Raw genomic sequence first — 1,153,433 nt, forward strand, 5'->3', positions numbered from 1 at the left:
CATTGGCAACGCCATCGAGAACGCATATTAGTGCGAGCGAGATGTATAGAAGGTAAATTACGTTCTCCATAGCGTATTTGTCAGTTGACACTGTCAGTGACTCATGGTAGCTGCTCAGGTCTTCAAAACTGTGTCCCTGGGTTTGAACATCCTGGTTAGGACATTTATTTGTATGATGAAAACAAATATCCGTCTTGCCGTCTTTATTTGTAAATTTAATCCGTAAATAAAAACATAATGTATTATTATGAGTCTGATGACAGCCAAGTTTTTAACAAATCTTAAAACTTAAAACACGCACTTATAACAGGGCGGAGTTATGCACATATTTCAGACCACACATCCGTCAACGCTTCTAAACCAGTTCACATTAGACGCCACTTCGGTGTGCGAGCGGGACATCGCTATATACATGTATAACGCTGTCTCACCCACTCATCAGTCTCATCACTGTAAACCGTATAAAGGCAATTGGCGACTTTTTTCAAAGTATAACAGATGAAACTCGTTACATCGCGGATGAGTAATGTGTCTGTCGCCATTGTTTGCTGTGGTTATTAATGGCGGTGTCAGGAGTGATAAAAACCCCTACGTGTACCTCGTGCAACTTAGGATTGTGATTTAAAATTGCTTGGTTTTAAAAAGAGTGACCAGAATCAGGCATGGCTCACTCCACGATTTTGTCGCGTCGCTACAAGTACATACCTACAAGTACATGCGGCCCACACCAATTTTGATATCTAGCCATAGTAGTTGCCGCACACCGCTACGGAACGGACGCTAGCACGCGCACCCGCGGTCATATCTGTCGTAAGTCGTAATAGACGCGTTTTGTTAGAGAGCGAATCTTCTGTACCTAGTAGGTACTATTATTTATTCTGGGCCAGAAATTATGTTATAAATCTAAATCCAAAAGAATTATGAGCTAATTTAGCACCACTGAGCGACGTTTAACGTTTCAACAAATTCACTATGAGCAAGCTTCTGTATCTCAGTTGGTTAGAACAAATGCCCGATACTCCAGAAGGTCGATGCACATGGTATGTTGTCCCCCTAGATTTGACGTTAAACCCGCGCAATCGCCATATCTTTCGTTCCTTTCTAATTCTCCGCTCGTAATTAGAAATTTCTGTTGCAGTTCACGGTCCAAAGCGTAAACGGAAGATGAATTTTAATATCAAATCAGATTGTTCCTGAAGGCTTTAATATTTCATCTTCGTGCCGTATCTTGTCTCAAGCTTAATCGGTCTCTAGAAGATAATATTTATAATCCCAAATAAAATGTTAAAAATATCGATTATATTTACTTATAAGGGTAACATTCCATTTCTGACCGCAGCTGCACTACTGGTACTGAACGCGTCGCTGTTACTGTCAATTTCCATAGTAAAATGAACAGTAGTGCACTTGCGGTTGGAAATGGACTGTCACCTTTAATTAGTCTTCATAAAGCAAAATGTTCAAGATAATATTTTTAATCACCTTTTCCCTTTAAAATACTTTTTAAGTAGCTACGAATGAAAGTTATGTACCTAATTGCCGTTAGATTCAGAAATTAGTTCTGATATATTAAATTAGGGATAGTAAGTGGTTTTGATCATAATAACGATATTGTTTACCATGAAACTTGTTATCCCGATAACCTAATATTTAATAATATCATCGAACTTAACTAAATAAAACTACATTAAAACTAAAAACTAATACTAAATAAAATAAATAAATCTAAAAAATTGGACCCCTTTGGCATGGTGCCGAGGACGCTGGCAGCATTTCCCCGCTGTATTGCGAGGCTAATACGCTGCGCGAGAAAGCTGCCAGCTCTTCGGTCACCAGTGAGGTCGATCAGACTTATCATAACCAAATTGGATATCGCGAAAGCATAAACAGCTCATAAAACATTGAACCCACGTTGTATGAGATCAACGAACTAAATTAATAAACTACTCGTACATAAACGTTCAATATCTATTTCAGAAGACACATCGAACTTTATTATTAACCAACACCAAAGAACAATAACTACGCACGTACCTAACATATAATTCCGTGAAACTTTCGAAGACCGGAAGCGAATTGAATAGCGAGTCCATTAATTAAACTAAGTTTAAGCCGAATTAGTTCCCGAAGACAAACTTAAACTAAAAGACGACTCGACCAAAATACTTAACAAGTTACGCAATTTAAAGTTTAGCAAGTATTTAGTAAATGGTGTGCTGTTTGGTGACAAAAGAAGGAAATAGACAACAACTATAAAGTTAAATAGTATAAGTATACAGATGTGGGTCTCTATTGTTTGCCAAAAAGTTTTAAGTCATAATATATCGGATGTATATCACAATGAAAAATTTACTGTAATCAACTCTGTCTAACGTGGGATTCGAACCCACATCTTTGGCTTGCCGGTACAACGTGCTACCAATTCCGCACAGCACGTTGGCCAGAGTTGATCACATCACAGCTCATGTTTTCATATACCAGTACGGATATGATGGTCAGTCTTGTCTACGTGACAGCGTGATAAAACGGTGTACGTCACTTTATATCACGCGTTGTTAGAAAGTGACAGTTATTTTATCACGTGGATAAAGCCATCCATAATACACCTGCTGGGTTTGGAACTTGAGGAATGCAATGAGTGGGTTTATTTGTTCAGTAAAGACTGTGACTTGGATATCGTATTCCATTAAATTTTTTATGCCCTCATCATCACCGAAAAGGACCTTATGTGTTGTTTCAGTTGTTTGTGATATGATTCGCCACAATTCGGCAACGCGCATGTAGGTCGGCAACGCGCATGTAACACCTCTGGAATTGCAGGCGTCCATAGGCTACGGTGACTGCTTACCATCAGGCGAGCCGTATGCTTGTTTGCCATCGATGTGGTATTAAAAAAATCCCGACATGCCAATAAGTGCACTAAAACTGCGAATGGTGTCAAAGTCGTATCATAACAATATCTAAATTTCAACAAATTGTAAAATTTGAATACTGCTCATGCCCACGTCAGGTATCTCTTGTTGTATTTTATTTCCGCCAACAGACCCACCAAACCGCAAAACCCCTTTGCAACGCGAAACATTTCAGAATATTTGCAGGCCGCATTTTTTTCACAGCTCACTTTTCCTGTGAATATTTTATTTCCCACATACATTTATTAATAGACATTCACGCGGAACCTATTTCGTAGGTTTTACGTTACCCGAGCGCCTACAGTGTTCGCTGATCAAATTCTGCTTTGTAAAAAGTTCCGCGAAATGCTGATCGAAAAGTTTCTTATTTTTCCAGGTGCTAAAATGTTAAAAGTATGTACTTAAAACATAAAAAATCGTATTTGAGTTTAGAAGCATACTACTACTAGTTGCCTGTTGAAAGAAAAGTACAGTCAGCGATACAAGTTTGTGGCAAAAATTTAATTTTTACAAAAACCTTTTCTTTATGATTGTCACTTAGTCGGCTAGGCCCTCTGGTTGGCTAAATCGATCAATTAACTTCCACGTGTAAATGGAACGACCCCTGTGGCCTATATGACCTTTGATTAGTAAAAAACAATGCATGGTATTGTATTGGCAGCGTAAAGGGTCTGCTTTTGACGGGACATAGGGAACAAAGGGACTATGGACACAAGTGATTTGTCTTTTCATTGTTCTGATAACATATAATTGAGTAGGAAAACCAATAGGCTAGTAAATATGGGCTTTATACCTAATTTATTAACCTATATCTATTGAACACCATTGCTGAACATTACCTACCTATCTCTCTTTAATTATAAGTACTCGTTCCTAGTAGTGTTTCTTTTAATACTTGAAATAACACATTTAAATATTTTCCTAAAATAGGTAATTTAATTTATTTTATAATAATATTGTCTGTCTTAAACCGCAGTTTTATGTCTACCAAGCTCCTGGCGGTGTTTGGCGTTGTCGGCATTTATGAGGAAGCTTATGACGTCCAAATTATTAAGGAATAAAATAAGAAAAACGTTAGAAAAATATATTTTTCCCGGAAACAGTTCAAACCGACCCCGACCGGACCGTATGACGTTGAAGAAAAAAAATAAGAAAAACTTTAGAATTTTTTTCCCGGAAACAGTTCAATGAAATTATCATTGTAACATAAACTGATTGAATAAAAAGAAAACTATTATGTAACTCCCCGTAAGCGCAAATAAAATCACAGCTGCGAAGAAATATTAGATTGAAATAGTTTTTTGTTACCAAACACAGTTCTTTGTGATTTGCCGCTTTTCGGTACATAAAACACAACTGCCACGTATTCTTATATTATTATAGGTGGATGAGTAACAGAATACTTGGGTAAAGACCGTGCAAAAAATTTAACAGAGTAAAATAATTTTAGTTGTTTTCGACACAAAATTTGTGACACAATAAATTTTCTATGTTTAAAACTTATTAAAAATGTGTTTTAAAATCAATATGGTTCCCCAAACCAGTCTTTCCATACAAACGTAGTCCCCATTTTCCTCTCTGGATATTATCATTATTATAAATTATGATAAGAGTAATGAGAACTCGAGCATTTCAAAATTTGATTATTTCAAGATTTTCACTACTAACTCAATAATCAAAATTCGAAAATAACTATGGTTAATGGCCATACTGAAAGTTTCTGGATTCTGATATATGAGACGACATATTTTTTCTAAGTGGCCAGCCTAGGAATTTTCAGTATGCCTAAGCATACGTCAAATGGTGCACATACGTAGATTTCCCCAATCTAGGCGGCCAAAAACATTTTATCGTATAATCGAGTTTAATATGGGATATTTAATAAAAAAACCTTGTATTCTTTTATAATTAAATATTATTTCAATAAATAAGTAAAAAAAAAAGTATTAAATTTTTTTATATAAAAAAATTATATCAAAAATTAATTTAAGCTATAAAAATACACTTTTGCATCTTAGTCATTTTCATATACAGTATAAAATAAATAAAAGTATACAAAAAACATAAAATTTACAGAATATGAGAATACTTTTATTATCTATTCGGCTCAGCAGCCATTAATAATTCCATTGCTTCGCTGGAAAACGTCTTGTGTGCCCTTTTGTTTTTGGTCCTCGTACTGCTCAAAAGTGGGTCCGAGGTTAGCAGTAGCCTGTGGCAAATGTCCAGGTTACACGCTTCCCTAGAAAACTTTCTCGCATAGTTTTGCCTGTAACTCTGAAAATGCTTATTCCGGGCTTCTGCCGCTTCCTCAGACAGTTGACCGATTGGCAATATCGCGTTTTCTATAATTTTCGCACCATGTATTAATACTTTGTGCATAGTTGGCGTCATGGGATGCCAACCATATTCATTAACGTACAGCTTAGCCGTGTCCAAGGCATATGCGTCGTATTTTGCTGCATCAATTTTGTGCCCACTTGAAATTGTCTCCAAAATAACTTTACACCTATGAATTAATTCGTGATTAATCCCTGTAATCTCAGCAGCCAACTGCGTGTTTTCAAAAAATCTTCGACTTGTGTTTCCGTCGTTAGTATTTCCAAAGTTTGCCTTAGGCATGTCTATCAACAGGCCAGCTTCTGCCCGAAATCTCTCCTGAATTTCCGTTTTTCTTTGCTTTTCTAACTCTTTTTCTTCCTGAGTCTTCCTTTCTCTGTACTTTTTTACAGGTAGCCTGTACGCCAAATGTAAAATGCTTTCAAATATACGTATTCTCGCATGTAATACTGAAATGCCAAACTCATGGCCTCGGCACTTGTAGCTTTACTTTTCGATAGGTCGTTAAAATCGTTTGATGTGGCTCCGCATATGTAACATTTTATGGTAGACTTCGTGTTTGTGGCCGCGTTGCATACTTTGCCATCAACCATTGTCATTTTTAAAATGTGTCCAAAGACATATTCTTGGCCGTTCAGGTTTACTTTTGTTGGATTAAGGGACTTGGCAGAATTTCGTATGTTCCTTATTTCTTCCTTGGTCACATCAGTAAATTCCTTCACAAACCGAAATCTTATAGGACGGCAAAATCGTGAAGATGAAGGAGTTGGATTTTGCCACAAGACTTTACTGTTTTCTTCTCCACAAACAATTTGCAAAGGTGCAAAAGAACTTAAAAATATGTTTGCGTCTGAGTCGGCATCGTCGGAAAACGTTTGTTTGAATCGTGCTTGTTGTGATCCGTCACAACCTCATTTGCAAATTATCCTTAATGATTGCCTTTCACTTTCACTGAGTGTTATCAACACATCTTCTAAATATATAGATAAGCGCGTAATAGTATGATCTAATAGGCTTTGAAGTTCCATTTCTGCGCAAGTAGCAGAGACACGCAACGCACTTTCTGGTGGATAACATTCCTGTTTTGCCTTTAACAAGAGATCATAACACGGGTAATGTCTTGGGTTAGTAGCCCTTATTATTTCGTATTGTCGCCGAGTAAGATCGGCTTCCACAAACATCTGGAGTGCTTCAAAAGGAGACAATGGTGCGATTGATTCTGATTCCTTATTACAGCATTTCTTGTACTTAGTGGCTCGTGTTGGAGAATTCGTTATTTCCTTGTGTAGGGTTTTTGGTATTTAGCATACCTATTTAATTCGTTTTTAAAGTTACGGGTAGTTTGAAATAAGACCTAGCATACCTACTTAATAAGTTTTTAAAGTTAAGGGTAGTTTGAAATTGAAGACTGTTATTGGTTGGGTATAAAAAGAAAGACACTTGGCGGACAGCTCTCTTTTGGTTGTTGAGTCCTGCTAGCGAACGGTTGTCATAAGACGAGATTATTGTGAATTGGAATAAGACAAGAAAATAAATGGATAAATATCTTCAAGGTGTTATTATTTTTACACTTCAGAAGTGTGCAGAACGTAAGTACACGCCTACTGCTATTACTTATTGATTTAGTGAGATAACTGATAACATGACCCTTATTCTGAGCTTGGAGATAATTAATTAACTATACGAAATTCTAATGGATTACGTAAGAAATATGGTACTGGTAACATTTTTATTTAATTTAAATGAGTACCTGCATCATTTATTAATAATATTATGATGATTATGATTATAGGCTATCTAATTGCATATCAGTTAAACTTAGGTTAGTTTGACCCATAAATGTAATTAAATGGACATAATATCAATGTGTAATCATAAGAATATATGCGTCAGTTTGTCGAGAATTCAAAGTATTTAACCACCATGCCACCGACAGCTAGGCATAATAATGTTCAGTTAACAAAATCAAGTACACGTGTTCTTCTTAATAAGTAGATACGTGACTGTAGTTATTAACTTCTTTGCTACTTACTTACCCACACACATGTGGGAATTAGGCAGAATATGTCAACACGTGGGTCTTGATATGTGTTGGTTGGAGTATTCAAGGGTGCCTTAATTTTCATTATTTCTTCACTACGGCGCATAGTTTCAGAGATAAATTGATATTTATGATTTATAACCAGGTCTCGCAATTTAATTGAAGATTTTGAGTTTTGATTTTGATCCTTAATGTTAAAATTTGTGGAATATAAGTAGATGGCTTACTATGCAAACGGGGCATTGAATTTTCAGTCATTTTTTTTGCTACGACGCATAGATTAAACATTATTTTGTCATATAATTCCTTTATAGTTTATAAGGTATTATGATATAGTATATAGGTATATGTAACACCGGATACTTTTACGTTTCATGCCGAGTTGTTGGAGAATATGGCTGACGATGACTCATGATGATCAACGGCGCTTGCGAACACCAGAAGCCTCGGTCTTCGCGAAAGGGAATGTAGCTGGAATAACAGCGGCAGTGAAAAAGGAATCCAGACCGAAGCAGAGTCCTGTTGTGAAAGTCAGGAGTAACCCCGCTTCGACAGCCTTAGCGAGAGGCACGCGCCACTGGACATCAGGTCATGTACACCTACTTTTACTATTATATTATGAATGAATTGATATGGTAATGTGTGTTAGATACCGTGAATTGCTTGACTTCATCTCGTTCATCGACATCTAGCACATATAACATAAGTATAAGATGAATATATTGCCAGAGGATAAGTTGAGAAAAATAAATTTGATGAACCGATAGAAACTATTACTTGTGTACCAATTATGAGAAATTTTTGCCTAAATATGTCAATGCGATATAATAACGCGTATATATCTTATCTTACGAAATAATAGATACGATCTATGAGTGGTTCTCAGCCGGTCAGGCCTTTGATCGAGTATCTAGTATCGAGTATCTAGTATCGAGTATCTAGTATCGAGTATCTAGTATCGAGTATCTAGTATCGAGTATCTAGTATCGAGTATCTAGTATCGAGTATCTAGTATCGAGTATCTAGTATCGAGTATCTAGTATCGAGTATCTAGTATCGAGTATCTAGTATCTAGTATCGAGTATCTAGTATTGATAGTCATTTGGTTTCTTGAATTATAGTCATTTGGTTTATTGAATTATAGTCATTTGGTTTATTGAATTATAGTCATTTGGTTTATTGAATTATATAGTCGTTTGGTTTATTGAATTATAGAGTCGTTTGGTTTATTGAATTATAGAGTCGTTTGGTTTATTGAATTATAGAGTCATTTGGTTTATTGAATTATAGAGTCATTTTGTTTATTGAATTATAGAGTCATTTGGTTTATTGAATTATAGAGTCATTTGGTTTATTGAATTATAGAGTCATTTGGTTTATTGAATTATAGAGTCATTTGGTTTATTGAATTATAGAGTCATTTGGTTTATTGAATTATAGAGTCATTTGGTTTATTGAATTATAGAGTCATTTGGTTTATTGAATTATAGAGTCATTTGGTTTATTGAATTATAGAGTCATTTGGTTTATTGAATTATAGAGTCATTTGGTTTATTGAATTATAGTCGTTTGGTTTATTGAATTAGAGTCGTTTGGTTTATTGAATTAGAGTCGTTTGGTTTATTGAATTAGAGTCGTTTGGTTTATTGAATGATCGAGTCGTTTGGTTTATTGAATGATCGAGTCGTTTGGTTTATTGAATGATCGAGTCGTTTGGTTTATTGAATGATCGAGTCGTTTGGTTTATTGAATGATCGAGTCGTTTGGTTTATTGAATGATCGAGTCGTTTGGTTTATTGAATGATCGAGTCGTTTGGTTTATTGAATGATCGAGTCGTTTGGTTTATTGAATGATCGAGTCGTTTGGTTTATTGAATGATCGAGTCGTTTGGTTTATTGAATGATCGAGTCATTGGTTGATTGAATTATAGTCATAATTTATAGTCATTGGGCTTGAATTATAGTCATTGGGCTTGAATTATAGTTATTGGGCTTGAATTATAGTCATTGGTTGATTGAATTATAGAGTCATTGGTTGATTGAATTGTAGAGTCATTGGTTGATTGAATTGTAGAATCATTGGTTGATTGAATTGTAGAATCGTTGGTTGATTGAATTGTAGAATCGTTGGTTGATTGAATTGTAGAATCGTTGGTTGATTGAATTGTAGAATCGTTGGTTGATTGAATTGTAGAATCGTTGAATTATTGAATTGTAGAATCGTTGAATTATTGAATTGTAGAATCGTTGAATTATTGAATTGTAGAATCGTTGAATTATTGAATTGTAGAATCGTTGAATTATTGAATTGTAGAATCGTTGAATTATTGAATTGTAGAATCGTTGAATTATTGAATTGTAGAATCGTTGAATTATTGAATTGTAGAATCGTTGAATTATTGAATTGTAGAATCGTTGAATTATTGAATTGTAGAATCGTTGAATTATTGAATTGTAGAATCGTTGAATTATTGAATTGTAGAATCGTTGAATTAATGAATTGTAGAATCGTTGAATTATTGAATTGTAGAATCGTTGAATTATTGAATTGTAGAATCGTTGAATTATTGAATTGTAGAATCGTTGAATTATTGAATTGTAGAATCGTTGAATTATTGAATTATTGAATCATTGAATTATTGAATCATATTTTTAATTCATAGGTTACTGCAGTTAATGTTGCAGCATTACATTGAAATTATTTTAATATGATGATTTTAATATAAGCGATAATGAAGAGTGCATGGTTGAACCTGTAGAACTCACCACAATTAAACCGAGATCGAGGAGGATTGATGGCCTCTTATTGGTTATATTATTATGTTTAAATTAAGACTTGATAAAAATAGATGTACAATAATAAACATTATCTCATTACTAGATAAGCTGATATATTAAATAATGCATGAACTATAAAAAACTCGTCAAATAATAGTAGATTACCATTGAGGCAGTTTTTAAAAGAGATAATTTAATAATAAGAGATATTAATTTCAACTGGGAGGTTATTAAAGACACGTATTGCGGTAAAGAATTCACTTTTATACTTTTACTTATTGCCGAACTTGAAATTTGATAATTATATTTATACTAGTGCGCAAATCGTAATTAAAAGATTTATTCTTAATATTTTATGTTTACAAAAAGGCGAAGCTCCAGTATGTAGATCTCAATTAACGCAAGTATTTCCTTGAAGAAATCTCTGAGTGGATATTGGTGATACATATTGCGTGGGCAGTTTTCTTACAACCTAAACATAATTACAACGTCGTCGTAATCACCCCAGTAGTTAAATGATACCATATTTCAGTTACAAAATATGCGATTCCATGGTATACATTTTTGATTGTATTCTAGAACAAGTCTGAAGGTACGGATAGGTAAAACATCAGGTTTTTGCAGTTCTATCGTTTATGTCTGCCATGTAACATTTGAAACGTATAATTTATTTAATTCAACGTGTAGAGAAAATATTACTGGTCCTTTTTCTGCGGAAACACGCCTATTTAGGTGCTATGTTTATTCCCGAACTGCGGGATTTGGTATGCTATAAAGACGTTTAGTGAATTAATATACTGTTCAAGTCTTTCATAAAACAATATGCATATTAATCCCAACGCGTCTTGCAATTGATGGACTAAGTACTTTGTCAGCTTGGATAAATCCTAACAAGCTAGAATATACGACCTTCTCTGAAAACATTGGGAGGGGAGCTATTAGGTATAGGTTTTTAGTACCAGATGATTAATGCATTGATAATGGGAACATAATAGGTCAAGTTGTACACAATAATTACTTAATTATCGCTGTTATTCATCATAGTAATATTTTATAAATTATAGTCAGGGTTAAAGTTACTGAAAGGTTCTCGGGAAATATTCCTGTTTCAAGAGTGAGGTTTATAATTGAAGATTTCTTGACATGATAATGGAAAATGATGTTGAAGCCACGAGAATTTGATTTGATTCGTGTGCTGACACAGCTAAGTACTACCATTTTAGAAAAGATTTGAACTGGTTCATATTATATATGGCAGGAAGATTGATAGTGCTTCAGTCACGAGAATTGAATTGGTTCGTGTACTCTGTTGTTTCAGTCACGAGAATTGAATTGGTTCGTGTACTATCTACCTGCAGATAGAGATGATCATTACTCATGAAAATCGAATAATAAATGGCACTTAATGATCTGTTACCCTGAATTACTAGTCAAGGTGTACACTGTTGTGATTATTAACCCAATGTTGGATATTTTTAGCAAGTTGAGCGCCGCACCTCTACCGGCGTCCCCCGCCTCGCGCCGCCTGAGTCCGGTGCGAGTCCGGTGCGAGCCGTCTCCAGCAGGAGCCCGCCTCGCGCCGCCAGAGTCCGGTGCGAGCCGTCTCCAGCAGGATGTCTCCGGCAGAAGAGTAACAATTTTAACCCTTCGTATGCTTTAGTCAAAATTTACCACTGAATTAATAACCTTGAAACTGTAAATTCTAGTCCAAATTGTGTGGCAGGCATACGAAATGTTATTTAGATGATGTTTTTGAGATTTTGACTTGCTGATGCCTGATTGAAACTGTTTCGTATCCTATGCGATTAGTGTATCCACTGTTACGTAGTATACGTAGTCTGTCGGCCAAGTGTAGGGTTTCCACCTGGCACGTGTATGAGGACATACACGGAGTCAGGATGGACGAGTGTAGGGTTTTTGGTATTTAGCATACCTATTTAATTCGTTTTTAAAGTTACGGGTAGTTTGAAATAAGACCTAGCATACCTACTTAATAAGTTTTTAAAGTTAAGGGTAGTTTGAAATTGAAGACTGTTATTGGTTGGGTATAAAAAGAAAGACACTTGGCGGACAGCTCTCTTTTGGTTGTTGAGTCCTGCTAGCGAACGGTTGTCATAAGACGAGATTATTGTGAATTGGAATAAGACAAGAAAATAAATGGATAAATATCTTCAAGGTGTTATTATTTTTACACTTGAGGACTTTTGAAGCATCTCTTTTTCCACCTGTTTGTAAACACACTTGTGCAGCATGGACTATGACATCATCTACAGTAGCTCGGATTTCTTCTGTTTTCCTCCTTTTGGTCCGTTCACTCGATTCCGCAAATAATTTGTTGGGACGACCCTGCCGATGAATCGTTTCACAAGGGATTTCGAAGGTTCCTTCCAACCAAGCCTGATTTTGAGTTAAAAACAGATCTTCTCTCCTCTTTGCAGTTATCCACCTTTGCTTTATTTGTGCCTTAAAGTTCGAAAACTTACGTTTGAGGTTCTTTTTACTTTCTTCGGTGTGGCCATAACACTCCAAGAGATTATTTTCCAATTTCTCCAAATTTTCACTGAAACTTGGTAAATTCTGTTCTTTTATCTGTTCATACAAATATTTACGAGTCACTTCTTTAATACCAGAAGCACTGGATAACTCTGAAATAAAAAAAAACGAATTATGTTAAAGTAGAAAAATGTGAAGACGTTTTAGAGTTTTTGCCCTGTTAACTTAGATTGGTTTAGAAATTGCGAGTAGCACGTAGTAGCAGCCGTTTTCACCGGTTTTGTTATGTTTAATATGTAACCAAAATTTTAAAATATTAATGGTCGCTGAGACGGACTAAAATGCATTTCAAAACAACCTTTAAACTTTGATAACTAAGAAAAAGTACCATTAAAAAAGGTCTCAACTTTAACTTATCATTTAGTATGAAAATAAGGTGAAAAGAATAAATTTTATGAAGCAAATACATAGATTCTTACCTGAATTATTAGAATCCATCACGTTAACGTCACTTTAGATCGTAAAAAAATAATTATGAACTTTGTAAGTAAGAGTAAATTTAACGCGCTTAAAACTGATATGCACACTGCTAGCGATGATCTAGTTTTGAATACCTGTTGATAAGCACATGCTTTATCAAATAAGTTAAATAGGGTGGGGGTGGGTCCCCAGGAATGTCAACTATATAAGGTAATTAGTAAATTATACCGATAATGAATTTCACTAATTGGACTTTTGGCCGCCTAGATTGGGGAAATCTACGTATATGTGGTGTATAAATATTTTTCATAATATTTCATAAATATCCAGATAGAAAAATAAGGACTACGTTTGTATGGAGAAGCGCGCGGCCGTCCCTTTTCCCAATTGTCATGTTCACAAGTACCAAGAACGACCCATATCCCGGGAAGATTTAAATTCGCACGTCACCCCGCCACAGCCAAAATAAATGCAGATTTAAGCGTATCCTCAATTATTTACGAGGCGCAAACCATCACAATGCTTGCGCTGTTTAATATTTCATCTGTGTCACAGCTCAGGAATGGGCTTATAAAATAAGGCGCCATCTGTCGGGACACACTTCGTTAGTACATATTCTTTTCCTATGATCCTTGTTAAATTTGAAATTTACGAGAGAAAAGATCCTTTTCCTCGTATGGCTTGAGTTTATTAGCGTAAACATGACACGGGGAGAGATTTTCGGTGTGAAATGGGTTTAATCAAGCTTTTACAGCTGTGCACGGATACGTTGAAAAAAATATAAAAATAGGTAGGTACCTAAAGTCGGTCTGCTTTTTGTTCAATTTCGTTGTTACAGAAAGTACTGCAATGCGAGAAATACTTCGAAATATCTCAATAGATTTGGCGCCTTTAATTGACCGAGCGTTAGCAAAGGTCTCCGCTTGGGAAAAAATGGTTTCGTATGCCCAGATTTCACGGTCTCAATTCTCAGCCGATTCTCATGAAATTTTGTGAGCAGGTTTTATGTTTAAATGAAAATAGCAGAGTCATACATTTAAAGAGCTACCCTCGCGAGGTCTACAGCTCACAGAGCCACTAGTTTATTGACCGACGCGTTAGCGAAGGTTTCCGTTATAACTAGGGCAAAATGCTTTCGTACGTCCGGATGTTCTCCTTTACATGACGCAATTCTAAACCGATTCGGGTGAAAATTTGTGACCAGATTGTGTGATTTTTTTTTCGCTCCAGTTTTTGGCATTTTTTTCGATATGCGGAAATTGGCTTAAATTCGCATAATTATTTTATACTTCGTAAAGAAATTCAAAAGTAATAACTGTAATAAGTGTAGGTAAAATATTTTTGTATTTACCACTAAAAACTATTAGCCAACATTAAAACTAAGGGTAACATTCAATTTCTGACCGCAGCTGCACTACTGGTACTGAACGCGTCGCTGTTACTGTCAATTTCCATAGTAAAATGAACAGTAGTGCAGCTGCGGTTGGAAATGGACTGTCACCTTAAGGACCCAACGGCATTGTGCCCCAACACTGTCCCACCTGAATTTTTTATATCTACTTACTCATGGTAAAAGGTTCGCTACCAAAATAATTCAATTACGAATTCTGTACCTAATTACACCAAGCACATTAATTTGAAACCCAAACACCCGTCGTTTACATCCGCAAAGTACATTATAACGTTACAGTAATCTAACTTTCTGCGAAGTAATTATCCCTTTCAATTCTAAATTACCGGCATTAATTTGGAATTAAAGTAATAAATTCAAATTTCACAATACGTAGTGAGGTCTGTTGTGATTTCAATCGCTCGTTAAAACACTAGTCTATAACTTATCTTGACAAACCAGTGTAAAATCATTTTCTATATTTTTTTTAAATTTCTACAGTACTCTATAATCTGCAAAAAAAAATTATTGTGCATTTTGCTTTTACACCTATGTACGTATATTCGGGTTTTTTTTTTGGAGCAGCAGTCAAAAACTCTGAATTCGAATCGATAGAGATCCTAGAGAACACCTCAAGGTTTGCTAAATTGCTAAACATTTATAGCAGCCGTATTGTAATCCAAAAAAAGCGGCCAAGTGCGAGTCGGACTCGCCCATGAAGGGTTCCGTATTTAGGCGATTTATGACGTATAAAAAAAAATACTTACTAGATCTCGTTCAAACCAATTTTCGGTGGAAGTTTACATGGTAATGTACATCATATATTTTTTTTTAGTTTTATCATTCTCTTATTTTAGAAGTTACAGGGGGGGGGGGACACACATTTTACCACTTTGGAAGTGTCTCTCGCGCAAAATATTCAGTTTAGAAAAAAATGATATTAGAAACCTCAATATCATTTTTGAAGACCTATCCATAGATACCCCACACGAATGGGTTTGATGAAAAAAAAAATTTTGAGTTTCAGTTCGAAGTATGGGGAACCCCAAAAATTTATTGTTTTTTTTCTATTTTTGTGTGAAAATCTTAATGCGGTTCACAGAATACATCTACTTACCAAGTTTCAACAGTATAGTTCTTATAGTTTCGGAGAAAAGTGGCTGTGACATACGGACGGACAGACAGACGGACAGACGGACAGACGGACAGACGGACAGACGGACAGACGGACAGACAGACAGACAGACAGACATGACGAATCTATAAGGGTTCCGTTTTTTGCCATTTGGCTACGGAACCCTAAAAACCCTACGCCTCTTTAAAACCCTAAAAACGAAGAATAGTCAGACTTCTATAGTTATGCTAGTTTCACTAGACTTATATCGTCCGGGATATGAACCGTAATTACCTTTTGTATTGTTCTCGAGCTCCCGATATCCCGGTCGATATAAGTCTAGTGAAACTAACCGTGAATCATTCAAAACTGTTATGCTATAGATGGTCAAGCAAATCTTGTCAGTAGAAAAAGACACGAAATTCAAATTTTCTATGGGAAGATATCCATTCGCGCCAACATTTTTCAAAATTGCCGCCTTTTTCTACTGACAAGATCTGCTTGACCATCTATAGTTTGTCAACCTGGCTCCCGAGAACTCGCCTAACCTACTTTCTACATTTAACAGGAATAAACCAGAGTGCGGCCATATTCCCTTCCGCCTTTTTCAAAAGCCACAAAAAGGATGGTTGTGATTTATTTTACTGACCTACAGAATGGACTTTCGCTGGGTTGGGGTGTTGGTTCCGTTCGTATCATGTTATTGTTTTTTTAGAGGCACGAGATTTTCCATAAATAATATATATTATAGTGACAATATAGTTGACCATAATACAAGTCTGTTTTTTTATCACTTTTCGGACGAACGAACGAGCGAACTTTAAGTATTGTGTAATTTTTGGGGTTCCGTACCCAAAGTGTAAAAAACAGGACCCTAATACTAAGACTCCACTGTCCGTCTGTCTGTCACCAGGCTGTATTTCATGAACCGTGTTAGCTAGACAGTTGAAAATTTCACGAATGATGTATTTCTGTTGCCGCTATAACAACAAATACTAAAATAGTTATTTACGATAAAAGTGAAAAAAAAGAGGAAATTCGGAACGAGTGGCGATAAATTAAAACACAACCGAAGGGAGTGTTTTAAATCGACACGAGTTGCGAATTACCTATTCGCACGCGTATCGTAGAACGTTTTACAGTACATATGCCCCTTTAAATATTTGACATAGCAACGAAAGTGCTTATTTACGCACTAGTGCGGGAAAGTAGCACCATATGTACTGTAAAAATTATTTGTAGGGAACCCTCGCTTGGCAAGTCCGACTCGCACTTGTGCAGTTCTTTTATATAGGTATTTTTTATTTCACCATTTAATATGTACATACCAGGGATGTTGCGAACATCCGCATCCGCATCCGCAACCGCGGAACTTCCGCATTATTTTCAACATCCGCATCTGCATCCGCATCCGCATTAATTCGATGCGGAGCTTATGCGGATGCGGATGTCAAACAAGTCGGTACAGGAACGTCTTAGCGGCGGCGTAAGTGCTAGGTAATTTCGTCATTACCTATAACGAAATCGTCTAGATCCAGAAAAGTCGGCTAAGTTACTGTTTATTAAATATAACGCACCTATATTCTTGCTCAAATACTAAACGATTCGTTTTTTAGGGTTCCGTAGCCAAATGGCAAAAAACGGAACCCTTATAGATTCGTCATGTCTGTCTGTCTGTCTGTCCGTCTGTCCGTCTGTCCGTCTGTCCGTCTGTCCGTCTGTCCGTCTGTCCGTCTGTCTGTCCGTCCGTATGTCACAGCCACTTTTCTCCGAAACTATAAGAACTATACTGTTGAAACTTGGTAAGTAGATGTATTCTGTGAACCGCATTAAGATTTTCACACAAAAATAGAAAAAAAACAATAAATTTTTGGGGTTCCCCATACTTCGAACTGAAACTCAAAAATTTTTTTTCCCTCAAACCCATACGTGTGGGGTATCTATGAATAGGTCTTCAAAAATGATATTGAGGTTTCTAATATCATTTTTTTTCTAAACTGAATAGTTTGCGCGAGAGACACTTCCAAAGTGGTAAAATGTGTGTCCCCCCCCCCCTGTAACTTCTAAAACAAGAGAATGATAAAACTAAAAAAAATATATGATGTACATTACCATGTAAACTACCACCGAAAATTGGTTTGAACGAGATTTAGTAAGTAGTTTTTTTTTTATACGTCTTAAATCGCCTAAATACGGAACCCTTCATGGGCGAGTCCGACTCGCACTTGGCCGCTTTTTTTTTAATAAAAAAATACTAAAAATGTAATATTTGACGTTTTCTAAGTACCTAATCTTGACATCCGCATCCGCATTCGCATCCGCGGATGTGAGCGTTTAAATATCCGCATACGCATCCGCATCCGCGGATGTCAATAAATCTGCATCCGCAACATTCCTAGTACATACAGCTGTACATACTTTGCGCACTTGCATCAAAATGTACTATTAAGGAACACAGGTGCCATAAATATGAACCATCGCGCTTCTCTTCCAAAGGAACGCCAGAAATATGGCGTCCAGTTTTGATTCATACGCGCTGGCCAACTGTAACCCCGTATAGTAACTGAAAGTCGAGAAGATTTATACGGAACGGTACATAGGAGCGGGGTATGAAACATCTTGGTACCTATATGGAGAGCTTACTAGCCTATATTGAGCTTATTTTTATTAAAAAATTTACCTACATATAAAAAAAAAGAAAGCTGCAGCTGGCACTGTGACGTCGGCGTGCAGTCCATACAAAACTTTGCTGTGATTTTTTTAATTATACAAATAATATTTAAAAATAATTAGGGTCCATAGTTCCAGCAGGCGTTCAACATGACATCAAACTTGTCTTAAAGGGCCTCTGTGATGTTGGCTTTGGCCCCACGCGCGCCCCCCAAAGGTCCGGGACCCCATGGTCCCGAGATATGGTAAGACATACAAATAATGATAATAATATAATACACCATGATGAAGCATTTCAATAAAATTATACATGGTGTCCTTTTTCATTTCTCGAAATTAAAATTGGAAACGCGTTGAATCACTGCAATTTTATACGAAATTGTTACAAAGTTCCCAATTTCCGAGTATCATTTGTTGTATACACATTGATACTTCAAAATGTCAACTGGCTGAGAGGGGAATTCGATATTTCATTTCTGAACAAAGCGGATTAGTCTACGTAACTTCGTAAGTCATTTGTCATAATAATAAAAGATGACTTCATAAACCGGCTTGCAAAACAGGAGTTTATAAACGTTGATTATATGGTAAATTCGGCATTTTATCATTCATTAACTGATTTTAATTTCAACACGCACGGATTACATAATCTTTGTTTATCTAGGCACGTATTATCATAAAACATGACATAGAAAGTTTATGCTAGTACACAAGTGTGTAGATAAAGAAGTGTAGGTATACATATTATAACTAACTGTACATAATTAGATGTGTGATGTTTTTATGAAACTCACTGTCAGCTCGTTACATAAACCATACTTGAATTTAATGCCTTTCGTTATGTAGCAGCACTGTTACGTCATTAATTTAAAAGTGTGGAACCAAATTATATTATTCTAGCATTTTCATTTGAACTACCTACTTATTTTTGATTACAAATATATACCTAGAGGTACCTACAAACAGTAATGCTGGTTCTATCTGAATCCGAAAGATAGATAGATGCTTTATCTGCCGAATTAACCTAGCTCAAAACGGACATAGGTAGGTACATTATATTTCAAAAACTTTGTTTTACGCCCTAAATAATTTTATCTACAAGGAAAAATCTTGAATTAATTCTAATTAAAAGGCCTGATTATGTATGCAACTTCTTAACCCCGCCATTGTTAACCAAAATTGAAATTGCTAATACCGTAATTGTAAGCCAGACAAAGGCTTAAGGCAAAATTTGCAATCTCAGCCCGTTTTAAATGTCCCTAAAATGTCTACCACAGATTAAAATCACCTCAATACTGATTCTACTCAGAGATAATCGAGGATAAAGCAAAGGTCGTCATCAAGCCGTTCCGGATATACTGCGGGATAAGCCAATCTAACCGGGTATTCAACCCTACGATACCCCGGTCTTCTCTCTCGCTGAATTCATTATGTTGGTGAGGGATAGATGTAGCTTGATGAGCTCAGGTCGATTTGATTAGGGTTGTCTAAAGATGTGGTTACTGCATATCGAAACGTGATACTGCTTTTGACTGAACAGATTCAGATTAAGAACCAATTCTGACTGAACGTGACGTTAGATGACAACTGCAGCTGTATTACCTACTGTTTCAGCGTCGTTGTTGCTTCCCTTGTATTTGTACAAAATTGACAGATACTATCGCCCACTCTGTTAACTGTACATCGGTGGACCTTATGCCTTTTGTAATAAGGTCCACCTATGTACAGTTAGGAGTGTTGCTGTTTGTACAACGATAATGACGTTCATTACGTCACTCATTTTGTCCAACTGACAGATAGAGCTACAGCTGCAGTAATTCACATCCGAACGGTAGGTACCTAGGTACCTATGTTTAAGGTAACATTCTTTTCTCATTCTAATTTGATTAAATGCGTCACTCGTTTAATAAAATGTTTGGTTGAACATTCCAACCGCGGCAATAATGCGACAACATCTGTGTCGTTTGTGACTTTCCCAGGAAAAGTTACCTGTCGGCTGGTGCTTACGTCGAATAGCACCGCAATAGTATCGGAGCGGCGTTAATAATAGCGTAACCGCCGACCGCCATAAGGTACCTTTACCCGTGGGACGACACATTTTATGAAGAATATTCACAATGTTACCGCCCGCGACAATGTAGGAGCAGCGTTGCAACAGTAATGGCCCTGAGGCCATTATCCGAATATTACCTTCATAAGAACTAAGTATATAGCCACATGCAGTATGTATAAACGTAGTTCTTATGCAGTCCAGGCAGAAAATATTATAAAAATAAATACCTACCTATCCTCCTAAGACCCAGAAGCATTTGCCAAACCCATGCCACTTCCTCGTCTGGATCTCTTTATGAATGGGTGTAAGCATTCGCACATGTAACACGGCCTTTCATTCGAATTTTAAAACTTAAATATGATTATTTATAATTAGTCTATGTTGCACCTATTTACATATAATTAGTGTTATCTCGACACATTACAACTAGTATCAAATCAAAAAAGACGTTTTGAAACTGGAATGCGCTTGCCAGAATCGATTTTCGAAATCCGACTCGAATTCGCTCCACTATCGAATAGCCCCACCATCGGCATTCGCCGCACGCCCTCGATAGCCCAGCGAACGGCCGCCGTGAGTGCCGAGACGTGACTCCGACCTGATGAATATTTTACAACAAGCCTTTTGTTTTTTAGCCAAAAAATAGATTTCTGTGTCGCGATGATGGGCCGTGCGTGACGTGTGGGTGAATCCAAATGGCAATACGGGTTTCAGTTATTGTTAGTTGCATTTCACTTGGTATTTGCTCGGGGTTTTTAAGAAAATATTATGCTACGCCTTTTTTATTTACCTGGAGAAAGATAAGATAAGATAAAGATAAAAGATAGTTTATTCAAGTAGGCATAATTACAATGCACTTATGAACGTCAAATAAAGCTAGGTAGACCGGCTCCAACCCTACACCTCTGCCCCGAGAAGATTTAAATCCCCCCTCAATTGGAGGAGGGTATCCCAATATGGGACCGGCAACAAACTCGGCGGGACACATCTTTACAAAAATAATTACATCTTATAATTAACATGCATTACGAGAAAATAAGGGAAAAAATACAATTTAAATTACTATAGAATTCATGCAATTATACACATAAGGTGTAATAGAAATTTGATTTAGAAAATATACATATGTACATGGAATCATACAAATTCGTAGCTCTTTCAGAAAACATATCAAATTCTTACAAAAAGAAAAGAAAATAAAGTTATTAAAAGAAATGGGAAAACATATTATATAAATCTGATTGATTATTATGAATTACCAACATATAATATTTGATGAGCTTTCCTGCTTACCTGAGCTGTGTCACCTATAACTCTATACATAATACAATGTTTTTAATTGCTACTACTTTTTATTAGTTTCTGGTTTGGACCATGCATGTTTGTCTGTCAAGTAGTCCTCGACTCTGTAATAAGCTTTTAACATCAATGATTTTTAAGTAATTCTTAAGAGCTGGAAAGGATAATCTTAAAGCATCCTCAGGTAACTAGTTATAAAAATGAATGCATTGCCCAACGAATGACTTTTGTACTTTACGGACACGAAACTTTCTGATAGCAAGCTTATTTCTATTTCTAGTGTTAAAGTTATGGACATCAGAATTCTTAGTGAAGGTGTCTAGATTCTTAATAACATAAATAATACTATCATATATGTATTGGGAAGCTACAGTTAAAATATTAATTTCTTTGAAAAGTTCTCTTAATGATTCACGCGCTCTTAAGTTATATATAGAACGAATGGCTCTCTTTTGTAAGACAAATATAGTCTGTATGTCAGCTGCTTTGCCCCAAACCAGAATACCATATGACATTACACTATGAAAATAACTATAATAAACAAGGCGAGCTGTTTCAACATTAGTCAATTGTCTAATTCTCCTCACGGCGTAAGCGGCCGAACTTAATTTGTTAGCTAGTGTTCCGATATGGGGACTCCATTGTAGATTTTTGTCCAATGTTAAACCAAGAAACAGAGCTTTATCTACCATCTCTAAGCATTCATTATTCAAAAGTATTTTAGTATCGACTGGTTTAACATTCGGCAAAGAAAATCTAATACATTTGGTTTTCTTAGCATTAAGAAGCAAATTGTTCATAGTAAACCAGTTAAGTACATTAACGAGTGTGCTGTTAATTACACTATAATCGGTAGATTTCCGATCAACCTTAAAAAGTAATGATGTGCCATCAGCAAAAAGAACTATTTCACAAAGATTTCCTACTATACATGGCAAATCATTTATATAAACCAAAAACAGGAATGGACCCAAAATAGAACCTTGCGACACTCCTAATTGGACTACAGCTCCGCTAGACTGGGTTTTGTTTACAACAACTGTTTGTGTTCTATTGCTAAGGTAAGAAGACATAAAGTTTAGGGCATTTTCTGACAGACCATAGTGTTCTAATTTCAAAATGAGCGTTCCATGATCCACACAATCAAATGCTTTAGAAAGATCACAAAATATGCCAATTGCATCACAAGAATTTCCCCAAATATTATAAATATGTTTAATTAGTACCGAAGCAGCAGCAGAAAGGTTTTAATATACCTAATTTATTATATTAATTAACTAGGTATTATTTGGCACCAGTTTTGGCACTCTTTGCAACCTACACGACAACGGTTATCAGCGTATAGCGCTGGTGACCTAGCGGTAAGAGCGTGCGACTTTCAATCCGGAGGTCGCGGATTGGAAGTGTTCGAATCCCGGCTCGTACCAATGAGTTTCTCGTTGATATTTACTAGTCGATTTTCGGTGAACGAAAACATCGTGAGGAAACCGGACTAATCCCAATACGGTCTAGTATACCCTCTGGGTTGGAAGGTCAGATGGCAGTCGCTTTCGTAAAAACTAGTGCCTAAGCCAATTCTCGGGATTAGTTGCCAAGCGGACCCCAGGCTCCCATGAGTCGTGGCAAAACGCGACGAAGATAATGGTTATCAAGTGGTTATCAACGTATTAATATATTGATGCAATTTTTTTATGATTAGTCGGATTTTTTATTTTTTCGTGTCCTTATATAAAACTCGATCACAAATAACAAATATAAAAAACAATATCTGGGTGACCGAGCTTCGCTCGGAAAACATATAAAAACTCGAAAATGCGCGTCTTCCCAGAGATAAGACCTAGCTAGATCGATTTTTCGCCCCCGAAAACCCCCATATAGCAAATTTCATCGAAATCGTTGGAACCGTTTCCGAGATCCCCGAAATATATATATATATATATATATATATATATATATGTCGAAGAGGGAGAGGGGCTAATTGTGTGGGACTATTGATAGCGGGTGGTGGGCATGTTACCTCGATGTATTACTTCACAGCCAAAATAGTAGGTATGCTACCAACGCATGAAATAAACATTCGGACTCGTTAACCGTACTAGTGCCTACTATATTTCAGTACTAAATAATCAAAACGACCAATCACTATTCCAAAATGATTTGATTTAAAATAAAAAGATCACTTGAAATCGTTCAAATCTTTATTTTACAAAAGTAAGCTTCTAATGGCACATAAGAATTCAAAATAACACTTGGAAATAAACACTTAGCTAAACGGTTAAAGAACGTCAAAATCTATAAGCTTTCAGAATAATCCTTCAGGTATAAGCCTTCAGGAACGTAGCGAATTAGGCACGAGCTTGGCTAACGTCCGATCTCTAGCGCGATCCGATCAAAAAGAAGGCAGCCAGTTCCAGCGGCGGAGCCAACCGCTCCCGCCTCCAATTCAAGTTGGTAAACCTGTCTGACCAGTCTACCAACATAACGACAAAAATGCCCACTCGTGCCTACGTTCACTCAAGATACAACTCTTGATGTTCCAAAGCCTTCTACCTGTCATTTTAGTTCAACAATACGCCAATAGATGGTGGCGTTATTCACTACGCATCTTTATTATTTCGTTACAAGCAAATAATACGTAGCCAAACATTGCTAATCGACTTTATACAGGCGTCTAACTATGAACTGTAACCCTGCAATTCGTCCTTCTGGTGTCTCGCTCCGACATATATAAACAAGAATTGCTCGTTTAAAGGTATTAGATAGATACATATATCACACGATTATAAGCTTAAATCGCTTTTAAACTCGTTTAGAAGTGTGACATGCATGAAACTATGAAAAACTGCCAACGATAGAAGTCTAGCAAAACTAACTCGGTTTCGTGACATTCTAAATTTATCACCTAGAATAAAAGAACTTTAACGAAAAATCTCATAAGAAGCCAGCGAGTTGGGTCACAAATCATATTTTCTGAAAAGGTATTAAAAACTATTTAAATTATAGTAAATTAACACGAGTTCCCAGAAGGAAGGAATAAGAAATGAAATAATTATTTATTATTACGCTGGATCTATTGAAGTATAAAAGCAATTTCCGGTACTTACCATCAGGTGAGATTGTGGTAAAAGCTTACCTTCCCTTTTCTAATAAAATAAAATATATATATATATCGAAATTAAATAAGCCATACAATCTGAAACGTTTATTTAACATCTTTAAAATAATATTTTATTTTTGACCCCCGGTTTTCAAGGTCTTATTTGTTGCAAATTAACTTTAGTACCAGCTTCTCGAAGAAATACCTGAATAAAAATCTGAATTAGCTTTTGTTTTATTTCCATAAATACAGATCACATTGATTGAATCGCATCAAAAATTATGAGGCATCAAATAAAAGTCCATATATTATTAGTGCCTAATATTTTCCCGATATTAAGATGAAACTGGGACATTTATTTTACTGCAAAAAGCCAAGTGCTTAGTGGATTCCGGGATTTGTGGGATTATGTTCAAACAAGAAACAATCGATACTAGCTAAAATAAATAAAAAAAGACGCAAAGTGCAGTAGCGAAGTGAAAAGATGGTTGTAAGATACAGTACAAATCTTTTTGTTTTAAAGGAAACTTTTAAGAAAGTAGGGGAAGGAAGGCATTTATTGCGCTAAAAGCCCTGGCGGAACTAACTTTAAAATGGATTCAACTTTGTCCGATGCATTTATCGCGGCGGAGTGTTACACCGAGGTGTAATGGTGCAGTCACTTGGTACTAGTAAATGAGAACGGTGTGATTAGAATGGACTATCAAAAATATATTCAAGTACCAAAAGTAGTGTCATATACTTCAGCTTGTTCGTGGTGCATGCAAGATGGAAGGACGTAGTAGTGCTAAAAGATATGATTGAGTGCAAAGTATCCGAAAACGACGTCGAGGATAGGGCGAAATGGAAGCGAAAGACACGGAAAGCTGACCCCATCACCATGAGAGAGAGAGAGAGAAACTGATGCGCATGTCGCATCTGCTGCTGAAAAGTAACGCGATGCATTGTCCGTGCTCGGACACAGGACACAGAAAAAGACACAGAAATTAGTAAGAATGTGTCACTGCGGAAAGGTGGGGCCTGGTGGTCGACCAATCAATAATAGGCACTGCACACGTTAGTAAGCTAAAATCATATTTGGTTCAACTTATTCGCCGAGATACATAGAAGTTCTGTCCTTGATTAGTACAGTTACTTACTATTCATATATCATTCTTTTATATGACGGAGGCACGAGCGATGGCGGGTGGGCATAGTACCTCGATGTATTACTTCACAGCTAAAATAGTATGTACATATACAATAGAAAAGTTCATCATTACTTACGTCTCGGTTTGAAACACGTCTATGATCGCAGTCCTTTGTAAGCGGAGGCTCTTAATCTTATTGTTCTTTACTGTTTTCCTACTATCCGTATTGATAGGTTTTCTTTGAGGTTTCCGACAAATCGTATACGTAAAGTGCCGTATAAATGAATGGTCGGAAATGGAAATGGCTGTTTATAACGTTGCTTGTGCTCGAATAATAAATATAAAGAGACGGAAATAAATATTACTTGGAAACAAATCAAATTATATTATGAAAATAATATTTCAAGTACACAGCTACAAAAATATCTACAAGAAGTAGTGTTTCTTGTAGGTATTAGTTATATAAATTCCACGTTTAATTAAAATACCAGTGTCTTTGAGAAAGTTACTTGATTAAATTTCTGGCTTAAATTTTAAACCAAAAATGCTCCCTTGAAATTAACAAAAAAAAAACACGGTGTATTACATTGACATTAGGGTGTTGTTGCTTCCCTGCATACATGAAGGTTCCACATTTTCAAAGTGCGGTAAAAACGTATGGTGTTAAAAAAAAGTCCTGGGCTATCAGAAACTGGAACAAACAAGTCAAACAACGTGAATCGGCGTACGACCCACATACAGTTAGTTATTCGAATGTTTGTTGAATCATTGCACACTACGGGAAAAACTGATGAGATTAACCCTTATCTTGGCAAGGCTCAAGATATCTTAAATATAAACATTTTTTTAGTTTTTCGTCACCTATTGAGCATGCTAGACTGTTGTGAAAAATAAGGAATAAAATCCAGGATTTTCCAGTTTCAGAAAATCATATGTATCATATTTGATACAATGCCAATCCCTCGACAAAATAGTTATATACTTTTTAGAAGAAAAATGTGGATATTAATAAAAATAAAACATGTAATGCAACAGAACTTATCATTTATTGCTAATTAAACGCAATCTAAAGCATCAGATGACTATTACACCTGTAAAAATAAATTATATCTACGAATACCTGATCACATGGGCGGAAAATTTGATCCCGTAAAGTTACAAAAAAGTCGTCAGCAAAAAGTTGAATAAAATATGAAAGTAAACAAATAATTAAAAGTAAATTTTTTTTTTTTTTTACTTTCGAGGCATTTTTTGCCATACACATATTTTTCCGTGCTACGGGCTACGGCGTAGCAATAATGCTACAGCGTACGAATATACAGGTAAATAGCATCTAGTACTTTAAAAAAATCAAAGTTCTATAACTAAATAATACGACAACTAATATTATATACTTGAAACATGTTTTGTAACCTTACTAATATAAAAAAAATATAAATAAATATAAAAAAAAATATAAAAACATGTAAAACTATTTTGACGACAACTTGGCAATGTATTAAATGTAATACATAACAGTTTCATGTAAGGTTCTGTGTACTAAATGTTTTTAAATTCGAACGCATTGTAAATATGTATGCACTAACAGATAGTAAATGCATCAAAATGTAGATTATGGAAAAATAATTACTAATCTAAGAAATAAATGCAAAACTTCCAGTGCGAACCGAAATCTGTTGTTTCCGTGGCGCCATGCTGATTATTACTAATTAATTTACAATGACACTTGTGTCCATTATTTTTTTCTATAAGATTTACAATGCCAAGATAAGGGTTAATAAACTAAATAAAATAGACCTCTACAATACTGCCCCTTGCAAATCAAAATAATACAAAAATATGTTTTGTTTAATGTGAACACAAAATTTTTAAACTAACATCTATGGTAAACCGGGGTGACTTTCAAATGCAGGGGCGACTTCAATGTTTCAGTTTTTCAGCCATAATATATTTCTAGTAGTAGGTAAACAAGTATGTATAATAATCTAACTTGTTACACGAACAGTTCGGGAAAATAATGAATAATGCTAAGTTAGTGGCAGTTTTAAAACTATCAAAGTATCCCCAAAATTTCCTTAAGTCACCCCGTTTTACGGTAATCAAAGCGGAACATTATTTGCAAACCCCGCCCGCCATGAATACTGTTTAGTACAGCTCTACCACTGACATAAACGCTAGCGTGAATGTAACTTACTTTCTATGCATCTCGCTCGCACTGACATTATTAGTGACTCGGGTACGGGTAAAGGACAGCGCATATGCTGTGAACATTTCGCTTGAACATATTCACGGAATGAAGATATGTTTTTACTCTCATTCCAATGTTTTAATCAAAGTATAACCAAACAGTCAAATTATACCCGCAATTAATTTGCTTCATCAAAGTTCACTTACTTAGTTTCCAAAATAAGGCGAGACCCCAAATAAAATAGAATTTCAACATCACTTTCAATTCGTCATTGAAATTGTGTGGAACGACCCAACTTTCACAATCTCCTATATTTTCCCTCTGATTTTTATTAGCAGTCTAATTACCATTGAATAGAGTTGAAATTCAATTGACTTGTAAAATAGCTGCGTGCTTTTGAAAACTCTTTCCCCATAAGTTGAAAATGGTAACGCGAGAGACGTCTCTGAGAAATACTTTATTCTTCTACATTTCATATTGCTGCCGTCAAATGGTAGAACGCTGCAAGTCAAAAATATTATAATGCAAGCAGAACGCTGCAGCACTTACAGCGTTCTGCTTTACCCAATTTCATCAACATATCATATTTGAAATAAAAACGCGTTAACTCTAGTTACAATGTTTTGGTATGCTCAGACTATAGTTGCCGCGTTTTGATAGTTTTCTACAGACTTAATTAAAAGAGATATCAAAAATCTGAAAAAAGGGGATGATAAAAGAACATGAAAGGAATCATTTGATCAAAGGTTACTTAAAATGCTGCTGTAACTTGAGTTGCAGCGTTTTACAATTTGACGGCAGATTGGACCAAAACTCGGGGGACCGCCGTGTCTGGAGTTATGAATCGAAACACGTATGTAATTTACATCCAATCATTTATTGTTATTACGCTGGCAAGTACGACCGGAGTAATATGTCATAAGTAGACGTACGTGAATATTTTTACGAGGCTTATATTTGAAATGGGTATAAAGGATTACTCGCCGAGGCGTCCGACATGTCAACGGCTGATCGGTGATCACGTGCTGCTTTCCATAGAAAACGAAGCGCCGGTAGCTCCGGCCCGGCCCGGTCTAGCGTGAGTCATCCTTAACACTTGCTGCTGGTTAAAGTATACCTACCTTACAGGCTGATTTTCATTCGTCCGGGAATTAGGACCAACCCCGAAATCACAAAAATTTCAGGAGATACTAGACATTGTAATTACCTTTGTGTGTTTGTGTAATTAATTTGGGGTTTGTAACCAGATACTTGCTTAGCGTGATACTTACTTAACGTGATGCTACGTCATAATTTATTTATTTTTCTTGATTTGATTTGACAACGGCAACAGGAATTTGAACGATTTAAGTATTCAACGGAACCTTGCTTATCATGGATTCAGGGGAGAAGATATTGCTTGTTAGTACAGATCTGAAGGATCCTCTCTCCAACTTTGTCTTTATGGACAGTCCTTGAAGTTGTGTTATGGTATGTTTATTCAAAAAGTACAATTTAATTCAAGAATCAAAATTATCAGCTTAACACATTCGATGCGGCAGCGCCTGGTGGCCACTTACAGACGAAAGGAGTGCCTGGCGTCCGTTGGCTCGTTGGGTGGACGATATTCGGAAGACTGCGGATCACTTCTGGATGAGATTGGCTCAGGGCCGGGACAAGTAGCGTACTCGAAGAGAGGCCTATGCTCAGCAGTGGGAAATAAAAGGCTGATATGATGATAATAATATTATATACCTACATAGAGACATATATACCTATTTCCCGTTTGAGAAATGCCTGATTTGCTTCATTCACCTACATTTTCCCGTACTACGAGTATTATGTAAAGGTCCCTAATGAACTAATAGTTTTAAAACACAAACACTTTCTGATCAATAATCACCGACGTCACTTATCCTCTGGCCTTTACAGATGCCCCTTAAGTGATATTTTTCATTAATTCCCTAATTGCCACGTCATCTATTCTCATCACGACCGCTGTTATTAAAGCCGGGATCAACACGATAACCCCCAACCCACAGAGCAATTAACTCAGGCCATCGAAGCCCCGTGGGCTTCCTGCATTGGCTAGGAATTACTCAAAGAAATTGGACTCCCTGACTTGAATTTTGCATTGCAAGGAATTGCTGGTTCGAGTTGATGTGTAAGTATTTGATTGCGGCGTGACTTCGCTTTTCGAAATGTAGTTTTTACCAGCTTTTGTTTAACTTTCAAGCTAAATAAGACCCACTTCCATTATTTAATTGAGCTGAAACTTAACACATTCAGTGCCGAAAACCCGACTATCGGGTATTTCATGATTTTGTTCTCAGACCGGACGACCCGATAGTCGATCGTGTTACTACAGCTTTATATGACGAAATTTTTGTGGCCTGGCGCGGATGTCTTGTTTAGCTGGGATGGAAATGAATGTGTTAATATACGTATGTAATTTGGATGACAATGCAATATTATGGCACCATCTAGCTGATCTCATGATGGACACCAGAGGTGATCAATTCTTATGAACATATGATTAATAAAGCAACCTCATTGTGTTTGGGTTTGTGTGAATAGTATTAAGGAGTATTAGTTGACTGTTGAACGAAACGTATAGTCAGATAGTCAGCGATAAAAACTTGTGACGTTTTTGACAAAAATGGAAATATTTAATGTCAAAATCACGTACATGATACATACAATCATGCCTACACTAAAAGTTATTGTACTTGTAAATATTTACTTATTCATTTTATTGTACTGGATGTCCCTAGCAGTACCTACTCTATTAGGTATGTCAAATATATTAGATTTAGATATATCCACGAACTACTTTTTACTTCATAATGATATTTAATTTGTAGCGTTAATCTTTCAGTCCGAGCGCGTCCTCATTAATTCGGCAATAAACTGCATCAGGAAATTGCAATTTTAATGTTCTTCATTTTCGCCCCAATGAATACGCAACAGTCATAATTGTTTTATACGGAAATGCCGATGGTACGGATCAGCGAATCAATAAACATCGGTAACGTGCAAAATATTTAATTTTTCAACTTCCTGTGTGTTTTTGGCTTGTCGCCATTTGCAGTGACTTTTATAGGTAAACCCCTAAAACCTTACATCATCCCCTTTGGTGTTGCGGGTGTCTATGGGCGGCGGTAATCGCTTACCATCAGGTGATCCATCTGCTCGTTTGCCTCCTATATCATAAAAAAAATCGTTACGTTTCATAATAAAATGTTAACTTGACGAATTTTTTGAAACGGTTGGTTCCCCACAAAAAAAAAATTGCATGTCCGTCGAATTTCGATATAAATTCCCAATTCTGTAGGTACAATATAAGCGCATTTTACAATATGCCCTAAAAATCTCCCTCTGAGTTACGAAAACGTACGGTGTCTTAACGGAAAATTACATACATTTATTTAGGGACAAGTTTTTATTTCATTTTTTATTTCGCTCAATATGAGGAGCTCGCAAAAAAAATATATTTCCAAATGGTAAGGGAGACCAAGGTGAGTTGAAACAGAGGTAAGTACAACGTAAAATTTTCGGTATCTTAAATCACCTTGAAGCAAGCAAACATATTAAGAAACTCGCGGACGGTGCGGCGCTGCTAAACATCCTTTTTTACAACGATAACAGTCATAGCTTTCTCAAAATTTACGTAGTTTCAACTTACCTCTATTTCAACTCAACTCTTCTCAGAAAAATAACAGATTATATAGATGATAATCTAGATAGGTATAGTTTACCTATTTATTTGATAAACAACATAAGTATAAAGTAACAATAGGTATTCGTTTTCCCCATTAATCAGTTATCCCTTCCCTGGCACGTGATTTAAAATTCTTCCGCCCATTGAAGTCGTTTAAGAAACATCTATTTAAACTTCCCAATAACATTTCAAATCAATTCTCAAGTTCGTTAACTTTATCCGAAGATCGGGAACCTCCATTAATTCTATATCGGAGATCTATCTGTAATTACTCGGGGACATTTTTCAAACTTCCTCTCTCTGGGTGCTTTCAAGACTCGTTGGATTTAAAATTGAATTTTCTTAGATTGACTATAGGAAATTTAAAATCTGAAGCTCAAGAGCTCAAGAGTAAACAGACCAAATAGTTAATTTATAATATTAATAATTCGTTTATTTTAGTATTGGATGACTTTTTTATGGTAAGCGTGAATTTAATTTCTCCTATTTCCTTTATATTAACTTAATATATAACTAGATAGTAAAGGCGTTCTTCATAAGTGATTTGAAATTAAACTTAAAATCAACTTAATAAGCAGTGAACAAAAAAGATAAGGAAGTCGCATCGACTTTTACTGTAATCTAAATGATACGTCTACAAGAGAGAAAATACCTATTATTCCTACTTATTTATTAGTATCTACACGGTCGCCGGATATTATTTGTAGGAAGGGACGACCCTACAAAAAGTGCTCGGAGACAGTATAAATGTCATAAGTGCTTTACTTCGTAACTGAATCTCTTCAAAATTATGTCTGAATTTTATTATTAATGTATTTTTAACTTTAAAAAGTAAAAAGTGTAGTTATATTAAAGTAGTTTCAGCACCAAATCCAACAACTTGTGCACTTCTAATTTTAATATCTCAGCTAATTGATCGCAATTTAATTAAGATCGCATCTAGAAATTTACTTAAACTTGTATAACTTTGTTCGTTAAAACACAATTATCTTCCAAACTTCTACTCGTAGTCTTACGTTGGTAACGCAGGTTTTATTCAAATTTATACACAACTTTGACGATACTACATGTGTTGTAAATGCTTGTAAGCGAAGTCTTAATAATTCTTAGTAGTCTTAATGTCTAAAGCTGAAAAGATTTAAAACAAAACAGTGTTTACTAATTCTCATTTAATCTCGTTTATTAAAATACCTTCTAATTTTTTTGCCAATGATGTTTTGCCTTTTATTTGACCTGCCGATGCAACTAGTAAAGTCATGGGTAGGGTATTGTACCATAATTATTACTTTTTTACAGACACTGAATAGGATTAAGCATCGTGTTAGATACAGGACGTGTGTTAAAAAGTAGAAAGTAATACGTTTCTACGTTGTTCCGTTATTATAATAGCCTGAATAAATAACGACATTTTAGGGGTCAGTGGCAGGTGAGTACTAATTAAAAGTTTATATTGGATAGTAAAGTTAGACTAATTTATTACGTATTAACTAGAGCATAGATGCAGTGGTGATATCGTAATAGGTACTATGTAATAAATATACGGCGATGCAGGCATTATCTTAACTGGATCAGCGCGAGAGCTAAAGTATGTCTACCTGTCTAGAGTGTCTAGTTATCGTTACGCACTAATAATATTCTGCTGATCGACACAAACATTAATCATCAACAGAAAATCTAAGCACTTACACAAAAACATACACACAACAATTTAAAAAATGTATCTGCTAACTCTTTAAACCAACTTAAATTAAGCCCGACTAAATAATGTGGCGCCGGCTCATATTTCGTGAACACATGGACTAAACTTAAAGCATTTTAAGCCCACGTACAATATAGTACAATAAATTCAAGCTATCTCCATTGTCTATTTTATTTAGTGCCCAGTTAATTAGTACTAACGGTGGATTATCTTGCCATGCCGTTTTCGACCATCGCGGCTATTGTATAAACTTCAGAATTGTGTAGTTTTATCTGGTTTTTAACTTTTTACTAAGGATATTAACTTAAACGGCTGATTTATTTTTGTTACTTACAAAAGAAATATATTATAACAATTTACACGAAGTAACATACCTTTAATTTCAAAGGCCCAGAGATCTCACAGGGACAAAGTAAGGCAATGGCACTGTAATAGATATTTGACATTTACTGTGCTTATCAAATCGGTGCAGTGTTAGCTTAGATGATGGACTCTACAAAAACCTAAGGGTATCGATAGTTTCTACCTAGACCAATCGATAGATCGACGTCGACTGTTCCATTATACCATCGATTATCGATCGATTGGTGTGGTAGCACGCTAACATAGAATTTTGAAAGATATAATGAATAACGTCAAGATGAAAATGTATTACGAAAACTCCAAGACATGAGTTACCTTAACTTTATAATGTAATCTAAGTTGTACACCTAGGTATTCCTATTTAGTCAGTGGCAAGATCTAGAAACCAGATCCAGATTTAACATTTCTGATCACATTTTGACACCCGCTCACGCTGATTGGTGCGTGCTGAGTGAAAATCGGGCGTAAGACGCGCGCCAATCCCAAAACATTATCGTATCAAAACCAGTTTAAACCCGTAACAAGATGTTAAATTAGAATCGAGTTCCAGGCTTTTACCTACTAGATATCAGTGTAACATAGTGGCTATTGTTTGTCCTTGTCGCACTCAGTCAACAGCTGCCATGTTAGCATTTACATATTTGATTGAATGCGTTCCCGAAATTGTTCGTGCGGTCATTTCTAGTACGTATACATTTTCTATAGTAATTGACAGATTGGAACGTGAGTTCAAAAGAAAAACTACATATTACTGTTCATTTTACGATATTTAAAACGGGTTGCACCATAATCAACGAATCTCTCGCCTCAAATGACAATATCCCTATGTACAATTCTTTCAAAGCTCTTTTGGATCGGCTTAATAAAAGTATGTGCTAAACTGCCGACAAATATCTAGGTACTACAAATATTTTACATAACCGTATAAATATGAACTGTCGTGGGTCACTACGACAGTTCATATTTATACATGTCATTCGGCGCGAGAGGTCTCTGTCACCCATAAAGAACAATGGAAGTATTCAAACGGCTTAGAATAAACGGCCCTATAAGATAATAATTGATTTTACTTTCCACATAAAGAACAGATAGGTGTGTATTGGAAATTAAGTAAAACAAAAATAATTAAGTAAGACACAGCACGATCTTCTCTAGCTGCCAGCATCGGGTCATGATTTATTCTTAGATTTTAAATATCTTAAAAACAATAAATATTTCTGGTTAGTAAAACAAGTGGTTTTCCCAAAAATAGAAATATATTTTATTTCAAGTTCACAGTAGTTAACTTAAACCGCCACCATAGATCCACACAGTAAAGAGCGCGACAGTGCTGCCACCATACGTCATAACATTAATGAGTAAACGAGTAAACGAGATTACATTGCATTCTACCAACAGATCTACATCATCAGAACTACATCTATACCTAATATAGAAAAAAAAACAGTAACAAAAAGTACCTTTGTAACTAAGAATTTACATAACATTCTCATACTTATCTCCAAAGATTACATTTACATCCAATCACATATGCAAATCTTATGCTTATGTAAACAGATTGATGTGATCAATACAAAAGCTATGTAGATACATATCTATACATATAATAAAGCTGAAGAGGGTCGAAAGTCTGTACATGGAAGATATTCGAAAAAAAGTTGGTTGGGGATACTTAGAATCGATAACAGAACACGTTCCAACAGTTTTTAGAATTTTTGTCTGTTTGTCTGTTTATCTGTTTATCTGTTTATCTGTTTGTCTGTTTATTTGACCGCGCATCACGTGAAAACGGCTGAACGGATTTTGATGCAAACTTTACTAATCTGTCAAGAAACTCCCAGGCCCTATTTTAGGCTAGAAAAATTCAACCCCTAAAAGGGGGGGTGGCCACTACACTCAATTAAGTTATGTTTGCACCTGAATCTTATGGCGCTAACTTAAGAAAGTGGTGCACACTTTTTTTTTGTGAATGTACTTTGTAAAAAAAACAACATTTTTCTTAGTCAATGTCAAACGTCTTTGCAAATACATATTAAATCACATTTATAGACGGGTCTATCGCGGGTTTATTGACAATAATTAACATTATGTGAAGTGGGTGGTTTGAAAATATGATGTCTACCCCAAACTTTTTCATACACTTTTCGTCGGGTAGTTGCACAAATCTCTGTTTTGACATTTTGTTGGGACATCAGTTAGCCGCGACCATGACCAGTGAAACCTGTGTCGAAACGTCGGTAAATAAAGGTAATAAAATAAATTTCGAGATAGGTCTATAAATGTGAGTTAATATGTGTTCGAAACGCGAAAGTTTTTAAATAGGTATTAAGTAATTGTAAATGTCAAACAATTTGGGACTTGCATTTTAAACGCGTTACCATACCTATCCGAAAAAAACTAATTTTTCGCGAAATTCTCGCAACGTATTGAGGTTACAAGGTAGCACGGTCTCAGGAATCTGAGGAAGAATCGGAGACGTTCACGCAGTGCGAAGAACGGTTGACCACTCAGCGGATTCGCACGACAGACGCGCTCGACGGTAAGTACTGCGGTGCATCAGCGGGTACTGGAGAGCCCAGCACACACATTAACCTACATTAATACTATTGTTCTGTGTTTAAGCACTGACAGCCTGGACGCTTCGGGCCTTCCTCCCTACGCGGAGCTCGGCCTTGGGCCTTCGCACTTAGACAGTTATACTATTGTTCTGTGATTAAGCACTGACATCCAGGACGCTTCGGGCCTTCGGCCCTACGCGGAGCTCGGCCTTCGGCTTTCGCATTAGATATCCACACCAAAATTCAACCATTGCGGCGGTGTCCCTGACATAGCCTCTCTCAATTTTTTCTATCAAAAAAATTCGCGCTCGCTACGCTCGCGTTTTTAACTTTTAAGGTTAAGCCTACTTTGATAAAGGTGGCATTCTGGGCACCCTACCGAGCGACTACTACTACGACTGACACTTCGGGCCTTCGGCTCTAAGCGGAGCTCGGCCTTCGGCTTTCGCATTTAGACACTGATACCATTGTTCTGTGATTAAGCACTGGCATCCTGGACGCTTCGGGCCTTCGGCCCTACATGGCTCGGCCTTCGGCTTTCGCATTAGATATCCACACCAAAATTTCACGTAAACCACTGCGACTATGTCCCTGACATAGCCTCTCTAATTTTTTTTCTATCAAAAAAAATTCGCGCTCGCTACGCTCGCGTTTTTAATACAATTTTAAAGGTTAAGCCTAATCTGATAAAGATGGCATTCTGGGCACCCTACCGAGCGACTACTACTACGACTTAAGCACTGACATCCTGGACGCTTCGGGCCTTTGGCCCTACGCGGAGCTCGGCCTTCGGCTTTCGCATTAGATATCCACACCAAAATTTCACGTAAACCACTGCGGCTATGTCCCTGACATAGCCTCTCTAATTTTTTTTCTATCAAAAAAAATTCGCGCTCGCTACGCTCGCGTTTTTAATACGATTTTAAAGGTTAAGCCTAATTTGATAAAGGTGGCATTCTGGGCACCCTATCGAGCGACTACTACTACGACTTAAACACTTACATCCTGGACGCTTCGGGCCTTTGGCCCTACGCGGAGCTCGGCCTTCGGCCTTCGCATTTAGACACTGATACTATTGTTCTGTGCTTAAGTACTGACAGCCTGGACGCTTCGGGCCTTCGGCCCTACATGGAGCTCGGCCTTCGGCTTTCGCATTAGATATCCACACCAACGTTTCACGTAAACCATTGCGGCTGTGTCCCTGACAACATTACTCCCATCTCTCAATTTTTTTTCTATCAAAAAAAATTCGCGCTCGCTGCGCTCGCGTTTTTAATACGATTTTAAGGGTTAAGCCCTACTTTAATAAAGATGGCATTCTGGGCACCCTACCAAGCGACTACGACTTAGGCCAATTTATAATTTAACATTTTTTTACACTGTTAAAAGTAATCCCCGGTACATACATATATGTAGATATTTAGTTGTGCATACATAAACATAACTGTAAATAAAGTGTAAATACTCGGCCTCAAGTTTTTGATATTTATAATATTCTCCTTTCCTGTAATCTTACTTCTAACTAATATAATATTAGACCTAAATTCGAAAGTTTGTTAGGAAGTATGGATTTCTATGTGTATAAATCTTAATTTTTCATGCTCAGAATGATTTGACTGGAGGACAGAATTGGATGATATTTGCTATGGACATGTTTTGGATAGGTACACTCAAGAACGTAAAAATACAAAAGTAGTACTGTATTGTCCGTTATACACCTTTTTTTTTTTTAAGAGGGGAAATGCTTTAAGCATACCACCCGGCGCGGGGACGGGCCGGGATGGTTATGTGGGACTCCCTGTTGTGAGCTAATGAGACCCCAGGTTTACCCACTAAAACCCCTCTGTTGCCGCCTCGCTGCTATAAGGCGAGGTCCCAGGAACGCCGAAGTACTCTTCCGCAACCTCGCCAGCGGCCGTCCGGACTCGGACCCGACTCTTGGGGAAATCACCCCTTCACCTCATTGGGCGCGTTGGCTACACATCGCGCCTGCCCACGCAGGGGTCCGTTATACACCTACTATAACTCTGTGTCGTTTAAATCACGTCTAATATTGGAATAAGGGCGAAAAAAACTATTGGTTTTGGAGTGTAGTTTTGTTTAGTGGTAAGTACCTACCTAATTGTAAAATATTTTATCTCGACTTCAGTCCGCTAATCGTATCCATCTGTCAACTTTACTTCAAGTTCCGCCTCCAGGGGAGAGAAAGAGAAATTAGGGATGAATTAGCTTACTGACACAGACCGAATTCCACGCGGGCGGAGCCGCGGGCACAGCTAGTATATTATATAGAACAGATGTAGTGCTTAATAATTTTTCATCGTATTTTCTCGGAAACGTACGAACGTGTCTTGCTATTTCAGTCAGTTTCGGTACAAAAAGTACTAAGGTTGACTGAATACGAACGTTTCCGAGAAAATACGACAAAAAACAATTATGCGCTACGTCTGTACCCTATTTAATCAAAAATAAAATGGAACAAAAGTTAAAATAAGCGAAATTTTAAAAATAAATTAAATAAAGCTCACGAATGACAAAAAAGTTACCTAGATGTTCTATTCTTTATAATTATCTCACACAAAAGAAAAACCCGTTATATCTTTCAATTTCATCAAACTTACACGACGTTTCAGATGATTCCATATTGTAATAAGTTGTCAGTTAACCACAGAGCCGAACGATTACGCCTTAACTACTACGTATGAACGTAGTAAAGTAACATGAATTGGCCATGACTAATTACTAAGCACACTGCACCGTGTAGCAACATCCTCCATGTAGCAGGGGGTTTGAGAGCATCATCAGTATACCCGTTTGAAGCTCCGATCTGGAATGACGCTTACACTAAAGGTACTTTGAAGACATGCAATAGGCCGGCAGCAATTACGAGTACGTACTTAATAAAATATAATAATAAGAACATTCCATAAATGCGGTATTTCTGGACCGACAAGACCTTCAAACCTTCAAGAAAAGAGCTTCTTAAAGGTCTGCCACGCACTCTGTTAGAACAAATCTCAAGATATTTCGGAGACGCCATATGCGTATAAGTAAGGATGCCGCAATACCGCGCGTAACATTCGGTTCCTTAACACATGCAAGCATAGAGAGCTTATAATATGTGTGTAAATAAAACATTGTATGTATCAGTACATACACATTATCGTATGTTATTTTGAGATATTATAATCTTATGATACGACCTGTCCAGTAGTGGAACGTACTCATAATTATCTGAATAGGTAGCGTTAAAAATAACTTCTAAATTAAAACTCTAAATATTTACTTAATTCATTCAGTTTGAAGTAGGGTTGGCAGTTTATGAACTCGTAATTAAATTTCATAGAGCCTTACATTCAAGTGTTTATAATAAATAAACTTTTAATAATTTATCAGTAGGTTCAAAAACAATCAGCGTGGCAACCCACGCAATTGCAACCAATTTACTGTAAATCCACGTGAATACTAAAGGACAATTATGTACATTACCTGCAAAATGTATCAAAAATCGAAATTACGATTAGTTTTAAAACAGTAGTTTAGTCAATTTGTTAGTTGACCGAGGCATTAGCGAAGTTCTCCGTTTTATCTTGGGCAAAAATGCTTTCGTATGGTGTTCTCCTCTACAGGTCGCCATCAACCATATCTCGTGAAATTTTGTGAGCAGGTTTTGTTTATGTTTTTTTTTTCAAAATGTAGTCATGAGAGTTTGCAAGGTCTACACTCTACAGCTCACAGAGGCACTAGTTTATTTGATGTTCTCTTGTTTTTCAGTTCAAAAATGGAGCCAAAAATATAGGTACCTACTTAGGTATCTTTAACGTATTAAATGAAAGCCCATGGTTAATTTAAATTAATCGAATTTAAACTATCGTGAGACATACTAACATTAAAGTAATTTTACAGTTTAAACTCACGTGTTTTCGCGCGACATACTTCCGAAAGCCTAGGTCTCCTTTCTCAAGCACTAACAGTGCGAGCAGCGTTCAAGACGGCCGTAAAATTTCTTTAATGTTAATTAAAATTATTATAGACTTATATAATAAATGTGTGACAACCCTACAAAGTAAACTGGCGCCCAACAAAGCTGAATAGAAATAATAAACGGACATTGTCTGCGTCGGGAACATAATCTCAACTTGCAGAATATTAAAACTGACAAAGGCTGAATTTGCACCGCCAACAAAAAAATCTGGAAGCAATGAAAAAAAAAAGTAAAAAAAAGCGGCCAAGTGCGAGTCGGACTCGCCCATGAAGGGTTCCGTATTTAGGGGATTTATGACGTATTAAAAAAAACTACTTACTAGATCTCGTGTAAACCAATTTTCGGTGGAAGTGTGCATGGTAATCTACATCATATATTTTTTTTAGTTTTCTCATTCTCTTATTTTAGAAGTTACAGGGGGGGGGGGGGACACATTTTACCACTTTGGAAGTGTCTCTCGCGCAAACTATTCAGTTTAGAAAAAAGCGGCCAAGTGCGAGTCGGACTCGCCCATGAAGGGTTCCGTATTTAGGCGATTTATGACGTATAAAAAAAAACTACTTACTAGATCTCGTTCAAACCAATTTTCGGTGAAAGTTTACATGGTAATGTACATCATATATTTTTTTTAGTTTTATCATTCTCTTATTTTAGAAGTTACGGGGGGGGGGACACACATTTTACCACTTTGGAAGTGTCTCTCGCGCAAACTATTCAGTTTAGAAAAAAATGATATTAGGAACCTCAATATCATTTTTGAAGACCTATCCATAGATACTCCACACGTATGGGTTTGATGAAAAAAAAAATTTTGAGTTTCAGGTCGAAGTATGGGGAACCCCAAAAATTTATTCTTTTTTTTCTATTTTTGTGTGAAAATCTTAATGCGGTTCACAGAATACATCTACTTACCAAGTTTCAACAGTATAGTTCTTATAGTTTCGGAGAAAAGTGGCTGTGACATACGGACGGACAGACAGACGGACAGACAGACAGACAGACATGACGAATCTATAAGGGTTCCGTTTTTTGCCATTTGGCTACGGAACCCTAAAAATGGGTATACATTTTATAGACAGTGTCTCCATTTTCTGCTTATTACAGACTTACAAATTAAATACACTTACAACTATAGTTACATAACTTATATCTTACATTTATTTACATTATTGCTTCATTGCGAAATGGCAAAGTGTTCCGAATTCTCGTAGAACATTTTTTCTAAACACCACCTGAATAATTCTGATTTCAATTGCGGTATGTCCAATTCCTTCAATTCGTTAGGGAGATAGCTATAAATGTTTGTGCACATAAATACTATATTTTTATTGAAGGGAAAACTTCTTTAGCGGTGCTTGGCACTTTTGGGGTGGGGAAAAAATGATAAACTCGAGACAGCGTAAGGCGATCACGTGACCGTAAGCCCCGTAAGGTGGCCACTCATAATTTAAATGGCATTTAAATCAATAAAGAAAAACTCAATGTTATTTGACATTTATGTTGCGGACTCCTTTTCAAGACTCTTTGCCTATGTTCAAATAATTTGACGTTGTCATGGCAGTATGTAAATAAACATGTCAATGAAAAAGTGTGATCTTATTTGAGAATGATAATAATATATAATAAATAAATAGAATACCTCCGCTAAACGTATGCATCCTGTTACCGGGCGTCGGTAACATAGTGAGGTGAGTTTTCACTTCTATCGGCACTCCCGGAGTGCAACCGTTGTTGCTTGTTAACAAGAGCAGAGGTTGTTCCCGGATAATGTAGGTTTAAGCCATGTCTGGTATTGTATCTTAAGGTTGATGCAATTTTTGGTACACTTCATTAATCACACTAATAATTTGGCGTTAGAAATTTCCATAAAAAGTCTTATAGTCGGAACATCTGTATAGGTAAATAGATAAAACATTAAAACTTGCCTTTTATTTTATATTGTGTTTTCTATGCAATTATTTTTTTGTATACCTAATCATTATTCAAATATATGACACGCCTAAGTTTTGTCTACATACAGTGTGTGGCCTATAACGCGGGCGAAAAATTAAAACGTAGATTCTACTCCTCAAACAATAAAAATTTTGTCAACAAATTTTTGAAATGATGTAGTCTTAAAATTGTCCCTTTTTCAAACAAACTAAATAATATTTTCAATGTACTTTAAATTCCGTATAATTGATATTGCCCGTCAGTCTTGTCACCGTACAGGCATATTTTCGTAATCCATTGCGTGTTCGATTAAATTTTAACGTGTCAGCTCCCAAGGGCTCAAATTTGAGCCAGAATGCTTATGGTGACGTCACACACGTGGGAACTCACGGGTTAAAGTGTTTTAAAATACAAACCACAAGTTATTTTTAAAAGTCGCTGAACAAACATTGTCTAGTTTGAGGAGTAGAATCTACGTTTTAATTTTTCGCCCGCGTTATAGGCCACACACTGTATATTACCTGTTAATTATACCCCTTCAAGTCGCAGGAACCGGCTCCCGGACAATTACGTCAATTAAATTTGAAATTTGATTAATTGAAATAAAGTCAAATATTCAACAACTCTAAAATTATGCCACTTTAAGGGATAAGTAATAATTTTACCGTATTAGAGTACTGTTTCCGCAACCGGATTCAGTGCTATTCCGAAGTTATGGCATTCATATCAATTTGCTCAACTTCCGGTTTAGGGTTGTCACTTCCGGAGGTTTTGTCATAAGAACCGAGTTAAACTGGGGAAGTTATAGTGAGAAGTTAAAATGGAATAGCAAAGTTAAATTAAATTTTTTTGCGAGGTTATTTTAATATTATAATGAAGTTTTGACAGTCCTGAACCAAATTATTTTTTTAAGGTCACGAAGTAGTTAAAAAACGGTCAATCGTGTTTTAAAATACTTTTTTTAAATTATGTTTGAGCCTTATATTTATTGCCTATTTAGGGGCAGACGCTTAATGAGTAAAAGGTACCGTTGACACTAGAGGTAGACTGATTATTTCGTATTAATTAGTGTTTATTATATAAAGTGATACTATTATAATACTACATTCCTAATTAATGTCAATACAGCATTATCTTAACCGGATCAGCGAGTGATTTAACTCTTTACAAGTGTGTTTACTTGTCTAGTTATCGTAAAGCGCTGATAATATTTTGCTGAATAATATATACGATGATAATTTTACTATACATTATTAAAGGTAGTTTTACCTAGCTGAAGAATCAAAATAAGAAAAAAAACTACCATAGATTTGTCACTTACCATCTGTAACTAAGTTTAAAAGGTAAAATTATATTAATTAAGTAAGTATATCGTAAATACCAACGTCTAAAACTTCGGGTACGGTACCGTAAAACATAGGAATACTTAGTATAGTTCAAAAGCTCACAATAAATTACGTACTGAACTTGTAGGCCATTAGTTTTAGACGTTGTAGCACAGGGCGGACACGCCATACATCAAAAATGATTTGCGTTTATATGTGTGCGCGGCACGTCTGTACACGCGTCATTGTGTATGTGTGCGTAAGTCGCTCTACTGAGAACTGAGAGCATGCCAGAAGTCCGTCAGATTCATCTCGTCGGTGCGTGGCCGTTCTGTATGATAATACTATTGCTTAAATATTCTGTGGTTGTAGTAATAATGAATAGTAGTTGGGAGGTTTTGCGGAACCTACGTATCATAAATAACAAACGCTTGATAGCCACGTTAAATAGAATTTTTCACATCAAAAACCCTGATGAACAGTACAATATTCGTTTTATTTTGCAAAACTTGCAGCTCAACGCCCGAAAAAGGTCATAATCACCACATTACTTAAAATTGGTACGCATTTTCATAATGGAACAAACAGCCCTCCAAAGCGCCTGCTGTGAATACTGGCCTGAATACCACACCACCTATCTTACTCAACACGTTCTAGAAATAACAACCGTATTCATGTTGAAGTAAAGTTCAAATTTAAAAGTAACGGCTGTTAAAGATACGAGGTCTAGAAAGGAAATGATCCAGAGTGCTCGGTGCAAATGAGATCTGCTTAGATTTTCGAGGAATTATCCTCAAAAACATCATTATTCATGGTTCATTAGAAACCAAGTTTTTTGTAAAAGAAATAACTGGCGAAAACGCTGAATGTGACAAAAGAATCTGAAAGGGACGGGCTTAAAAATTGCAGACCGTTTTGTAAATAAAAACAAACGTGGAAAGAGGTAGATTTGAAAATAATGTTTGGCAGTTGGTGTAAAACTTGCATGCGTATATTATGCATAATAATGTACTTAAGTGAGTAAGTACGTAAATATTTGGTACGTACGTACGTTGATTATTACGTAATATTGTCAATTTAAATACTTATAGAGATCATTTAGGTATTCATGGCATAAATAGAAAAAATACTTACTAGGTACCTACATATTGTTTATTCTACTTCAATGTACTTAAATATAAATTTCCTATTTAATTTATTTTCAGCTTATTAAGCAAACATCAAACTTTTACAACGAACGCCTTACTTTTATTTTATGTACCGCTCAAATTACTAGAAACTTCGTGAAAATATTATGTTCCCAGCTCAGCTATCAGAAGCGAAACTTTATGGTTATTTTTAGGTGTTCTATTTACTTACGAGTATTAGCGGGTAAACATGTTTACCTACTAATTCCTTGCCCTGAGGTTAAAAACGTGTAAATGATCGGCGTTATCCATAAACGTCTGCTAAGTTAATCAGCTGATGATCATCGTTTGTCCCTCTCTATGGCATAACGGCAGATAGGGATAAACGACGATCGTCAACTGATTAAGTTAGCAGCCGTTTATGAAGAACGCCATTAGTTGCGTTGAGTTTTGAATAGGTACCTATACAGCGTGTATTTTTAATATTACCTCAAACCGAAACCAAACGTAGGTTTTAGTACTATGAGCCGATATTGCAAGGTAATTTTAAGTTAGTCTTAACCACTAAAGCGTAATGAATTTTTGAAAATTTGTCGAGCAGCAATGTATTGCGTACACTTATTTGACACATGGAAGAAAAGGGTCTAGTATTGTTTAGTTATTATCGTTACGTATTTCCTACATGAGACTGCTTGGCAGCCAAAACCGAATCCTTATTGCGTTTAAACATTTTTTTATGTTAATAATATGAACTAGCCAAATTAAAAGCAAAGAATTCTTATTAGACAACAATCATGACTATACTTACCGTTTTATTACAATGTTGTCTTGCAACGAACAAATCACATACTTTGTAAATAGGTAGTTAGGTAGTAGGTTTTACTAAATAGTGGACTTGAAAATATGCTGGGGGTTGAGAGGGATTATATCGAGAACAATTTTATTCAGTTAGGGGCTTGAAACTTCGTAGCCAGGTTGTGTATAATAATTAACAAATGATTAACAGTCCCTACTGCTATCTTTTGCTGCATAATGTTCTAAGCTAATGTAGAATATATAACCACCAATATACAAATCCACGCGTACGAAGTCGCGGGCAACAGCTAGTCATTAATAATGATTCATTGTCTATCAATATGTTTTATCGATAATAATAAACTCTCGGAAATTGGGAACGCTGAGTACCTAAGAAAATTGCAATATACTTCTAATTAAGTTTGTTATATGTATTCACATGAGTGTACGTGTGCAAATGACAGCCGGATTTCATGTTTCATCTCATACTACATTTTTTTTTAATTCTTGTGAAATTGCTATGAAACCAAAGATTCTACTATTAAATTAGCATTATTTTAAATTACTAAGCACTGTAAAGAAGATAGTAAATAATCAACAATCGGTTGACAAATCAACGTCAATGCCACACTTTAACCCATCTTCAACCCGATACCTACCACAGAAATAGCTACGTAAGTACCTACTTACTTGAATAAAAGGTTTGTTCAAGGAGTATTCACTTCATTCAAAATTAAAGTAAAGTATTAATACAAACTACCAACCTAAAGATAACTAATTTCAGCAAACTCGACAGACTACCTACGTATTACTGTTTACTGGCTGGTAAGATATGATGCTATTAAGCACAAAAAAGAAAATAATTTGTTTTGACGTAGATTGTCTTGTAAATCGGTGTCGATAACTTCCGCACACAATTCCAAGACTATCAATATTAGTTCTCAGGAACTAGCCGAAATGATTTTAATTTATGGTGAAACTGGACGAAGTGGGCGGCGAGCCATAGCTTGACAGGCTGCGATTTCCAGATAGTAGGGTACGTTTACAAACTTATACCAAACTCAATGTCGGCTATTATTGACAGCAGTTAAAAGTTCTGTTATCAGTTGTGACGTCACGCCCCAGTAAGGCAAAGTAGCGATACATTGCGTGCTGAATTATTTTGTATGGGAATTTTTTTTGAATAGTTACTTAACGAGTTTTTTTCTTACAATATCGGTTCATAGCACGAACGCCTACGTCTGGTTAAAATTTGAGGTAATATTAAAAATACACGCTGTATAACAATTTATTAATTTTCGATAGTTACATTAAATAGTTTATTATCATTCTAAAACTATTATACTAAAATATTATAAAATTAAAACTAGTATTAAATCTAAAATTAAATTAATCATAACAAACAAACTGTATCTCAAAATACCTATGTATGACTTATAGCTAAAGAGCAATCTCTTCCTGACAACATTTGTTTGTAAGTACCTATGTATTATATATATTTTTTAAATTACCTAAATGACATACATGCCGTACCAATCAACAAATTATCTCAAAAGTCTAATTCGTGCTGTCTTACTAATTACAATGTTACTTATCCCTCAAATCCCGCATTTATGGTCACAATGATAAACGTTCTTCAAAAATATCCCACCTTCAATATTTTACAACCAAACAGCCATATTCGAACTTTAAGATAGGTACGTCAAATATTAGATATCTATTAGACATCACCAAGATATGTCAGTGTCAAACAAGTGTCAAAAGTGACGTTTCTTTAAACAATAACGTCACTTTTGACACTTGTTTGACACTGACATATCTTGGTGATGTCTAATAAATATCTAGTTCAAAAGTTATAATAGAATATTCTAGATACTCTAGTAATAAAATCTATCCATTTCAGCGTAGTTTCCAATTAATCCCAAAGTATTGTTTTTGTCTAAGCCGGCTATTCCATTATTGAGCCTTAACGGATAGGTAATTGATTCTATACGGGCAACCTAATGGAGATGGCAGCGTTTTGATTGGATTATAAATAACTTACTAGCAATATACTGAAATTAGTTATGATCTAATATGTATTAAAACCGGCCAAGTGAGAGTCGGACTCGCGCACGAAGGGTTCCGTACCATTACGCAAAAAACGGCAAAAAATCATGTTTGTTGTATGGAAGCCCACTTAAATATTTATTTTATTTAGTTTTTAGTATTTTTTGTTATAGCAGCAAGAAATACATCATCTGTGAAAATTTCAACTGTCTAGCTATCACGGTTCATGAGTTACAGCCTAGTGACAGACAGAAGACGGACGGACCCCTTACCCTTTGGGTACGGAACCCTAATAAAAGTAGTGTCTGCCAGCGACTTCGTCTGCGTCGATTGATTTGCGGCAGTAATGCCGGGCTGCAATGCTGCATCAGTAATGCTGGTGCAAACTGAACCGGAACGTTACCTTTAGTGCCTCTGCACAGACGAAGTCACGGGACAGGTTTATATTTCTACGTCCAAACGAAGTAAAGTAAAGTAAAGCAAATCAAAGCAAAACAAAGCAAAGCAAAGCAAAGTAAAGTAAAGTACCTAAAGTAAATACACTTTATTCCAAAAGAAGTAACCGTGACACGTGTAGTCGTGTAGGCTTTGCATTAAGTAAGTTTGTGGTCCTTGAAGAGGATTCATTATAAATATGCTAATAATAGATTTAGAAATTAGTTCAAATATTAATGTCTCTCAAGTTCTAAATATAACAGGCTTGGATTAAGGCCGTAAGTCATTTTAGGATCGTGTTACAGATTAAGGGTTGTTGATTTAGAAGATTGATGATAGAATAGTCCACAGTTTTCATATACTCGTAGACTAAGTGGATACTAATAGTCTGTCAAGGCATTTCCGCCAGTAGAAAAAAGCGGCAAAAAAGCGCGAAGGGTAATCGACCAAGAGATAATTTTAATTTTTCAACTGACATATTTTTTTGACCTGCTTTATTTTTGCACGATACTTTTTAAGTGTGTAAATGTACTGCGCCAAAGAAATTTTGGGTAGTTACAGAAGAAACCATTCTTGCTTTATTTTTTTCTGTCAAGTGTTAACTGACCTACTTACTAATAATATTCCATTTTTTAGTGATATTCATACAGTCACAACGCTCGCGTCAACGTCGCAGCAGTGATGCCGCAAATGTCACCTTTAGCGTAGCGACTGGTGTAGTCGATCCTTAAACATAAATGCTATGAGAGAGACAGAGAGACAGAGAGAGAGAGGGAGAGAAACTTTATTTAACACCACAAACATTATTGATAGCCATTCGAGGTCAATTTTAAAATCTGCTTTAATATCGCTCTTGCTTTTAAGTTAAACCACACACATCCGGGATTAAAAACTAATCAGGTCGAATGGGACCCGATAATGATTCTCTATAATTAGTGAGCTTAATAACGAAGGGCTGGATTTAAAACGCTTATGTTCAAGGGTTAACCTTTCTAAAATGAGAAGGTAGATTTTGTTGATCCCATTCGTCCACTTTCGTCACGCCCACTGCGGGATTTGGTCGAGACGTAAATTCTGCAAGAGTTACTAGCTTCTGTCTGAGACTTGGGTCGTTGATAAAAAAACTGCTAAAGCATACCGAGGGTTAACGCATTTACTGCTAGCGACCCGCTAGCGCATTCACTGCCAGCAACCCTCCAGGCGGGTGCACTATCCTTAGTCGTTTTTCGCTACATACGGTTATTCCCATGTTATTGGCTATACTCGTAGCGCGTAGCACGTGCTGGCAATGAACATTCATTAGATACATATGTTACTTGTTACACACATGTTAAGTAACAAATACGCACGATATTAGAGTTAAAAAAGATATCACAATCCAATTTTGATAACAATTTACCGCCATCCAGTGACCCTGTCACGACAGGAAATATGGTGCCCCAACATCCATCACGTTACGGTCGGGCCATCAACATGCAACACACGCACCACCCTAAACTTCACAACCTCCTATACCTTATCCAACCAACCAGTTCAAAAATGAATACTATTCCATGCAAAATATGATTCAATTCAGATTAAAATGTTTAGCTTTGATACGATTTTGTGATTTGCGGCGTGGAAAGCTCTTGTACAAATGTTGACTTTGTGAAAAATCGTTAGCATATTTGGCCTCTGATGTGCGTGGGTTGAAACCCGCGGATAAAATTAGAGTATTAGAGTAAGCAATAGAATCGAAAGATGTTGTGAATTATCGCATCGGGATACGACAAATTAGCGAGATGATAAATTCTGTTGACAGTTATGTACTTCCTAAATCCAAAGTAACCCCAATACCTACTGACACCTTATTTCATCGTGCAGCAGACGTTATCGTCCGAAAAATATATCGGAATGTTCTTCGAATTCCATATAAAATTTACAATACATTACTGCTTGGTAACTAAAAAACAATACGGTATCATAATTAAGTGTAACTTAAAAACTGGACAAGTGCGAGTCGGACTCACCCACCGAGGGTTCCGTACTTTTTAGTATTTGTTGTTATAGCGGCAACAGAAATACATTATGGAAATTTTAACTGACAGACAGACGGGCGGACAGACGGACAGACGGATAGTGGAGTCTTAGTAATAGGGTCCTGTTTTTACTCTTTGGGTACGGAACCCTATAAAACATCTTAATTAATGATTAGACGGATAAATTAAGTAGGTATAATATCTGGTTTAATTTATTGCCCGTATTGGACTTATACACTGTATAGGAACAGGCAATTACTTAAGTAACAGTTTACTGCTAAGAGATTATTCAGGCTAGCTTCGAAGCCGCCCAGGGAGCAATGTCGTAAATACACATTGTTCTGAAATGTAGACCGATTCTGTTGTTACATACTTGATAATATATGGTTTTGATCAATCGGTTTCTTTTACTTTATTTGGAAGAATCGTATTTTTTTTCTATTTTACTTATTATACAGAGAGGAACATTTCTAGAGACCGAGCTGAAAGGATAGTGTTATCTAAGTGATCTACAATTGAGTTATTATATTCGTAAAGCTGTATTAAAATGTAAAACAAAATCATTAAAATTAAATATTGTTATATCAGTTACAACCCTACAAAGTTATTCACATTTTAAATTGACACATGACATGTCATTTAATCATGAATCTAGTATGTATTTTAACTAGATAAGGCATGATGGGTGGGGGAAATGAGCGAACGGGATAGTCTTATGTATCTTTCAGTAGGAGTAGCAGCGAAAGCGCTATTATTGTTTGTCCTTGTCACAGTCTCGCATTTTTTTTATTCCCCACCATAAATTAGTATGGGTTATGGTGGGCAACAAATAAATTCGACCAATCATAGTGTCGCATTGCCTATGTTTTGTCCCTCACGGAGGCACGCGTGTCACTTCTATAGGATCCTACCTTCTATGCATTTAATAGGATCTAAGTACTTGTTAGGGTTGATACCTACAGATTTTTACACTAATGTTTAACAAACTGTATCTCAAAGACGGTTAGAAATATTAACGTGATTAATAAGTGAAAAATAAAGCTCGTAGCTTAAACAATTCCCCGTTTGCATAAAAGTCCTTCATTCTGTTCCACCCGATATTGTATAATAATGTGTATATTCTGTGCTTGATTTATTTTATTGCATCTGGAACACGTTAATTTTAGTTTGTAGTTAGTTAGTTTTTTTTTTGGTATAAGTGTATGGACCAAGGTCTGAGTTTTTTTTTATTGACATTACATTTGATTAATTTCCGCTACTTAAAGGTTTTCTCAAGAGATCGCTTTTTAGCGATAAGACCGCCTTTTTTTACCTCTAGTTGCTGTTTTCATTGTATTACTTTCTGTATTGGGGTGTGCATTGAAGAGTATTTGTATTGTACTGTTCTGTATATCAAATTTTACACACAGAATCGGCGCAATGTTCTAAATTATGTACACATTGTTCTAACACGAGAACAGAGCCATTGTGCTAAGGGACTAATATTTGTCCCCTGTATTTGTCCCGGTATCGGAAACTTTGGAGTTGACGTACAGCCTATAAGCAGTAAGCTTACATGTTTGTTTCAATAATTACAAGTAAATATAGTGGTGTACTTTCGTTTGGGCCAAATACCTTTCGCCAAATTTCACTTCCCAACAAACTTATCGCAATAGTTTTATTTCCCAAAGGAACCTTTAGCAAAGTTACACTTCGCATATAATTTATTTGGTCAAATTACCATTTGGCATGATTTTACTTTGTCAAATGTTGTTAGGACAAAAACTTATTTAGCAAACGTTTTTTATTGGCTAATATTATATTCCAAAAAGATATTTGAACATATTGTCACTTCGCAAATTTGATTTCATCCGTCAGAAAGATAGGCCATTGGCATGCCTCTTATTTAAAAAATAGATGTTTAAAATCAAGGTATTTTTTACGCCTTTACGCGCTGGCCACGACATTGCGCGACTGACTTCGGCTAAGGCGACAACCATAGGTGGGAACAAAAGGTCCGATCGCTGTGTCTCGCTCCAACCTATGGTTGTCATCTTAGTGGCCAGCGCGTTAGGGGTTGAACCTACAAAAAATCTTGCTTAGTTCTATAACATTTGAAGTATATAATATATTTTAAAAATCCAATATCCCATCTTCTACGCTTCAGGATACGCAGGAACTGTTATTTATTAATATATGTGTACCATTTATCTATATATATAAACGTGAAAGACCTGACTCACTGACTTAAATCAACGCACAGCCCAAACCGCTGGGACTAGAAAATCCAAATTTGGCAAGTAGGTTCCTTATAAGGTCTAGGGGTCCACTAAGAAAGGATTTCTCAAAATTCATCCCCTAAAGGGGGCGTGCGAAGCCGCGGACAAAAGCTAGTATTTAAATAAACTAATTCTTTATTCTTTAAATAAATACAGGTATAAGTTTACAGCTCTAGATATGCCAAAACACTTATATTGTTAATACATAGTCATTATAACTATTACATATGTAGAGATTAAAAAAAGGCCTGAAACTATACTAAATTACATAAGGTACTCGTAGAGTTAAAAAAAAACTACTTTGTAAATCCTGATAATAGTAGTAGTACTCAACCTATGTAAATTAGTATAGACTAATTTACATAGGTTGAGTTTAAAAACATCCTGATACTATACAGTAAGGACGGCCACTTGTCTGCGAATATGTCTGCGTTTTGGACTGTAGCTAAGAAGTTATTGAGTAATTCTATTGCTCGGTACGTGGGTGGGTACCTACCCGTTTTCATTGTAACTATGTATTAGGCACTGAACTTTAATTTTAAACATTCAAAGCCTAACGTTGACCTGCGCTGGTGGCCTAGTGGTAAGAGCGTGCGACTTGCAATGCGGAGGTCGCTGGTTCAAACCCCGGCTCGTACCAATGAGTTTTTCGGAACTTATGTACGAAACATCATTTGATATTTACCAGTCGATTTTTGGTGAAGGAAAACATCGTGAGGAAACTGGACTAATCCCAATAAGGCCTAGTTTACCCTCTGGGTTGGAAGGTCAGATGGCAGTCGCTTTCGTGAAAACTAGTGCCCACGCCAATTCCTGGGATTAGTTGCCAAGCGGACCCCAGGCTCTCATGAGCCGTGGCAAAAATGCCGGGACAAACGCGAGGAAGATGAAGATTCAAAGCCTAACGTTCTCTTAAACAAAGGTTTTAATATTCATATACATATTGTCGTAATACCAGGCTATTATAGGACCACACCGGGCCCAAACTATGTTTACTAAGTAGGACGAAGGGACTTAAGCATCCGAAAGTGATCCCTTTGAATAGCCAAATAAATATAGGTACCATCCGGTAACTGAAAATTGGTATATCTTCTTTCAAAGACATAAGGTTCACAAAATGGTCTGTTGGGTAACATTTGGTTGCTGTTAGTATATTCTTCGTAATAAAGGAAAGGAACATAGCGCATGTTAAACAGCGAGACCACATAAAGTAATATATGCTTAATATACCTACTATTTAAATGGACAACGGGTTTTTTTTTGCGGCAGTAACTTTTGCTTGTAATACAGGGTGGCGCATTTAGATCGGTCAGTATGGGAAAATCTGAAACTATAAGACATACGACGATCTCTTCTTAGGAACCATGTCATCGATTTTAGTAACAAGAAAAACTGCATTCATACATTAAATTTTTTTTTGTAAAATGTATTGAAAAAAATGGTGGCCATTTCGAAAACATACTAAAATAAATTAAAGGATATGAAAACAATGCATTTTATTCATTTCAGACATCATGTTTCATAGTAACATTTACTGCTTAAGACCTACACAATCGATATCTAAATAGAAATAATTTTAGATTTTTTTTTTCAAAACGTCCGGGTTTGATTCCCGAGCTGAGTACACATTTTTTTTAAATGTATGAATGCAGTTTTTCTTGTTACTAAAATCGATGACATGGTTCCTAAGAAGAGATCGTCGTATGTCTTATAGTTTCAGATTTTCCCATACTGACCGATCTGAATGCGCCACCCTGTATATTGTCCGCGGCAATCGTGTTATACTATGAACTCTCATTTTGAAAAGCCTACTTAAGTCCCTTTTTTTAGTCACGCGTTTGTGCTGAGTTATTAAAACTTTGTGAAATCTATAAATGCATAACTCATTAGGGCCACTCCGCACTAGCGTCTCCCGAGCGTCGGCGTCTAGTCAACTCTATGGCTGCTGCTCGACGCAACGTTGGCGCAACTGCGCAGCGACGCCATTTTTTCATAACGCTGACAGGACGTCAACGCTCAAATGACGCTAATGTGGGGTGGCCCATAAAGTTTAGAACTCATGATTCTCATGAAACATGATTGCCAAGAAAAATGTGCTTTATTTTTCAAGTGAACATTCTTTTTCTCAGCTATCTACATTTCCCGGTACTTTCGTGTAAGGGCTGGACACAAAGATTAATGTCTTTTTAACCTTCATTAGAAGATTTGAAAGATTACAAGCCACTTCCATGTTTTGACCGAACGCTTGGGACCATCGTTAACAAAAAGATAATTTTACTCCATTAAATATGGACCGGTTTGTGTTTGTTATGACGTAGATCTTAATTTCATATTGAACCAAATACGGGAACAACATTTTATGTTAAAGGGAAAATTATATAGGTACTTCTCTTTTTAGGGTTCCGTAGCCAAATGGCAAAAAACGGAACCCTTATAGATTCGTCATGTCTGTCTGTCTGTCCGTCTGTCTGTCCGTCTGTCTGTCCGTCTGTCTGTCCGTCCGTATGTCACAGCCACTTTTCTCCGAAACTATAAGAACTATACTGTTGAAACTTGGTAAGTAGATGTATTCTGTGAACCGCATTAAGATTTTCACACATAAATAGAAAAAAAACAATAAATTTTTGGGGTTCCCCATACTTCGAACTGAAACTCAAAAATTTTTTTTCATCAAACCCATACGTGTGGGGTATCTATGGATAGTAATGTAATGATATTGAGGTTTCTAATATCATTTTTTTTCTAAACTGAATACTTTGCGCGAGAGACACTTCCAAAGTGGTAAAATGTGTGTCCCCCCACCCCTAACTTCTAAAATAAGAGAATGATAAAACTAAAAAACATATATGATGTACATTACCAACTAAACTTCCACCGAAAATTGGTTTGAACGAGATCTAGCAAGTAGTTTTTTTTTAATACGTCATAAATCGCCTAAATACGGAACCCTTCATGGGCGAGTCCGACTCGCACTTGGCCGCTTTTTAAATTGTAGTATCGCTCGAGTTAGAAAATTCGGAAGCTTGTAAAATTAAGAACACTTTTACTTTTGTAATTAGTAACAATGTCATTAAGTGCATCACTTTTAATGCAACAGAATAAGATAAAAGTAGGTATGCCTGTATAATGTGTGCAACAATCATGTTAATGTACTTACCATAAAATATAATAATGCCTGCTTGCAGTGACTTATTCAATACAATTCCACGGTTAATTGTCAGACTATAAAGTTATTTTTGACTTACGAATAAGGTAACTGCGAGAATGGGTTAATTTGAAAATCGTTATTTTACTAAACTAGAATCACTTTTTACTTTGGCAACTCCAACGCTACTGCAACGTTTATCAAGGCATCTTGCTACTGTTGCTAGTAGAAAGTGGCTACCACCCGTTTGGCAGTTTTGACACTGTCAGTGGCTCATGGTACTGGTTTAGTAGCCAATAGTGTTTTTCAAAATTACCCCGCTATCGAAGTAATCCCAAAGCACATTATAGAAGAAATATACATTAGGTACATTTACCTAGTGGATTCAGCGTTAAGCCCATAATGAACTTGTTTTACTGCGTCCCAGTCATAAAAGTTACGGCACTTTTAATTTAACTTTTACGGAGACGTATTATTCAGTCTAAATCGGACTTCATTATCTAAAGCACTGAGTCATAGGTTAAATAAAGATTTACTTCGAAATGTTATTAACATTTACTTTCTTAATATTGTATACTGCTTTGAAAATATTGAGTATATTATACCCCCGAGCAGTTTGTCGAGGATATTAAAATAGCAAAACAGTTAGCAGAAGGCTCTGCTGAGTACAAAATTTATATTTAATCTTGATATGAAATTAGGTTATACTAGGTGTCGATTAATATATGAACCTTTAATTACTCGTACACCTTAACTTACGTACATCTTACTGTCGTATAACTTAGCGGCCACTATAAGATGGAAGTGACTCTCTCGTAGTTAACGATGTAGGTATACTTAAACAGGAAAAGAAAAAGCTAGTTACGCAGCACCCTCGCTTCCTTATAATGCAATTGAAAAAATGTCTATATTTATATATAAATACGAAGAGGCGGCTCTATTCTCGTCGTCTATTACGAAGTTAGCAGCTTGTAACAGCAATCAGCCATGTTCTGTTTACAAGACGCAAACATAGTTAGCACGAGACACAACGCGCTGGGGGGCGGAGCAAAATAAATACTATTGAATTTTAGTGGGCAAATCAATAAAATTACTGATCAAAACATTCCCTTATTTTAAACATGGTACTCATAACCTACCGGTCATTGTGTGAACTTTACACCAAAATAATACTTACAAAAATACACGAACTTATAAACAATATTTTAAGCAATTATTAGTACCTATATGGGAAAAGCATCGCTAATTGAGTTGATCGATATAAGTAGTACCTACCATTTAATTTTGCTCCTTAAAATCCGGTGTCTGACTTATCTTACATTACATAATTATGTATGTTGCAATCACATCACAATATCACATTACATTTGTCTTGTAACGTACACTTACAATGTTCACTTCCCCAGACGGCCGAATGTAACAAGCGTTAATATCCGCTTATGAAGAATGTCACAGAGACAACAAATAATAAATGTCATAAGAAACAATGGCGAGCTGAACAGAGCGACGATTTGTCACTTTTTTGTCACATTGTTTACGTGTCTAGTATCTAATAAGTGCCAACTTTTTGGGTTTCCCAGATGAGAAGAATTATTTTTATTTCATGAACTGTGGGACATTATTTGACGGTATGAAAACGTATCTGACGGTGAGAAAACATAGATTTATGAGTTTTCAAGACCATTGTTCTATCGCTTTTTTATTAATTTCGTCTTTTACCATCTCTGTCTGTTGTTACAAGAGTGATAAAGGTGGTTAGACGGACGGATAGAAGGACCTTGAAACCTAACCTAACCTAATGACAATAGTCCTTCACTGGTGCAGACGATTCACTGGTGCTATTTTTTATCAATTGTGTATATATCTTTAATCTATATTATATGTAAATAAGACCCTTAATTTACATTTAAAATTAAATGAATACCTACATTAACATAATTTCTTAGCTTCCAAGCATGCATCCCAAATTTCCGAAATACCACAAGGAAAGTCAGATTTTCTCTTACCTGAAACTGAAATTGAAATTAAAATATGTTTATTGTACCAATCAAATATTAATATAGTATTTGATTGGTACAATCGCAGGTCATAAAATAAAAAGTAGTAGAAGAAAATAATAAAGTCATCTAAAGGTACGTTTTTGTAGGAATTAGCGTATCCTTTATTAAGACGTAAAATTACAAAGAAAACTAAATACAATATGATCATAAACCTACTAAGTAATCTAGCTTACTGACTAACTTATACTAAAACTAACCTAAGGTATGTTTAATACGTTTACTATGTCTAATTACTGCCCGAGTACAGACATTTCTTCTAAAAACTGCTTACGCTACAGCGATGCGAATTGCGAAATACTTAGTAACTATTCTTTGATCTAACTTCTCCAGATAGGAACTCTTGTAAGCATCAAAGCTTCTTCAATAGTTGTTTAAGAAGCAATATGGCGCAGCACGCGTCATTAGTCTTCACTTAGAATACCTTTATATGGCAACTATAAGTCTGTAAGAAGTTTTAAAGTGTACTTTTATTATAACCTGGCTTCATTGTTAAGCTGCAACATAGTTGTTAAGTACCTTTCGTTACAAAAAGGTGGTAGTTTCGTGATTTGTGGTATATTTCTTGAGTTTCATGCATAAGTATTATGATATACTTATATTTTTTTATGGAATTTAATCTGTTCAATAAAAGTAGCATTTAAATTATTTCGTTTATCTGTTAAACAAAAGAAATTCAAACCATTTTTTATATATTTATCATCATTTAAAAGTCAATTGTACCAGCCAAGATAAGGAAATTTGTATCAAATTACTTTGCCACGTAGTCATGTGGATAAAATGCAACTTTACCACCAGTTTTTGAAAAATCAAGAGAGCCTTTACCGTTTGTTGTTGTTGTTTATTTCTCCTAGGGCACCCTGGAGGTGCATAGAGCCTCCACAAGATCCTTCGACGCCTTCGTGTCTTGAGCAACCGTCTACCAATTGGTGTGGTGAAAAATAACAAGTTATCTATTTAAGTACTTAGTGTCAAGAAACCCCAAACCGATCGTAAAATAAAAGTACACAAAACCCTTTATAAAACGAAAAACTTCCAGCAAGTTTGAAGAGCAAATAAAAACGCGAAGTTATTATGTTGATAAAGCGGCATTGTCGCCCTTAATAGATGTAACATTAGGATGAAAATTGTGTCATTATGGTTGAATAGCCCAGTCATTTAGACCGTTTTTTAGGGTTCCGTACCTCAAAAGGAAAAAAAACGGAACAATTATAGGATCACTCGTGCGGCTGTTTATCAGCCCCCCCCCCCCCCCCGCCCCTCCTTTATCTCCAAAAGTACTGGGTGGGTAAGTTTTTTTAACAAATACTCAAAATAGTTATTACCTATAGATGACAGGAAAATCTATTTGAAATGTGCAGTCAAGCGTGAGTCGGACTTAATATACAGAACCCTTGGAACGCGAGTAGGGCTTGCAATTCGAATATTCGAATATTCGAATTTGTCGAATATTCGACCTGTTTTGATATTCGAATATTCGGCCGCTCAGGTTTCGAATATTCGAATATTTTTTATTACTATAAAAAAATCTATGTCATCCGCTGTAGTTACAGTTTCTGTGTATTTTACGGGTATTTACAGTGAATGAGGAACGGTAGGTACCCAAACACGAAGGAAATAATATTTTTACTGTATTCCTCTCGATAGACTTCGTGAATACAGTGAAACCTAACTCAATTTAAAAGAAAACGAAATCAAAAAGTATGTTATTTTTACGGTGCGTAAGTTTTAAGAGTTTTAAGTTATAGGGTCATTCTGTTTATTCAGTACAAGCGTACGTTAAGAGGCAACAGGAGTGGTCATTTCTCCATACAAATGTACTCGACTGTTTCCTCCGTGGGGTTTGAAACTAGAGCAATGATTTTTTCAACACAGATTAATATTGTCAATATCTGTGTCGGACCGTTTTGCTTTTTTTGATATTTTTGTTTTTTTAAGGCGCTAGAGCCCTTCAAAAATGGCCAAAATGGCCTAATTGACTATGCCGCAATGAGAGGCGTGGTATTCAAAACTGATATCAATTAGCCAAAAAAGCAAAACGGTCCGACACAGATATTTTCATAATCATTTAGATTTCCAAATTTGGTTACGATTGGTTAAGTTTTGGAGGAGGAAACAGTCGAGTACGAAAACTCGATTTTTGAGATATTTACGCAGGATTTTTCGCCTTGTCCTTATCGCACTAGTTTTAGGAGCCGCTTCCGTTAGCGAGACGGGTATATTTACCTAAAATATTTAAATCTCAGCTCCTGTTTCGTCTTAAGCGAATTTTTGAAGTCTAAACCTTGCCACTTATCGCAATTCTCAAATTTAATCATACCAAACCTGCCCAACTTGGTAATCTAACCATGCACCTTTAGATGACGAATAATCCACCCAGTACTCAACTAACTTTTTCCCTTAAATATTCCAATATTATATAATTAGCCGACCATTAGGAATAATAACTTGCCAAAACAAATAAAGTCAATAAAGATTCAAAATACAATGAAATTAAAGGCCTTTTTACAGGCCTCTGAGTGATTACAAGTTAATTTAAATCGGAAAATAATTACCTACTTACTAAAAAAAAATATCTTACATACCTAGGTGTTTGGATGGTTAAAGTTATATTATTTCACGCAACGACGCATTTATAATAAGTTTTATCTAGAAATATTAAATACGTCTAATTTTGGCGTTTTACTTGTTTTTATAAATGTGGGCATCTTATAAATAGTAGGATGATAAAATCTAGTCAATTAAGTGGATTTCTGCCAAATATCCTTAGAATTAGCAATATGTGAAAAAAGCTTTTGAATAAAACGATAATAAACCGATTTCTCGTTCCTATTCTTAGTTTTTATAATATTCGAATAATTATTCGAATATTCGAATACGTCGTCAGAAAAAGTCGAATATTCGAATATCTGAAAGTTTCGAATATTTGCAAGCCCTAAACGCGAGTCCGACTCGCACTTTGCCGGTTTTTTTTTTCGGTTATGGTAAGATCGGATCAGGACAGTAAAAGAATTCAGACTACACCAGCATCACTGCGTGACATTACTCTGTCAATTGCATTTGTGCAGCTAACGTGAAAAATCCGGGCAGCAACACGATTTTAACATTTGCAGTAGGCAGTACGTCGTCGTGCTGCAATACCGCAGCAGTAATGCAGCCGACTGCTTTTTTTTGTTAGGCTGATTTAGTGTCCCACTGCTGGGCAAAGGCCTCCCCTCCTTTCCTCCACTCAACCCTGTCGTTTTTACTTGCCCGCCAATCCGGATAAAATGCGACTGAATTCCTGCAGGAAAAGTAAGAAAAGCGGCCAAGTGCGAGTCGGACTCGCCCATGAAGGGTTCCGTATCTATTTAGGGGATTTATGACGTATTAAAAACAACTACTTACTAGATCTCGTTCAAATCAATTTATGTGGACATCATATTTTTTTTTTTTTTAATTTTATCCATTTGGCAACGGAACCCTAAAAAGGTAATTTCGAGATTCATAATGAGATAACAGTACCTACATATGGTGCTACTTTACCGCCCTAATGCGGTAATTACCACAATACGTGCCTATGTCGAAAATTTAACGGGCCATATGTACTTTAAAACGTTGTACAATACACGTGCGAAAAGGTCATTCGCAACGAGTGGCGATAAATTGAAACACGACCGCACTTGTTTCGTAATTTACTATTGTATTAGTGGCAGTAATGCAGTCGTCGCCGTAAAAAGCCGTCGTTCTTTAATTTGGATATTAAGCATAGTACATAAAGTTTTATGAAACCATGTAATGACTGGACTACGCCGACAAAGTGGTTTACAGCTCTCACTGTATTGCCGCAATACATCAACTGAATGCGCCGGGAATATGGCCGCGGGCATGTTGCAAGGGGCAAAGGCTGGAGCGATTCAACTATAAATTTTTATACCTGTAATATGTTTTGGTTTAAAATGCTCTTTAGTCCAGTACTACAAAAATCTACACTACAAAAATCGTTTATTTACCAAGAAAAGGTACAGGACTTTCTTAACCCATGACCGCCTATGGCGTAGCCTAGTTCTTGTGGAGTCAGATTGAAAACAATACTAATTTTAATAACATCCTTTGCTGTTTTATAATATCTAATAGTAGTTACTTAAGTAATATTCCAAAAGCTCTTTAGTGACGTACTCCGAATGTGACATCCTCAGAAAGTGGCGTTCTCAGAAGGTGACGTACTCAGAATGTGACGACCTCAGAAAGTGACAAACTCAGAATGTGTCGTATATAACACTATATATTATATAACAGCAAGTGTGCCCACCATATACACCAATATTTGTCTTGACACTCTTGACCTACATAACTATGAGATACACCCGCGGGCATTGCCATCAGGCGAGCAATTTAATGTTTAATCCTAACGTTTTATGCATGTAATCAAATAAAAGAAAGCCTTGGATCGCAATAAAAAGGGATTTTCTCAGAGTTTATCTGTGGTAACAAAAATCAGATGTCCTATTCTAATCTAGAGAAACTAAACGACAATGTCGACCTCCACAAAAATTTAATGGCCGACATTTCGGAATCCAATACGAACACATACAACCACTCTGGTGTTGACGTCCATGGGCGTGGGCGCTTACCATCAGGTGAAACGTCTGCTCGTTTGCCTCCTATATCATAAAAAAAAGAACACTGCGTTTGATATAAACGCTTCTGAAAACTTCGAAATTAACTACTTTGACGACTTTCACAATCACCCCAACTAAATGCAGAGATTGGCTTCTAGAGAGACTCGTTATTATATAATTCAAAGAAACTATCTGCACCTTTCGATTAGACGCTGCATTGGGCAATCTAATATAATTATACGAGTATTAATAATAGACGACACTTTATTTCATAAGTGTATACGGTTCTAATCCTTGGAACTAGAAACTGAACTATAAATGATTTATTACTAGCGACTCGCCCCGGCTTTGCACGGGTTAACAAATTATACATAAACAGCTTCCTCTCGAATCACTCTATCTATTTAAAAAAAAACGCATCAAAATCCGTTGCGTAGTTTAGTTTTAAAGATCAGGCATAGGGCATAGGTTCATAGGGACAGACAGACAGCGGGAAGCGACTTTGTTTTATACGAATTATACAATACAATACAATACAAATAATAATAATAATATAATTATGTACTTAGTGATAAAACATAGCTAGGAACAAGAGAAAATCCTCTTATGACTTAGCACAGTGAGGTAGTCCCACAAACTATTCAGCAATTTCAGCTGTCTGCCAGTTTCTCCAACCGCGATATTTCTACAAAATACACACTTCGATCTTATTCAGATAAGCCATTGTTACTGCAGTTTTGATTTGAGCCAAGAGCAATTTGAATGGAAAACTTTAAAAGATTTGGCACATAAAATAAAATTTTACTACAATGTTTATCAAATTGAAAAACCATAAGGCTCGCACTGACAAAAAGTTATCAGATATCTTGTAGAGCCAAGCTTCTAACTCTACAGGCCCTACCTTCACAGACTCTACACCTTAGTCAAAATATGTGCCTTGACCGCTTCGTCACATGGGCGTAAGGTGAAATATGTATTCACTATTCATTATTTTTTATTATAAAATAGTTCTTGTAATAATGAAACGGCCAAGCCACATATTTTGACTAAGGTGTAGAGTCTGTGAAGGTAGGGCCTGTAGAGTTAGAAGCTTGGCTCTACAAGATATCTGATAACTTTTTGTCAGTGCGAGCCTTATGGTTTCGTCTTGGCAACATTTTACATGAAAATGTTTTTGGTGGGATTTCACATCTTTTTGTAAGTTGCTTATGACAATCTTCTGATTTAAAGGGTTGCGGGTGATTTACTATTAAAAATCCTGAAATACATACCTGGGAGGCATCTTTTATATACAATCTACTTTTTTACTGATTTCCCATACAAACTTCAATCCCCTTTTTCCCCTAACGCCTTTTTCCACCCCTTTTCACCCTAACGGGGTGATTTTGGGGTTGAAACTATTTTATATCCTTCCCCATAACAATAACTATCTACATACCAAATTTCAACTAAATCGGTTCCGCGGTTATCGATTTCCCATACAAAATTCCACCCTCCTTTTCACCCCCTTAGGGGCTAAGAATTTTTTTGTTGTTTGTGGACTAATACTATCTTACATACCAAATTTCAGCTTCCTAGGACTTCAGGAAGTACTTGAAAACGTACTAAAATGCAACTTTACCACCAGTTTTTGAAAAATCAAGAGAGCCTTTACCGGTTGTTGTTGTTGTTTATTTCTCCTAGGGCACCCTGGAGGTGCATAGAGCCTCCACAAGATCCTTCGACGCTTTCGTGTCTTGAGCAACCGTCTACCAATTGGTGTGGTGAAAAATAACAAGTTATCTATTTAAGTACTTAGTGTCAAGAAACCCCAAACCGATCGTAAAATAAAAGTACACAAAACCCTTTATAAAACGAGAAACTTCCAGCAAGTTTGAAGAGCAAATAAAAACGCGAAGTTATTATGTTGATAAAGCGGCATTGTCGCCCTTAATAGATGTAACATTAGGATGAAAATTGTGTCATTATGGTTGAATAGCCCAGTCATTTAGACCGTTTTTTAGGGTTCCGTACCTCAAAAGGAAAAAAAACGGAACAATTATAGGATCACTCGTGCGGCTGTTTATCAGCCCCCCCCCCCCCGCCCCTCCTTTATCTCCAAAAGTACTGGGTGGGTAAGTTTTTTTAACAAATACTCAAAATAGTTATTACCTATAGATGACAGGAAAATCTATTTGAAATGTGCAGTCAAGCGTGAGTCGGACTTAATATACAGAACCCTTGGAACGCGAGTCCGACTCGCACTTTGCCGGTTTTTTTTTTCGGTTATGGTAAGATCGGATCAGGACAGTAAAAGAATTCAGACTACACCAGCATCACTGCGTGACATTACTCTGTCAATTGCATTTGTGCAGCTAACGTGAAAAATCCGGGCAGCAACACGATTTTAACATTTGCAGTAGGCAGTACGTCGTCGTGCTGCAATACCGCAGCAGTAATGCAGCCGACTGCTTTTTTTTTGTTAGGCTGATTTAGTGTCCCACTGCTGGGCAAAGGCCTCCCCTCCTTTCCTCCACTCAACCCTGTCGTTTTTACTTGCCCGCCAATCCGGATAAAATGCGACTGAATTCCTGCAGGAAAAGTAAGAAAAGCGGCCAAGTGCGAGTCGGACTCGCCCATGAAGGGTTCCGTATTTAGGGGATTTATGACGTATTAAAAACAACTACTTACTAGATCTCGTTCAAATCAATTTATGTGGACATCATATTTTTTTTTTTTTTTAATTTTATCCATTTGGCAACGGAACCCTAAAAAGGTAATTTCGAGATTCATAATGAGATAACAGTACCTACATATGGTGCTACTTTACCGCCCTAATGCGGTAATTACCACAATACGTGCCTATGTCGAAAATTTAACGGGCCATATGTACTTTAAAACGTTGTACAATACACGTGCGAAAAGGTCATTCGCAACGAGTGGCGATAAATTGAAACACGACCGCACTTGTTTCGTAATTTACTATTGTATTAGTGGCAGTAATGCAGTCGTCGCCGTAAAAAGCCGTCGTTCTTTAATTTGGATATTAAGCATAGTACATAAAGTTTTATGAAACCATGTAATGACTGGACTACGCCGACAAAGTGGTTTACAGCTCTCACTGTATTGCCGCAATACATCAACTGAATGCGCCGGGAATATGGCCGCGGGCATGTTGCAAGGGGCAAAGGCTGGAGCGATTCAACTATAAATTTTTATACCTGTAATATGTTTTGGTTTAAAATGCTCTTTAGTCCAGTACTACAAAAATCTACACTACAAAAATCGTTTATTTACCAAGAAAAGGTACAGGACTTTCTTAACCCATGACCGCCTATGGCGTAGCCTAGTTCTTGTGGAGTCAGATTGAAAACAATACTAATTTTAATAACATCCTTTGCTGTTTTATAATATCTAATAGTAGTTACTTAAGTAATATTCCAAAAGCTCTTTAGTGACGTACTCCGAATGTGACATCCTCAGAAAGTGGCGTTCTCAGAAGGTGACGTACTCAGAATGTGACGACCTCAGAAAGTGACAAACTCAGAATGTGTCGTATATAACACTATATATTATATAACAGCAAGTGTGCCCACCATATACACCAATATTTGTCTTGACACTCTTGACCTACATAACTATGAGATACACCCGCGGGCATTGCCATCAGGCGAGCAATTTAATGTTTAATCCTAACGTTTTATGCATGTAATCAAATAAAAGAAAGCCTTGGATCGCAATAAAAAGGGATTTTCTCAGAGTTTATCTGTGGTAACAAAAATCAGATGTCCTATTCTAATCTAGAGAAACTAAACGACAATGTCGACCTCCACAAAAATTTAATGGCCGACATTTCGGAATCCAATACGAACACATACAACCACTCTGGTGTTGACGTCCATGGGCGTGGGCGCTTACCATCAGGTGAAACGTCTGCTCGTTTGCCTCCTATATCATAAAAAAAAGAACACTGCGTTTGATATAAACGCTTCTGAAAACTTCGAAATTAACTACTTTGACGACTTTCACAATCACCCCAACTAAATGCAGAGATTGGCTTCTAGAGAGACTCGTTATTATATAATTCAAAGAAACTATCTGCACCTTTCGATTAGACGCTGCATTGGGCAATCTAATATAATTATACGAGTATTAATAATAGACGACACTTTATTTCATAAGTGTATACGGTTCTAATCCTTGGAACTAGAAACTGAACTATAAATGATTTATTACTAGCGACTCGCCCCGGCTTTGCACGGGTTAACAAATTATACATAAACAGCTTCCTCTTGAATCACTCTATCTATTTAAAAAAAAACGCATCAAAATCCGTTGCGTAGTTTAGTTTTAAAGATCAGGCATAGGGCATAGGTTCATAGGGACAGACAGACAGCGGGAAGCGACTTTGTTTTATACGAATTATACAATACAATACAATACAAATAATAATAATAATATAATTATGTACTTAGTGATAAAACATAGCTAGGAACAAGAGAAAATCCTCTTATGACTTAGCACAGTGAGGTAGTCCCACAAACTATTCAGCAATTTCAGCTGTCTGCCAGTTTCTCCAACCGCGATATTTCTACAAAATACACACTTCGATCTTATTCAGATAAGCCATTGTTACTGCAGTTTTGATTTGAGCCAAGAGCAATTTGAATGGAAAACTTTAAAAGATTTGGCACATAAAATAAAATTTTACTACAATGTTTATCAAATTGAAAAACCATAAGGCTCGCACTGACAAAAAGTTATCAGATATCTTGTAGAGCCAAGCTTCTAACTCTACAGGCCCTACCTTCACAGACTCTACACCTTAGTCAAAATATGTGCCTTGACCGCTTCGTCACATGGGCGTAAGGTGAAATATGTATTCACTATTCATTATTTTTTATTATAAAATAGTTCTTGTAATAATGAAACGGCCAAGCCACATATTTTGACTAAGGTGTAGAGTCTGTGAAGGTAGGGCCTGTAGAGTTAGAAGCTTGGCTCTACAAGATATCTGATAACTTTTTGTCAGTGCGAGCCTTATGGTTTCGTCTTGGCAACATTTTACATGAAAATGTTTTTGGTGGGATTTCACATCTTTTTGTAAGTTGCTTATGACAATCTTCTGATTTAAAGGGTTGCGGGTGATTTACTATTAAAAATCCTGAAATACATACCTGGGAGGCATCTTTTATATACAATCTACTTTTTTACTGATTTCCCATACAAACTTCAATCCCCTTTTTCCCCTAACGCCTTTTTCCACCCCTTTTCACCCTAACGGGGTGATTTTGGGGTTGAAACTATTTTATATCCTTCCCCATAACAATAACTATCTACATACCAAATTTCAACTAAATCGGTTCCGCGGTTATCGATTTCCCATACAAAATTCCACCCTCCTTTTCACCCCCTTAGGGGCTAAGAATTTTTTTGTTGTTTGTGGACTAATACTATCTTACATACCAAATTTCAGCTTCCTAGGACTTCAGGAAGTACCCTAGAGGTTTTGATGATCAACAGTGAGTGAATGAGTCAGTGACGAAATCGGGGTTTTTTAGACATTAATTGACCGAAGCGTAGCGAAGGTCTACGTTTTGACTCGGGCATTTTGCTTTTGTATGTCCGGATGTTCTCCTGTACAGGTCACAATTCTCAACCGATTCTTGTGAAATTTTGTGACCAGATTCTATGAGTAAATAAAAATTTTTTGACGATCCCGTTTTTGGAAATTTTCAAAAATGGAGGAGTTGTGATACCTCGCGCTTAAACAAATAGTCGTATCGATATCATAAGAGTATTTTCTTTTTGAGACATATTTACATAGTAAATGGCAGAAAATCCAGAAAAATTGTATTGCTGGTTTAGGCGGTATTTAGATATTTAGTTTGTACTCGAGAATGAGTAGCCGAATTTCGTCAGCTTAGCTAAGAACTATCATGGCGCATTTTGTAAACAATCGCTTTTTTTGTTTGCACACAGAATGCTGGGTTCGATCCCCAGTAAGACATAACTTTTTGTATTTTTTTTTTCACTTAAACTTCGTATTTTTTTTTAATACTACCGTGCCCCCAGATTATCCAATTTATGCTAAAATACTAGTACATTCATAGATTCAACTTAAAATAAGTAAAGGTCATGTTAAGAACTTTAATACCGAACAGATGTATATTTTCTGTCGCTAATGTTGATAACAATACCTAAACTAAGTAAACATTTACTTATGCAATAAAATTATTGCTTGCATTACTTTCCCGTGAAATGACCGTTATTAGATCGAGAGGCGCAAACTTCTATATATAAATAATAAATACCAACAATTACGTGGCACTCTTTCTACCAAGAACAAACAATTCAGCAAACATAATATACCCTATACTCGTAGCAGCAGGAACAAAAGGCTTGTCGGTGAAGCACCAGTCGTTAAGTAAATTGCCCGAAACCATTAGCTCCGTCAGATGGATGCAGTTCCATTTGGCTTCCGACTTCTTTGTGGGCAACATTCGATGTTGTAAAGACTGTCTAGGGTTTTCGTGCGATAAACTTATTTAATTAATCTTTATAAACTGAAATAGATAGGTACCTATCATACACTAGAGAAAAAGTGACCAAGTCCACCGGCGGCCGCGGGAATCGAACCCACATCTTGAGCTTACGCAGCTAACGTAGGTAACGTCCTTACCACTAGACCACCCGGCCACGGCGTTACCCGTCCCAAATTCCCTGGTTTATGCTATCTTTGGCACCTTTGACCAACTCTAAGGGCAAGCAGTGCGTACTTAGCACCTCCTATATGACTCCTTTACTGGATTACGGTTATTTCATTCATCTTTCTTTTGTATGTGACAAAATTGCAATAAAATCATTCATTCATTTTGAATTGGGCTTAAAACTACCTTTGTTATTTCACTTTGAATAAAAAATCCTCTGTTTTACTTCTGGTTTTCCATTACAAAAATTCACGTCGTATAGATATTTTTTTTATTATAATTAATTTATAGAACAAAAAAAATTGCCTTGACTTTTTTGTGTGATAAGTTATACCTATTTCATGCTGTAGGTAGGTACTTAATGTCGGTTTAGGTTATTACTATGTTTTCGTCTATTAACTATGCTAGAGTACCAGATACAAACGGATGTATTTAGCGAAAAGGATACACGTGCTAAAATTTATCATAAATGACTTTTCCTTTTGACAGAAAATTCAAATTTTATTGATTGTATTTTGTGGATTGGATCCTTTTCCCTGAATTACGTCCTTTAACGATTATGGTCGGCTAAACATTAAAATCATGTAAGTTAACAGTCTGATTAATGTTAATTTCCCAAAGGTAAAATACATATGTATATTTTCTCAGAATCAACTAAAACAAAAACACGAAGGTTTCTCTAGGTAGGTAGTAATGATAAAATAAATAAACTCAATAAATAGATCGGATTTCCCTCGAGCTTCGTCAAAATCGAATTAAGTAACTCGACTAAAAATAAACTTTAAACAATATCTACTTCATTCGATCACTATATTTCAATTTCAATTTCAATTTCTTTATTCATAACGTAAGTTACATGTCAATTTTATTATACATATTTACATCCTAATTTTATATTAACAATAATAAGTATCTCATTTCAATAATCACATATAACATTGTTTGGATTCATAAATTCATCGAATGAGTAGAACGCCTTATCTATTAAATATTCCTTTAGCTTTCTAATAAACATATTGTCTGATAATTCTGCTGACTTCAAATTATTTGGCAAACGATTATAAATTCTAGGACCTATGTACCACACACATTGTTCAGACTTTTTTAGCCTGTGCCGGTTAGGGAGGAGATTATTTCCATTTCGGAAGTTAGGACCACGCGTTCTAAATTCATTAAGAGTTTTTCGAACTACCTTTGCCACTTCAAATATGTACAGACCTGGAACAGGGACATTATCTATGAAAAGGGACCTTATTGTCGATGGCGCTTACGCCGCTCTGCGTCGCGCGGCATTGTATTTATATCGGAGCATCGTTAACAAAGACGTAAGAGCCATCGACAGTAAGGTCCCTTTTCATAGATAACGTCACATATACACATTTAAAAAAGATTTAGTATAGCCTCCTAAACACTGGGTATCAACATCTATTGGTTTAAATTTAACTTTGTTCATCAGAAAGATGGATATCAATATAATATATAAATATACTAGAGCTGACTAGAGTCTGTTCGGAAAGAGACGAGTCGTGGAATGTATGGGCCCCATTCATTCCACGACTCTTCTTTTTCCGCACAGACTCTAACTATACGAACAAATTAAAAGAAAAAATAGAAAATTAAGCTAACCTATAATGTTCCCAACTAGCTCAAAAACGCCCCATTTACCTTTCAACATCCTTGACTTAGTTTTATACAAAAACCCGAGCCCCACAGGAATTCACGTTAGATTTGAAATTGCAAAACATGCAGAAAGGAACCCATTTGGAATCCAATAAAAGTTCCGCATGCCGTACGCAACGCAACATTACACGAGGTATTCTGATTTAAAATTTCCGTTCAAAAATTCGCCCTCGTGGTGAAATTTCTCGCGGCAACCTCCTTCGAGGCATTCAAATATTTACGTAAGTGCGGAGCGACATGGCCCGTGCGAATGTCGAGCCTGGAAATGGTTTTAGGCTTTTGCGTTTTTGGAGAAAAAGGTTTCTTTGTCCATTTTTATTGGAGTTGGGGTTACTTTTTTATGGACGGTCAAGCTCTTGAGAAATCTGCAGGCGTATTGTGGATGGCTTTATCCACGTGATAAAATAACTGTCACTTTTTAACACCACGGGATATAAAGTGACGGACACCGTTTAATCACGCTGTCACGTAGACAAGACTGACCATCATATCCGTACTAGAGGGAGAGTTTTCACTGTTGGCTATTAGTCAGGCAGGTGCTTAAATAAAGTAGGCAAAAATTCTATGAATCACTTGGCTACATGCTAATTATGTTTATGTCAAATTTGTAACCAAATATCTTGAAAGCTAACGAAAATAACAAGATCCTGATCAGATTATATAATATCGTACTAATATGACTAAAATATCTTATTAAAAGGTTTTCTAATATGTACTCGTAAGCTTAATTAAATTATATCTACTTACATTAGTTTACTTATAGTTAAGTAAGCCTTATTAAATATGTCAGCCTACAACAGCATTATTTTGATATTCCAACATTTCAAGTAATAATCGCATTAAGCGTCCTCAGAGTCGCTAATAGCATTGCGTCTGTGTCGAGTAAAGGTAATCTTCGGGTTCAGACCGCACCAGCGTTACTGACGCAGCGTTGCTGTAATTACTGCCGACTGATTTTTTTACAGGAATTCAGAAAGCGACACTGATTTTGACATTTGCTGCAGTCATGCAGTCAGGAGCAATACTGCACAGAAATACCTACTGCAGTCTGCATTATACAGGAAACGTAAAAATCCATATTAATGTCTTAATAAATGGACTCACCCTGCAGTATTGCTGCAGCATTAGGTACTACCAACTGCATCGCTGTAGGAAATGTCAATTATCCTGGCATGAACAGTGATTTTGACATTTTCTGCATCAACGCAGTCGGCTAAGATGCTGCACAGAAGAGTTGCAGCAAAAATACTTCTGATGTAATCCAAATGTAACCTTAAATTCAACAACAAGACAGTTCGAAATTTACGAGGGGTGTTCAAAATATTCTCGGTATGAGAATGAAAACAAACAAGTACGAAAAGTTTGATATTTTTATTTTTCAATATACTCCCCCCCTATGTTCATACACTTAAAAGATCGATCAATTATTTTTTTTAATCCTGCATAAAAATATTTTTTATCTTTGGTGTAAAAATGCTCCTCCACTGCCGCCTTCAATGCTTCATCATCGGAAAATTTATTTCCACGCAGATCCTTTTTAAGATTGGGGAACAAAAAGAAGTCGCTGGGGGCTAAGTCCGGACTATACGGTGGGTGAGTAACAGTGTCAAACCCACATTCAACAATAGCTGCCTTGGCAATATGAGCAGTATGGACGGGGGCGTTGTCATGCAGAAGCATAACACCTTTGGTTAACTTTCCTCGCCTCTTTTCTTTGATTGCATCCTTTAATTGACGTTGAATGTTAGCGTAGTACTGTCCTGTGATATTTACACCTTTTTCTTTATAATCGATCAGTAATACTCCTTCACAATCCCAAAATATCGTGGCCATGACCTTGCCAGCTGAAGGGATGACCTTGAACTTCTTGGGATGAGCTGAACCCTTAATGTGCCACTGCATGGACTCTTGTTTACTCTCTGGGTCATTATGATGAACCCAGGTTTCATCTCCAGTAACTATTCTTTGCAGCACCTCATCAGGATTTTCACCGCACAGGTCAATAAAATCGGAACAACAAGCTACACGCATGTCTTTTTGAAGCCGAGTCAGCATTCGCGGAACCCATCTTGCACTTACTTTTGACATATTAAGATGGTCATGGATAATATCATGTACGGTACCAATAGAGAGATTGGTTACTTGTGCTATAGATTTTACCTTCACTCGACCATCTTCCAATATAAGTTTTTCCACTTTATCAATATTTTCTTGTGAAGTAGCTACTACAGGCCGGCCAGGTCTAGGGTCGTCTTCAACACTCTCCCTTCCACGTTTAAACTCGCTTGACCACTTTTGAATGGTAGATAAAGAAGGAGCAGACTCACGGTAAACACAATCCATTTCCTCTTTTATGGTTTTTTGATTTTTACCCTGTTTTGTCAAGAATTTTATCTCGCATCGATGTTCTAATTTAGTTAACATTGTCAATTCCCACATGATGTTCATGTTTGTTCAGCAATTGCAGAAAAACAAAAGAACATCTCGGTTCGAATTATACTTTTTTTTAATGTCAATGAATAAACCTTAGCGGCCAGTAACGAAAGAAATTTTAGAAGAGGTTGTAAGATATCAATACCGAGAATATTTTGAACGCCCCTCGTAAGTAACATATCTTCAATCCAAATATAAAATCTCAGCAATGCTTTATAAGATTATTAGACAAATAACTTTCGCACCTTGTTAAGATTAAAAGCATTATTTAAATAATATCTTATCTGAAATCTTAATATTTCTTATTCATAAAACATGATAAGACACCTCTGCCGTGTCACGCCAAACTCCGTTAACTCGAGTTACATGAGTTACGGGTAACCAGTCTAAATCGTCTTAAAAACAATTAAATATATATCTTCTAAAAGAAATTTAAGAAAAACTTCATTATTTAGGTACTGAGAAAAGCATATGACTAACTCATGTAACTTCATTTTTTTGCCGATCGCGTCAGACACAACTCAGTTAACTAGAGTTGCATGATATTTGTTCTCAAGTTACCGGAGTTAGGCACTTAGGCATGACTGGCCGAGCGCTTGGTTTATACGACAACAATATTATTTCGCTTAATACGTGGCACGTCTAATCACGCGTATGTCATGTAACATGACTTACATGACTTCATGTGACCACTATAGTATGGAAGAGTTGGTCATGCGGAACCATTTAATTCGAATAAAATGAAAACTATTCAATTATTCGAAAAAAAAATTAAAGATCCTATTCTGTGACCATATTTCCTATATGTAGATTAGAAAAAAATAAAAAAATACGATAAACCGTCAAGGATAACAGCATTTGAATCTTTAAAACTTTAATTATCTCGAAACTCAACTTTTAAAGTTACACGAGATGCGCGTGACACGGCAGACCTTTAAGGCTGTCATAGATGTAGAGATACCTTGTCGTTGGGCTATTACTCAAATAATGTCAAAAAATATTATTAGGTACGCTCAGAGGTCAAGTATCTCTCAGAGATATCAGAACAGAGGAAGACCAAGACGGAATAATGCAACCAGGTGCCGGTTTCACAACCCTAAGAATTCTCACCGTGGTGGAACAGGGGCCTGGACACAAAAAAATCAAAATTTCATTATCTATCTCTCTATCGCTCTTGCACATTTGAGTAATAGAGAGGCAGACAGCGACATTTCGATTATTGATGTTCGCGTAGTCCCTCAAATAGACAGTTCAGCTGAAAAAAATTATGTTTTCAGAGTCCTGCATACGTAAATGGATAACAAAACATATAAAGAAAGTAAACGGAGTTTAAAGACTTCTTGATAGAGTACAAGACTGCCTGATTCAGCTATTTCATAGCCACACTACCTACACATTAGACCCGTATGTACCATCCACAAGAGCCTCTCACATTAGGTGTCGTGGAAGCCGCAATCTGCTGGTGCGGGATCTCTTAAAGGACGATGATTCGAGACGGCGTTTAGGTGACGCCCCTTTCGAATACGTCGCGAGTCGTAACGTGTCGTAAATCGTTCGCAGATTGGAAACGAGATGGGGAGTCTGGGATCGAGGTATCTAGAAAACGAAATGGCGGGGGTTTTAATTTTCAATACCCGCATTATGGAAATTTATATTTTTCTCGGCTCCCGAGAATGTCTGTAAGCACATGATCCGCAGATTTAATGCTTTTATCTGGAATAAGTACACATAAAAATGACAGAAACACGAAAATCCTGTGAAGTCAACTCTGCCACCACGCATTTAACAGCTATTGGAAAACGCTTCGTAATACTTATGGTAAAAAACATTTTTAGGGTGGGTCGTAAAGGGCAAGTACAATAATATCAAAAGTAAAATATGTCCTTTACGACCATCTTGCCCATAAGATATGGAAAATCATCAATACAAAATACAAATGATGGGCTTAAAGGACAACAAAAGACGTTATTTACAACAATATCTATATTTAGCGATAACATTTACGATAATATCTTTGAACTCCTTTTTTATAACTGGTCATTTACGTCCCTTGAACTAAGCTGTTTTTGCAAGCTCATAGTTTAAACATTGGGTCGTAAATGCAACTTATTAAGAGATATCGAAATTTTAACTATATAAAACGAAAGCGCTTTCAAGCGCCTGAACAAAACTGTATATAAAACTAATTTTCGTCAAAATGTAATTTACGCCAATTGAACCCAAAAGTAACTTGCTCGTTGAATCATAAAATATCAAAGGTAAAATCACCAGATCGCCTTCTCCTGTTATTTACACCAAACCGATCTGAGTCTGCCAGTCTATTTAAATTTTATTGAAGAGTAATTTGAGCCGTTTCCCAATGTAGTCAGTAGGTACACTTCCAGGTAGGTACGGATTAACTATATTGTTATTTTATCACATGGCTATAGTATACGATACATTATCAGCGAAGTTAGGTTATCACCTTAAAATACGTTAATAGTAAATAATCATAAAATATTATGTTTAAACTAAAATCGCGTAGTTATTTTGTGACTGCTCTAACTGAAAAAATCTAACAACACCTCACGATGTTCAAATCTATCAAGTCAATCTGTGCGATATACTGTGCTAATTATACCCTGGATAAAAAGATTAAGCACAAAATGGCCGGCACATTAAATGTACAAAATAAGAAAGTAATAAAATGGACCTCAACCTGTTTTACGAGTTGACAGATTTAAACAAAAAGGCAATTTTGATTTATTACCCAAAATATCCTTCGGGCTCAAATTGAAAGGCATCCTCTCAGACACAATTTCCTTTATGTCAGGAAAGCACTTTTTAAAGAGATCTACCATTTAGATAAAATGCTAATTTATTCATTGGTAAAAAGAAAGAAGGAATAAGCCTACGGATTCAATTTAATCTTAAGTTTGTAATTTACTTTTGGCATGGATATTATAAACCTATTTTCGGGGAAGTTGGAAGCTTAGTTGGAAAAATGTCTGTTGTTTTTTGGTATAAAGGGACGATGACGTAATTCTATATTTAATCAGTTGTAACTGTGAAAGTATCGCGATATTTGTTTGTTTTGTGACCAATTATGTGGCTGATCTGCGCTTACTCGTATATCCAGCGTACTTACTCGTACGTACAGCCGTATTCGAACAATAAGATACATTTCTTCAAACAAAAACGTCACTTAACATTACTTATTCTGTGACTTAACACTTGTTTGAGACTGACATATCCGATCCATATCGTTACAATATCTAATATTTGACGCATCTTGTTATTCGAATACGGCTGGTAGTTTGCGTTGCTGATTATAAATAATTCATATTTTTTTGAAAATAAGTGATACATTGACGAGTAAGTAATTATTTACAGACACATGATACATTGAATAAATTTTAATGAAGATGTTTTCGCTTTGACACTTGAAACAAGTTATGTTAATGAATCTCGTGCGAGGTGTTAGCATGTTTTTTAAATGAAGAAAATCAGACATTATTATTCAAATCCCGACTTCTTTAGAAGATGAAAGCAAATAACAAGCTCACGCTCCTATTTAAATTGGATCTCCGTTACTTGCAATTTTAATGATCCCATTATATCTACGTTTTACGTTAGAAAATCATATCACGTTTGTTAATAAATCTCTTGCCGTTTTTCTGTTGTCAGAAGAGTAATAAATTGTTAATTTGCTGATGCTTTTATTGAACCTTATTGCTCAAAGAGATAAAATGAATTTAAAGGAGCTGTTTTTTTGTGTTGATTCTTCTTGAAAAACATTCAATTTTACAGCCAGACTTATAAAATCGCACCAATATTAAAAACTTTAAAAATGTTTTTTTTTTTTTATTGTGTGTTAATTTTTAACGGATTTAATGTAGAATTTATTGTACAGTGAGGTGTTGATTTTCACTGACAATTTTTTTTTTAAAGCCAACAAATATAATGTAATAATTGTATTTGTTCATTGCAAAAATACGAGAGTTCCTACACTATGACGGTCATCTCAACCAAAAATCTTATATCCCAGTCTTCTCCATTGACCTTACCTTACAATCATCGGATATAAGCAAATAAAAGGTAGTAAAAATAATCAAGCTGCAAAATTTGCAAGCGCAGAAATGTTATTCAACATTTATCCCGACTTTCGAAGATCGCCGCACGTAGCAGCCAGATTTTTATGGAGATAAATTCTAGCCCCGAGTATTCTCGGTGGACCTCAGCCAGCATATCGATAGCTTTTTGTTTTTGTTTGACTTGCATAAGAAAGTTACTCGCTTCATACCGATATTTTCCAGTGTGTTTATAAATGCAACTTTAGAAGAGTTACTTAAAGTTTTGTTACCTAGGGATACATTTTGACTGGCGTGGCGTTGGTATTACTGGTCATAGTAATTTTACGCAAGATTGATAAAACTTGGTTTAGAATAAGTAAATATGTGTTATAAAGTAGTAATCAAAATGCATGAAATAGCATAAAATACCTCCAAATACCTCAAATACTACACCGAATACTGGCTGATTGTGACGCACTTTATGTAACATATAACATGTTTCTATTTACAGATGTGCAAGTTGCGGAAAGTTTCCATAAAATTCTATAAATTCTCGGAAGGAAATATGGGAAATTTAAATTTAAAATTGGAAAGTTTCAATTCTCATACAAAAATGTAAGAAATTTTCAGAATTTTTCTTACGTTAAATTTCCGAAACATTTCGCAATTTTGGAAAGTTTCCTTAGGCACATCAGTATTTCTATTACTCACTTTCTAATAATAAATAATTTGTAATACTAATATTTGTATTTAATGTGAAGTTAGGAAAAAAAAATTACTTATTCTATACTTACCTACCGCAAATGTTAACACTGGTGTAACGGACTAAATGCAATAAAATAACATGTCTGTATTAATGTAATATGTAACATTAGGAATGATGTGGTATCGGATGAATACAGAGCATGTTTAGAGATAGCATCGTAAGCTTCTATAACAAGATTAAATTTAAAAACACTGCCAGAAAGGCTGTTTTAATGATTAAAGCTAAAATGAGGAAAGCGCTTACCCGGAAAAAAGCTGAAATAATCGGCATAATACAACACTTGCGCTTATGCGAAACCGAGTACATCTCATTAATTTCACAAAACAAACTTATGTAGATATTATTCCAGGGTTTTACGCGATGTGCATAAAAATGGTAATGCATTCATCCAGGCAACTTTGAACCAGGGCTCCATTCACAAATATTTATTTCGCGTACCTCTTAGAATGATATTGGGGTCATATCATACCTACTAGGAGTAAGGGTAGGGGTAGGGAGTAGGAGTAGGAGGTAGGGGTAGGTGTATTGGGGTAATTGGTTGCTATCACAATCTGTAGCGGCCAGCCATGCAGGTCAGGAATGTCAGAATCTCGAATTCTTTAATAAAACTTCAATTTTTAGTAGAAATTAGTAGTAGATCTTCCAAAACCGGTAATAGTACGTAAGGTAATGCCAAAAATCGTCAAGTAAATAATGTAGTTGACTGTATGGAGATTGAAGTTAAGGTGATTTATTGAAAGCTTTTACAAATGGAATAGGTAAAGTATCTGGTTCGTTTTATATTATACATTTGTTTTAAATATCGTGTCACTATCATGTCGATATGTCACATTCATAGTATTTTCGCTGAATGTCGCAGGGGTTGACTAATGTCTTGTTAAGGGGACGGTATATGACGTTTTCGATTTAGAGCTCACTTTGTGCAATCAATTTGTTCAAGAAATGTTTAATAACTGCATTAAATTTATACGTAAATTTGTTCACGAAGAAGCCGTGTACCGGCTCTTCACGGCATAATATTTTTTATTTGCTGTAATTCTCTACAAATCGACACTAAAAGTATCCAAAAATCAAAATATGGAGTTCCGTTTGAGCAACACGCATTACAGTTTTGCCTTTAACAGTAATTGAGTTGTTGTGTGATTTTGAAAGCTAGATAACTAAACTAGCAAATTATTATCTACTTATATTTTTACTCACAAATACAACACAGAAATTCAATCCCAAATGTAAACTTTCGTACAATTTCCATACATTGACGACATCACTCAAAATTCTTCTTCGAGTCAGATGGCCGCTGGCCTTGGATCGAAGCAGACGTGTACGTCGTCGTAGCTCGTTTTTGACATTATTTAGACATTTCATCATATACGCATACGAAAATGTATACCAGTAGATAAATTGTATTTCAAAAAATAGGGTAAAGAAATTTATTTAAAATTTGATTTGTTGTTATTTACAGGTCGTAACGATCGAAAACAGCAGTAAACTATCCTAAAACAATACGATTACAATTGAATTTAAGTAACTTGTTCCTTCAAAACCCGCTTAAAATGAAAAAAGTTTAAAGACTCGTTTTACTGATTGGGATTGATTTTCATTATGCTGGTATCAATTTTGCGTCATTAAAAAAAAGTATATGACTTCTGTACGTCAATGACATTTGATGTCAATTGTAATCTTGTATTTACGTTAGAGAATATTATATATTCATTTAAATATTACTTACCTATTAATACGAAGCGTAATTCGTTTAATACCTGAAAGTCTTAGTGTCTACACCTACTTTGTTGCCGTTCGTTCCGTCTATATGTGTGCGATTACGTGCTGTTCTCAATAATCAAGAAACAAGCCATAATCTTCAAGAATAAAATAACAGCAAGACCAGCATTTAGTACTAACTAGTTTTTGCGGATTTGGAGACGAGATGAAGCTTACAGGCTAATACCGCTGCGGTCTGGTTATTGTTATGTGTATATATCGAGTATTATATAAATGTTTTATTTCAATGACATTATGTGCGTAGGTATGTATGTTTCGGTGATTATAAGAATTTTGTCCACACAATAATTGTGCAAAGCAGAGACTGCATCATGCTTTCTTTACGGTATAAGCGGTATGGTACCGTTATTATTTATCAATACCGGTTCGTTTTGAAGGTAAAACTATACCGGTTGAAATACAAAGTACGGTACCGGTATAAAATTACAGCAGGGACAACCATTTTTATAGGTGTACAGTCAGCTGCAGAGAAAAGGTACGACCAGATAGATAATTGTATGCAGGGGTGGTACCTTTTCTCTGCAGCTAGCTGTACCTAAACCATCATTGACCGAGCGTTGGCGAAGGTCTCTGTTTCAACTTGGGCAAAAATGCTTTCGTATGTCCGAATTCTTCTCCTTTGCATATCACATTTCTCAACTGATTCTCGTGAAAATTCGGTAGTCCGATATAATTATTCGGTTTCTTTTTTTTTGAACAATTTAAAATAGGCAGAAATTGTCATAAAGGACTTAAGCGCCAGTAGGGTCTGTGACACTTAAGACCACTGCGATTATTAGGTACTTACTGGCCCCTATTTCACCACGACCACGGTGACAGGTGCGACAGTTGTCGACATCACTGTTGCTGACGTCACAGGCCTCCATAGGCTACGGTAACCGCTTACCATCGGACGGGCGATGTGCTTGTTTGCCACCAACATTTTAATAAATAAATAAACTCCATTATATTGCCACTAAAAAATTCTTATTTTGCGAAGCTAATGACAATTGTCACAAGAAACACGGCAACTGTATCGAAATTGCGACACAGAACTCATTTCCTGTCAAGACTTACCGAAAATTCTTTGAAAAATCTTGTGACAATTGTCACAAGATTTTTTCGCGAGAGAAATGTCTGTTTTATCCGATATAATAAAGTTTTTTTTTTAATAATAGGTACAATGACGGTGGCAAACACGAATACGGCCCGCCCGATGGTAAGCGGTAACTGTATTATTAAATTGTACAACGGGACTTAATCGCGTATCTAAGTTTTAAGATTTACCTCCGACGTTTCGAGGACGGCGTTGTCCCCGTGGTCTCGGAGAAGACTGGCTTAAGTTGACATCAGCATCTTCTAACCGCGCGAGTTTTTCGAACTACCCGCACTTGGTCTTGTTTATCCGCTTGAACGTTTTGCGGTTCCGTTGTACAATTTAATAATGTGTAAAAATCGTGAAAGTTTAAATCAGTGTTAGCGGTAACTGTAGTCCATGGATGCCTATGGCGTCAATAACAGTGATGTTTTTGTCGTACCTGTCACCGTGGTGAAATAGGGGCCAGATTACGCCGCGCCGCGTGGAACGTGAGGTGCATTGGGGTAAATGCATACCATTCACTCAAGGAAAATAATCTCCCTTATAAGATCACTCGTGTGTCTGCCATTTTGTTAAAGCCAATTTTCACCGTAACTACTGGACTAGTTCAATTGAAATTTAGTACACTGACATGTGGGTAAGGAAGTAGTAAGTCGGTGATCCGAAGATGAGGAACGTAAATAAATGAACTTTTAACTTTGCGGCGATTTTTGGTATCATGTGACATATCAGATATAATTATAAGTAGGTGAGCAAAAATGTACCATAACCTAACTCAGAATTGTATTACATAAATACATATACAAAAAATAGTTCAACGCCAAAAGATTAATGGAAGACCTATGTCCTATAATAGGTGAGTTGGTCTTAAACAAAAAATATGCAATAAAAATGTGTAACTGTGGAACCCATAGTGAATCCTACTCGTACATGATCGGTTTTTATATTATGTACCTATAAGATATTTTCTACTTTATACTTTATAAGTGTACCTACATAATATTTACTTATAAGCAGTTGTCACGTAAAATATTTGTAGATTTTTTTGGAAGTATGTGTCACATCATCATCATCTTCCTCGCGTTGTCCCGGCATTTTGACACGGCTCATGGGAGCCTGGGGTCCGCTTGGCAATTAATCCCATAAATTGGCGTGGGCACTAATTTTTATGAAAGCGACTGCCATCTGACCTTCCAACCCATAGGGGTAAACTAGGCTCTTATTGGGATTAGTCCGGTTTTCTCACGATGTTTTCCTTCACCGAAAAGCGACTGGTAAATATCAAATGATATTTCGTACATAAGTTCCGAAAAACTCATTAGTACGAGCCGGAATTGCAATTCGCACGCTCTTACCGCTAGGCCTCCAGCGATTTTTTTGAAGTATGTATAGCACAAAAAAAATATTTAGAAATGTAACATTTAAGGTAGGTAATTAAAATACGGTATAAACATTATTGGAGAAGACTTGGAGGAAGTGTCATAGGGATCTACATTCGATGCGTGGAAAACAAGTTCTTTTGTCTAATTATAATCCATCGGCAATCAAGCGAGCGCATAAAACGAAAATCATTTTTTTTTTCACTCCCTAAAACTCCCTTAATCTAATAACAGTAAAACAAAAAATAAAATATAGAGGGTTACCAACCAGCCAAAGAATTATAAGTAGATATATGCACTTATCCCAACGCACCTCACGTTCTACTCTGCACGGGGTTCATTGCCGCTCCTACCGCCGTAAGTAACTATCAACACCTACATTATCAAGGCTACGATCGAAGAGAATCGCTTCAGCACTGAAATAATACCGGTGGAATACCGGTATAATATTTTTTATTTTAATTGTATTAATTTAATAGTGAAACAAAAGGCGAATATACCACATAAAAGTAAATCGGTAAAGATATTAGGGGTACATTAGCCAACACTGTTTCCATATATTTTCAAATTTTATTTTGTCCGCCTTAATTAAATTTTGCACCCTGCCGGAACTTTATTTATTTAAATTCTCATTTAATTGATTTTGAGCCTTATGAAAAGTCGTATAGAGTAGTAAATAAAATTTTACATCTGACTTAATGACATCTGGTTTTATTCGGTTTAACTTTAGAAAACGCGTATCTCGACAAAGCCATAAATGCCATAATGTAGAAAATTGTCAACAACCAAATGAATTATTAGAATTTAAATACGTCACGTGTGACATGAACAGACAAGTAAAGCAAGATTAAATGTATTGTTTCCCTTTCTTCTTTCAATGGAACGCTTTTCCTAAAAGGAGGCCACTAAACTCAAAACGCTATCTTAAAAAAAAACTTGATGGGTCAGTGACCTGTCCCAGTAAAGTGAGGTAGTGTGCGTGAAGTGCGCTTGTGTGTGAAATGGGGTAAATTGACAGAATCTGAAAATTTACCCACCTCTACCGTCACCTTAAAGAGAATCCTTGCAACACTTTACCTTGAGAAACTTGTGCAACACTTTAGAGAAAAACCTCACTATAAGACTGGGCTCTCTGATTGCTGAGATGAAAGAAGTTAATGCTCACTCACCACCCATTACCATTTCATTACAGAAGGCCAATTCAAATTTACATTTTGACATCGAAATGATATCATATTTGGATTGGCCTCCAGGCAATGAAATACACATTCGAACTTGTGTCCCGATTTAAGATTGTATTTTTATAGTGGCCTACAAATTCTACCAATGTATATATTTTATGAAAACTTGAAAGCAACATTTGAAACTTCTTAGGATTGTTATGTGTAATGGAGAAGATTGATTGCATTGCGTGACTAAATATTCCATTGGTTTTATATTGGTAAATAAGTTTTGTTTCTGAATTAAACCTCGAGACTTGGCAAAATGGGTTGCAGATTGAATCTCAGTGTAAATTTTAAAATTTAAAATTCAATGATCGTCTCGTTCGAAATAAGACACTATTTCAATGAATAAGAAACTCCCATTCAAAAATGTTATTTGGAATTAGTTTCGCTAAAATTTATTCAATTAGCTAAGTTATTTTGAATTTATTTTAGAAGTTTCTCCAACTAAGTGCCTTTAGTGAATATTGGAGGTTTGTTCTACTAAAAATTTATTCCAAAGATATCTAGTTAAAAAAATCTATTAATAGGCAGTATACATTACTTAATTGTGTCTACAAAACACTAACAGCATTTTTTCCATGTCATTTTTTGTTTCATCAACTTGATGCCAATAAATATTCGTAGAATCTGTTTTACTATTAAATTACACTGTTTTACTATTTTATTAGTCACTAAGCTAGGTCAAAAGGGTTAAATGCGTCACTTGAGGTAAAATGCGTGTTTTAAAAATATCTTCTAAATTGAACATTTTAGAACTATTGCAACCTCATGTTCGAAGTATCGTCACCGAACTTTTAATGTATACGGCTATAATAGTTATAAAATGTTCCGTTTAGAAGATATCTTTAAACAACGCATTAACCTCAATCAAGTGACGCTTTATCCCCGGTTTGGTTCTTCAAACAAAAACGTCGCTTTTGACACTGACATATCTAATCCATATCGTATCTAGACATAATATTTGACGTATCCTAAAGTTCGAATCGGGCCGATTGTTTATATTTATTCTCGCATCGTTTTGACGTTTTCAACAACTTGGAGCCAAGCTTTACAAAATGACAAAGATATATAATATAAACTGACCTCCCTAAAGAGCTCAGAATGTTGAATGGGAAAGTATTTAAAGTAAAATTGACTGAATGGCTACATGAACATTGTTTTTATAGTGTTAAGGATTATTTAAAATTTAAATTGTAATGTTTAAAATGACAATTGCCGCTTTATATTTGATATATGTAATTAACTTTTACTTTTGACTAATTCTACCATAATACTTTTATACTTAATTTTACTTTCATTGACATTGTTTTATTATTATTTTGATTTAATTATTGCATGTCAATTAGGAATTAGTACCTTAATGTACAATTTTGTAAATATTTTGCATGTTGAGGTTGTGATTGTTACGTATTCAAGCAAATAAATATATTCTATTCTATTCTATTTTATTCTGAAGCGAATGAAAATAACCTGTGTAATGAAACAAAAAAATATATAAACTGTTGAGTTTATATATTTTTTTGTTGACACAAGCAGATAATTGCAATCAATTTTGATGCGCAACATGTAATACGAGAATTTTCCGTGCTAAAGAATAATGAAATAATGACGCAATAAAACAAGATTATTTTCATAAAGCCCGTACGATCATCGGACCGCAAATTAAAACAGCTTTTTAATGGATCGGAACATTCTCGAAACCAATTATTTCATCAATCGACAATGAACACGGTAGAACGAAGCGAGTCTGTATACTAACAACAACACTTACCTAACCATTTATAGACCTTAACGCTTTGTAAATAAGGTTTACGAAGTCTCAGCTGATAGTTTAGACGATGTTTCCCTGAAGCCTGTAGGTATGATACATTTTCATAATAAACCTTACAGTCATCACCATAAAGCACAAATTAAATATCATCATGCGAGTTCATCATACGATGTAGAAAATGTAAATGGCCTAAATGAAGATGCGCTCGAAGCGAACAGTTTCGAAATGTATCGTTCGAAATTTAAAATGGAACGGTTAATGAACAAAATTGATAAAGTATCGGGATCGGTCGACTGTACGTAAAAATTGCACGATTTGTTATCATATTCGGATTGCATTTTGATGGCATCTCTCCAATTGTTGTCACAATCGACCTTATTTTGACAATGACGGTGGGTATCCTATAAAAACTCTATGCTTATTAGGAAAAGAGGGGGTGGTACCGGGTAGTTAAGAACATCAAATCATTGTTAATTGAAATATAAGAAATATAAATAGAAATTATATATTTCGAGTTAAACAATACAAAAATGAATATGAGAAACACGAAACAATTATCAATTTGATGGTTGTTGAAATTTGTATTGAAAATAATGTTACAGAAAAGTAACATCAAACAGCATACACCAACCTACTCACATTATTAAAAAAAATCTTTTTTACCAAAAAGAAATAACTTAATGCACAATTTCACAAACCATGTTTGGAATTCTCTAGTAACGTCTAAATACTCAGAACGATTAATCTCAACCCGCGTAAACCCTGCTCCAAAAGCAAACTATGAAATGCAAGTTGAAGCAAGTCAACACAGATTACCAACTCATCTATCCCCGAATTCATCATACACGAACATACGAACAACTACAAAACTCCGTTATTTACCACTGCGATACAAAAACTTTCCCGAACCAAACTGCGCTGCCGTATAATGTATTTTGTATTGTAAATACGCAAGTTGCCGAGCGAGTTCGCAGTGATTCTCGGCATTAACATAATCTGGCATTTTGTTGGAATTATTCATCCCGAAGTGCAGGAGTTCTGTAAACATCTGCAGCGGACGGCGAGTGAGGCGTAGCGTAGGTATAGAGGTGACAAGGCCTTTAAAGCGTTATAAGTTATAACAGGGTTGTCAGGGCCGTTTTTATGCGGCGCTGGGCACGAATTTCGTACAATTTTTGTAGAAGACCCTCTTATTCAGATTGAATTTGAGACCAATCATACACAGTCAGATATAATTTACATTGAAGATAGGTATTAATCAAAAAAAGTAAAAAGCTCAGGATAAGTATTAGACATAAGTAAGAAATCAGTTCATAATACGGTGGACATATTTCCACAAAAACTTTACAAACCCAGTTTGCATTGGTCCGATGATCTCCCAGTAAAAAACCTTTCTAATTTCGACATTGTTCCCGTTGTGTACGAAACCGTTTAACAGAAAGGTGGTCCTCTACTTGGTGGAGATACCTTCAAAGAACTTGTTAGAAATTTTCTGCAGACTTGCAGACGTAGGTATCTCTCTAAGTAGGTATTAGTTAAAAACGGTGTGTCTACGACAAATCAGAAATGTTGCTCTATGACGAGAAGTTATAACTAAGAGAATAGCTAAGGTGTTTGACAAACTCGCGCGGATGCACCCGGCTGCTAAGCGCCTTGGATAATTCACTCTCAGACAGACCAGAGCAAGTTTGAGCCCTGAGATATATGTTGAGCCTTTGGGTTCGATAGTCTAGACACTGGTATCTGGGCCCCTATTCGACATGTGCAACTGTCAAATTTCGCGTCATTTGAAATTCAACTGTTGAAGTTCATTTGAAGTTCATCAAGTGATGATGGTCGTTCTTGTCTACGTGACAGCGTGATAAAACGGTGTCCGTCACTTTCTTTCCCACGGTGTTAAACAGTGACAGTTATTTTATCACGTGGATAAAGATGGATAAAGCTATCCATAATAGGCTGGCTGAAGTTCATTTGGTACAAACAATAATTTAACAAAAAACAACTTTGTTTTATTATTACTTTAAGGTTTATAATGGTTTGGTTTGGTTGTCACCTAACTGTGGATTGCTAATGTCAAATTTTGACAAGTAATGATTCCAAATGTAGACTTTTTTCTCTATGACCTTCGGCTCCATCTTGGAGTTTTTGACGTGCGAAAGGGTAATTTATAGCAAAGAGTAAAACTTTTTTTTTTCAGTACGTAAGTTTACATGAATTAATGACATCTTGTGAGCGATAGACTAACGAATGCGCTGTAGGCGATGCGGCGGCGAGTAGTGGAACTTACGTGACAATTTCCATCAATCAAAAAGGGACTACATTGCTGATGGTCGATAAAGGCTATTAATAATTGAATTTTAACAGCAAGAATGCCTTATTAACAAGCGATCTTTTTGTTGAACCCACACCTACACGTCAAATAATGCTTGCTCCACACATTCTCCTATAAACGCTCAAAATCGTAAAAAAATGAAACAATTTACTCATCACCTCTCTCAACTCAAGCTGCCTATTTCTAAACCACGTTAATAAACCACAAGTTGTACCTTAACACATTTCGTAAACCACATATTCAGAAAAGTCCGTATTTTATTACTAAGTGGAACATGAATAGCTTGTATTACTTTTTTGGCATAAAAATAATCTAAATTAGTCAAAATATTTTGACTAAATATTGCGCTACTGCTACCTACTATATAGGTACCTACTACCTTAGTAACTTGGTAACTTTGTCAGTCACCAACTATTTTGATGCTACCTACAAAGAGCATCAAAATAGTTGGTGACTGACAGGTTAGGCTCCGGTCTTGGTAAGTAATATAATCAAATACAGTAGGTCATAAGACCTAACATTACTACCAAGACCTAAAAGTACCTATTGTTTAATATGTATCTACTCAGAGATGATTTTTAATTAAAGGAGATTAAATACATATATGTTATTCAACTACAAATAAAAAAATTAGATCTATTTCAGTTTACACATTTTTTTTCGTTTAATTTTAATAAAACATTAAAGTTTTTAAGCATTCAACTTTATTTAATTTTCTTCACTTTATTATTTTCTGATATTTAGGTAGGTATGGTGTTACAGGTTGGTAACAGGAAATAAGAAAACCACACCTCTCCAAAAACTCTGCTGGTGATTCACATCTGTAAGTTTAAATATGAAACATGATAAAAACACTTAAATTAAAAACTTAATGTCTGGGAGACCGAGTTTTGCTCTGGAAACATATAATAACCCAAAAATGCGCGTTTTCCCAGAGATAAAACCTAGCTAGATCGATTTTGCGCCCCCGTAAACCTCCATATAGCAAATTTCATCTAAATCCGTTTAGAGCCGTTCCCGAGATCCCCGAAATATATATACATATAAATAAATAAATAAATATACAAGAATTGCTCGTTTAAAGGTATTAAAAACTTATAAATAAATTATTAGCCCTAAATCCTGGTAGTGAGTGTAGTGACCTACCAAGTGCGGTAGGGTGCCCTTCTGCAGGCTGGCCGCTTGCCCCGCTGGATAAGAATGCTGATCCGCATCATCAAAAGCATACAGATATAAAGCGCTTTGACAGCTCCTCATAGAGGCAACGCGCGTTAGGCCGCACGCCATAAATCTAAGCTAAAGTCTTAAATTCGAGATCATGAACATGAAATATTGTTCGCTATAATATTAAAATCATAGGTATTAGACCTATGATTTTACTATTATAGCGAAAAGTTAGCAGGAGACGGCCGTGCCGTGGTCGTGATAGGTACAGCATGCGTGGACCAGACAAGCAAACCCTGAATTATGTCCCTACCTATTTTACTATACCTTTGTTCACCATTATGTTCACCTATGTATATTTGCTCTTCTTTCCAAGATAATCATCTTTTTCAAAATGGAACCCGTATAATCGGGCTGTATAATTGCCTCAATTTTTTTTACACAAAGTTGTATGTAATCTTAATTCGATAATTAATGATGTTTTACATATTTATCATATACTATTTTGCAAATTTTTCTTGGATATTACGTTGTTTATTTCGATTGACGATTACTATGACAGCGTTTTTTTTTTCTTTTTTGGCATTTACTACAGTAGCCAGTGTCATGTCGATATAAAAACACTTTAAAAATGGAAAGGTTGAGTCCTCAATACAGTGACATTATAACTCAAACAAGAACCATCCAAAGGGGGGTGGGGGGAAATTTCGTTATCTGCCTCTCTATCACTCTTGCATATACGAGCGAAATTTAATGGTGGCAGATAACGAAATTGGTATCGCGGCAGGCCCTCTTTAAACAAACCGCCTTGATTCATCAATGTTATATTTATTAGGAACAAACGTTGACTGCCGACTGTTCTATATATTATACTACTCTTTGCTGCCCACTTCTAGCGCTGGCGGTACACCGCGAAAATCAGTAAAATGCTGCAAATGGTGTTAAAGGTCTGAAAATCGGTACGATTGATCTTTAGGACATTTGAAACAATTTGACCCGAAGCGCCAACAAATAAAAAAAACGAGAGGAGTTATGACGTCATGTTTTTTTGTATGAAATAAAAAAAAATGTTTAGAAACCTATCGTGTATGGTATTAAACGAAAGGGCTTTCTGAGCCAATGCTAAAAATATATCACATAGTTACATTTCAGTCATTTTGTTTAAATTATAATTTATAATAAAAATAGTTTTCAAAACATACCAAGTTTGGGCTTCTCCAGATACAATACCATATTTTTTTTTGTATCTTCTAAACCGTGCGTCGTAGCGCAAAAATATTAAAATGTTCATTCCTCTGTAAGAAACCCTAATTCATATTAAAAAAAAAACACAAAAAAGAGATTAAAAAACACAAAAAAAAACTTTATAATGCTGTATCTCCTAAACCGTGCGTCGTAGCGCAAAAATAATCAAATTTTCGTTCCCCTTTAAGAAACCCCTAAGTAAGATTTAAAAAACACAAAAAAAGAAAAAAAAAAAGAAAAAAAAAGAAAAAGAGGAAGAAAAATATTTATAGGGCTGTATCTCCTAAACCGTGCGTCGTAGCGCAAAAATAATAAAATTTTCGTTCCCCTTAAGAATCCCACGCACTGAACAACCTATCACATTAGGACATGAAACAATCATCATCATCCATTTTTATTATTATTTCATTGCATTTCAAAGTAAGTGCTTGGTCGTAGAAAAAGTATTGTATGCAACGTTGTTTAACTGAGTCAAAAAATACTAGTGGCGTCTTTATTAACAATTTTCGGTTGTTGTTTGTTGTTATTGTTACTCACGCCACTCGCCTTTTTTGACCTCTCTTAAACAACAGTTGCATAAAATACTATTACATGTTCCTTTGGTAATATCTAAGCTTTAAGTAAGAAAAAGTTCTGATGAGTGGGGGGTGGAGAACTCGGGAAAGGGGGGACGTTAAAGGTGAGTTTTTTCGGTTAATTCTTTCTTAATTATTACATAGACAATTTTCACTACGACTTATAGATTCCGAGATATAAGCGACTTTCTGAAAAAAAACCGTTATATATTAATTTTATGCTTTCTTTTTAAATATTTAATTGAGAGATTCATAGATCACACTATGTAAAATTGAAAAATAAAAAAAACCTAAATGTATATAATTTCAAAATTGCTTTATTAGGGTTAGATATGAGGATATTAGGTATAAGATTAGAGGTATATTTTACAAAAAAAACTTACCGTATTGTATCTGGAGAAACCCAAACTTAATTGGTATGTTTTGAAAATTATTTATATTATAATAAAAAAAAAAAATACTGAAATGTAATGATGTGATATATGTTTGGAATCGGCTCAGAAAGCCCTTTCGTTTAATACCAAACATGATAGGTTTTTAAACAATATTTTTTTATTCCTTACAAAAAAAGATGACGTCATAACTCCTCTCGTTTTTTTTTTATTTGTTGGTGCTTCGGGTCAAATTGTTTCAAATGTTCTACAGATCAATCGTACCGATTTTCATACCTTTAACATCATTTGCACATTTTACTGAATTTCTCGGTGTACCGCCAGCGCTATATAGGTATACTTGGTCAACCAGATCTTGACAGTAGAAAAAGGCGGCAATTTTGAAAAATGTAGGCGCGAAGGGATATCGTCCCCAGTGAAATCGTCCCATGGAAAATTTGAATTTCGTGCCTTTTTTTACTGACAAGATTTGGTTGACCAGCTATATACATATTATACTACTCTTTGCCTACGCCTTTGTTTTAAACTTTTTTTTAACAAGTTTTCACAGACAATTAATAATTTGACATAGACACATCAAGGCGGTTTGTTTACAAAGGGGCCTATCGGGAAGTGCGAAAATCGAAACTCAGCTATTTGCCTCTTTATCGCTCGAATATGCAAGAGTGATAGAGAGGTTAGATAACAAAATTTCTAATTTCTGACTGTATTTTTCTTTAAATATTTTCAAATATAATTAAGTTGCGTTGTTTTATCACAAAGTTAAAAAGACTTAAAAGACCACTGTCTGTATTATCATCATCAGATCAGCTCGATGGTAACCATAAAAATATTGTATTGTCACCCATATTACATATTATGTACTTATGTAAATTTTCAGCTTCATTGAACACCCGAGAAGTGGGTCAAACTAGACACGCGGTAGCGTGTCCAGCCAAGTTCAAAGAAAAAGGAACTGGCGACGCAGCAACCGTGTGTAATATTACACGAACCATTTCGAGCTACTTTTGACCCCTTCACAACTTGAAACCTACTTAACCTACACACATGAAATTTGGCACATGTATTCAAGTCCCTTAGCTTGTTCAAAATACACTATTTCATAAACATAGCTCAAACAGTTATTGATAAATTAACGTTTAAAAACCGGCATTTTTGTGACTGACTGACATATAGATCAAAAACCTAACCCACTTCCAGGTGACCTAGAAACTTGAAATTTGGCATCAAGGTAGACTATTAGGTGTATATAGAAGGAAAAATGTGAAAATTGGAAATGATTGATATTTTGATGGAAAAAAAATAATTAATACTTATAGACCAAAAACCTAACCCACTTCTAGATCACTTAGAAATTTGATATTTGGCATCAAAGTAGACTATTAGGTGCATATAGAAGGAAAAATGTGAAAACTGGAAATTATTGATATTTCGATGGAAAAAAATAATTAATACTTATAGACCAAAAACCTAACCCACTTCTAGATGACTTAGAAACTTGATATTTGGCATCAAGGTAGACTATTAGGTGCATATAGAGGGAAAAATCTGAAAACTGGAAATTATTGATATATCGATGGAAAAAAAAATACTTATAGACCAAAAACCTAACCCACTTCTAGATTACTTAGAAACTTGATATTTGGAATGAAAGTAGACTATAAGGCGTATACAAAAGAAAAAATGTGAAACTGAAACTTTTTGACAATTAACCGCGCGTTAGCGAGGGTCTCCTTTTCAGCTTAGGCAAACTGCTGCTGCCAAGACAAATCCTTTATAATTTCAGGATTTTCTACACAGCACAGAACTTGGCACCCATATAGATCTCAATTCTTTTGTCGGCGAGTCAACAACGACACGTATTCTCAATATTGAACTTGGCTCTCATTTCACATTTATGTTTTTGTTGGGATTTAATTTGCATGATTTGATTGGAACCACATTGGAACAGACAGACAACCAACGGGACAGATGAAACTAAGTAAAAGCTTGAAAAAATGTGGCTTTTTCAATTTCTATTGCAACTTCAGATGAAAACGGGGTCTCTATTGTTTCCCAAATAGTTTTAAGCCATAATGTATTGTTTGCTCGAATTTTCGTTAGTCATAATTCATTTGGTTCAGAAACGCGTCACTTTTCAGGATTGCCATAAAACAAATCTATTATGACTTAAAACTTTATGGGAAACAACGGGACCCCATGAAAACGTCCTTATTGAAGCATAAGGACCCTTAATTTATGGAAAGCCACATATAACAACCAATTCGAGGCTACTAGGTGGCAAAATACGACTCAATACGAGTAGGTAGGTCAAATACACGAGAGTAAGGATTTATATTTGGCCAAATATTCTTGTGACAAAGTTATTCTTCCTCGCGTTATCTCGATTTTGCCACGGATCATGAGAACCTATTGTTCGCTTGACAATTAATCCCAAGGATTGGCGTAGGCACTAGTTTTTCCGAAAGCAACTGCCATCTGACCTTCCAACCCAGAGGGTAAACTAGGCCTTATTGGGATCTGTTAGGCTGTTAAAGTTTAAAGTTACCTACTCGTAAGTCTCGTAACACAACATATAAGTTTCACATAACAAAATTACTTACATATATATATATATATATATATATATATATATATATATTATGTACCTAAACATATTACTTTTCTAAAAAAAGGACTGAAATCTAGTGCTGCGAAGAAACGGTATTTTTGTTCGGCTTTTTTGTTGCTATTTTGGCATATGGATACATAGTAGAAGAAGTAAGTATGGAATCCTCCTCCGTTTTGCGTGGTCCGACGCACCTGGCCGGGTTTTCGCGATTTTCCGTCAATGTCTGTCAATACCATATTTGTTACGAACACCTAAAATAATAAGTTTAAAATTAATCTCAATGTCTCCAGTTTGCTGTTCATTCAAACTGACAAAATCCAAATTTCTGAGGCAATATACGACCGCTGTCTTATATAAGCCATTAAAATTCATCATGAATAACCCTACGTTGCGTTGTTATAAATTTAATTAAATAAATAATTATTGTATTTAATTTATAACAACTAATTAGGCATAGCGTCCAATTTAGAATATGACACAGGCACTAGTTCTTACGAATTTTACCTTAATTTATTAATCAAAGGACCTGAGGTAAAAGTGAGAAGAGGTTAATAAGCAGATGCACCAGCTAGTCGCCGACGCTCCGCTTCCCCCGGGATTAGCCCTTAAGCCTGCACCTAACAGACTGGCTCATAGGGGGCTATGAGCTTGCTGTTGCGTCAATTTTCATTTTTAGAAAAAAAAAACTAGTCTACTAACTACTAACAACACAATAAATGCTTATTTTGCCGCATTCTTCACTATCTCTCCCTATTTCACTGCCATCTAACCCAGAGGACAAAAATATAGCTTATTGTGGCTACTGGCTACTCCGTCTACCTCATGACTCATGATATTTTACTTCACCATAAAGTAATTGGTGTAATATCAAATGATATTTTTCACACAAGTTACAAGAGTTCATTGCTAAGAGCCGGGGTTAGGACCCACGACGATTGGTTTAAAATTTAAACTTTATATATAATTTGTTACCTAGTAATTATACTAAATCTGTTTTCTTTTTGACATTTAGTGGTATATGTATTGCTGTATGTTTATTGTCAAGTTTTTTTTAATTCTGGACAATTGTCATATATTCGTTTTCATGATAGATCTACACCAACGCAACTGCATGTCATGTTCTTGCGGTTTATTTTTATAACGCCAAGATCGAAATTTGACTGTTAACTCCATCTTGCGTCGAGTAGGGGAATCAAAAAACTATAGAAAATAGAAATGCAGTTTACTCTATGCCATAGAATCCCCTTTTAAATGTCATAAATCCAAACATGGCGGCCATACCAATAGACAACCAAGTCTAGCGATGAAATGATTTGTTTACATGAGATTCACTGACAGGTGACACACTTTACCTATTCGACAACCCATGATTGTTCAGATTCAAATGAACTTCAACATGCGACGTCAAAAGTGGCATGTCGAATAAGGCCCCTGTAAGTTTACCTTGTTGCATTGGTAAGTGCTGATAGTAGTAAACATCTCAAAAAATCCAAAAACCCTTCCTACCTATTTAGTCATACCTTCAATGGTTTGGGCACTTGGGCAGTGCCTTGTCTCTTAGTATCTCAGTAGTCGCATCGTGTTCAATGTCCTTTATGAAGCACGGATTTAGGTAATGTAGCAACAGCTATATACATGCTGACCGCAACCACATGCATGCGACATGCCGTAGAAACCTAGATCGCTTAGGTAACTTGGTTAGTATCACACACATACCTGTGGTATCACATCACTAAAACTTGTGCGTCTGTCCACTGGAGTAGAGCGAGGCAGCGGAGCGATGAACGAGGCAAAAATCCACCAATATCGCAAAGATGAGCGGAGGTTTTAATTGCCAGCCCAATTCCTGTGATTATTTGCCAAGCAGACCCTTGGAAAGCATGAGCCGTGTTAAAAATGTCGGGACAACGTAAGACAGAAGTAGTATTACGATTCTAAGAGCCATCCCACAGTAGCGAGCTTTCGAGCGTCGGCGTCTAGTCAGCGCTATAGAAAATGGCGTCACTGCGCAGTTGCACCAACGTTGCGTCGAGCAGCAGCCATAGAGTTGACTAGACGCCGACGCTCGGGAGACGCTATGGCCCTATTAATCTTATTTACTACATTTTTTAAGTCACAACCTAAAACGAATCGAGTGAAACAAAATCTAACGTAATAACTCAAATATTTTCCCAGACATCCAAGCAAATAGGTACTTTGCCTAAAGCGGCAGCTATATTCCAAAACGAATGTCTCTACTGAAACATTTCCAAGATAAGCTTATTTCTCCTACGTTAGGTAATGTGGACACAAAACAAGCTTACTCTTCTGTTCACAAAACATTGTGCCCATTGTAAGCTCATAACTGATGTAACTTGAACTCTCTTTCTGTGCAAACTAGGTATAAACGTGGTCCAAACGTATCCTGGTCGGTAGAACCTTGAAGAGGATTTAGATGTCAGTTTACGAGTGGATTATGAAAGAGTATAAAATAAAGGACTGTCTGTCTGATTAACAGGAAAAGGTAGCTCCAGCCTATATTTAGGTTATGTGGTTTTACGTCAGAATCGGTGTTTTGTTAACAAAAATAAGTAGGGTGACTGCTATAGGTAGTTATTGGTCACTACATAGTAATTGGCCTTTCCTAACAAATCAGAAAGGGTTGGTTCATAAGTTCCAACAGACAAGCCAATTAAAACCTTATTTATTGTTAAGAGTGGCCAATTACTATATAGTGGCCAATATAACTGTAGCATGACCCTAAACCCTAGACCCTAAACTAAATTAAATTAGTGTGGGGTAAACTGTGGAATTAGGCATCGGCGTAGAACTTTGCCACTATTATGTAAAATACAATGACGACTGAAACAGCATTACTGTTGCAATATAAAGGTACCGTGCGGCAGTAATGCAGTTGGCAGCATTAATGCTGCAGCATTGCAGCACAATATTACTGCCAAGTGCATTGCTGTCGCAAAATGTTAAAAATCCGGGCAGCGACATTGATTTTCGTTCATTGCCAAATGCCGTGCCATGTGATATAATGCCAAAGTCTTAAATGCTGTGCATATGTAAACGAGGCATCGATACTGTTCAGGATGCTAAGTAGTTTAAGCGAAACTCATCCCTTGGTCTTGCATACGTTACGCCAAACTACGTTTACTTATCTGATCTCATTTACATCCTCTACAAGTACTGCACCTCTCGACCTAGCACTTGTCTTGCACGTAAACAAACCGTACATTCTATATTTTCTGTTAAGGATGCCACATACTGTAAAACCAAATATGTAGTCATTGATGGCCAACCTTCGTAAATCATCGGAGGCGATGAATAACTCCGCAATTACTACGAACAAGCATCCATTGAAAATGAGTAAATATTACTGATGTTTTAGTCTCGCACGATAATACATAATACGTTATCAATAGTGGTTTTTATATAAATATATGTATTTTGTAGAAATAAAAATCGCGAGCGGCCTGTTAACAAGTTTCAAAAATCGCGCCGAAACTTTATTTTCGGCACTGTACCTTTAACTGCACCACTTGCGCCACTCTACCGCTACTTGATCGAGCACTTATTAAACATAAACGAGGCACAAAATTCTGTGTCGTCTGTTAAGGATGCCACATAGTTTTACCCAACCCATTGATCGTAAGTTAACAAAGGCCGTAAACATTCATCGCCGATGAATAGATAACTCGGTAATTGCAACGAAAGCGCTTTAACAAGTTCGCTGCTTGTAAACTGTCACAATACCTAAAGATCCCATTAAACTTTAGCAATTTGTAACTTTTCCTATTAGGCGTTTGCACACATTTCGCCCTTAGCTGGGCTTGTTACGCTTGTTTGGGTATAGGCAATAGAACATCTGGCACGTTTTGAGTTTAAATCAAGACGCTGGTTATAATACGAGTAATGTTATGGGACTTCCAACAAAGATGATGATGGAGAGAATCATGCTGGGAATAAAACTAAAGGATCGATGCAAACTCATGGATATTAGGAAAACAACTAAAATAGAAGACGTTCAGAGAATCCGATCACTCAAATGGAAATGGACAGGGCACACGATGCGCTCACAAAAGGACAAATGGACAAAAGATGTCACAGAATGGTACCCAAGAGGAAAGAAAAGACCCAAAGGTAAACCGTACAAAAGATGGGAAGATGACTTTCCTGAAGACTGGAGAAGACTCTAAAAAACCGCGAGGAGTGGCGCCGCCTGGAGGAGGCCTATGTCAAAGACGGCCTGACAAAGAAGACGAAACAGAAAAAGAGTAAATTAAAAGCATAAATAAATAAATAAATAACTTGCGTAGTGAAGAAAATGTAACAAAATGAATGTGTCAGGAATAAAGGCTATTTCAATTCAATTCAATTCAATGTTATGGGACTTATGGGAGCTAAGTGCCCTAAGCGCTGGTACCCTAGCGGTAAGAGCTTGCGACTTTCAATCCGAACCCCTAGTGTAAATTTCATTCGATTGCGTGACGAGCGTTCGCGTTTGCGTTATATCTATTTTTTAATTTTGAACAGCGCACCTAGTGGGACGTTTTAGAAACACGAAATCCCATACAAAATGAGACTTAACGCAAACTTGTACGTCACGTCACGCTGTCGAATGAAATTTACACTAGGGGTACCGGAGGTCGCGCGTTCAAACCCCGGCTCGTACCAATACGTTTTTCGGAACATATATACGAAATATCATTTGATATTCACTGGTCACTTTTCGATATTTCGGTTCCTTTTTATTTCCTGGGATTAAGCCCTCTCTTAAATCTTATTGCTTTCCTGATCTTTAAAATCCTACCACATAGTCTACGTCAGTTACAAGGTAAGCTGAGTGCTCATTTTCCAGCGTAATGGCGTAAAAAATGCACTCAGAATTTTTTCCACGTAACAATTCCAAAATCAAACTCATTAGAAACTTTTTTATTTCTGAATCATAAAGTAACAAGTAAATTGCGCAGAAAAAGGTCAGATTAACGTCCTTAAATTGTCATTTCATTCTTTGACCTTATTGCCGACCAGCCAGTCAGAAAACGCTATTATTCTCGCTAAACTTTAAGTCGCTTTGTCAAGCTACATTTTTTTATAATTTTGTCTTCTTGGATATTTTATAACTTTTACTAGCACCGCCCCGGCTTCGCACGGGTTAACAAATATACTATAATAATACATAATACCTACCTTCCCCTTGAATCACTCTATCTCAGTGGTTCCTAACCTTTTCAGTCCGGTCACCCCTATGACTAACTAGGGAACCTAATTTTACCCCTCCTCCCAATGGTAATAAAAAATAAAACGTGTACGTTGGTTGTATTGTTATATTAGGTTAGCTTATTACCCCCGTAAAATACCAGTTTTACCCCCACGGGGGTAATTACCCCCAGGTTAGGAACCACTGCTCTATCTATTAAAAAAACCTCATCAAAATCTGTTGCGTAGTTTTAAAGAATAAGCATGTATGTATACAGACAGCGGACAGACAGCGGGAAGCGACTTTGTTTTAGTGATAAGTATTCAGTACAACAAGGTTACTTCGTAGTGAAGTAACTTATTTGGGGCAGCCAAATTTTAGAGGATCAAGGCTTCCAGGCCAAGTTAATATTCATATTACTACATAATTAATTAAAAATTAAAAAAACACGACTGCAGTTTAATTAAGCGAACTGAAAAGCTAAAAATAATTTTAGTTATATTAGTTACTCAACTTAATTAATGTAAATTAGAATATAAGTGTTCAGACAGGGTCATAAACAGCAAATGCAAAAGCTTAGGCTCATTTAAGATCGTGACTGTACCTGTATATTTTATTTCAATTGCAGTCGGGGACCTTGATGTATTAAAATTTTCCCATTTAAAAGGTCCCCGACTGCAATCAAAATAAAATATACAGGTACAGTCACGATCCTAAACGAGCCTAAACTTTTGCATTTGCTGTTTATGACCCTGTCTGAACACTTATATTCTAATTTACATTAATTAAGTTGAGTAACTAATATAACTAAAATTATTTTTAGCTTTTCAGTTCGCTTAATTAAACTGCAGTCGTGTTTTTTTAATTTTTAATTAAATATTTTTATTTTATACATTTTAGTGATCATACAAACTAACGGTTATGTAGCATAATTTCTAAAATCAAATTTCCTAAGTACGAAATTCCTAAAGACAGAACATCGAAAATCAAAATGTCTAATATACGAAATTCCTAAAGATACAGGTCCTACAGTTAATCAACCTACTATTTAAATGTCTAAAATACAATACTGCTAGTGCACGAAAATACTAACGATCTTTTTCCTACGTTCAGTTGACCTAAGTTTAAAATGTATAAACTGCGAAATTTCTAAGACATTTGTCCTACGTTTAGCTGACCTTAGCTTAAAGAGTCAAACGTACGCAACTTTATTTTCAAAAAACTTCCTTTACAACTTAACTAGACGGAGCCCCGCTTCGCAGGGCTCCTATTTCTGGGTGGTTTGCCCTTCGGGCATCTGAAGCTACCTAACGAACCTAACCTACCTACCTCCCTACGCTTTTCCCCCAAAGTGTACTGTTTTCACGGACGTCACACTAAACTAAATCAATAGGTAGATAGCTACGCGGGGCTCCGTCAACTTAGGGTAAGAAGGAAATGTTCTCGGAAATATTGATTTTCAATATATCGTCTAGGGCTTCCAATACCGGGATCCCGGTATTTCGGGATCCCGGGATCCCGTCTTTTTAAACGCATTTTTCAATACCGGTATTTTTAAAGGCAATACCGGGATACCGGTATTTTAAAAAATGAGGGAAATGCGCAGTATAAACCCTTTAAATCCATTATATCCGGCTGTATCAAAACAAAAAGCTTACTAAAGGTCTGACGCATCTAGAGTTAGACCAAGAAAAGTCTGCAACGATTTTGATAGCACGCGCAGTGTAAGTGTTATATTAAACGTCAAACTTCTATGAAATTATGACGTACAAATAATACTTGCACTGCGTACTGCGTATGTTATCAAAATCGTTGCAGACTTTACTTGGTCTAACTCTAACTCGCATTTTATTATTGAAATAAGATCGTTGCCTAATGCGTCAGATAAATATTTGGTGGTTGGTGGTGGATGAATCCTGAAGTTATGTGAGTAATGAATATGATGATAGTGACATTAACATTAACATAATTAATTCTTATAATATTATCAAAAAATAAAACGAAAGAGCAAGGATAATAGGCTACATTCCTACTAGTCAAATCAGCTTCTTTTTTAGAACTATCAAAACGATTTTTTAGTATGGAATTTATATGAAAACAAATATAGTGACGTCACGGTAAACTCACCTACTTTTTATATTTCAATCCGATTTATTAACTACAAATTGTGTTTAAAAATAGCTGCTATCTATGTTTTTTTAATAATTATATGGTGCTTTATTTCGTGCACGGTTTGAAATAATTTATTTTAAGTACAGGAAACATCCCTATTGTAATAATTGCAAACCGATTTTGACGGAAATTTGAAAAAATGTTGTCTGGTTGGTTAAGTTGGACTACAAATGTGACTGGTGGGGTGAAGTCAACAAATTAGATAAAATTATTGCCAACCTGGAGTGTGAAATAAAATTATTGCAGATGGCGGCATTGATTGTTTATTGTTGTAATAGCTTTTAGGACATATCTGGTATTCCAGTGAGCCTTTCTAATTCCCCTTTTTAATAAAACTATATATTTTTAAGCGATTCATATCCAATACCGGGATCCCGGGATCCCGGTATTGATGAAGACAGTTTCGGTATTAATACCGGTATTGTGAGAAGTCCGGTATTTCGAAGCCCTAATATCGTCATTAGGCTTTTTGAACGTAGCTATTTTGAGCACTAGACATATTGACTTTCAAAGTATTGTCCTTAGGTATTGTGTACAAAGGAATATTGATTTTCGAAAATGAGATCGTTCGATTAAAACTGTATTAGGACATGCGTCTTTAGGAATTTCGTATATTAGACATTATGATTTTCGATGTTCTGTTTTAGGAATTTCGTACTTAGGAAATGTGATTTTAGAAATTATGCTATACTCAGAATTGCATGTACCTAATGCTGGTACAGATGGCGCTGATTTATTCGGATCTAAAGTAACACTCATGGAGGTTTATTTACGTGATTACCTCCTCATCAGTTAATCAACCGATTTGAGCGAAAGTTGTGGCGTCTGATAGATATTACTGCGATTTAGGTTAATAGTAAAAACATAAAATATGTGGGCTTATAGCGAGCTGTAAAAGTTCCTTCGACCCTTTGTGGAGCTTGGTCTTCGGCCTTTATCATTTAGATACTTATAATATTTTTTCTGTGTTTGAAGAACTAGTAAGCATGGACGCGAGCTTACGTGGAAACGATCCTCTCTTGGACGCTTCGAGCCATCGGCCCCTAATTGGAGCTTTGGCCTTCGGCCTTTGCAATTAAGAAACTTGGGGAAGTTCCAAAAAGCACGCACCTGGCTTACGCTCCGGGCCTTTGGCCCTACGCGGGGCTCGGCCTTCGGCCTTCGCAATTAAGAAACTTGGGGAACTTACAAAAAGCACGCACCTGGCTTACGCTCCGGGCCTTACGGCCCTAAGCGGAGCTCGACGCACCGGCCTTACGCTCCAGTCCTTCGGCCCTGCGAGGAGCTCGGCTTTCGGCCTTTGCAATTAGAATACTTGGGGATTTTGTATAAAGCGCGCACCGGGTCTGTCTTACGCTCCGGGCCTTCGTGTACCCATGAAGCTCGGCCTTTGGCCTTTGAAAAAATGTAGATTTTACAAAAAAAAATGGTTATTAATGACACTTTCACACTTTTTTCTGTCAAAGTCGGTGCAGTTAGCTTAGACGGACTCTACAATCGTATCGATTAATAAATATAAGTTATTTGTACACATTTCGATTCCATTAGCGCAATTTGGAACATAGGTATTGGCGGCTTTTAAAACATGTGTTAAAAACTTTAAGTAGTATAATGTAATATGTACTATATTATGTTTTTTTATGATCGGCGGTCAAAACCTTCCTTTTAATATCCAATTCAATAATAATATTTGGTTTCATGGGATTTGCTTTTCTTAACATATTTTGAAAATTCTTACTTTCCTAAAATTAGATTTAAACCAACATGTTGCATATATATTATTACTCGTCTTTCAAAGCTCTACATTTTGATACCCTACTCGATAGGTTTGCAAGATATTTTTTTCTTAAGGTTGCGTAATTTGACGTATTAAGTCCGCCATATCGATTTTGTAATGACGTCACATAGCCTATGTCACCCGGGATGACGTAAGGATTCTAACGATATATCATACATCTAAATCGGTTGAGGCATTCTGAAGTTATCGTGGAATAAAGAAACTCACATAAATACATAAATATATACATACAAACATGAACGCTGAAAACAATACACTCTTTTTTGTTTGGGCAGTCGTGTAAAAAAATAAAGCCTGTTTTGCTCGGCAGTACGTAGCATGGTATAATAATATACTCCGCCTGGTACTCTCTTCCGAGATTCGCGAATGACCTAACTGTCACTTGCCTACGTCATCATGCTGTTTACAGGTTCTCAAACTTTAAAATGTGGGAGAATTTTAACCAACGGTGAAAATTATTTTAACGGCATTAATTTTAAGTTATTCGTGTAGAAACATAGTAAAATAAAACAAATCTATACTGCCCTTTTCACTCCTACTCTTACAGTTCCGAATAGAACAGCCAAACATTTTCGTAACAAAACATTAATTACCAAGCTTACGACGTGAAAAGTTTGGAAAACACTGCGACTGCTGACACTGAGCGAGAAGGAAATAACAATTAACACGCGTTCGACAAGGATGACGCTCAGGGACAACATGGCGGTTTGTCAAATATGACAGCGCTATCCTGTGTTGCCAGTAGTGTAAACAGAATTACCCGAACGTCTGAAATTTCTTTCGTGAATCGGAAGATATTGCTAACGAATAATTAAAAATGACGTGTTATTGTAAAATTTAAGATAAAATACATATAAATGAAAATTATAAAATTATAAAGAAATATTTTAACTTATTAACCATAGATATAATGTACCCATGTAACATATTATGTTGAAATAAAGTGGCAAGGTTATTGTGACGTAGGCAAGTGACACTCTGGGAAGAGAAGACCATGTTTTATTAGACCATGGTACGTAGTCCTAACTCCTAACCTAACTCACAGCACTTTTTACCTTGTTTTGTCTGAGCGCCTACAGAAAGCGTAAGAGCAATTATATTTGTACTACAATAAACAATTGTAGTAGTGATTGAAGGATTATTTGAAAATTATTACATTTAATACTGTATTTTAGTAATAAAAAAACTTGATATAAGGTAAACGTACTGGTGCTCGACGCGGTCCCAGTATATGACATCTTGAAACTTACGTCATTGTCAATAGAGGTGGCAGCTGCGTGTCATCTATTGGGCATTAGCATGTCGAGCACTAGTACGTTTACCTTAGCTATATTGTATTTTCAATCTGTCATGTCATACGTGAAATAAACCTAAAATAAAAGCTTTTAATAAATCTAACCTAAAGCTTCTAATACCATCAATGATTATTTCAAACGAAAGTAATCCCTTGATGGCCCTATAACAGCATAATAAATCTAAATGGAACTTTTATTCGACATCGGACTATTTATTGGGTGCAGAACTTAGGGCCACAAGAATAAAATTATTACGATCATTCTGGGTGAAGGAGTTTCTAATGGACTTTTTCTACTCGTCGACTGCAATGTTTGAATTAAGACTTCGTATACCTTTTTAGGGTTCCGTAGCCAAATGGCAAAAAACGGAACCCTTATAGATTCGTCATGTCTGTCTGTCTGTCCGTCTGTCCGTCTGTCCGTCCGTATGTCACAGCCCCTTTTCTCCGAAACTATAAGAACTATACTGTTGAAACTTGGTAAGTAGATGTATTCTGTGAACCGCATTAAGATTTTCACACAAAAATAGAAAAAAAACAATAAATTTTTGGGGTTCCCCATACTTCGAACTGAAACTCAAAAAATTTTTTTTCATCAAACCCATACGTGTGGGGTATCTATGGATAGGTCTTCAAAAATGATATTGAGGTTTCTAATATCATTTTTTTCTAAACTGAATAGTTTGCGCGAGAGACACTTCCAAAGTGGTAAAATGTGTGTGTCCCCCCCTGTAACTTCTAAAATAAGAGAATGATAAAACTAAAAAAAATATATGATGTACATTACCATGTAAACTTCCACCGAAAATTGGTTTGAACGAGATCTAGTAAGTAGTTTTTTTTTTATACGTCATAAATCGCCTAAATACGGAACCCTTCATGGGCGAGTCCGACTCGCACTTGGCCGCTTTTTTCACTATGGGACCCCAACTCAACTATAATATTCATTTGAATACAGTTTAGTCAACTATAATATTTATTTCGATACAGTTAAGTCAACTATAATGAAATTGACCAATCAAAAGCTGTCTAAAAATTTAATTTAGTGCAGAGCAAGTACCAGGGCCTCATGAATTATGAAAAGGTGTCGTTGACCAACCGGCCGGGGGCGCGGGGCGCGGGGGCCGGGTCGCGTACGAGTATGAAGGTATCGCGGCTGCTCGCGCATCTTAGCTGTATACTTTTGTTTTTTTTACCTACATATATGATTCTTCTACTAGTTTTAAGTATTTTTGTTTGTTGACTCGTAGTATACAATAGTGATATAATCAAGCTGTCCATTATATCACGATTGTATAAAATACTATAAGATACTTAATAAGGATTTCAATTACATTTAATGTTTTGTTTTTAAACACATTGAAACGTGATTTTGGAACGGCCTCTAGTCTAGGTAGTCGATAGACTCGATAGTGATAAGACAAGGAGGTCATGAATTCGAGTCCCATTAAAGGCAAGTATATTTGCGTTTATCACGAATATTTGTTACCGAGTTGCAGTTTTCTATTCCTAATATATTTAAGTAGGTATTTCATTTACCACCTACTTATATCAGTCTAATAAGGTAAGTATTTTATCTCCGTCCAGTACGTAACCACAAGCAGCTTACTACTCGTAATGGTAGGACATATACTAGGAATCCTCTAGACTGAGCATAGTAACGCTACCCCCTCTGCCACTTATACGGTAGTTTTACTCCATCTTCGAGTCAATCCCGTGCCGTGATTGGTCCGTGTCTTTGAACGGACCAATCACGGCACGGGATTCGCTAACCTCGTCCCCCGCACCCCCGTATTTTTGGCAGCATCGGTTTCATGAAATAATTGCTCTAAACTCAGTCTAGAGGACTCCTAGTCTATGTGGTAGGACTAAGGGTAACATTCCATTTCTGACCGCAGCTGCACTACTGGTACTGAACGCGTCGCTGTTACTGTCAATTTCCATAGTAAAATGAACAGTAGTGCAGCTGCGGTTGGAAATGGACTGTCACCTTAAGTCGATTTGTGTAAAGTTGTCCTTTACGATAAATTACCAACGTCAACGTCATATTTAGTTCGTATCTGTCATCCCGACATATTTTTACTTTTCGATGATAAACAATAGCCGTCTTGTAATAAGAAGATAATTCGTCAGGTGACAAGCAAAAGTCACTAATTACCTACTATAAAATATTTAAACAAAAATCAACCTTCTTTTCGTACTAATATGGTTCACTATGGCTATGAACTTATGGTGGTACTTAGTGACTTTTGCTTGTCACCTGACGAATATAATAATTAGGGTCATTTAAATATCGCCTATTAACCTGTTCACTAGTTACCTGTGGGCTGTGCTCAATAAATACTCCGCTCGGCTCGCCTCACAAATCACGTCACGTTACCAACCGCTCTGACTCTGACCGTAGGTATACTGACTGATATCGCTTGGCGAGCTAGTCGAGCTCACGAGTTCGTGTACAAACTAATGTAACATGACCTACTCAAAAATTCCACAGGTTTACTTACTACCAAATTACATAGGTTACCTACTCAAAAATTCCTTGCTTTTTACTGGCATCCAATTGGCCGTGTTAACTCTCTGAATCCTAGTTTCATTTGAGCCTGGCGTATTCATATTTGTATTTGTTTTTTTTTATTTAGCTCCCTCAGCAATTCGCGTAAACTAATTAGCACAGCGTGGCGTTTCGGATTCGGACGGTTCACTAAGCGTACGGTGATTCTGATTGAAACTATTAACATTTTTATAGCATTTTTGCTATAAGTATTAGAGATACTGACCAGTGACCAGGTCACACTTATACTGATTCACTAGACTATTAGGTATTTGCTAAGCAATGTGAATAATGGCTAGGTAACTAACGTCTCCCTAGACGCGCGTATGCGTGTAAACGGTTAACTTTATTTGGTTTTTAATGAGCAGTGAAGTATTTTATTGCCATTATAATATGGTTAAGTATTTATTTTACTTGTGTGCCGTAGTATATCTACCACAAAAATACCGACTTCGCCAGGCAGATTTTAGATGGTAAAAGGTATCATATTAATATTTTTGACATCATACGACATCATCGTTGCAGCTACTGTCATCATCATTGGCTAAGATGACAGTAGCTGCAACGCAGGCTTTTCGTCGTTTGTACCAGTGTAAAGATGAGACAACTTTTTTTTCGAGGGTAACGATGAATTTGTCATCACGGGTTAAGATCGGATGGCGAAAAAAAACCACTTCTAATGCTCAGATAATAAGGTATTCAAAAGGATACATCCGATGTTTAACCTCCTCCAACGTATATAAATTGCAGCCATGAATAACTAGAAACTTACAAGTTCATCAAATGTTTATTTTTTTGTATTTTTGCATCCGATCTTGACCCACACGCGAAAATTTGGTAAATCTGTGGCTCTCAAAGTTTGATATGTCAACAGAAACAATTTCCTAAGTAATACATTTTTACATATATACCTCCATACACTGCTAAAATCTCTTCCTTTTTAATTACTGTCCTTGAATAAAAATAATGGAACGAAATAATTACAATAAAAACAGAATTATTGCAGTCATAAAAATTGAAAGTTTGACAATTACTGCTGGATTTTAAATGGGTAAAGTTCGGATTTTTGCTTTCCGATCTTTACCTGAAAGGATGAAGATCGGAAATCGGTCTAGAGCAGTCCTAGGCCTGTTTTGATTGAATTGATTTAAAGATAAACCTTTAAAACTAAATTTTACATCAACTGAATCACAAAAATAACCACAGTTTTAGCACAATACGCGACAAAAATTACAGGGCGAAGACCGGATGGCCAGAAAAATTACCAAAATTACCTCGGTCTCTTTAATGGTGCGTAGCACATGTCCGACATCACTGAGCGGGGTAGGGGCGCTGGCAGCCGAGGCGCAATGAAATGGCGTCTTGCACCTTGTTGTCGAAATTAAGAAATAAAGCCTACTTTGGCGGAAATTAATTTCGTACGGTCTTAAACCACATCCGGTATTATCCCAACATACCTTAATGCAGCTGCTGGGCATCCCTTTCTGTCCCAGGCGGTGTAATGGGGTCTCTCTCAGGTTTTACACCATAAATGGTCTGCAATAGACGCTAAGGCTAATGATGATGATGACAGTAATAGTTTTTGTATATGAATCAAAAACATTGTCTGGATAACACAAACATATCATAGCATCATATATAAGTTTTCTTCACATTTCGTCGTTCTTAATCTCACATAGATATCTATCTCATTGGAATCGGAATTACGAATGACGGTAATTGCAAAACATTTTATTCTATTTGAGGTTTCAGCATTCAAAAGTGAACTTTAATATTTACAAACCAAGGTTTATTTTTCTACTACACATTCACTATTACCCGCTCAGCCGTTACTGAATTACTAACCACGTTAAAGGCGATAGTCGTGTAGTAGTCTAGGATTCAACTGGACTGGAACAAAATGTATGCAAATCAAGCTCATTGGTCATGCATCAGGATGCAAAATAGCAGTCTCTCTTACTGACTTCCAGGGTTGGGTTATTCATGCCATGTCACCTAATTGTCGTTCGATTTGGTTACGAGTATGTTGATTGAATGATAACGTTACGACTACTTCTAATATACCTAGGTACTCGTAATGGTGAGGGGCATTGACATATCTCAGGACAGGCCTTACGGGCACTAAAAATGGTACTAGTTCAGCGGTGTCACTCACGAATTCGAGCCAATCGTGCAGCACGCAACTAGGTTGCGACCAATCGCGCGCGTGTTGCAAACTCATCAATCAATCGCGTTGTAGCGTTGTCACACCGCTGTACTGGCCCCATTCATGCCCCATTCTTGCCGGTAAGGCCAGTCCTGAGATATACGTCAATGCAGTAGGACAGCGGTTCTCAATCTTTTTTTTTGACGGAACCCTTTTGGAAAGCGAAATACTTGATGGAACCCTACAATAAAACAATAGTTTTTAGAAGTGTATTTTTTTATTAATAAGCATAATAATTATGCTTATTTTATTATTCTAAATTCTTGCGGAACCCCTGCAGGGGTGTCGCGGAACCCTAGGGTTCCGCGGAACACACTTTGAGAATGGCTGCAGTAGGAGATAAAGAATATGCGTCAAGCGAAAAAATTTGAAGGAATAAAAGATATGGAGAGGATTTTTACTATTTTTTACCTTATGTCTCAATAACTCTGATTTTATTCAAAATGTGGCTCGTCAGATCCCGCGGCTATATCAGAATATATTTTATGCTATAATTATACTGATATGGTACCTGTCGTACCTACAACTGAAAATAAATGATAATTAGACATTATTTTCTATAGCCAAGCCAGGTTTTGGTTGGACAAATGAACAGTGTCCTTGCAAATACAGCATGCTGCGTAGTTTCCGTGAGATTTTGAAGTTTAAATGTGATTCTACATGGCCGTAAAATACAATGTAAAAACTTAGTTGAATTCTGCCCCGCTAAGCATAAGAGCAGTAACTCATTTTGAAATGTCATTCAATTGTATACCCTGTACTTGTACGATATGTTCTACAATTGAAAAAAAAGTATCAAAATGAGTTACTGCTCTTATGCTTAGCCCTAAAGTTGACGACCCCTCGCTTTACACAGCATTTATTTCCCCTCTAAAGTGCATGAAGTTATGATGGAACAGATGAACATACATACATACCCACGTACATACCGGTGAAAATCCTAACCCTCCTTTTGCTTTGCCGTAGTCGGGTAAAAAGATAACTGACAAACCTATCGGGTAAAACGACATTGTTTACAAATATAACAATTGTATATTAAACGTTCTTATTGTCTTCAGAATCATTGCTAAATAACTATAATATGTATATGAATCAGGGAAATACTAAACCTTTTATATTTTAACTCGATCGGGCGCCTTATTGGATTCCTCCGTACGATTCTAGCTCGCAATAAAGACATTCTTTGGCGAGGTGCCATTCGCCGCCAACCCTGATACTGGGGGGAAATTCTTTCATTTTAGCTATTATCTTTATGGGCAAGTTCTTGGTTTAATTTTAATTGTCAGCATTACTAAGTTGTATTTAGTGCATACGGTACAACAGTAACGCTGCTACAGTTGCCATCCAAATTTCATATATATCCGTTCAGCGGTTTAAGCATTAAGAGGTTGCAGACAAACAGTTACTTTCGCATTCATAACATTAGTGGGGATTAAACAATTTCAAGCCATTGGGCAGACCAAAACGCCTGCCCCAATAGTACCTACACTAAAAAATCCCATTCACTACATAAGCTTTCTGTTAAGGTACTAAGTCACTTTGGCCTCTAGGGCACTGAAGCACAGAATAAGTACCTAATATGTAGTACTACCGTATAGAAAGGACACCTTACAAAACCGAAGTTTGACAATGATTCAAGGTCGATTCATGATATCCCTTTCTAACTTATGGCACTATCCCTTTCGGCTATTTCGGGTTGTCAACATTCAAGTCATTATCTTATCTGTGGTCTGTGGTCGTGCACGCAAAGGGACGTCAAGTTGTGTCAACCCTAATAATTGCTCGGAGCGATGCTGAGCCGTGTTTGCCCGAAGTCAGGAGTGTCTCCCCACTGACTGAAGACAGTAGCTGTATAAGTAAGTACCTGTTCGTTCGGTTCTGTTATAACCATTTGATACGGTTTTGTCTCATTTTGAACGCGCCGCTCCACCAAGGCACTAACGCTGATTGGTCCTCAAGAAGTGCAGTCAGAAGTCGTCTTATTATAGGCATCTCGCTTGCACTAATTGGTGAGCGTGAGCTATATAGGTATGTGAGATGACTGATGACACGAGTGTGGGTTTATGAAACGAGCGAACGCGAGTTTTATAATAAAATCACAAGAGTTTTTCATTATGTAGCAGTCACATAAACTACCTACCATTAAAATGTAAATATTTGTTATTATATGTATCACTAAATCAAAATCGGCCTCCCTGTAGCGTTGACTGCGGTTCCGTATGTTAAGCATCCCATCTGCATAATGAAATTGAATTTACATCAAGAGTACTTGGGTGTCGTGGAAAAGTAATTTTCTGCACCTAGTGCGGTAATTAATCCTTTTAAGCCGCGTACATTTGGACACATTTATTTGTGGTAATGTTGTTTAAGAGTGTGTGAATTACCTATGTGAATAAGTTTATACAAAATGATTGTACTTATTTAAAATATCAAAATATGTAAGTAGGTATAAATTTTTAAACTAATGGAAAAATTTAATAATCCCCTCTCCGAACAAGACTCGAACCTGCGACCTATTGCAATATCAGCTTGATAAAAAATATAAAACTTAGCTGCTTTGTCAGTGAAGATAACAGACGAGTATTACGTTAATGGTGTCGAGTGTACGTTTAAAGTTTAAACCCGAGTATATTTTTAATGAGTAATTTCACGGGTGAATAAATGTATTATTTTGCGCCCCGGACCGAAAGTAATGATGTAGGACGTCAAATGTCGTCACGTTTTATTTGCTTTCGTGCATGGATAGATGTTACGCATTTTTAATGCTTTTGTTAAAAAATTCAGTTGAGTTCATAATTAATATACGTACCGTTATTAAAATGCTATGTTTTGTTCATGTTAAGAAAGCGAGAAGTTTAACTTGAGTCCTATAGTTCTACGTCCAGCGTAGCGGCACTTAAAATATGATTAACCTTACAATAAAAAAAACCCACACGAATTGTATTATTCGAATGAAAATAATCGTAGGTTTTGTATGATACAATTTGTGTGGGTATTTTTTAAGAAATTGTCAGGTAAAACGCCTTTTAAGTTTGTCCCTATTCACCTTAGCCATCCCTATTCACCCCGATTGACGGTATTAGTTTCTAAGCTCCACCTACTCCACCCTCATCTGATATCTTATAACATTGAGATAGGCATTAAGAAAATACTGGAACGTATATTTTTAAAACCAATAATATCAATGTCTGTTAAACTTCAGTCTCAAGGCAATGATCGAGCTGTCTAAAGAACGTATGTGGCTCACTGAATCGTATAAATCTAAAAAAACACCGCTCACAGTATCAGTAATAGAAATAAACCAAACGGGGTCCCTTTGTTTCCCATAAAGTTTTAAGTCATAATGTATTATAAACTGAAATAGATGTCATATATTAAAGAACAAGTGACGAAGCCCTCCAGTGGTGAAGGCCGGATAATTTGGTTTGTTCCCAAGGTTGTTTTACAATGTATTGTTTGTCATACTATCATTATTCATTAGTCATAAAACTGAAACCGTTAAGAGCCAACAGGAGTGGTCATTTCTCCATACAAACGTACTCGACTGTTTCCACCGTGGGTTTTGAAGCTAGAGCAATGATTTTTTTCAACACAGATTAATATTGTCAATATCTGTGACGGACCGTTTTGCTTTTTTTGATATTTTTGTTTTTTAAGGCGCTAGAGCCCTTCAAAAATGGCCAAAATGGCCTAATTGACTATGCCGCAATGAGAGGCGTGCTATTCAAAACTGACATCAATTAGTCAAAAAAGCAAAACGGTCCGACACAGATAACGTCATAGTCATTTAGATTTCCAAATTTGGTTACGATTGGTTAAGTTTTGGAGGAGGAAACAGTCGAGTACGAAACCTCGATTTTTGATATTTTTACGCAGGATTTTTCGCCTTGTCCTTATCGCACTAGTTTTAGGAGCCGCTTCCGTTAGCGAGACGGGTATATTTACCTAAAATATTAAAATCTTAGCTCCTGTTGGCTCTTAACTTTTCAGAATTTTCGTAAGGTTATACTATAGATAGGTTAGGTTAGTAGCAATCCTGAAAAGTGACGCGTTTCTGAACCAAATTAATTATGACTAACAAAAATGCGGGAAAACAATACATTATGACTTAAAGCTTTTTGGGAAACATTAGAGACCCAATCCAAACATAAAATGCATTACCTACTTACCTTTACTCTGCAAATGAGTTCCTTACCTTCCACACCCCTTGCTATACGTATGGGCGTACACTTTCAGGCTGCTTCAAATCAAAAAGAACAGATTTTTCGTCTTCCGCACGCAAGTTGTTACAAGAATTCCTAGAAACCAATTCTATCATTATGCCTACCATGTTCATTAGGATTAAGGAACCATTGATTGGTAATAGCACGCAACTACAGCGACTTTATAATCATATCTCGTCGCCCTATTCTTCTGCTCTCTTAGCCATTTAAGCCCTTAAATGTATAGGTACCATTCTCCTTATCACAACGGGATAAGGTCCAAAGGCACATTCAATAAGAAGAGTGCACGTTGAAATAATCCGTAGTTCCTGGAAAATAGCTGGCACGTTAGCGTCCCCTTTGACCGCCGTGCACGTACGGTGCTGAATGTAGAAGGCAAAGACAGTAGCGTTTTATTTTACTAAACTTTTGCAAAATTATCACTACAAGCTTTTATTTACTTGCAATGTTTGTAAGCTTTTTGTAAGTATTTGTATGTTGAGGCCAAATCTTGCAAGCTAAATTAGACCCACTTCTCAAATAATAAACATACGAGTATGTATGTTAAAATCACCCAACAATAATATCGTAAAAAACAACGCATCCAAACACAACACGAAACAAAAACAATCGATTCAGTGATGGCCCTAGAGGTGTGGAGATGGAATCTAGCATCCTTGCAGCATTATGCTGGGGCAGTACCAATTTTATCTCTTCATATTTGTCCCTCTTTAGTTGTGTATTGTTGGGTGTTGTTTTCTTTCTTTGAACCCATCCCTCAGCCTTTACTTTGTGCCATTCACCCGCAATTGCTATGGTCCTTTGTTGCATCATATTATGCTCTTGGATCACAATTCAAACGGCCTTTGAAGAACGTTTTTATTTTACTACACCGAAGTACATGTAATAGCTACTAGCGTACCGCAAAATTCGAGAATGAAATTTCAATTCATAAACTTTAGATTTTCAATTTTTGCGGTAGGTCTAAATCTGTCCAGATTGGGATTTGTTATTCAGACTAGATATTTACAAACACAACACCAAAACCGTAAGATCCAACCAAGTTAGTGATGGCCCTGGAGCCAGTGATTCAGAAACAGAACCCCTAGTGTAAATTTCATTCACAGCGTGACAAGCGTTCGCGTTTGCGATGTCTAGCTTTGTATGGGATTTTGAACATCGCGCCAAGAAGGGACGTTTTGGAAACTCAAAATCCCATGCAGAATGACACTTAACGCAAACGCGAACGTCACGTCAAGCTATCGAATGGAATTTACAGTAGGGGTACAGAATCTTCCATCCTTGCTTCGGTCAGCAACATGCTGTTGTTGTATGCTATAATCCTCTCTCTTTCAATCCATCTTTCAGTTCCTGCTTTGTGCCATTCGATCGCAATTGCTCTGATCCTTTGTCCGCATCGCGGCATTCCTCATCGCCCAGACTCAAAGACAATGCCGTCTTGAGTCGGATTGCGCCGCTTTTTAAAGAACTGTGAGAAGGATATTGATGTCTGTCGAAAAGTCTGTCTGTCTGTCGATGTCTGTCTGTAATCAAAAATCCTGACATTAATACCTTAAAATAAGAGGCGTACGTACACGGTTCCTAATTTTAGAGAAGAGTAGGTACCTATAGCCACTTCTGCTGCTGTCTGTAGGTGTCATCAACTGTTGTTGCCCTATGGTATCATGGAAGAATGTTAAAAGTGACATTAAGTTATCTATTCCCCCCCCCCCCATTTTTATCTAAGAACGTACAGCATAAAATTGACATTTCCTGCTCCCTGCTACTTTCTAAGTGAAGTAGAAAAAAAGGAAAAAAAAGGTGTCGAGAATGACCTTCGTGTTCTTGCAAAATTTCTCACGATTTACTGAACGTATACAATATGCTGTCCTTAGGGATCAAAAGTGATAATCGTCTTTTGTTGCTGACCTTCCATTTAAAATACCTGTTCCATAAAAAACTTGGAATAGGTACGCCGGGTGTCATTAAAGGAAACGAGCTGACAGTAAATCCATAGATGACCACTTCTAGATTCCGCTTTGAAGCCTCTATCAGTTTTATCACAGAATAAGTGATGAATTTCCGCTACCTGAATGTTGTCTGGAAGTTTTTTTTTAACTCTAAGACCGCTTGTTTCCTCTACTTGAGTTGTTGCATATATTTGACCTGTGGAGTAAAAAAAAATGTATTGTATTGTATAAATTGTATTGTAATGTACAAAGTTACCACTGCCTGACGAATCCGATGTTTGACAGCGGAAGGTCACGTAACTATCATGCTGCCTCTCAACACATTTCACGTTCTCTTTCACGCTCGCTAGACTATTATAACAGCACATGTTTATGATTTCAATTTGTGATGTAAGTACCTAGTAATACCTAGTAATACAACTGAAATGACCTGTACTTTATTATTATGGGAGCGACAATGTCTGCTGACAAACTGTTGTTTTCAACATGCCTACGAGGAACCTGAATGATTTCAACAGTCTCCTAATTATAATTTAGAGCCCGAAAAGACCCATAATAGCCAGTGCGAAATGCCTTTTTGGTTGCGATATTGCCACTATCTCTGTAATCGTGAATCAGTCATAAATAATTTGTTTTATTTCAATTTTGATTTAAGCAATACGCTGCATACTTATTACAAATATCAGTCCTCAGAATGTGACGTCCTCAGAAAGTGACCTATTCCGCCTACATCCGATTCCATTGAGTCAGATTTAGCAGTTTGCTCCTTAACCTCCAAAACACGACATCCTGAAGTCAATAGGAATGCACTATCTTGTAGGGGAGATTTTTTGGTCACAGGTTTTTTGTTGAAAATTGTGGAAATTTTCATTCGCCCGCTTTTTACTCGGCAAGGTTTTTTGGCTCGTTCCCTTTTATGCCTGCATTATTGTTTTAACATTCAGTTTATGCCACAGTAACGTTGGTTTACGGGATAATTCGAGTATTATCTGACGCCATTGTTCGGAATGGGACGTGAATGCTTAAATGATAAAAACGGTACAAAATATCTACTAAAGACGAGTACTTTACAATGAATTACAATGTAGGTTTATTTATTTAATCGTTGGCATAAGCATTAACACAGAGGTCCTGCGGGTTGCCTTGGAAACATCTTTTTCTTAAATAAATAGGTAGGTAACGTTTACAAAGTATGACTCACTCTAGAACGGTCCGGGCCCGAGCCGAGGCGTCCAAGTCCGGCACTTCAATTGCAATAGAATGCATCACGTGATCTCCGATCATCCGTCATAATAAACGAAGTGTAGGATGCCCCGGCCCCGATCCGGACCGTTCGCGTGTCTCATCCTTTAAGTTCCTACTTTTGTACAACTAATCAACTATATTTTTGCTTACCTATCTTAAAGTTTAGAATGCACGTGGCAGTTAGAACTATTCAATAAAACGAATCTAATAACCAAACATAATGCGGAATTTCCTATAATAATACCGCTGTCTCCCATTTTCTTCGTCGTATTTTCTTGGCTGTAGTCTCGCCGTTAGTGAGAAATACGCGGAATTCCGATACAAAAATGCGTGCAGGATGCACCAACAATGGAGGTCGTTAGAGTCGAGAACGGCTGCAATTTGTGAGACTGCTCTAAAAGAATTTCTAAGTTACAGAACTACAGAGTACCTCCTATAGACTTAGCATTGTAAAGCAAGTCGGATAATGACAGCCATGAAACGGGGTGCCTACCGCGTTAAGGTATCGTTCGGATTCAGACTACATCACCAGCATTACTGCTGCAGTTTTGTAGCGAGACATGACTGCTATACAAATCTAATTTTTATGGACGCTCATGAAACGCTTTGTATGGCAATTAAAGGCGTAAAGCTCTAGAATATCACCCTGGTAATATTTCATGAATACTAACCCGATTTTGATGTAATTTGGCATGGGGATAAATTGAGGCCCGGGAAAGTACATAGGGTAGTTCTTATTAATCATCATCATTATTCCGCGCACACGAAGTTGTAGCTACTCATATCATACTCGATGCTCCGTCTATTAGGGAAGTCATCTTTGTAAAATACAAAAGCTGGAGGCAAAATATGTTGACAGTCATCTGTTGTGTGGAATGGTGTGACAATAATTTAAGATATTTTATTTCTAGTGTCTTGTTCTGCTCCGCAGGCTAAATGGCTCTGTTTGGGACTTTACAGTAAATTGTTAAGCGCTCAAACAGTTAAAAATATATCTGTACATACTGCATTACAAACAAGCAATATTTGTCAATATGTCAGCCATTTGGCTACGGAATTAAAGATTAAATTATTGAATATAATATCTTTGTTACTATAGGTCAGTTAAACAGTCTGGATATCGTAAACAATTTCGTCAGCTATATTAGCAAACCTCGTAACTCCTCCGTATGAGTTAAGAGGTTTGCAACTTTAGGTATCGGTTGATAAGATTGCAAATCCCTTAGTTTGATGAGGCTTGCGACTTTAGCCGACGATTTGACCAATTTGATACATTAATAATTGCTACTGACGTGTAGAAAAAAACTGTGTGACTACCGGTAGTGACTATTGCCGATTTAGGAATGGGCACATTTATGTTAAACGAAAATGGACCTTGTATCTTAGACATTGTGATCTCATAATACATTTTTGCATTTGTGTATTGGATATTGGATGAGAAAAAATATCTTTATATTGTTTAATAATTTAAGTATTTCTAAAATATTGATTTGTAAATTTAATAAACGTTATATTTATAACAAAATGAACAAGTCGTTAAAAAATATTAATACATATTCGTGAAATGGAACGAGTTATGACATTATCGATCTACCCTCCACTTTTAATGTGTTTTATTTGGCATGGGTGTTGTTTTAAACGTCATGACGAAAGCGTTAAGTTGCTTGATTCAAATTTTAAATCAATCACGAATCAGTGTATGTGTCAATCATGTTATTTTAGATTTTAAACTTAAACAGTAAAAAGTAAGTTCACATTAAAAATTTATATTTTTGTTTGACTTGGAATATTTTGGTATTAGAGACTGTATGTTAAAATACAATCCTTTAAATTACAGATATGTTTTACAATGGCCCTAAAACTCCCGCAAGATAGAACAAAAAACCAAATAAAAAAGTATGATAGCCAGGATTCATCACAGCAAGACAACACGGCGGAAAAAAGGAAATCCAAATTGCGGAAGAGAAAAAGTTGGTCCCAACACTTTTATGAACTTGACTCAGAGATTAATAACAATATAATATTGAAGAAACCCGAAATGGGGAGCTACTACGGTCCTAGCTCTGTTTTACCAAGCTACAGTCTCCCTTACACATATCAATGGGATGTAATTCCGCCTCAGATTAATCAGCTGTATACAGTTTCTGTACCGACGGTACCGCTCGCCTTGATATCTCCCCCATTACCCATAATACCTACCCCTGTTCTGCCGTACACGGACGTCCTATATACACCTACGTACTCAACGGTCGTGCCATATGTAGCTGATAACATTTGCACGGCTTTGGATCACATTTACGAACCCGTATCGAGTTTTGCGGCTTTAACGCCGGTAACGTCAACAGATGAAGATCATAACGAAACAGTTGAAGAACACGACGTTATTGAATCTTTAGAATACTATCTAACATTGCCGAAAGATTTATTCCCGAGAGCGAAGATGCTGACTTTAGATCCGAATCCGATAATTGATGAACTGTGCAAAATTAAAGATATAGATAAGCATTCGCCTTGGATTTTGGATCTCGAGTTCGGGGTTCCAAGGACCCCTATATCCAGACCTTTAGCGGTGTATGATGTGCAGTTTAACAATATACATTGTAAGAATACTCCAGGCGCTGTTCATCCTTTATTTGAAGGTTGTAGTGAAGAGTTTAGGAAAATATTCCTGTTTTATTATGACTGTGTTGTGTCTGTGTGGTATAGAGGTTATATTCATTTCACGAATGATGATTCAGTGATAAACTTCCAGAATTGGCTGATAGTGCCCATGCAAGCACTTGGTATGTGCTGGCCGTAGCATGAAGCATGTTTTAATTAGGTAAGGAATTATTATTGTACATACATTTTATTATAATGAACTTAATGAATTATTGCTTGAATGAAATATAAACGTTTAATTTTTTTTTTTTTATCTGTTTATTAATATGTTTACCGACCACCTGCTTAAAACAGAATAATATGTCACAATAATATGAGCTTTAGTATTTCAAATTATGTTTTTACAAAGGGAAAGTTATTACGTTAGAAATTATATTATTATATTGTATTTGCTGTATGAGGGAAATCCAGACGGTCCGAAAATAGAATTTTTCAATTTCTCTTAATGCTAGTGTCATTTCCCTCCGCACTTTGTTACTGCAATGTATAGAACATTACAGCGGGTTTACTTTTTCAAATAATCGCTATTCTGTTTTTAGTTATAAAATATAGTAGTAGTAGTAGTCTCCGGTTTTACGCCATAAATCGTCTGCATTAGACGCTAAGGCCAATGAGTAGTAGTATTAATCATTTTATTGTACACAACACAGATTAAAATAAATAAATTACAATAATGGAAGTACAAAGGCGAACTTATCCCTATAGGGATCTCTTCCAGCTAACCTTCGAGTAGATGAGTGGAAAACTCTAGTCAGGTTAGATAGACAAACTTACGGGATATCTTATTTTAATGTGTAGGAAAATAGTTACCTTATCAATTAGTTATGTAGGTATATGCAAGATATCTGACAATAACCATAATGTCAATAGGTATAGGAAGTCTGCATAGATTGTAAGTGTTCACAGAAGAGTGATATTACCTGTTAAAGTCTTTTAGCGAAATCCAATCATTCAGGCGATATAATCCTGGTTAACACATACTCAAACTACCCGTATGTGCAATTCAGTCGTATTAAACCCGAAGTAGGCACGCGACCTTAGTCTTAGTGTAAGGCCTGAGTGGACGCTCGAGTTGGGCGTGCAGCGGGGCGGGGCGGGGCGTGCGGCGTGCATGTTAAACAAATGCAAGCGTATAGGAGCGGCCTTAGTGCACGCTGCTCAAATTACTTGTGAGCCCGACGCCACGCTGCACGCCCCGCCGAACGCTCCGCTTCGAGCGTCCACTCAGGCCGTACACTTAGAGTCATGTAATAACATTTTGGGGACGCTGACTTGTAAAGAAGTTTCTGAACTCAACTGGCGGCCTAGCCAAGGTGACAATCGCTTGCGCTTCGCCATCGAATCGCTTTGTGTCTCTTCAGTGTGACAGTGACAGTTGCGTTTCGTTCGCTACGCGTTACCGATTGGCATGTTGTCTACGGGCCTGTACATAAATCCATTGAGTGTGAAAAGCGGATCATTCAAAACCAACTCAGCTGACCTAAGCTGTGCAGCTCGACTAAATTAAGCTCCCTAATGGTCTGCCGGAATTTGTGGGCTCTGTGTTCAACTCTACATCCACACCTAATTCATTGACCAAGCAATTCAAACTATATTAACTCGAGCTAGACACCTAAATTGCTATAATTTTACTATGTGCATAAAGCGCGTCTCTGGAGATTACTCTCATCAATTTGAACAATATAAGTATGAAACATTCATACATTTTCGTAGCGAGATAATTTTGTTTACTATCCCCATTACAAATTACGAAAGACTGTTTACTGCATATGCAAAATCTCCTTTAATGGAATCTGCCATGCTAAAGTTTTTGCGCCGAAGATCGACGTATGGACACTACTATACCTACAAAAATTTTCGGATTTAAAAAGATCAAGGGGCAATTGATTGAGAAATAAAATAGCAACGTGTATTATTTCAATATTTAATCATTAACAAATTTACTGTGCAAATGAACAATATGAAGTCAACAACATCATAAACTATTTAAACAAAATTAATATAGAATCTTAAAAGGACATCACGTCTTAAGCATTCGTTACCTCCTCAAGCGTAGCGTAAAATTGTGTTTTGGTTAACTATTTTCACATTTAAGATCAAGAGAGATAAACAAGCACTTATTGTCTTTTAACTGAGAAATAACTAAATTCTTGTTTACCCCACGTAACCCAAGTTTACACATAAGAAAGACAATCAACTTTTTGCTGTCTTACTTAGCAACCTGGGGCCCGTTTCTCAAAAGCTTGTAACTTGTAATACAAGTGGAAGTCCCTTTCTAACAAAAGCTGTCAAAAAGTGACATCCGCTTGTATTACAAGTTACAAGCTTTTGAGAAACGGGCCCGTGACATTAGACAGGCCAGCAAGTAAAATTGAACAAGTTACAACAAGAAGTTGATTCACTCACATTCAACAACATAACTAAGTTGCGTAAAACTACCTATACAATAATAAGTACACTTATGTTACATGCCAAGTATAAAAATAAATCGTACAAAAGTTTGTGTTCCATTTTTGAGTCATATTTACAAAAAGTAAACCAACGTATAAAATAATACTGCGTTAAAAACAAAACTTAATGTAAAGCGGGCAAGAGTACAAAATCTTATTTTACGTATTTACATTGGGAAAAAATAAATGCTTCTTTTGTTAGAATTTATTCAGCTTATAAATAAATTAATAAACATATTTACACAAAACTTAACAAAACGCGCGTAGTCCATTTTAGGAAAATTAATACTTTAGCTGAAATCAGATATAAATCAAGATCAAAATATCTTTTTTTATAACTACAAAGCTGGTTTTCTAAAACATTTAAATTAATCTCCCTAATGAAGGCCAGGAATAAATACTAAAGCCTCGAAAACAAGCAGTAATAAGGGCGTTAATTATAGTCCAAAGCTTATTATTTTACTCTTAAGAGCTAAAGACGATGCTCGTCTTAAGTCCTTAGTTAAATATCGTCTATAAAATATTTTTATTACAATTTCGCAATATTTCGCAAAGAAATCAATTTATTGCCGATCAAAATTGTTTATTTTGATAATACAAACAATAAATCAAAACAATAACGAACTAATATTGAAAGTATGTTTGCTAAATAAACATTAAATTAATGCTATCCAATTCTAGGACGAAATAACTTTGTTCATTTTGAACTTGACTTACATTCATTCAAGGGTAAGTTAGAATAGGTATACGTTTTCTTGTAATATACCTAAAGGGGACTACTGATTCAGTCCGCCGGACGATATCAGCCTGTCAGTTGTTCGGAACTGTCAACTTTTTGTTCTAACTGACAGGCTGATGTCGTCCGGCGGATAGATAATCAGTGGGCCCCTTAAGTACTAATGTGACACATTTTACAGACTTTTTAAACTTAGGACTTAAGGCAAGCAGTCTCAAACAGTATCGCACAAACGATGACCGTCAGCTCTTTCCGATCTCAAGCTTCGAAAATGTAGAAGATTATTTATTCTTTTATTAAAATCTTCTGTACCTTCAAAAGTCGAGATCGATATATAGAAGACTATAAAACGCCTCACAAAACGTTGAATCAAATCAACATTTTTGAAGGTAACTTAGCACTGCACATTCCCTTTTCGTTTCGTCACTTCCTTTTGTATTTTTGCGTCAGAAAACGCCTTCAGCGTATTCCATCGTCATTTTTAATAAGTTGTATATCTTCCATGTTTTATTTCCTAAAGCATCTGTTAAACAATTATTGTAGGCGTGTTATTTATGTCTAATTTTACAATGGATAAAATATTCTCATTTTGAAACTTTCTTACAAAGTATCGTCAAATATCAACAAAATCTCTTCTAAAGAGTTTTGTTTTAACTCACTTCTTTCTACCCTGTTTCATTATTAATCAAAAATATACATTTTTAAGGTCTGTTTCCATATCCGAGATACTTACTAAAGCCAGCAGCTGAAGTTAAATACACGAAATATAGTTTGTCAAAGGACTGTCTCGTTTCAAACATAGGCAGAAAGAATCTTACTATCCTTGTCTTACACTAGTACTAGCACCCAAAAGAAAAGGATGAGTATAGTTTTCCAGGTTCTTACTGACTGACAAATTGGTTTGACCAACTATACTTACTGTTTAAGAAATATACACAACGCATCTGGGATACAGAAACAAACTGAACCTTTTGTATGCCGCTGTCAGAATTTTCTATTCAATCCACGACCTTGAATTTCAAATGAAAGTCTAAACAGCATGATGTATGGTTAAAAATTTCTAAAAATTTTCCGATACCTATTATTAGGTACCTAAACTCTTTTTAAAAGTCCTCTTCGCCTCAAACACCGCACCTGGCGAAGTTTTAATTGGTTTTCAAACTAACCCGGTTATCACACCGATACCGTGTGATAGGGACAGCATTGCTCGTGTATAGCGGCGTCCCGTTCGCACACGTTCCTAAGAGTTCACGGTCTGCAGGATCCAGGGCACGAACTTGGAGATCCTGGTGCAGACCCCGGGGAGGTTCGCCTCGCCGCACCCGATGCCCCAACTTATTATGCCGGCCAGGAAGTAACGCTGGTCTTTGCCTTTCACCTGGAAAAAGGAGTGTTAACTTTTAAATTCAACTTAGAAAAAATGCTATAAAAAAACTTAATTTTATAGGGTAATTCGCCAGTAACTGGCCACCGGCCAATAACTGGGCACCCTAAACTAAAAATGAAATCTATTCTCAACTATAGACAGAGTTCATTTTATTAGTATTCAATAACTGGCCAGCCTTCAATAACTAGCCACCTTATACTAAAATGAATTCTGTTTATAGCTGAATAGAATTCATTTTTGGTTTAGGGTGGCCAGTTACTAACAGGTGGCCAGTGACTGGCGAATTACCCTATTGCGAATATTGGACAATCAAAAAAATGACACTTTTGCGCTCGATAGAATATATTAATAAAAATATATTTAAGTGATATCCGCGTCCGTCATACGCCAACTGGAAAAATAAACATCACGGGCCCGTTTCTCAAAAGCTTGTAACTTGTAATACAAGTGGATGTCACTTTTTGACAGCTTTTGTTAGAAAGGGACTTCCACTTGTATTACAAGTTACAAGCTTTTGAGAAACGGGCCCCAGTTCTACTGTTGTACAGTCAACAGCAGAAGTTGCTAAGCGGATGAGGTGCTCAAAATTACCTTGACACGATTTATTAGCTCTTATTCTCCTAACAATAAAGTCTCGTTAAGATCATTCTGAACTCCTCGCCCGCTTAGCAACTTGCAATAGGACAAGGCTGACAGGTATCAAATGGGGTAAAAATAGATTTTGGCACTAAACATGTAAAATAAAATCCGTACGTCCGCCCATGATATGCCTATACAGGGTGTTTCATTTATATCGGTCAGTATGGGAAAGTCTGAAACTATAAGACATACGAAGATCTGTTCTTAGGAACCATGTCATCGATTTTAATAAGAAGAAAAACTGCATTCATACATTAAAAAAAACCTGTACTCAAAATAATAAAAAGGCGGTGGTCATTTCGAACACTTACTAAAATAAATTAAAGAATATGAAAACAATGCATTTTATTCATTTTAGAGATCATGTTTCATAGAGCCATTTACTGCTTAAGACCTACACAATCGATATCTAACTAGAAATAGTGTAAGTTTATTTCTTTCAAAACAACCTTACCGGGTTCGATTCCCGAGCTGAGTACAGGTTTTTTTTTTAATGTATGAATGCAGTTTTTCTTCTTATTAAAATCGATGACATAGTTCCTAAGAACAGATCTTCGTATGTCTTATAGTTTCAGACTTTCCCATACTGACCGATTTAAATGAGACACCCTGTATATCATACGGAGCACACAGAACGTCTTTGTACCCTTTATGCATGTGCAACAAGATTGAACATTAAAGGCATACAAGCAGGGCCGGATTAAGCATGTCGGGGCCCCTAGGCAGTGCAATGCTCGGGGCCCCCTTACAGTTAATTCTGCATACATAAGTTCAGTTGTTCAGTACAGGGAAGTAAGTTTGCGGTTGCGTAATGAGAACCTTCAGGTGTCGGTTGAGCCGATCCGAACATGCCGAACGATGTCTTTTTCGCTCTTGCGTGGACATAAAGGTTTTTTTATATTAGTTTTTGCCGATTCCTCCTTGCGTCCAGTGTGGGGAGAGCTCTTTTTTTCTCAATAAGTAGTTAAATATTTTGCGAGGCTGAACAGCGATTGTCCGACCATACCGAGCCACATGATTAAAATTAACCTAATAATAAATATTTTCCATGTGTTTAAATGATTATTCATTAACCATTCGGAAAAGCAATAAGCAATAAAAATCGCGAGCGCAGCGAGCGCGAAATTTTTTGTGAATAAATTGTGAAAACGTGTTAAAAAAGCCTAAAAATCCGAAGTTACCCAGTGAGGCGAGCTTTCATGCGAGGTCAAAGCCATGCTTCAGGAAATAAAGCTAGATCACAGACGCCAACCAATGTCCATTGTATTAAAAAGCGAGACCGCAGACCGAGCTTGGCGCAGCGAGGCCAAAGGCTAAGCTGAAGAAAAGATTTGGTAGACGAATCAAAAATTGAGGTAAAAAGTGAGGCTGAAGGTCGAGCTCAGCAATCTCCACATACTTAACAAGCCCGAAGCATACTTATAACCAGCGAGGTGAGCTTTCATGCGAGGCAAAAGGCTAAGCTTCTGAAATCAATGTTTATATTTGTTAAAAAGCTACGCCGAAGGTCGAGCTGTAAGAAAGCAGCGCTCTGATACGAACCAATCGTCAAATGTTACTCAACAATAATATACGTGTCATACAAGAGTTACTCGGAGGGCCGAAGTTTCATTAATGAGGTTTTAGGCCCTCGGGAGCCTGAAATTCGAGCTCGATTTACAGACTTTAAAAGCTATAAAATAACATAATTTACATAATCATTTGATGATAGTGTGTCTGAGAAACTGATATTGGACATTAGGTATAAGTAGGTACCATAAAAAAATATTTATGAATTTTGGCCATATGAAACACATTTTTTTTTGCGCGCGTGGGGCCGCCGGGGCCCCCTAGCCGAGGCGGGGCCCATAGGCAGTTGCCTACTCTGCCTTAGGGTTAATCCGGCCCTGCATACAAGACAGGAACGCAAGGCGAACATTCAATCTAGTCAAATAATGAAGGACCCGGCAACATGTCGCCTGTCGCCTAATTAGTTAATTAATTAATTAATTAATTATTAATTAGTTAATTAGTTTCAGAGCCGTATGTATGGCTGAGGTATAAGAAATATGTTATTTTTGATAGCGTACCTATTCGTACCGCAATGTTAACGGATGATACATTTAGTTTTGGTATTTCATTCCTAAACCTAGTCGGTAGAGTTAGACCAAGACAAGTCTGCAACGATTTTATAGCACACGTATGTGTTATTTTATACGTAATGATTTCATAGAAGTCTGACGTTTAAAATAACACTATGGGCTAACGTAACGCGGTGGGCTATTAAAATCGTTGCAAACTGATCTTGGTCTAACTCTAGTCACTACGACAAAATGGCTATGACAAAAGTCACGGCAGTTGCTACGACAAAATGGATGCATTACTTAATATATTATCTTCATAAAGACACAATACAAACTTTATTGAACGTTCCATACTATTTATTTTCCATACGGAAAATCCATGTCAGAAAAAACGCGATCGAGCTTACATAAAAAGTTGCTAGACGTATAAACAGCAGTTGCACAAGTGCCCTGTCTTTGTTAATATCAGCTTGTGAAATATCAAAACCCTCTAGGAACATACAAAAAATTCCCTTCACCGTTTACGCCTACATTATTTTTGAAATGGTGAAATGGTTGAGTGCACCGATATTTTTACAATCGATTGTAAATGCCCAGCCCAGCGTTCGCACATTCATTCGCGCATCCATCATGTCTACATGTTCGGAGCACTCAGTGCGTTTTTGATGACTTTTTCGATTCGCTTGACAAAAAACATTTTACGTGTTTTATTTTTAACTTGAATAGTTTCATTGCTGGTCGACTCACATGAGTTACTTATGAAAGTATTTCCAGGTTAGGTTAGGTTAATTACTATTTAACAGTAATTTTCAAAACACTTTTCACAACTGTTGTTTACTTAAGCCATAGGAAACAAACCGTTTCTCAAAATCTGACATGAATTTGAATTTACAAGTCCCCATATTACTTATGGCTGGTAACGTTTCTGTTTCACGTTTCCTTTGAGGACAAATATTCAGTGTCTATGTGCCTGTAATTTCGTCGCTTGTCTTAGTCCTTCCTCTCAAGAGGCAATTTGCAAGGGAATCAATTAGCATAGGTACACATTCTACTTAGTTAACTACCTGTCCGTAACCAAAGCGGCTATTTTGCCTCTTGCCTATATTGCAGGCACAGATGCATCACGATGTGACTTTGAAGAGACAATGTGGTTGGACAGACCACCAAACCTACCTACGGGATTAAATGAGAGCGCTACTTTCGCAGGCCTGTCAAAAGAAGTTTGAGAATCGCCTTGACGTCATCTTGATTGTTTTACAACAAGGTCCTCGAATATATTGTCATAATAACTTGTATTAGGTACCAGCAACAGGTATTAATAATAAATTTAAATGTGGAAACTTACTGTCTTGGGTGAGACTTGACCTCACGGCCTCTGGATCGATACTCCAGCATCGATCATAATAGCATCGATCGCAGACGTTTCTGCTTGTTAAAAATTAAAAAAAAGGTATGAATAATATTATAGAAAGAATGTCACCTGTAGTGGTCCCCCAGAATCCCCCTGACAGGAGTCGTGTCTACGGCCAGCGCAGAGGAAGATGTCAGAAATAATCTAGTAGCTTAGAAAATCTTCCTGAATCCCTAGGCAGAAATTGTGTGTCCTGAGCTCGTCGTCAGCACATATTTTATGAACATGTTCAGAAATGACCTGGTACGTTTAAAGAAAGATGGTAACCTGTAGTGGTCCCCCTGAGTCCCCCTGGCAGGAGTCGTGTCCCCCGCGCTCGTGGCCGGCGCAGAGGAAGATGTCAGGAATGAACTCGTGTCTCCCAGCTCGCAGGAACATGGACTTGCAGCGGTCGTTGGACACTATTGGAACTTGGACCTGGAATTATTGAAGAGTAATATTAATAAAGTCATTCATACCAGTCTATATAGTCTATATACGTCCCAAGCTGTGCCAAAGGCCTCCTCTTACAAAAGGCTTATGAGCTATAGTCCCCAAGGTAACCTAGTTGAGAGTGCAGATGAAGTATTTCCACACAGCTTTGAATTTCTTCGCAGATGTAAGTATTCAGGTTTTTTCGCGATTTTTGCCTAAAGTACGTAAGTCTGTATTAAATACTTACAAAGTACTTTTCCTAAAGCATACTTAAAACTAAAAATAACCGACACATTCAAGTCTGTTACAAAAAACTCCTGAAAATCATATTACTGAAAAAGTTTTCCTAACAAGTGTGGGCGGGAAGGGTCAAAGGAGGATATTTATAAAACAAAATGCTGCTTTTATCGGATAAACTTATGAAACACCTATTATTAGTTCATATTCTCTCGGAGAAAACCCAAGTATAATAAGAAAACGTACTTACGTATTTCGTAAAGAAATTACTTAAGAGATAAGTTTTGAGTTTGTAATTTGTACAGTTCTTTTTTATAATGCGGTGGGCAATAAAAGAGTATAATAGTGTTTCAGTACCTACACCTTGTTAAAAGTCAAAAAGTCATAGATAAACAGAAGTTATAACGAGTCAGAACGACCAAAGAAAGAGCCTTTATAAACTCACCTCTTGCAAAATGGACGGCAGCACACCACCCTCCGACAATCTTCCCCATCCCGTCACCGTCGCATTCTCCCCCACCAACAAATCATCAGTCGCCGGCAAACAAATTGGGGAGATATGCGGCGCGAAGACCAACGTTGACTCCAGTTTGACCAGAGCCAGGTCGTATTCGTAGGTGAAGAAATTGTATTTCGGATGAACGGCTTTCCGCGCCACGCCTTGCTCCACGAAGGGGTATTGCTCGGATACGGAGGAGAAGTCGTATTCGCCGACTCGTATTCGGATTTGAGAGGTGAGGAGGCTGTAGAAAATAAAAAAGTAATCTTTAGACACAGTCATATAAAAATGTTGATTGTCGCAAAACTTCTTCTCTTTTCTTTTCTCGACCATTTCTGTCAGACCTTTTGATGTGTGTTTTATCTGTGTGTTTGTGTTTCTTTATATGTGCGTGTGTCTGTGTCTGTATGTGTTTGTGTGTATTTTCTCTGAGGTTACACGCGTCGTACATCAAGCCGCCATTAGGGCTCATTTAGACGGTGCGAGAACTCGCATGCGAGTTTCATTACATTGCATTATTTGACCTCAATGTTCCGCAATGTAACTAAAATCGTATACGAGTTCGCTCGCCGTGTAAATAAGCCCTTAAGAAGCCAGAATATCGGCCAGTGTGGGAAGCAATACAACAGAACCACTTATAGTGGTCACAAGTTAGAACTCCATATTTTATGTTTCGAAATTGAAGAAGAAGAAAAAACTTACTCATCAACGCAATGGCCAGCGGTAGCAATCCAGCCCTCATTGATGATGGCCCCACCACATCTGTGCGTCGATGAGAAGCTGAAGAAGGACGTCCTGCGCACCGAGACCTGCCACGGCCACCGCCCGAAGCTGGAGTCCTTGCCGCCCATTATCCTAATCTCTGGGCGTGGCAACACTGAGACAGAAAAACTTACTCATCAACGCAATGGCCAGCGGTAGCAATCCAGCCCTCATTGATGATGGCTCCACCACATCTGTGCGTCGATGAGAAGCTGAAGAAGGACGTCCTCCGCACAGAGACCTGCCACGGCCACCGCCCGAAGCTGGAGTCCTTGCCGCCCATTATCCTCATCTCTGGACGTGGCCACATTGCTGTGACGCCGCATTCTGGAAACACCAAGAGAATGTGGATGTAGATGTATGCAGTACGCCAGTGGGGGGGGGGGCGCGACCCGCGAGATAAACTACCCGTCTGTTTTAACTATATTACTTTAAAAGGGACGGGTAGTCCATCTAGAACCAAAAAATCTTATATCATAGATGAATAACAGAGCATAACAGAATTTTACAAAACATTTGAAGGACGTACCTTTCTTATAAGTAATAACAAATAATTTTCAGCAAAATCCTTTTGTACAAATCTATCTATCTAACTAATACCTTTAAACGAGCAATTCTTGTTTATTTATTTATTTATTTATATATATATATATATAAATATATATATATATATATATATTTCGGGGATCTCGGAAACGGCTCTAACGATTTCGATAAAATTTGCTATATGGGGGTTTTCGGGGGCGAAAAATCGATCTAGATAGGTCTTATCCCTGGGAAAATGCGCATTTTATATGTTTTCCGAGCTTTGCTCGGTCTCCCGGATATTATAAATTCTATACTTGCTAATTAGCTTCAAGTATATAGGTATCAACAAGACTTGATACTATTTACCTAACTACTCATAATCTCACTTTAGAACAAAGTTTCATGTTACTTTACTAATGATGTTAATACTCCATTCTATCTTAACTTATGTCATGAAGTCAGGAGCTATATCACTACATAGTATAAAACAAAGTCGCTTCCCGCTGTCTGTCTGTCTGTATGTATGCTTACATCTTTTTAAACTACGCAACGGATTTTGATGCGGTTTTTTTTTAATAGATAGAGTGGTTTATGTATAATTTGTTAACCCGTGCGAAGCCGGAGCGGGTCGCTAGTCATATCATAAATTACAACAGTCTAGGCAAATCTTAATTACATTATTAAAGTTTATTTTACCACGTAAGGTTACTTGGATCATTCTACCAGATTTTCTATAGCATGCAATAACTCTTTTTTGATTCCAAACCAAGGGTCATTATTTTTTTAGAAGAACACTTTTAAAATACAGGGTGTTTGGCAGATGACCCGTCAAATTTTTTTGTGATGTTGGTGGTATCATTTCCTTCTTTTCCGTCCTTGGAACTTTAGTCGTAGGAGCCACGGTTCTGGAGATACGATTTTTTAAATGCATTCATTATCCAGAACCGTGGCTCCTAGGACTAAAGTTCCAAGGACGGAAAGGAAGGAAATGATACCACCAACACCACAAAAAAATTTGACGGGTCATCTGCCAAACACCCTGTATAGGTAAATACTGCACGTTGGATTGGTAAAATCAGAAAAATTAATATTTAGACAAACATGCAGTAGTATACGTCCCTATATTTATTATTATTTTCCTATTACTAATACTTTTAAAGCCTTTTTTCGCAGATTGCCAAAATAGTTTTAACCAGCAACAAATTTCTAGACCAGTTAGTACACAATGGGCTGTTTCATGTAATAGGGTTCAGGAAATTCCTATTTCCGTCGAGCATGCAATACAAAGATTAGATCTCAAGCTCATTCGTTTAGCCTGCAAATTTTGTACTTACACCAATAGGACTATTAGGGGGCATCAACGCTTAAATAGTTGGAACTATTGCTTCAAATAAAGCTTTCACTCAAACGCCAATGTCAGCAAAACTTTGTATTGACTTTGAGACTTACTTATAGGTATATATATATATATATATATATATAGGTGCGTACATTACCAAAGCTCATACAAAACTGGTTAATTAACCGTAGACGTTGGGCACGCCTACTCCCGTTGCAAAGAGCCAAGGGACAGTCGGGAACCTACCGCCAAGGCACTAGCTTTAGCTAGGCTTGCTAGGCCTTACTGTTTGCCCTAGGAAGGTCAGAGAGAAGACTGAGTAAACGATTAGCACCCAGGCAATGGTTTTGAGATGGATAAATTCCAAGAGCCCATACCAAGGGCCTAGGGGCCCTATTAGGTCTCTAAAACCGAGCGTCTCATAAACGTCATCGGCAGTAGAGAATTTAACAGTTGTATCTGAGAAACCTGTAGGTATGATTTGACCACTTACCATGAGACAGGTTGTATGCCTTTTATACCAAAAATAGTATGAGAAAGAAACAAAAACCTCTTCTGGTAGGTATTTAATTCCGTTCCAAATTGGCAGTGATCTTACTTATACTGTATTATATTTCCTGTCGCATGAGCATTCCACTAATGAGCTTGCCAAATATTAACGAGCATCGGGACCTTCGGGATTTGAGTTTTCATTCCAAAATGGAATGACGTCATCAACGGATTGGTGATGTAATATCATTCCTGGTAAATTAATAATGAGCGAGGCAGCCTGGAAACTGCAGTTTAAAATTATAATTTATTATTTCCGGGTTAAAAGGCCGGTATCGATTTTAGTCGCAAAAATGTAATTTAGTCGATGAAATTGTACACCTTTTATTACGTAATAAAAACAACGTACGGATATGATGGTCGTTCTTGTCTACGTGACAGCGTGATAAAACGGTGTCCGTCACTTTCTTTCCCACGGTGTTAAACAGTGACAGTTATTTTATCACGTGGATAAAGATGGATAAAGCTATCCATAATAGGCTGGCTTGTATCTATTGGCACGTCTTGTTATCTTGCTCTTTAAGATCATTTGTTTGAAAACAGATTCACTAAATTAGTAATGAATTTTTACCTGAAAGACGTTTAGGTAAACGCGCGTAAAGCACTGATTTTGTCGATCTTAAGTATTTGTAAATTTCGTTGACAAGGCGAAAATCCTGCGTAAAAATCTCAAAAATCGAGGTTTCGTACTCGACTGTTTCCTCCTCCAAAACTTAACCAATAGTAACCAAATTTGGAAATCTAAATGATTATGAAATTATCTGTATCGGACCGTTTTGCTTTTTTGGCTAATTGATATCAGTTTTGAATACTACGCCTCTCATTGCGGCATAGTCAATTAGGCCATTTTGGCCATTTTTGAAGGGAAAGCGCCTTAAAAAACAAAAATATCAAAAAAAGCAAAACGGTCCGACACAGATATTGACAATATTAATCTGTGTTGAAAAAATCATTGCTCTAGCTTCAATCAAAACCCACGGAGGAAACAGTCGAGTACGTTTGTATGGAGAAATTACCACTCCTGTTGGCTCTTAACGACAAATTAAGAAATTATAGTAAAGACCTAAGAACTGAACAACAATTTTAAATAAAAATGGCGACAAGTTTAATTCCGATAGAAAACAAACCATTCAGTCTCGACAGTCTCAAATCGGACAATTCCAATGTTTAAAACTACAAGAGAAAAGCAAACATAACGTTTTATCCATAATTACTTGAATACACAGAGTTCAAATACCTTACTAGATACCCACACGAAACCCTCAAACATTGAAACAATCTGCTCAAAAACGACTGAAAACAAGTGACTACACGTTTGCTCCCGAAATTGCTTGAATTTTGTTCTAAAATGGTTCTTATTACTTCAGTATAAAGTTTGTTTGGGTTAAATGAGTGTGTGTTGTGTGTGCAAAGAGCTAAGCTGGGAACAGCTCTTACAGTGCGATAGTGCCATCACCGGGAGCGCTGGGATCGAAAACAAATGCAAGCTTTTTGGCAAAGCGGCTAGGTACTTGAAGTATACTTTTTGGGGTTCCTTGCCAGAAACCATACTGCATACGGGTCTATACGGATTTGCAATATGTTTTCTATTCATGAAACTAGTTTTTTAGATTCGGCAAAGTGTCAAATCTTCTCAATCTATTAGTACTCCAAACTCTAGAAGTCTATATAATTGCATCCGTGAACTGATCGATGAAATAATGATATTGGATTAAAGAATGTCATGACACATTCTGCACGTTGTGGAAAAAAAGAGCTAAATACCTACCCGCTTATTCTTGGTGTGCCATGTAAGTATCTAAGAAATGAGGATGAGATTTGCTCCTTTGGCGGGAGGTGCGCTGATAAAAACGAGACGATGGCACCAAATCAAAAAGTTCTTCATAGCATTCCCCATTGTACAGACGGTAGAACATGCAAAGAGAGCCAACGTCTCTCCGAAGGCTAAGAGGTTCTGAGCCGTCAGTAAGTTCGGGATCGCCGACAATACGAACTGCCCGCCGTTGGATGGAGTCCAGAGAAAGGAGCTGGTAGGTAGATAAAAGTTGTCCCAATGCATATTCCCGATTGATTAAAAATGTCAAGCAAGATTTTACATCATTGCTTTATGCTTTCTGAGAATTTATAATTATATTTTTTACACTTTTGGGACTTAAATAACTTTCTCGCGTCGATTCAACTGTTCCACCACACAAACAACAACAAAAGAACTACGCTACACAATCGCTTGGAGTTTTCCAAACTAACATACCGCTGTTATGCGTGTTAGGGCACTACGGAACCCCGCATCGCAATCAGCACTGGCTTGCTCAAAGTTCGAGGGTCTGTATTGCTGTTTCGTTAAAATAGTGTTGTTAGAACGTTATCTTCAAGTTGTTGATTGTTCACAGAAGAACTGCGCAATTTGCGAGAATATAAATTGCTAACTTTACCAAAGTCAAACTTTTACTGCTTTTAGATATTGCAGGTTATTACACTTATTACAATTAAAAACTTAGGCGCACTGACAGTCTACATGGGTGGGAAACAAGCATTTAACGCGGCTCATGATAAATGAATTCTATGCCTATTCTATTCAAGCCTAAGATGGACCCTTGGACTTATCCAAGAGTGTCTGGACTGATCAGACACCCTTCGATAAGTCCAAGCACGTTGCCCAATACATACGGATATTTGTCGTACTTCTTACTAATGATCGTCTTTCGTCCATTATTAGAAAATGAAAATAATTTCTAACGAGAAAATAACGTGACAATGCGTTAGGAAAGCATCATAATATAAGATTCGTTTACTTTCACTGTTGAACATCGATTTTGTTGGTATTACGGCACAGACCAAAGGTACGGTCTCAGTAGCGTCCGGCGGGGTATCTTAGCTTCCATACACCTTCCAAAGGATGCTAAGAGCCCGTAGTTTAAGGCCCCGTAGGTTCGTATTCTTCTCTCACTCTCACTGAGCGTAAGCTGAGGGAGATGGATGTGCGTGCTCGGGACCGCGAATATCGAATAAGAAGCGGCGCACGGCCCGCTCAAGCAGCTCTCAGTGGTGAGTACCTAACGAGTGAGTGCTTGAGAATTCTGCAGTAGACGGCTGCAGTGGTCTCTGGTTTATTCTGGTCCTTCTTCTTAGGCGGTTTGGCTGTGGTCGTGAACTTCGTCGGTTTCGGCTTGGCCGGCTTCTCCCAAGATGGCCGCGGTTAAGTTGGGTTTGTAAGTACAGTTTCAGAGGCTACCGTCTAGCCAAGCGTCTGGCGGGACGTGCAACGTGGCGTTAAGCTTCTGAGGGATTTGAGCAGCGTGCACTGAGGCTAATATATGGTCGATTGCATTTGTTTAACATGGAAGCGCCGCACGTTCCGCTTAAGCGGCTCTCAGTGAGAGTGAGTAAGTAACGAGAGAGTGAGTGCTCGAGAATTCTGTTTTATCTCACTTACCAATACTATTAGTGGATGCTGTAGTCGACGGCGCCTGCGTGGTCTCAGATTTATTCTGGTCCTTCTTCTTATGCGGTTTCGCTGTGGTCGTGAACTTCTTGGTCGGTTTCGGCTTGGCCGGTTTCTCCCAAGATGGCCGCGGTTTCGTCACGAAGGAGGGTTGCGTCGTCGCCTGCCAGTGGACGGTGTTCGCGTTGCTTGGGCGCGACATGAATTGGGCTGGAATTTGGGTAATTTCTAAATACGTATACAGTATTGTGAAGCGTTTAATAGCATCAGGTGACATCTAAAACTCACTAAATACCACCACAAGTCCGTAACAAAATAAAGTTGATTTTTGTTTATTTTTAGTACCTAATTAAGTAGTGAGTTTTGGTTATCACCTGATAAGATCAAAAGTGGATACTTAATAACGCAATACTTAGCTAAGATCAGCGAGCAAGGTCTCGTGAGACTACGAGTAGAGTTTAGAGTAGGTAAATATGTGTAGTGACTGAAAGTTGCTCTAATAAGTGCCATGGTTTCTGTGCTTTTAATGTCCAGATATAGCATCTATGATAAACAAAAGACCTGAGATATTCGTGTATGATTACCTAATTCATACACACTAAGAAAAATAAAAGTTGCACCTTCTGTTTCGTGTTTATGTACTTATGTTACAAAAATTTTGGAGCCTTATCTCTTGTAGCGATTCATAAATTATATTATTATGATATTGGGCTGTACCAAAAATATGAGGATTTGCTTCACCAGTCAAGACAGCTCATTGACTTCTTCAGCCCCATAACATATTAAAACAGTTTAATTACAACGCCATCTACAAACGAAACATAAAACTAACAAGTGACACTCACCTGCAGAGATGCTGTTTTCATTGTGATGGTCGGACACGGCCATAGGGCGCGCGCCACTCAGTATATTACTAAGACTAGACGAAATCTTGTTGTGGGGACTAGTTTCCACTTCGCTCGGCCTATTTACATTTTGGTACTTATTTACACTGTTATAATTTATTTTATTAACTATATCACTATTTTGTTCGCTACTTGAATCTAAATTTCCTAATGAAGGGTGGATTTCTGGCGGCCGGTAGCTGTAGGAGGTTGGCGCGCCATCTATCGGTTTTGTCATGAACGACGGGCGCTGGGTCTGCCAGTTAGGCCGAGCTATCGTGTGCGTCGTCTCGGGGGGAAGCGTGGTCGTGCTTCGGCCGCTAGATGGCGTTGAATACGGTTTCTCCGTGACCGTAACTGGGCTCTGTGTATCTGAAAATGCAAGTTGTTTTATTATTTCGCCGGTCTATTTAGATAGTACGTGCCATGAAATTTAGAGGTCACTAGGCTTCAATTTACTTTTTGGGTGTTTAATAGACAAAACAAGTGTGACTCAGGTCATTTATTGGGTTCGATCCAGTTATGATTGGGCCTTTATTTTCAGTTTACTTTTTTATTTATGTGGGTAATACAGTAGGAATAATTTGAAGTACAAATTGTATTTTAATCGTGTACTAAATTCTTAAAGGTGGTGTAGACTAGCAAGAACTTGCATGCAAGTAACTTACTTAACTAACATAAGAAAATTGGAAAAATCTGCGGAAATAATTCGTGTAGTTTTACATAAACATCCTAAAATCCCTCGAGGGCAGGGATAATAATTACCTATATTAATTTAAGTGCGAAAGATACTATCAATCAGTCGAAGAAGTCACAGATCAGGATAAATTGTCCGATGAAATGTCGTGGGTACCTACAAAACCCGGTGGTACAAACATCAACACTCGTAACTGTACATTGGTGGACCTTATTACAAAACGCATAAGGTCCACCGATGTACCTACAGTTAACAGTGTGGGCGATGGTACGAGCAGTCAAAAGTGCGCCGTACGGTCATCGAAGAAGTTGCGATGTTTGGTTCAGGATCACAGAAGAGATTCACGGTGCATTTGCAAGATCTGGACGGATTAGCAATTTGAGGAAGGTGTACACTTACTAGGGTTGCCAACTATTTTTTGGTGGAATATAGTATTTTCCAGAATACGGCATCAAAAATATAGTACATTTAAAAAAAATATAGTACTTTTAGATAAAATACTAAACATAAGTGTAATACAGGGGGGTCTCTGACCATGGGGCTTTAAATCCAGGGCTCGATTCTACTCGCTAAACTGAGCTACTTTTATTATGGCACCAACACCGAAATCCCTAAAAAAAATTACTTTATCATACATTTTGGCTGATCAGATCTATGGAAAAGGCAAAAAAAAATCCCCGATTTTTTGGTCCCATAGTAAAAGTAGCTCAGTTTAGCGAGTAAAATCAAGCCTTGGATTTAAAGCCCTATGGTCAGAGACACCAAATACGTTTAATCGGAAATATAGTATTTGAGTGTACTATATATTTTTCCAAAAATATATAGTACAGAGAGCCAAAATATAGTACAATACTATATAATATAGTACGGTTGGCAACCCTAACACTTACCGACAACAGGCCGGTCCGGCAGCCTAACAGCACCAGCAGCTCTCGAACGTATATAGTCGTCGACACACACACCCGCGTGCGTGCCGCCCGCTCTGGTACAATTTGTATCATTAAGGTAGGTGTAGACTCACCGACAACAAGCCGGTCCGGCAGCCTCCAGCAGCTCTCGAACATAAAGCCGTCGACACACACTCCCGCGTGTGTGCCATCCGCTCTGGTACAACTTGCATTATTAAGGTAGGTGTAGGCTCACCGACAACAGGCCGGTCCGGCAGCCTACAGCAGCTCCGGAACATAAAGCCGTCGACACACACTCCCGCGTGTGTGCCACCCGCTCTGGCACAACTTGCATTATTAAGGTAGGTGTAGACTCACCGACTACAGGCCGGTCCGGCAGCCTACAGCAGCTACCGAACATAAAGCCGTCGACACACACCCCCGTGTGCGTGCCGCCCGCTCTGGTACAACTTGTATTATTAAGGCAGGTGTAGACTCACCGACAACAGGCCGGTCCGGCAGCCTACAGCAGCTCCCGAAGTCCGAACATAAAGCTGTCAAGTCAACACACACCCCCGCGTGTATACCGCCCGCTCTGTTACTTGTGTTATTAAGGCAGGTGTAGACTCACCGACAACAGGCCGGTCCGGCAGCCTACAGCAGCTCCCGAACATAAAGCCGTCGACACACACCCCCGCGTGCGTGCCGCCTGCTCTGGTACAATTTGTATTATTAAGGTAGGTGTAGACTCACCGACTACAGGCCGGTCCGGCAGCCTACAGCAGCTCCCGAACATAAAGCCGTCGACACACACCCCCGCGTGCGTGCCGCCCGCTCTGTTGCACTCCTGCACCCACATGCACGCGCCGCGCGCCCCGCCCGCTGTGCACACCTTGCGCGACATTTGGTAACCTGGGGACAAGATGGAGGCTCGTGAATCGTTAAGATTTTGAGAAAACCTGCATCCACATTCCAAATTCTTAATGTCAAATACAAATTTCTTTTGAGTTGAAGAAATTATCAACAGATTTGGAAAGGCTCTCGATATTTTTTTGGAACATGTTTCTCAATTGACTCATTTTACAAGGGTTTGGGTTGCTAAAAGGCATTTTGAAATATTGTTAAGTATTTGTAGTGAGATGACAGTTAATCCACTTGCACTTCTCATATATCTAACGTATGCCAAATGACAACATTTTATAGAATACACCAATAGTAAGAATCTTAACTACATATGTGTGCAAACTGTGCAAGGTGCGGAAAGTTGTCAAAAAGTTGGAAATTATGACAGAAAATTTCTGAACAATTATTCTCCAGTGAATAATTTCACGAAGATTTGAATAAATTGAAGTTTCATGAGATAAGCCACGGGAGATAGAAAAGTTCAGTAACAAAGAATGAATCCGTACCTACATTATTGCACGCGCAACCAGTAAAAGAAACCGGAATACTAGAATCGAGGAAATAAAAATGAACCATCTGTATATTGCATGCATTATTATAATTCCCAATATCAAAATTGACACTAAACTAAGATTTTTTTAATCGATAAACTTTGAAACACAGAATAATAGCTAACACACTAAGGTAATATTTGTGCTACTAGGTCAGCTAGGTGTTAAAACGTAGGAAGTACCTAATATAGTAAAGTAATATGAAATCAGTCGCTTGCTTTATACGCTTTCGCATAAGTTAGTAGGTACTTTACTCATTCACCATTCTTGATTAAAGACTACCGAAAGCTATTAAGAAACTGGTAGTGAAAGAATCAATCACAATTAATCGAAGAAAACATATAATTTTCCAAATGAACGTCAATATCTCAATCAAGTTTCCGTAATGAAATTAACAAGTACCAGGAACCAGGCTAATAGGCTATAACAACCACTGGCACAGGATATCCTAGATTATATCAGTTCTGGGCTATTAGGCTAAGTGTTTGCACTAATATCCCTGGGCCATGGCGGTGTTTATCAATAAATACAAGGTAAGGTACGGATCCAATACGCAATGTCGTCCGACTAGTATCGATGGGAGTTACTGGTTGAATTTCTTTGAAACTCAGTTAAAGGCGTTCAACCAATTTTCATCGTATTAATATATTTCTTAGTATCCCAAAGACTTGGCTTACTTTTAAGAATTTGCCTTATTGGTTGCGTGTGTTTTTAATGTTCACCTACATAATAAATTAGCTACCTACATATAAAACATATTCTTTTTGCGTGAGGGGCTTCTACGGAAACTATACAAATGTAAAATAGTCGCAATTATTCAACTCACGGACATTATATAAAATCCAACTTATATAAAACATAACTAACCCAAATGCGTAGCTGAACCAAATGAGGCAGCACAAACACGCTCATTCCACAACTCATAAAAATGACGAAGACAGATGGCGCGCCTAACGGCCTTCGACAACGCGCGACAGCCATTTTTCAAAGAAATGAACCGAGAGATATATTAAATACGCAAAAATGCCCACCCCATTCATTTCATAGCGATATGAAATCGTCTGTTGCAAAACCTAAAATGGGAGGACGTGCTCACTATAACAAAAAAGAGTAACTTTAAAAAGAATACAATATTGATTGATTAATTGAGTGTTTTACTTGATGATTGTCATCATCATCATCACTATAGTGATAATGATGTTCCTAACAAAGCAAAAAAGGTTTTACAATTTTATTTTGAATACAATTTTATATGAGCCTTTCTTTAACTTGCCTCCGAAAAGAAAAGCTGAAGGCAATAGAAAAATGTACACCAAAACGATCCCATGAGTGTACTTTTTACCTAGTGAAATTCCGAGACATCATTAATAGTTACAAAGCTGGAAAAACCATGACAGCAGTTTTCTACTCGCTACCCAATTTTTTACACCCTAAAAAGAGTGAGGTAGGTCAAGGAGAAGACACTTTTTGAGGGAACCTGGCTTCAAAATATAGACCGGTGAGGGTACTTTATTTAACATTGAAGGATATTATTCCCGAGCAAAATATTCCAGACAATCTAATCTACAAGTCACAAGCACGTTTCCACCTATTGTTAGGTATAAATCACAGGAATAAAAGGAGAGGGTAGGCCCAATAAATTTCAAGCGGTGGTCTGTGCGCCTGGGGCTAGCTGATGCATCTAGGTAGCCTAGGTACCGTAAAGCAGCGCTAAAAAGGAGATTCGGATTGAGGCTGCAGAATAACTGCCTTGTACGTGAGTTTGATAAACGTTGCCGACACGTGAGTGTTGCGATATTGAAATGGATTGTGTTTAGAATAAAGTTGAATGAACTACACTCCTTTAGCACAAAAACAGTTCATGTTATAGTTGCATTTTTAGGGTTCCGTAGCCAAATGGCAAAAAACGGAACCCTTATAGATTCGTCATGTCTGTCTGTCTGTCCGTCTGTCCGTCTGTCCGTCTGTCCGTCTGTCCGTCTGTCCGTCCGTATGTCACAGCCACTTTTCTCCGAAACTATAAGAACTATACTGTTGAAACTTGGTAAGTAGATGTATTCTGTGAACCGCATTAAGATTTTCACACAAAAATAGAAAAAAAACAATAAATTTTTGGGGTTCCCCATACTTCGAACTGAAACTCAAAAAATTTTTTTTCAATAAACCCATACGTGTGGGGTATCTATGGATAGGTCTTCAAAAATGATATTGAGGTTTCTAATATCATTTTTTTCTAAACTGAATAGTTTGCGCGAGAGACACTTCCAAAGTGATAAAATGTGTGTCCCCCCCCCTGTAACTTCTAAAATAAGAGAATGATAAAACTAAAAAAAATATATGATGTACACTACCATGTAAACTTCCACCGAAAATTGGTTTGAACGAGATCTAGTAAGTAGTTTTTTTTTTATACGTCATAAATCGCCTAAATACGGAACCCTTCATGGGCGAGTCCGACTCGCACTTGGCCGCTTTTTAGTTCTAAGTTTGGATGATTTTTTTAGTATCTACAACTTGTATTTTATCAAAGGGAGGATTGAACCAACAATCAAAGTTAACGCTGAGAGAACTGGGAGGACGCTGATTCGATTCCAGCCTTGGACACTGGAGGCCTTGGTAATTTTTTCCTTCGTATAAGATATTTATTTCGGTTTGCAATGTTTAATTCTCGACACGGCCTACTTTATGCGACTAATGTGCGATTAATAGGTAAGATCATAGTAATGCAGAATATAATAAGGCATATGCCACAATTTGGTGTTAGACATAAGTACTTAAACGTATAAATAGTACTCAATATCGTTAAAAGGTTTCATAATAAGCCGAATCATAATAAAACTGCGTAATAGTTCGCAAGTTCCTGTATAATCTGAATCAGAAAAACATAAAATTAAGTATTGTAAAACCCAATTAGAGCAAATAGCAGAGGCACGCTTATAGAACCTTACAGTGGAATTATATCAGTAAGTTATTCGTTGAAATTCGAACCGATTCATATTCATAAACATGGTTCAAATTTCCGTTTCCCTCGGCGTTTATTTAAAATGTATCTATAGAGGTATCAGGTGACTAACGGTAATTTTATGCCACCCATAATTTCGCGTACGTTTGCCAAAAGTAATCCCGCAATGCAATGTTCCAAATAAATGAAGATGTAGATGACGCATAAAGGAAATATATTGGGTGCGAACGACGTGTTACCAGACAATGCGGAATTTTATGTTCCCTTAGAGATTTATGTGTCTTTGAGCAGAACCTGAGTCGTTTCTCATGTGTACTGGCATAAAATCTCTTTGTGAATACAAAGGAATAATAATGTATGTCCAATTAGAGGCATTGGATAATGTACGTTTATAATGATATAATAATGATTTATTTTGTTATTAAAGAACCACAACAAACTGTTTACTGTTGATATAGGTACTTGATATGAAAGTTCCAATATAAGTAAACTCAGGAACAATCTCGGATTTAGCGGAGACGGACAACACAAAAGGGCTTAGTTTTTTCAATGCTTAAAATATTTCTCCCGCAAATATACCTACCAAGGCAGAATCAAGCGAAAAGGTCTGCCTTTATTCTGCGGTACTGAACCGCAATCAGCAAATTAAGAAGTTACAAAAATACCCGCCATCTTGATAGCAATAAGTTTAAAACCCACAGAACTCCGACCAATTCAAACCCAAAGTTTACTTAGGACTGTAAACTTTTGCAGCGCTCCACAACGTTTGCGGCTTGGAATATTTTATGATTCGCTCACAGACGATTAGGGACGTGAAACGAATTGGCTTTAAAATGCAGGGTGGTTTTTAAATCATATACAATTTTCAGCAATTTCATTTATGTCTTACCTCTGATAGTTAATACATAATTGTTCATTTTTAAATTGATTTAGATGACAACAATGCATTTTATACGTTTACACAAAGAATATCATATATATGTATATGATCAGTCCGATGTTCTCAATTATGGACACATTTTTTGTGCTTTCGGAGTTCTTGAGCAGGAACCACATATATTAATCAGGGCTCAGATACCGGTTAAATTTGATGATGAGAATATACCCCATGTATGTTAGCCGATTTTTCGTAGTTTTCGAGTTATGAATTTTTGAAATTTTAAATTTGTCAAGAAATTTCGGGATGTACTTATGTACCAATTACTTTATTTAAAAAAACTATTGAACTTTTTTGAATTGTTTCTTTTTGTAACATACACTGCGACTGCGAGTTGGAAAAAAAAGACTAAAGTAAAATTTTTATGTGCATGTCAAGTTTAGATTTTGCGCTTACATAAAAAAAAATAACAAGCGATTTAAAGGACGTTTGGTTATTTTGGAACCTGCTAGACCCTAAGTTTTTTTTAAAGGTAAAAAAAGTGACACTTAATAGTCATAATTTGTCATGCTTGAACGTAAAACTTTGACTTTTGTCTTTTTTTTCCAAGTCGCAGCCAAGTGAGGATGTTGATTTTTTATTAGCAACGGCGCCGTTTGTAAAGGATTATGTTACACAAAGAACCATTTAAAAAAGTTCAATAGTTTTTTTGAAATAAATTAATTGGTTTGCCCCGGAATTTCTTAACAAAAGTTAAACATTCAAAAATTCATAACTCGAAAACTACGAAAATCGGCTAACATACATGGGGTATATTCTGATAGCCCAAGACGTGAGGAATCTAAAAAAAATTTGGATCTCTATGTTTGGACCACCCTGTATGCAACGATGACCTAACGACTAAATATTTTCTTACATCTATGTACCTGATTATTTCTACACTCAAAACGGCACTATTAGTAAACGGTATTAAATATTGGGAACTTAACTAAACTTAAAAGTCTCAAAACTAGTCAAAACAAAACAAGTAGTCGCTTGTGCCGTGACCTTGGGCTTGGGCGCGTCGTCGCTTGCTCGTCGAATAAACCGGTTTATTTAGGTTAAAATAAAGTTCTTTAAACGTTCGCGTTCTTATGAAAGTTCGGAGTAAAACCGAAATAAACCGGTATTAACCGCTATTTTTAAAACCGGTTCCGAGCCTTGTATATAATAGTGTTATTGAACAAAGCAAGGCTAGCAAAGTGAATAACGTACTGACACAAAAAAAAATATTTTACGCACTTGTTTTGGCTATTTAAAAACTGTCATTTTTCACATCCCTATATAGAAGATTCGTTAAGTAAGTAAATACACAAAGTAGCGGTCCATATCGATCCATCGTGTTTACGACCAGCGTCATGGTAAATAAAATCCAAGCACCATAATAAATATCTTAGTTATCCTCGGCAGTACGCAATCTGATTTGCTACTGATTCGCGCTATCAAATACAATAACAATAAATACCAGCCATATCGCACAGTCTGTTTTACAATCTCATTTTCAATGGTGAGATGCGCGGACGTCGTATTTTGTTCTGTTGGATTTTCATCGAGAAATTATTTCCAATAGCGATAAATTGTTCGGAATATATTGTGAGCAGGCCCGGCTACCGGTTTAAGAGGCCGCGGCGTAATTCATGAAAATAGTCATAAAATAACAATAAACTAAGAAATGTGAAATATAGTCGGACCTTTTTGGGGTATCGCCAACATTGAGGTCTCGGCGGGAATCTAAATCACCATGGAAATTGTTGCTCATGTTTATAAATGATTTTATGGATAAGTATCTTCTATTTTTAGGCCTAAGGGGTGACTAAGCAGAGCGTAAATGGATCAAGTAAAGGATAAACTCTACGTCGTACCAGGATATGAGCTCCTTGTACGCAGTCAAATACTGATAGTGAGACGGCGCTCCTCTACAAGGCGGAGTCAGCATTCGTTGGCGGTTTTACGGTAGTCCTACCACTGGTTAGTCCTTCATCGCCCCTGGTACCCCCGGGCCAGGTGGCATGCGTAAAACGCATTTCCCCAACGTTAAAAAAAAAGACAGGAGCTCCTGTTAAGGAGAAGGCAGAGGACTGACATACATGGAAATTGCTCCACCGATTAACTCTTAAAATACCTTTATGATAATTATTCTGATATCAATCTCCAATTGTCAATTGCATTTTTAGACCGAACTACATAATAGGTAAGTACGACTAAAAGTTCCCTCCCTAATGTTTCAAGCAACATATACGCCCTTATTATAACAAAATCTGACTGGTTTTCGAGCATAATTGCGTGCTCCAACTAGTACAATAGGCTAATTGTGACCAGCCAAATTAGTTAGAAATTTCCAATTAGCCCTCAGCCTGTGGCTTGCGTCCGCGGCTGCGTCGATGCGATCAGCGGTGCGCACGCGACGGGGAAAGTGTGCCCGCGATCATCATTGGTAAAATAGCATTTGCCTGCGTGTCCTTTATGAGAATACTCGGTCTTACAGCTTGTTAGGAAACGTGGGCATTCCGTATCTCATCACTGAAACTCGTGGCCATTGAAAAGGAACAGCTTCTTGCCGAATGTAGAGGAACGCCTGACATTCGAGAGAGAGTACCGGTAAAGCTGATCTATTCTGATGAGATTATAATAGTTTAGTGCCAGGACAAATGGAGTATTTGAAAAAAAAACCGGCCAAGTGCGAGTCGGACTCGCGTTCCAAGGGTTCCGTACATTACACAATTTTTAACAATATGTTCCCATCAAAAACTGCACACAGGTTTTCCTGTCATCTTTAGGTAAAGAACTATTTAGTGTATTTTTTCAAAATGTTAGACTCAGTAGTTTCAGAGATAAAAGGGGGGGAGGGGGTGGTGGTCATTTTTTTGCTTATTTTCTTGAATAACTTTTAAACTATTTATCTTAAAATTATAAAAAAAATATATTTGAGATTCTCAAAATGAGCTCTTTCATTTGATATGTAACACGATATAGTTTGAAATGCTAATGTTAATTTGCTCTTTTACCCCCCAAAAGTGGCCTCGATATTTAAAATTCATTTTTTTACGTTACATGTATTTTTAACAATATGTTTTTTTAATGAAAAGTGAAAAACTTAAGTCCGACTCACGCTTGACTGCACATTTCTAATAGGTTTTCCTGTCATCTATAGGTAAAGAAATATTTGAAGGGTGCACGGTGCACGGAAAGAACATGCTAGTCACTTCAGTAACATTTTGAATAATCGCGGTTTTAAAATTTAGAACAATGTCAAAACGTATGGTAATTCCGTGACCAGGTATTATTTAACTAAAAAAAAAGTTGTGTCACATTTAATATACAGTGGTAGCAAAAGATATAACTAATAGTTCATTAACCCTTCGTATATCTAAGCACTGTTCAGTGCTCATGAATTTAAATCCATTGTTTAATTACAATAGGTTTAAATTTATTCGCACTGATCAGTGTTTAGACATACGAAGGGTTAAGAGCTCTTCATTTAGAGATTCGTTTTCCGAAAAAAGTGACTAGACATGTTCTTTCCGTGTACCCTCCATTTAGTGTATTTTTTTCAAAATTTTAGACCCAGTAGTTTCAGAGATAAAGGGGGAATGGTTATTTTTTGCCTATTTTCTTGAATAACTGCTAAACTATTTATCATAAAATAATATTACGAAGCAGTAGTGTAGAAGAGGATAGGAAAACCGTTGGTAGATCGGCAGGATCATCTTCTACCGTTGAAATATGCACACTTGAGGATAGATTCACAAGTGGATGATGAAATAATAACACGTCGAGATAGCCGATAGTTGGTTTTAATTAACAGTATCGATTACACATCAAAATAACTTAAGATCACTTCGGTTGTCATGAATTACAAAAATCTGTTATCAAGAAACGTGGCGATCCCAGAGATGACGTCACGTCACAACCGCTTTGCTCGATCGCCTCAATCATAATGACCCCGGGCCGGTCTTTCCCGCCCTTCTTATATAGCCGCCAACTGTCACTGTCCAGGTGACAGCTCCGCAACGCCATCTCTGATTTCACCCAGGCAACTACCTGACGTTTCTTAAGTTAATACAAATCGACTAACCATGGTTCATGGTTTACGCATTGTTATCATTCTGATAGATCTCACTCCAATCTCCATCTCAAAAATAAAATATATTTGATATTCTCAAAATGAGCTCTTTCATTTGATATGTAACACGATACGATATAGTTTGAAAAACTTTATTTTTGAATTTGCTCTTTTACCCCCCAAAAGTGGCCTCCATATTTAAAATTCATTTTTAGGGTTCCGTAGCCAAATGGCAAAAAACGGAACCCTTATAGATTCGTCATGTCTGTCTGTCTGTCCGTCTGTCCGTCTGTCCGTCTGTCTGTCCGTCCGTATGTCACAGCCACTTTTCTCCGAAACTATAAGAACTATACTGTTGAAACTTGGTAAGTAGATGTATTCTGTGAACCGCATTAAGATTTTCACACAAAAATAGAAAAAAAACAATAAATTTTTGGGGTTCCCCATACTTCGAACTGAAACTCAAAAAAATTTTTTTCAATAAACCCATACGTGTGGGGTATCTATGGATAGGTCTTCAAAAATGATATTGAGGTTTCTAATATCATTTTTTTCTAAACTGAATAGTTTGCGCGAGAGACACTTCCAAAGTGGTAAAATGTGTGTCCCCCCCCCTGTAACTTCTAAAATAAGAGAATGATAAAACTAAAAAAAATATATGATGTACATTACCATGTAAACTTCCACCGAAAATTGGTTTGAACGAGATCTAGTAAGTAGTTTTTTTTTATACGTCTTAAATCGCCTAAATACGGAACCCTTCATGGGCGAGTCCGACTCGCACTTGGCCGCTTTTTTCTAAACTGAATAGTTTGCGCGAGAGACACTTCCAAAGTGATAAAATGTGTGTCCCCCCCCCTGTAACTTCTAAAATAAGAGAATGATAAAACTAAAAAAAATATATGATGTACACTACCATGTAAACTTCCACCGAAAATTGGTTTGAACGAGATCTAGTAAGTAGTTTTTTTTTTATACGTCATAAATCGCCTAAATACGGAACCCTTCATGGGCGAGTCCGACTCGCACTTGGCCGCTTTTTGTTTACGTTACATGTCCTTGGGTCACAAACTTACATATGTGTGCCAAATTTCAACTTAATTGGTCCAGTAGTTTCGGAGAAAATAGGCTGTGACAGACGGACGGACAGACAGACAGACACGCGAGTGATCCTTATTAGGGTTCCGTTTTTTCCTTTTGAGGTACGGAGGTGACGAGCTGAGTAAATACAACGACCGCAAAATGTCATTGCCGTAAAGTCTATTAAGTGGGTGATATCGGAACGTAAAAAAAGCGGCCAAGTGCGAGTCGGACTCGCCCATGAAGGGTTCCGTACTTAGGCGACTTATTACGTATAAAAAAAACTACTTACTAGATCTCGTTCAAACTAATTTTCGGTGGAAGTTTACATGGTAATGTACATCATATATTTTTTTTAGTTTTATCATTCTCTTATTTTAGAAGTTACAGGGGGGGGGACACACATTTTACCACTTTGGAAGTGTCTCTCGCGCAAACTATTCAGTTTAGAAAAAAATGATATTAGAAACCTCAATATCATTTTTGAAGACCTATCCATAGATACCCCACACGTATAGGTTTGATAAAAAAATTTTTTTGAGTTTCAGTTCGAAGTATGGGGAACCCCAAAAATGTATTGTTTTTTTCTATTTTTGTGTGAAAATCTTAATGCGGTTCACAGAATACATCTACTTACCAAGTTTCAACAGTATAGTTCTTATAGTTTCGGAGAAAAGTGGCTGTGACATACGGACGGACAGACAGACGGACAGACGGACAGACGGACAGACGGACAGACGGACAGACGGACAGACGGACAGACAGACAGACAGACAGACAGACAGACATGACGAATCTATAAGGGTTCCGTTTTTTGCCATTTGGCTACGGAACCCTAAAAATGACAGGTGTCAAAACAAATTTCTTTGACAATTTAGTTGTCAAGTTCAAATCGACAACAAATGGCAGTTTTTGTACGTTTCTCCCGCTGTATAAGTTCGCTACGCCGAAAAAAAACACTGTAAGTATTTTGTTTCGTATTTTTATGGTAGATTATTAGATAATGTATGTGTAGTAAGTCATAACTTACCTTAATTATTGTTTTCTGATAAAATATTCGATCTAAAAGTTTGTAGTTCGTATGAACCCTCTGCCCGTCTGGGGCACGTTCGAGTGGTGTATAAGTGGCCTCTGCCCTGCAGGGAGTTTACATGACATTTAAGGGTAAGATTGGTTTTTAAATTAAATATTTATTCAACGATTAATCTTACGAGCCATGATATCCGCGCGAACTCTATTATCTTAATTCAATTATGGTTTTATTATTTTATCGATTACATATGAAGACGTGACTTACCCTTAAAACTACTCGGTATCGCTAACAAGCCAGTGGCCATATATGTGCCACGCAGCACCATTTTTAACGGGCAGAGGGCATATGAAACCCACCGGGTTTTTTTTATTGAATTAATGATAAATAAAAAAAAACAAGAAATTACTTTTCTTTTAACGCTATTATCTACCCGAATCAGTAATCAAAAGTAAAAAATTCGTCAGGCCTGTTTAAGGGTTAAATACGTTACCATTATTATCAAAAGCTTTTTTTCAGTATCCATGATTAATAGAACAAAAACATTTTCAATTTGATAAAATACCAAAAAAGAAGGGCTACGACTCAGACAAAAGGAAAAAAGCAGCCAAGTGCGAGTCGGACTCGCCCATGAAGGGTTCCGTATTTAGCTGTAGGGGATTTATGACGTATAAAAAAAACTACTTACTAGATCTTGTTCAAACCAATTTTCGGTGGAAGTTTGCATGGTAATGTACATCATATATTTCTTTTAGTTTTATCATTATTTTAGAAGTTACACATTTTACCACTTTGGAAGTGTCTCTCGCGTAAAATATTGTTTAGAAAAAAATTATATTAGAAACCTCAATATAATTTTTGAAGACCTATCCATAGACCTATCCATTTTATAAGGCATAGTCGTAAGTACTAACAAAAATGATCCCTGATGGTCCTGTAATAAATGAATTTATTTATTTATTATTTATAGACACCCCCACACGTATGGGTTTGATGAAAAAAAAAAATTTGAGTTTCAGTTCTAAGTATCACAGTTCAAAATTTGTTCTTTCTTTTCTATTTTTGTGTGAAAATCTTAATGCGGTTCACAGGATACATCTACTTACCAAGTTTCAACAGTATAGTTCTTATAGTTTCGGCAAAAAGTGGCTGTAACATACGGACGGACGGACAGACAGACAGACAGACAGACATGACGAATCCATAAGGGTTCCGTTTTTTGCCATTTGGCTACGGAACCCTAAAAAGGAACATCAATAGCGAAACCAAAATAATAAACATTTAATTAAATTTGTATTTACAATTGAAACATAAATATGAATTCGGGTTTTCATCGTGTTTTTTCTCTGAGGTACACGTGTTACTAGGGCTGTTGATAAAGGGAGGGGTTACTGTTTATTTTATTTAGCTGTCTGTTAAAGCCATGTGTTCCATCGTAATGTCAAAGCTACTTTTGGTGAATGTGGTAAATATCTGTCGTTCGATTCATTTTTATGTCGCAAGTCATATAACAAACCGTAGTTCGAGTTGAAATTTTTGTCAACATTTTGATTGTTTTGTTAAAAAAGCGATTGAATAAAGTCCCTCGTGGGTGTCCACATATTCACATATCGTTTAAACATTCGTATTTTAAATAGCTTTATTTGCGAAATAGGACAATTATTCCAACTTCAGCATATCGTTTCTCACCTTAATTGGACAATCATTTGCAGGAAATCCGGTTGGGAAACTTACTGCAACCATTATTATGTCACAGAGTGCAAAAGTGTGTATCCATATTGAACTTTGCTGTAAATATTGAAAATATGTAACTGTATCTAAGTACTTGGGAGTTAAAAGGCGTGCGGCTCAATAAAACATTGTACATATAAGTATAGTAGATAATTCCTTTAAGGAAATTCCTTATCCTATTCCGACTTTTAACTTGTTGTTGGACATGGGACTCCGACACTGACGGAAAACAGTCGTGTAATAAGACAGTGAGGACTATTCCGATAGTATTTTTTTTAAATTGAAATGACTGATACGAGTATATAATTACATTATACACTTTATAGTTTAAACTATACTTAATTATAGTTACAGAACATAGATAGAGAGAAGTAAATTTTTACATACTTTAACGGCACATGTCAAAAAATACAATAATAAAAAAAACTTTAAAAACTACTACTACATTTAAACCACACTTTATTGAATTGTTTGTAGCAATTGAATTCCAACACGCAACGACTATTAGTGTACTTAAATACTTAAGTACATAATAATATTACTTAGTAAACTAAAACAAAAAATAAGTAAAACGAAGTAATTCAGAACGCAGTAAACAATGAAATCATATTAATAAACACTCAATCATATTTAATGACAGTAGCAAAAAATATACGTATTTGGTGTTCTTCTTTTAATTTGAAATGCGAAAATGATGATTGCCAATACGTGATGATTAAATGTCAATCATTTCTTATACGCTCGTATTGATTAACTGTGTAAATATCAGAAAATCTTAGCGCTATAATTTGTAAAAAAACCGGCCAAGTGCGAGTCGGACTCGCGCACGGAGGGTTCCGCACCATCAACAAAAAATAGAGCAAAACAAGCAAAAAAACGGTCACCCATCCAAGTACTGACCCCGCCCGACGTTGCTTAACTTCGGTCAAAAATCAGGTTTGTTGTATGGGAGCCCCACTTAAATCTTTATTTTATTCTGTTTTTAGTATTTGTTGTTATAGCGGCAACATAAATACATCATCTGTGAAAATTTCAACTGTCTAGCTATCACGGTTCGTGAGATACAGCCTGGTGACAGACGGACGAACGGACGGACGGACGGACGGACGGACAGCGGAGTCTTAGTAATAGGGTCCCGTTTTTACCCTTTGGGTACGGAACCCTAAAAATTACCTACCTACTTTTATAACTTTGACATTATTAGGTATAAGATTTAATTTACCTGGCAAATAAGTATATAATAATATGAAAGTCCGTAATATGGACGTCTAGCACCTTTTCATAAACGAATACCTACTTTTATTTGCAATGAAAAGAGGACATCCGAGCAATGTGTTCACAATCTCCGGTGTAAATGAGGTTCGTCCCGTTTCCTTTCAGACTATTCTGGGACAATTACTTACGGCGCGATTCGGGAAATGAATTAGAGCTTCACTAGATATGAAATAGTAAAGATATGTGACGTTCCACGGCAAAAGGTACCGTTGTCCCGGCTGAATATTGGAGCGGCGTTAATAAATAGCGTAAGCGCCAGCCGCCATACGTGATATATCGTCTAAACGATTGGCGAGAGCGGGCGGAAAAGAAATTTAATAAACTAGAGGGTCTGTGAGCTGTAGACCTCCTCGTGAGACCGATTGGCTCCACAATTATAAAATAAATTACAATTATAAAAAGAAACTATATATATATCGAAATACATACATATACAATGAAACCTGGTTTATTGACACCTTGATAAATCCAAAACCTCAATAATTGCAACCAAGGGTCCGGTCCCGGTCCCTTGAGACCAAAAGGCCTCTATAATTAAAATTTTGGAACCTATTGCAATTTAGATTTAATTGCTTTTCGCAAATTTGCCTCTGTAATTGACCACATTGCAACTAAGACCTCTATAATTGACACTGTGCTAAAAATATCCGTTATTTTAGCTCATTACCTCTATTATTTAAACAAGTCTTACTTATTAGTACCTCTGTAATTGAAAGAATGTAGACTTGTAGAGAGCAGAAATAATATTTTAATAGCAATGATAATTTTATTTTAAATCTACATCCGGAAGTCAATTTATTTATTGGCTATCTATCACAGAGTGAAATAGTTTTGATTGAATCAAAAACATAGTATGCTTTTTACATTCCAATTAAACTTTCTTCTACAATTCAAGGGATTTTTTTAAAAACCCAAATGACTATAAGAAAATAAAGTAGTAATTAATGTAGTGTAAAAGTGCAAGTTACATAATATATAGACCAGAAACCCAGAATGTAAGCTTGTAAATCTTCTTTCAATTATTATTTGCACCTCCATAAAAGCAATTTGTCAGAACGCAACCTCTATTAATGAGAACCTCTATAAATGACACAACGATTTTTAGAACCTCGTTAATTGGCACGACCTGCTTAATTGAAAAACCTGGTTAATTGACAAAAAAATTGCCGGTCCCTTGAGATTGCAATTATCTAGGTTTCACTGTAATATATATCATCATGTCGCGCGCGGCGCGAGTGACTTAAAACAAGTGACTCTAAAACGTAAAATCATCATAACAAGTCTCATATTACCTTAAAGATAATTAAATAACTAGGGACATATATAAACTTCATGAACTTTGCACTATTTTGGTATTATCGTATTTTTTGCAAACGTTATCCAAATCAGCTATTAGCTTGATGTAGCCATACCTTCGCTCACAGTCCGTAGCTGATAATAATTTCATATACCTATACCAACAACGGCCTCCGTTAAACGGTAGACTAAAGAGGTAACCTCCCTTATTTGTCATAGCCGTAAACAAAACACACAGCATTCAAGCTACCTTTACTCTGTGCAACTCTCATAAGGAATTATCCGATTATATAACAAATAGGCCTTATCGTTGAACAATAGAATGGTCATTTTCCTACCGACAATAGTTATAGGGAAGTGTTTACATGTTTACTTTGTATTGTTTTGGTCACGGTACCATAAGTTCTAAATTACTAGTAGTAAAGGTGATTATGGCATGGCAAGGGATAAAAGCATAGAACTTTTGGATAGATAAGGAAAAGCTGTTATTTAAAGTATCCTGAATTAATTACATATTAACGGTGTTTTAAGCGGCTATCACACAGCTAAAGCGCCCGGGAATCGCATCAGTACCTATGATAACCGCCTAACGTGTTAGTAATATGAGAATTAGATTGTGAGCAAACATGACAGCCAAAGAGGCTATGAAAGGTGCTAAGGGGTATGAGGGGCTAGCCAAAATGACAGTCGTACAGTACATCGACAAACGCCAAACTAAAAGCAAAAACGCATTTAACCGATTTGCAAGACCGAAGTGATCCCATACGTGTTCCGTGAACAAAGTTTTGTACGGAACACTAAAAATGTACCGGGATGACCGGGATTCTACGAAAAGTCACGTGAATATTGGCGTTTTCTATTAACGATTTTCGATCTATCCTAGGCTCATCCTAGGCCCACTCTGCCGTAATAATTTATCGTGTTCGCGCTATTCTTGTTTCTCATTTTGGACGTCCCATTCAAAATGCATAAAATTAGATTACCTATTACTTTCATTTTTATGCAACAGCCTCATATACTTATCAGCCAAATAAAAACTTGTAAATATTCTTACAAATAACACAACTACTATTGTAAAATGACATAATATATCTATCTAATCTATCTAATCTATCTGTCTATCTAATACCTTTAAACGAGCAATTCTTGTATATTTATTTATTTATTTATATATATATTTCGAGGATCTCTGAAACGGCTCTAACGATTTCGGTGAAATTTGTTATATGGGAGTTTTCGGGGGCGAAAAGTCGATCTAGCTAGGTCTTATCTCTGGGAAAACGCACATTTTTGAGTAAAAACATATAAAAATATGTTTTCCGAGCCCATGCTCGGTCACCCAGATATTAAACAAGTAAATCAGAATACGTAGGTAATTTTTAATAAACATTTCGCAACACACAACACAATAAAAACCAAATAAAGCTACAAAGAGAAGCAAAACCTTTATTCTCTTTATTAACTCTCATAAAATAAAAACATCGTAACGGCTCACACATTTATAAGGTTAAACACCTTGTAAAAAAGAAGGGCATTCCGACAAAAAGTCTTGAAACAAATCAAAAAGGTAAGAAAACCAAGTAACGTTGTTTCTTTTTTGATAGGTACGTGTCAGAGGTTGCCAAAGGGTGAAGTTAGAGTTGAAATCACGCGACGTGAGGGTTCAGTATTCTGTATACCTAAATAAAATCTATCACGCCAATCATTATAAAATTATGTTATGTTCAATTGTTAAACCATGAACAAAAACAATAGGTAAATAGCATTGTGAGGCAATGAGATAACCGACATTGTTCATTAACAAACTATATGGGCTTGTTTTGAAATCAAAGGATTGTATTGTTTTTAAGTGGCAAACGACCCTAGTGGGATGGCACCATTTATACCATCACTGATTGGGGATCCCTTATGTTATTTATATACAAAGTACGGAAGAAAAAGCTGGCATATTGTCGCATATATATATGTTATGACAACATTTAAACAACCTATCTCCTATTCATCATGATGCATGCTACAGTTTTGTTAATGACGGGCATAAAATGGTTTCGTAAGCGTTTAGGTACATAACCCTAAAATCACCGCTGTTTTATGAATGAATTCTAACAGGACTAGCGGCGTCTCCCAGTGGACCGAATACTTTCGCTTTCAAGCCACTTACCAAGCCAACGTGACGAGAATACACCGTTCGACTAAACGCTTACCATCGCTTTGTTTCTAAGGAAGTTGAATAATCGTGAGTGTCATTACCAGCAATGTATAAGGCGTTATGCAATAGCGCATAATTCGGTATTTCTTTTAAGGTTCGTTTTTGGAATATGCATGCGTTTGAATGAAACGATGCCTAATTTGTATAAGTTTTATTTGAATAGTTGGTGTATTGAGCACAAGGTTCCTTGAAACTTTCTACGCTTGTATAATATTCGTATTTCTAAATAAATCTGTAAATAAGGCTGCTAACTGTATTTTATTCCTTTGACACCCATTAAAAGTTTGCGTGTACTTGTTAAATTTATTACCTTGATCTTTTAGCCTTTAACCTGAGCCCTTGAAACAACAGTTTATTTGACAATTAGTTAGGTACCTACTATTAAAATAAAATAATATTTTATAGTAGTTTTGACATGGTATGATTATAATTTGTTAATTCCTAATTTGGTTGAGGTTTTAAATGAATTAATAAATATTATTGACATTTAAATAAAAATATTTCACAACACAATAAACTGTTATCAATCTCAAAATGTTCACGTTATTTCCAAATTCCTTTGTCTCAAAATAGCACGTACTTAGGCACACCACAATGTACGAAATAAAAAACCTAACGACAAGAACAAAAAAGATATTTCATCACGTGAACAAAGAAAAGGGTGCGCTAAAACAAACGGACGTGGTTAAATACTTTCCGGCCTGAAAACTCGGGACAAAGCGTTGGGAAATGTCGATCTTTGCGTTACACATTTGATAATGATGTTACGTTTATTATGTGACGTCAAGGTTACGTGGTTACCTTTGGTATGATTGCATCCTTGTTTTATTTCAACACTTATGTGGCACAAGGCACAAGATAGCTGAAAAAATTAGGTAAGTAATTTGTCGTGGTTACCTTTGGTATGATTGCATGTGACTGTCCCTTCCTATACTAATTTAATTACAACAGTGATTTAAATTTAAATAATCATTACTGGAAGAACTCATTCAGAAAAATTTTACTCTTTTTTCTATTAAGTAAGTAAATTTTGCATTTTTAATATAGATAATGATCGATGTGGTGTAGGTGAACGGTAAGATGTTTTAAGTTTGAAGATAGCGTCATCGCAAATCTCGTTGATTGCAATTTTTCGATGACATTGCCACTTACGACAAGGCTTTTTATGTAACTAACCGAGAACTGTTTTAACCGAAAATCTCTATAGTGGCCATAACACATCGAATGACTCAGCATGGGAACGCCCCTAACAAGGTAGTAACAGACGATCAGTCGCAAGTACCGTACCGATGTAACTGCGAAACCGGTAGTTACGAGTATAATGATCTAAGGGCGTCATTTGTCCAGTAGAAAAAAACGTTTTTTGGCTGATGAATGTAATTACTGAAACATTTATCTTGTTAAAGTGTTTCGTTTATTTTTTGGCCTATTCACTTCACAGCATAAGTATACTTAAAAATACAAAGCATTGTAAGGTTTACCGCAAAACACGGAAATAACTCCGTTGTCGTAGGAATCGATTCTATCTCTGTGAACTATATACATATTACAAATCAAATTATATACCTAATATATACGTAGGGCCACCTCTGACGTAAACCTACCTACCCGACTACCCTGAGATGGATGAGGATCGTCATTTAATCGCGTAAAAAGATTTTAGTGCTACGTGACAGTAATGTTTTATTGCAAGTTTAATAACTCGTCATACAGTTAACTCTTAATCATAAGCCAGGTTATTAGGTTATTACCCATTAAACATTAAAGCTTTACAAGTAAATATATTATTTTCCTGTAATTTAAACCTTTCTAGGTTACATGTCAATGCAAAAGACCATATTTACGGAGCGGTATAAATATGACTTAATTGTACCAAATAGAATCACCTCTAGGCTAGTAATGCTTCATAAACCTAGTCCAGTCATTTAAGTAGTCTAGTATAATACTGGCCTTTATTAATGTATAGTTGTTGGGAAGGTAGGGGTCTAGGTTGCCTTTAACGAGGTAGTGACGGGTAGTAGTTTTGTGATTAGTTGGGTTATGGAGGATTTATGCAGTTTATATGTTAATGGTTAACAAGCGCATTTCCCGGCAGCAGGTTATGGGCGTTGCTGGGTACCGACACTGCCTTGTTATGATCTAAAGGCTATGGAGTCTTTAATCTAAATCTAAAACATATCGTCGGTTCAGTTTTCTTTAGGCCTTCCTTTTACCGCATCCGATAAGTATTCTCAGCTGCGATAAAGGTGACGTTCGGATTCAGACTGCTCCAGCATTACTGCTGCGGTATTGCAGCGCGACATTGCTACCGACTGCATTACTGCCTTTTAATATCAAAAATCTGAGCAGCCACAACAAGTACAGTAAACCTAAAATTTCATATAAATTTCACCATTTTATAAAATGACCTTTTTGACGTTTGGTGCAGTAATGCAGTCGCCCGCAGCAGTATTACAGCGTGACATTATTTATTTATTTATTTATTTTAATCTTTATTGCACAATACATGAAGGTACAAATGGCGGACTTAATGCCTTAAGGCATTCTCTACCAGTCAACTAATGGGTCAAACCAGAAAGATTAAGCAGTGTCTTTTAGAATAAATGAATTTGAAAACAGGACTATATCATTATGAATATAAACTATATTGATAAACTTACACATATACTTAATACAAATAAACCTACATATATACCATACATATATAAACACCTAATGTGAATCATTAAGTTGACGAAGAGGAAAGTTTGTCAAGGAAATACTTGCGCAGCATGCGCTTGAATGTGAATTTGGTCTGCGCTTGTCTGATAGGGAGTGGGAGAATGTTCCAAAGTCTGATAGCCTGAATAGGTAGTGAAAGAATTGGACATGAAACCCGTTCGATGCTGGGGGACAATGAGCGTAAGGCTACGGGAAGAGCGAAGATCTGTAATACCTGGACGTGGAGTGACAAATTTAAATTTCGACCGGAGATAATCTGGGGCGGACGGGTCAAACAAGATTAAGTAGAGAGTACACAAAGTACGAAGGGACCTACGTTCTCGTATAGGGAGCCAATTAAGTTTTCTACGGAAATAAGAGATATGGTCATACTTACGAAGTCCGAACACGAATCGAATGCAGCTGTTAAGTAGCCGGTCAAATTTATTTAAAGAATCTTGAGTGATATTAGTGTAACAAACATCAGCTTAATCAAGGACAGGCAGAACAAGAGCTTGGACGAGGAGAGTTTTTGTGCTGACCGGGAGAAAATGTTTATGGGGATAGAGTGCTCTTAGCGTGTTAATTACTCTACGACTTACGTCGGACACCTGAGGTTCCCATGTGAGCCCACTGTCGATTGTTAGCCCCAGGTTCTTCACTTGCGATGAAAGCGGAATAACTTCTGTTTCAAAGAGAACCGGTGCCAATTCAGCAGTGTTTACCAAAGAGAGTAAGAGGGTGCTGCCAAGTAATATGGCCTGGCATTTGGCTGGGTTAACTGTGATACCAAAGCAATGTGACCAAGTGGAAATGCGGTTAAGGTCTAAGTTTATTTCGGCAATTGCCTGGTCCAGATTCTTAGCACTCGCTTGGGTATAAAGCTGCAAGTCATCAGCATACGGGTCAATTTCTGAACACGATTTTTTTTCTGTCCGTGATGAAAATCGCGGGTTAGCATCAGATAATACTTACCATTTTTTTTTTACATAAAGAAGTCACACTTTCACACCGAGTTCCATATGAATTCACTGATTAGTTGGTTTTTAGAGTACACATAAAAATACCTAAAGGCTCAAATTACTACTCCCGTGCCCTGTCCGGAATCTACTTTTAAGCATAATGAAAAATCCTTCGAAAAATTCTACATTAGTATCACTAATTTAGTGTCAAATACTTAAACTAGATGATATTTACTATCACTGAGCACATATACTATTAACTTAATTGTGGTAAATAACTTGTGATCGATGTTTAAATTTTGTCCGAGCGCGCGAGTAAAATTTCGTCGGCAAAACTCAAAGGGCTCTGACAGCCGACGTTTGTATTTGAACCGCCTCGTGTCCCGCCTCACCTGTACTGGCAGTATTCGGCTGTCTCTCAAAGCAAGCGGATGTAAGTCAAGCCGCGGCGTGTTCGAGGAAATCGCGTAAGTATTTCGGAATCCGGGTGGGCGACAATTTTTTTCTAATTTCGATGCCCCTTATAAATTTTATTTTTCACATAGCTTTTCAATGACAATTGTCATATTTAGGAGCCCTTTATGTATCTTTATGTAAGCGATAACATATCAGTTTGGTCAAACACGATTTAAATTTTTGGCGAATTTTTTTATTACGAATTCTAATTTCCGTGCCCTAATTCCCATAGCAAATTTACCTAAAACAGCTGATTAAGTGGCACGGGAATTAGAAAGTATTACATATATTGTCAACAAATCTTTTATTGGGGGCACTGTAAGTTAATTGGCAATGTTTACGTCATATTATTAATACATACATATATTGGCATTGAATATATATTATATGTAATAATAATACGACGTATATCTGTCTATTTTACATTTAAGGAAATCTTAAAGAATGCACAAAAATCTGTGAATAGTTTTTTAGTATAAGTACTATAGTACATACAGGATGGACCCGAATAACCCGGGCAATTTTAATACGTAAGGTAAGGTGGGGTAAGACGACACCGGGGTAAGACTATCACTTGTATGGAATCCTTGTACTGTTAGTCTTACCCCACCTTACCTTATTCATTGATCATATTATAACATTAAAATATTATATAAACATAAAACTATTTCTGGATTTATTACATATTATAATACCTGTACCTAAAGTTACATGAAACAAAATGAATCACATTTGCAATGTTTTGTTTTTGTAAATTTGACAGCTGACAGCGTATGCCGTATAAAGTTTAAATATCTGGGAGACCGAGCTTTGCTTGGAAAACATATACCTACCTACCTAAAAACTCAAAAATGCGCGTTTTTCCAGAGATAACACCTACCTAGATCGATTTTTCACCCCAGAAAACCCTCATATATGATCAAATTTCATCGAAATCGTTAGAGCCGTTTCCGAGATCCCCGAAATATATACAAGAATTGCTCGTTTAATAGATTAGTTGTTATAAATTAAACCGTAATACTATTAGATACCTTATTTGGGTTCCGTAGCCAAATGGCAAAAAACGGAACCCTTATGGATTCGTCATGTCTGTCTGTCTGTGATAGTCTTACCCCCGTGATAGTCTTACCCCACCTTACCTCATATGTGGTTAAACAATTTTTTGTGTTATGAATTTATGAAGGCAGCATATTCGATTTCTTCAGATTAACTTACACAATAACTTCTTCTCTCTGTGCCCCAATTTATTTCTTAGTATCATTTCCTATACGGCCATATACCAGATCATACACCTTGTACCTATCTACATGCAGATACATAATGACGCTTTTTAATGAATAGTTTTGTATGTAAGACGGACATGTTTACGCAACTACTCAAAGTATTGTTTTGAAATATGTATATTTTACTAAGAAAGAGAGATTAGTTGCCATTAAAATCAAGGAAACGATTAGTCAAATACGTAGTTTTTAGTGTATCATACTTTCGTAGATTTGTCGTCCGAAACTAAAATTAAAGAAGATAAATATGTTCGATGCCGCTTCAGTATGGTTGAAGTATATTATTGTAGATTAAAATATACATAAATAATAGTTTTAACTACCAAAATAAGCTAAGAAAACAATTCCTGTGCCATGTTCTAATTTCCGTGCTAGTAAAATCTAATTCCCATGGACACACTAATTCCCGTGCCCTGACCAAAATTTTAAATTGAAATAACTTTTATAGTTTTATGAATTTTTTACCCCATAAGAAAATTAATGTTTATTATATTTTTTATCAAATTATCAGCATAATTTTTTTTGTGTAATGTTGGTATTTCAAAATTCCATGGGAATTAGACAAAAATGCTCGTTTGGTGAAATTGACCCATACAGATGGTAAGAGCATTTAATTTTAGAAGTAATAAGGTTGATAAAAATCGAGAAAAGAAGAGGTGAGAGTATTCCGCCCTGTGGAACTCCAGAAGTGAGAGTGCACCAGTCAGAAGACGTACGATCAGAGCGAACCGACTGACGGCGGTCCTGAAGATACGAAGAGAACCAACCAGCCGCAGATGAAGATATATTCTGTAGGGTATGCCAACAATTGTAATATGTCGGGTAGTTATATAATAAAGTCAGTTAGTGCCCAGCTTGCGTTTTACTTAATACATTCCATTGGCGCAGTCGGGATTTTTAATTAATTAGCGAGTATATACGCGTTTTCGATTATCTAAGTGATTATATAGGAGTGTGGTGTGCCGCGCATAATAAGTTTTTGTGGATTGTAAAATGCCAATCGGTAAAATCGAAGCGTTCGATCTAAGCTCTAAGCAATGGCCGGCTTACGTACGACGTGTCAAACAGTTTATTTTACTAAACGAAATTAAAGACACTTTAAAAGTGCCTACGTTAATTACCGTGGTTGGTGACGCGACTTACTCGTTAATGTGCGACCTTTGTGCTCCTAGCCACCCAGAGACAAAAACATTTGATGAACTCGTCAAGTTGGTTTCCGATCACCTCGAGCCGCAGCGCTCAGAAATCGCTGAGCGGCATATTTACCGACAACGGAGGCAACAACCTGGTGAAACGCTGACGGATTTCCTACAAAGTCTGAAACATCTCGCAGTCAATTGTAATTTTACAGGAAGGTTAGAGGAGGAGTTGCGAGATCAGTTCGTCTCTGGTTTGGCAAGTGAGGCCATGAGATCACGGATTTTTGCAGAGAAAAATATTAAGTACAGCAAAGCAGTGGAACTAGCTCTGGCACTGGAGGCCGCGGAGAAACATGCGGTCCTAAGCGGGACCGGCGGGGGCTCGACGGCGGCGGGTGCGAACGGCGGCGGCGTCGGCGCGACGGGCGAGGGCCTGCACGCCCTGCACGCGCGACACGGCGGAGCCAGGCCGCGACGCCCGACCGAGGGTGCGGAGCGCGGCGGCGGCGTCGGCGCAAGGGCATCCGGCGGCGGCGGCGGCGGCGGCGCCGCATATAACTCGACGGGCGAGGATACGGCTTGCTGGAGATGCGGTAAACGGCATCGCGCAAATAAGTGTCGTTTTGCTAATTATAATTGCGATCAGTGTAACCAACGCGGACATTTAAAAGTGATGTGTCCAAAAAGTGAACGGCGTAATAGTGACAAGCGGCAGCATTACTTAAGTGATAATTCCGAGGACGAGTTTTACCATATTCAGATGCAATCCCGAGGTAACGACCCTTATTTTGTTGACATGGAAGTTGATGGGTTAAATGTAGAAATGGAAATCGATACCGGCAGTAGAATATCAGCAATTAATGAACAATTTTATCAACGTTTTTTTAAAAATAAAGAATTGTTAACTGATTATTCCAGATTTCGTAGTTATCATGGCTCACGAATTGAACCTCTTGGATACCTCTCTGTCGAAGTGTATTTTGAAGGTATGAGAGTGTATAACCAATATCTATATGTTATTAGAAACGGTGGCAGGCCACTGCTAGGTCGAGACTGGCTTAGAGCGTTCGGTATTAAAGAGATAAAAATTAACCAGATAGTGGAGGATCAATTCGTGAAGCAATTGTGCAAAGATTACCCAGAAGTGTTTACTGACAAGTTAGGAACATGTAAAAAAACTCTCAACTTAGAGCTAACGGATTGCGAGGGTGTGTACATGCGGGCGCGGCCGGTGCCGCTGGCGCTGCGCGCGGGCGTCGAGCGCGAGCTGGCGCGCCTGGAGCGCGACGGTACTATATACAGGGTGAGTCATTCTGATTTTGGAACTCCCATTGTGCCGGTGATCAAAACAAACGGGGAACTTAGGTTGTGCGGTGATTATAAAATAACAATTAATCCTAAGCTAAAGCGGGACTATTACCCTCTACCGCGTATAGAGGAGTTATTTGCCAACTTAAGTAACGGGCAAGAATTCACAAAAATCGACCTTAGACATGCATACGAGCAAGTGATGTTAACTGAAAGTTCGCAACGTTTCACCACAATCACCACGCATATAGGTACATTTTCTTACCGCCGCACACCCTATGGCCTCTCATGTGTGCCGGAAAAATTTCAAAAATTAATGGAGGAGACTTTGCGGGGGGTACCGGGCACAGTGGTGTTTCTGGACGATATTTGCGTCACGGGACCGGACCGCCATACACACCTCCGCAATCTCAGGATGGTACTTGAGAGGCTTAAGGAAATGGGGTTAACTGTCAAAATGGAAAAATGTCAATTCCTTCAAGAAAAAGTACATTACCTAGGATTTATCATTGATAAAACCGGTTTACACCCGGACCCGACTAAGCTTGAGGCAATCACTAGTTTACCGACGCCTACTGACGTCACGCAGTTAAAAAGTTTTTTAGGTCTCTTAAATTATTACGGGAAATTTATTCCGAATCTTAGTACCTTATTACATCCACTGCATGCGCTTTTAAAAAAAAATGTCAACTGGTCATGGAACAGTGATTGCGAACAGGCTTTCAACAAGGCAAAAAAGATGTTGGTTAGTGATCGCGTTTTGGCGCACTATGAGGAGGGGCGGGAGCTCGTGCTATCTGTGGACAGCAGTTCGTATGGCGTTGGCGCGATTTTGGCGCACCGGTACGCGGACGGCAGCGAGCGGCCCGTCAGCTGTGCCTCGCGCACGCTCAACGACGCGGAGAAGAACTACAGCCAACTCGATAAAGAGGCCTTGGCCATATTTTATGGGGTGACTAAGCATCACCAATATTTGTTTGGGAGGCAGTTCTTGCTCCGCACGGATCACAAACCGCTCATGTATATTTTTGGTGAAAAGAAAGGTATTCCACAGACGGCTGCCAGCCGGTTACAGCGCTGGGCTGCGCGGCTGGCGGGCTATGATTATAAGGTTGAATTTGTTAGGTCCGCGGATAACGGCCCGGCGGACAGTCTATCTAGGCTTCCATTGTCACACGAGCGTCGCCCCGCCTCAGAGACGTCGTGTTTTAATATGTTGGAAACAATGCCAATTAATTTTAAGGATGTGGCTAATGAAACAAAAAAAGATCCTCTGTTATGTAAGATTCTAGGATACATAATGTTCGGTTGGCCATTATCCCCTAATCGAGAGGAAGAAAAACCTTTTTTTATTCGTAAGGACGAATTGTACGCGGACTTAGGGTGTATTTTATTTAAATATAGAATCGTGATTCCAACTATATTAAGGAGTGAGATATTAAAGGAAATCCACGCAGGTCATTTAGGCATTAACAAAATGAAAAACTTAGCTCGTAATTATATTTATTGGCCGAACATGGATGCAGAAATCGAGGCGACAGCGCGCGCGTGTACCGCGTGCCGCGCGGTCCGGGACGCGCCCGCGCACGCCCCGCTCCACCCGTGGGAGTTTCCTTTATACCCGTGGAGGCGATTGCACGCCGATTTTTTTGATTGTGCGAATAGACGTTTCCTTATTGTTATTGACGCTCATTCTAAGTGGGTAGAAGTTTTGCCTATGTCAGGAACGACAGCGGGGGCGACAATAAAAGCTTTCCGTTCGGTATTTGCCAGATTTGGCTTGCCCTCTCAATTAGTCACGGACAATGGCCCGCCATTTTCTTCGGAGGAATTTAATACGTATTGTAACAGAAATTCGATAAGACACACCACATCGGCGCCATACAGACCGCAGGGTAATGGGGAAGCAGAAAATGCGGTAAAAACAGTAAAAAAAGCAGTAAAACGGGCAGTTATAGAGGGGGTAGACATTATAGAGGCTTTAAGTAGATTTTTGTTCCAATATAGGAACAGCGAGCATGCCACCACGGGTGTGGCACCAGCCGTGGCACTACTCGGGCGGCGGTTGCGCGGGCGCCTCGACGCGCTACGCCCCGACCCCGCGGCCGCGGCGCACGCTGCGCAGAGCAAGCAGGTCGCGGCGGCCGGCGGCCAGTACCGGCGGTTTCACGTGGGGCAACCTGTGCTGGCGCGTGATTATTCTAAAAGGGGCGAAAAATGGTCTGAGGGCCAGATTACGGCGACCACGGGTCCAGTATCGTATAAAGTGGACGTCGGAAACGGTGCGATTTGGCGGCGGCACCAAGACCAAATTATTCCGTTAAGGGATAATAGTAATACTTCTAGGTTCTCCTTGTCGCGCGCGAGTATGTTGCCGGCGGACGCCAACTCTGGCGAGACGGATGGCGCCGGTGGGGGATCGGTGACGGAGGTGGCTGGCGAGTCTGCAGGGGTTGGTGAGGAGACTAATAGGGAAAGCGCAGCTGATTTCACCAAGTCAGCCGAAGAGTCAGATGCCGAGTCTGACTACGAGTACGGGGACGCGGTAGACACTGACAGGTTGCCGGGTGAAGACAATGACGAGCACCACGCAGGGCTCACAGCCACTTCCGCTCGAAGCATTCGGGCCCAACGTAGGGCTAATAAAAAGCTTACTATAATGGAGCCTGATCGAACTTAAGGTTTAATTAAGTTAAGGATAAAAAAATGCATTACATTAGTCTTCAGTATAATTCTATAACAAATAAGTTTTTTTTTGTTAAGATATTTAGCACAAGCCTTATTTTCTGGGTTCGACGTTTAAAACACAATACTTGAGTTAGGTACAATAAGGTAATTAATTACAACATTTAACGGACGTTCACGGAAATTTAAGGCTTTTCCTAGGTATATCAATCGAAGTGTATGAATATTATCATGTACCTACTTTTTTTCATTCGATTTGTCTTCCAGTGATGGGAGGGGTATATAGGGTAAATATTGTTATTTATATAAAAAATTATTAGAGGTTAATTAAATTAGTGATTCTTAAAGGACTATGTCTTGATTTGGTGGTGGGATGTGTAGGGTATGCCAACAATTGTAATATGTCGGGTAGTTATATAATAAAGTCAGTTAGTGCCCAGCTTGCGTTTTACTTAATACATTCCATATTCAAGTGCCTGAGAGTGGCCAGCAACAGATCATGGTTAACAGCGTTAAAAGCATTGGAGAAATCGATAAGGACCAACACTGTCAACAATGAAGAGTCCATACCCAGCCTCACGTCATCGACCACTTTGAGCAAATGCTGCAAACATTACATTACTGCTGCAAATGTCTAAATCTTGGCGGCAGCTTGGAGTTGTGCCCTGCCCCTCGCAAATATGACTATACTCGTATTTTGTCATGTGAAAATTCAATATAAAAACCGGCCAAGTGCGAGTCGGACTCACGCAAAAAATAGAGCAAAACAAGCAAAAAAAAAACGGTCACCCATCCAAGTACTGACCCCGCCCGACGTTGCTTAACTTCGGTCAAAAGTCACGTTTGTTGTATGGGAGCCCCACTTAAATCTTTATTTTATTCTGTTTTTAGTATTTGTTGTTATAGCGGCAACAGAAATACATCATCTGTGAAAATTTCAACTGTCTAGCTATCACGGTTCGTGAGATACAGCCTGGTGACAGACGGACGGACGGACGGACGGACGGACAGCGGAGTCTTAGTAATAGGGTCCCGTTTTTACCCTTTGGGTACGGAACCCTAAAAACTACAATTTTGCGTAAGCCCTACTTAATTATTTAGCTTCAATAAATAAAATACATGTACTACCTACCTATTACATATGTAAAAGCATACGTTGTGAAGGATGGCGAAAGACTGATAAAATGTTTCTGCTTTTATCTCTTTTTATTGGAAAACACTTGACCGCCTCGTTAAATCTCGAGCACAGGCTTAACCATTGCAAAATTGATTTCAAAGCTTGAAAATGAACCCTAACGTATTGGATTAAAAGTGATTTACGGAATTACATGAAAATAAAGTAAAGTGCTTCAAATAAACAAAGGTATAGATTTGGTTATTTTATATAGGCCTAACATTGCTTTCTAGATTTTTTCAAAATGGCCGACTCAAAATGGCGCCCGATTTTCAAATTTGTTCTAGCGCGCTCAAATTTTGGTCACAGAAACTCGGGGGCATGACAAGAGTTGTAAATATAATAAAATACATATAAGTTAGTTACTACGCTGTTAGTAACTAATTAGACATATAGGTAAAAACTGTAAAAGTGCCACAACCATATGAGGTTAAGTGGCGTGTATTTATTAACCAATATATTTGTGAATTATGACATGTTTAAAGCGTGACAAGCAACTTCAATTACAATGATGATAGCGTGAAAATAATAATTAATTTGTAAAAATAAAGACTGTTTAATAGTTGTTAAACAAAATTTTTATCATTTGAGAAGTACAATAATACCAAAACAAACTACATAGGTATTTCTATTCTAATAATTAATTGCTCGTGTTACAGGGCCCACCCGGTATATTTCATCGCATTTGCTCACTCATTCAGAAACGCCACACAGAAGTGATTGCCCCGTGTTTGTGTAATTACCTGCCTCTGTTTACCTCAATTTACGTAACGGGCTCACTCGTGTATTAATTATATCGGTTTGTTCATTTGAACACATTACTCGCGTGGGTGAGATTTATCACAAGCAGGCGTGGCTCACTCTGCGATTTCATCGCGTCGCTACAAGTACATGCGGCCCACACCAATTTTGGTGTCTAGCCATAATAGTTGCCGCGCACCGCTACGGAACGGACGCCTGCTCGCGCTTGCGCCACGTAGCGGTCATATATGTCGTAATAAATGCGTTTTGTTAGATAGTGAATCTTCTGTACCTAAATAATACTATGTACTATGTATAAGTCTGTGTCACAAGTAGGTACCTTTTTTTTAAGTTTAAGTTTTTTTAAAGGAGTATTATACACATTACAAGCTGGTGGGAATAGGAACTGCGAATCGTGAAAATGCAAATGCTCGGGTTAGATCAATGCAGTATAGGCGCTCGCAAAACTTGACGCGCAAGTAAGGCCCGGGCTGAACGCAAGCGGCACGCGGGGCGCAGAAAGCGACAAATCAAGGCCATTCATTCATTGCGCTCGCCCGATGTATGTGTCGTCGCCAGATCGTAAAATCGGTTTTTTTACGATGTGACAAGCATTTCATGAAATGATCGTTTTGCCACATTTTTCATGAAATTATCTAATTATATGATTTGACCGAAATATGATCGGCCTTAATTCGCCGCTCGCCGCGCCTTGCGCCCGCGCAAGATCGTGAACTCCTAAGTTCTGTAATCAATAGAACAAGAGCTTTCGTTTGGAACCAAATATTTGTCAAATAAGATCAGCATAGCATGTGTGAACTTTAATTACAAAAATAGATAAAAATTGTAGTGAATGTTCTCAGAGATGCTTTTTTGTGCCGGGATTTTTTTTATCCAATTTGTAGCAAAATGATATTAATATATATGCTGCTAGTGTGTGAACTTAGCATATCATTTTGTGAAATTCCATAGCATTGCTTTTTAAGATAAAAACGCCAGAACTATTGCTAAAAAGTATCAGGAACTCTAGAACTATGGTGCATATTGATAGAACTCCAATTAAAACTTGATCTGCTAGACTTCGATATGCCAACTTCACAGACGTCGCTTGCATCCAGTCCGCGGCCTAAACGCGCGTTTGTACGGGTCGACGGGGAAGACGAAGACGCCTCATGGCTCCTCTACACGATGGGCCAGCGCCGGCCACTCCAAGGGACGCAGCCATGCGGTAGAATGAGATAGCAATATCACTTGCTCCCTCTAACGCATAAATGCGTCCCTTGGAGGGGCCGGCGCTGGCCCATCGTGTAGAGGAGCCATCACCGTGTACCTAGCTCTGCTGCAGTCTATCCCTTGCCTTAGTTAGCTTACAATGTTAAACTATGGACTATGGTATAAATTATCGCCTGTTAAACTTATTTATGACTGTAAAAGTGAGATTGATCTAGTGTTACACCCCAGGCACTTTAATGTAGAATTTGAATAAACTTACATTTTGCCTTTGCTTTACCGCTGTCATAGAAAAGGAAGAACATAGTGATTTATGAGTTCATAGTTTCCCTATTTGCTTATTTTACAATTATTTGAGGCTAACTTAAACACGCATACGAGCCAGCATTTGAACTCCATTCCCTAATTAGACAGTCACACGTATGAAATACTGTGCTACTTCTGTTTTTATCTTTGAACCTTCATAACAATTTGGTATTTCATTAGTAAAGTTTCATTACATATTATGCGTTTTGACATTTGTATTCTCATATTGCTTTTGTATTAATTACCCCATTGCCCGCTCTTGCACGCAATTTCATGAATATTAACAACAGCCCCTTCTTTTATTTTTTTTGTTAGGAGCTTTAAAAGATTTGTATGGAATCCTCTTAAGTAAAATTTACTAAGTAAGTATTTAATACAGTAGGTAATGTGCAAATGGGCAGGTACATCTGGTCATCTCTGTCAGTTATTTTTCAAAAGCATGTCTCGTCCTTGGAATCCAACGGTAAAAGTGACCTAATGGCTACTGGTTTCATGCAAAGGCTAGCGGCTCCCGGTTAGATTTAGATTCACTCACTAGTTTATTGAAATCCTTATTTAATATAGCGTTTCCGTGTACTTTAGGAATGCTTGGATAATTTGTGGTCGTTAAAGGACATCTAGTAAATGTTAGTTGTAAATATCATGAGATAAGATGCTAGTTATAAGATTTATTGGTTGAATATGATGTGCGTTGTGTCTAAGCAAAACCACCTTTTATCATTGTCTTCCGAGCCTAACTGAGCCTACTGTTTCTTTTTACGAAAAATAACTCGTTTAACACAGAAATACATATTTAAAACTCTCACAAAAATGCAACTACTGTGACAAGTCTTGTGGTGTCGTCACAATCATTCGCCTTTAATATTTTTTTATTTCTAGAAATGTTTGAGTTTGAAGCGCCGTACTCTCTTCATTAATCGGTTAAAAATAAAGACATGTCAGCCAATCAGCGCCAATTGTGATCTTATTCAACTTTGCACAATGGGAGTAACTGGCAGCAGAAAAAAAAGAAATATCAAAAGAGGTAATGCCAATATCGGCGGACAAAATAATGGGTAACGGCATTACTTGTTCTATTTTGTTTGAGCATCAATTAATTTTAACGTAAAAGGTCAAGTGTGAGTTGGTCTGTCGTTTGTTAGGATACCTACCTAGATATAAAACCTCTATATATCTTATTACTGTTGTAAAAATTGTTAAGATTAGGTATTAATATACAATTTTAAATAAAAGGGGCCCACTGATTAACAGTCCGCCGGACGGTATCGGCCTGTCAGTTAGAACAACAATTTGACAGTTCCGAACAACTGACAGGCCGATACCGTCCGGCGGACTGTTAATCAGTGGGCCCCTAAAGTGTCTATCAACATTTTCAATTTTAATAACATCAAAATTAAAGAAATCAAATTACGTTCGCCTAAGCTTTAAAGTCTGTTGCAGCCAACTTTGCACCTTGTTGAATAGAACGAAGTGGGGGAGTGTCATTATAAACGTCATTTTTGCATTTAAATTTAACATTAATGATTATTTTTCCATACTTTGTCATTGGAAGCTTGATATTCTAACTGAATATACAATACGTGTATCTGTTTGACCCCGTTGTTAACTGTAGCAGAATACTTTACAGGTTTAAGACTGCCTTCTGTACATATATAATGTATATTATGTTCAATAAGGTTTAAAACAAAGAAATACATCAAACGATCAAAATACGGAACCCTAAAAAGTGATGTAGCTAAATCGCAAAAAACTGAGACAGCGATTTCAATTAAACCCAAGTATTGTACAATGAAGGACGGTCTCAAACTAAAGCCAACACTTACAATTAAGCCAAATCAATCCCCAACTAATATTAGACTTTATTACTAAACTTGTAAAGACTAAAGTTGAGTGCAAAATTTAAAAGACAATGTAACAAAATTACTAACTGTACGCCATCATTCTTGCAAATTAAAATAAATGCCGGTAGTGGAGCTTCTGTATTACATGGATGCTGTTAATATTAATAAATGTAATTTATATCCGTCTGAAATACCGTTTTAGAGCGAAGGTGAGTGTTATTTCATTTATTCATAAGTGTGGAAATAAATCTTTTTAATTTTTGTTAAAAAAGACATGAGGCGCTAACCCGGGCTTTGATTATCCACTTAGTATATCATTTTCACGAAAGCATTTGCCATTGAATTAAACTGAATTGAATTTAATGCTTAAAATCAGTATCGCATTCATTCAACTCTAAAATAAACTATTGTACGTAATATTAGCGAGTTTAATACATTCGTAAACTAAACTCAGTTGCGAAATGAACTATATTCGTTTAGTAATAAAAGTGCAATTATTTTTATCCGAAGACAAAAACAAAATTGTTTTGACGTGAATTAATTTAGATGACTTGCGAACGCTGCGGAAAAACCGAAAATGAGTGTGAGTTGACTGAATGTGTTTTTTTTTTGTTAATCTGTGTCTACACTAGCGCGTGTAGCGACTTATTTTTTATTACAAATTGTGCCATATTAAACGTTATAATGCGTCTGGATATATAAATTATAATAATATTTCTTACAGATTAAATATGGAATTAAAGTTATATCCCAATTATAAAATCTTACTGGGTTTTATTATTCCTTACGGAGATTTGGTAAACAAATTTGAATTTTGTAATCATAAATCGCAGAAATCGTCAAATAAAACAACTTTTAATTGAGAAACTCGCGACAGGCGAAGCCAACTTGCATGCAAAAGTTCAAAAGCAACAAATTTTAATCAGTTTCGGAACAACCCTTTTTGATGTTATTCATCTACCCACTTACTTTCAAAAGTACTTTGTAAATTAGGATCAGAATTGAAGACCTAATTAGTTAGGTAGTAAGTAGTTTTATTCTTTCAAAACGTTTATTTTTAATATTACAATTAATAACCTTCGTCGCGTCGTCATAATATTTTCATTTCAGTCATTGATAATTTTTAGACTTGGTGGTCTGACTTATTTCAAGTACACAAACATGTATTTTTTTGGTAACATATACAAATAATAATAACACTGACTGTACCAAATTGTATTCAAATCTGTAGAAAAAAGAAAATCGACTACAAATAAAAAAAGATACCCAGGTAAAACTTAAGAATAGGTATGTCCTGTATGTAGTCGGGTTCTATCGCACATGTAGACAGAGCTTTAGTCTATGGTCGTCATTGCGGTAACGAAGAGTAACTAGACGAGACCGTTACTCTATGGTTAGGTGGTTGACACTGTGTCATACGAGAAAAAAAGTTATTATGTCATTTTATAGAATTGAGTGTGCGTCATGGCGTCATTTTTGCGGTAACGTAATTAAGTAAGCTACACAGTCTAGAGGCCAGATGATTATTTTTATAAAATATCTCGGTTCTTATTAAAGGTTTACAATATTTTATAGGAATGTTATGTAAGAATTTAACGCAAATTGTTCTTTGTATTTTGATTTTCTACACGTTTTAATCAAGGGCAACTGACATGAAAAAAATCACTCGGAAACTAGTCTATCCGCCTGAGACCCAGAAGCATTTGTTTTGTTTTTGAATTTGGAACCCTTAGTTACTCAATGAACGTTCAAAATATTTTTTGGAATATGTACAAAAATTTGTACGCGGGGTCTTAGGAGGCTATATTTGCGAGGGCCGACAATCGACATTTACCTATTAACATTTTACAGGCAGTTTTCACGCTTTATTAGCATTTTACAGGCAGTTTTCACGCAATTAAATCAAGATAAAACTACAACAGTAATTTAACTATTACTCATTTTTCCACCACATTTTATAGATCATATAAAAACGAGATAGAACGTTACGAGCGACTTTTCAGGCTTTCGTTCTATTCTAGCACATTGTTTGCGCGCAAACAAAGTTGCGAAATCGCACAGTTGCCAAGCAATAAAACCCTATTTGTGCGAATTGGGCCGATCTTGATCTCGTCTCTAGGGCCTTTAGGGGCGTATTCAAATAAAAAAATACAACATGATATCAATCCACGGGCGTCTTTCACGCACTAATATATCGCCGTGTGCCTGCTACACTGCCACATCTCAAAAAACCGTTATTTCGAGAAATCGCGTCTCAAAGTTGTGAGAGTATAGTTCAGGGTGTTTAATAGGATCTTGCTTCTTTAGTTTTAGGTCTATGAATTTAAAATTTAGCTTTTTTTACTCGGAATGATATAACCCTCCTTATGACCACGCCACTTTTTAAAAGAAGTGTATATTTTTTAAGACACAAGGCCCGAAAGACAGGTATTTAGAGTAGTGGCCGTATTGCAGAAACGTTTTTTAAAGATTTTGAGATGCGGCCAAATTTAAACACAAAATTATTGGATAAAGGTTACCATGCAAATATAAATAAAAACACCAAAATAGTTAAAATCCCTTTATTTTATCAACTTTGATAGGAACAAGATCACTGTACGCGATAATATGTGTAACTAGCTTATAATCAGCAACATTATACCATGTCATTACCAAATAATATTAATTGTTTAAAAGGTTCTTTATAAAATTTGAACAAATAAAACTTTGAATCTTCTTTTTTTAAACATTCAAAATAATAAAAAAGCGGCCAAGTGCGAGTCGGACTCGCCCATGAAGGGTTCCGTATTTAAGCGATTTATGACGTATAAAAAAAAACTACTTACTAGATCTCGTTCAAACCAATTTTCGGTGGAAGTTTACATGGTAATGTACATCATATATTTTTTTTATTTTTATCATTCTCTTATTTTAGAAGTTACAGGGGGGGACACACACATTTTACCACTTTGGAAGTGTCTCTCGCGCAAACTATTCAGTTTAGAAAAAAATGATATTAGAAACCTCAATATCATTTTTGAAGACCTATCCATAGATACCCCACACGTATGGGTTTGATGAAAAAAAAATTTTTGAGTTTCAGTTCGAAGTATGTGAACCCCAATTTTTTTTTTCTATTTTTGTGTGAAAATCTTAATGCGGTTCACAGAATACATCTACTTACCAAGTTTCAACAGTATAGTTCTTATAGTTTCGGAGAAAAGTGGCTGTGACATACGGACGGACAGACAGACGGACAGACGGACAGACGGACAGACAGACAGACAGACAGACAGACAGACATTTATTTATAAATACGTTTACACAACATTACAGACACAGACATGACGAATCTATAACGGTTCCGTTTTTTGCCATTTGGCTACGGAACCCTAAAAAGTATTTAGAATACCTACTATACATATAATAAAGCTGAAGAGGGTCGAAAGTCTGTACATGGAAGATATTCGAATAAAAGTTGGTTGGGGATACTTAGAATCGATAACAGAACACGTTCCAACAGTTTTTAGAATTTTTGTCTGTTTGTCTGTTTATCTGTTTATCTGTTTGTCTGTTTATTTGACCGCGCATCACGTGAAAACGGCTGAACGGATTTTGATGCAAACTTTACTAATCTGTCAAGAAACTCCCAGGCCCTATTTTAGGCTAGAAAAATTCAACCCCTAAAAGGGGGGGTGGCCACTACACTCAATTAAGTTATGTTTGCACCTGAATCTTATGGCGCTAACTTAAGAAAGTGGTGCACACTTTTTTTTTGTGAATGTACTTTGTAAAAAAAACAACATTTTTCTTAGTCAATGTCAAACGTCTTTGCAAATACATATTAAATCACATTTATAGACGGGTCTATCGCGGGTTTATTGACAATAATTAACATTATGTGAAGTGGGTGGTTTGAAAATATGATGTCTACCCCAAACTTTTTCATACACTTTTCGTCGGGTAGTTGCACAAATCTCTGTTTTGACATTTTGTTGGGACATCAGTTAGCCGCGACCATGACCAGTGAAACCTGTGTCGAAACGTCGGTAAATAAAGGTAATAAAATAAATTTCGAGATAGGTCTATAAATGTGAGTTAATATGTGTTCGAAACGCGAAAGTTTTTAAATAGGTATTAAGTAATTGTAAATGTCAAACAATTTGGGACTTGCATTTTAAACGCGTTACCATACCTATCCGAAAAAAACTAATTTTTCGCGAAATTCTCGCAACGTATTGAGGTTACAAGGTAGCACGGTCTCAGGAATCTAAGGAAGAATCGGAGACGTTCACGCAGTGCGAAGAACGGTTGACCGCTCAGCGGATTCGCACGACAGACGCGCTCGACGGTAAGTACTGCGGTGCATCAGCGGGTACTGGAGAGCCCAGCACACACATTAACCTACATTAATACTATTGTTCTGTGTTTAAGCACTGACAGCCTGGACGCTTCGGGCCTTCCTCCCTACGCGGAGCTCGGCCTTGGGCCTTCGCACTTAGACAGTTATACTATTGTTCTGTGATTAAGCACTGACATCCAGGACGCTTCGGGCCTTCGGCCCTACGCGGAGCTCGGCCTTCGGCTTTCGCATTAGATATCCACACCAAAATTCAACCATTGCGGCGGTGTCCCTGACATAGCCTCTCTCAATTTTTTCTATCAAAAAAATTCGCGCTCGCTACGCTCGCGTTTTTTACTTTTAAGGTTAAGCCTACTTTGATAAAGGTGGCATTCTGGGCACCCTACCGAGCGACTACTACTACGACTGACACTTCGGGCCTTCGGCTCTAAGCGGAGCTCGGCCTTCGGCTTTCGCATTTAGACACTGATACCATTGTTCTGTGATTAAGCACTGGCATCCTGGACGCTTCGGGCCTTCGGCCCTACATGGCTCGGCCTTCGGCTTTCGCATTAGATATCCACACCAAAATTTCACGTAAACCACTGCGACTATGTCCCTGACATAGCCTCTCTAATTTTTTTTCTATCAAAAAAAATTCGCGCTCGCTACGCTCGCGTTTTTAATACAATTTTAAAGGTTAAGCCTAATCTGATAAAGATGGCATTCTGGGCACTCTACCGAGCGACTACTACTACGACTTAAGCACTGACATCCTGGACGCTTCGGGCCTTTGGCCCTACGCGAAGCTCGGCCTTCGGCTTTCGCATTAGATATCCACACCAAAATTTCACGTAAACCACTGCGGCTATGTCCCTGACATAGCCTCTCTAATTTTTTTTCTATCAAAAAAAATTCGCGCTCGCTACGCTCGCGTTTTTAATACTATTTTAAAGGTTAAGCCTAATTTGATAAAGGTGGCATTCTGGGCACCCTATCGAGCGACTACTACTACGACTTAAACACTTACATCCTGGACGCTTCGGGCCTTTGGCCCTACGCGGAGCTCGGCCTTCGGCCTTCGCATTTAGACACTGATACTATTGTTCTGTGCTTAAGTACTGACAGCCTGGACGCTTCGGGCCTTCGGCCCTACATGGAGCTCGGCCTTCGGCTTTCGCATTAGATATCCACACCAACGTTTCACGTAAACCATTGCGGCTGTGTCCCTGACAACATTACTCCCATCTCTCAATTTTTTTTCTATCAAAAAAAATTCGCGCTCGCTGCGCTCGCGTTTTTAATACGATTTTAAGGGTTAAGCCCTACTTTAATAAAGATGGCATTCTGGGCACCCTACCAAGCGACTACGACTTAGGCCAATTTATAATTTAACATTTTTTTACACTGTTAAAAGTAATCCCCGGTACATACATATATGTAGATATTTAGTTGTGCATACATAAACATAACTGTAAATAAAGTGTAAATACTCGGCCTCAAGTTTTTGATATTTATAATATTCTCCTTTCCTGTAATCTTACTTCTAACTAATATAATATTAGACCTAAATTCGAAAGTTTGTTAGGAAGTATGGATTTCTATGTGTATAAATCTTAATTTTTCATGCTCAGAATGATTTGACTGGAGGACAGAATTGGATGATATTTGCTATGGACATGTTTTGGATAGGTACACTCAAGAACGTAAAAATACAAAAGTAGTACTGTATTGTCCGTTATACACCTTTTTTTTTTTTTAAGAGGGGAAATGCTTTAAGCATACCACCCGGCGCGGGGACGGGCCGGGATGGTTATGTGGGACTCCCTGTTGTGAGCTAATGAGACCCCAGGTTTACCCACTAAAACCCCTCTGTTGCCGCCTCGCTGCTATAAGGCGAGGTCCCAGGAACGCCGAAGTACTCTTCCGCAACCTCGCCAGCGGCCGTCCGGACTCGGACCCGACTCTTGGGGAAATCACCCCTTCACCTCATTGGGCGCGTTGGCTACACATCGCGCCTGCCCACGCAGGGGTCCGTTATACACCTACTATAACTCTGTGTCGTTTAAATCACGTCTAATATTGGAATAAGGGCGAAAAAAACTATTGGTTTTGGAGTGTAGTTTTGTTTAGTGGTAAGTACCTACCTAATTGTAAAATATTTTATCTGGACTTCAGTCCGCTAATCGTATCCATCTGTCAACTTTACTTCAAGTTCCGCCTCCAGGGGAGAGAAAGAGAAATTAGGGATGAATTAGCTTACTGACACAGACCGAATTCCACGCGGGCGGAGCCGCGGGCACAGCTAGTTATAAAATAAGAAATCAAAACACAATACTGTTCCTTGCTAATTTGTGAAATCAACATCTTTAAGAACATTGCAGGCAATTTATTTATTATAATGTATTCAGTAAGTTAATTCTTACAAGTAGGTAACTTCTTAGAAGTAATCAGTACAAGAAATAACGAATATCACAATGTATTTCAACTTAGCACTAATAAAAAAAGCGTTGATATACAAAATATTTTGTTTTCGTTACTTTAGTAGAATCAACGTATGTAATAATCAGTCTTCTTTAAGTAGACTTACAAAATACAAAGGTAGTAAATTGCTGTAGGTATATTTTCCTTTAAAAGGCCAATATTTAGTACTTACACAATACACATCAATAACACGTAACTACTGGACACTAAACTTAATCATAGGTAATTCTGTTTTCTGGTGAATCCTTCGCTTTTGACAAAGAGAGACTGTCCGAGGTGGCATTACGTGTGTTAGCAGATCTACTCGTAGTCCTCGAAATTTTAGATCTAAAACAAGCAAGCATATAAAACATAGCTATATCTAGTTTCTATCATTCTTCATAAAAGCATTTTAATGGAAATAAATTGAATAGCTAGGACACACACCGAAAAAAACATTAAACACAGTCATTACCACGAAAATGCCTTTACCATTATCAAATAAGTAAATGTAAATATATCAAAGTAACGACTTTCCGCGTGATTTAATTTTTGGCGCCAAAGTCCCCAAAATAAAAGCAGTTATTATAATATTTAACAAAATTCCAATATTATGACACCATCCCCAATACAACCATCCCGAACACAGTTAGTAATTTACCTCACACAATAAAATCCGTTGCATATTATTGGCAGTAAAGCGTGCTATAGAATTAGACACACATAATATTATATACAATAAAATGTTAGTTAAATACATACACACTCTTCGAAAACATGCTCAATACTTATCTTTCTTCAGACGGGTAAAAATATGTATTAGGCTCACGACCGTCACTGATGAGCCATATTGAACCGCACTTGTAAGAAAACAAAGTTGAGATTTGCTTAATCATTTTGTTGCGTTGTGGTAGTTTCGGTGGCGAGCTGGTAATTTTGTAATAATAAGTGTAATACTTACTGCTGTGACACAACCAATTGCCGTTTGTTTCTTTTATATTTATAGTGATTCATCGTAATTATCACTCAACTAATTATTATTTTCTAGGACGCAACTCAAAAGCTTCATTTAAAACGTGTGCTATATAGCCACAACTCAAAAAGCCATCAGTTCACGTGCGAACGCCAGACGGCAGACTGGCAAGTGGCTGTATTGCAGGGAATCGTCTGAAAATTTATGGTCAAATCCATAAGGCCACTTGTGAGAAAAAGGCTCTTAAAGACCTTTTTTGCTATGGCTCTCGAAATAAGGTCGTAAATTGAACAATTTTGAATACGAATCTGCAATAATCCAGAAAATTAAAAAATTTGAATTGTGGCCGTATAGCAGGCACACGGCGATATTAGAGTGGACTAAACGCACTGTGTTTGATATCATACTTGTTTCCTGTATTCTGGAATCTGAATATGCCTAGATTATTGCTTGTAGGTATTCCAATCGAAGGGATTCTTATAAACAAATAAGTCAAAACAATGCCGTAAGCGAATGTGTGTTACACCGATTTTAATCAGTTATTATTTATTTAAACTTTATTGCACACAAAATACAAATAAATGTACAAATTGCGCACTTAATGCCTAAAGGAATTCTCTACCAGTCAACCACAGGGCTAAACAGAGATGTAATAAAAATGGTGCGAGAAGAAAAGTAAGAGAATTTAATTAGGAACTATTGCAAACAACTGAAAAACATAATAAACTACATACATACAATACACAGCCAAAAATAATAAAATATATACAATGAATATACTACTACATAATTCTCACATACATATTAATATATTACGATGGATACCTCGTACTTACTCATATTTATACTCTTTTTTCAGCAGATGTTTAGTTTTTCATGTTACAAAAGGCGAAAAATAAGTTTGAGAAAAAAAAACTTCAAACATACGTAATTTAATACGATGTCAATTTAAATTTAGCAATGCACCAAAAATGACGAGGCATTACAATTACACTATTGGCTGAACCTGTAGGCCTGATTGGAAATAATGGCCAACAACACGATGGGCCAACGCCGGCCACTCCAAGGGACGCATTTATGCGTTAGAGGGAGCAAGTGATATTGCTATCTCATTCTACCGCATGGCTGCGTCCCTTGGAGTGGCCGGCGTTGGCCCATCGTGTAGAGGAACCATAACATACCCAGTGATGCGACCGCCGCGTATTATGTTTTATTCTTATTAGTTATGAGTTCTTATTAGTTTAAATTGTATTTCTTTTTCCTTATTTTCTCGTAATGCATGTTAATTATAAGATGTAATTTTTTTTTTAAAAGATGTGTCCCGCCGAGTTTGTTGCCGGTCCCATATTGGGATACCCTCCTCCAATTGAGGGGGATTTAAATCTTCTCGGGGCAGAGGTGTAGGGTTGGAGCCGGTCTACCTACCTAGCTTTATTTGACGTTCATAAGCGCATTGTAATTATGCCTACTTGAATAAACTATATTTTATCTTATCTTATATCTTATCTTATCCTTTATTGAGAAAGGCCGAAACCCGGAATGATACAGGCCAAAATGATACATTCCATTACGCGTGAGTTCAAACCTTCAAACTCATGTACCGTTGCGTAATGAAGTTGAACAGGGAATATTTTGTTAAAAAATAACGTCCACTTTTATTAACAAGTAAGGACTTGTTGATTCTTTCGTACGTAACCAGCACGGCTACCACGAGTTTGACATTTACGTTTTTACGTTAGCGACTGCGTGAACTCAATCGCATTCTCTCTATCGCATCAATAAATCAGTGCGAGCCAGATAGACTGCGATCGAGTTTACGCAGTCGCTAGCGTAAACGCCAAGTGTCAACTCGTAGCACGGCTACTGGAAAACTCTTTTCCTGGTTACGTAGAAAAGGAAAGGGACCCACAGGGTCCTCAAGGTATGTCGAGTGGTCCACAAAATTGAAAATAAATATAAAATATAACACTTTAAACTCTCGCATTTTGTACACATATTAATTACACACAGGGTCTACCGCGTTTGTGTAATTAAATAAATATAAAAACTATAATTTTGGTTTAGTATCTACCCTCTCAAACTTGGGCCTTGCTAGACAGTGGACTGTCAGTGTCTGTACGTTAGTTCTATTACCTATTCTGAAGCGTCTTAGCGTAGTAATACAAGCTATTAATCTAAGTAATATAATCACGAGATGTTAATAGTTCATAAAGGATATGAGCCTTAATAACTGGAAGGGTGGAAGGGCAGGTGGCTCTAATCCGGCACGATCTTAATTTGACAGGCCTATTTTGAGGAAATCGCCTCAATTGCTCAGTTTAATTTCACGCTATTAGCAGATTAGAGGTTACGCGTTCGCGTTGTTAGACTACATTATAAAGGATGACTCACGCTAGACCGGGCCGTGCCCGGGCCGAAGCGTCCGGCATGTCATTTTTTATGGTTGATCGGTGATCACGTGGTGCTTTCCATAGAAAAGGAAGCTCCGGCCCGGCCACGACCCGGTCTAACGTGAGTCATCCTTAAATCTTTTAATTATTCTTCGTAACACAGTTGTAGGTACTACCCATTATTCAGCCATGTCATCACCATATTTTAACGGCCTCTTAGACTAGTCGGTAGTGACCCTGCCTACGAAGCCGGAGGTCCCGGGCTCGAATCCTGGTAAGGGCATTTTTATTTGTGTGTTTATTCACAGATATTCCTAAGTTAACAAACTAGTTTTCGCAAAGTGCCTCGGTGAAAACTTGTGTTCACTAATTATTTAAACTTAATTTCAGTAAACAGGAAAATATAACATTCGTCATTAGTACAAAGGCGAATTTATCCCTTAAAAGGATCTCTTCCAGTCAACCTTTGAGCAACTGAGGGAGAATTGGGGACGGTAGATATACGTACTGTACAAACAATAAAATACATAGGTAGCCTTAAAACAACAATGGGGTTGGCCGGTCGAAGTATTTAGCAGATGGCGCCATCATAGCTTACCATCATAGCAAATCTTTGTTTTTTTTTAATGCCCTGAATGCCAGCCCTTTAAGCCAAATCTCATACGAAAAGGGGCGCCATTATGGCACCATCTATGCAAACCTTTGACAGTTGCCCCCTTTGCACGTCATTCCATCAAAACAACGCATTTCTGAAACAGTTTCGCTAAACATGTAAACTAACAAAGGCTGACGATAACGTCATAGGGCGGACACGCCATACATCAAAAATCATTTGCGTTTATATGTGTGCGCGGCATGTCTGTACACGCGTCATTGTGTATGTGGTAAGTCGCATTACTGAGAGTACGCCAGAAATCCGCCAGATTCATATCGCGGGGCGAGGTAATGCGAGTAGGGCGGGGCGGTGCGTGGCCGTTCTGTATGATAATACTATTACTTATTCTGTGATGACGTAACTGACGCAACAATGGACACGGCGCAGACGGCGGCCAAGTGGAGTAAGCAAACGATCGATTTCACTTTCGTTGTACAGTTAGCTGCGCGAGAGCATGCGCGCAGAGGCGGTGCGCGGGCTTGTAATAAAGATGTATGCCTATAAGCAGTTATTAACGTCAAAATTATTTTGTCAGGGTTAGCGGCTAGATGTAAGTTCTGTAGATATAGTTGTGAGTTTGTGAGATTACCAGTTTCATTTGTATGTCTGTAATAGGCTGAATGCACTGACTTAATATAAAAGAAATAGACACACAAAGCAGAACAAAAACGTCAAGAAATGTGGATCCCAATGACGTTTCGCACCATTTGCATTGATGATAAAAACCCTTACGTAAATTTTAAGTCAAGATAAATGTTTCGTACAGAAAAGAGCTTAATGTCGTAAGCATTAAGTGTCAAATTTGCAAACATAAGTACCAACACTGTTAAAAAATTTAGTCCGATGGCACTAAACGTAACGTATTTACGTCAAACAACGTCAAACGAGAATAATGAACGAATGGAGTCACTTTGGTACACTTTAATATGTATTACTGTACAGGAAAACCAATTGAAGTAATAAATAAAACAAATTTAATTTAATCGGGAGCTCAAATAAAATTAATTCGTGGTTCATATTCAAACAAATTAAATTTTTAATTCGTAAGTATACGTCTTTAAATACTAATTTCCTTGAAATAAATTCTACTTATTAAATAACTGTGTATTTAAGATCTACATTTACTCATAGCACGGGTGCACGGGGGCATTTAGGTACTGATTGGATTTTTTTTATAAAGTCTACTTATACTTTATAAAAAAAATCCTGTGGTTGTCACTGTGTTCAGACAGGTTTAGCATTTACAGTTAGTCGATATAAGCCCTTATTGGTGGTGTATACCTATGTCGGAAACAGGGAAATGGGCCGAACACACAAGTGCCGTTTTGCCTTGTTTAAAACTGCATCACCCCTATCTCTTGCTATAATTAAATAGCAGTCCACTTTGCACGTCGCATAGGTTTTCTTGGAAATCTTGAATTTAAACATAATATTATTCTTTATGAATTCCATATAAAAATATAAAAAAATATTGACCTCACATCGACTCATTAGATTTTTGTTCCTTGACATACCTTTTTTGGTACTAACAAATTAATTTATTCAAAACCATAAAATTACCACCAGATTACATAAATTATGTAATGCTATCCAAAGAACTAACCGAAAGAAATACGTTCCATCCTTTTTCCTTGTTTTATCATTGTTATTTTTACATATATTATTTTAACGGCACATTTCGTAATTGTTGACAACTTCACATTTGAGCGTTTCAAACAAGACTAAATGAAAAAGTAATGCGTGATCTAAGCCCGTACCATGAGTCACTGACAGTGTCAAAACTGACATATACGCTATCGAGAATGTAATTTACTTTCTATACATCTCGTTCGCACTAATATGCGAGTACGAGTGAGGTGCATAGAAAGTAAATTACGTTCTCGATGGCGTTTATGTTAGTGCAAAACTGATGGTAGCCGTACTGTTGTGATATTACTTTTGTGGGGCCATTTTTGGCGGCTGATTGGGTATCCAGTTCTTTATACTATATCAATGGCTGAATGTAGAAATACTGTCTATTGAATAGGATTTTTTTAGTACACCCACTTTATACAGATATAATACTGATCTGTCAGTGTCAAAAGTGACGTTTTTTGTTGAAGAAATGTCACTTTGGCACCTAATGAGTATCAAATTGGAAATAGATCTAATAACTAAAATGACTTCGAGCTGTCATAAAGAGTGAATTTGACGCGGCGATATGTCATCATGTACATGTATCGGGTGACACTTCTGTTATTTATTTCTTACTCTTTCCCACGCTGGAACCTGTAGCCTATAGTAGTGGCATAGACACTTTAATTCGGGGAAGAGTAAAACGAAATGAGCATTGTGTTTTAATTATCGGATTTCAATTAGACGCGGCTGAGTGTGGCTGCTTATTTTAATTTTTTTTCTCTATTCATTTTGTTAATGAAAATACGGTAGGTGAACAAAGTACCTATGTAGGTATTTATTATATTGTCGATAGATTCACAATTGTTACCAAAGAATTGATATTGAGATTTTTATCCTGATATTTATGTTCTGATTTCGTCTCATCTTAGCAGTTTTCTGTTGCATTCACGTAATCTTAAGATTTGGTGACATTTTCAACTAAGGAAAATTAAGCCGGGCCAAGCACTGTTGGAATTAACCTTTCATATGTGTATGGTGGTTAAAAATCGTGCAACAAAAAAAATTATTCAAAAAGATGACGAAAAATTCGGTCAGAATCCTTAATTAGGTATCATACACAGACCAGCGGCTAAGGGCCACTTGCACCATTGCAATGCAGTCATGACTATCCCGGGGTTAACCGTTTAAACCTGGAGTTACCATGGTACCAGTACAATATAGAATAGAATAGAATAGAATAGAATAGAATATAATTTATTCGCAAGCACAGACAATACATAATATGAAAGAAAACACAAAATAAGATTAAAGTGCCACGAAATGGCCTCATCTCAGCATGTTGCTGGTGGCTTCCAGCGCTGGTCTTCCGATGAGACCATCAAGTGAGATATGACACTGGGTTAACGGTTTAGCCGGTTAACCCCGGGTTATGGGATGGTACAAGTGGCTAATCCGCTGCCTCGGGTAACCTGACTATGTTTTTGGTACTACACCGAAAACATCATCTGGTCTTCTTGAGTAGGAATATATTAAAACATTATCGTGTATAAATTAGTAGGTACATGAAGATTGTTGATAGAAGTCGGGATGTCCTCCGAAATTGCACGCCAGAACCGCACATTTTTAAGCCGGGTTCAGACGGCTGTAACGTGTAATGTAATCCATCGTGTAATGCAGCCATACTCTAAGTGTTACACCCCTGCAGGGGTTCCGCAGGAATTTAGAATTATGCTTATTATAATAAAAAAATACACTTCTAAAAACTATTGTTTTATTGTAGGATTCCATCAAGTATTTCGCTTTCCAAAAGGGTTCCGCCAAAAAAAATTAATGAAACACGAATTCTGCGTGTGGACGGCACTACGAGCATTACAAGTAACGCTCGTGCCGGATCCCTGGCCTGTCGGTTCCTAGCGCGCGTCCACACGTTTACGCTATATTACACGCCTAATATCACATTACACATTACACTTGTCTAGATCCGGCTTTATTTATATTTTCACTCATATAAAACGGGCATTCTCAAAAGCCAAGGACTAAACAAAACATGTATATGACCGCCATCCCTTTACCCGACAAGGCACCATTAGTAAAGATAAAACATTTGTTTGCCATTTCGAAAACGTTTGCAGAGATGCTGTTGTTTTAAAGCTTTCAGGGTTTTATCGGCCATTTGCACAGGGATATTTTTTTGCACATATATATCTTTTGGTGATATTCTAAAAGATATAGAATCCCCAAAAACTATCAAATATATGTACCTGATAAGAAGCGGTTAATCTTACAATGTATTACACAATTAGCCTACCTACTAATTTAATGCCTACAGTATTTCAAATCATCAGACTATTTGTCTCAAGAATACCGTGGGCGCATGATAAAATCTTTATAGGCTTTAAAATTCATAAAGAATTATCATAATGTCCGTTTAAGATTGATAAAAGGAATAATCTAAATCAGGCACAGTCAGCAGCGGAAGTTGCTAAGCGGACCAGGAGTTCAAAATGATCTTGACGCGACTTTTTTGTATGTTATTGTAAGATCACCTACAAAAAACTCTGAAGTGCATAATCATATTTTATTTAGTAACGTAGGTATAAGGTAAAAATGGTTTATTAAGTTGGTTAATCCGTGACATAAATGCAAGAATCTTGATTCTAATGTAATTCTGTTTATTTCCAAAAGTATCAGATACGACGAAAGTTACTTATTATACAAACTTTGTTGCGAAAGACCAATAATAATGCTGACTTTTTACATTATTTATTAACCATAAAACGATTTTTTACGAGATTTGTCGACGACCATTCCCATAAAGCTTAACATAAACTTTAAACGTGAAATTATCGTTTTAAAATGGGTTCATAATAGTAGTTTATGCAACAGTGATATAATAAGGGTTCTTAAAATTCAAGGGTCGAAGTTACAAAACGAGACGTAGTCGAGTTTTGTAAAAAAAGACCCGAGAATTTTAAGAATTATGAGCTGTTGCATACATTACTTTTTCTATGACAGCTGCAGCAAAAAAAAAAAAAAAAAAAAAAAAAAAAAAAAAAAAGTTATTATTAAGAAAAAAGAGTTATTATTAAAAAAAAAGAGTTATTATTTAAAAAAAATTGAGTTATTATTTAAAAAAAAAGAGTATTATTGTAAATGAAAACATACCTCTTTCAATCAAGATGATCGGAACTTGCATCTTAAAAAAAAATAAAGCAGTTGTATTATACTCATAAGATGACTGCTAGCAGTCATCTTATGAGCCTATAGACAAAGCATTCAAATGACATTGCTTTAGATATCACTGTCAGTCATTTAATTGACACATTTAAGTGCTGGAGTAGAAAAATAATCTTTATAACCGGGCTTCCGACTGCGCAATCGTAATATGGTATTAAATGACTATAATGAGAAATCACTGTGCTGCATTGTTTATCCAAGTCGTTTTACTGTAAATTTTGTATGCGGACACCATTTTTATTAATGTTCAAAATTTATTTACAGATTTTTATGAGTTACATCCTTTTCCCTAAATTACGTCGGAACAGTACGGCTACCATCAGTTTGGCACTGACATAAACGCTAGCGTGAACGTAACTTACTTTCTATGCATCTCGCTCGTACTGATATATTAGTGCGAGCGAAGTGTATAGAAAGTAAATTACGTAGACGTTAGATTATATGTCAGTTTTGACACTGTCAGTGACTTATGGTACGGGTACAGTTGTAGAAACAAATTTTTGTTTATACAAACACGCCGCGGTATGCCGTGACAGACGAGAAAGCTGATGCAGATGAAACGCTGATAATGCAATTCCGCACTCGCCGTGCGTGTGCAGAAATGGGGAGCGTATAAAGGATGACTCACGTTAGAACGGGCCGTGTCCGGGCCGGAGCTTCCGGCACTTCGTTTTCTATGGGAAGCATCACGTGATCATCTGTCATAGAAAAGTAAGCGCCGGAAACTCCGGCCCGGACACGACCCGGTCGGCCCGATCTAACGTGAGTCATCTTTACTTTTTAACCTACTGGAGATACCATTGCAGATCACTAGATAATTTTGTGGTTTATTAGTAGATTATGTGACTGTTACATAATGAAATGAATTAGAATACGAGTGTGGGTTTATAAAACGAGCTGAAAGCGAGTTTCATAAAAATATCACACGAGTGTTTTAATGCCTTATAATTATTTTCAGTTAAGATACACTGCTTTATTGACAGACAATATACAATATAGGTACAGGTACCTAATAGTACATGTGACAATAGATATTTACCTCTATCAATAATATTAATAGGTACTTGACTAGACTAAAAAAGCTAAAAAGTAACATAAAATAACAACAACACACAACAACAACAACAAACAACAACAACAACAACAACAACAACAATTGCTGGAACATAAAATATCTGCAAAGATATTCTAGCAAACACGAACAACAACCCTTTGTAGCCATTTGCCGTAAAGGTTAACGCCGACCTAACACGAAGCGCACATTTCTCACACATCCTATTCAGCGGTTTTTTCCAACAAGCAAAACAGAAATTAGTTCAATCGCCCCGCCACGTGACTTCCCGCCGTAGACTACACACTATAGAGTGCGCGTTCAACAAAGGAAGACCACCGAAGGGCATCGTACATGAGGCTCTTTTGTCCATATAAAATACCTATTACCTACACTAATCAGGTAAATCATCCCCTACCATTCGCGAAGCATAAAAATCGAAATTTCGGTATATGTCTCTCTATTTTCCGAATATGTGAGGGTGATAGAGAGATTTTCGTTTTTGTGCAGGGTTTTGCGTAATATTCCGTAGGTATTATTAGCATACGCCGCGATCGCCGAAAGTGAAATGAGCGACCTTTGTTATAGTTTATTACTACCTATAAGTAGTATTTTTGGTAACGGTGACAGGAGTTATCTCCATACAATTTATAACCTTATAACGCCAAATCTCCCAAAATCTCATACGAGTATATATATTTATTTATATTTATATTTATATTATTTATAATTATTATTTATTATATTTCGGGGATTTCGAAAACGGCTCTAACGATTTCGTTGAAATTTTCTATATGTATATTAAATTTCGGGGGCGAAAAATCGATCTAGCTAGGTCTTATCTCTGGAAAAACGCGCATTTTTGAGTTTTTATATGTTTTCCGAGCTAAGCTCGGTCTCCCAGATATTTGTATTAAGACACCTGTAAACAGAATCCTTCGTAATAGAAAAATACTATAACACTCAATAAGTGTCGGTTTCCTTACATGCTCCATCTACTAGACATATGATCCATGCTTCCCGTCCAACTTGAAAAGGGTTTTCACAAACGGACAAGGTGCTCTAAAAACTGGCGAAACTGGTTCCGCCGTGAGAATCCGAGTTGTAAAAACGGCTAGACATCGCGTGTCAATTGCTGGATGCGAGGGTGTTGGTGTGTGATAGGAAGAGCGGGAGCTGAAGCGTATATTTAGGTGCGATTTTAATAATAAAACTTCTTTGTGACACAGATATACTTCATTGTAAAGAAGATTAATACAACAAGACCATAATGGAATCCCATTTTATCCGAGGCATTATTCTTGGTTCGATATCGTTCAAGGACTATGCTTTTGACTTCGATCACGAGGAAAATATACAGAAATATAAAATGTTTATAAGGTTATTTTACAAGACTAAAAGAATCGGGGGCGCGCCGGCTACCTGCTGGTAATTGTATGGCAGGTTTTAGACTATATTGCTAAGTCAGTAAGCGCCACTTGCACCATTCCAATGCCAGTAAGAAACCTGGTAAACCTGGAGTTACCATCGTTACCAGTACAATTTGACACTGGGTTAATAGTTTAACCGCTTAACCCCGGGTTAGTGGGATGGTGAAAGTGGGAAAAAATAAAAATAAAACAACTTTATGCCGCTTACACGCGATTAACGCGATATCGCTCCGCTCCCTCTCGTCACGCAGTCCTAGCCTCTCAAGACTTCCGGGCGTCATCGCCCGTCATAGTGGTATGACACATGTGATTGTACGTGGATTGTACAGTCGCCATCACATATATCGAAGCGGCCAAGGTGCTCAAAAATATCTGAACACGCACTCTAATGCCTTGACAATAGAGGCGTGTTCAGATATTTGTGAGCGACTTGGCCGCTCCGATATATCTGATGGCGACTGTACATGGTCGCATTCTTTTGCAATTTTGTACATTTTCCCGGCCAAATTAAATAGCTAACTTTCTTTAAGGCCTAGGTGGGTATTATGTGCAAATTAGAGGAGAGTTTAGAAAACCGTTAGTTTTATGAAATTGTGCGTATTTACGTAATTATTTTATAGTTACGAGTAAATATTCTGTATTGAAATAAGTAATTGATTGTTTATTTGTAGTCAATTAGTACTCATACACACGTCGTCACACTCGTCGTCGGATTGGTAATATTAAAATGTTTGTAGAAATTGTTTGTTTGCTTGTACAGTTACGTAACCAGTAGTTTTACTTTTACTTAAGCTCAAGACATTCGATTTAAAAAAAATTATGACTTTTTTATTTTAGAATTTAAGCGATAAAAAATAAAATTGTGTAGCTTGAATCCCACGACTAGTAAAAAATTGGGAAAAGATATTTTACGTCCTATCGTCATAGCTTTTAGGTTAAAGTTATCTCTGTCACATTATTTCAAGTAATCTTCTCACAACTATAGTCAGTTTTCCACTTTTGGTCTACATAAAATTTGGTATAAATATTGTGAGGAACGGAACGTTCTATCGCGCTGTTACATAGACTACGCCGACTGTCATTGTAACCTAACTGTAAAAACATGTTGAATAAAAAGCTAATTAATTAATTTAGACTCTTTATTTCAATATATAATAAATATATTACATATTACTAGCTATACCATAGAGAAAAAAATACATAGAGTGCTCACTCCATACATCACTTCAGACTATTAATTTCAGTGTCTACATCTAGCATCGAGTAGCGGAACTATCAGTACTGCTACTTGACAATAGATGTAGCACCGACCGGAAAGTCTTATCTCAACAGCATAAGATGTTCCGGTCGGTGGCTATACATCTATTGTCAAGTAGCAGTACTGATAGTTCCGCTACTCGATGCTAGATGCTAATAGTCTTTTTGGTACTAAAACTGATGTATGGAGTGAGCACTCTATGTATTTTTTCTCTATGGTTATACCCAGCTTTTTAAGCAGGTACCTAATTGGTAAACATAAACAATACATCATTATTTTAACGTGACGCAACGCCCTCTATACAATAGAATCGTTACTAAGTGAATTCGGACGTTCCATCGATTACCGTTGATCGATATTGTCGTCTTAGGCATTAACATATCAAGCTGGGACCCGTCTTTCTTGAATTAATCTATGACTGATTTACCCATAGGTAACTTTCCAAAGCTCGTACATGAGTTGATGTTTACAGGCTAGAGGTTGGTCTGTCACTTGTAAAGTGTTCGTTAAATTTTATTGTATGGGGATTTTCACAAACTGACAGTAAAAAAACTGACAATCACAATATAAATCCCTGACAATCTACCATGTGTAATTTTAAGTGAAATTGTATATTGTGAGATAAATAAATCATATCATATAAATCATATATCACTGCTGATTGACGATGATCAGTCTGTCAATTGTGGGTAGTGCAAATGGCCCTCAGATTCGATTACGACAAACCGTCTGTCACCGTTAAACCAAATAAGGTAGTCTACATTTTTTTGTATAAAACGATTTTTTTTAATCGGTTAAAAAAATTAACTATAAATCCGAGAAAATCGCACAATAACACCGGGGGAAAAATTTACATAGCTTTAAATCGAGGTACCTATGAATGGGTCCGCCATTTTGAAAACAATCCAAGACTAAATCGACAAAATATATATATATATATTATCGACCCTGCTTACCAAATTCACGAGAATCAGTTGAGAAATGCGACATGCAGAGGAAAACATCCGGACGAAATATGTTTTGCCCAAGCTGAATAGGAGACCTTCTCATCCGCTCGGTCAATAATCATGGTTATTAAAGTCAAATATTACATTCTCATCAATATGGATTTCTTTTAGAACCTGTCGATAATTGCTTCACTATAGTTCTTAATTATACCTATCAATAGAATCAATCTTCGTACACACATAAAATAGTAAAATAAAATACGATGATAGTGAGAGATCGCAACACGTCAAGTTTTCACGTAATAAAAACGAATCCATAGAAAGTAGTTCGTATCGCGTCTAGTACCTGTTTACGGCGTGGAGTGAGTTGTCCTATAATGGGACAAGCAGAGTACAGGTGTCTTACAATGGGTTAACGGCCTCCGAACCCAGGCGGTATCGCCCTTGCCTAGCAGAAGGTCTCTGGTTCGAATCCTGGTGAAGTCATTTATTTGTCCGTGATGAACACTGATATTTAATTTTGTTGCTGAGAGTTATGGATGTTTTCTATGTAGTTACTAAAGTATTTATCTATTAGATACCTAATATATCGTGGTCTGGTATCTACAATACAAGCCTTATTGAGTTTACTGTGAGGCTAGGTCGATTTATGTAAGACATAAGATAATATTTATCTATTGAATGGGGTAATTAAGTAATACATTATGTCACTAAATACAAAAATCCAATAAATTGTTCAACAAAGAACGGTTGAACTATTTGAATATTTACGAGAAGAAATATCGATTCATGTGACAAAGTTTTTATACAGAAAATGTATTATTTTTTCTTTAGGATACAACCAGGAAACCCAGTAAGTACCTATAATAATTAAGTTATTTTATATTCTAATACGAATTTATTGCTTTTTAATAGGTTTAGAACGAAATACTTTTGACAGTTTTGACAAGCTGCAATTTTCACATTTCACGTGCAGTTATTTAAGAGAATTTAATAACACGCCATGATTTTGACACAATTTTGGTGTGAAATTTTGTAACATATTTTAACTACATATATGTAATATACATTTTAAATATATTCAATCTAATATTTATTTGTGATATATCTGTTTGGCCCCATGGTTGAGTGGTAGAGAATGCCATTTGGAATTAAGTCCGCCAATTGTAGATTGTTGTATATATTTTGTGCAACAAAGTTAAAAATAGATTAATAAATTACATTAGACACAAGAGCACAATCTTTGGAAATTTAAAGAATTTTTGAATTTCCCTTGGACAGTTATGGACGACGAATGTATAAAATTATCATTTAACGAATATTTCAAATACCCGAATGTATACAATTAGGGTATCATACGAATATTTCACAAAAACTAATAATTACTTTTTCCATTATGTCCATTGCCTTTTCTAACTTGATTGTAATTTAGAGATTGTTTACATTAACTTACTAATTAATTTCGAAATCCTCGTAATATCGACAAGTACCTAAGGAACGTATTTACTATTTACCTCAAAACCACTCAAGCCCTGCAACCCAACCCAACCTGACATACGGGACGGGTCTCACAATAGGCACATTTACCCTATCGCCAGTGACAGCCGGCGGAGTAATAAATTATTTTATTAAGTGGATTGATGAACAGGCCGGTCCGGACCGGCCCAAGTGGTTAATTGAATCTGAGATACATTATCATATTATAGTTGACCGGGACACACGGACATTATGTAAAATCAATGTGCCTAATTCCGTCATAGGGACTATTCCGTCCATTAGCGTTTTTCTCGAACAACGAACCAAATTGATAAATTCATCGACGTAGCAGCGATTGCTTTTGTTTCAGCAATCAAAAGCAAATGGTTTTTTTCCGTGGACGCAATAGTCCCTATGACGGAATTAGCCACATTTACCTTGCCTATATTACGATAATTTTGGCTCGTTTCTCAAAAGCTTGTAACTTGTAATACAAGTGGATGTCACTTTTTGACAGCTTTTGTTATTGTTAGAAAGGGACTTCCACTTGTATTACAAGGTACAAGCTTTTGAGAAACGGTCACCAGGTCTCTTCCGTAGGGCCCATTAGGTGCCACGACATATTGCTTCGAACTACGTATATATGGGGCATTATCTATAAAAAGGAACCTTATTGTCGATAGCGCTTACGCCGCACAGCGTCGCGCGGCATTGTGTTTATATCGGAGCATCGTTATTAATGGCGTAAGCGCCATCGACAATAAGGTCCCTTTTCATAGATAACGTCACATATTGACTCGGATAAAATGGGCTACTTTATACCCGTGTTGTTTAATACAGGGTGACTAAAAAATAACTGCATTCCCGTTGCCAGGGAGGTTTCGGGATTATACTGAGCAACCTTTACTATGGGACCAACCCCGAAATCGCGTTAGCGTTAATTACTTGAAACCCCTAAGCACATCACTGTTAGTACTAGAGTTATATTAATACCAGTTAGAGCGAAACTCACTAGATGGCATTTAAATCAATAAAGAAAAAGTCAATGACATTACATGTAACAGTTTTTCATGTAATGTCATTGAATTTTTCTTTATTGATTTAAATGCCATCTAAATGAGTGGCCATCTAAATCTTACGGTCACATGATTGTCTTACGCTGTCTCGAGTTTAACATTTTTTCCCCACCGCAAAAAGTGCACAGCGCCGCTAATTAAGTTTTCACTTCAAAAAATTGGCTGTTTCTTATTATATATTGGCTGGTCCATTTTCTATGGTAATTTTTTTTTTCGCGATTTTGGGGTTGATCCCATAGTAAAAGTTGCTCAGTATAATCCCAAAACCTCCCTGGCAACGGAAATGCAGGTAGTTTTTAGCCACCGTGTATACTATTTACTTTTTGTAGGTTTAAACTGGATTATTGTATTTCTATCTGACATATAAAACAGTGCTTCCATCGTAATCAATAAATCACTTGACTTTACAGTGCGTGCCCATATCTATCGCACCGTGAAAAGCGGTCAGCCTACACAGACCGTAGTGTAAACCATGATAATATTCGATTTAATGCCTATCTAGCTAATAAGCGTTAATAAGGAGATCTAATCATTGTGCGCGCGCGCAATTGTTTCGTTTAGCGGTGGAAAGGAGAAAATGACCGTTCCGGTTGCGTTTGTTAGTGCTGGATACTTACTGTACGGAGTAGGCAATACACGGTAGATTACCGATTTCAGAATTCAATACAAAAAAACTTACGTATTTATAAACATAAACTACCTACTTATTTTTATGAAAAAAGACAAACAAGGATTTTATTTTTGGATAATCACATTTTCTAACGACCTTCGCTGTGTACGCGCCAATTCAACCTTTTACGCATACCTATTCCGAAAAAAATGCAAAACTTATAAAAATAAAAATCGTTTAATTCAGACGACCAGGTTATGCCTTGCGATACTTACTGAAAAGCCTTTGGTATTATACGCGTCAACAGTATGTGCACTGTACACGAACTGCGATCTATTGTCAATAATCAATCCGCATCATCATCATTCAAGAAACTAAAACACCCTTGCGCGTCTCCTCCGTAAAGTGTCATTCTATGGAACTTGCTATAACTATGTAAACAAACCGCCATACTGAAACTGTCAAAAATATGAATTTACTAGTGACTTTTGTTTACATAGTTAGCAAGTTCCATAGAATAACACATTACTAAGAGTTCTAAAATTATTCAAATTATAAATCGGAAATTTGCTGGTGTACCTACTTACACCGTGGTGATAGACAGTAAGTAGTAGGTGTACATCTTAAATGTTCACCAAGCGCTATATCACTGTGTCCCACAACTAAAAGACGCACAATTGAAATCACGCCATTTCGCCAAATGAGATTAGATAAACTCGGCTCTCGCCCGTTATGTTTATGTACCACCGCCATCTTGATCTGACTCTACACCTGTACCACCTGGGTGCGTATTGTCTGTATAAATAGTGGTACAATCCTCAAGCAGAGAAATGTACCTATTAGGCGAAATTGTTACAATTTTTTAGTGGTTTCAGTGTAAGTACTTACTACGAAATATATAATGGTAAGGTAAATGTGGCTAATTCCGTCCATTTGCGTTTTTCTCGAACAACGAACAAAATTGATAAATTCATAGACAAAGCAGCGATTGCTTTTAAGTTTCAGCAATCAAAAGCAAATGGATTTTTTCCTACGATTGAAAATCAAAGAAATATACGCTCGTGGACGGAATAGTCCCTATGACGGAATTAGCCACATAAGGTCAATGTGGCTAATTCCGTTACAGTTACAAAATCAAAAATCGTCACATAACTCATTATTTTTCAGAAAAGATCAAAGAGAACTCACCCACATTACTACATAATAAGTAGTATCATAAATAGGTACTCGTTGTTTGAAAAAACAGTCGGCATATGTATACCTACCTATGCGTCATGCTTGAAACAAATACACATTTTTTATAGTCTTATATACCAGGATGGTTAAAAACGAGTGCAAAGCTCTTCTTTCATGGGTACCATACACTTGTTGCCGATCCTTACATCCAAAAAAGCTAAGGGCTCAGATTATAGACTTTGGACTCACGCTGCCATTTTTGTAGAAATCTTTTAGCTGAGACGACGAAAAAACTTTTATTCTTGAGTGCATTTCAATTCACAATATAAGGTATTCATAATAATTGAATGTGAATAATAATTAAATAATAATCTCCGGAACCAATGTTTTCCGTTTCTCGGATTTCTCTTAAGCTCATAGACTAGGAATCCACTAGACGGAGTTTAGAGCAATTATTTCATGAAACCGATGCTGCCAAAAATACTGGGGTGCGGGGGACGAGGTGAGCGAGTCCGGTGCCGCGATTGGTCCGTTCAAAGACACGGGCCAATCACGGCACGGGATTCTGACACTTGACTCGAAGATGGAGTAAAACTACCGTATATTTGTGGCAGAGGGGGTTACTATGCTCTCGTAAAATTTTAATTTTACACTTCATGTGCTGTTATTTGTTCACTTAATTGTATTATGGCGTTAATGGTGTGGATTTCTCTCGTGCATTGGATTTCTATTATTTTTGCAGCATTTAGTTCTAAAATGGGGCATTATCTGTGAAAAGGAACCTTATTGCCGATGGCGCTTACGCCGCACAGCGTCGCGCGGCATTGTATTTATATCGGAGCATCGTTAATAATGGCGTAAGCGCCATCGACAATAAGGTCCCTTTTTATGGATAATGTCACAAATTAGTTTCGTGTAAAATCTATGTTTACAAAAATCTATAGGTACATTTGTTAAAAAGCAAAAGGAATTAAAGAAAATAATTATTCGTTTCAGCGTATCTACCTATACGTACTTCAAGTCACTTCAAAGCAGTCGCAATAAGGAGTCATCAGCAAAAGCTGCTTCTAATAGCTAAATTTCTAAGCAAAACTATTAACAATCATAAAACAAACTACTTATTGAAAATTTATAGGTACCGTATTGTAAGGAACATAGCTAGTCGAGTTTCGTGTGAGTGAGCTATATCTGTGATAAAATTGTAAGATATCGTATTTTTCTTATTAATTATCTTCTTCTATTTTTTTATGAAAACCTTTTTTGTTTTGCCAGGTTGACTGGTAGACAATGCCCCATAAAATTATGTTTGCCTTTTGTACATAAAATTTTACTTTGATGCAATTTTTAAATCAATTCATATCAAACAACCAATATACATATTATAAAACAATCCTCCACCGCGTCTGTCTGTCTGTATTCACGATAAACTCACAAACTACTGTACGGATTTTCATGCGGTTTTCACTTATTAATAGAGTGTTTCTTGAGGAAGGTTTTGGTGTATAATTTGTAAAGGTGTTGTGTAAATTCGTTGAACTACCCGTGCAAAGCCGGGACGGGTCGCTAGTAAGTAAATAAAATACCCGTAAGTAAAATCATAAATACCGAAAGCATTTTATGTATTTATTTAAGTGATCCATGGGCCTATTCTCACGGGGCGCACGTGCGAAGCGCTGCGCGGCGTATGGATGGTGCATATATTACCGTCGGTCAACGAAAGTGACATTTGACACGCTTTCCGACGCTTTGTCGGAGTTTGCATAATGTTGCTTGAAGTATTACTAACTTATAATAAACACAATACAGACGGCCTTATTCGACCTTTAAGACACGTCAAAAAATTGCTAATAGTACGATATTGGATCGGATATGTCAGTGTCAAAAGTGACGATGCCACGCAAGAGGTTTGGCATACAGGTATTAGCGACTTATATTTAGAGTCTGTGCGGAAAGAGAAGAGTCGTGGAATGTATGGGGCCCAATACATTCCATGACTCTTCTCTTTCCGCACAGACTCTAGCACATATATTTTTAGCACATCTAAACTTTTATTGACCAATCACAACTTTTTTTACTATCGGGAAACTATGAATTCAAATTGCACAATTCATCGTTTAAAAATTCAGTTAATCTCTTGCAATAAATGCCACATGCAAAATTTATTTATCATAAAGGAATGCATTTTTATGCAGATCGCGCATGAATAACAGTGAAGTTATCTTACAAAATGCATAGCTTTTTAAACGAGGTGGCCGGTGGTCCGGAGCTGCCCAAATTTATTGTGACTATAATTCAGGTTGCCCTAGTGTTCAGATTTATTCAAATCCTTTTTTAAAATTTATGCTCAGATATTTTTTACGAGCAGGTTGACCATTATATACAATTGGTCATAATAGAATGTAAAATAGCGTAAAAAACTTTCGGAAACTTCTCATATTTTCGTTTAGAGAAAATGAAAGTTTCCTTAATTTCCTATGAAATTGTCCTGAATTTTTTAAAACCATTTTGAACTTTTTGATACTTTCCACAACTTCCACATCTGTATATTATGTAGCTACGTAGAGGACGCCACAAGAGCAACGCCGGAGTGGTCGACCAGACAAAATGGCGGGACAAAAGAGTCCTGTCTTTTCTGAACAACTGATCAGAAATCACATACCTTAAATTAAAATGGTTCGAAGATTAGAAAGAAAAAACTTAATAAAAGAAAACACGAATTGGCTCCCTTATTTATTAACACTCTTTATACGTTCACTTGAATGCAAAGAAACAAGAGTATTTTGCACTGAAAAGTAAAATGCTCCCAATACATTGCGAAAATGAAATGGTCTAGCTAATAGCCTAGCGTTCTGCTCCAATAAGTATCACATATCTAATTATGAAGAAACCGTTCACATTTTTGGGTAAGTGGCCATTATACTTGCTTTTTTACAGCTTTATAAAATGAAATAGAAGCAAACACTTTTTACGGTTTTAATCACAGCTGATGAACAGGGAAATATTTCTAATTAACCGCATCAATCATACATAATTCATTAATTACGTACTTATTAATGAACTATATAGTGGTGTCATCGGATGTCAAAATGTTATCTTGTCATTTTGCGATAAACTTGACTATGACAACTTGTCACAGAATAGCGTGACACTTTGATCAACTGCGGTTGATATTTTTTCTCTTTCGGATCTCTCGATTTAACTAGAGAGTGCTCTCGGTAAGTACCGGTTTTCTGAACAAAACAATACAAAAACCATAAGTATTTCCGGTTTTTGTTAGGTAAGCAAAATTCGTTAGTACCTACCGCACTAGATAATTAATTTCCACTAAATTAAAACTCAATAAGGCATTTTCAGGGTCTTATGAAAAATATAATTACCAGGGTAGCCACCTTAGGCAGCTAAGAACTATTTTCACTTTTTCTTAAACTTCTTTGGATGATATCATTCATTTGTGTCAACTACACAGAACAAATGTATTCCCTTTTGCATAAGCAAAGAAGCACTCAAACATTTGGGTTTTCCTCAACTTTCCTTGAAGTGAAAATGTTTGCTCACTGAGTAACACTAATGTACCGACTTTGACCATTAAAGTGGCATTATGTTTGTTGAATCAGGGTCAGAAGCCATTGGTCACTTCGAGTTTTATCGCCCTCTGCTGAGCATAGGCCTCTCTTTGAGTACACCACTTATCCCGGTCCTGAGCCAATCTCATCCAGAAGTGACCCGCAACCTTCCAAATGCCGTCCACCCAACAAGCCAACGGACGGATATGTTTTACTCTAAAACATAACATGATGTAAGGCCCTAATTCGTGTACGTTTATAGTACATATAATTGACAATACACATTCAATAGCGTGAAGAGCGTTCGCGTGTGCGTTATACCATAGAGAAATATAGTAAGACAAGAGTGCTCACTCCATACATCAGTTCAGACTATTAATTTCAGTATCTACATCTAGCATCGAGTAGCGGAACTATCAGTACTGCTACTTGACAATAGATGTAGCAGCGACCGGAAAGTCTTATGCTGTTGAGATAAGACTTTCCGGTCGGTGCTATATCTATTGTCAAGTAGCAGTACTGATAGTTCCGCTACTCGATGCTAGATGCTAATAGTCTTTTTGGTACTAAAACTGATGTATGGAGTGAGCACTCTATGTATTTTTTTCTCTATAGTTATACTGTACATTTTTGTATTGGATTTTTAACAGCGCACCAAACGGGACGTTTTGGAAACTCAGAATCCCATACAACACGACACTAAACGCAAACGCGTACGTCACGTCACGCTATCGAATGAAATTTACACTAGGGCTACAGAAGACAAGAAAACCATAAACTTTTACTTTCTCGTATAAGTACCGTACAAAGAAAGCTATATGTCCTATTACATATATCACAGTTGACTTTTACAAATCGTCAACCTTATTGCAACGCCATGAAGTCTACCAAAGATCAGTTAAAAGTAGTATATTACTCGAGCCCTTTCGATCTATGTACATGAATGTACATAAAGATTCTCGGACTGGATTGCGGGAGAAATCTCGGACGCAAAGGGCTATCGGAAGATCGGCGCGATGCTTGAACTTCCACTTTTTAGGGTTCCGTAGTTCAAGATCCTATCAGTGCCACTTTAGATAGAGCATGTAAAATGCGCACGATATGTCTTGATAAAGATCATATCACTTAAGCTCTGGTTCCTATTTAGCTTCACTACGCTGACAATAAAATTGTCACCTGTCGGTGTTATTCCACCTTACATGGTTGGCCAACAAGGAAAAATTTATACCGGGTGCTGTCATTACTTACTGATTCTGAAATATACAGGAAATCTCATTGTCTCTCAAAATCTCAGGAAACCTACCTATTAGGTGAAATAGGCGTATACAATAACGACGACGAAGCTGTACGAGTCCTCGTTAAGTCTACGAAAACTATGAAAATCATAGTTCGTGTGTGTCAGTTAAGATCGGATTCATTCAGAAAGTTGGGACGGGTCTCGTCTAAATTGGTTTTATGGTGAATTAAATTTATTACTTATTTGACAATAAAATTGACGAGTGTCAAACAATGTGAAAATGTAGTCTCATGAAAGTGAATTTAAATTGTCGTAAAACGTACTTACAACGCGGCTATCGTGGTCGCTGAAACCTAGGCTCTCCGAAACATGTCACGTGAGTAACTAAAAATACGCGACTTAAAAAAAATTGCCCAAGAAATTGTTTTTTTTTTTAACACGGCAAGTAGGTATTCTTAAAAACTCTTGGTTTGGTTTTCCCAAAAAGGCACTTCTCAAGTGCTTATTACTTAACATGTCTAATGTTAAGTAGGTAATACGCACTGTTAATGCTACATAGGACGGACTCCGTATATGCGATCTATTCGGAGGCAATCTTGACATGCCCTTGTCACAGCGGTTTAAATCACGGCACAGTTGCTCAAACAGTCGGATCTAATGCCGCCTACAGCTTTATCGCCGGATCAGAAAGTGACGAATGCCCTAAAAGGGCATTAGCGATAATTAACGTTTATTCGACGGACATAAGGCCGTGATTAATGATTTTAATTAAATAATGTATCCGTGAGAGGAAAATTTAATTAGATTCTTTAAAAAATTTAATGATCATGGTGTACATGCTGTAATACAGTAACTTTATACATTGGCGTTTGCGTCAAAACCAGTAAGTAGTTCTGATTGTTTGCAGACTTGTTTATGATGTTGGCCCAATGAATAATCCAAGTTTGAGACAAAATCTACGGATTTTTTTTTTACTTTTGGCCGGCAGTGTGAAGCTAGAGTTGGATCGAGCTAACTTTGCGTGACATTTGCAATTTCATAATTTATGTCAAAATTCTATGAAATTATGACGTTTATAACCCTTAATTTGGCGCAGTCAAGTATACTTAACACTTACTTTGAAAAAATGTAGACATGTTATTTTTTACGTAAATTCTAAGTTTTTAATTTCTATGTCCTTTAATTTATAAAGAATAAGGAAAAAAATAAAATTTTACAGGCAAAAATGTTATATGTTAGTAGTGAATCAACATAGCGAGTAGAAGCTCGACACGGCGTTCTGTCCAGGTATTTGTTTTTTTTTTTTTCGATTTTATTACGCGAAATTTTACTGCATATACTATTATTATATTTAATTATAGTATTACGTATACTTTGTAAATTGATTGACGAATTGATTTGACGAATAGGTATGATATGTAATAATATCATACCTATTCGTCAAATCAAGTTATTTCCATGTAACAAGCAAGCGATCACAACTGTTAAGCATTTTTAACAAATCTTTATGGTGCGAGATTTTAACCGCGCCTGGTTAGTTAAGCATTATTGACAAAACGTTATGTTACAGTTTTAATAATTTGACAAATTTCACTGCCTACCTTTATATTTTACCATAATAGAAGAGATTGAATGCTATAGTTTGATTCGTTATACATTTATAGCTTAGTATGCAACAAAGCAATCGCTATACACGTTTATATACATGTTTTTTTTTACAAAACTCCGTTCACTTTGGCGTATGGATGTATATTCAAGGAAACTAAATGATAACTTAAAAATGGAGTTAATTGGAATACCGGTGTCTTTGAAAAAATTACATAAGTTAAGCTCAGAAATGCCCCATAAAATTAAGGTAATTAAAAAAAAAACACTGCGTTTTGCATGATAATGGCTTACGCTGCAAGGTGTTTTTTTTGTTTTGCTTTTTAGGTTTCACGTTCGAAACGCCTATTAGCTCTACTGCCTTTTCCTGTAACTGATTAAATAGTGTGATCTCGAGATCTTTTTGGCCTTTCGCTTAGAATTAAATTCCAAAATAATGCTTTTATTGTCTTTGTTTCGATACCCTTTTTGGAATTTGTTAAGTATATTTAACACACTAGGTTTGACGAGCATGCGTTTTTGTTAAAAATACTTTACATTCGATTTTCAGCAAATCTTACAGTAAAATATTTTTTAACAGTTTTTAGGACATATTTAAAGGTATAATAATAAATAAATGTGCACATAAGTCAGAATCTAGTTTTTTTATTTTCTGCCAAATTAAGGGATAAGGACACTTCCTCACTTTGTTCTATTCAAGTTAGTGCAAAGTTAGCGTAGACAGACTCCAAAATTTGACTCTAAAATGTATCTTATACCTTTAAACGAGCAATTCTTGTATATGACACCGTAAGATTGTGAACCCGTTAGTTTACCATCTAACGTAGGTTAGGTTAGGTTAGTTTGTAATATCCGTCAGTTCATAATTTAACTGGCGAGATTATAAACTGACGAGTGTTTACAATTTTACGGTGACATCTATATATTTCGGGGATCTCGGAAACGGCTCTAACGATTTCGATGAAATTTGCTATATGCTTTTGCTTTTCAGGGGTGAAAAATCGATCTAGCTAGGTCTTATCTTTGAGAAAACGCACATTTATATGTTTATCGAGCTTTCTCCCAGATTTTTTTCAATAGTTTTATATTTGTGCAGAAGTACAGCGCTGTGCCTTGTTAACCCTAGCGACAGCTATAACGCGTGACAAGATCCCGTACCATGAGTCACTGACACTGTCAAAACTGACATATACGCTATCGAGAACGTAATTTACTATCTATAAATCTCGCTCGCACTAATATGCGATCACGAGCGAGACGCAAAGAAAGTAAATTACGTTCTCGATGGCGTTTATGTCAGTGCCAAGCTGGTGGTAGCCACACAGTAGTTAGATGGTGTTTAGATTAAGACCGGCAGACATTTTGCCGAGCTCTCTTAATGCGCAACGCCAAATCATTTGTGTTCCGGTCCGTCAGGCGAATATGTGTCAATGGTTTTAGTAATAACATTTATTTTGACACACTAGCGAGATTAGCGTATGATAATGTGTCTTGAAACATGTTGGGGCACTTTAAAGGATTAATGAGTCTTTGTGACCTTAATTTGTCATAATCAAAATGTCACGCATAAGCTATCATCATTGGCAACTTGTAAACCCATTTTTTAACCATGAAGATCTCTGTGACAACGTACGCTAGAACACTTATAGGTGGATACGTGACGTTTCTTCAAACAAACACGTCACTTTTGACACTTGTTGGACATTGACATATCCGATCCATTGAGCTATAAGCGAGTAGAACGATAAACTAGAAACGAGTGGGCGAGCGGCGAGAAGCGAGTGTTAGCTTCAATAGTTTTGTCGCTCGGCTATAGGCGAGTGTTCGAGTGCGACGGGCTATTACTTGCTTCACTCGCTCGGACAGTGCAGCCGAACACGCAGACGTCGCAGCTTGAGTTCAACTATCTGGGGTCTATTAGAAAGCTACAAACTATACCAAGCGAGCATCGCCGAGCGAGTACCGCTGAGCTAGTTTTATCTCATTGCTCTTATCTCGGCGACAAACTAGTAGAGCGAGACGTGTTCTCGCCGGCAGTGTGAACAGCCAGCGATGAACTATAAATATATGTATCTCTTTTACTAACACAGGATCCCTATCTTTTGTTCGTTTCTTGGGCGAGAAAATCGCCGATAGCTAATCGCTTACTCGCTCTTGGTGGGACAACTGCCTTAATCTAATATTTGACGTATCTTAAAGTTCGAATATGGCTGTTCGTCTCGATCATGACAAAGATAGAGGATGTACTCGTATTTGGTAACATTTGTTGTCTCTCTTTTCCAGTTTCAAATCAATCAGTATCAATCAATTTTTTATTTATTTAATCCGCTTAAGGCGCGCTTTTATCGTGCTTAAGGTTTGTTAAGAGCTTGCTAAGGTTTTTTAAGAGGTTGCTACGTTTTAAGTTTCAGCTTATGTATGTATATTTTCTTGTAATAGTTGTAATTAGACGTAGTTACATTTAATCCGCGTCTGAGACAACTGAATATCCAAAATGTTATCGTATGTTACCTGCGCCGATTATGAGTCGTTCGCCGCATGAAATTATTTCGTTTGCTTGGCACTTTACAGCCTCATACATTGATTTGGTGACCGCATAGGCGACCCCAATGTAATTGCATCTTTATATTATACAACATAATAATGCTATAATTTGTCACACATAAATAAAGCCGGTGCTAGAATCATAATTTATCAGGAAATAAGATCCAAAGCCACTCCAGTCGCGGCGAGTTTTCTAAAGAAACCTTTACAAATTACCCTCACCCATGAAACATTACTTCCATCCTACCGTGAGAAAACTGCGCTTAAGGCCAGGATCTTCTACCACCAAGACACAATTTGGAAGCAACCTATTTATCTAACATTGCGTATCTTTGGCCGCTTAGTTAGGTATTGAATGTCATGTAAAAATGGAGTTCAAAATATGGCTATTTTATTTAACAGTAAAAACTCTCTCAATGGTGGTGGTGAGAGGTGTTTTTACTGTTTTTTAATGAAATCATATTGATTGAACAATGCTTTATATATTTTAAAACATTTTTTACAATTATGCCACAGTTAGTGGCACAAAAAACACAAGGGAGTGTAAGTCAAAATGGATAATCGGGATACTTGACGAAAAATAAGGAGGCCTTTAAGCCTTTAACACGGTCCAGATAAAAAAAACATATAGGGTGGTCATTTGTGCGATATAATATCTAAGTCTGCCCTATGTGAAAACTTTAAGCTCGTACCAATAACTAAATACATAGTACCTAAATAGAACCGATCATGGAGGTGTACGTAAAACGTAGCCTTAACATGTAAATTAGCGTATTTAATAATTCATAAGTAATAGTAACAAAAGTAAGTAAGGGCGTCGACCTCGAAACCTTTCGAGGGCCGTGTGCACAGGTGGTGATGGTTTCACTATCGTTCGGCTCACTCTCTCCTAAAACAACATCGAATTAGGCCACTAGAATATAAAGGTAGAGTTTTTCTCGTGTTTTTGAAGGTTTTATGAATGATTAATTTCAATTCACTGAATTTCAAAATAAAAAACAGTGGTAATAATTTCATTATATTGATTAAAGTCACAAGGAGTTACGGCAGTTGAAATTAAAGGTAATTAATTCACCAAATTTAAAACTGTAGGTAATAATTCGATTATTTTAGTTAAGGTCACTGCAGAATATTTTTTTAATATCCATGATTATTTACAAAACAATTTTTAGGGTTCCGTACCCAAAGAGTAAAAACGGGACCCTATTACTAAGACTCCGCTGTCCGTCCGTCCGTCCGTCCGTCCGTCCGTCCGTCTGTCACCAGGCTGTATCTCACGAACCGTGATAGCTAGACAGTTGAAATTTTCACAGATGATGTATTTCTGTTGCCGCTATAACAACAAATACTAAAAACATAAAATAAAATAAAAATTTAAGTGGGGCTCCCATACAACAAACGTGATTTTTGACCGAAGTTAAGCAACGTCGGGCGGGGTCAGTACTTGGATGGGTGACCGTTTTTTTGCTTGTTTTGCTCTATTTTTTGTTGATGGTGCGGAACCCTCCGTGCGCGAGTCCGACTCGCACTTGGCCGGTTTTAGTTATACACTTCATCATGTAAATACAAATTTAAGTAGTTGTGATGGCAAATCTTTTTTTTATGAATACCTATAGGAATATTTAAATAAAATTATTCCTAAAATATAGGGTATAAAATATAGGTAGCTATGTAACGTGCACGAATTTATCTTTACTTGAGACATCTGAGTGCCAATAATCTGGTTTTACCGCCGCCATAAAAGCTTAAAAGATAAATGTAGAAGCACAAATATGAAGCGAATATACCCGCCAACGCATGAAAATAAAAAATACGGAAAACACCTTCCCTTCCAACGCACTCAAAATATCGCAATAAATATTCAACACGATCCATCAAAAGCTAAAAGCTCATTACATGTAATATGCACAAATGATTTTATTTCACTTCGGCACCTTTGTACTTCGAAGCTACACCCTCATAACTTTGAGCGCCCTGTCCCTCTGCCCTTATATAAATTCCTCCCAAATATGGATCACGGGTAAGTACGTTACCTATTTTAGCATGTAAGAGTCCTTAAGGCATATTCTGAAACGAAATTGTGAGACCCATGTAATGCCAATTTAACAGGAATATCATTTCGTCACGTTAGCACACATCTTCTTTTAGCATCCTCTGTTTCCACTTCCTTATTTTTCATCGTTGGTCTTAGAATCCTCTGTCAGATTCAATACTCTGACACGTACGAACGTACGAGGAACGTGACGAAATGATATTCATGTTGAATTGGCATTACATTCGTCTTAAAATTTCGTCTCTAAATATGCTTAAAGTACTCTAATTCAATACACAATATCAAATACACTTTCAATTTCATTCATATGTCAAATGCTCATTCGAAAATAAGTCCGTTCTGGGCAAAATATGCACACAAAAATTTTACCAAGGAGAAATTCTCTTAGGTATGTTTCTTAGGCATAAATAGTTTATGTAGAGTGTTTAAGATAGCTCCAGGATATTTCACATTCTGTAATACAGTGTTTATAATTCGATGTTTACTAGAATTGCAATGTTCCATTTGTAAATTTGTAATATTACTTCGGCTAAAAGATTTAAAAATCTTTTAGGAAATGATGCTTAATGTACCTACTAGAAGTCTCAATCGTTGCATTCACGTGTGTTTTAATGCAAGCAGTAAAATAAAATTCGTCAAGTAGATGATGATAATTGTTTTTTGGCTTCACTTTGGAACAGATCAGCTGTGTTGAACTACTGAGCTGCGATATCCTTACTATCCTTAGCCCTCGCAATTCATGCACAAAAAGACGAGTACCTACAGTGCTTAATCCTGCTAGTATCCCGTAGTGCTAGCATGCTCAGCAGGCAATGCCCAAGGTGCTTCCTGTAAAAGTGCTCACCGTTGCCTGCCCAAAAAATTGAGGGAGTAAATACACAAACGGCCCGATTCAAACAATTCTCGCTCAAGGCGGTACGGTACCTATCTGTCAGTGTCAAAAATTACATTTCTTCGACAGATCAGTATCGTACCGCTGTGACTTCTTATAATATAAGCAGTTACCTACTGCGATCATCGAATCGAATTTTCATGTGTCGAACGACACAGTTTAAATTGTAGACTAATTTCTTGAACGAAAAAGACAATGATAACGGTGAAAAATGTAATGCCTTTAAATGTGTCTGTTTGTTTTATCATGCCTCTGTATTCAATACACGATTAAGTGTATAGGTAGTATTAATAGTGCTTAACCCCCTTAGTCATAGTGCTCAATGCTCAACTCGTTAGTGCTAGCAATGCTCAGCAGGCAGTGCCCAAGATGCTTACTGTAAAATTGCTCACCGTTGCCCGCCCGGGGCGCGGGGCGGGCGGGCGGCGCCAGCGCCAGCAGCGCGAGCGCCCACCACCATGTCATCACAAGCACACCTGCAACAAACATAAATCACATTAAAATCACTACATAGTATAAAACAAAGTTGCTTCCCGCTGTCTGTCTTTCCCTATGCATGCTTAGATCTTTAAAACTACGCAACGGATTTTGAGGCGGTTTTTTTAAATAGAGTGATTCAAGAGGAAGGTTTATGTATAATTTGCAGTGTTTATGCAAAGGTTTATGCAGTGATGTTTCGGCAATGAAAACCCAGATAGAGGAAGTCTTGTCTTCTATTCGAATTTGCAATCAACGATTGGACACCGTTACGAATCAAGTAAGTAAATGTGAAGACAGAATACAAATACTAGAACAATGTCAAAGTGAAAATGTTTACCTAAGAGGCACTGTCGCCGAGCTAAAGGAGCGGTTAAACGCGCAGTCGCAATCAGCCCTGCGGACTGAATTGGAAATTATTGGGTGCCCCGAAAAAAGCAATGAGAACCTGCAGCACATTGTTTGCACAGTTGCTACTAAAATTGGAATCAAGCTGACGGAATATGATGTGGACGGTGTATGGAGGGCAGGCCCTCGTCCGGCGGGCCTAAGCAGTGCGTCCGCAGCCGTTGAAAACCTGCAATCAACGTTAGACTGTGAAAAGGGCCCTCAAAGTAAAATCAACAACTCTCCTGTTTCACGCTATAGCGGCCGTAACACTCCACGGGCTATAGTGGTGCGCTTCACCAGGAGGAAACCCAGAGACGAGTTTCTTAAGGCTGCAAAATCTCGACGTCTTGACACCGCTGATGTTGCTCCAGGTGCTCCCCCACACAAAATCTACGTTAATGAGCGTCTGACGCGTGAAAATCGACTGTTATTTCGTAGCGCCAGAACATTTGCGAGCGCTAATAATTACAAGCATTGCTGGGTTCATAATGGTTCAATTTTTATCAGGAAGCGTGATGCTAGTAACGGAAGTCCAGCCATCCGCATCCACTCCGAAGAAGCCCTCCACCGGCTTTTACCACCTGACCTTGAAAACCGTAGCGCTTACGAAGAGAATATCAGCGCAGAGGCCAATACACCCGTCGACTAGTTACATAATAGCTAATATTCCCTTTTCCCTCTGTGGTGTTAATAACTGTAATGTAGAGATTAATAGCTATAAGATTAGAATAAGCTTAGATTATGTCATACTATACAAAAAAAACACACATTACAAAAATACTCATAAAAGTGCGCTTAAATTAAAAAATACAGAAGATTATATGAGACTCAGGTTTTCTATTTTACCTAGTGTGGCTACAACCTGTCCCCAGTATAACAAAGCATATTTTCCAAATATATATCCGTGGTTCCCCTAAATATTTTACAGGATATTGATGGAACATTTAATGTGAAATGCCACACTATATCTCAACCTGAAAAATGTCAAAATATATTATCAAAATATACAATTAAAATTCTTAATGTAAATATAAGAAGTGTTAATAAGAATTTTGACAACTTTCTTGTCTTATGGGAAAGGTTAGCCATTAAATTTGATGTCATTGTATTTACTGAATGCTGGATAAATGAGGACTCAACCATTAATCAGTTGCAGGGTTACATATCGTTTAATTCAAAAAAATACATAAATCGATCCGGAGGAGTTATTGCATACGTAAGTGACAAATGGAATCCTCAGTTTTCGGAACTTGATATAGATGATGCCAATTGTATTCTCGTTGAAATTCCAAACTGCTTTAAAGTTGTTGCAATTTACAGGTCACCCAGTTTTTATAATCCCGATGCGTTCATCTCCTCGCTCGATTCGGCTCTTAAAGCAATCCCCTCTGGCCCCTGTCTAATTGTCACTGGAGACTTAAACATAGACATCTTGGACAATAATGATACTAGTTCTCATGCTGGAGACTATCTCTGCGTCCTCGCGGAATCCGGTCTTATTTCGTGTATCAACTCTGTAACACACTGTAAATCTTGTCTGGACCATATTTTTGTATCGAACAATTGCCCGTCAGAATCAGTAATATGCTCTTCAGATCTTACAGACCATGACATCACCATGGCAGGTGTTACTCTCCAGTCCCATAAACCAGTAAAACAGACCCGTACTATAACAAAGATTGATTTCTGTTCACTGAAGGACGAATTGAAGAGCGTCGATTGGACACGGCTCACAGGCTGCTCTAACGTTGATCGCGCCGTGGAGATTTTCTCCAATATAATCCAAAATGCTCTTTCTAAACACTCTAAAACAGTAAAAATTAAACGGTCGGTTCACGTTATTCAACCTTGGATGACTCCAGGATTGTTGAGATGCTCTAGACATAGGGACAAACTACACCAGGAAGTACGAAAAGATCCCAATAATGCAACTAAAAAGCTAATATACTCCCGTTACAGAAATTACTACATTACTCTTTTAAGAAATTTAAAATCAGAATATGACAGTAAAGAGTTGAAACAAAATAAGGACGCGCCGAAAAAACTCTGGAGCACGATAAAGCGGATAACCCACAAGTCTCCTCTCGTGTCTTCAGCTGATAACTTACTAAAAACTAAACCATCAACTAAAGAGTCTGTAGATCATTGCAATGCTTATTTTTCCTCTGTGGGATCAAATCTGGCCAGCTCTATACTGTCAAAAATCAATGAAAGTGAAAAATCGTTAGCACTAAAGGTACAAGACAATTTCAATGGAAATGCGTACTCCAATTCCTTTTTTATGAAACCAACAGATGCAGAAGAAGTGGCCGGGCTAATTAGTAGGCTAGATGTAAATAGTGCTCCTGGCAATGATGGCATAGGTAACAGACTGCTAAAGAATATAGGTACTATCATATCGGAGCCACTGGCGGCAATTTTTAACCTAAGTTTCTCTTCTGGTACGTTTCCACAAGAATGGAAAACTGCTGCTATAATTCCAATCCATAAGGGAGGAAAAACCGATTCGCCGTGTAATTACCGCCCCATATCACTTCTTGGAGCGTACTCGAAGCTTCTGGAACGTATCGTCAATAAAAGACTGGTTAGCTTCTTAGAAAAATTTTCCATCCTCTCAGATCGGCAATTTGGTTTCCGCAAGGGCAGGTCCACCGAGCAGGCTGTGACTCTTTTGGTAGACAGTGTAGTCAAACACTTGGATGAGGGCCGGTGTTGCTTGGGGGTATTTTTAGACCTCGCAAAGGCTTTCGACACGGTCTCTACTCCTATCCTCTTGAGAAAACTGGAAGCACTTGGCATACGTGGAATTGCTTTGAACTGGTTCTCTAGTTACTTGACTGACAGGGCCCAGCGTGTTAAGATCGGTAACCTAGTCAGTGAACCAATGCCTGTGTCATTTGGGGTTCCCCAGGGCAGCATTTTGGGCCCAACCCTATTCATCGCATATATAAATGATGTTTTGTCTCTCGACCTTTCAAATAGTGAAGTCTTTTGCTACGCAGATGACACTGCTATAATCTTTCATGGACACTCTTGGGACCAGGTCAAAGACGTATCAACGCTAGGCCTCCAAAGGCTGTCCCAGTGGCTGGATCAAAATATTATGACTCTGAATCCAGACAAGTCCAAATTCTTGTGCTTCCATAAATCTGCGTCTTCAAGCCCCCCTCCATCAATGACCAACCTTAAGATCCATGCTATAAATTGTGACGTATATTGTGGCCTTTTACCCTGCTCATGCCTCTGTGACAGCATTAACAAAGCTAGCTCTTTAAGATACTTAGGGATAGAAATAGACGAGAAACTTAATTTTAAAAAGCACATTGTGATAACAGCGGGTAGGGTTCGGAAACTCATTTATACAATGAAGTTACTAAGAGAGGCTACAGATGGACAAACTCTTAAAATGGTATATCTGGCACTATGTCAATCTATTCTAGATTATTGCATTCTTGCGTGGGGAGGCTGTGCTAAGTCCACTTTAATAGACTTGGAAAGAGCTCAAAGGGCGGTACTTAAGGTTTCCTTACGTAGACCCCGACGATATCCTACACATGCTCTCTACAGTGAAGCTCAAGTCTTGTCAGTGAGAAAATTATTCATGTTACGTGTTGCCATGCTCATGCACAGAGATACTAGTCAGTCATCCAATCTGACAAATATGTTACAGAAAAGAATATTCCAAGTCCCGAAACTGAGCGTTAAATCTGCTTTTGCTAAACGGTTTAAGGCATTTCTGTTTCCGCACATATACAACAAATTACTCAAAAGCTGTAATATAAAAGATTGTCGGTTTAGTCAAGCCAAAATGCAAATTCAGGCTCTTCTGCTATCCTGGAGCTATGACGAATGTGAAGACATTTTGAAAGTTGTAAGGTAATTGTAGTGGATAGTGACCTCGGTTGGTATCTGATCCCAAGAGAATAAATTCCCTCGTAGGGCTACATTTGCTTGCTATGATTTAATGCGTGCGCGCGCACACACACACACACACACACACACACACACACACACACAAACCTTTGTATTTACAGCGCTCATATGTAGATTTAATATCAAAACTGAACTACTTAATTTCTTTACCTATTAGATTAGATCTTACTAAACCTTTAGCTTACGAATAACGAATTCGGCTACCACGTGACAGGCATAGCCTAGTGTGGGGCCACAGGACATTGTTAATTGTTAATAAGGTTTTCTGTTAAATAAATATTCTTATTCTTATTATTCTTATTTGTTAACCCGTACGAAGCCGGGGCGGATCGCTAGTTCAAAATAAGAAAGTTCTAAATTCTAAAATGTATTCTGCAGATAGGCTGAGGCTTCACGACTTTCACAAGCCAATAGGTACTAACGTATAAGTAAATACGTTACAAATTTGTGACATCAATTAGGGACATGAAAAATACATATGTAGCAACTTTTTTAGTAGATTATAGTATTCTTAAAAATAAAAATATAACATTATAAGTATATTTTAGTTTTTATATAATATTGTAAGTATTAGTTTAATTTTTAAGTAGGTTTATTTTAACACTGATTTAAACTTTCACGATTTTTACACATTATTAAATTATACAACGGGACTTAATCGCGTATCTAAGTTTTAAGATTTACCTCCGACGTTTTCGAGGACGGCGTTGTCCCCGTGGTCTCGGAGAAGACTGGCTTAAGTTGACATCAGCATCGTCTAACCGCGCGAGTTTTTCGAACTACCCGCACTTGGCCTTGTTTATCCGCTTCAACGTTTTGCGCACTAGGGATGTCACTCTGTCGACACACAACACTAACGATATTCGATTTATCGACTGTCGATATTCGTTTACGCTTACATTTACTAATGACTGGATTCCATGTGGATGAGATCTTGAAATCCTCGTCCCGATTGAAATTACTATGTTTTTTTATTTCAATGGCTTCCCGTACTTTCCTGCTGTAGAAATGACGATCCGTGGACAGGATTTTAGGGTTATGCAGCTCAATCCAGTGGTTTGGTCCTGACTCCAGTAAATGCTCAGCCACGGCAGACTTGTTCACCTGACGATTTTTGACAGCTGCAATATGTTCCTTAACTTTTTCTGCTATTGTGCGCTTTGTTTCTCCGATATAGGAACTACCACAACTGCAATCAATTTTGTAAACGCCAGAGGTTTAGATACGCGATTAAGTCCCGTTGTATAATTTAATAATAGGTTTATTTTAATTTTAGTTTAATTTTTAAATATTTAATTCATAGTTAGTTTTAATCTTTTTTTTTATTATTATATAAGAGAGATGTTTAGTCTGTATGGTTAATAGTGCATTCAATTAAGACATGTAAAATCTACTCTACATCTTTGTAGTAGAATATCAAGGTTGTTCATAAACATAACTGTGTATTACTTATATGTATTTATCTCATGACTGTATATTAAGATACAGTACCCTAAGGTCAAACAGTTATGATAGAGGCGAATACGCTTTTCATGAAAATATACTACAAGTTACTGTGAATAACCGTATTATAGTCCAATCAGATAAGTAGGACCATCATCTCAGCTCAGTCTGCGCGGTAAAACTAAATCTATCCGACCAAAACTTACTTTTAAAATAACTGTAAATACAGTACTTAACCGAATTATAGTCGAGTCAAATAAGTGAGGGTCTGGCTGCACATAGGTCAAATTGTAAAAGTACCTAAATGAAAATCCTTCTATAGAAAAACTTGTACGTTTCTTGGACACTTTTTCTGCCGCAATATTTTATTTGTAAATAACTAACAATAAGTACTGTGAATAACTGGATTATAGTCCAGTCAGATTGATCTTCACATAGTCAAGCAGGCAATCGATAATAATATGTCCAACTAAAAACTTGTACAAAATGTAAAAGAACATCCTTAAATAGAAAAAACTTCAACGTCCTTTCCGCGTCAACATTTTATTTGTAAATGACTAACAGTACTGTGAATAACCGTATTGTAGTCCAGTCAGATAAGTGAGGACCACCGGCCCAGCTCAGCTTGCGCGGGAGCACTAAATCTCCGCGGCTATCAGCTGTCCGCGTTATGGGCATGCGCAGCCTTTCTGACTCGGTAATGATTTAGTTACGATATTGTGGAAACGCTGTTTTGAAGCTGATATGATTTAAATTATTTCTAGGGAAATAAATATTATGTTAAATGTGCTACAGTTGGGAAATCGATAATTGAATAACATCCAAAACAATTTTGTTTGCTTTCTTTTTTTTAAGGTGCGGGAATACTGCATGTTTATTAAACATCGTGCTAATATTAAAACGTAAAACATTAAAACGTAAAACATCACGTTACAAACTAGATGAGAGCCATAAAGCAGGTTCACACGACTAAAGCAACACAGCAACTTGTCCCAGATTTGAGCGATGAACGGACGTCGGGGGCAGACGGCTTGGCGCCGCCATTTTTAGATTCGCGATGGACGTTGAACGGTCAGCGTGCTGATTTAAAGCATACAGCTTTAAGAATAGTATATTACATAGGCAGTAAAGTAAGATATGTCTCGCTTTGCCTTGGCTGACAATCCCATGTGATCTGAGGTTTTCTTATTTACTGGCTGAAGTGTGTAAATATACATACTGTTTTTTCTGTTTGACGGAGCCGGGAAGCGGTTTCGTTTAAAGTTGACGCTTTCCGCACGGAGAACAGAAAAATCTATTTGTTTTGATATTGATATCACATTGGTACGGACTTAATGTGGTGCACGCGTGCAATATCAATGTATAACTTCTGTTTGTTTGTTGTTTTGTATTGTAGTCTTATGTCTTTCTTTATTTAATTTCAAATAAATTTTCATATGAAAATGAGATTTTTAAGGGTCAGATGCGGGTTTTGTTTTCAAATCGTGTAATAGGTATATTATATTCAAATCATATTTAATTCCAAAATATGTAACAAGTATTAAGCACTTTTAGGGTTGGAATTAAGTAGCTCATCCGTCTAAAAGCTTTTTTGAAGACTTTTTCTTTGTATTGAATAATCTTTTGTTGGTTTGACGTCATATCGTAAGTACTTATTCATAATCAACACATTCTGACAAAGAAAAAGTTCTACTTTGTTGAATTTTTGAATAATAATACTTTAGCCTCGAGAGTTTTCATTTTACTACAGTAAAGTGAAAACTCTCGAGGATTTGGAATGTTTTACAGAACTTTGTTCTCTAAAAATTTCACAAAGAGTAAGTCTTCAGAGAATTTGTAAGGAGTCCTTATTTACTCGCCATTGTTACAAACCGGCTAAGCTATTTGTTTACTAAATTCATGACAACAGAAATTGTAATGACAACTCTAATTATCGGAATGAATGTATCATTCGAATGACGACCGACTGGCGTTGAAGAGGGTGATGTCCCGTCCCTGTCAATCTCTTTGGTAAAATGAGCTGAGTATTTGAACATTGTAATCGGGACAGCAATGACAACAACGCAATTTATCAAGGAAATTGACAGTGACATCACCCGGGTTAACTTTGGAACATTACCGTGTGAATTTTCTTGATAAAATGAGTGACATTCGACGCCGCGTTACTGCCGAGAATATAACGTGCATTCCGTCACTAATTTTATCAAGGGTACTTATTGACAGATACAGAGGCGGCATCGATGACGCCGCAATAGTAATACAGCTGCAATGGACATCCGAACGTCATTTTTACAATATTAATCATAATCACTTTTCTTTCAGATGTTATAAATAAACAAAGTAAATAAATATCTTTTGTGTTACGAAATAACAATATATTTAGTTACAACCGAAAATAAGAAAATGGGTATAGTATTAAAAGCTTTACATTGAACACAACGGACACGACTTAGATAAAGGCAATAAAAGGGGCCCTAGGCGATTAAATTTATGATAATGGGTCTAGGATTTAGGCATTACAACATAATGCATGTACATGGGACTAAAGTAACAAAATATTTTTAGGAATTTATGCTTTTTGGCACTCCATCGAGTCTTAGTGTCCAAGCTGATCAGTAGACCGACCAAGATTCGAGTCTACAAGACTGTAATTAGACCAATTTTGATGTATGGGTGCGAAGCTTGGACGCTGACTCAGAAAGAAGAGAGCAAGCTCTTAGTGGCGGAGAGGAAAATCTGGCGGAAGATTCTGGGGCCTATCAGAGAGGAAGATGGAACTTGGAGGCGAAGGAAAAATAGGGAGCTGGAGGAGCTGGTTGCGATGCCCAATATAATTGGCGAGATCAAAGCCACACGACTCCGCTGGCTTGGTCACCTGGAGAGGATGGGGGAGGATCGTGCTGTAAGAAGAGCGTATGTGGGGCGCCCGGGCGGAAAACGTCCGTCTGGACGTCCCAGATACCGCTGGAGTGACGAAACCCAAAAAGACCTGTCCGCCCTTGGAATACCCAACTGGCGCGAAGTGGCACAGAATAGGGTAGAGTGGCGCTCTTTTGTGTCAGAGGCCAAGATCCTCTTTGGGTCTCTGAGCCAGTGATGTATGTATGTATGTATGTATGTATGTATGTATGCTTTTTGGCAAAGAGTTGAGAACCGGTAGGTACAGTCACCTGCAATAATATGTCCAACGAAGGCCGCAAAAATATCTGACACGATCTTATTTTTAGAGCCATAAGAGCGTGTCACATATTTTTTCTTCGAAGAGCATAATATTGCAGGTGAGCAGGTGACTGTACTTAGGTAAGTACTTATCGGTACAAAACCACTAACATCGAGTTTAATATAAGTAATGGACTTTAATCGTTGAGCTATTTAGGGTTTACTTTACATTGGACATTTCATACCGTTAGTATTGACAGCCAATTTAGCTTGAGCCTTAGATGGATCAACAATAAAATTAAAGTCTGTTATCGTACTTAGATCAAGAGGAACACTGGGAAAAAAGAACACCTTGTGTGAAATCATCTCTTCAATTTCAATATTCATCATCTTCCATGTCACAAGTATTCATCCATTATCATGAAGTGGTTCCAAACCTATTGTAAAAAAAACTTTCTTAAATTTCCTAATATATTTCAGACGTGCCCAATAAGTGACGAATGAAATACGCATACCATCGTAAATTATACGTTGAACCCTAACGTCCCTTAACGCGTAAAAGGCCAGATTAAACCCATATTTTCCCAGGTTTCTTCAAGTTTTTTTACGATCCCCGATAAAATATGGCATCGTAAACGTTACACGTGTTTAGGGTACACGTTGTCAGTCACGGCGTGCTTTTAGAGACGTTTGTTCGATTTGGACAGGTGTCGAGTACAGGGGTTGGATTTATTGTATAGCCGTCCGATTTATAGCCATCCGATGGTACGGTAGTAAGAGAAAACCTTTTGCTAAGTAGTGTATATACTTCGTAAAATTACTTCGCATTTTAAATGTCTTGCAGTGTGATCTTTGTAAATTTTGTCTGCATTAATCTTTATTCGTTAAAGGCTAGCCCCTTAAATCAGAATTATTTCTCTTAGTAGGTTTTGTTTTTGCGCGGCACGAGGTTAATGTAAAGATGCAAAGCATTGTTTGTCTATTGTTGAACCCCAGACCATTTGTTACATTCGACCCGTCGTTACTCTTGTCCCCGGTCTCCCCTACGCTCGAGGCTGTGCTAACAAACGTCACGTTAACGTCACCCGATGTTCAACTCTTAAATTGTAAATCGTAACGGCCGCAAAAGGCGTTAAGCGGGATTTATTCTCTTGAAAATTTTGCTGGCCCTGTTTCGAGGAGTACAGTCGGCAGGAAAAAATACGATTATTTTACTTTAAGTTGTATTCTGTACTTTATATAAACAATAGTTTATACCAAGCTTTGTTAGGCACCGTATTAAAAACTAAATTAAAAACATGCTTAAGTGTAGGTAGGTATTTCATGCTTTAAACGTGAAAACACGGGAAATTTTTTATTTTAAAAATAAAATCTAGCTACAATTGGTTGTAGATTATTAGTTTACTGCTGTTTATAATAAATGTAGAAGTAATTAAGTAAATATTGATTCATGAGCAAATTATTGTAGTATTTTCAAACAGCTTGGTTACGGTGACAACTGACAACTGTCATCTTCATACAATTTATAACCTTCAAACGTAAAATATGCAAAAATCTATTGAGATGAGCTGTCTCCGAAGCCAAGCTGTTTGAATAATACTAACATTTTAGATTTAGGTACCTAAGTCAGCATTTTGAATAATCTTGAAAAAAGAAATATACAAATAGGTAGGTATAAGTCTATTGGAAAGGTAAAAACTAAAAATAGACTTATTAAATATATTAAAAACGGGTCACTCACGTATTTTAAGTCGAAATCGCTCGACATGCTTCACTCCGTACCGAGTAGCGTCATCAGGAGCTTGCGTTAACGGTGACGCTCCTCGGTACGGAGTGAAACATGTCTTAAAATACGTGAGTGACCCGTTTTTAATATACATATTTAAAATGTCTGTGTCTGACGGAAGTTTTGTTAAATCTACTTATTGTAGCCGACTGTACGGTCGTGAGACTATTGAGGCAATACGATAACGTCCGACCACTTAACCGGTATTTACGATGCAAAACGGAGAATTAATAAAATACAGATAATCGACACGTACTGGGATGACGGTAGTTTCAAAACTGACCTACATTGTTAACTGTTGGACCCAGCCTACCCATACCCAGAGGGACTGAAGTAAATTTTATTTTACAGGCGATTATGGTACTAAATGTTTAAGGCATATGCCCTAAATTTGTGTAAACATTTCTGCAAAGAGTGGTCAATCTTGATCTAAAGTTTTGAATTATGCGACATTGAATTGAAGATCTCAAGAAACGAACCATGTACAAGTAGGTACAGGTACCCGTATTTTTGACAGTTTAGTCGGCTAATAAATATTAGAATTTGACTGTCGTATTTCAATAAAACTAGTAAAAAAAACAACGGGTTGCACTCCGGGAGTGCCGGCAGAAGTAAAAACTCAATGACTAGTGCAAAATGTCTGCAGCACTATGTATAATTGAGGTTAACGCCATCTAGCGTTAATTCGTCGCATTACTTGAAACCCCTAAGCACATCACTGTTAGTGCTCGAGTTATATTATTACCAGTTAGAGGGAAACTCACTGGATGGCATTTAAATCAATAAAGAAAAACTCAATGACATTGTATGTTTTCGATCAGGTCACGTGTTCGTCTTACGGTCACGTGATCTGTCGCGAGTTTAACATTTTTTCACCACCTCAAAAAGTGCAGACCGCCGCTAATAGCTATTTTCGATACAAGTGCGAAAAAGAGTAAATTCGGAACGAGTGGCGATAAATTAAAACACGACCGAAGGGAGTGTTTTAAATCGACACGAGTTGCGAATTACCTATTCGCACGTGTATCGAACAACGTTTTACAGTACATATGGCACTTTAAAGTTTCGACATACGCACTAAAAGTGCTATTTTACGCACTAGTGCGGAAAAGTAGCCCCATATGTACTGTAAAGAAGTTTTCACTTCAAAAAAATGTATTTATCTAATAGGTAGACAAAACCCACATCTGGGGGCACGGTAGTGCCCCCGCCAAGTCGAGCGCGAAGCAAACACTGCCGTACCATCCTTTACTGGAACCATTTCGCCGCATTTTCAGGCCCCTATTTGAGAACCTCTGGATAAGACCAGAACGCAGAAATTTTTGTCATCCAGTAAGGTATAATCACATACTTAAAATCCAAAATTTCAAGTCTGTAGGTCATTTAGTTCCGAAGTTAAGCGAAAGCAAAGTTTCGCATTTATGACACTCATTCATTCACTCATGATCATCAGAATAGAATTAGTACTTCCCATAAACTCAGAGAGCTGAAATTTGGTACAGAGTTAGGGTTTAATGGCCACATAAAGGGTAAACCTAAAAATATTGCAATATCAGTCACGTTTTAAAGATCTAAGAACTGCATAAGTAAGTTTGTAATCCCATATAAATATATGATATTACAAAGTTACTGTTGCAGTTCCTGCAAATAGTAGGTAAAGTAAAGGTACACTACGATGTACGATGTGAGTATGAATGAAGATATGTTTAGTTATGATATGTGTATACATAGTATGGGTATGAGTACCCGAAAAGAATCGCACATAATGCTTTACTCGTACCGTACTCGTAAATATGTGTAGGTAATGCTCAAACTGCAATTAGCGCTAGCGTTATGTTCAATTAGAATTATTTTTCATAGGTGACGATGATCCTTTTGTGATTATGCAGCCGTGCGATGGCCAAGTCATTATACGTATTACAAATTAAAGATATCTTATTGATACGGTTTTAACACCCCTGGCACTGATTAAAATAACCGACTTGGTTTCACATTACGTCTCAAAACTTTTTTGTAGTAAAAGCGTTGCGAGACTTGCACCTTTTTACATGTAATGTTTTTGATGGGATAGATATTACTTGGACTACCTCTCCCAGATACCGCATTTACGATTCTCTTTAGACATAATCACTCTTTTACTTTTATAAACGCTATGCCAATCTACCTTAAGGGTCAATAAACTATTTTTGGTAGTTATTCTGTCCCATCAGCGAGGAGACAATATAGTAGCATAGATTGTTAGAAGAACTGCGGTAGGTACCATGTTCTACTAACATGCTCAGTAGATGTCCCATTATGGAAAGGTCTTATAACTACCATAAAATGCAAGTTTGGTTCATTTAAATACGAAAAACCTAGAGTTTTAAGAGTGACTCAGGAGACCGTAACCATATAGCAACGTGTGACAAGAAAAAGTTAAAATTAAAATACCTTTTTGACGTATAATCTTAGTAGCAATAACCACAAACAACCACAACAAACTTTTAGTCACAATAGTCACAATGTAAGTTACATAAAAACACTGTCATGACGAGAGCATTCAATTTTATGATGAAACCCAAAGGTCACAACACTCACAACCCCGTTTAAAAAGCCTATCAAAAACTCATCAGCCAAGAATTTGAAGCCGTAATTAAGCCAGGTCTCTGATAAACGTTATCTTGGAGGGCTGACCTTGAATGTTATTCCTAACGCTTAGCAAGCGCGAGCGATCACTCAAATAATACTAGACTCTGGCATTCAATGATATTATAAGTATAATAACTCCAGATAGGTTTAGGATACGGTTAGATAACAATAACGTTGCAAAATTGAAGCGCTTAAATTGTACAAATTGTACAGTTGCTTTTTAGTCTCTCCTAGGCAAGCTACAGCTGTGTACGTGCTAACGAGCACGCCGAAACATCATCATTATCAACATTTATTCAGCAAATAGGACTTTTACACGTCAACATGCAATTTACATACAAGCAAAAAAAACACATCAACAATTATAAAATACATCTAAGCCGCGAATATAAAATCAAAAAAAAAGTATTACATAGAAATGTATATATATACTCTCCCGGCCGATTTCGACCACGGCGACTGTTTCACCTCCGCTGCTGAAGACGTTCGTGTGCCCGCGTGTGGCTTGCGTAGCCGATCTTATTAACAAAGACCCGTGCACACAACGGGCAGGTAAGGACACCATTGTTGTAATTATACCTAATAGCCGCTGGCGGTCGGGCTTTCAGCTCGTCCCGTCTGATATCTAGTTCCATAAGTCGACGGGATTCAAAGTCATCAGTTTGTTTAATGACAAAAGATCTCCATACAGGGCGGTCGGCCGCCTGCTTCTCCCACAGAAGCGGGTCAATGTTGCAGTTCTTCATGTGGCGCTTAAGCACATCTTTATATCTGAGAAGTTGCCCGCCATGCTTTCGCTTGCCCTCCTCCAGCTCCGAGTAAAAGATGCGCTTAGCCACCCGACCCTCTGCCATCCTTGAAACGTGGCCACCCCAGCGAAGATGTCGTCGCATAATATAAACTTTTTTATTATAGAAATGTATAAAGTATCTAAATGTCGAATTACATAAAAAAAACTATAATAATAATAATATCAAAAAAAAAACATAAACATACAAAAACTATAATCTAAAATTATTTAGAGGTGTAAATGTCTCTAAGAAACCAGCTAAATTATGAGATGGGAGAGTAAGAAACCAGCTAAATTATGTTCAACAACGAGATGTAGTGTAACAATTAAAAAGCGGCCAAGTGCGAGTCGGACTCGCCCATGAAGGGTTCCGTATTTAGGCGATTTATGACGTATTAAAAAAAAACTACTTACTAGATCTCGTTCAAACCAATTTTCGGTGGAAGTTTATATGGTAATGTACATCGTATATTTATTTTAGTTTTATCATTCTCTTATTTTAGAAGTTACAGGGGGGGGGGGGGGACACATTTTACCACTTTGGAAGTGTCTCTCGCGCAAACTATTCAGTTTAGAAAAAAATGATATTAGAAACCTCAATATCATTTTTGAAGACCTATCCATAGATACCCCACACGTATGGGTTTGATGAAAAAAAAAATTTGAGTTTCAGTTCGAAGTATGGGGAACCCCAAAAAATTATTGTTTTTTTTTCTATTTTTGTGTGAAAATCTTAATGCGGTTCACAGAATACATCTACTTACCAAGTTTCAACAGTATAGTTCTTATAGTTTCGGAGAAAAGTGGCTGTGACATACGGACGGACAGACAGACGGACAGACAGACAGACATGACGAATCTATAAGGGTTCCGTTTTTTGCCATTTGGCTACGGAACCCTAAAAATGAATGGTCATACGCAATACATATTAGTTTGAATTGATATCTGTGTAAAACCGCGCTATAGTTCGTTTTTTATAGCATTAGAAAGAACTTGCAAGAAGGTAAGCGATCTTGACATGTCTTTTAATTGAATAACGCTTTTTAAAAATCAAAAACTAAGCTAAAACTAACTTCTTAAAACTAAAACTAAATAAAACTAAGCTAAGCTTTTTTCTTCTGCTTTCATAAGTGAAAGCAGAAGAATATAAATGATCGTATTAGATTCATAATTGTTACATATTTGCCGTAACTTATTTTTAAAATGTGTTTTTCAATTAAAAGACACATCAAGATTGTTTACCTTATTTCTAATGCTAAAAAAAACGAAGTATAGCATTCGTGCATTGAATGTCAACTCCCGGGATTGATTTTAAAAGCAGTGTAAATAGATCAGATTCGTTACGGCCTACCTAAATGATACGTTTCGTTACCTACCTAAATGAAGTATAAAATGACTCTTAAATTGGTTCGTACGAAAAAACGCTCGGACAACGATGAAAATAGCAGCTCTTGACACAGTAAGAAAGAACCTTTTAAGTGGGTTATGTTAATTTGTCGAGCTTATGAGACTTTGACAATTGTCTTAGTCTTAGAGTGTACGCTAGAATGGGCATTATCTTGTTTACTAATCATTCTCCGTATTTTAGACGTTGATTACACATGTATTAACCGTTAGAGGTTTCACAAAATAAAATGAAATAAATCAAATCAAAATATATAAATTATGTAGTCTGTTAAACCAATTTCTCAGTAGAAAAAGTTGCAAAATTCTAAATTTATACGAGTGTTTGATCGTTCGCGCATACATTTTTCCAATTCATTGCCCTATATTTACAAACAAAATTGGTTTATAAGACCATATTAGAGTTTACTTTTTTTAAAGAGTAACTCAGAGAGCGAAAAAACTTCTGTAAACATTTGATAACTATCTGACGCTGTTTTAGCTACTATATTCTTAGATTTCACGGGCCTTATTATATATACGGGATTATAATCCCGGTATTTTGATAGGCTTGCGTGGGGATATAGATCCAACACGTAGATGCCCCTTGGAGAGCTTTTATGTCATGTAGATTTACTATCTTTATTATTACGATAATTATATTTTTCAGGAAAAAATCTTAGGTACTATATTAGCTACTATATTGAACACACTATAATCATTGTTCATTGAACTCAAACATATCGTTATTATCTTAAAAAACTAAAGTTAACGATACGACATAATGAGCAAGGTAAAGATGGCCAGTTTCATGTCTTTCACATTCAATAACCAGCCATTTTGTTTGGAATGCACCGCTTATTACAATAATTTTACACCACGAATAACTTACCCGGTAGATAGAGCATAGCATTATAAACTACAACGCATTAGCTAGTACTAATATAGCATGGAAACGAGGGCCTGTAAAATTCAGTTCTAAAGGGGCCCACTGATTACCAGTCCGCCGGATGATATCGGCCTGTCAGAACAAAAAGTTGACAGTTCCGAACAACTGACAGGCCTATATCGTCAGATCTTTGTGCGCCAGAAGGTCAAAGTTGGTGAAAGTATTTTCCGGGTTACATTTAATGTCACGTAATTACCTATGCAAAAAATATTCGAGCATGTTTTATGCATATTTGAGCACTACTTAAGAGGGAATACGCGTCCATACAAAAAGAGAAAACGTCTTTCCATTTCTAAATATTTTCCATGATTTTTAGTATATTATTGACACAATGAAAAACTAGGTTTAAGGATTTTTCTTTTTTTTTAATTCCCAAAACATTTTTTAAAGCGAAACTAACAAATCTAGAATACTTATATTATACTGAAGCGATCGACATAAAAATCAAAGTGATTTGTTAAAATTTAATTAGTGAAAACAGTTTTTTCCCGAAATGGAAATGAATAAAAAAAGTACAAATTGTGAGTAACTTAAGACTGGTCTTCAAGAGAGCAGAATGAAACAGTGATACAGCTTATTATGCTTTACAATGCGAAGTCTACGAGAGGTAGTCGATATTTTACGCCAACACGTTTCTACGTGATCCAATCTTCCAGGTTTAGATAATCAAATATTAAAATTGTAGACGAGAAACCGTGGACAGTGGGTCAAACGGACCTTGCGTTAGAAATGTGCATTTGAATCCACTTTGCTAAAGAACGCTTGCGAATATTCGGAATCCTAAGATTTGTTTAGAATTATGTGTGTCATTAGAACAAATTAACCACCTATCTCGTTATGATTTCATTTTAACATCACTCACAGTTCACAAGCCATCTGATCAATTAGTAAAGATTTTTATTTTATTTTAGTTTAGGTTAAAGCATAGAGAAAAAAATACATAGAGTGCTCACTCCATACATCAGTTCAGACTATTAATTTCAGTGTCTACATCTAGCATCGAGTAGCGGAACTATCAATACTGCTACTTGACAATAGATGTAGCACCGACCGGAAAGTCTTATCTCAACAGCATAAGACTTTCCGGTCGGTAGCTACATCTATTGTCAAGTAGCAGTACTGATAGTTCCGCTACTCGATGCTAGATGCTAATAGTCTTTTTGGTACTAAAACTGATGTATGGAGTGAACACTCTATGTATTTTTTTCTCTATGGTTAAGGGGTATTTTATTGTTATTAATTTAGGATATTTTAATTTAGTTACGTTTAGTTCATAAGTTTTGATACAACATTATGTTTATTTGTTCCTAAATAAATACCTTTTACACGTCGTGCGCTCAATCAGTACAGACAGTGGAGTCGTTGCTACAGTTGAAGATCCTCTAAACGGAACGAAATATGTCGAGCGTTCATTCGGCTTAATAATAGGTAGGTATTATTAAGTCGAATACATCCTAATCCGTTTAAAACATTTTTTTTATATTCCTATATAGTGCCCTAAAGGATGACTCACGCTAGACCGGACCGTGCCCGGGCAGAGGAGTCCGACATGTCATTTTCTATGACGGCTGATCGGCGATCACGAGGTGCTTTCCATAGAAAACGAAGCGCCGGAAGCTCCGGCCTGGCCCCGGCCCGGTCTAGCGTGAGTCATCCTTAACACGTATAACAGCCGGGTAAAAAAAAAAATTCAGCCTTTATACGTCCCACTGCTGGGCACAGGCCTCCTCTCATGCGCGAGAGGGCTCGGGCTATACCCCCCACGCTAGTCCAATGCGGATTGGGGACTTCACATACACCTTTGAATTTCTTCGCAGATGTATGCAGGTTTCCTCACGATGTTTTCCTTCACCGAAAAGCTAGTGGTAAATATCAAATGATATTTCGTACATAAGTTCCGAAAAACTCATTGGTACGAGCCAGGATAATCATGCTCATTGGAACAGCCGGGTAATGCGTGAAAAATCATTACAAATGAAATGAAATGATACAGTACTGATGAGACAGTATTAATACATAATTATGAATAAGTATACCTAATAACCATTTTTTTCCATATCTTTTTGCACTTCCACTATTTCATTCGAATTTGCGACTTTAAAATAAAGAAAATCAACTTTAACTAGTAACCCCTTGGTTACGTGACGCCACGTGAGTACATATATTTACTTCATTTACAAGGTGAAAGTCACACACGCCCATACCACACGTTTACGACTAATTTTACAGTTCCTGGTTACGTAACAAGATTCATGGATACTTAAAATAAAGGCTTCGAGTTAATTACACACAAGGTCTTAAGCTCCAAAAAAGTCGGCTGAGGTGGTCTGGGCATGTCAAAAGAAGGCCGCCTGAATACGTATTAGGCAACAGTGCCCTTAGCTTTGCATTACCAGGCCCGAACAGGAGGGGCAAACCAAGGCAGGTGGCGCAATGTTATCGACAAAGATTTTAAACGCGTGCGGGTTAGCTGAAGAGAGAGAGAGAGAGAGAGATAGAGATAGAGAGAGAGAGAGAGAGAGAGAGAGAGAGAAGAGGAAGGAGAAGAGCAGGAAAGCGGACCCCGTCACAGTACGTGACAAACGCTAGGAGGATGACGATGATGAAGATCAATAGAACCCTAGAATCAGAATCAGAACAGAACCTTCATGGGGTCAAGTGTTCAAAATTATGCACGCACGCTCTTAATCAGTTAAAAGACGTGACAGGAAAATATATGCATTTTCAATGGGATCTGAGCATGATATAGATATTGCAACTTGTAAGAAAGTAAATGTAACAAAAGATTTCTTACATAATTGATGACATGAATCTAAATCAATCTGTTAATTTCGCGGGGAAATAGACATATTTAATTAAGTCCGAAAATACAAACCTACACCCAGAAAACATCACCGTTCTTTCTATGACTTGCACACGCCTAACGAAAACTCTAAATTCTAAATTTCTAAAATCAAAATGAGTTATGTTTTTATTTGTATGTATTTAGAGTGGATCAATATGGCAGGTTAACAATACATGGCCTGTATTAAGTCACCCCGAACGTTAGGTTATAATAAAACAGTTGCAGTTATATGACTTCATGAGTATTGCCGTCCAGAGCCCGTGCCATGAGTCACTGACAGTGTCAAAACTGACATTTACGTTATCGAGAACGTAATTTACTTTCTATACATCTCGTTTGCTAGTGCTAGTGCGTATTAGTATATGCGAGTACGAGCGAGATGTATAGAAAGTAAATTACGTTCTCGACGGCGTTTATGTCAGTGCCAAACTGATGGTAGCCGTACTGACGGCGACAGTATTGAAGACATCTGAGAGGGATACTTGCGTGATTTGATTGGAGATTAATGATGAATTTTGTGGCCTCGAAGTTAGAGAGAAAAAAGGTGATTTTGATTACAGTGTCAACCGATATTTTCGATTTATAATTTACTAGCGCTCCATCCCGGCTTCGCAGTAGTGTTGAGTCGCTCACTCGTGAGGCACCTCATTTGTACCACTAATTTTGTTAATTTGTCGCAGTACTTCGTACCGCAAAAATGTCTTACTTCACTCCTCTATTCATTTTACTCATTTACTCGCGCGCATCACAAACACCTCTTGCCACACAAATAATTCACAAACTTTATTTAAAAAAAAAAACTCTTATCCGTTCAAATTCACTCGCGAGTCTCGCGACCCTCAAAACTCATACACTCCTCACAACTCGCAACAGAGTCCCTGGATTGTGCGAGGCGCTAGGTGCTCGCCTGCTCGCCGACACTCAAAACTCAAATGTCTCAAATGAAGAAACGAGTAATGATCCACACTGTCAACTGCTGAACTACAAACCTTATTGCAACGACAAAAGGTCCACCGAGAAATGCGTTGAGTTTGTACCACTCACCGCCTCTCTGTGACATGAACCCCTCAAAAATCCTTTCAAAATGAAACAACGAATTAGAAATACCCAAAGAGGGAGTGAGACCGACACGCGACGTACTTCAATATCGCTTCGCGTCACCACCGAAAATACGTTAACAATTAAACACGAAAGACAACAAGCGTAAGCGCTGCAAGCTTTCATACATCTTAAAAAAATTGTCCCTGTTGGAATTAATTGAATAGTTGACGCTGAAAATATGCTAGTACCTCACCTCATTTGAAGTAAGACATTGTAACACCTCATTTTAGAAAATGAGGTACTCATACCAACTCATTTTAAATTGATGTCCTACCCATCACTACTTCGCAGGGATTAACAAATTATACATAAACCTTCCTCTTGAATCAATCTATTAAAAAACCGCATAAAAATCAGTTGCGAAGTTTTAAAGGTCTATGCATACATAGGAACAGACAGACAGCGGGAAGCGACTTTGTTTTATACGAGGCCAAGACTCATTTTGGATCATCGCGCCAGCCAAGTAAGTAAGGAATACAAATAGAGCTAAGTATATCAATTTATCCAGGATTTATACTATTTATAATTAAGTTACCTACGCCATATACACATTAATGAATCTCCCGCAGAGGCGATTTTTAGGGTTCCGTACCCAAAGGGTAAAAAACGGGATCCTATTACTAAGACTTCGCTGTCCGTCCGTCTGTCCGTCCGTCCGTCCGTCAGTCACCAGGCTGTATCTCATGAACCACTATAGCTAGACAGTTGAAATTTTTAACAATGATGTATCTCTGTTGCCGTTATAACAGCAAATACTAAAAATAAAATAAAATAAATATTTAAGGGGGGCTCCCATACAACAAACACGATTTTTTGCTCTATTTTTTGTTGATGGTGCGGAACCCTCCGTGCGCGAGTCCGACTCGCACTTGGCCGGTTTTTTTCAATGATATAGGAGGCTGATTGAGTAACAACGACACATAATCCTCCAAAACATAACAAAGCTTCTTACATATCAACTTAATCCTCCATCGAAGCGTCTCTGCAAGTCTGCAGCATCTCGAAGCATCTCTAATCTACGAATACTCTCTCGAAATCCCTACACAATGGAGTTCTTCGAGCAAGTTCTAATTAGGTCTTAGAAGGGCTTTAATGTACTACAGTACTCGACATGTGGGAGCGAATGTTTGATGTAGACCCCAAGTCAAGAGAGATGTTTCCACGATTCCGATTTGCGTGTGATCTTAAATTTTTAGCCGTAATTTCCTAGATTTTTTTAAAGTTTATTATTACAAAGTCAATTCCGATCGATATGCCAAATCTTGCTATTGGTGTAGTCGCTATTTATTTATTTAAATCCTTATTGCAGCCGAATCCGACACAAGAGCAGACGATTCAACGGAGCCACGCCGTTCTGTCGCCGAATTTTTGTTTGGTTTTTATTAAGTTTATAAAATTATATGTATGTTAGTCTATAAGGTATATGTAATATGGGCCTTGTTGCCTGGAATAAATTTTAAAATAAATATGCAAATTATGGAAGAAACAAACATTAGAATAGGCGGAAATTTTGTTATTATCGGGATTCGACACTTTTAATTACAATTCAACTCAAAAGATAGGAAGTTTGAGATTAAATTTGTCCAATTGCTCATGATTTTGAGATCCTGTGAGCTGCAGACTTGGAGAGCCTTATACCACAAACTTTATGATAACTTGTTTACTTCAAAGTTTAACATAAAACAATTCGTTGTCGTTTTCATCACCACCACCTTACATTCTTCTCACCTTTAGTGCATCTTCAGTTCACTTTTGTGGAAGGATTATTAGCTACACGTTTACCGGTACATTATATCCAATTTAAAACGATTCTACCCAAGGGTATCCATTTTGCGAATATAACGCCTATTGTTATTTATTGGTCAATTCTTATTTAATCGTAATTGTTAAACAATAAATCCGGACACGCGAGTTTCCTAGCCACGCAATACACGCTCATAACGACAGCACAGTTTTATTGAATCCAGCCCTTTCGGGAACCAACAAATAAATATCCCCAGTTTAATACCACATTCCGAGAATTTTATTAAAAGCCCTTTTGTAATAAGATCCGGCGAGATTGACAAACACACGGCTTTATTGATTATTTTACAAGAGAAAATAACGAGAGTGAAAGTGGCTCGGTATTTAAATTTAAAGATAAAACGCCCGCTGTCTTTTTATTACGGAGTTTGAGTAAAAGTGTACACGTGTGTAAGTGTTGTGTTGCTTAACAAGGTGTAATCTGTGTTAATAATGAATTTCAACACCATGGGTAATATAAGTGTGGGCGTTGGACTTTTTCTTAAATGGGTGTAGTAAATTTAGGCCCGATTTGGAAATAGGACTGTCATTTAACCACATCTCTGCTGGCATATGGTTTCGCTTTTATTGTCTGTCTTCATAGCCATCACTTTTTAGGGTTCCGTAGCCAAATGGCAAAAAACGGAACCCTTATGGATTCGTCATGTCTGTCCGTCCGTCCGTATGTCACAGCCACTTTTTTCCGAAACTATAAGAAATATACTGTTGAAACTTTGTAAGTAGATGTATTCTGTGAACCGCATTAAGATTTTCACACAAAAATAGAAAAAAAAACAGTAAATTTTGGGGGTTCCCCATACTTAGAACTGAAACTCAAAAATTGTTTTTTCATCAAACCCATACATGTGGGGTATCTATGGATAGGTTAGGTTAAATGATATTGAGGTTTCTGTTTCTAATATCATTTTTTTCTAAACTGCATAGGTAGTTTGCGCGAGAGACACCTCCAAAGTGGCAAAATGTGTGTGTCACCCCCCCCCCCTGTAACTTCTAAAATAAGGGAATGATAAAACTAAAAAAAATATATGATGTACATTACCATTCATACTTCCACCGAAAATTGGTTTGAACGAGATCTAGTAAGTAGTTTTTTTTAATACGTCATAAACCCCCTAAATACGGAACCCTTCATGGGCGAGTCCGACTCGCACTTGGCCGCTTTTTTTAACAAGTACCTATGTATACACAGAGATTAAGATTAATTTAGATTTAAGAGCTTTTCAATGACAAAAATAACCGGTATCACCTATATTTATGACTATGATTATTACCAACTCAAGCTGCTGATAACAAAAATACGGTTTATTTTATAAATTTTTAGATATCTGTTGAGGAATAACTACCATCTGTAGAAATCACATTTTATCATCACTACATAGTATAAAACAAAGTCGCTTCCCGCTGTCTGTCTGTATGTATGCTTAGATCTTTAAAACTACGCAACGGATTTTGGTGCGGTTTTTTTTAATAGATAGAGTGATTCAAGCGGAAGGCTTATGTACCTATAATTTGATAACCCGTGCGAAGCCGGGGTGGGTCGCTAGTTAAAACATAAGTACCTAAATATTTGAGCATTACAGGTATAAAAAAAGCGGCCAAGTGCGAGTCGGACTCGCCCATGAAGGGTTCCGTATTTAGGCGACTTATGACGTATTAAAAAAAACTACTTACTAGATCTCGTTAAAACCAATTTTCGGTGGAAGTTTACATGGTAATGTACATCATATATTTTTTTTAGTTTTATCATTCTGTTATTTTAGAAGTTACAGGGGGGGGACACACATTTTACCACTTTGGAAGTGTCTCTCGCGCAAACTATTCAGTTTAGAAAAAAATGATATTAGAAACCTCAATATCATTTTTAAAGAACGGATAGGCCATAGATACCCCGTATGGGTCTGATAAAAAAAAAATTTTTGAGTTTCAGTTCTAAGTATGGGGAACCCCAAAAATTTATTGTTTTTTTTTCTATTTTTGTGTGAAAATCTTGATGCGGTTCACAGAATACATCTACTTACCAAGTTTCAACAGTATAGTTCTTATAGTTTCGGAGAAAAGTGACTGTGACATACGGCGGACAGACGGACAGACAGACAGACAGACAGACATGACGAATCTGTTGTCGGGTTCCGTTTTTTGCCATTTGGCTACGGAACCCTAAAAAGCAGTACTATATAGTCAATATTTACCATCAAGGAATAAGAATGATAACTGTCACGTGTAGAAAAACGGAGACATTTAATTAATTACAAGACCAATAATGGGTTCAATTACGAATTCAAAAATTAAATATTGATTTTGTTAATGCCTCGAAAACCGTTTTCAAATTGACTTGGAATTTATACAATTAAGTATTGCAAGGATCACGGACCCAATTTTCCCAATAACAAATAACCACTCAGACCCTTGCGGTCAAAGCCCGAATTATTCAAAGGCCGAGAACCGAACCCACGTCCAGCCAATTAGCCCGGCAGATTATTTTTAATAGCCCTTGGAGTGCCAATTAAGTTGAGCCCTGAGTTATTCCAATAGGCTACTGAGCGCGGGAAAATACTTAGGCGGTATAGTTCGATTCTATCCGGTGGCGAATGCACTAGTCCCAAAACGCACTATTAGTCAATACACTCTAATTTCGAAAGCCCCTCTTCTCATAAGAAACTAGGCCCAAAATACCATATTTCCAAAAAGGCTCATTCTCGATTTACACGAGAACCATTGAGAACTAGTCCCAAAATACACCTTTCCCAAAATACCCCAAATTGTGTTCACCTGTGCGTGGCGTAATACTTTATTCTCATAATGCGTAGGTCTCAAAACACTCTAGTTCCAAAATACCCTATTTTTTTGGAATGTCTCTTTGTGACTGCTTTCAGCCGTAATCATTACCCGTTTGATGCCTAAAATATTTTTTTCAAAAATAGGATTTATTTAGGCATTATTGCCAATAATGCCATAAATGAGGGTAGTTTCTCGCCCACCTAATTATGATAGTTCCATACACTGCTTTATCAACACAGGCATTAAAACACTCGTGTGTATATTGCCCTTCACTTTCACTATATGCACTTTCGATATCAATTTGAAATTTTCTGATATCTGCTATATTTACGGAACTATCGCCGAGCAACACTTAACGATTACACCCTGTATAGCTCAAAATAATAATTAAATACGTAAATCCTATTTTTGAAAAAAATATTTTAGGCATCAAACGGGTAATGATTACGGCTGAAAGCAGTCACAAAGAGACATTCCAAAAAAATAGGGTATTTTGGAACTAGAGTGTTTTGAGACCTACGCATTATGAGAATAAAGTATTACGCCACGCACAGGTGAACACAATTTGGGGTATTTTGGGAAAGGTGTATTTTGGGACTAGTTCTCAATGGTTCTCGTGTAAATCGAGAATGAGCCTTTTTGGAAATATGGTATTTTGGGCCTAGTTTCTTATGAGAAGAGGGGCTTTCGAAATTAGAGTGTATTGACTAATAGTGCGTTTTGGGACTAGTGCATTCGCCACCGGATAGGTTCGATTTTGTGCACTCTGCAATTACGTATTCTTGTTACCTACAGCACAGAATAAGTAATTGTATTATCATACAGAACGGCCACACACCGCCCCGCCCCGACTCGCATTACCTCGCCCCGCGCTCGCCCCGAGACATGAATCTGGCGGACTTCTGGCGTCCTCTCATTAAAGCGACTGACCCACACAGACGTACTGTACAGACGTGACGCGCACACATATTAACGCAAATGATTTTTGATGTATGGCGTGTCCGCCCTGTGCCTACAGATCTTCAGTATTTTTAAGTGTTGCTATCGAAAACTCTCTTTACGTTACTACAGTTGATAGTGAATTAGATAACTTCAAATAGTGTTATTTTATTGGGTGTTAAAGTTGTGTTGTTGTGTAGACCGCGCTCGGTCTACCATCATTTCTTGCCCGTCGGCTGCGTTCGCTTACAAAAGCAGTCAGGGTCCATATCACGGTCGATTTAAGTCAAGTCACATGACGTAACGTGTCATTTAAGATCCATTGGCATTTTTAACCGACGAAAAAAACGGAGGAGGTTCTCAAGTCGACACGTATTAAATTAAAGTCAATTAAAAATAATAAGCTTTATGGCTATAAATCCCATTTTTGACTGGTATTGTTACTGCTTGGCTTGGCACCGACTTCAAACATATCAGTTGGTAACGCATAGACTTCAAAAAGGATACCTAATATTTTATTTCATCCTTTTTGAAGTCGGTTTTATTTTTTTTGTAAAAAGTTTTATATCAACGATTATAGGCACCTTGAAAATCTCGTAGTACGAGGGGCGTTCAAAATATTCTCGGTATTGATATCTTACAACCTCTTCTAAAATTTCTTTCGTTACTGGCCGCTAAGGTTTATTCATTGACATTAAAAAAAAGTATAATTCGAACCGAGATGTTCTTTTGTTTTTCTGCAATTGCTGAACAAACATGAACATCATGTGGGAATTGACAATGTTAACTAAATTAGAACATCGATGCGTGATAAAATTCTTGACAAAACAGGGTAAAAATCAAAAAACCATAAAAGAGGAAATGGATTGTGTTTACCGTGAGTCTGCTCCTTCTTTATCTACCATTCAAAAGTGGTCAAGCGAGTTTAAACGTGGAAGGGAGAGTGTTGAAGACGACCCTAGACCTGGCCGGCCTGTAGTAGCTACTTCACAAGAAAATATTGATAAAGTGGAAAAACTTATATTGGAAGATGGTCGAGTGAAGGTAAAATCTATAGCACAAGTAACCAATCTCTCTATTGGTACCGTACATGATATTATCCAAGACCATCTTAATATGTCAAAAGTAAGTGCAAGATGGGTTCCGCGAATGCTGACTCGGCTTCAAAAAGACATGCGTGTAGCTTGTTGTTCCGATTTTATTGACCTGTGCGGTGAAAATCCTGATGAGGTGCTGCAAAGAATAGTTACTGGAGATGAAACCTGGGTTCATCATTATGACCCAGAGAGTAAACAAGAGTCCATGCAGTGGCACATTAAGGGTTCAGCTCATCCCAAGAAGTTCAAGGTCATCCCTTCAGCTGGCAAGGTCATGGCCACGATATTTTGGGATTGTGAAGGAGTATTACTGATCGATTATAAAGAAAAAGGTGTAAATATCACAGGACAGTACTATGCTAACATTCTACGTCAATTAAAGGATGCAATCAAAGAAAAGAGGCGAGGAAAGTTAACCAAAGGTGTTATGCTTCTGCATGACAACGCCCCCGTCCATACTGCTCATATTGCCAAGGCAGCTATTGTTGAATGTGGGTTTGAAACTGTTACTCACCCACCGTATAGTCCGGACTTAGCCCCCAGCGACTTCTTTTTGTTCCCCAATCTTAAAAAGGATCTGCGTGGAAATAAATTTTCCGATGATGAAGTATTGAAGGCGGCAGTGGAGGAGCATTTTACACCAAAGATAAAAAATATTTTTATGCAGGATTAAAAAAAATAATTGATCGATCTTTTAAGTGTATGAACATAGGGGGGGGAGTATATTGAAAAATAAAAATATCAAACTTTTCGTACTTGTTTGTTTTCATTCTCATACCGAGAATATTTTGAACACCCCTCGTAGTACACAGGTCACAGCTAGCTGGCTCGCTGGAATGATTTACTTTGCATCCACTGGGAATACTCCCTGTTCATTGAATATTCTGATAAGACCAGATTCTTATCGACAGGTTTAACAACAATGTAACTGAGCCTTTAAGGTAAAAGATGTATGGCCTGCACTTTCGTACTTTGCTCAAGCAAGGACTAAAATAACTTGTTAACATTAAAATATAGATATAAAATTGCTTGGTAAAGGACATAGCGGGGTACAGGTATCTATTGGAGGCAATAACAGTCATACATTCACGATGGATGCAGTAATAGTAGTTTATGCAACAGTGATATAATAAGGGTTCTTAAAATTCAAGGGTCGAAGTTACAAAACGAGACGTAGTCGAGTTTTGTAAAAATAGACCCGAGAATTTTAAGAACCAATTATGAGCTGTTGCATACATTACTTTTTCTATGACAGCTGCAGCAAAAAAAAAAAAAAAAAAAAAAAAAAAAAAAAAAAAAAAAAAAAAGTAATTATTAAAAAAAGAGTTATTATTAAAAAAAAAGTTTTTATTAAAAAAAAGAGTTATTATTAAAAAAAAAGAGTTATTATTTAAAAAAAATTGAGTTATTATTTAAAAAAAAAAGAGTTATTATTGTAAATGAAAACATACCTCTTTCAATCAAGATGATCGGAACTTGTATCTTTAAAAAAAATAAAGCAGTTGTATTATACTCATAAGATGACTGCTAGCAGTCATCTTATGAGCCTATAGACAAAGCATTCAAATGACATTGCTTTAGATATCACTGTCAGTCATTTAATTGACACATTTAAGTGCTGGAGTAGAAAAAGTTAATATGACGTTTCTAAGTCATAACCTAAGAAATATTTTTGGGTACCAATTGTTTTTATTATTTTTCTACTCATATCATATTTTTAGTCACAACACGGGAACAAACTCTTTCATTTCATACGCACTTCACAACACTCAAACGGAAGAGAATATTTTTATCAAAGTTCTTTGGAAGTTCTTTCAACATGTACTTATTGTGAGCTTGTATATGATGTCCTAATGGAATATATTGTATCGCTTCAAAATAGATCAAATGAATGCCAACGATACGATCTTATAGTTACCAATTATACTCTCATGTATTTAAAAAAAGTAAAGGTCAATGTGGATAAGACCGATATATTAAAATGTATTACATTAACACCGGGAAGACCGTCTCTCGTATTTGTATTCGTACGTCGGTCAGACACAGTCAAACAGTACGGTTACCATCAGTTTGTCACTGACATAAACGCCGTCGAGAACGTAATTTACTTTCTATACATCCCGTTTGCACGAATATGCGAGTGCGAGCGAGATGTATAGAAAGTAAATTACGTTCTCGACGGCGTTTATGTCAGTGACAAACTGATGGTAACCGTACTGGCTTCACTTACTCTCTCATTAACTTTATGAAGGTAGATAGTTTTATTTAAAGAAAAATCATGTAAACCATAATATCATCCGTTTTTTTTTTCATTAAACTTGTTTTATGTACAATACAGTATCTTTCACATGGCCAACTAAGCTAACAAATTACTTAAGTCAACTTTACCAATCTTCATTTAAAATCTCTGAGAAAATTTTAGCAAAATTCAGAGATCCTAGTCAGGGCCGGATTAACCCTAAGGCAGAGTAGGCAACTGCCTATGGGCCCCGCCTCGGCTAGGGGGCCCCGGCGGCCCCGCGCGCGCCAAAAGAAATGTGTTTCATATGGCCAAAATTCATAAATATTTTTTATGGTACCTACTTATACCTAATGTCCAATATCAGTTTCTCAGACACACAATCATCAAATGGTTATGTAAATTATGTTATTTTATAGCTTTTAAAGTCTGTAAATCGAGCTCGAATTTCAGGCTCCCGAGGGCCTAAAACCTCATTAATGAAACTTCGGCCCTCCGAGTAAGTCTTGTATGACACATATATTATTGTTGAGTAACATTTGACGATTGGTTCGTATCAGAGCGCTACTTTCTTACAGCTCGACCTTCGGCGTCGCTTTTTAACAAATGTAAACATTGATTTCAGAAGCATGGCCTTTTGCCTCGCATGAAAGCTCACCTCGCTGGTTATAAGTACGCTTCGGGCTTGTTCAGTAATGTGGAGATTGCTGAGCTCGACCTTCAGCCTCACTTTTTACCTCAATTTTTGGTTCGTCTACCAAATCTCTTCTTCAGCTTAGCCTTTGGCCTCGCTGCGCCAAGCTCGGCCTGCGGTCTCGCTTTTTAATACAATGGATATTGGTTGGCGTCTGTGATCTAGCTGAGCTTACCCTGAAGCACGGCTTTGACCTCGCATGAAAGCTCGCCTCACTGGGTAACTTCGGATTTTTAGGCTTTTAACACGCTTTCACAATTTTTTCACAAAAAATTTCGCGCTCGCTGCGCTCGCGATTTTTATTGCTTTTCCGATTTACCCTGTACTTACATGCTAGTTTGACTGGTTAATGAATAATCATTTAAACACATGTAAATTATTTATTATTAGGTTAATTTTAATCATGTGGCTCGTATGGTCGGACCATCGCTGTTCAGCCTCGCAAAATATTTAACTACTTATTGAGAAAAAAAGAGCTCTCCCCACACTGGACGCCCTTGCGTTTTTGCCGATTCCTCCTTAGGAATCGGCAAAAACTAATATAAAAAACCTTTATGTCCACGCAAGAGCGAAAAAGACATCGTTCGGCATGTTCGGATCGGCTCAACCGACACCTGAAGGTTGAAATTAAAACCGCAAACTTACTCCCCTGTACTGAACAACTGAACTTATGTATGCAAAATTAACTGTAAGGGGGCCCCGAGCATTGCACTGCCTAGGGGCCCCGACATGCTTAATCCGGCCCTGATCCTAGTAGTAAAACGTTATATGCCAATCAAAAGAGAAAAGTCTTGTGACTTTACTCTTTTTGAACTTAATGTAGAAAATGAAGTTGAAATCTGTAGTCGAAGAAAATCCTGAAGGAAAGAGGAAATTAATGAAAGCTTGCAATGCAGAAATGAGCTCAGATGAAAATAGTTTTGCTTTATCATCTGACATTTTGCGACGCTGAAAGTTATTACAAAATGTTATGTGATTTAAGAAAATGAAAAATTGTGCTTGTGAATTGAATACTTAAAGGTATTGTTATTTCTTGCGACATCCAATTTTATTGATGACGGCACTTTTTCTTATTTGCATGTCTATCAAGTACTTCTTGAGGCCTCTCTGACGAGCCTAAGATGTGTTTGTGTTTTCCATAGAGGAGTTTCTTTGGTAGCACTCATCTGTCAGAGATGACAATTAAAATTAGGTTGGCAACAATGTATTTCATATAATATTTTTTAAGTGGTGATTACACGAAGTATCGTAAAAGTGCCAAAAAGATACTGCGTGTATGCACAAATACTTTTTTGGGGAATAGACTAAAAACTTGTCTTGATAACTATAAGATAGGGGTTTAAAGGTGTGTGCACGACCTTTTAAATGACAAATAAAAGTACGGGAGTAGAAAAATATGTTTACGCAGTACACATGCTAAGAAAAGTCATGTGACTATTTCCGTAGGTACATACTTATTTAAACTCCGATTGGCGTTTTCTAGCAACGTTTGTAGGTATTGATATTATGTGGAAAGTTGAAACAAGTAAACAATAAACTAGCAAACGATGCATAAGTAGCATTGTGATGATGAAAGCTATTAGTTTTGTACTTAAAACCTAATGAAGTTGTTCGCCTCAAGGCACTTAAAATTTTATTATAAGTTATATCTTAACCTTAACTTAAGACCTAACTTTGTATTTTAGCCGAAAGATATTTACGACTTACAGAAAATATCTTTTACTTATCAGGTTTATGATTATTAGATCTACAAAATCTGCCCACGGACTAATGTCCGTGTATAGACCAAGTATAGACCAAGGCTGTCTTGTCTCAGGAGCAATAAGTTAATTTAAGTTTATAAAGTTTTATAAAAGCTCCTTTCGTGGTAAAATAAAGGTTCAAATAAAATCACTTACATACAAACAAATATGTAACTAATTATAGAATGGCATATAGTATCCGAGTAGGTAAGTAGTAAAAGTACATGCCAATGTCAATCTTCCGAATATCGTCCGGCCACAAGGAGCCAACCAGGGACCGGAACCGGTTACCTTAACCGGGGTTAAGAACCATACCGGGGTGGAAAACCATAGGGTTATTTTAGAAGTGGTTATAAAAACCCCTACCATAACGGTAACCGTCTGATAAGGTAACACTTTGATTCGGTAACCGTATCAGATCGAGTTAACCCCTGTTACCGGTAACCGAAATAAAAACCCCGTCTATGCTGTTACCTCATAATAAGGTTTTGAACCAGTTCAAACGATTGTAAACTTTACGCAGACTTAAATTCAACTTATTATTGAATAACCGTGGTTGGCATGGGCGGTCTATGAAGCCTCCAGCACAAACAAGTTTTTTTGCCGGTAACTTCGCTTATTGTCAATTCAAACAATATTGCACTTTGAGTCCTTAAGCTAAAATTGAAAACAAGTGAGCGATTACAGTATTATTTTTAGAGCGACAGCCGCGGCGCAGCGCGGCCATTCCTTTGTTTATCTTTATACCTGTGTGTTCCTATTGTTTTTGTCAATTCTAGTTTAGAAATTTTTAGAAAAGGGGTTGCAAGTAAACAACATCCTATCCTAGTAATATCTGCTATTATTTAGATATATTTTATGCTACTTAGACTATTATTTTTATTTTCGGGTTCACACTTGATATGTACCTACAGATTAAAGACTGAATTAAAGAAAAATTTTCACCTAACTAGTAATTTTACTGGTACCTAGTTAGGTATAATTTATCTTAAGTGATTTAAAAAAAAAAACACTTTGTGATAAAGATACATGCGCTAGCGGATTGTGGTAGATATTTTACCATTGTTAACAAATGACATATGTACTAGTTATTATGAGCTTATTTTATAATAAGCAATTAAAGTCTATTTTTTTATTCGGTAGACTAAAATGACATTTCATAGTATGAAATGAAATGACACATGATGTTCATACTATGAAATGTCATTTTAGTCTACCGAATAAAAAATAGACTTTAGTTTAAAATGTTTTCAGATGCGGTGAGTTGTATGAGCTAAGTCGTAATTTACCTTGTACCGCTTAATGCAGCGATCAGAAAATATATATCTATAGCAGTTATAAACTTATTTTAATACTACAAATCTTTCATTAATACCAGGGGGCTCAGCACGGTTCCATTTTTATCGACTATCACTATGCCCGTCACTTTCGCACTTACATACTTGTTAGAACGTGACAGGCATGGTGATAAACGATAAAAATGCGACCGTGCTACTAGGGCAGAATTCATTATACATATTCATTGGGTATCTATAACATTGGTAGGTGAAATAGTTTTGATTAAATTAAATAGATACATACATTACATACATACTTAGTAAGCAGTGTTGGGCATTCAAGAATAAAATCATTATTTAAATAAGAATTCCTAAGAATAAAATCATGTTGATTTTATTCCCGTCAAAATTATTCAAATAATTTTGATCGGAAATAATTCGTATGTGAAAAAATTGAATAAGAATAATCTCATTCTTAATCAAATAAATATAATCATGATTTTATATTCTAAATAATATTCCTGGATTAAACATGTAGTATGGGTGCCGTATAGGCGTTACGTATAGATAGAAGTAAATTAGACAAGAAACTATTATGTTTCTTGACTAATTTATACCTGATTTTATGCAATAAAATCTTACAAATTTAATTTACTGCCGCATAGTCTTGGTATTGGACGATACCCGTATTTATTTTAATGTGATAACTAAATCATCAGGTACAATTCAGCTGCTCTGAACGGATGGTGGATAGCGAAACTCTTCAATGGCTCACTGTGCCTAAATTAATGTAAAAAATAAAAAACCGGCCAAGTGCGAGTCTGACTCGCGCAGGAAGGGTTCCGCACCATTACGCAAAAACCAGCAAATAAATCACGTTTGTTGTATGGGAGCCCCACTTAGATATTTATTATATGCTGTTTTTAGTATTTGTTGTAATAGCAGCAACAGAAATTAATTATTTGTGAAAATTTCAACTGCCTAGCTATCACGGTTCATGAGATACAGCCTGGTGACAGACAGACGGATAGAGGAGTCTTAGTAATAGGGTCCCGTTTATACCCTTTGGGTACGGAACCCTAAAAAAGATGTTTCTAAAGGTAGGATAAGGAATGGCTTGATATGGTGTATTCCTATTTCTCCCCGCCGGGCACAGATGGGAATAGGCGCTTCAGTTAAATCATTCCCATATGTCCCCGCCTCATGTATCGCGGCGATCACGTTGGGCAGGAACAAATGGGAAAAATACTCATGATTTTTTTCTGTTTTCGAATTATGTTTATAATTCGTTTTTTTAGCATTAGAAAGAACTTGAAAGAAGGTAAGCGATTTTGACATGTCTTTTAATTGAAAAACACTTTTTAAAAACCATAACTATTACTTATGAAAGCAGAAGACTATAAAAGATCGTATTAGATTCATAATTGTTACATATTTACCGTAACTTATTTTTAAAATGTGCTTTTCAATTAAAAGAGACATCAAGATTGTTTTCTCCAATATGCTCGGAAATGTTCACCTTATTGTAGCAAAAATAGTACGGGAAGTTCTACGTTATTGTCAAACTCTAATTTAAAAAAATCAAACTATCGCTGTCCTGTTCTAGCGGACGGGAATGAAAAAAACACTACAGTAATGACTTATTACTGTAGTGTTTTTTACTTTTTAAAAATAAAAAACGCAAACAGCCAATTATTATAGCCGCGAGCCGCGTCTACACGACCCGATCAGCTATCATTTCAAACTATAGGATAGAGTGAGATAGTAAGATAAACGACCTTACTTGTCTCGTTCTTACAAGACCGTTGTGCTCGTGTATGATCGTGCAAATACTGCTTAATAAAATCAAAGATTATTTTTATATTTTTTTAAGGATCTCATCCGTGTACATAAACAGAGACAGAGAGAATCATACTATCTTTGTCTTACACTAGTACTAGCACCCAAAAGAAAAGGATGGGTATAGTTTTCCTGGTTCTTACTGACTGACAAATTGGTTTGACCAACTATATTGCACAATTATATTGAATGGTACTGAATGGCAGAATAAGTTTGTGCCCTTAACTTAAAAAAAAAATATTTTAGAGGGAAATTGTTTTTGACATTTTTGATGTGAAGGTTCGATTTAAGTGATGCTTGCTGCTTAAATAATTATTATTTTACCTTATTTCCTCGCATGTTTGGAGAAAAGCACTATATATGCCTCGGCAGGAATAGCAATTCGTGGATTCGTCTTCTTTGTCGGACTCCGCTTCGCGTCGTCCGACAAAATCGAAACTCATCCACGAATTGCCCTTTCCCGGCCTCTGCAATAATGTACTATTACCTTATTTCTAATGCTAAAAAAAAACGAACTATAGTATGTGGTTTCAGTATCCGAGTTACTACCAAGACTTATGGTGTTTTTAAAAGCTCTTCTGATATTTAAAATTTGCATTTATTATTTAGACGGAAATTAACAGGTATATCGTTTGACACAACGCTTGCCGCACGTGTTTAGCAAATGCTGACAAAGAATTCACCACGCCACGACTTAATCCTATTGTTATTGCCAATGAGTAATGAATGACGGTCTCAAGTGCAAACACGCCTGCAACTTTCTGCAAATCTATTTAATTATAGTGATAAGCGTAGGACTCTTTTCTTACCTGCAGTAATTTACTATCTCATTCACTTTCCGTAGGTGTGAAAGAGATAGCATACGTAAGACCTCAAGGCTGGTAGGAATAATAAACAAAATACATACTTAATACGCAAAGAAATATACATTGAACCATCATAATTATAATTTCGCAGTTTACTTTCTATGTAGCTTCATTATAAAATTATCATCACCGTTTCGAAGGCTTCAAAAAATTCAAATCAATCCGACCATTGAAAAGAGGGGTGAAATTCATTTTACTATCTATATACATTGTACTACATATAATATGACGTATAATATGACCAAATAAATGCCATTTAACCTTGTTACCACTAACTCATGTATCTACAATTACATCAATTAGTCATGACACGGCAGAGTACTGATAACAATACTGTAGTGTAGTACAATAATAAGGCTTTATTGTTGTCACTATGACTCTCACCGCATTCTGCTTAATCCTAAATATCCTAATACAATAGAAAATACCACGACCTTTAAACATTCGGTGCACTTGCGTTGTAGCGCGTGCCAGCGGAGCGCAGCGTTTCGATTTAAATACGCATGTTGCTTCGCCTGTGTAGGTATATTTATTATCTTCATGTTATTAGGTACTAGGAAGTGCAAATAATTGACTTCATACATGAAAGATATTTTGCAGATTTTGTTCAATAGTCACCTTCAACAACACGAGAGTAATCTAGAGCAGAGTTGGGCAAAAAATAACTTGAATAAGAATAAAAACAGAAATTTCATTCTTATTCCAATCGATTTGAATAAGAATAATTCTTGCACTCATTATTTTAGAATAAATAGAAAGTGAATAAATCATGACACTTTTATTTTAAATGAAAAAGACAAAACGGAATATTTATTCCAGATGTAGGATTATACTAAATAACGTTTTATTCAATTAGAATGTTATTCTGAATTAATTTAACTTTTGTAGTTACATACTAGAGTCAGACCGTGAAAAGTCTGCAGCGATTTTGATAGCCCACGCAGTGCAAGTGTCATTTTAAACGTCAAACTTCTATGAAATTATGACGTATAAATAACACTTACACTGCGTGGCCTATCAAATCTGCTGCAGACTTTTCTTGGTGCGACTCTACTACTTTTAATTTTGTAAGTTTCTAAAAAAATAAAACAAATAAAATAGATAAAATAAATGAAATAAATAAAAAAAAAACAAATAAATTATATTATTTACATCTATTTTATTAGTATTGCATTTTAGTTTTTATATAATATTATAAGTATTAGTTTAATTTTTAAGTAGGTTTATTTTAATTTTAGTTTAGGTTTTAAATTTTTAATTTATAGATTTCATAGTTAGTTGTAATGTTTTTTTATTATTACCTTTTAAGTTAAATAAATGAACTTTATCCTAATAAAATAAATAAGATAAATAAAATAAACAAAATAAATAAAATAAATAAAATAAACAAAATAAATAAAATAAACAAAATAAATAAATAAAATAAAATAAATAAAATAAATAAAATAAATAAAATAAATAAAATAAATAAAATAAATAAAATAAATAAAATAAATAAAATAAATAAAATAAATAAAATAAATAAAATAAATAAAATAAATAAAATAAATAAAATAAATAAAATAAATAAAATAAATAAAATAAATAAAATAAATAAAATAAATAAAATAAATAAAATAAATAAAATAAATAAAATAAATACAGTAAATAAAATAAATAAAGTAAATAAAGTAAATAAAGTAAATAAAGTAAATAAAGTAAATAAAGTAAATAAAGTAAATAAAGTAAATAAAGTAAATAAAGTAAATAAAGTAAATAAAGTAAATAAAGTAAATAAAGTAAATAAAGTAAATAAAGTAAATAAAGTAAATAAAGTAAATAAAGTAAATAAAGTAAATAAAGTAAATAAAGTAAATAAAGTAAATAAAGTAAATAAAGTAAATAAAGTAAATAAAGTAAATAAAGTAAATAAAGTAAATAAAGTAAATAAAGTAAATAAAGTAAATAAAGTAAATAAAGTAAATAAAGTAAATAAAGTAAATAAAGTAAATAAAGTAAATAAAGTAAATAAAGTAAATAAAGTAAATAAACTAAATAAAGTAAATATAGTAAATAAAGTAAATAAAGTAAATAAAGTAAATAAAGTAATTAAAGTAAATAATGTAAGGAAAGTAAATAAAGTAAATAAAGTAAATAATGTAAATAAAGTAAATAAAGTAAATAAAGTAAATAAAGTAAATAAAGTAAATAAAGTAAATAAAGTAAATAAAGTAAATAAAGTAAATAAAGTAAATAAAGTAAATAAAGTAAATAATGTAAATAAAGTAACTAAACTAAATAAAGTAAATAAAGTAAATATAGTAAATAAAGTAAATAAAGTAAATAAAGTAAATAAAGTAAATAAAGTAAATAAAGTAAATAAAGTAAATAAAGTAAATAAAGTAAATAAAGTAAATAAAGTAAATAATGTAAGTAAAGTAAATAAAGTAAATAAAGTAAATAATGTAAATAAAGTAAATAAAGTAAATAAAGTAAATAAAGTAAATAAAGTAAATAAAGTAAATAAAGTAAATAAAGTAAATAAAGTAAATAAAGTAAATAAAGTAAATAAAGTAAATAAAGTAAATAAAGTAAATAAAGTAAATAAAGTAAATAAACTAAATAAAGTAAATAAAGTAAATAAAGTAAATAAAGTAAATAAAGTAAATAAAGTAAATAATGTAAATAAAGTAACTAAACTAAATAAAGTAAATATAGTAAATAAAGTAAATAAAGTAAATAAAGTAAATAAAGTAAATAAAGTAAATAAAGTAAATAAAGTAAATAAAATAAATCAAATACATAAAATAAAAAATAAAAAAAATAAACAATATAAATAAAATAATCAAAATAATCAAAATAAATTATATAAATAAAATTAACAAAATTAATGACAAATAAAATAAATGAAATAAGTAAAATAAACAAAATAAAAAAATAGACAAAATAAGTAAAATAAACAAAAACATTAAAATAAACAAAAACATTAAAATATGCAAAATTAAAAAAAAATACAAAAATAACAAAATAAACTATTAGTTCTATTAATAAATTAACTTTTTCTTTTAGTAGGTATTTGACTGACGGCACATCACTAAATACGAATGTAGCAAACCAATAAGCAACCGATAATAAAGGTTACCATAACTGAATAAAAACCGGTTAAAAACCCCTAACAAAAACCCTAACGCGATGGGGTTTTGAGATTAACTCGGTTAAAGGTTAAGGTTACCGTTTCAATAAGCTTACCGTTACAATCAGGTAACAGTATGATAGGGTTACCGAATGATACGGTAACCGAATTGATTGGGTTACCGAATGGATAGGATTAAGCGTAAAGAGGGGTTTTCCGGTCCTTGGAGCCAACGGACGCCAGGCTCCTTTCATCCCAAAGCGGCCACCAATCTGTTAACATGTTGGTTCACCTGCCATCAGCATGCATTGGGTAATGAGTGACATTTTTGCGCAATCTCAACCGTTCCACATATTTAGCAAAATCTTGAAACGAGAGAAATCCCGTGCTCGTCCATCGGAAAATCTCGTTATTTATAGTCTCGGACGCATTGCGTGCGTTACTAGCATCTCCCGACATAATTACCCACCAACTGCACAAGTGAAAATATACTTTCATTCTATACCAACTGGAACATCTGAAGGATTTCGAATGGCACCCACACCACAGATTACTGCAGTGACGTCGTCATCATCATAAATACTTTTGAGTTGGGGGTTCTTGTCGGAAGAATTTTCCTTGACAGCCCGGTACGACTTGACTTGTTCCATGTAATTGTTACAGTAACATGTGTATTGTTACAGTAAATGCCCCAACTTAAGAGCCAACAGGAGTGGTCATTTCTCCATACAAACGTACTCGACTGTTTCCTCCGTGGGTTTTGAAGCTAGAGCAATGATTTTTTCAACACAGATTAATATTGTCAATATCTGTGTCGGACCGTTTTGCTTTTTTTGAAATTTTTGTTTTTTAAGGCGCTAGAGCCCTTCAAAAATTGCCAAAATGGCCTAATTGACTATGCCGCAATGAGAGGCGTGCTATTCAAAACTGACATCAATTAGTCAAAAAAGCAAAACGGTCCGACACAGATAATGTCATAATCATTTAGATTTCCAAATTTGGTTACGATTGATTAAGTTTTGGAGGAGGAAACAGTCGAGTACGAAACCTCGATTTTTGATATTTTTACGCAGGATTTTTCGCCTTGTCCTTATCGCACTAGTTTTAGGAGCCGCTTCCGTTAGCGAGACGGGTATATTTACCTAAAATATTTAAATCTTAGCTCCTGTTGGCTCTTAAGTCCTAAATAGTTGTCATAATTTTTAGCTGTAATAAGTGTTTTACGGTGAAGGTCACGAATTATGCACCAGGCGCCTATTTCACTAACTTGACAATTGGCACCTATTTAATACTGACAATTTCCTGTATATTTCTGGTCCAATAAGGAAGTACTTGACGTGGCGTCGTCGTACTTGTTGGTCCTACTGTGAATTGTCAATTGTACGGGAGACCAGCGCTGGCTTTATAGCTAGCTTTATGCTGAGTTGGGTCCATTTCGTGATGCACCCTTATTGATTTCTTTTCTTGCTGTTCTTGTTGTCTGTACATGTCCGTACATGTTTTGTGATCGTCACGAATAAAAATATTTTATCTTTATCAATGTCAGGTGACAATTGTCAGCGTGGCGAAACGGGGGCCGGGATGCTCAGCGCACTCCTAAAGTCGAGCCACTTGCATGATCGAAGGGGAAACTACCTACCAAACCCGACATTACTGGGGAAATTAGCCATCCACTGTCATTTGGAGTCATTGTGCATACGCGTGTTCCGCTTTTATAGTTGCCAGTGTTTAAATTAATAATGCGATGTAATGAAAGTAAGTTTAAACGAGTAATTTAGCGGCGGACTAATGGTCGGACATTAGCAGCTCAGACTCGAAATGATAGGGTACTGGTGCGTTGAATACATAGATAAATAGACTAGACATAATACGATAAATTCCCTCTACGCCTGTCTAGAGGCTGTCTATTTCGTTATGCTCTGTGCTTATTCAAATTTTAGTTAAACGAGTACTTGTACTTTAACCTTTTAACCGCCATAGAATACGTCATCGAGCGTGCTCGTGTCGCTGCGGGGTACGAAGTTACACGAAGTTTTGTCTTATTTATCAGACAGCGGCGAAATGAGCCCGATTTTGTATGTCTTATATATCAGTCTACGGCGGTTAAAAGGTTAGGACAATTTCGGATGTCGTAATAGGTACTTAACACCAAACTAAACAAGCGAAGGCATTTATATTTTTCTACCAAGCGGTGTCAAAAAGTGACATTCATATCATGTCGTTATCACGTCAATAATTGTGTCTTACGCCCGCTGCAGTCTTCATTAAGTCTGTATGAATAAAATGTTATCGCTAACTTTACTAACGATATGCTATCACAACTACATGAATATGCAAGTGTCTTTGCTCAATTTGTCTCTCTACATTATCCACAACATGCGATTTCTTCTTATAATAAAGGTATTATATTAGCAATTTACTTAGCAACTATGGGATGTTGTTACGTTTATACCCATTTTACTGTTTGAAAATTAACGATTATTTTACAATTAAAAGTTTATAGAAGAAGATGGAATGCAATAGGTGCTCAAAAGTTACCTACTTAAAAGCTTTCTCATTAAGTATTTAATTACATACATATATTTATTACACCACAAAAATAACATTCACTGCCTACCTTATATCCAAAACGCAGGCATCGTCATATCTGGTATGTGCAATATGTGCATCCAAACATAAATACACTACAGGCTTCGCAAAATGTTTTTGTCTTTCAATCCCTAGTTAAGAACAGTTAAGAAAATTATATAAATATTCTAACTACGATAAATTACTCTTGTTCAGTGCCTAGTTTAAGCACACCGTTTGTGTACAAAGCGCGCATACCCAATATACTGCAAACTTTATTACGGCCAAACACGCGAAATGTTCATATTTTAAATCGCCCTCGTCTGTCTGATATGAATTAGGTAAGTTTGTATAATATTTAGTTTTAGAATAGCAAATACCATATGAGTTATGGAATAAAAGGCAAGTTTTGTCCGCGGCCGGCAAAACGTCCCACATTGTTCTTTGCCACAAAGACGCCTTGACAGGTTATTCGTATAAAGATACAAGCAAATCTCGTCCTAATGGTAAGCGACAAAGTAGGATCTTTGACTAGACTTCGACACACTTATTCTTGTTACCTTGTTACCTTAATAACTTAGACAGTCATAAGTACTTCATACCCTCAGAGCATATATGTAATACTAGAGAGCGGACAAGCCGCCGGCGGCCGTGTCGCAGTTGTTAGCTCATTGTGCATACAACGCCGCCAGTTCGCCGTCCGTTGTTACCGAGTATGCACGCGCGCTGTTCAACGAAAAACTTCTGTTTTTTTACCAAAATTCCGAGTTGTGCAATAATTACTTGTAAACATCGCAGTGATTTGATTAATTTCCAGACCAATGGGATCACTTTTCACAGGTTTCACTACTTATTTCAAATAAAACCACGAATTCAACGTAATATTCCGACTTGTATCCATGTAAGCTTACACTTGCTTGTCATTTAATATGTTTCATTATACATTGCTGCTGTACAAGTAACATGATTGCAAAGTACAGTGTTTACGCCGCAATTAACTGGGTACAAAACGATTCACTCAATGAGAAATTTTCTCATAGTGCAGCAGCGATGTGCTCCGCTTGGATAGTGCTGTGCGGCACCTATAACACGTATCGATAAAACCAGCCCAGGATTAGTAACGATAAACAAAAGTAACGATGAATGACAAACAAAAACAATAGTGTACAATCACTAAAATTAATGAAATGCAAGTTTTGAATACACATTGCTACAAATAATATATATAAACATAAATAGAAATACTTAAATAAATAAAATAAAGCGTATATATATAAATATAACCTAAATAAAATAAATAAATACTCAATATATATATATCATAAATAAATAGATAGAAAAGTAAAGGAAACTAAAGAAGTACTAATCGAGGAAAACCGAATTACTTATGTATCGGAAAGCCACAATTTTTTAAGCCTCTCCTTGAGTGATGCTACAGATTGCTACATAACAGTGACTATAAATATTAAACGTAATATACCCGCGTGCATTTGCACAGATAAGAAAATTATTGTTTTTTATTGCTCTATAATAAATTAATAATCAAAAATTCGATGTTATTATTGCAATCAAATTTCGAATGCCTTTTTTCTGAACACATTGTATGACATTTTTTAATATGTGTGTAGATAAAGTAATATATGCAACTGTATATTATTAAGCAATTTAAGCATAATAATTTACAGTTACGTAAAGTTTATGTAACTGTACATTCCTTATTTTTTGATAAACTACTAATATCTACTTAAATCAAATGTCTTGTTTTAACAAGTAAATTTATCCATAAATAGGCAATTAAGAACAATGATTCCGAATATTTGAATAGTGTTCATGAAGTTATCGACACACAATCTTTTCCGACAGTCGATCAAATATCGATATCACGGTGTCCCGGCTCAGTTCCCGCAATTATCGTTGTGTGCGTGCGTGATGACACGACTCGCTCGCTGGTCGTTCGCATGTAGACAGACATTGAAATGATGCGCGTGTATTGTGCAATAGGAGCGTCCATCTACAAGTGTGCGTACTTTAGGTGTGTGCGTGCGTTGTCTTTATAATTACTGGTGCTTTGTGTGGGTTCGAGAACTTGTGACAGGCGTATTCAATACAAATCGCCGGGCATGCCCGATCTCCTTCCTTCCTATATCTGTGTTCATACCAATCCTTACTATTTAATATAATAAATTCGAAACAAACTTTATCTGTTTTCGGTCTGTCTATTACCTCTTCACGATTAAACCGCTGAACCGATGTAGATGACATTTGGTATGGAAATAGTTTATGGCTTTTTCGCAGACGAAATCGCGGGAAGAAGTAAGTTCATAATAATATACAACGCATTACGCATCCCTAATTTCCGGAACACCGAACGTCATAACGCGTTATTTGTAAAGTATTCGAAAACGTTTAAAAAACGGTTTCACGATTTTGACAATAAATACTATATTTTTTAGGATATTATGGCCAATGTGAAAGTTAGACAACAGCCGCCAGTGTCATTATAGGCACAAGTAACTCGTAGAAATTCATATCTAATAAACTGCAACTTTCATAGAACAATTACAACTCTCACACCCATAAAACTAACTATACGACTTAAGTAGGTATTTCATCCGATCACAAACAACAAAAGCAACGACTTTACACATTGAATGCGCGACCTTTGCAGACGCCGCACAATGCTTCGCTTTCTTCGAATTTGTCATGTGTTTTGACAAGTAAATTTGCAAGATCGCGCTTTCTCGTCTCAGCTGATTGACAGTCGCATCAGTGTTGTTCATGACGCTACATGTGCAAGAGACGAATGCATAAGCGAATGAGAATTAGTGTGTATGTGTGTAGTGTGTGTGTGTATTATGTGTGTAGTGCGTATTGATGTTAATAAAAGCCGTTTGCACTCGACGTGGCAAATATCAGAACTCTTATCATATGATCTGGAGTTACTTAAAAGGACTCAAGATCAAATGCGAATTATGCGATGTAATGATGCCTGTCAATGGGTGTCAATTTAAATATTTGTTAGTTACCCTTTATTGCGTAATTTCGATTGATAGGTACTCGTTCCAATTTGTAAGCAATTGAAACTTCATCTTCTTCCTCCTGCACTTATCCCACGTTATGTGGGGTCGGCATAACATGTTTTCCTCTTCCAATCTCCTCTATCTTGCGTCACCTCAGCACTCACTCCTTTCTTTCTCATATCCTCTTTCACACAATCCATCCATCGTTTTTTGGGTCTTCCGTCTGCATCTAATTCAGAAGATTGTTTATATCTGTACACTGAATAATTATAAATACGCTTTCGCTGGTGGACCCAAACGTTCGTCTCGAATGCGCTTGGTATGCAACGTGAATAGATACCTGCATAGATGTACTTATGTATGTTAGCACGTCACTTTCACTGGCTTGTTAACACATGAAGGGCCCTTAGCATTAATTTGTTACGTAAAAAGTTTGATGGGTGAGAATTTACGAGGTAGCTAAAGGTACAGTCAAGGTCGTAAACGTGTTTAGTTTTTTACATCTTGTTCTGTCGATATGAAGTTAAGAAGACCGAGCTCGCCTGGCAAATTATGAAGTTTAGTAAAAAGTTTGGAGTGACAGTTTCAGAAAACAGTTGAAATGAAGGCTTGTATAAAAAGCAAGAAATGTTAACTCCAACTGAAACTGTTGCAAGCTGGCAGATCCATTTTGCTTGCCTTGTTCGTTAGATGCTCAAAAATTCATAAAAAACTATATAAAATTAATCAACACTAGTCAACCAGCTAGTGGATAGCCAACGTAAAAAAACTACTTGTACTTAAATTAGGTAACTACTACCTAACTAAGGCACAGTAACTTGCAAACATTTTCTTGGAAGTTATCATTGAATTGACCTGTCCATTTCGACCCCTTAATTTATTGATTTTCGGCAGTTTTCAATGAATATTTGCTTATTTCAAGCAAGCCTATAGGTCTTCAATTTCACATTAATAAGAAGTCATAAAACGAGCCTTGCGCCCAACAATCGTATCAACAATATTTTTCCTCCACTATCGCCCACCAGCAAATGGGTCACTAGACCTACGCCCGATAAGCTCTCACCCTAATAGCGACGTGTGCATTACCAGTTGCCGTATAAGTGAAACGACATGCGATCTCGACTGTTGTTTCCGTTGACTTGCGACGTATACCTACCGGAACCAGAACTTGTTGATCTCCGCTTGGTATTGACAACATATGACCAAATATTTCTGTTGCATTTCTTTTTCTAATATGTCAAACAAAACGAACGCAGTTGCATCGCATATTTATTTGCGCAAATACAGTAGCTAGCCAAGCTTGTCATGCACAAGCCAAGCCAAGGCTCAAGACACAGTCGTAAGTTAAGAAAGTCTTTGTTGGTTTTATGAACGGTCGAGAGATTTCGTACAAAACCAAAAAATGTTCGATAGTAACTGGTTACGTATGATATGATATGATATGGTATTTATTGGTAAATATTTACATTTACAAGTCATTTTATTTACAATCATCCTTAATATAAAATTTCAAAACATACGTATGAGAAAATAGTTTTTGATCGCAACCAGTTTCGTACAAGATCGAAAAAGATTTTCATCGCAACTGGTTACGAAGCTCCGGTTGCGTAGGCGGTCGAAGGGACACCGTTGCTCAAAATACACGATTCTTTGGGTGCCCTCCACACCAGTGTTCAAAATACGCTGATGCATCGTAGTTTCGCACGAGGCGCGTCACGGCGTATACTATGCGTCATCGTTTTAATTAACTAGTTATTTAGTGAACAAAAAAACTATCACCAAAACATACCGTTGAGATGTTACAATTTTTGATAACGTTAACCAGGCCCGATTCCTACATAATTTTAATAACGTTATCTCCGACGCAAAGTTGTTGCTACCTATAAATGTTCCTCAGGCGATGCTTTCAATATGCGATAGGAATCACAGTCCTGGAAATCGGACGTGGAATTAGCGAAGTGGAAAGAGTTTTCAAAGAATCGCGGCTTGCCTCGTATAGGGTTAAATACGCTTAAGTGTAACGTATTTGTATTGGCGGCATATTTACTGCCATACGTGTAGTGTTAGTATGTTAACTGGAGTTGTGAAACTTTTAATTAGACGAGCGAAGGTTTGCCTAATTATTTCATAAAAAACGATACAATTATGAACTGAAAAAATAAATTAATATAGATTTTTTTCAGTTTGAGAAGATAATTTTTATTTTAGAATTGTGTTATTTTAATTCATAAAACGTTTGTGTTTATGCTGCTTTACGGCCGTGGTTTCGGAGCTGATCGATCACCCATCATAGAAAACGAACTGTCGGAGCAGGGATCGAAACCGGTTTTTTGCAAAAACTTAGAAATAACCATATTTTTCGAATTATTTTATACTCGAAATGTAGGACTCAGTTGTGTTTTTAGGATACGACTTCGTATTATTAGATAGCCCAATTAGAAATGAAGTAATTATCAAAGAACGAAAAAAAAGTACCGTTCCGTTCCCATACAAAAAATACCGGTATCCGATCCCTGTGTCGGAGGCCTCGGCTCAGACCGGACCATTCTAACGTGAGTTTATTCGATTTTTTCAAGTCGAAGTAACGCCCCATACTCCCCAAAGATTTTTGTCGTCCCCTGATACTTAGCGTGCACTTAGTATGTATTCTTGTACAAAATTAAATGATTCATATGATGTCACTTCCATTTCTTATGACATCACGAGTGCAATGACAGCGCAGGCGCAGCGGACTGGCATCTCTCATGCGATTCTTAATGAATAATCCATTAAACAAGCAAAAACGTCCGCGGCGCCATAAAAGGCAATAGAAATGATAATTTTCATCCAATATACTGAAATTATGTGAATGTTAGGTATGATATTCTTTACAATTATACGAGGAACTTGTATTTGCATGTGCAATGTGCATACACGATACTATATAGTGGTCAACGTTTCAATAAAATGCATGATAATGAAATTAATGTAGTTTGTGTAACCATGAATCCCGCATCCGATATTACCCCAACATACCTTATATTTCATAGGACAGTTAACACAAATCGACCTGACACAAGAAGCAGTAAGATCAACAAGGCTTTATGTTGTATTGTGAATGCTAGATGACGAAAATGACGTCTGAGAGATAAAGATAAAGATAAAAAAAGATAATAAATACCTACGGAGGCTGTTTAATAAGGTAGGAATAAACCCGATGTCCCAACCCGAGTTCAACGATACACGGCAGATTCATAGATGATAGTGTTCAAACAGATATACAACTCATAAAGCCTGTGGGGACACGCAAAATAGTCTATAAATCATCTTCTAATACTAGTTGCGTTGTAACCTGTTTTGAACACGGGTAACTAAGACCACGCCCGACCGATGTACGGCGGTCTAACAAATAAAACTGAATATAAACTTAGAAACAGGGCCTACTTTCTGCGACATTATTTTTTTATACCATGATAATGTCAAACAAGCGGTAATTCCACCTGACCTGCCGTATCACGCGCATCTCGTGTAGGTCTCAAAGTTGTTGTTACTTCAAAAGTTGAGTTTCGAGATAATTACGTTTAAAGTTTTAAAGATTCAAATGCTGTTATCCTTGACGGTTTATCGTAATTTTTTATTTTTTTCTAATCTACATGTAGGAAATATGGTCACAGAATAGGATCTTTAATTTTTTTTTTCAAATAATTGAATAGTTTTCATTTTATTCGAATTAAATGGTTCCGCATGACCAACTCCTCCATACTATAGTGGTCACACGAAGTCATGTAAGTCAAGTTACATGACATACGCGTGATCAGACATGTCACGTACCTATTAAGCAAAATAATTATTGTTGTCGTATAAACCAAGCGCTTACTAACGCGCGCGCGCGCCAAGGTAAGTTAAGAACAAATATCATGCAACTCTAGTTAACTGAGTTGTGTCTGACGCGATCGGCAAAAAAATGAAGTTACATGAGTTAGTCATATGCTTTTCTCAGTAAATAATGAAGTTTTTCACAATTTTCTTTTAGATGATATTATATTTAATGGTTTATAGACGATTTAGACTGTACGGTTACCATCAGTTTATCACTGACATAAACGCCGTCGAGAACGTAATTAACTTTCTATACATCTCGCTCGCACTCGCATATTCGTGCAAACGGGATGTATAGAAAGTAAATTACGTTCTCGACGGCGTTTATGTCAGTGACAAACTGATGGTAACCGTACTGGTTACCCGTAACTCATGTAACTCGAGTTAACGGAGTTTGGCGTGACACGGCAGTGACAGTAAACGGACGTCACAGATCATGGACGTATGCAATGGGGATCGGCAACGGTCAAAGGTTTATTTATTAATGGCGCCAGGATAGATTTTTTCTAGTCTTTAGTTTAAATTATTGAGATTTGGCTCATAAGACTAGAATCTATTTCAAAAATTTAGGTAACTGTTTTTAGTTGTGCAAAGGTTCAAATAAACATGCATACATTATTTGTTATTAACAGTACACTTAAACCGTCCAGCATAATCCAGTACTAGAATAAATCCCTAGAATAATCATTTGCAATTAAGCTAATATCACATGATAAGTTAGTTCATAAATTGAACTAACATTTAAGTTCATAATTTCTCCCCAGTTAAACTAATCTCAAGACCGAAGTCAACATTCTCTACGATTAAATATTAACTAAACAAAGTGGTATCGATTACTTAAAGCAAAATAGTAGAAAGTCCCCAACAAATTAATTAAAACGTCATTAAAATACTACCAGGAGCATGTTTATGGGGCTCGGTACGGGACGGGTTAGGACGCCTGTCACACTGGAGTGGTAGGACTCGCAGTTTAGAGCTAGCGAATGATATAACTGATAAATTATAAATAAATGGAATCACACACATAGAATAGGCTAGTTGACAAATTTTCATTTATGATATCAATCAATCAGGTTCGTTTTTAGGATCAAATCTCTATATGAGACCCATTACATTAAAGCAATACAAAAGTCAGAAATGATAATCAAAGTCCGACAGTCGTACATCACTCGCGAAACGCCCCTAACAAATTGATATGTGAACGTGACGTCAAGGTCACTGAGAGCGCATCTTGAAGTATGAACAAAACAAGAAAATTGCATTTTTGTCCGTGAAATATTGCGTTCATGTATATAGTTGCTATACAATCTTTTTTTGGATCAATTGTGAGGAATCGAATGGTATCCTTACTTATTTCGTTTTTGAAAGTTTTAAAAAAACTGAATAAAAATTTAAATGTTTAAATGTTGAAACTTTCAGGTGCTGAATTTTTGTATTATTTCCATATATTTTTTTAATATCCACAATATTGTGATAAATTGCTCATTTGCTATCTATTTTACTAGATTTTGTTATAAAATTCAACATGTGTCATCATCCTTAGAAGACTCACTCTCTAACAAAACGCATCTGTTATGATCAGCACAGATATGGCCGCTAGGTGGCGACAGCGCCACGCGCGGCTTATGGCTTTCCCCAAAATTGGGGCCGAACAGATGTACTTTTAGTTTTAGCTACCTGTAGCAAAGCGACGAAATCGCGGAGTGAGACACGCCTGCTTACGTATTTATACGTTTGTATTGTACAGACATGTGTTTATGGCCTCTCTACAGTGGGATGCAATACGTATCTGGGGGCACGGCAGTGCCCCCGCCAAGTCGAGCGCGAAGCAAACACTGCTGTACCATCCTTTACTGGAATTTCGCCATTTCGCCGCATTTTCAGGCCCCTATTTGAGAACCTCTGGATAAGACCAGAACGCAGAAATTTTCGTCATCCAGTAAGCTATAATCACATACTTAAAATCCAAAATTTCAAGTCTATAGGTCATTTAGTTCCGAAGTTAAGCGAAAGCAAAGTTTCGCATTTATGACACGCACTCACTCACTCATGATCATCAGAATAGAACTAGTACTTCCCATAAACTCAGAGAGCTGAAATTTGGTACAGAGTTAGGGTTTAATGGCCACATAAATGGAAAACCTAAAAATATTGCAATATCAGTCACGTTTTAAAGATCTAAGAACTGCATAAGTAAGTTTGTAATCCCATATAAATATATGATATTACAAAGTTACTGTTGCAGTTCCTACAAATAGTAGGTAAAGTAAAGGTACACTACGATGTACGATGTGAGTATGAATGAAGATATGTTTAGTTATGATATGTGTATACATAGTATGGGTATGAGTACCCGAAAAGAAGGACTGCCTACAAAAAGAGATGAGATCCCATCAAAAACATTAATGTAAAAAAGCGCAAGTCTCGCAACGCTTTTACTACAAAAAAGTTTTGAGATGTAATGTGAAACCAAGTCGGTTATTTTAATCAGTGCCAGGGGGTGTTAAAACCGTATCAATAAGATATCTTTAATTAGTAATACATATAATGACATGGCAATCGCACATAATGCTTTACTCATACCGTACTCTGTGTAATGCTCAAACTGCAATTAGCGCTAGCGTTATGTTCAATTAGAATTATTTTTAATAGGTGACGATGATCCTTTCGTCATTATGCAGCCGTGCGATGGCCAAGTCATTATACGTATTACAAATTAAAGATATCTTATTGATACGGTTTTGACACCCCCTGGCACTGATTAAAATAACCGACTTGGTTTCACATTACATCTCAAAACTTTTTTGTAGTAAAAGCGTTGCGAGACTTGTGCTTTTTTACATTAATGTTTTTGATGGGATATGCTATTCAAAAACTGCTAGTGATACGTATGTTACATATCGATAAGGTGTTAGGTTATCCAAATTTATTTAACAATCCAAGACATTAAGGTACACAAATTTTATCTGACTTAAAGGGCCCACTGATTAACAGTCCGCCGGACGGTAAGTATAGGCCTGTCAGTTGTTCGGAACTGTCAACTTTTTGTTCTAACTGACAGGCCGATACCGTCCGGCGGACTGTTAATCAGTGGGCCCCTTTAAGGTAAAATAACAATATTCTAAAACTCAATCACTTACAAGATATGTGTGCTTATTTTCTCAATAATCACACCGCGAAGATGCTTACCTGTAAAAAACGAATTGTTTAACAATTAATTTGAAGCACATCTTAAGTAAACACATTAAAATTAAATTACAAAGAAATATCAATTTCTCAGGTACAATAAATGACTGATTATGTAAATGTATTATTTATTAATAACAGAGATTAAATAACAAAATAAATCAAAAGTCGAACCCCAAATTAGCCTGAGGCATTGTTCCCAGGACACTGGCCGCGTTCCCCCTCTGCACAGTGAGGCTGAGTTTTTATGCAAAAACGTGAATTACGTAAATTATGATATGATATGATAATCCTTTTACAAGGGCCCGGCTCTGACCACAAGGCATCAACACAATAGACCTAACTTGGTAACGTTTTACTAGCTGGCAAGTTCTTTATACTTATTACGTTGTTCGAAAAACTCTCATCTACCATTACACATAGGTACAACGCATCTGGGCAGCTCTACTGTGTTTTATGTTGCCGCACATTCAAAACCAAATTTGGATTTGCAAGCCATGCACGTTATTGTTAAGACCATCTTCATCATTATTACGGTGTCATCACTACATAGTATAAAACAAAATCGCTTCCCGCTGTCTGTTTGTCCCTATATATGCTTAGATCTTTAAAACTATGCAACGAATTTTGATCGTTTTATTAATAGATAGAGTTATTCAAGAGGAAGGTTTATGTATAATTTGTTAACCCGTGCGAAGCCGCGGCGGGTCGCTACTAGTTCTTTATAAAAGACTTCGGTGTGACACACTCCCTTATAAGGGTCCGGCTCTGACCACTATACATCACGGCAATAGTTCTCGTTAACAGCTCAGCCAGGAGAAGCTAAATATTCATAAAGGGAAATTATATCATTTGAACGATCCTCGTAAATCTGATCTTTCGAATAATAATGATGGCGAAAGCGAGATATTGATTAAAAATAATAACAATGATTAGGCAACCTTAAGATATTACCATTGAAATATTACTAATGGCACAAAAGTGAAGTATAGTAAAATTGGTTATCTCAGTTAGTAGTTTCAACGTTTAATTATACAAATTAAATGAATGTGACCAGACTGCTACAAATTAATTTCATATAAATTGTCACATAGTAAAATATTTCATTGAAATTCCTTCAAACGCTCTTTAATTAAGTTTTTAGGTTAATTTGAAGATAACTGCTTTACGCTTGTCTTGTTATATACTGATTATGTATATTAGTATATTAACACTTAATATATATTCAGAACACCCCGTTTATAAACTTTATAGTTCGCCATTTATGTCAAATACTTAGTTCACTTATGAACTATTCTATTTTAGACTTAGTTACCTCGTATTAAAGTTGATGTTCTAAAAGTAGAGACTTTGAATTGAATTCATTTTAAAACTAGATTTTGTTTTTGATAAAGATGCTCCAAAATAATGAATTGGAAACCAAACAAATATTATGCAAATGAATAATAAACCGATTGATCAGATTTTTATCTCAACTATTCGAGCGCAAGCTTATAGTTCACAAGCTTGCTCATAATTATTTTGCCGTTAGTGGAGTCATATTAAAAATGCATAAATTTTATTAATTGATTTTGTGTCCTGTTCTTATGTTAACGTTTATCACATTACTAATAGGTAATAAAATTGTATTAATATGTTTATGTCACCGTAAAATTGTAAACACTCGTCAGAATTATAATCTCGCTAGTTAAATCATAAACTGACGGTAGGGAGATTATAAACTATGTTAAAAAGTTAGTGTCACACAAAGTAAGGTTATAAAGAAAATCTGTGCATTATTGTGATCACAGACCCCTGGAATTATGTCCATCAGAATAACACATTTGAAATACACTGAGCCTGAGCCTCGAGGGTCCGTTGAAAAACTAGGTAGGTACTTCAGATAGTCTTTTAGCCTGACAGCCTGGATACGAGTGACCTAAATTTAGATGGATGGTCGCGAAACGAAGTGAAAAATGCAACTGCAAGCAAAAAATGCCACAGGGAAAACGGGTTAAGTTTTTCTAGGTCTATCTTTTACAGGAATTTGTGTACAAATGAAAGGTTTAAAACTTTAACCTAATTACATTTGCCATAATTTATTTCCACGTAAACAATATATGGAGGAGACAGTAAGAGTTACATAAATATATAGAATATTTCTTGAGGGATCTTCACTCTTCAGTATAATTTTCAGTAGAGGATACCTGCTCCGTCTTCGCATTCAAACGCTTTGATACGTCGTCTCGTACCTCTGACGCTTATGGAGATAGCTAACCTAATTACTGTTTTTATTCGTATACATAGAATGTGCTTCTAAATGAAAATCAACGTGTAGTCTATGTTGCTAATCGGGGTACAACCTTGTATGCAGGGGTGGTACCCTTTCTCTGCAGCTGACTGTACTTGTAAACCCAGCGAAATGCCAAATCCATCACGCGTATTTTCATCAACTTAACAAATTTTCACCTGATACTCCTGATAGTTACAATTTCCTGTACAGCGAGCTGCAAAACTACATGAACACATTATTAATGGAATTCATTTATTAAGTGGTCATGCATTTTTGTAACTGGGTGTACATTGGGTCGGTAAATAACGACACTACATATTCGAAAATTCGGTTTTAGGATATTAATCAAAATTTATTTCTTTAATACTTAAGTCCACTTATTTTTTGAATTACCTAGGTACCTACTCCATGAGTTCGGTGATTGATTTTATTCGGTGTAGCAATATACGGTAACACGTTATTGTCAAATGACATTGTAAAATTTCTAAAATAGGTCTATCAGTTAACTCTTCCGCTGCGTCATTGCTCTCAGAAACCATAAACCCACATCGTCCACTTTATCCTCTTATCGTCCATTCAGGAAGTTTATTATTATCTAATTTGCATTTAGAGTGCTATTTAAATAGCTTGAGAATGTTTTCGGAATCCAATCGCAATGCGAAATAAGTTTGCGATTCAAAGAGGTTTTCAATTCCTTAGCAATCTGACTTGACAATAATAACAGTGTTCTATAAAACTTATGTTTTAGGCATTATGTAAATAAAAATATATTACCATGAGATGAACTATAACGTACAACGCTCAATCGCCAGTGAGTGAATGTAGGGATATAACTGGCTAAGTAAAGTTAACTACTTATATATTATAAACTGGAATACAAAATAATCATGCGAGATTTTTTATATCTTAACAAATTAAAGTGTAACTTATTGCAACTTAAACAAAAAGCAAGAAAAAAAAATTGTATTTATGAAATGTATCGGCCCGTCAAGTATCGAACTAAGTTCGCAAAATAATGAACTAACTTTAAAATAAAGGTAATGTTAATATGTATAACTGAATGTACCTACAACCCAAATAATCGTTAAAAATGTTATCATATTATAGACCTCAAAATTATTTTGTTAGAAGTTTATGTTTAACGCCATTACTACGTATACAAGTAGAGGGAAATTACAATAATTTATCAGCAAATTAGAATTTTCCCTCACGTATTTCTAATTTGCTAACCTTTCAAATTATTCTCATTTTCATTTCCAAACTTTTTAATTGACATTACCCGCCGCCGGCGATTTTTTGCGACAGCGGTCTAAATTATAATTGATCAGTGTTTTTTTAATGCCGTAATTTTAAACGTAGAACTCAAATTATGCAATGGAGTTTAATTTTATGAGGCTACTAATTAAGGTCAGTTTATTTAAATGATAACACGTTAATGACACTTAATGATAATTGACGGATCGAGATATCGTAAATTATATACTTTACGGGAAATTATTGTTATTTTATCTCAATTTAATACCTATTGTTTGCCAGTTTATCCTTCAGCAAAACATAAAAAGGAGCAAAGGTATTTTAGCTCTAAATAAAGGTTATAAATTGAACGCTAACTACCCACATTCTATTGTTACTTCATTAACAAATGGTTATAATGTTAAAATTAAGCGGTTCTATTGATGGAGACTGGGTGTGACCATTGTAACTCTGCACCTAATAAAAAAAATAGTCTAAAGAAAAGTACCTATAGTTTATGATAAAATGTTGTACTTATAAATACCGTTGGCCTACCGTAACGCATGAGACATGTCATCATATCTGCAACTAGTTCGTTAGTTTAATACGGCTTAATTAAGTAGTTCATTCGTTAAATCAACAAAGAAAATGATTCATCCAAGCACACAAACAAATACTTTAAGACGTTGACCCTTCCTTATATTTACTGCCTCAAGCAAATCGGTGGCCTAAATATTTAACGTCCTTATTTTCTTTATAGTCCAACTCGAATTTTTACGATTCGCTTCGATTGTGAGAACCGCGATCGGCAGCTCGAGAATGTTTCTCCGAAATTCGCGAAATGGCGACTTTCCGTCGTTAAATGTGATGTTTATAACTTACGGGAAATATCGGGTATGCAATTATAAATGTCGTATTGATGTCGGCTCAAACGAGAGCCACTGTGAGGCCACTTACATCAGTGTCGCATAATAACGCTACTCTTTCAATATTTCTGAAAGCAGTTGTTTTAATTAAAACCTTTCTGTCAACTTAATAAGTGTCTAGATGTAAGAATATGGTTGTATGCTCATAATGAAACAAGTATCCTACACCAACAGATCAAAAAATTTAGAGATCTACAGGCAATTTTCGCGAGCAAGGAGACATTTTTGCACTTAATTTTCGAAAATGCATTTTTTAATATACACAAAGCAAATTTCAGAAACACACATTAATATGCCAATAAGTAAGAAAGCATTTAACACTAAAAAATTTCTTAATAAACACAAACTCTCTTGACAGTTTTATATTAAAATCTTTTGAATATTTGTAACCTTCTACAGCTTAATAAGAACTGTTCATTTCATTTATACAAATCATAAATCAAAGCAAATGAAATAGTAGGTATGTCAAAGAAACAAGAACATTGAAAGGACTTTGATGTGTAATCTAACTTTACAGTTGTCTGACATTCACCTAACCTTTCCAAACAATGACAATCCAACGTTTAATCAGACAATCTAACATCTCGTGTGTACTACGACAACAATAAAAATGATACCCAAAATATATCACAGATGTCACCAAACTAGGTCAGACTATGATTATTTATAATTTAAAAATGTTATTGATATATGTCTAGCCACCTACGTAAATTCAAATAATTGATTACCGTAAAATGGGGTGAGTAGGGTCAAAAACTGAAATTCAAACCTCGATAACATTTTATTTTTACATATGAAAACTGAATGGTATATATGACACCGTAAGATTGTGAACCCGTTAGTTTATAATCTAACGTAGGTTGGTTAGGTTAGATTGACTTGACGAGAAGCTGGATTTCAAAGAGCACATAAAAACCACAGCAAATCGGGTACGCAAACTTATTTACGTTTTTAAAATTTTACGTAACTCCGCAAACAAAGCATTGCTCAGAACAGTCTACATTAGCATCTGCCAATCTGTACTAGCATACTGCATAACTGCTTGGGGCGGAGCATGCAAAACCTACTTGATTTCTCTGGAGAGGGCGCAACGAGCTGTTATCAAGGTATCCCTTCGAAAACCAATTAGATACCCTACCAAACTAGTGTACAGCGATCTGGATGTCCTCAGTGTTCGTGGTATTTTTATCCTCCGTGTGGTGTCCAGGATTCACGGAGAAGTCTTGAAGTCCAACTACGACTGCATGCTACAAAAACGCACGTTCAAAGTCCCAGTTCCCCCGACTGTTTCAGCTTTCGCTCAACGTCTGCCTAATTTCATCCATCCGTTTGTCTACAACAAAGTCAACAGCAAAATCCTCATCAAAAAATTAACGGTTAGGGAAGTTCAGAAAAAAATATCTTCATGGCTCAGCTCCTTTTCCTACGAGGACATAGAAGAACTTCTAAAAGTTGATAAATAACTACTTTTTCCTTTCACATACACACACACACATACATTTATATATATACACAAACACAAACACACATTCACTAGCAACAATTAACTTGACTGAGTCGCACGCTGATGGATAAGTTTAGATTTTTCTAGGTAAATTTAGTTTTATTATAATTTAAGATAGTTTCACAAGATTTGTTTTTTTTAATTTAATTTATTGTAAAAATGTAAGAGTAATTTCTGTTAGTATTTCCTCTTCCTTGGCTTTAAGTTTCAATTGTATAAACTCTCTTGAGTCTGGGTTACCTACGAGACAGGCTGAGCCTAGTGTAGGAACCAGAGCAACCTGACACAATATATTTTTTAGCTGAGGTACCTACACTTTGTCAATTGTACATAATTAGGATAATCTTTGCACCCCTGTAAATGCTTTTGTGTATTACCTACAATAAATAAACTATAAACTATAAACTATAAGATTATAATCTCCCTACCGTCAGTTTATAACTAGCGAGAGTAGCGAGATTATAATATGACGAGTGTTTACAATTTTACGGTGACATATATAATAAGTGTTTCGGACGTTTGTATTTTAGTTTTTATTTTATTTTGGGTAGTTCCATTTCATAACTTTGACGATAAAGAGGAAAACCCACCTCACCCCGTAGTGCCTCGTATTTGGGGTGAGAGGGGTTTTCATTCAAAGGTGATTTTGGAAGATTGTTGGATCGATTTTTTTTATTATGCGTATTACTATAGCTCCATTTTAAATTGGAATACATTATTTTTGTAGCAGTAGCCTTAAAATCCCTTCTCACCCCCCTCTCAAACCTTCTCTCCCCATTCATAACCCACCTCTCCCCGCGAAACCTAACTCACCCCGTTTTACGGTACTAAGCTTTCACTCCATTTAGACGAGGTTAAAAGGACACAATTCGTTAAAATAATATAATATAAAAGAATACACACGCGTGCTAAATTAACCAATTTCAGTGACAAAAGAATTTCGAAACGAAAAATTTTCGCATTGAAATAAAATTATTTACCGTCCAATATTATCCCCGATTCATTTTAATAAAAAAGGTTCATTCTTTCAGCCTGTATATTCCCGTTGCATACCAAGCAAAGACTAGCAAAGAATAATGTAACTGATATATCATTTACATAGTTGTTACAACGATACAGGTATGCATCGGAGAATTCCGCTTGGTATTTTATCTTCTCCTATTATTTCGAAGGCCTTTGTTGATACACTTAGGTACACCAATCGGCATCTGGTGTCCAATCTTTTCAAGAGCTTTTCGACCATCTCCATGTAATGGATAATTGAGCTCAAGGGCAGCGCTTTCCCCCCTTTAATTCCAGATAACTTGCTCCAAAGTTCTTCATTCTCTGTCTGGCGAGGCGCGGAATTCTTACATTAGGTGTATTAACGGTCTCTTCCTGTTCTCCAAACATTCGACAATCGGTGTTGTCAGAGTGCCTGTCTTGTCCAACACTCTTTTGACCCGGTAATGACCTGTAAACAACCTTGTTACGGTGCGTCTCGACCCGAGATGTGCGATGATGCGTTGCGAGGGGTGTTTAAAAACCGACTTCCAAATCTCAAAAGGAGTAGGTTATCAATTCGGTTGTATGTTTGTTTTTTGACTTTTTTTATGTTTGTTACTGGATATGTCCGTCATTACTGGACCGATTTTGAAAATTCGTTTTATGTTTGTATGTATATGCATACAGATTGGTCCCGTTTTTTTCAAAACCCAGTTCTGATGATGGAGTGCTTGAGGAATCGAGGGAACTCCTCAAATCTTAAAGACATATAGTGATTTATGTTTTCATCAACAAATCAAACATATACATTCAAAAAAGTGACATTTGAGGTAGTGGAACCTGCTGATGATGATCAGAACGGAACTCTTCAACGACGCATAGTTCACGTTTGGCGATTTGTCCTCTTCATTATGTTTGTTAAACATGTTAAGTTTTTAAGCCACATTTTTGTCAAGCTTGAGTTCAGATGATAGTAGTTAGAGAAGTCGGTTTTTTTCTTTTAAAGATTATTAAGAACCAATATCACTGCACGCTGAGCTAAGAAAACAAATGAAGCAGGTAAGTAATCTCTTGCAACGTACTTATCATCTCACATCTCAGGTCGAAACGCACGCCTAGAGGGTTTGCAATCCGGATCCGAAATGTATGCAATTCGAATCTTCCCATACATTTCGGATCCGTCGTGCAAACCCTGCGCACGCCTTACTTATTGTATTTTGCTAAGTTTCCAGAGCTTTTTGCTCCAACCAGCGGCTACTCTGTGCATAAAGAGCTCTGCCTCAGCGGAGCGCGGTAAGTACATGGGAATATTATTCCAGGGTAATGAAACCATAGGGTAATAATTTGCGTTTTCGCTCAACAATGGACAGTGGGAGGGGGAATGAGAAACCCGAGATACACGGCGCCTTATTCTGATTATTTTTTAAAGACTCTTATGTAATGCAGCCGTAGCAATACATTTTTATTGGTTAGGTACTCGTAAAATCACTTTTGTTTTGTATTTATACTTCAAGCGCAAATTGTTGGTAAGTATATAATATTTTATGTTCGGAATTTGTAAAAAGCACATAGCTCATATGTCTAATTTAAAGTTGTAGGTACACTACACTTTTATAACATTTGGGATTTTTTATGTTATTTCTATTCAGAATCATGATCTCTATATTCTCTATCAATCATTATAGAAGAAAAAATGACCACAATTTTTCATATTTCTTTCGTTTGTTTATCCATTCTATTACCTAATATCATACAAAGTTAATGAAAATTGGTAACAAAATGGAAATTAAAAAACTAGGGACACTTTTTTCTCCTATTAGGGTCAAAATAACTCGTAAGTATAAGTAGAAATAACATGTAAAACTTAAAATAAAATAGCTATTATTGCGTCCCACCGCTGGGCAAAGGCCTCCCCCCGCTTTTTCTCATTCCTCCGGGTCCACTTAATAGATACGATTAAAAATAAGCATGTACAGTGAGCTCCAAAACTGCATGGAGAAATAATGAATGAATTCATTGATAAATTCACCATGCACTTTTACGGCTGATGGTACCTACGTTAAGCGTTAACTAGTATACTCGTACTACTTAGTCGGGTTTTGGTGACGATTTTAATGCTGTTACTATTGCTGTTATAGCAATTTTATCTGTTCCAATTGTTTTTAGAACAGTTGCAACAATGCGGCGAATTAAGTAGGTCGGAATTTATTGAAATCGAGTTCTCCGAATAGCAATAGTATTTGTATTTAGGTGAGGTGTAAAAGATAAGCGAAAGCGGACCACCGTTTGGTAAGCAAGATAAGTCAAAACACACCTTAGTTTTTTGTATACCTTGTCCATGGAATTAAAAACTATAATATATGAACAGTTCTGAGAAACTAAAAACACACCACACCGTAAACCGTTGAAGGAGGGAACATAATATTTTGTATTCTTAGGCAATTTTAGCACTCCATTAAGATAAAATACTAAGTGAATAGAAAAGCCAGTTTGGTGTAATTTTTTAAAGAAGTGTTTTTAAGTTATGTTCTCCAATAAGTTTACCTACACAGTATATTCTTAATACCGTGGCATAGCCTATAAACATTTGTAAACAAAATAGTAGCAGAGACCTGTAGTAGCACGGTCATGGTCACGGTGTAGTGGGCTGAGACCTTTAATGTTACCGAGACCGAGAACCAAACTATTCGCCAGATAAGCTCAACAAAAACACCGAATATTCTTTAAAAAAAGTAAAAATATGAACCGCTCATCTCACCGCCAATCGCTCATCACTCGCCCCACGATTTTATCTCACCACGACTGTAAGGAATTTATTCCATTTCACCTCACGAAAGCCCATCTGCCCATTGTTCAGGGAAATAATATTTGGCAATATCTCCCCGATTCTCGATAACCGACGTCGTGACATCCGTCAACTTTCTCCCGAGAATCAGTAAAACATGATTATTTTGGCGTGAAAGCTCTCATTATCTTTGTTAAATCTGACAGATGTCGGGAACCCGATTTTCGTTATTTTTAGAACTAGATTTCTTTTGTTATGATACCATTGATATGACTGTCAAAGAACAGTGATTTTTTTTTCTTTCAAATGCATTTACTGCAGATAAACTAGAACAGCACGAATAGCATGGTCCCATTTTTATCACCTGTCATGTCATGCGTCACTTTCGCACTTTCATACTTGTTAGAACGCGACAGACATGATGATAGATGATAAAGAAAAAAGCCTACTCATTGAAAGACAAACATAAGGGTTCCTTTTTATTCCAACGCTATGTACAACTTTCGTGGTTACCTATTTACAGCACAGTATTCTATATTGAAGTCAAAAAATACGGTTTAACTCGCGTAACTTCAGTCAGTCGCGCGACATGTTTCGGAGAACCTAGCTCTCCATTTTCAAGCACTAAGTATAGTATTTTTCAAACTCGATGGGTTCATATAATGTTTAACCTAAAAACGCCAAATCTCGCAAAATTACCTATATTAAACTGACAGCTGTCATCATACCCATTGAGTTTGAAAAATACTATGACAGTGCATGTGTATATTCTATATTATTATTATTTCGTGATTTATGTCCAATACGGTCATACTGCCAAATAATAAAGTTTTGGAAGAGTCTGTCCTAGCAAATATCTAGTTTCCGTATGAATTTTTAACATAATTGTGTGATAAACTGTCAAGTACAAGTACTTTCTGTAGAAAACTGAACGGTTTCTAAACAATGAACAAGTATCCTAATGAAACATACCCTTCAGCAAAAACACGTACGCCATCGTCATCCATTGTAACTTAAGATCGGATCAATCAATAATAATTTCTATCACCAACCACATAAGGATCTTTTCGGGATACCGTTTAATGGGTGAGTATCAAAACAAAACACTGACATATTTTGAACTGAAGGCAGCTTGACAAGGGTCGCTAACGCACGTAGCGTTTTTCCACATAACCATCCTCAATAAGTGTTTTTTGTTCAAAGTGACATAACTGCGTACGGCAGTTACGAAGTAATGCTACGTTTTTTATTGGGTAGAAAATATCCGGACAAGATTAAAGGCCGTGGTCATTTTTCCTTCGTAAATGACATTTATTTCGGTTTATAATTGGGAAGACTAAAGATGTCATGAGGCTGTTAGGTTGTCACAAACATTGTTAATTGAATTTTCTTCTTGTTCTAACATGAGCCGCCATTTAAAATTAAGAATTATACATAGCAAAGGACGGTTACATTCCAATAGAAACATGCAAAAGGGATTGCATACTTTGTTTTTATTTTTAGCGATAATTTTGTAAAAAAATAGCGATAATTTTGTAAAGAAACAGCGACATAATACTTGTAAGCTCATCATGGAGCACAGCTCTGACGTTAATAACGTCGTACTTATGTTATCGCCAGCCGCAGAGCCGACTGACACCTAATCAATATTCCGATGTCCGATCCTCTCCAATCTCCAATATATGAATATAATTACATACGTAATTAGAATTCTAAGTATCAGAAATTCTACTTGCTCTAGACTCGGTAAATTGGAAAACCAGAAAACTAAATAATTGGCAACAATCCCAAACAAAGCCCTACACTCTCATCTATGCAAATTGCCGCCATAATACAAGCTCAGCTTGAATCCCTCTTTAAGTCTCCTAACAACCATTCTCTTTGCAAGAGCACATATAATGTTATCCGGCATTACAAGATCAACACAGGCTCCACATCTCTGACATTAATAATGTCGTCAGCATACACCTAATCAATATTTTACTTAGACGATCCTCTTCAATATACATACAAACGGAGTAGTTTAGTTCTCATTAGAATATCAGTAGAAAGCTTTGGACTACCGAGTCCAAAGCTTTTAAGAGTTCTCTAATTTACCGAAATTAGAGATCTTTCATCACCTTCCTCGGATGGTCCCGGCTCTTTACAACAACGGCTCATGGGAGCCTGGACTCCGCTTGGCAAACCAATTTCAAGAATTGGCGTAAGCACTAGTTTTTACGCAAGCGATTTCCATTTAACCTCCCAGAGGGGAAACTAGGCCTTATTAAGATTAGACCGCTTCCTTCACGATATTTTCCTACACCGACAAGCGACCCGTAAATATCAAATGATATAGCGTAGGTAAATACATAAGTTCCGAAAAAAAACAAGTTTAGAAATTAACAAGAAAATGATTGATTGGCAACGAATAACATTCGTGGAACTCCTTTGAACCGAAATTCTGCGCGCAAATCGCGGCACCATATTACATGCAAGCTAAATACGGATCACTGGCATCACATGACTGACAATAATAGCGGTATGTCATCGCCAGCAGGCTGACTGACACCTAATCAATATCCCACTTGAACGATCCTCTGGGGTATGCGAATATTGAGATAGCTTCGGCTTTTGGGGTTAAATTGAAATCTGTTCTCTTGTGAAAGGACGTTTCCTGTTAATGTTAACATTTGTTTTTCTTAGTGCCAGTTGCACCATCCGCAGCCGCACTTGACAGACTGATCAACATCATCTGGCGCGCCGCGGCGGATTACTATGAAACTTTCCATACAATGAAATTTTGCGAACTCTTTAACGATGACAAACAGCATGGTGCAACCGACCCTTAATGTTTAAGGATTTATCTTATTGTTATACTAGCGATCCGCCCGGCTTCGCACGGGTTAACAAATTATATATAAAGCTTCCTCTTGAATCACTCTATCTATTTAAAATAATTTTTAAGAAAAAAAAAACCTACTTCTATGCGGCCCGGTGAAAGATTATTGTAGATGGTGCGCTATGTAGAAAAGGAAGCATTTCGTTTCTGTAAGGCTCGCAGTTCTAACCTAACCTAACCCACTTTTGTTCGGTTCTGTGAGGATAGCAGTTCAAACCTAACCTAACCCACTTAACGGCGCATGCGGTGCGGTGTACGGGGGTTTGAGCGGGAGGGGTTTGGCCTCATCATACTTTATACCTACATTTTATGGTAGGTAATCATAGTGGTTTATTTAGTTTAGGTATCATAGTGGTTTTCCGGGTCAAGGTCCGGGTCTGTGTCCGAGTCCGGGTCCGAGTCCGGGTCTAGTCCAGGTCCGAGTCCGAGTCCAGGTCCGGGACCGGGTCCGAACCGGATCCGGGTACGAGTCCGGATCTGGATCCGAGTCCGGGTCCCAGTCCAAGTCAAAGTCGAAATTCGAAATCACCAAACATGTACTATGCGTCGTTGAAGAGTTCTGTTCTGATCATCATCAGCAGTTCCAGTTCATCAAATGCGACAGTTTTTAATGTTAATGCTTTATTTTATGATGAAAATACAGAAAATTCTATACTTGTGCCTTTAAGATTTGAGGAGTTCCCTCGATTTCTCATGGATCCCATGTTCAGAACTTGAGCTTGACATGAATATGGCTTAAAAACCTAACTTGCTTAACAAACATAACGAAAAGAAAAAATCGCCAAACGCGAGCTATGCGTCGTTAAAGAGTTTCGTTCTGGTCATCATCAGCAGTTACACTTCCTCAAATGTTACTTTTTAAATGTATATGCTTGATTTGTTGATTAAAACACAACAATCACTATATGTATGCCTTTAAGATTTGAGGAGTTCCCTCGATTCCTTATGGATCTCATCATCAGAACTCGAGCTTGACAGTAATGTGGCTTAAAAACTAAACTTGCTTAACAAACATAACGAAGAGGACAAATCGCCAAACGTGAACTATGGGTCGTTGAAGAGTTCTGTTCTGATATCATCAGCAGTTCTACTTCATCAAATGAACCATCAAATGAAACCAAATAGTTGAATGCCCAAACGACGAAGGTAAAATTGCTCGCTCATCACCCCGTATGCTTAACAGAGGAGTAATCCAAGGGTCAATATTGGGTCCGACTTTATACAGTCTGTACACTTCGAGCCTTCCCGAGGTCATCAGAAATTGTTCGTACCACATGTATGCAGATGACACCCAGCTAATGAAACATATACGACCCACTAAAACTGACGTCGCACTTGCAATATCACAAATTAATACCGATTTAGAAGCTGTAGCAGGTTGGTCCAATGACAATGGTCTCATCATTAACCCAAAAAAATCTGTCTTCATTATTTTGGGAACGAAAAAACAGATTGCTAAAGTACGTGGCCTTGAAATCGACTTGCGTATATCAGGACTGCCTATATCAGAAGAGAGCAAAGTTAAAAATTTAGGCATCGTAATGGAGGAGTCGCTTCGATTTGAAGCTCATATAAATTCTAAAATACCAAAATGCTATGGTGCACTAAAATCATTGTATAAGCTTAGACCCTACTTAACACAAAACATTCGCGAACGCTTGTCAGATGCGCTAGTTTTATCCCAACTAGATTATGGAGACATTGTATATGGGCCTTGCATAAGAAAAAGAACAGAACGAGCGATTCAACGAGTGCAAAATTCATGCGTGCGTTTCTGTCAAAATATCCCTCGCCGCTCACATATTAGCCCTTACCTTAATAAAGCGGGTAAACTTAATATGTCGCACAGACGAATACTAAAGCTCGCGGCAATGGTATTTACGCTTAAACAATCTGGCATTCCACCCTATCTCGCGCGTAAACTCGAATGGAAACCTAACCGAAAGTTGAAAGGTTTGCGTGAGCAACAAGAGCGTATCTCCCTTCCACTGCTCCGGCTTCAGTCATTTAGAGGCAGTTTTCGCTATGCTGCGTCTAAATGCTGGAACAATTTGCCGCCACCAGTAGCTAACAGTAAGTCCCTGGCGGTTTTCAAACTACGTTGCAAGGCTTATTTACTGGACCTCCAAAAGGAATTAACGTACACTTTTGGTTGAGTGACCTTATAGATATTTAATTTTAATTAAGATAGCACTTGTTTATCCACTGCGCATTGTTCGGTTTTGCTATCCTGTCCTATGTGTAATAGTGTAAATGTTTCTACTGTCCTTAGCTAGATATAAATACGGCGGTGGCAGAATAACAGCGTCCGTTGCTGGAAGTCTTTAGGGCCGCTATGCCCCGTAGTCTTTTGGCACAGACATTAGCTGAGCCACCTTCCCTTTCAATTAGTTTGTAAGCATTATTGTGTACTTTTATTATGTACCTATGTTCAAACTCTTTGAATAAACGTCTTTTATTATTATTATTTATTATTATTAAATGCGACAGTTTTTAATAAAAATGCTTGATTTTCTGATGAAAATACAATAATCTCTATACGCACACCTTTAAGATTTGAGGAGTTCCCTCGATTCCTCATGGATCCCATCATCAGAACTCGAGCTTGACAAAAATGTGACTTAAAAACTTAACTTGCTTAACAAATATAACGTCTTCGTTATCCTCGTTCGTTCGGTGTCCTCTTGGACAAATCGCCAAACGTGAACTATGCGTCGTTGAAGAGTTCTGTTCTGATCATCATCAGCAGTTCCACTTCATCAAATGTCACGTTTCTGAATGTATATGCTTGATTTGTTGATAAAAACACAAAAATTACTATATGTATGCCTTTAAGATTTGAGGAGTTCCCTCGATTCCTCATGGATCCCATTATCAGAACTGAGTTTTGACAAAAACGGGACCATTCTGTATGCATATACATACAATCAAAAAAAGAATTTTCAAAATCGGTCCAGTAATGACGGAGATATGGAGTAACAAACATAAAAAAAAAAAAAAAAAACATGCAACCGAATTGATAACCTCCTTCTTTGAGATTTGGAAGTCGGTTAAAAACGGCATCAAAATCCGTTGCGTAGTTTTAAAGATCTAAGCATACATACAGACAGACAGACTGCGGGAAGCGACTTTGTTTTATACTATGTAGTGATGATTATCAACTTGAATTTTGGACATAGATTTCTCCTACAACCAAAATTTTGACATTGAGCCAAAGCAAAAACTGCTGCTAAAAATCTTGGTGCGTTTTGTAGTTGGTATGTGTTGTAGTGGCCCTCATAACAGAAGCTTTGTTTAAAAAGTATTTGTGAACACCATGGCCTTTCTCATTTATCTGCTGGTGACTGTACTCGCATTACTAAGAAAATAACAAGTAATAGTAAAAACAATTCCATACGTTCAGCAGGTTGAAAATACGTTTCCGAGCATTCCTATTTAAAATTTACCTAAAGTAATAGTAAGGTTTTGGCATTCAAATGATTTAAACAAAGAGAATAAACACGTCTTTGTACGCTAAAGGCATAACTCCCAGTTGGAAGTGTCGATGATACTAATCGGCAGCTAAGTACGTAAGTACAGTAAGCTTGCATAGCCATCGAGATCGTCTGATGATGTCACACAAGGGCCGCAAGGATAGTGAACAAGTACTATCATCATATCAGTCCTTTATCGCCCAATGCTGAGGATAGACCTCTCTTTCTAGTACGCCACTTGTCCTTAGCAAATCTCATCCAGAAGTGACCCACAATCTTCGGAATGTCGTCCACCCAACGACTCGACGGACGTAAGGCGCTCTTTTCATCCAAAAGCAGCCACAATTTCGTTAACATTTTGGTCCACCTTTCATCATCCTAGCCTAGCAACATGTCCCGCCCAACTCCATTTTCGTTTTTTTTCATTTGACTTGTTACTAGGAAACAAATCAGATTATTTTATGAAATATTTTGATTTGTGTTTTTTTGGTTTTTTGTGCTTGATCACTTTTTCTTTATAATCTATTTCCATTTATTTGACTAGTATTTCAGGCAGGGATCGGAACCGGTTTTTTGCAAAATCTTCGAAATACTTAACCATATTTTTCGAATTATTTTATACTCGAAAGACTCAGTTGTGTTGTTAGTTAAGGACTGCGTATTATTAGATTGCTCAATTAGCAAAGAACGAAAAATACCGTTTTCGTTCCCATACAAAAAATACCGGTATCCGATCCCTGATTTCAGGCCTTTGTGAAAGCTCAATACTTAATACTTGAAAGAACTACATCAGCTGAGCCACAAAATATTGGGTTGCATCTAGTTGTAAGAAAGTTGCCCGAACGCTAGGGTTGTGTCTGCCCACAAGCCGGTTGGACACATTTGCTTACTTACCTTGTCGCCTACTCACAGGGTTGTCACCGATAGCCGCTGACGGCGCACGCGCGGCTTTAATGGACACTGCATTTTGTTTAAGCTGTATACGCACTAATCCTTCAGTACAGTCAACCTTCTGAAAAGGTGGATTGTATAAAATACACAAATTAGCGTGTAAGTACTACAAACTTAAATGTTAGAGCTAAATTTTATACGTATAATGTCACGTTTTAATAGTTTAGGTACAGTCAGCAGCAGAAGTGCTAAGCGCGCGAGGTGTTCAAAATTACCTTGACACGCTGTCACGTCAAGATCATTTTGAACACCTCGCCCGCTTAGCAACTTCTGCTGCTGGCTGTACTTAGGTACATTTCAATGTCTGGTTCTATTTCAAACAGTGATATTGTGATGAAAACTATCTGAATTTGTGTCCCAATTAAAAGAGTATGTCGTCGATTACGTTAACAGTCTCACGTCTATCAATTCCTTCTACTTATTACCATTGCGTATATTCGTTGTAGTCCCTTTGGCTATCTTCAGACTGCATCTTCAAATATTGACTATTGACATCTAAATTACTGTATTATAAACACCAATTTTCAGCTCAAACTGACATATATGTGATAATTACGGAGTGAAGCTAAGTAAAACCGGTTAAAATATTTGCTTTATTTTACGCTATAAAAAGTTTAAAATATCGCCTGCATTTATCTCTTCGTGCGTTTCGTTCCGAAACGAAACCGTAAACAAAATCTGAGCCAATACTAACTGATACCGCGTTCCCCCAGGACTGGACGTCAACACCAGAAAGTAACTAACCAAAATTCTACATCTTCAATGAAATAACGACGTATTTGCCAAACACTCTTATGGCACATAATCCCTTTTGCTGTGACATCACAAATGTGTTACAGCGACCGATTTTATTCCTAATTGCTTTACGCTTATAGCTTAAATTTGCATAAGCATCCCTGTGCACTTACGTTTTATCGGATTTCAGCATCTTGATATTCGAAGCTTTCCTTCCAGTGGTGTTATTCCCATTCCATACTCGAGCACTTGTAACTACGAAGAACCAGTATAGATATTAGTTAATAGACGGAATGGAGAAAGGTTTCAATTATAGAGCCATCAGGCCTTCTTAATAATAATGGCAGCTGTTCATCAGTGGAGCTTGGTAATGACGTCTTTAAGCTTGCCATGGGCGGGCCATGTTGCCAGGCAAAAGTGATGGCAGGTGGACTGAAATGTAAACGGATTGGTGGCCGCTTTCGGATGAAAGAAGCGCCTGGCGTCCGTTACCTCGTTGGGTGGACGACGTTTGGAAGATCGCGGGACCTTTCTGGATGAGACTATCCCAAGAGTAGGATAGGTGGCGTACACGAAGAGAGACCTATGCTTAGCTGTGGACTAAGATGAAGTTTTTACTAACATTAAATCTCACTGGTTTTGAACATTTTCGTGGCAAAGCATTGAGAATCTACCCAGCACATGTCCTCAGGGGCAGATACGATTTCGGATCTCATTTGTCGAAGTTCCCGATATCGCAATATGTGTCGAGTTAATCGACTGACATGGAAACAGGGTATTGCGTCGAAACGAACAGTATTACTGATTCGCGTTGAATTTTTTATTTCTTTAGCTGTGGTAAATAGGATTATAGGATTTAAAGGGAATGTTGTAACGATAAATGTGTCGTGTTCGGGGAAAATGGGCTTTGGAAACGACACACAAATTCGATCCTTCGCGATATATGTCAGGAAAGTCTCTCTTATGTAGGTATTTTATGTTTATAGGCCGATTTTTTTTCGTCAGAGCTCGATAAAATTTGGTGAATAGATAAAGTTCCCTATTCTGTGCAATGTGCTTACATCACCGTATGGTTAAAACAATCTTCTTCTGAGTTTCGAAAACGTATGGTATGTTCGTAACTCAACGGAAAATAGCATACATTTATTCCAGCTCTTTAAACTAGCTAAATTTTATCTAAACTTAACGAAAATAAAATAGAAATTCTAGTTGGTTAAAAACGGAAATTCAAATCCATGAAGTGGTTTAGATATGATTTCAATGAGTCAAATATTGGCACCCAAACTCCAATAATCGATGGACTCTGATGGATAATCCAAGGGACTCCATGGCCACGGTAGGGCAATCCCCATATCCCTATGGCAAGGATCTCCTAACTATGGCCTGAACCTGGAAGACTTTACCTTTGGCTTCTGAAAAGAAAACAGAAGAGCCAAAGGTCTCTATAGTTGTAAGGTATGTTGTTGTGTCCTATAAGGTATGTGTCTAATGGGTCTTAGTTGTCTGTAAATAAATGATATTTCAATTGCTGCCTTTTTCTTCGAGTTTGCCAAATCTTCGAAATCCTTGAAACTCATTAATTACCATTTCAAAGGGTTTCACGTATTATTAAGTCGAATAAGGAGTTTTATAGTTAATTACTATTTCTTCCACAGTAAATACTTAACTCTAATCAGAATGAATGTAAGCTCTAATTTGCTGTAGATAAGCCCAAGCTGGGTGGTAAATTATTTACTTCGGGACGGTCGCAGATATCAATCCGCTTTCCAATAATTAAACTTAGGTTTTCAAATGAGGTTAGTCGTAGAACTAAGAACGCGTAGATACGGAACTGGTACGCAAGACGTGGAAAATGGCAGATTTGAATTTTTTATTACGCTTGTAAAGGTTTTAACAAAAATCGATACACCTGTCTTGATGCGGAGAATCGAATAACTTTGTTTATAACTAAATTAGTCCCGTACTTAGAGATAATAAGTTGTAGAAAGATATTAATTTGTATTGACATGTAAACTTAGTAATTTTATGAATAAAGGAATATGAATATATTCTTATTTCAATACTAAAAACTGAATACATATACAAATCCAACTGACACGCATTTAAAAAGATACGGAAAAAACATTCAGTTCAAAATCGGACTTATAAATTCGAACAAATTGATACAAGGCACATCGACTTGTGCGTTGTGCGTGATCTCTACTTCCTATTAACGAGAACCTTACTTACCTATACCTATTCGCATATTTTAGCAAACTCAATGAAACAGAACTATCATTTAGTTTCCTACAGTTCATTGCACTTGCTGTTCCCTATCTACCCTCAGCATCTAAGGGTTAAGGCAACCCAATGGCTCGGATTAGTTTATGGCGATAGCTAAACAAGGTGGACTGGTCCGACGATTAAAACAAGAGTGAGAGCTCGTCCGAGCGCAATTACTATACATTTGCATTCCAGATTTGCTCAACATAATAGTTACAAGTTTGCGTCAAACTTTCAACCACGTTTTATACTAACTTTTCACCATCTAAGTTAAGCCGTACCTACGTCAGGCCCGAGACACACTTGTAAGTTCTACTTATTTACGTAAGTAGGGACAAAGCTAATTGTTACAATGAGATGCGATATTCATCTGTCATTCTGTAGTATACCTGTGTCCCGTTACGTAAGTAAAACTTACAAGTGTATCTTGGGCCTTAAATATGGGTATTACTAAACCTTCGTGTTGTATGTATAAGTATTTATTAAGTCCGATAATCCTCAGTAAACACGAGTTTCCACTTTCTTGCCTGATTTATGGGATCTTCTTAGCGTTTGATTGATTATCACATATCATGCAGGCTGTTGGGGCGATAAACGAGATTATCGTACGTCTTCTCGTGATTACTTTACTTTCACTGTCAGGATAGGACATCAGACCGCCTAGCAGAGTTGCATTCTCGCGCGCGAGTACATACTTGAAGTCGCGTTAAATGTCATAAGGAAAACAGTCATAATCATAACTACTCATAAAGCTGGCCATACACACTAGGGTGCGCCTGCGCAGTTTTACCTGTACAGTTCAACTGCGCAGGTAAAAAGGAGCGTGTGTGGCATTCGACTGTGCAGTTTTCTACGACTGCACAGTTGACCTGTGCGAATATGAAAATATATATATTTTACCTGTGTGCTCTTGAACTGTACAGTTAAAACTGAGCGTGTGTGGCGTTCGCCTGTGCAGGCCTATCGCGGTCTCGCGGAATGAAACGCTAGTTGAGTTAAATTAACTTTATAAATCAGAGCCCTGCCTAATTCCCCTGATGATAAAACATGTTTTTTATTCTTGTATTATTTTTTTAGACTTGAAGTATAATACATGGTGATTTGGTACCATTATGTCTGACCATACTCTGAGGTATGGATAATGTACTACTAATATTGAACAACTTTTATATTCGTTAATTTTTGTCTTTCTTGCGCTTTATAATTAAAAACAATAACGTTAATATAGTGCTGCGTCAACATCAAGCACAGGTGACGATGGTGCCATGGCTACACAACTGAGAGTTTGTGCAGGTTTACCGCTGCCGTGTGTGTGCTCCACCCAGCTAGGGTTTACCTGTGCAGTTTAACTGTACATGTAAAACTGTGCAGGCATACCCTAGTGTGTATGACCAGCTTAAGGCGACGCGTAGTGTTTACTAATCTGTGGTAGTGGTAGTGGTAGTGTTAGTGTTAGCACCTAAAGGTAACATTCCATTTCCGACCGCAGCTGCACTACTGCTCCAACACAACTCCAGCAGCCTGAACACATCGATTTTATTGTTATTTCCATAGTAAAATGAATGACGACACCGACTGCACGTAATATAGTTAAGGAGAAAATTCAAAAGTGCATGTCCATTTTATGAATGAGCACTTTTGCAGCTGGATGGATATGTAAGCATAAGTTTAGTTTAGATTTAAATCTTCTCGAGGCAGAGGTGTGTTGGAGCCGGTGTAGCTTTTTTTAAGTTCATAAGCGCATTGTAATATGCCTACTTGAAAAAACGATTTTTTTATCTTTATCTTTAACAAATGGTCTATTTCCACCATAGATCAAGTTAAAGAGGACAGGATCCGACGATAAATTCTGTGAGCTCCGGTAAGTATATTACAAGGAAAAGGGATGACAGAGGATAAAGAGTCCGCTAAAGGTAATAGTAATATCATTAATCTTACGTTACCAAATTGTATTCTTGTGCGAGGATCACTAGATTGTAATTATGTTCCTTAAATATATATTATTAACAATAAATGTACATATTTCACAAGACGAATGTAGTTGATACGAAGTTTTAAAGAACTTTTAAGAATTGCTCTCAGCAATAAAAGCGATAATTTTGGAAAAAAATAGGCCAAGTGCGAGTCGGACTCGCACACGAAGGGTTCCGTACCATTACGCAGAAACGGCAAAAAAATCACGTTTGTTGTATGGGATATTTATGATATTCTGTTTTTAGTATTTGTTGTTATAGCGACAAGAGAAATAGGTACGAGTACATCATCTGTGAAAATTTCAACTACCTAGCTATCACGGTTCATGAGATGCCTCGTGACAGACGGACGGACGGAATCGTCACACTATCAAATGAAATTTACACTAGGGGTTTAAAAATACCGCATCCGCAATGCACCTTATAAACGGAACTGTTTTCATTTACGAATTAACTGTTTAATCAATTATGAAAATGGTTCAGTTGTACATTTGCACACAAGGATCTTTAGCAATACACGCATAAGTATTTGTTATGTCATAGCAAAAATAATAGATAGTAAGTATAGAGGGGTCCTGAACTCCTGACATAGTAAATTTTGTAGTCACAGTAAATTTACTACCATCTATCGACACACGATTAAAACTTAAAATGAAAATGTATAAAACTATCAAAAAAATGTATATGTATGGACAAATGATTTTATCATTTTTATATCATTTTTACCCATGTTCTTTCACTGATACCTATGTGTTAAAATTGTTAAATATGAAACGGTCAAGGTCATCTAGCCGAGCATAGGCCAAAGGTGTGTGCGCCATCTATGCGAGAATGACTTTTTCTTCATTTTCGAGGCACGTTTTTCCTTAGACTTTATTCATCTTTTACGGAGTTACTTGCATATGTCTTTGGTCATAGGATGCTTCATTAGTTGGATGCCGACTGACTGACGCATACGAGGATAACCTCACCGCAAACCGCAGTGTGCCGAATAAAACTTGTCTCCGTATCCGTAACTTCGGTTTTTAGGGTTCCGTACCCAAAGGGTAAAAACGGGTTTTTAGGGTTCCGTACCCAAAGGGTAAAAACGGGACCCTATTACTAAGACTCCGCTGTCCGTCCGTCCGTCCGTCCGTCTGTCACCAGGCTGTATCTCACGAACCGTGATAGCTAGACAGTTGAAATTTTCACAGATGATGTATTTCTGTTGCCGCTATAACAACAAATACTAAAAACAGAATAAAATAAAGATTTAAGTGGGGCTCCCATACAACAAACGTGATTTTTGACCGAAGTTAAGCAACGTCGGGCGGGTCAGTACTTGGATGGGTGACCGTTTTTTTGCTTTTTTTGCTCTATTTTTTGTTGATGGTGCGGAACCCTCCGTGCGCGAGTCCGACTCGCACTTGGCCGGTTTTTTTGTGTGTCACGGTGAAATATCTCCGATTCTTTGTCTTTTCATTGTTTAGTAATTTAAGGTTCAACAGGCAAAAGGAAACAATAATTATTTGCTGTGAACGTCAACTTTCAAAAAGTTTGTCAAGATCTCTCATTGATAAAATAGGTTTTTTTCTATCAGTTGTAGGTTGTAGGTATTTCGAACCGCAATATCCGTTTATTTTGTGAATATCCTTACAACTGACCGAAACTGCCATATATGGGTCATTCTCTCATTTCGTGCAAATCGGTGAGATTCTCTCGATTTGTAATTTTTCTTTTAAATGGTAAACTTTTGGGTTTCGTCAATTTGTGGATTCATTTATTAACATTTTTCTGCTAAAGGCACCTTTGTAACCTTATTACTTTTCATTTAATAAGGCTACTGGTAATGAACTACGCGCTGGTAATGAAATCGGCCGAGATGGTAATTTTATCTGTGGACGGTAATGAAACAAACTTATGAAATCGAACATAAAAAAACTGTATTTCAAGAAAATTAACACCAATTAAAATCGACAATATTAAAAACATGTGTCTTAAGCACTGTGGAGATGATCAAACCGACTTAACATACACTTGGGGTTGACAATCTCAACTTATAATGTTCAAGCTAGATGGTACATTTACCATTTACTTATCATCATTATAAGTCGAGATTGTCAACCCCAAGTGTTTGTTAAGTCGGTTTGAACATCTGCGCACCATATCACATAAAACGTAGTTTTCAAATTTTCAAAAATTAGCATAGACAAAATATATTTAAATCATTCGCGTTTTGTACCTATGTAATTTAATATATTTATTTATTATCGTTTTAACCCTATAGTGTGGGGTGTCGTTGGATAGGTCTTTAAAAATAAATAGGAGTTTGCAAACAACATTTTTTGATAAAGTGAATCATTTCGGAAATAATAATGTAGAAAGAACAAAAAACGGTTATTCCTTCTAACTTTTGAAAAATCGATCCAAAAATATGAAAAAAAAAAATCATAAAAATAGTGCTTAATAAACTCATTCAAACAAAATTAAAGCAAACTTGATAAGTTAAGCCGTTTATGAGTTATCGCTAAAAGTCTTCCCTTCTTATTTTATTTAAAAGCCTGGCAACCCTTATTTGTGATCGGATTTTCGCAAGCAACCCTATAACCACATAATAGTGACCGGGAAAAGATAGGCAACCTAGTTGATTTATATTGTACAAGTTGTATACTTTCCATTGGAACTTATTTTGTTTGTCAGACAGATCGGTGAAATTTGAAAAAACAAAAAATTTTTTTCAAAAAATAATTAAAAATAGTCTTGACCATATTTCTTTAAGCAACCCTATTTATTTATGTTCAGGAACATATTTTCTTTCATAATATGTAAGTTTCATCCGTCAGACATATCGGTGAAGGTCGACCATCTTAGACTACAAAGGCTCCCCTATTATCATATACAGTTTTAAATGTTTATAACAGCGTAGTATTTATAATTACTAAGCCTCTTTTCATTAAATGCACTGCCTCGAATATATTATCATTACCTTCTTAAGTCATTCATTACCTTCCCCAGTAAAATTGGAAGGAAAAGAAGTGAATGAAACCGATATGAATGAAGTTTTGGAAGTTTTTGTCGCCTACATCAGTTGGCATCAGACCTTAATTTTGCAGAATAAACCATCTGAAAGGCGACACTAAAACACTTCATTACGTATAATTATAATAATGTACACTTGCTACTTATTGTATAAATCACGCGATGGCGATGAAGACTATCGAGAACCACACTCCTTCCCGACCCGAGAGATCGTATATATTTTCGCTAACAGTGGCACACGGGCATCCGCTACGAGATCATGCGGCCAACTGACTGACGAACAATGTGTTGCATCGGCGGTAGGCGCTATATACCCTCGCTATGTAGCAAAATATAGCTAATCTATTTCTCGCGTCGGTAATGAAGAAATTACTTTAACCATACACTTATAAGGCTGTATAGTTTTTATTATTTATTTCTAGCTTCTAATATTATACGATTTAAAACATAACTAAATAAGTCATTTATTGCACAAACAACGAATTTTCTATTTGTAGTATCTTAAGGTTAAAATGTAGGTCAAAGTTATATCTTCACGCGTTACATATAGAGATGAATGAAAAAATTGGGTGTTAATTGTACATATAAAGAAAATACTAACTTTTTTAGAATTGTTCATTGGAGATACATATACTTTAGGCCCTATGTTACAACCTTGCATTAACAGATATTCGAAAACGCCACCACATTTTTGGTAAATTTCCGAAAACACCGATTTGCACGAAATGCGAGAACGACCCATATATTTATTTATTCAAACTTTATTGCAGAAATTAACAAAAAAAAAACAGTACAAAAAGCAGACTAACGCCTTAGCACAGCCATTCTCAAAGTGTGTTCCGCGGAACCCTAGGGTTCCGCGACACCCCTGCAGGGGTTCCGCAAGAATTTAGAATAATAAAATAAGCATAATTATTATGCTTATTAATAAAAAAATACACTTCTAAAAACTATTGTTTTATTGTAGGGTTCCATCAAGAATTTCGCTTTCCAAAAGGGTTCCGTCAAAAAAAAAGATTGAGAACCGCTGCCTTAGCATATTTATTTCTATATTATTATTAAATATATTGAACAAGCACATAAAAGGGGACTTTAGAGCAGCAATTCGTATTTTTTTTTTACTTGAATAACAGAGGCGACAAATTTTCGGCCGCCCCAAGCGGCGAACCCCGAACAAAAAAGACGCCACTAATTGTTAACATTATAATAAAACTTAAAAATAGAAACGAAACCTTCTATTTAATTTCATGGAAACAGCCGTTTTCACACTAATAATCACGATGAATAGATGACTGCGGCCCAAAATGATAATGAAAAGAAACGTTTTATTTTAATCATTCAAAAGTGAAATTCATCACGATGACCCGAAAACTTAGATTTTAAAACAAAGACTATAAAAAAAATGATTTATTGAAATAAATACATCTGGTCACATTTAGAAATCAATTTCACTTTTAATTTGTGATAATTATGTAAATAGTTGGATTAAACTATGATATATTTATTAATGATGGACTTTTTAACTTTATTGTGCAAAATCGCATGTTTTTAAATTAAAGAGCTTGTTCATTTGGGTCGAGTTTTAATTGCTTTGTCCTTAATTAGTTAAATAAGGCTTCGAACATTAATTTTAAACTGATGCCATAAAAACGTTAAGATAAAGATCTTCCATAAATCCTTTTAATATGCATGTTTGGTAAAGGTGATACATACATATATATTAACAAAAAATATAAGTGAGTCTCTCTCTCCTCAGCATTATTATTCCCATCTGATTGTAAGGTCTGCTTTTCTGGAAAAAATATAAGTGAGTGAATCATCTATTTTCCTTTTGCTCATTGCCATGGTTACCTTTTCCTGGGTCACTCTTTAAATCCTGGGGCCCGTTTCTCAGAAGCTTGTAACTTGTAATACAAGTGGAAGTCCCTTTCTAACAAAAGCTGTCAAAAAGTGACATCAGCTTGTGTTACAATCTTTAGAGAAACGGGCCCCTGGTGTTATCGCGTTTGGCTAAACACGCATTTTTGTGGTAGTTATAAGCCTTTTCCTAATGGACCATCTACTCGTACCAAGCGCGATTATAACATAGTACAAGGGTTCTTCTAACAAATGGTGTTACTATTGTTGCCGAGCTGACAGGACAGAATTGCGACAAGAAATAGTTGATTCACCCAGGTACACTTTTAAAAGTGTACTTACACAAGTGAAAAGGCGCAGGCAGTCTTACAGCGGCTAATACGAGTAAATTAATTTGATTTGTATCATTCTTGTAATTTTTCTGAACTTTCGCAAACGTAATCCAATCATAAGACAGTCCCAACCTTATCTTATCTCCAAGTATTGTTACTAGCCTGTAACCCCGTGTCCCCAATCTTCATATTACATCTAATAGGTCTATTCTTCTCAGATTTGGGCCATAGGGTCACGCGAGAGACATTTTTCCTGTGAAACTACCCGTATTAGCTCAAACACATAAAGTTAGTTTGTCATTGTTAGTATTGTGTAGTTAAGCCCTTTTGTAGTTAGTTTGGTAGATGTACGGCCAATTAAGTAGAGCCAGCATTAGTGGAATAGTTTGCGGGGTTGGACTAGAATCTCATCTAGTTAAGGATTTGTTTGTCCTGCTTTTGGGTTAAACTTAAAGATAAATTTAGCATGAAGGTCTAGAATTCCTTATCGTTAAAGTATCCAAATTTAAATCTGCATATTTGACCCTCAAATAAGCAAACACCGTTAACAAACTAAAATTCAAATTTCGGATTATTGGAGATGAGAGAACGATAAAGCAGAGGTATTTATTTACACTTAAAATACCTACTGATAATTGATTGTGGCAATGATCATCTAAAAATAAAACATTTCATGTGCCTTATTATATTGAAAAAAAAAATGAATTCTTACAAATAGCCTGAAGAGAACCTGATCTACTACGGCCAAATCTTAAGAAAATATAATAACCACTAACAGCACTATCTTTCAAAAAGCTACTTACTTAATACTATTCCAAGAAACCTTCAAACGTATCTACATTAGATATGAGCGCCGATAGGCATTTAGCCGGCGGCGGCGCGCCGGTCAAAATTGGTCGGCGGCGGCGGCGAATCGGCGGCGTGGCCTTGAAACACCTTCGATTAATGAAAAAAAAAATTCAAACCAAAATTTTACCGAATAAACATGTTTTTGCTGTAAGAAAGTTATAAAATAAATGCTTTTTCTTTTTTCAAGGATAATTTATTGAGTAATGATACGAAAAAAGTTTTATATCGTATAAACTGTGGATAGGCGGTATCGCGCTGCATCAAAGGCGGTCTTAATCTTGGCGAGGTTCAGGCCGGAAGATCTTAGCGAGGCCCTTATCTTTTGTGGTAAGTTAAAAATTGCGGATATACTGTATCAGGGAACGTCTTGTCGACAGTTCAGATATATTAAATAAATTACCTAAGGAATTAGTACACATTTTAGAAAATAGAAAATCATCGTAACTCAATAAAATTCTAAAGGAATATTTCACAAATGATAATGCTCTGGCAAATATACTGGCAAACAAACTAAAATAAACCCATTAGTTAAATTAAGAAAAGTAGATATTTACATTTCGAATTACTCAATGTATTATTAGGTAACATCAAAACGCGAGTTTTAGTGACCGCGCACATAATCTCATACTAGAGATTTTGCACACAAATGTATGTAGATTTAAGTACTTTTTTAGCGAAATAAATAGATTTAAATTTTAATTTTTTTTAAATAAAATCGAGCTCCGTCATTAACCAACATCGACCCAACAAAACCGATTTATGTCAAAAAGTGAGGCCCAAGGCCGAGCTCCATGTAACACCGAAGACTTGATTTCGACGCCTCCCAATGCGAGGCCAGAGGATAAGCTGCAGGTAAGCATACAGCTAAGAATCGAACGCCAACAGCGCGCTTCTGTGCGAGGCGGAGCTACAAGAGAGCAGAGCGAGGGCGAAGGCTAATAAAGACCGAAGCCATAGTGTTAAAGATCTGGAGCTTTCCTGCGGGCGCATTCGTGCGACGCCAAAGAAGAGTTTTAAAAGAGGCCGAAAGCTGAGCTCCAAACAGGGCCAAAAACTTACAGGTTCAGATAGTGGCTTACTTCCATGCAAGCGATGCAAGGCCAAAGATTGAGCTGCGAGAGAGCAAAGCTTGAAAATTGATCAGTGGCCAAGTTTAAATAAGACCCGATTCCGACGCCCTTCCGCGCGAAGCCAACGGCTGGACATTTGGACGTGGAAACCATTAATATCTCAAAATTAACCCCTTTTTATACCTTTTAAAGACGATTAATCATGCTTGCAATGGTTAAATTCGCGGTAAATGACGGATGGTTAACAGTTGGCAAAATTAGTTATGCATTGGGTCGATACTCCAAAGATTCGAGTCTCACGTTAGGCAGAGTTGATTTGATCACAGGTAATTTTTTCATTGTGATTGACATATCTAGTGTATATACAATCTATAAATTGTAATGTACGTTCCACAATAAAAATGGAAGGAAATCAGTATGTTTATTACGAGCATATTGATGTTTAAATTGATATTAAAAAAAATCGTTTCCCCATGACTAGTAGCGCGGTTACTAGACAAATAAATTTGCATTTACCTTCGATATTTTTGAATTATATGGGCCTAAAATACCTTTTGAATGCCTATAAACTATTCGAAGTGGCGCCGTTATAGATCTAAACTCGATTTAAGATATATTATCTGGTTCTTAAACCTCTGAAAGTAGTAGTAACTACCAAGGTCACGCCGATGCCACGCCGATAGGGCAGCGTCGGCGGCGGCGGCGCGAAAATTTCGTCGGCGGCGGCGGCGCGCCGGCGCGGCGCTCATATCTAATCTACATATTACATAGCCGTACTTTTACAGTAACACAATTCCATGGCGGTTGCATCACAAACAAACCGAAGAGCGTCCGATTCCGATCCGATTCTGTAACGACAATAAAATTCGTATAGTCCGTGAAATGGGCGAAACTAAGCGAATGAGGACGTATGTTCCAAATGCATCTAGCATATACTCGAGTCGAACTTTTCGTAGGTACAGTGACGGATTTTTGAGTCACTTAAGTAGGTAATAGTATTATCATATAGAATGGCCACGTACCGCCCCGCCCCGACTCGCATTACCTCGCCCCGTGCTCGCCCCGCGGCATGAATCTGGCGGACTTCTGGTGTGCTCTCGGCAACTTACTCACACATACACAATGACGCGTGTACAGACGTGCCGTGCACACATATAAACGCAATTGATTTTTTATGTATGGCGTGTCCGCCCTGTGCTTAGGGTTTACATTACATTTGATATTTCATACAGTTAGTATTGACAACCAAATTAGCTTGACCCTAAATGGCTCAACATTTAAAGTCCGGGACTGTACCGTAAAACCTCGCTAAATGCTCGCTGACAAAAGGAAAAATGGCGGATGAAAATCGTGGTTGCGTAACATCCGAGAATGGACCGGGATTCAAATGGTGGCTGAACTCTTTTACCTCGCCAAGGACAAATAAAAACATGCGAAACTGACTGCAACCTTTACTAGTTGGAGAGGCACCTGAAGAAGAAGATAGTATAACCACCCAACTATATTCCAGTTCTTCATAATTTTGAACCATAGTTGGGTGTTTTTACTGTAAATCTAACCCGACTGTAGGCCTAGCACATGATTGGCGCGACAATATCTCGTGGCGAGATAGACTACCCGTATTTTTATAACTATGGTAATAAAAGAGGGACGGGTAGTCTATCTATACCCGGCAGGTAGCGATTACCGAAGCGAGTGACAATAAAACTGCGAGAAGACCATCTATCACTACTCGTTTTATTGCCGCCGTAACTGACTACGGGCCTGCTTACACATTGATAAGTATTTAGTGCGAGTTCAATTCATACATTCTAATACTTGCGTTTAGTAGCAAATGTATGAATTCGGACTAAACACTAACCAATGTGTAGCGAGCTTTCCGATTGCGCATCTAGTTGTTAAGAAAAATTGTGTCAGAACCGTAAAAAAAAATCAGTTTCACGTTTAGGATTCATACTTAAAAGTCTGCTAAAACAAATTCGAAACTAGACAGACCTTAATAATTACACTTTTTCTATAATTTAAACTGGGCAGAAAAGAAGCCTTTGTCCAACAGTAGAACACAATAAAGACTAGGTACGGCAAACTTACCCAGATTCAATAGAGATATTTAAAATTTTCTCACACATGCTAAGGTACTTATGTACACTGGCCCGTCTAATCGTTCGACTCACCTACGCTCGCAAAGCTATCAGAACCCGACCAGAACAATTATACCGCCGCTTTACGACTCTCCTAGCACCTCTAAATTATTCGCAAAATCGCTTTGCTACGTGGGTGGGTCCATTTAGATTAGAGAAAAAAGTTAGGCGCGTAAATCTTGAGTGCCGCTATGTAGGTAAATTAGGGGGAACGTTTCGGTATTTTGTCACAGATTCTAATGAATTTTGATAAGAAAAAGTTAGCTTTTTTTCAATAGGTATTGAGCGTGCGACTTGCAATCCGGAGGTCGCGGGTTCAAACCCCGGCTCGTACCAATGAGTTTTTCGGAACTTATGTACGAAATATCATTTGATATTTACCAGTCGCTTTTCGGTGAAGGAAAACATCGTGAGGAAACCGGACTAATCCCAATAAGGCCTAGTTTACCCTCTGGGTTGGAAGGTCAGATGGCAGTCGCTTTCGTAAAAACTAGTGCCTACGCCAATTCCTGGGATTAGTTGCCAAGCGGACCCCAGGCTCCCATGAACCGTGGCAAGATGCCGGGACAAACGCGAGGATGATGATGATGATGTACCGACCTATCTTCTTTCTAGTTAATGTTTTTAACCTACTCAATCCAGCGGAAACTTTATTAGACCGAATTTAAACTGTTGTGAGACATACTAACATTGAATAATTTTACGGTTTAGACTCACTTGTTTTAAGTCACTCGCGCGACATGTTTCGGAGAGCCTAGGTCTCCTTTCTCAAGCACTAACAGTGCGAGCAGCGTTCACGACGGCGGTGTATCGACCGATTATTAGACCGATTTCGATTGTGTTTTGTTTTATAGTTTATACTTTTTATTGAGTCCCATTATCATCAAGTCAGGATCTGTTTATGGGATCTGGAGAAATCAAGGAAACGCCTCAAATTTATCTATAACAATTTCCGTTTTTTTAGTAACACTTACATTTGCTCTCCAAAAGAAAAAAAAATCTAAGTCTATATTCTGCTGACGAAGACTATACAATTGAACTGAACTAAACCTTTTTAAACTGTAGTGAAGCCGGTACTCTTTTTAAAGGGCTATTAGTAGTGCGTGTTAGTGTGTAGGCAAACTGCATACCAATTAGTAAGACGAAACATTACTTAATAATTAATCATTTACAAATCAATAACGCACATCACGTACGTATTACGTATATCATTTTAATAAGGGCATTCATTTTATTCGTAGTTATGATATGAAATTCTTAACATGTTACACTGTTACATGTTCTTAACATGATATTAGTTAAATACAATGACCTTTTATTTATGTAGACGTGTGACGTTCATAGTTGACAAAAGTAAAATTTGATCCAACGATTTTGACAATCTCGACACGTTAGCGTCACCCATACGACTAACTCAATATAGGTTCCGTAACCTATATTTAATCGTGCGCCTGGTACCATATCTACCTCATTTTACTTACATCTATGGTTAAATACTTTAATTCAGGTGGACAACTGGGATACTGGTGGAATACTGAAAAGGACCGCGGACCGAATAAAATTCATACCACGTCAAAATAATTTAACGTAGTACCTGTAAAGAAATGTTGACAATTCTAATTTAAAAAAATGTTTAAAAACGTACAAGGCACCACTCTAAAAGTCAAGAAGCACTAACAGACTTTATAATAGAGTTACTTGTTTTAAACTGAATATTATCTCAAGATCTGTGTTGGTCACACAGTTGATATTAGTGTAGCTTAACTAGCGTTTAGCTTTTAACCAGTATTATTGTGACTGAACAGTTCGCGAATTTAATTCTGGTCACAGAAGAGCGGAGATGAAAAGCATCGCATTTTTCATTTCAAAAGTCTTAATTTTAAAAAAATTTACATGCCGACCGACCTTACGTATCGGCATGATTGATTCATACTTATATCCATGCCAAATTACAGCTTTCTAGCACTACTTACAGACAGACCAAAGCCGCGGACGGACAGACAGACGTACGTGTATGGCGAAACTATAAGGGTACTTGACTACGGAACCCTAAAAATGATGTAATCTGGATGCAGATTACATCGTTTTTTAAGGTTCCGTTCCGTATTACTCGATTTTGATAGACGCGTATCGCTATTGGCATACCGATTTCCCCGAGGCAAATGCTCGGCCAGCAACCACAACAATTCCGATATGAACAATAGACGCCGCTACCGCGAATCGATGCGATAGATACGATACCATTCTATTGTAACCAGAATCGACGGTTTGTTGGGAATCGTCAATGGGTTAATCTAGTTGAGAAGCGTTTTCCCACGGACAGACTTGGAGGCTGATTTTGATATAACAAGTTGTAAGGGTTTTCATCATGTTTTGATACGATCGAGTTATGTCATCAATGTTGTCTGCAATTTTTGAAGTGAAAACTTCTTTAGCGGCGCTGTGCACTTTTTGAGGTGGGGAAAAAAAATTTAAACTCGCGAGAGATCACGTGACCGTAAGACGATCACGTGACTGTAAGACGATCACGTGACCTGATCGAAAAACTTTTACATTTAATGTCATTCAGTTTTTCTTTATTTATTTAAATGCCATCTAGTGAGTTTCGCTCTAACTGGTATTAATATAATTCGAGTACTAACAGTGATGTGCTTAGGGGTTTCAAGTAATGCGACGAAATAACGCTAGATGGCGTTAACCTCAATTATACATAGTGCATTTTGCACTAGTCATTGAGTTTTCACTTCTGCCGGCACTCCCTGAGTGCAACCCGTTTTTGCATCTCACGCGCAGCTCTAAGTGCAAGCGAAATGCGTATGATACGATTCTGATTGCTCGCGCTGATTGGTGTGCGAGTGGCATTATAGTCTGACACTTATGGATTGACCCTTATATATATGACACTAAGGCTATCAGTTAAACGGTTGGTCTAAGCTTCGTAAATATGAGGGTCAATTCGTACGTAACTGTCAAAATTTACTTCTTAAGTGTGTTCGTAAAATATTCGGAAGCGGTCGATAACGACACTTCAATAACTTTTTTTTATCAGAACCGGCATCACAGTCGTAAGTGTAGAGAAGTATTAATTAAATCTTATACTTACAAGTAGCTATGACATTGTTGGAAGTTTTTCTCACTTTATGTGTGTCACTGCTACGTTACTGTTACTATTATTAGACATCAGACTGTGTTAAACATAGATGTGTTTAATGAGGCGAATGTGTAATCTGTACCTACTTAAGGCTATAAAAAGAAAAGTATGTTTTGCCACGACCTAGTATCATGTATGTACTGACTAAAATAAAATAACATCTTATAATAACCATGGCTCCAATAAACGATTATGATTATTATTATGAAAAGATAAGATATTGGGAAGACAGCTCTCACCTTTCGCAAACTACTGTAACTCAAAAATAGGCCCTTTTGCCATTTTTAATGCATATTATACATGTTAGATGCAATGTGGCTACGCAATTGCTTTACACAGTAGCTGACACAGCATTTCCTATTCCTTTTACCAACAAAGCTACGTACGGACCGCACGCCTCTGAAATGCACAACACAAATCCCAAGTCAGATTAGGTTATGTTAGATATGCACAATGTTCAGTCAGCAGCAGAAGTAGGTAGCTAAGCGGGTGAGGTATTCAAAATTACCTTGACACGCTCTTATTCTCTTAACAATAAAGTCGCGTCAAGATCATTTTGAACACCTGGGCCGCTTAGTAACTTCTGCTGCTGACTGTTCAAAGTTGGAAACAACATGTTTCGTATTTAAGACTAGGAGTAGTTTATGCTTTGTATTAAATAATTTATAAGTATGTATGCTTAAGATAATTTATAAGTATGTTACGATTCATAAGTGCTTGTTGCTAGGCCTACATGAATAAAGATATTAAAAAAAAAAAAATGTTTGGGTGGACGTGGCAGGTATTCGGAAGATTGCGGGTCATTTCTGGATGAGTTTAGTTCGAGACCGGGACAAATGGTGATAAAAGCAGCGGGCTGATATGATGATGAATTGGTGATTAATGATGATTTTATCTTTAGATATTGGAGATTTGATATTAGGGTTCCGTAGCCAACACCACGCCACCCAAAATCAAAGAAAAGATACTTTAGAGTCCCATAAGAGAACTAGCAAAATCTTCATTCAAGCATAATAATTTATCGAAACAGTTACAACATTTTATTTTACTAGTCCACTTGAAAAAGCAATCCCTTTCGTTCGATATAATCACCTGTCGAAAGAATCGGAAGATGTCAAAACAAAAGACAAAAGCCTCCATCGACTGTACATTTGCGCACGAAAGTGAAAACGGCCTTAAAAGTTGTATCAATAATTTACTTAAGCATCCTCTTATTTCCACCGAAGACTACATTCAAAAGTCATCTTTAACTCTTCGATAATAAGGTTGTTTTTGAAATGAAGGATCTAAACGAGATAAGAAGATAACAGTTGTACAAACAAGCTGTCAGGTACGGTTGACAAAAACAAACACTGGCGGCTGCCGGCAAAACGACGGACGCATAGAAAGTACCGCTTTTTCTGTACCGTTTGCCTTTTCTTTTGTAATTTCCACACTTTACACACTTTTTTTTTGTTTTATTTTGTTTAGTAATTTCTATTATGGAGATAGAATTTGGGTGGTAATAGACCGCTTTGTCGAATTGCAACAGTTCTATGTGTTGATTATATTCGGTTATTTTAGGCATGAATAAGTGTCAAAGTTTGTATTCTTCATAGTATTTGTGAATTTAGTTAAATAGTACATATTTAACCAGGTATCAAAATGAAGTTTCAAATGCAAAATAAAAATTAACTCAAAAAGAAAGTTTGAAGGGTCGGAGGTTTGAAAAAAAAACCTTAAGTAAATAAAATTTTCTACAATCGTGACATGATGATAAATGATGACAGTGACGGACAAAATTTGCTATTTATATAATACTAGCTTTTGCCGGCGACTTCGTACGCGTGGATTTGTATATTGGTGGTTATATATTCTACATTAGGTTTAGAACATTATGCAGCAAAAAATAGCAGTAGGGACTGTTAATCATTTGCTAATTATTATACACAACCTAGCTAGGAAGTTTCAAGCCCCTAACTGAATAAAATTGTTCTCGATTCCCTCTCAACCCCCAGCATGTTTTCAAGTCCACTATTTAGTAAAACCTACTATCTAACTACCTATTTACGAAGTTTAAAGTTCCTAGCTTTAAATAAAATTTGAACTCTCTACCAACTTTCAACCTCATCTTAAACCTTTTAGGGGATGAAGTTTTAAAAAAGCTGAAATTACTTTTCATTTATTCTAATAATATGCCTTTATACAACGATTCAAGTCCCGCACTCAAATAAATGTTTGACTTCCATACAAATTTTCAACCCCTTTTTTACCAACTTAAGGGATAAATTTTCAAAAATTTTAAAAATACTACCTAACTATCTATTTACGAAGTTTAAAGTTCCTAGCTTTAAATAAAATTTGAACTCTCCACCAACTTTCAACCCCATCTTAAACCTTTTAGGGGATGAAGTTTTAAAAAAGCTGAAATTACTTTTCTTGTATTCTAATAGTATGCCTTTATACAAAGATTCAAGTCCCGCACACAAAAAAATGTTTGATCTCCATACAAACTTTCAACCCCTATTTAACCCTTTTAAGGGATGCATTTTTAAAAACGCTAAAATCACTTTTCTTGTATTCTTATAATATGCCCTTATACAAAGATTCAAGTCCCGCACTCAAAAAAATATTTGATGTGCATACAAACTTTCAACCCCTTTTTCACCACCTTGGGGGATGAATTTTCAAAAACGCTGAAATTAGTTTTCTTCTCTTTTATTATAATACCTTTTTACGAAGTTTCAAGTTCCTAGCTTACAATAAAATTTGAACCCCAAGAGAAACTTTCATCCCCTTTTTAACCCCCTTAGGGGTTGAATTTTTAATAATGTTCAATTAATGTTATTTTGTTATTTCATGTTACGCGTTTATAAGAAGTTTCAAAGAATTTGTAATGGATTCCATCTTTCAGCCCCTTTTTAACCCTGTTAGGGGATGAATTTTTAAAAACGCTGAAATTACTTTTCTTGTATTTTATAATATGCCTGTATACAAAGTTTCAAGTCCCGCACTTAAATTTTTATTTAGATCTCCATACAAAATTTCAACCCCTCTTTACCACCTTAGGGGATGAATTTGCAAAAAAGAATTTGAAATTTTTATAATATATCTTTTTACGAAGTTTAAAATTCCTAGCTTAAAATAAAACTTGAACACCATACAAACTTTCATCCCCTTTTTAACCCCCTTATAACAGCTATTCATACATTTTTAATTTTGTAGCTCAAAAAATTTACTTTAAGGGATTGCATTCTCAAAAGTCTGGATCACGTGTGGCTGTAAATCAACGTGTATGTTACAACCGTTCAATTTCAAAATCTATGCTATCTTCGTAATTAGCATTCCCCACCAGGGGCCGTAGTTCACGTCGGCTACGTTATATTTTAATTTTGATCCCATTTTTGTAATTAGCGTCCCACAAAACCATGGAAACGATACCCATATTGATATTTTGAGATTTCAACCCCATTGCACCCCCACCAGGGGGATGATTGTTCACTTCGGTTACGTTATATTTTAATTTTGATGCCATTTTTGTAATTAGCGTCTCAAAATACTATAAAACGATACCCATATTGATATTTTGAGATATCAACCTTATTGGGGACTTTTCCCCCTCTTAGGGGTTGAATTTTCAAAAAACCTGAAACACGTGTTTACTCATTTATCTTTAGGAATACTCCTGTGAAATTTGGAATAAAATAGTCTAACTAATCTTGTTTCCCCATACAAACTTTGTACCCCCATTTCACCCCTTTAGGGGATGAATTTTGAAAAATCCTTTCTTAGTGTACCTCTACACCTTATAAGGAACCTATTTGTCAAATTTGGACTTTCTAGTCCCAGCGGTTTGGGCTGTGCGTTGATTTAAGTCAGTCAGTCAGTCAGGTCTTTCACGTTTATATATTTAGATTACTTAACCTACTGATAAAATTTTGATATAATGGTTTTTATTAAAGCATAATTTAATATGTTGCGAGCCGCGGAATGGAGCTCTTTTGTAAAATCTGTATAATACCAAGTTAAAAGTGTAAATCGAATAAAATCTAACTAGAAAAAAGTCATAAAAAACACTGATTTAAACTTTCACGATTTTTACACATTATTCAATAAATTAAATTGTACAACGGGACTTAATCGCGTACCTATTTAAGTTTTAAGATTTACCTCCAACGTTTCGAGGACGGCGTAGTCCCCGTGGTCTCGGAGAAGACTGGCTAAAGTTGACATCAACATGTTCTAGGCGCGCGAAACTTATAAGTATACAACTTAAATACACTATTAAGTCCCGTTGTACAACTTTATAGTCATAAAAAAGTTTCCAAAACACCGAATTTATTGAAAACTAAATTACTTAGCGACACTTGCACCATCCCACTAACCCTGGGTTAAACGGTTAAACCTGGAGTTACCATGGTTACCAGTACAATTTGGCACTGTTTTAACTGTTTAACTGCTTAACCCCGGGTCAATGGGATGGTGCAAGTGGCGCTTCGTAAACTAAACCTTGCAAAAGGGTGCCAACCTGGCAATATGGCATGGCAACACGCGACGAAATCTCGTAATATGTAGGTACATACCTCTATCTCCTAAAATTCTCGTTAGATTACAGCAATATGTAGGGAAATGTGTTACACAGGACCATCCTTCCAAATGGACGGAGGTTTTTTATAAATTTGTAACTTATGTTTAACGCATTTATGGTGAACCTTCAGGCGGAGTGTTACAGACACAAAAAACGATTTTACCCGACAATTACCATATTTTTATGACCACGTCACGTGCATAATTTCTGCTTGGCATGTTTTTTGGCATGGCCATTTGTGCAGGCAGGGCTGAACTTACCTGAAAAGAAAAGAAAATTATATTAATGAAAAAAAACGCAGAAATAAACACGAAAGTTTTCCTTTCAGTGACTGTGATCTAAGACGAAATATTAGCTAAAACTATTTCCGAGTTTTCCGACATAGATATTCTGTAGGTTTCAACATATTGAATGCCGGTAATGAAAATAATAGATGTCATTTAGTTATCATTCTCGCGATCTATTGTATTCTCGATGTATTAAGATAGCATTAGGTATGATATCAAACGTTCAAATTGGCTTCTTGTCATTTTAATAACGCTCTCAGAAAAACTTTCGTAATTCAAGTTACCCTCATGAAAACCCTTATCCAAATACAATAAGCTAATTCAAACCCTTTATTAATATTCAGCGAACCCTTCATAAATTAGAACAACTCAATAAAGGCCCATATATACCGCGATATTAGTTTAACTTCAAACTAAATGAACCCTTGTCTGTGATACGGTTGGGTAGACTGATTGGGATAATGGTGTACTGTTTGGTGTAATATTGCCAGGTCGGCAATATTGTCTCTTATTGCAGTAGTAGTTCTATTAGGTACTCCTTCACCCCTGTATGTGATACGGTTCGGTAGGCTGATAGCCCAATGGTGTACCGTTTGTAAGAATATTGCCAATATATCAATATTCTCCTATATCCCAAAAATTGCTTAACTCTAATAATAATTAATCCTTGTCTATGATACGGTTGGGTAGGCTGATAAGGTTAGGGATGTACCATTTGTAATAATATAGCCAAGTTGGCAATATTTTCAAAGACCGATAAATTTGCCAAATTACCGATAATTATAGGAAATTCAATACAAAATCTAAACTAATATCTTCTATAGGTCATACGAGAACAAAAATTGTGTACGAAAGCCATAAGGTCAAACGATGTACAGTTAACAGTGTAGGCGATGGTAGGTACATACCTAGTGTACCTACTAACTAAACTAAAATGTATGTAATGTAATGTATGGATCCCAGGGCACGAGGGATTCATAGGCAATGAAAATGCAGATGAACTTGCCAGAACCGGATCTGAAAGTAACTTTATAGGTCCGGAACCATTCGTGGGGCTCTCACAGGGAACCATCACAACGGCTATTAAAGACCATGCCAAGACCAAACATCAGGAAGAATGGAACAGTCTGACGGGTCTAAAGCATGCAAAGCTCTTCATGCAAGGAGTAGACTCCGGCTGGAGCAAAAAGCTTTGGAAACTTAGCAAAAGACAACTCCAAATCATAACGGGGGTGTTCACTGGTCATTACGGGGTCAAGGGAATTCTGACCAAGATGGGACATTCTGACAACACCGATTGTCGTATGTGTGGCGAAGAGGAAGAGACAGTGAAACACTTAATGTGTGAATGTCACGCCCTAGCCAGACAAAGAATGAAGGACTTTGGAGCAGGATATCTGGAACCAAAGGACTTTAAAACGCTACCCATGAGCTCCATCATCCGACACATGGATATGGTGGGAAAAGCTCTTGAGTAGCTGACGGATCTTCTCCAGGGGGTAATTGCACAAAAGATCCCTATGGGTCGAAGTGTATCCGTAAGGGCCTCCGAAAATAATAAGATAAGATAAGATAACTAAACTAAAAAGTGTTCGTCATGTTGCAGTATTAATTAAAATGTCAACGCCACATCACTAGTTAAATAGCGTTCGTATATCACGTAAGTCCGCCAGGACCCAAAACGGGTTAACGTACGATGTTGATATATTATAATCGGTTATACCATATCTTGGGATATTAGGTGTCGTAATAGGTATTTCACGTTTGATAATGGTAATTAAAGGGCTTTTGACTAATGAAGATCATTATTGATATATTATTGAATTAAATGTTGTAATAACTATTGTAGAATTAACATTTAAACATTGCAAGCATAACAAGCATTTAATATATCAGATTGTATTCTTATTCAAAAGAGATACCTGTTATTTAAAATTTGTTATCTTGTTTTCCAATTACAATAAAAATATATTCGATACTAAAAATAAACTAAAACACTATCTCGAATATCCACTTTCACTTTCAAATAAAATTGAGGTGTGTTTCTTTTTATGACGTAGACTATTATCCTTTCAAACGGTCAATAAAAATGTGAATAGAGATCTGTGGCGCTATTCCTAGACCACGAGAGGCAAATGCTGAGACGAACCGTTCCAGCATAGAGCCAACAGGAGTGGTCATTTCTCCATACAAACGTACTCGACTGTTTCCTCCGTGGGTTTTGAAGCTAGAGCAATAATTTTTTCAACACAGATTAATATTATCAATATCTGTGTCGAACCGTTTTGCTTTTTTTGATATTTTTGGTTTTTAAGGCGCTAGAGCCCTTCAAAAATGGCCAAAATGGCCTAATTGACTATGCCGCAATGAGAGGCGTGGTATTCAAAACTGATATCAATTAACCAAAAAAGCAAAACGGTCCGACACAGATAATTTCATAATCATTTAGATTTCCAAATTTTGTTACGATTGGTTAAGTTTTGGAGGAGGAAACAGTACCAAACCTCGATTTTTGAGATTTTTACGCAGGATTTTTCGCCTTGTCCTTTTCGCACTCGTTTTAGGAGCCGCTTCCGTTAGCGAGACGGGTATATTTACCTAAAATATTTAAATCTCAGCTCCTGTTTCGTCTTAAGGTAACATTCAGATTCAGACTGCACCCGCGTTATACCTGGTCCCTATGACAGTTCCTTAAAGTTTCTTTTGGGTGGGCTTAATTTAAAAATAATTTAAGAAATAAATATGTTTTCACCGTACCTTTAATAATTAAATGTTATATTTCAAAATATGTTAATGTGCCTAAACTTCCTAAACATGTACAAATATTATTCCTGACAGCTACTCCATTATAAAAACCGGCCAAGTGCGGGTTGGACTCACGCACGGAGGGTTCCGCACCATCAACAAAAAATAGAGCAAAACAAGCAAAAAAAAAACAAGCAAAAAAACGGTCACCCATCCAAGTACTGACCCCGCCCGACGTTGCTTAACTTCGGTCAAAAATCACGTTTGTTGTATGGGAGCCCCACTTAAATCTTTATTTTATTCTGTTTTTAGTATTTGTTGTTATAGCGGCAACAGAAATACATCATCTGTGAAAATTTCAACTGTCTAGCTATCACGGTTCGTGAGATACAGCCTGGTGACAGACGGACGGACGGACGGACGGACGGACGAACGGACGGACAGCGGAGTCTTAGTAATAGGGTCCCGTTTTTAGGGTTCCGTAGCCAAATGGCAAAAAACGGAACCCTTATAGATTCGTCATGTCTGTCTGTCTGTCCGTCCGTCTGTCCGTCTGTCTGTCCGTCCGTATGTCACAGCCACTTTTTTCCGAAACTATAAGAACTATACTGTTGAAACTTGGTAAGTAGATGTATTCTGTGAACCGCATTAAGATTTTCTCACAAAAATAGAAAAAAAAACAATAAATTTTGGGGTTCCCCATACTGTGAACTGAAACTCAAAAAATTTTTTTTCATCAAACCCATACGTGTGGGGTATCTATGGATAGGTCTTCAAAAATGATATTGAGGTTTCTAATATCATTTTTTTCTAAACTGAATAGTTTGCCCGAGAAACACTTCCTAACTGGTAAAATGTGTGTCCCCCACCCTGTAACTTCTAAAATAAGAGAATGATAAAACTAAAAAAAATATAATAATATGATGTACATTACCATGCAAACTTCCACCGAAAATTGGTTTGAACGAGATCTAGTAAGTAGTTTTTTTTTAATACGTCATAAATCCCCTTCATGGGCGAGTCCAACTCGCACTTGGCCGCTTTTTACCCTTTGGGTACGGAACCCTAAAAATGAACTGTCATAGGAACTATAATTCGACGCAAACAGTGGTTAAAGTAATGCTGCAGTGTTTCTGCGCAAGATTTTGCCGACTGCATTGCAGCTGCAAATGTGAAAATCAATTTTGTCGCCCGGACTTTTGATTTTTATTTATGGCATCAATTCTAAAGAATCATGCAGTTACAATACAGTAACACCTTAATGTGAGGGTTCATGAATTATAGGGGGCAGCAAAAGAGCCACCAGTTTATTAGCGCCAAATTCAAAATGTCAAGCTTAAGTTTTAATTTATGCCACAAGATGGCAGAACCTACAACGCACAAGGTAGCGTGCGTAAACTGGAGGAGGCAGCACATGCTTTAAAGTGTCAATGTCAAGTTTAAGTTCCCGATTTAGGCCACAAGATGGCAGATCTTTCACCTCCATCACGCACGGTCCTTAAAACTCGACTCGCCTCGCACGCGCAGCCAATGGGAACACAGAGTTAGAATAAAGACCACTCGCCAAGCTCGTATTTCAATCGGAAAGTATCGCGCGGGCGCACTGATCGATAGACGGTGCTATAAAAACTACTGATAGTGTGGGAAACGGGTAAAGCCTCGGGCGAGATTTGTAACGTAATTATTACCTATATCTGCTAGCGATCTTATATATACTAGCGACCCGCCCCGGCTTCGCACGGGTTAACAAATTATACACCAAAATCTTCCTCGCGAATCACTTTATTGATAGGTGAAAACCGCATGAAAATCCGTTCAGTAGTTTTTAAGTTAAATACACAAATTGTATACAAACAGACAGACGCGGCGTGGGACTTTGTTTTATAAGGTGTAATGATAATGCTGATTATGCTGATAAAGTTGGATAACAAGGGGTATTACTACATACTACCAAAGAGAATTTGAAAAAGAGGCGTATTGCCAAAGTAAAATTTGTAGTCACATTAAATTTTGCTGCCATCTTTCGACACATGATTAAAACTTTTGTGTTAAATTTGTTAAAAAGTGGCGGCATCTACTCGAGTATTAGGCCAAAGGTATGGCGCCATCGCATAAAATACCTAAACATACAAAAAGTCAAGAACGTATAGAATGTATTTTTATGTAACCTTTAACTTTTAAAGGTGTTCTTCCATCTAAACTGAAACTCATCAGCTAGCAGGACTGGCAAAGGGATGGCCTGAGGGCGTGCCTGTGAAGCGGCTCGGCTTTGCGTGAAGCGTCGGTGCTCTTTGACACTTTTATTTTTAAACAGGCCATTAAGAACTTGGAACTCTGTTTAAATTGTTTTTTTTTTGATAAGTGTAAGGCCTGAGTGGACGCTCGAGTTGGGCGTGAAGCGGGGCGGGGCGTGCGGCGTGCATGTTATACAAATGCAAGCGTATAGGAGCGGCCTTAGTGCACGCTGCTCAAATTACTTGTGAGCCCGAGGCCACGCTGCACGCCTCGCCGAACGCTCCGCTTCGAGCGTCCACTCAGGCCTTACACGAAGAGATAAATTCGAATACCTACATACGGTTTTGGGTTAGGTGTGGGGCAAAACCGTTCATACGTCATAGTACCTATATAATTTGGAATAAAATATACCTATATCTAATTGCGATATGTTAGCACTTACCTAGGTAATTAAACACAATTAAATTAGTAGGTAACTTTTTTGATTATTAATTTTTACCTAACATCACTTTGCTGCGTTGCTTTGGTGGCAATAATAAATGGCAAATAACAACAATAAATCCGTTTATTTAAGATAACATGGGTCCAAATGTATGAACTTGCAATAATCACTAATTAATGTGATAACAGGCCCAATGTGAAGGCCAGCCACACCTACCCTTATCTCACTCACATAAATATATTTTACAAAATATAACCGTTTAACAAAAACGAACTTATCCCCATAACTTCTTAATTGTTCTCTCTTTATCTCAACTTAAACTCCACACTTACAAAGCAGTTAGAACTGAAAGGTTGTTACTATGAAACCTGTATGTTAACCGAGGCCTGACCAGATAACAATTCAAAGCGATTTATTACTTCGCAGTTAGTACCTACTTAATTACGGGTCCAAGATGCTCGGAAATATAAGGTGGGTAAATACAATATCAACATATAACTTTAAAATCCGCTCCGTTACGTCAAAATAAAACCGACCGTGATGGATAAGTTATAAGAATCACATTCGGAAATCCAGTTGATATTAAATATGAGCTTGTCGGTATAAGCATTCGATGTAGCCTACTTACGATTGCGGTGTCTCATCTTTTTTTGTTGCGTTGTTTAAAATATAATCTTATGTAATGGGTATAAAGTTTGCATTGCAATGGAATTTGAGAGTAAGATACGTTGTTTCGGAAGTGATTTGTCGATATGTTCATGTCAGTTTATAGTTTATCTCGCCCCCGCCTTTTCTAAAGCATTGCAATATTAACTAGTAGCTAGTTCAATGTAGGTATGATTTTTTTAAGTATGTGCCTTAACCCCTCGTGTGCTTAGACACGGATCTGTGCATGGGAATTTTAATCTATTGTTGTAAATGTCAAGGTCACTTTTTCAATGATCAAATTTGACAGGCAGCATACGAGGGGTTAAGTACCGGAGTACTTAAAAGTCAGTAATTTTTCCACTTTTAAATTTATTCTAAGCTTAATAGCATCGGTCGCAGACGTTTCTGCTTGTAAAAAAATTAATTACTTATAAGACATCATTATTTAACATAATGGGAATGGGTCATTTTGCTTTAAAATGGTGGTTGTTTTAGTAAATATTTTTTGCGGAGTAACATGAAAGTTATGTATTTATAAGGCTAAAGTAGGCATGCTTTAAAATTACAAAACATGGTTAAGGTAAATAGCAAACAAAAACAAGACTTACATTTCAGATACAACTACACATAGCGTAGATACCTACGTGTCAATATTATTTTCTAAGCTACTGAAGAGATTTTAATTTCATTACAAATAATTTGAGACATTTAAAGACCTATATAAAGGTCTGTAATTATAGGCTAGTTTTAAATAGTTGTATAATACAACAACACCATTGTACTGAAAAGTTAATTCGGACACCAAATCCCAACCGTTTATTTACCAATAAGCTGTTAATCCGTTCAAGTAATTAATGCTTGTTAAAAGAAAGAAATCATCTACAAAAACCGTAATTGCATGGCAATTGCACTTGTTCACACTTTTTTATACAACAAAACGTCACCGTCCGGTCCGAACCGGTCCGAGCCGATGGTGGAATGATTTAATCGATCCGGGCGTTAATGGTGCTAATGACATTTGAATCGTAGTAACGAGTTGCAAAGTTAAGCCTCGGTTGACTAAAACTTGAGGCCCGTCTTTAGCCTTCTAATAGTAAGAAGAGATATCTTCAAGCCTTTACATTTTATAGAAGACTAGCGACCCGCATCAGCTTCGCACGGGTTAACAAATTATACATAAACCTTTCTCTTGAATCACTCTATCTATTTTAAAAAACCGCATCAAAATCCATTGCGTAGTTTTAAAGATCTAAGCATATAGGTACCTACATAGGGACAGACAGCGGGAAGCGACTTTATTTTATACTATGTCACTACATAATAATAGCAAAAAAACAGTTAATAATCACTATTAATAACAGTTTTTTTGCTATTATCGCCGCTAAACCTGAGTAAATGTGACGAAAAAAGAATAACAGACGTCACAGGCGACCGTACAACTTTACTGGCAGCTTTCTCTCTCAACGGATTAGCTTATACAGCAGGAAAAGGCTGCCAGTTTTTTTTATTTTTATTAATTTTTAGGGTTTTGTTACACCTAATATTTTAACACGTGAACGTGACAATATTTTCTCAAACTGCTGTCAGTTTCTTCATAATTCTGGTAATAAAATAATCATCTCTTTACAAGGTAAATTAAAAAAGATCCGTCTTTTTAACGTCTCTGATTCCTTTTGTTTGTTAAGGATAAATTATTTCATTGTTCCATCTAATTAAAACGGAGCAAGGCTATCTGTCAGAGCTGATAAATAGCTACTGCCCCTTATTACGCTTTTCGTGTCTTGGTCGAACAAAGATTTATCTTAGTCCTAGAAACTTACGGCGCGATTCGGAAAATGAATAAGAGATCCACTAGATATGAAATAGTAAAGATATGTGACGTTCCAAGGTACAAGGTACCATTGCCCCGGCTGAATATTGGAGCGGCGTTAATAATAGCGTAAGCCCCAGCCGCCATAAGGTACCTTTTGCCATGGAGCGTCACATATCTTTACTATTTCATATCTAGTGAATCACTAATTCATTTCCCGAATCGCGCCGTTACTGAGATATAAACTTGTTTCTCCAACGATATTTCATTAATCATGCATCTGAGATTAACAAAAAAATTAACCACCTCCCTTCTTTTTAGTTTTTGTAAAAACTGAACTTTACTCGGGAGTAAAGAAGGTTGATTTTGCATTGAGTTAACTTGCTCAAATACGACACTTTGAATGTAAGTATTTAAAAGCTTCTCGGGCAATCTTGCATTAGCTTATTAATGAATAGTTAATTATTAATAAGCTAATCCAGGCTGCCTGGATTTTGAACCTATCTTTAATTCAATTTGGCCTATTTCACTAAAATATTAAAACCTAGGTTATGCTTTTGGTCGGCATTGTAATCTCCAGAGGGTAATACTATAGGTATATAATACTAAGTAATAATAATACTCTCAGTTTGAACCCTTACATAAGTAAACCAAATACAAACAATGTAAAGCAACTGAAATTGTTGATACTCGTATCATCAAAACCTCGCGTATTTCGTCGAAAAAACGACGATATAAAGAAGCTTTAAGGCACCATAAAAACACTTGACATTAATTGCGAACACTAAATTGTCAGCACACTCGTTTTAAATTTAATAAAGGAAAAAATGTGAAATTTCGGCATGTCCTCGTCAAAACGGCAATAAAAATAGCCGGGCCCGTTTAATTTGAGGTGTGAAACAATTCAATTATGTCCCATTAAGTGGAGTCACGTAATTGTGAATTCGTCGGCATGTCACTTGTGAAAACTTGCCTCGCGATTCGGTAGGCATCGCCTGGGCAAAACCAGTGTATGTTGACCTTGAAATTCATTACTACTTTAATGTATTTCTTTAGGTATTTAGCAAAATATAAAAAAAAAACACAAAATGGTATTATTGGGCAAGAATAATCAAGTCAATTAATTTCCCTCGATGTGACAAAACTTACAGAACTTTTACTACGTAATAATATTTATTATTTAAGGTAGGTACTCAACGAAATTTTCAACAAGCTGCTCTAATCGTGCTATGTTTCTAATAGGAATATATCGGGATGGTTTGTTTAAAAAAAATATAGTAATTTAGTTTTGTACTACCTGGCCCTAGTAAAAAATCTAGAACAAACTGATTCTTTAAATATTTGACGGTAATTAGTTTTATTTATTTTATTTATTTAAATAAATGAATTTAATTGAATTCAATTGTATTTCTTGGGTTGGGTTGGGTTGGAGGCAGCTAGTCTTCTACGGTCATTGTGCGATAACAATATTGCCAGTAAAGTCACGTCAACACCAAATTAATCGGCTGATTGCAACTCCGAAAGCAAACGTAACGCTGACAGCTATTGCGTTGGAAACTCTCCGAGAACAGGCAGCATCTTTTCACTTTCACTTGTTTTAGTTTAATTGGTAGGGCCGCAATTAAGGCCAGGCGCAGACGGCGGGACTGATGTGCTTTTTAGGGTTCCGTACCCAAAGGGTAAAAACGGGACCCTATTACTAAGGCTCCGCTGTCCGTCCGTCCGTCCGTCCGTCCGTCCGTCCGTCCGTCCGTCCGTCTGTCACCAGGCTCAAGAACCGTGATAGCTAGACAGTTGAAATTTTCACAGATGATGTATTTTTGTTGCCGCTATAACAACAAATACTAAAAACAGAATAAAATAAATATTTAAGTGGGGCTCCCATACAACAAACGTAATTTTTGACCGAAGTTAAGCAACGTCGGGCGGGTCAGTACTTGGATGGGTGACCGTTTTTTTTTTCTTGTTTTGCTCTATTTTTTGTTGATGGTGCGGAACCCTCCGTGCGCGAGTCCGACTCGCACTTGGCCGGTTTTTAAATCAAGCAACGCAATAGCGTGGCAATTTAATTGTGTTTTAACCAATTTCCAAAAAGGCGGAAGGAAGACATTTGCTTTCTGTTCTTTATGGGGGTAAATACTTATGATATATCATATTATAATTTGTCAGTGGTTTCTGTACAGGTTTTTAGAAATAATTAACTTCACTTGATTACAAATTGGTAAGGTACTTAAGTGATTATAAAATATATTCCCTTAATTCCTTTTACCTAGATCCCATCATTGGGACTGTATTTGACAAAAAATGGGACCAACTTAGACCTATATACTTTTGAACAAAAAATCTGTTCAAATATATTATGACGAGGTTCTGAGGCAAGAAACAAAAAATAATAATAGGTACGATCAAATTGATAACCTTCTTCTTTTTATGAAGTCGGTTAAAAATAAGACTTCAATATACACAAAATTAGTCAGTCTTAACTATTCTATAAAAAACCTAAACTCACTCTCAGAAATATGTCGTCACTGCCCATATGCGCCAAGCCTTACTACAACCTACTATTATATTGTTCGTGTGTTTTCACTTTTTATTAGGGCTGTTCCGTTGCTATCAGCCATTATTATGTCTTACAATAATCGTGTAACACACGTGCCGGCGTGGACAGGCGGCCGGAACGGAAAGTATTGTGATGGACGAATTTGCCCTTAAATACACTTTCTCTGTAACCTTATGGTAGTTATGGTGCGTCCAGACAGCGAATACGCGGCAAGTTTGTTTTATATTGCGCTTTTTATGTGAGCCTTGCCTTGTGAGGAAAATTAAAATGTTTAATAACAATAAGTAGGTAAATAGATTTCGATTAAGCACTTACAATATGTGTTGTCGAATATGAAAACATTTATTTGCAAGAATACAGTCAAGTGGATGTTTTCAAATACATTTCATACACGTAGAACAGTGTATTCAGCCAGCTAATAATGTCATGTGGATATATTACGTGGATATTTTGACGTGATAACGTCTTATAAATCGATGAACACCGGTAGCATGCACGAAAAAGTGTCACGTTGTGGACAGATATCCATGGTAACGCTGTGGATAGATCTCCAGGGTAACGTATAAAAGTATGCAATTTTTCATCAATGTTTTCTTATGACGTTATCACGCAAAATTATCGTCCGTAAACCGACTTTACAGACAACCATATTTTTTTTATTTAAACACAAAACACATTTCATGCAGCCACATGTTACAATTTTAAACATTTTTGCAAAACATTCGTATAAACTGTAATATTTTAACCCTTTCCAACATGTCAGACGCAAACGCGGTTGAAACTCGTTATAAATGTAAAGCTGGGAGTAAAAATATCACGTCATATTTCTCTTCTCCCGACGGACAGACATCTACTAAATGTACATACATGAAATGCACAACTAGACCCTAACTTTTGTACATTAAAAAATGTATGTAAATGTACAAAAGTAACAACTTTACAATAGTATTGTATGTGCATAACTGAGGCGCCCATACATTCGATATTTTCGGTTGATATCTATATAGATACATCACATTTAGTATAAAATCATACATACATGTACCTATAGCACCTGCTAATTGCAAATGATCTACCTACTTGTATGCACTTGATCATAAAACTCATGTTTACAGCCAATGTATGTGTCGCAGTCGGATTGTATAATCCGCCGTATTACATTACGGCTAGCCGTTTTACAAAACAGGGGCGTTTTGAAATGCGGCGGTTCGACGATTAGCCGGATTGAATGCGGCTGAATGAAAATCCGCCGGAATGTATTCGGCGCCATACGTTCTTCAAGACGGCTAGCCGTAATGTAATACAGCGAGTCATTAGCCGCCGCTTTGACAGTTTTTAGTGCCCATTTTTAACACTCGTGGCGCTGCCTGACATAACAACAACAAACTATGAAAAACGCTGGGGTGTCCATCAAATCTGGAGTTCGTCGGACTGTTTCTTTTCAAAAAACATTTCCTTTGCAACTTAACTAGACGGAGCCCCGCTTCGCGGGGCTCCTATTTCTGAGCGGTTTGCCCTTCGGGCATCTGAAGCTACCTAACGAACCTAACCTACCTAGCTATTGATTTAGTGAGACGTCCGTGAAAACATTACACTTTGGGGAAAAAAGCGTAGGTAGGTAAGTACCTAACCAGGTTCGTTAGGTAGCTTCAGATGCCCGAAGGGCAAACCGCCCAGAAATAGGAGCCCCGCGAAGCGGGGCTCCGTCTATTTAAGTTGTGAAGGAAATGTTTTGGAAAAGAAACACATGAAGTGCGGTGGGACCATGGTAAAAATAAATTAAATTGCAAACATTGTCAAACTCCGGTTACGTAGGCGACCGAAAGAATGGTCACTCTACAATTTAAATAGTAGATACGATGCGGCTAAACGTAGGCCGCCTTATTGAAGAACGTATCGTAATGACAATCCGGCTAATCGTCGAACCGCCGCATTTCAAAACGCCCCTGTTTTGTAAAACGGCTAGCCGTAATGTAATACGGCGGATTATACAATCTGACTACGACATATGTACCTATAAAGACGAACTATCCGAGCATGAAAAGTGTTTGAAAGCATGTTTACAGAACCGGTCACAACTACAAGGTATATCGAGTTACCGAAAACGTGTTAGGGTAATTAGGGCAGAAATGATTCGGTAACGGTATCCCTTTGATTTTTGGGAACACTGTTGGAGGGTACTGGGCTGCAATGAGCAAATAAATTAAAATGCAGGTAAGTGTGAATATTCTCGAGGAAACACCTGGATGAGTGACGTTTCAGTCGATTCGATTTAATAAGCAGTTCTTTTAAGGACTAAGTGGTCAATTCGAGTTTTAGTTATTAGATCTCGTTCCAATATGCTATTGATCTGTCAGTGTTAAAAGTGAGTTTTTGGATTCGAGTTTTAGTTATTAGATCTCATTGCAATATAATACTGATCTGTCCGTGTCAAGTGACGTTTTTGGTTGAAGGTTGACATAATTCGCAATTCAGCAGGTCCTCTAAAGAAGATTGGAACCATCTCATCCATTCGTCCGTCAGATCCATTTTAGATCAGTATCACATTATAGTGTTGAAATTTGACTGTTCCAAAAACGAGGCAGGTAGTGTTATTAGGAAGAGATAAAACACGAAAAAACGTTCTATAATATGTAAAAAAACATAATGTGAAAAAGCTCTTAGTTGTAATCGCACCAAAATTGATGTGTGGGAGCGTACGATCTTTCATATTTGAGGCATTAAACTCTTTAAACTTCGGACTAAAATTAGAATTATTATAAAGCCAATAAACTTTCATCATATAAAACAAATCACTTTCACTACATGAATAATGTACGCGCGAAAAATGCAAATATTCGCGATGACCGACTGCCCCGGTTGCCAACCCGCATTTAATTACACGTTAGTGTAAGGCCTGAGTGGACGCTCGAGTTGGGCGTGCAGCGGGGCGGGGCGTGCGGCGTGCATGTTAAACAAATGCAAGCGTATAGGATCGGCCTTAGTGCACGCTGCTCAAATCACTTGTGAGCCCGACGCCACGCTGCACGCCCCGCCGAACGCTCCGCTGCGAGCGTCCACTTAGGCCTTACACTTACCCACCGCGCGGGAGCGAGTAATGCGTTTGTTCACAAGTGCTAATTAACTTGCTGTGGATGCAGCGTGAATTTTAAATTGATGTAAAACACCGATCACTTGCCCAATAGATCAGTTAGGCAAGTCGTTCACCACACTGACAATTGTTGCCTGACATCTAGACACGCGGTAGCGTGTCCAGCCAAGTTCAAAGAAAAAGGAACTGGCGACGCAGCAACCGTGTGTAATATTACTCGAACCATTTCGAGCTATTGACAATTCACCGTACATTTTATTATCGGTCAAGGCCATAATCGTTTCACGCTAAGTATGTACCGTCGTTACGGGGTAGGTACCCAGAAATGTATAAGAAATTGTCAGTGTAATATTTAAAACTATCGCGTTTTGAACACATATTAACTCACAACAACACATATTATTAGCTTTTCGTCGGGCAGTTGCACAAATCTCTGTTTTGACATTTTGCTGGGGCATCAGTTAGCCGCGACCACGACCAGTGAAACCTGTCTCGAAACGTCGGAAAATAAAGGTAATAAACTAATGAAATAAATTTCGCGTTAGACCCGTCTATTAATGTGAGTTAATATAAATTGTAAGTGTCGGGTGTCAATTGTCAAGTTGGTGAAATAGGCGCCAGAACGGCCATTGTCGTGAAAACTTCTGCTGCCAGTTATACAAGCAACGTACGGTCTGATTCGGACTTTGAGATACGTCAAACATTTGTTAAAGATACGATATGGATCGGATTAGTGAAAAGTGACGTTTTTGTCAAAAATAGTCATAGCCAGGGCGGCACCACAGTCATTCATACACGCATACACAAAGCAAACTGTAATTTTAATGTAGTAAAAGAGCGCCTATTTACGTGCGGTTTTTATAAGAATGCTGTATGAAACGGAGTCTATGGATGGTACTCTATGCCGTAAAAGGGGATATCATTTTATTTTTAAGTGCGCGTGATGATTATCCATTTATTTTGTAAGTACCAAGTAAATAAGTGGTTTTCGTTATTGGTATGTACTTAATTAAGGAAGTGAAAATGTATAAAGTTTATAGCGAAATTTAATATCGCTCGATGCCTAAGATGTGCAAAACAATGTATTTTTTTAACGATGTGGTAATGCTGTTACGCATATCCGCTGTCGGGGGTTATGTGGGACTCCCATCTCCCATTCCTTTCTCTTAGCGAGAAAAGGTGGGAGACGTCCTACCCACTAAACCCACATCGGCTTTACCCGCATTGCCGTATGGTGACGCCATGGGATCGCTAACATTCCGCCATGACGCATGACCGAAACCCTAGGCCAGCATTTGTCAAACTATACTGGGTCCCTGGCAACGGGAATGCGTTATTTTTTAGCCACCGTGTAAAGAAAACTAAACGAACGAACTAAATCACTTGGTGTATATGTCGGCGGCCGGTCGTAAGATCAGGCAGATCGTAATGTTCCTGTGTAATGTTTTGACGATAGTGACATTAAACCAATATATAGGTAGGATAGGTTCGTTAGGTTGCTTTAGATGCCCGAAGGGCAAACTGCCCAGAAATAGGAGCCTCAGGGAACGGCTCCGTCGACTCAGGGAACGGGTCAAAGATTTTCACGTTTCACGATATGCCTAGGAATTTCACGATATGCCTGATCTTACGATCGGCCGCCGCCATATACATATAGGTACAAACCTGGTGCGCGGGCATTCATGTGTCGGTCCCGGGCGCTCGCGGCGCATCACCGCACGCGGCGCGCCTGCAACACACGCACCCTGCAACAACAACAACAATCATATAAATAAGATAAGATAAGAAAACATAACAAAAACAACTAGAAATTTAATAACTTTTACATGTTGGTAGGCCAAAGAAGTTGCTCTAGGTATCAGTGGCGGCGCGTCAAACATATCCATAGGCAAGCCGCCTACTTTGGCTTACATATTTCCTTGTAAATTGTAATTGTAAGTTTTTTGATATAGGGCCCAGGGGCCCGTTTCTCAAAAGCTTGTAACTTGTAATACAAGTGTAAGTCCTTTTCTAACAAAACCTGTCAAAAAGTGACATCCGCTTGTATTACAAGTTACAAGCTTTTGAGAAACGGGCCCCTGGGCCCTATATCAAAAAACTTACAATTACAATTTACAAGTGACAAGTTCCAAGATTGTAGATTTAACAAGTTTGTGTACCAGAAAACATAATAAGCGACAAATTTGTATTATTTATTTTTAACACATATGTAAAGACCGTTGCTCAGCGGTGAATGTGTTAAATAAAAATATTAGTCACACTTGAACGAAGATATACGAGTTATTTTTGGCCCATAACTTTTGGACTATAATAAGGTGGTTCACGGTATGTGTATTAACAAAGTTAAAAATGTGAATAACGTTATTTAGCAAACAATCTGCAACGGTTTTGTTCACCAACATTAATCAAAATACTGCAGCCTTTCATGTATAACCACATCATTCATTCTAGGCCTTTAATACTCACTATTCAACTATTTACAATAGATACGTCAATTACTATCATGTAACGTTACCTTTTATAAAAACGCGATTCAATACTTTTCAATGAAAGGACGCAAAAAAGTCATTCATCCTTTAACAGTCTATTTAACAAGGAAGATATACTCATACTCATACTCATACTCATTTATTCATAATATTATTATATATTACACGTCACAATTTTATTTACATGAGATAGATTACTAGGTTGTTTAATGTTACAGAGATTAGATTGTTATTACAGTTTCGGTTATAGTTAAATATGTCAATTAATTTTACAATAGTAAGCGTTATATAAATAAAAATTAAATTTGATCCATGATGTTATGTTGAATATACCTAAATTGAGTCATAATTTCAAATTGTAAAATTCATTCAGGCTATAAAAAGCGTGGGAGAAGAGCCATTTTTTCAATTCCCGCGTAAATGAGTTCGACAATTCTATTAAAGTAATGTCTATGGGCAATTTGTTAAATACTTTTGGGCCCAGTACCTGCATGGTCTTGGAGGACTTAGTCAGTCGGTGGCTGGCAGGGAGTAGGCGTTCTTTGCTTCCTAGACGGGTACGGGTGAGCTTGCTTGTATTAAATGTGTGTCTGTATGTGTGTACGTGTTTGGCAATATTAAAAATGTATTGTGATGGTAGCGTTAGAATGTTGTTATCAATAAAAAGTTGTTTGGCTGGTGATCCTGGTGGGGACATGGATATTATTCTGACCGCACGTTTTTGTAAGACGAACACGCGATGCCATTCTGCTGCTGAACCCCATAGTTCAAGGCCGTAGCACATTGTTGAGTGGAACAGGGAGAAGTAGCTGGTGCGCAGTTGCTTCTGGGGTAGCACGTGAGCTAACCTTCCGAGCGCAAAACATGCACCTGACATAGCATCTATGTGCTTGTCCCATTTAAGGGATGAGTCTAGGGTGACACCGAGAAATTTCGTATTGTGTACTTGTCCGATATTTGTGTCGTCGATCTGAACGTTTAGGGGCTTAGGAGGCTTGCCGCCGAGATTTATGTGTAGGAGTTGTGTTTTTGATAAATTTAGAACTAGGCCGTTATTGGTGAACCAATACTGCATCTGTCTTATATCGTCACTTATGAGTTCTTCCAGACTTTGTACATATTAACATGTTATCGCCTTTAGATTTGAGATTAAGATCATTGCACCTTATTCTATAGTAATAAGGCCATGTTTTGATGTTAATTTGGGCACACACGGTACATGTTTCATATAACTATATTAACTAATGTCGATACAAAAGTTTTAAACCAATACCAGTTGTCAATATGTAATGGCCTAATGGCTCGTTTAAAAAACCAAAGTACGGCATAACTATACCGTACTTTAACTAAAATATCTGGGAGGCCGAGCTTTGCTCGGAAAACATATAAAAACTCGAAAATGCGCGTTTTCTCAGACATAAAACCTAGCTAGATCGATTTTTCGCCCCCAAAACCCCCATATCATCGAAATCGTTAGAGCCGTTCCCGAGATCCCCGAAATATATATACATATAAATAAATAAATATGCAAGAATTGCTCGTTTAAAGGTATTAGATAGATATACAATTAACAACAACAGTCGGATTAGGATTAGTACAACGTAATCCATATTCCAATTGGTATTCAAAAAAAGTTCAAGATTTTTAGTGCAAACACTCATAACGGCACTCGACATACATTTATTTGTATCACTACTTTTATACATTATATAGCATTTTCATCTGATTTATAACACGCATATTAAGCCTATTAAATAAATTCGTATCATTAGATGCCTCCAGTGTGTTTTTATTAATGACCTTTTTATTTATGCTAATGCATGCTCTTGCCGACAAGCTGCCTGGTTTGATTTTTTACCTGTCAAATTACACAAAGATATTAAAAAATATTTATATTTAAATGTTATTGACAAGTAGCAAGTTTCTAATTTTACCTTTTATAATTAATGGGCGGACGACGGATGCAGTATACGTCAAAATCATGTCAAACGATATACGTAATTAAATAAAATTGGTTTAAATAAGACAACATGATTTTGACGTAAGTATATTGCATCCGTCGTCCGCCCATTAATTATAATCATTACAACTTATAAAACAAAGTCCCCCGCCGCGTCTGTCTGTTTGTGTGTATGTTCGCGATAAACTCAAAAACGATTGAACGGATTTTCATGCGGTTTTAGAATAGAATAGAATAGAATAGAATATAATTTATTCGTTTCGTTCGTTTTCACATATCAATAGAGTGATCTTTGGGGAAGGTTAATTTGTTAAGGTTTTGTGTAACCCGTGAGAAGCCGGGGCGGGGCGGGAGCTAGTAATAAATGATTGTGAATGACCGCTGTCAACGTGGGATTCGAACTCAGCGGCTGTTCCGACGAAATCTACCCAGTGTCTGTAATAATTTGAATGCACCTTACATTTTTTAAATTATAAGTTTTAAATTATGTACGTATGTACCAATTTTTAACAACGTCTAAAATAAAGAAAATAAATTCTAAACGGCACTTAACCAACCTTTCTTTTTACATCGAAACTAAACCGAACCACTCCACCTTAAAGCCGCAAAGTACTAAATTGCACTTTTTAGCGCGACTGTGCTACGCAGAAAGTACAAAGGGGGTCAGCGGCTGCTTTAAAAGCCATTTATTGACCTAGGCCGGGTACAGTCACTGTCAAAAATGTTTTATTAGTATAATGATTGATGGCAAAGAAGCGCACGCGCAACCTGAAAATCGTTAAACATAAGTAAGTTTTACAAAGATAATTATTAAGCTATAGTTTTCGAACCCATATATCCCCCAATTTGAAAAAATAACTGTTTAGGCGAAAACATTATCAGGCTTGATAACTTTTCACAAAATTGGACATTTCAAACTTGGTCACAAAATTCCACAAAAATCGGTTGAATAATGGGATCTGTGGAGATCTATCAACATTATTTTTTATTAACATTCCGCGCATTATTTGTCACAATATGGTCACCTGCTGAAACTGCTTACTTTCCACACTTTTACAATTACGAAAGCTTTACCTAAGCCCTGTGCCAATTGAAAAGAAAAATGTCTACATATTACGACCGAGACTATACTAATAATGGATGAAGGTCTTTCAAAGTCAGACGGTCCCGCAAAACTCTGTAGGTTAAGAGTCACCCGACCCTTATGATGGATCCTCGAACCAGAGGGGCGTATGAAGCAAATTAATGTAAGGGCCACTTGTTCAAGTAGTGTATAATTGAAATATTTCAATATTTTCAGCAGTTTTTATCTTTTACCAAACCAGAGAAGCGTATGAACCAAATAAGGTTTACGATGTAAGTTCAACTTTTTCTAGTAAAGAATTGAAAGGATGAAAATTGAATGGACTTTTTCATCGTACGATGTTAACTTACAGGAATAAACTTTTTATGTCTTCTACTGTCCAATATCTTGGCCCAATGTGCATTGCGTCTCACTCTCTTACTAAGCCAAAATGTGGGATGCAAATACACATTGGACAAAGAAATTGGACAGGTGGAATACCACCCTTAGACATAGGAAGTCCTTCTGGCGGTCTAGCATGAGTTGCGTTCTCGCGCGCGACTCCATACATCTTGCTCCTGCTAGGTATCTATAAAATGTCGTTTAAAATGTGTATTTTTAAATGATTGGCAAAACATGATGCAGTTGCTAACCGTTAGGTTAGGAAATCAAACAAATTATAATTATGTGAAGTTGCCACATGAGCTGGCGCTATCTATAAAAACCTTCAACAGTTGCCAACATCATTTGACCAGTACATATTATTTAGTTTCCCGCCATATTGAGACGGCACGTAACACAGAACTTGGAAGCCATAGAAGTCAAACGTATTAGCGACACATTCCCAAGTTGGGTGATTTCCACTTCGGGACTGATTGAGTTAGTAGTTTCGAGACACCCTGCAATTGTCTTATTATGGTGTTTATATTGCTATCGCTATTGACTTCATGTCTCCTTTTATTTTGAGTGAGGAGCATATTAGCACACGACGGACACGCCAGAGTGTGGAAATTATGTTCGAGTATAAATCGGCGCACGGCATATCTGCAGTCTACATAATATGCATAAACACCTATCTACTTATACAATTATCGTTTATATCCTGAATTGGTAAGCGAAAGCAAGGCGGCCAGTTTCTGCGGTTCCGATTACGACGATTACGTCGGAGGGGTGCTGACCTGCAGCGAGTGTGGCCGCACATTTGCTGCAATATTTGGCTATGTCAGTCACCTGAGACACCTGAGAGCGCACCAGCGACACTCTCAGCGGTAGAAAGCAGACGCTGTGGCCGAAAACGGCCAGGAGATAATGATGATGATATCCTGATAAATGTAAATGTAAATTTTTCGCGAAATTTACATATTTTTGAATAGGGATCCAAATTCTCCATGTCTAAAATTGAAAGAATCCTTTATTTCTTATACGATTTTCCTGAATTTTTGAAGATTTTCCGCAATGTATATTTTTTATCAAAACCATAGAGTTTGCGATAGCAATCCCTTACACAATCAAGACAAAAAGTGAATTTGTACGACCCGTCTGACCCGATACTTGGCTAACAAGTTTTTCCTTTTCGGTGATAGAACAACTTCGCGAGCACCTATTATACAGTTGGATATAGGTACATATATCTTCTAGTTACAATGTAGTAGTACCAAGAATATAATACTAACGTTTTGCCTTTATCTCGTCGACTGAAGGTTCATTTTTGAATGATTTAATAGGATTTGTTTGTGGTAATTTTAAAGTTGAGCAAATCTTGTTGCTGTCATTGTCGCTGTGAATTTTCAGCTTACAAAAAACTGCAATGTACAAGAAAATTTATATTTTCTTATTAGAAATTGAAGAGATCTATAAAGTTAAATTAAGGGACCGAGGTACCTGGGTCCTTGGAGAAATTGCGCTTATTTAAAACTAGCTGTGCCCGCGGCTCCGCCCGCGTGGAATTCGGTCTGTGTCAGTAAGCTAATTCATCCCTAATTTCTCTTTCTCTCCCCTGGAGGCGGAACTTGAAGTAAAGTTGACAGATGGATACGATTAGCGGACTGAAGTCCAGATAAAATATTTTACAATTAGGTAGGTACTTACCACTAAACAAAACTACACTCCAAAACCAATAGTTTTTTTCGCCCTTATTCCAATATTAGACGTGATTTAAACGACACAGAGTTATAGTAGGTGTATAACGGACCCCTGCGTGGGCAGGCGCGATGTGTAGCCAACGCGCCCAATGAGGTGAAGGGGTGATTTCCCCAAGAGTCGGGTCCGAGTCCGGACGGCCGCTGGCGAGGTTGCGGAAGAGTACTTCGGCGTTCCTGGGACCTCGCCTTATAGCAGCGAGGCGGCAACAGAGGGGTTTTAGTGGGTAAACCTGGGGTCTCATTAGCTCACAACAGGGAGTCCCACATAACCATCCCGGCCCGTCCCCGCGCCGGGTGGTATGCTTAAAGCATTTCCCCTCTTAAAAAAAAAAAAAGGTGTATAACGGACAATACAGTACTACTTTTGTATTTTTACGTTCTTGAGTGTACCTATCCAAAACATGTCCATAGCAAATATCATCCAATTCTGTCCTCCAGTCAAATCATTCTGAGCATGAAAAATTAAGATTTATACACATAGAAATCCATACTTCCTAACAAACTTTCGAATTTAGGTCTAATATTATATTAGTTAGAAGTAAGATTACAGGAAAGGAGAATATTATAAATATCAAAAACTTGAGGCCGAGTATTTACACTTTATTTACAGTTATGTTTATGTATGCACAACTAAATATCTACATATATGTATGTACCGGGGATTACTTTTAACAGTGTAAAAAAATGTTTAATTATAAATTGGCCTAAGTCGTAGTCGCTTGGTAGGGTGCCCAGAATGCCATCTTTATTAAAGTAGGGCTTAACCCTTAAAATCGTATTAAAAACGCGAGCGCAGCGAGCGCGAATTTTTTTTGATAGAAAAAAAATTGAGAGATGGGAGTAATGTTGTCAGGGACACAGCCGCAATGGTTTACGTGAAACGTTGGTGTGGATATCTAATGCGAAAGCCGAAGGCCGAGCTCCATGTAGGGCCGAAGGCCCGAAGCGTCCAGGCTGTCAGTACTTAAGCACAGAACAATAGTATCAGTGTCTAAATGCGAAGGCCGAAGGCCGAGCTCCGCGTAGGGCCAAAGGCCCGAAGCGTCCAGGATGTAAGTGTTTAAGTCGTAGTAGTAGTCGCTCGATAGGGTGCCCAGAATGCCACCTTTATCAAATTAGGCTTAACCTTTAAAATCGTATTAAAAACGCGAGCGTAGCGAGCGCGAATTTTTTTTGATAGAAAAAAAATTAGAGAGGCTATGTCAGGGACATAGCCGCAGTGGTTTACGTGAAATTTTGGTGTGGATATCTAATGCGAAAGCCGAAGGCCGAGCTCCGCGTAGGGCCAAAGGCCCGAAGCGTCCAGGATGTCAGTGCTTAAGTCGTAGTAGTAGTCGCTCGGTAGGGTGCCCAGAATGCCATCTTTATCAGATTAGGCTTAACCTTTAAAATTGTATTAAAAACGCGAGCGTAGCGAGCGCGAATTTTTTTGATAGAAAAAAAATTAGAGAGGCTATGTCAGGGACATAGTCGCAGTGGTTTACGTGAAATTTTGGTGTGGATATCTAATGCGAAAGCCGAAGGCCGAGCCATGTAGGGCCGAAGGCCCGAAGCGTCCAGGATGCCAGTGCTTAATCACAGAACAATGGTATCAGTGTCTAAATGCGAAAGCCGAAGGCCGAGCTCCGCTTAGAGCCGAAGGCCCGAAGTGTCAGTCGTAGTAGTAGTCGCTCGGTAGGGTGCCCAGAATGCCACCTTTATCAAAGTAGGCTTAACCTTAAAAGTTAAAAACGCGAGCGTAGCGAGCGCGAATTTTTTTGATAGAAAAAATTGAGAGAGGCTATGTCAGGGACACCGCCGCAATGGTTGAATTTTGGTGTGGATATCTAATGCGAAAGCCGAAGGCCGAGCTCCGCGTAGGGCCGAAGGCCCGAAGCGTCCTGGATGTCAGTGCTTAATCACAGAACAATAGTATAACTGTCTAAGTGCGAAGGCCCAAGGCCGAGCTCCGCGTAGGGAGGAAGGCCCGAAGCGTCCAGGCTGTCAGTGCTTAAACACAGAACAATAGTATTAATGTAGGTTAATGTGTGTGCTGGGCTCTCCAGTACCCGCTGATGCACCGCAGTACTTACCGTCGAGCGCGTCTGTCGTGCGAATCCGCTGAGCGGTCAACCGTTCTTCGCACTGCGTGAACGTCTCCGATTCTTCCTCAGATTCCTGAGACCGTGCTACCTTGTAACCTCAATACGTTGCGAGAATTTCGCGAAAAATTAGTTTTTTTCGGATAGGTATGGTAACGCGTTTAAAATGCAAGTCCCAAATTGTTTGACATTTACAATTACTTAATACCTATTTAAAAACTTTCGCGTTTCGAACACATATTAACTCACATTTATAGACCTATCTCGAAATTTATTTTATTACCTTTATTTACCGACGTTTCGACACAGGTTTCACTGGTCATGGTCGCGGCTAACTGATGTCCCAACAAAATGTCAAAACAGAGATTTGTGCAACTACCCGACGAAAAGTGTATGAAAAAGTTTGGGGTAGACATCATATTTTCAAACCACCCACTTCACATAATGTTAATTATTGTCAATAAACCCGCGATAGACCCGTCTATAAATGTGATTTAATATGTATTTGCAAAGACGTTTGACATTGACTAAGAAAAATGTTGTTTTTTTTACAAAGTACATTCACAAAAAAAAAGTGTGCACCACTTTCTTAAGTTAGCGCCATAAGATTCAGGTGCAAACATAACTTAATTGAGTGTAGTGGCCACCCCCCCTTTTAGGGGTTGAATTTTTCTAGCCTAAAATAGGGCCTGGGAGTTTCTTGACAGATTAGTAAAGTTTGCATCAAAATCCGTTCAGCCGTTTTCACGTGATGCGCGGTCAAATAAACAGACAAACAGATAAACAGATAAACAGACAAACAGACAAAAATTCTAAAAACTGTTGGAACGTGTTCTGTTATCGATTCTAAGTATCCCCAACCAACTTTTTTTCGAATATCTTCCATGTACAGACTTTCGACCCTCTTCAGCTTTATTATATGTATAGATTAAAAAAATACGAAAAATTTAAAAGACGTCGACAACTTAGTTGCAATAGGTATAAGTATGTGTAGGCGCATGAAGCCCACCTCACCGTTCGCAAGTTAACTTATTGGTTACATACATTTTATTTTATTTTATTACAATGTAAGCACATACAAAGTATTCGGGTAATTCTGACTACTTCAAAATGTCGGCTAGTTCCGAGAATCTGCATAATTCCGTTTTTGCAATAATTAAGTACCCAACATTTACTATACTTTTCGGAATTTACGGAATAATACCTACAGCTTATGTATGTACACATTTGTCACAGTGACAATCAATATGAATGACACTAAAGATATCATATTATTATACCTACGAACTGGTACAGATTCCTTGACCGTACAATGCATGTTACGTCTGCCGTAACACACAGATATCACAATGCCCGCGATACACCACACAATTAGCGCGCGATAAGCATCTATGATTGCGGCCTACAATCCCGGCGATTTCAATTATTCCGGCACAGAGGGCGAGCGCGCGCTTAGATAACTGTACGTGACACTCATTAATACGAGCGCCGCTAGGGTTGCCACTCAACGATATCATGTTACTGGAAAACTACAGAAACGGCAGCGACTAAGGAACTAAAATTATAAACTGAAATATATATGTCAAATATAAAATAAAAATTTACCAAGGCATCCAGTGCCCAGGGATGATGGGCAAAGACATTTATGTGCCTAATGGCAGGGTCACCGAGATAGTCCTAATAATATATTATTCAAAAATAAAACTACACTAAAGTAAACTAAATCTAAAAAAGCGGCCAAGTGCGAGTCGGACTCGCCCATGAAGGGTTCCGTATTTAGGCGATTTAAGACGTATAAAAAAAAACTACTTACTAGATCTCGTTCAAACCAATTTTCGGTGGAAGTTTACATGGTAATACATCATATATTTTTTTTAGTTTTATCCTTCTCTTATTTTAGAAGTTACAGGGGGGGGGGGACACACATTTTACCACTTTGGAAGTGTCTCTCGCGCAAACTATTCAGTTTAGAAAAAAATGATATTAGAAACCTCAATATCATTTTTGAAGACCTATCCATAGATACCCCACACGTATGGGTTTGATAAAAAAAAAAATTTGAGTTTCAGTTCGAAGTATGGGGAACTCCAAAAATGTATTGTTTTTTTTTCTATTTTTGTGTGAAAATCTTAATGCGGTTCACAGAATACATCTACTTACCAAGTTTCAACAGTATAGTTCTTATAGTTTCGGAGAAAAGTGGCTGTGACATACGGACGGACAGACAGACGGACAGACAGACAGACAGACAGACAGACAGACAGACAGACAGACATGACGAATCTATAAGGGTTCCGTTTTTTGCCTTTTGGCTACGGAACCCTAAAAAGGCCCCTGCGGCAAGGTCCCGTAGATGCTGATGGCTGCGTTACCCCGCTGAACTGCCAGACTGATGCGTTGAGCGAGGTAACTTGCCAGCTCTCTGGTCCCCAGTTGTGTCCCTGAGTCTCTTTGAAAGGTCTCCAAAGATACTCAGAGCGCCAGAACCCCACGGAGCCAGGGTCTCGACTAAGATAATATTTTAAATATTTATACTCGTACAGATTTCGTACCTTGTCACGGTGACAATCAATATGAAAGTCGCTAGAGTTAGACCAAAAAAAGTCTGCAGCGATTTTGATAGCCCACGCAGTGCAAGTGTTATTTTACGTCATACAATTTCATAGAAGTTTGACGTTTAAAATAACACTTGCACTGCGTAGGCTATCAAAATCGCTGCAGACTTTTCTTGGTCTAACTCTAGAGACCTCATACTATTGTCACTGTGACAAGATACAAACTGGGTCCGAAATTAAAATCTTTGACTGTACAAACAAGTTAAATTAAAAAAATCTTTGACTGTACGTTACGAGTCACAAAATAACGTGAGCAATCTTCCGACCTTGACAATCAAAATAAAATCGTTCACTTTTTTCTCCTTCTCCAAACAGATATTTTTGACCTTAACTGTGCACGACGAGTGCTCTACTCGTCTTATTGTAACGCTTCAACTACATTGTGCAGCAAAAAAGATGCTAGACGGCTATATGGGACATCTTTTAAACGAAAATGTAGGGTTGTCACGGCGAAAATTTTATATTTGAGCTTTAGAATTCCGTGATAAATTCCTTATTTATGTAAGTTTTTAATACTCATTTAAAAAAAATTCACATGCACGTGTTTGAATGCGGCGTGTTTTAGGTTCTTATTTTTATATTATTTACATGTTACGAAAAACAGAAGCTACTAGTACCAACACCCACACTGTTAATTGCATGTTCATCAATGGACCTTATGCCTTTTGTAATAAGGTCCACCGATATAGGAATGTTGCTGTTTGTACAGTAGTAATAGACTGCCAATATTATTAGTACAAAATAATGTCACTATTACACTTGGAGGCGAGGGACATTTTTGAATTGATCTCACGATAATTTGCGCCAGTAATGCGGTGGCGAAAATCATTTATTTTATCAAGGATATTGACAGTAATGCAGCTGCCGTTGACATCCGAATGTCACCTGCACACGCGAAAAACACGCGCCAAGCTTAGGTTCAGTATAAAAAGCAGTTGGCAGCCCTGAGCACACGTCATGGCGCTTGCCACCACTTTGTACGATGTGCTCGGCTAGCTTTTTGCAGGTATATTTTGTAAATACGGTATTAAATAAGCGATTTCGGGTCATTATCGACTCCGATCTCCGCAAACCAATGATCCGAGAGAAAGTCGAGGAAATCTTTAAAATAAACCAAATAGATGAAACGTGCAGAACAATGCAAAAACCAATTTACATCAAATCAGAAGATGAAAATCCACTTAGCGTCGCAAAAAGTTCAATTCATGCAAGAAATTTACAAAGAGAGAGTAAAATTTCATTAAGAAATGCTTCGTGGAAGCCGTTCTGGCCAAATGGATGGAAAGGAAAGAAAATAATCACGCTCTTTCGAGACAATACGTAGGCACTTTGCAGTAATGGCGCGATCCGCGGTGCGAATTATGCTAGTTTTCTCGTGCGACTCACGGGCTGCGCGGACAGCAAACATTAAGAGCCCATCAACGTGCACACTAGCGCCACTGCTAAATAATCGTGATTATTTAAATTTAACGAAATATATTTAAAAAAGGGGGCCGCTACGTACTATATCTTGTATTAAAGTACCTTTTGAATACATCAAACTATAGTATCTATGTTGCTGGATTCGTCAATCTATGCGTCCAAAGTTAAAACGGCCGTTTTTGTTTTGAATTCATAGATTGACGAATCCAGCAACATAGAAACTAGTTTGATGTATTCAAAAGGTACTTTAATACAAGATACAGTACGTAGCGGCCCCCTCTTTTAAATATATTTCGTTAAATTTAAATAATCACGATTATTTAGCAGTGGCGCTAGTGTGCACGTTGATGGGCTCTTAATGGCGTTATTCATAAACGGCTGCTAACTTAATCAGTTGATGATCGTCGTTTGTCCCTATCTGTCGTTATGCCATAGAGAGGAACAAACAAGTCAAACAACGATCATCAACTGATTAAGTTAGCAGCCGTTTATGAATAACGCCATAAAAGGATAGTGGTGACCGCTTCTCTATTCCATACAAACGTAGTCCACATTTTACTCTCTGGATATTGGCATTGTGGAAAATAGTTTTACACGCTTTGATGTACAAACAGCAACACCCCTAACTGTATATCGTTGGACCTTATTATTATTTATTATTTAAGCCATTTATTTGTGTTTAAAGAAACTTTATTTTCTCAAAAAGAAATTTAACATTTCACTTAAATAGAGAAAATACAAGATAAATCATAAAATATGAGTGAGCATGCAGGTTATTAACAAATTAATTAATAACAAATAACTAATTAAAACTAGAACGTGTCATTTACGAGACATTACATATAAAAATAGAAAAATAGAAATAGATTTATTTCCCATCACATAAGTTAATATTTACTAAGTATACTATTGAATTGTTTCATTATCGTTTTCTTGGATAGGAACCCCTGTCTGGGTATAGGCCTCCTCCAGTTTAATCCAGTTTTCTCTGTCTTTAGCTTGGTTTATCCACTCTTTCCCAGCTGTAGCTATGATGGCATCGCTCCATCGCTTACTAGGTCGTGCTTGTCGTCTTTTTCCGCTGGGACCTTTCCATCTCGTTATTTCTGCTGTCCATCGCTTATCGTTGTAGCGTGCTACATGGCCAGCCCATCGCCATTTTAAACATAGACAGTAGTGTAGAGCGTCAATTAATTTTGTCTTCTTTCGTATGGATTCGCTTGACCTTAAATATTACAAATGGCATAAGGTCCACCGATGTACAGTTAACAGTGTGAGCGATGGTATATTCACCAAAACTGCCCCTTCGTTTGACATTATTAAATTTTTGGAATACCTCTTATAAAGATTTGGAGCAAAAAACAAATTCTATACAATTATATATAAATGCTCCTAAGCCTCATAATAATTTAAAATTTTAAATAATAACTGTAGTTAATACATCAAATTGTGTAAATATATTTTCTGTAATGTTAATATCCAGAGAGTAAAATGGGGACTAGGTTTGTATGGAAAGGCGTTTTCGCGCGGACGGCAAACATTAAACATTGTCGACGTAAATGCTGTTTGCTTTGACGCTTATAAGATCGTGTATGCCTAGACCCATAGACTAGGAATCCTCTAGACGGAGTTTAGAGCAATTATTTCATGAAACCGATGCTGCCAAAAATACGGGGGTGCGGGGGGACGAGGTGAGCGAATCCCGTGCCGTGATTGGTCCGTTCAAAGACACGGACCAATCACGGCACTTTGACTCGAAGATGGAGTAAAACTACCGTATATACTGGCAGAGGGGGTAGCGTTACTATGCTCAGTCTAGAGGATGTCTTGTCTGTGTCTAGACCTCTCTCGTGAAGTGCAAAGCAATTAGACGTTTATGAATATTTTCATAGACGAGCTAGTTTGAAGCTTAGGCGGGGAAGTAAATAGTAAATTAACTTTTAGAAGTCTAGAAATTCTAGAATAAATTTGTATGCTAATATTCCTTGCTACATACATATAAAATGCTTTTATGGTATTGATGTATCTGTTAGGTTATATGTATAATTCTTTTTTATGAAGTGCATAATCCCAAAGGACGCAATACTAACTAAAAGTGTTTTTTTTTTATTAAATCCATAGCCAATATTAGGGTAGAATCTGTATTAATTAACCCTTAAATGCATGATTTTTCTGTTTGCCCGAAATTAATATATGTGTTACGTAATTGTTTGCTGATTATGGGAAAAATGGTAAAAAAAAATATAACATCGATTTTCACTGCGAAATCAGTATTAGAAGTTGCATAGGCTAAATCATATTTATGTAAATATATAATTTTCAGTAAGAGATATATGATAAATACTACTATCATCAGAAAGGTACACTATTTGTGATACACCTATGATAGAGTTTTTAAATATAAAATAATTACTAAACCCAAAAAAACATACAATATCACATACTAAAAATCATCAAATTATGATTTTTTTCAAATTTTCTGACATATCGTCTTAAAACGAATGTAATTTTTATAAATTAAAATATTGCGTAAATTTATATAAAAAATTGAAATCGGATTAGTTTTTCTTATGATATCACTCATTGTCATTTATTTTGGATAGCTGCATATTGAGCCACGGACCATCAAATATACGATGCATATATACATCATTATGCATTTAAGGGTTAAAGCACCATGTACAATAACTTATTGCACAGGTGCTTTAATTTATTTTCAATAACAAACGAAACAAGATCACGATACTTCCTTCAAGAAAAGAGCGTATACTCTCATCTTAAAGGACGGCAACGCAATCGTAACGAAACCCCTCTGGTGTTGCGAATGTCCATGGGCGGCGGGAATAACGATACCATCATACGATCAGGCGATACGTCCGCTCGCTTGCCTCCTATATCATAAAAAATTGTTGGCTGTTCTAACAACCAATACGTGAGAATAATAGTCGACCCGGTCAATTGGTCAGAAGCTCTCGCGGTCACAACTTGCAATTTTCTCCCCTAAGGTTCAAATCACCGATGCAAGTCAAACACTATCTTCAGCCAACTCAAGAACGGCCTCAGATCACGAATAGCTGAGATCCGTTCAGACAGTACCGAAACATTTTTGTTGAACTATGTAGTGGATACCTACACTCTACAGTGTCGTCGGAAACTATACAAAATCACGAAATTTCCACATGGAAATCCAAATTTTCTAATCTCTACGCGACTCGCGTAGAATCGCCACAAAAACACATGTTCATAAAAAAATAATCTTATTTTGACTTTGAAATATCTAAGCACAATTTTTCCTTCTTTCGAACCTCTTTGCTTACACTTTTAAGTGGAACATTAAAAGCATACCACTTTATATGTAAATTTTAATACAAAGTGGCAAGATATTGGCAAAATATTATTTAGTTATGATCCCTTCACACGATAAGAAGAAGAATACAAAGTAACATTTACTGCTCTTATTAGTGTTTCAGTTAACGCATTACGATCTAGCAGAATCTTAGGCTGCCTTACCACTGCGGCGGAGATAAGTGGAGACGAGAGTTGCGGGAATCAACGAATAGTTTTTTTTATAATCCAGCAAACCAATGCTATTGGTTGATTCCCGCACGTATGCTCTTATCTTCGCCTCAGTGGAAAGGCAACCTTGATGTGTTTGCCTCTTACCAGTCAGCAATAAGAATGCCATCAACTGCTCTAAATTTAAGTTCAGCACGATCTAAGTCAGCAGCAGAAGTTGCTAAGCGTGCGAAGTGTTCAAAATTACCTTGACACGCTCTTATATTCTTTTAATAATAAAGTCGCGTCAAGATCATTTTGAACACCTCGCCCGCTTAGCAACTTCTGCTGCTGACTGTAGCATAGAGAAATATAGTAAGACAAGAGTGCTCACTCCATACATCACTTCAGACTATTAATTTCAGTGTCTACATCTAGCATCGAGTAGCGGAACTATCAGTACTGCTACTTGACAATAGATGTAGCACCGACCGGAAAGTCTTACCTCAACAGCATAAGACTTTCCGGCAGAGATGGGCATCATTCGAATAAACTTTTATCGGAATAATCATTCGAATAAACAATAATTCACGACATTTTTATTCACGGATGATTCATTCGCGAATAATTCATCCGCGGATGATTCATTCGCACACTTTTCAAATGACGAATGATTTATCCGTTATTTCATTCGAATAAATCCACGAAGAATATTTAAGTTTTTGGCTTATTCCATTAAAATAAACAACACGAATAATAGCACGTTTCATATGACTTGTTCTTTTACTGTATATTTGTTCAGAAGTTAAAGATTCTTAAGGGTTAAAAGCTAAGCCCAGGTAGTATAATAAAAAAAGGACTAGCGTGAACAATGAATTACTCACACACAAAGTTAGTAACTTTCTGGCCTGACCTAGAAAGAGATAGCTGTATAATAAAAGAGTGAGAACACCAAATTTTCTTAGCAGATGTTTGCTTCAGAGCGAATCTCACAACGCATTTATATTTACAGTTACTATTTAGGTAGTTGCATTGCACATTACAGTTTCCAATGAAAGTGAAACCGTGAAAAGTTAATAAGGTATTCGAATAAACAAATTATTCGTGGCAATTCATTCGACGAATAAATTATTCGCGGATAAATTATTCGACGAATAATTTATTCAAATAAGAATAATCATCCGACATTTTTATTCGTCATTCGCGATAAATTTTGTTATTCTTATTCGTTATTCGTCATTCGAATAAATTTTGCCCATCTCTGCTTTCCGGTCGGTGCTACATCTATTGTCAAGTAGCAGTACTGGTAGTTCCGCTACTTGATGCTAGATGCTAATAGTCTTTTTGGTACTAAAACTGATGTATGGAGTGAGCACTCTATGTATTTTTTTCTCTATGACTGTAGTAAGTGTTCTTAGAACTAGAACCAATACTGATTGTGCAGTCGTGATGAGCAGTCAGTTATGGGCGTTATTGGCAACACACGAGCATGGGTAATGGTGTTCAGATGTTTATGCTTAACTGGTTATGTTCGTAAACTAGTAGTTTGTAATACAACAACGTGTAAAATGGGATTGCCCATAACTACTTAATTTCGAAAGAGAACGCGAAAAATGGGAAGTTGTATTTATGACCGAACTCATCGATTGCTTTTTTGTTAAAACTTACTAAAAATAACAAAGTTGATATCCTCTGTCCTGGAGGCCTACCGCGAAAACCAAAATTCGCAAATTGCGGGTATCTTTATCTTTTACTCTCATTAAGACCTAATTAGAGTGACAGAGAAAAATGCCCGCAGTTGACGAACTTCGATTTTCGCGGTTAGGCACAGCCATTGCGCTCACGCTTAAAGGCGCGTACAGACTGGTAAAACGTAACATGAAATGTATCATGCAATGAAAGAATTGGCCGTACACATTACTGTAATGTATCATGAAACACACTTTGTAACAATTTCTCATAGTTTGGACGTCTTGAGCGCGCAAAATGTGCATTTTAGGGTCTCCCCAGATATATCGAGGCGCATTCAGCAAGGGCCGATAGGTAAAAGCTTTATGTCCGCGCGATAAGACCGAAAAGTCGTCGTTCGGCTCGGCTCGCATCGGCCGGCTCCTGCCGACGCGTCAACAACTTTTTAGCTCTAATTGCGCGGACATAAAGCTTTTTCCTATCGGCTTTTACCGAATGCGCGTCGACATATCTGGGGAGCAGTGGCGGCGCGTCCATAAAAGCCGATTCCCACCGGCTTGCCTGTTTTTTGACGTTTGAGCAGTGTTGTAAAGGAAATATGTAAGCCAAATTAGCCCCGGCTTGCCTATGGATATGTTTGACGCGCCGCCACTGCTGGGGAGACCCCTTACAAGCCGCGCGCGTGCCAGCAGCTTGGAGATTCGTAGTGAATGCGCGATAAGAGCACGCTAAGCGTCCACGCTTGCAGCGAAATGCAATGAAAGATAGAATGATATATTTCATGTTAAGTTTCACTAGTGTGTACACGCCTTTACGCTCAGTGCGAATGAGAGAAGAATCTGAACCCACGGGGCCTTAAACCGCCCTCGCGTGCTGGTCGGTTAGCAGCACTACAAATTATGAGATGTAATCGGGAAACCTGTTACTTTTAATGGCCATTCTAATTATAATTGGTTCAGTAGTTCAGCCAATAAGGCAATTATCACACGCAAACGGATTATAAAGGCAGTTTTAACGAAACTGGTATTAAAGTTATTTTTAAGTATTTGTATATAGCGTACCGAGCAATAGAATTACTAAACAACTTCATAGCTACAGTCCAAAACGCAGACATATTCGCAGACAAGTGGCCGTCCCTACAACGTAGTATCAGGATTTTTCTAAACTTCACCTATGTTACTTAATATCAGATTTTTAAATCTCTATGTAACTTAGTAATACTTACTATGTACTTAACTATGTTTAATTCTAGAGATAGTTCGAAAAGTGTATAATGTGTGTAATACAAGTGTACTAATTTTATCATACTGACTACATATCTATTAACAGTATAAGTGTCTTGGCTATAGCTGTAAACTTATACTTAGTGTTTGCCTGAATAAAGAATATCTGTCCCAATACTTCGAACTGAAATTTGACCACGTAACTTTAACTAATCTATTTGTCCAAATGTTGAAATTTTTTATATTTGATTCAAAAAGGCTTTTATCGCATAGAAAAGCGGAAGGGAAGTTGTATATTAAATTTGAAGACAACAGAAAGGAGAGGAAAATGGGGACTACGTTTGTTTGAAGCTACGGTCGTCCCCTTTCGTCTCAATTTTGATACTTAACTAAAATAGCGGCCTCAATTCAACTTATTTATTTAATTGTTTTGTTTTTTTGTTGTTGTTACCTTAATCCAACGTCCATTTATCAAACTAAATCGTTTGCTACTATTAAGATGCCGCGTATTTTCATCACAGTTAAAATTCTTGACTATGGTCAAACACCCTATTAATTGGCATCTATTAACAAAAACTCATTATACAACTTACACCTCTAGGATAAGGTCCAAATTCGCCTAACTCGTATTAGACTACGTACAACAGTATTCCGAATAGCGTCCGTTGCGCGGGAGCACTAATGGTTGCGCACGTCACGTACTTGCCATTCATAAAGCTTCAATAACCACTATACTACAAGAAAACCAGTATATATCCTATTGTTAAAGTATGTAGTTGTAAAAAGCCTAGAGCTCAGGTTACACTAGACAGCAGATCGCAGATGATTATAAAACAGTTTGTGAATAGTTATACAGATAGTGCAACGGTACACTTAGCCACATGATCACGCAACCATATGATCTATTGTTTCGTACGTTTTGCTCGTTTGTGCATAAGGGAATGTGTGTAATTTAACAGATGGAGCATGTTTATGATAAATGTAGGTAGATTTGTGTAGTATTTCAAGAAGATTAAATATGACTGTTAGATCAAGATCAGGGGTTTAACTAGGAAATGTGAATTGTTTTTGATGATAACACTAAGTTGCGATTTCCAGTCATCTGTAATACTATTACCTATAGTCAATAGCAATATACATAATTCCGTTTCTTGGATTGCCCTTGTTTATAAAACGATTGAGTCATCAATTATGTATGTCATAAAGTTTTAAAAATATTAAATGGGATTCAATTCAAATAAAATATGGTCAATATAGGTACAAAAGTCACCTGCTTTGCGACCTACATCAAAGACAGAGTTATTATACCTAACGCATTTATAATATTAGTATGGATTTTAATGTAACATCCGCAAATACAAACACAATCGGATACACAAAGAGGTTACCATAAATTTAAATTAAATACGGTTTAACGTTGACTTTGACGAGACTTTGAACGGATAAGCAAATATATATTACGCACAAAACTTATTACTAACTTAACCATAGGATAGCAGACGCCATTGGTGATCGAAGAGCTGGCAGCTTACTCGCGCAAAGAATAAGTATTGCGATACAGCGAGAAAATGCTGCCAGCATCTACGGCACCATGCTCAGTGGAATAGTTTTTAGTTATTTATTTTAAGATTAGTTCTATTTATTTTTAGATTTAAGTTTTATAGGTTAGTTATTTGCCTCAATTTAAATGTCAACATTTTAAAATCTAAAATAAAATACTTATTTAACTTCCATAGAAAACTTCCAAACCACAAGCAATAGAGTTCAACACCGCACAAAACCGACTATATTGTAAGGCCTGAGTGGACGCTCAAGTTGGGCGTGCAGCGGGGCGGGGCGTGCGGCGTGCATGTTAAACAAATGCAAACGTATAGTAGCGGCCTTAGTGCATGCTGCTCAAATCACTTGTGAGCCCGACGCCCCGCTGCACGCCCCGCCGAACGCTCCGCTCCGAGCGTCCACTCAGGCCTTACACTTAGGAAGTCCACGAATCAAACAGGTTAAGCGAGTTGTCCAATAAAAAGTGAAATTGTTCAAGCTTACAAATAAAAACCGCTATTAAATTTATTTGACATTTAGTTAGTATTCGTTAGGCTAAATTATAGTTGCTCAAACCAATTTGTCAGTAAATAGAAACCAAAAAAACTATACTCATCCTTATCTTTTGGGTGCTAGTACTAGTGTAAGACGAAGATAGTATGATTCTCTCTGTCTATGTTTGAAATGGGAAATTCCTTTGACACACTATATATCTTATACATTTAAATTAAACGAGCAATTCTTGTATATTTATATATATATATATTTCGGGGATCTCGGAAACGGCTCTAACGATTTCGATGAAATTTGCTATATGGGGGGTTTTCGGGGGCGAAAAATCGATCTAGCTAGGTCTTATCTCTGGGAAAACGCGCATTTTGAAATTTTATATGTTTTCCGAGCAAAGCTCAGTCTCCCAGATATTGATTCATAATTCAATAACAAATGAGAGAGCTCCTAACTCTTTATTTAACATAATACTTTTTTTTTCTTATGCAGATTTTTTAGGGCTTTAAAGAGGCGATGAGGCATCAAATTTTTAATCTAGACCGCTAAGGGCCACTTGCACCATCCCACTAACCCGGGGTTAAGCGGTTACACCGTTAAGCTAGTCTCAAATTGTACTGGTAACCATCGTAACTCCAGGTTTAACCGGTTTACCCCGCGGGTTAGTGGAATGGTGCAAGTGGCTCTAAAGGGTTAACACAATAAAAGCCTTCAGTATTTGAACCCAGCCCTAGTAGCACGGTCGCATTTTTATCGTTTATCACCATGTCTGTCACGTTCTAACAGGTATGTAAGTGCGAAAGTGACGGGCATAGTGATAGTCACGTGATAGTCGATAAAAATGGAACCGTGCTGAGCCCGCTGGACTCAGGCGGTGGATTGTTTTAAAAATAGAGCTGAAGTCTCCTGGTGATAAGCAATTACCGTCGCCCATGGACACCTGCAACATCCGAGGGGTTTCAAATGTGTTGCCGACCTTTAAGTCCATTGTAACTTAATAGGTTAACGCAATAAAGGCTCCAGTTCATAATCAATCATAATAATAAATATCTGGGAGACCGGGAAAACATATTTAAACTCAAAAATGCGAGTTTTCCCAAAGATAAGACCTAGCTAGATCGTTTTTTCGCCCCCGAAAACCCCCATATAGCAATTTTTATCGAAATCGTTAGAGCGGTTCCCGAGATCCCCGAAATATATATACATATTAAAGGTATTAGATTACCTAAAGCATTTCAGAGAGTGTCTCGTCATACTATAGAAATGTATATTTACAACTCACATATGGTATCATTTATTGGGGTGATTCTGTTGATGTTCTAACTACATTTGGGTCAATTTCACCAAACGAGCATTTTTGTCTAATTCCCATGGAATTTTGAAATACCAACATTACACAAAAAAAAATATGCTGATAATTTGATAAAAAATATAATAAACATTAATTTTCTTATGGGGTAAAAATATTCATAAAACTATAAAAGTTATTTCAATTTAAAATTTTGGTCAGGGCACGGGAATTAGTGTGTCCATGGGAATTAGATTTTACTGGCACGGAAATTAGAACATGGCACAGGAATTGTTTTCTTAGCTTATTTTGGTAGTTAAAACTATTATTTATGTATATTTTAATCTACAATAATATACTTCAACCATACTGAAGCGGCATCGAACATATTTATCTACTTTAATTTTAGTTTCGGACGACAAATCTACGAAAGTAGGATACACTAAAAACTACGTATTTGACTAATAGTTTCCTTGATTTTAATGGCAACTAATCTCTCTTTCTTAGTAAAATATATATATTTCAATACTTTGAGTAGTTGCGTAAACATGTCCGCCTTACATACAAAACTATTCATTAAAAAGTGTCATTATGTATCTGCATGTAGATAGGTACAAGGTGTATGATCTGCTTTATGGCCGTATAGGAAATGATACTAAGAAATAAATAGGGGCACAGAGAGAAGAAGTTATTGTGTAAGTTAATCTGAAGAAATCGAATATGCTGCCTTCATAAATTCATAACACAAACAATTGTTTAACCACATATGAGGTAAGGTGGGGTAAGACTATCACCGGGGTAAGACTATCACAGACAGACAGACATGACGAATCCATAAGGGTTCCGTTTTTTGCCATTTGGCTACGGAACCCTAATAAGGTATCTAATAGTATTACGGTTTTAATACCCCCCTGGCATTGTCTAAAATAACCGACTTGGTTTCACATTACATCTCAAAACTTTTTTTGTAGTAGAAGAACTGCGTTGCGAGACTTGCATCTTTTTACATGTAATGTTTTTGATAGGATCCCATCTCTTTTTGTAGGCTGTCCTTCTTTTCAGGTAATCATACCCATACCATACTGATACTATGTATACACATATCATAACTATATACATCTTTATTCATACTCACATCGTACATCGTAGTGTACTTTTACTTTCCCTACTAATTGTAAGAACTAAAAGGTAAATTTGTTATCGCATATATTTCTATAGGATTACAAACTTATTTATGCAGTTATTAGATCTTTAGAACGTGACTAATATTGCAGTATTATTAGATTTTTATTGGCTTAAAAAGCTTAAACCTAATTACGTTTCAAATTTGGAACTTGTGGGTATGCTAGAAGTACCTTAGAATAATGATGATCGTGAGTGATTGTGTCAGTGCCAAAACTAAGGGATTTTAAAGTGCATTAATTCTTAGATTACATGTTCAAATTAAATGTTATTTTGACCGTGCCACTTTGTTTTGCTCGACTTGGCGGCGGCACTGCCGTGTCCCCAGATCCTTTGTCCTTCCCCGGGCCTCAAACTATCTCCATGCCAAATATCATCAACATGATATTGGTTCAGCGGTTTAAGCGTGACGAGATAACAGACAGACAGACAGAGATACTTTCGCATTTATAATATAGTAAGAATAGGATATATTTAATTTTTCTTGTATTAGAAAAGCTAATTTATAACAACTAATCTATTAAACGAACAATTCTTGTATATATTTCGGGGATCTCGGAAACGGCTCTAACGATTTCGATGAAATTTTATCATATATGAGGGTTTTCTGGGGTGAAAAATCTATCTAGGTAGGTGTTATCTCTGGAAAACCGCGCATTTTTGAGTTTTTAGGTAGGTAGGTACCTATATGTTTTCCAAGCAAAGCTCGGTCTCCCAGATATTTAAACTTTATACGGCATACGCTGTCAGCTGTCAAATTTACAAAAACAAAACATTGCAAATGTGATTCATTTTGTTTCATGTAACCTTAGGTACAGGTATTATAATATGTAATAATTCCAGAAATAAATGTTTATATAATATTTTAATGTTATAATATAATCAATGAATAAGGTAAGGTGGGGCAAGACTAACAGTACAAGGATTCCATACAAGTGATAGTCTTACCCCGGTGTCGTCTTACCCCTCCTTACCTTACGTATTAAAATTGCCCGGGTTATTCGGGTCGATCCTGTATGTAATTACTATAGTACTTATACTAAAAAACTATTCACAGATTTTTGTGCATTCTTTAAGATTTCCTTAAATGTAAAATAGAAAGATATACGTCGTATTATTATTACATATAATATATATTCAATGCCAATATATATAAGTAATAATAATATGACGTAAACATTGCCAATTAACTTACAGTGCCCCCAATAAAAGATTTGTTGACAATATATGTAATACTTTCTAATTCCCGTGCCACTTAATCAGCTGTTTTAGGTAAATTTGTTATGGGAATTAGGGCACGGAAATTAGAATTCGTAATAAAAAAATTCGCCAAAAATTTAAATCGTGTTTGACCAAACTGTTATGTTATCGCTTACATAAAGATACATAAAGGGCTCCTAAATATGACAATTGCTATTGAAAAGCTATGTGGAAAATAAAATTTATAAGGGGCATCGAAATTAGAAAAAAATTGTCGCCCACCCGGATTCCGAAATACTTACGCGATTTGCTCGAACACGCCGCGGCTTGACTTACATCCGCTTGCTTTGAGAGACAGCCGAATACTGCCAGTACAGGTGAGGCGGGATACGAGGCGGTTCAAATACAAACGTCGGCTGTCAGAGGCCTTTGAGTTTTGCCGACGAAATTTTACTCGCGCGCTCGGACAAAATTTAAACATCAATCACGAGTTATTTACCACAATGAAGTTAATAGTATATGTGCTCAGTGATAGTAAATATCATCTAGTTTAAGTATTTGACACTAAATTAGTGATACTAATGTAGAATTTTTCGTAGGATTTTTCATTATGCTCAAAAGTAGATTCCGGACAGGGCACGGGAGTAGTAATTTGAGCCTTTAGGTATTTTTATGTGTACTCTAAAAACCAACTAATCAGTGAATTCATATGGAACTCGGTGTGAAAGTGTGACTTCTTTATGTAAAAAAAAATTGGTAAGTATTGTCTGATGCTAACCCGCGATTTTCATCACGGACAGAAAAAAAATCGTGTTCAGAAATTGACCCATTTAGGCTACAAATACAATAAATGATATCTTATCTTATTTAGGTATGTATAGTAAGATAAAGTAAGATTATTTAACCTATTAGACTATTTCTAGGCACGAAATTAATTTCAATTCACTAGTACTCTGAAACCATAAAACATAAGCGGGTTAAAACAACTTCGCCTTTGTACTTTCTAAAGTGGTCTTTAATTTTTACTTACACAATGTATCATAACTTTCAAATCCGAATTAAGTACCTTAAAACAAAGCGTAATTCAACTAACCGAAAAGTAAATTACTCTCATTCGACTAATGAGATGCAAAAAGTCTCGTAATCTGAACTCGGGGGCAGGGGTCAGTGACCCCGGTAATTAAGACACAATTAGAGTCTGCCCCCGAGGCTTTCGCAAGATGACCTGATGTACGGTGCGCAAAAAACGAGTCAGCTGGTCGACTTTTTGTGCGGTAATTGATTTTTAATTTGGCCGTGTAATGTTACGTTGATTTGTATTGAATAGCGTTTTCAACTTGTACGGGTTAAGCCTAGTTTTATTCATATTTAAAAACTTTCCAAGAATACCTTTTAAATATTAAATATAGGTACCTAGTTATTTATTATTTTTATTGTGTACTTTTTCTTTTTAGGTAGATGCAATACCGAATATTCGGCAAAGTGGCCGAATAGGCCGAATACCGAATAGTTGCCGAATATTCGTGGCATCTCTACTACCGAAAGATATCTTGTTATAAATGTTAGGTAGTTAAATGTTCCTGTCTTAAATTCATGTTATTTCAGCAAGTCTTTTTATAATGTTTGCGTGTTGCTTTTTATAATGTTTCAATTGTATGGCGGCGGCTAGATTCGGTGACTGTTAATGCTTAGGTACTTACTTTAAGGTAATTAAATTTAACTCAAGTGTTTTTAGTCACTCATGCAAAGTTTGAAAAGGTCACTCGTGCTTGAAAATGGAGACCTAGGCTCTCCAAAATATGTCGCGCGAGTGACTAAAAACACGCGAGTTAAACTATAAAATTAACTTCATGTTAGTACCTAAAGTGTCACCTATAGAACTTGCTAACTATATATAAACAAAAGTTACTAGTACCTAAACTGACATTCAGAGTCAATTTTAATACGGCGGTTTGTTTACATAGTTAGCAAGTTCTATAGAATGACCCTTTACGTACTTATGTCTCACGACAGTTTAAATTCGACTTACTTACATTGGCCTACTCACAAAAAATATGTACCTACCTATATATTTCAACATATTAGCGGTAATGATACTGTATTTAATGAAATACCAGCTAATTGCTGTTCACCGTATCTTAGCGGCTGGATGAAAGGGCTATTTCATTAGCTCCCCACTTTAACTACGAGTATAAAGTCGCAATGGTAAATTCGCTTAATAGAATTAATAATTGGATATCATTTCCTATTCATTTTCAAATTATTATTAACTGATATACAACCAAGTGCTGCCGCACCCACGATCAGGCCAATCCGAACCTAGACTGATAATTATCAGACTGACATCTAACTGATGTCCAGACATAGAAGTTTTAGTGGTTAAATAATGTGATTGCCAAAATGAAATATCGACACGTATGTTATCGATGTTATCTTAACGATATATTTATTATATTTTATAAGAAGATGGCTACCGCGAAATACACAACACGTTCGATATATTCTTCTCTTTTGATACCTATATTATATTGGTAGTTTTCTATTCTTTTGGCAGTGTATACTACGGTTTACGTTTTAATTTTTAAGTACTAATATATTTCATAAAGAAATTATTCAAATTTCTCGGTAACTTACAGGAAGTTAAAGTTACATATTTTAAATATCAATCTACGACTTATCGATAACAGATTTATCGATGTTTAATTTTCTCAAACACTCATTTTTGCCACAAAAACTTCTATGTCTGCTGATGTCATTCAAATGTCCCGCATTTCGCTAACTACTAGATATTACTACACCTTTACGTTTAAACCCTTTTCACACCTTCTTTTCCGGTAATCATAGGTAAAGTAGGTACTTTATTACAAAACGCATAAGATCTACCGATGTACAGAACAGTTAACAGTGTGGGCGATGGTACAAAGTCAATTAAATCTATAGGTATACTGTCTAAAATAGGTATAATACGTTCTGCTGTATTTTTATTTACTCTCAAGAAATCAACACTCTTTTGCTAACTGTGCATAATTAAGAGATAATCTAATCAGTTTGTATCTGTAAATTTTTAAGGTGTCCAAGAAACATGTAATCGTTAGCAAACTTGTTAGATAGACATAAAAAAAGTTCACACATTTATTTGGATCGCCCTTTTTTAAACATAACAACAGTTAATGAAATCGGGTACTGTCTAAAATAGGTATAATACGTTCTGCTGTTTTTTCCTTTACTCTCAAGAAATCAACACTTTTTTGCTAACTGTTCATAATTAAGAGATAATCTAATCAGTTTATATCTGTACATTTTTAAGGTGTCCAAGAAACTTGTAATCGTTAGCAAATTTGTTAGATAAACATAAAAAAAGTTCACACATTTAGGTATTTGGATCGCCGTTTTTTAAACAAAAGAACAAATAGATAAGGTAAGTCACTGGACCTTGCGTGTAACAGTTACTATTTTGCGAGTTGCTGTTAAAACATTCGACGTGATGAGATGAATAGTTTTTTTATAAAACAATGTATAAGGGTGAATCAACTTTTTCTTGTCACTCGTTGCCACGATTACGTTCTCCTGGGTCACTCTTTAAAACCTGATTTTTAGGCATTTAAATTGACAAAACACGCTTTTTTGTGATACTTATAAACCCTTTCCATTGAGGGTCGTCTACCAGGCTTGTCAGAAGAAGGTGGTGTACAATGTCTTCTAACAAACTATGCTAGGTACTATTGTCTCTTGGCTGACCGCCGGACAGAATAACAACAAGAAATAGTTGATCCACCCATAAGTTTTTTTTTCATTTATAACAAGCAGAAACGTCTGCGAACGATGCTAATAGCATAATGTATAAGTTATTACAGTGTAGAAAATTGGAATTAAGGGACTGACTGCCGTCCACTGTCTATGTGTACAGGGTCGTTCAAAAATACATTGACAAACTTTCATTAAAATTATCAAAATTATGCCACTAAATCATTTTTTGGCAATATATTTTTGAGCCACCACAATATCCACCTAAGCCAACGGTTCTCAATCTTTTTTTATGACGGAACCCTTTTGGAAAGCGAAATACTTGATGGAACCCTACAATAAAACAATAGTTTTTAGAAGTGTATTTTTTTTATTAATAAGCATAATAATTATGCTTATTTTATTATTCTAAATTATTCTAAATTCTTGCGGGTTCCGCGGAACACACTTTGAGAATGGCTGACCTAAGCTATAGGGCATTTGATTACTAGTCAAATCAGTTTCTTTTTTCGAACTTCCAAACGATTTGGCTACTATGGAATTTATATGAAACACTAGCATGTGACGTCACAATCCAATTACATACTCGTTATAGTTTTACACGGGTTTTAAAAAAGAAATTATGTCTCAAAATAACTGCTGTCTACGTTTCTCTATTAATCTTCTGGTGCTTAATTTCATGAATGGTGTAAATTAATTTATTTTAAATACAGTAAATACCCTATTGCAAAACGACTCCATATTTTCTACGATTTTAAGCGCATTTCTGAGCAAATAACACCTTAATGCATCACTGCACGTACATTAAGAGGAACTGATAAACCAATGCACAATTAGTCAACGTTCCCGTTGTCGTTTTCCTCTTATACATTACCATAGAGAAAAAAATACATAGATTGCTCACTCCATACATCAGTTTTAGTACCAAAAAGACTATTAGCATCTAGCATCGAGTAGCGGAACTATCAGTACTGCTACTTGACAATAGATGTAGCACCGTGCACCGACCGGAAAGTCTTATGCTGTTGAGTTGAGATAAGACTTTCCGGTCGGTGCTACATCTATTGTCAAGTAGCAGTACTGATAGTTCCGCTACTCGATGCTAGATGTAGACACTGAAATTAATAGTCTAACTGATGTATGGAGTGAGCACTCTTGTCTTATTATATTTCTCTATGACATTACGTAATCTTCTCATTACGTAACTGTCAAATGGCTTCACATTAAAAAGGAAAGTGGCCATGATCTTGGTAAATGACTCGAACCTTTTTACATTAAATACTTAAAGCGGGATTTGCTTTTATCGGATAAATATTAAGAGAAATTTGATCTTTTTTATGTCAATAAAGGAGTTGGGAAGTGTTTATTTAGGCAGCCGTTTGAGTATTTATTTTCGGCTTTTCGAAAATTGAGGTTTGATTTTGTGTCGGTTACTTTCTTTTTTTACAAAGGATGCATGCATAAGTGGACAGTGATTTAAGCTTTATTTGACATGGCATTTCTTTCACACAGCTTTTATTTTTGAATGTACCTAATAAATTAACGCTTTTTAGGGTTCCGTACCCAAAGGGTAAAAAACGGAACCCTTATAGATTCGTCATGTCTGTCTGTCTGTCTGTCCGTCTGTCCGTCTGTCCGTCTGTCTGTCCGTCCGTATGTCACAGCCACTTTTCTCCGAAACTATAAGAACTATACTGTTGAAACTTGGTAAGTAGATGTATTCTGTGAACCGCATTAAGATTTTCACACAAAAATAGAAAAAAAACAATAAATTTTTGGGGTTCCCCATACTTCGAACTGAAACTCAAAATTTTTTTTTTCATCAAACCCATACGTGTGGGGTATCTATGGATAGGTCTTCAAAAATGATATTGAGGTTTCTAATATCATTTTTTTCTAAACTGAATAGTTTGCGCGAGAGACACTTCCAAAGTGGTAAAATGTGTGTCCCCCCCCCCTGTAACTTCTAAAATAAGAGAATGATAAAACTAAAAAAAATATATGATGTACATTACCATGTAAACTTCCACCGAAAATTGGTTTGAACGAGATCTAGTAAGTAGTTTTTTTTTTATCGTCATAAATCGCCTAAATACGGAACCCTTCATGGGCGAGTCCGACTCGCACTTGGCCGCTTTTTTAATAATGTAAGAAATTAGATTTTTTTAAAACGGAAATGATGCCCTAAAATAAGTTTTTTTTTTCAAATTTAATAGGGGAATTCGACAGGAGGACACACAGTGGAAATTACTAGCGCATCGACGTATGCTACCTGGGGGCCTAGCCAAGATGACAATCGTGCAGACGTACATAGACAAACACCAAACGAAAAGAAAAACACGCTACGAAAAGTCACGTGACTATTTCCATACATTTTTAAGTTTCAATTGTCAGCAATTGTTATCTTGGCTAGCCCCTAACATACTTGGATTGAAAATAAACATGTCAACCTACATCGTCCTAACAGGTTTTGCACAGGTTTGTATCCTAAAATAACCTAAGACATAGTTATCTAGCCTACGAAGCTCTTCCTAGCCCTTATTACGGATAACTAATTCCCGCGGCCGCAAAACCGGCCATTCCGCTCGCGTTTTTCATTTTTCCCCCTTTTTTCTCTTTTTAGGGTTCCGTACCTCAAAAGGAAAAAAACCGGCCAAGTGCGAGTCGGACTCGCGCACGAAGTGTTCCGCACCATCAACAAAAAATAGAGCAAGACAAGCAAAAAAAAACAAGCAAAAAAACGGTCACCCATCCAAGTACTGCATGACCCCGCCCGACGTTGCTTAACTTCGGTCAAAAATCACGTTTGTTGTATGGGAGCCCCACATAAATCTTTATTTTTTTTGTTTTTAGTATTTGTTGTTATAGCGGCAACAGAAATACATTATCTGTGAAAATTTCAACTGTCTAACTATCACGGTTCGTGAGATACAGCCTGGTGACAGACGGACGGACGGACGGACGGACGGACAGTGGAGTCTTAGTAATAGGGTCCTGTTTTTACCCTTTGGGTACGGAACCCTAAAAACTGAACCCTTAAGGGGGCCCACTGATTAAGAGCCAACAGGAGCTAAGATTTAAATATTTTAGGTAAATATACCCGTCTCGCTAACGGAAGCGGCTCCTAAAACTAGTGCGATAAGGACAAGGCGAAAAGTCCTGCGTAAAAATATCAAAAATCGAGGTTTCCTACTCGACTGTTTCCTCCTCCAAAACTTAACGAATCGTAACCAAATTTGGAAATCTAAATGATTATGACATTATCTGTGTCGGACCGCTTTGCTTTTTTGACTAATTGATGTCAGTTTTGAATAGCACGCCGCTCATTGCGGCATAGTCAATTAGGCCATTTTTGAAGGGCTCTAGCGCCTTAAAAAACAAAAATATCAAAAAAATCAAAACGGTCCGACACAGATATTGACAATATTAATCTGTGTTGAAAAAATCATTGCTCTAGCTTCAAAACCCACGGAGGAAACAGTCGAGTACGTTTGTATGGAGAAATTACCACTCCTGTTGGCTCTTAACAGTCCGCCGGACGATATCGGCCTGTCAGCTAGAACAAAAAGTTGACAGTTCCGAACAACTGACAGGCTGATATCGTCCGGCCGACTGATAATCAGTGGGCCCCTTTATAGGATCACTCGTGCGTCTGTCTGTCTGTCTGACCATGCCCCTCCCTTTATCTCCGAAACTACTGGGTCTAAAATTTTGAAAAAAAAATACACAAAATAGTTCTTTACTTATAGATGACAGAGGAAAACCTATTAGAAATGTGCAGTCAAGCGCGAGTCGGATTTAATTGCTTAATTTTTGAACCGACCCCTAATACGGGTATTTAAAGACATTTTAAAGACACCACATAAAAAATACATTATTTAAAATTGGGTAATATACCCTTAGAACGCGAGTCCGACTCGCACTTGACCGATTTTTTTCTCTTTTTTCCTTTACCGCCATCCCACATTGATTTGCGACCGATAATCTATGCTGTAAACTATTTGTGTACTGTCGAGCACTAAATATGTAGATGTGGGTGCTGAAATGTGAAAATATGGGTGCTTGACTCCGTTAAAATGGAAATGTATGGGAAATGCGATGTATTTAAGAGAAAAGGGAGGTAACTTCCATTTATTAATAGCGCGTAGGTAATATAAGCTATCTGGTTTAATATTAAAAGGAATAAGGTCAATTAAACATTATTTTTGTGTTTCACAGAGGGCCAACGAGACGTAAATAAGTACCTAAACAAACGAAGTACCTACCTAGTTCGCGCAGACCCTCAGGACATTATCTCCAAAACTTAAGAAATTTCAATCTACCCTGTAGGGCTAAGATGGCCGGCTCTTTATCATTTGTCACCATGGCTGTCACGTCCTAATAAATAGGTAATAAGAATAAGTAATCATCTTTAATATTACAATTTTCTAAGACGTACGAGTATATGGAGTCTATTCAACTCGCCAGAGTGGCACATCATGATGAGCATAACATTTTCCTAATTTTCTTTTTGATCCAAACACGTCACGAATATTCATTGAGACAAGACAAATAGGTCCCTAGCACACTAACACCTCTCATGGTGATTGTACCGTGTTAAAGTGGATTCATTGGTTGCATTAAAAAGATACCGAGAGACGTTGAGAAGTTGAGCTGTCATTTGTTTATTTGTTAAGAGAAGTGTACGATTACGCGTAACGGTGACAATCTGATCCACGCTTTAATGTGAAAGCCTTATGAGCCATATTTGATTGATATAACTTGATATAGGTATTGTTTTGTTTTAAGGCACTTTAGGATAACACTTATATTGGTTTATGAAGAAATAACTGGCAACATCTTTTTCGATTTTTTTTTTCAACAAATTCAATTCGAAGGACAGAATATTTACCTTGTTACAAAGTATTAATATCACATTAATATTCCTTTTTAGGGTTCCGTAGCCAAATGGCAAAAAACGGAACCCTTATAGATTCGTCATGTCTGTCTGTCTGTCTGTCTGTCTGTCTGTCCGTCTGTCCGTCTGTCCGTCTGTCCGTCTGTCTGTCCGTCCGTATGTCACAGCCACTTTTCTCCGAAACTATAAGAACTATACTGTTGAAACTTCAAGATATTCACAAGAGACGACACGTACTAGATCCATTCTAGATACGTTATAGTTTAGATTTCAACTAGTTCTTTTTTGCAGCGCAATTCGGGCAACCAATGTCACTTTTACGATAGATCGTGTTAGATATCTATTAGATGTGAATTAGATCTCTAAGTAATATCTTATGGAAATCGTTCAAGAGTATCTCCAGAATCGCGGAAATGTCAAATTTGACAGGTTAGGTAGATCTTAAACATATCGTTATCGTATCTTGGCGATGTCTACAAGATATCTAATAGATGTCTATTACAAAATCCGAATCGGGCAGTTAGTTAGTTGCACTGCGGAAGATACCTTTGGAGTGCAACTCGCGCCAACAATGTTAAATGACATTATATTAAAAGTATTAAAATGCTTGCTTAATTATGATGCCTTGCAATTTAAATAAAACCTTAGATATTTTAATTGGTTACTTACCAGTTACCGTATGACAATAAAAAAAAGCGGCCAAGTGCGAGTCGGACTCGCCCATGAAGGGTTCCGTATTTAGGCGATTTATGACGTATAAAAAAAAACTACTTACTAGATCTCGTTCAAACCAATTTTCGGTGGAAGTTTACATGGTAATGTACATCATATATTTTTTTTAGTTTTATCATTCTCTTATTTTAGAAGTTACAGGGGGGGGGGGACACACATTTTACCACTTTGGAAGTGTCTCTCGCACAAACTGTTCAGTTTAGAAAAAAATGATATTAGAAACCTCAATATCATTTTTGAAGACCTATCCATAGATACCCCACACGTATGGGTTTGATGAAAAAAAATTTTTTGAGTTTCAGTTCGAAGTATGGGGAACCCCAAAAATTTATTGTTTTTTTTTTATTTTTGTGTGAAAATCTTAATGCGGTTCACAGAATACATCTACTTACCAAGTTTCAACAGTATAGTTCTTATAGTTTCGGAGAAAAGTGGCTGTGACATACGGACGGACAGACAGACGGACAGACGGACAGACGGACAGACGGACAGACGGACAGACAGACAGACAGACAGACATGACGAATCTATAAGGGTTCCGTTTTTTGCCATTTGGCTACGGAACCCTAATAAATGCCCTTACTGGGATTCGAACCCAGGACCGCGGCTTCACAGGCAGGGTCACTACCCACTAGGCCAGACCGGTCGTCTATATGTAAGCGAACTTGGATACTATACTTATTTCGAAACTAATTATGTTTTGCCATTAATTAACGACGGTAAAACTGTCTTTTTTCCAGAGATATTTACTTTAACACTTTATTATGTGCATAGCCACATCCTACGTAAAATGTCGTTCTATGGAAGTTGCTAACTATGTAAACAAAAGTCACTAGTAAATTCATATTTTTTGACAGTTTCAATATGGCGGTTTGTTTACATAGTTAGCAAGTTAGTTCTATAGAACTCTATAGAATGACACTTTAGGTATAATTGGGTGGATAAACTATTTCTTGTTGTTATTCTGTCCGGTCAGCCAAGAGACAATAGTAGCATAGTTTGATAGAAGACATTGTCCACCACCTTCTTTTGACACGTTTGGTAGACGGTCGTCTATGGAAAGGGTTTACAAGTTTCAAAAAAGCGTGTTTGGAGAATTTAAACGCCTAACAATCAGGTTTAAAAGAGTGACCCAGAGGAACGTAACCATGGCAACGAGTGACAAGAAAAAGTTGATTCACCCAATTATGTTATGTAGTCATTAGCATGACATGGGGCCTCACTAGGCTATCCTCATAACGATGTTAAGGGCCCGCTGACGGGCGCAAATTTAGTTACAATAATGTCGAAGTTTGACATTATCATAACGTCATTTGCATCCGTCAGTAGCCCATTAATTATAATACATAAAATTAAAGGCCTTGTCGCTACGCTAGTGACCCAAAGTGACTCAGGGCTTTTATAAAGTAGGTAATTTGGAAAACTGTTAAGATTAGGATAAGTTGAGAAAAGATGAGGATAAGAAATACCTAATTCATGGAATTAGCGATGCACTTTGTTATAAATGTGAGTAAACTTAATTTTAAAATAGAAGTCGAATAGTGACGAGACAAAACAGGGAAATGACCAAAGAAAAAAAAACGTTATTTCAAAAGCTACATAATGTTTAAAAACTTCACCCGATGTTTTAACCTATGAACGTGATGTTGTTTGTGCGATAAGCTCAAAAATGCTTACTTATTACAGATATCGTCGGGACAAGCTAAGTCACTAAGTACTATCAAAGAATTAAAGTAACAATGCACTTTATTACACTTGTAACACGGTTTATTGTCCAATAATTTCAATGGTGTTAGTGACTTTTACTTGTCACCCGACGATATATCCTTTTCTCAATTGGACTTGGTCGATCTATATTGGCGAGGTTGCGGAAGAGTACTTCGGCGTTCCTGGGACCTCGCCGTATAGCAGCGAGGCGGCAACAAAGGGGTTTTAGTGGGTAAACCTGGGGTCTCAATAGCCCACAACAAGGAGTCCCACATTTTAACCTATCGTCCCCGCGCCGGGTAGTATGCGTAAAGCATTTCCCAAAAGGTCGATCTATATAAAATTACTTTTATTTACAATTTATATCCTACCGTTCTTTGCATCGATGTACCAAGTTAAGCCGTTAATAATACGTATTAATGGCCGGTCGATACACATTCTAACTCTCACTCGCGCTACTAACATACTCGACGCGGACGGATTTACCACCGCTGGATGCGGCTGCGTACTCGCAAGGGAGATAAATGGGCTTTTTCTAAAATAAATACCGAAAACCCGATTCTTTCAAATCTTGGGCTCATTCTACTCAGAATCGACAGCACTCTCCATCCAACCATTAAAAAAAGATGTCCCAAAATGTCCATTCCATCACGTCACGTTTTTAGTATGAGAAAAATTTTCACTTGTATGAAACGTGACGTAGTGGAATGTACAATTTTCATACAAAATTTTGGGACAATTTTTTTTATATGCTAGTGATTCTGAGTTGAAAGAACCCAAAAACACCAGGATCTGGGAGAATCGGGTTTTCAATATTTATTTTAGAAAACGCCCAAATAGATCACCATGTAAAACCAGATTTTATAAACTATCTCACAGAAGTGACAGAAGCCCAAAAATTGCCTAAAGGCACAATCGGCTAAAATAGTTTTAAAACGATTTGAAAACATTTTGTTGTCAACATAATAGTTTGTTTAATCTTTACTAGATTTCTTTTACTGCGGCATATGGTTGATAATTTTAACAAACGTTTTCGTTTGTGTATCAACGCTAAAAGCGAACATTTTGAATAATAATGTTTTGTTTTAGTGAAATGATACTGGTTTAAATTTTTAATAACATTTTGTATATGACGTGTAAGTAAGAAAAACATTAAAACATATCAACGTAGTTATACAGGATACACAAACATACGATGAGTACAAAAATACACAGATTTTTATTTATTACTATCGAAATCGCCAAGATACGCATAAAATTAGTTCTGAATAAGTCTAAAACAAACAACCGGGGACAATATAAAAATAAAAATTGCAATGAACTCGTAATGTTTTATAAACATTTAAAAAAATTAAGATGTTTTTATAGGTACGGTTTATTACTTGATCAACATAAAGACTAGATGGTCTTTGTGGGGTCGTTTTCAGGTATTTATTAATTATTGTATTGTTGGACATTTTTATTATTTTCGTAACATTATTGGTATAATTTTTTATATAATACACTACATACTTATCTTAATATTCTAACGTGTTTGATGTGTTTTAATAAAACAATTACCTATTCTAACATTTTTTTTCTTTTAACGTGAAATATCATGTTCGTTATTTTAAATAAAGTTATTTTTTTTATAAAAATACTGAAATCAATGTTGTACTTATCTATTTATATTTTGTTTAGCTAGAAAGTCATATATTTTGAAAATGTTTTGTTGTAATTTGTGTTTTAGGTAAGTACAATTTACTTAAATATAGAATTTACTAATAAACAACTAGGTACTAGTTTCAATCTTGTTTACCACGTCAAAAAAAAGTGCGTGCTGTAGAAAACAAATATTTCTATACGTTAGCGATTTATATTATTTTTATTTCTATGCAGCTCTTTTGTTTATGAATACGATAGTTTCTTGTTAGTTAAATAAGTACCTACCTACTTAAAACATTACTTAAACTTTACTCAGTATTTTATTTGCATTAAGATTTAACATTAACCCAATTATTTCCAATTCAATTCAAACCGACATTTTCCAATTTACATCACATTTGCAGTTACATCGTCCGATGCAGTTAGTGGGTACATTAAATCCTCATAAATTTGATTCTCATAATACCGTAACGCTCATACGCCAAATGGCAAAACCGGGTAAGTGCGTTTTCACACTTTCTCAGGCTCTTCCAGGCGGCGCGCATCTGCCGGCGCGCCGCTCCGCCGATTTCGTGCATTTTTTTGCAAGTGACGACTTGGATTTCTAAATAATTTAAATGCGCGCACGATACGCAGATACGGTATACAGAATCTTACTTAAGATCTTCTAATGTAAGATACTTAACTCGTAACATAGTTTAAAAAAAAGTTTTTTTATTGTTTAAATAAAAGCACTACCCACAACCCATCTTAATTTACTACCTACTAGAAAAATAATTAAACTTACGTGTTAATAAAAACAACGTAACTAAATCCGTTCAAAGCACAAAACCATGTCACTGTCACAGGCCACTGATCGGGAGTACTGCGCGTGCGCGAACGAGGACGGCTGCAGCGAGACTGGCGGCGCGCGCGCCGGTGAAATGAACGCACCTTGCAGTTTTATGAGACGAGTTTACTAAAGCGCTTGATACACCTTACTTAATTCAATCGTGATAAGTAGCATCCATCCTAACTAGGATAAATAGCATCCTAAAAATTAGTCCATAGTTAGTACAGTACAGTCCTGTTTGGCTACTTGTTTTGGATGCTTACTTGCTATACGCGGTTACACCTAATCACTAAGAAAGCCATTTAGCATGAATGAATCCCTTGAATTAAAGGCTGATTGATTTCTTGGAGTAAGCTTTTTAAAGATAATACCTAATTTACTTAAATATAACAGTGATATCAATCGGTTTCAGCGTCAGAAATGGTGAAATTAACGCATTTTGCAGTTTTTTGAGACAAGTTTACTAAAGGAGGAATAATGATTATTTATTATACAAGTTCATTCATAAGTTTGGGGGTCGAGTTGCACCACGGCCGTAGGAATTACCCACCGCTACCCTACACGTGACCCCTGGGTGGTGCTAAAAGTGCAACAAACTGACAAGCGTACTGTCTTTCAGAATATCTCACGGTTCTTACTACATTGTTCTACCAAAGATGCCTATGAATGAACAGTGTAAAATAAATGCCATACGATAAATAAAAAAAAAATCATAAGTTCACAGCTACACCAACACACTTACAAGGAATTTTAAAATATTAATTACAAAGAACATATACAAATTAAAAGCAGGACGGTGCTTTTTTTTTTCTAACCATAACGCCGTGTCGACGTCAGAGATATATTATACGTTGCGTGCGTCGAATCAGCCGTGTTTTGTAAATTCGTTGTAGTTCAAGTTGTGTAAGTGCATCTGGCACTTGTATTTACCTAGATGAAAACAGAAAATCATCAGAATGCTTTTTTTGCATTAGAAAGAAATTCGCTTTTGGTTCCCAAACAGCACTTTTTGCGATAAGATTTTGAAGTAAATTATAAGTATTGACTATGGCTACATTAGATAATTCCATTATTATTAAAAATTAAAGTGCCTGATAAAACTGCATGCTTACTTCTGTGGAGTTCTTTCTAATGCTAAAAAAACGAAGGATAGCATCAACAAAGGTCTTAACGACTAACATAAACAAAGGTTTGTGGTCCAGTACCTCAGTAAGTACCTACGCTATAAACTAGTGGAATCGTAAACACTATAAAACGACGGTTAAACGCTGAATTTACGGAGGATTTACCGTTCCTGCGACTACGCAGCATGCAGTTTTATGAGGCGACGACTTGTTAAAAGCAATCCAATTTTGCCAAGCATTTACTAAGTTTATTCGGATAATTCTTAATATTAAACAATAATTTGATTCAAATTACGGTACCCGAGCACGAATAATATAATTGTATACATATTGAAAGTAAGTGCGTACTTGTATTTGCACGAGGGAGACGCACGGGTTCCAAAATGACATCATTTCAATGTCAAAGCACAAGTTTGAATTGACTTAATGCTCAGATAAAACTGAAATGAATTGCAACACTATAAAATTACCATCGATGCAACTCGATCATGTCTTATGGTTTAGGGATTATCAATTCACAACCGGGACTAACTGTTATTCCTAATTTCTAAACACCATCATCAATATCATCATCATCGTATATATTTGAAGTACTAGATCAATTAAGTGCAGTGATCGATGGATCATTACGTGCTAAAGACATAGTGCGTGCGCTCGTGATGCATTATCGTGATTTGCCATGAATAAATATACAATGCACTGCACAGGGTGGCTCAAAACTTAACCAACTTCGATTTAATACTATTAGAAAACAAATTATATTATTTTACGAAAAAAAAATTTGGTCACATCTGGCTGCCTTGACTGCCAGTATCATACACATCCGTCAAAAGTGAATTCTAAGTAATAAGTGTAATAACACAGTTTGCTATAAGGAAACGTAGTAATTAAAAAGAAAATTGAACAGGCAAGAAACGGAAGGTCGTCACAATTTCACATCATAAACTTATTGTGCAATTTTAAAACACGATAAAGAGAGTTGTAGGTTTTTCTCAGGCATCCGGAAGGGGGCTCTTACTTCCCTGACGGCCAAGGTTCTCGTGAGAAAATAAAAAACTGGCCAAGGGCGAATCGGACTCGCGCACGAAGGGTTCCTTACCATTACGCAAAAAACGGCAAAAAAAATCACGTTTGTTGTATGGGTTGTATTTAGTATTTGTTATTACAGCGGCAACAGAAATACATCATGTGTGAAATTTTTAACTGTCTAGCTATCTCGGTTCATGAGATGCAGCCTGTTGACAGACAGACGGACGGACGGACGGATGGACAGCAGAGTCTTAATAGGTCCCGTTTTTACCCTTTGGGTACGGAACCCTAAAAAATAAGTGAGGAATCATTAACATTCCTAGCTCACATCGAAACTGTACTAAACGCGCAAAAAATGCCTCTTACCTACCGATTGACATATGAACGGCTATACAAAAGAGGCCGTTGACTTCTGTGACTGGGCTATAGCTATACAATAAATTGAGCTGTTAATTGAAAAAGCGTGTGAATTAATCTAACACAATCTTTAATCAGCCGATTATTAAAATTTCCTACCGATTTAGCCAACTGGACTCATCAGATCACATTAAATGTTAGTGAAGACCTAATTACTAACGTGATAAAGGTTATTTTGGTGCCCTATTGATATTCCGAGAAAAATTACGCCGATTTTTGTTTCGCCGACAACGATTCGCCGACGGGTTGTTTGGCAGAGTAACGATTGGCCGAATCTCATTACGCATAATAGTCGTTTGCAAGAGTAGTCAATAAGCAGAACATTGATACGCATATTTACTATTCGTAGAATAATCATTTAGTAACTGTCATAATTACCCGAGAAACCATTGGTCGAAACACAATACGTCGAATGTTCATTAGGCATATTATTGACTAGCAGAACTTAGAATATTCTTACCCCCGGAGTTACACACAATTAGGGTTTGCAGTTCAAACTTTGCACGACGGATCCGAAATGTATGAGATATCCGCGGATCTGGATCCAGATCCGGATAATTCCATACATTTCGGATCCGGATTGCAAACCATACACACAATGTTTTTCATCACACTTGCGAAGAAAGAATAAACTAAGGTGAGAGTTCAAATATTTTGATGAAGTGTACCTGATGATGATGATTGTTTTGATGATAATGATGATGATTTACCTTAAGTAATATGTTCAGCGATTACTCCGGCACCCATGGTCCGATTTGAGTAAGTTACCTTCGAGGTATTCCCATAATAATTTTCTTCTTTAATCTTTATTCTGAGGAATTGACGGAACTTCTAAATTTTTAAAGGCATGTGTATTATGATTTGGATATTTTCTAAAGTAACTCAAGCATTTCCTCCCGAAATCCACCAATTTGATGTAGTGCAATTGTAGCCTCACTACATATTCGCTAATTTCTTCGTAACTTACTTTATATACATATGTATACCTACTTAACGCAGTTAATTAAAAAATGATAATATTTTATATCATCCTTTTGTTGCGAAAATAAAATTATATGTATAATGTGAAACGTTATTCGACTAAACATTGCTTAAACGAAACAGTTACTCTGCCAAATGGAAATCGTCCGATAATAGTTCAGCTAATTTACACAGAAGCGAACTGAACTGTATGTGAACCAAGAGTTTGCGTAACGTTAGTCGACCAAAAGTTACATTTAAAAATAAATGACTCTGCGAAACGATGTTCGGCGAATCGTTGTCGGCGAATCGATAATCTGCTAAAAGTTTCTCGGATAATCATTAGGTACCCGGTTATTTTAGAATGTATTTCACGTGTGAGTTTAAGATTTAGTATTAGGAGGGAATAGATGACGACATATGATTACTCATAGATTTATGTTTCGTTATGTGTGAAATTGCTTTTTTTTCTCGTGAAGATTCCGCTGTATGCGGAATCATCAGGGTTTCTTAATTGAACTCGTATAATAATATCAAAGGGTTCAAACCTGTCAAATCCCACGATATGATGTCACCATAAGCGTTCTGGCTCATATATGAGCCGTGGGAGCTGACAGATTAAGAAACTTGAATATAGTATAGAAAACATAATGTCTTTGTTTTAAAACTTCGTGCGTATCTGCTGTTTTTTTCTTACTAGTGGGACATGTTTACAAATGTTTGTAAATATTTTGAGATTATTTATATTATATTGATATTTCGTACTTTCAATATTGCGTAGACTTCAGTCTGACAAACTTTATGAAACATAGTCAACGAACGGATTTCAAACACCCAATCTTAGCTGAACCAGAAAAAACCAGCAAAAATAGCTTATGAAACTACCGTTACTAGAATTTTGGAATGTATGAGTTATGTCTATCATGGCGTCAACAATCCACACTCGCTAAAAATACGATTCGCCAAATTTATTATTTTAAATTAATGCCAGTCGTGTTTAACGGAGATTGTACATTAAAACCATTAATCATACAAAAATGTCGACTTTATGAAAGCCGCAATTAACATGAAACTTCTTTAGAACAAAGTCTTCATTTTCAAGTTTTAAAGTGATAATTATATGTTGTCAGAAAATATGTTTTAACTTGAGTAACTCGACACACTTTGCTTTTTTATATATTAAGTGGTAGGCTGGTTTTTACTTGCGGAAATTTATCTTGTTATTAATCTTATTAATCAACGTTGTGATTTTTTATTAAATTATCGGACACAAAATTTGCAAATTCAATTACGGTTTTTAATATTCGGAAAGACCGAACGCTAAAATTAACGTGTAATTTATTATATAAATTTACCTCTTGAGAAATTTATCGGCTAGTCTTTGTAATTTTGGATTTTATTAAATAAATATTTGCGTCTGTTTATGTAAACAATTAAAGATGAGAGGTAACTAAGGCATTAATTATGGCTCTTACAGTTTTTACGGACTTAAATAGGTATATTATCTTGTATTATATATGAGAAGTAAGAACTATAAGGCTATTAAAAAGCCAACCACTAAAATGAACAGTACAAAACATATTAAACTGTCACCTTATGTAACCATGATTATCATGAGATATAGTGTAAGTCGTATGTTCTTGCAGTATGGACGTAAGTGACGTAAGCGACAGTGAGTGACGGGCCACAGCTTATTAGTGAGCGCGCCTGTCAACATACTGTCAGCGACAGTGAGCAGAAAGTGCAGTGAAATTTTCTCACACAACTCCTTTTTAAGTAATGACATGAAAAAATTGCTTTCGTCTCACGCAAAAATTAAAAAAAAAAGTTTTGATACCGCCCACAGAAACGCAAGTTGTGTTGCGTGAGTGACCCATTATAGAGGTGCGTTTTAATGATTCTTGCAAGAATTCGCGCCCTGCTGGCCAGCATCCTACGCACCCGCATTTTTACACCTTAATAGACGCGTAATTGGTCAGTTCCGATAATTGTCGTAAATCGACTTTATCGGGGGATCATTACCTGCCCAGTATGGCGGCACTAACAGATGTTTAGTGCTCGCGCCAGCACTCGACTTGTCTACTTAACGACTAGAGAATCAGGTCAATATGGACCTGTTGTCACGTCTACCTACTGTCACGATTTTTTCAGACGCTAGGTTTTTTAGGGGCATTGCACATAAAGGTCTACTTTGTCGGGGGTCACGCGTATGGCAGCTACCTAATTAATTTGCAGAAATCTTTATTTATTTATTATATACCATTGAATTTGAAGCTAATTAATCAAACGTTATCATGTCTTCTTCAGCTTTATCAGAAGTATTAAAAAATAGCATCACGTACCCGACACTTTTTTGGAATGCCCCAAAGGGTAGCCATAGAAATTTCGCGTCAATACAGCGTTATTTATTAAATTAATCCTGCACCTCCTATGCACCATTTTTTGCCAGTTTTTAAATTACTTACGCATTAGGGATTTACTTACCTCCGGCAGCCGAAGAGACCTCAATTGCATTGTTTTTTGAATATTCTCAAATCAAAATACCTAAATAGCATTTGCAGAGAATAAAATAACAATTTGATCGAAAGGCAAGTGTCATGATTTTTGGTAATTATATCAAAAAGTGTAAGCAAATATGAATTTTACTTGGCAACTTTCTGAAAATACCTGAATTTAATATTAGGGTAATGGGTAATGTTTAATGACTTACCTGGCAACACTTGAGTTAGCAAGTGGTAGGGGTAAGTGGGAGTTAAACGGACGGTTGTGCAGACTCGTTCACTTGGATTGGGGAGTCAAAGAGAGAACATCTTGATGGTAACGGGTGAGCAAAGTTAAAGAGGCACCACCATTTTATAATTAGAGCAATCATAGATAAATTTATAATATTTCAGAAGTGTTAACGTATCACTAACCCACAATAAGATTTTTAGATTCGATCGGTAGAATAAAAACGTAAGTTGTCTTTATTTTATTTCAATAGTAGGTACCTAAGTGCCTACATAATGGATTGATTTTATGAACCTCGAGTAGTTTATGTGTTTTGAATGCAGTTTTGTAGCTGTAAGAAGCTTAGACTTTCTTTACATTGTTGCTTTGTAGTGTTGTTTTAAATTATCAAGATATTTTAATGCAAAAAAAAAATATAAGGTAGTTTTATTATACATGAGTGGTAGTTGTATAATCAGCGACAAAGTAAAATTTTACATCAATTCATTGTAAAAGTATTGAGTTTAGTTTGGTTTGTTTTAATGAAGGTAGGTTACCTACATTTTGCTAACGGTAAAAAGTTATATATTTAATTATATACTCTTAGATGGATGAGTAATTAGAGTATCTGATCTAGGTACGTGTTCTTTGCAAAAGTATTTGGAATATAACCATAATTTTCGATATCATTTGAATGGTACAATTATTTTAGTCGGTTGCTATTACGACATCTACCTACAATGAAATTATAATTATTGTATTAGTATTAAAGCGGCAGACTTTTGATTTTGGAATGAGTTCATAAGTTAATAGTTATGTACCCGTCGATTTAATGGCTATTTAGCACAGATTATTGTTTTATATGTACCTATTATCTACTATAAATGATCAAAATTATTGTCATCAAATTGCAACGTCGTAAGAAAATTGATACATTTATGAGTAGATAAGTACATATTTGAAATGCCTATTATTTTGATCTTTTTGTGTTTTATGATTACAGATTGATGTGTGGGCTTGTGCTGGTGATCAGTGATCGGAAATTTGTGCTATTGAATTATGTCTTATTTATTTCATAAAATATAGTACATGTGTAGCATATCGCGGTTAATTGGGACGGAATAAGCCTTGTTCATTGAAACTGAACTGATTAACTATAACCTATAGTTTTTGTCCAGCAATTTTTAGTGACAACGGTACTTTGTTCCTCTCGGTTAAAGCCTATTTGATTTTTTTTTGTCATATGCAAACTAATAATATTTTATGATACAATATAATCATTACAATTAATTTAAATGAGTACCGTATAAGTAGTATTGTGCAATGCAGTGCATTTACGAAATAAATATGACATTAGTAAGATAACAATAGCACAGGGATACTTTGATACCTGATACTTTAAATCGACGTTAATATGAGCTTGTGTCATTTGTGTTTGACGTGAAGGCGTCTTTTGTGTGACGTGAAGGCGTCTTTTGTGTGACGTGGAGGCGTCTTTTGTGTGACGTGGAGGCGTCTTTTGTGTGACGTGGAGGCGTCTTTTGTGTGACGTGAAGGCGTCTTTTGTGTGACGTGGAGGCGTCTTTTGTGTGACGTGGAGGCGTCTTTTGTGTGACGTGGAGGCGTCTTTTGTGTGACGTGGAGGCGTCTTTTGTGTGACGTGGAGGCGTCTTTTGTGTGACGTGGAGGCGTCTTTTGTGTGACGTGGAGGCGTCTTTTGTGTTTGACGTGGAGGCGTCTTTTGTGTGACGTGGAGGCGTCTTTTGTGTGACGTGGAGGCGTCTTTTGTGTGACGTGGAGGCGTCTTTTGTGTGACGTGGAGGCGTCTTTTGTGTGACGTGGAGGCGTCTTTTGTGTGACGTGGAGGCGTCTTTTGTGTGACGTGGAGGCGTCTTTTGTGTGACGTGGAGGCGTCATTTGTATGACATGGAGGTGTCATTTGTGTGTGACGTGGAGGCGTCATTTGTGTGACGTGGAAGCGTCATTTGTATGACATGGCAGTGTCATTTGTGTGACGTTGTGGTGTCATTGATGTTGTTTTGTATGACGTGGAGACGTCATTGAAGCTGAATTTTTGACGTTGGGGCGTCATTAAGGTTAAGTTCTATATGACACGAAAGTGCGTCATTTGTACTACTTAAGCATGCGTTATTGGAGTTTCGTTTTGTGTAACGCGGGTATGCGTCTGATGAAGATGACTTTTTATTTAAATTTGAAAATTTAGAGATGTTTGGAACAAGTAAAATACATAGTATAGCGCGCGTGTACGTTATTGAAAGTTAAAAAATAAACTGATGTGGATCTGACAGGCTAATGTTGATCATTTATTGCAGATCATGTTAAAATGTTTATAGTGGGAAAAAAGTAGGCATAGATATCGTGAGAGTGCAGAGGATTTATGTCGTACTAGCGACAGCTCCACAGATTTTTTTATTAATATTCTGGTAGTTCTTGTTGTGTTTTTGTGATAACAAGCATTTTGAATCTATGTAAAGACATGAAAAGGGTTTGAGTACTTACATTTCAAGTATTTTAAATATTTCACGGATAAGTACGTGTATTATTTCGATCGGGTTGCGCAGTAAATGTTAATGTCTTATTCCTCTTTTAAAATGTCGACGTGGTTAATGAGAGATACGGCAAATAGTTTCAACATAATGAACAAATTGAAATAACATTAACAACAGTATGGGAGTAATTCTCTTAAAAAGGACAGAAGTTAATGACAAGTAAAACTTTACCAACCATATGACTTGGTCAGTCTAATAGGATGAGTTCGGAGTTGATTTTTTGATCCCTGTCTTGTGCGAGTGATCTGTTTGCACGGAAATGTAGTTAAGTTTTCATTAACGTGTTTTGCAAAGTCATATTAAATGTATTGAGAAGGAAGTGTAAGAATTTTGTTTATTTTAAAATGATTATGTGCTGGAGTACGAGGTGGAACAAACGAGATACGAGAAACGTTGAAAGCATCAAAGGAAGTTGATATTGGTTTTGACCTGCTCAAATAGGAGTGAGGGGTCAAGGTGACTGAGAATTGTTGAATGAATTGTGAAATGGGGTCAATGAAAATTTACAGAGTTAGTTAAAATGTCACATTTGTGCTAACTTTATAACAAAGGTTAGAGAATATTTTTTTTTATACCAGAGAACTCTTGTCATTGGCGGAAGATTGAAAAGAGTAGTTGGTTTTTACCTCATCGGGTTTTTCTAATGAATATATTTTGACTATGAAATGAATTCAATAAAATAATATCTGTGTTGAATATTAAATACAATGATCTTTTTGAAGCTATAGTTGACTGATTGATGTCAGAAAACTGTTTGATTTAGAATTTTTCACACTAACGCAATTGGCAATAACTTATTGTATAAATTAAATTAGTATATGTACATGCCATAAGTGAGTGGTACTATGAAGCAGTAAATGTTCAAAAACTAACTATAAGTAAACATTTTTTTTTTAACATTACGAAATAGTCGTTTCAAAATTAGTGGTGATAATGAATGTAATTTTTAAAGTGGAAACTTCTTTGGCGGCGCCGAGCATTTTTTGTGATGAAAAAAAAAATGTTAAACTCGCGAGAGCGTAAGACGTAAGATTCGTAAAACGTGGGACGGGCACGTGGCCTGGTCGAGGGACTGTTACAATGTCATTGAGTTCTTCTTTGTTGATTTGAATTGAATGCCATCTGGTGACTTTCCCTCTAGCTGGTACTGGTATGGCTCGAGTACTGACAGCGATGTGTTTGGGGGTTTCAAGTGATGAGACGAAATAACGCTGGATGGCGCTGGCCTCAATTGAGACAATTGTCATTTTGCACTGGTCATTGAGTTTTCGCTGCTGGCGCTCCCTGGGTGCAGCCCGTTGTTTTTTTTTTGTCTTATACTGTATGCAGTTGTTTTTTTTTTCTTTAAGGTGCGATCGAGTTTGGTGTCATGTAGGGGTTGGGCTTGATTTCCTCTCTTACAAAATAGTATTTAAGTATCGTTACATGCGGTCTCGAAATATTTTGAAATAAAAATGTACTTTCTCTATGATTGAAAGTTTGATGCGAGTTTATTTTTGAAACTTAGAATATCCAAATGAAAAAAAAAAGCTTTAGTAAATTAGATATCAATGTCAAAAGGTATTTTATTTTTAGTTGTGTGTACGTCTATATGAAGAATATTTAGGGTTATATACAGTTACAAATCACGTTATAAAAGCGAAATTGTAGAAATGGCTGAGTTTGTGAAGAAGTTTAGAGCTACAGCCTCTAGATACGTAATAATATGTTTGAAGCATAGAAATAATAAAGTACATGTATAGTCGTAAATTTAAAAAAAAATAGTTGAATTAGGTATTTGACTTAGATTTTGGTTAGAGACATGAAATAGGTAACATTCATTGCCTATGCGTGATTTCAGTAACTGATTTGCTTTTAAATTATGCGAATTGTGAGTTTAGTCGTATTTATGCCAGGGTCTAACTCTAAACATACTCTGCTTGATTATTATTGATTTGTTAATCGATTTAAAACAGTGTCTAGAATAATAGTTTATCTAAATGATGGGATAGCATTAGTAGTTGTTAATAACTGTTCTAGCATATCTAGAAAGGGTTATATAGGGTAACATATACATCAATGATCGAGACATCCAAAATTAAAACCATCCTATCTCTCTCGTATTCAAAGTTATGATTGTGATGTTTCGTTCGTATCAGGATCAGGATAAAAAAAAAATGTAATTCAAAATTCATAATTTTCATAAGTTGTAGTTGGTATATCACATGACTTTCCACATTTCCGCTTTTAATATCTAGTTTCTGTATTATTTACGTTCTATTTTCAAAAAGTTAATTTCGTGTCATTGTGTCGTGGTTCATTTATTTATTAATGAAACACTTACATTTTGAAGTTCATCTTAACAGAGGTAATAAAATAATATTGAAACGGTTATTGATTAGGTACTTAACATATGTCGGTACGCTTAAAAAATGTATGTCACATAAAATTGATTACTTCAAATTGAATTTTAATACTGTCAATAGAGTTGAATATTATAATTGCCATAAATGGCTTTATATGCACTATAGATAGGTACTTAAAATCAATTAAGTTAGTATGAAAGAAGAAACCAATTGCACCAATAAGATTGGTTTCGTCAGAAATGTTTGATTGATTTCAAAAATCTGCTATCTTTGCATGATTGCTGTGAGAAATAATATTGAAAGAATGTGAAGAAACATGTTTTTTTTTTGGAAAGCTTACTTTGATTAAAAACAAAAAAAAAAAGATAAATTGCCATCTTTAGAAGACTGCTGTAACGAATGATATCAAAAGGGTGTGTACAAAATGCAAATCTTCCGTTTGGTCCGACGAGTTGATTTATTTCTGTTACAATAGATGAAATAAAATAAATCTTCAAGAAAAACTGGTAAATTATTAGATATATTGGGTGTCAAATAGACTTTGAAATTTAGAAAATGCATCAAAATATTGGACATTATACAATTATTTAATATTATTTGCAAAATAAAAATCTACAATTATGCATGATAAAATTGATAAAGTCTGCGTTTTGCTACTGAAACCTGTCTCAAGTGTTTCTGTCGACTTTGAGTTTAATATTCGGAAACAGGTTAGCAAGGTTATATGCTAATAAAATAAAGAAAATATGTATATCTTAAGCTAATTTATTTGTCAGGTCTGTTTCAGAGAAATAATAAAAAAAAATAGTTTGTGTTCATAATATTAAAATTTAAACTTTTAAAGGTACAATATCATATTTTACTTGAAGACTATCGAATTCATTGAATAAAATCTATTTATTGCATAAACTTATATCGCTGTATGATGAAAAATGTTTTAAGCGTTTGTAAGACACGTAGTAAACATCAAGTAAATAATTAACTACAAGTCAAATTCTCATAAAGCTAAACATATGCAATTGACAGTAAACATAAAGAAAGGAAAGAACTGAAGGCCGAATGTCATGATAGACGCGAGCTCAAACATATTGATTTAAAACAAAGTTTACACATTTAATGTTATTGTTTACAACTAGGTATAAGAAGCTGAATAAGCATTTCGATCTCAGGGGAATTTCATGGAGTAGGTACGATTTATTTCGGTGTATAAGAAATGTTTTATAAGTGTTTCTAAAGGAGCTTTCTTAGCTATTTTCTTTTCAACCTTAAATTGAGTTTCGTGCGCCGGAGTCATGCACGAAGTAGGATGGCCGAATGTCATGATTTTTGGTAATTATATCAAAAAGTGTAAGCAAATATGAATTTTACTTGGCAACTTTCTGAAAATACCTGAATTTAATATTAGGGTAATGGGTAATGTTTAATGACTTACCTGGCAACACTTGAGTTAGCAAGTGGTAGGGGTAAGTGGGAGTTAAACGGACGGTTGTGCAGACTCGTTCACTTGGATTGGGGAGTCAAAGAGAGAACATCTTGATGGTAACGGGTGAGCAAAGTTAAAGAGGCACCACCATTTTATAATTAGAGCAATCATAGATAAATTTATAATACAAGTAGCTTGTTGTAACGTAAACTAAAGCAGCAAACTTGGGAGCGGAGCAAACTTTTTGTTCTATCCTTACTCCTTACTTCGGCTACTTGACACGCTTTTGGATCTTTGCCAGTTGCAAGGAGTTATCTAGTAGGTAGTGGGGAGTATTCTAGAACAGAAATACGTCCATATAAGTATCTACACTGAATGTAAGAATAAACGGTGTGCATTTAATAACTAACTTATAGCCCTTATAGGCATAGATGTAAGTAAAATGAGGTAGATATAGTACCGTATAGCGCACAATCGTGAGCCATTAAATATAGGTTACGGAACCTATACATATTTAGTTAGTCGTATGGGTGACGCCAACCTGTCAAGTTGTCAAAATCGTTGAATCAAATTTTAGTTTTGTCAACTATGAACGTCACACGTCTACATAAATAAAAGGTCATTGCTTATAAGTAGGTACTGCTATCAGGAGCTATCAGCATACTTAATAAAATAATTCTAGCTTATCTATTTTTGTAAAAATATGATTAAGAATGCATGGAGCTACGTAAACAAAAGTAACTTTAAGTGATTTTAAGTTTAAGATTGACACTGTAGTGTTCATTCATTCGTCTTTAAAAAAAAATAGCTGCCATCTAATTTAATGATGATTTCGCCAATTTCAAAAGTGTGCTCATCTCATAGAGTATGAACGTCATACATACAGCTTAGCTGGACTTTACAAATAGTCACGATCTATTGCAAATTGACTAAAAATCTTTTACACCGTTAATTTCCAACACGAAATCTTTTAAGTTCTTAATTTAATTTCACACCGCTTTCAAGCTAGCATTCTGAACTGACCGTTTGTAAAACCAAGAAAAAGTAAAAGAAATGCCTCGTACCATTAATCCAAGCTCGTATCTTGAAAGTACTTAGCTAACTATTTGTAATCCTTATTCCTTTGCAATAAGGATTAAAAATGATCAATTGTGTCGATGGTATAGGTGAAATTGAATTACCGACGACGCACTCTGATTGATGTAGTTTTTCCTTCAATTTGTACAAGTACTTGTACCGATCAAGGCTTTCACGGTCACATATAAAGAAAGTTCATATTAGTGTGTGTTTGGGTGTGGTATGGCTTGGAGATCTTGCAATAAATGGTTTTATATGTTGTTTAATCAGTTGAGTCCCTTTTAGTAGATAAATAATTTTATTGGCTCTGTAAACGGTACAGATTTGTCTGGAAATGAAATCCAGGTGTCCTCAGGAAAGCTTATATCTACAAATTCAAAATGCTCCGAAAATGTTTTTTTCCACTCCACGAAAAAGTAGTATGTGTGGAAGGCGGTGAACCCAACTCCCTAGAAGCGAAGCCGTTGGAAGAATATTACTAGAGCCCTACATCTCAAGAAAATGAAAAGAAGAAGATGACATGTTTAAGAAATTTATGTTTTTAAACTTACTGCAAACATGTAATTGTTCCCACGAAAACTATTTTTTCTATACCACGTCGGTGGCAAACAAGCATACGGCCCATCTGATAGTAAGCAGTCACCGTAGCCTATGGATACAAATACAACAAACAGAACTTCTAAAAAGGAATCATTCAAGTTCGTAGGAGTTAGTAACGTCCATATGAGAAGCATTATCATCGTCGTAGTTTATTATAAATGTAATTAGTTTAAAGATTCTTTAAACCGTTTACAGATTTCCCAAACACTAATGATGTTACTTTAACGTGAATCTAGATCTAGACTTCTTAAACCCGCTGTAGCAAATCGTAGGTGTCGTGTCGTATAAGCCAGTTCCCGCAGCGCGCGCCGCCTGCATCTCAAACAGGGCTTAGCAGAATTTAATGACTGCTGTCGAGCATTCTGCCTAAACAAGATGATAATCTACATATACTTGCGCGATAGTAATTTTGCTACAAAGTAGTACCTAAGTAATGTCCAATGTCCATGTCATGGTTTCATCATCATCATCATATCAGCCCTTTATCGCCCACTGCTGAGCATAGGCCTTTCTTCTAGTACGCCACTTGTCCCGGTCCTGAGCTAATCTCATCCAGAAGTGACCCGCAATCTTCCGGAGGTCGTCCACCCAACGAGCCAACGGACGCCAGGCGCTTCTGTCATTCGAAAACGGCCACCATTCTGGTAACATTTTAGTCCACCGGCCATCACTCTGCCTAGCAATCACTTCTCATGGTTTATCGCGACAGTAATGCGGCGGCGAACGTGACTCCTTGACATTGGAATTGACAAATACAGCCCACAACAACGACGCCGCAACAATAATCTGCAGTTCAGTCATTTCCGTACAAGCCTGTGTGGTATAGTATAGGGAGACAGATTATTGAGTAGTAGTAAACGGACCTTTAGACAGAGCGCATGTGTCTATATTAAATACCCCTCTACCCCTCACGTCACCTCATGGCGACCGTGACACGTCTTATTCGTTTTGTTTGGTTGTATTTTTTTGATTCTAAAATTAAACTCTGTTCCACGCATTCTTTGAATTAATTGAATTACTTTTATTCCGCCATTAATACTCGTAATTTCTAGATACAAATATGTATATGTTACCAGTAGCAATAAGAGTCACCAAGGCCTGTCTAATGTCTAGATAAAAGTGTCACCAGTAGCATTGCCACCAAGTCATGGATTAACAATATAGCCTCCTGAGTGACAAAGTTAGTTCAGCTAGGTTATAGGTGTAGGTTACCAACGGCGCCCGCCGCTGAGCGGCATTCCGACTATAAAAAACTAATCTTGAAATTATTTCTCTGAGTGAATCTTATACATTAGTGCAAGAAACATTCATCATCTTCTTAGCGGTTTCCTGGCACATTGCCACCTCTCTTTAGGGAGACGCTCAGCAACATAGTCCTAATAATTGGCCCTAGTTTTCACAAAAGCAACTACCATCTGACCTTCCAATCCCTAGAGACTAGGGGCCCGTTTCTCAAAAGCTTGTTACTAGTAATACTTACAAGCGGATGTCACTTTTTGACAGCTTTTGTTAGAAAGGGACTTCCACTTGTAGTTACAAGCTTTTGAAAAACGGGTCCTAGGTCTCATTGGCTTTAGTCCGGTTTCCTCAAGCATCACTCATCATCATGTCAATCATGGAAATATTGGTGCGAGTTAAGTACACTTTTTTTACGACATAGGTGGCAAACAAGCAGATAAATCGCCTGATGGTAAGCAATTACCGTCACCCAGGTACCAGCAGCAGGCAGCAGCAGGGTGGCAGGTATTGCAGGTGCAATACCAGAGGGGTTGAGCGTTGCCGGCTTTTAAGGTCTTATCGGTCCGGAAATACCGCAAGCGACAGTTCAGTCCACACTTTAAGTGTGCGAGGCAGGAAGTTTCTGGAGAAGTATACAACTGAGGACTGCCAGTCATCTAGGTACTCTAGGTGGTAAAGAACTAAAGATGGAAATGTTACTGCGAGTAAAGTCGAATAAATATCAAATCAAGATTAAATTTTGCAAGTCCGAATGCCACCCGCGGTTTGCGGTGCGTTAATTAACGATAATGAGGTCGCAGTGAGTGCCCTAGTTTCTGTCGCACGTTATATATGTATGTATGTATGTATGTATGTGCACCAATTATACCAAGGCAATAGGGATAAGTAGCGTGTTCGTATAATGCTGGGCAAAATGCCCTTTAGTTAATTCACTTTTAATTCTGGAATTATATAAACTGTGCCATTTAAACTGAAACTAAAACAAGTTCCATCACCTTTGCCATTTGAGCAATTCGTTTTGTACATCACTTATATGGTCTTAGCAATTGATTCTGTGATGTTATGTACCATGAAAACGGTATCGTCTTGGGTCGTCCCATTCGTTTTTCGTCAAGTTCGTAAATTAGTCCTATTCTCCTTTCGTCACGAAAACCTCAAACTTTACATGCGTTTTGCGTCATAATACTCATAGGTAATAGTATGCATGCAGCTAGTGTTGTGAATAACGCTCATTTCGAGGCTTTAAGACTCGAACCCTTAAGACGCTCGAGGCTTAATAACGCCTCGTCGGCAAAGACGGTTTCTTACATCCATACAAGTAAAAAAATATACAAATATAGTTGAGTTTTCAAGACTTCGAGTCTCGAGTGCTCGAGTCTTTAAGCCTAAAAATAAGCATTATTCACAACACTGCATGCAGCTCTCTCAACTTAAGTAGCTCATTTCAAAATTCTGTTCGATATCTATATGACATTAACTATATGGTATGATATAACTATATGGTATTTAGGAATAAATGTAAAAAGATGTACCTAAGAGGAAAGGACAACCAAGGAAAAGGTGCATAGACTGTGTAAGGGATGATAAATATGAAAAGAATAAGAATAAAGAAGAATAAACAATAATTTATTTATAATAAAATAGGTAAATAAACGAAAAGGAAGAATGTAAATGATGAAATGACGAACGACAGAGAAGTATGGAGGAAAAATACATCCTACGCCGACCCCATAGTGATGGGATAAGGGCAAGCGAATGATGATGTATGTCTTCGACCCCCGCAATCCGTATTACCAGCCCTTTGTATAGACAAAAAAAAACAATTTCTCATATATGAAAAGAAGTTGGTGTTAGAAGCAAAATTTTCTAACAAGAGTAAAGATCCATAGTAACCTACATGTCCATTTATGAAATAGGTTACCATCTCAAAAGAAAGTAAACACACATTGTATTTAAAACGATTCTCAAGTCAACTGATAAGAAAATATCGTTCAACTATTGTTATGTTTCTTGTTCGCAATCGTAAGAGTTTCAGAATCATATGTGCGACTTGGAATGGAAATCGTATAAAATTTGCGTCTAATGTTGCTGTGGAAAAAGGAAACACTTTACAGAGCAAAGAAAACCGGTATATATGTTAATCTTTTGAACGACATGTTATGAGTTGTCGTATCCGTAGCATTTGTATGACCAATTTAGATATAGGGCAAAAGGCAGTCAAATTCATCCATCATCTTCCTTGCGGTGTCTCGTGTTTTTGACATGAATCACGGGAGCCTGGGGTCCTCTTCGCGATTCTAATAATTGGCGTAGTTTTTACGAAAGCGGCTGCCATCTTTCCAACGCAGAGGGAAAACTAGGCCTCATTGGGGTTACTCCGTAATTGTACATTTTAATTAAACCCTTAAAAGCAACCATTAAATTGTAAATCGTATTCATTTACACAAGAATGTTTGTGGTTTTCATACTAACATTGTTGTCCCCTTGATTCCCTTCAGGAAGTTAGCCGTCAAGCAATTTTGAACTCTCAACTTCATACTAATAAGATCTATAATATAACATCGATTGGGACTTTCAGGAGAAATTAATATTTCCGTTGATATTTAACAATTAATATAATTAAATTGCCTTTATCAAGATGAAAGGCTGACAAGTCGCAGTTAATTAAGTTTACTTTCATTAGGTGAATGACAACAGCTATTTAATGAGGTGGATCAAAACAAGCCGCTTTTTAGAATCATCTAAATAAATAGAGATAGATATGAGATAAATAGATAGATCAAAACTTTATTCCAAAATATATCATGACAAAAAGTAATGAAGAACTTATAATAATAAATACAGATTACTAAACTAATTATTAGTCCCGATACTCCCGATTTAGCTAGGAGCCGACTTCAAAGAGTTCAAAGGGACAGTAAGAAGTATAATTTTTCATAATATCCTCTTTTTAAATCCGTTTTTGAATCTAAATGAATAGAAACCTTTTTACCACACCAGCTGATAAAGTTATTTATTTATTTGTTAAGGGATTAGGGGCCCAGGTTTTTAGTTTTCAAGAACAGAACCCGAATAATGAGTGAAGCAAATCTGCATAATAGTGTTAGTATTCTAAGCTAGCCCCAGACGCGAAGAAACAACATCTTTTTAAAACAAAACGACGTGTTTATAAGAGTGTAATATGTCATTTACGACCTTTTAGCGTAAGAAGGGCAGAGCATTAATCGTCTTATCTAGCTAACGAGTCCGTACGCGCAATCTGTCTCGCCGATACAATCGCGGGCCCTACTCGTGATACTCGGTTTTAGTTCAATTCAAAGTGAGTTTTAGTGAAAAATACTAAGGCTATCTCGTCAAAGTTTAAAACAAGTTTTGCATACTTACTCATATCGAACTGGTATCAGCCAAGGGATTAAAGTTGCGTATTCACTATAAACAATGTTTGGGATACAGTTTCTGAAACACTATGCAGATGTTTACAGAAACAATGTTTCATTCAGCTCACATAATGTGGACGATCTGAGATACTTAAAATGAACTTGACGATAAACTTGGCTTTCAGCCTACCATTTTTTCTCATTACAGTCATTACTTATTGTACTATGTTGCCGATTTCCAGGTTGCCAACAAAGGCAGTTTTCGAGCAGTATAAAATTCGACCGTTCCAGGAGCAGCGGCAGTGAGTTTTTGTGCTCGAATTATCGGGCCAATTCGAGTTTTAGTTATGCGATCAGATTTCGATACAATACTGATCTGTCAGTATCAAAATGACATTTTTAGTTGAAGAAATGTCACTTTTGACCCTAACACATCAGTATTGTATCAGAATCTGATCGCACAAGTAAAACTCGAATTGGCCCGTATGCCGCTGCCGCGACAAAATGTTGCATTTTAGCTGCAGCATATTTTGCAGCAATATTTCCGACACCATGCCGGCAACTTCATGAGTATACACGGTACACGGTGTAATAAAATAATATTGACATTGCCACGCACTACGACTCGTGGTAGGGGCGTTATCTTTGTGCGTTTTCGAGCGCGTCACGCGCTACGAGTAGCCCCGCCGAAGGCTCACCATCCAAGCTTTAATTGCCACTAATCGAGAACACTATCTAGATTCTTTCACTGCTTGTTAGTGTTGGGCGAGATACGGTCGAGATTTATTTAATAACATAACAGTAGTACCGCCGCGAAACTTAGAGGAAATGCTGGCGGAAAAACTAGCTTAATGGTTTGTGAATCGTAGGTAGTCATAATATGTTATGCGAATATGGGAGTATATCTCAGCTTAGTTATATGGTGGATATCTAAAGTTTTCTAGTTATGGGTCTTTAAAGAACTATAGCTGTTATTTTGCTTTCCCTGGCTCTGACTGTTAACGGTACATAATAAACAGCGAGGGAATAAATACTAAATAGCCCCGGGACGGAATAGGAGACGAAGCTCTCAAAACTGTTTAACATATCTGACACATGTCACAAAGTTATCCCTTTTCCACAAGCCCGCAGCAATATTTCGGCCTATATTGCTTTGAATATTACCCAAAACAGAAATTTACGCTTTATACTTATGTAAAGTTTTGATTTTGCTAAAATAAAATGTTTGCGCAGCATTACAAATTTTTGAAATTTTCAACATGCGCGCCGCATAATTGAGTGATTTTTGTGCTCTACTTAGTCAAATATCTAGAATTATTTGAGTTCGTTGACAATATAGGACTATAGATTCGTCGTTAGGTATCATTTATAAATGCCGTAAAGAAGCAGGGAGTAATGTGAGACTTTTGGGAAAGATCAGGACATTTTATTAATGTGTATTTTTTAGAGCGGTACATTAAGCGACTTTTTTTATTTATTTTTTGTTAGCTTCCTATGTATTTATTTAATCTTATCTAGATAACATTACGCAGAGAGTCTCGGTATTTAATAGCTAAATATTAACTAGCTTAACTACCGTAGCAATATTAAAAAAATAACTTTTAACAACCGAACTTAACCAACCATTTACAAGTAAAACAAACTAAGTACCGCACAAAATTAACAAGGTTTTTAATTAGCGAAATTATCTCGCAAAACTAATAATGTTGCCAGTATCGCGTCTCAGATTGTTAATTCAGGCTCACGCTTTCTGCTTGTGGGAGAAAGTATTTTCTTAAATTTACGAACGGATTATGCTTTGTCCACACGTGCGTGACCTGTAATTACAAATTGATGATGACATTTTAGTACGTACTAACTTTGTCTGCATGGGATGAGGTTGATGATTATTTAATAAAAACTATTCTCTATCCTCCCTCGGCCCTTAAACTATCTCCATACCAAATATCATTTAAATCGGTTCAACGGTCCTGCCCAGTGCCCACACAACGAGCAAGCCCATCTTCGCTTCCATTTAATTAGTTTAAAAATCTGTACAGCGAGCTGCACAATTTCACAGACACATTATGAATGGAATATTTAAAACTTTCGCGTTTTGAACACATACCCACATTTATAGACGGGTCTATACATTTTTCTACCGACGTTTCGACACAGCGGGCGCAGCACGGTTCCATTTTTATCGCATATCACTATGCGCGTCCCTTTCGCAGTTACATACTTGTTAGAACGTGACAGGCATGGTGATAAGCGATAAAAACGCGACCGTGCTACGCCGCCAGGTTTCACTAATCGTGGTCGCGGCTAACTGGTATCCTAGCAAAATGTCAAAACAGATTTCCGCTATAAATGTGAGTTAGTAATATGAATGGAATTAATTCATAAATTGGCCATTACGCATTCAATACTTTTCATTATTAATTAAAGCTGGGTGTTACGTACGCTGGTGTGGACCCAGCATATATACCTAGTGCCTGTGATAGCGACCGCGGAATATTTCTCATTTCAGCGATTGTGTCTCCCCTCGCAACCGATCCTATCGTTCATACAGTGCTCTGTTGTTGTGGTGTCAGTAGCCATAACCACGGGTGTTGCTATTGCTTATTGAGCGCGGTCGAGTCGAACGCTTAGGCTGTATTTTACTTTATTCTTATTTTAAACGCTGGTGTGGACCCAGCATAACTAGTGCCTGTGATAGCGACCGCGGAATATTTCTCTTTTCAGCGATTGCGTCTCCTCTCGCAACCGATCCTATCGTTCATACAGTGCTCTGTTGTGGTATCAGTAGCCATAACCACGGGTGTTGCTATTGCCTATTGAGCGCGGTCGAGTCGAACGCTTAGGCTGTATTTTACTTTATTCTTATTTTAAACGCCGGTGTGGAGTTGTGGACCCAGCATAACTAGCGCCTGTGATAGCGACCGCGGAATATTTCTCTTTTCTATCGTTCATACAGTGCTCTGGTCTGGTGTCAGTATCCGCGGGTGTTGTTCCTATTACCTAACTATTGAGTGCAATCGAGTCGAACGCTAAGGCTGTATTTTAATTAATTCTTTGTGCGTAATCGGCTCACGACTGCTCCGAGCAGTCATTAAAAGCACAGTGTTATGAGCGAGTGAGACAACGTGATTCGTAAACATCCGTTGTCAAACATCGGTTTTATTTGACCGTGAGAATTCTATACGGTCTGGAAGATAAAGATAAAAGATAATGTGGTTCGGTTGGTACACTATTACACCATGTACTCACTTCCCTCATTTAACCTTAAGCATCATGCTAAGTACCTATTATTTTAGTGGATATTTGCACTTTTCAAAATACCCCGCTTTCGATCAATAGACTAGGTCAATTTAGTTCAATTCTTTATTTCATTAACAATACAGTATTGTATGTATAATGTATACCTAATCTGGTTCATCTGATCGTTCAACTCGCTAGGGCTAGGCACGCTATACGAATACACGGTAAATACTTACAACTTTAGCAATCTCACATCTTTTCCTTCTCTGCCGATGCAAACTCAACCGTACCGTTATACATATAAATTTCAAATTACAAAAAAACTAGTTACAAATGCCGTTTCTAAACAAAAATAGTTGATGATAAATGGTTTATTTATACTATCAGTTAAACTAGAGCTATTAAACACTTGTTGAGTCTGCTGCAGTTGTGATTGAAAAGTACGATATTCGCCAATTTAATGCGTATCATAGTTTATTATAACACTCGTAAAAAACAATAAACGTTTCACTTTTGCATGTGTATTTCAATATAGATAATATCTAAATGGACTTGGGTATCCGCGTTTTATTAGCGTTTATGGGCGATCATGTAGCGCTAACTTAATGATAATTTGAATAGTTACTTAAGTACATGCTTTCTTCTATATTAACCCTTGGGATTTGCCCTTCTAGCGCGGCGCGTCATTATGAACCTTATCGTAATGCACGAAGGTTGATATTGGCCTGTAGCCGCGTCTGTTGACGTCTTTGGCGGTCAAAGGGTAAAAGGATGTAATCAAATATGTTCAATATTGTTTTGGTTAAGGTTGTACCACACCATCGTGGACACTGTTAACTGATCATACGTAAACCTTATTGCAACGAGTTAAGGTTCACTAATAAATTAAATGTGTTGGAGTACTTTCCAGTTTTATTTACGGTAGAATAATTTCCCATATCTGGTGATAGTGATACCAGTTACAGGTCCCTTATCGGCGGATCTTCATTTATACGGATAGATAGTAATAGATAAATACTTAAATAAAGTAAAACCACACAACTATAGTTCAAAATTACCTCGAATAACTTCGTTTATGTGGGAATATTATTTGAATAAAAATAAGGTAGTTACTATGGCAAAATATTTGTATAAATAGAAGAAAAAACGCAGACAAAACGAAATAAAACATTGGTAATCATTCTTAATTACGTCCAGAACTTATGGATAGACCATAAGTTGTAGTAATGGACTATAGTTGGTGTTTAGTTTGATGTCCAAATTTCCTAAAAGATAGCGCTGTTCCAGACGCAAACTAGGTAACGTTAGTTCATCATAGAATCTCTATAGGAATAAAAACTAAGAATAAATGTTCGGTAACGTAGCAACTTGTTTATAACAGTTGGGTAGTCTTACGGTACAGTCGCCATCATATATATCGGAGCGGCCAAGGTGTTCACAATATCTGAACACGCTCTAACGGCCTGGCAATAGAGGCGTGTTCAGATATTTGTGAGCGCCTTAGCCGCTCCGATATATCTGATGGCGACTGCACACGCCAATACGGAAAGACTCATCATACGTTTATCTTTCAAATCAACTTTCTACAGCCCATGACATTGTTACTTAGAAATCTGTCATTTCCTGTTTTGTCATAAAACTGCTGAAGCTAATTTTATGTCCTTATGGCTCGGAGCGAAGAAAACTTGACTCGTGCCTAATAAAATTGGAGCTGCTTTGCTCTTAATACCACGCAGCACCATGCTAGTATTTTTTTTTTGTATATTATTTCATATAAAAAAGAACTTTGAACGATATAATGAGTTAATGACAATGAGATCATATATGGGATATCAATATATGCGTATATAAAAGAAGATTAAAAGAAAAAGAAAAAAAAACCGTCTTGAAAAAGTTTGAAAAACATTTTTTAAATGAAATTCACTCGCAAAGCTCCGGTGAAAACGAACAAACCTTACTTATAGACACAAAAAACTACCTACTACTTACAAACATAATAAAAGTATTATATAATGTAGGTAAGTGTACAACTTTTTTGAACATGTTAAGTCATTGTACCTATCTAAACTTTATGTACCACACAGAAAAAATACTGTGTGAATAGGTATTTAATAACCCGCCGGCCATAGAGAAAAAGCTTTTTCACGTAACGTCATTCATGACATGCAGATTCGCGATTGCACGAGTATGTACCTATACAAAAAAAATATTTTTACTCCAACTGGTGGTCCATTCTTCTGTCATCTAAAACGTCGAACTAATATCGTAAATGTATTTTTGTAGGCTTTCGCATTAGCAAACTATTATTTACTAATTAGAATTAGCTAATATAGGTCTGCTAAGGCCCAGAAGTTTTTCCTTTTTTTGTAGATGGACATCATAAAATCATACATAATGTATGCAATAAAAGAATAATTTATGTATGCACTACTAGAAACGTCACTTTTGACAATGACATATAGGGTTGCCAGATCGAAAGGCGTTATTATCGGGAAAAAATATCAATTTTTCGGGATTTTGGGACTCAGTCGGGAAAAAAAACATTCAAATTAAAGTAATTGTATTAAAAACAACGATATTTTACATTATTGGCACTACGTCAGCTGCTCTGACCAATCGGTATCGACGCGGGTCGCTCGCTCGCTCGACGACAGTTCGGAACTTGAAACTATTGTTTTATAACGTGAAGCTGTTTTTCGGGACAATTTTAATTTTGTCGGGAATCGGGAACGCATGCTAAAAATCGGGAGAATCCCGCCAAATTGATAGATCATATTATCCTTAAGTTTATAACAAATCCAGGTCAAATTTACAACTTGCTATTACAATCAAGAATACTCAAAATATGCCTCCCGTTCTTATCAACCTTTGTCTAATTTTAAAGATATTTTATACGTCCAATGGCCTTACCACGACACGACTGCCTTAGCAGAGTCAAACTGACATATCCGCTAACGTCTGCACAACTTACTTTCTGTACATCTCGCTCGCACTAATACGCGAGTACGAGCGAGATGCATAGAAAGTAAGTTACGCACACGCTAGCGAATATGTCAGTGTCAAACTAACTGGTGGTGGTAGCCGCACTAGTCATCCCGTCACCTCCTCCGCCTAACGCTGCGTCTTACGTAGTAACGTAGCGAACAACTCGCGAACGCGAAGTGAAGCGTAGCGGCGCGGCGCGGCGCGGCGGGCCCACGGCGTTCGCGTTCGCAACGAGATCGCCCACATAGGACAGGACACTTCCATAGGTATCAAAGCCGCATCGCTTCGCTTCGCGTTCGCGTGTTGTCCGCCTACGTAGTACGCTGCGTAAGGCGTAAGCCTGACCATTTCGTATTGAATTATTGTATTTGAATGTACGCCTAAAACCCGACAACATAGATTTTGTTTCAGCCGTGAATACCGCAATCTGCACGCGCGGCCGGCGCTTTGCGACACTTTTACCTTTTTCGCTAAAACTGAATTGTTTCGTCGTACGCGGTTCAAACAATTTCGATTTAGCTCTAACGTTTTCACTTTGACGTGAAATCATGTGTCTATGGAAATAAAAATGTTGCAAAAATAACAAACAGAATAAGGACTTTAATGGCCAGAGCCCGTACCATGAGTCACTGACAGTGTCAAAACTGACTATACGCTATCGAGAACGTAATTTACTTTCTATACATCTCGTTCGCACTAATATGCGAGTACGAGCGAGATGTATAGAAAGTAAATTACGTTCTCGATGGCGTTTATGTCAATGCCAACTGATGGTACGGGCTCTGGACAAAAAAACGGACTTTAGTACATTTTGAAAATTGCTTTGGTATCTTCGTACCTACTCCTAAAATCACGCAACATATACCTGTATACACAAAAAAAATACACCAAGAATCTTTAATAGAAAAAAAGAAAAACCGGCCAAGTGCGAGTCGGACTCGCGTTCCAAGGGTCCGACTCACGCTTGACCGCAGGTTTCTAATAGGTTTTCCTATCATCGATAGGTAAAAAACTATCGTGTATATTTTTTTTTTTCAAGATTTTAGACTCGGATTTTAGTTTCGGAGATAAAGGGGGAGGAATGGTCGGACAGACAGACAGAAGCAAGAGTGATCCTATAAGGCAGCGGTTCTCAATCTTTTTTTTTTTGACGGAACCCTTTTGGAAAGCGAAATACTTGATGGAACCCTACAATAAAACAATAGTTTTTAGAAGTGTATTTTTTATTAATAAGTATAATAATTATGCTTATTTTATTATTCTAAATTAGGTATTCTAAATTCTTGCGGAACCCCTGCAGGGGTGTCGCGGAACCCTAGGGTACCGCGGAACACACTTTGAGAATGGCTGCTATAAGGGTACCGTTTTTTCCTTTTGAGGTACGGAACCCTAAATAACATATCACTAAACAGTTTATGAAATGCCATTAAAATAGGCTACATGACTAATTTTTTTTATGGTATCAATCGATCGGGTTTGTTTTTAGGATCAAATGTCTATATGGGACCCATTGCATTAAAGTAACACAAAAGTCAGAAATTGTAGTCAAAGTCCGACAGTCGCACTTCACTCGCGAAACGCCCTATACAAAACGGCCAGAGGCCGTGACGTCATCGCCCATCTTGTAGTATGGACAAAACAAGAAAATTGCGTTTTTGTCGGTGAAATATTGCGTTTATGTATATAGTTGCTATACAATATTTTTTTGGATGAAATGTAAGGAATCGAATGGTACTCTTACTTTTATCGTTTTTGGAAGTTAAAAAAACTTAAATTTTGAAACTTTCAGGTCCTGTAATTTTGTAATTTTGCAATATTTTATTTTAATATCCATATTATTGTGATAAATTGCTCGTTTGCTATCTATTTTAGGTACTAGATTTTGTTATAAAATTCAACATGTGTCATCATCCCTATTGTTTACGATCATAGTGTAACCTCGTAAAAAATTTAAATTAAATTGTAGGTACTTAAAACAAATGCACCAAAAGCCAAACTTGGCGAATACTAAAGTACCGTCTGCGTTTTACTGTCCATTTATTTAGTTTATATCGAAATAAAGTCGTTGCCTGAAATAATTTCAGTTAAATTTTCTTGTTTTGAAAGGCAATTGTTTCAGTGAAAACTTTTGAGCATTTTATAAATTTCATTGGAATACATGTAGTAAAATCATGGATCGTTCGATTCACGAAATCAAAATTCGTTAACTTTCCACCTTTTTTGACAGCTGTTTGAACCTTTATACATATAGTGTGTAATTTTTTTTTACAAATAGATAACAATAAAGTTATAAATAAATACCTAGTATAGATAGGACAATTTCTGAACAGATCTAGTCCTTACCAGGATTCAAACCCGGGACATAAAATTACCTAAAGGGGCCCACTGATTACCAGTCCGCCGGACGATATCGGCCTGTCAGTTGTTCGGAACTGTCAACTTTTTGTTCTAACTGACAGGCCGATATTGTCCGGCGGACTGTTAATCAGTGGGCCCCTTTAAAGGAAAGTTTGCTCAGACGCTGTATATTTTATCCCAACATATAACGCGTATAAAATACTAGCTGTTGCCCGCGACTTCGTACGCGTGGATTTGTATATTGGTGGTTATAAATTCTACATTAGCTTAGAACATTATACAGCAAAAGGTAGCAGTAGGGACAGTTAATCATTTGTTAATTATTATACAACGCATGAGATTTGTCTTTCACAACCTGGCTACGAAGTTTCAAGCCCCTAACTGAATAAAATTGTTCTCGATATAATCTCTCTCAACCCCTAGAACATTTTCAAGTCCACTATTTAATAACACCTACTACCTAACTACCTATTTACGAAGTTTGAAGTTCCTAGCTTTAAATAAAATTTGAACCCTCTACCAACTCTCAACCCCTGTTTAAGTCCAACTCTTAACCTTTAGGGGATGAATTTTTAAAAACGCTGAAATTACTTTTCTTGTATTCTAATAATATGCATTTATACAACGATTCAAGTCCCGCACTCAAATAAATATTTGGGTTCCATACAAATTTTAAACCCCCTTTTCACCACCTTGGGGGATGAATTATCAAAGACTCTGAAATTAGTTTTCTTTTCTCTTAATAAAATACCTTTTACGAAGCTTCAAGTTCCTAGGTTTAAATAAAATTATAACCTATACAAACTTTCAACCCCTTTTTAACCCTGTTATGGGATGAATTTTTAAAAACGCTGAAATTCGTTTTCTTGTGTTCTAATAATATGGCTTTATACAAAGATTTAAGTCCCGCACTCTCAAAAATAATTGATCTCCATCCAAACTTTCAACCCCTTTTTAAACTCCTCGGAGGATGAATTTTTAAAAACGCTGAATAGGTTTTCTTGTTTTTTTAATAAAATACCTTTTACGAAGTTTCAAGTTCCTAGCATTAAATAAAATTTGAACCCTATACAAACTTTCAACCCCTTTTGGACCCTTATAGGGGATGAATTTTTAAAAACGCTGGAATCACTTTTCTCTTATTCTAATAATATGTCATTATACAAAGATTCAAGTCCCGCATTTAAAAAAATTTTGACCTCCATACAAATTTTCAACCCCTTTTTCACCACCTTAAATGTTGAATTTTGACAAAACGCTGACATTCGTTTTCTTCTCTTTTAATGAAGTAACTTTTTACGAAGTTACAAATTCGTAGCTTAAAATAAAATTTAAACCCTATACAATCTTTCAACCCATTTTTAACCCTTTTAAGGGATGAATTATAAAAACGCTGAAATTACTTTTCTTGAGCTAATAGGTAATATGGCTTTATACAAAGATTCAAGTCCCGCACTCTCAAAAATATTTGATCTCCGTATAAACTTTCAACCCCTTTTTCACCACCTCGGGGGATGAATTTTTAAAAACGCTGAAATTAGTTTTGTTGATTTTTAATTTAATACCTTTTTGCGAAGTTTCAAGGTCCTAACTTAAAATAAAATTTGCACCCCAAGACAAAGTTTCATCCCCTTTTTTACCCCCTTAGGGGTTAAATTTCCTAAAACGTCGCAATTACTTTTTTGTAATCGACTGTTATGCCTTTCTAAAAAGTTTCAAAGCATTTGTAATGGATTCAAACCTTCAACCCCTTTTTAACCCTGTTAGGGGATGAATTTTCAAAAAAGCTGAAATGATTTTTCCTGTCTTATAATAATATACCCATATACAAAGTTTCAAGTCCCACACTCACAAAAATATTTGATCTCCATACAAACTTTCAACCCCTTTTTCACCACCTTGGGGGATGAATTTTCGAAAACGCTGAAATTATTTTTCTTATTTTTTTATATAATACATTTTTACAAAGTTTCAAATTCCTAACTTAAAATAAAACTTGAACCCCATACAACCTTTCATCCCCTTTTTAACCCTTTTAAGGGATGAATTTTTAAAAACGCTGAAATTACTTTTCTTGAGTTCTAATAATATGGCTTTATACAAATATTCAAGTCCCGCACTCTCAAAAATATTTGATCTCCGTACAAACTTTCAACCCCTTTTTCACCACCTCGGGGGATGAATTTTTAAAAACGCTGAAATTAGTTTTGTTGTTTTTTAATTTAATACCTTTTTGCGAAGTTTCAAGGTCCTAGCTTAAAATAAAATTTGCACCCTAAGACAAAGTCTCATCCCCTTTTTTACCCCCTTAGGGGTTGAATTTCCTAAAACGTCGCAATTACTTTTTTTTGTAATCGGCTGTTATGCCTTTCTAAAAAGTTTCAAAGCATTTGTAATGGATTCAAACTTTCAACCCCTTTTTAACCCTGTTAGGGGATGAATTTTCAAAAACGCTGAAATTATTTTTCCTGTCTTATAATAATATACCCATATACAAAGTTTTAAGTCCCACACTCACAAAAATATTTGATCTCCATACAAACTCTCAACCCCTTTTTCACCACCTTAGGGGATGAATTTTCGAAAACGCTGAAATTCTTTTTCTTATTCTTTTATATATTACATTTTTACAAAGTTTCAAATTCCTAACTTAAAATAAAACTTGAACCCCATACAACCTTTCATCCCCTTTTTAACCCTTTTAAGGGATGAATTTTTAAAAACGCTGAAATTACTTTTCTTGAGTTCTAATAATATGGCTTTATACAAATATTCAAGTCCCGCACTCTCAAAAATATTTGATCTCCGTACAAACTTTCAACCCCTTTTTCACCACCTCGGGGGATGAATTTTTAAAAACGCTGTAATTAGTTTTGTTGTTTTTTAATTTAATACCTTTTTGCGAAGTTTCAAGGTCCTAGCTTAAAATAAAATTTGCACCCCAATACAAAGTTTCATCCCCTTTTTTACCCCCTTAGGGGTTAAAATTCCTAAAACGTCGCAATTAATTTTTTTTGTAATCGGCTATTATGCCTTTCTAAGAAGTTTCAATGCATTTGTAATGGATTCAAACTTTCAACCCCTTTTTAACCCTGTTAGGGGATGAATTTTCAAAAACGCTGAAATTACTTTTCCTGACTTATAATAATATACCCATATACACAGTTTCAAGTCCCACACTCACAAAAATATTTGATCTCCATACAAACTTTCAACCCCTTTTTCACCACCATGGGGGATGAATTTTCGAAAACGCTGAAATTAGTTTTCTTGTTTTTTAATATAATACATTTTAACAAAGTTTCAAAAATAAAACTTGAACCCCATACAACCTTTCATCCCCTTTTTAACCCCCTTAGGGGTTGAATTTTTCAAAATCGCTTCTTATCTCTTGTACACTTTATAAATGCAACCTAGTGTGCAAATTTCAACTTTCTAGCTTTTGTAGTTTCGGCTCTGCGTTGATGAATCAGTCAGTCAGTCAGTCAGTCAGTCAGTCAGTCAGTCAGTCAGGACACTTGCATTTATATATATAGATAAACGTATGGGAAGGCAAACAAATCGTGTCGATCGGCGTTTTCGCATGTTTGCGAGAGAAATTCGATGTTTGACACTTCATTACCAAGTATCGATTGACCCCTACTACGAGTTCTCATGCTATTAAGTACTAATACTTATGAAAGAATATGTTACTCAACATTGCCTAAAAGACAGTTTTTCCTCGTGGATAATAAAGACGTGAAAAGAGGTGGTGGAAAGGAGACTATCCAATAGTATTATTTACTTTATTTAGATCCAAAAGACAGAAAAATCTTTTTAAAGCACATCAAAAGTCAAATCAAATTTCTCACCATGACAATCAGTCACGCCCACAGAACAACTAGAATGGCGATGCGAGCCAGAGTACGAGTCGCCGCGGGGTTTTGAGCAAACGCTCGCATGCTACTCGCCTACGCTGACCGAAAATGAAGTAAACATGCCTTTTTGCGCCACAATAACGTTCAGATTAAGAAGCCAGATGTCAAATCTGTTTAAAGGAGGCGTATCCATTCACCACGCACACAAGGCGCTAGCTAGTTTTTAATACCGTTCCGCGAGTGTTAATATTTAAATGTGGAGACGAACGAGCGGCGACACCGGTTCCGATACTAACTGTGCGCGATAGCCATTCTAACCTTTTTAATATGTTCTGTGGTCACGCCGTTGCCAGATTTGTATTTGGGCGTTTTTTGGCATGATGCTGGCTTGGACCAGAAACAATGATTGTGATCGGCTGATGTGCTGATATTTATGATTTTTCACAACACATCACTGACACTAACAAATATCGATACTGCCCACCCGATTGAACCATATTAACTTCATTCAGGTGTGACTATTATTTTGATGATATGATATGATATGTCGCAAATCTAAGGCAAAATATTTAAAAGTGGAAGAAAAAAACTCAGACATCAAAAAGAAGATTGGAATTGTTATTGATATTCACAATTCATCACGGATTGAATTTGTGAACCATAGTTGTGGTACTAGACTATAGTTGGATGGTTTTACGGGATATCATTCACAAAATGAGTTCGAATTAGTCTAGATCCTATTATCTAGTTGATTCTGATGTAGTGAACCATTATGAGAGAGTTATAGCCGTCAGTATCGCGGAGCGTGGTAACTTTTAGGTTAATCTCAGCATGTGTGCTCGCGAGCACGAACAACACAATTTACCTAGGATTTGGGGCATAATTCCGTACACGGCGGGACGAAGTTGATAACTCGCGGGAAAAAATGGAAGAAATTTGAACCTGATGCAATTAAATTTTAAGTTTAAATTTCTTGAATAAAATATCTCGAGTTATCAACTTCTTCCCGCCGTGTACCGAATTACACGTGAGAGGGTGAAAATTTGGGGGATTAGAGAGTGTTTGGATTTGAAAAGGAACAGAGTTTTGTCTAACTTAGGGCCACTTGCACCATCCCACTAACCCGGGGTTAACCCGTTAACCCAGTGTCAAATTGTACTGGTAACCATAGTAACGCCAGGGTTAACCGGTTAACCCCGGGCCCGGGTTAGTGGAATGGTGCAAGTGGCGCTTAGACGCCTCGATGTAGTACGTTTAAATTTATTTTCGTTTGAAGTTATCGTCGTCCGTACTATGTAGAATCAATTTAAGTTTATTTCCATTTTTATTAGACATTTTTAAAAGGCCCCAAACTCTGACAAAAACACTCGGGCGCTCTAAAATAATAATCTACGTAATCTGCAAATCAGCGGCAAAGCTTGTCAAAGAAACCACTTCAAATCAAGCTTAGAAAAATTATATAAAAAAGTTATACTCACTAAAACAAACGCTTGCGCGTTGTAGAATTCGCTCCGCACGAAACATCGCCATCTCCCGGACGATGAAGTAAACTATTCCCTCACACAGTTTTATAGTAAGGCCTACATGTAATAACACTAACAACATAATGGAAGCGTTGATGGATGGTCTACGTAGATCGGTAATCAGCTTGTCAAAGTCGCGAATGTTGAACATGTTGTAAATGTTCAATGTGCTGAGTTAAGTGGCTTACCGCTTTGTCTATGCGATTAGTGTGAGAAAGCTGCAAATAATTGGCGTGGAAATGTAGGGTAATGGGGGTAGCATTTAGTGTAGTACATATATTCAAAACCAACGCTTCAAACGTTATAGTTAATTGTATAGTCGGCATCAAAGATATAGTAGTAATAGTAAACTCTTTATTGTACAAAAAGACATTAAAAATAACATACAAGTAGTGAGAAGTACAAAGGCGAACTTATCCCTATGAGGGATCTCTTCCAGTTAAACCTTTGAGTAGATGAGAGGAGAAAGTGAAAAGAGGGTGATGACGAATGCATCAGCAAAATGTACAACAAGGTACCAAAAAATAAAGGGTATAAATACAACATTTATAGGAAAAACATACATATATTACACAAAAAGGAATGGGGAAAACACGCTAAAAATTGGAAAGAATTAGAAAAATATAAAGCAAATATACAATAGCAATATAGACAAATTAATCAGCCAAATCAGATAACCATAGCTTCTTTAACGTCTCCTTGAACGACGCAACCGATTGTGCCTGCCTGAGCGAAACAGGCAGCTCATTCCACAGCTTCACTGGACGCACTGCGAAGGACTTGTTGTATCCTCGAGATTTGTGAGGAGACTGAGGAGGGATGACGAGGGAACGCAGACGGTGGCCACTGCCTTCAGCCAGAAATTGAAACTTTTGAGAGAGGTATAAAGGAGAAGAAGGTGTAAAAAGAACGTTGAAGAGAAGAGAAAGAGTGTGAAGATCTGTACGGCGGCGGATTGGAAGCCAATTGAGTTTTTGACGGTAGTAAGACACATGATCGTACTTCCGTAGGCCGAAAATGAATCTTATACAGACATTCTGTAAGCGCTCTAACTTGTCCAGGAGTTCTTCTGTCATGTCCAGATTTACAGCGTCGCCGTAGTCGAGTAAAGGCAGTAACAGAGACCGAGCCAGCATGGCTTTGGTATCAAGTGGAAGAAAGTTCTGAAGGCGCCTTAAAGAATGGAGAGATCTAAATAGATATATGTAGATTCGTAATCGTAGTATGATAAATAGTTAATAAAATTAGAAGACGCTAAAAGTCAGTCGGTGACTTTCAAGGCTTCTATTAATTAACTAGCAAATGCAAGTAAATTATTTAGCAGACATCATGCAATGAGCCCATTTTATTTAGTCAACTGCACTTTATTACTTGTTTTGATGGGCATTCCACAAAAAGGTCTGTCGGGGACGTGACGAGTCCATCTACCATAATAACCTGCGGAAATTTGTATTATAAATATATCTTCAAATTTAAAGCTAAGATATCAAAATTGAATTCTTAGCTTTCAAAAAAAAAAAAAAAAATACAAAATACAAAATTTCTTTATTAACCAAGTAGAGCTAGCAAGATTGACAAAAGTAGGTAATTATACATGTATAATACACACGTTACATTACAGGATTAACAGTAGCCCTCACACTAGGTCAAGCCTGTGTCGTGAGGACTGTGGTGAGACAGTAATAGCCAAACGAATTAACAACTAGGTGGTGCTATAATACGAGTACAAGATAGTATAAATTTACAATACTACAAGTTAATTATGAATATTAAACTTTAAGTTAAGGTGGGCAACTAAACTAATTAAGCTAACTTACATGCAGATAATGACTAATAACTATAAAAATTAGTGGGTTATGCACTTTACTCTGTGCGCACGTGTCCATGTGTGTGTGTGTGTGTGTGTTGTATGTGTGTGTATGTGTTTGTGTGTGTTTGTGTGTGTGCTTTATCAGAAGGTTTTAAAAAATAGCATCACGTACCCGACACTTTTCTGGAATGCCACTTTGAGCAGATGATGTTCGGAAAATAACTGTTATTAGGAATGACTCGTGTGTCTGTCTGTCCGTCTGTCACGGATAATTTTCTCCGAAATTACTGAGCGAACTACCTAAGTCGGTGACCCAAAAGAGAGTACGTAAATGAATTAATGTCAAACTTGGCGGCCATTTTTGGGGGAGTAAATTTGAAAAATATAAAATAACAAATAGTAAATAATAGACACTTGAAGAAGCATACCCTACGTTTAATAGACAGACATCGCACTTTTACCTACCAAAATACATTGTTTTCAAACAGCCGGGGGAAGTTTTGAACAATTTGCCATGATTAATGACAGTTTAGTTGTTATTGGCTGCGGCTTTTGTCATTTGTGCCTTTGAAATGTCACGTTTTAATATACTCATACAGTATCGTTAGCGTTAGTGAAAGCAAAAGTGAGGAGTCATGCCGTAACAACGGGGTACTTTAGCCCTCGGGGTCACTTTGTCCTAAAACGGAAAAAAAAGAACTTCCCACGCCGCATGTCAGGAGCTATCGATGTAGTTCAAAGGCTACTTGTCGGTTCAAAAGCTACAATATAAAATAGGTACCGACTGACAATTGTAAAATGTACAATTGCTTGCTACCCATATAGGGGTAGGTACCTATGTATGTAGTTTCCTTTTTAGTCAACATTATTACTAGTGTATTTAGAATATGGAGAACCATCCCGCATCTGACGCAGAATATTAACTACAATTCCATATATTCCTGCCAACTAAATAGTCTAAATAGTACATAGTACCTACTTACATAGGTATTTCCGCAACAATATTTAACCGAATAATTTGAAGACCGCAGTAGTAATTGTTTCAATTCCGTACCGACGAACTCATGAATATAATATTGGACATGGAACTTTCCTCAATCACATTTAATTTTGCCAACTCCAACTAACTTTCATTGTCTAAAGCAAAATTAACCATAACCCAATCACATAAGTTTCATATTTCAATAACGTATTCCAGGATTATGCGACTTGCGAATAGCTGCTACTCGTTCATTGGCTGAAATAGCTCTGTTGCGTTTGTATTTCGAATGTTTTGGAATCCGATTGTCATTTCGTTCGATAATTTCTCGAATTTACGGCAAATTATTGGAAAACAGTCCGATTAAATTCTAATTGTATGAGAGAATTATACACTGAATACATTATTTGGTTTGACCCACATACCGATATACACACGACAATACATTCATATGTACGACTGATACATTTCTACTCACTCAGTCCCGGACCCCCCTCAAAAAGCATTGCGACACTGAAAATACAGTTATGTACCTGCATACTGCAAAAAGATAATGAATGAACCAATTCATGAATGTGATTTATATTAGGGCACGGAACTTTTTAGTCATTCTTTCAGTAGGCTGCACAACTAAACAAAAAATCCACTTGACATAACATACATAATGTAGGTACCTACATGACAATACATGTTTTTGTGTGCGTGCACTCGATCTATAAGGATATTAGGTAAGTACTTATTGAAAACGAGACGGTTCTATCGATTTTTTTCTGCAACAATCATTCTAGAAGCGACACAAATCATGTCAACACCTAATTTAATTAGAAGTAATGAACGACGCACACGCCCCGAATTAATGGTCCCGATTCTTTCCCAAGGGGGTCGTTCCGAATTGATGTTTTCGCGTCAAGGCCTAAAATACGTGTCGTAATAGTTCTTTGCACTTTAACTAAAATGGGCCCATTTGAAAAAAAAAATATTGGTAGGAAAACAATTAACATGCCCCTTGTCCATGTTGATTATTGTCTTTAACACACCAGCGATGGTTCATGGACAGGATTTGACTCCCTAGATGGCGCTTTTATAATTTGTCATCACTGTCACCAGTACCTATGTAACTTATTTTATAAAAATGGCACAACAAACTGGCAAGCTCTATAACAAAGATCGCAAACGAAAGTGACAGTCATTCATCCCAAACATGAACCACGTAGTAAATTCTGTCCAAATCTTAATCCCGATCCTTAATAAAGATAAAACATTCACAAACCACCAGATATAAGTTACGCAACCACAAATTGAGGAGTGCCATTATTGCAAAACGGAAATTAAAAGCGTGAAAACGGGCGACAAAAATCTTTAATTACCGTCTAATTGGGTGTTTAATTGCATTTCTTCTGTTTTTGTCTGAAGTTGTTATTTCTATCGCTAGGCGAGATTTGCCTGAGAGCCAGTATAAAAATGATAGGTACCTCCTAATCCGAATCCTTAGGGCTCATTTAGACGGTGCGAGAACTCGCATGCGAGTTTCATTACATTGCGTCATTTGATCGGTGGGCTGAATTGATGTAGGTAACCTCAATGATCCGCAATGTAACTAAATCGTATAACGAGTTCGCGTTCCGTCTAAATAAGCCCTTATCAATTAATAGGAAATGTAATTTAAATAAATAAATAAAATGTAGTTATATGACTGAATAAGTCAATTTTAATGGAATATATCGCTTATAAATTATAATCTTGAAATTGGTCCCGACGACGTTTCGCTTTCGAAACTTTTTCTAGCGCTCATAGTCACGGGATATAATTACAGAAGATTTTTTTACAGCTTCAAGGGACTGTATCTAGACCTGGTTGTAATTTCAACTTGATACCTCTACGCGTTTCCGAGATAAAGGGTCTTGACAGACAGACGGACGGACGGACAACAAAGTGGTCCTACAAGGGTTCCGATTTTTTCCTTTTGAGGTATATACGGAACCCAAAAAAAAGTTTCTATAACGAGTAAGTAATTCGCAGCATTTAAACTCATTCAAGATCACAGAATTCACAGAGATCACAGAATTCACAGAGATCACAGAATTCACACTTATACCGAAACGCCTGAAGCGATTCTTTGACTATCGATTTGAACAACATTCGTTTGTCGCTTGCCGAGAGAAAGTCTTCGATTATGTTATTTTTCGGTAACATTGCATCGATAGAAAGTGCACCGAGTGATTGACGATTAACGTTATGGTGAATTTTAGATAGCTTATTAAACCGCCCATTCCCATTCTTAATTCGTTACAGTAAGGTGCAAATTCGCATAGATTAATTGTTAAGTAATTGTGAATCCGTAGAAAGCCGTAGCGGCTGTTGCGCTAATATTATCTCTATATCAATTACATACGGTTTATATTTGCCTAAATGTATTGATTAGAATCGTGTATTCACTTGAGACCCATTGTGAACGATTAACGAATCATATCATTGGTCGTATGATCGAACGTGACAGGTGATGAAGTTTGGAATAAATGATTTCTATTTATGTTTTAATAAAAAGTAATATTTATGTTCACAACCAAAGCTTTCAAATGTGTGAGACTGGAAGCTGACTACTTTTACTTTTATTTTGTACGATAATGGTGGCAAATAATTATACGAGACCTTATGGTAAATATAACACCGTGATAATAAAATTATACGGACATGCGCGTTACCGATAATTTCGGGATTTATACATAGCGCTTCGTTAACAAAACATTAAAGAATATAATAATAAATAAATAGGTAAATTAAAAAAGATTAATTAGCCAAAGAAATGATAGAGTTGGAGTGCTAATTTCAAAAAGATTAAAGAATATTGTATTCAGTTACCGCGATAGTTACTCATGAAATAAAACTATTAAAACGGATTATATCGCGTATATTGAATTTATACTACCCGACGTTTCGAACCCTTTACAGCGTTCGTGGTCGAAATGTCGGGATCGGGATGTAGTATACTTCACGCGCACGCATGTATGCGATATAAGCCATTTTAATAAAATTATTCCATATATTAGAGAATATTTATGTCACTCACATAACTACAACCAGACAATGACACTTCTTGAAATCTTTATGGAGATGATATAGCGTAGGTACAAATATACATACACTCAAAAATATTAATCCTCCATTTTTCCTTAGTCAAATAAAAACATGACAGCAGTAACGCCTGCAAAATTAATTATTTTAAAGCCCACATGATGTAATTAGCAAACTCGCTAACTTAATGCAAAAACGCCATAACGCCTGCAAAAACACTCTTAGCGCCTGTACAAGGAAAATTATTGCAATTAATTTTCATCAGGCGCTCTTAAGTATGACCTCCAAGAAACGCTTCCACGGAAAGTGTTGGTTATTTTATTACTTATTAATTATTATTGCCAGTTTTATAAACCTTAGAATTTGTTCATTATAATGAGTCGCCATTTACACGTAAGTACTTAGCTTACGCCGAGTATTCATTTAGGTTACAAAGGCTAGGCCATTAGGCCAAATTGAAAGCCTTTCGTGCAGAGTTGCTGACGTGAAATGAAACTTCTTTCGCGTGTGCTATTAACTTGGATAATTTAGTTTAGGTACTATTTCTGTGCGTAATTTGGATGGGCTTTGTGGTTAAAAGTCGATTATGGAAATTACCTACCTAATACTGCAGTATATGTGGAATCTCTTATGTACCTAAGCTAGTAGGAGTAATGTCTTCCTAAATTTTAACATGTACAAACACCCACTGTGAAATTAACTCTGTTGTTACCTTTACACGTCTTCTGAGACTATTATAATGAAATTAAGAAGCCCAGGGATGGACAAAACATAAAATATTTTAAATACGCTCGGTAAGGGAGAGCAACTATGTCAAATAATCTTTATGGGTAGGTAATACTGAAAACAAAGCAGGCGAAGTCGCAAGCACAGCTATTAGGTAGGTAATCCTTTAAGTTAAGCGTAAGGCCCTATTAATATTCGAGCACTCAACGAGATGACCTCTAGCATACTTATTGTAAATTACCTACTTTGCTTCGTTATTTTGTTTGACATTCTGACATAGATTAATTATACCTAGTTCTTTAGTGCTCCGTATTGTAGAAAGTTACAAATGAGCTTGAGTACAACTACTACCACGATTTACTAGAAGGATCGTAAACATAAGCACATTTTTTATACATGCATTGTAAAATAATATTAGATTATTAACCAAGGGATGAAGTGTGCAGGTGCCATTATAAATGTCACATTTTCAAAGAAATATAACGTGTCTGGGACAGTTCCTCACTTTATCGCGACAAATGAAATGTGTAAATTAGCTGTTAGTCTGTGCGGAAAGAGAATAGTCGTGGAATGTATTGGGCCCCCTACATTCCACGACTCTTCTCTTTCCGCACAGACTCTAATATGGAACGTCTTAACTATTCAAACACTTCATACAAGAAGGCCTTTAATAGGGAATATTACGCAAAACTCTACGCAGGGGGCGCCACTAGCGCAAACTTTAACAAACCGCCTTGATGCATCAATCAATAAATCTGTGAAAACTTGTTAAAAATCGTTTTAAGTACCTATAAATAACTTACTCTGTGGTTTACGGTTTATGCTAGTGCTGCTCTGGCGGCAGAACATTGCAATAATACTCCTTGTTGTTCAATAGCCCGTTAGGTAACCGTGCCACGTGCTCACAAACCCGGCACCAAAATTTAGGTGACTTGTCTCTTGTCTCACATAACGCGACCTTTGATCAGCCCTCGACACATTTACACAAAACAATAACGTGAAATCACCTGATCTGAACCAAGGCTATTATCTCTAATAATGCGCAGGAAATTAATTGTTTAATCTCGTTGCGAAATCTGCCAGAAATTTCTGCTTGGCTCGTTAAGAAAAAGCCTGTGCGTAAATTAAAAGCTATGCCCTGGTGTTAAGAGCTACAGTTCATTGCAAACGCGACATGCTAGAATGCCTTAAATGCTTGTAATATACTTCATAATTCTTGAGGGTTAAGTTCAGGGTTTTTAGAATAACACCAACATTCTACTCTTCACTACCTACAAAGTATAAAAACTAATAATTACTTATAATTCTACCTATACCTATCTAATGATTATGTTTCCTTAAAGTGAGCCCGAATTGAAACGTACGGAAAATTTCCAAAAATTTTAATTTGCAACATGGTAAAAATTCGGAAACTTCTAAGTTCACACGTTTTTGCATGGAGAACGGATTTTTGAACGAGTATAGGTATCAAATGTTCCTGAAATGTCCGAAAAGTTTTCCAGCTTTCCGAAACATAAACATATTATGTAATCAGCGGTTCATATTTGTACCGCTGTTTGTCTTAATTGATGTCATTACTTACTAAAAGTATACTTGTCCTAATTCACACATTTGCAATGACTCGTGTTTTTCTTCCTCCTCAAGTTAAATTAGAACACCAATAATACTAACAACGGTCACAAGTTAGGTACCGTAATATTCGTTATTCTTGGAGCTAGACCATTAATCTAGCCACAGAGGCGTCCCTAGGGCTTCGCTGGACATATCTCGGGCATATTATACGGCATCTAATTCCCCTGAATCCGTTTTGAGCTAAAAAAAATCTAGGATTCTTTCTAGAAATAATGCTAATAGAAAACTAGCAACGATACAATTTTTCGCACAATTTGATAACATTTGTCTAGTTAAGTAGGTACTTAATTGTGTGATATGGACGGAATCAATGAAATTGGATTGGAATTATCGTTACATACAAAGATAGACAGTGCCTTTTGTCTTTGTCAGATTAGCAGATAATATATATTTATGGGTGTAGCTGTAGTACTTACAGTCAAATGTAAAAATATGGGTGCATACAAAACTGTACTCAAAAATATGTCCCATACTTCTTAATCCATCGAATGTATTAAATCAACGTCCACTTACGATATCGAGGTCTAAAAAGTTCGATCACCTTTGGGACTAAAAAAGTATCGAAAAGGGTTAAAAGGGTAGCTAACAGAATTATCGTGTCGTTTTTATCCTATTTAAAAGGGTCTAAAAGGTGATTTAATCAGATCAAGCAAAAAGTTGTCAAATGAAAAGTTGCCCCGGATGAAAGCCGAAAAATTCTGAAAACTGTATAAGATGAGATAAAAGATAAGATAACATTTATTTCATTGAAGAATATCCACAAGTTAATACAATCATAATACGCTTAAATAAAAATTATGATACCCGATTATTTGATAGATTGAGAGATAAAGCATTTATTGCCACAACAAGGGTTTTAAATTACAATTATTTTTACACACTTAAGCTATACTTAACCTAGACAGATTTGATTTGATGAGATTTGGAAGAAATTAATGAAATAGGTCAGCTTGTACCAAATAGAACGAGTGAAATAAGTGAAAATATCTGGGAGACTGAGCTTTGCTCGGAAAACATATAAAATCTCAAAAATTAGCGTTTTCCCAGAGATAAGACCTAGCTAGATCGATTTGTCGCCCCCGGAAACCCCCATATACCAAATTTCATCGAAATCGTTAGAGCCGTTTCCGAGATCCCCGAAATATATATAAGTATATACACGTATATAAATAAATATGCAAGAATTGCTCGTAGATGAAATAACATAGAAACAAAACGGTAAAGGCATACTCTTGAACGCGGTAGACCGTAAAGTGTCGGCTACCATTAATATAAGGACCGCCAATTTCGTCGTCCATTAGATAGAAACAGTAAAGAGGGATGGCTAAAATCAACTCGAACGAGAAAGACACGATGCCAAATTCACCTTCTTCAGTAAACAAACAACTGAGATGGATACCGTTTGAGTGGTACAGACTCAGACCATGTTAACTTTGCACAAACATGGCAGTAAGACGCATATAAATATCACTATCACTACAAAGTATAAAACAAAGTCGCCTCCCGCTGTCTGTCTGTCCCTATGTATGCTTAGATCTTTAAAACCGCAACGGATTTTGATAGAGTGATTTAAGAGGAAGGTTTATGTATAATTTGTTAACCCGTGCGAATCCGGGGCAGGTCGCTAGTATCCCTATAATCTCCATAAGTACTTGACGTAGCACTTGATATGAAAACTTGCGTGGTCTGACTCAAATAGTTTGATTTGAGACCCTTAATTACACGAACTTACACTAAACTAGACCAAATTAATAGGTCACTGGAGCTGTTTAAGAGACTAGCATAATAGCTACAGAATTTTTTTTAACAAGGCAGACCTGCAAAATGTTTACATACTTTTGTATTTAAAATATAGGTAATATGCAATAATAGAAACATTTAACTAATTTTCATTTATAGCTTCTGAACTAGAAATAGGTAGAAATGTTTTATTAGGCATAATTGGCACAAATGACTCAAAAATACAATTACTTCAAAAACCGGCCAAGTGCGAGTCGGTCTCGCGCACGAATGGTTTCGTATCATTACGCAAAAAACGGCAAAAAAATCATGTTTGTTGTACGGGAGCTCCACTTAAATATTTATTTTATTTTGTTTTTAGTATTTGTTGTTATAGCGGCAACAGAACGTTATCATGTTAGAACGGCATCATCTGTGAAAATCTCAACTGTCTAGTTAAGCTAAAATAACTTGTGGACAAATAGACGGACAGACAGACGGACAGTGGAGTCTTAAGTAATAGGGTCCCGTTTTGTACGGAACCCTAAAAACACCAAACTGGTTGCCTCTCAGCATGTGTGATACTGCTGAGTGCTGACAGCCGATGATTGATATATTAAATATCAATACCCCTAAATCGATTAACGAGGGTTCCATTAACCCAATTCCAGGTGTGGGATGACTGGCACCATGGCTGGGTGGCACTGTGATGGATCGATTTTCCATTAGACAACACGTGAGTTATAAAGGAGCGTTATGATGTCGCTTGCATTTTAAGAGGTCTCATAGTACCTTTCTATCCCGCGGTGTTAAAAAGTGACAGTTATTTTATCACGGGGATAAAAACATCCATAATACCTACCTGCCTGCTGATATTTACGCTAGGATCCAATATAACTGAACAAACAAACATTTCTTAAAAGCAATTAAGGCGCTTTTAAGAAATGTTTGAATTGACATTAAGATTTCAGATTCTTTTTATTTAACTTGGCAGCTTATTTACTTAATTTGTAATGACTAATGATAAAATTATAAACGACTATTGGACATGGTCATGCACTTAGATTTGTTTCGAATTGGATATTTTGTCACTTAGTAGACTTTATTATTAGAATACCCAAGCTAAATCTTTAGAAGGATGAAATAGATATTATGAATAAGTATGATTTGTCATCTACTTAACGGCTTAGAAATTATCGAGAAAACGTGTCACCCATAGCGGCGTTTGCGTAAACGAGTCACTGGCTCAATGGAGTGGAACGCAAGGTCTCCGCCACCTTATTGTTAAGTACTGTATCGTTCTCATTAACTCCAGTTAAAACAATACCGCAGGAAGGAAACGACCGGACGCGGGCCCAGCCTTCCAAACTATCACACCATAAACTGAAAATCCATTTCGTTCCACCAAATTCAACCTTACTATAAATAAACCATGCAATAGCGAAATGGCATCAGTCGGTCAGCGCAACCAACATGTTGACAGTGTTTATCCTTACCCTCGCGTCGGCTACGGCGCACTTCCACAAAGTTGAACTCGCCGATGAGAAGACACCGTACGATTATGTGAAGGAACGCTTGGACTCTATCGCGGCTGACCCGAAGTCAGGATTGCCGTTATCTAACTCTTACGAAGTGGAAGAAAGTGTGGATTACCCTGAGCATTTTGAAGGAGCCGCGTCTACCGTTTTCAACACGGTTGGAGGTATCGGCGGCGTTGGTGTTGGTGGGCTCGGATTAGGACAAGGTTTAGGGTACGGCGGAATTGGACAGTTGGGGGTGGGAGGCGTCGGACAAGGCTTAGGAATAGGGGTTGGAGGCCTCGGAGGCTTGGGCGGCGTTGGTGTTGGAAATGTTGGGGGCATTGGACTTGCGGGCATCGGAGCTAACGGATTAGTTGGCCAAGGCTTGGTTAATGGAATTGGCATTGGGGCAGGCGGACTCGGTCTCGGCGGTGGTCTCCTTTATCATCACCCTTTGATACAACAACAGCAAGTAGGCGGAGGATACGTTGATAAGAATGCTTATGACGCCGCTCAGAAGAAGGGTGCGGGTGAGAACTTGGAGAAAATAGAGAAGAAAGTCGAAGAGGAAGTGAAACATGGCGAGGAAGGATACCATAAGGGTGCTGCGGCGGCAAAGGCGGCGAAAGGAGAATCCAGCTTTTACAAAGATGAAGAGGCTAAGAAAAAGGCCGCTGGAGACGAGAAATTCTACGAGGGTGGTCAGAAATTCGACAAGCATGGTAAGCAGATAATAATGACATAAACACAGCACCTATCATTTTGTATCATTAATGGTAATTTATCTTGCATAACACATACCTATCTAATATGCATAATACACGAGTACCTATAGGTAATATAGAAAGTATAAAGATTACCCAGACAATTATAAGTTACTGCTGTTTTCCTCATACTTATTTTGATCAGTAGCTGAAATGAACCTTAAATTAAACCTTATCTGCCAATTATCTTTCAAACTTTTAATTATAGATATACTTATTTTTCGGTTTAAAGATATTTTTACAATACCTTTCAATAAGGCATATGGGGTATTCGGGTAATTTCTTATTTTGGATAATTCTGAAAAATCTGATGAAAATCAGCAAAAAATCCATCATAATAAGAGTCCCTTTTCGGAATTACCTGACGGTTTTCGACATTCTGAACTACCCGAATGTCCTGAGTAGGTACATCTTTATGTTTATTTATTATATTATATTACTTCTTTATTGATAAGTCTCAGATTATATCGCACTTTGATTATATTCAATTCAATTCAATTGCAATGCATCTTATTAAATTAAATCATGTAAAATTACAAATCAGCCATGAAAAAGCATAATGAAATTTGACTGAAAAGCCATTTAGCGTTTTTTAAATAGACTCGTTATAATTTGAAACATATAGCATAAATTTACATTCACATTCGCGCCTTTCATTTTTAGGGTTCCGTACCTCAAAAGGAAAAAACGGAACCCTTATAGGATCACTCGTGTTTCTATCTGTCTGTCTGTCTGTCACAGCCCATTTTCTCCGAAACTACTGGACCAATTAAGTAGAAATTTGGCAGATATTAAGTTGGTGACCCAAAGATGGACGTGTAACGTAAATAAATGGATTTTAAATATGGAGGCCATTTTTGGGGGGTAAATGAGAAAATTAAAAAATAAAGTTTTTCAAACTATATCGTGTTTCATATCAAATGAAAGATCTCATTGTAAGAATCTCAAATTTTTTTTTATAATTTTAGGATAAATAGTTTAGCAGTTATTCAAGAAAATAGGCAAAAAATGACCATTCCCCCCCCCCCCCCCCTTATCTCCAAAACTACTGGGTCTAAAATTTTGAAAAAAATACACAAAATAGTTACTATTAGAAATGTGCAATCAAGCGTGAGTCGGACTTAATGTACGGAACCCTTGGAACGCGAGTCCAACTCGCACTTGGCCGGTTTTTTATAAGTCAAAACCCATTTAACCGTCTTGTACGCTCAGGTGTCAACGAGGAGCAACTAAAGAAAGCCAAAGGCCATAAAAAGGGTCACGTGAGCAAGGGCTTCAAGAGCTCCAGCAGCAAGAATGAAGAGGAGAAGACTGAGAGCTTCTACGATGAGGCGCATGATGAAGCCGACCATAAGGTATATTTTTTTTATGTTATAATAATATTAAAAAACAAAATCATTCAACAAAGAATTATAAATTATAATTTTTTGTTGAATGATTAAAAAACAAAATCATTCAACAAAGAATTATAAATTATAATTCTTTGTTGAATGATTTTGTTTTTTATAATTTATAATTCAGGATTTAAGTATTAAGTAATCGCAAGAACTGATAGTCAAACCGTAAGGCATGTACCACGGCTTCCAAACGTATTTCGAATCTCAGCTACCAAATGACTTTCTCGGATCTGACGTACGAAAATATTTGACACTTTCTGTTGGTGACATCGTGAGGAAACCTGTATACCTCAGCCAAGAAATTCAAAGGTGTGTGTGGAGTGTAAGAGGTTTTGTGCCCAGCAGTAGACTCATACAGACTAGTGATCTCTGATTATGATTTGTACAAGCCTGCTTGTTGCACAGAGTATTGATATTAACTTTCCAGTTAAGATTTGCAAGGTGGTAGTTGAATGAATGAAGAAAATACATAACTCGTGTTCTTCAATCTGTTTATACGTGTTTATACTAAACACCTTCAATCTGTTTATACTAAACACCTTTTTTGTAGATCGCTGGCCAAAACGCCGGTTCATTCGGCGAACAGTCCCAACATGGCTTCAAGGGAGCTCATGAGGAGAAGATCTTGGACGCCAACGCGGCAGGCAAGGAGGGCCACCACATCTCAGAGCAGAAGATCGACGACTCCAAGGCTAACAAGGTAAGACTATCCCTTTTCATCTTAACAGGTAAAGTAAGTAAGCTTTATATGCTATCCTTTTCAACTTCTGATACAAACTTCGATGTAGAAGTAGAACTCCATACAAATGTGGCCTTAGAGTAATGTTTTTTTGACACGGTAGCGCTAGCATATGTTGGTGATAAAGCGATTGCTTATTGTAAGATATGCTGTCATGTTTTCCTTACATCCTGGCTCTGGATAATCAACAGGACGACGCCCAGTAGGCCCTTTTGGCTGCACGATCTTCACAAACCCTTTCGAGGAGGCTAAGCCAGCGAAGACGATGCGCTTTGGTCTCACCTATTATATCCGGCTAGGCTATTAAGTAGATGTTCTATTTCGGCATTGTTTCTGATCCAAGATCTACCTTTAATATTCAAAACAGATGCCACAGATGGGTAAATTACTTAAAACCATAATCCATATTAAACATTGTAAAACTGTGTATTTTCCCCCCAAAGACTCGCTAATGAGACATAATTAAATGCCGGCATAACAATCCGCCCAATTCATGACTTTAATCCACCCTAAATTTTGCTTCTAAAAACAGCCGAGTCGGTAAATAGCGAGCTTTTATGAAATTTCCGTTCAACCTCGTTTGGAGTGTAGGATAACAAATACATCGAACCCTTAAGGACCTATAGGAAGTCAGAATTGATACCATATACCTAGCATTAGCCGATAAATAAATAAATAATAACAATGGATATAAGGGTTCCGTTTTTTCTTTTTGAGGTACGGAACCCTAAAACTGATCCAAGATCCCCTCTATATACCCATAGGAAGTCAGAATTGATACCATATACCTAGCATTAGCCGATAAATAAATAAATAATAACAATGGATATAAGGGTTCCGTTTTTTCTTTTTGAGGTACGGAACCCTAAAACTGATCCAAGATCCCCTTTGATGTCATAATAAAAGTGTAAACTTAATCCACAAGTCTTTGAAAGAGGTGTTAAAATAATCCCTCTAGAAAATGTCCACTTTGTCGTGTATTCTCTTATTATGGTAATTGCAAGAAAGGAACACTTTGAGGCAAAGTAAAGTAGAATGGAGGCGCTCTATGCATTAATAAAGTGTATTTAATTAAGCTCGCGAGTCTCAAAGGACAATCTAAGCACTGAAAAGGCAGAGGAATGGGCACGCTCAAAGAAATAACTAGAGTAGTTAAAACAACTGCTTCCATTAAAACTTAGAGGCTTGTTAAAGTCTGTGGTAAGAATTATACTTTGGTAGCTGTAGAACGCTTTTCAACTTGGAAAATGGAAGTTCTTATCTGATATCTTTGAGCAAAGAGATTAATATTTGATAATGTTTGGTAAGTGGACTTAGGCGTTTTTTTTTTTGTTGTCCCTACACTTTTTTTTTTCAAATTTGGGATTTTTTATGTTATTTCTACTCAGAATCACGAGCTCTTTCTATCCTAATAGGAGAAAAAAGTGTCCTAAGGTTTTTTATTTCCATTACGTCACCATTTTTCATAGACTTTGTACGGCGGTCGCGGAATGGAAAGATCGAAAAATGTATGTACATTTTAGGACACTTTTTTCTCCTATTAGGATAGAAAGAGCTCGTGATTCTGAGTAGAAATAACATAAAAAATCCCAAATTTGGAAAAAAAGTGTAGGGGACAACAAAAAAAAAACGCCCACTTACCGACTGAAAAGTTCTTTGACGGCCGTGCTGTTGATCAATTTTACCACACCACGCACCACGGAGATCACATAGTTTTCTTTGGTACTTATTACGTAGTTGTTCATATTAAACTATGTCTATTTTATTACTTTTATTTCTACTGACCAATTATTATTTAATGTTTTATTTAGAGGTGCACTTTTTTACGACGTTAACATTGACTTTTGAAACTTCTTTTTTGTTTTGCGCCGCTTGAGGGCCTTACCTAAAAAACCTTGAAAAAAGTTTAAGTGAAAATATAAGCCTTATTTTTAACTAATTTCCAAAAAGGACAAGATAATATAAGAAAAATAAACCGTAGTCAGGTTTTTCATGGGTTTTTCAAAGTATTACTTTTAAAACTCCAATAAACTTTAAAAGCCGGCATTTATAAAGACTTGTCACACCACACCATTACCCAAATCGCAGGCACTTTTTTACAACTTCTTCGCTCTACATTACAGCACATTTCAGGAATAAAACAGATAAATTTACCTATACAAAATTTTTCGCCAAAAGCGTATTTTAATTTATATTTAAATAAGCACTATGGGCTTTAATGTCGAGTCCTCTCAGTTTGCCCACCAAATTACCATGAAATGGGTTAACCCAGATTATGATAATAGGGGTATAACTTTACCTTTTATTAGTTTGGAAATATCGGCCGCTACGCCCAGTATTATTTATTGCTTCAATATGCCGCATGATATTATAGTTTACGACCTGACGTTAAAGAATAGAATTTACTTTCGGAAAATTATTTTTCACCTCAGCAGCTCGAACAAGGGTACTTTGCTACTTAAAAACAGTGAGCAAAATCGCATTTTGCTCACTGAGTGTGACAAAATGAGCAAAATGCGATTTTGCTCACTGTTTTTAAGTACAAAAGTACCCTTGTTGGAGCTGCTGAGGTGAAAACTTAATTGTTGGTATATCTTAAGAAAACATGAGTGAATAGAGGTAAGTGATGAAGAAGGAATACATTTTTCGGGTTCTCTAATATGTTCTCACTGCTGAGGTGAAAAGTTTTGTGAACTACACGAGATCAAAGTTATTTACATCTCGTGCGCTTTTGAGTCCCTTACTACGCTCAAGATTCTAAATTAGATTCACTCGCTACGCTCGTGAATCTAGTATAGAATCTTTCGCTTGCACGGGACTCAAAATAAGCACTCGAAGAAATATCAAACTTTGATCTCTTGTTGTACAAATAACTATTCTGATGATACAAAAAATTACCTACGCTGAAGGAGCAATTGGAACTATAAAGGCCAAACAACAGCAACAACAATTTAGCAAGAAGCCATTGCTTAGGTAGGTACTAAAATATTACCTAACCAATTTTATAAACCTTTTTACCACCACACATTTAGGCAGTTTTTCTGTTAAACACAATAACACTTGTTAATTACGCAAACGAATACCTAGTGGTTAATTGGTTATTACTAGATATGGCTTCATATTTATTTATTAATAAAACAGAGATTAACTATTGACTAGCTATTGTATAACAGATTTGACCTTTTAGTAGAAGTAAGTATTTCACTTACAAATTGCCTCCATATAACTCTACTTTCAGTTTGGATAGTGTTTAATTAAAAACCACAACTTACTTCAGAAGCTCAAATTACTACGATAAAATATCATTTGAATATCATTTCCCACATTTTGGCAAACGAAGAAACCTCTATAATTTCCCGCAAACATTGCTAACTTCCGTTGCCTGTGGATACACTACAATACAATAAACACATTATAAACCACTATTCACTTGGCATCCGCCCAGTGTTCCTTTTGCCACAGATTTTCGGGCTCCCATTGTTTGTCGTAATGTGTTCTCGTAATGTATCGTTTTGTCTACGAAATTCGTTTCTCGTCTTCATGTACAGAAGCTGTCTTGACAATATATAAACAACTTATCACCTACATATCTTATGTCTAATATAAATGATGATGTTTTACATTACCTAATAGCGTTTTACTCATATACTTATTCTCTATACTTAATCTAATTGCAAACTTTCTTAAAATGCCATCTTCGTAGGATCGTGACTTGGTCAACAACTAACCTAACCTAACACGGTAGGTACTTTGACCAATGTCCATCTTTATTTGTGTTACGCCGGAAAAACTTATGAACTTATGACTTAAGTCATGCACGAATTCATAAACTATAGATTTTTTTAAAGAATGAATGGTCTGTACTTTTAATAAAATTATTTGATCCACGAACTTTCTTACTATAGCTGGTCAACCAAATCTTGTCAGTAAAAAAAAGGCGCGAAATTCAAATTTTCTATGGGACGTTATTCCTTCGCGCCTACATTTTTCAAAATTGCCGCCTTTTTCTACTGTCAAGATCTGGTTGACCAAGTATATTAATAATACTTGTTACTTTGTTCCCCAGGGTGAATTCCTGCACAAGGGTTACAAGGGCGAAGCCGAACAGCTGGAGAAGTTCAACAACCTCGGCGCGCACTCCGTCCACGGGCACCAGGAGGCCAGCGGCGGGTTCCAGCATAGCAAGGGGGGCAGCATCCTGCCCATACACCGTTAGAACGAACCGACCAATATACGACCTGTTTGAATGTTGAGCAGAGTTGTTTTATTTCCTATCGCAAGAAAACTAAGTGATCGTAATACTATCTGAGCTTAGCCCTAGGTATATATATGCCACAAGCTGCTAGCGTGCTGTTTAACCCCTACCACAAAATGAGGCGTAGAGAATGTTATGATTATTATGAGCGAACCGATTAAGATGCAGTTTTTTTTTTTCATTTGACAGCAGGTTTCCTAGGGGTGGTTCTTGGAGATGAGGTCGCATTAAACATCAAAGATTTACTAACAAGACTTAAAGAATCGGCACGTTAGGGAGCATTCTTTTGTTCCTCAATGTTAGTTCGTTAGTTAGTACTCTAGTACCTGATGTGTCTCAATGTACCTTATGAACTACCTAACCTAATCTATTATCGAGGAATAAAACATTTTCCTAGGGAGTATAGGGGCGAGGGATGTATTCTTAAATCTAGCACTCGCCTCTTACAATGAGTTCAGTACTTGGCGGGTCTTGTCCTCAGGAACCAACAGCATTTATTCATACCTGTTAAGGTTTTAATAGAAAATATTCCTAAGCACTTAAGCCTACTGTTTCTAAGGTACCTACACCATGCGACAATTTTTTATATCAGCAATAAAACTGGCAAGTATACTTGGTCAACCAGATCTTGACAGTAGAAAAAGGCGGCAAATTTGAAAAATGTAGGTGCGAAGGGATATCGTCCCATAGAAAATTTGAATTTCGCGCCTTTTTTTACTGACAAGATTTGGTTGACCAGCTATATATTCCAAAGGTCAAGTATTTCAGCTGTATTCACGTCATTCTAAAGCTGTGTCCAGACGAGAACATTTTTCGCCAATCTGATGATATTGTCCGATCAAATCAGGACGTGCGGACGCAAACGCCAATTTGGCCCGCCGATTTATGACCGATATTACCGATAAAATGGGGTGCGGACGCAAGAATACTAACTTGTGACGCTATTTTCGTTTTGGAGCATTTTTTAACTTAGAGGGCTCAAATATCACGATAAATCTTAAATTGGAGATTGACGCCAATTATTTTCCTGATCAAATCGGTGGATTTGCCCAGCCCGTCTGGACGCAGCAGCTTGGTTGTAGTTATTTCGTACAACCTCGAATCATTTCCCATTTCCCAAGGGACAGTGTCGTCGTGATTGCGACGGCTCTGGACATGTCCCCGCCTGTATTCGTTAGACGAACACGCCTTTAATCAAGCTAGCTACAAAAACACCGCTGCTGTACCATTGTATACACTGCTATAGTCAAGCTGGATATGTCAGTAGCAATGTACAGCAAACTAAAGTTCCTAGGAAACGAACAAAAAGCGGCAATGTACATCGAACAACGATGAAATGTAAACAAAACGGTTTCACAGATAAGATACAAACTACACGCGATTTTCCAAATTTGCCGCCTTTTTCTACTGACAACATTTGCTTGACCAAGTATATTTATATCTATCAATTCGTCAAGCAAAGATTTGGCGTTTTGGCGTTATTCATAAGCGCGCTACAAGCCTCAATTTGTTATTAATCATTTTGATTTATATATTTGTAAGAAAAGGATACATAAATTAACTAAATGATGCTTGTAAAGTTAATAAAAAAGAGGATAGGAAGTCTAACCTCAGGGCCACTTGCACCATTCACTAACCCGGGGTTAACCAGTTAAACCTGGAGTAAAGTAAAGTAAAGTTACCATGTTTACCAGTACAATTTGACACTGGGTTAAAGGTTCAACCAGTTAACCCTGAGTTAATGGGGTGCAAGTGGCGCTAAGAATGTAACCGTTGGTACATAAAAAGTTGACAACCCTAGTTACTCCTACTGAAATGTAATAGCAACGTTAGCTTAAACTGTGCGGAGCCGAGCAATATCATCTTTTGTTGAGTAATTTCAGTTGCTTCTTCTGTAATTAGATTAAATTACCAAATGCCTACTTATTAAGAACAGTAAATATCAAAACTTTCCTCGAGATTTTATAGCATCTAAAAATTTGACTTAAGTACTTAATCAAATAATTAGAAGTTTCGTGTGTGACAAGTGAAAAAACCTGAATCACCGAGCATTTTTCCAGTTCGTTAAATGTCAGGCCCAGAAATCCCTTGTTGGGAAATATGGAGAACCCTTTTAAACTTTTATAAAAGCCTCCATATTTAAATATTTACATCACTCACGTGCTTTAGGTACCTATCAGATAGGTATATCTACGGTACCTGCCAGGCTACGACCGACCATTCTCAAAAATTGCCGAAAGTATCAAAACATTCCGAGAGATATTCGTGATTATGGCCTATTTTAAATATTTATCATGATCGAGTCTTACGAGAGCCTAGCCTCCTTAATAAAACAGAATAGGTACAAAGCTAATTTTACTTAAAAACATTTTGCTTTGTCTCAACAGAAATACATTATTCATACAATTCCCGAATTCAAGGAGGCAAACCCTGCGTTCGGGATTTACTGAATAAAATATAAATTGAAAAACGGTTTTATTCAAATATATTTTAATGAGTAACATGCATTTGGATATCATGCAAATTATTTAGAAAACAACGACTGAATCACGTTGAACAATTGAGAAACACACTTAACACCTAATAATAGTCTAGAATACTTAACAGCTACGCAATACAATGAGATCTTTAGAAATATAAGCCTAGATGTTGCAATTATATTATAATTTGACCATCCAGCAATAGAAAACCGCTGAAAATAAACCCAATATTTTTATTGTAGTATTGAAGATACAGATAGTATGAAAGATTGTTAATTCTTTATCAGGGCTGGCTAGCCAGACTATAATATTATTGCAACCACAGAGTTGAAAGACAGGTAAAGGTCGCGAAGATAAAACAATAATTGCATAACACGCCGATTTTCTCGTATTTACGTGCGATACGCACACATTTACACCGACCAGTGTATTACTCAAATCCGATAAAAATTATTTAGTAAATAAGTGCAGGCGAAATCGTTTTTCAGTAAGTCACAGATTAACTTAAGCGTGCATATTTCTGTCTATCTGTCAACATTGACTGTGGAAGAAATAATATACATAGATAGGTACGTAGCGAAATAATAATTAATATGTAAGTAATTATCTAAAATTTCATAATCTTCATTCCATTTTTGAATGAACAGTTTTTTCCAGCTCCGCTGCAGTACAGGGCGCGCGGTGACAACTCGAATGGAGAGTTCGTCCCATAGCCAGACTCCGGACTTAGGTTATTTAATATCCTAGAAATGTATCATTTTGAGTCGAAACATGAAAAATAAGTAATTTGTGTAAGTAGGTCTCAGTCATTTTTATATCTTAGTTAAACGAGTTTTAAGACTGATTAAAAAATACTCTCATAAAGTTAAAAGATCTCTGTTAAAACTCAATCTCTGAAAAGAATGCCTAATTATTTTTAAATTGCTAAACTCCCTCCAATTTGGAACACGATTAGCATTTTACGAACGATTTAACTGAAATTAGAAAGCAGCTGTTTTTTGTTTTGCAAATAAAAATCAATAAGGCATCGCAAACTTTCTTGAAGATGCGTTCACAGATACCGTTATTAGAGACTCTTTAAAAATTCGCTGTACCCTGCCGACTCGGGGGTGGGCGGAGTGTACACCGTTGAAGTGATCTTGTTCGACGTGTTTGACCTCTGAAAATTACAAAATAATATAATAAGTAAATGTTGTATACATAATAACATAAAATATTAGAACGATTAACGTTGGGATTTCTACATGATTTTTGCTTTTTTTTCCTGCCCTTAACGAGTCATTAGTATTTTAGACTTTTTGGCAAAATGAAAAAGTTAGATTAAACGAATATGGGTAAATATAATTCGTCGGGCTTAAAGCCCTAAGTAATATTAACATTATTTTTATTGTTTTGTCTTGTTACTTTGTTACTAACCAATGATATGGATATGTATAATGACTGAAATAAAATTGTTCAATTTAAATTTAAAAAGAATTGATGTTTAGTTCTAACGTTAATTCCAATCTCTAGAAAATTATTCAATAAATTAGTTGAGAAATTCGTCAAAGAAAATTCCAAATTAAATACTAGTAAACTTCATATTTCTCTCGTGTCTTAATTAAGATTCTCTCGGGACAAATCAAATTGGGTACTTGTATAATGACTACAAAGAAAACTAAAGTACTAGGGATACGCGAAGCCTTCGGCGTCGCATTAATAAGACTGGCTCTGTTGAAGATTAAAATATTATTTAATGAAAAATCCGTAGTATTTAAGTAGGTATATTAATTAATGAAGGTTCATTGGAAGATATAAAGTGTCATTCTATGGAACTTGCTAACTATGTATACAAAAGTCACTAGTAAATTGACATTCAGAGACAGTTTTAATATGACGGTTTGTTTACATAGTTAGCAAGTTCCATAGAATGACACTTTAGCTGTACTATGTACCTACGTATATAAAAGATTTCTAAAAGGAGTTATGCAATATTTGACTATGTGTTGAAGGTCCTATCTTAGGTGTATGTTGTGTGTTAAATCTATCAATATATATGTACCTATCTAAAAGATATGCAAGAAATGCAACTCGACAACAAACCACGAAGAGTAGTATTAAAATAATACACCATGACTATTATGATGATGTAATGTTAGTACATACTGTGCTTATGAACATTTTTATTAATTGCATTCGTAAATCAGTAGAAATATTATGTACCAACTCTACTTAGTAACAAAATAAAAATTATAATTGGTAATTCACCTGACTCGTAGCGCTGTAGCAAGCCGGCCGCTGCTTACTTATCCGGGATGGGGTCACCAGGTTAGACTGACAATACGCCTGCAAACATATATTATCGTAAAATATGTTTATTGTTTACTATTATTTCATACCAATCTGATAAAAGTATACGATAATAATAATTCGTATAAATCAAGCGATATTAGACCTTTTATTCATGCCCTTAGGAACGAAGATGTTTGTGGAGATAACGGGAACACCCGATCTTGGAGGAAAATTGATGTGAAAAATATTAGATTGTAAAATAATTTGTAATTGAGGAAAAAATGGATGATGATCATTAGACATCATTAGATTAGGTATAATTAAGAGTAAGAGACATCTATAGTTCAAAATAAAAGTATATCTAGTCACCTATAGTAAATTGTTAGTCAGAAGGTACAGTTAGCGGCGAAAATAGCTGGTTACGTAAATTCATCATTTTACTGATTTTTTGTATATTTGCTACCGTTTGTGACTCATTTTCGGAATTAATCATGCTAAAATATTAAATTATGAGTTTAATTTAATTTCAATAAAACTTTAGAATTCAAAGTCACATAAGACTTGGACTGGTTTAAATTAGATGCTAATTATTTTATTTTATTATTAACACCAACATGACCTTCAAAGAATGCTATCAATTATTTCTGGATTGTATAAAATAACAAGACTTCAGGTTATAAATGCCTAACAGTTTTTGTATTGGGCACAAAACAGATAAATTAAAAGTGAAACCTTCAAAATGACATTAAATTCAACCCTCATACTAATCATAAGAGCAACCTGAAATGTAATATACCTAAGTCATAATATGCACTCACAGAATACGGCGTGCTCTTAGCTGGGCGCTTGCAGGCGGGGGCCTGTATGAACGCCGGGGACAGATTAGTGCCCGGGGAGATGGGGATGCTGAATGGGGATTGCTCTGAAATATTACAAAGTCAGGCCGTTGACCGCGCGAGTCTTATGGGGGTCACTTCAGTACTAAAAAGTCTTAACACTGATTTAAACTTTCACGATTTTTACACATTATTAAATTGTACAACGGGACTTAATCGTGTATCTAAGTTTTTAAGATTTACCTCGTGGTTTTGTTTACTTACTTAGATACGCGATTAAGTCCCGTTGTACAATTTAATAATGACTAAAAAGTCTTGTTAATATAATATCAAGGGTGCACGGAAAGAACATGTCTATAGTCACTCTGAAAACATTCTGAGTTATCGCGGTTTGAAAGTAACGATGTTCATAATTAAGCGTATATCGTGTATAGGTGTTTTAAAAGTGAGAAATAACGGAGTCATTTTATGATTACAAAGGTAACAGAAGCTGTAGCTGTATCTCATTTTTCAAAAAAAGTAGCTACCCTTCATATATACAAACTTCTATACAGGGGTGGTAATGTTCTCTGCAGCTGACTGTAGTAGCTTGAGTATGTACCAAACAATATAATATAGGTTAAACGTCCCAATGTTGTCCATTATAATAAGTAGTATGTTAGTATCTAAATGCAAGTTTTTATTAAAGAGTTATGGCGTTATTTATAAACGGCTCCTAACTTAATGAGTTGATGACATTTGATGATCGTCGTTTGTCATAGAGAGGGACAAACGATGAACATCAGCTGATTAAATTAGCAGACGTTTATGAATAACGCCGATACTTATTAGGGGTAAAAATATAACATTATATCATCTTTCCATTTTGAAATTAGACACGTACGTAGTAGTAGGTAAGTATAAAAATCTTGTCTCATTGGGAAAAATGCAAATGCATTTGTTTGAGCTGCTGAGGTGTAAGTTATTTAGCTACTAAAGTGTCATTCAATAGAACTTGCTAACTATGTAAACAAACCGCCATACTAAAATTGACACTGAATGTCAAATTACTAGTAACTTTTGTTTACATAGTTCGCAAGTTCTATTGAATGACACTTTACATGCTTCAGTTTCAATAAAACTTTCCACAGATTATTAGTAAAGTGAGGAAACCTCGCCAAGTTGTACCCGTTTGCCAAATTGTTACTGGGTACATTGTTTAGTTCGCCTAAGATATTCTAAAGGCTTGTGTGAGTTTGTTTTAATGATTCGTGTGGCAGATCGAACATCTGTGGTAGGTATCACAAGTTTCACAACCTGTCAATCCAATTTTAATTGCTCAAACGAATCAGGCCCAGTAGACAACATGCCAATTGCTAACGCTACGTAGCGAACGAAACGCAACTGTCACTGTCACACTAATGTAAAAATAACAACACCTTGAAGATATTTATCCATTTATTTTCTTGTCTTCTTCCAATTCACAATAATCTCTTCTCTTGACAACCGCCTGCTAGCACGACTCAACAACCAAAAAAGAGAGCTTGGCGAAGCGATACCGATTGTCACCTTGGCTAGGCCGGCAGTACCCTCTCGGGTTCGCCATGGACACTATATGTGACGTTATCTATGAAAAGGGACCTTATTGTCGATGGCGTTTACGCCATTATTAACGATGCTTCGATATAAATACAATGCCACGCGACGCTGTGCGGCGTAAGCGCAATGGACAATAAGGTCCCTTTTCATAGATAATGCCCCATATTTAAGCGCTTCATAAACACGAGTTTAACATTTAACGAGTGAATTCACTTACTCTTGTTAGCGCTGGCGAGCTGTGTTTCCAAATTCTTGATAGTTTTCTGGCACTCTTTCAGTTGTTTGTGCTGCTTTTGGCATATTTCAGTCATGCGCTTTAGCTCTGTGCGGGCCAAGTAAAACTTTTTGGTCTGTTGACAATAATTATTTTGAGCTTGAAAAATATTCATATTAAAATTACCTGTTTGGAAATGAGATGTTTAGATTTTAAAAACTGAATTTTATCATTTATTTATGCTACAGTATGGTCTATCAAGTTAAATGCATTCAGCATTACAGTTTACAGTAAATCCGATTACCTTAAACGCAAGCACAACAGAGTTCGGAACATGTTCCTTCTCTTGTATCACATATCTAAAGATTAACCTGATCTAATAAAATAAAACCAGCCAAGTGCGAGTCGGATTCGCATTCCAAGGGTTCCGTACATTACACAATTTTTAACAATATGTTTTTTTTTAATGAAAAGTAAACTATTTATCTTAAAATTATAAAATATATATATTTGAGATAGTCAAAGTGAGCTCTTTCATTTGATATGTAACACAATATAGTTTGAAAAACTTTATTTTTAACTTTCTCTTTTAACCCCCCAAAAGTGGCCTCCATATTTAAAATTTATTTATTTACGTTACATGTCCGTCTTTGGGTCAGAAACTTACATATGTGTGCCAAATTTCAACTTAATCGGTCCAGTAGTGTCGGAGAAAATAGGCTGTGACAGACGGACAGACGGACGGACAGGCAGACGCACGAGTGACCTATAAGGGTTCCGTTTTTTCCTTTTGAGGAGGAGGCTTTTTCCTACTAGTGATGTACCGACTATGGTTTTGGCCGACTAGCCGACTAATCGGCACTCGGATGCCCGATTAGTCGGCCGACTAGTCGGCTAGTCGGCCAAGTTCATAATCGTTACTTCCCGATAAAGATTACATTCGTATGGCAACTGTAGTAGCTTTATTCAAGTTCGGATGCATTAGATAAACATTTTTTTTTCTCCTTGCGTCGTCGCGCTTTCTATATCAACTGAAAAATGTTCCGTGCTACTGCGACGATACACCTACATAATTACCTATACATGAATTTAATATGAACATAAGCACATTTTGTACCCTAAATACGCATTTTAGTAGAATGGGCATGTAACATTTGATTAATATTGGCTTTTTATTTTATTTATGTCCTGTTTTCTGTAATTAATAATAGGCCGACTAATCGGCCTTTTTTGCCGACTAGTCGCTGACTAATCGCCAACTACAAATGTGGCCGGATAGTCAGCTTTCCCGACTAGTCGGTACATCCCTAGTACCTAAGGAACCCTAAAAATAACAATATATAAAGTAATAGCACTAAAAAGCATAATAACATCTAACTTAATGGCTGTGTGACAAGGTATTGGAGGTAGAGGTAGGTATTTGAGCACATTGTGCGGTGTCGTGGCTTTAAATTAAGTTCCCCCACCATACACTTCGCAATTACCAATAGGTCATTAGTCTAAAACGCATATACAATTTATAATGACATCGAACTTTACAGAAGGAAATTTAAAACTAAATAACTGACTAACTTTAACCTTTTGGACGCCAATGACCGATATATCCGCACCGTAGGTTCAACGCCAAAGACCGATTAATCGGTCACATATCACAGAGCAACATAGACATACGTGCATATGCATAAAGTTCAATTTCAGTTTTGACACTTCGGTGACGCGGCGTCAGCGTGACAGCTTTTGTGTTTGACACGGCGTCGAAAAGGTTAAAACTTACGGACTGTAAAAGATAAGACAAGAGACGTCTTCTATGCTGTCTCTGGAATTGTAAGACTTCACTGCATTTCTTTATAAACTCTTCAGGCTCTGTGAAATAATCTTGGACTTCGGGTTTCATCTGAAAATATATGTATTATGTAAATTTGACTAAACAATGACGTTCAAAACCACAAAGAAAACGAATTAGTACAATTAAGAGTTTTGATGATTAGAGATATATTAAGTATGTAATTATGAAATTACGCAGGAAACATTTTTATTAAATCTCACAATTCACAAAATTGTTCAACACGTAGAATACATTTATACAATAGAATAGATATTAACTGTATTTTATAGGTACTTACGTCCGGTACTAATTTCATAATAGAACATGGCAAGCGGCATACTAAACATGTCGCATTCTCTTTTCCTTTTGTTACTGAAGAAGAAATGTATGTATAGGTAGTAAGTATATAAACACTGAACTAAAATAAAATATTTCAAAGAAAAATATTTAACAAACCATTGTCCAAGCATTTATTGCAAAACATATGACCACATGATGTTAAATGTAGAGATATTCCTGGTTCTAATTGAGAGAAACATTTATTGCAGTGGATCCAATCCATTATGATGAATAACAGATCCGTAAAAAAATATTTTGACTAAAAATAAGTAAAAACTTGATACGCGAAACTTTTGAAAACTGCATTCATCTAGTCTACCCTACCCTACCGCGCCACCGCGCCATTTTTTAGGTCGTTTATAATGCGGCTTTTAATAACAAAATTACTAGTGTCAATATAGATCAAGTTGTTAAACATATATTGCAAAAAATCTGAGCGATATCGAACATAACACGAGCTAGAATATCAATAACGGAGTCTTAAATACTAAATTTGACCTCTTATTTAATCGTTTTATTTAGAGCTTTATTATTGCTGCTTCCACAGATGACTACCTGATAAAATACTTAATCGACTTTTTTAATGACATTGAAAGACGCGCGACAACGGCATTAAATTTTTACTTGATATACAGCCAAGTAGTGATAAAAGTCGTTAAAATATTATATATTTTTAATGAGTTTTATTACAGATGATTGGTCGAGTGAATGAGTTTTATTACAGAGTAATCACGGTTAGTTTATTAATTAATAAGCTATTTAAATTAAATAATGTATAATTATTGCAGTGAATTGATTGATTTTATTTATAATTATTTTTGTTTTTTAGACAAATATGTACTTTTTTTCTCACGCCCATAAAAGTTAATCAAAACAGATGTACCTAAATAAATACCTACGTTCTATCACAGTAAACGTGCAGCGACACTCAAACCTCTTGTAATTTGGGCATGGGATGAATAATAATGAGATTTATCTGGCATAGGTAAGGGGAATAATTTACATGCAAAATCTGTGCTTATAAATTCGATTTTTCTTTCTTTCTTTTATCTTTTTTCCATGAGTAACAAGAAAACCTTAAGTGTTAGAGAATCCTTACACTTTACAGTAAACAGGAGGTACATATAACTGGAGTAAATTTAATAATACATTTAAAAACTCCCAAACGCTCAATATCTATTTCATAAAACGACACACGTACGCACCGTGTCTTCAAAACTTGTCTTAAACTACCATTAGCATACAAATATCATCGCAGATCCACCACTGTGTCACAAATGGAATACAGCCTCACATCTGGCTGAATATAAAAGAAAATATCAGTCTTGTAGTCGGTAGTGTGTTCTCGCGGCCGGGTCGATCGGCTGGATTGACCATGACATTGAAATATCTAGTAGTTCTGTTGGCCCTGACCGGCGTCCACTGCAAAACATCATGTACGTTTGTTTTTTTTTTGTTCTTATTTATTTGCGTATTTTAACCCAGTATCCGATTACATTACGGTTTTCACTGCCTATTTAAAACACCTAGTACCTACCTATATTGATGCTTTATCGTCATTTTAAGTGTTGGTTTTTTTTTATCTAATTAATCCAATCAAACCATAGGAAGGTTGAGTTTAAATAAAAGTTTTTGGTACTTAAATTTATTTTGTTAAAACTTTTGAATACCTGCAGAACTACAGATGATGCATTACAAAGAGGTTCTTTGTCTATTTTATTGTGCCAAAATATGAGTAGTTTTGATGGATGCTTCTTTTTTGTCATCAGTTTGATTTGGTTTGGACTGCATTTATCTCAAAACAAAAGATTCCGTCTGACATTTCGTTAGTTAGAGCATCTTTTTAAGCACAAGATTTATTTTAAGATTTATTATAGTATTGAATTCATTTTAATTATTAACTTTATTTGTTTTGTTTGTTATTTAAGTTATTATACAAATTCATTAATGGTTTAGTTAGGTCAAAGCACAAGGTAAAATTGGGTAGGTACTTTCCTCTACTTAAAATAAATTATTTCACACCGTGCACGAAATAAAGCACCAGATAATTATTATAAAAACATACATAGAAGTTATTTTTAAACACAATTTCTCTTTATTAAAACAGATACCTAGAAATATAAAAAGTAGGCGACTTGACCGTGACGTCACTACACACGTTTTCATATAAATTCGCAAATCGTTTTGACAGTTCTAAATAAAAAAGAAGCTGATTTGACTAGTAGGAAAGTACCAAATTGGGCAGCTTCGCTTGCTGTTATCAATGTTTACAAACAACTTGTTGCCTATCGCACTCTTTTATTACCTATGGAAATAAAACACCGAAATTGAGTACCGCTTTCAGTTCGTTAACTTTTTAATTTCGTTATGCTAAATATAGTTGGTCAAGCAGATCTTGTCAGTAGAAAAAGGCGGCAAATTTGAAAAATGTAGGCGAAGGGATATCGTCCCATAGAAAATTTTAATTTCGCGCCTTTTTCTACTGACAAGATTTGCTTGACCATCTATAGATAAACATTGACCCACGTCTAATAAATTAACGATGGGCATGTTTTTTTTAATGTACTAATTGGTAGGTAAGATTAGACCAAGTCGATTTTGATAGCATACGTAGTGCATAAGTGTTATTTATACGTCATAATTTCATGTAATTTCGTAGAATTTTGACGTTCAAAATAAAAAGGCTATCATTTTTGACACATGCCTTCTACCTCCCTCCATCCTGCGTCACTCCCGGATACATACAGATACTATTTCCTCCACTGTCACTAACCGGGACCCGAAGTTTTCCGCAGCCGATGACAGAGCGATCTCCGGGGTGGGGCCGAATGTCCGGAACTACCGGTAGTGCCCGGAATTCCGTCCCGGTGGACGCGACCCCGTTCCGAACGGAACTTATAAAATGCTGCAACTGTCCCGCGGGATGAATCGTGGCTGATTAATAGGAACTATGGCTGGAATTTATTTATATTATCTAAATTATCTTCCACAGTTTTACCCACTTGCATTATTAAAACATAATACATAAAGTGTGTCAAAGGACTGTCTTATTTCAAACATAGACAGAGAGAGTCATACTATCTTTGTATTACACTAGTACTAGCACCCAAAAGAAAAGGATTATAGTTTTTTTTGTTCCTATTTACTGACAAATTGGTTTGACCATCTATACCTAACCTAACTCAAACACACCCAACTTGTCAGTAGAAAAAAGGCGCAAAATTCTAATTGTCTATGGGAAATCAACCTTTCGCGCCAAATTTTTTAAATTTTCAGACTTTTTTTACTGACAAAGTGGCTGTATCAATAATCAAAGTATAAATAGGTAGTTTTTCTACTCCCGTACTTTTATTTGTCATTTAAAGGGTCGTGCACACAACTTTAAAACCCTACTTTATAGTTGTCAAGTCTTTAGTCTATTCCCCAAAAAAGAATTTGTGCATACGATTTTACAATACTTCGTGTAATGACCACTTAATAAATATTGAATGAAATACAGTGTTGCCAACCTTATTTTAAATGTCATCTCTGATTTTTTTTTTTTTATTTATTACGAGCATTGGCAACTTGGCCATCAGCTCAAACATAAAACGAAACAAATTACAATTCCAGCTTATACACAGTACAATGTGATATGAATTTAAAAGTTACATTACATTAGTCTATGTGTAAAGTAATTATAATCTTACAGCTTATACCTAAAATGTAACATTACATTAGACATACATTTTATGGTTATTTCAATCATTTATGAAAAAATTACAGACTGCCAATAGTGTGAATAACAAATTCATAGATTACAGGATATAATTGTTGATATTTCAAAAGGCCCTGTACAGAGTTTGGCAGAACTTGCAAACCTGTATCCATACACATAGCAACAAACAATAGCCTTTGTAAATTAAATGAAGGACAATGGAAAAGAATATGATCAAGATCACATAAATTAAAATTACAATGTGCACAAACAGCAGAATCACTTAGCTCTAATCTGAATAGATGTGCAGCAAAACGACCATGACCAATGCGCAATCTACACATAGTTGTAATAAATCCCCTTTCTACATATTTTCTTTGGTATTCAAACCACGACTTGGTACTAGGTGCCAGGACTATTTCAGCTAGCCATTTCCCTTTGACTTCTTTGGATTTAGACCACGAGTTATTCCACCTTCTAATCATAAGTTCTTTAACAAAAGTTACTAAATCGGATTGAGGTACTTTTAAATCACAAACTTGGATATTTTCCGTAGATTTGGCAAGCTTGTCTACAAGTTCGTTACCAAAAATTCCTGAATGTCCCGGAACCCAGCAAAATTCAACAGTAATATTTCTATTTAATAAAGAACTTAAACAACTTCTTAACTTATAAATCAAATAATTTACAGATCCACTTACACATTTATTTTTAAGTGCTTGTAAAGCGCTCATGGAATCTGATAGAATTAAAAACTTATTCTCATTTATATAATTTTCATGAATGTATTCTAAAGCGTAAATAATGCCTAATACTTCAGCCGAAAATACTGAAAAATAACTACTACATTCGAAAACCTTTCCTATGTTCAAAAAAGAGTCATAAAATGCAAAACTGGTCCTATCTTTAGTTTTAGATCCGTCAGTATATAATTTAACAAAATCAGTCTTATCATCAAGAAACTCCAAAAAGTCATATTTCGATTCAAATTTGACCAGTTCAACCACCACGTCTCGCATAATATCATTGTATTCATGTTCAAAACAGGGAAGCAAATTAGACCAGTAGACTATATCTTGAAATTCAAAGTTTAAATAAGTTATAACATCACTTATGGAAGAAGAATTAGGAAACGCTATTAAATTATAATTTGGAATATTTACATTATTTAAATATCTATAAGTAACATCGTTATCACGACTTGTCATCTCTGACAAATAAGTGAACCATAGAGATGTTTTTTTTTTTTTAATTTCATTCATCCTTTTTCCCGTACCCTCCATTGTTGCTACTTCTTGAATTAAATTTACAATTTTATTTCAAAGTAAGTGCTTGGTCGTAGAAAAAGTATTGTATGCAACGTTGTTTAACTGAGTCAAAAAATACTCGTGGCGTCTTTCACGTATTCACGCCACTCGCCTTTTTTGACCTCTCTTAAACAACGATTGCATAAAATACTATAATCAAATGATCTTTGCTACTATCAAAGTCTTAAAAAAACATTTTTATACGGAGGCCTGCCTACCGCCAACATTGAACAATTTTTTTTTATTCGCCCACAGATAAAATATGCGTTCCCGTACAGCACCTCAAGTCTTGCCAGGACATGCTGGAAATCCCGACTAAGAGCAAAGCGACCTTGGAGTGTGTGGCGGCCAGAGACAGGTAAATTCATAATACAATACAATAGACGCGGCGGGTTAGCAACAATTCAAACGTAGTGTTGCTAACCCGCGATCTTTCAAATTTGCCACCTTTTTCTACTGACAAGATTTGCTTGACCAACCATAATAATTAAAAAGTTAAATAACGTTATTATCATAACAGTTTTGTGTATCATAATTGGCTGAATGGGATTTCTATTACTGAAAATATCATCAAAACCTCCAATTATGTGTCTTTAATTGGAATTCATTTGTGACGTTATCTATAAAAAGGGACCTTATTGTCGATGGCGCTTACGCCATTATTAACGATTCTCCGATATAAATACAACGCCGTGAGAAGCTGTGTGGCGTAAGCGCCATCGACAATAAGGTCCCTTTTCATAGATAATGCCCCATTTATCATTACAGGACGTTCGTACTTATGTGCAAAATAAAATTTACATTTCAACAAACTTTAATATTTACGAAATATTCAAAATAGGTAGTTATTCCAGAACATCGTCAAAGAGTGACTAAGTTTAATTAAAACCTTATTACAATTTATCTTACCTACTTTTTCTCGGAACTTGGAAAAAAACTTACAAAATCGCGAACACAAATGCTATTTTAAATATTCCTTCTCGGCCGTGTACGTGCCTAGACTTGAAGTTGGTTTATCAATAAACATGATGTCTTTTAAGTGTATTTACGTGATGTTTCTTGAGAGTAATGTCAGTGGACTCATACTCTATTCAATTGTTGTTAATAGTTAATATCCGTAGCCTCTTAGTCACTTGTTTCTTTGCTACTACAATCTACATTGTATCCTACGTCCTAACACATATTAAAAAAAACTGAAGCAAATAGAATACTCACTACCCATCTCTAAATAGAAACAATGTCGGTAACAAGTAGCGATTTAATACACTAGTTATGATGCAAAGCTACTTCCAAAATATATACAGTGTGTGGCCTATAACGCGGGAGAATAATTAAAACGTAGATTCTACTCCTCAAACTAGACAATGTTTGTTCAGCAACTTTTAAAAATAACTTGTGGTTTGTATTTTAAAACACTTTAAAATTTAATCGAACACGCAATGTATCACGAAATTGATTATGCCTGTACGGTGACAAGACTGACGGGCGATGTCAATTAGACGGAATTTAAAGTACATTGAAAATATTATTTAGTTTGTTTGAAAAAGGGACAATTTTAAGACTACATAATTTCAAAAAGTTGTCGAACAAAAGTTTTATTGTTTGAGTAGTAGAATCTACGTTTTAATTATTCTCCCGCGTTATAGGCCACACACTGTATACCTCTAAATAGGGACTTTATACTGGATACCTATATTTTTGGAATGTTAGCTTGTAAAGATGTTTGTGAACTCGACCGTACTTCCTAGTAGTTTCTAGTCAGTAGGTACACTAGGTACCTACTTACCTACTGACTTGTTTAAGTTTTTTACGGGGGTAGTAAAATCGAGTACAGCGCACGCTGTAACATAAATGTTCAAAAGCGAAGTTCAGTTGTCTGCAGAAAAAACTAAAATATTTCGAAACGTCTAGTCTGGTTTAGGTAAAAAGCTAGATTTGAGAAAATTAGACGAGAGTCGAAACGAATGTTTTTGTTTACTTAGCTGTTATTATTTTATCTTTGTCTCTAGGGTAGAATGCCTTTACCAAGTGCAGCAACGGCAAGCGGACTTCGTGCCCGTGGATCCCGAGGATATGTACGTGGCCACCAACATACCCAACCAGGACTTCGTGCTGTTCCAGGAGTACAGGACTGATGATGAGCCTGATGGTAAGTTACCTGTTTTACTCGCCAATAGATAGCGCTACTACTGTTTGATAATTGATACAGTAATTACAGTACTAGTGATAGTTACGCCGATCACCGATAGATGTTGCTGCCTGTATTTAAGATGGCGCTATCAAGTTTTCCGGAACTTCATGACTCATAAGTCCAGACTGAATCCGTCTGATAGTCTGTCAAGCCATTTCCGTCCGTCCCAAAGAAAATTTGAACTTCGCGCCTTTTTCTACTGACAAAGTGGTTTGACCGGCTATATAGTTTATGTATATATTAGTACTTAAGCTTTCATAAGATACGGAGGTGTGATAGACAAATTACCTAAATGTTCTAATTCCTGCGTAAAAACAAACCGAACGAAAGATGCAAAATCCGATAAAAGCTTTCCTAATTAACGAAATTACCTTGCCTAATTAAATAGTCTTTGTAGAAATAGGATTTGTCAATTTGCTTACAATTTCAGCAGATTCCACCACGCCGAGCTAATTCTATTGAAATCGCCTATAATTTATAATCTTTCAGCCGACATTGTTTAATCTAATAAATATTGAACGTTGCGATTAACATTATTGACACCAAACTCCTTTAAAAACTTTGTTAGAACTTTCAACCTCAGCTTTTATTGGAAAACGTTTAAACGATGTTAAGTCAGCTATACTATACCTCGTTACTGATAACTTTGCATAACTATTTACTTTAATTCTATAAAGCTGTGCATGGTAACGAATGATAGGTAGGTAAAAGATAGTTTATTCAAGTAGCCATATTACAATGCGATTATGAACGTCAAATAAAGCTACACCCGGCTCCAACCCTACACCTCTGCCTCGAGAAGATTTAAAATCCCCCTAAACACCTAAGTAAGTAATATGCAATGCACCTAACTACTTAAGTGAAGAATTACAAAAAATCCTTGTGATTAATTGGAATGTACGTGTGCTCAAAAATATCTGAACACGCACTTTAACGCCTTGACAATAGAGGTGTGGTGTGAGCAGATTTTTGTGAGCACCTTGCTCTGGCGACTGTACCGTCTGTACTCTGTACCTACTATACCTACCCGTACCTGTAACTGTTCGTATTTTAAATTTTACAATGGTTTCGATCTATGGTCAACTAATTTTCAACGGGCCTCTTGTTAAAGCGGTTCTCGCTCAACCATGCCAGTTGTGGTTTTTATTTCCCAAATAAATACAATACAATTCAAAGGCCTTTGCCCAGCAGTGGGAGAGTGGGACACTAAACAAAAAAAAAACAATTCAAATATTTTTTATTGCTCACCAATATGAAAACGAATATGACATACAAATTAAATACATAATTTAAACCATAGAGAAATATAAGTAAAGAAGAGTGGTAATTAGCTCCATACATCAGTGTTCTTACCAAAAGGCGAGTTATTTCGTAGTCGACATCTAACGTCAAGGTAGTGGAACTATCAGTACCGCTACTTGACACCAGATGGCATAAGTTCCGCTACTGACGAAAAATGTACTACTAAAACAATTTGCAACTAATATTATAAGCAGAAGGAGTTAAAAATATAGTTCCGTTTAATCCGGTTATAATATTAGCTAAAAATGTTTGCCGCTACATCGATTGTCAAAGCAGAACTGATAATGTCCGCTACTTGACGTTAGATGTAGTGTAGACTACGAAATGAGCGTTTTGGTAACAAAACTCTGATGTATGGAGTTACAACACTTTACTTATATTTCTCTATGCTTAAACTATGGTATTAGACAACAGGCGGACTAAACATTTTATGTATGATTTTATTCAATCTCACGCTATTCTTTGACAATATTGGCTGATACTGTACCTGTACCTACAATTCATTCCAACCAAAGCAATAGAAAAAAAACCGGCCAAGTGCGAGTCGGACTCGCCCATGAAGGGTTCCGTATTTAGGCGATTTAAGACGTATAAAAAAAAACTACTTACTAGATCTCGTTCAAACCAATTTTCGGTGGAAGTTTACATGGTAATGTACATCATATATTTTTTTTAGTTTTATCATTCTCTTATTTTTGAAGTTACGGGGGGGGGGACACACATTTTACCACTTTGGAAGTGTCTCTCGCGCAAACTATTCAGTTTAGAAAAAAATGATATTAGAAACCTCAATATCATTTTTGAAGACCTATCCATAGATACCCCACACGTATGGGTTTGATGAAAAAAATTTTTTGAGTTTCAGTTCGAAGTATGGGGAACCCCAAAAATTTATTGTTTTTTTTTTCTATTTTTGTGTGAAAATCTTAATGCGGTTCACAGAATACATCTACTTACCAAGTTTCAACAGTATAGTTCTTATAGTTTCGGAGAAAAGTGGCTGTGACATACGGACGGACAGACAGACGGACAGACAGACAGACAGACAGACAGACAGACAGACAGACAGACAGACAGACATGACGAATCTATAAGGGTTCCGTTTCCGTTTACGACCAACAAGATATCAATGCGATAATCGAACTGAGTAATTTCCGGGGCATTGTGTAACTTTCTCCATTCAAATGTCTGTGTCCACCCACCGCCCACCTAAAATCCAACGTTTGTGCCGTACCAGATCATTGCTATTTTATTGAAGTGAAAACTTCTTTAGCGGCGCTGGGCACTTTTTAAGGTGGGGAAAAAATTATAAACTCGAGACAGCGTAAGGCGATCACGTGACCGTAAGGGGCGTAAGGCGATCACGTGACCGTAAGCCCCATAAGGTAATTAGCTAAGGTAATAATTTAAATGGCATTTAAATCAATAAAGAAAAACTCAATGTTATTAAATAACATTGAGTTTTTCTTCAAATAATTTGACGTTGTCATGGCAGTATGTAAATAAATATGTCAATAAAAAAGTGTGATCTTGTTTGGGAATGATAATAATATATAATAAATAAATGGAATACCTCCGCTAAACGTATGTATCGTGTTACCGGGCGTCGGTAACATAGTGAGGTGAGTTTTCACTTCTATCGGCACTCCCGGAGTGCAACCGTTGTTGCTTGTTTTGAGCTGAAAGTTCACATACATAACTCGGGTGACAATGCAATATTATGGTACTACCATACGATCGCGATCGAGCAGAGGGCCTACCGCCAAAACCGAAATTCGCAAATTGCGGGGATCTTTCTCTTTTACTCTCATCAAGACGTAATGAGAGTGACAGAGAAAAATGCCCGCAATTGACGAACTTCGATTTTCGCGGTTATAGCCCTGTATCGATGGACACAAGAGGTGGCCATATTTCTCGGTAATACTCATCGAGAAATATGGCCACCGTTTGCCAGTTGCCCGTTAAAAGAAAAATAAAGTCAGCGATAAAAATTTGGATCAAAATAGAAATTTTTGACAAAAGTTACTTATTGCTTCGTCACACAGGCGCGTTTTCTGGGCGGGACGTGAGCGGGGCGCGCCGCTTTTATAAAACGCTCACGCCCCGCCCGGAAAAAGCGCCTGTGTGACGAAGCCTTTACCATTTCTATTTACTTACACCCATTTTACTAGGTCCATATTTCTACTTTTTTATTGGATAAGCCGAGCGACTTTTATTGAAAATAAATATGATAACTTTGTAAATAAGCTCAAGACTTACCTTTTAACCGAATGCCCATACACTCTGCAAGAGTTTATGGACAATTAATTAGTTTAATTTCCCTTATATACCTATATATAATATTATTATGTTGCCACGCCCTTGTAGGGTCCATGCTGTACCTAATCTAAGTTAACACCTGTAATACCATGGATTGCGATTAAATGATTATGATTATGATTATGATTTATCTATCGATTTATTCTTAGCATCCGTTTTGTCAACGTTGAATGCAACATTGCGCTGTTAGCGGCGGAACGAGTTTTCATCCATAACGAATGCCAACGGTGTGCGACAGCTGCATTCTATAGCTTTCTTTTATTGCTATTGGTTTTTCGATTACTATGGTTGTTGCTTTGTTGAACGTGATAGATAGAAATGGTTGGTTAATACAACTGGGGTGGAGTAAAATATATTATCTTAAAAAATGTAAAAATATAAAATACTTACCTACTTCGCTGAGTTATTATCACAGCAAGTAAACTCAAAATTTTAATTTAATTACCAGTCCGCCGGACGATATCGGCCTGTCAGTCAGAACAAAAATTTGACAGTTCCGAACAACCGTCCGGCGCGGTATCAGCGCGGTTCAGTGGGCCCCTTAACGTTTTTAGTGCCTTAGAGCTTACTGGCACTTAATTTCTTTATGCCAATTTCCACTATTAAACCACATTTTCCAAAAATCAAAACTCATTTCACTGATCTCTAATAAATAAAGTAATAATTGATAATGTTGTTGCCCTGATCTAAGACTTATTGGCAGGTGTGAAGAACATTTTCTACTTTATTACAAGATACTCAAGATAAGATAAAGATGCCTAACTTTATTTTATTTGGGTCGTATTTTTGATCACAACACAAAACCACAGCTTATAGTTATGGCACCTAATAAACATGAACAATAAACTCGTGGTAACGATAGCAACAAGGACCGGAAAACCCCTCTTTACGCTTAATCCTATCCATTCGGTAACCCAATCAATTCGGTTACCTTATCATTCGGTAACCCTATCATACTGTTACCTGATTGTAACGGTAAGCTTATTGAAACGGTAACCTTAACCGTTAACCGAGTTAATCTCAAAACCCCATCGCGTTAGGGTTTTTGTTAGGGGTTTTTAACCGGTTTTTATTCAGTTATGGTAACCTTTATTATCGGTTGCTTATTGGTTTGCTACATTCGTATTTAGTGATGTGCCGTCAATCAAATACTAAGAAAAATTGTTAATAATAAATTAACTACATATTTTATAATAGTTTATTTTGTTATTTTTGTCAATTTTCTTAATTTTGCTTATTTTAATGTTTTTGTTTATTTTACTTATTTTGTTTATTTTTTTATTTTGTTTATTTTACTTATTTCATTTATTTTATTTGTTATTAATTTTGTTAATTTTATTAATTTTATTTATTGTATTTATTGTATATATTGTATTTATTGTATTAATTTTAGTTTATTTACTTTATTTACTTTATTTACTTTATTTACTTTATTTACTTTATTTACTTTATTTACTTTATTTACTTTATTTACTTTATTTACTTTATTTACTTTATTTACTTTATTTACTTTATTTACTTTATTTACTTTATTTACTTTATTTACTTTATTTACTTTATTTACTTTATTTACTTTATTTACTTTATTTACTTTATTTATTTTATTTATTTTATTTATTTTATTTATTTTATTTATTTTATTTATTTTATTTATTTTATTTATTTTATTTATTTTATTTATTTTATTTATTTTATTTATTTTATTTATTTTATTTATTTTATTTATTTTATTTATTTTATTTATTTTATTTATTTTATTTATTTTATTTATTTTATTTATTTTATTTATTTTATTTATTTTATTTATTTTATTTATTTTATTTATTTTATTTATTTTATTTATTTTATTTATTTTATTTATTTTATTTATTTTATTTATTTTATTTATTTTATTTATTTTATTTATTTTATTTATTTTATTTATTTTATTTATTTTATTTATTTTATTTATTTTATTTATTTTATTTATTTTATTTATTTTATTTATTTTATTTATTTTATTTATTTTATTTATTTTATTTATTTTATTTATTTTATTTATTTTATTTATTTTATTTATTTTATTTATTTTATTTATTTTATTTATTTTATTTATTTTATTTATTTTATTTATTTTATTTATTTTATTTATTTTATTTATTTTATTAATTTTATTAATTTTGTTTATTAAACATGACCTAACCATTGTCCATTAATTTTTGTCATAAGCATTTATTTATTTAATTTTATTGTTAAACATTTTTTTTTACTCTATTAAATATTTAGAAGACCTGACATATTTTCCTTTAGGTATATAGTTAAATGATCCCAAGTTTTAATTCAGGCGTTCTGGGTTTCTGGCTTATATTGATATAGCTTGCATTTTTATACTACATACATTACTACTTAATTCCTTTTACTCTTTCGGGTTTAAAAAAATCCCGTGAATTGGAGAAGAAAGTTTTGTTGGAATGTAAAAAGCATACTAAGTCTCAAGTCTCAGAGTTGGACTAAAAATAACTTGAATAAGAACATACATTTTATTCTTATTCCAATCGATTTGAATAAGAATAATTCTTACACTCGTTATTTTAGAATAAAATAAAAGTTAATAAATCATGTCACTTTTATTTTATTAAATGAAAAATAAAAAACGGAATATTTATTCCAGGTGTAGGATTATTCTAAATAACGTTTTATTCAATTAGAATGTTAACTATAGATAGATAGTAAAATTAATGTTCGGTATTAAAACCTTCTCCGTTTAGTTATATTGATTTTATACATTTAAAACATTGACATATTAAAAGAGTGTGACTTTTCTATTTAGATTTGCACCAAAAACATGTATTCTTTATTAATAAATAAGAAACAACGATGATACGTGTTTAAATATACAATACATAATCCACTTCAATTTCACCCCTCTTTTCAATGGTCGGATTGATTTGAATTTTTTTTTAGCGTAAAAGATTTTATTGTGATAGATAGGTACATTTTTTGAAGTCTTCGAAACGGTGATGATAATTTTATAATGAAGCTACATATAAATTAAACTGCGAAATTATAATTATGATGGTTCAATGTATATTTCTTTGCGTATTAAGTATGTATGTATTTTGTTTATGATTCCTATCAGCCTTGAGGTCATACGTGTGCTATCTCTTTCACACCTACGGAAAGTGAATGAGATAGTAAATTACTGCAGGTAAGAAAAGAGTCCTACGCTTATCACTAGATTTGCAGAAAGTTGCAGGCGTGTTTCCACTTGAGACCGTCATTTATTACTCATTGGTAATAACAATAGGATTAAGTCGTGGCGTGGTGAATTCTTTGTCAGCATTTGCTAAACACGTGCGGCAAGCGTTGTGTCAAACGATATTAATATCTGTTAATTTCCGTCTAAATAATAAATGCAAATTTTAAATATCAGAAGAACTTTTAAAAACACCATAAGTCTTGGTAGTAACTCGGACACTGAAACCACATACTAAACATAATTCGAAAACAGAAAATAAACATGAGTATTTTCCCCATTTGTTCCTGCCCAACGTGACCGCCGCGATACATGAGGCGGGGACATATGGGAATGATTTAAATGAAGCGCCTATTCCCATCTGTGCCCGGCGGGGAGAAATAGGAATACACCATATCGAGCCATTCCTTATCCTACCTTTAAAAACATCTTTCTTAGGGTTCCGTACCCAAAGGGTATAAACGGGACCCTATTACTAAGACTCCGCTGTCCATCTGTCTGTCACCAGGCTGTATCTCATGAACCATGATAGCTAGGCAGTTGAAATTTTCACAAATAATGAATTTCTATTGTTGCTATTACAACAAATACTAAAAACAGCATATAATAAATATCTAAGTGGGGCTCCCATACAACAAACGTTATTTTTTTGTTGGTTTTTGCGTAATGGTGCGGAACCCTTCCTGCGCTAGTCAGACTCGCACATGGCCGGTTTTTTTTATTCATAGCAGCTGAATTGTACCTGATGATTTAGATCACATTAAAAGAAATACGGGTATCGTCCAATACCAAGACTATGCGGCAGTAAATTAAATTTGTAAGATTTTATTGCATAAAATCAGGTATAAATTAGACAAGAAACATAGTAGTTTCTTGTCTAATTTACTTCTATCTATACGTAACGCCTATACGGCACCCAGACTGCATGTTTAATCTAGGAATATTATTTAGAATATAAAATCATGATCTTGGGGCACGGCAGTGCCCCCGCCAAGTCGAGCGCGAAGCAAACACTGCCGTACCATCCTTTACTGGAACCATTTCGCCGCATTTTCAGGCCCCTATTTGAGAACCTCTGGATAAGACCAGAACGCAGAAATTTTCGTCATCCAGTAAGTTATAATCACATACTTAAAATCCAATTTCAAGTCTGTAGGTCATTTAGTTCCGAAGTTAAGCGAAAGCAAAGTTTCGCATTTATGACACTCATTCACTCATGATCATCAGAATAGAACTAGTACTTCCCATAAACTCAGAGAGCTGAAATTTGGTACAGAGTTAGGGTTTAATGGCCACATAAAGGGTACACCTAAAAATATTGCAATATCACTCACGTTTTAAAGATCTAAGAACTGCATAAGTAAGTTTGTAATCCCATATAAATATATGATATTACAAATTTACTGTTGCAGTTCAAAAATGAAGATATATTTAGTTATGATATGTGTATACATAGTATGGGTATGAGTACCCGAAAAGAAGGACTGCCTACAAAAAGAGATGAGATCCCTTAAAAAAACATTACATGTAAAAAGGTGCAAGTCTCGCAACGCTTTTACTACAAAAAAGTTTTGAGATGTAATGTGAAACCAAGTCGGTTATTTCAATCAGTGCCAGGGGGTATTAAAACCGTATCAATAAGATATCTTTAATTTGTAATACATATAATGACTTGGCAATCGCACATAATGCTTTACTCGTACCGTACTCGTAAATATGTGTAATGCTCAAACTGCAATTAGCGCTAGCGTTATGTTCAATTAGAATTATTTTAATAGGTGACGATGATCCTTTTGCCATTATGCAGCCGTGCGATGGCCAAGTCATTATACGTATTACAAATTAAAGATATCTTATTGATACGGTTTTAACACCCCCTGGCACTGATTAAAATAACCGACTTGGTTTCACATTACATCTCAAAACTTTTTTGTAGTAAAAGCGTTGCGAGACTTGCACCTTTTTACATGTAATGTTTTTGATGGGATTACATTTATTTGATTAAGAATTATTCTTATTAAATTTTTTCACATACTAATTATTTCCGATCAAATTTATTTAAATAATTTTGACGGGAATAAAATCAACATGATTTTATTCTTAGGAATTCTTATTTAAATAATGATTTTATTCTTGAATGACCAACACTGCTTACTAAGTATGTATGTATCTATTTAATTTAAACAAAACTATTTCACCTAGCAATGTTATAGATACCCAATAAATATAATGAATTCTGGTATTAATGAAAGATTTGAAGTATTAAAATAAGTTTATTTATCACTGCTATAGATATATATTTTCTGATCGCTGCATTAAGCGGTACAAGGTAAATTACGGCTTTTAGCTCATACAAACTCACCGCACATGAAAACATTTTAAACTAAAGTCTATTTTTTTATTCGGTAGACTAAAATGACATTTCATAGTATGAATGAACATCATGTGTCATTTCATTTCATACTGTGAAATGTCATTTTAGTCTACCGGATAAAGAATAGACTTTAATTGCTTATTATAAAATAAGCTCGTAATAACTAGTACATATGTCATTTGTTAACAATGGTAAAATATCTACCACAATCCACTAGCGCATGTATCTTTATCACAAAGTGATTTTTTTTAATCACTCTATCTCTATTCTCTGGAATCTAAAGATAAATTATACCTAACTATGTACCAGTAAAATTACTAGTTAGGTAAAAAATTTTCTTTAAATCAGTCTTTAATCTGTAGGTACATACCAAGTGTGAACCCGAAAATAAAAATAATAATCTAAGTAGCATAAAATATAACTATGTAAATAATAGCAGATATTACTAGGATAGGATGTTGTTTACTTGCAACCCCTTTTCTAAACATTTCTAAACTAGAATTGCTCCGAAACACAACAATAGGAACACACAGGTATAAAGATAAACAAAGGAATAACCACGCTGCCTGCGGCTGTCGCTCCAAAATAATACTGTAATCGCTCACTTATGTTTTCAACTTTAGCTTAAGGACTCAAAGTGCAATATTGTTTGAATTGACAATAAGCGAAGTTACCGGCAAAAAAACTTGTTTGTGCTGGAGGCTTCATAGACCGCCCATGCCAACCACGGTTATTCAATAATGAGTTGAATTTAAGTCTGCGTAAAGATTACAATCGTTTGAACTGGTTCAAAACCTTATTATGAGGTAACAGAATCGACTGGGTTTTTATTTCGGTTACCGGTAACAGGGGTTAACTCGATCTGATACGGTTACCGAATCAAAGTGTTACCTTATCAGACGGTTACCGTTATGGTAGGGGTTTTTATAACCACTTCTAAAATAACCCTATGAAAAACCCCGGTTAAGGTAACCGGTTCCGGTCCCTGGATAGCAATAAACAGTCAAAGATGCCATCTGTTCGTATCTTTGATAGCATTGTCTCTTTGGGATATATTGTAGTATAGTTTTTACCACATTTATTGGCACGTAGCTCTTTAAGTATGTAGGTATATAGGTACCAAAGAATATGATACATGCCTACACAGTTATTCATAACGTTATTTCTGTAAAAATAATCTTCGCGGTATTCGTAAGCGTTTCATGAAGCGGACAATTGGTGGTATTGAATAGTAGGTGACTACTACTACAACTACCTATATTCTACAACTACCTATTCCAGAGGTTGTTTAACAATCGTTTAACTTTCATTGCACCGAGCCACGACACTCGAATCCAATCTAACTTCAGAAGCAAGAAACCAATTTTGAAATGGCTCGAAAGCACCCAATGCCATGCAAACACAGAATGAAAACCCGTAAAAGATTACGTGATCCAGTCTAGTCCAACGGTCATTAGCATGTCACCTTATGTCTTCGGAATAAGGTATGAATTTGTGTACATTTTAATGGTTGTTACTGCTCGTTTGGCTTGACGCGTCCACACAATGGACAAAGGCTTTTTAGAGATTGTTTTCGTAATGAGAGAGCCTTAATCATTTGAGTAATGGGCGCGTAGGTAACGTTTCGTTGCCGGAAATATTGCCAATAACATGTCACAGTCTCACAGTAAACCCAAGCATAGAGTAATATAGTAAGACAAGAGTGCTCACTCCATACATCAGTTCAGACTATTAATTTCAGTGTCTACATCTAGCACCGAGTAGCGGAACTATCAGTACTGCTACTTGACAATAGATGTAGCACCGACTGGAAAGTCTTATCTCAACAGCATAAGACTTTCCGGTCGGTGCTACATCTATTGTCAAGTAGCAGTACTGATAGTTCCGCTACTCGATGCTAGATGCTAATAGTCTTTTTGGTACTAAAACGGATCTATTAAAAATTAAAAAAAAAAAAAATCATTTATTTCAAGCTATTTGGCTCATATTTTTACATTATTTACATTTTGATAATTACAAATGACATTAAAATATATTCTAATAAAATTAACATTAAGTACAATTTAAAATTTACAAATAATATTAAATAATATATAATAATAACACACACAACACAAACAATACACACAAAACTTAGGCTACACGTGTAGGCTACACCTGTCCTTACATGCCTGTTGCAACAGTGCGTGATGTAAGGACAGTCAAGACGATCTGCGATCGTCGCCAGGACAGTGTTGGCGCTGGCCCGCACGCGCCGCACCAGCGCAGCGGCGCGCACGCGCATGGTGGCGTGGAAACAGGCCGTGTGGGCCCACGCAAACATGCGCTATGGAGTGAGCACTCTATGTATTTTTTCTCTATGACCTAAGTTACATTAGCCCTATTGATAGGTATACCCAATACCCATAAATATTCAATTTTTTCTCCCATGTCATCAGGTATAATTTATTTTTACAGGTGTAATATGATGCTTTAGATTTCGTTTAATAAGCAATAAATGATGATTTCTGTTGCACTAAGTACATGTTTTATTTTTATTAAAACCCACATTTTTCTTTTAAAAAGTAGGGAACTGGTTTGTTGAGGGATTGGCATTGTATCAAATATGATACATATGATTTTCCGAAACTGGGAAAACCTGTTTTTTTTTTCTTATTTTTTTAGTCTAGTATGCTCAATAGGTGAGCAAATTCTAAATAAAATATATATTTAAGATATTTTGAACCTTGCCAAGATAAGGGTTAAGGATTTTCATTAAGGAAATGAGAGCCTTGTTAGAATGTCCGCGGATCTCAATATACATTAAAAGATCTGATTATTAATATAAATTGTCCCGAAGGATTTCTACCCCCGAATGTTAATCTATTTTTAACGACATTAAAACGCTTTCTGGCTTAATTAAATATGGCCGTTTTTTAGGCGGTGACGTTTATTGGCCAACTTTCTGTTTAATGACGCTTTAAGATGTCATAAAATTTAAGGAGACCATGTAACCAATGTCGCAACATACATTTACGCCTGATATAAGGCCTGTGCACACGGGACCGGGATGCGCGTTGTACAGTCGCCATCAGATATATCGGAGCGGCCGACGTGCTCAAAAATATCTGAACACTATTCTAACGCCTTGACAATACAGGCGTGTTCAGATATTTGTAAGCGCCTTGGTCGCTCCGATATTAATGATGGCGACTGTAATATACAGATTCTTATAATAATTAAAAATTCGATTCTGGGCTGGACATATTGGATGCAGCTGTGTACTGTGGGGCTACCGCGAAAACCGAAATTCGCAAATTGCGGGGATGTTTCTCTTTTACTCCAATCGCCTTTGGAGTATTTAGAGATTTTAGAGTGACAGAAAAATGCCTTCAATTTGCGAACTTCGATTTTCGCGGTTATAGCCGGTAGTCTTAAACTTTCGAAGCACCCGAGGCACATACGCAATTGGAATCATGCACACCTCTGCATATCTTTCACCCCGTTTGTTCATGGTAATGGTCTGAAATTGCCATTTTGAAACTTCAACTTTATTACCACGCTTTAGAATAGTAAATTGCTCAGCAAGATAGCCTGATGAACATTGCTGTCTAAACCTATTTAATTCACGTCGGGCCAAATTTTCATTCATGAATGTTCAATTGCGGTCCGGAACGTATGGCCCGGGCAGATACCGTGAATATTATCATAAGCTTGCTAAATCATAACTGAGGCCGATTTGGATTGCAAATCGATGTTGATGTTGATTTTATTTTGATATCACTTGCATCGTGCTTGCATCGCATCACATTGATGCGAGCAAGATGACTAATACCTACTTTGAATAATATAAGTATTTACATTCAAAGACTGAGACAGAATGTGCGACCAAACCAATGACCAATTGAGGTCATTTTATGAACTAAACAAAACTTATATTCTTCAAATGTGGAAAAAATAAATGAAATAACTTCTGAAAATTCGTTAATTTCCGTAAAAGAGTGAAATGGAAAATATGACGTGTATAATGAGTTAATGACACTCCCTCGCTTAGTTATGTTCAATTAAAAATTAAAAAATCCCTACCCACAAAATTGCCCTAGGTACCTACATAATTTTGGAAAAGTGCTGATACTCATTAAACTGTTGGATCGATTCTTATCAAACATAGCTACTTAATAAGAACAAGGAAATTCGTAATGACTGAAAAAAAACTGCATGGAAATCGGTCCATCTGTTTGAGAGCTACGATGCCACACACAGACGGACATTGGCGTCAAATTTATAACTAACCATCATGCGTCGGGGGTTATGAAATAAATATCTAAATAGTATATTAACCATTGCTTATTTTTGCAGCGGAGTTCCGTTACCAAGCCGTCATCGTTGTCCACAAAGACTTGCCCATCAACTCCCTCGACCAGCTGAAGGGGCTGAAATCTTGCCACACGGGGGTCAACAGGAACGTCGGCTATAAGGTAAAATAAACTTAACTTACTGTTTAAAATTGTCCAACCTTAGCAGCTGCAACTGTTCGGAGTCGGACCTCACCCTAAAAATTCTGACACCCGTAAAGTTTGGAAAGCACGCGGTGCTTCTATGGAAAGCACCACGTGATCACTGATCAGCCGTCGTAGAACACGACATATGTAATTATGTATGTCGGACGCCCCGGCCCGGTCATCCTTAACTCGTCATCGTCACCATTTATTGTAGGAACCTTTTAAGGTTCCGTATCTGTAAATGTAAAAGTATGTCAACAAGAATTGAAACCAATACCAACACCAACACTACAATAGCATAGCCTCCTAAGGCCCAAGGTCCTACCCATAGTACTTATTAACTTTGTTATTCAGACCCAGCTCCTTCAACAATTGTGTAAGTAGTCGTAGCGTACCACGGTCCTACCAGTAGGACTCAATAGAAAACCCATCATTTTGTTTTTAAATTACGCGCTTATCGAAATTGGCTTCTAAAGGACTGTTTTGTTTTGTCTGTGAGCCCTTTAACAAGTTCGCAAAAAAAAAACAAAGTGCTGTAGTAGGTGCTGTATAAATACAATAAGATTAAAAAAAGTCTTCTAATTACTTGGGTCTGAATGAGTAAAAAACAATAGTACTACTGGTAGGACTACGGGCCGTACTGACTACATACTCAATTTTTCGTTGGGCCTTAGGAGGATAGAGAAAAAAAGCATAGGAGAAAAAAATACATAGATTGCTCACTCCATCTGCATACATCAGTTTGGGTACCAAAAATACTATTAATTTCAGTGTCTACATCTAGCATCGAGTAGCGGAACTATCAGTACTGCTACTTGACAATAGATGTAGCACCGACCGGAAAGTCTTATGTTGTCTTACTATATTTCTCTATGACAATAGTATCAATTCCTCAGACAACTGGCTTCAGAAATGCAGCGCGAAAAGCAATAAAGTGTTTCGTTTCACGAAGAAAAATGCTTTATCCTCGCTGATTGTAATTTAATCAACGATCGAACGGCACCGACGGCTGAAGACAAGTACTTAGTACTTATTAACGGAATAGAACGCTTTGTCAGAGTTCAAAAACCATTCGTCATTCGGTTTATTGCAAATGTGCTGACTGGGTGATATAATCGGCGCTTTTGTAACAGAAGCAATAGATCTAATGAAAAATGTTTGCTTCGTCATTCGATCGGATTTTATGGATTATTTCGTGAAAAACATTTGAACTAGATAGGCAACCCTTCTCAACCTGTTGGGGCAAAAATCACATGCTGACATTCCTCAAGTTAATTGGCAATAAAGGAGAACATAGTTCTAATACAGAATAATTTTCGTATTAGTAACGTAGGCATCCTTCCACAGATTCCACTAACCATGCTAATGAAGCGCAGCGTCTTCCCCAAGATGAACGACATGCACTTCTCCCCTAAAGAGAATGAGCTTCGTGCCTTTTCCAGCTTCTTCACCAAGTCCTGTATCGTCGGGAAGTGGTCACCGGATCAGAAGACCAACTCTGCTTGGAGTAAGTAGTGTCCAATGTCACTCAATACCTGATAATTAACGCAGCATCTAACCCAAAACGTGAACGGTAAATTTCTCCGCGAAGGCGATTGCCTGCTGCCTTTATTTTATTCTCTGTTAAGGAGCTATGAGGCACCTATTCTAACTCAACCGCTACATCTTTCCTGGGCATTCTCGAAGTCCACTTTAATACCGATCGTATTTTAGTACCATACTTATCGATCCTCTTTGATAAATGTTTATTAATTTAATCACCTCTACTTATAGGTAACCAAAAATATAATTAAAAATAAGTTAGATAAAAACATACTATAGCTAGTTACCTACTATAAAATAAACACTTTACGAGCTGCACTCAAAAATGTATAAGAATAGTGAACATTACATTCCGTTTGTACTTACCAAGTATAACTTATCACGGACGATATAGGTCCCAGGCGGATAATAAGCGTTTTAGTACCTACAGCTATAACGCCTAACCACAACCTTATACGTAACTTAAGCCTGTCTAAAAATAGCGGCAGGTAATCCTTAGTTCCGGCCGTATATCCCGGAATTCCCGGAGTAAACTTTATGGGCGTCTGGGGCATGATTCTGCGTAGCCTCATTACGGTGTGATCTCGCTAGGCATATTAAACTGAAGTAACCTTTAATACAGGATGTTTTTCAACCTTTAGCGAGATGATAATGTAGGTAGATCATATTGAACGATGTCACTGGGAAGATCATCAACAATAAAATTGTTTGTCATAATTAATTACGGCTGGAAAGTTACCAAAATTGATTCTACAAGGGCTTTCGGAATCTTGTAAGGAAATAGCTATTTTCCGTTTCTAAATAGAAATTATTAAGAACACAACGTTGTAGTTTCCAACTTTTAGGAAATTTTCTGCAACTTAACAATAACAATAACAATATTTTTATTCATAATAAAAGTTTAGCAGGAACGTTACAGTGAGCCCCGCACTAGGCATGGCCTGTATCGCGGGGGTCATGATCATTACGAGTTACCAGAAATAAAATTTATAATTATACTAAACATAAGAATAGGAATTATTTAGGAAAGAGAGAGGAGTGTGTACTTGTATATGTTGTCTTAATAACTTAAGATTTGATTTGATTTCTTTTCGGGAAATGTTTATCGAGAACTATACTTGTAATATGGTATGGCTAAGGGTTGAAGCGCACCTTTTATGTGCCTAGCGCGTGCTTTTACTGAAATGCAATGGGAAATAATACGTGACAACCCATGTAAAGAAGAGTCAGTGTCGAAGCGAAAAAATAAAAAGTCAGTGATAATGCTGTGGCTCCCTGTACTCTGCAACCACAACTCCTAACAACTGATTGTATAATCTGTAGGGAAAATCCTTTTTCAAAAGCGAAAGTTGCGACGTACACTTTGCTAAGTATCCTTTATTGTTACAGAGGCCCAATACAGCCAGCTATGTGCGTTATGCGAACACCCGGAAATCTGCGATTATCCTGACAACTTCAGTGGATATGAGGGAGCTTTACGGTGCTTGGCACACAATGGTGGACAGGTGGCTTTTACCAAGGTCATATACGTGCGGAAATTCTTCGGGGTAAGTGAACAAATTACTATGAATCTAGCCTTGTCTAACATGAGTACTCTACAGGCATGGACTAAGATGTCATCATCATTAATCTTCATGAAACTCAAGCCTCAATCGAATTTAAACTGTTGTGAGACATACTACTAACATTGAATAATTTTACGATTTAGACTCGCTTGTTTTAAGTCACCCGCGCGACATGTTTCGCAGAGCCTAGGTCTCCTTTCTCAAGGACTAACAGTGCGAGACCTAGGCTCTCCGAAATCGTAAAATTATTCAATCCTTTGCCTCCCCCACTTCCCTAATCTCCACACAAACCAGTTGCGCGCTCTCCTCAATTCGTCGGTTCCCTGATATCTTGACCGGATTCTCTTGCTGTTACTGCATGATTTGGTTCCAAGTGGTGGTTAAAAAAATATTATCCCTTCTACATGAAGATACAGTTCAACTGCTTCCATAAAACCCACCGTTTTGTACTCAGCTCCCAGTAGGAACCATTCCAGCCAGCCAGTCCTCCGAGAACCCGGACGAGTTCACGTACCTCTGCGCGGACGGGTCCAAGGTTCCGATCCGGGAGAAGGCCTGCTCGTGGGCGGCGCGGCCCTGGCAAGGCCTGCTGGGCCATAACGACGTGACTGCCAGTCTGACGCCGCTCAGGGAGAAGATAAAGCAACTTGCTGCTGCTGGTATGTACCAGAATCATTAAAAAAAAACTCAATGACTAGTGCAAAATGTCTGCAGCACTATGTATAATTGAGGTTAACGCCATCTAGCGTTATTTCGTCGCATTACTTGAAACCCCTAAGCACATCACTGTTAGTACTCGAGTTGTATATTAATACCAGTTAGAGGGAAACTCACTTGATGGCATTAAAATCAATAAAGAAAAACTCGATCGTTCGTTCGTCGATCGTCTTTCGATCAGGTCACGTGTCCGTCTTACGGTCACGTGACACCTGTTACGAGTTTAACATTTTTTTCCCCACCTCAAAAAGTGCACAGCGCCGCTAAAGAAGTTTTCACTTCAAAAATCAAAATTGTTTAAAAAAACGGGCTCATTTAGACGGCGCGCGAACTCGTATACGATTTTAGTTACATTGCGGACCATTGAGGTTACGTCAATGCAGCCGACCGATCAAATGACGTAATGTAATGAAACTCGCATGCGAATTCTCGCACCGTCAAAATGAGCCCTAAAATGGGGTCAACATTTTTGAAAGCTGCATTAAAGTGTAACTTTCCGTGTAGTGTAGTAGTGTACTTTACTCGGTTCTGGCCTCGACGGAAGACCATCAGCGTTGGGCCATCCAGGCTCACACCATGCTGAGTCGAGACCATTTCTTGGCTAATTTATCTGTTATGTAATGTTATGTCACGTTATGTGTAATAAGTTTGTTTTTAGTTTCTCTTTTTATCTGTTTTTTGCCACGAATAAACAATTTCTATTATATTCTATTGAAGGTAATTCGCTTTGCCTGGATGCCTGGTAAGGGCATGTGATGCAGAGGGCTGTAAGTCGTACGACAAAGGGGATATTTTAAAGTAATGTCGCGACTGAGTAAAAAATAACTAAAAGCAACTTCAGCACTTCAGTAGCATATTTTACAAGCAAGAGACAAAATAGACATATTCGTGTAAGTTGCATGACGAAATAAACAAAGTAAATGTACCATGGTTCACGTAGGTACCTGTGGATATCTAGGTTTAATTTATTTGTCTGGTCTGGTGCCGCAATACTCCATTCAGCACGGACAATTTTTTGTGGTTATTTCAAACAAAACATTTAATTTGATATTGGCATGCAAACCTTTCGGGTAGATTTTCATTCCATCTGTGATGGCAAATATGTTGTATAGAGGTCAATGTATTTAGGTGTACAAGAGTTACGTACCTACGATTTAAACCGACCGGGCCGACCTATGTACCACACAGCGGCAGCCATTTTGGCTCGGACAGGTGGGCTGGGCAAGATGCGTTTTCGATGGGAATAGTAGAATCACCATCAGTCATATATCAGAGGGACCAAGGTGCTCAAAAGTATCTGAGCATGCACTTGAACATGTTGATAATACAGAGCTTGTTCTGTTATTTGTGAACACCTTGGCCGCCCCGATATATCTGATGGCGACTGTAGGTATATTAAAACGCCACTTGTTCGTCACGTTTGTCGTTTTCTTCTAAATTACCTAGTTTAAACGTAACCCTATGCATACTCTTACCACGCAAATACTGCCCAAAAGTGAATTATTATTTGCAATCTCTGTTGACTCGACTAAAAGCGAAACCTGCATGCAAGGTCGTCTGGTTTGCAGGTGCCCAGTATTGATATTGGTCGTCTGTCCTCTTGAATATTCGTACAAGGTACTTATAAAAATGTACATACGATTATGAATTGTATACACGTCAGACTTAAGGCCAAAATCGGTAGATACCGAATTTGGTCTGAAGTCTGCGGAATAAAATTCAACGCTATCTATATGTAGGTATGCTATGCATAATTCTACCATAAGTCCATAACATAGTTGAAATCCTCTCATACATATAGTATGTAAATTACATTTAAATAAAACAGCATTTAAATGACAGGTCATGATCCAAACAAAGGATGGATGGAAGTAGCCATGTAAAAGTTTAGGCTTGTGCTTACGTCGGCATGCAAAACAAAACAAACGAGTAACGACAAAGTTAAACATAAGTTTTAAGTACCTACCTATTTATGTTTGGCTCTCGCGAATCGAACCCACAGTCCCGCAACCTCAGACTTTCAGAACAAATAGAAGATATTCCATGAGTTTAAAGACTTTCATTGTGTTACAAGTTACAAGCACATTTTCACCTCATCTCAATGCTGCGAAAGTTTAGAGTTTTAGACGATTCATTGGAATCATTGGCCTAAGGCCTAACGGGCGTGATAAAATAAGTTGTTTTTAAATACGAAATGACACGCCATGTCGCCATACAAAACTGTAGAAAAACAAATAATACTAGAATTTCGCGAGGGTACATAATATCCTGGCTTTTACTCAGAGCGAATTTACTGAATCGGTACTTCACGTAAAACTTGGCGAGATACAACGTGGGTTTACTCTAATAACACTTTCTACTAAATCCCGTTTTTCACCAGGAGCCGCCACAAAGCCCCTGCCAGACTGGTTCGCCAACGTGCTCGGCTTATCGGAGAAGATACACCATGTAGCTGACAACATTCCTATCGCTCCTGCAACGTACCTGAAGAAAGCCAACTACACCGAAGTCATCGAGAGGGGACATGGCGCACCGGAGCCAGTAGTCAGGTACGTACCATATATTTCTACTTCCTAATAGCCGTTCCCCGTCTTTCTCGCTCTCTCTCTCTCTCTCTCTTATGAAATTATTCGGTTATTTGATAGACGACCTGACACATAGGGTTTGCAAATATTCGAAACTTTCAGGTATTCGAATATTCGACTTTTTCTGACGAAGTATTCGAACATTATAATAATTATTCGAATATTATAAAAAATAAGAAAAGGAACGAGAAATAGGTTTATTATCGTTTTATTCAAAAGCTTTTTTCACATATTGCTTAAACTAATGATATTTTGCAGAAATCCACTTAATTAACTAGATTTTATCATCCTAGTGTAGTTGCTCAGAGTCCTGTAAAAAGGCCTTTAATTCCATTGTATTTTGAATCTTTATTGACTTTATTTGTTTTGGCAAGTTTTTATTTCTAATGGTCGGCTAATTATATAATATTTGAATATTTAAGGGTAAAAGTTAGTTGACTACTGGGTGGATTATTCTTCAACTAAAGGTGCATGGTTAGATTACCTAATTGGGCAGGTTTGGTTCGATCAAATTTGTTTTCTTTCAAATTGAGTTAGTATTCAATGTATTCACGAAGTCTATCGAGAGGAATACAGTAAAAATATTATTTCCTTCGTATTTGGGTACCTACCGTTCCTCATTCACTGTAAATACCCGGAAAACACACAGAAACTGTAACTGCAGCGGATGAAATAGATTTTTTTATAGTAATAAAAAATATTCGAATATTCGAAACCTGAGCGGCCGAATATTCGAATATCAGAACAGGTCGAATATTCGAATTGCAAGCCCTACTGACAGAGAACATTTAATAACGAACCTCTTGATTTGTGTCATATAAGCGCACTGCTTACGCTTTACAGACTCGGAAGAATAGTTTGATTCTCCACCAGACACACGTAGGTGGGCAAATTCACAGGCAGAGCTTTATCAACTAACTCTATCCTATAAGCACCATGTCATACTAAAGTAAGTAAAATAGTTAACATCACGCAGCTAAGTGTGTAACCTATTATTATAGGCCCTTTGATTTTTTACCTTTGACGGGCTCAATGGCGTAAAATTTGTCACAAACATTAAACCCGTAAATAATTAACTCCTCTCTAAAATAGATCAAGTTCTAAATACGGTAACTAATATTTTCCATCATGGACACGGACTTCACTAACACGGTACTTGCTGCCCAAACTCTCAAACAACGTCAAACTCGTTCATAACTTCAAGTTCCACAAGCGCCCCTAGCTTGTCCAACGCAAACTTTAAGATCTAAAGCTTCGCATTAACCTTTTAACCTTTCGCCCTATTGACATACTCGAGGTATTTCCTAGCAGTCATCAAATCCAATTTGAAATCTAATATCGTACACATAAGGTTCGAATTACATGGGGCTCGTTTTTACAGAGTCGGAGCGTATTCCGTATGCGTGTCGTGAACGTGACGGATCGGCTGAAAAGATGTTTTTATCGTCCCTTTTCAATGTCGGAACAAATAAGTAGCTGCTATATTTATTGAGACGGTAAATGGGTATGCGAACGCTATAAATAACTATACTGGTGAGGTAGATAAATGCTGCGCTGGAAGAATTTAAAGTAGGTAGGTTAGGTAGCCATTTATTTCGGTATTTGTTTCAACGTTTAGAATTTTAGAATTGTAAGTTTGCAAGTTTGTTTAAAAACAGGACTTAGTGACTATTACAAAGTAAACTTCCAATTACAAAATCCTTACTGATAATATTGGTCTCTTATTAATCTATATATATTAATCTATCTATATATATTAATCTATCTATATATATTAATCTATCTATATATATTAATCTATCTATATATATTAATCTATCTTCTATCTATATATATAAATGCAAGTGTCCTGACCTTTGAGTATATAGCCTAAGGAGATGTGATAACGTAAACTCTTCGAACAAATTTTTTCACCACTTTTAGCGGGGGGCAAGGTAAACACCTACAGCACACCACCAAAAGATAAGTAACTCAACAGACACAGATTTTGCTGTTGCGACAAACGCACACTACAATAAAATTCAACACATCAAAAATTACACGCACACAGACAGAGTTTTCACATAACTATGCAGCATACATACGAACATAATAGTGATGGGTCACATCTGAAGAATGAGTCAAATCAGTTTGATGAATGAACTGAATTGTCTTATACTATTTATTATAAAATTGTAAAAGTGAAAATTCTGTACATTGAAGATATTAGGTAGCCAATAAAATGATTGTTTGTATGTATGGTTGTCTGTATTTATGTGTCTTTGTGTCTTAGCCCGCACGCACAGCTAAACTGTGGAATGAACTGTCGCCCGCGGGTTTTCCGGGTTTATAGAAAACTAGCTTTTGCCCGCGGCTTCGCACGCGCAGGAGAGTTTTTTTTAAATTTTGGACCCCCATTTCACCCCTTTAGGAGATGAATTTTGAAAAATCCTTTCTTAGTGGACCCCTAGACCTTACAAGGAACCTACTTGCCAAATTTGGACTTTCTAGTCCCAGCGGTTTGGGCTGGGCGTTGATTTAAGTCAGTCAGTCAGGTCTTTCACGTTTATATATATAGATTTGAATTTCGCGCCTTTTTTTTACTGACATTATTTGCTTGATCAGCTATATTAAACAAACTGCAGTGATTGAATGAATGAATGATTCATTCAATCATTCAAATGTTGAGTCGCTTTTTTGACTTTGTCACATCCCTTAAGATCGATTCGTCCCCGTACCACTGTATTCATGTTTACATTTTTCTGTCGTTTATGTATCGCAACGGTTTTTTCTTTAAATGGAGATTGTACTTCAATATACATTTAATAGTTAGTATAAATACTTATTTATGATAGGAAACCCAATCTTGTTGCGAATTTGAGCTATCAGATCACCTTTTACACGATAATACTGAACAAGTCACCATTTTTTAAGAGAAACTTCTCGCGACACGGAACGATGCAAAATGGCGGTGAAGCGACTTCAAGTAGTTTTATATAACGTGTTTGAACAGTTGACCAATGTACTTTGCCGGAGGGGGTCGCCCGTGTATCACATCTCCTTAGGCTATATACTCAAAGGTCCTGACTGACTGACTGACTGATTCATCAACGCAGAGCCGAAACTACAAAAGCAAGAAAGTTGAAATTTGCACACTAGGTTGCATTTGTAAAGTGCAAGAGATAAGAAGCGATTTTGAAAAATTCAACCCCTAAGGGGGTTAAAAAGGGGATGAAAGGTTGTATGGGGTTCAAGTTTTAGTTTAAGCTAGGAATTTAAAACTTTGTGAAAATGTATTGTATTCAAATACAAGAAAACTAATTTCAGCGTTTTCGAAAATTCATCCCCCAAGGTGGTGAAAAAGGGGTTGAAAGTTTGTATGGAGATCAAATATTTTTGTGAGTGTGGGACGTGAAACTTTGTATATGGGTATGTTATTATAAGACAGTAAAAGTAATTTCAGCGTTTTTGAAAATTCATCCCCTAACAGGGTTAAAAAGGGGTTGAAAGTTTGAATCCATTACAAATGCTTTGAAACTTCTTAGAAAGGCATAATAGCCGATTACAAAAAACAGTAATTGCGATGTTTTAGGAAATTCGACCCCTAAGGGGATAAAAAAGGGAATGAAACTTTGTCTTGGGGTGCAAATTTTATTTTAAGCTAGGACCTTGAAACTTTGCAAAAAGGTATTAAATTAAAAAACGAGAAAACTAATTTCAGCATTTTTAAAAATTCATCCCCCGAGGTGGTGAAAAAGGGGTTGAAAGTTTGTACGGAGATCAAATATTATTGAGAGTGCGGGACTTCAATCTTTGTATAAAGCCATATTATTAGATCTCAAGAAAAGTAATTTCAGCGTTTTAAAAAATTCATCCCTTAAAAGGGTTAAAAAGGGGATGAAAGGTTGTATGGGGTTCAAGATTTATTTTAAGCTAGGAATTTAAAACTTTGTAAAAATGTATTAAATTAAAAAATAAGGAAACTAATTCAGCGTTTTCGAAAATTCATCCCCCAAGGTGGTGAAAAAAGGGTTGAAAGTTTGTATGGAGATCAAATATTTTTGTGAGTGTGGGACTTTAAACTTTGTATATGGGTATATAATTATAAGACAAGAAAAGTAATTTCAGCGTTTTTAAAAATTCATCCCCTAACAGGGTTAAAAAGAGGTTGAAAGTTTGAATCCATTACAATTAAACACTTTGAAACTTTTTAGAAAGGCATAATAGCCGATTGCAAAAAAAGGAATTGCGACGTTTTAGGAAATTCAACTCCTAAGGGGGTAAAAAAGGGGATGAAACTTTGTCTTGGGGTGCAAATTTTATTTTAAGCTAGGGCCTTGAAACTTTGCAAAAAGGTATTAAATTAAAAAACGAGAAAACTAATTTCAGCGTTTTTAAAAATTCATCCCCCGAGGTGGTGAAAAAGGGGTTGAAAGTTTGTACGGAGATCAAATATTATTGAGAGTGCGGGACTTGAATCTTTGTATAAAGCCATATTATTAGATCTCAAGAAAAGTTATTTCAGCGTTTTCAAAAATTCATCCCTTATAAGGGTTAAAAAGGGGTTGAAAGATTGTATAGGGTTAAAAAAAATTTTAAGCTACGAATTTGTAACTTCGTAAAAAGTTATTTCATTAAAAGAGAAGTTTTTAAAAATTCATCCCCTATAAGGATCCAAAAGGGGTTGAAAGTCTGTATAGGGTTCAAATTTTATTTAAAGCTAGGAACTTGAAACTTCGTAAAAAGGTATTTTATTAAAAAACAAAAAACCCTATTCAGCGATTTTAAAAATTCATCCCCCGAGGAGGTGAAAAAGGGGTTGAAAGTTTGTATGGAGATCAAATATTTTTGAGAGTGCGGGACTTAAATCTTTGTATAAAGCCATATTATTAGAACACAAGAAAACAAATTTCAGCGTTTTTAAAAATTCATCCCATAACAGGGTTAAAAAGGGGTAGAAAGATTGTATAGGTTATAATTTTATTTAAAGCTAGGAACTTGAAGCTTTGTAAAAAGGTAAAGGTAAAGAAACTAATTTCAGAGTCTTTGATAATTCATCCCCCAAGGTGGTGAACGGGGTCAAAAATTTGTATGGAACCCAAATATTTATTTGAGTGCGGGACTTGAATCGTTGTATAAAGGCATATTATTACAATACAAGAAAAGTAATTTCAGCGTTTTTAAAAATTCATCCCCTAAAAGTTTAAACAGGGGTTGAGAGTTGGTAGAGGGTTCAAATTTTATTTAAAGCTAGGAACTTCAAACTTCGTAAATAGGTAGTTAGGTAGTAGGTTTTATTAAATAGTGGACTTGAAAATCTTCTGCGGGTTGAGAGAGATTATATCGAGAACAAATGTTATTCAGTTAGGGGCTTGAAACTTCGTAGCCAGGTTGTGAAAGACAAATCTCATGCGTTGTATGATAATTAACAAATGATTAACCGTCCCTACTGCTATCTTTTGCTGCATAATGTTCTAAACTAAACTAATGTAGAATGTATAACCACCAATATACAAATCCACGCGTACGAAGTCGCGGGCAACAGCTAGTTACCTATATGTAGTTAAAAAAAAGTTAAAGATACTGTCGCGGAGCTCCTGACCAATAATGAAATATCAGAATTGCTTCTTAATATGGGAATTGTGAAAAAATACTTATTTTCATTGTGGACGTAATCTACGCGACAGTTCGTAACTTTTTCCACTAGTTTGGAAAACAGTTTGAAGATTTATTAGGAGTTGCAGTTAACTTACAAGTTGCAGTCCTTCTTTGAGAAGTTCATCCTTTAAACTTTCGTATTTAGCTTGTTTAAATTGAGTAGAGTGAAGCCAGGTTTTGTAGGAGCCATTTGCACTATCACAGTACAAATATTGTATTATAAGAGCTTTTATTTTGATAAGTAAGAACACTAATTTCCCATCTATCGTACAAACATTTGACTCACAGATTCATGCATACTCGTACCTACTTACGTCGTTCGACTGAGATTTGAATTGAACATCATGGAACTAACGATTTTAGTACACCACATGTTCTTAAACCTAACCTAACGAAAGGTTAAGGATGTCACACGCTAGACCGGGCCGGGCCCGGGCTGAGGCGTCCGACATGTCATTTTCTATGACGGCTGATCGGTGATCACGTGGTGCTTTCCATAGAAAACGAAGCGCCGGAAGCTCCGGCCTGGTCTAGCGTGAGTTATCCTATTAAGGTGCCGGTCACACAGGCGCGTTTTCCGGGTGGGACGTGAGCGGGGCGCGCCGCTTTTACATACATATAATAAAACGCTCACGCCCCGCCCGGAAAACGCGCCTGTGTGACGGAACTTTAAATCTTTAATCCTTGTTTCAGACTGTGTGTGACATCAAACGTAGCGCTCGCGAAATGTCGTACCATGTCGACATTTGCGTTCAGCCGCGACATCCGTCCCAGGCTCGATTGTACCCAAGAGGCCACTGAAGCGGACTGCCTCAAAAGCGTATGTAAACACACAAAGCAATAAGCGGACTTATCAACATCATTCAGCATTGTCAGCTGTGAATGATGAAACTTCCCATACAACAAAATTTCAAAAACGGTGATAGGCAGTTCGGTGCAACCAACCCTTAATCAATCTAAATATGTAGGAACTCAACAACTCAACCAATGTATTCCAATAAAACCAGGTTTAGGCACTCTGGGAAAATCTACTTAAAAAGAATTCAAAAATCCCGGATAAATTTCAATTACACAGGTCCAAGAAAACGGCTCAGAACTCGCCGCCGTCGACGACATGAAGGTGGCACATGCTGCGAAGAAATACAACCTTCACCCAGTCTTCCATGAGGTGTATGGGGAGGATAAGAAACCGAAGTATGCTGTGGCTGTTGTAAAGAAGAGTTCGTCGTTCCAGAAGATGGAAGATTTGAGGGGAAAGAGGTAAGTTTAACAAAATATATTGAAAGCATTGGGGCCGAAACAATTAGGTGCAATGTCGAAAAGCCAAAGTGCGGAGTGCGGACATTTGAAGTGATAAGGCAATGTGGTGGTGAAAAGCTACGAAGAAATAACAACCTTCGCCCAGTCTTCCATGAGGTGTATGGGGAGGATAAGAAATCGAAGTATGCTGTGGCTGTCGTGAAGAAGAGTTCGTCGTTCCAGAAGATGGAGGATTTGATGGGAAAGAGGTAAGTTTAACAAAATTTATTGAAAGTAAAGGGGCCAGAACAATAGATGTCGAAAAAATCAACGTGTAGACATTTTGAAGTAATGTTTAGGCAATGTGGTGGTTAAAAGCTACGAAGAAATACAACCTTCACCCAGTCTTCCATGAGGTGTATGGGGAGGATAAGAAACCGAATTATGCTGTGGCTGTCGTGAAGAAGAGTTCGTCGTTCCAGAAGATGGAGGATTTGAGGGGAAAGAGGTAAGTGCGAATAAATACCGTGTAATTGGGACAATGATTCTGATCGGAGCAGCGCAAGAGGTACAAAGGTGGACATGAAATGGGGATAGTGGGAAAATGGTGTGCGTAGCCAATTAGGTACTTATGCTATAAAGACATAAAGCTTCGACCCAATCTTTTTTTCCTTAAAGTAGGTATATTAGTGCGGACAAGAAACCGAATTACGCCTTGGCTGATGTTCTCTAAAAGACTTCGGTCTTGATGGTGTTGACAAATAGGCTACGGTGACTGCTTACCATCAGGCGGGCCGTGTGCTTGTTTGCCACCGACGTGGTATAAAAAGAAAGTTCAGCTGGGGTAAGATGAACATACATTTTCAATAGAGCCATAGGCAGAGGGCAGAATGACACATTGACAATCCCCTTTGCCTTAAATAAATCCATCAACGTTAATAAATGAAGGACGCAAAACCAAAACAGGTTTCATTAAACATGACAAGATTGATGATTATCAAATAGGTACCAACACAAATTCATGCAATTTAACATTTCGATATTGACGCAGCGTTCATTAGTCATTACAAACAAGCCCGATTGGACGCATAATTCGAGAGTAATTAAGTAAACACTAGTTTTGAACGCTTTAATTAACTAGCGGACTGCTAAAAGCTACAACTTTACTGAATTAATTAACTCGGGGACTTATTACTATGGCCCATCGTTATTTATATTATTCTTATTTTTATTAAATCGTTACAATTTGGTCTATGGTAGTAGCGAACATGGATCCAAAATGTAAACCCAGCATTCACTGTTATAAAACTATGACATTTTGAAAGTAGGTAACCGGGCCTTCTTAGACACAAGTACCTAGTCACCTGCAATAATATGTTACTCTTCGAAGGCCTCAAAAATATGTGACACGTTATTTATGGCTCTACAAATAAGATCGTGTCAGATATTTTTGCGGCCTTCGTTGTATAACATATTATTGCAGGTGACTGTACCTACTGATGAATTTCGGACCAAGCTGACTGGCGTGATTTTCATTGAAGTTTGACGTTTATGTTGACAGTTCCACACTTTGTCATTGCAAAGTCTGTGCGGAGTTAGCTTGATGTGTCTACTAGGAGCGCATATTTGACAGCTGAAGTAGATGGCCTTCTAGGTACAGCCCCTTATATTACCTATCCGGTAACTAAATAAGGTATACTTCGCGCTACACGTTTGTATTTTTTTCTACAAAACTTCACCGCACCGTTCGACAACGTCTACTTCAGCTGCATAATTGAAGTTACCTACTTTACGTGCCTTTATACTGTCAGCAGCAGAAGTTGCTAAGCGGGCGAGGTGTTCAAAATGATCTTGACGCGACTTTATTGTTAAGAGAATAAAAGCGTGTCAAGGTAATTTTGAACACCTCACCCGCTTAGCAATTTCTGCTGCTGACTTACTGTAGGTACTTAGTTTTCTGTAGGTATACCTAGCAAGTACTAACTAAACCAACTTTCAGGTCATGCCATGATCCTTACGGAAGCTTCAGCGGACTCGACGCGCCGCTTTACTACCTCATCAACAAAGGGCTTATCACGCCTGACGACGTAAGTACAATATTGAACCTTAAAATAAAAGCATTAAACTGTTAAAGATCGCGCCTCTACGAAATAGCCTGCATGGATGGAACATCAGATGAGTACTTAAACATTCCTGCATTTCTGTGAGATGTCATCTCATAAAAATGTATGTTAAGGCAACTGCCTTAAGAAAACTTTCTTCATCCATCTATAAAAGTTATGTTCGGTAAAACTTGCTCTGAGATACTCTTTTTTGGTTCCACTAGCTTGGTTAATGGCGACGTTTTCCAATTTTTATTGTTTTTTGGTACAGTCGCCGCCTGCAGCCGTAAAATGCTATACTAATATTGCCAATTGAACAACTTTAATATTAAATCTAATTGTAACTATTTTTAACTGACCGAAGGAGGTTCTGTATTCGGTCTCAAAGTAACTTTTCTTCCGCAGTGTGTGAAGAAAGTCGGGAACTTCTTTTCCGGAGGATCGTGCTTGCCCGGCGTCGACAAAGTCGAAAACAACCCGAAAGGTTCCATTTACTAATTAATATTTACTTCTCATATTGCTACATGACTATTTAATTTCATCGCTAGTAACTAGCAAATTATGTTGGGCTTTTACTATGGATACTAATATTGATCTTTTGAATTAGTTGTACCAAATAGCTATATCGGGACATTCGGGACATGTCCTTATTTCTGTGGTAACAAAGGTGTGTTAGGAATGTTAGGATATGTTTGGCCATTTTGACTATCACTATTTTGATACTGACTGTACTATAATAAATCATCATTTGCTTTAAAAGTAGCCATTAAATATCTAACTTATCTTAATAGGTAGGTACTGTTAAAGATTACAGTGGTATAACTTAGAAAAGGAACGCTCAAATTAAAACGTGACTTATGAGATTGACTGTACTTTTCATAGTAGACTTTTGTTTCAGGCGATGACGTAACGCTCCTGAAAAAGCAATGTCCTGCTGATAAAAGTCCTCTGACTTGTCTTAAAGACGATCACGGGGATGTCGCCTTTGTATCAAGTAAGTACCTATAGAATCTTCTTTTCTCACTCTAGCCTCGTGCCGCCATACAAAATTATAGCCAAGGAAGTTAGAATCTTGTTGTATTTTCAATTAGATTGAATTTCATTTGTTCGAAAATTTTACGAGACAAATGAATGCTACCTACTTTGTGTTTAATTAAGGTTGACATTCCATCGAAACTGAGGGTACATCATCGGCCCTAAGGAGATTTATGCCACAAAAATCATTACAAAAGTACTTCCCAATACAAATGACATTACCCGAGCTATCACAAGCTTGCCTACGTTAACAGTGCCAGTGGGGAGACACTCCTGACTTCGGGCAAACTCGGCTCCGTTCGGCTCAGCATTGTTTCTAGCAATTATTAGGGTTGACACAACTTGACGTCCCTTTACGTGCACGACCACAGATAAGATAATAATGACTTGAATTTTGACAACCCTAAACAGCCGAAAGGGATAAGTGTCCTTTCTGTACGGTACTTAGTACTACACTAAACTTATTCTGTGACTGTGGCAGCTCCTGTACCTTCATTTACTCTCAGAGATTTAATTAAAACTCTAATATGAATTTCCCACCAGGCACCGACCTAAGCAATTACGACGCCTCCCAATACGAGCTACTCTGCCTAAACCGGGACAGCGGTCGCGATTCACTCACCAACTACGCGACCTGCAACGTAGCCATGATGCCATCACGCACCTGGGTGTCTGCTAAGGACTTTTTGTCTGATGTGTCCATTGCTCATACACCGCTTAGTTTAGCCGAGTTGCTGGATAAGAGGACAGACCTGTTCAACATCTATGGAGAGTATTTGAAGAATAATAACGTCATTTTCAATGTAAGTAGCTACAGTAGTACTCTATAGCTAACACACATTCATTGTCACCCAGCCAAACAAGACATCCGCGCCAGGCCACAAAAATTTCGTCATATAAAGCTGTAGTACCACGATCCCGTCTATCGGGTCGTCCGGCCTGGGAACGAAATCATAAAAATACCCGATAGTCAGGTTTTCGGCACTGAATGTGTTAAATATAAAAACTCCTATGCTGCCTGTTGCTAAATCTTGTTTTTTCGCCCTTATTCATAAAACTTAGCAACATCTTTCAAACCTCTGTTAAATGTTGTCTCTTTCTAACAAACAAAATTTCAAAAGGACAAACTATCAACAATTTGTTACATTTGACAAAATTTTATGAATAACGGCATTCATTTTTGAATAACGTCATGAATAAACTATTTCCCTGTTAAATTTAATTTAACTATGTACTTAATAAAATTCTGGCAAAAGTGAGATGAAATTAATATTAAAATTACTTTTATTTTCTCAGAATGCTGCAACCGGACTTGCGACCACAGAAAAACTCGACTTTGAGAAGTTCAAAGCAATTAATGATGTTATGTCAAATTGTGGAATCGCTTAAGTGCCATTTAGTACTGACTTACTAATTCTTATTTATATTTTGACCTATCCTGACTAACATTTAAGTACCTATAATCATAGAAATTAAACAAAAAGTCTGATTTCAATAAATTTATTGCATTTTTCTTACATGGAAAATAAATAGAATACCACAATGTACTGATGTTTTACTCTAATGAGACTATATTTATAGACAAGCTAGGAGAATAGTGATAGCAGTTGCCGTAGCCAACATAGCATAGCCGGTTGTGTAGACTTCCTTAATAGTCAAGCCCTTTGCAGTGTCCCAGTATAGATGCCTCAGTCCATTGACAAAGTGATATCCGAACGGTGCGGCAAGGATGAATTTTGCAAGGAAGATAGTAGCCGGAGACAGGTTGAGGCCTTCAACCATGGTAACATAGTGGGAAACGTCGTGAGGAAGGGCTAACGCTCCTACACCTAATACTGTAGCATACCCTGTCAGCATCATACCTAAAAGAGAAAGTCTTTTTTAATACTGTGCCTATTGAGTCCTTTAAATTTTAGATAAACGCAATGATATCAACAAGGGTGCGGAGCATTAGGATAGATAGATAAACCATTTATTAGCTTGCCACAATACACACATTAGGGTTGGCAATGCGCATGTAATGTAACGGAGTGGCAGGAGTCCATAGGCTACTGCTTACCATATGCTTGTTTGCCACCTACATTGTATAAAAAAGACTATCAGTATGCTATTTGATATGGAAATATGCCCTTAAACCTTAAGCTCTGCAGAAATGTTTACCATATTAATAGTCCATTTGAATCCTGCCAGCTTTATAGCTAATAGCTATTTATAGCTAATTCTTGAATCATAAATTTAAAACTTTGAAAATGTTAGTAGATTTAAAGACAGATCTTAACATAAAATTATATGTTGAATTAGATTATTAATAGACAACTCAATTGCATATCAGTTGCAAAAAAAATGTGTCAACTGAGTACCTAATCATAAATTCACATTTATGTCTAATATGATTTCCTCTGCTCTCCAAACCTTATTAATCAGTTTTAGATTAAGAAAATAAACAGTCAATAAATATATTGCACAATCCATTAATTTCTTAATTGCCAATTAGTAATGTCACTAAAATAGGTAGCAATAATATGGAATTATATTTAATGTCCCTCTGATAAATATAATGGGAAAGTTCCATCTATATTTCCCACATCAATTACTTATTGCATCTATAAGATGCAAATTAAATAATTGTATTGCTTGCTATCCCTTTAAAATACAAAACAGAAAATCATGTGACTTTCGCAACATCAAACATAATAATTGCTAAGTAATAATTACCAATTCAAAACAACTCACCCGCAATTCTATGGGTAATAGACAACATGCTGGTCAGCTGAGGAGCATAGATCGTAAGATGAGGCGACATTGGGCGGTGCAGACGCTCATTCCTAATATCATGGTGTTCATTCTTCTCCGGCTCAAATTTTTTAAAAGTAATCTTAGGCACCCCCGCCGCCTGGGCGTACTGAGCGGTCCCCAGCAAATTAGGCAACCTGCTGACGTTGCCAAGCACAGACCTAGCACCCAATCTGTAAACATGTCACAATTTTAGTCACTAAAACAACCTAACCCTATTACATAATAATTTATTTCCACTGACCTGCCGCAACAATAGAAAGCCATTTTTTATTGTGTTTGAGACACTGCAAGTCGTCGTAGCCTTCTGCAATATACACTACGAGTTAAAAATAATCGAATAAATGCAATTTTTATTTCACACAAACAATATTTTGCACTCACCACTGAGTCTGACAAACTGGCACTGTCAGTGTCAAAAACTAAACGTTCGGTTCTACTTCCACGGGGCGCTTTCCGTTTAGATATTAAACTTAAACTAACGATTATTTATTTACAAAAACATTGTTTTAATTCGTACAATATTTTAAATATTAATAGTTAACATAATAGGCAACATTACCATGTGTAAAAGTAGTTTGGTAAGCCATTTCCGTCAGTAGAAAAAGGCGGCTAAACTGAAAATTGTGTGCGCGAAGGGTTTCTTCCACACAAAATTTTACATTCGCGCCGATTTCTTCTGACAAAGTGAGTTTACAGAGTATATATTGATTAATATCAAGATCTTGGAGGATATAATCAAACGGAGACGCCATGTCTGTAATTTTCTGTACAAAACAGTCTGCCGATTTTTGCGGGGGAGGGGAACGTCAAATGTATGCGTAACGTAAAAATAGCCATGTCAGATAAACGTCAGTCCATACATTGTGTATGACCGTTGGCCGCCTATTTTCGACAGAGGGGAAAGCCTATTAATGGCTACTCCGTTTAGTTGTATCCTCCAAGATCAAGATGAATATTTTGTACAACTGACCTTTCAACCTGCTCTACATTATTGCAACAATTTTTAATTTGAAAAAGCTAAACTTTAAACAAAATATTCATAAACAAGTAAACATAGGTACAAGATCGAGTTTCGTTTAGTTGAAAAAATAAATTAATATCTACTCAAGTACAAGTTGCTTGTTGGCTGATCTGGTAATAGTGAGAGTGGGTTGTCGGAATATTGGCAATGAAATAGTTATTTACGATACAAGTGCGAAAAAGAGGAAACGAGTGGCGATAAATTAAAACACGACCCAAGGAAGTGTTTTAAATCGACACGAGTTGCGAATTACTTATTCGCACGTGTATCGTACAACGTGTTACAGTGCATATAGTTCTTTAAAATTTGGCATTCGCTCGAAAAGTGCTATTTTACGCACTAGTGCGGAAAAATAGGACCATATGTACTGTAAATATAAATTTATAGAGCTGCTAAAACAAGAGTAATAACCGTTGCTGTGCCCAAAATAGCATAGCCAGATGTGTAAACCTCCTTCATAGACAATCCCTTAGCAGTGTCCCAGTACAGATGCCTCAATCCGTTGGCGAAGTGGTAACCGAAAGGCGCAGCAATTATGGCTTTTGCTAGGAAGAGAGTTACTGGAGACAAGTTGAGCTCTTCAATCATGGTTATGTAGTGGGATACATCGTGAGGAAGGGCTAATGCACCCACGCCTAGTACAGTAGTATAGCCTGACAGCATTATACCTAAAATATATTTTTCTTTTAATTCATTGTCTTCATACACTCAAAATATAATTAAAAAAAAAGATTAACATTTTGGGCTTTCACGCATAAATTATATAAACAACAATTCCAGAATCTTTGTATGCGCGGTTGAAGTACAAAATAATGTAGTTGATTATTAAAGGTAAAATATGAAAAATATCAAACAGGAAAAAAGTTATCACCATAAATGGTAATTTTGGACATTATGTATGTGAGTGTGACTTGTATCTGTTGTAGCATTTATAAGATGATGTCCAGCTACTAACAGAAGCTGTCAAGAGAAAGAAATGGAAAAATATAATAAAGTTAAACCCAATTCAACACAAAAATAAAACTTTTTTAACTTCTTACCTGTAGCTCTATGAGTAATAGACAAAATAGCAGGCAGCGGGAAAGAATAGATGGTTATATGCGGCGATAATGGCCTGTTGAGACGTTCGTTTCTTATATCATGGTGCTCAATATTCACTGGCTCAAACATTTTGAACGTAATCTTCGGTACCGCCGGTACCTGGGCGTATTGAGCCGTCCCTAGCAAATTAGGCAACCTTTTGAAGTTACTTAGCATGGACTTAGTACCCAAGCTGTAAACAAAAGTTATACCAACATAATAAGTATTGACTAAAACTAAATCTTTTACATATTGTATTTTTGATAATTAAATTTCACTGACCTGCCGATACAACAGAAAGTCATTGTTGGAAACATTATTTGTGTTAATGCAAGTCGTCGTAGACTTCTGTAACAAATCAAAGTTATTGAAAGAGTAGACAACATCATTTATATTTTAATTACAAAAACAACGATATTATTTTGAACTCACCACGGTTGTCCCAAAGACTGCTAAACTGACACTGACAGTGACACATGTCACGTGCTGTCAATGTCAATAAAACAAACATTTCGTTTTTTACGTTTCTTTACATATCTTGATAACATAACAAAACAAAGTATTTTAGTGAATCATATTTTAACACATTTCCAGTGCAAAATTAAATTTTACTCCTCAAGTCCATTCTAATATTGATTTATACTAAACCAAATTCGGTTTTCGCGGTAGCCGCTCACCGCGAAAACCGAATTTCGCAAATTACGGGCATTTTTCTCTGTCACTCTAATTACGCCTTCATTGGAGTAAAAGAGAAAGATCCCCGTAATTTGCAAAATTCGGTTTTCGCGGTAAACCCTCAGACAACACACCCAACTTGCCAGAAGAAAAAGGCGCGAAATTTCATTTATTAGACATTTTTGAAATTTGACGCCTTTTTTACTGATAAAGTGCCTCTGCCAGAGTGTACATAATATGTGCCGTATAAATGTATCCTTTGAATAGGATGGACTGGACTCCGGAGAAATTCAGTGGGTACTTATCGACACAGAATGTTTTAAATGCTACCAGAGGGCCTAGACCGCCAACATCGAAAAATCGAAAATCGTTATTTCGCGATTTTTTCCGTAGACCCTCTGGTGTTGAGTCAACCTCAAAAAGTTTACGGGATGCAGTTATGCGTTAGAAAGAGCCAAGTAGCAACCGTTATTTCGATGACGGTCCAGAGGATTCATTTCATATCCTTTCTTCCATATTCGCGAGGCAGATACCGAAATTGTGATTTTCCTTTTTCGCGGTTAGTGCATAGTTGCATCCTGTAGACTCACTGAGATAAGCTACTTATTTTACTAATTCGTTTTGTAAGTTAACATGTCTAAATAAAAGTTAGCGCAAAGCAAACAACACCGCCAATATGCCTCCAGCTATAATGGCCTGATAACCAGTCTTGTACACCGATGATTTATCCAGAATCTTGCCTATGTTAAACAAACAAAAGCGAATGCCACAGAAATAATGGTAGCCGAATGGGAGACCTATCATAATCTTAAGAATAAATATGAGAAAGCTGTTTAAGTTCAGGCTTTGTATGATTGATACGATGCTGTCGATGCCATTGGACAGGAACAGTGCGCCACCAGACAACATTATGGTGTAAAACGTTAGGATTGTACCTGCAATCAAACCAAAATTTAAGCTACACCGAACACCGAAGTTCGGAAATTGCTGGTATCTTTCTCTTTTACTCCAATTAAGGCTTAATTACGGTTACAGAGAAAGATGACCGCAATTTGCGAACTTCAGTGTTCAGAAATAGCGGTGAATAGAAGCCCGATGTGCCTGAATTCAACCAGATGAGAGAGAGTAACTGGTTCTTAAACTTCTAGCTTCTGCCTTCTATTCAAGGTGGTGGACAAAATGAGAAATTTAATGACTGTAGGTCTATTAAAATAATGAGACCAACATTTTAAGCTAAGTTAAATAAGCTCGACTACCAGTTATGCGTTGCGCTATTGAAGTCATAGCAGGCAAGGTCGGCGCATAAATGGTCAAATGTGGTGACATGGGTCTTTTGAGCCGCATATTCTTGTGGTCGTGGTCTTCGCGACACGGAGCCTTGTAAGGCTTGTACATGTAATCTCGGCAGCCCACTTGGCTTGTGTGAATTGCTTTCAGTAGCATGAAAGGCACTTTCGTACTGCAGATAGGTTCATATTGGTGGGAAATGCTGAAAAAAATGTTATAGTTTGGATTTTTGACGTCTTTCAGAATGTGAAGAAAATTTCAAGTAATTCTAAATAAAAGTTAATAAAAGTAAATAATAGGAGGCACAATAACTCAAGGTGCCTAAAGCGTTCTCGGCGTTCAAAGGGTTAACTCAATGCATAATATCAAAATACCTGTTTCTTAATAAAGTGTGCCGCATTATACATTCAATTTTCATGAAGTTCATAGGTTTACAAAACATTTCGTAGAAGCTATGAAATGAATATAAGATTATAAAGATAATATTATAGTTTATAAATTTATAACTACAATGACTGATGACTGTCTGAATGCTGTGTGATGAGCAGTGATGAGCGATACCCGTCAAACTTTTTTATAAAATACAAACGGCAACTTTTTCTTTTTATTTCGGTTGCAAAAGTTTTTACTGTGATTTATTTTTAAGTCCCCTCCAGACTATGTGCGTGAATCGCGGTGCGAAGCCGCGAACGCGAGTGTGGAGGGGGCTTTAGATCTTCTAGGCCAAAGAGTAAAGTTAGTATACTGGGTCAACCAAATCTTGTCAGTAAATAGGAACAAAAAAACTATACTCATCCTTTTCTTTTGGGTGCTACTACTAGTGTTAGACAAATATACTTAGTATGATTCTCTCTGTCTATGTTTGAAATCAAACAGACCTTTGACACACTATATTTCTAGGCAAAGAATATTATATACACTATTATTTGCTCACTTTCTAGCACCTGGTTATATTCTCTTTGCTCACTAGTTCTAAAGACATACAGACACACCCACTTTGTAAGTACAAAAGGCACGAAATTAAAATTTTCTATGGGAAATCAACTCTAAGCGCCTACATTATTAAAATTTGCCGGCTTTTTCTACTGATAAAGTGGGTGTGCCAGAGTATACCAGTCGTCTACGTTCTGAAACCGTCAATCACGAAAATCGAAATTTCTTTGTCTACTTCTCTATCGCTCGAATATGCAAGAGTGATAAAGAGGCAGATGTAGTCATTAATTTATGCTTAGTTAAGGGATACATTATTGCAATTTCTTCATCTGTAAAATTATTTACAAAATCATTGGATGGATGCTTTCCGAACGTACCCGCTTCTGAGCTTTTGAACTTTTGACATTTATATCTATGTGACATGTGACTGACACTGACAGTGACACTCAACTCTAATGATTTTGCCGTCTTGCGGCTTTTTATCCCAATCGCGCGGCTCAAAAATAATATTGAAAGCCACTGAAACTGTTCTGAATCTGGCTATTTAATGTATCTTCGTGTGTTGCTTTTAACGAGTGCTGTGAGCCTTTTGAGATCTCATAGCACTACTGCAGCTGCGACCATGGCCCTCAAGGCGTCGGATTTCGAAGTTTTTGGCCGGGTTCAAGGAGTGTTTTTCCGAAAGGTAAGAGAACATACTTTATTATATCTACTAAATATATTGTTATCAAGAAATTACAGTAAATGAACATTATTAAAAAAATTGTTTTGTGTGAACGGATTGTTATTGGTACTTCCTTCAGATGAATGAGTTAGATTTAGGCCTGCCTTCAGCCTGCTCATAGGCAAATTATTCAATAACTCTTATTAAATTTCTCGTTCAAATTATGGACTAGGCTAGGCTTCAATAAAACAAGGGTTTTGTTTAGTCTTTATATATTTGTAAGGAGTTTTTAACAATTGCCTCCCTTCCTTTGAAAACTGAACATATTATTATTAATTTATAATATACCAAGATTTCTTACTTGGTATTCAAAATATTTTTTAGGGTACTTACTTAATACTGTGTAATTTTTTATGATAATTGTATACTTGATTGTATTTTGATTTTTTTTTACGGGCTTTAAGTATTTAAGCATTCACACTATTCACAGGCATTTGAACATATTTTTATTACTTGCAATTACATCAACTTGACATGATTTCATTTTAAAGGTCAAAACATGTTCCTAAGAAAGGAAATAAACATAAATAATGGCCATAAAAGGAAAAAAATATGTTGTAGGTGACAGGTTAAATAAAAGACGTAATTTCGCAAAATCTGAGGCCAAAACTATGGTACGAGCGAGGAGCCAACGCGGCGGGTGTGAATTTTGGAAATGTACTACTACCTTACAGTTACATATAGGTGCAGCGCATGACTTGGGCTCGCTACCTTCCATTGTTTTTATGTAGCTTTAATTAGAATAATTTACACTAGATGGCATTGCATGTACCAAATTTAACCAATTAAAATTAAAGTAATAAATCTAGGATACAGTCTACATTACATACATGCGTCGCCTACAATCCCACCCCCTTAGTGATGACTAGTCATCACGAGCCATCTCTGGTGCAAGTAAGGCGACGCGTGTTACGGGACGGCGTAAAATTCCCGTGCGCGTGCGGACATCGACTACGCGAGTACGCCCATCGTTACCGGGGTGTGTCGCACTCACTATTCCGTGCCGCCATGATCCACGATCTAAGTTAGGTTCGACTAAAATAACATAATCTCCTACCTGTAAGGAACGCCTTTCGCGCGTCCACTTCTGTCGCGGAAGAAGTGTTGGCAAGTACTCCTTAAGCCAACGTGCCCAGAACATATCAGTTAGACGTTGTGCTATCCGCCACTGCCGTTTCAGCTGGAGATCCTCGTTGTCGTACTTACCAAAAGCTGGTCCATTTGATGACGTACCAATCAAAAAATGATTGGGTGTCAGAGCTTCCGGATAATTAGGGTCCGTCGATACGTACGTGATTGGACGGCTGTTGACCAGGGCTTCAACCTCTGCCATCAATGTTGAGAGCGTCTCTGGGCGTGGTGCGCGTTCCTTGAGTACTGCTCGCAGGGCTGATTTTACAGTGCGCACCATGCGCTCCCACGCGCCTCCCATCTCTGGAGCGCCTGGCGGAATAAACTTCCACTCGATTCCTCTCACGAGTCCATCATTGCGCAGCGCGTCGCGGTCTAGTTCAGCGATGCTGCGTTTCAATTCTAAATCGGCACCTTTCAGATTTGTCCCATTATCGCAGTATATCACGGTAGGGGTACCTCTGCGTGCTATCATCCGTCTTAAACCCATTATGGTCGAGTCGGTGGTAAGGCTTTCCGTTATTTCAACGTGAACAGCTCGAACTGTCAGACACGTAAATAACATGCCATAGCGTTTTTGCCTACCACGACCTACTGTGACCTCCATTGGGCCAAAAAAGTCAATTCCGGTGAACGAAAACGGACGCCGGTTGTGCTGCAGCCGAGCAGCCGGCAGGTCACCCATGCGCTGCGGCTGCGGCGTGGCACGGCGATATCTGCATAACAGACAATGAGCTGCGACTGCGCGTACAGTTGGTCGCAGTTGCAGAATCCAATAGCGCTGCCTTAGCTCATTAACTACTAGTTCTTGAGCTCTGTGCAGTGCCCGTCTGTGGTGGTGTTCTACAAGCAGTCTGGTGATTCGATGTTTGCCATCAAGAATCACTGGTCTCTTCGTAGACTCCTTGACACCCACAGTCTTGTCGATACGACCTCCTGCCCGTAGTAGGCCCGCATCGTCAAGATAAGGTGTTAACTGCAGTAGCCGGCTATCTTTCGATAACGGCTTATTTTTCCTTAAACAATCAATTTCTGAAAGAAAAGAATCATTTTGACATTTTTGAATCAACAGGTCCTCTGCCGATTGTAACAGCTCGGTGTCGATTCGATTGCATTTACGTTGACATTTTTTAATAAATAACAATACCCGTGCAGTTGTCATAAGTAATCGAATCCACGACGAAAAGTTATTTTCGTTAGGTACCGGCAACGTGCTAGTACAGTCGGCCGAGGATACGACATTAACAATCTTACGTTCACAGAGCGCTTCCTCGAGCTGCTTAGAACCCTTGAGATCCTTGGGCCACTCACTTTCACGTTCACGCAAGAACTTAGGCCCCTGGAACCATACATCATCGAACTGCAGAGGTGGCGCATCCTCACGAGTGGCCACATCGGCTACGTTTAAGGCCGTGGGCACGTAACGCCACTCTGACGCAGTGGTTAACTCGTCAATCTCACCAAGGCGGTGAGCGACGTATGGTTTATAGTCCCTAGGGTCGCTGCGAATCCATTGAAGGGCGGTATTAGAATCCGTCCAGAAATACCTCTTGTTTGGCTTAATATCTTTGTGCTCGCTCTGTATTGTGGCGGCAAGACGAGCAGAGAGCAAACAACCTTGAAGTTCCAATCGCGGTATGGATACCGGACGTAGAGGTGTCACTCTGCTTTTGCTCGCCACAAAACATACATTCAGAGTTCCATCTGAGCGAAGAAAACGCCAATAAACAACAGCGGCATATGCCTTACTGCTGGCGTCACAAAACGCATGCAATTCGGTACTTATAATAGTGGGGTCACTTACCCCATCCGCCGAATCGTCATAGCACCACGTCCATGCTCCCGCGTCAGCGTAGTACCGTGGTATGCGCAGCGATGCTAGTAGTTTAAGCTCGTCGAGCCACCTTACCCAGCACGCGTGCTCCTCTGGTCGGATGCGGCTGCTCCAATCTACGCCACTGCGGTGAACGTTCTGAAATATTATTTTGCTCTTTATAATAAAAGGTGACAAAAAACCGTGAAGGTCATAAACCGACATTATGACACTAAGCATTTTTGCTTTCGTGGGAGCCTCAGATCCATTTAATATCTCCTGTGGGACACGATTAAATGAAATTCTAAATCCAAAAGTATCATCTGAAGGATGAAACATTAACCCTAATGTGCGCTCAGTTGTATTCATGACTCCGTCTTTGAAGTGAACAGCTGATTGCGCGAGCGCATCGGTAGGTATATTTTTCAATACCTCCTTACTATTGCTGGACCAGTTTCGTATCTCGAATCCCCCGCTTTTGTGAATAAGAGTAATTTGTTCAACCAACTTGACTGCATTTTCTACACTGCTAGTTGAATATAAACAATCATCCATATAATGACTATTTACAATAACATTTACCGCCTCCGGATATAAATCATCGTACTTAGATGCATTTTTATTCTTAATGAATTGAGCTATAAACGGACTGCAAGTAGCACCAAACAATAGACTTTGCATAACACATGTTTTTACGGGTGCGCCCGGAGATTCCTGCCATAAAAAACGAAGAACGTGTTGATCTTCCGGCCTTATTTTCACCCTTAAAAACATGTCTTTAATGTCCCCAATTATAACTATTTTATTCTCGCGAAACCTGAGCATAATTCCCATAAGTGAGTTATATAAGTCTGGTCCCGTTAATAAATAACTATTAAGACAATTCCCATTTACTTTTGCAGCACAATCATAAACAAGTCTCAACTTACCAGGTTTGTTGGGATTCTGAATTCCGAAGTGCGGGAGATACCATATGCGGTCGGCCGAAAGTTCATTTTCCTTGAGCTCACGTGCATAACCAGCGGCAAACAGCTTGTTTACCTCCATTCGGTAGCGATCTGCGTACGCGTTATCTTTAGCAAATCTACGCATTAAAGACTGTAGTCGCGTAAAGGCAGCTTCGCGTGTATCTGGCATGGTGAATACGTCCTTCTTGAACGGCAGACCAACCTCCCATTGATTCCCGATAAGGCGTGCTGTATCTTCTAGTATCTGCAACGCCCTTAAATGATCGCTATTTTCACGGCGTAAGGTTGAAATTCCTATGGAGTCTAGGGAAAAAGAATGTTTAATTAAATCATTTAATTCACCTATATTCTCGCTGTCTGTGTGACTGAGATGGAACACGTTGGCAGCGTTAGAGTGAGTGCGACCACAATTGCCATGAATTGACCAACCTAACTTGCACAGAGATCCATAGGGCTCGGTTTCACTACCATGAATGATTTCAATCGGTGCGATTAAATAGTAATTATCTTCCCCAATAAGAATGCGGGGTATAACACGACTTTTACACACATAATCCTTAATATGAGATAATCGTTTACAATTTAAACTGTTAATTACAGATAAATCTTGTGCTGGTAAATGTAATTTAGACACTTTACGCAACTTAATGTCATAACTATTGTTATTGTTTTGTCCACTTATCTGAGCGATAACGGTCGGTACAGCTGACTGGTACACTTCTAGTCCAAACGCGTCGGTAAACTTTATAGAACGCGGTTGTTCACATTTAAGACCTAACTCGGCTGCTAGGTCAGAGTCTATCATGGACACAGAAGAGCAATCGTCCAGAAGCGCGTATGTACTTACGGTACCTTTAGGTCCACGCAATCGCACTGACACTACTTTTACCATGACGTTATCCACAGAAGAAGGTTTACCACAATCCGATGTAACGTGTGCCACGGTGTCGGGGGCCGAAGGTGCCGGCTCGGGGACCGGCGGTTGAGCCCGCGCTGGGGCCGGCTCGGGCGGCGGGTCGACGACCGCGTCAGCTGATTGTGATGACGTAGGCTTCTTCCAGTGTAGTATCTTGTGGTGTGCGAGTCCGCAACCATCTATGTCGCATACGGGCGCGGGGCATGTGGCTCTGTCGTGTCGTGACGTCAGACAACAATAACAAAGTCCTTGAGATTTGATGAACTTCCATCTATCACGGCGCATGGCACGATTGAACACACGGCACTCTGGCAGCGGGTGAAATCCCTTTGAGCAAAATTTACAATCTTTGTTTTCCTCGACGGCTTTAGTTGTTAATACGGGCCGATGAATACGGACTTTGTTATCACTTGAGTATTTCGCTGTAGTTTTTATTTCACTCGGCTTACTTTGTTCACGTACCTGTGCCATTCCAACTAGTGATAACATTTGTGCCTCTTGTTTAAGAAACTCAGATATCAGGGTCAACTTAGGCTGATCTTCATCTAACCTTTTGTATGCGAAGTCGGTCCATTTGCCAATCAAAGTGCTCGGTAGCTTGCTTAGAACAGCTGATGCGAGCTCGGGGCTGCGTAGATAATCTGGCTTATTTAGCGCACCTATTGTTGCTACGCAGTTATTAACTTTAATTGAAAAATCAAATAGGTCATGATGGTACGACGTGGGTAACGAAGGTAGCTTCTTCAGCTGCGTCGTAAGGTTCATGATGATGACATCCGATCGGCCAAACCTTAATTCGAGAGCTTCCATGACGGCTGCAGGCGGGGTGTTACCGATCAGCAAAGCGGTGACCGTGTCCTTGGCGTCGCCTCGCAGTGCTTTACGTAGTCTCTCCAGGTTCTCAGACTCACTGAACTCACAGACTCGAGTAGATTCCGTGTAAGCCTTTTTAAAGTGCAACCATTCGACGCTGTCGCCGCTAAAAATCGGTAAGTCACGTGGCGTTGACAGGCGGCTAAGCAAACGATCCTCACGCTTGGCTGACGAGTTCGTCATGATATCCTTCAAGGTAAGCGCTAGTTCTCGAATGCTGTCACTTGGAACATCGGGTTGCCGGACTATAGGTAAGTTGACGGGTGCTGGTGCAGGGTGTGATGGCAGTGCTCGGTGCTGTGGCTGATAAGGCGCATCAGGCTGCGGTATGTAAGTAGTTTCGTCGTGACCTTGACTTAACCATTGTTCGACGTTAGACTGCGCTCTGTTGCTAGGCGCGCCTCCGCTCGCTACACTACCGCGCTCACTCTCTCTCTGCGATTCATCGGCGTCAACTTGGGCTAGATCAGCGTCTAGCTTTTTATCAATAAGTGCCAGCTCAATCTGGGCCTTGGCTTGAGCGGCTTCAAATTCCAACTGCTTACGTTTCGCAATGGATGATGACGTAGATAACTTCGACTTGGACGAAATTGAACCACGTACACTTTTTGGTGTTTCCATTTTCACTTGTTCCAAAACCTTCGACTGTATCACTTTATCACTATCGGTGCCGAGGTCTAGGAATTTGTTAACTATAGGTTCCGCGGGCGCGTTGCTCGATGTACTCGCCATTTGCAATTTCGTGCGCTCGAGTTCGCGGCGATGTTGTTTACGAGTTTTAACCTGCGATGGCGTCTTGTCGGACATCGCTAACACAGATCTGGTTCGAAGACCACTTTATTGTAGGTGACAGGTTAAATAAAAGACGTAATTTCGCAAAATCTGAGGCCAAAACTATGGTACGAGCGAGGAGCCAACGCGGCGGGTGTGAATTTTGGAAATGTACTACTACCTTACAGTTACATATAGGTGCAGCGCATGACTTGGGCTCGCTACCTTCCATTGTTTTTATGTAGCTTTAATTAGAATAATTTACACTAGATGGCATTGCATGTACCAAATTTAACCAATTAAAATTAAAGTAATAAATCTAGGATACAGTCTACATTACATACATGCGTCGCCTACATATGTTAATAGTTATATGTTTTACAAGAGGGCAAAGTTGTTGTTTAACAGTTGGTGTGGTGAAAAGTTATTTGTCAACATACTAGAATTCACTAGATTAATACAATAATTTGCCCAAAATGCCTTCTGTAATTATAGTTTGTTTGATCAGTACACAAAAGAGCAAGCAGACAAACTGGGGCTCCGAGGCTGGTGCAAGAATACTTCCCAAGGAACGGTGCTCGGGCACATGCAGGGACCTCCAGATAAAGTTGAATCTATGTAAGTTTTTTATTACAAAAATCACTATATTTTTTAGGGTTCCGTACCCAAAGGGTAAAAACGGGATCCTATTACTAAGACTCTGCTCTCCGTCCGTCCGTCTGTCTGTCCGTCTGTCACCAGGCTGTATCTCACGAACCGTGATAGCTAGACAGTTAAAATTTTCACAGATGATGTATTTGTGTTGCCGCTATAACAACAAATACTAAAAACAGAATAAAATAAAGATTTAAGTGGGGCTCCCATACAACAAACGTGATTTTTGACCGAAGTTAAGCAACGTCGGGCAGGGTCAGTACTTGGATGGGTGACCGTTTTTTTGCTTGTTTTTTAGGGTTCCGTACCCAAAGGGTAAAAAACGGGACCCTATTACTAAGACTTAACTGTCCGTCCGTCCGTCCGTCCGTCCGTCCGTCTGTCACCAGGCTGTATCTCATGAACCGCTATAGATAGACAGTTGAAATTTTCACAAATGATGTATCTCTGTTGCCGCTATAACAACAAATACTAAAAATAAAATAAAATAAATATTTAAGGGGGGCTCCCATACAACAAACACGATTTTTTTGCTCTATTTTTTGTTGATGGTGAGGGTTCCCTCCGTGCGCGAGTCCGACTCGCACTTGGCCGGTTTTTTTGCTTGTTTTGCTCTATTTTTTGTTGATGCTGCGGAACCCTCCGTGTGCGTGTCCGACTCGCACTTGCCCGGTTTTTTAATAACTTTGTCATCTTTGTGGCTTTACTTAAATTTATAGGCTATTGCATTTAATCATGTTAGTTGCATGAAACCGTACCTAATAAAGAAATAGAAAATACCTACTCTGTGCAATGTTTTAAAACGTGGATTTAAATTTAAGAGTGTAATTTGTCGCGACCCGTATGGCGGTTCGTGGTTTAATTCATATGTTCAATTACATAAAATTGTTTTTAAAGTGATTTGTATTTTTGAAGGGTTCTGTCGTAGTTATTGTAAAGAAAACCTTGTAATAGTACATTACGATACAAGTGCGAAAAGTAGGATATTCGCAACGAGTGGCGATAAATTGAAACACGACCGAAGGGAGTGTATTAAATCGACACGAGTTGTGAATTACCTTTTCGCACGTGTACGGTTTACAGTAGGTACATGCTGGCTTTTTAAAATTTCGACATAGGCACGTATTGCGGTAATTACCGCACTACACTAGGACGGTAAAGTGCCACCATATGTACTGTAAAAGGGGTATTTTCGTTTCTTTTTCTTTTTTTTTTGGACTTAGTCTATAGTTACGGATAAAAACAATTGCTCGACTTGGCGGGGGCACTGCCGTGCCCCCAGATAAATATTATGAGACAATCTTACACAAATCGACCATATATAAGTCCCACAGTAAAGCTCAAGCAGTCAGTCGAGTCGTGTGTATGGAAAGTTTAATAGCTCTCTGCTGAGTAACGTTTATCAGTCTGTCGATTGTGGTTGGTACAGTCGCCATCAGACATATCGGAGCGGCCAAGGTGCTCAAAAATATCTGAACAAGCGCTCTAACGCCTTAACAATAGAGGCGTGTTCAGATATTAATGAGCACCTTGGCCGCTTCGATATATCTGATGGCGACTGGACAACCACAGAATAAATGTGCAACTGCTCTTTACTCTATAATACACACAACGCCGGTGTTCACATCGAAAAACCGAAACATTCACGCCTACGGGACCCAACAGAGATAATATGCAAATTGGCCGTAATGGGAATTACGGCCGGAATGAATTTACATTTTTGCCTTCAAGCCTATTTATTCAAACTGGATTGCGTTAAAGTTTCAACTTTTTTAAATTGAAATTTTAAACTAGTTTTATGGTTTAATTGAACCGGTGCCTAGCACTAGAGCACAGATTATATAACTAGAGTCTGTGCGGAAAGAGAAGAGTCGTGGAAAGTATGGGGCTCAATAATTCCACGACTCTTCTCTTTCCGAGTAGACTGGCATATACTTGTATACGTATATATGGGGCAGCTAGTACATACTACAGGGCCTGGGGCCTAGGGCAGCCAAGACTGCAAAGTGCAAACCCGACACTGTTCAACCTGTTGATATTTACGTCATGTTTACACTTTCACTAGCATATTATTATCTGTTGTTTCCAACTTTCCACATTACCTAAAACTAAGTCACAGTTTCTGAAAAATAACAACTTTCAAACTTGTTACTGGCGAAACACGAAAGGAAACAAAACAATTAAGTATATTATATTCAAGATTATATAGCCGGTGGTTGAAATTTCCCGCATCACGCTAGTGTTGTTTAAGACTCCAGTCTTTTAAATCCTGTGCGTCAAGACTCGACTGTGTTTTTCAGAGTCATATAATTAAGTCGAAACTTGAGTTCTTTTCAACTTGTTAGAGAACCGAATCTTTTGTAGAGGCTTAAGTCATATTCAGAGAAATCTATTTTTTCTTTCCATAAATTTCCTACTACTATTATTTAATAAAACCTACAAAATAGTTGACCGAGTATTAAGTTATCCGGAGGCTCGAGTCCTTTTGAGTTGCGCTTAAAAAAGACAATGAAGTACTCTACTCGGGACTTAAAAGACTCAAAAGTTTTTTAGCGCAGACTCTCGTAGCGGCGAGTGGAATTCTTCAAATGTAGACTCAAAAGACTTTAGACTCTAGTTTCTACCAACACTACTCTTCGCTTTGCTGAAGGAAAAGCAAACACTATTTGCCCCGTACCCGCAACATTCTCGAAACTCGTGATGTATCACGACTAATCACGAGATTGCATGCCACTGGGATAGATTCTCGATTCCGGACGTTGGTTTTGCCACATTTTTAAATTGAAGCCTTTATATGGAGCGGTTTTATTACTCGTGCGTCTGTCTGTCTGTCTGTCCGACCATTCCTATTCCACTTTATATCCGAAACTACTCAACTACTGGGTCTAAAATTTTGAAGAAAATACACAAAATATAGTTCTTTACCTATAGATGACAGGGGAACCTATTAGAAATGGCAGTCAAGCGTGAGTCGGACTTCATGTACGGAACCCTTGGAACGCGAGTCCGACTCGCACTTGGCCGGTTTTTATTTTATTTGCTAGGATTAAATAAAATTCAGTGCGTAGAGCTTTTTAACTAAAGTCTCCCAACAATGGCCCAAAAGTAACTAAATATTTTTTAGGTGCATGTGAATAAGGTTGTTTTGAGGTAAATGTTTTCATAAACGAGAGAACAACGCTAGAGAAAATGAAAAAAAAAGAAACAAACGTTTCTGTTCAATACTTAATTACGTATGGAACTAGTTGTGTAGTATCAAACTATAGTTGGGAGGTTTTACGTTACGACAGTAGGTACACATTGCCGAATGTTGACTCTCGCTGAACAAACTTTATTCAAGAGAACTCCCATAAAAGCTATTGAAAATAAAACTCGCCGTATTCACTGTGTTTGAAACGAAGGGCACGAACATGACACATTATTATTTTAAGCGCTATTAAAGCGTCTATTACTTTTTGTGAGCTTCGTTGCTCTAGATATTAGGGCTAATTTATTAGTACTAACTTTTAGACCTACATTATTCTACCCACGACATTTAAACGTAACTCAATCGAAAATTTCGTTTATTAATATTAACTAGCGACCCGCCCCGGCTTCACGGGTTAAAGATCTAAGCATACATAGAGACAAACAGACAGCGGGAAGCGACTTTGTTTTATACTATGTAGTGATATAGGTTCATTACTTTTAGATTATTGTATGTTATACCTAAAACAAGCAATTTACTCTGTGATAGACCAAAAACATTTATAAATATAAAACTGGAAACGTCAATTTGGTAACTACAGAGACATTTTTGGTAACGCCGGAGACGCAAAAAGTCTGAGTCTAAAAGTTGATTCGCCCATTAGCAAGTGACTGTACAGTCAGCAGTAGAAGTTGCTAAGCGGGCCAGGTGTTCAAAATGATCTTGACGCGACTTTATTGGTGAGAGAATAAGAGCAACTTCTGCTGCTTTAGTGTACAAAGCCGCAAAACCTTTGTAACGTCGACTTCTTTCACAGGATGCACTGGCTGAAAACTGTCGGCAGCCCAAGCAGCCAAATAGATAAAGCGGAGTTCAGGAACCCACAGGACATTGACCAATACACGTTCGACAACTTCACCATCAAAAAGGACTGAAAAGGTATTTTATTAGACAAACAAATTTAGAGTCTCATCGCTGTAAAACGATGTAATCTCGCGTGATCCCTATTGTATTAATTAAGGTGTTAAATTGTATGATTTAGATATGTTCAGTATTTGGTTTGTTATCAAGCAACAGGTACCTACTGTTTTCACTGATAGACAATTAAAAGGCATTGTAAACGTGTACCTTTTTCTTCTTGATAACATCGTTTCTATTTATTTTCCTGTTAATAAACGCCTTCTGGCAAACTTCTTTTGAATTCATTACCATTACTTTTTACGAGCCACTATTAAAGTTTAATTACTCCCGCCCTCCGTCAACCTTCATCTCGTTCATAAAGGTATTAAAGGTGCACTGTACCCGAAACGTATTTCCCACGGCGGCCATAAAAACTTCTGTAATGAGTTAAAAATTTCAGCACACGCAGAATCCCATTACGCAGCGAATAGTACCTAAAAAATTATCTCACGTGGCCGGCTAACGTCAGCAACGCAATTAAAAAAATAAAAGTTTCATCAACATAAAATGCCCAAGTCGTACGCCGCGAGCGAGTACACACACAGTATACCCAATTACCCACCCGGCGCGGCGCAATAAGCATTCGTCTGAATATCGGCAATAATAAACCATCTGTTAGCTAACAATAGACGACGACCTTGAAGGCTTTTAAGGAGAAGTTTTCCCTCGAAAGGGTGGGAAATAATTACGTGCGAGTCAGTAACCCGGGCGTGCGTTATTGATGGGCTCGCGAGACGCGCGGTAAGTGGGTCAGGGAGGGAGCGAGGGGCGCGCAGCCGCCGCGCCACTGCGCCCTCGACCCCCGACCATGGCGGACGCTCCGCCCGACGTGCTCGAGCTCAACGTGGGCGGCGTGCACTACGCCACCACGCGCGAGACTATACTCCGCGAACCCGACTCCCTGCCGGCCACCGCGCTCGCCGACCCGGAGCATCCCCGCGACGCTCGCGGTCGTATATTCTTCGACCGCGACGGAGTTCTCTTCCGCTATGTTTTGGATTACCTCCGTGACGGCGGCCTCGTGCTGCCGGAGTGCTTCCGCGAGCACAAGCGTCTAGCGCGGGAAGCCAAACACTACAAGCTCCCAGGCTTAGAAAACGCTGTCCGGGAAGCTGATCCTCGTCCTCCTAACCGTGAAAAAGGATGCATCACGGTGGGCTACAGAGGAAGCTTCGCTTTTGGCCGTGACGGCCTGGCTGATGTGAAATTCCGCAAGTTATCTCGTATCCTCGTCTGTGGAAAAGTGACGCTGTGTCGCGATGTCTTTGGAGAAACGCTGAACGAGTCCCGCGACCCGGACCATGGGTTAGCGGACCGGTACACGTCCCGGTTCTTCCTGAAGCATTCCTTCATCGAGCAAGCTTTCGATAACCTGCAGGAGAACGGGTTCAAGCTGACGGGCAGCTGCGGCAGCGGCACCGCCGGCGGTGCTGCGGAGCTCAAGCCGGGAGTTGATTCAGAAGAGAACCGCTGGAACCACTACAACGAATTTGTATTCGTACGTGAGTAAGCCAAGCTTTAACGGTTCCACGACAGCTTTAAACGCTGATATTACTAAATTCAATTCCAGGTGAAACGCGCGTGTTTACGTGAACATCTGAGCCTCGTATTATGGAATTGAATTTAGGTTAGTTTTAATATTGGCTCATGTACCGGTCATGTGAAGTGTTGGTTGATTCCATCTCGACTGTTGAAGTGCGTCTGTTATTTTGGATGCGACTGTACGTATCATTTGAATTCGCAATATTTGCGAACTAAATTGTGATTGAAGCTTGAAATATCATCTACCGAGAGCAAAGATTCTACAATATAATTGAAACGTTACTTTGCTCTTCGTAATTCCGGCAAATTAATGTTTGCTTATGTAGATAAACAAAATAAAACCTTAAATATAATCATGTATGTAATAAATAGAGATTATGAATATTGTAAGATATAAATTAGAGTAGTAATACTAAACGTTATCTCCTTTTAGGACTTTCTCGTGTACTGTGAAATACTTACTTACATTAACGAATTTTCAAATTATTTTTGAACTACTTTTGAACAATTATGTATTTTGAGAACAAAAAACGTGGGCCATCTTTTTTGATATAAAATATGCCAAATTATATTATACCAAGTCAGATGCTGGCTTTAGTTTCAATTTCTTATTAACAAATTTTTGTAATTGATTGTATAAGTATATGATACCTTTTTTACTAGGTGAACTTGACTCTACCTACATTGCCTGCAGTGATGTGTTGTGATCCATACATTTTATTGTACTAGTCCTTTGAATAGGAACCTACGTAATGTAGTTATATTATACAAGTATTTTAAGATTAAAAGATTATTTAAAAGTTCTATTGATTATTTATGGCGAAGCGCGTATAAACTGTACCTAATAAAATAAATGAATAATAAACAATAGGCAGTAGATAAAAGTGTTCATTTCGTGCTTGTTTTATTCTCGGCGGATGAGTGAAAACTGAAAACAAAAGAGTTGGTGCCGAACTTTTTAAATGGCGAGAAGTTGACGTCGCGGCAATACCCTAGTCAGCAAAGACCCCGATAATACAATGAAATTATTTTGTCACAGGTGAAACTGTCTATTTTTGCTCTGGTCGGAAACTTCGGGATAGGTCGCCTACAAATATCTGTTATAAGTAAAATTTTGCACATTACAGGTAAACTTTCAATTTATAGCAATTTAAACAGTTTTGCTCTTGATAGATATTTGCTAGGTGGGGACAAACCTTCTGTACGATTTTACGATAGAATTGAACATTTATCTGCACTAAACATTACCTAAGTACATAAGTAGTTATTTGTTCATCACGCCAAAGTAGAAATAATATACGTTTCTAGAACTAGATGCTTAATGGGCAAATGAACTAAAAGTTGCTAATGTTTAAAAAACGTCTTACCCGATACATTGGGTTTTTCCTACAAAAGATTGTGGCATCGTCGGCAGCTGACTTAATACAAAATTATTTTTTGACTTAAAAGTGTTTTGGTTATAGGTATATTTTTAATTTTACTATCGACAATCTCTATTTCAACATTTAATATATATTTAATATATAAATGGCCTTTTACTATCGCCTCTCACTTCTGAATTTACTAGACAAAAAGCGGGATTTACTAAATATGAACTATCATATACTAGTAAAGTCAAATATAATGAACTAGAAACGAATCTTTGCGAAGAAAACCGTGACTTTTCCGAAAAAAACTCGTTATTAGCTCTTGTTTCTTTAACTCTTCTCCGTCCCAAAGCCAAAACTAATTCCATTTCGCAGCTGAATGAAGCTCACGCCTGGCTAACTTTCCATCTAAATTAATGCCGAAATGTATACCTTTTCATCACGTTTTTGTCGAAAATTTCTTACTACGACCGCAATGTAAAGTTTGAAACGGGTAACAAAAGTTTTTGAATAGAATTCTAAAGTGCAAATTGTATCTTTTGACTTTAATCAAATTTTAATGTGGACTGGTAATGTCATTCGACTGGCGAAGAGTGGATTTTGGTTTTGGAGTAGTATTGGTGTACAGTCACCTGAAATAAAATGTTACACAACGAAGGCCGCGCGCAAAAATACTAACACTATCTTATTTGTAGAGCCATAAAGCGTGTTACATATTTTTGCGGCCTTCGAAGAGTAACATATTATTGCAGATGACTGTACAATCGCAATCAGATGGCCATGGTGTTCACAAATATCTCAACAAAGCCTCTATTATCAAGACTTTAAAATGTATTTTCAGTTATTTTTGAGCACCTTGACCGCTCCGATAAATCTGATGACAAGTAGAGCGTACTAAATATGTTGACACATACTACTTATTTAGCACGCCCTATGAGTTTGAGCAGCTCGTTAGCTTCTGGTGTGAAAAAACCTTAAATTAGTCCCATTTGGGAGATTGATAAAGGCGAGTTATATACCTAATGTCTACGCCTACTATTTATTTTAGCTGCCATTAAAGATATTTACTACGCAAGAACAGTTCTTGAATTGATTTCTAAGCAAGTGATGGAATCTAAAAAAGCACTTTGGTTTTAGAACCGAGTTAATTAAGCGCAAGAATAATGTTTTTTTGCTTGAAAATCGTCAATCATAAGCAGAGGGAGTTACGGGAGGAGCGAGTCCCACATACCAACCCTCCAAAATGGTCTTCCCCAGTCCGGGGGTGAAATGCCTAAATGCATTTACCCCTGCGTCAACAAAAATGGGCTTGGTCCATAATTAGACGGATTTTAGCTGATACAATGTAATGATGAAAATTTTATCTAACCTAACCACCAGGGATGTTGCGAACATCCGCATCCGCAACCGCGGAACTTCCGCATTATTTTCAACATCCGCATCCGCATCCGCATAAAATCGATGCGGAGCTTATGCGGATGCGGATGTCGAACAATTCGGTACAGGAACGTCTTAGCGGCGGCGTAAGTGCTAGGTAATTTCGTCATTAACTATAACGAAATCGTCTAGATCCAGAAAAGTCGGCCAAGTTTTATTATTTTATTATAGCCTTTTCTTCCATACTCCTTCTTTTAGTTTATCTATGTTTATCTTAGTTGTTTTGTTTATTTGTATGGATCCCTCTCTGGGTGAAGGCCTCCTCCAGTTTCTTAGTTCCATTGTCTTGTTGTTATTGTTGATGCATTTTTTATTTAAAAACTCGAGGGTTTTGGTCGTTATCCCCACGGGGACCAGCCAGTCGGCCAAGTTACTGTTTATTAAATATAACGCACCTATATTCTTGCTCAAATACTAAACGTTTCGTTTTTTTTAAATAAAAAAATACTAAAAATGTAATATTTGGACGTTTTTAAGTACCTAATCTTGACATCCGCATCCGCATCCGCGGATGTGAGCCTTTAAATATCTGCATCCGCATCCGCATCCGCGGATGTCAAAAAATCTGCATCCGCAACATCCCTGCTAAGCACAATAATGTCTTCTATAAACTTTTCAAACTTCCAATGGAGTTCTTCCTTTGAACTTAAGTCCAAACGAACCTTATTTATACGGCAATGATTGATAGATTTTGACTAAATTACGTTTAAGTAAGATTTCTTTGCAGGCTCATTAGAATATAAAGGAAAATAAGTTTACCTATAGATTGATGATCGATTCAAACATTCACTGAATTCCCTATTTTGGCCGCGATGTCAATCAATCTAAGGCAATTAAATAAAATCAATATTAAAACACGGCTGCTTTCTTGTGACTTATTAATTATCTAGAATTATATATATATGTCCTAAAATGAGCTCTATTTCGAACATCATAAATGGAGACAATGGAGTTGATGTTTTAATTGTTTTATGTTCATTAAAGGCTATAAAAAATATGCTTCCACATTTTAACTGCCCGTAGAAGTTTCTTTATCAAGCTTTCTTTTTACCAGATATACATTTCGCTTTATTTCTTGTATAAAACAGAATATTGTGTCTAGAAATTTCAATTTCAACTGATGTAACTTATAAAATTGTCTGCACTTCGCTGTTTTGCAGTGCAACCGTAATACTTTTACGAAAAATGCAAAGTGAATCCGTATATTTACATAAATTACGGTTCTCGGTACTAGAAAAATAGAATAGCTCAGCAGTCGTTTGGTATGTAATCTTGAGAGACTAAAATAAATTATATTAACAATTTTGTGAAGATACATTTTATATGAAAAAGTGTACAGGTTGGTTCCGAATATTTTTAATATCTTTCAACTCTGCATCTCTTGTAGATAAAATGCAACTTTCTCATCTATTTTTGAAGAATAAAAAGAGCCTTTACGAGCTTATGTTTCACTAGTTGGGTTACTGTGTTACTTGAAGTGGAGCCCTACAGAGTACTTCTCTTAAATATCTGTATTTAGGTATACGTCGGGTTTTGTGGAAGCACAGAACATTTCGGAATAATTTTCTTAACACATATATATATATATATATGTACTCTTCTGCCTAAACGACATAATAAATAATAGTAGACAACAAAACGTCGTTATCGAATCATATGTGATGTTTTATTGTAGTTAAATAATAAATATCTAATGAAAACACAGTGTTGGAACTGAAAATAATACTGTAGAGTTTCTAAAAGTATAGTTTTGGGAATAAATTTAGTTACAAAAACTACACTGTGTTTCAATTGATCGAACCCGATCTTCGATGGATTTTTTTTTAATTAGAAACAAATATTTTGAAAAGAATAATAAATCTTAAAATTCAACATGACTACAGAATATCTTTTAGGTCAAAAGGAGGATAATGCTTTTCGTGTGGAGATATATTAATTCTTGGCACGATTTTCAGTTCAGATTCAGTTAATTACTCAGATTTTCGCATTTGTTTTAACGTATTTTCTCCCGAGAATAGACTAATAATTAATATCCGGGAGACCGAGCTTTGCTCGGAAACATAGCGTTTTCCTAGAGATAAGACCTAGCTAGATCGATTTTTCGCCCACGAAAACCCCCATATACCAAATTTCATCGAAATCGTTAGAGCCGTTTCCGAGATCCCCGAAATATATATATAAATAAATAAATATACAAGAATTGCTCGTTTAAAGATAAAAATATCTGGGTGACCGAGCTTCGCTCGGAAAACATATAATAACTCGGAAATGCGCGTTTTCCCAGAGATAAGACCTAGCTAGATCGATTTTTCCCCCCGAAAACCCCTATATACCAAATTTCATCGAAATCGTTAGAGCCGTTTTCGCCGTTATATATATATATATATATATATATATATAAATAAATAAATAAACAAGAATTGCTCGTTTAAAGGTATTAGATAGATAGATATCTGGGAAACCGAGCTTTGCTCGGAAAATATATAAAAACTCAAAAATGCGCGTTTTCTCAGGGGTAAAGATCTAGCTAGATCGATTTTTCGCCCCCGAAAACCCTCAAATAGCAAATTTCATCGAAATCGTTAGAGCCGTTTCCGAGATCCCCAATATCTATATATATATATATAAATACATATAAATAAATAAATAAGTATGCAAGAATTGCTCGTTTAAAGGTATTATATAGATAGATTAGGGTTGCCATACGTCCCGGTTCGCCGGGACATGTCCCGGTTTGAAGCACGGTGTCCCGGCGTCCCGGCCGATAAGGAACTTGTCCTGGTTTAAAAATCATAGTTATTTAGTAGGGGGCTGGACTTGGTAAATAATAATATACCTACATTTCTACGTTCCATATGGCCAAAATTAAAAAAAAAATGTTTTATGGTACCTACTTTTACATAATGTCCAATATCAGTTTCTCAGACACACAATCAGTAGATGATTATGTAAATTATGTTATTTTATAGCTTTTAAAGTCTGTAATGTAGAGCTCGAATTTCAGGCTCCCGAGGGCCTAAAACCTCATCAATGGAACTTCGGCCCTCCGAGTAACTCTAGTACATAAATATGACACATATTATTGTTGACTAACATTTGACGATTGGTTCGTGTTAGAGCGCTGCTTTCTTACAGCTCGACCTTCGACGTCACTTAATTTTTAATTAACAAATATAAACATTTGTTTCAGAAGCTTGGCATTTGCCTCGCATGAAAGCTCACCGCGCTGGTTATAAGTACGCTTCGGGCTTATTAAGTAATGTGAAGATTTCTGAGCTCGACCTTCAGCCTCACTTTTTACCTAAATTTTTGGTTTGTCTTCCAAATCTCCTCTTCTTCAGCTTAGCCTTTGACCTCGCTGCGCCAACTCGCCTCACTGGGGAACTTCGGATTTTTAGGCCCGGCCCGGCCTTTTTAACACGCTTTCACAATTTTGTCACAAAAAATTTCGCGATCGCTGCGCTCGCGTTTTTTGCTGGTTGACCCTGTAAATCTACATACGAAGGGCGTTCAAAATATTCTCGGTATTGATATCTTACAACCTCTTCTAAAATTTCTTTCGTTACTGGCCGCTAAGGTTTATTCATTGACATTAAAAAAAAGTATAATTCGAACCGAGATGTTCTTTTGTTTTTCTGCAATTGCTGAACAAACATGAACATCATGTGGGAATTGACAATGTTAACTAAATTAGAACATCGATGCGTGATAAAATTCTTGACAAAACAGGGTAAAAATCAAAAAACCATAAAAGAGGAAATGGATTGTGTTTACCGTGAGTCAGATCCTTCTTTATCTACCATTCAAAAGTGGTCAAGCGAGTTTAAACGTGGAAGGGAGAGTGTTGAAGACGACCCTAGACCTGGCCGGCCTGTAGTAGCTACTTCACAAGAAAATATTGATAAAGTGGAAAAACTTATATCGGAAGATGGTCGAGTGAAGGTAAAATCTATAGCACAAGTAACCAATCTCTCTATTGGTACCGTACATGATATTATCCATGACCATCTTAATATGTCAAAAGTAAGTGCAAGATGGGTTCCGCGAATGCTGACTCGGCTTCAAAAAGACATGCGTGTAGCTTGTTGTTCCGATTTTATTGACCTGTGCGGTGAAAATCCTGATGAGGTGCTGCAAAGAATAGTTACTGGAATGGTTACTGGAGATGAAACCTGGGTTCATCATTATGACCCAGAGAGTAAACAAGAGTCCATGCAGTGGCACATTAAGGGTTCAGCTCATCCCAAGAAGTTCAAGGTCATCCCTTCAGCTGGCAAGGTCATGGCCACGATATTTTGGGATTGTGAAGGAGTATTACTGATCGATTATAAAGAAAAAGGTGTAAATATCACAGGACAGTACTACGCTAACATTCTACGTCAATTAAAGGATGCAATCAAAGAAAAGAGGCGAGGAAAGTTAACCAAAGGTGTTATGCTTCTGCATGACAACGCCCCCGTCCATACTGCTCATATTGCCAAGGCAGCTATTGTTGAATGTGGGTTTGAAACTATTACTCACCCACCGTATAGTCCGGACTTAGCCCCCAGCGACTTCTTTTTGTTCCCCAATCTTAAAAAGGATCTGCGTGGAAATAAATTTTCCGATGATGAAGCTTTGAAGGCGGCAGTGGAGGAGCATTTTTACACCAAAGATAAAAAATATTTTTATGCAGGATTAAAAAAAATAATTGATCGATCTTTTAAGTGTATGAACATAGGGGGGGAGTATATTGAAAAATAAAAATATCAAACTTTTCGTACTTGTTTGTTTTCATTCTCATACCGAGAATATTTTGAACACCCCTCGTAATAGCTTCACTGGTCAATTAATAGTCATCTAAACACATGGAAAATTTATCTCCGAAACTCAGTAGTTTCGCAAATTTTAGCACAGTTGCTAATATTTTGAAAAAAAAAACACAAAATAGTTCTTTACCTAATATCGATGACAGGAAAACCTATTAGAAATGTGCAGTCAAGCGTGAGTCGGAGTTAATTACTTAGTTTTTGATGCTACCCCTATGGGTTTTTATAGACATTTCACTCACGTTTCACATGAAAAATACATTGTTAAAAATTGTGTAATGTACGGAACCCTTAGAACGCGAGTCCGACTCGCACTTGGCCGGTTTTCTTTAAATGTCCCGGTCTGAGTCCCCACACATATGGCAACCCTAAGATAGATAGATTATATTAGATAGATACATTTTTCAGAAAAGTTTTAACACTTTCGCACGCTAGTGGAAGTCCCTTTCTAACAAAAGCTGTCAGAAAGTGACATGCGCTTGTATTACAAGTTACAAGCTTTTGCGAAACGGGCCCCTGCGCACATATATGTTTTTACATTTTAATGGTGTTAATAAAATTAATATGTATTTATGTTTAATATTATTATGCTACCCAGTAAGCCTCGCGTGAATTTTAATTGAAAATTTCTCAAACGAGCAGGAAGTATCTCGTTAGTCATGTTAAACCTTTTAAAGCTCAGATGCAATTACTGGCAACCGCTGCCGTAACGCAACCATTGCTTAGAATAAATACTGAGCGAGAAAAACCAATGTAAGGTGATCTCTAATAGGCTGCTGGACTTGAACCTTTTTAGTGTATAAGGCCTGAGTAGACTCTCGAGTTGGGCGTGCAGCGGGGCGGGGCGTGCGGCGTGCATGTAAAACAAATGCAAACGTATAGTAGCGGCCTTAGTGCACGCTGCTCAAATCACTTGTGAGCCCGACGCCACGCTGCACGCCCCGCCGAACGCTCCGCTTCGAGCGTCCACTCAGGCCTTACACTAGGGCTCATAGACGGTGCGAGAACTCGCATGCGTTTACGTGAGAAGGGTAATGATCCCCGCTTTGGGTCTTGGCTGGTCAAACAAGTTTCCATTGCCATACAGCGTGGGAACGCTGCCAGCATGGAAAGTCTTAGCCCAGGCTTGGTGCAGGGTGGGCAAGGGCATTCGTTTGTAGATGTTTTGACGAAGCTTGTCGCTGAAATTATATAAGTCCTGACGCCGTAAATTTTCATCTACTTTTTACACTTATTCTACAACGAATAGGTCACTTTTCACTGGTTTTTCCTGACAGCGCTCGCTTGTTCTTAGTAAATGCAGTAAGCGCCGTAAGCGGTTGGAATAAGCACTGGGGCCTTAATTATCGTTCAAGGCCCCAAGTCTAACGAGAATTCAGTTTTTGCGGGGGATCTTAAAGTAAATCACAATTTAAGACTTTCATGCGATAATCGCGTGCGTTTACCTAACGGTTGAAGGGCGGTACGACGAGGCAGTATAGGCGTTGTACCTAAGGACAAATCATTTTTAGTACCTTTTACCATTGCTTTGTTTGGTAAGTACCTGAGGTAAAAGGTATGGTAGGTTGCTTGAAAAAACATATTCGCTTTTCTAAAAGGTAAAGTGTTTCAATCATTTCAAACTATTTCTTGCTAGACTCTAGTATACTCTAGAGAGAGCGAAAAATGTTTCATCAGTTCATCACTTCACAAGTAAAGTCTAAAATTCTTTAATAGCTTGGGAGAAGACTTTATATTAAGAAAGTTAGAAAAATTATGAACTTATTTGTGGAATTCAATTATGAACGCTCCGATAAAAACCGAGAAATATTAAATTTATCTCTCGTACTCTCTGAATTTTTATGCAAGTAATTTTCTTGGTAAAACTATTACTTATCGAAATTCACGAGCAAGTGCGAGCGAGCGCTCTAGTTTGTTAAAGTTACAGAGTTTCATTTTAAGTTTTAGTTCAGGTAGAAGCAATTTATTCTTGAAACTTGCTGCAATCGTGGAGCGTGACGTAAACTGATAGGTTGAATGCTGCATAAATTAGAATTACAGTAGAAACTTGGTTCTTAGGGTTATTTACACTTTTTTGCATACTTTGTGCATGCTAGGTGCCAATTTTCATCCCGCTTTCTGTCGCTTAACCATATTATTAACTTAGTAAGGAGTAGGCAATTAGAACAACAGTCGAGATAAAAAATACAGCTTTTATGTTAGAGCACATCTATTTTGATAGCTAATAGTCTTACCAGTGGCGTAGCGTGAACCAATCTAGCCGTGGGTGAAAACCACATATGCAAGGCCCCTTTTCAATCTGTTTTCCCAAGGTAATAAAAATGTTGGCTTTGCGAGGCCCCCCTAAGTGCGAGCCCGTGGGTAAAGGCCCCATTCGCCCATGCTACGCCACTGCCTGACTATTTGTAAAGAGGAATCGCTCCGGCTTATCGCCAGCAATCTACACAGATTATAGATAGTATAGATAAGTCTCCGATTTGAGGATGCAATATCCGATCGTGCGCGATTATCGAGCGAGTTCTTAGTGAGATACTCTAGTAGCGTCAGGTGAGCTTTGAAGACGTTACTTTTAAAAGTTTGAAACTGTGAAGACGCGTCGAGTATTCCACGTACGAACAATTCTAGTCTTATTATATTTTTATTGAAAAACGATTCTTGGGCAGAAAGTCTTTCCACTTATTATTAAGGTTAAATAAATGGGACAAAGAGAAACACTTATAGAGAATCCTCATATTGTTTCTCTTACCCGGAGCAAAATAAGCTTTTGCTTTTGATAATTGCTGTAAAAAAACGTACGAGTACCTAACGTTTTCTTACAGCAAACCTTATACCAAAATCTCAAATTCCTGCGACTGTATTAGTATCCGATCCGCAAAATATTCAAGACGGCTATCGTAAAAACCGAAAGAGGAAAGTCTTGTCCACTCGATTGCCATTTCAAATGACAGGTCCATTATTTTGTTGCCGGTTGCGCCCCAGGCGGCTTTGAAAAGAAAGAATGAGAAGTTCAGCAAGCAGGGGAGTAGCAACATCAAAATTTGGAAATTGCTTATATGGGCCTGTCAATTGAATAGAATATGGCAATAGAGATGGGAAAGATTTTCTTCTTTCTGAGAAGTTTTCGCAGCAGGTGAGCGTTTTAAAGCCTTCGACTACTTTAAAACTCCGAACACGCTTAGGATTCTCCACTGTTTAGTACAATAGGTATGATATTTTTTCTAGAAGAAACGTGCCTTGGATATTATACCGCGATAAATAGTTTATACCTCTAGCAAGTCCCCTATAAGCCGGGTTTCGCTGTAGTCGGATTATTGCTGGTCTGAAATAACATTCCGACCGTATATTTTGTGTTCTGACCACGTAAAATATTCAACATAAAGGCCGCGTCTTGACAAGAAAATCTTGGAAAATATGCCATTTTTAGGCGGGTTATGCTTTTCATTTATTTTTAGCAGTAGGTAAGAGTATACTAGGTATGTTACAATTACTGTATGTGTCCAAGCCAAGCTTAGAGGGAATGGGAGAGGATCGCGCCGTGAACAGAGCGTACCTACTTGGACAACCAAAAGCGGTAGGTACCTACAAAAAATATGCCCTTTGGTAATTTCTACATAGGTATACCTATATGGTACATTGGATACAAATCACTGTCAAACAGAAAAAGCCAAAAAATCTCATTTCTCGTAAGTAGGCATTAGATTTTTTTATTTTACGGCAATAGAAGTACTCGATCTGCATATCGAACATGCAAGAACGAGAGAGAGAGAGGCAGATAACGAAATTTCATTATTCGCGGTGGGCCCTCTGGTCTAAAAAAAGAAAAACTGACGTCATTAAACTCCGGAACACCGTCGGATATCAGCTACAATCAAGTCAATGGTGCTCAGCTCTAGCACCTGTTGAGCCAACGAACATAGGTAAGTGTTGGACGACAGTAGGTTGTCGTTTGTTAAAGTTAAAATAAAAGTAGGTAAGTTTAGTGTTATGTCATTCTTGCAGGCCAATTCGAACGTGCACTGACATCAGAATGATATTTGAATGATTTGGTTATCATTCAAATATCATTTAGACACATCTGGCCAAGGGTAGGTGGGCCAAGTTGGCTAGGTACCGAATGGACACAGCAGATTAGCCGGGTCAGAGGCAGACCAAAAAAGAGATGGCGGGATGACGTGCGAAGCCGGGGCGAGTCGCTAGTCTTAAATACAAAATCTACAATTTGTTATGTAAATTGTAGTTCTAGCTCATATCATAATGTATCTGATAGAAATGTAGTTATTATAGATCCTGCCTGCAAAACAACTAGAACGGAAATGAATCTTTAATCCTCAACATCCAGATGCAAATGCAAACAACGGAACTAACCGAATAGCTCTAATGTTTGTTTCTGCAACACTGACTTAATATAAAAGAAATAGACACACAAAGCAGAACAAAAACGTCAAGAAATGTGGATCCCAATGACGTTTCGCACCATTTGCATTGATGATAAAAACGCTTACGTAAATTTTGAGTCAAGATAAATGTTTCGTACAGAAAAGAACTTAATGTCGTAAGCATTAAGTGTCAAATTTGCAAACATAAGTACCAACACTGTTAAAAAATTTAGTCCGATGGCACTAAACGTAACGTATTTACGTCAAACAACGTCAAACGAGAATAATGAACGAATGGAGTCACTTTGGTACACTTTAATATGTATTACTGTACAGGAAAACCAATTGAAGTAATAAATAAAACAAATTTAATTTAATCGGGAGCTCAAATAAAATTAATTCGTGGTTCAAATTCAAACAAATCAAATTTTTAATTCGTAAGTATACGTCTTTAAATACTAATTTCCTTGAAATAAATTCTACTTATTAAATAACTGTGTATTTAAGATCTACATTTACTCATAGCGCGGGTGCACGGGGACATTTAGATACTGATTGGATTTTTTTATAAAGTCTACCTATACTTTATAAAAAAAATCCTGTGGTTGTCACTGTGTTCCGACAGGTTTAGCATTTACAGTTAGTCGATATAAGCCCTTATTGGTGGTGTATATGTCGGAAACAGGGAAATGGGCCGAACACACAAGTGCCGTTTTGCCTTGTTTAAAACTGCGTCACCCCTATCTCTTGCTATAATTAAATAGCAGTCGTCGCATAGGTTTTCTTGGAAATCTTGAATTTAAACATAATAATTATTTCTTATGAATTCCATATAAAAATATAAAAAAATATTGACCTCACATCGACTCATTAGATTTTTGTTCCTTAACATCCCTTCTTTGGTACTAACAAATTAATTTATTCAAAACCATAAAATTACCACCAGATTACATAAATTATGTAATGCTATCCAAAGAACTAACCGAAAGAAATACATTCCATCCTTTTTCCTTGTTTTATCATTGTTATTTTTACATATTTTAACGGCACATTTCGTAATTGTTGACAACTTCACATTTGAGCGTTTCAAACAAGACTAAACGAAAAAGTAATGCATGATCTGTTTTGACATCACTTTTGTGGGGCCATTTTTGGCGGCTGATTGGGTATCCAGTTATTTATACTATATCAATGTTCTGCAATCTAAATGAACACGGCAACATTTGATGTTCGTTTGTTTAGAATTACCAAACATTGTGGCGGGGAATTATTAAAGCTTCTATTTCGAATGCATTCTTGATGTTTGTCAGAGCCGATTTTTATTGTATCGTTTTTTTTTTATAAAATTTGGTGGACAGATTCTCTACAACATACTTAATCGCAATTTCACCGTACGTGATATTTTCCTTTTTTTTTAGAAACTAAAATTGTATGTTTACCTTTGTATTAGTAGGTACCTTCTCGGCAAATATCTCGTCATCATTGATAGAGTCTGTGTGGAAAGAGAAGAGTCGTGAAATGTATGGAATCGAATACATTCTACGACTCTTCTCTTTCCGCACAGACTCTATCTGGGGGCACGGTAGTGCCCCCGCCAAGACGAGCAAAGCGAAGCGCAAGCGCACTACCTACCTTTTCTCGAAGCGCTTCGTCGTTTTTTTGAACCCTCTTAACTTGGGTTTGGATTATACCAGGTAAACAAAACTCTCGGGATATGATGTCAATAGTGGACTTATTAAGCATAAAAATGTTCAATTGCATAGCTCTTATACTTTGGATTTTATTCGTGTCTAAAAAGCCCCGATTTCGTCACTGACTCATTCACTCACTGTTGATCGTCAAAACCTCTAGGGTACTTTCTGAAGTCCTAGGAAGCTGAAATTTGGTATGTGAGATAGTATTAGTCCACAAACAACAAAAAAATTCAAAAACTTGAAATTATTAGCCCCTAAGAGGGTGAAAAGGGGGGTGGAATGTTGTATGGGAAATCAATAACCGCGGAACCGATTTAGTTGAAATTTGGTATGTAGATAGTTATTGTTATGGGAAAGGATATAAAATAGTTTCAACCCCAAAATCAACCCGTAAGGGTGAAAAGGGGTGGAAAAAGGGGGTTGAAGTTTGTATGGGGAATCAGTAAAAAAGCAGATTGTATATAAAAGATGTCCCCAGGTACGTATTTCAGGATTTTTAATATTAAATCACCCGCAATCCTTTAAATCAGAAGATTGTCATATAGTGTTGAGTCGCTCACTCGCGAGGCACCTCTTTTGTACCGCTCATTATGTTAAATTGTCGCAGTACTTCACACCGCAAAAATGTCTTACTTCACTCCTCCATTCATTTAACTCATTTACTCGCGCGCATCACATACACCTCTTGCCACACAAATCATTCACAAACTTCAAATTTCAAAAAACTCTCATCCTTTCAAATTCACTCGCGGGCCTCATAGCTTACACGCCCTTCACAACCAACTCTCGCGCGAGGCGCGAGCCGCTAGGTGCTCGCCGGCTCACTGACACTCAAATTAAGAAACGAGTAACCGTCCACACTGTCAACTGCCGAACTACAAACCTTATTGCAATGGCAAAAGGTCCACCGAGAAATGCGTTGAGTTTGTACCATTCACCGCGTCACTGTGACATTGACATGAACACTTCAAATTCTTCAAAAATCCTTTCAAAATGAAACACAATGAATTAGAAATACCAAAAGAGGGAGTGAGACAGACACTTCAATATCACCACCGAAAATACGTTAAAAATTAAACACGAAAGACAACAAGCGTAAGTGCTAATAAGTGCTGCACGCTTTCATACATCTTACGCCTTTTTAATCCTAACTCACTTGTCAAAATGGCCGAATGGCGCGGGAAATCTAAGTCATTAGAACGAAGTACGACGTGTTGCTTCTCTGTCGCACTTGTAAATTCGTACGTAAGTGTGACAGGGCGGCAAGACGTCGAACGTGGTTCGCCTCTGACTGAGCATGTGACGTGAGCATTTACGAAGCATGCTTAGAAACAGTAGAGGATTACTGAACAAAATATTATTTAAATTATTGCAATATAATACGGTGAATACGGTCGGTGGTTTACACAAAATGTGACAATTTACGTCAGTATAGTAATTAAATAGTAAGTATAATTTACTAAGTGTAATAAACATGTACTTTACGTAATGATTTGAATTTGTATTACTTTTTGTTACCGTTCTTCGTAAACAACGTTGAATAAGTGGTATCCAGACACGACAATTTTTCGCCAATCTGATGAAATTCTCCGATCGAATCAGCAGGTGCGGACACATAAATGCTAATTTTCATAGACTGTTTTATAGTAATTATCTATGGAATGCAAATTTCCTGTTATTCTATTTCTTCACTCGACAATCTCAACAATCAACATGATAAAAGTAAGACTGAATTCGCAAGAAATAGTGCGAAATGAAACGCAATTCATAGGCAGCTGACACTGACAGTAGTGACAGTGACGGAACAAAGAAAAGTAAGAGTTTGGAGTTATGGCGCGAATGTTAATGTGCTTTTATTTAGTATCACATTACTGTTAAATGATCTGAAGTGGTAAGTTAGTTATTTTTATCTATAATGATATCTAATTAGAAGAAAATATGGAATTTATTCTCCTTACTTTGGTAAAAAACGGTCGTGTAGTTTTAAGGCTACTATTCTTATTGAAATATATTATTATTCAACTGTAAATAATATCAAGTAGCAAGGATTGAAATTGAATTGAACAATCCATAAAACAGCTAAATTAGAACAAGTTTCATAAAAGCATCAAAGTTTCTATGTAGGATGTGGGTCACTAGGTCCTTGGTTTGATTCTTAGTTCTTAAATTGATCTGTCTTCTGTTGTTCAAGTTCTTTTCTTCACCTCGAGAATTGCATTCAAATTAAATATTTATGTGTAAAGGATAATAGGAGTATAATTATATTATATGGTTTGGCCCAGGACTGTCTCATACCAAACAGAGAGAATCATATATATCATACTGTCTATAACTCTATCTTTTCTAGTACTAGCACCCAAAAGAATGGGATGAGTATAACTTTCCTGGTTCTTACTGACTGACAAGTTGTGTTTGACTAAAAATTCGGTTTAACTAGTTTTTGTTGCCGATAACTCCGATAAGCTCTGAACTTATCGGAGAAAATAGCCGATGCTGATGCTGAAAATATGAAAATATGCCAGTACCTCACCTCATTTGAAGTAAGACATTGTAACACCTCATTTTTGAAAAAGAGGTACTCATACAAACTCATTTTAAATTGATGTCCTGCCCATCACTATTGTCATAAGCAACTTACAAAAAGATGTGAAATCCCACCAAAAACATTTTTATGTAAAATGTTGCCAAGACGAAATCATAAGGCTCGCACTGACAAAAAGTTATCAGATATCTTGTAGAGCCAAGCTTCTAACTCTACAGGCCCTACCTTCACAGACTCTACACCTTAGTCAAAATATGTGGCTAGGCCGTTTCATTATTACAAGAACTATTTTATAATAAAAAATAATGAATAGTGAATACATTTTTCACCTTACGCCCATGTGACGAAACGGTCAAGCCACATATTTTGACTAAGGTGTAGAGTCTGTGAAGGTAGGGCCTGTAGAGTTAGAAGCTTGGCTCTACAAGATATCTGATAATTAACTTTTTGTCAGTGCGAGCCTTATGATTTCGTCTTGGCAACATTTTACATAAAAATGTTTTTGGTGGGATACCTATTGTTAAAATTGTAATAATATAACCTAATTGCCTTTGCCACAAATTGATAACATTTAGATCCATTGTTTATGTAAAAAATTAATATGGAACAAAAACTTTTTTAGTAGGTAGGTAGGTATGAGTTAAGCATTGCTCTTTTCTGTGGACATCATACGCAAACGAATTTCAAAGCTAAATTTTCGTACTTTAAATTTGCATGATACAATTATTTAAAAAAAAAAATTACGTACGTTTTTGACTCATAGGTATTTTCATTTACATTAGGGCTCTTTAATATTCTTATAGCAAATCTCATTAAATTTTCATGTTTACGTCTTTCATGTACCTATATTTTCGTATTCGGCAATTTTTATATCGAGTACCATTTCATCCAGCCCTCTATAAACACGGCACCGACGTTCTTTGGTTTACGTTTATTTAATATCGATATCGGCGTAAGATAGAGCGGTTATGATTATTGGCATCGTATAAAATGAGGTCCGTGATGGCAGATATATTCTTGAAGATGAATAGAATATATATAATAGGTTAATAGGTATAATAGGTACCTAGACCTACCTAATATGAGCAGAAGGTAGGGGTAAATAAACAATGCTCAGCTTTTGATAATGTAGATATAGACTTCTTGGAATACCGGTACGAGTATTACATCGAAACTTTATTTACAGAGTAAGTAGGTACTTTTGAACTCTGTTAGTGTTAATACCTATGAATGATTTGACACAAAACCTGCTTGCACTTTAAAAATTAGATGGCAAATTGCACCCATTCATCCAGGGTCGTATTCTAAGGTCCATTGTGAGATATCTGACAATAGTGAAACTGGGTCATTCTTCACCGACAGTCTCTATAAGTAGGCACAAAAACGTGGAGGCACCGAGGCATAAACATATATTAGGTACTTATATTCGACTATAAGTAGGTATATAATGTAAGGCGTAGGAAAATAAACTACCTCTAGCAATTTAACCTATATCTAAACTTTTATTTAGCAATACTTCGTATATTACCTAATTATGATTCGAACGAAACGAAACGTCGTCCGTTTATCGGTATTAGGATGCCACTCCATAGGTACATATTCAATTGTAAAAAAATGTAGGTATGTACTACAGTTTAAAAGTTTGTTTATTGCTACGCTTATCCTATTAGACCCTCGTAAGTCACTTACACATTTCCCTACATTACTGATAAACGAAACGACCCATCTATCAACGGTTAGGTAAAAGGTTACGACAGATTGATCCAACCCTACTTCGCACAGATTTAAATCTAAGCCTCGTATAGCTCGGAATGAAATTCACTGACCAAGAAACGCTCATTGATTTTCTATAAGTATATCCTTTGATCGTCGGGGACCTCTTAAATATAGATTAGTTGAAAGGACAGGATGGTGGTTAGGTAAGGGAACATAGGTATTTATTTTTTCTACTCCAGCACTTAAATGTGTCAATTAAATGACTGACAGTGATATCTAAAGCAATGTCATTTGAATGCTTTGTCTATAGGCTCATAAGATGACTGCTAGCAGTCATCTTATGAGTATAATACAACTGCTTTATTTTTTTTAAAGATACAAGTTCCGATCATCTTGATTGAAAGAGGTATGTTTTCATTTACAATAATAACTCTTTTTTTTTTTAAATAATAACTCAATTTTTTTTAAATAATAACTCTTTTTTAATAATAACTCTTTTTTTTAATAATAACTCTTTTTTTTTTATAATAACTCTTTTTTTTTAATAATAACTCTTTTTTTTTTTTTTTTTGCTGCAGCTGTCATAGAAAAAGTAATGTATGCAACAGCTCATAATTGGTTCTTAAAATTCTCGGGTCTTTTTTTACAAAACTCGACTACGTCTCGTTTTGTAACTTCGACCCTTGAATTTTAAGAACCCTTATTATATCACTGTTGCATAAACTACTATTTACATCGACTGACATCAAAGAGGATTCATAATGAAATTTTTCCTAGATTCATTTAAGTAAGGCGTACGTAGGTACCTACATGGATGTAAATTGTAAAGCTAAAGAGGATGAGTTAAATAAAAAGCTGTGAACCACACCACTGGTGAGACAATCGAATTTACCACTAAGCATGCTTAGTGGTTACCGAATAGCGGTTAAAACTGTGTAAACGAGGGACGAGTACCTAATAAGTACGGTAAGTACTCGGGGTTTATCTATCTACTTCTTCGTCTCCCTTGCTATGAACTTGTGGAGACGTCTCTGTCACTGGTGCTGGTGCGCAATACATAGTTATTTGTACAACAAGAGATCAAAGTTTGATATTTCTTCGAGTGCTTATTTTGAGTCCCGTGCAAGCGAAAGATTCTATACTAATTTAAAATCTTGAGCGTAGTAAGGGACTCAAAAGCGCACGAGATGTAAATAACTTTGCTCTCGTGTAGTTCACAAAACTTTTCACCTCAGCAGTGAGAACATATTAGGAAACCCGAAAAATGTATTCCTTCTTCATCACTTACCTCTATTCACTCATGTTTTCTTAAGATATACCAACAATTAAGTTTTCACCTCAGCAGCTCGAACAAGGGTACTTTGCTACTTAAAAACAGTGAGCAAAATCGCACGTTGCTCATTTTGTCTCACTCAGTGAGCAAAATGCGATTTTGCTCACTATTTTTAAGTAGCAAAGTACCCTTGTTCGAGCTGCTGAGGAGAAAAAACATTTGTTGGGAAGCTAGGGCGTCGCCTGCAGAAGAGGGGCCTCGACCCGTGGTTAAGCTTAGGTTGGTATGTAGGTATAATGTGTTATGCTTGCGCACTTTTATGCCTGTAACAGGTTAATACTCTTTATTAATTTAATACCTACTCTCTGTTACTAACGCAATAATAGGCCTCGATAGGCCTCGATAGACAGGCGGGGCGCTAACTGCGTGGGTTTATGTTCATTGGTCGTTATTTCCTAATGACGCCAAGCCAGGAACATTTATCAACGATTTAATGTATTACTCCGTGTACAGTCGCCATCAGATAGGTATCAGAGCAGCCAAGGTGTTATAAATATCTGAACACTCACTCAATGCCTTGACAATAGATGCGTGTTCAGACCTTAGCCCTAAGATATATCTAATGGCCACTGAAGGTAAGTACTAACAGCAACATATTACCTACTAGGTACTGACCAAGTGACCATCGAATTAAGGCTTACGAAAATTATCAGTTGATAGTTAACAGTGTGTATATACATATATATTATTCGTACGTCGTAGGTAAGCTACTGTGTGTACTACTACAGTGATTCACCAGACGCCAAAGTGCATTGCATGTTCGGATATTTTTGAGCACCGTGACCGCTTCAATATACCTAATGCGATTGTACCTTGCGAGTGATGTTCTATTAATTTATCAAGTTTAAAGAAAACTGTAGACGTCCGAAGCGATATTTTATTTCCTTAACTTAAAAATAAATTAGCCGAGTCGACTAAAACCAAAAAGATAAAAGCAACGGAAATCATCTAACACAACATGAAATCACGTTTACTTTTCCCACAAAGGATAAAAGAGCGATTCACCCGCGCCGGAACCGTTATTTATTTGATTATTTTCTTTGTTGGGAAAGGAGATACTTTTTGACTCCAATATTTTCCAAGGAAAATTCTGGGGACAAATTTCATTAAATGGAAAGTAAAATTAGAAAGAATCATCGTACATACTTTGCTCTTTAAGTAAGTACTACCTAATACCTATGTACTTTTTGCGGAGAGGTGCCGCAGAAAGATTAATGGGTTAAGGATTTTTTAGGTACTGCGATAGTGGCAATGAATAAAAATAGGTACGTGTCGTGTTGCTAATGTTCTGTGTGTGGTGTGTGAATCAGGGTAAGTATAGGTCCCTGATTAGTTTCCAAAGCAACGTAATGCGTCGCATTAACGCCTTGCGAAGTCGAATCTGTGGCACAGTTTCATCCCCAACAGGCCTTCAGGGATGTTTAATGAAATATAAATGAAGGTCAGGCTTCGGAACTGCTATTCATGTAATTCATGAAGCTTACTGGACTGCGGCGACCGATCATGGATATTGAGAGTAGTTTCCGTGTTACCGATTTAAACCCGAAAAATATCTGCTATTGGTAATCTAATGTCATGTAGACTTGTTCAAGTTGGGGGGCGCCATAGAGGAAAACGTTCGCTTTCTGCCTCCTCGCTAAGCTGTAATACGATTCCCGATAGAAAGTAGGTACTGAAACCCTCGGATAAAACAATAATAAACTACAAGAAAGGTTAATTAAACATGACGTCATGACTTCTCTCTTCGACATCTCTAACATTTGTTTGAAATAAGGTATACGAATTGTAATTTAACTGTGTGGTCGGTACAGTGACGTAGACAAATGTCTCCGTCTGGGTAATTAAGGTAATTAACGTCATCGTCATACACGCGTCAGCCACTCCGCAAGTTTAATTGTTAACTAAATATACATGGATAGGTATATGTTTCGATTAATTAAGCCTGAAACAAGGAGGAAAGCAGGTATGTAATTAGGTATATGACGTAGGTATAGGAATTAACATAAGTAGACGATGCGAGAACTCATTACATTGCGGGTTTTGATTGGTTGGTTGAATTGGACGTAACCAATTGGTCAATTGGTTGGTTGGTATTGGTCCGCAATGTAACTAAAATCGCATGCGAGTTCGCGCGCCATCTAAATGCGTGCGGCGGCGGTACGGGAAGCGTACATTCAGCAGCAGAAGTTACTAAGTGGGCGAGGTGTTCAAAATTACCTTGACACGTTCTTATTCTCTTGACAATATAATCGCGTCAAGATAATTTTGAACACCTTGCCAGCTTAGCAACTTTTGCTGCTGACTGTACTATGAAAAACTAGTACAAAAACGGTAATAAAAAGATTAGTTATTATATACATAGCAATAAATTATAATGATCAAACATCCATAATACACATGAAAATATTTTATTATGTCAAATTAATCTAAACATGGAAAAACTTTGCTAAAACGCACAATGCATTCATGATTTAAATATATGTTCTTTATAATACTTCAACTCCTCAATACTCTCCAGAATATCGTCCACAGCGCGATGAGAAAACTTCTTCTGGGGAATGTTAGAAAAATCTTTCTGGTACCAACGCTTAGTGAGTTCTTTAATCGTACTAACATCAATTACTCTGTAATGTAAATACTGGTTGAACTGCGGCATGTATTTGCGTATAAACAGGCGGTCCATGTAAACACTGTTGCCGGCCAGCGGGCATTTTTTCTCAGGTACATGGGAGCTGATGAATTGTAGTATCTGCTTTTCGGCGTCTTCGATTGATACGTTGGATTTGCGGCAGGACTCAGTCAGGCCACTCTGTAAATGTTTGGTCATTTACGAACTTATTTAAAAAAAAAACGGCCAAGTGCGAGTCGGACTCGCGTTCCAAGGGTTCCGTACATTAACACTGACTATCGAGAACCCGCCTGGTGGGCGCTCGTGAACTTTGCTCAGATGCCGCTGGGCGGGTTGTTTTATACACTGCTATAGACGACCGGTTTCTGGGGTAGTGCGCCGTTTTTTGTCTGGTAGTGAATGTGTTAAGTCCGACTCACGCTTGACTGCACATTTTTAATTGGTTTTCCTGTCATCTATAGGTAAAAAGCTATTTTGTGTATTTAAAAAAGAAAATTGACCCAGTAGTTTCGGAGATAAAGGGGTAGGAATGGTCATTTTTAGGGTTCCGTACCCAAAGGGTAAAAACGGGATCCTATTACTAAGACTCCGCTGTCCGTCTGTCTGTCACCAGGCTGTATCTCACGAACCGTGATATAACAACTACAACAACGCCGCTATAACAACAAATACTAAAAACAGAATAAAATAAAGATTTAAGTGGGGCTCCCATACAACAAACGTGATTTTTGACCGAAGTTAAGCAACGTCGGGCGGGGTCGGTACTTGGATGGGTGGCCGTTTTTTTGCTTGTTTTGCTCTATTTTTTGTTGATGGTGCGGAACCCTCCGGCCGGAACACTTGGCCGGTTTTTTGTCTATTTTCTTAAATAACTTCAAACCTATGTATTTTAAAATAGAGATACAAGTGATCCTATAAGGGTTCCGTTTTTTCCTTTTGAAGTACGGAACCCTAAAAATAAAAATTAATTTGGAGGGATGTAATCGTAAACGCAAGCCAAGGAAAAGATGGATGTACTGTGTTAGAGATGCTATGAAAATGCATGGACAATCATTACGGAATCCAAGCTGGCACACTGGCAGACAAGGACTTTTTCATAAAAATCATCATGGAATTGTATATGATTTCCATTTTGAATTTGAAGATGATGGCCATGCACTTGATTTCTAAAAACCATCATGTGTGGGTGAGATAACAGGAAACTAGAATGGACTAAAATACTTGCTAAGTATTGCTGCTGATAGGACAGGGGCAAGCAAATGATGATGGCCCTAGTAATTCAAGTTTATATCTATACCTCACCATGTTGGTTGACGCACCACTCATCCATGCTCTTCAAGACGTGGTCTGGCTGATGAATGACAATATTGGGCCCGGTTGCCACAACATTCAACTGAGCGTCGGTCACTAGGCAGCCAATCTCCATGATATAGTCCTTCTCGATGTCCAGCCCTGTCATCTCTAAGTCTACCCATACTATTCGTTTAGCCGCGTCTTTAGCTTTAACATATGGTAAAGTGTCGTGGTTTAGTTGACTTTCTGTAACAAAAATTACACATAATAAAAACGTATGTTGATGTATAAAAACGTTGAAATGTAATGGGTATTATTGCAAAGGCTAGGTACTTGTGAGAAGCGAGATTTTATTTATGATATTATAGAAAAAGTATCACGAGGTACGATGTAAACAAATGATTATAACCTCTGAATTTAATACTTACTGCTACTGTGGGCAGACATCGGCCGAGTGAAATACTTCACTATACCGTTTATACTGAAAATAAGAGATTGCCTAAAGCTTAGCATTTATAAGGTTCTAATTAAATTTAAATATAATGAAAATCTAGCCCTATTATAAATCTCGTATGTCGTTTTTTTTTTTTTTTTTTTTTTTTTTTTTGGATTTTATGGCCTGGTTACGAGACCTTTAAGCCAAGTCTTTATTTTAATTACACTGCACTACTATTAAAGTTTTAACACTGTGTTTTTAATGTATTTGTATATTGGTTGATATGTTTGACTGTCTTTTAGTAGATTATTAAGCGGCGGCGGGCGGGAGGAAAAATCACTATTATTTTTAAACACTTCATTTAGTTCACTGGCAAGCACTAATCTGTCAATAAGAAACTTCTGACACTTAAATATAAGGTGGTTAACGGTTCCTTCTTCAGCTTCACAGAAAGTACAGATATTGTTTTGTATCAATCCAAGTCTGGCAAGGTGTGATGGTGCAGCATTGTGTCCGTAGCGCAACCGGTTTATAGTAGTGATAAAATCTCGACTGGCTTTTTGCAGGTTATTATACCATGGTCTTGTAGGCAGATTTTCCTGAATGCTTCCGTACCATCTTCCTTTTCCTTGGTCTTGATCTGTACTCCACATTTGTTCCCATAACATATTTACAGATAGATTTATACAAGACAAGTAATCGGACATAGGAATATACATTGCCTCGCTAACGTCGAGTGCATTTATGCCTTTGAAGGCAACATTGTCTGCTGTTTCATTGCCAGTGATTCCTTTGTGAGAAGGAACCCACATAAATGAAACTTCTACTCCTTTAAGATGACACTTAAATAACAATTCTTTAATCGCATATAAAATAAAATTAGTTTTAAAATGAATTTTCAAATGTTCCAAACCTTGAAGCAAACTTAAAGAATCACTTATTATTAGAAAATATTTACAATTATTTACATTACCAATTCGCAGAAGGGCCTGATAGACTGCATATGCCTCTGCAGTAAATATGGTACATACTTTCTGCAGAAGAAAGCTCTGAGAAAATTTACATTGAGGATCATAAATTGCACTACGCACATAATCCACACCTTTGCTTCCATCAGTATAAATAGTGTAGTAATTATTATCCGAAAGGAATTGTAACATGTCTACATTACTTTTAACAGAGTCTAGTATTTTAATTGGTTGCATAATGCTTCTGTAGTGTGAGGAATAACATGGCCAAGGATGTTGCTTTCTAATTTTACTACAGTTATTTTCAATTTCCAGAAAAATGTGAAACAACATTGGAGAGTTGCCAAGAAGAAGACCCTCTCCAGTTGCCAAGGAACCAGACACATTAACTCTATGAGGTAAAATCTTGTTTATTAATTTTGTATTATTAGAATATAATAACTTGAGGCAATATCTTTCAGCAAGCATTAGGCGTCTTAAGATAAGTGGCATTATATGTGTCTCAACTTCCATGGCCCTTATTGGAGTTGAGCACATTGCTCCAGATATAATTCTCAGAGCCCTGTTCTGCAGAATATCCAATTTTTTTGCATGTGGACTATTTACATATGCCATAGCACTATAATCAAAATGACTCCTAACTATAGCTTTATATAAAACAGATAGAATCTTGGGATCAGCACCCCAAGAGACACCAGCTAAACATCTTAACACATTTATACCTTTTAAACTGTTTTTAGAAATATATTTCACATGTTCTTCAAAGGTCAGCTTTTGATCAATGATGACACCCAAGAATTTTTTGGATCTTACTCTATCAATAGACTCCCCACTGTACATAATATTGCAAGTTGGATCATCATCACCAAAAATCATTAAGCTGCTTTTTGTGGCATTTATATTTAAACTTAATCTATTGTTATAATACACACCTAATTGATCTAAAGCTCTATTTATGTTATTTATGGCAATCTGCAAATTATGGTTACTACTGTACAAAACAATGTCATCTGCGAATTGGAGAATACTTACATTACTAGTATCAACATATTTACAAATTTCACATGTGTACAAATTGTACAATAATGGTGAAAGTGTGGCACCTTGCATAGTGCCTTTAGAAGTTGATCGAGGCCCATGTAAAATATTATTAAATTTTACAAATAAGGTTCTATTGATTAAAAAATTATATATCCACTGACATAGTCGGCCAGGGATACCAACATCGGACATAATATTGACTAGGATAGTTGGGTCAACATTATCAAACGCTCCTTGAACATCAAGGAAAACACAAACAGTGTGTGACTTTAAATTATTTGACATTTTCAGGTCGGAGATGAGTGAAATGAAACTATCAGCGCAACTTCGCCCTCGACGAAAGCCGTACTGCAAATATGGAATGATACCATTAGCCTCCACAAACCAATCTAAACGGACTTTAATCATGTTTTCAAATAATTTACCAAGACAAGATGACAAGGAGATTGGGCGATAGGAACTAGCCTGTTCTGGAGATTTATCTGGTTTAAGTATTGGAATAACACACTGTGATTTCCAGGATTCAGGAATAATTAAATTAAGCCATAATATATTAAGAACATCAAGAAATAACTTCTGGGCAGATACATGAAGCTCTTTGATTACAATATAAGGAAAATTATCTAAACCTGGACTTGTGTTACGTCTGGATCGTAGACTAGTTATGAATTCATGCCATGTAAATGGTTCCATTAAAAACTTTGAATTGCTATTGTTATTATTAATGTTAAAGTAGGTAGGTAGGGTACTAGTATCTTTTAAATTACTATTATCTGATAACTTATCTAAAAATGGAGTGATGAATTCGTCCTTGTATGATCTAATATTGGACTTGACACCTTTAAACATTTTAATCATATTCCAAATCTTGCTCATAGGGGTAGTTCTGTTAAAAGAATGGCATAAATTATTCCAACCAATTTTCTTTTGTTCTGAAATAGTTCTTTTTTTCAATGCGTCTAATTTTTTATAACTTATATAATTTTCTATGGTAGGATCTCTTTTATACAGTTTCAAAGCATTATAGGATGCAATAACACTTTGCTCACAGATCTCGTTCCACCAAGGTGTAGGAGGTCTGCTAGCAAAATGAGTAGATTTGGTAAACTTTGGGATAATTTTATGCATAAGGGCATCAAGGCGATTGCAAAATTCTGTATAAGTGGCAAGTGGGTCATTAACATTTACTGAGAAATCCTCAAATATGCTCTTAGAGAGTTCATTATATTTGCGCCAATCAGTTCTTTTGTACAAAAATTTATCCACAGGAGCATTGAATTGATATTTTTCAGCTGTCAAAGATATTACGGTTATAGTGGGGAAATGGTAGCTACCCATACAATCGTCATGTACAGACCATTCACAAAGAGGTGCCAAGCAATCACTAGTAAGGCTGACGTCAATAGCTGAAGGGTTAATTCTAGGGCGGTTCACTGTAGTAAAACTACCATCATTTAGGATACACAAATCACACTCATCAATAACATCATATAGATCTTTACCACGACCCTTTGTTGATAAGCAACCAAATGCAATATGATGAGCATTAAAATCTCCGCCAATAAAGATAGGTTTAGGGAGGTCTCGGATAGCATTGCGCAGCCTCTTCAATCTAATGTGACCATTAGAGGGAGGACAGTAGACGCATAGAACAGTTAAGTTACCGCGTTCGGTAGATACAGAAACAGCTATAGTTTGTATGTCCTCATAAAAGGTTGTATTTAAAGTATTGTATTTCAAGTATGGTTTAATTAAAATTGCAACACCATTGTGAGGATTTTTAGACAGTCTGTAGTGAAGATTATAACCAGGAATTTTAAAATTGTGATGTTCTTTAAACCAAGTTTCATTGAGTAAACATATATCAATGTTTTTATCTTTCAAAAATTTAATTAATAAAGGCTTTTTACTATTGGCACTTTGAATATTAAACTGCGCAATACGTAACTGAGAATCTCCAGAGGGACTTAAGTCCATTATGAAGACAAATTTTTAATAAGCCTATCTTTTATGGATGCCGTGGTGATCGGCACCGGATCAGGATTGTTGCCCAGCTCGATCAGTGTCTGTACCAGGGCCATTAGTACATTTTTATCACCGAGGATCTGGGCTTTGAGGTCCATAGGCTGAACCTGATTTACAACCTGTGATGCAGGTTTGTTATTTACATTTTTATTTACATTATTTACATTTTTATTTACAGGTTTTGGCAATGGCTTGTTTTGGTGTTTTGTCAATGGCAAGGATGGATATTCATTGTCAGTGTGTGTTTTAGTTTGTGCTAGGCTTGCATAAGTAATCTTGTTTTTCTTTTCTAATAGTTTTTTAATCTTAATTGGACATTCTTTTGATATAGCCAGATGAGGACCACTGCAATTAACGCAGGAGATCTCATTTGGATTAGTACATTCTTTGTAAAAGTGTTCACCTGAACATATAGAACATCTTTGCTTGCCATTGCACACTCTAGCAGAGTGGTTAAACTTGAAACATTTGAAACATTGTTGAAGTGGTGGAATATAATCGAATACTCTATAGGAAAATAGATCATATTGCACATTGTCTGGTAATACATTGGATAAGAATGTTATGCTGACTGTTTGCAGTGGAACGCGATCTTGTCCTACTTTCTTTGTGAAGCGTCGTACAGATATAATTTCGTAAACGGAGCTTAGTTTACTGTATAGATCTTTGTTTGAAATGTTAGCTGGAACAAATCTTATAATGCCAATCTTCTCAATTTGCGTTGCGCTTATGTATGCCTTCATTTTGTGTTGTTCTAAAAACGCAGAGTTGTTTAGAAAGTTATTTGCCGTGTTATACTGTTTAAAAGATACTGCAATTTTATTTGCATTTACTCTCTGAATTGCCGTCACACCTTTTATGCCAGTAGTAAATATATGGTTTAAATAAATAGGGCTTTTATTCCCTAGCCTGTCCTTGGAGTCAATGTGTTCCACAAACACTTTAAACTCAGTTGTTAACGAGTTTTCCGGAAATAGTCTTTTATAATTAGGTTTAAAATACGGTAAGTATTGTTCATTAGACCGCTCACCGCCGCCGCCATCGTCCTGGAGACCATCGCCACCGCCTTTGGAGCGCTTGTGAGAGGTGGGCGGGTTATCCCCGCCCCCCCCGTTACCAGTCATTGCTAAAAACTATCTGCAGAAAAGTTATGTACAGAATCAACACTAATATATACAAATTTAACTTATTTACACAATTATTTAAGAATTTTAAAACTTGGAGCGAAAAATTTCAAAGTTCCTTGTTTGAGTTCCCGCCAAAAAAAAAAAACCTCGTATGTCGTAACACACACACAGTGTTGCCAACTCGGAATTTGAAAAAGTGCCAGACTTATGTATAGATTATGCCAGAATTATGCTAAATAATTTGGAAAAGTGCTAAAAAGAAATGCTAAACAATATATAGGTAATATAGGTAACTAAAAATGAGTGTCTTCCACATAAATCAAACAATGCTGTTTCTGAAATTTTTATAGAGTCAGACCAAGCTAACTTTGCACTGACTTGGTTAGCTATACTTGGTCAAACCATACACTAGGAATCCTCTAGACGGAGTTTAGAGCAATTATTTCATGAAACCGATGCTGCCAAAAATACTGGGGTGCGGGGGACGAGGTGAGCGAGTCCCGTGCCGTGATTGGTCCGTTCAAAGACACGGACGTCACACAAAGACACTTTGACTCGAAGATGGAGTAAAACTACCGTATATTTGTGGCAGAGGGGGTAGCGTTACTATGCTCAGTCTAGAGGATGTCTTGTCTGTGCTTGTATCCAATCTTTAAAATCAGGCAATCTTTCCCACTCGGAGCGGTACATTTGCTTATAATTTGTTGGTGCCATTGCATTGTCTTTGTTTTTTCACTTATTGTATATGTATTTATTACCGACAAAAATAATAACAAACCGGCCGTGAAAAAAGTAACAGATTTTGTTGGTAAACTAAGTTTATGACAATTATGATTACTTATACCAAATACCATAGATAACACAAAACAGATTCGAGCACCAACTCGTCATAATTCCTATAGGCCTCTACAAACGTACTGACCTTAGAAGAAATGTCATGTGATTTTTAAATAACTGCGGTGCGGTAGTCTGTTATAAGGTTCGTCGTATGTATAAAATTTCCTTTGACGGTTGTGCCATGAATTACACTGCCAAGTAGGTTTCATATTTGGCTTAGGGACACAATTCACTAATTATGCTAAAAATTATGCCAGATGCTAAATGGATAATTTGGATGCCAAAGAGTGTGAAAAAGTGCCAGATCTGGCATCCATTATGCCAAGTTGGCAACACTGCATACACATCCAAAAAAAAAAATAATGTCAGCGTAATAACTGTCACTGTCACTGTCCTCAGTGCCGTCAGTGCCAACCAAACCAATCAAACTTGCTATCACAACGAGATAAAAAAGTGTTTTGCCAACATTGAGAAGTATTTTGTCATCACTTTCATTTCACATATTCAGGAAAGAGATACAAATACATACTAACCATCTGTAATATTTGTGTTAAAACTATGTTATTTTTTCTATTACTCTTTATAAATAGATTTAAATAATATTAAGATCATTGCGATTGTTGACCTTGACCTGTTGGAAAATTTTCAAACATTGCGATTGGCAAAGCGGTATCGTACGACGTACACATTTGTTTTATGTTATTTGCGTTATCTGTGCATTTTCCTCTCGATTGTCATGGTGTCTAAAGGTTGATTTTGTTTTTATTTATTAGATTTTCATTCATATAAACGATACTATCATCCCCTCGAAACGTAAACATGAACAGATTAATTTTGAATCCGTGTCGGTGCCTAAAAAGATCAAGTAAGTATTGAATTACCTCTCTGAACTAGAAGAATATCAAGGACCTTCCATAACCTCTACATTCGGGTGGCGCAGTCTTCCGATTGATCGATTTGAAGTTTCCATTAAAAAGTACCTTATTTTGAAAACACAATTACTGAGTAACTGTTAGTGAAGTATCATGTGAATCATATAATTATTAACTAATTGTTTACTTGCTTTTTGGTAAAGACATAAAACGAGTTTCATATGTTTAACCCAGTTGCATAAACAATGTTTGCTTGCATCAGTTGTGTTTCCTATTAGCCGATTTCCTTGACATTTCTGTGTACATTTTTGGGTCAATTTCTCGCGTATGAAGTTCTTATGTAATTTCTAATAAGCTTATGCCATAAAACATTTCCTGCTTGTATTTTAGCTCTGAAATGGGAAATCAAAGAGTATCAGTATTTTTCACATGTGAGACATGCAAGGACCCTGTCATATGCTATCCAGCCAGGTGAGCCTAGTTCTGGCTGTACACAGCGGCCATTAAATGCCAGAGTTTTGTACACGCCGCCCTACATCAGAGGAATAGCCACAAGCTCCTGCTACTACGAAAAGGAACCGCTTAAACCTTCTTCAAAAGTCGAAGCAGCAGTTGAAACTATAAAGAAAGGAATAGCTGAAAAAGAGAAGCTCCCAGTGAAAGAAGTACCGAAGAAAAGTATAGGGGAACGCATCATGGCTGAGCTCAGGCATTATGCATATGGTTTCAAATTACTCTTTATTGAAATCAGGATCTCTACAGGTTTATGCTTTAAGATTCTAAGAGGCAAGTCGCTAACTCGGCGAGAGCACAAGCTACTCATCACTACAATCGGAGACTTATTCAGAATGGTACCGTTTATAGTATTTATCATTGTGCCCTTTCTAGAATTCTTACTGCCAGTATTCATAAAAATTTTCCCTAACATGTTGCCATCCACATTTGAAAGCAAAGATCAGAAAGAAATAAAAATGAAACAGCACTTGAAAGTTAAGTTGGAAATGGCTAAGTTTTTCCAAGAGACACTGGATCAGATGGCTCCTCAGGCAAGTAATAGGCACTCGACACTCGCAAAAGAGTTTCAGACCTTCTTCACGAAAGTCAGAACTACTGGTGATGTGGCCACTAGTGAGGAAATAATGAAATTCTCAAAGTTATTTGAAGATGAAATTACATTAGATTCACTCCAGAGGCCACATCTGATTGCACTTTGTAAAGTGTTAGGAGTGACTTCTATTGGTACAAGTGCTATGCTACGGTGGAATCTAAGGATGAAGTTGCGGTCCCTAGCTGCTGATGACAAGATGATAGCTAAAGAAGGTGTGGACAGCTTAAACTTCAGCGAGTTGCAACAGGCGTGCCAAGCACGTGGAATGAGAGCTTATGGTGTATCAGAAGAGCGCCTTAGGAAGGAATTAAGAAACTGGCTAGATTTGTCTTTGAACGAAAAAGTTCCGCCATCACTCTTGCTACTGTCCAGAGCATTGATGGTGCCAGAACATGTGCCGACTACATATAAGTTGAAGGCTACTATTTCAGCACTGCCAGACTCGGTTGTGATGCAGACCAAGGCTGCCATTGGGGAAAAGGAAGGCAAAATTGACTTCAAGGTAATTAATGCATAGAATTTTTTTTCGGAATATCACAAAACTTAGGTTTTTATTCCTTTTCAAATTGTGTTTCATACAATTTATACTCACCTCAGGGTTTTGAGTGGGTGGGAGAATGGTAGTGGGTTTAGTAAAATGTCTTAAATCTTAATTTAGAATAATTACCCATATTGCCAGCTGGTTTTATTTCATTTTCAGTTTCTTTTTGACATATATTGCACAATACAAAACAGTTAAAGCAGCAAAGTCGGGGTGGTAGCATTGATTCATTCTTTGCCAGTCAACTATTAACCAGTAACCTGATTTCATTATTTTATTATTTATTAGAGATAAATCACAATGACATAATATTTAGATCCAAAAGCATTGTTAAACCAGAATGGTTTGTCTCGATACTCCATTCCGCAGTACTTAAATAATTAAATATACAATAGGCACTTAAAAACACATCTAATTCGTAAACAGCATAATGAATATAACGATTGCAAAAAATTACAAACTGAGCGCATCTGTTATCACACCGGCCGGCCGAGCAAGACAAGGACCGGTCGGCGCATACTCTGTACAAGCTGCTCCATTTATGCTAAATAGAATAACAATTATTTTATGCATTTTAGTTAAAATAATTTAGTTGTTTAAGCATTTCTTTTTTAAGAATATTTCCTATATTATTTGGATCAATTTGTCGCTCATATTTCTTACTGTGATTTCAGGCTAAAGTGGAATCTATCAAGCTTGAAGAACAGAAGATCAAAGAAGAACAGGCCGAGATGCTTGAAGCCGAGAAAGAGAAACAAATACTGGAAGCAAAGAAGAGAGAGAAGGAGGAACTGAAAGACAAAGCGCCCATACTTGATATCGAACAGGAACCCATTGCTAAGGATGAGGCCAAGGTGCTGAATGTGGATACTCCTAAACCGGCGGAGGAGGGTCTGTCTGGCAAGGATATTGAAGTCATTGAGGATGCTTTAGAAAAATTAGGTGAGTACTTTTAAACCTCTGTCTCTTTACCACTTATATCCTTTAGTATGCTACTGTAAAATGTTGGCTGTTCAAAACATGAACTTAATGTGGACATGTCTTTCTTGAATGTAAGGATGCACTGATCACTGATCAGTGCTAAAGCATAACTAAGGATTATGAGCAGATCCTAGTTGTTACATTCTTTGTTATCAAGGGTCTATACACTATAGTTAGTTTTTTTAGCATTAGAGAAAAGGTAAACAATCTTGATGTGTCTTTTAATTGAAAAACATGTTTTAAAAATAAGTCACGGCAAATATGTAACAATTATGAATCTAATACGATCATTTATATTCTTCTGCTTTCATAAGTATAAGTTACTGATTTTTAAAAAGCGTTTTTCAATTAAAAGACATGGGACACTCTGGGACTTGCTGAATAGTGAGATACCTATGGACACCTGCACAAATTCTCATCAGAATGTTCTACCCACATCTGTGCGTGTAAGGATATAAAGGCAGGATTCCACCAGTGTGCGGCACAAGCATTATTGTACTGAATATGCTTGTGCCGCACACTGGTGGAATCCTGCCTTAATGTTTACTCTTATCATTTGTGTCATTTGTCACTACCACGCATACATGTTAAAACGTGATGGCTGTGATGACAGACAATAGTGCGACCAATGCGACCATCGTAGGCCTGTCTGCCGCTGATCATTAAATTCAAGCACTTAGGTTAAGTGCCTACTGAGTTGTTTTTGCTAATTATAGTATGTTTTTGCAACAAAGTGTTTACCTCGATGACTAGGTAGGTACTACATTACTGCCAACAAAGAATGCAACAATGCCAAATTAGCACAGTAAGATAGCAGGCTATTCTAAAAAAGCATTCTAACACAAATACTTGTAAAAGCATCATGCATTTTAGAAAATGATCTTTTAATGTTGGCATTACGCCATAATAAGCTCAAGATCGCTACGAAGTCATAGTACGTAGCAATCATTTCCTTGCACTTGCCAAAAAGTTCCGAACAAGCTATGACAGTGTTATTTTAGGATTTTTCCTTCTTGAGAAAAAAAAGTCTCGCAGGTTTGTTTTCGGAGTTTAATTATCTTGAATTTTAAATATTCTCTTCGATTTATCTTCCTACAAAAATCATTACTGCCAAATGTAAATATGAACAACCACTTACGAAAACGCGTTTTAACTAAAAACTACCTACTAATTTCGTATAGGAATAGGATATTATGTGGTTGAGTTTTTTTTTAATGCTTAGCTATCTGACTACGTGTCATCGTATTTGAAAAGCATGATGAAAATAGCAATTATCATTGAGTTATAATCTTATTATGTCTACCTAGTTGATCTGCATAACAAAAAAAGATTAGGTATACATTTATTTCTTCAATCTACATATTCCAATTTGATCCTTAAGTCTGAAGCTTAACGGTCCATAATAATTTGGCAACAGTTAATATCATATGGCGTCGATTTGTCATGACTCCTTATTGTTTGTTTCTCACATTATTCATACCGAATAATAAATTATTCAAGGTCACATACATTAGCAAATACATAATATGTGTCAGACTGAATGTAGTTCCTATCGGTGGCCTGATAAAGTAAATTTCCTTGTTGCTATATTATTATCGCGCTTATCAGAATTATCCATGACTATTCTAATTTCATGCATATAGTATTAGTAAAGTTTCATTGCAAACTGTATCTTCCTCCGTGAGAGTAAGGTTGATATTTGACTGGATTATTTTTCTAATACTTCATGGTCTTAATATCAATCATACCAATACAGTGAAATGTTTTAGTTATTTTATTACTAACCCAGTGACCAGTGAGTTTGATCTACAACTTATTGTTTTCAAAATAAGCATAATTTCTTCTAGAAAAAGATTCTGAGACAAGATGGCGGCTCTGTATATAATTCTATTTTTGTTTACTGCATATTTATCGCGAATCCTTGTCTACGGATATCCACTAGATATGTTATCAGTAACAGGATATCAATATCAAGCAATGCCTAATAATACGTTGAAATAAATAGACAATGCCAATATTCATTCTAGGTTTATTTTTTCGAATTAGCTCTTCTCTAGCTTTGAGTTAAACATACACATAGTATGTGAGTTTCAGGTACTGCAGGCCATTCAGGGCAACATTCAAGTCTGACTCTTCATATCCAGCTCATTTCGCCACAGTCTGATAAATAAGACAAAGATCTGATTTGGTTTTTACAGCACATTTATAACTCCCGTAACTATGCCAACCTTACTCTGCGTGGTACAATTACTGTCGGTGGCGACACGAGCACGCTCGATCAAAAATTGCAGGCGGTTAAAAGGTTAAATGATGAGTCTTTAGTTAATTAGTACGCAATCCTTAATAAAAACCGTTCGCGTAACATTACAGCTGAACAGAAGAAATCCCTGCTCCTCGAGAAGGAGAGCATCCAAGACCTGAAGGCGGAGCTCTCCGAGTATAGCGAGGATGTCAAGGAGATGCAGGAGATCGTCAAGACCAAGCAGGCGGACATCAAGGTCTCCAAGGGCGCTAGAAGGTATGTAATTTATCATCATTCATCTATAGCTGACCCGGGAACAGTTCTGTTCCTTGAGAAGTTCCCAGAGTACAGCGAGGATGTCAAGGAGATGCAGGAGATTGTCAAGACCAAGCAGGCGGACATCAAGGTCTCCAAGGGCGCTAGAAGGTATGTTATTTGTCATCATTCATCTATAGCTGACCCGGGAACAGTTCTGCTCCTTGAGAAGTTCCCAGAGTACAGCGAGGATGTCAATGAGATGCAGGAGATTGTCAAGACCAAGCAGGCGGACATCAAGGTCTCCAAGGGCGCTAGAAGGTATGTTATTTGTCATCATTCATCTATAGCTGACCCGGGAACAGTTCTGCTCCTTGAGAAGTTCCCAGAGTACAGCGAGGATGTCAAGGAGATGCAGGAGATCGTCAAGACCAAGCAGGCGGACATCAAGGTCTCCAAGGGCGCTAGAAGGTATGTAATTTATCATCATTCATCTATAGCTGACCCGGGAACAGTTCTGCTCCTTGAGAAGTTCCCAGAGTACAGCGAGGATGTCAATGAGATGCAGGAGATTGTCAAGACCAAGCAGGCGGACATCAAGGTCTCCAAGGGCGCTAGAAGGTATGTTATTTGTCATCATTCATCTATAGCTGACCCGGGAACAGTTCTGCTCCTTGAGAAGTTCCCAGAGTACAGCGAGGATGTCAATGAGATGCAGGAGATTGTCAAGACCAAGCAGGCGGACATCAAGGTCTCCAAGGGCGCTAGAAGGTATGTAATTTATCATCATTCATCTATAGCTGACCCGGGAACAGTTCTGGTCCTTGAGAAGTTCCCAGAGTACAGCGAGGATGTCAATGAGATGCAGGAGATCGTCAAGACCAAGCAGGCGGACATCAAGGTCTCCAAGGGCGCTAGAAGGTATGTAATTTATCATCATTCATCTATAGCTGACCCGGGAACAGTTCTGCTCTTTGAGAAGGAGGTAACTAAAGGAAGAGTTCTCAGAGTACAGCAAGGATATAACACTTTAAACTCTCGCGTTTTGTACACATATTTAATTACACAAACGGGTCTAACGCGATATAATTTCATTGTTTTTACCTTTAATTCCGACGTTTCAGCTGAGTTGCACCAGCTGTGGTCACGGAAAGACTGACGTCTCAACAAATGTCAACGGAGATATTAATAAAACACCACTAAACTACCCGAAATTAGTTAACAACAATGAAATTATATCGCGTTATACCCGTTTGTGTAATTAAATATACAGCAAGGATGTTAAGGAGATGCAGGAGATCGTCAAGAGCAAGCAGGCGGACATCAAGGTCTCCAAGGTCGCTAGAAGGTATGTAATTTATATAATTGTCACCAACAGATGACCTGAAGGCTTGTCTGTTCCTTGGGAAGGATAGAACGAAAGGTAGAGCTCTCGGGAGTACAGCGAGGATGTTAAGGAGATGCAGATCGTCAGGCACAAGCAGGCGGACATCAAGGTCTCCACGGGCGCTAGAAGGTATGTTCATCAATCATCATTATTATCATTATTAACTAGAATGGTTACTGATAGATGGCAGAGTCTTATCGGTTCATATGCTCTTTTAATACATTCATTTGCCACCCAGCCAAACAAGACATCAGCGCCAGGCCACAAAAATTTCGTCATATAAAGCTGTAGTACCACGATCCCGACTATCGGGTCGTCCGGCCTGGGAACGAAATCATAAATAAAATACCCGATAGTCTGGTTTTCGACATTGAATGTGTTAACCCTAAAAACAGACCTACCTAATTGAAAAGCTTGATAAAAAAATACACTTTTGGGATCATTTTAGTTCAATGTTTTAATATTAAACAGCATCATAATCGAAATGAGACACTTCTTTTTATAATCATTAATTCCAAAAAATAGAGGTCGTATTTGTATTTACCCATAGATAACCTTAACACGTGCCGGTAATACTTAGATTCGTGATTTCGTGAACAAGCTTGATAATTTATCAATATCTAGAGTTGATGACCTTGCATTGATAGATAATCTTACTGCAAATGTTGGGATATTAAAAGTATTCTTATTATGGCTATTACATATAACTTACGTCACCACGTTTATATGGCTGACGGAAGCGGGAAGGCTATTAGTTATTATATTTTCCTACTGATTTTTGCTTGCAACTAATATGAACTTATCAGATATGTACTCATTGCTTGATGACAAAAAGTAAATTAATTTAATAGTTACTCAGTGTTTTACCATAATACATCAGTGTATTCGAAAGAGCTTATTGATTGGGCCTAGGCCTACTTGAATAAAACATATTTTGACTATTGAATGTTTCTTAACCCCGTTGGACGGATGCAATCAAATCAAATTTAAATTTAAATCTTAGTTTAAAACCTCAAGTTCGATTTTTACTCGCAAACTTAAATCCCTGGGACTCATTGGGACATGTTAAAATGAATTTAATTACATTTGTATTTTCCGCTTCCAGACTATACAAAGCAGTGAACAACATGATCAGCAAATTGGACTCCGTGCTAGTCGAGTTAGAAAGCAAAGAGAAGGTGCTCCAGAAAACCTTAGAACAGACCAAGTCCGAGCCGCAGAAGGCCAAGGAGCAGCTGATCCATATCGATGAACTGATGCATTCCATTAAGAGTCTCCAGAAGGTACCTGATGAGGCGAAGCTGAAGCTGATTCAGGATGTGTTGGGGAGGTTGGACGACGATTTTGATGGACAGTTGAAGGTCGATGACGTTTTGAAGGTGAGTACTATCGTTGTCTTGTTGCAAATGGTGGTAATCTGTGAACATCGCATACGAGTTTAATTACATTGCGGGTTTTGATCGGTCGGTTGAATTGGACGTAACCAACAGGCCGCAATGTAACTAAACTCGAATGCGAGTTCTTGCGCCGTCTAAATCAGGGCTAAGGGCCGATTTAGACGATGCGAGAACTCGCATACGAGTTTCATTACATTGCGGGTTTTGATCGGTCGGTTAAATTGGACGTAACCAACAGGCCGCAATGTAACTAAACTCGAATGCGAGTTCTTGCGCCGTCTAAATCAGGGCTAAGTGCCGATTTAGACGATGCGAGAACTCGCATACGAGTTTAATTACATTGCGGGTTTTGATCGGTCGGTTGAATTGGACGTAACCAACAGGCCGCAATGTAACTAAACTCGAATGCGAGTTCTTGCGCCGTCTAAATCAGGGCTAAGTGCCGATTTAGACGATGCGAGAACTCGCATACGAGTTTAATTACATTGCGGGTTTTGATCGGTCGGTTAAATTGGACGTAACCAACAGTCCGCAATGTAACTTATGTAACTAAACTTGAATGCGAGTTCGCGCGCGCGCCTTAAGGCTATATTCTTTAAGATTTGAAATATCGTTCGTTATCCGTCTGCGATTACTAAGAAAAGTAGATCTGGCGTTTCTTGAGCATATAATAAATAGTGGAAATAAGTAAAACAGAGGTATAAGTTAGTGAGAGTATAGGCACAGGCGGCAAAACAGACAGTCATTTCGAAACAAATGTTTCAAGTTTGACTATGGAACTTATTCAGAATTCAGAAGCTATTAGGCAGGCAACATGTTAATAGGTAACAATCTGAACAAAACTTTATTTTTGTGACCGTATAAACGTATGCAGATCATTTTGAAAACGTCATCCGCATTCTTCTGATGACTGTACACAGACTTTTGTGTATGACACCTACCTATGAAATGAAAAGATGACGTAAATACAAAAACACGTATAGCCTGACCAGTAATATATGATAATTGTCAAGAGGGCGCTGTTGATAGGGTGACAATTCAGTGTAGTATGAAAAAATTAGTTCCAGTGAAATTCCGCAACATGGCGCACCCTCAATAGATCCTGGTTCACCTATACTTAGCGCAAACTCTCCACGTGGCTTGGCTAAATTGGTAGTTTTAAAATGATAATGACCTCGTTACACTCGTAGCACAAAGAATGACGTGACGTTACAAATAGAATATTAAAGCTTTGGATTACTCCGAAAGCGGTGCCGTCATATAGCGACCGTCATATAGCGGCCGCAAAAGAAGGCCGTCTTTACGGTGACGACATGTGGAAAGTACCACGGCGTCATAACACACCGTCAGCCACCAAGGTCAAAGCGGCAAATTTGAAAAATGTAGGCGCGAGGGGATATCGTCCCATAGAAAATTTGAATTTCGCGCCTTTTTCTACTTCAGAAGAGGAAAATAATCGTAGTACGGAAGATCATTTATTCAAATCTCGTGTCATTTATTCAAAATGGCTTCACCGCTATCTAATAAAACGTTCACGAAACTATCGACACCGTCTTGACGGTCGTCATGCAAATGGCGGCACCGCTTTTTAGGGATCCGTAGCCAAATGGCAAAAAACGGAACCCTAATAGATTCGTCATGTCTGTCTGTCTGTCTGTCTGTCCGTCTGTCCGTGTATGTCACAGTCACTTTTCTCCGAAACTATAAGAACTATACTGTTGAAACTTGGTAAGTAGATGTATTCTGTGAACCGCATTAAGATTTTCACACAAAAATAGAAAAAAAACAATAAATTTTTGGGGTTCCCTATACTTAGAACTGAAACTCAAATTTTTTTTTTTCATCAAACCTATACGTGTGGGGTATCTATGGATAGGTCTTCAAAAATGATATTGAGGTTTCTAATATCATTTTTTTCTAAACTGAATAGTTTGCGCGAGAGACACTTCCAAAGTGGTAAAATGTGTGTCCCCCCCCCCCCTGTAACTTCTAAAATAACAGAATGATAAAACTAAAAAAAAAATATGATGTACATTACCGTGTAAACTTCCACCGAAAATTGGTTTGAACGAGATCTAGTAAGTAGTTTTTTTTTAATACGTCATAAATCGCCTAAATACGGAACCCTTCATGGGCGAGTCCGTCTCGCACTTGGCCGCTTTTTTACGTTACGGTGTCAATCACCGCCCTCTAGGAAACCGCGCCATTTGGTTTACATAGACACCGTTCTAGTGACGTCATTCACCACTATATTACGGCCGCTAGAGGAATCCAAAGCTTAACATGTTTCAGTTCGACTGTATACTTAATTTTATCTTAGGTAAATATTTTTGTGTCAAACAGACTGCGACGCAGCTGCAATTTTTGTGAAATCTGCGCGCCGTGTGCGCAACGGTCTTGAGTCGTCATAATATACTCTGGCACACCTACTTTGCCAGTAAAAAAGGGCGGCAAATTTAAAAATGTAGGCGCGAGTTGAATTTTTAAAGAGAATTTATAAAATGTAAGAGTTGACTTCCGATAGAAAATTTAATTTCGCTTCTTTTTCTACTGACAAAGTGGATGTGTTTGAGTAGATAACGCAATGAAGGTTGCAGTCAGTCTGTTGCGGCCATATATAAAAAAATAACGAATTTATTTTTAACACTTTTAAGTTAATGTCAAACAAAAATTACTTGCCCAAAAAGGCAATCTGAGATCACTACATAATGGACTTGGAAGTCTACTTGGCTGTAAACGGAAACAATAAGATTTGCTAACATTCGTTGTTGATTAGGATTTCCCAAATTTACCCTTTTACTTATACCTCCCCCGTCTCACGAAATATACATCTCTCTCTCTCTCTCTCTACATATATATTTCTAGAAATATAATAAACTAAACTGAACTTCCAGATGGTTGAAATAATCGGCAACGAGAACGTGAACCTATCAGAGAAGCAGGTGCAGGAGCTGATCGAGCTCCTCGACAAGGAGGAGATTCTAGAAGTAGAGAGCAAGATACAGAAGGCGCTCGACAAGGCCGCCACAGCGGAGAAGGTGCAGAATATTGAAGCTCTGGAAGCTAGCAAGGTGAGTTTGATACTGCTGGACTAGGAGGAGGTTCTAGAAGTAGAGAGCAAGATACAGAAGGCGCTGGACAAGGCCGCCACAGCGGAGAAGGTGCAGAATATTGAAGCTCTGGAAGCTAGCAAGGTGAGTTTGATACTGCTGGACTAGGAGGAGATTCTAGAAGTAGAGAGCAAGATACAGAAGGCGCTCGACAAGGCCGCCACAGCGGAGAAGGTGCAGAATATTGAAGCTCTGGAAGCTAGCAAGGTGAGTTTGATACTGCTGGACTAGGAGGAGGTTCTAGAAGTAGAGAGCAAGTTACAGAAGGCGCTCGACAAGGCCGCCACAGCGGAGAAGGTGCAGAATATTGAAGCTCTGGAAGCTAGCAAGGTGAGTTTGATGCTGTTGGACTAGGAGGAGGTTCTAGAAGTTGAGAGCAAGTTACAGAAGGCGCTGGACAAGGCAGCCACAGCGGAGAAGGTGCAGAATATTGAAGCTCTGGAAGCTAGCAAGGTGAGTTTGATACTGTTGGACTAGGAGGAGGTTCTAGAAGTAGAGTTCAAAATACAGAAGGCGCTGGACAAGGCTGCTGGAGGACAGCGGAGAAGGTGCAGAATATTAAAGCTCTGGAAGCTAGCAAGGTGAGTTAATCATTGGAACCTGTTAGAGAAGATGTAGGAGTTAATAGAGCTGTTGGACTAGGAGGAGGTTCTAGAAGTAGAGAGCGAGATACAAAAGGCGCTGGACAAGGCCACCGCAGCGGAGAAGATGCAGAATATGACCTGCCAGAGAAGCAGATCGAACTGCTGGACTAGGAGGTTCTAGAAGTAGAGAACCAGATGCGGCAACAAATGCCGATCGACCATTGGTCTATACAGTCATCGCAATCGATGTAGGCTGTAGACTAACTCCTCAAAAATACCTCTTTATTCGCTGCAACTATCATCTGCAAACATGTTGTGGCCAATTTAATTTCCAAAAAATGTCTACAAACATTTTACGTGACAGCTAATACTCCATATAAAACCGGCCAAGTGCGAGTCGGACTCGCGCACGGAGGGTTCCGCACCATCAACAAAAAATAGAGCAAAACAAGCAAAAAAACGGTCACCCATCCAAGTACTGACCCCGCCCGACGTTGCTTAACTTCGGTCTAAAATCACGTTTGTTGTATGGGAGCCCCACTTAAATCTTTATTTTATTGTGTTTTTAGTATTTGTTGTTATAGCGGCAACAGAAATACATCATCTGTGAAAATTTCAACTGTCTAGCTATCACGGTTCGTGAGATACAGCCTGGTGACAGACAGACGGACGGACGGACGGACGGACAGCGGAGTCTTGGTAATAGGGGCCCGTTTTTACCCTTTGGGTACGGAACCCTAAAAATGAACTGTCATAGGGACCATCATTCCACGCTATAGGTATATATAGTTGGTCAAACCAAATTGTCAGTAAATAAGAACAAAAAAACTATACTATCCTTTTCTTTTGGGTGCTAGTATTAGTGTAAGAAAAAGATAGTATGATTATCTCCGTCTATGTTTAAAATGAGACAGTCCTTTGACAAACTATAGACAGGCGTAGGTGCCTTTGTAAGAGGTGCGCAGTTTAAAAATGGTTCGCCTCCAGAATCTTTGTGACCGGAAAACTTTCCGCGACATTAATTTATGAGGTCCTTATCGGGCGGGCATTAGTCCAGTAGGGCAATACCCCGGCGGCCGTCAACCGTCATAAACATGGCCGCCCGCCAAGTTCACTGCCACCGCGCGTCACACGTCAACGTCATTGTATATATCAGGGACGAGTAGCTAGGTATACAAAGACAGCGAATCACTTCGATCGTTATTAGGGTTCCGTACCCAAAGGGTAAAGGTCCGTCCGTCCGTCCGTCTGTCACCAGGCTGTATCTCACGAACCGTGATAGCTAGACAGTTGAAATTTTCACAGATGATGTATTTCTGTTGCCGCTATAACAACAAATACTAAAAACAGAATAAAATAAAGATTTAAGTGGGACTCCCATACAACAAACGTAATTTTTGACCGAAGTTAAGCAACGTCGGGCGGGGTCAGTATTTGGATGGGTGACCGTTTTTTTGCTTGTTTTTTTTTGTTTGTTTTGCTCTATTTTTTGTTGATGGTGCGGAACCCTCCGTGCGCGAGTCCGACTCGCACTTGGCCGGTTTATTTGCATCTCTGTCGGTCGAATACGCAAGAGCGGGAGACAAGACTGTGTTATAAATATTATAATCATTTCGTTCCTTTGCCTTTATAGCTCAAATGTGCAATAGTGATAAACAGGCAAATAGATGATCTTGGAATTTCGATATCCGCGGTAGCCTGCCTGATAATTCAACGACGCTTGGTCCACCACTGTTGTAGGTTGCATCGTTAATTTCACTCCTATTTTAACTTTAAAACGTAATATGTATTTGACCTTTCTGACTATAGTTGGTCAAACCAATTTGTCAGTAAATGAGAACAAAAAAAACTATACTCATCCTTTTCTTTTGGGTGCTAGTACTAGTGTAAGATAAAGATACTATGATTCTCTCTGTCTATGTTTGAAATGAGACAGTCCTTTGACAAACTATATATAAATACTTGTATTTAAGCATGGGGCAAGACGGGCAAATCCAACTCTATGATCCGAAGTTACAAATAGCAGTAAAATGACAGTTTTGCGCACAAAGCAAAAATTATAAATAAAGCCATCTGGAAAAACGACAACACACATTTAAATTACTTTTTTTTTCTTCAATTCCAGGGTCTATTCGACTTGATCCGAGAAGCGCAGAAGCGACGGGAAATGAAGAAAGCGGTGGAGAAGTTCAGCGATCAACCCTCGATCCCCAAGAGCGAAGGCATCGTCACCAAGACCACCAAACCAGAAGACAGCAGTAAACGGCACGAGAGCCACTGAAAACCCAACCCTAGGAATATTAGAGTAAAGTTGTAAATACTGTGGCTGTCGGTGGCGTTTACGTCTTATGCTAGTCGAGCAACCAGCAGAAATGACGATCCCAATAATACTTATTGAAATATAGGGCAGAGTCCGTCTAAGATGACTTTGCACCGACTTGGATAGAACAAAGTGAGGGAGTGTCTTTATAAAAGTCATATTTTCATATAAATTTGACATTAATGATGACATTTCCACACATAGCTAAGTCCAACTCTAACAAAGTTGCAAACTTTGATCCCATTATGTAAAGTGTAATGTACCGTTATGTAATGTTTCCCTAATGACAATAAGCATTTGTATACATGTAATCGATTACTGCATGTAAATAGTTACATAATGCCTATGTATTCCGTTTCGCACCGTACAAACTGATTTTCAAATTTTTATTTATTTCTGGTTTCGTTATTTATAAAATTCTATTTTATTGTTCATGCATTTCTGTGATCGCTGTTGTAAGTTTTATGTTATAGTTGTGTATATTATGCACAAATTGTATGTGTGTATGTATTCGAGTTTATTTGATTGGCACCGGCTCGGCCTTCATTATCAGAAATTGGGATTTACTTCAAGTATAAAATATCTCGCAAGTTGCATTTAAAATGTGACGGATTTGTGTATATAAAAATATATAGATGATTAATTTTATATGACTTCAAAACTGGTTTCATAACCCTGGCGTATCATGTGATTCTTGGCTGTCTATAATTTAAGCTACCACGACCATATCTGCACATCTAATGCAGGTATTAACACAACTAAATATACATTTATATGAAAAATCTTGTTCTAAAACTTCTAAAACAACTGTTGTCGGGTATAACAAATATGTATTTCAATGTTATTACTAGTTCATTTATCTGTTACCATTAGATGTGCTGAGAATCGAACTTACTTATGTTAAAGTAAGAGAATAAAGAGATCATTATATTAATTACTTTGTTTTATTATACCTATTATTATTATTCTGACCCTTCAATTACAAAGGCATTTGACCTGTTAATGTCGGTCAATGTTGAGGCATTCTTGACTGTTACTGTATATAATGATACCTGCAAAATACTCCTATATAAATATTTTACCTGTTGAATTTAAAGGAATTCTGATATATGAAATACTCGTATGTTTTTTTTTTCCTTTTAAGAAATATACCAAATATGGGTGTTTTTTTTTAATTTATATTCGCTCATAACTAATAACTCATATCATAATAAATTCACCAAACAACATTTAAAAAAGTCAGGTAGAAGTGAAATGGTGGATTATCAGATTGATATGATATATATGAATGATTATTATCAGTAAAGTTGTCACTTAGGCTGGTGGTAATAGTTTTGTGTTGGAGTTGTAGAGTCTGTGCGGAAAGAGACGTCGTGGAATGTATGGGGTATGGGGCCCAATCTTTCCGAACAGACTAGCGTACAAGTTACGAGAAATCTTCAAATAAGCTACAAATAATATATCTTTAAAGAAATAAAGGTGTCCGCTAATTAGAACGTTGACCTTGCCAGGACGTCTGCCTCGAACTCGTGTCTTTGTCCTTGTTTCATGAGGCCAATCACCGCATGACAAGCATTCTTAAATTTCAAACTACGCGGTAAAACATGGCGCAAGAACACTTGTACATCCGGCTCGCAAACGAACATTCTATTGGAAGTTGTAAAACAACAACAACCAATAGCATGCTTGCTCAACATTTCCGCCAATGAACAAGTGCGAGAGGTGAAGTTATGGGCTGTTAGTCGGCCATGTTGAAAAAAAATGAAAAATTAAGCATTCGGATTGGTCAATAAGTTGTCTGTTCCATTCTTTTGACGAGTTGCGCAAAAATTAGCATTTTTGACTCTCACTCATCACGGCTGCCATGTTTTTTTTCATGTGGGGTGTGTGTGTATAAAATATATAATGTTAATTTAACCCCATATAAATTATTACAGGTGAGTGTCTATTGTTCTAAGCAGTCCATTTTCACTAAACAACACGGAAGCAAGTCCCTCGTCCATAGTGAAAGTGCATCATGTAATACTGTCACCTCTTGTGAAACTGCATCATATCTGTTGAACCAGTGACTGTGACTTAGTGAAAAATAATCACAAACTGCTGGTACGTGCCCGACGTGATTTGCTTTGTAGATAAGTGGATTTTGCGGTGACGTTGCCAGGAGGTTCCGTATCGTAATCGTAACATAGCTATCCACCCTCGACCACTATGACGTTTTGGCGCCATCGACCCATTTAGCGCGGCGGGGCGGCTATGGGTTTTACTCCGCGTACTTATTATTCCCAGTGACCTTTGTACATAAATAAACATCACGTGTTTATCGAAAAATAAATAAAACGTTTTGTTTTGCAGATTAAAGGGGGTGCAACGAGTGCGTCATTTGCGAAAATAGCTAGTGACAATGCGATTGCACATGCATTAGACGCGGTACCGTCTAAAATCGAACCGCAAGCAAAGAATACGCCAAAGAAATTAATGATGTATTAGTACGAAGGTATTCTTAAGGATCGATTTTAATCACACGGCCCACGGCAATTGTAAAATGGACCCTCGATTTTTGAGCCAGATGATGGTGTTAGATAACGGCAGAGAGTATCCCGGGCAGCATGCGTAAGCACAAGAGAGAGAGCCAGGCACTTGCCTGCAGGCCCGCCACATCCCGAGAACGCAACCACACTTCAAGCTCCTTCATCTGATACCCACACAAGCCACACAGGTAACCAATTAAAACAAGAATTTCCTTATTCTCTGCTATTTCTTGTCTAATTTATCTGCCATACATACAATAATTATTTTCAATGTCATTTTTTATATAGCTATTGTACTTTGCCCTTAATGTTTTTTTGTAAAATGCCAGTTTTTATTAATTTACGGCTAATGGCTATGGTTTTCAACAAAGCTGAATCTGAAACATTAATTTATCATTTAAACCTTAGATTTAAAAGTTGTAAATGATGGTTATCATAATGAGCGGTGCTTAACCTTTGTTTGTTTGATATATCAAGTTATCACAAACTGGGAATTCCAAATCAGTTGTGTTCATTGTTTATACAAAAACAAATAAACATCAACACTAATGAACAAAGTATGCCTATGGCCAGATGGTTTTGTGAAGTAATAAATAGCTTGGTGATTAGGTAGGAAACAATTTAAATTAATCCACATTAGTCAATGGAGGAAAAGCTAATTAATAAACATTTGCCTTATGATATGAGCCTATGGGTTAATGTTATTTTAACTCATTGTCTTCTGTTTTCACTATCAAGAGGATATGCAGTGCTCGGTAACATTGGAAAGAGACGTAAACGGTGGGAAAATAGTGAAGATGGTTAACAATGTTAAGAATACTAGCAAAAAGGTCGGTCTGGCATCATGTTATGGATAAATCCATTGGCAAGGTGTTGCAATGTGCATTTTTAAAGTTTGCTTTAAGAAGTCTTGTGTGAGGTGTGAATAAATTAAATACATTGTGATATTTTTTGCATTTGCACATTGTATACTCCCCTTATATTGCCAGGATTGGTTGGTAGCACATTCTGCTGTTCCCCTTGATTTGATCGCACTTTAGTTTGGGAGTATTGTTCCTTTGTTCCATTGTCTGAAGCTGAATATTAATTTATATATGTATCTATCCATGCATCATATTTATTTTATTGCAAGTTGACCATAGTGTTAAGACTAGCTTTGTAGTCCCTGGTCCAGTCTTGTCACAAATATAATATGTAAATAACTTAGTATAGAAATCATTTTAATATTTGTAATAACAATAAAAGTGTAGATAGAGAACTGTTTGCTATCGGAAGTATTATTTAGGTTTTAGTATGACTTGCAATCTTTTATTTGTACTTTTGATTTATTGCATTCGAGTGTTTGTAATGTCTATACGCCTACAAAGAAAAGTTACATCATAAAGACCGTATCGTTAATTATGGATACAACTTTACTTAGCCGTTTTTTCTGGTATTATATTTTTATTTAAAAATTACACATATAGTTTAATTAGTGCTTTAATAATGAGTAACATTTCGTCCTGGGAGATCGACGTAAAGTATATGGTTTCGACATTATTTACCTAATGAAGTTTTGGCTCTGTGCATGGTGGCCTTTTAGAGAATATGGCATGTTACTTACGACAACCCCAACTTTGGTATACAATATACAATATAACCATCATGGAGCGTTTCCATCGACCTGCTCTAGCTCATGAATGACCGTTAATCTACCGAAATCCAGGTAGATTCTTTTAGCTGTTTCCCTCATTTCGCTTGCGTCAGAAATTGACGGGAATCCAAAATGTTGCATAAAAAGTCGTTTACATGTAAAAATAAAAATTCACCACATCTATTCTGTGGATGTTCAATTGAGCAGTCATGATAATTTTTAAGAAAAAAAAACCGACTTCTATTCGGCCCAGTGAAAGATTATTGTAGATGGTGCGCTATGTAGAAAAGGAGGTAAAACCACCCATTTTTCTAGTAGCATTTTGTTTCTGTAAGGCTCGCAGTTCTAACCTAACCTAACCCACTTTTGTTCGGTTCTGTGAGGATAGCAGTTCAAACCTAACCTAACCCACTTAACAGCGCATATGCGGTGCGATGTACGGGGGTTTGAGCGGGAGGGGTTTGGCCTCATCATACTTTATACCTACATTTTATGGTAGGTAATCATAGTGGTTTATTTAGTTTAGGTATCATAGTGGTTTTCTGGGTCAAGGTCCGGGTCTGAGTCCGAGTCCTGGTCCGAGTTCGGGTCCGAGTCCGGGTTCGAGTCCGGGTCTGAGTCCAGGTCCGAGTCCGAGTCCAGGTCCGGGCCCGGGTCCGAACCGGATCCGGGTACGAGTCCGGATCTGGATCCGAGTCCGGGTCCCAGTCCAAGTCAAAGTCGAAATTCAAAATCACCAAACGTGTACTATGCGTCGTTGAAGAGTTCTGTTCTGATCATCATCAGCAGTTCCAGTTCATCAAATGCGACAGTTTTTAATGTAAATGCTTTATTTTATGATGAAAATACAGAAAATTCCATCCGTGTGCCTTTAAGATTTGAGGAGTTCCCTCGATTCCTCATGGATCCCATGTTCAGAATTTGAGCTTGACATAAATATGGCTTAAAAACTTAACTTGCTTAACAAACATAGCGAAGAGGAAAAATCGCCAAACGTGAACTATGCGTCGTTGAAGAGTTCCATTCTGATCATCATCAGCAGTTCCACTTCATCAAATGTCACGTTTTTGAATGTATATGCTTGATTTGTTGATAAAAACACAAAAATCACTATATGTATGCCTTTAAGATTTGAGGAGTTCCCTCGCTTCCTCATGGATCCCATCATCAGAACTGGGTTTTGACAAAAACGGGACCAATCTGTATGCTTATACATACAATCAAAAAAAGAATTTTCAAAATCGGTCCAGTAATGACGGAGATATGGAGTAACAAACATAAAAAAAAAAACATACAACCGAATTGATAACCTCCTTCTTTGAGATTTGGAAGTCGGTTAAAAAAGGACACTTAGATGACATATTTTGGCAGCATATTAACCGTTTGTTTCTTTAAATCGTACCAAGGAATCGGTGAAATAGTCTCAAATTAAGTTCGATAGGCTTGTCCAAATTATATTTGCTATATATCATAAAGTCCATAAAATAAAATAAATGTAAAACCTTCTTATATCAGATGTGGCTTAAAAATACCCCCGGATTATACCTTAAGAACATAGTAATACAAAATAATACACACATCAACAGTTAGACCAGGTTTTATCTGTATCCATAATTAACGATACGGTCCTTAATTATAAGTAATTTTCACTAGATATGACTATATCTTTCTTAGATAAGGGAAATTTGCTTCAAGGATACATGATGCAGGTGTATAGTTGTCTAATTTCATGTTTTAATTCCAGGACTACAATCTTGACAACATTGTTGATCAACAGTGCACAAGATACCAAGACACCCAGGAACAAAGTAGCACGCTTCGTGCAGGCATGCCCACTTGTTCAGTGGACCAGACAGAGGCCGTACGTCGATATTACGCTGCTTTCCCGGCGCTGAAGAAAGGTCAAGAGTCGCCGCTGCAGTACTATCTACCGCCGCCCGCTTGGTGTCGCAAGTCAGACGCAGATCTAAAAGTCAACATGCAAAGTGAACTGTCTATGATCAGTAAAGATTGGAACTCCAAGAAGAAGTTTTCCACCGGAAAGGAACGTCGCAACTCTTACCACGGGCAGAGGAAAAATAACAAGAAACGCTGCAATAGTTACAGTCGGTCTTTTGAAAGTAAGGAGCTGCCGGAGTGGGTCACGCACGAGGGTGTCTGGGACATGGACACGCAGGACCCCGTCAAGGAGTTCATCAGGGCTATAGCGCTCGACGAGGGCTACGGCACTTGCGAGAACACCGTCACGGACGAACTGAAGGAGATAGCTCAGGTCAAGTTCAGACTGAACGAGAGCATGGTGCCAGCGTGGGACAGCCTCGATCTAGATGCCGAGTGGGTCATCAGCGACGACCTCAACCCGAGGGTCCGCACCCCCATGGAGGACGAGATGTACGCGAAGTTCGAGGCCAAGTTCGACCGCTCGATCGAAGCTCTGTGGAAAGATCAGAATACTCCGGATGACGAGTACCAGGATCTGCCGATAGATTTTCAGGACCTGCTGTCTTCGCCGTCGGACAATCTGTTCGCGGATCCTTCGGTGGAGAAGAGCATGATTAGTTTGACCGAGAGCATCTGGTCGAACGCGTCGGAGCGCGAGACTCCGTCGCGGCTGGCGGAGGCGCTGCACGACCGTCTAAGGCCGCTGCAGCTGGCGGAGGCGGAGGCGGGAGCGGGAGCGGGCGCGGGCGCGGACCCGGCCGACTCTTTCGCAGTCTACTCGGAGGTGGACATCTACGACGCGGCCGAGAACGTGGCCAGCACCATGCGCTCGCTCACCGCCATCAACCACAGCCGCGACCGTAGCGGCTTCGTCGAGGTAATTTTAAAAATATATTAGATAGCTGCTTTTTTTTATTGCTAGTTAAAGCCCTTGCTACACGGTCGCCGACAAGCCCCTCAGACCGCGTGGCCTTGGTCTGGACGGACCGTGTAGACAGTTGTTTCCAACAAAATTTGACCAAAACTGACCAAGGTCAGACCAAGGACAGACGGTTAGAAGGCTTGTCGGCGACCGTGTAGCAAGGGCTTTATTCAACTCGCGTCGGAGTCGAATTAGCTCTCTGGTCTGCTTTCACTCACATATTATATTTAGTATAAGTAATAGAATAGTTTAGGCTTAGGCAGTTCAAAGTTAAGGATCAGACGGTCATTCGCACCCAAAGACGTTTGCTTCAGGAAGGACGAGTAAATGGAGCGACCGTATGTTTTTTGTGATCACGGCCCCATATTTAATATTTTTCTCAAACATGCAATGAAATGTCGTCGCTCCGGGCGTTATACCAGGCTTCGAAGTATCACGTTTAGGGCGGAGCAACTCCAGAGAACTGTAAAGGAATTTCATACGAAATTGAAGGCCTAGGCCGGGAAGTAATTTTTTTTTAAATTCTAATGTAAACATGGGGTCTGTGTCCATGAACAGACTAAACAGCCGAATTATATATTTTATTTTTTTATTTTTGGTGAATGAATGGTTATCGGACCAAAATATCCGTGTTAACGCCTGTTATACACGAACGTACTGATATTAAGAATACGAATCTGTATGATTCAATGTGTTGATGAATAAATTTAAAATTTTGTTTATACGTAAGTCACCAGAGACCATAGACAATATTTAAAGTTCTCTGCATTTATTTTATTTATAGAAATTGAGATTCTTATTATCAGATTGTGTATAATGGCCCTAATAAGGTCTATTCGAACACTACACACGCGAATTACGGACGACTTCCGTAAAAAAAAAAACAATTATGGCGGGATTGGAAGGAAAATTAAAAAACTTTTGTTTGTTGTGTTTTGTGTTGGTTTTTGTTGTTGTTTTGTTAAAACAGTGAAGTCGGATTTTTATTATAAAGATTATAAATTAGTTTTTTTGAGTGGTGTATTTTTTTATTTCATTGCATGTTTGAGAAAAGCACTATACATGCCTAGCTGTAAAAAGGTCTTGCCGGCTTTGTATCACTATCCGGCCTCCCTACGGTCGGCCGGCTATACCTACTCGCCCGGCAAGCCCTTCTTTCCCGGCGTCTGCAGTAATGTACTATTATGCAATCTTCTAATACTATTTTTGTTCTGTGTAGGTGCCCCCGCGGTCCCGCCCTCGGCCGCCGGCCGCAGCCCCGGCCGCGGAGCCCGCGCCCCCGCCCCCGCGCCCCGCCTCCGACCTGCTGACCTCCGCGCGCACGCACTTCCGCCCCATCGAGCGCGACGCGGGCGCCGCCTACCGGGACGGCGACACCTTCGACATCCGCGGCGACCTCGACCCCGTGCCCTTCCGGCGCAGCGACTCCGGCGGCGTCTACATCGAGGGCGCCGGGGAGCGCTACCTCGAGTACCGCGGCGACAAGACCATCGACTACGGCCGCCTCCGCCTCACCGCCGCGCAGCGCTGCCCCGACTTGGACGACGACGCGTTCAAGCTGCGCTTCCCTCTCCGGCAGCGGGACGCCGCGGTCCAAACCGACCGCGCCGAACTCTGGTGCGAGGACTGCGGCGGGTCCGCCAAGAAGAAACGCCCGAGCGCCATGGAGAGCATCTGGATCTGGAGCGCCTGCGACTCCTGTCCGGCCGAGCCCGTGCCGAGACCCGCGCTCGCTCCGGACGAGCTGACGCGCGACTGGGAGGAGCTGCTCTCGGACATAAGCGCGGCGCACGCCGGGTACGCCGCGCCGGAGGCCCCGGACCGCAAGCGGAGGCACTCGGCGGCGCTGCGCTGCGCGGCCGCGTGCTCGCACCCGCACGCGCGCTTCCTCGCGTGCTGCACGCTCCTCGACCGCCCGCTCACGCGCTAATTCCACCACGCCGGGAAACTCGGCTCGCCCGTGCGGCCCCTGCACTTGAAACTGAACCACTGAGGACCCGTCGAGAGTACGAAAATCTGGCCTCAAAAAGGAGAATACTTGGCCAAAATGGAAAAATCGCCACAGTCGTACACTGATTCCTGGGTGTTCTTTCGGTTCCTGTTGCATGTCTGCGACAAGAAATTTTTCAAGAAATGACATTCAGTTTGAAGCGTCTCTACTACGTGTGTTTTAATCATAGAGAAAAAAATACATGCTCACTCCATACATCAGTTTTAGTACCAAAAAGACTATTAGCATCTAGCATCGAGTAGCGGAACTATCAGTACTGCTACTTGACAATAGATGTAGCACCGACCGGAAAGTCTTATCTCAACAGCATAAGACTTTCCGGTCGCTGCTACATCTATTGTCAAGTAGCAGTACTGATAGTTCCGCTACTCGATGCTAGATGTAGATACTGAAATTAATAGTCCGAACTGATGTATGGAGTGAGCACTCTTGTCTTACTATATTTCTCTATGGTTTTAATAGTCAGTGTTCATTAGTAGAGGAATTCACCTTGCGGTTATTAAATTCGCGTTAACGATTCGATTACGTAATGTTCCGGCAGTTGAGTTTCTCGGTGCGGTGTCGATCCGTGGAACACTCGGCGGCGAAGCGATTCGCTGTCGAATGCGGGAGTGCAGATCTTTCGTGAGTAGCAGTCTCTTCGATTATTGATATCTTCGATATCACATTAGCGAGGATACTTTTGAGTGAAACTGTTATACTGTAAAAACCTTTCATATGATTGAAAACACAGTATCCGAGTTGATGTGATTTCGGAGCGTCATGCTAGTTAATTTGTTTAAACGAAACCATCTGCATTCTGTGTATATATCGCCTTTTATTCATCAAGTGTATTGTTATAAATATCTATGTGAGCGCAATTTGACGCGTCCTTGACTGATGTGGGTGTTTCGACACACTTTCGAGTTGCATAATGCGAAGAAAGTTAGCAATAAAATAGGATTAGAGGAGCCTTGAAAGTTGAGTTTTCCGGACAGTGTTGCAAGGCTAGACATGTGCTAACATATCTTATGACTGTAGATATTGCGGGAGTTTAATGTAACATTAATATTAGTTGAACATTTTCTTTATAGCGATTTCATATTGATGTGACGCTGCTCGGTGGAATGCTCGCGCTCGACGACATGATCAACAATATTTGGTGTGGATTGATTAATGTGAGAAAATGTTTCAAATTGTGCGATTCGTTTCAATTAATTATCTTACTAAATTCAGTTTCAGATTGTTTGTGGCATAAGGTTTTAGCTCTTCATATTTTAATCGTAGATTCGTTATAGTTTAGCTGTCGCAACGCAAACCTGGGCGCTAGCATTCCACATCGAGCACAGAGGACGATTCTAATATAATTCTTACAATAATATCGTCCAAAATTGTTTAAAAATTGTTATTATAAAGTAGGTAAAGCAGCTATTTTATTTTTGTTAGTATTTTTTCGTTCACGTTTTCTGGCGATCTAAATTCAATTTTAAATGTTGAAACGGTATAGGAATACCGTTCTGTTACTTCGGTCGGAGTCGGATTGCGTACGCGACGATACGTCCGCGGTTCGAAGAGAGGAAGGTTTGTTTTAGCGGTTTGTCCATATGTCTTAAGTTTTATACGCGGCGATTTTATTGAGTAGCCGCAATATGTAATCTTAGGACGGCGGGTCCCTGAGAGAGAGCGTTGTGCCCGGTGTTATAATATAATATAATATATGTACACGTGATGTTCTGCTCGGGGCAGCGTGGAGCCCGCCGGTAAGGTAACGAAGGCGCCCAGAGCCCTAAAGTGGTTGGTAGGTTTTTTGCGCCGCCCCCCGCTTGTAATTTCCCCGCAATTTTGGACCGGAAATACCTATTGTTGGAACCTTTTTTTAGGGTTTCGTACCCAAAGGGTAAAAAACGGGACCCTATTACTGAGATTTCGTCCGTTCGTCCGTCTGTCACCAGGCTGTATCTCACGAACCGTGATAGCTAGACAGTTGAAATTTTCACAGATGATGTATTTCTGTTGCCGCTATAACAACAAATACTAAAAACAGAATAAAATAAAGATTTAAGTGGGGCTCCCATACAACAAACGTGATTTTTGACCAAAGTTAAGCAACGTCGGGCGGGGTCAGTACTTGGATGGGTGACCGTTTTTTTGCTTGTTTTTTTTTGTTTGTTTTGCTCTATTTTTTGTTGATGGTGCGGAACCCTCCGTGCTCGAGTCCGACTCGCACTTGGCCGGTTTTTCTGCATTTTTTCCCTATGAAATAATGGCGCGGCGCTATTACAAGCGGCGGCGGCAAATTGTAGCATAATTTACTGCTAATATGAATTGTAACGGTTCATATAGGCGTAACTGTTATATTATAGTTTATGTAAAGCATAAGAAGTGCATGTTATATTTTCTTATATCCTCATTTTATAGAGGGCGGTTCTAGACGGAGCGTCGGGAGGTGCTGACGATTTTGATTACGCGGTACGCTCGCCGAGCCCGCGCGGTAGGCCCCGTCGATACTTTATTTATTTCATTTAAAACCATGCCTAGTTACAATTTCATAAAGGTTAATGTTTCACGCAGATTTTGCTAATATATATGTCGTGTTTTTATATATTTTTTTGTAGTGTGATTTACTTTTGTTTGTAATACCTAACTGAAAACGAAAAAATATAGAAAAAAACATTACAAAATTTCCGTTAGAAATGCTAATAATGTATATATTGTATACTATCGTGAATTTAATGTGTAGTCTTTTCAGTTTTTATTATATATGTATTGTTGTATGTTTTATTTGGTTTGTTTGAGTAGCTGAACCGTCCAGCCGAGGCTCACTGTCGCGTTTCGGACATTTCAGACACTGAAATAGGCCTTAGTTCAGATAATCTGTTATTACATTTAACTCATTAGTATGGTGGAGTATTTTTAAAGTCATTCAACTAGTTAATTCATTTCTATTACGTCACAGTTCATTGATTCCATCACAGTTTTATTTTCTGTCATAAGTTTATATATTGTACTTATTAATATTCGCTAAACGATACCTTGATAAAAAAAAATGTTAAAAAATCTCAAAAAAATGTTATATAGAGTCAAGTTTGCATATTATATTATGTTTGATTAGATATTAATCTCATGTAATGTGCCTATGCACTTGACATCGTGCTTCGTAACACCTCGGAGCGAGTTAACCCCTCGTATGCGGCCTGTCAAATTTGATCATTGAAAAAGTGACCTTGACATTTAAAACAATAGATTTAAATTCTCACGCACGGATCCGTGTTCGAGCGTACGAAGGGTTAAGTTGGCGGCGGCTGAAACAGGGGACGCTATTCTTGCACTAACACCTAGTTGCCGCCAACTTCGTCGTGTTGTGCCAACTGAACATTAAAGTTGGCACGACATAACATACAGCTTGGCCGTCGAATTTACTTGCAAACGCTTCATATTGAACATTATCGAGCGTAAGGGCTGATTTAGACGGCGCGCGAACTCGCATGCGATTTTAGTTACATTGCGGACTGTTGGTTACGTCCAATTCAACCGACCGATCAAAACCCGCAATGTAATGAAACTCGCATGCGAGTTCTCGCATCGTCTAAATGAGCCCTAACACCCAGCTTTGAAGTCTGCAAGTGATTCAAGGACCAAGCGAGTCCCCGAAATCACTTACACTTTGCCGCCCAACGCGGAGCTTTTCGTCATAATGTATCGGTAATTCGAAACTTTCACAGTCAGCGAATTGTTGAAGTGATCTTTGTTTACATAATGTTGTCTATAATATGTTTAGTCGGGAGCGACACGTATTCTTTCCTTACATTCGGACACGTAGCTTGACAGCACACGTTTTAAAATATCGCCGTGAGCTCTCGACGATCAAGTCGGCCTGTAACCGATCGCGGACAGCCTTGGTTACATGCATATTTGTGTAACTGTCAACTGTTTCTTTTTCCAAGTTTAAAATCATTAGAAATAAAGTTTATCTTGTAGGCCGGGGTAGGAGCAGTCTGCGCAGGGATTTCACGTCAGGCTTCATTCAGAAATTCGCACCGATCTTGTACAGTCAGCAGTAGTGATTACGCAATAACGTTCAAAATTATGTGCACTAGCCGCATTTTCACACAGGCATTATTACAATTGTCGTTTATTTTTACACCGATCCGATTGTGCAAAAAAATTTGCTGTCGGTAGAAAAGCGAAATTTTTGGGACGATATTCATGTGAATAGATTATTTTGAACACTATTACGTAGCTTCATTTACTGCAGACTGTATCTTTCCTAAATTATCAAATTTACTGCTAAATCTGTAACAAAAACGCCTTCTGTATTTTTAAATCACTTTCTGTACCTTTTGACACCCTGTTTGATTTTGTAAGTACCTAAATATAGAGATAGAAAGTACTAGTAATATCGAAATGTAAAGATAAATTGTTTTGGTCTTTAGATTTTACCTAGGCCCCACTGAATTCAGTAAAGATTGTTTAGCAGTGGTATCCCTGATAATAGTTACCATTTTCATAATGTTAGGTTGTGCTCACTACTCTGGTACTTGCCACCTATGGAAGAATAAAAAATAAACAATCAATTTCTTGTGTTTATTTTATACAATTGATGATTTAAAAAACCCCCAACGGCCCCAGCACAATGAAACGGATGAACCGATTTTGATAAAGCATGTGTGTGTGTGTGTGCTGTGTGTTTGATTTTGGTAAACAACAAACAAATAAAATAACACATCCAAATCGGTACCTACGATACGAGGTAACTGAAAAAAAAAATAGCACGAGAAGTTAAGAGCTACGATGCCAAAGACACACACAGCGTTAAAACTTATATCTTCTGTCTGTATTTTCATGCTATAAATCTGACGGCATATGCTAAAGGATGAATCAAACTTTTTTGTCACTCGTCTGTCGTTGCCATGGTTAGTTCTCCTGGGTCACTTTCAAAACCTTGGTGCTATGGTATTTAAATTAAACAAAGAAGCATATACTTATTATAAGTAATGTGGTAATTATAAGCCTTTTCCATGTTGTCCTTGAGCATGTAAGTAGAATGAGATTCAACATTTCTTCTAACACTGATTTTTTTATCCTCTGGCTGACGGGACAGAATAACAGCTAGAAATTGTTGATCCAATGATCCACCCTAAAATATTATCTATCATCATATCAAAAAGATTGCATAGCAATAGCATATTATAGGTAGTAAAAATTCAGTTACACTACAAGACCAACGAGATATTAACATAGATTGTACAATTTGTACATAATTAATTAATTATGTATGTTAACATCTCTGTGGCAATGGTTCAGAGTGGACTAAAAAAAAGAATTTGTTATGTTGTTGAATGTTTTGGTTAGACAGTGTGAGTATCAAGCAAGCGGGTAAGCTACCAAGCTCCCCTGTGTTCCCTTCGAGCGCCGCTTTTCTAAATTACTTATTTATTCAGACTTGTTTTGAAGTATGATTGTATAGAACTAAATCCCGAAAAAAAAACTAAATTATATCCAAGAATGTAGATGGTATAAAAGTGAAAGTAAAAGCTTTTACATGGAAATTAACTTTTTTGTCGTTCCTAATGGACATCCCTTACATTAGAAACATCCGAACTTTGCTTACTCCTAACTTGGGTGCTGTTTCAAACGCTTAACGCGCGCAAGCGACTCGAAAAAGGCTTAACCAAACCAGTATAGCGCGCTCTCTGATTACTCATAGTTATAACACATCCCGATGTCTCAGGTAACAGTAGTTTTACGTAAGCAATGGGAACATACAGCCTTAAGCCTCTCACATCCGAGCAAGCGAGACACAGCTATACAAAAACCACGGTTACACATTCGACCATTGAAACGCACGCGCTCCGTCAACGCGACACGCCGGTTTGTCTCCTTCACAAAGTTTCGTGTATTTATCGAAAACATAACTTATGCTAATTCTAATTTGTATACTTACCAGTGATACCGAACCGATTCTGTGAGTGAATAGACCGTTAGTGAAATCGTGCCGACGAGTGAATTGATATAGTTTTCTTGTTTTTTGAAAGAGGTAAGTGATTTACGCTATTTTGAGTTGAAGTGTCAAGTTTGTGGGCAAGTGCTAACTTGGGTAGGTACTTAACGTTCGTTTGCAGAACTTAAACTAAGTACCTATAGCTTTTCAAAAAGATACTTGTTGAGATTGGTTAGGAAGAGCCGTAGACAGACCTAGATATTCCGTGATTTTTAGGCTAAGCCTTTTGTGATCAGGTGCAGGTAGACAGCTTTAAATTAATTAAAAAGATCTAGCTTACCAACTTACTTTTCTAAGTTTGAATACCTACCTATACGTATGGGTTAAGTTTGTTTCTTTATGCTTCAGTCGTGAAAAAGTTATCGCGACGATATCGCAATTAGGAGGTTAATGACTTTAAATAAGTAATAATCTGTCAACTTAATTAATGTGTCCAAGCTTAAGGGCAGCGCCGGCTTCAAATCAAGTATAGAAGTAGGATTGTATACTTACGTATCTACCTAGTTCCTTGATATCAACTCAACTTTTAAGTTGAACCTAATAATAATTTAGGTTTTAGACTGGAAAACAATCTGTTTCAAAGAATATATTTTTCGTGACGTTAGATACTTAGGAATACAGCGAATATACTTAATACTTACCTATTACAGGGTTAGGTACGTACCTACTTAATCGCTTTAAGGTTTGTGTAAAAAAGTACATGTTAATTGGGTAGATTGGATCTTTTTTTTGTAGGTATTCTGTCCTGTCAGCCAGGCGACAATAGTAGCATAATTATTTGTTACATCAAGAAATGTTATCAACTAAGTAAGCTATACTAACATGCTAAGATTGCTAAGTAGGTACTTAGATGACTCATTTATTGAAAATACTTACCTATAGCTGCCATTAAATACAATATAAATTGTATTTGGTTATTTGGTCATTTTTAAATACCTATCATAAAAGTGACCCAGGCGACCGTAACCATGGCTAAAGGCTTCGTCACACAGGCGCGTTTTCCAGGCGCGGCGTGAGCGGGGCGCGCCGCTTTTACATACAAAACGCTTACGCCCAGCTCACGCCCCGCCCGGAAAACGCGCCTGTGTGCCGAAGCCTTAAGAGTGACATGATAAAGTTGATTCACCCTAATATACTTACAGGAGTTACAGTCAATGCTAATTAGGATATTACGTAGTCCAAGTAACCAATTCCGCTTTGGTCTAATCTAATCTTGATTAAGTCATTAAGCTAACGTATGCACCATGGAGTCGTAAAACGGTCGGATGGTGAAATGGCGAGAAAACATCTTCATTAGACTCCGAGATAAGGGCGTTACGTCTTACACTAAACCAATTAAAATCAAAATATGTATTACCAAAGCACTCATTAGCACTAATCCGCAAAATAATAACGTGCAACCCGTTATAGGTACTAATTTGCGAATGTTTGCATGCAATTAATGTTATCAACCAAAGAATATTATTTACTAGGAGTTATCAACAATATCAACCCTCCCACCGCGAAAATACTCGTAAATACGCAAACAAATATTTAACAAACCACTAAAAATAGTACAAAACTCGACACGTGTTTCGCCTTCCTACGAGGCATCATCAGGAATCAGGAGATGCCGTAGATGTTGATGGTCCGGCGTTTTCGCCGTATCGGATGCTGGATGCCCAATGGAAATGGGAGGGTGTAAAAAATACGCAAATCAGTGTTTGGCTAGATAGAACTGATTGACTGGCACGAAATTATTTCGCGGATTTGCAAAACAATAATTTTTGCTTTCAATTTATGCAATCGTCATGAAGCTTTTTAAGCCGGGAGCCGGGACCACTTTTAGTTTGCTAAAGCTGTTGCACACTACACTAGATTTGAACAGCTTATATAGTTAATAGTTGTTTTAGTTACTGTCTGTATTACCTTTAAGAACTCGTTCCCACAGACTCTGCTAAGAGAAAGAATGGTGTCCCCTCCGCATTATAATTTCTTTTCAATCAACATTGCTATCAAACCGCCCAGGTCATTGTGATTAGTTTGTGAACTTTCTAATAAAAACTAATGGCTCACGTCACGTAGATGCACTAAGCTCTAAGTTGGGAATCGAGAGGTCGTTCAATGAGGCACGAAGCAACAAAGCTGAGCGCCTACCGCGAACTACGTTCGACGTGTTGCCTCTCTGTCGCACTTGTAAATTCGTACGTAAGTGTGACAGGGAGGCAACACGTCGAACGTGGTTCGCGGTAGGCCCTCTGAGTCATTGGAGATGCTAGATAGCAAGCATAGACACCTAGAGTAACGCGAATCGTGATCATAGAGCGGAGTGATTAACTAGTAGGTATCTACTTAAACTTAGCCTCAGCGGTGATATTCCAATTTTGAATATGATTGCCAGTTTTTATCCCTATTCACCCCGCCATTCCTACTCACCTCAGTTGACGGCACCATGCAAATTATAGAATCCAAGTTCAAATTAAGAACGTTCAAAATATTGGACGTTTCAAAATTGGAATGGTAGTTTGAATAATTACGCGACGAGTTATCCACTGTGTCAGTGTTCTTATGTTTCGAATTATACCGTTATGTTTGTCTGCGAATCTAGAATTTGCGGATTTAGAACATTATTGTTGTTTTCGAGAAAAGCGTTAAACCGTCATATCACAAGTTCTGGTGAAACAACGGTGTTTTTATGTGGTTTATATTTCGTTATCCTTTCTTCGCCACATACGTGAGCTGGAAGGGTGTGGATGGGAGTTAAGCTAAGAAGCTAGACATAGGGCTACGCGATGTTTTTTAGGGTTCCGTAGCCAAATGGCAAAAAACGGAACCCTTATGGATTCGTCATGCCTGTCTGTCTGTCTGTCTGTCTGTCTGTCTGTCCGTCTGTCCGTCTGTCTGTCCGTCCGTAAGTCACAGCCATTTTTTTCCGAAACTATACGAGCTATACTGCAATGTTGAAACTTGGTAAGTAGATGTATTCTGTGAATCGCATTAAGATTTTCATACTAAAATAGAAAAAAAAACAATAAATTTTGGGGGTTCCCCATACTTAGAACTGAAACACGAAATTTTTTTTTCATCAAACCCATACGTGTGGGATATCTATGGATAGGTCTTCAAAAATGATGTTGAGGTTTCTAATATCATTTTTTTCTAAACTGAATAGTTTGCGCGAGAGACACTTCCAAAGTGGTAAAATGTGTGTGCCCCCCCCCCCCTGTAACTTCTAAAATAAGAGAATGATAAAACTAAAAAAAATATATGATGTACATTACCATACAAACTTCCACCGAAAATTGGTTTGAACGAGATCTAGTAAGTAGTTTTTTTTAATACGTCATAAATCCCCTAAATACGGAACCCTTCATGGGCGAATCAACGTTCATTCCATATCCAGAACTACTTATTTTTCTGGTGTTCTGAACCTTAAGATGATTGTGTTAGTGGTTTTAATCGGTCGTTAAGTCTCCGTTTCACTCTTATACAAAACTAGTCGGGATACATTTCACCGCCGCCAGTCCGAAGTTAATGAAACTGCCCCAGTGATGACAGACGTCTGGATGACGCGTGTGAACTCTAGTGTGTACGTAGGACTTGCAGTGGAAAACACGTCTAACTTGTTGCCATAAACGTAATAAAAGCATAGAAACTACATTACACATCTCGAAATAGCATGTCGACAGCTTTGTGACACTGACCACTGACATATAGGTATATATGGTTTACACAAAACTACAATTAAATTTATATTAGCTTTAGCACCTACTCGTAAATGTACGTACATAAGACATAAGTAGTTGTCTGGGTGACGTTGTGGCAGTTGTGGTTGTTTCGATTTTGCTAGACGAGACGAGCTTATTTTGGCGAGACTTTCCATAATGTCCATATATCGACCATATCGTAAAAATGAGGATTACGATTTACGGTATGTAAGGACTAATAAGGAGAAGCGGTCAATTGGTCATCAACTATGGTCATAAAGGTCCTAACTAAATGTTAAGGTGTTCGAGTGAGGCACCTAATATTAGTTATTTTAGCCGAGGCACTATTATGGTAACAATTAATTTAATTACTCTACCTTATCTTGTAATTATGCCTACTTGAATAAAATATATTTTATCTTTATCTATCTTTATCCGTTGTTCTACTTACCTCAGACCTTTAAGCTCTTATCAAAACTTTTATTGGGTTGCGTTAAAACAATTAAAAATAGAGCTTCGGTAGCTCAGCTAGCAGCTGGTAGAGCGATCCCAGAGATGCCACCCACAGGCCCCACAGGCTCCACAGCCCTCAAGGCGGTAAATTGCTCCATTTATATGCACCATCCACTTTTCAATTTCTTTTCAATAAGACATCAAAGTAAGAGAAAGAATATGTCACTGCTTTTATTTGCATCCTTGAACACTCAAGTACGTAACTATTACTAGTTCTGTGATTGCGATACCTACACATAGTAACTTGATACCTACGTAGGTTAATGCGTGAAACCTAGTATGACATGGACAAATTGGAATTGTAGGCTGCGAGTAAGCGTTATTATAATGACGAATTTTATCGCATCTAGGATAAGCAAAATTGGTTGAAACCGAAAATTAATATTTTCCACACATTTTTCATCATCAAGTTTTTTTTTATATTACAATTGACAATGACAACATTAACTAGCAAAGGATTGTGTATTGTAAATGAAAGGGAGATAAGAAGAGGAGCAATAATTAAAGCACATAAACAAACTCATTTGTAAATAGGATTATATAACTTATTGACGTCTAGAGACGCCATGGTCGTGGCGTCTGGTCTAAAAGGCACGGCTTTCCGTCGACGTGAGACGTCTTTGATGACCAAACACCCAAGATAAGAATCGACAGGCGATCTAGACCGACGGGAAACGGTGCAGTTTCGACACTCGTACCTCGAACTAAGTTTTGCCTCTGTGTCGCACTTACGTACGAATTTACAAGTGCGACAGAGCGGCAAAACTTCTTTCACGGTAGACCCTCAGTTTCGACACTACCTCGTACGAGAACTGCGTTAATTGCTTGATAAAGAATGGCTGGTGCTTTCAGTGTTCTTAGTTAATTGTGTCTTCTGTAATTCTTAGTTAAGTAAGAACATGCATCGTAAGTCAACTATACATCAAGTGTTCTGTGCCGTTGCGCATAGTAAATAAGGATAACCGTGACCTGTTTAAAATAGTACCTATCTAATGTAGGTACCTAGTAAAATCTTGCCTTAATCCCAGTAAGCTTTATATGTATAATAGACCGACTAAAAACATCATGTAAAATGGTGCTAAGACGAGACCGCATAGCTCGCACTGTCAAAAAGTTATCAGGATTCATGTAGAGTCAAGCTTCTAACTCTACATGCCCTAACTCTACTACAATCTCTAACTTCACAAACTCTACACCTTAGTCAAAATATGTGGCTTGGGCGTTTGGTTACTTCAAGCACTATTGTATAACAGAAAAGTAATGACACAATTTATTGAATCGTTCAGGGTTGTCGGCTCAATTAGTTAAAAAAATCACGTTTTAATTTTGCATTGCATCTTCTTTTCTTCCCGACTTACTCTTTACATGTACCTAAGCAAATATTCGTGAGAAAAAATCAAACACATCTTTAAAAATTCTAACTCAAACATGGTAAACGTAAGCGCCGTGAAGGAATCATTTGATTATCGATAAGCAGCAAAATATCAGTCCGATTCCTATCAGTGAAAGCACACATCGTGTTTATAGCCTGGTGTGGACAATAGGTAATTACTGATCTTTATTCCAAGTCCTTACCGAGCACTAACCAGTTTATACTCGAGATACAAGCACATAACAAATGTTCGTCGTCAAAGGTCATCCTCAGACTGGTTCATGTGGCTCTGGAAGCGATGGTAGTGAGAACCAAGGAGCCAGGACTCATCTAAGGCTATCTAGAATCTAGGAACACTAATAAGCCTGATTTGTGCGTCGTTAATACTCTTGTAAAAGGTATTAACTACGTTTGAAACGCGCGCAGTTGGTTCTTTCTTCGCGGTCTAGACTCCAAAGCTGCATTAATACAATGCCGTTGGTTTATCTGCCATTGTTTTAAAATTTAACTGAGCGTTTATTAAATTTAGCTTCATATTCGTTTGCCTCTTTAAGGTTAAGTATATACTCGTATATGTTAAGTCTTTATAATGTATTGTGCGTTTCGGCGTTTCGCTCTGCTTACTCTGGTGGTAGGTATATTATAATTCTGCCGCGTCCTGCTAGGTGCATTATTTACCGTTATATAGGGACCGTAAGTAGGCTAGACCTATTGGCGTAACACGGCAAAATTACATTTCTTACCACACCAGCTCGTAACGTAAGGGCTCACTTTATATGTACCTACTTCAAAAACTGATGAGATAGCTGCATTTTATTTACAAGGGTGGCAAATTTGAATTGTTTTCTCATGTAGGCTAGTTAGCCTTTACGAGCTGGTGTTGTGAAAATAACTATAAAAGCACGCGGGGCTTGTATACTGTGTAGCTAATAATGTCAGTTATAACTTTACCGACTCTACACGAGCGATACGAGAAAAACAAATTGTATGTCATGTCAATCCAGCTAATAAAATTTCCATTTTATCGACCTATCACCTTGAATGCCAGCTGGACACTTGTAATGGCTTCAAATGAACATAAACCTAACCTCACTTACATATTCCAGTAATAAAGAACTGTGACATTTATGACGCATAGCTCAAATTACATATACAGGTTAAGCATAACGCATAACTAACGTAAACGATGACTTATTAAATTGGTTCACTTTGCTATAGCCATGAATCCAAAGTAGCAACTCAAAACTTGACCGTATTCGGCGTATTCCATACCTATCTGTAAAATATTATAAACTACCTTTCATAGACAGGAAATAGTAAAACAGAGCCGAGTTCAAGTAAACACCTAAATCTCACCCATCCAACATAGACAGGCGAATCACGCGCGATCCCACAGATACGCTCAAATTGGACCCTTTGTCACGCCGCTACTAACTTATACTTACACCTAGAATCTCATATGGAGTCCTAATATCAATCTTAATAACACAGCAATAAAGGCTACTGTTAGTCTTTTAAAGTAGCAGATAAAACTTGTTTATAGTGGCGCCGTTCATTCCATCGATCCCATCGATTCAAAACAAAAATAGACATTAAAAATTGTTTTGATTGTCCTTTTTGAAGTAAACGTAGACTGGACGCTTAGCTCGTCTATTTTGAAAATTACTTAAACAAAAACTATGAATTCGCATTTCTAGTAGCAATTTCCATATTTTTTGCTTGCTTTAGGGCAGCGGTCGGCAACCCGCGGCCCGTGAACCTGTCACTTGCGGCCCGCGAGCCTCCCTGGCTGTTTTGTATGTAATATTCACAAACGACAATGTCTAGTCTAGTCATAAATATTAACAAGTGCGGCCCGCGTCAATTTCGTTAACTACTATGTGGCCCTTGGTTGCTAAAAGGTTGCCGACCGCTGCTTTAGGGCTTTAGTGCAAAAATTGCTACAAATTTTTAAGATGCCTTTTAGACCTATGTTCGTATTTTTTTTCTATCGAGCGATAGTCACGAAATCAGACTTCGAATCGATGAAGTTAATAGACAAAAGACTCAAGATTGCTATGCATATCTTTTGGCAACTTTTGACAACTGCCGGCTGAACCTACTGCACCTTAGGTACTGAGCAGTAAAACTTAATTATAGTTTTTTTTTAATAGCATTAACGTTTTTAGGGTTCCGTAGCCAAATGGCAAAAAACGGAACCCTTATAGATTCGTCATGTCTGTCTGTCTGTCTGTCCGTCTGTCCGTCTGTCCGTCTGTCCGTCTGTCTGTCCGTCCGTATGTCACAGCCACTTTTCTCCGAAACTATAAGAACTATACTGTTGAAACTTGGTAAGTAGATGTATTCTGTGAACCGCATTAAGATTTTCACACAAAAATAGAAAAAAAAACAATAAATTTTTGGGGTTCCCCATACTTAGAACTGAAACTCAAAAATTTTTTTTTCATCAAACCCATACGTGTGGGGTATCAGGGATAGGTCTTCAAAAATGATATTGAGGTTTCTAATATCATTTTTTTCTAAACTGAATAGTTTGCGCGAGAGACACTTCCAAAGTGGTAAAATGTGTGTCCCCCCCCCCCCTGTAACTTCTAAAATAAGAGAATGATAAAACTAAAAAAAATATATGTTGTAGGTACATTACCATGTAAACTTCCACCGAAAATTGGTTTGAACGAGATCTAGTAAGTAGTTTTTTTTTTATACCTACGTCATAAATCGCCTAAATACGGAACCCTTCATGGGCGAGTCCGACTCGCACTTGGCCGCTTTTTTTTATCATGGCTTACGCTGTTTGGCCTCACCTGGGGCCAGTTACAGCTTTTGGTGTAAGTGGGATCACCTGAAGGGCCGCGACACTGCAACAGAAACGTCTGCGAACGAATCTATTAAGCTTAGAATAAATTGAAAAGTGGAAAAATTACTGTCTTGGGTGAGACTTGAACTCACGGCCTCTGGGTAGAAACTTATAGTAGGTAGTTAAAATAGTTTAAACTTAAAGTATATAATATACCTACATATGTACCTATAGGATCTATACATGTATCTGTCGCAGGGAAATGATCAAAACAGAGATTTGAACAAATCTCTAAGGGATATGATCAAATCACGCAGGATGTTAAAATGGCGAATCCATATCATCATTTCCCTAGAAAAATTCAGTCATTTGACCAAATCACTGACTCTGTTTAGTGAAAAGACAAAATCGGCCAATAAATGCGAAACGCTTTTTCATTTCACTAGATTTGTTTAGGAATTTGACAAAATCCCTAACAACAACAGTAAGTTGATGAAACGAACTTAAAAAGTCAACTAGTTTTATCATTTCGCTAAACAGGTTTAGTGAAATGATAAAGTCTCAACTGGAAGATGGTATATGGTGATTTGATTAAATCTCTGAAAGGTTTAGTGAAATGACGAAAGCAGCAACAACAGCAGACAACAACAGTTTACTCTACAGCTAAGCGATTTGATCAAATCTCTGACTAGATTAAGTGAAAATTTTTGAAATTATGATGCCGACAGATGTACCGATTTGGTACAGATAATTTTTAATACCTATTTAAAACAATCCCAGGTACATTACTTCCATCTAATGGACCTCTGTCTACCTTAGGGACGTGCACCAACACGCTTGATTCGATTAGCAACTCTTTAAATTTGTGCAGAGAAGTCTCTTTCATTTTTTCAGCCGATATTTTCAAAAGATTTCACTTAATCTAATCAGAGATTTGATCAAATCGCTTAACTGTAGAGTAAACTGTTGTATGCTGTACTTGCCTTCGTCATTTCACTAAACCGTGCAGAGATTTAATCAAATCACCATATACCATCTTCCAGTTGAGACTTTATCATTTCACTAAACCTGTTTAGCGAAATGATAAAACTGTTGACTTTTTAAGTTCGTTTCGTCAACTTACTGTCGTGGTCAGGGATTTTGTCAAATTCCTAAACAAATCTAGTGAAATGAAAAAGCGTTTCGCATTTATTGGCCGATTTTGTCTTTTCACTAAACAGAGTCAGTGATTTGGTCAAATGACTGAATTTTTCTAGGGAAATGATGATATGGATTCGCCATTTTAACATCCTGCGTGATTTGATCATATCCCTTAGAGATTTGTTCAAATCTCTGTTTTTATCATTTCCCTGCGACATATCTAAACAATACATTTTACTTAATAATAAAATAAAATTGTTTATTCAGTTTAAGTATTCATTTACATTATAAAAAGTTGGTACCTCTTTTTAAGTATCAAATACATCTATCTAATACCTTTAAATGAGCAATTCTTGTTTATTTATTAATTTATTTATTTATTTATTTATATATATATATATATATTTCGGGGATCTCGGAAACGGCTCTAACGATTTCGATGAAATTTGGTATATAGGGGTTTTCGGGGGCGAAAAATCGATCTAGCTAGGTCTTATCTCTGGCAAAACGCGCATTTCCGAGTTATTATATGTTTTCCGAGCGAAGCTCGGTCACCCAGATATTACTTTTATTAAGAGGCACCGCTCTTGCATAGTTAGTAATTGAACAACAATAATTTGGTACAAAATTAATAGAATGAAGTATCTGCGGAAATAGAAGAGCCGAATGTATTGGTTCCCTTACATTCTCTTCTCTTTCCGCACATACTATACATATGTATGTGTTATGTTATGAATGTTATGATTATGACTGTGATGTTCATATCCAATTACTATAAAAATCAACAAACGGTGCCAACTTAATTAAGCTAGTTAGTGTAGATATGGAAACCTGATTATAAAAATAAACAATAATCATATTTTATAACATTCACGGTTGGGTTGGTTTTGTATATTTTAGAAAGTCGAAGGTATGTTTCATGGTAACAATCACTGAAATATAAGTAGAGTTGAAATCTATCTTTCTCACGGTGTCACATTGACTCCTTTTAACTTGAGTGAGAGTTTAGAACTTTCTTTATGAAAATAACACTATTACAAATTACATTTAAAGACACATATAGTTTAATAGCTAGGTAGGTAATCATTCTCTTCTCTTTAAGACTTTTGAGTCTAAATATTAAAAAAAAAATCGACTCAGTTTTACGAGATTATTACTAAAAAAACATCCAAATTTTTCATGTAAGTTGTTAGCAGAGCGAGAGATCTATTATTTTTAGACTATCGGCGCGATTCGGCAAATGAATTAGAGATTCACATGTGACGTTCCACGGCAAAAGGTACCATTGCCCCGGCTGAATATTGGAGCGGCGTTAATAATAGCGTAAGCGCCAGCCGCCATAAGGTACCTTTTGCCGTGGAACGTCACATATCTTCACTATTTCATATCTAGGGAATCTCTAAATCATTTCCCGAATCGCGCCGTATAGCTTGCAAGATTTGACCTACATTATACTAAAAATCTTTGTAAGCCAAATAGAGAAGCTTGTCAAAATCAAAGTATTTACTTGAATGCCTTCCAAGTTCCACGTTTATTTAGACTTTTACTTTCCTCCTGCAGTCAAACTGTTAAAACAGCTTTACACTCTGTCTAAAATGCAAGTTTTTGTAAATGATTAAATCCATAATTATAATAAATAATGCACAAACCCCACAAGAAGTAGGAAAACTATAGCATGCATCAAAAAATTTATAAACATCACAGCGTGCGGTGCCCGAGATAGCCGAGATAACTACTTATTTATCACCTCCGACCACCTCGGGGCTCATCAGCCCGTATCCGGCGATGCCCTTAGGGTGGGTACATACAGCTACAGCTATATGAGTAGGTATGTTTGTTGATCGGTTCTGTTACTAAGTTATTTTTTTTATTAATGCATGTTACAAGATGTATTGTTTTGAAAAGATGTGTCCCGCCGAATTTTTTGCCGGTCCGATATTGGATCTTAAATCATCTCGGGCCTTGGAGGATACAACTAAACGGAGTAGCCATTAACAGGCTTTCCCCTCTGTCGAAAATAGGCGGCCAACGGTCATACACAATGTATGGACTGACGTTTATCTGACATGGCTATTTTTACGTTACGCATACATTTGACGTTCCCCTCCCCCGCAAAAATCGGCAGACTGTTTTGTACAGAAAATTACAGACATGGCGTCTCCGTTTGATTATATCCTCCAAGTCTCGGGCAGAGGTGTAAGGTTAGAGTCGGTGTAGCTTTATTTGACGTTCTTAAGCGCATTATAATATGCCTACTTGAAAAATAAACTTAAACAAATGCAGGTTAGATATATATACTACCTACATTAATTAGGTTTCGTCAACACCACATTTCAACGTGGCCAGCCTTTGAGAAACTTCAGAACTTTTCTATAAGTCTTTTATTTTTTTGCATCAGCGCCGTCTTCATAGCCTCGGACAGATTTAAAAAAAAATTTGAAAATAATAAATTGTAAAGCAAGCGCCGGGCATAGACGCGCAATTACCCGCCAACTATAGTCTATGGAACGTTTTTATCTGGCCACGTACTCCAGTCGCTTACCTAGTGAAAGAGAGTCGAACGGAACGCGAACGAATCAGTGTTTGTATTAACCTTGGGATAAGAGATGGGCCAAATATGGACTTTTCCGAATACGAATATTCGGCCGAACATTTTTGCTAAGTCTACTTTTTTCTTTTTCTTTGCCTGCTGGCTTCTCGAATGTTTTTCTCTTATCTGAATGTCTATGAATGAATTAATCGTATTGTTCAGAATAATTGACTTGTAGCCGTTTATACTTGGTGCATCTACCCGCTCGACTTAAAGCTATTAGCGTTTGCAACTTACTGAGCGTTTATTATGGCCGCCGCGCCTTCGATCTAATACCGAAAAAAAAACTAAACAACTTCATGAGTCGTGCTTCGTTTAACTATAGACAATCCCTCTGTAATTTAAGATAGCGTTCACAAATAGAAGAATGGAATCCGAAGGGATTCTAGCGGCTAGACTAGCAGGCCAATTCGAACGTACGGCGTACACTGGTTTCAGAACGATATCTAACTGATATCAGGGTGAATACAATTTTTGACAGATAGTTTTGAGCGTCTCTTGCGTTACTCAAAATGTCTCTGGGACTCCAGATCAGAGGTAACTACCAAGAAATAAGGCTTCTCCTATTTACATAGTTCCTGTTTATTATTAGGTTTAACACTGCAATGTCTCTGGAGTTACCAAGAAATAAGGTTGCTTTCTTCTTAGTTTAAAGGGCATTGGTTGGGGCCTTGAATGTTTCAACATACCTACGTAAGGTAGGTTGTGTTAAACCACCATAAGTTGTTTCGTCCATCTGAATGATGGTTCAGTTATCGTGTATTTAGCTCGTACTCGAGACGCACTATAACAAAATAACATGATTCAAATATCATTTTGATATCAGTGTACGTTCGAATTGGCCTGTACGTACTGGGTTATAATTACTTTAATTACCTGGGGTGTGCAGATAATTTACTGCCACGGGTAATTAGCAGAACTAGTTTATTGCATCGGTGCATCAGTTATGATTCGTGATTACTTTTTAACTGAGACTAGACTAGTTTTAAGGATTACTCACGTTAGACCGGGCCGTGTCCGGGCCGGAGCTTCCGGCGCTTACTATTCTATGACAGATGACAGGTTATTTACTTCACGTGATGCTTTCCAAAACGAAGCTCCGGAAGCTCCGCCCGGACACGGCCCGGTCTAACGTGAGTCATCCTTTATTCGAGTGAAGAGGGTAGGGTAAAGTTTATAAACGACTGCTTGATTTAACATATGTTTTATTCGGACCAAACTAACTTTTGCATTGCATTTGCAATGACAATGTGTAAGATGTCACCATTAATGTCAAATTTTTATGAAAATATGACGTTTATTAATAACACTCCCTCACTTTGATGTATTCAAATCGATGAAAAATTAGCTTTATTAGACGGACTGTAGAAGCGGTATAACCCATGGGAATCGGCATAATACTATCCATAAAAGAGAAAGAAAGAAATACATGCACCGTAGCTTCAAAGAATTTATATGGATATGACATTGCCTTAGCATACATCGCATTAATTAGCTACCATTTTAAATATGGAATTACTCAGCAATTAGCTGTTAACTTCATGGAAATCGTCTATCCATATTCCAATAACATACACTTAAAGACTCGTATAAAAAGCTGCGGCTTATTCAGAAAGATGCTTTACTTAAGACGTTCTGAGCTAAATTGAAGCATGTTAGGATCCGTTACAAGATCGAATCCGTGATTCTCACGGCGCAGGCAACCCATTTATGCAGGAAAATAGCGAGGAACAAAAACGTAATTTATGTTAGGTATGCATGATACAGCGATGTTGGGGAAACGATCGGTGTTTACATTACATAAATAAACGTAATCTTTAAAGGTTTTGATACATTCGCTTATGTGGAGCCTGTTTACTCTGTTACCGTTACAATGTTAAAGTAGATAGGTATGTAAATATCTGGGAGACAAATAAAAGCTCAAAAATGCGCGTTTTCGTTTTCCCAGAGATAAGACCTAGCTAGATCGCTTTTCGCCCCCGAAAACCCCCATATAGTAAATTTCGTCGAAATCGTTAGAGCCGTTTCCGAGATCCCCGAAATATACATAAATATATATAAATATTAAATATATTAAAATTGCTCGTTTAAAGGTAGGTATACGATAAGTAGGTATAGGTGTAAGAATAGTGTGTATAAAATGAAATGCAAAAGGTTTTTTGATAGTGTTAGTGTACATTTCAAAAAGATGGAATGCTAGAAACCGAAATCTACTTAATCTTTGGCCAGACACTACTAATTTGTCTGAACCTGTGTGCGAGACTGTGTCTGATCCCCACTATGTTTTCTATGCATTTTATATCATTAAACAGCTAACATATATTCTCTGAAAGGCCGATCAATAAAATAGCGACTTATTGGTTTGACTTGAACCAAATGTTTCATAAAAGTCAAATTAACTTTAAGTACCTACAGTACTAGGTATAAGTAGTTAAAGTTAATTTTAAATTATAATAAACTGCATAATATATAACTCAAATAAATCATTCTAAATAATTTCTGTAAATTTCGCCACTCTTTTGTTGTCCCAATTCGCAAATGGCTGCTGATCATTTTGCAACTACCAATTATATAGTTATTAGTCTAAATCAGTCCTTTAGTTCAAAGGTTTATTCGTTTAACATTTAAATGCTGTCCAATAAACGGAAATACAGGTCAATAGGGTATATTATACTGCATTTTAAATAAATTATTTGAATTATTTTATTTCACACCATGCATGAAATAAAGCACCAAATAATTATTACAAAAACATAGATAGCAGTTATTTTTAAACAAATATAAATAGTAGGTGAGTAGACGTAGACCGTAACGTCACGATGTAATGTTTCATATAAATTCCATATTAGCAAATCGTTATGACAGTTCTATAGCCGGTCAACCAAATCTTGTCAGTAAAAAAAGGCGCGAAATTCAAATTTTCTATGGGACGATATCCCTTCGCGCCTACATTTTTCAAATTTGCCGCCTTTTCTACTGTCAAGATCTGGTTGACCAAGTATAAAAAAGAAACTGATTTGACTAATAGGAAAATACCCTATTCAAACGTACACTGACATCAGAATGATATTTGAATCATGTTATTTTGTTATCTTGCGTCTCGCCCACGCCAATACATGTACGGCCAAGTTAAGACCGAAATACACGATAACTAAATAATATGATTCAAATATCATTCTGATATCAGTGTATGTTCGAATTGGCTACGTAGTGCCGCCGTTAAACTGGAATTAACAATACACAGATGTTGATTTATTGAGCATTCTATCGGTCTCAGTGTTCAAGGTCATTTCATTGTCACCAGCCAGCTGCTAGGGTTACCACACCCTAGAAAGCGTTGATAGAAAACGCAAATCAAAAGTAAAATAATGTATGGAAATGATCACGTGACTGTGCGTTACATCTGTCACCCCGATATTTTTTTTTCCGATCGGCATTTGTCAATGTACGATTGTTATCTTGGGTAGGCCCCCAGGATTTCTCGTGACATGTTAGGAATTATGAGCTTCCTGATCCGGTTATATCATGGGATTTATACTCCGTGTCATTATGGTAGACTGAGATAGAGTTCTTAATTGCATATATGTCTACCTAGACAAACTGTAGGTATATCAAATTGATAACGATATTATATGGGTCTCTATTGGTTCACATAAATTTTTTGTTCCGATTTTATCAGTCCATAACGTTTTCCATCATAATTTTTATTAGTCATATTGTCAATAGTCATAAAATTTAACAATAAAAATTGGAGTTCCGATTTTTGCAGGTCATCATTATTGTTAGTCATAAAATTTGTTACTCATAATATTCAAAGTCCAGATGGTATACCATTACATAATGTTGAAGGCAATAAACTTAATTATAATAATTGTTGTAAGGTCTTTTACCGCAGGTTATAATGATAAGTAGGAGGTCTCTGTTGCTTTTCATAAATATTATGTTCCGATTTTTTTTAGTCCATAATGTTTTCCATCATAATTATTATTAGTCATATTATCATTAGTTATAGAATTAAACATTACAAATTGCATTTCCGATTTTTGTAGGTCATCTTTATTGTTAGCCATAAAATTTGTTACTCATTATATTCAAAGTCTAGATGTTACCATACTATTACATAATGTTGAAGGCAAATAAACTTGCTTTATAATAATTGTTATAAGGACTTTTTTCGCAGGTTATAATCATAGGTAGTCACGTGATTAGTTAGCTATAACATTATCATGCCTACTTGTTTACATACACGCGTTTGTTTGGCCTACTGATTTCCCCGCCAATTCTTATTTTTCATGTAGCTTATTAAGCCATTCCGTCCCGCCAACGAGTCGACGGAACCCCGCTACGCGGGGCTCCTATTTCTGCTCTAAGGGACACAAGGTAACTAACGAACCTACCTGAGAAAACAAGTTTTTTTGTTTGGCTAGTAAGCCAAACAAAAAAACTTGTTTTCTATGAAAAATAAGAATTGGCGGGGAAATCAGTAGATTTCCCCGCCAATTCTTATTTTTCATGTAGCTTATTAAGCCATTCCGTCCCGCCAACTAGTCGACGGAGCCCCGTTTCTGCTCTAAGGGACACAAGGTAACTAACGAACCTACCTGAGAAAACAAGTTTTTTTGTTTGGCTTACTGATTTCCCCGCCAATTCTTATTTTTCATGTAGCTTATTAAGCCATTTCGTCCCGCCAACGAGTCGACGGAGCCCCGCTGCGCGGGGCTCCTATTTCCGCTCTGAGGGACACAAGGCAACTAACGAACCTACCTGAGGAAACAGGTTTTTTTTGTTTGGGTTACTGATTTCCCCGCCAGTTCTTATTTTTCATCTAGCTTATTAAGCCATTTCGTCCCGCCAACGAGTCGACGGAGCCCCGCTACGCGGGGCTCCTATTTCCGCTCTGAGGGACACAAGGTAACTAACGAACCTACCTGAGGAAACAGGTTTTTTTTTGTTTGGCTTACTGATTTCCCCGCCAATTCTTATTTTTCATGTAGCTTATTAAGCCAATTCGTCCCGACAACGAGTCGACGGAGCCCCGCTGCGCGGGGCTCCTATTTCCGCTCTGAGGGACACAAGGCAACTAACGAACCTACCTGAGGAAACAGGTTTTTTTTGTTTGGATTACTGATTTCCCCGCCAATTCTTATTTTTCATGTAGCTTATTAAGCCATTTCGCCCCGCCAATGAGTCGACGGAGCCCCGCTGCGCGGGGCTCCTATTTCCGCTCTGAGGGACACAAGGTAACTAACGAACCTACCTGAGGAAACAGGTTTTTTTTTGTTTGGCTTACTGATTTTCCCGCCAATTCTTATTTTTCATGTAGCTTATTAAGCCATTTCGTCCCGCCAACGAGTCGACGAAGCCCCGCTATGCGGGGCTCCTATTTCCGCTCTGAGGGACACAAGGTAACTAACGAACCTACCTGAGGAAACAGGTTTTTTTTGTTTGGCTTACTGATTTTCCCGCCAATTCTTATTTTTCATGTAGCTTATTAAGCCATTTCGTCCTGCCAACGAGTCGACGGAGCCCCGCTACTGAGGGACACAAGGTAACTAACGAACCTACCTGAGGAAACAGGTTTTTTTGTTTGGCTTACTGATTTCCCCGCCAATTCTTATTTTTCATGTAGCTTATTAAGCCATTTCGTCCCGCCAACGAGTCGACGGAGCCCAGCTGCGCGGGGCTCCTATTTCCGCTCTGAGGGACACAAGGCAACTAACGAACCTACCTGAGGAGACAGGTTTTTTTTTGTTTGGATTACTGATTTCCCCGCCAATTCTTATTTTTCATGTAGCTTATTAAGCCATTTCGTCCCGCCAACGAGTCGACGGAGCCCCGCTATGCGGGGCTCCTATTTCCGCTCTGAGGGACACAAGGTAACTAACGAACCTACCTGAGGAAACAGGTTTTTTTTGTTTGGCTTACTGATTTCCCCGCCAATTCTTATTTTTCATATAGCTTATTAAGCCATTTCGTCCCGCCAATGAGTCGACGGGGCCCCGCTATGCGGGGCTCCTATTTCCGCTCTGAGGGACACAAGGTAACTAACGAACCTACCTGAGGAAACAGGTTTTTTTTTGTTTGGCTTACTGATTTCCCGCCATTTCTTATTTTTCATGTAGTTTATTAACCCGTGAGTTCCCACGTGTGTGACGTCACCATAAGCGTTCTGGCTCAAATTTGAGCCCTTGGGAGCTGACAGGTTAAGCCAATTCGTCTTGCCAACGAGTCGACGGAGCCCCGCGCACGCGGGGCTCCTATTTCCGCTCTGAGGGACACAAGGTAACTAACGAACCTACCTGGGGAAATAAGTTGCTTTTGTTCTAATTCGTTTCTATACTGATCGCTTAAGACGTAATTTACATTAGGTAAAATCGGGAGTCTTTTATCATTTCATAACGTTTTTCATCATAACTAAAAATAAGACATATTATCGAAAATCATAATGAAATGAACTTTCAAATATCTAATAGTAGAGAGAGTAGAGTAATAATGACATATTTAATATGAAGGATGTTATTGATTTGGTTTCTTAGACGTAATTCACTTTAGTCATTAAAACAATAATGGTTAACGACCAATTAGTCCGTTAAAATATATGCCTGAAAGCATTTCTGAATAATTATTGATACACCTTTGAATGTTATACTCATCAATTTTATAATCTTTGTGATTATGAATATTGATGTTTATGTCCATAAATCATAAGGATATCATTTTCTGACAATCGAAATTCGAAACAGTAAGTTTATGGGAAACAAAGGGATGACATTAAAAAGATATGATTAACGACCATTAGTACGATGAAATATATGCCTTAAAATATTTCTGAATAATTATTGATAGATCTTTGAATGTTATACTCATCAGTTTTATAACTTTTGTGATTATAGTGTTTAATATTATAGATCATTAATATTCGAACTATGAAACGTTGTACTTAACAAAAATTATGACTATTGATGATTATATCCATAAATCATATGGTGATCAATTTCTGAGTATCGAAATTCGAAGCAATAAATATGTGGGAAACAAAGGGATCCCATATTATATACTTAGTGTCTCAATTCTGGGCAGAAGCCGCCACCTAATTTCTCCACAGATCTCTATCCAGTGCTGTGTCCGTCCACTTCTTCAAGAAGGAGTCTAGTTCAGCCATTCTCAAAGTGTGTTCCGCGGAACCCTAGGGTTCCGCGACACCCCTGCAGGGGTTCCGCAAGAATTTAGAATTATGCTTATTAATAAAACAAGCAACAACAGTTGCACTCCGGGAGTGCCGATAGAAGTGAAAACTCACCTCACTATGTTACCGACGCCCGGTAACACGATACATACGTTTAGCGGAGGTATTCTATTTATTTATTATAATTTATATATTATTATCATTCTCAAATAAGATCACACTTTTTCATTGACATGTTTATTTACATACTGCCATCCCAACTAGCAAAAAAGTCTCAGATTACGCACTTTATAAGAGTAGTGAGCTTATAGCGCTCTTATTTTTGTTTTGAACATATCATCGCTCTTATATTAGTCTTAGACAAGCTAATACGCACTTTAGTAAGTTTAGTCTTATTACCTAGTCTTATATATGTATATAAGAGCATTTTATAATACTATTATAAGCCTGTCGCTCTTACAATAACATTTACTAAGTCTCATTGAACTTGAGAGTACCTGGTTTTATATCCACATTCTCTAAGTTCATTTGATCTTATATTAGACTTTCTAAATGCTATTATAAGAATGTAAGACTAATATCAACATGGCATAATACTAATATGAGCCTCTCGCTCTTACAATAACATTTACTAAGTCTCAGTGAACTTGAGAGTACCTGGTCTTATATCCACATTCTCTAAGTTCATTTGATCTTATATTAGACTTTCTAAATGCTATTATAAGAATGTAAGACTAATATCAACATGGCATAATACTATTATGAGCCTCTCGCTCTTACAATAACATTTACTAAGTCTCATTGAACTTAAGAGTAGGTCTGGTCTTATATCCACATTCTCAAAGTTCATTTGATCTTATATTAGACTTTCTAAATGATATTATAAGAATGTAACATTAATATCAACATGGCATAATACTATTATGAGCCTCTCGCTCTTACAATAACATTTACTAAGTCTCATTGAACTTGAGAGTACCTGGTCTTATATCCACATTCTCTAAGCTAGTTCATTTGATTTTATATTAGACTTTCTAAATGATATTATAAGAATGTAAGAGTAATATCAGCATGTCATAATACTATTATGAGCCTCTCGCTCTTACAATAACATTTACTCAGTCTCATTGAACTTGAGAGTACCTGGTCTTATATCCACATTCTCTAAGTTCATTTGATTTTATATTTAGACTTTCTAAATGATATTATAAGAATGTAAGACTAATATCAGCATGGCATAATACTATTATGAGCCTCTTGCTCTTATAATAACATTTACGAAGTCTCATTGAACTTGAGAGTACCTGGTCTTATATCCCCATTCTCTAAGTTCATTTCATCTTATATTAGACTTTCTAAATGCTATTGTAAGAATGTAACACTAATATCAACATGGCATAATACTATTTTAAGCCTCTTTCTCTTACAACAACATTTACGAAGTCTCATTAAACTTGAGAGTACCTGGTCTTATATCCCCATTCTCTAAGTTCATTTAATTTTATATTAGATTTCTAAATGCTATTGTAAGAATGTAAGACTAATATCGGCATAGCATAAGAACACTGTAAGTACGTACATTTCTGATCTTATTCAAAGCTATAATAAGATCAACAGCAGCACTTTAGTAAGATATTGGAGTGATATAGGATCAAGACAGTTATATCACAAAAGTGAAGATCAATATAAGATGGTTTGATCTTAAATCGTTTTTGGGAACACTATTGTAAGTATAAGTAAAGCAAGGAACCCTAATTTATTCAACATGGCCATATCATTTGTATTCAGAATGCTTATAAGACTCTAATACTGCGCTTGAAAAATACAGCTACAGCAATGGCTGACTATCAATACAAAATAAAGAAATAAAATAATTATAAAATCTCTGTGTGAGACTGTGTGACCTTACAACCACCAAACCAATATAACCAACCAACCAAATCAATATAAGCCTATGTAGACTTACAAGATACTTACGTTCGACCAACTTAAGCCTATGTAGGCTTACAAGATACTTACGTTCGACCAATATAAGCCTACATATGTAGGCTTACAAGATACTTACGTTCGACCAATATAAGCCTATGTAGTTGTAGGCTTACAAGATACTTACGTAAAAGCGATATTAGCCTAAGGCAGCTTAATTTAGTTTTGAAAAAGATTACTGTGAGTGCAAACAGCATTCAATTAGACTGATATTAGAACGATATTAAAATAAATACTCTTATAAGTTGTGCCCAAATCCGGGCTTAGACGATGATATAAAATCAATATAAGAGCGAAAAATTGTAGTCTAGAGACTGTTGTTAGAGCGCTTTTTGCTAGTTGGGATGACAACGTCAAATTATTTGAACATAGGTAAGGAGTCTCGAAAAGGAATCCGCAACATAAATGTCAAATAACATTCAGTTTTTCTTTATTGATTTAAATGCCATCTAAATTAACCTAACCTAACCAAACCTATCCTATTGAAGCGAGGCTGCCCGCCTCCGCGCCGGGGCGCCGGGCCCGAGCACCGCGAGCCGATTATGAGTGGCCATCTAAACCTTACGCCCCGTACGGTCCTTACGGTCACGTGATCGCCGCGACGCTGTCTCGAGTTTATCATTTTTTCCCCACCTCAAAAAGTGCCCAGCGCCGCTAAAGAAGTTTTCACTTCAAAAATACACTACTAAAAACTATTGTTTTATTGTAGGGTTCCATCAAGTATTTCGCTTTCCAAAAGGGTTCCGTCAAAAAAAAAGATTGAGAACCGCTGGTCTAGTTTATCCCGCCATCACCGGCGGGGCCTGCCCGTGGTAGTCCAATATTGCATACCCTAGTTACCTAAGTGGTAACTAGGATTTCTAATATCGAACTATTCTCAATTCCAGTATTTAAACCAGCGATATTTGCCCTCAAACCTGGATTTCTGAAAATCATACCGGTATTGAACTATCGTAAAAATTGATCCGATATTCCGGTGTTTCGGAATGCCAACTAGTGTTGATGCCCTAGTGATAACCCTAGAGTTTGGTGTGGGAAGGATCACACATTAAGCCTGGTTTCTCCACACCCACATAGACATCGTACATATTGACTGTTTGTCCGCTTTCTATCACCTTTTTTAAATATGTGCGAATTTTGCCGTCCATATCAATATGGGGTGAAACTGAAACTAATCTACATATAAATAGGGAATTCTAATGTAAATTTTATTCCAACATATGGTGCTACTTTACCGCAATAGTGCGATAATTAGCACATTACGTAACTATGTGTCGAAAATTTAAAGGGCCATGCGTACTGTAAAACTTACCTTAGTACGATATATGTAATTATGTATGTGCGAAAAGGTAATTCGCAACTCGTGTCGATTTAAACTAAAACACGACCGAAGGGTCGTTCTGTTTTTCGCACACGTATCGTAATGTACTATTACGAGTTAGAGTCAGACCGAGAAAAGTCTGCAGCGATTTTGATAGCCCACGCAGTGCAAGTGTCATTTTAAACGTCAAACTTCTATGAATTTATGACGTGTAAATAACACTTGCACTGCTATGCGTGGACTATCAAAATCGCTGCAGACTTTTCTTGGTCTAACTCTATATTTTTTCCGTACGGCATGCAATGATGCGTTGTGCGAGGAAGCCTCGGTCGTTCTAAAACTCCTTATTATAATATTATTATAATAAGACGGGTGAACAAACGACCTCGACGCCAAAGGGTACAATAGATACATCCGTATTGGCATGTTTTTCTAGTTTTATCGTAAACGTTAGGCTGACATTTGACATTCTAGAGTTTCGTAGGTCTATCAATTTTGAAACCCAACGGAAATTTAAACGAAACCGAATTTTAAGGGAAATGTTACGTTGCATATTGGGTTAAGTCTATGAAATAGGGTATTTGACAACTAGTCAAATCAGTTTCTTTTTTCGAACTGTCAAACGATTTTGCTACTATGGAATTTATATGAAACACTAGCATGTGACGTCACAATCAAATCACCTACTCTTTATAGTTTTACACGGGTTTTAAAATAGAAATTGTGTCTGAGAATAAATGCTGTCTACATTTCTCTATTAATCTTCTAGTGCTTAATTTCATGCATGATGTAAAATAATTTATTTTAAATACAGTCAAATACTCTATTATGATCATTTATTTACAAACAAGATATATACAGTGGTATTACTAAAAGAAACTAAAAACTAGCTTAAATTTAAAATAGGCCCTTGAGGCATTGTACCAAGGATGCTGGCGACATTTCCTCGCTGTATCGCAATGCTGATACGTTGTGCGAGGTAGCCGCCAGCTCTTCGGTCACCAGTTACGTCAACCAGACGCTTCGCGATTTCTGCGAACAACTTAAGCGCGCTGGGACCCCATGGACCTAGAGTTTCAACTCCAAATGGTACAAAAATGTATATGTATATTTTGTTTTGTTTCAGCATGGTGTTGTGAGATGGGCCCTCAGCGGTCGGGGTCTCCGGAGCCGCCGCCGCCGGCTATACAGCCCTGCAGCGGCTTCCTTGGCAACGTACGTATTTACCACACTTATTATAAACCTGGTCATTATTTACTTTAACGCGACTTAATCGCGCAGACACCATCCATACTTACCCACAGTGAAACCAGTCATTAGTAATATCGCCAGTTGAAAAATCGAATATCATTAGGTTAGGTAGGTTGTGTGTCGACCGAGTGACATCCCTAGTGTGCAAAACGTTCAAGGTGATAAACAAGACCAAGTGCGGGTAGTTCGTAAAACTCGCTCAGGTCAGCTAGGTAAGTCTTTTCCGAGACCGGGCTTCCACGAATCGTCGAAGGTAATTTTAAAACTTAATTACCTATACTTACGCGATTAAGTCCCGTTTTTGTAATTAATAATAGCACCTAAGATTCTGCGCTTCCGATAGATATTATTGTAAGCTATAGCCGTGGGTGTGTACCTATCATTCCGGAGACAGATTATTAAATCCAAAACTCTTAATCCGTCGAAAGTAGCTCCTTCCATCCATTATAATCCCATAAATTATTTCCCCATCCAATAATGCCATATGAATATAAATGAGGCCTTATCTCGGCATCGCCGAACCGAGCAATTATATATTTATGTGTGTTAGTCGAATAAAACGTGAAATATGCGTGTCGCGTCCGCGACGACCACTGGTACCATGTTGTGGTCGAGTGTTGAATTAGACATTTGTATACTGCCTGGCTAGCCATAACACAAATTCTTTAATGATATAATTATACATGAGGCAAACGAGCAGACGAATCGCCTAATGGCAAGCATAGCAAAATATAGTGAATATACTGTAAACATACATCAGTTTTTGAAGAATAAAGAATGCCTTTACGAACTGGTGTGGTGAAAATGGTTTTTATTGGTCAGAAGGTTTTTATAATTCTTCCGTTGGCCGATGGCGAGTACTGTAAGTACTAAGTCCATTAAATTTAGAACAGATGAAATATCTTATTTAGGTACTTATTAGATTTACATCTGTGGAACAACCAATAGCCAATAATCATAATAGATTTATTTTTCTACTCGTCGACTGCAATGCTTGAATAAAGACTACGTATACCAAAGTGAAATCGCATACTTTTTTCACTATGGGACCCCAACTCAACTATAATATTCATTTAGATACAGTTTAGTCAACTATAATATTCATTTCGATACAGTTTAGTCAACTATAATATTAATTTCGATACAGTTTAGTCAACTATAATGAAATTGACCAATCGAAAGCGCGGAGCAAGTACCAGGGCCTCATGAGTTACGAGAAGGTGTCGTTGACCAACCGGCCGGGGGCGCGGGGCGCGGGGTCGGGTCGCGTAAGTGTATGAAGGTATCGCGGTTGCTCGCGTATCTTTAGCTGTATACTTTTGGTTTTTTTACCTACATATATTTTTCTTCTACTAGTTTTAAGTATTTTTTTTGTTGACTCGTAGAAAAAGTATTGTATACAATAGTGATATAATCAAGCTTTTCAATCTCGTACCTTACTTAGGCAACTAAGCAAGCTTCGTTGTCTAAACACGGTACTCGACTGAAAAGGTCTCCATTATATCACGATTGTATAAAATACTATTTTATAGTCTAGAGTTCGTCTAAGATACCTTTGCACCGACTTGAATAAAACAAAGTGAGAGAGTGTCATTATAAACGTCATATTTTCATAGAATTTTGACATTGATGACATAGCCACACTTTGTCATTGCAACTGCAAATGCAGAGTTAGCTTGGTCCGAGTAGGTCCGACTCTATCGATGGCGACACGCGACTGTTAATGGCAAAATTAAATGTATTTCATTAATTAACATCTAGGCATTTCTTAGGTTGCCCAAGTATTGTCGTTACAAGCAACATTGATCGGATAATTTCGTGGGTGGTTTTCGCGGGCACGTTCCGTTTTACCAGTTTAGCAGCAATTATCATAACATTAATAGATCCGTTGTACGCAAATTTTCATCAGTAAGTATTTGGTGCGTTACGATTTATATCATTGATTTTCGTAATAAATTCTATAAATATTCTTATATACGAGTATATTGGCTACCTGCAGACTTCAATTTATATTATTTTATTTAAATTATCTAGAGTTTCATATTTCCGACACGACATTAGTTGTATATTAACAATGATTAAGTAGGTAATACAAATATTCAGTAAAATCAGTGATAAAAATATATTAAGGCGTACGTGTTTCAAGGTTTGGCCACCAAACTCAGCATTGTCTAATGAAATGTCATGAAAATTGTACCTATCCTGTTTTACAAATATAGATATTTTGTAGGTACAGTTCGTGTTTAAAAGTATCTGCTGCCACCTCATAGTTTAAAAACAGAGACATAAACACCTATCCTTTTTAATAAAGTTATTAGAGAACGTTAGATACCTACTTATGACTCGTAGTCTTATAGTTTTTTTTTAGCATTAGAAAAAGACTACGCGATCTCGACGTGTCTTTTAATTGAAAAACGCTTTTTAAAATCCGTAACTATTACTTATGAAAGCAAAATAATGTAAATAATCGTACCTATATGATTCATAAATGTTACATATTTGCCGTGACTTATTTTTCAAAAGTGTTTTTCAATAAAAAGACACGTCAAGATTGTTTACCTTTTTTCTATGCTATGTTTTTTTGATGCTGACTTTAGCTAGATAGATATTATGTCTACTACCTATTACTATCTCTACTACGGCTAAATCTCACTGTTTATATTTAACGTGGTATATTAAACAGCTGCCAATTAAGAAACGTTAACATTACTGTCGCGGGTCTTAAATTAAGCAGTAACGGTGCGAGAGGAAAGTATACCATAAATTAAACGGTATCGGACGCGTTAATAAGGTGATCAATGGCTTGCTTAAGGAAATCTTTCATCTGCTCTTAATACGGAAATAAAGATTTATTGGGACATGTTGAGCGAATCTTCTTAAGGTGCACCCACATCGCAGTTTTGTGAAGCAACACTGTGCCACACAGTAACATTAGGTAACGTACTCAGATACAACTTACTATTGCACAGTATTGATTATGTGTTGCTTTCAATATCAAGTATTACAACACCTTATATAACAAGTATTTATATTTTAAGTTGTAGTGATTAACGCTGTCATCACTTATTCTCTTAATATTTAGGTCTTGCAGACCGGATTCAGTTTTATCATCGTAAAATTGATACTGAGCGATTTGCTGTACCGCTTAAATAAGGACACCTTAGCTATGTAGTACACCTATAAACTTTCTTCTAACAATCATGTATTCTAGTCTTGTTGTTTTTCGCACATTACACCTACCTTAATTCTTATAGGTAGTATAATTTAGTATTATCGTCCATTAACTACGCTACGGTAAAGTAACATTTTTGCTGAGCGATTTGCCTAGATTACGGTGCCGCCAAAATAAGGGGTTGACAGCTCGTAAATCTATCGAGCACAATTTGCCGTAATAATGGTGCTCGGTGCTCGGGCAGCTGCGCCGTGGTTCCTGACCACAGACAACTGGATAAACGATGGTACACTGCTCTGACTACATAATAAAAATCTCGTATCATCAAATAGAATAAAAAGTCCGCAAGAAAGAAAAAGTCTCAATGCAAGAAAGATAGAAGAGAACCTTGTTGAACTCCAAGTTTTAGTCGTACGCTAAAATCTGTTCCGTTTCCAATCTGTTTCTGAGTTTTATGGCTTAAAAATATTTATCAAGGTGTAAGACTTCTGTAGACAGATCGTAGAACCGTAGTAATACAGCTTGTGTAGTAGTATTATCATGCTCAACACAATCAAATGCTATGGAGAGATCGTAGACACCAGCATCTTATGTGTATTACCAGGCGTTATTATGTAATATGTATGTGAACAATACAGAGAGATCATATATCGTACCTTTTACAATCTTTGAATTGCAAAAATGAAATCAAAAAATGCATATAATGCTCCTCTACTGTGTCCAGTTATTAAAACCATCTTCTGTGTGATGTCGTACGTAGTATCATATGGTATATAAAAGTGCAACAGCTGTTATACTCTGCGATGGCAGGCTGGCCAGTTTGCAACGTATAATCTGATTCTATAACGATTTGCTAAAACCCGCGCGCTATCATAGTGCAATTTATGCGGACGGATCGCCCCGCCGGCTACGTTCGCAGGTAACCTTAAACTCTATCGGTATTGCTATGCCACTTCATTGACTCCATAGAGGTCACCAAGTGATTGACACTGGAAAACCAGTGCCAGTGGAATACGTGTGGTATTGCAGGAAAATACCTATGTTCAATAGGGTTGAAGGGGGCATTAGTGAGGTATAGGGAAGGGGGCATCAGTTAGGTATGATGTATAGGGTAGGGTACACAATAGGGTATAGTTTAAATTAAGAGTCACACGAACCCGCCGCCAAAAAAAGGCATCCATACAATCGACTTTACGCTCTCATTTTAAAACGAAATTCTTAAATTACAGTATAAAACTTGGGACGAACTTACTGAATTACTGTCTTTGTCTGGTAGCGAAGTTTTACATACAAAACTTCTCCTCGCTCTAATTTCTTTGTCTTACAATTTCGACTAATTTCGAGCAACGAAAACTAGTACCAGACATAGATATAGGTATGTTACTTGAATGTTCATGTCAATGTTCATGTTATTTCAGATCGTCATTAAAAAATTTAGAGCGTAACTTCGATTGTATGACTTGGTTGGTTCGTATGACTGTGTGACTGTGTTGGTTGACTGACTCGAACTCTTAAGGCTAATGAAGAGATTAAAATAATATCGACTTCGTTTACCGAATACGACGAAGTTAGGCGCAGGCGCAGCGTAGTCTTAAACTCTTGCGCATAAATCCGCCGTAAGCTCTAAAGAAGCGCGGATCTCTGACGCGCCCTACTAACGTGACTAGAAGATGGCTATGAGCAACATAATAAATTAAAGCTAGAAATGCAATCTATCGCAAACGTTACAAATCTGTATTCGCGTATCCCTCTCACTCCAATTAAGCAATTGAAAGACGGAGATATCTGAGTTTGAGTAACCCCCGTTTCGTGCTTAGTTAGAGTAAAATGTGTCAAAGCCGATTTGTACTATCGATTCGATTTTAAAACTTGTAAAAAAGTGCAAACGATATAACTAATACCTACTCATAATATACGGCCTACATTCTTAAATCCTAAACCTATTGCTTTCTTAGTTAGAAATAAATTATATTAAAATAATAAAACTATAGTTCGTTTTTTTAGCATTAGAAAGAACTTGAAAGAAGGTAAGCGATTTTGACATGTCTTTTAATTGAAAAACTATTTTTAAAAATCAATAACTATTACTTATGAAAGCAGAAGACTATAAAAGATCGTATTAGATTCATAATTGTTACATATTTACCGTAACTTATTTTTAAAATGTGTTTTTCAATTAAAAGACACATCAAGATTGTTTACCTTATTTCTAATGCTAAAAAAAACGAACTATAGGTACTGCAAGTCGGCCTTGTATCATTAACTAAGTAATTTTTTTTTTAAGATTTTGAAAGTTTTTAAACAATTTATACCTAAATGGTAGCGCAGCCCGCTAAGTGATTTTGAGAAAAATAAATTTGTTTTAAAACAGACGGGAAACCACACTAACCCCGCCATAACATTTCACGTAATACACAACGTCCCTTTGTATTCGGTCACGGACGATTTCAAATTGTTTAAGTCAACAGGATTTCAAAGAGATCTCTGTTCTTTTTGTACGTACCTACAGTTCGAAGACTTCGAAGTGAGGCATTTTTAAAGCTTTTTTTTTACCTATAAAAGCTATTTTAAATCGCACCAACCTATAATTTTAAGCTATAGCCTTTGCTGAGGGTACTCCATATAAACTTTGAGCACGTTTATGTTGTAAAACAATTCATTGTATCGATACAATGGACAATGCAATTTAAGGTGTCTCTCTTTACTTGCAGAACGTGGACGCGAACATTCAGACTAGCCAGTTGAAAATAAATTTTGAGTTCAATATCATAACTATAGCTGGTCAAGTAAATTTTGTCAGTAGAAAAAGGCGCGAAATCCAAATTTTCTATGGGACGATATCCCTTCGCGCCTACATTTTTCAAAGCCGCCTTTTTCTACTGACAAGATCTGCTTGACCATCTATATTTAAGAAATTCGCAAAAGGCGCCACGCAAAATATCATTACATATTTCGAAACATTTTTAGTAGGTAATTTCGCAGATAGGCAAGGTACGATAATCCATACCTATAGGCACCTAATTAAAACCATCGATTTAATTTTTCAATATACATTTTCATTTATTTTGTACCTATCGCTTTAAATTAATCAATACCTAAGTAAATGGTAAGGAAATCGATTAATAATAATAAGAATAATTCGTTACTAAATATTTTTTTTTATTATGGAAGCAGTCCCATCTTTACTGTAAAAGTTATGGTTAAAGTTACCAAAATTGCGAAATTTCCACATAAAACTTTTTCGGAAAATTTTATATTTTTTTAATGGGATCGAAATTTTCCGTATCCAAATTGAAAGTTTCCTTAATTTCCTACGAAATTTTCCTAAAACTTTCAAGCACTTTTTGTATAAAGATAGTGTTCGACTCGCCTGTGTTTCCCAAGCGATGGGAACAACTCGAGGTGTCTCCCTTTATAGCAGTCTTTGTTCAGAAGAAGACAATGCGGTGCAGGCGGCTGACCCTTAGATTATGCTTATTTGCCTTTTATTTTATAGAAAATGGCGGCGACTCTATAATGATGTGCGCCGGCGGTGACAGAGATTATATAAAACTAACAGATACGACAGTGTGCTACTCAGACAATAACACGTTACAGAATTATTGTTACAAACCGTTGATGACTAAACTATTATCAGAGCTTTTCCCCCCTATATCTTATGTTTATTTTTGAGCATATGTTTATGAAGAAGCATTTCGAATATTTTGATGATATTTTCCTTTTCTAATAGAGACCGTAGAGGGGTATTACTAAACCATCAGATCATTAAAATGGAGAGACACCTCGGCAAAAATTTGACCAAAAAAATTATGAAACGCTCGTGATAGACCCAAATACATCTTTAGTAAATTCCAAAATTGTCTGCTGTAATATCCTAATATCGCAAAAAGAGACGCGGTGCTACTTGTATGTATATTTATGTTATACCTACTGAAATATATTGAAAACATAATACGTAAGTATTACACAGACGAGGTAATTTTTTTGTAATTAAGCGCGCTTTTTATACGTAGTTGTACCACGAAGATAAAATCAATGAGCATTTTGTTTTGTTGAAGTGTCGTGTCGCTCACCTATATTTAATCTTTGTTCACAATCACAAGCCGCCGGCAAAATAGCGAACGATTACTATGTGAAATATTACATCATAACATGTCACTGCCTCATCATATTTTCTTATATTCCTAATAATTTACTATTTGGGTCGTGTCGTGTATCTACTTCCTGTTTATAATGTAATCTGAGTAAATAAGGCAGTATAGAATTTGATACGGATTTGTAGGTACCTTACATCACTGCTGCAGTCATTCGGCTTGACATTGCTGCTACTGCATTGCTGTCAAATTTGGGCAGCAACATCAAATTTCAACATTTGCGGCAGCATTAAAGTTGGCAGTATAGTTGTGCTGCAATACTGCTGCAGTAATGCCTGACGTTACTGCCCACTGCGTTGCTGCCGCAAATGTCAAAATCAGGGCAGCAACATCGATTAGGTATATCTACCTTTACCATATCAAAGAGAATTAAGTAGATAGGTACATGCTTTCCCTTGTCTCTGACCATACCTATTGTTTTTAATTTGCTGTCATAAAAATGGCATAAATTTAAGGCCATTTCACTTTCTACTTAACTACTTAATCATCTTGTTAACATACAAACCGCTATAAGAGATGGCCTTCTGACTAATTAATGTATAAACACATTATAATTAACAATTTCCTTTAATTTATGACTAGTCAATGTTATAGGATATAAAAATACCGCTAAGTTTATTATCCTAACGAGTTATTTATATAGGGAAACCATAAAACTATTAATGGACAGTACCGTCAGTAGGTACCTGATGTTTTTTTTTTAATTTATCTATGTTTATCAACGAACTAAAATTAAATCTCAAAAGTTCATATTTTTCAACACACTTGTTGCTCATAATGTGGGACGTGGGACTTATTGAAAACAGTTTTTAAAAACGAACTAGAATAACTAAAGAAGTCTTGATAGTTCGTTTTTTAGCATCAGAAAAAATTAAAAAAGGTAGAGTCTGTCCGGAAAGAGAAGAGTCGTGGAATGTATGGAGCCCAATACATTCCACGACTCTTCTCTATCCGAACAGACCCTAAGCGATTTTGACGTGTCTTTTTATTGATAAACACTTTTGAAAAGTAAATAAAAATAAATCTATGGTCTGAATCTAGATATGCGTGCTGAAAATCGGCGCAAGCCGCCAAATTGCCTTTTTAAACAGCGAAAGTGGAACGTTATTGATTTTTTCGGAAATTCAGTAGGTATATTAAAAGGAAGGGAAAGTGATAATTATACCTTCGAATAGTCAGAAAAATAAAATTTAACTTCATTGCACCCTAAGGTTTCTTTTTTTTACGCCTATATGTGGCTTTCCATTAGAGAAGGTACCTTGTGCTATATGTGCATAAGGACCCTTCTCTAATAGAAAGCCACATATGTTAAAGTATCCTAACAGCGGGCCCAGCGTCTTAGTTAGATTCGAGCCTCAGAAGTATTTTTTCATTTTTATCCACATATCAGTAAAGAAAATAATAAATAGGCGTTATTGTATGATATTAATTTTGCATAAAGAGTTCAATGCATTTTTTTAATTGTATTTTTTTTCGTAAGTTGATAAGTTCTCTGAATGAATCTTAAGTCTACAAACGAAGTTAAAAAAGACATGGAGTTTCGACTTAACTATAATAGTCTGAAAAACTGAGTCGAGTCTTAAAATTGATAGAGGACTCAAAGGACTCGAATCTTAATCCTACCCTATGTCAAAGTACTTACACGAACCCGCAAATTAATTAATAATAGCATTCTAAGGGTAACATTCCATTTCTGACCGCAGCTGCACTACTGGTACTGAACGCGTCGCTGTTACTGTCAATTTCCATAGTAAAATGAACAGTAGTGCAGCTGCGGTTGGAAATGGACTGTCACCTTAACAGTACTAGACCCCACATGGTCATCAGATACAATACGACGCTTCATTAGTTGCATCGGTAAAGCTCCTTGCCTACGAATCCCATTCAATACTGCAATCAAAATTTAACTTTAACTACTTGTATTTAAAATTTATTTTCCTTGTGCCATGATCGTCAGGATACCTTTGAAACTACAGAACGCGCACTCAAGTAGTCCCTAAATGTGAAACTAAACTTTATGCTTGAAAATTAAGGTTCAATTTCCTTTGGACTTTGACTCGGCGCGTTACGAGAATCATATGCAAAGCGCCAATTAGAGTCCACCTGCACCGAAGCATCTATCACTGTCGGAGGCTAGGGTTGTCACCTGGAGGTTTTAATTAGTGTACTCGGTAAAGATGCTGTGAAACAGTAAGCTAGACAACTGGACAATCGGCAACTGTAAACTAGAAAATAAAATAAAATAAGGTTTGCGATCTATATCGTGTGAAATTTATTTGTAAGAGCTTGTTACATGTAATGATCTTAATTTTTTTTATAACATATAGTTTTCAAGTTATTTAAGTAAAAAGGCAAAATTTGACCATTCCCCCCTCTGCCTCTTATCTCCGAAACTACTGGGCCTAAAATTTTGGAAAAAACAAAAAATTGAATCTTTCCTATACTTTTCAGGAAACCCTAAAAGTAGTCTACGGTCAAGGCCCGTGAATCGGACTTAAAAAAACACTGTTAGAAATACTTTTGGGCCGGTTATTTTCCTACAAGTAGCCAATGTAGGCAACCCTAAAAAACGTTTCATTTCACGAGGCCGTCTTATCCCTGCTCGTCAAGCGATGATTTCCAATATATCGGATCGGAGCGTATCATTGAGTCAACGACAAACTTTTTTACTTTTAATCCATTGTGTGAAAAGGTCACGGCTTTAATTGGCATTGAATTACTATTATTGTTGTCTCTGGTATCGTTAGTGCTTAATTGCTAATTAGTTGTTGGGTTCTTGAGATACATTTATATTATTTAAATACTTATTTATGTTGCTAGAGCTACCTATACGTAAATATCAAAGGAAGTTGATTCAATTCCTTGTTACAATCCAGGGTTCGAACCCGGGATCATTGCAATGAAAGTCACATGCCTTACCTCTAGGCAACTAAAGTTACTTATTCGATTAACAAGATTTACTTATGAACAATATCTAATATTCCGCTTTTAGTTACGGCGACAGGCCGACAGCTTAATCGCTGACTTATCAGAACATTCAGAACCTTGGGGAGGCAGCGCCGCGGGCGAGCGCTAGCTAGGCGCAAGTGTGTCAGCAACTTCGTGCGGCCAAGTGCCCCACTTCAGTACAATATAAATATACTTGTACTAGAGACAGGTTAATAATAAGGACAGTACATCTGCCCACACATCACATGACAACCGCAACGCGACTAAAGAAAGGACGCTCAGCACGAGGAATTTTGGTCATTGACCCGCCTGTTCCTATCTCTATCACACACGCGTAATTATATTGCTGTCGCAGTCATATTGGCAAGATTCTGGCGAGTGGGACAGCAATATCATTATGCACGTGCAAATTTCTCGTGGTGAGCGTATTTGTAATACGTTTGTATTAAATGTAGTTTAGTTTGCCATGAATAAACGAATTCTTGTTCTTATTCTTAAACTCATTCAATTGAATTTAATTATCCTTTCAATCGTCGCGAAATGTGGGACATCAATATGCCCACCACTCGGTTTTAATTTTCAACAAATATACCATTATTCAAATACCTGTAGGGCCTGTAGTAAAATGACCCCGAGAGATTACAAGTAGATTTACAATTAGGTAGGTACCCATAATTCGTGACTGAAATCCAGAACAAATGCCGGTTGGCTACGTTGGGACATTAAGATCTATAAACAATTTCACTCTTTATGCTGAGAGTTTGGACCTAACCAGAGTTATTTTGCAGCTTAGCGTGGTTATTTATATGTCTGTTAAGAAGGCTCATAGGTAGGTAGTTGTAGGAATGTCCACCATTACCAGTCTTTAAATTTATGTATCTCTATATACCTACTACTACTACTGCAGTCCAGTTATGGAGCTTTACTTGAACCTTAACATTATTACAATAGAGTCAAAATTAATAATCTTATATTTTGTGTTCAGCCGGTTCCCACCGATACCGGATGTGGATAGAATATCTATAAGTATGATGAACGGTCGGCTTTAAGTGCATGTTGCCTTATTTTTCAATGGAATATGCAAATTCCCACGTTATGACCATTATTTATGATGAAAGTGTGAAATACTTGTTTATGGCGGTGTAGATTAACGCCAGTGTCCGTCTACCTTTATAGTTCGTTTTTTTAGCATTAGAAAAAGACTATACGTGATCTTGACGTGTCTTAATTGAGAAACGCTTTTTAAAAATCAGTAACTATTACTTATGAAAGCAAAATTATGTATTAATCGTATATGATTCATAATCATATTTGCGGTGACTTATTTTTCAAAAGTGTTTTCCAATAAAAATACACGACAAGATTGTTTACCTTTTTTCTAATGCTAAAAAAACGAACTATAGGATTTACGAGAAATTACTACTTATTAAAGGCAATCTAATAATAATCGTAGAATTGAATGTTTTACATAAGCAGAAATATGGTGGGAGTGTTTTTAAGGTAGGTACATAGTATTTTACAAAAAAAAAAAGTGAAATTCTACAAAAACAATAGCTACCGAGTGAAACACAAAAGTTTTCAAACACCAACGCGAGGAAAATATTAAAACATTACAAATAAAATCCAAACCATTCAAAATCATCACTTAAAAGTCCATTCCATCAGCCAACATGAGAAAACGAGTCAAAATTGACATCTAATTAATTTTATTATCTTGTGGATAAATTGCAACTAGGTATCTCATAAGTTTTTGATGAATAAAGATAACGTTTACGAGCTGGTGTGGTGAAAAATGAATTATTGACAAAACCTTGTACTGGCGGTTATTTATTTCAGTCATCCATTGTAGGCAGTGATTACTCGTAACTGTTACCATAGAGAAATAAAGACAAGAGTGCTCACTCCATACATCACTTCAGACTATTAATTTCAGTGTCTACATCTAGCATCGAGTAGCGGAACTATCAGTACTGCTACTTGACAATAGATGTAGCACCGACCGGAAAGTCTTATCTCAACAGCATAAGACTTTCCGGTAGGTGCAACATCTATTGTCAAGTAGTAGTACTGATAGTTCCGCTACTCGATGCTAGATGCTAATAGTCTTTTTGGTACTAAAACTGATGTATGTAGTGAGCACTCTATGTATTTTTTTTCTCTATGCTGTTACAAAATATTCTTCAATAGGTTTTGCGACCCACGCTAAAACGCATAAATTTCGAAGGTAATCCTTAACCTGACAAATTTTTACAAGTGTTTGACAACCATTGTGCCTCTAATTAATCATTAAAATGATCATTCATTGTTTACCATAATGATTGACAGTTACACAAGGTTTGATCTTGGTTAAAACTGAAGAAATAACATTGACAACAGTAATAGTAGATTGTTAACCAAGGGATGAAAGGCACTCATTTCTGCCGAGGTAGTTTGGTGCTCGAATGCAGCTAGTAGTTGAGGCTAATATAAATATATTTGTGCTAAAATATTAAACAGACAAATTATTATATGTCCAATATATATGTATGTAATATATATGTTCCTGTTTAATATTTTAGATGCCCAAATAATAATAAGCCAATATTTAATTTAATATTTATAAAGGCCGGCAACTCACTTACAACCCCTCTAATACCTCTGGTGACTGGTGTCGCGGATGTTCATGGGCGACGATAATGCCTCCTATATGATAAAAAAACTCGCCTCAAAGACACTGACAATAAGGTCGTTGGCTTGTTTGTAAACTCGACCGTACTGTCTGTTTAAGCCCATATTTTACCTCACTGCAGATATCTGCAGTATACCTACCTAGACTTTCCGAAACCTAGTTCCATGCATCACAAACCAGGTTTCCTTAAAGTTCCGATTGCTTCGCCTAGATCACGTAGAGGGACCCTGGGAACGCAATTTGACCCAGTGCGGAGAAAGCTCGATGTAATGAAATTTTGATGCACAATAAGTGGTTGTTATTGGTGATGTAGGGCTGCCTCTTGTGAAAATACGGTTTTTGCAAGCCTTGATTTCTAATGTATTTTTGTCAAATGGACGAGCTTCGGAATAGAACTGTAGCTTCGGAGTAATTCAAAAAATAACAATTTTAACTTAATTAATAAGGAAATAAATTTTGCTCAATATCCCATAAATAACCGATTGTGTAACAGGTAACACATACAACTAGGGAACAAATCAAATTATTTTATTGTCTTTTATGAATTATTTTTGATTTGTTTTTTAAGTCGTCCCACTACTATAATATCAATTGAATTAAATAGTTAGCCGCGTAAGCTGAAGACGCGGGTTCTATTCCCACCTCGGCCACTGGTGGACTTGGTCACATTTTCTTTAGTGTATGATATCTATTTAGAATAGAATAGAATAGAAATATTTTTATTCTTGAGCACAATTATACAAGCAGAGAACCATAAAAAAGGAGAAAGTGCCACGAAATGGTCTCACCTCAGCATGTTGCTGGCGACTTCCAGCGCTGATTTCAGTTTATAAGGTACCTAGCACATAGTTCGTAAGTCCCATTTTGTTACTGATGCAAGCATTTATTTAAGTGTATCGGTTGAGATTCCTATTAAATTGTATGCACCCTATTAAACGTGCTGCACTGACAACAGTGACAACCCTATGCATGACCGGACTTCAAAAGCGATTTTTCAACTCTGACCAAAGAGCGAAAGTATTGTTTGATAACATAGCATAGCGCAACCACAACTGAAAAGGTTGTCTAGAGCGATTTTTCTTTATAATAAACTACCAACATAACTTTACCGTTGAAAAAAACTAGATCTGCACGAGCTTCGAACAATTTTTTTTGTGCGCTAGCAGTAAACTTAAGTTTGTGTTACCCGTCGTATTTCATTTGTGCAGTCTTTTGTTGAATATGATTTGTTATGTAACTGTTGCATAATGTCTAATTTCACTTCGTTTGTCCTTTGGCATCTGAATGTTGTTCGCATTAAGTATTATGCAATGGGATCTTTATGGGTTCAGGTAATGCTTTTATTATGATAACGGGGGGTCAGTGAACGATTCGCAAGTTTGCAAATACATATGTATAGGTACCCAGATTCTATTACAAAACGGCAACTTTAGAAAAAATTTGACAACTTTTTTGGCTGGGCAGTCCAAAAATGTTGATAATGCCTACTCGAAATTGGCAACATTCCGATTCCATTGATAAGGTAAACGTACTGGTGCTCGACGCGGTCCCAGTACATGTCATCTTGAAACTTAAGTCAATGTCAATAGAGGTGACAGCAGGGTGCCATGTACTGGGCATTATCATGTCGAGCACTAGTACGTTTACCTTACACTACATAATTACACCAACATAATTTCTATTACATATTCCAACTGCCTATCAATCTTGCTTTACATTCGCTCAATCAGGTGAAAGCGATAACAAATAAGAATAGCAGGCGATTGTCGAAAGTGGTCCCACAGTGGGTCAGCCCGTCAGCCGACATGTGGCCAGTACTGATGAACAGTGGATCTCGTATTTTAAGGGACCAGCAACTTATTTATTATGTCTGGAAACTCTTGAACCATACTAACATTAAGCTAATTTTACAGTTTAGTTTTAGTCACTCGCCCGACATGTTTCGGAAAGCCTAGGTCTCCATTTTCAAGCACTGACATTGCATGAGCAGCACACAGCTAGTCACAGTCACGATCACAGAACATATAAAAATAATATATAATATTATGTTCTGCGGTCATGATAGCCGCGCGCCGCGTAATCCGACACATGTCGCGCGAGTGACTAAAAATACGTAAGTTAAATCGTAAAAATTAGCTTATAACAGCCATATTTTGTCTGTAAATCGCTTCCATAAGCTACGGGTGTCTAAGTCTCTTTAATGATTTTTTTACCATGATTTTGATGTAAAAAAATTGTCATATTAAAATTGTGATAGTGGCAAATGTAGAAAAAAAACTGCTGTATTCGCGCCTTCATATTTGGTTTAAATTTTGTAACCTCCCTCTTCTAGTTCTACTTCTAAAAGAAGGAGTTATGTCCGTCACCCAGTTATAAAAGCTTAAGCTTTTTACATTTCATATAGTTTAGTTTTGGAAAGGTAACAGATAGACATGAGACATGCATGAGGCGTAAAAAGTTACTTAAAATAGATGAACAAAGTCATTGTCATTTTCATACAGTTGATACTCGAACACCGAGCTGCAAAACTGTAAAGTTTACAGTTTTGCAGCTCGGTTATACATAATGGCCACATCAACTTGCATTCGTTATTTTAGTACAGATTCGAATTAGTATTACAACCTAAGACTTGAACCAGTACCAGTAATCACTGGATCGACACATAGATGGCTCCTCGTCCGATAAGCTCGAGAAAGCCGCCCGCGGCTGTGGCACGAATGAAGGCCGCTTGCGCAGCGAAAGTTTATGACAATTCGACACTGGGTCAAGTGCAAGTGCAAGGTGCCGATGCTAGTTCCAATGGCGTCCTGAAGAACTCGTAAAGTCCTGAAAGCGATTTGAAAAGTTCATTAAATGAAATAGATTTTTTTACACGACTGTCTTTAGTTTGTACACTACATGTTAAGAGGGAGCTTTTTTGTGAAATTCACATTTATGATTACAACACTGACAGAATTTATAGATTTTATGACTTTTATGTAACAGTTGTGTAATCAGACCCGGCAAGTTAAAATATAAAAACAGTATTAGTAATGCCTAAAGCCGATAAACGGTGGTTAATAATGATCATTAGAGTCGTGCTGTTTTATGGAGCATACATTAAAACCTACATAACATTGATATTCCTGGCGAATTTTGGGGTTGCCGTGTATGGAGTTTTAAATTGTCCTGCTCAAAGCGTAAATCTTAAAAATATTGCCGTACCTATTTAAAGAAACGATGAAAATAATATAATAAATACTCACTCAAAATAATATGCCTAACACTTTTTTAAGTCTTTGATGCCAGTCAAAAAAAAACAATAGATTCCAATCGTGTATTGAATTTGTACCACAACTTTGTTTAAATTGGATGTTTCTACATATATAGTTAAAGGAAAGTACCTACGAGTGTGCTTAATAACAATTCTCCATCTCGATTGTAGTTGAAGGACGTTCCCATAAATTACAAGACCTCCCCTCACGCATTTTGATTATTTCAATGAAATTAATTAGAAGTTAGAAGTGGTTATTGTCACTTCTTTTTCCTTCTGCGGGTTATTGTGCTGCACAATTTAAACTATTATATTCTTTTATGATTCAGCTTTTTAATAGATTTAGATTTAGATTTCTTTATTTCAAGATGAAAATTTGCTACATTCGTCAAAATTATGTTTATCTTCTCATCATGATCGTCAAAAAATACATTATAAAAAAAATAAGATTAATTGTGTGTCCCATAAGGAATAAACTACAAATTATCGTTAAATACTAACGTAGCTTGCAACATTACAAAAGAAGTATACCTATTAATAGGTTAGGATTTTAGAAGCCTATAACTATTTAGGTATGTGCATTTTATGACGACGTTTTTTCAAATTAACATTTGTTTTATCAATACATTCACCATATTAAAGTGCATTGGGATAACTTCGAAGGCGGGATAATTTTGGTGACGGCAAATGTCTATAAAACTAGAAGCCCTTCATACTATAGATAGGTAATAGCAACACTTACGATACTGCAACACTAAAAGTGCTTCTAGTCGATAGGTATTTGCCATTTTCAATATTGTCCCGCTTTCGAATGTCCCTTATATTAGTTATATTACAAATCCCCGGTAGGTATAGGTATTGCGTTGCAATTCTACCAAAAAGTTATGTCTACTCTCGCGTACGCATCCGGATACATGTGAAATGTACAAAATATACGAAATTTATCGACATAATAATATTTTGCAACCGCTAAAGCAATGGCTTTTATATTTATTGTATATAATACCCTTATCTTTATAGACGTGTGAACTTTTTATGGTTACGTAATTTTATGTCTGTCCTTATTTTATTCGAAGTTTTCTTGTAAAAGTAATCTTTATTTATTTGCATTGAGTTTAAGTTAACGACTTTTAAAACGCAAAGCTTTACAAAGATGACGCTGCAGGGCATGATTTTAGTATTATATAAGGAATGGAATTCCTTGCCGGCGTCTATATTTCCGAGCTCATATTAACCTGGCAACCTTTAAATCAAGGGTGAACAGGCACCTTCTGGGCGAGCTCGCTCCATCGTAGGCCTCGTCTTCGCCTCGGCTAGTCTGTGGCCATGAGTAAGCTCCATTTATAATAATAATAATAAAATGGTGGGTTCCAATATGTAAATAAATAAAAAATCGTCTTTGTATTTCCTTAATTTTTTCATAAATAACGTCAGTTCCAAGCATTACTGCCCCTAATGTCAAAAATCACGGCTCCTTTAATTACAATCACAAATAATTTCTTGTTTTTATTTTTTAAAGCGGCATCCACCTCATGCGTCTAAAACTTATTGAAAAATACTTATTGGTTGCCATGCCCCGACCATAGACTCCATGGTCACTTTTTAATCTCTCGGGTCAATTTCTCTAATAGAGAACAAGAGCATACCGCATTATTTCCAACTATCACAAACTCTTATCTCGCATTTACGTTGATTACATTTTGAACTTTAAACACACGAGTTAAAGCTGCTTCTGGTATATAGGTTTATGAATATGAGAGGTTATCAAAGTCATCCTCCAATTTGTATGGAGTCAAAGTTCAGTTTAAATGAATCCCTTTGTCATAATTCGAATGGTTGGGACGTCAATTATGAATGAATGGGTGCTTTCTTTCTCGTGTCTATTTGTACTTGTGTAGACGGGTTTTGGAAATTTTGAGTTTGTAAGTATGAAGCTTTTTAATGAGTTTTAATTTCGTTTACGTTGTAGTTACTTACGTAGGTATGGTATTGAATTATTACTCATGTAGGGTATATATGCTACATAGGCGTCCAGTGCTAGTCACAGTCCCAATAAATAAATCGGATTTTTTGTCGACACCGAAACCAAAGCCGGTAGATAAGTACATGATTTTTATGCCGAAACTTCGGTTAGACACTAAGTACAGAAAATTACAGTTTCGGCAGTTTTTTGACCGAAACTGAAACTTCCGTAGGTAGGAAATTAATAATTAACATGTTGAGTTCTGAGACGTTTGCGTTGGGTTCTTATTTCCTGACAGCCAATAGGCTAGATGACAAATTTTCATTTATAGTATCAATCAAGGTATGTTTGTAGGTTCAAATGTCTATATGGGACCCATTGCATTAAAGCATAACAAAAGTCAGAAATGATAGTCAAAGTCCGACAGTCGTACTTCACTCGCGAAACGCCCCTAACACATCGCTATGTGAACGTGACGTCAAGGTCACTGAGATCGCATCTTGAAGTATGAACAAAACAAGAAAATTGCATTTTTGTCGGTGAAATATTGCGTTTATGTATATATTAGTGGCTATACAATCTTTTTTTGGATAAAATGTGAATGTGAGGAATCGAATGGTATCCTTACTTATTTCGTTTTTGAAAGTTAAAAAAATTCTTAAATTTTGAAACTTTTAGGTACTTACTGTATTTTTGTATTATTTCCATTTTTTTTAAATACACAATATTGTGATAAATTTCTCATTTGCTATCTATTTTACTAGATTTTGTTATAAAATTCAACATGTGTCATCATCCCTATTGAATTATTTCGTTAATAAAATGCCCTTTAAAAATAAAATTCTTAGTCTTGACTTGCCTTGTCTACTTTGTAGTTCATAGATTAAACTTATAAACATTTCCCTTGCTAATTGTAAATATCTAGGTATCCAAAGAGAAGTGTATATTAGTAAATACTTAAACATAGCACCATCCAATAATTCCTTAGCTTAACTAGTAATTACCGCAGGTTCGCTCGTATGTTGCGGTTAATTGAATAATTCTATTCAACGACAATAATTGGAGCGGCCCTTATGCCGTAATTGTCTATGGTAGACAATAGGGGCTATAAACTCTATGGCCAATTAACGTTAACTTGATTTTTAAACGTTTGAATTTAGAACAGTTTATTTTATGGGCACCCGTTATATATGTAATTAATCAGCAAAATGTCAATTAAATAGGTTACTTAGGTATCTGGTGGTTACAAATTGATTGTTCGCTCAGTACTAAACCTATTTAATTAGGTATTTACTGTATTAAATAAGTACCTGCTCCATGAAGTAAGTACTTTTTATGTTTATATTGGAAGAAATCAGTTTTCATAGATTAATTAACCATGTTCTTTTAATAACGTGTACCCACTGTAGGTTTTTTTTTGTGAAATTAATATAATATTCAGAATTATTAATTCAGAATATTAATTGCATTTTGTGGATTTGTGACTAAGTATTGAACTCCCCATAGACACCAGGTAACCCATTTAATAGAAAACAAATTAATTTAATTACAGGAAATAAATAAGTTGCCGCATAAATGAATATTCAATGAAAAAGCGCAAAGCAAAAAGCTCACGACCTTTCAATGTCGTAAATTACGTCAAATTCTCTAGAAAACTAGTAAAAAGTGAATATGAACAATGCTCATTGTTATACGTAACGTGAAATTAAGACATAACTGGATATGACTGAGACGGATCGCAGTTAGCTACGTCCCATTGTGAAATCAACCGTGAGTCCCTGTGATTAGGTCTATAATAGATGTGCATTATTGCTGCGTAATAGATTTTAGTTTTTTTTAAGCTAATGGCTTGTGGCCGTGAAAATTTAAATTCATATCATCATAATTACAGCGCAATGTTCATTTTGGCCATTTTTGCATGACAATAGACGAGGTTTACGATTTTGTTTTGTTTGCGATTACGTCTTTGACACTTCATTCCAAATTACGCATAGGAGGCCACAAAGGCTTAAAAGAGAAAGTAATAAATTATTATGCATAGGTACATACTGCCAGTTTTTTTATCCGTTGAAAGGTGAAAATGATTCGTTTATTTATACTTAACCTAAGAAAATATAATGGAAATTTCAAAACCAAAGATTAGTGTCCGACCGAAACCAAATGTATGCCGAAACCGAAACTTCAGTCGGACACTACCTAAAATACAGTTACAGCGTGCGGCCGAATGTTTCGGCAGTTTTTTGGCCAAAACGGAACCTTCAACCGAAACATGGTTTTTATACCGAAACGTGCCGGAAACGATACCGAAACCTCGATCGTCTACCAAAGATGTTCCAGGACCGACTGGCTTGGCGAATGGCAATGCATTTTAAAAAGCCAGAGATAACAAGAGTTTTGTTTTTCGTTCTCTCTTTTTATAACGATCTTGAATTGAATTACCCGCTGAAGAAAATTATTGAATCAAGTAATTATAAGTACTTCAACAAAACAAATATATTATGTATGTATGACACAGTAAGATTGTGAACCCGTTAGAACGTAGGTTAGGTTAGATTATAATCTCAGTCAGTTTATATAGTTTAAATAATAGTTTATAATGTAATGTAACTAGCGAGATTATAATATGACGAGTGTTTACAATTTTACGGTGGCATGTACATCACTTCCAGCAACCCGTATACACACACGTTTCTCAAGGAAGCGAACTTGAACCTTCTGGCGGAATGCTATTGTCACAACAGATAAGACGGCATTGACGATGATATCGTACAGATCGTCATCTCCATTGTTAGGGATGCTGTGCTCTTCCTAGCAAGAAGTTGGGGACTTTTGCTTTTTGATATCGATATCACAAAACGTTTTTATTAAAAATTGGTCTCTGGATAACGTTGGACTAAGCGTGTAGCGTTCTATAATATACTAGCGACCCGCTCCGGCTTTGCACGGGTTAACAAATTATACATAAACCTTCCTCTTGAATCACTCTATCTATTAAAAAAGCGGCCAAGTGCGAGTCGGACTCGCCCATGAAGGGTTCCGTATTTAAGCGATTTATGACGTATGTAAAATTAAGCCTTCCAGCCGGTTCGGCGTGGATTTTGACTTATGCCTTGCGCTGGTTCAATGGCCTCGCCAAATCGACACCCGTTTCATATGAAGGGTGGAAAAAACACAAAATATAAAATAAATAGATATGAGCCCTACACTCACCCCCGGTCCATGTCTTCAAGACAACAATGATTCCGCAATCTTTCAATGTATTCCGCAGTTCTTCAGAAATAATTTGCAACGTGAAAAAATTGTCCGCACCGCACGTGTTCTTTCATTTGACAGACTTCTTCTTTTTGCTTTTCCCCAAATGACATAATATATACAAAGAGGTGGGAATGAACGAGGTGATATACTTAATGGCGTTAAAAACTAAACATTCCCCCGCCCGAGAAAGGCTAAAGCCTTTATCAACAAACAAAATTCAACTCTATTAATTAAAAAACTACATCTAAACTAAAACAGTTTGGTATCGCTACCTCCACTTAATCTTCCAAAGGAAGCCTACAAATTTTAACAACCGGTCGCGTGAGGCTACCTGTTGAAGTTTTTAAACGTACTACCCTAACAACGCCGTCTTTTCCGGGTAGCAACTCCTCTATTCTCCTTAACTTCCGTTTCAGAGGAGGTAAATTTTCCTCCTTTATAAGAACTAGATCGCTCAGCTTAGGCGGATCAGTTGGAGATGTCCATTTTCTACGCATTTGAAGAGAATGAAGATATTGTTCACTCCATTTTCTCCACAGACGTTGAGACATAGCTTGAATTAAGTTAAAACGACTCAACCGCGAGTTTGGATTATCCTCAAAATTGTACTCCGGAACCGAAAGCAAAGGTCTACCTATAAATAAATGAGCAAGCGTCAAGACCTCAAGTTCATGAGGATCTTGGGACACCGGGCATAACGGAAGACAAAAAATTAAGAACCGCTTCTCAACCTGGTAAATACCGTTACCAATTCGTCGAACGTCAAAACCTGATGACCTATGACACGCCGCAATAATTATATAGGTAGCCGATTTTACGGTCGTCTCAAATAGACCACCGAAATGAGACAGCTTGGCCGCGCCGTCGCTAAGCCCTTGCTGTACTTCCTGAGAAGCCAAATATCTCCGCACATAATTCAAAAACTTATTTGCACCCGAATAATTACTTCCGCAATCTGAACGTATATCACACTCAGCATACCGCGTCGAGATGTGAATCGCGTCAAAGCCGCGAGAAAACCTTCTTATTCTTGGTCAAGCAGTGGATGTCATCCGCAAACTCCTCCTGCTGAACCAGTTTAATTAACCGCTGCAAAGCGAACCGTCGCTCTGAGACTGTCAAATACCCCTATCAGTCTTTCAGACAAATTCCTAGCATTGTTGACAAACCGGAAACAATATGCTACGACCGCCAATAACATATTCAACCGATTAAACCGCGTAAAAATATTAACTTTGTCAACAATCCCGACAAAGGCCCGAACATTTACCTTCATCCGCAATCCAGGTAATGCATCTTCCGCATTATCCATTTATTCCTGGGCCAGGTCTCCGCATCACCTGACAACCAATAAAGACCCTACCATAAAGGGTGCTCAAGGAGCACTGATGCGCGACAACCGCAATTCGCGACATCAGCAGGGTTCATTTCTGAAGGTAAGTGTCCCCAGGCTATATCTAAACCGCAATTCACAATTTGTGAACTCGATTCCCCTTCGCGAGGAACCGCTTTTCCATAGCCAAAAACCGCTTCGTAGCTAATGGTACAGTATTTACATTCTCCAGGGCATCAGATAAAGAAGCCGTTATAGGGGCTGGACCTGACAGCACGTAGCCGAACACCGTTTTCGTCACTTGTGGAATATGATCCTTGATTTTAATGCGTCCGCTGAGTATAATATCACCAAGTAGATCTTCGCCTATTAAAATATCAATCTGTCGACTGACAAAGAACTGCTCATCCGCAAGATACAGTCCCCGATAATTATCCGCTAATTGGGCCGGCAACGAATATCCAGGTAGGTTATAGGTAACTTCATTTAAGACTGTAGCCGTGGTCACTAGCACAGGCTGATCCGTCAGCCTAGGTGCCATGGTTAGATTAACTGCCCCCCTACAACCGCTTATAGGAGTACAGTTCAGTCCTGTGATTGGGACGTCAGACTTAAACCGTTTTAAGCCCAACTTCTGCACGCATGTCTCCGATATAAATGTGCTCTCGCTTCCTCCATCCAGTAAGGCCCGCGCCTCCTGGAAGTTTCCGCTGCTGTCCAGTACTCTTATTACTGCCGTGGCGAGCAGCACCTTCCGCCGAGATATCCCAGGCTCTCTGGCCCGTGACGCCATCAGTGCAGCGACTCCAGGGACCGCACTTCCTGAGTTGTCGCTGGCCACAGGTGCACTCACAATAGGAACACTTGGAGAGGACGAGGTAACACTGTGAACCTTCCCACTTGTAGCAACATTATTTGACGTCAAACGTTGTTCACGATCTGAACCAGTTGCCGGAAGATCAAAATGTAATAAATAATGGTGTTTAGCCGAATTACACTTGTAACAGTTCTTATTATAAGTGCACTGGTTAATATTGTGACCATTCAAACACTTGAAGCACAATCTGAGAGATACCACCTGACGCTTCCTAGCCGCAGGTTTCATCTCCAGGAATTTTTCACACCTAGCAATGAAGTGTCCGCCTTTTCCGCACAGTCGACACGACGACGCCGAACCCGCACCCTCAAATGCCGCATGAGCCTTTACCGCATGGCTCTGTCCACTTCCACTACGTCTTCCCGCTGACGTACCGGCCTGTGGCTCCGCACTGGATTCCAAAATCCGTATTTCGGTTTCCAAAAACTTTATAAGGTCCGAGAATGTGGGTAACTCTTTATCGGCGTGCTTGTCTTCAAAATGTTTCTTCAAGTTGCCGTCTAACTTTTGAAAATTAATATAAAACAACAAATAGCACCACGAATCAACAGGAAACTGCATCTTTTCCAAGGCCTTTGTGTTTTCAATCAAAGTATTTAAAAACATTTTTAAACCACTTGCTCCTTTAGTGGTGACATGAGGTGTACTTAACAAATTGTGCAGCAGACGATCCGCCAACAACCTTTTGTTGTTATACCGTGAATTTAACAAATCTATCGTAACCGAATAATTGTCCCCTGTGACCGACAAATGCTGGGTCAAGGACTTTGGTTCACCTAAAAGCGACCCCACCAAATAATACATTTTTTCAGTATCCGATAATGTGGTATCATTGCCCACCAAAGACTGGAATAATTCCATAACAGGAACAAACTCTTCCACCTGTCCCGCAAAGGTAGGGAGTTTGACTTTAGGGAGAACTGCCCTATTCCGCGCGCTCTTAGGGTTGTCATTACCGCTACCGCTGCTACAGCTATTGTCCGCATTAGCTGAAGCGTTCAAATTAGTCAACCCTAAATGGCGTTGTTTTATAAAATAATATTTCTTGTTGTACGCCTCGTACTCCTGAAGATGACTTTCCAAATCAAAGCTCTCTATATCCGCAGCAGAGAGCTGAAGTTCATAAAACATTTCCGTAAATGCCTCATAAACTTTCTCTAAATCTTGAAACCGCACCATAAAATCACTTTCTTGTTCCGAAGACAATTCGGGATTATGAGCCAATCCATGCAATACATCAATACTACGACATGCCGTATGATATTTCATTTGCAGCAACTGTATCCGCCTAGCTGCCGCCATGTTTACGTTAGTATTTGAATACGAAATCGAAATAAATATAATCAATAGGATCCCGAACCCGAACAAGAACCACATCATGAAAACTACAAATAGCAATTATACATTATTTTTATTTCTAGCGTACCGCACCGCAATAAATCTTTAAATTGAAACCGCACCTTGTAATAATATAATATTGAGTTTTTACCGCTAACTTCAATATATATATTATGAAATATTTATTCCGCAAACTTTGAATGAAAATGTTTAGAACCCCTGGAAAAACGGTTAACGTACCGAAATTGCATTAATTACCGATAAATAATGCTCTATACCGCTTTTACTAGAAATATAAATGCTTAGAAAAATCCAAAAACCCCACCTTAGCTGAGGATCGAACCCTCGACCTCACTAACATTAAGCAACTACTACAGCCACTAGGCTATTATAGCAGTTATCAAACAGAACGAAATAACCCTATACTATCTGAGTAAGGCGATATGGTAACCTAGCAACCAAACTGTTTTAATTTAATATGTCAAACCCAATAAAATCAATTTATGACAAATTGAATTTCAAAAATCCGCGACGTATAAAGATGGAATGTATGGAAAATGAAATGAAATAAAACAAAATCCCCAGTCAATACATATAAAATATTAAAAAATGTGACCTATAAATAAATAATTCCCCAAAATTTATATGAAATGAAACCGCAATGATAAAATGATTATATTTCGACCGCTCGAAATATAAAGATGAAAAGAAACGGGTGAGATTTGCCGAGGCGCCGACAAAGTGAGCCCGAATTTTTACAAATCCGGCTCGAAGACCAAATGTAAAATTAAGCCTTCCAGCCGGTTCGGCGTGGATTTTGACTTATGCCTTGCGCTGGTTCAATGGCCTCGCCAAATCGACACCCGTTTCATATGAAGGGTGGAAAAAACACAAAATATAAAATAAATAGATATGAGCCCTACACTCACCCCCGGTCCATGTCTTCAAGACAACAATGATTCCGCAATCTTTCAATGTATTCCGCAGTTCTTCAGAAATAATTTGCAACGTGAAAAAATTGTCCGCACCGCACGTGTTCTTTCATTTGACAGACTTCTTCTTTTTGCTTTTCCCCAAATGACATAATATATACAAAGAGGTGGGAATGAACGAGGTGATATACTTAATGGCGTTAAAAACTAAACATTGTATAAAAAAAAAACTACTTACTAGATCTCGTTCAAACCAATTTTCGGTGGAAGTTTACATGGTAATGTACATCATATATTTTTTTAGTTTTATTATTCTCTTATTTTAGAAGTTACAGGGGGGGGGGGGACACACATTTTACCACTTTGAAAGTGTCTCTCGCGCAAACTATTCAGTTTAGAAAAAAATGATATTAGAAACCTCAATATCATTTTTGAAGACCTATCCATAGATACCCCACACGTATGGGTTTGATGAAAAAAAAATTTTTTGAGTTTCGAAGTATGGGGAACCCCAAAAATTTATTGTTTTTTTTCTATTTTTGTGTGAAAATCTTAATGCGGTTCACAGAATACATCTACTTACCAAGTTTCAACAGTATAGTTCTTATAGTTTCGGAGAAAAGTGGCTGTGACATACGGACGGACAGACAGACGGACAGACGGGCAGACAGACAGACAGACATGACGAATCTATAAGGGTTCCGTTTATTGCCATTTGGCTACGGAACCCTAAAAAACTGCATCAAAATCCGTTGCGTAGTTTTAAAGATCTAAGCATACAGACAGACACAGACAGGGAAGCGACTTTGTTTTATACTATGTAGTGATTGGTCTCTGGATAATGTTGGACTAAGCGTCTAGCGTTACGTTCTATATTATTGTGCAGGCACCACAAGAAACTATAAAAATTGTGTGAATTTACAAAAGCTCTTAGTAATACTCATACTCATTTATTGATAGTACATATTACACGTCAAAAATTGAATTACATGAGACGAATTGAATTATTATAATTACAGTTTCAGCGAGGCTATTATTTGGGACGTTGTTTTATACTTTAGCAATAATTATGTTGACATGATAGTTCATCGCACATAACATCTCATTTTTAACATAATATTCTCTGAATATATTCGTTGTTAAACAATTAAATGTGTGATTTCCTTCATATTCCTTACACCTTACACAAATTACTTATTTTTTTACAAGATTAAATCTCAGAGGAAAAGTGAATGAGGAAAGCACTGACATATCGAAAAAATACCTCAGATGGCGATAGAAAAAATTTACAACAAACAACAATGCCTACTCTATGGGAACTACCACAGATACAATCTGGTCGGTTATAATAACGAAAAAGCGTATGGCAATTTGTTTTTCTATCTGTATTGTTTTAGATTCCCGGTCTTTGGCCAATTTGTCTTGCCGACGTGATGGGATCTCCAGAAATGACCCTATTGTTAGGAACGTTCAGTTATTTTGTAACGCAATATTGTTGTGAAATGGCTACTGATGCTGCGATTCCGATTGTAAAAGAGCCGTCAGATAAATTCAATTGTTGTTTTTTTAATGTTCGTTGCGGGTTCGGGAGATCACGCTTTCTGCCAATCATCTTTAAGTGTATTGATGGCATTATGTAACTAAATTTTGTAAATGTTGAAATATGCAAATATAAAAAAATATTTTTATAGTGCGTCAAGCAAATCTTGTCAGTAGCAATGTACTGCAAATTAAAGTAAGGTAACACCATGTAACACTCAAAGAGCAGAATTGCGCTAAGAAAAGCAGCAATGTACATCGAACCAAAACGTGTTTATTTTTCCGCCCTTCATACATCTATGGTTCGAGTGAATTATCATAACCTTAAATTTTAGTAATGTTTACCGTCAACGAGCATGATTGTACATTGTAGCCTTGTAGGCACCTTAGCTTTGTTTGAGGTCATGCATAATCTTAGTATTTAATGGTGACAGCAGAAATTTCTCTTGAAATAGAAACGATTCAGAATGTAAACAATAAGATGATGGCTGTCATTCACGATCCACATTCCACAGATAACACACAGATGACACGCGATTTTGGAATTATTCGAACACAGTGTTGCTAACCCTACTACTCTGCCGCCTTTTACTACTGACAAGATTTGGTTGATCCAGTATAGTGTCACGTACAAAAAGCGTGAACAGGACGGTACCAGTACGTTTACCAATAGTTATCTAAGGAATTACTGACAGACCGCAAGACAGTTAAATAAATGAAGTACAGCTTGGCAAAAAAGAGTAGAAATTAAAAAGTGACAACACTGTAGTGTCGTCCCGTTGCCACTTTTTAATTTCTACTCTTTTTTGCCAAGCTGCTACTTATAGATAAGGTCTGGCAAGCCATTTCCGTCAGTAGAAAAAGCGGCAAACTAAAAAAATTTAGGCGAGAAAAGTTTTCCTGCCATAGGAAATTTGAATTTCGCGCAAAAACAACGTTCTCCAGTATAAACTGGGTAAAATACAGAGTACCTACTTACCTTACTTTGAATTGAAAGCCTTGGAAATTTGTCTCCGCCCTCCTTTTGACTAGCTTTATATCATTCCTAATAGAATCGTCTCTGAATAACCAATAAATCTTGGGAACATTGTCACCTGTTATAGCGGTGGAGGCAATGTCAATAAAGGGCTAAGTACCAGTGATTCTCAAACAGTGGGCCCACGAGAGTTTTTCGGCGTTTTAACCGCTTGTTATTGCGTAATTTTCAACCAAATGTAAACTCAACATATCGGTACAATATAGCTGTTTCCGTCCATTCGTCCATTAAAAAAAAGCTTTGGCTTGGCAGCGCAGAAACAGGAGCTCTGACAATTGACAATTGCATCGCTATTTCAAATAAACGAGGTCTATCGCCGTTACAAACTGTTCACTAAACTTATACTTAATGCAGTATTTTATTGGATCTTAAGAACAAGAAAATATTTGAATATGACAATGACAATTTATGCATGTCAATGATATGACACGATATAAAATTATAAATCATACGCCACTTTATTAAGAGACAAACAAGTAATAGTGTTTCATTCGCCAATAAATTGTTTGGCAGTTTGGCGAAATTTTGTAGTAGTTTATTCTTAGCAATAAAAAAAACCTGCCAAGTGCGAGTCGGGCTCGCGCACGAAGGGTTCCGTACCATTACGCAAAAAACGGCAAAATAATCAGGTCCCGTTTATATCCTTTGGGTAGGTATGGAACTCTAAAAAGAAAGCGGTCCTTGGCGGGGAAAAAGTTGGGTACCACTGGGCTAGGTTTAGACCTAGACAGACCCTAGCGACCTACTAGCCGTGACCGTTATGCGGCGGGGATCAGGCGTTTAACGGAATGAGAAAGGTTTAGGTGGTTTAGGTTCATATCATAGCGTATATTTGAAAAATAAAGTAATTTTTGTAAGCTAACCGCTAAGACACGTTGGTAAGGGCATTGATGAATATTATTGAGTAAAAAAGTAAGCAGATACGTTTTACCGGAAAATGGGATGATTAAAAACTAAGCATAAAAAGAAACTACATATAAACCACACGTTTTTTTTTTTTTTTTTAATTTTTTGAATATAATAGTTTTCACATAATTATTCCCTACTCTTTACTTAATCCAACTATGTATAGAGTCAGACCAAGAAAAGTCTGCAGCGGATTTGATAGCCCACGCAGTGCAAGTGTTATTTACACGTCATCATTTCATAGAAGTTTGACGTTTAAAATAACACTGGCACTGCGAGGGCTGTCAAATCCGCTGCAGACTTTTCTTGGTCTGACTCTAACTATTAATATTAATTAATATTTACCTACAATCAAAAACCCCGCATAATATTGTGTAATTTAGTTAAGTACCTAACTTTAGTATATTGTAGATTTCGCTGCTTAATATGTCTCTCATGTTAAGCGTAGGTACCTACTACCTACATGCTTTGGATAGCATTCCCAACCAAAACTTAATATTTAAAACAATATTTCTATACATGTAATAAAGGTATCTATTTTGTGTGCCTAATAAATAAAATAAAATAACATAGGTATATAATGGCATAAAAATAAATTTTAATGTCACCCCTGCGTTTCAAAGTCACCCCGTTTTACGGTATAGTTCCGTTAGCGGCACACCAATGTCGCACAACAAAACGAAGAGATTTTCGTGTTCGCGTTCAAACTGGCCTGTTAGCTGTCCCAATATTGACCGTTCTCTGAAACAGGACGTTTAATTCTCTTCCATTTCGTACTTAAAAGGTAGGTACGTATTCGAACTTTAAAACTATTATTTTTATTTGACATGAAGTATCTCGCTCGTACCCATAGAATTAGAATAGACAAGAACAACTGTCAATCTTCAAAAGTGCGACCAAAAATGAAATGCAAGTGTGTGCGTAAATTGTCTATATGTGATCAAAAATAGTGATGTCATGTTACAACAGATTAATAATCTGTCGGTGTTTGATTGCTTTATCGACTACTATTTCAAATGTGTTATTTTAAACGTTAAAATTCTACGACATTATGATGTATAAAATAACACCTGCACTGCGTGTGCTATCAAAATCGTTACAGCCTTATCTTAGTCTATCTCTTACTGTGTTGGAAAGTGAAGTTTAAATTTACTGCTAAACATCTGCACCTTCAAAAAGGTATAACAATCGTTATTATTTGAAGTCGGTTATAAAGGTTAATATTTTAATTATGTCTTGTGAAGAAATGATTACATAGCTATTAATATACCGACAAGTTATCGATACTGTCATCTGAACATTTTGTCAAGCCCTAGCGTAAAGTAACAGTTTATGTTTTTACACAAAATATTTTAAATTATTCAGTAATATGATAAAATATTAGCACACAAAGGAAGAAAAACTTATAATCAACTGTATAAACCGGCTTCTTACACTTTTTATGCTGTTAATTTGACAAAATATCGTTAAGAAAATTTCGCTCGGAATATCATTATTCCTCTGAAATGAGTATTTGCTAGGTTTATTTGGCCCCGTGACACTGAAATCCGGCACACTACAAGACACTATCTTCATTGTATTACTTTATCAAATAGTTTTCTTCCGAATTAGTGTATATTTTTCAATTTGAAAATGACCGTGATACTGTGACACTGCGTTTTGTATGGATATGTCAGATTAACGTTTTTACAGAGGTCTCAAATAGAGAATGATTTTGTTCTGTGGCAAGGATGTCATTGATGTAGCAACAATACATATGACAACCATCTAGCCAATAAGAAACTAATTGAAGCTGATGGGGTTGCTACCTCAAAACTAAATTCTAAATTTATGGAATAATATTAATTAAAATTTAAATCAAAAACCTTTTAAATAAATACAATAAAGGTTGAAATATGTTTAGATAAATAAATATGATTTATTTCTGTATGTTGAAATTACATATAAAATTATTCCATGAATTTCATAAGTACTGTTATTTTGATTGTTGTCATCCCAGGGAGAGTAGGCCTGAGATTCATTTTCTGGTTAGCTTTCGCCCGTGATGGGCATTTTTAAGTTCTAAAGTGAAGCTAAAAACATCATGCTCTGGTAGCATCGATCCGAGTCCTGGAGAGGCAGCAGTCGCTGCGCCCATGAGCTGAGAAGCTCATACTATAGTTATTTTGCCACAAACGGTAAGTAGAATATGATAATGTGTAGTGTTTTCAGGTTAGACTCCTTGTTGAATCCTTGTCCTTGCATAATTTGACCATTTCGCTTTGTTTCCAGTCTGCTGGTAAAACAATGTGGTTGGGAGGGGGAGTCACAGCTGAGAGATGAGTCCACTCTAGGAATTTCCAGCTGGTGAGAAACTTAGATCATATAATGTCTCTTAGGTTAGCAGACCACATGTTTCTAGTTATTAATCTTGAAATGTTTCTTTCAGCTGACTGGGTGTTATTACGAATGTAAATTCGGTTATTACATCGGAGTATGGAAGTCTGTCCATATTCCTAAAACTTCAAGTGTGTCTGGTGAGCAGCTCGCCATGGGAGTTTTCGCTCTTCAGCTGGGTGGAGGACACGACAACTTCAAGCTGAGGCCGTAGTCCTTCTGTGGTGCTCTGCGGTGTCGGGTCGGATTCCTGCTGCTGCAAGTCGGCTCTGGCACAGCGGAGGACGACACGTCGGGCTTGAACTGGCGGTAACATTGTAATGAGGTTGGTGAACGCTTTCCTTCCATCCTAGAAGCATTTTTCCAAATTTAAATTTAGAGAATTAGTTACAATCGTATGTGATGGCAAATGATAGATTAGGGACTAACAAACTTAGTTAGGTCTGCTTGTAAATCATTATAGAACCATTTTGGCACGACCCAGCTTCTACCAACTGAGACAAATAGAATAAGGTGCTTAATGCTAGCTCACTGAATGATTTACTTGTAGAGAAATTTCCCTGTGAGAATAGAATTAAATTATGTGTCACAAAAACTAACATTTCATTTGACATCCTTTAGAAACCCCTGAAAGGCTGATGGAAATAAGTTGTTAGCACCTGCTTGAGCTTTTGGTAAGATTTAGATTGGTTAATTAAGTAACTTAATTGTCCGTGAGTTTCCGCTGGGTAAAGCCCCGGCCGGGCTAGGAAAATTCACATGACAATACGCTCTTGGCCGTCTGCGGCCGTCATCAAACTCAAAAGTGGTCACGTTTTCTCACTGGTAGTCTGACTCTTTCGCACTCATGGGATGTTCATATACGTGATGGCTTCCCTTTCGCACACTTCAGCTGTCTGTCAAGCGCGAGCGCGAAAATGACAAGTCTGTGCTCGTACCAATGGGGTTGGCAACTGTCGAAGGTTTTTGTACATGGCTATGGCAACCATTTAGGTTTTACCTGTCTCTATAGTTGGTCAAACCAAATTGTCTGTAAATAAGAACAAAAAAGCGGCCAAGTGCGAGTCGGACTCGCCCATGAAGGGTTTCGTATTTAGGGGATTTATGACGTATTAAAAAAAAACTATTTACTAGATCTCGTTCAATTCAAACCAATTTTCGGTGGAAGTTTGCATGGTAATGTACATCATATATTTTTATTAGTTTTATCATTCTCTCATTTTAGAAGTCACAGGGGGGGGGGGGGGGCACACATTTTACCACTTTGGAAGTGTCTCTCGCGCAAACTATTCAGTTTAGAAAAAAATGATATTAGAAACCTCAATATCATTTTTGAAGACCTATCCATAGATACCCTACACGAATGGGTTTGATGAAAAAAATTTTTTTGAGTTTCAGTTCTAAGTATGGGGAACCCCCGAAAAAATTTTTTTTTCTATTTTTCTGTGAAAAACTTAATGCGGTTCACAGAATACATCTACTTACCAAGTTTCAACAGTATAGTTCTTATAGTTTCGGAAAAAAATGGATGTGACATACGGACGGACGGACAGACAGACAGACAGACATGACGAATCTATAAGGGTTCCGTTTTTGCCATTTGGCTACGGAACCCTAAAAAGGCTACTCATCTTTTTTTTTTGGGTGCTAGTACTAATGTAAGACAAAGATAGTATGATTCTCTCTGTCTATGTTTGAAATGAGAAAGTCCTTTGACCATCCTTTGACCTTCCTAAATATAGTTTTGTTCTATGGGATTTGGCTTTAAAGGCAAGCATCCAGGCCATAAAATTTCAACAAAAAAAAACAAGGAACTTACATTATTCGTAACTTGAATGACGGTCATGGCTAAATAGTTCGGGAGGCGTATTATGACTGTAATAACAGGTTATGAATTTGATCCGGATTTTTTATAGATATGATCTATCAGTGTCAAATGTGACGTTCCTGGTTGAAAAAAAATCATTTTTGACACAATGATATTATATAACCATATATAGGTTATACTCATACTTGAGGAGCACAAAAAATACTTCCATATTTATTTCTGTGCCTACGAAGAAATCCGTTATTTTTGATAAATTTTCTTATTCCATCCATCTTTATTACACTCGTTGTTAAACATAAGGTCGTGTCTTTCTCTTTCGGTGTGCGGGAGCTCGTTAGCACGTGCACATTTCTCGCTTGTCCAGCCACGTCTAAAGGCAACTTGTCCAATTTGTCACAAGTTAAGAGCTTCAATTTTGGAACGCCTATAACCTATCTTGAGTTATAAATCATTGTTTTGACACTGACAAACCATATAAACCAATCCAGATCATTCTATTATTTATTACAATCAGAATACGCCTCATGGTATTGGGACCTTTGCCTTGCTGTTGCTGCCGTTGCAAAAGTTGTTTGTAAACAACGTTTCGGTAGTCAGCGGCTAGTACGAGTTGTACGTGACGGCGGCAAATTTGCAGGTAAACTTTTACCGCAGAGTTCAAGAACTCGGATGGAGTACACTATATTGAGATATTATTACTACTAGCGATCCGCCCCGGCTTCGCACGGGTTAACAAATTATACATAAACCTTCCTCTTGAATAACTCTATTTATTAAAAAAAACCCGCATCAAAATCCGTTGTGAAAGATCTAAGCATACATAGGGACAGACAGACAGACCTTTTAACCGCCGTAGACAGACCCGAATTTGAGCCCAATTTTGTATGTCTTATATATCAATATAAGACATACAAAATCGGGCTAATTTCGCCGCTGTCTGATAAATAAGACAAAACTTCGTGTAACTTTGTACCCCCCGGCGACACGAGCACGCTCGATGACGTATTTTATGGCGGTTAAAAGGTTAAACGATGTAGTGATGGTGATACAGAAGCCATGCCAATACCAAACAGTTAAAGAAGAAAGTAAAGAAAGAAACTATCGTACATTATGCTGACATAACATTTTGCAATGATTTAAAAGTTATTAATTTTCGTAGTTTCTGACAGTGGGTAGGAAAGTGAAAGTCACAAAAAAAAAATACAAATGTATAAATAGGTATCGAAAAGTAAAGAAAGTTAATTGATATAAAACTGCAACTGATTAAAATATTACGAATCAGCAAAACTAACAATGAACTCAGAATCCCGTTGCGAGACTTTCTAACTGTAAAACCCATTTTACACTTCAACTAGGTGTAATAAAAAGGTGAATTAATGTATAAAAACCCCGTACGAGGTTGAAACTAATGAATGAACAACCGGTACTGCCACAAGTTAGGTGCGGCTCGAAAATTGTGGTCTACTTGTCGGGCCTCGGGCAAAATGAGTCATGCTCAGGCCTATGTTTAAATTAAGAAAAAGTAAACGATTGGGTGGGAAAAAACGAAGTTTCAAATTAGGAACAGCTTTCGGACCGTTCTTCTTTTTACTAAGTGTTTACTTAACTTGCATTGTAGGGTCTGTTCGGAAAGAGAAGATTCGTGGAATGTATTGGGCCCCGTGCATTCCACGACTCTTCTCTTTCCGCACAGACTCTATGTATGTTTAGAACGGGTCAAATCTTTCTGATGATGGATACAGGAGGTGGCTATAGGAACTCTGTGATAAAACAACGGAACCTAAGATTGTGTTTGGGGTTTAGAAATGGCTCGATGAGTATTATAGTGCGTCAAAGGTTTGTTTGATTTCAAACATAGACAGAGAGAATCATACTATCTTTGTCTTACACTAGTACTAGCACCAGTAGCACCCAAAAGAAAAGGATGAGTATAGTTTTTTTTGTTCCTATTTACTGACAAGATTTGGTTGACCCATTATAGTAACTATACTTGGTCAACCAGATCTTGACAGTAGAAAAAGGCGGGAAATTTGAAAAATGTAGGCGCGAAGGGATATCGTCTCATAGAAAATCTGAATTTCGCGCCTTTTTTTACTGACAAGATTTGGTTGACCAGCTATAATACTGTTGTCTGTGGAAAGAAAAGTACAGCCAGCGATAAAAGCTTGTAGGTACCAAAAATTATTTTTTTGCCAAAAACTTATTTTAACTGTTTTTTTATTACCAAATACGAGATTGGCTGTTTGTGACTTTTTTACGTGTAACGACGAGTAACATGCGTTCCGGAATCAATTTTTTCGAATATTTACTTAAGGATAGAATAAAGATAATAGTCATTTCTCAAACTTTAAAAGGTGTCCTAGAGAAAGAAACCAAACCAGAGTAACCATCAGTACGCATGCAGATGGGATAACGACAAAAAGAGTATGTAGGTCTCATTTTATCTGGTACTTACGAGTATAAGGACCAAGTCACGATCAAAAGCAATTTAATCTCAAAATAAATCTGCCTAGCATGAGCTCTATATACAAAAGGTAGCGCAAATTAATTTGTACCTATCTATTTCCAATTTGTTTTATAAGAACTAGTTCCAGAGTGCAATCATTAAACATTGCAAGCAACGCAATTATTTGTTGTAGAGCGATAAAAATAACTAATGACATTGCGGCCAAGTGCAATTTGTTTGGAAGATTACTACGAGAAATAAGCGAAGCGCAAGTGTATCTCATACCATTTGTTTATATGTCATTATCTAGGATATAAATGTGTAAATTTTATCGACGTTTAGGTTAAGTGTTATAGGATTGAAGTACTTTTAGGAAGAAGCAAGTGTAGGTACTAAGTATATTGTGACATTGAAAATATATAGGTATTTTCCTTTCCCTTATTTCCTTCATATAGAAAAGCTTATTCCTTATAACTCTTATAAGTTATTTTTGACAAAAGATTGAGACAGACAGACATAGGTTACTTAGTTTTTTATAGCGTGTATTGTTGTAACTCCCGATGTTTTTATAGCGCGTATCAAAAACCGTTTGATTAGGACTAGAGATGCCACGAATATTCGGCAACTATTTGGTATTCGGCCTATTCGGCCACTTTGCCGAATATTCGGTATTCGGCCGAATGTTGTCTACTATTCGGCCGAATACCGAATATCAGTTGTTAGTACTCAAAAAGAAAAAATAAAAATAACCAAAAACTAAGTACCTATGTCGGTATTAGGTATATTTAGAATGTGTTCTTGGAGAGTTGTTAAATACGAAGGCCCTTTTTTTGAGCATTTGTTAATTAAAAAACATTTTATTTTTATCATGAGTCTGTTTTGTTTGACTCTATTCATTAGTGCTGTTCAACAAAAATATATCTAACGTCATCTAACGTTGTCAACGTTGAGCTTTGTTAGCGATCAGTTTTCATAATAATTGTGACTCAAAATGTTCGCATGTCATGCCGAATATTCGGTATTCGGTATTCGGCCAAAACCACTATTCGGGGCATCTCTAATTAGGACGTTGTCAGTCATTAAAATTAATTAATGTTGTCTATGTCAACACATAAAAAGTTAACAAAACCGCCTAGATGGGAAAACCGAACAAGTCTCAAGTAGCTTGTTATCTTGTCATTTTTGTGATCATTAAAATCTTCAATATATTTACAATAATTCACTATTTATATTGTTGCCTTAATACCTACTACATTGAACTCTGGTATCCTATCCACTGACGTATTTCTCTCAATAGAAAATTAATTTAAATCTGGTCACTGGACTCTTCTTAAGTACTATTTATTTGAAATACGTTTCCTTAAATTGATTTTTGAACAACGTTAAAAAAGATTAAAATTATCTGCACGGAATGAACGATATAACGGATTCTAGTTCCTCTATAATAATACTAGAATCATGATATGTCCATTAAACTATAAACAACAGGTATTATAAATTATTTCCAATTCGCCATATTTCCGGTCCGTAACATGACTGGAGTAAAAGTCTACCGTGCAAACACGAATTTAATGAACTTTTTCGGCATAGATAGGCGTGATCGTGATAACCATTCTAGACCTAGCAAAGTGGCGTGCTCTTGTATTGGAAGCCAATACTCATTTTGGGTCATCGACTCATCGCGCCAGCAAGTAAGTTTTCGGCGTAGGAGTTTCTCTCTCAAAGTCCAAAAAAAGATCTCCACTCTAAACTTACTCAATAATAAGTTAGTCATAGTGTTTCGTCCATATAACAGCCAACTCAAAACATGTCACTCTGGCCTTCGTGACTATGGTCACGAATTTTTCTCGCCGCGTGCCGCATAGATCAGCCGAGTGGCTGGAAAATTTAGACATTACGAGTATGTTAGGGTTATCGACCATCTGCACCCGAAACCGTTATCAGGGTGTCTAGCCAAGACGCCAATCGTTAACGTCTTATCTCTATCACTCTTACATATTCGTGCGATAGAGAGACAGATGACGTTTTGTTGTAGTAGCGCTGGTTTCAGTTATTGTAAGTTTTTGACGTTCAGACTCAGATTACACCAGCATTGCTGCTGCAGTATTACTGTTAACTGCATTGCTGCAATGCAGTTTGCTTTAATATCGCGCTGCAATACTGCTGGATTAAAAATGATAGATGCTTTATTCTCGACAAAAAACGAACGTAATCGTCATGCGTCAGCGTACAGATGTAGTGCATAATTATTTTTCATCGTGTTTTCTCGGAAACGTTCGTATTTGTCATGCTACTTCAGTCAATGTCAGTACTTTTTGTACCGACACTGACTGAAATAGCAGGACACGTTCGTATGTTTCCGTGAAAATACGATGGAAAATAATTTTGCACTACATCTGTACATATTATTGCATTTATATTTTTGTACCTGGCAACCCTACGTTGTCTACACCACACACGATTAAGTTAGCTCGGATGTTTTATAGTTGTGCGCAGACAATTTGATCGTGATTTGTTTAAATTCAATATATTTTATGGCTTTTAGTTTCGCAATGAAAAATTCGTTGCAATAAGAAAACATTTCACTGCTTATTATGGTAGTGGCTACTGTCGATTCAGCCTGCTTTAATACTTTCGCTGCGGCAATTAATATTAGTAGTAATAGTAACATCGTAATTATCAATTTTAATTATATATATTAATTGTTGGTCAATGGTCAGTTAATAAATAAGCGTCTGTCCATTTTTTTAACGACAATTTAATATACTAAGAAAAAGTGACCAAGGCCTCCAGTGCCCCAGGCTGGAATCGAACCAGCGTTCTCTGCTATCGCCTCTGGCCTATCGCCTAAGTTTATAATTTATATAGTAGTGTGTCTACTTGAAATAAAAACAAATTAAAATATTTTCTGAAAATAATTTAATTTGTTCTAATACAGACAATTTAATCTCCTAATATACTGTTGCCGACTAGACTGCACTCTTTGCACAGTGTCAACTAAGAACGAAAACGAAGTTAACACTTCGTCTGCGGTTTTAGTCAATACTACAACCGGTATAACAACCTGTATAGTACAAATAGCAGAATAAGCAAAGCAACCAATTGTCACTTACCACCTAAGACACTATTGTACCTACTTATTCTTTGCAAATAAATACTTACTTAATTACTTACTACAACCAATCATCGGACATTGTCGTACATTAGCTTGGCATAAATCAATACGATTTAATAATTCGGCTAGGTATTGACGGTCAGAGGCGCTTATAAGGCTGCTTCTGTAAAAAGTGCGCACCAGAACCGACGAATCGGAGCCGAAACCCCGCAGTGGCTAGCACGTGTTGGTCTGTTGGTACACTCGGACTTATTTAGATGTAGGGTTATCTTCCGCTAGTTTCCGTCCATGCTCTAGTTTTCGTCCACTTGACAGATTCGCAAATAATATATTTAATTTTTAATTTTGTACTTGCGAAATACCATTTTTATGTACATAGATATATTGTAAAGACATTAAGGATAACAATACGTACTGTGCACCAATGTAGGTTTATATTCAAATTTCGTCTGACGAAAACTAGAGCTGGACGAAAACTAACGCACCTACCCTATCTATATGATGTAAGTTCAGAACATTTTAAACCAAATCGGAGCAGTACAACGGTCCATTTAAGAGTCAAGAATTACTTACATTAACCCCTTGACTGCCAAAGACGTTAAACTAACGCGCGCGTGGTTTCAGCTCAATATCAACCTTCATGCATTTTGACATTTTTGACGATAGGCGTTGTGTTCAAGGGTAAAAAAATAAAGTGGTAAGAGAGGAATCCGATTTTTGTATATATTATGTTGCTATATGTTGTTACTACAGGATTTCATAAACTCTCAACCGATAAAGTAATTTGCAACAATTTTATTAACCATTTAGTACATATGGTTTTAGTATAGTTATTTACGATACAAGTGCGGAAAAGAGGAAATTCGAAACGAGTGGCGATAAATTAAAACACGACCGAAGGGAGTGTTTTAAATCGACACGAGTTGCGGTCGGTTTTACAGTAGGTACATATGCCCCTTTAAATATTTGACATAGCAACGAAAAGTGCTTATTGACGCACTAGTGCGGGAAAGTAGCACCATATGTACTGTAATAGTTATTTTCGATACAAGTGCGAAAAAAGGAAATTCGAAACGAGTGGCGATCAATTAAAACACGACCGAAGGGAGCCCCATATGTACTGTAAAATAGATTTATGTGAAAAATCTTCGGTATCGATCAGAAGATGATGAGAAGTTTAGAATAGAGAAGTTTAATTATGCTTTTTGGTAATAATACATTCGATTGTACTTGTTTTAAGAGCATATGCGGCAATATTTGCGTACGCAAATGCCGGGATTATGTCTGAAACCTTTGAAATATTGCACCAAGGTGTCACGTTACCACAGATTCGGCAAAAAATACAACATTAGTTTAGTTTTTTTTGCTGACAGCAGCGTCCGAGTCTATTTTGCCAGTTTATTTTTAATTTATCTATGCATGGAGAATCATCTAGGCCGATGTTGTCTTTGTGATTGTATTTTGATAATCCAGTGGAATTCAACAACAATTTTTATTAAATAATTGAATTTCTCTCCAGTTTCTTCTATCTGTTTAATCGGTTCGGCGAACTATAAATATACCCAATTGCAACAGGTTTAGTGTACGGAAACTTGAACCCCGGCGCAATTGAGACCACAACGTGACAGCGGTTGCACTATGGTTAAACTACGATTAACTTACAACTCCACCGTTTACGATTGCCAATATTTTATTGAGCTAGTTAACTTTTGAGCAACGAAACTTTACCAAACTACCTTTTTGTTCTAGTTTCATAAATAGATACCTGCAACATGATTTTAGAATTATACTTGCCACTTTATCTGTTTTAATTAAATTAACATTTTATGCTTTCCTTCTAACCATGCTAATTTTCTCATGTTTGTATGTAAACCTTAATCTAGCTACTAGCGAGGTAGAATCAGTCGTAGAATGTATTGGGCCCCATACATTCCACGACTCTTCTCTTTCCGAACAGACTACATGCCAAATTTCAGTTTTCTAGGAGTTTTAGAAGTGCCCTAGAAAATTTATGATAAAACGTGTGGGTGATAAAAAGTATAAACATTTTGCTGACTAATTACCTATGTATTTTAACTACATCGTGTAGTTATTATCTATGTGCATATATAATAGGTAGGTAGCAGAACTTAGCCTTTCCTAGATCCTACCTTAGTATTAATTTAAATTTTAAATGCTTAACTAAAATCTGATTAATAGAGACAGTCTTTACAGACAGATAGTAAATACAGACAACACCAATGTCCAACGCGATGTTCCAATGCAATTCGTTTTTGTTTTTATGGCATTCGAATATCCCGTCTTGTACTGATAAACCCCTGTCTTGTTTAATGAAACCGCCACGTCTATTAATAATGGATTGCCATAGATAAAGCTTCGTTTTTTCTTCTAAGCGGGTGATTTAGAACCGTGGCGCCATATTGCGCTGATGCGCTTGCGCCGATAGCCGCGCCGCTTGATACCTTTTGGGGCTATCGTCGGGATTCGAAAGCTTTAGTGTTTGAATTTATTAGGGATGAGAGTTTTCTGAACGATGCGTGGCTTTAAATATAGGTACAATGTATTACCAATGTAATGTAGTATATAAATGGCATTTAAGGTAAGTAATGTAATAGTTAACATCTAACTAAACCTATAAAAATCCTGATAATGACATAGGTGTTTTTTCCAGGTAGGGTTTTCCATTTATCCAGCACCATTGGATTAATTTTCGATTGAGATACACAGAAGTGACCGCTCATAAACCTTATAGTAACGCGAGTTGCTCTATGTACAATCATAATTAATAATGAAAACAATCACCACTATAGGGTATTTAACTACTAGTCAAATTAGTTTCTTTTATCGAACTGTCAAAACGATTTTGATACTATGGAATTTATATGAAAAACTATCATGTGACGTCACAATCAAATTACCTACTCTTTATAGTTTTATACGGGTTTTAAAATAGATATTGTGTCTAAAAATATACTGCTGTCTACGTTTATCTATTAATCTTTTGGTGCTTTATTTCATGCATGGTGTAAAATAATTTAATTTAAATACAGTCAAATACCCTTTTGAGAAATTTTCATCTAGGATTCGCCCAAGTCAGCGTCGGCATTTCGTAGACGTTCGGCATAGCGCACCGCACTAGCGGCGCCACACTACTTATCGCTCGATCAGTCAAGATCCCAATCACAAATTCAGTTGGCCATTTCCCCATACAATTTATATGGATATCAGGCGACATTGCCGATCGCCGGCGGCGCGCCTTTGTTCCGTGGGAACATGTATGGTCGTAGGGAAATTAAGATGAACTGTCTTCCGGGTTTAGCGATAATGCCGAGATTTATTTGAATATGGAATTGTATTGTTGTGGTTTTCATTAGGATTTAGACTCTTAGAGTTCCGGTCGAAGTAGCTGAGAACAAATTTCCTGTTTCGTTTCCGTTCTTGTGACCCAGAAGCAATTGTTGTTTTTGTACATTGTAGGTATTTTGATTTTTCAAGTAGTATCTTAAATCTACTGTGTCTACTTGACGAAGCCTGCGTTGCCGGTCACAAATTGGATGCCTCACATTTGTCATATAAAAGAAATACATATTTTTTCATATTGCCGTAAGTAAAAAAAACTAGTGAGGGTCCTCACTTAGGAGACAAGATAAAAATTGGAATATGACACAAATTGTTGCTACGGTAAGAATATTTACAACATGTGGTTTCATAAAGTGATAATTTAACGCTTCTTCTTCAGTCGGTCCCTCAATACTGAGGATCGCGACATCATGTTCTTCTGTTGAAGACCAGGTTCCTCCATAGGGTTCTGGGGCCAAGCGCATGGCTTCGTGCCGTTTTAATTGCATAGGTGCCGTTATTTGAGTACACCATCTACTAGGGGGAGGGCCCTTAGGTCTCGTGCCTCGCCCGTCATTATTACTCTTTCCAGGCAATCCAGAGAATTTAACCCTACGTTACTGTTATTCATAGTCGTCATTGGAATGGAATCTAAACCTAAACAAAAGTATTTTGTCTTTTGTCACGGAAGTCGTTATCATTATGTGTAACTTCATCCTACAGCTATTACTTCTTATTTATGTAATTTCAACGTTTCCTACGAGAACTGAAATCCCATCTGCTAAAATTCCTTACTTGTCGGACACTCTAAAGCCAATTTTATCTGGAACCATATCCATATCGTACGCACTTTTATATGCAAATTTCCGTTCAAATATTTTAAGGTACTGAATCAGCATAATATAATAGGCATATATTTACATAATTGATACCGTGATTTGAGGCAATAAAATGATCATATGATGGGTTTTTCTTTATTTCTAGAAAGTTTCAATGGATGTGATGTTCACAGCAGGTTTTTGCAGTTAAGTTTACGAGAAAGAAAACAATGCAACTGCTAGCTGGAGCGTTACATGCGGTAACATCATTTAATAACTTAATAACATGTTTTTTACATAGTAACGGTTAAAGAAAAGTTAAGTAAGCTGCGAATTTGCTACTTTTCTAAAAACAATATTTTCACGGAACAATTACTAAGAATCGAGCATGATTAATGGACATTAAGAGATTCGTTAGCGCGTGTAATAAATGCAGAAATTTCATTCAATTTGTCGATTTGAAATCGATTGTGTGATTAAGAATCAATCTCGCTAGGATCACGAGACGGTCTCGGATACCGGTTCTATGACAAATAAGCTGATCGCTGTCGACGAACTCTGATGTCTGACATCGATAATAGTTATTTGTACAACAAGAGATCAAAGTTTGATATTTCTTCGAGTGCTTATTTTGAGTCCCGTGCAAGCGAAAGATTCTATAATAGATTCACGAGCGTAGCGAGTGAATCTAATTTAGAATCTTGAGCGTAGTAAGGGACTCAAAAGCGCACGAGATGTAAATAACTTTGATCTCGTGTAGTTCACAAAACTTTTCACCTCAGCAGTGAGAACATATTAGAGAACCCGAAAAATGTATTCCTTCTTCATCACTTACCTCTATTCACTCATGTTTTCTTAAGATATGCCAACAATTAAATTTTCACCTCAGCATCTCGAACAAGGGTACTTTGCTACTTAAAAACAGTGAGCAAAATCAAATTTTGCTCACTGAGTGAGCAAAATCGCATTTTGCTCATTTTGTCTCACTCAGAGAGCAAAATGCGATTTTGCTCACTGTTTTTAAGTAGCAAAGTACCCTTGTTCGAGCTGCTGAGGTGAAAAAACAATTTCAAGCGTCTAAGATCGACCTCAGCTAAAAGCTTTTTATGTGACTATAAAACGCTTTTTAGGGTTCCGTAGCCAAATGGCAAAAAACGGAACCCTTATAGATTCGTCATGTCTGTCTGTCTGTCTGTCTGTCTGTCTGTGCGTCTGTCCGTCTGTCCGTCTGTCTGTCCGTCCGTATGTCACAGCCACTTTTCTCCGAAACTATAAGAACTATACTGTTGAAACTTGGTAAGTAGATGTATTCTGTGAACCGCATTAAGATTTTCACACAAAAATAGAAAAAAAACAATAAATTTTTGGGGTTCCCCATACTTCGAACTGAAACTCAAAAAATTTTTTTTCATCAAACCCATACGTGTGAAACCCTATGGATAGGTCTTCAAAAATGATATTGAGGTTTCTAATATCAATTTTTTCTAAACTGAATAGTTTGCGCGAGAGACGCTTCCAAAGTGGTAAAATGTGTGTCCCCCCCCCCTGTAACTTCTAAAATAAGAGAATGATAAAACTAAAAAAAATATATGATGTACATTACCATGTAAACTTCCACCAAAAATTGGTTTGAACGAGATCTAGTAAGTAGTTTTTTTTTATACGTCATAAATCGCCTAAATACGGAACCCTTCATGGGCGAGTCCGACTCGCACTTGGCCGCTTTTTTTTATAATAACTTTTTCGGAGAGCTTTCTAAATCACAGGATATAATAAGGACTTCTACTCGTACTTCTAACAGCCGCCTTCGTTAATCATCATCTCCCTAATATTGGTTGAGGAAAAGGGTCAGGTCAAGAAGTGTGACCTCCGCCCTGAGTGGTTCATTGAGCACAAGCAGCTGGGCGAAGCCATTCAGCCGTTCGCTCGTCGCCCGTCACTCAGAGTACTCAGACTCAGTGCGTCCTAAACACGGACCGCGACACACGCGCTGCGGGCTGCGTAAAAATTTACCTTCGCCTTTTTTTTTTTTTTCACACGACATTCGGCGGGAAAATTGACAGTTGATTTTTTTTCAAGTGATACTCTTTTGCCGGCCAGTTTGACAAAGACGTTTTCTAAGTGTGAAATGAGTGTTTAGTTTTCGTGAACGTTTTAGCAAAAACAAAACATTGGTGGTGTCAAGATGACGTCGTTGTACAATGAGGTGAGTGCACGACATTTTACCCTGGCATTTAGGTTTTTTGCAGAGTAATTTACTTTTAAAATTGGACCTTAGCATTGTTGGCTGAATAAATTTTTTGTTGAAAAATGTAAACAACGGAAAATTATCTCCGGTATTTTTGCGAATAAGAATAAAATTGAGGTTGAATGTTTATAAAGTAGCCCGAAATGAAATGCAGTGGCGATAAAGTCGTGTTTTATTCTTTAGTAAGCCGCTTATAACACTTTCCGGTACAGGTTTCTTAGCTCGATCGTTTCTCCTACTTTTGCGGATTAAGAAATTATTTAGTACCTAATGAACAATGTTTTGAACGGCGAAGAATAATTTGTAAGCCAACATTCGAATTGATTTTGTCTTATTTTCTTGGCGTATACCTACATATCTTGCAAAAAATGCAAACTTCTAATGGCGCAAAAAAATCAGTCATTCCTATTGGCTCAATATTTGCATTAGTCATCTCTATGGTATGTTTTGATAGGTCGGATATTTTATTTGTCTTCCAATTTCCGCTGTTTTGAACTTTATAACAATAAAACCACAAATACGATCTAAAATTTGCTTTTGTGCGATTTTGCTTTTTACAAGCTTTTATTTAGGTAACTTGTACCCTGTTAAGTTAGTGTGGGTCAAATCTTGGAAGCTAAATTTTACCCACTTCCCGATTGAGCTGAAATTTTGCATACTTGTAAATCGGATGACAATGCAAAATGCAATATTATGATATGGAGCTGATCTGACAGAGACAAATGGCCATGGGAACTGTGTGATAAAACAACACAAACTAATTGTGTTTGGAGTTGTTAGAATTGTTTTGATGAGGTATAGTTGCCCGTGGAAAGAAAAGTACAGTCAGCGGTAAAAGCTGGTACCAAAAAATTTCATTTTTGCCAAAAACTTGTTATCATTAATTTTGCAGCATTTCTTCTCTAGGCTCCTTGGACCTTAGCCACAGAATATGTAATAGTATTAGCTCTAGATAAAATGTGACGTTATCTATGAAAAGGGACCGTACCGTCGATGGCGCGTACGCCATTATTAACGATTCTCCGATATAAATACAATGCCGCGCGACGCTGTGCGGCGTAAGCGCCATCGACAATAAGGTCCCTTTTCATAGAAAATGCCCCAAATAAACCCTTGTTAATAAGCTTCAAGTCTGTTTCAACTTCCCTTCAATCAGGTGCACAAAGGTCGTAAGTTTAAAGGGCATATAAGCGTTCATAAACCTAATGCCCTATTCTTAAACCGGTCTTATAAGAATTATTCGGTTCGGTCCATGATGTCTAATTCCTCGAATGTCTAGTCGAATTACGTCAATTCCCCGAATGTCTAGTCGTCATGGAAGTAGACGATCAGGAGAATAGACATACGTGGAAATAGATAATCAGGGAAATAGACATTCGTGGAAAACAGACATTTAGGGAATTAGACATCATGGACCGAACCGGAATTATTCCCTATCGGAATTTGAGTCCCATTTGTTTATAATCGGAGGTCACATAGATGCTTGTATGTCAGTGCTTTAATTGATAAAACTATGCGAATTTAGATAGGTTAGATTTTCCTGGCTAAGCGTTCTTAAAAAACTATCGGATCAAATTGTGCCAACTCGACGACTTTGAATTAGCTAGGTACTTACGAGTGAAGCCAAGCGATAAATAGGATTAACTGATTGCTAAATTCATGTGTAGTAAAAAAACCGAACAATGAAAAAATATTTTAAGTCGATTTTTATTTTATTAACAGTCACAAGTCTTAACGGTCAAGTATTGAAACTGGTCATCCTCTTCAAGTCAAGGGGGTCTAAATTAAAAATTGATTGTCTTTGCCGTCTCGATATCGCGTCTAAAGGGGTTACAGGTCGTTGCATGACCAAAGAACATGTTTTATGCCATGCCTCTAAAACCTCCATTCACCATTAAATTCCATCAAATCTACCAAGAAATGTCACTGTCACAATGACATCTGTCAACGTCAGTATGACGGATCAGATGTCACCAACCTTTTTGTGATAATATAAAATATAATTATCTAACTGAAGGTAAATTAACGTACTTAATAAAATCCCTTTTTGTATGGAATATGGAAGCTACGTCAAAATATAGACTCCATTTTTTATACCTTTACTGAAACACAGCCAACGACATAAATGCAGGGCTTTCGTTAAATGTGTCGCCTATATTTCGACTCTTAGATGTTTTTTTATGTAAGTATACATATAGTAAATATTTATTCACAATACATACAATATTACTTTCAAAGGTATCGTCTTTAAGCACAAATTTATACAGCAGTTACAAACCTTGCTGTTGGGGCCTAGAGTATTTTAAACATGCGGGGTATGGTAACAGGCGTCATCTCCATACAATTTATAATCTTAAAATCCACAATCACCCTAAATTGTATTGAGATGAGATGATATTTGTTAGATTACCCTTTCTGTTTGAAAAATACTATAAGCGCCACTTGCATCGTTTAACTAACCCGGGGTTAAACCTGGAGTTATTTACTATGGTTACCGTTCCAATTTGACAAGTTTAACAGAAATTTAACGGTTTAACCGCTTAACCTCGGGTTACTAGGATGGTGCAAGTGGCCCTAAGTGTAATTTTGACAGGAATGGCATGGCAGGAATTTAGCCCTATTGTTTCAAATAAGTAACAGAAACAACAATATATCATTTTCAATAAAGATTTATTTAATCTTCAAGTTCAGATCCACTCAATTCATCATCATTAGTATTTATAATAAATGGCTCTGTAACATCATCAATTAAAAGATCTAATTGACACATTTCATCTTCAACTTTTATAACATGCTCTATGCAAGATCTCCACCGCTCTGGTGTGACAAGCTCCAAACCTTCATGGAAGAGTGACTGGACGTCTGCCATTTTAAAAGTTTTATTATTTTTTGCGACATGCCCCTTCACTTGTGCCCACACTAATTCTATTGGGTTCAATTCGCAGTGGTATGGGCCCCCAGGGCCCAAGACTGCCCAGTCTTAAAATTGTAATATTATGGGCAGCCGCTAATTCATCTACTGCTTTTTTTTCAAATTTGGGTTTGTCTTTTTCCACTAAATCCCATAACTGTGCCCTTAGCATCGACATGTCACACACTATATTCCTCTCTTGTAGCCACTGAATAAGTTGGCCCTTATTCCATTTCTTTGTGGGGCCAATTTCCATTCTTCTAGAATGATAAGGGGCATTGTCCATGACAAGAACAGAATTTGGCTTAAGCCTTGGCAGTATACCTGCCAGCCACTCTTCAAAATGTTGCGAATTCATTTCTTTATGGTAATCATCCGTATTTTTTTTTGATTCGAATAACAAAAGCCCATCCTCCAAAAATCCTTCTTCACTGCCAATGTGGCTAATAATAAGCCGCCTTCCTTTGCCTGACGGAGCCTTCAGTCCTGTCGTAAGTCCCTCCAAAAAAGCTTGTCGAGATGACAAAACTTTCGTATCTTGCCAGACTTTGTTTACCGTGTGACCTATAATAACATAAAGTAAGATAAAAATTATAATGACTACTATAACTTAAATATCATTTTTGGCACAAGATTTAAATTGCTGACTGTACTTTTTTTTGCACTATCATCAGGTACTGATTGAGAGAATTCTAACTGGCCTAAACACTCTCCTGTATAATTTAAATTCTATCCAGTTTCAGATTGGCTCAGTGGTAACATAACATGTATCGTCAACTAATTTACATATGCCAAACTCAGCTCTATCAGTTGAGGATAAGTATGTTACAATTCAAATGTAAAATCTGTTCTACACATACTAACCTAACACACAAACCCCCAAATAAAAATAAAATGAATTAAAAGCTGGTAAAAGGTTTTTATTTGAAGTAACTTATTTTACGGTCAGCAAAAATGAACTATATTCATGAAACTTATCTGCCTTGTATGTATACACATCATACACAGTGTAATACATAAACATAAAAATATAAATTCAGTAAATTACCTTCATTAACCCATGTTTCATCTTGGTAATATATAAATCTACCCTCTCTGCGGTATTGTTTAATCTTCACCAAATATTGCTTTCTCCACAATATTATATCTTGTCGGTCAATAAGGCAGCTTTGTCGTTTGCGACTTGCATATTTGAAATTCAGGTGCTTAAGTACCCGTCGCAAGGAAGATGCAGACAAATTTGGTAGATCTGGGTCATCACTGACAACTTGCAACACCTTAAATCAAAATACACAATATTTAATTATTCTGCTTTAAAGGAAAGTTTCTTATAAGAGCAATAAATTGTTAAGATTACATGTACAAAAAATACCTTTTGAATGGTAGGTGGCTCGTTGCGATGGAAAAATTGATGAACTGTCCGTCTAATCGCTGCGAAGGTAAACTCATCCAATTTTTCAATTACTGTTAACCTGGGACCGGTTTTCTTGGGTGGCGTGAATTCTTCACCCGTATTGTGCTCTTTGACAATATTTCGTACTGTTCTTTCGGAAAGTCCTAATATTTCCGCCACTTGTTTCGCACATAACAAATGTGTCCAATACTTGTCCTCAGGCCACGTATTGTAGGTATGTTTATAACAATTCATCACCATACATTTTTCGGAAACAGTCATGTGTGTTTTGGGTCGTTTCTTGGGTGGGGAAAGAGAAATATTCTCCTTCATGTGAGAGGGACCTGCCACAGGTTCCATTTTGCTTTCGTAAAAGCAAAACTCACGTTCGCGGTACAAACTTAACACAGTATTCGTATCAACAAAAAGAAACAACACAAACTTAACGAAAAACTTAACAAGAAACAAAAACTTAACAAAGGAAATCACCACGACGGGATAGGAAAACATTCGAGCGCTCAAGACAGACGTCAAATGCCGAATGAAGTGACAACTTGACTTGACAAGTAAGTGTCATGGCCGCCATAAATCCATCATGGTACACATAAGGCCGTTTAACACTATCCTGTACTTGTCGTTTTCGAATTTACGTTTTAAGGCATAAAAATATACGCACATCGTAAGACGATAATGTTATTGTATTAAAACGGAATACCAAATGTTGTTTATACCTGAAGTATTACCAATTCAATACGAACTTTCTACCTCAAAATAGTTATAATTCAATATTAATTAATGGGACAGTTTTTTTAGAAGACTGATTATTTAAAATAAGCATTTAAATATTGTATTTAAAATTAGTAGTAAATTATTTACTTATGTGCATTCTTCCGCCGATAATATATTTACTATTAATAAAACGTTTCATTTTACTGGCAACACAGTGGTAGATTTGATGGAATTTAATGGTGAATGGAGGTTTAGGCTAGGTAGACAGTTCCATAAAAAGAAAAAGAGAAGACAATTTGAGATCTTGGTCATTCTCGATTTCTCTCTAACTTATTAGATTAGCGACTATTAAGGATGTTTTTTTGTGTATCGTTTATATCTCAATTTCCATAATTTCCAATACGATTTCATAACAACGCAAAAACTAAGTACCAGACACCGGATTATATCGTAAACGACAGTTTTTTTGGGTCTACTTCTATTATGTGCAGTCACACTTCTTTTCCGATTCCATATAACTTGAATGATTCTTAACCTACCACTTTTACCTACACAGTGGGTTTATTTCGTTTTTTGTCAGTCATCGAAAGTTAAAAACGTTGACCAATTTTAACCAGTTTTTCGGTTAACGCGTCCAGGCAGTCATTCTGATTGCAGTCGAGAATAGTCTGAGCCAAACCAATGTAAGCGTGACACAACGATGTCAAACTGAGAAGCTTAAAAACAAACTTGGAAATGCATGTAGAACAAAACTTTGACGAAATATAATATGGCCTTGGACATGAAATAATTATGTTTTCATTTCTCATGCTCTGAAAGCGGCGGGTCATTGTTGTTCTAAAAGGTGTGCAGAAAGTGATACGTTTCTGCACTAGCTAGAGCAAACTTTCCAAGTACCTACGTTTTTTTTTTTCATTTTTTTAAGATAATCTCTCTTTTTTTAAGATAGTCTCTGGAATTCACTCCCTCTCAATATAAGACAAGCCCCGAGCAAGTTAGCTTTCAAGCGGTTGCTACATAAGTATCTGCTGAAACAAGAGTTCGAGTAGCGTTCATCATTATATTATATATTATGAGTATGTATGAAATATGTAGTAGTATATTATTTATATATATTCTAGTGTTTTAATTTGTGTATTCTACATGTAGTTTATCAGAATTATTAATTGTTTAGTTGTTTACTAAGTTCTAATAATTAAATTCCATTTTCTCCTTGCACCAATTTTACATGTCTCTGTTTGGCCCGATGGTTGACTGGTAGAGAATGCCATTAGGCATTAAGTCCGCCATTTGTACATTATTTTTGTGTATTGTGCAATAAAGTTTAAATAAATAAATAAACAATTGAAATTTGGTTTTAAATGGATTTGTAATACAATTTTCATTCTGATTTTTAACTTCCCATTCCATAAATAACGATTATTTTACCTAAATTGTTAATTGAAAGTACCCTCGAGAAACAGTATGTTTTTTAAAATCACATGCATTTTACTTTCCTCGTATTCGAAATGAAAAGTAGAGTCACACTGATTTAAACTTTCACGATTTTTACACATTATTAAATTGTACAACGGGACTTAATCGCGTATCTAAGTTTTTAAGATTGACCTCCGACGTTTCGAGGACGGCGTTGTCCCCGTGGCCCCGGAGAAGACTGGCTTAAGTTGACATCAGCAACTTCTAACATCATCATCGCATCTTCTTGTGCGGGTAGTTCGAAAAACTCGCGCGGTTAGAAGATGCTGATGTCAACTTAAGCCAGTCTTCTCCGAGACCACGGGGACAACGCCGTCCTCGAAACGTCGGTGGTAAATCTTAAAAACTTAGATACGCGATTAAGTCCCGTTGTACAATTTAATAATGTGAAAAGTTGAGTGTTTAACTCGGGTGAAAGGCATCATTTCAGCCTCGGACTATTGGCTACTGGAAACTACCTCGGCAGAAATGAGTGCCTTTCACCCCTTGGTTAACAATCTACTATTTATGCTCTCTCTCTGTCTGTCTTAAGGAAGAAGATGCTTATGACTATGGCGCTTTTAAGATAATTCAAATGCTTCAAAGGGAAATATCCATCTTCAAGTCCTTTGTATTCCACTGTGTGCCCGTCTGTTAGCTAATTGGATACGTTAATTATAACAGTTGACATATGTCAAATAGAAGTATAAAAAAGTTAGTCCGCAAAGGTCAATAATTTGCTATGTCAAGCGCAATCATCCTTATAATTATTTTCTTCCACCGCGGACTTTTCCCATAACCAATAAACAAAAGCCTGTGGCTTAAATCGAAAACTTGAAATTGACATTGGCACTGCAGAGGGCCTATCGCCAGCAACGAAAGTTACAAAAGAGTTATCTGCCTCTAAAGCAGATAACGATTTTATATTTTTAGAGGGCCTATCGCCAGCAACGAAAGATCAAAAAGAGTAATGTGCCTCTATCAGCAGATAACGATTTCCTATTTTTCGTGTTGTTGGCGGTAGGCCCTCAGTTTTAGCTGAATACAGTTTTATTTGGTCGTCTGAACCCACAGCTAGGTGAGAGTTGGGAACGCAGGGCCAGTTTCGGCGTTTCTGTTTACCCGATCTGTTATCACAGGCACAGCCGGGTGCGGGACCTAGCTTCAAATATTTGTGTACATTGCTCCCGAACGACAGTAGGTACATTATAGTTATTTTAATGTACTTTTATTTAAAGTACAAACATCCGGGGTAGCTGTTTGTTTACATTAAAGAGTCGTTTATTATTGTTTTGTTATTAAAGTTTACAATAAATATCTACAAACAAGAATTAGTCAATACGTGAATATCAATGCATTCTTCACATGCAAAAGAAATGGAAGAACAGAAATAAATATTAAACATAAACAATACCTGCAATTATTATTACGAATGTTATGATAATCATAAAATTGTGGCTTTGATTCGTAATCACACAACCCTCAAGCTCGCATTACAGATCATATTTTGTACCATCAAAACTAATACCTAGTCCTTCCACCTACTGTTCTTATTATGTATGTACATACATAGTACAATATTAGAAACTGAGCTTCCTTGCGTATTTGGTGGTCTTCTGTTGCCTAAAGCACCTGTTTCTGTCTCGAGATATTGTAGTACCTATCGTAGGTATTTATATGATAATATCTTCATAAGATGTATGAAGGCTCTGCCTGCCTAAAACACAGTTTCACACAGCCAACGGCCATTTTTTAAACACGATACACCTCCGTCCCTCCTCTTACATTTATCACCAACACAATCGAACATCTGTTAACGTCGCATAACCGAAAGTATGTACACCTTACATCTGATTAACGAACTAAACTTTGTATTAGACTTTCACCGCACTAAATTGTGATGATGTGTGCGATACCTCTCATTATTCGACGGTTGAAAGCTCATCGGTTACTTTCACTCGTTATTATTTTTGTATTAACAGAAAGATGGTTGGGAAGATGGGAGCGCCGGAGGTGTCCGACAAAATGGCTTGCGTGTTGCAAGGAACATTCTTAGAAGATTATTATACATATATGATATACCACCACTTAACATTCCATCAAATTCCGAAGCAAAGAAGTGATCCATATTGGATAGAAGCTGTACTGAAAAGAAAATCATCCAGACCTTTTTTTCATCATGGTTTATTTTAAACATTATACGTGATTGAGGTATCGCCATAAACACATAATGTCGCGAACATGCTGCCTGTGCTGGTTTTGGTTATACAGTGAAACCTGGTTAAGTGGGACCTGGATAAGTGAGAAACCTCTATAGCTGGGACTCATGGTGCGGTCCCGACACTTTGGCACTGAATTACCTCTGTTAGTGAGATAAAACGAACCTCTATAAGTGGGATTAGTTGTTGTGATTTTATAGTCACATTTACCTCTATAATTGAGACAGTGTATTTTACCTCTTTTACTGAGACTATATTTATACGACTAAATTTTCCTAATTGTTTTTTTAGAATTTTATAGGAATTCACCTCTGTATCTGAGATAACGTCTATCTATGACCTCTCTAACTTGGACTTTATTGATCAATTTCCATATTCTTACTAACTCTTAGTCTATGCACAAATTCCGCATTCGCTTAATTGTGTCTAAAACTTCAAGTTTCATTTAGTTACTTTATGTAGATAAACTATCGAAACGAAAGCTGAAATCTTGAAAATTAACACGAATAAACAGATTTTCATTTAATAAATCTATCCTTTGGAGAATCATTCAAAATAAATTCATAGAAATATTTAAACAAACTAAAAAATATTTAGGGACAAGGATTATTTTAACTTATTTATTTTTAAAGATAATTACAAAATACCTTCTTAACCACCTCTATAACTGAAATATATCCTCTATTCTCACCTCTATTAATGAGACCCTCTGTAAATGAGACAGAAATTTATTTGTACCTGGCTAACTGAGAGCCTGGGTAAGTGGAATACCTCTTTAAGTGAGACAAATCTGCTCGTCCCTTGAAGTCTCACTTATCCAGGTTTCACTGTATTTCAATGTTTCCCACATGATTTATTCCAGCGGTCGGCAACCTGCGGATACGCGGGCCGTCCCGTGAACCTGTCACTTGCGACCTGCGAGCCTCCCTGGCTATTTTGTATGTATGTATTGACAAACGACAATGTCTGATAAAGTAAAATATATTAACAAAGTACGGCCCGTGTCAACTTCGTTAACTACTAAGTATGTGGCCCTTCGCTGCTAAAAGGTTGCCGACCGCTGATTTATACTATCGTGAGTCATGCTAAAACTTTTCTTCAATATTGTTAAGTGAGTCACACTTGCTGACATATTTGGGAACGCTCGGAGATAATTAATAAACTACTTAAGCATATGATCACTTTTTCTATCCAACACGTATCTATCTATAATGAATACAATTACACTAGAAGAACCAAATTGTAAAAATATTGTTAGGTCAACCATGGTTAAATGTTTACTGTTTCCTGTATTGGTTCAAAAAAAGAAAAAGGTCCCATATCATTAATGGCATAAGGCCCATAAGGGTGGTCAGTAACCCTTTAACCGATATCTCTACGGCAGATCGGCCATCAATACGGGCCATTTCCTCACGGGTGGTCAAAATAATCCACATGGGTGACCCCCATACTGAACAAGACATTGTTAATCCATTGGTCGCCAATGGAAGATGGACGTTCAATATGCCAAGTCCAAAAGTTGTATAATATATCTTCTCGAATCTTATTGTAACATTGGACCTTTTTACTGAAATTGGTGTTGTAGCATCGTAAATATTATACGAGCGCACGAGTGGCCCACATATCTGCCTGTTTCGTGCTCTGTGGGATTTTAGGCCAGGCCTTTAGATTTTTTGGCCGGTTATTTTCGTCTCTTAAAGTATCTGATGTTTCAGTAAATATAACTTTGCGATTGCGATATTTAGTAGGTGTTTTTGTAGGTCCATTAACTGATACCTTATAGCTTACCTTATAGCTTCGTATTTTAACCCTTAAATGTATACTCCAAGATAGATTAATCGTATTGTACGTAGACGTGGTTCTGTTCTAAAATGACTTCCTCATATATCATCCGCCACTAACATTGGCAAATATTTTACTTTTGATTAACTATGTAAGTATTTATTATTTGTTATGTATAAGAAGTTATAAATAGAATAGCACTATCAATAACAATGTCAACGGAAGAATAATCTGACAACCGTTTTTCCACAAACTTGTTTCCCATGCAACCTTAAGTGTGTCAGCGATGCATCATTCTAGTTCCAAAATGTCTATTTGACAATGTCAGGTAATTTATTCCACTTTCATACCATAATTAACCCATATTTACAATCTCATAATGCATTCAAACACCTCAATAGTCAGTTTCACTTATCTATCAATGATTTAAACAGTTGTAACGACATTTTGGTGTTATAACTTTGAATAGTTTGGATTCTTTATTTAATGGGCCATTAGTTGTAATGTTTTCCATCATCTAAAGTTGAGCTATGAGCTACTAGACATTTAAAATGAGTCAAGTTATTAAAAATAAAAAGAAGCGTATATGTTCTTCTCTGTGACGAAAAAGCGCTTGAAAGGTTTCGTTTTTGACTTATCTTTTTAAATCACAGGTTATGCAGTGCTAAAGTAAGTACCTACTTACTAATTAGTTTATATTGGGTTAAGTAAGGCTATTGAAAACTTACGTTACGTTCACGGCGGCTCTCACATAGTTTAAAATCCGAAATAAGTACCTAATTGCATAATTACTTATAATCACTGAAGATATTTTAATCTCTGTCCCCCCTGGGCCTATATAGATTAGTATTTAGACTCATGAGAATTTAGGGTTGAGTCAAAATATTTAATTTTTGGAACTCTTTGTTACAATGTTTTTATGACTTAAACTAACTGTAAGTAGGCACTTTACAAAAATAAACTGTTATTAAGTCCGAAGCTCATAAAAATGAAATTACAAGCAAGACGTGTGATCATCGAAATATCGTTAACCCGAAATTCCTTCTCGCAAACCTGCGCTGCACCCGTCTATCGAGAGTCTGTGCGATGACGTCACCGCTGACTCACTGGAACCTTCTGACTCTGTGAGCCCATTCACACCATGTTTAGGGGCCTAGAGGACCTAGACTTGTCACTTAACTTACTTATAGGCTACATTACTCAATACTTAGGCTAATAAACCCACGCAATTTGTAGTAATAAGTTTCCAACATGATACCTTAAATTATTTGTATACGTCATAAGCATTTTAATTCAACTCTTGCAAATTTATGCTCTTTTGAAATTTAGGACCAAATATAGCACCTTTAGGTACACCCAATACTAAATTATGAGATTACGATAAAGCGTATGAACGGAAGTAGCGAATTACACTGTAATTATAAGCTGCCTAAAAAGTATAAAAAACTATGAAGAAGCGAAACTAAGCTAGTTTTATTCTGCAAGTTTAAATTATAACGTTAAACCGAGTTCTAAAGCATGATAGACTCCCATCGAAGGCCATATTACAAGGCGCTGTTCACGCTTCAAACGATTCGTTGCGCACTTCAAAACGTCTCCAATTCCATTCATTCAAGGGATACTTTAGATTTATTCCTTACTAGCTGTGCCCGCGGCTCCGCCCGCGTGGAATTCGGTCTGTGTCAGTAAGCTAATTCATCCCTAATTTCTCTTTCTCTCCCCTGGAGGCGGAACTTGAAGTAAAGTTGACAGATGGATACGATTAGCGGACTGAAGTCCAGATAAAATATTTTACAATTAGGTAGGTACTTACCACTAAACAAAACTACACTCCAAAACCAATAGTTTTTTTCGCCCTTATTCCAATATTAGACGTGATTTAAACGACACAGAGTTATAGTAGGTGTATAACGGACCCCTGCGTGGGCAGGCGCGATGTGTAGCCAACGCGCCCAATGAGGTGAAGGGGTGATTTCCCCAAGAGTCGGGTCCGAGTCCGGACGGCCGCTGGCGAGGTTGCGGAAGAGTACTTCGGCGTTCCTGGGACCTCGCCTTATAGCAGCGAGGCGGCAACAGAGGGGTTTTAGTGGGTAAACCTGGGGTCTCATTAGCTCACAACAGGGAGTCCCACATAACCATCCCGGCCCGTCCCCGCGCCGGGTGGTATGCTTAAAGCATTTCCCCTCTTAAAAAAAAAAAAAGGTGTATAACGGACAATACAGTACTACTTTTGTATTTTTACGTTCTTGAGTGTACCTATCCAAAACATGTCCATAGCAAATATCATCCAATTCTGTCCTCCAGTCAAATCATTCTGAGCATGAAAAATTAAGATTTATACACATAGAAATCCATACTTCCTAACAAACTTTCGAATTTAGGTCTAATATTATATTAGTTAGAAGTAAGATTACAGGAAAGGAGAATATTATAAATATCAAAAACTTGAGGCCGAGTATTTACACTTTATTTACAGTTATGTTTATGTATGCACAACTAAATATCTACATATATGTATGTACCGGGGATTACTTTTAACAGTGTAAAAAAATGTTAAATTATAAATTGGCCTAAGTCGTAGTCGCTTGGTAGGGTGCCCAGAATGCCATCTTTATTAAAGTAGGGCTTAACCCTTAAAATCGTATTAAAAACGCGAGCGCAGCGAGCGCGAATTTTTTTTGATAGAAAAAAAATTGAGAGATGGGAGTAATGTTGTCAGGGACACAGCCGCAATGGTTTACGTGAAACGTTGGTGTGGATATCTAATGCGAAAGCCGAAGGCCGAGCTCCATGTAGGGCCGAAGGCCCGAAGCGTCCAGGCTGTCAGTACTTAAGCACAGAACAATAGTATCAGTGTCTAAATGCGAAGGCCGAAGGCCGAGCTCCGCGTAGGGCCAAAAGCCCGAAGCGTCCAGGATGTAAGTGTTTAAGTCGTAGTAGTAGTCGCTCGATAGGGTGCCCAGAATGCCACCTTTATCAAATTAGGCTTAACCTTTAAAATCGTATTAAAAACGCGAGCGTAGCGAGCGCGAATTTTTTTTGATAGAAAAAAAATTAGAGAGGCTATGTCAGGGACATAGCCGCAGTGGTTTACGTGAAATTTTGGTGTGGATATCTAATGCGAAAGCCGAAGGCCGAGCTCCGCGTAGGGCCAAAGGCCCGAAGCGTCCAGGATGTCAGTGCTTAAGTCGTAGTAGTAGTCGCTCGGTAGGGTGCCCAGAATGCCATCTTTATCAGATTAGGCTTAACCTTTAAAATTGTATTAAAAACGCGAGCGTAGTGAGCGCGAATTTTTTTTGATAGAAAAAAAATTAGAGAGGCTATGTCAGGGACATGATGAACAATAGTATTAATGCAGGTTAATGTGTGTGCTGGGCTCTCCAGTACCCGCTGATGCACCGCAGTACTTACCGTCGAGCGCGTCTGTCGTGCGAATCCGCTGAGCGGTCAACCGTTCTTCGCACTGCGTGAACGTCTCCGATTCTTCCTCAGATTCCTGAGACCGTGCTACCTTGTAACCTCAATACGTTGCGAGAATTTCGCGAAAAATTAGTTTTTTTCGGATAGGTATGGTAACGCGTTTAAAATGCAAGTCCCAAATTGTTTGACATTTACAATTACTTAATACCTATTTAAAAACTTTCGCGTTTCGAACACATATTAACTCACATTTATAGACCTATCTCGAAATTTATTTTATTACCTTTATTTACCGACGTTTCGACACAGGTTTCACTGGTCATGGTCGCGGCTAACTGATGTCCCAACAAAATGTCAAAACAGAGATTTGTGCAACTACCCGACGAAAAGTGTATGAAAAAGTTTGGGGTAGACATCATATTTTCAAACCACCCACTTCACATAATGTTAATTATTGTCAATAAACCCGCGATAGACCCGTCTATAAATGTGATTTAATATGTATTTGCAAAGACGTTTGACATTGACTAAGAAAAATGTTGTTTTTTTTACAAAGTACATTCACAAAAAAAAAGTGTGCACCACTTTCTTAAGTTAGCGCCATAAGATTCAGGTGCAAACATAACTTAATTGAGTGTAGTGGCCACCCCCCCTTTTAGGGGTTGAATTTTTCTAGCCTAAAATAGGGCCTGGGAGTTTCTTGACAGATTAGTAAAGTTTGCATCAAAATCCGTTCAGCCGTTTTCACGTGATGCGCGGTCAAATAAACAGACAAACAGATAAACAGATAAACAGATAAACAGACAAACAGACAAAAATTCTAAAAACTGTTGGAACGTGTTCTGTTATCGATTCTAAGTATCCCCAACCAACTTTTTTTCGAATATCTTCCATGTACAGACTTTCGACCCTCTTCAGCTTTATTATATGTATAGATAATGAGGTGATAGACAAGGAAGGCAGATCCCTCTGTCAGATGGGAATAATGGCAAGGACGGAGATAGAATGTGGTGACAGGTTGGCCAAGATTTAATTATGTATGACAAAACATATTGCAAAACGGTGAGTCACCACAAAGGTCTATTCTCCATTGTTTGGGATTTGGATGGTAGAATCAGTGGTCCATTAGGGGTTTTGCAATGGTATTGGCGAGGTAACAATTGGGAAGATTTCTTGAGCTTGACAGATATGTCTATAGTAGTTTATGCAACAGTGATATAATAAGGGTTCTTAAAATTCAAGGGTCGAAGTTACAAAACGAGACGTAGTCGAGTTTTGTAAAAAAAGACCCGAGAATTTTAAGAACCAATTATGAGCTGTTGCATACATTACTTTTTCTATGACAGCTGCAGCAAAAAAAAAAAATAAAAATAAAAAATTATTATTAAAAAAAAGAGTTATTATTAATTTTCTACTTTTGTATATTTTTGAAGTGAAAACTTCTTTAGCGGCGCTGGGCACTTTTTGAGGTGGGGAAAAATTATAAACTCGAGACAGCGTAAGGCGATCACGTGACCGTTAGGGGCGTAAGGCGATCACGTGACCGTAAGCCCCGTAAGGTGGCCACTCATAATTTAAATGGCATTTAAATCAATAAAGAAAAACTCAATGTTATTTGACATTTATGTTGCGGTGCGGACTCCTTTTCAAGACTCTTTGCCTATGTTCAAATAATTTGACGTTTTCATGGCAGTATGTAAATAAACATGTCAATGAAAAAGTGTGATCTTATTTGAGAATGATAATAATATATAATAAATAAATAGAATACCTCCGCCAAACGTATGTTTCACTTCTATCGACACTCCCGGAGTGCAACCGTTGTTGCTTGTTTTTTTTTTGTTTTTAGCAAATTAGCAGTCCGTATATATATACACCATTAATTATTTTCTTCCTAAATGTTCTGACTTGTTTTAAATCAATCACTAATTCACCAACATTGTAATTTGCAAATGTGATCAATTATTTTTTCACCTCAGCAGCTCGAACAAGGGCACTTTGCTACTTAAAAACAGTGAGCAAAATCGCATTTTGCTCACTGAGTGAGACACAATGAGCAAAATGCGATTTTGCTCACTCAGTGAGCAAAATCGCATTTTGCTCACTGTTTTTAAGTAACAAAGTACCCTTGTTCGAGCTGCTGAGGTGAAAACTTAATTGTTGGTATACCTTAAGAAAACATGAGTGGATAGAGGTAAGTGATGAAGAAGGAATAAATTTTTCGGGTTCTCTAATATGTTCTCACTGCTGAGGTGAAAAGTTTTGTGAACTACACGAGATCAAAGTTATTTACATCTCGTGCGCTTTTGAGTCCCTTACTACGCTCAAGATTCTAAATTAGATTCACTCGCTATGCTCGTGAATCTACTATAGAATCTTTCGCTTGCACGGGACTCAAAATAAGCACTCGAAGAAATATCAAACTTTGATCTCTTGTTGTACAAATAACTATTAATTATTTAAACGGTTTCTAAATCGTCATGTGCGAAAGTGCAGTTATTAGCTGGTCCCCATTTTGCAAAATTGTCCCCTGGCAGTTCTAAACGTAAATATTTTTCACCAATTGTATTTATTGAATAGATTTATAACTGTTCCTATCGCGACCGTGACTTGCTATAACTAATGACTCGAACGGCCCCCTTTCTTCCTATGAATGTATTCTTTACATTGTCTTGTATTTGCTGTATTTTTTCGCCGTTGTGTCCTTTCGTCACGGCTTTAGATTCTGCGAGGTCGAGAGGCCCCGTAACTCTATCTAAACAATATTCTAATGGTATAATATTATTTTTATTTCTCGGTACAATGACTATGAAGTCTCGTGATACTTTGAATAAAATACCAGAAATAATGCAACAAAAACTTTGCCAAACGCTGCAAACCATAAATCATAAAATCTAGTTATGATTTTGACTAAAATCTAGCTGCGATTTCTATAAAGTTTAACCTGTCTGAATAAGTATCACTTACATTTGGCATAATGACTAGATATAATTACACGGAAGCGAAAAAAACATAATCAGCCAAGAACTTCCACAAAAACTTACACGAAATGAGCTCGGTTTACAATTAGAGCAGATCATTTTATGAGCCATTATAAACTTGACCTTGTAATAACAATGATCAACCTAAGGTAATCTACATGAAATTTAATGAAAAAAAAATCATTTATTCAGATGAACTAAACCCTAACATACATATTTTATTTCTTCTGCCAAACTGCAGGACAGTGGCCTACTTGCAAATACCACTGCTACCTTCAGCTTTAAAACATGTCTTAATTGGTGTCTTTAACATGAAGTAGGTAGTTACCTACATATGAATCAGACTTTGAGTGAAGTTCCTTTCCTCAATGTCAGCTTTTTGTAGAGTTCATTGGAAAGGTCAATGTCTATAAATCCTTGTATGATAATTTATTTTCAGTCCTATTAAACTGCTATCAGTGACGGGGCCTTTATCCCTCCCCCTAACTTTTATAATATCCTGGAGACCTGTAGGATAGATAGATATAGGACCTTCTTTGCACAACACGCTCACAGGTACGGGGTCCATGCGACCATGTACTTGTACATGTACGGTTAATTGATGTGTTAAGCTAATTGCAGCAGTGAATGTGTCAACTGTCCCAGAACACGCTATCCGGCGGGAATCAACATTTATGGACGCCCCACTAGTTCCCACATATAGGTAGATACTTAAAGCAATTGTACCTAATACTATTACTTATTCTGTGCCTATACTAGTAGGTACCTCTTTACACTTTCCCAACGACCCCATTGTGCATCCGTAAAACAGTTTTCACATGTTATTGGGTAATTGTAATTGTACACCATCGATCAGTTTACGCCAAGATGCGTGGGAGCTCCCGCTTGACGCTTGACTGATGTTACCGAACAAATTAATGATCCTCCGTGAAGCAAGAAAACAATGAGATAGAACTACCTGAATAAACGTGGGATAAGACATAATCATAAACGACTCGTAAAGGGTCACGGTCAATTAATAGACAATACGATAGACAGGTTCATTCCAAATGTCGATGCTAGTCGGACATTCCGCCCACCAAAAAGATAAGCGATCTTAATAGGCGAGAAAATTTTATGGGCATCCGATTGACCTCGAGCCCAAATTTCGAGCTCATCGCTCTTCCGCTCTTCGGAACACAAATCACTTCGATACTGATATTGGTAATAGAAGTAGCGCGGTTTTGGTATAGTTTGGTATAGAAATTCCGAGTGATTAACATAAATAAGACCGGCTGGGCGAGCCGGCCAACGGTTCTCACCGATCGCGGTTCTATTTAAATTCAAACTGACGTCTTCATTGATTTTTCGATGCGGACTTTATAATGTATATCTAAATAGTGTAACTAATTAATTTTATAGCGCACTTGACTTTAGATATGGAAAGAGTTTCGTATTTGGCGCTAGGTGTGTATTAGATCGAGATTTAGATATCAAATTATCCAAGGTAGCTATTGTAAGACAAAAAAGATAATTGCTAAAAAACCGAGGTGCGGTTTTGAGATTATATAGATCATTGAGCTACTGTTACTAGGATTGTAAAGGCTTATAAAATCTATTGCGAAAACAATATTGAAACCTATTAAAACGATTAAATCGATACACTATCGTCTGAGTTTCGACTACCTAAAGATTTCAATCGGTAGCATCTAAACAGTTTTGTAGAACAATAGTTTTAAAGTGGTGTTTAGTGACCTTTTCACAAAGTGTGGATATATAGTCCAAGGCCGGCTACCGGTGGCGGATTCGGACTTTGCATAGATCATTTACGTACACGCTATAGAGAGAGCTTTTAGGATATCGCGGTCATCACACATAGGCGTTCACAAATTAATTTAGTAAGAATGCTAATTGGAATCTAGTGAGAAGTGCTCAGAAAATCAACTACTTAAAATTGAGAGCTGAATGTTGTTGGATGCAACTGAGTGTGATTTGATTGTAGCTATACCTATACTAACTACATATAAAAATATAAGAACGTAAAAAGGGTTAAAAAAAGGAAGCATGTAAGAGGAAAGGCTAATTTAACGTGCATAAACTGTTTGACTGATGATATTAATATAAAATAAATGATGTGAATGATAACAATGCTGCACCAACCTCAAGTGATTAAGACAAGAGCAAGTGAATGATAATGATGACGATGAAGAACGAATGTGTTTTGACCGCGAGTCTTCGTATAATATTATCTCCTACGGCTTTAGGTTTACGGTCCTAAGTGTCCTAACTAATAGTACAAATTTAAATAATTTTCTATTGGAACAGGGTCGCATTTGTTTTTGGATCGTTCAATTTCCATACAAAACAAAACAACTCTATTTTTAACCGACTTCCAAATCTAAAAGGAGGAGGTTATCAATTCGGTTGTATTGTTTTTTTTTCTAAACTAAGTTCAACTTTCACTCGCAGATTTTTCATTTGTTTAGCTGGCTCTTAGAATAACTTCTAACATGCGACGTCTAAAGGAGGTAGTTATTCTACATTGGGTCACGACTTGGTACCTAAATGTTTGATAATTGGCTTCTCAGCTTAGCTCGTGATAAGAAACAGGTTATCAGGGTAATTGTATGTAGGTAAATGTTTCAATTTATTGCCTTACTATTCTCCTATTACTGTTGATAATATCGTTAAGACCATAATTAATGTTTCCGTTTGTGTAATCTTAAAAAAAATCATCACTCAAGACTTTTGTAGTTAATTTCCTACCAGTAAATTGCTGACGTCTATTTCGACGTCTTCGTCCTTATATTTTCTACCTACGAGTAGTAATGTACTTACAGACTTTTCACTTTACATAATCTTATTGTACATGTCTTCGTTGTTTCACGGGCTTATTTTAAGTACACTAAGCCCGCGTGACATCCGGTTTATTGAGGATCACTGTCTGTCACTACGGCCTAGCTCTGATGTTGTTTATTATGTACTTCAACTCATGATAATCGGTATACTAGTTGATGAAACACAGTTATAGACGTACTTGAAAGTATGATTACGTGAACCTCATGTTTGCACTAACTAAAATTATGTTACAAAGGGTTGGTCTTTAACTTAAGCATAGAAACATCATATACATATACTACTTAATATGCATGCAAGATTTTAACAAGCTTTTGCTTTTTCCAGGTAAGTAACACGTAACAGGACACATTTCACGTTTCAACGGGATCATAAGCTGTATTTGTAAGTACTTACCCTGTACATACCATTACCAGGTATATAACAATCATTTCGGTATAGAAATATCCAATCAAAATTTGTTATTTGTTGCGGTGTTGCAGGTGTCCATGGGTGACAGTAATTGCTTACCATCAGGCGATTCTTCTGCTCGTTTGCCATCTACATATATCATAAAATTTATAAATTGTCCCCGCCCGACAGCAATGGGACAAATTAGTAAATTTGGCAGACAGATGTGTTCAATTTCTGAGTTTCCACGCACTCCGAACAAAGCCGCCTTCAGGATGTTCAAAAAGAGGCCTGGCAGGCTGCCATGTGTCTAGATCCTCAGCATCTTAAAGGGGTACAGGTATATGCAAATATCTGAAAGCCGTGTGACCTAGTAAGGGAAGAGATCCCGAGAGCAGATAGCGAAATGTTTTATTGAGTGGCCTCATTGTCCGGCTTACCTGGCCAGCTGTGGCCAGGGTTGCCACTTTGAACCAATATATAAAGGACATAAAGGACATTAATACACAAATTGACTAAGCCACGCAATACTTACCTTACTTTATATACATATAGATAAATATTTAGATACATAGAAAACACCCATGACTCTCGAACAAATATCCGTGCTCATCTCACAAATAAATGTAGTTCTGGGTTCAAATCCGAGTACGGGGGATTTGAACCCAGTGCCATCGGCTTCATAAGCGGGGTCACTACCGACTAGGTCAAATAGGTCGTCGTCATATATAAGATGTTGTAAGATAGAAATAAAAACCGTTTCGGCATTCATATGCAATATAATAAATAATAAAATAAAATAAAAAAGCCTTTATTCTACCATAATTAGTTTTAACAGTATCATTTACATACATGATCTTTTTTCAATATAAATATTATGTATGTACATAATTTTTTTCCTTGAAAGTAACATTGTATTATTTATTATTTTATAGCATGTAACATGTAAATTGGTTTTAATAATCACTTTTTCAATTCATTCTCTATTATATTCATTTATCATTATTCTAAGATTAATATACTCTTAGTGTAACATTAAATTAAATTGTGTTTTTTTTTCTAGCATTCCATTTTTAATACATAATTTACTATTAATATGATATCACTATTTCAAATAAGTTATAACAAATTATTTAAAAAATACATTTTTATTATTTCTGGGACTTAGTTAATTATGGAAGTCGCCTCTGGCGTAGGCCTCCCCCAGTGTTTCCAACTTGTCTCTGTCTTCTCTCCTGGTTTCCCAACATGCTAATTTTTACATAATAAAACATAATAATTTTTATTTTCTCTTCTTTCATGCTTCTCAATGGGGGGTTGCGGTCGTACTCCTCCACGGTGACCAGCCGGCTTGGAGGAGGAGGGGTCCTAGATAGTTTTATTTTTCTTCACTAGTGTTTATTCTGGATGACGTCTAAAGGTTTAGTTGTGCCGGGCGCAGGTAGTTAGTTATATTTTGTGATTTGTTTTTCTTCCATTGTTGTTTGGATGCTTCACTGGTCTTTACTTCTTCGATAGTATCAGTAGGTGAATTGGAGAGCACTCGTTTTTTAGAATTCCGGTCGGTAGGTGTACTTTTCGTAGTTGCGTGAGGTTTTAATGTGACAATTTTGTCGTATTTTAGCATAACTTTATTACCAGCCTCCCACTCCCGTTTAACTTCGTCCTGGAGCTCTTTTCTTTTCTGTAGGACAGCCGGAGAGTAGTCCTCTTTTATGTAAATTCCTGAGTTTTCTAACTTTCTTTTGCTTCTCAGCAATTCCATTCTCCTGCCGATAGTTGTAAAAGTTGTTACTATAGGTCTGATTTTACCACTGTTTTTGCCGATGCGATTCACATTTTCTATTTCCCAACCTTCGCATTTTATTTTCATTGTTTCTTTTATGACGTCTAGTACTAGTTGAACTAAGTCATCGTAGTTCCGTTCTGATTCTTGAACCCCAAAAAAGATTAAATTCTTCTTCCTTAACTTGTTTTCTAAGTAATCTATGGTTTTTTGTTGTTTATCAATTTTCTCTTCTAGCTGGTTTGTTTTGCTTTCCATGAGTTCAAATTTTTTGTCTATATTTTTGTTTATGGTTTCTTTAATTCTTTCTTCCATATTTTTCATGTCTTCGCTTTGTGTTACTATGTCTTCTTGAATTTTTTGTAGCATTTTTTTTATATCCTCCATAATGTTTACGCTGCCCGAACTTATCCGTCAGTCAATACGTAAAACGGAACGTGTCAGGAAATTTCTGAACGCACCGTGATTGACAGCTGTACGACTGTCATCAAGATAGTATCTGTGGATATGGCGCTTGAAAATACGATAACCTCCAAATTACTGATGTGTTTTGATGTGTTTCTTATGCGCAATTCACTCGTTATCACTATTAATATTCACTTTCTTCAAAAATTACGTTCGCGTGCCGTAGTTTGATGAATGTTTTACTTCAGATTCATTTGTTTTCTCTCCTATTTTTATTTAAAACCGAGCACAGCGCAAACTTGTATGTTGAACCAGCTAGTGTTGCCAGCAGAAAATATGCAATATATACATATAATAATCTATATTATCCTGAAAAGATTTTCTTATAAACCGGTCGTATCACCTGTTTCTTCACGAAGGTGTATCTGAAGAGATCGCAGGCGCAGATATCGAAATGTTTTATTGAGTGGCTCGCATTGTACGGGGGTACTTGACTATGCATGTGCAGGGTTGTCACTTGCTGGTTTCCTATACAGTTAGCGTGTATATAATAGTAGTAGTAACCGCATATTCTTTAGTTAGTAGGCCCAAATGAAGTAACTTTCATATTTTTTAAATAAAAAGTCTAACTTTTCAAGGCCGAATCGACTTTTTCTTTTTGTTATGCTGTCCCCTCAGCCAGGCGACAATAGTACTTATAACTCAGTTTGTAATAAGAACTCTTGTACTTGGTAGATGGCCCGTTGTGGAAAGGGCTTCTACCTATCCCAAAAAAAATTGTTTAATTCTAATGTCATAACCACCAGGATTTGAAGTGCTACCTAGGCGACCGTAACCATTACAACGAGTGACAAGAAAAAGTTAGTTCAACCACTAAAAGTTATTTCCTCGGGTTGTAAGAAGGCTAATGTAGCTAACGGAGTAAGCGGTTTAGGTTTTGAGAAGCGGAGCGGAAACCTGTTCCACTGACGACCAAAGGTCCGTTCTGGAGGAAAAACGCAATCAACACTATTTTTATAGTATTTTGCCGTAGTCGGTTAAAAAGGTTAATTATGGCACAGTGGTTATATTCTTTTTGGGTATGTGCATGGGTATTTTATTAATTGTCGTTTGTTCCACTAATGCCGTACGAGCCCAATTACAAAGAAAAACCGCAAATCGATGTACATTGTACAGTTTAGCCATTTAGCACACGCATACTAGAGGTTAAAACAAAATGTTCCTAAAAAAATCCATTAGGAGGGGAGTGCTGAGTCATTTACACCGTAGGTTAATAAAAGAGTATGGAGGCTTCATTATTCTATACGAAAAAAAACTGTACCTAGTCGAGTTACAGTAGCTTAAAAAAACGCTTGTTATGGAACAGTTGTTGGCTCATTATCTTCAAGGAAACGTTTGCTAATCGGACCCTAGGTTTATAAGACTATTTTTACTCTTTCTAGCTCAATGTGTAGTTATTAAGGCTTTCAAATACGATATACGATACAGCAATATCGTATTCATATGAATGCCAATTCGACTGTTTATACTTTCAAAACCAGCTGGCTACTTCTCAGAAAAAAATACTTTTACTTATCACTTAATTCACAAGGAAGCTCACCGTGCATACGGTAGGTGTAGGTACGTAAACATGTCCCAAAGTAATACCATTAAAAACAGGTCCATTTTTTAGGGTTCCGTAGCCAAATGGCAAAAAACGGAACCCTTATAGATTCGTCATGTCTGTCTGTCTGTCCGTCTGTCTGTCCGTCTGTCTGTCCGTCCGTATGTCACAGACACTTTTCTCCGAAACTATAAGAACTATACTGTTGAAACTTGGTTCCCCATACTTCGAACTGAAACTCAAAATTTTTTTTTTCATCAAACCCATACGTGTGGGGTATCTATGGATAGGTCTTCAAAAATGATATTGAGGTTTCTAATATCATTTTTTTCTAAACTGAATAGTTTGCGCGAGAGACACTTCCAAAGTGGTAAAATGTGTGTCCCCCCCCCCTAACTTCTAAAATAAGAGAATGATAAAACTAAAAAAAATATATGATGTACATTACCATGTAAACTTCCACCGAAAATTGGTTTGAACGAGATCTAGCAAGTAGTTTTTATTTAATACGTCATAAATCGCCTAAATACGGAACCCTTCATGGGCGAGTCCGACTCGCACTTGGCCGCTTTTTTTACATATTTGTTTAAAGTTCAGTTTAGTTAGGTCTAAGTTCTTTCATTCAAATTCAACCCTCGTCTTTGTATGATAAGGCTCCTGATGAAATGTTTAGTCATCTATTAGCGTATTTTCTGCTCTTTACAACACGATATTCACAATGAAATCATCATCATCATAATTAAGAGTAAGACTCTTGTCAATGGAGCAATTTCCATGTTTGGTGGTCCTCTGCCTTCTCTTTGACAGCATGATACGATCATACGACACGACGTTAGGTTTTTTCTTTATTTGATTCATGTACGATCTCCTTGGTCAGAAATGAAATCACAAAAATAGATATACTTTTAAATACAATAAAAGTAAATCACATATATTTGTGTTCAAAAACCTCACTTTAAATTGTCAAATCGTGACTCCTCGTATTTAAGACATAAAGCTGGAAACAAATTATCGGACGCGGCTGACGGACGCGGCTCACAGCCGCGACTTATAGGTACATATCTAGATAATGAATATACACTGACCTGTGCAAACTATCGGAGGTAAGCCGTGGACGTAACCTTGAGCCTTCGGACATCCGACAGAAATCTGGCGCGCTGGATGTTCCTGACTGTGCACACTTTTATGTCGCGCGCGTCAGCCGCGTCCGATAATTTGTTTCCAGCTTAAGAAAGCTATCAGCTTATATTGTTTACTTGTTTTTATGAGGATGTTTACGTCCAACTGCCAGTGATGGTCTGTTTATCGGTACCATAATGTAACATTACCGTTTACTGAGGTTTCACCACCTCGGAATGACTTTCGTTTAACTGCGTAATTTGACTAAGGACATATTTGGAGTTAAACTGTCAGGTGAAAATGGAATACTTTCAGATAATTAAATGACTTTAAAATGAAATTGACGGAAATATGTTTCGCTTCATGTATCGATTACTTTCATTTGTATCCTGTTCAATTTATATGAGGTGCTAACAAATACTTTTAAGAGTTGGTAAAGTAAATATGTATGTATGTCATACTTACTGTTGTTTTATTAATGAAACAGTGTTGGGCCACGCATGGAGGGTTTCATAATATCTTTACGCGATATAAAAAGCCATCTTATTTGATATTAAACATGGATTTAATACAAGTAAATCCATAAGACTTCTAAGGTTTATCTCTGTAATATTATAAATACGAACGTAATTATATACCTACATATATGGACTTCATATTTAAAGCTTGCATAGCAATTCTTTGTCGTCTTCGTTTTAGTCAAGTCTTTGATGCAGACAAGATCGAAGGCAAAAACTAGTTCTAATGCAGTCTATAGACATGTAATGTATCTTTACGAGCATGTAAAGACCACACTAGTTGAACTCGGGAACTGCAGATATAAAAATAACTCATGTTCTAAGTGTTTATGCGGGACCACCCCTTAGTTTACATATATATAGGTATTCTACATATAACTCTACAGTCTGTTAATGCAAACGTCTCTATGTTTCGAACGTAATACAATGTATAATATAAGCTGGGGCTTAAAAGAAAAATAATGATCTTTTGACTTTGCCAATTGCAAAAAAATATATAGTATTTGGAATCTTTGCAAAGTTATCTTGGTTTTCTATTAAATATATGGTACTTACCTCTGACAAAGTGAAATTACCGTGAGCCTAATGATATGATAGTAAGTAGTCACACATTTTAATTTATGTAAGGCTTTATGAATTGAACTATTCGCCATATATGCACATCAATTAAGCCCGATTCCTGTATCTAGTTTGCACGACGGAATGTATGGGAAGATCCGCGGATCCGGATCCAGATCCGGATAATTTAATACATTTCGGATCCGGATTGCAAACCCTACCTGTATCCAGCCTGTATCTTATCACGGACCACCGCAAGTTAGATCCCAGCAGACATATACAAATTAAATTAATAATAGTTTCGTACCGTGGACCACCTGTGCGCATCGCATTTGCATATCGGAGTCGCACGCGCATCCACGCTTGTTCACCGTTACGACGTTTCTCTAGCTATAGTACAACATACTATCAGGCGTATTCGAATTTTAGTTATTCGATCTGTTTCCGATATGATCTTCTTTATCGTTATACTTTTTGCACTGTTGTGAACTGGTGACGTCAGGCACATATGTTGCTTGCCGTACGTATTCTCGGTTGGAGGTAATTCTGGCAAATGCGTTCAGGGGTCCTTCCATGGCAGATTTGATTTGGTCAATCCATCGCATACCTAGTGGTCTTGTTCCATTTGCTCTACCCTGGACCAGTAGACGCTCTATGGCAGGGGTTTTCAAAGTGGGGGCGCTCCCACATGTTAAGGGGGGCGCGGGGCCTAGGAAAATTTTAACACGATTACTTACCTAATAGTTCTCCGTTTCCTTGCACCGAAGTGAAGGGGGGCGTGAGAATTTCATTTTAGGCAGCAGGGGTGCGTGCCAAAAAAAGTTTGGGAATCCCTGCTCTATAGTCATTATTTCTCCTGGAGACGTGACCGAAAAAACTGAGTATGCGGGTCTTTTCGAAATTATACTGATCTGTCAGTGTCATAAGTGACGTTTTTGGTTGAGGAAATGTAGTAGAATATATATGTAATCTGTGGTTTATATTACAGAAGCGTACCACTCAACAAGGTAATTGCTCTGTTTGAAGATTAACAGTTTGATATATACTTACTTGTCTCTGGTGTACATTAACAAAGGATATGCTTAGCATTATCATCCTAAGCTGCATACTTGAGCGATTGACAATACTCTTAATTTCTAATATCGTCCTGTGGTCTTAGCTGCCATTGACAGGTTAAAAGCTTTTAAATCCTTGACTTATCTTTGTTCTTGATCCGTGAAGGGTCTTGACCTTTAGTTTAAGGCGATTTATTCTCTAACTAAACCATAATCCATTATGCGTACTTAGTGTTCTTTCTAGTAGTGTAAGTGTTGTAGACTGACTGCTTAAAACAGTTGGGAACAATAAAAAGATGGCAAAATGGAGTAGGTACATATTTATTAGTTGATTCTTACTTTATAGTTCGTTTTTTTAGGATTAGAAAAAGACTACGCGATCTTGACGTGCCTTTTAATTGATAAACGCTTTTTAAAAATCAGTAACTATTACTTATGAAAGCAAAATAATGTAAATAATCTTATATTAATAATAATTGTTACATATTTGCCGTGACTTATTTTTCAGAAGTGTTTTTTAATAAAACGACAAGTTTGTTAACCTTTTTTCTAATGCTAAAAAAACGAACTATAGGTATAGTCGACTGCAAGGATTTCTTTATGATCGCCTGTTATAACAATACGAGTAAGTGTGTTATTTAAACACTGACTTTGGTCAAACGGATCAGTAAATAACATCGGTAATTAAGTAGGTACCTAGAATATAATGTAATGGACCCTATAATGGACGTGGAACCGGTAATGGGACATAAAACCACAAATCCTCTAAAATAAGTATGTAAAAGTAGTTTATAAACACTGGCAATATTTTACCATAAATGAGAGTCATAGAGCTGTTTAAGTTTGACTTTTTATTAATTTCGGTTACTTTTTAAGAAATTGGCGCCAACCCAAAAGTTGTCGTGTCACTGGAAAAAATAACCAGTAAGAATTCTTAACAACTTCGCTAAGAGAGGCGAGTTCACATATTAAATTGTAATTAATTATTACTTGGTGTAAACTAGAATGTGTTTTGTTAATTGCATTTACCATGAGATAAGGTATACAACACATTATGTTGTGACTCTAGAGATGTATAAAAAATAGTGGTATTTTGCCCAATCCCATTATAGGAGCTGTAAAACTGCATACCTCCTATGATGGGATAATTTACATAATGATGCTTGCCATGGCGTAATTTCATGTTTAAACAATACAGAAGTATAATGTAGTTACTCGTACGAACTATGTCAGGAGGTCTCCTCGGACTTCGGATAAATTAATATCGTTTTTACAAAATTTTATTGAACTTGCCCTGTTAGTTTGTATACAGGTTGGATTTTCTTTTGGGGTCAGTGAGGGCAGCTACCAGATCCCGTGCTGCGACGAGAAAACGGTCTTAGAAAACCTTCCCTCGATTTCAAATTAATGAAGATTGGCTTTTACAGATTTTGGAAAAACATACAGGGTGCGAGAAAAAGGTAATTTTTGACAAACTTTTTTTTGATGCCAATCGATCCCATTCCTGTTGAGGATCAAAAGCTTGTATGGAACCAAAAAAAAATTCCGGCTAGAGAAGCCACAAATCGAGGAAAACTATTCCCATACAATTTGTATGAAAATGAAAAATTTTATTTTTCACATGCTATTTTTGTATGCTAATTGATTCCATTCCTATCTAGTATCAATAGTTTATTTGGGGTCAACTTACGGTAATGTACTAAAAAGCCACAAATTATTAAAAACTTTTTCCATACATTTACTATGGAGAAAATGTGAAATTTAATTTTGACCCCAAAGAAACTATTGATACTGGATGGGAATGGAATCGATTGACATACAAAAATAGCATGTGAAAAATAAAAGTTTTCATTTTCATACAAATTGTATGGGAAAAGTTTTCCTCGATTTGTGGCTTTTCTAGCCGGAAATTTTTTTTTGGTTCCATACAAGTGATCCTCAATAGGAATGGGATCGATTGGCACAAAAAAAGTTTGTCAGAAATTACCTTTTCCTCGCACCCTGTATGTTTTTTCCAAAATCTGTAAGAGCCAATCTTCATTAATTTGAAATCGAGGGAAGGTTTTCTCGTAGCAGCACGGGATCTGATAGCTGCCCTCACTGACCCAAAAAGAAAATCCACCCTGTATTAGTTAGTGTGGTTCAAATCTTGGAAATGGCATTTGAGCCACTTTTGGATTTCCGATTGAGTTGAAATTTTGGATACGTATGCAAATCGGATGACAATGCAATCGGGTGACAAAAATGACTAATAACTAGTTTTTTCCAAAAACTTATTCCCTTTCCAATATCTTATACTGATAGGGTATGCCCATTATAGGGGGCCCATTACTGGATCAACGTCCATTACCGGGGTTCCATTACTGGAGCTTTGGTGTCCATGACTGGAGAAAAAAAACATACTTTTAATTTATTAATTATGTGGAAACTAACTGCAGTATCTTTGATACAACACGCCTGAAACATGAAAGAAGGATAGGATATTCATCTTTTAACAAGCTAAGCGGTAGAACTTTTACATGTAACAGGGAAATATCACAAATACTCCAAATGTCCTCTTAAATGTCCCATGACTGGTGCCGTTACTATAACTGGGTAAGTTCCGACACATTGGAAATTTAAAGGAAACAAATAATTCGAAAACGAAGTAGAGTTAACAAATACTCGGTTTATTTTGATAGTTATTATATGCATAGAAATCGACGCATTCTTTTAAGAAGCTAACTTCTTAAAAGAATGCGTTAAGAACTTAATGTTAATACATTAAGTTAGCTTCTTAAAAGAATGCGTCGATTTCTAATGAGTTAATTTGCAACAATTAAGCCCCTATTAATCGGGGTTCAACAATCAATGGTTTTCAAGATAATACGTTTTTAACATTAGTTTTGTTATTTTCTTGCCTGCGAAAATATTAACAGGCAGGCAACAGGCAAAATAAATAATAAAGTCGTTAAAGAAATGCGTACATTTCAAAATAACCTTATATTCAAAGAAAGGGATAATTATTTACCCGCTTTATTTAGTTATTACTTACTTAGTCATTTCTTTCAGCCTGACGAGTTCGCGGTGCGGTGCTGTAGTCTGTTACGGCTTTAAGTCCCGGGGAAGGACGTAGAATATTTTTTATCACGGAATTTATCATTCTACGCTCGGAGATGAAGTCGCGAGCAGAAGCTGATGATTATAAGTAAATCTAAGTTGAACTAAATAGCTATTGATCCACTTAATAAGGATCTATCATCGAATCAATGATGCAACGATGCATAACAATATCTTGCTGTACCGATTAATGTTGCACCACACAGCCCACATAGGACTAGAACTATAATTATCTTCGTTGCTCAGAGGCATAATGTGATTAGGTACTTGATTAGCTATTATGAAATCTTAAACTACCTACCCCAGAAAGCGGAGATAGGTATGTATAGGATAAAAATTTCAATCAAGGTACCTTGGTTAATTGATAGATTTAATAAGTAGGAAAGGAAGGTGCATAGTTATTTAAAGGTTTTAAAATTTCATAGAACATGATTTTATAAACAGTGGACATAGCCAGACCTTTATCGTTAGTTGAATATAAATTACAGCGCCAGAAACTTCGTCCTTTCGTCATGTCATTGGCAATCTCAAACAAACTTGTACAGAGCTTAATACACTTACCTACTGTGAAATTTAAATTAACTTGCCAAAACACCATTACGTCAGTCGATATCTAATAAACCATCAGCATTCTTATCACATTTTTTATTCGCCACTCACAGTCAAACCAATCCCGCATCACTCTCACTTTCGCTTCGATTATCATTCCGCTCTCGAATTTTGTGGGACATTTCTCTTCTCCCGTTTTTGTCCTTTTCTTTCTTAGGCTGACAGACTAATGAGCGATAAGGACTGGATTGTAGACTTACATCGTTGGGATGCCAATCAAGCGTTAAAGCCGATTGACAATTCAATGTCTTGTCTTTGTTATGTGACCGTGAAACTTCAGCATTATTCAATCTTGGTAGAATGTCTCATAATACTACACAATCTCGTGTATGTATGTCGTTTTTATTATGCGATAATGTATTAAAATATGCTTGTATTGCTACGTGTTGCTATGTTAAGAACCTCTTTAGCAAAGCAATTGTGGAATATATTTGTTCGTATTGCTTCCGTCGGTTTGAAATAACTGTTTTTACATCGTTTATTATGAACATGTACTTATAAATGGTTGTATGCAGGGCATCCCACTGTCAAGCACTGTGGAGGGATAGTAGTTACTTTAATTTTAGCATAAGTATTATTAATTGTACTGTCGTGAGACTGTTCCCAAGAGAATGCGATACATAAATAGGCCATTTTACTTAAAATAAAACATAGCATTTTTATCAAAAATCAATAACGTGGAACAGTAAAAATATTTAGGCAGGCTCTATAATAAGAAACCATTTATTGCAACACAAAAAAATATCTATAGGAAGTGCAGCCAGTATAATAAATTCAATAGCTTCACAGAAAACCATCTATAAACTCCACACGTTTTTTATGTCACATTCTATTTAAAACGATCAATTCTTAAAAACAATAGTCTAAACCAATTCCCTATTGTTTACATCCCCACATAATTGCGCCGTAACCAACATGTTGTTGAACGTATCCGTGGTAAGCGTTTTATTAGTCGTTAAACGCATTGTATTCAGTCGGGGCATTGTTGCTAAACGTATTGTTTAGATGAGTCGTTATTAATGAAATGCAATTATTTATTGATTGTTCGTGTCGGCGCTGGCGCCACGTGGTTGTTGTGTAATGCTTTATGTTGTGACAAGCGCGCGCGCATTTTGCTTGCGATTACATATTTTAGTTGAATTATTTTTGATAGTATCCTCAGTATACTATCCGCAATTTCAAAAGAAATGTGTGGTATTTATTGATAATAATATAGTAGAACTTACAGTTGAATACCTACAGATTTTTTTAAACGTAATTGGCTTCTAATTCTCTTTTTTTTTGTAACTTAAAATAAATTATTAGGAGTATTTTTCCGTAGATCACTGGAATTTTGAGAATCTAAAGTTCTAAACACACCGCATAAACTGTAATGTAGTTGTTAAGTAAAGCAAAAGTCGAAAAACCTGACTCTAAGTATTTCCGCTACCTAAAGGTTGACCTGTTGTTTACCTCAACTTGTGTTGCTACATTTTCTGTAATATTTTTACAGTACATATGGGGCTACTTTTCCGCACTAGTGCGTAAAATAGCACTTTTCGTGCGTATGTCGAAACTTTAAAGTGCCATATGTACTGTAAAACGTTGTTCGATACACGTGCGAATAGGTAATTCGCAACTCGTGTCGATTTAAAACACTCCCTTCGGTCGTGTTTTAATTTATCGCCACTCGTTTCGAATTTCCTCTTTTTCGCACTTGTATCGAAAATAACTATTTCAATTGAGGTGTGCAATAACGAGTAGGTATAATAATAAATATTTTTCAGTATAATTGCCTGAGTTATACTCGTAGTGTGTTGGTATCCACTGATTGTTGATTATTGCTATTTATTAGAGCATGATTCTTAACTCAGTGTAGGTCGTTAGGTATATATATTTTGCCATTGAAAATTAATATTGTTTTCTTACAATTTATATTCCTCCTAATTCAATTAGTTGTCTACTCGATTAAAGCCATCGTTAAAATTTAATCTGACAGAAACCTACTTATAAAGTCAAGAGTCAGATTGAGATCCTTTTTGTTTATTTATGTATAATATCATGAATTATTATTATATGATTTTATAATGACGAAGCCTGCTGCAGATATCATCCTTGGCATGTTTGGGACGAAGCATGTTGCTGTTTTGCATTTGTAGCCACCGGACGAAGCCTGCGTTGCGGATTTCTTACATATTAACTAGAGTATTGTTTTAACATTGCAATAAAAGTAAGTAGATTATATGCCGCTTTAAATAAAAACTGTCTTTCAGTAATCTTTATTAGTAAATAAAGACCTACTGCCATAAATATTTAATTAGAAATAGACCTAAGTTTTATTACCTAACTTAATTTTGTCTCGTTTAGCGTCCTTTTTGAAAGTCAACAATATATTTATCTAGCATGAGATCGCAATGACGTGGTCGATTGAGCTTTGTTCGAGATACTATTAAACCTGAGTACCTACATATAATACGAATTCAGTAATCTATTTCCCAAGGCACTCACCGAAATGGGTCATCGATAAGCCATTAAGCACTATCATCGCGAACCTGACGCAAGCCATGCGCCTGCGATCATTATCAATCATCTGATGATTGTGCGCAACGAGCGAGGAAACGAAACAGAGTTACAGACCGTCAGACCTGGCCCCTATTTCACCATGGCGACAGGTGCCACAATTCGACAAATGTCACTGTTGCTGACGTCACAGGCATCCATGGGCTACGGTTACCGCTTACCATTGGGCGGGCCGTATTCCTGTTTGCCACCATCATTGTATTATTTAAAAAAAAATATATTATATCGGCAAAAAACAGGTATTTCTCTTTCGAAGTTTATGATGATGATGATGACAATTGTCACACGATTTAATAGAACTTTCGGTAATTCTTGACAGAGAATGAGTTATGTGTCGGAATTTCGTGACCATTGTCGTGTTTCTTGTGACAATTGTCATTAGCTTCGCAAAATACGTAGGTACTTATTTATTGGCGATATAATGGAATTTCGTTTTAATGAATATGTTGGTGGCAAAGCACACCGCCCGCCCGATGGTAAGCTGTTACCGTAGTCTATGGAGGCCTGTAACGTCAGTAACAGTGATGTCGACAATTCTCGCACCTGTCACCTTGGTGAAATAGGGGCCCAGGGAGAGTGATATCTATAAACGGCTTTTTTTAACAAGAGTAAATTTGAACAACATAGGAACAAATGTTTTTTGGTTGCTATTGGAAGACATTCTAATAAGATTAAGTAGAAACATGAAAGTAAGAGTAACATTAATTATAGAAGACTAAGATTTACACTAATATAATGCGCCTGTCTCAAAAAATATTGCAGGTAAATTTCATTTTACTCAATCAATTAACAATATTGCTTTGCTTAATACAATAGGTAAATCTAGGATGTGTGGAATCAAACAGGAATTGTGTTTAGTCTATGCGTATCATAAATATCATAATCACTCAAAAAGGAATAAATCGATTGAATTTCACGGTACTTACTGTCCTATGCCAAGCAATTGTTTTTCCCACTGTTTACTAGTTTACAGATGATTTCACAAACAGTTTGTGAACTCGAACGGTCGAGTATTACTATTAGGTAGGTACATTTGCAAGCAAACAGGCTGCATGGTAGCGTAAGTTACTGTAAGCGTACGCTCGCAGCATAGTTGTAAATACTGTTACTCTGTTTCATTTTATTACTCCCGTTACCCCGTAGCTTACAAGTAACTTCGCTCTTGCGCAGCATTAGTGTTTTGTAGTATTGTCCGAGTGGGCGGCAGATAGCTGTGGGAAACGATACTCTTCGCTTCCTGCTATTGTGTTTCATAATGTTTGGATATTTTGATGTTTAGATTCATGAAAATATGGGTTAGGTTTGAACTGTTTGAGTATGAAATAAATCGCATTATCGCATAATTTATATAACAAATACTGGCGAGCGAGTCGAGAGATGATAATTTATATAAGAAAAATTGCTGCCATAAAATAGTTTACAACAAGAGATCAAAGTTTGATATTTCTTCGAGTGCTTATTTTGAGTCCCGTGCAAGCGAAAGATTCTATACTACTCGCTACGCTCGTGAATCTAATTTAGAATCTTGAGCGTAGTAAGGGACTCAAAAGCGCGCAAGATGTAAATAACTTTGATCTCGTGTAGTTCACAAAACTTTTCACCTCAGCAGTGAGAACATATTAGAGAATCCGAAAAATGTATTCCTTCTTCATCACTTACCTATTCACTAAAAACAATATACCAACAATTAAGTTTTCACCTCAGCAGCTCGAACAAGGGTACTTTGCTACTTAAAAACAGTGAGCAAAATCGCATTTTGCATACTGCGTGAGCAAAGTCGCATTTTGCTCATTTTGTCTCACTCAGTGAGCAAAATGCGATTTTGCTCACTGTTTTTAAGTAGCAAAGTACCCTTGTTCGAGCTGCTGAGGTGAAAAGATTTTTTTTTTGTAGTAACAGCTCGCTGACCAAAATCTAATACCTACAATCTTTTTGTTCCCCATTTTGCAGGATGTTTATGCACATCTTTTCCTAGTATAATAAATTCAATCTTCACTTGCACATGCACACATTGATTTTTTGCGTATTTGGTAGCTTTTACGAAATGTAATTAGCACTGATTTGCCATACAAGTTGTTCGAGCAATATGTGCAAATATGTCGTCAACATAATCGATATGAAATTTTTACATTTACAAATGCAATAACAACAGTTTACTTCAGGAGATCACGGATTACGCATTCGTTTATTGCTAACAATATAGATAATGTATTGCACTCACGATAACTCGCTTCATAGTAATATTGTGAATTTAATTGCACCTGTAGATGAATAAATCAAAATCGAGATAGCTATTGTGCAAATTGTGTTTTGAAATTTTGATAATTGTTTTCTGACAGTCATTCGCGTATTTCACTACACGTAATATTTTAATTGTTTGGTTAAATTGTATTAGTCACATTTTTAATATGTTTTTTTTTCTAATAGGTATAGTTTTCCAGGCTTTTTGAACGAGTGATTCTTAATATTTAATTTTTGTAGCGACAAGGTGTGAAGTGATTACTTATTATAAACGTCATATTCATGGTATGTTTTGATTTTATTGTATTTAATAACCTGGAGCATAATACTATGCTACATACTACTACTATGTATATGTACTAAATAGGTACATACGTAGGTACCTGATCTTTTCATGCTCTAGGCTTCAAATATTACGGGTAATAATCTTTAATAGAAAAAAACCGACTTCTCTAACTACTAGCCTGGACCCACTTAACGGCGCTTATACTTTATTTGGTAATATGTATACATTTTATGGTAATCATAGTGGTTTGTTTAGTTTAGGTATCATAGTGGTTTTCCGGATCAAGGTCCGGGTCCGTGTCCGGATCCGGGTCCGAGTCCGAGTACGGGTCCGAGTCCGAGTACGGGTCCGAGTCCGGCCGAGGCGGGCCCAGTCCAAGTCAAAATCGAAATTCAGAATCACAAAACGTGTACTATGCGTCGTTGAAGAGTTCTGTTCTGATCATCATCAGCAGTTCCGCTTCATCAAATGCCACAGTTTGTAATGTAAATGCTTGATTTTCTGATGAAAATATATAAAATTATATACGTATGCCTTTAAGATTTGAGGAGTTCCCTCAATTCCTCATGGATCCCATGTTCAGGACTTGAGATTGACATAAATGTGCCTAAAAACCTAACTTGCTTAACAAACATAACGAAAAGGACAAATCGCCAAATGCGAGCTATGCGTCGTTGAAGAGTTCCGTTATGATCATCATCAGCAGTTCCACTGCATCAAATGCGACAGTTTTTAATGAAAATGCTTAATTTTTTGATGAAAATACAAAAATCTCTATATGCATGCCTTTAAGATTTGAGGAGTTCCCTCGATTCCTCATGGATCCCATCATCATAACTCGAGCTTGACAAAAATGTGGCTTAAAAACTTAACTTGCTTAACAAACATAACGAAGAGGACAAATCGTCAAACGTGTACTGCGTCGTTGAAGAGTTCCGTTCTGATCATCATCAGCAGTTCCACTTCATCAAATGCCACTTTTTTAAATGTATATTCTTGATTTGTTGATAAAAACACAAAAATCACTATATGTATGCCTTTAAGATTTGAGGAGTTCCCTCGATTCCTCATGGATCCCATCATCAGAACTGGGTTTTGACAAAAACGGGACCAATCTGTATGCATATACATACAATCAAAAAAAAAATTTCAAAATCGGTCCAGTAATGACGGAGATATGGAGTAACAAACATAAAAAAAATAAAAAAATAAATAAAAAAAAACATACAACCGAATTGATAACCTCCTCCTTTTAGATTTGGAAGTCGGTTAAAAAGACTGACCATCATAAAGATTATAAGTATAGCACGCAAAGATCCATGCTCCAAAGATAATCCTTCAACTGTCTAGTCCTCTTAACTCTTCAAATTAATAAATTATACGGCCAGTAATCCGATTAGACGCTCTACGTTTACCGTTCCGTGCATCCGATGCATTTCAGAAACGGTATCGCTCCAAACCAAAACTCGTGACTCAAGAAATCGAATAAATCTACTCATGGAATTTGCGGGCAGAAAAAAGCTTGATTAACGGAAATTAGTCAGGTTTAATTTGGATTGGATAATTTGTTCATTCCTTTCTTTAAGGTGACATTTTTTAAAGATAATTCATAGCAGCTTTTAAGGAAATATACCTAGGTATAGGGGTATAGGGTATAGGGGATCATACTGCAGAAATAAATAGAGCATATTTCATGTGTGAATAATGAATATTCCTCTTTAAACTTTTGATCTACACGCAAATTCCACGACCACATAAGCTTCTTGGTCGTGACTCTTTCGATATTTCACGAGAACCCATTCGTGCCAAGGCCCCTCTAATGTGCCATTCATAATCATATGCAATGCCATTAGTTGCTTTTGTTACACATTCGTCAATTCTTAAAATTCTTTAGAGTAAATCTTATAAATAAGATACGTGAGAGTCGTTGGACCAAAAAGTAACATTGAGTTTTGAATGTTTTGTGACAATTGTGACGCGCGCGGTAGGGGGTCGTCCTTAAATGTGTGAAGTCGTCTGGACTGCCAGGTCTCCTAAATATGATTTAATGTTAGTATATAATTGGCAAAATTACTGTTTGAAATACAGTTTTACATGGACTGTTAAAAATGAAAGGTTAAATTGTGTTATTCAAAGCCAAGTTTATACAGGTTCATTATATTGAAGATAATAATGGACGTAGTTACAGGTAAAAGATCCAATCCACAAAAAGTTGAACAAAAGTTATGGCAGTTTAAAGTTTGAACCGGTATTCCTCTATACTGGTAGATATTTTTTATACTATGTGTTTGAATGAAAAACGAGCCAATTCGCCTTTTATATATTTATAGATACATTGTTCAGTTTCATGCAACATTTGTCGAGATATTTGACCAAATGTGGGTTGGATCCTTTTCATAAAAATACCCTTTTCATAGACTCTCGTTTTTTTTTAAATTATGCAATAAGGATCCATTCAATAAAATTGGATAAAAATCATAAATATATTATTATTAAAAACAATTTAATTAATTATTATGTATTATTTTACCATAAAAAATGAAATTAGGTTTGCTAAACAGTATTAAACCTAATAATGATCACAAAATTTCTTAAAAATTACCTATTACCGTTTTAAATTTAGAGTTTATAATTAAAATAAGTCCGACTCACGCTTGACTGCACATTTCTAATAGGTTTTCCTGTCATCTATAGGTAAAGAACTATTTTGTGTATTTTTTTCAAAATTTTAGAACCAGTAGTTTCGGAGATAAGGGGGGGAATGGTCATTTTTTGCCTATATTCTTGAAGAACTGCTAAACTATTAATCCTAAAATTATAAAAAAAATGTATTTGAGATCTTAACAACGAGCTCTTTCATTTGATATATAACACGATATAGTTTGAAAAACTTTATTTTTTAATTTTCTCATTTACCCCCCAAAAATGGCCTCCATATTTAAAATTCATTTATTTACGTTACACATCCATCTTTGCGTCACAAACTTACATATGTGTGCCAAATTTCAACTTAATCGGTCCAGTAGTTTCGGAGAAAATAGGCTATGACAGACGGACTGACAGACAGACGAGTGATCCTATTAGGGTTCCATTTTTTCCTTTTGAGGTACGGAACCCTAAAAAAAACATAATTACTGTCTCACGATTAAATTTGTCAATGCGCAGCAACACTATGACACGAACAGTGTTGCAAGTTACCAAAAAGAGAACAAATTACCAAAGTTTGTGACTTTTATAGCCATTTCCGTTAGTAGAAAAAAGCGGCAAATTTAAAAAACGTAGGCACGGAGCGTTATCGTCCCATAGAAAATTTGAATTTCGCACCTTTTTTACTGAGAAAGTTGTTTGACATACTATGTATAACTTGCTAAAAACGTAGGAGACGATTTCAAAATATATTTAATTATTTTTGCGTGTTTTATTATTTATAAATTATCGAAAACCTATTTTATTATTTTAGTGATAATTTAACAGTTATAGCTGGTCAAACAAATCTTGTCAGTAGAAAAAAAGGGTTGTTGCACATTTTTACAATTATTGCATATTGGTCCAAGCCAATACTTACAGTAAACAATTAGCAGTGAGGACTTGATCATAATAGTTAAAAATAATGCCATTAGAATTTAGAAAGGAATCTTAAAAATATAGCTGGTCAAAGTGGTCAAGCAAATCTTGTCAGTAGAAAAAGGCGGCAAATTAAAAAAAATGTAAAGTCAGAAAGTGTCATTTTAAACGTCAAACTTCTATGAAATTATGACGTATAAATAACACTTACACTGCGTGCGCTATCAAACGCGCTGCAGACTTTTCTTGGTGCAACTATAGACGCGAAGGGTTATCGTGCCATAGAAAATTTAAAATTCGCGTCTTTTTCTACTGACAAGATTTGCTTGATCAAGTATACCCACAAAAAGTCGAAATGCAACTGTGCTCATTCTGCTATTGATTGTTGTTATCAGAATGTAAGTAGGTGTGGAGACTGGTCAGAATGGCCGAGTGTGAAACGGTGACAGTAGCATAGATTTTGGGTGATAGGTAACTTTAGACGCTGTTGCTGTCACCACACGTTTAAAACAATAATATATTTTTGACACCAAAAAAATTGCAGCACGAAATACACTTTGTCTTGACATTAAATAGCGGATTGTTTAGGTGGGTACATTAACATTCGATAGTCATAATATTTATATTATCGCTAAAAAGGCGATTCAAAAGTTTTTGAGTACTCAACGAATTTAATTGCATTCAGATTAATTATGCCATCTTGAGAACTCATTGTAAATTGTTATATGCTTAGGTACTTTTTAAAAGGTTACTGAAATAATAACATTATAAAATGCTTGACCTAACATAACATTACGTACCCCATATCACATAACAAAGTATAAAGTTACACTACAGCAAAAACATGTTGTTTGAAATACATTTTCTACTATTTTAACAAAAAGAGCTTATCGTATCGTACCTATTCAAAAAAAATCTCCATTTAGCTCTGTAGACCCTTTATTAATTGGCTTTCAGTTCTATGTCGAATGCATATCCAAATTTAACAAAGACATATCATCCAAATTACTTATTTGTAACAATCAAGCTTGCGAAATGGACGCAAGGTCTATTTTTCTCTGACTGTTTTTAAGTTTTTTTTTACCGTGCACTATTTGTGCACATCTGCGTGCCGCGTGCCCGGTGACCCCTTAATTGTCATTTAAGCCGTGTCGATACAAAAAATGTTTTTTGAACCGAACTGATGAAAGAGGGTGGAACTAGTTTAAACGTGCGCCAATATTATTATCTGTGGCGTGCTGGGTGGTTTTGAATCTCAATTACATTTTTTCTTTTTGTAATAGCACATTTTATTTTTACATTCAATACAAAATGTAAAATTTTTATTCGGGGGATGTTCAAAAACAAGTAAAATCTTTGCATGATTGATATTCGTGATACATGACAAATATTCGTGATAAACACACAAGATTAGCAGTCTTTACCCTATACATACACGTCTCTGGCCCTGGCTCCACAAAGCGCACTTTCCCTACAACTGTCTCAGATGAGATGTCCTTGTTGCGAGATGTTAATCTTAATTTACGACACTCGTTACATTGTTACACAATGAGATCGTTGGCATCCATAAGGCCGCGGACTGGACGCAAGCGGCGAGGAAAGCACGAAATCTTAACACTTTGATTTTGATGTCGATCGCTTCATATATTTCAGGTTTAACGGTTTTGCTTTAATTTTTTTTAATGCAAATAAAAAAAGGAAAACCTATAAACCTAGTCTTTCATTGTGTCAAGAACTTACTAAAAAGGAATGGTAGATATTTAGAAGTGAAAAAAAAACTCTTTTTGTATGGACGAGTACACGTGCTGGTATTCTTCCTTCTTATTAGCTATGCTAGATCCCCTCTGTCGAAAATAGGTGGCCAATGGTCATACACAATGTCACAATGTATAGCCTGACGTTCATCTGACATGGCTATTTACGTTAGGTATACTTTTGACGTGCCCCTCCCCCGCAAAAATCGGCAGACTTTACTACAGAAAATTAAAGACAAGGCGTCTCCGTTTGGTTATATCCTCCAAGGCTCAAACCTTTTTTTAGAGTCGAAAATTATAAATAAAAATAACCCAGACAGTAAGTGCAGGCCTATATTTGTCTAATGCCCGTGACGCTGAGTGACCGAATTAATTATTATTCACTAAAGTGTTGTATAATGATCTCATTACAGTTGAGTTGAGAGTTTAATAACTAAAAAAAATATTAATTTGTTAATATAAGAAGTGGCATTTGAACTTTAGAGTCGAGAGTAAAAAGAAAGTAAAAACAAGTTGATAAAAAGTAAGATTTTAAAGAACCACAAATTACATATTTTAAAGAAACACCTAATGCACTAATTTCGCTGTGGCATGCCGAAAATACGGTAATTAAGCCAAAAATGATTCCTCAAATTCGGCAAAAGCCTGGGAGATGGCCGGGGGCCGTTTCCAAACGGTCCCCTAACTGCCATTCTGTGCGTGATGCAATGCTGTTTCGTCGTAAAGATATTGAACTTTAATGTTGACCATGACGTCCAAGACATTGAAAACAAAGCTTTCTATATAGAGAAATGTCGCTTACGAAATGCCATGATACTGATGCTGCTGAAAATGATGAGAAAGCGGTATTTGGTCTGGTAATTTCATGACTATGTGGTTACATAGTCATTAATATTGTCATTTTCTACCGCTCTAGTTAGCCGGTTGGCTAACTAGAGCGGTAGAAAATGAAACTAGGTTCTTATAGTAAAACAATATAATATTAAAAATATGTACAATAAAATAAAGTAAATTTCGTCAGTACGTGAGCCTAAACCAATAAAATATCGTCACTGGCCTTAACGTTCTTGAATCCCGATCTTTGTCGAACCCATTGAGGTATATACAAGAGACGACATCTCGAACAAAATGTTTCCGCACCTCAGAGAAGTGCATGCATGCATGCGAAGCCGAAAATTGTTAATAAAGACGCCACGAGTATTTTTTGACTCGGTTAAACAACGTTGCATACAATACTTTTTCTACGACCAAACATTTACTTTGAAAACTAAATAATAGTAAATCAACAGTTATTCCATTGCTTACCGATGAAATGTTATTCCATCCCTTTTATTATATTTTCTTGTGCTATTGTTGCAACTTTTTAATACGCACGAAGGCATTTTTTAATTTTTAATTTTTTTTTTAATTTTCTGTACACATGTGGCATCTCGTCAGTGGTCGGTGACGACGGTGACGTACTAAAAGCAAAGAAGTGCATGCACTTCTCTGAGGTGCGGAAACATTTTGTTCGAGATGTCGTCTCTTGTATATACCTCAATGGTCGAACCGAACGATCAATTCTGGCCGCGGGTGCTACCGCATCCGATGACGTAGGCTCAGCAAGATCCACGCAGAGCAAAGCTTCAGCAGCAAACATCCATAAAATAAGCAGCAACAGTAATACCTCTTCAATTTAAAGGTAGAAGAAAAGGCTGCAACAATCGTAATTTAAGTTCTCAGACTTCGGGTTTGAACCTAACCCAAGCCTCATTCCGTTACAGGAAACCAGTGACGTACAAATAAGACTTGGATTATGTTAAATTTAAACATAAACTTAATACTATATATACAATAATACAAATTTTACCTGCATTAGTAGCAGCCTTCATATCTAGTTTTTAATACAAATCATAAGCATCGAGTCTCATTTAATAAATAAAATCAAAGGTGTGCAATTTGCAACAGAATTCCAATAGAATATTGATGAGAAAAAACAAAAGACGGGCGAACGGCTCAATTTTTATTTTACAACCGGCCAGTGCGTGCGGTGGCTGCACTATGCAGGTTTGCCATGTTACAACTATAGCTGGTCAACCAAATCTTGTCAGTAAAAAAGCGGCCAAGTGCGAGTCGGACTCGCCCATGAAGGGTTCCGTATTTAGGCGATTTAAGACGAATAAAAAAAAAACTACTTACTAGATCTCGTTCAAACCAATTTTCGGTGGAAGTTTACATGGTAATGTACATCATATATTTTTTTTAGTTTTATCATTCTCTTATTTTAGAAGTTACAGGGGGGGGACACACATTTTACCACTTTGGAAGTGTCTCTCGCGCAAACTATACAGTTTAGAAAAAAATGATATTAGAAACCTCAATATCATTTTTGAAGACCTATCCCACACACATAGATACCCCACACGTATGGGTTTGATGAAAAAAACATTTTTGAGTTTCAGTTCGAAGTATGGGGAACCCCAAAAATTTATTGTTTTTTTTCTATTTTTGTGTGAAAATCTTAATGCGGTTTACAGAATACATCTACTTACCAAGTTTCAACAGTATAGTTCTTATAGTTTCGGAGAAAAGTGGCTGTGACATACGGACGGACAGACAGACGGACAGACGGACAGACAGACAGACAGACATGACGAATCTATAAGGGTTCCGTTTTTTGCCATTTGGCTACGGAACCCTAAAAAAGGCGCGAAATTCAAATTTTCTATGGGACGATATTCCTTCGCGCCTACATTTTTCAAATTTGCCGCCTTTTTAGGGTTCCGTAGCCAAATGGCAAAAAACGGAACCCTTATAGATTCGTCATGTCTGTCTGTCTGTCTGTCTGTCTGTCTGTCCGTCTGTCCGTCTGTCCGTCTGTCCGTCTGTCCGTCTGTCTGTCCGTCCGTATGTCACAGCCACTTTTCTCCGAAACTATAAGAACCATACTGTTGAAACTTAGTAAGTAGATGTATTCTGTGAACCGCATTAAGATTTTCACACAAAAATAGAAAAAAAAACAATAAATTTTTGGGGTTCCCCATACTTAGAACTGAAACTCAAAATTTTTTTTTTCATCAAACCCATACGTGTGGGGTATCTATGGATAGGTCTTCAAAAATGATATTGAGGTTTCTAATATCATTTTTTTCTAAACTGAATAGTTTGCGCGAGAGACACTTCCAAAGTGGTAAAATGTGTGTCCCCCCCCCTGTAACTTCTAAAATAAGAGAATGATAAAACTAAAAAAAATATATGATGTACATTACCATGTAAACTTCCACCGAAAATTGGTTTGAACGAGATCTAGTAAGTAGTTTTTTTTTATACGTCTTAAATCGCCTAAATACGGAACCCTTCATGGGCGAGTCTGACTCGCACTTGGCCGCTTTTTTTTCTACTGTCAAGATCTGGTTGACCAAGTATAGGTTAACAAATTGGCAGTGTTATCTCGAGCTTCACGCATTTTATTGAGGTAGTTGGTGGGTAGTTGCCATACAAGGCAAAAGCATTTCGTAAGCGACATTCTCTTGGAATGCCCCTAGCTTCCTAAGTCCCAGTCATTTTTGCAGTTTTGAATTTGCAACCTTTTATTCCATTTTAGTTCCACATTTGTTTTGATTTTGTCCTTTTTAAAGGACATTGGAACTCGGGACTTAAGTGGCTTTATTATTACTATTAGCTTCAAAAGATTTTATATATCGGCGTAAAAACTGCCGAATCTTTATTTCCGCTAGTGTCCGGTATCGGCAAAAAAATCATGGTTCTGCTGAAACTAGTAAACCGAAACAGGAATCTACGGATTCGGCTAAAAATCCGGTTTCGTCGGACACTACTCTAAATAGCTGAATAATAATAATAGCTAATAATGTGCAGATAATACTGATATATGTACGTGTCACGCCCCTAATAAATGATAACGATTGTGCGTAGTTGTTAAAACTTAAAACATTTACCCAGTACGGCTACCATCAGTTTGGCACTGACATAAACGCCATCGAGAAATTTAGAAAGAAAATTTACTTTCTATACATCTCGTTCGCACTAATATGCGAGTAAGAGCGAGATGTATAGAAAGTAAATTACGTTCTCGATGGCGTTTGTGTCAATTTTGACACTGTCAGTGACTCATGGTACGGGCTCAGTTAGGAACTTCGCATTATTCCCGATTGCCATTGAACACGTGGCCCGAGCATGGGAGACCGCCGCAGGCGCCGTTATGATACCATTAACACCATTTGAACCTTATTTCATGGGCATAAGGTCCAATGTTCAGTCAAGTTATCACATTCAACTGTCCGATTCTAAACCGTATTGTCAAAAGTAATAAAGTCTACCATTACTAACACCTACTTAATGGTTGTTGTTCCTTATCGATACGCACCTATGTACTCTGGGCACAGTTTACTGATCAATTATATACTTTATTTCAATGTTATAAGACCTACCAATGGTCAGTATTGCTGTTATTTCCTACTAATATGCGCCTACCTGCTTCCCAATATGCTGATCGAGATTTTTGCAACATATGACACACGCTCAGCCTACGTTACATTCCGAACTCTGCCGAATATTTTGGCGATTAGAATTCAGTAAGTATAGAATTGATATGATAATTTCATATGATTCTGGCCAAAAGTCCTGTATCACTTGACAATTAAATTTATGTCAAATTGTTCTAGCCCAATTTTGTCAGTAATCTTCAGACTACCACAGTTGGATTTGAATTTGGCATTTACGTTAGCAACTGCGTGAACTAGATCGCATTCCCTCTCTATCGCACCAATTCATCATAAACGTCAAGTGGCAACTCGTGGTACAGCTACATATTGCACATTATGCTAGCGGTAGCCGTTTGAACTAATTTTACTCCATAAGATTTAACGTAGAAAAAAAGCCCACCACTACCACCGCCACCACCAGTCGTGCACCTAGCGAATACCTCCAAGTACTCATCAGTTAAATCGATAAAATTAATAGAGGTGAGAAAAGGTAAAACTTAACCTAGATAAAGTGGGCAGGAAAAACTCGTCTCGCACTCGTCTGACAAGCAAGGTAGCGAACTTCGCACCGGTCGCGTCGTCTCTGCTATTTTTATTCGAACAGTGTGAAATAATGGCCAAATCTACTATAGAAAGTTTAGAAAAAGTGCTACGGAAATACCTAGCCCCTATTGAATCAAAAATAGTGTGTGTGCTCGACGATATAAAGAAATTAGAAGCAAAAGTTACAAACCTAGAAAGAATCAGTACGTGTTTACAGTGCAATGGACGGTGCATCGACAATAGCTCGCTCAACACGCCACGCAATTCTGAACCGAACGCATCGAGCGACCCGACCGCTGCGAAAAAAAATCCCATGACTCATCCGGTCAATACTTTACGGATAACCGCCACGACTCAGGTTAACAAAAAAACTCCAAGTAACCCTCGATCAGCAACCACCGAAGACCGGACCCCGACTGGATCGGCCTCCTCAAATCCCGGGAAAAATAAGCAAACACTGAGTACCAAGAATGAGATCCCCCAGGATGCATCATTAACAACATTCACGACGCCGGCGAGCCTCGCCGACTCGAGCCAAGCGTACATCGGGACCGACCAACCCGAAACGCTCCAGGACAATGAAAAGGAAGCCCAATGGAAACAGGTGTTGAACAAAAAGCAGCGCCATCGCCACCAGCGCTCGCCCGGGCGTCCTCGCATTAGCGCCACTGGCACGGGACCGGCGGACGATATGCTTGAAACGATTGAACGACCAAAGAAAATACACGCGTGCTTCTTTAAAACTAATACGGAAGCCGAGTCGATCAAGTCTTACATGGAGAAGAAGGAACCATGCGACCACTACAACGTACAAAAACTTAAGTTAAGACATGAATATTATGCCTCATTCGCGATAACAGTTCCTGTAAGTAAATTTGATTTTTTTATGTCGCCTGAAAACTGGCCCCCTGGTACCGAAGTCAGCGAGTGGTTTCGAGCGGGCACCGGGCGCGGACGCGCGCCCTACAGGAGCCGCCACACCGCGGCCGAGCCCGGCCCGCGTCGGCAGTAGTGCGCCCCGATACACACGGCCCCCGCGGACCTCGGCTAACCTCACTCTGTGTCACCAAAATATCAGGTGCCTAAACAATAAAACCAAGTCTATTGAAGTGCTATTGTGTAAAGACTTAAAATGTGACGTGCTCGTGCTAACCGAGCACTGGCTCCGGGACAGTGAAATTGTATCTGTAACGTTACATAATTATGACCTAATATCTTATTACTGTAGACCATCGATACTACATGGAGGGAGCTGCATCTTTGTGCGTTCAGGCGTTAGGGCCCTAAATAGGCAAGACATTAGCAATATGTCCGTACAACAAATTTTTGATGTGTGTGCGCTCCACCTCTTAGACCACGATATATTGGTAGTAGGCATTTATCATTCCAACTGCACTAGTGACACGCAGTTTCTAACACTATTAGATAAACTCCTTTCAAAAATAAACGAAGAAAACCTCAGTGCCATAATAATGGGCGATATTAACATTGATCTTCTTACCAACACAACTTCCAAAAACAATATTTCAGATATTTTATCGTGCCATAACTTTAATCAACACGTCAATTTCCCAACCCGTACCTGTAATAATTCTAACACCGCGACGCTACTCGATCATGCGTACTCGAACATCTGTGCCGACCGTGTGTATGCCGATTGCGTCACCACGCACCTGAGCGATCACTCGGCGCAAAAGATAAGGATCGTAAACAAACCGCTCGCGCAACGCACTCCTATACCTAAACGCATTTTCAATATTGCAAATAAAAACTGTTTCTATGCAGCCCTAGAATCTATTGACTGGCCTTTGGTTGTTGCAAACAGTAACAAAAATTGTGAATCGCTAACTGTCACATTATTAAATATATTAGTTAATAAATTTGAGATTTGTTTTCCTAAGAAATTACATAAGGCAAATACAAGTAAATATCCATGGATTGATGATGAGGTATGGAACTTGAAACTTCTTCTTCACGATATTTCAAATCTAAAAGATAAATACCCATCTAGCAATCAGGTCTCGGATATGTTGGCTAGCATCTCATCTAAATACAATTATACGTTAAAACGCAAGCGCACTGCTTACTACAGCGCGCTAATACAGAACGCACCCAATAAATGCAAACGTATGTGGGGAGTAATAAACAAAGAATTAGGACGGGGTTGTCGCGAGCGCGCGGACTATACCGACGTTATAAAGGACAGTCATGGTTTAGCATTTGTCTCTAAAAAACAAGCAGTCGACTCAATTAATGCAGAATTCATAACTGCTGCTATTATATGCGGTGCACCGAAACCGGACGTCCAACGCTCGTTGACAGCTATAGCTATGAATATTCCCGAGTGTAACTGTTCATTAAGATTAAGATTTTTTACAGCTCATGAAGTAGAATCTATACTACGGACTCACATTGCGCCGAAAAACAGCACCGACATCTATGATCTTTCTGCCAACATCCTTCGGTACGTGGGTCCGGCACTGTCCTTCGTCCTATCAGAGTTGTATAATTACTGCATACGACAAGGGACAGTTCCAGAAGGCCTCAAAAAAGTTAAGATTACCCCACTGTACAAAGGGAAAGGTCCCAAAGCAGCCTTAAAGTCTTATCGCCCTATATCGTTAGTACCGGCAATAAGTAAAATTTTAGAAGTAGGTATTAACATTAGATTATTATCCTTTTGGTTCCCACAACTAACAATATCCGACCGACAATACGCATACCGCCAGGGCCGTTCGACTACGGATCTGGTGCGCGAAGTGGTGTGGCATACGCTGAGCGCGCGAGAGGCCGGGATGCAGGTGGCGGTAGTGTGCTGCGACCTCTCGCGCGCCTTCGATACCGCCAATCATGGACTTATCGCGCAGAAACTCAGTCACTACGGCATTCGTGGCCCCGCATTGGCGCTTCTAATGTCATTTATGTCGAACAGGAGTCAAGTTGTCGTAGGGGATAGTGGCCGCATCAGGTCTGATGAGATGAGAAATCAGCTTGGGGTACCGCAGGGATCGTGCTTGTCAAATACTCTGTTTAGCATCCTCCTAAATGATCTCCCACAAATAATAAAAGGGTGCGATATCTTTATGTACGCGGATGACGTCACAGCGATCGTCGCCAGCTCGTCTTTACCGGAACTGGAAACGAAGGTAACCGACACGCTTAAACAGCTTTGTAACTGGTTTACAACAAATGGGTTAGCCCTCAATAAAGACAAAACCTTCGTCATGAGACTTAATCTAAATGGCCACACATCCAGGCCCATGACCGCGTATGCCGGCGACGATGCTGTCCGTCAAGTTGCGGACATAAAGTTACTAGGTTTTACCATCGATAGTGGCCTGAGGTGGAACGTACACATCGACCATCTGTGCGCGAGGCTGGGCAGCGCGTGCTACGCTTTAAAGCGTCTCGCGAGTACTGCGACCAGGGACGTCGTCAGGAGCTGTTATTTCGCAACCGTGCACTCGCTCATTTCGTACGGCACCGAGCTATGGGGTGGAGCCGCTGACTGGCGTCGAGTGTTCTCATTACAAAGACGAGCTGTACGCGCAATAGCATGTGTTTCTGATGACGTCTCTGCTCGTCAGTATTTCACAGAATACAGTATATTAACACTACCCTGTGTACTTATTCAACAAATAGCTATATTTACTCACACCAACTCAAACAAATTTGCTGTGAAACAGGTAAATCCAAATCGCCATCTGCGTAGCAACAGGAACGCGGGCTGCCTAGTATCTGTGCCACATAAGTTAACAAAAAGCGGACGATCAGCCTATGTACTTGGTCCACGCATATACAACCACCTGCCTAAAAGTATCAGAGATGCACCTTCCTTCCATAATTTTAAAATGAAACTAAAACACTGGTTACTAAAATCACCGTTTTACGATATTGATGAATATCTTTCATGCAAAACTGATGATGTACTTACCTAAATAAAATTAATTATAATAAATAAACATGTATACTACGACATATGTATTAATAATTAATAAGTGTAATACGTATAAGTATATCTACAATGATATTTCAGATTTTATGTAATCTTTGACTTGTAACCTAATGTTATGAATAAATTTTCATTTTCATTTTCATTCATTTTCAAAAACGGTACTTTTAATCTCCACAAGTAATCGAATGTTAAAATATGGTTAGCATGCAATTAAACCAGTATAAATCTTACAATTGTGAAAGCACGGTAATAATTAGAATCGGATATAACTGCGCTTTGTGTGTTCCTTGCCTAATAAATTTAATAAATAGCAATGTTTCCTATCATATCTATGATACAGTGTAAGTAGGCAGTATGTTGATCTTGTTTGAATGCCCTAATAGGCTAAAGGAGTGTCTTTTCAAAAAGGCTTATATCTCTATGAAAACCATACAAAATAAAGCCCCCCTGAAAATGTTATCTCCAGTTAGAAACGTTTGTAATCTTCTGATGAAATACGATTACTTATTTAGTAGTACATAGTAGTAAATCACTTTATTGTACAAAAACAGGTTCACATGAAATTCACATAAATTTAGGTAAAAAGGCGGAATGATTGAGTTTAAAGTAAGAATACCTACACCTACCTACATGGAACCTGAGTAGGCAATAGTTAGGCTCACTTATTGAGTTATTGCCTTTGTGCTGCCTGAAGTTACCCTGACCTAGCGGCTATGGGACATATAGTCACCATACAATTGACAACTGTCAAATAATATGAACATGTCAATCCCAAATAAGTCCATGTTTACCACGCCTTGGGTTATCACGGCTTGTATTTCCCACTCCGCATATAAGCGCTATATCCAATACTTCCTCCTCCTATATCCAATAAGCGCTGATTAGCGTTCGTAAGTCATAATACTGCATTTCCGAAAACTGCGAGTAAATGTATGAAGTGGAGAAACAGGTACCGCTAATAGTATCTAATAAGCCGAGTTCCGATAAATCATTGAGCCACCCAGGGCGAAGCTATAGGGCCGTATTGTCATAATATCTATTGGCTATGTAGGTGCGAAGTGTGGAACTAGCGATGATTGCACTTGAGTGGGAAAAAAATGGGCCCATCATTTCATTCTATATGACTATATGACATCTGTTAAGAGTCTTACGAACCGTCTGTAAAAAGGCGGCTCCCATACCTACATTCAGAGCTATAGTGCGACAAAAGAGTAGATATTAAATAAAATGGAACTAAAAAAATTCCATAGTAAATTTTTTTGTTTAATTTTCCAGGCACTCTGAAACACGTCGAGCATATAAGTGATTAAAAATAATGTAAATTTAATATTTTTTAATACCTCACTATCAATTTAAACAATAACGAATTCACATTAGGTCATAAGGTCCGGCAATTGCCAAAGCTTTTCCCACGATTGACAGACTAATCCAGCAATACCATCTTTGGCGTGGGATTAAATCTGCTTTCGGATCTTGTTTAACAGGACTGATTCCAAACGCTCCATACTTGGTTTATTTACTCTTCTGTTGGCCAGTTTAATGGTGACCTCGAGACCAGAACTTCTGGATGACATCTTAATTCAAAGGTCAGAATCTGCATTCTGCTTGGCTACAGGACCTGGATCCTACCACACCGAAAAATATTTGTTCGATAATTCTTTTGCCACCATAGATGGTACATGTCGGGGTGCAGGCAGATCGAAAAGGAGATGGCGGGACGACTTGGACGCATTTTACCCGGAATGATGAGAACATAACAACGACAAGGTTGAGTGAAAGAAACGAGCCGAGGCCTTTGCCCAGCAGTGGGACACTAAAGTATGCTAAAACAAAATCAAAATAAATCATTTGCCAAATTTTCATTTGAAAATGGTATCCAGCCAGTAGAAGCTATGAGATGTAATGTTAGAGTCTGTGCGGAAAGAGAAGAGTCGTGGAATGTATCGGGCCGAATACATTCCACGACTCTTCTCTTTCCGAACAGACTCTAGATTTGTGACCCTTCTGGTTTTTGAAAAAACGCGTATGGTCCAATGAAAATTTGGCAAATGAAACAACGGGCAAAAATGTTTCGAAATCATGAACAACGTTATCATAGAGATCACACTTATTGGTTCGCTTAACACAAGCGGTGAGTTAGCGATGGATATCACAGCTTAGGCATAAGGCAGGATACATGCGCAAGCGCCACTCCTTTCACAGAATGACGTAAGCGCCTCTGGCTTCCTTATAGATACGACCTTATAATAAAGGCACATCCTGTATCTAAGATTATCTAAATCAACATACAAGCTTATGCGATTCTAGTGTTTAAGCGTTTAGCAACTAGATATAGAATGGCGTGTTATATGGAATGATTTGGATCATTCTGCTTTTGGGGTAAATATGTTTTTTACCGACAAACCAACCACCTATTTTCTGTTTTACCGTGTGATATTTCTGTGATCAAATATAGATAAGTGTAACTGCAAGTAGTGATAAGTTAAGTGATAATAAGTTTCGATTGACGTTTCCTATCAACAATTGACTTTTTACTATTGACTAAGACTACAATTGACTAAGCCCCAGAACCCTGGCTATAAACCTATATAACCTGGAAAACGCTAAATACATTTTTGTTCTTGAAAAAAGCTATATACCAACAAAGCCTTTAATCGATTAAAATACAAAACAATGTGATGTCACTCACGTAACAGTACTTACGGTATCAAATCTGATAAAAGACTATAAATACTATAAAAGACTATAAATTGAACTCGAGGTTAATAATTTCTCATCTAAAGATAGTATTTATATACTCACCTGAGATGTGTGGATCCAATAAAGACAATTTTGTTACAAATAAAGCCAAAATTCAACATACATACATAGTGACCTGATACTGAGTAACGTGTTGCTAACAGAATACAAATAACTACTTAGTATCCTTTTATTATCCATAGCTAACAATATTGCAATATCAACATAATAAATCACTTTGTTTACTTTTAACGAACTTTCGTAAGCCTACTTTACTAAACACATTCTTCGAACCATGACGCAACAAAGTTAAACCTTAAAATGTTTTACGTTTACCCAATCGCATCTTCAAGTTATTTGTAAATCGCGAAAACGATTAAAATTTATTTGAATCAGTATAAAAACACGAATTTGCAATATACTACCTACGCATCCATTTAACATATTATCTTGTATTGTCTGTGCCTACTCATTTGAAATCTATTGTTATGGGCAATGCAATAAAAGATGTGCATAATTAAAGAAGAATAATTAATTCTCGATTTGTTAACTGAAGTCTCTTTAATTTTATCTGATCCATTGTTAATCATCCGTATACATACAAGGTGTGCTAAAGAGAGTTTGTCTAATATTGCGCTGAACATGAAGGGGCTGAGGACAGAGCCTTGGTGGACTCCGAGACTCTGATAGAGATGGGGAAGGATTTAACATCGCCAACAGCAGTCCTCACTGCACAATGGGAACCGCAGTACATGTCACGAATAATGTCAATATAGATTTCAGTTACTCTCAGTGACCCCCATCATCGCGCGAGCTACACAGCTACACGCTCATAGCCATCTGGAACTATATCAAACATAGACATCTGGAATTATACCTATCTCTACAATGTCTTACTTCACTGAACCGACAGCAATCTACAGATAATCCCCGATTCTAGGAAACTACATTGTAAACGTTCCCGTCCCGCATTTTCTCCGTTTAGCGGTTTTGTGGGTTGTGCGAGGCCCTGCACATCACAAAACAACTTAAGTGCCATACTTTCTCTAGTAAAATACTACTTTTTATAACAGGAATCATACTTATAGTTTACCACAAAACGAAGTAAGCGCCGTACTGTTTTTGTGTTGGATTGTTCGACATCGCTGCTCGTTCGGTATTTCTGATATTTGTCGTTGGATTCCGCTTGATTGATCTGTTGGCACCTTGGCAGCTATACTGAGACTTAAAACGGCTTTAGATGTTACTAGCTGCCTTTACAGTCTTTACACGCCTTTTTGCAGTATTCTTCTAGCAGCTAAAAGCTTTGTGTAATTCTTTAGACACATCTCTCTATATTAGTATAAGACAAATTCTAAAGGAAATTACCGGTTTGGCGCTAATTTAGGTACTCTTATTACGGTTAAGTATGCAGTTATGCAGCTATGCCGTCGTAATAATATCAAATTAAGTCTAAGCAGGCGTGTGATTACGAATATTACGATACAATTACACTGCATTACCTACTGTAAAACAACTGTATCGCTTCTAACCGCATATTAATACAGTTAATACTGCTGCTTGGGGTCGTCGCAGCATGTCTTTTCCTTCCATACCTATTTGTCTCTTGGTTATTATATTTCATCTTACACCCATCAATATCAGCTATTGACGCAGGCGAGTCACTGAAGAAAAGCTATGAAGATCTAGATCTCAATGCTATTCCAACGTCAATAATGTATGATCTATAACTTAGAGCTTGTATATCAGACGGCACGGGTTCGCAACTTCGCACACACCATTAGGATCATGTATATGTTGGTAAATCCTTGTATCCTTGGATGTTGCGCGTGTAATGCCATTCATTCATTACTTGTTGCCTTAGCTTTTTCTTAAACAGCTGTATTTAAAAGCGTTTTGGAAGATTCACCCAAAATTCTCTCACGTCCGTAAACTCGTCTTACCTCACAGATTTTGAAATGTCCGGATATACAATTAATTTGTCCATTTTTCGAATGCCAAGATCACTGTACTATCAATTGAGGCGACGTGACCGAGTCAAGCTCAGTTCTTGGTTACCGAAGTGATTGAGCAATACCTGTTAAACGATGAAAGCAGTAAGCGCCTATAGCTTCCGTACATAGTTGCGCCGTAATTTCCTGGAGGATATAATGCGGTTTGATCTTTGCCGCTTCCCACAGAATTGAGAAGTCGGCGATATACTGAGACCACAAAACAACTATGTGCAAAGTTAACATATTACCTTAAACTACGGGATAGGTACGAAGTCATTCCGACAGAGTTGACCGATTTCATTCCTAACTTTGTAAAACTACCTATTGTCAATAATTTCCATCACTACAGATCACTGGGGGCTTAGCCAAGATGATAATCGTTGATAGAAAACGCCAATCGAAACTATATATATCCTCCTGAGTCCCGCTTGTCATTTTTGCAGTTTTGAATTTGGAACCTTGTACCTAAAATAGATCCTCGATTCGATAATCCTAAATTCGATTTTGATTAAAGCCTTTATAAAGGCCTCAGGGACTCAGGATGATTATTTTTTTTCGTTTGTCGATGTACGATTATCATTTTGGGCCCCCAGATCAACATGGTGCGCCCACAATTTTCAAATATGCTGTCTTTTTAGTAGTAAATGGTTAGCTAGATTATATTAAAGCCACTTCATTCTAACCTATTCTAGATCAAACATTTAGTTGGTGATAAGCAATTTTATAAGGTAGAAGACATGCGAGTTTGTCCCTATTGACCACGGATTAAAAATCTAGGTATTGTTTCAACATTTAGTTAAATACCCACCTATACCTACTACATCAATCACGTCACATGTGAGGTTTATAGCAAACCAAATGAATGCACCAGTGTTACCAAATTAATCTAAATTAACCATTACAAATCAGACACATTCAAGCCACTTTACATTTAAAAGCATATACGAAATGCGATGAAATCTATTAGTTTCACTCAAAATTGCCACCGTGTGCAAAAAAAAGTTAAGACCGAATCGACCCCAATAATGCTACCGGCGCTTTATATGGATGACTTTATTTCCGCGACTCACGTATGCACGTGGGTGTGAATTACTTTAAATTTTAGGCACAAGAACATAAAAAGAAACTTTGGTGTGATCTGCGTGAGGTCAGGCTTACTTACCGTTTCTGTTATTCGCTTTTTATGAGACGTTTTGTTAGCAATGATATTATAACTCAAGATAGGTTATAGGCGTTCCAAAATTGAAGCGCTTAACTTGTGACAAATTGGACAAGTTGCCTTTAGTGGTAGCTGGACAAGCGAGAAATGTGCACGTGCTAACGAGCTCCCGCACACTGAAAGAGAAAGAGACGACCTTATGTTTAACAACGAGTGTGAGAAAGATGGATGGAATGAGAAAATTAATCAAAAATAACAGATTTCTTCGTAGGCACAGAAATAAATTTGGAAGTATTTTTTGTGCTCCTCAAGTATGAGTATAACCTATCTATTATGGTTATATAATATCATTGTTTGTTAGCAATCATTGCCGTATTTTTTTAAACTGACAAGTTAAGTGCATTACCGTTTTTTATTAAAATATTTATTTTATAGATCCTTCAAACTCGACTCCGAGGTACATACATCATTTAAACTAGACTCAAGAATAAACTAGAATAGAGGTCATTTGTGTTAATTATTTAAAAAAAATCTCCGTTATACATATAGTTGGTCAAACCAAATTGTCAGTAAGTAAATAAGAACTTAAAAAAACTATAATCATCCTTTTCTTTTGGGTGCTAGTACTAGTGTAAGACAAAGATATTATGATTCTCTCTGTCTGTTTGAAATGAAGACAGTCCTTTGACAAACTGTACATATGTACACTTTATAGGATACCTCTTGAATACCTACGTCTGTTGTCTTTTAAAAGGCAATAGGATTAAAATCTAAGCAATAAAACCGTGAACAAAAACATTGGTTCAAAAACTAGCAAATAAAACCAACTGCAACACTAAAGGTACTGGCAGGCATCTATCGGTGTTATGGTTGGCGGCAAAAACCGCTCGCTCCGGGTCTTGGTCGGTCGGAACTCGGCAATTTATTGCAACATCTGATCGGAGATAACAACAGGACGTCGGGGCTCGACTAGGGCATAAGTAGAAGTACTTTGTGCTTAGTTACAAAGTAGTACTACGTACACAGACATAGAATCCGCGCTCGCGCTTGACAGACAGCTTAAGTGTGCGAAAGGGAAGCCATCACGTATATGAACATCCCTTGAGTGCGAAAGAGTTAGACTACCAATAGGAAAACGTAACCACTTTTGAGTTTGACGACGGCCGCGGACGGCCAAGAGCGTATCACGGTAATTTTCAAATTGAAAAATATACATGGATTAGGACGAAAAGTATAGATAAAGTAATTCAGTGAAGATGGTGTCTTGTAGTGTGCCGGATTTCAGTGTCACAGGGCCAAATAATCCAAGCAAATACTCATTTCAGAGGATTTATGATATTCCGAGCGAAATTTTCATAACGATATTTTGTCAAATTAACAGCGTAAAAAGTGTAAGAAGCCGGTTTATACAGTTAATTATAAGTTTTTCTTCCTTTGCGTGCTAATATTTTATCATATTAGTCTATAATTTAAAATATTTTGTGTAAAAACATATCCTGTTACTTTACGCTAGGGCTTGACAAAATGTTCATATGACAGTATCGATAACCTGTCGGCATATTAATAGCTATGTAATTATTTCTTCACAAAACATCATTAAGATATTAGCTTTTATAACCGACTTCAAATAATAACGATTGTTATACCTTTTTGAAGGTGCTCATGTTTAGCGGTAAATTTAAACTTCACTTTCCAACACAGTAAGAGTTACATTAAGATAATTCTGCAACAATTTTGAAAGCACACGCAGTGTAGGTGTTATTTATACGTCATATTGTCGTAGAATTTTAACGTTTTAAATAACACATTTGAAAAAGTAGTCGATAAAGCAATCAAACATCGACAGATTATTAATATGTTGTAACATGACATCACTATTTTTGATCTCACACAGACAATTTACGCACACACTTGTATTAATTTTTGGTCGCACTTTTGAAGATTGACAGTTGTTCTTATGACTACGTATAACCCATTAAGAGTCAAGGTATTGACATACGGGTTAAAAGGACACTCTTTGGCACTGACATAAAACGTACTCGCTTATATTAGTGCGAGCGAGACGTATAGAAAGTAAATTAGTAGTAGTAGTAGTAGTAAACACTTTATTGCACAAAACAAGTACATAACACAGAGATCATTCAAGTAAATGTGTACAAAGGGGAACTTATCCCGTTAAGGGATCTCTTCCAGCTAACCTTTAAGTAGCTGAGAGATACATTATGAAATTACGTTCTCGATAGCGTATATGTCAGTTTTGACATTGTCAGTGACTCATGGTACGGGCTGTTAGCGCTTTCCCAGATACATCAAGGGTTGTCAGATGATGGGGATTCGTCTGAAGTGTCTGGACTCGACGGACGCAAGACGCACAATTTTATCAAGTTCTAGCGACCCGCCCCGGCTTCGTACGGGTTAACAAATTATACATAAACCTTCTTGAATCACTCTATCTATTAAAAAAACCGCATCAAAATCCGTTGCGTAGTTTTAAAGATCTAAGCATAGGAACAGACAAGCAGCGAGAAGCGACTTTGTTTTATACTATGTAATGATAGTGACAGTGAAATTGACAGATACGGCGGTGGCAAGTCGGCAACAACGACGCCGCAACAGTAATAAAGCTGCAGTTGACATCCGAACGTCACCCTTTGGTTATAGTTTGTAGCTTTCTAATAGAGCCCGACGGCTAATCCTATTGTCTATTGTTAAGTAAAACCGCTCGTGCCACGTGCCACAACCACCTGCATAAAAATTCGCTCGTTCACTATACCCAGGTAATTTAATTACAACTCCTATGGAAATTGCAATAAGATTCAAAATGAACTAATGGATAAATATTTTGTTACGATGTGTGTGCTCAGTACTTCGGTTACTGAGTGCCGGCGAGACGAACGCTACAGAACCAGTCTAAAATGTGTCATCGAGAAGCGTAACAAAGGCGCGTTATCGGAGAGCGCACCTACACTGGTTTTTTGAGCGTTGGACTAACCCGCGCTCAGGTGCCAAATAGAATAATTAAGATCCTTTTTTGCAGGTAAGTAGCACGTGCGGTTTTACTGAACAATAGACAATAGGATACTTAAGAGCGCTCCAACAAGAAAAGTCAAAATAATGCAAAATTGATGATATTCCTCGATGACATTCAGTACTTTAGGGTCATTATTAGAAACAATGAGTACTTATTACGGTAAAAGCGTCTTCTTATCTTTAGGAATTACTTTTTAAATATTAGAAAAAGGATTTATTAAATTAGTAATGATTTTTTTTCTGATGGTCGTTTCCGAAAAACCACGTCTAGTACTGAATTGTGAGCTCGTATTTGTAAATGTTGAGAAGTTTACTCTGGTAAAGCTGGCTATTTTGTATTACTAATACCCTGTACATTAGGAATTACTTTTGACATTTTTCCTAAATACCTTTGAGAAAGAGAAAATCGAAGAAAAACAAACTCAATTTTCTCTCCGAAACAAGTGTCAATTCCTACGAAATTCTACTTAATATCGAAGTCATTTTCATACTCAAGCAATCTACAGCGTTTGCTTATACTGATGGTATACATTAGTGTTTATGAAATTCTACTATAATTTTTTGTCAATTTTTTGAAAACGACTCTAATATTACCGATGACGCGCGGTCGTGAGCTCAGTGCCGCGGCAGAGCTTGTAGAGGTAGGACGTGTGTCGGTCGGCTCCGCACGTTTTCAACAGCGACGACGAGGTTTTTTATCATTGTGTGCGGCAGGCGCCGTGTAAAATGCTATACTGTGTGCGTGACAGTGCGTGTATACGGCGACTGAGAAACTTTGATCCTAGTACTGTGTATTTGGTTTTATAGTATAGTATGTAACTACCGGACAGCATTAAAGATATTTGAAATGATCTGATATTTTATAGGTACTAAATTAAAAAATGGCTGAATACAAATGCTTTTGATGACATGTCAGAATCAGAATATATAGGTCTGATGATGGAGCTGGGAGGTGGTCACCGGTACCAATCAATCATGCAACTAAACCACTTCGTGTTTCGGCTCGTTTGATTCGTCTCAACAAGATCTTTGACACAAGATAGGACTCAGGGTCTGATGATGGAGCTGGAAGGTGGTCACCGGTACCAGTCAACCACGCAACTAAACCACTTCGTGTTTGGGCTCGTTTGATTCCTCTCAACGAGATCTTTGACACAAGATAGAACTCAGGGTCTGATGATGAAGCTGGAAGGTGGTCAACGGTACCAGTCAACCATTCAACTAAACCACTTCGTGTTTCGGCTCGTTTGATTCGTCTCAACAAGATCTTTGACACAAGATATTACTGAGGGTCTGATGATGGAGCTGGAAGGTTGACACCGGTACCAGTCAACCACGCAACTAAACCACTTCGTGTTTGGGCTCGTTTTATTCCTCTCAACGAGATCTTTGACACAAGATAGAACTCATGGTCTGACGATGAAGCTGGAACGTGGTCAACGGTACCAGTCAACCATGCACCTAAACCACTTCGTGTTTGGGCTCGTTTGATTCGTCTTAAGATTTTTGACACAAGATAGTACTGAGGGTCTGATGATGGAGCTGGAAGGTGGTCACCAGTACCAGTCAACCATGCAACTAAACCACTTCGTGTTTGGGCTCGTTTGATTCCTCTCAACGAGATCTTTGACACAAGATAGAACTCAGGGTCTGATGATGAAGCTGGAAGGTGGTCACCAGTACCAGTCAACCATGCAACTAATCCACTTCGTGTTTGGGCTCGTTTGATTCCTCTCAACGAGATCTTTGACACAAGATAGAACTCAGGGTCTGATGATGGAGCTGGAAAGTGGTCACCTATACCAGTCAACCACGCAACTAAACCACTTCGTGTTTGGGCTCGTTTGATTCCTCTCAACGAGATCTTTGACACAAGATAGAACTCAGGGTCTGATGATGGAGCTGGAAGGTGGTCAACGGTACCAGTCAACCATGCAACTAAACCACTTCGTGTTTCGGCTCGTTTGATTCGTCTCAACAAGATCTTTGACACAAGATAGGACTCAGGGTCTGATGATGGAGCTGGAAGGTGGTCACCGGTACCAGTCAACCACGCAACTAAACCACTTCGTGTTTGGGCTCGTTTGATTCCTCTCAACGAGATCTTTGACACAAGATAGAACTCAGGGTCTGATGATGAAGCTGGAAGGTGGTCACCAGTACCAGTCAACCATGCAACTAATCCACTTCGTGTTTGGGCTCGTTTGATTCCTCTCAACGAGATCTTTGACACAAGATAGAACTCAGGGTCTGATAATGAAGCTGGAAGGTGGTCAACGGTACCAGTCAACCATGCCACTAAACCACTTCGTGTTTCGGCTCGTTTGATTCGTCTCAACAAGATCTTTGACACAAGATAGTACTGAGGGTCTGATGATGGAGCTGGAAGGTGGTCACAAGTACCAGTCAACCATGCAACTAAACCACTTCGTGTTTGGGCTCGTTTGATTTGTCTCAACAAGATATTTGACACAAGATAGTACTGAGGGTCTGATGATGGAGCTGGAAGGTGGTCACCGGTACCAGTCAACCACGCAACTAAACCACTTCGTGTTTGGGCTCGTTTGATTCCTCTCAACGAGATCTTTGACACAAGATAGAACTCAGGGTCTGATGATGGAGCTGGAAAGTGGTCACCTATACCAGTTAACCACGCAACTAAACCACTTCGTGTTTGGGCTCGTTTGATTCCTCTCAACGAGATCTTTGACACAAGATAGAACTCAGGGTCTGATGATGGAGCTGGAAGGTGGTCAACGGTACCAGTCAACCATGCAACTAAACCACTTCGTGTTTCGGCTCGTTTGATTCGTCTCAACAAGATCTTTGACACAAGATAGGACTCAGGGTCTGATGATGGAGCTGGAAGGTGGTCACCGGTACCAGTCAACCACGCAACTAAACCACTTCGTGTTTGGGCTCGTTTGATTCCTCTCAACGAGATCTTTGACACAAGATAGAACTCAGGATCTGATGATGGAGCTGGAAGGTGGTCAACGGTACCAGTCAACCATGCAACTAAACCACTTCATGTTTCGGCTCGTTTGATTCGTCTCAACAAGATCTTTGACACAAGATAGGACTCAGGGTCTGATGATGGAGCTGGAAGGTTGGCACCGGTACCAGTCAACCACGCAACTAAACCACTTCGTGTTTGGGCTCGTTTTATTCCTCTCAACGAGATCTTTGACACAAGATAGAACTCAGGGTCTTACGATGAAGCTGGAACGTGGTCAACGGTACCAGTCAACCATGCAACTAAACCACTTCGTGTTTCGGCTCGTTTGATTCGTCTCAACAAGATCTTTGACACAAGATAGGACTCAGGGTCTGATGATGGAGCTGGAAGGTGGTCACCGGTACCAGTCAACCACGCAACTAAACCACTTCGTGTTTGGGCTCGTTTGATTCCTCTCAACGAGATCTTTGACACAAGATAGAACTCAGGGTCTGATGATGAAGCTGGAAGGTGGTCAACGGTACCAGTCAACCATGCAACTAAACCACTTCGTGTTTCGGCTCGTTTGATTCGTCTCAACAAGATCTTTGACACAAGATAGTACTGAGGGTCTGATGATGGAGCTGGAAGGTTGGCACCGGTACCAGTCAACCACGCAACTAAACCACTTCGTGTTTGGGCTCGTTTTATTCCTCTCAACGAGATCTTTGACACAACATAGTACTCACAGGGTCTGATGTGCAGCTGGAAGGTTGTCATCCCAGACACGAAGTGGTTTAGTTGCATGGTTGACTGGTACCGGTGACCACCATTCAGCTCCATCATCAGACCCTGAGTATCACCTAGTGTCCAAGATCTTGTTGAGACAAATCAAACGAGCATAAACACGAAGTGGTTTAGTTGCGTGGTTGACTGGTACCGGTGCCAACCTTCCAGCTCCATCATCAGACCCTCAGTACTATCTTGTGTCAAAGATCTTGTTGAGACGAATCAAACGAGCTCAAACACGAAGTGGTTTAGTTGCATGGTTGACTGGTACCGGTGACCACCTTCCAGCTCCATCATCAGACCCTGAGTCATATCTTGTGTCAAAAATCTTGTTGAAATGAATCAAACGAGCCCAAACACGAAGTGGTTTAGTTGCATGGTTGAATGGTACCGGTGACCACCTTCCAGCTCCATCATCAGACCCTGAGTATCACCTAGTGCCAAAGATCTTGTTGAGACGAATCAAACGAGCTCAAACACGAAGTGGTTTAATTGCATAGTTGACTGGTACCAGTGGCCACCTTCCAGCTCCATTATCAGACCCTGATTGTCACCTAGTGTCAAAGATCTTGTTGAGACGAATCAAACGAGCCTAATCATGTTACTACATGGTTGATTGGTATTCGTGACCACCTTCATCATCATCATCGGGCTTCATCATCAGATGCTTAGTATCAGCTGGTTTCTTAACTTAAGATACAAATTAAAGGTTTTATTATATAGCTAAAATAGTTTCACTATACAACCTATACCATATGCAATGACGAAAAATGAAAATAAGAGAGTACCTAAGTAAGTACGTATAATTTCTTTCTAGTAATAATGACCTACATAAGTATGTATATTTGCACTGGATTTAGTATTTTCGTACCAAATAACATTTTTAGGACTTTGATATTAAAGTACAGTTAGTGTTGTTATGATTGATTTCAATATGCTTCACGATCGGATCAAGAATGTTTAATCCATCATTGTAGTGCGACCGAGGGAAAATGCGGTGGAAGGGTTCGGCGACCTGAGATCGCGGGGCCTGCCGCAGCGCGTAAAATACCTAAACTCGCTCATCCCCGAAATGTAATAGCACTCTTAAGCCTTCGGGCTCTACTAGAAAGCTACAAACTATACCTGACAGTTTACAGCTGTCAATATAAAGATGTCACCCCATGAAAGTTCACATGTTTCCCATCCCGTGTGTTGATGTCGTATATGAATGAATGAATGAATGAAATCTTTATTTCAGGCAACTAGTGGCCCATACATAAATACCTTAACACTAGCATACATATTATAAAAAATTACTAAACACTAAAAATCACATTATGATTGCGATGCATTACGCAAACCCGCAGTGTCAGGGAGCCGGCCGCGGAACCGCCGAAACTTGACACCCTTCGGGCAAAACTCCTCCTTGGTGAAGGTCGATGTTCAGTCGGAACGGAACCATAAACGATCCCCCAACACATACTTCGCACATAGCCAATTGCACAATCCACTATTTATTACCCACGAATAAGTTTGTAAATAACCCCCATTATAATCAGTCGGCTCGGTAATGTCGTAAAAACGACCTTTGTCTTGTCGTGTCGTGACATTTGTCGTCCGCTGCGTACCAAATGTCAGATCCGTGCGACGACTAACGAGATAGCTCTGCGATTTAACTGCGATGGCAGATCACACGCACTAGATGCAGTTCATAAGACGAGTAGGTATACGAGTCACGCGCATGGTCGCATTGGCACCCCTCACCCCAGTAAATTTACTACGATTTATGGCGAATTGGAAATAAATTACAATACCTAGCTGTTTATTCCCATTATAACGGATACATCATGATTCTATAATGTACAAAGTTACAAACTAGAATCCATAAAAACTATTTGTCTGCACAAATTACCAACGTTTTTTTTGTAGGAATTTCATGAAAATGCATTTTCTAGGTAATTTAATGGGCATATCAATAAAGTACCACTATTTCCAGTTGTGTCTAGCAAAATATGTTCTATATAAGCCGTGCCATATATACGTACTATTGGTAGTATTGGTAAACATAGGAGCGCAATCGCTCATTTACAATGAATTTTATAACTTTAAACATTTCAATTTTATTTTATAATAGTTTTTACAATAGTGACCCACTCTTGTCAAATTGTTTTATTTAAAACAAAGTTTAAGTATAAGAGGGACTAGGTACAAGAAAGAGTTCCATTACGCTTCATAATGTTGAATCTATTGGAGTTAGTCTGCGACTGCGATTTTAATTCGGTTAAATTAGGAGAATTGGGCTTTGTTGCAAAGGTTAGTTTGACGTTACGTTATATAACTTCACGTTAAACATTATTTAAATTGTAGATTGAAATTGACTATTTAAATGATTAGTCATGTTGACTTTCTGTAAACAATATCCGGGAGACCGAGCTTTGCTCGGAAAACATATAAAAACTCAAAAATGCGCGTTTTCACAGAGATAAGTCCGAGCTAGATCGATTTTTCGCCCCCGAAAACCCCCATATAGCAAATTTCATCGAAATCGTTAGCGCCTTTTCCGAGACCTTCGAAATACACATATAAATATAAAAGATTTGCTCGTTTAAATGTATGTATAAGATAATATGTACATATCTAAAAACATAAATGTGCTGTATTTGAGATATGTTTTTTAAAATAAAATTATGTTCACACATAAAAACTAAAAATTCTTTATCACGTAAATAATATAATAAGGTTACCCACCAAGAACTGAGCTAAGTACCTACCTACCTATATTATCAGTTGAACAACAATATATTTGATATTAAACATACAGTTTAATAATATAGCCCATAAATTCATTTATTTACCGTCAACCGTGAACATTAATTTAATATTTAATGTGCGTATCTTAGCTATTTCTGGCAAATTTAATCTAATGGCACTAAAACTTGAAACTATAAAGTGTATAGGTAAGCTATAAATAAATTACTGATTAAGGTTGCGTAAATTTCTATTAATATAGTGAATCAAACAAAATGAGGTAAGTATAATGTACAGTTACTTGCAATAATATGCTCTTATGGGCCCGATTCGGATTTTGAAATAGACATCTGTTAGATATCTTTTAGACATCGCCAAGATACGATAACGATATGTTTAAGATCTAACCTGTCAAATTTGACATTTGCGCGATTCTGGAGATACGAGGGGTGTTCAAAATATTCTCGGTATGAGAATGAAAACAAACAAGTACGAAAAGTTTGATATTTTTATTTTTCAATATACTCCCCCCCCCTATGTTCATACACTTAAAAGATCGATCAATTATTTTTTTAATCCCTCGTAAAAATATTTTTTATCTTTCGTGTAAAAATGCTCCTCCACTGCCGCCTTCAATGCTTCATCGTCAGAAAATTTATTTCCACGCAGATCCTTTTTAAGATTGGGGAGCAAAAAGAAGTCGCTGGGGGCTAAGTCCGGACTATACGGTGGGTGAGTAACAGTTTTAAACCCACATTCAACAATAGCTGCCTTGGCAATATGAGCAGTATGGACGGGGGCGTTGTCATGCAGAAGCAGAATACCTTTGGTTAACTTTCCTCGCCTCTTTTCTTTAATTACATCCTTTAATTGACGTAGAATGTTAGCGTAGTACTGTCCTGTGATATTTACACCTTTTTCTTTATAATCGATTAGTAATACTCCTTCACAATCCCAAAATATCGTGGCCATGACTTTGCCAGCTGAAGGGATGACCTTGAACTTCTTGGGATGAGCTGAACCCTTAATGTGCCACTGCATGGACTCTTGTTTACTCTCTGGGTCATAATGATGAACCCAGGTTTCATCTCCAGTAACTATTCTTTGCAGCACCTCATCAGGATTTTCACCGCACAGGTCAATAAAATCGGAACAACAAGCTACACGCATGTCTTTTTGAAGCCGAGTCAGCATTCGCGGAACCCATCTTGCACTTACTTTTGACATATTAAGATGGTCATGTATAATATCATGTACGGTACCAATAGAGAGATTGGTTACTTGTGCTATAGATTTTACCTTCACTCGACCATCTTCCAATATAAGTTTTTCCACTTTATCAATATTTTCTTGTGAAGTAGCTACTACAGGCCGGCCAGGTCTAGGGTCATCTTCAATACTCTCCCTTCCGCGTTTAAACTCGCTTGACCACTTTTGAATGGTAGATAAAGAAGGAGCAGACTCACGGTAAACACAATCCATTTCCTCTTTTATGGTTTTTTGATTTTTACCCTGTTTTGTCAAGAATTTTATCACGCATCGATGTTCTAATTTAGTTAACATTGTCAATTCGCACATGATGTTCATGTTTGTTCAGCAATTGCAGAAAAACAAAAGACTATCTCGGTTCGAATTATACTTTTTTTTAATGTCAATGAATAAACCTTAGCGGCCAGTAACGAAATAAATTTTAGAAGAGGTCGTAAGATATCAATACCGAGAATATTTTGAACGCCCCTCGTACTCTTGAACCATTTCCACAAGATATGGCTTAGAGATCCAATTCACATCTAATAGATATCTAACTCTATCTAACGTAAAAGTGACACTGGTTGCTCGAATTGCGCTGCAAAAGAGAACTATTAGTTGAAATCTAAACTATAACGTATCTAGAATGGATCTAGTACGTGTCGTCTCTTGTGAATATCTTGAAGTTCGAATACGGTGGCTCTACAAAAAAAATCGTGTCAGATATTTTTGCGGCCTTCGGTAGGTATATTATTGTAGGTGCCGAAGTTTTTTTTACAGCTCTATAACTCTTGTATTATTGCAGTTACGGGGATGGTGATATAGGATTTATTTATTTTAGAAAAATCCACAAGTAGGTAGGTAGGGTTTCGTCGATGATATTTTATTGACATTACCCGCAGAGCATGTTATCCGTACCAATATTTAAAGGGGCCCACTGATTAACAGTCCGCCGGACCGGTACGGTATCGGCCTGTCAGTTAGAACAAAAATTTGACAGTTCCGAACAACTGACAGGCCGATACCGTCCGGCGGACTGTTAATCAGTGGGCCCCTTTAAGTTGGATTTTCAAAGTTCGTATCACTACTATCGCGGCTTGACCCCAGTAATAACGTCGGGCCAGTAATAAAGTAGGTATTCATGTCTTGTATTGGACAAATTGTCATGTTGTCGGCATTCAGTATTTAATAATAATTGTAATTCTTCCTGAAATTGCGTTCTTTACAAAAACCTTGCCAAATCCGGTTATTAACAATACTTTTGCTTTTTGTCCCACCAGTGGTCTGATACTGATTACTCTATCCGATGTCATTAGATACGCCAACACGCTAAGGCTGAATTACAATAAGACTGCGAACTAAGAGCATAAGCGGAGCGGGAAACATTATTTTCAATTGAAGGTCAATGCTAAGTTACTCAAACGAATAATTATTATTCGTACTGTCTGTCTGTGTCTTAATGTCTTTTGATGTTAATTTTCCAGTAAGAAACTTATTTGTTACCTATTGAAATCGAAAACTACGAGAAGTATTAAATTTATTTAGACCTGGGAACAGATTTTCAAAAGACTTATTTAATTATTTTTTTGATAAAGAGAGTACGTCAGTCTTTTATACGTTTATACTTCGCATGGACATTAGATTTACCTACTGTAACATTGTTCTTATGAACGTACATTATTTCATTGTATCATATTGTGTATGTATTTGTTTAAATTATTTTATCACTCTTTGTGAGGCTTAAGTACGATATCAATCAATATCTAACTGTCGTGGCTTCCAACCTTCGTGGCGACCTGACATAGACCGACTGACTGGCTGACTGACATAAATATTTTTGGAACTACGGACATGACAACGACACGACAAAATAAGATCAGTTCACGACGGACAGCCAGACAGACCAGACAGACTGTTCACTAACGTTCATTTTTTATTTGTTCCAGGGCAAATCAGTGATCCGTCCGATCGCGTTCAAGCCGCTGGGCGGGCGGCTGTCGGCGGGCGGGGAGCGCTACGGCTCGACCCCGGTGCTCGCGAGCCGCCCGCCCTCTCACATGACGCTCTACGGCAGTGAGTACAACACTAGACACAGTATGTACAATGTAATCTTATTGGCATCATGGCATCTTCATCATCATCGTCATGTCATCACTTTAGTTATATGGCAATCGTAATCGTCATTCGTTATAGTATGGGTAGATTTGTTAGAGCTGGCGCGAGATTCTTAGTATTCTTACTGAACTAACAAATTTTCTTATATAAAACCTGCGCCAGTTTTCGTGATATCAAAAATAGTAGTAGTCTTGATTCATAATCGTCATCGCCATATCACCTCAACCATCATTTAATTAAGTAAATTAAATATATTTTCACTGTGACCGAATTTAAATTAATAATCATTTTGAAGGAAACAAAAGAAAAACTTACTTACTCCGTTAGCTCAGCAGACTTGGCCTCCGACACATGACAGTGCCACTTTTCTCGGAAATGGATTTTCTCGGATTTGAAAAACACATTAGATTAAAAAAGTTATCACAAGACATGGAGTTGTTTTCTATGTCTTATTAACAGTTCAAATAGGTATTTTTCAATAGAAAGTCCTACAGTGTATTTATAGAGTCCCTGGTATACATTTCCAGGCTCGTCAGACGTGCGCGAAGCCCGCTGGTGCGGCTCTCCGCAGCCCGCGTCGCTCTCCGCTCTGCCGCCCGCCTCGCTGCCCGCTCCGCTCCACCAACGCCACCATTCCGCTATTGTGTGAGTACCCTTATCTTTTTCTTACCTATTGCAAAATTATAAAGCATTGCTTGATAAATTAGTTATAGTGTTCTCTCTACTTTGTATTTGTAGAAAGGGTTATGAACTTAGCCGTCTGTGGACCCGATTCGGATTTTGAAATAGACATCTATAAGATATCTTTTAGTCATCACCAAGATACGACAACGATATGTTTAAGATCTAACCTGTCAAATTTGACATTTGCGCGATTCTGGAGATACTCTTGAACGATTTCCACAAGATATGGCTTAGAGATCTAATTCACATCTATTAGATATCTAACTCTATCTAACGTAAAAGTGACATTGGTTGCCCGAATTGCGCTGCAAAAGAGAACTAGTTGAAATCTTAACTATAACGTATCTAGAATAGATCTAGTACGTGTCGTCTCTTGTGAATATCTTGAAGTTCGAATACGGCAGTGTGTATGTATAGAAGGGTACAGTGGGCCAAGAAAGTGGTCTACCAGTTTTGACAAAAGTTTCTGCGAGATCTAACGATCGCTAAGGTTGACTTTTCTAACGGAGTTTAAAGTAAATCGACCTTAGTTGTCTCATGACGTTCAAACAAACCTCAACCGTAGGGTGGTAGACCACATTTTTGGCCGACTGTACCTATTAATAGTATTAATGTCGTAGAATTCACTGTAGCATCGAAAATATGGAACCAATTTCAAGAATGAGATACTTATCAATAGATTCGTCGACATCTTCGACAAGAGCTACATTTTCAACAAATTTCCATAAAAAACAAGATTATTTACCAAAAAAAAATCAAAACGGGCTATAATTTTCAAACGTGTACTCATACTCATACTCATACTCATAATCTTTATTGCATATCACATTGTATCTTAACCTATTGCATAGAATCGTGTACAACATGACACCCTGTAGGGCACAGCAAACAGTTTATTCAAGAGGAGATCGAGTTTTTTGTACAAGATGTTATTTATTTATACTTAAATGTTATTTATTGTATAGGGGTACTTTTTTAATTGCAATTATTGGTCGTGAAAAAATTCATTTAATGTATAATAAGCTTTTTTAATGAGGTGATCTTTTAGTTTTTTAAAAAAATCATTGTCGGACTTAGTGTTATTTATTTCGTTACTAATTTTATTAAATATTTTTATTGCCATTGAGTTTGGACTTTTTGAATGTAGTTTTAGTTTTGAGGGTATAACTTGTACTTAATACCAATTCTTTGCTCATCAACTCGCTTCGCTTAACAAAACGCTAAAACAATACAGTTATGAACGTAACCTTATTTAATCGTACCTATACTCGTACCTACCTAGCGCAAAATTATTTGTTACGAATACCTATACTCATAACCTCCGTTATTAGTTATTTACTGAATTACGTTTTGTTACTCAATGCTTAATTGCTTATGACTTACTAGGTAACAATAAGCTAGGCCCGTAAGAGTTACATTACTTTACGTATGTCTATTTAAACGAACGAAGAAAAGAGGAAAATAGTTTGCCATTTTTAAGGAAAATAATACCTATTGTCAGATTTGTTTGATAGTCAATAATATACACAGATTCCTTGAAGAACCTTTTGCTTGAAAGTGCCACATTCAAATACAGGATTTTGTAATAAACCTATCTTATCAGCTACAACGAGTCAAATAAAGCTATTGATTACCGACATGAGCTCTTTTGGTAGAAAACGACACAAATTACATTTAGTAGTCACTCTAAAATGTCAACGTACAGTAGAGAAGTGTAAAAAAACAATCCTAATATCTTTTCTACACCCAAATATTTTGCTATTAAAACTAAACGTAATCCTCTTATTCTATTTTAACGGTACGGTACAGTCGCGCAAACAAACAGGCGGTCAACGGTTGACAACAATAGTGAGATAGACGATAAACCACGAGATCGTCACGCCGAGATTGTGGTAACTGTACATCTTTAGACTATTTGTTAATAGAATACGCGCTCACTCCTTACCATAGACTACGCAGTAAAGACAACGTAATACTTGTAGCTGTACGTTCTTGTAACTAAGGCTTCAAATTCAAACGTGCAGTAAGCTGCAGAGATAACTGACCCCCCCTGTATAGAAATTTGTTTGCAGGGGGCGCAGTTAACTCGATCAATCAATTAATTTATTTTGCTAAACATATGTTACAAGACAGATGGTGATATACGTTTGATCTCTAAAGTTACAAGTCTCAGAATGCATAAGGCCCCAGTACACAATGGGCCATCGCCGGCCACTCCAAGGGACGCAGCCATGCGGTAGAATGAGATAGCAATCACTTGCTCCCTCTAACGCATAAATGCGTCCCTTGGAGTGGTCGGCGATGGCCCATTGTGTACTGGGGCCTTAATAGGTCAGTACCTATTAAGGCCCAGCCCAGTGGCTATAACCGCGAAAATCGAACTTCGCAAATTGCGGGCATCTTTCTCTGTCACTCTAATTACGCCTTCATTGGAATAAAAGTGAAAGATCCCCGCAATTTGCGGATTTCGGTTTTCCCGGTAGCCCCTCTGTACATTTTCACATCAGAAAGATGTCTAGTTAATCATTCGTGCGTTTATTTCGCTCGTCCAGCACTCATCATCAACATCAACATCAAACATTTATTCAGCAAATAGGCCACAGGGGGCACTTTTACATGTCAAATTTTTACAAGCAATAAAAATAACTAAAATTACTAAAAAACTAACCAACCGTGCAACCGTGTGCATATGTATTGAAAAATTATTGATCATAAATTTCGGGAATAAAAAGTTCAATCTTGTTTTGCATTTTCAAACTTCACCACCTTCAAGACAACACTTCGACACTTTCACCGTCTTCCTTTCTCATATTAACTTCATAGCACCTAGGTAACAATTCGTTTTCATTTTTCATAAAGAAGGGCTGACTTGATCACTTGACTGGTTAGTACACTAAAGTCCGTCAACCAAATCTTGTCAGTAGTAAAAGGCGGCAAATTTGAAAAATCGCGGGTTAGCAACACTGTGTTCGAATAATTCCAAAATGCGTGTCATCTGTGTTTTATCTGTGGAATGTGGATCGTGAACGACAGCCGTCACCTTATTTGTTTTCATTTGGTTTTCATTCTGAATCGTTTCTGTTTCAAGAGATATTTCTGCTGTCACCATTAAATACCAATACATTAAATAAGAATAAGCAAAGCTAAGGGGCCTACAATATACAATCATGCTTGTTGATGGTAAACATTACTAAAAATTGAGGTTATGACAAGTACATACTGGAAGAACTCTTTCGAACTTTAAGATTATGTTCAGTTTTTTTGTTTTAGGGTTAAAAGGCATAAATAAAATTAAAACGTATGCCTAAATCTATCCAACAAGACCATAAATTGTGTCCTGGAAACCGTCCATAGGCCCACATGTCTAATATTTTCAGCAATCAGTTGTGACTATTTACAAAGATGCAATAGAATTATGCTTGGTTGAAGTGACCCGGTAACATTGGTAACTTCATTATATTTTTTCAATTAATGACCTGAATTATAGTGTAAGCTAAAGTGACCCTTATCTTATTTACCTTTAAATTAAATAAACACCCAAATATCAGTTGTTTTATTTTTAATATGTAATCCTATTTTACAATATATACCAATCAAAAAAATTACACAGGTATGTCATATTCATCCAGAAGAGTACACTAATTTACATTAACAAGTGGCATATTATATTGTAAATAACAAATATATGCACTATCTAATTATCTGCATTTTGATATGATTTTATTTTAGTAAACTTAGAAGACATAGATAGGGAACAAAGAGAATATAAGCACTACGATAGGAAGTTGTTTTTGATATCTTCAAATTTGTTCATCATTTTGATTAACATTGTTTTAACATCGCTTTTAAATTGTCCGTCCGTTTCAAATTTTTTCAATAAACCGCGAGTGACAATTTGAATTGACGTACGCAGGGCGCGCTCAGCGGAAAAAAAAATCTTGGTTCGATGTACATTGCTGCTTTTCTTAGCGCAATACTGCTCTTTGAGTGTTGCCCTACTTTAGTTTGCTTTACATTGCTACTGACAAGATTTGGTTGACGGACTATACCCTATTTACTTTGATGGCTTAGAAGTTAGAACAATAAAGCCTAGAAAGTAAGTAACTACTGGCAACCGAAGTGAAGTCATTTGTACTGTCATTCTGACAATGTTACCATACATTTCAGTATAGCTTTTCACTCAATAGGCTACATGACTAATTTTTTTTTATGGTATATCAATCGATCAGGTTTGTTTTTAGGATCAAATATCTATATGGGACCCATTGCATTAAAGTAACACAAAAGTCAGAAATTGTAGTCAAAGTCCGACAGCCGCACTTCACTCGCGAAACGCCCTATACAAAACGGCCAGAGGCCGTGACGTCATCGCCCACATTGTAGTATGGACAAAACAAGAAAATTGCGTTTTTGTCGGTGAAATATTGCGTTTATGTATATAGTTGCTATACAATATTTTTTTGGATGAAATGTTCGAAATCGAATGGTACGCTTACTTTTATCGTTTTTGGAAGTTAAAAAAAATTTAAATTTTAAAACTTTTAGGTCCTGTAATTTTGTAATTTTTCAATATTTTATTTTAATATCCACATTATTGTGATAAATTGCTCGTTTGCTATCTATTTTACTAGATTTTGTTATAAAATTCAACATGTGTCATCATGCCTATTACAGTAATAGAGAAAGAGATGAAGATTGTCGTAACTCGTATTTCGCCTCGCCTTTTAAACAGCTCAAAGTCATAACATTCTAAAGAACTAGGTTTCTAAAAGGTGTATGTAGGATAGCCTTTCAAAAATTGCCCCCAAATCTTTGAGTTCGAAACTATTATTCTGCTATTACCACTTCGACGCGATAGGTATAGACGAGTTATGTAGTATTTAGATATGTATATAAATACTTATCATACACTACATGCTTAGTATAAAACAAAGTCGCTTCCCGCTGTCTGTCTGCCCTACGTATGCTTAGATTTTTAAAACTACGCAACGGATTTTGATGCGGTGTTTTTTTAATAGATAGAGTGATTCAAGAGGAAGGTTTATGTATAATTTGTTAACCCGTGCGAAGCCTGGGCGGGTCGCTAGTAAGTTATATATCTAGAAAACTGCATACATACTACATGTACGTTGCAAAGCCGCTTACGATATGTCGGTCACACCGATTTGTCCGCGCGGTATGCGGGTTCAATTCTTTAATTAACCTTTGACATGTAATCCCGGTCTGTAGGTTGCAAGTAAACCCTGTAACCATTACCTGTATGTTAGGTTAGGGCCTTTCTACACTGTAGACCTAGCACAGAAGCGCGACAATATCTCGCCCGCGAGATAAACTATATACCCGTCAGAGAAGAACGGGTATTAGTCTATATCGCGGGCGAGATACTGTAAAGTTCGGGAATGCCTAAGGCCATAATAAACGCCATATTATTATAGAACTTTGACGCTTATGCTAACATTTCCACACTTCTTCAATGCAAATTCTGTGCAAAGTTAGCTTGGTTCGACTCTAGTTAAGAATTACAGGCTACCATACGCTTGATTTTATTTGTGCACGTAGACAAATAATACGTTATTTTTATGACCATGTGTGTCACTGTCTTCTAACTAAACTATGACTACGATGCCTAATACTATATTCCCATAATACTTTTCTTACAGAGACAAGAACATATGTTTTTACGACTTCTTACATTGTAACAAAGTTAATTCATTACCGGCTGAAACTCCTGTATCACTTCTCTGAAATTCACTAATAGTACTACATTTATTTCATTGAACAAAACCCGATTTCCGTGCACCGGTGACACAAAAACGGTGTTTTTAGGGTTCCGTACCCAAAGAGTAAAAACGGGACCCTAGTACTAAGACTCCGCTGTCCGTCCGTCCGTCTGTCACCAGGCTGTATCTCACGAACCGTGATAGCTAGACAGTTGAAATTTTCACAGATGATGTATTTCTGTTGCCGCTATAACAACAAATACTAAAAACAGAATAAAATAAAGATTTAAGTGGGGCTCCCATACAACAAACGTGATTTTTGACCGAAGTTAAGCAACGTCGGGCGGGGTCAGTACTTGGATGGGTGACCGTTTTTTTGCTTGTTTTGCTCTATTTTTTGTTGATGGTGCGGAACCCTCCGTGCGCGAGTCCGACTCGCACTTGGCCGGTTTTTTCACGGAAAGCTCGCTTGATTGGCCACATTTGTGAGCGTGACTGTACCTGGCCATTTCTTTATTACGCTTCCTCAGAAATAGGGTTGCTACATCCCATTTTGTAAGGTCATGATAAAATCCCTGGAGAGTAGAGAACTTTTTGAATTTTCAAAGCTTATTATGATTTGATATTTTGATGTTACTCGCATCTCGCTCGTGATATTCATTGAGAGTAATGTCAAATGTCAAAATTCACGAGTATTTTTAAAGTTACGTTGAATCGACACATTGTTGTTAATAATGACCTGTTATTGGAAAACGTAAACATTTTTCAACAGTGTCTAAACAAATGTGTTAACTGTAACTGAAGTTCTGAAAGATTACATTTGACCAGAAAAAAAGTTGAAAAAAAAAATCAACAATCCTATTTTTAACCTCCTGACTACCGGGTTTCAATATTTGCCAGCTTACATTTAATTCTGTCAAGTTGACAAAGAGTCAAAAGTTAATTGGGGCTTATGTACTACCTACGTGTAGGACACTGGTCGACAGTAGGTTAAAATAAATTCCAAATATGTCCACGCTCTTTACAAATTAGCAAACGTCTTAGGACGGCTAGATGTTAGGAAAATACTGTCGTCTGCTAACCCTAAACTCAAATGGCATAGACAATCAAGAGTTACGTGAGCTCTATGGAATGGCAGCAATTACGTTTTATAATTAGACGAGTCGCGTGAGCACTCGCCTTTACAATTCATGAATGAGTGCGTTGCTGGGGCGATAAAATGCTGCGAGATTATAGATGGGCACCGGTCAGTCGGTTGTATGGGAGTTATACTCGTAAGCTTGGAGGATATAATCAAACGGAGACGCCATGTCTGTAATTTTCTGTACAAAACAGTCTGCCGATTTTTGCGGGGGAGGGGAACGTCAAATGTATGCGTAACGTAAAAATAGCCATGTCAGATAAACGTCAGTCCATACATTGTGTATGACCGTTGGCCGCCTATTTTCGACAGAGGGGAAAGCCTGTTAATGGCTACTCCGTTTAGTTGTATCCTCCAAGCTCGTAAGTCCTTTCCATATATTGTTAGTATAACATTTCGTCTAACAAACGGTCAGAATAACAACAAAAATTTGATACACTCACACACAGCTTTTTTCAATGGATTTATATTTAATTTTATGTTATTGTTACTCAGAGTCACGAGCTGTTTCGTTCCTAGTAAAAGATAAAAATGTCCCGAAATTTCCATAAATCTCTTTCAATCCTTCCATTCCGTTACCATCGTACAAATTATTTTCAAATTAAATAATAGTGGGTACAATTTTTAAATGCCAGTAAAATCCTGTTTCAAACATTAAACTTACAAGTTCTGAAAGGTCGAGTCAGATTTATATCGGGTATGGTATCGTCACGAAATTTAACCAGTACCAGCAAGTCCATAGAAAAACCCTGTTGTTGTTTTGCCCATAAATGTAACCCCAAACATAACATTAACTATTATTGTCAGTGGGTTTTAAACTGCCCCTTTATTTATGTATCCTAAATGCGCTTCCCGTACTAATGAGTAATCAGATAATTAGGTATTACTCAGTAGCTCATTAGTGATTACAATTCTACGAAATAGGCGCGCATTCTTATTGCCACTCGTCAAACAAACAACTTTAAATAACCAATAACAAAAAAACTATTTCAAAATACAAATAGCAGCTGTCAAAATAATCCTTATTTAAAAATAGATCAGTTAACGAGGGTGCAATCACGGCGTCATTTTATCGTCGCACGCGCATCTGCTTCATACGCGGCGACGGTCCGCGAGTGGCGCACGTGTGCACACCCTTATTTAATAGTGTTTGTAAATAACGGGGCTTCAGTGCACTGGTTAAAAAAAGTGATTGAATAAAATAAGTGAGATTTAGTGAAAAATTAAAGTGATTGATTTTGTGGTGTTATGTGAACTTGAAGATATGTACAGGTAAATGTTTGGTATTTATTGCGCGGCTAGAATTGTTTTGCATGTTTAATACAATTAAATTGCAGGTATTTGCTGATAATAACTGAATGGATTGCTTGCGTGAAAACATAAAGAAAATTACTTTTCTTCAGAATTCTAGAGATACATTTTTCTCCCATACTTCGTAAATAGAAATAGGTAGACCTGTTTTTGAACGCTATTTTGATTAAATTAGATATTACGAATACATAAAACTCATTATAGTTTACCTCGTTACATGGGGCCCGTTCCTCAAAAGCTTGTAACTTGTAATACAAGCGGATGTCACTTTTTGACAGCTTTTATTAGAAAGAGACTTCCACTTCCCTGCCAGCAAAACAAGTAAGTACTAAGTATATAAGTTAGGATTGAAATTAAGTTATTTTTGCTAACATAGCGTCGTTGTGAAGCCAATAATTAAAACTTACATTATTTATTAAGTATTGAGATGTTTTCTACTATCTAATAAACTTCCTGTTTTCCAGCTTTCTGTAGTACATTTTAACCTTCGATGACTTCGATCATAGAAACTGATCATCAATTGTATGTTTTTCCAGTACTTAACGGTGTTGAAGTAATATTTAAAAGAAAAGTAAAGAATAACTCACGTTCGACCGGGCCGTGTCCGGGCCGGAGCTTCCGGCGCTTACTTTTCTATGACAATGACAGGTGATCACGTGATGCTTTCCATAGAAAACGAAACTGCGGAAGCTCCGGCCCGGACACGGCCCGGTCTAATGATTCATCCTTAAACATGGAATATTGCTTAAAAACACGCAATTGCGATAATTTATAATAATTAACTGATAGTTAGCCACTAGACAATCACCTTTAAGTAGGTACATATGAGTCATGCATATACTACAATTTTGATTTGACTTAAATATTTTTAGCCATTTTCATTTTAACTTATGAATATTATTTTTTTATGTACCTACCTACAAGATATTTTATGCTATAAAGACTATTGTGACAACATCCATACTAATATTATAAATGCGAAAGTGTGTCTGTCTGTCTGTTACCTCTTCACGCTTAAACCGCTGAACCGATTTAGTGGATATTTGGTATGGAGATAGTTTGAGTCCCAGGGAAGGACATAGGGTAGTTTTTATCTGGGATCACCCATCAAGGGGATGAAAAGGGGAGTGGAAGTTTGTATAGGGAACCGATAAAAAGCAGATTGGGTAAAAATAAGCTACCCAAATTGCTTACTCCACGCAGACGAAGTCGCGGGCAAAAGCTAGTATTTACATAAATTGGTTCTGCCGTGAAGAAATGTTAACCGTTCAATATTTTCCCAGGAGTGTTATCTAACGGTCATAAATAAGTAAACATGGATAGAGTTGCATGAGCATATTTGATATGCCCAATAAATGCTCGTGGCTCGATCAGTAAATATAAGATAACTCTGTACAAATAGTTTTTTCTGTGTTATTCGTATTGATATTTGTATATGCTGTGTATCAACCTAAGGATTGAATATGACATCTGTTCAAAAGTGCTTGATATTTTTTTATAATATGTACCTAAGAAACTAAGGATTCATAAAAAAAACACAAACTTTCTTTTATACCATACTCACCACCAGAACTTATAATTCTGTAGACCTTATGTGTGGCCCGCGTATGTACACTATGTACTATTACTTTACTATATGCTTGGAATTAATGGCACCTAGGCAAGGTGACTAACGTTGATAGAAAATACAAATAGAAACTTAATATATGGAAATAGTCACGTGACATTTAGCATCGCTAAACTCTGGGCCCGATTCGGATTTTGAAATAGATATCTATAAGATATCTTTTAGACATCACCAAGATACGATAACGATATTTTTAGGATCTAATCTGTCAAATTTGACATTTCCGCGAATCTGGAGATACTCTTGAACGATTTCCACAAGATATGACTTAGAGATCCAATTCACATCTAACTCTATCTAACGTGAAAGTGACATTGGTTGCCCGAATTGAGCTGCAAAAGAGAACTAGTTCAAATCTAACCTATAACGTATCTAGAATGGATCTAGTACGTGTCGTCTCTTGTGAATATCTTGAAGTTCGAATACGGCAGTCTGTCATCCCGATACATTTTCCTTTTCGTTTCGCGTTTGTTGATGTGCGATTGACATCTTGACTAGGCCCCGGGACATTTTTAATTGACTCGATCGAAGTAAATCAGTGAACAATCATTTAAGTCTCTAGTTGTAAAACCTTTCCTCAAGGGTACATGCAATTAAAGTGCATATGCATCCGCTGGTGCATCCGTCGATTGCATTATCACGGCCGCTAGCTGACACGCATCCTGAAGCTACCTAGTTATTGTTAGATAATGTTTTATAACTGTTTTATATATTGCATTGTTTTCATAACTACCTATAGGTACTTATAGTTTTGGTAACGTGAATTTATTATTGTGGGGTCTATATGAACTGTTTTAGTATTTGTAATCTTTTTGAAATATAAAATAACCTTTTTCAAGATATTTTAGTAAAGAACACAGATTTTGTTTTTTGTTGGCCGTATGATTTTCTGTAGGTAATAGAGTATGATTTCAGGCTTAGGTAAATACGCCGCCGTTCCCGTTCAGATTTATGTTAACAATTTTTCTTATGTGCTTATAAAATACTGGCAAAGCTGGCAACCTTGAAAAGCTATATTTCACGCCACGAAAATAGATCTCGTCACCAGCCTACTTAAATCGAAATACCTCCAAAACATCAATAATATATACCAGTCGTTAAACTAATTTTCAAACTCAAAAAAATGGCATCCATTTGATGATAATAGCAATAATTGTAGTAATTTGTCGAGAGCAACAATGGAGCAGGAAATGCGGTCGGCTGAGCCACATTTGCATCAAATAATTAAAAGGTTGGGTAATGTTTCGCAAAGGATTATCTACATTGTGGCTAGGTGTTACATGTGTGACGAGATGCGGGGATATGGGGGCTAGATAAACGAGTGTTACGGTTTGTAACCATGTCTATTCTGACGTACATATGTAGGTAGTCTGTCTGATCTGAGCAATAGCTTAATACTTCTAGGCCACGTAGCCAACATGCCAAACGCTCCGCTCCGTAATAGCGATCGAAACGCAACTGTCACTGTCGCACTAATATGGAAGAGTGATAGACACAAAGCGATTCGATGGCGAAGCGTAAGCGATTGTCACCTTGGCTAGACCGCCTGAAGAGATATATTATCTTTTCCGACTTGGTAGGCGATAGAGATGGAAGGACTTTTAGCGGAATTGACAAATACAGGAATTAAGTCAGATACCTATGTTCAGTTGAATGTAATTGTTTGGTTAAAATCCTGATAAGCCATCATGAGTTTGAAGTCTCCAATATTTGTAATACCTAGCAGATTCCCAACTCAAGTAATTTTTCATTACGAAAGCGAGGACCAATTATTATAATTGTTTAATGCATTAACATTTGCCCTCATTCAGTGCTAAATTCATTGTCATGCCAAATTATTTTAATTTTCTCATTAGCACTGCATAATCCGCAAATGACCGCACTTAGTAATCTTAGTATACCGAGTGGCCTAAATTAGACCCACTAATTATGTGCCTAGTTTTAGCTTTAGCTTTATAGCTATAATGGACACTTTCCTTCCGGTAGAACTAAAAGTAGTACTTAATCTAGTAAATGTATCCTGGCTTTAATGTGACTTACCTATATATTACCTTCTTTAATATGTTGAATATTAGCGTTTCCGGTTACTATATTATATACTATGTAAAAATTAATTTCTTTACTATAACTATGGTCCACAAGTTTAATACCTACGAAATTTAGTCTAAACCTGAAACCAATGTTATTTTTAAGTTTTGTCTGAGTTTAGATTTGTTTGAGTGACTCATTAAAGTTCAAAACTTTAACTCAAACAAAACTCTTGCTTGAGTGGAAGTATGTACATAGAATAAAAAATCGTAAACCTTTTTTGTCTCCGATATAGTCGAATAATTCACTCATTAAAGTCACTCATTTTGATTACTCTTGCTTCAGTGTAAGTACAGATAATTAAAATTCAACTTTTTTGTCTTTGATTGTAGTCGAGTAAAAAAAGGTATAAGCTCTGTGCCAACTGCTCACCAGTGAACGTACTGGTCATATTACTGCTGACTGTATCTACAGAATACGGAATAGCTCGAGGCATGACCGTGACGTACTAGGTACTTCATATTTTACTCTCAATGCTCGTATTTTGAGTTACGAAACCTCGTATTTATGGAAAACATTAACCTTGTTGAGTGTGCGCGATAATGTGAGATAAATTAACTTCACACTAATTTTCAAATAAGCTAGGAACTAAAACAAATCCAAGTACGCCAACAACGTAACGTACCATGGTCTAATAAAACATGGTCTTCTCTTCCCAGAGTGTCACTTGCCTACGTCACAATAACATTGCCACTTTATTTCAACATAACATGTTACATGGGTACATTATATCTATGGTTAATAAGTTAAAATATTTCTTTATAATTTTATAATTTTCATTTATATGTATTTTATCTTAAATTTTACAATAACACGTCATTTTTAATTATTCGTTGGCAATATCTTCCGATTCACGAAAGAAATTTCAGACGTTCGGGTAATTCTGTTTACACTACTGGCAACACAGGATAGCGCTGTCACATTTGACAATCCGCCATTTTGTCCCTGACGGTCATCCTTGTCGAACGCGTGTTAATTGTTATTTCCTTCTCGCTCAGTGTCAGCAGTCGCAGTGTTTTCCAAACTTTTACGTCGTAAGCTTGGTAATTAATGTTTTGTTACGAAAATGGTTGGCTGCTCTATTCGGAACTGTAAGAGTAGGAGTGAAAAGTGCAGTATAGATTTGTTTTATTTTACTATGTTTCTACATGAATAACTTAAAATTAATGCCGTTAAAATAATTTTCACCGTTGGTTAAAATTCTCCCACATTTTAAAGTTTGAGAACCTGTAAACAGCATGATGACGTAGGCAAGTGACAGTTAGGTCATTCGCGAATCTCGGAAGAGAGTACCAGGCGGAGTATATTATTATACCATGGTAACGTACGTACTGTCTTGGGCTCTGCTTCGGAAATAATTATCTCACTCCGAAACCCAAAGTATCTAGTCAATACCATCTTTCCAATTGAAAACCATTCGTTCACTAGCCTCATCTTCAGCATAATAACTACAATATATAAGTCCCACTGTTGGATATGAACACGGGCCTCTTGTAGACGAGAGATTTTAGGCGCAACCACACGTTGGCCGGGCCAACTTGGCCCAAATGTAGTTACAGGACTTCACATGTACCATCAAATTTCTTCGAAGACGAATATAATAATATAGTATAATTTTCTTTGCCGTAAATGTAATGAACTTATACATAACTTTGGATGAATCTCTTCCAAGTTGTGATAGGTATGTTAAGTTAGGTTAGTGTATCCTCATTTAGGGACATTAACTGCAGGCAACATCGCAGCCATATATTCCGCCTCTGTGGGCATAAGCGCAAAGCACCATACATATACCTCCAAGTCTTCACGCATCGCCTACAGACCAAGGCGGGCTGTCAAGCGAGACGACTATTACACATAGTTTTACGGTAAAAAGTCATAAGTGCCTGGAAAATTGCTAACTTTATAATCATTTTCAAAGAAGAAGATAACACGGTACTTGCCAGAATGGAAAGCACTTACAATACAGATGAATCAAGTAATTATAACGCATTGTGTTCATAAAAGTTCGGTTTACTGGGACGGAGATAAGAGTATGGTTCTCTAATGATAATGACTGTGTATTTGGATATTCCGTTCCTTTGTGTGGACTGTGGATAAAAGCACCTTTTACTAGAAATTTAGGCATTTTCTTCAGAGAAATGGAACGAAATCACAGTAACATCAGCGAATTTAGAGCCGGTGTTCCACCAGCAGTTTATACAGACAGTAATTTGCAACGAATATAACCGTCTTTCTTATGTCTGTGATGTCTTTTGCACGTAGACAGAAAGAAGAGATTATGTAGATTTTACAGGATTAGTATATTGAACAGTGAACACTCATCGGCAACTTAGTTAACTGATCACTCAATTGTCTTTGTGTGAAAATTTTCCTATTTTTTCTTTATGGTACCGTTATTTGATTTTATATACGTACATATTTCAATAACACTAGACAATTAAACATGTGTACGGTCTGTAACAGTAAAACGGAGTGAGTCGTGAGCTTTTAGAACATTATCATTGATCGTGTCGTCGTCAAAATGTTCATATCGGCTTTTAGTCCGTATAGATATGTCGTAAAATATGTGCTGGAAACTTAATGTTCTTAACGCACGAGAAATAATGGATGAAAAGAATATTGCAAGAATCTTTATTATTAAAATTACTGAAGAAAATAATGCTGCCTAATTTATACGCGGTCACGAAAACACAGGATTCCTAATAGCTAATTATTACTTTTATGTTGATAAATCTGTAAGTTTTGGGGGCAAACTTTCACCCTCAGTGACTTAAAATAGAAACCCTGAAACATGCATTTCAGTCTTTAAATGGCTTCACTGCCAACAATATCCTACATACCGTCAAGACGATAATTTCAGATATAACCATGACATTATTTTTTTAATGGAACGTTAGAACAGACGCAACCCTGCTGCTGACGAGTTCGGAGAAGTTTTTTTTCACCACACCAGCTCGGAAAGGCTTACTTTGCACTTCAAAAACTGATAGCAAAGTTGCATTTTATTCACACGTGAGGCAAAGTAATCAAATGCAAATTTTGAGTTGCTTTCCTATGTTTGCTGGTAGAATTTACTTTTAAATGATGATTTTGGATGATACATATTTAATAACATTCATTTTGATTTGATTTTGTTTGATATTTTACATTTAATATTTGCTTCGGGTTGGTGTGGTGAAAAATTTTGTGTCTCACTCGGGGGAAAATTTTGTTTAATCCTCGTGCTTTGAAACCCTCGCAACGCTCAAGATTCAATTTTTCGAACCCAATTTTGGAATCTTTCGCTTGCTCGGGTATCAATATTAGCACGAGCGGTTAAACAACAACTTTGCCCCCTTGTAAAACAAATAACTATTTCCCCAAGTCCCTCGAGGAGTAGGTATATCTAGGTTAAGCGTCCTACCAATCTGTTTTCTCTATTCAAACCATTAAAGATATGCTTTTCTCTTTCCAGAACGAAGTCGAGTTCGGGTCTGAGCGTGTCGGAGAGCAAGGAGCCGGCACCCGCACCCTCGCCGGCTGATTCCGGCGTCGCTGAACTAGAGAGGGACCACCATGACTATAGGTAAGCCATTATGATCGCTTCTGAATGCCAGAACAGTGACTATTTCGGTCCACAGATCCCTAGACATGACCAACAGGCCCAATCTTTTCGAGGTACATCTTCTATACTCTACGAGTACCTACTCTAACTACGAGTATAGTGCGAGGATTTTGTGGAAGATTTGAGACCCGCTTGAACTTCGCACTTGGTGCACCACGCGGCGCACCCCACTTAATTTTCTCCAAGTTCCACATAGTGGATATGGTTTATTTTTGACTAGTTATTTAACTATTGACATTGGTGTTATAGTCTTAAAGAGTCTTCTTTTTGCTCACCTAAGTACATGGTCTTCACTGATGTCTCCATTTTCCTCATTCCAGTACATCCGACCGTCTCCGCTCGCACGACATCCGTCTCCGCGCGCCGCGCGCCCTCACGCTGCAAGGATACTCCAGGACCAACGAGAGAGATGCTGAACTGGCGCGAGTGCGACGCGACCGTGCGTTGCTGCGACAACGGCTTGAAGACACGGAGTGGAGTCTCTGCCAGAGAGCGGGGGAAATAGCGCTGCTGAAGACACAGCTTAAAGATGCACAGGTTGGTATTAAATATGGTTCAAAATATCCGTTTACACTCTCACACTTAAGGGCTCGATAATTAACAAGCGAGACGCAAAACTGACCCGAGTGCTACGCGACAGGGCGTTACTGCGGCAGCGATTAGAGGACACGGAGTGGAGTAGAGACTGCTCTCTGGCCTCTGTCAGGAGCTGTTGGTCTAGTTATAAAGGAATTATTGCAAAACCGAGTGAGATACATATTATGTAAGTAAACGAATTTGCGTTACCTATTGCACCAAGGCCCGCGTTACACGTAGGTATTTAATTTGGTTTGTCTTCTTGATCGAAAGTAGCAAATAATTTAAAATTACTCGTGAAGACCCAGCTCAAAGTCTGATAACATTTAGGTAGTGACCGAGATTTACATGCAAGCACACCCAGACTGCAGTGCTTACAAGAACAGTAATTAAGATTACATATATAGTTTGTTCGTATAACCAACAGGCTGCATTTTGCTACTTCAAAACTAGTGATCAGTAAGATTAAGGCTGAGGACTGCAATAAATTATCAATTAACATATCTTATTTCTATTTCCAGAACGAACAAACCGCAAAAGGCCACGAGTATCTCACCCTGAAAGCAGACTGCCGCCAACTACGAGAAGCACTCGACAAGAAGGAGAAAGAGATCATGAGACTCCGAGCAGAGTCAGAAGAAAAAGAAAAGAATACCAACCGACTGCAATCCGAAGTCGACCGACTCACCAACGACCTGATGCAGAGCGTCACCGACCTCTCCAAGACTAAAGAAGCGAGCAAAAGCGAAATAGATAAACTAAAGACCGAACTAAAAGAACTACGGCAGGAGCTATCCGATGTTTCCCTAAGCGGTTACGAAGGAATCGAATGCGGAAGAACTATGAGAGGGATCTACGACGTATGCAAAACAAATGAGTATCACTGGACGTCAAGCGACAGCGCACTAGAGGACGCTGAAGTTCAGAGATTGAATGGGGAACTCCCAGACTCTTGCGGAGACCCCTGCCCCGCTAGCGCCATGGTGGACCGACTCAAGTGTGAACTCGAAGCTAAAGAAACACAATTCAACAGCGAAAGAAGAAAGTGGTCCGAGGAGAAAGACAAAGTCCTCAGATACCAGAAGCAACTACAACTGAACTACGTCCAGATGTTTAGACGCTCCCGTACTCTGGAAGCTGAGGTCGATAGCTTAAGACTCGAGCTCGACCTTTGCAACAAGAATATGAAGAATGTGAAACACGGAAAAGCTATAGAATTGTAACAGTACCAAAATATTTAGAGTTATTATTTATCCAGGCCATGTAAATAGTATTTGCCTGATATCTTGCCTTTTGCGGTAGTTCTAATGTTTTAATAATACTCGATAGGCAAGGACTTAATGTCACAATTAAGTTACTATTGTACATTGATAAGTTCAAGCGGATAGATTCATGCTATGTTATGGGAATACGCGTATTTTATGTAAGAGAGATTTTAAGTTATTTTAGATAATAATAAAAGTATTTTGAAAATATAGCTTTGCCTTTCTTTAGTAGTATATAGGTAACCTTTAAGAAAATTGGTTAGAATGAGGCTATAACAACCATTAAAAAAAAAAAACACCGGTCAATATGTACGAAAAAAGTATAATTTAATTTTACATCGATGGTCAATTGCCCAAAATTTCAAAGTTACTGCTCTAACATTCCTTCCCATTTCTTGCTTTCTTGCCATGAGGTGATTCCTAAGAGTAGGAACCAGATATGTCCCTGGATCCTGAAACTAGTACCTATAAAATAGACAAGATAGATAAGTAAGACTTACTTACTGATATCCCTGTCGCGGCCGCAGGCAATATACTGGAACCAATAATAATAATATGGAATATTGTTTGATTCTTGTATTGTATTGTAAATATAATATTTAATGCGAAGCTAAATCGAGCCATAGTTTTCAGAAAGAACGATGGCATGACATGACAGCCATTGTCAAATTTTCTTCAATCACTAAAGCTGCTAAAGCAGCCAGTCTTTTTAAGTAAGTTCAATACAAAACAAGCTACATCTTTATTTGTTCAATAAAGTATCACGTGTGTTTAAGTTAAACGCAGCAGTGAGCGCCTGAAATTATTTTAGGTGAAATAAATATACAACAGATGTTTGTGCTAAGTGTTTATTGCAGACACACTTGCGATAACAATACCTTATGGAGCAGAACCTAGCTTAAATCTAACCTAATTAGGGTAATTATATATAATTAGTCATTTAAATACAGGAAATAACTTAGCAGTGCCGGATTGTTTACCTACATTTTGTATATATTCTAAATACCGTATGCATTTAATGGGCATACTTAAACAATATTTTGTATTTGGTTAAAAGGAATACTGGTTGCTTACGGCACAAGGTTGCAGCGTAGTTCTTGCGTAATTTTCCCTAACTATATGGAAAATATCGTCAATTAACTCTTGAGGATCAAAAAATTATATATGTATGTAGTTCCTTTAAGATTTGCGCAGCCGGCACTGCTAATGGAATATATGAAAAATATCTCCCGATCTTAAACTAAAACAGCATATTGAGATCATTTACTGAGATCTAATCTTTTCCTCGACCTTAAAACTTGGACCTGAAGTTAGAAAGACCCATATTTCTGGATCTGAACGTGAATCCTTCCCCGATTTTAGTGGTGCTGTTGTCAGCGTTGTTCCTTACTGTTTTCGAGGGTTCAACCTGCAAGTGGAAATGTAAGCATTAACATTTCAACTAGAAAATATTCTGTAAGTAGGTACTCTCCCGTCATAGGAGTAGAGACTCCCATCAATGCTACCTAATACCCATGAAAATTACGATGGCAAAATCTTCTCTGAATTTCTCGAAAATAGTGTTTAGATTATCCTGTGCAAGTATGCAACGACTTTAAAACTGGACTGTTCCTTCACTTATACCATCAATATATTCAACCCACAGTGCGATATAAGCGAGTCCAAGGTCCATGAAAATGACGATTACTATGCAAAATGTTCTCGACTCTTTTACGTTACAACGTGAAGTAACTAATCTAGCTGTGTGACATCTCCAATAACTGGCCTCTTCCTCCACTTATACCACCAGTACTCCACCCCCAGCGTGATACAAGCGAGGCCAAAGCCCATGAAAATGACGATGAACATGCCATCAATGTTCTACATAGACGTAGATTTGTGGCATAGGCATAAGTAGTACCTAGAATTAGAAAATAGATTCTGACCTGTGTGACATCTCCGATAACCGGTCTCTTCCTCCACTTATACCACCAGTACTCCACCCCCAGCGTGATACAAGCGAGGCCGATGCCCATGAAGATGACGATGAACACGCCGCCGATGTTCTGGATGGAGATGCCGTCAGACTGGTCTTCTTGCTTCTCGCATTTCATGGCTTCCGGGTTGTTGTTCCACCAGTTCTCTTTCAGCTTTTCCAGTTTGCGTTTGTTTAGGAGTTGGAGGATTCTGGAACAGGTTTTTACTTATAAGGTAAACGTACTGCTCGACGCGGTTCCAGTACATGTCATCTTGAAACTTAAGTCATTGTCAATAGAGGTGACAGCAGGGTGTCATCTATTGGGCATTAGCATGTCGAGCACTGTGCGTTTACCTTATACCTATGTACCTATCTTTGTTATGAAATTCAGCAATTTGCAGCGTGTCGCCGCGTCATGCGCCTGAATCTAGAAATACTGTTTCTAATCAAAATGGTACGTCTTTGACACTTTCGTAAATAGGTATACCTACCTATAGTAGCGATTCAAACAATGGATTATCTGCTTAGTAAATGCTAGAGGTGACATTCACCTAAATTACAACTAATTTTAGAATGTTTATTTCAGTTATTCCTAATCGTTAAAACTACTTGCCTTTGACACTTTTTTCAGCATGCGAAATCCCATTTTCCATATTAGGTACCCACGTAGTTATGTCAGTATTCACATTGTATATATTCAGTAAATAATAGTGTTAATGGGATTGGCAAGTCCCATTTCCCATAGAACGTAGTGGCAGTACCTACTCACATCACACAGGCAGGGTGGAACGAAAGTCAACAACATCAATCAAGTCAGTCACGCCCCTGTGGTGTTATACAGCTTTGACCTAATCTAGGCATATGCAACACATTCACACTTTATTGTACCTGTGTTGAGTCTGGCAAGAATGCTGGAAAATGCATCTTGCAAAGCGCATAATGTAATGTAAACATGGAATCACCATTTAAATCAGTTGCAATTGTGTGAGTAACATCGCACACATGCGTTTATTTTTCTCTATGAGATGACGGAAATTTTCTTATCTGGTCTCTGGTCTATGTATAGCTACCACGCTACTGTTAAGTACTACCATACAACTTACTGTATAGATAGAGTCGGAGTACACTAAGGTTTCATGTCAAATGCTACGTCAAGTATGGAGCTTATAGGGATATGTATAATGCCAAGATTGTGCAAAGTTAGCGTGGTCCGAGTCTAGACGTTGACGAGACGAACACCTATTTCAGAGATAGGAACAGAAGATATCAAATTGGCAGGTTTTTTCTACTCACCAATAGATGTCGCTACTCGTTACGTTCTGCACTCAATGGTATTGAAATCGAATTCAGCTTTTATAATTAAAGTTTTAAAGGTTTTATGACGAAAAGTACTTAAGTAAATAGAATATCACATATTTTTTTATCGTAAACTTGCCCCCATTATCTATTATAAAAACGACTTATTCATGAACACTATCAACTAAGTACAAGTCAATAATATCTACCGACAGTGTAATTGTGTAAACAATACAAGTATGTACTTACGATGTCATATATAACTACTTCAATAATGAAGCCGACTTCAAAGAGAAGTCAGCAATTTTACATAATAAAGATAGTTTCTTCACACAACTAGCATGACGTTTAAGACTTTATGCATTTATAGTTCTATAATTAGCTACGTGATACACAAAACATTCTGACCGACTGTGAGCTTAAGCTAATTACCTGACCTCCCCACCTGATCAAAATAATATCGCCTAAGTTTACAGGGATTGGCAACTGGCAAGGTTTTTGTAGATGGCGCCAGTATATTGTGCCATCAATGCATAATCAATGCAGTTCAGCATTGCGAACTGTTGGCTACGTGCATTTCAACCAGCCGATCAAAACCGCAATGTAATGAAAGTCGCATGCGAGTTCGCGGGCCGTCTAAATCAGCCCTTAGCTTCACCTTTTTTAATCATGACAGCGATTGTTGCAGTACCACTGTCACATTTTGATGTGCTTGTAGATAGTACAATTTGAGTACATTTGTTTTGTATTCATTTGACCATTAAATTAACCATAAATATAGTGTGGTCGTGCCAGGGAGTATCTACTCAGCACGACCACGACCTGTATGTCGCTATGCCAAAACCGAACGAGTACAATTTTTAAAAACATAAGTACATAAAAGTACATTTCTTTTCATGAATATGTACCGCAAAAGAAATAATACCACTAATAATAATAATAATAACCGCCATGTGGGATGTTGATTCGACGATCATTGTCCCGATAGTCGTTTCAGTGAACGGTCTAATAGCGAAGAGTCTCGACCAACATCTTGAGAGACTCTCGCTAGGTGGTTGGATCAAGGGTCAGATGCAGAAGGCGGTGATCTTGGACACGGCGCGGATAGTCCGCCGGTTCCTCTCTCTGCAGCCCTGACCACCGGCAGCTTGGGCCTTGCCCCGCTGCTGGCGGCACCCTAGGTTAGGTTTTTTATAATATGTTTATAAGTATTTTGTATTGTTTTTGTAAGTGTTTTTGTATTTTATTTTTATATCCATATTATAAAATAACCTAACTTAAGACCAAAAATAAATAAAGAGAATAATAATAATAATCGTTGACATCACCATCCCCCATGATGAGAATCTCGTGAGAGCCGAGAAGGACAAGTCCAGCAAGTACCTAGACTTGGCTCACGAGATAACCGCCATGTGGGATGTTGATTCGACGATCATTGTCCCGATAGTCGTTTCAGTGAACGGTCTAATAGCGAAGAGTCTCGACCAACATCTTGAGAGACTCTCGCTAGGTGGTTGGATCAAGGGTCAGATGCAGAAGGCGGTGATCTTGGACACGGCGCGGATAGTCCGCCGGTTCCTCTCTCTGCAGCCCTGACCACCGGCAGCTTGGGCCTTGCCCCGCTGCTGGCGGCACCCTAGGTTAGGTTTTTTATAATATGTTTATAAGTATTTTGTATTGTTTTTGTAAGTGTTTTTGTATTTTATTTTTATATCCATATTATAAAATAACCTAACTTAAGACCAAAAATAAATAAAGAGAAAAATAATAATATAACATATATAATAATATATGTAACTTTATACCAACTGTATGTAAAACCCTTTTTATGTGCAAATAAATGATTATGATTATGATTATGATTATAAAATCATCCGTGGACGTGCTGTATAATACCACACAGTATATTCGTTGCTCCTTACTTTACCTCTTTTATTGGTTAAAAGGTAAGAATTTGACCACAATCACAACCACCTTCAACAACCAACAACCTAAAATCGCATGCTATTTATTGCAAGGTCCGTAGAAGCCTTATACTGGTTCGTATATGATGCGTTCGGAAAGCATTTGTTAATATAATAATGCCTGCCCGAGTCACCTTTACGACAATTTGCATACAGCAGCATTGACCGTTATTTAGCCCTCATGTCGGTCGCTTACGTAGTCAACGATAACAACTAAACAAATGTGAATACACAACACAACTACACATACAAACGTCTTTAGCTAATGTAGGTACTAGGTATATGATTCAGGGTCGTAAGTATGTAGGTACCTACTAAAAGTACGATAAGGCAAGTAGGTATTAGAAGTAATAATATTTATGATGGCGATTATTAAGGCGCTATTCGTAAAAGGCTGTCAAATCTAAAGACCTCCACAGACCTTGCAACAAATTTCGGAGTTCGACACATTGCCAACTATACCATAAGTGACTACCTTTGTAGCTGCAATTAATTCATTCGATCAATTAAAACGGCGCAATGTATCGGGTAGTATCGGTGATCACATGCGATTTGTTGCAACGTGACTTACGTGAGTGAGTCCTTAAACATTAAATACCTATGAAATTTTGATTTTTAAACACATAATGCTTTACTCGTACCGTACTCGTAAATATGTGTAATGCTCAAACTGCAATTAGCGCTAGCGTTATGTTCAATTAGAATTATTTTTAATAGGTGACGATGATCCTTATGTCATTATGCAGCCGTGCGATGGCCAAGTCATTATACGTATTACAAACTAGCTGTGCCCGCGGCTCCGCCCGCGTGGAATTCGGTCTGTGTCAGTAAGCTAATTCATCCCTAATTTCTCTTTCTCTCCCCTGGAGGCGGAACTTGAAGTAAAGTTGACAGATGGATACGATTAGCGGACTGAAGTCCAGATAAAATATTTTACAATTAGGTAGGTACTTACCACTAAACAAAACTACACTCCAAAACGAATAGTTTTTTTCGCCCTTATTCCAATATTAGACGTGATTTAAACGACACAGAGTTATAGTAGGTGTATAACGGACCCCTGCGTGGGCAGGCGCGATGTGTAGCCAACGCGCCCAATGAGGTGAAGGGGTGATTTCCCCAAGAGTCGGGTCCGAGTCCGGACGGCCGCTGGCGAGGTTGCGGAAGAGTACTTCGGCGTTCCTGGGACCTCGCCTTATAGCAGCGAGGCGGCAACAGAGGGGTTTTAGTGGGTAAACCTGGGGTCTCATTAGCTCACAACAGGGAGTCCCACATAACCATCCCGGCCCGTCCCCGCGCCGGGTGGTATGCTTAAAGCATTTCCCCTCTTAAAAAAAAAAAAAAAGGTGTATAACGGACAATACAGTACTACTTTTGTATTTTTACGTTCTTGAGTGTACCTATCCAAAACATGTCCATAGCAAATATCATCCAATTCTGTCCTCCAGTCAAATCATTCTGAGCATGAAAAATTAAGATTTATACACATAGAAATCCATACTTCCTAACAAACTTTCGAATTTAGGTCTAATATTATATTAGTTAGAAGTAAGATTACAGGAAAGGAGAATATTATAAATATCAAAAACTTGAGGCCGAGTATTTACACTTTATTTACAGTTATGTTTATGTATGCACAACTAAATATCTACATATATGTATGTACCGGGGATTACTTTTAACAGTGTAAAAAAATGTTTAATTATAAATTGGCCTAAGTCGTAGTCGCTTGTAGTGTTGAGTCGCTCACTCGTGAGGCACCTCATTTGTACCACTCATTTTGTTAACTTGTCGCAGTACTTCGTACCGCAAAAATGTCTTACTTCACTCCACTATTCATTTTACTCATTTACTCGCGCGCATCACAAACACCTCTTGCCACATAAATCATTCACACACTTCAAATTTCAAAAAAACTCTTATCCGTTCAAATTCACTCGCGAGTCTCGCGACCCTCAAAACTCATACACTCCTCACAACTCGCAACAGAGTCCCTGGATCGCGCGAGGCACTAGGTGCTCGCCTGCTCGCCGACACTCAAAACTCAAATGTCTCAAATGAAGAAACGAGTAATGATCCACACTGTCAACTGCCGAACTACAAACCTTATTGCAACGACAAAAGGTCCACCGAGAAATGCGTTGAGTTTGTACCACTCACCGCCTCTCTGTGACATGAACCCCTCAAAATCCTTTCAAAATGAAACAATGAATTAGAAATACCCAAAGAGGGAGTGAGACCGACACGCGACGTACTTTAATATCGCTTCGCGTCACCACCGAAAATACGTTAACAATTAAACACGAAAGACAAAAGCGTAAGCGCTGCAAGCTTTCATACATCTTAAAAAAATTGTCGCTCAACAGCGACAATTTCCAATTCCAACGAATTAATGGAATAGTTGACGCTGAAAATATGCTAGTACCTCACCTCATTTGAAGTAATACATTGTAACACCTCATTTTAGAAAATGAGGTACTCATACAAACTCATTTTAAATTGATGTCCTACCCATCACTAGTCGCTTGGTAGGGTGCCCAGAATGCCATCTTTATTAAAGTAGGGCTTAACCCTTAAAATCGTATTAAAAACGCGAGCGCAGCGAGCGCGAATTTTTTTGATAGAAAAAAAATTGAGAGATGGGAGTAATGTTGTCAGGGACACAGCCGCAATGGTTTACGTGAAACGTTGGTGTGGATATCTAATGCGAAAGCCGAAGGCCGAGCTCCATGTAGGGCCGAAGGCCCGAAGCGTCCAGGCTGTCAGTACTTAAGCACAGAACAATAGTATCAGTGTCTAAATGCGAAGGCCGAAGGCCGAGCTCCGCGTAGGGCCAAAGGCCCGAAGCGTCCAGGATGTAAGTGTTTAAGTCGTAGTAGTAGTCGCTCGATAGGGTGCCCAGAATGCCACCTTTATCAAATTAGGCTTAACCTTTAAAATCGTATTAAAAACGCGAGCGTAGCGAGCGCGAATTTTTTTTGATAGAAAAAAAATTAGAGAGGCTATGTCAGGGACATAGCCGCAGTGGTTTACGTGAAATTTTGGTGTGGATATCTAATGCGAAAGCCGAAGGCCGAGCTCCGCGTAGGGCCAAAGGCCCGAAGCGTCCAGGATGTCAGTGCTTAAGTCGTAGTAGTAGTCGCTCGGTAGGGTGCCCAGAATGCCATCTTTATCAGATTAGGCTTAACCTTTAAAATTGTATTAAAAACGCGAGCGTAGCGAGCGCGAATTTTTTTTGATAGAAAAAAAATTAGAGAGGCTATGTCAGGGACATAGTCGCAGTGGTTTACGTGAAATTTTGGTGTGGATATCTAATGCGAAAGCCGAAGGCCGAGCCATGTAGGGCCGAAGGCCCGAAGCGTCCAGGATGCCAGTGCTTAATCACAGAACAATGGTATCAGTGTCTAAATGCGAAAGCCGAAGGCCGAGCTCCGCTTAGAGCCGAAGGCCCGAAGTGTCAGTCGTAGTAGTAGTCGCTCGGTAGGGTGCCCAGAATGCCACCTTTATCAAAGTAGGCTTAACCTTAAAAGTTAAAAACGCGAGCGTAGCGAGCGCGAATTTTTTTGATAGAAAAAATTGAGAGAGGCTATGTCAGGGACACCGCCGCAATGGTTGAATTTTGGTGTGGATATCTAATGCGAAAGCCGAAGGCCGAGCTCCGCGTAGGGCCGAAGGCCCGAAGCGTCCTGGATGTCAGTGCTTAATCACAGAACAATAGTATAACTGTCTAAGGGCGAAGGCCCAAGGCCAAGCTCCGCGTAGGGAGGAAGGCCCGAAGCGTCCAGGCTGTCAGTGCTTAAACACAGAACAATAGTATTAATGTAGGTTAATGTGTGTGCTGGGCTCTCCAGTACCCGCTGATGCACCGCAGTACTTACCGTCGAGCGCGTCTGTCGTGCGAATCCGCTGAGCGGTCAACCGTTCTTCGCACTGCGTGAACGTCTCCGATTCTTCCTCAGATTCCTGAGACCGTGCTACCTTGTAACCTCAATACGTTGCGAGAATTTCGCGAAAAATTAGTTTTTTTCGGATAGGTATGGTAACGCGTTTAAAATGCAAGTCCCAAATTGTTTGACATTTACAATTACTTAATACCTATTTAAAAACTTTCGCGTTTCGAACACATATTAACTCACATTTATAGACCTATCTCGAAATTTATTTTATTACCTTTATTTACCGACGTTTCGACACAGGTTTCACTGGTCATGGTCGCGGCTAACTGATGTCCCAAAAAAATGTCAAAACAGAGATTTGTGCAACTACCCGACGAAAAGTGTATGAAAAAGTTTGGGGTAGACATCATATTTTCAAACCACCCACTTCACATAATGTTAATTATTGTCAATAAACCCGCGATAGACCCGTCTATAAATGTGATTTAATATGTATTTGCAAAGACGTTTGACATTGACTAAGAAAAATGTTGTTTTTTTTACAAAGTACATTCACAAAAAAAAAGTGTGCACCACTTTCTTAAGTTAGCGCCATAAGATTCAGGTGCAAACATAACTTAATTGAGTGTAGTGGCCACCCCCCCTTTTAGGGGTTTAATTTTTCTAGCCTAAAATAGGGCCTGGGAGTTTCTTGACAGATTAGTAAAGTTTGCATCAAAATCCGTTCAGCCGTTTTCACGTGATGCGCGGTCAAATAAACAGACAAACAGATAAACAGATAAACAGATAAACAGACAAACAGACAAAAATTCTAAAAACTGTTGGAACGTGTTCTGTTATCGATTCTAAGTATCCCCAACCAACTTTTTTTCGAATATCTTCCATGTACAGACTTTCGACCCTCTTCAGCTTTATTATATGTATAGATTAAAGATATCTTATTGATACGGTTTTAACACCCCCTGGAACTGATTAAAATAACCGAGTTGGTTTCACATTACATCTCAAAACTTTTTTGTAGTAAAAGCGTTGCGAGACTTGGAGCTTTTTACATGTAATGTTTTTGATGAGATAATAGTCTTTTTGGTACCAAAACAGATGTATGGAGTGAGCACTCTTGTCTTACTATATTTCTCTATGACAGTACCCACTTCCACCTCAGACTTCCACATATCACTTCAACAGCTGTGTAATTATATAACACGAAATTAAAATCCGACTTAAGTAAGTACGTCATCACATAAACAATTGTGATGTCTACGTAAACCACAAATAAAATCAAATTAAATCTATTATTATTTTTTCGTATCGTTAATAAGATTAAGCCTATAGACTCAAGACAAGATAGACAATTTGCCATTCATATTCATACAACTGTCAACACTTTTCTCACGGTTGACGTTAACGTATAATAAATTCATATAATTTACCCTGTATAATATGGAAGTGTTAACTGTTCTAAGTACCTACGGTAATATATAAATAATAAAATGTCGGCCGACCCGATTGACTTTGAGAACTAGTTTGGTCTTTAATCAACTTATTTATATATTAGGTACCTAAGCTGTTTTAAAGACTAGTTTTTAGGATTCCGTACCCAAAGGGTAAAAACGGGACCCTGTAACTAAAACTCCGCTGTCCGTCTGTCTATCCGTCTGTCTGTCACCAGTATGTAACTCATGCACCGTGATAGCTAGACAGTTGAAATTTTCACCCATGAAATATTTTTGTTGCCGCTTCAACTGTCTATCTATCACGGTTCATGAGATACAGCCTGGCGACAGACAGACGGACAGAGGAGTCTTAGTAATAGAGTCCCGTTTTCCGGCAGACGGGCTTTAATAGCTTACCTTTCGCCGGACACTTTCTGCTATCTTATTGTTAAGCAGGACAGGGAAAGAGCATAGGTATTCCTTTATCTATATCTCTCTTAGCAGAAAGCATTTTGAAAACCCCCAACTAAGGGCCCCCCCACATCTAGCGTCTTTCGAGCGTCGGCGTCGGTCAGCGCTATGGAAAATGACGTCGCTGCGCAGTTGCGTCGACGTCGCGTCGACGTTGCGTCGAGCAGGGCCATAGAGTTGTAGACGCCGACGAGACGCCGACGCGACGTCGACGCAACTGCGCAGCGACGTCATTTTCCATAGCGCTGACCGACGCCGACGCTCGAAAGACGCCAGATGTGGGGTGGCCCTAAATGAAAATGGAAGAGAAGATTACGCATTATTAAACTGGTCCTTCAGCGGCGACCCTTGCTGGACGGCAATGGCGTAAGGCTTCCGGGAAAACTCGTCTCCGACCATCTGGAGGTCGCAGCTGGTCAGCACATAGTAACGCACGTCGGTGGCATCGCCGAGCCAAGCGAAGCCTTCGCTTGAGCTCTCTGAGTCACGGACCTGGACAAAATATATGGAATTAGGTGCTGTTAGAATTAGGTACCGTAAAATGGGGTGAGTAGGGTTCGCGGGGAGAGTTGGGTTATGAATGGGTTTAAAGGGGGGTGAGATGGATTTTTAAGGCTACTGCTACAAAAATAATGTATTCCAATTTAAAATGGAGCTATAGTAATACTCATAATTAAAAAAATCAATCCAACAATCTTCCAAAATCACGTTTGTATGAAAATCCAACTCACCCCAAATACGAGGAACTACGGGGTGAGGTGGGTTTTCCTATTTATCGTCAAAGTTATGAAACGGAACTACCCAAAATAAAATAAAAACTAAAATACAAACGTCCGGAACACTTATTATATACACCATTCAGTTTGCATATGTAAAAATAATCAGTAATCAGTGTGTTTATTGCTTTCATAGGTTATACAGGTTGGTACATTTTATTGGTTCAATGTTATCGAGGTTTGAATGTCAGTTTTGCGCCTACTCACCCCATTTTACGGTACCTATACATTGAGACCATCAGTGATACAACTGTCAAACGGGCATAGGACGTTGGTAAATACAAACGCACGACTACCACAATATCGAAAAGAAATTAAATAAAAAGGTGTAACTTTGAACTTTGAAAATTCTTATGAACTCCGCTTCTTCTACAAAATTTGAGTCGTTTAACTTCAAACTCGGGTAAATCCATGTGTCAGATTATGCGATTATGGCATTCAGAAAAGGTAATAAGGTAGATATTTGCTATTTTGCTGAGTGTCGAATGGATTTACCTGAGTTTGAAGTTAAGCGACATGCACATTTGGCAACCGCTAGCTTCGCTCATTCCACGTCGCTCAACAGGCGATTAGTGACACAAACAAAAACTTGTAAAACAAAAGATGGGCGTTTAAAAGGCATCCCTAAAATGCATATAGCTTGGCAAAAAAGAGTAGAAATTAAAAAGTGGCAACACTGTAGTGTCGTCCCGTTTTCTTATATAAATTGGTTTGAAAGGGACGACACTACGTGTTGCCACTTTTTAATTTCTACTCTTTTTTGCCAAGCTGTACATATAATGTAATACGTACCCTTTGGACTGCTTCTTCCACGGAATTTGGTAACCCAGCTTCTTTCATCGCTTGCCACATTTTGCTGTACTTGTCGCTCACGGGGTAGTCCCAGACTGCTAGCTTCGCTCGCTCCACGTCGCTCAGGCTGTCGTTGAGGCTCATCTCTTTCCATATTCTGTATAAAATGTTAAATTATTAGGTACTAGCGACCCGCCCCGACTTCGCACGGGTTAACAAATTATACATAAACCTTCCTCTTGAATCACTCTATCTATTTAAAAAAAAACGCATCAAAATCCGTTGCGTAGTTTTAAAGATCTAAGCATACAGACAGACAGACAGACAGGGAAGCGACTTTGTTTTATACTATGTAGGGATTGTGATATCGTAGATAAATGCGTTTAGGAGTTTAGATAAAACCCAAGATGTGATATTAGTCTATGTATGTCAATGTAGAATGCCTACTCTAAAATCCAGGCAATAAATTACACAAAGCCCATTGTCGTTTATTAGGTAGGTTCCCTAAATTTCCTTAAAATCCTATCTTTCCCTATTTTTCCTTTCATTCTTTGCTTTTGTTTACTTTTATTACCGACGCGACGTTTGATTCTGACTGCTCAGTTAGCTCAATTTCTCGAAAGAATTTAGGAACTAATCCAATCATTCCGGGAACAAACATCCTTTATTTTATCCACAACAAAAATAATACGGGTTACAAAAGTAGTATTAACATATATATACCTGTATATTTTTATATTTACTTAAGCCATATCGTGAAGCTAAAGAACGAGGTGAATGACCGATAACCCGATAATAAGAATTCAACGGAAACGCCTCATATAACCACATGGGCAAATATTACGAGATCACGTCACGCAAAGAACGTCTGAAAGACGAACATTCATTCGGAATAATAAACAAACCGTTTAGTTTTTAAATAATATTATGAAACGCGCGAAATATGAACTGTTTGAAATTTAAAGATTTATATTCTGTATAAAATGTTAAATTGTTAGGTAATAGCGACCCGCCCCGGCATCGCACGGGTTAACAAATTATACATAGGTAAACCTTCCTCTTGAATCACTCTATTTAAAAAAATCGTATCAGAATCCGTTGCGTAGTTTTAGAGATTTAAGCATACATGGGACTATGGGACAGACAGACAGCGGGAAGCGGCTTTGTTTTATACTATTTCTAATCCGGTGCTACTCGTATAGATAGGTTGTAAGTTGTAAGGGCGGATACAGACGGACAGCAACCCGACTGCAATTTCTACAGGGCCTTAAAGTCACTTAATCGGCAATTGACTATAAGCAGCAATTACTTATATACTTACCTGACTCTGCACATACGTAGGTTGACACATGTTACATAATGTATCAAATGAAGCCTATTTTCCTAGAAATCTATCTGAGGCAATTGAGTGAAGGATTGTGATGTCATGAGAATCTAGTTGCTAGAACAATGAAGATTTGTATAGTGTTAGTACGTGACGATGGCACTTTATTAAACAAACTTCAGTTAAATTGAAGAGGTTGACATGATGTCACAGTCGTATTTACGATACCTTCGTTACCTCTACGTATTAAATATAGGAATGACGAGTAGGTATAATATTCGGTTTAATGTTGTTGATTAAAATAGTTAAGATGACGTATGTTGTTCTAAGAATGTAAAGCTTCTGTTACACTGACGGCGGAACGCAGGTGAGACGCGAGATTATAATTTATGTTCAATGAGGTTGGCCGGTCGAAGTATTTTACAGATGGCGCCAGCATGCCTATAAATATACCTACCTAATAATTGTCAATCCCAAGAAATCTAAGAATAGTGTGAAATTCTTGTTTTTTAGTATGAAACTCTTATAAATAGTGTTTATCTAATTATACTTCCGAATACTAGATAATAACTTACTCATAAAACCTGACTTCGATATGCGCCATGCGTTCGAAGTACGTCATCGCAGCGGAGCCGTTCAGCGGGGCGTATTGTATCTTGTATTGCTTCGACAGATCGTCCAGGGATTCGATGGGCGTATCCAAACGGGATACGGTCAGGAACGCGGCCAAGTTAGCTGTGTATGATGCTATAATGATGAACCTAAAATGGTAAGGCTTATTGAGCGGTGTAAATAGTATTTTTTCAACGCTTTTGTACACGATATTATAATATGTAGGTCGTTACTTTTATAATTGGATCAACCCCGAAATAAGAAAAAAGTAGCTATACCAAAGAAATCTTTGAGAACGAACTAGCCAAAATTAACTGTCGATTTTTTTTACAAGACCATCAGCTGGGTCGGTCGAATGGTTCAGTAGCAGGTATGACCTCCATCGATATCACACCTATTGACCTATTGGTTCTTAGCCTAAGGTTTATATATTTGCTTATTCTACATCAATTTTTATACAAAATAAATATTTAGCAAATACCTACTGAAGTGTCCCGCCAGCTTGACGTACGAAGTCACAAATAGGTGCAAAAACGTTTCGAGACAAACTGTTAAAGACATATGCAAGCAATTATGCCCTACCATGAACATTCGTATAATCATGATGTTAATGTAAACATTTGTAACTATATACTCGTAACGTTGTAAATGTCATAAATATAGGTATGTCATTTACAAAGTAATCTACAGTAAAAACATGGCATAGCAAGTTTCGTTTGACATTGTGAAAAATTTTAAGCAAACCTGGTTTGCTTAAAATTTTTAGTTATTTTTTTTGTGGAGTGTTATTATAATCGTCATATTTTCATAGAAAATTGACATTAATGATGACGTCGCCACACATTGACGTTGCAATGACATGCATTTTCACAACTAGCTATTAAAAGAGGCTGATAAATTTGCCATGTTCTTTAGTCTACTTACTTATACCTATACGATGTGGTTACGCCGGTGCCGGTGGTTGACATGTGTATCTCGACATTATAAACATATAATAACAATATTATACACGACACGCATTAAAGAAAAGACTGATTAAATAAAAATACAGCAGAGGTAAAATCTAATTTTCCGGTCATTCACCTGTTGGGCGTGGTCGATTTAAAAATGCATGGGCTTCTGACATTTTCTACCGCTTAAACTTGCTTGGTTTGGTACTGAACCGAAGCATAATTTATGAGTAGGTACCTGTGGGTACCTTTAATAGGTATACGTAAATAGACCTATACATGATGGTCGGACGGCATAGATGCTTTAGACTCAGTCTAGGTAATTTAAGTGACATCATAGCGTTAACTCAGTCAGTCAACCAGGAATTAATAATATGTAGTACCTATACCTTATGTAAGTTTCATCCGTACAATTTTGAAATTTAATTTGTGAATATTAAGATTAATTTACGATTTTTTCATATTAGATTACGTACATATATCTATGCTCCCGACCCGCTGGCGCTATGACTGGCTCTTAATTTTTACGACATCGAACGTGTGCGTGGTAATAAACAACAAATTAGTTAATTAAAACAGCACATTGCACAGATTTTGTAGCTCATAAATTCTAACTCGACTCTATCCCATGATACTACGGCTTCATTTTGAAAGAACACAAGTCAGGTACTAAAAAGCGAAACGCTCAACCAAATATCATCTTTATACCATGCATTTAAAGTCTCTATTATATTAACTCATGTCTCGCGTAAAATATTTTTAAAATTGTATTTTTTAAATGGCATTTACCCAAACAGCCACCAAGTAGCGGCCAGTAGCCGGCCAGAGAGGTTTTTTGGCGCCTCCCCACCTCCTTGAGGAGTCAGTGACGTCATGCAGAACCATAGACACTCCTTTAGGTTGAATTCGCGCTTTTCTTCGTCGTCTTTATATTTTTCGCGGTTATTTTGATAGCTGTATGGACTCCATTTGTCGAAGACCCACATAAGAAAACTGGAATTAATATCAGGATGAAATACTTATATTATTTACAGGTAATGGGGTTGGCAACTGTCAAAGGTTTGCATAGATGGCGCCATCATAGCTTGCTTCTTTTTCTATGAGATTTGGCTTAAAGGGCTGGCATCCAAGGCATTAAAAAAAAATATTGACACAATTCGCAACGAATAAAAATAAAGGCCTCTCAAACGTCGCCGATAAACTCTTGCGATTTGGCAAACACAACTTGTCAGTCAGTAAGAACCAGGTAAATTATACCTACTTATCCCTTTCTTTTGAGTACTAGCGTAAGACAAAGACAGTAGGTATGATTCTCTCTGTCTATGTTTGAAATGACAGTCCTGAGCCAAACTTTACCTACATTAATAATCTTGGTCAACCAGATCTTGACAGTAGAAAAAGGCGGCAAATTTGAAAAATGTAGGCGCGAAGGGATATCGTCCCATAGAAAATATGAATTTCGCGCCTTTTTTTACTGACAAGATTTGGTTGACCAGCTATAAAATCGCATGTAATTTGTTGTAACGTCTGTAGAAGCCTTAAGGGAATAAGTTCATGATTGGTTAGCCTTCATTGTTCAATTGTTCGCTTATTTCAAATTGGTTGGCTGGTCAGTAAACCTCGAAATCCATAAAACTTAAGAGCTATGAACTATGAATCATAAACCGTTTTAGTGTTTTACCTTAAGTAATGGAAGATAGACAGGTCGCCGTTTGACCTCGTTCCACAAAATCAGATAAGAAATGATGGAAGCAGGTGTACGCTCGCCCATCGATCGTTACCAATTGTAATAAACGTATAAATGTCACGGATGACCAGCCATAACCAATTTAACTCACGCGACGGTACAAGTTCACTAGTCCAAGATCGTTTGGTATTTATCAAGAAATCGGCTATTAAAATATGGTGTGCTTAATCAAACAACTTTACTTTGCAAACAGGTTTTCGCCAGCTTACCTAGTAAAGAAATATGCAGCCAGTATGGACAGCCAGACGTCGTCCTCCAAAACCGTTAAGAATTTGAAAAGAGAAGTCGGTGTTCGGGGCAGTTTCATCAGGATAGTGATGCCGACTAAGTCGTAGTATGGAACTGTGAAATCTACCACGTTTTCTCGCTCCGCCATCACGGATAACGAAGTCAGTCCTATGTCGGCTCGCTTTTCTATCAGTTCCTTGATAATTCCATTCCAGTTGCCGTTTTCGTCCATAGTGCCGAAGTTACCGTCGGGCACTAGCGTTATTTCATAGTCGAATTTGACGATTTGGCGAATCTCCTCGATAAGATCGATACAATAGCCTTTGAAACCTTTTGGGGCTTCGTCATCCCTTATAATGAACGGCTTTTGCTAATAACAAAAACAACAGAACTTTCGATAACTTAACTGAAAGGTAAGAAGTTTTCACCATAGAAAAAGTGCACCTACCTACCTGTACTCTATAAATTAGGTAGGTACCCATAGGTATTAAAGGCGCACTTTTCCCATATGTTCCGATAAAGGGCGCCTACGATGGAATTTTCCCAAAAATTCGTTCAGTATTTCACAAATGTCAACACTATCATCATATAGCGATTAATGAACCGGCGTAAGCAAAGAAATTATGACGAGATTGTTTACACAGCTGTTCGAGATTTTTATCAAAAGATGAAAACATTGAGTACAAGAACAATGAGCGGAGTTCACCCACCTCTACTGTAACCACTCTATACACGAGTTGGGCCGAATAATCGCTCATATTTTGGGGGTCGGTAAGCGACAGCGGGTTAGAAAGCCCGGCCTTCCAAGAACCCAAGTTCCGGCTGCCTATAGACGCGCCGTCTTTTACGGTAACCGCCGACAAATCTGTATTGAATTCCATGTAACTTCTGCCATTCATCGGGTCGTCCTCGGGTATAAAGAAAGGAGCGTACGTCGGTGTTTCTTTTATCTGTAAAAGTTTGCTTTGATAATAAATGGCATGTCAAAAACAGAGCACAGTATTGTTTCTAGGCCAGGTAGTAATAGCGGTTAGACTCGTACCTCGTGAAAAGCCGTCTTCAGATCCAAGGTCCGATTCGGAGTATTCTTGCCGTCGTAATCGTCACAACTAATATATCTCATATCATTTGGCCATTTGCCAGAATCCAGCAGTGATCTGGAAAATCATAAAACGGAGCCATGGAATATACCGCTCTATAATTAGACTCTACCTACATTGCACGTGGTTTAATGCTAATTTTACGTGATTAGGTACACAAGCACTGAAATAGGAAATTACTTGACTGTTAGGAATGTTCTCAGGGAGAGGTCGAAGTAGAAAGCGGAGGTGATCTCAGGTTCCCCGTTCATGCTGTACGTAGTCTTGATTTTTCCTAGGCGATCCCGGCTTTTAGCGTCAGGAGTCGGTTTCATATACACGATAGTAGCATCTTTGCATCCGCAACTAATATCTCCTTTATCCAGCGTCAAGGCGAACCAAGCAGTTTTCCTCCCAAAATACTGGTTTTCATCTGCTGCGTCCAGTACATTTTTTATAGTCCGTAGACTACCAACGACGAAGAAATTGACTATGTCGAGCTCCCGTAAACTTCTTAGTTGAGTTTTGATGTCGTCTCTGTTATAACTTTTGACCGGCGTGATGACATGTCTAGTGGGGATGTTCTGTAGAAGTGATTTGTATTTATGGTCCATCACTGAAAAAAATATCCGTACATGAGGCAACACTTTATTCAGAGGAAACCCCAAAACATATCTTGAAAACATACCAAAGAACTCGTCAAAGATAATGGCAGCGTTAGTGATGTCTTGCTTAGTAACTATGGCTCTTATGGACTCGGGCAGAATGTCGGCCGGTGGCATCACTTGCAAAAGGAACTTGGTCTGATTGGCATCTAGGTTCCGCCACTGGCGCAGGTCGCCGGCCTGGCCGAACGAGCCAGAAATGGTGGGCAGGCCCAGGGCCGCGGTGAACGACTTTATAGTCTCTGAGCCCACGCCGGTCATGGTAAAATCGAGGACAACGTGAGGCGTTTTCTTGGCCGACAGCATGTCATTGTATTTTCTGCAAACTACAACCAAAACTGTATAGAGTTAGACCAAGAAGGCAGCGATTTTGGTAGCGCAGTCTGTGCAAGTGTTATTTTAAACGTTAAACTGCTATGAAATTGTGACGTTTAAATAATACTAATTACTAACACAGTCTGGGCTATCAAAATCGTTGCCCACTTAGCTTGATCTAACTCTATTTGGAATTAATGGTATATAATATATAATGAGCTGGCAGACATGCTGCAAATAATTAAAAAAATATTGGTCAATCGAATGTACTTTTCTAGTATTTTTCATAGAGCATGGGTACATGCCATCTCAATACAATTGTTCAAGATTTTGCATTATAAAGTTATAAATTGTATGGGGAGGGCATCTGTCACCGTGCCCATGCTATCTATTTGAAAAATACTAGTTTGAAAGTTTGAAATACGAGGGGCGTTCAATAAAAAGTGAGAATGAGTATGTTATATACAACTTTTATTAAATGTAATTTTATTTTTTGACATAGTCACCTTTTAGCATAATACACTTAGTATATCTTTTTTCTAAACTTAAAATTCCATTTCTAAAAAAGGTTTCATTTTGAGTACTTAAAAAATCTTGTACTGCAGCGACTACCGCGTCGTCGTCTTCAAATTTCTTGCCTCTCAGGTATTCCTTCAATCTCGGAAATAGGTAGAAATCACTAGGGGCGAGGTCTGGTGAATACGGAGGATGCTTAAGGATATCGAACCCAGCATCACGTATTGCAGCCATTGCAACGGCGGACTTGTGTGCCGGTGCATTGTCCTGATGGAACAACACAATTTTCGAGAGTTTACCTCGCCGTTTTTCACGGATCTCATTGCGCAATGTTGCTATTTGTTTGGCATATAAAGAGCCCGTAATAGTGGCTCCATGCTCGAGATACTCAATCATTACGACCCCTTTACCATCCCAAAAAACAGAGCCCATGACCTTACCGGCAGATGGGCCCACCTTGAATTTCTTCGGAGTTGGAGATGATGACCTTTTCCATGTTATAGACTGCAGTTTCGTTTCAGGGTCGTAATGATGGAGCCATGTTTCGTCCATTGTTATAAATCGCGCCAAAAAAAGTTCCCGGTCTTGCTGTATCAGGTCCAAAGCTTCTTGACAAATCTCGACTCTAGTTTGTTTTTGTGTGTCAGTAAGCATTCTGGGTACCCAACGCGCTGATACCTTTTTCATACCCAAGCGTTCTTGTAAAATATTATGCACGCTCCCCGTTGAAATCTTTACATTTTCAGCAATAAAACGAACCGTGACACGACGATCCGCCAAAACTAAGTTTTCGACTTTTTTCACAATTTCTTCAGTTACTGCTGTAGTAGGGCGTCCGGAGCGGGGGTCATCCATGGTCGATGTTCTTCCACGTCTAAATTCGGCGCACCAACGTGCGACTGTCGAATACGGAGGAGCATTAGACCTTAAAGTGTCCCGTAAATCTAAATTGACTTGGTCCGTAGAAACATTTTTCAAACACAAGTATTTGATAACGGCGCGCAGTTCAATTTTCTCCATTTTCGCTAACGTACTCAATAGCATCGCAAAGAAATCGCCGTATTTTTTTTAAAACAAAAAACAGTTAGTTTTTTTTTTCATGGCAATCAGCTAGGTAGATTAGCTTTACCGGCCAGTATTTACTTTCCTAATATTTAAAGAGTTTGCATCTCATTCTCATTATATATTGAACGCCCCTCGTAGAGTAGGTCATACTTTATGTCAAAGTCCCTATAAGACGATGCAGAAAATAAGTATAAATTATTTTAAAGATATTAAACCTGTCTGTCTAATATTACCATTTTCTAAGAAAGCTTTAGCATCAGTCCTGTTTCCAACCACAATGACGGGATCTACCGCCAGCCCCAAAGTCGGATTCCGCCGCACATACTCTTTCGCCACTTCAAACGATTTCTCAGCCAGCGCGTTATTCTCCTCATTGATAAGCACTGAAATATTTTAGTCGGGAAAGGTTAACACAACATACCTACATTATTTAGATAAACGTTGATGTATTTCAAATAAACTGCGAAAAATGTCCACTTACAAACATTTATATTCTGCGTCGTCTGAGAAAATGAAACTGGCACGAACACAAATAGAAGCAAAATGGTGAGTGATGACATCCTAATAATTTATAGCTAATGTTATTTTATTTTGAACATGCCGATCTCCCGAGCGCGCGCGCCTGCTGGTCCCCTCGCGGCCGACTGGGTCGCGTCCTCGTTCACACGTGTAGATTTGTTGTACGGACAGTAACCACGGCGATGCCTGCCCTTGGTCAGAAACTCATTATTGATGATGTCTGTCATCAATGTTTGTATTTCGATGTCGTAAACTTACAGTAATGACCAGTCAATGAATCTATAATAAGCGACTACGGCTGATGTTTAATGGGTGGTTGGAAAGTATAACAACAAAATTGATTGGACTATTTTATTGCCAGAAATGTTTTACAAACACTAACTCCACTGGTACGAGAAGTGTTAAAACTGTACACTCTACTATATTCTAATAATCTAAATGTACTCTTGAATCAAAATTTAAACGTGAATGTTAAGTAGTTAAAAAGTTAGTCGAAAATCTTAGTTTTATATCTCTAACACAGAACACAATGTGTTTCAATATATTTCGTTTGGCAATAAAAATGAAGATTCATTTCCAAAGGTTATCTTACATTCGAGGTTTGTAATCTTCTATCACATATCAATGGAGAAGAAAATAAATTAGAAAAACAGGATATAAGAAAAATAAAGATGCGTCCATAGAATCACAAAAATAGCACAAAAAGTAGGTATGTCAATATTGTATCACCTTATATGTCAACTTTGAACTTTAATTAATTTTCGTTCCTTAAAATTACTTGTAGCACTGTGGTGTGTAGGTACATTCCATTGACTGCCTTCAGAGCCACTGGCCCGGCCGGCTTGACCACCACAGTGCAAAATGACCAAAATGTCAAAGGAATGTTTAAATGGTTAAGTAATAATGCCTATGAAAAATAATGTGCGACGTAACTGCTAACTTAAATTTACAACTGAATTATCTAAACATTAAAATCTTAATTAATCTAGAATCCTTGTTTCTCGGAGGCTGTATAAGCGCGTCGTTCACAGAACGGGTCGTGAATTGATTTCACACACGGTGAATTACTTTGGCAGTATTTTACTGGCAAAAACATATTACTCAAATTACCAAACCAATGCAAGTTAATAGCTATCAATTCAATAACCCATATCTAAGTCTGTTGAAATAGACACCAATACGCAAAACAGCATACAACACCTAACCAACTTCAGGTGATCAGTTCACTGCGATGCACTAGTCACAGTGCATGACCAACTGTTTTAACATTAATTTACACTTTACAGGTACTTCACAGGTAAGTTTAATACACAATGTATCATAAACCTAAACTTAGTGTTGTCACAAAAGAGCTCAACTCTATTACATCGGTATAGTTACACATATAATCTAATGTATAAAATCTATTGCTTGGTTTTGTCGTGGGGCAAAGTTTGCATAAAGGATATGTAGTATAATTCAGTCTGTTTGAAGAGAGTTGAGCCCTATTGAACGTGGATGCATTGCAGTAAACCGAGCGGTGCGCGGAGTGAGGTTTAGGCTGCGGCTTCCTCGGCCTCTGTAACGGGGGCCTCTTCTACCACTTTCGCCTTCTTCTCGGGGGTGGTCTTCTCAGCATCACCGTTATCGGCAACGGATTTCCTCTTCACGGCAGCCTCCTTCTTTTCTGTAAAAATAAATTTGACAATGAATATTTTATGTACTTTAATACATGTGTTATTAACAGTAGGAAACTGTTAATTAAATAAAAACTACAAGAGAAGCCCTTCTAACAATAAAAACCTGTAGCCAGACCAACACATCTGTACAAAAAATTGTACCTCCACTTGAGATGAAATAGTAATAAATAAAGCTTTGGGTACTTATATGGTATGTGTGGGCACTTGAGACCAAATCCAAATATAGGTAGCAGGTTAAAGGGCCATAAAGGATGGTGTACAGCGAGGAATTTTAAACAGCAAGTGTGTAGTTGTAGTTGAGTTTTCTGAGTTATGGGTACACTAAGTGACTTAAGTTAGTCACCGTGTGACCCTGACATCGAGTATACAAGGTCAAGGATGTACACAAAACTCTTAGTCATGAGTAAATATTGCCAAAAACTTAACAAACCTGAGTCTCCATTTTCGGTGGCGTCATTGCTCTCTTCGGCGTCACCGTTCTCGGCAGGGGTGTCCTCTGGCGCGTCTCCGCTGCCATTCTCTTCCTTGCCGTTGCTTTCGGGCGCCTCCGCGACCTTCTTGGCGGGAGACTTCTTCACCGGAGACTCCTTCGCCGCCTCGGTAGAGGTGACCTCCTCGGGAGCGGCGTCACTGAAACGTTTAAGTGACGAAGTTAGTCGAAGCGTGGATAATGCGAACTTGTTAACGTTCACACGAACACACCGAATCATGGACCTAGAATATTACGGACGGACTGTCACCTAAGACAAACTGTGACACTGCAATGGCGGACGGTTTGAATGTGTGCGTGTAGACGAGTGTTACCATGTAACACAAATTCTCCCCTAATGGTGAAACAATTATTTTTAATATCGTCCTTGTTTTCAAATAAAAAAATTAGGACAGTTTTACGTTAGACAATAAAAAAGGTGTGTACGTAACTACGTATCTCATTTTATAGGTCTTGAAAATGCGCAATATTGCACAATTACTTTGTGCAAACATTATTTTCAATACCTAATGATATTTAGCATCGTAATGAAATCAGTTCGTCATGTTTTTTTAATTTATACATTTAACTTGAAACATATCTGGTTTTCAACAAAAAAATTATAATACATAACAAACAAACGTTAACTATCAAACATGCATGTAAGCGTCTAATCTCCTTAGTATCGGGAAATTACCATACCGACGTAGTTTGAAATGCAGAATCAATAATTTAACCATTTACCTAAATGATCTCTCAATACATAATGATTTAATAAGAAGGGTATCAATTACCCTACTTTCGGGAAATTACCCTATTCATGTTACTGGTCACACTCCTGTTTTGCAGTTTGATAATTTATAAACAACAAATTATCGTGATTTTACGTACTAATTGATAAACTTAAGTATGAAAAGTTATTCCGTGGCTTTTTTTCTTTCGATCGGTACAATTCTAGCAGGATTTAGCTACGCATGCCGGCATATTTTATATTTTTCTTCGACATGTTTACTTCAATGACGTTTCGATTCGTCTGACGGCAAACTGGTGGATGTGGGCTGTCAATGTGTGTGTGTCACGCGTAAATACTTAGAAACTGGTGGATGTTGGAATCACAGTTGTGTTGTAAGCGAAACTCTGTCCGTAATATTATAGGTTCATGCACCGAATACACGCTTACGTGAGCCTATTGGATAATAACGGAACTCAGATAGACGTAATGCATTGCAACTTTACGGTGCACATGCTCAACGGATCGGAGTATGGTAGGGGTATAAAAGGAAAAGTGTGTCGGAACAAAAACATGGGCCGTTGTTTCGCAAGGCTGCATGTGGGAAAGTTGCAAAAGCGGAAACCGAACGTAAACACGATTTTCTGAATAAGTTACTCGCTCCAGTAGAGAGACGCCGCTTGGAAGCGTTAAAAATAACTAATGACAACATACGTGCCGTACCGGTGCTTGCGATAACGTAACCGACGTGTTGCAAAAGCCGTCGCCGATCGCTGACACCTGCCAATATATTCACCGTCTGATAGCGTAACCTACTTAGCTAAAACTTTACCGCGCTAATTCAAACTAATCGGAACTGAGAATCATTAATCACGTATACTACAACTGTCAAAAGTTTGCAAATAGTTTTATTATGACGTATCATTATAATAATAAATGAGTAATGCTAAACACGTAGTTACTTTAAATTGAATGAAGTTTAAAGTAATAAAAAGGAGCCATTGACCGGTCAAGACTGCGCATTCTCGAAAAGTCCGCGTGTGCCAATTCAAAATAATGTTTTAAAAAGAGCGCGGCGAGTCGGCGACGGAGGACGCGGAGTGGCGGCGCGCCGGCACGCTGCGCACCCAGCGCCATCTTGAAACCAAGCGCGACCCGCGCCCGCCGCCCGGCATGCTTTTACTTCAAGATATTAATGAAACGACGCAACTGGCAATATTGTGACATTCATTAAATACAAATTGATAAACCGGTTCCTTTCTGAAATAACTTGTATTCAGCTAAGCTTGAGCACTACAACACAAAACATCAATTGAATTGACATCCGAACATTTTCCCGCGTGTACTAACCGACGGCGTCCGCTGGATAAGTATAACAAAACTATCGATATGCATCATAACAATACCAATAAACACTACAATTACTTAACTGAACGCTAGGAACCGAAAAACTGCATGGAAAATTAAGTATTTGTAGTTAAAATACTAATTTCACACTATAATAGGAAGCCATTTTGATCACGTTTTCCAAAGCCGCCAAAACTAAAAAACAACAAAACTGAATTTAACAGAAGTAATAATCACTTACTTCTTTTCAGTTGCTGCGTCTGCCATTGTTATTTAGAAGATTTGTTCTTTTTATTTAATTGAAACAAGCACGTGTCACGCACTGTAGGGCACTGTTCACTGCACAAACACCGACGTCCAAATGAAGGAGGGGAGGAGGAAATAGAAAATATCATGCGCGTCGCTTCGCGGGGCCGCGGTTTGTAGTGAAGTAAGCGCGCTTACATCGTTGCAGTGAAATAGCGTCATACAAATTTTCAACAAGTTAGAAAAAGATGGCTCTATTTTTCTCACATCTGACTCAGACAACCTTGAATTTGGGTTAAAACGAGGCAAAAACGAACAAGTAATAATTTTATTACCTTGCTCCGTTTTCAAAATAAATTAAATAATGCCGTATTTTATAAAATACGTAAATTATAAATAACTTTACAAAATCAAAAGGCCCTCGCTCTTTTTATTATAACCAGAGTAGATACCTACACAAGTTAAATTTGTGGTGGGAAAACCTAGCCAAGCCCCTTTTCAAAGTAAGCAAAGGTCATCCAGGGCATCCGGTGTAAGCTTGACATTCATGGAAATTCCTTACGAACTTGTCCTAAGCATTACCAACATTTTTTTATCATCAGTTTGATTTGATTAAAAAAATATAACTATGTATGTATTATTATTCTTGGGTACCCACATGAAGGCACGGTAGTGCCCACGCCGAGTCGATTTCGGTATTTTGAGTCGTCGGAGACGACATTATGAATATGAGGTTACGATAGTAAAATTGTGATTGTCACTAGTTTTTAAAACATTTTGTGCGATTGTATTCTTTAATATATTAGTGTAATGTTTAATGATTAGGTGTTCAATCTTTTAAATGTATCGTTTTATAAAATGTTTACCTATTATAAAATATTTAATTTGGATGGTATGCTTTTGTTATATTCATTATTTCTGCAGACTGCAGACTGACTAGTTAACATTTTAAATTAATTCTAATTAATACAACTAGGTATCAAAGTAATGTGGCGTTTTGGAGGGATCAGCGACCCGAGTACTTTACCTTGAATGTATACATTTTCGAGTTAGTCACCCAAGTTTCTATTTGTTAGTGTTTTTATTTCACACACATCTTACTTACTTAATTCAAAATCCTAAACCCTTAGTTGTTTAAGGTCGTTAAAGGTGTCTCTCCGGTGTTACACCATAAATCGTCTGGAATAGATGCAAGGGCCAATGATGATGATAGTTCAGTAAAGATCGTTTAGTAAAGTCGAACTGCACTAGCTAGGTACATTTTTTTATTATGCTAGTTAGGGCGACTGAATTAAGTAAGGTGTGTGAAGCGTTTTATACCTAAGCATTATTATAGTTTGTATTTTTAAATACCTACTATACCTAGCACATGTATAATACATAAAAAAGTGTGCATTAAATGTTTAGCCGTTCATATGAAAGTGTGAAGTTTCGGCGTAAAGTAGTGAAGATGAGAAGTAGGTTTTCGCTACGAAAACTTTGTTACGTAACAGCAATACAATGTTATTTTGTCTAAAGTTAAAAGCTTTTTTTTGTATGTACTATGTATATTCCATTCGACCTAATAAGTAGTTCAGGGCTGTAACTGATCGTGTAAATGTTTAAAATACATACCTACCTACGCATGTTCATTTTTCCCCAAAAATGAGTTCGATGTTCTGCTGCGGTTGACGACTTGACGCCACAAAACCGTCGAGCCGAGTGGAATCATCGTAGCATTCTATCTTGCAGTTTAACTCGACCAGTTATTTGATTTTGATCTTTATTCCGACAAGATAAGATTTTTGATTACGTGCTTGTACGCATATGAATCGTGGTTAATGTCAGGTCGTTGGCTCTTGAAAGAAATCTTGGCACAAGTTGGTGATTTCGTCAGAGGGAATTCGTCAACCAGAACATTTGGAAGGTGTACTGTGGATACCTGCTGCCTAACCTCATTCGTAGGGACTGAATGAATCTGCTTACTCATCGTGCTTGTCTACTTAATTTATTTAGGTATTAACTACCTACTACTTTAAGAACTGAAAATAAGTCGTGTCAAGTGTGCTATTAGTATCACTGTAGAACTGCACAATTGCACAATGTTTAGGTATTTATGCTGGACATTTATAATGAACTTGAAACACGAGATGGCGAGACACATTAAATGTTTTAAACTCAACTTAATACACAACTACTGGTCACTTTGTATATAAATTATTGGTGTATTTGCTTTTGAATTTACTGGGTACGTATCGAGTGTATTAGAACCACTAAAAATTTAAATGGTTAATTAAATCATTAAAAAAATCTGAAAAGATTATTACATTTATTTTATGTTGTTTTTGTGTATTACCAGTAATAGCATTATACTATGATTAAAGCATGTTTTCACTGCTAAGATGAAAAAAAAGTTATAGATACGTCACCTGAAATCAAAGTGACATATTTAATCCTCGTGTAATTTTAGTCCCTCGCCACGCTCAAAGTTCTAAATTAAAATCACATGTACAAAATCAATTACCTACGCTAAATAAACGTCGCCTACCGACAACACTTAATTAAAATTTATTGAAGTTACCTTTGATGATAAGATAAAAGATACCTAAATATAAATAACCTATTTTTTTACAGTGTGTAATGTAACCGAATTCATCACGTTACGTTACAGTAAATCTTAAGTAGAAACATCTATCTGTATTGTTAGTAATCCAAAGACCCAAGTTCCCAACCTACTCCATACATATATACCTACCTAATATAACGTATGTACTTACTACAAACTACAAAGGAATGATCTCATTTGACCGGGAAAACGAGGGCAAGCTAACATGCAATACGCAATTTTTCACAAGCTTAAAGCTCACTAGCGCCAACTGGAAAAAACCGTTTTAATCAGAACTAAAGAAGCATGAAAGACCATCTACGCCATCTACAACCGACAGCGCGGGAACAAAAACATAGACGCAAAAAAGAACTTTATATTTGTTACAATACAATAGAGAATAGTTTTACCGAGGCTCAGCCGTTAACGTAATTTAGAAGCGTTATTGTGATTCGTGTTCTGTAATATTCGTTATAAGACTTGAATTCGTTCGGCGTATTAGTTGTGTGCTAATGTGTATTGTATATATATATCGCACTGTTGCTATGCCATTCCAAAGGCGGCGAGGTTATTCTATGTAGTTCGTATCCGTAGTTCTCGTGCTTTTGTGGTGACTGAACTTTAGAATATTAATAGAATTTAGACTTTAATGCCAAGCAACTGGGTTCATTTAAGATATTAACCATGGTTCTGACTAATTTTAATGCGAGTATTTACTTTTATTGTTGCTTGGTTGTTATCACAAATTATTAAAGTCTTAGTTAGTCTCAACTCAGTATCATTTAAATACCAAATACATTTTTGTTAGTAACTGGTAGTAGGTACCTATTTCTATTGTATCTGAACAGACATGAAAATTGGCTTTTAAAGCGTATTTTTAGTAATATTGCGATCTATAAACCTAGAGAGCAGTTAGAAAGAGATAAAAAAACCCTTTTTGTATTTTTATATTTGTTATTTAACTAGTGACTCTAGTTTAGAGATGCCCCGAATAGTGAATTTGGCTGAATACCGAATATTCGGCTCCTCTTTTGGCCGAATACCGAATATTCGGCATGACATGCGAACATTTTGAGTCACAATTATTATTATGAAAATTGTTCGCCAACAAAGCACAACGTTTGCTAAGATATATTTTTATGTTGAACAGAATTAATAAATTTAGTTAGAGTCAATCAAATCAGACCCATGACAAAAACAAATTATTTTGTAATCAACAAACGCTCAATAACGTGCCTTCGTATTTAACTACATAAAAATAATACATTTTAAATATTAAATATAGGTACCTAGTTTTTGGTTATTTTTTTGCCTAATTTTTTCTTTTTAGGTAGGTGCAACAGATATTCTGTATTCAGCCGAATAGTAGGCAACATTCGACAGAATACCGAATATTCGGCAAAGTGGCCGAATAGGCAGAATAGTTGCCGAATATTCGTGGCATCTCTACTTTAGTTACATGTCTATTAGCTGTGTTAGTAAATCGGTACATTTGTAGTTACCAATTTACCATTAGCAGTTATCTGACCTATTATACCTATATACGCATTAAAACTAAACAAGCCTGGGATCGCGAGGCGACGAACGGTCCCCGGCGATTATAATCCAATAACAATCAATGTTCCCCCTGTGGATGTGCAGATTGACCAAATTCAAATAAACTGTCACAACATTTACGATCACGAGTATAGTTTGTAGCTTTCTAATAGACCCCGAAGGCTAATCCTATTGTCTATTGTTAAGAAAAACCTCTCGTGCCACGTGCCACAACCACCTGCATAAAAATCGGTACTTCGGTTACTGAGTGCCGGCGAGTCGAACGCTACAGAACCAGTCTAAAATGTGTCATCGAGATGCGTAACAAAGGCGCGTTATCGGAGAGCGCACCTACACTGGTTTTTTGAGCGTTGGACTAACCCGCGCTCAGGTGCCAAATAGAATAATTAGGACCCTTTTTTGCAGGTAAGTAGCACGTGCGGTTTTACTGAACAATAGACAATAGGATTAGCCTTCGGGGTCTATTATAAAGCTACAAACTATACCTATCACGACGAAATCAATAGGTGCATTATAGTGCAGTAAGGTAAACGCAGATTTACCTAGTACCAACCTACCTACCTAGGTTACTTGCAATAAATTCGTGTAAAATATTTTTATTAAAATTAAACGTATATTACACAAAATGTTTTCTCCGAACTTGGCTTAACACTACCGAACCGATACCGTGTCCAAAGTGTGTAGTTTAATGGCTCCTCTACACGATGGGGCAACGCCGGCCACTCCAAGGGACGCAGCCATGCGGTAGAATGAGATAGCAATATCACTTGCTCCCTCTAACCCATAAATGCGTCCCTTGTAGTGGCCGGCGTTGGCCCATCGTGTAGAGGAGCCATAAACCACCTTTACTTACAAGTCGTACAACAATTAACTTCTAATAGGCGGATTAAAAGCGATTTATATCCGGTTTAAACTCTCGCGCGAGCCACGAGACGAGCCGCGAGCCGAGCCACGAGACTAGAGTGTAAGCGGTGGTATATTAGCTCGACGAGCTTGCGAGCCACGAGACGAGCCGCGAGCCCACCGCTTACACTCGCGTTCGGCTTGTCATTCGGTTATAAACCTTATGCCGGTCCGTTAGTGTTAAATTATATTAGCTCGACGAGCTTGCGAGCCACGAGACGAGCCGCGTGCCCACCGCTTACACTCGCGTCTCGTGGCGCGGCCCGCGGCTCGTCTCGTGGCTCGCGCGAGAGTCTAATCTCGCGCCACGAGACGCGAGTCCACCGCTTACACTCGCGTTCGGCTTGTCATTCGGTTATAAACCTTATGCCGTGCGGTTAGTGTTTAAATTATATTAGCTCGACAAGCTTGCGAGCCACGAGACGAGCCGCGAGCCCACCGCTTACACTCGCGTCTCGTGGCGCGGCTCGCGGCTCGTCTCGTGGCTCGCGCGAGAGTCTAAATCGACTATAATCTGCCTAAATCCGCCTATTTCACATTCAATAGCTGGGTATCCATGTGTATCTAGATAGCTACAAAGGTTAGACAAATAGATAGGTACCTATGTGCAGTGTAGCTACCTATATTATACCTACCTATCCTAATAGGGAAATTGTTATTGGAATGGGTATATCAACCACCACCAGCAAAGGCAGCAATTACCGGGTCATTGTACAAAACTTACAAAACTAATGACAGCTTTGACTGATAACTGATAAGCTGATAGCAAAATACAAACAAAATATCGATTAAATTAGATTAGTTACATAAATGGCCGCTAACGGCAGCACAGTCTTAATAGACGCCATGAAAACCACAGCGCACGCTGACTGCGCCACAAGTTGGTGCTGCCATCTATTAGCCGTCATTAACATCGCTTTAGTGTTGCCAGTAAAAATAATTATCTACCGTTGGTAGAATTTATAAATGAATAATATTTTAGAGATGGGTGAATAAGGGTTCATTATTATACATTTTTAGAGTGAAGTTATTACGACAAATTAGAGAAATAATTCAAAACGTTTCAAATGTTACAGGAATATAATTTCTCATATTTTATCAATGTCAATGTCGTAATCGCTTGTGCATGACTGTGATGTCATTACCTGCTAGAGGTACCTCTACTATACCCTCCATACCTGACAGGTTTTGTTGGGTCGCAAGAAAAATCACATTTTTCCTAATCTTGTGCGTTGTAGCTTCATGGGTCTTGACGCGAAACACTCATTTCATACAGGTTTCATTTTGGTTTGAACATGCTTTAATTTTTTAAGGATCTTTTACATTACATCTTTTACATATAACGTCGCCTAGTATCCATAGTACAAACCTTGCTTAACTAAGTTGGGGCTAGGTCAATCTCCAAATGTCTACCTAGGTATAACCACGCTAACTTTGCACAAACATATCCATGTAAGCTCCATACTTCACGTAACACTTGGCGTTAAAACTTAGCGTAGTCCGACATCGACATGTATGTGATATTACATATTACTGTACCTACATGAAATATGATAATATGAATCTATTTCTATTTCTAATCACAAAAGCAAAAAATGAACGCACTGAGATTGTGTTATCTTATTTGCTTCATCTGTTTTGACGACTGGTCTGGCCTGTGGGTAGTGACCCTGCCTGTTAAGCCGCCGTCCTGGGTTCGAATCCTGGTAAGGGCATTTATTGGAATTATTGGTGTGATTAACACAGATATTTGTTCCTGAGTCTTGGGTGTTTCTATGTATTTGTATATTATATATCGTTGTCTGAGTACCCAACTACTAGTACTGAGGACTAAGTCAATCTGTGTAAGAATGTGCTATAATTATTATTTATTTAGTTATTTATTTTCTTTATTTATCTGCCTGTCTATTCCTTAGTACACGTAGTGAATCAATGTGGGCTAATCATAGGATGTAGGATAATCATGCTATTTAAATTCTACATAGAAGAAAATTTGCAAAAAGAAAAAAACTCTTTCTGAACTTACTGTTAAAAATATTGTATAATTGGTAGAAAGCGTCGTGAATCGTAGTGTCCAAATCAAGTCAGAAAGCCTACCACGAAAATCGACAGCCGAAATTTTGTTATCTGCCTCTCTATCACTCTTTCGTATTCAAGCAATAGAAAGAAATAGACTAACAAGTCTAACAACCGAAATAAATCTGTCATGTTTTATCAATTTATCACGATTTCGCTTCGATTTATCAGCAGCAAGTGCAGCAACTCGTTTGACAACTTTTTTCTCAGTCTAATTCTGCCATTGCACTCCGTTGTTTTAATAAAAAGTAGAAAGCTATGTTGAACCCTTTGTTTTAACAATGTATTTTCTATAGCAGTTTTTTTGATAAAAATGGTAGTTTTCTTGATCTATACTGGTAACATTGTCATAATTGACCGCCTCCCGTGCCATGAGCAAAGAGCAAATCGTTCGCCCGCTCGCTCGATCTCGCTCTGTCGATCGAGTACGTTTGTGGAAGCCATTTTATTCTTGGGGATTGTGAATGTGACAAAATATTTTTAGTTTTTTTGTACCCAGAACTTTTGTGTAAATGTGTGCCTGCGTTAAGTGTTGTTTGTGACGAGTGTTAGTGCTTTTAAGACTAGGAATGTTCATGCTCGTAATGGGTTTGTGTTGATTCGTCCCGTTTCGTACGCGGTCGCAAGGGCAGGGATCGATTAGTGCAAGGCGGCCTCTAATAACGGCGAATCGAGGCTCCGGCTGGACTAGTTAGCAGTGCCGCCATGGGCAACAATGCCGCCACCGCCAACAAAAAGGTGGACGCCGCCGAAAGCGTCAAGGAGTTCCTCGACCAGGCCAAAGAGGATTTCGAGGAGAAATGGAAGAAGAATCCTACCAACACCGCCGGACTGAACGACTTCGAGCGGATAAAAACGCTCGGGACGGGCTCGTTCGGCCGAGTCATGATAGTCCAACATAAGCCCACCAAGGAGTACTATGCTATGAAAATATTGGATAAGCAAAAAGTGGTTAAATTGAAACAGGTGGAACACACGCTCAACGAAAAGCGAATCCTCCAGGCGATCAATTTTCCTTTCCTGGTGAGCCTCAAGTTCCACTTCAAGGACAACTCGAACCTGTACATGGTGCTGGAGTACGTGCCCGGTGGAGAGATGTTCTCGCACCTGCGTAAGGTGGGCCGTTTCTCGGAGCCGCACTCGAGATTCTACGCCGCGCAGATCGTGCTCGCCTTCGAATACCTGCACTACCTCGACCTCATCTACCGGGACCTCAAGCCCGAGAATCTGCTCATAGACTCTCAGGGCTACCTCAAAGTGACGGACTTCGGGTTCGCGAAGCGCGTGAAGGGCCGTACGTGGACGTTGTGCGGCACGCCAGAGTACCTCGCGCCCGAGATCATCCTCTCCAAGGGCTACAACAAGGCCGTGGACTGGTGGGCTCTAGGAGTTCTCGTCTACGAAATGGCGGCCGGCTACCCGCCGTTCTTCGCCGACCAACCTATTCAAATCTACGAGAAAATCGTTTCGGGCAAAGTCCGGTTTCCGTCTCACTTCGGGTCGGACCTGAAAGACTTGCTCCGCAACCTGCTGCAGGTGGATTTGACGAAGCGCTACGGCAACCTGAAGGCGGGCGTGAACGATATCAAAGGACACAAATGGTTCGCGAGCACCGACTGGATCTCAGTCTTCCAGAGGAAGATAGAGGCGCCGTTCATCCCGCGCTGCAAGGGCCCGGGCGACACGAGCAACTTCGACGACTACGAGGAGGAGGCGCTGCGCATCTCCTCGACGGAGAAGTGTGCGAAGGAGTTCGCCGAGTTCTGAGCGCACTGGAGGTGCCTGCGCGCGGACACCGTGAGTAGGTATTTTGTATTAGTGAATTCTCTACAAAGACGTGGTCGCGACGCGACGAGTGCTCTTTGCCTCCGACCTCGGGTGGACATGGACGCTGACGCGCCCCGGGGCCGGCCCCGCAGGTGGATTCAGTTCGGAGCATAGGCGTGATGAAGTAGAACTGATTTCCGATATTTCGGTGGCGTTCATTTGCTTAGTGCCCTTTCAGAATGACATAACATAGCAGTTATAGCTGAAGTGTCCGTATTCAGCTGATATTCCCTGATGTTAGGACCGCAGGAGTGCAATACCAGTGTTACAATGCTCGGAATCATGTTCTGATTATGTTTTTCACACCTAAATGATAGTTAGTTGCTGATAACAATGGAATGTGGTGGGCTTAAATTATTTTATATTGTTTTTAAGACATCAGTACAATTTTCCATTTAAAATTCATGCTACATTATCTTCACAATCTAATTTTTCAATTTGAATTTTGATCTACATCACTTAACCATCAGATTCTAGAGGTATTTCAATCACTACTTTTTAGTGGATTATTATTGAATTTCCTAAATAATGTTCTTGTCTTGATGGAATGTTGTATAGATTTTAAATATTGACATTTCATTATTTGTTTTATTTATAGTTAATCGGTTGATATTTTTATTTAAGGAACTTAACTACATGGCAATGTGGTGAGATTACTTTTGTAACTGTGTAGTTGTGTTCACCCGTCTGTGCAATTGACCTATGTGTTTGTGATCTGATGTGAGAATTCCTTTCGAGTTTAAGTGTAATTTGTATAGTTCCTTATTTTGTAGATTTTATGGATTTTTATTGTGTAACAATTACATTAAACGACATGCCAGTTTTGTATAGGTAATCTATGATGTAACTTAAACTTATTGCTAGCATCAGTTTATAAAAAGCAATAAATTTTAACACTTCTTTAAACATATTCCCATTTATAAATAAAGCAATAATTCTCATATTCAAACAAATCCTCATTCATTCATTCTAAAAGAACTGGTTTCTTTTCTTACTCGGATTAGATATGAGCGCCGCGCCGGCGCGCCGCCGCCGCCGACAAAATTTTCGCGCCGCCGCCGCCGACGCTGCGCTATCGGCGTGGCATCGGCGTGACCTTGGTAGTTACTACTACTTTCGGAATCAGTTAATATATTTTTAATCGAGTTTAGATCATTAACGGCGCCACTTCAAACAGTTTATAGGCATTCACAAGGTATTTTAGGCCCATATAATTCAAAAATATCGAAGGCAAATGCAAACTTATCTGTCTAGTAACCGCGCTACTAGTCTTGGGGAAACGAAATGATTTAATATCAATTTTAACATCAATATGCTTGTAATAAACATACTGATTTCCTTCCATTTTATTGTGGAACGTTCCACATTACAATTTATAGATTGTATATAATATACACTACACATATGTCAATCACAATTAAAAAATTAACTGTGATCAACTCTGGCTAACGTGAGACTCGAACCCACATCTTTGGATTACCGATTAACCGATCCAATGCTTAACTAATTTTGCCAGCTAACCATCCGTCATTTACCGCGAATTTAACCATTGCAAGCATGGTTAAAAGTCTTTAAAAGGCATAAAAGGGGGTTAATTTTGAGATATTAAGCGTTTCCACGTCCAAATGTCCGGCCGTTGGCTTCGCACGGAAGGGCGTCGGAATCCGGTCTCAATTAAACTTGGCCACTGTTTAAATTTCAAGCTTTGCTCTCTCGCAGCTCAATCTTTGGCCTTGCATCGCTCGCATGGAATTAAGCCGCTATCTGAACCTGCAAGTTTTTGGCCCTGTTTGGAGCTCAACTTTCAGCCTGTTTTAAAACGCTTGAGCATTGGTCCTTATCCGATCTTAGCTCCATTGCAGCTCGGCCTTTGGCGTCGCACGAATGCGCCCGCAGGAAAGCTCCAGATCTTTAACACTATGGCTTCAGTCTTTATCGGCCTGTGCCCTCGCTCTGCTCTCTTGCAGCTCGGCCTTGCACAGAAGCGCGCCGCAATCGGCGCTCCAGGCGTTCGGCCGTCAGCCAAGCTTACACTTGGCGTTCGATTCTTAGCTGTATGCTTACCTGCAGCTCATCCTCTGGCCTCGCATTGGGAGGCGTCGAAATCAAGTCTTCGGTGTTACATGGAGCTCGGCGTTGGGCCTCACTTTTTGACATAAATCGGTTTTGTTGAATCGATATTGGTTAATGACGGAGCTCGATTTTCTTTGGACTGTCGACAAGACGTTTCCCTGATACAGTCATTTCACAATTTTTAACTTAGCTCAAAAGATAAGGGCCTCGCTAAGATCTTACGGCCAGAGCCTCACCAAGATTAAGACCGCCTCTGATGCCGCGCGATACCGCTTATCCACAGTTTATACGATATCATTTTTTTTCGTACCATTATTCAATAAATTATCATTGAAAATGAAAAATGCATTTATTTCATAACTTTCCTACAGCAAAAACAGGTTTTTTCGGTAAAATTTTGGTTTGAATTCTTTTTTCATTCATCGAAGGTGTTTCAAGGCCACGCCGCCGATTCGCCGCCGCCGCCGACCAATTTTGACCGGCGCGCCGCCGCCGGCTAACTGCCTATCGGCGCTCATATCTAACTCGGATGGAGTTGTTGTTTTTATTGTATACATAGGAATATGATTAAAATATCTTAGTAGTAATTCTCTTAATATGCCATTTTACATGGTGATATCTTGTCATTGAGACTGATGTTATCAATAAGCATAAGTAGGTGTGTATAACAAGTTCTAATATCAATACATGACTGTCTCATAAGTGCTATTCATTTGGTCCCATAAACTTCTTGTTCCACGGAATGAGAGTATGGCTAACTGGCAATTTACTATAAAGTTTGTTAGCTATTTAGATGTAGGACTTTGAATCCAGGCTGTACAAATAAAAATATAGTTATTTGTAGTGCATTTTACATTGTGGAGACATTGTGCGCGTCTGTGGTAATAGTTATTAGGTCGCATATCCCAGAGAGAGAGCTGCACATTTATCATCACCTTCAGACCACACTAAAAGAATATTATGAATTATGATCTACTGTACTGTCCTATGCTGTGTTTACATGTTTGTCAGAGTGACAACAAGCTTACATAGGACCCTGTTGCATGTGGCTTGCTGGTAAATCAGTCAAACATATAAATACAGAATTTCTGCCCCTGTATTGATGAAAACCCGTAGTTATACACAGAATAAAGGAACAAATGTATGTGTGTAGAGTACTATAAATATCTATTGTTTTTCCTATAACCTCATGTGTGTTCATCTAGTAATGATACAATATCATATCTCGATTTACAATCTACCTATTTTCTTAATTGAATCATTAGTGTTTATGTGTATTTTTTAAATAATATAAAGCACTAAACATTTTTTGCTGTAAAGACGATGTCTGTTGGTGAATTGTCGGGCAAAATAATATGTTATCTTGCATGTTTGTGTTGCTAACCACAGATACGAGTTGAGTCGGTGAGTAACTTTATTTCTTGTAAATGCCAATGTTACCTACATTGTTTACTTGGTGCCATAAAGGTTCTCAGTAATGGGCCTGCTGTATAAATATTTTTAAGATTTCTTTGCAACTCTTATGTTGACACCTTTATTAAATGTATCAGCTAGTTTTAACGTTACATGTCCACTCTCAGTGGTATGATTGTCACAAACAGAACTAAATTATGCACTATTGTTATTTAAATGAGACTAAGTGAAGTAGCGAGTAACTATTTGGACAATGCTTGAGAAAATGTTCTAACATCATAAGATTTTATGAGGTAGAAAAAGTTGTTAGACTGCCAGTAGTGTAGAAAATTACTAATTCCTATTTCCATCTCATACCATTTTATGTTGTTAGAATTTTGTAAAGGCCTGTTTACGCTCGGGTTAGTAACTAGTGCAAGTGCACTTATGTGAACCTTTAATAATAAGTTTAGCAAGGTTACTTGCTGTTCCACATAGCGCGTTGCTTACTCGATTCAGATGTTAAATGGATGTATACGAGGGTATATTTAGAGCTCGGGTGCAGGTGTTCGAGAGTAATACGACACCGCTCGCTGACACTGATCAGATATGTAACTCAAGTATACATTCGCTGACGCGATGAACGCGACACCTTATCGGCGCTTTATCATAGTCTAATGAGAGGCGTATTATGGTTACCTTTATCATATGATAAATAAAAGATAGCATCCGTTGTGTTCCATCGTAAAATGTACGTCTTTTGGATACTAGTTGCTAGACAAATGCTTTAACACATTTGTCAATAAAGACTGACTTAGACGATGCCAGTCGGTGGCAAGTGTCGCTGAATTCAGGAGGATGCATCTCAATAGACAGTTAACCTGTCGAATCCCACGATATGACGTCACCATAAGCGTTAGATAAAAGTGACCATTATACGCCAGCAAGTTGTATGTCTCGATCATGAAATGTGCTCCTATTTCTGTGTGTGAACCGAGAGTGCTTTATCAGGTCTATTTATTTTAACAAAATCCTGAAGTAAAAAGATCACTAAGAATCAATATATGTATAGCGACATTAGCGACTAGTCACTATCTGCTTGTTTTGTTCTACCTTTCCAAAGTTTAAATCGCATGAGAAGCCTTAGATTTTCATATTAGGTAGTGTAATGTTATTTATTAGTTAAGTAGGTGCTTGTTTCGGTTACGAATTGTATTATATAAGTGATGATGATACAACAATCTGATCAAAGATTAAAATGTCTCACAGAATGCTTTCATGCCATTGTACTGTCATGCCTGTGCAATCAATGGATGTAAAAACAAGGTGCATATCGTTTTCTATAAAAGTGAAAGACATTCACCAACTAGACATTGTTTAACAAGATGCATTTCGATTTCGCCTTCAATTCTCGCGCAACGCTGTTTTTGTAGTTTCATCACTGCAATATTTCTTTTTTGGATCGTAATAAGTAAGGTTCTGAGGTGTAGTTTTCCTTTGTTACTTCATTGTATATATCTAGAGTGGTCGTGTCCCCGATAAGTAGGAGATTTGATATCAGCTTCGGTATTCGCAGATCTTCATTCCAGTAGCTTCATAAAGGCTAGGTTAGACGATGCCAGTGATTAGCACTAATCTGGCTGGTATGCCAGTACAGTGGCTCTGTCTCTGTAATCACTGCGTAAGTCTAGTGTTAAAACGAAATAGAACCCGGGCTATCTTTCGTTGCGCTAATCGGTAACTAGTAGCCAATTCTGGCATGTCAGCGACATTAGTACCAGCAACAGGCACTGTGTAAACCAGCCTTAACTTGCTCATCAACACAATGTGGACGTTCTAATGTGAACATTTTAAGCCATTTTTGGATATTATAAACATTAGTGTGACAGTATGTGTAATTGAGAGCAGTCTTTTTATATCTGTGCGTATTAATATTAAAATGTTCACGTTTAGACCTATTATATCGAGTGCCTATAGCATTGAAGGTTCAAGTGTAAAAAGTCAGTTAATTTCAGTAATTATTTGTCACCATGTATTGATCTTCCATAAAATTACGATGAAATTAAAAATATCGATGTAACTTTTGGTTTGATTTCCACCAGCTGTTTAAACTTGGTCTCAATGTTCTTAATCTGTTTATAATGTTACGCAAAACGCTCGAGTTGTAATGGTCTCGCAAATAATATTCAGACCCGTTGGTTGACATCTGTGATCTGCGTCATACGATATATTTGACTTTGTAGAGAATCACAATTGATAATTTAACGTAAAAGTATAGGTAACTTCTTTTGAATAATAAAACATGCGTAAAATTTAGACGGGTGTAGGCATGTACCTGTGTGTTGTGTTAGAAACTGCTCAAAAATGTCTTTACGTTGAGTGTTTGTAAATGTACCCTTAAAGTTGTTTAGGGCCACATTGATAAGTTGAGAGTACTACCTATACGATCCTAAATTAGAGTGAGTGTTTGTAGAGACAAATGACAAGTAAATCAATAATATTTAACGGAGTATTTCTATAGCTGTCGTAAGTTTACCAATAATTCTACACGATAGCAATAAAAACCCGGCCAAGTGCGAGTCGGACTCGCGCACGGAGGGTTCCGCACCATCAACAAAAAATAGAGCAAAACAAGCAAAAAAACGGTCACCCATCCAAGTACTGACCCCGCCCGACGTTGCTTAACTTCGGTCAAAAATCACGTTTGTTGTATGGGAGCCCCACTTAAATCTTTATTTTATTCTGTTTTTAGTATTTGTTGTTATAGCGGCAACAGAAATACATCATCTGTGAAAATTTCAACTGTCTAGCTATCACGGTTCGTGAGATACAGCCTGGTGACAGACGGACGGACGGACGGACGGACGGACGGATGGACGGATGGACGGACGGACGGACGGACGGACGGACGGACAGCGGAGTCTTAGTAATTACCCTTTGGGTACGGAACCCTAAAAATGAATCACTTTTTTGTAGAAACCTCCATCGATCAGGGATTCAGTTTCATTGATCTAGCTTGACTGTACCTAAACATGTAAGTCTATTTATCAATGTGCTCAGGCCTAGTAGTTAAAGTAGTATTTACTTATACGAGAACAAAAAATGCGTTATGTATTATGTAACCAGCCTTGAACTACTCGCCGCAATTTCAAAAGAATGCCGAGTTGATCGAGGCGACGTGAAAGTACGTGAGTTCGAAGACTTGTGTAAATACTCGCATCGTGTAGCAGTGGCTTAAATGCGGGGGCCATCTTAAAAAACCGGCCAAGTGCGAGTCTGACTCGCGCACGAAGGGCTCCGTACCATTACGCAAAAAACGCCAATAAAATCACGTTTGTTGGAGCCCCAAAGTCGAGACGGTAAATTGTGAATGCTGTCACTTCAAGCCTTGCTTGCTTCCATTTTTGACGGAGGTGATTGATCATTCCTTTCCTACGTTTTCGAACTTTTAGGAGCTCAATTTCTGGATTTCCGCTTAAACCTTTAACATTAACAAATTTGAGTTACGAAACCTGTTTGAATATGAATTTCATGACTGTCGTATTATTGCCATTATGACAAGGTTGTGTTGTATGTATATGTATAGTGTACCACGGTATACAGGTGATTTTATTATGTCTTGAACATTCTGTATGATAGATAAATATTTAATTTGTTTTAATGCAGTCTGCAACAGGCAGCTACGTAAAATACTAACTTAAGTCTTAAGATACTCTTGAACGATCTCACAGTGACATACTTAATAGCGGTGCAGAGGTAACCCAGGATGTACCCTGCAGTGTATTTATTTCGCAGATTCCTAGCTAAACTGTTAAATACGCTTATAGCCTAAAATACTGACTGATGTGTGCAGTGCTATAAATAAATCTAAATCCGATAGATGACACGAAAGGTGAAAACAGGGCCCCTATTCGACATGTGCAACTGTCAAATTTCGCGTCATTTGAAATTCAACTGTTGAAGTTCATTTGAAGTTCATCAAGTGCTGAAGTTCATTTGGTACAAACAATAATTTAACAAAAAACAACTTTGTTTTATTATTACTTTAAGGTTTATAATGGTTTGGTTTGGTTGTCACCTAACTGTGGATTGCTAATGTCAAATTTTGACAAGTAATGATTCCAAAGGTAGACTTGGTTCTCTATGACCTTCGGCACCATCTTGGAGTTTTTGACGTGCGAAAGGGTAATTTATAGCAAAGAGTAAAACTTTTTTTTTTCAGTACGTAAGTTTACATGAATTAATGACATCTTGTGAGCGATAGACCAACGAATGCGCTGTAGGCGATGCGGCGGCGAGTAGTGGAACTTACGTGACAATTTCCATCAATCAAAAAGGGACTACATTGCTGATGGTCGATAAAGGCTATTAATAATTGAATTTTGACAGCAAGAATGCCTTATTGACAAGCGATCTTTTTGTTGAACCCACACCTACACGTCAAATAATGCTTGCTCCACACATTCTCCTATAAACGCTCAAAATTGTAAAAAAAATGAAACAATTTACTCATCACCTCTCTCAACTCAAGCTGCCTATTTCTAAACCACGTTAATAAACCACAAGTTGTACCTTAACACATTTCGTAAACCACATATTCAGAAAAGTCCGTATTTTATTACTAAGTGGAACATGAATAGCTTGTATTACTTTTTTGGCATAAAAATAATCTAAATTAGTCAAAATATTTTGACTAAATATTGCGCTACTGCTACCTACTATATAGGTACCTACTACCTTAGTAACTTGGTAACTTTGTCAGTCACCAACTATTTTGATGCTACCTACAAAGAGCATCTAAATAGTTGGCGACTGACAGGTCAGGCTCCGGTCTTGGTAAGTAATATAGTCAAATACAGTAGGTCATAAGACCTAACATTACTACCAAGACCTAAAAGTACCTATTGTTTAATATGTATCTACTCAGAGATGATTTTTAATTAAAGGAGATTAAATACATATATGTTATTCAACTACAAATAAAAAAAATTGATCTATTTCAGTTTACACATTTTTTTTCGTTTAATTTTAATAAAACATTAAAGTTTTTAAGCATTCAACTTTATTTAATTTTCTTCACTTTATTATTTTCTGATATTTAGGTAGGTATGGTGTTTCAGGTTGGTAACAGGAAATAAGAAAACCACACCTCTCCAAAAACTCTGCTGGTGATTCACATCTGTAAGTTTAAATATGAAACATGATAAAAACACTTAAATTAAAAACTTAATGTCTGGGAGACCGAGTTTTGCTCTGGAAACATATAATAACCCAAAAATGCGCGTTTTCCCAGAGATAAAACCTAGCTAGATCGATTTTGCGCCCCCGTAAACCTCCATATAGCAAATTTCATCTAAATCCGTTTAGAGCCGTTCCCGAGATCCCCGAAATATATTATACATATAAATAAATAAATAAATATACAAGAATTGCTCGTTTAAAGGTATTAAAAACTTATAAATAAATTATTAGCCCTAAATCCTGATAGTGAGTGTAGTGACCTACCAAGTGCGGTAGGGTGCCCTTCTGCAGGCTGGCCGCTTGCCCCGCTGGATAAGAATGCTGATCCGCATCATCAAAAGCATACAGATATAAAGCGCTTTGACAGCTCCTCATAGAGGCAACGCGCGCTAGGCCGCACGCCATAAATCTAAGCTAAAGTCTTAAATTCGAGATCATGAACATGAAATATTGTTCGCTATAATATTAAAATCATAGGTATTAGACCTATGATTTTACTATTATAGCGAAAAGTTAGCAGGAGACGGCCGTGCCGTGGTCGTGATAGGTACAGCATGCGTGGACCAGACAAGCAAACCCTGAATTATGTCCCTACCTATTTTACTATACCTTTGTTCACCATTATGTTCACCTATGTATATTTACTCTTCTTTCCAAGATAATCATCTTTTTCAAAATGTAACCCGTATAATCGGGCTGTATAATTGCCTCAATTTTTTTTACACAAAGTTGTATGTAATCTTAATTCGATAATTAATGATGTTTTACATATTTATCATATACTATTTTGCAAATTTTTCTTGGATATTACGTTGTTTATTTCGATTGACGTGTTTATTATTTTCGTTACTATGACAGCGTTTTTTTTTCTTTTTTGGCATTTACTACAGTAGCCAGTGTCATGTCGATATAAAAACACTTTAAAAATGGAAAGGTTGAGTCCTCAATACACATTATAACTCAAACAAGAACCATCCAAAGGGGGGTGGGGGAAATTTCGTTATCTGCCTCTCTATCACTCTTGCATATACGAGCGAAATTTAATGGTGGCAGATAACGAAATTGGTTTCGCGGCAGGCCCTCTTTAAACAAACCGCCTTGATTCATCAATGTTATATTTATTAGGAACAAACGTTGACTGCCGACTGTCCTGTCTTCAGCAGCGGAGTTGAAACAGTCGCCGTGGTCGAAATCGGCCGGGAGAGTATATATATATATATATATATTTTATTTCGCGGTGTACCGTCAGCGCTAGAAGTGGGCAGCAAAGAGTAGTATTATATATATATATGTACACCGCGAAAATCAGTAAAATGCTGCAAATGATGTTAAAGGTCTGAAAATCGGTACGATTGATCTTTAGGACATTTGAACAATTTGACCCGAAGCGCCAACAAATAAAAAAAAACGAAAGGAGTTATGACGTCATGTTTTTTTGTATGAAATAAAAAAAAATGTTTAGAAACCTATCGTGTATGGTATTAAACGAAAGGGCTTTCTGAGCCAATGCTAAAAATATATCACATAGTTACATTTCAGTCATTTTGTTTAAATTATAATAAAAATAGTTTTCAAAACATACCAAGTTTGGGCTTCTCCAGATACAATACCATAATTTTTTTTTTGTAAAATATACCTCAAATTATCCCTAATATCCTCATATCTAACCCTAATAAAGCAATTTTGAAATTATTTACATTTAGGTTTTTTTTTTAATTTTTCAATTTTACAAAGTGTAATAATAGCCCTGCCGAATTACTCAATACGAGTAATAATGTCATTCGGGTAAAATAAGAGTATTGAAACTTGCTTTTTCTACTCCCGTACTTTTATTTGTCATTTAAAGGGTCGTGCACACACCTTTAAACCCCTAACTTATAGTTATCAACACAAGTCTTTAGTCTATTCCCCAAAAAAATATTTGTGCATACACGCAGTATCTTTTTGGCACTTTTACGATACTTCGTGTAATCACCATTTAAAAAATATTGTATGGAATACATTGTTTCCAACCTAATTTTAATTGTCATTTCTGACAGATGAGTAAACCATAGACATGTTTTGGTTAATGGTACGATTATTTTCATCTTTATAGGGCTGTATCTCCTAAACCGTGCGTCGTAGCACAAAAATAATCAAATTTTCGTTCCCCTTTGAAACCCCTAAGTAATATTTAGAAAACATGAAAAACAAAAAAAAAATAAAGAATTTTTTTTTATAGGGTTTTATCTCCTAAACCGTGCGTCGTAGCGCAAAAATATTAAAATTTTCATTCCTCTGTAAGAAACCCTAATTAATATTTAAAAAAAAAAACACAAAAAAGAGATTAAAAAAAACAAAAAAAACTTTATAATGCTGTATCTCCTAAACCGTGCGTCGTAGCGCAAAAATAATCAAATTTTCGTTCCCCTTTAAGAAACCCCTAAGTAAGATTTAAAAAACACAAAAAAAGAAAAAAAAAAGAAAAAAAGAAAAAGAGGAAGAAAAATATTTATAGGGCTGTATCTCCTAAACCGTGCGTCGTAGCGCAAAAATAATGAAATTTTCGTTCCCCTTAAGAAACCCACGCACTGAACAACCTATCACATTAGGACATGAAACAATCATCATCATCCATTTTTATTATTATTTCATTGCATTTCAAAGTAAGTGCTTGGTCGTAGAAAAAGTATTGTATGCAACGTTGTTTAACCGAGTCAAAAAATACTAGTGGCGTCTTTATTAACAATTTTCGGTTGTTGTTTGTTGTTATTGTTACTCACGCCACTCGCCTTTTTTGACCTCTCTTAAACAACAGTTGCATAAAATACTATTACATGTTCCTTTGGTAATATCTAAGCTTTAAGTAAGAAAAAGTTCAGATGAGTGGGGGGTGGAGAACTCGGGAAAGGGGGGACGTTAAAGGTGAGTTTTTTCGGTTAATTCTTTCTTAATTATTACATAGACAATTTTTACTACGACTTATAGATTCCCAGATATAAGCGACTTTCTGAAAAAAAAACCGTTATATATTAATTTTATGCTTTCTTTTTAAATATTTAATTGAGAGATTCATAGATCACACTATATAAAATTGAAAAATAAAAAAAACCTAAATGTATATAATTTCAAAATTGCTTTATTAGGGTTAGATATGAGGATATTAGGTATAAGATTAGAGGTATATTTTACAAAAAAAATTTTACCGTATTGTATCTGGAGAATCCCAAACTTAATTGGTATGTTTTGAAAATTATTTATATTATAATTTAAAAAAAAATACTGAAATGTAATGATGTGATATATGTTTGGAATCGGCTCAGAAAGCCCTTTCGTTTAATACCAAACACGATAGGTTTTTAAACAATATTTTTTTATTCCTTACAAAAAAAGATGACGTCATAACTCCTCTCGTTTTTTTTTATTTGTTGGTGCTTCGGGTCAAATTGTTTCAAATGTTCTAAAGATCAATCGTACCGATTTTCATACCTTTAACATCATTTGCAGCATTTTACTGAATTTCTCGGTGTACCGCCAGCGCTATATAGGTATACTTGGTCAACCAGATCTTGACAGTAGAAAAAGTCGGCAATTTTGAAAAATGTAGGCGCGAAGGGATATCGTCCCATGGAAGATTTGAATTTCGTGCCTTTTTTTACTGACAAGATTTGGTTGACCAGCTATATACATATTATACTACTCTTTGCCTACGCCTTTGCTTTAAACTTTTTTTAACAAGTTTTCACAGACAATTAATAATTTGACATAGACACATCAAGGCGGTTTGTTTACAAAGGGGCCTATCGGGAAGTGCGAAAATCGAAACTCAGCTATTTGCCTCTTTATCGCTCGAATATGCAAGAGTGATAGAGAGGTTAGATAACAATATTTCTAATTTCTGACTGTATTTTTCTTTAAATATTTTCAAATATAATTAAGTTGCGTTGTTTTATCACAAAGTTAAAAAGACTTAAAAGACCACTGTCTGTATCATCACCATCAGATCAACTCGATGGTAACCATAAAAATATTGTATTGTCACCCATATTACATATTATGTACTTATGTAAATTTTCAGCTTCATTGAACACCCGAGAAGTGGGTCAAATCTAGACACGCGGTAGCGTGTCCAGCCAAGTTCAAAGAAAAAGGAACTGGCGACGCAGCAACCGTGTGTAATATTACACGAACCATTTCGAGCTACTTTTGACCCCTTCACAACTTGAAACCTACTTAACCTACACACATGAAATTTGGCACATGTATTCAAGTCCCTTAGCTTGTTCAAAATACACTATTTCATAAACATAGCTCAAACAGTTATTGATAAATTAACGTTTAAAAACCGGCATTTTTGTGACTGACTGACATATAGATCAAAAACCTAACCCACTTCCAGGTGACCTAGAAACTTGAAATTTGGCATCAAGGTAGACTATTAGGTGTATATAGAAGGAAAAATGTGAAAATTGGAAATGATTGATATTTTGATGGAAAAAAATTATTAATACTTATAGACCAAAAACCTAACCCACTTCTAGATTACTTAGAAACTTGATATTTGGCAAGGTAGACTATTAGGTGCATATAGAAGGAAAAATGTGAAAACTGGAAATTATTGATATTTCGATGGAAAAAAAATAATTAATACTTATAGACCAAAAACCTAACCCACTTCTAGATGACTTAGAAACTTGATATTTGGCATCAAGGTAGAATATTAGGTGCATATAGAGGGAAAAATCTGAAAACTGGAAATTATTGATATATCGATGGAAAAAAACATACTTATAGACCAAAAACCTAACCCACTTCTAGATTACTTAGAAACTTGATATTTGGAATGAAAGTAGACTATAAGGCGTATACACTTTTTGACAATTAACCGCGCGTTAGCGAGGGTCTCCTTTTCAGCTTAGGCAAACTGCTTTCATGATGAATACTATAGTAATTTCTGTACAAAAAGTAATGATATCCCAACAAAAACATAAATGTGAAATGAGAGCCAAGTTCAATATTGAGAATATGTGTCGTTGTTGACTCGCCGACAAAAGAATTGAGATCTATATGGGTGCCAAGTTCTGTGCTGTGTAGAAAATCCTGAAATTATAAAGGATTTGTCTTGGCTAGTTTTTACGTATAGGCATATAGGTAATATATATTTTTCTGTTAGTTTTTCAAAAACTTGGTTTGTTGTTAAAAACTAGCCAAGACAAATCCTTTATAATTTCAGGATTTTCTACACAGCACAGAACTTGGCACCCATATAGATCTCAATTCTTTTGTCGGCGAGTCAACAACGACACGTATTCTCAATATTGAACTTGGCTCTCATTTCACATTTATGTTTTTGTTGGGATTTAATTTGCATGATTTGATTGGAACCACATTGGAACAGACAGACAACCAACGGGACAGATAAAACTAAGTAAAAGCTTGAAAAAATGTGGCTTTTTCAATTTCTATTGCAACTTCAGATGAAAACGGGGTCTCTATTGTTTCCCAAATAGTTTTAAGCCATAATGTATTGTTTGCTCGAATTTTCGTTAGTCATAATTCATTTAGTTCAGAAACGCGTCACTTTTCAGGATTGCCATAAAACAAATCTAACCTAACCTAACCTATCTATAGGATAACCTAACTAAAATCTTGAAATGTTAACGGTTTCAGTTTTATGAGTAATGATAATATAACAAACAATACATTATGACTTAAAACTTTATGGGAAACAACGGGACCCCATGAAAGGGTCTCTATTGTTTCCCAAATAGTTTTAAGCCATAATGTATTGTTTGCTCGAATTTTCGTTAGTCATAATTCATTTAGTTCAGAAACGCGTCACTTTTCAGGATTGCCATAAAACAAATCTAACCTAACCTGACCTATCTATAGGATAACCTAACTAAAATCTTGAAATGTTAACGGTTTCAGTTTTATGAGTAATGATAATATGACAAACAATACATTATGACTTAAAACTTTATGGGAAACAACGGGACCCCATGAAAACGTCCTTATTGAAGCATAAGGACCCTTAATTTATGGAAAGCCACATATAACAACCAATTCGAGGCTACTAGGTGGCAAAATACGACTCAATACGAGTAGGTAGGTCAAATACACGAGAGTATTAAAATAAGGATTTATATTTGGCCAAATATTCTTGTGACAAAGTTATTCTTCCTCGCGTTATCTCGATTTTGCCACGGATCATGAGAACCTATTGTTCTCTTGACAATTAATCCCAAGGATTGGCGTAGGCACTAGTTTTTCCGAAAGCAACTGCCATCTGACCTTCCAACCCAGAGGGTAAACTAGGCCTTATTGGGATCTGTTAGGCTGTTAAAGTTTAAAGTTACCTACTCGTAAGTCTCGTAACACAACATATAAGTTTCACATAACAAAATTACTTACATATATATATTATGTACCTAAACATATTACTTTTCTAAAAAAAGGACTGAAATCTAGTGCTGCGAAGAAACGGTATTTTTGTTCGGCTTTTTTGTTGCTATTTTGGCATATGGATACATGGTAGAAGAAGTAAGTTTGGAATCCTCCTCCGTTTTGCGTGGTCCGACGCACCTGGCCGGGTTTTCGCGATTTTCCGTCAATGTCTGTCAATACCTTATTTCTTACGAACACCTAAAATAATAAGTTTAAAATTAATCTCAATGTCTCCAGTTTGCTGTTCATTCAAACTGACAAAATCCAAATTTCTAAGGCAATATACGACCGCTGTCTTATATAAGCCATTAAAATTCATCATGAATAACCCCACGTTGCGTTGTTATAAATGTAATTAAATAAATAATTATTTTATTTAATTTATAACAACTAATTAGGCATAGCGTCCAATTTAGAATATGACACAGGCACTAGTTCTTACGAATTTTACCTTAATTTATTAATCAAAGGACCTGAGGTAAAAGTGAGAAGAGGTTAATAAGCAGATGCACCAGCTAGTCGCTGACGCTCCGCTTCCCCCGGGATTAGCCCTTAAGCCTGCACCTAATAGACTGGCTCATAGGGGGCTATGAGCTTGCTGTTGCGTCAATTTTCATTTTTAGAAAAAAAAACTAGTCTACTAACTACTAACAACACAATAAATGCTTATTTTGCCGCATTCTTCACTATCTCTCCCTATTTCACTGCCATCTAACCCAGAGGACAAAAATATAGCTTATGACTCATGATATTTTACTTCACCATAAAGTAATTGGTGTAATATCAAATGATATTTTTCACACAAGTTACAAGAAGTTCATTGCTAAGAACCACGACGATTGGTTTAAAATTTAAACTTTATATATAATTTGTTACCTAGTAATTATAATAAATCTGTTTTCTTTTTGACATTTAGTGGTATATGTATTGCTGTATGTTTATTGTCAAGTTTTTTTAATTCTGGACAATTGTCATATATTCGTTTTCATGATAGATCTACACCAACGCAACTGCATGTCATGTTCTTGCGGTTTATTTTTATAACGCCAAGATCAAAATTTGACTGTTAACTCCATCTTGCGTCGAGTAGAGGAATCAAAAAACTATAGAAAATAGAAATGCAGTTTACTCTATGCCATAGAATCCCCTTTTAAATGTCATAAATCCAAACATGGCGGCCATACCAATAGACAATCAAGTCTAGCGATGAAATGATTTGTTTACATGAGATTCACTGACAGATAATGATCTTTACCTATTCGACAACCCACGATAGTTCAGATTCAAATGAACTTCAACATGCGACGTCAAAATTGGCATGTCGAATAAGGCCCCAGGCCGACCTCCATATTGGCATGCGTGCGGGCTTGCTACGTCGAGCGAAACCTATTAGAAAACGATTCAGTTTTTTGTTTCTATGCTACATAGCGTTAAACTGACGTAGATCGAGGTACAATGATCAATACACAACGAAGCGTACAGTCACCTGCAATATGTTAGCCAACGAAGGCCGCAAAAATATCTGACACGATTTTATTTGTAGAGCCATAAGAGCGTGTCACATATCTTGCAGCGGCCTTCAAAGAGTAACATATTAATGCAGGTGACTGTTCAAATATATCAGACACAATTAATACACTGCAGCAAAGGTACAGTATATGCTATCCCCTAACAACCATTACGACACTTACCCTATTGTCCTATTATCGGTTTCATCTAACTTGTATCTTTTAGTCTGTAGTTTTATAAACGGGACGGGGTCGGTATTATGTACAAAATTGTGTGCGTTGGAATACGGTTGTAATAGCAAGCATGCGGGCATAATAGATACGTCTATGCGAATCGCTCTTCACATTGCGTTGCATTGATGCACAATTGCACATTGCATCGTGTACGAGCGGGATATCGCAATATACGTGCATAAGCACTGTCTCGCTCACCGAAGCGCCGTGCGGATTTGCATCAGTGTGGCGTACGTTAGCCTTCTATCTATTGTATAGATAACCGGTGTTTACGTTATTACGTCGAGACAATGACTGCTATAGGCGCTGTAGCCTGCGTCAGCGCGGGTCAATCGGCGTGATTATTTCATTGACGACATCTAACGACGTTCAACTAGTCTTTTTCTTTTTTTAATGCATTTGCGTTAGTCCAGTGTACTTAGTTCTGCCCCGCGCAGTACCTACCCGTCAAGTGACATTGGAAAATCTTACGTTGTTATGTTATTAGTAGTGGAGAAAAAGGCAGATATGATGTTTTGTGGTGTCAAATTTATCCTAATCACCTACGCCATACAGGGAGATTATATTAGGTAGGTAGGTAAGTATATTCCCTACTAGATTCCTAGTACCAAGAATTTTAGTTAAAATATGTCTTTTATAATGACTGCACTTTGTTCTGTTAAAGCTGGTGCAAAATTAGCTTTAACGGACTTTATCTATATATATAAATGCAAGTGTCCTGACTGACTACTGACTGACTGACTGACTGATTCATCAACGCAGAGCCGAAACTACAAAAGCTAGAAAGTTGAAATTTGGACACGAGGTTGCATTTGTAAAGTGTACAAGAGATAAGAAGCGATTTTGAAAAATTCAACCCCTAAGGGGGTTAAAAAGGGGATGAAAGGTTGTATGGGGTTCAAGTTTTAGTTTAAGCTAGGAATTTGAAACTTTGTGAAAATGTATTATATTAAAAAACAAGAAAACTAATTTCAGCGTTTTCGAAAATTCATCCCCCAAGGTGGTGAAAAAGGGGTTGAAAGTTTGTATGGAGATCAAATATTTTTGTGAGTGTGGAACTTGAAACTTTGTATATGGGTATATTATTATAAGACAGGAAAAGTAATTTCAGCGTTTTTAAAAATTCATCCCCTAACAGGGTTAAAAAGGGGTTGAAAGTTTGAATCCATTACAAATGCGTTGAAACTTCTTAGAAAGGCATAATAGCCGATTACAAAACAAAGTAATTGCGACGTTTTAGGAAATTCAACCCCTAAGGGGGTAAAAAAGGGGATGAAACTTTGTCTTGGGGTGCAAATTTTATTTTAAGCTAGGACCTTGAAACTTTGCGAAAAGGTATTAAATTAAAAAACAAGAAAACTAATTTCAGCGTTTTTAAAAATTCATCCCCCGAGGTGGTGAGAAAGGGGTTGAAAGTTTGTACGGAGATCAAATATTATTGAGGGTGCGGGACTTGAGTCTTTGTATAAAGCCATATTATTCGAACTCAAGAAAAGTAATTTCAGCGTTTTTAAAAATTAATCCCTTAAAAGGGTTAAAAGGGGATGAAAGGTTGTATGGGGTTCAAGATTTATTTTAAACTAGGAATTTGAAACTTTGTGAAAATATATTATATAAAAAAATAAGAAAACTAATTTCAGCGTTTTCGAAAATTCATCCCCCAAGGTGGTGAAAAAGGGGTTGAATGTTTGTATGGAGATCAAATATTTTTGTGAGTGTGGGACTTGAATCTTTGTATAAAGTCGTATTATTAGAACTCAAGAAAAATAATTTCAGCGTTTTTAAAAATTCACCCACCAAGGTGGTGAAAAAGGGGTTGAAAGTTTGTATGGAGATCAAATATTTTTGAACGTGCGGGACTTGAATCTTTGTATAAAGCCGTATTATTAGAACTCAAGAAAAATAATTTCAGCGTTTTTAAAAATTCATCCCCTAAGGTGGTTAAAAAGGGGTTGAAAGTTTGTATGGAGATCAAATATTTTTAAAAGTGCGGGACTTGAATCTTTGTATAAAGCCATATTATTAGAACTGAAGAAAAATAATTTCAGCGTTTTTAAAAATTCATCCCTCAAGGTGGTGAAAAAGGGGTTGAAAGTTTGTATGGAGATCAAATGTTTTTAAGAGTGCGGGACTTGAATCTCTGTATAAAGTCTTATTATTAGAATTCAAGAAAAATAATTACAGCATTTTTAAAAATTCATCCCCCAAGGTGGTGAAAAAGGGGTTGAAAGTTTGTATGCAGATCAAATATTTTTGAGAGTGCGGGACTTGAATCTTGGTATAAAGCCATATTATTAGAACTTAAGAAAAGTAATTTCAGCGTTTTTTTTAAATTCGTCCCTTTAAGGGTTAAAGTTAAAAAGGGGTTGAAAGATTGTTTAAATTTTATTTTAAGCTAGGAACTTCAAGCTTCGTAAATAGGTAGTTACGTAGTAGGTTTTATTAAATAGTGGACTTGAAAATCTTCTGGGGGTTGAGAGGGATTACTTATTATCGAGAACAATTTTATTCAGTTTGGGGCTTGAAACTTCGTAGCCAGGTTGTGAAAGACAAATCTAATAATTAAGTTGTATAATACTTAACAAATGATTAACCGTCCCTACTGCTATCTTTTGCTGCATAATGTTCTAAGCTAATGTAGAATATATAACCACCAATATACAAATCCACGCGTACGAAGTCGCGGGCAACAGCTAGTGGTAGAATAAAAAAGTGAAAAAATCTACCAACATACTCTTTACTGATTTGGTTTTCATTAAAACCAGCAGCACAGCATCAGCACATGCCAATCACAAGAGCTAATCAAGGTATACTTACTGTTTAGAGATTTTAGTGCAAAAATCATTGTGGCCATGCCATGGACAGCCGCTACTTTCCTGTGTCTGTCATCCCACAGATCGTAGTCCCGGCGTTTGGCAGCGCGGGCACGAGGCCGACACGTGGAGCGCTAATAGCCTGCATCCTAATAAACAGTGCGGCTGTTTCCAGTTCCACCCACTGTGAGCTGAGCGTCAGGATTCAGGCTAAGTTAACTCGGCAGAGTGAAGAGTGCCACCCTAAACGTCGAATTTCCATAAAATATGACGTTTATTGTGGCGCTTCCTTAGTTGGATACGTCAATACGTTGTATATAGCTTATCAGAGCAGGTAACTCAAATATTGTGCATAAATGTCACCATCTGCTACTTCACATGCTACTTTCCAGTCGCGTCTGTCATCACAATCCCGGCGTTTGGCAGCGCGGGCACGGGGCCGACACGTGGAGCGCTAATAGTCTGCTTCCTAATAAACAGTGCAGCTGTTTCCACTGTGAGCGCTGAGGCGAACGCTGGCGAATGTACGCTCATCATGTAGGTATGGCTTGCTGTGGTGTTTCGTTAATACGGGGCCTGGTGACAATCTATAGGAAATGTCAAACGAAATTCAAATAATGTATGGAAATAAGAGCCACCCTACGCCCCACACTAGCGTCCCAACAACAGTGCAGCGACGCCTTTTTTCATAGACGCCGACGCTCAAAAGACGCTAGTGTGTTGGTGGCCCCAACACGTCACTTTTTATGCCAATATACATATTTTACTTTTCGTTAGACAAATGGTTGGCTACGGCTACGGGTTGGAACACCGGGTTAAGATCGATATTTCTAATAAAGTTTTTAGATTTGCGACTGTTTTATTTCAATATTTTTAATATATTTACGTAAGTACCTACATTGATATTTTCCTCATCTGACATGACTAATTAGGTATGTGATACATACAACCACTTACATACCAATTTCCATTGTTTTGCGAGTTCAGGTCCCAGGTATCCTGTATAGCCACATTCCAGTGTCCACGCTGACTAAAACCAGCTAATCTTTAAAATAACAAGTGTAGTTTTGTTATTACATTTACTTAATTAATTTTTAACAAGCTGAAACGTCTGCGAACGCTACTATTAAGCTGAGAATAAATTTAAAAGTGGAAAAATTACTGTCTTGGGTGAGACTTGAACTCACGGCGTCTGGATACAGACATTTACTTTGACACTTTCTGCAGTGAGGAATGTAGAAACTGCAGAAAGGTAAAGTGTCATTCAATAGAACTTGCTAACTATGTAAACAAAAGTTACTAGTAAATTGACATTCAGTGTCAATTTTAGTATGGCGGTTTGTTTACATAGTTAGCAAGTTCTATTGAATGACACTTTAGGTAAGTTGTTCGGCAAATCTTTTCATTCTTTTTATTATATTAGGTACAACATACACCTTGGTCCATAATCCTCTGTAGAAAGTGTCCTGCGAATATACGTAATAACCGCGTATGTCAAATGACAGAATCAGAAAGTTTTTATTGTCTACTGTGACAGATTTTTACAATCTTTTTGGACATCAGCTAGCACATTTTTATTGGTTATGTACCCAGGCCATAAAGACAAATCGATTGACACATCATTCACCAAACTCTTGCTTTTTTCGTAGGATAAAAAAACATAGTCGTTACACTGGTTACGAATCTCCCGAACACACTTAGATTAACCAAGATGAACGTTCGGCGCACTCCGGAAACATTATACACTCAGTGTATCCTACAGCAGACGAGAATTACCATTCCAAGCCCACACTCACTTACCCTTATACAGCTTCAGTCATATCAACGTTACGTAATTTTCTAATTACTGAATTTGTTCACGGTTTCCGCTATTACGAGGGGTGTTCAATATATAATGAGAATGAGATGCAAACTCTTTAAATATTAGGAAAGTAAATACTGGCCGGTAAAGCTAATCTACCTAGCTGATTGCCATGAAAAAAAAACTAACTGTTTTTTGTTTAAAAAAAAAAATACGGCGATTTCTTTGCGATGCTGTTGAGTACGTTAGCGAAAATGGAGAAAATTGAACTGCGCGCCGTTATTAAATACTTGTGTTTGAAAAATTTTTCTACGGAGCAAGTCAATTTAGATTTACGGGACACTTTAAGGTCTAATGCTCCTCCGTATTCGACAGTTACACGTTGGTGCGCCGAATTTAGACGTGGAAGAACATCGACCATGGATGACCCCCGCTCCGGACGCCCTACTACAGCAGTAACTGAAGAAATTGTGAAAAAAGTCGAAAACTTAGTTTTGGCGGATCGTCGTGTCACGGTTCGTTTTATTGCTGAAAATGTAAAGATTTCAACGGGGAGCGTGCATAATATTTTACATGAACGCTTGGGTATGAAAAAGGTATCAGCGCGTTGGGTACCCAGAATGCTTACTGACACGCAAAAATAAACTAGAGTCGAGATTTGTCAAGAAGCTTTGGACCTGATACAGCAAGACCGGGAACTTTTTTTGGCGCGATTTATAACAATGGACGAAACATGGCTCCATCATTACGACCCTGAAACGAAACTGCAGTCTATGACATGGAAAAGGCCATCATCTCCAACTCCGAAGAAATTCAAGATGGGCCCATCTGCCGATAAGGTCATGGGCTCTGTTTTTTGGGATGGTAAAGGGGTCGTAGTGATTGAGTATCTCGAGCATGGAGCCACTATTACGGGCTCTTTATATGCCAAACAAATAGCAACATTGCGCAATGAGATCCGTGAAAAACGGCGAGGTAAACTCTCGAAAATTGTGTTGTTCCATCAGGACAATGCACCGGCACACAAGTCCGCCGTTGCAATGGCTGCAATACGTGATGCTGGGTTCGATATCCTTAAGCATCCTCCGTATTCACCAGACCTCGCCCCTAGTGATTTCTACCTATTTCCGAGATTGAAGAAATACCTAAGAGGCAAGAAATTTGAAGACGACGACGCGGTAGTCGCTGCAGTACAAGATTTTTTAAGTACTCAAGATAAAACCTTTTTTAGAAATGGAATATTAAGTTTAGAAAAAAGATATACTAAGTGTATTATGCTAAAAGGTGACTATGTCGAAAAATAAAATAACATTTAATAAAAGTTGTATATAACATACTCATTCTCACTTTTTATTGAACGCCCCTCGTAAGGTTCCCTAACGTTATTAAGTATACAATTTTCGATAGCAATTAGTTAATTGGTTTTGTCTCAACGTTGTTTACATTCGCGTTTAGTTTATTTTGGCCAGGAGTTGATGTTACTGTGTAATATAGGTACTTACATAAAATCATGCTTTTTTACGTACTTATAGCGTGGACGGGGTAGGCGGAGATGGCGACACCTTTCTTAACAACTGGCGGGAAGAAGCATAAAATAGGAAGTTATGGAAAACCAGGGAAAAGGCAAAAAGAAATGACACACGTATTATTGCTCGCTCTTAGAGTTGGTCAAAGACGTCTAGTGTTTCAAAGATTGCATATGTTTAGAAATTAGGCGGGCCCGGTAGCCTAGAGGTCCAGGGCGTAGCCGCGTTCGATTCGTTCGAAGAGATGGATGAGTGTGTGGATTTTGCTCCTATTGTTATCTATCTATTGTTATCTTGTTGTGTTAAAAGGCTTGGAAATGTAACTTTATAACACCTGTATGTAAAACCCTTTTTATGTGCAAATAAATGATTATGATTATGATTACATTTGGCCAGCCAGACTACTTATAGATATCAGCATGTTTTGGCGCACCTCCATATTATGTCAAATATCCGCTGATGTATGTAGTCGCGCGACTTTTGACATAGGTAGTCGTACCTAAGCAGGTAGGTACCTACAGCTCCTACAAGTAACTACTACAAGAAAGCAACGTTAACACCAATAAGTATCTTCCACATAGCAACACATATTATTGAACATCCCATTTTTTATTACATTTACCATGTTATGCAAATGTATTTCGGTCCAACATGCCACTGCCAGGAAAATCTTGTTTCAAATCGATCCATTGCAAATATAAATTTTAGTCTTAAACAACATTGCATATATCGGCGTCTGAACCCAGTTCAAATGTACAAATTCTACACCAATTTATGGTTCCGGTAACTCTGAATCATGACCGCAAGACGCAAGATATAAATAAAATCGGTCTGAGTATATAACTCTTGTTGTACTTCGCCAGCACAATGATCTGAGTTATACTTCAATATTCTCTTATTGATTAATCAATAATTTTACAATAGCGGGAAATGGTGTATTGGGTACCAAATGGTAATATTCAAACCTTTTTACCACTATTTTGTTGTAACGAAGTTCTTAAGTCAAGCCATGGAATATCGCCAGATAGACCAAACTTCGATTTCCTAGCATTTTCTGTAAGGTTCTGTAAATATGCCTTATTTTGCCTATAGGTATTCTTTAATGGAGAAAATATCAACAAAGTTGATGTTTAGAACTAATTGGTTTTACCTATATCTGTGTTTGTGTTATACAGTTCTCATGGTTACGCAAGACGGACATTATTCACCAGTATGAGTATTAAAGAAAAATGGTCTGACCGACCATTTTAAAGTTGCCATAAGTTCGTGACCTTAGAAATCGTAGGTCTCACGCCTGTTTCAAGCAATAACCTGCCATTTTATACGCCCACTTTTACTTTTAGTAGTAGGCAGGGTTGGGCAAAATACTGGCTTCCACGTATTTGAAATACAAATTACAAAATACATTTTTAAAAGTATTTGAAATACAAAATACAAACTACTTTGGTGACGGGTATTTGAAATACAAAATACAAATTACAGTGTTTAAAATAATGTATTTCAATTACAAAATATACCTTTATTTATTTTTTTGTTTAGCATTTAGTTTTAACGTTAACGAATATCTTTTCATATAAACTTATAGGGTCATTGCGCTAGTTTTCGTCCAGCTCTAGTTTACGTCCACTTGACGAAATTTGAATATATACCTACATTTCTGCACAAATTTGGACTGATTTCAATCCTTATGTCTAAGGCGTCTAAGCAATATATCTGTCTACATATAACAATGATATTTCGCAAAAAGGAAGCGCTGGTGGCCTAGCGGTAAGAGCGTGCGACTTGCAATCCGGAGGTCGCGAGTTCGAACCCCGGCTCGAACCAATGAGTTTTTCGGAACTATGTACGAAATATCATTTGATATTTACCAGTCGCTTTTCGGTGAAGGAAAACATCGTGAGGAAACCGGACTAATTCCAATTACGGCCCTAGTTTACCCTCTGGGTTGGAAGGTCAGATGGCAGTCGCTATCGTAAAAACTAGTGCCAACGCCAATTACTGGGATTAGTTTCCAAGCGGACCCCAGGCTCCCATGAGCCGTGGCAAAATGCCGGGACAACGCGAGGAAGATGAAGATTTCGCAAAAAGTAGTAAATTAAAAATGAAATATATATTTGATAATCCGTCAAGTCGTCGAAAACTAGTGCATGGACGGAAACTACTGCAATGACCCTATCCCCTAGATTTAAACGAAAAGTTCCCCGCAGAAGTTGACCTAATATAGATCCAGTATCCAGCCAATGTTGTATCTCGGCTGGATCGGAGGTTCGCGGTCGGCTCACAGCTTGTGCGAGAGATTAGACATTTTAGGATTATAGAATTTAATAAAATGTATTTATAGAAATGTATTTTGAAGCTTGAAGTATTTGAAATACAAAATACTAAATACATGTGAGTGCAGTATTTGAAATACCAAATACAAAATACTTTTGAGGTAGTATTTGAAATACAAATACAAAATACTAATTTGTATTTCAAATACGTATTTCAAATACATGTAATTGAAGTACTGCCCAACCCTGGTAGTAGGTAATAAGCTGGTTCAAACGTGTATCTGTCAGCTATACTCGTATAATCCCACGAATGAAACCAGATAAGTCCACAGTATCTGTCTGAAGTTGACACGCGTACACGCGACGAGACTGTCATTATTAGCTAAAACAATGAATTTCATTCCCATAATTAGCAGTAAAACCAATATAAATCTGGTCTTGATATCAGTAAGATATATAAGTAATTAGAGTTCATGTAATATTGGTTTGTTTGTAGCGGTTGGTGATGGCATGCAACCTTTAATAAACATGGTTCGCACGCGCCAGCCGATTCCTAGCCAGGCCCCGTAGACAACACGCCAATCGCTAACGCTACGTAGCGAACGAAACGCAACTGTCACTGTTACACTAATATGGAAGAGCGATAGAGAGACACAAAGCGATTCGATGGCGAAGCGCAAGCGATCGTCACCTTGGCTAGGCCGCCTGAAACGATTACCAGAGTACATAACATCCCTGATGGCATTATCTTGATAACATGAAGCGGGCCTACGTTCTGATTTAATTAAGTATATACCATCTGATTAGTTCGCGCGCGCTTTTGATTGAGTTTTAGTAACGAACTACACAATCACAGACACAACGAAACATTGGTCTCTGTTACATAATTCGCCCCTTTTTAAATCTCCTAAATTGCTAAGAAAAACATTGCTGGACCTGCATGGTCCCATATTTTTCTGCACTGAAACAACGTATAAATTAGTAAAGTTAGTATAGTTGATTCTAATTTTTATCATATTTTCCTGGTGTCTAAGAAAAAAAAACTACATCTTATTTGAGCACTTTACATTACTTACATCCTTAGTATGATTACGCTACACTAAACAAAACAAAGAATCGAGTAAATAAAGCCAAATGTTCAAAAAGTTATTAAAACCTAAGGAAAATAACCGTCAAGGAAAATATTAAATGGAACAATACCACACGGAGTTATTTCAGGCAGTAAGATAAGTAATATTTATGTGCAGGAAAAACACCATGTTTTGCAGATTATATAAATTAATGTTCGTCTCGAAACTTATAAATAAATATTTTGATGAAGGTTAATGTGGGCATACAAACAAATCTAATCCCATTCGTACAAAACGTAAGATCTATAATTGTGTAAAGAAAATAATACTAGTACTACAAGAATTTCATGACAAAATTCTTAAGAGCTACAAAAATAATCCGTGCCAAAATAATAATACAATACATTGGCAAAGCTAATTTCAGATATACCACGGCCCGTAGCCAAGATGACAATCAACTAGGGAAGATTTGTGTTTTTAAGTAGTCATACTAAAAAACACAAATCCTCTCGGACGCCCCAGAGGGCTTACCGCGAACCACGTTTGACGTGTTGCCTCGCACTTCTAAATTCGTACGTAAGTGTAACAGGGAGGCAAGACGTCGAACGTGGTTCGCGGTAGCCCCTCAGGTACCTATCGCTGATGCGACATGATAGAGGCGGATTTGCGCGAACTTCGGGTCAACAAATGGCGAGAGGTCACACAGAGGGGCTACCGCGAAAACCGTTTTTCCCAAATTGCGAGGATCTTTCTCTTTTACTCCAACGAAGGCGTTAGTAGTAGGTCCAATTAGAGTGACAGAGAAAAATGCCCGTAATTCGAACTTCGATTTTCGCGGTTATAGCCGGACCGAGAACAGTAGCGCTGTCTTGTGTCGGAGGCCAAGTCTCATTTTGGGTCGCTGAGCCAACGGAGTAAGTAAGTAAGTAAGTAGTCATACTACTGGTACTGATACTTGGAGTAGCTCCAGTCAGCAGCAGTTCCTGCAGCAAGGACTAGGAAGAAGAATACGAGGGGAGGCGAAGTTGAGGCAAAATAGCACTGGGAGCTCGCATGGTGATTCAGCCTAAGCGGCAGCCAGTCGGTGCACTGTGTCAGCGTCAGTCACATCATACTTTTTTAAGTACTTTATATAAATAATTAATTAATCAACTCAGCTTTGAGTTGGTCAAAAGGCGCCTAGCCTTTCAAAGATTGCATATACTCGAGAATTAGGGATGGGTAGCGCCGTGGCTGGGTGGTCAGGTCCATGGCGTTAGCATAAATTGAAGACGCCAGTTCGATACCGGCCTCCGCCACTGGAGGCCTGTCTTTGAGGTCTTAGGGTTGCCAGATCGAAAGGCGCTATTATTGGGAAAAAATATATTTTTTTCGGGATTTTAGGACTTAAGTCGGGAAAAAAAACCATCGCTCCCTCACCGCACAATCTCTCGCCACGCATGCCCCGCGCGCTCGCTCGACGACAGTTCGGAACTTGAAATCATTGTTTTATAACGTGAACCTGTTTTTCGGGACAATTTGCACTTGGTCGGGAATCGGGAACACATGCTAAAAATCGGGAGAATCCCGCCAAATCCCGACCATCTGGCAACCCTAGGTCTTAGGGCCAAAATTCTTAATTATTATTAGGCAAGTCGGTGGGAATCGAGTTCTATGGACGTCATCCACTGGTCACCAGTCACCACATAGGTCAGCTGTCACTTTGGCGACTCAAATGGGCCCCAGTTATTAATGTATTGTTAAGTGATTGTTGCTATTAGTCTGTCAATAGTTTCAATACATAATAGATGCTAATAGACTGTTCCAAGGCCAGGTAATTATGATCTGTCTTAGCACGCATGATTGAGGTAGATAATGTCCTGCACGTATCACCAAACATACAGTTTACATCGACAATGACTAGCACTACTCATACATTACTGTTGATAAGGCTTCAGACTTTCGAGTTTTTTATACTTATTCAGGATTGGACTTTGAGGGTAAGGTTAGATGGGGTAAGATAAACATTGGGGTAAAACTTGTAGGGAATCCCAATACTGCGCAATGTACGGCCAAGACGAGTTTGACAGGGTACATAGTAATTTATAATTTATTGTAATGTATTTTTATCTTTTTGCTGTCTTTGTCTTTTGTATGTTATATATTAATTTTGTTTTATATTCATGTTACCAGTCGCGATTGTTTCACCGGATGGTCTCATCGGAAGATCAGCGCTGGAAGTCGCCAGCAACATGCTGAGGTGAGACCATTTCGTGGCACTTTATCCTTTTATTCTCTGTTGTTATGTATAATTTTCTATTTTGTGTTTGTGCTCACGAATAAAATTATTTCTATTCTTTTCTATCCTATTCATACTGTTATATTGTCCTGAACAAAATAATATACTCGTATGTTTGTCTCTCTTTACCCCAAATTTCCCTTAATTCATCATGTGGAAACGTAAGTCAGGTAACCAGTGTAATGTGACGTTATGCCTTTTGTAATAAGGTAAAAAAAAAAAAAATCGTTTATTTCCGAAAAATATTCACATGGATACAGTTTTTACTGACCTCCACACTAGGCAATGCCTGTCCCGTGGAGGAGAGAAAGATAATATACCTAAATACAATAATGCTAGTAAAACGAGTAACAACGATGTACAATCAACATTATAGTACGGCTCTTCTCAGGTGAACTTTTCGCTTCGAACCTTAATCTTTCAAACAAAGGCTTCATTTTTAACACCACACTAAGTATCAAAATAATATGAGTGCCGTATCGCTTCGGGGCCGGTCTATCGTCCTACACTACCAAAACGTAATATCTAGAATATCAGTGACATTAAATTTGAACCTTAATACTATGACGATACCGGTTGTTTTTCAATATGAATTTTGTACTGGCACGTGCTAAGTCGGGAGCTAGCGGCTTTGCGAAAATAGAGACTTTGTTTGAAAGATTAAGGTTCGAAGCGAAAAGTTCACCTGAGAAGAGCCGCACTATAACAGTGTGAGCGATGGTACCCGTCACTTTTCTGGAATTCCACTCTACTCGACAGTGAAATTCGTAAACCTGCTTCGCGACTCTATTTGTGACGTATAGATAACAAAAAGGGAAAGGGACCTTATTGTCGATGGCGCTTACGGCATTATTAACGATGCTCCGATATAAATACAATGCCGCGCGACGCTGTGCGGCGTCAGCGCCATCGACAATAAGGTCCCTTTTCATAGATAATGTCCCATTTTATTCCCATAAGACTTGAACCTAGCAACTACATAAATGTGACCATATTCGTACCGGTATTTTATCAAGCACAGAAGCCAAAAGAATGTATAAATGGTGCCAAATATTACCTGGCATTAACTCGCATAATTCACACCACATAGCGTCACAAACTAGTATAACTTGGTCTGTAGCTTAATAAGCATTGTATGTAATCATCCTATTTATGCTGCTTTACACACACAGTACAGTCGCCATCAGATGTATCGGAGCGGCCGAGGTGCTCAAAATATCTGAACACGCACTCTAACAACTTGATAATAGAGGCGTGTTCAGATATTTGTGAGCAACTTGACCGCTCCGATATATCTGATGACGACTGTAAAGGTAGTGAACTGCGTTTGCGCAGGTCGCGCAACCATCTGGCAGCCTTGAGTATGGGAAAGTTACGTGTTGCGTATGTAACTTGTAGTACGGGCTCTTTGTGTGGGTATAGATCACTTTAATATTTACTAGATACAGTATCCACAGGGTGATTTTGTTATGTCTGACCATACTTTGAGAGTCAATATGTAAGTTATACTATAATGAACAACTTTTACTATACAAGTTTAAAAAGTAATTAAATGTAGCATATAGCGTTGTTGTAACAGGGGCATTACATCGAACTCAACCAAACAATTGAAATCTGTGACATATCAATGTCATTTCGAACATCGACGAGATTGTACTTAAGTTTAGTAGCAAATGTATGAACTCATTCTAAACACTAATCAATATGTAAACCGGCCCTAAGGCAAGTGTACACGCTTGTAGAGGCCTTATAGGAAAAAAATAAATTAGTGATTATCTCCGAAATGGAGTTAATTAGAATATCGGTGTCTTTGAGAAAGTTAATTGATTTAAGCTCAGGAATGCACCCTTAAAATTAACGGAAATAAAAAAAGAAACGGTGTAGAGCCAACGCCGAAAAGGCAAAAAAAATTGGTGTCTCATACATTTCGGCAAATCATATCACATAATAATTAAAAGTCAGTGTTTTTTATAAAACACCAGACTTTTTTCGCGATTTCGGGGTTGGCTCCATTGTAAATGTTGTTCAGTATAATCTACATATGATTATGCACCCCTCAGAGAATCGTCACAATTATTTTTTTACGTTTATTTCCGACGGGAAATTCTGAAATACTCAATACAAAGAGAGTAGAGCCCATAGAAGTTTAATATATAAAAAATCTACCTACTCGCTGTAATTTATTTATACCTATTACAATTTCAAGTAACGAACACAAAGTATAAGTAAGCATCATAGTGTTAGAGTGGTGTCAGACATAGATACTAGGTTACGTTCATGCCAAGTAATTCAATCATGTTGTTTTAAAATGAGAGCGTGTTCGCTTGTTTGAGAGCGGCTTTTTGGCGGCGGATTCGTGTCTCTTAAATGATTCATAAACGGTATCTGTGAGTTGTAATCTATGAATACGGTGTAAATACAACTGCTAAGTACCTATCTCTAAGTGTTTTATCAGTTTTATAAGAGCCACAAAGGGACGGTATGGTCAGTATCTAACCTAATTAGCCCTAATAGGCTGATATTAGGTCATAAAGGTCCTACTATACATTTCCTGTTCCTATTTGAGGAAAATAAGGAACTAGGAGCGTTATCATAATGATACCGCTAGGCCTCTATGTCCGCAATCATGCAGTCGAATATAATACCTACTTATAATAGGTAGGTATAAGGCCCGCGTGCCAACCATATTTTCTCAGTATGAAAAGAAACTATTTTCCATAATATTCACGGTCGTTAGTCGGAGAGGCTTCGTTTGACATGCCGATCGTCAAGGCTACGTTCATGTCCGTAATAAATGTTGCTTACAGTTACAGGTAGGCTTATTCAAAGTTAAGAATTTCAATCAATCAATATTTTTTATTTGTTAAACATAGGTACATAGGTGTTACAATTAATTACTTAGTATCACTATGTCTTACCAGCATTAGGTATACAAATTTAATTGCGTTGGTAAGTTTAACAATGAACTACATGCATAAATCTTACCTTACTTTATACATTAAATAATTATAGCATTAAATTAAATTATATTATTGTCTCTTTTATATTAGTCAATGGAGTAATACGCTTTGTTTGATAAGAATGCAAACAGACGTCTCTTAAAGAGTAGGTATTATGTGGTCTTCATTTAAAATGCTATTTGGTAAAATATTGAAAATTCTTGATTCCATTCCAAAAACACTTGTTGATAATAATGCCGTGTTCAACTTGATTTGTTATTAATATGATACGAAAACGATGGGCGATTTGGTGAGTAGGTATTTGTTTTACGCAAGCGTATCATTCTTGGGCTACAGATATAATATACTTGGTTTATTCACAACATCTGGCACGTAATTTATATTAATTTATAATGGTCATAAACATTCGGTGCCAGCTCTCTCGAATCAATCGTTCACGCTATAATATGATGACATCTCGTTAATGTTTCGTCTAGAGCAAATTGGTAGAATAGTTTGGAGTGAGTGTTTATAGATATTGGCAGCTAATAAATCAAACTTTACGTCCGTCATTATTGTATTCATACTTATAACGCACGTAACGACGACATTTCATTGCATGTTTGAGAAAAAGCTACTTGCTGCAACTACCATACTGTTGCTGGGCTTTTTCTAAAATAAATATCGAAAACCCGATTCTTTCAAATCTGGACGTTCTTGGGCTCATTCTACTCAGAATCGACAGCACTCTCCATCCTACCATTAAAAAAAGATGTCTCAAAATTTTGTATGAAAATTGTATATTCCACTACGTCACGTTACATACAAGTGAAAATGTTTCTCATACTAAAACCGTGACGTAATGGAATGGACATTTTGGGACATCTTTTTTTAATGGTAGGATGGAGAGTGCTGTCGATTCTGAGTAGAATGAGCCCAAGAACGTCCAGATTTGAAAGAATCGGGTTTTCGATATTTATTTTAGAAAAAGCCCTGCTACGAGTTATTAATGTTACTATTACCTTGCCATCTTGCATAAATTACATAAGTCTGAATTTGGTTATCTGCCTGTCTATCAATCGTGCATATTCAAATGATAGAGGGAAATAGACGAGCGAAAGGACGAAGTGGTTCGCGATATGCCCGTGAGTGCGACTGAGACGTACTGGGAAAGAATAACAATTGCTAATAGGGATGGGGGAGAGATCGGCAGTTACAGTAATGGGACCAATAAACGGTGAGCTTGTGCAAACGTTCCGACACAGCATACAGCGTCAGATAATATCAGAATACCGCGAGTTTTGCACGGCACAGAATAATGGCCAGGTTGTTATCGTAAAAACGTTCGCTAAAATTCTTATGGGCATGCTTTGCGGAGCTACTTTGGTCTGTCAATTTTGGTTGGTGCAAGCCGCACTAAACGCCACTTGAACCATTCCACCATCACACATTACAGAGGTAACATAATAATAACATTAATTTGACAAGAAAAAAAGGTACAAACGATGAATACATACCTACTTATAGTACTTATTGACTTTTACCAGTATAAATAAATAAATAATTATTTATTTCAGAATACTTTTCCATAATATTATATTAGTAACTTATTATTATAACTCTTAACCTATGTTAGTGACAGTATCTATACATGTAATCTATGTATGTTCTGTAGGTACTTTAACTATTACAAGCATGAAGGCTACTCCAGTACTCCCAGAAAGCGCCATCCATCCTGTCTGCGACTGTGGGCCCGATTCGGATTTTGTAATAGATATCTATTAGACATCGCCAAGATACGATAACGATATGTTTAAGATATAACCTGTCAAATTTGACATTTCCGCGATTCTGGAGATACTTTTGAACGATTTCCACAAGATATTACTTAGAGATCTAATTCACATCTAATAGATATGTAACACGATCTATCGTAAAAGTGACATTAGTTGCCCGAATTGCGCTGCAAAAGAGAACTAGTATAAATCTAAAATCTACCCGCTTGCGCATGATGGCGTGGAAGCCGTCGTATAAAGGGTACTTGGGTAGTGACATAGAAAACGTCCATAACACTACAAAGTATATTATTCGTGCTCTTTACACAAATATGATGTCACGTCCCTTTACAAGCGTCTTGCCTTAAACCACTCTAAATGACTGCCGTATACTTTTCTGCTGTAACAGATATACTTACAGTATATCTATACTTGTAAGAGTTGTAAGTATATCACATTAAAATTTACTAAATATTTTACAGTACATTTAACATTACACAGCAAGCCGTAGGTGCTGTAACTAATAGAACATTTCCGATCGCCTTGATTTTACCACTCGTGAGTTGTGAAAATTTACACATTGTGCTCTAACACACTTAACTAACCATTGGTAGATGTTATGTCTATGGAATAAGGTTCAGAATTGGTCGACATAGTATCTTGGATTTGCCATACTGATGACTAGTGTACATACAATTGTGGTCATACTGGTCATACTTAAGGGACATAACAGCCGTTGTTGTTAAACCATCTTTATGGCTATGGAAATAAAGTTCCATTTTGTGTTAGCGAGTCTTGGGTACAATTGGTTGTATTATTCGGACCTAATAAATAGGTTAATCAATTGACCTTTTAGTTGAGTTCTTTAATTTAAGAAATTATATGAATATGGAGAGTAGACACCAAATGATCTATTTTTAGGTATGTGTATGCCTGGGGGTCCCGTTGTTTCCCATAAAGTTTTAAGTCATAAGTAATGCATTGTTTGTCATATTATCATTAGTCATAAAACTGAAACCGTTAACATTTCAGGATTTTCGTTAGGTTATGTTATTCTATAGATAGGTTAGGTTAGGTTTGTTTTATGGCAATCCTGAAAAGTGACGCGTCTCTGAACCAAATGAATTAACGAAAATTCGGGCAAACAATACATTATGGCTTAAAACTATTTGGATTTGGGAAGCAATAGAGACCCGTATGCCTGTCCATGGCTTTTGCATATTCGTTTGACAGAGAGGCATATAACAATTTTTCGATTTTCGATATTCATGGTAGGCCTTAATGATTGTCGAGTCGAGGCGAAATTTTAATGGCGGCTTTCACGTTTTCGCAATATAAAACAGAACAAAAAACAAGAAGCAAAGCGCAAAAAGGTGAATTGAATTGCAGTACAATATTGTACGTACGACGTTGTGTCTAATCACGGTAATGATATAGCATTCAAAACATAATTAAAGGCAATTACAAGTACTTTGTGCGCTATGGTAATTGTAGGTGTCGGGTAGTGTTGAGTTACTCACTCGTGAGGCACCTCATTTGTACCACTCATTTTATTAATTTGTCGCAGTACTTCGTACCGCAAAAATGTCTTACTTCACTCCTCTATTCATTTTACTCATTTAATCGCGCGCATCACAAACACCTCTTGCCACACAAATCATTCACACACTTCAAATTTCAAAAAACTCTTATCCGTTCAAATTCACTCGCGAGTCTCGCGACCCTCAAAACTCATACACTCCTCACAACTCGCAACAGAGTCCCTGGATCGCGCGAGGCGCTAGTTGCTCGCCTGCTCGCCGACACTCAAAAAACTCAAATGAAGAAACGAGTAATGATCGACGATTTGCAACGACAAAAGGTCCACTCATCGCCTCTCTGTGACATGAACCCCTCAAAAATCCTTTCAAAATGAAACAATGAATTAGAAATACCCAAAGAGGGAGTGAAACCGACACGCGACGTACTTCAATAGCGCGTCGCGTCACCACCGAAAATACGTTAACAATTAAACACGAAAGACAACAACCGTAAGCGCTGCAAGCTTTCGTACATCTTAAAAAAATTGTCGCTGGAATTAATGGAATAGTTGACGCTGAAAATATGCTAGTACCTCACCTCATTTGAAGTAAGACATTGTAACACCTCATTTTAGAAAATGAGGTACTCATACAAACTCATTTTAAATTGATGTCCTACCCATCACTAGTGTCGGGTAAGAACGACGTATTTAAGGTTGCGTTTTATTGTCTTTGTGAACGAACATTGCTCGCTCGCTCAAAACAAAACACAGAACATAAAAACTAAAAAAGTTTGTTTTGACTTATTAACTTTACAAATTGAACTAATTTATGTGTAATTCATATCGTTCGTGGTGCGCGTGCCGCGGCCGCTGCTGGAACCATCGCGAAATGGTGTGGTAGGTAGTTCAGCGGTTTCGTGGGAATCTGCAGAATCCTACAACAGAACAGGTGGCGCATTAAACAACTGTTGAGTCGCCAAAATGATTTTTAATTTTGAAGACTATAATTTTAGTAGTACCTACCTATGTATGTTAGTTTGTAAGGTGTAAGGTATAGTAATAAGGGCAAAATTTCAAAGTTTAATCACTAGGTCAAAGTGGGATATCATAAGAAGAGCTTGAGTTGTACATTCTGAAACATTTTTTTATTTTTTTATTTCAGGTTCCAATGGTTACATACATTAAGTCCGACTCATGCTTGACTGCACATTTCTAAGAAGAACTATTTTGTGTATTTTTATCAAAATTTTAGACCCAGTAGTTTCGGAGATAAAGGGGGGGACGCACGAGTGATCCTATAAGGGTTCCGTTTTTTCCTTTTGAGGTGCGGAACCCTAAAAAATACCATAACTTATAAACTCGCACTTGACCTGTTTTTAGGGTTCCGTAGCCAAATGGCAAAAAACGGAACCCTTATGGATTCGTCATGTCTGTCTGTCTGTCTGTCCGTCTGTCCGTCTGTCTGTCCGTCCGTATGTCACAGCCACTTTTTTCCAAAACTATAAGAACTATACTGTTGACACTTGGTAAGTAGATGTATTCTGTGAACCGCATTAAGATTTTCAGACAAGAATAAAAAAAAAAAATTTTGGGGGTTCCCCATACTTAGAACTGAAACACAAAAATTTTTTTACATCAAACCCATACGTGTGGGGTATCTATGGATAGATAGGTCTTCAAAAATGATATTGAGGTTTCTAATATCATTTTTTTCTAAACTGAATAGTTTGCGTGAGAGACACTTCCAAAGTGGTAAAATGTGTGTCCCCCCTAACTTCTAAAATAAGAGAATGATAAAACTAAAAAAAATATATATATGATGTACATTACCATGCAAACTTCCACCAAAAATTGGTTTGAACGAGATCTAGTAAGTAGTTTTTTTTTAAATACGTCATAAATCCTCTAAATACGGAACCCTTCATGGGCGAGTCCGACTCGCACTTGGCCGCTTTTTTTCTTATTCGTTATGTTTCTTGTCGTAGTAGCCCCACCAAGATCGATCGATCGATCGATTCAGTGATATTAAGAACATTAAGAACAATTGATCGATTGATATGATAGTTCCAGGCCGATTAGTTCGGTAACAGTCGGTTAAAACGATTTCAAATGTCGAGTCACCTGCCAATATGTTACAAGTACCTATGGTGGTATTGCTATGTGGTATGGCACAGATAACATTGCTCCATAAAGATAGTAATTATGTGAAGCTATACCGTCTTTTATGTAACATACGAGCACAAAATGCTGTGTCTCACAGCTAAGTGTTATCACTATTTTAATATCAATATAGGCCGGTAGCTTGAACATGTCATGCTCGCTTAAAAGTCTTTGCTTACGGTGGCGTCGTTGATCGGGTCGCCACTTTCCCGAATGAAGGTTGAGGGAGGCGATGGCTGAGATACGCGTCGTACTCGTGAACGGGTGCTGTTTGTGGAGACGGGTCTGTTTAAGCTAACACGAATATATTTAGTAACTTTATTTTTTAATTTAATTGCAGTGAGACGCTTCATTCGGTTCTCGTATGTTTTTTTCTTTTCTTTTCTCGTAATGTGTTAATCATACAGGATTCTGAATCTTGGAGACCCTATACATCTCTAAGGATAATATGATAAACTATGTTATTTTTTTAGTTCTGACACTTAGAGACATTTACACCTCTAAATAAGTTTAAATTTTTTTTCCATGTATCTGTTTTGTTTTTATTTTAAAATTATTATTATAGTTTTTTTATGTAATTCGACATTAAGAGACCTTATACATCTCTAAGTAATTGTATTACGTTAGTTTGATTTGGTAGTTGTAGTTGTATTTAATAATTGTTGATGTATTATTATTATTATTTTGCTTGTATGTAAATTCAATGTTGACGTGTAAAAGTGCCCTTGTGGCCTATTTGCTGAATAAATGTTGAAGTTGAAGTTGAAGTTTCGGATAGACACACTTCGTGTAGTAGGTAGGCATGATGAAAACAAGAAGCCCCTTTTACATTTAAATTCTTTTGTAAATAAATAGGTAGGTATTTATTCTACGCGCTTTGAAATACGATCAATAATATATATACAATAGGTTTAAGTATAATTTCGAGAAAGTAAGAATTCACAAAATATGTTAAGAAAAGCTACTTAATCTCATAAAACCCTGGAGTCACCTCTTCTAAAAATGAGACACCTAGAGATCACACACACATACTGTGTGCCGAAAGTAATGTTTTATAGTGTGCGAAATTGAGAATGCGATTTTTTTATAGCGATATAAATAAGCAATATCCCACTTTTCTCGATGTGGGATCAGGGGCCCGTTTCTCAAAAGCTCATAATACAAGCGGATGTCACTTGACACTCTTGACAGCAGGGACAGAAGGGACTTCCACTTGTATCACAAGTTACAAGCTTTTGAGAAACGGGCCTCAGTCTGTGATGGAATAGAAGTCACCAAGAGATTGACAACACATTTTGCTTTTCCATATTTAATTTGTAACTTTGTCCGTACAGATATTTATGAACTTTACAGCATGTAGCTGGCTTCGCAGCACAAAGATAATAAATCTCCTAATTACAATGCGTATAATTAGGTACATATGCGAGTCCTTGGCGCGAGTGAATGTGCGATGATCGAACCGAAACATACCAGTGGCTTCATTCCGGCAACTTACCGAGGTCGGCCGAAAATTTAGATGGACCTACAACATGAGGCGTATTCTGATTGAAATAACAGGTTATGAATGTGATCTGGATTTAGATTTCAGTAATGTCACAACAGCTGACAGATCATGTCCATAACGGCCATAACAATCTCATAACAAGATTGTAAAGTTGGAATAGTCCTCACTGACTCTTCCTTGCTGTATTGCCTTGACTAAATGGTATTTAATAAAGCTAACAAATTATAAAATTGTCCCCATCTTGAAATTTTTTGTGTACATTTTCGGCTCTTGAGTCCAGACAAAAAAAAACATTGTTATGTACTTTATGTAGTGACATAACAATGTGTTTTTTTGTCTCATGTTTATAGTGATAAAGTATAAAAAGGTACGTTTACGAGACATGCCACCACAGACAAGACATCCTCTAGACTGAGCATAGTAACGCTACCCCCTCTGCCACTATATACGGTAGTTTTACTCCATCTTCCAGTCAAAGTGTCAGAATCCCGTTCCGTGATTGGTCCGTGTCTTTGAACGGACCAATCACGGCAAGGGATTCGCTCACCTCGTCCCCCCGCACCCCCGTATTTTTGGCAGCATCGGTTTCATGAAATAATTGCTCTAAACTCCGTCTAGAGGATTCCTAGCCTATGCATGCCACGTAATGTAATGACTTGTTTTCAGTTCTGTTTTGATGATTATTTGATTTGTGTCATCATGTTTGTGCCGTGTATGTGCATGGCGTGTTTTTTGCAATTGACCTCCTTGACTAGGGTTCTAATTGTCTGAGCAACTTCGGGTGCCGATTTCTTTTTTGGTATCGTTCGTGTCAATTATCTTTTTCTTGTACTATATCAATCCAGTAAATACTAGGAGGAACATATTGCTTAACGCAAACAGTAGAGTCTGTTCGGAAAGAGAAGATTCTTGGAATGTATTGGGCCCCATACATATACCACGACTCTTCTCTTTCCGCACAGACTCTGTCTCATTACAAGTTCCATACTTAACAGAGCCTTTCCAAGCTCATTTCTAAGCTTAGACAGCTTACACCTGACTTGCCACGGCCATTAAAGTGTTAAACTTGCGACCGAGCTTCCACTATGCAAAGTTCGCCCAACTTTAACTTTTAACGAGTCTTACAATGTATAATGAAAGGAGTTCAGCTATTTGCGTTAAGATAAAGCAATATGAGAAGCTTAGGTAAAACATGTTTGAAAGAATAGACCAAGATGAGAAGTTTTATTAGACTGCAGTACCTATTTTTTCACTTGGGTTTCGTGAACCCTCAGGTCAGGTCGAGGTGCAAGATTCAAGAACGTTGCTTAACCTTCTAAGCATTTAATTTCAGTACCATTTCGTGCCTTATTGTCACAGTGACATTAGTATGAGGTCCCCGGCGACTTTCATATTTATTATCACTGTGACAAGGTACTTAATTAAGTACTTTGACCATACAAAATTTTGTACATACAGTGGAATCCGTTTATTATGACTCCGCCTATACTGACCAACCGCTTACTATGACGTAATTACTATGCGAAGTTTGGTTTTCATATAAAATTCTTAGTGACAAATTCGGATAAGATGACTTCGCTTATACTTAGTGACAAACCGCTTACTATGACATAAAAATCATATTTTCATGAAATTATGTCCGGTTATTTATAATGACACTTCGCTGGTTTTCGTAGCCGTCCCCACATCTTTCCCTTCGAGGACGTTTGGTGCGTGCGTGGCGTTTAAGTTGATTTAGTTTTGACTCTCGGTGACAAGTTGACAATTGGTCCCAAACTCATTTCTTACAAAGGAATTCGAGATTAATTCGGAAAAATTAACAATAATAAGAAATTAATCCACTATGCTTTATATGACATTCGCTTAGTATGACGTGTTTGTCACTTCCCTTCGATGTCAATATAAGCGGATTCTACTGTACTTATTCCACAATTTATTTCGACCTTTATTAAATAGAGTTCCAATCCAAATTCAAATACAAAACAACCGCTTCTGGGTCCCGGTAGGGACCGTTTGTGGTAAATTGATTTTTTATTACATATAATAGTTATTTTTGGGTGAGTTCCCAATGAGAATAAATATAGGTTATTCATTTCTTGTTCATAAGTGATGTATGGACACTCTATCCTTATTTATTTATCTGTGAGTGTAATAACCATGAAAATCAGTAGGTAAATAAAATAGGTATGCTCGTTTCAAAGTAACTTGCAATATTAATATAGCAGACGGCAGCCAAGCCAGTTGTTAGTAATAAATCAGATTTCGTCTCATTTCGTGAGTGACTCGCGTCTGAACAGAACTGGTTTATTGCAGAATTTCTTCATTTTGAGATATTACTATGTATTAACATAATTTATTTACAGCGTGATCGAGGAAAACTGGATTATAAAACATAGGAAGGAAATAAATAGAAATATAGCAGTGTTAGATGTAAATATATATGTATTTAAGTAGGTACCTATAACAACTTTTTTGATAGTACTTATTGGTAAAGTTTCCTAGTCCGCCTGCAGTTCTTTTATAGGTACGAGGGCATAACTGGGCATTTCTATTTAAAGTTGTACCTCCAGCTTTTGTGTTAGAATTAGGAATGTTTAATAATATTATTATTTCTACTCAGAATCACGACTACCACGAGCTTTATGCATTTTTACTGAGAAAAAATGTCCCCAATTTTGTTGGTCTATTTGGTTACGTTTTCTGTACAACCTTCAATGATCGTAACAAACCGGACAAACAAAAAATGTATGAAATTTTGGGAACACTTTTTTTCGTATTGAAAGAGCTCGTGATTCTGAGTGGAAATAATATAAAAATCCTAAAATCTAAAATTACAACTTTAAATAGAAATGCCCATCTTAGAGGGTTAGTCCGTTAGCTGCCCTAGTAGCACGGTCGCATTTTTATCATTTGTCACCATGCCTGTCACGTTCTAACAAGTATGTAAGTGCGAAAGTGACGGGCATAGTGATAGTCGATAAAAATGAAACCGTGCTGAGCCCGCTGCTCCGGTTCTAATTCTAATCATGCGATTTGAATATTATTTATACCATTGTAAGGGATATTTCATCGCGGCCCCTACCCTCCGCTGTTAGGAACATAAAATAGATATTTTACTTTTTTACTGTGGTTTTGCGACCTTTAAAAGGGGGTCGCCTTCTTAAAGGCAACCCGCAGTTTGAGAAGCTCTGAACTAAACCAACCACGCACTTTGCATATAACCAATACATTTTGATTGCTCGTATTCGCTGCTGATAAGAAAACATTTCCAAAAATAGATGTCGCGTGATCTGTCGCACCAGGAGGTTATCGCGGTTATTATGATAGGCGTATTTGTGTTTAAGGTTATTCCTCCCTTACATATTACCCTTTTCGATGTTTTCGTTGCGTCAGAAGCATAGAGAAATATACCTAAGTAAAGAAAAAGTGGTTTTAACTCCATACATCAGTTTTCTTACCAAAACGCGAGTTATTTCGTAGTTGACATCTAACGTCAAGTAGTGGACATTATCAGTTCTGAAAATTTATGTATGGAGTTACCACTCTTTCTTTACGTATATTTCTCAATGGTCAGAAGAGCCTCAGTTAAACGGTACCCAAGCGTTCAAGAAATAAAATTTAAATTGCACAATATTTTATTTATTTATTTTTTTTTTTATTGGGAAACAAACAGCTTTCAATCTTACACAATATGAATTAATATTAATAAAACACAAGCCAAAACAGTTTCCACTAGTAAATTAAAGCAGATATGCTCAAAGGGAAGTACTTAATAGAATACAAAAAATACAAAACGTATTATCCAAAGCAATCAAGCAAACTGAAAGTTATTGAACTACATTATTGTTTCATTTTAACTACTGTATTATTTTAACTAAACTTGTTAGTTAAATCGAGAAGAAAAGAGAAAGAAAGGAAAAATAAATAAATAGATGTACATTCTATGCTAATGTTAGTTTGTTAGGTACATCGTTGTAATTATTACTAAGTTAGGGTTTATTTTATTTTTTTATTGAAGTGAGAAATTTACCCAGCTTCATATTGAACACATCAAAATTTGAATATTTAGAGTTATACATTGAGCATGCTCTAGCAAGATATGAGTTTTTGAAGTACCTAGTACGACAGAATGGAATGGCAAATAAAGCTTTTGATCTAGTTCGGGAATTAGGACATATATATGAAATATTGCTAATAAGATATTGCGACTCGATTAGATGGTTTAATAATTTAAACAGAAAAATTTGATCTTTTTGCTCCCTGCGCAGCTGGAGACTTACCATGTTATCACCATTAAACAATTTAAACCTATATTTCATCCATTTAATAAATTTATTTTGAATTTTTTCGATGGCATTAATGTGCACCGAATATTGAGGACTCCAAACGACCGATGCGAATTCTAAATGCGACCTGACAAAGGCATTATAAAGTAAAATAACGGTTCGAGGATCACTAAAATTTTTACTTTGCCGGAAAATAAAACCTAACATTCTATATGCCTTAGACGTAATTTTGTCAATATGAGAAGTGAGCTGGATTTCGCTGTCTATGTAAAATATCCCATAGTTTCAGACTTATCGGTTCGGATCTAATCTTATCACGAACAATAGAATAATGATAAAATCTCAGTGTGGCTACCACCAGTTTGGCACTGACATAAACGGTAGCGTGAAGGTAACTTACTTTATACGCATCTCGCTCGTACTGGCATATTATTGCGTGTGAGTGTAAAGAAAGTAAATTACGTAGACGTCAGCGTATGTTTCAGTGTTGACACTGTCAGTGACTCGTGGTACGGGTACAGACGTACAGACAGATCACTGTGTCCATTTAAATAAACTATTTATTTCTTGATACCTATCAATAATAAGTGGCTAAGACAGCAGATCAAGGTCACGGATGTTGTAAAAGGCGTAGCCAGTTTGAAGTGGGAATGGGCTGGTCATATGGCACGAAAGACCGACTCGTGGAGTAAGTAAACGAATACTCGAGTGGCGACCATGGGGGAGAAGAACGTCCTCCAAGTAGACCCAATATGCGTTGGAACGATGACATCAAAATGACTGCGGGGATGAGGTGGCTCCAAGTTGCACAGAACCGTGACGAATGGCGTAAAATGCTATACTACGAGCACAAAATGCTATGTTTCACAGCTAAAGCTAAGTGTTATCACTATTTTAATATTAATATAGGCAGAGATGTACAAAATGGTTTTAAAAATGCATTTAAATACAAAATGCAAAATACTTTTCAGATTTACTATTTCAAATGCAAAATACCAAATAGTTTTGCGTTTTGTATTTCAAATGCAAAATGCAAAATAGGTATTTTCAAAATACTTTTTCAAAATAAAATACCTTTTGACCAAATCTCAGATATTTTTATTTATTTTAGGTATTTATCATGAGAATAGCCATAGCCAATGTTCGTCGTTTTCGTTTGATATTGACACTAGTCAGACATAATAGCCGGTTTAGACTCTCGTGGCTCGCAAGCTCATCGAGCTAATATAATTTAAACACTAACGGCACGGCATAAGGTTTATAACCGAATGACAAGCCGAACGCGAGTGTGTCGAGGCGAGTCACGAGACGCGCCGCGAGCCGAGCCGAGAGTCTAAACGGCTATAAGGCGCGCACTCTGACCAAAGAAGAAAAAAGGGCGCGCATGGCTAGCAGGCGCCTCTATCGGTCAAATTCGGCAATACAAGCCAAAGAGTATTAAATCACTACGTTTTAATACAAGCGTCATTGATATTATATTAAGTCAGTGACAAGCGTCATTCGTTCATTTCATTTTGTTTGACTGGTAATGTTGGCTAAACTTAATCACAAAGTATTTTGCATTTTGAAATTAATATTAAAAATGCAAAATACATCTCGAAAAGTATTTCAAATAAAATACAAAATGTTTTTTACTAAAAGGCATTTAAATGCAAAATACAAAATAGGTATTTTGCATTTTGTATTTGCATTTTAAATAGAAGTATTTCAAATAAATCGCATCTCTGAATATAGGCCGGTAGCTTGAACATGTCATGCTCGCTTAAAAGTCTTTGCTTACGGTGGCGTCGTTGATCGGGTCGCCACTTTCCCGAATGAAGGTTGAGGGAGGCGATGGCTGAGATACGCGTCGTACTTACTCGTGAACGGGTGCTGTTTGTGGAGACGGGTCTGTTTCAGCTAACACGAATATATTTAGTAACTTTATTTTGTCATTTAATTGCAGTGAGACGCCTCATTCGGTTCTCGTATGTTTCTTTTCTCTTAATGAATGTATTAATCATACAGGATTCTGACTCTTGGAGACCTTATACATCTCTAAGGATAATTTGATAAACTATGTTATCTTTTAGTTCTGACACTTATCATAATCATAATCATAATACTTTATTGCGACCATGGTAATATAGATGTTACACAATATTATTATGAACAGTTTCACATGGGCCCTGTTAGGGCAAAGCAAGGATGTATGTACATAGTATATTTACACTAGAATATTATATAATTACGCACAATCTTAAAAATGTCATATTTAAAACATCGTATTTGTATAGTAATCTGGATAAAAATTTAAAAATAAAAATAATCCGCAAATTTCATCATTTAGAAAATTACATATCAACAAATCTATTCTATAATTTTTATAAATTTACATAAAAACAAAATAGCAAAACAATGCAGACTAAGGTCAATTATTAAATGTGATGTCAAATTCATTATCTCTATAAAACTCGTCAACTTAGATAAATTTACACCTCTAAATAAGTTTAGGTTTTTTTTCCATGTATCTGTTTTGTTTTTATTTTAATATTATAGTTTTTTTTTATGTAGTTCGACATTAAGAGACCTTATACATCTCTGAGTAATTGTATTACGTTAGTTTGATTTGGTAGTTGCAGTTGTATTTTATGTTGATGTATTATTATTATTATTTTGCTTGTATGTAAATTCAATGTTGACGTGTAAAAGTGCCCTTGTGGCCTATTTGCTTAATAAATGTTGAAGTTTGAAGTTTGAATGAAGGAGGCCTACACCCGAAGGGTAGAAAAGGGCTAAAGAGAGAGAGACCTATCAATTACTTTCATTTATAACCATCACTCATTTGGATTTGATTTGTAATGTTTTACAGTTAGTATATTGCTCGCGCTGGCGTGGTGAAAAATTTTGTACTTCACTCGTTAGTATTTTTAACCCTCGTGCTTTGAAACCCTCACAACGCTCAAGATTTTACTTCCTTGGTTTCTCTCCTTCTTCGCTTTCCTTCTCGGGTATCAAATTATCAATATTAGCACGAGGAGTTAAACAATAAGTTTTCCCTCTTTTAAAACAAATTGCAATTTTGGTATTTGTTTCTTTCGGTTCTTCAATGATTTATTTATTAATCATAAAAATCTGATGAGTGACATAAAAGCCGGAACTAACCCAGAATTAAATATGTATTATGGTTTATTAGAACATCATAGGCCAAATATTTTGGCACGGGCCGCTCACATCTCCATCACGCATCATAATTATGATCTCACTGACTCCATCTGTTAAACGCGAAATACCGTTTTGAAGTCGCTTCATTCGTTTTTGAGACATGTTGACATTTGCAGACAATTTATTTGAATAGACACAATAGTAGTTTATTTTCTTAGACGTATTATTTAATTCCTAAGTACGGTAACGTTTATAAAAATAATAAAAATCGAACAGTTACAACCGTGTCACAAGATGGCGAAGTCACGCTGTCAGAAACAATTTCGAATTGTTCCCCAGGGATAGCCTGTCTCGTTTAATTCCAAGGCCTCGACCCTTCGACCTAACCCTCGGCCTTGAAAACTTACTCGGCGATCCTTGATTTTTGACTCTAGGGCTGTATTCTAGATGTTTCATGTTAGCTGGTGACATTGTTTTTTTTTTATGTTATTTATGTTACTGACAGATAAAACTGGATGGGTATTGTGACGACACGAAGAGTAAAAAAATTACTTTATACATTACTATATACACTGTTTGATAACTATTTGTCTGTTGTTGGAAAAAAAGTTCAATCAGCGATAAAAGGTAGTTTAGAATCAAAAATGAAATTTTTGACGAAAAACTTATTTAGGTATAAGATTTTATTTAACTTGCAATGTTTGTAATTTGTATGTCAGGTACCCTACCTACCTATGTTCGAGTCAATCCTTGTAAGCTAAATTAGACCAACTTTTCATTGTTCGATTGAGTAAAAAAAAAACTTCACATGCAAGTAGGTAAGTCGGGTAACAACGCACCATGACTCCATCGAGCAGCCAGCCTATTATGGATAGCTTTATCCATCTTTATCCACGTGATAAAATAACTGTCACTGTTTAACACCGTGAGAAAGAAAGTGACGGACACCGTTTTATCACGCTGTCACGTAGACAAGAACGACCATCATATCCGTACAGATCTGCGCAATTTAATAAAATTGTGTTTGAGTTTGTTAGAATTCTCTCGATCAGTATTAGTTGCATGTTGAAAGAAAAGTATAGTCAGATTGTATCAAATACATTTTTTTAGATAAAAATTTTTATTTTATAAGTAGATTCAAATACAGCCTAGGGGTTTTCAGAAAACATATACGTACCTACTTATCTGCATTTTTTTGTTTAAAATTTGGGCTATTTCTGCTCATATGCTATTTTTTGGCATTTTTGTTACATGTTAACATACATTTTGTATGAATCGTCACAAAACTGACAACAGGAAAAAGTGGTCAGTGGTCACTTTTTCTTATTTTATTTATATTTAATCCACAGATTTGATCTCGTCAACTTTCTTAATTTCTTCCCAATCTTATGCAACCTGTTTCGTGAATCCAAGATGTCTAGTTAACTAGTTATCTCGAGTTCTCGACGTGTGGCTTATCGTGATAGCGTTTCGGAGGGCAGCTCGAGGTCGCCTTATCTACAACTATTTACTAGCACATTACTCGACATAAGAAAATTTTGTGAATAACTAACAGTGGCGGCGCGTCAAAAGTTTGTAGGGGAGCCGGAGATAATTTGGCGTCCCTTTTCTTCACAAGCGATAGTAAAAATGGGTAAAACGTTTTCATGTCACATGTTGTCATGGTTACGGCGTCGCTTGGGTCACGCTTATTTAGAATAACCAAGCACAGGTAAATTTTTATGGAAAAGGGGTGTGAATGAGTTTCGAAAAACTTATGTACGAAATATAATTTGATATTTACCAGTCGCTTTTCGGTGAAGGAAAAACATCATGAGGAAACCGGACTAATCCCAATAAAGCCTAGTTTCCCCTCTGGGTTGGAAGGTCAGATGGCAGTCGCTTTCGTAAAAACTAGTGGCCACGCCAATTCCTGGGATTAGTTGCCAAGCGGACCCCAGGCTCCCATGGGCCGTGGGAAAATTCCGGGACAACGCGAGGAAGATGATGAGATACATTTTTATGGAAGTTATAAGCCCTTTTCATAATGTGTCATCTTGCATGTTTAAATTTCAAGAAAAAGGCGAGTAATTAACTGTGACTCAATCTTCAAGCGGAGTTAATTGTGAAATTCTAATCTAATCAATATAAGTTATCGATGTAATAAAAGAAAACAAGAACAAGCATATATCTCGAATTCAATACGCCGTACTACATGTATGACGAAACTAAAACAATAACAGAGTAGCGAATGACTGATTAGCTACAGTGGCAAACAATATAGCGAAAATACCTAGTATTTTTATTTAATTTATTGTTTTACTAACTAGAGGGAACTAATCAAATTATTTTATGAAATATTTTTATGATTGTGGGAAACTAAAATATTTATTTTTGAAGTGAAAACTTCTTTAGCGGCGCTGGGCACTTTTTGAGGTGGGGAAAAAATGATAAACTCGAGACAGCGTAAGGCGATCACGTGACCGTAAGCCCCGTAAGGTGGCCACTCATAATTTAAATCGCATTTAAATTAATAAAGAAAAAGTCAATGTTATTTGACATTTATGTTGCGGACTCCTTTTCAAGACTCTTTGCCTATGTTCAAATAATTTGACGTTGTCATGGCAGTATGTAAATAAACATATGTCAATGAAAAAGTGTGATCTTATTTGAGAATGATAATAATATATAATAAATAAATAGAATACCTCCGCTAAACGTAATGTATCGTGTTCCGGGTGTCGGTAACATAGTGAGGTGAGTTTTCACTTCTATCAGCACTCCCGGAGTGCAACCGTTGTTGCTTGTTTAATGTAGGTACACATCAGTAAAATAAACAGTAGGTACGAATCACAAACATAAAGGTAGCGGTAACAATTAATGATTGCTAAACAATTATTGTTTATTATAAATAAAGTTTATATTTACCGAAACAAAAGCAAGGTTGTATCACGTTGAATAAAGATTATATTTAGGGGAAATCGTATTCGATCGATTAGGGCTGCCATTTTATGGGTTGCTTTACTTTTAAAAAATGTAACAAAAAATGTAAGTGTTCTTTAACATTTTTTTAGTTAATCCAAAAGGTAAATAGGTATTTGAAAAAAAAAAGTTAGTAATTTTAAGTGAATGTTCCAATTTTAAAACGCTGAAATTACTCAAAAATGATTGATGAAGCTTTCAAAAATGTCTGACATCTGATGTTTTTGAAATTATACAAAACCTGACTACTACGAGTGGTAACCCTAATCCCATTGTCTTTTTAATAATGTGGGAATCGCCAGATGTCATTTTCAGGGGGAAAAGTAATTTCAAGTTTGACCAGGCGGTCTCACGAATTATTAAAGTCACTTTGGTAAATAATTTTTGGGTTATTTAATATCAAGGTTGATCGTTACTTGCCGTAAGGCGATATCGATCGACGTCAGGTATGGACTTTTAATCTGCCTAGAGCCTGATTAAGATTAAGATTAAGGTTTTGTTCTTATTTTGATACTACTTTGAAGATCGCTCACGCTGATTGGTGCATGCAAAATGAAGTGAAAGTCGTGCGTGAGTTACGCGCCAATCACCTAGACCAGGGCTCTCCAAACCCCGGCCCGAAGCGTTCCAATCCGGCCCGCGGGAGCCAGGCTCCAGATGTTCAGCTCTAAGAGCAGCAACCAGATATATACACCCCCTCGGCGCCGACGGTGGCCCGTGCGAAAATTCTGAGGCGCAATAGGCGCAATGGCCCTCAGGTAAAAAAGTTTGGAGACCCCTGACCTAGACGATTGTCACCTCACTTGTCAAAACCAGTTGAAAACCATACAAAATTGTTTCGACCACCTATTTTATAATAAAGCTTCGAAGAAGGTCACGTTATATTTGACTTTTTTTCAACAGCATTTTTGTTTAAGCGCAGTGTCATAGAACTATATATTATGCTATATAGCTTAGGTAAGTAAATAAAATATGTCATGTTTTAAACGATAGGTGAATGCGAGGCTTCCTGGGACTGGCTTTTACATATTTTACATAGAACGTTCACAGGGAACGTTCTAGACTTAATTCTCATTAGGATTTTCTTGCAGAAAATTCTAAATAAACCTACATTTCTTAGAATATTGAATATTTAATAGTAAAATTCGTTTTCTCCAAGGAAACATTATCTTCCATAAATCCAGTAGAGCACGCTTGTTTTGCAAACGCGTTGTTATTTTCTATTCCAGCAGGTTTTCAGGTCAGTTCCTCTTTGAGCTGAGTGTATTTAATAATTATGGTGCTGCATTATTAGTTTCACAAGAAAACATAAATTAAATACCCATTATTAACTTTAATCTTTTTCCTAAGAACATAAAATAAAAATAAATACAAAACAATATAAATTAGTGTAAATACGGTTATCTGCAATTATAGACTAGAAATCCTCTAGACGGAGTTTAGAGCAATTATTTCATGAAACCGATGCTGCCAAAAATACGGGGGTGCGGGGGGACGAGGTGAGCGAATCCCGTGCCGTGATTGGTCCATTCAAAGACACGGACCAATCACGGCACGGGATTGACTCGAAGATGGAGTAAAACTACCGTATACGTGGCAGAGGGGGTAGCGTTACTATGCTCAGTCTAGAGGATGTCTTGTCTGTGTCTGCAATATACTTAAATCCGTGGTTTGTAACTAAATACTGTCGCCTTTTAAAAGATAAAAAGAAGTAGTTGTTTCTTTGTTTAAAAACAACGATAACAACCGGCGTACCTATCTACTAATCATTTTACAAGCGGACTTAGTTCTCTACCTAATATTTTTAATAACAGTGGAAAACATGAATATGTTTCGTACAGAACTTTAGTCGCTCTTGATGTGATTAGATAAGTACAGGATCTTAGGTAAAATATTTAAATAATAACAAAGGTAAATATAACAAATCATTGGACTAAAATAGAACAGATGATGATTTAATAATATTTGAAGCCCTTGCATGCCTAATTACTAATTTTTTCTTCCCGTTACACGAAATCCCGACAATCACCATTTACCACTGCCTACTATTTATTTATTTATGGCAATTGAATTACCAGACGCTTCGCACGGGTTACTCAAAACCTTAACAAAGTATACACCTAAACCTTCCTCAAGAAAACCACTGATACTGACTGAAAACTATTGATAGGTGAAAACTGCATAAAAATCCGTTTAGTAGTTTTTGAGTTTATCGCGAACAAACATACACACAGACAGGCGCGGCGGCGGGGGACTTTGTTTTATAAGGTGTGGTGATACAGTGGCGGTATCAACGCCGTAGGATTACATTACTGTTGCACCTGTAAACCAGCTGCCGCTGACATCCGAACGTCACCGACATTGCGCGACTGGCTTCGGCTAAGGCAGCAATCATAGGTTGGAGCGAGACACAGCGATCGGATCTTTCTTTCCCACCTATGGATGCCGCCTTAGCCGAAGCCAGTACCACACCATGAAAGTCCACGGTTTCAGAGCGACATTGCTCACAAACCTCACTCATCAGGGAACCAGACCATCCATCCAAACAGTATCCGGAATCCATCAAACAGTATTCCCGTTTTACATAACCAAACAATTATCTGTATCATTGTGTGTATTTCTGTCTGTCGCTGCTCGCGCGTTGGCACGTCTTCAACGGTTTTTGTGGTTCCTCTATTCGTGGACGACATTGCTCTTGAGGCAGGCAAGGACGGGACGGACCCGAACTTTTTTTTAAATTTTTTTGGGAAGACAAAGACGGAGGATCTTGAAAGTTTATGTTTACGAAATCTTCTTTTTCTTTTCACCAGCTCAAAGAAGAATAAGTATTTGCTGCTACAAAATATTTAATCTACAAAACCCCTGCGCGAGGCGATAAAGACGCCGTTTTCTAAAGTAAATATTTGGTAAATTGGTGTGTTTAAAACAATTATAATACATCACGTACATGGGCATAATGACAATGATTATTTACTGTTGTTACGTCATGCTATCTTCATGTGACTGTGATAAGCTGTAAATAGTTTAGACTAATATTCTATCTGCATTTACAAAAAAATATAAACTGCGGCGTCGCAAAGCAATCTTAGATGCGTAAAAAAATATAACCCTCTCCATTATATCTGCAGATAATTCTTAATTATTGCGCAAACAAACGTTTTTTTTTTCATTTGTCAAGAGAAGGGTTATGGGATAAATCAAGAATATTTCAAATATTTCAGTTTTTGTTACTAGAAAGTAGACAATATTTTTAAATAATAAGATTTTTATTTACATATATAATTAACAAACCGAAATATACGTACCTAATCAAGAAAAAAGTACAAAATTCGGCCCTGGAATGCCCTGGATACAAACAGGATGGAAGCTTGCGTGTGAAAAAGTTACACTAATGAGATGTCTCAATCAGAATAAAATTTTTTTGCCAATATACATCGGCTTAAATAAATAAATAAATACAGAAAAAACATCTGTTAGGTATACATTTTACTTCTATCCCAATCCGATGCGTATACCTAGTCTAATACCGGACAGACAATATTAAAACGCCTTAACAGCCGTTGGAAAATCAGTCTGAATTTGGAATTTAGAGTATTTTTAGTCTTTCTGTTGCTGTTGTCTTGGAGTTATTTTGTTTTGACCTTTAATAGATCAAAAATCATTAAAATCATCACCTGTCATTCAAACTATATATATGTCTTCACTCGACCGATCAAAAAGCCGGCCAACGCCTACATTCATCGACGCTATACACAAAAATTAAAATCCTATGTTGACGCTAACGAAGATTAGGTATCAAATAAATAAACTGATTCTAATGTCCCGCCCATTGCTTAAATTTCCTCATTAAATGCTCTAAAATGTATGTGTTATACACAAAGATAAGTCGTTTTTCTTTCAAAGCGTTGGTTATTTCTTTTCTCCCACAGTTTCCCAAGGGTTAAACCAGTCACGTTTGTTAAACCAGTATATAAATGAGCTCAGGTTACGAATAGTCTCTACATGTCTAGTGTTATTCTTATAGTGGTTCGCCTTGAGCAAATAAGAAACAGCGATGTTTATAAGTGCTTGCGACCGAGCGAAAATAAAATAAACACAATGTTCATCTAGCATAATATTTTTTCAGCGGCATTATGGCGATGGCTATATATAGCTGGAAGGTTACATCGTAATGGTGGAATGTTTGAACCTGCCTTTCCTTGTTTTCAATAGTCTATGAAGCGTATGCTTTAAGTGAGGCGGAAATAAAGTCTAGTTATTGTTACGCTCTCTGGATTGAAAGTTTATGTTGAATCTTTCACAGATTGACCTACCCCAATGATTTGAAAGGTGATTTGGTTTGCACTGTAATTTTATAACGCATGTTGTATCTCTCGCGTTTTAATTTAATAATCTTAGATAATTTCCAAAATGTTGTCTTTAATTACTTCCTTTACTACCGACATGGTAATGCATGATTTAGACAATTTCATTTACAAAAACATAACAGAGGACAAAAACTTCGGCGCTCTGCGCAGCTGGCGCCCTCTAAATATCCAAGACAATGACGGTATAGGTACATATATTACATATAATATATATATGTATATTCAGTGGATGTGTGTATATACTGTAGTGTCACTGCATATACACTGAATGTACAGCGATAAAATAAATGATTTAAATATTTTATGCAAACAATACAAAAATATAGAACTAAAACAATGAATTTACACCAAAGATAATTAATCCATTACTACCGAGTCAGTATCATGAACTATAATCAAAATTTCGAAAGGAACTTAATAAGAACTAACTAAAACTAACTCCTACTTAGACTAAAAATTCAATTAAAACTGACCAAATATGAAGATGAAAAAATTTCACTGTTACCGAATCAACAGACTGCCGCAAAAAGATTTAATTTACTCGTCATAGGGAGGGTCAGGGATTGACAGTGGTCGGGATCGTTTCGCGATTTGGCTGCCGACGATTTAGTTCTTTGCAATAATATGGAGCAAAACCAGTTCAAAACCGTAACATACATAGTTTAAATCTGTACGGATATGATGCCCGTTTTGTCTACGTGACAGCGTGATAAAACGGTGTCCGTCTCTTTCTATCCCGTGGAGTTCAAACACAGTTAAAAATTGACAGTTCTTTTATCACGTGGATAAAGCGATCCATAATACGCCTGCTGAATGCCGGCTCCTGTCAAAAAGTCAAAATTTATTATTGCCAGTATTATTGCTTATTCAACTAAGCCTAGAAACAAGGACTTTTAAATCGTCATATTATACGTACAAATATCATCTTAGTCTAATTATTAGAACAACTCTGCCTCTTTATAGTCTATTGCTTTTCCATATGCGTGCGATAGAGAGGCTGATAACGAAATATCTATTTTCGTGTTTCGCGTTAGGCCCTCTGTGTTCCCAATGAGGTCGAAGGTCAGACGGATCCTTAGATTTATACGTGGAATTAACGCGGACAGAAGATTTGTAGCAGGATTTTGGGATAAGGGTTGCATCTAGTTTTAGTACCTACGAGTATATGTTTGTATTGTATGTATTTAAGCCTGTATGTGTTGTATGTTTCATCAGACTCTGTCTGTTACGTTTTCGTGTTGAATTAAGTTATTTCAACCCCGTTTTCATCTCTTGGACATTTAATAAGGGTAACATTCCATTGGGTACTGAACGCGTCGCTGTTACTGTCAATTTCCATAGTAATATGAACAGTAGTGCAGCTGCGGTTGGAATTGGACTGTCACCTTAAAAAAACTATTTTGGGTAATTTTCTTTGTATAAGATATTTTAGCAATGAAAACTATATGCACTTCCATAGAATTACTAGAATGTTCCCATCAATCTTATTTTAGAATGTCATTTTAAACTAGTGACTAATTTAGTTTAGTATTTAGTTTAGATTACGTATATCATTAACTAAAAGAAATAAAAAGTTTTAGAAAAAAAATGGTAACCCAATTTCGATTGTATGTCGGCGGCTAGGTTCGTGTGACCCTTAAGGTCCACTTGCACCATCCCACTAACCCGGGGTTAACCGGTTACACCTAGAGTTACCATGGTTACCAGTACAATTTGACACTGGCTTAACGGTTTAACCGGTTAAGCTCGGGTCAGTGGGAAAAAGATCTTTTCTCCAAGATGAAATCAATGACAAACACATATATGACATATACGTATATACCTACCAATTGTTGTTATTAAGTATTATCGTCTTAGTTCTCGGATCAATATAATATTCGGAAAATTTAATTTATGCGTATGCAAATGAAATGCCAACATAAACTAAGTAATTCCCATCGCTTAGTCTATAGCGAGTATTATAGCGGATAAACCGGCGGTCTACTGGCTAGAAAGCGGTCTCTTTGACAACCTTTCAGTGCCGGACATTAATAGAATACTTTTTACCCAACTACGGCTAAGCAAAAAGAGGGTTTTGATACTTTTGATTTTACCGGTGGATATGTATTGTATGTATGTTCATTTGCTCCTACATAACTTCTAAAGTACTTACTTACTTATTAAATAAGTTGAGAAATGAGGTGTCATTATAATCGACTTGATTTTCCACTCTTTATAGGCTGTATGAAGTCACATTAAAAATTGAACAATGCGCCTTCTATAAGAGGTCATAAATTCATGAACTAAATAAAATAGTTAAGTAACAATGACGTGTTGTAGTTCATCATTCGAAAGCGCCTAATTAGGACATTTCAAATATGTAGGTAATTATTTTTAGCTTTTAATAGTTTTAATATTTGTAAGAATTTTAAGATCAAAATATGTACCTATAGGTACCTATCATGGGAGATAAAAATAATATAATAGAAATGGAAATGAATATTGAGGTAATTTTATACTGGATGGTATATTACTCGACAGAGTGCATTGAGAATACTTGGTCTGATCATGCAATTAAGAATTCTATGTTCATTTGCAAATCAGTTTATGTATGCAAAAGCCAGACGTAGCCACTAGCCAGGACCTTTAGCATGAGTTGCTGTCGAAAATCTGATTAGTTTGAATAGTTTTAGACGAAAGGGTTTTTTTAAACTAACATCAAGTTTGTGACTCATGATGTTAGGGTATAATTATATACATATTGTACCGGTAATCTTTCTTTTCCTTTCCTTTTCTTGATGGGCTGTATGAAAAGCGATGAGCTGTCTCAAAATCAGGCAAGCCATTGAAAATACAGATGCTCCGCCACTAATACATAGTTCCATGTTCCATAGGTACCTCTTATTTATCTAATACCGATCCTAAAACTCAATCTATTTTCTATCGCTTACATGTATAATGGGCTATCTTAAAGGCACTAGCAAATAGCATAGCACTAGCAAAACAACACTTCTGGTTAGTAAATATTAGGTACAGTAGTTATACAGTGTGGAAAGATAAGTCGGGCCCTGGAGGGAAACTACCTTAAATCCTTAAGCTGGCTCATTTTACTTAAAGGAGACGTTCCTTTATTTTTAAAAAGAAACAAAACTGCATTCAAAGATTTTCTAAAACTCGCTTGCCTCGCCCGGGATTCGAACCAACTAAAATTAAAAAAACAAACGCTCCCTATTTTATTATACTAATCGATAGTATTATTATTCAGGATAAAATTTCTCTAACAAACATTTGGTATTAAAAATAAAAATGATCGTTAAATCTAACATTAACTTTATTTTACTTATCTTTCCACACTGTGTAATGCAACTAATGCACTTACCATGGTTCGCCCAGTGATTGAAATAATAGTTTCATCTAGAAACTTAGAAAAACCAACAATATTATTCTCCGGTCATAATAAATTCAAGATGGCGCTATTTTCGTCAAGGAGCCGCAATTATTCAATGACACGGCTTTTTCTATTAAACTTATTGTTAATGTCCCGACATTTGGAATGGTGCCATATTGTCTGCTATTATAGAACTCCATTATGGTGACTTTAGTCGCTTGGCGACTAAATTTGTGACAATTGCGTGACTTCTAAATCAGTTCGGTGTCCATTTACTTGGCAAAAACCAAGCCTCGTTTGCGACTAGAGGAAAAAAAAGCTGGAAAAATAAAAAAAGGCAGAGAGCGTATCTAATAAATGTAAGGTACATTGCTAAGAAAAAATATAAATGTAATAAGGTGTTAACAAATTAGCCAATATTTTAAGAGATGGTACTTTACATTTAAACAATTAACTATAAATATAAATTAAGAAAACTTTTTATAGGTATCATTTCTTTTTTCATTCACCAAAAAATTCATTATAAATCTAAAAATAATCATTTACTACTGTCTACATCAGTTGTGGTAGTTGACATTTAGTAAAGTGATAATTGGTCATGATTGCTTTTCGAGCATAACCTTTGACACTGGCGAAATCATCACTGATTAAAGCCAATTTTTAAAAGAAAAAGAACGTTCTTGATTGTAGCCTTTGACCTAGCTGGGACACGGTCATCTGCGACCTGTAAAAACTAATTGATAGGTGTTTTAACGACTTCTAAAACTCGTCTTGAAGTTGTTTCAAGGTCGACAATACAACATTGGCATTTCGTCGATGTCAATATTATGAAGTGACATTTCTTTACATTTTATCTCTCGCTAATCGCGCGTGGGCCGAGTCAACGACATTACAAAAGTCTACTAAATAAGTCCTTTAGGGCTTATACAGCTTAAAAAGATATACCTAGGGTAAAATTAAATTGAGTACCTATAGGTATTTTAGAGTGTCAATCCTTATTCTTGTGGGTAAAATTATCCAGATTTAATTTCGCTTGACTAAATGACTATGGAAGTTTGTACTACAAACTTTGTAGATGCCTACAACATATAACTAGATACAGCGAAGTGAGTATGCCAAAATCGACACAATACCTACTTATTGCAAACTGCTACCTATCCTGATTGTTGGAAGAGATCCAGGGTGACTCCTGTGCCTAAAAGCGGTTCCGGATCGGACGTCGCGGGATATAGGCCAATTGCTGTGCTGCCGGTTTTCGGAAAGCTATTTGAGATGATCCTTGACTGTGAAATAACTCGGCAGATATCTACCCAGCTTGACGATAGCCAGCATGGGTTCCGCAAAGGTCGCTACTACTACCAACCTTAGCGACTTTGTGGACTATGTCACGATGGCCATGGATGGTCGACGCCAGGTGGACGCAGCATATTTCGATTTTAAGAAGGCGTTTGATGTAATAGATAATGACATCCTCCTTGAAAAATTTGCAATGATAGGATTTGCTCCAAATTTGTTGTGCTTCTTTGCAAACTACCTAAGCAATCGTAGTCAATTTGTCCGGTTGGCAGGCTATAACTCTCGGCCTTATTTTACCCGCTCAGGAGTGAGCCAAGGCAGCACTCTCGGCCCAACGCAATTTCTGATTATGATAAACGATTTGCCGAAGGTCGTCAGTGCTGCCAAATGCTTATTGTTTGCGGATGATCTTAAACTTTTTTTAGATATTAAAGGTGCTTCTGACTGTGGACGGTTGCAGGATGATATCAGTGCAGTCGTAGCATGGAGTGAAGAGAATCACATTCTTTTTAACACCACTAAATGTAAAGTCATCACATTCTCTAGGGCAAAGCACCCTATCATTGAACCGTATCGCCTGAACAGTGCTGAGCTAGAAAGGGTTTTTGATATACGAGATCTTGGGCTTATTATGGATACTCAGCTTGACTTCCGAAAACACATAACTGGGACTTGTAAAACTGCGTGCAAAACTTTAGGGTTCATCATTAGAACAGCTGCCCAATTTACAAGTCTTAGGCCAGCGTTGGCGCTCTATTTTGCCTTTGTTCGGAGTCGGTTGGAGTATGGAGCTATCGTGTGGGATCCGCATGAGGCCAAGTATACGCTCGTGCTTGAAAGAGTGCAGCGCAAATTTGCCAGGTTTGCCTATAAAAAGATGTTTGGCTACTATCCCTTTCTCTACCCTTCCCGCTTTGTCTTGGGCATGGTTGGCCTGGACTCTCTGGAACTCAGGCGCAAAAAGCTCCTCGTAGCGCATTTCCACTCTTTGTTCTGGGGTAGAGTCGACAATCCTAGTGTCCTGGGCCGCGTGGGGCTGGCTGTTCCGTTACCCAGCTTCTGTCCAATGGAAGGGGATTCGGTTTCGGGTGGCGCACGTCCCGCACGAAGGCGTAGGCGCCTACTGGCAGGCCCTGTGACGCGGACTGTACGTGCTGCGAGTGCGCCCTCCGCTCGGGCCATCGCACTAATAAATAATCTGCTGATGCAGGTCCCGGATGCCGACATCTTTGCTAACCAGTTAGGCATTTTCCTAGAAGCTGTCATACCTGTTCTCGACTCTATGTAAATGAATTGTATTATTATAATTTTTATTGACTTATTTTTTATTTGTTTATGTTTAATGACTTTTATTGATAGCAACATTTATTTATTCTGTGATTTCTGTGTAATTAATTGGTATATTCTCTGACTTAATTTTTATTGCATGCCTGTTACCCACAACTGTTTACTTTTAAGTTTTTATTTTTTATTGTACCTATACCGTGTAAGCGTTTTGGTGAAATACTGTTAGCTTATATGTGGGAAATAAATGAAATGAAATGAAATGAAATCAGACTTATCAGAGTTTTTTTTCACGCAATAAAGTTGTAGCTAATTTTTAAGTTTATGGGAAGCGTGAGAGCTTTGTTACGGTTTAATATTCTAAACAACAACACCTTTAAATAGTTATTTGTACAACAAGAGATCAAAGTTTGATATTTCTTCGAGTGCTTATTTTGAGTCCCGTGCACGCGAAAGATTCTATACTAGAATTTAGAATCTTGAGCGTAGTAAGGGACTCAAAAGCGCACGAGATGTAAATAACTTTGATCTCGTGTAGTTCACAAAACTTTTCACCTCAGCAGTGAGAACATATTAGAGAACCTGAAAAATGTATTCCTTCTTCATTACTTACCTATTCACTCATGTTTTCTTAAGATATGCCAACAATTAAGTTTTCACCTCAGCAGCTCGAACAAGGGTACTTTGCTACTTAAAAACAGTGAGCAAAATCGCATTTTGCTCATTTTGTCTCACTCAGTGAGCAAAATGCGATTTTGCTCACTGTTTTTAAGTAGCAAAGTACCCTTGTTCGAGCTGCTGAGGTGAAAACAATATTTACAAACAAACTACATAGGTTGAAAAGTATAGTGCACATTAAAGTAACAAGGTTTTGTATCTTTACAAAACCTTGTTACTTTAATTTTATCGCACATTAAAAAAATAAAAAAAATAAAAATAAGAAGCGCTGGTGGCCTAGCGGTAAGAGCGTGCGACTTGCAATCCGGAGGTCGCGGGTTCGAACCCTGGCTCGTACCAATGAGTTTTTCGGAACTTATGTACGAAATATCATTTGATATTTACCAGTCGCTTTTCGGTGAAGGAAAACATCGTGAGGAAACCGGACTAATCCCAATAAGGGCCTAGTTTACCCTCTGGGTTGGAAGGTCAGATGGCAGTCGCTTTCGTAAAAACTAGTGCCCACGCTAATTCCTGGGATTAGTTGCCAAGCGGACCCCAGGCTCCCATGAGCCGTGGCAAAATGCCGGGACAACGCGAGGAAGATCGAAGATCGATAAAAAAAATAAAAATAAAAAAAATAAAAATAGTTTTATTTGCCAAAAAATTTACAGGTTTTACTTAACCTATGACTGCCACACTAGGCTACGCCTGTATTATGTAGTCAGATTGAAAACATTACTACATTTGAGTTACCTACATCCTACGCTGAAGTTTTATTTTCTAATAAGCATCTAGTACTAAAGCTTTGGATTCCTCCGAAAATTAAAGTAAGTTACTCAATATAAGGTTTTGTATATTGAGATTATTGAGTAAGGTCAGGTGGGCTAACTTTACTTTGATAGTCGGGGTAAGAGCAACCGTTATGAGAAAAGTCCTTCTACGTATTAGGTAAATATTTTTAAGTTCATTTCATTTATGAATTAGCTTTATTTTTAGTATTATCATTTAACCTCTCAGTTCCCAGTGGCTCCAATATGAGTCGGAATTGTATGGATTTGAGAGGTCCTGGGAAATGAGGGGTTAATTTAGTTTTTAATAACTTTAAGTATCTCCAACTGTTTATTTTCCCTACAAGTGTCCACCTTCTCCCATAGTTCCTCTTATCCCCACCATAATTAGTATTATTATTTAATTTAGTTTTTAATATCTTTAAGTATCTCTAACTGTTTATTTTCCCTACAAGTGTCCACCTTCTCCCATAGTTCCTCTTATCCCCACCATAATATATTAAAGTTTAACGTTTGTACACCCACAAAACACGCAATCCTTGTTGAGCTTACTGTGCGACTAGACGGAATTGTGACACACACACACACACACACACACATCACATTTTAATTAACTAGAAAGGGAGCCCGATTCTTATTTAACAACTTGTTAAAGTTTTGACCTTATTTTGATACTACCTTGATGATAGGTCACGACGCTCACGTTGATTGGTCAAAACCATAACAAGTTGTTAAATTGGAATAGACCTCCTGGACTACCTATACACATTAGAGTTTAGAGGGGTTGACGTACCTACAGCAGGCCACGTGACTTTGGCGGCCTAGGCCAACAATGAAATTACTTTTCGTCTAAAGGTGACGGGCACTACTATACTTTATTTTTTACAAATCAACATTGCATCTGTCTTGCTTGACAAGTTTTGATGTCTGGGTGGCTAGAAGTTAAATTAAAATTACTGAGTAGGTACTTTGCTGTAGGTACCCGTGTGCACCGAAGTTTATAATGTGACTTGTATTGTACCTATGCGTTTCCGCGTGCCAGCAATTTGAACCGGGAAACAAAATGGAGGTGCATGACGACTTCATTCGTTGCAATAATGCCAATGTAATGTTCTTTAAGGCCAGACAAGGTAGGTAATTGACTTGTTTTACTTGGCTTAAAAAAGATGAAATGTTTTACCGCGACGATAATTTAACTCCTAGTGGCGCTTCAAAATGGATGAGCTCAAAATAACGGAAAGGTGACGTGACCATTGTTAGGTTCTCATTTAATGATGAACAACGGTTTTAACTTCAAGTATTATTTATTTAAAGTAATTAAGTAACAGGACAAGATTTAGGTACATGTCGAAAGCATGGCGTAATCGACCATAGAGAGCGAACACTCAGTGTTGCTATGCTATATCTAATATCTTCCCTTTTTTGAAGAAGAGAAGACTACGATCTTAGGATCTAAGTAAGGTAAGTAACATTTTAATTTATCTCTTAAAATATTAAGTGGAACGGAACGTATCTGTCTAGTAAAACGACAATGGAGAAACAAAACGCATCTTGACTGACAGCTATGACAGCTTGTCATAATGAAAGAAAGTAACCTAGAAACTGACAGTTACGTTTACGTTCTAGCTTGTAGAAAAACTATAAAACCTATTCTAAATAACGTGCTGGCGTTTTCACCTCCCTACCAGAGCGCGTTCTTTTAGGTTCACTATTAGTACTAGAATTTTTATTTTCAGGTATCATCTCAGGCGCAGGAGGAACAGGTTTAAGAATATGCTGACGACTTCTACGGAACTCACCCTGCGGGGATTGTATAGTGAAGCTACGTGGTTCACTACTACTGGCTTCTGAGATCATACCTGGGATCCAGATGCTATTTGGCTTATGTTTAAAATACACTTTATCACCTTTCTGAACTTCTGGCAAAGATGTTGCATGATTGTTGTAATAAAGAGATGTATAAGACCTTTGTTTTTCTATCTTTACTTTAAGCAGACTATTGTCGACTAATGCAGGTGACAACTGTGAATCAGAGACTGGAATCTTGGTTCGCAAGCTTCTAGACATAGATAGCTGTGCGGGTGAATATCCTATCTTTTTTGGAGTGTTTCTATATAAAAGTAAAGCGAGATATGGGTCTGTGTTGTCAGCCTTACATTTCTTTAGCATTAGTTTGATTGTGCCAATAGCTCGTTCAGCCATACCATTAGACCTGCTTAAGTAGGGACTGGAAGTACTATGTTTAATGTGCCAATCTTTAGCAAAAGTTTGAAATTCTACAGAATTAAAAGGTGGACCATTATCCGACATCATAAATTCAGGTATGCCATGACGGGCAAAAATTGATTTCAAGTGAGTAATAATCCTGTTAGCAGTTGAGCCTGTATTCAAAAGAGCAAGTTCAACATTCTTAGAAAAGTAGTCTACTACAAGAAGGTATTTTTCATTGTCAAATTCAAAAATATCAATACCGACTTTGTTCCAAGGCAAAAGCTTATAATCATGATGTAGAATTGGCTCCTTTGTATTACCTCTACGGTAAGTAAGGCATGTATGACATTGGTTAATGACTTTTTCTATATCATTTGCCATGTTTGGCCAATACACAGTGGTCTTAGCTAGCCGAATGCAGCTGTTAATACCTTGATGGCCCTCATGTGTCAAATTTATAATATTTTCTCTTAGTGGCTCTGGAATTACAATTTTGTCTGACATAAAGAGAATATTATCAATTACACTTAACTTGTCTTTCAATGAGAAGTAGGGCTTTAATTCTTGACTTATAGACCGTCTGTGTTCCGGCCACCCATGTTGACAATATTTTACAATTTGAGACAAGGTACTAGACTTACATGTCTCTTCTTTTATTTTTTCTATTTTTTCTGGACTAGCAGACAAATTGGACATGATGAAATTGACATGTAAATCTATGTCCTTCTCGAGGTCTGAAAGAGTTGTTTCTTTTAGGGCAGCTCGAGATAAAGTATCTGCAATATATAGATAACGACCTGCTTTATATATCACATTAAGCTCATATGGCTGAAGACGAAGCATAATTCTCTGCAGTCTAGCAGGAACATCATACAAAGCTTTTTTAAACAATGTGATCAATGGCTTATGGTCTGTTTCTACTGTGACTGTCCTACCATATATGTACTGGTGGAATTTAGTACAACCAAATAGAATAGCCATAGCCTCTTTTTCTATTTGAGAATAATTTTGTTGACATTTAGTTAGTGAGGCAGATGCATATGCTATTGGTTGTTCGGAATGAAGTAAAACAGCACCGAGAGCATCCTTTGATGCGTCAACTGACATGGTCAGTACCTTGGTTTGATCATAGTATGTGAGCACTGGGGCGCTACATATAAGTTTCTTAATACTATTAAACTCAGCCTCGTGCTGACTTAACCAGGACCATTCTGTTTCTTTTAATAACAAAGTTCTTAGAAGACTATTTTCTTTGGACAAATTAGGAATGAATGGACTAAGGTAGTTAACCATACCCATGAACCTTTGAAGATCATTAACGCATGCAGGACTGGGCAGGTCACAGATGGCTTTAATCTTGGCTGGATCTACCTTTACACCTTCCTTACCAAAAATATGTCCCAAGTACTTAACTTCAGGAACACATATGACACATTTTTCTTTGTTAAATTTAATATTTATTTCACGAGCTCTTTCTAAGACCTTTTTTAGAGTCTCGTTATGTTCCTCAATAGTCTTGCCATAGATGAGAAAATCATCCATCATTATTTTTACATTCTTGATGTCGTCAAACCTTTTTACCATTTCACGGTGAAAGATCTCCGGAGCTGCATTGATTCCGAAGGGTAACCGTGTAAAAGAGTACCTACCGAATGGTGTGATGAATGTGCAGAGCCTGGAAGCTGCTTCAGACAGTGGCAGCATCCAGAATCCTTTGTTGGCATCCAGCGTGGTGAAGAATTTTGCACCCGCCAGGTCTGACTTGATTTCATCCACCGTTGGAAATTGGTAGTGGGACCTCCGAATTGCCTTATTGAGCTTTCTCGGGTCTATGCAAAGACGTAACTTACCATTCTTCTTTGTTGTAAGAACAAGCGAGCTTACCCATTCTGTAGGCTCGTCAACGCGGCAGATAATTCCTTCTTTTTCCATCTCATCCAGCTCTGCCTTTAACTGAGCTCTAAGTTGGAATGGGACTCGACGACATGGATCACAGGTAGGAATGACATCAGGTTTTAGTTTTAAATCACACGTGAAGTTTTTCAGGCAACCCAAGCCTTTGAAAAGATCACTATACTCAGACAGAAAGTCTTTGTCCTAACCAATTAGGTAATACTAGCGACCCGCTCCAGCTTCGCACGGGATAACAAATTATACTTAAACCTTCCACTTGAATCACTCTATCTATTAAAAAAAAACACACTAAAATCCGTTGCGTAGTTTTAAAGATCTAAGCATACATAGGGGCATTATTATTATAGGGACAGGCAGACATCGGGAAGCGACTTTGTTTTATACTATGTAGTATGACACAGAACAAGTAGAATGGCGATGCGAGCAGGGTACGTGTCGCCGCCGGTTATGAGCAAACGCTCGCATGCTAATTACTCGCCCGCGCTGACCGAAAACCGTAAACATGTCTTTTGCGCCACAATAACCTTCAGATTAAGAAGCCAGACATCAAATCTGTCTAAAGGAGGCGTATCCATTCACCACGCACACAAGTTTTTACTACCGTTGCGCGAGTGTTAGTAAATGTGGAGAGGAACGAGCGGCGACACCGGTTCCGATACTAACTGCGCGCGATAGCCATTCTAACCTCTTTAATATGTTCTGTGTAGTATGATATGTTTTACAAGGGGGCAACACAAACCTTAGGTTTTCTTAGCGTACACAGCGTTAAATAATAAGTACTTACCTATAATAACATAGAAAAGTCTTATCCACGGGTGTTTACCTTGTTATCGCGATGAAACCGAAATGAAGTTATGTAACATCGCCTTCACTTCATTACATGTCACTTATCGAACTTTTCGAGAGTTTATCATGCAGATAAGCGCGATAATGAGAGTAAAAGCCTGATTGAGTTTCGGAATTGATGGATGTGTTTTATTGACATGTAATTAAAATTACACTACAACAGCTAACATAATTATACTGGAAAACGAGTTTGAATTTGGAATTTATAGCACGAGAATATGGTAATTTTTTTTTCACCTTAGCAGCTCGAACAAGGGTACTTTGCTACTTAAAAACAGTGAGCAAAATCGCATTTTGCTCACTGAGTGAGCAAAATCGTATTTTGCTCATTTTGTCTCACTCAGGGAGCAAAATGCGATTTTGCTCACTGTTTTTAAGTAGCAAAGTACCCTTGTTCGAGCTGCTGAGGTGAAAACTTAATTGTTAGTATATCTTAAGAAAACATGAGTGAATAGGTAAGTGATGAAGAAGGAATACATTTTTCGGGTTAAGTTATTTACATCTAGGGCATCAAAGTTATTTACATCTCGTGCGCTTTTGAGTCCCTTACTTCTTACTACGCTCAAGATTCTAAATTATAAGTATAGAATCTTTCGCTTGCACGGGACTCAAAATAAGCACTCGAAGAAATATCAAACTTTGATCTCTTGTTGTACAAATAACTATATGCATATCAAAGTTTGTCATGGATCATAAATATAGATTTATTTTTAGCAATGTTCTCTTCACTTGTTTACAAAAATGTCAATATTGATGTTACTGCCCGGATTTTTGACATTCAAATACTCAAATGTCACCAGAGTGTCGCCACTAAGTAAAAAAAACCGGCCAAGTTCGAGTCGGACTCGCGCACGGAGGGTTCCGCACCATCAACAAAAAATAGAGCAAAACAAGCAAAAAACCGGCCAAGTGCGAGTCGGACTCGCGCACGGAGGGTTCCGCACCATCAACAAAAAATAGAGCAAAACAAGCAAAAAAACGGTCACCCATCCAAGTACTGACCCCGCCCGACGTTGCTTAACTTCGGTCAAAAATCACGTTTGTTGTATGGGAGCCCCACTAAATCTTTATTTTATTCTATTTTTAGTATTTGTTGTTATAGCGGCAACAGAAATACATCATCTGTGAAAATTTCAACTGTCTAGCTATCACGGTTCGTGAGATACAGCCTGGTGACAGACGGACGGACGGACGGACGGACGGACAGACAGCGGAGTCTTAGTAATAGGGTCCCGTTTTTACCCTTTGGGTACGGAACCCTAAAAAAGTAACAATAACGTAGTTAATGACTAGCCTGCGGTATCATGGTCGCATTTTTATCACTTGTCATGACATGCGGTACTCACGCACTTAAATACTTGTTAGAACGTGACAGGCACGATGACAGATTATAAAAAACCGACCATCGTAGCCCTACTGGTTATCGCGAACGATAATTTCTGATTTAAATCAAATCCGAGCAAGGTCGCCGGTAATGTGTTTGCATTCGTATGTTGCCCGCATTTGGCTTCGGCAATGCAGAGTAAACTCTAGCCAATACCTACACCTCAGTGTGGCTACCACTAGTTTGGCACTGACATAAACGCTATCGAGAACGTAACTTACTGTCTAAGCATCTCGCTCGATGGAAGTAAGTTCCTCCTTCAGTCAGTTAAAATATCATACCAGCTATCATGGTCGCATTTTTATCACCTTCGCACTTTCGCACTTACATATTTGTTAGAACGTGACAGCCATGGTGACAAATGATAAAGAGCCGACCATCTTAGCCCTAGACTAGGTCGGATATCCTCTGTATAAATATTAGCAGAAAGCAAGCAAGGATGGCTCTAAACCTTTATTAATCTTCCCACGCCTTGTATAGTCCTTTCACACCCGCACACCAAACCAGGACGATTCTTTTGGCGAATTAGTAAAGTGGTTCGCCGTCGCCGAACTAGTTAATTTCACGCATTTCAATCAAGGCGGTTCACCAAACCGCTCCGAGTTTTATGACCGCGGGGACTTTTTTATACTTTTGTGAATTACTTGTAACCATGGTATAATAATATACTCCGCCTGGTACTCTCTTCCGACTTGACCTTGACCACGTGACTGACACAAGCCTACGTCATCATGCGACAGCGTTATATGATAATATGCGATACTTGCGATAGCGTTACATAAAGTGGCAATGTTATTGTGACGTAGGCTTGTGTCACTCTGGGAAGAGAAGACCATGTTTTATTAGACTATGCTTGTAACGTTACTTTTCCATATTTATATTTGTTTGGGTCAATACGCCTACCTTAGTTTTGTAAAAAAAAAACATGTACAGGCTAAGTAGATAAATAAATAATACAGACAATACGATCAAATTTGGAATTTGTCCTTTATGTTGCATTCAACACAGTTATGCAGTTTGTCTGCTGTCAATTTCCTTGATAAACCGAGTGACGGAATTAACGCCATAATCGTGGCAGCAATGTGGCGGCGAACGTCACTCACTTTATCAGGAAAATTGACAGATACAGCGGCGGATAAACGTCGCAACAGTAATGCACCCGCAGTGGCCATCCGAACGTCACGTTTACTGTTGCAGCGTTGACAGACAATTTTGACAGCGACACTGTCCAAGCTGCAGCAGTGATGCTCCAATAGTATTTAATGATGCTACAGTCGTCATCTGAATGTTACCTTTACAAATTAAAGCATGACCAGGAATATAAATATGATCAAGCGCCATGTTGCGGAATTTCACTAGAACTATTTTTTTCATAATACTATACTGAACTATCACCCGATACATGAGAATAACAGCGCCCTCTTGACAATTATCATAATTCATAATATATTACTGGTCAGGCTTTAAGCGGTCGTCACATTGTTGTAATGCTCGGATGTGGCGCCAGTGTGATAACCGCCTTATGTCATGATTTATACATCGTCTCACATAAATATCACTTAGTTTAGGACAGGCCTAAGACGGTGTATTAAGTTCAGATGCGGTCGAATCAATTGAGTGGTGTGGTCACCTTTCCAAATTGCATTTGCAGTGGGTGTAGATTATTCTCCTGTTATGCTACACGTCTAAAGGTGACGTTCCTATGATAACTGCACGGAGAAGCGGTCACGTGAAACGTAGTTAGTCCCCTTTCCTCTTAATTAGTGCAACCTATGCATCATTAAAGCGATCATTAAAACGCGCTATTTACATATGTGTGCACGCTTGCGGCACATTCGCTAGATCTGGCCCCGTAGACAACATGCCAATCGCAAACGCTCCGTAGCGAACGAAACGCAACTGTCACTGTCACACTAATATGCACGAGTGATAGAGAGACACAAAGCGATTCGATGACGAAGCGATAGCGATTGTCACCTTGGCTAGGCCGCCTGGACGCTCCTCACGGACCTAGCCAAGATGACAATCGGCGATAGAAAACGCCAATCGAAACTTATACAGGTTGACTTAAAATTGGTAATACAAACACTTGATTGTGACTTGTGACTCAGTTAATGCCAAATAATATACTACATTAACCCCGTTGTTACAATTAGCTGTATTTAACTATCGAAAATTTTCTAATAAAATTAATAATTAAAGCCCCGAAGTGTGGTTACCCGACATTAAATACCTAACTATCATCCCTGTCACTCATATTTTCTTTGACAAGTGAGAATTACTAACCACTTTTACTTCATAAACACTGTGGCAGGTGATTGATAACCAAAGACGAAAGTGTAAATTTGAAATTCTTTGTCAATCTTTAGTTAGGATAACCATGTGAAGCCTTATAAAATGGGATAAATTAAAACTTAAACAAAAATTACTTTTAATTATTTTAAAAGCATGAGACTTAATTGAGGGGCTTAGTTTAGGGAAGATGTGTGTAAAACATTGATTTTGTATTACCAATATGAAGTCAACCTGTATAATTAATGGAAATAGTCACGTTGCTATCCGTATCATCTGTCATTCCAATACAGTTTTACTTTTTGTTTGGCGTTTGCAGATAATGCAGATGTAATATGGTCATCTTGGCTACGCACCACTGATTTCATCTAGATGTTGACTGTGGCCACCTTCCAAAAAAGATAATCTTTTAAATGGTGTAAACATTCACGTGGCTTTGGTTACTGCTTAACAGGTGCAAAATTATCAGTAACTATTTACATATGATCAAGATTATTAGTCACAGTGTTATATCTCTACGTCACCACCCCATCACTGCCAAGATTATGATGTTCATTCAGTCACTCATTATCAAGGTAATTGACAGATGTGGCGGTAACAAGGACTCTGTTGCAGTTGACATCCGCATCGACGTTGTAGCAGTAACTTTGAGACAGTATAATGCTGAACTCGCCGCCCGAAAGTCACCTTAACCATAGAGAAATGTATTTTTTTTTTAAATTACTTGTGTGCGCTAAGGCCCTTAGCGCACACAAGTAATTTCTTGACGAAAAGAGTATAACATGGCACACTAACAAATTTATTTAATTACGTTCTTAATTATAACTCCATGCATTATTATGTAAATATCTGTTTGTAAAACAACTCTATTATCATGTAACTAGAGTTTGACAGAACATATGATATAGATAACAAAGTAGGCACTTCTACAATCTTCCTTTATCGAAATCCCTTTGCTATCGGTCACAACCTTGAAGCGCGTGCAAAGCGGAAAAAAGAAATTCTGACTGATTTACCTATGGACCAAAGTTAAGATTTATCTAAATTACAGAATGTTAACACAATCAATAATTAACACATTAAGTTTTCGAAACGTACCTACCTGCTTCAAATGTTCCTTTTACATTTACTACGGAATACGGGGCTATGCGACCAGCCTTCTTTGATGTTTTATTGAAAATTTTCACATTTTTGTATGGGAATCGAATTTTCCATTTACAAAATGAAAGTCTGTCGTACCTGTGAAATTTTGTGTGAAGAAGTTGCACATCTGTAGGTATTTCTGTAATGGCTCTCATTACATATAGTTAGCTTAATTCACAATATATAACAATATTAGTAACGATGTGAGTAATGTCAAGACCATCTAAAACTATTTGAATTTGTAATTGATTTTCTAGAATCATGGTTACATCGAAATATTTACAGCACAATTCTGCTGACTTAATATTATATATTTCTCCAGTAGTATATTCAACGTAATAATTGACGTTTTCGCTAACTAGACATGTAGGTATATGATGATATATGGTCGCTTGTTACATAAAGTGAGTCAAGGCGTTCTGTCGCGTCACTGTGATGTAATGGTCAGTTCCATTTGCCATGTTTGTTTGTATGCGCGCGTGCAGCTGAGATGACTTCTCGTCAAAACCAGCGAGAAAGCCATCATAGATATCTGAGCTGAGTTTTACTTATATATCCCAGATAACTGACAGATTGGCCAGTTTACTGCTCCAATCATCCTACTTTTGTAACTGTTATAGTAGTATCTAATAAATAATAGGTACCTAGCTAAATAAAATAAAAAACTATGTCTCTCAGACGAAGCATTGATTGGAAATTAGGTGTGTGCGGAAATATAAGTATGTTTTTTACAGTCACTAATTTCACTTATTAGAAAAGGGTGGAAAAGGAGTTCCGCTTGTAATATTAGCTTTAGTTTATTTATATAACACGGCCCTGTTCATTATTGTTTATGGTTACGGTTACGGGTAACTGTAAAATTCTAAAAAGTATGTTGGTAAAACGAGATCTATTTATTAAGTTTGAAAACGCTCTGGTGCTGGTAATTTAACCCTTGCCTTGCATACTAGGTAAGCGTTGGGAATTACAGACGCAGTTGCACTTTGTAAGATCTAACTGGTTTTTGCAAGCTTTTTTTAAGAATTACTTATGCGCTCATTTTAGGATGCAAATTTTTTGTAAGCAAGTAAACAACTTTAGTTATTACACAGTGCCTTTCTAGGTAGGTACCTATGTATGTATATACATTTTATAAATTATGGCGTCACTGCAATCTCTGGGTGGAACATTTCTAGAGACTGAGCTGAAAGGATAGTGTTATCTAAGTGAGCTAAGTACAATAGAGTTATAAAAGCTGTCACGCTGACGTCATCGAAGTGTCAAAACTGAAATTGAACTTTATGCAGATGCACGTAGGTCTATGTTACTCTGTGGTCTGTGACCGATTAATCGGTCTTTGGCGTTGAACCTACGGTGCGGATATATCGGTCATTGGCGCCCAAAAGGTTAAAGGTAGATTAAAAAGTGACAAAAAATTACAATATGGCGGACGAATGTTTGAAATGATGTTGAAATGTCACCGTATTTAAGAATTATTTCGCTTCTCATCTCTAAGAATACGCTTTTAGTGAATAATAGGTATCTAGGTACATATAACTCTTCGTCATGTATGTAGGTGTATGTCTCACGTATTCTAAGAATATTCCCCTAATTGTTTCCGTAAACATATCATCTTTATCGAGCACGTGTATATATTACATGTTTTTGCCAAAATTACACGCGAACATGAAGTTTATCTTTCGGTAAAACCCGTGCATTGATAAAAGATTCGATAACATTTTGTAGTTTAACCATGACAGGGCCACTTCAATAAATATTGATACCAAACCACCTTTTTAGGGTTCCGTACCCAAAGGGTAAAAACGGGACCTTATTACTAAGACCCCTCTGTCGGTCTGTCCGTCCGTCTGGCTGTCAGCAGACAGTATCTCATGAACCGTTATAGCTAGATAGTTGAAATTTTCACAGATTACTTATGTATTTCTGTTGCCGCTATAACAACAAATACTAAAAAGTACGGAACCCTCGGTAGGCGAGTCCGACTCGCACTTCTCCGGTTTTTTATCAAACAAACTTTAACAATCACGTGTTTTGATGGTATTTGCATACCTTGTTATACTTACTTATTCTTATTTAGGTCTAAAACTATGATGATGATAGCAAATGTTACGCTTTTTGTTCAGTTTAATAAAATATTTAGTTTAATCATGGTTTAATTTAGGTTTTGGCTTAGTTTAATTCCTAGCTAACGCAACTCTGCTTAGATTTAAAATCATAATAGGTACTGTTATCTTCCTGTCCATAATCTAACGTAAGAATGACAAAATTTTAAAGTAGGTATCTACTTGAATTTTTTTCCTACATTTCAGTTTGCAAAAACGGTTAAAAATTAAAATAAATAAAAGTTAAAATGTTATCGCTTGAGAAACAAAATAGAATTGGAAGTTGGAACTGTAGTTTATATTATACAATCGTTATAATTATTCATCGTATTTAGTTCACAGTCGCGAAAAATGGTCTGGCTATTCACGGGCCGATTAGCAGTCATTAGCATTAGTCACGTGAGTGGAATACAATAGGTGTATTCGTATTACTAAGTATTAAGTAGAACAAATTAAATTATTTACAGAAAATATTTTAATTGAATAATTCATAATTTATTTATTTGCGTATGATAGTACATGATGCAGGTTTGTTTTTGTTTCAAGTAGAAACACTACTATATAAATTATGAACTGAAATAAATGTCATGACTGACTGAAAATAATGACCAAGGCCTCCAGTGTCCCAGGCTGGAATCGAACCAGCGTCCTCTGCTATCGCGGCAGGTGCCTGTGCCATTCGGCCACCGGGCCACAGCGGCATAGGTCGAATTTTTCCAAGTGTATGCACTTCCTACACAAGGCTTATGGCTTATAATTATGGCTACACAAGGCTTATGGCAATATTATTATGACATAGAGAGCTAATCTGATGATGGAGACAGGAGGTGGCCATAGGAACTCTGAGATGAAACAACGCAACCTAATTGTGTTAGGGGTTTTTAGATTTGTCTCGATGAGTATTAGTTGTCTGTCGTAAGAAAAGTACAGTCAGCGATAAGAGCTTGTACCAAAAATAAAATTTTTGCAAAAAACTTTTTCAGTCTGTATTCCTTTTGCTTTAGCGAGCTAGCGAATATGAACCAGTGTTACCAGCGTAGCCTGTGACCGGTTGGCAAGCGTTGCGAATAGCTGTTGTTAACCTTCGCGAATGTCCTATGAGATGCGTATCGGGTGACCACACTGGTTATTTATAAGAGACATTTTTAGGGTTCCGTAGTCAACTACTTCAACTAGGAAGCCTAACTCCTTATAGTTTAACCATGTCCGTCAGTCTGTCCGTCCGCGGCTTTGGTCCGTGATCGTTAGTGCTAGAAAGCTGCAATTTGACGTGACTACATAAATCAATCATGGCGACACAGTGGAAAAATAAAAAAAACTATTTATTTTATACAATACAAATATTCTTTATTGTTCACCAATATCAATAGAAACATGACTAAATTAAACTGTGGCAGGCAACCCTACCTCCGCTACAAAAAAAAGTTTTGGTTGGCGATTGGTTGACTGGTAGAGAATGCCATCCGCCATTCGTATTATCATGTATTGGGAAATAGAGATTTAATTAATAAATGGGTAGATAAATTCTAATCTATGGCAACTTTATTTCACCTTCACTCTCTCAATTTCACTTCCTCACTTCACCCATCATAGTTCAACAAAACTAACACAACTTTTGAATGTTTAGTACTTATTACACTAATAAGTGTTTGCCAAACTTGGGGTAGCAACACAAAGTCTCAAACATACGAGTTATGATAAACAACTATCTTTATGTTATTACTAAGTTAAAATACATGTGAAGTTATCTTGTTTCCTCAACCGTGACTTCGGTGATCGGAAACAAGAAATACTAACGCTTAATATAAGGTACGTATATTGAATTATGGAGTTATTCATAATAAACGGCTGCTAACTTAATCAGTTGATGATCGTCGTTTGTCCCTATCTGTCGTTATGCCATAGAGAGCGACAAACAACGATCATCAGCTGATTAACTTAGCAGACGTTTATTATACTTCGAGCTTCAACCGAAGACGATTTAAAGTTTACAAGGCAGCAGTACACGGTATGATGCCGTCTCAGTCACACATTTAGAGCCCACATCAAAAACTAGATTTTTTATCTCACTCGCACACTCCTGGTAGTAGTGGGAACCGGGGCTCGCGCCATTACGCGTTTTTGTGCGGTCGAAGTCACACGTATTCCTTATTTCGAATAAGCACAAAAAGATTTACGTCATGGGGAAAAGAAAAAGGTCGCGTTCTAGGGACGACGAGTACGACAGTATATTAAGAAAGGTTAAGACGTGCATCAATCGGAAATGCAGTCGCCGTTGCGGGATATGGAATTTACCGAACCAGGTAGGTCGTGTTGACTATTTAGTGACCTACCGCTAGAAAAAACAACTTGGTCGCCGTAAAGTGAAAATAGCTTCGCATCCGACTTTGATCCTTAACGTATTGGATTAAGATTTATTGCCTCCTAAGTGCATATAATTACGAGGTTTAGTAATAATTTATTTTTTCAAACTTCGCTGTAGGTACGTATTGGCTCACGTATATCGTGTGGCTTAATACAAGTTAACTTCCTATATGGAATGTTAAATCTCCACTATTAGTGTCGAGTAATTGACTTAACATCCTATATGGATTGTTATATAAGTATTTCCGCGTATATCGCGTCGAGAAAATAAAGGTACCTTTATGGCCCTTAAAACTGGTGATCGCAAAAATATGCGTATTATAAATTCCTATCCACTCGTACGCTATAATATAAGTGTGCAGTGTTTCTGTTTGCTATATATATGCATGTCAGCGCTTTGTTTTTTTGCATTGCAGATAATAATGACAACGTGAATGAAGCTTGTTTAAATAACAATAGTGTAGATAACGCTGAACAGACTACGAACGTGGAACCCGAGTTGGACCCTAATATTTTAAGCATCTTAGGAGATGACCCCCAGAACCAGACTATTTTCGGTGAAAAATTGCACAAGGATATTTCAACTAGATGGCAACATATTTTGATAAACGGGTTACAAAAGGAAGTGAAATCCGAAATAATAAAATTATATCCAGTTCCTGAAAACTGCAGTAGCTTGAAGGCGCCGAAACTTAATTTAGAAATAAAGGCGGCCCTTACCGAAATGAACTTGAAAAAAGATAACTTTAGCGAAAATAAACAAAATCAGTTATCCAGCGGCATTGCAGCTCTAGGAAAAGCATTAAGCATCGCATTTAGTAGCAACCTAGCTTCTCAAGACCTAATAAAATACCTGAGCGACGCGGGACGCTTGTTGTGCGATTACCACTACAGAGAATCTCAATCGCGTCGATACTCTATTATAAATACTTTAAACAAACAGACACGCGATACTATTAGAGATACTAAACTGGACGAATATCTCTTTGGGTCTGATCTGGCCGATCATTTGAAGTCGTCCAAGGCAATTGAGAAATCGGGATTAGAATTAAAGCCCGTTTACACGCCGCGGGTGCAATCAAAAGTAGATCCGGCCGCTCAAATTCAACGAGGGGCTTTAAACTCACGGGGGGCGTCGCGGACAGCAGCCTCCGAGACGCGCCCGTACGCTGCTGCCCGGAGATCGCCAGACATCGTTCCGACGACCAGGGATCGCCGTCACGAATCGTCTACGAGCCGCTCGAGCTACTATCATCGTCATCGAGGGAGGAGACGCTGAGCACCGTGTCCCAGGTACACGACTACGACATTCCAGTTTTGCTGGGAGATTAAAATATTTTTATAAATACTTGTGTGCGAGCTAACACACGATTACATGATTTTATCTTGGATCAGGGGCTATTATATAAGCTATAAGTAACCTTTAAGGATAAGCCTTCTCAATCTTCGGTACCTACCTACCGATCGATCATAAAAACATTTTGTCCAATTTAGTGGTGGATTCCTCTATTATCAAATAGCGACTTATTGTAGTCCTCTATATACTTGTGATAATAATTACGATCTTGTAATTTTTACTGATGTCTGTCTTACTAAATAATAAATGTAAAAAGTTTGCTTAATGAACGTTTGTTTGAGGTAATAAATGCCCTCACTTTTAATTGGAAATACATATATGTATAAATAAATATATATATATATATATATATATATATATAAAAGATTATTGCCGATAAAGCCGAAGTAATTATAGTAGTACCTAATTGCCCATCACATCTATGTGGCTGATTAATATTTCATCCTCACAAATATTTTTTGTTTTGCTTTCTCCTTTCAGAGCCTGCCACCCACTGCACTCAAGCCTTTCCCTGGTGGCCGCGAGGTTATTGGGCAATCGTTTGCGAAAAGAGGCACACCTCATAGTTCCCTAAAAATTATAATGGCCTCATTTTCTAACAATACTATTTCTCAGTATAGTTCCTCATTAAGATCATGGTGGGCATTTTGTCAAAAGAATGATTATGATTTTTACGAAGCTACACCTTCTCAAGTTTTATCTTTCTTAACAGAGGCGTTTGAGAATGGTGGCAGCTATAGTACACTTAATACTCATCGATCAGCATTATCGATTGTCCTTGGAAAGGAGGTAACAACTAATTATTGTATAAATCAGTTTCTTAAGGGAGCATTCAGATTAAATCCTCCTAAACCCAAATACGATCAAACATGGGATACTGTTAAAGTTTTAGATTACCTATCAAAGCTGTACCCGTACAATAACATTACAATTAAAGACCTAGCATTTAAGTCTGCCACGTTGCTGGCTATCGCTTCCGCACAGCGGATGCAAACCTTGAGTCTGATTAAATTAAACAATATCTCTATTGATAATGATGCCATTGTGATTAAAGTACCAGATTTAATAAAAACATCTCGACCTGGAGCTTTTCAGCCAATCATTAAATTACCTTTCATTCGCGAAAATCCAAATATATGCCCTGCACTCGCAGTACAAAATTACATGGAAAAGACTGCAAACTTGCGCCAGCAGTCTGACGATCACCTCTTTATAAGTATCCAAAGGCCTCATAAAAAAGTTAGTTCTCAAACAATAGGCCATTGGGTTAAAAAGACATTGGGTGACAGTGGTATGGATGTGAGCGTGTTTGGGGCGCATAGCACCCGCCACGCCTCGACGTCAGCTGCTCATAAGGCTGGTGTTAGCCTAGATATATTGAGAAAAGCTGCAGGTTGGAGTGACAAATCGAACGTATTCTTAAAATATTATAAAAGAGATACAATCAACTACTCCAATAACGAGTTCGTTAAGGCAATTTTTGATGTACAAGCTACAGATTGATTTAAGTATTTATGTATACAAAGTATAAAATAATCAATATTGAGTTATGCTTAAAAAATAATAATAATAATTGATTATTGAAATATGTAGTTCTGTTTTTTTTTTACATACAGTAACTCTAAACATCTGCCTTGTAAACTTTAAATCGTCTTCGGTTGAAGCTCGAAGTATAATTAGGAATTAAAGGAACTTACCTTGTGAAGTTCAATTCCAATTATGCGAGAGCTTCAACCGAAGACGATTTAAAGTTTACAAGGCAGATGTTTAGAGTTACTGTGGGCATTTTGTCAAAAGAATGATTATGATTTTTACGAAGCTACACCTTCTCAAGTTTTATCTTTCTTAACAGAGGCGTTTGAGAATGGTGGCAGCTATAGTACACTTAATACTCATCGATCAGCATTATCGATTGTCCTTGGAAAGGAGGTAACAACTAATTATTGTATAAATCAGTTTCTTAAGGGAGCATTCAGATTAAATCCTCCTAAACCCAAATACGATCAAACATGGGATACTGTTAAAGTTTTAGATTACCTATCAAAGCTGTACCCGTACAATAACATTACAATTAAAGACCTAGCATTTAAGTCTGCCACGTTGCTGGCTATCGCTTCCGCACAGCGGATGCAAACCTTGAGTCTGATTAAATTAAACAATATCTCTATTGATAATGATGCCATTGTGATTAAAGTACCAGATTTAATAAAAACATCTCGACCTGGAGCTTTTCAGCCAATCATTAAATTACCTTTCATTCGCGAAAATCCAAATATATGCCCTGCACTCGCAGTACAAAATTACATGGAAAAGACTGCAAACTTGCGCCAGCAGTCTGACGATCACCTCTTTATAAGTATCCAAAGGCCTCATAAAAAAGTTAGTTCTCAAACAATAGGCCATTGGGTTAAAAAGACATTGGGTGACAGTGGTATTGATGTGAGCGTGTTTGGGGCGCATAGCACCCGCCACGCCTCGACGTCAGCTGCTCATAAGGCTGGTGTTAGCCTAGATATATTGAGAAAAGCTGCAGGTTGGAGTGACAAATCGAACGTATTCTTAAAATATTATAAAAGAGATACAATCAACTACTCCAATAACGAGTTCGTTAAGGCAATTTTTGATGTACAAGCTACAGATTGATTTAAGTATTTATGTATACAAAGTATAAAATAATCAATATTGAGTTATGCTTAAAAAATAATAATAATAATTGATTATTGAAATATGTAGTTCTGTTTTTTTTTTTACATACAGTAACTCTAAACATCTGCCTTGTAAACTTTAAATCGTCTTCGGTTGAAGCTCGAAGTATAATTAGGAATTAAAGGAACTTACCTTGTGAAGTTCAATTCCAATTATGCGAGAGCTTCAACCGAAGACGATTACATTCCCACCCATAACCCAATTTACCCAAAAAAAAAAAAAAAACTACAGACATGTCCTCTAAAAAGTAATGGCGCGAGCCCCGGTTCCCACTACTACCAGGAGTGTGCGAGTGAGATAAAAAATCTAGTTTTTGATGTGGGCTCTAAATGTGTGACTGAGACGGCATCATACCGTGTACTGCTGCCTTGTAAACTTTAAATCGTCTTCGGTTGAAGCTCTCGCATAATTGGAATTGAACTTCACAAGGTAAGTTCCTTTAATTCCTAATTATGAATAACGCCGTTAGTATTTAAGTCAGTTATTGCAATAAGTAACTACCTATAAATAAGTGTAGTATTGTTTTTTTTTACATAAATATAAGTAAAGATCCATATTAAGCTTGCTAAATCACAGCAAGAACTTTTTTAGAGTTTCCTACTGTGAAGACGTGTTTAAAAGTCGTTATTACCAAAATATATTAAGCCTTCAGTTTTCCTCAAGAAATTAATGTGTTTTAGTAAGTAATAGAAGTAAAAAGGTTAATAATATTGAATTTGTTTAAAATTTTACGAGTACCTACCTATATACCTAATGTGAACCACTAAAAGTAAACATGAAAGTTATTTCTACGAACGTGCATGCATAATTGTGACTATTATTCCAATAAAAAACACAAAATAAATTATTGTACAACTACGACATGACATGACCAATGAAACGACACATTCGTCCCCGATTACGTCAACAAATATAGTCACCCTGGGTAAATTCCACGAATTGATTTGTATCAACAATTTCAATTTATTTATTTTCAATCAACTTTTGACTATCAATATTTCCCGAAACATGCCGAACCATGGTCACCCTACAGTGAGGTGTCAACGAGTCCTAAAGTGTCCGTAATACCGACAAACATGGTCCCCCTTGTTAAAATTTCATACGCGGTCCTAAGTCCTAACCAGATAGGGGCAGCATGAACAGATCATTTTAGGACCTTGCCGCTTTCACGTACGTGTCACGTTCGTTCGTTTCTTTTTATCTTAAGTTACTATGCCAGGGTAATAAAATGATTAGCTACTTTTTGTAGGTGATCTTATACGTAACGTGTGCAATTTTTGTTAGTGTTTAGCCATTGTGCTCCTTATTTAATGCTGCTTAAAGACTAGATTACTGCAACAATTTTTTTGTTTTTAATGAGTCTGAGAGAGATAATTTTTGAGTTAAGTAGAGTTGCCTAGCAATGATTGAGACTACAAATTAACCTATTCAAATAAATAAAAACCGGCCAAGTGCAAGTCGGACTCGCGGACGAAGGCTTCCGTACCATTAGGCAAAAAAGTCAAAAAACGGCAAAAATCAAGTTTGTTGTATGGAAGCCCCACTTAAATATTTATTTTATTTTTAGTATTTGCTGTTAGAGCGGCAACAGAAATACATCATGTGTGAAAATTTCAACTGTCTAGCTATCACGGTTTATGAGTTACAGCCTGGTGACAGACAGACGGACGGCCGGACGGACAGACGGACAACGGAGTCTTAGTAATAGGGTTAGGGTCCATCAAATCGAATCAAAAATCATTTATCCCAGACTTAGTGTTTTAGTTTTACTATTAAAATAATTATATAGGAGTTTTGAAACATAACATCTAAACTTCTAAAGATTCCATGTATTTGCGTCCAAGGACCCGAGACAAAGGAAATCTCTACGCGTTATTTATTACATAAATACGGTTCTCGAGAACTGGGCTGTTGCTAACGTGTCACTCTAAATGAATTTATACTCGTATGTACCTACAGTATGCTAACTTCATATATTGTTTTAAGAAAACAAAACAAGCCGAAACCAAATTATGCCAAATTCTAACAAAAATTATTTTCCTAACACTAATTCTTGTCCTACACCAGAAGAGGTGAGACCGCAACAGAAAACTGTGTCGCCAAAATAAAATTTTGGTAAGTATTTAAGATTTGTACTTTGTAGCTATGTACATTTAATTTAATTTTCATTTCATTTAAGCTTTTAATCTAAATTCTAAAAGCTCCAGAAAGTTGCTAACAGAGTTAAGTTGAGTTGTGTTATGTAGCCAAAGCAATAGAAAGAGTAGACAGTTTAGTACCTACCTATGTAGTAGTACCTATCTATAATATATCTACATAATATTGCCGAAGTCATAATGAGTCAAGCGCCATTAGAAGTATGTATTTAATTCAGACATAATTTATGTGACTGCGTAAGTTGCTTTTGTAGCAGATTAATGAGTTTTAAATTGTAGCCTAGGATTACGGTGCTGTGAATGTAGAAATATACACTGTGGCATCTGTGGCATCTGTGGCATCATAATTCAGCCTACACACACTACCACAGAGTAAGTACATACCTACTCAGACTCAAATGGCGTCTAACAACTATAATCACTATTTATCAATGGAAAGCTGGATGCTGAGTAATCAAAATCAATTACTGACAATTATATACCACTCCACAGATATATCTTCAATGTACAAACATCTTAAGTAAACCCCAAGTTCATTGGAAAGACAATCTTATTTCAAGGCAACAGAGTTTGAAATCAATGCGAGTTGAAAATGTGTTTAGGTGATTTTGGGATTTGGGTAGAGATGAGACGGTTAATAGATAGGAGGCGAAAATTTATTGTTTCTATTAAAGCTGGTTTAGAATGTTCTTAGAAATAAATTCGATGCATATGTAGGTATGTTTTATTTCCATGAAATCTATTAAAACTAAAATATTAATACTAGTAAAAAATATTGCGCTGGTGGCCTAGCGGTAAGAGCGTGCGACTTGCAATCCGGAGGTCGCGGGTTCAAACCCCGGCTCGTACCAATGGGTTTTTCGGAACTTATGTACGAAATATCATTTGATATTTACCAGTCGCTTTTCGGTGAAGGAAAACATCGTGAGGAAACCGGACTAATCCCAATAAGGGCCTAGTTTACCCTCTGGGTTGGAAGGTCAGATGGCAGTCGCTTTCGTAAAAACTAGTGCCCACGCTAATTCTTGGGATTACTTGCCAAGCGGACCCCAGGCTCCCATGAGCCGTGGCAAAATGCCGGGACAACGCGAGGAAGAAGACTAGTAAAAATTAATTAAGAACTAAATACATAGGCAGTAGTTCATTGGTGTCGACGAGGGATGCAATTTGTTTACTGATTTTTTTTACAAACTAAATATTGTCATCATATAAATACGTAGTGCAATAAAATTGTTAGTTATAATATATATTCTTATGTAGATGATTTCTCCGAAACCATTAATTTTCGCTAAACATATAATTAGGTACAATCAGCAGAACTATTAATTAGCTCAGCACCCCTGCATACATATTTGCCGACTGTACAAGTGTACATGGGGGTTACATCGGAAGCTTTTAAGGTCCTCTATTACACCCCATCTAACATTAGGCGTGAGGGGTAAGGGGTAAAAGAGATCTATATAACCGTACGTCGTATTACCTGGTACAGTCGCCATCATATATATCGGAGCGGCCAAGGTGCTCACAAATATCTGAATACGCCTGTATTGTCAAGGCGTTAGAGAGTGCGTGTTCAGATATTTTTGAGCACTTCGGCCGCTCCGTTATATCTGATGGCGACTGTACCTATGTGAGTTTGAGATGCTATTTGGTCTCGATCTTGAGTTTCTTAGGTCCACTTGCACCATTCACTAACCCGGGTTAACAAGTTAAACCTGAAGCTATACCATGGTTACCAGTACAATTTGACACTGGGTTAACGGTTTAACCGCTTAAAATACATAGTACCAATAACGTTTTACGGTACAAATTAACCTCGCGGGTATAAGCCTAATTAAAATTCATATTGGCTAAAAGATTATCTTGGATTCACGCAGACGAGACTTTCGAAAGGTCACAGATAAAGGATGAAATACTAATGTGATGATACACTCACGAGCAATTAAAATAGGTCACTTTTTAAAAGATTTTCTTATAAAGTAGTTAATTTTTTTTGCTCTTGAGTGTATGAATGAAGTACCTACCCTTTTTTCACCACAGTGACAGACGTGTACGCTCGCCACGGTCCGGTTGTATGCAAATGCAGACGTACGTCAAAAGTCATTATTTGGGAATCAAAGAGATTTCACGCGTTGGACGTCGGTATCATTCGAGTTCCAATGCGTTACCATTGGAAAACGACTACACCAAAGGAAAAACTTGCAAAATATTAGTAAGTACCTAAAGTGTCATTCTATGGAACTTACTAACTATGTAAACAAACCGCCATATTAAAATTGTCTCGGACTGTCAATTTACTAGTGACTTTTGTTTACATAGTTAGCAAGTTCCATTAGAATGACACTTTACTGTGAATCGCTGGAAGACATTGATCATCGATTTTTGAGAAATTAATTAGTAGGTAATGTAAAATACCGTTAGTAGGCAGTTGTTTGTTAATTTAACCAAGCAACACAATGGATCCATCGAAAAATTTGCCCAGGCAAAGTAGTAGGTACCTAACCCGTTTAAAACGTTTAACCCGTTTAAAACCCGTTTGGAAAAACTCAAAACGGGTGTAGCGATGTCCTTATTTTCTTTCGCATTTTTGGACCCATTTAGGTCTAACATATTTCAGAAAAGGTCACTTCTGTGGACATAACATCAAAAGATCGATTCGGGTACCTACATAGTATCACGTCTTTCTTATTTGAGTCACAAGTACTGAAAAAATGTATCCCGTCTGTAAGGATACAGTTCAAAAAGTACTTACTACTACTACTACTACTTACTTGGCTGGCGCGATGACCCAAAATGAGTCTTGGCCTCCAACACAAGAGCACCCACTTTGCTCGGTCCAGAGCGGTATCACGCCAGCTTTCGCCGACGCCGAGCTCACGGAGATCTGCCTCCACTCTGTCCTCCCAACGATATTTAGGATGACCAACAGGACGGCAGTAGCTTTTGATTTTCTTAATTTAGCGATGCCTAATTTAAAGACGCGAACGAGTTTAGAGCTTCAATAGTACCGCGTCAGTTCGCCCAAACGGCACAAATCAATTTGAAGAGTAACATCCATAAAGCGAACAAGTATTGTTTTGTCAGCTGTTTACGAGCTTTCTTGGACAATACTACAACATGTCTGCGTTTTTATTCGGTTGGTTAATAATAGGATGAACAAGACCTTGCGGAATGATGGGAAAATAAGTTACCTAAATGTCCTAAATCATATAAATAGACGGACAAAAATACTAAGCGATGGTGACAGCCGTAAAGTGTGCGGACTTCAAAACAGAGGTATAAAAAAGTCGACAGTCGATTTTCGGTAAAGGAAAACATGCTGAGAATCTTGAGGACTGTGTGGTCTAGTTTCCCGTTGGGGTTGTAGGTCAGATGGCAGTTGCTTTCTTAACAACTAGAGTCTGTGCCATTTCTTTAAGTTACCGAGCTCCGTAGATCAGGATACCGACGCAAAAGAAAATACGTTTTTTCCTGTTTCCTGATTCTGTATTTACATGTCGTGGCCAGATCATATAATTTGATCATTTCACGAAATGGCATTTGAGAACTGATCACTTCATGATATGGTTATGTTGACTTTTTCGTAATGTGGCCAACCGATCATTAAACTAATACCCGAGAAACTAGTACATGCTAAAATTAAGAAGCATTGATACTATTATTTACAATTAATTTTTACTCAATAATATAATATGTAATAAATAGCGAATCTTGCGTGACCCGAGGTCATGATAGTGCGATGTGCTGGTCATCTGCAACACATTATTGACAACTTTCGATCATGCAACGATATACTACTAGAAATTAAATAGTTAGGTAATTACTGCATGATTGCTACTGACGAGCTTAAAAACGGTGTAATATTTGTGGTTATTTCATCCGAAAATGTGCAGTAGTCATAGATAAATAGTTTCCAAACATAACAAGATAATTTTCCTTTTTTTTTTAGATTGTAACTTCTATACCTACTGTAAAATATGTCACTTTTTGAATGAATACGAATACTAGCCGAGCCCGGCGGCTGTGTTCATAAACGTCTGCTAAGTTAATCAGCTGATGATCGTCGTTTGTCCCTCTCTATGGCATCACGACAGATAGAGACAAACGACGATCATCAACTGACTAAGTTAGCAGCCGTTTATGAATAACACCTTTACACTATAGTTTTATACAGATAAAAAGTTTCATTAACAACAATACTTTATTTATAATCTACTAAATTGGATATATTAGGTAAAATTTCTATAACATCCTGCACAAGGCGGGGATAATCTCCATTATTATTGTGTAAAATGCCTTAATTATCGCCACTTATCGTGGCTTATCGTTTTTGACACGATTTGCGTTTATCGGCCGTAGCGGTATTCTTTTTTAGGGTTCCGTACCTCAAAAGGAAAAAACGGAACCCTTATAGGATCACTCGTGCGTCTGTCTGTCCGTCTGTCACAGCGTATATATCTTCTCTATTAGAAATGTGCAGTCAAGCGTGAGTTGGACTAGGGTCGGTTGCACCAAACTGTTCGTATCGTTAAAGAGTTCGCTAAATTTTTATGTATGGAAAGTTTCATAGTAAAGCGCCGGGGCGCGCGGGCTGACGTTGATCAGTCTGTCAAATGTGGTTGGTGCAACTAGCCCTAAATGTACGGAACCCTTGGAACGCGAGTCCGACTCGCACTTGGCCGGTTTTTTATTTACTCATGAAATTAGGAGTTACCTCTTCATAGTATTTATTAGGCGTATACGTATTTGAACGCCATTAAATGTGTCAAATTCATTTGAAATGATTTATATTGAAATATTATATGATATGATTTATGTTGACATTTCCACACTTTGTTCTGTCTAAAGCTGGAATTATTCCTGCCTGGAAACAAATTATCGGACGCGGCTGACGGACGCGGCTGACGCGCGCGACATAAAAGTGTGCACAGTCAGGAACATCCAGCGCGCCAGATTTCTGTCGGATGTCCGAAGGCTCAAGGTTACGTCCACGGCTTACCTCCGGTAGTTTGCACAGTTCTGTGTATATTCATTATCTAGATACCTATAAGTCGCGGCTGTGAGCCGCGTCCGTCAGCCGCGTCCGATAATTTGTTTCCAGCTTAAATCGGTGCGAAGTATTGGACACATCCTTACTATCAATCATTGATAAATCTATGAATAGATACAAAACCTAAAATGTTTACTTAAAAGATTCGAATTACCTATTGTAATTATTAAATGTATGGCATTCGAATGATTGTATGGCAAGTTGACTCGATCAATCGATACGAAAAATAGCAAAAATCAGTAGCAAATAAGTAAGTACTTAGCTTTTACCTAAAAGGCATCCTGTGTTGCCTTTACTACACAGGTAAGTACAATAAATATTATGATCGTCTATTAATATACTGATATATGTCGCAAGGCCTTTATCTATTTGCTTTAATATCTCTTCCATATCACAAAGAGCAGGGCTGTAATCCTGAAATTGAACTTTGAAACTATGTAAATGTTTGCGAAGCGTCACACGATACCTACAATTATTTTTAATAAACATAGGTGCTAAATTAATCACTATCACTACACTTTATAAAACAAAGTCCCTCGCCGCGTCTGTCTGTGTGTTTGTATGTTCGCGATAAATTCAAAAACTACGTATTTTCACGCGGTTTTCACATATCGATAGAGTGATTCTTGAGGAAGGTTTGTGTACAATTTGTTAACCCGTGCAAAGCCGGGACGGGTCACTAGTAATGGCATATAAATACAAGGCTTTTATCTATTAACTGAAGTACGAGTAGGTATCCTTTCAATACTAAACTAAACTAGTGGCTTTGCCTCAGTGGGTTTGCGAGCAGTTTAGAAATTTGATCTGTAGAGGAGCATCCGGACATACACAAGCGTTATGGCCCGAGCTAAAACGGAGTCCGTCACCTTTCAACGCTTCGTCAACAAGAGCAAGTCTGTAATAGCCTGAAATTGAACTTGAAAACTATGTAAATGTTTGCGAAGCGTCACACGACCGTATTTTTAGTTCGCTAATGTATCACGCGGGTCCATCAGTCATAGTCGGAATGCGGATTCTGTGACACAGACGTGTAAATAATAAAGAGCTTTGTCTTCATGCGAAACGCTGAATGTATATCAGCTTCAGAGAGTTGTGAGGGTTTATCAACAAGCCAATAAGTAAGCTGTACGGACTACGGATATGATGGTCGTTCTTGTCTACGTGAAAGCGTGATAAAACTGTATCCGTCACTTTCAATCGCGCTCTGTTAAAAAGTGACGGATATTTTGTCACGTGGAAAGCCATCCATAATAGGCCTGCTGGGCTCGTAACGTTATGCATAGGCGATTGCTGTAAGAGTTCGTCCAGGAGTAGACGTCTTACCGCTGATACATGAAAAAATTTACAGTGGTCGAGATAAAAAGTTAGGTTAAGTTAGGTTAGGTGATGGCACTTTAGCCAGGCTTAAGTTCCTTATGTTTGTATGGTACATTGTCCTTCACTTAACTGACCTTTTGGAACATTATAGAAATAACTATGACATTCTCACTCGCATACAATTTCTGCAAAGTTAGCGTCTGGCTTTTATGATATAAATCAGGTTTATTTATAATTTGTTAACCCGTGCGAAGCCGGGGCGGGTCGCTAGTTTTAAATAAATCAAAAAAAAAAATGCAGGTAAGTTTACACGTTTTAATGGATGATATGACAATGTTACAAAGTAAGAAAGATAAAATTTGTTTACACCTTTTTTATTTATACTGAACTTGTATGGAAACAATAACAATGTTATATAAATACCCAGTATGTTACAGATAACACTCTAATTATAGACGGTCTCGTACCGTCATGCTGACATTATAACAAATGGCAGATAACGCTATTATTGTACGAGGAAAAGTCGCATTAATTATAAATAATAAGTACCTGTATACTTAGTTATTCCGCGCAAGGAGGTTGAGTTATTGTTCTTTTATTACTAGGCTCTATTGTAAATGGTTGCATTTACAAATGTGCAAGTTGCATTCAGACAAATTAAGGAAACGGTCATTTTGGAAAATATCGATACTCATACAAAATTCTGAGATTTTTCCGAAATTTTTCAATGTGGAGAATTTTGCGACGCGGGATCTTAACTCTGGTGCCGATACCTAAAGGTTCCGTCACACAGGCGCGTTTTCCTGGCGGGGCGTGAGCGTTTTATATGTAAAAGCGCCCCGCTCACGCTCCGCCCGGAAAACGCGCCTGCGTGACGTAGCCTTTAATGTGAACCAAAGAGTTATGAATAGTATGTAGGAGAGGTGTAAAGACAGAACATTTCGTGCCTCGAATTTCACAGCAAGAGCAAAATGTCGCTTTTATGCGTTAACTTTGGTTGTTAAAAGTACATAGTTAATTAGACAACGCACTTTACCACAAAACATACGCTGCACAGCGTCATCTGATTCGTCTGTAAAGGTGGGTCCACACGTCACAAGTCTGCGCAGCGTGTCTGTACAGACTTAAGTCGGTGCAAATGGGACGTGTGGACGTGAAGTCTCAAGTCTGTAACGACATCTGTGCATTTTTGTATCTGGCATCAAAAAGTCGGCGCAGACATGCGTGTTTGCGCCGACTACTGCACTGTGTGGACGCATGTTCAGACTTGTTTGGGTCAACTTACGACAACTTTGGTTAATTAATTCACAGTTTGCTTTGTTTTTATTATAAAAATGAACGATTTAAGAAAATATTCAAGAGAATTCTTAGTTAAATTTATAGATCTATATAAGTCCCTTCCAGCTGTATGGAAAATTAAGTCCAAAGAGTACAGTAATAGGGATATGAAGACGTCCCTGCACACCACGATGTTTAAGGAACAACTAACATGTCTGTATCGTGTGGACGATGTGAGTCGCACATACTTTTGTCCGTGCAACAGTCTGCGCAGCGCAAGTCTGCACCATCTGGACCCAGCTTAAAACTCGAAAGCACGATTTCTTCTTACAGCATTATTCATAAAAAGTTAGAGCATAAATCAACAGTCGCTGATAACCGGATGTCAAAAAACATGATTCATAAACGCATATTAGCGATAAACAGTTGATCAGTTGAGTTGAGTAGTTGTTGAGTTGACTGTGTATGTTCAAGCAAATAAATAAATTGAATTGAATTGAATTGAATCATCTCTATAGCAAAAGCTCGGAAAGTTATGGAGCCCTTAGACTTTACACGCCTTTTACAATGACTTACTTCAATAACTCTTTGATGTGAATAGAGAAACTGAGCTGACAGTTTCCGCTACAGGAGACACAGTATCGAGGGTATAACGTTCCGACTGACCGAGTATCGTCCTAGTTTTGCATGTGCAGTCGCTGGTAGTTATTTATTTATTTATTATTTATAAACTCTTTATTGTACAAAAATACAAGTACAAAGGCGAACTTATCCCTTTGAGGGATCTCTTCCAGTTATTGTTCTTTAAAAGATTTTCTGAAAGACTATATATATATATATGCCGCATTTTCTGAATGGATTTATTTCATATAATGGGTGTGCATTTTATCATACTCATGTACAGCGACATGAGTATGATGGAGGGCGTTTACACCCCGTGTAGGTTTTGCAATCCGGATCCGAAATGTATGAAATTTTCCGGATCTGGAACCGGATCCGCGGATATTCCCATACATTTCGGATCCGTCGTGCAAACCCTAACCCCGTGAATGGAAGTAAAAATTTCCGTTCACTGTTTACACCCCTTCACCCATTCATTGATAGGTTAATAAATTATATTTAAACGGTTCACTTGAGTTTTGGAGTCCGAAATTAACTTGAAAACCACCGAAACATGGCACAAATTCAATCGGTCGGTTCAGTTTGGTTCAGTACCTGTCTAACTGTTGTCTAGTAGGTATACTCGTATATATTGGTTTAATGTCACTATCGTCAAAACATTACACAGGAACATTACGATCTGCCTGATCTTACGATCGGCCGCCGACATATACCGTTGTCCGAGTACCCACAACACAAGCTTGAGCTTACTGTGGGACTTCAATTTGTGTAAGAATATCCCTATAATATTTATTTATGTATTTAGTTCAAAGATAAAACAAATACAGTCATTATTCGCGAATTAAGCTTTGTCTTTCATTAGTACTCTCTAAATTTGATTATGCTGATGTCGTTTATGGCCCACGTTTATTAGCTAGTACAGACCGGATGGTGCAAAGAGTGCAAAACGCCTGCACACGTTACTGCTTTGGAGTCGCCCCACGAGAGCACGTGACGCCATATTTGAACTCGGCACGTATTCTTAAAATGTCACTACGCAGAGAATTGCATCTTTCATCTCTGTTGTTTGGTGTTTTTAAAACGTCTAAACCAGAGTATCTGTTTAATAAGTTTACATTTCGCGGTAGCAGGTCAAGCTTGTATGGAATCAGATCGGTTTGCAATGATTTGTTACTGTCTCGTTGTCACTTTGCCGTTTTCAAAGGTAGCTTTAAATACTCAGCAACAAAATGCTGGAATAACATACCGCCACCTATCAAAAACTTAAATACAATTGGTACTTTTAATTTAAAACTCAAACAACAACTTCTGGAATTTCAAAGCACGCTACCTCCTGGTACTAGAGTAAAACCGTCGTATCTGTAGTGGTCGAAATCGTACTTATGCGCCGTTCAACTTTGTTAATCTCAGTACCTACTTATAGTAAAATTATTACATTCATGTTATTTATTTCCTCAATATATACTTTATTACCCAAGTATTTATTTAGCCTAAACATTAAACCTATCTTCACATATGTCATATTATCATATAGTATAATCTTATAAATACATACACAAACATAAACATATATATATATACATACCTATATTATTTTCTACACAAACTAAAATAGTCTTAGCCGTAGAGTTTCCGACAAACAGCAAGCAAATTCGTATTGTACGAAGGGTCGGCCTGAAAACCAGCGTTGTAGTAGGTAAGCCTGCTGCAACACATGCTGAGGTTCGCTCCTTTTTAGCATCATAATTTAAAAAAAACTTATATCTACATGTAAACAAATTAATTTGTGCCTATTTAAGTTTAATTCTAAGGCTTGTAATATTTTGTAGCATTGCCTGTAAACATTTTTCAATGTGGTGTTAAATAAAAATTTTCTATGTCTATGTCTATGTCTATGTCTATTCGATATTCGTATCCGCTTTGCGGTCTGGCGTGGCGATAGGCGTCGTATTTTTTCCTTATTTCCTTGTTATTCGGCTGTACGAATAACATAGGAAATCCAATTTCAGTTGCCAGCGATACTGTCTACAATACTTGATATAGTGGTCTTAGGATGCCAAGCTCTTTAATATACTTAGATGAAACTAGAAATGCTAGTTGTAAATGTACCATGAGGCTGGGGAAAATAGTATTTTATACAATCATTATATAATGGAGAGCTTTTCAGTCGAGTACCGTGTTTAGGCAACGAAGCTTGCTGAGTTGCCTAAGTAAAGGTACGAGATTTGAAAAGCTTGATTATATCACTATTGTATACAATACTTTTTCTACGAGTCAACAAAAAAAAATTACTTAAAACTAGTAGAAGAATCACATATGCAGGTAAAAAATCCAAAAGTATACAGCTAAGATGCGCGAGCAGCCGCGATACCTTCATACTCGTACGCGACCTGGCCCCCGCGCCCTCGTAACTCATGAGGCCCTGGTACTTGCTCCGCGCTTTCGATTGTTCAATTTCATTATAGTTGACTAAACTGTATCGAAATGAATATTATATTTGACTAAACGGTATCGAAATGAATATTATAGTTGACTAAACTGTATCGAAATAAATATTATCCCACCAAAAACATTTTCATGTAAAATGTTGCCAAGACGAAACCATAAGGCTCGCACTGGCAAAAAGTTATCAGATATCTTGTAGAGCCAAGTTTCTAACTCTACAGGCCCTACCTTCACAGACTCTACACCTTAGTTAAAATATGTGGCTTGGCCGCTTCGTCACATGGGCGTAAGGTGAAATATGTATTCACTATTCATTATTTTTTATTATAAAATAGTTCTTGTAATAATGAAACGGCCAAGCCACATATTTTGACTAAGGTGTAGAGTCTGTGAAGGTAGGGCCTGTAGAGTTAGAAACTTGGCTCTACAAGATATCTGATAACTTTTTGCCAGTGCGAGCCTTATGGTTTCGTCTTGGCAACATTTTACATGAAAATGTTTTTGGTGGGATTTCACATCTTTTTGTAAGTTGCTTATGACAATCTTCTGATTTAAAGGGTTGCGGGTGATTTACTATTAAAAATCCTGAAATACGTACTTGGGGGGCATCTTTTATATACAATCTGCTTTTTACTGATTCCCCATACAAACTTCAACCCCCTTTTTCCCCTAACGCCTTTTTCCACCCCTTTTCACCCTTACGGGGTGATTTCGGGGTTGAAACTATTTTATATCCTTCCCCATAACAATAACTATCTACATACCAAATTTCAACGAAATCGGTTCCGCGGTTATCGATTTCCCATACAAAATTCCAACCCCCTTTTCATCCCCTTAGGGGCTAATAATTTCAAGTTTTTGAATTGTTTTGTTGTTTGTGGACTAATACTATCTCACATACCAAATTTCAGCTTCCTAGGACTTCAGGAAGTACCCTAGAGGTTTTGATGATCAACAGTGAGTGAATGAGTCAGTGACGAAATCGGGGTTTTTTAGACATTAATAAAATCCAAAGTATAAGAGCTATGCAATTGAAATTTTTTATGCTTAATAAGTCCACTATTGACATCATATCCCGAGAGTTTTGTTTATCTGGTATAATCCAAACCCAAGTTAAGAGGGTTCAAAAAAACGACTAAGCGCTTCGAGAAAAGGTAGGTAGTGCCCTTGCGCTTCGCTTTGCTCGTCTTGGCGGGGGCACTACCGTGCCCCCAGATAGTTGAGTTGCGAAGTAAAAGTATGCGATTTCACTTTGGTATACGAACTTACGAAGTCTTAATTCAAGCATTGCAGTCGACGAGTAGAAAAATATAATATTTAAAACTTTCGCGTTTTGAACACATATTAACTCACATTTATAGACGGGTCTATCGCGAATGTTTGAATGCTCCTAACTCTTTTAATAGTTAAAAATTAAAAAAAAAACGTAGGGGCATAGCTGTGGTCGATATACAACAAATCGTATCAAAATATTTTCAATAATGTTAATTAATATCCAGAGAGGAAAAAGAGGACTACATTTGTATGAAAAGGTGAATTCACACGGGTCCTCCCCTTTCGTCTTAAAAGCCGTACAACTAATACTTTTTTTTAAACTTAACCGGCCCCAAAGACGTCAGGGTATAATTTTAACGTGTCATTGAGATATGACCAGTGGGCTTAGCACGGTAGCAGTTATCACGCAATATGGTATAAAATATGTGAATAAAACGTTAGTTACCGACGATTTTATCATGCATACTATGGTAGCAGACGATATATGGAGTTATCCACATTTGACAGCGGTAGATGACAGAAGACAATTTGCATAACATGGGGGTTGGATAATTTGACATATTATCCCATTTTGACAGTTCAACTTAGTTAATTTTATCTAAGTGCTTCTTAGGTGACGATAAGCCTTGTCGTGAAAGCAAAACTAGTGAATAAACCTATTACAAATACAAATTACAGGTAAATATCCGTTTTTCTATGATTATATTGAGAGTTATTAGTTACAATGTTCCGCTTTATATAATATAGTCAATATTTTATTTGCAGGGAAGTCAAATTTTATTATTCCTACTCGCGGCTGCTGTTGAAGAAACAAAGCGTCGAAAAATCTCGTGCATAGCTTTAAGAAACGCTTGCAACCCGTTTGATATGCCAGACAAAGAGTTTCGGCATATTTACAGAGTGTAAGGAGTGTGCAGTGCATTTATGTGCCGAACTTAACGCAGAGTCTCAAAACGGTGATGGATTACCAAAACACCTTAAAGGTAAAGCTTAATAAAATTGTAGTGTTTCTTTAAAGTTAATATGTATTCCATGTAAGACAGGCGTCTCAATGACAATGCTACTAAACTCTTAAATACTATCTCATATTATAATTGTAAAAATTAGTATGTTAAGATATTCTGTTGCACAATCTTATACTTACTAACAGAGGTTACTTATTTAAGCCACTTTTTACCTCAACATTCATATCCTAACCTAAAGGGGAAAGTCTACTTACCTAGGTACAAATATTACATCTATGTTCTTATTTGTTTTAGGTTTTAACAGTATTAGCTGTAATACTGGTAGCTGATGGCAACTACCAACGCGGGACTAGTCAAGATGATGGCTTGTCCATTGGCCAGACTACTGTAAGTCAATACCTTTCTCGAGCAACTTGCACACAGAAGGTAAGTTCTCTTGAGCACTGAATTAAGTACTTACTAGACATAAAAAACTGTGACGTTCCACTAGGCGTGTCTTAGTAACTTTTTTGAATAAGTATGAGTGTGGCTGTATTGTGCAATGAGATAGGTAACTATTGTTTGATAGTTATGTTAAGTAGTTACTGGGTCTAGGATACATACTGTCATTCTTCATATTCAATTATTCATTATGTGAAAAAAACTGACAATCACAATATAAATTCCTGAAAATCTACCATGTGTAATTTTAAGTGAAATTGTATATTGTGAGATAAATAAATCATATCATATCATATCATAATCTGGGAATGCATTTAAGGTTTAACTAAGGCATCCAGTTCTAGTTCTAATGTGCTGCATTGTTGACAAACATACTTAGTCATATTTTTATTCAAAAAAAATAATACAGGCCTATTGCTTGATGACTAGCGGAATGCGCAGCAAGCAGCAACCTCGAGTCTAGGACAAAACTTAACTTTCATATTTTTGGTGTGCATCAGTAAGCGTTCATATTGCTCTTCACGAGACTCCAATGGATAATACATATATATAAAAACTAGCGGATAATATATATAAAAACCAATGGATATTATTCCCCGAAATGGTCGTTCCCGTCGATTAGTTACTAGTAGCTATATTTTGGGTGCAAATAGCCTGCACTCATGTGAAAATATTTCATTCATAGCTGCTGTTACTTATTTCCTTATTTTTCTTCCAGAAAACTTCTCGTGGATACAGGGGGAAATTAAGGAAGGCGCTCCCCGAGGACTTCCTAAGCATCATGCACAAAACCGGCTGTTGTTAAGAGCCCATCAACCTGCACACTAGCGCCACTGCTAAGTAATCGTGATTATTTCAATTTAACGAAATATATTTAAAAAAGGGGGCCGCTACGCATTGTATCTTGTATTAAAGTACCTTTTGAATACTCGTACATCAAACTAGTTTCTATGTTGCTGGATTCGTCAATCTATGCGTCCAAGTTAAAACGGCCGTTTTTGTTTTGAGTTTATAGATTGACGAATTCAGCAACATAGAAACTAGTTTGATATATTCACAAGGTAATTTAATACAAGATACAGTACGTAGCGGCCCCCCTTTTTTAAATATCTTTCGTTAAATTGAAATAATCATGATTATTTAGCAGTGGCGCTAGTGTGCACGTTGATGGGCTCTTGAGAATGTGCGCGTGCGAGCCAGCTTAATAAATACTTATTTCGCCTATAACCAACTATGTTTTACTATCACACAAATACCTACCTAATCTATTTACCTATTTTTCTATGGTCAATCTTCATACAAAACAGCATTCCCCGCATGTAGGTGTCGCTTATTCTTATTTTTCATTTTAGCGTACAAAATCTGTCACTGTTACTACTTATAGCTTCTAAACGTATTTAATCCGACTTTCATATATATATACACTATAGTATAATTAAAGCATTTTAAGCACGTTCTTATTTAAAGACGCATCTAGTTAGTCTGTGGCGGTCAAAAGGTTAAATAAGAATATTCCTAAATGCTCTATTATGCTATAAGTCTACCTACTTTAGTAACTATAACTACGGTCAGACAGAGTTTAATACTCTAATAATTAATGTTAAATTTTAAAAAACTATGTTAAATCCATTAACAACAATGTCAATATTCTCGCGGCGTTGGCACTGTTGTCAGTCTTCTATGTTTACTAGGTAAGTTAAGAGCCCGTCAACGTGCACACTAGCGCCACTGCTAAATAATCGTGATAATTTAAATTTAACGAAAGATTTTTTTAAAGGGGGCCGCTACGTATTGTATCTACATAGTATTAAAGTAACTTTTGAATACATCAAACTAGTTTTATGTTGCTGGATTCGCCGATCTATGAACTTAAAACAAAAACGGCCGTTTTAACTTTGGACGCATAGATTGAAGAATCCAGCAACATAAAAACTAGTTTGATGTATTCAAGAGGTACTTAAATGTGACGGAATCTATGAAAAGGGACCTTATTGTCGATGGCGCTTACGTCATTATTAAAGATGCTCCGATATAAATATAATGCCGCGCGATGTAAGCGCCATCGACAATAAGGTCCCTTTTCATAGATAATGCCCCAAATACAAAATACAGTACGTAGCGGCCCCCTTTTTTAAATACCTGACGTTAATTTGAAATAATCTCGATTATTTAGCAGTGGCGCTAGTGTGCACGTTGATGGGCTCTTAACAATATCGGCTCTGTGCTGCTGGAGAGAATATTATAAATGGGTAAATAACACAACTATTGCCAAAAAGATAAACCAAGTTTATTTTCACATTAAATTATGGTATACAAACAAATCATTAATTGTCGTCCCCGGTGCGAAAGTGCCCATGATGCTAGCAACTTTTTAACGCTGGATTACTATGGGCAGCTTTTGCACCAGGAACGGCTCGGAGCGAGGGCCGTAATGTATAGGTATACATAGTAATGACCTGAAAAGGGAAAAAGTGTTTTGGTCTCAGACACACTCAGAGTACTCAGACATCGATATAACCGGAGAGTTAGCCACGGAAATAGGTACTTATGCAATTTATAGAGCAACGTAATCCCTCTAGTTAGTGTGCCATACTAACATTATTAATTAATCCGGTCGCCTGGCAGCAGTTCAGCGGTGGGTGTGAGAGTGGTTGGGCAACAAAGTGGTTGTAAAATCAATTGAAGGTGTGCAATTTATAGAGCTCTGTGTTTGGTGTGATATTATAGCTAATTATGTATTTAATTCAAATATAACAATGCCAGGCGTTTTTGCTTTACGTATATAATCCACTCGTACTTTTCGCAATCGTACTTTTTGTACTCTGTCACAGAATAAATAATAGTACTACTCTGTTCGATTACGCCTAGGTATGTGTTAAGGAAAAGTAGAAGACATATACAACTATGCGTGAAGCAATTGTGAGTCAGGTGGAATTTGCTCATGGTCTTCCTGCAGGCGCTCAAGTGGTTTGTGTACTTTCATCACCTGACACTACTATTCCCCCAAATAAAACGCCTGGCATTGTTATATTTGAATTAAATATATAATTAGCTATGATATCATTTTACAACCCCTTTGTTGCCCATCCACTCACACACCCACCGCTGAACTGCTGCCATGCTGGATTAATTAATAATGATAGTATGGCCCACTAACTAGAGGGATTTCGTTGCTCTATAAATTGCATAAGTACCTATTTCCGTGGCTAGCTCTTAGACTAATATATATAATATACAAATACTTAAATACATAGAAAACATCCATGACTCGGGAACAAATATCTGTGCTCATCACACAAATTAATGCCCTTACCGGGATTCGAACCAGGACCGCGGCTTCACAGGCAGGGTGACTACCCATTAGACCAGACCGGTCGTCAAAACATATATATGTACTTACATAAGAGAATTTGGGACGTTAGCCGCGTACCCTGCCTCGTTTCCAGCCTTGGCCACCGGTGGACTTGATCACTTTATCTTTAGTGTATGACATATATTTCAATTTATAAGAACTGAAACAAACTACTAATGATGTCGCGGGGTAAACTATAAAAATACTAACGCGTTGGCCACATTGCGCGACTGGCTCCGGCTAAGGCAGGGAAGGCTAGATGGGAACGAAAGGTCCGATCGCTGTGTCTCGCTACAACCTATGGTTGTCGCCTTAGCCGAAGCCAGTCGAGCAATGTCATGGCCAAGCCGTAAGGCTAAAGGCTTCGTCACACAGGCGCGTTTTCCGGGCGGGGCGTTAGCGGGGCGCGCCGCTTTTACATATAAAACGCTCACGCCCCGCCCGGGAAACGCGCCTGTGTGACGGAAACTTAAGCGTATGCTGAGACGCAGGCGACGTAGGTCACGCAGCGCAGCACAGAGCGATTTTTGTAAAGTATAGAACGTCCTTTAGGTACGCACACTCCAGAGTAAGGACGTTCCATACTTTACAAAATCTGCTCTGTGCTGCGCTGCATGAACTGCGTCGCCTGCGTCTCATAATACGCTTAGCCTAGTGGCATTATTCATAAAAGTGTTACTGCCCTGAATTAGCTATGAATCGTTTGTCTTTATCTGTCATTTTGACTTAGATAAAGATAAGATAAAAGATAGTTTATTCAAGTAGGCATAATTACAATGCGCTTATGAACGTCAAATAAAGCTAGGTAGACCGGCTCCCTTCGGATTTGAAAGAAAGGGATAAAAAATTATTTAACTAAATCAGGTCCGTAAAGTTTTATGAATAAGGTGGTAAGTACATATCTTGTCAAATAAAAATGATATTTTTGATAAAAGTTTTTATTGCCGACTATAAAGGCCCCTGTACACAATGGGCCATCGCCGGCCAAACCAAGGGACGCAGCCATGCGGTAGAATGAGATAGCAATATCACTTGCTCCCTCTAACGCATAAATGCGTCCCCCAGAATGGCGCATTGTGTACTGGGGCCTTAACAGGCAATTAATACCTACTCATAAAAACAATTTCTAAGAAAGCCAAACACAAATTTGGTTGCTTTATATATATCAAAGAGTTTCTTTGCCCACATCCTGCGTCCATCATCAGATATTCGGTGGTACCATAATATTGCGTTATCAGTTATCACCCAACTTAAATAATGTATATTAAGTTTTAGCTCAATCGAATAAAGAGACGTGGGGTCTAATTTATCTTGTAATATGTACTTGATACATACATTGCAACTTAAAGGTTTGTTAGAAAAAACCTTTTAAATACCACTGTAATAGTTTCACCTACATATGCTTAACAAATAAACACTTTTACTATTGACTTCGAAATGCATGGACGTGCCTGCTGAGAAGTGTGTTCCAGGCAGAAAGTCAGAACTTTTTTTTGGCGCACTCTCTCGTTCTATAGCTAAATATTATGACTATCCCTTTTCTAAATAAGTCATTAAATAATTGAGGCTGCAGATTTTAGTTAATTTCTATCGTGTCCTCGATAACTTGAGTGTCCTCCAATATGTTATGACTGAAACAGAAACAAATAGATTAGATGAGGTCATGATTCTATAGTGGCGCAGGCTAGTACAGAGGTTCATTTGCAAATTATAAGAAATTAATGTCATTTTTAGAAAGCTGTCGTTTTTAAGTCAGGGGGATTTTATAGTTTCATTGGTCCGATTTCGTTTCGACTGAAAATAAATTAAATTTTGTTCCAGTAACTATTAATCCGTTATTTAAAGCATTTTTGTTATTATTATTTTATTAAAGAGTACCTATTATGTATTAAAGTGTAGTCTATGCCACCTGCGGCATAAAAACATACCAATGAACATCTTATTCAACAATATTTGTCTCAGTAGTTAAGCTTTTATGCTAGGGTAATACACGACACAAACATACCCACACACATACATACATACCTACATACATAGGCTGCTAAAATCATAATTCTTCCCATTGTCACGTATACAATCAAACCACTTAGGGTATTGCAAATGAAAACATTTAAAATAAGAGTACCTACTTAAATCTTTCAATTAAACTGCTGGCAATACACACTAGGCTATGCCTGCGCAGTTTAGCATGTACACTGTACAGTTCAACTGCACAGGTAAAGCCGGTTTGGAAACTGCAGTCGAATGCCTTTTTACCTGTGCAGTTAGACTGTACATAAAAATTAAATATTAATAATATTTTATCCTTATGTCTTAGATTCATGGCACAAAGTGTGGTGGTGTTTTTCTTTTGTCAATACACTTGAATTCTTACATACAAAACCAGCTTCTACAATATTCAGACAGGGTAAAAAAACAATTTTGAAAGTGAGGTCTACGGGTTCCAAAGTTTTTAATTGTTGTTACAATCATTATGACCTTTTTCTGCAGTGTGAAAAAAATGTCAATTGGTAGTTTAGTAGTGTATCTTTCAATGTTGTTAACTCTAGTTTACCAAAAACAAGTATAACAAACTAGAACTTTCTAGTTAGGTAATTAATCTACAGTTGGATCAACTTTTACAACATCCATTGTTGCCATGACAACTTCATGCAATTATAGTAGTCATAGAACAGTTTTTAACAAACATTTGTCACTTAGTAGAACATAGTCATAGTAGAAGATCAGTGTCAATAGTTTTAAATGGCACAATAAACTCTTCATGATTTTAGTTTAAGAAAGGTGTACTTACATCTCCAATCCTTGATTCTTCTGGATCCATTTTAGACAAGCCAGTTCTCCCGGTAATTGGTTGAGTTACCGCTCACTGCTAGCGGAGCCTGGGTTGCTGCCACATTGATTTTTCTAACTTTGCAGCTCAATTAACGACAAGTCTGACAATAAAAATAGAATTTATAGATAATTGACACATTTAACAGCTAAATTGTATTCAGTGATGACTTGATGACCCTACCTGCAACGGTAGTTAGAAACTGGATTTGGGCTAATATCAACAAGATAAACAACAAACATTAACACATTAACTGCCAGCGACTCACTAGGGGAGTTCACTGTTCGTAGGCGCTTTTTGCTACATACGGTTTTTCCCATGTTATCGGCTACACTCGTAGCGCGTAGCTCGCGCTGGCACTGAATGTTTTAAGTAATGCTAAGTTATGGATGTTTCTTGTGTCCATACTACAAACTTTGCTTAGTTTGAGATGAGGTTGATCTGTATTAATTATTAGCATAGTACTTACCGACTTCCATGCCTGCTGCCACTGATGCCACTGATCTGTACGGATCGTGCTCTCATAGAACTTGAATGCAGCACTGCACTTATCTCTGGCTTCCGAGAGGCTCATGGTCCTCCCTGTACTCCCTGTAGGCGAACAGGGGATGCTGAGTTATATATTTTGCTAGCATTTTCTTCTGCGTCAAAGAATCGACTGAAAAACATATTCATGACAAAATCAGTTATGATCAAACGAATTATAACTTTTTCTGTAAATAAATTATTGGTTTTTAGAGAAACTTACATTATGCGTGGCATTTTCTTTAGATTTCACAGCAAATCAGTATTTTTCTTCAACTTGGTTTGTATTCTGATATTTTCACTGATCACGCGCGTACGCGATGCTTGTCAATGTCAAATTATTGTCAATTGACTCAATTGTCAAACACGATTATCCGTGCATGTTATAATGTAGGTCAATTTGTATAAAGCTGTCACTCATTTAAACACTTTTCAATTTGGAAGTGTAGTAATAAAATTGACTATTCATGTTCAAACTATGTCCGACACACGTCCGACAAATGAATAAGGGCAGCCATTGAATAGATTTTTCATAAGCTCTACGCATAGACAGTCGTGGTCACTATCGTATGATAGTCGATAACTTTATTCAATATCGACGTGGTAGGCTTATCGTAGCTCGGGGCCATGCTCAGCGTTATGACAAATTTACCAATAACGTTAGAAGACAACGTATCATACCACGTGCAATATGATACGCCCGTGCTAAGCCCGCAGAGTTACCAGCGCCGTGCAAACAAACCTCGGCCATTTGAATTTCTGAGCCGCCCCGTTTTCATTTACAAATTCGACGCTAGTGTTGTGGCGCGGAATATTTGCAGGAATATTTCCTGGATAAGGAAAAATTCAATACTAAAGTAACATTTTTATTTTGAATAAATTGTTATTGTTTAACTATGCAATCAACGTTACTTTAACCCTTTTCCAGGTATACGCATTTATCGACCACATACGTGCCAATAGAAATTCAACTTAAGAAGGTTTAAATTAAATTGGACTTTCAGGAAATGTGAATTGTCTTCAAATGGATCTTAAAAGCTGGGTTAGTTTGGATCTGGATTTTTTGGGAAAACCTTGTAGATTGGTGCGGCCTGGCAAAGGTAAGGTCATCAGTGATTCTGAAATCATATTGATTAGTAAAAAGTTCTTTTGATATTACTATTCTATTATTATGTTTTTGATCATTATTGAATCACAAACATGTGGAATTTTCCCGTTCATGTTGGAAATATTTTGATAAAAATAAACGAATTTTAGGTAGGTAAGTAGTTATCGCATAAAGGGTAAGACACCGAATTGTAAAAATACGCATTAGGTACCTATTAGCTTTAGAGAATCTTTGCAAATAATATATAAATCAATTTGAATAACTATTTTTTGAGAAAAATTAGAACAGGAGCAACACTTCCTTGAGTATATTTCCAGAATTGTTTCCGAGAAAATTCCCATACTTAAAATCAGTCATGTAACTTTTACAATTATTAATAAAGTCGGTATGAGTATGAGTATTCTCGGGAACAGTCAATGAGTCCATCACTATCCGAGGCGCCGTTCGAAATGTTGTCCTCGCCTTTTGATGTCTCATTGCTTATTCATGTCGAATTTAGTATTCGCTGCAAAACCGTGCATCTAGCTCGTTTTTCAGAAGAGGAAGAGGGATAGCTGACGTTTGAATTGAATTAAGTACACTGTTGTTAGCGCGTCAGTTAGATGCAGAAATGTGATGATTGTATTATTTGTGTTTTGTGTAGAATGGGATCGCGTATTATCACATTAATTATTGATTACTTTGGTACTCACGTATTTGTTAGGATGTGATGGCCATGTTGGCAGACGATAAAAGCGCAACCAGCATAGGCCGCATAGTTTTCTGTTGTTTATAGGTATAAACAACAGAAAACTAGATACCGTAATAGGTATTTAAGAATAGACATAAAATACTATTTTGGTGTGACAATAATTCATGAGACGAGGAAACTTCTTGAAACGAGTCTTTGTTGTCTTTTATGTTTTTAACTAGGGTGGCAATAAAAATGAATTTTATGGCAGGAAAAGTTAATTTTATGAGCAATAGATAAGTAGGTAAGTAGTCAGATCGCGATATCGCCTTTTAGACATGCAAATGTTTAGACAGACAACTCTTCAGATTGTTTTGATAGAACTTAGGTTGGTTTAGATTTTAGGTAACTATTTGAGGTAGGTAATATTGGGTATACCTATTTTCGGACGGTAACGGACATTGGGGTAACATCGAAAGGAATTATTTTGAAATTTACTAAACTAGAAGCATTTTCTGTTGGAGCAAGAAAAATGCCATAAATAAGCATTGCAGTAGCCTAAGTGTAGCGTTGCTAAAGTAGGTACCTATGTGCTTCTGGCTTAGTAGATATTAGTCATTTTCAAAATTATCCCACTTTCAAAGTAACCCGAATGCACCTTATATAGATAAGCATCAAAATATAACGGCTCACTCACGCAATACAACTTTTTAAATATTTTTTTTAAGAAATCTGTAAGTACTTTATTAATATAACCATGTAAGTACATGGTTATATTCAATAAAATAAGCTGGTGAAATAAGTATTTCTTACATCACAGTGACTATTCAAAACTGCTGCCAAAATTTCAATGTGTGATGTGTCTGTGATTTATAACTGCGTTGAGTGCCTTCCTGTGGTCAATTTGGTCTGACATTCAATTCAGCCCTCGTTCTTTTACGAGCGATAAGTCCCCACCAGTAAGTCGACCTTCAGCAGGTCGTCGGTCGCTGTGAGGTCGTCCAACGCCCCATCTTCCGGAATTACGTCGCCACCCGGAAACTATCAGGGGGCGGAATTCCGAACGCCTGCCGAGCGCGGTTTGAGGAGTTTACATAAATAAATAAATAAAATAAAATAAATATTATAGGACAATTCTACACAAAGTGACTAAGCTCAAGAAAAGTCAGTGGCAAACTAACATACTTACCTGCTATCCACGTGATGGTAAGTGATAAAGGTGGTCGTTGAGTGGACGTGAGTTTTGACTTGGGCGGTCTCAATGACATTATTAAAACTACATTGCTGCTACAAACGTAATTTTGTCAAAGGCATATTAAATTTGAAGTTTGAGAAGTTTCACGCTGCCTGCAACAGCGACACTCCTGACTTCGGGCAAACTCGGCTCCGTTCGGCTCAGCATTGCTCCGAGCAATTATTAGGGTTGACACAACTTGACGTCCCTTTGCACGGCCACAGATAAGATAATGACTTGAATTTTGACAACCCTAAATAGCCGAAAGGGATAGTGCCATAAGTTAGAAAGGGATATCATGATTCGACCCTGAAACGGTGTCAAACTTCGGTTTTATAGGAAGTGTCCTTTCTGTACGGTAGTACAGTATTACTTATTCTGTGCCTGCAATCCTGCCGTGCCGAGTGTACAGCTGCATAAAACAACTAAGGTAAACGTACTGTTACTCGACGCGGTACCAGTACATGTCATCTTGAAACTTAAGTCATTGTTAATAGAGCCAATAGAGGTGACAGCAGTGCCCTATCCCACAAAACTTTACAAGTGTACAATTCGACAAAATTGTTAAATTGTAAACAAAAAATGTACCACAATCATTACAAATATGTATTCGTTACAAGTCTGCAGTATACAAATATGTCATTTTTGTGAAAGCGTATCACAAAAAATAAAGGTATGTCACGACAGCTACATAATTGTAGAATTGTGGATTTGTTAATATACAAGCGAAAAATTTTAATGTTACAACTACAAACATGTAACAATTTATTTTGCTTCTTTAATGTTGAAGGTAGTTTCACTTTATACGCAATACGCAGGAATTACATTAATTATATTTATATAGTGATCTATCTACGAGCATTTACATACCAACTGACATTACAATGGATTTGCAAGCTAAACTGACCATTTTGAACCTCATAAAAGTCATAAATGAAAACAAAACATTCTCTTTGGTAAATTGATTGACGCCCACTGAGAAAATAAACAAATGGAATGAGATAACGCAAAATTTAAATGATTTAGGTATAATGGAGAAATATTGGAAATACTTAAGGGACACTATGTGGCAAAATTGGAAAAGGCGAAGTGGCAGAAGTCATGACTTTGTTACCAAAAATAAAATTTGTTACAATTGTCTAGGCGGTAACCACAATGTAAGATTTTGCCAAAAAGCCACTAGTTGTAGAATTTGTAAAAGAAAACATCACTCCTTGCTTCACCCAAAAGATGTATCCACGTCAACTGCCAATTCGAAGAGCGTAGTTCAGGCAGCTGAAACTGGGTCTGGGGAAGCCACACATATCGTGACAGAGAACACACAAAATGAGTCCACACCGATAGTCAACTGCTTTGCGACAGGGATAGTGAAAGATGAAGTATTGTTAGCCACAGCTCTTGTAAAGGCTGAGTCCAAAACAGGCGACTATCAGGTGATTAGTGCATTCATAGATCCAGGCTCACAGTCTTCCTTTGTCACGGAAGCTGTGGTACAAGCCTTAGGGCTAAAGAAAGTGCCCACCAAAAGTTCAATTACGGGATTGGGTGGCGAACCGACGTCTGCTGTGCCTAGGGCTTGCAATTCGAATATTCGAATATTCGAATTTGTCGAATATTCGAACATTTTTTATTACTATAAAAAAATCTATGTCATCCGCTGTAGTTACAGTTTCTGTGTGTTTTACGGGTATTTACAGTGAATGAGGAACGGTAGGTACCCAAATACGAAGGAAATAATATTTATACTGTATTCCTCTCGATAGACTTCGTGAATACATTGAAACCTAACTAAATTTAAAAGAAAACTACATCAAATGGTATGTTATTTTTACGGTGCGTAAGTTTTAAGTTAAAGGGTCATTCTGTTTATTCAGTACAGGCGTACGTTAAGCGAATTTTTGAAGTCTAAACCTTGTCACTTATCGCAATTCTCAAATTTAATCATACCAAACCTGCCCAACTTGGTAATCTAACCATGCACCTTTAGCTGACGAATAATCCACCCAGTACTCAACTAACTTTTTCCCTTAAATATTCCAATATTATATAATTAGCCGACCATTAGGAATAATAACTTGCCAAAACAAATAAAGTCAATAAAGATTCAAAATACAATGAAATTAAAGGCCTTTTTACAGGCCTCTGAGTGATTACAAGTTAATTTAAATCGGAAAATAATTACCTACAAAAAAAAATATCTTACACACCCCTAGGTGTGTTTGGATGGTTAGTTATATTATTTCACGCAACGACGCATTTATAATAAATTTATCTAGAAATATTAAATACGTCTAATTTTGGCGTTTTACTTGTTTTTATAAATGTGGGCATCTTATAAGTAGTAGGCTGATAAAACCTAGTCAATTAAGTGGATTTCTGCCAAATATCCTTAGTTTTAGCAATATGTGAAAAAAGCTTTTGAATAAAACGATAATAAACCGATTTCTCGTTCCTTTTCTTATTTTTTATAATATTCGAATAATTATTCGAATATTCGAATACGTCGTCAGAAAAAGTCGAATATTCGAATATCTGAAAGTTTCGAATATTTGCAAGCCCTAGCTGTGCCTAAGTACACAGTAGACTTAACCATCCAATCGCTCGTTGATCCAACATTTAACATCGTAGTAAAGCCATATGTTTTAAACAAAGTCACCAATTACCTTCCTGGTAAACAAGCAACATTTCCAGGATGGTTGAAACAGAAACAGCTTACCTTGGCCGATCCGACTTATAATTACCTTCTCCGACTTATACGAAGTGTACTGCAAGATAATTACAGAGAGAGTACTCAAAGGTCCAAAAGGGTTTCCTCTATTACAGTTAGGGTTTGCTCCCGGGAAATACCGGTACCGAAAGTACCGGGAATTCCCGGGATTTAGAGCCAAGCAAAGAACCGGGATTTCAACATTAAAATCCCGGTACTCCCGGGATTTTTGGGACTAAAATTTCCGGTACAATATTTGACTGCTTTTGTTTTATAAAGAAAATAAATATATTTTATCAATCTAAGGCTGATGGTAAACCTTTTACGGCTGACCACTACATAAAAATAAAATTTTAAAAAAAGTCAATGGGTTTGACAATGCCGACAATATAAAATTGCGTAATTTGATACTTTAATTAAGGGCATACATGTTTGTAATATAAATAATTTTATACGAACAATTAGTTATTTCATATTTGTATACTAACTAGAAGCATAAATAGAGACAATTTTGTAATTAATAAAATACTACTTTTAATTCAAATTCAAACACGGTATAAGAAACTCACATATGATAATGATATTTTAAATGAATTAATAATTCTGTCTGAATAATTTCTTGATTTGTCGTATTGATAGTTCTGTTATTATATATTCGAAAGTCCACAGCCCATTTTGAACGCATGCGAAAATTATCTTTTTTTAAATCCTTTTTCACAAAACGTCTTACATATTTAAAAAAAAAAAAATGATGATATTACTGAGCCACAATTCAGTTTTTGCCAATCAACAAAGATAGTAAAAATATCATGTAGTTTAGGAAAAAAGAAACAAATTATATTAATGATTGTGTGACTTAAAGACACATATTATGGTACAAAAGAAGTGTGTACCTTCACTGTGCTACTTTTTTATTGTTTTAAGAAAGATTCGTGGTCATTTTACGCCTTTTTTTTACTGAAAATTGATGTGAAAACTGATTTTTGAAGGCAGTCCCGAAAGTACCGAAAATACCGGGAAATCCCGGTTCCAGTTTTGCCCGGTACCGAAAATCCCGGTTCTTTTAAACAGTACCGGTTCTGCAATCCCTAATTACAGTGCACCACTCTCGGGTGGATTATATCTGGCCCAGATGGGTCAACGAGTACAAATGACAACGTGACAGTCTTACATATGCAGGTGAATGAAGATGATATGCTGAAAAGATTTTGGGAGATAGAAGCAGAACCAAAAGTTCACTCCCGACTGTTTACAACCGAAGAACAAAGGTGCGAAGATTTCTTTGCATCTACGACAGGGAGAGACCAACAGGGCAGATATGTCGTGAAATTGCCGTTTCGCGACGATCCTACCTGCAAGGGCAATTCAAGGAAGATTGCAGTTAAAAGACTACACAGTTTAGAGAGGAAATTTGAAAAAGATAGTACACTTAAAGCTAGATATACTGAAGTCATAAAGGAGTATGAGCAACTAGGTCATATGAAACCTGTGACAGAACAGGATCATAAAAAGAAAGAAGCAATCTACTTACCTCACCATGCCGTGATCCGCGAGGACAAAAGCACCACGAAGGTCAGAGTCGTGTTTGACGCTTCCTGTAAATACGAGGACGGGATATCACTAAACGATCAGCTTATGACCGGACCCACCTTGCAACCAGAACTTCGTCACCTCATTTTGCGTTGGAGACAGTACCCCGTCTGTCTAGTGACGGATATAGTAAAAATGTACAGGATGGTAAGAGTAGCCAACGAGGACGCCGACTTTGTTTCTTTAGCCCTAAGGCTTGTACCACAGCTTCTGTGACAAAGGAAGACTGTGAGCCTGGATCTATGAATGCACGAATCACCTGATAGTCGCCTGTTTTGGACTCAGCCTTTACAAGAGCTGTGGCTAACAATACTTCATCTTTCACTATCCCTGTCGCAAAGCAGTTGACTATCGGTGTGGACTCATTTTGTGTGTTCTCTGTCACGATATGTGTGGCTTCCCCAGACCCAGTTTCAGCTGCCTGAACTACGCTCTTCGGATTGGCAGTTGACGTGGATACATCTGTTGGGTGAAGCAAGGAGTGATGTTTTTACAAATTCTACAACTAGTGGCTTTTTGGCAAAATCTTACATTGTGGTTACCGCCTAGACAATTGTAACAAATTTTATTTTTGGTAACAAAGTCATGACTTCTGCCACTTCGCCTTTTCCAATTTTGCCACATAGTGTCCCTTAAGTATTTCCAATCTTTCTTCATTATTCCTAAATCATTTAAATTTTGCGTTATCTCATTCCATTTGTTTATTTTCTCAGTGGGCGTCAATCAATTTATCACTAAATTTATCAAAGAGAATGTTTTTGTTTTCATTTATGACTTTTATGAGGTTCAAAATGGTCAGTTTAGCTTGCAAATCCATTGTAATGTCAGTTGGTATGTAAATGCTCGTAGATAGATCACTATATAAATATAATTAATGTAATTCCTGCGTATTGCGTATAGAGTGAAACTACCTTCAACATTAAAGAAGCAAAATAAATTGTTACATGTTTGTAGTTGTAACATTAAAATTTTTCGCTTGTATATTAACAAATCCACAATTCTACAATTATGTAGCTGTCGTGACATACCTTTATTTTTTGTGATACGCTTTCACAAAAATGACATATTTGTATACTGCAGACTTGTAACGATTTGTATTTGTAATGATTGTGGTACATTTTTTGTTTACAATTTAACAATTTTGTCGAATTGTACACTTGTAAAGTTTTGTGGGATAAGGCACTGCTGTCACCTCTATTGGCTCTATTAACAATGACTTAAGTTTCAAGATGACATGTACTGGTACCGCGTCGAGTAACAGTACGTTTACCTTAGTTGTTTTATGCAGCTGTACACTCGGCACGGCAGGATTGCAGGCACAGAATAAGTAATACTGTACTACCGTACAGAAAGGACACTTCCTATAAACTATGGACTATGAAGGTCTTCCGTACCAAAAATTAAATATGCCGTCTTCTTTACATTTTTACCTTAATGTCAATTCGATTGTCTCATTACCATAATACAGAGGCGTCATAATGCATTTCATGAATGAACAATGATTTAACACATCGAGATGCAAACAATGCAAACGATAGTGCAAATACGGTCATAATTGTCGATTGTTCGGACAGACGTCATTCGCGGACCTTTGATTGCCCGGGTTTACACCGCCCGCCCCGGCGTCATTATACAATGCGTTTGATGATAAGGAAAAACTGTGGGCCCGATTCGGTTTTTGTAATAGAGATCTATTATATATCTTTTAGACATCGCCAAGATACGATAACGATATGTTTAAGATCTAACCTGTCAAATTTGACATTTCCGCGATTCTGGAGACACTCTTGAACGATTTCCACTAGATATTACTTAGAGATCTAATTCACATCTAATAGATATCTAACACGATCTATCGTAAAAGTGACATTGGTAGCCCGAATTGCGCTGCAAAAGAGAACTAGTTGAAATCTAAACTATAACGTATCTAGAATGGATCTAGTACGTGTCGTCTCTTGTGAATATCTTGAAGTTCGAATACGGCAGCATAGCAGAACATTCTTCTTGTATTAATCAAGCGCACTTTTCAGCTTGGGCTGTTGGAGTGAAAGTCAATATCATAAGGGGGTCATGTTTCTCTTGCAGATAACTCTATATTCGGTCGGTATGCACTAGACGTGTGCGCCGATTAAAAAATGATCGGCGGCGGCGTTTGCTAAAAAATCGGCGGCGGCGGCGTGTTTTCCGCGTGAAATCGGCGTGACCTTGACTTTCAGGTTTCTTAAGTAAAATAATTAATTTGTTGTTTTTCTTGACAATTTGATCAATCTAGGTTGCTGATCAGTGAACTACGTATAGTTTTGAACAGCCTGTGAGTGAAATAGGATTTATAAATGAATATACTTCAATATAGGATAGGCATGATAACTTAATTTCCCCAGTAACTAGCTTGCATTAAGGGGTTACCTGGTCCCAATGACCTTCGATCCTATCTGTAACTCTCCATTTTCTCATGATTTCCATGGCTTGTCGTATTAAAAATGACGAACTTTAACAAAACAGAACTCCAAATACCCTAGAAATTTGCTAGATATAGTGGACTGCTATGGTTTCCTTTTAACGGTTCTCTTGTCGTACAAACACCAGGCTTACTGAGACGGATCTTCTTTCTAGTTTTCTCATTGCTGAGGATCGCGACGACATGTAATTTATCTCCATTTCGCCCTGCCATAAGCTGTGTGCACGCAGCACACTGCCGCAAGCCGACCTCTTCATAGCGTTCGACCATCTCACACATGCTCCAAGTCGAGCATGTTTGCCATTCATTCGGCCTAATTTCATGTGTTTCTCTACATCATGCATTGGAAACCGCATAATATGTCCGAAGAATCTAAGGGCTCACCATGGCATATTGTGAAGAGCTGAGTGGCGATATTGAGATCTGAGCTCTCTGAGAATGGAGGGGTTTGTTCTTCTAGCTTTCCAAGGTATAAGTCTTCGTTAACACCACATCTTAAAAGCGCCTACCTTTGCCACTTTGCACTTTTTGAGGCTTAAATATGTACGAGTATTCTTTTTAATCAGAGACCTCCAGGAAATCGATACTATCACTAATTACTGTTGAATATTTTATGTTCATTCTTTCCATTCGCCTACTCCACTCGTCGGGAAGAATGGTGAAGCTATCGATCCCACATTACGCACAAACAAACGTACGTTTCGGCACCATACTGGAATATTGAAAACACGACAGCTCGTACCAAGCGCACTTTAGTTGCATTCGAATACCTCTGTTCTTTCAGATTTTGTCGAGGTTAGCCATAGAACTCTTAGCCATGCCAGCTATGCGGCGTTTCTCGGCGGTGCAACCACCGGCACTGGTTATCAACCCAAGATATACAAACTAGCTCGCTTATTCGTAATCTCCGAGTGCGTCGTGCGTCGGTAAATGGGAGTGCGTTTGCCCTGTCTACTACCATTACTTTTACTTTGGTCTTGAAATGGTTGATCTTAAGACCTCCTAGAACTTCCATCTTCAATTTTCTTCAGAAGAGCCGCCGTTTCGATGTATTTCTTGTTGTTACACCACCTTGAGGTCCTATGGTAAACGAGCCCTGTGATTTCGTTGCCTAGTCAATTGTAAAGCCTACTTCATATATCGCTCCCTCATCTTTCTTGGCGTTGAATATTGAGGATTACTGAATCACATTAATGGGTGTGTCAAAATTGATGTATATTTGACCACTGTAACATATATAATTCCAAATAATCCATATTGTCCATCAAAATACCAACTTGCAATAGCTAATTAACAACACTCAAGGTCACGCCGATTTCACGCCGATCATTTATCGGCGGCGGCGGCGTGGCAAAAAAGCCCGGCGGCGGCGGCGCGCCGGCGCGGCGCACACGTCTAGTATGCACTCGGACCTCTGACACCGGCAATTGGAACGCTCCAAAGTTATTAAGTTTAGGCGCCATATTGTTTAAGACTAATTGGAGTAATTGATACGATGTTCACACGTTTGGGAACGACGCTGGAGATTTTGGAGGGTGTGAACAAGATGCATAATATGTAACTGCGTCGAAATATCGGGAGCTCGAAAACAATACAAAAGGTAGGTAATCACGGTTCATATCCCGGTCGATATAAATCTAGTGAAACTATAATATTTAAAACTTTCGCGTTTTGAACACATTAACTCACATATAGACGGGTCTATCGCGAAATTTATTTTATTACCTTTATTTACTGACGTTTCGACACAGGTTTCACTGGTCGTGGTCGCGGCTAACTGATGTCCCAGCAAAATGTCAAAATAGAGATTTGTGCAACTACCCGACGAAAAGTGTATGAAAAAGTTTGGGGTATTCAAACCACCCACTGCACATAATGTTAATTATTGTGAATAGTGAAACTAATCGTGAATCATTCAAAACCGTAATATTTAAACTTTCAACATTACGATACTAATATTGTAATATTATTTAAATTCAATACTTTTTCATCTCTGCTTACTCCACAAATTCCAAGGTATCCCGTGAAATATCTTCGAGTAGGAGGGAAATAGTAGATTGTTAACCAAGGGATGAAAGGCACTCATTTCTGCCGAGGTAGTTTGGAGCTCGGACACAGTGAGAGCGCCAATAGTCCGAGGCTGAAATGATGCCTTTTACCCGAGTTAAACACTCTGCTTTTCATTTCGAATACGAGGAGAGTAAAATGTATGTTTTTTTTTAAACATGAGAAAGTAGAAATTTTTATAGGAAATCTTGAGGGTACTTTCAATTAACAATTTAGGCAAAAGTATCGTTATTTATGGAATGGGGAGTTAAATATCAGAGTGGAAATTGTATAATAAATCCATTTAAACTCAAATTTCAATTGCTTATCGTAAAAAATGTAATATTGTCGTATTTGGAACGTAAAATTCTCTAGTGCAGAAACGTATCATTTTCTGCACACCTTTTAGAGAACAACAGTGACCCTCTTTCAGAGCATGAGAAATGATAATAATCGGATTCTGTTTCGTAGGGTTGGTACTTGGTACTCGTAAACAAGATCATATTAGCTGTAACTCTAACTTTATATAAATATTTTCCTGTTTCCTGCAATAATATATGATCTAATATCAAGTGTTCAACGTACTTACTGACACTACACTACACAAGTACACACCTACATAAAGCATGACTCACGTTAGACCGGGTCAACCGGGCCGTGTCCGGGCCGAAGCTTCCGGCGTTCACTTTTCTATGACAGATGAGAGGTGATCACGTGATGATTTCCATAGAAAGCGAAGCCCCGGAAGTTCTGGCCCGGACACGGCCCGGTCTAACGTGAGTCATCCTTAATAAGGCATCAACATCATCGTTAGAAGTTTGAATCGGTTTTCAAAAGCACATACAAGAGCAGTATTTACAATTTAAAATCTCAGCTACCAAAATGTATGCATGCTATACAAATTTGCTCAAGTAAATGTCATAAATTTGCCTCCTTTAGGTACTTACTCTTTCTACTTAGTAGGTACTCTCATCATAACGTTGAACGTTTTTTTTAGGGTTCCGTAGCCAAATGGAAAAAAAAACAATACATTTTGGGGTTTCTCCATACAACTAAAACTCAAAAAAAAAATTTTCTGCAAACCCATACGTGTGGGGTATATGGATAGATCTTCAAAAATGATATTGAGGTTTCTAATATCATTTTTTTCTAAACTGAATAGTTTGCGCGAGAGTCACTTCCAAAGTGGTAAAATGTGTCCCCCCCCCCCCCCTGTAACTTCTAAAATAAGAGAATGATAAAACTAAAAGAAATATATGATGTACATTACCATGCAAACTTCCACCGAAAATTGGTTTGAACGAGATCTAGTAAGTAGTTTTTTTTAATACGTCATAAATCCCCTAAATACGGAATCCTTCATGGGCGAGTCCGACTCGCACTTGGCCGCTTTTTTACCCTTTCAGAGGATAATTTTCTGGGCCATTATCTTATTCTTAAGACAAGTTATCCAAGCGTACCTTGATCTTTATTCAACAAGAAAGGCGTCAAGATGAAAAGAAAGTTATTATTATTAAATACCCTTGCCGTTTTTACACGGCTGAAATGTAAACGTTAATGAGACAAGGCCTTACAAGCCTGGGGGTAGAGATGGGTATGGGTGAGTAAATACTGAGTATTTACTCGAAATTTACTCAAAGCACCCGATAAATACCCGTATTTACTCATTTAGGTGGGTAAATACGATTGCTTATAAAATATTCAAAAAGTGAGATTTAAGAACAAAATTGTCTTTTACGTATTGAAGAATGCTAACGTGTGTTAACAATATCTATACAATAAAAAGCATATAGGACGCTTAATTTTGGAAAAAAAGGTACATAATTATCAGTGAGAGACAAATTGTGATAATGCAGTTTATTTAAATAAGAATATATGTACTTTAAAAATATGAAAAAAAAAATGAAAATGAAAATGAAAATGAAAATATTTATTTACATTAATAAATGTTACATAACAAGGTAACAGGTTGGGACTCCCTATTAAGTAGTACCTGTATCAGGAAGCCCCGCTCCTCCGTAGCAACAAGTTGTAGATTTAAGAAATATTTAACTAGCATACAGAAAGAAAACTTAAGCTAATAGTACAATTTATTCTAACTTTGTGTGTGTGTGTGTGTGTGTGTGTGTGTGTGTGTGTGTGTATCTAGGTATATGACTGTGTGTGAGATCGTGTTAGTGCAAGTGAATATGTTGAACTTTTTGGAACTTCTTATACAATAGGTACTGTAAAGCATAATATCGTATTTTAAAAACTGGTAAGTACTTAAGAATTTAAGTTAATTAAATAATACCAACTTAGTATATCAGAGCCTCTGTCTCGTCATAGTTAAGTATTTTAAGCCATTCAGTTAGTGTTTTTTTACATTTGTACAGTTGCAGATTATATATATTTAATACTTTGTTTATTTTATTGTACACATATGCAGATATGGTACTTAAATTCTATCGATGTTCTATATAACTGCATGTCGCGCAAAATTGCATGTTTACGCGGCACTTACGACCTTTTATTAAGGGTTTTTTAAAGAAAACTCAAAAATGGCTCAACCGATGATGTTCAAAATATAGTTTTTTCTACTCTATTATACGGCTAATCTCCCGATATGTTTTTATATTTTTTCTGAACTTTGGTTCGAAAGTTATAGAGAGATAACAGCGATCTACGTACGTGTATTGCGCGCACTGTTGTCCACCAGCCTACCCCCTAATACAAATACGTAATCATACTTACCGGCAATATAATAAAATGCTTGTGTAATTTTAAATGTAAAATGTAGGTACCTAATTTTAATCAATGTCTGTCGCTCCTTTTGTGACAAAGCATGTAAATAAAATGTATATATGTATTTAAGTTCTCATTTTAAGTGAATTGTACAAATTCTTATGAGAATAAAGAATCTTTAAACCGAGATAAACATTATTTTGGCCTTTCGAAACGGTTTTTTCCAAAAATATTCAATTTATCCAAAAAAGTACTTAGAAACATTCCAGTTATTTTTAAAGACCCATTTAATGATGTGCAACACGTTGGTGGTTTCTGAATATTTTTTTGTGACTATTAGTTACATGTATGGAGTGCCCCTCTTAAAAAAACATTTCTTACAATTTTGAGTACTTAATCCAGTAGCGGCTTACAAAATACACCTATATTTCAAATTTATATGCCCCTTTCAGCACTCTAAATAGTTTATACCCACCAATTTGGGTACAAACGAGTAAATACGGGTATATCGAGTAAATACCCGTGAGTATTTCCTCACTACCCATCTCTACCTGGGGGCATCCAGTTAGCTTTTAAAAAGCTCTTGGAAGCTTGCGGCAAAGGAAATACAGAAATGTCATGTAACAGTAATCTAACTTGGTCTCTTTAATACCTTCGGCATTGATCTTTACGAACCGGTAATGTTTATGGACACTTGTATTTATAATTTGAACACCAGCAACGTTTACAGTTAATATAAACATTGATCATCATCATCATTATCATAAGAACCCTGTTCTCAGTATTTTGATTTCCTCGTAAGAGGCATTCTTTTTCACTTGGCTGAGATATATAATTCTAGGCTTTTTTTCTGCTTCTAATTTCTTCAATCCTGCCTTCCAGAATATTAAAAAAAAAACTGTCGTCTTACCAGCCTCTCTTTTTCCTTATGTTATTTAATAAGTACTTATCGTTTTTTTCTCATCTTACTCAAAATTATGTAATTTCCTCCACTTAAAGGGGCCCACTGATTAACAGTCATCGGCCTGTCAGTTGTTCGGAACTGTCAACTTTATGTTCTAACTGACAGGCCGATAACGTCCGGCGGACTGTTAATCAGTGGGCCCCTTAAGAAATCCTATGGCGTCAAATACAAAACGTTCTAAGGTTCGATTCACATCAGTGGTCATTATGAAATACATTTTGCTGTCAAAAATTGCTTAGTCTAAGATCCTATCCTTGCGTAGGACTGTCTTAAACACATTCAGAAGGGAAAAGTCAACGTACTGATTATTATATGTCTGTGTCAAAGCTCGCAGTAACGGAAAGAGAATCTGTTACAACGAGCAGCTTTCATAATTAAATATCTCGCTGAAATGTTTATGTGAGCTTAAAATAATTTAGTTTTTTTTATGTCTGCTATTGCTTATAATATCCGCATTTCTTTGCTTCTGAACTCGTAGTGTTAATATCATTCGACAGCCTTTGCGTTAAGTGTCATTTTATGTATGGGATCTTGAGTTTCCAAAACGTCCCGCTTGGCGCGCTGTTCAAAATCTCATACAAAAATAGATATAGGTAACGCAAACGCTCGTCACGCTATCGAATGAAATTTACACTAGGGGTTCTGAATAGTCTCTGATAATCTGTATATAATAAAGTTTTGTATGGCGAAACTAAGTTTTAATTTATTGTGAATAATATTTATTTATTTATTTATTTATTTATTTAAACTTTATTGCACAATACACAAAAATAATGTACAAATGGCGGACTTAATGCCTAATGGCATTCTCTACCAGTCAACCATCGGGCCAAACAGAGACATGTAAAATTGGTGCAAGGAGAAAAAGGAATTTAATTATTAGAACTTAGTAAACAACTAAACAATTAATAATTCTGATAAACTACATGTAGAATACACAAATAAAAACACTAGAATATATATAAATAATATACTACTACATATTTCATACATACTCATAATATATAATATAATGATGAACGCTACTCGAACTCTTGTTTCAGCAGATACTTATGTAGCAACCGCTTGAAAGCTAACTTGCTCGGGGCTTGTCTTATATTGAGAGGGAGTGAATTCCAGAGACGACTCGCCTGGACAGCAAAGGAGTTAGTCATAAACCCAGTGCGGTGAGCGGGAATTGATAGTTTGAGAACACGAGATGTACGCAACTCAACTCCAGGGCGAGGGGTATCAAACGGGAACTTATTTCTTAGATATCCAGGAGCAGAAGGCTCAAACAAGATTGAAAATAGGGTACAAAGTATTCGAAGTGATCTACGGCGACGGATGGAGAGCCAATTGAGCTGGCGACGGTAATAGGAAACATGATCGTATTTACGCAAACCAAAGATAAATCTTATGCCGTTGTTGAGGAGACGTTCAAGTTTGTTGAGGGACTCTTGAGTGGCATTCGTTGTACACACATCACCATAATCAATAATTGGCAAAATCAACGCCTGTACCAACATCTTTTTTGTACTTACTGGGAGAAAATTCTTGAATTTATACAGAGTTCTTAGTGTGCCTGAAACCTTACGACTTACATCACCTAGCTGGCCGCTCCAGGAAAGGGTAGAATCAAAAATTAATCCTAAGTTCTTAGCCTTAGTGCACACGGGAATGACAGACTCATCAAACAGGATTGGTGTGATAGCGACTGAACTGAGCTTTGAGATTTGGCGCTGGCTGCCCAGAATTACGGCTTGACACTTGGCTGGATTAACACTAATACCAAAACTGCTAGACCATTCAGCGATGTGTTCTAGATCAGCGTTTAGCAATGAAATGGCAGAGTTAACATCGTTCACATCAGCTTGAGCATACAACTGCAGGTCATCCGCATACAAATGGTAAGAGCTACGAATATTGGTGGTAATCAAATTAATAAATACGGAGAACAAAAAGGGCGATAGAATACCACCTTGAGGAACTCCAGTGTTCAGTGCACACCAATCAGATAGCGAACGGTTAGCTCGGACTGCCTGAACACGATCCGATAAATAAGAGGAGAACCACTTTGTCGCCTCAACAGACACCCGCAAGTGAGTCAGAGCAGCGAGGAGTAGGTCATGGTCAACCACATTGAAGGCGTTTATATATATTTATATTTATTATTATTTATGAAATTAGGATTCAATGTTTCATCCCGGATAGCTCCTAAATGGGTATAACAATTTTCGCCTTATTCACTATTAACATACTTAGGTTTAACTTTGCGTATTTGCGGTAAGAAAAACCTACATTTACGTAATAAGACATACATACAGACATACCTACACTTGTGTACCTATATCAAAGTGTGTTTTCCAATTAGAGCAACACACTCGCAGGTTTAAAAAATAAAAGATGCAAATAAAGATCCCATTCTTCAATTTTAAGTTCTACGCAGTTGCGTGAAAGTTTAAATTTGTTCGAAGATGTTTGGAGTTAGTGCATTTTTCAAGTAATTGTGTCGCACGTGACCTATTTTGTGCACGTTTAGCGATATAACTATACAAGTATAATATGTATATAGCGGTATAGTTATGTTTGCTAGGCTAGATGGTATTAATTGAATAAAAGCCACTCGAAATTGCTTGTGACTACCAAACCGCGAAATACCTACCTAGTTGATGAGTTGGAAAAACCGAACTTTTGGCCTAAACATTATTTTTAATTTTATGCCAAAATTTTCCGAAACCGAAACTTCAGTCGAACACTAGTTTGAAAAGCTCTTCATTCTGGCCGGAATAAATATTAAATACGATATCTAAACTTGTCCCTAAAATAATGTAGGTAGGTAGAGTCTGTTCGGAAAGAGAAGAGTCGTGAAATGTATTGGGCCCCATACATTCCAGGACTCTTCTCTTTCCGCACAAACTATATACCTATGTACTTTCTGTATTTTAGTACATACGACGAAATTACGCTTAAATATTGACCAGAATAGGGAACTCTATCTGCCTATCCAACAAGTTTAATCGAAATCTGATAAAAAAAAAATGACAACAAAATAAACAAGACCGATGTGATCCCATAAGTCAGTGGTTCCTCACCTTTTCAGTCCGGTTACCCCTATGACTAACCAGGGAACCTGATTTTACCCCTCCTCCCAATAGTAATAAAAAATAAAACCTGTACATTTGTTGTATTGTTATATTAGGTTAGGTTAGCTTATTACCCCCGTAAAATACCAGTTTTACCCCCACGGGGGTAATTACCCAGGTTAGGAACCACTGCCATAAGTGTTCCGTGAACAAAGTTTTCTACAGCCGCCATCAGATATATCGGAGCGGCCAAGGTGTTCACAATATCTGAACATGCATTCTAACGCCCTGACAATAGAGGAGTGTTCTGATATTTGTGACCGCCTTAGCCGCTCCGATATATCTGATGGCGACTACAAAACACTACGAATCAGCCCTTCTCCACGAAAAAGGTTGCCCTTAAATGATATTAGTTGCTACGACACAAACATTATCTTTCTATTTCCGGAAGGTGGTAAACGTCCACTCAGGCCTTACACTGAGTGTGTAAGGCCTGAGTGGACGCTCGAGTTGGGCGTGCAGCGGGGCGGGGCGTGCGGCGTACATGTTAAACAAATGCAAACGTATAGGAGCGGCCTTAGTGCACGCTGCTCAAATCCCTTGGGAGCTCGACGCCACGCTGCACGCCCCGCCGAACGCTCCGCTTCGAGCGTCCACTCAGGCCTTACACTCACACCTTCATTTGTGCGGATTTTAACGAGATTTATTACCTCTGAGTCAATTACGAGGCGCCACATTCAAATAACTTTCGCTTATTCACCTTAAATTTAATTTCTTCCTTGCAATTCTCAACTGAAATTAGACGGAGTAAGGTCTGATTTTGAATACCAGGTAAATGAGAGATAAGATCTTTAGGAAGTATAGTGCAATTACTGTGATTTGAATTGAAATAAACAACGTTTCCAAATTCACTAAGCAGTTTGTATACGACCATAATTATAGATTATACCTCACATAGATACTCGTAACAGTATAATAACTAAACAAACACTAATTTATGTTTTTTAGAGTTCCGTACCCAAAGGGTAAAAACGGGACCATATTACTAAGACTCCACTGTCTGTCTGTCTCTCACAAGGCCGTATCTCATGAAATTTTTTACAGATGATGTATTTCTGTTGCCTCTATAACAACAAATACTTACAAAAAATAATAGAGAATGGTACGGAAGTTACGGAAACTTTCGTGCGCGAGTCCGACTCGCACTTGGCCGGTTTATTTATTTAGTTGTAGATTTGTACATAACATAAATACCTACGCTTGAATACTTTGTGACTTATTATTTTTAGAGTTCCGAAGTCCAATAGGAACTTTTAGGCATACATGCCAATTCAAAGTTTGAATTCAAATTCAAATGTACACTGGCATCAGATCATTCGAATCGGCTAGGCTAGATAGTTTCGTCATGGCAAAGCTCCGCCAACTTCGCCATGAAGCAAATACGTGGACAGTACAAGTTGTTTATACATGCTGCGTCTAGGGTGTAGGTGATCTGGATACGACATTCGAATTTTAAATTTAACGCAAATAGAACGTTTGCGAATCGCCGTTTATGGCCATAAACAACTTGAAGACAATGTCTGTTCAGGATTAAAAACAAAATTGTGGCCTACGGCGTTGATTACATTTTGAGCTGTTTATTTTTTGTAAAATTTTTTGCTTTTGACAGTTATAGGCTACATTTCCATTGAAACGGAAACGTGGAGACGAGCGGAGACGTGCGGAAATGAACCAATAGCATTAGGTCAATCCACATTTCATCTCCGCTCCACTGGATTACAACCAATTGGTCGATTCCGTTATTCCTCTTATATCTTCCTCAGTGGACAGGTAGCCTAAAGCCATTATTTATATCAAGTTCCAGCAGACTTGACTTAAAGCAGCATTTTCCTTCACACTAACTTGCACCTAACAAATTTTGAAAGGCTCTGCATATTGCATTTTAAACCCTTGAGAAAGCATTAGCACGGAGTGTGAAAGCCTTTAACTATATTCATTGCAAGACTCAAGTCCATAAACCAGTATAACATGGTCTCTAGATCCTTACCAAATGTATGTAGTCAGAGAAATTTTTATACTGGTTATTCTAGCGCGCGCGCGCTCGGAATGACTTGATAGGTACTCCTGAATGTGCTATTCCAATACGACGATAAATTTACGCAATTTCGTATCTACACAAATGTTTTCTTGAAAATGCAACTTTAGTCCAATACAGTAGAGTTCAAATTTCAATGAAACGTCAAAGGTTTTATGGGAAGGAAGTGTCTCTAAAATTCTGCCGCCATTCATGCGAATTCTCTGATACGTCTTTCATGTTTCAAAGCTAGACGAGTACTTTGTTCCGTACGAGGTAGATTTCTTTGAGTTTAATAGTGTTAATGGCGTTTTTCCAGATACTATAATATGCATACGATAAGAGAAAGAGACAGAAGAACCTTAACTATGTACGGTAACCATATAGGTACAGCAACAAGGCTTAGGAAAACATCACTAGGTAACGGCGGATTCCCATTTCGAAACGTAAGTCATATTTGCAGCAATATGACCCTATTTGCAAAAATAAAATAAAAACTACCTCTTGCCATAGGTACTTACATTATTATATCAGTTATTTAAAAAAAGTTATACAAACGAATACAAAAAAAAAAACTAAAATTATTTACTTAAAATTGCCTCAAAGTACGTAGAGTTAGACCTAGAAAAGTCTGCAACGCAGTGCAAGTGTTATGTATAATTTCATAGAAATTTGACGTTTAAAAATATAACGTTTAAATTTCTATGAAATTATGACGTATAGGTACTTGTACATAACACTTGCACTGCGTGTGCTATCAAAATCATTGCAGATTTTTCTTGTTCTAACTTTAAGTACTTACCTACTCAAACTAAATAAATAATCCACCTGTGATGGCTGTGATTATCAATAGTCACATGTAAGTTCATATTTCTGGACAATGTGTCGTACACATAGATATATCTCCTTTACTGTACATAAACAACTCCTTTATAAATCACCTGCTACCCGAGGAATTCGCTTCAATCTTACCCCTCTTTGTATAAAATCAAGGTCCTCTAAGAAGCACAATTCTTCTACATTGTGCTTAATAAAGGCAAAAATAGCACACGAATATGGGCCACGTCTCGCCCTCGGTGGAAAACTGTACAATGTAGGTGCCGAATGGGGTAACCATGCACTATGGTTATAATGATTTCGTTTTTTAGCGACTTTTTCGTAATACTTTACGTGGTATACAGTTGCCACACGTGATTGTTATGTCAGGATTCTTGATAAATTTGAAATTAAAGGAAGCAACTTAGCTAGGACCCTATTTGGGGCAATAATCGCGGAGCGTGATGGTATATATGTCGGCGGCCGATCGTAAAATCAGGCATATCGTGAAGTTCCTAGGCATATAGCGAAACGTGAAAATCTTTGATCCATTCCCTGAGTCGACGGAGCCTCGCTACGTGGGGTTCCTATTTCTGGGCAGTTTGCCTGCCCTTCGGACATCTAAAGCAACCTAACGAACCTATCCTACCTATATATTGGTTTAATGTCACTATCGTCAAAACATTACACAGGACCCGCCCGCAGCTTTGTATTACCAATATACAGTTTCCCGCTATTAAATAAAATAAAGTTGTGATATCCAATACAAGTTTTGATTGGCTTAAATAAAATTCTTGCGCGGCGTATTTTTACGGAAACCTACGAACGTGTCTTGCTATTTCAGTCAGTCTCGGTACAAAAAGTACTGACATTCATTGAACTAGCATGACAATACGAATGTTACCGAGAAAATACGATGGATAACCATTATGCACTACATCTGTACAATATTTCTAGTGGTCAACATGCGCTCTATAGTTGAGCCGCTCGCGGCACATTTCTCGCGGGGAGATTTTTGAGCTCTAATCAGACTTCTCTAGATATTCTAGTTGGAGGTCTTTTAAAGGTTTATTAGTAAATAAGAACCAAAAAAAACATATTCATCCTTTTCTTTTGGGTGAAAGTACTAGTGCAAGACAAAGATGCAAGTATGATTATCTTTGTCTATGTTTGAAATGAGACAGTCCTTCGACAAACTATCACTATATAGTATAAACAAAGTCGCTTCCCGCTGTCTCTCTGTCCCTATGTATGCTTAGATCTTTAAATCTACGCAACGGATTTTGATGCGGTTTTTTTAAGTAGATAGAGTGATTCAAGAAGAAGGTTTATGTATAGTTCCCGTGCGAAGCCGGGGCGGGTCGCCAGTAAGTAATAAAAGAAGAGTACCTATTCGAGTGTGTCAACTGTTCTCATTAAAATGTGTAAAAGCGGATGTAATCCCAGTCCGGACGCGCTCATGGCCACCCGAGCTTTTGTTCTCACTGCGTCCTATACTGTGCTACTATTTATAGGAATATATTTACTTTGGTACTATTTATAGAAATATATTTACTTTGCGTTCTTTAAGTGTTAATTAAGATATCTTTACAGTACATATCGTGCTACTTTCCCGAACTAGTGCGGGAAAGAGCACTTTCCGTGCGTATGTCGAAAGTTTACAGTGCCATATGTACTTGTAAAACTGTGTACGATACACGGGCGAATAGGTAATTCGCAACTCGTGTCGATTTAAAACCGTTTAGTTATAATAAGCCTGAAATAAAGATTTAATTCATTCATTCATCTAATCATTCATTATTCTTAAAAGTTACATTGTTCTTTTTATGTTCCATGGACACGTATGTAGTACTTAACCCATGTGGTTAGTCTGTATGGTTACGTCTCCGTTGGGTAGGCACTCAGGCAGTTGGATTACCGCTCACTGATTAATTCGTCCGAGTGGAGCAGCCATTAGGTGTAACCGCAGGCACACTTGATCTAGACCTAACTAGGACAGGCTGTATGTGTGTGCATTGTCAATCACTACATAGTATAAAACAAAGTCGCATCCCGCTGTCTGTCCCTATGTATGCTTAGATCTTTAAAACTACGCAAAGGATTTTGATGCGGTTTTTTTTAAATAGATAGAGTGATTCGAGAGGAAGGTTTATGTACTTATATAATTTGTTAACCCGTGCGAAGCCGGGGCGGGTCGCTAGTTATATATAACTACATTATTCTCGTCACTCGTGCCGTCTCCTGCCGGAGGTTGGCTATCATCATGGCTATTTTACTTTTTACGCTGACTTTTCATTCACATCTGATATTTTGATACATTTTATATTTTTCTATTCACGACACTCTCAATTCAATAAGTATTTATAAATAGGCAACGCTATTTGGTGACTTTCATCGGACGGGTTGTATGCTCATTCACAACCATCGTGGTGTCAAGAAAAACCAAGCCAATACCAATAAATGTTGGTTTCATGAAAATTGCTCGTACGAGACCACAGGCGTTTCGTAAAGTAATAGTAAGTACTTCGACAACGTGAAAATTGGCGTATCGTTTCTGCAAACTCCCGGGGCTTATTTAGACGGGGCGAGAACTCGCATGCGAGTTTCATTACATTGCGTCATTTGATCGGTCGGCGGAATTAACGTAACGTCGATGGTCCGCAATGTAACTAAAATCGTATACGAGTTCGCGCGCCGTCTAAATCAGCCATTACCGCCTTTTTCACATCTTTAATAAGACAGTTTGAAAACCTATAACCCTACTACGGAGATTTTTCGTACAATCGTACGTAACACGTTTCGTACAACCTTCACCTTTTTTTTTTAAATACCGGACGACCGGTCTGGCCTAGTGGATAGTGACCCTGCCTGTGAAACCGCGGTCCTGGGTTCGAATCCCAGTAAGGGCATTTATTTGTGCGATGAGCACAGATATTTGTTCCTGAGTCATGGTTGTTTTCTATGTATATAAGTATTTGTATATTATATATATCGTTGTCTGAGTACCCACAACACAAGCTTTCTTGAGCTTACCGTGGGGCTTAGTCAATTTGTGTAATAATGTCCTATAATATTTATTTATTATTTATTTTATTTTTTATTTATTTTATTTTTTTATTTGTAAAAATAAATCGATCGAATGTTCAACCCTTCATTATTGAAAATTAGGTACCTACGTAGTTTTGATACTAGATAAAGTACGATAAGAAATTGTAGAAAATAAATGAGGGCGCCATTATTTAATTTCTACTATTTTATGTCGCACTATACGAGTGAACTAATTTATTAAAGGGGCCCACAGATTACCAGTCCGCCGGACGGTATCGGCCTGTCTGTTAGAACAACTGGCAGGCTGATATCGACCGGCGAACTGGTAATCCGTGGGCCCCTTAATAGCTTAATATCTGGGTGACCGAGCTTCGCTCGGAAAACATAAAAAAACTCGAAAATGCGCGTTTCCCAGAGATAAGACCTAGCTAGCGATTTTTCGCCCCCAAAAACCCCCTGATAGCAAATTTCATCGAAATCGTTAGAGCCGTTTCCGAGATCCCCGAAATATATATATAAATAAACAAGAATTGCTCGTTTAAAGGTATTAGATTAGATAGATAGATAGATAGATTAGCAAACACATTATTACTAATAAGTGAAACAAAGGTCAAACTCAGAGCATAATATATCTCTTAACTGAAACTAAATTATGTGTTTGAAGCCTAAGGTCAGATGCCATGACTACATTCAATAACAATGAAAACGGGGTCTTTTTATATGAAATTTGTATATAAATATTAAATATCGTTCCCTCTACATTGCTCTGTAGTGTATTGAGTTAGTAAAAGATTGATTGTTTGCGTGCTGCCATTCACCAAATTGGACAAACAGAAAATATTCGCCATTACTTTTGTTGCCGACGGCTAAATTTGAATCTTAGCCTTTGCGAATAAGATTGCTTTTTGTTTAAGCTTTATGTTAGTAAGAGAAACCCATTTCTGGGGGTGTATTTAGGAACTCAAAATAGGATAGCGCGCTCCAGCGGGCTCAGCACGGTTCCATTTTTTATCCACTATCACTAAGCCCGTCACTTTCGCACTTACATACTTGTTAGAACGTGACAGGCATGGTGATAAATGATAAAAATGCGACCGTGCTACTAGAGCAGGGCACGACACAATTTAAGGAATTTAACTCTAGAAAAATAATTTGATGTAATATAATAAGTATTTAGAACTTTCGCGTTTTGAACACATATTAACTCATATTTATAGACGCCACCACGACCAGGGAAACCTGTGTCGGAACGTCGTAAATAAAGGTACTTAATAAAATAAATTTCGCAATAGACCCGTCTATAAATGTGAGTTAATTCGATGTAGTATTGAAATTACTTAGTTTGGAATTGGAGCTTCGTGAAAAAAGTTTTATAAGGAGCAATAAAAACTGAAAAACTATTTAGGTATTAGGCAAATAGGTATGTATAATACATATAAGTGCGCCGCACTAAGTACCTATCCGTAATAAATAGTATAAGTATATAAGTAAAATGGTTATAAAATGATTTCTAAACCAACGTACATCAATCATCATCATAATAAAATCGATAAGATACATTTACATGATGCAAATATTGCCAATTATTCTAGTTATATATTTGTCCTCTCCACCTGTAAATATAAGATGGAATCTGGGGGCACGGCAGTGCCCCCGCCAAGTCGAGCAAAACAAAGAGGCACGGCCGTACCATCCTTTTCTGGAAGCGATTCAGGCCATTTTCGTCGTCCTGTAATTTTGTGCTGGCTGAAGCTAGAACCCTGAATTTTCAGTGACATATAGGGCTTAATATGCTTAAGATACATTCTCAAAAACATTAAATCTGAACTTGTAGTTTAAGAATTATTGTACGTCAAAATTCCTTAGTTTCGACACTGACACACTTATACACTCACCGATCATCATTCTCGATCTCATACTTCTAGCATACCCACAAGTTTCAAATTTTAAACATAAGTAGTTTTTAGCTTATCAAGCCATAGAAAACCTAAAAATATTGCAATATCAGTCACGTTTTAAAGATCTAAGAACTGCATAAGTAAGTTTGTAATCCTATATAAATATATGATATTACAAAGTTACTGTTGCAGTTCCTACAAATAGTAGGTAAAGTAAAGGTACACAACGATGTACCATGTGAGTATGAATGAAGATGTGTTTAAATATGATATATGTATACATAGTATGGGTATGAGTACCCGAAAAGAAGGACTGTCTACAAAAAGAGATGAGATCCCATCAAAAACATTACATGTAATAAATTAATTAAAAATTAAAAACACGACTGCAGTTTAAAAGCGAACTGAAAAGCTAGAAATAATTTTTAGTTATGTTAGGTACTCAACATAATGAATGTAAAATAGAATATAAGTGTTCAGTCAGGGTCATAAACAGCAATCGGAAAAGTTTAGGCTCATTTAGGATCGTGACTGTACCTGCATATTTTATTTCGATTGCAGTCGGGGACCTGTGAATGGGAAAATTTCAATATATCAAGGTCCCCGACTGCAATCGAAATAAAATATGCAGGTACAGTCACGATCCTAAATGAGCCTAAACTTTTCCGATTGCTGTTTATAACCCTGACTGAACACTTATATTCTATTTTACATTCATTATGTTGAGTACCTAACATAACTAAAAATTATTTCTAGCTTTTCAGTTCGCTTTTAAACTGCAGTCGTGTTTTTAATTTTTAATTAATTTATTTTATTTTATACATTTTAGTGACCTTACAAACCAACCACATTTTTTTATGATTTAAGACAATTTAGTTGCTTCAAGGAGATTTCATCACGTTGATCTTTGATATGTTAGCATAAAACGTGCTTAAAAACCTAACTAGGTCTGACCCAAAAACCAGAGGTATTGAAAAGTGCTATATGGCTTAATATCTCTGCAACTACATAATTATTTCCTATTAGTTGGCTTTCGGCCTTCGCAATTAAGATACTTGGGGAAGCTGCAGAAAGCGTGCATCTTTCTTACGCTCCAGGCCTTCGGCCCTACGCGAAGCTCGGCCTTCGGCCTTCGCAATTAGGATACTTGGGGAAGCTGCAGAAAGCGTGCACCTTTCTGCGCGAAGTTCGGCCTTCGGCCTTCGCAATTAAGATACTTGGAGAAGCTGCAGAAAGCGTGCATCTTTCTTACGCTCCAGGCCTTCGGCCCTACGCGAAGCTCGGCCTTGGGCCTTCGCAATTAAGATATAGTTTGTAGCTTTCTAGTAGAGCCCGAAGGCTTATCCTATTGTCTATTGTTCAGTAAAACCGCACGTGCTACTTACCTGCAAAAAGGGTCCTAATTATTCTATTTGGTACCTGAGCGTGGGCTAGTCCAACGCTCAAAAAACCAGTGTAGGTGCGCTCTCCGATAACGTGCCTTTGTTACGCATCTCGATGACACATTTTAGACTGGTTCTGTAGCGTTCGACTCGCCAGCACTCAGTAACCGAAGTACCGATTTTTTATGCAGGTGGTTGTGGCACGTGGCACGAGCGGTTTTACTTAACAATAGACAATAGGATTAGCCTTCGGGCTCTATTAGAAAGCTACAAACTATACTTGGGGAAGCTGCAGAATGCATGCAGCTTTCTTACGCTCCGGGCCTTCGGCCCTACGCGAAGCTCGGCCTTCGGCCTTCGCAATTAAGATACTTGGGGAACCTGCAGAAAGCGTGCACCTTTCTTACGCCCCGGGCCTTCGGCCCTACGCGAAGCTCGGCCTTCGGCTTTCGTAATTAAGAAACTTGAGGAAACTGCAGAGAGCGTGCACCTTTCTTACGGTCCGGGCCTTCGGCCCTACGCGAAGCTCGGCCTTCGGCCTTCGCAATTAAGATACTTGGGGAACCTGCAGAAAGCGTGCACCTTTCTTACGCTCCGGGCCTTCGGCCCTACGCGAAGCTCGGCCTTCGACCTTCGCAAATAAAAAACTTGGGGAAGCTGCAGAATGCGTGCACCTTTCTTACGCTTCGGGCCTTCCGCCCTACGCGAAGCTCGGCCTTCGGACTTCGCAATTAAGATACTTGGGGAAACCTAAAGAAAGCATGCACTTTTCTTACGCTCCAGGCCTTCGGCCCTACGCGAAGCTCGGCCTTCGGCCTTCGCAATTAAGATACTTGGGGAAGCTGCAGAAAGCGTGCACCTTTCTTACGCTCCGGGCCTTCGGCCCTACGCGAAGCTCGGCCTTCGGCTTTCGTAATTAAGAAACTTGAGGAAGCTTCAGAGAGCGTGCACCTTTCTTACGGTCCGGGCCTCCGGCCCTACGCGAAGATCGGCCTTCGGCCTTCGCAATTAAGATACTTGGGTAAGCTGCAGAAAGCGTGCACCTTTCTTACGCTCCGGGCCTTCGGCCCTACGCGAAGCTCGGCCTTCGGCCTCCGCAATTAGGATACTTGGGGAAGTTACAGGAAGCACGCACCTGCCTTACGCTTCGGACTGTCGGCCCTAAGCGGAGTTCGGCCTTCGGCCTTCGTAATTAAAATACTCGGGGAAGTTGCAGGAAGAGCCCATCTGTCTTAAGTTTTACTTACGTACGTACTACGTACGGACACAGCTATACTGCCCTCCTAAGCCAAGTAGCGCTATCTCAAAAACAAATGATTTTGAAAATGGAATTCTCAGCTATAGAAACTAAAGTATAAGTTAGCAATGAATTTTGTTTTGAGATAGCGCTTTTCGGCTTAGCAGGGCAGTATACTACAGAATGAGAGATGAATATCATTATCTCATTCTAACAAATAGCTTTGTCCCTACATACGTAAGTAAAACTTACAAGTGTATCTCGGACTTTATATAAAAAATACGTATAAAAATATACGGTTATAATGACACTTTCACACTTTGTTCCGTCAAAGTCGGTGCAGAGTTGTATCTGAAGATGGACTCTACAATCTCAGACTCTCTACAAAGAACTTATTTACATTTTTCTATTCCCTTAGCGTAATTTAGAACATACTGGCTTGGTTTCAAAACAAGTAAAATATGATTAATATAATACCTATGTATAATATTTTTTTTATGATCAGCGGTCAAACCACTTCCTTTTAATATCCCAACAATAGGATAATATTTGGTTTTATGAGATTAGCTTTTCTTAATATTGTAAGGGTAAAAACACCAGAGCACCATTTTAAACAATATTTATTAGGGAATCACAATAATAATCAGAGTTTTGGACTTAGGTAATACGCGACGCCGATCACGCGCAAAAAAACCGATCTCTAGATGACAGACGTCATAATGCTGCTCCCAGTGTTGCCGGTTCTCGTAGTGATGTCAAGACCGCTGTTTGACGATGCCGCCTTTTAGCTCGGCCATCACCTGACCCGACCAGCGCCCCGCAGGTCACTGTCATCAGTGCAGCCACTGAAGTCTGCCACAGCCAACGCAGTCGCAGCAAGCTGGGTCTTCACCAGGTGGATGTAGCCTCCACCAGTTCAATATTCTGCGAATTGAACAAGCACCTTTTACGCTCAGCCGATATACAAGCCTTGGTCCTTTTGAATAATTCGACTCGAGTTCCGTTGAAACGGTCTATTTCGTTATTGTCAACTTACACCAAGATATTTAGTTCTATTTCAGTCGAATTGGAGTAAGGGCTTAAGCCGACTGAACCAAATGTAAGAAAGCATGACCAGGCTAGGTACCAAATAATCCGTGGTATGAGAGGTGTTAGGATATGCAAGTATGCTCAGCACTTGCTTGAAATACACAAAAGGCTTAATTCACGTGCATATGACACCAAGAGGATATAAATACCAATTAATTAATTATGCAAAATAATAAAATATTGCGATGAGCGTGACATCTAGCGGCAGGTAGATAAACCACCCCCTTTTTTGTAACACCATCTAACATAAATTATTTTCTTGTGAATAACGTCATATAACTTTGAAGGATTTATTAGATTTTGATAAGTTTCTAGCATGTATACCCATGCAGCTAACCCAAACCTTCCATTGAGCGGTGCGTTCATACTGACCGCTTAACGTAACAATGACTATTTGTGTCGTTTTAAAAGCAAAGACTTGGAACAAACTCACAATTGGCTTCTCCGTTGTAGGATGTAAGACTCCCTCGCATGCACGCACAAAAATGCGTACAACTCGTGAGAGGCTAACATGGGACCCGTCTCATGCATGTGCGGAGCTGCCTAGGCTAGGACACCACTGCCCTTGTAGGCGCAACGACCGTAGAAGTTAGCCCTTCACGATAAGGTTGTCACGGAGCCCGGTGCACGCACTCGCTCCAACTGGGTATTTTGAACAGGCACTCCCTCCAACTCTACTGGATCCGGTACTTCGCCAGCGATCCCTAGAAGGTATAAGTGCAAGCAACCCTTTCAAGGTAACCTTGAGATCATCAGTCTTAAGGTCATTAAAATATCCTTTTGTAAACAAGGTCTCAAGCCAACCTCTCAAGGTCAACAACAAATAGTACGATACGATATAGATAAAACATTTATCGGTAGTAGAAATAATGGTCCTCTTAAGGATAATATCATATCACATGCAATGGTCTGCCTCTTAAAGCCTGCACTGCAGATACCAGGAACAAACTAGCCTGTTAAAGATAGTCTTGTATCACATGCAATGGTCCGCCTCTTAAGGCCTGCACTGCAGATATACCAGTAACAAAATTAGCCTATTAAGGATAATCTAAGCTCACATGCAACGGTCCGCCTTTTAAGGCCTGCATTGCAGCAAATACCAGTAACAACCATCCTCTTAAGGATAGTCTTATATCACATGCAATGGTCCACCTCTTAAGGCCTACACTTCAAACACCAGTAACAACCATCCTCTTAAAGATAGTCTTATATGACATGCAATGGTCCGCCTCTTAAAGCCTACACTGCAAACACCAGTAACAACCATCCTCTTTAAGATAGTCTTATATGACATGCAATGGTCCGCCTCTTAAAGCCTACACTGCAAATACCAGTAAACAACCATCCTCTTAAGGATAGTCTTATATCACATGCAATGGTCCGCCTCTTAAAGCCTACACTGCAAATACCAGTAACAACCATCCTCCCAAGGATAGTCTATATCTCATGCAATGGTCCGCCTCTTAAAGCCTACACTGCAAATACCAGTAACAACGATCCTCTTAAGGAAAGTCTTATATCACATGCAATGGTCCGCCTCTTAAGGCCTACACTGCAAATACCAGTAACAACCATCCTCTGAAGGATAGTCTTATATCACATGCAATGGTCCGCCTCTTAAGGCCTACACTGCAAATACCTGTAACAACCATCCTCTGAAGGATAGTCTTATATCACATGCAATGGTCCGCTTCTTAAAGCCTACACTGCAAATATCAGCAACAACCACCCTCTCAAGGATAGTGACAAGCAACAGGCCGCTCCTTAAAGCCTCTGTTGCGATTACCGGCGCCAGGAAGTAGCCTATTAAGGATAGCATCCCTTGCCAAGACTAAAGTAACAGCCCTTCTTAAAGAGCACATAATAATTAAAGCTCTATAGCAGACATTGAAGAGAGTAAGTAATATAAATAAAATAATCACTCAGTTCTCAATCCGAGTGTCTAATAAAATTAATCAAGCACAATGTGTTTATTTTAGTCGGCAAACCCGTTAGCAAAACACATAAGTATGACAACAGTAACCCAGTTCTAAATCTGGGATAAAACAAAATCACAACTCGATTCCAAACTCGAGAGTAAGTAATATAAATAAAATAATCACTCAGTTCTCAATCCGAGTGTCTAATAAAATTAATCAAGCACAATGTGTTTATTTTAGTCGCCAAACCTGTTAACAAAACACATAAGTATGACAACAGTAACCCAGTTCTAAATCTGGGATAAAACAAAATCACAACTCGATTCCAAACTCGAGAGTAAGTAATATAAATAAAATAATCACTCAGTTCTCAATCCGAGTGTCTCATAAAATTATATCTCAGTTCCTAATCTGAGAATATACTCGTAGTCAGTTCTTAATCTGAAAACGGTACCTGAAATAACAGCATTTGCCCTTAACATGGGAAATATAAAATAATAAGCAGTTGCTACTATGCAACCAATTGTAAATGATCATGTGCAACTTGGCTTGCCTCTTCCGTGCCCCTAAATAAAGGCAACACTCTTACTATACTAACATTGAACTACAGTAGAGCCTGAACAGAAGTTCATGTTATCGAGGTTCCTCTCTTACCCAGGTTCACCTTATCGAGGTTTCACAAATTGTATTTTTCAACCACCATGAAGTGTATATTGATAATGATCAATCAGTCAAATCATGGCACATATGCTTAAACCATAAAGCTTCCAATCCCAAGACACACATGGTTGATTTTCTCCAGCTGTGCATGTGCATTTTATGTGTAGATAACTCAACACATCATCATCCAGGTTAACTTATACCTGCACAAAACTAAATAATTTTGTTAAATGCCATGCAAGCACACATTGTAAGATAAATGAGTTCATAACATAATAAACCACAATTTATGCATTTTTCAAAACAATGAAATACATACTTAGTGAACCCACAAAATTTGTGAAACATATTATTATTTATAACTTCTGATTTATGAAACCCAGAAGTAATAAAAGTGTACTGTTTATTAATGCAAACGGTACCATAACACACTACAAGTTCAGACGAAAACCGTCAATAACTTCAAACAGTAGCTCATGACATGATATTCTTCGGTCAATGTTCATTAGCAGTGAATGGGTTAAAATAGTTATTTGGAAAGCTTTAACCAAGCTATTTACCTTCGTTTAATATTCACCCATAAAACACTTATCGGACTGGAACGTTTAGAGTCCAGTCGCACTTGTATGTAAAAGACATGTATCATGTAGACCGTCAATATCCATATTGACTCCTGAAAGTATTTACCTCGCTTACCATTAGCAACAACCTGCTTTACCAGTGTCATACTCAGCTCAGTAAATATCTTGTTCAATATGTCCATCTCTTTGACAAGATTTTAACCTTGGAAATTCATCAAACTTCATCAGTAATAAAGTTTTGTTATAATGAAATGCATCTGAAACATACTGTTAGAACACAAATGATTATCATTGTCAATAACTCAAACACTTGACAATGTCATGCCAATAAAACTTTCATTAGTTTGGTAAGTCTGTTTAAATATATGTCTTTGGTTCATTTTATAACATGAAATTTTGTGAAAAATATTTGCAATGCAAACTTTAACCAACATCCCAATGAACAAAACAACAACCACAACATACTATAAGCTGTATGCAATTAATTTGTATAAACATTCATAAGATTTTTCATACATAGAACCAATCAATAATATGTACAGACAGAAATTTTCTCAACATCTCAAATGATTTACTGCCTTATTTATCAGTATGTCTGCAGCTTAATGTTAATTGCAAAGATGCAGGAGGTTATATGTGAAATGAACTGTCTTTTAAAATATTCAGTCCGAGGAGGCTCCAGAAACATGGAGTGACTACATTTGTCACAGACACTACTAACCAGCTTGAAATAAATGTCACCTTTCGCTTATTCACAAAGCACATTTTACCAACCACACACAGTCAATGTAACACATACTGACCGTTAGTATACATGTACAACATGAACAAACATTTTATTTCTAAATAAATACCTCATTTTCCATGACATCGGAGATTAGCCACTTATCAACATATTTTCTCCATATATGAATTATGAGCACTAGGACATAATATACCTGGCATCCATAACCAACTAATTTTGAAATATTAGCCATGTCCATCCGGGTTCATTATAGAGGCCTGACCCGATAGCCACTCTAGTGTCTTCAACGACGGTATGGTCGTTCAATTCAAGAATCATTGCTGTCAAATTTCTGGAAATTACACAAACCAAAAACACACCAACAAAGCATTATGTCAGTTGCAATAAGCATGTGTAATATCATACACACACACATATGAAACAACAAGTAATTTCTCCTTATTGTTGTTGTAACCAATATTCCAGTGTTTTTGAAACCATGAAATCTATTTTAATTTGACTGAAAGGATAAAGTATTAAATAGCACTCATTGTTAATCATGAAAACATAATACCACCATACATATAGCATCAAACAAGGCTAAATTTACATTACCAAACTTGTTTTATATGCTTTTACTTGAATGTAAATTTCACCACGACACAAACTTTAGAAAATGTTCATAGCATTTTGTTAATATGTCATGTAGACATACTTAATCACATTATGTTATGTATCTGAAAGCACATGAATTACCAAAATAACACAACATATAAGTGAGGCAGTGAATATTTACCACTATGGCCCCGGAGCACTGTTAGGTGTTGGATCGACAGACTTCTTACCTGAGTTAACTTTTACCTGAGTTACTCTATAATCCCAAGGATTTATTTCATTCATACCAATATCAAAATTCAATTGTACCTAATGGTATCTGTCAGCTTATGTCTTGTGATCTTCTGCTGTGAATATTGTAATACATACATGCCAGCAGCTTTATTACACTGTCAATATGTTTTATTTTTGACAGTCATGATCATTGATGTAGGTACATAAACTGAAATAGGTCTCTGAAATCAAACACAAAACACACAAAACACACGGCAAAGGTACGATACGCCAGCCAATAGCCGGCACAGGTTAGTTTTGTAGGCTATTCTTGTAGGTATGATTTTGACACCAATCTTGGACTTTGTATATTTAAATCCCTAACTGATGAGTGGTGTTGGTGCATTTACTCATTACAATCAGATTAACGATCAGAACAATGAAATAAGGAAGGACTACGCGCGGTAAATTTCGTAATGTCAATTTCGACAAATTATATCGTAGTAGGCGGGAATCCACTATCGCACTTCTGAAGCTGTAAGGGTAAAAACACCAGAGCACCATTTTAAACAATATTTATTAGGGAATCACAATAATAATCAGAGTTTTGGACTTAGGTAATACGCGACGCCGATCACGCGCAAAAAAACCGATCTCTAGATGACAGACGTCATAATGCTGCTCCCAGTGTTGCCGGTTCTCGTAGTGATGTCAAGACCGCTGTTTGACGATGCCGCCTTTTAATATATTTTGTAAATTCTTACTTTCTTAAAATTGAACTTAAACCCTCATATTGTATATATATTATTGATCGTCTTTCAAAGCGCTTCATTTTGATGCCCTACTCGATGGGTTTGCAAGAATTTTTTTTCTTAAGGTTGCGTAATATGGCGTATTAAGTCCGCCACATTGATTTTGTAATGACGTCACATAGCCTATGTCACCCGGGATGACGTAAGGATTCTAATGATGTATCGTACATCTAAATCGGTTAAGACATTCTGAAGTTATCGTGGAATAAAGAAACTCACATACATATATACATACAAACATGAACGCTGAAAACAATACACTCTTTTTTTTGGGCAGTCGTGTAAAAAGGTGCCAGTCTCGCACCGCTTTTACTACAAAAAAGTTTTGAGATATAATGTCAAACCAAGTCGGTTATTTAATCAGTGCCAGGGGTAGTTAAAATTTGTCGGGCTATATCGCCCACGTTTAGGACTATTAGGACTAACGATCTTCGAAGCTTTAGTAAGACCAGTAATTTAGTATCTAGATAAATTAGTACGTTCGTAATTAGTCCGTGACAGGGAAGATTAACTGAGCCATTATGAAACTGTGACGTCACTCGGAGTGACAGGGAACACAGCGTTAAAAAGGCTCAAATAATTACTGAACAAATTATACGACCTTAAAATCTTCAAGAAAAGAGGGTAAGATGGATCTTAAACGTCGGCAACCTTTTTAACAAGCTTTTATTATTAGGTCGACCTGTATGTAACTATGTAATGGAATCTTGCAAGTTAGATTTGACCCACTTCCGATTGAGCTGAAATTTTGCATACACATGTAAGTCGGATGACAATGCAATACTATGGTACCATCGAGCTGATCTGATGATGGAGACAGGAGGTGGCCATAGGAACTCTGTGATGAAACATATTAGTCTGTCGTAAGAAAAGTACAGTCAGCGATAAAAGCTTGTACCAAAAATGAATTTTATGCCAAAAACTTATTATTATTTATATTACCTACTTGTAACGGGTGTTTTTTTTATTAGAGGTATGGTTTTTAAATTGGCATAACTGTTTCTAGTGATTGTCAATTTAACAGTTGGCGGGATATTTGTGGTCAGTACCTTTTGCCATTTTCACAATGAATAGACTTACTCCAGAACAACGATTGCAAATTGTGCAAATTTATTTTGAAAATCAAAATCACCATCAATTTATTGCGGGAAACATTCGATGAGCGCATAATTTCCCGTAATGGACCTGTGAACTGGCCTCCACGATCGTGCTGTGATCTCACACCTATGGATTACTTTCTTTGGGGATATGTGAAATCACAGGTCTACGCAGATAACGTTGGACCACTTGGAAGCCAACATTCGCCGCGTTATTGCCAATATACGGCCCCAGTTACTCGAAAAAGTGGTCGAAAATTGGACTTCCCGATTACGCTTCATTCGAGCCAGCCGTGGCGCCCATATGCCCGAAATCATTTTTAAGAACGAATGGCATAAGAATATCTTTTAAATAAAACCATTATAATAAAATTTATCTTTACGTGTTTTATTTAATTTTAAATTTGTATACCTTTAAAAAACCAACCTTTATTTGTTTAGTTGCATGAGTTGTGTAAAAGTAGGTACCTACTTGTTTTGTAATTAAAACATGATGTTGCACCGCCTACAAGTTATCTGCTTTGCCCGAAGGTTGACTAGCAGAGAATGCATTGTAGCATTAAGTCCGCCTTTTGTACGTTTGTATTTTCTTTTGTGCAATAAAGATTAAATAAATAAATTTATTTATTTATTTATTATTTAAATAAAAATAAACGCACTTGCAACTTTTCCGCCCATGATGCCGGCAGTAAATGCCACTATGCGAGCAGCACAGCAATATTATGCGCGATAGAGATAGGAAATGACGGTATAATGAACTAAATTCTTCGTGCTTATCGTTCTTACTTTACCACAGGCAGAAAGGCCTTTAAAAGCCATTAGCTTACCACACGTTTCAAAAACGCACCCACACTATTGAATCGATAAGACCTACTATCGATATATGTATTTAACAAATCTACAATTGTAACTAGTTCTAACCTCTAGCCGCCCATACGTCTAACCTTGCCAAGCAAAATGAGATTTTATTTTGTCAACACAAAGTTCAAATTAGAATGGAACAGGAGACCTATTTATAGGTCTCTGGGCGGCTAGAGGCTAATCATCCATCGCACCGGATAGATCAATTGGTTCGATTAGCAGATGCGATCTAAATGGACCGTAAGGACACTCATTAGTATAATGCCACTTCGATGATAAGACTATGTAAATATATAGAGATAAGGTGAAATACTGAAAAGTTAGTAGGTAGTTTACAATTACCAGGGGGTCTGGCCAAGTAACAGTCCTTATTTTTAACCGCCTTCAAAAAAAAAAGGAGGTTCTCAGTTTGACCCGTATGTATGTATGTATGTATGTATGTATGTATGTATGTATGTATGTATGTATGTATGTATGTATGTATATTTGTTCGCGATTATCTCGCGTTTGGCTGAACCGATTTTGATGCGGTTTTCAGAAAAGTGTTTCTTACATTCTGGAGAAGGTTTTAGTATACATAGATCTGAGCTGATGCTGAACCCTGGCTGTAGCTAGTGGAACTCAGGCTTGGTGCAACATAGGCTCACGCTGTTTTGGTCATCCGACACGCCTTGATGAGCACTTGGGAGAGCAGTACCCAAGATAGAGCTGATGCTGAACCCTGGATGTACCTAGTGGAACTCGGGATGTACCTAGTGGAACTCGGGATGTACCTAGTGGAACTCGGGATGTACCTAGTGGAACTTAGGTTTGGTGCAACATAGGCCTACGCTATTTTGGTCATCCGTCACATCTTGATGAGCACTTGGGAGAGCAGTACCCAAGATAGAGCTGATGCTGAACCCTGGCTGTACCTAGTGGAACTCAGGTTTGGTGCAACATAGGCCCACGCTATTTTAGTCATCCATCAAATCATGATCAGCACTTGGGAGAGCAGTACCCAAGATAGAGCTGATGCTGAACCCTGGCTGTACCTAGTGGAACTCAGGTTTGGTGCAACATAGGCCCACGCTATTTTGGTCATCCGTCACATCTTGATGAGCACTTGGGAGAGCAGTACCCAAGATAGAGCTGATGCTGAACCCTTGCTGTAGCTGTACCTAGTGGAACTCAGGTTTGGTGCAACATAGGCCCACGCTATTTTGGTAATCTGTCACATCTTGATGAGCACTTGGGAGAGCAGTACCCAAGATAGAGCTGATGCTGAACCCTTGCTGTACCTAGTGGAACTTAGGTTTGGTGCAACATAGGCACACTTTGTTTTGGTTAACCGACTTGTCGTCGTGTGCCTATGTTGCGGAGTTCCACTAGGTGGGTCGATGAACTTTTTTCTAACTGCCTTTAAAAAAAGGACGTTCTCAGTTTGACCCGTATGTATGTACGTATGTATGTGTGTATGTTTCTTCGTGATTATCTCGCGTTTGGCTGAACCGATTTTGATGCGGTTTTCAGAAAAGTGTTTGTTACATTCTGGAGAAGGTTTTAGTGTACAGTTCATGGATGGTTTGAAAAACCAATTGGACCCGGTAGGTGGCCATGCTATCGGTATACCTACCAACAAATTTATGTTGCTAAAACCGATTTAGATAAAATAGTGGGAGTGGGAGTCGGACTCGGACTGGGACTGGGAATGGGAGTGGAAGTGGGAGCAATATAGCTACATACAAATCGTTTAGCACCAAAACGTCATATTATGTTGTGTCGCGATTATCATCGAGTTAGGCCATCACCAACATTAGTAGACGAAATGGAGAGCCTAACAAACTAGTATTTTAGCCCAAAACCTAAAATAAATAAAGTATCTACCTATCACTAAAAAGTAAAAAATAAAATAAAATTAATAAAAAATAATTAAAAAATTAAAAATAAACAAAAATAAAACCAAAATAAAATAACTTAATATAATATCTTTTTTAAAAAAAGGGAACCGCCTTCAAAAAACCAACCCACTGAAAAGTACAAAATAATTTTTATATGGCACCCCTTTACGTGTCCAGTCCCTATCCCACGGCGTAAAGCATTTTTTTGCCAAAAAGTAATTAATACGTAATAATAAGAAAATTAATAATCATCCGGGTAATTACTTAGTTTTTGAAGGCGGTGCCAAACCAACAAAAACAGTCTTTATTACCAATCAGAAAAACAATACGAGTACGTAGTACCTACAAGAACTAAATTAATGAGTAAACTAAGTATGTCTTTATAATGCAAGTAAGTACAGCGTTCTTCGTTGTCTAAAATATCGGTTCTCAAAAATTTTGGTTTGGCACCGACTTCAAAAACTAAGTAATTACCCGGATGATTATTAATTTTCTTATTATTACGTATTAATTACTTTTTGGCAAAAAATTGCTTTACGCCGTGGGATAGGGACTGGACTCGTAAAGGGGTGCCATATAAAAATTATTTTGTACTTTTCAGTGGGTTGGTTTTTTGAAGGCGGTTCCCTTTTTTTTAAAAAGATATTATATTAATTTAATCGGCGTTTTTCGATAATAGTCTATTTAGGGTTCCGTACCCAAAGGGTAAAAACGGGACCCTATTATTAAGACTCCGCTGTCCGTCCGTCTGTCACCAGGCTGTATCTCACGAACCGTGATAGCTAGACAGTTGAAATTTTCACAGATGATGTATTTCTGTTGCCGCTATAACAACAAATACTAAAAACAGAATAAAACAAATATTTAAGTTAAGCAACGTCGGGCGGGGTCAGTACCTACTTACTTGGATGGGTGACCGATTTTTTGGTTGTTTTGCTCTATTTTTTGTTGATGGTGCGGAACTCTCCGTGCGCGAGTCCGACTCGCACTTGGCCGGTTTTTTTTTTAAATTATAAATGGGCTTACTCATGGCCACAGACTAGCCGAGGCGAAGACGTGGCCTACGATGGAGCGAGCCTGCCCAGAAGGTGCGCGCAAAATGTCCGTAACAATTTCTACGAACCCCTAGTGTAAATTTCATTCGATAGCGTGACGTGAGTACGCGTTTGCGTTTAGTCTGATTTTGAACAGCGCGCCACGCGGGAGGTTTTGGAAACTCAAAATCCCATACAAAATGCGACTTAACGCAAACGCGTAAGTAAGTACTTCACGTCACGCTATCGAATGAAATTTACACTAGGGGCACAGCTCCTTATAAGCATACATACATCGGGGTTTTCGGTACGGGAAGGTTTTACACTAGCCAAATAACAGGTAAAAACTGAAAAACGATACTAATTTAACATTTCTAAGCACATTTGGACCTTACTACCTACGTTTAATTCATAGTTTGGTAATTATTTTACAATAAACAAAGTTATAAATACACGAAATCATTCCCGCACCGAAAACCCCGATGTATGCTTATAAGTAAAATGTTGGTTTTGAATCAATGAGCATTAAGTTGTCAAGTGAAGTTTTTCCATACGGACATTATTAGGAGCAGTGTAGTGAAGCGAGTAAATAAGATGTTTGCAATTATATTATTGGTCAAATGATCGAGTCACAACGTTTTGTACATTTACTGTAAACACAAATATTATATGAAATTTCCAGCGCAACCCTTCGTTTTATTCCACCTGTTACAACTTACAACACAACAAAGTCATTTTTAAGTCGTGTCAGCAAAACACAGATGATTAAAAACAACAGAGTAACGGTTTCATCCTTGCTGAGAGATGTTTTTATTTGAAACTAGCGACCCGCCCCGGCTGGCATTAGGCTTATATTGTACAGAATAGGGACTCCTGCACCAAGTTTTATCTAAATCTGACGAAAAAAAATCGACAACAAAATAAAATTCGGTCCAATAAGGAATAAGGAGTATCCATTTAAGCGGAGTTCAATCTATCTTTGACCAAATACAAAAGGTAATCACGGTTCATAACAATACAAAAGGTAATCACGGTTCATATTCCGGTGGATATGTCTCGTGAAACTAACCGTTAATGATTCATTGAACGATTCACGGTGATTACAGTGAATCATTAAAAACTGTTATCTTTAACCACTTGAGTTGAGTTGTTGTATGACGCTGTTACTCTGGCTAATTCAGTCTTCTGTGACTCACGCTCATTCTGCACGCCTCAGAGCGACCTGAAATGTGACTAAAGAAGTAAAGACTCATAATAAGAACTCGAGAACAGTAAGAGGAAAATGGGAGACCGCTTCTCCATACAAACCTAGTAGGGTCAGGTGGGGTAAATATAAACACAGGTAAAAATAAGACGAAGTTTTTAACAGGCAATAGTTAGTACATTATTGTCGAGGATCGGAAGTAGCTACTTGCAGGCTGAGGATTCGTTTTAAACGGACGACCTTGGGAGTCCGTTTAATTGAATCCGAAGCCAGCAAGTACTAGCCTTCCAACCGAGTCATATATTATAGTGCTTTTCTCAAAAATGATGCAAGAAATAGAAATATTTTACAGAAGCAACGTTCTAATTTTCACAGTAAAAAGTAAAACCATTAAAAAGATTTGCTGCCACCTTTAAAAAAAAAGAAGTGTATTTTTCTGCTGAAAATATGCCAACGTATTTGAGACACCTAAATAGTCGCGGTACCAACATTATAATAATAAGTGCTGATCATCTGTTTGGCTGTTTAATGGACCTATGCCTTCATTTGATATGGCCATTTAAAGTTTTAAAAAGTTTGGAACTCGTTAAATAATGTGTATGCAACATTGCAGTCCCGAAATCGAGACTGCAATATTTTTAACTTTTTAATTTTTTGAATGACCATATATACGAGGGCTGTTTGATAAGTACCCGTTTATGAAAAAAATAATGAGTTGTTTTTGTTTATATGCATTTATTTTTCTTCATAGTCTCCTTTTAACTCTATACACTTGTTCCACCTATATTCAAGCTTCAATAAACCATCCAAAAAGTATGATTTCGGAAAGTCATTAAAATAGGCCTCTGTGGCGGCAATGACTTCGTCATTTGATCCAAATCGCTTACCACCGAGCCATTTTTTCAGGTTGGGAAACAAAAATAAATCGCATGGGGTCAAATCTGGAGAATACGGGGGGTAAGGCAATAGGGCGTAGCGTAATTGTGTTAATTTAGCCACAAAGTCACAACTCTAGACGAATGAGCTGGTGCGTTGTCGTGATGAGACAGTACTTTTTTATTTTTTAAATGGGGTCGTTTGTCCTTCAACCCAGCGTCAAATTCATCCAATAAATTGGCATAGTACTGCCCTGTTATCGTTTTACCCTTTTCTAAGAACTCAATATGTATAATACCCGGCGAATCCCAAAAAACGGTCGCCATGACCTTTCCAGCCGATGGAACGATTTTTGCTATCTTTCGCGCAGGTTCACCCGGTAAAATCCACTGCTTCGACTGCCCTTTCCTTTCCGGGGGGTAGCGGTGACCCACGTTTCGTCTACGGTCACGAAACGACGCAGAAACTCCTTCGGGTTACGTTTGAACACGGCCAAACACTGCTCCGAAGTAGTCAGTCGGTTCCGTTTTTGCTCCTCCGTGAGTAAACGCGGCACCCACCTCGCCGATACTGTCTTCATACCCAATTTTTCTTCTAATATGTTTTGTACCCGCTCGATTGGAACATTTACAGCATCAACGATTTCTCGAAGTTCAATTCGGCGGTCGGCTAAAACGATATTTTCAATTTTCTTAACCATATCGTCTGTAGTCACCTCAATTGGGCGGCCTGGGCGATCCTCATCAAAGACGGTTGTTCTCCCCCGCTTAAACTCGTTAAACCAGTATCTGACGGTTGTCATAGAAGGAGCACATTCATGGTAAACCGCTTGCATTCTTACTTTTATTTCATCACATGTTTTTCCTTCCAAAAACAAGAATCTAATTACAGACCGATACTGCTCTTTCTCCATTTTCACAATTTTAAGTTCACGCTTTCACTGAATCGCTGTCAAATGAGAAAAAAACAAAAGAATGCTGTTTTTTTTTAAATTTTCCCACCTCTGAAAAATGGCTTAAAACGATTGTATACATATTTTCGGCCCGTGATATTAATACATTTGGAAAACGGGTACTTATCAAACAGCCCTCGTAAACTACGCACTTCGCGACCTATTTTTTAACCGGCAACTTTGCCGTCCATTTTTGAGAAAAAACTTTTATACCTATTTCATTCCTATTCGTACCCGCCTACTTATATTGCTGTCCTGCACTCTTGCCCCCTGTAGGAACGTTTGTATGGTACAGCTCTCGTGCATTTTCCGCTTAAAAGTCTTAAAACATGTTCGCACGAGTAATTCTACATTACATTTTACGTGGAAACAACGAGATTTTATGGTTACTTAGCCAAATGATAAAAGCCGGAACTCGCTTGGCTGTGTGCGCGACAGTGGTGCCGCATTGACGTATATCTCAGGACGGGCCTTACGGGCACTAAAAATGGCACTAGTTCAGCGCTGGCACTCACGAACTTGACCCAATCTTTCAGTCTAGCGCAACTAGATGCGACCAATCGCGTGCGTGATGCGAACTCATCAACTAATCGCGTTGTAGCGGTTTCACACCGCTGTACTGCTCCCATTCATGCCCCATTCTGATTGCCCGTAAGGCCGGTCCAGAGATATACGTCAATGGCTGCCCGTCTTGCGAGAGGCACAGGGCACGGAAGCCATTCATTACATACATAACAATTAACAAGGGAATGTCCATTAATTACATGACGGTTTTAGGGGGGAGGGTTCAAATTTTGAAAGATCACACGTGATATTAGGGAGGGGGGGGGGTCAATCCTAATCTCACGACAGTCACGACATTTCACCGGAGGAGGGTGCACCTCACGCAATTAACGGACGCCCTTTAATGTGGAATGCCACCCTAACCCAAAATATTCCAATCACTATAAAACAAAGTCGCTTCCCGCTGTCTGTCTGTCCCTATGTATGCTTAGATCTTTAAGCGTACGCAACGGATTTTGATGCGGTTTTTTTTAAATAGATATAGAGTGATTCAAGAGGACGGTTTATGTATAATTTGTTAACCCTTGCGAAGCCGGGGCGGGTCGCTAGTTTTGTATAAAACAAAGTTACATAAGGGCCACCACACACTAGCGTCTCCCGAGCGTCAGCGTCTAGTCAACTCTACGGCTTCTCTCTGCTCTGCTTGACGCAGCATTGGCGCAAATGCGCAGCGACGCCATTTTCCTTAGCGCTGACTAGACGCCGACGCTCAAAACACGCTAGGGTGGCTCTAAGCTCACGTTACTTTGAGTTTAGGACAATTCCCAGTTCGGGTTATGTTGCTCATGTCTATTAATAGACAGGGTAGTCTTTTGATCGTTAGGGTGACATAAATATGCTAATGTTTTTCAGGCTAAAATTATACCCGTGTTTATTATTATCTGGAGGGGATGACGTCACTGGGGCTAAAAATATAATTTTATGCTTGTGACTAGTTTATTGCCTCATTGGCGCCATCCACTAGGTACGTCATAAAACGTTCAGTTTCTGAATATCTAAAGATTTACATAAACACGTACAAAATAAACTGTTTAGACCAGGGGTCTCCAAACTTTTTTTACTTTTTTGTTTGCGCCTCCATAAACATTCAAGCCAACCCAACAAACCGATGGTGGCCCGGTTTTTTGGGTTCCGTAGGGTTACGGGACCCTATTACTAAGACTCCACTGTCCGTCCGTCCGTCCGTCTGTCACCAGGCTGCATCTCACGAACCGTGATAGCTAGACAGTTGAAATTTTCACAGATGATGTATTTCTGTTGCCGCTATAACAACAAATACTAAAAACAGAATAAAATAAAGATTTAAGTGGGACTCCCATACAACAAACGTGATTTTTGACCGAAGTTAAGCAACGTCGGGCGGGGTCAGTACTTGGATGGGTGACCGTTTTTTTGCTTGTTTTGCTCTATTTTTTGTTGATGGTGCGGAACCCTCCGTGCGCGAGTCCGACTCGCACTTGGCCGGTTTTTATAAGCCGGAAAATCGGCTATCGTAAGGCGAAGGCCCACAGTTGACCACAGTGTACTTCTGCGTTAGCTGTCCGCGGGCCGGATTTAAACGCCTCGCGGGCCGGATTTGGCCCGGGGGCCGGGGTTTGGAGACCCCTGGTTTAGACGACGACGGTTTCACTGACAGATTTTTAGTCGCTATTGGCGACATGTAAACCGTTGGTTCTAAGCGCCACTTGCACCATCCCACTAACCCGGGGTTAACTGATTAAACCGTTAACCCAGTGTCAAATTGTACTGGAAACCCTGGTAACTCCAGGTCTAACCGGTTAACCCCGGGTTAGTGAATGGTGCAAGTGACCCTAAACACTTTAAAGTTTAAACTATGTTGCACGAAATTTTAATTTCAACGTACCTACACAATAACTTTGATTCAGATGACTAAATCAAAATCACTACGTACTGCAACGCCACCTACCGAGTCCAAAGGAAAGTTGACACGCACATAGGAACGCACGCCCAATTTGTCAGTAGAAAAAGTTGATATTTGTATGGAAAACGCCTCGGCTCGGGCCCGGACCGTTTTAGCGTGAGTCATCCTGTAAATGTTTTTTTTTAAGAGACTGGCCACTCACTCTTTAAGTGCCGTTAAAACAAATAAGACTGTTGTCTTTATCTAGTCTTCCATTCCAATCCAAAGAAGATACTTTCTAAACCTTGTTGGGGTAAGTCCGGTTTCCTCGGTGTTTTCCTTCAACTAATTAAATAGGAATCAATAGTTACCGTCGGTCACGTTTCAAGGCCAGCATTCATTAATCACCATAACGATCGCATGTGATTAGGACTGTGGAAATCGATCGAACAAAATACTTAAGGGCCACCCCACATCTAGCGTCTTTCGAGCGTCGGCGTCGACAACTCTATGGCCGCTGCTCGACGCAACGTCGACGCAACTGCGCAGCGACGTCATTTTCCACAGCGCTGACCAGTACGGTTACCATCAGTTTGTCACTGACATAAACGCCGTCGAGAACGTAATTTACTTTCTATACATCTCGCTCGCACTCGCATATTAGTGCAAACGGGATGTATGGAAAGTAAATTACGTTCTCGACAAACTGATGGTAACCGTACAGACGCCGACGCGCGAAAGACGCTAGATGTGGGGTGGCCCTAATACTCTGGCAAGATAACTTTGTCAGTAGAAAAAGGCGCGGAATTAAGATTTGCTGAGAAACATTTTTAACCTACCTGCATTTAAACACCTATATAAATAAGTAATGGGCGGACGACGGATGCAATATATATTGGATCAACCAAATCTTGTCAGTAGTAAAAGGCGGCAAATTTGAAAAATCGCGGGTTAGCAACACTGTGTTCGAATAATTCCAAAATCGCGTGTCATCTGTGTGTTATCTGTGGAATGTGGATCGTGAATGACAGCCATCATCTTATTGTTTACATTCTGAATCATTTCTATTTCAAGAGAAATTTCTGCTGTCACCATTAATTAAATACCAAGATTATGCATGACCTCAAGGAAAGCTAAGGTGCCTACAATGTACAATCATGCTCATTGACGGTAAACATTACTAAAATTTGAGGTTATGATAATTCACTCGAACTGACGTATGAAGGGCGGAAAATAAACACGTTTTGGTTCGATGTACATTGCTGCTTTTCTTAGCGCAATTCTGCTCTTTGAGTGTTACATGGTGTTACCAGGGGGGTGTCACTCCGCAGTTTAGGTACATTTGGCCGGCGCGCCCACCGTACAGGCGTATAGCAGTGGGCTGCCGCTCGGCGCGCATGATGGTCGTGTCATGGCGCTCGAGCAAAATTGAAAATACACAATGGCTTCGAACCTTACTTCCGCGAGAATCAGACATGCTATCTTCGGATAAAAAATGTATGTTTACATAATCAACATTTGTAATTCCTACATATTTATCTTAAAAACAATAAATCAGTGGGTATAGGTATAAAAACTTGTCAAGTGATAACCCCGTGCCGACACTCACAGCTCGGTCATAAAACTGCGGCGCGCAAAGGAGATTCACGGTTCGTGCGCGGTTATAAGTTTCAATTTTGCTTGCAGGCGGCGATATAGGTGTAATTTTATACCTAAACCTGACTTTTGTGAAGGAGTGAATTTTCTGTACGGTAGTACTATCCACTCACATGATTCCAGCAACTAGAGTTTCAAGATTGCGCACCTCTAAAATGATCGTCGCAACTCGAGTTGCAAAAGGAGTGTATGCGGTTTTTTATTTATTATCTGTGAAGGGCTGCACAGATACGGTATAAACAATTTTTAAAACACAGACTACCAACGTGACAATATTTAAAAAATGTTTCAACCATATAGACACAACCACAGTATTTCTTATCTATTTTACTTTGCAAGTTGTTCAGGAAGTGCGATGTGTAAAAAGTTGCTGCGTGTTTTAAAATGCCTCAAGTATTCAAATTTAGATATTTCTATTAGTAATGTATATTAAACTACTCCGCGTTTATTGGTCTATTAGTTTAAAACTATATTTTAGACCTACTTAATATTGATGACCAAATAATATCACTTCAAAACAATAGTTCTGTAGATTCTTGACGTGTTTCTTATTTGAATGCCCTACATTTCTAAGATTACTAAATATATCTTGAGCAACCAATAGACATTAAATAGTTCGATTATTAAGTTACATTAATAAACCATAGAATGTATTAAATCACTGTGTATTACACAGGATTAGCGATCAAAACATGTGACGGTAAATTGTAAGTACAAACCCGGCAACTGTGGTTGCTTAAAGCATTTCTGCATATCGTAAGGCATGTGGTGTACTAGACGCGTTGCATACGCGTTTTGGGATTTTTTTTACTACTTACTTATAATTTGTATTTACTAATATTTCTTTGCTATTTACATTGAATAAACTAAATAATTATACGATTAAATAAATAATTAATTAGTTATTACAATTTTAAAGTTCCTATTTCTGTTGAACATCTGCACCGCGCGCTGTTGTGTCTCCACCCTAAATGGGTAGCCATCTTTATTTTTGAGATGGAAGAAGTCAGTTTACCGGCTTATTTACGTTTGTAATCAGTATAATTTTATGTGTTAATAGTTATTATTGGTTTATTGTGCTTAATATGTTGTGAAGTGTGTGTTATGGTGGATGTATTAAACGTGTTAGTGTAGTTATAAGTTAGTTCGGTTGTTGGTGATCGGCAATTATAAAAACACCAAAATTTAGTAGGTACGTAGATACTCTTTTGTTATTTTAAGTTATATAGCTACTATCATCGTTATAATTGCATAAGTTATGCATTTTATTTCAAGATTATTAGTGTCTTAAACTGTTTTTTACTATATTTTAGTACTTCAGTGTCTAAATTAGCCACAAAAAAATCATGAACATAATATATAGTTTCACAGCAGATTGAGCAATTCGAAAGTTTCTTATCGGAATTTGAATTAGTTTTACTCGGCAATTTCATAGGTGAGCTATCAAGATGTTTAGTACCAATTAAAAGCTTATTAAGTCTTCTTTAAATTGAATACAAAAAAAAGATAAGTTATCGATTTAGATTTTTAATTAAAAATAGTTTTCTACTATAACGCGGACATTATTTCATTGGGTCAACTTTGTGAATTTTTAATAATTATTTTTATTATAACAGCACAATGCTATAGTAGTAAAATAAATTCTTTGTTTTTTTATCATTAAAAAACCAAAAGAATCGTTGCAAATGCTTTAGCAGAAGTAAAGTTATCGATTTTTGAAAATATCATGACACTGTGCCGTCGTATCTGCGAAATGGCAGAGCAGTTCAGGGCACCTTTTGTTAAAATCGGAATCATGTGAGTGGCTATTAGTTATTCTGTGGTGTTACCCTACTTTAATTTGCAGTACATTGCTATTGACAAGATTTGCTTGACGCACTATATGTACGTCAAAATCATGTTGTCTTATTTAAACCAATTTTAATTACGTAGGTATATCGTTTGACATGATTTTGACGTATATCGCATCCGTGGTCCGCCCATTATAAATAAGTAAAAAGTCTCTATCTGATTTTCTTTGTCGTTTGACAGGCCAATTCGAGTTTTAGTCATTAGATCTGTTTCCAATATGATACTAATATGATACGTTATTGGTTGAAGAAATGTCACTTTTCATTTTGACACTGACAGATCAGTACCTAGGTAAACATATCAGTTTTATATCAGTATCATATTTAACCTCAACAACTTTAAAATAATGTTATTCATGCAACAACAGATAAAATTACAATCTAAAATTAAAAATAAAGAAATATCAAGTATCATTTAGGGAAACAGATCTAATAAGTATCTAATAACTAAAACCCGAATTGGCCTGTAAGATGAGATGCGAAATAAAGGTTTGAAATTCAATTAACACCTTCTTTTTACAATTTAATTTCAAAATACATTGAAGGCACACCCTATAACTAGATTCTAAGTAAAATGTCTACATATAATATGAAAGACGCACACACAGACAAACAAATAAGCGAAACACATAATACACATAATTTTAGTATATCGTTTATCGTTTGACATGATTTTGACGTATATCGCATCCGTGGTCCGCCCATTATAAATAAGTAAAAAGTCTCTATCTGATTTTCTTTGTCGTTTGACAGGCCAATTCGAGTTTTAGTCATTAGATCTGTTTCCAATATGATACTAATATGATACGTTATTGGTTGAAGAAATGTCACTTTTCATTTTGACACTGACAGATCAGCCAGCCTATTATGGATAGCTTTATCCATCTTTATCCACGTGATAAAATAACTGTCACTGTTTAACACCGTGGGAAAGAAAGTGACGGACACCGTTTTATCACGCTGTCACGTAGACAAGAACGACCATCATATCCGTACAGTACCTAGGTAAACATATCAGTTTTATATCAGTATCATATTTAACCTCAACAACTTTAAAATAATGTTATTCATGCAACAACAGATAAAATTACAATCAATATCAATAAAATTAAAATTAAAAATAAAGAAATATCAAGTATCATTTAGGGAAACAGATCTAATAAGTATCTAATAACTAAAACCCGAATTGGCCTGTAAGATGAGATGCGAAATAAAGGTTTGAAATTCAATTAACACCTTCTTTTTACAATTTAATTTCAAAATACATTGAAGGCACACCCTATAACTAGATTCTAAGTAAAATGTCTACATATAATATGAAAGACGCACACACAGACAAACAAATAAGCGAAACACATAATACACATAATTATATATAGTGGGTATTTAGAATGTAGATATTTTACTTCGCTCAAAAGTTACGTTTTTTTTCTGTTTATTTCTCACTGCACCCACATATGGACGCTTTTCTGTTTCTCCCTATGGTTGACGGTAGAGAATGCCTATAACGGCATTAAGTACGCCTGTTGTACTTTTTGTATGTGCAATAAAGTTTAAAAATAAATAAATAAATAAACACCAAGCGATCGTTGACCATTATAATACGGGATCCTAAAAAGCTAATTGAATTAATTCGATAGATCGCATGTGATTAGGAGTGTGGCAATATCGATTTCGATTGCAAAGGTGAGCCTTGACTCGGCAAATACACGGTCATATTGGACACGCCATGTGCATGGCAATGGGGTAAATGGCTCAAATATAACATAGCTTTTTTAGGGTTCCGTACCGAAAGGGTAAAAACGGGACCCTATTACTAAGACTCCACTGTCCGTTTGTCCGTCTGTCTGTCACCAGGCTGAACCGTGATAGCTAGACAGTTGAAATTTTCACAGATGATCTATTTGTGTTGCCGCTATATCAACAAATACTAAAACACAGAATAAAAAATAGATATTTAAGTAGGGCTCCCATACAGCAAACGTGATATTTTTGCCGTTTTTTGCGTAATGGTACGGAACCCTTCGTGCGCGAGTCCGACTCGCACTTGGCCGGTTTTTTTTATAGTAGGTGCTTGCTTTCCAATTATAACATGTAGGTAATAAAAAAATTACGCTGCCTATCTGGGTTGAAAAAGTGTTTGAGCAAAATTGGGCCGTGTGCGTATTCAGGTTGATTCCATTGAAAAGAAAAAAATTGTACGCAGAGAGTTAAGACAAACGATTATAAATCAAAATGTTGAATCTCTACTACGCTTTTTGAAATTAAGTATGTATCTGAATTCAGTATGACCGGAATAAGTAGCCGGTTCCAGGTATGATGATGAATATACACTAATAGGTAGCTGACATGTAGCAGTAGGTATGTATTTCATTATGTTCTTAGATTTTTTTTAACGAAATTGTTTTTTCCTCCGTTACAATTTTCCTATAAATTAATTATTACTTATCTAATTTATAAATCTTGTCTCAAGAGATAGGTCGATTTTTAAAAGCTTTTGTTTCGGAAAACGTTTTAAGTGCACTTACCTACTGGGGGTCACGTCGTAAAGAAAGCTGCTTTATCTAAAGAATGTAGAGAAAATTCATAATGACGTTTTTTTTAATAAAAGATTGAACATACTCGTATCTACTTTCAGACACATCTCGTGTTGTTATTTTTGTAAAGCCTGACCAGTATAATATACATACCTACTCGCTTAGGATCAGTACATATTATCATTAGTCATAAAACTGAAACCGTTTACTTTTCAGGATTTTCGTAAGGTTATAGATAGGTTAGGTTAGGTTAGGTTTTCTTTATGGCAAGCCTGAAAAGTGACGCATTTCTGAACCAAATGAGTTATGAGTGTTATGACTAACGAAAATGCAGGCAAACAATATATTGTGATTTAAAACTTTTTGGGAAACAATAGAGACCCGACATATTGACATATGCTACGTGAATGTTCACGCCAAGTATCATGTAGGTTCTTTAAGAGCCAACAGGAGTGGTCATTTCTCCATACAAACGTACTCGACTGTTTCCTCGGTTTTAAAGCTAGAGCAATGATTTTTTCAACACAGATTAATATTGTCAATATCTGTGTCGGGCCGTTTTGCTTTTTTTGATATTTTTGTTTTTTAAGGCGCTAGAGCCAAATTGACTATGCCGCAATGAGAGGCGTGCTATTCAAAACTGACATCAATTAGTCAAAAAAGCAAAACGGTCCGACACAGATAATGTCATAATCATTTAGATTTCCAAATTTGGTTACGATTGGTTAAGTTTTGGAGGAGGAAACAGTCGAGTACGAAACCTCGATTTTTGAGATTTTTACGCAGGATTTTTCGCCTTGTCCTTATCGCACTAGTTTTAGGAGCCGCTTCCGTTAGCGAGACGGGTATATTTACCTAAAATATTTAAATCTTAGCTCCTGTTGGCTCTTAAGCATATCATTTTAAAATGAGAGCGTTACTTGGATTTTAAGGCCCACGGTCCTACCTATAGTACCTATTCAGTTCGACTTCGATGTAATTTACGAGTAAACCATGTTCAATGGAACAGAGTCGCTTTTGCTTTGTTTCGTTCAATTTTCAATCAACGCAAAATCAACTCTATTTCCTACAATTTAGGTTCAAATTTCAGTGGCAAAATTTGAATGTCTTGTTTGCATGGCTGAGCCTTAAGAGGATATAGGAGCGGCTTTCTGGCAGCGAGTTCGTGTAACTAAGTACTAAATAACGTTTTTTTCTGTTCTGTTAGACGCAAGCGGACGGCACGACATGAACAGACCCTAATATCTCTCTCTCTCTCTCTCTCTCTCTCTCTCTCTCTCTTTCCTTCCTACACGTGATATATCTGTTCTGTTTGTGTATTTTTTAGTTTTAAGTTTTAGCTTTTAATTTTGGGTGCCCCTAAAACCAGCGCAGTGTCTTAGAGATACTGCTTATGCTGAGTGGCATCCTATTTGGTGTACCTTTCTTTATCGTTTTCTGTTGTACCTAATGTATGTTTTTTACGCCAAATAAATATTTTCTATTTCTATTTCTATGTAGTTTATGGCACCATTCGTCTGAAACACTATGTCATCCAGTCTTTCATCAACGCGAAAAGCTTCTTCATTTTCGCCTAAAAGGTACACTACTGAAAAATATAAGCATACGATATCTCTTTTGTCATAAGGCCAGTATTAGATTTGCCATATTTGTTTGTGAAATTGGCCCACGCAATGCTTTATTGACTACTAGCGACCCGCCCCGGCTTCGCACGGGTTAACAAATTATACATAAACCTTCCTCTTGAATCACTCTATCTATTTAAAAAAACCCGCTTCAAAATCCCTTGCCTAGTTTTAAAGATCTAAGCATACATAGGGACAGACAGAAAGCAGGAAGCGAGTTAGTTTTATACTATGTAGTGATGTGAAGTCAGTAGTAGAGTAGCTTCGACGACAGCGGGTCACTTTTGGATGGGATCTCAGCAAAATAATGCTGAGATGATGATGATGATGATAGATTACATTGATGGTAACGAACCTTACACGTTTATGCCTCCATCACCTAGGAGGTATATACCTACACTCGTATAGTCACCTTCAATAATATACCCTCTTCGAATGCCGCAAAAATATGTTAGACGCTTTTATCTACAAATAAGATCGGGTCAGTTATTTTTGCGGCCTTCGTTGTGTATCATATTATTGCAGGTGACTATACATACCTAAATCAATAAATGTAATTACTTATGCATGGACATTAAGACCGGTGGACAGAAAATAAAACGATGATAAATGGAAACTGTGCCCGTAAAGTCTGTTTTTCGACCCTAGCACTAATTAGGCAGTGGAAGGGCTGTCAAAAACAAATACGGACGGACAGACAGACGGACAGACAGACAGACATGACGAATCTATAAGGGTTCCGTTTTTTGCCATTTGGCTACGGAACCCTAAAAAACAAACAGTAAAATTTTTAGCTTCTACCTCACTACACCCTCATCCACCCTCACCCTCACTACGTTCGGGATTCTAAAGTAGAATCCTCAGCGCAATGAGGGATTCAAGTGTTAACGCCCAAGACGAAATAATCTTGATACCGTACGTGTGACACAGACTGCTTTTCACATCAACTATGAGGAAAATAAAAAAACCTTAGTGTTGACACTATCTGATGCTTAAACAGATTATTTAAGCTAAAAAATTAGTGTGCAAAAAAATTTAAAAATAGTGTGTTAGAACAGAAAAGTGTTACTTTGATTCCTCCTAGCAGGGAGGAAAAGTGCCACTTTGATCCCTCCTATGTGTCTTTTAATTGAAAAACACGTTTTATAAATAAGTCACGGAAACTATATGTAACAATTATGATTCTAATACGTTCATTTATATTCTTCTGCTTTCGTGAGTAGTTACTGATTTGTAAAAAGCGTTTTTCAATCAAAAGACATGTCAAGATCGCTTACCTTCTTTCTAATGCTAAAAAAACGAACTATAGGAGGGAAGAAAAAGCTCTTTTCCGAATAGGTGGTAAAAGGTTTTTCACCCTTTTACTTGTATTTTGTAGCTACTTAAATTTTGTTAAATTATGTTTTATCCCTTTCTGGCAATTTACCGCCAGACTTAAATCTACCTGTCACATTCCCTCGTGGAATACACCCGAGACGATTATTTTGAAGTATAAATAAGATTGTTTAATTGAGCGGTAATCCCATTTCACAGTAGAACTGCAACGTTCCATAACATCGCTTGATGTGAATTACAAATATCTTAAGTTAAATGGCTCGTTTTACGCCCTTGTTCAACAATTTACCATTTTAATCTGGTTATTTAGTCTCATAATGTAACAAGTGATCTCAAGTCAATATTGATCGGGTGATATTGATATCTCTTCTATACTCTAATTACGCGACCTCTATCCATTATCCATAGCGAAATTGAGTGTGAAGATATCTATTGAATATGTCAAAACCTAAAGCTTAATATTACGAGATCATTATCTTATGAGAGTCTAGAAGTGGTTTTAACATGATCCTAATGCGTAAGGAGTTAATTAAATTTGAAGCATAATACAATAGCAATCTCAATAAGATCATTGTGGCTAATTCTGTCATAGGGACTATTCCGTCTACTAGCGTTTTTCACGAACAACGAATAAAATTGATAGTTTCATCAAAGCAGCGATTGCTTTTAGTTTCAGCAATCAAAAGCAGATGTTTTTTTCCTAAGATTGAAAAGCAAAGAAATATTCGCTTATGGACGGAATTACCCTATGACGGAATTAGCCACATTGTACTCCTCGCATCGGTCAAAAATATTGATTTTCCTTTGTATGAATACACACAAATAAAAATATATAAAAATAAACCTTTTTTATTTACCCTTTCAGTTATAAAAGCTATAAAAAATCTCGAGATTTGTCGGGGATGAATTTTGGATCCCAATTCCTAAATTTAGTACACAATATAAAGCCGACCCGAGCCTGTAGAGCCGGGACAGATACTTTCTGTCCAGTATAAATACGAGTATTAACTATTAATATTATACGTGTGAATGTTTGTGCTGAGGTTTTATGTTATGTTATGATCATCATCATTATATTTAAGACCAAGACTATCGTCGGTGGAGCAATTTTCATGTGTATCGGTTCTCTGCCTTCTCTTTGACAGCCTGAAACGACACGACGTTGAGGTTTTCCTTTATTTGATTCATATACGCTGTCCTTGGTCTCCCTTTCTTCCTGTTTGCTTCGAGTCTCCCTTAGATGATGTTTTTGATATATTCGTCGTGTCGTAATATATGTCCAAGCAACTCTTCATCTTTCCTCTTGTATTATCTTTAGTTCCTAACACACTCCTCCTCTCTAGCCTCCTAAGGCCCAACGAAAAATTCAGTACGGCCCCTAGTCCTACCAGTAGTACTATTGTTTTATACTCATTCAGACCCAAGTACTTAGAAGACTTTAAAATGTTATTGTACTTATACAGCACCTTGTACAGCACTTTTTTTTTTTACGAACTTGTTAAAGGGCTCACAGACAAAACAAAACAGTCCTTTAGAAGTTCGTACACGCCAATTTCGATAAGAGCGAAATTTGAAAACAAAATGATGGGTTATTTATTAAGTCCTACTGGTAGGACCGTGGTACGCTATGACTACACAATTGTTGAAGGAGCTGGGTCTGAATAACAAAGTTAATAAGTACTATGGGTAGGAGCTTGGGCCTTAGGAGGCTAGATGTAAAACCTCTTCGTTGGTTTTATTTTCAGTCCAACTGATCTTTGCCATTCGATGCCATCATCACATCTCGATAGCCTCTAGCCTCTTTTTATCTCGTTGCCTCATGTTATGTTAAGTTAGTAAAAATCAAATACTTAAACTAGATTAAGTTGATACTTCGGTTAGACTTGATAAATGCTACATACCTACGTATATATATATTGAAAATCCAAGACTACTTTGTGTTTTTTTATTTCTTTTCAAGGCGGTTAAGCAGGAGTTGAATGTCTGTAGTTATGTAATCTTAATGGGAGCAAAGTCGCGAGTTGAGGCTAGTCCTCAATAAAAATACAATAAAGTAACGGGTTGGAAAAAGGCCTCGCTTAGGGAAATAGGATTTCCCGCGGGACGTTGTGACGTAGACGGCAGAATAGAAATATAAGATAAGAGTAGAAATTAAATAGAGTCTGTTCGGAAAGAGAAGAGTCGTGGAATGTATTGGGTCCCATACATTCCACGATCCACGACTCTTTTCTTTCCGCACAGACTCTAATAGGAACTTAAACATTTTCTACCTTGTAACGCCAGATTTTCGGTCCAGATGTGTCAAAATAAATAAATATTGGTGGATTCACAAGAAGCAATCAACGTATAAGACGAACTTACGAGCAGAATGTCTTTAAATGTCTATTACAGTATTTGCAAGAAAAATTACCTAACTGTATACGTATGTGATGATGATGATGATGTCCTCCCAGACGTATCCGTCGACGGCGACATCCTGACAAATAGAACAAAAAAAGCATCTTAACTATTACGTGCATGAGCGCGAGCGTGGCTCGCAAAACCAAATTTGGTTTTGAAAGTGCGACAACATAAATCACAGTAGAGCTGCTCAGATGCGTTGTATGTGTAATTGTAGGAGGGCTTGGGCCGAGTTTTTCGGAGCTGGCGTTTGGCGTCAAGATCTTCAAGTCGGGAGTGTTCGAAGATATCAAGACCCGTATTGACAGCAGTTCGCCAGTCCGATCTCCGTGTTGCAAGCTCCTCCCACGACTCGCATGATACGCCACCTTTTGGCCACCGGCATATACGTATGTAATACCTATATCGTATAATAGTAGCTACTAGGTAGGTACTGATAGCGAACATTAAAGCTATGTTAAAAGCTATTTAAGAGTCCTTATCAAGCTCAGTTCTCCATACAAACGTAGTTACGTTTTATTTTAAAACGACTAGCTAGATTGCTCTGAAAAGTTGTACATAAAATAGGATAAGGTATATCTAGTCCTGTATTCGTTTCTTGTAGCTTCAGGTAGCATAGTTAAAAATATACAGCGAATTTAAGTTTTTCATACAAAACTTGTTTTTGCTCTATTTCGTTTGTTTTGTAAACTGGAACTATATAAACGAATTACAGGACTAGATATACACGTAGTTTTAAAATGTTTTTTACTCCCGTACTTTTATTTGTCATTTAAAGGTGACAGTCCATTTCTAACCGCAGCTGCACTACTGTTAATTTTAGTATGGAAATTGACAGTAACAGCGGCGCGTTCAGTACCAGTAGTGCAGCTGCGGTCAGAAATGGAATGTTACCCTAAAGGGTCGTGCACACATCTTTAAAACCCTACCTTATAGTTGTCAAGACGAGTCTTTAGTCTATTCCCCAAAAAAGCTTTTGAGCATACACGCAGAATCTTTTTGTCACTTTTTCGATACTTCGTGTAATAACCACTTAAAATATTGTATGAAATACATTGTTGCCAACCTTATTTTAAATGTCATCTCTGACTAAAAAAGTGAAAGTTTAATTTCATTCGTTCTTTCATTCATTCATTCATAGGTAGAAGTCCACTAATGATATGAAAAATATTTGTTTTTACAATTTTATTTCAAAGTAAGTGCTTGGTCGTAGAAAAAGTATTGTATGCAACGTTGTTTAACTGAGTCAAAAAATACTCGTGGCGTCTTTATTAACAATTTTCGGCTTCGCCTCAAATTGTTACTCACGCCACTCGCCTTTTTTGACCTCTCTTAAACAACGGTTGCATAAAATACTATAAGTAACTAAACTCCGTCTGTTATGATTATGATTATGTTTGTATGAGAAGGTGAAATTCACCCGACCTTCCTGGGGACTCTTAAGGGTGTCAGTTAAGATCCATGTACAAGTAATAAACGCAATAAGTACCTACATTTCCTTTATATAGCTCGTTAGGTTTTTATGTTTCCTGGTCGTCTCAGATAACGATGGTTTATGTCGTTTGGACGAAAAGCCTATCGTTTAACGATATGTACAACTTTAATCGTTGTTTTACTACTTTTCAGTATTTATTGACGGAGGATTATAATAATAGCGTATGGGGTATAGAACTTTCCTGAAAATAGTACATTACGATACAAGTGCGAAAAGTAGGAAATTTGCTACGAGTGGAGATAAATTAAAACATGATCCAAGAAAGTGTTTTATTTAAATCGACACGATTTGCGAATTATCTATTCGCACGTATATCATGTGGCCCTTTAAATTTTCGGCATTAAGCATGTATAATAATTATATTAGCATTAGCTAATTACCGCACTAGGGCGTTAAAGTAGCACCATAATTATGTACTGTAAATATTCTTTTCGGTAGCAAGAGACACTTTGTATGTTTTTTCCGTATTTAAACAACTAACAACCCTCCTGTTAACAATAAAAGCAAGCGCACCATTAAGCAGCCTGAACACGAGTTCTTGAAGGGTAAACGCACCTATAAGGTACCGTAAAGTGGCCGGCAGCTACGTAACGAATACTGACAGCTAACGCGTAACCTCAACTATATTACAATCGCTTCAGTAGCGTGGGCCCTCAAGAAAATAGTAGTAAAAGGTCTGATCAGTAGGCTTCACACTGGATGCGCTCAGGGGTCCGATAATGGTATAAGTATGTGTCAAATTGAAAGTTATCGAAATAGGTACTGTTTTGAAATACATTTTTTAGGGTTCCGTACCTCAAAAGGAAAAAACAGATATGCCCACTTTTGTTGTCCATCCGTCCGTCCGTCTGTCAAGTTTTTGAATGGCTTCCATAAAATTGATGATAATCAATCTTTGGGTAATATGGCTCCATCGATACTGTCGATGATTTCGCCAACGTCAAAGTGGATCCCACGTGGGATCGAATTAATATTATTTGTAATAAAATTCAGCCAGTGTACGGTATAAAAGTATAAAATTATGGCCTAAATTGATGATAAAAATTCGATGAAAATGTGACGTTTTATAATGACATGCCTTCACTTTGTTCTGTTAAAGTCGGTGTAATATTAGCTATTAAGACGGGCTATATAGTGTCTAAGGGGCCCATTACCAGTCCGCCGGACGATATCGGCCTGTAAGTTAAACGCAAAAGTTGACAGCTCCGAACAACTGACAGAACTGTTAATAAGTGCCCGGCCCCTTTACATTCTTGTATGACTCGAAGCAGGCGGCCTAGCCAAGGTGACGATCGCTTGCGCTTCGCCATCGAATTGCTTTGTGTCTCTCTATCACTCTATTCACTCTTCCATATTAGTGCGACACTGACAGTTGCGTTTCGATCGCTATTACGGAGCGGAGCGTAACCGATTGGCATGTTGGCTACGCGGCCTGTGCGTTCTGTAAGCATTGAGAACACTGGTCCTTCCCAGCTCGGCCGGGTGACCTTGAAACGTCCTGACCACGGATCAAGGTCACTGGATAGTTTTGGGAAATTCATCTGTATTTGATGTCTATAGTGTAGGCGGGATTTACCTGACTAAGCGCCACTTGCACCATTCCACTAACTCAGGGTTAAGCGGTTAAACTTGGAGTTACCATGATTACCAGTACATTTTGACACTGGGTTAACGGTTTAACCGCTTAACCCCGGGTGAGTGGGATGGTGCAAGTGGCGCTAAGGCATATTCTGAATTTAAAATCTGTTATGATATGGTTTTGATTAGGATACGATACGATCGCTTGCGCTATTGGTGCGTGCGAAATGCATTGCGAGTTCGTGTGAGCAAATTAATTAAATATCGTGATGAAATTTTAATATCTAATCACTCTGAAAGTCAAAAATATTGTAGCCCCTTAACGTTTAAACCGGGCGTGCAAAAATGTACCTATACTTTCCACGGAAATTATTTTGAACATGATCACTTGAACGATTGAGTTTTTTCCAAAAAAACTTATCCTCTTATTTAAACGATGTAAATACCGCGACGAACGCCCTTTTGCTTGCAAAACACATTCTTTTTGTATTGTATTAAAGGACAGAACCCTCCATTGCGTGTCCCAATACGCAATTGGCCGGTTTTTGGTGTTAGATACTAATGCCGCTTTATTAATTCATACTTATTTTGACTTTTTCCTCGCAAGTGATAAATGCTGTATGTAACTGGAAGGGTCAGAATTTTTCTATCATCTGAGGCCAGAACTACCCTGCACGTTGCTTAATGCTCAACTCAAGAGCATTTTATAACAAGGGTCATACAAATTAGCCCTTTTTAATTGTACTTAACTTACGTAAAGCTTTTCCAGAAGATTTCCATCTGCGAGCAGGAATGACGTCATATCTCGGGGGCGGAAGGTTCGCTGCCTCCTGCGACATAAAATATACAGTCAGCTGCGGAATGTCATCGCTACGTTCAAAAATATACGGAGCGCGGCGTAGACGGCGCACTTACACCTACGGAAGTATGACGTCATCATCTTCCTCGCGTTGTCCCGGCATTTAGCCACGGCTCATGGGAGCCTGGGGTCCGCTTGGCAACTAATCCCAGTAATTGGCATGGGCACTAGTTTTTACGAAAGCGACTGCCATCTGACCTCTCAACCCAGAGGGTAAACTAGGCCCGTATTGGGATTAGTCCGGTTTCCTCACGATCTTTTCCTTCACCGAAAAGCGACTGGTAAATATCAAATGATATTTCGTACATAAGTTCCGAAAAACTCACCTCCGGATTGCAAATCGCACGCTCTTACCGCTAGGCCACCAGCGCTTTTCAAGTATGACATGTATGAAATAAACACCCAAGCAACATTAATATATTTATTTATTTATCCAATTAACCAAAAATACAAGTAATAACCTGGTCGTATTAAGTATAATATGTGGACCATATTACACTTAATACGACCGTGCATGATATAGCAAATAGGTATGAAAGTATTATACTCAGATCAGCAATACACTGTATAGACAAGTAGTCCGTCGCTGGTGGCTGCTAGATGGCAAGTGGTCGCTCCCGCCTTGTGCTTGGCCTTATATGAAGTTGGGTTTGACAGCTCCGGATGTACGTCACACGCAGTGTTGCCAGGATCATCGAAGGGGTGTTGCCAAAATGCCGCGGCGACAACATCCGGCCGTCCTCTGCCACGAGTTACTCCTGGAGCTCGTTAGGGCCTGATGCGGAAGCTGTGAACAGAAATACACATAGGTATAACATATGTCAATGATAACACTGAAACTGCTTTAAGTTCCATAGCATATGAAGTGTTTGAAAGTATCTTGGTTTCAACTAAGTAATGTTATAATTACTCTAGTCGTGTATCACCAAATACTATATGCAATAGCGTTCATCACAGATTCCTATTACATGTTACCTTACAATTCATAGCTCATGGAACGTTCAAAGCTTTAGCATTAGGCCTTTCAAAAATGAATTAAAGGGATATCAGTAATGTAATTTATAGTTATCATCTGCATCAAAATACAAAGAGGAATCATGAAAACAATTGATATTATTTTGTAAACAGACTGTCTACCACGTAAACAGACTATTTACCACCATGAAACACATTATTTAAGTAAATAGAGTTAATAGGTAAATAATATAGAAATACCTTTCATCGACATCATCCGGTTACTCCTCTATATGAATCCACGGCTTCATATTCTCTACGCAAGCCGTTCCATCATACCTTTTCGAACTCCTTTCAGCACCTCGTAAATCAGCGACCTTGTACCTATCCTGTCCTAAAATCTCGGTAATTTGGAAGGGCCCTTTGTATAAAGGTAGTAATTTTGTGCTATTACCATCATTGGACTGACTAGGAATTTTCAACACAACTAGATCGCCAACATTATACTGTATTGCCTCCTTTCTTTTAGAGTCAAATGTTGCCTTCTGTCGCTCGGCATCTTTTTTTATATTATTATCGACCATGGTTCTTAATGCAGTGACATCGATAGTATTCTCTAAATTATCATCAATAATCGCATCATTATTCATTCGAATTCGGTATCCAAAGAAAACCTCACTGGGTACTGCGGCTGTGGTTTTGTTTACAGTGCTATTAATGCCTTGTTGGATACTTGGTATGTGCGTGTCCCATTTATTATTTTCTGTATCAGCTCCCATGCTTCGCAGAGCCTCCAAAATTGTCAAGTTATAGCGCTCAACTTGACCGTTCGCGCGTGGTACGGCTGTCGCGATAATATGACGTCTTATATGCCTAGCGTTGCAATACTCTGTGAATAACTTTGATGTAAATGCGCTACCCGCGTCACAAATCAAACGTTTTGGGTTACCGAAAATCTTAAAAATCTTATTTAATTCATTAATGACTACTGTACTTCTTGTGTTTTTGACCGCCGAGATGAACACAAATTTTGTGAAAGAATCAACGAGTACTAATAAATAACTATTCTGTTGTGTTGTTTTTACGAAAGGGCCAAGATGGTCCATGTGCAGAGTATGAAAGGGCCTTGCGTATTTCGGGATCGGAAATAATTTACCGGGTTTTTTTACCATGTACATTTTTGTAATAAATGCAATTTAAACAATTTTTTATGTATTTTGTAACGGTCTTTTTTAAACGCGGAAACCAGAATTTCGCTCGAATTCGCTCAATAGTTTTATCGACTGCAAAATGTCCTACGTCGTCATGGTTTGCACGTATTACATGCCATATACAACTTTTTGGAACCAACCAGCGCCTTCCATACTCTGTACGTCGGTACACTTTATTACCCAACACCTCGTATTCATTAAAATCCGTTTATTAGACTCGGCCTCCCCTGACAACAGAATATCGCGAATACTACAGATAGGTGCATCTTGTAACTGAACTGACAATAACCAGTCACCTTCTGTAATAGCCATTACGGATTCAGTTTCGTTATCATCTTTCAACGGGTTCCGGCTTAAGGCATCTACATGTTGCATTTGACAGCCTGCCCTATGAGTTATGTCAAAAGCAATTCCTGCGTATACAACACCCATCTACTTATACGTGGTACTATATTTTGTTTACTTAACGCATATTTGACCGCATTACAATCGGTAGTTATTTTAAACTGAGTGCCTATTAAATAATGTCGGAATCGTTGTAGTCCTGTCACAATTGCTAATAATTCTAACTCAAAGGAGTGAAACTTCTTTTCATCTTTTGTAGTTTGGCGGCTATAAAAATGAACCGGCCTTTCCCCATTTTCAGTAAATTGCATCATAATACAACCTATTCCGTCCTGGCTAGCGTCTGTATATAGATTTATCGGCAATTTAGGGTCAAAAATGTCAAGCACAGCATTGTTAATGAGTTTCTCTTTTAGATCGGTTACAGCTTTATCGTGTGCGGGGCCCCAGTGCCAACTAATTCCTTTTTTTAATAAGTTAGTTAATGGTTTACAAATTAGGGCGCAATTTTTAATGAATTTTCTAAAATAGTTGACTAGTCCCAAATATTGGCGCAATTGATGTACTGTCTTAGGAGTCGGATAATCCACTAACGCCTTTAATTTTTTTGAACTCGGCCGAATGCCGTGTTCAGATATTTCGTAGCCGAGAAATGTAATGTTATTGCGAAAAAATGAGCACTTTTTTTAAATTTAAAGTTAATCCGTTAGTCACTAACAACTCTAGTACCTGTTCGAGGCAGGCTATGTTTTCTTCCAACGTTTCTGTGGCTATTAGTAGATCATCCATATAACATATAACCTTTCCAAAACGCAAATCGCCCAAAATAGTATTCATTAACCTTTGAAATACCGCAGGCCCATTGCAGACCCCGAACGGCATTCTGATAAATTCAAAATGAGAGTCACTAGTAACAAACGCAAGTTTGTGTGCATCCTCTGGTTTTACGCCAATTTGATAGTACCCGTTTTTTAAATCTAGGGACGTGTAAAACTTACAACCTCGTAACCGATCTATAAGGTCATCAATCATCGGCATTGGGTATTTCTCTTTAACTGTTATTTTATTTAACTGCCGATAATCTATACACAAACGTTTTTCTCCAGATGGTTTATCTACTAACAAGGCCGGGCTAGCGTAGGCAGAACAGCTGTGGCGAATGATACCGTTTTTCAAAAGTTCGTCTGTAATTTCCCGTGTTTTTGCCTTCTCTGTTTCTGACATCCTATAAGGCCGTTGACAAACTGGCTTATTTGACGTCAGTTCAATTGACAATTCTACACACGATGTTTTGCCTAGGCCAGTCAACTCTTGCGATGTACACTGAGGGTATCTCGAAAAAATATTGTTTACTATAGCTTGATGCTCACTAGATAAATCACTAATCAAGCTGCTGTATACACTATTTACGCTTAAGATATGTGCAGGATCAAACGTTAAAGTATCTCCCGAGCGCGTGTACATGATGCTTTTGTTCTCAGTGAAAATACGTCCTATTAACAAATTACACCCATTTAACATGTCAACAACATACAGTGTTATAAATAGTTGCACATTGTCTACCTTCAAGTTAGCCGCGACTGCTTCGGTGACTTGGAATGAAACCTCATCTCTAAACCCTACTAAACTAATAGGTTTTATTTTGAATGGTTGTAATTTGCAACGTTTTATTACGTCTACCGTTAACAGTGAGCACTCGCTACCCATATCAAAGAACGCATCGCACTCTGTATTATTTAAATCTACCTTTTTATAAAATTTCTGTTTTGACTGCGAACCGGAATAAATCATTTTAACTTCAACTTCCTTTTCAGGTTTAGGTTTTAATTTAGATTTGCACGCCGCTTCTAAATGACCTATTTTACTGCATAGAGTACAACAGATAGTATCTTTCACAGTGCACGCATTTCTTTTATGCCCTGTTTCACCACAACGATAACAAGCCATGTTATTTAAGTGATTGCTACTGCTAGAAGATGCCTCAATTTTGACAACGGGGTCCGACCTATCATTGCTATTAAGGCTTGATGAGCCATTGTGACGATGCGCAGGCTTAGGTGCTGTATACGAATGAGTCTTTTGAATAGGGGGCTTATCAGTTGCAGTGAACGTTCTACCGTGCAAAAATGCAGCTAAATCTTCACAGTATCTAAAGTTCCCTGCTTCAACTGCCGTACTTATACTGCTATCGCCAATCGAACCGACAATGATTGAATTTATATCTCTTTCACTGAATCTTAACTGTAATCTATCAATTTTACCCTTTTGTTGAAAGAAAAACTCGTAAAGAGACTGATTAGGCAAGGGCTTTGTGTCAACTAATTGTTTAATCAAGTTGTACATACAACGTTTTGTTTGAAATGTATCCGACAATGTGTTACGCCATTGTCGCCATTTCCAAGACGTCCACCGAGTCTCATTTTTTTGAAGAGAATCTAACCACGTTTTAGCAGAATTACGTAATTTTTGCAACGCTTGGTATTTAATCATATTATCCGACCAACCGAATGCACGCGCGTTAGCTTGAACCACATTTAACCACTTGTCTATATCGTCTACCAGAGGGTCATATTCGGGAATAACTGATGATAGGACAACGTTATGACTCACAGTTGGCGACCCTTTACGGGCACGTTTTCTTCTTTTTCTTGAGGCATGGTCACTGCTGGAGCTCGAACTTGCAGAGCGAGATGACGAACTGGACGATGTGCTTGAGATCGATGAGCTGGAGCTGGTGTCACGCTTCTTTACGTGACGCCTCGACTTCTTCCGATGGCGTGGCATGGCGTGGTGCTACTCTTCACTTCTGATGAAATAAACATCCAAGCAACATTAATACATTTATTTATTTATCCAATTAACCAAAAATACAAGTAATAACCTGGTCGTATTAAGTATAATATGTGGACCATATTACACTTAATACGACCGTGAATGATATAGCAAATAGGTATGAAAGTATTATACTCGGATCAGCAATACACTGTATAGACAAGTAGTCCGTCGCTGGTGGCTGCTAGATGGCAAGTGGTCGCTCCCGCCTTGTGCTTGGCCTTATATGAAGTTGGGTTTGACAGCTCCGGATGTACGTCACACGCAGTGTTGCCAGGATCATCGAAGGGGTGTTGCCAAAATGCCGCGGCGACAACATGTATGACACCAATTACTTTTATTAAAAACATAAATAAAAACAAAAGACCTTTACGTACGTTATAGACACCGTGTGGCCATTGTTTCTCTGTTTGTGTACTCTGCCTCAGAATAAATAATAGTACTAGGTACAGAAGGCTCACTCTCTAACAAAACGCGTCTATTACGACCTGGTACATTCTTATAAAATCTGATTGAGGAAGACGTTTTAATGTCTTTTATTGTAAAAGCAACTGACTTATATCGACCGGGATATGGACCGTGATTAAGTACCTTTTGTATTGTTTTCTTACTCTAGTAGTTCTTGTAGTCTAGTTAAACTAACCGTGTATCATTCAAAGCTGATAACACTTCAAGTGGCAGGACGCCGGCTCGTGGTCGATTAATAAAATTAAATTTGAAATTTAATTAATTTAAATAAAATCTAAATTGCAAAAATTCAATAATGACGTATGTCACTTGAAGGGAAGCAATAGAACTGTTGTATAACTTACTATCTACAAATAATAAGATGGGTCTTACACACTTTTCTTATAAAAAAATTGTACAAGATATAATGCTGACTGTACCAAGGAAAAATCCGGCTATTATAGAAAACGCTGATCGAAAAGTAATAAGCCTGGTATGTGACCTCGCGACGCCATTTTATGTCGCCTACAAAAAAAAGGTTGTTAATTTCACCACATTTGTTGCCTATATACATCCTGGAGTTATATAATATAATCTTGCAAATATAAAAAAGAAACATGAAGGAAAAAAGTGACACTGGGATAAAAAACTTACGGATACGTTACGTCGTTGTATGCCTGCCTGGAACCTTTTATTACCGTGAGGCTGTGAGTGAATTCTGGATTATATTATGCAGTTGTTTTGCATAGATTAAAAAAAAAATTGACATACCTACCTACTGTTATCATCACTGTTGTACGTAGATAAGTCATTAAACATTTTCTCTTTCACGGATTACGTACCTAGTTAGTGTGAGGGTAAAAACATTAAAAATGTTTCTATGTTCTACAAAATAAACAATAATTCCTTTTGAATTTTGAAATATAATCCAATTTGGCAACATGAAATTAGTTCGAGTAACAGTAGGTATACCTACTAACACATAGAACTGTAGGCACTTAGTATCTTCAATTAGGTGTGAAAAACGTGCCTCAGAGAAAATCTGCTCAGAGGCCTTTCGGAGAAAAATGGGCTGATCGCGAAAATTGCTACCGCTATAAATGGCTTAAGCCTGCGCGATGTTACACGGATATAGGGTATTTGACTGTATTTAAAAGAAATTATTTTTCACCATGCATGAAATAAAGCACCAGAAGATTAATAGAGAAACGTAGACAGCAGTAAATTTAAGACACAATTCAATTAAAACCCGTATAAAACTATAAAGAATAGGTTATTTGATTGTGACATTATAAATTCCATAGAAGCAAGATTGTTTTGACAGTCCGAAAAAAGAAACTGATTTGACTAACACTGATTTACCACGACCACGGGGACAACGCCGTCCTCGAAACGTCGGAGGTAAAACATAAAAGTCCCGTTGTACAATTTAATAATCTGATTTGACTAGTAGTCAAATACCCTATTCAGATACATTATAAGATATAGAAAACCAATGAAGAAGATATCGAATGTCAGAATAGGGTATTTGACTACTAGTCAAATCGGTTTCTTTTTTCGAACTGTAAAAACGATTTGGCTATTATGGATTTTATATGAAACACTAGCATGTGACGCCACGATCAAATTACCTACTCTTTATAGTTTTATACGAGTTTTAAAATATAAATTGTGTCTAAAAATAATTGCTGTCTACGTTTCTCTATTAATTTTCTGGTGCTTTATTTCATGCATGGTGAAAAATAGTTTATTTTAAATACCTACAGTCAAATACCCAATTGTTATGGGGGCACACCTTAGAGCATTTAATAACCGGAGTTGCCCTTAGAAGAGCTAACCTCTCTGCCGAAAACCTTGCACAATTTATTGTGCATAATTTTGTATGGACTGACGTTTATCTGTCATGGCTACTTGTACGTTACTTACAAATAGCCATACATTTGACGTGCCCCTCCCCCGCCAAAATGGGCAGACTTTTACTTAATACTCTAAGCATGGGGCACACAGATTTAGAATATCTCTTATCCTTAAAGATAATTAAAGTGCGTAAAAGAGAAACCACACGTAATATATATATGATCATTTCATGAGTGTGAAAGAGGCAGACTTCACATGAAAAGACGTGACCACGTGACGTTCATAGCGGCCGCTTGAAACCCACGCGTTAGTTTATTGACCTGGAAAATTACGAAAAGCTGCATTTAGTGTAAGAGGTTTTATCTTGGAATATAATATACCTACTGTTACATTAGAAAATAATTTACGCAATCACACATTATTTCTGATTTGAATACTTCTAATAACATTTGTCATCATTCTGATTTTCGTCGCAGTTTTCATATTTTACAGGCAATCTTTGTATCATTACCCTCCGCGATTGTTGAGCCATTTAGGTGATTTAGGGTGCTTGCTTGGACCATGGTTGTTTAATACTTACGCTTTGAAATGTCCAATTTAGCTAGAACCCTAAATCAAAATCACGGAGCGTGACCGGACACGGATCTTACGACAATTCTGAACATTTTGAAGTCATACCTACAACGCGTCGCAAACGCCAATTACAATACTTAAACAGAATTTACGTCTGAAGTGTAACCAGCTTAAACTGGATTTCAGGCTGTTCAGAATACAGTAATATGATATTATGAATGACAAAGCGTCTAGACACGATGTGTTTTTAGTACATGAAAACGGACGCAGAATTCCAAGTAGGTAACAAAGTTTGATGTTTCTATTATTTTGATTTTTGATGTTGATTTAGGTAATTCATTTTTATTGCTGACATAAGAGGAAAGGGGATGAAGTCACGTGATCGCTTCTCCATACAAGCGTAGTCCTAATTTTCTTCTCTGGATTATTATCCAGATTATACAGATTATTTTAATGTTATTACATTACGGAATTTGTCTTACGCTCCTAAGTTCTGTAATAATCAAGAAATCGAAAAAAAACCGAACGAAAAGGCAAAGGCTATGGTTAATATACAATAAACTGTAAATATTTAGGGGAAAACTACGTTTTTATGTGGTTTTTATAGAGAAGCGGTGGGGTGGTTACTTTAAGTTACAAAAATCAAAATGAAAAGTTCAAGTAGACCGCAAAAATAGAAAGAATTAAAAATATATGTGACAACTATGATATAGGTACATACATAATTTACGTTGATAAATGATGAGAAAATGTGATAGATAAAGAACATCAAAGATGGCGGCGCGATGTTCCTTCTCCATTAGCTGATTGACCCGCGTTCACAGACAAGACATCCTCTAGACTGAGCATAGTAACGCTACCCTCTCTGCCACTATATACGGTAGTTTTACTCCATCTTCGAGTCAAAGTGTCAGAATCCCGTGCCGTGATTGGTCCGTGTCTTTGAACGGACCAATCACGGCACGGGATTTGCTCACCTCGTCCCCCCGCACCGCCGTATTTTTGGCAGCATCGGTTTCATGAAATAATTGCTCTAAACTCCGTCTAGAGGATTCCTAGTCTATGGCCGCGTTGGAACAACCATTTGTATTCCAATGCCGTTATCGGCACTACATCGAATGTCCCTTTCAGTGAATTGCCGGTCAGATAGAAGTAAGGCAAGGTCATTATTTTTAATGTTTTGTTGGATTTACATTAAGTAGGTAACTATTGTGTTACCTAATGTAATTATGTAAAGGATATACAACATACAAGGCTATTACAACGATATACTTACACCTATTGTACCTACAGTATAAGGTTAAAGTAGGTACATGACGTCCTAAAATTTTGGAATATTTTTTCTTACTTCCACGCAAAACCGGACCGATAAGACCTTCAAACCTTCAAGAAAAGAGCGTACTCCCATCTTAAATGCCGGCAACGTACTTACAACCCCTCTGGTGTTGCGGGTGTCCATGGGCGGCGGTAATCGCTTACCATCAGGTGATCCGTCTGCTCGTTTGCTTCCTATATCATAAAAAAACTCAATCATGTAGCTAAAACAAAAGATTCTCTTAAAATTATTCCCCTCGCTTCACACACACGCAAAAGTTTGTTAAAATTATCAACAATATGCCACAATAAAAAAAATATCGTATTTTGGGCCATCCGTAAATATTATTTACTCGAATCTTATCAAAGAAAGTATTTCCTTGAAACAATAACAATGAAATTATATCGCGGTAGACCCGTTTGTGAAATTAAATAAGAGTATTCTTTGTATAGAACCTGTGTACCGAAAATTAAAAAGTAAGTCTACCTTTTAATTGGGTACTTTCCTACTAGTCAAATCAGCTTGTTTTTTAGAACTGTCAAAACGATTTGCTAATATGGAATTTATATGAAAACATGTGTAGTGACGTCACGGTCAACTCACCTACTTCTTATATTTCAATCCGATTTATTAAATAGAAATTGTGTTTAAAAATAACAGCTATCTATGTTTTTCTAATAATTATTTGATGTTTTATTTCGTGCACGTGAAATAATTTATTTTAAGTAGAGGAAAGTACCCAATTCTCGGTATTCTTTTCATTAATTCAATAAATACATTTTGGCTTTTGTAAGAATTGAAAATTGTCTCGGTAAGCAATTTGTTTTCCAAGTTATTTATTTTACATACAGGAAATGTTTTCTTATTTCTTTTCGATAAAAGTAATGCCTTGAACTGCTTCTAATTACAGATAAATAAAAATGTATTTATTGGCTTGTAAAATACCTAACTGTTAAATTAAGAAATTAAAAAACCCTTTACGCTATTAGGGGTAGGAAATAGAACCGGAGTTTGATTTGTGTTTAGGGCTTGCAATTCGAATATTCGAATATTAGAATTTGTCGAATATTCGACCTGTTTTGATATTCGAATATTCGGCCGCTCAGGTTTCAAATATTCGAATATTTTTTATTACTATAAAAAAATCTATGTCATCCGCTGTAGTTACAGTTTCTGTGTGTTTTACGGGTATTTACAGTGAATGAGGAACGGTAGGTACCCAAATACGAAGAAAATAATATTTTTACTGTATTCCTCTCGATAGACTTCGTGAATACAGTGAAACCTAACTCAATTTAAAAGAAAACGAAATCAATAAGTATGTTATTTTTACGGTGCGTAAGTTTTAAGTTAAAGGGTCATTCTGTTTATTCAGTACAAGCGTACGTTAAGCGAATTTTTGAAGTCTAAACCATGCCACTTATCGCAATTCTCAAATTTAATCATACCAAACCTGCCCAACTTGGTAATCTAACCATGCACCTTTAGCTGACGAATAATCCACCCAGTACTCAACTAACTTTTTCCCTTAAATATTTCAATATTATATAATTAGCCGACCATTAGGAATAATAACTTGCCAAAACAAATAAAGTCAATAAAGATTCAAAATACAATGAAATTAAAGGCCTTTTTACAGGCCTCTGAGTGATTACAAGTTAATTTAAATCGGAAAATAATTACCAACTAAAAAAAATATCTTACATACCTAAGTGTTTGGATGGTTAAAGTTATATTATTTCACGCAACGACGCATTTATAATAAGTTTTATCTAGAAATATTAAATCCCACCAAAAACATTTTCATGTAAAATGTTGCCAAGACGAAACCATAATGCTCGCACTGACAAAAAGTTATCAGATATCTTGTAGAGCCAAGCTTCTAACTCTACAGGCCCTACCTTCACAGACTCTACACCTTAGTCAAAGTATGTAGCTTGGCCGTTTCGTCACATGGGCGTAAGGTGAAATATGTATTCACATTTAATTATTTTTTATTATAAAATAGTTCTTGTAATAATGAAACGGCCAAGCCACATATTTTGACTAAGGTGTAGAGTCTGTGAAGGTAGGACCTGTAGAGTTAGAAGCTTGGCTCTACAAGATATCTGATAACTTTTTGTCAGTGCGAGCATTATGGTTTCGTCTTGGCAACATTTTACATGAAAATGTTTTTGGTGGGATTTCACATCTTTTTGTAAGTTGCTTATGACAATCTTCTGATTTAAAGAGTTGCGGGTGATTTACTATTAAAAATCCTGAAATACGTACTTGGGGGGCATCTTTTATATACAATCTGCTTTTTTACTGATTCCCCATACAAACTTCAACCCCCTTTTTCCCCTAACGCCTTTTTCCACCCCTTTTCACCCTTACGGGGTGATTTTGGGGTTGAAACTATTTTATATCCTTCCCCATAACAACAATTATCTACATACCAAATTTCAACTAAATCGGTTCCGCGGTTATCGATTTCCCATACAAAATTCCACCCCCCTTTTCACCCCCTTAGGGGCTAATAATTTCAAGTTTTTGAATTTTTTTGTTGTTTGTGGACTAATACTATCTCACATACCAAATTTCAGCTTCCTAGGACTTCAGGAAGTACCCTAGAGGTTTTGATGATCAACAGTGAGTGAATGAGTCAGTGACGAAATCGGGGTTTTTTTAGACATTAATAAAATCCAAAGTATAAGAGCTATGCAATTGATATTTTTTATGCTTACTAAGTCCACTATTGACATCATATCCCGAGAGTTTTGTTTATCTGGTATAATCCAAACCCAAGTTAAGAGGGTTCAAAAAAACGACGAAGCGCTTCGAGAAAAGGTAGGTAGTGCCCTTGCGCTTCGCTTTGCTCGTCTTGGCGGGGGCACTACCGTGCCCCCAGATCCGTCTAATTTTGGCGTTTTACTTGTTTTTATAAATGTGGGCATCTTATAAATAGTAGGATGATAAAATCTAGTCAATTCAGTGGATTTCTGCCAAATATCCTTAGTTTTAGCAATATGTGAAAAAAGCTTTTGAATAAAACGATAATAAACCGATTTCTCGTTCCTTTTCTTATTTTTTATAATATTCGAATAATTATTCGAATATTCGAATACGTCGTCAGAAAAAGTCGAATATTCGAATATCTGAAAGTTTCGAATATTTGCAAGCCCTATTTGTGTTACAAAAAGTCCTTTAACCATGTTACAGATCCTAGTTCAATTTTTTCCACTTGACCTAACAACACATGTAATATATCCGAAAACATTTAATCCATTTAGGATATCCATAACATAACTTCCTTCATTTACAATCTAGCTAAAAAGATTATACGCAACTAGTTCTTTGATTTCTATCGATGCGCACGTATCTACTGTTTTAATTATTATAAAATGGGTCTTAACGTCATAATTTTATTGTGTGTTGTTAGAAGTGTGTTAAGTTCTGAATATAAAAACACGACATTGGATCCTGCTTCGCGGCAGTTATATAATTTTAAATTGCAACATAAGGTATGTAAACTTGTGATTTGTTGATTTAGCGCTACTTGCACCGTCCCACTGACCCGGGCTTAACCGGTTAAACCGTTAACCCAGTATCATATTGTGCTGGTAACCATGGTAACTCTACGTTTACGTTTAACCCGTGGTGCGTCCCAGAGTAACAATATTATGGAGTTAGTATCACACGAGTGATACTAGGGCGCTCCATGGGTTAATGGTGCAAGTGGCCCTTACCCGGGTACCAAGCGATCCATACTAGCTAATTTGCAATCAGGTTTGCGTGGCAATCAATGTATAGTCACGCTCCGTGATTGTTACGCCATTTAGGGCTCTAGCTAAATTGGACATTCCATAGCGTAATTATCGAACAACCAATTTAGCTAGCACCCTAAATGGCGTAACAATCCCGTGTGGTGGCTGTACAAAGAAAAAGTGTATCATTTCAGCGACAGCGTGTTTGATTGATCCATTCTTGGAACTGAAGTGACCAATGCATAATGGAACGAGACTTGTGATGCACCTAAACTGTCGCAATTATTAAACAAGCAAAGGTAGAATGGCCTATTTTATGGTCACGAAAGCAATTTGTGCTCACACAAGGTAATTGCGTTCAAATAATATTATTTTCTATTCCAGGACTCCATCGGTATACTGACCGACAGCAGAGGAATACCAGTAGAACTGCGAGACACCAACACAATCAACACAGACCTTCTCTCTAACAGGTTTTACCTTGACAGCATCGTTCACTTTGACAGGGAGCGAATACCAGAACGAGTAGTCCATGCAAAGGGTGCTGGTGCTTTCGGCTACTTTGAAGTTACCCACAATGTCTCTAAATATACTAAAGCAGATGTATTCAACGAGATTGGAAAGAAGACTCCACTTCTCGCGAGATTTTCTTCCCTAATTCAAAATCTCGGAGGCTCAGACCTCGCCAGAGAAACGAGGGGTTTCGCTGTAAAAATGTACACTAAAGAAGGAAACTTAGATCTGCTTGGAGCGAATATTCCAGTGTTCTTTTTCAGAGATGCTCTCCTATTTCCTTCTTTTGTCCATAGTTTTAAGAGAAACCCTCGAACAAATCTTATTGACAACAATATGCGCTGGGATTTCCTTTCGCTTAGGCCAGAATCAATACATGCCTTTTTGTGGCTTCTGTCTGATTACGGAATACCAAACGGATACCGACATATGAACGGCTACCCAACACATACTTACGTTCTCAATAACAAGCACGGCGAAAATTATTATGTTAGATTTAACTTCAGCACAGAACAAGGGATTGAACATTTGTCCAGTGAAGATGCAAAGGAAATACAAGGGCGTGATCTTGACTATTTTAGAAGAGATCTTTACAATTCCATTGAAAATAAGAAGTATCCAGCGTGGACATTACAAATGGATGTAATGACAAGGGACGATATAAAACATGCCAGTTTCAATCCGTTCGACGTCACACGACAATGGCCAAAATGGAGCTATCACTCAGTTCCTATAGGTCGGATGGTGTTGAATAAGAACCCAGAAAACTTCTTCAAATCAATAGAGCAGGTGGCATTCGATCCTTTCAGTACAGTCCCTGGAATTCCTGGGCCTCAAGACCAACTGTTCAGAGGCCGCCATTTATTTTATCGTGACACAGCCAACTATAGATTAGGGATTAACCACGATAAAATAGACGTGAACTGTCCTAAATATGCTAAAACATACGTAAGAGATGGTGTAGCACCGGTTAATGAGAATATGGATGACGCTCCAAACTATTTTCCTAATTCGTACAACGGTCCAATGCCTTACATTGACAAAGATAGATCAAGTGAAAGGTTACTTGAGTACGAGAGCAGTGCTGCTGATTTTCAACCAGCTGCAAAATTCTACAATCATTACGTGGCAGACGAAGGACACAGGCAACGCTTAGCGAAGAATGCAGCAGAGACATTAGCGACAGTGACCCCTCCAGTACTGAAACGAGTATTGAAGCTGTTAACGCTAATCGATATTGACTTAGGAAAACGAGTGACTATGGCTTTGCCTGAAGCGAGATTTGAGAATGCAAAACATAGGTAAATAAATATAATTTAGAGAATACTTTGAAGATAAATACGTTTTGTTTTAGTTAAATGATTGTAGTTAAAAAATTTATGACATTGTACATTGTACACCTTGGTCACGGTGTTAAGTAAATTCGGTTTTCTACTGTAACTCTACCTAACAGCATTAAAAAATGGTGGGTTCCAAACAGAGGGGTCTGGGCGCTAATGGGGTAAGAAAAATATTCCTTAAAATTCTTTGTCAAGGTATTTTGGGCTACCCAAAAGTTCCTATAGTATGTTAGTATAAACAAAAACCATGTAAACTACAACATATATCTAAGTATAAGAGATAAATTTATTAAGATTTTATAAGATTATATACTTCTGTAGTATAGTTTTACTGGGATAATTCGTATTTTTGGTGCTTAAAAGAAGTTTACTTCTTTGTACAAACATGACGGATGAGTGATCATTGAGTTAGTGAAGTAAGCGTGCGCTCATCAGCATAATGTATTTTAATTTCCATTTAACATAGAATAGTTTCATAATCGTAACTCGGTTTTTAAGCGAGCAGTTTGCGTCAGCCAAGAATTTACTGCAATTTTGTAACGAAACAGGAAGCATTTCCTTACTTTAGCTATTAAATTACGGAATCGTTAACTTTGTTTTTATTTCGGTTAAGGAAATAACGTTTATCTTGTCTATGTCAAGGTGTGTTCTAAGACGTTAGTTAATCGATAGGGAAAACATTGGAAGGTCTTTAACAGTTTAAGAAGCTCGAAATTGCTTATGATATTAGTTCTTAACCGGTGGTTCACGAGCTGGTGGTCCCTGGATGCATCTGAACTGGTTCACGGATTTTCTGACCATAGGCAGGCGTGGCTCACTCTGCGATTTCATGGCGTCGCTACAAGTATCAACAAGTACATGCGGCTCACACCAGTTTTGGTGTCTAGCCATAGTAGTTGCCGGGCACCGCTACGGAACGGACGTTTGCTCGCGCTTGCTAGCGGTCGTATCTGTCGTAATAGACGCGTTTTGTTAGAGAGTGAATCTTCTGTACCTTGTATTATTATTTATTCTATTGTATTATTATTTATATTGTTATTGTTGTTTTATATTGTTGTATTATTTATTCTATGCCATGCTGTTTACTTCCAAATAGAGAGTAGACTAGACAAATGAAAAAAATGTTAGGATGTCCCTTTTATGTACGACCTATGCTGGGCTTGTGACGATCTTTACTGACTTTTGCTGCCCTCTGGTGTTTCGGATGTCCATGAGCGACGGTAATCGCCTTCCATCAGGCGATTCGTCTGCTCGTTTGCCTCCATCATAAAGCATTTGACGTATTTCAGCAAATATTGTGATTTTGATCATCATGATTTATGTCAGGTTAGGTATAAAATAGATCTGAAACAGAAACAAAAATATTTGCAGCTGCTATTTACACAACTCAAGACGCGCGTACAATATAAGAAAGCTAGGATTTATTTAGAAAGGAGAGCCCAATTTACACAAATAAATACGAAGACAGAAGACACATCCCAACGTTGTCGGCCTGAAAATAAAAATCAGCCTGAAATCCCTTATCTTAACGTAATACAGCAGCACTAACGTAAACCTTTGCAGCCATTTGAATTTGTTACATTATTTAGCTACACGACTAACTGAGATATATGAAACCAACGTAAGTAAGTAAGCAAACACACTTTATTGCACCACAAAGAAAAATACAATTTACAGTGTAAATAAAGGTAGCAACAGGCGGTCTTATCTCTGTAAGCGATCTCTTCCAGACAACCTTGGGGTAGCAGGATATAAAGAATAGAAAACTTTTAAAACAGTTAAACTTTAAGTTAACTTTAAGTTTAAACTTTTTAAACGTAATTTTGTGATATCATTGAAAAAAATATTTTATAAATATTTGATGAAAAAGGAGGACAAAAAAAAACAAATAAGCATAGGAAGTCACGAAATGGCCTCAGCATGATGCTGGCGACTTCCAACGCTGATCTTCACACTGAGCTTGAAACAATACAACAAGTACAATAATTAGAAAAACACACAATAGACAGAATAAATTAATATTTAAAGTGCGTGTATTGTCAATTGGTATTTATGTATGGACAGTCAAGGCATTTAAGTTTCTATTGGTGTTTTTATACTTAATAGTTATTTGTACAACAAGAGATCAAAGTTTGATATTTCTTCGAGTGCTTATTTTGAGTCCCGTGCAAGCGCTTTCGCTAGACTAGATTCACGAGCGTAGCGGGTGAATCTAATTTAGAATCTTGAGCGTAGTAAGGGACTCAAAAGCGCACGAGATGTAAACCACTTACATTAGGCCTCTACGTTGTTAGTGTCGTTACCTAACTTTAGAATTCCCTAACGAGCTTTGTAATAGGTACCTAAGCCGGAGTTTGACGGATATGATGATCGAAGGGCCCATTCGTCACTCAAGTGATTAGTTAACTTTAAGTGGATGAGTATTTTTATCTATAAACATACAGTATTGATGTCGGTTATAAATGTATGATTAGATACCTATCGAAAAACTCGACTGTATAAAACTTGTAGCAAATTTAATCAGCTTTCATTTTGTATAATGATCATGTCACAAGGACGCATAGTTGCTAAGATATTATAAGCGAAAAACCGAAAAATTTAACCTTCAAATCAAACTCCCCTACCCCCGCTCAAGGGCTACGGCCGGGGACTTTTGATATTTTCACCTCCTAACGAGTCCAAACAAAGTTACTAAGTTAAAAATGTGTACCAAGCATTTCCCTCTATACCTTTTCATTGCCTGACATAAATGTAGCCAATATTTTGTCAGATGACAAGCAAACCTTACTGATTACTAAAAATATTTAAACAAAAATCAACCTTCTTGTAGTAGAAATATGGTTCACTATGGCTATGAACTTGTGGTGGTCATTAGTGAGTTTTGCTTGTCACCCGACGATTTGTTCTGTGATTTAAGTAATTAAATACTAGGGGATCCCAAGAGGTTTTTTGAGTTAATCGAGCGTGTCGGGTTAAATTTGAGTGATAATTTGCTACTCCTGGAGATCTACCTTAACCACTTTTAGCCATCTTTGTTGGTTCGTTGTTTGACATAACAATTCCCAAGTGTGAAAAAAGCTCAATATACAATTTCAAATAAAATGGACCATAATAGTCTTTATATATTCAATAGAAAACACTACGACGATGGCAAAAATAATTTAAGCCACCTTTTAATATAAAATTACTGTGTTCTCAAATACCAAATTATGGAACATTTCAGTAACAGTGAACCTTTATATTGATTGCATATTACCAACGTAACTATTCTGATAACAGTTATTAGCGCTATTGGATTGACAACTTTATGTTGTCTGTTTAGGGTGCAATTTTAGTTGATATTCGGAAAATCGCAGGTGTCTGCCAAGCAAGCACTGCCAAGGAATGGAATTCCTTGCCGGCGTCTATATTTCCGAGCTCATATAACCCGGCAACCTTCAAATCAAGGGTGAACAGGCACCTTCTGGGCAGACTCGCTCCATCGTAGGCCACGTCTTCGCCCCGGCTAGTCTGTGGCCATGAGTAAGCCCATTTTTAATAATAAAAAAAAAGGTGTGGCCAATCCTAAATGAGAACGTTAAATAGACAGAGTGTTCCAACCGCTAACTGTAGTGTAGATACGGACCGTGCACCCCAATAGGGGAGTTGACTGACTATTAGTCAAATCAGTTTCTTTTTTCGAACTGTCAAAACGGTTAGCCATACATATTTTCTGTTTCCTTCTAATTTCCTATAAAGACTGATTTTCGGATATCCACATATAAATACAAATACAATACAAATTGAAATATGTATCATATTCAAAAGATCTATGCTACATTTGAAGCAAAAGATAAAGTAATCGTACAAAAGTTATAACCAATAGGCACTAGGTACGGACTACGGAGCTCTAAAAATATAAGATCACAAAATTCACAACTCACAACTAGGCTACCTTTCCACTGAGCTGGATATGAGCGAAGATGAGAGAAGACGTACGGGAATCAACCAGTAGCAATGGTTTCCAGCGGAGCGGAGAAGAAATGTTGATGACAACCAAATGACAACCAATATTTTTGGTTGATTCCCGGACGTCCCTCTCATCCCCACATCACTGCTGGTTCTTTCCACCATCGCCCTACGCGACAACATTTCCATTTTCCCCACTTAGATAGTGGGCAGTCCTCAACTGTGCGTTTCTCCAGGAACTTCCTGCCTCGCACAACTGTGGAATTAACTGTCGCCTGCGGTGTTTCCAGACCGATACGACTTTCAAACCTTCAAGTAAAAAGCGTACTCCCACCTTAAACACCGGCAGTGTACTTACAACCCTTCTGGTGTCTCGGGTGTCTATGGGCGACGGTAATCGCTTACCATCAGGCGAGTCGTCCGCTCGTTTGCCTCCTGTATCATAAAAAAACAATGTTTTGGTAGATTCCCGCACGTTTCCTCTCATCTCCACTCATCTTCGCCTAAGTGGAAAATGGAGACGGAGAGGCAGCCCTCTGACTAAACGAACGCTCGGCAGTCGATAGAAATAACATCTTAGTTGTATTGCCTGTCTAGACTAGCTCTAATTATAGCTGCCCCTATTACCTAATGCTCGGTATACAGGATTATGATACAAGATACACTGGCGAATACATTTAAGTAGTTTCATAAAAGTTTTATTTAGGTCACAGTCAGTACAGTCAGTATCAAATAGCGGACTAGAGGGGCTACCGCGAAAACCGAATTTCGCAAATTGCGGGGATATTTCTCTTTTACTCCAATGAAGGCGTAATTAGAGTGACAGAAAAAAATGCCCGCAATTTGCGAAAGGCCATGGCAGGATAAGCTAAGTGAATCTGCCCCCAGCGAGTTTTGGCTTGCATTTTTTTTCGATGATGTGGCTTTGTATTGGTAACAAGTATGCAAAATTTGAGCCCCCAAAAATGTATAGTTTTAAAATAAAAAATAAAAAACGAAATATAATCTTTATTCAATATTTCTTTTTTTGCCTGCCGATTTTGACGTGCGTCACGTATAATGTGCATATATAGGTGAACCAGGATCTATTGAGGGTGCGCCATGTTGCGGAATTTCACTGGAACTAATTTTTTCATACTACACTGAATTGTCACCCTATACATGAGAATAACAGCGCCCTCTTGACAATTATCATATATTACTGGTCAGGCTATAGTAAAGACAATTATATGACATTAATTATAGGATATATTGCCATAGAAAAAAGAAAAAAAAATACAATAACTTTAAAAAAAAAATAGTCGTTTTGACGAGCGGGTATAGAAAATGTATAGTGATGTATTTTCAATTAAAAAAAAACACTGTGTTCTACCACAGATAAAATTAAGTAAATGCATTTATTTTGAAACTTATTAAAGAAAAATTTGGAGGTGTCGCTGACGTGAAAGTAATAAAAATTTTTTTTTGAAAAATGTTATTGTATTTTTTTTTCTTTTTTGTATGGCAATATGTCCTATAATTAATGACATATAATTGTCTTTACTATATGCACATTATAAGTGACGCACGTCAAAATCGGCAGGCTAGAAAAAAAATATTGAAAAAAATTTTTATTCGTTTTTTATTTTTTATTTTAAAACTATAAATTTTTGGGGGCTCAAATTTTGCATACTTGTTACCAATACAAAGCCACATCATCGAAAAAAATTACAAGCCAAAACTCGCTGGGGGCAGATTCACTTAGCTTATCCTGCCATGGCCTTTGGTTTTCGCGGTAGCCCCTCAGACTACGCGTCAAAAGTTACTCACTGGCAGTATGTTTGCGACAAACTCAAAAATTCCTGAACGGATGTTCATGTGGTTTTCACCAAGCAATAGAGTGATTCGTAAGGAAGGTTTAAGTGTATAATTTGTTAAGGTTTTGTAATCCGTGCGAAGCCAGGGCGGGTAGCTAGTCCGCAACAAACAAGCTTTTTTCCCCAATGTCCCATATATTATCGTATCCTTATACAAGCCGAAGGGCTAATCGATATCGGGAGTAACACCCTGTTTAGAAACAGGAAAGAAAGGCCTATCTACATAGGGCGTTCAACGTGTTACTAATGCTTTTCGGGAATATGACTGGGTGCCTAAAGGTCGGTCCACAACGTGCAAATAGAGCATTCTACCCATAAATCAGAATGTTCCTTACAAATGCTACTATTTAATTACTCATATCTCTGAAGGCTTAGCTAAGTGACAATCGTTGTTACAAAATGGCGACTGAAAGTGAACATGTATGGAAATGATCAAGTAACTTTTCGTTGAATTTGTCACCTGATACATTTTTATTTTTCGATTGCGTTTGCAAACATACGTTTGTCATCTTGGTTAGATCACGTTCAGATGGCGTACTGTTGTGTCGTCATTGTTGCCGTCGCTTTATCAATTTCCTTGGTAAAATTTTTGTCGTTCGCCGCCGCATCACTGCCGCGATTATGACGTTCATTCCTCATTTTATCAATGAATTTGATAGATACAGCGGCGGAAACAATGACGCCGGACGCCGCAACAGCAGTAATATCCGAACGTCACCTCTCTTGGTTGTATCTTGGTTCTCTATCTGTTCACTCGGTGTGGACGCACCTCATATTGCGTCACGTTACGCAACGCTCTCAGTCTCGGGATTTATTTGACGTTTATTTATGACGTTCGCGTTACGGTATCGCTTTGTGTGACTTATAGGGCTTTGGCGAGTAATTTTAGTAAGAGGGTTGAAATTAATAGACTTGTTAGAGTCTGTGCGGTAAGAGAAGAGTCGTGGAACGTATTGAATCCCATACATTTCACGACTCATCTCTTTCTGCACAGACCCTACTGTTTAGAGTTAGTTACATGTATGTAGCGCATACAATAGTAGACAGATCTTACTTTTAAAGTATCCTCATAAGGGGGGGCAGTTGCATAGGTATCGTTATTTTGCTTACGGCCCGTTCATATCTTTCTTCGCAAGTTTCCCGCGGCGCGTCATATCTTTTGTTTCTTTCTGATTTCCTGGCTTTACGCCCCCTCTTAATATCCCATAATATCTTTCATCCACTTGCAAAAACGACCGTATGAGCTTTTCTTCCCAAGTGCCTAAAGCGGTCAGATGTGAAAGCCTTTTAGAACTTTCAGTTACCAAGCTGAGCTCTCACGTAAAGCAACGCAAATATGAAAAGACAGTACTTTCTACGCTTTCAAAGTATCTTTAAAACTAGAAACTTTATCTCAAATTTTATAAATATATATATATTTTTTAATAATATGTGTATCGCAACATTAGTTGTAATAATAATTTTACTTGTTTAGGCACTGTATTTAATAAGGATGTTTTATTGTCGTGTGAAAGAGCTCAAAACATTCATATAAACTACTTGTTTGAGTATTAATTTTTAATACATCGGTGGACCTGATGCATGGGCTATAAGCGCGAAAATCGAAGTTCGTCAATTTCGTTCATTTTTCTCTGTCACTCTAATTACGTCTTAATAAGAGTAAAAAAGAAAGATCCCCGCAATTTGCGTACATATTTTGGTTTCGGTTGCGGCAGGCCCCCTGTTGTACTGTGTTTTATGAACTGTCAGTTAACAGTGTGGGCGACGGTGCTAGGCTTTTTATCTTCAGAAATATCACAACAGCGTATCGCGTCCTATTTCCTGCCTGTTGTTCGACCTTGAACTTCGGGTCTGATTGTCATCCCTTACAGATGATGCGCGGGCGAACCAGCGGCGGCAGCATGGTCGCATTTTTATCGCTTGTCACCACGCCTGTCACTTTCTAAAGTATGTAAGTGCGAAAGTGACGGGCATGGTGACAGGCAATAAAAATGGAACCATGCTGAGCCCGGATCGGACGCTAGCTAGACCTAGGTCTACCAACTTTAATAAGCGTCAAACTTTAAAGTCGCTTCCATACAATTGAAGTAACGCTCTCATTTTAAAACGACATGCTTAAAATACATTAAACTTGACGAGAACATTTATGTAGGTAACATTTTTGTAAGGGATTTTGAACAGCGTGCCAAGCGGGACGTTTTGGAAACTCAACATCCCATACAAAATGAGACTTAACGCGAACGCGTACGTCACGTCACGCTATCGAATGGAATTTACACTAGGGGTACAGTACGGCTACCATCAGTTTGGCACTGACATAAACGCCGTCGAGAACGAAATTTACTTTCTATACATCTCGCTCGTACTCGCATATTAGTGCAAACGAGATGTATAGAAAGTAAATTACGTTCTCGATAGCGTAAATGTCAGTTTTGACACTGTCAGTGACTCATGGTACGGGCTCGGTTCTTGGTCTAGTGCGAGGTATGTCGGGGAGAGCTGTGTACAGTAGGCTATAGGAATCGAACGAATGACGTCAGCCAGAGGGTGGCCGTATCGTAACACCCCAGATTAAACAGACAGCGCAATATTTTGTTCTAATGATCAGATATTTTTGTTCGGTGTTAATTTGTTGGCTTTAGGATCAATTTAGTAGGTAGCGTTGTACTGGATTCGCAAAAATAACTTAGGTGGTATAATAAAATAAGTATAACATAACTCGAGAATTTTTTGTAGAAGGATTTTAATTAACCTCGCATTTGTTGGGACATATGAAATTAAAATTGGCATGGAATCAAATATTACGTGGCTGGAGAACGAAATGGATCTTTTATTAGAAATTTCCAAGATGTTTCATTTTTTTTGGAAAGTAGTAACCGACGTACTGCCGTATTCGAACTTCAAGATATTCACAAGAGACGACACGTAGGTACTAGATCCATTCTAAATACGTTATAATTTAGATTTCAACTAGTTTTCTTTTGCAGCGCAATTCGGGCAGCCAATGTCACTTTTACGATAGATCGTGTTAGATATCTATTAGATGTGAATTAGATCTCTAAGTAATATCTTGTGGAAATCGTTCAAGAGTATCTCCAGAATCGCGGAAATGTCAAATTTGACAGATTAGATCTTAAACACATCGTTATCGTATCTTGGTGATGTCTAAAAGATATCTAATAGCTGTCTATTACAAAATACGAATCGGGTCCCGAAACCAAAAGCGAAACCGAAGGTTCGATAGGACATCGGCAGTTTTTTGGACGAAACCGAACCTTACACTTACACGAAATTAACTATTTTTCTCAGGCCACGATTGATACTGAAGTATGTAGGCGCGTATCGGGATTGTCAGAATTTACATACGATCCAATTTAATTTTGAATTGAACATTTCAGTCACGTAAACCTGAAGGCTTTATCGAAGGTTTTATCGAGTATGTTCCTGAAACCGATAGGTACTAGGGATTTTAAGATTTTTCAAGACATTTGTTACACAATTAAAGACAAAATCGGGATAGCCTTACCTAACGTTCTATGGTTGGAATTTTAACTTAAATTCCATACATGCCAGTTTTCTTGTCGGGAGTCGGGACAAGTACCTAGTACACCTATAGATAGTAGCGGTTTTCTAACAGTTAAATAATGGCTTTATGGTAGACGTAGTTTTGCATAGGCACTTATGCCAACTGACCTTATACATCTGTAACATATATTATACATCTATATTAAAGTGTGAAACCCTTAAAAACAGGACACAACGTTGCGAATGCCTGCCTGTAGTTTCCGATGTTTGCTCCAAAACGGCGTGTTTATGTAATAAGGCCGTACTGTAGTCTTGTAATCAGGCATCTGCGAGTCATGTCAAGTTTGTATCGTAACAATATCAATACTTTAACCATTTTGAAAATATTAATAGCGCCACAGGTTATTTCAAATAAAACCCATTTACGTATGCAAACGTTTAGGAGCTGAGCTATGAATATATATGCTTGTGTTCAAATCTACTATAATATCCTTATTCATTGGTAATATAGTGGTAATACATTGTCCAAATTAAGTACAAAAATGGTGGACCTACTCTTGTTTGGCGGAGTGAATTACAATTCAGGTGGCACGTATCACGCGCACGGATGTAATATCGTTAGAGTGGAAGGATGAATCCCTTAATTCACTTACACTTTCTAGACGTACACGTTGTTGGGTAATTCTATTTGCAAAATTAATTTGTTTTGTATATACTGCAGAAACGGCGAAATAGAAATAAAAATATAACATTTTTTAACAAAAAAATCATTTTAGTTTCACTCAAGTTTATGAATTATCCTGTGATATTTCCGGACCGAAACGACTTTCAACCCTTCAAGAAAAAAAGGCGTTCTCCCATCTTACAGGGTACTAACAAAACACAGCCCCTCTGGTGTTGCGGGCGATTTCTATTAGCTATTTTCATCGAACTATTTTATCAACGCCATATCACACAAACGCCTTCAGCCACTGTCGAATAGGCCCTCGGGTTCCTGAAAGCTCTTAGCAACTAAAAGCCTTCGCACTAAATATCATGTGTCGACGTAGACGGACGTCTTCTATACTGTACCCCTATATACATTTCATTCGATACCGGGACGTGACGTACCGTAAAATGGGGTGAGTAGGGGCAAAACTGACATTCAATCGTCGATAACATTTTATTTTTACATATGCAATCTAAATGGTGTATATGTCGTAGTCAGATCGTATAATCCGCCGTATTACATTACGGCTAGCCGTTTTACAAAACAGGGGCGTTTTGAAATGCGGCGGTTCGACGATTAGCCGGATTGTCATTGCAATACTTCTTCAATAAGGCGACCAACGTTTAGCCGCATCGTATCTACTATTTAGATTGTAGAGTGACCAGTTCTTTGGGTCGTCTACGTAACCGGAGTTTGACAATGTTTGCAATTTAATTTATTTTTACCATTGTTGTGTTTCTTTTCCAAAACATTTCCTTCACAACTTAAATAGACGGAGCCCTGCAAGCGGGAAATGTTTTTTGAAAATAAACAGTCCGACGAACTCCAGATTTGATGGACACCCCAGCGTTTTTCATAGTTTGTTGTTGTTATGTCAGGCAGCGCCACGAGTGTTAAAAATGGGAACTAAAAACGGTCTAAGCGGCGGCTAATGACTCGCTGTATTACTTACATTACGGCTAGCCGTGTTGAAGAACGAATGGCGCCGAATTCAGCCGCATTCAATCTAGCTAATCGTCGAACCGCCGCATTTCATAACGCCCCTGTTTTGTAAAACGGCTAGCCGTAATGTAATACAGCGGATTATACGATCCGACTGCGACATATATATAATAAGTGTTCCGGACGTTTGTATTTTAGTTTTGATTTTATTTTGGGTAGCTCCATTTCATAACTTTGACGATAAACAGGAAATCCCACCTCACCCCGTAGTCCCTCGTAATTGGGGTGAGATGGAATTTCATACAAAGGTGATTTTGGAAGATTGTTTGATCGATTTTTTTTAATTATGAGTATTACTATAGCTCCATTTTAAATTGGAATACATTATTTTTGTAGCAGTAGCCTTAAAATTCCATCTCACTCCCCTTTCATCCCTTCTCTCCCCATTCATAACCCAACTCTCCCCGCGAACCCTACTCACCCCATTTTACGGTACGCGTTTGCATCAAGTTTCATTTTGTATGAGATTTTGAGTTTTCAAAACGTCCCGATTGGCCTGAGCCCGGGCTCGGTCCGGTCTAGTGTGAGTCATCCTTTTTTGTATTGTGATCATCAAAAATAAATTAAAATTATAACACGATAATTCAGATAAATTCATTTCATAACATCGATATTTTCACCTGAAATGGATCGTCAAGCCAAATTTATGAACAGTTAAAATGCATATATTAAACATGCAATAACAAAAAAAAACACTTTTAATGGGTTGTCCAGTTAAAACTATCCCAACAAGCAAACGATCCGACTGACCGTAAGCGGTTAACGAAACCTACAATTTTCACGAGCAACATGGCACTAATTTATTCTTCCATATACTTTATTGAACTATAAAAAATAAATGTCAAAGATAATGTAAGTCTATAAAGTCCTCATGTCATGACCCCATATTGTTTTGTTTGTCCAAACGTCTGAATATCATCGAGTGCCTAGCAACCATTCTCATAACTTTATAGGTTATATTAAGGTGACAGTCCATTTCCAACCGCAGCTGCACTACTGTTCATTTTACTATGGAAATTGACAGTAACAGCGACGCGTTCAGTACCAGTAGTGCAGCTGCGGTCAGAAATGGAATGTTACCCAGTTTACCCACTCGTAATATTATAGCCACCTTTTACGACCTACAACACTACAGTTTGCGTACACTTACCAAAAGGGTTGACGTAACTAGATTTGGAGCTGGATCGCTAGCTTTTGAGGTGGGGAAAAAAATGTTAAACTCGAGACAGCGTAAGACGATCACGTGACCGTAAGATTTAGATGGCCACTCATTTAGATGACATTTAAATCAATAAAGAAAAACTCAATGACATTATTTACATGAAAAACTGTTACATGTAATATCATTGAGTTTTTCTTTAGGTATTGATTTAAATGCCATCTAGTGAGTTTCGCTCTAACTGGTATTAATATAACTCGAGTACTAACTCGAGTGCTTAGGGGTTTCAAGTAATTAACACTAACGCTAGATGGCGTTAACCTCAATTATACATATGTAGGTAGTGCATTTGGCACTAGTCATTGAGTTTTCACTTCTGCCGTCACTCCCTGAATGCAACCCGTTGTTTTTTTTTGTTTTTTTTTTGGTTGTGGTACAATAAATTATATTAACTTACTTCGTAGGTATATACATATAAAATTCACTATAATATGTTGTTTCCATACGAAATAAAGAAAAAGATTTCTTTCAAAACAGTATTTTCATCTCAATTATCCACTTCTGAGAAAAAAGATCCATTAGGTACCTACAAACAGTGCCCAAATCTTTAGTCGAAAAGTCTGTATTCAGTCGTAAAAAGTAGGCAGTTAAACGCCAACGAACACTTCACCCTTTCATAAACTTCGAAGGTTTTTGCCAGAATTTTGTTTGAGCACAAAAATTGTTCAACCCTACCTACAAAGCGGATGAAGTTCCTAATATACATATATTCTAAGAAATTATTACACCAAGGAATCTACAAAAAGAGCTTATTATGCTGAGAAATATAGCTGTGACTAAGTATTGAATACTTTTTATAATGACTGTTTAGACAACAACGGTTTCACTCACTTGAATTTTTAGTCGCTATTGGCGACAAGTTTCGCTGCCGTGTCACGCGCATCTCGTGTAACTTTAAGTTGAGTTTCGAGATAATTTCGCGTTTAAAGTTTTAAAGATTCAAATGCTGTTATCGTTGACGGTTTATCGTAATTTTTATTTTTTTTCTAATCTACATGTAGGAAATATGGTCACAGAATAGGATCTTTAATTTTATTTTTCGCAGAATTGAATAGTTTTCATTTTATTCGAATTAAATGGTTCCGCATGACCAACTCTTCCATACTATAGTGATCACACGAAGTCATGTAAGTCAAGTTACATGACATATTCGTGATCAGACGTGCCACGTATTAAGCGAAATAATATTCTTGTCGTACTTATAAACTATAAACCAAGCGCTCGGCCAGTTATGCCAAATTGCTTAACTCCGGTAAACAACTTAAGAACATAATATCATGCAACTCAAGTTAACTGAGTTGTGTCTGACGCCATCGGCAAAAAAATTAAGTTACATGAGTTACATGCTTTTCTCAGTAAATTAGTGATGGGTAGGACATCAATTTAAAATGAGTTTGTATGAGTACCTCATTTTCTAAAATGAGGTGTTACAATGTCTTACTTCAAATGAGGTGAGGTACTAGCATATTTTCAGCGTCGACTATTCCATTAATTCCAACAGCGACAATTTTTTTAATGTATATTCATTTTTATGTATTCATCACTTCCTTTATAAATAAATAAATCTATCTATCTATATATTGTTATACGCTACAATATTATAGGTAGTTGTTTGTGATGCGCGCGAGTAAATGAGTAAAATGAATAGAGGAGTGAAGTAAGACATTTTTGCGGTACGAAGTATTGCGACAAATTAACAAAATGAGTGGTACAAATGAGGTGCCTCACGAGTGAGCGACTCAACACTACAGTAAATAATGAAGATTTTCAAAATGTTCTTTTAGTAGATATATATTTAATGGTTTTTAAGACGATTAACGCTACGGCTTACGTAGGCGGACAACGCGCGAACGCGGCGCGGCGCGGCGGCGGCGCGGCGCGGCGCGGCGCGGCGAGGATGAAACAAACCGTTGATACGTATAGGTATGTCCTACTCGTACGTGAGCGATTTAAGGTGACAGTCCATTTCCAACCGCAGCTGCACTACTGTTCATTTTACTATGGAAATTGACAGTAACAGCGACGCGTTCAGTACCAGTAGTGCAGCTGCGGTCAGAAATGGAATGTTACCCTTAGACGCGAAGCGGCGCGGCGGCCGCGCGGCGTTCGCGCGTTGTTCGCCTACGTAAGACGTAGCGTTAGACTGGTTACCCGTAACTCATGTAACTCGAGTTAACGGAGTTTGGCGTGACACGGCAGTTCGGACCCGTCGGGGGTCAAATTCAAGTTAGTGAAACCGCTGTCGTCTAAACAGTTAAAAATATGTCGCACGAAAGTTTAATCTCGACTTTTTATAATGTAAAAAAGTTCACCATTTTACAAAACCTGCAAAAAGTCGCTTGGCTTCCGCTTCAAGCCTTCAAGTGGAAAGCTTACTCCCATCTTAAACGCCGGTAACGCATTGTAACCTCTCTGGTGTCCATGGGCGACGATAATTGTTTACCATCAGGCGTTTCATACGTTCATTTGCCTCCTGTATCGTAAAAAAAAACAGAATTTGCCTCCTGGAGGCAACGAAACAAAAACAATATAACTACATTAAATTACAAAATTCCTAACTAGACTTTATTGCCAAATCCACTCTAGATTGTCGTTAGGTCTGGTTATTGAACTATGAAATATCACTTTCATTTCAAGCTTGCCTTTATTTTTATTCACATATGAGGCAAGCACAAAACAATATTAGAACTACTCTCGTATAAAAAATACACAATAGAATTATGAAGGATGCAGTGAGAGTGGCGTATATTTCGTGAGATTATTATTAGCATTTTTATATTCTGTGATACTTTTATATTATATAGGTAGTATTATTCCAAGCTTATCAACGTAACGGTTTAATAAAACAATTTAATATGGCCATACAGTGAACCAACATAAGGTGCTTGTAATATTAGTTCTAATGACAGTTATTGAAAGCCCGCCAAAACTATACTTTGAGCGATATATGTTATCTGTGACACTTAGCTTTTGCCTGTCAACTTGTAGAGAATTACCGCAAGATGAGAAACCAACTTTGTACAACGAATATTAATTATAAACCTGTCAAGAAGAACATCGTCTTTACATTTTTAAGCAGTAGGTATACGAATCCCCAGAGCGAGGCCCACAGGGTGTGCTAACATTATCGTATATGAATCTTTTACAAGACTTACTATATTTTATAACTGAAAGTTACTTTTGTTTACGTGACTCCATACTATCTTATTTATATTATTATTTATTAGGTACATAAATTTGCCTGAGTAACAAATAAAACTGTTGTATACTGAAATATGTATACACATAAATATACCTATGGATATGCCGCCGTTGTCAATAAGTATACCTACTGTCTCCATTTAATTCTGTGTTTTAAAATTTGCACCGTATTGAATTGATCAAAGTGTCATTATACACGTCTTATTTCATTTGAAATTAACGACGACATTGCCACACTTTGTCATGCAGAGTTAACTTGGTCCGACCCTAGTAGCTTGTCTTGTCTTATCTTGTCTGTCAAATTTGACATTTGTGCGATTCTAGAGATACTCTTCAACGATTTCCACAAGATATTATTACGATATTTTAACGTAAAAGTGACATTTGTTGCCCGAATTGAGCTGCAAAAGAGAACTAGTTAAAATCTAAACTACAACGTATCTAGTACATATCGTATCGTTTTCTAGTCTAGAACGGATCTTGTTTTCCGAATACCGCGGATTCGCTCCATATTGGCTCCATTTTTATCTTAAACGTATTTTTTCTGTTCCGTTATGCAAGCAAAAAAAAAATCATAACGTTGTCCCGTCCATTGTATTGTATTGTATTTTATGTATCTCATAACAGTTATTTTTGTATCAGTAGGGTCACCCACACGGCTTCAATCGCATAACCAATGTCTACGTCTTCGCTGGATTAATATTAGCTTTCCTTAGTACGTCACTACGGTGATAAGTAGCCATATGAATACCACCCGGGTACAAATGTTTCTTTTTGCAGTTTTTTTTAACATAAAAGCAATGTACTTACATATTTATTTAAACAACAGACTTGCAATAAAAAGTAACATACAATTAAAACTATAGCTGGTCAACCAAATCTTGTCAGTAAAAAAAGACGCGAAATTCAAATTTTCTATGGGACGTTATCCCTTCGCGCCTACATTTTTCAAATTTGCCGCCCGTTTCTACTGTCAAGATCTGGTTGACCAAGTATACCTATAAAAATAAAAATCTATTTCGAAAGTGCCAAAGATACTGGCAGTATTTACCTGCAAAACACACTTTTTGCAGTTAAATTTCCCTATAAAGAAAATCTTTTTCAATTTACGCATACATTTAATGTGCTAATTAATATCAAACAAAGAAACCGTTCAAGTGTGATAAGGTTACGAAGCGTAGGATCAATGGGGTTGGCCGGTCGAAGTATTTAGCAGATGGCGACATCATAGCTTGCCCTGTCAGTCCCTAGAATAGTGTCAAATTTTTGTTTTTTAAAGCCCCGGATGCCAGCCCTTTAAGCCAAATCGCATAGAAAAAGGGGCAAGCTATGATGGCGCCATCTATGCAAACCTTTGATAGTTGCCAACCCCAGTTTCACAGCTGTATTAACTGTGCGCTTCTGTTTCTCTGAAATTGTTTGACCTAATTCAGCCATAATTGAGTAGCCAACAAGCCCCTGTCTATTTTAGAGGAGTTTAAAACAGTTTTATATTCTTCAAAATCTACACTTGTAACATCTCATAAAACTGCCTTGTTAGTGTATTACGGATACATGTGTTCTGTCCTCAGATATGGAATTATATTTTGGGGTAACTCAACAGATAAAGCCATGTAGAACCTGTATAATATAACAATGTACTTTGCAAGCTAACAGGCAAGCCACTTTTCCGTCAAAAAAAACTTGGGCATCGAAAAGTTTTAATTGCGCCATAAATCCCTTTCAGGGCGACTGAGACCGCCAAGGTTCCAGTGTTCACTTTGCTTAGTAAAACAGGCGATTCGAACACTTCTAGGCAAACCTGTGGAAATGGACCCGAGAGTATCTTGAGGTATTACATCTAACCCTTTTCTTAGCAATTTATCTTACAAGATGCAGCATATTAATTTTACACCCTCTATTTGTATTATTTTCTAAGAGCATCTTTTTTCATCTAACAGGCGCAAGCGAGGCTTGAACTTACGATTTTTTATTATTTGCCAAGAAAAAGGTTGATGGGTTTCCCAGGGAAATTAAAGGTTTCATCTCGGAATGAGAGATAAAAGCTACAAATTTTACGTAAGGGTAAAGTAAATGGTAATAGTAAATGGCCTGTAGTGTTTGACTGCATTACTTTTGTAGAAACAAATCATTTTGCCGTTTTAGGAGTACCTGATTTCACTAGTTAGTTATCTACATTTTCACAATTCTTCTTCTAAGCCTGCGACTCGCCTCCTCTCGACAAGCAATCGGAATAATGTAGAGGATTGTTAAAAAGTTCACATCTAGCTCGAGAAGCAATCAGCTTGGACGTGAACCTTTAGAAGTACGAGTACTATGTTCAATAGAACGGGTTAAGCTTGGTAAAAATGGGGGACCTGCTGCCTATTTAGACCTTAAAAACGATGAATACAAATTAAATAGGAATCAAATATGTGTCTATACATCTTATAAAACAAAATCCCCCGCCGCGTCTGTCTGTATTACGGTTTGCTCCCGGTACTGAGTTTGTATGGCGAGAACCGGGAATTCCCGGGAATTTCTGAATTTCTGAATCCCTATTCTGTATGTATGTACCTATGTTGGATATAAACTAAAATAAACTAATATCAATAGAGTGTTTTTGAGGAAAGTTTAGTTGTATAATTTGTTAAGAGTAATCCGTGCGAAGCCGGGGCGGGTCGCTATTACATATATAAAACGATTATCAAATTATCCTTAGAGATATATAAGGTCTCCAAGACTACCACGATCCACTTTACCCTGGCTCAATGCCAATGGCCTGGCTGGCCAATGAAGCGGTTAAGGTTGGGAGGTTTAAATTAAAGTCCCAAACGCTTTATAACAAATAAATTTATTTAAAAAAATAACCCGAGCGGTGGTCGTGGTAGTGGTCCGTTAAATTTTAAATTAGCCTGTCTGATTTCACTGACGTAGGTGGGTACTCCCCTGACGTGGCAAGGTGGTCGTGCGAGCCCTGTGTTCGGACGCCGGGACGTCTCGGGAAGCGCCGAGGTCAGCTGGTGCGTGAAGCCGGGAAGCCTCTGGAGGGCCTCCTACTCTGCGGTCGGATCAGCAGGTCCCCCCTGCCGCCGTAGTTTTTAAGCCGTCTAATTGCACCCCAAACGGGGTGCGGGACGGGTAGAACTAACTAGTACTTAAAATGCACTGCAATCGCTAAGCGACTCAAATGATACTTGAAGTTGTTCAATTCAATAAAAGTTGTTGATGTGTACAGGGCTATAACCGAAGTTTCGCAAATTGCGGGCATCTGTCTCCATTTCTCTAATTACGCCTTCATTGGAGTAAAAGAGAAAGATCCCCGCAATTTGCGAATTTCGGTTTTCGCGGTAGCCCCTCAGCGTAGGCTTTTTCGAGTGCGGGCAATTCGGTTGCTGTGGGAAACCGTCGCAGTTAAATCTAAAAATAGCTTTCGTATCTCGTTTTACGGCAAATTGTCATGTCTTTATGCACGATCCATGAAAAAAATTACGTGATGTGTTTGCGTGATGTAAAAACAGGAACGATCCGAAACTCTAGTATCACACAATCTCACATCACTGTCGAGTTACCAGTTTATGTAAATACCTATAATATGATAGATGTCATTCGACAAATTGTATTGAATGTTTTTTTTTTCCTTTCTCATGCAAAAATGATATTCTCCTTTTAAGCGTCGGCAATAACGCAGGAGCTGTACGTATCTGTCAATTTCCTTGTTAAAATAAGTGACGGATTGAATGTCAGATCGTGGCAGTAATGCGGCGGCGAACGTCACTCATTTTATCAAGGAAGTTCACAAATACAAAAGCGATGTTACCTAATAAAGCTAACAAAATTGATTTTAGTTCCACTTCGTACTCTCGTCCCTCTGTATCTACTCGTAGTCAAAGTGACAAAGTACGAAATGACACAAATGAGAAATGATTCTACTAAACTTAACTTACAATAATAGTAAGGTACGATCCGTGACAGTTATTTTATTTAGCTTGGATTAGGTATTTAAAAATGACGAAGCCTGTTGCGGATGTCATCATTGGTTTGTTTGGGATGAAGCATATATTATATGTTGCTGATTTGCATTGTGACCACCAGACGAACGAACATACAAATTGGACTATAGTTAATACTAGCGACCCGCCCCGGATTCGCACGGGTTAACAAATTATACATAAACCTTCCTCTTGAATCACTCTATGTATTTAAAAAAAAGGCATCAAAATCCGTTGCGTATTTTTAAAGATCTAAGCATACATAGGGACAGACAGACAACGGGAAGCGACTTTGTTTTATACTATGTAGTGATAAAATAAAACTTCCGAATTTAATATATATTTAAATGACAATAAAACAATAGTACCGTTTGTAAACTGCTCTAAATGTAAATTTCCCCGGAATTTCCTCGGAACAGAATAATTGGCTTCTTCCAAAATAATCTTTTTTGTCATGGTAATAACGTTTTATCAAATTTACGGCCGATTCTTTGAAGTTTTTGGATTAAATGGTAAAAGGAATAGAATATAAATTAGGCCACATTTTTTACGGCAGGATACCTAATTTTTTATAAGTACAAAATGTATTACTTTTAAATGTTTAAAATGAACTCTTATTTTAAACAAATGCTTGTTTTTCAAATCGGAAGTTAAGAGAACTTGATCAATTTAAAGAAAAGCTAAATACTTACCTATGTTGCCAAAAAAGGTTATATAGGTATGAGCCTTGTTGCCGAAATCTAAATGTAAATATCATAATAGTTATTTACGATACAAGTGCGGAAAAGAGGAAATTCGAAACGAGTGACGATAAATTGAAACACGACCGAAGGGAGTGTTTTAAATCGACACGAGTTGCGAATTACCTATTCGCACGTGTCTCGTACGTTTTACAGTACATATGGCACTTTAAACTTTCGACATACGCTCGGAAAGTGCTCTTTCCCGCACTAGTTCGGGAAAGTAGCACCATATGTACTGTAATAATATATTATAGTATTTTAACGATAATAAAGACAAATGAAAACGGATACCGTTACTATTATTTTCTATACAAATCGTATCAAGTTTCTTTTTCCTCAAATCTATTTTTATTAACATCAGCACCAACTGAAAGAGTGTATCCTCTTTCAAAACGCAAGTTCCCCTTTGTGAAGATCTTTTCTTGGAACTGTAAAGCTCCCACTCTTTTGAAATAGACTTTTAGACGTCGTAAACGCGTTTGAATTACGAACGTTTACGTATACCTATCTATAAACTTACATTTGTTTATCTATGGAATGCAGTAAAGTTAAGAATGTCTATCCTGGATTATTAGGGGTGGTAATGTTCCAAATTATTCAAGGGGCTTTATGTATAAAACAATATTTAGACGTCACAGGTCGCGCCCTTTTTGTATGGAGCGTTACTACTCGCGTTCCACATTTATTTTCGCTTTTTGGAAGTATCTGGGATATACATACCAGGTTTATAAGAAACATTTGAATCCCACGATAAGTCGATTGACATCTTCCAAAAGAATCAAGCGTGTAGTTAGTAATTCTTTTCCGCATTTCGGCGAAATAATGTCACTTACGATTGTTATGTGTGGACTGTGTGTATCATTCAAACAAGTCGCATTAAAAATTTAAAAATAGTAAAGTATCAACAGGTGACAACCCTAAGATTGACATCATACACGTGGGCTACAAATAACCTGTCTATTTATAAATTGCAGTGAGTCTAAAAATACTTGTGACAGTTATGACGTATGCTGAACCATTAAATCACCCACTAAATAAGGCCGGGTCATACCAAACGCTTGCTCACACACCGGAGCATGCGGATCCAGCGTGCTGTCCCACATTCAGTGCCAGCGCGAGCTACGCGCTACGAGCGTAGCCGATAACACGGGAATAACCGTATGTAGCAAAAAGCGCCTACGAACAGTGAACTCTCCTAGCGAGTCGCTGCCTCGCTGGCAGTAGTGGCAGTTAATGTGTTAACGAACGGTTCGGTCCGCTAGTGGGTCGGGTCCGGGCCGAGGCATCAGACACATAATCACCGAGACTCAGACGTGGCTATTCTATGGAAAACGAAGTGTCGGACGCGTTGGTCCGGACCCTTCTATTGTGAATTATCCTTTAAAGCCTTTTTAGGGTTCCGTAGCCAAATGGCAAAAAACGGAACCCTTATAGATTCGTCATGTCTGTCTGTCTGTCCGTCTGTCTGTCCGTCCGTATGTCACAGCCACTTTTCTCCGAAACTATAAGAACTATACTGTTGAAACTTGGTAAGTAGATGTATTCTGTGAACCGCATTAAGATTTTCACACAAAAATAGAAAAAAAACAATAAATTTTTGGGGTTCCCCATACTTCGGACTGAAACTCAAAATTTTTTTTTTCATCAAACCCATACGTGTGGGATATCTATGGATAGGTCTTCAAAAATGATATTAAGGTTTCTAATATCATTTTTTTCTAAACTGAATAGTTTGCGCGAGAGACACTTCCAAAGTGGTAAAATGTGTCCCTCCCCCCTGTAACTTCTAAAATAAGAGAATGATAAAACTAAAAAAAATATATGATGTACATTACCATGTAAACTTCCACCGAAAATTGGTTTGAACGAGATCCAGTAAGTAGTTTTTTTTTAATACGTCATAAATCGCCTAAATACGGAACCCTTCATGGGCGAGTCCGACTCGCACTTGGCCGCTTTTACATTGTCCGTTCCGATATCGGATGTCGATAAGACCAAAAAATACATTTTAAAAGCTTTTTATATTTAAGTATTTATCTATTGTTTAAATGTTCATTGTCCAAAAGATAACCAGACCAAAAAGAAGGACTAGATGCCTTATGGTTTACCCTAGCAGCTGCTTTTCTCCTAGGATCATCCGATGTCCGATATCAGATCGGAAAATGTGAAAACCCTCTTATGCAGCACGTGTCTTGGCTCGTTGCGTAAATACGTGCGTGTTTGCGGCAGTCGTAATGTATGACATTTATGTGACTTGGAACATAGTGCGTGCATCTTATAAAATTCCAGATAATGCACTTCCTTAGCTTCCTTTTGCTTTTCTTTTTAGATCATTACATTCATTACGATATCATACCTTTAGTTACTTAATCCCAAAATTTGGTTCAGGCGCTGGATTATTGAGAACGGTTGCCAACTGAAATTTTACCACTGTGGTAATCTAGGCTTTTATTTCAAATTAACCTTTTAGTTAAAAAAGTTTGGAATGCCAAACTTCAATACTACAAAAAGTGTCCAAAGATCTTTTACATGCTTAGAGTAATTCGACGACCTAAAGCCGTTTCGCTAAAATCATGGACACAAAAGTTTATTTCTTAAACTTAAACAACTTCGTAGGTACAATAAACCGAGACGCGAAGAGTCCCAAAATAAAATATATTGTTAGGCCCAGCGGTCTACTTTAGGACTTAAAGCTTCAGTCATACCGGCTCTCAACTTTTTTAAGTGAAACTTGGGTCATATTTTACCTTTTTGGTACTTTGCATACTCAATGAACACTATAGGCTTTGTAGACCACTAATCAAACGAGTGAGCCAAAAAAGCCAAGTTCTTACACTCAACTTTCCGGTAGTTTCGAATTACACAGTTAGTTACTTATACTGGGCATTTTTCACAAATCGCCAACCATTTGCGTGAAAAATGAGGTAGCGCTTCTCTAAACACCCCAGCTCATCAAAGAAACCTAGCCAGGTTTTCAGGTTGTTAACTGCCTCCTTTAGGGCTCATTTAGACGGCGCGCGGACTCGTATACGATTTTAGCGGACCATTGAGGTCACATCAATTCAGCCGACCGATCAAATGACGCAATGTAATGAAACTCGCATGCGAGTTCTCGCACCGTCTAAATGAGCCCTTAGTGTGCAAGGAGACCTTAGGAAAACCTGCTCCTATAATATGTATACTACTTCCTGATTGCAGTTGATCAGGACAGCATGTTTTGTTGTTTCCATGCAATGCACACTCTGCACATGACATGGTGCTATATATTTACCAATATTAAAGCGATATCTGTTTAGTGTGGTCTCTAGGTTTCTTCAGTGGTATTTACTTTGATGAGCTTTTAGTTCAATTTAGATAGAATTTATTTGATTTAGCAACATGCTGGGATGAACTGGACACACAGTAGTTTTGGTGTAGTTATTTGTGATGTTGGTCCACCTGATTGTGTATTTATGTAAGAAAATGGTAGGGGGTGTTATGGGCTGACCTGGAAGATGCCCGGCACACGGAAAAGGGTCGCCCAAATCTACTTGGCGCCGTTCTGTGGAGCAAGAGCTGGGTGTATTGGGGATGGGGTGGAAGGAGGCTACCCAAGCTGTCCAGGACCGGAAAAGATTCGAGCCCTACACCCCAGCAGGGGGTAACAGGATTGAAAGAGAGAGAGATGATGGGCTTCGCTTACTCAATCTGCGGTAGCAGCACATCACTAATCAAACTCAAATTCGATCCCACCGTCGATTACTAAAATCGTCGCTCGTCGAGTTGTCTCATTTCCAATCAATTTTATTGGATTGTTCCTTTAAATTTCTTGTATTAATTAATCGATCGAGTGGATTGATGGAAGTAATCGAGTTACGGCAGACTTGTTCGGAAATCAATTAGTGTCGTCCAAATTGGGTAAAAGTCTGAAATGCTAATCGATTAACTGATTTGAGGGGTAGTCAACGTTTTTTAGGGTTCCCAAAGGGTAAAAACAGGACCCTATTACAAAGACTCCGCTGTCCGTCCTTCTGTCTGTCTGTCCGTCCGTCTGTCTGTCTGTCCGTCCGTCTGTCTGTCTCATGAACCGTGATAGCTAGACAGTTGAAATTTTCACAGATGATGTATTTTTGTTGCCGCTATAACAATTAACAAATACTAAAAACAAAATAATATAAATATTTAAGAGCCAACAGGAGTGGTCATTTCTCCATACAAACGTACTCGACTGTTTCCTCCGTGGGTTTTGAAGCTAGAGCAATGATTTTTTCAACACAGATTAATATTGTCAATATCTGTGTCGGACCGTTTTGCTTTTTTTGATATTTTTGTTTTTTAAGGCGCTAGAGCCCTTCAAAAATGGCCAAAATGGCCTAATTGACTATGCCGCAATGAGAGGCGTGCTATTCAAAACTGACATCAATTAGTCAAAAAAGCAAAACGGTCCGACACAGATAATGTCATAATCATTTAGATTTCCAAATTTGGTTACGATTGGTTAAGTTTTGGAGGAGGAAACAGTCGAGTACGAAACCTCGATTTTTGATATTTTTACGCAGGATTTTTCGCCTTGTCCTTATCGCACTAGTTTTAGGAGCCGCTTCCGTTAGCGAGACGGGTATATTTACCTAAAATATTTTAATCTTAGCTCCTGTTGGCTCTTAAGCGGGGCTCCCATACAACAAACATGTTTTTTCTTGCCATTTTTTGCGTAAGGTGCGACTCGCACTTGGCCGGTTTTTTAGTTATCAGGAGTATGAGGAATAAATTGTTGAAAACAAAACTAGATTATGTAATTTCTACTCGGGATCACGAGCTCTTTCGATCCTAATAGGAGAAGAGAAGTCTCTCAAAATATCCATAAGTACATTTTACGTTCGTACCAGGGATGTTACGGATGCCGATTTTTAGACGTCCGCGGACGCGGATTTTTAAAGGCTCACATCCGCGGATGCGGATGTCAAGATAGGTACATAATAAACGTCAACTATAACATTTAATAATTTTTAATTCAAAAAACCGGCCAAGTGCGAGTCAGACTCGCGTGCCAAGGGTTCCGTACATTAAGTCCCACTCACGCTTGACTGCTCATTTTTAATAGGTTTTTTTGGCTAATGACTAAATTACCCTGCTAAGACGTTCCTGCACCGACCTATTCCACATCCGCATCCGCATTAAACTCCGCATCGATTTTATGCGGATGCGGATGTTGAAACTAATGCGGAATTTCCGCGGTTGCGGATGCGGATGCGGATATTCGCAACATCCCTGGTTCGTAACATTCTGTCACCGCCAAACAAAGTCTATGAAAAATGCTAACGGAATGGTAATTTAAATTTTAATATAAATCATAATTTAAGCATCTAATTAGAAATCTATGACAGAATAAACTTTTGTTATATTATGGCTCCTCTACACGATGGGCCAACGCCGGCCACTCCAAGGGACGCATTTATGCGTTAGAGGGAGCAAGTGATATTGCTATCTCATTCTACCGCATGGCTGCGTCCCTTGGAGTGGCCGGCGTTGGCCCATCGTGTAGAGGAGCCATTACAGATAACTTTGTAAACCTTGTATCACTTATGGCATGTCACGAGTTACGTGTATTATTTATGCATAGCTTGTACGCTATCATTAAATACCACATGGTTATCATTTATGATAACTTCAATTAATTTGACGAAACCATTCATGATTATAAAACTGAATCTGATTTATGAATACGTAATAACTACGGTACGCGTGGTAAATTACGCAGAAACAATCAAAATTACACTTAATTGTCTTTGGGTTAGGAATCAAAATGATTTGACAGTAGGTTTATTATAGACGATGTAAGCTGTTGGAAATTAATAATTGAATGACCTGTTTGAACTTGAAGGACTCTTTCACTTAAGACTATTTATAGAAAGGAATGTATAATTTAATGTTTCAAAGTACATAGGTACCTACAACAGTAAGCATTATATTTTGTATTGAGCAACATATTATTTTTGCATGATAATTTGATAATATCGGTGTAATTTTAAAGGCAACAAGTCAAATTGTCTCTATTTTATAAAGGCTACGTTTTATTTTTGTATTTTTGTTAAATTAATTTAGCTGTTTCCCGCGATTTAGTTCGCGTAGATTTTGTTACGAGTATAAGAACATATTTTTGTATTAAATTTGCCGCCTCTTTCTACTGACGTGACGGAAATGGCTTGCTTGCTATGTATTCTAAATACTGAGCAATGCAAAATAAACTAGCGAATAATTAATTAAAATCGTCGACCTCACCTGACCTATTTCAGCTCCCAACCTCCCAGCACAGGTCAACACTACTCACACAAATTCAAACTTTAACAGCCTAGTTATAAAGTTGAGTTTCAACTGTGAAGTTGAACTGAATCTTCAAATAGAACTGAGACATTTGGGTTCGGGCTCTATTGAGATCAATGTATGCTTGGTTTATATATGAGCAAACATAATAAATATGTGTAAGGTTACTTACACGTAGGAAATAAATCAAATATACAGGGTTGGTAGTTTTGGGATAGGACAGTACGGGCTAGGCAGGTAAAACGGTTCGGGTCTGTGCCGAGGCGTCCGATATTTCGTTTTTTATAGAAAGATACTTCCGAGCCTCGGTGATCACGTGATTTCTATAGAAAAAAAGTGTCCGACGCGATGGTCCAGACCCGGACCATTCTAGCGTGAGTCGTCCATTACAGCAATGTAATTCTGGGTTATACTTAATTATAAACATTTAAAGAGCCTTTGGTTTTCAGGAAAATATTTTTATACCTATTGGTAGGTTTTCAGTAGTAGGTATAAATGTTATCGTAGGTACTGTATTTTATAGCAACATTCACTCTTTTCAGCCTTATCTAATAAGTATATGTATTATGTATTTGATAATGTTAAATGAGTTTAGCAAGTTTAATTCCTGAATGTCCTTAGAAAAATGTTAGTATTAAGGATGACTCACGTCAGACCCGGTCGTGTCCGGGCCGGAGCTTCCGGCGCTTACGTTTCTATGACAATGACAGGTGGTGATCACGTGATGATTTTCATAAAAAAACCGGTCAAGTGCGAGTCGGACTCGCGCACGGAGGGTTCCGCACCATCAACAAAAAATAGAGCAAAACAAGCAAAAAAACGGTCACACATCCAAGTACTGACCCCGCCCGACGTTGCTTAACTTCGGTCAAAAATCACGTTTGTTGTATGGGAGCCCCACTTAAATCTTTATTTTATTCTGTTTTTAGTATTGTTATAGCGGCAGCAGAAATACATCATCTGTGAAAATTTCAACTGTCTAGCTATCACAGTTCATGAGATACAGCCTGGTGACAGACGGACGGACGGACGGACAGCGGAGTCTTAGTAATAGGGTCTCGTTTTTACCCTTTGGGTATGGAACCCTAAAAACGAAGCTCCGGCCCGGACAACGGCCCGTCTAACGTGAGTCATCCTTTAAACCAGGGGTCTCCAAACTTTTTTACCCGGGGGCCATATTGCACCTCCACAAACTTTCACACGGGCCACCATCGGTTTTTTTTTTGCGCCGGAAAATCGGCTATCGTAAGGCGAAGGCCCACAGTTGACCACAGTGGGCTTCCGCGTTAGCTGTCCGCGGGCCGGATTGAAACGCCTCGCGGGCCGGATCTGGCCCGCGGGCCGGGGTTAGGAGACCCCTGCTTTAAACTAATTCCTCGAACTTCCATTTAGTTCGCTCATCCTGTATAGCGTATTCGAGGTTCAAAAGGAACATATGACTAGCTCACAGTAGTATTCAATAATGTGCCCATGAACTTATTACAACGTGAATAGTTAAGGGTGGTCATGGTCAGAGTCAGAGGTAATAAATATCAGGCCAGACCTCCGTTTGCCACCTGCGTGGTTTAAAAAAAGTAAGCCTCAATATTGTTTTAATTTAAAACGTCTGAATATCCAAATCGTTAACTTTTCTAATGTCCACAGAAAATACCCCGGTTTTCCCGAATGACTTTTACCCTTAAGGATGACTCACGTTAGACCGGGCCGTGTCCGGGCCGGAGTTTCCGGCGCTTACTTTTCTATGACAGAAAAGTAAGTAAGTAATGACTCGACTGGCCCGGTGTAACGTAAGTCATCCTTTATACAGAAGTTATTCCTTATTCCTAACATTTCCTTTTCGATAGTTTTTTTTAATAATCACAACTCGCAACATTCTTTCTTAACCTAAAATCAAATAAAATGTCACCGACTCTGACTGAATTATGATCCCCTTGCACTATTAACCTTGATCCTAGGATCTAAATATAGCATCCCTATACAGCCTAGATAAGCCCGTAGGATTTGTCGACTCGATGCCCGATAGCTCGCTTTATGACGCCGTAAACTAGGGGCTCGATTCGGATTTTGAACTAGATATATATTAGATATCTCTTAGAAATCACCAAGATACGACAACGATATTCGACAAATTTGACAAATCCGCGATTCTGGAGATACTCTTGAACGATTTTCACAATATCTAAAACGTCTCGTTATGTATTTTTAGATCTCAAAACGATTTTGAAACGATCTTAAAACGGTAATTTAACGTAAAAGTGACATTGGTTGCGCTAATTGAGCTGCAAAAGATATCTAGTTGAAATCTAAACTAGTTGGTATCTAGTACATATCGTATCGTTCTCTTCTCTAGAACGGATCTTGTTTTCCGAATACCGCGGTAGGTAAGTTCTTTGCCAAGGATATTGCTAAATATATAAGGATATTGTACCTTAGGCGGTCTATTCTGAAACATAAAAACCAATAAAACTATGCCAATCTGATTTAAATTTCAGTGCGTCCTGCTTGCACAGATATATCTTTGGAGAGAAAGCGCGAGCATTCAATGTGGTTTAAATACGATTTTGATTTATCATTTCAATTCTCGAATGTCTTTGAATCTGCGGAGATATTTATAAACTCCGAGAAAATAAACAGAAAGGATTAAGTATGACTTACGCTAGAACGATCCGGGTCCGATGCTACTATTGATGCTGACTGTACTGCTACATTATCATATAGTGGCTATCAGTGTCTATTTTGGTGCAAGTTTAGTATCTCAGAAGCAGATGTGGTTTGCGGGCGCGTTTAGTCGTACCTGTATATGGATATCGATCTCTATTGCAATCTCTCTAGACTGCAAAATTTACTGCAACTGTAGCCGCCATGTAGGTCAGGATTCTTCGGCTCGAAAAATCGGCCCTCATTTTGGAAACATACGAGTAGCCCTGTTCCGTACAACAGAGACCTTATAACAATGTCAACAATTAAATATACCCCAATGATGTCCGTAGACTGTGAACGAACACTTTCGACTCGTAAATGGGTCCTAACCTAAATTATGATTATATTTTCCAAATGACGGGCGTTTTTCCGAGCCTTTAATGACTTTTTGAAAAAAGCGTACGAAAAATATTCCTAAAAATATTTTGTCAACCAACTTTTGGGCAACCTTGTAAGACAACAAAACTTTTCACGACTTCATAAGTTGGTTAAACGTCTGAACTTTTTACACTACCAGGATAATCCGACGGGAAAATAGGAAATCGCATCACGCCACGTGAATTTAAATGAAAGTCTATTTTCGCCGTTTTATTAATAAAACTCCAGTAAATACCAGTCGTTATTTCGGGTTCGTGGGTCGGGATTAGCTGTCAGTTGTTAATTCTGTTTGTTTACGTTGCTGGACAAAAAATATGATTACGTAAGAAAATATTCGTAACAAACAACCTACGACGTGCACGTAACAGGCCAGGGTATATTGAAGAATAGAGTATTTCGGGACTTAGTATTTCTAAATCGTGACGTGATATCACCACGCTTTATAAAACAAAGAGCCCCACCCCGTCTGTCTATTTGTGTATGTTCGCGATAAACTCAAAAACTACTAGATGGATCTTCATGCGGTTTTCACGTATCAATTGAGTGATGAAATTTGTTAAGGTTTTGTGTAACCCGTGTAAAGTCAGGGCGGGTCGCTAGTAACCAAATAAAATAATAATAATATGGTTAGTAGATCGCAGCCGAACCGAACGTAGTACGTATGCAACTTTCTGTTTTGTAAAAACTGACTGTTCTGCTTGCTTTAACGACCGGTCGTGCCCTGAAACCAGCCCAACGTCAGGTACATAATTATTTTCAGCCACTCGTCGCTAACAGCCGAGTATCTTAGGCCTGTCTTCGTGTATGCCAGGATTGCCAGGATAAGCCACTTTATTCATAAGAAGGGATCAAACATGAATTAACTAATTGAGGCTTATAAAGTTTTTTAGATATGTGGGCTAAATTCTAAATATTTTTGCGGTCAAAATTGTAACCAATATCCAACCCTTCATTTTGTTGCCGCTTGTAAAAATGTCCCCACCCTGTTCTAAACGTTTGCCGTCTACCGCCCTTGTTTGTACCCATGTGTGGGTACTTGGGTAGGGTAGCCATACCTACTTAACTATGTATAACGGGTTATTCCGTGCCTGTTGTTTTGGAAAATGGTTTCCCTCCCGCCAGTGTATTCCTGTTTTAACCCTGGGTTATAACCGCGAAAAAAGAAGTTCGCAAATTGCGGGCATCTTTGTCACTTTAATTACGCCTTAATTTGAGTAAAAGAGAAAGATCCCCGCAGAAACCCCCAGTTTGCGAATTTTGGTTTTCGCGATAGCCCCTCTGGAATCAATCTACTTACATGAAATTGCAACTAAGAGATTTCAATCTCAAATACAACTCATTCTTCACGCGCATAGACATTTCTCCAAAATAAAATAACAAAACAAATAAATTTTCACTCAATTTCTTGAAATTGGCTAATAAAAAAGTCAATGTAGAAACGATCTCTATTCCAATCCAATTATCTGTGTGGCATCGAGTGCAAGATATCACCAGATTAGACCGTTAAACTCACATCACACCAGCCATTCTGTTTCAATACAAACCTTATGACTACGTGCTAGGATTCAGTTTAACTTGATAATAAAATTTAGGTAAGAGTTTCTGAAAGTTATTTTATATTTTTATACAGAGAATCTATTTCGACGGCGTGATTTATAGGGCGAGAGTGGAATAGCCCCATTGTCTCGAAGTCCGACCCGCGGCCAGTCTACTGTAACCTTCCGATCATATCTAGGTATAGGTATACCTAAGCAGACCTAGCTTCTACAAAATGACGTAAAAGTCGCGCGTTTCTACGACTTTTAAGACCTTTAGCAATCGTACTGTCAGGCTTTAATAATCGTAAATAAAAGACGACTACTTGGATTAGTGTCTAGACTTTGTTAGGGCAGGCGTGTCTCACTCCGCGATTTCGTCGCTTTGCTACAGGTAGCTAAAAGTACATCCGTTCGGCCCCAATTTTGGGGAAAGTCATAAGCCGCGCGTGGCGCTGTCGCTACCTAGCGGCCGTATCTGTCGTAACAGACGCGTTTTGTTAGAAAGTGAGTCTTCTGTACTTAGTGCTATTATTTATTCTGTGGTTAGGGTGTTTATTTAAGAACGATGAAAACGATCACTTTGTGTTGGAATTGTATAGTATATCGTATACGGCTCTGGTGATTTGATGGCCCAGGGTGCACTTCTTCACTTTTTGTATTTTCATCGGCCCAATTGGGCATTACTGAGAAGGGTGTGATAAACGTTCTGCCGGTTTCTGTGAGATTGACCTAGGTCTCGTTGATAGAGGAGCGCTTTTAGCTGTTTCCAAATGCTCTAGCAATACAGACCTAGCTGATTCGTAGAAGGTTTTGGTTTTGTTATAAGTTTTTTCGGCAAAATAAGTGCAATCCTCGTTCTGTAATGCTACCAGCCTTGCATGAAACTCTTGCCAGAATCCGTCGAGGCCGGTCAACTTGTTATTGATGTTAGACTCAGTTCGGCGGCTTGGACCATCTTTTTTGTAGTTCTCAAATAGCCTGTTCATATTGGCCATGAGCTGATTTTGATCATTGCGAATCGCTTCCATTTCCTTTTGCGAACTCATCTTGATTTATTGATAGGTAGTAGAGTAGATATTGATAATAATAATAAGTATTAATCAACAAATAATTGACAATACTGTGGCCACTGATATTTGATGTTTGATAATAATATTGATTTCCTGATTTAAAATTGATGATAATTGCTGCAGCACTGATAATAATGATCTTTCAAGTTCGATATTCCTCTTACTCGGCGTGATAGTAGACGTCTCTTGATAGTATTGATATCTTCGATGATGAACTGATGCTGTTCTCCGATGACAATGAATATAATCAGGCTCTGGATGACTCACAGCGCCTGTTCAATCCGCACGGTGAGACCCGCTTGTGGGAGGCCGTTTGGACGAAATCACTGTCACAGTCACTGATAGCTTCGAAGGACCAGAAGATGTACGGGTCGTACATCTGAGTTGATATGATTCTTGATGGTTGATTGCAATCTTGATGGAAACACTGATTTCGGTATATGTATTTATCGATAACCAAGGTATATGAGTAAGTACTAGCTAGGAGCACGTATAAACGTAAACTAATTCATAAATCGATGTATGGCGTAATCGCAAATACAGCAATTATTATAAAGTCATTGTATTTAATGCTGACGCGAGAAATGTGCGATGCTTGCATTGTACATCAGTTACAGAAAAAAAAAAAGTTTACAGTGGAAACGCGTTTTCATCAGATAAAACACTTAAAACTAGTTATTCCGAGTATTCCGACTCACACAAAAAAGGCTTTTTCCTAAGGTGCGGTTAACGCTTCTCCTCGCTTCGCTATCGCTAGTCGTCACACCTATCTTTCGTCGCTGGCAGAACGAACACAGAAAACTAGTTTTAACTAGGATAAACCGGTTTTCACTAAAAACGGGGTTTTACGGTGGTACAAAAGTGACCCCGTTTCCATTGCAATTGAGTAGTCGATAGCTGAAATGGGTTTCTATTTCTATAACAGTATTGTTTAGCTTGTTAATGTACCTATTTCTGAACCCAATCACCTGGACTATTCAATAAACTCGATCTATCAGGAAATTAATAAACTTCTCTTTTAATTGAAATACGTTTTGATCGTGTTCATCTAGAAACTAGATAGCTTAAATATGGAAATGAATATTATTATTCAGAGAATAAACATTATTCATTCATTTCTTAATTTCTGTGCTTCTTCCGTATACCTATTTGTATCTGTTTCTATATTTATTTGATTCTTTCTTGTTTCTCTAAAAGACAGTGTAAGGCCTGAATGGACGCTTGAAGCGGAGCGTTCGGCGGGGCGTGCAGCGGGGCGTCGGGCTTACAAGTAAATTCAGCAGCGTGCACTAAGGCCGCTCCTATTATACGTTTGCATTTGTTTAACATGCACGCCGCACGCCCCGCCCCGCTGCACGCCCAACTCGAGCGTCCACTCAGGCCTTACACTTACCTACTGCCTTTCTGAATATCAGTAAATTAACATAGAAAAAAATCAATCTGATCATTGTTATAACATTTAAAGTAAAGTACCTACCCACTTCAGTTTTTAGGGAATCACTACCGTAAAATGGGGTGAGTAGGGGCAAAACTGACATTCAAACCTCGATAACATTTTATTTTTCATATGCAAACTGAATGGTGTATATAATAAGTGTTCCGGACGTTTGTATTTTAGTTTTTATTGTATTTTGGGTAGTTCCATTATTAAATGGAACTACCCAAAATACAATAAAAACTAGTTAAAGTTATTAAACTTTGACGATAAACAGGAAGTCCCACCTCACCCCGTAGTCCCTCGTAATTGGGGTGGGATGGCATTTCATACAAAGGTGATTTTGGAAGATTGTTGGATCTATTATTTTTATTATGAGTAGGATTACTATAGCTCCATTTTAAATTGGAATAAATTATTTTTGTAGCAGTAGCCTTGAAATCCCATCTCATCCCCCTTTTATCCCTTCTCTCCCCATTCATAACCCAACTCTCCCCGCGAACCCTACTCACCCCATTTTACGGTACCCTTCTTTTGTTATACAAAAGAGAAAAAAAGCGGCCAAGTGCGAGTCGGACTCGCCCATGAAGGGTTCCGTATTTAGGCGATTTATGACGTATAAAAAAAACTACTTACTATATGTACATCATATATTTTTTTTAGTTTTATCATTCTCTTATTTTATAAGTTACAGGGGGAAGGGGGGGGGACACACATTTTACCATTTTGGAAGTGTCTCTCGCGCAAACTATTCAGTTTAGAAAAAAATGATATTAGAAACCTCAATATCGTTTTTGAAGACCTATCCATAGATACCCCACACGTATGGGTTTGATGAAAAAAAAAATTTTGAGTTTCAGTTCGAAGTATGGGAAACCCCAAAAATTTATTGTTTTTTTTCTATTTTTGTGTGAAAATCGTAATGCGGTTCACAGAATACAACTACTTACCAAGTTTCAACAGTATAGTTCTTATAGTTTCGGAGAAAAGTGGCTGTGACATACGGACGGACAGACAGACGGACAGACGGACAGACAGACAGACAGACAGACATGACGAATCTATAAGGGTTCCGTTTTTTGCCATTTGGCTACGGAACCCTAAAAATGGCAAGAAATCTTAAACTGAAGCCAATTAATCCACCATTTCTTTCGAACACTGTAATCAAATAAATTCGATATTTAAATACCTACTTAATTAGTCCTTTCTTTACTTTTTAACTTTCGCAAAAACGGAAACGAGCTCACGTTCACTTGCTATTCTCAACTTTGTTTACTTTTGGTTAAGGTTGCATTTCTGTTAGCAAGACTGGACAAGTTTTGTTTTTTTGCATGACACTGGTATGACGTGGGTGTTTAACAGTAGAAAAGTTGAATCGAGCTTGCATTTGAGTACAAAGGACGCAAATTACAGGGATAGTGTTGCCAAGGGACAAATAATAAAGTTGAAGTAAAATCTAGACGAAGTTCTCCATACATTTTTAGGGTTCCGTAGCCAAATGGCAAAAAACGGAACCCTTATAGATTCGTCATGTCTGTCTGTCTGTCCGTCTGTCTGTCCGTCCGTATGTCACAGCCACTTTTCTCCGAAACTATAAGAACTATACTGTTGAAACTTGGTAAGTAGATGTATTCTGTGAACCGCATTAAGATTTTCATACAAAAATATAAAAAAAACAATAATTTTTTGGGGTTCCCCATACTTCGAACTGAAACTCAAAAATTTTTTTTTCATCAAACCCATACGTGTGGGGTATCTATGGATAGGTCTTCAAAAATGATGTTGAGGTTTCTAATATCAATTTTTTCTAAACTGAATAGTTTGCGCGAGAGACACTTCCAAAGTGGTAAAATGTGTGTCCCCCCCCCTGTAACTTCTAAAATAAGAGAATGATAAAACAAAAAAAAATATATGATGTACATTACCATGTAAACTTCCACCGAAAATTGGTTTGAACGAGATCTAGTAAGTAGTTTTTTTTTATACGCCATAAATCGCCTAAATACGGAACCCTTCATGGGCGAGTCCGACTCGCACTTGGCCGCTTTTTTAGTTCAAAAAACGATCCCTATGACTGACACTTATCTGACACATATCACTGGAAGTTATCCCTTCTCCATACATACACCCCGCCCACAGCTTTGAATTTAGAGTCTGTTCGGAAAGAGAACAGTCGTGAAATGTATATTGGGCCCCATACATTCTACGGTCGACCTTCTATTTCCGCATAGACTCTAGCTCTACACAATACCCCAATTCCCAAAAAAAAATTGTGATTGTTAAAAAAAAAGGTTTGATTGGCTAAAAAAAAATTCTATACCTATTACCTATAAAAAACCTCTTGCGAGGTATTTATCATAATAACATTACAATATTTGATGTTCTCAACCGCGCATGTAGGTATATGTATTGTAATGTAAACTCTACCGACATTTCCGACATTCCCGTGGGATAATTTTTGAGCTCCAGTCAGACTTCAATTTTTTCTCAAAATTCAGACTAAACAGGTTTCCAGAGATATTTTAAACCTAAGCTAAAATATTCAAAAAGGCATACCTTAAACCACATTCGCGTGGGCGCTTGTTTCAAAGGGAAACTGTAATGTGGAAACCGGCCGGCCGGCAATAATATTTCTACCTACACTCTGTCCGAGGGACTTATTCCAGCCTATTTGGCCTAGTGTTATAATCTAATCCTAATGGAGCTTAAAATTATGTAAACGTAACGTAACGTTTCATTATTACTTAAATAATGAAACATAATTGGGACTCTATCATTTTAACCATGTGTTGTATGGAATTAGGTAATTGGCCGAATGATTTTTATTTAATATTCTTTTAAGATGGATATTGAATATACATGTAAAAATTTATTCAGAGAGGGGTCTGTAAAATAATAATTAATTTAATATAATTTTTCTGTAAAAATGTGTCCCGCCGAGTTTGTTGCCGGTCCCATAATGGGATACCCTCCTCCAATTGAGGGGGGATTTAAATCTTCTCGGGGCAGAGGTGTAGGTTGGAGCCGGTGTAACTTTATTTGACGTTCATAATAATATAATAAATAATAAATAAATATTATAGGACATTCTTACACAGATTGACTAAGTCCCACAGTAAGCTCAATAAGGCTTGTGTTGTCATAAGCGCATTATAACTGTGCCTACTTGAATAAACTATCTTTTATCTTAAGTAGGTAAGTCGTTTTTTCTTAGTTATGTAATTCGTTATACTTACTTAACGTTTTCGTTTATTTTGGTCCTTTATAAGTATTTTTAGACTCGCATGAAAGGTCGATGAAATCATTCGAAGTTCAGAGAGTTTATAAACCTACGTAGCTTAGTCCTTTCAACTTAAATCTTACCTGAGACACCTTGAGAACAGAAATTCCTGTCTCATAAAGAATATACAGAGTCCCATTTCTCGAACGGACTAATATTACTAGTCCACTAACTGTCAAATCGTATGGGTTTCCATCTTCTTCTTATGGTGCCGTCTCCTGACAGAGGTTGGCTATCATTAGGGATATTTTCACTTTTGGCGCTGCAGCTCGAAACAGCCATGGGTTTCCATAACAACACACAAATATAATTCGAGAAATGGGCCCCAGATTTACATAAGCACATGTGTGATTTTAGAGACGTTTCAGACGATCTAAGATTCAAATCGAAGTTCCCTCGGAATAGAGACGTTCAGACGATACTCCGATACGTGCCGCGAATCTCAACTGCAGCGAATTCAACAGACGTCGCTAGAAGTTTGAATCCAACCTGAGTAGCGTTTTGAGATCTTATTATGCAATAATTGGCAGCAATTATAGCACCAAGGAACTTAATTCCTAATAGCTCTGTGAGCTGTAGAGCAGACCTCGCCGACCCCTATGGCCTTGCCATATTGAAAACTGTATCGAGAAAAATATCCTATATAATGATCGAATTGGCTCACCATGAATTCTGGTTGAATAATGCGACCTGTAGTAGAGGAGAAAATCCGGACATACGAAATATTTTTGCCCAAGCTGATGATTTGCTTTCGCTTGGTCAATAAAATCTTACTTGTAAATACCTACTATATATCAATAGCTTCGTATAAAAACCAATAATTGTATGTCTAAACATCTACCACACAAGTCGTCATCCACTCTCACAAGTGTTCGATCACTTTCCTCTTGTCAAAGAGATTGTTCAGAGCATTGATTTGATGGTATTTCTATTTGCTCTAGAACAAATACTTTCAACGCACTCTTACAACGTCGTATAAGCCAACGTTTCTAGGCTTTTATATGAACTTTTGTAGGTAAGTTAAAATCTTGGCGATATAAAGGCATTGGAAGAGAATAACGTCAAATTCAAGTGGATGTTCCGATGAAAGCTGGAAAGCGTTGGAAATGGGTCACGTTAGTTGCTGGAATGGTTAGACAGCTATCCGTTTCGGGAGTTTGTTGCAGAAAGAGCTTTTGCCAAATTAATAGGTACTAGTCAATCACAAGGTCAACACAATCACAAGGTAAAGTGTACAATTACATATACTTATGTACCATTTTGTTGATGTTAGTGTGAGGTTTAACTAAGTTTGTGAAGGAAGGTCAAAAGCAAAACTGACTGTTTTTATAAGTATCGGTTTCATAAGCAGGGGTCAGACAGGTAGGGCAGACAACTCGTCAAATAATTGGTGAATCTTCTTGAAATTAAACGTGTTTTGAGAATTGAAACTTACCTCTACAATAGCTAAAAGTGTACACCTCTCTACCTAGGTATAAATACGAATGTACATATACGTAATACATATATATGTATATTATGTATAAAGCAAAGTCAAATCAAAACATTCTTAAATGTCGCCTCCTCAGGGACGCGAATTTCTATTACTTCGGCATTGCAGCTTCCATTTAAGAGTATTCCAGAATTCTTTTCAAGCGAGAATTCTCTGCTCTGTCTTCCGAAGCATGAAATCACTAAGATATCTGCCTGGCGAGGCCAAGGATGTTATTATTGAGTGTTATAGTTTGTCAAAGGACTGTCTTATTTCAAACATAGACAGAGATCTTTGTCTTACACTAGTACTAGCACCCAAAAGAAAAGGATGAGTTTAGTTTTTTGGTTCTTATTTACTGACAAATTGGTTTGACCAATAGGTATTTGTGACCTTTAGTTATACGGGTCTATGTGACTTATGTAACCCTTAGCTATCATAAATAAAATTACAGAAAAACAAACCTGATCGACTGATACCATTATCAAAATCAAAACAGGCCAAGTGCGAGTTGGACTCGCGCACGCAGGGTTCCGCGCGTACCATTAGGCAAAAAATAGCAATAAAATCACGTTTGTTGTATGGGAGGCACTCACATATTAATTTTATTCGGTTTTTAGTAGGTATTTATTGTTATAGCGGCAACAGAAATACACCATCTGTGAAAATTTGAACCGTCTAGCTATCACGGTTCATGAGATAATACTTAAGTACAGCCTGCGGCGGTAGCACGGTCGCATTTTAATCACTTGTCACCATGCCTGTTACGTTCTAACAAGTATGTAAGTGCGAAAGTGACGGGCATAGTCACAGGCGATAAAAATGGAACCATGCTGCGCCCGCTGGTGACAGACAGACAGACGAACAGTGGAGTTTTAGTAATAGGGTCTCGTTTTTACCCTTTGGGTACGGAGGCCTAAAATATTACTTATCTAGCTTATTATGAGATATAGGTATGTATTAGAATACCTACACAGGGGAGAAAATTGATAGCTGTACCATAGAGAAAAAAATACATAGAGTGCTCACTCCATACTTACATCAGTTTTAGTACCAAAAAAACTATTAGCATCTAGCATCGAGTAGCGGAACTATCAGTACTGCTACTTGACAATAGATGTAGCAGTACTGATAGTTCCGCTACTCGATGCTAGATGTAGACACTGAAATTAATAGTCTGAACTGATGTATGGAGTGAGCACTCTTGTCTTACTATATTTCTCTATGGCTGTACTAACGTAACTAACGGCATAAGTTAGTTATTATTTATTAGCCGGTCATTATAACTTTTGCAGTCAAAGCTTTTAGGTGAATAAGTAATTTATCTGGCAGTTAGTGAACTAAGTCGATTTAAAATTATCTAGTTAAGGGTCATTCTCCCTAACTTCACTGAACTTTAAAGTTGTAAAAGACCGGCCAAGTGCAAGACGGACTCGCGTTCCAAGGGTTCCGTAAAGGGGTCCGACTCACGCTTGACTGCACATTTCTAATAGGTTTTCCTGGTGTAAAGAACTATATTGTGTTTTTTTTTAAATTTTAGACCCAGTCGTTTCGGAGATAAAGGGGAGGGGGGAATGATCAGACAGACAGACAGACGTACGAGTGATCCTATAAGGGTTCCGTTTTATCCTTTTGAGGTATTACGAAACCCTATAAAACGATATTTTTTTGAAAATCGGTTCTGTCCTGTATCTTTCTTAAAGGTCATTAGGAATCAGACTGCTCCAGCATTACTGCTTCATTGCAGTATTGCGGCGCGACATTGCTGCCGTTAATGTCAAAAATCCAGTGGTGAAGGCCGGATTCGAACCGGCGTCTTTAACAATCCGGGCTAACGCCTTGAACCCCTTGGCCACCCCGCCACCACAGAATAACTAATAGTACTACCGTACAGAAAATTCACTCCTTCACAAAAGTCAGATTTAGGTATAAAATTACACCTATATCGCCGCCTGCAAGCAAAATTGAAACTTATAACCGCGCACGAACCGTGAATCTCCTTTGCGCGCCGCAGTTTTATGACCGAGCTGTGAGTGTCGGCACGGGGTTATCACTTGACAAGTTTTTATACCTAAAGTCTATTTTTTTATTCGGTAGACTAAAATTACATTTCATAGTATGAACATCATGTGTCATTTCATACTATGAAATGTCATTTTAGTCTACCGAATAAAAAAATAGACTTTATACCCACTGATTTATTATTTTTAAGATAAATATGTAGGAATTGCAAACGTTGATTATGTAAACATACATTTTTATCCGGAGATAGTATGTCTGATTCTCAAGGAAGTAAGTTTCGAAGCCATTGTGTATTTTCAATTTTATGCGGGCAATTTTATGCAAAATCCGGGCAGCAACATCGATTTGGACACTTGCGATAGGAATGCTGCAGTCTCGCTGCAATACTGCCGCAGTAATTAGCCCTGTCAACTGCGTTAGGTAAGTACCGCTGAAAACGTCAAACTTAATAGAAATGGCTTGATAAAATTACCTTTTCAGGGTTCCGTACCCAATGGGTAAAAACGGGACCCTATTACTAAGACTCCGCTGTCCGTCCGTCCGTTTGTATGTCTGTCACAAGGCTGTAACTCATGAACCGTGATAGTTAGACGACACGTCTGTTGCCGTTATAAGTAGTTATAACAACGAATACTCTACGAAAACCAAAATACAATAAATATTTAAGTGGGGCTCCCATACAACAAACGTGTTTTTTTTGCCCTTTTTTGCGTAATGGTACGGAACCAATAGTGCGCGAGTCCGACACGCACTTGGCCGGTTTTTGATGTTTCCTGCAGCAATGCAGCAATAATGCTTGTAGTTTAGCGGCGCGACATTGCTGCCGTTAATGTCGAAAATCCGGACAGCAACATCGATTTTGACATTTTGAGCAGCAATTAATGCAAGTAAATAACAATGTCGCGCCGCAATACTGCCGCAGTATTTTTTTTTAATATTTATTGCACAAAAGAAAAGCTTATCGTACAAAAGGCGGACTCAATGCGAAAAGCATTCTCTACCAGTCAACCTTAAGGCAAAGCAGAGAGATTGTGGGCGGTGCTACTGCTACTACTACTACTACTAACAGTAAGCAGTAATGCTGGTCTCAATCCTAATCCTAACATTACTTTAAGCGGATCTTACGTAATGAAGAACTTTTAAGTAGGTAAGCTTCGACATGATCAAGTTATTTCAAGTACATTTTGTAATGAAATTCTTCTGGACAGCCTGGAGTTCTGAAGTAGCGGGCTTAAAGCTTCTTAAAGTAATACTTTAAGCATGTTAACTTTAGTTTACTGTAACTGTAAAAAGTTAGAGTTGCTATTTGGGTATCTAAGTTAAATAGGTAAGTATACATTTAAGGGTTTAGTATCCGCAGGGTTGCCAACGAAATGTTATTGAGTTCTCATTGAGTTTAACGAGACTTCTAGCAACGAAAACTAGTAGGTACATAGTACATAGACATAATTATGTAAGTACCTAATTTGAATTTTCAACTGTAGCCTTACTACGAATGCCTTGGCAGTGTCAACCTGACATATTCGCTAACGTCTGCGTAACTTACTTTCTATGCATCTCGCTCGGATTCGCATATTAGTGCGGAAATTTCATGTTATTTCAAAATGTCGTTAAGGAAGCATAACTTAGATTGTATGGCGGCAGTAGTAAGTTGACGTTTATGGTGAGACTTCCACACTTTGTCGCTGGAAAGCATAAATCTAGTATAACTGGATCAGGCATGAGGGGTGGGGGGAAATGACTGAACGGGATAGTCGTAGGTATGTATCTTTCAGTAGGAGTAGCAGCGAAAGCGCTATAATTGTTTGTCCTTGTCACAGTCTCACTTTTTTTTAATTCCCTACCGTAAATTTACCCGTATATCGACCTGCTATAAATACCTGACAGTAACTTGGCAGTAACTTGCCCTTATCTAATCTAACGGGCAAATATGTCGTAAAACTGTGTGCTGTGACGTCACTGTCGCCAAATCATGTAGATTGTAGGGCATAAGGATATTCGTTATGTGCACGACTGGTGCTGCCCTAATTTTATCGGACTTTCTACGTTAAATCTTATGGAGTAAAATTAGTTCAAGCGACTGCCGCTAGTACCTACTAATATCGGACATTACCTGTGTTTGTGACGATCAGCGCCACTTCCCCCTCCACCGACTTCGCACATTGCCAATAAGGCTGAGCGAGTTGGACACAATGTCACAGAATAAGTAATAGTATTATCATACAGAACGGACACGCACCGCCCCGCCCCGATTCGGATTACCTCGCCCGCGACAGGCCACGACATGAATGTGTGCGTAAGTCGCTCTACTGAGAGCATGTCAGGATTCCGTCAGAAACTCAATGACGCGTGTACAGACGTGCCGCGCACACATATAAACGCAAATCATTTTTGATGTATGGCGTATCCGCCCTGTGACAATGTCTCGATCCGTTTATATAAAATAAGAAAATATAAACACTTTTTCGTAACTGAAAAATTCACTGTTTTTACAAATCTTTTACAATTATTAAATCAGACGTTATTCAATTAATAGTCAGAGCTGACTATTAATTGAATAACGTAGTTCTATGGCAACATATTTTTATGAATGGAAGAAAAAACCCAGACAAAACCAAAAATAACATTTGTATTCTTATACTTCGTATCGTAGGTTCATGTGGAGCATAGTTGTAGTACTGAACCGATTTGGGTGGTGTTACAGTAGTTCTAGATTGTAAATACGATCTTCTTGTTTTATATACAAGTATATATTGTACCTATCGTACCCTTTGTCCCTATTATTACTACATACCCATTTGTATGCATGCTCGCTATACATTATTAACCTATTCGCTTCGATCCGCCCCAATGCGCGCACAAAGGCATAGGCATAGATCTATAAATAGAAGGGGGTGAGGTCGATAACCGGTACACTGCAGTTTATAATGAAATATCTTCCCACTCGTTCACCTAGCCCTTTACTATGGAATCTCTCATCGTGTGACGTCAGTCGATAAAGCTTCGAATTATTTTAGACTAGCAACCCGCCCCGGCTTCGCACGGGTTACACAAAACCGTAACAAATTATACACCTGAACCTTCCTTAAAAATCACTCTATTGATAGGTGAAAACTAGGGATTGCTCCCGGTACTGAGTTTGTATGGCGAGAACCGGGAATTCCCGGGAATTCCCGGTTCCCGGGAATTCCGGGAGCAATCCCTAGTGAAAACCGCATTAAAATCCGTTCAGGAGTTTTTGAGTTTATTGCGACCAAACATATACACAAAGTACACAAACAGACAGATGCGGCGGGGGACTTTGTTTTATTATACGGTGTAGTGATAGTGATAGGTCAGTCTTTATCTAACTGAGGCTGAGTGGAAAGTTAATTATGCTGTAATTCTGTAAATTTACTAAAACTTATTTCAAATCGTCATTGTTTAATTGCTTAATAAACGCCCATGATACAAGTTTTGAAACGCAGTCAGGAGGATAATAATATAGCGGGCGAGTACCCTGTAGGTAAACTCGTGGTAAGGGTACCTGTATCGTCCTACGTGAGGACTTTGGCGTACTATCGTAGTAAAATGAGTGAAGTTTCTGTAATAATGTTGTTGGAAACGTAACTGTATTTTAGGACTGTTATGAGTTTAATGACACAAACACAGACTTTTATTTGGATTCAATTGAGTTTTATTTGCATGAGAACCATGTCCGTAATATTGGTTAGTATGATAATATTAACTACCTTAACCTCGTGTTCATCGTATTATGATAACATTGAATTAAAGGGGTAATGCAAAATTGTAGTTATTCTATTGTTTTTTCCGGTGTGCTAGATGCAGTGTGTTATTGTTACCTACTTATAGGTAGGTATACTTACCTATAAGTATAGGTATATTATTTAGTATAATATATTATTTGACCATACCCAATGGGTGGGTTAAACTTTTGATATTGAGTCAACCCCGAAATCGCTAAATTTTTTTGTTGAAAACATATAGGTACCTCCTACACATACTTACCTATGATAATCTAGCCGATATGTATAAAAATATTAAAAGTTGCTCAGTATTTATTATTTAATATGTACGAGTAGGTACATACCACATTTTTTACCTTTCAGAGATAAGAATTTCATAGTTCAAATCCAAAATATTCTCACACACGTTTTTATTCTACTAACCATAAACATGTTGTTAACACCATAGTACAGTACCCAAAGGAAATCGAGTGTGGATTTTCAACCCTAACGGTTTTATAAATACCCACTGGCTCGGCCATTGTAAAAACGTGGTCATCCAAGTGTGTGCACAATATCTGCTCTAGCGTGGATACTGTCCACGCTTTAAATAGGACTTTGAAATGGATTTTCGTATGTTTTTGTATTTTGAACTAGGGCATGGACTTTAAATAATCAGCCGAACTCATTGAGTAATAAATATTAGTTGTGGTTTGTGGTAATTGCTACAACTGTTCCAAATTTTAGGTATCTACCTACGTCAAACGGTCTCTGAGAAAAACGCATTTAACTGATTTGCAAGACCGAAGTGATCCCATAAGTGTTCCGCGAACAAAGTTTTGTGGGGAACACTAAACTAAGTAGGTATTTCATAAAGAAATAAAAATTGGGTAAGAAAGTTGCAATTTATCCACATAATGTGTATCTGCAGTAATCTGTACAAGTAATCTAAAAAAAGTAAAGTAAAGTAAGTAAAAGCGTTATAACCGATGATTTTGAATGATAAATATTTAATGACGATCGCTCCTTTGAATTAGATTGCTAGCAAGAAAAACAAAAACAAAAAATTTCCCGTACCGGGAATCGAACCCGAGCCTCCTGGGTGAAAGCCAGGTATCCTAGCCACTAGACCATACGGGATGTTATAGTCAACGCCGAAATTTAGCTTAATCTTCTCAATCAATTTTAATCATGCAAACGGGTCTACTGCGATTGTTTAATAACTTAGTACAATCAAGTTTGTGTGATTAAACGGTTAAAATATGTGTACAAAACGCGAGAGTTTAAAGTGTTCTTAATCATTGTAGTAATAATAATGCCATTTTCACTGTTTTGTTATGTAAAATGGTGATAATTAGCCAAGAAGACAATTAAAATATTGCTTTACTACACAAGACTTTATAAAGTCTATTTTTTTATTCGGTAGACTGAAATGACAGTTAATAGTATGAACATGAAATGTCATTTCATACTATTAACTGTCATTTCAGTCTACCGAATAAAAAAATAGACTTTAGAACCTATTAGCTGCCATTACCATGTCACCTACAAGAATAATTACGTGCCTTTAACGACATCTAGCGGATATGAGTGGCATTCGGAAGAACGGTGCGTAAGGTAGTAAGAGTACATAGTTAGAGTCACATTATTTTGATAGATGGCGCTGTGCTGAACAGTGTTGGGACACCTATAGCTCTTTCAGTAGGTACCTAATGTTGAACTTGTGCTGTAGGTGGCGTTGGTGTTTTCTCAAATTATTTACTACAATTTCAGGTTACTAAATGAACCTAGTTTTACAGTAGTGTCGATACAATTTAATAGATGGCGCTTTTACAAATTATGCTTAAAATGGAATAATGGCTTTGACACAGAGTAAATAATAGCAGGTACTACCATGTATACTACTAGCTGGTACTACTAGGTAAGCTTTTGAGCTTATGATAAGCTCAATGGTGCTGTAACTACTTTTTTTTTCTGAAGTAATCTACTGCACTATTTATTATGAAATGTATTTGGGATAGAAAAAAAACACCGTTGAATGCATCAAAGATATTGTTAATGTATAGCTTAATATTTTAATATTGCGTATAATTTGTCAAAGAATAATGCAAACACAGCAACGTTAATATGAATATTTCTTTATTTTTAACAATAAACTCTAGACAGGAGGTATTTTATCACTTATTTTATTAATCTATCTAACTATTTACTAAATATTTTGCCACGTACATTCAGAAAGACAGAATTAATTCTTACATTATGGGTAAGTAGGTAGGTAGGTAAAGAAACGGGTAGGTAAATACGTTATACTATTATTATAGGTAAGTACTCTTATTTTATAATTAAAACAAATTTGCAAGGAAATTCAATTACTAGAACGTTAAATACTGTTTTTTTTTTCACCAAATCATAAAACATATAAATTAAACAATCGATTCTTCGAACCATATTTATTAACATAAAAATATGATACTGATTTTATCTTAAATATACCAATATTTAGAACGGGACCAATGGCTGACCAAAAGTGAAGCTGTCATTAAGTAGATAGGTACTTTTTCTGTGAAGATATGACGTTATTATGGCACTCCCACATTTCTTCACGTCAAAGTCGGTGCATTTTGGTCTGACTATATTAACTTCGCAATATATGGCATCATTCCAAGAGTGAATTATTAATGTAGAATTGATATCATATTTTATATTTCTCAATACCTTTTATTCGCAGCAATTAAAACAACATTCTTGGATTCTTTCATGTACTTACCCTTTACACAATGAAAGGTATTTTATAATCAGTTAAAATGTACGCCATCCGATTCAAATTATCCATAAGAAAAGGAGATTTAAAAGAAAAGGTTATGAAACAATTGAAAAGGTTGTGAATTTTTAAAGGCCAACCAAGGTTATTATGCACGTTTGGTAACTATAACATACAAAGCTTTGTGCATTTGTTGCGTCATATTTTCGTATTAACATTAATATTTTATAGGATACCAACGATACTAAAAGTAGTGATATCTACAAAGATGATTTTCAATGTTTTACCAGCCATTTTACAGTGAAAAGGTTATGGAGAGGCTTAGGATATATAGGTACTGTTATAGATAGGAATTTTGATCGGATATAGTTTTAAGACCCCATGTGACATACCTACGAAAATAGTCATAATTATGTTAGTTATGGATGTCATAAAAAGTGGTAACATGACATTTGGTACTGTTGTTATGACACCCAAAATACCAATAGGAGTAGAGCAAAAAATAGCTGTAAGTATCTAATTTAATATGTATACAAAATATTTCAGAATCTAAGATAAAGATAAGTAAATAAGATAATCTAGGTAAAAACAGGCAAACGTACTTATATTCAACATAATTTGACTAAATCAAAAGTAACATTATAAAATAAACAACAAAGTTTAAGAAATTCAACAGCATAGCTATACCTAATTTGATTGTATACAAAAAAATCTAGGAATCAGACTAATTAAAATACCTAACATCAATTAGAGCTGGTAAAAATACGCAAGATAAAGTAACTTCATCATGACTAGAACAACAGTAACATGTCAAAAGAAACATTAGCCTAGCCAAGTGCCAATTATAGAAAACGTCAGTCGAATTTAAATAATTCATATATGGAAATGATGGCATGACTTCGTCGCATCTGTCATCCTGATTAATTTTTACTTTTCGACTTTTAATTTTACGCTTCAACTCACGTATTTTTAGTCATTTGCGTGACATGTTTCGGAGAGCCTAAGGTTTCCATTTTCAAGCACTAATAGTGCGTGAGCAGAGCGGTCACGATATACGTGAGTTAACCCGTAAAATGCTTAATTTTCGACACTTCTTCTTAATTGTCACATTGGCTATGGTCTCGGAGACATTGAAAACTAGGTAAATAATAGCAGCGCGTCACACGAGGTCTTCCGCAGCAGGCCTCTAGGCCTCCGTCTAGTGCGCGTCTCGCCGCCTCCGGCCGGGGCCGCCCTCGTAGTTGGCCGCCGCGAGGCCGAGTAGGTGCTTGGCCTGCATGGCGCCGGAGTAGCCGCGGCTGAGACCCAGGTCTATGGCGCGTTTCTCGCTGGAAAATTTAATGAATGCGTCAAAAAAAAATATGAAGTCAGCTTAAGACACGACACGATAAGGCCATCGCTTATGCGAACTGGGGCTAATTTTATTGTTTTATTTCTAGGTATATTTCTTTTGTGTCCTTATCAAAATTGTTTGTTGTATGGATCTAGGAAATAAAAATGATATTTTTGTAAATATGTAAATTGAAGTTCCGATGTGTTTCGCACATGGTACTTATGGGCATTTTCATTGTATATAGGCAGACTAGGCCTAAGGAACGATACCTACTAATAGTCTATCAATAATGGTGCCATAAATACCAAAATATCCATAAGTGTATCTAACTTGGGTGTCATTCTGAATCCCTAACAACGTTTGTCCTAAAGTCACTTGCCCTAACTGGTTTGTCCTAATGGGCACATGCCATAACGATCATTTGTCATAACGATTATTTTCCATAATGCAAGGTTCTGAAAAATGGTTAGGTTTTAGAACTTGCTGCCACAAAAGTGGGTTAGGTTAGGGTTCAACTGCGACCCTCGCAAAAAATATAATATGCATAATAACATTAGGATAAGTAATCAATATTAGGATAATCAAAATTAGGGTTTTTAGTGTTAGGACAACAGTTGTCCTAACACTAAAAACCCTAATTTTCATAATGATCAGTTACTGATCATTATGAGAAACAATATTAGGGAATGCATCGATAGGAGAAAATACTTTAGGGATTTAGATATAGATCCATCTAACTTATACTGAATTTTAGGTTTTTATAATTTTTAACTATAAATCTTACTTTATTAGATAAATAATTTAAAAAGATACTATCTTATTAATATCTGTCTATAATATCGAAATACTATGTCAATGTAATTATTACGATTTTTCTAGACATTAAAAGCAAAACATAATGGCAATAGAGGGAAAGAAAAATATTATGGTGCCTAAAGGAAAATTTTGAAATAAAAACCTATCAGTAAAAGCTTAGAATTATTTTGAGTTATACAACTTTTCCTTAAAACGGCATTTGCAATGCTAAAAATGTTCCGACATAGTTGGCGAAACACGTAACGGACACAAAAATACCGCAGAGTTTTACAAACTTTTACAAAATGCTGTGTCTCGCCCAAAAAAAAATGTTCCCTTTGCGGTAAATATATTTAAGAAAAATGGGTAAGTACCTTACCTATTCAGTTTCTACGATAACATACAGGTTGAATCATAAGAGTGCAATAAATATAGGCATATACAGGGCGTCCCATCTGCCACATGGAGGGAAAGTACCCTGAATATTGTAATTTTACTGACAGAACACATTACTTTAATTAAAAAAAAAACAATTTAAACTGCATTCATAGATTTTATAATAATTACATGGTTGAACCGGGAATCGAACCTGCTACACGAGAAAATTTACCCTGTAGCTTTATCATACCGATCGAAAGGCCTTTTAGCCCTTTTCAATCTTTAAGATCTACAGGCCTCCTTAAATTTTTGCCGTTCTGTTCTATTTTGTGCTCTTTCCACCCATTGTGAGGCACCCATTAAGGATTATTTTTTGCTAAATAACATAGTGTCAGAAATAAAAAGAAGACAATTAATTTTAAAATTTTTGAGACTTGGAAGTCGGTTAAAAAATCGACAGGGAGCGAAATAATCAAAAGAGCGCGACTTTGTTCAACAGAATGGGACTCATTTTGAGCATTTGATAAATTAAATTGATTAATTTTGAATTAAAAATGTTAAAATTCATTGTCTTTATTTCTGACACTAAAATAAACTAAAATTCGGTGTATAAAAACTCAGTATGCTTAAATTATCATGCAAATATGCAAGCGCTATTAAAATAATCAATTATTCATGCACAAAAATATAACGACATTCATAATTTTCATGCCACAACGTACCTAGTAATGTCATCTTTATAACTGTGGAAAAATGAAAACATGTCAAAATGATCATTAAAATACATGCAGTAAAATGCATAATATTCATTCGCTTTTAAGACGTACCTAGTAATGTCGTCTTTAAAGCTGTGGACAGACGGAAACAGGTCAAAATATGAAAAATATGAGTAAAGATTACTTAAATCAGGTAAGTAGGTAAATATGAGCATTCTTCAAATATTTTTTATAGTAAACACCACTATAACAAATTATAAGTTGTGTTGACTTGAAACTTTTAATTTTCGTTTCTCCATGGTCTACTAAGATTTTTTTATTCAACAATATAATTAATAAAAAAAATGGCGCCTATTACTTTAACCACAATTTAAAAATAACCTAAAATTACTGCATGAGCCTTGATTTAAGTAATCTTTAAAATATCCGTAACATTTAAAATTTAAAGTTGGGTTGCCAATTCATTTCAATTTAAAGATGAATACAATCAATTTTGAAAACACATGACGGAGAATAGTCATGCAAATATGATTGCAGATTGATTGCAGAAAATGTTATATGTACGTACATTGTACAGTACCGGTCAAAAATATAAATATGTTATCTAATGTCTAATCACAAAAGTCTCGAGATATGATGTCTCGCTCGCGCCAATACAAGTGCGATCGAAATGCGGGCGCGAATGATAACAAAATTACAACATTTAGATATCATTTTAACATAAAAATGGAAGTTCGGATTGGCCTACTTGCCATAACTTTTCATTGGCTAAACAAGAAGTCTGTAAGGTTCATTACGTACATCCTGCTGATGTCACGATACGAGTAAGTATGAAAGTATTTCAGCGTTTATTAATATTATTGACCGGTAGGTGTACTTTATGTTGACGATATGTTACGTAGACTGTATAGGTCACATAAATGGCCTAGTTCATGGCATGGGTGGCATGGACTTACTTTTCCATTTTGCGTTCCATCTGGATGAGGTTTCCGAGGCGGTTCAGCATGTCCATGATCTCCTCAGGGTCGTAGGGGCCGTCGTTACGGTAGTAGTTGTTTTGACTGTAAATTATATAATAAACATATTAAATAAGGAAGTTTTTTCTTGATTATACCAAAAATGATCATGGTAAGTTTATATCCAGATTCTAGAATTTTCTAGTTATCTAGTCGTAAGTGACCCTACGAAACAGGAGTTCCCGGGATCGAATCTCGGTAAGAGCATTTACTCGATTTGCGTATTTATCACGGATATTTGTACCTGAATCACAGAATAAATAATAGTACTAGGTACAGAAGATTCACTCTCTAACAAAACGCGACTATTACGAGCAGGCGTCCCCTATGGCTAGACATCAAAATTGGTGTGGGCCGCAAGTACTCGTAGGTCCTTGTAGCGACGCGACGAAATTGCGGAGTGAGCCACGCCTGCCTGAATTATGTATGCTGACAACTAAGAAAACAAAGAAGTTTAACGTAGTCGATTATGACAAAGAGGATCAAATACCACTACCTGGGGTAAGTCGCCGCCGGTACCGCCAGGAGGAGTCCCACCAGCGCGCAGCTTGCCAGGACACAGCTTGCTCGAACCATTCTGGAACCAACAATAAAGGATGTTAATACAAAGATGATGAAGAATGATGATGATGATTATAAAGGTTATACAAAGTAAGTAGTTAACTGACAAGTCAAAGCTTTGGGAATAAATCAAATTATTTTAAGACAAGTGAATAATTCATTTATTTAGGTTAAATTGAATGTGGAAACCCAAAAAAGGATGGCGGTGCACTCAAATCTCCTCGGCGCTCAATAGCACAATAATTCTGGTTCAAAAAATGCAAATGACTGTCAATGGTAATGTGTCCCGTTGTTAATTTAAGAGAGAAGAAGAAGAGTTAAACATTATTGTACAATTATTTATACGATTTAATTATGAACTCAATAGTAAAATAACATCAACATCCGTTTTAACACGTTTAAACTGGGATGGGGTCGAAAGACCCCATGCAAAGTACCTATCTATGCTTCATTACGAATTACACTAATTATTGTCACAGCGAAGGTGTTAATGGCAATGTTGGCCGAAACGTTAATGCAATTGAAAATGTTGGCATTTAACCATTATAAATTGAACCTTAAACCGTAACGGACGATTACAGTTTACGGTTCAATGTATAATGGTTAATGGCCAACATTTTCAATTGCATTAACGTTTCGGCCAATACTGGTTAAGGGGACGGTATATGACGTTTTCGATTTAGAGCTCACTTTGTGCAATCAATTTGTTCAAGAAATGTTTAATAACTGCATTAAATTATACGTAAATTTGTTCACGAAGAAGCCGTGTACCGGCTCTTCACGGCATAATATTTTTTATTTGCTGTAATTCTCTACAAATCGACACTAAAAGTATCCAAAAATCAAAATATGGAGTTCCGTTTGAGCAACACGCATTACAGTTTTGCCTTTAACAGTAATTGAGTTGTTGTGTGATTTTGAAAGCTAGATAACTAAACTAGCAAATTATTATCTACTTATATTTTTACTCACAAATACAACACAAAAATTCAATCCCAAATGTAAACTTTCGTACAATTTCCATACATTGACGACATCACTCAAAATTCTTCTTCGAGTCAGATGGCCGCTGGCCTTGGATCGAAGCAGACGTGTACGTCGTCGTAGCTCGTTTTTGACATTATTTAGACATTTCATCATATACGCATACGAAAATGTATACCAGTAGATAAATTGTATTTCAAAAAATAGGGTAAATACATTTATTTAAAATTTGATTTGTTGTTATTTACAGGTCGTAACGATCGAAAACAGCAGTAAACTATCCTAAAACAATACGATTACAATTGAATTTAAGTAACTTGTTCCTTCAAAACCCGCTTAAAATGAAAAAAGTTTAAAGACTCGTTTTACTGATTGGGATTGATTTTCATTATGCTGGTATCAATTTTGCGTCATTAAAAAAAAGTATATGACTTCTGTACGTCAATGACATTTGATGTCAATTGTAATCTTGTATTTACGTTAGAGAATATTATATATTCATTTAAATATTACTTACCTATTAATACGAAGCGTAATTCGTTTAATACCTGAAAGTCTTAGTGTCTACACCTACTTTGTTGCCGTTCGTTCCGTCTATATGTGTGCGATTACGTGCTGTTCTCAATAATCAAGAAACAAGCCATAATCTTCAAGAATAAAATAACAGCAAGACCAGCATTTAGTACTAACTAGTTTTTGCGGATTTGGAGACAAGAGATGAAGCTTACAGGCTAATACCGCTGCGGTCTGGTTATTGTTATGTGTATATATCGAGTATTATATAAATTTACTATAAAATAACAATGTTTTATTTCAATGACATTATGTGCGTAGGTATGTATGTTTCGGTGATTATAAGAATTTTGTCCACACAATAATTGTGCAAAGCAGAGACTGCATCATGCTTTCTTTACGGTATAAGCGGTATGGTACCGTTATTATTTATCAATACCGGTTCGTTTTGAAGGTAAAACTATACCGGTTGAAATACAAAGTACGGTACCGGTATAAAATTACAGCAGGGACAACCATTTTTATAGGTGTACAGTCAGCTGCAGAGAAAAGGTACGACCAGATAGATAATTGTATGCAGGGGTGGTACCTTTTCTCTGCAGCTAGCTGTACCTAAACCATCATTGACCGAGCGTTGGCGAAAGTCTCCGTTTCAGCTTGGGCAAAAATGCTTTCGTATGTCCGAATTCTTCTCCTTTGCATATCACATTTCTCAACTGATTCTCGTGAAAATTCGGTAGTCCGATATAATTATTCGGTTTCTTTTTTTTTTGAACAATTTAAAATAGGCAGAAATTGTCATAAAGGACTTAAGCGCCAGTAGGGTCTGTGACACTTAAGACCACTGCGATTATTAGGTAGTTACTGGCCCCTATTTCACCACGACCACGGTGACAGGTGCGACAGTTGTCGACATCACTGTTGCTGACGTCACAGGCCTCCATAGGCTACGGTAACCGCTTACCATCGGACGGGCGATGTGCTTGTTTGCCACCAACATTTTAATAAATAAATAAATAAACTCCATTATATTGCCACTAAAAAATTCTTATTTTGCGAAGCTAATGACAATTGTCACAAGAAACACGGCAACTGTATCGAAATTGCGACACAGAACTCATTTCCTGTCAAGACTTACCGAAAATTCTTTGAAAAATCTTGTGACAATTGTCACAAGATTTTTTCGCGAGAGAAATGTCTGTTTTATCCGATATAACAAAGTTTTTTTTTAAATAATAGGTACAATGACGGTGGCAAACACGAATACGGCCCGCCCGATGGTAAGCGGTAACTGTATTATTAAATTGTACAACGGGACTTAATCGCGTATCTAAGTTTTAAGATTTACCTCCGACGTTTCGAGGACGGCGTTGTCCCCGTGGTCTCGGAGAAGACTGGCTTAAGTTGACATCAGCATCTTCTAACCGCGCGAGTTTTTCGAACTACCCGCACTTGGTCTTGTTTATCCGCTTGAACGTTTTGCGGTTCCGTTGTACAATTTAATAATGTGTAAAAATCGTGAAAGTTTAAATCAGTGTTAGCGGTAACTGTAGTCCATGGATGCCTATGGCGTCAATAACAGTGATGTTTTTGTCGTACCTGTCACCGTGGTGAAATAGGGGCCAGATTACGCCGCGCCGCGTGGAACGTGAGGTGCATTGGGGTAAATGCATACCATTCACTCAAGGAAAATAATCTCCCTTATAAGATCACTCGTGTGTCTGCCATTTTGTTAAAGCCAATTTTCACCGTAACTACTGGACTAGTTCAATTGAAATTTAGTACACATATGTCAAGTAAGGAAGTAGTAAGTCGGTGATCCGAAGATGAGTAACGTAAATAAATGAACTTTTAACTTTGCGGCGATTTTTGGTATCATGTGACATATCAGATATAATACATAATTATAAGTAGGTGAGCAAAAATGTACCATAACCTAACTCAGAATTGTATTACATAAATACATATACAAAAAATAGTTCAACGCCAAAAGATTAATGGAAGACCTATGTCCTATAATAGGTGAGTTGGTCTTAAACAAAAAATATGCAATAAAAATGTGTAACTGTGGAACCCATAGTGAATCCTACTCGTACATGATCGGTTTTTATATTATGTACCTATAAGATATTTTCTACTTTATACTTTATAAGTGTACCTACATAATATTTACTTATAAGCAGTTGTCACGTAAAATATTTGTAGATTTTTTTGGAAGTATGTGTCACATCATCATCATGTTCCTCGCGTTGTCCCGGCATTTTGACACGGCTCATGGGAGCCTGGGGTCCGCTTGGCAATTAATCCCATAAATTGGCGTGGGCACTAATTTTTATGAAAGCGACTGCCATCTGACCTTCCAACCTATAGGGGGTAAACTAGGCTCTTATTGGGATTAGTCCGGTTTTCTCACGATGTTTTCCTTCACCGAAAAGCGACTGGTAAATATCAAATGATATTTCGTACTTGTTCCGAAAAACTCATTGGTACGAGCCGGAATTGCAATTCGCACGCTCTTACCGCTAGGCATCCAGCGATTTTTTTGAAGTATGTATAGCACAAAAAAAATATTTAGAAATGTAACATTTAAGGTAGGTAATTAAAATACGTTATAAACATTATTGGAGAAGACTTGGAAAAAGTGTCATAGGGATCTACAGTCGATGCGTGGAAAACAAGTTCTTTTGTCTAATTATAATCCATCGGCAATCACGCGAGCGCATATCAATATTCAACGAAAATCATTTTTTTTTTTCACTCCCTAAAACTCCCTTAACCTAATAACAGTAAAACAAAAAATAAAATATAGAGGGTTACCAACCAGCCAAAGAATTATAAGTAGATATATGCACTTATCCCAACGCACCTCACGTTCTACTCTGCACGGGGTTCATTGCCGCTCCTACCGCCGTAAGTAACTATCAACACCTACATTATCAAGGCTACGATCGAAGATAATCGCTTCAGCACTGAAATAATACCGGTGGAATACCGGTATAATATTTTTTATTTTAATTGTATTAATTTAATAGTGAAACAAAAGGCGAATATACCACATAAAAATAAATCGGTAAAGATATTAGGGGTACATTAGCCAACACTGTTTCCATATATTTTCAAATTTTATTTTGTCCGCCTTAATTAAATTTTGCACCCTGCCGGAACTTTATTTATTTAAATTCTCATTTAATTGATTTTGAGCCTTATGAAAAGTCGTATAGAGTAGTAAATAAAATTTTACATCTGACTTAATGACATCTGGTTTTATTCGGTTTAACTTTAGAAAACGCGTATCTCGACAAAGCCATAATGTAGAAAATTGTCAACAACCAAATGAATTATTAGAATTTAAATACGTCACGTGTGACATGAACAGACAAGGAAAGCAAGATTAAATGTATTGTTTCTCTTTCTTCTTTCAATGGAACGCTTTTCCTAAAAGGAGGCCACTAAACTCAAAACGCTATCTTAAAAAAAAACTTGATGGGTCAGTGACCTGTCCCAGTAAAGTGAGGTAGTGTGCGTGAAGTGCGCTTGTGTGTGAAATGGGGTAAATTGACAGAATCTGAAAATTTACCCACCTCTACCGTCACCTTAATGTGGTGACTACATGTTGCTAGGCAGAGTGATGGCAGGTGGACCAAAATGTTGACGGATTGGTGGCCGCTTACGGATGAAAGATTAGAAGCGCCTGGCGTCCGTTGGCTCGTTGGATGGATGACGTTCGAAGTATCGCGGGACACTTTTGGATGAGACTAGCACAGGACCGGGACAAGTGGCGTACAAGAAGAGAGGCCTATGCTCAGCAGTGGGCGACCGAAGGCTAAAGTGATGATGATGACAATGTGATTGATTAAAATGCTTGTCTTAAGAAACTAAAATCACCAATTAATATAGGTAATTGGGATTCAATTATGTACCTACTTAATAGTAGTTAGACTTAATAATAGTAGTGCATCTCACTGTGTACAAAATTGACTGACAGATAATAAACGAAATTTATTCATAAACTGGACATACACTTTAGTAGCTGGGTGTATGTAGGACTGTAAAACAAACCATGTACCTATTTATGTCGAAGACGAATTGGGTATTTATGCAAATTTATATGCTCTGCTTTTCACTGATATACGGAGATAATATGTATCTAAACGTTAAATTCAGGATTAAGTAATTTACATACTTACTGCCCAATGGTTGTATGGCAGACTTTGTATAAGTTCATCAAACGAGGAACGTTGGCTCCACAAGTCTTTTGTTTTGACGGAAATGTGAGGTAGAAGTTAAATTGTTTTTGTTTCTAAAACTTATGAAAACCTAATTACGCTTTGGATTAAAATATAATTTAACAGAGAACTCCAAAATTTTTAGTTAATCCCACGTTTGCTATTAAATTAAAATTAGGAAACTCCAATAGGAACTTCAATCTTTCTTTGATACTACACACTCTTTGTATGACCCAGAAACCTTTTGGCATTATTTATTATTAGTATTCGTATTGTATATTTAATTATGTAAATAAATGATGCCTTCATTTGGAATCTTAATTTCACTTCGGATTCCTAAAACACTCACTATAATGTCTAGTTGACAGTACAATATTTGCTATTAAAATTAAGTTCAATAAGAACCTATCTTAGTTTGATAATTTATGGTATGAGTTATGACACAGAAACGTAGACTCCATCCAAGCTAACTTTGCACCGACTTGAATAGAACAAAGTGAAAGAGTGTCATTAGGTAATGATGACATTTTTACATCTTGTTACTGCAAATGCCATGCAGTTATATTGGCCTGACTCTATTTATGTCACAACCAATTCTCAGTGCAGTCCAATAATTTGATTGTGGTGGCTCTTAGCCGGTCCCTAATGCCTTCAGATTGACTGGACGATAGCCACTAGCTGCAGTTGAATTGACCGGTTTAAATTTAAATCGACAAATGAATCTTATTGGTGTGTCAGTGTAGATTGAAATCTTAGTGTTCTCCACAGATCAGAATGATGCCTATGTTTAAATGTGACCGTCCATTTCCAACTGCAGCTGAGCGTTTTCCAAAAAAAGTGTACATTTCATTCATGTCTTCAAAATATTGACTTCTTGGGCTCATTTTACTCAGAATCATTTGTACATTCACGCCTCATACATAAAAAAAATGTGTCCAAAAAATTCCTTTCCAGATCGTCACATTCTTGAATGAAATTTTTATTTTATTTCTATGAACGTGACGCACTGGAAAAAAATTTTTTCATACAAAATTTTGGGACACATTTTTTCATGTATGAGGCGTGAATGTACAAATGATTCTGAGTAAAATGAGCTCAAGAAGTCAATATTTTGAAGACATGAATGAAATGTACACTTTTTTTGGAAAACGCTCAGCTGCATTTTACTATGGAAATTGACAGTAACAGCGATGCGTTCAGTACCAGTAGTGCAGCTGCGGTCAGAAATAGAATGTTACCCTAAAGCTAATGAAGTGTGCAAAGTGAAGCAATTACATAAACATGAACATTTCATGAGTGCAAAAGAGGCATAAGCTTACTACAAATTTAATAAAAAAAGTGACCACTTTTGAGCATCATAGCCGCCGCGCCGCTAACGACCGCGTGAATGCACCAAAACGTAAGATTAGCGGAATAAAAATTGCGAAAAGCTGTATTTAGGAGATACGGTCAGTATATTACGGATTACCTAAACTGTTACAAAAGCAAATAATTGCGTTAACTTTAGTCCTTCCGTGAAATTGTATAATTTCGTCTACAAGGTACATATAGACAAATGTATTTAAAGCAAATAAAAATAAATACCTGAGATATGAATTACGAATTTCTCTCTATTTTAAAAACGCCTCTCCTCAGGCGTTGCGTTCTCGCGCGCGGCTCCATACATCTTGCGCGACTTCAAGTATGGAGTCATGCTAGACCGCCAGATACCCAATTATTAAGCTATCTCATTTCCATTTTCACGTCTACCTTAGTCGGCGTTAAGTAAAAGCTAGGCTTGCCTTTTTAACCGACTTCCAAATCTCAAAAGGAGGAGGTTATCAATTCGGTTGTATGTTTTTTCTTGTTTTTTAATGTTTGTTACTCCATATCTCCGTCATTACTGGACTGATTTTGAAAATTCTTTTTTTGTATACGTACAGATTGGTCCCGTTTTTTCACAACCCAATTTTGATAATAGGATCCATGAGGAATCGAGGGAACTCCTCAAATCTTAAAGGCATATAGTGATTTTTTGTGTTTTTGTCAACAAATTAAGCATTTACATTCAATAAAGTGACATTTGATGAAGTGGAACTGCTGATGATGATCAGAATGGAACTCTTCAACGACGCATAGCCCGCCTTTGACGATTTGTTCTTTTCGTTATGTTTGTTAGGCAAGTTAGGTTTTTAGGCACATTTATGTCAACCTCAAGTTCTGAACATGGGATCCATGAGGAATCGAGGGAACTCCTCAAATCTTAAAGTATAGAATTTTTTGTATTTTCATCGGAAAATCAAGCATTTACATTAAAAACTGTCGCATTTGATGAAGTTGAACTGCTGATGATGATCAGTACAGAACTCTTCAACGACGCATAGTACACGTTTTGTGATTTTGAATTTCCCAATATAAAGTATAAGCGCCGTTAAGTGAGTTAGGTTAGTAGGTAGAGAAGTCGGTTTTTTTTCTATTAAAGGTTATTTCTACTAAAATATAAATACGGAGACAAAACCCAAACTTTGCATATTACATTCAGGAATAAATCGTATTTAGCTCACATGGGACTTAAATTTATTTAGGTGCTCCTAATGTGCAATCTGTAAGGAAATTGTTCAGATCAAAAGACATTGAAATCAGTTTCCATTTCGTTGGACAAACAAAGGAATTTAGAATGTAGAACGTTGCAGAACCGAATTGGGTGATCGTATATTATTGAGTATATTATTTACAGGTATTTTTTTTGGTAGGATGGTATCTGATTTGATAAAAGGTAGGTACTTCCATACAGTAAGAATTAGATGGTTTGGTATACGTTTGGTTGTGCAAAAGCGTTTATCCTTTCAAAGATTGCAAATACTCGAGAATTTGGGATGTTAATAAATTATTTGTTAGTAACCACTGCTGCTGTCCTTTATTTCCTGTATGGCGATAGTGTGCTATTAATATTGTAACATTTTAATCTAAGTAGGTACGAAAGATGTGATCTTTATCTACGTACTAGCGAACCGCCCCGGCTTCGCACGGGTTAACAAATTATACACAAACCTTCCTCTTGAATCACTCTATCTATTAAAAAAACGCATCAACATCCGTTAGGTAGTTTTAAATATCTAAGCATACATATGGACTTTGTTTTATACTATGTAGTGATAATTACTATAATTTGTCTAGTATAAATTCCCTCTCCCTAGCTTCTCCAAAGCAACCTAAATTAAGGATTTTGCATGATTATTTTACAATCGACGATAAATCCCAAAGCACTTGTTATCAACGAGTACTCGTTCCTGCAATTTGTGTCCCATCAGTCAATGACATGCTTGTGTGTAATCTTGTATGGGATTATGGGTATGGGCGTTCGCGAATATTGTAACTTTGTATGGCTTCTTTGTGATATAGGAGGCAATCAAGCAGACGAATCACCTAATTGTAAGCAATTACCGTCGCTCATTGACACCTGCTATACCGGAAGGATGTGTGTCTTTTTCTAGATTTAATAATGTTTAAAAATTTGACGTGTAAAATGTATATTTTATGACTAAAACATTGAATTGAATTGAATTGAAGGTTAATGGCGTTATATATACGGCTGCTAACTTAATCAGTTGATGATCGTCGCTTGATCTGTCGTTATGTCATAGAGAGGGACAAACGACGATCATCACCTGATTAACTTAGTAGACGTTTATGAATAACGCCGTATGTCTGTCCGGAAATACAGCGGGCGACAGTTAATACCGGCGAGCGATAGGTAGTTGTGCAAAAAAGTAGATAAATGTGTACTTAATAAACCACTGACTGTATATTGTTTTTTATAGTGCTCTTAATGTGCCTAATACAGTAACTCGATTATTATAGATAACAAACAATTTAAACCAGATGGTCTACACCCGATAGGGTGTATAATAAATGCCAAACTCATCAGGTGTTGAAGGCATTGTCCTCAAATGGATTTCAAAAACTGTTCTGTTTTAACCGCCAGTTATTGGATCGCGACGTCCACACAACCATTAACAAAGTAGTCCAATACCTATGTTAAAACAAATACAGTTTCGCCTCTCTTCAGTACTACTAGTAGAGCTTAATACAGTTGTATTACTAAACGGTCCAGGAACGATCGTGGAACGTTCGAAAGTTCTAGTAATTACGGAGCTATGTGAGGCGAGAAACTGTATCGGAGTTTTTACGTTTGTGGGAGAGTTGAACTAACTTACATTACCAGTCATTAACAGTTCAGCTATTATGTTTTCTAGTCATTGACATATATATCTCAGGACTAGCCTTACAGGCAATAAGAATGGAGCATGAATGGGGCCAGTACAGTGGTGTGAAAACGCTGCAACGCGATTGGTTGATGAGTTCGCATCACGCGCGCGCGCCCGCGCGATTGGTCGCAACTAGTTGCGTTAGACTACACGATTGGCTCGAATTCGTGAGTGGCACCGCTGAACTAGTACCACTTTTGCACGTAAGGCCAGTCCTGAGATATATATGTCAATGTTTCTAGTGTATGTGTTTGTGTAGCAATCTCCACAGTGATCAAAAGCTAAACGACATGAGTTTTAGCTGACAGGAGGGAAAATATATATTTTTCTAGTGGGGTTTTCTCCGTCTTTGCCATGTAATTTAGCCCAAATTTCTAATTTTGTTTCTTCTGTTGTCTTTACTATTGATAACAGGTTTTTTTTTATTAAGAGGTACTTAAAACTTAAAAATACTCCCATATAAAAGCGATTATTGGTCGTAAAGACGACTGAACAAATAAATAGCAAAAATACTAAACAGTGGTATGACAACAACAGAAAGCTCGTATTTCTCCAGTCCTTTGGAAACATGATCGCAAATCAATGTGGTCTCCTTGAAGGCCAGCGTGACTTTTGTGCCAAGGTGAGAGAAAAGGGGTAAGAAATCGGTTGTCTGGAAAGGTTCCAAGAACCAGGAGGCACAACAGGGTTCACAAAGACCTAGCTTATAAGTTTACCACTTGTATAATTACTTTGTGAAATTGCAATAAAATATTGAGTACCTATTGAGTTTTGTACTGTTTATGAAACAAAGGGAGCGAATCAAATTATTTTATTAAATATTTTGATTTACGTTTTTTTTAAGAAGGCACACTAGAACTACAATACGAGTAAACTGAGTAAAGGTATAAATTATAAACTGAAACAAATATAATATTTACTAAAGAAAAAAAAGTTACCAAGCCCTCCAGTGGCGGCGGTCGGTACATATACATCTATCTATTTAATACCTTTAAACGAGCAATTCTTGTTTATTTATATATTTATTTAGCCCCTCTCCCTCTTCGACATATATATATATATATTATATATATATATATATATATATATATATATATATTATATATATATATATTATATTATATATATATATGACGGCGCGATGTCGAATATTGCACCCGTATTTGTTCCTATCTTTAGATTTCTTACGAATGTTTGTTACTTTGTTGTTTGTTTCGATTAATTGAACGTAAAATTATAGTAAATGATGGTAGTTATCAAACTATGTCTGTTATGATTGGTTAAACGTCAAAATATTATGGTTGTTATTAAAATGTAGGGTATCTTTGATATCATGTTGACAGTTGACAGCTAATTGTTTGTTTTGATTGCTTAAATGTCAAAATATTATGATTGTTGATTCTTTAAAATTCAGGGTATCTTTGAAAATATGTTGACATTGACAGTCATGAACATTTTGAAGGTAATATTAAAATAGGAGCGGGTTCCCCCCCGAATAGGGTAGCAATATGGCGCCGACCGGTCGGCAGCTGTCATTCTGTTGACAACTGCGCGCGGTGGTGCACGTGTTCTAACCTATTGGCTCCTAATCCAATTTTATTGTGTCAATCATATGTTATTTCGATCTAAAGAGTATTTAAATAAAATCAGTGATTTGTAAACGTGTAGAACGTGCTTTTATTTCCGCGTTTCCCCATCCTTATACCGCGATGGGTGATAATGATGAAAGTGACGATGCCAACACACGTGATAAGTTAATCAATGATGACAAGCGTTCCGCCGAGCCTCCTGATGCTTCGTCATCAGAAGTGGGATTGCCCCGTGCATTTCCAGAGCAGCCTACAGGTCAGAATGAAATTTTTTCACTAAATAATGAGTGCGATCGATGGAAATCCCTTTTTGAAATGCAGCAACGGAACTTGGCAGAGTTAATTCGTGCTATACAAGAACCACGTGTCACTGAATCAAAAGTTTCGTTGCCTGAATTTAATCCTGATATCCAGGATAGCGATGCCCGTGCGTGGTGCGAAACAGTGGACTTATGTTTGCAAGAAAAATCCCTTTCGGGCGGTAATCTTATAATGACCATAAGCAAAGCACTCAAAGGAAGCGCAGCAGCGTGGTTAGCACAGGCTAGTTTTCCTGGAATAACGTGGCCTCAGTTGAAAGACCTGTTTCTCGCACGATTCGATTTTGTTGAAACTCCTGCCGCAAATTTATGGCGACTATTCAACGGAAGCCCAAAAGAAGGTGAATGCTTATCTGCTTACACCAGTCGATTTATGAGCGCCTTGTTGGCCAGATGGAAGTCGTTGACAACCGAACAAATCGCGATCGCTGTTACACTAGCCCATGCTGTTAAGATAGAGCCTCGACTTCAAAGAGTGGCATTTACGACTGAAATTGAAAACCGCAACAAACTTCAGCAAGAGCTTATGGCCTATACTTTTAGAAAAAGAGGACCTGCTAATCTGGACAAGACAACTTCGTTTGTAGATGCAAAGAAGCCGCGTACTGATGGCGCTCGACGGTGTTACAACTGTGGCAAGCTAGGCCATGTATCTAGTGAATGTCGAGGAAGCAGCAGTCGTGACGCTAACACTAGCATACGTTCCGAGAGTTCAAGTACATCTACACCACAACTTTCTAAAGGAGACAACGAACACAAAAAGAAGATTACTCCAACCTGCTTCAAATGTGGTGAACAAGGTCACATCGCCTCACACTGCCCTAGTAAGGACACTAAGGCCGGCGATACACGGGTCGAGCGACGGGTGGACATCTGCACCATCAAAGCAGCCACTGACCATCTCATGGATGAAACCGGTGAGAAGTTTTCATTTTGTTTCGATTCTGGTGCCGAATGTTCTTTGATAAGGGAAAGCTTAGCAGGTAGACTCTCCGGCAAACGAATGTATTATGCAGTGACGTTGATAGGTTTAAACGGAAATATCAATTGCAACTTCCAAGTTTTATCAACAGTAACTATTCAAGGTTACTCCGTGGAGTTGCTGTTTCATGTGGTGCCAGATGAAAATATTACTGATGACATTATGTTAGGTAGAGATTTGCTTATGTCAGGGTTTTCGGTTGAGATTTTCGAGCATAAGCTTGTGGTCAATAAAACGAAGGTAGTATCGGTCTGTACTGTAGGGCATAAAGTGAATAGTTTTGAAGGTATAAACAGTGATGTAACTGGGCGTGAAAGACAACAATTGATTTCACTCCTTGAAAATAATTCTAGATACTTTGTGGAGGGCACGCCTACTGGTAGGGTTACTACGGGCCAACTGGAAATTAAGTTGATAGACCCCAACCGTACGGTTCAACGTAGGCCTTACCGGTTAAGTCCAGATGAGAGAACTGTCGTGCGTAATCAAATTAAAGAGCTTTTATCAGCCGGCGTAATACGGGAAAGCAGTTCTCCTTTCGCAAGTCCCATGTTACTGGTAAAAAAGAAAGACGGTAGTGATAGGCTTTGTGTCGATTACCGAGAACTCAATAACAACACGGTACCTGATAGATATCCTCTGCCATTAATATTAGATCAAATTCAGCGCTTAGTCGGAGCTAATTATTTTACCTCGTTGGATATGGCTAGTGGATATCATCAGATACCAGTGCAAGAGGAGTCTATTGAGCGTACAGCTTTTGTCACACCCGAAGGCCAATTCGAATACTTATCCATGCCTTTCGGGCTTCGCAATGCGCCTTCGATTTATCAACGAGCCATTAATAAAGCTTTGGGATCCTTAACAGAGTCCTTCGCTGTGGTTTATCTGGATGACGTAATCATTCCATCGCGTACTATTGAGGAAGGACTTGAACGGTTACAGATAGTAATGAAAGCTTTGACGGATGCAGGATTCTCCTTAAATATCAAGAAATGTGCTTTTCTGAAAGAGAGGGTAGAATTTTTGGGCTTTGAGGTATCTGCGGGCGAAATAAGACCAAATCCACGTAAAATTAGAGCTTTAACTGAACTGGCCCCACCTCAAACTGTTACTCAACTACGTCAATTTATCGGTTTGGCTTCTTACTTTCGACAATTTGTCCCCGGATTTTCACAAAAAGCAGCCCCACTCTACGGTCTTACGTCAGGCAAAGGAAAAATTCACTGGACTCCTGAGCTTGAGAAAATTCGTAGAGAAATCATAGATATCCTTACTAGCAAACCTGTACTCACTATATTCGACCCGGATCTTCCTACGGAATTGCACACGGACGCGAGCGCGGATGGCTATGGTGCCATACTTATGCAAAAAGTCGATGGTAGATTACATGTCGTAGAATATTACAGTCGCCGAACCTCTATGGCTGAGTCGAATTACCACTCTTATGAACTAGAGACACTTGCAATCGTCAACGCTATCAAGCATTTTCGTCATTATTTACAAGGGAAGAAGTTTTTAGTAGTTACAGACTGCAACGCGGTCAAAGCATCTAAATCAAAAGTCGATCTCACACCTCGAGTGCATAGGTGGTGGTGTTTTCTACAGTCATTCGATTTTGACATCGAATACCGGCAGGGCAAACATATGAGTCACGCGGATTTCTTCTCACGTAATCCTTTGCCAACCCGCGAGCAGATAAGTAGAGTCGAACAGAAACGAATTAATTTAACAGAAATTTCAGATACCTGGTTACAAGCCGAACAGCAAAAAGACGACGAAATCAAATCTATCATAACTAAACTTGAAACAAATGAACTCGATAGCGACATTGCTAAAACATATGAAATTAGGCGTGGGTTACTATATCGAAAAATTTACAGGAACAATAAAAGTATTTGGTTGCCCATAGTTCCTCGGGCTTTTCAGTGGGCCATAATAAATCACGTCCATGAAAACGTCATGCATTTAGGGTGGGAAAAGACCCTTGAAAAAGTTTACTGTCACTTTTGGTTTCCAAACATGAACAAATATGTTAGGAAATTTGTAGAAAATTGCATAACTTGCAGGATGGCAAAAGGTAACTCCGGAAAGGTTCAAGCTGAATTACACCCCATCCCCAAAATTATTATTCCATGGCACACCATTCATATGGATGCAACGGGGAAGCTAAGCGGAAAGAAAGATACGAAAGAATACGTATTCGTATCTATAGATGCTTTCACGAAATTCGTGATTTTATACCATACACGAAATATAGACGCAACTAGTGCGATTAAAGCATTAAAGTACAATGTTTCATTGTTTGGCGCACCTCAGCGTGTTATAGCTGACCAGGGTAGATGTTTCACAGGAAAGGACTTTAGGGATTATTGCAACGGCCATAATGTTGATTTACATCTTGTTGCAACCGGTAGTAGTCGAGCTAATGGGCAGGTAGAGCGAGTTATGTCTACGCTCAAAAATATGTTAACAGCTGTAGAGACAAGTAGGAATAGGTCTTGGCAAGATGCGCTGCCTGATATTCAGTTAGCTATCAATTGTACGATGAGTAGGGTAACAAAAGCGAGTCCCTTGGAGCTTTTAATAGGAAAGGTTGCTAGACCTTTAGACCTAATGACATTAGAAATGGATGAGATTGCAACTGACTTGAATTCTGTTAGAGAGCAATCGGCACGAGAAATTGAGGCTAGCGCTTCTTACGAAAAGAACAGGTTCGATAAAACTAAAGCCAAGGTTAAAAAGTTTAAAGTTGGTGATTACGTTCTTTTGGAAAACCACGAGCGTAATCAAACAAAATTAGATTCAAAGTTTAAAGGTCCATATTTGGTAGTAGAGCTGTTGGATGGTGACAGGTATCTGCTGAAGGCTCTTAACTCTAATAGAACATACAAATACGCACATGATCGCGTGAGGGCCATGCCTGAGTGTTATGTTCCTTTAGAGTTAAACGCTGGGTTGGAAATCCCTCTTGACCAAGTTGAGACAGAATGTGCCGATGACGGCGATGGTGAGTAACTTTATTACTTACAATATCCTTGCTTACAATGATTTCAATAATGGTCTTCGTAATGACAGTGACTCGCCTGTGTGGCATTGACTCGCCTGTGTGGCATTGACTCGCCTGTGTGGCATTGACTCGCCTGTGTGGCATTGACTCGCCTGTGTGGCATTGACTCGCCTGTGTGGCATTGACTCGCCTGTGTGGCATTGACTCGCCTGTGTGGCATTGACTCGCCTGTGTGGCATCAACGCGCCTGTGTGGCATTGACGAGCCTGTGTGGCAATGATACGCCTTTGTGGCACTGACTGACTTGCCTGTGTGGCATCCTGATCCTATATGGTACTCATGACTTTGTGTAATTCTGACGGGCCTGTGTGGCACGAGTTTAACTTTATTTCGTGTGTAGCATATGTTGGTCAGGGTGACCGAGTGGAGCATAGTGTAAACCTATTTATTATTCGTTTACAGATGCTGAAGATGAGACAGTTGCCTCAGCACACGAGGACGTGTGAATATGCAGGACGGCCGTGACGGCGCGATGTCGAATATTGCACCCGTATTTGTTCCTATCTTTAGATTTCTTACGAATGTTTGTTACTTTGTTGTTTGTTTCGATTAATTGAACGTAAAATTATAGTAAATGATGGTAGTTATCAAACTATGTCTGTTATGATTGGTTAAACGTCAAAATATTATGGTTGTTATTAAAATGTAGGGTATCTTTGATATCATGTTGACAGTTGACAGCTAATTGTTTGTTTTGATTGCTTAAATGTCAAAATATTATGATTGTTGATTCTTTAAAATTCAGGGTATCTTTGAAAATATGTTGACATTGACAGTCATGAACATTTTGAAGGTAATATTAAAATAGGAGCGGGTTCCCCCCCGAATAGGGTAGCAATATGGCGCCGACCGGTCGGCAGCTGTCATTCTGTTGACAACTGCGCGCGGTGGTGCACGTGTTCTAACCTATTGGCTCCTAATCCAATTTTATTGTGTCAATCATATGTTATTTCGATCTAAAGAGTATTTAAATAAAATCAGTGATTTGTAAACGTGTAGAACGTGCTTTTATTTCCGCGTTTCCCCATCCTTATACCGCGATGGGTGATAATGATGAAAGTGACGATGCCAACACACGTGATAAGTTAATCAATGATGACAAGCGTTCCGCCGAGCCTCCTGATGCTTCGTCATATATATATATATATTATATATATATATATATATATATATATATATATATATATATGTCGAAGAGGGAGAGGGGCTAAATGTGTGCCTATTGATAGCGGGTGGTGGGCATGGTACCTCGATGTATTACTTCACAGCCAAATTAGTAGGTATGCTACCAACGCATGAAATAAACATTCAGACTCGTTAACCATACTAGTGCCTACTATATTTCAGTACTAAATAATCAAAACGACCAATCACTATTTAGATCCAAAATTATTTAATTTAAAATAAAAAGATCACATGAAATCGTTCAAATCTTTATTTTACAAAAGTAAGCTTTTTTAATGGCACATAAGAAATCAAAATAACACTTGGAATAAAACACTTAGTTAAACGGTTAAAGAACGTCAGAATCTATAAGCTTTCAGAATAATCCTTCAGGTATAAGCCTTCAGGAACGTAGCGAATTAGGCACGAGGTATGGCTAACGATAACGTCCGATCTCTAGCGCGGTCCGATCAAGAAGAAGGAAGCCAGTTCCAGCGGCGGAGCCAACCGCTCCCGCCTCCAATTCCAGTTGGCAAACATGCCTGACCAGTCTACCAACATAACGACAAAAATGCCGACTCGTGCCTACGTTCATTCAAGATACCCCTCTTGACGTTCCAAAGCCTTCTACCTGTCATCTTAGTTCAACAATACGCCAATAGATGGTGGCGTTATTCACTACGCAACTTTATTATTTCGTTACAAGCAAATAATACGTAGCCAAACATTGCTAATCGACATTATATAGGCATCTAACTATGAACTGTAACGCTGCAATATGTCCTTCTGGTGTCTCGCTCCGACATATATATTTCGGGGATCTCGGAAACGGCTCTAACGATTTCGATGAAATTTACTATATGGGGGTTTTCGGGGGCGAGAAATCGATCTAGCTAGGTCTTATCTCTGGGAAAACGCGCATTTTCGAGTTTTTATATGTTTTCCGAGCGAAGCTCGGTCACCCAGATATTAGGTATTATTACACCTAGTTATGTTAAATCTAGCTGGTTCGTTTAATGCCGAAAATATGAAGTACAAGTATTTATTGAATATAAGGGATAATATTAAAACCTCAACATAAAAAATATACATTTAAATACAGTATTTTTTGTCAGTATGATCGTATTTTTCCTGATATACTTACCTACTTAAATTGTAAATACTTGCTTTAGTAACAAAAAATTGTCGGTTCACCAAACCGAACATGAATGAGTCGAATGAATGAATCAAATTATCTCAGCGTGACGAAACTTCCTTGACGTCGATTCCAATATATATTTTTTTATGGTTAATTAGTATACCTACGTATAATAGGGATGATGACACATGTTGAATTTTATAACAAAATCTTACTAGATTTTGTTATAAAATTCAACATGTGTCAAATAGATAGCAAATTAGCAATTAACAACAATATTGTGGAAATTAAAAAAATATATGGAAATAATACAAAATAACAGCACCTGAAAGTTTCAAAATTTAAGCTTTTTTTAACTTCCAAAAACTAAATAAGTAAGGATACCATTCTATTCCTCACATTTTACCCAAGAAAAGATTGTACAGCAACTATAAACATAAACGCAATATTTCACCGACAAAAACGCAATTTTCTTTTTTGTTCATACTTCAAGATGCGCTCTCAGTGACCTTGACGTCACGTTCACATATCAATTTGTTCGGGGCGTTTCGCGAGTGAAGTACGACTGTCGGACTTTGACTGTCATTTCTGACTTTTGTATTGCTTTAATGCAATGGGCCCAATAGAGACATTTGATCCTAATAACAAACCTGCGGGCTCAGCACGGTTCCATTTTTATCGACTATCACTATGCCTGTCACTTTCGCACTTACATACTTGTTAGAACGTGACAGGCATGGTGACAAACGATAAAAATGCGACCGTGCTACTAGGGCTGATTGATTGATAGCATAAATGAAAATTTGTCATGTAGCCTATTCAGCCAGCCTATTATGGATAGCTTTATCCATCTTTATCCACGTGATAAAATAACTGTCACTGTTTAACACCGTGGGAAAGAAAGTGACGGACACCGTTTTATCACGCTGTCACGTAGACAAGAACGACCATCATATCCGTACAGTATTCATGTCGATATAGATTTGATATCGACGCGCGACTTAAACACAAACATTACGAGCATGAGATGTGAATAAAAAATTAGATGACCAAACCCTTACAAAAAGAAAACAATCTAACATAGAAACAAAGTACTTAAATCTGGGGGTACGGCAGTGCCCCCGCCAAGTCGAGCAAAACAAAGAGGCACGGCCGTACCATCCTTTTCTCGGAGCGATTCAGGCCATTTTCGACGTCCTGTAATTTTGTGCTGGCTGAAGCTAGAACCCTGAATTTTCAGTAATATATAGGGCTAAACATGCTTAAGATATATTCTCAAAAACATTCAATTTGAACTAGTAGTTTAAGAATTATTGTACGTCAAAGTTCTTTATTTTCGACACTGACACACTCACTCACTCACCTACGATCATCATAATTCTAAGGTACTTCTAGTATACCCACAAGCTTCAAATTTTAAACATAAGTCGTTTTCAGCTTATTAAGCCATAGAAAACCTAAAAATATTGCAATATCAGTCACGTTTTAATGATCTAAGAACTGCATAAGTAAGTTTGTAATCCCATATAAATATATGCTATTACAAAGTTACTGTTGCAGTTCCTACAAATAGTAGGTAAAGTAAAGGTAAGGTCACTGCGGGCAAGACCGGCATACTTTATTTTTTTTTAACTTTGGAGTGATTTAGTTGCGTTACTTATTCACCTACGTTACCGTTTGTAATCGCATACGATGAAGAATTTAATAATTAATAGTTTAGCCATAGTGACAGATCATTTTAATCATAAATTAAGCAAAAACATTAGTATTTTTAAAAAGACGGCGAGTAGACGGACTTGCCTTGTAGTTTAAGGGAAGTCCGTCTAGTAATGATATCAGCCAATCTATGGGTGCGTATATGTTCGTAGTCGAATTCCTAAAAAGAATGAATCAAGACAATTAAAAGTGTACTTTCAACTTGTTAATATAGGGTTCAGATTCGAAATAAACGCCATTTTTCTAATATAAAGGCAAGTCCGGCATATACTACGAAAATGGGGTGGTAAACCTTTTATGGCTAATAATTATACGTAATTATTTTTTGGATTTCCGAAATAAAAGACCAATAGAAATTTTAAAATGTACTTTATTAGTTTCTTTTAATTTACTGAGATGAAAATTAGGAAACTAACATCATGCGCAATGTCAGGAGGATTTGTCGATACCTTATCAAATCGTTATAATATTAAAGTCGCAAAAACAGTTGGTAATCTCTGATTTAACGAAAGTCCGGCATATGACGGACTTGCCTTGTATGGACGTTGTATGGTACGGACTTTCAAACTTAGTCAAATTTTAATGTGATAAATGGTGGAACGTATAATTACAAAACTAAGTCAATTTCTGATATTTTAAACACAGAATAAAGATAACTGGTTCTTATGCTACTTACGTAGGTACTTTCTGATGCACAATCTTTATAAAAACTATTTTTAACAAATTTTTTTCGAACGGCTGTCGAACTATGACTTCGAGTTCAAAACACGAAATGACTTATTTAGGCGGATTGCTCTGAAATTGGTTGTCACAAGAGGAGAGTTAGAGGAGGAGGTTGGTTTAGAGTGGGGGAACTAACGCGCAAAACTGATTAATCGACTAGACTCCAAAGCGGCATACGACTCTTAATTCAAAAGTAATAACGTGTCGACGGACTTCCCTTGTAGACGGTCTTGCCCGCAGTGACCTTACACTACGATGTACGATGTGAGTATGAATGAAGATGTGTTTCTTTATGATATGTGTATACATAGTATGGGTATGAGTACCCGAAAAGAAGGACTGCCTACAAAAAGAGATGAGATCCCATCAAAAACATTACATGTAAAAAGGTGCAAGTCTCGCAACGCTTCTACTACAAAAAAGTTTTGAGATGTAATGTGAATCCAAGTCGGTTATTTTAATCAGTGCCAGGGGGTGTTAAAACTGTATCAAATATATATCTTTAATTTGTAATACATATACCTAATGACTTGGCAATCGCACATAATGCTTTACTCGTACCATACTCGTAAATATGTGTAATGCTCGAACTGCAATTAGCGCTAGCGTTATGTTCAATTAGAAATATTTTTAATAGGTGACGATGATCCTTATGTCATTTTGCAGCCGTGCGATGGCCAAGTCATTATACGTATTACAAATTAAAGGTATATATTTGATACAGTTTTAACATCCCCTGGCACTGATTAAAATAACCGACTTGGTTTCACATTACATCCCAAAACTTTTTTGTAGTAAAAGCGTTGCGAGACTTGCACCTTTTTACATGTAATGTTTTTGATGGGATACATTTTTTCTACTCCCGTACATTTATTTGTCATTTAAAGGGTCGTGCACACACCTTTAAAATCCTACCTTATAGTTGTCAAGACAAGTCTTTAGTCTATTCCCCAAAAAAGAATTTGTGCTTACACGAAGTATCTTTTTGGCGATTTTACGATACTTCGTGTAATGACCACTTAAAAAATATTGAATGAAATACAGTGTTGCCAACCTTATTTTTAATGTCATTTCTGACAAATAAGTAAACCATAGACATGTTTTTTTTAAATTTCATTCATTCATTCATTCTTTTCCCGCCCCGTACCCTCCATTTTTGCTACTTCTTCAATTAAAAATATTTGTTCAATTTACAATTTTATTTCAAAGTAAGTGCTTGGTCGTAGAAAAAGTATTGTATGCAACGTTGTTTAACTGAGTCAAAAAATACTCGTGGCGTCTTTATTAACAATTTTCGGCTTCGCCTCAAATTGTTACTCACGCCACTCGCCTTTTTTGACCTCTCTTAAACAACGGTTGCATAAAATACTATTGTCATAAAAAACGAAAATGAGATGCTATAGATGAGGTAGTTCGTCAAAGTGTCACGTACTGTACGATCCTGACCATTCCCATAACTTGAGGTGAAGCGTCCAGTACAGTGGGAGCTCAAAATTAGTAACAACTATATGCGAACGGAGGACATACTTATACTGGTTATGTCGATGATACGTTTAGTAACCTTTAGGCCCTTGAATCCCTAGCGACTTATGGTGTCCTATAAAATATATACTAACATTAACACTGTTCAAACAAAAAAGCGTTTTTCAGTAGGAAATCGTATTCACTTAGGCCTTTTTAAACACAGCAAAATGTGTTTGAAATGTGTAAATTTCAGGAAATAGGCAATTGGATACTTTAGCCTTTAAGGCTTAGGTTTACGATGGGCGGTGCGTGTTATGCATAAAATTGTCAAAATATTATGACCAACGACGGACTTATGGAAGTTTTCTAGCATAGATTTTGATTTAGCATTATGCATTCAGATCTAGAATGACCTGATTTGTAACTAAAGCGAATTTTCTCAATAGAAATAAAATTACTTAAAATTTTGAAATCTTCATTAACATATTTAGCATTAGTACCTAGTAATTGTAAATAAGGCTAACCTAAAAAATAATGATTAGTTTTTACGCCACAACTGAAACTTAAGTAAAATAAAAACAACGGGTTGCACTCCGGGAGTGCCGGCAGAAGTGAAAACTCAATGAGTAGTGCAAAATGTCTGCAGCACTATGTATAATTGAGGTTAACGCCATCTAGCGTTATTTCGTCGCATTGCTTGAAACCCCTAAAGACATCACTATTAGTACTCGAGTTATATTAATACCAGTTAGAGGGAAACTCATTAGATGGCATTTAAACCAATAAAGAAAAACTCAATGACATTATAGAGAATAGAGAAGAGTTCCGGACTGTGGTAGCTGACATCCGTAGAGGATATGGCACCTAAAGAAGAAGAATGACATTGTAACAATTTTTCGATCAGGTCACGTGATCTGTCGCGACTTTAACATTTTTTCCCCAACTCAAAAAGTGCACAGCGCCGCTAAAGACGTTTTCACTTTTAAAAAAAGTAGCATTTAAAAAGGAATCCGATATGCCACTTCGCGTAAAAAGGATAAGGATACAAAAGACTTCGTAAAAGTGACAGCAGCGACATCACTTGTTTCCTATCAAATTTGCAAGCGACATTTACCTCTCAACGAAGCGTAAGATATTGTATGTTTGTATTGTTCCGCGTTTTCTTTTGTTTGATGGAATTCGAGTATTGATAGATGCAATGTGGTGTTTGGTCGGTTATTGTTTTTCCTGGTTGAAATCACGATCAACAGTACTGAAATGGAACAAGGAAAGACATTTTAACTCTTCATTCCCCACCCTTTTAATAAATCCCATTCGCATCTTACGTATGATTTTGATTTAGCAACAAAATTTAAAGTCTAAATTGAAGCTTAAGACGACCGGTTCGTATTTTCGACTTAAGGTGACAGTCCATTTCCAACCGCAGCTGCACTACTGTTCACTTTACTATGGAAATTGACAGTAACACCGACGCGTTCAGTACCAGTAGTGCAGCTGCGGTCAGAAATGGAATGTTACCCTTAGGCACATGTAAATATGATTTCACTTTCGCTTAAATTGATAAAAACTTAAATAGGTAATATTTTTACCGACAGCTATGATAGTTACCTACTAATATAAAAAAAAAATCATTGAAAAAGACAGTAAAAAGACAAATAAATAACTTATGAACTAAATATATCTATGAATAATACTAAATTAAAACTAACAACCCTAAATATATCTAAAATAAAACAAGGAATATAAAAAACCGGCCAAGTGCGAGTCGGACTCGCGCACGGAGGGTTCCGCACCATCAACAAAAGATAGAGCAAACAAGCAAAAAACCGGTCACCCATCCAAGTACTGACCCCGCCCGACGTTGCTTAACTTCGGTCAAAAATCACGTTTGTTGTATGGGAGCCCTACTTAAATCTTTATTTTATTCTGTTTTTAGTATTGGTTGTTATAGCGGCAACAGAAATACATCATCTGTGAAAATTTCAACTGTCTAGCTATCACGGTTCGTGAGATACAGCCTGGTGACAGACGGACGGACGGACGGACGGACGGACGGACGGACAGCGGAGTCTTAGTAATAGGGTCCCGTTTTTACCCTTTGGGTACGGAACCCTAAAAACTACTGAAAGAGGCCCTCCCTGCGCTACCCCCGGCGCAAAGGTGCCCATAACAATATAATACCTATTCTTTGAAGAAATTCAAGAAGCCACAAAGAAAAAACCCACTTACCTGTTAGTCTACAAGGTCCTGCAAATGAAACGGCTCTCAACAAGCTCTTACAAGCCAAACTACCCGACCAAAATCAAAGCGCCCTATAAAAGAACAACCGGCTTATCAAGACCCATCCAACCGTGATGGAGATACTTAACAACCGGTACTCCACAACTAATTGCATCGATACCTACATCGATTACTAATTATCGATACTAATCGACTCGCAGATTTCTGATATTGCTTCCGCTGAGTCATTTAGGAGACGCCTACATTAATAAAGGCGATTTGCTTTGATTAGATGTGGATTTCCGTCATGTAAGAAACTCCGTGAAAGAGTTTTCTAAAAGGGATATAGGGAAAGTGCATGATGTTTATAGTAGGTACATATACTTGGGTATGGATTATATTTTCTATGAGCACTTAACTTCATAGACAAGTAATTGCTCTATGTAATTCTAATCGAAACCTGGATCCTTGTTTTTATTCTGTTATTTGATTACAGCAGCATGGCCACGTCATCTGTGTAGAGTTTACAACGTTCAACGTGATTAACCACAACAGGAGATGTATTTACTGTAAACCACCTGGTTTCACATCAACCTATGTGGTGATCAACTGATCACACGTAGTCGCCCACACTGTTAACTGTCCATCTTGGACCTTGTGCCTTTTGTAATAAGGTCCACATATGGACAGTTAAGAGTGTTGCTGTTTGTACCTAGCGCTTCTTTTATATTTTGCCATTTTTATATACTTATTGTGACATGTTTTGCCACTTTTGTGTTATTTCTAGTAAGGATCGCAAGCCCTTTTCATCCTTATGGGAGAAAAAAATATCCCAAAATTTCCATACATTTTTCACACTTTTCTTTTTGTTACCACCATACAAAGTACGAGGGGCGTTCAAAATATTCTCGGTATTGATATCTTACAACCTCTTCTAAAATTTCTTTCGTTACTGGCCGCTAAGGTTTATTCATTGACATTAAAAAAAAGTATAATTCGAAGCGAGATGTTCTTTTGTTTTTCTGCAATTGCTGAACAAACATGAACATCATGTGGGAATTGACAATGTTAACTAAATTAGAACATCGATGCGTGATAAAATTCTTGACAAAACAGGGTAAAAATCAAAAAACCATAAAAGAGGAAATGGATTGTGTTTACCGTGAGTCTGCTCCTTCTTTATCTACCATTCAAAAGTGGTCAAGCGAGTTTAAACGTGGAAGGGAGAGTGTTGAAGACGACCCTAGACCTGGCCGGCCTGTAGTAGCTACTTCACAAGAAAATATTGATAAAGTGGAAAAAGTTATATTGGAAGATGGTCGAGTGAAGGTAAAATCTATAGCACAAGTAACCAATCTCTCTATTGGTACCGTACATGATATTATCCATGACCATCTTAATATGTCAAAAGTAAGTGCAAGATGGGTTCCGCGAATGCTGACTCGGCTTCAAAAAGACATGCGTGTAGCTTGTTGTTCCGATTTTATTGACCTGTGCGGTGAAAATCCTGATGAGGTGCTGCAAAGAATAGTTACTGGAGATGAAACCTGGGTTCATCATTATGACCCAGAGAGTAAACAAGAGTCCATGCAGTGGCACATTAAGGGTTCAGCTCATCCCAAGAAGTTCAAGGTCATCCCTTCAGCTGGCAAGGTCATGGCCACGATATTTTGGGATTGTGAAGGAGTATTACTGATCGATTATAAAGAAAAAGGTGTAAATATCACAGGACAGTACTACGCTAACATTCTACGTCAATTAAAGGATGCAATCAAAGAAAAGAGGCGAGGAAAGTTAACCAAAGGTGTTATGCTTCTGCATGACAACGCCCCCGTCCATACTGCTCATATTGCCAAGGCAGCTATTGTTGAATGTGGGTTTGAAACTGTTACTCACCCACCGTATAGTCCAGACTTAGCCCCCAGCGACTTCTTTTTGTTCCCCAATCTTAAAAAGGATCTGCGTGGAAATAAATTTTCCGATGATGAAGCATTGAAGGCGGCAGTGGAGGAGCATTTTTACACCAAAGATAAAAAATATTTTTATGCAGGATTAAAAAAAATAATTGATCGATCTTTTAAGTGTATGAACAAAGGGGGGGAGTATATTGAAAAATAAAAATATCAAACTTTTCGTACTTGTTTGTTTTCATTCTCATACCGAGAATATTTTGAACACCCCTCGTACCTATATTGGGAAATGGTAACACAATAGGATAAACACTCTGAGACCTTTTTTTATCCCATTAGGATCGAAAGCGCTCGTGATTCTGAGTAGAAATAACACAAAGGTGGCAAAAAAGGTCACAATATAGATCTGTATTATGCAATTGTTCAAGTCCAAGTTATACTAGACACGAATTCACAGTCAAGACAAAATGTTTTAGAACATATGTTTGTTGTAAACTTGTGGTGCTAAATTTGCCCAGCGCTACTAGCGCTAGTGCCACCGCTGAAGCGGTGAAAGTTACTGTTGTATATTGCCGTGTACTAACGAGCAGAAGTTACAATGTATTCTAAAGTTGGGCAATGTTCAATGATAAAGACAAATTGTACTATCGCAGCTAGTTAAAAGGAAAGGGGACGATCGCTCCAACATACAAACGTTGCCCTCATTTTACGTTGGACCAAATCAAGAAATATAAGAAAAAATCCTTAAATAGTACCGATCAAAAAGTTAAAATATTCTACAATTTAACAAAATATTACTTGTTTTATTTTTAAGAAGACGTGACCATAAAGTTTATTTTTTACGTTACCTCTACGACATTTTCTTCATTATTGATAACTACCTTATGACATTATGAACGTCGTTGCATCATCGCACATCTTAGAATAATTAAAAACTCATCAACAACTAACTTAGATTAGCACCCTTTGCACGTGGAAGTACTTAAAAGAGTTAAAAGGAGAGATCACTTATTCATGAGAATATATGTGACGTTATCTATGAAAAGAGACCTTATTGTCGATGGCGCTTACGCCATTATTAACGATGCTCTGATATAAATACAATGCCGCGCGACGCTGTGAGGCGTAAGCTCCATCGACAATAAGGTCCCTTTTCATAGATAATGCCCCATATTTTCATTTTTTGTTATATAGTTTTATATAAGCCTTAATACAAAGGACGAAGGATTAAAATTGCAAGGTTTTCGATGTCGCGATGACGACTGTACTAAACTTTTAAAGATAAAGTACCTATTACTTACATGTGCTCTGTATCACTTGACAATCAAACATTCTTTGCCTGTTTTTGGTGTAGGCGGGTACCCTAGATTACTTTACAAATAAGTTTATTTATTTGATAACTGCAATGCAACCGCAAAAGGCGTAAAATTCAGAATGATTTTATTATGAAAATAAATATTTACAAAAATACTGAGTTACCTACCCCTTTTTGTAACTGTTACATTAATATAATTGTCTTTGCTTGCGAGTAAAGGTGCTACGACAGATTTCTCGCTACTTATTTATGCTACGGGCTACGCTCTGCTACGGCTGCTGGGTGGTCCTTCTTGTGCGCTAAACAAGAGATCATACTAACGAGATTTTTAACTGTAGTATATATATAGCCAAAAAAAAAATCATAAGTACCTGCCTGAGATTTCAGAAGCAATCAAAACTGTACCACCGAAAAATATCAATCAAATTTTATAATAGTCTGAAACGCCTTTCCATGTATTTATATAAGTTAAGTGTTAAATGTGTAGTATGTGGTATGATGTATGTTTTGCCCTGTTCTATGTGTCTTTTTGTACAATAAAGTGTTTTACAACTACTACTATTCTTCAGTTTTCCCAGGGCCCAGTTCCGCGATCTTCTTTTTGGTCTACTTTTACCCTATAAATCCATGTAGGTACGAATGAAAAAAACGGCGAAAGATACGTATTAGGTACGCAAAATATTCTAAGTCGCACTTTTCCACCTCAGCACCATTCTATCAAGGTGCGGTTATAATAAGCATTTCTTTGTTTACGTCTAAGAATGCCCACGTGTATTGTGAGGCAAACAAAGCCTTTGACAGACGGGAGATATCTTCTTTATGAATAATACAAATGCGCGTCCAAGATAAGTGTCATCAGATCAGCCCACACTGGTAAAAATAGGTTTTTGAAATCGATAATCTAAGAAAATATTAGACAACGGTAACATAAAATAATGCATTCGAGGTTGATTGTAGCTACGAGCTGTCAGGCAAGTCAATAGCTGAAGAGGAAATAAACACACAGAAATAAAATAATAAAAACATAATAATATTACAAAAAGGGCGTTGCGGTGCCGGCGGTGCGGTCTACAATATTTGACTCTGTTTGACGTCATATCATGCCTTAAACACGTTTATATTTATTTTTACGAAACTTGGTATTATTTGTTTCCACCTACCTACAGATTGGCTTGCACGTAACGTAACTCAATCCCTTTCTTAACAAACAAAAGGTTAGTTTAAAGACGTAGGTTAGTTTCGTCACCTTAGACACCTACCCACGTAGGTAAGTATTATCACTCTTTATTAATATGTAGGCGGCTGATGATAATAAAGTTATTAACTCTTTTTTCTACTCCAGCACTTAAATGTGTCAATTAAATGACTGACAGTGATATCTAAAGCAATGTCATTTGAATGCTTTGTCTATAGGCTCATAAGATGACTGCTAGCAGTCATCTTATGAGTATAATACAACTGCTTTATTTTTTTTAAAGATACAAGTTCCGATCATCTTGATTGAAAGAGGTATGTTTTCATTTACAATAATAACTCTTTTTTTTTTTTAAATAATAACTCAATTTTATTTAAATAATAACTCTTTTTTTTAATAATAACTCTTTTTTTTTAATAATAACTCTTTTTTTTTTAATAATAACTCTTTTTTTTTTAATAATAACTTTTTTTTTTTTTTTTTTTTTTTTTTTTTTTTTTTTTTTTTTTTTTTTTTGCTGCAGCTGTCATAGAAAAAGTAATGTATGCAACAGCTCATAATTGGTTCTTAAAATTCTCGGGTCTTTTTTTACAAAACTCGACTACGTCTCGTTTTGTAACTTCGACCCTTGAATTTTAAGAACCCTTATTATATCACTGTTGCATAAACTACTATTTCTTTGTTGTACCTTAAATATTGTAACAAAATAAATCAATTAAGTATTGAAGTGTTTGGATAGACATTCCTAATTTGAAATGACGTGTAAGATATACCTAAGGTTTGAAATCACTATATCAAATACAATATCAAATGTTAAAAAAAAAACCGGCCAAGTGCGAGTCGGAATCGCGCACGGAGGGTTCCGCACCCTCAAGAAAAAATAGAGCAAAAAATAGTGTTTGTTGTATGGGAGCCCTCCATATTTATTTTATTTTATTATTAGTATTTGTTGTTAGAGCGGCAACACAGATACATCATTTGTGAAAATTTCAACTGTCTAGCTATGGCGGTTCATGAGATACAGCCTGGTGACAGACGGACGGACGGACGGACGGACAGCGAAGTCTTAGTAATAGGGTCCCGTTTTTTACCCTTTGGGTACAGAACCCTAAAAAAGACCGCATACACTTACACACAGCCTATTCTTAACTTTACGAGTATAACCATGACTGAAAATAAAAGCAACTACTTACATAAATAATAATGGCACTATAACAAGAAACAAAATGTCACCACTGCATCTGTAACATAAATCCTACTTATCCAACAATATCTTTCCTGGCACAACTGTCTTTGTAAAGTGGTGTCGTCTCTCAAAGCGCCATGTGTTCACTTTGTGCCAATGTGTTACACTAGATAACTCTGTGTCTGACGATGCAAGATGGTACTATAGATAGTACCTAGATATTATTGTATTACCTAGACTACGGTTGAAACACTCAGCCCACTTTACTTTCTAGATTTAGTTAGGTAGGTAACTATTTATGTATTTTGTTACTTTTGTCAACTGACATAGTGTTAGTGGAATTAAATACATTTTCTGATAATGACAACTTTAATCATTGGAAAATTATATATGCATTTCTTTCATTCTTATACAGCAGCGGTCGGCAACCTTTTAGCAGCCAAGGGCCACATAGTAGCTAACGTAGATGACGCGGGCCGCACTTTGTTAATTTTTATGACTTTGTCAAACATTGTCATTCGTCAATATTACATACAAAATAGCCAGGGAGGCTCGCGGGCCGCAAGTGGCAGGTTTACGGGCCGCATGCGACCCGCGGGCCGCGGGTTGCCGACCGCTGTTATACAGTAACGGCTGTCATACTTTATGGAACAAAAAATTACTAGAGGGTAAAGTTGCATGTTTTACAAAGAATATACTTAGAAACTAAAATTTTCAAACATAGGCAAATAATTTAGTACATGACATTTCTTAAGTTAGTTATTCGTATTTCGTAATACAAGGTACAGGCTATACCAACTCAAAATATGAATATTTTCATTAAACACTCTCCGTTTTCTGAACTATCTAATTCAATGCGCTCTCGCGGGGCCAAAATAATTATAGCCTTGAAAGTAAATCATGATTTAGTTGTTGTTTATTGCTAGAAACTTTAGTTTTCATTTGTACGTGGTTCAAAATTTGTAAGGAATTCCCTGTTAATAAACTTACTATTCACGAGTAAGTTTATTAACAGGGAATTTTGGTTGGTGGTATACATTTTCAATTATGGGTCACGAGTAAGGGGACATTTGTTTCTGTCAATTATTAGGTTGGCTTCAATATTTCATTTATCAAGCAAAGTTGTTATTTACCGTTGAGATAATATTCAGACCTGCGGAGGCGAAAGATTCCAAAAATTTACCATGATAAGAAAATGCTATAATGAAAATTTTGCGCAACGCTCATATCAACCCACAAGTGATGAACAAAATTTACTGCAGAGGGAAATTAATACATACTGTTAAATATGTAGTGCCTACCTATTCAAATTCATCGCTTAAAAGTCCACTTTACCACCCTTGAAGAAAGAACTAAAAATATACAATTTTATACTTTCATTCCTAGAGGATAAAATACAAGTTTGCTTTTGAATATTAAATTAAACAAAATTAAGTAGTGCTTTTCCGAGCGCAGCGGGTGTGGTGAAAAATATATTCAAACATTTGGGTTGCCATGAAATAGTAGTAAATTCTTGAAACAAACAAGAATAAAGTGGGTCTATTCCCTGGAAAGTCCCCGGGCCTGTTAATCGCAACAATTATCCTGGCTAGTAAAAGTCTACGACTAGAGGGCTCGGACGGGAATAGGACAGAGTAATAATGTTAATTTATGTAGATTTTTTGGGTAACCTTTACATAGTTTTATCAAAAAGTTATTTTTTTAGAAAAGGGTCTTAATAATATCAATTTATGTTAAAATACTAATCGTTTATACCTAATTTCCTTTGAACATTCATCATGACAATTTATCGATAGGTAAATAAATATCCCAAAATATGGGTAATATATTATTTAAGTCCCACTAAAAAAGAGAGGTATGAATGTAGTAATTAATCATCATAAGCTTAAGAATAGAACGATACATTTCAAACTAAACGTTCGTGAATTTAAGAAAAACGTTTGTTTACACGCGCTAATTACATTTTAACTTTTTTCCTTTTCTCTAAGAGAATAAAATTCATTTTAAACGCAGTACACGTACCTTATACAAACTTTATTTTACCATTTTGCTAAATGGAGAACTAACGGAGTTTCATACTAGCGTAGTCGTTTTTCTATAACAGTGGCGCCGGTGTCGACAGCATGATTAAGTTTGTGCGGTGGCAGTCATGGTGGATAGTTGTTTCTTTTATAAATAGGAAATTAAAAGACGAAGGAAATAGCCTCTTACAGGCTATCGAGGGGAGTTAGAAATGAAGCGAGTTCTAGTTATTTTGTATCGATTACTTTGAGTGTTAGAGGCAAGCTTTAGTCTAGTACAGATGTCTTTATAATTACTGCTAGGTATGCTAGTGTTGTTTCTTTCTTAAGGAATGTAAGTGTTTTACTTGTGTTGTGTTTTTCGGAAAGTAATGCTTTATTATTAGCTGATTGCTTTTACTTTTGACTCACAGTTGAATAAGAACACTGAAACTTTATATATTTTTTATTAAACTGACATTGCTAAATAAATAAAAAACATGGTAATATGCATTAATTCTAAAAACCTGTTGCTGCCACGCGCTTCCTACAGAGGCATAGAATTTATTATTTGCAGAAGGATTTTAACAGCCCCTGAATAAACAGAATCCTTTTATTGCGCTCTGCATAAAGCTTTTAAACCATTTCTCTTAAAATATTACGAAGCAGCGTGTGAAGTCTAGTTTCAAAATAAGAAGTAATAAAGGAGAGGTTTCATACTGTTAATATGTGGCTTTCCGTTAATATGTGCATCATGTGTATAAGGACCCTTCTCTGAAGGAAAACCAAAGCCACAATATAGTGTCTGTCTGTTGCAGCTTACGTAAGAGAATTCGAGGGAACTTTCGAGTTATGAGTATTATACATTTCGACTTCGCTATAGTCAAGTGCAAAACTAGAAACATAGATACACTTACGTAGTTGGCATTAGCCAGCGAAATAATTGTGCCAAAATAGTTCCCAAATATCGCAATGATAATATTAAAGAGATTAATTAAAATTTGTGTTACTGATATTTTGTTTTTTTTTTATCGAATACGTTCCTGCCGAAGTTTTCCTAATAGTGCTGTAAAATTGGTATACTCTTTTTATAAATTACTTGCACCTATGTGGATAAACAATATCTCAGATGATAATTAAATCATTAATGAGTCAGGTAACACGGTCTCATTTATATATGCAAATTCATACTTTGCAAATTCAACCAAAATACAATAACCAGAAAACCACCAACGGCGTCGAATTTAAAATCGAAAACAATGAGTTATTAAGAGATATTACGATTCTTCGAAACCGGCATTCCTTTAAGGCCGTTTCGAAGCCCCGAAGTGTAGGATGGAATTTGCATAGCTTTGTTTCATTTGCATTGTAAAAGGAGTACCAAAGATTATTACTTTCAGACTCCGCTTTAACAAGCGCGATGCTGTAATCAAGACTGACCGATGTAAGTATATTATATATAAGTATAAGCTTCTGTAAAATACTCTTGAGTATTATATTCTGAGTTTTTTGACGAAGGCAATGCTAACGTTTATTGACTTAATACTGGTATTGGCAGCTATGAAAATAATACTAATTCTTTATTTGATGTCATATCATAAACTTGATGCGGAATTGTTATGGATACGATCTATTGGTGCCAAAAGTGACGTTTCTGGTCACTTTTGACACAGACAGATCGTATCTGTAACAAATGTAACCTAACTGACAGATCACTCAGATCAGTATCATATCGACTAACTAAAACTCGAATTGGCCTGTATATCAAAATTATGACCTGTTGTTACAATCTGAATACGCCTCGCAGTCACTACCAATCGTATTGTTAGCTTCATCTAGTGGTTAAAAGTGATCAGCGAGCGAGTGATCACCACTCAGGTGAGCGAGTGTGGCCGCACATTTGCTGCAAAGATTGGCTACGTCCAGGGATTGCTCCCGGTACTGAGTTTGTATGGCGAGAACCGGGAATTTCCGGTTCCGGTACTGTATTTGTATAGAAAACCAGTACCGGGAGCACTCCCTAGCTACGTCAGTCACCTGAGAGCGCACCAGCGACGCTCTCAAATACAAATACAAAATCGTTTATTTGTCCAACACAGGTATGAATAGTACATAAGTACAGATCTTATAATATTACTGTTGTATCACTATGTTGTGCCGTGAGGCGTACAATTTTTTGTCATTAATGGACTGTGAAAGAAAGAAGCAAGCAGTTTTCTCTCAGTAGTAGAAAGCAGTTGCTGTGGCCGAAAACGGCTAGGAGATGATGATGATGATGAAAAGTGATCTGTGGGCTCCAGAAGGGTCTTGCAAGCTTGTCTTCAGTTGCGGGGGCTATTAATTTTGAAATGACTGCTTTTAGGATCTTTGAAATGACCCGTGGAGTGTTAAACTGTTATAAAAGTCTTGTTTGTTACATTTACACATCAAATGTAAAAATTGAATGGATTATATTTCTAACTTATATTATAAACGTAAGAAAGTTCCATAAGAAGGTTTTGCTAAATAATAATAAGTTCCATAGTCTTTCTTTATTGATTTAACGATCGAGATTAGGATACTTTAATCAAATTTAGTTTAATATTTTTTTTTTATTAAATATGCAGAAGTTTTATTTAAACATTTCAAAATATAAAATAACCTAAAACATTAATAATTGTAATTAATAATTGTGAGAATTTCATAAAAAAAAAGTGCATACTTATTTAAAAAAATGGTATGAATGATCTCACAAACTGTAAATATCTATCCTTTGTAATATTTCGGCTCTCTTTTGAAAAAATAGATATCTTCTGCCAAAATAAATGAACCAGAAAAATTTTAACCTAAAAAATCACCTCGCAAAATATTGATAAAGGTTTTTAAAAACAGCCTGTATTTTGCACGTTCAATAAAATCGCCATGTAACAGAAAATAATTTATAAAACAGGAAAACATATAAATAAGCCCAAATCAATGAACCGCAAATAAATTGCAGCCGCAATAACAAATCTACCAAAATAACTTAACCGCAAACAAATTGGTTCATTTATTTCGTACAGTCCCCAGACAATAAGGTCTAGACACGCGGTAGCGTGTCCAGCCAAGTTCAAAGAAAAAGGAACTGGCGACGCAGCAACCGTGTGTAATATTACACGAACCATTTCGAGCTACTTTTGACCCCTTCACAACTTGAAACCTACTTAACCTACACACATGAAATTTGGCACATGTATTCAAGTCCCTTAGCTTGTACAAAATACAAAATTTCATAAACATAGCTCAAACAGTTATTGGTAAATTAACGTTTAAAAACCGGCATTTCTGTGACTGACTGACATATAGATCAAAAACCTAACCCACTTCCAGATGACCTAGAAACTTGAAATTTGGCATACAGGTGATACAGGTAATTTGGTATTAGGTGTATATAGAGGGAAAAATCTGAAAACTGGAAATTATTGATATTTTGATGGAAAAAAAAATATTAATACTTATAGACCAAAAACCTAACCCACTTCTAGATGACTTAGAAACTTGATATTTGGCATCAAGATAGACTATTAGGTGCATATAGAGGGAAAAATCTGAAATCTGGAATTTATTCATATTTCGACGGAAAAAAAATAATTAATACTTATAGACCAAAACCTAACCTACTTCTAGATGACTTAGAAACTTGATATTTGGCATCAAGGTAGACTATTAGGTGCATATAGAGGAAAAAATCTGAAAACTGGAATTTATTGATATTTCGGTGAAAAAAAAAATTAATACTTATAGACCAAAAACCTAACCTACTTCTAGATGACTTAGAAACTTGATATTTGGCATCAAGGTAGACTATTAGGTGCATATAGAGGGAAAAATCTGAAAACTGGAATTTATTGATATTTCGGTGGAAAAAAAATAATTAATACTTATAGACCAAAAACCTAACCTACTTCTAGATGACTTAGAAACTTGATACTTGGCATCAAGGTAGACTATTAGGTGCATATAGAGGGAAAAATCGGAAAACTGGAAATTATTGATATTTAGATGGAAAACAAATAATTAATACTTATAGACCAAAAACCTAACCCACTTCTAGATGACTTAGAAACTTGATATTTGGCATGAAGGTAGACTATTACGAGGGGTGGCTGAAAAGTAATCTACCTGACTATAAAAAAAAGGACATAACTGGGTAGTTTATTTTTATTTTTCTATATAATCTCCTTCTACCGAAATGCATTTATTACATTTGTCAAATAATGACATTAAGCCATTAAAAAAAAAATCTTTCGGTTGGTCGTCAAAATAGTCGTTCACCGCGGCTATCATCTCATTATCAGTAGAAAATCTTCGCCTCCTGAGATCTTTCTTTAGAAGTCTGAACAGGAAATAGTCACAGGGGGCTAAATCTGGACTGTAAGGGGGGTGGTCGATGGCGTCGAAGCCATTTCTGGCCTTGGCTGACTGTGTAGTGCGAGCCGTATGCACAGGTGCGTTGTCGTGTAAAATCAGAACTCCTCTGTTAAGTTTGCCCCTCCTTTTTTCTTTTATGGCGTCTTTCAGCTGGCAAAGTAAATTTGCGTAATAATCAGCATTCATTGTAGTTTTCTTAGGTAAATAATCTATTAGTAAAATCCCTTCAGCATCCCAAAAAATTGTCGCCATAAGTTTACTAGCCGATGGACGAACTTTGTACTTCCGAGGAGGCTTTTCGTCCTTGAATTTCCATTGTAGTGATTCCTGTTTACTTTCTGGGTCCCATTGTCTAATCCAAGTCTCATCACACGTCACAATCCTGGAAATAATTTCTTCCTCTTTCCCGCGACTCATGTCTAAAAACTCTTGACAACATTTGACACGTCTGTCCTTGTCTAACGCGGTCAGCATTTTGGGGACCCAACGGGCACTAACCTTAGACATGTTCAAATAGCCAAGAATTATTTCATTTACCCGTTCCTTACTAATGCCCACATCTCTAGCTATCTCCCATTGTTTCACTCGTCGGTCTTCAAGAATTATATTTTTCACCTTGGTCACATTTTCTTCAGTGATGGCAGAAATTGGTCGTCCATTACGAGGATCGTCTTCTAGACTTTCACGGCCCGATTTAAATTGCCTAGACCAGAACTTAATTGTGAAATCGGAAGGACACGAATCACCAAACACGGGCAACATACGTTGTTTTATCTGCGATGGCGTATTTCTTTAGTGAGAAATTTAATTACGGAACGTTGCTCAATTTTGAGCAAATTATTTTTCCCTAGCGACATGTTGCAACCATTCGAGTGCCAAAAACAAATGAAGAGCAACTGACAAATAAACGTTTGAAATTTTGAAAAAAGAATAGTCAATAAACACGAATTCATAGCGGCCAGTATTTTTTTTAAAGTATTTATAGGCTAGGTAGATTACTAATCAGCCACCCCTCGTAGGTGCATATAGAGGGAAAAATCTGAAAACTGAATCTTTTTGACAATTAACCGCCCGTTAGCGAGGGTTTCCTTCTCAGCTTAGGCAAATTGCTTTCATGATGAATACTATAGTAATTTCTGTACAAAAAGTAATGATATCCCAACAACAAAAGAATTGAGATCTATATGGGTGCCAAGTTCTGCGCTGTGTAGAAAATCCTGAAATTATAAAGGATTTGTCTTGGCTAGTTTTTAAACACAAACCAAATTTTTGAAAAATAACATAGATAAATATATATTACCTATATGCCTATACGTAAAAACTAGCCAAGACAAATCCTTTATAATTTCAGGATTTTCTACACAGCACAGAACTTGGCACCCATATAGATCTCAATTCTTTTGTCGGCGAGTCAACAACGACACATATTCTTAATACCTATTGAACTTGGCTTTCATTTCACATTTATGTTTTTGTTGGGATTTACTTTTGCATGCACCGTACGGCAGACGTGACCAAGACAGGTTAATATTAAAGGCTGCTCACAATGTCTCCAGTGTTGGAGATTGGAGAGCATTATGCATGAAGTTGTAAACACGGTGTCAATGACCTTGGATTTAAGGGGTGAACTTGGTGCGATTCTTGTGAAGTCCATCCAAACTCATAATGTTAGTTGTTAAATTAGTCATATATGTATAGCCTCCTGAGATCCAAAAGCAATCGTTCGATTTTTTTACGTTTTTTTTTATTTAATGTAAAATCTTTGTGAGGTACAAAATAGGTAAAAATTAACAATACCAAATTTAAAAAAAACAATGTATCGAGCGATGCGGGATTTTCTTTACTCAATATGTTCTTATATTTACTAAGTATGCATAAGTTTAACAAACCAATTTGTCAGTAGAAAAAGGTCAAAATTTGTATGGGAGTTTGACCCTTCTCACTTACATTTTTCAAATTTGCCGTCTTTTTTACCGATAAAATTTGCTTAAGTACCACACAACTATACCATCTTATTACTTAGGTACATAATTAATTAATTATTGTCTTCGGTCGTCATCGTCATTAAGTCGCATTATGTAAACGGATTAAATGATGTATAATGAATTTAAAATACATCCCGACATTTTGAACCCTTTACAGCGTTCGTGGTCAACGGGAGACCGTCGTGTTTATTTCCTCTTATTACAGTTTCCATGAAATTTGATCACCCACACCTTTCCGTTAATTCGGACACGACCAAAGGAAAGTCCCCGGAATAATGTTGACACGACCTTATCTCATAATTTCGCCGATTAATTGAATAATACCGGTTAATTGGAAAACGGCAGTTTGTGCTTAGTGCGTTTGCCGGTAAGGGTGAGGATGTCGTTACATGTTTGATGATAGTAATTTCTTTATTAAATTTTGAGATTTTTTGGCAAACTGATGAAGGTAATTGATAGTTATAAGTATCCAGTACCTTCCTACCATAACCAGATTGTAGGTATAGATAAAAAACTATATTTAATATCTCTGTGAGCTGTTAAGACCTCCGTCGAAACTGTAATGAATAGTAATGATTGAACCTGCCCACTAAATGTCTAGAGAGAAGATGAAAGCTAAAGATACATACATTTAAAGAAAACATCCGACCATACGAAATAATTTTTAGCCAAGCAGAAACTAAATTCCCTTGTGGGTCAAATCATCGATAATCCACGAGCTTTTTGTCCGTCTTGATGGATACATGCTGACTATGCAGGTTTTCTCATTCTCTAATGAAACAGGAGGAATTATGCACTTTCCTCCTATTTATTATTAAGCACCTTTATTAACCCAATAAAATATATTTATTTTATCTTTATCTTATACAGAGCCGTAGGTATTTGCTATGCTTATGTAGAAATAACATACCTGAGGGTTTTCCAAAAAAATGTACATTTCATTCATGTCTTCAAAATATTGACTTCTTGGGCTCATTTTACTCAGAATCATTTGTGCATTCACGCTTCATACATGAAAAAATGTGTCCCAAGATTTCCTTTCCAGATCGTCACATTTTTATATGAGTATTTTTTTTATTTGTATGAACGTGACGCACTGGAAATTATAACTGGAGATATTTTTTCATACAAAATTTTGGGACACATTTTTTCATTTATGAGGCGTGAATGTCCAAATGATTCTGAGTAAAATGAGCCCAAGAAGTCAATATTTTGAAGACATGAATGAAATGTACATTTTTTTTGGAAAACGCTCACCTACAACAAACGATTATTTTATGGACCTGATGTTGTAGCACCATCTGGCTATGGTGATATTTGTCATGCAATATTTAAGATTTTTCAGAATAGTAGAATATTATTTATGTACTTATTTTATCACTTAGCAATATACAAATCATAACACTACCAATCTAATAAAAAAAAAACCAAAAAAAACTTTAGCAAGCTATTCAATTTTAATGCCTAATCCTACGCCTATTTTTGTAATATTATCCGGCCGAGTGTTTTGGTTATTGTCATTAACTTTATGATAGAAATTAGGGTCGCTTTCAACATTATTAGTGTTGAGTGAGCCCAGATGGCCTTTCATTAGCCCAAAATAATCGAAAGGATTAAAAATTCACCTGTAATTAAATCCTGTTAGAATCCGCCCATTTTTTTAATTGATCTAAAATAATTTCTTTAAAAGGGTGGTCAAATAATTCCGTATTTATTAAGAACCTCTTCCTTTCTGAAAACGGTTTAAAGGGTTTCCTTAGACATAGTCGTAATAAAATTAAAGTACAGTCACGCTCCGTGATTGTTACGCCATTTAGGGCTCTAGCTAAATTGGACATTCCATAGCGTAAGTATGGTCAACCAATTTAGCTAGGACCATATATTACGGCGTAACAATCGCGGAGCGTGATGGTACATAGGAAATAAGAATTTAGAATTAAGAATTAAGAATAAGAAAGTCTGTAGGTATTTATATTAAATTATATATACAAAAGAGCCCAAACTACAGTCATGTTGCTTTGCACCAGGTATTTGACGATGAAGGTGCAAAATTGAGCTCTTAAATTGTAAAAGGAACCGAGTATCTGCCAATCTTTTGCAAAACAAAAGTATTAATTAAATTAAATTAAATTCAATCGTGTAAAAGTACTTCCTAGCTTCCTTTGTAAAATATTTTAAAAATGTTATTCCTGTTCCGTTCCATGAATATTAAGCAATTCAATTTAAAATGAATAATGGGTAGCCAAATTAGTACCAAAAGCAATAATTTAGAAATAGGTTTACGTGACTCTTAAAAAATGTAGTTCGAATGTTTAGTTACGAAATAGACTTCTTCTATTATGGAAGACACGGCCTATTGTTGATAGTGGCTTTCTTTCAAATTGCGTTTTAGTTTTTTAATAACAGAAAATTGATTGTTTTCAGCTAGTCTAAACCATTCTGGAAAAAAATGCTTTTTAGCAAAGATGTCAAGCATTTTTCTTTTTGTTGTTGAAAACTATTTGATTGCATCGTCGCTGTTCAGTATTGCTGCCAACTGCATTGTTGCAGCAAATATAAAAATCAAATGTGATGCTTGGAATGCATCATAATTGATTTTAACAGTCAGCAGCAGCAGTATCTGAATTAAAAGATTACTTTATTAAAACAATCTGCATTCCTGCGGGACATGTCAATAAGTATCTGTGGATCAACAAGTCAAAACTTTTAGGGATTCGGTCTACAATTTACAGAATTTTATATGCAATACAATTTAAATTAATAAATTTCATCTAAGTTATTTCATCAGGTTATCACTCACCTCTCGAACTCGATTCAGATTTAACAATTTGTTATGTGTTTGAATTAGTTTTGACACGACCTTGAAGTTCGCTCACGCTGAAATCGGTTTAAAACTGTTCAGAAAATAGGATACATACATTATTTAATAAATAAAATTAGATTGTAACAATTCCGATTTAACTAAGGTTTAAAATAAATGATCTCCTGAGGTGTAAATTAGATTGGTATATCTTCATGATAACGTTATAATAGCAAGTAACGAATGTAAAAACATTTCCATGCTTCAAGCACCAAAAGTTTCAAGAAACTGTCCTGTGGTGAAAAAAAGTAAAAGTAATTTAACATGACAGCATTAACTTTGACAATGATTAATAATACTTTCGTGTTCAAAGATTCTCTTCTATTAAAAGCCTGACCAGGAATATATGATCACGCGCCATGTTGTGGAATTTCAATGGTACTATTTTTTTCATACTATACTGAACTGTCACCATATACATGAGAATAACAGCGCCCTCTTGACAATGATCATATATTATTGGTCAGGCTTTAGATGGTTTGAAAACTGCTTCGTAAAATACGTACCTGTGTGTGTATTTCTCCATTCCTATAGCTCTTAGCTAGCTTATGCCTTAAGTCTATTGGGTAATATTGTTTAATTAGGATATTTAGGGTTACCTTTGGTACATGGTCAGGAACCTCAGACATCATAACTAGTTGATCGCCATTATTAAATTAGTTACCTGAAACAAGACAAAAATAATGCGATTATTTTTCATCGCAAACAAAATTCCTACTCGGCCGTTGTAGCCGTCAAGATTTCATAAATAAAATAAGATGTTAAGGTCAATAGTATTGGTAATAAGGCAATAAAGACAATAATGACTTGGCAACTAAGTAGCACACGTGAGATGTATCTTTATTTTTATTAATTATTTAATTTATCTCTATCCATTTATTTCACATGCCCTAAAATAAACTGATTTTACTTGACGTTTGAGAACACAGACCATAATGTTATCACGGTATATGATAACATTTCCCCAAACAAGCGTGCCTTACTCAAGTGAAATATCAACAAAAGAGTGGTACATTCTTAGATATAAACGATTTCTCTAAATTGTACCCTATTTTTATACCGCTAAGGTTCAAATTTAATAAGCTTTTCCTAGGTTTTCAGTGGTCGTACATTTAATTATTATGCAGGTAGTTACGTGCATATTTTGTACGCTATCTCTTTGAGCCAACCTGTTAGAGACATGCATTGTCTTGCCTATTTTATGTGTTGTATGAAATGATAAAAGAATTAAGATATTACTTATTTCGATTTAAATATCTCGTGTTTTGAATTAAGCTTACAGGGACAGGTTTTAGTGAGGTTTTGCGCTTGTACTTGAATAAGCAAGGAAATAAATTATGCATCATATTTGCCTCAAAAATAGACATAACAATGCGAATTATGTTTACGTTAACATTAAAATTAAGTATTGTATGCCTGTATTATTGACCTAACACAATTTAAAAACATGACATTAAGAAACAGGAAAAAAACAGTGAAAGAAAATAAAAACCAAAACGAAGCAATTTAATAATTTACATTGTCAATACGGGTATAAAATAACATTTTTGCGTTCTGCTTGGATGGTAAGTTAGATAATAGGTATGCTACTCGTAAAAACATAATATTCTACTCGCTGCATCAACTGGGCCTTTCACGGTTTCTCACCTAGTTTTAAAACAGGACGATTACTCTTGACATGTTGACCTTTTTTATATTTAGAATTTAAATATCGTCAAATTAAAAGGGAACAAAAGATATGGAGCACTGCGCGAAACATGCGACGGAAGATAATGGCCGTCACACGGGTTTTTATCTTGTCTCAATTACTCAGAAATTATATTAGTACTTCTGTTTAAAATTTTGCTCGTTAGATCCCTCGGCTATATCACTAGATATTTTATACTAAAATTACTTATAGGTACTACTGCTATACATATAGTACCTATGCAGGGTAACAACATAAATCTGAATGAAAATTAGACATGTTTTTACGATTTTTTTCTACCAAACCAAACCTTTTAAGGTTCCGGTTGGAGTCTGCCCTTGCAAATATCTAGTTTCCGTGTGATTTTTTCATAGTCTTTGCCCTTGTTAAAACATGTGGAAATTCAATATAAAACCTAAAATTTGCATTAGCCTCCTCTAAACCATTCATCTCGATTTCATCCAGATAATATAAGGCGCATACTCGTAGGTTAAATGATTGCTGGTGGGCGGTGTCGTTTCGCGATCAGGCCGCGTAGCCAACATGCCAATCGCTTACGCTCCAAAGCGATCGAAACGCAACTGTCGCTGTCACACTAATATGAAAGAGTGATAGAGAGACAAAGCGATTCGATAGCGAAGCGCAAGCGATCGTCACCTTGGCTAGGACGCCTGATTGTATTAGCTATGCAACTGCAATAGGTACCTACGCCTAAATAGGGTGTCAAGCACCTCAATTGTCGGTTCATAACACATGCTCTTGTGGCGAGATGTGTTATTCCTATGGAGTGAAAGCGACCTTAATAAGCGAACCAGTATAAGTGTGTGCTAAAATATTTTTGGAGATGTACTATTTGTACAACAGCTCCAAAAATTTTAGGAAAGCGGCGCATAATCTCCCGCTTCGTCAGTTCAAACACACAATAGACTTTTACATGGTAAAATTGATAAATATTCCTGTTGCACACAAGCAGTGGAAAAAACTATGAGATTTATATGAAAAAATCTTTGTAAATGTAATAATTTGCTTAAAATTTATTTATACAAAAACTAGAGAAATAAATAACACCAGCTCTATGGTAATCTATAATAATATAGGGTAATGATATGCCTGATGCACATAGGTGGGAGGGTGAAACAAGTGAATAGGGAAAACATTGTAGAAATCCTACGACTTAGACACGAAGAAGGGCTTGAGAAGAAGAGAGAAATGACCAAGATGTCACGAATATCGTGGTCCTTTTTACACTGGTTTACATTAGCTTCCAACTCGCCTTTGGTGAGCGATACACAGTGCGGACGCTTGTGTAGTGCATATTGGATGGCGTGGAGTGTGGACGCTAAGCTTGCATTGTGCACACGTTTATGCCAACAATTGGACGCTTACATTGATGGACAGATTGATAATAGGTATTCAGAGGAAAGATGTGTTTAGTTGATAGACGTATTAAATGGTGGGTACCCATTCCATGCGTTAACGTTTGAGGTATAATCAGGCGTGGCTCACTCCGCGATTTCGTCGCTTTGCTACAGGTAGCTAAAAGTACATCCCTTCCACACCAATCTTGGTGGCTAGCCATAAGCCGCGCGTGGCGCTGTCGCCACCTAGCGGACATATCTGTGCTGATCGTAACAGACGCGTTTTGTTAGAGTGAGTCTTCTGTACCTAGTACTATTATTTATTCTGTGGTATAATTTATAAATAGTAATAATGGTAATTACTTTCTTGAAATAATAGAACAACATATTACTCAAAGGGTGGGTTCCATTGGTTGGCATCACATGGTTCCATTTAACACGTGATAAATACATGGGCATGTAACAGTTGCGCGATAAAACTTTAACATATCTATTGCAGGGCCCTCATAACTTCGGTTTTCAATATCTAAACCTAATTAATTGTATTCATATAGGTAGGCATCACACCTACAATCTACATTACTTACTAATCATGTAGGACTATCCCAAGACAATACTTGTAAACTAAGTTATGATGGAGTAGGTAACTTATTAAGCTTACTTGCTAAACATACTATCACGTACAATACATACATATTCATGTAAGATAACAAGATAAGTAAGGGACTTAGTGCCTCGCCTACTTTTCTTAACGTTATTTTATCCACCACGAGCCACCATCGCGAGCGCGGACTTCTGGCCGAAGGGTGTGGTGTTTCGGCGTTCCGTGGGGTTCCATCTCTTTTTTACATTACTTGCTTTGCTTTGCTTTGCTTAATAGTCAGTTCCCAAACAATTCATGACATTTACCCGCGATTGAGACGTGTAAAAATTTAATTTAAATTTTTCAATTTTGCATTAGCCCTCTTAAGGATTTTCATAATTCCTCGGTTCCCTTAATAATGCGTAGTGAATATCTATTACGTCATGAACTTCTTAATGCCAGATAACCACTATTACGTTAGGAAGGGGCCCTTCCTTTCCCTTGGGTATTGCTCTAGTTATTATTCAATTAACTACTTACAACTATTGGTATATCTATGTACTAGCTTTCTGCCCGTACCTATCTGTCAGTTTCCTTGATATACAGAGTGCTTCCTGTAACAGGAGCATTAAATTAAACTGTAGGCTGTACTCCTCAAACTGACCAACATTTGTTCAGCAACTTTTGAAAATAACTCATGTTTTGATTTTTGACTTTAAAGTTTATTCTAAGACGCAATGTATTGCAAATTTTGTTATGTTTAAAGCGTGACAAGCAACGTCAAACACACTGATGTCAGCATACATTGAAGGCAATATTTATTTTCTATGAAAAAGAGGAAGTCTAAAGGATTCATAATTTTTAAAAGTCGCTGAGCAAATGTTGGTAAGCTCTATTTTGCTTTAGTGTATTGATAATCAGAGTCAATACACTAAAGCAAAATAGAGCAGAATAAGGGCTCATTTAGACGGGGCGAGAACTCGCATGCGAGTTTCATTACATTGCGGGTTTTGAACGGTCAGTTGAATTGGACGTAACCAACAGTCCGCAATGTAATTAAAATGCGAGTTCGCGCGCCGTCTAAATCAGCCCTTAGACGAGGCGAGAACTCGCATGCGAGTTTCATTACATTGCGTCATTTGATCGGTCGGCTGGATTGATGTAACCTCAATGGGCCAATGTAACTAAAATCGTATACATATACCATATACCACCTATAACTCTATAACATAACATATACCACCTATAACTCTATACATAATACAATGTTTTTAATTGCTACTAGTTTTTATTAGGTACAATAAAGGATGACTCACGCTAGACCGGGGCCGGGCCGGAGCTTCCGGCGCTTCGTTTTCTTTGGAAAACACCACGTGATCACCGATCGGCCCTCCTAGAAAATGACGTGTCGGACGCGTCGGCCCGGGCACGGGCCGGTCTATCGTGAGTCATCCTTTAAGAAACGCTTAGTGTGTTGCTTGTGTTTACATAAAGTGTGTTGCATGTGTCAATACATAAAGAAAATGACATGTTTTGTACTGAAAGTTGTTTTGAGAATTGCACGCTTTTTGACTAGACAATTTGTGTAAGCTTCAGCATTCTTTAACGAGTGCAATAAAAGAATAAAATGCAATAAAAATGTTTGTCAGACTCGGTTTCTTTTAAGAATTTATCTCTTGGGTAGAATGCACGCTGTATTTCAAGGTTTAAGGTTTTTTTATGTCTGATTATTTCATACGTCTGCTGTCAAAGGGCCTCTGCCTTTATAGTTCTTCACTTTTATGTATAGCTACAGAAAATACGTGAACCTAACTGGCTGTGTAGGACCCAGTTATGGCGCAAATGATAAATTTTGAGCATATTTCTTAGTTATAAATAGGTACAAAATATTTAGTTGCACAAAGGAAATAGTTTGCGGGGCGAGCATAGCTACGGCCAAGTTATGCGCCATCAGTCCTAGTTTCAATGCCTATTCCACAAGAAAACTATTTAAGTGGAAAACTGGGCATCTTTCAGACAGGTTAAACTTATGATGAATTCGACTAGGTTAAAGGACGGTTTCATGATTCCAAAAATAATTATGCGTTTTAATAGCGAAGACACATTGACGTATAATATCTAAGGACGGGCTAATGGGGCACTAAACATCGTACTAATTCAGCGGTGCTACCCACGAATTCCAGCCAATCGTGCAGTCTAACGCGACTAGTTGCGACCAATAGCGCGCGTAATGCGAACTCGTCAACCAATCGCGCGCGTGATGCGAACTCATCAACCAATCGCGTTGTAGCGATTTCACACCGCTGTACTGGCCCCTGTCATACCTCATTATTATTGCCCGTAAAGCCAGTCCCTATTATACGTCAATGCGAAGACAATTTTGGGTCGAGTAAAACTGTTTTGAAAAGACGTTTATAATCTTGACATGTTAATTGTCAAAAATGCACATTATAGGTAAATCTATTAACCTCTTAAACCCCTTTCAAACATAACACGCAATTACTATAAAACAATGATTTATTTAACTCAAGATAGGTTATAGGCGTTCCAAAATTGAAGCGCGTACCTTGAGACAAATTGGACAGGTTGCATTTAGTCGAACCTGAGCAAGCGAGAAATGTACACGTGCTAACGAGCTCCCGCACACCGAAAGAGAAAGAGACGAGCTTATGTAGTGTGACAAAGATGGATGGAATGAGAAAATTAATCAAAAATAACAGATTTCTTCGTAGGCCAGAAATAAATATGGAAGTATTTTTTGTGCTCCTCAAGTATGAGTGTAACCTATCTATGGTTATATAATATCATTGCTATAAAACAAATGAAGGTCATTTGGACAATACAAATGGCTTGTAACGTCGTACAAATTCAGAATGCTTAAACAATAATTGCCGATACCATTAATCAGCCCACTAAATACCAAATCATTAATATAGAACACTCTCCATCGGTCCGAATTGCTTGTTCTAAACTCTGTTGGCATTTGTAAAATTGATTAATTTTATTGGAACGCAGATGGTAAGCTACATTTGTCTTAGATAAATAGATAAATATAGGTACTTGAAGTGTCAGATAAGGAACTATATAAATTTTAAAACAAAATACGTGCTCAAAACTAATATAGATCTACCCACTTGTTTGTAGGTATACTGGGTCAACCAAATCTTGTCAGTAAATAGGAACAAAAAAAAACTATACTCATCCTTTTCTTTTGGGTGCTAGTACTAGTGTTAGACAAAAAGATAGTATGATTCTCTCTGTCTATGTTTGAAATCAAACAGACCTTTGACACACTATAGGTACTATTTTAGTAAGACGTAAAATCTAGCAAAATAACTTGCTATCTTAGTCAGTTAACAACGAAAAATTACACTGTCGCCACAAAATCACCAAGTGACAATTTCAATTAGCAATCTACACTAAATCCACTCAATTCTGTCTCGTGAAAATATCAATTGTAATATTTTTCCCGCATGAAATCAATTGGAATTTCATCACTCAATTGTGTTTAAATCCGAAAGGCGTCCAATAAATGGCACAAAAGAATATCACTGGCAACACAGTTTCAATTTAACGGGTAATGGTTTTTTCATAGTGCTAGTTGAAAGTGCCATTTTCACGGTGGACGGATGAAAGTCTGTTAGAACGCGTTGGGTATTATAGATTGGATTCTATTGGCTGGGAAGTCAATTATAAGTACCTACGCGTTTAATACATATTTGCATCCTTTAATGACTTAAATTTTATGTAGATTTACCTAAGGAGTAGGTACTTTTATGATTGACACGTCACTTGAATGTTTGTAAGTATTATTAAGCGTGGTTTAATTTTTCAGATTGAATAAAGACTATAAAGTTCATAAAAGGGTATTTATACTTGCGACCTTTTAGAAGTCTAGACTTCGTTTAAGACGCTAGCAGAATCTGAATTACCTGACTTAGTATCTGAACGCTGAACGCTTTTCTGTTACTTTGCGACAGCTGCGTTTAATATTTTTGGACGTGAAAAACATTCAGATTAAGAAAATATAAAATATTGAACTTATAAAATATAAAGAGTTGTGACAAAACACGTATAACCCTCTACTTACCTATTTTCTAGGTATTTTGTGAGAGTATAAAAAACTTAAATAAAATAGGTACTTATGTCTACAAAGCGATTCATCAATCAAGTAAACAGATTTTTTTATTTCGTATTTGCAAATGTTATGTTTTTTTGATCAGATTGCTTTTTAGATTGGAATAACATCGTGCAACAATGGCATGGAAAAATTTGATAACGAAAATCAATAGAAGTTATGTAGATAGTTAGTTACTGTCAAAATTATTAGAAGTAGGTACCTAGGACCTTAAAACTTAGTGGACAAAAAAAGTTTTTTTTTTTAATACAATCCCTCGGATAAAGAGGTTATAAGTTTCTAACAACTTACAATCCGACAAAATCGAGGCCACGCCTACTGAGAGTTTGAGAAATTTCTATTTTTACTACGAAACCAAACACCAATTATTTAAAGAAATCAATCTGACGTCCATTTTGCGCAAGTTGGAAGCTCTTCAACTAGTTTATAAATATTAAAAGTCTTTTTTACCGTGCCCGGTAGAAAAGTTTTACTTTTACATTAAGTAATACCTATTAATATTTATGTAATCGAAAATATTTAGCTTCAATCAAGGGAGTTTAATGAATACTTGGATGAAAAATATTATAAATTTCTACGTATTTTCAGGGTTTATTTTAGGTAATTACATCAAATTTTCACGCCTGATAAAATGGATTTTTAATATCAGATATTTAAACGATGAAAGAAAAAAGCTTTCTATAAAATTTAAAGTGGTGACGCAAATAGTTTTTTTTAATACTGTTTAATTATACTAATGCGTAAAGCTGCCAATAATTCAAATGTAAATACGATTAAAAATAATCGCCAAAGTTAGTTGTCTAATGAATAATGAATCTCTTTATAACACTAATTATGGCAGTTTAGACTCTTAACCAGCCAGAAACCACCCATTATAGTTGTCAACGGTCTCACAACGGCGTCTTCTAAATTCAAACCTGCATTTAGGACTTAAACATTTGAATGTCGAATTGCGTTCCCTCCGGGGAAATTTTGAGCAAGTTTGGAACCACTAACAAGTGCTTGGAGCTACGAAACTCGAATGATCTTAATCATTTTCCTGCACAGACTTATCGACTAGATTGAGCATATATTATCATATACGACGACAAGCGGGTATACGCTACTCTAATTTTAATAATGACGACTGCATTTCAGTATGATTAGGTTCGGCTCGTGAAAAATGTACCTACACATTGCAAATTTAAACCATCAAACAACGTGTTTACTATGTAACAGTAATGCAATACAATAGGTATAAGGAGCACCCTGAAAAATGACACCAAGAAATTTCTCTTTCAAAGATTTTAAGTGGTACCGTATACGAGCAATTCATAGGAACACGCAAATTAAATTTTTGAGGGTTTTACAGACTTTTGCAGTACATATGACAACACATGTGTGTAGTGACTCAACGGTCTTCGTGAACCAAGCGAAGTCGGTAGTCTATTTTCATGTGATATAATTCCGATCGCTTACCGAGCGCGGGCTAATCGCTTGAATGAACCAGAACCAAGAGCGACCTTTTACCAAGAAGTTCTTATAAATGTCAGTGGGTCAACTTACGCTGGTTTATATAGAACTTAACAACATGCTTTACCGACCAAACCGACCAAGTGGAAAAACTTTGGATATCCTGCTTAAGCCAAATTAAGGTACTTTTTTACTTCTAGCTCCTTGGATTCCTTTGTGAATAGCTAACGTAATTTTGTGGCGAAGTTTAAGGAAAAGTCAGTTGTGGTAATAATAGCACGTAATAAAAAAGCGGCCAAGTGCGAGTCGGACTCGCCCATGAAGGGTTCCGTATTCAGGGGATTTATGACGTATTAGAAAAAAAACTACTTACTAAATCTCGTTCAAACCAATTTTCGGTGGAAGTTTGCATAGTAATGTACATCATATATTTTTTTTAGTTTTATCATTCTCTTATTTTAGAAGTTACAGGGGGGGGGGACGACGACACACATTTTACCACTTTGGAAGTGTCTCTCGCGCAAACTATTCGGTTTAGAAAAAAAAAAATATTAGAAACATCAATATCATTTTTGAAGACCTATCCATAGACACCCTACACGTATGGGTTTGATGAAAAAAAAAAAAAATTGAGTTTCAGTTCTAAGTATGGGGAACCCCCAAAATTTATTGTTTTTTTTTCTATTTTTGTGTGAAAATCTTAATGCGGTTCACAGAATACATCTACTTACCAAGTTTCAACAGTATAGTTCTTATAGTTTCGGAAAAAAGTGGCTGTGACATACGGACGGACAGACGGACAGACAGACAGACAGACAGACAGACATGACGAATCCATAAGGGTTCCGTTTTTTGCCATTTGGCTACGGAACCCTAAAAAGGTTTGATATTAGCCAGTTATTTTATAGTAACAAGAATGATGATTATACATGATTGACAAAAGTGCTTGCACTACTTTTTTCTATTTCTGCTCATGAGGGTCATATGAATACCGATACTTAAGTTCGGTATTTATGAAAAAAATGAAAAAAATATTTATTACATTAATAAATGTTACATAATAAGGTAACAGGTTGGGACTTCCTATTAAGTAGGTACTTATATTATATTATATTATACCTGTATCAGGAAGCCCCGCTCCTCCGTAGCAACAAGTTGTAGATTTGAGAAATATAACTAACGTACAGAAAGAAAAGTTAAGCTAATAGTGTATCAGAGACTCAATACATACAGCTTCCTCATTGATAGTAAGTCACTTAGGTGGTAGAGGTCTTTCGTTGGGAATCTGTATGGCTTTAGAGTACATAACCTTAAGTAGACAACGTTGCCCCCTTTAAACCTCCAGAAACTTGGTTTTTGCTGAACCACTTTTTTATTTTGAACCACAATTTAGTATTTCTCAATTCGAAGAGTTTCTCCATGTCCATAGGGCGTTTTTAGGGTTCCGTAGCCAAATGGCAAAAAACGGAACCCTTATAGATTCGTCATGTCTGTCTGTCTGTCCGTCTGTCCGTCTGTCTGTCCGTCCGTATGTCACAGCCACTTTTCTCCAAAACTATAAGAACTATACTGTTGAAACTTGGTAAGTAGATGTATTCTGTGAACCGCATTAAGATTTTCACACAAAAATAGAAAAAAAACAATAAATTTTTGGGGTTCCCCATACTTCGAACTGAAACTCAAAAAATTTTTTTTCATCAAACCCATACGTGCGGGGTATCTATGGATAGGTCTTCGAAAATGATATTGAGGTTTCTAATATAATTTTTTTCTAAACTGAATAGTTTGCGCGAGAGACACTTCCAAAGTGGTAAAATGTGTGTCCCCCCCCCCCTGTAACTTCTAAAATAAGAGAATGATAAAACTAAAAAAAATATATGATGTACATTACCATGTAAACTTCCACCGAAAATTGGTTTGAACGAGATCTAGTAAGTAGTTTTTTTTTACGTCATAAATCGCCTAAATACGGAACCCTTCATGGGCGAGTCCGACTCGCACTTGTTTTTTGTTGTCCCCTACACTTTTTTTTCAAATTTGGGATTTTTTATGTTATTTCTACTCAGAATCATGAGCTCTTTCTATCCTAATAGGAGAAAAAAAATGTCCTAAGGTTTTTATTTCCATTACGTCACCATTTTTCATAGACTTTGTATGGCGGTCGCGGAATGGAAAGATCGAAAAATGTATGGAAATATTGGGACACTGGTAGAGGTCTTTCGTTGGGAATCTGTATGGCTTTAGAGTACATAACCTTAAGTAGACAACGTTGCCCCCTTTAAACCTCCAGAAACTTGGTTTTTGCTGAACCACTTTTTTATTTTGAACCACAATTTAGTATTTCTCAATTCGAAGAGTTTCTCCATGTCCATAGGGCGTTTTTAGGGTTCCGTAGCCAAATGGCAAAAAACGGAACCCTTATAGATTCGTCATGTCTGTCTGTCTGTCCGTCTGTCCGTCTGTCTGTCCGTCCGTATGTCACAGCCACTTTTCTCCAAAACTATAAGAACTATACTGTTGAAACTTGGTAAGTAGATGTATTCTGTGAACCGCATTAAGATTTTCACACAAAAATAGAAAAAGAACAATAAATTTTTGGGGTTCCCCATACTTCGAACTGAAACTCAAAAAATTTTTTTTCATCAAACCCATACGTGTGGGGTATCTATGGATAGGTCTTCAAAAATGATATTGAGGTTTCTAATATCATTTTTTTCTAAACTGAATAGTTTGCGCGAGAGACACTTCCAAAGTGGTAAAATGTGTGTCCCCCCCCCTGTAACTTCTAAAATAAGAGAATGATAAAACTAAAAAAAATATATGATGTACATTACCATGTAAACTTCCACCGAAAATTGGTTTGAACGAGATCTAGTAAGTAGTTTTTTTTTTACGTCATAAATCGCCTAAATACGGAACCCTTCATGGGCGAGTCCGACTCGCACTTGTTTTTTGTTGTCCCCTACACTTTTTTTTTCAAATTTGGGATTTTTTATGTTATTTCTACTCAGAATCATGAGCTCTTTCTATCCTAATAGGAGAAAAAAAATGTCCTAAGGTTTTTATTTCCATTACGTCACCATTTTTCATAGACTTTGTATGGCGGTCGCGGAATGGAAAGATCGAAAAATGTATGGAAATATTGGGACACTTTTTTTCTCCTATTAGGATAGAAAGAGCCAGTGATTCTGAGTAGAAATACGATAAAAAATCCCAAATTTGAAAAAAAAGTGTAGGGAACAAAAAAAAACCGGCCAAGTCGGACTCGCGCACGGAGGGTTCCGCACCATCAACAAAAAATAGAGAAAACAAGCAAAAAAAACGGTCACCCATCCAAGTACTGACCCCGCCCGACGTTGCTTAACTTCGGTCAAAAATCACGTTTGTTGTATGGGAGCCCCACTTAAATCTTTATTTTATTCTGTTTTTAGTATTTGTTGTTATAGCGGCAACAGAAATACATCATCTGTGAAAATTTCAACTGTATAGCTATCACGGTTCGTGAGATACAGCCTGGTGACAGACGGACGGACGGACAGCGGAGTCTTAGTAATAGGGTCCCGTTTTTACCCTTTGGGTACGGAACCCTAAAAACGCCCCATATATGTAGATGCAATAACTCCAAGAAACTGTAGAAAAAACCGATATAAATTCGTAATTTTTTCATCTCACTGAACAAAGGAGCCCTGATATAAACAGACTTGTCATTTCCACAGGGTCCCGATAAGGTCCGAATGTCCCGGCAAATGTCACTAGTCACAGCGTGACGTTGCCTTCTTCAAATATGTCATCATCATCTTCCTCGCGTTGTCCCGGCATTTTGCCACGGCTCATGGGAGCCTGGGGTCCGCTTGGCAACTAATCCCAGTAATTGGCGTGGGCACTAGTTTTACGAAAGCGACTGCCATCTGACCTTCCAACCCAGAGGGTAAACTAGGCCCGTATTGGGATTAGTCCGGTTTCCTCACGATGTTTTCCTTCACCGAAAAGCGACTGGTAAATATCAAATGATATTTCGTACATAAGTTCCGAAAAACTCATTGGTACGAGCCGGGGTTCGAACCCGCGACCTCCGGATTGCAAGTCGCACGCTCTTACCGCTAGGCCACCAGCCTTCTTCAAATATGTACCTACCTATTTCTCAAATAAGAAACTTGGTCTGGACTCCTGCCGCCATCTTAGTCAATCTATAAAGGGCTATTGCGTCCACGAGCGTATACTTTGATTTTCAATCGTGGGAAAAAAAACAACGGGTTGCACTCACTTCACTTCAGGGAGTGCCGGCAGAAGTGAAAACTCAATGACTAGTGCAAAACAACAACAAATAGCTTTATAGCTTTTTAACAAATTGCCTGATCACCTTAAAGAGTTGAATGCCAAAGCACTAAAACCAAGGCTCTATAAATGGCTACATGAAAAAACCTTGTATAATATTAATGAAATTTTAAATTGACGGTTACTTTAATTAATTAAATTTCCTAGCTTTAGCATTGACATTTGAATTATGTTGTATATAACTGTCTATTTTGATTAATTTGTTGTATGTCCTAGAGTTTAAGGTGTAAATTTGCATGCTACTATGTAGTTAATCATGTGTTACCTAATAACAATAGCATAAGAACCACTGTACCATGTTTATTGCAAATAAATGAAATCTAAATCTAAATCTAAAATGCACTATGTATAATTGAGGTTAACGCCATCTAGCGTTAGCGTTAATTACTTGAAACCCCTAAGCACATCACTGTTAGTACTCGAGTTATATTAATACCAGTTAGAGCGAAACTCACTATGGATGACATTTAAATCAATAAAGAAAAACTCAATGATATTACATGTAACAGTTTTTCATGTAATGTCATTGAGTTTTTCTTTATTAATTTAAATGCCATCTAATGAGTGGCCATCTAAATCTTACGGTCACGTGATCGTCTTACGCTGTCTCGAGTTTAACATTTTTTCCCCACCTCAAAAAGTGCACAGCGCCGCTAAAGAAGTTTTCACTTCAAAAAAACCGTTTGCTTTTGATTGCTGCAACTAAAAGCAATCGTTGCTTAGTAGATCAACTAGACAAGCTCTGGGTATCATAGATAAGCCATTATTGTTCTATGTACACTATCGCCCGCATTGGCCCGTGACTGATAAGTAATATTAATTATCGCTGTTCGGGCCACGTGGAAATGTACATTGATTTATGATTCAATTTGGAATCACTCAGCTCATGAGTATTTAATTTGTTAAAATAACGGACGAACTACTATGGATATACCACGCGACCCGAAAAAAGTAGCCAAAACGTGTGTGGTGATTCGAAATAAATTCAAATGTATATTAGTAAGGAAAAGTGAGCATTGGATTATATACCTTTTTGAGAATCTTAGAAATAGTTCGGGTGTTTAATAAGTTTATCACCGACTAGCGACCCGCCTCGGCTTCGCACGGGTTAACAAATTATACATAAACCTTCTTCTTGAATCACTCTATCTTTAAAAAAACCGTATCATATCCGTTGATTAGTTTTAAAAATCTAAGCATATTTACATAGGGACAGAGAGACAGCGGGAAGCCACTTTGTTTTATACTATGTACTATGTAGTGATAGTTAGATATTTAATTCGTGTATAAAAAATGTTTTTCCAAATTGTACTTGAACCAAATAATAGGAATTTGTTGACTATACTTCATATATATATATATATATATATATATAGTTAATGCCTTATTTTCCAAATAATCGGGAAATCATGGACCAGGATCACTGATTTATTGATCAAAGCTATCGGGGTAATCAGGTAAACGATGCTAAATTAGATTTTTGATACAGCTAGTTTACTTACCTATATGTTAATTTCCGAAGATATTTTTTTTATAGGTAAGCAAAATTATTTTACTTCTACTTTAAAGATTCATGAGATTCGTACTGTTTTATTTTATTGAAGTTTACAATAAATGGCATTATTCTGTTAAGGTTTCTTCCGAAAATAAGTACCTAATCTCACTCCTGTAATATAGGTACCTACCTTCACAAAACGTAATTTCAGAGACAATAATATGTACACAACACCTATGATATGAAACGCCGAATTTACGTCTTTACTACGAATAGAATACGACGAAGCATAGAGCGTCTCAAGAATGTTATAGAGCCACTCACTTACGTCACAAGAATTGCTATTATTGGGCTATTAGCGTCACATTCCGCAAAATATCTTTCTTATATTAGATTTCTGGAAAATAATGGCGTTCTAGTATGAATAGAAACCTCTTACTTCACAGGCTTGTGAGTATTGGAATCTTGGAGTTGACGTCGAACGCTGCGACCAGCCCTAGTAGCACGGTAGCATTTTTATCGTTTATCACCATGCCTGTCACGTTCTAACAAGTATGTAAGTGCGAAAGTGACGGACATAGTGATAGTCGATAAAAATGGAACCGTGCTGAGCCCGTAGCGTCACATTAAATGAGAAGACAGAACTTTACAGAATGCGACGCTCTGTCTGCGTACAGCGTCATCGTGAGATGCCTGATGACGACTCAGTGTCATAATCAAGGCTCGGAAAAACGCCCGTCATTATGAAAACAAATCATAATTTAGGTTCCATTTACGAGTCTAAAATGTTCGTTTATGGTCTACGGATGTAATGACATCCGTCATTACATCCGTACATCCGTGTTACGGATGTAATGGGGCACATTTAATCGTTGACATTGGTATAAAGAAGTCTGTGTTGTACGGAACAGGGTAATGTTTTCAGAATGACGGGCGTTTTTCCGAGTCTTGGTCATATTTTTTTCACGTTATCAAAAGAGCATCGGCCTCCGTACCGTTCCACTTATTACTTTAATCAGAAAGGTTGTAAAATCGGCGAACTGTTGCGTGACGATAACGGGTTTATTGGACGGTTAAGAGAGGAGTAAACCTGCACTTGCGAGCATCCGCAAACTATTAGCTTTAGTTTTAGTGTTCATTTTGTCCAGGCGATTACAGTGAATAATTGTGGGCGTAACGGGTCAACTTCGGAGTCCGATTCAGATTTGTTACGATTTAAACACGATATAAACCAGCAGAAAGCACACAGCTTACTTTATTTATTTCTGATCCAATATTGTGCAATTTTTCCTAGCCTAACTCCTTTATACTCGTAAACCGCAACTCTTTCAAGCCATGTCTAACTATTCAGTCCATAACGAGACATTCTCTCGATAACGTATCGATAGAGACAAGGCATTGTCACCCTCGTTCTAAAAACAGTCCCCTCATTGTGACGCATGGTCACCCCTTGTTATAAAACTAAGACAGGGACGTTCCATTTTATTATATTTATCATAGCCAAGATCAAGTTATGGGTTCAAAAGTTCAAAATGGAGATAGGCTAAAGTGGTGGACAAATTTTAGGATTCGATCAAGATTTAATCTTGTTAAATAGTAGCTCCTGATATGTCACTTTGTTTGCAAAGATTTTCAATTTTTTTTTTACAAACCAATAATTGACATAAGATTTGACCTTTAAACAGTTGCAATAGACTCTGGCCACGCGAATTTTGCAGAAATTTGGCAGTAAGAATGCATTTACATATATCTTTATAAGCTCCATAGGTACGCAGGTTTCGTCTTAAATAAGTTTGTCTTTAAGAGGTCTCGAGTTTTAGAGGTAAAATGCATGTAAAAGTCTAATTATACAAACGCGTAAAATACGATCTTATTGTTATTTTTGAGATATAGAGGTTTGTTAGTCTATGTTTACGTTTTGGGCTTATATGTTATAGCTGGTCAACCAAATCTTGTCAGTAAAAAAAGGCGCGAAATTCAAATTTTCTATGGGACGATATCCCTTCGCACCTACATTTTTCAAATTTACCGCCTTTTTCTACTGTCAAGATCTGGTTGACCAAGTATAGGTAGGTTTTCGAGTGTAGAAGTAAAATTGTACTGTATAACCGTGAAGGGAATCGATGTTTAAATCGTCTTAATGAGGTAAAACATTTCATGCTATCGAGGTTTTGGACTTTGAAGGGAAGGGAATGGCATTTTATTTCGGGTTAACGAGCAGGTTCAAGTTATCAAGGTTCCACTGTCCTTAGTGCACATAGTTCAACTATACAAAAGGAATGCAACTAACATTTTACAACATCTAACACGCGTATTTTCCCGCATTGTTCCATACTTAGTGGATTACTTACAAATCGTCACAAAACACAGGATTATTCCAAACCGTCCCACATAGCTGCTCATCCTATTCAATACCTTCAGAAAGGTGATTGGGACTTGAAACTTTGTTGGGTGGCCAAAAGCGACTTATGTTGTTGATCTTATTTCGTTGAAAGTTGATTTTCTGTGCTCAAAATAAGATTTCCCCGGATTTTTTTTATTTGGACCAAACAGCATGTTGTTATGCTAAATGACTTAGATAAAAACACATAATAAAAAATAATTTGACTAAAACACTTTTTTCATTTACAAGAACGTGGTTCATTTTACACTTAATTCCTACAAAGAAGTTTGCATTTTACTTAGTCTCAACTTAATTCCTACAAAGAAGTTTGCATTTTACTTAGTCTCAATTCAACAACAGTTTTTATAATATTTTTTCTACTCCCGTACTTTTATTCGTCATTTAAAGGGTCGTGCACACACTTTTAAAACCCTATTTATAGTTGTCAAGACAAGTCTTTAGTATAGTCCCCAAAAAAGAATTTGTGCATACACGCAGCATCTTTTTGGCGATTTTACGATATTTCGTGTAATGACCACATAAAAAATATTGAATGAAATACAGTGTTTTCAACCTTATTTTAAATGTCATCTCTGACATATAAGTGAACCATAGACATATTTTTTCTTAATTTCATTCATTCATTCATTCTTTTCCCGCCAGTAGGTACTGGCGGGAAAAGAATGAATGAATGAATTATTTTTGCTACTTCTTGAATTAAAAATATTTGTTAAATTACAATTTTATTTCAAAGTAGGTAAGTGCTTGGTCGTAGAAAAAGTATTGTATGCAACGTTGTTTAACTGAGTCAAAAAATACTCGTGGCGTCTTTATTAACAATTTTCGGCTTCGCCTCAAATTGTTACTCACGCCACTCGCCTTTTTTGACCTCTCTTGCATAAAATACAAACAACGGTTGCATAAAATAGGTACTATAATAAAACGTGTCGTGTCAACTTCCAGTACTTAAAAGCATTACTTTTTCTTTCTAGCCAGTAACAATGTGCAAATGGACAAATTCCAATATAAACATCATAACTGCTTTTATCGAAACAACTTATTAAGGACTATCGGACAAGGCATATAAGGTGTCAATTTGCTTGTAAAACGTCTGTCTCGTGTGTTGTTATAGTTTAGTTGTTGAGTTAATGAGCGATCCACTTGCGAGGCCGGGTGAACAAGCGAAACAAAACTGGACATACCTAAACTATTTATATCTAGGCAGCAAAAGAGTTTCAAAACATTTCAAAATACCTAAATACATAACCTAGCCAAGTGGCCATCTTGTCAAGAAAACGCCAGTCGAAAGTTAAATAATAGCGCGGTTAGGTATTGAGCTTTATTTAGTCTAAATATTTACGTAAAATATAGCGAAACCCTGCCCTTGCGTGGAGCAAATTTAATAGTTTGCGAGTGCCGCTATAAGATGCATGCAGGCTGGAAGTCAGTGGGCAATAATTGGTGTTTGTCGATAAACGATTTTCATATTAGCTACGGTCCTAGATATCGGCTCTGGCCACGTAGACAACATGGCAATCGCTAACGCTCTGTAGCGAACGAAACGCAACGGTCACTGTCATACTAATATGGAAGAGTGATAGAGAGAGACACAAAGCGATTCGATGGCGAAGCTCAAATGATTGTCACCTTGGCTAGACCACCTGAGCCGAGATAGAACAAAATATTCGACAACCTTGTTACTATGTTTTTGTGATGGAAAACCATAAGGTTAGATGGGGAAACCGCTCCCATGGGATAACTGCATCTATTCTACGATAAAACCGTGGAAAAAGGGGTTAGAAGCCATTTTATGGTGATAATGTTTTTTTCTGTCCTTGACTGGGAAAAGTGCGGTCACCATGGACCTTTGTGTCGTACTTGAATCCTAAAGTAGTAATAGTTGTCCCATAGGGACACCTTACTCCAACTGACCCTGAGCAATAGTGATAGGGTCAGTTGTGTGCGAATTTGTAGCATTTTATATAAAAAAAGTATTTTGGCTTTTTATTGCAGTAGAAAACTAATACTAGAGCGTACGTCAATTCTTGGGATTAGTTCCCAACCTCAGGCTCCCATGAGCCGTGGCAAAATGCTGGGGAAACCCGAGGAAGAAGATTGTTAGATTGCAGTAGACAAGTAGGTACTACGTCTTTGCTACGTATACGTTTTTAGTCCGAAACAGCTCTACTCCGCGCCTGATTTTAATTTGTCTTAATTTATTTAGGATCTCGCTAGGCTTTTTTCTCTGGACATGAATAATAAATCTAGAATGAACGGTTCCAGCCAACGTTTATTCTAATTTAATTATCGTCGTTTCCAATTAAGAAAGTCGACAAAGTTTTTAAATACTGTAGACAATTTAAGATGGACCTAATAAGTTTGACAGTTCGTGAAAAGATGACAGTTATTCGAAATCTTAATAAACATAAGCGCCTTGTAATATGCCTACTTGAATAAACTATCTTTTATCTTTATCTTTATCATCGTTAAATCGTCGATCATCGCTCATCATCATCATTAGAAATCGAGGAGGAGATATCACCAAATTGACAATTAATCCTTTTAAACTTTTTCTGACCTAGATGCAACTCGGTTTGCAAATAAGTAACTTCATTTTACTTTCATTAATTTAAATGTATATACGATATGATGATTTCAGAGGAATGGCTGATAGGGTTTTCAGGGTTTCAGCCAAGGGTAGGGCAACACAAGTACCTAGGTATATTACGGATCGACCCTGGATGCTATTGTAAGTGTAGTGTACACTAAATAAAATGCCATTACTTGAAGATTCATAGGACTTTTGCATCAAAATGTAGGTAACAAGACATCGTAAGATTGATTGGAAAACTTAACAATGTTTAAAGCAACCTCGTATAAAATAAATACGAGTATGTGAAGAAAACTTTAGGAATTTTTTTGTATCGAATTTCAAGCAACTCAAACGTTCATATAGGTACTCAATAAAGTTTGTAAAACCACACTGCCGTACTGACATGTGAAGGTTTTTAACAATTATTCTCATACGTGTAGGTTAGGTACTAGGTTCTCATAATTGAGAGCAACCATAATATGTATTTATATTTTCAAATAAGTACGCGGCAATACCGTCATTTATATTGTTATAATAGAGCGGGAAATAATACATCTCTTTATTTATCATTGAACTATCAGCGATTACACGGCTGCATTCTAAAGGATCCCGGAGCAGTGATATATCAGCAAAGGCTAGTGAATAATTAGTTTACGCAGCGGCTCTCATTTCGGAACTCCCCTTGTAATGTTGTCTAATAAAGTAACATTATTGCAAATATAAATCTTATTTAGTTCGCCTAATTTATGTAGCTACAAGATACCGGTCAGAAATGACATGTCATGTTACCCTTAGTCAATTATAATGCGGTTGCTAAAAAAAATATGAGTAGCAATCTTCAGGCTATCAACTTACGATCATATGGACCGTACGTTTATTTACCACTATCGTAATATATCTGTGCCTTAAGGCAAAACCTTGGCTTGGATTCGCTTGGATAAGTAAACATTGCATATTTGAAATTTTAATATGATAACTTTCATTAATTCTGTCCATTTAACTTTGATTACGTAAAGTAATTTTTCGATTTGTTTTTGTTAATTATACCTACTAATATACATAATATCGCGAACTATTTTACCTATAACCTAGCTTAATACTCAAAATGGTCTTAATAGAAATGCCAAAAATAACATTACGAACGCCGCACTCAAACTTAGAAGAAATCTACTCAAATTAGGCAACAATCGATAAAAGGTTCGGCAAAAACTGCAGCTTGTGTGAGCAGGTGTGCGACTCAATCAATCAGCCGCTGATGGATTGGCCAACGTACTTATATTCTATACGTATGCCCCAAAAGAACATCGACAAGAAAATATTAAGAGTATTTCTCTTTCTATACGTATGCCCCAAAAGAATATTGACAAGAAAATATTAAGAGTATTTATCTTACTTTATAACGTTTAAAACTTTCGTGTTTTGAACACATGTTAAAATATATTTACACCGGGTCTATAGCGAATCTGACTAGGTGTTGCGTGTCGGACTTTTAACAATACATAATTAACATTTGTGTGGTGAGTGGTTAGAAATTGTGATGTCTACCCCCAACTTTTCGTAGACTTTTCGTTGTGGGTCTCCGATTTGATATTTTTCTGGGACATCAGTTATCCGGAAATAAAGGTACCAAAATAAGTTCGCCTTCGACCCGGTATAAATATGTATTTATATGTTACAAGTCTTTAAAAAAAATTATAACAATAATAATTTAACCAAAACAAATCGTATAATCTTCAAAATATTCTCCTTTAGCTTTGATTCAAGTGCAAACTTTTGATAAAATTATCAACAATATGCTGCATTAAAAAATGCCTACCTTTGGTCAACCTGTGCTTCGGTATCCCTAGTCGCGAGTTCAAGTCTCGCCCCAGACCAGTGCTTTCCACTTTACCTTTATTTCTAAGAATTGAAAATATTTCAGTCATAAAGATCTTCTCATCGTCACTTAATTTGGCTCTGCTTTTCTTAAATGATTTTGATTTGATTTTACCTAATAGGATTGAATCAGAATGATCATTGAATTTAGTGGTCGTACTAAGAATTTAGTGGTCGTACTAAGAATTGGCTCTCATTAACCTGAGAGGTTAGGTTTTTCTATCATTTCGTGCCAATGTGAATTTAAATGTGAGTATATGAAATAGTATAAGTACTTAATACTACTAAAACTGTAGATTTTCGCCTAAGTAATTAAAGAGGAATAGAAATACGACTCAAAGCTTTTAACGTGGTTTATAATGGTGCTTTTCTAGAAAGAAATACGGCATAAAATCGATAATACCTATAAGTTCAATACCGGTATCGGTAAAGCAAAACCCTGTTTCTTAGTAAATACATTAATTTGTGCGAAAAAAATTACACCCCGCCAAAAAAATTATATAAAACAAAGTACTTATGGAATCAAGGTTGTTTGCTTTCCTGTAGGTACATTTGAATTCTAAATTTTACATTAGGCAGCCCCAAAAGAATAAAAATACAGGATAAATATCAAAACATCCTAAACTATTATTAAAAAGTAAATAAATAGTAAAGTAAATAAATACCCTTTTAATTGCCTTAAAAAATGTTGAACTGGCTACTATCATAGCCAGCATTTGAGTATTTTATTTGTATAATGTTGTATTATTATTTTAACCATTTTTTTTTATTAAATTCTCAATGTGTAGTATACAATCCATCGCTTAAAAATCACACTTTTCTACTGTAATACAAGCTTGTTTCCATACTTTTGGCTGGGAGAGTACTTATGCAATAATTGAAAAGTAAAGGTTTGGTCAAACCAACTCGTGTTCCACTTTGTTTTCCATTCACTCACTGTCACTGGCCATAAAACTACATTGTAACAACATTTCCCGCCAAATTCCTTTGGATAACACGCTTATGTTTACTCTGTGCTGCACACACTGTGCACTGGTCTATCAATCATTCACTAAGGTTCAACTTATCCAGTAACAGTGTGGTCTCCGATTGTGTATAGATATTATATATCTTGGAGATCCTGTTACACTGGTTACATCGCAGATCGAGCGGACTTTAGAACATGGCGACTCGCCTCAAGTGGACCAATGTAGCTGTGACCTTGAGATCTTTGTCAGTTATGCACAGGAGGAGATCCCAGTTTTTGGATGAGGAAAATACTCGGTATGCAATATGACTAACATTAGGCGCACTTTACTTGGGTGGATTGTTCAATTCCAGTATAAGTTTGAACACCAAATTCAAGTGATCGGTACTATTTGAGAGCTCGAATTATACTAGAAAAATGGACGTTTTAGTGAATGTGTGGGAAATGCACTCCGTTCTTGTTTATCGAGAGAACACTTTGTTAGGTAGTGCTTGCGAAATGGCGGAAATATGGAGTTCGAATGAAATTCGATTTTAAACGTTTCATAACATAGTTGTATTAACGTATGAGTACTTTATTGAAATTCAGGGAAAATTCAACAATGCCTCTTTCACTTTGTGTTTAGGCACCGTTTGTCACCAAGTAAAAACCGTTTATACAATACCAATCGAAATAATTTATAGACGTAGAACTACCTATGTAATAACTATAAGTTTTGGATGTTCGCGGTAGCTCTCACGTGGTATTTTCCAAACATTTTTTTCACGGTTAAGTTGGTTTACTATAAAATAATCTGACACAGTTTAAGACACTTTGGTACTTTTGTCTTAATAATTAATTAGATACTTACATTCAAATACTTATTTGACGACTCAAACTGCCTCGTACCGATTTGTCCACTTAATGCACTTTTCAACACAACATACGTCGCTCAAGAGGCTTGCAACTCGACATGCATCCGCTTTTACCGGCCATTGTGTATCGCTAACACTTGACAATCTAATCCTGCATAATATTAACACAGATTTTGCTATTTTTTTAAATACCTAATCCTTTTTAGGGTTCCGTAGCCAAATGGCAAAAAACGGAACCCTTATAAATTCGTCATGTCTGTCTGTCTGTCCGTCCGTCTGTCTGTCCGTCCGTATGTCACTGTCACTTTTTTCCGAAACTATAAGAACTATACTGTTGAAACTTGGTAAGTACATGTATTCTGTGAACCGCATTACGATTTTCACACAAAAATAGAAAAAAACAATAGATTTTGGGGGTTCCCCATACTGTGAACTGAAACTCAAAAATTTTTTTTTCATCAAACCCATACGTGTGGGGTATCTATGGATAGGTCTTCAAAAATGATATTGAGGTTTCTAATATCATTTTTTTCTAAAATGAATAGTTTGCGCGAAAGACACTTCCAAAGTGGTAAAATGTGTCCCCCCCCCTGTAACTTCTAAAATAAGAGAATGATAAAACTAAAAAAAATATATGATGTACATTACCATGAAAACTTCCACCGAAAATTGGTTTGAACGAGATCTAGTAAGTAGTTTTTTTTTAATACGTCATAAATCCCCTCAATACGGAACCCTTCATGGGCGAGTCCGACTCGCACTTGGCCGCTTTTTAAGTAGTTAGTTTACAACTTTTACAAGTTACTTTAACTTTTATAGTTCCCAGATCTTAATACTGCAATTTTGCGTTTACCGCCTCTTAACTGCTGTTAAATAAATAAAATTAATATTTTTAGATCTACCAATTTACCTAGGCGGTCGGTTAAGTAGATGCGCGGTAGTTGATATAAAATAAAATATTTCACACCATGCATGAAATAAAGCATCAGATAATTACTAGAAAAACATAGATAGCAGTTATTTTTAAACACAATCTATTCTATTTAATATTCCTTTATATATTATTCTATGTTCTATTTAATAAATCGGATAGAAATAAAAAAAGTAGGTAAGTTAACCGTGACGTCACTGTGTAATGTTTCATATAAATTCCATATTAGCAAATCGTTTTGACAGTTCTTAAAAAGAAGCTGATATTTGACTAGTAGGAAAATACTCTGTTATCGGGTAGAACGTTAGTTTCGGTTCTAAGGAAATCTAGTTTAAGTATTTTATCTACCAGAAAACTAACATCTGTAAAATGTGCAATTACTGATATTTATGTCCCATGACCGCCAGATGGGCGCACTGTCGCAAAAGCCAATACGGTCGTTAAATACTTCCTTAATTATAGAGTTTTTATTAGTTATTGTCAGATAGGTAAGTTTAAGCCACTGGCACTTTATAACGGTCTTAAGTAAGACTAGTTCGCAAGGTACTTTTATTTTTAAACTATCGTATAAGTTTTAACGGTGGATAAAACGATAGCATGATAATAATATTGATGGATGATATAGAATAGATGTTCTTTAAGTTTCAGTAAAACACTTAATTAAACATACCTACGCCTCGATTCGAACTTTAAGATACGTCAAATATTACGTCTAGATATTATACAGTGTGTAAATCCAATACGGGCGAATATTTAAACGGTGGTTAGCATAGGACCTAAAAAGTATATTGAGATAGATTTTACTTAGAAATGCATTGAAAATTATAACCATACAAAATAATTCGGCCCGCAATGTAATACACCACACACGTTACGGGATACGAGCTTTTTAAAGTAACTGTCAACGCTTGTTGGCAGTTACTATGAAAAGCTCGTATCTCGTAATGTCATTATCATCTTGTTTCTTAATGTTTACAGTACATTGCTGCTCGGTACATGTGGAAGAAATTAATCACGGGGTCATAATTAAGTGTAACTTAAAAAACATCTTAATTAATGATAAGACAGGTAAATTCTATATCTGGTTTAATTTATTGCCCGTATTTGACTTACACACTGTATAGATTAACACTTTTGACACTGACATATCTAATCCATATAGTATCTATCTATGTAATATTTGACGTATATTAAAGTTCGAATCGGGCCGTAGAGGCAAACAGCAGGCGGTCTTATTGCTTAAAAGAGCGAATGAAGATAAATATACATTAATGATGTTAGAATTACATACATACATGTATTACATAGAGTAAACTGATTTCTATTCTATTCTATTCTATTCTAAACATTATAGAAATTTGAAAAATGTGTTGTGACCGATAAAAATTAGAAATAAACAACTTTGACTTTATTCTAAAAATAAGAACATTTCATTCAAATCGTCAAATACATTTAGGCCTGACAGGAAATAAATTAATCTTTTTTGAGGCAGTACAATTTGTTTAATTAAGAATGAATTAAACAATGAAAGGAAATTAAAAAGCAATGTTGACTACGATATAATTAAATGTCATACACCAGATTTAATTAAATAAGTAGGTACCTACCAGTGGCGGCGCGTCCATAAAAGCCGATTCCCACCGGCTTGCCTGTTTTTGGACCTTTGAGCAGAGTTGTAAAGGAAATATGTAAGCCAAATTAGCCCCGGCTTGCCTATGGATATGTTTGACGCGCCGCCACTGGTACCTACCTAGGTAAGGAAAAATATAAAAGCGATATAGGTAGATTAAGGAGCATTTCTTATCCATCCACCTGTGCGTCAAACGCATGTTTCCTATTCGAAGTCAACACATTCGGCCCGCATGCATTCAATTTCACGGAGAAATCTCCTTTTGTGGATAGTGCGGCTACACCGCCGCTACAGGGTGGTAGCGGTGAATGAAGTAGACATGTTTGAATGCACTGTGTTGCGTAATATCGATTTGAAATGTTAACTGACAGATAAAGTTACCTTCGTCCAGGATGGTAACACCCATTTTCGTTTGTGTTCCGCCCTTGTCTCCCGCCCTCCACCCGGTTTAACCGGTTAACCCAGGGTTAGAGGAATTCAGTTAAACGACTTATACGCAAAGTCACGGGCATTGGCTAGTATTTAATAAACTCACTGCATAGCCACAGAGCATGCTTTGTGAACGTTTGAATTGAATCCCATTTCCTTTCTACCCTTGAAAAGCATACGCCCACGTGAGAATGAATGAAATACGGTATTTACCTGCCTGCTTCGAGGAAGTGTTTCTAAATGAAAATACTTTAGACATTAAACTATGGTTTTGCTATTATGTATTGTTCTAATGGTCACAATGAGAGGCAACAACAACGTCGACATCTACTTTTTATATGATATTTAGAATTAGATAAGAGGTAAATAGCGCTTCGGAAAAATATTTTGCGATTAATTCATTTCTTTCGTTACATTTTTATATAACATCCTAAAAAAAGTAAATATAATTACTGTGAAATAATGGCTTTATATTTTTCTATCCCATTATAAAAATACAAATAAAAATAATTTTAATAAGTACCTTCATTAAAAGTATTAATCGATAAAATCACGGTAATTCTGTATACACACCCGCAAAATTCTAATTAAGTACTTAGGTATTTTTATTTCTGATTTGTAAACTATGCTTAGGTATATGCGTAGGTATATGTATTTATCTTACCCAAAAAAATTCAATCTGCGTGCAAAAATATTTGACGGGATAGGTATTTTGTTAGCCGCTACATAAATTAAGGTAGGTACTACTAAAAGTATGTACTTTTTGCTTGGAGGATATAATCAAACGGAGACGCCATGTCTGTAATTTTCTGTACAAAACAGTCTGCCGATTTTTGCGGGGGAGGGGAACGTCAAATGTATGCGTAACGTAAAAATAGCCATGTCAGATAAACGTCAGTCCATACATTGTGTATGACCGTTGGCCGCCTATTTTCGACAGAGGGGAAAGCCTGTTAATGGCTACTCCGTTTAGTTGTATCCTCCAAGACTTTTTGTGTAGTTTTGAACAAAATGTTTGTGGGGTTTAAGTAAAAAACCCTGTTTATTTCTAAGATTAACTACTGTTTGTGTTTAGATATTCATTATTGTCTTCCCACATTTTGAGATTTTAAATTCTTACCGTCCGTTTGCCAAACCAATTTAGGGCGCTCTGATTAAAGTTAAAAATTGACCCTTTACCTACGGGCCCTTGAATCACTCCGTAACCGCCCAATACGGGCATGTTTTGGCGAGAATCAGCGATTTCACTTACTTGTAACTTTTGAAGTATTACAGCTACACACTTGAAACTTCACACACACAATAAGTATAATGTGCTTAATCAATAAATAATCACTTGGAGTAATAATATTCACTATTTTTTCTGCTATCAAGCAATATATCAGTCACTAAGACATTGAAGATTTTTAAGTTACTACTCGCGGATTTCACAAGTTTAAGTTTAAGAACATTAGTTTATAGTATACTTAACACAAATAAACACTTAAATAACGATAATAATGAAAATAAGGCATAAATATCAAACACTTAAAACGTTGCATAAAAACAATTTGCCACTTATGGAAAATAGTGATGTGCGTCTATCGACACGTTTGTCGATATATCGATAACCTAGTAAATGTAAAACTTATGATTTTGGTGAAATTATTATTAGGTAGGTACAATAGTACCTAATAATGATTTCATAACATGTTAAATTCCAATATTTGAACCAAAAACGGTAAAAAAACACTAAAAATAACACTCCAAACACTGCCACGCCGTACTCTCATATCGACAACAAGTCGATGAAATTTAAAACAACACTATTGTCCGCCATATTGAGTTCAATTTTTAGCACCTCTGCAGTACGGGTGTCAACCCCAGTTGCCAGCAAAAAAGCGGTAATTTTAAAATTATGGTTATGTCAGAGCCATCTACCGATTTATTACGATATTTTTTTCTTTGTATCTATACTAATCTCAGTGCATAATGTGACCGCTATTACCAAGCCACAAGGTCTCGTTTTATTAAAAAAAAATGTTTAACATGATCACTACTTCGATCAACTATAGTTGACACCCGTACTGCAGCGGTGTTGCCTTACTGGCAACTCTGGTTGACACCCGTAGGTAAAGGGTTAATTTACTCAAACCATTTCACAAGAGTACTGAATTATTAAATAAACCTTGAAAAAGTTTTATTAAATTAGAAAAGAAATATTCATTAAGTACGTATATTGACATTATATTACCAAATCTTTTGATATGAATTATTTTAAATCTTTCTATTCGCAAACATTTCCAATTATCAAAGATCGTTTCGAGTCGAAATCAGTCCGCTTTGTGAAAAATAATTATTCTTTTGTTTTCTCCAGTTTTGTCTGTTTTTATTATTTTGTGGTTCGATTTTAATCAGCGGTTACTGCGTACGGTAATTCTCTAGGTACAGTTTTGCCGGCAATTCGTAAGATATTTAATATATTTTTCTAAGGTGAGGGTTTGGTAGTGTAGACCGTACGTATATTATTGCAAGATACGTGAGGTACAACTCTGCACACAGAGTACTTGCCTTTTGGACCTCAACGTCCTCAATATTATATGCTATAAAAAATTTAGAAACCTTTCAGAAAATGCACAGTGCTAGAAATAGTCACAGGATAGCAATAATTAGATCTCGTGTTAAAAGAGTGAAGAAATCTTTTCTAGTGGCTAGGACAGTGTATACAGTTTTAGAATAAGTTACCAAGGGAGGCACTGGATTTACCATTTCTTGAACTTAAAAAATATGTCAAATCTAGTCTACTGCATAAGGCATATTACACAGTCGAAGACTATATTAACGATCGAGATGCATGGCCGTCTATTAATAAATGAATTAATTATTATGAAATGTATTTGTATCAATAGTAAATTGTAATTGTTGAATTTTGTATTTTGTAAGCTGTTATTTATTTTTTAATTTAATTGTAATTTATTTATAATGTACTTTGACGATGCAAAAGTGATTGTAAAATCCTATTTGATTAAATGAGATTCTATTCTATTCTATTCTAAACGCACCACATTCCCCAGCTAGAAATGCACAGAGCCCGTCTTCGGCCTGATGGCTCCTCCACACGATGGGCCAACGCCGGCCACTCCAAGGGACGCATTTATGCGTTAGAGGGAGCAAGTGATATTGCTATCTCATTCTACCGCATGGCTGCGTCCCTTGGAGTGGCCGGCGTTGGCCCATCGTGTAGAGGAGCCATGAAGATTACACGCCTTGCACGCTAAACGTTAGAGTGAGGCCACACTGGTGCGTTGCGGTGCGTTGCGTTGCGTTATTACGTCGCGTTGTTTCGTCGCAAGCATCGATGCTAGTTGCATCGATCGAAGCAGCGTTGACGCTGCGACGATGTCAACGATGATGACGTTGCAACGACGCGACGCAAACGCAACGCAGCGCATGAATGTGGCCTCACTCTGCGGGCTTTATTTTAACGCAAGCAACACAAAAGGACCCAATGTGGTTTGGGATGGATAGATTATTCCGTATGTTATGTTTTGGTTATCATCAGTCAGGACATAATTTACTTCATTAAGGGTTATCATAGACATAACAATATTAAGTTTATCTAACTTTGAATAAAATATAAACAAGATAGACATTCCAGTACAGACACTAAAATAAATGGCATCATTAATTTTGATACAACAACAATTTCATCAGTCTTGTGTGTTTGTATCAAACATATGTTGGTTTAGGACCACTAATGAAATTAGGTCGTCCCAAATGTTAAGTAACGCAATTTATAAGTATAACAAGGTCAATAGCTCCTTCATTACGTCCGGGAAACTTTAGTTTTCTCAGTGTGGATGAAAAGAAACTTGTATGTTATTTTCGCAAAGGAGTCGATAATTTTATAAGTTTTTAGTCCGGGTACTTATGGTGTTGGTGACTCGGATTTTATACGAATAGTTTGACAGGTCAGCACAATGCAGAGCAGCCAGCTCTTATGAATCTACCTATTACGAAATTAGGTGATATACTGTTAAATCGAGGGCTGGGCGGTCAAACCCGATAAATCAAAATATTTTATTATTGAAATAAGAATTCTACGCATGTTACATATAGTTCTAATTTCAAAAACCCTTTTACTCGACGTATCGGGTTTGACTACCTCTCGATATCACCTATACAGAGGCCGTGAGTTCAAGTCTCACCCAAGACAGTATTTTTTCCACTTTTTAATTTATTCTAAGCTTAATATCTCCTAAAGTTACAGATTTACCTTTTTCGATGTATTTTGTAACACGATTATTTGATATTTTTTTATCAACATGTTCAATTCTTCAATAGAATTATGTAAGCACGCGTTCTAAAATCATTTTCACCTAAGATAACTTTCAAAATTAACACGTTTAGGGTAACATTCCATTTCTGACCGCAGCTGCACTACTGGTACCTACTGAACGCGTCGGTGTTACTGTCAATTTCTATAGTAAAATGAACAGAGCCCGTACCATGAGTCACTGACAGTGTCAAAACTGACATTTACGCTATCGAGAACGTAATTTACTTTCTATACATCTCGTTTGCACTAATATGCGAGTACGAGCGAGATGTATAGAAAGTAAATTACGTTCTCGACGGCGTTTATGTCAGTGCCAAACTGATGGTAGCCGTACAGTAGTGCAGCTGCGGTTGGAAATGGACTGTCACCTTATTCCCACCACAGAAAATAGCAAAGCAAAAGAGTTTCTACTACGTGACTAACAAGAAACATAAATGTCACCAAATGTCAAAACATTCGTAATAAAATGATAATCCCTTGCTTTAGATTTGCTAGCTAGCGGTTGACATGTCACGTTTATATTGGGGAAAGGTTCACTCCGTAACTCCTAGTACAAAATTATTATTTTGGTATGATTCCTTTCTACGTATACTTTAAGGAAATAATCCTTTTTTAGATACTGAGAATTAATTATAACCATAATCAAAATGAATTTAACTAGATTAAAAAATACAGTCGCGGGTGTTTTTTTTTCTCTAGCCTATTTTGGTGTCCCACTGCTGGGCAGAGGCCTCCCCTCGTTTTCTCCACTCGACCCTGTCATCGGCATTTTCCCACCATTTGGGGTAGAATGCGTCCAAGTCGTCCCGCCATCTCCTTTTCGGTCTGCCTGAACTCCGGCCTCCGGGGTTCCGTGGGCCCACTCAGTAACCATTTTGGCCCACCTTTCTGGGTGTATGCGGCAGACATGTCCAGCCCAGTCCCACTTAAGCTTAGCGGTCTTGACGCCTACATCTACAACTCTAGTTCTGGAGCGTAGTTCCGTGTTTCTGATCCGATCAGTTCTGCGAATACCTAATATACAACGCTCCATCGCACGCTGGCAAACCTTGAGTTTCGATTTTAGAGCCTCAGTTAAGAGCCAACAGGAGTGGTCATTTCTCCATACAAACGTACTCGACTGTTTCCTCCGTGGGTTTTGAAGCTAGAGCAATGATTTTTTCAACACAGATTAATATTGTCAATATCTGTGTCGGACCGTTTTGCTTTTTTTTTATATTTTTGTTTTTTAAGGCGCTAGAGCCCTTCAAAAATGGCCAAAATGGCCTAATTGACTATGCCGCAATGAGAGGCGTGCTATTCAAAACTGACATCAATTAGTCAAAAAAGCAAAACGGTCCGACACAGATAATGTCATAATCATTTAGATTTCCAAATTTGGTTACGATTGGTTAAGTTTTGTAGGAGGAAACAGTCGAGTACGAAACCTCGATTTTTGATATTTTTACGCAGGATTTTTCGCCTTGTCCTTATCGCACTAGTTTTAGGAGCCGCTTCCGTTAGCGAGACGGGTATATTTACCTAAAATATTTAAATCTTAGCTCCTGTTGGCTCTTAATGACCAAGGGTGTTACAATAAATTATTAATACGTACTACTAAAAAGTTCGTGTAATCGAATTCTTTTAATCGCAATAATATCTGTATCTTAATATATTTTAATTCAATATACATGGTAAATACTGTTACTTAAACTGTTTATACGACAACGGTTTCACTCACTTGAATTTTTTGTCGCTATTGGCCGTTTCGGGCCCTTCGGGGATCCTTCCTCAGGCTCGAGTGCTCGCGGCGACTGCAACTCAAAAGCGACTAAAAATTCAAGTGAGCGAAACCGTTGTCGTATAAACAGTTTAAAATATGTCTCACGAAAGTTTAATATCGACTAAGTTACTTACCTATTAATAATATTTATAAATTAAATTGTCTTAGATAACACTGATAACAGTATTCTAGTAGTATTCTTCGTCTGTGACCTAGCTTTATAGCAAAATTGTAACAAGTCCGAAAAAAATTAATACCGCAGAACTTTTATCCGGCGAATAGGACAAGTCATAAATTCATCTCAACGTGAATGACGTCACACGCCATGCATGGGCGATATTACCTACTTGAGTGTAAATATCGCGTGGACAGATTGTTGGATGTGACGTCACAGCGACTTTATGGGTCACGAGCATGGGAATTGGCATTCTTCTAGGGCGTTTTAGATTATTGCTATAATACGAGTAATATGTGTACGTACAGCGTATTCTGACTTTTTATGGGCTATTGGTATCTAAGTTAGAATACTAGATGGCCATTTCAACTGCGTATGGTTGAGTTACTGTAACTGTGGTTACAAACCTGTAATTGTAAAAAGCAAATACGTGAATTCAGATCTCAAAGTTTTTAATTTATTTTTATGCCTATTGAATATTCTCATAAAGTCCGTTTAAGGTAACTTTGCACCGATTTGAAAAGAACAAAGTGAGTAGAACAAAGGAGTATTATTATAAACGTCATATTTCATAGAAATTTGGCCTTAATGATGACATGGCCACACTTTGTGCATGGCATGCATTTATCTTGGTCTGACTCTGGTAATATTTCCGGTATATTTAGTTTTTCTTACATAGAGTATACTTCATCTTCCCTTATAGTTGGGCTATTCATATTCTGGTTATTGTAACTAAGGTCAATGTGGCTAATTCCGTCATAGGGACTATTCCTTCTACGAGCGTATACTTCTTTGATTTTCAATCGTTGGAAAAATTTACTTTTGATTGCTGAAACTAAAAGCAATCGCTACGTTGTCGATGAATTTATAAATTTTGTTTGTTGTTCGAGAAAAACGGTAATGGACGGAATAGCACCTATGACAGAATTAGCCACATTGACCTTACTAGGTTTTCAAAAAAGATACTTATAGGCATTAATGTTGCTAGGTATTAAATACCTACTGCCGTATTCAAACTTCAAGATATTCACAAGAGACGACACGTCCTAGATCCATTCTAGATACGTTATAGTTTAGATTTCAACTAGTTCTCTTTTACAGCGCAATTCGGGCAACCAATGTCACTTTTACGATAGATCGTGTTAGACATCTATTAGATGTGAATTAGATCTCCAAGTAATATCTTGTGGAAATCGTTCAAGAGTATCTCCAGAATCGCGGAAATGTCAAATTTGACAGGTTAGATCTTAAACATATCGTTATCATATCTTGGCGATCTCTAAAAGACATCTAATAGATGTCTATTACAAAATCCAAATCGGGCCCCTAGCTGCTTTAAGTTTTAATTGATACTAACACCTCTGAAGAGAATCAGTGACCTAAATAACTTTCCATTGACATCAAACGTGTGAAATACCCTACCATATGCGTAAATTGACACATAACGCCAAACAAGATAACTTTTCGGTGAACAAATTCAGTAATGGCCGCTTTCACGAGCCACTTTGATAGGTAAACAATGAGTCCCATTATTTTACCCTTACCCTCGCAAATATGGTAAGTATCGAATGTTATAGATATGTTTTCTTAGCACGAGTATCGGACCGATACTATAGGATCTTTTGTGATTCGTTCTATCAGTGTAAGGATGAGTTCCCGTGATTTTCTTGTAGTTTACGAGCTATAAATACCTAAGTATAATTATATTTTCACCTCAGCAGCTCGAACAAGGGTACTTTGCTAGTTAAAAACAGTGAGCAAAATCGCATTTTGCTCACTGAGTGAGACAAAATGACATTCAAGTGACCTTAATATTCAAATGTCATTTCAACATCGGCGGCGGGGTCGGGGTCTAATACAAGTTCGAAATACTTGGATTCTATTATCTCTGTCCCTTTACCGTCGTTAGCAAAAAGAAAGAGACAAAAAAAGTTCAAACGACATTCAACGGTATATTGACGGTTTATAATAGACCCCCGAAAAACGTCAGAACGCATCGTTCCAAAACACATACGAGTATGAATTCTTAATAATTAATTAATGAAAATAAAGTTTAAGATTTGATAAAAACTGATAAAAACACTATATTTTACGTCATTTATTGTACGATTAAAATAACGAACTTAAAAAATACACAGAATATCACGTAAAATAAATAATTATACTTTTAAGAATCTCTACTATAGTTTACAAATAGTAAGTATCCGCAATTCGGACCGTATCTTACAATGTTTTTTTTTTACAAAAAAAAAGTTGTGGATTGAAGAATCAATCAATTGATGGTCGTTGTTTCCATATATGTATTACCTATTTTACTGAAATTTACTACGTTTTGTTTTTGTGTTTGATTGTGGTAATTAAACTTAATTGTTAGTATATCTTAAGAAAACATGAGTGAATAGGTAAGTGATGAAGAAGGATTACATTTTTCAGGTTGTCTAATGTGTTCTCACTGCTGAGGTGAAAAGTTTTGTGAACTACACGAGATAAAAGTTATTTACATCTCGTGCGCTTTTGAGTCCCTTACTACGCTCAAGATTCTAAATTACTATAGAATCTTTCGCTTGCACGGGACTCAAAAGCACTCGAAGAAATATCAAACTTTGATCTCTTGTTGTACAAATAACTATTTATTAAGAGTGACTCAAATCTATAGCCATATTCGAACTTTAAGATACCTATGTACGTCAAATATTAGATATAGAAACGAAGTCAAGAGTGACGTTTCTTCAAACAAAAAAGTCACTTTTGACACTTGTTAGACACTGACATGTCCGATCCATACGCTAGAAACGCTATATCTAATATTTGACGTATCTTAAAGTTCGAATATGGCTGGTAGTCACCGCCATATATTATAATTCACTTATTATTTTGCCCCAAGCCGCCAAATCTCTTCATATAAATATAATTTTGCCGCAGAGGATATGATCTCATTCCCGGCAGTTATCCAGACCCTAGCTAGTGTAAATTTCATTCGTTAGCGTGACGAGCGTTTGTGTTATGTCTATTCTTGTATGGGATTTTGAACAGCGCGCAAAGCATTTTGGAAACTCAATATCCCATACAAAATGACACTTGCAAACGCGTACGTCACGTCACGTTATCGAATGAAATTTACACTAGGGGTACAGTTAAGTACAGAGCCCGTACCATGAGTCACTGACAGTGTCAAAACTGACATTTACGCAATCGAGAACGTAATTTACTTTCTATACATCTCGTTTGCACTCATATGCGACTACGAGCGAGATGCATAGAAAGTAAATTACGTTCTCGATGACGTATATGTCAGTGCGAAACTGGTGGTAGTGGTACAGGTGCTTGTGAAGTACGTTTGAAAACCAACTTGTTAGGAAACTAAACTATTGTCGTGTTGCTCTGACTACGACCACACTCCACTTAATTGGAAATTGCGTGTCAACAACATATAAGAATTGGTAGTGTGCATATTGGAGAAGTAATCAAATCACAACATTAAGTAATTAAGAGCCAACAGGAGTGGTTATTTCTCCATACAAACGTACTCGACTGTTTCCTCCGTGGGGTTTAAAGCTAGAGCAATGATTTTTTCAACACAGATTAATATTGTCAATATCTGTGTCGGACCGTTTTGCTTTTTTTGATATTTTTGTTTTTTAAGGCGCTAGAGCCCTTCAAAAATGGCCAAAATGGCCTAATTGACTATGCCGCAATGAGAGGCCGCAAACCTAAAATGAATTAGCCAAAAAAGCAAAACGGTCCGACACAGATAATTTCATAATCATTTAGATTTCCAAATTTGCTTGCGATTGGTTAAGTTTTGGAGGAGGAAACAGTCGAGTACGAAACCTCGATTTTAGAGATTTTTACGCAGGATTTTTCGCCTTGTCTTTATCGCACTAGTTTAGGAGCCGCTTCCGTTAGCGAGACGGGTATATTTACCTAAAATATTTAAATATCAGCTCCTGTTTCGTCTTAATCGGATTGAATGTATCGGATTGATTCGTTTCGCTTACGGGTTTCTCCGATTAATTCAATAATTATTTTATTACGAAATACATTTTCGTCCAACAAGAGGGAGGGTACTGAAAAATAGAAGGCAACAAATTAAATGGACAATCTGATCTCGATTTGTTATTAAGTGAAATATACTGGAATAGAAGTAACGTTTCTGGTTGAAGAAAAAACATACACGTTACCTACAAATCCAGATCAAATTCATAACCTGTTATTGCAGTCAGAATTCGCCTCCTGGTTGCATTTTGTGGGGACCAACAATGTTAGCTGCTCATGCTGATTGGTGCAGTGGAGTGGAGTAGATTTATCGTCAAGGTCGTATCAAAATGAGATGAGAGCCATATCAAATTGTTATAGCAGAATCAGCCTCTTGATCATAAACGTTTTGCTTCAAAACTGAAAATACTAATATCCTAAAGTATTATAAAGCACTTTTAAATACATTAAATTTAATCTAAAAACATGAAAATGTCTGAAAATAAACTAAACTGCCTTTTATACGAAGTAGTTTCAGTAACCACCACACGTGTATCTATTCGGCTTTTTATATTATACTTAAATATTGCTGCTATAAAAATACCTTCATATTTTTTGCCGTAGGTATTAGGCATCTAATTAGCTTTTTATTTATTTATTGTCAGTTATCTAATAGAAAAGTAAGCTAAGTATGTCCGCAATAAGTGGATGTTGGTAATTTGCTTTTATGAATCTCATAAAGAAATGTTTGTGTTAATTTAGTAGAATAGTAGGTACCTATGTGTAAACCACATGTTTTTTTTTCTTTCTTTTTATCTGCAATCGGCTGTTTTAGCCATAACCAGATGTTATGTCTTTTTTGAGGGTTTTGAGAGGTATTCCATTAAATACTCTCTCTTGACTTTGATAGAATTTATCTTCTAGTGCCACTTAGTATCTCTGGTCTAGCCGCAGTATTTGTCACCTTTTCAGCCTACTCGGATTGTCATTGGTGTTTACCAAGTCCCTTGCAAGTTCGTTTGTATGTTTTTTAGTAGTTCTTTGTACTTAACACAATATCTGTTAACTTCCTCTTTAATTGTTGGAATCTTTAGGTATCTCTGTATTCTTTGCAAACCATGGTGCACATGTTACAGCCCTTAGGATGTAAACCACATGTAGACTTTTATTTGTTAAACCATTAATGGTGAAATTCAATACAAACATACTATACGCGTTTCAAATTTAGATGGAAGATGATATTATGTTTAAGTTGTTATAGTACTTAGTTATAAGATAGTATGTTACATTTTCTTGAACAGAAATTGGGCGAACAGATTTGCATATTAAGATACAAGACGTTTATTAGGCAAAATTTGATCACATAGTTTAGGTAGACTGTATTTTGAAGGAAATAGGGAAATTTACTTAGCTATATCGAGAATTATTCATAGCAGACTATTAATAAGTGAGAGGCGTTCTGTTATTTAAATCTATACGAAAATGTATATAGGCATTTTGACAAAAGCTATAGATAAGTCCTTCCTTTATTCATTGAAACAAGATTTAGCGAACAAATAGGTTTTATTTTAAGCTGTTCATATCATGAAACGTATTATTATTTTCCTCAAAATCGTTTCATCATACGCACTTCAATACCAACACGACGTATAATGAAATAAACTTGGCGCCTATTTTTCATTTCCCCCGACATTACGCCGCGACGGGCCTTAACTTAACGCAGTTAAAATTCGCCAGGTAGAGCGCCGCCAAGTCATCTAATTAGTGGAATGGAGCAATCTGCCGGCTCACTCGACTGCACCGCTAGCGAATGATTAAAATATTGGCATGGATATTTTATTTATTAGTTTCTGTTTTTCATTTCATACCTATTATTTATTCACGTATTTCATACATGACTCAACTTTGTAGTAGTACCTATGTATTCTTTTAAAAACTAAAATCAACTAAAAATAAAAGTTACAAAGCGACCATTGACAAAGTGATCAATAAATCTCAACCAAAACCGTTGACATCAGTATGACGTCACCACCGTATGTAAAGATAAAAGCTAAAGTACCCCTTTAACCTTGGGAAACAAGGATTTAAGGACCCCGGTCGTTATCACATTTCGCACAAAATTAAGTTTGTGGTTCACTGCTTCTGACTGCGCTGCGTAATTCGGAAAGTCGTGGTGCTTTTTTAGAAACCACTGAGATATATTTGAGTAGTATAAATGCAGAAAAGTAGTTGTTTCTACAATAGATGGGAAATTGTGGGCGTTTGTTCCATGTTCTTAATTTTTGAGAAATAAAACTTTTTTTTAAATTAACATTGGGCTACAAAGTTTCATGTAAAATTAAGGGTTCCCCTCATCTGGCATAATATTGTTTGTCAGAAATACATTTCGCATAACATGTATCGCAGAAACACTTTTAGTCGAATGATAATTTTGCATAACTATTACTTGGCATTACTATTTACTACGCATACAATACATTTTGCAGCATATCATTGAGCAGAAGATTACTGTTGCCGACTTTCATTTAGCATAATTTTATGTACCATAACCATCCTGCAGCATACTCTTATTATGGCATAATGATTTTTTCTGCTAGCAGAAAAGCGGGTTAAGTTATCAGACAGCACAAACAAAACTATTTAGGTTATTCAAGCCCCGTTAAGGTTGAAATTTTCATAGACTCTTCTAAAAAGTTCAGATCGCAAGTTGGAAAAAGAACTTTTTGTGTTAAAACGTTGTCGTTTGGTATCACAATAATATTATTGTGTAATTTCTCTATGTAAACAAAACGACGTTGTTCTCGCTATCCTCATTATAATATTACCCTTTCTGTTACGGAATTGTGGCAAACGAAAAGTTTTATGTCACCTTCACACTTCACTGTTTTTCCGAAAATATGAGTGTAAAAAAATGCTTTTGGGTCTTAGTAAGTGTTAAGATTAGAGATTTGCAAAACGAGTATTTGGGCGAACACGTCAAAATAAAAGCTACCATCAATGTAAGTAATTTTAGGTGTTTATCAAGGTCTACATCTATTCTAACTTACACAATTGCTTAGAAGGCTTTAGAGGTATTTAATAAACTTCTTAAAGACTGAAAACTCTGTTCGTGGTGTTGAAGTGTTGAAAGCACTTAATAGAACGTTTACTTTCTTGTGTTTGATTTAATTAATATTTCGTAAACAAAAACGAAGATAATAATCAACCTAGACGGAGATACTTAACACACATGAGTGATACATGTTGTTGAAGGTTGCTAACTCACGGCTTGTTAGGAATTGTTGTGAATTTTTGTTGCGCTTGAATTTTAAATGTAAAAATATGTGTCAAGTTTTTAAAGGACGATTGAACGAAAACAATCAATTGTTACTGTAAGTATGTAGTTCAAAATACATTCCAATTATTTTTTACGTTTTTTTTGGTAAAAGACAATCTACTTATCTTAAGAGAGCAAATTGACTTATTGCCTCCGTTTCATCACGTAAAGATTTTTTGTCATTACGATGTACGTGACATAATAAAAACAAATCTCTATGCAATAAAATTAGTCATTACTATTAATAACAGTTTTGACAGTTTATATAAAGCTTTTTTTTATAAATGACCTGTTGCTTAACAAGTAACTAGGTAGGTACCCAAATTAAGTCATGTCATTCTTACTTCTTAGCAATACGAGTAACAAAAAACCTGTCAACTGTGGGTAAGTATTATGCTTTCAGAAACTTGACGTTTATTACAGCAAACAATTCACTCAACTTATGTTCCTATCAATCACGTGGAAATATTATTTGGCCAACGCGCAACGCCTGAATCAACAATCGTTCACTGTCACATTGCCAAGTTACGAAGTCGAAGTCGAAGTCGAAGTCGAAGTTACTTAACTTACTTCATCATCAGGCTGGAAATTCCACGCGTCAGCATTTTTTTTTTAAATTTTGTTGCATTGTACGTGGGTCATACTGAAAGTCTCTGGATTCTGATATATGAGAAAACTTATTTTTTCTAAGTGGCCAGTCCAGGAATTTTCAGTATGACCTAAGTACTACCAAGGTATAAGGTGCGGACTTAATATATAACTCATGTTACTCCCTACCAGATAATAGGGCCTAACAGAAAACTGATAAGCACCTACCTTGGATATATGTATTTTAGTTTTATTAATTAAGAGTTTTAGTTTTATCGATAAGTTTAGTATTTTTCTTAATTCTTTCATTTGTCAGTGAAGTCAACAGGTTTTTCATTTTTTATGACATAAACTTCAGTGAGACACCGTGAGATTATTGTCAAATCAAATTGGTTTTTGATAACCCTACGTCATTACAGTGAAATTATAATTAAAATGTATATAAGTGTCACGTCTGTTGGTATTGAAGAATCAGGAATTCCATACACTTTGTGTGTATATTTTTGGCAGAATAGATTAAAACTTACCGTGTTTTACTTATGAAAGTTGATTTTGGAACGTAAAGTTAAAGATTTTAGCGAGTTTGAATAGTAACACTCTGTAGTAGGTAATTGGCAAGAAAAAATATTCCAATCATTAGAAACCTCGGTATAATAAATATAGATGTAATATTTATTCATCCAAAACAAAGACGGAATATTCGATTTTAAAGCCTGGAATATTACAGTCGGATCAAATTTCAGGCCATTTAATTACATTCATTACGCAAAAAATCTTTTGAATAAAAATTATGTGATTTTCCTCTTCTCATTCAAATTTTCTTTATAGTAAATTTTTAACCAGGAAATATCCACAGACTTTGCGTTATGGGTCCAGTTAAGGCCACGGGATTAGTGACGCATTATGACGTCAATAGAGGGCGCTAATCCTGTTTAATTGTGAATTAAGAGCCCTTTACTGAACCCAGAGATCCTGTTACGGGTAACATGACCCAAAGGATTTTTAATAAGTAGGTATGTTTAGAGGAAAACATGAAAAAATATTTATTTATTTTATTTATTACTTTGTACTTTATATCAGCTAGGTTACCTTGTTTCGTATAAGAACGTGTTTATTACTACGTACTTACTAATAGTTCGCTAACGGAACCGCAAATAAAGTAAAAAAAAAACTGCAAAATAATTTTTTTTTAATTCAACTTATCCAACTAGCAACTCTGGGACACCGGTATCCCAATATCCGAGTGAACTTTTTCTTTATTTAAACATGAAATTAATGTTTTTCAAAGTCTTTTTACCTCTATACATTTTATTATTGCTTACATACGCCGATTTTTTGTAACAAATGCTGCCATTACCAATAATAGGTCATTATGTATACAGGGCGCTTCCTGTAACAGGAGCAATAAATTAAACTAAAGGCTGTACGCCTCAAACTGACCAACATCTGTTCAGCTACTTTTAAAAATTATGAATCCTTTAGACTTCCTCATTTTCATACAAAATAAATATTGCCTTCAACGTACGCTGACATCAGTGTGTTTGACGTTGCTTGCCACGCTTTAAACATGACAAAATTTGCAATACATTGCGTCTTAGAATACATTTTTAAAATGTAATAAAAACCAAAACACGAGTTATTTTCAAAAGTTGCTGAACAAATGTTGGTCAGTTTGAGAAGTACAGTCTACAGTTTAATTTATTGCTCCTGTTACAGGAAGCACCCTGTATAATATGTAACTCGGTTTTCTTCAAGTGTACATTTAGGAGACATTCGATTATAATAAAAGGAAACGCTTAGGTCTAACGATGTTTAAGCTCAAAGGTTCCGCAAAAATGTAACAAGAAAATATCATAACGTTTTATTTTGGTGCAAATTGGCCATAAGCGTTTTTAGGGTTCCGTACCCAAAGGGTAAAAACGGGACCCTATTACTAAGACTCCGCTGTCCGTCCGTCCGTCCGTCTGTCACCAGGCTGTATCTCACGAACCGTGATAGCTACACAGTTGAAATTTTCACACATGATGTATTTCTGTTGCCGCTATAACAACAAATACTAAAAACAGAATAAAATAAAGATTTAAGTGGGGCTCCCATACAATAAACGTGATTTTTGACCGAAGTTAAGCAACGTCGGGCGGGGTCAGTAGTGTCAGTACTTGGATGGGTGACCGTTTTTTTGCTTGTTTTGCTCTATTTTTTGTTGATGGTGCGGAACCCTCCGTGCGCGAGTCCGACTCGCACTTGGCCGGTTTTTTCATGTTATAAATACATTAGTTTTAACGCATTAGAAGTAGGGGATTTTACATTTATGTATCTTAGACTATGGGGTCTACTCATAATTTAAAAATGCGTCGTAATAAAACATTACTTTTCTCATATTAATCAGAAGTCTACTTATATAATTTGAATCTATTTCACAATTGTGAGACTTCAACATTTAATAGCTCCATAACCAAAGGATTATTTGTTCATTTTATAATTAAATTATTTATACGATTGCGCATACTTTTTAATCAGCTTTGCCGCATATTGCGAAAGTAAAATGCTTTTTCGTTGATATTAGGTTCGTTAAAAATTACGATACAATTTGATAAATGTTTCATAATTCGTTTTTGTTCCATTTTATTTTGATTAAATATTACATACACCCTGGCACTTGTGTATTATTGTTTTTACAATTTAATTTAATTCTGTCTTTACACATAAAATGTGTAAATGTGTAATCAACGTTTCTTTTGACTAAGGGCACAAACCATATTCTAAAGTGAACTTTAAAAAGTAGGTGAACTTTGAAAACATTAAATAAATTACCTACTTATCAGTAGGTGAAGTAAAGAAAAACAAACAAAAAAAAAACAAATATTTCTCAACTTGCCCAAAAAGCATGAAACTACGCTATGATGAGCCAGTGACACAAATGCCATCCAACCAAAAAAAACCATTCACACCTCCCTAAAAAGGAATGTGTGTAATTAACATTAAAACTAGGTGTAAACCGCACTTAATGTGCACACAGGGCGCTATAACACACTATTTATGTATTTCGTTCCACGACGGCCCCTCTGGAATCTTCGGCACTTTCTTTTGTTTTCTCACGGTATCAAATTCGTAGGAATGACCTTCGGGGTCGAACGGCTACTATTTTTCTATTTGATGCATTAAAAGGACGTCTATTGACGTCTCGAGTGCGGTTAGCTACTATTGAGATATAACGCTCAAAAGTAAAATAAAAACCGGCCAAGTGCGAGTCGGACTCGCGCACGGAGGGTTCCGCACCATCAACAAAAAATAGAGCAAAACAAGCAAAAAAACGGTCACCCATCCAAGTACTGACCCCGCCCGACGTTGCTTAACTTCGGTCAAAAATCACGTTTGTTGTATGGGAGCCCCACTTAAATCTTTATTTTATTCTGTTTTTAGTATTTGTTGTTATAGCAGCAACATAAATTTATCATCTGTGAAAATTTCAACTGTCTAGCTATCGCGGTTCGTGAGATACAGCCTGGTGACAGACGGACGGAAGGACGGACGGACAGCGGAGTCTTAGTAATATAGGGTCCCGTTTTTACCCTTTGGGTACGGAACCCTAAAAAAGGAGAATCATGAACAGAAAAAGTATATTTCGTCAAATTGTAAAGACGATGGTGAATGTCAAAATCGTGGTTTCTTAAAATATTGGAAAACCTATTTTATTTCCGGTACCCGTAAGTTCTACCGGAAGAATTGGAGGTTAAACTGAGAGTAACTTAACTAAATAGTTAAGAAATTTTCTACACTCTCTTTCTTCTTTCTTTCTTTTTTTCTTTTTCTTTCTCTTTTTTAATTCTGCAAAACCACAAATGTTTAAAATTCTGAAAATCTGGTGTGAGAAATAAAGTAACTGGCCTTATATGTATATCCTCAGGATACATTTATACACTTCTTTTAATTTATTCCTACGCGTGACGTTTATGATTGCATAACGTTTTGCATTAGCGTTCTTCAATTTGTCGTGACGTTTTACACTTACGGCGCAACACGCAACGCATACTCCGTCACGAAACTGCAAAATACTCACAAGTTTATACTTTTTGCTTTATAACAAAGTAGCTCTCCTTAGGTTTTGACCTCACACGACTGACCTATAGAATGTAGGACGTCAAATCAATATTCCCTTACAAAATATACTTCCCATATCCAAGTATCATTACCATTTCAGTCAATCTCATTACCATAATCTATTCAGCAACCATGCCAAATTCTAGTTCTCATTTTAGTTATTTTTCTGACATTAATTGATGACTGGCAATGAATGTCATACCGTCATAAAGATATCGCGAAATCTGTTGGTCATCCCTTCCCTTTAGAACTAGGTTGTTCACCCCGTTAATAAAAATATCAGGAAGGATGTTAATTACTTTCAAATTTATTATAGAATTTGCTTGTATTTTTGGTCTTATTGAAAAATATTCTGACATAATTGTTGAACCCGATGTATCAGTAGCAGGCCAGCGCGATATTCTACGTCATTAGTTCTAGAATAATGAGTACTAAAAACAATCTCAACCCGAAATGAGCGTTTATTTAAAAGGAAATTACTACGAGAACAAATATTAGTTGGCTCCCTGGAGTGGTCTTAATATTACAGTGAACAATACCTGGCGGAAAGGTTGGCGACACGTGAAATTAGTTCAAATGAGAACTATTGTTCATGAACTATGAAAGATGAGCTTTGTTTAAAAGTTAATGCGAGTAACTGAAAGTTACAAAAAGGTTTTCATTTTCTTGAGTCAACATTTTCGTGTCAATACAATTTTTTTTGACAATGTACTTATTTGCAGTCATGACTTAGTACTAAATTACTTATCACTAGACAATCCTCTATTCTTTAGAAAGCAAGCCACCAAGATATCAAAATTTGCTAATACAAATATGTAGGTACAATAAAATTAAAGTCCTCTTTATAAGCCTCTATACGGCTGGAGGCTATACATAAATACACATAAATCGTGGTATAGAATAAATTAAATTAAACCTGTATAACGAATGTCGAGGTCCAATTAAAATTTAGTGGAATGGAATATAGCCAGGACAATTGTAACTGTAAACACTATTTCATGGCCAAAAGTTTGCCAAAATGGAATAAACAGTTTAAATTTAAGTTTTAAAAATACTATAATAAATAACAAAGTATAAAACAAAAATAACATCCACACTCCATTTAGGTTCATAGAATTTTAATGCTCAATGAAACATTTGAGACGTAGGTATTTATGCAAAAAGTTTTCTAAAAAACATCCCGTAAATAATATTTAGCGTATTGATGACAGATCGGAGAAACGAAATCCCTATAGTAATCCCGAGGTCCTGTTATCGAGGAAGCCGGCAAATCAAGCGCTCGAATACGTAATATTGGAAATACAGTCCCTGCGGCGAGTTGTTAGCAGTACGAAAAAGGTGCCAAATTCGGCACTTCTTATTGCTAAAAAGGTAGAAAAGCTCGAGAATGCTAATGCAATAAAAAGGTTTGGATATAATAACATTATTTTTGTAGCTTCTTATTTAATAATACTTACCTATATGTTTCAATCTAATCTAAGCAAAATAAATAGTGATATCAAGAGGTCTTTTTTAAACCGGCAAACTTATTTGGCGTTATACAATGGGTAGATAAAGATAAGATAAAGATAAGATAAAAGATAGTTTATTCAAGTAGGCATAATTACAATGCGCTTATGAACGTCAAATAAAGCTAGGTAGACCGGCTCCAACCCTACACCTCTGCCCCGAGAAGATTTAAATCCCCCCTCAATTGGAGGAGGGTATCCCAATATGGGACCGGCAACAAACTCGGCGGGACACATCTTTTCAAAAATAATTACATCTTATAATTAACATGCATTACGAGAAAATAAGGGAAAAAATACAATTTAAATTACTATAGAATTCATGCAATTATACACATAAGGTGTAATAGAAATTTGATTTAGAAAATATACATATGTACATGGAATCATACAAAATCGTAGCTCTTTCAGAAAACATATCAAATTCTTACAAAAGGAAAAGAAAATAAAGTTATTAAAAGAAATGGGAAAACATATTATATAAATCTGATTGATTATTATTAATTACCAACATATAATATTTGATGTGCTTTCCTGCTTACCTGAGCTGTGTCAACTATAAGGTAGGTAGGTAGGTAGTTTGTACTACATGTAGCTTCACATACATCAGGAGCTTAATAGTGAGAAATAATAAAATGTCACAGAAAAAACTTGTAATCCGGAGACATTAAATATTTTTTTGTTGTGTCTTTGATTGATGACAAGTCGTATTTACGTTTAGTTAATTAAATACGAGTATTTCTTAGAAATTTACACCTCCTGTATTCGAAATGTATAGGGTTTGAAAACTCTCTAAACCTTTCGTCCTTTCTATAGGTACAACTACAATTTAAAAAGGAAGGATGTTGTTAAACCTGCACGCCGCCACTAGAAACGTGACCTATAAAACTACAATGTTTCCAAATGTAAGATCCCAAGGTTTTAACCCTTTAGGGTTAGAAAAGAAAGAAAGAAAATACATTTATTTACGTTAAACTAAACCAGTTAATTACATAAGATATATAAAAGAGGTAGATACATACTTACTGTTTGTTTATAAAGAAAAAAGTTGACTTAGTAATACACGTTAGAAGTAGGCGCTTTGAACAGTTTCAGTTTTACAACAATGATGCAATATTTACGATAGAATGAAATGAGGCATCAAAGGAATAAAATTGATTGCCAAATATTTGATTCGGTCTGTCAATAATCCGACTTACTTTAAAATATAATGTTTGATTTTAATGTATTTTTACAATCTACACATGTAGGTATTTTTTAAATCTGATTCTAAAGAAAATTGTTTAAGAGAACGTCTGTCACTCAAAAGGGTAGAATAAGAATATCGATACTTCGTTACTAACTTATTTTACTTTGGAATTTATTTAAGAATCCAATACGTGAAAATCTTCATAAATGTCTATTAGTTACTTTCCAAAGAAAATCAACGATAATTGACAATGCGCCGCGACAGAAACCTCAAAAACTCGCTTTCGTCGAGATAATCATATTTAAGAACAAAAATGTGATGTATTTTTTCAACGTGCGAAATTACAAAAATAATTTCAAGCAAGTATATTCGACTAAAATATATTCGATAAAACGGCTCAAAAAGCTTAAGGAAACGGGAAAAGTAATCTGGTATGCTTTAGACACAATTTGATAGCTACTGGGTTGGACTGTATTATGGAGATGATGGAAACTCGTAGATTGATATGATTATGTATTTAAATAAATAGAACCAAACACAAAGGATGATACTCGTATTAGTAACACGGTGACAGGCAGACTGACATCGACAAGGATTCGAATTAGAAAATATGTACTAATGAAAAAAACCGGCCACGTGCGAGTCGGACTCGCGCACGGAGGGTTCCGCGCCATCAATAAAAAAATAGAGCAAAACAAGCAAAAAAACGGTCACCCATCCAAGTACTGACCCCGCCCGACGTTGCTTAACTTCGGTCAAAAATCACGTTTGTTGTATGGGAGCCCCACTTAAATCTTTATTTTATTCTGTTTTTAGTATTTGTTGTTATAGCGGCAACAGAAATACATCATCTGTGAAAATTTCAACTGTCTAGCTATCACGGTTCGTGAGATACAGCCTGGTGACAGACGGACGGACGGACGGACGGATGGACGGACAGCGGAGTCTTAGTAATAGGGTCCCGTTTTTACCCTTTGGGTACGAAACCCTAAAAAGGTATAAAAGAGGTCGCACGCCAGCCAGTCGCCAACACAATTGAAAAAATTAACGATAACGTTACATAACGTATTTCTTAAGGTGATAGGGTTAAGAGTAAATTAAATACGATATAAGAAAATTTGGTACTAAAATTACTAATTTGCGTTTTTGAAGTGAAAACTTCTTTTGCGGCGCTGTGCACTTTTTGAGGTGGGGAAAAACTGTTAAACTCTAAAGTCTATTTTTTAATTCAGTAGATTAAAATGACATTTCTTAGTATGAAATGACATTTTATGTTCATACTATGAACTGTCATTTCAGTCTACCGAATAAAAAAATAGATTGTAGACAGCGTAAGACGATCACGTGACCGTAAGACGGACACGTGACCTAATCGAAAAACTGTTACATGTAATGTCATTGATTTTTTCTGTATTGATTTAAATGCCATCTAGTGAGTTTCGCTCTAACTGGTATTAATATAACTAGAGTACTAACAGTGATGTGCTTAGGGGTTTCAAGTAATTAACGCTAACGCTAGATGGCGTTAACCTCAATTATACATAGTGCATTTTGGACTACTCATTGAGTTTTCACTTCTGCCGGCTCTCCCTGAGTGCAAACCGTTGTTTTTTTTTAGTTGAATTGTAATCTTTAAAATGTTTAGATATTTTTTTTATCGTTATATAGGTACCTATATGTAACTCCAATACCAAACAAAGCGAGATCAAAGCCACCACTGTATTCCCTGGCCCATGGGACTGACTGTTTGACTCAATCAGTCACTCGATACACCTTTTCCCACAACGAAAAGCTGATTTCCGTGAAATATACTCATTTTAAGTTAAATAATGGATTGTTTTGTTTTTAACTTTTAAAAACAAACATCAAATGTTTAATGTCGTAGGTAGCGGATTTGTTTTTGTAATTTTTGAAGTGAAAACTTCTTTAGCGGCGCTGTGCACTTTTTGAGGTGGGGAAAAATGTTAAACTCGCGACAGATCACGTGACCGTAAGACGGATACGTGACCTGATCGAAAAACTGTTACAATGTCATTGAGTTTTTCTTTATTGGTTTAAATGCTATCTAGTGAGTTTCCCTCTAACTGGTATTAATATAACTCGAGTACTAACAGTGATGTGCTTAGGGGTTTCAAGTAATGCGACGAAATAACGCTAGATGGCGTTAATCTCAATTATACAGACATTTTGCACTAGTCATTGAGTTTTCACTTCTGCCGGCACTCCCGGAGTGCAACACGTTGTTTTATTACGATATACTGGGAGCGAAAATTATGTTTGGTAGTACTATGAGGCGATGGATCTGCCTGGGTCACCCGAAACGCGCACTTGTTAAAAACAATTTCCCATAAAAAAAAAAACCGGAAAGACTATGCATGTTGCTGGTCCGGTAGTATACAACAAGCTGCCAGTCTCCATCACAGAAGCGGTAACGCTTAGTTCCTTTAAAACAAGGCTTAAAAACTGGCTAGTCAAACAAAGCTTTTATAGTTTTAAAGATTATAAAGAATAGACTTATCCGAATTAGTGTAAATAATAGATGTAAGATGTACAGAAATATGTTTGAAAATTGTGACCTGTAATTACCAATAAATAATGTCTATGTCTATGTCTATTGTAAATTGGAAAAATACTAAGTTCAGTTAACCCTACTAATCCCCGCTATATGTCGTCATGTAAAAGTATTATCATAAAATAATAAAACTAAAAAATAAATATTGTTTGTCTGTTATGTATTCACGCTTAAACGGCTAGACCGAATTAGATGAAATTTAATAGTACCTACAGACGAAGAAGTGGGCAGAAACTAGTTTTATTATACACGTATGTAACCTTGAAAATGGGTATAAACCTACATATATTTCGTAATTGAGCGTTTTCCAAAAAAATGTACATTTCATTCATGCCTTCAAAATATTGACTTCTTGGGCTCATTTTACTCAGAATCATTTGTACATTCACGCCTCATACATGAAAAAATGTGTGTTTCAATAAATAAGATCCTACAAGTACTTACGTAGGTACCTTAAAATACTGAAACATAACATTTTTTTAAATTTAATTTACCATTAAGTATATTCAACAACTAACTAAATACAATTTCTCGATTTACCATCAAATACACTTAGCCAAAACTTCATATTACGTTACTGATTCACTTTCATCACTTTTCCCAGTAAAACGGGTTTTTCTGGCGGGCAGCCAAGCAAAGGTTCTTGGCCCGTGAAATCTGTGTGACGATCAGATATCACAGACTAGAGCCGAGACAACAGAAACTACTTTGGTTATAGGGGTTAGCCGAATCTTAAGATGGCCGTGATAATGCGTCTGTCTGCTTTTATACGATATGACTGTAACAAAAGCCAAAAACCGGCCAAAAGCATGTCGGGCCATGATCAGTGTAGGATTCCGTAGTTACCCATCGGTCACAAACAATATATTAAAAATGTAAATGTTTTTTAGGTATGAATACTATGTACCAGTATACATAATACTCCTAAGCTGTCTATTTGATATTTATTAGGATAATTCTGTTCAAAGCGATGGAACGGGAGTTCAAAGGTCTCAAGTTCGTTTTTTTCGTTAAGAATTTTCCCATTTTTCTTTCAGCTATACAATTGTAAACAAAAATTCATTTGAATCTAAACAGACACTACACTCTACAGCAATGCCATTCAAAAACCTACCCAATTAATCGAAATTATCGCTCAAAACGCACACTTTCAACTTCCAACTACATATAATTAATATTTAGATTAGATTAGATTAGATTTATTTATTTCACAATATATGATTACAGTACAAATTACATTCATGTCAATTTATAAGAATCTATATTGTGATCGTCAGAAATACATTTAAATAATAGAAAGATGCTTAATCCAATTAAATTCATAATATGAGAAAAAAAAATCACCTGAGAAGGATCGTCAAATAATAACAATAATTAAACGAAAACAATGTCAAAGATAGGAACGCGATTATAAATTATACAGTTATGTCAAAAAATTCACTTATTGAATATAATGGGTTGTCCAGTAAAAAGTTTCTCAATCGACGCTTGAATGTTGTATCGGACGTTTCCGCCCTTATTTCTGCAGGTAATCGCTCATAATAAGTCGGACCGATGACACGCGGGTTTTTTGCTGCAAGTGCCATGCGACGTGGAACTGTTCGTAATCTACCCGTAGTTCTAATGTTTATACCAGATACCTCAACACGTTTGAATAAAGATAAGTTATTTCTTACATACATAATAATTTCGAATAAATATAATGAGTAGTGTGTCATTATTTTGTGCGTCACAAAAAGGTCCCTGCATGAATGTCTAGGCTTCACACCCGCTAGCGTTCGTATTGCCTGTTTTTGCATAATAAACACTCGATTGGCATCCGTAGAGTTTCCCCAAATGAGTACACCATACGTCATTAGCGAGTGGAAGTGAGCATAGTAAACCGATTTTAATGAAACGTACGAAATAAGGGGTTTCAACTTACGTAACGCAAAGACTGCACTACTCAATCTATTGCATAGCCGGTCAACATGGCACTTCCAGTTAAGATTCGAATCCAACATAAAGCCAAGGAACTTCGTTTCACTGCACATTGGCATCGGGCAGTCCACTACGCATGGGGTCACAGTAGTCATCCGTCCTGAGAATAACATTACGTTAGACTTGCTGACGTTAAGAAGTAACCCATTTGCAGTAAACCACCGTTTTAACTGCATACATGCCTCGTTGATGTTCTCACCAAGCTGCTCGTACGTTTGCGCGTTGATTATGACCGTAGTGTCATCTGCAAATAGTACTGACAGCCCGGTGGTGATGGCAGATGGGAGATCATTGACGTAGGCTAGAAACAGAGTATTTCCAAGGGCTGATCCTTGGGGAATGCCTATTTTGATATGGCCAATCTCAGACTGGAATCGCTTTCCATTAAAGGACAGTTTTACCTGTTGTCTTCGGTCCGACAAAAATGAAGCGATTAAGCGATGCGCCTCTTCCGTCACGCCATAGCATCTTAGCTTATCCAGGAGCATTGTGTGACTTATTACGTCAAATGCTTTAGACAAGTCACACATAATTTAGTGACGTGCATTTGCACGTCACAATCGCACGTGCGGCAGACGTCAACTTCATGTGAGTGCACGCGCGCACAATTATTGTGTTTATTTATTCATTAACACTTGCAGTAGTTTCAGTGCTGGTAAAATACAGGTACCTACCGAATAGATGTACGGTACACTACAAAGTTCACTGATAAAATGTAAATTAGAAAATATTTACAGTTTCACGCCGTCCTCAACTATATTTAATATTTTGTGACGTGTGCTATTAGTCATACAAAACAGTTACGATACTTAGTTACTAGTAAATTATTGAAGGTATAGTTGGTCAAACCAATTTGTCAGGAAATAGGATCAAAAAAAACTATACTCATCCTTTTCTTTTGGGAAGTAACACAAAGATAGTTGGTATTATTCTCACTGCCTATGTTTGAAATGAGACAGTCCTTTGATATACTATAGAAACATATTTTGTTTGTGTAACTTCATTGAGTGTATTAGGTAGTAGTGTACCTATTTCCGATGGTTGGTATGCGAGGTTATACCCTTTTATTATGCTGTCATGTACTTGCACTTGTAGCACTACATGAATACATTATGTAAAATGAGATCTTAAGAAAACGTAGTGAGAATAGGTCTCACGTAAAATCTTGTTAAAAATCACGTTCTTTTAGCCAGCAAAGTTATTCTCTGAGCATCACTGCACAGAAGTTTGTATGCAGGAGTGGGCAGCAACTTTGTCGACTGCATGTACCTACAAGCTTATAGATAATGAATATGAAACAACAAAATAATAATAAAACTGGACACGTGAGTTGGGAACATACAAAAGACGAAATTTCGTAATCATATCTTTATCATAAAATAACCACTTTATTCACTCACTGTATCTCTAAAATCCTCGGTGCATGAATCATTATTGTTGTAAATAACTAAAATATTTTAAACTATTTATGCAAACATGTGAGATGGACGAAAACTGCAAAACTTTACTTAAGTAGGTACGTATTTAACACTATTAGCAGCTTCTACTTCAAATATTAAACAACCTCTCTATTTAACAAGTTAAACAATAGCAAAGCGTTAATTTAACTATTTGCAATACTATTTTGTAGAAACATTTCAATTGTTCATTATATTTTAGCAAAATAGAAGTTAGGCGCTCAACAACCCAAAATGTTAGATACATTTTAGTTATTCTTTTCTAAGGCAGAAAAAACACAAAAGAAGTGAAAACTATTTCGTCAACAAGCGTACGGGGGAAAATATTTAATTTAAAGCTATCCCCTTGCCACAAGACCTTATGGAATGTAGCGAAAACATCTGCTACAAATACCTGTGCATACGACGGTTTACCTCATATAATGACATACTATATTTACGAGTACCTAAGGCAAAGGCACTAAGGGACAATTACATTGTGTAAATTGACGTAATTAAGTTCATTGTTTATATCTATTTGCTTGTTAACTTTTGAATGCATACTAAAAACGGTTTACAAAAAATTATATGAATAATTTAATGTCCCAAAATATGTTGTATTAAAAGATGTATCATTTCATATCCTAGCATTGAAAGGCTTTTATTTCAGAAGCTTAAGATTACTTGACAATGTACAAGGAAATCCCATTTATATTATGATCTTCTCAAGCCACTTTTTGTTAAAAAATTCAAATTTCGCCAATGAACTAGAATACTAATTTTATTAGAATTATTAATTAAGGTTTCAAATCGATTTTGAAGGTGAAATATAAACGTCTTATGAATTGTAATTTATTAAAGACGATAATTTATTAAAATCATATTCAAACAGGTAGGTACTGCTTAAATTGTGGGCTTATTATGGATCAACTATTTAAGAAAGCTTCTCCATCTCTGTTTTTGTGTTTTATTTTAGTATGTGTATTTTAACTTTGTCTCCTAAGTACCCAAATTAAATTCACATTCACTTATCTACTTTTTAAAACTATACCTGCAAATTATAATGGATACTATACGACGCGGTATAAATTCAAAGTTAAAACGGTAAAGTACATAATAAACGTGATTTTACCATCCGACACGGGTGCTTGCCATATAACATGACCCATTTCCCGCAATTTCATCAATGAAAAATATAATTATCATGATCAAGTGATCAGGAATGGTCAAAAGTTACCTAATACCTGGTACAGCTTCCTTTACTCTTCCGCCACGGTGCAAAAATTATAAACCTAACGCCATATACAAACTTCAATTAGGTAATATAAACATACAAAACTATGCGCTCGTTAGAAAGAGGTAGCCTTAGTTTAAGAATAAATGGGTTAGGTAATATTAGCATAATCGTAGACGGTGCCAGACCTAAATTATAAACGTACTGTAATGAAGGTATTTTCTCAGCACTGAATTACTCATCAGCACATTTCCATAGTTGCTTTTAATATTAAGTTAAATTATTAGACTGGTTTCATAAACGCTAATTATTTGCTTGAGGGATGACTAAAATAAACTCCGGAATTCATCAGCCGCGCGAAAGTTAAAACTGTTAAAATTAAGACTTTTGATTGTAATTTTATTAACACTCCTCCAACGAACTAGAATATTATCTATAAATCTGAGTATGTATTATGTATGTATGGATGGATGTGTGTCTATTAGAGCTCAAAAATTATCCCACGTGCATTCGTATTGTGTCGCTCGCGACTCAACTGTACTGCGTGCAGCTTGAAAATGTCAAATATTCTGATGCCGCACAATGTGTCACGTTTAGAATTTCATTTTAGCAAATCTAAACTTTTAGTGACCAATCCAAACATTTTTTAATACTTAGCGGGGAATTGTGTATTGGGTAGTAACTAATTCGAAACTGCGTACGGGATATATTTAATTTATGGAGAAGGTATCTTAGGTTACTGTCAGTGCTACATGTCAAATAATAGGACCGTTTTTTGTCGTCACAAAACTGACGCTCAATGTCGGCTTGTGGCGGCTAGACGTTACTGAAACACGATTTATGTATTATAAGTTGTGGCTGTATATTTTACTGAGGTGTGCAATAAAGAGTATTCTATATATCTATATGTCTATTAAACCTACCAAAATGTAAACAAAATAACTAGGTAATTGGTTTCAGCTTTCAATTTCATAATTAGTGGAAATTGATCTGTTATTGTTTTTGTTCGAGATTTTTATTCGAATGCACCAATTTTAATTCTCGTTTATTTGCGTACACAGTTTCGTAACTGGCTATTGAACGATGAATATTAACAGCCATTTTAATCTAATCTAATACTATTTTTTTGGGTTTCGTACCCAAAGGGTAAAAACGGGACCCTATTACTAAGACTCCGCTGTCCGTCCGTCCGTTCGTCTGTCACCAGGCTATATCTCACGAACCGTGACAGCTAGACAGTTGAAATTTTCACAGATGATGTATTCCTGTTGCCGCTATAACAACAAATACTAAAAACAGAATAAAATAAAGATTTAAGTGGGGCTCCCATAAAACAAACGTGATTTTTGACCGAAGTTAAGCAACGTCGGGCGGGGTCAGTACTTGGATGGGTGACCGTTTTTTGCTTGTTTTGCTCTATTTTTTGTTGATGGTGCGGAACCCTCCGTGCGCGAGTCCGACTCGCACTTGGCCGGTTTTTTATATGAAACACGCATTTTATCGCAATATACAAAATTACAAGTAGGTACATTTAAGTGCCTTATACCTTTAGCTTGATTTTCAGCATGAATAAATATGAGATGGTTTTAAGGCAAAAGTGTATAATGGGTTTTTGTTTTAATGGACTCGAAACATAAATCATAATTTCTAGACGCGTGATGCACTCGGTGACAGCGCGGAACCAACTATTTTTTTTGTTATTAGCTAGTTACCAAAAACAATATTTAAATTAAAGTAGTTTAAATCAAAGCAAATATTTAACTGATAAGACATTTACTTGTCATATCACAGTAGTATCTGATGCGGAATTGCAAAATGAAGACAATTTTAGAAGAAAAAACGCTGTACCTGTAAGAATGGAAATTGAGTTGACAATGCTTTGAAATGTAACAATTCATTTTGTTCTTTTACCTGCAACATCTTCAAAAACCGTCACGTTTTCAAAAGCAAATAGGCAATTTTAATGACACATGTGTCTTAAACATTCCACATGACTTTGTCTTTGTCACATTGTTAGAATATCAAAGCAAAGCGCTTGTTAATTTTGACCTAGATGTGCTCGACTGCTTTTGCACATTGACTTATTATGACACAATACACACGATGTTTTTAACCAAGTTATTATGAAGAAATATAAGAAAAGTGTAAGTCATTTTTGAGAAAACCATTTTAATCTACCTAATCAAAATCAAGGTCGGAACAACGCAGTCTTATTCATTGAAAATATTATTATATTTATTAGTTTCCATTAATTATTTTATCCATAAACAATTTTGTACAAGTATAACAATATGATTTCAATTAAGTGGGTCTTAAAATAAGGAAAAGGAACAAGACCAAGTGCGGGTAGTTAGAAAAACCCGCGCGAATAGTACCCATGTTTGCAAGTACCTACTTAAAAATACTCGCACGAGCCGTACAATTCCAAAAACAAGTCCCGTTTAGGTAAAAATCATTACCTTTTTTTAGAGCAATAGCTAAATCTAGAAAATGCAAATCGGTACAAACTTGTATAGAAAATACAGGTAAACCCTCAACTTACCGGTATTTATCATACAAAACGTCGTTTTCCTTAGCTATAAAAATAAACGTACCTAATTTAAAAGAAACAAACATGACATCTTCACAACTTGGCATACACATATTCCGTCGAGTAAATAGTCACACCTCACAACAGTCACAACACAACAGCTTTGATGTCGGGGGGCAAAGAACCTGAGATTTCCACGCGCGCTTTTCTTGGGATTTTCGGTCAAAAACATCAAAACACCATCGGTTGGATCACCTCAACATCGACCGAAAAAGCCCTCTAATATCATAAAATTATGAGATATGTATTCAATCTTTTTTGGTAATTTCTTTCACCCATTGACATAGCTAATAAACCCTCTTTAAGTAAGTAAAGTTTATTTGTGAAACACATGTCATTTATGTAATACACATGACAGTGGATTGGCTTAGTACGCTGTGATCTACCATAAAATCGTACAAATATTTAGTCTTAAAACGAACTTCTTACCTATAAAAGTATAAATAGAAAGATATTACACAATTAAATAGCTTGCACCAAGGACAAGCGTTTGCAGTAAAAACCTATATTTTTGATTATTAGCTAAATTATTATCAGAGAAAAAATCCTCCATTGTATAGTATAGTTCCTTCAATCAGTTTTGCCTTTACCTAATTTGTCCTACGGGCGTATGATGGCCTTAGGTTAGACATTATAAAACAAACTTCACTTTTTAACCCCACTCATTACGTTACTCAAACCCGGAATTCTATGGCAAGACGTGAGATAAATTGCATTTGTGTCATAGGATTGGCAATTCTATCTTAGTCTGTCCGTATGTACCTGGTCCACCGTATACGCTATAGGTATCCTACATGTCACTGGCTACCGAACGCGGAAATATAACTGGAGTTTTGGGATAAGGAGATTTGTTTTGTATGGGAAATTACTGTTAAAGTTAATTGTGCAATATCGAAATCAATTCATATTATTATGTATGTGTACAAAACCAACGACGTAACCATTATGCAGTATCGTAATTAAATTGAGTTCGTAATAATTGAATATAACTTAGCTTCGGTTCTGTAAATAATAATAACATAATATAACACAATTTTCTCAATGGCGCTATGATTTTCTGATATTAATAGGGGTAAAACTGATTTAAACGTATCGCCATGCGTCTCTAGTTTGTTTTAAAAGATTACAGATTATAGAAAAACATTTTCAATCACATAGGTACCTAAATATAAATATACCTATAATTACCTAAATACCTATTATTGACGGGCATAACTAAAAGCGTAAAAGTAAGAAAACCCGTGCGAATAGAAGAAGTTAATACTAGTTTTTGCAATCTATTCATTTGTAAATTTTGATATAAGTAAGAGCCAGTCGAATGACAGAATATTGTGCTTGCTAAATTCCGTAGGAATGACGGTAAAGTAAATTTAACATTGATATATTAATAATCCCACAATAACAACTATATGGTGCTGAAATGGTAGTTTTCTTTTTTCCTCAACGGTTTAATTTTTCGATATTAAACATTCGTGAGACATATTTTAAGCTGTTTAGACGAGTTGCAGTCGCCGCGAGCATTCGAGCCTGAGGAAGGACCCCTGAAGGGACCGAAACAAGTCGCCAATAGCGACTAAAAATTCAAGTAAGTTAAACCGTTGTCGTCTAAACAGTTTAATTTTGTCCGGAACCTACTTTTATATCTTATCTGAGTAAAGATAGTAGTGTCATTTAGGATACGCACCCACTGTTGTTAGTTTTAGGCATCAATCACAACTTTGTAGCATGTGGAGTTTACCTTTAAGTGATTATTACACTATACTCAATAAGGATACATTATACATGTTTGTAAGTTAATGTTAAGCATTGGTGTAAATAAATGTTTGTAAACCGTAATTAAATAAAAAAAAAAACAAAAAAAATGGAAGCCAAATAGATGGACTAGGATCGTAGTACGAGTATCGTCCAAATTAATAGCATAATTATCTCTTAATGAGGTTAACGGCCATATTCGAACTTTAAGATACGTCCAATACTAGAGATTGAAACGATATGGAATGGATATGTCAGTGTCAAACAAGTGTCAAAAGTGACGTTTCTTCAAACAAAATCGTCACTTTTGACACTTGTTTGACACTGACATATCCAATCCATATCGTTTCAATCTCTAGTATTTGACGTATCTTAAAGTTCGAATATGGCTGTAAGTCTCCAAAAAAATTACTTTCGCATATTAATTAAGTAATTAAGTAGCCATTTTTGCATTTTTTATGTCACTGAAATAAATAAACTGACAGATTGACGTTATTCATTTCAGGTTATAGAAATAAATGTGGCGATTAAGTGTTTTATGGCAGTAGAGGTTTAAGTTGCGGTAGTAAACTTGCTAAGCACTCGCGTTAATGAGAACAGTTTGAGAACTTACGGCCAAGTTACGGCGTTCACTTCGATCTGAGGTTTTTTTTATTTAGAGACTTTTAATTTAGTTATCTATTTCTAATAAGTTTAATAGAGTCAGACCAAGCTAACTGTGCATGGAATTTTCCATGATAAAGTGTAGTAATATCATAGGTATTAAAAATTAAGGCTTCGACACACAGGCGCGTTTCCCGGGCGGGCCATGAGCGGGGTGCGCCGCTTTTACATATAAAACGCTCACGCCCCGCTCACGTCCCGCTCACGCCCCGCCGGAACACGCGCCTGTGTGACAAAGCCTTTATAATGACAATTTCCTCTTTGGTTTTATTCAAGTCGGTGTAAAGACTGCAAAGTTAGCTTAGACGGACTCTAGGTACTTTTATTCTAGACTTTCGAATAAAAGAAATGGGATAACTCCCTCATTAACATATAAGTAGAAGACTTCTCATTTCTCCTTTTAGCTCCTATTATAGTTCGTTTTTTTAGCATTAGAATTAAGGTAAACAATCTTGATGTGTCTTTTAATTAAAAAACACATTTTAAAAATAAGTTACGGCAAATATGTAACAATTATGAATCTAATACGATCATTTATATTCTTCTGCTTTCATAAGTAATAGATTTTGATTTTTAAAAAGCGTTTTTCAATTAAAAGACATGTCAAGATCGCTTACCTTCTTGCAAGTTCTTTCTAATGCTAAAAAAACGAACTACTACTATAGTATCAGGAATTATAACCTACGTAAATTACTACCAACCGTAATAGTTACGTACCTAATTAATTACCACCGAAATAAATAAAAAAGTATTTCCTGTTTTAATAAAAAAAACATTATAGGTTTTCATCGAGTTGTTAATTAATTTCGTACAAAACAATGTAGCTTTGTTTTAGATAAATATTTAATTTCCATTATCACACTTCATTCATTTACAAACTTCTGTAAATTATTGGGTGGTTAAAAGTTAAAAATGAGTTTTTACATCAAAGAAAACTTAAATCTTCTTTGAAACAGAAAACTTTTTCGTGTCAACGAGTTTTAAGGGGTTTACAGACGAAACAAAAGCCGTGGTTCTTTGACTATGAGCATTTGTCTAAAGGGATTACCTTCGTAATTTAAACAGCAACCCTTCCTAATTAATTCTTAACCTGGCTTTGTAAAAAAATAATGGAACACGCCACTGATGGTTAGGAAACTTTTTACGTCGCTAAATTATGTAGAAAGTTTCAAACTTTGGTAAATACACTTCAAAAATGTATTGTAATACACGTTTAATACCATTTCTTTTATAAGTATGAGTTTTATCTAAAATGTAATTTTTTGAATGTTTATTAACTCTTTAAGCGTCGAAAAATTCTGAAAAATTACACTTGTCACAAAAATCTTCGTCTATGTATTGTTTTATCGGCTTTATAACTTTTATTATAGCTTAAGTAATAGTGTACTTTTTACACTTTAAATTTAACTTTTCAAGCTAAAAAAAATCCTGAAAAATTATGTCACTTCACACAAAAAACCGTTTTCTCCACATTGTTTTATCGGCTTTACAACTTTTATTAATAGTGTAACTTTTCTCATTTCAAACAAGACTTCTTAAACGTCGAAAAAATGCTGAAAAATAACACTTCACACAAAAAAACATGTTCTCAATTTTTTCCGTCACTTTAAAAAAAAGTCACTTACCTGACAGCAGTGAAGCAGTGAAGCTGCTCCGACGTTGACCGGCAACAGACGGCAACAAGTGTTGTGCTGCCGCCGCCCTAGCCTTATATAGACCCTGGCGCCGCCCACAGCGATGGGCGGCGCACTAACGCGCTTGCAATTCAATTTGAGAAAGCAAAATTATGTGATAACCGTTTTTGGTTTATTGGCGGTCAACGAGGAAATGCGTTTTAAAAATGTTGAGCCTACGCTCGTGATAATAAATAAAAAGTTTGTGTGAAAAAGTTTGTGACTGTGTGATTATTGCTGTATACACTACCTATTAAAACTTATTAATTGACGTGACGTACTTAAGTTAATACTGTTAGGTATGTCGAGTATTATTTTAATGGTAATGTATGTTTAATTTCCAATTCTAAATAACAGAAATAACCCATGTACTGACTTCAGCAACTATAAAATTTTGAAGAGAACTATAAGTTGACTTCGATTATAGAAAACGCAAATCGAAACTAAAAAAATGTATGAAAATGATCACGTGACTTTTCGTTCGCACTTGTCATGCCGATACCTACATACATTTTTGACTGTCGGAACTTACTGGAATTGATATTTAGGTAAGCCTGGCAATATTGTATTTGGCACTAAGATAGTGTCCCTATAAGCAGCTTACTACACATCCTGAATCAGAATCAGAATCAGAATTTTTATTTGTGAAAACATAGGTACAATTATGGTGTTAAATGATGTACAGGTTTCTCTATGTCTTACCCACGGGTGCAGGTATACAAATATTTGATCGCATGCAGCATGCATCTTAACTATAGGGTAGCAATTTATATACAGCATAAATTACACAAAGTTAAAATAAATAATGATAGGACAGGACAGGAGTCACGTCACAAAATAATTTTACCATTTTTGGAAAGCGTTTCAAAAATTTACCTAATAGTTATTAATTTCCTTTAACTAATATCCAGGTTAATAATAGTCCCTATATCTATATCTAATCTATCTATCTAATACCATTAAACGAGCACTTCTTGTATATTTATTTATATATATATATATTTCGAAGATCTCGAAAACGGCTCTAACGATTTCGATGAAATTTGCTATATGGGGGTTTTTGGGGGCTAAAAACCGATCTCGCTAGGTCTTATCTTTGGGAAAACGCGCATTTTTGAGTTTTTATTATGTTTTCCGAGCAAAGCTCGGTCTCCCAGATATTGGCAATTAATCTGCGTACCGTAAAACGGGGTGAGTAGGTTTCGCGGGGAGCGGTGGGTTATGAATGGGGAGAGAAGGTTTGAGAGGGGGGTGAGAAGGGATTTTAAGGCTACTGCTACAAAAATAATGTATTCCAATTTAAAATGGAGCTATAGTAATACGCATAATAAAAAAAAACGATCCAACAATCTTCCAAAATCACCTTTGTATGAAAACCCCTCTCACCCCAAATACGAGGCACTACGGGGTGAGTTGGGTTTTCCTCTTTATCGTCAAAGTTATGAAATGGAACTACCCAAAATAAAATAAAAACTAAAATACAAACGTCCGGAACACTTATTATATACACCATTCAGTTTTCAATGTAAAAATAAAATGTTATCGAGGTTTGAATTTCAGTTTTGACCCTACTTACCCCATTTTACGGTAGTTTATGTATAGTCAAAAAAAAATATCAATACCGGTCATGTCGACGACTAATTACAAAACATTGTTGGAACGCCACGCAATCCTTCGTCCTCTCACCGATGTAAATGTTTATTGTATTAAAAAAAAATGCATCTTTAACAATATTTTTTGGAATTTTTGTGGTAAAGTCGTTGGAATCGTTGACATTTGAGACCTTTTAACGTATGTTGTTAAAGAAATCCCTTGCAAGGAAAATAAATTAGTACCTACCATTGAAAATCCGCAATATAACGAAGGACAAATAAAATCTTGTCAGAGTAATGTAAGAGCATTATTCAATGAAACGAAATCATATATTAAGCTATTTACAAGAAAAATAGTTCAGATTATAATATAAATGTTCGTTACAAATAGAAACATTGTAGTAGTTTCGTAGATAAATCGTTACAGCTTGTTTTGAGGTGATTTGTTGTCCATTATCGGACTAGTAATATTGCCCTAATCTCGCACGGTGAACGTAATCTGTCAGGACCTTTTTTACCCGACGACGTTGAAGCAAAAGGAAGGCTTATGGCTTTGGCTTTACAGGTTTATGTATGTATGTATGTAAGCTTGTTGAACGAATAAGCGCGAAGCGCGAGTGCAGCTTCCTTATCAGCTTGGCCAAATGACACTTAAATGTAGGTGAATACGTCCATAGGCTCCAGTAGCCGCTTAACATGGAGCGGGCCGTATTATTGTGTGCTTGTTTGGTATAAAAAATAGGGGAACAGGTTTAATTGTGTAAGGTTGTCTCGCAATATTTTTCCATTGGTTCCATTTTTTCCATCGGTTTTGTTAAACAATAAACGTTCTGGGGGCCTAACCAAGATGACAATCGTTGATAGAAAACGTAAATCGAAACTTAAATAATGTGTGTAAATAGTCACGTGACTTTTCGTAGTTTTTGTCATCCTGATACATTTTTCTTTGTATACTATTTAGATGACAACGGTTTCACTCACTTGAATTTTTAGTCCCTATTGGCGACATGTTTCGGGCCCGTCGGGGGTCCTTCCTCAGGCCCGAGTGCTCGCGGCGGCTGCACTTCGTGCACTCAACGCATTTTTCTTTTGTTTTGGCGTTTGTCGATGTACGATAGCCATCTTGGCTAACCCCTTGAACCTCACTACTCTCTATCTTCCCACTACCCACTATTTTCCAGCACTGCATCAAACCTCTTAACTCTCTAATTCAAGTTGCATGGATGCATTAACCTGCATGGTTCTAAGTTGTGACGCCACTTATCGTCTCACAACTTGATTACGTGACTGAATTCTGAACGCATGGTTCAACTTTACCTGTCTGACATTTGAGGAACACTAAAGGTTTCAGGTTATACCTACTACACTAGCATAACTGCTGCAGGGTTGCAGCGCGACATTGCTGCGGACTGCATCGCTGCTGCAAATGTCGAAAATGGGTCTCTATTGTTTCCCAAATAGTTTAAAGCCATAATGTATTGTTTGCCCGAATTTTCGTTAGTCATAATTCATTTGGTTCAGAAACGCGTCACTTTTCAGGATTGTCATAAAATAAACCTAACCTAACCTAACCTATCTATAGGATAACCTAACGAAAATCCTGAAATTGTAACGGTTTCAGTTTTATGACTAATGATAATATGACAAACAATACATTATGACTTAAAATTTTATGGGAAACAACGGGACCTCGTTGAAAATCCGGGCAGCAACATAGATTTGGCGGCAGTAATGTCACGGTGCACTACTGCTGCAGTAATGCTGTCGATTGCATTACTCATAAGGCTGGGCCTCATAACCAGGCCCCTATTTTACCATGGCGACAGGTGCGACAATTCGACAAATGTCACTGTTGCTGACGTCACAGGCATCCATGGCCTACGGTTACCGCTTAGAATTGGGCGGGCCATATTCCTGTTTGCCACCATCATTGTATTATTTAAAAAAACTTTATTATATCGGCAAAGAACAGGTATTTCTCTTTCAAAGTTTATGAGGATGATGATGACAATTGTCACACGATTTAATAGAACTTTCGGTAATTCTTGACAGAGAATGAGTTCTGTGTCGGAATTTCGTGACAATTGTCGTGTTTCTTTTCTTGTGACAATTGTCATTAGCTTCGCAAAATAAGTACTTATTTATTGGCGATATAATGGAGTTTTGTTTTAATGAATATGTTGGTGGCAAACAAGCACACCGCCCGTCCGATGGTAAGCTGTTACCGTAGTCTATGGAGGCCTGTAACGTCAGTAACAGTGATGTCGACAATTCTCGCACCTGTCACCTTGGTGAAATAGGGGCCAGGTCAGCACAGTTCCTGGTTCGATTCCTGGGCGTCATGGGCGCCGTCTCAGTCATTCCAGTCCAATCATCCTTTGTTTGCCCATCGTCTCCAACGGCTATTGTCGGGAAGAAAACCTGGGCGTTATCAACGGTTCTCACATTAAAGTCGCTTTGATCTTGTTTCGAACAATAGAGATCGAACACATGTTGAATTTTATAACAAAATCTAGTAAAATAGATAGCAAATGAGCAATTTATCACAATATTGTGAATGTTAAAAAAAAATGGAAATATTACAAAAATACGGCACCTGAAAGTTTAAAAATTTAAGTTTTTTTTTAACTTTCAAAAACTAAATAAGTTAGGATACCATTCGATTCTTCGCATTTTATCCAAAAAAAGATTGTATAGCAACTATATACATAAACGCAATATTTCACCGACAACAATGCAATTTTCTTGTTTTGTTCATACTTCAAGATGCGATCTCAGTGACCTTGACGTCACGTTCCTATAGCGATTTGTTAGGGGCGTTTCGCGAGTGATGTACGACTGTCGGACTTTGACTATCATTTCTGACTTTTGTATTGCTTCAATGCAATGGGTCCCATATAAACATTTGATCCTAAAAACAAACCTGATTGATTGATACCATAAATGAAAATTTGTCATCTAGCCTATTACAGGCGCCAATTAACCAGGTTTCACTGTACCATAAAATATTGAATACCTATTTTGGGTTCTTAGCTTAAGAGTTTCACCCGGAAGAAACTATGAAATTTAGCATACCTCCAACCTAAATGGTGTTGAAACTATGATTGTTTTAAATTTTTACTGACTTCATGTCATCGATAGATAACGCCAGTAGCAGCGGTTTAGGAAAATTTTGTTTAATTTAGTTAACTATTAACTTAAAATAAATTTGAAAAGAGATTGAATTTTTTTTTATGTAAGTACCTAGGAATTTTTGTGTAAAATATGATTGATAAAACATGCCATGAGAATTAAATAACTATTATTATTCATTAAATCATCAAAATGTACTCCATTCTAGATGATATTTCAGCCCGAAAGTTCACATTTGCCCCTTCTAACGAGATAATTATTTTAGTGCCCCTTATAGAGAGTCTGTTCGAAAAGAGAAGAGTCGTGGGATATATTGGGCCCCATACATTCCACGACTCTTCTCTTTCCGCACAGGTTCTACGCGTGACATTCAAGAAAAAAAGAAAGAAAGAATTGTTGAAAAAAAATTCAACATCTCACTTATACTGGCTGCGTGAGCCCATGCGCCCAGTCAGCAATGGTAATAGAATTTCTAAGTTCACGGTCGGATTTTAAGAGACGAAAGCTAGTGTTTGTATTGCCATCTACGCATCCGATAGTTTGGGGGAGTGGGGAGTATTTTTGTGGTTTGTTTTTGTTGGTCTGGCGACATCCTTAATGAGATTTCACAAGTTTTGTAGCTACCCCTACTAATTGCACTGAACGAAGTACCTAATACTTGATCTTGAAGATTTTGGGATTGGAGAATAATGAAAATAGAGTGGAGATTATAATCTGTAGGTATAGTCCGACAAGAAATTGTAAAAATTTATTGAGGGCGCCACTTCCTACGTGTCACATTTTTGACGTAAAATGCTTAAACATGGCAACAATTAAGTATGGAATTTTTTTAGTTCCGTTTTATAATGTCTACTATTGTATGTCGCACTATACGCAGGTAGTCAGTAGAGTCTGTGCGGAAAGAGAAGAGTCGTGGAATTTATGGGGCCCAATACATTCCACGACTCTTCTCTTTCCGCACAGACTCTAGTAAATAATCAGTAGTGATTATTAAAGGATTTTATATATTTTTTGATGATCTTTTAACTAAATGAATAGCTAGCTGACATTTTTACACTCAACCCGCTTAACTGATAAGTAGGTACGTGGATCGATTCTGTGGCATTAAGGACATTAAGTAGCCAAATATTTAATTATAAAAATATAAGCTATTATCATTCAACAAGACTGCTACTGTGACAAGGTCCCTTTTCAGCGCAACATTAAACATTTTAGTACTTTGTAATAGTGCGGCGCCGCGTATACTGGCCCATCAAGCAGTTGCATTACCAATAAACGATATGACGGACATTACAATACTATTCTATTGCTCAATTATAAAATGCATTAAGTGCCGAAGGAACTCATAGTTCTATATGCCTTTTTATGTAGTTCAACTGTTTAGTTATATTAAAATGCAAATTATACTGCTAGCATATTTATATAAGTACTATAGGTACATATGTTTAATCTTATACAATTCTGGCATTCTTCGATCGTTTAATATTCCATTCATTTAATGCTTAGGTAATTACTATAATATAATAATGGATGTCAGTTAAGGGCCCGGTTGTATTAAACTGGCCAAATAACACAACGTTTAGTGAAGACATATTTATTGACCGAGCATTAGCGAACTACTTTTCTGTCATATCCCAATTAACACTAGCCGTTTGTATTGAAGTGATATAATTATTGGCGGATAACAATCTAGTTTCCCCTATTAACTTCATTTACACGATATGAGCCAGACAGACAAAATGTTCTGGACATGTGTAGTTTCGTAACCATGCCTCTGACAGATTTATAGCCTATAGGTAACTAAGTATCTCTATTTCAGATTTTAGAACATTTCGATCTCTATTGAATCCGACTCAAAGTTTTCATGCCAAGTGCTTCGTCAAGTACCTATGTAGCTTATAGGGATACGTATGCATTCTTACTGCCAAGTTTGTACAAAGGTAACGTGGTCAGAATGTTGTTAAGTAAGTATATTGTTGATGAGTTGAAAGCAAAAGGCAACCATAATATAATAACGGTACTGCAGGCCTATGATGGTCGTGAAAATATGTCGATATACGGGTGACAACCGGATAAGGCACCTTGCTAAATTTTACGTCTCTGTTTGGCCCGATGGTTGACTGGTAGAGAATGCCATTAGGCATTAAGTCCGCCATTTGTAAATTATTTGTGTGTATTGTGCAATAAAGTTTAAATAAATAAATAAGGGCAGCGCACAAGCGGTAGTTTTTAAGATCCTTGGAGGAGGCTGATGCCCAGCAGTAGACGTCTCTCGACAGTTTTGTCCATTGGTGACTAGCTTTGTGTATTATCTACTTTAGGCCCACTTGCACCATTACACTAACCCGGGGTTAACCGGTTAAACCTGGAGTTACCATGGTTACCAGTACAATTTGAGACTTGGTTAACGGTTTAACCGCTTAACCCTGGGTTAGTGGGATGGTGCAAGTGGGCCTTAGCCATACTAAGACGACCGCTGCTCCATACGAAAATCATTTTTACCAATTTTTGAAGTGAAAACTTCTTTAGCGGCGCTGGGCACTTTTTGAGGTGGGGAAAAAATGATAAACTCGAGACAGCGTAAGGCGATCACGTGACCGTAAGCCCCGACTCATAATTTAAATGGCATTTAAATCAATAAAGAAAAACTCAATGATATTTGACATTTATGTTGCGGACTCCTTTTCAAGACTCTTTACCTATGTTCAAATAATTTGAAGTTGTCACGGCAGTATGTAAATAAACATGTCAATGAAAATGTGTTATGTATCGTGTTACCGGGCGTCGGTAACATAGTGAGGTGAGTTTCACTTCTATCGGCACTCCCGGAGTGCAACCCGTTGTTGCTTGTTTTGTTTATAACCATAGCATGATGGTCCTTCCTTTTCCATTATGTCAATATCCAGAGAGGAAAATGATGACTACGGGGTCCCGTTGTTTCCCATAAAGTTTTAAGTCATAATGTATTATTTGTCATATTATCATTTGTCATAAAACTGAAACCGTTTACATTTCAGGATTTTTGTTAGGTTATCCTATAGGTAGGTTAGGTTAGGTTAGGTTTGTTTTATGACAATCCTGAAAAGTGAAGCGTTTCTGAACCAAATGAATTAGGCCTAACGAAAATGCGGGCAAACAATACATTATGGCTTAAAACTATTTGGGAAACAATAGAGACCCGATGACTACATTTGTATGGAGAAGAGGTTGTCACTATCCTCCTAATGGAAACAGAACACTCTAAAACATTATAATTAGCCAATATCACAGGACGCAAAAGGCTGGATAGCTTATTAGCGTGGGGTAATAAAGCGTGAGATTGCTGGGATGATATCGTGTCACTAGGTGATAAAACTACGTAGGTACCAGCTCGACCCTGTCTATGCACACGTTACTTTACATAAATAATAATACGAGTAAAAACCGGCCAAGTGCGAGTCGGAATCGCGTTCCAAGACTCACGCTTGACTGCACATTTCTAATAGGTTTTCCTGTCATCTATAGGTAAAGAACTATTTTTGTATTTTGTAATAATCGGACATACAGACGTACGAGTGATCCTATAAGGGTTCCATTTTTTCCTTTTGAGGTACGGAACCCTAAAAAGGGGAGTTAGACATGAGGATTTAATACCAAATGGGACTGTGAAGAAAACTCAGAAATTGTAAGAGATTGTTTATTGAATTTGATCTTAGGAACTACATACGTCTATTTGAGACGACAAAACTGCATTAAAATGTTGTTATTCGGCCAAAATAAACTGATGCGGCCAAATCCCTCTGCGGGAAATTCCGTACTTGAGCGAATTTTACACATAACGTAACAAATTGTAGTTCCAGTAGTCAAAATCTTCTGGTAGGTACTCTGTAGCTGGGCTATAACCGCGAAAATCAAAGTTCACAAATTGCGGGCATCTTTCTCTGTTCCTCTAATTACGCCTTCATTGGAGTAAAAGAGAAAGTACCCGCAATTTGCCAATTTCGGTTTTCGCGGTACCCCCTCTGACTATTGGTTTAGTAAAATAGTAAAATACGCAGACGGATATGGCCGCATTTTGCCGATACACGTACCATAGAACTTTCAGTTATTATTTGTCGTTGATTCACGTATTCGATATAAGTACCTATTCAAGTTTAGTTTTTTTAATACTGCTCAAACGCACGAATAACGATCCATAAACGCATGTAACACAAATGTGTAAAATCTACGACTATTGCCGACGAAGTGATTGCTCTGTATAAATTTTATTGCAAGACATAAACTATTAAGTGTGTACATAGTTGCAATCTATCCTTCCATAATGTCGATTCGATTGTTCTTATCTAAACAGTGCGTGTCAACAAAGTAATTAAGAAAACCTTTCAAGTTCAAATTGATAAACTCAACTTATTTAACAGATACAAAATACAAATACAAATGCATTTATTTCATTACTTTTTTTTACAGCTGTTCTTAGTTATAAATTAACTTAATTATAATATTAAAAAAGTTAGTTAAGTTAGTTATTATTATAGTTCGTTTTTTTAGTAATATAAATAAGGTAAACAATCTTGATGTGTCTTTTAATTGAAAAAGACATTTTAAAAATAAGTTACGGCAAATATGTAACAATCATGAATCTAATACGATCATTTATATTCTTCTGCTTTCATAAGTAATAGTTACTGATTTTTAAAAAGCGTTTTTCAATTAAAAGACATGTCAAGATCGCTTACCTTCTTTCGAGTTCTTTCTAATGCTAAAAAAACGAACTATAGGTAGTATTTAAAAAGTTACTTTGACCTAGGCTAGATGATAAGTTTTTATTAATGGTATCAGTCGATCCAGCTTGTTCTAGGGAAGGAAATGTCTAAGAATAGGTCCCAATGCGTTGAAGTAGTACATATATGTCAAAAATTACAGACATTCTGACAATCGCACTCTACGCACGAAACGCCTCTTACTAAAAGTGTACTTGATCGCAACGTCTCGCTTAGTTGAAGTTGTATTGAAATATGGAAGTTGTTAAAATAAGAATATGCCTATAACTATAAGCTACAAGTACATTATCAGGTACCTACTTCCTAAAGCGGTAGCTTTAAAAAAACGATTAGGAAAAAATATATTGCCAAGAGCGCCGATTATAATTAGTTTTTATCAAGACCTGTTTCGATGATAAATTTTGATAGCAAGATATTATATCGTAGTCAAGTTATCAAGTGGCTACGTCAGTCAATTGAAAGTGCACCAGCGACGCTGTATGCGGTAGAATTCAGCCGCTGTAGACGAAAACGGCTACGAGACTATGATATATTTTCATACTTTATTATTGAAACAAATATTTACATACATCTGGGGGCACGGCAGTGCCCCCGCCAAGTCGAGCAAAACAAAGAGGCACAGCCGTACCATCCTTTTCTCGAAGCGATTCAGGCCATTTTCGACGTCCTGTAATTTTGTGCTGGCTGAAGCTAGAACCCTGAATTTTCAGTAATATATGGCTTAACATGCTTAAGATATATTCTCAAAAAACTTCAATTTGAACTAGTAGTTTAAGAATTATTGTACGTCAAAGTTCCTTATTTTCGACACTGACACACTCACTCACTCACCTACGATCATCACAATTCTAAGGTACTTCTAGTATACCCACAAGCTTCAAATTTTAAACATAAGTAGTTTTCAGCTTATCAAGCCATAGAAAACCTAAAAATATTGCAATATCAGTCATGTTTTAAAGATCCAAGAACTGCATAAGTAAGTTTGTAATCCCATATAAATATATGCTATTACAAAGTTACTGTTGCAGTTCCTACAAATAGTAGGTAAAGTAAAGGTACACTACGATGTACGATGTGAGTATGAATGAAGATGTGTTTCTTTATGATATGTGTACACATAGTATGGGTATAAGTACCCGAAATAATAATAAGCCCATTAATTATAAAAAAAAAGAAAACGTCTAAATAAATAAATTATTATATACCAACCGCTCGTTATTTAAAATACTGGTTCATGTATACAAATCTGCAGTAATATTATGTTTTCTTCCACTTTCAGGCCGAGCTGAGAGAACAATCACGCAATATTTACTAGTGCTATTCTTTCCTCAAGCCTTCACTCACGTGTCATCAATAAGGTATTTGCCAGCGTTTGCTCAGCGTTATTTTTTTGGTATGTGTTGTAATTGTATTTTGTAATTTTTGGTTATTTTTATTGCTTTAAAAAATTTGACATGTGGAAGATGTTGTGGCCTATTTGCCGAATAAATGTTTGACTTTTGAATATTTCGCCCTGTAATGTTTTTATTTAGACTCAAGATTTGGTCAAATTTGATCGATTCTATCGAATCTCAACCTTATTTCCATTTTCTCCGCCTTGAATTCTGCCTCACAACGCAAAACGCAATAACAGTAAGTGGCAGTGGAACATGTTTTTAACTTAGAACTTCATGGTATGGGGCATAGTATTTAAAGCGTTTTTTGTTTGTTTTATATATGACACCGTAAGATTGTGAACCCGTTAGTTTACAATCTAACGTAGGTTAGTTTAGTTTATAATCTCCCTACCGTCAGTTTATAATTTAACTAGCGAGATTATAACTGACGAGGGTTTACAATTTTACGGTGACATATATTTCATAAAATATATTTCATGTCTAATCGAAAAAAGGCGTGCAATTTTCCATAAATGCTCGTGTTGCAGCGCAGCTTTCAGTTTCCAGCCAGTTAGGACATTTCTGAAAATTAAATATTAGTTAGTCAATTATAGCCTCATTTATTTTATGGCGGTCGTTTAATGGCATAGATAAAATTGTTTTGTTTCTCCGTTAGTCTTAGGCCCTCAAAACAAACATATCATAACTTTTGTTAATTTTGTTTGCTTCTTAATGCTAAGAAAACCAAATGTATTAGATTTTCTTTGCCGAATGTTAAACCAGTCGATACTAAAATACTTTTGAATAATGAATGCTTCGAGATGGTAGATAAAACTCTGTTTCTTGGTTTAACATTGGACAAAAATCTACAATGGAGTCCTCATATCGGAACACTAACAAATTAAGTTCGGCCGCTTACGCCGTGAGGAGAATTAGACAATTGACTAGTGTTGAAACAGCTCGCCTTGTTTATTATAGTTATTTTCATAGTGTAATGTCATATGGTATTCTGGTTTGGGGCAAAGCAGCTGACATACAGACTATATTTGTCTTACAAAAGAGAGCCATTCGTTCTATATATAACTTAAGAGCGCGTGAATCATTACGAGAACTTTTCAAAGAAATTAATATTTTAACTGTAGCTTCCCAATACATATATGATAGTATTATTTATGTTATTAAGAATCTAGACTCCTTCACTAAGAATTCTGATGTCCATAACTTTAACACTAGAAATAAAAATATGCTTGCTATCAGAAAGTTTCGTGTCCGTAAAGTACAAAAGTCATTCGTTGGGCAATGCATTCATTTTTATAACAAGTTACCTGAGGATGCTTTAAGATTACCCTTTCCAGCTCTTAAGAATTACTTAAAAAAGTCATTGATGTTAAAAGCTTATTACAGAGTCGAGGACTACTTGACAGACAAACATGCATGGTCCAAACCAGAAACTAATAAAAAGTAGTAGCAATTAAAAACATTGTATTATGTAAAAAAAATGTAATAAATAATAAAGTTTGATAATCCCGCCTTTTAGAAATCAGGTTTTTAATTCGAACAATATTTTTTCTCTCCGTGAGAAATGAACCGGAATTTGGCCTATAATATTTAACTGAAATACATAACATACACTAAAGATAAAGAGGAAGTGATCTTATCTATTTCCGTTTCAATTTTATATAGTAGTGTGACTACATAAAAAACACAAATCAAAATATTTCTTAAAAATAATTTTGTTCCCTAGTTGGCTATAATATGTAGTTTACAAAGAATGACAACTTCTGTCAGTGCAGACTAATTAACTAGTGTTGTCTAAAAATGTTATGTTTAACCTCCTAAGACCCTGCGTACAAATTTTTGTACATATTCCAAACAATATTTTGAATTTTCATTGAGTAACTAAGGGTTCCAAATTGAAAAACAAAACAAATGCTTCTGGGTCTCAGGAGGATAAATAAAAAAGCAACAGATAACAAATCTTACGTTCAAGAATTTAGATTTGATGCACATCAGTAGTTTGTCCGCGTCACACATCTCTTTGAATCCAAACAATAGCTTCTTACCAAGACACCTGCAAAATTAGAAAAGGAGGTAATTCATCATCATAAGAAAGTATGTAAGAGTGAGAAAGTAATATGGCACATATTTATTCAATCAGTAGCTCTTCATACTTTAGCAATACTTAGGTACGCTACTGCAAATCTAATCATGGCATCATGCTTAGGTACTGTTACTACTGTAGAAAATCAGCCTATGTGGGGCCCGTAAATAGTTTAGTAGATACCTATTATTTGCATTTTGAAAATAACACCGCTCTCGAAGTTAGTCCAATATACCTTATAGTTACAGTTAACTGTTACCATCTACTGTTATCTATCTAATACCTTTAAACGAGCAATTCTTGTTTATTTATTTATTTATTTATTTATTTATATATATATTTCGGGGATCTCGGAAACTGCTCTAACGATTTCGATGAAATTTGCTATATGGGGATTTTCGGGGGCGAAAAATCGATCTAGCTAGGTCTTATCTCTGGGAAAACGCGCATTTTCGAGTTTTTATATGTTTTCCGAGCGAAGCTCGGTCACCCAGATATTCTATTTTTACATGTGAAGAGTCTAGGATAAAACTATTCGTTTGATCTTAAAACTTGTTATAGTTATCGTCAAGTAGGTGCTACAATGCTACACCTTCTAATTATTCAGTATAAAGGTTTATTGTATCTCCTTCCTCAATCAACTTATAATAACTTTCTGTCCATATATGGTCTTGTTCTCATGTAAATGAAAAGTAAACTTCGCTCTGATATCACATTGAAATAAAACTGGGTCTCTATTGTTTCCCAAATAGTTTTAAGCCATAATGTATTGTTTGCGCGCATTTTCGTTAGTCATAAATTCATAATTCATTTGGTTCAGAAACGCGTCACTTTTCAGGATTGCCATAAAACAAACCTAACCTAACGAAAATCCTGAAATGTTAACTGTTTCAGTTTTATGACTAATGATAATATAACAAACAATACATTATGACTAAAAACTTTATGGGAAACAATGGGACCCCAATAAAACTAAAAAAGCCATCACCCACATACCGATCTTTAACAGCATTAACTGCAGGCAGGAAGTCCCTCCTCTTCGACACCCACTCGTCCAGGTACTGTTTGACGGAGTCCTTGTCAATCTCATCGTTCTCGAACAGCAAATCGTTGTTCCGGAATACGCAAGTTATTTCTGCACACTGTGGAATAAAACTGAGATTAGTCTTAGTAATAAGGAAGAACGGGCACGTGCTCCGTAGGCCGGACAGCCATCTGGCTAAGCAGGGTCTCCGCTGGTCGGCTAGCAGTAGACGGTCGGGGAGGCCTTGTACTACATGGAGGCGATTAGTTGAGAAGGAGGCTGGCTCAACTGGACTCGGCTGGAAAGAGCTGGTAGTAGGCGCTCATGATCGCGCACAAATGGAAGATTCTTCTGCAAGCCCTATGTCCCTAATGAGGGATAACAGGCGGTCTAGCATAAGTTGCGTTCTCGCGCGCGAGTCCATACTTGAAGTCGCGCTAGATGTATGGAGTCGCGCGCGAGAACGCAACTCATGCTAGCAGGTGAGGAATGCATCATCAATAAGGAAGAAACTACCTTTTGTTACCCGTTGCCACGAGGCACGAGGCAGGGGTCTTATTAGACAACTTAAACTAACGTCCCCTATGACCATCACACAAACATCCATACTTGTCAACATAACCACACATCCAAACCCATTCACACATTAGGTCTCACGTATCCTAAATGTCCTGTTTCTCTCTCTTTCTCTAAAACCTTATAGGTTAACCTTTACCCTAAATAATCTTATTGACCGAAGCGTTAGTGAAGTCCGTCTTGCCTCGGGCATTTTGCTTTCGTATGTCCGGATGTTCTCCTCTACAGGCCTCAATTCTTAACCGATTCTCGTGAAATTTTGTGACCAAATAAATATTTTTGTGATTAAATAGATTTTTTGTCCCAGTTTTTTTTAAATGCGGAAATTGGCATAAAGGTTTTAAGCGCCAATAGCGTAGACCATTGTGAGTTCACTGTGAGAACGACTCGGTGAACTAAGTATTATTAACTTTTATATTTTCTAAGCTAAATGCGAGGTCTACAGCTCACAGAGCCACTAGTTAGATTTTTTTCTATCATGGTGATTTATATGTATTTACTTACCTCAGGTGAACCACGAAGGGTGGGCCCTCGCACTGGTTCATCATCTGCCCTGCATCCTGCGCTGGTTTCTTTATCGAACAGCTCTGGAATTATGCAGCATCTAGTAGCCTCTTCCTGAAAATCACATACAATATAAACAGAATACGTATCAGCATTACGACACAGCGAGGAAATGTCGCCAGCATCCTTGGTACAATGCCTCAAGGGCCTATTTTTGATTTAAGCTAGTTTTCTAATTTCTTTTAGTAATACCACTGTATATATCTTGGTTGTAAACAGAATACGTATTACGTACGTATAATTGAAAATATGAATATTTTAAGTAAAACGTTGAAATAATAAAGTGCCACGAAGTAGCCTCATGTTGCTGGCAATTTCCTGATCTACCGATGAGAATTTAAGGTAGGTACTAGGTACAGTCAAGTGCAAAAATATAGGTGCATATAACTTACTCAAAAATATGTCCCACGGTTCATAATTTGCTGACATAAGAGCTATGGGACCTATTTTTGAGTTCGATCTGTGCACCCATATTTTTACACTTGATTGTATTACTGAATCGCGATTAGAAAGGGATTGAGATAGCTGTCAATCCATATTGATTTTGACGTAAGTGTATGGAAATCTGTTATTTCTAATCCCTTTCTGATCGCGGCATGATAATACTTCCCCAGCTGGGCTCTGCTCTAGATCTGTGATGACATCTGCTGTGCTGTGCCCTACCATACAAAGCGAGATGAAATTGGCAGTGCTCATACTGGCCCATACCTCTCTTAAAACATATCTTACTTATGTAAGTTTGGATCAAAGAAAATAACGACACATGGTTGCCCATTGGAACTACACATAAGAAGTGGACAAAATATGTGCGATCTGAGTGTCTTCAAGGCAATTTGAATAGACTACATGGGTAGAATAAATTAAAAAAAAATGGAAATTTACTGTCTTGGGTGAGACTTGAACGCACGGCCTCTGGATCGATACTCCAGCGCCCTGCCATCTGAGTCACCAAGACTTCATCCATAACCAGCAAATATTTCCAGCATATGGGTCAACCCTTATCTTCTTAAACGGCTATCGGAGTTCCAAGTCATATTGGAAATTCAACAGTGTAGTGTGTGTACTATGCCTCGCCCACACGCATACGTACATATACTACAACTACGTACGAGTGTGGGTGAGGCATAGTACACACACTATACCATGTATGGTGTGCTACCCATACTAACCTCCAAAGACAGTTAATTTTCCACTTTTAAATTTATTCTAGGTTAGATACCAACGTTCGCAGACGTTTCTGCTTGTTAAAAACTACATGGGTACTACGGAATCTATGGGTCAATTTCTGAACACGATTTTTTTTCTGTCCGTGATGAAAATCGCCGGTTAGCATCAGATAATACTTACCATTTTTTTTTTACATAAAGAAGTCACACTTTCACACCGAGTTCCATATGAATTCACTGATTAGTTGGTTTTTAGAGTACACATAAAAATACCTAAAGGCTCAAATTACTACTCCCGTGCCCTGTCCGGAATCTACTTTTGAGCATAATGAAAAATCCTACGAAAAATTCTACATTAGTATCACTAATTTAGTGTCAAATACTTAAACTAGATGATATTTACTATCACTGAGCACATATACTATTAACTTCATTGTGGTAAATAACTTGTGATCGATGTTTAAATTTTGTCCGAGCGCGCGAGTAAAATTTCGTCGGCAAAACTCAAAGGGCTCTGACAGCCGACGTTTGTATTTGAACCGCCTCGTGTCCCGCCTCACCTGTACTGGCAGTATTCGGCTGTCTCTCAAAGCAAGCGGATGTAAGTCAAGCCGCGGCGTGTTCGAGCAAATCGCGTAAGTATTTCGGAATCCGGGTGGGCGACAATATTTTTCTAATTTCGATGCCCCTTATAAATTTTATTTTCCACATAGCTTTTCAATGACAATTGTCATATTTAGGAGCCCTTTATGTATCTTTATGTAAGCGATAACATAACAGTTTGGTCAAACACGATTTAAATTTTTGGCGAATTTTTTTATTACGAATTCTAATTTCCGTGCCCTAATTCCCATAGCAAATTTACCTAAAACAGCTGATTAAGTGGCACGGGAATTAGAAAGTATTACATATATTGTCAACAAATCTTTTATTCCGGCACTGTAAGTTAATTGGCAATGTTTACGTCATATTATTATTACATATATATATTGGCATTGAATATATATTATATGTAATAATAATACGACGTATATCTGTCTATTTTACATTTAAGGAAATCTTAAAGAATGCACAAAAATCTGTGAATAGTTTTTTAGTATAAGTACTATAGTACATACAGGATGGACCCGAATAACCCGGGCAATTTTAATACGTAAGGTAAGGTGGGGTAAGACGACACCGGGGTAAGACTATCACTTGTATGGAATCCTTGTACTGTTAGTCTTACCCCACCTTACCTTATTCATTGATCATATTATAACATTAAAATATTATATAAACATAAAACTATTTCTGGAATTATTACATATTATAATACCTGTACCTAAGGTTACATGAAACAAAATGAATCACATTTGCAATGTTTTGTTTTTGTGAATTTGACAGCTGACAGCGTATGCCGTATAAAGTTTAAATATCTGGGAGACCGAGCTTTGCTTGGAAAACATATACCTACCTACCTAAAAACTCAAAAATGCGCGTTTTTCCAGAGATAACACCTACCTAGATCGATTTTTCACTCCAGAAAACCCTCATATATGATCAAATTTCATCGAAATCGTTAGAGCCGTTTCCGAGATCCCCGAAATATATACAAGAATTGCTCGTTTAATAGATTAGTTGTTATAAATTAAACCGTAATACTATTAGATACCTTATTAGGGTTCCGTAGCCAAATGGCAAAAAACGGAACCCTTATGGATTCGTCATGTCTGTCTGTCTGTGATAGTCTTACCCCGGTGATAGTCTTACCCCACCTTACCTCATATGTGGTTAAACAATTTTTTGTGTTATGAATTTATGAAGGCAGCATATTCGATTTCTTCAGATTAACTTACACAATAACTTCTTCTCTCTGTGCCCCTATTTATATCTTAGTATCATTTCCTATACGGCCATATACCAGATCATACACCTTGTACCTATCTACATGCAGATACATAATGACACTTTTTAATGAATAGTTTTGTATGTAAGGCGGACATGTTTACGCTACTACTCAAAGTATTGTTTTGAAATATGTATATTTTACTAAGAAAGAGAGATTAGTTGCCATTAAAATCAAGGAAACGATTAGTCAAATACGTAGTTTTTAGTGTATCATACTTTCGTAGATTTGTCGTCCGAAACTAAAATTAAAGAAGATATTATGTTCGATGCCGCTTCAGTATGGTTGAAGTATATTATTGTAGATTAAAATATACATAAATAATAGTTTTAACTACCAAAATAAGCTAAGAAAACAATTCCTGTGCCATGTTCTAATTTCCGTGCTAGTAAAATCTAATTCCCATGGACACACTAATTCCCGTGCCCTGACCAAAATTTTAAATTGAAATAACTTTTATAGTTTTATGAATTTTTTTACCCCATAAGAAAATTAATGTTTATTATATTTTTTATCAAATTATCAGCATAATTTTTTTTGTGTAATGTTGGTATTTCAAAATTCCATGGGAATTAGACAAAAATGCTCGTTTGGTGAAATTGACCCCTATGAGCTATTTCTTACCTTTGGTATTTGTTTGCATTGTGGCTGCGACCATTTTGCTACAAGAGACCGTATTACTGCTTCGTTTGGATCTTGAGCAGAAATAACCTGAAATTCGTACATTGACCTATCATGTCCTGTCTCTATCTCACGCGCATAATTATATTGCTGTCCCGCTCGCATAGTGGCATTGACTGCCGGCATCATCGGCGAGACGGTAATAATTATACGCATTTCCGACAGGGATAGTTTTTTGTGAGTCAACAAAACAAGTCCTTTTTAGGGTTCCGTATCCAAAGGGTAAATACGGGACCCTAATTACTAAGACTCCACTCCGTCTGTATATCTGTCACCAGGCTGTATCTCTTGAGCCGTGACAGCTAGACAGTTAAAATTTTCACAGATGATGTTATTTCTGTTTCCGCTATAATAACAAATAAGTATACAACTACAACAAACGCGATTTTTTGGCCGTTTGTTGCGTAATGGTACGGAGTTTTCGTTGGCGAGTCCAAATTGCACTTGGGCGGTTTTTATAAACTATTAAATATGTGTATTGAATCAAACAATAAGTACTTACTTTTAAAATCACTACTAAACATAATAATTCCAATGTACTATCCATTGTTATATCGTTTTATTTTTAACTTAACAATGAAGACTAAATACTAGTAGGTATTGCTTGCTATAGTTTTAGTCTCTCAATGACTAAAATAAGAATATAGTGCAGAACAATGAATGAAGTCATAATAAACCATTCGTATTGTTTTGAATTTAAGGGGGATTCGCCACAACCGAATCGGCGTGCGTGCCACGCGATTTTTTTTACTAGCTACTCGTAACTTTAATTTTTACTCAGGGAAATTGTGGTGTGCGCGGCTCAATTGTACAGTGTACATCGTACTTGTTGGCAACGTCAAATATTGCAATGTTGAGCAAGAGTTTTGATTCAACTTTTTTTAATAGCGGGATATTGTGTTTTAAGAAGGGATAACTTTCAGTGGTGTCAGAAGTGTGTCATTAATATGGACTGGTTTTCGCAGTCGAAAATGTATGAATACCTTGCTCATACGTACCGAGTTCCTACCCTACAGTGACGAGACAGCACGTTCATGGTACTCGACCGAGTTTATGAAAATATTTCTCGTGTAGGTAATGACTGTGACTCGAGAATTTTTTCGAATATTAATTTAAAAGTGTCCCCTTAAGAGATTGTTTAGGAAACACGGATCCGTAAAACTACTAGGATCTTATGACTCATATAAGCATTCCATTGCTAGATCATGTAACACTGCCGGTGTTCTATTTCATTTCCTTCCTATCGATGTACTAAGCTGTGTCAAAGAGGAGGAAATCCAAGCCGATTCAATAGATTTATAATAAATACAGAGCAAATAACATAATATATGATTTGATATAAAAACGAAGGATTTCGTTTTTAATTCATAGATCGAAATGTTGTAATAAAGATATTATAATAATCTCTCATCGTATTGGTAGCTATAAATAAACTTTTCTTCTAATATTCGCCGGTTCGATTCCAGGGTGAGGAAGCGTAGTATTTTTTAATCCTTGAATGCAGTTTTGTTTCTTTTCAAAAATAAAGGAATGATTGATGATTATGTATTTATATAGCGGGATAAGAGAGGACAGGATAAGACGGAGTTGGGCGCAAAACGAGGTAAGTTGTAACTTAACCCTTAAATGCATGACTTTTTCTTTTTGCCCGAAATTAATATATGTATCACATAATTGTTTGCCGATTAGAATAGTAAAAAAAATATAACTTCGATTATCACTGCGAAATCAGTGTTAGAAGTTGAATTGGCTAAATCATATTTATGTAAATATGTAATTTTCAGTAATAGATATATGAATTGTTTTACTACCATTAGAAAGGTACACTATTTGTGATATACTATGATAAAGTTTTTAAATATAACATAATTATAAACCCCGAAAACACCGTTCAAAATCACATACTAAAAATTATCAACTTCTTTCCAAGCTTTCCGACTTTTCGTCTTAAAACGAATGTAATTTTTATAAATTAAAAATATTGCGTAAATTTAACCCTTAAATCATCACCCTACTACTTTAGGTTTAGTATAAAGGTGCATTCAAGAACGTAAGCCTTTTTTTTATCTGTGAGCTGTCTAATGCTTTGTAGACATTTGGCAACACTATGCATTTAAGGGTTAAATCAAAAAGGTAACTAATAAGATTCATCAGATGCCTATAACATTATCCACTTCTTGTGATTTTATCGATATAAAAATGATATTATACAGAAAACAAATATAATTTCGGATGGTATATTTACATGTTTGAACGCCAAAGTCTACTCTAAAAATAAATATTATAAAGCGAAGCAGAAAATTTTATTTAAAAAATATATTTAATTAGGGAAAGGAGGTCTGCAGTCATCCATATGAGTCCTTAGTGCTGCGCATCCCTCAGTTTCTTGCCAGGTTGGACATTTCTGTGAAATATGAAACGGTTGTTTACTTATTAAAGTCGTGAATTAGGCATAAGTTTACAATGCTACACATCTTTAAATGGTCATTTATCATCATAATGATTAATTTTGCAATTCATTTATCTCTAACAAGTTAAGGCATTATTCTCGAAAAACAAAAATATTCAAACATGAATCATAATTTTCTTTGAAATTAATTTAGATGCGGATGAAGTGTTGGGCACTTTTTTGATTTGGGTCTGATGTTATTTACCTATTTTAAAGTAAGTTTATAATCCTAGCGGTTGAACTGCCGGTGACGTTATTATTTCGAACTTGAATAAATATACTTTTTTGCAATTATTTTGTGAGCTAGACAAATAAATCTCTTAACTCTTTTACCTCAGGGGGTCTTTGAGGAATGTGTGCCCTTTTAAGATAACCCAAATTTCTTTATCAATGTTGACATAAACTTGACATTTTACGTGAACAATAAATAAACATTTAAATCCATTTATGCCTTATCCTAAATCCCAAAGCATTTAAGAATAGGTATGGCTGTAGGACACCTGATACGGCATGACAACTTTTTCCTAAACATCTTGGAAGGCAGGATTGAAAAGACAAGAGAAGAAGGGAAACCTAGAATAACTTATCTCAGCCAAATAAAAAATAATGCGTCGTATGAGGAAATTAAAAGACTGGCACAAGAAAGAAATGATTGGCGATTACTCCACCGACAAGAGCAAAGATCTTAAGTTATGATGATGAAGATGACGGCTGACCTACGGCTGTAGGTACAAAAGAGGTCAGATGTACAGGGTCAACACTGGGTCAAAATGTACAGCATATAAAATCGTCGTACACCACCAAAACATTTCCAACTTACATCAAAGATAGTCGAGGTGACACAGAACACGATCTTATTAGCTTCGCATATCTGCGGGGGTCCGAATAGGTTCTTCCCAATACACCGTTTCTTGGCAGCGTCTGTTGCCGGTTGAAACTCTTCATTCTTCTCCGCCCAGTCGTCTAGGAACTTCGTGATGGCTTCTTCGTCGATATCCTCTTCTTCGTTGAGGAGCTCGTACTTTTTCATCATACATAGTTGTTTTGAACACTGCAATAAATATAATGAAAGATAACATAAATTATCTGTTGGCTCGTTGGGTGGACGATATTCGGAAGATACGGGTCACTTCTGGATGTGATTGGCTCAGGACCGGGATAAGTGGCGTACTCGAAGAGAGGCCTATGCTCAGCAGTGGTCTATAAAGGCGTTTCGCACGTCGCTCTGATGTGCGAGCAGGATGTTGCTATAATATTGCATGTAAGCGTTGTCTTGATCAAAAATCGGAGCGACGTGCGAATCGCATCCAGTATGATAACCGCCTATTAAGCAAGAAAGGTGTTCATCTTATCCTGGTATTCTTCTTGTCTCCTCTTACCCCTACTTGACGTGACCGACTAAAAAAAAAAAAAAATTATGAAAAATTTAAAAAAATGGTTACATCAGGTGGTCCTCGTGGTTTGGCATCAGGATCACTGTCATCCAGTTTTTGGAAGCCGCACTCAGCGAAATCCTCGTCAGCGAAGAAGGGTGGGATGGGACAGCATTCGTGAGGCTTTTCCTAAAACATTTAAAAATACTAAATTAAATCAGGTATTAAACAATTCTAACTACACGTGTAATCGCGATTTTAAAAGCTGAAGTAGACCGTCTTGTCCTTTAGTAATGCAGTAATTATGTTGTCAACGTACAGTATGTTAAGAAATCAAGTTACTAAAAAGGTATTACGCTGCAGAGCGCCATCTACTCTAGCTGCGTATACGGTCCAAATGTTTTGCACTATTTCATGCATCTTGGTACCTAAGATTTAAACTAGCGCGAGTCGCAAGAAATCAAATCTGCAATATTATTTAGGTCTGCAATGAAATAAAACATATGTAATTGTGTATCCTTACAACGCCTGGAGGTGGTCCTAGACATTTTTGGGGGATGTTTGGTGGCAATCTTGGTGGAAATTGACCTTGTGCGAAAATCACCTGAAAAAAAAAAGATTTAAGTATGTAATATTATTGTCAAATATAAAAATAGCAAATAAATATCTTGTTTTTTTGCGATTGAGATGGCTTAAAAGTTAACTAGACAACAGTATGCAATACGTGGACAAGGAGGTTAAACAATAACAAACTTTCGGCCATCGACCTAAAGTCTTCATCCCGTGGCAAGGTTTTCATGGTTTTTATTTATGATTTTCCCACACCTGCATAGCACTAAGTTGTCATTGTTTTGCTTGTACGGTTTCATTGTTTGTCACGGGAGTTTTTTTTTTAATGTTAGTTGTTGAATAATATTTTTTACTATTTAATGAAATGCACGCATCGAAAATACTAATTACAGATTTCGATTAATGTTAACATTTATTAATATTAAATCAGGATAAGTCTCCCGATCTCCCTCTACCTTAGGTAAATTTAAAAAGCTCTTTTTAGGGTTCCGTACCCAAAGATTAAAAACGGGACCCTATTACTAAGACTCCACTGTCCGACTGTCCGTCTGTCTGTCTGTCACCAGGCTGTATCTCATGAACCCTGATAGCTATATCCTCCCTATAACAACAAATACTAAAAAGTATGGAACCATTGGTGGGCGAGTCCGACTCGCACTTATCCGGTTTTTAGTGTACCGCATAAAACTTTGTTCGCGGTACACTTATGGCATCACTTCGGTCTTGCAAATCAGTGAAATGTGTTTTTTTTATAAAACGTCAATGGCATACGAGCATGGCCTGCCTAATAGCAACGTTACCGTGGCCTATGACATCTTTGGAGTCGCTCCAAAGGTGTCACATGCCCGTTTAGAATCTTGTACACTTCTTTTTAGGAGAGTCCCGTACTATAACCATCTTGAGAACGTCGACAGTTATATTTTTTACATTAAAGTCGGACAAAAAAGATACAACCCATAACAATTGGCCAATGAAGTTTTACACTACTTCTATTTTTTTAGAACGGATTTTTTTCGCTAAAGACCAGTAAATTATAAGTACATTATTGTTAGGATCCATTTGATAAATTTTGAAGGAGTTAGTATACAAAGGCAACGTTTCTTGGACAGGACAGGGCCCACTAATCCGACCGAAAGCGATGTGCAATTGTGCACCATTCTGGAAATGCTCCTTTTGAGCAAAATCACTATTAGCTCCACTACGTTGTTATGTACATAATTTAATATAATTTGGCAAAATGTTCCTTAAAATATGTAAGTATCGCTATACAGCGAGGAAATTTGGCCAGCCTTCTGGGCACCCTGTCCGTTGACACCGACTTAGGCCAAATTTTTTACCTGTAGCATGTAGCATTTAGTAAGTTTTATTGTGTTGTTTTTATTTATTTAACATAAACCAAATCAATGGTATGGCAAACCTTTAACTAATGCGATGATAACCAAAAGTAGATAAGTAATAACTTTTACCTACCGCGGGCCGCGTAAGTTAAGTGGTAGTCCTAAATCTAACTTTTAAGGTACCGTACCTACCTTAAAAGGAAAAAAAAAACGGAACCTACAGGATCACTCGCATGTCATATTTTTTAAACAGATTGCTTCAATTAATCTTACTCCTCATTTCTATGTATTGTATGTACCGATTACTGTTGTTTTAAAGCTCGTGACCTATCACTTTTTTTTTTATTAAACTGTAACTTACATGGACAACAGCGAACAACACACAGCCTCTGAACATGGTGGCGAGTGACGCCGGTGCGCGGACGCACCGTTTTATACCACCATCGTAAGGTCAGCCATTGTGAGGTGTCGCCATAGAGGAAGCCGATGGGTAATTGACGGTGTTTTATACCTAGTCTGGATCCTAATCTGATATTGGCTGCAAAGGTCTAGTTCCGTGATGTTATCGGACGTGAAATTATGAATATCTCTTAATAGGACATCTTATTTTCTTCGGATCAAAAACTTCTAGTATAAATAAAAGGGTCAAAGTTGGGATATTTTCTCTACTTAATTATTTCACACCGTGCACAAAACAGAGCACCAGATAATTATAAAAAGATAATTGACAGAAATTTTCTAAAAAAGAAGCTGATTTGACTAGTAGGAAAGCTATTATTTTCGTTGTCTTGTTATGACTTATGACCACTCTGTCATTGATTACTATCATGATTACTATATAAGATAAAATTGAGTAAATATAGCAATTGAACAGTGACCAGTGATTATGATTGTGAAAAATATCTTCACGGAAACTTTAAACGTAACTACGCCTGACGCATAATTAATAAGCGAAACTATTTTCCTAGACAATATCAATTCATTAAGCAGTAAAGTGTGAACTCTAATGACGTATAGTTGATATGAATATCCAGGTCACAGATGTATGGTTTTTCTGAGGCGATATTCTTGGTTACCATAATGCTAGACCAGCTCTAGACTGACATTTAACCCTAACGAGTCTTACTATTCAGTATACAAAAGATATAACTGACTTGTATGTTCTATTAGGAAATGCCTCTTTAACTGCAGAGTTCTGAATGGGACAGAGGAAAAATAATGTCGCACGAAGTCACTTTAACGAGGATGGAACTACTGATAGTAATGATCTATTTCATTTACTTGCGTAAATGCGTTTGAATACGCTTTTGCTTCATTCTTGATAACAGGAATGTAAACGGGGCTATATCTCTATTGTTTTTATGAAAGTCTTATCTATTGTTATTATTTCATAATTATCGCTAAAAGTAGATACAAATGGCTTGTAAATTTAATGCTTTTTTAATAATATCTATAGATATGCTATAAACGGAATGAAGTACTATCGGACAACTTGATTCCCGACCCATTGTGAAACCTTTTAACAAAAGTAACAATAAGTCTAGGTAAGAAATTATTGGCATTCTCTCATAAAAAACCGGTCAAGTGCGAGTCGGACTCGCATTCCAAGGGTTCCGTATATTAAGTCCGTACTCACGCGTGACTGCACATTTCTAATAGGTTTTCCTGTCATCTGTAGCTAAAGAACTATTTTGTGTAGGTATGTATTTTTTTTTCAAAATATTAGATGTAGTAGTTTCAGAGATAAAAAGGGGGAATGGTCATTTTTTGGCTTTTTTTTATGTTCTAACCTATTTATTTTAAAATTATAAAAAATATATAATTATTAGAAATTCTCAAAACGAGCTCTTTCATTTGATTTATAACACGTTATAGTTCGAAAAACTTTATTTTTTAACTTTCTCATTTACCCCCAAAAGTGGCCCCCTTGTTTAAAATGCATTTGTTTACGTTACATGTCCGTCACTGTTGGGTCACTAATTTACATATGAGTACCAAATTTCAACTTAATTTTTCCAGTAGTTTCCTTGAAAATAGGTTGTGACAGACGGACAGACACATAGAAAGACGCACGAGTGATCCTATAAGGATAAGGGTTCCGTTTTCTTCCTTTTGAGGTACGGAACCCTAAAAACAATCACCATTAAAATATCCTAAATAACTTAAATAGGTACCTATTTATTTTCTTTGTTTGTAAATGGTCTTGTGATAATGAGAACCGCTGTGCCTTATGAGGTTTAAATCACACTGTTTAGTCTCGTGTGATTGCCCGCATACCTTTAACGGAGAATAATAGACATCCTACAAAGATTCAAGTGTCATTAAATTATACCTTGGTACATACAGTCGAACTCCTGTAAGTTTGTTTACAAAGTAATTATTTATTTAGCTGTTGCAATGAACAAGTTTATTGGTGAAATTCTTAATTTTTGAGCTTAATCGAAAATCAGGCGGCCTAGCCAAGGTGACAATCGCTTGCGCTTCGCAATCGAATCGCTTTGTGTCTCTCTATCGCTCTTCTATATTAGTGCGATAGTGACAGTTTCGATCGCTACGGAGCGTAAGCGATTGGCACGTTGGCTACGCGGCCTGGAAGACTAGCCAAGATGACAATCGTACTTCGACAAACGCCAAAAGAAAATTAAAAATATATCGGGATAATAGAAATATGGTGTAACTTTATTTGACGTTCATAAGCGCATTGTAATTATGCCTACTTGAATAATTATTATAATTATTGTCAATTAAGTACTTTATAAATAAGTACTTACTTAAAATATTAACATGGCTGTATTTTAAAAGCTGGCTATTCTCAGCTACAAGTACGACGTTTTAAAATCACTAAGATGACTAGGCGTTGCAAATCTAGAACCTTGACTAAAACAATTAATTTGTCATCATCACATGTATTCATCTTAAATCGAGCCGTAACACACTACAAAACTGATATAACTAGCATAGTAAACCTTATTTCCATGCTGGAAGGTTTAGAATTAGTCAGCTACAGAGTTGATAGAGTAGCCCGGGTCTTAAAAATTACTGAGTGCTTTGGAACCTTGTCATTGTTTGAGCTGACATATTCCATCCACCCAGGCGTTTCACTCGTCACAGTGACAAAGTAGGTACCGTCATTATAGCCAACTTTGCCACCAGGGGAAACTTTGCCCAAAATGACAATTTTAAACAAATTCGTTAATGTAGAAATATTGAAAATACTTTTGGTCACCCTACTATTTTTAGTAGAAAATAAATTATATTTGTGACAAATCTATATACCAAACATGTGCACAACTTGACTTGAGAATTTTCAGCGAGTTGTCAAATATAGGGTATATTTCGGCGGGCCAAAAATTGTTGAAAAGTGAATGCAAGTAGAAAAAAATTGAGAACCCTTAGACAAATATTTCCGGGTTTCAGTTTTAGAGCATGAAGCATAGATTATGTCTATTGAGGTTTAATCTAAAAAGTCCTAAAGCCACTAAAGTTATGGCGATGGGCAATGTAATCCGGTAATTTACAGACCTATGGATGCCAACATTGCCCACCACCAAAAACGGCTTAGGGTTGTCACTTTTGACAAATTTACCCAACTTCGCAAGTAAAAGAAGGTTATGTTTGTACACTAAAGTAAGTTTATAAATATATACTGTATTTAATTGGTCTTATTATCCTTTATTTAGATGTTTTATCTCTTTAACGCGTGAAATATATAGCAAAACTCATGTTTTTGGCCATTAAACTATTGTGACAGATTTTCTCTAAAGTGCCAACCCTAGCCTTTGTAAAATGCTTAGGTGAGTCTTGTATGGAAATGGCCAAAAACGAGTAGGCAACATTGCCCACCCAATTTATTTAAAAGTTCTTACACTTATCGCTAAGTTATTAACAGGGAATGGTAGGATTACCCAAAACCTTTAAGTGATCCTTAGACATCATCATCATACGAGCTGTATTTGAACACCAAATTGACGTGGGCTATGTTGTCCCAAACCCCGGATATCTATGCCCGCCCTCTAAAACGCCAAAAAAGTGGGTAAAACCACGATTTAAAAAATTTTTCTTCAATGAAACTGATGCGTTTGATCACTGTGGACATGCTGAGCAAAAAAAAGTCATATGATGTCATATATTTTTTTGGAGAAATTCGTGTTTTTTCGAAAAAAGCGGGCAAAGTTGGCTACAATGACGGTACTGAAAATACCCACAACAACTTTACCAGTACAAAACATAGATCACTTCTATACATGTAGCTATAATTATAAACTATTGGTACAGTCGCTATCAGATAAGTTGGAGTGGCAAATGTGTCTATTGTCAAGGCGTTAAGTGCTTCCCGGGTCTAACGATGTTCCCATGACATTCTTCATTCCTATTTTAGTACCTAGAGCTTATTAATTAAAAAAAAAAGTCTAAGATCATGTTTTTACTGTATTTTATTACTTAATGTTCCATTTCTAAATAAATTATAGTGTCCAAAAAAATAATTCCGATGTCAATGCAATAATATGCTAACATGGAGCAGATCTGATGATGGAGTCGGAAGGTGACCAAAGGAACTCCTCGATTGAAGAACACAAACACATCGACTTTGGGCTCATTAGAAAGTTCTCAAGAAGTACTTGATAGACATCCATGAGAAGAAGTACCTACAGTCAGCAATAAAAATGTGTGTCACATTTCTTTTATTTTTAACATAACTTGTTCATAATAAAGCGTTTCTTTAATTTTTGTCATTTTTATATATTGTGACCTTTTTTGCCACTTTTGTGTTATATAAGTAAATAAGTGTCCTAAAATTTCCATACATTTTTCAAACTTTCCATTTTGTTACCGCCATACAAAGTATATGGGGAAATGGTAACACAATAGGAAAAAACTCTGGGACATTTTTTATCCTATTAGGATCGAAAGAGCTCGTGATTCTGAGTAAAAATAACATAAAAGTTGCAAAAAAGGTCACAATATATAACAAGTGACCGTCAAAAATATTTTTTGATACACACTTTTATTGCTGACTGTACTTTTTCACCTTTACATGTCTTAAATGTGCTCTCGAGATCTTATTAGAAATAAGCCTAAACTCAATGTGTTTATGTTATTCCATTGAAGAGTTCCTTTGGCTATATTCCGACTGCATCATCAGATCAGCTCCATGGTAGCATAATATTGCATTGTCATCGGAAACAGGGATGTTGCGAATATCCGCATCCGCATCCGCAACCGCGGAACATCCGCATGATTTTCAACATCCGCATCCGCATCCGCATCCGCATAAAATCGATGCGGATTTAATGCGGATGCGGATGTGGAACAGGTCGGTACAGGAACGTCTTAGCATTGGCGTAAGTGCTAGACTGCTAGGTAATTTAGTCATTAACCAAAAAAACCTGAAATGAGCAGTCAAGCGTGAGTGGGACTTAATGTACGGAACCCTTGGAACGCGAGTCCGACTCCGGTTTTTTGAAATAAAAATTACTAAAATGTAATATTTGACGTTTTTTATGGTACTATCTTGACATCCGCATCCGCGGATGTGAGCCTTTAAAAATCCGCATCCGCATCCGCATCCGCGGATGTCAAAAAATCGGCATCAGCAACATCCCTGATCGGAAATACGGAAGTATACCAAATTTCAGCTCAATCAGACACCGGGAAGTGGTTATTTGAAGCACATATATGTAGATATACAGGGTGTCCCAAGAAGTAGTGATATACTGAAGCTGGGAGGTAGAGGACCTAGAGGGCTATCTGAATCACTCCCATGTATGTTCCGCGATTTTTCGTATTTTCGGAGTTATGATTTTTTTTTAATTTTTCACCTATCGCCGAGTACGATGAGATTTTTATTTATGGTGACGTGAATTATTGCGGTAGATGCTTGATTTTTTTTGTGAATATACAAAGAATATACGCGGTGAAGCTAAATAAAAGTGTGTAAAAATGGCAAAAAATAAAAGAATCGCTCAATACGAGTTCATTGCATTGGTAATCTGTGTACCTTTTTCCATAGTCATACGCTGTCCGGATGCGGCGTCCACGGTCTAAGAATCAGTGTCGGGGCCTTGCGTTGACAATTACACGATGGCTGGCCAAGGGGGTCAACGGCCGGAGATAATGCTGAGATAATGGCTACCTAATTAATTAATGTGAGGTTCATTTGGGATAGAGGTCAGTGCGGTGGTAAGGTCGGACTGACCAGCGGCCGCACGGTCGCATTTGTGTCACCTGTCACCATGCCTGTCACGTTCTAACAAGTCTAACAAGTAGTCAGTATGTAAGTGCGAAAGTGACAGGCATAGTGACAGGCGATAAAAATGGAACTATGCTGCCACCGCAGGGGGCCTAGCCAAGATGACTAACTTAGACTTATGACAGGTGCTACGAAAATTCACGTGACTATTTCAATACATTGTTAGAAATAATACCTATAAAAAAATCCAAATCTAAAATGCAAATTGAGAGGCCAACTTTAAGAAATGCCCAAGTAAGTATGTTTGTTACCTACACAATTGTAGCCAGGCGCCTATTTCACCACGCTGACACAATTGTCAGCGTGGTGAAATAGGCGCCTGGCGCCATCGATACATATCATGCACATAGCCAATAAAATAGTAAGTAGGTAGTCATTGTATTGCTTCGGCTAATTAACCTTAAATGAGAGTAGATTATAAGTACTTTTTCCTTATTCTGCGACCAGACGGTCTAGCATGAGTTGCGTTCTCGCTCGCGACTCAATGCATCAAGCGTGACTTCAAGTATGGACTCGCGCGCGAGAACGCAACTTATGCTAGACCGCCTGTAATTTAGTATTGCACTGCATAATTAGCTTACTGAGGGATAGAATAGAATAGAATAGAATTTCTTTATTTGCAAAGGAAAGGGAAGGGCAATACAAGGTAGGGTAAATGGACAATTGTGTAACCCAATGTCAATCAATGAGGAGGATATTAGGCACCAGTAGAATGTTCAATTTGTGTGTGTATGGTGTGACATGTTTGCGACCAAGCAAAAATAAAGGTTTGAGTCAATTTTGATGAATTAAGTGTAAGTTGTTTGGTAACATAGGCTAGGAACATTTTAATCTACTTCCAAAAAGGAAGAGGTTACATAATAAAAAAAGGAGTCGACTAAATATCAAACGTATAATTTGTTACCTACTTAATTGTACTTCATAACTTATTTGCAATAAAAGGAGTAATAATTTAACACTGTTGTAAACAGTAAAGAGAAATAAAATAAAACATTAAGAATACCTATTCAGATTTATTAATTTAGAATTTAAAATAATTTCGACGGAGATTTTACTTCTGTTGATTTGGTTCTAATAAATACTCATGTCTAAGTATGTGCCTCTGTTTAGCATTTCCAAGCTGATTCCGGACATTTCTGAAAGAAAGAAAAAAACTACATATGAGGAATATTTTTTTTTACGTACCTATGCAAAACATCGCGTAACCCGTACGCATATTTAATTAACGTTTATTATGACATATGGTGACAGGATGACGACAATTTTATGTGTATAGGTATTAAGGTGACATTCTGGTAGCAACTGCAACTACATAACTGTTGCGGAATTACTGCTGCAACCTTGGCACTGATGATATGACGGATTGAACGTTCTAATCCTGGCAGTAATGCGGCTGCGAACGCCACTCATTTCAATAAATTGACGGAGACATTTAGCGGTGTGCGGCATAACTATCGCAGATACGGTGGCGTTACTCTTGCATAGGACTTCTACTAGCACCATCTGTTGGCGAGGAATGATAAAACACGGATCTTTTGTGAAGTTTTCACAAACATACCTTTAACATAGCGATGCCACTGCAAGTAAAGACATCGTACGCCTTACAGGAGTAGTCAAGAACTCAAGATACTGTTTTAAGTCCTTATCTACATATACGCAGTCGGCTATAGCTCGGTCGACGGCTTGCGACCAGCTACTGTGTGCCTCTGACCATTTTTTCAGATGAGTGCGGTACGCATCTTTATTTAGTTTTTTCGCAAACATAACATACCTTTAACATAGCGATGCCAGTGCAAGTGAAGACATCGTACGCCTTACAGGAGTATTCAAGATACTGTCGTAAGTCCTTATCTACGCAGTCGGCTATAGCTCGGTCAACGGCTTGCGACCAGCCACTGTGTGCCTCTGACCATTTCTTCAGGTGAGTGCGGTACGCCTCTTTGTTGAGAGTATTTTTGTCGATGAGGAAGCCTGACTTTTCAAAGACGCATTGAACGTCGTTGCACTGAAAAAAACATTTATTTCTTATGCTTTGGTGCCAACATGCAGCGAGACTTTATTTTTTACAGTTCATATGGTGCTAATTTACCGCCCTAGTGCGGTAACTTGCGCCCTATTGCATACATGCGTATGTCGAAAATTTAAAGGGTCATTATGTACTGTAAAACGTTGTACAATACACGTGCGAATAGTTACAATATCTCGCAATATGCAATGGAAGAACTCTTTCGACATTTTTTTAGGAGGATGGAAGTGGAGGAATGGAAAATGGATCAACTTATCTTTCAGGACAATACAGTATTGATCTCGTAGTTATGGGCCTTGTGTCGTATAATATGATTATACTCGTATATATTATTAGGTACAGGAAATATGATGTAATGCGTTTGTTATTACTCATTGTCAATTGTTGACTAACATATTATTGAACCATGATCCTCGGTCTATAAATATACAATATAATCATAATAATTATAACTGGACAACAATTAAAGATTATCAAATACCTATCGAGACGTGATTCATTGTAGGTACCTATAGTTTTAGATAAAATAAAATGTGCGCAAATTATCTTTGTTTAATCACTAACGTAATAACGTTTATTACATATACTAGCTGTGCCCGCGGCTCCGCCCGCGTGGAATTCGGTCTGTGTCAGTAAGCTAATTCATCCCTAATTTCTCTTTCTCTCCCCTGGAGGCGGAACTTGAAGTAAAGTTGACAGATGGATACGATTAGCGGACTGAAGTCCAGATAAAATATTTTACAATTAGGTAGGTACTTACCACTAAACAAAACTACACTCCAAAACCAATAGTTTTTTTCGCCCTTATTCCAATATTAGACGTGATTTAAACGACACAGAGTTATAGTAGGTGTATAACGGACCCCTGCGTGGGCAGGCGCGATGTGTAGCCAACGCGCCCAATGAGGTGAAGGGGTGATTTCCCCAAGAGTCGGGTCCGAGTCCGGACGGCCGCTGGCGAGGTTGCGGAAGAGTACTTCGGCGTTCCTGGGACCTCGCCTTATAGCAGCGAGGCGGCAACAGAGGGGTTTTAGTGGGTAAACCTGGGGTCTCATTAGCTCACAACAGGGAGTCCCACATAACCATCCCGGCCCGTCCCCGCGCCGGGTGGTATGCTTAAAGCATTTCCCCTCTTAAAAAAAAAAAAGGTGTATAACGGACAATACAGTACTACTTTTGTATTTTTACGTTCTTGAGTGTACCTATCCAAAACATGTCCATAGCAAATATCATCCAATTCTGTCCTCCAGTCAAATCATTCTGAGCATGAAAAATTAAGATTTATACACATAGAAATCGATACTTCCTAACAAACTTTCGAATTTAGGTCTAATATTATATTAGTTAGAAGTAAGATTACAGGAAAGGAGAATATTATAAATATCAAAAACTTGAGGCCGAGTATTTACACTTTATTTACAGTTATGTTTATGTATGCACAACTAAATATCTACATATATGTATGTACCGGGGATTACTTTTAACAGTGTAAAAAAATGTTAAATTATAAATTGGCCTAAGTCGTAGTCGCTTGGTAGGGTGCCCAGAATGCCATCTTTATTAAAGTAGGGCTTAACCCTTAAAATCGTATTAAAAACGCGAGCGCAGCGAGCGCGAATTTTTTTTGATAGAAAAAAAATTGAGAGATGGGAGTAATGTTGTCAGGGACACAGCCGCAATGGTTTACGTGAAACGTTGGTGTGGATATCTAATGCGAAAGCCGAAGGCCGAGCTCCATGTAGGGCCGAAGGCCCGAAGCGTCCAGGCTGTCAGTACTTAAGCACAGAACAATAGTATCAGTGTCTAAATGCGAAGGCCGAAGGCCGAGCTCCGCGTAGGGCCAAAGGCCCGAAGCGTCCAGGATGTAAGTGTTTAAGTCGTAGTAGTAGTCGCTCGATAGGGTGCCCAGAATGCCACCTTTATCAAATTAGGCTTAACCTTTAAAATCGTATTAAAAACGCGAGCGTAGCGAGCGCGAATTTTTTTTGATAGAAAAAAAATTAGAGAGGCTATGTCAGGGACATAGCCGCAGTGGTTTACGTGAAATTTTGGTGTGGATATCTAATGCGAAAGCCGAAGGCCGAGCTCCGCGTAGGGCCAAAGGCCCGAAGCGTCCAGGATGTCAGTGCTTAAGTCGTAGTAGTAGTCGCTCGGTAGGGTGCCCAGAATGCCATCTTTATCAGATTAGGCTTAACCTTTAAAATTGTATTAAAAACGCGAGCGTAGTGAGCGCGAATTTTTTTTGATAGAAAAAAAATTAGAGAGGCTATGTCAGGGACATGATGAACAATAGTATTAATGTAGGTTAATGTGTGTGCTGGGCTCTCCAGTACCCGCTGATGCACCGCAGTACTTACCGTCGAGCGCGTCTGTCGTGCGAATCCGCTGAGCGGTCAACCGTTCTTCGCACTGCGTGAACGTCTCCGATTCTTCCTCAGATTCCTGAGACCGTGCTACCTTGTAACCTCAATACGTTGCGAGAATTTCGCGAAAAATTAGTTTTTTTCGGATAGGTATGGTAACGCGTTTAAAATGCAAGTCCCAAATTGTTTGACATTTACAATTACTTAATACCTATTTAAAAACTTTCGCGTTTCGAACACATATTAACTCACATTTATAGACCTATCTCGAAATTTATTTTATTACCTTTATTTACCGACGTTTCGACACAGGTTTCACTGGTCATGGTCGCGGCTAACTGATGTCCCAACAAAATGTCAAAACAGAGATTTGTGCAACTACCCGACGAAAAGTGTATGAAAAAGTTTGGGGTAGACATCATATTTTCAAACCACCCACTTCACATAATGTTAATTATTGTCAATAAACCCGCGATAGACCCGTCTATAAATGTGATTTAATATGTATTTGCAAAGACGTTTGACATTGACTAAGAAAAATGTTGTTTTTTTTACAAAGTACATTCACAAAAAAAAAGTGTGCACCACTTTCTTAAGTTAGCGCCATAAGATTCAGGTGCAAACATAACTTAATTGAGTGTAGTGGCCACCCCCCCTTTTAGGGGTTGAATTTTTCTAGCCTAAAATAGGGCCTGGGAGTTTCTTGACAGATTAGTAAAGTTTGCATCAAAATCCGTTCAGCCGTTTTCACGTGATGCGCGGTCAAATAAACAGACAAACAGATAAACAGATAAACAGATAAACAGACAAACAGACAAAAATTCTAAAAACTGTTGGAACGTGTTCTGTTATCGATTCTAAGTATCCCCAACCAACTTTTTTTCGAATATCTTCCATGTACAGACTTTCGACCCTCTTCAGCTTTATTATATGTATAGATTATTTACTTTAACTAAACTTAATAATTAGTCTTTCTCCGAGACCACGGAGACAATACCGTCCTCGAAACGTTGGAGGTAATTTTAAAGTTAAAATAAATGCGATGAAGTCCCTTTTAAGTAAATAATAAAGTGTTAAACTCATGAAAGTGTCATGATAGCTTAATAATAAGTACCTAAGTAAATACCTATGACCACCTAGGTAGGTACTTTTTACTTACTGGTCCAGGCAGCTTAGGATTTGAGCATTCTGCTAAATGCTTAGTGTCTCCTAACTCCGGAATATCACAGCAGGCTGACAAAGGTTTCTGAAAATATGAAATATCCTTTAAAAAAACAAGGAATGAGTTGTTATCTGTATAAAACACAAAGAATAGTCAAGGAATTCAATTTGAAAGTAACAGCTAGGCATATTCTGATTTTAAGTGACGTTTTTGCTTTAAGAAATGTCTCTTTTGACACCAAGTGATCAGATCCATATCTAATTCAGATCGAATTCATAACCTGTTATTAAAATCAGAATACACCTGTAAGTATACAAAGATTTTAGTTTATTTTGTTTGTTATAACGATTCCATAAAGTGTTTTTCTTGCCCCGACGGTTTTCTTACTCTACTCAACTCTTTGTTGCCTTTATACAACGAACAGTCGCAATTGTAATGTCGGTTTCTTATTCTTTGCCGATGTCAGAGTGTCAGGCGCTAAACTATCTTAGCCCAAACTCTCGAAGTTCTACGAGTACCACATAGCAGAGAACCTAGCCAAGGTGACAAGCGTTTGCAGAGAAACGAAATGATACGCTATCTGTCTCTATCACACTACTATGGAAGAGTGATAGAGAAACAAACGCGTTTCGTTTCGTTTTCTGCAAAGGATACCTAGTCATCTTGGCTAGGTGGTGAGGTGGTTAGTAAAATCGTTTTGTGGTCGTTTTCTAGTTTAAGATGTTTAGAATCGAGATTAAACATTCAAGCTGTGGTTAACTTCTTAACACCCACCTTGGTTAAGTGGTCGGCTTATAGGTAGCTAGAATAGGGTAGTTAGCGTTAGTTAGTAATTGTTACAACGTCAATTAATTGTTAAATTATTGTTGAAGAATAAAAATAATCCATTCCCTCAATGTTTAATTGCAATAATAATAAAACTCAAGTAGGTACGTTACCAATGTGGCTCCCTTCCGCCTTTGTTGTAGCAGTAGGTCAGCATTTACGAGCTGAAATTATATATTTAAATGTCAATTTTAATATTTAAACAGTTATAAACAAATGAAGCTGTTATTTTTTAAAATGGTTCAAATAATGTTTAAATTATACCTACGGCTTCACATAAACAAATTTTTCATTTAAGAATTTTTCTTAAGAATTGTTATTTTAGAAATCTCATTTACATTTTAACAACAAATAATTTTAAGAATCCGGGGTTAGTAAAGGGGTCGTGTCGTATCAAAAAATTAAAGAGCTGGAAGATACTCCGCTGACAAGAAAATAACTCTTAAGTCAATGATGATATTGATGATGAATTTTAAGTTTAATTGTAGCACCATTTGACATTATAAATGTAATAACTAAATGCGCATGCAAACTGTGATTACAATCTATATGTAAATAACAAAAATACACTAACTGAGCACATCAAAAACAACGCGAATATTTTAAACATGTTTGCACGATTTGCACAACAGTTGATGAGGAACTGAGCTGGAGAAACTTATCAAGTATAACGACTAGTCTATTTTATAAACAAGTCTATCTGCAGTCAAAGGTGAATATTCTTGGAAAAGACTTGTTGTGACATTTTATATTAACGGGAATGTTGAACTGCGTATGTGTTAAATGTAAGGAAAATAACAATTAATAATAAATGAAATATTATAGGGCACCTTGGTCTACGAATTCTAATGATGCATAAAATACTTGAAGAGAGAAAACGAAAATATTGGGCAAGGCACGGATTTTTAAATTGAAAAATTATTGGCACACACGTGTGCATACCGAAAATCATTATTTTTTAAAGATATATACGACACCCACACCACACCATACTAGAACCAGAATAAATCTAAATAAATGTATCCGGGCTTTACATGACGTATGTACGAGTAAGACGTGATACGATAGGATACATATTTTTGAATATTTCGTGATTTACTAATCGGACATTCAAGTGAAGTCAAGTTGTGGACAGACAGAAGGACTGACAAATATATGAACACGGCGAAACCATAAGGGAAACTTTGACTACAGAACCCTAAAAAACATTAAAGATAACTAAAGCTTGGCCGCAGAAATTCAACGCATTTTTCAGATTTCAACAGGTTAATCAACGTCTTCGTCAACACTCTCTCAAACATAAAACATGTCGATGGCTGAGATTTGCAGATTATGAATTTGACGGAAGTGGTTGTAAAAGAGCGGAATTTAACCATACCCAGTGGGAACTAAATAAAATTACTCGTTACAAAAATAATTATGCCTCTTTTATTTACATATGTAAAAGGACTTTCTAGATTTAATAAAACTAAGTTGTTTCGTTAACTTTCGTCCTTTTTTCCGTCTAAGTTAACCCTCGAGGGAGTTCCGACATTTCTTCGCCAAATTCGAATAATGAGTCGCAGTTTCTTTGGGGAGGGAAAATATAATAATACCGCAGGTGGAATTCGCGTATTTCTGACTGTTTTTCGGAGAATAATAGTAAATTACTAACCATTATTAAATGAGTTACTAATGTATTGCAGAAAGTTTTTTGACATATATTTGTATTGCATTCGTTTTTGTAGGAGGTCGCAGCTCTAACCTAACCTAACCTATTTTTCTGACATCCATTCGTGCTTGTAGGAGGTCGCAGCTCTAACCTAACCTATTTTTCTGACAGCTATTCGTTTTTGTAGGAGGTCACAGCTCTAACCTAACCTAACCTATTTTTCTGACAGCCATTCGTTTTTGTAGGAGGTCGCAGCTCTAACCTAACCTAACCTATTTTTCTGACAGCCATTCGTGTTTGTAGGAGGTCGCAGCTCTAACCTAACCTAACCTATTTTTCTGACAGCCATTTGTTTTTGTAGGAGGTCGCAGCTCTAACCTAACCTAACCTATTTTTCTGACAGCCATTCGTTTTTGTAGGAGGTCGCAGCTCTAACCTAACCTATTTTTCTGACAGCCATTCGTTTCTGTAGGAGGTCGCAGTTCTAACATAACCTAACCTTCTTTTCTGGCACACGTCCAATTTTGTTGGGGTCGCAGTTCTTACTTAACTTAACCCACTTTTTTGCTAGCAGAAAAAATCATTATGCCATAATAAGAGTATGCTACAGGATGGTTATGGTACATAAGATTATGCTAAATGAAAGTCGGCAACAGTAATCTTCTGCTTAATGATATGCTGCAAAATGTATTGTATGCGTAGTAAATAGTAATGCCAAGTAATATTTACGCAAAATTATCATTCGACTAAAAGTGTTTCTGCGATACATGTTATGCGAAATGTATTTCTGACAAACAATATTATGCCAGATGAGGGGGAGTTACTAATGTATTGCAGAAAGTTTTTTGACATATATTTGTATTGCATAATGTTACTTGGCAGAAATGTTGTTAATAGTGAAATGAAATAGTATTTTAAACGAATATTGATTTCGCAGATAAATGTATTGCATACTATTTTCGTGGCATAAAGCTATCAAGTTTAATTAAAGGTGATGTTATAATAGTATTTTATGCAACCGTTGTTTAAGAGAGGTCAAGAAAGGCGAGTGGCGTGAGTAACAATTTGAGGTGATGCCGAAAATTGTTAATAAAGACGCCACGAGTATTTTTTGACTCAGTTAAACAACGTTGCATACAATACTTTTTCTACGACCTAGCACTTACTTTGAAATAAAATTGTAAATTTAATAAATATTTTTCATTCAAGAAATAGCAAAAATGGAGGGTACGGGCGGAAGAAGAATGAATGAAATTAAAAAAATCATGTCTATGGTTCACTTATTTGTCAGAGATGACATTTAATATAAGGTTGGCAACAATATATTTCATTCAATATTTTTTCAGTGGTAATTACACGAAGTATCGTAAAAGTGCCAAAAAAATACCGCGTGTGTGCCCAAATGCTTTTTTAGGGAATAGACTAAAGAGTTTGTCTTGACAACTGTAAGGTAGGGTTTTAAAAGACAAATAAAAGTACGGGAGTAGAAAAATGGTTTTAATTGACTTAGGTACCAATGTGCTGCAGTACCTAGTATGCTCTAACATAATCTGTTTTTATGGCAGTTGATCTTACTTTTCTGGTAGCCGTTCATTTTTGTAGGAGGTCGCAGCTCTAACCTAACCTAACCTATTTTTCTGACAGCCATTCGTTTTTGTAGGAGGTCGCAGCCCTAATCTAACCAAACCTATTTTTCTCACAGCCATTCTTTTTTGTAGGAGGTCGCAGCTCTAACCTAACCTAACCTATTTTTCTGACAGCCATTCGTTTTTGTAGGAGGTCGCAGCTCTAACCTAACCTAACCTATTTTTCTGACAGCCATTCGTGTTTGTAGGAGGTCGCAGCTCTAACCTAACCTATTTTTCTGACAGCTATTCGTTTTTGTAGGAGGTCACAGCTCTATCCTAACCTAACCTATTTTTCTGACAGCCATTCGTTTTTGTAGGAGGTCGCAGCTCTAACCTAACCTAACCTATTTTTCTGACAGCCATTCGTTTTTGTAGGAGGTCACAGCTCTAACCTAACCTAACCTATTTTTCTGACAGCCATTCGTTATTGTAAGAGGTCGCAGCTCTAACCTAACCTAACCTATTTTTCTGGCAGCCATTCGTGTTTGTAGGAGGTCGCAGCTCTAACCTAACCTAACCTATTTTTCTGACAGACATTCGTTTTTGTAAACCTAACCTATTTTTCTGACAGCCATTCGTTTTTGTAAGAGGTCGCAGCTCTAACCTAACCTATTTTTCTGACAGCCATTCGTTTCTGTAGGAGGTCGCAGTTCTAACATAACCTAATCTTCTTTTCTGGCACACGTCCAATTTTGTTGGGGTCGCAGTTCTTACTTAACTTAACCCACTTTTCTGCTAGCAAAAAAAAACATTATGCCATAATAAGCGTATGCTACAGGATGGTTATGGTACATAAGATTATGCTAAATGAAAGTCGGCAACAGTAATCTTCTGCTTAATGATATGCTGCAAAATGTATTGTATGCGTAGTAAATAGTAATGCCAAGTAATATTTACGCAAAATTAACATTCGACTAAAAGTGTTTCTGCGATACATGTTATGCGAAATGTATTTCTGACAGACAATATTATGCCAGATGAGGGGAACCCTTATTGAAAACATAGCGTTAATTTAAATTATTTAGGTATTTATTTATTTATAACTTCTTTTTGTAAAAAAAGACTGCTGATTAGGTACAGCACCCCTAGCACATGATTAGCGGGACAGTATCTCGCGGCGTGATAGACTACCCGTCTTTTTCTAACTATGTTAATAAAAGAGGGATGGGTAAAGACTGGTAAAGACTTTTGGGCTAAAACAATCATCTTGAGTCCGATGCTGGTTTTAATTTCCTGTTTGAAACTGTTATGGTTTTGATCTCACTCTTTTTAAACCACTGTTGACAGCGTCAGCTAGCGTGAGTCATCCTTATATCTGTCAAGATTTATTCAGCCATGCCCGGCTGATTGGTGATCACGTGGTGCACCCCATAGAAAACGAAGCTCCGGAACCTCCGGCCCTGGCCCGGTCTAGCGTGAGTCATCCTTTATTTAAATATCAGCGTGACGTAAACACTCTTAATTTCTTTAAAACAGGTACATAACATCGTTTTTCGGCTACGGCGCAAAAGTTTCCAAAGCCTTTTGGGCTGCCTGGTTTAATTTGTCTCCACCAAAGAAAACATTTACATAAAATTGCTCTCCATTATTCCTTTGGGGTTAAAATACATTTTCCTTGTAGTTGTTTTACATTAACAAGACAAATGAAATGGTCGGCTGTTAATGACAGGTTTTACAAACGCCAATACCTTGTTACATAAACGAAACCTGGGATCGACATTTAATTTAGGCTAAGCGTCAAATAAATTTCGTCCTCTAGTGGTGATTATGTAAAAAATAATGTAAATGCGTACTAAAAATGTTATGTTAAACATGTAGGAAACCTTTATGTCAGTTCATTAATTTATAACCTCCACAAAATACGAAACGTTTTAGTACTTACTTCCATTGTATAAAATATATGCCCTATTTAATTGTTTTTTTTTTTATTCAAACGTTTAATTATCAAACATGTAAAATTAGTGCAGGGTGGAGGTAGATGGGTTAGGTTACTAGGGCTATTGATTGTATGTATTTTTTTCTTTATGTACGGTACAGAAGACTCCATTATTCGAAATGCACTTGACACACTTGGCACACACATGTTCACAGATGTAGCTTTTTATTTTTATCGCGCAATATTGATTTCCGTCATCATAAGCAAATTTTTATAAACTTCCAAAAATTTGCAAATTATTTTTTAAACATAGTTCTTTAACTTTTTCTATGTTTGGTAATCTAATATCGTGGGTTCAAACCTCGGCTGTGCAGTTTAGAGCAGAAAAAACGTTCTCAAATAAAATTAAAAAATATGACTATAAATTATCAGGGGGCCGATTTTTGAAATTCGATCGTTCGATTTCGTCACTCGAAAATCCGTGGAAAACGGTGAAATGCTGATTTTTGAAATACGTGCGATAGAAATATGGCATCTAGTGGTATTGTATTGACCACTCGATATCAATTCTAATAGTAGAATTTAAATACCTAGTAGTGGAGATATTATTGAACGAAATACACGAAATCGAGCGGTCGAAATTAAAAAATCGGGCCCCAGGTTCCTTATCAGGTTATCATACACAGACAAGAGGGTAATTCCACTTATCTTTTACTAATATAAATAAATAGAAACCGGACAAGTGACGGACGGATAACAAGGGTTCCGTTTTTGTCTTTTGAGGTATGGAACCCTAATAAATGTTGTCCATTAGTGATCCTTGCATCACTTGCGTAAACAAGTGAGTCAGCGATTCAGCCAATGAGAATAAGCAAGTAAGTATGTATTCACATGATTTGTGGCTCATTTGCTTCGATTTCTCTACTATCTGGTTTACGGCACATAAACTCTAACGATGTGGCTTAAGTTTAGAGCGGTTAACTAGGAATATTTTTGTTATTTACTATAAAAAATATTTAAACAATATTGATAGGTGGGCGTTTTTTTTTTTTAAGTTGTCCCCTACACTTTTTTTTCAAATGTGGGATTTTTTATGTTATTTCTACTCAGAATCACGAGCTCTTTCTGTCCTAATAGGAGAAAAAAAGTGTCCCAAAATTTCCATACATTTTTCGATCTTTCCATTCCGCGACCGCCATACAAAGTCTTATGAAAAATCGTGACGGAATGGAAATAAAAACCTTAGGACACTTTTTTTCTCCTATTAGGATAGAAAGAGCTCGTGATTCTGAGTAGAAATAACATAAAAAATCCCAAATTTGAAAAAAAGTGTAGGGGACAACTTTAAAAAAAACGCCCAGGTACCGGAAATTTCTCCAGGCTGGTAATTTCCGCAAATTTAATATTGATCAGGTTACCCTTACAAACCGAAATGTCTTACAAACAATGTTTTATGTAGATGGCCTGGAGAAATTTCCGGTACGTGATCACCCGGCCCGGACCCGGAAAGCTCCGTCCCGTCGCTTGGACCGCTTAGGCCGCCATAAATAGCCGACACTTGTCGCCGCACGCCGACATAAACGCTGAGCAAACGGCGCAAGCACCTTATTGACTAAATGGCTAAACTCTTAATTGGATTGTGACCTAGAACCTGACACGTCATTGAAGAAGGTTGGAGGAAAGAACGGGTTAAAGATGGCCTGAACGAAGAAATCAAATTATGAGATTATTATTATATTATTGTGGTATTTTGCAATTCATTTGTTTCTAACAAGTGATCGTTATCGGAAAACAAAAATATTTAAACATCAATCATAATTTTCTTTGGAATCGAATATTTAGGTGCGGATAAAAAACACAGTGCACAGTGCATTAAGAATTTCGTTGGCAATAACGAAAAAAAAAATAACTATTCTATTCTATTATTGAATAGAATAGTTTTTTTTAATGAAACAAATGAATTGCAATTAAAATACCACGGAAAAATGCGTTACAGAGTTTTACCAAAAACAATAAACAGAAAATGATGCATAATTAATATTGCTTGTGGGTTAATTTATTTCAATAAACGATATGAAATGGGCGGCGCCTCCTGTTTAAAAGTCGGTTAACAAAAGATTTTTGTTCGACACAAAATATAGGAAGGAAACGAATAGGACACCGGTAGTGTTACATGATCCAGCAATGCTATGTTTATATAATTCATTAGACTAGTAGTTTTTCGCTTTCGTGTTTTCTAAACAATCTCTTAAGGGGACACTTTTCAACAAGTGGCTTTGTGTTATATATTAAAATTCTCGCGATTAGCCTAAAAATTTTAAAATTAAAAAATACTTCGTTGAGTCATTATCTCTGGTCTGAAAATAAATGATATTAATTATCGCCCATTTACCGTTTCTGCAACAGCGACGGACGAACGGGCGGGATAATAGACGAAGCTCTTTATACATTTTTGACTTCTAAAAACGGTCGATATAAATGACACTTATCTGACACTGATACATATTACCTCCTGATAGTTATCTCTTCTCCATAAATGTACAGTCACTTGCAATAATATGTTACACAACGAAGGCCCCAAACATATCTTCATAAAAGTTTTTTGGCTATATAAAATTATATAGGCAAAACTCTTGTGCAACATTGCAATATTTTCCAACAAGCACGGTGTACACTTGCGTCGCTCACACCACAATTTCGGTGAGATTTTTTTTTTGAGATCTTGTCACACTTTTACCCATGGTCTAATAAAACATGGTCTTCTCTTCCCAGAGTGACACAGGCGTACGTCACAATAACATTGCCACTTTATTTCAACATAACATGTTACATGGGTACATTATATCTATGGTTAATAAGTTAAAATATTTCTTTATAATTTTGTAATTTTCATTTATATGTATTTTATCTTAAATTTTACAATAACACGTCATTTTTAATTATTCGTTAGCAATATCTTCCGATTCACGAAAGAAATTTCAGACGTTCGGCTAATTCTGTTTACACTACTGGCAACACAGGATAGCGCTGTCAGATTTGACAATCGCCATTTTGTCCCTGACCGTCATCCTTGTCTAACGCGTGTTAATTGTTATTTCCTTCTCGCTCAGTGTCAGCAGTCGCAGTGTTTTCCAAACTTTTCACGTCGTAAGCTTGGTAAGTAATAATAATAAGACTAAAAAAATAAATAAAAAAATCTTTAGTAATCAACTCCAGACCAGAAGAAATTAAAACGAAAATTGCTTAAAGTGTCGAACACCGTTTATTGATTAACTTTGAATTAGTTTTTCAAACGTTTGTCTTGTATAGATAAATAAAGTTTAATTTAATACATTAGATTTGTTTTATTTTACTATATTTCTACATGAATAACTTAAAATGAATGCCGTTAAATTAATTTTCATCGTTGGTTAAAATTCTCCCACATTTTAAAGTTTGAGAACCTGTTGTGTCTGACGTAGGCCTGCTAAGTTAGGTCATTCGCGAATTTCGGAAGAGAGTACCAGACGGAGTATATTATTATACCATGCTTTTACCTATATTTATTTTAGTTCGTTTTTCTGTCCCGCTCCAACATCACAGTATACAATTATGCTCCAGTTTCAATCGAAATTAAAGTTTGCTAGTACAAAAAAACGTGTGGAACGCACGCCGATTCGGTTGTGGCGAATCCCCCTTAAATTCAAAACAATACGAATGGTTTATATTGACTTCATTCATTGTTCTGCACTATATTCTTATTTTAGTCATTGAGAGACTAAAACCAATACTATTTAGTCTTCATTGATAAATAAATAAAAAAAAAACGTTAATTAACAATGGAAAGTACAATGCAATTAATATTTTTAGCAGTGTTTTTAAAAGTAAGTAGGTATTGTTTTAATTAATCGATTTAGTTGGAGGCGGAGAAATGTCGAAATCGAAGAACTCATAGCCGAACCAAATATAATTGAGACCAAAGCACAGCATCTCTGTTGGCTGGGCCACCTCGAAAGAATGGGAGTAGATCGTGCTGTAACGAGGGACTTAGGTCGAAAATTGACGTGAATCCGCGCAGGACCGGGTAAAATGACGTGCTTTTGTGTTGGAGGCCAAGACTAATTTTGGGTCATCGCACCAAACTAGTAAGTAGTAATAGTAGGTAAGTAAGTAAGTTTTAATTACTTAATACGTAAAGGTATATTTAGGGTTAAGAAAAAGAAAAAAAAAAGTGAAATGGTTGAATGGGTGAACGTTGTGGTTTTGTTAACTCACATAGAAATTGTAATTCCTACTATACTACTGTTTTTAATTTAACACTATTTCAGGTTATTTCTGCTCAAGATGCAGCTATACGGTCTTTTTTTACAAAATTGTCATCGCCACTATGCAAACAAATACCAGCGGTAAGAAATACCTACTTTAATAAAGGGTTAGGCGGCCTAGTCAAGATGACAATCGCTTGCGCTTTGCCATCGAATCGCTTTGTGTCTCTCTATCACTCTTCTATATCAGTGTGACAGTGACAGTTGCGTTTCGTTCGCTACGGAGCTAAATCTACCTAAATCAGTAGTTTCTTGCTTCTGCATGTCAAACGGAATTTCAAAAAGTCCCTTCTGTTTGGTTGGTTGTTGGTTTAGAGGGTGGGCCCTATAAAAACCTGACATACTTTAAACTCATTAATTCAATATAATTTATTCTGAATAATTACTCAATGTTATATCAGTAATGACGCTGTACTTGATTTCAGGAAGAGCCCTCTCGATGCTGCAAAATTCCAGACCTGTTCGAAATAGAAACTAATGCAGGATGCAGTAGTGGGACGCATGAAGTAGGCCGAGGGTTCGCCAATCGTGGAACATCTGATGTAGGTATACTATATAATATCTTTATATTTATAAAATAAAACTAAATTAAAACTAATACTAATTAAAGCTAAAAAATACATCTAAACAAGTTTTTGGCAAAAATTTCATTTTTGGTACAAGCTTTTATCGCTGACTGTACTTTTCTTACGACAGACAACTAATACTCATCGAAACAATTCTAAAAAAACCCTAACACAATTAGGTTGCGTTGTTTCATCACAGAGTTCCTATGGCCACCTCCTGTCTCCATCATCAGATCAGCTCGATGGTACCATAATATTGCATTGTCACCCGACTTACATGTGTATGCAAAATTTGAGCCCAATCGGAAACCGGGAAGTGGATCAAATTTAACTTGCAAGATTCCATTACATAGTTACATACAGGTCGACCAACCTAATAAAAGCGTGTTAAAAATTGGACTCCTTGGCATGGTGCCGACGATGCTGGCAGCATTTCCCTGCTATATTGCGATACTAAGAGGTATTACCTAATACGTTGCGAGGAATCTGTCAGCTCTTCGGTCATTAGTGAAGTCGACCAGTCTTTAAGTTATACCTATTATTACCTGTTGGTTTTTCTATTATACTAATCTTAGTTTTATTCCACAGTGTGCAGAAAGAACTTGCTTACTCCGGAAAAACGATTTGCTGTTCGACAACGATGAGATTGACAAAGACTCCGTCAAACAGTACCTGGACGAGTGGGTATCGAAGAGGAGGGAGTTCCTGCCTGCAGTTAATGCTGTTAAAGATATGTGGGTGATGGCTAACTTTACATGAGAACAAGTCCGTACATGGACAGAAAGTATTCTAAGTTGATTGAGGAAGGAGTTACAATTAGCCTTTATACTGAACAGTTAGAAGAGAATTATAACAATGATCTTAAAACAAATAGTTTTCGTCGAGACTTGTCAAATTTAATAATAGTAAATGGTAATGCTTAATTGTAAGGTGCATTTGATTAATTTCGAAAGCGGTGTCATTTTGAAAATGCAAATAATATCTACTAAACTATACGTTTCTACTGTAGCAACACTAAGCATGATACCTTGATAAGAGTTGCAGTGGCGTGAAGGGGCCCACTGATTACCAGTCCGCCGGACGATATCGGCCTGTCAGTTGTTCGGAGCTGTCAACTTTTTGTTCTAACAGGCCTATATCGTCCGGCGGACTGTTAATCAGTGGGCACCTTAAGTGTTGCTAAAGAACTTACTACATATTACTTGCTCACTCTTACATAGTATGCTTCCAGTTTTTAAAACGACGCAGAGATATAAACCCAGTATCTTCTGAACTTTCTTTATGATGATGAATTACCTCCTATTCTAATGTTGCAGCTGTCTTGGTAAGAAGCCTATGCTTGGACCCAATGAGATGTGTGACGCGGACAAACTACTTTTCTGCATGAATTCTAATTTCTATAACGTAAGATTTGTAATCTCTTGCATTTCATAATTCATAACATTTTCAGACAACACTTGTCTTGTTAATTAGTCTGCACTGACAGAAGTTGATATTCTTTGTAAACTATTATAGGCCAAATTCCGGTTTATTTGTGCATTCGTTTCCTAATTCCAAAAACCAAAAAAACAAATGAGGCTATCATTGACTACATCAATTATTTATTTTTCAGAAATGTCCTAACTGGCTGGACACCGAAGTCTGCACTGCATTACGAGCATTTTTGGAAGGCTGCATGCCTTATTACGATTAATCATAACTGACTATATGAAATTTATGAAATTAGAATGTTGTACTTGCTAAAAGTGGTTTAAAACTTCTGTCTGCCTCATATAGGTATGATGGTAGGCCATGAGTACCATGGAACTCAATTTCCAAGTTAAAAAAAATTTATACCTAGTGTTTCTTACGGTTGTTTTGCGTTGTGAGGCAGAACTCAAGGTAGAGAAAGAAATAAGAGGTACGAGTACATACTTACATAGAAATAAGATTGAGATTATTATGATCTTAAGTGTGAAATTCATAGATCAATCAAATTTGACCACATTTGAAGGCAGAATTAAAGACCAAGTAGGTAGGTAATATTTTTTTGAAATGTTGCGTACTTATAGTTTTTTTTTTTAACTTATCGTTACATTACAGACCGAAATATTCTGTATGGATATTTTTTCAAGGTTATTTGAAGCAATCATTAGTAGGTAGTACAGTTGTATATAAGTATATAGGTAGTTTATAAGTTATCTCTCTCGAATATTTGATAACATTCGTTTGTATTAGATTCCGACAATGTAGTAGTATATGGTGTAAATAAAATAACTATAGGTACATATTTTTATTTTGGCTTTTATTTCCAAAAACTAAACTATGAAATTAATAATTTTAAGATAAATTCATAACCATCACTAGGTACCAGATAATAATTTGTAGCATCTTTATACCTACTTTTTTGATGAAATAATAGCAGGTTACCTACATGTTGTAACCATCAAGGGAATTCCTTGTAGTTTTCAAAGTTTTCATTGGTTAACATTGCATAGTTACCTATCGTGTCTGTAACTTTTGGAAATAAATCATAACAAATTAGGAAGAACGTAGGTTTATTCCCACAGGTACAGATGCAGGTTTATACCTACACCAACCTACACTTCTACACACTTATATGTATATATATACTTATGTACACTTATCAGGCGAATCTTTTATCCACGTGATATATAAGTTTGACGACCGGTCTGGCCTAGTGAGTAGTGAGTGACTCTGCCTGTGTAGCCGATGGTCCTGGGTTCGAATCCCGGTATTTTTATTTGTGTGATGAGCACTGATATTTGTTCCTGAGTCTTGGGGCTCGATTCGGATTTTGTAATAGACATCTATTAGATATCTTTTAGACATCGCCAAGATACGATAACGATATGTTTAAGATCTAACCTGTCAAATTTGACATTTCCGCGATTCTGGAGATATTCTTGAACGATTTCCACAAGATATTACTTAGAGATCTAATAGATATCTAACACGATCTATCGTAAAAGTGACATTGGTTGCCCGAATTGCGCTGCAAAAGAGAACTAGTTGAAATCTAAACTATAACGTATCTAGAATGGATCTAGTACGTGTCGTCTCTTGTGAATATCTTGAAGTTCGAATACGGCAGTTAGGTGTTTTCTATGTATGTATGACTGTATGTCAAGCTCAAGAAGGCTTGTGTTGTGGGTGCTCAGAGAACGATATTATATATATCGCTGAGCACCCACAACACAAGCCTTCTTGAGCTTACTGTGGGACTCAGTCCCACAGTCAATCTGTGTAGGAATTTCCTATAATATTTATTTATTATTTATAAGTGTGCCTTTTAACACCATTTAATTGCAGTCAAACGCATCACATAGACTTTCACGAAAAGTATAGGTACAATATAAAAGGTGTTATACTTACCTAGTCCCACCTGTGAATTTTGTCACACCACTCATAACCACCGTATATTTATTTATTTATTTATATGAGCCTACAGTGTCACTGCTGAGCAAAGGCAACCACCGTAGGTATCATACATTCGGAAAATCATTCAACTTTTATATTCAATTTAAATTTTCTAATATCACGTAGGTACGGTGTCAAAGATAATGTGTTCACGCACCTACTAGCGACATCTAGCGGCGCTGCGACGACAACTGCTATACCGCCCCTCTCCGCGCTCATCTTGTCTCGTTCATTCGCCTCGATATACGACACGATAAACACGTTACTCGTTACATTTAAATTTTGAGCTGTATAAAGCCACTTTTCGTAATAAACGAATTTTCTACATATTTAAATAAACGTCTTCATTGAATGGACCCTGGAAAACCACCGAATCCTGCACATAATTTGATCCTCGAGCCGGATACTGCGAGAGAAGTCAGCTCGTCGGGAAGACGAAATACCCTTGCGAGACGACACCAGCACCTCATCAGCGTCTGCAGCAGTGAACGGTCAGGTCTACCAATCCCGTTTATTCCTTTCCTAATCGATCTGTGTTAAAACCGAGTTTTTTTGTGCATTCCAGTGCCGCTCGTTACGCAAGTCGCGCAGCAGCAGTTTGTGATCTACCGTACCAGTTTGGAATTTGTGCACGTGAGTAGTTCCAATTTCTCTTAATCTTTCGAAATGGGTGAGGGGGATGAAACTGGTGCTAAATTGACTATTCCTTCTGGATCAGGGTCACCTAGAAAAAGTCAGGCTACAATTTCAGACCTACGCAAACAAAGGGGTACCTTGAAAGGCCGGCTTACGCAATTCAAAAAATTCGTTGATTCTCTTTTATCGGTGACTCCTTCTAAAGTACAAATTGCTGAATTAAAATTACGTATGCAAGCAGCTACAGAGACCTTTAAAAATTTTAATGACATTGAAAGCCAAATCGAACTTTACTCTCCAGAAACAGAAATGTCAGCCAATTCTGAATACGTAGAAACTTTCGAGGAGTTATATTTCGGTACTATGGCTAGCGCTAATTGTTTAGTCGATGGTGTGGAGACAAATAACGTTACTATTTCAAGTTGTGACCATGCCGTGAACAAACCGTTTTCAAAATTTAAACTACCCGAAATTAAATTGCCCTCGTTCGATGGTTCGTATGATCGTTGGCTCGAATTTAAACATTCTTACGAAACAATGATCCATAAACATTCCGATCTCGACGCGATTCAAAAGTTTCATTACCTTCGATCATCGCTAAGTGGTAGTGCATTACAAGTAATTAGTGCGTTAGAATTCACGGCTGCCAACTACATTCAAGCATGGGAATTGCTTGAAATTCGCTTTCATAACCCTAGGCTTTTAGTACATAATCACATAAAATCGTTGTTCAATATTTCAGCCTTGAAACAAGAATCTTCGACTCAAATACGTAGACTGATAGATACCGTGTTACGTAATTTACGCGCTTTAAAAACGTTAGATGAACCTACCGACTCGTGGGATACGTTGATTATTCATTTAATTGTGTCGAAACTCGATACGACCACGGAGCGTAAGTGGGAATCTCACATAGGGTCTATCTCGGATAAGTCAATCAATAATGAGTCTAAGAAACTTAAGCTGGAAGATCTCTTATCGTTCCTCAGAAACCGGGCGGATACGTTAGAAATGATAAACTCTAATCACTCTAAGGCACCGACCGCGGTTACTACTAAGCCTAATTACACGTCCAATAAACCTACGCAAGTGGTCAGTTGTGTCTCTGCTAGTGTCAATGCTAATAATAAATCAAAGCCTTTAAATAATAAACGTTTTCGAAACTGCGCGATGTGTAACGAGAATCATGCGCTTTATACGTGTGCTAAGTTTTTAAATTTAACTGTCCAAGATAGGTTAAACTTAATTCGTAATAAAAACTTATGTAATAACTGTTTACGCGAAGGGCATTCCTTAAATGAATGCATATTCGGTCCGTGTAAGCAGTGTCAACAAAAACATAATAGTTTATTGCATATGGATAGTACTCGCGATGATAATGTGTGCGTGAGGCCGTCGAGTGCGCCTGCACACAGCGCGCCGTTATCAGTGCCGAGTACATCTAGCTACTGTGTATCAGCTGACCGCGCGCCTATGGCTGAGTGCGAAGGTGGCGCGGAAGGTAATCGGTTCATTCCCAGGCGAGGCTTACTTACTACTGCGTTAATAGAAGTAGCCGACGCGAACAATCAATTCCATACGTGTCGTGCGTTTTTAGACAATGGGAGTGAACATTGTTTAATAACGGAAGAGTTACGTAATCGATTAAACGTTAAAAACATACAGTCCACTATTCAGATTTCCGGTGTTTCAGAAATAGTTACACAATCAAATCAGTCATGCGATGTAACTATAAGATCTAAAAATTCGGATTATTCTATGTCATTAAGGTGTTTTGTCTTGAAGCGCGTAACATCCAGTTTGCCCTCGACTTACATAGACTTAGATAGTATACGTATTCCTGATAACATTCAGTTAGCAGATCCCAATTTTAACGTGCCTTCAGAAATCGATATACTGATAGGTTCAGAGATATTTTGGGACCTTTTAGACGGTGAAAAGATTCGATTGCCAACAGGGCCGTACTTAATAAATTCGAAATTCGGCTGGTTGGTATCTGGTCCAAATAATACACGGAACTTGCGCATTAATAATCAAGTCCATTGTTATTTTACTCAAACGATTGACTCTCAACTTAGAAAGTTTTGGGAGATCGAGGATATCCCTCAGGTAGATAGTATTCTTACAGCTGACGAGCAGAAATGTGAGGATATTTTTATCAATACGACTAAACGCGAAGAAGACGGTCGGTTCTCCGTCCGAATGCCGCTAAGAGAATCAGCTGATACGTTGGGCGATTCTTATACGTTAGCGAAAAATCGATTTTTATCCTTAGAACGTAAACTAGAACGTTTGCCGGAATATAAACGTTTATATTGTGATTTCATGCGAGAGTACGAAGAAATGGGTCACATGACTCGTGTTACCGACTATGGTACACCTAATTACTTCCATCCTCATCATGGTGTATTTAGGGAGGGGAGTGCCACCACTAAATTACGCGTTGTGTATAGTGGTGCTGCCCCCACCACCACGAATAAATCGTTGAATAGCATTCAGCTGCCGTGTCCAGCACTTCAAAACGATATTTTTGCTATTCTGCTACGTTTCCGTCAATACAAGTACGTTGCTTGTGCTGACGTGGAGAAAATGTTTCGGCAGGTTTTGATCCAACCAGATCAAAGATCCTTGCAAATGATCCTCTGGCGTGAAAAACCTACCGATCCATTACACGTTTATGAACTCAATACGGTCACGTATGGGCAAACTAGTGCGCCATATTTAAGTCAACGTTGTATACGTCAGTTAGCGTTGGAATGTGGTGATGACGTCATCGCGCGCGTTATCAACCAAGATATATTCGTAGACGATTTGATCACGGGAGATGATGATTTCCAAAATTTACTTGACATATGTCAAAAAACGTATGACGTTCTGCAATCAGGATGCTTTCCTTTACGTAAATGGACCTTTAATTGTGACGTTACGCAGGATAAGTCCAAGGAGCATTTTGTTGGTGAGCACACCCAGAACAAAACGCTCGGGGTAGGTTGGGATAATACGCGCGATGAATTGTATTACACTACAAAAATCGATCCCTCGCCTAACTCATCGTACTTAAATAAACGAATGATGTTATCGATTATTTCACAGATTTACGATCCGTTAGGTTTACTTTCTCCTGCGGTGATAATTTCCAAAATTTTGCTTCAAAAATTATGGTTAAGTCGTATCGATTGGGACACCCCGGTCCCAGAAGACATTAAATCGATGTGGAATAATTTCATAAATACTTTGAGCCGTTTAAACGATTTACGGATTCTGCGTCATGTAAGGGGTGTACACACTCGACACACGGAATTGCATATTTTCTCAGATGCATCGTTGCATGCTTACGGCGCGTGCGCTTATATTCGGACATATGCTGAAGGGTCGGATGTAACTGTTAGATTATTGTGTGCTAAAAGTAAAGTCGCACCCCTGAAATCTCTAACTATCCCGAAACTCGAACTTTCAGGAGCGCTCGTTGGTGCTAAACTTTACAAGAAAATAACCGATTCCTTAAGGTTAGCGTTCACTAAAGTTTACTTCTGGTGTGACTCGACTATAGTAATTTCGTGGTTAGGCATGTCTCCGCATTTATTGAAGCCTTTTGTTCAAAATCGCGTTACGCAAATAAACGATCTCACCGGTAATGCGACATGGTTGCATGTGAGAAGCGAAGACAACCCTAGTGATTTATTGTCTAGAGGCGTTGCTTTAGATAATTTAATTGATTGTAACTTGTGGTGGTTCGGACCATCATTTTTGCAAGACACAAAATCGGATTTTATTCATGACGATACGAGTAAAAATACGGCAATCGAAGATTTACCCGAGTTACGTTCGACCGCGGTAAGTTTAGTTTGCAATCAGCAAGATGAACTATTTAATTTCGATAGATGTTCGTCTTACAATAAATTAATTAGAATCGGCGCGTATGTACTCCGCTTTATATTAAACTCACGCATTAACTCTGAGCGTAAACAACTCCGCCAAACCGGTTCATTATCGGTGGACGAGCTGAGTGCATCACGTCTTATGCTAGTTAGATTTGCACAGATGCAATCATTTCCGGACGTCTACGATAGTTTACTTAAAAATAAACCGATTAAGACGAATAGTAAACAATATAATCGTATATACGGTCTTAACGTGTTTTTAGATGATCGTAATAATTCAAAAGTGATTAGAGTCGGTGGTAGATTGTGTAATTCCACAAGTTTCGATTACAACAAAAAACATCCCATGTTATTGTGCAGTAAACATAAGTTAACGGTGTTGTTATTCAATTATGAACACAAGCGGCTGCTACATGGCGGACCGCAGCTACTCTTATCTACTTTGCGTGAATGTTGGTGGCCTTTAGGTGCGCGAAATTTGGCAAGGAAGATAGTTCGAGAATGCGTTACCTGTATTCGAATGAAAGGTAAAGTACCTAGTCCTATCATGGGTAATGTTATTTTGGATCGTTTAGAGCCTGGTTTCCCGTTCATTCGCACAGCCGTTGATTATGGCGGGCCAATTTTCATCCTTAATCGAAAGGGGAGAGGAGCTCAGCTTATTAAATCGTATATTTGTTTGTTTATATGTATGGTCACACGAGCCGTTCATTTGGAACTTGTTACGAGTCTCACCACTGAAGATTATTTATTAGCGCTTAAACGTTTTATTAGTAGACGAGGAAAGCCTCATATTATTTATTCGGATAACGGAAAATGCTTTGTTGGGGCCGAAAAAGAATTTTCCACATTTTTTAAAAATAATTCGAAGGATATAGTCGATTTCGCTGCCAATGACGGCATCAAATTCAGTTTCATTCCTCCTTATTCCCCCCATTTTGGCGGATTGTGGGAGGCTGGAATAAAAGCGTGCAAATTTCATTTAAAACGGGTAGTAGGTAATGCTAGGTTAACGTACCAGGAATTCAGCTCGGTTTTGACACAGGCCCAAGCCATCCTGAATTCCCGGCCCATGTCACCCTTGTCCACAGATCCTACTGATCTATCCCCGCTCACGCCTGCCCATTTCCTAATTGGTCGGCCGTTGACCTGCCCTGCTAGCGAGGACCTGACGGACGTGCAGCCTTCCCGCCTGTCTCGCTACGCCAGGATCGAAGCCCTACGTCAACACTTCTGGCGTCGTTGGGCCACGGAGTACGTTGCGGAGCTCCAGCGACGAACCAAGTGGAAGACGCAGAAAGACGACATAGCGTTAAACAGTCTCGTTCTAATCAAGGACGATAACCTGCCTCCTCTCAAATGGCGGTTAGGCCGAATCACGCGTCTATACCCTGGGAGCGATGGCGTGAACCGTGTCGCCGACATCCTCACGGCGACAGGAACAATACGACGCAGCTTTTCAAAGATCTGCCCGCTACTACCAGAGCCGGCAGACCTAGACGGATGAAGACTACTTTGGGAGACGGTGCTCCCAAGGCCGGGGGCATGTTCACGCACCTACTAGCGACATCTAGCGGCGCTGCGACGACAACTGCTATACCGCCCCTCTCCGCGCTCATCTTGTCTCGTTCATTCGCCTCGATATACGACACGATAAACACGTTACTCGTTACATTTAAATTTTGAGCTGTATAAAGCCACTTTTCGTAATAAACGAATTTTCTACATATTTAAATAAACGTCTTCATTGAATGGACCCTGGAAAACCACCGAATCCTGCACATAATGCTATATGGGGGTTTTCGGAGGCGAAAAATCGTCCTAGCTAGGTTTTATCTCTGAGAAAACGCGCATTTTTGAGTTTAATGTACATATTAATAAATATATATAAATATACAAAAATTGCTCGTTAAAAGTTATAAGATAAAATTCCCTTTAATAAATAAAATAAAAATAAAATACGATAAGATTTGGTATTATATAATACGATAAGAGTAAGCAAGGAGTAAGGCACAAAAATGTAAAGATGACTTTGACGTCGACTGTCATGTGTTTTAAAGTATTTTATTTTGAAGATTGATGAAAGCGTATAGATATTTATTCTTATACTTTATAATGGTTTATTATTCAGAACACGGCTCATCTTGATGAACAAAGAAATATTCTTTCTTTTGAGTAAATAAAATGTCTTTAACCAGAATATTGCTATGAACAGGGTATCAAATTAAATTGCTTTGCGTGTTTAATGAACTGAATATACGAATAATAATCAAGAGTCGGGTATCGATTTCTCATTGCCTTAAATTGCATTGATGGGAAATTATTTGATATCCATTGACAGTTCACAATCAAGGGGACGAATATTGGAGTTTTAATGAAATATGTCATTGACTTATATCCAGGGTCGGATCTAGGGTAGAGCGAGTGGAGCGGCCGCTGGCAAGGGGAGCGCCAAAATGGAAAAAAAGTTTTAAAAGACGCGAGTGTGGCGAGGGGGTGGAAAATACGCTTGAAAACTTCAACGAAGGGCGTCAAAACTAGATTTCGCTCTACCCTGACCAAGGGCTCGGGCCGGATATCATGGTGTAATATATACTCCGCCTGGTACTCTCTTCCGACCACGTGACTGACACAAGCCTGCGTCATCATGCGACAGCGCTATATGATAATATGCGATAGCGCTATATAAAGTGGCAATGTTATTGTGACGTAGGCTTGTGTCACTCTGTACGGATATGATGGTCGTTCTTGTCTACGTGACAGCGTGATAAAACGGTGTCCGTCACTTTCTTTCCCACGGTGTTAAACAGTGACAGTTATTTTATCACGTGGATAAAGATGGATAAAGCTATCCATAATAGGCTGGCTGGGAAGAGAAGACTAAGTATGTTTTATTAGACTATGGACTATATATTATTTACTGGTCCGCTTCGTTTCACCGGTAAGCGCGTCTTTCCGATGCAATATAAGTCAATTAAAAAGAATGACTCACGCTAGACCGGGCTGTGCCCGGGCCGATGCGGCCGACACGTCATTTTCTAACATCTGATCGGTGATCACGTTGCTTTCCATAGAAAACGAAGCGCCGGAAGTTCTGGCCCGGCCCCGGCCTGGTCTAGCGTTAGTTATCCTTAAATGTTGCATTGTAGGCACAAATTCAGTTGCTTTAACTTAACCCAAAAGGGGTACCTATATGAGAACTGGAAACTCGTATACGTCTTCATTTTAGCGTTTTAAAACATTTTTGTACGGAACACTAGAAACTATTTGTAACGTTACTTTTCCTGATTAGGTAATAATTTGAGTCTAGTTTTCCTTTAGCCATCTATGTTTCCTAAACAATGTCTTCATTGCGATATGATTGTTTTTGAATTGCTCAAGCATTGTTTCCCAGTATGGCATTCATGTTTAGTCCGTGACGAGTACCGACAAGAAAGTAATTTTTCGATATAATAATTTGTCTAACCAATGGGAAGTGTGAATAGAATATTTTTGATAGTGGTTGTCACAACAAAAGTAAGTTTTATTCGATTTGTGAATTTAGATAGGTAATATAAAATGTTCTTATTCAAAGGTTAGGTTAACAAAAATCATGTTCCTAATGCACTTTAGCTGCTCAAAATAATAAGGTTGAATCAAACTTTCAGGTGTATGGTCAATTAGAGCCAATAGATGGAGCTGAATGGACAGAACATTGTAATATACAACCCTACATGGTAATACTAGGTTTTTGATATTTTAAAATTTTTACGTATTGGTGTGACGTATCGACGCAGGTTACACTTGTCTTGTTGGTTCGTTTTTCGTCGTGTACCTACACAAAATCTCTATTTTGATATTTTGCTTGGACAGGACACCAGTAATCCGCGAATTGTACTACCTACTACTAAGAACTAAATACCTACTTAAAGCAGTAGGGAGATAAACTCTACTGCTAGTGCAATATAATGTTAAAATTACAGACGAACGGGTCAAAATGATATGAGATACGGGGCATATGAAACTCAAAACAAGACCAGAACTTTTTATTAGTTTTTTTAGCATAAGAATTTTTTATTATAATGATACTGTAAGTATAATATATTTTTATACCTATTTGGATGCTTTTTTGCAGTATCGGCAATGTTGCATATTGCCTCCATTCTTCAACCGAGATGTAGCAAGGACCTGTGGCGCCGTGTTCCAGGTTAATTTTGAAAACCGTGGCAATATTACAGGTCTCCAAAGACTCTCGGAAACTGGAGTAAGTATATTTTATAAGATAAAGTAATATAAATATATTACTTGTTCTTTCAAATAATTTTCTAGATATAACGAACATCAAGTTAATTTGCATTAAGAGTGTAGGTAAGTACTTATACAAATTGAACTTATTTCACTTCACCTTTTGTAAGGGACTTTATGTATTTGTGTTTCTGTGTTTATAATATCCTTATACTTCCTAATACTAAGTTTATAACTTTAAAGGAGGATTGAAACGCTGATTAATACGAAAAATTAAAAATAAATAATTTTTAATATTGTAATTTTGAATCAACACTTTCCTCATTATGACTCGATTATGAATGGCGAATGTTTACTTTAGTGTTGTTAAGCTCGACTTGCTTGAGTTTATTTATTTTTACGGAAGTTCCAGTTACCAACAGTTACCTATAACGCCATCTCTGTATTCTGTTGGAAATCACTTTGCTTTCAAAGACAGTAAATCCGGCGTTTACACGGTTTACGAAGACTTCAGTGTTTTGGAAATGAAAGTTAAAGAAAACCATATTACCGTTATAATAACGATTGCAAAAGATGACTTTCTCAAAGTGTAGCATTGTAAAATTAAGACAACTTCAATAGACATAACGAAAACTGGTACTCGTATTACTCTAAAATAGAACTCAGTTCCTAATCATTCTTGTAGATGTCGTTTTCGCCTTTTCAGTTTTATGGAATTTAAGGTGTTCAGAGAACACGAATTTATATGGAAATTTATATTATGTGTAATTTACTGTTTACATGAGTTCGTATTCTTTTGCTCATTTTCCTTATATATAATAAAAAATCTACTGAAAATTCTAACGTTTCCATTATTACAGTGTCGCTATTGGGAATGCATGCTAACTAAATACGATCTCAAGTCAGACGACGATAACAAAGTACTAGACATCAATAAATACTACGAACACTTGAACAGCTGGGTTGACCTCAATCCAGATTTCACCGATGTGATGTTGAAGGCTAAGATTGAATGCAAGCAGAATTTTAGAATGAGTTTGCCGATACCTGTGTGCGAATTCAAGGATTTCAATGCTTGTCTCAGGAATTATATTAATGTGGTAAGTTTATTTATCATAAAATATATTTTCTTAGTCGGCTGACCTGAAGCTAGCGTTCTTAGCTATCGTTTGGATTCATTTCATTTTAAATATAGGCATTATATGGGCGTTTTGGATAAACATTACTATAAACATTTTTTTACAACAACAATAATGAACAATTTAATAGTGTTTCATCTTCGTTATGTCATATGATTTTGTAATTCGCAGCTATTGATTAGTATTCTTTGCATTCATTGTATTTTTCTAGTTTTATGTGAATCAGTGATACTTACTTTCTGTAAGGTGACCTTACAGTGACATTCGGATGACAACTGCAGCAGCATTACTGTAGCGGCATTGGCGCGATTAAGAACGTTCAATCCGTCACTCATTTTATGAAGGAAATTGACAGGGACAGCGCTCGCGTTAATGCCGCAGCAGTAATGTCGCAACAGTAATGCAGCTGCCATCCGAACGTCAGCTATATATAAACTACGTTCGTTTTCAGAACTGTCCGGTTATTATTCCAACTCCAGACTGCATGGAAGTCAAGAAATTCTACGAACTCTGCCACGAGTTTTATCAATAATCAAATTTAGAAAACTTCATGAATAGTTACCGTAACAGTAAGTAACTCTCTAAGTAGGTTTGTTTAATTTTATTCATGTGTTGTGATTTTTAATAAAGGTTTCGACAAGAAAAAAATAAAGCAGCTGTTATAATTAAAACATCCTTATTTATTCTAAAATCAAAACTAAAATTTTGTCGAGACCGTCTCGACAAACTATTTACTAAATTGTTGTAATACCAACATTCAGATATTCAACTTGATATCAATTACCACTATTTTATACACATTTAATTACGAAATCAGGAGAAAAGTACACAGAGCCGTACAAGGTGCATGTACTAATTGGCAATCCACTTGCATACCAATGCACTTATAAGTAATACTGTCACGTAAATGCTCATAGCTTTCATACTCCCTACACTTCAGTATCCCCATATCACTTTCCTTGGAGGAATTAATATTTAAACTAAGCTAACAGTCTTTTTGACGACTTCAAGGCAAGAGCCGTGGGTTGTACCGGCCGACGTAGAGTATCATGCCAGAGGGATTGTGTCTTACGAAGTAGAGGAACGGCCGGTCGAACTTTAATCTCGCCGGTTGGGCGTTCCTCGCTGGGAGACGAGCTTGTCTTGGGCGCAAATGCAGTGGCAGATTCATGGCATCTCCTACGTCATGCGGATCATGGAATGCTCTCTGGTAATCCCTCGGCTCATCCCATCCCGTCGCCCATCGAGACGTCCTACGCCTTCTAGCCAATTCAATGCTCTCAGGATACTCTTCTATATGATGTTGCTCACCAATAATCCCTTCGCCACAAGTTACAAACGTCGTAGCTTGCACCATGTCCGACAGGTAAAGGTCCTTAGACGGGCCATTCAGACCTCCTAAATCAGCGTGCTCGGTATCGAATAAGTCTTTCAAGCCCATCTTTTTAAGAGTTGAAGATACATTAAAGATTGATTTGTGGGAGAAACGCGGGATCTGCAGTTCCAATCCAATTCGCGGTAATAATGTTCTGAGAAGGCGGTTCCACGCTGGTGTGCTTGGGTTGGAGTCTAGCAATCGTTTTTCTAGCAGTTCTAAATCTTCGGCGTGGACAACGTTGCCTTGCTGGCCTGGCATAAGGAAGAGTGTGCTGATGATTGAGTTGGTGTTGCCGAGGGCTGCAGCAGTGGCGTCGAGGACTGGATCGTAGCCAGCGAGGAAACCTTTCTTGTAGAGAACGGCTGGCACAGGGACGAGGCGACGTTGACGCACGTTGGGTGAGACCACGAAGTACATTTCACCATCTCTGCCTTCTACAGATGAGCCCGTGCAGTCAGTCTGAAATTGAGAAAAATATTGAATTAATTTTAGTTTTTCTTCTATTATCTCAAGGTGAGATGAAACTAACATAATTAGTTTGGGCCTACCTCACTATAAACATTAATTGAATGCAAACACTAGGTATGTCTTCGATTGCAAGGAGTGAGTTTATTGAAAAATAAAATCTCGAAAAATAGCAAAAAATATAATACGTTACCAATTGCTGCACAGAAACGGATCCGTGAAATATAATTGATTTTTTTTTTATGTTCAGAGGTAGAAGTTAAAACTATTACTTATTCAACTCACCTCAAAAATATTAGTCGAAAACGCAGCAAGCGGAGGTTGCATAGTAATTGTGTTCGCTTTCATGTACTCAATTATTTTCCCCCAAGTGTACCTCTTTACCAACAGATTCGTCCTTCTTCTTATAATATCGCTAATCAACTTGAAGTTGATTTCTTCAACATGACCGTTGTAGAAATGCTGAGCCCGTTCTTTGTAAAAAGTAAGAATTTGACCTTTATTTCGGTCACTGTATAGTTCTCTAATAAACGCGGAGATAGCAACTCCAGACTCAGATGTCGTTTCTATAGAATCTGAAATATTTTTTAGGGTAAAGTGGGGATTAAAAGTAACCATATCATCAAGTTTCAGTATTTCGTTCATTTCACCCGAAGTTGCGCCTCTTGCTCCCATGAACATCATAGCCAACATTGATGTGATAGAAAATGGGGATAAAACAAAACTTCTCTTATTTGGAATGGCTTCAGCGATAGCATTCCAATACCGGAAAGCAAGCTCATTGCAAAGTTCAGTAAACTGCGCGACATCTTCGCTTAAATCTTTTGTGGTCACCTCCAGTCCTTGATTTTCCTTGGATACATCTAAAACTATATCTTTATCAGGGCTCTCTGAGTTATTGCCGTCAGTTTTAAATTTATCTTTCGGTATCTCATTTGCCTTTGGCGGTGCAACTGTTGAGATAAGCTTCCAAGAGTTATTCCTTTCATTAGCTATTTCTTTGTAGTCAATATTTACTTTTTGAATCTTCTTTTTGAATTCATCTACCTTTGGAAGTGAAACCGTTTCATCTTTTTTATCATCATTAACTTTATCATTTACTGTATTTTGATTTTCTGAGCTAGTTTTATGTAAATGATGTGGTGATGCAGTTTCAGTACTTGATGGAGTAATTTGTTCTTTCGCAAGCAACTCGGGTGCATTAATAACGGCAATCACATTATTCTGTTTGTCAGCACTAAGAGTTTGAATTCCCTGGGAATTTACAGGTTTTGAGGGTTTATCATTGCTATCAGAAGAAGAGATTTTTGTTAAATCATTTTGTGTTGCAGAAACACTATTGGTATTAATTATGTTTTCTTTTTGTGTTACAGATTCTTTTTTATCATCTCCTTTTTCGGTGTCATCGTCCTTTGTGTCATATTTTATAAAATTTTGATTAATGGTTGTATCAAACAGCGCTGGTTCGGTTGTTGAAGACATGTCGTTTTTCGTAGACTTTTGAGAAATAATCTCAGTTTTAGTAGTAATAAGAACTGTAGTTGTGTCTACAGAGCTTTCTGTTGTCGAAATTCTATTGGACTCCTGAAGTTTATTTTCATTATCAACAAGGGATTGAGGAGCCTGATTCACAACTTGTGATAACAAATCATCCATAGATTCTGACAAAATAGGATCCATAGGTGTTTCAGTTGATGTTGTAGTAGTAGTTTCAGGTCCAACAGTAGTCTTTGATACTGGGTTGCTTACTTTATTTATGGTTGCATTGAGTATCGGTGGCGAATTATCATTTTGTTGGTCCTGGGGGTTAATCGTAGATATCTTGACAAAATTATCATTTTCGTTTTGAACATTAATAGTTGTATTTTGAGATTCGTTTTTCGTCTCGGATGGAATGTCCAATTCTATACTTTCTTTGCTTTCTAAATCCATATTCATGGCGTGAGTAGTATCTAATAAACCACTTGTTGTTGGGATAGGTTGGTAGTTGGCACTTCCGAGGTCTGATGCAATCTGACTGATACTTTGTGCAACATCAAACAAAGGAATAATGGGTTCATTGACTTTAATATCGTTGTCTTCTGAAACTGCAACATTATCATTGATGGTTTTCGGTGGCTGTTTGTCAAAAGACATAAATTCTGTTGATGAGATGGCCGTTGAAGGAGATACAGATTGTGTGGTTATGGTACTAGTATCATCTGTTTCAAGTTCACCGCTTTTAACAGTAGATGAAACTGGCGCTGGTGTGCTTGTTGTTGGTTTGTAAGTTGTAATAGTCGGTTGCGTTTTAACCTCTAAAGTAGTTGATTGTTGAAGCTTTGGTGTTGATGATACTGGCTGTTTTGTAGTACTTTCCGATGTGCTTACAAATTTAGTCGTCTGAGTAGGTTTTCGTGTAGATCTCTCAGTAACATAAGCTGCTGTAGAAATTGGAACGAACGTACTAATCTTTTCGTATACAGGGCTAGTTTTTTCTGTAGTAGAGGTTGCGCGTGTACTAGTTTGAATTTTCGTTGGAGGATTTTCTGTGTTTTTCAAAGTTGAAGTTGCAACCTGTCGTCGAGTGGTAGAAATAGATTTAGCTGTGGTAGGTTTCGTAGTAATTTTAGCAGTTGGTTTAGAAGTTGTAGTCAATTTAGTGATTGAGACAGTGGTTCGTGGTTTAGGAGTTGTGGTAGTAGTAGTGCGTCTAGTAGTGGGCGTCGTACGAGGTTTCACAGTAGTAGTTGCCGTAGGTTTTCTAGTAGTAGTGGTCGTGGTTGTAGGTTTAGAAGTAGTTGTAGTTGTTGTTGTAGTAGTTGTAGTAGTGGTGGGTTTTTTAGTTGTTGTAGTTGTAGTAGTAGGTTTAGGCGTTGTAGTTGTAGTAGTAGGTTTAGGCGTTGTAGTAGTAGTAGTAGTAGTAGGTTTAGGCGTAGTAGTGGTGGTCGTTGTAGTAGTTGTTTTAGCAGTCGTTGGAACTTCTCTAAACAATTCAGTCGTAGACGAAACTTTTTCCGTTACTGATGGCTTTGCAACATCTTGTACTGTAGTGGAACTTCCGATCAGGTTACTTCCTTCCTTGCTAAGATTGTCATCAAAGTTAATACGGTCAAACTCAATTGTTTCTGTTTCCGGGGTTGTAAAAGATGCAGAAGTCTTATCTGGTACGATATCGACTCCAGTGTTTCCAAAGATTGATGGTAAAATAAGACTCCAAGAATCAGATACATCAGGGGTATCCAAAGTAGGGTTTAACTGTGGATTGTTTTTATGAGCCTCCATTTGAGCCTTGAGTACATTCTGCACATTAGTGACAACGCTATGAACCTTAGTGTAAGGCGGTTGACTGAAATTGAATGCAATAGTCGGTTGATTGTCATTAGCAAACGTAACAAGTCCTTCCGCTTCTTCGCCAGCCGCAACTATGGCTTGGATTTCTTGTAAAGTCATGAGTCGTTTAACCAGTTCTCCGGATTCGTCGAAAGTGTAGAACTCATAGCGGTCTGGGGTTAGGAGGTTGACTGGGCTGCCGACGGTCGCTGGCCCATTTGATGGCGGTGGCAAAGTATTGCCAACCGCGTCGGCGATGTATGGACGCTTGGAGCCCCTGAAATGCACATACAAAAAGTATTAATATCTAAATTACGGCAATAAGTGGTAGTCTGGACGTTTCATTTATTTTCTGCATTACTAATGGTCCATTAGTAATGGACGTCCATTAGCCTAAATATAGAAGTTTGCTCGTTTTCAGGTTTCTGCTCTCTAGTGTTTTTAATTTATTTAAAGACTTGAACTTTTAAACTGTCTGTGACTAATTTTATTGAAATGTTCACAATGAAATAAAGTTCTGTATTGTATTCTAAACCGGTAAATAAGAACTAGTGAGCTCTAGAAATATAGGTCAACAAAATTAGGGAAAGTCATCTATATCGTACCACCGATTAAACCTAGCCACTTCTAGATTTCCCATAAAACCACTTACTTACAATTCTAATTACAACTTTGGCACCACACAGTGATATAGTGGATGAAACCACTATGGTTTCATAAAGAGAGTGACGATTTTTTTTATATTAAAATATGGAAAAATATCTCACCTGCTTTCATCAGCCAATACGCAGGTGGCTGCAAGCAGCACACACAGTGTCGTACGCATCTCGTCCGCCCATACACTCGAGGACCCTGAAATTAAAAAAAAAAAACTGTAAGAAACCAAAGTTATATAAGTACTATAGAATGGGGCCACAGTGTCTACAATCGACTGAGAAGAGCATATGTGTTAATAGGTATTTGTAGTTAAAACATTATTGTTCCGCTTTTGCAAATTTACGTTTGTAAGTTGGCATTAGATTTTAATATTTGGTATATTAAAAAGTTATTACAGTACAAATTCAAACCATACGTATTAAAATCCATGACTTATTTTACAATAATATAAAAAAAATTGTATAGAGGTATACACTTACGTGTGCTTCATCTATCAAATCAACTAATTGTATGTATACTCGTATGGACTAACCGAATGAAATTGATTCTACGTTTCTACGTTACGTAGCTTCTGCTAATAAATAGGAAAAGTATAACATAAAGATTTTTTTGTTTGTTAGCCTCGTTTAGTGTCCCACTGCTGGGCAAAGGCCTCCCCTCCCTTCCTCCACTCAATATAAAGAATAACATTTGAATATTCCTACCTGCGGTGCAACAGTGAATAACAAATGAACTTTGCAAGTTCAGAGCGAAACAGCATATATTTTACCTTACAATGTGCTTTTGTTCTCCTTGCACTATCTTTTTAAGACATTTTAGCATACTTGTAACATTTATCTATGATAAGTAATATAAGAGATGTGCACAGATTAACAATTCATCGTGTAGTAATTTTAGCAAATGAAAATACACCTTAATATAACTGTAGATTTCATGTCAAATGTTAACGCTTGACAATTTCATTATTAAATATAGGACACAATAAAGCTTCTAGTTCAGAAGTCCAAATTACTCCAGCACGCATTATTCAACTATATACGTCTGTAATTAATTTGTCTACAACACGTTCGTCGACAGAAGATGCATAAATCTAAACTTTACAGCACCAAGAGTGAAACTTAGCACCAAGAATAAACGTGACCAAAATCGATCAATAATTGGACTGAGCATCCAGTATTGGTGTCGCGTATTATGAAAGACCTAGCCATAAATACTTCCTTCTTAATACAATAGACATCTTTACAGTTATGCTTACGCAATGTTTTATGTAAGATACAATTTATAGGAATCAAAATAGGATAGCTACAGAAGATGTATTGTTAGATTTAAGATTTGCCTCGATACAAAACCACAGTTATAAACACCCAAAGTGGGCTGGTCACGTAAGACAAACTTGACCACCAGTAATAACAGATCACGCAAACAAAATTGTACATTCAGATAAAGAACGTTAAAACTCCAAGCGCAGAGAATTTGGTTCATGTTAAACGACAAAAAAAAAGAAAGTTAGCTCATAAAAATGTTTTTTTTACACAAAACATGGCAATTATAATCGCCAATCGCAAACAAAAAGTGTAAATAAACCTGTCGGACCAGTCGCGGCACGGTCATTGTCACGAGAACTAGAACTACTAGTTTCTTGCCGGCTGTTGACTCAACATACAATTCCTTTTGTTAATTTTGCATTGCTTCTTTTGCTTGTATCGTTACGTCTACAGGGCGCTGCGGGAGGCGATGGACTTGGTTCTTTTTGTAACACACCGGTACGAGTATTTGGTGCAAAGACTCATTTATTTGACCCCACGCTGTGAACCGCAAGTTCCGTTGTATTTTGACAAGTTGTTTGCCGACAAATATGTGGGACACCTGACATCCGACCAGCCGGGGATTTAGGTCAATCAACTTAGTGAGTTAAATTATGTAAGGATATTAAAACAGGTGAAAGACCTCGTGCTTAATATGGAGATTTATGATTTTAATCCCGGAGACGGTTATGGCATCATAAACGGGAAACGGGATGGCCGTTTGATAACGATCCGCAGGACAGTATAATAGTGTATTAAACTTTACAGACGGAAACATAACGTAGGATTTATTTAGCCTGCAAAGCTTGCTTTGAAACGGCTTTAAAACAATGCAAAATAAGTTTGAAATTTTATATTCAAGGATGTAGAAATGAGGCTGTTACAAACTTGTACGGGATAGGCAGACAAATGGCAAACTTGACACTTGTATGCGTTGTAAGGTGGTTGTAAGCAACCACATAGCACGGTCGGATGAGTCCCCGCAATCACCTGACGCAAGCCGTTATGCTTAGAGAGTTATTACTGATGCTTACCTAAGTAGTCGAAAGTTTCCATTTTACATTTGTTTTGTAGTGTGTTGCAAACCAACATAACACGTTTTTAATACAATCTTTTTTTTCCGAGTATCATAAATATTGATGAAAAAAACAGTTTTCTCCCATTTTTTAAAGTTTTCTGACGCTTTTTATCACAAAGCTACCTTATTAATTTTGTACGAACATTGGGGTCACTGTTGCTTCTGTGAATCCAAATTACCGTTGGTGTTGGGTAAAAGTAACGATAAATTCATATTTTTATGCAAGATAAGTATCAAGTGATTTTTCTACTATCTCCCAAAACTGTCCTTGGTGATTACCCATCCCATGTATTGGGCTGTTACTGATCTAATTTTTTAAACATCGTTTATTTGAGTTTCTACTACTACCATGCAAAGCGGCTTCCCTCTATTTAAAAATGGAGATTTTTGTCAAGAAACGTCGAGGTCAGTCTCAACTGGTTTGCGTGAGAACTCGCTTGCCCGAGCGAATATATGCGCAGGAGTCGATGCGCTGTAATCGTGAGATAATTACGTCGGAGCCTCCGCCGGTGATTGACACTGACATGATGTGATGCAATCTAGATCTGGGTCGTAAGAAATGATGATACGAGTTTTTGACTGAGAATGCACTCTGACTTCATGACTCTGTGACACTGGGTCATATTTTCGATAGTCTGACTCGCCGATTAAAAGCCATTTTTGGTGACAAAATCAAAGCATTAACATCGATTCTGATATTTACTGCAGCAATGTAGTGGGCAGCAATTTTGTAGCAGTAATGTTGCACAGCAATACTGTAGATTGCATTGCAGCGGGAATCTTAAAAATTTTTTTTATCAAGACATTTAAATACCTACGCTATATTAAACTTAACCTATACAATCTTCAGTGAAAGCATATAACTGGAAACCGCCTTTGGGAACATTACCGTTCAAATTCTCGGGCCAAATTAGCACACATACACAATAACGCCTACATTTAAATAAGACGATACGTTTACAGAGCCTGTCTCTATTACACTAACGTACACAGCTAAGTGTAGATGAAATGCATATAATGTCAATAACTACCAATCAGCGACATTAATCCGCTAATAACCTTCTTGCTGTACGTACTGGCCGCTGAGAGTTCGCGGTTCATATTTGATTAGAATATGACTTGGACAGGGATAGGTTTATGCCATACATTGAAGAACCAGTCAAATAATTCACGTATAATGCAGAATAAAAGATAACTATGTAGTTAAAATGTTGTTATGAAATTAAATGACAGACTAACTCAACATAATTAAATATTCATTGTTGTATAAATGTATTCTGCTATAATAAGTATTTTGTATATGTATTTTATTATCAATCTGTATGTCAGTGCGAAGTCACGTTCAGAGCCCGTACCATGAGTCACTGACAGTGTCAAAACTGACATTTACGCTATCGAGAACGTAATTTACTTTCTATACATCTCGTTTGCACTAATATGCGAGTACGAGCGAGATGTATAGAAAGTAAATTACGTTCTCGACGGCGTTTATGTCAGTGCCAAACTGATGGTACCCGTACTGGTATAGTCTGTCCGTTTTTCTAAGATCAAGTACGCCATAGTAAATGTATAGCGAACTTGATCTTAGAAATCGGACAGGCTATACAGCCTGCAAAATTTACATGGGTACACGAATGGGGTCAAAAACATTTGAACAGGCGGAGTCACAATAAATCCCCACTTTCAGTTCCAATGGAAATATTTTATATGTATATAGCCGGTCAAGCAAGTTTGTCAGTAGAAAAAGGCGCATAATCACAATTTTGTATGGGACCATAACCGTTCGCGCGCTTACATTTTCTAAATTTGCCGCTCTTTTCTACTGACGAAAATGGCTTGAGAGAGAACCTACATATATGTAACAGTAGAGGGTGGATTCAAATGATCAACATTTTGAGATAATGTGTGTATTTGTTAAATTAATTCAGTGAAAGCGTGATAGAAAAAAATGTATCTACATATAGGAGACCGGGTATGATTATCTCACGGGATCTCATGAATAGAACATTAGATATCTTACCAGGCATCCACTCAATTTTATGTCTCTCTAATTGGACAGCTTTTTTCCATAGTTCTCTGCGAATAGCATCTTGTGGGAATCTGAATGGAAAGTAATGTAAAATGACAATACCAAATTTGATTATTAATTTGAAATAACTAGGTAGTTTTTTATAGCTCCATCTCATGAAATAAAAAAGGAAAATAAAAATCTGTAAGAAGGAATTTATTACTACATTTATAATTACAGTGGAATCCGTTTATTATGACTCCGCTTATACTGACCAACCGCTTACTATGACGCAATTACTGTGCGAAGTTTGGTTTTTATATGAAATTCCTTGTGACAAAGTCGAATAAGATGACTTCGCTTATAGTGATAAACCGCTTACTATGACCTATAAATACTATTTTTATGGAATTATGTCCGGTTATACTGACAAATTCGCTGGTTTTCGTGGCCGGCCCCACATCTTTCCCTGCGAGGACGTCTGTGGCGTTTAAATTGTTTTAGTTTTTATTCTCGGTGAAAGTTGATAATTGGTATAAGGTTAATAAAACTCATCTCTCACAAAATAGTTTGAGATTAATTTGGAAAAAATAAAATAAAAAGTTTATCAACTATGCTTTATATGACATCCGCTTAGTATGACATGTTTGTTACTTCCCTTCAATGTCATTATAAGCGGATTCTACTGTATATAGAAAATACCTAAACCAAACATAAGTTAATAAAATAGTCTACTTCATTTGGCATAAAACCATCCCTATTATCCTCGCAATTTAAAAAGTCGTATGTTGTTATGAAAGTCGTATGCAGTTGTTACGTTTTAGCTTAGCACGATAGTATTGAAAAAATGTCGTCATGTTTATTCCAAATTTTACTGAAGTTATCTGTTTACTACAAGTGAAAAGTGATTTCACTGTCCTTGATATGAACTAAAACAACTTCTGCACCACTTCACGACACATGAAGACATTTTTAATTACAAAAAAACGTAGTTTTTATAAACCAATTTAGCCATCCGTCACTGACTGTCATCTCGGCCGAACTGAAGTTGCCAATCGAACAGTCTGTAAGCACCGCCTACAATCGAATACTTTACTTTTGGTCATAATTGAGCGGACAGAATACTTCCATGGTTTATATGCGTTCACTGGTCCCAAACGTCTATTCACATAACAACACTTGCTTCGAGGCTTCGGCCGTGTTGTATCTGGGTCAAATAATGTTTTATTTTATTTTATTTTATTTTAATATACTTAATTTCAAAAATACAGTATAATAGTAGTAGACGAAACGCCGTGTCTCTCTAAAAATCTAACCTTGCCGTAATAAATATACTGAAATAAATATTTTAGGCCCGTAAGGTCCTGGCCAAGGCAAGACGTAAAACTTTAGACAAACCACGGGCGGTAATTCGTAAAGCCCCAGATCGCATATTACACCTGAAACACCTGCGAGGTATGTAATGTAGGTACTATTCTGCCCTCCTAAGCCAAGTAGCGCTATCTTAAAAACAAATGATTTTGAAAATGGAATTCTCAGCTAGAGAAACTAAAGTATAAGTTAGCAATGAATTTTCTTTTGAGATAGCGCTTTTCGGCTTAGCAGGGCAGTATTATACTATTAAAGATAAACAAGTATTACGAATAAACGTATCTACGATTCTATACTCCAGTGTGTTTAACTTCCATAACTTTTACCCAGTAAATCTTTACCCACAACTTCGGATATTTCTGCAAAATTACAACAGAGGGAATTTCAGAGTGCTAACGATACGAAACTGCCTCATAAGCCTCGGGAGCATAAGGAATAGACTTACGAACTTTGCGGGAAACTTGTAGCCCGTCACAGATTACCTCAACTATAAGATGGAGCATTTATGCTGACATTGGGAAGGCATGGTTTTCCTTGATAAAATTAGTGACGTCACTCATCAAGGAAATTCACAGTGACAACGGCGCATCAACGTTGGAACAGTAATGCCGCAATAGCAGTAGGTAATGCAGCTGAAGTTGCCATCCGAATGTCACCTTTAAGGATTTTGGCAGCTAGCTAGATTAAGGTGACGTTCAGACGTCAACTGCAGCTACAGATGTACTGCATAATTATTTTCCATAGTATTTTCACGGAACCGCACGAACGTGTCTTGCAATTTTAGTCAGTCTCGGTACAAAAAGTACTGAGGTACGTTGACTGAAGTAGCATGATAAATACAAACGTTTCCGAGAAGATACGGTAAAAAAAAATGTGCAATACATATGTACATTATGCTGTTCCAATAAAATGAGTGACGGAATGAACGTCATACCCGCGGCAGTAATGCAGCTGCGAACGCCACTAATTTTTTCAAGGAAATTGATGAGGAAGTTGTATTATATAGGTATAATGAATGAATCAATGAATTAAAGGTCCTTCCTCATCTTTATTTCAGGCAACTAGGATGTTAAATGTAAACTAGGATGTTGTAGGATGCAACTCAACAGCGCTGCTCGAAGCATATCATTTAACAAATAAAATTGTACTTTGTAAATATGTTGTATAGTGAACTCGCACTCTTCATAACTATAACTATACGTTTATGGTTTACGCTTCACAACGCGGCGTCTGTGTAGTCCAAGTCAGGATTACATAAGATTTCTCATTGTTCCAACTTTAATTTTACTCAAGTTTGACAACGAGTCTCCATAATGTCCTTAAAAAGCAAAGTTAGGGTAATGGTGTTCATAAAAGACCATATGCTTTCAAGAGTGTTTTAAAGGCTAACTTTTGCCTGAACGCTTACCATATTTGGGGTAAAGTCTCGTTCTTAAATTGAGTTAGAAGTTTGTGGAGTCTGTTAGAGAGCGGTTTTGTTGCCAACATTTCCTAATTCTCTGGCAAATGGAGCATTGTCGCAGTAGGCTGCTTACGTGTTCGGAATTATACAAATATCTTTGGAAGAATAAAAGGTGCTTTTCATTCCACTGACATATTGGGGCTTAAAATAGTTCGATACTATACTACTTAGTATAATTATGTTTATTAACTAAGGGATGAATTTTCGATAATTGTTTGTGGACCTTCGTAGCATTAATTTCTAAAAATATTTATTTTATTACAATTTTTATTTTATTTGATCTACAATGTCTCAGTCATCTATCACAGAACTTAGGCAATTACTAGCAAATAGATCTTTCTTAATTTGAAACTGTAACTTCTAAGTCAATTTCTGTGGATGAAGTGGATGTGAAGTAACCTGCAAAAGTTTGCAAAGCGATTAAATTCGAATGGTTCTCTGAATTTTAATACTGTAACTTATTAAGAATTATACGTAGTCATAGATATAGAAGGTCTTCAAAGAAAGATATACGGATGGTACTCTGAATATGAATATGTTAAATCATTGAAATTGTATTATTATTGATATATGAGATTTTCATCAGATTTTGTCGATTTTTAGGATTTCATATCTCAAAAAGAAACCCTATCAGGCGGCCTAGCCAAGGTGACGATCGCTATCGCTTTGCCATCGAATCGCTTTGTGTCTCTCTATCACTCTTTCATATAAGTGTGACAGTGACAGTTGCGTTTGTAGGCATGTTGGCTATGGGGCCAAGATTACTCGTGTGTGTTGTCCGTCCGCCTGAATGTTGCAGCCAATTTGCTCCAAATTATTTAAAATTTGGTAGTAGGTACACATATGTATGTCGTAAACGCAAATACGGACGTGTTACGTACCTAATTAAAATATGTTTTAGGTTCATTGAGTAAATCTGAATCATATATTTTTTTGTATACCTAATTTTAAGATAAATAGGTAAACTATTATTTATTTAGAAGCGATTTATGAAATTAGGTGAAAGTTGACCAACTAAAGTAGGTAAGTGATATGAAATCACAAAACACATTACACAGTTTAAACGAATTCGACATTAGACCCACCTAGGTCTAATGTCGAATTCAGAAATAAAAAATATTGATTATATTCATATTTCATATATTTTCATATTTATTTATTCATATAACAATTAACATTGTGTTTGAAATTCTATTATAAATAACTTAACCTAATTAAATATTTACATTAAATTATTAAAATTAGATCTTACATAATAATCCATGCTCATTATTTTAATTAATTACATACATTTCATCGTCAACTTATTCATTATCAACATTATTCATTATTCATTATAAACATATAATAAGTGCAAGTATAATTATTATAATGTCATATAATTATATCTATCGTTTACAAAAATAGGTACGTACATGACTAATACCTTGTATCGTCCTCCAATAAATATTCCTCTACTGAATAGAAGCATTTCTTTAGTAGAAAATCTTTTAATTGGTTTTTAAACAAGTTGGCATTTGTGAGCGACTTCAATTCAATTGGCAATTTGTTAAATAAGATAATAAAATATTGGATACTTGGCTTATTATACATATTAAATATTGTAATAAATCCTTATTATTAGGTACTCAACAAACTTCTAATAAAGGTCGAGTAAGAAAGTTTTATCTCAGGGAAAATTTAGTTAAGTCCAAGTTATGGAGACTTATTAACGAAGAACCTAAACTTAATCAAGTACGACGCAGCAAGAAATATAATTATTAGAGTCAGGAATAAAACTTGGCACAAGTTTGTGACTTTTGAACCGGAACACAGAAAGGCTTAATTCTCACTGTCTTAATAATACCTAAATGTAAGTAGGTACTTACCTAGTAAATCTTGAAATTAATTGAAAATCAGGGTTTAGTTTGAGTTTTTCACAGCTTCAAGGGGCTGAATATATTATATTGTTTTAATTTTGAATCGACATCTGCACGCGTTCCTAAAGGTCTTACATTACGTAAAGCAGCCTGTACCTTCCTACGAAATGTTTAATTTTCAGTTTTTTTTAATGTTTCGTTTTTCTTGCTCCAAGATAAATTAGTGGCTCAAAATCTTCTCAATCAATTTGCGAACAATTTAATAACAAATTCGTTCGCGTGTTTGCAGCTAATTAGAGTGAATGACCGGCTAAACGATAATAACGCTCATTTGTAACTTTTATGCTGTAATTTTTACAATTTCATCGTAGTACTGCTATTTGGCATGAAATAACGGGAAATTAACTACACTTAGTAACAACGTGAAAACAACAGGAACTAAGTACCTATCTAAAATTTTAGGGTTTTTTAGGCAAGCAAATAATGTTTAATTTAGTTAAAGAATGCCATAAAAAACAGTAAAGATAATAAAATAATCAATGTTTTCGGAAACAACTATTTAAATGTTAAAAATTACCTACGCTCTACCAATACAGAACACAAAACAAAATATACTCGTATCTTTAAAAATGATATGTAATTAATAAGATACCTATTCTAATATCATACTATGTATAGTTTACTCTTATGATTCATGTAAGCGCCAATAATGTTAGATCATAAACATTTAGGTTTATAGCTAAGACCATCGACTTAGACATTAGGCCATAAATCCATGTTAGCGCCGTGACTAATTAGAATTCAAGCCAAGGCGTAATTAATTAATCATTGTCAGGCGCGACACAATACGTCACGTGTAATCATAATCATAAACTGATGCAATTTCGTCGCTCTTAGGATTCCGTAGTCAAAATGGCAAAAATTAAACCGTTATAATTTCGTCATATTATATTAATAATCCGTCTCATGTGTGTCTGTTCGTTAATCATAGCCATTTATCTCAAAATATTACTCAGGTATATTTGAATTAAATTTGGAATATAAGTATATTTTGTGAGCCGCTACTGATTTTAGTAGTTACAATTAATTCCGTATCTGACGTTCGATGAAATACTCATAAAACATCGCATCTATTTTTAAAAACTCCAAATTATTTAAATTATTATGTACTTTATCTGTTAGTTCGTATGTTTCTATATTGTAGTATAACTATCCATTTCATGATGTGAAGTAAACGTCTCAAGTTCATTTATTTTCACAAAAAAATGGAAATTGAATTTGTAAAATCATAGAGTAAAAGACTAATTTCCCCCTTTGCGAGGAGCTATATGAATGAGTTCTTATATATTTGTTATAACTTAAAAAAAAAAGTTAATAAAATCAGGTTATAATTCCAATTAGTTCCAGCTCCACTCTACGTTGCTACGTTGCTACGTACGGAACCCTTAGCTTGCAAGTCCCACTCGTACTTGAATAAATGAGATGGTCTATCTCGATAGGTACTACTCTCGTGACGGCACGCACACGATCAAACACGTGGGAAGTAGAATGCTTTTTGCATCAATTTGGACTCTGATTTGGTATAGATATTACATAAAATGAAGATATATTAGTTACGGTTCATGGACGATGAGATATTGCCTAATAATCAATTTGACATTCAACAATTTTGAAATGAAATATACGAAATGTAAAATGCCAAGCAAATTATCTGTACCCGTCGGTTACAAGTTTCGTCAATCTTAGTTTCTTTCAAAACACTTACCTAAAGGCACCGGCACATTAAAAAATCCAAAAAGAAGCACACTTGGATATTTCTGCAACTTTGTCATAAGTCATAAAACACTTAACGTCTACTATAGGTACTACTTTGAAGAAAGCCTCAAAACCCTAGACAAACGTAGCACCACTGAACGAACGGTACTCGCGACATAAAATCAAAAGGTCGTATCTCTATACTAGTAGCTATTCTAGTCAGATACGTCGGAACCTCAGGCAAACTAGTGAGCAGAAGTATACCTAAGTATGATTCTAATCCGATTCATATCGATGACTCGTTACAGACTAGAGTTTGTACGGAAACAGAAGAGTCGTAGAATGTATGGGGCCCAATACATTCCACGACTCTTCTCTTTCCGAACAGACTCTACCAAATGAAATACCTAAATAAATTATTCTTGTTCTTCTTCGTACTAACAGATAATGTCAATGTCCTTTAGGTATATTCCACTTCAAGAAGATGGGACTTAAAACTCAGTGGCTACCGCGAAAACTGAATTTCTCAAATTGCGGGGATCTTTCTCTTTTACTCCAATGAAGCCGTAGAGTGACAGAGAAAAATGCCCGCAATTTGTGAAATTCGGTTTTTGCGATAGCCCCTCTGGTGCAGTTACGGAAGCTCGTTTCAGATCTTATATTCCCCAGTTCATTTTTAAGCGTTGAACTTGCCTACATAGTAGAAAATACTACGCCTCTACAGTTGCCGTCAGATATATCGGAGCTTCCAAAGTGTTCATAACTATTAACTAGTAGTTCGCCCCGAACTGAGAACTCGCGGTTCGCCAAAAATATCAATTGAATGCAGTCGTCAAAGGATCGAAAAACGCGTACGATTTATTGCAAGGTCTGTGGAGCCCTTAACTGATACTGTATCTGTGGTAAGCCGAAATATTTCCTGTCAAATGTCAAATACCTATATTATGTTTATTTTATTTTATTTTTATCTTGCTAATTATTTCAAAATGGTAAATTTAAAAACGATATTATAAAAGTGTAAGCCGAGCACTTTCATTTGATACCAAACTCGACCATACTTTCTTGCAAATAAAATGACCAGAATAGCAAGACACTTCACAAACAGCTTTTTGGCCTTCTAAGCTCTTCTAGCTCAATAACCCCTTGATCGAGCCTGCTCATAATTTAATGACTAAAATATAATGCCCTCGACTACACGTTTACCCAATTTCATATAAATTAGAACAAATTTACTTAAGTTATTGTGTATCAAACTATCTTCTGACAGTTCAGCTTAAAAACATCGAAATGCCGGGACGTGCCGCTAGCCAGCTGCGTGTTCAAAGTTGAATGTAAGAACTTCGCTTCGCTTCGCTCGCTCGTTCGATAAATATCTGAACAAAACCTTTATTATCAAGAAGTTAAAGTGCATGTTTGGATACTTTTGAGCCTCTTGGCCACTCTGATACAACTGATGGTGACTGTACAATAAAACGTCACGGACGTCATTTCAATCCCTTGCTGAATTTAGGACAGTCGGCGGTCGCGCGTCAAGCTAACCAGAGGGGCTACCGCGAAAACCGAAATTCGCAAATTGCGGGGATCTTTCTCTTTTACTCCAATGCAGGCGTAATTAGAGTGACAGAGAAAAATGCCCGCAATTTGCGATTATCGGTTTTCACGGTAGCCCCCCACGTAGGTATCTCAGGTAAGACTGGTTTTCTTGATCGCTGGACGAGTCCGAAGTGTACTGAGGTACACGATAGTAACATGGCTAGGTCGTCGGCCGGGCTAATAGTCTCGTTATTTGCGGGAAAAATGATAATCACTGTGTTTGCATAAACCTGTCAGTTCGAACAGTTAGAACTTGTCGTTCTTATTCACTTAGCGGTAGAGTGGAATTTTGCAACTTTTAGGCTTGTACACTAAGTAGCTCAGTCCGTTTTGAACTGCTTGAATATGTACACTTAGATTTTGGACTTGGCGGGGGCACTACCCCCGTGCCCCACGTGCCCCCAGATACAAATGTAATATTTTTAGTGAATGACAGAAAAAAAACCTGGTATACAAATCCTTTAACTTTATGTGCTCTGCATGATTTGCATGCAGCACTCATTCTTAAACTCAAAAGCAGACGTGATATGCTTAGAAAGAAAGATTAACAAGATAAGAAAGCGCCTCTTAAGCATATCGAGAGTGGTCTTTGGCACGTAGTCTGTTAGCGCGATCACTCGCCAAGAATGGCCTGTGCCCAGCAGTGGGACGTATATAGGCTCAATTTATTATTATTATTATAGTTAAAATCTCTTAATTTTACTCTTTTTGGTGGAGAAATTTTACATTGATTAGGTATTGGTAGTTTTAATTAACGATACATTTTAGAGTCTGTGCGGAAAGAGTGGAATGTATGGAGCCCAATACATTCCACGACTCTTCTATTTCCGAACAGACTCTACCTATAGCTAGATCAAGCTGCTGTTGTACTAACATTTCTCAAACAATCTATTAGATAAATATTATAGTTCGCGTCAACAGCATGCGCTAACTCAGTTAGGTGGAACTCGGACCCAACTGTCTGGGGTCTTGTTTGTTCTATTCATCGAGCCATACCGCGCAGTATAATATCGTTCGTTGAACTAGGTACAATATAGTATACCTGTTCACTTCTCACAGACTTCTGTTTACAACTCATAGGGGGACGGGCTAAATCCGATTATTTTACGTTTACGATTATTTTATGTAGAAAAAAAAAAACGCAATGAATTTTGTACCTTTTTATGTTTATTTGTTTTATATTATCGTAAACACTCTATTATGTGTTCAAAATCCGCAAGTTTGTGAAATTATATTCAGATTTTGAATACCTCTGAAAAACACGGGAATTCGATTTGATCTCAATCCTACTAACAGTCTAGAAGACGTACAATATTTAATTTTAAGACACTGAAAATGACCTACTGGTGACAGACAATTAAATAGCGACTGCTGGACATTTGATTCTTCACGATATCGTTTACCAAAACGTAGACGAAGTACGAGTAAACTGCCTATTACCGAAACAGGACAAACAGCGATCGTTCATTCGCAAAATAGTTCATTTCTAATCTCTTTCATTGTTAGTTCATCCATGAAGATGAACTATCTTGAGGCCTCCTCTCATGCGCGAGAGGGCTCGGGCTATAGTCCCCACGCTAGCCCAATGCGGATTGGGGACTTCACATAGGTACACCTTTGAATTTCTTCGCAGATGTATGCAGGTTTCCTCACGATTTTAACTATAACAAAAATAATTGTTAAATACCAAAATGTCTTGAAGCTAAAGATGAACGCCGAGAGTATATACTTCTTGAATATTTAGATCACCTACAAATATGTCTCCGATTCTCTGGTAAATTGATCTAATATAAATATCATTTTTGTTATAGATATATTGTTATTGTTATTTTAACGTAGAAAATGGTACAATAACCGCCCACAGAACGTGACATTTACAGTAATTTACCTTACTCCAAATAAATCAGGAACTGACTCACCGGTCGAGAAAGTGTCGTATTGTATACAATATCGGTCCAAAGGTTTGCAAATTTGACCCAAAATTTATGTAAAAGTGTTTAGCTCAGTCACGAAACATATTGATTACCTATTCTGAATAGTAACTTTGTAGCATTTTTTATGCACGTGACATTGAAGTCTATTTAAATGAGAAAAGATTTCGATAAAGTCGTTTATAGATTTTGCATATACATACTATATAACACCTAGTAGGTAGGTACTCACAAAGTGAGTATATAGATAGGGGAAAATTTTAACCGTCCATTTTGAATACAGCGCGCCGAAGATTGGACAAGCAAAATAAATATATTTATATTCTGAGTAGTTTTATTTATTCATTTATTTAGTCGTATGGCACAGGTACATAATTATAGGTAAACAATTAAGTAGTAAAACAATTACACAACTTTAATACTGAACCGTTATTGAATTGCCACCCAGACTATATAACTGTATTGCAGTAGTCATTTTAGGCAGATATTGTAGCTAGAATAGCTTTGTGAAATTGATTGGGAACATGGACGTCAAAAAACTACAAAAAACTATATATTGCGCCTCCAATCAACGCTTTGAACTATCGTAGCGAAAAATATGAATATTTACTACGTGCGCAGTGACACAGTAGACATATTTTCTACAGAAAGATTATTAGCGCAGTGAGCTAGCACTAGCAGCAGAATCTGTGCAATTGGTCATAGTGAATCATGAGATATCTCAGATTGCGGCGCTTAATCGAAAGTCGAAACTAAGGCCAATCGACAGGATAAACTATAATATTGGGGTTGGCAACTGTCAAGGGTTAGCATAGATTGCCCCTTTTTATGACGACGAGTTTAAATTTACTACAAGTTTAAATGAACAAAAAATTACGCTCAGAAAATTAACTAGTAATAAATCACCAGCTAACCCAACAATTTTGTGTAACATTAACTAAGACGAATATTATTTTCTTCATCCTCGCGCACTGTCCAATGACGTGTTCGCGAATGTTTATTCAGAACATAGTCCATTGATTACCTTGCCTACTGTTCAGTATCTTTGAACTGTGGACTGCAGAGCGCTAAGTGAAGGCATCTGTTTCATTCCAACGACATATTATGACCATTCGCCCATGCAATTCACACGTCCATGGACAGCTTTAACGAATTTATTTTACCGTAATTTGGTATTTAAGTACTGAAAATAAATACGAAACACTATTTTTGTGATAGTGACAGCGAATATAATTACATACCTATACAGTAGAAATGACGGGTCAATAAAATAGATTCTTCGAGCTTAGCGACCTTATATAAGGTTGTAGTTTGTAGTGGACAGTTTGGATTTGGAATGGCTCACAGAATCGTGAGACTTCAGACTCATAATGCTGATCGAATTTCAACTGTTGTGAGACATACTAAAATTGAATAATTTTAATTTTTTTGAAGTGGAAACTTCTTTAGCGGCGCTGTGCACTTTTTGAGGTGGGGAAAAAATGTTAAACTCGAGACAGCGTAAGACGGAAGAAGGTGATCGTAAGATTTAGATGGCCATGACTCATTTAGATGGCATTTAAATCAATAAAGAAAAACTCAATGACATTATGAAAAACTGTTACATGGAGTGAGTTTCGCTCTAACTGGTATTAATATAACTCGAGTACTAACAGTGATGTGCTTAGGGGTTTCAAGTAATTAACGCTAACGCTAGATGGCGTTAACCTCAATTATACATAGTGCATTTTGCACTAGTCATTGAGTTTTCACTTCTGCCGGCACTCCCTGAGTGCAACCCGTTGTTTTTTTTTCAGTGATAATGCTGATATTATGATGATTGTTTGTAGGTATGTTACGATTTTATAATTATAGTTTCTACGCCTATCATCGAAAACACACTTTCAACTTTGTTTAAATTCAATTCAAATAATTACTGCCATTTCAGCATTTACTGCCGCTTAAACTCTCAGGCAGTAATATTATTCCAATTAAATTTTTTCCTATATCTGTATTTTTAACTCACTCAAATATATACCTTCTTTCAATACAATAATGTGTCTCGTCGAAGCATAAAGAAATTAAATACGGAGTGCCTCAAGACAGTGTACTAGGCCCATTACTTTTTCTAATATAGGTACATAAATGATTTTCCACAGATAACGCAACATTCTATGATTCTTTTCGCTGACGATAGCACGATTATATTTACTGGAAATGACCCGCTAGCTTTAGAAGTTACCATAAATAAAACTTTAGAGAACGTAATTGACTGGCTGAATAAGAATAATTTGCGAATAAACTTAAACAAAACCAAAATTATGAGCTACAAACAAAGAGTTGATAAATTACCAAAACTCGCTGTAAAATATAAAGAGCATCTTATTGACGAGACAGATTTGAAAATTTTTTTAGGATTAAGTTTAGATAATAAATTGACATGGAAAGATCAGATTGACATTATATCTAAAAAACTTAATAAATTTTCCTTTGCTCTATATAACCTGGCTAAAACTATCAATGAAACAGCAGTATTAACCGCCTATCAAGCCTATGTTACCTCAACTTTGAGATACGGCTTAATATTCTGGGAAAACTCCACAGACCGAGATATGGACTTCAAGGCACAGAAAAAATGTCTACGTTCAGTGTGTCGGGTTCCACAAACCGAAACCAGCAAACCAAATTTCATTAGGCTCAACATATACTCACATTACCTTGCCTCATGCCTGTATATTTACGAAGTAGCGGTATATGTTAAATATAATATTGGCCAATTTTCTGTTACTAATAGTGCACGTCGTTGCAACAAAATTTATATAAAATCAATAAAAATGGTTTTTATGGCCAAAAGTATTTTCGGCATGGCCCTTAAACTCTATAACAAGCTGCCAGATGATATCACTAAATTAGATAACATAAGTATTTTTAAAAAGAGTCTGTTTAAATTTTTAGTTAGAAAAGCATACTACTCGATCGGAGAATATTTGTCTGATACAGAATATTAATTATATAGGTACATGTAGGATTGTAAAATACTAAATTATATTTTATTTTTATAGTTTAAGTTTGTAAATATGCATGCACCATCTGAAAAATATTTGTATGCCTAATGGCTAAACATAGTGATACTCTTTTTAAGTGTACAATTATATCTGTAAAAACCTATGTTTACAAATAAATATATGATTTATAATAAGTTACATATTTGAGTAAGCCTTTAAAAGAGGTGAAGTAAAGTGAACTAAGTATAATAAGAAAACGTCAATAAACGTTTAATCGGACCTGACCGGATCCTAACGACAATTACTAAAAACGTACGGAAAATACGGAAAAATACACTTTTACTGCAAACCATTGGGAAATAGAAAATGAATTGAAACCTGAAAGCGCTAAAATTAGTCTGAATAGAGTTACAAGTGTTAAAAAAGTTCTATTAGAAAAAGTCGGACAAAGTTGGCTTGTACCCGTATTCACTTTGCAGACGAGTTTTGGAATCAGTCCAGGTAATGGTCTTTAATGTCTTTATTAAAATAATAGGTAAAGGTAGGCGTCAGAAAAAAATACTGACGTAAATTCGTTTTAAAGTAAATGGGTGAATCAACTTTTTCTTGTTACTCGTTGCCATGGTTACGTTCTCCTGGGTCACTCCTTAAAACCTGATTTTTAGGCATTTAAATTCACCAAACACGCTTTTTTGTGATACTTATAAACCCTTTCCATTGAGGGTCGTCTACCAAGCGTGTCAGAAGAAGTTGGTGTACAATGTCTTCTAAGAAACTATGCCTATTGTCTCTTGGCTGACCGGACAGAATAACAACAAGAAATAGTTGATCCACCCAAGGGAAGGGTGAATCAACTTTTTCTTGTCACTCGTTGCCATGGTTACGTTCTCCTGGGTCACTCTTTAAATCCTGATTTATAGGCGTATAAATTCACCAAAGACGCTTTTTTGTGATACTTATAAACCCTTTCCATTGAGGGTCGTCTACCAAGCGTATCAGAAGAAGGTGGTGTACAATGTCTTCTAACAAACTATGCTACTATGTCTCTTGGCAGACCGGACAGAATAACAACTAGAAATAATTGATCCACCCTGATGTACCTTTATTTATTTTTAAGAGGGGAAATACTTTACGCATACCACCCGGCGCGGGGACGGGCCGGGATGGTTATGTGGGACTCCCTGTTGTGGGCTACTGAGACCCCAGGTTTACCCACTAAAACCCCTCTGTTGCCCTGTGTCTGCTGCTATACAGCGAGGTCCCGGAACGCCGAAGTACTCTTCCACAACAAAGTAAATGTAGGTACATACCTACATATGTCAACCGAACGGATGGTTACTCTCTTGAGCGGCAGTTGTTATTTCAATCCTTAGGCATATTCTGCTAGCTGGCTCCAAAAATGTCGCCTGATTTACCGTATGTTGCCGGTCCAACAAGTGATCATTAACACTGTACTGTTGCTACTTTCCTATCGACAAATGAACAAAAAATTGAAAAATAATAATAAGAGCCAAGCGGTGAAGCAAAAAATTTTTTACTAACTAAGAGTAAAGCAACTATAGGTAGGTATAGGTGTTGTTAAAGAACGCTAAACAAATACGAATGTTGAGAAAAAAAAAAAAAGATCTTAATTCCAACTTTGAACAAATACCTGGCATTTCTTCCTGTTTACATCATTAGCGCAGTAGCTAGAGCTCATCAATATGTATGTTCCTCATGAAGGTGGAACCTAGCACGTAGGTATCCGTGGACCGCCAACGACGCTTATAATGGTCACGAGATGTCGTGCTTGCAGAGCCACCAACAACGACTGATCAGGGTTGCGATTCGGGTGCTTAGGAGAGCTATGACTAAAATACATAAAATACTGTAAAAATCATTGACGTATATCTCAGGACGGACCTTACGGGCATCTGAACTCGCCTCTATTGTCAAGGCGTTAGAGTGCGTGTTCAGATATTTTGAGCACCTCGGCCGCTCCGATATATCTGATGGTGACTGTACGAATATTTTCATTTTCCTGTATAAATTTCATAGCTTAATATTCAGTAATTTAATATCATCGACGTGATAAGATGTAACCGAAATATGAGGTTCAAAGCGGCTTCACGGTGATTTAATTAATATGATGGGAAATTTATATTATATAGAATAAATTATTTCGAACATTAATTTCCTACCGGTAGTAATTTGCTAGAATAATTTTGTTAAACTTACGAGGTGACAGTGATATTTATAATTAGTGCTTCCACCAATAACGTTAACATTAACGTTAACGTTAACCTTCTAGTTCTAAATTCATCTTCGATTGAGATCGAGACACTACATACAGGGTGTTTCCTGTAACAGGAGCAATAAATTAAACTAAAGCCTTTAGTAAATGTTGGTCAGTTTGAGGAGTACAGCCTACAGTTTAATTTATTGCTCCTGTTACAGGAAGCACCCTGTATAATTGCAATAAATTTTTATTATTTTTATTACTTTGGTTATTGAGAGGTTTGGTTGTTGGTTATCATTCGAGAGCTTAGTTTAATAATTATCTACACCTGATTAATTTCTTCAATAGTTAGTAATAACGTAAATGTTTATTAAAGCAAAGGCCAATTTGCATTAAGCTGCTAATATTTTATGAATAAGACGTTCGAATACCTCTACAGGTCATCTTTAAACTTACGTTATAAGTATCTGTTGCAATACTTGTTTGGCCAACATAATAGTTATTTGTTTTACAAGGGGGCAAAGTTGTTGTTTAACCGCTCGTGCTAATATTGATACCCGAGCAAGTGAAAGATACTAAAATTGAACCACGAGCGTAGCGAGTGGTTGGAAAATTGGAATCTTGAGCGTTGCGAGGGTTTCAAAGCACGAGGGTTACACAAAATTTGCCCTCGAGTGAAACACAGGAATTTTCACCACACCAACCCGAAGCAAATTTAAATGTAAATAAAATATCAAACAAAATCAAACCAAATCAAATTCAAATGAATGTTATTAAATATTTATCATCCAAAATCATAATTTAAAAGTCAATTCTACCAGCAAACATAAGAAAACAACTCAAAATTTGCATTTGATTACATGTGAATTACTGATAGCAAAGTGCAACTTTGCTATCCGTTTTTGAAGTGCAAAGTAAGCCTTTCCGGGCAGGTGTGGTGAAAATAAAGATTCCATTTTCAAAACAATATCAGTATCGAAACGCAAGAGAATCGCGCGGATGCCGTTTTCGTTTATTCGAAATGGCACCGGCCAGTTCGATTTTCAATTTAATGGACAATAGCGACATGGCACTTCGAGCTGATTGGCACCCAGATAATGTACCTAGAGATATCGCTGGCCCAATATTGCAGGATTCTATGTTACATTTTCAAGATAGTTGAAATTCGACTTAATGTCACTATGACAATGTTCAAATTTCAGTTCGATAAAAGACTTATTTAGACTAGCGGGTATTGGGATTGTTTAGAACTGTGTAGGATCTGTGCGGAAAGAGAAGAGTCGCGGAAAGTATGGGGCCCAATACATTCCACGACTCTTCTCTTTCCGAACAGACTATAACTGAAATAAACGCTAGCTTATATGAGCAGGATATCAGTTTTTTAATCTGTAATTGGACACCGTGATGTTAGCATAAATATATGTAACATTGTGTAAAACCAATGATAATAGCCATACTTCGCCTTTATTTTAAAATGGCGCATCTGATATTTTTATCTGTGAGTAGGCAACATGCCGTAAGCATGGGAAAAGTAGCGTACGAATACAACAGATCAGAATATAGGCGCGATTAATACTGCATCCCCAGTTGCCTTACTTTTATTTAAGAGTGACGTATCTGAAATGATTTGATCTGCGATTCACCGTAGTGTAAACGAGAGTAAGGTAGCGATGGCGTAAAACGGCGTGCAATAGCCGCGTACCTATAGAACTGCATCCCATACTGCCTCACTTTTGTTTGAGGGTAGCGTATCAGACATAATCGTTCTTTAAGAAAAAGCACATTTCTAAGTACTTAACGTGGTGAAGGTACCTATTATTCTCAGTCACATACAGAATTACAGTCCCTATTGGATTTTGTTTGATAGTGACATATCTGACTGATATTATTTGATCTGTGATTCAACGTACCGTAAACGCGAGTAACGTGGCGTGAAACGGCCGTAGTAGGTAATATAGGCGCATATAAAACTGCAGTATGGACGGCCGATAATTGAAAACATGTTGTTTTTATTCGTTTTATGAACAAATATTGCACAGCTTTTCGATTTTTTGTATATATTCAACTGGAAGTGTTTAAAGTCATATAAAGGATTTTAACAACGCATTTCTGAAGTCAACTTTGACGATCGCTCACGCTGATAGGTGCATGAAAAATAAAGTGAAAATGTGAAAACGCCAATCAACATGACGATCGTCAAGTTCGTAACCTTCGTGGTCGTATCAAAACCTTAACAAGTTGGTAATCTGAATGGGGCTTGTGGCGTCCGTTCTTTATTTATTGCTCCTATTATAGCCAGTAAGCTAATTATTTCATCATCATCGTCCTCGCATTGTGCCGGAATTTTTGCCATGGCTCATGGGAGCCTAGGGTCCGCTTGGCAACTAATCCCAAGAATTGGCGTGGGCACTAGTGCTAACGAAAGCGACTGCCATTTGGCCTTCCAACCCAGAGAGTAAAATAGGCCCTTATTGGGATCCGGTCCGGTCCGGTTTCCTCACAATGTTTTCCTTCACCGAAAAGCGACTGGTAAATATCAAATGACATTACGTACAAAAGTTCCGAAGAACTCATTGGTACGAGCCGGGGTTTAAACCCGCGACCTCCGGATTGCAAGTCGCATGCTCTTACCGCTAGGCCACCAGCGCTTTTAACCACCACTAACCAGTAAGCTACTTATAGTTATGTTATAATAGCGATATATACTCCCAAAGGGTAAGATAATAAATAAAGTAAAAGTAGCTCGGCTCCCTCACGACGTTCCCGACGATAGAAAGGTGAAATCGGATACCAACAGGCGCCAATCGTGTATTCCAACTCGGAATCCGAACGCCACCTTTACTAACTCGGAATTTCCGAGTTAGTAAAGGTGGCGTTCGGATTCAGACCACACTGACATTACTGTTGTAGTACCTATTGCAGTGGGACATTACTGCCGACTGCGTCCTTAAAGTCGGCTGCAAATGTTAAAAATCTGGGCAGCAAATGTAAATATAAAATTACTTTTTTGACACATCCTGCAGCAATGAAGTCGGCTGCATTACTGCAGGAGTGTTGAACCGTGAAATTACTGCCGACTGCATTACTGCTGCAGTTTCTGTCCGGATTTTGGACATCTACAGCCGACTTTAAGGACGAGACGAGTCCTAAAGCGAACCGACAATACGATATATTGTACAATTTTATTATAAAATGTAGAATGAAGACTATTAAAACTAAACTATTAGTGTGTGGACATTAGCAGTATACATTTAAGCGCAGATCACACGGAGGTATAAAGCGTTGCGGCCCACGGCGGTACGAGAAAGACGAAAAACACTCGTATCGATGGCCGTGCAGAAGTTTTTAAGAGCCCATCAACGTGCACACTAGCACCACTGCTAAATAACCGTGATTATTTAAATTTAACGAAATATATTTAAAAAAAAGGGGGCCGCTACGTACTGTATCTTGTATTAAAGTACCTTTTGAATACATCAAACTAGTTTCTTTGTTGCTGGATTCGTCAATCTATAAACTCAAAACAAAAACGGCCGTTTTAACTTTGGACGCATGATTGATGAATCCAGGAACATAGAACTATCAGCTAACTAAACTGTGGAACGTTCCTTTGCGTCCGCGGTATTTCCGGACCGATACGACCTTCAAACATTTAAGAGTTTACTCTCTTCTTAAAGGCCGGTAATGCAACTTGCATCCCTGGTGTTGCCGGTCTCCATGGGCGACCATAATATTGCTTACCATCACGGTGCCATCACGTGATTTGTGTGCTCGTTTGCCACCTTTATCATAAGAAACTCTACGCGGACCAGAATCCGTATGTTTTCCCAGTATCCCAGACAACCATTACGAATGCTATGCACTCACAAAGCACTCTCGTAAAAGCGCAATGCAATTTTGTAATGGACATGACAACATGTACGATATGGTCCGTGGCAAAAACTAGATGAAAAGATATATGTAACATAAGCCTGGGACGAAAATATAGTACCGTCAAAGATAATTGTTAAAGGGAATGAGACATTTTAAGATTTCCATTCAATCCAATAAAATAAAGAATTATATTTTTGGCTTAAATGCCTACTGAGACAGTTAATTTTCAGGATCAGTAGTATTTCCTAGAATGTGTAAACGTACAGCAAAATGTTATTAAATTCTACGCAATTTTAATTAAAACAGCCTCTATTAAAGTATACATTACGTACCTCTTCATTATTCTGAAAAGGATAAAATTGTTTTGTGGATACAATTATATACCCATATATTATTATACCTATATATAGTTGTAAGCTGAACTCATTCGTAGGTAAATGATGCTTATTTATATGTATGTACCTCGTTCAATTATACTGAAAGAGGAAAAGCTCTAGAACGTAGCGACTAACACATTACTAGTAAGTAGTAACTAGAGTCATAATACTAAAGATTGTCATAAAATATGAATAAAGATAAACGGAGTTGTGGTAGGCTACATCTGCATAAGCTTTGACTGTGTTGTCTGTCCCGTTTAGTACCACTACCACCAGTTTGGCACTGACATAAACCTCATCGAGAACGTAATTTACTTTCTATGCATCTCGCTCGTACTCGCATATTAGTGGGAACGAGATGTAGGTACGTAGAAAGTAAATTACGTTCTCGATGGTGTTTATGTCAGTTTTGACACTGTCAGTGACTCATAGTACGGGCTCAGATCCGGAAAAGTTTAGATTCGAGCCGTTACATTAATAGGGCTGTTTGATTCTATCGTTGTTGTTGTGTTGCCACTTGTGAGACGCATCATGATTATGATCTAGAATAATTGTAATATTGTCTTCGGTTACCGCGATAGTTAGTCATAAAATCAAACTATGTAAACGATAATCCGACAGCACCGTCATTTATTTGTGTGTTTATCACAAATATTATTTTCTGTGTTTTTTTATTTTATTTTTTTTATTTTATTTTATTATGGCAACAAACAGTCATTACATCAAAAGATACAAAGGATGGATTACAGAGAAGACAACCAGTGCCGAAATTTACAAGCGTTATTGTAGAAACATAGGAGTTGATACTGAGTGGTAGAGAGAGATCCATCGTACTACCCAACAGACAGGCTCACAACATTACAACTGACAATTTATTACTTTGTATACGTATATGTATATATATAATATATTTTGGAAACCTGTCAGTTAAGTTGTCGACGAAGTCCAGCTAACAATTTAAATGACAATGACTAGGAAATATTAAATGGTAAATATTAACAAAGGTTCTTAAGATCTATCTATGATATATCATTTAGGTTTTACATTATTCAGAGTTCCAATTGTCAAGAGTTATTGCGTGGGATGTAATAAACAATTAGATATTTTATTTTTAAAAGATGAAATGGATACATTAAAGGGGTTTATATGCAAAAATTTATTGTTATACATTTGAGGCGCACGGGAGAGAAAACAATTTTTTGTATATTTTTTCTTAAAGTGGAGAGGTGAAAATAGATATTTTTTACGTGAGGAGCGAGCTGGACGATTACTACACGAGAGCCTTATTTTAGATAACAAAGTAGGAGAATCGATTAAATTATTTATAATTTTAAATAAAATTGTCGCGTCAGTTAAATTGCGTCTATTTTCTAAAGATAGAAGTCGGTAGTGTTGTAGAGATTCCTGGTAACTTGAGTTAATACGAAAATTGCGATAGTTGAGTATTTTAATAAAAAATTTTTGGACTTTTTCTATTCTAGATTTATGGCACTGGAAGTAAGGGCTCCATACAACACTACCGAAGTCTAATATGGATCTTACAAACGAGAAGTAAATAATTTTTATTGTTTTGTTGGTTTTAAAGTGTTTACTGAGTCTATTGATGAGGCCTAAATTTCTAAATGCTCTTTTAACTATTTTGTCTATATGTGCATTAAATGATACCTTATCATCCATTATAATACCTAAATCTCTAATATTAGTAGCACGTTTAAGTGTATTATCACAAAGGTTATAGTTGAATATTATTGGATTTTTTTTACGGGTATAACTTATGACAGAGCACTTATCAGCATTTAAGAATAATTGATTTTGTAAACAGTATGACGACAATGTTCTAAGATCATCCTGCAAGTCCCAACAATCTTTGATTGAGGTAACTATTTTAAATAGTTTCATGTCGTCAGCATATAACAAGTGATTGGAGTTATTAAGTGTTGTGCCAATATCATTTATATAAACTGTAAATAAAAGGGGCCCCAAATGGGATCCCTGAGGAATACCAGAAGGCACGCTAAGAAAATTAGAACGGTACCCTTTAACACATACGGCTTGACTACGGTTACGTATATATGAGTCGATCCATCTCAGAAGGTTGCCGTGCACACCGGCGTTCAAAAGCTTGTTTATGAGCAGATCATGATTAATTTTATCGAAAGCTTTTGAAAAGTCGGTGTACACGACGTCCACCTGTTGGTTTCTGTCCATAGCTTGAAGTATAACGTCTGTAAAAGTTAACATGTTGGATTCGACACTCCTACATTTAAAGAAACCATGTTGATGTTCAGATATGTGGTGTTTCAATGCTGAAAATAATTCAGTAGTAACGATTTTTTCAAAAACCTTCCCTAGTACGCACAGTTTAGAGATCGGTCTATACTGGTCAATATGTGCCTTACCCTCTGTTGTTTTGGGTATGGGTGTTATTAAAGAGGATTTCCATATGCATGGAAATATTCCTGACTTTAGAGAGAAACGGAATATATACGTAATAGGTTCAGCAAGTTCAGCTGCACATTTTGAGATTAAGAGTGGATGTATTCCATCTGGGCCAGCACCTTTATGAACATTAACATCGCGCAACTCTCGGAGGATTATATCTTTATGCAAATCAATGGAATCTATATCTACGGTTGTTTGAGATGTACTTGAAAAGTCTAACATACTATTTGAATTGTTATCTATAAACACGGAATTAAAATATTGGTTAAATGCGTTGCATATATCAATACCATCAGTTAGAAAATTATTTTTGTAACACATTTTGTCAGGCATGTCATTATTCATCGTTTTATTTTTGACAAAAGCCCAAAAGTATTTAGGATGCTTATTTATTTTTTCCTCGCTAAAATCAATGTAATTGTTGTAGCAGTCACGTTCCATTTTTTTAAATCTCTTTCTTAAGGTGGCATAGGTTAGATAGTCTTTTCTATTACCGTATATTTTCCATTTTTTATGCATTTTTTGTTTTTCTTTATTTAACTTAATAAGGGACTTTGTGAACCAGGGGGGGAGTTTATTACTATTATTGGATATAAATTTACACGGAACATGTTTCTCTATAAGTTCGTTGAGAGTATTATAAAAATAGGTAGTCATGGTGGTTATGGATGTTTTCTATGTATACCTATGCATATCGTCGTCTAGTACCTACCCATAACGCAAGCCTGATTGAGTTTACTGTGTGACTAGGTCAATCTGGATTAAATTGTCCTAAAGTCTATTTTTTTATTCGGTAGACTAAAATGACATTTCATAGTATGAACATCATGTCATACTATGAAATGTCATTTTAGTCTACCGAATAAAAAACTTCTGTTCAGAAGATATCAATTCGGGTACCTAACGGTACTCACCTTAACGTGTACAGTCGGACTATATTAAGGTCAGCAAAACCTAAAAGTCCTGCAGCCATTTCCGCATCTACAATTCTACACATTACCGTCATCTAGAGGTTATTAGATATCGATCGAGTAATCTAGAACTAATGAGGCAAACGGCGGCAAATTGCAAGCTTATGCGCTCCTACTTAAATATATGTTCGCCGATGTGCGGAAATTGGTGGGTGTGTTTAGTGCATAATTCTAAGGTTGTTGAAGCGTTATCAGGGTTAAATTACCACAGTTTGACTTTATAGCTGCTTAAGATGGTTGCGGCACCCAACCTACTTGGCGAGATTTGGCTTGGCTACCTAATCTAAGTCTAATTGGCGAGATTAAAGCCACATGACTTCGCTGACTCGGTCACCTGGACAGGATGGGAGAGAATCGAGCTGTAAGAGGAGCATATTTCGGGCACCCAGATGGAAAACGTCCATCTATACTTTTGAATGCAGATAGTTTTGAAGCGTTGTTTCATACGCTACATAATTAAAATGCTGCCTGTACGTACGTGTCTTTAAAAAAAACTATTTTCTGTCGAGGTACAAACTAACAAAAATACCTATCCTTATAAATAATAATAATATAATAATAATAATAATATCCTTGAAGCGGCTTTTACCAAAGGCTGAAGTGATTGAAAAAATCGTAATGGAAGATACTTATAGGTAAGTAATCTGAAGATTACAGCGACAGCATAGGACATCATCAATTTTGTTACAGTTGTTATTTGTCACCTTTACGCTTTCTATCCGTATTAAATCCTATATGAAGCTTTTGCCGAGCTTACGCCGAGGTTAGATGTCAGATTATCGAATGTTTTTAGGGTTCCGTAGCCAAATGGCAAAAAACGGAACCCTTATAGATTCATGTCTGTCTGTCTGTCCGTCTGTCCGTCCGTATGTCACAGTCACTTTTCTCCGAAACTATAAGAACTATACTGTTGAAACTTGGTAAGTAGATGTAGTCTGCGAACCGCATTAAGATTTTCACACAAAAATAGAAAAAAAAAAACAATAAATTTTTGGGGTTCCCCATACTTAAAACTGAAACTCAAAATTTTTTTTTCATGAAACCCATACGTGTGGGGTATCTATGGATAGGTCTTCAAAAAAGATATTGAGGTTTTTAATATAATTTTTTTCTAAACTGAATAGTTTGCGCGAGAGACACTTCCAAAGTGGTAAAATGTGTCCCCCCCCCCCCGTAACTTCTAAAATAACAGAATGATAAAACTAAAAAAAATATATGATGTACATTACCATGTAAACTTCCACCGAAAATTGGTTTGAACGAGATCTAGTAAGTAGTTTTTTTTTAATACGTCATAAATCGCCTAAATACGGAACCCTTCATGGGCGAGTCCGACTCGCACTTGACCGCTTTTTTTAATAAAAGCTGATTTTAGTCTCTGAAAAAACTAAACTAGCATAGGTATTCTTTTAACATGACAAAATATTTGGAATGTACCCATGTCCTAATAATATTTTTATATTTTAACCTAATATTTCATACACATACCTACACGTTACTTGATGAAATCTCCGAATTGAATGTTAGGTAATACTGGAAATACCCGAACTAAAAAAATTGTAGGCTTAAAAAACTACCGAATATTTTACAGCAACTGACGAAAACTGTAAAAAAATGTCCACATTAATGTTCATCAATCACAATAAAAAATGGAGCTGCATGGAATTTTGAGCGTGCCTAATGTTCGCCAGCAAAGCCGGTGGCGCCATCAATGTTCATTAGAACTAAAAGGTTTCCATGTAATACGGAGCCGTGCTTGATATTTTAATGTAAAATTATATATGGAAGATTTGAATGTGGAAATATCAAGTGTATCTTATCTTATACCTTTAAACGAGCAATTCTTGTATATTTATTTATTTATATATTTCGAGCATCTCGGAAACAGCGCTAACAATTTAACGATGAAATTTGCTATATGGGTTTTCGGGGGCGAAAAATCGATCTAGCTAGGTCTTATCTCTGGGAAAACGCGCATTTTTGAGTTTTTATATGTTTTCCGAGCAAACTCGGTCTCTCAAATATTTAAGGTGATATTCGGATGTCAACTGTAGCTGCATTAAGGTGACAGTCCATTTCCAACCGCAGCTGCACTACTGTTCATTTTACTATGGAAATTGACAGTAACAGCGACGCGTTTAGTACCAGTAGTGCAGCTGCGGTCAGAAATGGAATGTTACCCTTACTCTTACGACGTTGCTGTTGGCCTTGACACGGGCGCTGTAATTACATATAAATAATTCCTTCATATAATGAGTGACGTTTGCCGCAACATTGCTGTCACGATTCGAACGTTTAATCTGTCATTCATTGTATCTAGGCAGTTGACAGTGACACTTCAAGGCCGTAGCATGACTGCTACACACACACACACACACATGCTGACACACATGCTGACATGACTGTCACAACAGTAATATAGCTGCAGCTGCCATCCGAACGTCACCTTTACACTGTAAGGCCCACTTGCACCATTCCACTAACCCGGGGTTAACCGTATAAACCTGAAGTTACCATGGTTACCAGTACAATTTGACACTGGGCTAACGGTTTAACCGCTTAACCCCGGGTGGTGCAAGTGGACATAAGTCTTGCAAATGCAGTCTATAAATAATTATATTTCGACAATAACATCTTCACGAATATGTCGCACTTTTATCGTCTGTCTTATAGTCACTCTCTCGACTAACATACTTTATAGAACGTGACAGCCACAGTAACAAACGACAACGGGCCGTCTACTTTATTAAACTACTTTTTTTTACTTTACTTTATTTTAATATTTTTTATAAATAAATGAAATGAAATAAATGAAATTCCCTCTAAAGTGTCATTCAATAGAACTTGCTAACTATGAAAACAAAAGTTACTAGTAAATTGACATTTAGTGTCCATTTTAGTATGGCGATTTGTTTACATAGTTAACAAGTTCTATTGAATGACATTTTATAAGTAACGTGACCTGACAATTAACTGTATTTTAGTCGCTGTCACAGTGTTGTCGCTCATTTACCAAAACATGACATCATTGAGTTCGTTGTTAAGCAAATTAAATTAGTTTAATAAAAGTTTCAGGAACCAAAGCAAATCGTTTAAAACGAGCACGGTTTTTATTACAAAACAAAACATTCTACAAACATGTAGGAAAAACAAACTCGAGCATTGTTTCCACTGTTTTATTTTTTAATTAAATGAAACCTCGTTCCCTGTAAGGTGCCAGTTTGACACCGCATTAGATTGTTGTTGGTAGAGATGCCCCGAATAGTAGTTTTGGCCGAATACCGAATATTCGGCCCCTCTGTCGGCCGTATACCGAATATTTGGCGACCAAATATTCGGCATGACATGCGAACATTTTGAGTCACAATTATTATGAAATTGATCGCCAACAAAGCTCAACGTTATATGCTAACACTCGTCTACACGCACACATTCAAACCGTCCGCCATTGCAGTGTCACAGTTTGTCTTAGGTGACAGTCCGTCCGTAATATTCTAGGTCCATGGGTAACTCGACAGTGATGTGAGATTGTGTGATACTAATAGATGACGTTAGCTAAGATATATTTTTAGAGTCAAACAAATCTGACTCATGAATAAAATGTGTTTCAACCAACAAATGCTCAAAAAATGGTCTTTGTATTTAACAACTTTCCAAGAACACATTCTAAATATACCTACATAGTTTGTGGTTATTTTTATTGTGCAATTTTTCTTTTTAAGTAGGTGCAACAGATATTCGGTATTCGGCCGAATAGTAGGCAACATTCGGCCGAATACCGAATATTCGGCAAAGTGTCCGAATAGGCCGAATACCGAATAGTTGCCGAATATTCGTGGCATGTCTAGTTGTTGGTATTTCCTGGACAAAACGAAAATAGCTACACTATCCGCTTCGTTAGCTGGCAAAGAAAAGAAACAAGTGACAGAAACCAACGACATTTCACAGAGTAAGTTTTCATAATGGATTTGTTTCTTGGAACAATCTATCTTATATCAAAGTTCTGTAAATAAAAGATGTATGTTGTGGTAAGAATGACTCACGGTAGAACGGTCCGGGTCTGGGCCAAGACTTACGACAGTTTGTTTTCTACGCTGGGTGTTCGGTGATCGCGTGATGCTTCCTATGAAAAACAAAGTGTCGGCCGCCTCGTCCCGGATCCGGACCGTTCTAGCGCGAGTCATCCTTTGTGGTAAGTAGGTACCACTAGTTTTTATGGTTAGCTAAATATAGTAGAGCATACATTTTATGTAGTATCATCTACGTTAAATATATGTTAACGCATATTTAACCAAATTATGTGTAATATCGTAATATGCTTATTAGCATGCATTAATCTGACATACCTAATATTGTATGTGACGTTAATATCGTTATAATACAAAATATATCACTTTATCAGACGTCAGATCTATCGCGTTTTTTTTTTAAACTACGGAACCCTATAAATAAGTGTTTTCTATCACTAAATAAGGGTATTAAATAGGTTGACAAGTAAAAAACTTACCTAATTTGGAAAAATTTGACAAGTTTCACGATACGACAGGAATAAACTAAATTACCTACCTTGTTTGTTAAACAATGCCATTTGATATTGAGTAATAAAATTATGATAATTGGTGCATTTATGAAGAACTTTTTTTTATATTTAGTACCTACAAATTAAATCTTCCAATAGCCTACCTATATAGCTTTCGTGTAAAAAATACCCAGTTAAAGTAAAAGAGTAAACTATACCGGCCAATTTCCAGCATGCAACGGAGTCGGTGTCAGCTCTGATTTGTTGATCTGCGCCGAGTGCCCTACATTCTAGACAAAAGCCCGGCTTTCATGAGCCGGCGACCAATTTACTCCTCACACCATTTTTCCTCGCACTTTGTGCGGTTTAAGAGATTTGGGAAAATGAGGTTGGTGTTTGATGAAGATTGTTTTATGAAAATGATGGAAACATTAATTTTGTTATTAGATAAGTAAGATATAAATTTAAAAAAAATATTATATTTGATATTTTTTTAAACAATATCTAATTGTATTGCAGTGGGACACACTAATAGGCTAAAAAAAAGGAATTAAAAAAATGTATTGTAACTTGTCATCAACATTTCACAATTCATTCTGAGAAAAAGCTATTTGAATTTTATCAAATACGTGTTAGTTTTCATATACATTTAATGTGTAAGTCTGAAAGAACTCGACGCTTTGGTAATCATATTGAATATGAATACAAATATTTGGAATCTAGTTTGCTGTCGCTGAATTGAATTTAATAATCAATTTGTGATTAAAAATATAGGCAAATA

General features: G+C 37.0%; 28 protein-coding genes, 1 long non-coding RNA gene and 1 other non-coding gene across 39 annotated transcripts; 15 read left to right on the forward strand and 15 right to left on the reverse strand.

Moving 5' to 3' along the window:
* Window positions 1-117,673: 117,673 nt before the first annotated feature.
* On the forward strand, window positions 117,674-118,738 carry LOC134651530 (uncharacterized). The gene has a single exon (XM_063506633.1). It carries the CDS (start codon window positions 117,683-117,685, stop codon window positions 118,631-118,633), a length of 951 nt encoding a protein of 316 aa, XP_063362703.1. The 5' UTR covers window positions 117,674-117,682; the 3' UTR covers window positions 118,634-118,738.
* A 4,047-nt stretch (window positions 118,739-122,785) lies between these two features.
* Window positions 122,786-352,115, reverse strand: LOC134651343 (serine proteinase stubble-like). 2 transcript variants are annotated; one of them, XM_063506418.1, is made up of 10 exons: window positions 351,920-352,115; window positions 314,180-314,259; window positions 208,223-208,306; window positions 138,172-138,330; window positions 135,796-136,206; window positions 134,942-135,160; window positions 129,227-129,419; window positions 128,277-128,574; window positions 127,448-127,597; window positions 122,786-123,058 (listed from the first exon to the last, which is right to left on the reverse strand). In XM_063506418.1, exons 2-10 carry the CDS (start codon window positions 314,196-314,198, stop codon window positions 122,921-122,923), a joined length of 1,671 nt encoding a protein of 556 aa, XP_063362488.1. In that variant the 5' UTR covers window positions 314,199-314,259; window positions 351,920-352,115; the 3' UTR covers window positions 122,786-122,920. The 2 variants fall into 2 exon arrangements, with proteins under 2 accessions (XP_063362488.1, XP_063362487.1); XM_063506417.1 differs by having other exon boundaries at window positions 208,208-208,306.
* Window positions 270,710-470,046, forward strand: LOC134651460 (acylphosphatase-2-like). Its single transcript, XM_063506570.1, has 4 exons — window positions 270,710-270,719; window positions 458,590-458,758; window positions 465,778-465,887; window positions 469,928-470,046. The coding sequence occupies exons 2-4, from the start codon at window positions 458,621-458,623 to the stop codon at window positions 470,043-470,045; spliced, it is 366 nt and encodes a 121-aa protein (XP_063362640.1). The 5' UTR covers window positions 270,710-270,719; window positions 458,590-458,620; the 3' UTR covers window position 470,046.
* Window positions 395,865-403,408, forward strand: LOC134651772 (uncharacterized). Its single transcript, XM_063506878.1, has 4 exons — window positions 395,865-396,977; window positions 398,232-398,374; window positions 398,967-399,116; window positions 403,222-403,408. The coding sequence occupies exons 1-4, from the start codon at window positions 396,209-396,211 to the stop codon at window positions 403,369-403,371; spliced, it is 1,212 nt and encodes a 403-aa protein (XP_063362948.1). The 5' UTR covers window positions 395,865-396,208; the 3' UTR covers window positions 403,372-403,408.
* On the reverse strand, window positions 406,498-413,267 carry LOC134651668 (zip homologous protein 2-like). The gene is given in 8 exon segments (XM_063506767.1): window positions 406,498-406,633; window positions 406,946-407,049; window positions 408,138-408,215; window positions 408,980-409,083; window positions 410,793-410,925; window positions 412,564-412,683; window positions 412,913-412,986; window positions 413,071-413,267. Coding segments are annotated over 8 exon segments (855 nt in total). The 5' UTR covers window positions 413,177-413,267.
* On the forward strand, window positions 414,255-451,813 carry LOC134651330 (transferrin). The gene is made up of 15 exons (XM_063506402.1): window positions 414,255-414,389; window positions 418,213-418,315; window positions 419,967-420,106; window positions 433,717-433,835; window positions 435,207-435,366; window positions 436,791-436,948; window positions 437,421-437,625; window positions 440,064-440,232; window positions 446,599-446,725; window positions 446,981-447,165; window positions 449,144-449,231; window positions 449,652-449,730; window positions 450,145-450,240; window positions 450,825-451,084; window positions 451,578-451,813. Exons 1-15 carry the CDS (start codon window positions 414,329-414,331, stop codon window positions 451,668-451,670), a joined length of 2,043 nt encoding a protein of 680 aa, XP_063362472.1. The 5' UTR covers window positions 414,255-414,328; the 3' UTR covers window positions 451,671-451,813.
* LOC134651531 (uncharacterized) lies at window positions 416,694-417,669 on the reverse strand. The gene has a single exon (XM_063506634.1). The coding sequence runs from the start codon at window positions 417,667-417,669 to the stop codon at window positions 416,713-416,715; it is 957 nt and encodes a 318-aa protein (XP_063362704.1). The 3' UTR covers window positions 416,694-416,712.
* LOC134651444 (succinate dehydrogenase cytochrome b560 subunit, mitochondrial-like) lies at window positions 451,766-453,514 on the reverse strand. 2 transcript variants are annotated; one of them, XM_063506551.1, is made up of 4 exons: window positions 453,459-453,514; window positions 453,319-453,381; window positions 453,015-453,247; window positions 451,766-452,143 (listed from the first exon to the last, which is right to left on the reverse strand). In XM_063506551.1, exons 2-4 carry the CDS (start codon window positions 453,339-453,341, stop codon window positions 451,857-451,859), a joined length of 543 nt encoding a protein of 180 aa, XP_063362621.1. In that variant the 5' UTR covers window positions 453,342-453,381; window positions 453,459-453,514; the 3' UTR covers window positions 451,766-451,856. The 2 variants fall into 2 exon arrangements, with proteins under 2 accessions (XP_063362621.1, XP_063362622.1); XM_063506552.1 differs by having other exon boundaries at window positions 453,319-453,461.
* LOC134651669 (succinate dehydrogenase cytochrome b560 subunit, mitochondrial-like) lies at window positions 454,473-455,483 on the reverse strand. The gene is made up of 3 exons (XM_063506768.1): window positions 455,461-455,483; window positions 455,139-455,371; window positions 454,473-454,766 (listed from the first exon to the last, which is right to left on the reverse strand). The coding sequence occupies exons 1-3, from the start codon at window positions 455,481-455,483 to the stop codon at window positions 454,480-454,482; spliced, it is 543 nt and encodes a 180-aa protein (XP_063362838.1). The 3' UTR covers window positions 454,473-454,479.
* LOC134651532 (succinate dehydrogenase cytochrome b560 subunit, mitochondrial-like) lies at window positions 456,479-457,342 on the reverse strand. The gene is made up of 2 exons (XM_063506635.1): window positions 457,110-457,342; window positions 456,479-456,788 (listed from the first exon to the last, which is right to left on the reverse strand). Exons 1-2 carry the CDS (start codon window positions 457,294-457,296, stop codon window positions 456,502-456,504), a joined length of 474 nt encoding a protein of 157 aa, XP_063362705.1. The 5' UTR covers window positions 457,297-457,342; the 3' UTR covers window positions 456,479-456,501.
* LOC134651326 (uncharacterized) lies at window positions 459,361-462,805 on the reverse strand. The gene is made up of 2 exons (XM_063506394.1): window positions 462,671-462,805; window positions 459,361-461,900 (listed from the first exon to the last, which is right to left on the reverse strand). The coding sequence occupies exons 1-2, from the start codon at window positions 462,755-462,757 to the stop codon at window positions 459,663-459,665; spliced, it is 2,325 nt and encodes a 774-aa protein (XP_063362464.1). The 5' UTR covers window positions 462,758-462,805; the 3' UTR covers window positions 459,361-459,662.
* Window positions 470,047-470,301: 255 nt separating the features above from the next.
* LOC134651431 (BTB/POZ domain-containing protein KCTD12) lies at window positions 470,302-472,506 on the forward strand. The gene has a single exon (XM_063506535.1). It carries the CDS (start codon window positions 470,879-470,881, stop codon window positions 471,578-471,580), a length of 702 nt encoding a protein of 233 aa, XP_063362605.1. The 5' UTR covers window positions 470,302-470,878; the 3' UTR covers window positions 471,581-472,506.
* Window positions 472,507-493,245: 20,739 nt separating this feature from the next.
* Window positions 493,246-495,368, reverse strand: LOC134651533 (probable oligoribonuclease). Its single transcript, XM_063506636.1, has 3 exons — window positions 495,236-495,368; window positions 494,812-495,053; window positions 493,246-493,694 (listed from the first exon to the last, which is right to left on the reverse strand). Exons 1-3 carry the CDS (start codon window positions 495,318-495,320, stop codon window positions 493,350-493,352), a joined length of 672 nt encoding a protein of 223 aa, XP_063362706.1. The 5' UTR covers window positions 495,321-495,368; the 3' UTR covers window positions 493,246-493,349.
* A 6,572-nt stretch (window positions 495,369-501,940) lies between these two features.
* Window positions 501,941-516,972, forward strand: LOC134651773 (mitochondrial proton/calcium exchanger protein). The gene is made up of 7 exons (XM_063506879.1): window positions 501,941-502,106; window positions 502,504-503,723; window positions 504,437-504,704; window positions 507,114-507,261; window positions 509,733-510,006; window positions 512,919-513,341; window positions 515,844-516,972. The coding sequence occupies exons 1-6, from the start codon at window positions 502,061-502,063 to the stop codon at window positions 513,117-513,119; spliced, it is 2,157 nt and encodes a 718-aa protein (XP_063362949.1). The 5' UTR covers window positions 501,941-502,060; the 3' UTR covers window positions 513,120-513,341; window positions 515,844-516,972.
* Window positions 516,973-517,797: 825 nt separating this feature from the next.
* LOC134651774 (uncharacterized) lies at window positions 517,798-525,069 on the forward strand. Of its 3 annotated transcripts, none has more exons than XM_063506881.1 (5): window positions 517,798-517,981; window positions 518,398-518,754; window positions 519,305-519,396; window positions 521,944-523,017; window positions 524,282-525,069. In XM_063506881.1, exons 3-5 carry the CDS (start codon window positions 519,310-519,312, stop codon window positions 524,990-524,992), a joined length of 1,872 nt encoding a protein of 623 aa, XP_063362951.1. In that variant the 5' UTR covers window positions 517,798-517,981; window positions 518,398-518,754; window positions 519,305-519,309; the 3' UTR covers window positions 524,993-525,069. The 3 variants fall into 3 exon arrangements, with proteins under 3 accessions (XP_063362951.1, XP_063362950.1, XP_063362952.1); XM_063506880.1 differs by having other exon boundaries at window positions 517,801-517,975; window positions 518,391-518,754; XM_063506882.1 differs by lacking the exon at window positions 519,305-519,396 and having other exon boundaries at window positions 517,810-517,975; window positions 518,391-518,754.
* A 5,825-nt stretch (window positions 525,070-530,894) lies between these two features.
* Window positions 530,895-687,658, forward strand: LOC134651368 (leucine zipper putative tumor suppressor 2 homolog). Of its 3 annotated transcripts, none has more exons than XM_063506451.1 (7): window positions 530,895-531,089; window positions 554,771-554,859; window positions 669,264-669,411; window positions 669,960-670,077; window positions 685,458-685,568; window positions 685,928-686,144; window positions 686,705-687,658. In XM_063506451.1, the coding sequence occupies exons 2-7, from the start codon at window positions 554,785-554,787 to the stop codon at window positions 687,404-687,406; spliced, it is 1,371 nt and encodes a 456-aa protein (XP_063362521.1). In that variant the 5' UTR covers window positions 530,895-531,089; window positions 554,771-554,784; the 3' UTR covers window positions 687,407-687,658. The 3 variants fall into 3 exon arrangements, with proteins under 3 accessions (XP_063362521.1, XP_063362522.1, XP_063362523.1); XM_063506452.1 differs by having other exon boundaries at window positions 669,264-669,390; XM_063506453.1 differs by lacking the exons at window positions 530,895-531,089; window positions 554,771-554,859 and adding an exon at window positions 600,156-600,398.
* Window positions 687,659-688,644: 986 nt separating this feature from the next.
* LOC134651314 (ionotropic receptor 25a) lies at window positions 688,645-709,182 on the reverse strand. Its single transcript, XM_063506374.1, has 13 exons — window positions 709,016-709,182; window positions 708,768-708,917; window positions 706,662-706,964; window positions 706,175-706,589; window positions 705,937-706,051; window positions 705,605-705,844; window positions 704,876-705,264; window positions 703,709-703,912; window positions 701,933-702,118; window positions 700,034-700,190; window positions 698,782-698,957; window positions 689,374-689,614; window positions 688,645-688,856 (listed from the first exon to the last, which is right to left on the reverse strand). The coding sequence occupies exons 1-13, from the start codon at window positions 709,092-709,094 to the stop codon at window positions 688,740-688,742; spliced, it is 2,772 nt and encodes a 923-aa protein (XP_063362444.1). The 5' UTR covers window positions 709,095-709,182; the 3' UTR covers window positions 688,645-688,739.
* Window positions 709,183-709,390: 208 nt separating this feature from the next.
* LOC134651776 (nucleolin-like) lies at window positions 709,391-713,674 on the reverse strand. The gene is made up of 3 exons (XM_063506883.1): window positions 713,520-713,674; window positions 711,163-711,362; window positions 709,391-710,719 (listed from the first exon to the last, which is right to left on the reverse strand). Exons 1-3 carry the CDS (start codon window positions 713,543-713,545, stop codon window positions 710,589-710,591), a joined length of 357 nt encoding a protein of 118 aa, XP_063362953.1. The 5' UTR covers window positions 713,546-713,674; the 3' UTR covers window positions 709,391-710,588.
* Window positions 713,675-720,989: 7,315 nt separating this feature from the next.
* On the forward strand, window positions 720,990-723,236 carry LOC134651777 (cAMP-dependent protein kinase catalytic subunit 1). Its single transcript, XM_063506884.1, has one exon. It carries the CDS (start codon window positions 721,350-721,352, stop codon window positions 722,409-722,411), a length of 1,062 nt encoding a protein of 353 aa, XP_063362954.1. The 5' UTR covers window positions 720,990-721,349; the 3' UTR covers window positions 722,412-723,236.
* Window positions 723,237-797,301: 74,065 nt separating this feature from the next.
* LOC134651613 (uncharacterized) lies at window positions 797,302-798,694 on the forward strand. Its single transcript, XM_063506711.1, has 2 exons — window positions 797,302-797,354; window positions 797,832-798,694. The coding sequence occupies exons 1-2, from the start codon at window positions 797,315-797,317 to the stop codon at window positions 798,692-798,694; spliced, it is 903 nt and encodes a 300-aa protein (XP_063362781.1). The 5' UTR covers window positions 797,302-797,314.
* Window positions 798,695-893,504: 94,810 nt separating this feature from the next.
* Window positions 893,505-900,130, forward strand: LOC134651614 (catalase-like). Its single transcript, XM_063506713.1, has 2 exons — window positions 893,505-893,528; window positions 898,696-900,130. The coding sequence occupies exons 1-2, from the start codon at window positions 893,505-893,507 to the stop codon at window positions 900,127-900,129; spliced, it is 1,458 nt and encodes a 485-aa protein (XP_063362783.1). The 3' UTR covers window position 900,130.
* Window positions 900,131-935,485: 35,355 nt separating this feature from the next.
* On the forward strand, window positions 935,486-1,149,432 carry LOC134651510 (uncharacterized). Its single transcript, XR_010097116.1, has 2 exons — window positions 935,486-935,540; window positions 1,149,225-1,149,432. It is a non-coding gene; the product is annotated as an uncharacterized LOC134651510 (long non-coding RNA).
* Window positions 945,326-945,397, reverse strand: Trnae-uuc (transfer RNA glutamic acid (anticodon UUC)). Its single transcript has one exon. It is a non-coding gene; the product is annotated as a tRNA-Glu (tRNA).
* Window positions 948,123-951,855, reverse strand: LOC134651534 (diuretic hormone class 2). Of its 4 annotated transcripts, XM_063506637.1 has the most exons (5): window positions 951,750-951,855; window positions 951,197-951,301; window positions 950,352-950,372; window positions 950,247-950,267; window positions 948,123-948,346 (listed from the first exon to the last, which is right to left on the reverse strand). In XM_063506637.1, the coding sequence occupies exons 1-5, from the start codon at window positions 951,830-951,832 to the stop codon at window positions 948,217-948,219; spliced, it is 360 nt and encodes a 119-aa protein (XP_063362707.1). In that variant the 5' UTR covers window positions 951,833-951,855; the 3' UTR covers window positions 948,123-948,216. The 4 variants fall into 4 exon arrangements, with proteins under 4 accessions (XP_063362707.1, XP_063362710.1, XP_063362711.1 ...); XM_063506640.1 differs by lacking the exon at window positions 950,247-950,267; XM_063506639.1 differs by lacking the exon at window positions 950,352-950,372 and having other exon boundaries at window positions 948,127-948,346.
* On the reverse strand, window positions 1,074,052-1,092,483 carry LOC134651535 (uncharacterized). Its single transcript, XM_063506642.1, has 6 exons — window positions 1,092,345-1,092,483; window positions 1,091,884-1,091,934; window positions 1,090,943-1,091,029; window positions 1,087,166-1,087,399; window positions 1,086,403-1,086,530; window positions 1,074,052-1,074,061 (listed from the first exon to the last, which is right to left on the reverse strand). Exons 1-5 carry the CDS (start codon window positions 1,092,378-1,092,380, stop codon window positions 1,086,501-1,086,503), a joined length of 438 nt encoding a protein of 145 aa, XP_063362712.1. The 5' UTR covers window positions 1,092,381-1,092,483; the 3' UTR covers window positions 1,074,052-1,074,061; window positions 1,086,403-1,086,500.
* LOC134651778 (uncharacterized) lies at window positions 1,075,621-1,079,643 on the reverse strand. The gene is made up of 5 exons (XM_063506886.1): window positions 1,079,506-1,079,643; window positions 1,077,761-1,077,841; window positions 1,077,307-1,077,426; window positions 1,076,685-1,076,915; window positions 1,075,621-1,075,819 (listed from the first exon to the last, which is right to left on the reverse strand). Exons 1-5 carry the CDS (start codon window positions 1,079,539-1,079,541, stop codon window positions 1,075,736-1,075,738), a joined length of 552 nt encoding a protein of 183 aa, XP_063362956.1. The 5' UTR covers window positions 1,079,542-1,079,643; the 3' UTR covers window positions 1,075,621-1,075,735.
* Window positions 1,098,372-1,103,510, forward strand: LOC134651615 (general odorant-binding protein 68-like). The gene is made up of 5 exons (XM_063506714.1): window positions 1,098,372-1,098,404; window positions 1,101,655-1,101,771; window positions 1,102,384-1,102,529; window positions 1,103,112-1,103,199; window positions 1,103,408-1,103,510. The coding sequence occupies exons 1-5, from the start codon at window positions 1,098,372-1,098,374 to the stop codon at window positions 1,103,486-1,103,488; spliced, it is 465 nt and encodes a 154-aa protein (XP_063362784.1). The 3' UTR covers window positions 1,103,489-1,103,510.
* Window positions 1,109,219-1,111,362, forward strand: LOC134651779 (uncharacterized). Its single transcript, XM_063506887.1, has 2 exons — window positions 1,109,219-1,110,259; window positions 1,110,824-1,111,362. Exons 1-2 carry the CDS (start codon window positions 1,109,419-1,109,421, stop codon window positions 1,111,237-1,111,239), a joined length of 1,257 nt encoding a protein of 418 aa, XP_063362957.1. The 5' UTR covers window positions 1,109,219-1,109,418; the 3' UTR covers window positions 1,111,240-1,111,362.
* Window positions 1,113,139-1,115,627, forward strand: LOC134651536 (uncharacterized). Its single transcript, XM_063506643.1, has 5 exons — window positions 1,113,139-1,113,248; window positions 1,113,380-1,113,448; window positions 1,113,847-1,113,975; window positions 1,114,817-1,115,056; window positions 1,115,547-1,115,627. Exons 1-5 carry the CDS (start codon window positions 1,113,201-1,113,203, stop codon window positions 1,115,625-1,115,627), a joined length of 567 nt encoding a protein of 188 aa, XP_063362713.1. The 5' UTR covers window positions 1,113,139-1,113,200.
* Window positions 1,115,757-1,121,123, reverse strand: LOC134651780 (mucin-2). The gene is made up of 3 exons (XM_063506888.1): window positions 1,121,018-1,121,123; window positions 1,117,224-1,120,527; window positions 1,115,757-1,116,932 (listed from the first exon to the last, which is right to left on the reverse strand). The coding sequence occupies exons 1-3, from the start codon at window positions 1,121,074-1,121,076 to the stop codon at window positions 1,116,102-1,116,104; spliced, it is 4,194 nt and encodes a 1,397-aa protein (XP_063362958.1). The 5' UTR covers window positions 1,121,077-1,121,123; the 3' UTR covers window positions 1,115,757-1,116,101.
* Window positions 1,149,433-1,153,433: the final 4,001 nt, after the last annotated feature.

The sequence above is a fragment of the Cydia amplana genome, chromosome 10 (genome assembly GCF_948474715.1).
Source record: "Cydia amplana chromosome 10, ilCydAmpl1.1, whole genome shotgun sequence".
NCBI classification, from domain to species: Eukaryota; Metazoa; Arthropoda; class Insecta; order Lepidoptera; family Tortricidae; genus Cydia; species Cydia amplana.

Coding starts and splice junctions, on each gene's coding strand:
- LOC134651530 (XM_063506633.1), top strand. CDS start 117,683: ATGGCCCTAAAACTCCCGCAAGATAGAACAAAAAACCAAATAAAAAAG.
- LOC134651778 (XM_063506886.1), bottom strand. CDS start 1,079,541: ATGTTCAGAGGCTGTGTGTTGTTCGCTGTTGTCCAT. Junction 1,077,842..1,079,505: donor TGTTGTTCGCTGTTGTCCAT/GTAAGTTACAGT, acceptor TTTTTTTTTCAG/GTGATTTTCGCACAAGGTCA. Junction 1,075,820..1,076,684: donor TCACCTCGACTATCTTTGAT/GTAAGTTGGAAA, acceptor CATATTTCACAG/AAATGTCCAACCTGGCAAGA.
- LOC134651777 (XM_063506884.1), top strand. CDS start 721,350: ATGGGCAACAATGCCGCCACCGCCAACAAAAAGGTGGACGCCGCCGAA.
- LOC134651669 (XM_063506768.1), bottom strand. CDS start 455,483: ATGACTTTCTGTTGTATCGGCAG. Junction 455,372..455,460: donor ACTTTCTGTTGTATCGGCAG/GTCAGTGAAATT, acceptor TTTTGTTTACAG/CTTGGGTACTAAGTCCATGC. Junction 454,767..455,138: donor TATTACTCATAGAGCTACAG/GTAAGAAGTTAA, acceptor AATATATTTTAG/GTATAATGCTGTCAGGCTAT.
- LOC134651780 (XM_063506888.1), bottom strand. CDS start 1,121,076: ATGCGTACGACACTGTGTGTGCTGCTTGCAGCCACCTGCGTATTGGCT. Junction 1,120,528..1,121,017: donor GTATTGGCTGATGAAAGCAG/GTGAGATATTTT, acceptor TGTGCATTTCAG/GGGCTCCAAGCGTCCATACA. Junction 1,116,933..1,117,223: donor TTTCGACTAATATTTTTGAG/GTGAGTTGAATA, acceptor TCTCAATTTCAG/ACTGACTGCACGGGCTCATC.
- LOC134651536 (XM_063506643.1), top strand. CDS start 1,113,201: ATGGGAAGTGTGAATAGAATATTTTTGATAGTGGTTGTCACAACAAAA. Junction 1,113,449..1,113,846: donor GTAATATACAACCCTACATG/GTAATACTAGGT, acceptor GCTTTTTTGCAG/TATCGGCAATGTTGCATATT. Junction 1,113,976..1,114,816: donor AAAGACTCTCGGAAACTGGA/GTAAGTATATTT, acceptor CCATTATTACAG/TGTCGCTATTGGGAATGCAT.
- LOC134651343 (XM_063506417.1), bottom strand. Junction 129,420..134,941: donor AGCATCCACTAATAGTATTG/GTAAGTGAGATA, acceptor TGGTGTTTCCAG/AATGCGGCGTCACAGCAATG. Junction 127,598..128,276: donor TGCCGTCCATTTTGCAAGAG/GTGAGTTTATAA, acceptor CAATAATTCCAG/GTCCAAGTTCCAATAGTGTC.
- LOC134651368 (XM_063506451.1), top strand. CDS start 554,785: ATGGGCCCTCAGCGGTCGGGGTCTCCGGAGCCGCCGCCGCCGGCTATA. Junction 554,860..669,263: donor GCAGCGGCTTCCTTGGCAAC/GTACGTATTTAC, acceptor TATTTGTTCCAG/GGCAAATCAGTGATCCGTCC. Junction 670,078..685,457: donor CGCCACCATTCCGCTATTGT/GTGAGTACCCTT, acceptor TTCTCTTTCCAG/AACGAAGTCGAGTTCGGGTC.
- LOC134651776 (XM_063506883.1), bottom strand. CDS start 713,545: ATGGCAGACGCAGCAACTGAAAAGAA. Junction 711,363..713,519: donor GACGCAGCAACTGAAAAGAA/GTAAGTGATTAT, acceptor TAAACGTTTCAG/TGACGCCGCTCCCGAGGAGG. Junction 710,720..711,162: donor CACCGAAAATGGAGACTCAG/GTTTGTTAAGTT, acceptor TTATTTTTACAG/AAAAGAAGGAGGCTGCCGTG.
- LOC134651431 (XM_063506535.1), top strand. CDS start 470,879: ATGGCGGACGCTCCGCCCGACGTGCTCGAGCTCAACGTGGGCGGCGTG.
- LOC134651773 (XM_063506879.1), top strand. CDS start 502,061: ATGAACAGATTAATTTTGAATCCGTGTCGGTGCCTAAAAAGATCAA. Junction 502,107..502,503: donor TCGGTGCCTAAAAAGATCAA/GTAAGTATTGAA, acceptor CTTGTATTTTAG/CTCTGAAATGGGAAATCAAA. Junction 507,262..509,732: donor GTCTCCAAGGGCGCTAGAAG/GTATGTAATTTA, acceptor TTCCGCTTCCAG/ACTATACAAAGCAGTGAACA.
- LOC134651774 (XM_063506881.1), top strand. CDS start 519,310: ATGCAGTGCTCGGTAACATTGGAAAGAGACGTAAACGGTGGGAAAATA. Junction 519,397..521,943: donor TTAAGAATACTAGCAAAAAG/GTCGGTCTGGCA, acceptor TTTTAATTCCAG/GACTACAATCTTGACAACAT. Junction 523,018..524,281: donor ACCGTAGCGGCTTCGTCGAG/GTAATTTTAAAA, acceptor TGTTCTGTGTAG/GTGCCCCCGCGGTCCCGCCC.
- LOC134651460 (XM_063506570.1), top strand. CDS start 458,621: ATGTATCTTCGTGTGTTGCTTTTAACGAGTGCTGTGAGCCTTTTGAGA. Junction 458,759..465,777: donor AAGGAGTGTTTTTCCGAAAG/GTAAGAGAACAT, acceptor TTGTTTGATCAG/TACACAAAAGAGCAAGCAGA. Junction 465,888..469,927: donor CCAGATAAAGTTGAATCTAT/GTAAGTTTTTTA, acceptor CTTCTTTCACAG/GATGCACTGGCTGAAAACTG.
- LOC134651613 (XM_063506711.1), top strand. CDS start 797,315: ATGCAGTCGCCGTTGCGGGATATGGAATTTACCGAACCAG. Junction 797,355..797,831: donor TATGGAATTTACCGAACCAG/GTAGGTCGTGTT, acceptor TTTGCATTGCAG/ATAATAATGACAACGTGAAT.
- LOC134651615 (XM_063506714.1), top strand. CDS start 1,098,372: ATGTTTTATGTAGATGGCCTGGAGAAATTTCCG. Junction 1,101,772..1,102,383: donor CCAATCGTGGAACATCTGAT/GTAGGTATACTA, acceptor TTTATTCCACAG/TGTGCAGAAAGAACTTGCTT. Junction 1,102,530..1,103,111: donor GTTAATGCTGTTAAAGATAT/GTGGGTGATGGC, acceptor CTAATGTTGCAG/CTGTCTTGGTAAGAAGCCTA.
- LOC134651535 (XM_063506642.1), bottom strand. CDS start 1,092,380: ATGTTTAAAATATTCGCGTTGTTTTTGATGTGCTCA. Junction 1,091,030..1,091,883: donor GGCGGAAGGGAGCCACATTG/GTAACGTACCTA, acceptor TCATATTTTCAG/AAACCTTTGTCAGCCTGCTG. Junction 1,087,400..1,090,942: donor ATCCTAAGCTGCCTGGACCA/GTAAGTAAAAAG, acceptor TGTTTTTTTCAG/TGCAACGACGTTCAATGCGT.
- LOC134651779 (XM_063506887.1), top strand. CDS start 1,109,419: ATGTCTCCGCATTTATTGAAGCCTTTTGTTCAAAATCGCGTTACGCAA. Junction 1,110,260..1,110,823: donor TACCTGTATTCGAATGAAAG/GTAAAGTACCTA, acceptor CCTTGTCCACAG/ATCCTACTGATCTATCCCCG.
- LOC134651533 (XM_063506636.1), bottom strand. CDS start 495,320: ATGCTAAGCTTTAGGCAATCTCTTATTTTCAGTATAAACGGTATAGTG. Junction 495,054..495,235: donor GATGTCTGCCCACAGTAGCA/GTAAGTATTAAA, acceptor TTTTTGTTACAG/AAAGTCAACTAAACCACGAC. Junction 493,695..494,811: donor GCGTCAACCAACATGGTGAG/GTATAGATATAA, acceptor AAACATTTACAG/AGTGGCCTGACTGAGTCCTG.
- LOC134651444 (XM_063506551.1), bottom strand. CDS start 453,341: ATGGCTTTCTATTGTTGCGGCAG. Junction 453,248..453,318: donor GCTTTCTATTGTTGCGGCAG/GTCAGTGGAAAT, acceptor ACATGTTTACAG/ATTGGGTGCTAGGTCTGTGC. Junction 452,144..453,014: donor TATTACCCATAGAATTGCGG/GTGAGTTGTTTT, acceptor TTTCTCTTTTAG/GTATGATGCTGACAGGGTAT.
- LOC134651330 (XM_063506402.1), top strand. CDS start 414,329: ATGACATTGAAATATCTAGTAGTTCTGTTGGCCCTGACCGGCGTCCAC. Junction 435,367..436,790: donor GAAGACCAACTCTGCTTGGA/GTAAGTAGTGTC, acceptor TTATTGTTACAG/AGGCCCAATACAGCCAGCTA. Junction 446,726..446,980: donor AAGCGGACTGCCTCAAAAGC/GTATGTAAACAC, acceptor TCAATTACACAG/GTCCAAGAAAACGGCTCAGA.
- LOC134651532 (XM_063506635.1), bottom strand. CDS start 457,296: ATGCTACTGAAAGCAATTCACACAAGCCAAGTGGGCTGCCGAGATTAC. Junction 456,789..457,109: donor AATAGCGCAACGCATAACTG/GTAGTCGAGCTT, acceptor GTTTGATTGCAG/GTACAATCCTAACGTTTTAC.
- LOC134651531 (XM_063506634.1), bottom strand. CDS start 417,669: ATGCGAGACGTGGTGGTTGAACTGGTCAAATTTGAATCGAAATATGAC.
- LOC134651614 (XM_063506713.1), top strand. CDS start 893,505: ATGAAAACGGACGCAGAATTCCAA. Junction 893,529..898,695: donor AAACGGACGCAGAATTCCAA/GTAGGTAACAAA, acceptor TTTCTATTCCAG/GACTCCATCGGTATACTGAC.
- LOC134651534 (XM_063506637.1), bottom strand. CDS start 951,832: ATGGTTCGAGCAAGCTGTGTCCTGGCAAGCTGCGCGCTGGTGGGACTC. Junction 951,302..951,749: donor GCGGCGACTTACCCCAGGTA/GTGGTATTTGAT, acceptor TATAATTTACAG/TCAAAACAACTACTACCGTA. Junction 950,373..951,196: donor ATGGAACGCAAAATGGAAAA/GTAAGTCCATGC, acceptor GTCTGTCCACAG/CTTTAAAGACGACATTACTA.
- LOC134651772 (XM_063506878.1), top strand. CDS start 396,209: ATGTTGACAGTGTTTATCCTTACCCTCGCGTCGGCTACGGCGCACTTC. Junction 396,978..398,231: donor TCAGAAATTCGACAAGCATG/GTAAGCAGATAA, acceptor TTGTACGCTCAG/GTGTCAACGAGGAGCAACTA. Junction 399,117..403,221: donor ACGACTCCAAGGCTAACAAG/GTAAGACTATCC, acceptor TTTGTTCCCCAG/GGTGAATTCCTGCACAAGGG.
- LOC134651326 (XM_063506394.1), bottom strand. CDS start 462,757: ATGCACGTGAGCTCAAGGAAAATGAACTTTCGGCCGACCGCATATGGT. Junction 461,901..462,670: donor TCAGAATCCCAACAAACCTG/GTAAGTTGAGAC, acceptor ATAATATTTCAG/AACGTTCACCGCAGTGGCGT.
- LOC134651314 (XM_063506374.1), bottom strand. CDS start 709,094: ATGTCATCACTCACCATTTTGCTTCTATTTGTGTTCGTGCCAGTTTCA. Junction 706,965..708,767: donor TAAAGCTTTCTTAGAAAATG/GTAATATTAGAC, acceptor TTTTGGTTGTAG/TTTGCAGAAAATACAATGAC. Junction 705,845..705,936: donor TGAAGACGGCTTTTCACGAG/GTACGAGTCTAA, acceptor AAACTTTTACAG/ATAAAAGAAACACCGACGTA.